At 41.5% G+C, this 872,254-nt stretch overlaps 7 protein-coding genes, 5 long non-coding RNA genes and 2 pseudogenes across 40 annotated transcripts; 8 read left to right on the forward strand and 6 right to left on the reverse strand.

Moving 5' to 3' along the window:
* Window positions 1–33,213: 33,213 nt before the first annotated feature.
* LOC309864075 lies at window positions 33,214–37,311 on the reverse strand. Its single transcript, XR_014311373.1, has 3 exons — window positions 37,009–37,311; window positions 36,708–36,840; window positions 33,214–33,425 (listed from the first exon to the last, which is right to left on the reverse strand). It is a non-coding gene; the product is annotated as an uncharacterized lncRNA (long non-coding RNA).
* Window positions 37,312–95,330: 58,019 nt separating this feature from the next.
* LOC309864411 (glyceraldehyde-3-phosphate dehydrogenase pseudogene) lies at window positions 95,331–96,545 on the forward strand (annotated as a pseudogene). The gene has a single exon. The product of its transcript is annotated as a glyceraldehyde-3-phosphate dehydrogenase pseudogene (transcript).
* Window positions 96,546–103,396: 6,851 nt separating this feature from the next.
* On the forward strand, window positions 103,397–312,747 carry FYN (FYN proto-oncogene, Src family tyrosine kinase). Of its 13 annotated transcripts, none has more exons than XM_082731954.1 (15): window positions 103,397–103,960; window positions 131,550–131,589; window positions 132,340–132,442; window positions 196,490–196,559; window positions 256,107–256,364; window positions 259,810–259,906; window positions 267,682–267,780; window positions 270,446–270,549; window positions 271,542–271,691; window positions 274,292–274,456; window positions 277,441–277,620; window positions 279,349–279,425; window positions 279,524–279,677; window positions 299,495–299,626; window positions 311,093–312,747. In XM_082731954.1, exons 5-15 carry the CDS (start codon window positions 256,118–256,120, stop codon window positions 311,299–311,301), a joined length of 1,614 nt encoding a protein of 537 aa, XP_082588080.1. In that variant the 5' UTR covers window positions 103,397–103,960; window positions 131,550–131,589; window positions 132,340–132,442; window positions 196,490–196,559; window positions 256,107–256,117; the 3' UTR covers window positions 311,302–312,747. The 13 variants fall into 13 exon arrangements, with proteins under 13 accessions (XP_082588080.1, XP_082588086.1, XP_082588075.1 ...); XM_082731960.1 differs by lacking the exon at window positions 274,292–274,456 and adding an exon at window positions 274,874–275,029; XM_082731949.1 differs by lacking the exon at window positions 132,340–132,442.
* Window positions 295,797–304,262, reverse strand: LOC309865546. 3 transcript variants are annotated; one of them, XR_014312151.1, is made up of 3 exons: window positions 302,716–304,262; window positions 297,813–297,982; window positions 295,797–296,226 (listed from the first exon to the last, which is right to left on the reverse strand). It is a non-coding gene; the product is annotated as an uncharacterized lncRNA (long non-coding RNA). The 3 variants fall into 3 exon arrangements; XR_014312152.1 differs by lacking the exon at window positions 302,716–304,262 and having other exon boundaries at window positions 297,813–299,488; XR_014312153.1 differs by lacking the exons at window positions 297,813–297,982; window positions 302,716–304,262 and adding an exon at window positions 296,973–297,603.
* On the reverse strand, window positions 304,333–361,046 carry LOC309864095 (uncharacterized protein; the record flags this gene model as incomplete). Its single annotated transcript, XM_082729442.1, has 8 exons — window positions 304,333–305,434; window positions 339,093–339,254; window positions 345,040–345,075; window positions 346,066–346,207; window positions 348,177–348,354; window positions 349,971–350,101; window positions 358,886–359,080; window positions 361,039–361,046. 7 exons carry the CDS (start codon window positions 361,044–361,046, stop codon window positions 339,201–339,203), a joined length of 744 nt encoding a protein of 247 aa, XP_082585568.1. The 3' UTR covers window positions 304,333–305,434; window positions 339,093–339,200.
* Window positions 342,857–390,764, forward strand: TRAF3IP2 (TRAF3 interacting protein 2). Of its 7 annotated transcripts, none has more exons than XM_082731942.1 (10): window positions 342,857–343,268; window positions 343,846–343,973; window positions 363,400–364,236; window positions 374,217–374,385; window positions 377,442–377,620; window positions 379,835–379,923; window positions 383,022–383,090; window positions 384,204–384,320; window positions 387,658–387,732; window positions 390,179–390,764. In XM_082731942.1, the coding sequence occupies exons 3-10, from the start codon at window positions 363,408–363,410 to the stop codon at window positions 390,323–390,325; spliced, it is 1,674 nt and encodes a 557-aa protein (XP_082588068.1). In that variant the 5' UTR covers window positions 342,857–343,268; window positions 343,846–343,973; window positions 363,400–363,407; the 3' UTR covers window positions 390,326–390,764. The 7 variants fall into 7 exon arrangements, with proteins under 7 accessions (XP_082588068.1, XP_082588069.1, XP_082588067.1 ...); XM_082731943.1 differs by lacking the exons at window positions 342,857–343,268; window positions 343,846–343,973 and adding exons at window positions 349,943–350,079; window positions 355,169–355,238; XM_082731941.1 differs by lacking the exons at window positions 342,857–343,268; window positions 343,846–343,973 and adding an exon at window positions 349,991–350,079.
* Window positions 375,650–459,822, reverse strand: LOC309865544 (uncharacterized protein; the record flags this gene model as incomplete). 3 transcript variants are annotated; one of them, XM_082731988.1, is made up of 3 exons in its annotated part: window positions 375,650–376,913; window positions 391,764–391,822; window positions 459,578–459,822. In XM_082731988.1, the coding sequence occupies 3 exons, from the start codon at window positions 459,820–459,822 to the stop codon at window positions 376,858–376,860; spliced, it is 360 nt and encodes a 119-aa protein (XP_082588114.1). In that variant the 3' UTR covers window positions 375,650–376,857. The 3 variants fall into 3 exon arrangements, 1 of the variants encoding a protein (XP_082588114.1); XR_014312148.1 differs by lacking the exon at window positions 391,764–391,822 and having other exon boundaries at window positions 459,578–459,663; XR_014312149.1 differs by lacking the exons at window positions 375,650–376,913; window positions 391,764–391,822 and adding an exon at window positions 439,533–439,823 and having other exon boundaries at window positions 459,578–459,677.
* On the forward strand, window positions 393,792–395,348 carry LOC309864242. The gene is made up of 2 exons (XR_014311410.1): window positions 393,792–394,022; window positions 394,846–395,348. It is a non-coding gene; the product is annotated as an uncharacterized lncRNA (long non-coding RNA).
* Window positions 397,915–398,707, forward strand: LOC309864265. Its single transcript, XR_014311422.1, has 2 exons — window positions 397,915–398,120; window positions 398,420–398,707. It is a non-coding gene; the product is annotated as an uncharacterized lncRNA (long non-coding RNA).
* A 210-nt stretch (window positions 459,823–460,032) lies between the features above and the next one.
* Window positions 460,033–646,769, forward strand: REV3L (REV3 like, DNA directed polymerase zeta catalytic subunit). Of its 5 annotated transcripts, none has more exons than XM_082731928.1 (33): window positions 460,033–460,546; window positions 469,722–469,849; window positions 513,059–513,248; window positions 519,835–519,909; window positions 526,008–526,168; window positions 532,807–532,903; window positions 536,834–536,928; window positions 537,560–537,664; window positions 538,707–538,791; window positions 538,881–539,029; window positions 550,451–550,570; window positions 553,616–553,853; window positions 558,579–558,721; window positions 559,596–563,754; window positions 567,817–568,733; window positions 575,359–575,438; window positions 576,744–576,869; window positions 581,372–581,564; window positions 583,047–583,158; window positions 588,407–588,522; window positions 591,843–591,961; window positions 599,415–599,533; window positions 609,452–609,593; window positions 611,270–611,514; window positions 612,480–612,588; window positions 614,450–614,656; window positions 623,496–623,605; window positions 630,200–630,314; window positions 634,279–634,416; window positions 635,739–635,929; window positions 637,600–637,846; window positions 639,489–639,698; window positions 645,622–646,769. In XM_082731928.1, the coding sequence occupies exons 3-33, from the start codon at window positions 513,154–513,156 to the stop codon at window positions 645,760–645,762; spliced, it is 9,159 nt and encodes a 3,052-aa protein (XP_082588054.1). In that variant the 5' UTR covers window positions 460,033–460,546; window positions 469,722–469,849; window positions 513,059–513,153; the 3' UTR covers window positions 645,763–646,769. The 5 variants fall into 5 exon arrangements, 4 of the variants coding, with proteins under 4 accessions (XP_082588054.1, XP_082588052.1, XP_082588053.1 ...); XR_014312147.1 differs by lacking the exon at window positions 469,722–469,849 and adding an exon at window positions 613,870–613,996 and having other exon boundaries at window positions 460,407–460,546; window positions 538,878–539,029; XM_082731927.1 differs by having other exon boundaries at window positions 460,407–460,546; window positions 538,878–539,029.
* Window positions 646,770–657,948: 11,179 nt separating this feature from the next.
* Window positions 657,949–658,783, forward strand: LOC309865543 (superoxide dismutase [Cu-Zn] pseudogene; annotated as a pseudogene). Its single transcript has one exon. The product of its transcript is annotated as a superoxide dismutase [Cu-Zn] pseudogene (transcript).
* Window positions 658,784–675,575: 16,792 nt separating this feature from the next.
* Window positions 675,576–683,999, reverse strand: MFSD4B (major facilitator superfamily domain containing 4B). The gene is made up of 4 exons (XM_082731974.1): window positions 683,572–683,999; window positions 681,151–681,319; window positions 679,731–679,847; window positions 675,576–678,485 (listed from the first exon to the last, which is right to left on the reverse strand). Exons 2-4 carry the CDS (start codon window positions 681,314–681,316, stop codon window positions 677,269–677,271), a joined length of 1,500 nt encoding a protein of 499 aa, XP_082588100.1. The 5' UTR covers window positions 681,317–681,319; window positions 683,572–683,999; the 3' UTR covers window positions 675,576–677,268.
* A 32-nt stretch (window positions 684,000–684,031) lies between these two features.
* On the forward strand, window positions 684,032–717,667 carry LOC309865545. The gene is made up of 4 exons (XR_014312150.1): window positions 684,032–684,166; window positions 712,328–712,494; window positions 716,737–716,912; window positions 717,180–717,667. It is a non-coding gene; the product is annotated as an uncharacterized lncRNA (long non-coding RNA).
* On the reverse strand, window positions 698,188–828,594 carry SLC16A10 (solute carrier family 16 member 10). The gene is made up of 6 exons (XM_082731963.1): window positions 827,965–828,594; window positions 753,401–753,545; window positions 750,683–751,145; window positions 720,876–721,019; window positions 710,149–710,377; window positions 698,188–707,097 (listed from the first exon to the last, which is right to left on the reverse strand). The coding sequence occupies exons 1-6, from the start codon at window positions 828,299–828,301 to the stop codon at window positions 706,865–706,867; spliced, it is 1,551 nt and encodes a 516-aa protein (XP_082588089.1). The 5' UTR covers window positions 828,302–828,594; the 3' UTR covers window positions 698,188–706,864.
* Between the last annotated feature and the right edge of the window lie 43,660 nt (window positions 828,595–872,254).

Genomic DNA, 872,254 nt, shown 5'->3' on the forward strand with positions numbered 1-872,254 from the left:
GTCTCGAGTATGGTCTTGGGCAACATTTATTTTTCTCCTTCCTTCTGCCACTCTCCACCCTCAGGATCTTCCTATGAGGACTGTTGCCTCCTGCTGTCCCACAGCAACTCTCGCTGCTCTGTTGTATCTCCCTGAATCACAGTTAAGAGGGGGCTCCCTCTGTTACACTGGAAACCCAAGTATGAGACAACTGGGCCCATTCAGCGGCATGGATCTGCCAAGGGGACTATTTTTTCATTTAAGTACCATTTTCATGTTATCACAGTTTCCTTTCCCTTTGAAAGTTGGCACAAATCCTCTGGACCAGAAAACACCATGGAATGCTGGGTGTGCAAAATATCACCCAAACAACTCGTTGATAAGGCAAAGCTGAGCTTATTGCCTACGGCAGTGAAAGAGAGTACTTGTCCTCAGAGTCTCACAGCTTCTCAGAGCGAGAAGGGCTAAGGAGATACATTTAGTGAGATTTCGAAGTCTGACTTAAGACAGGTGTTCAGCGTGGGGGCACGCTGAGGACGGAGGGAGGATCATGGTGTCATAATCTCGCACTGGCGGACAAAACAAAGGAAGGATTTTGGAAGCAAAATGTCTCAACGAGTCTTAGGTTATAAGCTGTCATTTAATGCTTTCTAAAATTAAAGATTTGAGGAGCACATGGATGGCTCAGTCCGTTGAGCGTCAGACTCTTGATTTCAGCTCAGGTCATGATCTCAGGGTTGTGGGATCAAGTGTACAAGCAACTTCTTCCCTTCCCTTCTGCCTCTCCCCCACTCATGTGCGTGTTTTCTACCCCTCTCTCTTTCCCTCTAGTGCATGCGTTTGCACACACGCGTGCTCTCTCGCTCTCAAATTTAAAAAAAAAAATCTTTTTAAAAATTAAAAAAAATTAAAGACTTGATACGTCTATCAGGAGGTTCTTGCAATGATCAATAAAATTATCTTCCACTTTTATCTCCCTGGAAAAGAGGTTTCTGTAATTATTAAGTATGTGATGAAGACAGTGGAATAGAAAAGCTGTGTGTAAACTGTAAGCTGCGTAGGAGGTTTGAGTCTTAATAGTAACAAGTCCCCAAAGTACCCATGGGGCTACCCTTAATCATCTCCCTGTACTGCCAGCCCCACCCACCTTGTGCCGAATCTGCAGACCTAGAAATTTCAGACTATTTCCTTTTCTTGTAGTGCTTCCTTTCTCATCCAGGTCACCGTCTGCGGGGAAAGGACTCCTGTTTCCATGCCCAGCTCAGCTACTCACTGTCTCTTCTCGAGCTCCTCCAGCTCTCCCGCAGACAGGGCTCCTTCCGGCCTTCTGGACTGGCCCCAACAGGCCTGAATTCACACACACTAGGTAGGCCGCAGGAGCCCTTGTCCATGACTTTGGTGGACACCTGAAGGTTTGGTAGAAGAGGCAGAATGTACACGTTGGGCCTGTTGTAAAATGGCACTACCGTGGAAAGGGCCCCAGAAAGTAGTGCCATGAATTACTGTCATTACTCAAGGAAATGAGGCAGAGCTGGTTGGATGTCCAACAACAGTTTTAGTCCCTCTCACCTGGGACAGAGTTAGCACTGATCTGGGGCAAGATATCAGGCAGGACAGAAGCAGCCTGGGTCCCAGGATTGTCAAATGGAGAAAAGCCTGCCAGGCAGGATATGAAGGAGAAGTAAACTCCTGTTATGTTAACCATGAAAAAATGTTCGGTCTGTCTGTTACAGCAGCTCATACAGGAAGCAAGATGATGATATTCCCGTCGGGAGTCGCGAGAAAATGATCTCGGTCATTGTTTGGAACTGAAAAACCACACCAGAGTGAAGAACACCGAGTTCAAGCTTTGGGTGACCTTGATGGAAAACCAAAACAAATGAACTTGGCTTTGGCATATTAATCAAGTGGCAGGTATTTATAGAATGTGTTATTAGCTGATCATCCTTTGAAAGCCAGTTTGCTTCTTGGGGAAGGTTCCTCTCTCTCTCTCTCTTTTTTTTTTTAAGATTTATTTATTTATTTGAGAAAGAGAGAGACAAAGAACACGTGAGCAGGAGATGGGTGCAGGCAGGGGAGAGGGAGAAGGAGAGAAGCAGGTTCCCCACTGAGTGCAGAGCCTGATGCAAGGCTCCATCCTACAACCTTGAGATCATGACCTGAGCCCAAATCAAGTCAGATGCTTAGCTAACTGAGCCACCAAAACTGAGATGATTCTCATTTATGTATTTCAGATGGGAAGAAACATAGGGCTAGAGTCATATTTGATCAGAATTTCCTCAATACCTAGATCATTCTCCCTGGAGTTCAGTTTGCTACAGAATCCAGAGAAAACCTCTCCCAGCACCCTTCTCAATAACTTCACGGGCTGGAAGAACTAATACCTTCATGACAAGGAAGTCCTCACTCTCAGGAACTCTCCTGCTATTTTGCTGCCCCTGAGTGCAGGTGTTGAAGCTGAGTCACAAAAATTAATTAATCAATTAAAAATTTAAAAATAAAAATAAAAATCACATACCCACAAGGATAGGCAGGAGCCCTCCTTTCCCCCATGTTTCTCTCATGTGATAGAGAAAGACACAGTGTTGATCGATGTACAATTCCGCACGAGTTTGCCTGGGATAACAACCATAGGAGGGTTTGGCCATGCTGGTTTGAGGTGGGCCCCCGCTGAAGATCATTGCTGGTCTGTGTGCACCGAGCAGCGTACATTCTGAACACCAAGCAGCATGCGTTCTGCCCATGTCCCTGCAACCATATGATCCTGGGCGTGATTCGCCCACCTTCTCTACCTACCCCACGACTTCCTGTAAAATAAAATTAATGAAATCGGCCAATTTCATGCGAGAAAGGTAGTAACAGGTGGTAAAAGATTATGGACTCTCATAGGAAGGAAATACAGAACACCACTATATATAAACACTAGGTACATCCCAATTAACCCCAATACTGCGACACTTCCTCCTATCGCAAGGTAAGGAGTCCAGTGGATTCAAAAAAATCTTTTTTTTTTTTATTTTGTCGGTAAAACTTTCATAATGGGAAAAAAACATAGCATTTGGCTCATGCATTCTGAGTCCAAAAGGATTCCACAGGCAAACAACGTTATTAGAAGAAGCCATCCAGCTCATACTTGTTCATTCATTCGAGAGAGCATGAGAGCCGTCAAGCAAACTGGTTTTGTGACATTCTCTTTTGAGGAGGTCACATGGGCCCCTTCAGCCCATTTCCATGTATGAGTCCTGGCTTTGCTGGAGTTATTTGTGGGCAAGGCGCACATGAAAGCTTTGGAGGGTTGGCTTTTCAAGGTTTAGTTTGGAGTGAGAAGAGAAGTTGACTTCGAGAACTGGAAGGCTTAGAGACCTGACAGACTCAGCACTAGGTGCTATTTTTAGTAGTTCTTCAACCTTATTGACATGAAAAATGCCAAGAAGAATAAGACCATAAAGGAGGGCACGTGATTTAACCACCAAATGTGATAGAAATAATTGTTAAAAGCCCTTGTCCTTAACGGCCATCTTTACTCAGTTAGTTACAGCTCCTAACTTCGGGATGGTGGTTCACACTCCAGTGCTTGAGGAAAATAGGGAATGCCTTTGGATTTTATTATTTCTGATAACATGGATTTAAAAATTTAAAAAGTATCTAAACTCATTTTTGGTTTAAGTGTACTTTTGGTTTTAAAGTTTCTAAGTAAAATTACCATAGAAATTTAGACTGCTTGAGAGCTTATGAAATCAGAGGGGAGTGTCACCTCAAACAGATTTTGTGGTATTGTTCCCTCACCTCCTCAGCTGTGGTATTATTCCCTCACCCTTCTGGGCTATAGCACGTCTCCTCACCTCCTTGGCTGTAGTGTGTCTCCCCCTGCTCCTCCCCTCCTGGGCGGTGTTCTCTCACCTCCTGGGCTGTGATGTCGTCTCCTCACCTCCTGGGCTGTGGTGTTGTCCCCTCACCCCCTGAGCCATGGTGTTGTTTTCGCACCTCCTGAGCTGTGGTATTAACCCCTCATCTCCTGAGCGGTGGTATTGTCCCCTCACTCCTCAGCTGTGGTGTTGGCCTCTCACCTCCTGAGCTGGGGTGTGAAGAACAGCCTAGGTGCTCCTGCCGCATGCCTTGCTGCTCTCCAAGAGTGGCAGCCAATACCATGAGAAAGAGTGGCCGTCCTTGTGATTTGTCTCAATTTGAGAAATAGAAACCCACTGAAGCCAAGTCAAATAAGCAAGATTTATTAAGGGAACACATTGGAATTAAAGAAGAATCGAGTTCCAAGGACATCCAAGCACAGAAGCTATAATTGAGCTAGGTCCTGGCTTCAGGGACACTCAGTCAACCCCAGAGCTAGCAATTAATAGATCTTCACTCCAAAACCTCCAAAATCTGCCAAAACTTGTGTCTACTCATGTCATTGCTCCGCTCAAAATGCTCCAGTAGTTCCCATCTCACTCAGAGTCAAAGACTAAAGTCTTACCATGACCCACAGGTCCTGTATGATGTTCACCACCTCCCCCGATTACACTGGGCCTCCCCATCAGTCACGTCACCTGTGACTGGTCATGTTGTCTACCCTGTGGTCCTTCAGCACTGCAGGAACCCTCCTGGCTCCAGGATGCTGTACCTGCTGTTCCCCCTTGCCTGGAATGCTCATCCCCAACTATATATGTGCTTATCACTTCTTTTAGGTCTTTGCTCAAAGGTCGTCTCAGTGAAGCTGTCCTTCTGTCTAAAATTGTAAGCCCACCCCAAGACTTCCTATCTAACTTAACCTGAATTCTTTTCAAAGTTTTGTGTTATGAAAAATTTTAAACAGTCAAAGCGGTAAGATGAACCCCGCCTTCTAGTCATCATTGATCAGATGTCTAAATTTCATTGATCTTTTCTCATCTATGTCCCCTCCATTTTTTTCTCCGCGCATTATAGCGAAACTTCCTGGTACTGATCACTCTCTAATATATCTTTTCTTATTTTTCTTGGTTATTTTATGTCTCCCCACAAAAACATCGGCTCCATGAGGACTGGATTTTTCTGGCTTTGTTCCCAGCTGATCACGGGCACCTCCAAGAGCGCCTGATGCCGAGTAGGTACTCATTATTCATGGCTGAATGAAGCAATGAAGCAGTTACCACAATATTGCCTGCTTTCTTCTCCCACAGCCTCCCCTACCATCTGACCTGCGCAGCCACGAATGCCGCAAGCACTCCTCCTCGGACCCCACCCAGTGACCGTCAAGCCACAGCACCTACTTAGTCCCATCACAGACTCTCAACAAGCCCCTGGCTCACAGTCACAAGAGGCAAAACCAGACTGGCCCAGTTCTCTGTTTGTGGGCCACGTCACATATTGTGCTGAGACTGAATTCATCTCCCTGGTGTCCTCTTGTCACCACATGGTACAAAAGCGGGTACCCAACAGGGGCCGTCGATGGGATCTTTCCCTGGAAAGGGGGTGAGTAATTGGCATCCCTCTTTCAACCACACAAATGATTTTCAACAAATTTGATGAGATTAGGCTATGTCCCTTTTTAGGTGGGTTGGTAACTCTCTCAGGCAGCCCGTATCATTCAACCATCTTGGAGTTATTGTGCATTTGTGCATTCCCTAGAGATTTTTTGCGGGGGGGGGGGGGTTAGGTTCCACCTGCGGGGCAGAAAAGAATGCACAAGGAATACCTCTGCTCAGTTCAATATCTCTCTTTCACCACTGTCAAGCTGTCAACCAGCAAAGCCCTTTGGGCATCAGACACTCTCCAATTAGGCTTCCAATAAAATTCAGGAGGTGTTGTCAGGCCATGATGACAAGCTAGGAACCTGAAGGACCAGTAATATTGTAGCAGCCCGGCAACCACAACTGGGATTGCTTGGTGAATGAATGCTCCTTGCCAACAGCGTTTCGAGTCTGCCTGCCAAAGGGTGTGGCTTCGTCTTCAGCCAGCTCCTATGCCAACCAAGCATGGACCAGGCAAGGGTAGGTCCAGAAGAAAACATTACCACCTCAGAGCATGTCCCACGGTTGTTGCATTCTTTCCAGGAAAGACTGTTTATTTTCACTGGGGGCTGGGTGTCCCTGACAGCTCTTTGCCCCACCCCTACCTCAAGCTGCCACTCACGATGATTTTTAAGGCCACCTGATTTTCAAAGTCATCTTATATAAGGTTGTGGAACCTCAGTCCCAACTCAGATTCAAATTTTTTTAAATTAACAGTATTTCATTCATTAGCTGTTAGATATTGACTAAGACCTCACAGGGGGTATATCCTTTTTCTAGAGTCTTTCCAGAGTAGGATTGATATTCATCCGGGGCCGTCTGGCTGTTAAGCTATAGAGTACTGGAATACTTCCATACCACTTGGTAAATAAACAATGCCCCAGTCACCACCACTCTGAAGTCTCCCACCATCTCACCTACCTCAGCTCCTCCTCTGAGTCCTCTGGAACTTGGCATGACCCAGGAGGTAAAGGGCTAATGCTGGCCCAGGAGGGACCACAGTATCTATTGTGATGGGTCGGCACCTGTGCCAAACTAGTTGCTAGATATTTTTAATATCACCCCCACTTCTAAGTTAAAAGCAACAACTACCACCACCCCTCATGTTTGACATTTTCATTCTTGCTAATTTCTAGAGAAGGCTGCAGTGGGACTGGGGTTGGACCAAGGTCCTAATCCAGCACAGAGAGAGGACAGCCAGAAAGAGAAGTAATGGTACAATGCTGCAAGTACTTTCCTCCACTACGGGCATCTCTGCCCCAGAATGATAGCCACACAGGACACACATGTCTAGGGTCTGTGCCTCGCTGTATTCCCCAGCACCCAGAACAGTGCTCAGAAAATGCTCAATAAATCAACGTAAACCTTGAATGAAGACACAAATTCCCTGATCTGATGACCCTGTTTTTACCTAACTCGACAAACGTAGGTGAATCTGAGCTTTTTCAGGACTTCACACTTTTGACTTTTTTTCTGAAATATTTAATCTCTTCCCACATCAAGGCACAGAGGGGACAAGCATATCCATGGCGCATGTCACTGCCTGCTCTCCACATTTGCAGTGATGGGATGTCTGGAGGATTCCCCTGAGGTCCGTACGGTACCCTGGTTTCTCCAAGATACTTTGATTTTCACTTCTAGAAAATTAGCCTCACACATGACATCCGTTTGACCAACTTGGCAGAAGCCGTTCCAGGATCCCAGGCAACACAGGTGACACGAGAGAGCAGAGTAGCCTTTTGCCATCTCAGCTCCGCCATGAGCCACATCGTGGGACACGAGCCACATCATGGGACATGAGCCACATGCAGACAAGAAGCCCCCAGGGGCTCCAGCATAGTAGATCGGGGTCAGGGACCAGGAGGAAGTGAGGTAGGCAGTAGGCCTTGGAGAACTGGAGTAAACAAGTTCCCCTTCTCTAGCTGCTGACCAAAGGCCACGCTGGAAGCAGGGAAGGGCTATGTTTCGTCCATCAAGGTGTCCCCTACCTTCTCTGCACTGTCCAGCTGTGCTCACCCAGGACATGTTTTCTGTCAGCAAGATCTCTGTGGGATTTGAAGGGTGAAGGAGCAGAGTCTCTGAAGGAAAACTTAAATACATGACACTTAAGAATCAGCCCTCTTCCCTGTTTATGAAACTATAGGAAAGAGTGTCAGCCTCTGAACACACGTCCCATGTGCAAATCCACATTTTCCTCTTGACTATGGTTTGGGCACCAACGTGATTCCAATACACCACAGAGATGGCTTATTTCCCTACAAGTGACACGAATCATGCGTCACAGTTACACTTTGTTTTTAACCCCTTTCATCCCAGCATTGCCACGCAGGGTGCAAACTTTAATTAATACCCCTCACAAAGTAGCAAGGATCATTATCCCTGTGTCAAGTTTGAGAAACTGAGTCATCGTAAGCTGTAACCCACAGGCCACAGGCTAAGTCAGTGCAAGAGCAAGAGACCAAATTCCTGATTCCCAACTGCCTGGCCACTGGCCTGGCCTCACACCCACTGCCGGCCTCTCTTCTGTGAAGCTGCTGGCTTTCACCTGGAGCTAGCCAGACGCCTCCCCTAAAGCCTCCTTCTCATTCCACGGCTAACAAGGATGCTGCGACCCAGGAGAGGCGGAGACCAACAATGGCGGAGACATATCAGAGCATCTGAGGAGCTTCAACACAGATTCAACAAGAATCTGGGCCTGACCTGGGAGTTTTCTCCCAGGACTGTGACACCACAAAGCCCCAACCTTTCCAGAAGCCCCTCTCCCTTCTCAGAGCACACTTAGGCCGCACCACCCTTTTATAGTTCATGGTTCTTGGTGACTATATGAATGATTTTTGCCTTCGTCCTTTTCTTCCTATCTCTCTGCTCGCAATCAGTCCCCTGTCTTTCCTCTCTTCCTTTCACAACACATACATTTCCTCCTCTGCAAACAATCCGCAGGTCCACACACTTTGCCCTAGAAGTCATGACCGTCCACTTCTGGCACACTCTAGAAAAGGAAGCCAGGAACTGACTTCACTAGAAATCAGCTTTTGGGGCATAGGAGATTATGTCATGTAAAGGAGAGACACAGGTAGCTGGGAAAGTTCCTGATGGGGAGCAGGGTTCCCACTAGGTGTTGCACACAAGGGCTATTTTTGTTTTGTTTTGTTTTTTCCTGAAGGAGGACAAATACAAGGAAGTAGAGACCTGACAAGTTTTCACTTAAGAGATGGTGTGGTGCAGGGGCTTAGAGAATGGGCAACATGGAGCTCAAACACAGCAAAACCTGACTGCACACTTACCAGTCATATGATTTAGGCCTCTTTCTTCATTGCTTGATACTTCCATATTCGATCTTCTGCAAATTGGTCAAGTTGTCCCTCTCCTCATGATCATTGTGAGAAGTAAATGACTTAAGGTATCAAAAGTTCCTGGAATGGTGTCTAGTTCTTAATAACTGTTAGAATCCAACAAATAGCACTCTCCATACTCACTCATGCCAAACGTTGTACTAGGTACAGGAGCTGGCCCTCCAGGGCTCCAGTGGAGAGAAGAGAAGGTAGATAGGTAGTCATAGTACACTGTAGTTGGTCATGACAGTGATGGGGGTAGGCACAGGGCACTACGAGTCTGTCTTTGTGTGAATGAGAAATTAATTCCAGCCCTAATGAAATATGCAAGGGGGACTTGGGCTGGAAATCAGGAACTTGTTTCCTCAGCTGGGCCCCATTATGCCATAGTGTTCATGATATACTATGTAACGTCGGCATGCAGAATCAATCTAACCCAGCCTGGGAAGGAAGGCGAATGGGTCAGAGATGGGTTTGGAGAAGTGGTGACTGGATTTCTCTTGAATCTCGAATTTTGATGAATTCAAATGAATTCATCAGAATTCATCAAAATGAACAGGGGAATCTGAGGTAGCGTTCTAGGCAAAGAGAACACCATGAGCAAAAGCACAGAGGTAGTCAGGAGGACATTGTATGTAGGGAACTACAAATCATTCTGTACTTCCTCAAGTAGGAGACAGAAAATGGCAGGCAGCGTGTTAGGCAGGGGCCAAGCAATGTAGGGGCAGGTCCACAGTGTTCATAGCACCTGATACCTGAGAAAAGATGGCCAGAGAGTTACTCACTTGGACAGGGTTTCCTCTTTCCTTCTCTGTTCTACTCTGGGGTTTCAGTGGGCGTTGCTAATAGCTGACATCCTGAGGATTAGTGAAACAACAGCTTTGGGCTCCCATCCCGTCTGATCACCAAGATTAGACAGGGACCCTGTGTCAAAAGGGAGGCTTTCTATTTTGCCAAGGAACACAAAATGAAAGGTTGAATTCTTCATACATCCTCTCTTCTACAACTTCCTCTGAAATCTCATGGGAGTCTCACTCAAACTGCTTCAGCAAAAGAAGAAATGCACATACTCTGAATTTAGAAATGAGAGAAACATGATCTGAGTGTTTAATCTATTCAAGACAAATGGATAAATCCAACTACCAGATGACCTGAAAAGTGCTAGACTAGAAATGTGGAAAAAGTATATGGAAATCACGGGACTAACTTGGCAGGAAGAGTTTAGTGAGGCTTGATATAGGATGATGTTTTTAAGCTGACCATCAGAGGCTGAGTCAGAGTTTCTTAGAGAATGAGAAGAACAGTTCTGACAGAAGAAAGCACAGGGTTGTGAAAGAGTCTGATGTTTCAGGAAACAAGTCATTCCATCAGAACAACTGTGGTGAAGGATTGGAGGGTCAGAATCATAGGAGCTGAACTTAAGAACTGGATGGTGATGCATCTTGGGGTCACATGCTCAGGTTTGCTTTTTAGAAGATATTTTTGGTGGCAAGATACAAGATGAAATGGAATGCAGTGCCAAGAGAAGCAGAAATTCCATAGATGAAGCCATTGCAATCACCAGGTAAACCATAGTAATGGTCTGATCTAAGATAATACAGTGGGATCTTTATGAGATGGGACTCTCTGACTTTGTGACTGGCCACAGAACTGCAAAAGGAGGAAGATTTCAAAAATTACTGAAATTTCTGGGGCACCTGGGTGACTCACGGTAGAACTTCTGACTCTTGATCTCAGCTCAGATATTGATCTCAAGATGGTAAGTTCAAGCCCTGCATTGGGCTCCATACTGAGTGTAAAGCATACTTTAAAAAAAAAAAGACTAAGAATACTTGAGGTACAGAAATTTCTGTCATTCATAAGCTTTCCATTTGAGATGTATAAATTTTGAGGTGACTTAGGACAATCCAATCAGATATGTCTGGTTGATCATTGGAAATATTTGTCTATGCTCAGGAGAAAGATCAGGACTGGAAATGGGAATATGAAAATTATTATGGGTTGACCCATATGAAATTGCTAATATGTGATCACATTTTACCTACAAAAGTAAAAGTTTCATGTGAGAGAACATTTCATATGGGAAAATAGAGTGAGAGAGAAGAGATGAGTACCAAGGGTAGGGATATTATCTGGAAAACGATTTCTAACCATGGGCAGTAAAGGAGAAATGGTGAAGATATTGCACAGAAATGGTGGGAGATAGAGAAGCAAGGGAAATTCAAGGGCGTAATGGTATAGAAGCCGGAGGAGTGCTTATCAAAAAGGAAGGGGTGTTCGAGAGGAAAAGGAATGCTGCCAAGAATGCAAGTAGGACAGAAACAGGGCTCTGACTGCACCCCCAGCAAGAATTTCAGCAGAGACAGGACAAGAGCTGGACTGTAAGAGGTCAAAAAGAGAAGCCTGACCACAAGGTTTCACTTGCTTGTGTGTTTTCTTTTTTAAGGTTTGGGGAGTTTGGCACCTCTTTATTTTTAAAAGGAAAAAGCCAAAGAAAAGAAAGTAATTGAAGATGCGAGACAAAAGTAATGAATAATTATGAGCACCACGTCCTGAAGGAGGCAGAAGGGTAGACTTGAATGCACAAGAGGAGAGGTGTGTCCCAGATGGAAGCACCAGGGGCTCACTAAAAGCAGTGTTAGATCCCTAACCATCGTATGCATTTCCAGCCACGCACTCTGACAGATCACATTTACGAGTGCTATTATGTTGCCATGGGACAGAAATCCTTCTCAAAGAGAAAGATGGCAAATATTTTAATTACTACTGCTTCTTTCCAGAGATCGGCGCTAATGCCTTTGATGCATTCTTGGGCACGCCTACCTTGCAGCCTGCAACGTCACAGCTAAGCCCTCTCCACTGTTCTGCTGTGAGCCTGCCCTCACAAGAAGATCCATCCCTTTGAAAGACCTCCAAAACAATCCAAACAGGTGAGCCCAGAAGGAGGGTGTCAAATTTCACTCTGCCTGTCAGTCTCGAAGGAGATGTTTCTCTAAGGATGACATTTCTTCCAGCTCTAAATTTAATAATCCCAATGCCTATCACTGAGGAGAGTTGAGACAAATGGCTTCCCTTTGGTTCCAGTTTCTGACATAAGCAAAAGGAGAAATTCATTGCCCAGAACAGCTAATATGTGCTTCATGGTGTGTCACAAACATAGATGCTGTCTTAAAATTTCTAGCTAATCCTGTCCTAGTTCTTATCACTTAGAGGCCAAAGTACTAGGATTACATTGGCTCCAGCCAATCAGAATAGTAGAAAAAAAACAGGATTAAGGGCACAAGTCTCTTCATTCAGAGAAGTTAGTAAGTGAAAGACCCAATAGCCCAAACCTCTAAACAAAAGAGCCCATTTGGTGAGGGACCCACATTGCCACCTGAGCAGCCCACAGACCTGGGAACTTGGGGAACGTGAGCTATTGATCACAGAGGAGACCAGGTAAGAGACCAGGAAGGTTCCCACTAAACCTTTCATACATTACCCACATGGTACTTTCTGGTAACCAAACTGTCGATGTACAGCTCGATGTCTGGTACAAGGGTTCTATCTGTCATAAGAGCTGCTCAGTAAGTATGTCTCTAACAAATGAACAAGTGAGTGAACAAATCATGCTGCCAAGTCACTACACTACTTATCCAGCAGAGCTTTCCAGTGTCTTGGTGCTTGTATGTGTATAGAGAGAAAATGAGGCAGGTCCTTGGGAAAATCTTCTTACTACCAGTACCTAATCTAAAATAGTGAAATTAGTTTTTTTGAAGACCACAGATCTTCTGTGTGTGTGTGTGTGTGTGTGTGTGTATAGATATACATAGATACACACACACACACACACACACAATGGGGAATGTAAGCATCTGTAAAACCATAGGTTGGAGTAAGATGATCTTGGATCCTGAAAGATGACAAGAAAACAGACACAATTTGCACCTCGTAGCATCAGGAAGATTTGTACTAGTCTTTTGAAATAAATAAAACAATAATAAAACCAGCATCCCAAGAAAGTCTGAATTTAGCTCCTGCCTTTTGTTCAATTCAGATTCCCTCTTTTTTTTTTTTTCTATAATCTTCCACATGTTTCTTATACTCTGAAGTGATTTTGTTACCATGGAAACCACAGGGCCTGCCTAAAGCTCAAATATGATGTCAACTTATAAAATGATTTAAAATTTGTCCCATGGCTTGACAAAAAATGCATTTGGAGGAATTACCACACCCAGTATAGTGATGTGCCTACTTAAAACACCTAACTGGAATATGCTTTTTAAAAAAATATAGATGGGCATTTGGGTGGGCAGACGTGATTAATGAAGAACGATCCAGCAGATGCTTCTCTGAATGAAAATAAAGAGCTTGGTTAGGAAATTCCAGGTTTATAAAATCATGGTAATTATGAGTTATAGCATACAGAATTTATTCCTCACACGCGAAGCCTTGCCTTGTTGGTGAAACACTTAAGCCCTAGCTTTCTAAAAGGGCTCCCTCAGAAATATTCAAGAACAGCCTATCAACCATTTAAGGGGGATTTTTTTTTTAAGTGACTTCTTTCCTGGAGGCAAAAGATAAAGGAACTCACCTCTTGGGGTTCTTTTTAGGCCAATGAAAGCCTAGTTCTCCCACTGGAGCTCTTGCTCTGTTTCTTAGGCCAAGTGTTGCCTCCAGATGAACACATATGTTTCTGATGTCATCATCTGGCCTTGAATCTGTAGATGATTCAGTGATAGTGGAATCTGCCCTAATACTCTGAAATCACTTATTACACTGATAACCTAATGGAGCCTGGGAACCCACACCAAAAGTCTACCTAGTTGATTTGAAGAAAAGCCACAGAGCCGCGAGAGCTGTTAGACAGGAAAGACCGATTAAGCAGAATGGAAGTCAAGCCGCTCGGCTCCCTGGCCTCCCACCCTCCTGCTAAGCTACCCTCCCCTCTGCCAAGTACTTGCAAGTATATCATCACAACAACACTCCAGAGAACATTCTTGTTGGGTAATAAGAAAGCATAATTATACGCTTCAGAGCTGTTGAGGTTTTCTCCTATTTTCAAAACAATGACTATCCTGTGGAAAAAGAGCACTGCTCATGAATAAGCTGAGATTCCTTCCCTGGAACACACAGACGGTGGTTTGGAGGAGAGAACATAGGGCAGCTCTACTGATGTCTTTATTCCTTCCCTAGATAACCCAACCGGGCTGTTCGGTGGGGCTCCCGGGAACAAACCCTCTCTGTCAACATAATTCAAAGTGTAACATCTTCAAAACTGAAATTACATATTCTGTCTCTCCCTTTTCCCTCACAACCATAGGCTGTCCAGTGCTGAGAAAAAATGGAATTGTTTCTAAGTCCACCCCATACATAACTCAAGGCTGACTTCCACAACACATTACATTTATTCCTTCAGATATTCCTTTTTCTCACCTCAAACATGATCGGTGAAGAGGTGGGAACTGTCCCCTTAAGTCACACAGTTCCTTCTGGATGCGGAATCAGAATTGAAGCTCCGTGAATGTGCAGTAACATATGGTTTCCAGAGGCAGAGTTTCTTTCCTGCGATTATCATACCAACATTCTTCAAAGTCCGGCAGAACGCCATGGAGAATAGCTGTGGCTGGGGTGAAAGAAACCAGCGTGAGCATTTAAAAAACACCAATCCGTTTGACACTTTTGTTTCCTAAATACTCACATCGATTCCACAGGTAAGAAAACCTGCATTCAAAGAGAGCCACAGAAATGCATATCCCAGAGTCCTTGTTCAGACTGGACTTCCCAAATCCCAGACTATTCTCTTACCGCTTAATCAGGCTGTCATTCAGAGAAGTCTATGTTGCTTCTAAAATATTACTCGAGTGTGCTTATTTGTACCACAGCCCACTAAACTCTCAGTTCCATTAAAATTGCCCTGAACAGAACACACTTTCAAGTAAAAAAGTAAAAACACCATGCTGTTGCTTTTATAAGGCGTGGGTCACATTCTTTTGACCATATGGACTCTGTCACGTGGAAATGAGAATTGTCGATAACTGTCAAAAAATGTTGTCCCACAAAGGGAGGCAAAGCATTCTGGGGCTCACGTAACCTCTAGCCACTGCCCATCACCCGACCACAGCCTCATAAAGAGTCTGAGGCAAACACTGAGGATCAGATCCTTTCACTTTGGTGGTGGTTTGGGAAATATGACTTTTCTTCCTGAAAAATCTGTTATTTGGCAGTAAATACTAAACGTAGGGGGCTGAGTCATGTTTCCTCATCCAGCTTTGTATTTTGCTTCCTAGGCGAGTGGGAAATTTTGGAAAATCCAATTTTTATGAGTGTGCAGTTGTGTATGTGTTATTTGTGCAAGAGGGAAAGAGAGAGTTTGGGAAGGAGTAGGGGAAATAAATATATATATATATATATATATATATATATATATATATATATCTCCCAGAGCCAATTTTTAGCAGACAATTCATATTCTTAATCTGTAGCCTTGAAGAGACTGTCATTTTATTGGCACAAATGACTTACTGTGCAGTTCGCTGGGCAAGTGTTTAAAAAAAAAAAAGTAGGGGGAAAAAAGCCCAGCCATGTGCAGAAAATGCCTTGGCAGATGGAGCACATCTCTTCCAGACCCAGGTCCTTCACTACTGAGTATCTTCTTTTCTTGGTGTTGGACCCATTCACTGCCAGGGAAACAAATGCCAAGAATTTCCCAATTGTACCGTTGAGGATTTCTGAAATGAGAATTCTGGACTGTTGCAGGAAACTCTTAAACCAAGACATCCAGCCTGTGCTGCCTAAAGGTTAAGGGGGTGAGGGGGTCTTCACCTACATAAGTGATAACTAAGGCCAAACCCTATACAAAATCACTCTATCTCCCTTCATCAGTGCTTGCTCTGAGCCTCGAGATGCAGGAAATCAGAGAAGTTGTCTATAATTAAACTTCTCATTTGATTAGCTTCATTTTCTTCATCTGAAGACAGATCACAAGAGTAGGAACACACTTACAGATAATGAACAGCTTCATTGTGTCCCAAGACCAGACCATGAGTTTATTTAGGAAATTTTTAGATGGGGTATGTTGATGGTGACCTACCTGCTGCTTCTCTTTAACATCCGAGTCTTAATTTCCACCAATACTCCATTAACATACACATATATGCAACTTCTGTTATGTGTTTTGAATCACGTAGACAATTTGGGGAGACAAAAACTGATCCTGATAAGCTGGCAGATATTAGACTTGATACACAGGTGAATGGATTATTGAAAACACAGAGATGACCAGAGTGAGGTGTCATAACTCATCAGAGTATAAGCATATAATATTTTCAGGTTTATTTATTCATTCATTCAACATATATTAACTTGGTAACTGTTATGTGTCAGGCAATGCTCAAGGTGCTAGAAATAAAGCAGAGAATGTAAGAGACAAAAATTCTAGTTTTCATAAAGCAAGTCAGATAGGAAATTGTAAATAAAGTATAAACAAATTGTGTCAGATGGAAATAAGTGATAAGAAGCAAAATGAGGAAGAACACAGGTGTGTGTCTGGAGGAAGGGGGTGAAATTTAAATAGGTGTGGTTGGAGAGGCCTCATTGAGAATGTGTCAGTAGAGCAAAAACCTGAAAATGGTAAAGAAGGGAGGAAAAACAGTGTGGACAGTGATAATAGCAAGTGCAAATGTCCTGTGGCAGGAGTATCCCTGAAATGTGTGGTTGGAGCAAAGCAAACCACAGGGAAAATATAAAAGAAAGCATCAAAGAGCTATGGGTTGGCAGGACATGTGCCAGATTATAGAAGGTCATTTAAAAAGACAGACTAAGGACGTCTGGCCTTTATTCTGAAATGGGGGATCAGTGAAGAGTTTATTTTGTTTTGTTTTGTTTTGGGTGGTTCATGAAGTAGGCAAATCAGTTAACCCCTCTGAACCTCATGTTCCTCACCTATCAAGTGGGGACAGTAACAAAATAATATTACCAATTCCAAACATGGTTGTAAGGATTTTTTATTGTGGTAAAATACATGTCATATAAAGTTTATTATTTTAACCATTTTTAAGTGTACAGTTCAATGGCATTCAGTACATTCACACTGTCATCACTACCATCCATCTCTAGAACTTTATTATCGTCATAAACAGAAATGCTGTAGCCATTAACTAACTCCCCATTTTTCTTACCTCCCACCTCCTCAACCCCTGACAACCATTATTCTACTTTCTGACTTCTGATTTCTGTTTTATGATTTTAACTATCCTAGGTACCTTATGTAAATGGAATCATGCAATATTTGTTCTTTTGCAATTGGCTTATTTCATTTAGTATAATGCTCTGAAGGTTCACCCATGTTGTAGCATGTAGCAAAATTTCCTTCCTTAGTAGTCCATTGTGTGTATATACCACATTATGTTTGCCATTCATCTATCAAGGGACACTTGGTTTGCTTTTACCTTTTGGTTATCGTGAATAATGTTGTTATGAATGAGTTGTAGAAGTTAGCTTTGAGTCCCTATTTTCAATTATTCTGGTTATGTAATCACAAATGAAATTTTGGAGTCACATGGTAATTTTATGTTTACTATTTTGAGGAATCACCATATTGTTTTCTTGAATGCACCATTTTATATTTCCACCTATAGTGCACAAGGGTTTAAATTTCTCCACATCCTTACCAATACCTGTTATTTTCAGGTTTTCTGACGATAGCTATCCTAATGGATGTGAAGTGGTATCTTGTGATTTTGATTTGTGTTTTCTTAATGATTAGTGATTTTCAACATTTTCCCATGTGTTTATTGATCACTGTCTATCTTCTTTACTTGAATATGTCTATTAAGTCCTTTGTCTATTTTTTAATTGGGTTGTTAAGTTTTTTTACTATTGAGTTCTGAGTCCTTTCTATATCTGGATATGAACAACTTATCAAATATATTATTTTTTAATATTTTCTCCATTCTGTGAGTTGCCTTTTCATTCTCTTTCTAGTGTCCTCTGGTGCACAAAAGCTTTGAATTTTGATGCTGTTCAGTTTATCCATGTTTTCTTCTGTTCCCTGTGATTTTGGTGTTATATCCAAAACACTATTGCTGAACCAATGTTGTGACGAGTTTCCCCTGTTTTCTTCTACGAGTTTTATAGTTTTAGCTCTTAAGTTTAAGTTTTTAATCTATTGTGACTTGATTTTTGTATATGGTGTGAGTTAAGATCGCTAGAGGGTTTTGAATAGAGGAGAAACATAATCTGACTTACATTTTTAAAAGATCCCTCTGGTGGCTGTGTAGGAATCCAACTGCTACCAACTGTGCCTCATCTAATCCTTCGCATGCCAAAAGGTGGGTTCCAAAACCATATTTGAGTGTAAGTTTTTAACTTCTCAGTCACTTGTTTGCTCAACAGTTGCCTAAGTAATTTGACATGACTTTTGTCTGAGTGTATGCACAATTCCTCCCACCCCCTATAAACATCCTAACCCATCATGTGGGGAATAAAAAGATGCATACTTTCTTCTACATGAATATTATGCTTTTTATTACCTTTACATTAATATTATGCTCTCATTACTATTTACTTCTTCAATATGCATTCAATGAGTGTTTATTGGATGCTTACTATGAACCAAGCACTTTCCTAGGTCAAAGAGATATGGTAGTGAGAAAGCAAGAGTCTATCATCATGGAGAAGACATTCTTGTTATGCATTTAAAAAATGACCTAACAAATAAATGATCCTGATATCCAATTATTACAAAAGGATAATTAAGATCAACTATTGGAAAACCAAAATTATCACCCTTTCTATTCTCCAAGAGCCTACTAAGATATCAAAAACAATTAATGCAATTTATAAATAATTCATAGAAAACTACATTGCTTCAACACAGATAATTATTTTTTCTGTGCCACAGTTAGAAAACCATATCGATGGATTCATTCAGTCCTACTTTGTTTTAAATTTAGAACCTACTATGTGCTAACCACTGTTCTGGGGACTGAATGAATAAGACTGGGATGAGCTGATGTTGGAGAGAAAAGCAGGGACCAGATTATGGAAGGTCCTCATAGGCCAATGAAAAGAGATTGCCTGCTTGGAACATTGTCCAGGGCTCAATTATTCCAGGTGTGTTCTGTAGTGTGGAGTGCTGACTCATATCCTAGCTGCACATTATAACTACCTAGGGAATTTTTTTAAATGCCAATACCTGGGAACTACCCTCAGAGATCCTAATTTAATTGATCTGGAGGAGGTCCAGGGCATCAGTATCTTTATAAGGCCCCTAGGGGATTTTCAAATGCAGTGAGTGCCATGGAATTTGTGACCGCATTTACTTATTCATGCATGTATTGAAGAAGTCCAGCGTAGCTCTTTTTCTCTGAAAATAACTTCCATTGCTTTATTTTTTTCCTTATAACCAAAGTAACATCTGCTCATTGTAGAACCATATATAAAAAGAAGAAACATCATCCAAAATCCTACTTCCCAGAGATTTCTTCTATTAACATTTTGGTGTATTTTCTTTTTGTGCATATGTTTGTGCTCTTTGTCCCCAAAATGGTATCCAGCTCTTTCCATCATTTAATAATGTATCACAAAGATCTACCCGGTGTTGGAATTCAGAACTATTTTGACTTTGTCTTTACATTATCTCTCAGCCCTCCACACACAGAAATGGGATAGTTTGTTCAGGCAGGTATGTTTGCTTGGCTCTAACTTTTCATAAAAAAAACACCTTGGTCTTATTCTCTACCTGATGGTCCAAACACATCTCTCTGTCCTTCATCAACAACAGAGGGTATCCATGCTCAGGGACTTGCCTTGAACTCTACTTTCATATATTTTTCAAAAGCTTGGTTGCCAGAGATAATATCTGCGGAGGATTGCCTGAAGGACATGAGTCTATTTATTCTTCTATGTATTCTAAAATTTATCCTTGCAGCATGCCAAAGTTGGAGGATTGCATACATAAAGCACACTATTTTAGTTCCTTATAAAAATGCTTTTACTGAATTGAACTTCAGCTATATATCATCAGCCTATATTGAAAGGCATCATAAGAAACGGTTTTCTGGAGTTTATTATCACATCTATTATGAAAGTAGACTTAGTATTATGCTTGACAGCATTTACTTATATCACCTAACATTTCTTTTATGAGAATCCACAAAAGTACTGAGGAAAAGAACCACAATTTTTGTATATTCTCTTAATCACGTAGACCTCACTACTCTTAACTCTGTCTCCATCTTTCCTTTGGCTGCTAGGGAGCTCAGTAAAATGGTGGCCCCAGCTAGCAATTACACCTAACCATAGAATGCATTCATGCATTTCTTTTTAACTCCAGCTTTATGATCTCTCTGTCCTCATTTTCCCTGCACCTATTTTTCTCTTCAACTATGAATTTTGACTTTTTGTGTTGGATACATTTTTTAAGTCTTTGTGGGTAAGTGGAAGGGGGCGAAGAAAACAAGAAAGGTAATAAAGGGAAGATGAAGAACATATGAAAGGAAGGAGAGAGAACGAGAATGGTGGGAAGGAAAGAAGAAAGCAGGCAGAAAAACAATAAATGGCAGCCTCGTGACCAGGGTAAGAGCTGGGCTATAGGAGCCTTAAGGAGGAAGAGATGAGCTTCTGTCTGGGCAGGACAGTGAAGTCCTGAGGAATTTCATGGTAACAGCAAGCTAGCTCCCACGGGGAGCCTACCCTCCTCCAGGTACTTTTAGATGCATCATTCCATTTAATCTCCATAGCAACCCTCTGTGGAAGGCACTATCATCACACCCATTTCTCATACTTAAAAAAGCAAAACAGGGGTGCCTGGGCAGTTCAGCTGATTAAGTGACCGACTCTTGATTTTTGGCTCTGGTTGTGAGATAGAGCCCCACATCAGGCTCCAAACTGAGCATGGAGTCTGCTCAAGCTTCTCTCTCTCCCTCCCCTTCTGCCCCTCACCCTCCTGCCCCACCAAAAGCAAAACAAATCACCAGAGATACAGAGAGGTACAGTTCACATTGAATGGTGAAACTGGTTTTCAATCCATATCTGTATGCTCTACACCATACCCACTAGTTTTAAGTTAATATGATCCTTTAAAACTGGACCATTAAAATCTTTTAGAGAAACCAAAACTTTAGCTGAAAGACATTTCCTTATATTAACAATCTCTTACCTTCATCTTAAGGGTGGGGGTGTGATAAAGGATAACTTTCTCCTTCATCCGTCTATTTCCACCTCCCAAGGAAATATAATTACATTGAAAATGAGATCAGGAATGGGGGGCGGGAGGGAGGAGAGAAAGTACAGACTTGTTGGCAGGAAGAGCAGGCAGGAAAGCCAAAAGGACAAAGGGAAAGCTGACAAGACAGAAGGAAAAGAGTGAAGGATGGGAAAGCAGACGGGAAGGGGCTCTTGCAAAGAACCGAAACCCTGACTGAAGGCCAGGGAAAACACAAAGACTATCTTGGCGGGAAGCCTGGCATGACAAGTGGCAAACTAGAGCTAAAATAACAATGAGGTGCTCAGGAAAAGATGAAGTCCTTAGGAGAGAAAGAGAGGCAGCCTTTTGGGCTCCCCCTTTCCCCATTCTGGGTGGCGCTGAGCAGAGCTTGGCGGAGCACAGAGAGAAACACTGTGCCTGCCTTATGCCCTCACCATTCCAGTCCAAACAGAACTGTATGTTTTAAAAAACTGGAGATCCAACTCTTTGTGTCTGTTTTTAGTAAAGAGAATTTTCTCTTACCTCCAGTTAGGCAGTGGTTCTATAGAATCTTCATTTCCCAAAAGCTCTAAGATCCAAGTAAAATTCAATATTCTTTTTCTGAATCCCACAGGGAGCTTTACCCTAATGCCCAGATGGAGATGGATCTCTGGACCCCCCAGGTGCCGGTGGACAGCTGCGCTGTACAGAGAGAAGACTCTATTCACAAATGCGCCATTTTGCTTAGCGGGTCCATTCACAGTAAAGTGGAAACTCATCGTTTTCCTCATCGTTATCCTTTCCTTTCTATTTCAACTGGTCCTTTTTTAAATCTATCCCCATCGCCACACATCTGTTTGTAGAATCCAAAGATTTCCATCCAGGAAAGTACCCAGAAGCCCAGCATTCTGATATGCTGAATGAAAATGCTGAATGAAAATAATGACAATTCGTTTTTCTCCTCTCCAATGTTTTATCTTAAAAATGTCAAGCCTACAGGAAGGTCACAAGAAAGGTGTAATGAGTGTTCATATACCATTCACCTGGATCGGTCAATTTTTAATGTTTTGCCACATTTATGCCTTCTCTCTCTCTCTCTCTTTCTGTGTGTGTGTGTGTGTGTGTGACAAATACACACACACACACACACACACACACACACACACACTCCTTTTTGCCCAAAACTTAGAAACTTTAGGGAGTTATTTGCAGACATTATAACCCTTTACTCCAATTACTTCAAAATATATCTGCTATTGACAAAGACACTCTTTTTCAAGACCACAGTGCAATTATCAGATTCATAAAATTTCACAGTTAACATAATACTATTATCTAATATACATTCTGCATTTAAATGTCTCCATTTATCCCAATATTATTTGTGATAGCTGAGCTATTCCTTCCAACCCCATGATCTTAACAAGAAGCAATCACCGTCAGGGCACCTAAGTTAAAGCCTCTGCCTTCAGCTCAGGTCATGATCCCAGAGACCTGGGATTGAGCCCTGCATCAGGCTCTCTGCTCAGCAGGGAGCTTGCTTCCTCCTCTCTCTCTGCCTGCCTCTCTGTCTACTTGTGATCTCTGTCTGTCAAATAAATAAATAAAATCTTTAAAAAAAAAGAAGAAGCAATCACCGTATTTGGTTTCATGTCTCTTTAGTCTCCTTTAATCTAAAAGAATACCTCAGCTTTTTTCCTGGCTAATTCTTTCAGGATATTAACATTGTTTGAAGAGTCCAGGCCAGTTGTTTTGCTGAATGCCCCCCCCCCCATTTAGAATTTTTCAGTTGTTGATTCATCATTAACTTGATATTAAACAAAAGAAACACTGTTAGGTTGAATCATGAAATGGTTATTTTCTATATCAACATCAGTCAAATGTTAGCAATTTCATACAACTTATAATTTCAACTTAATACATAAGGAATATTTTGTCCCTCCTTTTACATCACATCAAGGATACATGATGCTTATTTGTCCTGTTATTGGTGGTGTTAAGTTTGATCATGGGGTTAAGGTGGTGTCCACTAGACCTGACAATTGTAGAGGTATTTTGTTCTTTTTGTAATTAATGAGAAATCTGTGGGGGATCCTGTGAGACTGTTTAATTATTTTGATCCCCAACAATCTTTCACCCAATGATCTGAACATCCATTGGTGATTCTTGCCTGAATCCACTAATACTCTGGTGGTCATAAAGTGGGGCTTTTTTCCTTCTGTCCTTGCTTCTTTTCTTCCAGAAAACACTTAGCCTCCCTGCTGTTTAGAAACTCTGGTCAGTAAGAACTCACAGATTCCTTTTCATTTAAGTTGTTAGAAATTAGTCCTGCCATTATTCATTATAGGTCTTTCCACATGAAAGATTTATTTTAACTTACCATGTCAGTCTTGCCTGTCTAATGCTAGCACATTTCCCCTTACGATGTATGCTATCTATTTTGTCAAATTCGAATCTGCATCTCCTGAGAGGTAGTGCCAGAATTGGTCATAAAAGTGAAACTTTTAGTTTTTGTATTTGACCTGAACTTCCTATCTTTTCTAAACATCTGAAGTCATCTCCCTGAATTGGATTAACTTTTTCTGGGAAACTAGTATTTATCGTCACCATTTTGTAAGTATCTGTAGTTACATGGCCTGGGACTATAGAATAAAGGGGAAAGAGCAGGCTGGTTAGCCACACAGGCTTGGGCTGAGTCCTGGCTTTGCCCCTAAATCACTATACAAGCCTGGCAAGCTATCTTATCTCTGTGACCTTCAGTTTTCTCAGTTTAAAAAGAAGAAAAGATAGGAATTCTAATCCAACACATCTGGTGGTTGTGAGTATTCAGGGAACAATGTACGCAAATGGCTAGCTCAGTACCTGGATATAAGATGCACTCAACTAACTGGTGGTTGTATTTCAGAAGTCATTTTTTGAGAGAGAGAGAGAGAGAGCAGTTCGAGGCGGGGGGAGCAGAAGGGGAGATAGAACCTTAAGCAGACACGAGGCTCGATGTCAAGATCCTGAGAGCATGACCTGAGCCAAAATCAAGGGTTGGGTACTCACCCAACTGAGCCACCAGGTGCCCATAGAAGTCATTAAAAAAAATTTTTTTTAAGTAATCTCTGCACCTGAGGTGGGGCTCAAACTCATGACCCCAAGATCGAGAGTCAGATGCTCTACTTACTGAGTCAGCCAGGTGCCCCTAAGTGGTGGTTCTTATTAGCATTATTAATGTTATTGTTTTCCAGACTTACATTTCTTTGCAGGCTTTACTTATGCTTAGATAATTTTGCATCTCCTAAATTATTTTTCTACTGATACATAATTCTATGCTTCTCTAAAGTGAAAAGTCATTTTATCCTTTCCACTCATCTTATTAATTTACATCTTTTTGCATCTAATTGACTCTTCTTGGTCCCTGCACCCCTTCGCAAACTGGAGCATCTGCAAACTTAATTTAAACTATGTTTCTTCCATTCTTTTGCAAAATGTATGACCCTAAATCTATTTTATATTCTCTTTACCCTCTCACAAAAAAATGCTCTTTAAAGAAATTCATTAATAGTCACTCTTTATTTAGTTAGGAAGTTTCCTCCCTGCCTCCCTCTGTCCTCTCTCTACTTTTTCTCTCTGTCCCTCTCTCTCTTTCTGTTTTCCTTTCTTTCAAATGGCAGATATGTCTTGGAGAACCTGCTAGATCAAATAGTGTACCAGCAGAGTCCTAGACCTCAGTCTAGTAAGAAACAAACATATAACATGTGTAGCTATAATTCAAAGTGGCCAAATATAAGAAAGTTATAAAGTGACTGAAAAACTTAGAGGAAGACTTGTAGAATGAGTAAAATATGGACATGTGGTGTCGTGGAAGACAATCAGTAAAAGTTTAAAACTGAACTCTATTCAAACCTAATCTTGAATAAAGTTAAAATTGTCATTTAATACTGCAAGTTCACCAGAATTACACATATTTGGAAAGACTATGCCCAGAAGTGCCACAACCCACTTACTAACATTTATTTCCCATATGAGACTGAGAACACTGTGCCTGATACTATAAATACAAAAAAAAAAAAAAAAAAAAAAAAAAACCACAAAAAACATCTTGGGTAATTTCTTCTGACCTATCTTCTAATTTACTAATTCTCTCTTTATCTTCATCCATTATTTTTAACCCATATGATGAATTTTAAGTTTCAATTCTATTTTTTTTCAAAGATTTTATTTATTTATTTGACGGACAGAGATAACAAATAGTAGGCAGAGAAGCAGGCAAAGAGCCTGATGTGGGGCTCAATTCTAGGACCCTGGGATCACGACCCAAGCGGAAGGCAGAGGTTTTAACCCACTGAGCCACCCAGGTACCCCCTATTTTTTTCCTAAAATTTCTACTTGGTTCTTCTTCAAAATCATTTGGCTATTTTTAAAAAGTTCTTATTCTATGTAGATATCTTCAAGCTTATCTTTTATTTTTCTAAACATAGCATGATGGTTTTAATATAATTTTTAGTAAAATAATAAAAATAATCCATTACTTGAAGCTTTGGTAGATCTATTTCTCCTGTCTATTGTCCTATTAGCTTCATTCATGGTACCGATCTCCTTATGTGCTTAGTTATTTTGTTACTGTCAGCTTCTCATTTTCCATGGAATCTTATCTGTGGGACTTCTTTGTGGCCTTTTATGAAGATGCTTTCATTCAGAGAGAATTTGCTGTTGCTTCTACTCACTTGCCTGAGGCCACTGCCTGTCCCAGACCACTTTAATCTAATTTTAGGCTTGAAGTTATTTAACTACTCAAATAATATGAATTCATGCTTTTAAAAAAAAATGCAGGAGAGCAGATTTTTGTGGCTAAAATGTGTCAAGGCCAGTTCCACCAAGACTGGCTCTACTCGGGACCAAAGCTACTTTTCTTGTTGTCCATCCACTGGAGGCGGGAGTGGGAATATGTTTATTTCTGGTAGACTCTTCCCCTGAGGGTCTAGCATTTTGGGATCCCAGTTTTATGAGCAGGGTCTTCCATTAGACCCCTATTTTGTTCAGGCCCTAGCTTTATTATCTGTCTCCTTGAGCCTTTAGACAATTAAAACAAACCCAAGTTTGCTGGATTCAGCAGTTCAGCAAATGGCTTTAAGGCAAAAATAGTTTTCCTCTCAGATTTTTTTGTCTTCACTAGGATTGGCCTGATAATTTTTTTTACAAAAGTTTAACTTTTCCATGCTTTAAAGATACTTTTCTATACATATTATCAAGATTTTTAATTGCTTTTAATAAGAATTATGCAAATATGTAGACCACTGTGCTCTAAGAAACAGCACTACAGTAACTTCACACATAAGATCATTCTATTTTTTTAAAATGACCAAAAAATACTTGCTTAAAATTTTTCAATTCATAAATACACCAACTTTTTTTTTTTTACTAACAATGATGAAACTTCTTATTTAAAATACATTCAGTGATCTCAAAAATAGGTGGGTCTTTGGGACGCCTGGGGGGCTCAGTTGGTTGAGCAGCTGCCTTTGGCTCAGGTCATGATCCCGGCGTCCTGGGATCGAGTCCCACATCGGGCTCCTTGCTCGGCAGGGAGCCTGCTTCTCCCTCTGCCTCTGCCTGCCTCTCTGTCTGCCTGTGCTTGCTCGCTCTCTCTCCCTCTGTCACTGGCAAATAAATAAATAAGAAATCTTTTTAAAAAAATTTAAAAAAAATAGGTGAGTCTTCTGGCAAATCCTGGAAAATAAGACCTTAGACACTGGTGGTTTATAATCATTTTTTTATAATCACTTTTTTGCCATAAAATCTAAACTTCAAGTAAACAGAGAACAAAGTGTACAGGATCTTGCAAAATACAATTTAATGATTCAAATTGTTGCAATATTTCTGTTACTAAAAATGATCAAAGATTTTTACAAATGTTTAATTACTTCAGGGTATCCTTTGGAAGTTGTTCAAAACAAACTATATTTTAAAACTATACATCTAATAGGGGTGCCTGGTGGCTCAGTGGGTTAAAGCCTCTGCCTTCAGCTCAGGTCATGATCTCAGGGTCCTGGGATGGAGCCCTGCATCAGGCTCTCTGCTCAGCGTCGAGCCTGCTTCCTCCTCTCTCCCTCTCTGCCTGCCTCTCTGCCTACTTGTGATCTCTGTCTGTCAAATAAATAAATAAAATCTTAAAAAAAAAAAAAACACTATATATCTAATATACCAACACACCAAATGTTTATTTGCCATTTGTCAATTTGCCATCCAAATCCAAACGTGAGCTAAAGCAAATAGTGTTTGGTTGATTCAGGATAATAAATTAGGTGCGCTTCAGTTAATGTTGGTTTCTATTTCCAAACAATTCTTATTTTTTACACAGCATTGTGAAAATGGCCAGTATTATCCCTCTTCTACAGTACAGCAAACAGAACGTTACTGATTGATTCAAGCAGTAAATGATCAGTTCAATGTTTAGGTGGTTGAGCTGTGCTTTTATTTCCCCTGACACAGCTTTTGAGCAGAATTCAATCATTTTAAAAACCCTGAAAAAAGGATGGAGTAGTGATTCAACTGGCAAGAAAATCCAACATATAAACAGTGCAGTAGGACTTGGGAAATCTGACTCAATGGATTCATTCAAAAATTATTTACTTTACACCCACTTTGGAGGTAGGGAAGCCCCAGACATTGTAGATACACAGTGAACAAGACAGTCTCTCCCTCAAGGAACTTCATCTCCCAAGGCAGTCTAAGACCTTTGAGGTGGCCAATGGGGACAAGCTTTTCTTCTCCACCACTTTTCATCCCCTTTATGTTCTGGTTGCTCTCTGAAATTATCACTGTCCTGTCCTAACCCAGGGTGCAGTCTGGGGGAATATGATGGGAACTGGGAGGCCCCATCACTCCAGTATCTGCCTTGTTGACCCAGCCTGGTGCTATTTCCTCATCTCCTTCTCTAGAAGTCTGCGCCTATCCCAGAACTCACTCGTTGGTTTCTGCAGTGAAATGCCCTTCAGAGCCCAAGTCAAGCTTAGTTTGAAAATACAGATGCTTATATGGATGGTCTTCTGCAGCAAGACCAAGAGAGGCAGTTCTATCCTCAAATGAGTGTGTAGGAGTTGATATCACTGATAAGGCTAACTTAGAAAAATACCAGTGGCCTTGATTAAAAGCACACAGAAGACACATCCTGGCATTTCTAAAAATACCTGCAGGAAGTTTCAGCTGGGAGGCTGAGGTCCTTCTCAGTTAGTGGGAGCAACAAGCCAGGAAAGGTAGGCGCTAAGGTTAATGCAATCTCATTGTTACCCAAAGCTAGTGAGAACTGGGGTTATTTGGGATACATATGTTATCTTGCTGTCTCTAAAATGTAAATCAAAATAGAAAAGGGGATTGGAGAGGACTATGGGAAGTGCTTGAGATAGGCTTTACTTTCTAAGCCTCTTTTTTAAAAAGCCACAAGACTGTTTCACAGTTGGGTGTGGAGGGATGAAGTTACAAGATGGGGTAGGCTCTGTTCCTTTCATTCCTTAGATGAAAGGGCCTGGTTAGAAGAGATAGTGCTAGCAAGCAGCTTGGATCTGGATGACAGCAGAACAAAAAGCAGGCATTGACCAGGACTGATCCTGGTCACTGGAAGTCTGGATCCTCACCCCAACTCCCACGCTCAACAGTAACTTGTCCTACCACCACCCCTAGGGGCCCTGTCTTACCCCTCCCTCCACCCAACACCACCCCCCACCTCTACCTCCCATGTTACTTTAACCCAACAACGAACTTAGAAATTTTAGTATTGTGTCTCTCAACCTTGGCTGCATATTAGAATTACCTGGGGAGCTTTTAAAAACCCCAATACCCAGGCCAATTAAATCAGAAGTGAAACCCAGGCATCAGTAGGTTTTAAAGCTCTCCTGGTGATTCCAGTGTGCAGCCAAAGTTGAGAACCTCTGCGTTAGGAACACAACTTATTAATAATAAATTGAATACTGCCTAGCTTTTCATCAAAAGCAGAGTGTCAAAAAGGAAAAGAAGACAGAATGGGGGGAGCAGGGCAGAGGTGGACTGCAGAAGGCAGAATTTTGTATCAGTAATGACAGACGATGGATGTGTGCGCGCGCGTGCGCGTGCACCTGCACGTTCCATGAAGAGCGCATTCAATTTTAGAACAAAAACACTGAGACCTCCAAGGGGGAAATGCACAAAGGTCATGAACAATTCACACAGAGGAATACAAAGAATAAATGAACATGGAAAAATCCTTTTTGCCAATAAAACCTAAATTAAAAGCAAGCTTGAGATTGCATTTTATAACCACTGGTGTAAAAGGAAAAAAGCTTAAGTGACACTTAATTTTGATGAGATTGCTGTGAAACCAATATCCTCACAAATTCTGATGGCACTGTAAATTGGTTTTTAAAAAACTCCGCCTGGATCGCAAATGGCAACATGAAAAAAAAAAAATTAAAAAGGTGTTTGGACCCATTGACTACTAGAGGCTTATCTTCAGGAGGTGTTTAAACTGAGGCCAAAAGATACGTGCTTGAAAACCATCTCTGCAACAAATCCTAAATGAAAAAAAAAAAAAAAAGTTGGAATCAAGCTAAATTTCCAAACATAGGGTAATGGTTTAATAATTCATGGTATAGCAGCACCACAGAACATTATGCAGTCATTAAGCTGACAACTATGAAGACGGTGAGGAAATGTGGAAAAAATGCTCCCCAGAGGGGGCCCTGCCCCAGGCTCAGCACAGCCCCGCCTCTCCCCTGCAAACTGGGCATGGCTGGGAAGGAAGCTGTAATTTGACCTGATTTCGCAGCCTCCCGGGAGAGACCTCTGAGAGTAGCTCCTGTCAAGTCTCACTTCTCTGTCCGGATCCATGGGGAGCCCAGCTTCTCACCACCCAGGTTCTTAGCTCCAGACCTTTGAACACCCATCCATCTCCCTGAGCCTTCCAGCTCCTGTCCCCCCTCACCTCCCAAAGACTTTCACTCTGCCTCCCCGCCCCCCCAGAACCCAGGAGGGTTCATCTGCAGAAACCCCTGTATTTCCAACTTCAGCTCTGAGCTGTACCTTGTCCCTCTACCTCGTCACCCAGTGGTGAGGAAGCTTTTCGGAAATGTGAAGTGTTCGTGGGTGACTGGGCCCGGCTTCTGCCAGGGCGCTAGGATTTGCCGCGATGAGCATACCCATCCCTCAGGACGAAGAATTGCTCTGTTTTCCGCCAGACGGTCGTGTGATTGAAGAAACCGTCTATAATAATCCGACGCTAGAACTGAACTCTCTTCTACACAGAAGCCCAAAGTATTTTTCACACTATTTTTAAATCCACTGCATTTTCCAGAAACAAGACTTGCATGTACACTGAGGGGACATTGTACTTTGGGGCACTTTCTAAGAATTGCACAGCATTTTGGAGATGCCTCCGGGACAGTCTCACACCTCTGACCGGCTGCCCACAGAGCTGTCACGTTCAGCATTCCCCCGACGGGTCCCAGCAGCGAATAACCTTGTGAGGCCTTCGAGTGAAGTCATGACCAAACATTTTTACAGGTCAAAATAAAATATGGGGCGCCTGGGTGACTCCGAGGGTTAAAGCCTCTGCCTTCAGCTCAGGTCATGATCCCGGTGTCCTGGGATTGAGCCCCAAATCGGGTTCTCTGCTCTGCAGGGAGCCTGCTTCCTCCTCTCCCTCTCTCTCTCTCTGCCTGCCTCTCTGACTGCTTGTGATCTCTGTCTGTCAAATAAATAAATAAAATCTTTAAAAAAAAAATAAAATAAAATATCTCACTATAAGTTACTTTTTTACTTTATCTTGGCATTCTATTACAGCAAGGGAGGTACAAAACATTTGTTACAAAAGGAGAACACTGAGCCTCACAGCAATGAGAACCAAGCTTACCCCTGTAGCTCTTGCGCAAGTGGAGACTGATTTCACGTCCGTTCTGCTCACACAGGGCCTCAGTGGTCTGCACCGTTGCCTCCAGACCAGGTCTGCTATTTCCCTTAGTAAAAATCTCAGTTCTTTCTGGAGAACATCTTCAGACTAGCACCCAAGACCCCTTCTCAGGTGCTCTCAACTGCTGATCAAGGTCACACCCCTTCATTTACTGATTTTTAGCACCTGCCTCAGGCATCCTCCTTCTCCCAACACTTCTGTCATCTTTCCTGCAAACTTCAGCCTCTACAAGGACAATCTACCATTCCCCTGCTTTGTGGTTTCTTGAGCTCCTCATTTCCCACCCTATCTTAGCCATCGCGGCCATGGTTATACTCCCGGTCCTCAACACCACCGGTCATGAACTAACTCCAATATCACAGTTTAAAGCCTCTTTCCTCTCTGACCACCACCCCATGTCCTTCCAGCTCACCTCCCTCTAATGATTCTTAGACCTCAATGAGACTTCCAATTCATCAGTCCCATCATTTTTCCTTTCTCTCTCTCTCTCTGCCTATAATTTTGTCCCACTCGACGCCTTTACATTTACCCCTACTCTTGACCAAGTTTTGATCCCCTGGTACACAATCTACACACACACACACACACACACACACACACACACACATCTCTATCTATCTAACTCCTTTGGCACTTGCTCCCTTCATTGTATTATCTGGCAAAGCTCCAATCCTAGTTAGACACCCCACTTCCTGCTGAATGTAGCTGGGAAAATACACACCATCTTGCAAACTGATCTGACTTTAAATTTATGACAAAACTTTCAAGTAGGCATTCAGCTGTCCAGATTGATAGTACAATCCTAAAATATGTCCCTAAGACATTGACTTTCTTCCTTTCTAAGTCAACTTTCTTATGTTTTTATCCTTGCCTCAAACCATCGACACCATCCTCTTCCTCACTCTTATTTCATTGACAAAACTGACCAAATTTGATGAGAATAACTTCATTGTTCTACTATTAAATCTAACAACATATATGAACCTGTGTACATATATTACATTTCTTTCCATTGAAGACCTACCCCCACAACTCCTGAAGTGATTCCCATCGCCTCTTGCCTACCTTAAGGCATTTTCCCCAGAATTAACCCCCTTTTTCAGGAATCATTATTTTTCTTCTCGTTTCCAACAATCTGCAAACTTGCTATGATAAATTCCCCACCATAGACTATATCCTTGGACAGCCACACTCTATTTTTCCTTTGCTCCTGCTCACAGCAAAACCCCTCCAAATGTGTCCCTCATGATGTCTCCATTTCTGCACCTCCCGTTCTGTCTGTAATGCATCTCCTCAGGATTTCATCCTCACCTCACTGCCAAAGCAGCTCCAACTGTTGGAGGTTACCAACAACCTCCAACTGGCTAACCCCAGTGGGTTTCTCTGTCTTCTATCTTATTCCACCTCTCAGGAGCATTGTACCACATCTGCCACTTGCTTCTTAGTGGTCCCAGAATGCCACACTTTCCTATTTTTTCTTCTACCTTACAGACCACTTATTCTTAGTTCCCTTTACTAGATGCTTCTCTTCTGCTCAACCGCTAAGTTAAAGTCTCCTAGATTTAGCCTAATCCCCTTCTTTTCTATCTACCCAGAGATCTTTGGCTTTAAATGTCATCTACAAGGTCATGACTCCTGCTTTTATATCTCTAGCACCAACTCCCCTCCTGGGTTCAGAGGCATATCTCCCACTGCCTATTTGATTTCTTAGGGAGCTGCCTAATTTAAGGCATCTTGAACTTAGCATGACTAGCATGAAACGCTTGGTGTGCCCCCTCCCACCCCCTAGTCCACTCCTCCATCAGTCTTTCTAGTCACCTTTATGGCACCATTATTTTGATAGGTAGGACTCCTACCTATCAAAACTGTTATTTAGAAGAAGAAATAAAAACATGGAGCACCTCGCTGTTGTCAGGGGACTCTTGCAAATATGTGCCGCTGACCGAGGCACAGATCACAAGCGAATCCAGCCAATTGGAACTCATGTAGATACTCACAAAGTTGTTTAACACCCAGCTGTTTTATTCATCTGATGCTGTGGATAACAAAGCACCCCAGAATTAGGTGGCTTAAAACACAATACTCAGGGGCGCCTGGGTGGCTCAGTGGGTTAAAGCCTCTGCCTTCGGCTCAGGTCATGATCCCAGGGTCCTGGGATCGAGCCCCGCGTCAGACTCTCTGCTTCGCGGAGAGCCTGCTTCCTCCTCTCTATCTCTCTCTGCCTGCCTCTCTGCCTACTTGTGATCTCTGTCTGTCAAATAAATAAAATAAAATCTTTAAAAAAAAAATACTCATTTATTTGCTCACTCTCTGGCAGTTTAGGCAGCTCATGGTACAAATGGCTCTTCTCCAATCTACAGGCATGTCCTGGGGAGCTTGCTGGGGGCTGGAGACATCAACCGCTGAGAAGGACTCCCTCACAGGTTTAGCAAGTTGATGTTGGCTATTCAACGAAGATCATCAGCTGGTGACTTCCATTCTCTCTTGAGTGGGCTTCTCCCAGACGCTTCTTGGGTTTCCTTGTAGCAAGGTGCGTACTAAGAAGCTTCCAGTCTTCTCAAAGGATACATCTGAAATTGGCACAAAGTCACTTCCATTTTATTCTGTTGGTCAAATCATCCTAGGGGAGCGGGTAAGTACACTCTACCAGTTAGAGAGGGGCTGTGACAAGGAATCTGGGCCATCTTTAATTCACTACACCAGCCCTTTAAACTGGGGGACAGACCTGAAATTGGTTTGGCTCTTCAGAAACAGTGATGTGCTGCTAGATGTGAAACAGCTGACTGGAGTGCCCTGGGAACGTGGGAGCTGTGGTGCCCCCCTCTCACTGGTTCCCCCACACATGGACCACCTGGTACACCCCAAAGATGTAGACTGTAGGCAGAAGAAAGGGGTGGGGAGAGGTGGGACCCTTGCCATGTGAGCCGTGAATGTAGAATCCCACAATCCCCTGTCTAAGCCCCACCTCCAGCAAGAAAGAGCAGAGATAATGTATCTCTTATTTTTCTACTTCTCCATCTATAAAGCAATCCCAGACTTGTTGCCCTTATAACTAAAAAGCTTTCTAAAAGACTATAGACCAAAACACAGGTTTTGTCATCTCCATTTTTTTAAATCCTAAAAGATCCCTTCTCCCTCTCAATACATACTGTCATTGTTCTCAGTTAAAAGAACAGGGGCTGGAGCAGGAAAGTGGAACCCTGCTCCCTGGCAGAGCCCAGGGGTTGATGAAAGTGTTAACCCAGTGGGTCAGAGGAACACGTCCCCAGAGACCCCCTCTAAGAGCACACTGAGAAATCAGAGTTGAATCAGGTGCCAGGAGACCCATTGAGCCTTGTAAATGGTTAAGGGAAGGCTGTGATCAGCAAAGTGAAGGGCTGTTGAAAGATCAAAGGCACCATAGAGCAAGAGACACCCCAAGTCAGCCGTGAATAATAACTTGTTTTCTTCCTTGAGGAGCAAAACATGCTAGGGCTAAAGCCAGACAGAGCACATTCAGGCTTCATCAAATGCTGCAGGAAGCACTTATATGGATGGAAGGTGGGGGAGGGGTATACTAAAAAACCAGTCTATACGGTCCATAAACATTCATTAAATCTCCTCTGGAGCTATGAGGAAATTGGTGAGAATTAGTCTTTCTGTCTTACAGGCAAAAGAACTGATGTTAGATAAGGTAAATTGTTGAAACACTATTAAGCAGATGAACAGAAGAAAAAAAAAAAAGGCAACAACAAACCCACCCACCCCCCCAAAAAACCCAAATATCTTATTCCCCTGGTCTATCGATCAGAGAAGATAACCTTGATCTTACATGATGGTTATCTAGTTACTTTCAGTCTGGGGAAAGATTTGAAAAATGAAAAAATGCCTGATCTCTAGGCTCTCCTGGGAAAAAAGGCAGGCAAGATAAAAGGTTTTCCTATCAATGGAATACCAAGACTGACTTGTGCTAGGAACCCAGCCAATTTATTACTTTGTTCCCATTGTGAAGAAATACTATAAATGGACACACTAAGCCCTAAAGAAACTGGTTAGAGGTGAAAGAAAAATCAAAACCCAAGTGTAGAGAGTCAGGCAAGTAGGATTGGTTTGCTGGGTTTCCATCCAAATCCACCTAATTATGCATGAGGCTTGGCTGGCAGCTTGACATCAGCGAGGCTGTCCCCAGGCTCCCAGGCTGAGCCTGCACTGAGTGGGGAGCAGGGCACCAAATCAACCTTCTAGAAGCAACTGCGTTTTCTGTCCTTGTGCCCACAGGAGATCATTCCAAAAATCTAAATGTATTCTTCTCTTTAGAATTACTCCTTCAGAAGAATGTCCAAGACCCAGTTACTCTTTGTTCCTGCTTACGCACAGCTTAATACCGTCCCTCCTCCCTGCCCTTGGCCTTGTCCTCTTCCTTTTCCTACTGACCCCACCCAGAAAGGACTGTATTCCATTGTCCGTGGCTAACTCAGTCATGCTTTCTGCACCAAGGATAAGGGAAAAAATTTTAATATTCAGTGGCATTTACAGAAACATTTGAAAGAAGTCGGGTGGACCTCAGTTTTGCCATCCGCTCCAAGCAAGCTCAAGCCAAGAGAGACTTGCTCGACTACGGGTAAATGTTAAAGGCGTGCAGCTACTCTCTGCTTGCTCCTTCCTACTTCTGTTTCACCCCCGCCACCTCCTTGGGCAGCAGAATGAAAGGGAGCTCCCTGTCCATGCTCTCCTCTCTTCTGATGAACCCTCAGGGAGGGAGGGGTGGGGTCCTCGCATGGGCAGACTGGGAGTCCACGCATGGGCAGATTCCCAGGCTCTGGACAGTGCCTGGGCTCTGCCCCTCCTCTTCTTCTGTGTCAGCCCCTTCTGCTTTGCCAAACCAGCTGGCTGCACCTGGACATCTCTGTTCCTCTGCTCCCCGACTCTGCCTGGCCAGAAGCCAGCTTGGCATGATCCCTGCAATGGGGTCTGTGCTCTGCGGTGGGCAGCCAGCTGGACCTGGGTGGGGGCGGGGAGGTCTCTGGGGTGCTCCTTTCTACTCGGGGTAAACCAATCTGCAGGCTTTCAGGGAGATTCAGAGTGTGCGTACTAACCAAATGAAAGGGCCTCTTGCAAGCTATTTCTATTAATGAACAGTGGAGTTGGGTTCGTATTGGTGGGCGTAAGTATAGACCAAAGTGGATATTGCCATCTATGTAATGTCTTTAAAATGCAATTGTAAGTGGTGGATTTTTTTTCAATAGCCTTCCACCCATTTAAGGTTCTGCGATTTCATGGAATCTCTCCTAAGTCTCCACAGAGCCACATTTCCGGCGAGCAGATTTACCCTGTGGTACACGTTGTCGCAGGACACCCAAGTCCTCACCTCCTCATGTGGCGCCTTATTGGTTACAAGCAACAGGAAACCTAATCTACTGACATCAGCGACAAGAGGGAAGTTTATTGGAAGAGATTTGTGTAACTCATGGGGCCAAGTGAAGAAGGTGAGGGAGGGAAAGAACGAGGTGGTGCTGAGGCCCTGGGTCGTAGGGGGTCACCACCCTCTCCAAATGCATTGCCCTTGTCCTGTGCATTCCTTTCTGTTGCTGCCAGAATAATTTACCATAAATGTAGTGGCTGAAAGCAATGGAAATGTCTTAGTTCATAGTTCTGTCAGCATGTCAGCAAGTCAGATGTCTGACTTGGCTCAACTGGTTCCTCAGATTAGCGTCTCTCAAGGTCAAAATCAAGGTGTTACCCATGCTGGGCTCTTATCTGGAAGCTCATTTAGGTTGTTGGCTGAATCCATTTCATTGCTATTATAAGACCGAGTTCCCCCCATCCCCCCACTTCCTCACCTATGGTCCACTGGGGACCTCCGTCAGCTCCTAGAGGCCACTGAAGTTTCTCTCTATGTGGCCCCTTTCAGCTTCCAGTCAGCAATGGGGTGTCCAATTCCCCTCATGCTTCAGATTTCTCCAGCTCCCGCTCCTTTGTAGAGAACAAATAGTTAGGTCAGGCTCACTCAGATAATCTCCCTATCCTCAAGTCAACCCTGCCACATAAAACAACAGTCATGGGAGCTATACCTTATCATTTCATCATGTTACATTTTGAGAGGAGGGAATTAAAAATTCTGTCAACCACACTTTGACTCACCTCTCATGAGCTCAAGCTCCTTTCAGTCCTTGTCCATCTGTGTCACGTTTCAAGCTCTCAGAAGAGAAACTCAGAGAAACTCAATTTGGGTCAGGTATCCCTACCCCTCACCAATGAACTATGATCAAGGGACAGGCTCGCCTAGAAAAGGGGTCAGCACCTGGATATCAAAAGCTATTCTGGGACAGGGGAAGATGGTGACGAGATGGGTGAAGATCATAAGAGGAATCCTTCTTGAAGAGGGAAATAAGGAAGTGGTAATATGAGAAGAGAAGAGAGTCCCAGGCAGCACGGCTGGAAGACAAGCCCCCAAGTTAGAGAGAGAGTCTAAGAAGAACATGAGCATGGTTTATGAGCTCATATTTGGTCCTTGTATTTTCCGTCTGGGTTAAAAATCTCTGATGTTGACACTCTTGCAAAATAGAACTGTGACTCGTTTTAGTTTATAAGTACATTTTTCAGAGTTCCCTTTTCCTCTGAAGAGTTGGGATTTGTATACGTACTTATACTTCCCTCCAAGGGAGAGGGTTTAGAACATTACCCCACAAAGGAGGTCAAAACCAAAGTAGACACCCTTGGGTTTTTTAGGTATTGTTGTGTCCTTTTGCCACTCCCAAGAAAACTGGGATAGGGGGTCATCCTCCTGATTTTAAACACTTCCAAGCACGCCCTTAGCCAAAAGTAATGACTTTCTTTAAGGTGATATAACAAGGCTCTTGGAAAAAAGACCTTAGGAACGAGTCTTTGATAGATACTTCTCCTTAAGGTAATGGTGACAAATAAATGCCCCACGTGCATAGAGTAGCACTCTATACTTTTCAAAGAAAGAAGATGTCATTGAATTACATGCCTTGTTAAACTCATTTGAGGAGAAAACAAGTGTGCTGTTGGCTTCATCTGCCCACTTTGGGCAGAGTTCACTGGGAGAATCAGAGAGATAGGAAAGAATCAAAGAGAGTTTGGGACACAATAGGGGAAAAAGGACCGAAACAAATTATACCTGAAACTGTGGTCTACTTAAAATGAAACAGAGCCTCTCCAGAAGTGATACAAATCCTCTAATATTACAAAATTACAATGAAATTCATTTTCACTCACTTTAAAAATATATATGGAAAGAAATAAAAACAACAAAATTTATATGGTATACGATACTACATTACAGAGGTTAGGATGAACCATATAGAATCAGAGCTCCAGGACCTGCGGGAATGACTTTCTGTGCTTCGCTTACTTCTCACCACGTATCTGTTCCTTGCATAAGCCATTCCTCCTGCCCAGAAAGCATTCCTTCATTCTTTTAAACTGTTTTCCTTCCTTTAAAGTGCTTCTGAAACTATTTGTTCCTTCCACCCCCATCACCTGCCTTCCTATTGGTTATTATCCTCACTCTCCAGGTACTATCTTAGTATCAGCCAATGTTCCTGACCCACCTTCTTCTCCTAGGGGAGACCCCACACAGCTCTGCCAGCCCAGGGCCTGGTCTCATCCTAGGAGCAGTGAGAGGGTATCAAAATGCCTTCACTGAGGCTGGGTAGGTATTCTGTTTTGTCTTGGTTCTGCCAGTTTGAGAGACCAAAAAAAAAAAAAAAAATCATCTTATATATTAGTATCCTAATGATTTTAGATGGTGGTCAAGGAAGGCCACCTGAAAAATTTATGGTGAGGGCAATTTTCTGAAGTGTGTGGCCTACCATATGATCAGACTTGTCCAGCACATCACAGATATTGGGAAAGCTTGGGCATGTCATTTTCCATATAAAGTTTACCGTATGGCTAGTTAACGAGTTTATTGATGATTTTATTCAAATCCTCTAAATTCTTTTTTTTTTTTTTAACATCTAACTTGATCTGTCAAAGATTTTTTTTTACAATTTTAATTGTGGTAAAATACACCTAAAATGTACCATCTTGACCTTTTTTTTTTAAAGATTTTATTTATTTATTTGACAGAGATCACAAGTCGGCAGAGAGGCAGGCGGAGAGAGAGAGGAGGAAGCAGATTCCCTGCGGAGCAGAGAGCCCAATGCGGGGCTTGATCCCAGGACCCTGGAATCATGATCTGAGCCGAAGGCAGAGGCTTTATAACCCACGGGGCCACCCAGGCGCCCCTTGACCATTTTTTAAATGTACACTTCAGTGGCATTTACTACATTCACATTGTGGTACAAACATTATCACTGCCCATTACAGAACTCTTCATCTTGAAAAACCAGAACTCTGTCCCCATGAAAGAGCAATCCCCCAGTCTCCCGTCCCCTCAGCCCCTAGTAACCATAATTTGATTTTGTGTCTCTGTGTGTGGCCCCTCTAGGTACCTCACATAAGTGGAATCATACAATATTTGTCCTTTTGTGGCTATTTAATTTCATTTAATATAATATCCTCAAGGTTCATTTATGTTGTAACTTGTATCAGAACTTCCTTCCTCTAAAGAGTGAGTAATATTCCATTCTCCACATAAACCACATTTTGTTTATCTAGTCATTCATCAATGGGCACTTGGGTTGCTTCCCCTTTTTGACTATTGGGAATAATGCTGCTATGAACATTGGTGTACAAATATAATTTCAGTCCCTGTTGTCAGTTCTTTGGGCTTATGCCCAGAAAAGAAATTGCTGGATCATATGGTAACTCTTGCTTAATTTCTTGAAGAACCACCATACTGTTTTCCATAGCAGCTGCGCCAAGAACAGCATACAATTGTTTCAATTTCTCCACATTCTCACCAACACTTTATTTTTTTTATTTTTAATATTTTTTATTTTATTTTTATTTTATTTTTCCAATGGTAGCCATTGTAATGGGAATGAGGTGGTATCTTATAATAGTGATAGCCCAAAGACCTTTTAAGAGGTATATTATTAAATCTTTCCACCACAAACTATGTTTTCATTCTTATATTTTAATAAAATTGTGTTTTATATATCTGATAACACAGAGGATTTTGTGCATAAAAGTTAATAACTATTGGGGCACCTGGGTGGCTTAGTCGGTTAAATGTCTGACTCTTGATTTTGTTACAGGGGTCTGAATCAAGCCCTGTGTGGGGTTCCACACTGGACGTAGAGACTGCTTAAGATTCTCTCTCCCTCTACCTCTGCCCACTCACATGAACTCAGGCACATGCGTGCATGCCCTCTCTCCCTCTCAAAAAAAAAAAAAAGTTAATAACTATTACATATTCATTGTTTTTTGCATCTTTTTGCCTAGAAAATAACCTCATTGCTTGGAAAATTGCTTCTCAAATTCCAGCAGAGACTGAAGAAAAAGGTGTACCTTGCTGATCAATCCCTGAGGCTCGTGGCCCAACCCAATGTCTTTCATTCATTCTCTGCCTCAGGTAGAAATTAACATGGACACTCCAATCTTGAAAAATCTGTTACACACCACCTGAGCCCTGCAAGAGCAGAAAATAGGCTGCCTGTTGTTAAACTATTACTGTCTCTAACTCCACACCAGCCTACTACTTGGATTCTGCAAGGTAGAAAGCAGAAGTAACCTGCATTATCTTCCTCCTCCTCATTTTCACCTGCTCAATTGTCAGTCGATCCGTACAGGACCATAGCCAGATTCTGCGCCCGGTACTAGAAATGCAGCTCTGGACAAGATATACACAGTTTGTATTTTCATGGATCATACAGCAGAGAAGGGAAACATTACATAAATAATTGCAAATAAAGTAAGTCCTATAAAAGAGAAGTACAGCGTGTTAAGTGGCGTAGAAGAACAAAGATCTAGCCTGGTTGAGGAACCAGGGAAACCATCCCTGAGGAAGTTCATTTTCAGCTGATCATATAAAGGATAAGGCATTCAGTAGGCATTGAAGAGTCATAGAAGACTTGAGTCGCTAGCAGCCCAGCCCCTGGAGCTGGGCTGCAGGTGTTCAAAACTCACTCTGGTCTTTAACAGCTGGAGGACTTTAGGGGAGTTATTTAACTTCTCTGTAAATAATAGTTGGCATAGTTAATTAACATGCATATCGGTTTCCGGCACATAGTAAGTACTCAATAAATGGTTATCATTCACGAAGCGAGTGTGAGTGTCCACCATAGGAGGCACCGTGGAAGATGCTGAGAGCATTGCGGTAAGACTACACAGTCATTGTCTTCACAGTCCCTGACTCGCAATGGTTCAACCTACAGTTTTTTGGCTTTTCGATGGTACACATACTGATAGGCATTCAGTAGAAACCATACTTCAAATTTTGAATTTTGATCTCTTCTCGGGCTAGCGATAAGCGGTACCATCCTCTCTCGTGCTACTGAGCTATCCGCGAGCTGCAGCTTCCCCAGTCAGCCAGCGATCAGGGAGTAAATAAGCAGTATACTTACAACCAGTCTGTATCCATACTGCTAGTCTGTTTTTCACTTTCAGTACAGGGTTCAATAAATTACTTTTATAAAATAGACAACACTTTTATAAAAAAGTCAACACTTTTTTATAAAATAGACTTTGTGTTGGATGGTTTTGTCCAATTGGAGGCTAGTGTCAGTGTTCTGAGCTTGTTTAAGGTAGACTAGACTAAGCTATGTTTGGTGGCTTACGTGTATTTAATGTATTTTCGACTAAAAGTCTTTTCAATTTACAATGGGTTTATTGCAACATACCCCATCACAAGTCAAGAAAGATCTGAATTAGAGGCATTTGAATGTACCTTGATAGGAAATAAACCTCCAGAAAGATTTCATTAAGCAGTTTCTTTATTTGTTTGTTTTAGAGGGAGAGAATGACAGAAAAAGAAAGAATTTTAAGCAGGCTCCACATCCAGTGCAGAGCCCAATGCGGGACCGTGCGATCATGACCTGAGCCGAACTCAAGAGTCAGATGCTTAACTGACTGAGCCACCCAGGTGCCTCTAAATTAGACAGGTTTTATCTAAAGTCTCTAAAAGGCCCCTGTCCTTTGGATCAACAATTATACATCTGGGAATTTATCCTCAAGAAATCAGCGTGAATGTGTGCAAGCTTTTAGCTATTTCTTGTATTGAAATGTGTAGAGTACCTAAGTGTCTCACAGGAAATTAGTTAACTATGATACATTGTATATGATGGGATGTCATGCAGTCATCAAGAAGATGTAGAGAAATTCTATTTGCTGACGTGAGATGAGATTTAGTATCATGTTGAGAATACCTCTTGCTAATAAGATACACTACTTTACAGAAAGCAAGGATGGAAGTATTTAAGGTTTTCAGGTAATTGTCTTCAGGCAGATACACTAATTAGGAATCCATAGGAACCAACTCTGGTAAACTTGGTGGAAAAGGAAGAATTTACTGACAAGAGCTGCGGTAACTCAGAGAAAGGAAGAAAAAGCTAAACAACCAGGCAGATAGAACACGAACTAGTAGGATCTGGCACCCAGGTAATAGGAATGAGACAACTGTCTTTGCTAAGCTATGCCATTAGTAAAAGCAACTTGGTGTGTGTGTGTGTGTGTGTGTGTGTGTGTATCCTTCTGTTTTTAACCAGCTCAGATTGAGATCTCCAGAAAGAGGGTCTGATTGATTTGGACTAGATCATGAAGCTTCATGCTTTCCAGTTCTGGTGATCCTTCCTGCAGTAGGAAACCCCCCGTACCCCAGAGGAAGAAGCAGGGGGAAAGGTGGAATCAACAGATGTTCCCCATAATGGGAGTTTAGGTATAGTACTTTCCTTTTTTTTTTCTTTATTTATCTATATATTTTAATTCCTCTGTAATAGACAGATACTGTTTTATAACAAGGATTGCTTTTTTGTAATTTAAAAAACCTCGGAACACAGACAAGCTGCCAAGTTCCCTGAATGGGCTACTTTACAACCTGTTTGCTTCTTTTATACCCCACTACTTCATCTACAACAAATCACATTCCCATAACCCCACACCCACCCACGTACTTACTTATCCACGTGAATTACTTTTATGTGATTATTATTAATATAACAAAGCATGATGAGCATGTAACACTACAAATATTTGTAACACTACAAACATTTCAATAACATAATGACTGTTGAATGTTGAACTGCTGAATGCATTACCTCATGTTAGGGTAGAATTTTGTAAAATAATCACTAAAAATTATAGCAAGCATTTAGTAAGTGCTTGCTCGGTGCCACTGGACTGAGTCCCTAACTTACATGATGTCACTTTAGTATAAAATACACGATTTGACCAAACAACATTTCCTTCTCCAACACAGCATTCTTAGTAGATTCTATCTTTTCTGAAAAATAGATGCGTTCTCTTCCAAGAATCTCAAGGCATTCCATTTGCATCAAGTAATCCATTTAAATTCTCTCACCATTCCTAAGAGGAAAACACAGGATTGGATATTACTTATCTTTCTGTAGAGCTGAGGAAGCCACAGAGATGTAATTTCCTCAAAGTCTTTCAACTACTGGTGGCATCTGAACATCTCTCCATTTATGAAAACTGAAGGCATTGAGAAAATAATTCTTTTATTTAATAGACATATTTAGTGGTTCTACTTTGTATCAGGCTTTTGTGCAAGAAATCAAAGACTGAGTCACTCACATACAACCACATTATGTACCCAGGAGGTGTAGGTCACCAGGAACAAGAAAGATGCTGTCCCAGTCCCCACGGTGGAGAGGCCCTACCTGTTCCCGAGTTTATAGTCAGAGGATAAATTAGGGGAGCATTTGCAAATGAGGCATATAGCTTAAGAAATAGAAGTGAAAGTCATGTCTGGGGAATTGGATATATGTGTAAAAATACCGAAGTGACAACAAAAATAGGGTAGATGCACACAGAGGAAAGTAACTCTGAGGAAATGGGGGAAAGGGACATGTGGAGATGGAGCCATGAAGAAGTAGCATCCGCAGGTGAGATAATAACCTGGAAATATTGCAGGCCACCTTGAGAGGAGCCACGCCTTCACTGGTGGGATACAGTCGGTGGAAGGCAAACGTGCAGGGACGGGGGAAGGAAGGAAAAACCCAAGCTCATCCTGCGTCCTCCCCGATCTCCTGCCAGATCTCCTGTTGGCCAGAGCAAGGAGCGAGCATGTCCATTGATACAGTCTAATGGGTCTTGGGGTGGGAGCAGCCCGAGGAGGGTGGGCAGCAAATCTGGAGGAGTGAACAGAAGATACCCACACTTCCAGTTGTGCTGCTAATTCGCATTCCTGAACCAAGTCCTTTGGCCTCTTTGGACATCAGCTTCTTTACTGTTCACAGGAAAGCCTCATCCTCGTCATCTCTAAGGCATCTCCCAGAGTCAGCATGATATGGAGACAGAAGAGCCTTTGGTTGAATAGATTTGCATTAAGAATTAAGAAAGGAGGCACCTGGATGGCTCAATCGGTTAAGCATCTATCTTCAGCTCAGGTCATGATCTCAGTGTCTTGGGATGGAACCTTGGTGTCAGCCTCCCTGATCAGTGGGGAGTCTGCTTCTCCCTCTCCCTCTACCCCCTGCTTGTTCTCCCTTTCTCTCTCTCTCTCTCAACTTAAATAAAATCTTTAAAAAAAAAAAAAATCGGGCAGATTTCCTTCTACTGTCTACCAAGGGGTACTCTTTCTCAATGCCTGGGCATATGTGGTGTAAAACCAACTTAATAGGAATCTTCTTGACTGTCAAATGGAAGAATCTACATAACATGACAAAAGGTCTGTAGACTGTAGCTCTAGGACCTTGGTGTGCCCCTCAAGGAAGTCAGTCTCCCTCCTGTTACAGTAGTTAGGAAGCAGATAAAGACACAGAAGGCCATAGCTCCCCTGCAAATGCAAATGCTATTTTTAATCCCAAATAATGGAGGAACAAATAGATGAAAGGAGTAGGGAAGATCATGATTATCACTATTGAAAGTGACTTCTACCAGCTCCTCTAAGGATACTTTGTAGTAATTATTACAAAGAAGTGTAAGACACTAGCTGGTTGGCCAGCAGACAGGGGCCGAGTAAAGGGATTGATGTGTAGGTGGAGGAGGCTGCATCCGGTGTGAAGCCAAGTGGCTCCTATGGGCTTCTGCTGTCTGGTTCAGAGCATGGTTCATTCATTAATGCTGAGTGTTTACTAGGGACTGACGCACACATTAACTAAAGAGGACAAGAACCACCAACATGAAAACAGAGAAGGGTTTCTTCCTCCATCAAAACCAGTAAGATGTCATGGCTCATTTTATCCCCAAATTCCAAAATACTTGCAGAGTTACATACTCTGACTTCTTGACCTGAACAGATGGGAGAGGTGACTTGATGAGGAGATTAAGCAGGGGGTACTGGAGCCAGACCGCATAGGTTCTGTCCCTCATGTCAAGGGACCTTAGCAAGTAACTTAGCTTTTCTGCAGCTTAGTTCCTCATCAATGAAATGAAGAATCATGCCTTCCCATAAGACTGTTCTGAGGATTAAAGCATTGATTAAAGAGCAAGTAAAGTTAAAGAAAGTAGAATAATGCCTAATAGACAGACAGTACTATATGTGCTTAATAAAATAAATACTTCGTGGGAAGGCAAAGGATAGGATCCAGAAACCTTCAAATTTAAATCTCTGGTGAATGACACAGTTGCTTTTAAAAGGGGGGGCAGGGAGGTGGGTAAAGACAAAGGTAATTCCTATTGGGTTCAAACAAGTTTTCAAGTAAATTTGAGGGGTATTTGCTATTTTTTAAAATTTTTATAGATGTTAATGAGTGTTTGGCCTATGGTTTTCATCTATTACAGTTGTCATGCACTAATACTTATGTGATATAATTAGACACACACATATAGGGGCCAAAGTTCTCCAAGTGTGTAAGTTACTCTCAGAGGAGTGTCATTTACCTGTGGTGGAAAGAGTAATATATCTGAAATCATGCTTTTTTGGGGGAGACCTTGAGGAATCCTAGCTTTGGGGTATATTTCACCATCTAGAGAGGAAACAACATCTCAGAGTATTATGAGGATCAAATGAGTTAATGCAAGCATAGCACTTAGAATAGTGCTTGGGATGTGGTCAACACTCAAAATTATATATATATATCTATGTATGTATCCCCAATGTTCCTTCCTGTGTCAAATGACGTCAGGGAGCTTGTTTGTTCACAACGGAAAGGACTGACTGATAAATCAGCCCAATGAGCAGTCCTTCCGAGGCTGAGAAAACAAAACTGCAGTAACCATGAGAAACATACATGCAAGAACTGCTCATGAAGAGCTTGCTAACGTACCTTTGGATGCCACCAGCTTTCCTGGGCTCTCCATAGGTGCTACAGCTCAGGGCTAGGTGGGGACCCCTGCCTCCACTAACTTGAAGCTTCCTAGAGGATATTCAGAGAGGAGATGGCCCCTGTACTCTATGAGTGTTTGGCCCCATTCAAATCACATATGGTGCTCAGATTTGCTAATCTAAAAAGAATGAATCAAAACAGAAATAGTCTCTGCCCAGAGGCAACCACATTAGAAAAAGGCCTGAGGTGCCAAAATCATTTACTTTATGATTTCTCATTTGTTGAGACCTTTATCTAAAACAAGTCTTGTCATGTCATTCTTTTTCTTTTAAGAGAAACTCAGTCACTGCAATGGATGCTGGCAGCTTTCCTTTAAAAAAATATTTTTTTCTAATCTTCCTGTTTATCACTCTTGCCTGCATACAATTCCCACATTGCATTTGTGTGTGTGTGTGTGTGTGTGTGTGCACAGGTGTATGTGTGCAGCACTTTATTCCATTTAAATAAATGCCTTGTTATTATCTTAAATTTGTTGGTGTATTGTTCTTGTTTTTAAAGTGTTTTAAAAATTAATCTTTTTTCTTTTTTCTCTTTTCTGTTAAACCAGTCAACCTGATCTTTAATTTCCATGGCCTGGAAGGCTTTGGAGAATAGATAATATCTTCAGTGTCAGTCAGGCTAAACCAAGATATATTCACCCCTGATGCAGGATACTGAGAGGAAAATTACCTGTTTGAAACTTAGCACTGAGTAAAATATAGGAAATAGTCCCTGAGAATCCATACTACACTCTGCTTTTCACCGAGAATTTTTAACCCCAGTTCATACTGCCAAGTTAGTCTTAAAATCTTTAGGCTAAAACTGAAGTAAGGAGCTTTTAAAATAACCAAGCAAATTTTTGAACAAATAAATAGAATTTCTAGGAGTGAAAAAGAAAATAACTAAAATTATTAACTCAATGAACAGGTTTAAGAGCAAAGAAGACACAGTTAAAGAGAAAATTAGAAAACTGGAAGCTGAAGAAATAATCTACAATAAAGCACAGTTATAGAGAAGGAAAGTAAAGAGAAGAGGTTGAGTATGGAAAATATAGTAAGAGTGCCTAACACACATCTCATCAGAACGAGAATGCAAGAGAAAGAGAGAATGGTGGGGAAAAGGCAATATTTGATGAGTCCTAGCTAAGGAGTTTCAGACCTAATAGAGGACAATAAAAATGGAATGAAAAAATAATCAATCCAAAAGAAGGCAAGAAAGGGAAGGGGTATGCAGGAAGAAACACACAAAAAAGTGAGACCCCAAAAAGTATAAAACAAGGTTAATAATAAGTCCAAACACATCAATAATTATAATATTGGATGAAGTGTTCTGATAAAAAGACAAGTTAATAAACCAAAAATTTTTATTTCTTTATTCAAGTGAAAGAGAAAATGAGAAAGAAAGCATGAGCAGGAAGAGGGAGAAGCACTCCCTGCTGAGCCTGGGACCCCATTGTGGGCCTCGATTCCAGGATCCTGGGATCATGGCCTAAGCAGAAGGCAGATGCTTAACTAACTTAGTCACCCAGGTGTCCCCCAATAAACCAAAAATTTTTTAATCCACTTACATTTCTTACCTGAGATACCTCTAAAATATAAGAATACAAAAAAGTTGAAAAAAATGAAAAATGTATGCCAGGCAAATACCAATCAAAAAAAAGCTATACTATTAATCCCACCAAAATATACTTTAAGACAAAAGCACATTTTCCTAGATACAGGAAAAAGGTTTAATTCACCTGGAAAATTTAAATTCTAAATGTTTGTGCACCTAATATCTCAAAGTATAGAAAGAAAAATTGATAAAATTATGTAGGAAAATAGACACATTTTACAGTCACACTAAGACAGTAATCAATAGCTCAAGCCAACAAACAAACAAAAATTAGTAAATCTATAGAAGATTTGAACAAGCAATTGGGAAAGTCATGTATAGAACACTGGGCCCTATCTCTGTCTTTCAAGCCTACAGGAGGAGTTACAAAACTGATCACATAATGTGCCATTAAAGAAGTCTCAAGAACTTTCAAAGGACTGAAACCATAAGGACCATATTCTCAGATCACAATTCCCTTCCTCTTGAGTATGGGCCAGATTCGGTGTCTCCTGTCTAACAAACAGGAGAAACAAAAGCCAAAGTGATGGTGTGAGACTTTGCCGACTTGGTCACACAAAGCGCTGTGACTTCCTGTGTTCTCTCCCTCAAGATCAGTCTCTTGGGGAAGCCAGTTGCCATGTTGTGAGGACAGGTGAGGAGCCCTATGGAGAGATACACATGGTAAGAAACTGAGGTCTCCAGCCAACAGCCATGTGAGGCGCCAACTTGGGAACAGATCCTGTAGCCCCCATAGAGCCTTCAGAGACTACAGTCCTGGGCAACACCTTGACTATAACCTAATGAGAGGTCCTGAACCAGAACTGTTTAACTAACGAGCCCCTGGGTCCTTCACCCATGGAGACTACATGAGACAATGTTTGTTATTTCAAGCCACTCCATTTGGGGGTAATTTGTTAGCCAGCAATCCATAACTAACACAATAGGGGTGGCGTTCCTGGTCTATCTCTTCTAAGACTCACAATAATAACAAGAAAATTAGAGAACAAGACCACACACAAGGTGCTAAGGTATATACTGTAGGTAACAAGACAGTGCACAAAGAGATGATCATTCCAGAGTATGAAAGGTAAGTTGGAGGAGGAAGATACCAATTCTCCAAGAAGAAAGTAGAGTCAAAGTTCAGTATTTCATTCATCCATGCAATAAGTCAATTGAACCCCAATAATCTGTGATATGTTGGGCTGGGAAATTGAGCTGCAAAGACAAATGTCTTAGCAATGATTCCTGCCCTCAAAACTTCACAGTTTCATGGGAGAGAAAGAGAGAGAGAGAGAGAAGTTAACAAAAATTTACATCATGAGCATGTAAATGCTCTGATAGTATTCTCCAGTTTCTGGAGAGCAGTGAAAGCTTCCTAGATGAAGCAATATCTGAACAGAAACATGAACATTGGGGTTGCATTAGCCAAGGCAGGCAGAGAATAGGAGGAACAATGTTCTAAGCCAAGGAAACAACACTTGCAAAGGCAGGAGGGCAGAAAGCGTAGCACATTAAGCATTCAAACGGAAGTTCAGATGTCTGCAGGCTTGGATTGAGAAATGGAGAGGACTGTCCTGGAGAGGACAGGGAGGCTGGATCCTGCAGAACTTGGAAGCACTTTCAAGAATCTGTACTACACCAAGAGCAAGGGGGAGCCACCAGAAAGTTTTAAACTCCGAACTCTGGGCCAAATAAGAGGTAAGAACAGCGCCCTTGCAAAGTGCTAGCTGGCTTACCGGGCCTTCAAAGATTCCCCATCCCCTAATCCTAATAATTAATCCCCAGGGAGGTATTATGAACACCTTTGTAAGGAAGATGCCACCGAAGCTCTAAGAGCTTTGGCGCCTCACTCAGAGTCACGCACTGGTTATAAGGGGGCAGAGGGGCAACGTAAAAGCCAACAAGAAAAGATTAAAGAGGAAGGGAATCAAGAAAGGATGGATAGGTAGGAAACCAGTCTGGCAGGACAGCACAAAGAACACTATTATATTCTAAAAGCCAACGTCAACTCTCTATGACTGTAATAGATTTTCTCTAAAAAGCATGTTGCCTTTCTATAGGGCTGCGAACGTGTGGGAATGCATGTAAGACCCAGTGTAATTACAGGGAACTACAAAGAACTCTGACAGGCTCCTGCTGCTTTCTTTATCCCAGCATGTGCCCCGCGACGTTTATCAGTGTCCCCGATCTATATTACCATGATGACAATGCACAAGTGCATTGTGCACAAGACGCCATTTTGCACCATGGGAAGTGTGTGACTCCACTGTGGGTGAGAGCAGTGAGCTCCCCGGTGAGAGCCCCCCCACCGCCCCGGCCCGTGGCCCAGCCTGCCTCTGGACTTCGGCACCCCAGGGGGAGTCCTCCTGCCCTGTATGGCAAAGAAACAAAAGCAGAAGCATGTCTGCTGAGCAAAAAAAAAGTGCTTTTAAAACCTTAACTAAAAATAAATAAATAAATAAATAATAAAAAATTTCTTAGATGAATTCCTGAGAGTAATGCTCATCATCTTCTCCTATTCATAAGTTGCCTGAGTATGAATTCTCAATTACTTTCCAGAATTTCCACCAAGAGGCTTACAAAACAGCAACAGGAAATTTATTTGTTACAAAAACTGTTGCAATGAGCGGCAGATCGTCCTTACACCGAATCAAATGTCTGGGTGCGTGTTTGAGGTTTTCCTTTTTGTGAGTATACTTCTCTTCATTTGTCTTTAATATTTTCATAGTGGGAGAGGAAGAAAATTAATTTCTGCCAGGGGAACTAGGAAAAGGCTAAGAAAGATGAAAGAGAGGAGGAAAAAGGGAGATAACATTTTTAGAAATCTGATGGATCTGTTCATATGTAGGCTAAGGGAAAATGCAAATAAAAAAATGAGTTTGTTTGTAATGAAGAGATCTCTTTGATACTGTCTGAACCGCGTAATCAATCTCAGTTGCAGAATCACCGAAAAATGGCCAATCAGACTGTATGTGCCTCAGAATGGGAGGCAACAGAAAGTATGTGGCACCTGTCAGAAGCGAAAAAATTGAGTGTGGACCTCATGAGCCGCTAGATCTGCTTACACGTTTACGGGAAATTGAAGACGGAGCTAAATGACACCACAGAGAAGCCATTAGCGAAAACCAAGATATGGTACATTCTTCAGGACAAATGATTTGTTTTCTGTCACAAACCAATAGCACGAGAAGAAAAAAGGAGGGTGGGGACAGATGGTGAGAGAGACTTAGAAGACACAGGATGACCAAATATACAACGTGTAGACCTTGTCTTCATCCCCATTCAGATGAATCAACTATAAAAAGACACCTTTAAGGAAACAGGCACATTTTAATATGGTAGGAGTGATATGGGCCATCAAGGAGTGTTAGTGAATTTTGTGAGGTGTCATTATGGCTTGGTGCTGGTGTTTCTGTTTTTGTTTTTTTTTAAATCCCTGTTGGTTAGAGACACTACAATTTGTACTGGCAAAATGATTTGACACTTGGGATTTCTTTTTAAAATACTGCATATCGGGACTTCTGGGTGGTTCAGTCGGTTAAGGGGCTGCCTTTGGCTCAGGTCATGATCCCAGGGTTCTGGGATCAAGTCCGGGGGGGGGGGGAATCCTTGCTCAGTGGGGAGCATACTTCTCCCTCTGCCTCTGCCTGCCGCTCTGCCTGACTGTGCTCTCTTTCTCTCTTTCTGACAAATAAGTAAGTAAAATAAAATAAAATACTGCAGATCATTTTTAAAAGAAGGCTTAAAAAAACAAGATGGACAAAATGGTGGTCTGGTTGAAGCTGGTTTATGACATGCGAGGATTCATTATATTACTCTATTTCTGTGTGTGTTTGAAATTTTTCCTCTTTAAAATTAAGGAGAAAAAAATGAACTCACTTGAAGATCAGTTTCTCCAACCAGGCATGAACACATGGTGGTTTAATCTCGTTTAGGTCACTTATAAACTAAGTGATCTTGGAAATAAAGACTCCTGGAGCCCAGCAGGACCTCAGGGGTTACTCTTCCCTTGAACTGTAGATGAGAAAATTGATGCCAAAATTAAGTGAGTGATCTAGGACACACAGCCCATGCCAGCCAGCCCGTGGTCTACCAGGAGTAAAACCCAGATTCTCAATTCAGTTTTCTTTCTTCTTGAACATGTGGCAGAGCAATTACTTAGTCCTCCTGGAGCTCAGCATCTTTCTCCCTAACATGAAGGGCCCCCTACTTTACTTCACCTAATTCATTCACAACCAGCCTGGGGAGGTGAGAGGGCTCGGTGAAACTCCTCACAGCTATAAGAAGTTGTTCCTGTGTTTTCACATTTACCCAGGGTGGAATGGAAAACTCCCGAGTCCCCTGCAGGATGGGCTGCGGGGGGAGTGGGGGGGGGGAGAGTTATGGAGAACAAGAGAACACCAGATTGGCTCGAATAATGCCAAAACAGATTCAGAGTAACCTCCCCGTGAATGAAACAAGATGACTGGACGAGGGACAACAATAGCTCCAAAGGAAACCTGCCAAAGAACACAGCTCACGTTGTGTGTTTACCTGAGAAAAGGGCTCACAGGGGGTCAGACCTGTGATAGGAGTTGCCCTGGGGGGTGGGGGGGGTGTAACTCCCTTGTTCCTCTCTGACAAATTCTTTGCCCCCAAAGCCATATGGCTCCCTGCTGGGGGGCCCAGGCACCATAGGGAGCCTGCCAACCAGCAGGTGTGACTTCTCTAATTGGCAAAGTCTGTTCAAGTGTCTGGCCGCCAGCTGACAGACGCCAATGTTGACAGTGGGGAGGGGGAATCTGAGGGTGTGTAAGAGGGAGGGGGGAGCGGATGACGTCTGAGGCAGAATGCTCCCATTACGTTGACTCGTCTTTTTCCCTTTGGAGTCCGGGGACACCAGCAACATAATTGGCTGATCGGGGGAAAGACATAACAGTGTCAAAAGTCAGGTGCCCTCTCAGGAACATCTGCTCTGCAGCGTGTCTACAGAAATAACTCGAGGCCCACGAGAGACAGGCTGAGGCTGGGGAGTCCCAGAGGAAGGGAGGAGGAGGAAGCACAAACGGAGAGTTTGCTGCTTGACCGAATCTGCTATTCCGCGCTGGCAAGCGATGGATGATGGTGAGGAATAGACTGGGCCGTGTTTCCAAGGGCAGCAGAGGAAGACTTTCTTTCTAGAAAATCTGTGCCATGCTGCCAAACCCCTGGACAACAGAAGGCCTGCAGGGAGCGCAGAGAGCCCCTAGAGTAGGAGTCTAACGGCTTCACGTCTTTCATTCATTTTGTCATTCAACGAACATTTGCTGGGCACTTCCTCTGTCCCAGGTGCAGATCAGGTGCTGGGATCCAAAGATAATGTGAGGACCAGGAAACGAAAGGAGTTTATAGGCCTTTGGGAGACACAGAAAGAGTAGAGTTTTCACGATATAACAAAACCCTGGTTTCTGCAGAGGCATCTAACTCAGACATGAGTGTTTGGATCTGGGCTCCTCGTTGACTTGCCAGGCGACCTTGTTCCAGGAGCCTGATCTCCTGAGCTTTTGTTCCTTGCCTGTAAAACAGGAAGAAAGCTGCTTTTCCCTTGTATAGGATGCTCAAGGGAGATCCTATCCGTGAGAGATTTGTAGCTGTGTAAGTTTGCTTTGCTGATGGTGCTGTGTCTTTCTCTATGTAAGGAAGCCTTCGGATTGCCAGGAAATTATCAGTTCGGTCTCTATTTCCTGAAGTGGGTAAAACCTCACAAAAGAGAAAAGAATCACGTGACAATTCCCCACATAGAGAGAGATACCTGGAAGCAATGGTTGTTCACTTGATATGTCCCAAACCATGACAATGGCCTCCATACGATTAGCACTGACTTCACACGAGGCATTATGCTATGTGTTTTACACACAAACACACATTTCACTTCATGCCTGAAACAGTCCAGTGGGTTAACTTTATTATCACCACCTTATGGCTGAGGCAATCGAGATCCAGAGATGTTAACATTAAGCAACTTGCCCAAGATCACGCAGCTAGTAAGCAGAGGTGCCTTGGTTCGAACCCAAACTTTTTCAGCTCTGGGGTCTTTGTGCTGAAGTCCCAGACTGCACCGTCTCCACTGTTGGTGGGAAAAGACAAATCCGTGACTCCAGGAAGCCAGCAGAGCCATGCACGGAACCACGAGGAGAAGGTCTGGAAGCAATTGTCAAGATCAATTGTTCTTTGTCTGCACTGCAAACCATTTTATAGAAGAGAAAAGCAGGTCACAGGAAGGCGAAGTATGCTCCTGAGAAACTTCACCCATAATCCCACGATCTACCCACCATACGGCATGACCCTGGCTGCTGGTCACTGAAGGAAGAGGGATTTACAAGGGGTGACTTCATAAGGACCAGAGCAGTCAAGGCTCAGAAGCTGACCATTTCCAGGCCGCTCCTTCCTGACTCATCTTCTCTAATGACCAGCCTCCCACCTGGTGTTTTAGAAAAGCATACTGTGGGCCAGTGGTTCTCAAACTTTGGCAGGCTTCAGAATCACCTGGAAGGCTTTTAAAATCCAGACTGCAGGGCTCCACCCAGATTTTCTGATCTTCGAGCTTCGGGAAGAGGAACAAAGGGTGAGATTTGAATTTTTATCAAGTTTTCAGGTGATGCTGATGCTGCTGATCTGAAGACCATGCTTTAAGACTCACTGACATGGGGCGCCTGGGTGGTTCAGTGGATTAAGCCTCTGCCTTTGGTTCAGGTCATGATCTCATGGTCCTGGGATTGAGCCCCGCATTGGACTCTGCTCAGCAGGGAGCCTGCTTCCCCCCCAACCCCTGCCTGCCTCTCTTCCTACTTGTGTTCTCTCTCTGTGTGTCAAATAAGTAAAACAAACAAAAAAAAGACCTACTGGCATATAGCCCTGGGCTTGAGGATGCTCAGACATTTGATATGACATTTAGTCAAAAACCACTGGTTGCTCACTACCTTCATCTCCAGTTATAGAATCTGATTATTGAGCTGAGCACAAGGCTAACCAAAGCAGAGGCAACATTTTCTAGGTCCCTTGCAGGTGAGTGCTGCCCCGTAGACCACGTGATCAAGTTATAGCTGCACATACGTGAGCAGTTGTGATGCTGGCTGAAATGCAGACATGGAGAAAAGTCACCCTTAGATGACACAGAAGGAGGAGGGGCCACTGATGATTTATGGGAACAGTGTCATTAGCGATCTTGGACTTTTATATAAAAGAAAAATAAATTACTTTTATTTATATCACTCTTACTTTGGATCTCTGTCTCTTTCAGCCCAACCTATATTTTACCAGACACAAACATACCAACAAATATCTTAGAATGCCAGAAAAGAGGGTAGATGGGTAGATCACTAGAGTAGCTAAACAGATCATTGAAGGAGATTATTGGCCAACAGTCGGCCCAGTGGGCAACAAGACACTTGATCTGGAGAGCAGGTTACACAGATAGACAACCAATCAACTTCACTTGACTTAGCCAAGGTTTAACATTGCCAGAAGTTATTTAGTTGTTTTGAAAGATTTCATTTCCATTTACAATTATAGAAAGTTGTTCCCCATTCATTTTATTGCCCTGCCCTACATTATACCTATAATCTTCCTGACTTGGATTGTTATCTGATGCACAATTACATTTCTAAAAGACTAGAATCTCAGCAGATGATTTAAAATAAAAGTTAAGTGGATATAATTTGTGTTTATTTTTGTCTTATTGAAACCAAATACTATAGAAGTGTCTATTTCGCAGGGATGATTTGAGCCAAGAAGATGTAGTTTCCCTTTAAATAACATCTTTGAGGAAAGCATACGCAGATGAGACTATAATTGTCAGAGGAAGGAAGGAAAGGGAAAAGGTCAGGTTTCACCACAGCCAGGTTCTGTTTCTGCGAATTCAGTAGCATCCATATGTTACTTTCCAGAACCGAGGCCCCTGTATCGGTCTTTGAAAAAAAAAATCAAGAGTCAGAAGAAATGGCCAAAATGAAAGCACTTCATGTTGATGAATAACAACAAACTGTATACCTTTCTGTAGCTTCTCAGACTTTGCATAGCACTGCACAACACACTTTCATATCCCCACATGACAGAAGCCAGACAGGTTTTATTTTCCTTTTTAAATGAATTGCCAATAGTGATTGCCCACAATCACGCCACATCGAAGTTTTTGTGTAATAAACTTATACACAAGGTTGGTCATTAGCTCCCACTCAATAACACGTAGCTCCTCTTGAGTTATCCCAAACCAGATTGGTTGGTTTGGATTTGGACTGAAAACTTTGGATAAGCTCTTTTCTGACCCTTCTGCCTGTTCTTAGAACCTAGAATTGTGCTTGATGTATAGATAATAGACAGAAGGAAAGAAAAGAAAGAAAGAGAGAGAGAGAGAGGAAGGAAGGAGGGAGGGAAGGAGAGAGGGAGGAAATACAACATACACAGACTGAAGCAGGAACTGAGATGAGCAAGTTGGAATTCTAAGCATCCCACAATGCAATGTTCCTATGAGGGCTTACACAGCCCACCTTTTCCTTTGTAATTAAGACTTCAGCAGAGCCACAGGTGATTATAAGTGACCATGGACGTGGCTGGCATTCAATTACCTGGGTTTAATTATGAGGCAAATGTGTATTTACAAAAGCCATTGATAATACTTATGGTATGACAGAGTATCCATGCTGATTATAATTCATGAGCAGTCCACAGGAAAATGTGTTTAAAAGAAGATACTAACTAAGCAGTTTCAAAATCATCTTCAAATTTCAGCCAGGATGTCTCTTGCAACACCCACTGTTATTTCATCAGATTCTAACTGTAACTTACAAATTAGACTGTGACCATAGACCTCCCAAAAGTCTGATGTCATCGATGGCAGATAGTTTCACTGCTCTCTGAATGTTTACCTAACCAACTAAAAATAAAGTGTTTTTTACAACCTTGGAAATTATAGCGACTAGACACCCTCCCAGAATATTAATCGTTCTTGTTGAGTATCTAAATCTGTTTTTATTAAGGTTTAGAGAGAATAAGTTAATGGAAGGAAGAGATGTAATGGAAAGTTAAGGAACGGGAGGGTGGGTTAAGCTTAGCCCCACTGGGAAGATGACCGAGCCTTCCCAAGACACTTCTTATCGTGACCGTCAGAGATGAAAACCATGGAGGGCTGCAGGAACAATTTTAGGCATCTTTGTGATTCTGAGTAAAAAAGTAAGTTTCATAAGAAAACACTGCCGAAAGTTATTTCAAGAGGGTACCAGTCCATTAGGAAGATTTTTAAAAGAAAGTAAAGGGTGTTTGGCTAGAAGATACCACTCTTCTCACATGTTCCTTGATAGTTAAGCAACATGCACAGCAAAGCTCCTCCTGTTCCAAGAAAATGGAAAACAAGAGTGCTAATTACGGGATGTTTTAAAAAATAATACTCAAGCAATTTTTTTTCATTTGTCAACTGATTGGGAGCCATAAAAAGTGATTAAAATCCTTATTGTGCTGTAATTTCTTTATAATTTGTTATTTTTAGAGTCATGTTTCCAAATGATAGCATCGAAGGGACTCTCAGAATTTAAATGCAAAATTAACAAGCACTTGTGCAACAGAACAAGTACTTACCAGGAGCTAGTTTTTGTCAACGTGAGCTACAGCAGGTTTCACATCTCATCGGCGGACAGGCAGTTAATTATCTCAGAGCACGAAAGCTCTGGAAATAGGGTGCTTTTAACGGGGCTTATGCTGGTGACCAACAGCCACAGGAACCCACCATCTGGCTAAGCTCACAAATATTTTGGAGCTGAGCCAAAAGATACAGACCTGGACAGGGAGCTGGTGCTATTACCCCCTTGCAGATGCTTACGGAAAGGGTGAACGAATGAATGATCAGGTGTGATCAGAGATCACTGACCCAGGGAGTGGAAGGATTTTAGAGGCTTTCTGTGTGGTTGGTGGTGGAAAGTCCTAAACTGATTTGCAAGTCTGACTCGAATGACTGAATTCTGAAGCAATCCTTTCCAAAGTTCGTTCTCAAACACACCCGAAGCAGCTTCCCTTCCTCCAAGTTGTATCAAGTCTTCTCGCCAACTTGCAACTGTGAACTGAATGTTTATGCCATCGGATGGGATTTTTCTCCTTCTGCCTTGTTTGCCTGGGTCAAGCCGTGGTTTTGACATAAAAGCCTAAGGGAGAAATTAACAGGCTGGTATGTCCAAGCTGGTAAAGACTGGCTAGTTTGCAGGTTTGCCTCCCTAAGAAGACGTTATAGTTCAGGACTCCTCTGCCTTCTCCCAGCATCTGACAACCCCTGGCCAGCAAGGAGAGGACAGATGGACTGTGGGGGCACAAGTAAGAGCGGACAAAGAGCAGATGGATGGGGGTAAGGGTAGGCATAGGAGACAAGAGCCAGAACTTGGAAAAGGGAGAGAGGGCTACCCCTGCAGTCTTTGAGATCTCCACACATGTTCATAGCAAGTTGGAATATATGGCATAAGCATTAGGAAATAGACATTTTACACACTTTCAGATTCCTGGGCTGCGGGGGGGGGGGGCTGTCAGCCTCCATGATATAGGTTGAATTCTGGGGCTGCGTTCAGCTGTCAAAAAATGTACAAACATTCACCCGTTCTTTGATCAATTTAGTTTTATAAACCAAAATTTGGTGTTTTCTGTGAAGATGCTATAGGGGGAGACCAAATATATTGCCAGTAATGCTTTATACCTATAGCATTCACAAAGGAATCCTGTGGTTTTGTACTTGGATTTACTCCTACTACCAGGCTGTGAGTTGGTATTAGCCTTCCCCCCACCCACACCCCTTCCCTCTGCACACCACTCGCTAGATGAGCAGACTGAGGTTCAGAGAGGTTCAGTGACTTTCCGAGCCAAGATCACTCAGCCAGCAAGGAGCAGCCTCCCTGTGTGAAAATCCAGGCTTTCTCTTCTTGATCATCATTAGTTCTTCTGGGCTGTGCATAAACATTGACCTGTTTGCTTGCTTGTGTGGCCGATTTTTTAAACATTTAATAGTGTGCCCCCGGAGATCAAGTTCGTGTGGTTTTCAAAGGTTTTCCAGAAAGAAAAGTAGCAAGAAAAATCATCTTAGACCCTCTAAGAGGAGGAGTTCCCCAGTAATGACTTAAGGCAGCTTTACTCTGAAAGTCAGGCACAGAGTGAGTGGCTCAGTTGTCCCATGAGAGGACATGTAGGACAGCAGCCTGCCTGCCCCCTGTGGGGGCTTCGGAGAAAAGGGAGGCCCTGAGCTCTGGCTGTCTGGTCAGTGGGCAGAATCCGCCAGGGTGGCCTGGGCCTGGGAGGCAGGAGGAAAATTACAGCAAGAGGAGAGCACGGGATGAAGGAAGCAGCCTCCCTCTACAGTCAAGGCCTGATGTCCTCAGCACCTGCACGCTGAGTTTGGTGAAACATGGGTCCCGCATTCTTGGTTCACACCCAAGGAAGGACTGGGCCAGCCTCTGTGCACTCAGACCATCTTCCACGAGGCCACCCCTCCGTGGACGGAAAGCTCAGGCAGTTCAGGGCACCCATCGGCCCTCACCAGCCCTCAGAGAAGAGTCTGGTGGGGCCAGGTGTGGGCTGCCCAAGTGTCCCTTCCAGCTTCCAACTGAGTGGGAAGACAGCAGACCTCCCAGTTTAAAAGGATATTGCCAAATACTAGATTTCTGTCGTGGCTAAGCGAGTTCTGTGCATGAAACACCGACACTATACCTGAAGAATTTACCCCTGAAAAAAGATGATGCTTTTTCACAGAGGGTTGTATGACCAGTTGATGGAGGGGAAGAGGTGTCAAAGGCAAGGTTGTCCTTTGTGAGAACTACTAATAGAATGTGCTCTCAACCCCTCAGGATACATCACCGAAGACCAAGTGAAGCACTTACAGTTTTTTGGTTTTTTTTTTAAGATTTTATTTATTTATTTATTTGACAGAGATCCCAAGTAGGCAGAGAGGCAGGCAGAGAGAGAGAGAGGAAGAAGCAGGCTTCCTGCTGAGCAGAGAGCCCAATGCGGGGTTCGATCCCAGGACCCTGGGATCACAACCTGAGCCGAAGGCAGAGGCTTTAACCCACTGAGTCACCCCAGGCGCCCCAGCACTTAGAGTTTTTCATGATCATTGTTCCTTCATTACAGTGAAAACGATTTCACGTGTGCCAGTGCAGCTTGGTGAACTGTCTCTTCCTCACACATTCCCTTCCGCGCCCATTTTAGGCAGAGAACTGGCTTTTGCCTTGCTCTGAGTACTGTGGCTTTCACAGAAAGCAGAAGCGGCCTGGTGTCTTGAGACTCTTTCTCAGAGCCCACGCCTGCGAAAGACATAAAGGACGGTGCATTCAGCCTGCGCCAGAGAGAGGCAACTCCCTAAGGAAGGACTTCCATGAGGCAGAGCGATCCGAGCTCAGGCAGAGGCCTCCCCAGTCAACCGAAGAGGCTCAGGGTCCTGGCCAGTCCTGACGCAGCGGGGCCCCAGGGAGAAGCATGCAGAGGTCGCAGGGCCGTAACCAGGCAGATGGTGGCTGAAGCCTGGGGTTTGTTCTGCTTCCGGTTCCTGAACGTTGCATTTCCGGGGGGTGAGGAGGAGAAGCTGGAAGCAGGACGGCAGCTAGATTTCCTGCCAGCCTGGCGGGAGGTAAGCTCAGGGCGGGAATTTCACTTGATTAACAAAATTACAGGTCTTACACACCTAAATCTGAAGATGGCCGTTCATCTCCACCATGTAGGCCACCTGTGAAGATATCTGTCGCTCCACCAGCCAGTCACACGGTGATTCGTGATGAGGACTAGTCCAGCTGTGTTAGTCGTAAAAGACAACAAGAATTTATCTGGGACTAGGAGAAGAGTGGGTGATTGCCCAGCAGCACGGTCTGAGCAGGTGTTCTGCCTCAATGACCTGAACTCTTCTTCCCGAACTTCCCAGCCACATCATGGCATTCTGTCAGCGATACCTCAAGCTAACATCTTTAAAAGTTGACAATGGATTTATATAGAAAGGCTGGATCAATGAACGTAATTATAATTAGAGAAGGTAGATCATCTCTCTTTGCCCTTTACAACTAAATGCAACCCTGACTTGGATTTCTTGGTGCTGGTTAAGCAGCAACAGGAGCCGGACCCTGGAGATGGATACACCTAGGTTCAAAGCCTTGCTCTGCCACTGACTAGCTCTGTGACCGCTCACAAACAGCTTGATCTCTCAAAGCTTCGGTTTCTTCATCTGTAAAACATGAAGGGTGCTACTAAATGCCTTGTGAAGTTCAGATATGCATTCAAGCTCTTAGAACTACCCCCAGTACAGGGTAAGCCCACCATACCTGTTGGCTTTTACGTGTTTTCATTGGTGTTGAAATTTACATGGTCTTATATTTAGCAGATCAAGTTCCCAGTCAGTCATAAAAGGCCTACTGCTTTCTCTGAGGAAACTGATAGATAAATATATACATTTATCTTTTAATTGTGGGTTTGTTGATTTGTTTTTTTAATTTTAAGTAGACACGACACCCAATGTGGAGCTTGAACTCACTACCCTAAGATCAAGAGTCCTGTACTCTACGGGCTGAGCCAGCCAGGCATCCCCTAAATATATATGTTTATAGATAGATTCATTATTCCTTGTAATTCATTGCTAACTTTTATTTTGAGTAAAGCTCTTTTGTTTTTATTAACTCATTTTTTATGGCAATGCTCTATTTTGGCAAGTAATGCAGTTTTCTGTTCGTGAAAGTTATGTAAACTTTCATTTAAATATAATTATTTTAATTTTTTAAAAGTAAGTCCCTATAAAGATTATTGGGTAAATAATTGTACAAAGGTTATACACTAAGTCCAAAATCATAGAGCTGCCAAGACAGACTTCTGGAAATTCAAACCAAATGCTTCCTAAGCCTGCTTTCCTTTCTAACATCCCATTATTTTAAGCTACTTTTGCTCCCCCCCCCACGCTTTATTGAGGTATAAATGATCAATAAAAACTGTACATATTTAGGCTCTATGCCATAAGTTTTTGGTGTACCACATGGTATTTTAATTATGTATAATTTTGAAGTGATTACCACAATCAACTTAATTAACTTACCCATCACCTCACATCGTTTCCATTTTTTTGAGAACAGCGCCCAGTTACTCCCGTCTGCCTGACCTCCGGCCGCGCTCCGAGCTCACCGAGCCTGCGATTTTTTTGGCGCGTATAGTGAGAACAATGAAGATCAACCCTCTTAGCAAATTTCAAGTGTACATTGCACTATTATTAACTTTAACCACCAGGATGTACATTAGACCCCTGAACTTTTTCATCTGATAACTAAAAGTTTGTGTCCTTTGGTGAATATTTCCCCCACCCCGCAGCCCCTGGCAACCACCATTCTATACTCTGGTTTTATGAGGTTGACTTTTTTAGATTCCACATTTAATGAGATCATACAATATTTGTCTTTCTCTGTCTACCTTAATTCACCTAATCTAATACCCTCCAGTTTCATCCATGTTGTCACAAATGGCAGATTTCTTTCTTACTTATAGCTGAATAAAATTCCTAGGTAGATAGAGAGATAGCCATAGATAGCACATTTTTTTCTTTTTTTTAAAGATTTTGTTTATTTATTTTGACAGAGATCACAAGCAGGCAGAGAGGCAGGCACAGAGAGAGAGGAGGAAGCAGGCTACCCGTCGAGCAGAGAGCCAGATGTGGGGTTCGATCACAGTACTTTGAGATCATGACCTGAGCTGAAGGCAGAGGATTTAACCCACTGAGCCACCCAGGCACCCCAGCACATTTTCTTAATCCATTCATCCATTGATGGCACTTAGGTTTTTCTGTGTCTTGGCTATTGTGAATAATGCTGCGGTGAATATAGGAGTAGAAGTATCTCTTGAAGATCCTGGTTTAATTTTTTTTGCATACATACCCAGAAGTGGAATTGCAAAATCATACAGTAGTTCTATTTTTAGTTATTTAAAAAACATCCACACTGTTTTCCATAGTGGCTGCACCAATTTACCTTCCCACCAACAGCGTACTAGGGTTCCCTTTTCTTCACCCTCTTACCAACGCATTTCATCTCCTGTTTTTTTGGTAATAGTCATCTTACCTGGTGAGAGGCAACATCTCATTATGGTTTTGAGTTGCATCTCCCCAGTACTTAGTGTTGTTGAGCACCTTTTCATGTCCTTGCTTGTCATTTGTATGCCTTCTTTGGAGAAATGCCTATTCAGGTGTTTTTGCCATTTTTCAGCCAGGCTATTTGTTCTTTTGACTATTGAGTTGTATGTGTTCTTTATATATTTTGGATATTAACCCTTTCTCAGATATATGGTTTACAAATATTTTCTCCCATTCTATAGGTTGCCTTCTCAGTTTGTTGATGTTATCTTTTGCTCTACGGTAACTTGTTCATTTGTTACAGTCCCACTTGTTTATTTTGTCTTTTGTTGTGTGTGCTTTTGGTGTCATACCCAAAAATCATTGCCAAGACCAATGTCAAGGAATTGTCCTATATGCTTTCTTCTAGGTGTTTCATGGTTTTAGGCCTTACATTTAAGTCTTTAATCCATTTCAAGTTAATTTTTATATGATGTAAGATAGTGGTCCAGTTTCATATTAATCCAGCATATTCCTGGCACCCTTGTTGAAGACTAGTTGTCATATTGCCCTTTTAAAATTTTTTTGTTGGCATTTTATAGTATCTAATGACTTGTGGTTGGAAAATGGAAGAAAACCTTTAAAGGAAAGGAAAGGAAAAGATGCTATTTCATTAACCTCTTAAGCTGTACTTCTCAAACCTGAGCATGTACACAAATTATCTGCAGATTTTAAGATACATATTCTGATTCAGTAGGTCTGAAGTGAAGCCCATGGATTTGAATTTCTTTCTTTATTTTATTAAGTTTTTCATTTTAATTCCAGCATAGCTAAGGATTTGAATTTCTTTTTTTTTTTTTAAGATTTTATTTATTTATCTGACAGATGGAGATCACAAGTAGACAGAGAGGCAGGCAGAGAGGGAGGGGGAAGCAGGCTTCCCGCTGAGCAGAGCGCCTGATGCTGGGCTTGATCCCAGGACCCCGGGACCATGACCTGAGCTGAAGGCAGAGGCTTTAACCCACTGAGCCACCCAGGCACCCCAGGATTTGAATTGCTAACAAGGTCCCAGGTGATGTGGTCTGAGGACCACACTTTGAGTAAAATAGGTGCTAGACGTATACACAGAGAGAGGAGCTGTTTGATGTGCCAAGATAACTGTTATACAATTTAAAAAGATATGCCTTTGTCTTTAAGATTAATCATGGTTCTTTTATACTGAAAGTTGCAAAGTTCATTTTCTCAATAAGACAAGACAAATAATATTTTTTCTAAATTTCATGAGGCATTTGCAAAGAATATTTCTGTCTGCCTAGAAGTTCTAGAATATTCAACTGAAAAATTCAGAAATAGCAAGATGGGGGTACTTGGGTGGCTCAGTGGGTTAAGCCTCTGCCTTCAGTTCAGGTCATGATCTCAAGGACCTGGGATCAAGCCCTGAGCCCCGAATCAAATCGGGCTCTTTGCTCAGCAGGGAGCCTACTTGCCTTCCTCTCTCTCTGCCTGCCTCTCTGCCTACTTGTGATCTCGCTCTCTGTGTCAAATAAATAAGTAAAATCTTAAAATTAAAAAAAAAAAAAAGGAAATAGCAAGACAACTCAATCATACAGCCATTGATAGAAAACAAAATAGATTCCCTATAAGCCAGTAAGAAGCAGTTAGAAAATTTAACTATATATGGGTATGGGACAAGGAAGAGGAGTTTCATTCACAATAGCAACAAAAGTACAAAGTGCTTTGTGTCCTGCCTGGCTTAGTCATTAGGGCATGTGACCCTTGGTCTCAAGGTTGTGAGTTCAAGCCCCAGTTAGGTGTCGAGATTACTTAAGAATAAAATATTTTAAAAAAAAAATACAAAGTGCCTAAGGCTTTGCTTGGCCAAAAATAAGCAGAAACCACAAGAATAAAATAACAAAATTAGAATTTTTTTTAAGATTTTATTTATGTATTTGACAGACAGAGATCACAAGTAGGCAGAGAGGCAGGCAGAGAGAGAGGAGGAAGCAGACTCCCCGCTGAGCAGAGAGCCCGATACGGGGCTCAATCCCAGGACCCTGAGATCATGACCCAAGCTGAAGGCAGCGGCTTTAACCCACTGAGCCACCCAGGCACCCCCAAATTAGAATTTAACCAAGATATATCCACATGCAAAAAACAAAGTTGGACCCTTGCCTTACACCATATATAAAAATTAACTCAAAGTAGATCAGCTAGGAGCACCTGGCTGTCTCAGTTGGTAGACCATGCAAATCTTGATCTCAGTGTAGTGAGATTAAGTCCCATGTTGGGTATGGAGATTGCTTAAATATAAAATCTTAGAAAAATAGGTCAACTAAACTTAAGAGCTAAAACTTTAGAACTCTTATTTATTTATTTACTTATATGTGAGGGGGGAGGGGCAAAAAGAGAGAATCTCCAAGCAGACTCCCTGCTGAGTGCAGAGTCCAGTGGGGCACTTATTCCACAACCCATGAGACAACGACCTTATCCAAAACCAAGAGTGACATGCTCAACTAACTTAGCTACCCAGGCAGCCCAAACTTCAAAACTCTTACAGGAAAACATAGAGGGACAGTTTTATGACACTGAAGTTGACAATGATTTCTTGGATATGACACCAAAAGCAAAAGCAACAAAAAAATACAAGATAAATTTGACTTCATCAAAATTTTAAAACTTTTGTGCATCGAAGGACACTATCAATAGTGAATAGGCAAGGGCGCCTGGGTGGCTCAGTGGGTTAAAGCATCTGCCTTTGGCTCAGGTCATGATCTCAGGGTCCTGGGATCGAGCCCCCCATCAGGCTCTCTGCTCAGCAGGGAGCCTGCTTCCCCCACTCTCTGCCTGCTTCTCTGCCTACTTGTGATCTCTCTCTCTGTCAAATAAATTAATAAAATCTTTTAAAAAATAGTGAATAGGCAATAGGAATGAGGAAATAGTTACAAATCATAGGTTTGATAAGAGGTTAATACCTAATATATAAAGAACTCCTATAATTCAACAACAAAAGAAACAAAACAACTTGATTTTAAAATGGGCAAAGGACTTGAATAGAGATATCTCCAAAGAAGATATGCAAGTTACAATAAGCACATGAAAAAAAAACAAAAAAAGAACATCGCTAATCTTTAGGAAAATGCAAATCAAAATTATAATGAATATCACCACACACTTATTATGATTGGTACTCTGAAAACAAAGCAAAACATAATGAGAGTTTGCAAGGATTTAGAAAAATTGGAGCCCTAGGGGCACCTAGGTGGTTCAGTCGGTTGAGCATCTGACTCTTGACTTCAGCTCAGGTCAAGATCTTATGGGTTATGAGATTGAACTCTGCATGGGACTCACCAGGGCATCTCTTGAAGAGTCTGTCCCTCTGCCCCTCGCCCCTGCACCCGCACACATGAGCACATGAATGCACACGTTCTCTCTCTCAAATAAATAAATATTTTTAAAAGATAGAAAAAAATCAGAGCCTGGTGCACTGTTGGCAGGAATGTAAAATCGTGCAGCTGCTAATGAGAATCTATAGGACTGTTCCTCAGAAACTTGCCATGGGATCCAGCAATTCCACTTCTGGATGTATACCCAAAAGAATTGAAAGCAGAGAATCAGAAAGCAAGGTTCTCTAGAAAAGATGCTAGAAACACACCTGTGTTCATAGCCTCATCTGCAGTAGCCAAAATGTGGAATCAAACCCAAGTGTCCATTAGGGGGTGAATGGAAAAACAAAACGTAGTATTATTCAGTCTTAGAAAGGAAGGGAATTCTGACACATACTACAGCATGGATTAGCCTTGAGGGCTTTGTAGGAAGTGGAATAAACTAGTCACAAAAAGGCAAAGACATTGTTCCCACTTATATGAGGTACCCAGAGGGGTCAAATTCATAGAGACAGAAAATAAAATGGTGGGAGCCAGGGGCTGGGCTACAAAAGTAGTGTTACCAATAAAATTGGTAAACTGGAAGTAGTGTTAAAAAATTAAACACACATAAAAGCAGACTCTAAACTGGGAGGAATCTTTGTGGTAAGTATGGCAAAGGACTAATAACCTTAACATATAAAAACTCTTAGAAGTCAACATGAGACTCAAACATACTGACGAAAAATGAACAAAGGTGGAAGAAACGTAATTCTTAAAAGGAAAACCGCAATAGCCAATAAAGTCATGAAAAAGTTTTTATTTCCCTAATAAAGCAATGTGCGTTAACACATCTATCATACTGCACTAATTTTTTTTAAATTATACTATTTGCTGTTAATAAAGTTATAGAGAATGTAGCATTTTTGTACATTGTTGAGAGTGAATTAGAGGAGAGAGAAACCAGTGCGAATTTCTTGGCCCAGGATAGCAAGGCAACTTTTTCCTACCCTTTGACTTAGGAAGTTTATTATGAGATATGTATAATGTGCAAAGATTAAGCTAAAAATTATCCTTTACAGTGCTACTTTTATAATTACAAAAACATGAAAACTTCTTAAGTGTGTCAAACTCTGAGATTGGTTAAATATGGTACATCATCCATGAAATAGAATAAAACGCATTTTAAATGACATTTAGAAAAACTTTAAATGAACTAGAAATATGTGCCAATGCAGTGAATAGGAAAAGCAGATTATGTAGAGTAGAAGCAGCATACCTACAGTGAAAAATTACTGACAATATATATTAAAATATTAACAGCAATGATGTTAAGAAAGTGAATTATAAATTATTTTTCTCCCTTTTCTCTGTATTTTCTATCTTAATTTTATTTTTTGTAAGATATTTGACTTGTTTTTGTATCAAAAATAAACAGCTTAAGAAATAATGAAATGGCCTCTAGATAAAATTTGAAGAAAATAATCGTTCACTGACAAGTAACAGATGTCCACTTTAGATTTTTTTTAAATGTTAAAGCAGTAAGGAAAGAGTGAGTACAACTCATTCTTTTGAAAATAAAGAAACAAAGTGTACAGGCATTAAGAAAACTAACAGCAGCCTCTGCGTTACCTCAGATTTGGTTTGGTTGAGAATAAAAGAACCCCAAATAACAGTACTTTGGACCCAAGATTTTATTCACTCAAGTAAAATGCCTACAGTTCAGCAGCACCTGGGGCTGGAGTCATATTCTCTGTTATTTCAGGGAGCAGGTTTTGAGCCTGTTGCTCCACTAATCTCTATGGTTAGCAGCCACCTAATAACAATATAGCTGTTGCAGCTCCAGCCATCATGTCTACCTTCCAGAGAGCTGGTAGTAGAAAGAGAAGAAAACTTACCCTCCGTCTTTAAGGACATGGTAATTGCACATAAAATGCAAAGGGAGCTAGAAAACACAGTCTTCACTGCATGTGACTCTGCTCACTCAGCTAAAAATCTGGAGTTGTGTTAGTAAGGAAAGAGAAGAGGAAAGATATGAAGGTTCAGCTCTCTGTCTCTGCCAGTGCCTCACTGCCTGCAAAAGTCGGGCAACAGATGGACTGGAGTGCTCTCTCTCCTGCATATTTCCCTGCAAAGAGGAGCACACTGGAACTCTCACTTTGAGCATGCAGAGTGGGAAAATCGCCACATTCCTGGATATGGAATTTATTTTCAAGTTCTAGTTGCTAGAATTTTAAATTAGAATATATTTAGCCAACATTACAGTAAAATATAAGCAAACATCAAGACAATTACATATATATGAAAACTAAAGCATCCCTTCTCCGTAAATATCTAGTTTTTACAAGCTTCTGTGACCTCTTCTGTTACTGTTTTTATATGATTATTTTAAGATATATGTACAGTATTCTAATCACTGTGTAATTATATTTTTCACTTAATGTTATTTAATATAACTTCCTCACATGTCCATAGAGTCCACACATCTACCATTGTGATGCCAAGGGATAGAATCAATATGTCAATTACACCTATAATACCAATTATAGGATATTTCCATTATTTCCAATTTGTTTTGTGTTATTTCTTTGTCACTATATAAAGACTAGCTATAAACACCATAGTGCAGATAAACATTTCTTTCTTACAAGTATTTCTTTAGAATATATTTTCAAACACGGAATTATCAGAGCAAGGACTATTCAATTTGTTGGCTTTGATATGAACCATATTCTCTCCAGAAAGTTCTCTAATTTTCAATAAGTCTCTTGAATTTAAATATCTTTAAATATTTTTCAGCCAAACATTGTCTACGTTTACTTACCAATGTTTTTAATCCCTTTGAGTCATCTGCCCATTCATGTTTTTTGCAACCAAACTATCATAAGGAACTGGTGTTGTCAGCTCTTCTCATGTTCTGAATCTTAAATTTGTTTCTGTCCTTTTTATGATGGATGTTATTTGCCTTCTGCTCTTTTTTTTTCTCCTTAAGGCAGCTCAAGCGACTGTGAAAGGGTTAAAAGCAATATTTCTTAGAAGGCATAATAATGCACGTGTTTCTGCTCAACTGGGAATCCATTGTCTGTTGGGGCCCCAGTCAGGGAAGTATGTTTTGTATTAGAAGAAGCAGGCTCAGAAGTTGCCTTTTCTGCCCACAGAAATGGCAGGACTTGGGATGCAGAGGCAGAGAGTGGGAACCCCAGATGAAACAGAAGCGAAGGAAGCAAGGGAGCATTTCCAGACGTGCTAGAAAATAATGGCAGGCCCCTTGAAGCCCTTCAGGTAGTCTCCTGCTTTGCACCGGGCCTATTCCCGAATAGCCGTGTGAATTTGAATGTCGGAAAATCACATATTAGGGCAGATGTTATGGATTGGGGGGAAGCTGCTTTATACCCAAAGAGAAAAAAAAAAAAAAATGAAGCCCATAAAGTTGATCCTTGAGGCACTGCCTCTCTCAGGGCAGGCTTACTCTGTGGACTGAAGAGAGAACATTGAGTCAAGTGTCTCCCCTTTTATTTGTACCCCGTCTCTGCTCCCTTTAAAGGCTCTAGCAAAGGGTCACAAAGTTCTGTCTTTAAACTTGAACTCTGAGACACTCTGGTTATCTGGGGCAGAGGTGATCCTGCTTTTCTGCACTGGAGATGGGCAAAGCACAAATAAAAAATAACAACTAAAATCTCTAAAACAAGCAAGTAAATAAGCATGGTAATTACCAACTGTGATCCATGCAATAAAGGAGGTAGGATGATGTAAGAGAGTGTAACTTGGGGTGGTGCTATTTGAGATCAGATAGTTAGAGGGGAGGGGCCCTAGGGAGGGGATATTTGAGCTAAAATATGAGGATGGTTGACAACACAAAGAGACAAGTGTACCATAGAGAGAGAGAAGCTCTGGGATCCCTGAGACAGGGAAGGACAGGACATGGTCAAGGAACAGAAAGGCAGGAGTACCGGGAGGGAGAAGGAAGATCAAGGTGACTTCAGAGAGAAGAGAGCAGGAACCATATCCTGAATAGTTTTCGAGACAGTGGCGAAGACCTAAGATTTTATTCCATCAGAAGTGGGAAGTCAGACACTACAGAAATGTGAATGGGCAAAGCAGGGTTTTAAATGTTGTCTAAACAGGCTGTTTCCTGTTTGGATCTATCATACACTATATTAGATTCACAGGATCTAATTACACAGATAATTAAAACATGTATATATTATATAAGAATACACAATGTTTAAAAATATTTTTTTTCAATACTTTTTAAAAAGGAGACGTTTCAGGTTCACTGCAAAATTGACGGAAGGTACAGAGATTTCCCATATACCCCCACCCCCACACAGGCACAGCCTCTCCCACTATCAGGGTCCCCGCCAGAGTCGTGCATTTGTTAGAACGAATGAACCCACATTGACTACTGATAACCTCCCAGAGTCCCTAGTTTACATAAGGGTTCACTCTTGATGATGTACCTTCCATGGGTTTGGGCAAAGGTACAAAGACATGCGTTCATCATTATAGTATCATACAGAATATTTTTACTGCCTAAAAATCCTCTGTCTCCTCCCTATTCATCCCAACCCCTGACAACCACTGAACTTTTTCCCATCCCCATAGTTTTGCCTTTTCCAGAACATCACATAGGTGGAATCCTACAATATGTGAGATGGTCTTCTTCCGCTCCATCATAGGCATTTACATGTCCTCCATTCCTGTTCATGGCTTGACAGCTGATTTCTTTTTCGTGCCGAATAATGTTTCATCATCTGGATGTACCAGAGTTCATTTATAACCTAGTCACTTCCTGAGGCACATTTTGGTTGCTATCACATTTTGGCAATTATGAATAAAGCTGCTATACGTATCCATGTCAGGCATATTTTTATTTCATAAGGCCACTTTGTCACAGGTAACTTATTCAGTCTCTTAATGGACAAAAGACTAAAGTTTCTTCACAGTTGTAGGAGTACATTATCTTGTTTACTCATAAGTGTTTTGTGAATATCTTATATTTAACCCACATTAAACTCACACACACTTTTTCTGGGGCTCCAGCTTATTTTCCCTCTGTCTGGGCCCAGACTAATTGTCTTGATCTGATCTCATCTTCAGAGTAAGACTTGATAACATTTGTAGTTATCAGGAATATGAAGTACTATTCTGTCTTCTGCCTTAGACATTTGGCTTTCAGTAAACCAATGACTCTCCAGAAGATTGCTCCTCCCATTGCTTTATTTATTTGTTGATTCATTTTTTTCCCTGGCCATTAACTCAATATATATTTCTTTAGTATCTGTTATGACCCGGGTACTCTGTTATCACTGGGGACATAAAGATGAGTGGGATGATTTCTGCCCTAAAGGAGGTCACATCCAGGTAGGAGAGACACATACCAAACAAATAATAATGAGGGACTGCACTATTTCCATAATTACAATAGCAGCATGTGCAAAATGCAAGGGTAACCCAAAGTGGGGGAGTGATTCATTTTGCTTGGGAGAACCGGCACAAACTTTGGCATGGGACTTGTGCCTTAAAGACTTGGGAAAGATTCCACAGGCAGAGATGAGAAGAAGGCCTTCCATGAGGAGGAAGCAGCACAATGAGGAGAAACAACATGTATTTTTAGACATCTTAATATTTTTTTATCAGAATAATACATGTACAGTGTTTTAAAATGTAATTTTCAAGAGGAGATTTTATTGGGAAGCCCCTCCCCCACACCTTCATTCCTACATTGCCCCCAGGAACAACCTTCCTTTTATTGTTTTTTTTCTGATAACCTTTTTATTTTAGAATAGTTCTAAATCTGTGGTAATTTGACACAGCAGCAATAGAAATCTAAAGCAGGCAGGGCTCCCCTCACCTGGGCCATTCCATACAGCCTTCACATTGGAGTGATGAGGTAGGAAATCAGCCTTTCGCTGAAGAACACCTAAATGCTGGTAGGTGGCCATCTTTTCTCAGGATCTGCTAGGCTTCTCCAGCAAAGAATTCTGTCTTGCCTGAAAGGCTACCAGCATTCTGTGGAGAAATCTAGGAAGGAAAGGCTTTGAAAAGTCAAACCACTCCATATGCAGATTTTCAGTTAATCCCCCTATTTTCATCCCTATGCCTAACTCCTGGCCGTGCTGTGTGTATTAGTTCTGAAATCCTAAGGGTTTCTCCTTCCTCCATTGTTCAAGGAATAAATCTCCCTCCTGCCTCAGCTGTGATGATACAAGTGCTGGCATTCTTTGCCTGGACAAGGTGTTGACTTCCTCATGTAGCTTCTTCCCACATACTTTCTATTGTACGTGATTCCTCAGCGCTGGAGCTTCTGTGGAACTAACCTGTTCTCTCCTTGTTGATGCCCCGTGCTTGTCCTTTAAAACATGGAATCCTTGGTCCAGTGGTATCAGATGCCTCTCCTCCGCCCCTTTTCTGGCTTTTGAAACAAGATGGAAATATTTTGTCAACTCATGTCCTCCCTCCTATTTTTGTTATGCTTGCAAGCTGAAGCCTCCTTTATTCTTTCAAATATTTTAGGAGGCTTTCTGAAACCCCTGACTGTAAACTTGCATGTTTTCCTTTAACCTGAACAAGAGGAAAACATCTTAATGGTTAAGAACTCAGATAGACCAGCATTTAAATTCTGCCTTCATCACACACTGTCTCTAATTTGCTCCGCCTTTTGAAACCTCAATCTTCTCTGTGTAAGATGGAGATAATGCTACGACCTACCTCATTGGGTTGCCCTAAGGATCAAATGAAATCTTCATGTTGGGCACAGTGCCTGGAGTCTGTGACTCTAATAAATGTTAGTGACTGCCGTTATACAGGTAAGAAAGGATTTTCATACAATGGAAAGGAGAATTTGGGGATATGAGGCTAAAAAAAAGTCAAATTGGTGTTCTAAAGAGGTAAACTGTCTCAGCCAATGATTGGAGAAGAGAGGAGGCAAGGAAATCAGTTAGAAAGCAATTGACAATCGTCTAAGAGAGACATGGTAAGGCCATGAACCACAAAAATGGCAGTTTGTGAAAAAGGATGAGATTGCTTGTAGCTGGATTTGAATGGTTCTCAACCCTGGATGCACATTACAGTCCCCTGGAGAAGGAAAGTTTGTTTTGTTTTAATATTGATGCCCAGATCCTACACCCAGACCAAGGAATCAGAATGTTTTGGAAATGGAGCCATGTATCCACATTTGTAAAGTCTTCCAAATGATTCTAATATGCAGCCAGGCTTGGAAACCACTCGTTTAGATGATGGAAGTCATAGGACTGGTCCAGTGATTGTCGGAAGACACAAAAAGCTCAGAACTACCACCAAGTTTCTGGTTTGGCTCATTTGTTGAGTGGAGCTTTAGTCTTTGGAATATGTTTAGGGAATAATTCATATTGCTGCAAGCAACTTTTTATCCAACCTCCATTGCATGCAAAGTAGAAGTTGGGATGCCTGATTAAGTGAATAATAAGTATATTTCTAATTATCCCTCATCTATTCCACATTTAGGGAGAGCAAAATATTGGAAAACTTCTCCCCATTGCATTTACAGATGTCCAGGGGACAGAGATTCAGAGGGACCCAGGGAGCTAGAACTGTAAGGCCACAAGATGGGTGGTATAGAATGGGTTTCAGATCACTGTCCTCAATGGGAACCCAAAACCGGGCTTGGCTGTGGTAGTCTTACTTATTTAGGACTTACAATCTGTTTACTTTCAAAAGGATTTGAGTGACTTATCAGATTAAGCTAAAGCATATGATTAGGAAATCAAAACAAGAGACCACCAAAGGGCCTGGAAGAAATAGAAGCTTCCATTCATTGAGATCAATGGTCTCTATAGGCCCTGACGTAGGCTGGGTTATCCAGAGGACACTGTGGGCTGTTTAGTTCTTAGGTTTAGACTCTCAAAATGCATACCATACCCTTTTCCAGAAGATGGAGCTTTTTTTCATGAAACCAAAACTTGAAAAGTTTCACTGTAAGTATCTCTCCTTCCCTGAATAACAAATTTCTGGAAGGAGGAAGGGAAAGAGGGAACTAAGTAGAAGGCCCAGGGACTTAGAGACTCAACAGGTATAAAACTCACAGCACGTGACTGGGAGTCAGGTCGGGGCTCTCTATCAAGTAGTCACTTAAGCTTTTTTATCTGCAAAAAAAAAAAAAAAAAAAAAAAAAATTCAACAGCTACATTGTCATCTCTGCCACTTGAATTCATTCATTTGTGATTAAATTAGGAAGGCAGGATAGAGCTATACATAAACTAGATTTTATGGTGATCCTTATCCCTAAAGTTCTCTCTCCCAAATATTAAGTTCATCAGTTGAGCCCTTAATCCGTGCTGAAAGAGTTAATTCATGGCCAAATCTCCAAGAAGGATCTGTAGAGTAAAATGTATCTTCTTCGTAAAGTAAGAATCAAGTAATTTAAATGTTGGCTATGAAAAGGACAAACTTTATTATATTTTCCATCAAAATGCAAAGTCAGCCCACATCAACTTGAGAGTGGGCAGGAAGGACTCTTGCAGGCAGAGCCAATTCTTTTTTCAAAGGCGTGTTGCTTCATAAGAATCTGCAAAATGGGGGATGGGGGGCACCTGGGTGGCTCAGTGGGTTAAGCATCTGACTCCTGATTTTGGCTCAGGTCATGACTTGGGGGTCGTGAGATTGAACCCCACATCATGTTCTACACTCAGTGTGGAGCCTGCTTAAGATTCTCTCGAAAGAAAGAAAGAAAGAAAGAAAGAAAGAAAGAAAGAAAGAAAGAAATAAATAAATAAATAAATCTGCAAAATGGGAAAGAAATTATTATTTATTGTATTCCAAGTTCTCCTCCTCAAGGTGATATGTACATATGTTTCTCCAGAGCTGACCTGACCCTGGCACCCCAGGGATTCCAGCTACAATGGCTGGGGCTATGTATACCTTATTTCACTTAATTCTCACAAAAGTCATGTAAAGCAAGCATAGATTTTCCCATTGTACACTTGAGGAAACTATTCATGTCATCTACCTAATGTCTTTTTTTTTTAAGTTTTTATTTTAATTCCAGTTAGTTAATATCCAGTGTTCTATTCATCTAAGGTGTACAATCTAGTGATTGAACAATTCTCTTCATTACTCAGAGCTCATCACAGCAAGTGCCCTCCTTAATCTCCACCACCTTTTTAACCCATCCCTTCCTTCCCTTCTGGTAACCATCGGTTTGTTCTCTCTCTCTCTCTCTTTTTCCCCCTTTGTTTTGTTTCTTAAATCCCACATGTGAGTGAGGTATTTGTCTTTCTCTGACTGGCTTCTTTAACTTAACATTATGTTCTAGCTTCATCCATGTTGCTGTAAATGGCAATATTGCATTCTTTTTGATGGCTCATATTCCATTATTCTACTTCTTAATCCATTTATCAATCAATGGGCACTCATCCTGCTTCCACAATTTGGTTATTGTAAATAATACTGCAATAAGCATAGTGGTGCATATAATCTTTTGAATTAGCGTTTTTATATTCTTTGTGTGAATACCCAGTAGTGCAGTTGCTGGATTGTAGGGTAGTTCTATTTGTCGCTTCTTGAGGAACCTCTATATTGTTTTCCTAATCTGCCCAGTGTTCCTCAAACTGGACCGAAACTCAGGTCTGTGTTTTAGCCAAGCTCCTAGCTTTGCCCATACCCTCTTGATTGTCAGTGTACTTGGTTGAGTAAAGCTCTGGCTCATCCAGCAGGGAAATTGTTATTTTCTGCAGGTCTCTTTGTTAAAATTGTAAGGGCGTGGTCAAAAGACTTTGACATGGTCACCATAATATCTGCTACATTTGGGTAATTCTTGTCAATGTGCTTAAAGATCTTCAAGTCTATGAGTATTTTTTTTTTAAGATTTTATTTATTTACTTGACAGAGACAGAGAGATCACAAGTAGTCAGAGAGGCAGGCAGAGAGAGAGGAAGAAGCAGGCTCCCTGCTGAACAGAGAGCCGGATGCAGGGCTCGAACCCAGGACCCTGAGATCATGACCTGAGCCGAAGGCAGAGGCTTTAACCCACTGAGCCACCCAGGTGCCCCAACAATTATTATTATTATTTTCCCAACAATTCCATGAGTTGGCTCAGGGCTGGTAGAATTAATCCTGTTTGACCATATGAAAAAAATGGAGGCCCCAGAAGTTACTACCACAGGGAAGTTAGTGGATGAACAGGCCAAAATCAAAACTGCTCCATTTCCAAACCAGCATGCCTCCACATCTGCAAAGTTCCTCAGTCCTCAGTCTGGCATTAAGGATGTTGCTGTCTCTGATGAGGAGCTGTATCATGTGTCAGAAGTGGTTTTACCTCTATCTATTTTACCAGGCATCGGAAGAATTAAGACCATTCTCTAACAATCAGAAGCATAAAAGGATGGGAGCTGGCCCCACACTACTGAGAAAATGCTCAGGACTAGCAATACAGGAGGCCACATGCAGGGTTGAAACAGCCCAGTTTCCAGAGCCAAATAACCAGCGCCATATCCAGCCAATTCTACTGGTGAGGACCAAACCCATTTTCCCTGTGGGTGGGCAGGCTTGAGTAAGAGATGGAGACAGTGGTTGTTCTGTGTTCTGGGACAGTCCTTGACCTCTGGTATATGATCTCCACCACCCCCAGACTGACAGGGTCCTGCAAACTTATGGTAGAAACATCCCTTTTCACATTTGATTCCTATTCCCAGAAAAGGAACTTCTATTTTGAATATTCCCTTCTAATTGGCAAGTATTTATACTGAACACAGAGGTTAGCACCACCCTGGTGTTACGGCAACTGCTATTGTTATTATTAGGTAAATGGAATATTATGAATGTACAGTATGTTTGTTTGAAATTAAACATTAGGGAAATACACTGAGTTAGCATGGCAGCAAAGAGAAAACAAACCAGGGGCTTACGTTGTCATTCAGGAAAATAAGGCAGGAGGGCACATTTGGGGGGCGCCAGGGGAGCTCAATCAGTTAAGTTTCTGCCTTCATCTCAGGTCATGATCCCAGTGTCCTGGCGTGGAGCCCCACATTGAGCTCACTGCTTAGTGGGGAGGCTTCTCCTGGACATTCTGCCTACTTGTGCTCTAACTTCTATCAAATAAATAAATAAAATATTTAAAAAAAAAAAAAAAAGACAACAAATTTGGAAACCCAGGAAAGGACCCAGAAGAACTGTCTGGCACCTTCGTAACTTCTAGTGAAAATGAGCAAAATGACTTCAAGAATGCTTTATAAGGTCAACTGACTTGATATTCTCCTTGTGTAAGGATATCACAATTATATCTAAAATGGCAAAAGGGATGAAGATAACTCTTTCTGAGGAGAAAAAAATAAAAGGATTCCTGAGTTTATACTGAGTTTCCAACATGATAGCATCTTTCTAAAAGATGTGAAACTAAGTAACTTCTTAGAGTAGTCGTAGGAGTATCAGTAAATAATTTAAGCAGAACTTTTAGTCTTTGGGTGCCTAGTTTATTTTGAATGTAAGTTTCTATAATATATAAATGACATTTTTCTCCATTGTGACACATCAGGCTTGCGTACCATAGGGAAGGTTGAACGACCCAGTAAAATCACAAAGGAAAAGAAAGCGTCTCATCTTTGCAACACTTGTTTAGTACAGACTGTATTTAGACACACTATCATATGATATTGCCACTCTGAAAACTGGGTGTGTAGATCAGTGCCGAAAACGCATGGCAGCACACCCAAACTCCACATGATGTTTGCGGCGTAGCTCTCATTTCATGGTCCTAGTATTTCCTTTAGCGGTTCCTTGCTCACACCTCCAGGGGGGCTCCAAGCTTACTTTCTCCCCCAGATTCTGCCATGTCAAGGAAGAAACACCCCAGACTTTGATTTCCTGGCACAATTCCCTTTAGCCTACCTAGGTCAAGCTCAGTTCACGAAAATGTTAAGTGTCATTTGAAATATTTTTTAAAAGTAAGTTTCTAACCCTAAACTGTGCATGTGAGTAAGAATACAGACTTTTAAGCCTAAGGATCTGGGTCTTGTCCTGGTGCTGCCGCTGGAAGCCAAGTTACCTTTGGCAGGTCTCTCTGGCCTTCTGTGACGGGATTTTCCTCTGCAAAATGGTGGGTCCCAACATCTTCTGTCTCCCACATCCAGTCATTCACTAATAGGTTGGGTGCCGGCTAAGGGGCAAACCGCCTGCTGGGTCCCAGAGAAATCACAGAAACAATGAAGGCATGAACCACAGGGTCACAAAATCTTCATTCTTGACATGACTGATCACTGACATTGAGCTTTCCTGAAACAGTGCTGTCAGAGCGCCCTACTGACTATTTTTACCAGAAAAGCTGTGTTTTAAGAGGAAATTTTAACCTGTTTTCCCCAGCCCAAAATAGAAATGGGGACCATAATGTTAGGTCTATTATTATACTCTGCGTGTCATATGCAAAGATGCTGGATCAGATTAAGGAAAGGGAGAATCCCAGAATGAGTTCCAAGCATTCTGCTCCTGAAAGCCTCTCTTTGCTAAACATTTGGGGCAGCATTTTTTGAAATGTGTTCCATAGTACACTAGTTTTTCAGAATGTTAATGTGCTCTGTGAAAGAAGTTTCCAGCACAACAGACATTGGAAGAATAGTAGGCAAAAAAAAAAAAAAAAAGGCAAACAGTTTTTCATAGAGCAGGTTTTCTTGGTGCCTTTATCCTGTAATGTGAGTCTAAAAGAGCTGGGAAAAGACTCACTAGCCAAACTTCTTCGGCCATTGAACTTGTCTGTTTTACAGAGCATCTAACAGGACTCATCCTCTATGGAACTTAAGACTTTTGTGAAAGTCTTAAATGCTGTCTAAAAAGTCTAAAAATACTGCCTTGGGGCACTTCAGTGGTTCAGTCAATTAAGCGTCTGCCTTCAGCTGAGGTCATGATCCCAGGGTCCTGGGATGGAGCTCTCTGTCGAACTCCCTGTTCAGCAAGGAGTCTGCTTCTCCCTCTTCCTCTACCATGACCCCTGCTCGTGCTGTCTCTCTCTTTCTCAAATGAATAAATAAGAAATCTTTAAAAAATAAAAAAGCATATCTTTCACACAAAACCTCATACATGAACATTCATAGTATCTTATCCATAATAGTCCAAAAGTGGATTCAACCCCAAAGTCCATCAACTGGTTAATGGATAAATAAACCTGGTGTAGCCCAACAATGGATTATTATTTAGCCATAAAAAGAATGAGGTACTGCAATGAATGAACCTCAAAAACATGATAAATGGAAAGTTGTCAGACATTCACGAGCACATATTCTATGATTCCATTTATATGAAATACAATCCCTTATAGACAGAAAGTAGAATCATGTTTGCTAGGGACACCTAAGAGAGCCACCCAAGCACCCCAATAAATAAATCTTTAAAAAAAAAAAAGAAGAATCTTAGCTGTGAAGGGGAGGAGAAAGGGTAGTCGCTAGTAGAGACATTTTATTTATTTTTTTTAAAGATTTTATTTATTTATTTGACAGAGAGAGATCACAAGTAGGCAGAGAGGCAGGCAGAGAGAGAGAGAGAGGAGGAAGCAGGCTCCCTGCTGAGCAGAGAGCCCGATATGGGACTCGATCCCAGGATCCTGAGATCATGACCTGAGCCAAAGGCAGCGGCTTAACCCACTGAGCCACCCAGGCGCCCTAGTAGAGACATTTTAGTGACAAGGATTCCTTCTTGTTTTAAGATGAAAATGTCATAATTAAGTCCATTTAATGAGAAGGAAAAAGGGACTGGAGCTGGAGGACAACAGCTAATGGGTTTGGGGTTTCTTCGGTAGTGGCAGGGAGTGGGGGAGGGTGCTGCTGAAAATGTACCAAAGCTGTATTGCGGCGATGGAAGGAAGGAAGGTGGAGAGAAAGGAAGGTAAAGAAAAAGAAAGAAAAGGAATTAACGAAAGGGGGTCAGGCCTGTCTTTTGAGTGCTATCCGTGTACAGTTCAACTCATTGTCTTAGAGGCTCGCAGGCTGTAGCAAAAGAAGCCATGCTGGCTTCAAAGCCACTTGTACCGTTTACAGATGGAGCAACCCTGGCAAAGTCGTACCCTCTCCAAGTCTTCCCTTATCCCTAAGTAGGAATAATAACAAGACTGTTGTGAAGACTGATGAAGTCATGTGTAGACATTCTTTTGAAAAGTGTAAACCTTTTATGAATGCTAGCTATTATTTTACTGTAATGAAAAGACCACTGGGTGTGAAGGCTGGGTGATGTTTCTAGGGCTCAGTTTCCTTCTCTGAGATAAGATACCTTCCTTATTGGGTTGTTATGAGAATTTAATGGATTAATATGTGTAACCCTGTTAAATAGAAAATAGTGTCTGACATTTAGTAAGCATTCCATATCTAGAGCTTAATTTCTCCTTTTTCTTTCCAGGTTTACTTACCAACATGGTTTTTACACATTGTATTTTCTTTCTTATTTCATTCTTCTCTTGCCTCGACAGCTTTGACCACATCTAATATTTCATTCCTCCCTTTCTTTCTAGTGGCTCTTAGTTATTTATAAATCACCATATCCTTGTTTTCCTGCCATTCTTCCAGGGTGTGCATGCCAAATTATTTTTGTTGCTTCTTAAACATATGCCCTTTAACCCACATTGTAGTTTCTTTGGCTGGTCTCCAATGTGTCAGCAACCTCTTTGCTCATTGGTTTAGTTCTCTGTGTGGTGATGGTGATGGTAATTAGAAGGAAAATCTATAAAGAAAAGGGAAAAGGAGAATGAAAATTCTCCCTGATAAACACTTATTATCTGCTCCCTTTTAAGAAAGAAGGGTTTTTAAATGGTTTTAAAGAGGTTTTAAAGGGTTTTTTAAAAGCAACATACCAAATACTGGCAGGACACACTGTGCACGCATAAATCAGTACCGTGAGCTGAGTCCAGGGCAGTACTGAGCATACTACACCACTCCTCTAACAGTCAGTATGTTAACTTTTATTTATTTTTTAATTATTTTTATTAACATATAATGTATTATTTGCCCCAGGGGTATCCCCTTAATAGGTATGTTAATGTCTTTGCCTAACTTTGGTCACTTTCTAGTCAGAACTTCAGAACAAGGCACCTCCCCCCCCCTTTTTTTAAAAATATTTTATTTATTTATTTGATAGACAGAGATCACAAGTAGGCAGAGAAGCAGGCAGGGAGAGAGAGGAGGAAGCAGGCTCTCCGCAGAGAGCCTGAAGTGGGGCTCGATCCCAAGATCCATCATGACCCGAGCCGAAGGCAGAGGCCTTAACCCACTGAGCCACCCAGGCACCCTGGCACCTCCCTTTCATCAGATGAGAAATATGAAAAAAAGTTTTCAGTAAGCATGAAAAGGGGGAAAAAAATAGGACTCAAGAGTGCTATCTACTAGTTTTAGTTTCTTCCTTTGTAGATGAAGCATTCAGTAAGATCCCTTTCAGCATTACAACTCTGTGATTCTAACATAAATTAAGAGATTATATTCACCATTCATTAATAATTCATTCAATAAACACATATTTATACAGGAATATAATATACAAGAATAGACATATGTGGTAAGTCCTATGTGAGAGGAAACCTCACAGGAAGGTGCCTTATCCAGACTGATGCTTTAGCAGCCTTCTTGGTCAACGTGACATTGAACTAGGTCTTAAAGAAAAAATGTAAAGTAGATAGTTGAAAGAAAGAAAAGCCTTCCAGGAAGAAGAGGAATTTATGCAAAGGGACAAAGGCCTGAGAACAGCCAATGCATTCCGGGAACACACGGGGACTTACTTATGAATTCACAGTCCAGTATAGCTGGTATGGAAGTTTATAAAGATATTCAACTATACATCTAGTATGTTGCTTAGCATGTCATAGTACAGAGTTTGGATATTGTCCAGTAGGCAACAGGGAGCAGAGGATTTTTAATCGATAAGTGACAGGATCACATTTGCATTTTAGAAATATTCAGGGTGCTCGCTTCGGCAGCACATATACTAAAATTAGAAATATTCAGGAAACATGAAAAAGAAAGAAGAAGGCAGGCATAGAGTCAGGAAGACCGGTAGGAGACAAGAAATGATAGCTGTAAGAAGTAAGGTGGACACATTGGGACTAGGGGGTATTGAGGACAGATCTGAGTCATGTTCAAGAAAATACAACTAACCTGGGTGAAAAATTTGATGCCCAGGCTAAAGGAAAAGAAGAAACCAAGAAATTGTCCCATTTTCTCTTGGGTTACTGAGTAGATAGAGTTACCAGCCTCCCATAAGGAGAGTATTTGTGTAGAGATGGAAAGATAAACATTACTGTTTCAAATAGGCTTGATTTGAAGTGGTGACAAACACACAAGAACACACTAGAACCCGAAAGATTTGGGCTGGGTTTCTGGTGGTCATGGTCATTAGCATATGTGAAAGTCACTGTCATTAGACTGCAAGCTCAGTGGGCAGGAACTCTGACTTATTTCCTTCAGTAAATAAGTCTTTACTGAAGGAACTCAAAAAATATTTAAGTGAATAAAAATGCAATCCCAAAGGGAATGAGAACTCTGAAGTTTAAGCATGAGATGGCTGACCTCTGAAGTCGAGCACCACTAGCAGAGCACAAAGAAGAGAATGAGAAGGAACAAAAGGAGAAATAGGAGGACCCTTGGGAGGAGGAAGGAAAATGTTTTAAGGAGATCGCTCCAGCAGGGACTAAGAACACTGGAGGGTCTGTAAAATGAGTCCAAAGCATGTGTGTTGGGTTTCATATCAAGAAGTTGATGACTTCAGGGAAGTAATACTGCCTCAGTGAAAGAGGGACCATCCTTTTGAGAGATCTTAGCAGGACACCTGGATGGCGCAGTTGGTGGAGCAACCAACTCTTGCTTTCAGCTGGGGTCGAGATCTCGGGATCATGGGATAAAGCCCCCACATCGAGTCCAGAATCTGCCAGAGACTCTCTCTGCCTCTCACTCTGCCCTCTCCCCTGTGCTCTCTATCTCTCTCAGATAAATAAATAAATCTCTCTTTTTTTTTAAGTGTTTATTTATTTGAGAGAGAACAAGAACACAGCGTGAGCAGAAGGGGCAGGGGCAGAGGGAGAGAGAGTCTCCAGTGGACCCACTGCTGAACACAGAGCCTGACTCCAGGCTCGATCTCATGACTCTGAGATCATGACATGAGCCAAAATCAAGAGTCAGACATTTAACCGACTGAGCCACCCAAGCACCCCAATAAATAAATCTTAAAAAAAAAAAAAAAGAATCAGCTGTGAAGGGGAGGAGAAAGTATGGTAGCTAGTGGAGACATTTTAGTGACGAGGGTTCCTTTTTGTTTTAAGATGAAAGCGTCATAATTAAGTCTATTTGATGAGAAGAAAAAAGCAGTACAATAAAAAGGCTGAGGCCTTTATAAAAGAGAGAAGAGAATTAATAAAATGAGTTTTATAAAAATATTCCTAATTAGAGTTCTTTAAGTAGGAGGCTCCTCTTGGGCCCATACATTGTAGTGTGATTTGCCAAAGGAATAGATTCACATCTCTTGTAAGAAGTACTTTAGTTGTAGAATTCAAGACAGTCTTGTGGTATTGCTGTATGATCTCTGAGAAATACCCATAGATCGAAGTTTCCTATTTCTAATTATAAAATGAGATGATGCCCATTAAGTCCATCTCTTCTCTCTCCAGCCCTGCTTCCCTCTCTCTCCTCATGCCTAAACAATGATTTGTATTCAGGGCTCCAAGTGGAAGAAGATACATCTATTCCCAGCCTTCATTCGTTCTAACCCAAGTGCTTTTAAGTTTTCATTTACGTGCTGTAACTGAAACAGGAAAAAGAAATCCCACTGAAGCCATGCATGCCATCCTGCGGGAAGAAGGCTTCAGCAACCTGGTGAGACAATGGCATTCTGCAAAGCAAGGCCTGAAGCCCCCCTTGCGCTGTCGGAAGACTCTACCTCCAATCTGTCAACAGTAAAAGGAAGGAGAAATCCAACATGGTGCGCCCAGATTTGCCGCACCGTGTTAAAGCTCAATTTCTCCCAGCACTAAGAGGCCATCCACGTCTTGTCCATCTTTCTGTCTGAATGGACGGGCCTGGTATTATAGTCTTGGGGTTGGGGGAGGGGTACTCTAGAAAAATAAAGATTTCTTCAATTTCTTCTTTCTGCCTCTCTTTGTGTTAAGTAGTGAAGTGGCTCATGGAAAACATCATGTCGGGACGCCTGGGTGGCTCAGTTGGTTAAGCAGCTGCCTTCGGCTCGGGTCATGATCCCAGCGTCCTGGGATCGAGTCCCACATCGGGCTCCTTGCTCAGCAGGGAGCCTGCTTCTCCCTCTGCCTCTGCCTGCCATTCTGTCTGCCTGTGCTCACTCTCTCCCCCCCTCTCTCTCTGATAAATAAATAAAAATCTTTAAAAAATATATAAAAAAAAAAAAACATCATGTCTACTCAATAGCTTACAAGCTGAATCACTTGTTTGTTTGGTTGGTTTATTTAAAAATAAAACTACTATAAAAAGTTCCGACAGAACAGATGATATTAAGCAAATGGATGGTAAGAGCCCCTCCAGCTGTCATTGCCCTGTGACCCCTCCTCAGAGGTAACTGTTAGCAGTAGTTCCTGGGCATCCTGCCAGAAACTCCCTGAGGATGTGTGAGCAAAAATGTGACTACCTTTCATTTGCAAAGAAGATGATGGTGGTAATGATTACCTGGGCTCTACAGGGTGGTCACAGTGCCAGTCCTGGGCTTTTGTTTGCAAATCTGCAAATGGGTAGGCCTGTGTTTTCCTTTCCAACTGCATTAACTGAAATGGCCATACCAACCGTGTACATCGCTGTCTTGCTTCAGTAGTGCTGAGTCCTAAGTGGGTTTTAGAAGTGCTCGGAGGGAACCTCAGCCCTCTGATCCTCCTCTTTCGCCTCCAAAAGGGAAGAGTAGCTTTGAAAAGTTAAGCCCCTGCTGAGGTCCATCTCTGACTCCCTCCAGGGGGCTTCAGGGCTTGGCTCTGTCCTTTTCCTGGCTGGAGCCCCTCCTCCTCCTCGGAATGGAAAAGGCTCCTGCTGCTGCCTGGGCTTTAATGAGTGTCCAATTAAAGAGAAAGCCCCAATCCTCTTTTCCTTTTCCGAAGACAAGAGACCTGAGATTGAAAAATACCAGGAACTAGGAAGTAGATGACGTAGACTCAGAATTTCAGAAGTAGTAGCAACAATAATAATAACTAATAATAATAATTTTTTTTTAAATTCTCAGATTGCAATGCTGTTTCCACGCATATCATTTTTCATGGATCTGCCTGAGAGCTCCCTTTCTTCGCACGGAATAGTTACAACACTGCTTAAAAGGTGCAAACCTGTGCATTTGCTTGCTTCTACTGACACAAGATAAGCTTCATATCTTTTTTGGCCTCAGACTTTCCAGTCTTCAGTGGCCTGAACAAGTAGACGAGCAGAGGGGGAAAACAGACTGGCTCATACTTTCTGGCATCGACCCAATTTTCCAATCTTCAAAATTCTCAGCCAGTTTCCCTCTCTTCATCATTGCATTGTGCTATTTGAAAGACACAGTGGAAATAGCTATGGGAACACAAAGAAAGAAAGAACACACACCATGGGGTTAGCAGAGAGGAAACCCTCTTAATAGATTTCAAAAGAATAAATCCTGGAGCAATCCTGAGTCTTAAAAGATTTACCAGAAATGTAGGCAGAACTCCAAGACCGTGTTGCTGGAAAAAATTACAATATTGGGTATTGTAAGATAGAAGATAAGAAGAAGAGAGATTCCAAATGATTTAATGATCAAATTCATGTATGGCTTCTTATTAACAAGGTCCTACCAAGAACTGTAAGATTCAACCTTGTTACCCTCTTAGCTGGAATAAATATGATGTAGTATTTGCTAAAGTAACTTGTATTATCTTAGTTCTAAAATAACCTTATGTTTTCTGAGCATTTCAGGTAGCCAAAGTCTGTGCAAAGGAAAAGTTTTTCAGTGATTTTGTTTTTAGAGAAAAAGAGAGAGAAAAAGGGGTGGGGGCAGAGAGAGACAGAGCCTCTGAGGCAGGCTCCACGCCCAGCACGGAGCCTGATGCGGGGCTCCATCTCACAACCCCAAAATCATAACTTGAGCAGAAATGAGTTGGAAGCTCAACCAACCGACCGAGTCACCCAGGCACCCCTCCGATGTTGTTTTTTTTAAATCAGTAACTTCCTATCAATATATCACCTGGCCTGTCTTTTTTTTTTTTTTTTTTTCTTTTGTTTTGTTTTAAGTAAACTCTACCACCAACACGGGGCTAGAAGTACAACCCTGAAGTCAAGAGTTACATGCTCTCCTGAGAGAGCCAGCCAGGCACCCCTGTCAAGTTCTGACTGTGCTTTCCCGGGGAATATTGAAACATGTAACTTGACTGGACCACAGCTGTATCCTTAGTAATTGTTCTCTGTCTTAGGAACTGGTGAGGAATGCATTCATAGCAAAGAAAGCACTAGAAATTGAACTATAATAAAAATCTACCTAAAGATGTCTCAAGAGAAATAAGTTGCATTCGGAAGTATGTTTTCTTTATTCCAGTGTGGGTTCTGACAGCATATAAGGGCTTTCGATATACACTCTGGATTTATTGGCTTTTTCTTTAAAGGTTGCAAAGAGAGATGCATTTTATGAATGTATGTAACCAATATATAAGTTTTAATAAACTTTAAGTTATATTAAAAGCTCAATAGCTTGGCTGCAAACCAAAAATCTTCTTCAGTCATTCAGGGTTTACTAGATTTTTGGTGTTTAGAACTCTGGGGGTGATAAAGCAGACAAAAGAGTTTTGTTTCGTTTTGTTTTTATAACTAATTAGTGAATAGATTTGTCTGAAATAGAGACTCAGCAATCCTATCTGCAGGGTCCCTGTCAGAAATGCTGTGGAAAATAGGCAGAGCAGCAGAACATAGACAGATAGACTAGGATCAGAGCAGAGAGGCATCATGGAAGAGGAAAGGAGTAGGGACTCAGCTGTCGTGAGATAGAGACTTGGCCAGACTCTATAGTTGCTTACCCAACAGATCCCCTACCATGTTCTGATATTAGGAAGAGAGGCTTTGATAAGAAACAGTTCTGGCCTCTATTCTGGGGAGAGATGACCTTGTGATCCCATTCTTTACAGTGGTATATAAGGGGAAATCTGCTGCATATTCCTGCTCTGGGTAAAAACAGAAGGTGTGTAAGGAGAAGGTCTTTCTGTCTGGCTGTTTTCAGGCCAACCCAATCCACTCACCCCTCTGCCGTTTCTGGTGTTTGAATGTTGTGATGCTTTTGACCGTGACAGCCATATTGCAACCAGGAAAGGATGAAAAGCCAATATGCCAAGGATGGTTAAAAAAAAAAAAAAAGGATAGAAAGAGCCTGGAGGGGACGCCTGGGTGGCTCAATTGGTTAAGCAGCTGCCTTCGGCTCAGGTCATGATCCCAGGGCATCCTGGGATCGAGTCCCACATCGGGCTCCTTGCTTGGCAGGAAGTCTGCTTCTCCCTCTGCCTCTGCCTGTGTTGGCTCTCTCTCCCTCTCTCTCTCTCTCTGACAAATAAATAAAAAATCTTTAAAACTAAAAAAAAAAAAAAAAAAAGAAAGAAAAGAAAGAGCTTGGAGTGTCAATGACCCCACTGAGAAGACGAACCAAAGCCAGCTGCTGGGTATCTCTAGACTTCTTGATATGAGAACAATAAGTCCATTTGTTTTAGCCACTGTTCCTGAATTTTTCTGTTATTTGCAGCTGAAAGCATTCCTAGTTACTAAGGAAATTATAGCCTTGGTTCTAAAACCAAACCGTAGCATAACATCAAGCCGCCCACACACACAAAAAAACCCCCCAAAACTAAAATACAGTAAATGACTTCTCAAGTCCTGTTTCCTTATTTGTAAAATGAGGAATAAGAACCAAAACAATCACTGTCATCTTTTCAAGATAAACCAAACAGTCTGCATCTTTGAAATAATTAAAAACAGATATTTTGAGCTTCTACCTAACCTATTTTGAAGTCTTTCCTGGCCCCACGCTGAGAGTTTAGACTACATTATGTCATTTAACCTTTCAACAATCCTTTAAAGTGAAGGCTTTTAAACCTTTTTGATAAATGAGAAAACTGTAATTGAGAGAGGCTGAGTAACGTGCTCAAGGCCACACAGCTACTAAGTAGCAGAACCAAGACTCAGGTGAGGTCTCTTTCCTACATCTGAAGGCATTCACCACCTCAAGGAAAATCTGCCCTCACATCAATGCTCTGAGTGAGGCCTAATGCCCTCCAGACACTTCAGTGATGTTTGTTGTTTTACATCTCCAGAGACAGGACTTGACCTGTGGTATAAACAAAACCATGTGCTAGCTACCCCCTCCCCTCCCGCCACCAGGACCATCTTCCTGCAGAGATGGGCTGACACTACTCACAGGGGTCAAGATTCTCCCCAGGAAATAATTTTGAATTTATTCTGAGACATACACAAACAGGTCACCGAGGCACACTATACCATAAAGTGTGTCTCTAACAATCTTGGCTTAGAAGAACTTTGAATGCAAGAATAACCAGGCCTAAGTGCATCATACAGAGAACTCTCAGGAAAGCTCCCAAACATAGAATGTCTGTCATTAACGGTCTTCCTGGCACCCAGCCGAAATAAACCACGTAATCCATTCCACATAACTGAGTGAATGAACTGCCCACCTCAGAGGCGGCCCCTACGTCAGTGAGAGGCCAGGGGACCCTGACCAAAAAGATGACTTTGCTTCAAAAGCATGGGCTTTTGAAATTATGGTCAATGACCTACTTTTTTTCTGGCAGAAATTAGGCCACAGGTCCATTTGTCTGTTAAGGCATATCATAAATCCTGATATGAAAACTTTGATCTCTGCATATGAAAAAACACTCATTTATTCTTTCAAGTTATTTTATTACTAAAACAATATTTTATTTTGGTTTATTACTAAAACAATATTTTTTGTAGCAAACCTTAAAAAATACAGATAAGAAAACAAAATGAAACAAAACAAGAAACTGTAAAAATCACCCACAGTTCCACCACAAGGTATAACATTTGAATTCATTATGGATTCATTAGCTGAATGAATATATAATATATATATGAACATATATATGATATATAAATATATATAATAAATATATATATTTATATAACATAAATATATATCATATATATGATATATATGATATATATATCTATATGATATCTATCATATATCTATATCTATATCTATATGATATCTATCATATATCTATATCTATATCTATACCATTGCTGTGAGTAAAAATTGAATATTAGTTAAGACAGCCACAGAGTATTGTTTCCATTGTGCGCCAGCTACACAGCCCAGGGCAAGTTTCTTTAACCAAACTTGGCTTTGGTTTTCTTACCTATAAAGTAGGAGTAATAATAATACCTACTTCATAGGGTTTTTTTAGTGACCATTAAATGAATTACTTTATGTAAAGCACTAATAATACCGCTGGTACATCCTAGCACTAAATCAATGAGAGCCGTTGCATGTTTTGTAACATACGCTATTATCTCTTTCGTGTTCTTTCATAGCCTTTTAGTGACTGCGAAGAATTGAATTGTAACAATATATTATAATTTAACCAGTCTCTTATTGTTGAGCATTTCAGTTGTTTCCAATATGTCACTATTTTCTACGCCTTACACCGTGACAAAACTACTTACAGCCAAATTTTTGCACATATCCCTGATTAGTTCCTTCAGATGTATTCTTAGGAATAAAATCGCTGAGTCAAAATGGGGAATACACAGCTAAGTTTCCAGAAATGTTACATGAATTTACAATTCCTTCAGGAGCGTATGCCACCCCGCCCCTTAGGGAATATTCAGTATTTTGCCAATTTAATCGTTTACAAGTGATTTGCCTTTTCTGTTTTCATTTTTCATGGGTTCCTACTGACGTGAAATGCTTTTTCATTGTTCATGGACACTTTTGTTTTGTCCTTGAGATTTGCCTGTTTCAGTGCGGCTGTTCACCGACCTCCCAGCCCACCCTCCACCCATCACCAGTTATCTCATCTTTACCTAATTCTGGAATTGTTTGCTTGATCTCCTTTCTCTAGACCTTTTGGCAGTCCTTGACACCACTAACCATGTTCTCCTTAAAAGGCTCTCCTCTGTTGCCCACTGAGATACCTCATGGGCCAATGAGATACCATTCCTCCTCACTCTCCTCTGTCTAACCCCTCATGGCCTAATCCTGGGCCCTGGCTATGTGATCTCACTCACTTTCCATTCAATTACCATCTATGCTAATTACATCTCCAACCAAAACTTCCCTCCTGAGCTCCAGACTCTGACATTCAACTGACAGTAACCTCTCTACTTGCATGTTGTCACAAGAATCTCAAATTCAACATGTTCTAGAAGAAAGAGGAACTCCCCTTCTCTTTCCTCAGTCTCCCCTGACTTTAAAAACTCCACTACCATTTCAGAGCTACTCGAGTTAGAAACCAGGGTCATTCCTGATTGCTTTCCCTTTCTAGTCTTCTCGTTCTAGTACTTCTCTTTCCAAAATAGATCTTAACCTTTGATCCTGTTATTCCTGCTTAACGCCCTTCATTGGCTACCCATACATTTTCAAATAAATTCCGAACTAGTTACTGCAATCAGTAAGACTCTGCATGACTTGGTGCTTGTCGTCCTCTTCCATTTCACTCCTTACCACTCTCTCAACCCTCTTCCTCACCACACTGGCCTCCTTCCCATTCCTGTAGGGCCTTTGGACGTGCTGTCGCTGCCTACTGAAATGCTCTTTCCACTTCCTCTCCTCTTCACTTAGAAGTCTCTTCCTGATCCTCAAGTTCTTGGTTTGTATGCAGAGACTCTAGAGGCCTCTCCTGGGCCACTATCTCAGTACGTCTAGTCCATACTCCCTGTTCTCTTCACAGCATGGAACAGGCTCTCAAGAAATACTTGTTGAACAGTGGATGGATGGCTACTTTGCTCAGTTTAATTTTTATCAGTGTTTTAATATTTTCTTATTGATTTTCGAGAACTTCAAGCACTTTTTATATATTACGTATAGAAATGCTTTCTTTTTCTTTTATCGTTTGCTCTCTTCTGTTTGTGGTATTTTAGGTCAATAGATGTTTTCCACTTTTGGAAATGTACTCACTTCTATCATTTCTGTCCCCTAAGATTCTCTCTCAGGTGTCAAGCTTAGGCTGGACTTGCCCATTCTATTCAACCTCATTTGTTTTATTTTCACTATTTTGACTTATCTACATTATCTTCATTATTTTGACTTATCTCATACTCTGCAAATACTACATTATCTACATTTTAATCTTACATCCATATGGAATTTGTTTTGCTGTATGACATAATGTAAGGTTTAACTTACACCAATAGTATTTATTTAGTATTCCTTTCATTTTGGATGATTTGAAATGTCACTTGGCATATATATTATGTGCTAATGAGTATTTGAGTATGTTCCTGTAATCTTTAAAATATTCCCTTTGTTTGTCTGTCTATCCCTATCCCAGGGCCATTCTTTTATTATCTGGTAAAGTCAATATGCTCTCATTATTTAAAGGATTTTCAAGGGTAGTATTGACTCCATGAAAGTTTTCAAACATTTTAAACTATTCTTACTCATGTTTTCCCTACCTGAAAAAAAAAAAAAACCTTAAAAAAAAAAAAAGACCCAGTAGAATTTTAGTCGGAATTATATTTGATATATAGTTTAATTTGGAGAAAACTAAAATCTTAACATTATTAAGTCTTTTCCCCCCCCCAGGGACAATGTCCATCTCTCCATTTAAGCTTGTAAATTTGTGAGTCTCAGTAAAAATGTATGGTTTTATGTATAGGTCCCATTCTTTTTTAGGTTAACGTGTGATAGGCCCCGCCAGTGCCCTGCCTACCAAATGACTTAGGCATTCCTGTCGATGTGCCAAGCAAGGGCTGGACCTCCCCGGGACGAGAGATCTTTTGTACAAGGGGTCTTCTCTGCCCATAAGAGCACCCTAAGCCTGCTGGCAAGGCCAGCTGGAAATCTGGAGTTCAAGTCCCTGGAAATATGTTCATGCCATCCCCCAGAGGGACCCAGTGGGATGAGCCTCTAACCTTCCCAGAAAACACTAAATGGATGATACACTTCTACTTTTTTCCCCTCTCTGTCTCTCTTGCTCATTCCCAGACTAGGTTCCCGGGATCACTCTTCAGTAAACAACTCTACCTTTGTCTCTGTCTTTGTCTCAAGGTTAGCTTCTAGGGAAACTCCAACCAAGGCATAAACCCTTAATTATTTGTAGTTGCTATTGTAAATGGAACTTCTAAAAAAAGATAATTCCCAACTAGCAATATAAGAAAGTTATTGATTTCTTTGTCTATGGTAGAAATACAGCATATATGTCTATAATAATATTCCCTAACATTAGTTATGCCATGAAAAAATGAGTACTGTTAAATTGTTTTACGTACATACGCTGCAAATACTGTATGTATTATACATCTACACAGATATAGTGCATAGACTTATATATATAATCTCCATGTATACAGTATCGTGGGGACAATTTGGAGAATTTTGTGATTTTGCCTACACACTTTACCCTGTTCACTGTTTTTGGAACCTCATAATCTTTAGCAATTGGCTTCCTTTCTGAATTCATTTATTAGTTTTAATAGTATTTCAATTGATTCTCTTAGTCTTTCTAGGTAGACAATCACATCAACAGGAAATAATAAAAATTTTGTCTCCTCTTCATTATTTATACACGTGGTTCCTTCATCTTGTTTTATTGTACTTGCTAGAATTTTTGGAACAATGTTAAGTATTAGTGGTGAAAGGACTGTCCTTGTCTAATTTCAGATTTGAATAGAAATAGAGTGTTTCTCCTTCTATTGAGATAATGTGTGAGAAAGTGTTGAGGGAGTGTGTACGGTTTATCCAAAGGCAATTAAATAAAATAAATTGCAAATTAAACTGAATTCAGATAAATGACACATTGAATGCAGGATGGACTAACTTTCAGTTTTACACTGGCAAGAAATATTTCCTGATTTTTTAGTAGACCATTGCTAATAACTTGATTCTCTTAATTTAAAATGAGTATGATTTCTATAAGCTTATCTATTTGAGATTTCTATAAACTATTCTATTTGAGATCTTCTCTGGCAACTCTATTTTCATTGGACTTTGGATTCCATGGTCCATATGAAGAAGTTGCTTCTTCAGAATGGTCTGAGACTTCCAAAGTTTAGGGCAGTTGACCTTGATTTATAAGCTAGGAAAATAAAGCCTTTAAAATGTAACAGGGATCTGAGATTCTAAACCCACACTTGCTAAATACACACCCCACGTAACTGTAACTTATATTTGGTTCCGACAGACCCAAGTGTTTTCACATAAACACAAACTACAAAAATGTAAGATGATTTTAAAATTTGGAGCTTATATTCAGCTATTACCATCTAAATTTCATCTTGGGGGCTGCTTTATGAACTTGGTCCACATTTTGCTTTGTTTATTTTAAACTTAACACCCTTCATCAAGCTGTACAGCAAGAGGGCAAGACATAAGACACTGGGCTTATGTGAGATGACACTAATTTTCAATTAGCATCAGTATCTGTTCTTAGCATGTGCGGGGCAAAATTCTTCTTTGAAGAATCCTAGATGCAATTTTGTATTCCTCAAAACTTTTCAAGTTTTATTCCTCATGGGTATATTTTGACAATTCCACACTTTACCTTATTCTTTTCCCAACCCTTAACTTCCCCCAGATTAGTGAAGGCAGGTTCTGGGTCAGCCTTGCTAAAGTAGAAGGCAAAGGGGAAATAAACGCTTTCTACCAGGTCTAAAAACATAATTTAGTCTGTTTTAAGGCACAAAGAATTGCAAGTACCTTAATTTCTTTGAGTAATCACCTATGGATATTTGAGATATCCAATCTTTTGTGATTAAAAAATGCTGAAGTTGTTGTCCTTAGGGACACACCATCTTGTACACACGTAAACATATCTGGCTACCCTGAACATAGGAAGATGTGTATCGGGCAGATACTGCAATATTTTAGTGGGTCCAAGAAGGTGTTGATTAATCACATTAGAGGAAGAGAAGCCAAAATGCTGAAGGGACCTCAGCAGCAGGACTTGGTAGATCATCTCCCCAGAGCACAGCTCGGTTTTTTTTTTTTTTTTTTTTTTTAAAGATTTTACTTATTTATTTGACAGAGAAGCTCGGTTTTACCATCTCCCCACGCAGCACGCTGGCTAGACACTCTCTGAAGCTATTTCACCAGCTAGACGACACTTCCCAGCTCCTTTGCCTATTGGGGTAGCCTTGTGATTATTTCTAGCCATTAGAATGTTAGCAGAAGCACTACGTGTCCCTTTTCTGTTGACTCCTGAAAACTGCCACACAATTCTCTCTTTTCCCTTGTGTCCCAGTGGTATGAAAAGAATCCAGTGAAATCCTCTGTGAAGGGTGTCTAGGTCCCTGAGTCACTTTGTGAAAAGTTGCCCAACAAAAATCCAGCCAAATCTTGGCTAGGTACAGCCAAAGAGATCTGGGGATGGTTTGTGATGGCAGCTGGCTTTTCCTGTTAATACATTCAAGTCTGTATATCTCTGATCTAATTTTTAAATTCTTGGTAAGTAATACTTGGCTCTTTATGGGATAAGTGCCTACTTCCATTGTAATGGCTAGGCTATGGTGTTATAAGGTCACTTCACAAAGACATGGTCTCTCGAAGCCCCCTCTGGGTTTTTGGGAGCTATTCCCCCCAAATGGGAATCACTGTGTGCTGGGAAACCACAAGAAAAATGTCTCCTACGTGAAGGACAATAATAAACAGGAAGAAACTAGAGCAGACAGACCCTCTTACGAGCTTCCCATGCTGCCTCTCAGGGTAAGAGCCAGGGTAAAAATTCTACCCATACTCCCATTCCTCAGAAGCTTCACAGCCCTATAAGACCTGTCATAAACCCTTCACTCCCAGAGACAGCTACCTCCCACGTGAATGTGGAATAAACGAAAGTTAAAGATCATTCATGGGAGACATTATGTTCAAGAAGGTACTGTACACCTTGCTAGAGAAATGTCAGTGTGGGACCCAGCCTGTCCCCCTCTTGCCAGAAAACAGAACCATAACTGGAAAGGAAGAAATTTTTGTTAAATGAGCAGTGGCGCTCTCTGCTCTTCCCCGTTCGACAGACAGCTGCATCTTCAGGTGCAGTGCCAGCCGCATGCCCGAGACACAATGGTTAAGGTCGGAGTGAACGGATTTGGCCATATTGGGCGCCTGGTCACCAGGGCTGCTTTTAACTCTGGTAAAGTGAATATTGTCATCATCAATGACCCTTTCATTGATTTCAACTACATGGTCTACATGTTCCAGTATGATTCTACCCACGGTAAATTCCACGGCACAGTCAAGGCTGAGAACAGGAAGCTTGTCATCAATGGGAAGTCCATCTCCATCTTCCAGGAGCGAGATCCCGCCAACATCACATGGGGCGATGCTGGTTCTGAGTATGTTGTGGAGTCCACTGGGGTCTTCACCACAATGGAGAAGGCTGGGGCTCACTTGAAGGGCGGGGCCAAGAGGGTCATCATCACTGCTCCTTCTGCTGACGCCCCCGTGTTCGTGATGGGTGTGAGCCATGAGAAGTATGACAACTCCCTCAAGATTGTCAGCAATGCTTCCTGTACCACCAACTGCTTGGCTCCTCTGGCCAAGGTCATCCATGAAAACTTCGGCATTGTGGAGGGACTCATGACCACTGTCTATGCCATCACTGCCACCCAGAAGACTGTGGACGGCCCTTCTGAGAAGCTGTGGCGTGACGGCCGAGGGGCTGCCCAGAACATCATCCCTGCTTCCACTGGTACGGCCAAGTCTGTAGGCAAGATCATCCCTGAGCTGAATGGGAAGCTCACTGGCATGGCCTTCCGTGTCCCCAACCCCAACGAGTCTGTTGTGAATCTGACCTGCTGCCTGAAGAAAGCTGCCAAATATTATGACATCAAGAAGGTGGTGAAGCAGGCATCAGAGGGCACCCTTAAGGGCATCTTGGGGTACACTGAGGACCAGGTTGTCTCCTGCGACTTCAATAGTGACACCCACTCCTCTACCTTTGATGCTGGGGCTGGCATTGCTCTCAATGACCACTTTGTCAATCTCATTTCCTGGTATGACAATGAATTTGGCTACAGCAACCAGGTGGTGGACCCTATGGTCCACATGGCCCTCCAGGGAGTAAGAGCCCCCTGAACCACCAGCCCCAACTAGAGCAAGAGGAAGAGAGAGGCCCTCAGCTGCTGGGGAATCCCTGCCCCAACTTATCCCCCAAAACACTGAGAATCTCCCAACCTCCACTGTTTCCATCCCAGACCCCCTGAAGAAGGGGAGGGGTCTAATAAAGTATACTGTACCCAGACAACTAAAAAAAAAAAAAAAAAAAAAAAAGGAGCAGTGGCACTCAATTATGGAAATTTGAGGTTTATAGAGATATGGGTGAACAATTACAGGGGGAGGGACATAGTCGTTTTTGAAATTATGGCCCAATATCCCACTTCCCCTCCTATTTTGGAAAGAGTCCTATCATCTGAGTTGGCTAGGGGCAAGGTCTTACCATTTTCCACAGCAGCTGAATAAAGCCAGATACCTGCTCCCCTCCTCTGCCTTCTTCTCTCCAACGCCCCCGACACCTGCAGTAGGACCCGCCTGCAGGATGCTGTCACCCGAGAATCTGAGTCTTCAGCAAGTGGGACGAGAATGAAGAGACAATGTGGAATCCATCTCCAGGAGTGGCAGAAGTCCGTGGCCGTGGGACGGCCCCAACAGACCTCCGTGGCCATGGGACGGCCCCAACAGACCTCCCTCAGATGTGCCCTTGGGTGGTAATTCCCGATTCCTGCTTATCTGTTGAGCCTCCTTTTCAAGTCCTCACACTGATTCTATGAGATACCCAATATCCTTCTAATAAACTCCTTTTCTGCTTAAAATAGACAGAGTTTTTAATGCTTGTAACCGAGAACTTTGACTGATAAAGTAATTTACTTCTGTCTGTTCATTCTTTTCCTTTGACAACCTGACACATAGACTATTTGAACTCTTCAAAGTGGCGAGATAAATGTTATAAAATCCACATTTCATACAGATGTAGATCTCTAAAGTAATTAGAAAGTTGAGACATGGGGTGCCTGGGTGGCTCAGCGGGTTAAAGCCTCTGCCTTCGGCTCAGGTCATGGTCCCAGGGTCCTGGGATCGAGCCCCACATCGGGCTCTCTGCTCAGCAGGGAGCCTCCTTCCTCCTCTCTCTGTCTCTGCCTGCCTCTCTGCCTACTTGTCTGTCAAATAAGTAAATAAAACCTTAAAAAAAAAAAAGAAAGAAAGAAAGTTGAGACATTATCTTCATGTATCAGGCTATGACCAGAAAAATATCTGAGTCATCAAGAGCACACTCTAGGAGCTCTACCCGAGCAAACACACACACACACACACACACACACACACGTGCGCACGCGCGCACAGAGTTCCTGTTGAACCTCACTATGTAGGTCTTGAATGTTTCCCCAGGGACGGTAAATCAGGTTCAGCTCACCCAGTGATCAGGCCTAACCAACCTATGCCTGCAAACAGGGAAATCTGAGGCTTCAGATCCAGTTATCTGCCCCACAGTCTCAGCCACACAGGAGGAACTTCAGGCACTATCACTGCATGGAGTGTAGCCAGAAAATAAATACAAGTGAGTTATCAAGTCTGGTCAGAGTGGGAGGGACAGCTATTTAGGATGTAAAAGAAAGGGACAGGCCATCCTATGACAAGAGAGCCTCTCTAGTTAGACTCCTACAAGGGCTCCTGTAGAAGAGCTGTTGGAAAACAGATACATGAAATCAAAAGTGTTTCCACTGGGACCTTCAAGGTTGACTTAGTCCCATACCCAGACAATGATCCAGGCCTCCTTTGGGGCGTCAGGCAAAGAATCAAAGAAGACCATCCTCAATCGTCACCACCTTTCCCACTCTCCCTGTGGATTGGAAGGGATATGGCCTCTCTTCCTCTGTAAGACAAATTCTTTCTCCCTAACAGGCCCAGCTTGCCCAGTAATAACCCTGAGACTTTAAGAGCACACAGCAGAGGTCAGTGGACTTGGACACTAGAACCTCATTCATGATAACTCCTACCTATTTAGCCCAGTTTCCATCTTTTTAAAAGGGAAGGAAGCTGAGGAGCCACACACCAAGAAGGCTCTGCTGTGACCTGCCAAGAGGAGCAACTATTCAGACTGGGTAAAATTGAACATGAGAGAGCTGGAATAAAGTGCCACTAGAATCCCAGTGTCAGCAGCTTGGCTGGTCTTCTTCCAAAGGCGGGTCTGATACCACCTACTCCTACCCCCTTTCCTAAACTCAGGCCGGGGTGTAGTAGGGAGGGTCCTTCCCGTTACACATGAGATTTTCCCAGGACCATCTATTGGCTATATTCTGAACATTATGGATTTTAAAGTATGTAGCTCTTTCTATAAGAACTTGATGATATGAGATGTCAGAAGCAAGAAGTTCATGGTAAACCAGGTGTACCAGGTACAGAGAGGTTAGCTCTGGGGCTAGTTTCCCAGCATCCTTCTGCTCTCAGAGTCAGTAAAGTTTTTTTGAGAATCATTCTGACAAGTGCCAAGGAGGTCCACCAGAAGCTAGAAGGGTGGGTGTGGGCAGGTGGGACCAGAAGGTCTCTAACCCTCTTGGCCCTGGCAGGGAGGTTCTCCTGGATACACCCTTGTGGCAAGACTCCTTCAAAGGGGCAGAAATCAGCGGGGCAAATAAAAGATGGACAAAAGGGAAAATTAAAGTATCAGAGACAGGAAAAAGTTTAACTTTTATTGTTTCCTCTGTGAAATAATGGGTGCCAATACAAAAAGTTCAGAAAATTAAGAAAAAGATAAAAAAAATAATGATGACCTATAACTTGATAACTTGGGGAAAATCACTCTTAAAATTTCTATGTATGTACTTGCATGCTTTCTTATGAAAATTTACATTTATAATTTTAGAACAATGGAATATGTTTACATAAAAATACATATATAGAGACACATATACACACATATTAATTTATTTTAAAAATCTCTCCACAAAAAAAAAAAAAAAAATGCCATCACCATTATTTTCTTGACTTTGGAGTGTTCTATCATAGCATAGTTTATATACCCAGTCTCTTACCAATGGACTTTTCTCAGTTGTTCACGATTATAAACAATGTTCCAATTACTCACATCACACATATATTTTTGCAAACTTGTTACGTTCTTTCACAGAAGCAAAATTGCTGGGTCAAAGGCATATACTTTTCAAAATACTTTTCAGAAACGGTAGTAAACTGTCTTCTGGAAGTGCTATGCCAATTAACATTAGGGCGTGCTTATCCATTTCCCTACATCCTTTATGTCTTTGGCCAACTGTGCAGGGAGAAAAAACTATCTTTGCATTGCTTTGGTTGCAAGGGAAGTTGAATCCCTTTACATGTGTACCAGCCATTTGGAGATGCATTTCTTTTGCTTGATGTTTTTCAACCAGAGTGTTCATCTTTATTTTCTTGTTGATTTGTAAGAACTCTATATTCTGGACGCTTACTCTTGTCATATGTGTTGCTATTGAGATAACATTTAAGAGAACATTAAACCTAAATGTAACCATTAGGGGAGAAAATATTTTAACTAACAAAATCAAAAATAAGGAAAATGTTACTTTTAAAAGCAAGAAGATAAGAAATTCAAGTGAGACAAAATAAATAGGAAACTTTAAGGTAAAGAAATAGAAACATAAAAATGGGAAAAATTAAAAGTAATACTGGCCATATCAAAGCAAAATTCTAGAACAATGCCTACATTCTAATTTATATAATACAATATATAATACATATATATATAGTGTGTGTGTGTATATATATATGTATATATATTTATATACAAATTTGTATATAATATATATACAAATATATATATTATATACAATATATACAACATATATATATACAATTATATACAATATATATTATATACAAATATATATATTTGTATATAATACATACTATCCATAAGAAAATTTAAAGAAATCAGGGGTGCAGAGGCAATACGACTTCTCACAGGTAGACTGGGGACAGTGCCATGGACCTTTAATCATGGTGTCTGCAGACACCTGCACAGTAGATCAAAATGGGGAATAGTATCCAAATTCCTCATAGTACTCTATATACTTGTTCAGGCCATTAGCAAATCCTCCTGAGGAGGCCAAATCCATTTAAAATGACTTTTAAGAAGGGCAACAGATAAAAAGTTAGGCAAGGAAAGAATTACAAAAACAGGATGAAGCAGGTTAATCTGTCATTTTAATTGCATTGTCTGTTCTTTTTGTTCACTAATTAGATCAAGAAGCTATTAGAGTCAGATACTAAAAAGTGACTCTTCTTGAAGAAACCTTAAACTGGGAGTCGTCTTACCTCACCTACTCCAGGTTTCACATAAGATAAGCTGAATCCACGGTGGGATACCAAGGAGGTCCCTATCTTAAGAGTGGTTTTCCTGAGAGCACAGGACCGTTTATCTTTAAAAAAGGAAGAAGGTATGCATACACTGCTTCCATGCCCATTTAGTCTTCACAAAGTAGTATGAGATCAGTTTTACTACTCCCTTATTTTGTGTATGAGAACACAAAGATCCACAAAGACTACGTGGTTTGCCTCATCAAGGTGCTGACAATGTGTGCTATGGAGAGGGAATCAGAAACTCTGCTATCCGAAAAAAATGTCATGTGAGCCGCATATACTATTCAAAATTCTCTAGTAGTGGGGTAGCTAGGTGGCTCAGTCTGTTAAGTGTCCGATTCTTGGTTTCAACTCCAGTCACGAGCTCAGGGTTCTGGGATCGAGCCCCAGCTTGGGCCCCCATGCCTTGAGCCTCTGGCCTGGGGCCTGTGCCCAACCCCATACTCTGCACTCTGCAGGGAGTCTGCTTGAGACTTTCTCTCCTTCTCCCTCTGCCTTTCCCCCTGTATGTGCTCTCTCTCTCTCTCTCTCTCAAATAAATACATAAATCTTTAAAAAATATTCTCTAGTAGCTACATTTAAAAATAAAAACAAATATGTGAAGCAAAATTTAATGATCTACTTTAGGGAACACAGTACATTCAGACTACTATCTTCTTAACATGTAATCCATATAAAAATTAATTTGATGCTTTACAATTCTTTTTTTTTTTCATGCTAAATATTTGAAATCCAATATGTCTTTTCTTTACAGCATATCTTAATTTGCACCAGACAGATTTCAAATACACAAGTACATTTCAGGTACTTAACAGCTACTTGTGGGTAGTGGTTGCCACATTGGACAGCCTGGTTCTAGACCAGCGGTTCTCAAGACATGGTACCCAGACCAGCAGCACTGACAACACTAGGGAACTGTTAGAGGTACAGATTCTTGGGTCCCATTTCAAACCTACTGAATCAGACCCTGTGGGACTGGGGAACACCAATCTGCATTTTAACAAGTCCCTTCTGGTAATTCTGAAAAATGCTAAGGTTTGAGAACCATTGATCTAGACCGTTGCCTCTCCATCCCAATTCAAATCGAGGACAGCCATGTCAGGCTAGTACTAAGTAAGAGGAGTCCCTTCTCTTAAGATCAATAATTCTTGGCTAGATGAAGTTGGTTTTCTCTTGTATGGAAATCCTCTAGTTCTTGTTGTGGTTCCATTTCTTGGGGCTGTGGAATGAATTACCAGACATGTAATTTAAACATGGTTTCACTTATCACTTTGTTTAAGGAGGAAGTAACACCCCACGGTAACTACCCTGTACGATCACCTTGAGTTTAGTTATTAAGTTCTCTTGTCCTCATCCATAAAATGGGGATCCTTTAATAAATGTTGCCAATTTCTAAAAAAAAAAAAAAAAGTTTTCATTTATTTATTTATTTAGTAATCTCTACATCCAATGTTGGGCTTGAACTCACAATCCCCAAATCAAGAGTCACGAGCTCTTCTGACTGAGCCAACCACGTCCCCCAGGCAAATTATTTCAAAGTACTGTGTACAAAAAGAAGTCAGCAAAAGCGATTGATAGTTTTAAACTACTGTTAAAAAAAAAAAAAATTAGTGGGCCGGAAAGGTAATATAGATTTTGAGCATAGAAGCAGATGCTAATTCACTTCTATTTCTCAGAACATTAGATTTGCTGAGGGGGGAGGGTAAGGTTCTTGCCAAAATCACTAAGGAGAATGAATCTGAGCATGCCTTAAAGGAGAATTTTCAGTAAACAGGAATTAACTATAAAGAAAATCAGGAAGCCAAAGTGTTTCTTTTTATGAAGTTACATCCTGCCATAGAAAAGCTGGATAGGAAATAAAGACTGATGCACTCCTGACTGTATATGAAACTAGCTATTATTTCAACAAGGAAAATCTGAGCAGAAGCTCAGATTCCGTGAAGGAATAAAGTATGAGAAGGCTAAATGTCACGAGAAACCAAAGACAACCAATAGCTACAATTAAACATGATTTGGGGAAAATTTATACCAACAAATTTCTACTGTGATTTCAGATTCCTAAGTGGTCACCTGCCCTCTCCACCCCTCCCCCTATTTCAGTAATACTTCCTGCAGACTTTTGCTTGAAGATAAATATGCTTGAAGATAAATACGAAAATAGGAGACTAACAGATGAATCTTAATTTCCTCGTTCCCTTTATTATTATTAATATTAGTTGTGGGTTTCCACGGTTCTCCTGGTTTTTCCAAGTTTCTGTGATGGAGTTCTACCTTGCTCCGCACTCTTCATTTTGATCAGCAAAAACGTTTTCACCACTAACACTTTCCCAATTTATCCTCCCACCTTCAAATGAAAAGACACCAGAAAACCAAGATAGCCCTTTCCCAAGCCAGGTTCCCATGGTTTGGGGGGCGGAGGGGGGGGGGGATGACAGATGCCTTTCTGCAGTGGCAGCTGCAACCTTCCGCAAAGCAGAAACTGCAGCTCACACTCTCCCCTTCTTCCCCCGCCCAAACCCACTACCTCGCAAGTCCACACAACCCTTAAAAGCACATACACAACTCCTCCAACCTCGCATCCCCTCTCACAACCCACACCGCACGCACGCCAGGATGCCCGCTGCCACAGTAACGCTCAACCCACTCGGTGGCCCCACCCCTTTCAGCCCCGCCCCCGAGCCAGACACCAATGGTAGCCCGACGCAGCTCCCGACGAGTGCGTTGATAGGGCAGCAGGGACTGCCTCTCTCAGCGTGCGGCCCGCCCCGTCCTCACTCAGGGCTGGGGCTGGAGGGGCCGGAGCATCAGCGTGAGTAGCTGCGAGCAGCCGCGGCGGCGGCGGCGCGTTGTTGCAGTTGCGCCATCTGTCAGGAGCCGAGCCGGCGGGGAGGGGGCTGCCGCGGGAGAGGAGGAGGGGTCGTCGTGACCAAAGGCCGCCGAGACCCGCCCGCCGGCCGGCCGCGAAAGCAGTGGCAGGCTGCCCTCCGAGCCGCGCGTCCTCTTCCGTCCGGGCGCGCGGCGCTTCAGCCAGCGCACCGAGAGCTCTCCGGGCGCACACAAAGCCGCCGCCCGCGCCGCACCGCCCGGCGGCCGCCGATCGTGCCACAGAAGGGTCGGGCCGCCGGGCCGGGGATACCCGGCGCCGCCCCCTCGGCGCTCTCGGAAGGCCCACCGGCTCCCGGGGCCCACCGAGGAGCCAGCGGAGTCGCCTCGGTCGCGCCGGTGGAGGGCGGGGAGAAGACCATGTGAATGGGCTCCGGAGCCTGAGCGCCGCGCAGGTAAGCGGCCGAGGATGCGTCGCGGGAGGGCGGCGGGGATGCTGCGGAGACGCCGGCCACCCGCGCCCCCGCGCTGCGCCGCCCCCGCCGCGGGGCCCCGCGCTGCAGTCTCCCGGCCGCCGCCGCCTCCGGGGCGCCCCGCGGGGCTGCCGGGGAGTTGCCCCCGCTCGGAGTCTTCCCGCGGCCGCGCCGGAGGACACCTCTGCGGGGTGCGGCCCTGAGGTGGTGCAGGGATGGGGGCCCGTTTCCTCGCCTGCGAGCGGGCGCGGGGTGAGAATGGGAATTGGCTGGGGGGCGAGGCTGGCCCAGACTCCACCCTCGCCCTCCTTTCGGGGGCCCCCCGCGGGGACTCGGTCTGTGTGTGTTGTTTTAATGTCAGGGATGATGTAATCACTTAATAATTGATGCCCCGTGCTGCTTCCCTCCCCACCCCATCCCACCCCACCCCACCCCTGCCCCACTCCTCCACCTCTTGGCCTCCTGCGGTCGTCGCTTTCCTCAGCGCATCCTCCTGCCTATTTCTGGCACCTCCCTAGCACTTCCCCCATCCTCCCCTTCACTCTTCCTGTGCCGCCACCCACCCAACCTTCCCCTGTCCCTCGTGCTGTTGCCTTCGCTCTTCTTCCTCTGCCTCCCCACCCCTTCTGCTCCCTCCAGCTCCTTTCTCCTCCCTTCCCTGCTCGCTGGATTTCCTCTCTACTTCCCCAGATCGATGGCTGGTTTTTGTTTGGTCGCCTCCCCTGTCTTATCTCTGTGGCCACAGGCAGAGGGGACTGGGCCAGAAAGAGGCCACCGAGGCTGGGCCCAGACGGAGATTTGCTGGGACTCAGAGAGAAGAGGGATAATAAAATCACCCTTCTTGCCCCTCCTCCCCTTAATAAATCACAGAGACTTGCCGGGTGTGTGTGTGTGTGACACAAAGAGCCCTTTCAGTGCACAGAGAGGAGACGCACAAAGTACCCAAGGATGGGCACGATGATTCTTATTTCTCTGCACTGGGGCTTCCCTTTCTCTCAGATAAAGCAGTTGATTTTCTCTCTGAGAGTCTTTCCTGCCACATTTACCAAAAAAAATAAAAGGCCTCAGATGCTGCAGGGTGGCAGGTGCTATCATTTTCCTGTATTCATGGACCCAGTAGTGTTGACTGGCAGCTGCAGTATTTCTTAGATTTAAGGGGGGAAATGAGTCCAGCAGTCTTAAGAGTTGCTTTCCTATCAAGGTAGCCCTCCTCTGCCTTGTTTTAACCTCCTCTCTTTTGGGGATAGGTACTAAAGAGCTGGGGAAGGATGAATTGGCCTTGGGGGGCAGAAGAATTTTGTTTCTGAATCAGATGATGAAATTCGTGTTTGATAAGAGTGAGGCAGCCAGACTCCTTCTCCGAAGTCTAAGAAGTGCTGAAGTCTTGAAATGGAATTTTGTCTGCCCAGTGGTGGTGTTTTACCCTTATATTTAAACAAGTTTCTGGGGCCATCAAAACCAGCATAAATTGGTATTTGGAAGACCGCTAGACACCATGTCCCTTCCCCGCTTCAGGTAACCCCACATCCTTCCTCTCACCACCCAAGCGATGGCAATACTTTCCAGCCTTTGTGCTCTTTCTCCTGAGTCCTGGTCCCATGGGTACTGTGCTTGCAGATGAAGGGACTCACAGACTTTTGGAGGAAGTGGTTTGTTAACTATCTCGGGTTTGGGGGTACTTAACTATGAGCAAAGGATATAGAGAATCTTTTGACAGAACTTTGAACCATCTGTTTGGTGTTCCTCTTAAAGAGGAAATGTTAATGTAAATCTAGAGGCTTAATGTTCCATTTGTAAGCCAGAGACTGTTACATGCTTAGTTGATAATGTGAAAACTTAGTTTAAATCCATTGATTCCTAAGAGCATGGCTCCTTGACGGTTGTAATAGATCTGCCTCAAGTTTGTTCTTCAAGAATTTTATTAGAAAAGAGTTATGATTCATTAAACATTTACTTCTGCACTTTCTAAGGACATTCATCATAGAACTTTTTATATTTAAAAAAAAAAAAGCAATAAGGTTAATGAGCATACTGTAAAAACAAAGGGCTGTTTGTTTGATGCCAGACCCAGGAAGGAAAGTCCGTGCACAATAAGCTCACACTGTGTTGACCAAGCTAAAGAGACTTAATGATAAGGTTGAATGTGAACAAATGCACACTCTGCTTTCTGTACTTTATGCTTTGTGCCGGGTCTGGACTCTCCAATCCCATCTGATTTGCTTGGGTTCTATTTAAGCTTTAGGGCTCAGCTCAAAAGTCTTTGATGCTTTCTCCATCTTCCCCTCCAAACAAATCACCACGCCTCCAATTTTGTTTTCAGACTTCAGCAGTGGGCATTATGTTTGGCATGTTTCTGCTTCCATCATTAGTTAGTCAGCACACTGAACCTGGTCTTACTTAATCCTGTTTCACTAAAGTCTTTGGTATTCACTTAGATCTTTGGTATGTGCCAGGCACCTGGATTCATTAAGCTAATGTTAGCAGCTATAACAAATAGGCCTGTGAAAATGTAATGGCTCAAAAGCAATAGATACTTATTATTCCTCATGTAGTAGTCCACTTTTTAAATGCTTTGGCCTGGAAATGACACCCAACATTTCGATGCATGGGCTTCTATGCTTCTATGAGGGCTAGTTATGTGGTCACATTTAACTGCAAGGGAGCCTGGGAAATACAAGATAGCCACTTGACTAAGAAATAAAATCAAGAAGAAATGTATTTTGGGCCAGCAGCTTTGTCATATGTTGCCACTCAACAAGGTGCAGTCATTTCCCTCAAGGAGTTTGCAGGCTGATGAGAATTAAAATATCTGGAAACCTGGAGCCTGTACCCATCATTGCTTTATTCTTTTGATTCCATGGGGTCAGCTCTTTATATTTTAAACGTATTTCAAAAAATTTTTGCTTTTTGTCCATTCAAATAGCTAGTTTCCACTCAGTGATTACTTTTAATACGGTGATCTTAGACCTCCAGCGTTGACTTTGAAATGGTTCTTTTACTCCAGGAGCATCTTTCTTGGCCCAGTTTTTTTATTTGCTGATTTAAAGACTCCCAAAGTGGCTAGGAGGATCCTTAGAGATCACAGTTCTACCTTGTCTTAATTGAAAGGGGAGAGTAAGCAAACTGCAGAGGAGAAATTTCTTGCCTGGGGGGCCATGCTAATGGGAAGGGAGCCCCGGCAGGCCCGTCCTGCCTGGGTCCCCTTCACCACACAGCTGCCCTGACTTGGGGGCCATGAACCCTACCCTGCATATTCCATGGAAAGTAAGTGAGCTTCCAGACCTCCAGGAGCAGGGCAGACTGCTGGTGTTCTGGATAGTCTCTGTTTTCCACAGGCCTCCAAACTGTTGGAGCAATGCATTCTTTACTATTCATCATACTTAATAATCCACATATTTTTCTATAAACAGTTCATTATATTCATCTGATCTGCAAACATTAGCCAAGTGTGTTATTCTGTGCAAGGCACTGGGAGATAAGGTCATGAAAATGAATGCTTCTGCTGTCCTTGCTCTTCAGGGGCTCACAGTCTGCTAGAGGAGATAAAAATAAATAAATAATAGCTAACTTTTATTGAGTGTTTACTATGTGCCAAACAGTGTTGAAGTTCTAGTCTTGACAAAAACGATATGGAGTGGGGTTGGTTATCCCCATTTTACAGATGGGGAGTTGAAGCGGGGAAGTTAAGTAACTAATTAAGATCATATAGTTATCAGGTGGTAGAGTCACAAATTGGGCCCATTAGTTTGGTTTCAGAGCCCTTGCTCTTAGCCATTAGACAAATACTATATATGGATATAATGATATTAATTAAAATATTCCATAAAGGGGGGATGACTAAATGCTTTGGGAATTGATACTTCTAGTTGTTGTGAAGCAGCTTCATATTAAATAAAGTTAAAAATGGGAAAGCAAGGCAGGTTGATAGTGGAAGTACTTCTACTCTGTGTGATTTCTATTTTAGGCTGGATCCTTCTGTGGGCCACAGACAGGTCTGTGTTTGTGAATTGTCCCATGTATTTACTCTTCCGGCAGCATTCATTCATTGTATCCATCATGCCAGACCTTGCTCTAGATGCTTCAGGCGCAGAGATGTGATCCTGCCTGAAGGAACTTACCTGGATAAAGGAAGTCTCTGACCACTGTGATTCTAGGGTCCTCACAAGAGCAAGAGAACATAGAGAAGGGAGCAGAATCTCTGCAAAGAGGTGGGAAAGTAGGGTAGCCAGGCAGGAAAGATTGGAGGAGGTGTCTTTGAGATGAAGAGTAGGAGTCAGCTAACAGAGTGTTGTCAGAAGGCCATTGCCACAGAAGGAGCAGCCCAGAAGGCAAATGCACAGACCTTCTGGGAAATTGCAAGTAGTTCAGAGTAGGTGGGGGTTGTGGAGAGATGGACAGAGGAAGAAGATGGGGTTAGAGGAGGAATTGAGAATGTTCTTGTACCTACAGTTGACCTTTGAACAACATGGGTTTGAGCTGTGTAGTCCGCTGACCTGCATTTCTTTGATAAATACAGTACGGTATTGGAAATATATTTTCCTAATGATTTTCTTAACCTTTTTTCTCCAGCTTGCTTTACTGTAAGAATGTAGTATATGATATGACATACAAAATATGTACTATTTAACTCTTTATGATATCAGCACCCTCAACGGCAGGCTGTTAGTAGTCAGATTCGGGAGAGTCAAAAATTATACATGGATTTTAGACTACATGGGGATCAGCACCCCTAACCCTTGTGTTGTTCAAGTGTGGAAATGATGCTCTGATATAATTTGTATTTTATAAGAGAGCATCTGGCCACTGTGTAGGCTGCTGCCCAGAGGCAGTCAGGACCAATGCAGGGAAGGTAGTTATGGAAACTCAGATGAGCAATAGATGAAGGTCCACATGGAAGGAATGGAACAAAAAAGAATAAGAGGGGGTGAGACAGCATATGGGGGGGATGCAAAAGAGGGTTCCTGAGAAATTAGGTGGAGAGACACATGCAGGAAGGAATACAGTAAGACAGGAGAGGGCAGGAGATACAATGATGACTTTATCAGGGAGTTTGGGCTTTCAGGTCCATGTGTGTTGAAGGCAGTTGAATAGATGGGTCTGGAGTGAAGATTGGGACTTAAATATAAGCCTATTAGTAGCAAATCAGAGACTACTTGTAACAATGGATGTGGACAGTATCACTCGGGACGTTTGTAGGCGGGGCTGAGGGAGAGCCCAGGAATGAAGGAGGAAGAGGAGCCAGGCCCTGAATGGGACAGGTACAGCCAGAGTGTTGAGCAGGCCCAAGGAAGAGAGGTGTTCCTGATCCCCAGGAGGGATGGGTTATGCCCCAGAGATTAAGCAAAGTTAAGAATGGAAAATGTAGTTTGATTTAGCACCAAAGGTCTCAGAATCTGGCCAGAGCAGCATCAAGGGATTAAGGAATGGACGTCTAAAACTCTGCCGCTCCCAGACCAAGGTAGAAACCTGTATCAGAACCGCAGAACATAGAGCCATAAGGGACTGGAGATCATGTACTCCAACATGTCTGTTTTACTTACGATGAAAAATGAGGCCGAGAGAGGCCAGGTGACTTGTCCAAGGTGGCGGAATCACCATGTAAAGCCAGTGTCAAGCCTCTCGGCCCAGGTGAGGGATGGGTCAAGAGCATGGACTCCGGTGTTGTCCGGCAGTGTGACCTGGGCCAAGTTACCTAAACTCTCTGTGCCTCCTTTTTTCACCTTTAAACTGGAGGTGATATTTCCTACCTCAGAGCTTTGCTGTGAGGAATCAGTGAGGTAATAAATGTAGAGCACTCATAGGAAAATCTGTGAGTTTGCTGCAGCTGTTTCGTGTGTGTTCGCATGCGCTCGTGTAACATGTATACACACATGTAACATGTATACATACAACATATATATCCCTTAGGGAAGGGAAAGATATATTGTCTTCATAAAAGGAAATTTTGAATATTTTAGAAAGCGATTTGGGTATTGTCAGGTCCAGGTCAAGAATTACTGGAAAGATGCGAAAGTTTATATAGTATGATTGAAAACAGGATATTTAGCAAGTTTTCTTAAGAAATGCAGAGCCGTTTTTATTCTCGAGGATAGAAAAACATAAAAGCACTTTGAAATGAGCCCTGTGAAAGGGTTTCTTGGTTTTAGTCAGATAACCAGAATTTTAACCTATTTACAATGTAAATCCCTTGAGTTTGACTTCGAATGTCCTTATACTTCCTGAAGGTATACTACAGAGCAGAGGGAGAAAGCCTGAGTTATGACTCTCAGACACTTGGTTCCTCTGAGAAAAGGGTGAGTTGGATTATTCAGAAAAATGACTTTTCTTTTTTCCCCCCAGTGTTTCTAGTTGAGCAAATCTAATTTTTAGCTGCTAAAACACATGAGTAGCCCAAAGAGTATTACGCGAATGGACTTGGGTGACATGCAGGACAGACAGCCTGGGCGTTAAGTGGCACTCTGGACTTGATTAGAACACAGTAATCCTAGAAGGATATAAATTGAACTGGATTTATGGTCTAATAAAAACGTGGGAAGAAAAGATAATGCTTACTGACTCATGAAACTTTAACAACATTCGTAAGGCTCTGAGTTGTCGTAATGTTTGGATGCGAGCGTTTCCCCATTCATCTCAGCACTTCTAGGATGACCTGTGGGAGGCCACACTTCCGATGTGAAGCTGACCTGGATCCTTCCTGGGTGTTTTTAGGAAGTGGAGATCATCACGTATTTCTGCCCTTAGAGACCTGTGATCTCAAGCAGCACCCTGTTGGTTTGGGCAAATATGGATTGAACATCTATTAACTATGAATTTAGGGGAGAAAAATATACAGGATGGGAAGGTCTTAGCTCATTTCTTATTTTAACTCATAAGGCTTTTTCTGAGGGCTACTTATTTCTGGCCTTGTGATAATGCAAAAAAGCATGTAGCACACTACAGCTACTCACCCCTCCTCAAATATACCATAAAAATAATAATACCTACCACTTTTATTGCACCCCAGAGGCCTTGTTAAGTTCTTTACATACAGTAATTTACTTAATTGTAACAACTCTGTGAGGCAGGTGTTATTATCCCCATTGATCAAATGGGAAGACTGAGGCTCAGAAAGGTAAAGTAAATTGTGTGTTGTCACACAGCTAATTACTAGAGAAGCCAGGCCTGTCTGGCTCCTAAGCTCATGCCTGCTTTTGCTCCAGAACTGTGGTTCCTTGTTCCCTGCCTGCTTTCTAAGGTCTTTGCCTTTGCCTTGCAGTTGCTTCGGTGTTAAGTGTTGGAGGTTGTAAAGACACATTTATCCACTAGTGGAAACCTTACTCCTTCATTGCTCCATTCAAGACTACCTTCTGGAAGCCCTGTCTTTGGTCCTGTCTCTGGGCCCGCATGGCGCTTGGTTTCCTCCTCATCACAGTCTGACTTAGAAAGCAAAACACTGGGTGAGAGAATGGGTGAATACTGGTCTTTTTCACTGACTTGTGAGCTCTTTGGATGTCAGGGACTATATCCAACTCTTGGTTGATTGGCCAGCACCACACCCAGCATTATTCCATGATGTGCTATCATTATTATTCCCATTTAACAGAGGGGGAAGCTGATGCATAGGAGGTAATTTAGTCAGGCTCACATGGCTAGTCCCCAGCAGAGCTGGAAGCTGAACCCAGGCGGTCAGTCCGACTCCAGAATCTGGGCTCCTAACACTAAGTTTGTTCTATCTCTCAAATGAGATTGTAAACTGTAAGGATGGAGACAGCGCATAATATTACCTCCGAGCCCAGTACACATCAGCCCTCTTGTTCTTCCATCCACCCTGGTGGAACAACTACAGAAAATTTGATCTAGGTCTTAGCTCATAATAATCATAAGGAGAGAGCTTTAGGGCCATGATTACGCGAATATCTCTGAGGATCTTCTAGAGTGTATATTCCCAAGCCCTCTTCTGACTCAGTGGTCTGGGACAGGTGGGGTTGAACGCTGAAATCTCTTCTGGATAGGAGAATGGCAGGGGGGGAATGAACCATCAGGAAGGTAGCTAGCTTCTGAAAGACAAGGAATGAAGCAAGCATAGTGAGTCTCAGCCACATTGATGAGAGCAGGCCGTGAAGTGGTAGAAAATCATCAATCAGCCAGAGCGAGCCACCGCCCAGGGGAGGCTGGGGATCAGAAATCAATCACAGGAAGACCACTTGCTTTGTATTTTTAAGATTTCTAAGTACCTGCTCCTTTTGAATGTGCTGGTGGGATTTTATCTGATGAATTTAAACACTTTCATTTTTTTTCAGAGCTTCCATCTTTGAGGTTCCCAAAAATAGTAGGCTTTTCATGGAGTTGTATAAGGATTCCATCTGCTTTATACCAAAAAGTAGGGCTTTAATGGAAAATTAAAAATGAGCCAGATCGCCTTTCCCACAACAAAGCCCAGGGCACTTTTCCCAATCCTTTCTTCTTTTAATCCCCAGAAAAACTTACTGAATCTGTATTTCTATGAGATCTTCCCCCAACTCCAATTTAAATTCTACTGAAAAGGCAAATAAACACTGACAAGTTTCTTCATTTCCACACATTGTCATATCTATTAAAAGGAATAATGGTTTCAAATATTGTCATTTGTAAAATTTGGTTTTCATTTCAATTTTCATTTTATTCCAGAACTGTGTGATAAGTTGCCTGTAACTAGGCACATGCACACAAAGATACTTGAAAAGTGCTGATTTCTCTTAAAGCTTTCTCTTATTTGCTCTCAGAGTTTGGAGGCTTTCACCTTTCATTGTGGAGTTAATTGTCTAACCTATAAATAGAAACAGAGCACCTCATTGTTTTCAGATATAATAGCTGAGTTATCAGTGAACACTAACATTCTGTGATTCTCTATCTTCTGTCATCATGTCTTACTTGAAAATGTCAATCATGTGGCTGTCCTTTATATATACCTTTGCCCAGGGGCGCCTGGGTGGTCCATTGGGTTAAAGCCTCTGCCTTCAGCTCAGGTCATGATCTCAGGGTCCTGGGGATGGAGCCCTGCATCAGGCTCTCTGCTCAGCGGGGAGCCTGCTTTCTCCTCTCTCTCTGCCTGTCTCTCTGCCTACTTGTGATCTCTCTCTGTCAAATAAATAAATAAAATCTTAAAAAAATATATATCTATATATATTTTTATATATAGCTAGATATATCTACCTTTGCCCAATCTATATTCCCTTAATTTGTTATGTCCTTCTGGCTTTCCCGTGGTTTACAAATCACAACTACAGTTGCTTCACTCCTCCTATACCTTCTAAATTGAGTGAGGAGATGTCGATCCATGTGAAATGGATGTGCTGGCTGGTGTAGACACTGGTTCTCTTGCCTTGTTCCTTTACTAACAACCCAGTGAATAGGAGAAAGGCTGCATTCCTTAGACTGGCCCTCAGTGCCTTCCACCATCTCCACATCTTGGTCATACGTGGCTCACTTCATTCACCACTACACTAAGACTTGATTAGCCAGATGTCAGTCTCCTGTCTCATTAATACGAAATTTGTGTCCCAGCCCTTGTTTTTCTTTTTGGGAACCCTTAATCCTTCTTTCCCCCTCAGAATTCTACCCAATTTTCAAGGCCCAACTGGAATTCCAGCTCTGGGAAGAGTCCCTAATCTCCTCATCCTCTTGCATTGAACATTTGTGAGCAGTTGTCTTCTAATAAATGATGCCTTAATGCTGTTAAATTCTCATATGAGGATTCCAAGGTGCAGAGAAATTTTGTGAGTTGCGCAAGGTCATCCATCCAATAATTTAGTTTAGGCTAGAATCTAGTCTCCAAGAAATTTATGTGCTTGTGTCCTGTTTTCTCAATAAACTGCTGGCCCCACGTGTGCAAAAGTGTTCTTTGCTGCCCATTTCCCCTTTTTGTCCCCTGTACCATGTAGCACGATGTCATTCATAGCACGGATACTCCGTGGATGTTTATTCAGACAAGCCCTGGATCAGGGCACTGGAATTTGTGGGTGGTTTCCCGACCATATGTAAGGCTAGGCTAGCATCTCCTTGGATGCTGAACTTCTGTAATTTCTGTTGGCACCGGATTCACTCTCTACCAATCCACATGGTTTAAGGTCAATGATTGTCCCAGACTGTTTCAGGAACCACTGTCATATTTTGAGAATGATATATGTTTAAAGAGCTTTTCCTCATAATCTTGACTTTTTGTTAAAAATTTGGAGTGGTCAAGGAAAGTGGGGTGCACCTGGGAGGCTGAGTTGGTTAAGCGTCCAACTCTTGATTTTGGCTCAGGTCACAATGGGTTGTGGGATCAAGCCCTGCATTGGGCTCTGCACTCAGAGGGGAATCTGTGAGAGATTCTCTCTCCCTCTGCCCTTCCCCTAGCAACCCCTCCTCTCACACACACTCTCTCTCTCTCTGTTGTGTGCTCTTGCGCTCTCTTGCACGCTCTCACTCTCTTGCACTCTCTCACTCACACACACACACACACACAAATATTTTCTTAAAATTTAGAGCGGTCAGGGAAATAGTTACTCCTTTGTCCTCTGCCATTAGGCTTTCATCAATAAGATTTTCACCAAAACCATAGAGATTTACCAACAGTGCAATGACATCCAAGACCCGGGGAAATGCAGAATGTTTCAGGACAAGGAGGGAACTGGGAGACTACAGTAGTGGATGGTGGAAGTGGGATGAGTGCAGAATGGCCACCAGTGTGGTGCCTGGAAGCCTGTGAGGACCTGTGAAGGTCGATGTCCATCCATTCCTGCACCTTGCAAAGCAGCATTTACCTGAGTCCCTCAGCCACGTGACACCCAGCTGTGGCTGTGGGAGTGCCTTCCTCTCCATGTGTTAATTTTATTCACTTGGTAGTATCACGATCTGGAAAATCTCCTAAGTAGGGGGGGGGGAAATTTCCATGAACTGAATGTCCTACAAAGTAATGACTAACACTATATCCCAACGAGAGCCTCTACATATCCTTCAAAAGAAAGACTAAAAATAAACCTTAAAAATGTTTTCCATGGTTAGGGTCATTACTCAAGTCATTTCTGTAACAAAATGCACAACAGCACAACTGTCAATGTTTGTCAAAATGCACTTTCTCCTGAGCTGGCATGTGATGTCACCACTTCGTGTATTTATCCGGTTTGCTCGTATTCAGTCACTTTTGTGCACAGCATTGTCAGTGTTGTCCATTTTCAGTAGCATGCTTCCAGAAGGCTGAAAGCCCACCTTCTTTAATTTGCTTTGTGCTATATAGTACTGCACTGAACTGTGCATTTATTAAAAGCTAGCTGATTATGATTCTAAGCTTCCAAGCTGGGAGGTCTTACAAATGTTTTCAGTAATTCCAGAAGGAAATGCATCTTGAATTTTTCTTCTTGTACGTAGTACATTAGGTCCTCTGTATTGGTAGATCCTCAGAGTCATGTTTAGAATCCGGATTTTGGTTGCACAGTGTTTCAGGTTCTGCCTTATGTTCTACTCCTTGGGTGAAAATGCGGTGATGCCAACTTCCAAATCCTGTCCAAAGCATAGGTAGATAGTGTGCCATACCACATGCTTCTTTTCATATAAGTGTGGTTGCCCATATAATTCCCACTCTCCTGTAGTCATCGTCCAACAGATTGTTGATTTCAGACTGCTAAGCGTTGGAGGTGGTTCTCTAAGAGGCCAAGAATTGCTCAGTGAAGGCCAGTGATGTGTGGCTGGGAAGGACCTAAATGACTACAGTATAATGAACAAAGCCACATGTGTCTATGGGTGCCAGTAGTTCCAGGGAAGTTCTGCTTAGTTTATACCTAAGTGTGATACAAGGTAGATTGGCACTTGGAAAACTGCAGCCCCAAACATTCTTTGATTGTACCTTGGCCTAAGTATGCTCCAGCCTGGGAAGGTGTTAAGAGTTCCTGATCTAGGGTGCCTAAGGCAAACTGCACTGCCTTCCCTATCTCCTGTCCCTAGCTGTGACCGAGGTTCTGTTTGTAGGGAATGAAGTACCCTGGCCTTCACTCCCACAGTAATGCTCTTGTGCCTTGTGATTCAGAACTGACACGTGGGAAGAGCCCTGCTCTGTGCTCCCCACCAGGACGCTCAGCTGGGCTTGCAGAACCTCCTACATGATCCACTAATGAGAGTGAAGTTGGTGAGACTGGAGAGAGAGGGGATAATGGATCAGCAAAGAGTTGGCAGGGGCGAGATCATGATGTACTGGCATGGAAGGAGCCTTTGTATTTGTCTTCTGTGGCTGCAACAAATCACCCCAAACTAGATGACTTAAAACAACAGAAAAATTTCTCTTACAGTTCTGGAGTCCAAAAGTCTTGAAATTAAGGTGTCACTAGAGTTGGCTGTTTCTGGAGGCTCTGAGGGAGATTCTGTTCCATGCCTCTTTCCTAGCTTCTGGTGGCTGCAGGCAGTCCTTGGTGTCCCTTGGCTTTTAGACCATCACTATAATTTCTGCCTCCAATACTCCTCTGAGTGTCTTTGCATGCCCTTCTCTTACAAGGACACTTTTCACTGGATTTAGGGGCCAACCTAATCCAAGATGATCTCATCTTAAGATCCTTAATTATATCTTCAGAGACCTTTTTTCCCTATGAGGTCACTCACATTCACAGATCCCAGATGGGCATGTTTTATAGTGGGAAGGGGGCCACTTTTCAACCCACTATTGCTCTCAAAGGGATAAAAATTAGCAATAACTTGGAACGAGAAAGAACACATGGAAAGTTCTTTGTAAGTTTGAATGCCTACTGAGGGGAAGGCACAGTATTTTACATGTGTGATTTCTAACTATTACTGCAAGGATGAAGATACTGACACATGGAGTGTCCTGAAGCTTTTCAATAAAATTGGAGACTGAGCCATCATACAGGGTTGGAAGGTTTGGATATGAAAGTGGGGCTTAAAGAATCTAGAAAAAGTCTAAACAGCCATGAAAATGTAGGGTAACATGTTAACAAGTGGATAAAAAGTATTACAGAGAGGGTGCCTGACTGGCTTGGTTGGTGGAGCATGTGACTTTTGGTCTTGGGGTTGTGAATTCGAGCCCATGCTAGGTTTAGAGGTTCCTTAAAAATAGAATCTTAAAAAAAAAAAAAAGTATTACAGAGAAATAGTGAGGCCCCTTTGGAATTTGTAGGTCTTTTTAATGGTTTCCTTTAGGCCAGTTTTGTGATTTTTGCTTGGTAGTACTTGTTACTTTGGAATGGAAAATCTGACCTTGTGGTGACCTAGAGTTGAGAATTGATTTCAACAGTCAAGTGAGGAGGGTGTCTAAGAGACTAAAGAAAATATTCATTGAATCAGCTACAAGTTGGATTCAGGCTGGGTAGGGAGCAATTGGGAATTGGGATGGTGGATACAGTAAGGAAGGATCTGAGGTTTTGAGGATGTGAGGAGTGAACACAGCACATATGGAGAAGGGGAAACCTTAGGAAAAGGAAATCGAGGGGAGTGAAGAGTTCTAAAATGACGCTGAACAAGGGTGGCTTCCTGTTGAATGGATCTGCACTCATCTCTGGGATAGTGATTAAGAATGTTAGTTATAAATACTTCAAGAAACCAAAAGCCATAGACCTCTTTTGCCCTGGGTTCAAATATGTACGTAGTTGACCCTTGAACAACACAAAGGTTAGGGGTGTTGACCCCTTGGGCAGTCGAAAAATCCATGTATAACTTTTAACTTACCCAAAATGTAACTATTAGTAGCTATCTGTTGAGTGAAAGCCTCACTGATCTTCGCAGTTAACATAGTTCGTATGTTATATGTATAATACATATCCTACTCTTACAATAAAGTAAGCTAGAGGAAATATTAAGAAAATTAACCATAAGAGAAAATACATTTGTAATACTGTACAGTATTTATTTAAAAAAATCGATGTATAAGTGGACGTATACAGTAACCCATGTTGTTCCAGGGTTGACTGTAAACTATGTCTTCTAGAAGAATGACATGTCAGTATGTTGCACTTTTTAAAAAAAAATCCTGAATGATAGGGTGCCTGGCTGGCCCATTCAGCAAAGAGAGGGTACAACTCTTGATCTTGGGGTTGTGAGTTCCAGCCCCATACTGGGTATAGAATTTACGTAAAAAAAATATTTAAAAATCCTGGATGTGTGTCCTGGGGTCTCTGAAACCTTGCATATTATAATGAGTTGCTTCGGTGGTGATAGTATCTTAGACTAGTATTCAGTTTACTTTCCCTTCTAATTCTTGTTGCCCTGGGATTCTCCCCCATTGAGGCTAAGGATTCCATTACTTCAGGGGGAGGACAGAATATGGTCTAGGACAAAGAAGACATTGTTCAGCTTTTGACTTTCAAAACAGGCCCTTGAAGCATGTTTCAGAGACCAGAGCTAGCCCAGGCCTTCACTCAAAAGAGACAGGCTTTGTTAGAAAAATGATTGTGGATTCCGAGGAGGCAGATCTCAGAAGGCCTGGCATGTATTGTACAGTAAGCCATGCAGGAAAGGGGCTGCAGGAAGGAGGAAGTACCTGGAGCAGGGAGCCGGGAGAGATTAGAGGAGACTAGAGAGAAGTGAATGGGTCGCCAAGATCCTCTCCTTCGGGATGGTGGAGGACACTCTGCCTCCTGCCTGACACCCTGGAAGGAAACCACCTGTGGGGTGCCCTGCAGTGGGACATATTTAGGCAGAAACCAGCCCTGAAGTGCTGTCCCCTCCCAGTTGCCCACGGCGTGCATGTGGCATAGGAGAGATCCCAAGGGCCTGCAGGCCCTCGGGGGCACATGTGGAGGTGCAGAGGGAGCTGGTGCGAGCGGCTTGGAGGCAGAATGAAGGCTGCACAGAAGGAACCGTGCAGTCTCACTCCTGGAGACTGGTTGGGTTCCATCTACCAGTCACATCAGTAGAGCAGCAGAACGAGGCCCAACACCCAACAACGAAAGGAAGAAACATCCCAGGGAGGCCGGTGAGGGTGTGGAGGGCAGTGTCTGGACTGGGTCCTCACCCATCCCATGGTGGTCTGTCATCTAAACCAGGGGAGGGGCGGGGAGCAGGGAGAAGGGCAGGGGAAAGGCATATAGCCCCAGGGAAGAAGCTTGAGATAGGTTTAGCTTCCCGAATGCCCTGAGTGAGGCAACTAAAAATTTTAAATCTGAAGAGATTAAGTTATCTTGAAGTGGCAAGATTGTGTTTTTTTGCCATAATGAGAAATGCAATGGTCATGATCAAATTGAATTCAACTGTGGAGAAATGAAGTAGCATTCTTTAAATATTTATTTATTGGGCGCCTGGGTGTTTCATTCGGTTAAGCGTCTGCCTTCCGTTCAGGTCATGGTCCTGGGGTCCTGGGATAGAACTGGAGTCCAGCTGACTGCTCAGCGGGAAGCCTGCTTCTCCCTCTCCCTCTGCCTGTTGCTCCCCCTGCTGTGTCCTCTCTCTCTCCGTATCAAATCAATAAATAAAATCTTCTTAAAATCTTAATTAATAAATTTATGCACGCAAGCTCACTCTTTGCCCAGCTTGGGGCTTGAACTCATGACCGTGAGATCAGGAGTCACGTGCTCCACCACAGAGCCAGCCAGATGCCCCTGAAGTAACAATTTTTGTCTACAGCTGTGTATTAGGCATAAACTTCAACCCTGCCACAATGTCTGAGCTGTATTTTCTCTTGATGACGATGATAACAATGATGGCGGCATAGTCCCTTGCTTATATTCTTAGAGGACGCTTGTTCTTCCGAGTAAGTCATGCCTTAACATGCCTGTACGAAGTTCCTTTTGAGCAAGAAGTGCGGAGATCTGCCCTGTGCAGGAGCAGAGCCGTGTACCAGATCTCCCACTGCGAAGTGGGGATCTGGGGCTTCCCATTGTTTAGCTTCCTTCCACGTGCCCTGGAAGGAAGGACTTCAGTTGCCCTGGAGCCTCGGGTCAGTGGAAAGTATTAGAATTCCAGGCCTTTCTTTAATGAGTTTACTGTGATGCTGGAGACTAGAAAAGAATTTTTACTGGGTGTGATCCTTCAGTTGTGTATTTTAAAGGTATCAGGGTGAGTCCTAGAGGTTATAGTCTGTAAGAGGAGAAGCTCTTCATTGTTCTTCAGTCCTCACGCGCTAAATAAAGAATGAGTTGATGAAGGGATTCATTTCTCAAGTGTAATTCATAAGGAGGTTCCAGAACACTAAATGAGAGAGGGGGCACCAAACCAGTTCGCTCTTTTCAATTACATTTCATCTCTCTTTGACATTCATACAAGGATGCTGCATTGAAGAAGATGTCTTAAAACCTGCTGTTTTGTGAAATGCCTAATGATTTGGGAAGGGAAATCTTTAGTCTTTTTGTTTTTTGTCTTGCTTTATAAAAAGCGTAGGTTTGGGCACTTGGGTGGCTCAGTGGGTTAAGCCTCTGCCTTCGGCTCGGGTCATGATCCTAGGGTCCTGGCATTGAGCCCTGCATTGGGATCTCTGCTCCGGCCCACCCCACCCCCTGCCTGTCTCTCTGCCTACTTGCGATCTCTGTCAAATAAATAAATAAAAATCTTTAAAAAAAAAAGTTTGGTGGTGTGGTTAGGACACTGTTTATGTATTTTTCTACTAGAAAATTTGACGCTTTGAGTGTATCATCTCAATACATAAATGCATCTCATATTTTCCCACATCTCTCAGTGGGAGCCAAGAGAGAGATGTGGGATCCTAACAGTATTGAGAGGAGTCCCTGAAATCGTATTACAGAATTTTAAAAAATTGATTTATTAACTGACATCATTTCAATAATATTTTGGACCTTGGAAATGGTTCTATGCAAAATTTCAAAAATAAATTTTCGAAAAATTAAAGAGGTGTCCATATACATTAGAGAAAAAAAAAAAAAACAAACCTTTTTATAATGATTAAGCATTTGAAAGAGCAAAAGACCATAATTATTTGGGGGTATTTATTCAGTCTAGTCAGTTTTTAGCCGTATGTCTCTAATACCTATGTCACATATTTTTTATGAAGAATGAAGTGCTTTAAGTTTTCTCATAGGTTTGCCTGCAGTTTCCTTCAAGGTTGTGTCTTATAGTCAATATTTGAAATTGTCGCAATCTTCAGTTGGCATTTATGAAAATGTGAAATATTTTTCACTGAGAAAAGAGCTCTTTCTACCGATGCAAATAAGCTCAGAGCAAATTCTGCTAAATGGAGGCTTTTCTCAGACTATTTTTTTCACCTAGAAATGTGTTAATATTTTAACCCAAATATTTTCACCCCAATTTTACCCCCATTCAGGTTTTTATCATTAATATTTTTACAGGGACTCCTGGGTGGCTCAGTTGGTTGAGTGTCTGACTCTTGATTTTGGCTCGGATCCTGATCTCAGGGTCGTGAGGTGGAGCCCCAGACGGGCTCTGCACTTAGCAGGGTGTTTGCTTGAGATCCTCTCCCCCTCCCTCTGCCCCTCCCCCTGCTTGCTCTCACACACTTTCTCTTTCTCAAATAAATAAATCTTCAAAAAAAAAACCACATTTTTTATTAAATTCATGAAAATAAAATCCACTATGATCCTTTTGAATGGCTTATCACGTTTAGGTGACACAAATCATAGATCTTCATTACTTCGCTGTATTCTGGTTCATAATATTGGTATATCCAGTTAAAATTAGGAGCACCATCAAAAGATCACCTGAAGTTTAGTTCCTTCAAAACATCCTAAGATAATTTCAGATAAATCTTGGACACTGAGTTTAGTTCCTCCTTGGCTTTGTCGGGATAACTTTCAGCATCTTCCTTTTAGCAAGCCTTGTTTTTAAGAACTGCAATTGGCTAAAGGCTTTAAAAGCTGAAGTGTTTTGGCGCTTCACTTACTGCTTTGATGAAAGATTTCCAACTGTTTTGGAACAGAACGCACCCAAACTTTACAGGATTCATCTATCATACCATTACTAAACAACTAGGTTGATTTAGAGAGTCGTTTCTCATACATTTCTAAAACTTGGTTGCGGATGACAGGTGGTAAAATAGAAGACACCTATTATGGTGCTGACGTGTTTGTAATATTTTTGTACTTTAGTTTTCCTACTTGTCAATTTCTACATCTACATCTCTATCTATAGTTTCTTTTGCATTTGGTAGGATATAGCCCCCTTGTTTGAATTGGCAGTTATGAATTATGCATCCACAATTCCAAGTGACTTCCTCTGCTCCATAGATTTCTTGATTGAGTAAGGACAGTTGTTTTTAGCATCATAAAATTTGTATTTGTATTTCACTACAAAAACAATTTCATCTCTCGTGTTAAACTTTTTACAATTTACAGTAGCATTCACGATAACAGATGTTTCCCCACTGACCGAATGAACTTCACAAGCTTTGTCTGAGCCCAGGAAATAGATGGGGGGGAAAAAAAATCAAACCACTAGTGGAATTAATTGACTTTTCTGCATAAAACACCTGATAATACTAACATAAAACTGGAATCATTTAACTGTTAATTTTTTTTTTCTTCTGCTAACGAAGCCAACACATTGAAAGCTATTGCTTTACTTTTCACATATGCCCAGAAAATCCAAACTCAGAAATAAGCAGAATCAAGTTAGAAGAGAAATGGTTTTTTTTTTTTTTTTTTTTTTTTAAATTTTATCTATTTACTTGAGAGAAAGCAGGAGCGCAGGAGTAAGAGCACAAGCAAGGGGAGCAGCACAGGGAGGGGAAGAAGCAGACTTGAGCAGGGAGCCCAATGTAGGTGATCTCCTGGCAATCTTTTGACCTAAAAGAAAGGTCATGCTTCCTCAAGTGCTATGTTAGTGAGTCTTCCGTGGCTGCACGTGTTAAATTGTCCTCGGACACAGCCTCGTTACAGTATAGTTCCCATTTGAAGTAGTTGCTGATTTCTGCAGATCTGTGGCTGTGGTTCGTGTCGTGAAGGGTGTCACTGGGGTTCCCATGGTGGAGAGCAAACCTCAACAAACATTTTATGTGAGTTAACATTTCATCACCAGCTTTCTTGAAAAATTAAAATTTAGTGCTTCACATTTCACTTGGTTTTCATTTTTATCTCATTACTGCTGAAAGGAGTATTGCAAAGTGAAAGAACTAGCCATCAGTAAATGACAAAAACACTGTAACGCAAGCATTTAGGCCATTCTTGAGAAGAATCATTTCCCGAAAATATTTCATGTACACCTAACCTGTAATTTTCTGTTTCCCATCGGCCCTCTAACAGGTGTCTTGCGCAACTCTGGCCACAGCACAGCCCGTCATCACATCCAGTGTCTGGTGGGGGCTCCACCCACTGAGACCAGGAGGAGTTAGCTGCCCTTAACCGCTTGTGTCCAAGTATTCTTTATTTTATAAGCATCCTGCATGTTTTCCTTGAAAGGGAGGTATTTGCTTAGGCCAGGATTGTAGAAGGGCAGCAAAAGAGGTGGCGCGTTATTGGTCACCTTCAGACTTAATCACATCAGGACGAAAACTCTTCGTCATAGGTCATCTCACCCAGCAGCAGGCAGACTATGGCAGAAGTCAGAAAGGCAAAGTGAAGTTTACCAAATTCAATCTTGACTGAATGATGCAAATTCAACCTTGCATCATTTTGATGCAGCTATTAATACGTGGTCTAAAAAAAATGAGACATCTGTGCAGATGTTTAATCGCTCTGAAGACAGTAGGTGGAATCTAACACTTTCACACAGGAGCCAAGGTATAAAGTCACCCTGGTTAGAGCTCCCATTTCTCCATCTGCTTTGTACTGTCCTCTCTGGTCGGGACTGTTCTGATAACGTTACTGCTCTATGCTCCTCCACTGTTGACTTCCAGTTCCACTTCCCGCGCCAGCTGAGTGAGCTTTTAAAAATCTTTGGGAGATCACATTGCGGGGCAACACCACTCCATGGTCTTCCTACTGCAGTTAGAATAAAACCCGGCCCTTCCCCAAAGTCCAGGAGGCCTTTCATGCTCCCACCCTCACCCAACTGGCCACGCCAGATTTTAAGTCTCCAAGGGACCCATACCTTGTCTCCTTGTTTCGTTTGTTTGTTTTTTGCCAACGTAGCACATGAGAGCTGCTTAATATCTTACCTCAGAGGAATAAATATGGTCTATTTTGAGTTAATGAAAGGAAAAAGGGGGGTTGTCTTGCCAATCTGTGGCAATAAGGAAAGCAACTCTAAATCTCTATGTACTAGATATTGTTTTTCTCTCTCTCATGACGATAGCAGAAGGTATCAGGACTAAATACTTCCCATTAGCAGAAGTGTTATGATGCCTACAGACCATTCTGATGGTGCAGCCTCCCAGCCCCGCCCCACCAGGCGAGTAAGTGTGCATTACAGGGAGTCCATTGTTTTCACCAGCATTAGATCAGAGATTTTGTTTCAAGTACTCCTGGTGTATGAGAGGAGGAGAGGTGCCCCTCCGGTTGACTTGGGGGGAACTGGGACATATGACAGTGGTGGCAAAATACTTTGAAGTTGCGATTTTGAGATCTTGTGGTGTTCTTACACACCTGCTCTCTATTGGATCTCTTTCTAAAACATGCTACTGTTCAGTTTTTATCACGAATGCCTTTCCAAGGACAGTAAATGGTTTTACACACTATGACATCGTTTCCATGGCAACTAATGTATTTTAGCAAAGAGAGACTGTTAGAAGTAGGCTAAAAAGGACAAATACAGAAATGGCACAGTGTAAAATGTGGGGCAATGTGTGTTGTAGTAGAGATTTTTTTTTTTCTGACTTCTTGTTTAGGAAAACCTGTATAACTAGATCTTGGCTTCTTAACTCCTACTAATAAAATTTTTATTGCCCCTAGTACTGTCTAGTATTTTGCTGACATAATTCACTTCCTTGGTACTTGGGGGAGGGTTTGTTTACTTTGACATGATGCTCATTCCATCACCGTACAGACATTTATGATTTCATCCATCTTGAAGATACGGTGTCTTGACCTCGTGTTCTCGCGTAGCAGCCGCCTCACTGCTCTGCTGCCTTTATGGCTGTGTGTCTTGAGAGGCTTGTCTACACCACCTGTCTCTGCACAGGGTTTGTCTCTGCACCTTTCCACTCAGGCTTCCACCCCACTGCTTGATCCAGTTGGTCACACCTTCCTCCTCTAAAGCTATTACAGTTACCTCTTTTGTTTATTTAGAAGCTACCGTGTAATTATACATTTCGAATAATTCTACAAAACATGAAGCCCCATAGTACTAACATTTGCATAGACACAAGGGATCCTGTTACTCTGCTTTGTGCATCTGAATGTGCTTGGGTTATTTTGTTACATGATAATAAAAACCCCCTCTGTGCTCTTAAATAACCCCAAGGGGCAGATAGCAGCCAATTTCCTATTTAATATTAAGAGAAACCAAAGGCTAGATCTTATGACTCAGAAAAATAGCCAACCAGTCCATGGGCTGGATTATACCCTCGATAATTACATTTTGTTAGACCACGTGACGCATTAAAAAAAATTAAACTAACATTTAAAAATCAGGCAGTTTTACATAAAAATGGAGATTTTCTGTTTCTTTTGAAAAGAATTGGAAGGTCTGGCAAAACCGAGCCTGCATTCTCCCAGGACGGCAGCTTGCCTCAGCCACGCTGCAGCTGTCCTCTGGGTGGGGGCAGGGCCCTTCAGCTCCCCCAGCCCCACCTCACCTGCTTCGTTCACTTGTTTTTACCTGCCTGGCCCTGTGGGCTGTGTGGTATGGGACCCCTCCTGCACCCTTTCCCTCACCCAGTCCAGAACAAAGAAATAGCATAGAGAGGGAATAGAGCAGGGTCCAACTGCTTCCTCCCTCACTGTGGACCAAAATTCTGTGTTTTAGAGAGTAAGTCAAAGGTCAATGGTGAGAGGAATCATTAGGTGATACAGCCTCTAGTTTGCCCCTTACCACTTGAAATCGACCCTGCAGTTAATTGCACTAGGTACATGGTTCATATTGGGCTATGTCCCCATTTGCCTCTAGCAGAAGTAGAGTAGTACCATGAGCGATGGGTTGTTTCAAGCAGAATGGAGGTGCGGAGCTGGAGGGTAACAGTTCCATCAGCATCGAAAAACTAGCCAGAAGGGGAAAGCTCCAGTATCATAACGGGGCTCTCGATTTACAATAAGCACAGATTACCTTATCAGTGAGGTAAATAAATGAGGTAGATAAGCATAAATAAGAATAAGTAAGAATGTGGTAGTAGGACAAAGGATATAGGACATTGGCGGAGCCGCATCACGTCTTCCCAGGCTAGAATCCTCAAAGGCAATCCCCAGCCACCTTTGCTGTCCTCTCACAGACTAGACCCTTTTCTTCAAACTCCTTCAGGACTCTCGACCTGTTACCAAGGCCCTGTGCCCTTCACCATGGTGAACGTGGTTGGGTCACCGTACCTTTGGCAGGGGGCCGGGTGGGGAGCACAGGTAAGATGAGAGAAGAGGTTGTGGTTGCTGCCATCTTGAACTTTATTAGAAGGTTCGTATGTGGAGGAGAACATAGGAGAATGACCCAGTCTGGGGCCAGAGTGAATGGCTAAAGGAAAATACATTTTTCCTGGGGAAACCAGGCATTGAGGAATACCCCACAACAAAGGGCCTTGTCTGAGCTGGCTCCTGTCTCCAGGGCCTGCCCCGGTTGTTGGGCACACAGGAGACTGTGGCGACCTTGAGCGTGGCTGGTCCCAAACACTGCGCCGCGTGTCTGTGTGCAGCTGTGGAAGGCTCAGGAAGCCCACTGAGAGAGTGGGCCTGTTCCAGGCTTCAGGCAGGGAGCCAGGGGCCGCCCCTTCACCAGGGAACATTGAGGAGCTTCTGTGTATGCTCTGTATGTGTCTCAGCTTTCTTTGGAATTGTGGCAGAGTCTGGCCCTGCCTGGTCTTTTTTGTGCCTTGGATCCCAAGTTAATAACCGAAGGCACAGTGCCCCTGTTGACATACTTGATATGGAAGTTGCTGTCCAAGGGCCATTTCATCCTCGTGGCCATTGACATCACACCACGTACAGTCCGGAGGTTCTCACTTTAGTTGTGATTGAATAGAGCTATGATCGTTGGAGCAGAAAGCAGCCATTCAGATGTGAATAGACGTGTCTAGTAACATGCAGATGTTTTTTGGCAGGTTGATGAATATTTTAAATCTTTTTCAAGAAGTAAAAAGGGTTGAATTGGAAATAGAGAAGATTCTGTGGCAAGAGAAAAGTGTATTTCATTTCTCTCTCAATCTTCCTTTTCTTAAAATAATCAAACAAAAACCAAGAACCAGGATTCAAATCTCGGATTTGTGATATCCCTTACATCTCCTTCTTCACTCGGGAATTGTGACTCTGACTGTCATGTATTGAACCTTAGTTTCTCAGTCACATTTTTTTAAGTAGAAAGGAAACACTGGCCAGTATTAAAAATAACAGTGGAATCTCCAGATTGGATCTTTGTCACTTATTTATAGCTAAAGACACAGGACTAAATGGAAGGAAAGGTCATCTTCTGGTTCTCTATAAGCTATGTGTGGTATGTGGACACACCCTGGATTCGTCCCCCCCACCCCCTGTACTTGCAGCTTGAGTCAGGGCAGCTTTGTTTCCTTCATCCCGGTCCGGGCAGTTCTTCATTAGTCACTCTGTCACCGCCCCTCGTCATCCTTCACCCCTCCATCAGTAGAGGTGCTACAACCCCTGTTGTGCTCAGCATGGCCCTGGCCACAGATGAGCTGGCGTCTGAGCAGGGGAGACCGTAAAGCAGGTACTGAGTATAAAGTGCTGTGAGAACACTGAGAGGAAATCTAGTTCTGCACAGAAGAGGGACCAAAGGAAAACAGGAGAGAAAAGGTGATTTTGTCCTGGGCCCGACAGCAAAAGCTAATTAGGGGAACCCTGTCCTGAACCCAGCAGGGTTGGTGAGATTGGAGTGACGATGCTTTGTCCAGTGCCAGGAATATGCTGGAGGCTGTATCTATTTTTCAGCCCCTTCCTGGGATAGAGGCAAGTAGAAAAGACACTGGTAACCCCAGGAGTGTGCCTTCAACTGGCTGACTTGTTAGCTGGCCTCTGCCTCAGTTTCCCACCTTTCTCCCAGCAGCCTACCACCATCCTCTTAACTCCCTCTCTGCCCTGTAGTCCTGCAAGCCTCTTGCCATTCTCTGAACCTGTGGCTGATGCCCCGTTGACTGTGTCTCTTTATTCCTCTGCCCTGGGGTAAGGTGCCTGTGGTGGGTGCCGCGGGAGACGTGCCCCAGATGGTTGGAAATAGGAGAGTGGTGGGGCTATGGGGATGGCTGCATCAAGAGAAAACCCATAGTTGAAGACTTCTCAGTTTTATTTTTAGAGTTTTCTCTAAGAACAAAGATCTCTGTGTATTCTCCTAAAGATAGAGGATTTGATCAGATCTAAATAGTTGGGAGTAGCTCGTTTTTGGCCAAGGCCTTGTTCTCTGGCTTCCATTCCTGCAGGCGGTCACACATTTGCAACATCATGGATCAGCCTTTTCCACTGGGGAATCTGGGTCACTTCAGTCATGTTTCTCAAACAAAACATTAGCACTACTTCAGCAGGAAGAATAAAAGCATGGAAAATGCCCTAATGCCCAGAAGCCCACAGTTGAATACAGTCAACTGTTGAAAGGGTTTGTGTAACCACATATACACATCTGTGTCTGTACAAAAACACATGCACAGGGAAGGAGAGGTCTATCTTGCCTTAATAAGCTTTGCAAACTTAAAACTTGGATATTCCAAAAATTTAGATTTAGAATAAAAATAAAATGGGATAATCGATGAATTTTTAAAGAATGGTTTTTTAAAGTTAAGACAAATAAAAGATACTTTTTCTTTTTTTAAAGATTTATTTGAGAGAAAGGGAGTATGTGGGTGCACCTGTACATGAGGGGAGGTCCGTGGGGAAGGGGGAGGGGAAGAGGGCTGAAGGAAGTCTCATTCATGACCCTGAGATCACAACCCGAGCCAAAGCCAAGAGATGGACATCCAACCAATTGTGCCACCCAGGTGTCCCAAATAAAAGGTACTTCTATTCCACTTAGACATTTCATGACAAAATTTATTCTCAACTCCTAGAAACACACCCTTTAGTTAAGACAGAGATGCCTGGTTTTAAAAACAGATGCCACTCTTCGTACTAGATAGGGTTGTCCTGTGAATTTTACTTTGTGACAGTTTTATTTCACCAAACCAGGTCTTCTTTGAAACAATGGAGCTGATGCCTAAAAATATCTCGGGCGTGCTTGCTGGGAGTCTTTGAAGTGAAAGCTGTGGCATCCTTCTGCTTTGTGCTGCGGGACGTTACATATATGTATTGTCTTTGTTAATTAACTCCATCTGTTTTGAAAGCCCGAAAGAGAGATTGGATGAAGCTGCATATATGCACGGAAGGATAATATTCCTTTTGCACTAGTCAGCCAGCTGCTCCAGACAGGTTTTCAGTTTTCCTTTTGCTACGAGTTGCCGAAGTGCTACAGAGCTGAAGCTCATTCTTCAAGACCCTGTTGTTGAACTGGGCATCCCGTGCCCTTGCACCTGTGCTGTCTACATGAGGGAGGTGGAGTTTGCTTACTGCTTTGGCAAAGGGTAGTCATTCTCCAAGTGCACTTTCTGTGGCAGGTGAAGGGAGGAATCTTCCACCTTGCAAATAGAAAATTCCATTCTGTAAATCCAAATGACCGCCTTCCTAAACCTCTTTGAAAAACGTTCGAGTGGAAGTCAGACTTCCACTTTATATATGTTCCTTTTGGTGAAAAGTTGGGTTTTTGTTTATTTATTTTCGTTTTTTAAAGATTTATTTATTTGTTTTAGAGGCGGGGAGGGGCAGAGGGAGAGGGAGCTAGAGGAACCTAAGCAGACTCTGAGCTGAGCATGGAGCCCAGTGCAGGGTTCGATCTTAGGACCTTGAGTTCACAATCTGAGCCAAACCCAAGAGTCGGTTGCTTAACTGACTGTGCCATCTGGACACCCCTGATGAAAAATTTTAATGGTACTGAATTACTCTTTGCTGGTTACAGGGAGGCTAGTTAAAAATTTTGGATGATGGGGGGGGGTGCCTGGGTGGCTCAGTGGGTTAAGCCTCTCTGCCTTTGGCTCAGGTCATGATCTCAGGGTCCTGGGATCGAGCCCCACATCGGGCTCTCTGCTCAGCAGTGAGCCTGCTTCCCCCTCTCTCTGCCTACTTGTGATCTCTCTCTCTCTCTCTGTCAAATGAATGAATAAAATCTTTAAAAAAAAATTTTTTTTTTTGGACAATGAGAATTCCCATTTTTTTCCAGTGCGGCAGGGTCTGCATCCCCAGTGGGTTCACTGGAAGCAAAGGTATATATTGCCTGGTAGCATCTCAGTTAGGACAGGACAGTGTGTCCGAAGCACGAAAGAGCTGGGGTGAGGTGGGTTGCTAAGTTACCGGCTGTATTACCGTGCTCTCTAGCACATTCTCTCTCTCCAGCCTCATGCTGCTTCTCCTGCATGTCTGCAGTCAGTTCATGATTTGAATACCCATCTGCAGAAGACAATATATGAGTTTCTAATTCTCTTCCCCACGGTCATTTTTTTCTTTCCTTCATTCTGAGTCATCTTTGATTAAAGAAAACAAAGATGTTACTGTTAATTATGCACCCTTTCAAACAGTGCAAAAATTCTTTTGTGTGTGCGTTGGGATGGTTTGGATGGGGATAGAGATTTGTGATGGCAGTATTTTAAACCACGGACCAGGACGCAAAGAATCAGAATGAAAAAAAGTGTGAGTCTCTACTACAACAGGAAAAATTATTTCTGCTTTTTTATTCACATTCCTCAAACCTTTTACTTTCTTCCCTAACACTATCAGCATAATTCCAGTCAGCCATTTTTATTCTCTTTTAACATCTTATTAAAACTGAAGCTTTGTTCAAATAGCTAAAATTGCATATAACAAATGAGGGACCATAATATTGGCAGGTTGTAGGCAGAGCACATGAGCAAACTGGAAAGCTGCCGTCTGCTCCTGGCACTTTAAAGAGTAACGTGAAATGGGCACAGATGCCACAGAATCAGCACTCAGCTCTGTCAGGGACTTGGCATAAGGTTCTAAGGTAATCCTGGGACTCGAGTTCTATGGGTGAGTTGGACTGGCACACCTCCCGGAGAGGGGAATACCAGCTGATGGGAAAGAGGGGCCATCCTGAGAAGGCTGTTTTAACTGAGGCCCACCCACAGTCAGACAGGAAGTGGGGCACATATGGGTTGGGGACTAAGGAAAGATCTAAGTCAAGAGGTGAGTTGAACAAGACCTTGGAAGACTCGTTTTTTTTTTTTTTTAATGTGTCCCAACTATGGATGACTTGTAGGCACCCAGAAGAGAGAGAGAGAGAGAGAGAGAGTGTGTGTGTGTGTGTGTATGTGTGTGTGTGTGTGTGTGTGTGTGTGTAAGACCTCCATCTTTATCTTTCCTTACTCCAGAAACTCAAAATCTCGTGTGGGCCTCCTTTGATGGTGGAGGGCCAGGTCTTTGCAGTTGCAGGCAGGTGTTTGTGGCAACTGTGACTTAGCAACAATTATGTGAACGAGAAAAAAGTTGTGAGCAAGCTGATTGTCTGAAGCACATGGAAATTCTATGGTGGTACTTTGTGGGAGGTTTCCAGGCAAAGAGTGTTCGGTTCTCTTTTGATGTCTTTTTTTTTTTTTCTTCTACAGTTTTTTGAAGAAGCAGGATGCTGATCTAGACGTGGAAAAAGTAAGTTGACAAGTTTTGCACTGAGAGCACATGCCTTGTGAATTAGAAAGGGTGTCCCATTGGGACCCAGGACTTGGTCCACTTTGAACTTGGGATTGTGACTGAAGTCTGTACGTTTCTAAGAGAGAGTTCGAGTTGGAGATGGAGTTGGTACATGAATAGAAACTCTTCCCTCACTTAGGTAGATCTGCCATTTCCTCTTTTCTCTTAGTTGTAACACTTGGTTTTGATAATTATGGGAAACATATGTTTTAGCTCTATGATGGGTCTCCTTACCCCAGAAATAGAATGGGACAGCTGTCCTGTGGCTGATGAGCCTTCAGGGGCTGCTGAGGGGTGGGTAGCACTCTGTCTTCAGACTGGTTAAGGAAGGTCCCCTTCAGTCCTTCTGTTTTCATTTTTTCTCTACTCTGAGATGACTACTGCTTACCTCTGCCCTAGTTGTACCTCCAAATTGTAGTCACTGTATCACAGGTCATTCTTTCATTCACTGAACACTTTTTGATGCTCACTGGGTATTAGGCACCATGCTGGAATCTGCTGAGACAAAAATGAATGTGACCGACCAGTAAACAGGCAATGATTATAGAATGTGATAGAAGTGTGCAGAGGGGGCTCTGGAAGCTCAGACTGAGGCTGGACTGTCCAGAAAAGCTCCCTGACGGAGGGCATGTGTGAAGGAACCAGGTATCCATTGCTTCTGCAAGCGTTTGCTGAGTCTTCTCTGCCTGTCCTTCTCTCGTCTCCCAGGTGCCCTGGGTTCCCATGAAAGGCTGGACTTAAGCATGTCTCACTCGCCCCGTGGGATCCTATTCTGCCCTGGTCTCCACGGCCCAGTCACATTGCCTTGGAGGTAATTTTTCAGCAGTTCAGGGGCTGAGCACTCAGGGGCTCTACTTCATCGTCTAAGAATGACTTGGGGTTATTTCTTGTTTGAACTTGGTGTGTAAGACGGGTTCTTCTCCCCGAACTAGAGCCATTCTTTATGCAGTTGCTCTGCCTTTAAGTTGAGGAAGTATACTATCTGCAACCTCCTTCTAGAACAATTCTGAGCAACCCCTGACCTTTGACCCCTGTAGCCCCCTAGCTTCTGCAGAATGGACTGTGATCTACTTTCATTCGTGGCCTTTTCAGCTCATGCAAACCAAGGTGACTCAGGCTCTAGTCAGGGCTAGATTGGAGGGGAACCTTTTTGAAATCCTGGTGTGCTTAGGTTTGGCTTATAGAAGCCAAAGGCTGGCAAAGATACTCCCTATGGGGGCGGGAGGCGTGGGGAGGGCCAGCACTGTGGCCCTCCTGGTCAGGTTGGCCCCACAGCAGGTCAGAAGAGCCTTTGGGTGCCCGGATCCATCTCGGGACGGTATAGTGTGGAAGAGCCGGCATAGCCAGAACCCTGGCGGGACGGTTTAGGAAGTGCCTGGAGCTGTTCCAGGTTGCAGGGCTCGCCCTGCCTTGTGCGAGGTGAATCCTACAACCGTGAAAGGGGGAGGTCCAGTTTATGGAGGAGGCGGGTCTGTTCATTGTGTTTTCAGTATAACCCAATGCCAGGCAGACAAGACGGCTCAGTAAATGGGGTGGGAAGCCCTGAGTGGAATGAATTAGAGTCTTGCTTCAACTCTGCTGTTCACGTGCTCTGAGACCTTAAGCAAACCTTTTCTCTTGTGCAAGCCTCATTTTTCTTATCAGTAATGTGGTCCCTCTTCCAGGATCGAGTAAAACTCTTCATTTTTTAACTTAAAAACACAAATGACAGTTTTTGTGTTTTCTTACTTGGTCTTTATACCAAAAAGGATAAAGCCCTGTTAGCCACGAGTGTGAAGGATGTTAATAAGGCCTACCAGCGGTTGGGAGCTATTGTCTGTACCTTCATGTACAGCCCTGGCAGCAGGGAGTGTCTAATGAGGGAATTGTGACCGACCCTGTCGTGCAGGTTGGGTATTTGTTTAAGTACTGAGGGGAATTCAGAATAAGAGATGCTAAAAGTATGGTGGGAAATGCTTCTTGGGCTGCATGAATTTGAGCTGCCTGCAAAGGACTCTCGCCTGCCGCACCCTCTTGGTCCCATAGTTAATGGCCTGGAAAATACTTAACTGCCCTAGGGGAGTTCACTATTTTAAAAGTTCTAATTCAAAAGCTCCAATTCCAGATTTTTTTTCTAATGCTGATAGAAAGCTGTTGAGCACAGATGTATAAATTGTTCTTTTCGCCTGTATTTATATATCTGCCAAGAAGAATCTAGAATAGAGTGTGCCTCCATTGTATAATTAAATGATACCTGCTGGCCAACCCAAGGGAAGAAAAATCACAGAAGTCATGGTGTGTTTTTTTCTAAATGGGTTTTTGAGTTTTCTCATTCAATAGAACATTTTTGTAAAGATAGAACTATGAATGGAAAATTAGCCTTATCTCGACATGTGAAAGCTCAAAGATAAGTCAACTAAATGCTGTAATTATTATTATCTATAGTTTATTGAGCTTATACTACATACTGAGTGCTTTCTCTGTGTCACACTTGACCATTACAACGATCTTGTGAGGGAACCATGTCCCTTTACCATGAGTTGCTTGAGGCACCACGGTAACAGCAAGGATTCTAATTATATCTGGGTCTAGAGCCTTCTTTCTCATGCCATACTCTACCTTAAAATTGATACAATATTTGGGATAATATATTTGTGTGACTTCTTTCTAAAAAGTTTTATGAGTGATAAAAAAAGCAATGTTACTTTCCAGAGAGGTCTTCGTTGAGACTCCCTCACAATCCACAGGGTTGCCGTGCCACCATGCCCTTCTTCAAAGCTACCATTATTGTATAGTCATTTGTGCAGTAGTCATCTAGTATCTGTTCCCTCTTGAACTGTAAGCTTTGTCAGATCTGACTCCTTTCACGTGCTAAGCCTAGGACCTGACTTCTAGAATGCCCTCTTAAAATGTTGACTACAGGCGTGAGAGAATGGCACATGACCAAAATAGTGGATAATGAGAGTCCACGAAAGCCACTTTAGTAAGTGGCAAGGTAAAAAATCTTTCTGTGTACTCCAGCAATCATGTTTCTTTTTTGCATCTATAGGTTTTATCTGTAGAAACCATGCTAATTAATAGCATTATATGGAGATAAGACAATCACTCCTTGGCTTCCTCTTCAAAAGTACAAAGTTCCAAGCAGACAAATGAATAGATAATCCTTAAGAATTAAGTAATCCTGCAAGCAAAGAAAGTCTAAGGATAAAAGAGGGAGGAGCAGTAAGAGCAAAAGTGAGACATTAATACTGCTTTGTTTTGGTCTTTTCACAGAATCTTCTTGAATTATTAAGGGATACACTTCTGAGTATGGTTTACATAAATCACTGATTTAAATATATACAGTGTATCTTCTAAAAATAAAACCCATACTCAACTGAATTTTAGACTATGTCACAAGGACAAAAATATACTTTTTAAAAAATAAAACTAATTAAATTTGGTTTCTCTTATTTGGTAATTTAAATCATGATTTAAATGGGTTTGGTGAAAACAACATCTACTTTGGTTGTAATGACTTTCAAAGAGCCAAGGAAAGAGGTTTGAGATCCATGTATCCTCCATGATTTTCATGCATGCTGTGTGGCCTTTGTCTAGCATGATTGAAAGCATTTGGCACTTGCCTCGAGAGAGACCTGTCATTTTTGTAGTTTCAGTGAGAACCAGAATCCCTGTATTGCTATTCCGTTTGCAGGGTTTAGATGACTGCCTTCGGGCCACAAATATGGCCATAGATCCTACTGTCTGTTTGATAGCTACAAAGGGCACCGAAATAAAAATTGTCATTCAAAAGAAAAGTAAACAAAATGCTTTAGAATGTTTTCTTTTTCCCAGTGAATTCCTTTAAGTGTTCATCCATAAATGTAGAATGTACGTAGAAGTTGCTCCATTTTCCAATTTCTTTTGTTTTAATAAGTCCCAAGAGAAGTGATAACGATATCCTAGTTTCTTAATGTGGAGCTGATAGTTTTTGTTAAAAAAAAAAAAAATGGAAAGAAAGAAAAAAAAAAAGTCATTCTAAACAATTGGTTCAAAGTTTGAGACTGCATCCAGAACCAAGCTTTAAGGCATGTATATTGGATTCCCATATAGCTAGTTGAGCGGTAGAAAAATTAAGTCATGTAAGATTTTTCTTTAGTAGGAGGAATAGGATTTTCCAGGAGTCAGAAGGTCAGCAGTGCTTTTTGGGGGGAGTGCACAGATATGAGGATGTGTCTTCAGTGAGAATGTGTCTGTATGTGGGGCAGGGGACGGTGTCAGGGTGTAGCGTGTCCCTGTGTGGGCTGATTGCCGTAAGGTGTGAAGAGGAGGAGGGAAGAACACCCATCAGCAGAACTCGCTGCCCTCTGTAGAAGCCGCTCCTCCCGGAATGGAGCGGAGGGCTCACTAGGTAGGTGTGGGGAATGGAGAAGGCAGCCCTGGTGTGCAGATGGGACTGTGCCTTAGGCCTTCTGTGATTCACATGCTTAGGGCTGTCAACCCCATGGCTTATAGGATGCCCACTTGTCTCCCATTCTCCATGCCCTGCCTCAGCCTCCCCATAGCCTGAGCCATTTTCTTGGAGATTGGGCACGGGCAAAGACCAGGCTTCCTACAGCCTGCTTTCCTGGTGACTTGGGAACGATTTGGGTGGGAGGGAGGAACTTCCATGGAGTTCTGCTTTAGGTCAAAGAGCAAATAGTTCTAGTCCTGCATCGAAAACAGTTGTTATACATCACGTATAATAACTGACCAATTTTCTTTTATATAAATCTTCTGCATTATAAACCTAAGTGCTGTGGGAGAAGAAAAAATATGTCCTCTGCCATTCTGAATTTCTAAGATAATAAAAGATTTCCTCTTCCTAGACATAAACTCAGGCAGATGTTGGTGACCATTAGAAGAGCTACAGAAAACAAAATTTAAGTTGTAATCCAAGGAAAGAGTTGGAAAATTACGGGTGAATTGTCTAGTCTTTGATGCCGAACGCATACTTCATTTGTTCCTCAAACATTAACAAACATCTGTGGGCTAACCACCATCCTAGGCCACATGTTATCTTACTCAGTAGTCCTGTTTTACATGTGACGGAAACGAAACCCGACAGAAATGAAATGATTTGCCCCAGGACTTATATCTGGGAAGTCACACAATCCAAAAGTAGCTCTCAAACTGGGAGTACCCTCTGTTTCCACTCTACGGTGGATGTTCTCTTGTACGGGTCCCACCAGGGGGTCCCCTGGGGGTGACCACGTGAGAGTGACTTTCCACGATGGCATTCCGTAGGAGTGGGAGTCCGGGGAGGCTTGTTCCTGGGCTCGGGATCATCTCATTGTCCTCTCAGTAACATTCATCATTCTACAAGGAGAGAGCTGGATGCTGCCAGGAGAGAATGGGGAGAAACTCAGCCCACGTCACAATGGAGAATCAAGACAAGCTCCCACCTACTCTGCAGGCTTTCTCCTGTAGCCGTGAGTTGCTGCATAATTTCTTCCACTGCAGCCAGGCCTGCTGGGGGGAGGTTGGAATCCCTTGGTCGTCTGCCTTGCATGGATTTATTGTCTGCTGAAATCACCTGTGAAGGAGAGATTATTAGTAAAATATGTGTAAAGAATGGCTAAGAAGATACTTTTGTCACTGCCCCCAAACACTTTCAAAAGCAGAGCTGCACTTGCTCTGAACTGCTGTGTGTATGGGGAAGAGAACTAAAAATACGGGAAAATTCAAGCTTTTCCCCTAACCGCAGTTTTTACTGCCCACTTCGGGGGGGCTACACAAAAGTTTAAGTAGAAAATCTCCGTATTCATTTGCTGTGGCTGCCGTAGCAAGCAACTGCACACTGGACAGCAGAAAACAACAGCTTTCTTCTCTCCCAATTTTAGAGGTCAGAGCCCACAGCAGGATGTCAGGAGCACATGTCCTTCAGAGGCTCAGGGGGGAATCTGTTACTTGCCCGCCCGCTCCTCGTGGTACAGGCGCTCCTCTGACTTGTGGCCATATCAGTCCAGCCTCAGCCTTCCCTTCAGATTCTCTTCTCTCCTTTGTGCGTCTCTATCAGAGCTCCTGCGCATCCCTCTTGTAAGGATGCCCGTGATGGCTTTTAGAACCTGCTGGATAAACCAGGATCAGCTCCTCCTCCCAAGATCCTTCACTTCATTAGACCCCAGCATTCCATTCTGTGTGAGCTGATGGTCAAAGATTGCAGGGATTAGGAAGTGAAAATCTTGGGGAAGGGGTGGACATTTTTCTGCCTCCCACACCTTCTCTTTTCCACATTTTTCATTTCCTGAAACATAAAGCTTATGACCACTGGTTTCACATAATACTTCCAATGAGTTTGATTTTTCCTACAAGGGGCCCTTGGGAGACCTAAGAGCCTATCTGGTCTCCCAGGCCACAGAACAGGCAGGACCATGTTTATCTTCTTTCTCAGATTGGGGTTAATGTGAGGTTGAGGAATCATGGTTTCTGAGAACAGGGAGGGGCCTTCAAAATCATAGTCTCCCAGTCTTAGGGGGAAACGGAGGCCAGGATGCAGGTCAGCTGAGGCAGAAGCAGAGGTTGGGACCAGCACCTCCTGCTTCAGGCCACCTCTTCCATGGTATGCCTGTATGCGTCCCTGTGTGTGTGACCCTGTGTGAGAGTCCTCTCGTCATGTAAGTCTCCATGTCATCATTCTTGTGACAGCTCGTTGGCACTGCAGAGCCCCATCCCTGCAAATCCCCCTTTCCTCAGCCATCAGCCCTGACCTTACAGATGTTCTTACAGTACCTAATATTAGGAATTCTGCCATTGTGGTCACATCCCCCTGGAGGCGTTCCCTTAAGAACATAGCACTCAGACACGAATGGTACTTCTGTGACAGCTTGCCCAGTGTAGGGTAAGAACTCTACTCCTGGAACTATTAGGTCTTGTGAGATGTACATGTTTTCTGCATCATGATGTGCTACACTTAGGGGAACCGAGGTCACACCTCTATTTAGCCACCCTCTCGCACTTTTGCCTTGCATCGAACTTGGGTTCAGTGCACATCCTTAAGACTTTAAAATACGAATTGCTTTAAACTGTTCCCTTTTGCCCTGCCAGATAGAAGAGCCAGGTTTCTGTCTGTAGCAGGTTGGGACCAGCTTGGGATCCAGACAGAGGCCAGAGAGGGGTCCAGAGAACAGACACATCGGCAAGCTGGGGCGTACTCGTGGCGATAGTACCAGCCGCAGATGGTAAACAGGAGGCAGTTAGAGCAATTTGGTGAGGCACAGAACTGGAGAAAACCCTCCACAGGTGGCCATCTAGATGGACAGGTGTTGGCAGCAGAATTGTCCAGCTGAGCAGGCCAAGGGGCAGATAGGAGGAGCACTGGTGGGAGGGACAAGACTCAGACAAGAAGCTGATGAAGAGATGAGTCCTGAATAGTGAGTTCGAACCAACTGCCAAGACAGGAGGGCCCAAGATAGGAGCTTGAGCCCAGGGAGTAAGAGGAAGCCCCTGGTGTGACGTCAGAGTCACACACTGAGGTAGGTCTGTGTGTCAGTGGCATGGAGCCTCGCCCATTCAGAGCCTGGGGTCCAGGTCACATGGCAGAGCTTGTGAACAGGGCTGAGTTGTCTGAGCTGAGTAGATTAGAGGGTGTCAGGTAGGTGATGAAACCCTCCTATACATACACAGTTGATTTTTTTTCTTACCGTTTAAGGCAGGTTTTTATTTTTGTGAACTCTTTGGGTTCTTTTTTGGTCTGTTCCATCAGTTATTGCAGCTGGCTGAAGTGTTTTAAAGTCTCTATTCTTTCCTCTAATTGATTGACTGTCCCCTCAGTTGTGATTTATTTGTGATATCCCTAAGCACATCTTGGTGAAACCTTACCAGGGATGAACCTACAAAGCCCCACTGTGCAGGGCCCTCCCTCCAGGTCAGTGTTGCTGCTCGGTGACGTTAGCACCGCTGGGCATGGTCGCTCATCACGTCTGGGGCCTTCAGACTGAATTGTCACCTAGCCCAGGGCCTTCCATCTCGAGCAGCTATGCTTCGAGCGACAGATGCTTTGCTGAGGCCGCTGCTCTGTGTCTGTGACGTACCACTCTGATAGTCCCATGAAAATGCCCCAAGATGAGGGCGGTGCCCCAGGAAGGGAGGGTTAGGAGCATTGCTGTGAGGGCAGAGGTCCCCCCGGTTGTTCTCACTGATGTCCATGGGTTTCAGTCCTGAGCCCCATATCCTGTAGCACACTTGTGGGTGTTAGCCATGGGTGATTTTGAAGGTGAGACTAGAAGCCTGCGTTCAGATGAGGAGTCCTAATCTTTGCTTCTAGGGCTCACCATTACTAAAGACATCCTTCTTTGCAGATTGCATGTGGTCTCTGAAGAGCCGACCTCACTGTTGGGTGCATAAGGCCCCTTCTTGGAAGATGTAGGGGTGTTTGTGAAGTTGTGAAATGTGCCACTACTAAGTGTAGTCAGCATGTAAAGTGAGGGAAAGGAAGTGAGATGCTGTGTGGATCATTTATGTGAACCAAAGAAGGGGGGAAAACAACAATTCAGTCATTTGCATAGTTCTTCCAAATAAGATTCGCCAAGACCAAGTGAGATGGTTTCAGGGTCAGTCACGAGGCGGCGTGATGTAGTGGAAAGACTGTGTGGGCCTCAGGGACTTGACCAGGTCCTGCTGTGCCACCCGAGAGCTGTGTGATGGTGGCCGTGGGGGAAGCAGAGAGTCAGACGCAGCGTTGCAGCAGCGGTGAGTGAGGGGCTGGGCGGGGGCCTGGGAAAACCATCCAGGAGGATCCCAGGACGGAGTTCGCAACTTCGGTTTCTTGTTCCTTCTTTCTTTGGGCAATACTGGCCAACGATTGGATAACTTCCCAGTGTGACCGGGACAGATCCATGCTTGGGCCAGAAGAATGGGCCGGGGGAAGTCTCCTTTCTATGACTTTAATTTTTCTGTTGCTCTTCATCAGGATTTAATGCCATCGTCATTTAAAACAAACAGAACGTTTGTGTGTTGGGGGGGTGGGCAGGGGGAGATTTTGTTCATCTCTGGAAGAATATTCTGAAAAGTAGTCCTACTAAACTCGTGGTATAGGAAGCAGAAGTTTAAAAAATAAAGTAACAGTCATTTTGCCTATTATTCGGTTATCAAATAAGGGCAAAATTTTTTTTTTCTTTACCAGAGTGTGTCAAGATGATGCTTATTGCAAAAAAGCAAATTTGATCGTGAGGTTACAAGTTTGAGCAATCCTTAGGTATTGAAATGAAATAACTTCTATAACCTGTTCACAGAGTTTGGAAGTCCTCATGGGGATCCACAGTGAAGTTTTAGGTACAGGAGAGAACTCCCTGGCAATATGTCAGTAGTGCTTCTCACTATCTAACCCATGAACTGGAAGAACAAAAAATGTTGACAGTTACCATAATATTTACTGTATTTTCTCATGTTCAGTTATATTTTTTAATGTAAATACTGGCCACTACCCAATTATGTAATTTTATTATTATTCTATTTTTGCAGTGGCTTAGAGGAAAATATAATTAGGCCTCCATGTTTTGTAGGTAGTAAATACACCAATGACGGATGCCGTGTAATGTTTTTTGAAAGAAAAAGTAAAAAGCTTCAGAAACAATTTCAAGGCCAGCAGAACAAGATGTCTCAGGGTGGGAAAAAGCACTTGTTTGGTTTCTTTTTTTTTGTTGTTGTTCCAAGTTTTTCTTTTTTTTTTTTTTTTAAATAGCCTTTATTTTTTTTTTTTTTTAGAGCAGGTGACTGTAAGAATAAGGGGAAAGTACAGAGATTTCCCAAATATCTGTGTTCCCCTATATGCATAGCTTCCCCCAATATCAATACCCTCACCAGAGTTGGACAGTTGTTAAAATTGAGGAACCTAAGTTGACACAGCAGTAGCCCCCCAAATCCATAGTTTACATTAGCGTCCACTCCTGGTGTTGTATGCTGGATTGAAGTACGACCACAAGTGTTGCCATTATGCTATTATATAGAGTATTTTCACTGCCCTAACAGTCCTCTGTGCTCTGGTTGTCCATCCTTCCCTCACCCCTAACTTCTGGCAAGCTCTGATCTTTTTTTTTTTTAAGAAAATCAAATTCCCTATACTCAGATCTCTAGGATAGTGGTTCCAGTTTATGTGTTTTTTCCTCCAAGCAGTCTACCAAATAGGAGAGAAACCCCAACATAAAAAACTTTGCTAAATTCATTTGTTTTGAAATAGTTTTCTTATCACTTTTAATTTTTGAGTAGGAAATAAGAAAAGCTTTTAGAATAAACATTACTGAAATGGAACAAATTTAATAAGAGCTCTTATTTTGTCTTAACGATGGCTGTGGTGTCATGATCAGGGACTCCTGAGAGAGTCTGAAGTTGGAGGAGAAAAGTAATCTCAGAGTTTACCCTTAAAAGAGGTAAAAAGATGAAGAATTGGGGCGCCTGGGTGGCTCAGTCGGCTAAACCTCTCCTTTCGGCTCAGGTCGTGATCCCAGAGTTCTGGGATTGAGCCCCATGTTGGGCTTCTTGCTTAGTGGGAAGCCTGCTTCTCCCTTTTGTCCCCACTTGTGCTCTCTCTCGCTATCGCTCTCAAATAAATAAGTAAAAATCTTAAAAAAAAAAAAAAAAAAGATGAAGAATTATGTTAAGGTCAGGAGCCCGGTGTCTGGGAGATGAGTGGAATTAAGATTATTTTGCAGGAAGAAAGAAAAGGTGGTTTGAGAAATCAGGCCAGGCAGCAGTAATGCAATGGAGCAAACATGACAAGCTTCTCAGGAGCACAGGACACCCTGTGGTTGGGTCGGGTTGGGAGATCAAGGCCAGCACTGCTGCCGGCAGCAACTTGTGTAATTTAGCAAACAGTCATTGCACTCTGAGTAGCATCTCAGATTCCCTTGCACTGCAATTGGTACCACCTTCTGAATGAGAGCTCACCACGATGGGAAGGTTTACCTTCCCATCACTGCTGAATGTTCCACATGAATCTGTACAGAGAATAAAGGGCGTCATGTTGGGTCTTCAGTGGTTATCAGGTTTAGAGGAGGGAGTTGGACAGAGCAAGCACTCAAGTCTAAGACAAAGGTCTGAGCTGAGGACTCCACCTGGGTCAGAATGCCTGGAAGGGGTTGCTGAGGGAGGCAGGTCCAGGGTGAGGAGTGAAAAGGAAAATGATGATGATCATGAGGATGTCTACAAAGGTGTGTGTGTGTGTGTGTGTGTGTGTGTGTGTGTAGATGGATAATGTATTTATATTTTTTACTATATATTATATTGATGTAATTTTATATATGTATAATATTCTATAATAAATATATTTGTTATTATGTATTATTTATATTCCTACAAAGAGAGATGCATATGCATCAGTTCTATACTTGATTACAGATATACACACACAGAGAAGGGAATGGGGGGAAAAAGAGGGTAAGAAATACAACCCCCTGTACCCATCCTGCAACATAAGAACTAGAATATCACCATTACTTTGAAAATCCTTATGTGTTCCACCCTGGCCATATTTCTCTCTCCTGGTACCAGTGCTGAATAATTTTGTGTTTGTTATTTCCTGGCTTATCTGTCTAAGTATGTTTCCCTACGGCTTTTCTATGTAATCTATTATTAAGTTTTGTTTGCCCTGGGCATATATAGATATGGATATATAGACATGTAATATTGTACCATTTGCTTTTTTTTTTTTAATCAGTCATTTAAGATTCATCCCTGTTGCTGCATGAAATGGCAAACATGAAATTCACTTATCTCCACTGCTATATGGTCTTATATTGTGGGAACATACCACAATTTATGTATCCAGTCTCCTCTCAATGGGCATTTGGGTCATTTCCAGTGTTGTGCCATTTTAAGCAGTGCTGCTGTGAACATTCTTGTATGTACATCCTCCTGCAAGCAAACTCTTAGGGCAGGTGCCTAAGAGAAGAATTTTGGTGTCTTAGAGTATGTGCATCTTCAACTTTACTGGATAATACCAAATTATTTTTCCAAAGTGGTTATACTTGGACATTCCATTTGACATTCCCATGAGTAAACATGTTAACTTTTAAGAGAAGGGGAAGTCTGAAGTGCAGGATTCATTAAACGTTGGAGAAGAAAAGGATATCATTAGGGTCTGATGAAGTACAACTTTACCATCAAAATGTGCGGTACAGAGAGCTGGGGATATGAAGAAAAAGATATGGGTTTTAAACAGGCACTGTGGATAGGGTGATAGGTTATCTCGTGTGGACTATAGTCAAGTTGTCATTAAGTGGCACAGTTCCATCTCCGTAGAAATGAATTCCCCATTTGTCCCCATTTTTACTCCATTCTCCCTGATCAGCAGGAATCTTTAGTGCTCTATCTGGGGAGCAGATAGATGCTTCTGGGCATTTAAGTATACGGTTTCCACCTCACACTGATGGCGGCATGGATTCTAATAAAGTTTTCAAAACAGACAAAGAGGCACACAGGCATTTTGGATATTACTTTCCTCCAAAAGTAAGAGATTTTTCTTTCTTTCTTTCTTTTTTTTTTTTTTGAAAGATTTTATTTATTTATTTGACAGACACAGATCACAAGTAGGCAGAGAGGCAGGGGGGGAGGGAGCGGGGGGGCAGGGAACAGACTCCCTGCTGAGCAGAGAGCCGGATGTGGGGCTTGATCCCAGGACCCTGAGATCATGACAGGAGCCGAAGGCAGAGGATTTAACCCACTGAGCCACCCAGGCACCCATAAGAGATTTTTCTGACAGGCATGCTTTATACCTTATAAATTCGGTCAGCTTACACAGGATTCAATATTGCTGACTCTTCTATGTCGTAGGGTTATTTGCCAAAAACCGAGAGCTGCACTGTTGCTGCTCAGTCACGTGACCTGAGTAAAATGGGCACATGGCATTTTGAAGAGGAAATTAACTATGAAACATGACACAGTCCTGGGTGAGCATGTTGGCCTTATTGTTGTAAGTTCTGACTGCTCTGACACATAAAACGGATAGGACTTGTTTTCTTTTCAAAGAATTTCCATTCTTCCAAATCTAGATTTTAATGAGGATAACTTCTTTTGTTGGCATTCCTAGGAAACTGAAAGTATGGGCACTGAACCATTCACAGCACTTGCTGTCTGGGGTCTCAGAAGTGCAGCCTCTTTGAACTTGTTATTTTGGGATGACCCTTCATTAATAGTATTCATCGGACTTATTCGCTTCTAGGCCTAAGAGCTCAGGGATGGTGGCATTTTCAAAATATTTTCATTATGGTTTTTTTTTTTTTAATCATCTGTTGATTGGTATTGTCTATTTGAAGCTTTCAAATACACAGTGGTGACAGTATGTATTTGGGAAAGCAGCATGTTACACTCAAGATGTGCACTGGATGTTAGGTGCGACTAATGAATCACTGAACACTACATCAGAAACCAGCAATGTATAATCTAGTGGCTAACTGAACATTAAAAAAACAAAAACAAAACAAAAACCATGATTTGCTCCCAAAGCTGCAAAGAACCACCAGTGTTCCATGGTTTGAGGGCTCATTATGTAAACTATGACATGTCTACTCTTGGAATATAATCTGTTAATTAAAATGATTGGAAAAATTGTTAAATAAGTTAGACAAATGTTTAGTTTGATACCAAATAGTGGAGTATGATCGTAATTTTGCAAAGCATAATGCATACCTAGGAAAAACCTATGACAATTATACCAAAATGCTAAGTTGTATTTGGGTTATGAGATTACAGGGATTTTTGTCTGAGTGTTTGTTAATGTGGTTATATTACTTTTATAATAAAATTAATTAAAAGGCTGGACTTAAGAGAGATCAATCTGGATTCAAATTGCCACTCTACCATTAACCAGCTGTTTGACCTTGGGCAAGCTACTTAACCGGCTTCCTCAGGAGTTCAAGATGTTATATCTGCCCCCATAGGGTTGTTGCTAGTCAGGTAATATTCCCAAGCACCCCGCCCCTGGTGCAAGTAGCTAGTGTGGCTGTTCCTGTCCTCGGCAGCTTCCCCTTCTCTTGTGAAACAGGCTTTGCCCAGTACACACCCAACAGCCATGAGTGATGCTCTTTTATTATCTGGTTTCTATTTCGTCCAGTTGGAGCCTCACTCTGATGTCAGTAAACACTTTTGACCTCTCGGAACTTCTGTTTTAGCAGTGACAACTGATGGTTATTTTAGAGAAGTGATTGGTAAGAATGTTTGGCCTTATGTGACAGGAGGGGAAATTTGAGGAACTGGACTTCCTAAAAGTTTGAGAATTTCAGCTGTTCAAATATATATATATATATTTATTTGACTGAAACATGCTTCCTTATTTGAGGACATCTTAATATCCCTTGGCTAATAAGGAGGGAACATGTTATATGCTTATTAAACAGACTGGTGATTTTCTTGGCTCTGTCAAGTTCTTTTAAGAGAAAAATACAAATAATATATAAGAGAAGATTTAGCAGGATCCCCAGGGGCTGTGTGTGAGCCCTAGGATGTTAACCAAGCTTCCTGATGATAGGAGGTGATCATGTTCAGCAGCTGGTATAAACAGGGCCAGAGCTGCTCAATGAGATCCTAATTTTTAACTTATTTCAGGGTAAGTTTATTCAGGCTAGGAGAGGAAAACTCATTTCTTTTTCCTTTTCTTTTTTGAAGATTTTATTTTTAAGTAATCCCTATACTCAATGTGGGGCTTGAAATCACAACTCTGAGATCAAGAGTCACATGCTCTGCTGACTGAGCCAGCCAGGCACCCTGAGAACTCATTTCTTTTTCTTTTTTTTTTTTTTTTTTAAGATTTTATTTATTTATTTGACAGACAGAGATCACAAGTAGGCAGAGAGGCAGGCAGAGAGAGAGGAGGAAGCAGTCTCCATGCTGAGCAGAGAGCCCGATGTGGGGCTCGATCCCAGGACCCTGGGATCATGACCTGAGGCGAAGGCAGAGGCAACCCACTGAGCCACCCAGGTGCCCCGAGTATTCATTTCTTAAGCGTAAGAGCCAGCTATAGATGGACCAGGTGCTGGAAAATGTTATCTTGCCCTGGTTTAGGGTATATCCTTAGCAAAGGCCCAAAGAAGGATGCCCATATGCACGGGGCCCAAGTCATTCCATCTACTTGGACCATTCTCAGAGTATCTGAGATCTCCCCTAGACTCTTAGAATCTGAAGACAGGAGTACATTCCTGACCTCCTCAAGGCTGGGATCCAGGTCTGTGCACTCCCAGTTCATGTCCTGTTTAGAATAGCAGACTCTCCGTCTGCCTCCAGCTGTCTTTGTACAACTCACTGGACATGCTGAGCCTCACTTTTGTTGTAAGCGGAGAGGTTTAATCTCTAAGTACTCTTTTGGGTCCCAAGTCCAAAAATTCAGCAATTCCCTTGGCTATTTTCTTCTTCTCCTTCTTCTCCTTCTTTCTCCTTTTTCTACATGCCAGCATCTTGAGAGGTATAAGTAATTAACTATAGGAAATCAACTATAAATTCTTGTTCCTTCAAGTTTGAGGCTCGGAATCAGGCCTCCTGTCTTCTGTGGATGGCTTGGTAGGGTCATGGTCTTTCTGCTAAGGCCACAGTTCCCCATGGCATGATGTTCTTGGCCCTATGAAGGTCAAAGATGGTATGGCATGATGCCAACTGGAATGCAGTGGCAGGAGGTTCCTCACTGGTGAAACAAGCTGCTGTAGCCCTTTAAGAAGGAGAATCGAGCAGAAACAAGAAATGAAGGGCATACAGACTGTATGGGAAGAAGGGCAGTTCTCTCTACTTGCAGGTGACATGACTGTTTACACAGACAAGTCCTAAGGAATATAAAACCACTTCTAGCGAGAACTAATGAACTTAGTAAAGTCATAGGATACGAGGTCAATATACAGAAATCAATCGTATCTCTATGTATTAGCAGCTAATAGGTGGAAAATGAAGCTAAGAAACAACTCTAACAGCAACAGAAACACATAAAACACTTAAAAATAAATGTAACAAAACTATCAGCTGGTGCAGTTTCTGAGGGCATTTAAGGGTAATGGGTGCTAACGGTCACAGACAGTTGTGCAGGGATTGGACTTGGTTTTTGTAGCTGTTATCATTTCTCAAGGGGAAAATCTGTATCAACTTGCATCATTGTTTAGCATCATCAAGATGTGGATTGTAATATCATCTTATATTCAATAAGCCATGTAGCCCTCCTACGGCCACTTCACGATTTACCTGGTACCAAGCATACCTCTTTTGCACTTTGGGTATAGAGTGAAGTCCTGAGTGATTTATAGGGCCACATTAAATCTCATGCATAAGATGTTCACTCAGAAAGTTGTGATTTTTCTTTATTATTTGTTCTTACTTCTCTCCAGGGTGTGATGAGGCATTTAATCCACCAGACAGCAGGAGGGTCTATATAATGAATTTTTATATGCCCCGGTCATTTTAATGTAATCGTCCTTGTTTTAAAAGGCTTCATTAAGTCTATTGTTAGGATTGTAAAACTACCTAAGAGAGACACAAGGGCTTTTCCCATTTTCAGAATTCAACAGACAGTTTCTTAATTGCACTGCTTTGGGTGAATGGTAATTAAATGGGTTGGGAGAATGTGCAATATTTATTTATAGTAACAGACATGTCATGTATTTATAGTCATTACTGCACAGTGTACTTGATAACATTCTTTAGGGGAAAAGGGGTCATGACTATTAAAAGTAGTTCCAATAACTGTTTTTGGGTATAGAGTGAAGTCCTGAGTGATTTATAGGGCCACATTAAATCTCATGCATAAGATGTTCACTCAGAAAGTTGTGATTTTTCTTTATTATTTGTTCTTACTTCTCTCCAGGGTGTGATGAGGTCTTTGAATCTAGCTGTGAATATTAACAGATTCAGGTACTTTTATATTAAAATACCACATATAGTAAACCTCTTGCAAGGAAACTGTACTTGCAAAATTCTAAATATACTTTTAACATTTTTAATTTAAAATATTTAAACATGTTTGCCAGTGTCAGTAGTCTTTGGAGTGTTATAATGTACCTTAATTTTGATAAGATGATAGGAGAGTGACTATTCCTTGGTTCTTAAATTTGGTAATAAGTACAGTTTTAACATCGTATTCTTAATGTCCTCTGACATGGTAGATTTGTCAAGGAGGTAGGAGAGAAATTTCCATCAAATATTGAGGATCTTAATACCAACTAAACCACTGGTTGGGGGCCTCTTAGAGGACCAGATGAAAGCTAGGGGAGTCCTCCATTGAGAAAAACCCGTGCACACATACACAGAAACACAAATACGGTATGCTACCTCAGGAGGTCTGTGGACTAAGTTCCTGAATGCCTCTTCATGGACCCAAAGATGTGAATCCTTGATCTATATGCAAATTGTACAAACAGCCCCTTCTGTTTTGCACATACCCCATGTCTAGGCTCTCCACTGCCTATGTCTGCAAATTCATTTTCATTTATACCTTTTTGCCATAGGACATTTTTACTCAGTCTCCGTTACCAGTTAGTTCAGTCTAAATGTGACAGAAATAGATCCCTTTCCCACCACTACTGATCTCTATCTCATCTTGTCATTTCTTCAGTCCTTATTGGTGGTCACCATCTTCTCCCTCTGTCTCCCCAAAAGCTGGAACAAGTGTGCTGTCTTACCCCATGTCGCTCATATATTGATAACCATTTTGTCACATGTTCTTTGCACTGCTTTCATCCCTTCCTTCGTTTATCAACACCATCCTGCTACAAGCCTCAAACATCACTCCTATAAATGGGCCCAGCCTCCGCTCCCTAAACTTCCTCTGTCCCACCCCTCACTTGGGACTCCCTCTTCCCTGTGTGTGGCCTGCCTTACACAGGCACACTTTTACCTTGCCCCGACCCTCTTGGACACCTTTGAGGGTTCTCTATCACAGCACACAGAAGGTTAAAAACCACCAGTTTTTTAATTATGGGGGCTGGCTCTCCTCCCATTTCCCGCAGAGACTGTTTCTTTCCCCCAAGCGCCTTGCCTGTCCCTATCCAGCCGCTCCTCTCCTGTCTTCCTGCAGTGCTAACAGCTCTGGCCCTCCAAGAGAGTGCCTAGGACAGATGATCAGTCTGCTGATAGGCAGTGGTTGGGCATCTCGTGTTTTCTGTGCATAGTCACTGAACCTGGCAGGAAGATGGGTCCCCAGGTCTGGGCAACCTTACTTCTATGGAAGTCTGTACTTCTGTTCATTTAGTAACTTTTCCCTACCATCTAGCTCAGTTGAGTCATTACTGAAGTAAAGATACTTCGGAAATAGCTTTTTAAAAAAGAGCATGGGGGCCTCCTACACTGTTGGTAGGAATGCAAGCTGGTGCAACCACTCTGGAAAACAGTATGGAGGTTCCTCAAAGAGTTAAAAATAGAGCTACCCCACAACTCAGCATTTGAACTACTGGGTATTTACCCCAATGATACAATGTTTATAGCAGTAATGTCCACAATAGCCAAACGATGGAAAGAGCCTGGATGTCCATCAACAGATAAATGGATAAAGAAGATGTGGGATACACACACACACACACACACACACACACAGACACGCACATACACAATGGAATATTATGCAGCTATCAAAAAGTGAAATCTTGCTGTTTGCAACAACATGGATGGAACTAGAGGGTATTAGGCTAAGTGAAATAAGTCAGAGACAATTATTATCGTATCTTACTGATATGAGGAATTTGAAAAATAAGACAGAGGATCATAGGGGAAGGAAGGGAAAAATGAAACAAGACAAAAACCAGAGAGGGAGACAAACCATAAGAGACACTTAATCTCAGGAAACAAACTGAGGGTTGCCGGAGGAGAAGGGGGTGGGAAGGATGGCGTGGTGTGGTGATGGGCATTGGGGAGGGTACGTGCTGTGGGGAGCGCTGTGAGTTGTGTAAGACTGATGATTCACAGACCTGTACCCCTGAAACAAATAATACAGTATATGTTGATTTTTTTAAAAAGCGTGGGGGCAAGGGACTAGGAGGATACTATGAAGCAAATAAATCTGTGGCTTCCCGCACGTGCACCTTCTCATCTTCCCCTGCTGGTCTGCAGGCCAGCAGCCTTCACTCACTCACCAGGGAGCATGGCCTGTCGTCTGCTCCTCTTTGTGTCCTAACACGAGACAAGGGTGGGCCTAAGTGTCTGGTAAGGGATGTATGCAGGTACCACAGTGCATCTCTCACGGTATTTGATAGTTTCACAGGGAAGTGACCTCTGACATGATCTCCAGCCACCTCATTGGCAGCTGGGCAAGCTGAGGGTCAGGGAGGTTAAGTGACCTGTCCAAGGTCAGACAGCAATAAAACCAGCTATTGAACCTATGTTTTCTGACTCCTAGTCTCTGTCTTTGCTACACTTCAAGTGCTCTACCCACTTTGTACTTTTCAGGTTCTTTCACATATGTTTTTCCATTAGCTTTCACCACAAACCAGTAAGATAGGTTGAGCCGGTATTATTCTCACACATCAGAGGAGATAAAAATAGTGACTTATTTTAGACCGAGAACCATGTGGCTAATAAGTGACATCGTTGAGGTTAGAGCCTGAGGATGATAGCAAGTTAAAACTGTTTTGGAAATCTGGTTTTGAGCTCTGGAATCCTTCCTTCCTTGATGTAAATATTAAAAAAAAGTTAGGATTTTCTATTTTCTAACAGTTTCTAGTTTCGTGGCTCATTTCCTGAAGTATGTTCTGAAGTACACAGGTCCCGCCAGATACTCAGTGAAAAATGGGTTGCATGGCCAGAGAAGCTGGGCAAAGCTGCTTGGTATATGTCCCTCTTGAGGATTCCCTATACATATTAGCATTTAAAGGTTCTGACAAGTCCTACTGCAAGGAAAACTATTGAATGTACTTTTTTTTTTTAAATCAGCAAAACACACATGACGAGATTTACCATCTTAGCCAATTTTCATTGAACAGGTTAGTGGCGTTAAGTATATTCGCTTTGTTGTTCAACTCGTCTCCAGAACTCTTTTCATCTTGCAAAGCTAAAACTCTGCACCCCTTAAGTAACAATTCTCCCCTCCCCCAGCCCCTGGCCACCATCATTCTACTTTCTGTCGCTGTGAATTTGACTACCCTTGGGTGCCTCACATAAATGGAATCATACAGTCTTATCTTTTTATGGCTGACTTATTTCACTTAGCAATATGTTGTCAAGACTGATCCAGGTGATAGCATGTCAGGACTTCCTTCCTTTGTAAGGCTGAGTAATATTCCATTGTTGAGTTGCTTCTGCCTTCTGACTGCTGGGAATAATATTGCTGCAAACATGGGTGTACAAATATTTCTTCAAAAGTTTACTTTCAGGGCGCCTGGTCTAAGTTCATTAAGCATCTGACTCTTGATTTTGGCTCAGGTCATGATCTCAGGGTTTGTGAGATCAAGTCCTGCCATCAGACTCCACACTGGGCATGGGGCCTGCTTAAGATTCTTTCTCCCTCTCCCCCCACACCCCATGCTCTCTCTTTCTCCAAAAAAAAAAAAAAAAAAAAAAAGAATTTACTTCTGTTCTTTTGGATATATACCCAGAACTGAAACGACTGAATCATATGGTGATTCTGTTTTTAGTTTTTTATGCAACCACCATTGTTTAACATATTTTTTTACCCAAGTTTCACAGATTCATTTGACCACAGAATTCTTTTTCCACATTGTACCTTTGAGTATCCCCCAGAACCCGGGCCTCCCAGAAAACACTGGGAAATCCCGAGCCTGGGATTATTTCCGCTTGTGCCAAGGATTTCCTCCTGTTCCAAGGAGCCGGCAGACCTCAGGATGCTGGCCGGGCATTTCAGCCCTAAAGCTGCCAGCCCACGAGCGAAGTCAGCAGGGTGGTCCCCGGAACTGCAGAAGCCGAGGAAGCTCACAGGATACACAACAGACTGCAGCCCGGGTTCCTCCGCCTGAAACTGACGCTGTGAACTTGGCACCGGCCGAGAGGCTGCCGTGGCGGCACGTAGGCGGCACTGGTTAGGTTGGTACCTTTGTTCAGCGGGACAGCGAAGAAGAGCCACCCCCGGCCTACACGCAGGAAGGGCCCTGGAGAGGGTTTCATAGTGAGAAGTGTTGGAAAAATGGCAAAAGCCACCATTTCCCTCATTCCTCAAGGAGGAAGGAATGCCACCTGGTCAAAACCGTGTGTGGAAGAGCTCATCCACTTGTTGTGCTGACTCTGTCTAATTGGCCCTTAATGTGGTTCCTAAATAATTGAGGGATCGTTGTAAATACGATCGTTGTGTGGGTAGGTAGAAATGCCAACCGAGTCGATGCGCTTTCCACAGATGGAAAAAGGGGATATGGGGCAAAGGAAGTAAGGTGAGGAAAGAAGAAAAATCCCAACCCCGAAAGCCGCTGAACACGTCAGCTGTCCTTGTGGTCGGCCTCTCTCCTGGACAAGCTCAGGAGGGGCCGCCCTTGGTGACTTGAAGGAGATACTACATGATTGAACACCCCACATGGTCAGTGTTGTTTCTGTCTACCCTGGTTTGAAAACTGGCACGGGCCTGAGTGGTCGTAGGGGCGCCTGAAAGAGAACAGACCAGGAGGTTACAGAGCTGCTGTAGCTCCATCAGGCTGTTCGCGATGTTGATAAGGATGAGGACATGGACAGAAGATAAAAATACGGAGTGGATCTGTAGCTGCAGAGAGCTCGAAGCTGCCTCCAGGAAGCCCGCAGGGCCACCTGTATCTTCGCGCCCTTGCCCCAGAGCAGGTAATGATAGCCGGCACCGTGGGTTGAGAATTTCATCAGCTCTCTGGGATCCTTAGATGAAAACAGCTACTGATACACAAATCATTATTATAGGAGACTTTATGTTCTGTAAATAAATACTATGGCTTATTCTCTCGGACTCCTTTGCTTTTAATGAGTTCAGACTTGGCCTTGCTCATTGGCCAGTTTCCAGCCATGCTGTTCCCCTGGGATCGCAGCTCCATATGGAGGTGCTTAGGTGAAGGCGAAGGAGCCCTGACGGAACCATATGACCTGGGGCGATCTGCTTCCCCTCACCAGGCCCCGGCTTTGTTATCGCCGCTGGTCCTTTGCTGAGGTTCCTTCCAGCTCACTAGGTGGATGATATTTATCAGATAAAGATTAAACACAAAAAGAATTCACCTTCAAATTAAAAATGTTTATCAAGTGCCTTTTATGAGCTAGGCACTGTGGTAGGTGTTTGGGATAAATCCTGAATGAGGCAGCTTATTCCAGTTAGGGGAGAGGAAATGAAATAATAGGCAGTAAACGTTAATGCATAAGTGAGTTATATTGTTGTTAGAAGGTGATGTGTTTGGTCCAAAAACAAAATAGTGTGGTAAGAGGGATAGAGAACACAGGCAGGAGTGCAATTTAAAAAACGTTAACAAAGAGGAACTTTTCCATGACAGTTGTTAGAAAATCAAGTACATTGTTAATCGGAAGTTATAAACATCTCCCTTGGAGATTTTAGGAAAAGAACATTCTACTCTTCTTTTTAGATTCAGGGATATTCTCGTTCAGATGTAGCAGGATTAACCAGATAATCCTTTTGAAGGCTTTCTTTTCCAGTGATTTAGTTGTTTGTGCAGGGATAGCTCCAGAATTTATGCATATGTGCGTGTGTGTGTGTGTGTGTGTGTGTGTGGTGTGTGCATACATACACACATGTATAGATAGGTGTTTACACATGTGTGCACACACACGTACTTCTGTTTAAGGAGCACTACAAGCCAGAGTTGGGTGAACCCAGCTGCTGGCGCATCTCCCAGCAAACTTTTAAAAGGTCAGCTGTTGGGCCATAATAATATAGCCCTCCCATCCTGCCATTTTCCAGGGGAAGAACTGGAACACAGAAATGCTAGTGACTCACCAGAATCCGCGTGAATCAGGGATGGGTAATAGGACCTGGCTCCGGCCCTTGGACCGTCAGTCCCCCGCCTCGAGTGCCTCCCTACATTCCTTTTACAATGAGGCAGACAGCTTGGTTGTTTTGACTTCCCCTCCCCTTTTGCTTATGAGCCACCTCCACTCCCAAGTCTGGATAATTAAATAATAATAAGACTGGTTTAATACTCTAACCTTTATGCATCCAGAGCCCCACGGTCCGGCTTCAGGATGATGTTAGAGTCAAGCAGATACAGTCCAGGGGTGACAATTGCAAACAGCAGATTCTTTGTGTTTGTCAGGCACCAGTGGGGACACAGAAACTACAGCAATACCTCAAGCCCCTCGTCCTCCCATCAGACTTCCTCACACTCTATAGCGTGTGTACACTTACTGCCTTTTCCTAACCATGGCCCATTTCTTTTCCACCTTCCCTTCTTATGCTGCATCATAAGATACCCCCCAGGGAGGCCAAGATCAGGACTTTCTTTCCCAGAAGAGCAGGCGAGAGGAAGAACCAGCAAAGCCAAGTCAGAATCCACTTTTGCGGCTGGGGGAAGAGAGCCTGAAAGCAGGCATTTTGGATTTCCACTCCCGTCACACCACTGTTCATGCTGTGCTAGTCTTTCTTCTGTAGTGCCCCATGTGATTTACACCTCACAGAAATCCTGGGTGGTCGGTATTGATAGCTTCATTTTGCTGCTGAAATAAACTAAGCCTGAGAAGTCAAGTAACTTGTGTGGTGTGCTCTTTAGACAATGCTAGGATTTGAGCCCAGTTCTGTCTCGTTATAGAAGCGGTGCTCTTGGTCCTACGTGGCGCTGCCTCTAAGTAACGTAAATCCCAGAGGCTCCATGTTCTTTCAGTTGCAGATCTGTTTGGGTGGGAAGCGCAAGTACAAAACTAAGTCTTTGGTGTTTGTTTGAGGCAGTTAAATCTGCTCTCAGCAAAGATTTTGGAAGCATAGGAGCTAACTGGAGAAGAGGATGTTCCCCTGAAGTGGAGTGGAATCTTTGTCTTATTAGAAACCAGAACGGTCTCGGCCTCATTGCCCACAGCCCAGAGAGAGCCCAGGAGGTTCTGTGAACCACTGGTCCCACACATCCGAGGCCATCTCTTCCTGACTCAGTCTTCTTAGCAGGTTTTACAACCTGCTAATGTTGGGCCTGGCAGTCTAAGGAAATTCCTGCAGTGCTCAGAGACGGCAGCATGAAGGAGCTTCCAAAGATACAGGAAATTTGAGCAGTTCCTTTGTCACAAGTATAAAATACATTTTCTGACAGACACACAGGTTCAGCGTGTGGATTTGTGAACTTGATAAATTCACAAATAAGAAGCTTAAGGGTAAGAGTCTACAAGGAGTGCATTTTGTGGCTCCCTCATTTGGGCGGGGAGAGGAAAGGGTCCGAACTGGAAGAAGGATTAAAAGACCAGAGAAGCAAAATAGCTAAACCTAAACAAATACAAATACAAATCCGAAATAATGAATGAGAGCACATAAGGCAAAACAGATAAGACAGTGAACAGGGAAAGGCAAGCTAGAGCAGAGCTACGCATGAGCTGAGGATGAAGGACATGTGACAGAGAAATGTACTGGAGATGAAAAGACAAAGACACAGAGCCACAGGCAAGAATGTCTCCCAGTGTTAAAGATGCTAAACAGAGGGGTGGGGGTAGTAGTCAGCCTTTCCCCTAAGTTTCAGTAGAAAGTTAAGCCTAGTATACAGGAGGGTTTTCACTTGAGTTCTCTTTCCACAGGCCTGAGATTATATTTGTTGGGTCAAGAGAAAAATCATTTGAAAGTAGAGGCACTAACACTTATCATCATCCAAATTGCCCCTTAATAAACTAGGAGAACTAGAGCAAAGTGAAATGAGCTTAAAATAGATTCTATGGCAATGACCCAGCCAATGATGTTATCACAGATGAGTCATGACCAAATAGATTCTTCACATCTTGCAATACATGTTTTTCAGTTTTCAAAAGTTTGCGATGAAGATTTTTTTTTTAAAGACTGCGTACTCACTCAAGAAAATCGGTTGTTGATACCTTTTCTTTTGTGGCGATGCTGTGCCTTCCTATTTTCCCAGTTAAAAATGCTATTTGAACTCTGAATGTTCTGTATCCGTAGTTGGTGACTTTATGTACTCCTTGCTTCCAGTTCCTGAGGCAAAGCGATATGATGAACTGATTAAAAATAACATTCTAATGAAATTGCTGGGTGTGTTGTTGTAATATAAGTCAGCTGCACATGGGAAGTTCTTTCCTGAGGAAATTTGATAAACTGAAAGTCCACTTGAGTGTTTATATATTTTCCGTGAGAATTTTGGTCCTTCCTCATGTTTCCTTTCAAAAATTACCAGTTAATTTGTGCTTCCCACCCAAAAACCCATTTTAACACTTGTAATAAATAGTTAGCTGAAGTCTGTTATGTTAGCAAGATCCAAGAGTGTGGATTAACTGTTTACCAGTAAAGTATGTGAGCGTGTAGGCTCTCTCTTTTTAAGATTTTTATTTACTTATTTGAGATGGACCAGTGGAGAGGGGCAGAGGGAGAAAGAGAAGCAGAGTCCCTGCTGAGCGGAGAGCCAGACATGGGGCTCAATCCTAGGACCCCAAGGTCAGGACGTGAGCCAAAGGCAGACCGAGCCACCCGGGTGCCCCATGAGTATATGGACTTTTTTTTTTTTTTTTAATTTTGTTTATTTATTTGACAGAGAGAGATCTTCTGCGGGCAGAGCAGAAGGCAGAGAGAGAGGAGGAAGCAGGCTCCCCACTGAGCAGAGAGCCTGATGCGGGGCTTGATCCCAGGACCCTGAGATCATGACCTGAGCCGAAGGCAGAGGCTTTAACCCACTGAGCCACCCAGGCACTCCAGTATATAGACTTTTAAAGACAAGCAAAGTGAGCCCTTTTTTGTTCAAGTACTGAAAAAAAGGAGATGATGGTTTTTACCTATTAGGTCTTCACTCAGCCTAGCAACATGTGAAAACCTCTCATTCTTTAAAAGATAAATACATACATACATGTGTGAAGGGAAAAAATGAAATTTTTACCTGACATTTTTCTCTTCAGTGCCAAACTTGAAAGAGTCAAAATGCTAAAGGTGACCCACAGGCATATTTTGCCTAGTCCAGTGTTTTTGTTTTGTTTTGTTTTTGCTTAATTTGAGCCAGCATTTAAAAGTCAAGAAATTTCACACTAAAATAAAAGAAAACCCAGATTTAGGGCTTCTCTTTAAAAATAAGATGATCCGCAGCATTGGGCGAATATCACCACTTGGCAGCCATTACCTGGAGAAGTTGCTGCACAGCGGCCGCCCCATCAGTTGTTCCGAGGCAGTTTGTCAGGTTCTTGGTGGGTCCCCACACCTGACGTCTGTGGCCACACGTGCGAGTTGCCTTTTGCGATCACATTTGCACTGTCGATTTTCACAAGACAGACAAGTATTTTTTTGTACCCATTTGGCAACATGGAAGAGACAGACGAGGCAGCTTGCTCCCAGTTCACCTCGTTCCTGCTGTTACTATCCTGCGGGCATTGAATCTCCTGCTGCTGCTCATCCCACCCTCACAGCCCGTCTTCACCCTGCTGCTCTCTTCTTTCCACTGCGGCTGTTCCAGGGAAACAGCCATCTCCCCAGCCGTATCTCCTCCTCCTTAGGAGCCTGTCCTTGCTTGAGTCTTTGTCCTCCTCCGCATCTGTTACGCAGGCTGGTGATCTGGTTGACCAGCCTCTGTCTCCACACTGTCTTCCAGTAGCTTCGACGACTCTTCCTTCTTCTGGATTTTCTTCTGCTGGGAGCTCATCTCAGTCTTCTTTGCTGGCTTCTCCTGTGCTATTTGCTTCAATCACTTTTTCCCTCAGTGGTCAAGTATTACATGAACATATAGATGACTTTAAAAATTCAGACAATAACAGAAGTATGTAAACTAAAAAGAAAAAGTCCTTTTTTTTTTTTTAATCCTTTTTACCCACCCACCCTCATCCCAGAGGCAAATGGGTTTCTTTTCCTGACCCTTTCCATGTAATCTTGTTTGTTTGGTGTTGTTCATCACGAATGGGATAATTTTATACATACTGCTTTTTGCTTTGGAGAGGACATCGGTCAAGATAAACAGATCTCCATCATACATTTTATGATTCACCACCTTCTTAAATGTGGGTATTTCTGAGCAAAGCTGATTGAATAATTATAGTAGTTAACAAATGATTGTTTTTATTGTCATGTATCTGATTTCCCTAAGACTCTGAGATGGTAGAGACAGTGTCTTTTTATATTCCCCTATCAAAACACCTGTCAATAAATATTTCATGAGTGAGTAAAGTTGGTATTTTTGCCCATTCACTTTAATTTATATGTAATATTATAGTTTAAATTCAAATAAAATATTCTAAGCTATATAGTAAGTATGTTAGTGCAGTTATCATAAGGTACAGTTAATCTATTTCTCAGGTCATTTTCTATCAGTAACATTAATTTTGCTTCCCTCATTAAGATCACCCTACTATGCAAAAGGGAATTCTGCACACTACTCGTTTTGTTTCAAAGAAGTATTGGTGGCTGGTTGTTTTTGTTTTGTGTATTGTTACTGTGTATGTTGGCATCTTTCCAAGGCAGATAGTATGTTGTGTGCAATTCATTCTTCATAAAAGTATCGTTTATGTTTCAAGAGAACATAAATACATGATGGTTGTGTAAACAGAGTTGACTTAATACAACCTCCCTTTAGTAGGAAAGTAGTTGTGGTTTATAAAGTGAGCCTTGTTGGACACAATTTGAGCTCTTTTGCTGAGGGTTTTCATTCAGTGTGGTGCTGCTGTTAATAGCCCTGATTTAAGGAGAAACCAATGGAAACATCTATCATCTGATTGCCATGGGATGTCGTCCCAGCTTGTGTCATGGTCGCATAATGTTTGTGGGTTTGTGGGGTGAAGAAAATAACACTTGGGTGTTTGGAATTTATTCTTAAGCTGTTTTTGTCAGGGGTGGATGAATTTCTTGCTCCTGAGTCAAAAATGAGGCTTTTAAATACTCTTAGTAACTCTCTCATCACTGGACTCTCTGGAGGAAACACCAAGGGTGAGTGTATAGGAATAATATTTTAATATTTATGTATTTTAAAAAGTGAAGGACATGGGGTGCCTGGATGGCTCAGTTGTTAAGCGTCTTCCTTTGGCTCAGGTCATGATGCCAGGGTCTTGGGATTGAGCCCCACATCGGGCTCCCTGCTCAGTGGGGAGCCTGCTTTTCCCTCTCCCACTTATGTTCCCCCTCTCCCTGTCTCTCCCTCTGTCAAATAAATGAATAAAATCTTAAATAAACAAGCAAACAGTAAGGGAGGTGGGACTAATCTGTCATCAGTAGTGAACTGAAGTCTGTTGGTCACTAATAGTCCATATTAAGACATGATCCCTGCTTGTGCTGATTTGGGAAATAAGTAAACACAAATTAGAAAATAAAGAAGCAGGAAAATGGAAACTACATAAGACTTCTGCAATGCACATATGTCTGTTAAACTAATTAAAATTCTGCCCAAGGGGTTACTGGAGTGGCTAAAACTCAATTTAATCTGGGTCAAGGTCTTGGAGAAGGTGGTTCAAGTGCTGCGTTTTTAAAGAAAGGTTTTTAGAGGAAAGGATATATTCCATTTCCAGGGTCCACCATAAAACAATAATCATGATCTAGTTGTGGAGATTTAAAGTGACTCCAGATTTCAGAAGGATTTAAACACTGTAATAAGACTTGGAATGACTTCAACAGGAAACATAATTGAAGTAAAATGATTATGCCCATAACTGATATCTGTATGCGTGTATCATACTATGGCTTCTAGACTCCTTTTAGGAATGGTATTTTATTAAATCTATATTAAATCTTGATGAATTGCAAGCCTTCTTGAAGACTGAATCTCGAGGTTTGATGGAGGCAGACTGCCTGGATATAGGGGATGAAATAAAGGGAAAGAGACAAGACTGAGTTTCCCAGTCTGGGAGGATGTCTGCCTCTGACTGAAGTGAGCACATAGAGCTGATTCGGACAGAGAAGATGATCCGGCATAGCCAACACTGGCAGCAAAAGCCACACACACACAGAGACAGTGTTAAACTCTTGAGAACAACCTGGCTTACCTTGCTGGTGAACTTTACAAGTTCACTTTTTGTAGCCTGGTGACCTTGAAAGTCAGGGTCCTCGGTGTTGGGCAGGGGAAGGGTTTAGGCAATAGAGGTTGCTGATGGCCTAAGGGTAAAAGCAGGAAAAAGAAGTAAGTGGAAGAGAAAAGTGAGTGTCAAGTGATACTTGTAAATCAGGGAGCTGCCACAATGCTACAGACGAGAGAAACAGCAGCATGACAGCATGAAATCATGTTTTGTATTGTTTATTTGCCATTTGTTGAGTTGTATAGCCCTCGGGAAATAGCTGTGGCTTCAAAGCTGACAAGTCTGAGTAGACAGGGCACAGGACAGCAGAGGCAGAGAAAACTAGTCAGCGCCAGCAGCCAGGTGAAAGATCCAGTACCTGTCGCCGTGATGGAGCCTGGCTCCCGAGGTGGGCCGTGGTCGGGGCTCCTTGCTGAGGCCCCAGGCTGTCCGAGCGTCTTGTAAATGAGTGGTACTGGCATCAACAGGTGTGATTATAATCTATAGACTGTCACCGCCACTGAACCCGTACTCAGAGCTCACACCACTGGGCTTGTCTTCATAGACAGTGGTACCTTTTAAAGAAAAGAGGATTTGCCACGTTAAATCCATAATCTACCTGATTAGATCAAGCCAGCCACCCTCATGCCCAGGGTTTAGAATGCTTTTCATGTTGGGTGTCTCCTGTTGCTGTCCCCAACACCGGCCTGGAATGGTAGCACACCCAGGGGCTTAAGGAAGTAGAGATGTACGTTGTCCTCTAGCATTCCATCTCTGTTCTCTTAGCCCTCCATCTTGCTCTTTCTCTGGGCTTGATTATTTGGGAGAAGATGCGACAGGACCGGAATGTGTAGTTTATTCTTGACTTGATGAACCCAGGCATTGGCATGGCATGTTTCATCGGCCAACTTCTGTACTTTCGGAGAAGTGGCATCCAGCAAAGGCAGCGTATCAGTCATCAGCTCATGTGTTCTCTCTGTCCTTCTCACAGTTGGCTGTTCTTCGGGGCACATGTGCACAGACGCTACGTCTGTTGGCCCTGACTCTTGCTTTCAGAGATTGGCCAGAATCGCAGACAGTGCCCCAATGGAGGAATCACGTTGCTCTCGTTTGAATCCAAAGAGAGACACTTTGTCATTTGTTTATTAGGAATGCTTGTATTTTCTCCTGGACTGAAAAAAAAAAAAAATGACCAGAAGCCATTAGTTATTAATACATACTGTCCACTTTTAAACTCAATCCAGCATTCAAGAAAAGCAGTGTCTCTTTGCCAGATAACTTGAAGGTCTTTGTGTGTAGAGCTGACAGATGAAGTCCATTGATGGTGGATACACTTGAATGCACAAGAGAGCACCCTTGGGCGTTGAGGGTCGGCCAGAAAGTTAACAAGGGTGGGCTTGGAAGGGTTGTGGACAAAGAAAGTCCAAATAGTGAAATATCATGTGTTGAGATTTTCTCTTTGGTGTAATGGTTACCAGGACATGATTGCAACTGTTTTAAAACACGTGTTCCTTGTGTTCATTCTGCTTCAGGCCTCTTATAGGAGTAAGTTGCAGAAAAGAGAACTAGCACAATATTTGAGAAATCAAGGGGAAAAGAACTGTCTTATATCCTCTGGATGTTACCTGTTAGTAGGATTATCCTTCTCCAGAGTTTGAGTGGTTGAGATGAGAATTCAAAAAATAGCCTCCTCCTCAGCCAAATAGAAAATATGTAGCTACTGTTTTAAAATAAACCCAAATAATACAGAAAAGTATAAAGAAAAAAAATGAAAATTTCATAAATCCCACCTATCCTGCCATTCCGTGCATTTATACACAGGGGGACATGCATAGAATTTTTTCTAAGGGGGATCAATTGCTACAAGGCTAGTCTGTAATCTGTTTTGATCACTTAACAAAATGCTGCAGACTCCTTTCTAGGTTGCATATAGCTTTACATCAGGAATGTTAATGCCAGCATGAAATTCTACTGTATAGCTCTGCCCCGTTAATTTATTCATTCACGGATACTTATTTTTACTTGTACAAGTAGACACTGCTAAACTCTGGGGATAAGCAGCAAACTCCTTTATCAGAAGATATTTTGGTTTTCACCAGTTATTCTCTGTTATAAGCACTACTGCATTGAACAGCAATTACTGCCACATTGATCTTTGCATACATAACCTAATTTTCTCCTTCGAATAAGTCCCTAGGAGGAGAATTGGCTGGTCAGTGGTTTACACATTTTGAAGTTTGATCCATAGTTAGTGCCAGTTTTTCAATACTTTTATGATAATACTTTTCATTGGTTTTCATTGGTTATCATTTTTGTCAGTGTGACAGGTGAAAAATGAGGCTCCACTGTTTTAACCTCTATTTCTTTACTTTATGTTGTGCTTAGATGGGAGTTTTAGCCACCAGGAAATCATGGCCTCCATATGTGGTCTATGGAATACCATTTGCTGTGAGTCCTACCTCTATACCTCTTAAAAGGGAAGATTCTTTTTTTTTTTTTTTTCTTCAGAGTCAGGTTAGAATCTGTGAGGAGGTTGTCTGCTTTAGGTCAAAGAATCCTCACTGAAAGGATGTTATATAGACATGGTAAATGACCAAATCCAGTTCATTGCTTTTAGCATCATGTAAGATTTCATTCATTTCCTTTCATTTTCAAATAGATGCCATACTTTTGAAAATATCAACAAAAAAGAATCATAGTCATTAAATTTAAGGATTACCTAATAAAAATCTTAAACATTAAAAAAAAGCCTAGAAGTATATTGTCTCCATTCACCCTTCACCTGCCTGTGTAGCACTTGATTTTACTCTTAAGTTTGTTTGTTTTCTGACCACAAATGAAATCCAGTTTGCAGCAGAATGATTATGAGACAGGCACATCTGGGTTCTAGTCTTCACCCCTCCAGGGTTACTTGCCTGGGTTTCTGCTTCCATATCTGCAGAGGTAAGAATACCCACCTCGTGCAGATGTGAGCCCTCTGTGAGATGCAGAAAGCTCCTTGGATGCTGCCTGACCTCTAATACATGCTCAGTGATTGTAGGAAATTGTAGCAAAATTAGAAACACTCAGAAAAGGATATAATCCCTTTATTAAAATTCCACCAGGCAGAGAAGATCAGTGTTTCTGGTTTGGGGATGTTTTATTGCAGTCCTTTTTTTCTCCAGATACCTGCTCTACAAAAGTAGGACTATACTAAAATTGTACAAGATTTTGGATTTCCACAAATGCTTATACTTAATTTTTCAACAATAGGAAGGAGTGGTTACCCCGATTGATTTTTTTTTTTTAATTGCAGTTGAATTGAGAATTTTGTGTTACTATTTACTTGTAACACATTTTTTGTTAGAGTGAGGATTAAGTGTAATTGAAAGACATTTTGGACAATTAAAATTATAAACATTACAATTCCTCTGAATTCATCATTCAGATCTCCTTGTTATGCATTCAAATAATGTGGCCATTTCCCCCCCTTATTTCTGTAGATGTTTACAGACTGTAGGAGGCTGAGGCTGTAGCCCGTCTACACTGCTTCCGGTCTGGGAGAACAGCGAGGCGATCTTGCACTGACCAAATGTGGACTGAATCTTTCTCAGCTCTCTGTGTCTCATCCCATGTGGCTGAGCTGGTTTTCATGAGATAGTTGTGTTACTATAGTGTCGAAATTAAGATTTTGTTATCACATTTCTTTTAAGGTCTTCAAATTCCTTTGAAGCCAATTCTTCAAAAAAGCCTTGTTGTCTATCTTTTTTAAAACAGGCATACACACACACACACACACACACACATACACAACTCTGCACTCACCAGTTTATCTGCCTTGCATATTGAGATTATCCAGGAATTACATTTCATAAATTTTCTGAAAGGAGGGAACTCAAATATTCTTTGTACTCAAGTTTGTGTGTTCTGCAGTCAAGTCCTGGCTTTTATTTCTGTCCTCCTAAGATTTCCGTGTGAATTTATTTTAGTTGAAAAATTGTCTTAATTTTACTGCCATTTTCCTTTTTTTTTTTTTTTTTTTTTGTAACAAGTATGGGGTTGTTTCAAAGGTCTAAATCGAATAGATGTTTTAAAAATATTTTGTTTAGTAATATAATACCTTAATTTCACTGTATGAAATTCATAGTGTAGGTATATATTTGCTTGATTCTATGCATAGTATACATTTTACGTACCACATGTTACAAATTTTTATATAAACCTGTTTCTGTCTGAGATTCTTAATTATTTCCAACCTTTTGGCAAAAGAGAAGATCAAAATTTACCCGTGCTAAATTCACAGCTCTAGGTGTATCTTTTTCCTTCTAGGAAATTCCAAACACATGCAGAAAAAGATCCTTTCATGCTTTAGGCTTTTATTTCATTCTGTTTTTGATGAGAATCTGGGACCTAGTCAGAGACTTGTGGCTTTATCATTCTCCTCTGCACTTTGTCTTTAGAATCAAAACTTAGTTTGTAAAACCAACGCCACTTCTGAAACTAACCTAGCGGTTAGGATTTGTTTTCTCCCACCATTTTGACCTGTTTTTAAAGTATTTTAATAAGAACAGTATTAAAATGCATTGTGAATGTGGGATTTTCCCCTTTAGTTTAAAAACTCGTCCAGAGGGGTGCCTGGGTGGCTCAGTGGGTTAAAGCCACTGCCTTCGGCTCAGGTCATGATCTCAGGGTCCTGGGATCGAGTCCCACATCAGGCTCTCTGCTCAGCAGGGAGCCTGCTTCCTCCTCTCTCTCTGCCTACTTGTGATCTCTGTCTGTCAAATAAATAAATTAAAAAAAAAAAAAAACTCATCCAGAGCACACACTATGCTTTCTCTTTATGGAATTAACATAAATCAAGATGGTACCGAGGCACTCCCGTGTTGGGATGTGATATGAAATTAAGGTTCACTTGCGCTGCTTCCAGAATGGTCTGTACTCCCTCCTTCAGCTTGAGTCTTGCCGAGACAGACTAGAAGGATGGTCCATCTCCCTCGAGTTCCTTGGCACCTCTGTGCTTTCTGCCTAGCAAGGGTGACAGAGCTGCCAATGGGAACATTGAAAGAGCAGGGTCTCCCCCTCCTCAACCCACTTTCCAGTTTCAGTAGCACTTTAATGACCTCCTGGCTTCCATGCCAATTCTGTTTCCACACAGTGACAATCTCTGTATTAGCTAATATTTATCGAGTCCTTCCCATATGCTAAGACCTTTACTGTTTCACTTGGAAATCCTCTGAGATAGGTTGTATTATCGTCTCCATTTTGTAGATGACAAAACCACAGACAAAACCTAAAGTAGCTGATTTAAAATGATGACTGATGCATTGTGGTGTGGGGCTTTGCGTTCAAAGTGCTAGCTCCAAGTACTGCACTCACTACCTCCTCCTTCCTCTAAGCAAATTCTGATGGAGCCCAAGTTCAGCTCCATAAAAAGTATTTGAGCAATCCTTGGGATTTGTTTTATCAGGATTTGACCTTCATTATCTCTGGGGATTTCGTTACCGTGGGATGTGACTTGTAACTCAGTCTAACACAGTGTGGTTTTTCTTTCACTTTGCACGTCATACAGCAGGCGTTCATGACGTATTGTAGAGTTTTCCATAAAATCATTGGGTTGTCTGGCAGTGTGTGTGTGTAGTATCTACCCGAACTGCTGCTGTGTTAGTCCTGGGGGAAAGATCATCCAGGTTAGATGAGGGATTTCTTCGAACTCATCAAAATCACTAAACTTTAGATCATCACCAATACAGAAGTGGGAAAATACCCCAATGTGAAGTTTTGTAGACTGTTTTAATTTTGAAAACACAAATCCAACTATGTATTTTGGAAATTACATGCAACATACTAAGTCTGTGATTTTAGAACATAATTATAGGTGTCTTACTTCTGATGTAAGTTATTCCATGGTTTAGAACATACTGAATGCTCAGTAAATGACTGCTTCATGAGTGAATTAGTTGCATTATTTATATAATTTGGAGGAACTAAAAATAATGAATAATAAGCAAAACTCAGTGTATATCTGGGCCAATGATCATGTATGATATATACTAAGTATTTTATAGAAGGCATGACTCTTTCCATAAAAACGTGTTGTAAAAAAAAAAGTGTTGTATATTCAGATTATATTTTATCTAAGGAACTAATTATTCCTCAAAATACCAGTCTGAGGAAGATGAATGACACCCTTCTTTTATAGATGAGGAATTTATGGCTAAGACTGGTTAAGTATGACTGACTCAAGATTGATTAACTCTAGTTGTAGGATAACTTGCCTCCAGCCTCATTCTGAGCCTGCGCCCTACAAGTTGACCTTTCAAAGCTGTGGCCTCCTACTGTCCAGCAATGCCCCCCTTATTAAAAGGGGGAGCATTTTAAATTAATCACCCACTTTAAAAGAAATGTAATAATTTAGCTGCGTAAGCACATTTGGTTTCTAAGTATACAACAAGTATTTCTAGACATTTGGCCCCAGACACTTTTTTCCCTTCACACAGTTTCACAAAGTGCACATGAAGCAGATGGCGTCGACGAGCACATGGTTTATTTACAGCCAGTACAGTAGACGGAGGCATATGTGCTCAGGCCTTTTCCACCCGCGCCATGGGAGCCATTAGCACATCCATTTAGAGGAAGGAGTCTCGGGGTTTTGCTCTGGGCATTTCTGTTCGCTCCCCTGAAGGATCACCATCTGCCCGGCCTCTTGCGAGGTCGTGGCGCCCTCCCCCGTTGCCCAGGCAGTCACTGGCCTCTTCTTCAGAACACCCTTGGTTCACTCAGACCCGGTGCTGACAGCAGCCCTGTCCCTCACTCACCCCAGTTGCACTCAAAGCCTGTCCGGCTTCCACCCAAGGCTGCTCTTGGGCCAGGTTCAAGGCCACGTGGTTCTGCAGACACGAGGACCTTCCTCACACCAGCCTGGGGCCTGGGGCACAGAGGGTCCTCAGACAGGCTCCCTGGGAGCTGGCACATATGTTTCTTCTTTGTATTCTGATTTCGAGGCTGCAGCTTGGCTTGTCACCTGCGATGCCTGGAGAGCCGGCAGCTGTTGGCCTGCGAGACTTCACGCCTCAGAGGAACCAGGCAGTAGCCCCTGCTTTCCGCGCCGCTCACCATGGAATCATGCACACGCTTTTCTTCTTTCACAAAGGTTCTCCCTAGGTGAATAATTATTAACTGTATTTAAAGGGCAGGGACTCAGAACTTTTTTCAACCCCAAATGTTCTTTGGGACAGAAAAAACTTTGTGGATACTTCAGCTAGCCATTTCTGTTTATTACTCCTCTTCCCAAAATTAAAAGAGATTTAAAAAGCCTGGCGACTGAAACGAGCTGTTAACTTAGCAGCCCACAGCTAACCAGTAACAGCTTCTCCACTTTCTAGTTCCAAATTCCTGGCAGAGCAATCTGATTGGCTTGACTTATCTTTTTAAGCCAAGCTGTACAGCTTGAAGCTTCCCAGCCAGCATTTGTGGGTGGGGCTTCTTCAGCTGAATGGCAAGAGGTAGATTTTGCCAGTTTCTTTTCATTGTTGCATATTTATGTTATCACTGAATGGAGTGTTTTATAAGCTGGTCTTGAGCATGTATAAAGCATCAGGATCAGACTTTTTCTTTTACCTCCTAGAAATTTGAGATAAAGACACTTGTGTTCTCTGATTAGGTAATCATTGGTCATCTTCCACAATGTTTAAAAAAATTACCGTAGAGGAGAGTCACAGCAAAGCAGCAGTTGTGACTTCGGGTAGGACTCACATGTGCCACATTTCTCTCTGGCATTTGGGTTACGACCTTTTTGTTCTTGCCTGGAAACTAACGTGAAACCACTGGTGTGTGCTATGAGGTAATCAATCGGGATCTGTTGGGGCGTTTATGAGTCTTCCTTACCACCAGCATGTGGAAATCCCATGAGACATGTCTCTTCCTCTGGAGCATCCAATTCTCAGTTGATGATTCTTACTGTCTTCCCTTTAGTATTTGCTCTGGGAGCTCCTTTTATTCTTTGATATTCAGTAATTTCATTTGTACACTTCCGTCCAATCTTATGCTACCAGGTAGCTGTGGTCACATGATTTGCTGCTGAGCCATTGGTGGGACAGATTCCTAGAGAACAGGACAAGGATGAGGCAGACACCCAGAAACATGTATGGTACAGATTTGATTTTGAGAGACCTGAAACATAAAACTGTATTTGCTCTCAAATACTTGTCCTCAAACAAGTCTCTTTACAAAACTGGGTTCTGTTAGAATAAGGAGCATAGCAGTATCTTGACCTGTATTGGCCTCTATTCACTCGATGTACATTTATAAGTCTAAATGCTGTTATAGGAACCTCTCCCCCTGCCCCCTGCCAAAATAAGCTACTATCTATTATAGCATGTTTTAAACCATTTTGTTTGAATCTAAATTTTAGAATTTAAATAAAATTAAAATCTATTTTCTTTCTTTTTAAAAATTTTTTCAAAAGATTTTATTTATTTATTTGAGAGAGAATGAGTGAGAGAGAGCATGAGAGAGGAGAAGGTCAGAGGTAGAAACAGGCTCCCGAGGGAGCTGGGAGCCCGATGCGGGACTCTATCCTGGAAGTCCGGGATCATGACCTGAGCCGAAGGCATTGGCTTAACCAACTGAGCCACCCAGGGGCCCAAATCTGTCTATTTTCTATAATTCTAGCAACTGCATAATTTAAAAAATTCTACAAATGAAATCATACAGCATAAAATAGCATTCCTTTATCTTACATGGCAAAAACTGAGGTCCCAGGATTAACAAGTACTGGGTGCAGAATGCTCAGGCTCCATGTTTGCAACGTCCATCAGCTGGTGCTGGGCAAGGTCTGGTCCCTGTGCCAAGTAACTCCAATTATTCTTTGGTAAACACACTTTTATTCATTGAGGAACAGTTGTTTGCCAATGTATCATACAATTATATGATGAATGGAGAACAATAGATGCATTGTAGAAATATTTTTAAAACAAGTGAACAGCAGACAGTGCATAGGGAAGGGGCCCCAGCTCCAGAGTGTCTGCCGATGTGTGATATTTAGTAAAGGACAAGGATAAATACGGGCTCAGAAGGACAGCACACTTCACGTCAAACATCTCTTTCTGGAATGAGCCGGGCAGCATTAGTTTCCGGCTGTACCCCCAGGGTGAGTTAGCAGGTGGGGGCAAGTGTGTGTGCAGGTGTACACACAAGTGGGCGTGAGCGCGCCCCAACACTCTGCTTTCTCGTGCTCACGATAGTAAGAAGAAAGCCACCATGCATTTGTTGATTTAATGTTTCCTGAGGTCTTGACTTGAAAGGAACGTGAACATAAATGTAAATGTTTCAAGAGGCTAGAATTGGGGGTTTTGGCTGACTTGAAACAAAACAGGGCTGAAGTAAAATGCCTTCAGAGCTTTACAGTTTGTGTAGGGAGGGACCATTGGCCATGTTTTCCCTGATCAGCACCACAGAATACACAGTACTTTCACCAAACATCAGAAGGATTCACGGACCATGACAGATTGCTTTTGTAATTTATTCTGCCTGGATGGACCTGGAATACGGTCAGTGAATCTTATGTGAATGAGGGAAGGTTTTTCTCCTTGCATTACAGGGACTGCCGAAGGCCCTCTTGTCAGACCGGATGAGGGGAGCAGCATTGAGCTGTTTCCTTCTCCCTTCATAATTTATTATGCTGTGTTTTCATCCTACGGTAGTATTCGGTATAAATATTTAATATTTATCACGGGCATCTCTGTTAAGAACAAGACAGGATTCGGTTTACAAAGCAATTTTACTAAATTTTTATTACTCTCTCTGAGCTGCAACCCTCTGACCAGCACTACTACCTTCCATGGGAGAACTGTTTGTTTACAAGGCAATAAAATGAGTCATTATTGCTATTGGACGGCAGTTAGAACTAAACGTAAGTCTCTGTGACTCATGAGGTAGACTTGGCATTAGATCAGTGTTTCCCAGACTCTAGCCATTTGTGCGCCACCTGTCTTGTCTTCTCTGTATCTAAGTACCACCTGCATTATTTATATAATAGCCCTTAATTTTTTATACTAAACCGAACTTATTTTGAAAGGAGACTGTGTCACCTCCTCACGGAGAAAGTTTGTATCACTTGATACAAACAGATGATCATCATTACAATAAGTAAGTAGAATAAGACTAGGGCCTAAGGCCATCTCTCTGCAGGGAAAGGGGTGCCTTGGCAGGTGTTACGGAGGAGAGCTGTCATAGACATGCAGCATCTAGCTGAGACTTCGGTGTTTGAGAAGGCTTGAAAAACACTGAGAAAGAAATAAGATTTTCATTTTGTAATTCCATGACGTGCCTCTGAAGTCACTGGGGCATCCATGGTGGCAGAAGTCGCTACACTGTCGGCTGACCCAGAGAACTCAAGGGACTGTTTCCTTCGTGGAGACCAGTGAACCAGGTCAGTGTGGAGACGGTGAGACTTAAAAGTTATTTATTGAGCACCCAGTGAAGGCAACCATAGGAGAGATCGTGATCAAACATGAGGCCTCCTGAGAACTTGTTAGGTTTCACCGAACCAACCTCAGCTGGGTAGAAGTTGAAGGACGGAATAAATCATCCCTCACCCCATTTGTTTAAGGCCACTCGACCTCACCTTCTGTGCATAATCGCCTGCTTACATGCAGGTGAAACCTAGTTGGAAAGTCATATATATTAAAATGGGGTGGGGAGTCATTTTTGCTGTAGGCTATGAGTACATGCAGAAATTCAGTTTTTCCACTTTAAAAATCTGAGATATTTTTCTTTTCTGTAACACACACACACACGCGCGTGCGTGCACACATTTTCAGGAAGCAGCAGCAGCCGCTTCTCTAAACCCTATGAGCACATCTCTCAGCAGTAGCCCCATTGAGTTCAACATAAAAGGCACCAAGACCTTTACTACTAAAGTGTGAAATATCATGTCTTTCATGGAATCGGTGCTCAGTAGATGGTTGATAGGTACATTTGTGAATTTATTTTTGAAATACTTGACAAAGCTGTGCCCTTCCTGTAGCTATCTATCCTGCCAGGTGCTTTGCTGTGTGGGTGGGGCAGAAGCATAGACACTTGGCGTTTGCAGACGGAATGCTGTCATCTGTGATGCTGGTGAAGACGGGACACTCCTTGGTGTGGTTTCTCTAGGTTTCTGTAGTGATACCGTACCAGGCATCTTCCTTTTGCTCACCCAGGTCCACTGCCCTGCCTCTCCTGACCTTCTCTGTGCCCCTGAAAATTGACTTCTGTGCACTGCTTTGGTGGATGCCCTTGCCTCTGGTTCCCAGTTGGGTTCAGCACGGGGGGCACCTGAGCCTGGGGGGCAGGAGTGAGGTCAGGATCCTTTTTTCTGTGGGGTTTCTCAGGCCCTGGCTCGTGAAGGGTGATCACAGCTCTTGTCAGGCAGTGCCGTCTGACAAGCATTTCTGTGCCAGGTTCTAGTAGCCACTTTCTCATCTTGCCCCTTCAGCCGTGGGGTGTGACAGAGCCTGGCCTACTGGATTCCCCCATGTTATTGACCCAGAGGACTGCACTAGGCCTTGTGGCTTTCCTGCACCCCACCCACTTCTTTGTAAATAGCCCCTTTATTAAATTCCTTTCAAATTATCATAATTTGAGAATGTCACCTGTTTCCTGCTGGAACCTTGACTGGTGAATTGGGCAAATTGCAGTACAGCCAAACTGACTGGTCGCAAATGGCCTGACCTTTGACCTCAGCTTTAACAACCATGTGTTGTATACTACAACAGTCCCCAAACTTGGAGGTGCTTCAAGATCGCCTGGGGAGGTTGTGAAAATGCCACTAGGCATTTTCCTAGACCCCTCCCCTCCAACTCCTGGCTTCAGGGTGCTGAGGATGGCTCCGAGGTGCTTGTACCTCTGACCTTTGCTCACTAGACACAGAATATGATAATTTATAGTACCCCAAACCCAGGTGACCTTCTGAACAGGTAACTGGTTCAAGGGCACTAGGCCTTAGGAGCCATGTTTTTACTGTTACCTGGAAGTAAGTGAGAGAAACACCTGATGGTTGGAAAATACAGATTCCCCTGAAAAATTCAGTTTGATGAGAAAGAAAATAAACTTAAACCTCAGAGAGGAGAATAACTGCTCTCTTAACTCCTTGTTAACAACAGTGAACTAATGCATTAAGTGCCGGGATGGCCAGATTCCTGGTTCCTGTGCGAGCTTTGGAAAGGAAGAAACCTTTGCCTAGTATCCAGGAGAAAAGCCTCGTGTCTGTCTTGTCAGAGTTCCTCACCATCATCTGTTAAGGGAAAAATCTTGTTGACTACCAAAGTATGACTCAAGGTGCAAAACGTAGTTCTCTAAATACTGGACACTTCCTGCAAAAAAGAAGTTATAAATCCTGTTTTAAAGCAAATCCCTCAGTAGAGCACTTGCTGTTTATCACCGATGAAATGCTTAGTCAGTCCTTGTCAGTGACCACACTCTGAAAAAGCGTCAGCATTCACACTACCAAGGGAAAATTGAGATTGGGGCTCAAAACCTTGAATAAAATAGTATCATGGATAATGGGGAGTGTCCAGAGGACACAGGTTCAAATCCTGCTTGGACCAAGTGATCTGCTTCTCCTAGTTAAGCTGTTGGGACATGTGAGAGTCTCAGTGTTACTCCCTGTCCCCGCTCTAACCACTGTCCCCACCAGAACTCTGTTACCATCTTTAACAAAAAAAATAATAAATAAATAAATAAATAATAATAAAAAAAATCACATCCCTAATCTCAGGGCAGTTACAAAGATGTCAAGATAATTGCAAAGTATAGTCTGATGAGTCAGTAGGGCAGACCCCAGGTGCCCCCATCTACCCTACAACGGGCCTTGCAAAATTATAAGAGAATTTCTCAGTCCCAAGTTAAGTAGTAATTCATCTCAGCCAAATAGTGAGCCAAGGCATGTAGCAGTTCTGTCTTCTGAGAAGGTGGAATGAGGGGTACTCTGCTGAGAGCTAATTGCTAGAGAAGGATAATAAATTATGTGTTATATAATATTTTGCCATTTCGTTCATTTTAAGCCTTTTCCTTTTAATGGTTTGGCGAAGTGCTTTTAACTGATGGGTTGTGGAGATTAAGATAAAAGGTCATCTTGGATAGAACAGCCTAGGAACAGAGATCCTTTCTAGGAGGGCAGAGCTGGGCCAGGAAGAATTCAGTTGACCCACTTGGAAGTGTTTGGGCAATTCTGATTGAAGTGTGTCCATCCACCTCGAGGCACTCCTTGCCTCTCCAGGTCAGCTCTCAGAGCCATCTAGACTAATATGCCCTGGAAAGAGAGAAGGGGTCCTTAAGGCCCCCAGAGTTACTTTGACCAGCACTCAGGAGCCAGGAGGTACAGGTGTGTGCAGTACAATTTCATCTCTGAACACATGGTGCTCGAAAAGGAGAAAGGCTGGTCAGGCTTCGTGTTTTCCACGGTCTAACTGAATTAGATATGCTGGGGACCCCCCAGGACCTGCACTGGTGACCGAGAGGGTGGCTGCAGGTGGGGGCAGTGTGGGGACCACGCATCTTAGGAGATAGTAGATCCCCATTCCGCTCCACCCTTCCATTTGCCCTTATCCACAGGGTCTTCAGCCACCACGAGAGCTGCTGTGGGCTCAGAAGGAGACAAAGGGAAAAGGCTAGAAGCAGCAGAAACACCTTTGAGGAACCGCCATGAGAGCCAGCAAGGGGGTGGGGGGGGGCCGGCCCTGCCCCAACCCCTGCCGTGCTTTCTTTTTTTTCCCCCCCATACAACGTACTTTTATTCACCTCAATTTTTTGATGGCCTTCAGTTCAGTCATTTTAATTTGAGGTTCCAAGTGACCTTTAAAAAAGAAAAAAGTTGCTTCACAGGAGGTTAATGACTCATGAAATGACTAGTGACACATGTACGTGAATTCATTGGATCCGATTTCCCAGCCAAGGGGAAGGGGAGTGTGATTGGAAAGTGGTCAGTAGACAGTGTGGGTACCCCGGAGAGACCCAAGGAGGAGATGTGGTGATATAAAGCCAATGCGGGTCTAGAAGGGGGTAGCTTAGGAACGGCGAGAAGATGCAGGAGAAAGAACCTTCACCACACAGAGTCTTTTTCCTAAGACCAAGTCAGGCCAGCAGGGGTTTTGTTTTGTGTGAGGCTGTTTTGGTACCTAACACCACCAACAGCACCATCCATCATATGTGGGGTTGCCAACTTCAGCAAATAAAGAAAATACAGGATTTGAATTTCAGAGAAACGGTAATTTTTAAAGTATAAGTCTGTCCCAGATTACCCAAAATTCAGATTTAACTGGATGTTCTGAATTTTATCTGGCAGTGTTCGGAATGGCTGAGCGCCTGCCACTCAGCAGTTCTGTGGGAAAGATACTGTTGGCCCCACCTCAGTGATGGGAAAGCCGAGGCTAGGAGGGATCGTGGTTTCTAGCCTCTTGGCTAGTGAAGAAGTCTCCAGAAGCTGGTGTTCCCAGTCCCCAGACCAACCATGGAGCACACACTGTAGACAGCAGGCTCACAAACACACTTTGGGCCGTCTGGTGTTATCTTGGTGGTGTTGAGGGCCCTGGAGGGAGGTGAGGCTGGCAGAGGGCTTCCTTCCAGAAGCCCTGGGGAGCTGAGAGGACAGAGACTCCAGGTAGTGAAGACACAGGTGAGGTTGGGGCAGAGGCCTGGAAGGAACGTAAGAGTCACCTGGTCTATCCTTCCTCAGAGCATGTGGAGGACAAGGTGAAGTGAGCATTCAGCCGCAGAAAAACAACATCCGTGGAGCTGGGAGCAGAATCGGGTTTCTTAAGTCCTCCCTGAGTTCTTTCCAGTCCGTAGCGCTGACACTGCACATTCGTATCCAGCCCTCCAAGTTTCCACACAAGCGCGGCTCGAGATGCTCTACCCACTCGGGCCAACCGGCGGGAAGGACGCTCTGCTTATGAATCACTGTCCTCATTTTCTTCTCTGTTGGTGTAAGAACCTCCTTGGCAGCCCCTTATTACCAAGAGGCTGGGTTACGTTTTAGATCCCAGTTAACAAAAACCAGGGACCAGAAACATCCAGGTTTTGCCATCCATTGCATTAGGTGCGACTGGGGGCAGTTATCTGTGTTTCCAAAATCTGGCTACTCAGTAGCATGAAAGAAAAACCTAAAATTGTGCTTCCTTCTGGCTTAAAAATATGAATCAGTGGGATGCCTGGGTGGCTCAGTCTATTCAGTGTCCTCCATCAGCTCAGGTCATGATCTTGGGGTCCTGGGATCGAGCCCGGCATGGGACTCCCTGCTCAGCGGGGAGTCGGCTTCTCCCAATGCTCTTCCCCCCAACTCGTGCACGCTTTCTCACTCTCTCTCAAATAAATAAATCTTAAAAAAAAAAAAAATAAATAAGTATCAGTGATTTTGCAATGTAGCACTCATTCCTATTTAGGACTGAAATGTGGTAGGGGTACTAGTCAGCAGAAGTCTGCATATGAGCTCTCCGGGGCCCTCCACAGTGCCTGGTTGGGAAGAAAGAAATGCTTAGGATAGAGAGGAATGGGGAGGGTCAGCGTCTCTTTTGACTTAGAGAAAACCATCACCCCCAGTTCCTCCACGGAATGAGAGCTTTATGATAACAGGAGGTGTCGATGTTACCCAAAGATTGAATTGACCCCGTTTTTTCTTCTGAATCCTTAAGTAAGGCCTTCCTATATTTTCAGGACCACTGTGCCTTTTCCTGGCTTTTAAATATGCAGGAATAAATTTTTTTTTAAGTTTATTTTGTTTACTTTAGCAGCTTTTGATGTAAACTGTGAATCTGAGGATAAGAATACTTCAGTGAACCCATAGCTGTGTCCACACTGTCTTAGCCTCTCAGTAAATTAGCACGTGGGAAACTATTTAGAGGGGAGAAGGTCATTTATGGGAAAGAAGATGCTTTTCTTCTTCTCTACTCATGTGGTTTGCCCCATTCCTGACACGGTGGATATTTGCGATGTTTTCTTGGAAAGCAAAATATCCCACGTTAACGTTGCATGGCTTCTTTGGGAAGCTGAAATCCCACATGCTCCTCCACACATTATTTCTTCAGGTGCTGCTACAGTTTGCACTGTTTGCTGCAAAAATGAAATTATCCTCGGCAGATCGCTGCTTTAGTATCTCAGGAGCGATAGTGTTAAACAGGAACCAGCTAGAGCCGGAAGCCAGAACACTTGTCACTCAGGTTCCTCCTTCACCCTTTACCTCCATGGCCTCCATCCCCCTCACCCACGCCAGCCAAAAACATTACGAAGTGGGTAACTTTCTTCTCTGATGGTCCCAAGAATCATACTTGACCATTTGCAGACTGGAGAACGGGAAAGTAAAAAAGCGAAGGATCTATGGGAATGCAGCCGGCCAGGAGCTAACTGGCTTTGTAAACTGTCCTCAAATCTGTGTAGCTTGCGAATAAGAAAGCCTCTTGGACATTTATTAGAGTTATTTGTTGACTTACAAAAATGACCCATAGGATGGAAGAAACCTCACTTCCAGAGTCAAGCCACAAAAGCAGCATGGTTTCGAAAGGAAATTTTTTTAATGAAGCCCAAATATTTAAACTGATTGAATTCCTACTTTTAAAAGAGCCAGATAAGTATGTATCCCTGAAAGGTACCTGATTTAGAAAATCCAAAAAAACTATAAATTAGCCCAGAACAGTGCTCCGAGGAGGAAGCAGCAGCATGCCCTTGGAACTCCCAGTGGTCTCTAAAGGTCAGTGGGAACTTGCTGTTTGGAGGCAGACAGATCCGGGAAATAGTTCCCAAAGCGGATGGGGTCTTTTTCTGGAGAAAAGTGGGTAAACAATGTCCTTAGTTGTAACTTTTCTCACTTAGAAAAACTTCAGCTGGATTTTGGTCATCTTCTGGTCCAAAATTTTCCAGTTTCATAGCCAAGAAAAACATGTGTGGTTGGGAAATCTAGGAGTTTTACCCACTTTCTTCAAAACCCACTCTGCATTGAGCTTGGCAAATAGTCAGTGGTTAAGTATTGCATTGGTGAGTCAATTTGACATGTGGGTGTATCTCAGATGTCTTGAAGGCTAATATGGTTTTGGATACTTTATTCTCTTCACTTGCTATGTGTCATTGGTTCATTTTCTCTAGTATGGCCTGGATCACTGGGAAGACCCCTCAGGTTTCTGATAATTCATAGAATGAATGATGCCATTCCCAGATATATCTGAGTGACTGGTAGAGAAATTCTGTCGAATTTTGGTATTCATTTCCCGAGCTAGCAAATTTTTCTCCCTATAAATACTTGTTCAGTTAAACTATACATCCTAACAGTTTCTGAATTCTGTTTCCGTGTATTCCCTGTAGGCAGATATTACTGGAAGAACTCCCTGGCAAAGCTCTCTAATCCTCATATAATGCCCACGGTGTATGGACCCCTGCCTTGGTTATTTGGGAAACGGTTTACAGTGGAATGTCTAAATGCAAAACCCTCAATGCTGCCAGAGGCTGGAGGGGAGCTTAGCCCCAGCAGCACGAAAAGGGATGCACGTAGTGCTTCCACATCGCTTAGATACAACACCAGACTCTCGGTGGCTAAGAGCAGATGTCCCTTGTATCTGGTCTTCGATGTTGTGGGGTCATATTTGTGGGCAGAGGTCTTCTCAGTATCTGTTACTAGGATAAAATTGTAAGGACGTCTAAGGTGATTAAGTATGGAACAGCAAACACCAAGGATATTCCTAGAGGAGAAGGTTAATCCATTCTCTTCCTGAATGGTGGAATGTAGGCCTTTGCAATTTACACTTGTCTCTGCTGTGGGCCCCCATGGCATCCCACCCCCTCCTCACAAGTATCGATCATCGGCACCTGGTTTCCCAGGGGAAGAGGTGAGGACAGGCCTGCAGACCCGGGCAAGAGAGGGTTAAATCGCAAGCTGGGTTTCCAGAAATTCAAGGCAGAGCTCTGTGTCACTGCAAACTAACCTATTCATTAGAAATCCTGCTGCATCATCCCTGGAACTTAAATTCCCATTTTCTTCTTGGTGGGTATTTTTGGAAGTCAATGAGTAGTATTAACTTATGCTCTGAAAAAAAAAAGGGGGGGAATGATCCCGTGACAGATTTAAGAAGCACGGCAGCAGTCATTCCCATTTTAGATTATAGTAAATTCCTTCTGCATCAGGCTCGCTCCTTGTGAGTTTTCTCTTCCACTCTTCATCACGTTCATTATCCCTTGGGCGAGTTGTGTCTGTCCCTCCCTCTGTGCTCCCACGCGCTTCGCAGAGGACTTCTGCAGAGCCTCGGGCAGGCCTCCGACCAGCTGGAGAGCCTTCTTTCTGCCGCCCCCCTGGTCCTCCCCACCCCGGGGATGAGACCTGGGCCTCATCTTCAGCTCTCCTGGGGCAGTGTGTCATTACCTGGAAAAAGAATTAGAAAGCATTTTACGTTGCTTATTATAAATCATTAATTGAAATGCCACTAAACCCAAGGAATTTATTCTCTCATTGATGTGTGCGTAACTCCCATTAACATTTATAAAATTGTTTAGAATCAAAGAACCGGCAGGAGCCGGTAACAGAGGATTCCATTTTGATCCTGCTTTGCAAAGTGACTCATACCCACAGGGCATCAACAAGCATTTTAAATATGATTTTTACAACTCCATTTTAAAAAATTGAGCAATTACTGGATGTATCACCATAACATGCCCAAGTCCTTGAGAATAAACACTGTAGCCACTCATACAGTTCTGCTCTATCCAGGCTGGAAGTTGCAAGCTTTGTCCGACGTAGGCAATGTCAGTGTTGGGAGGTTTAACCTTGTGCCCACCGTTCCTGCACCCTTCCATCCGTTGGGGGCTGCTGGAGCACTTGGGACGCAGCATCACAACACTGGAGAAGGCACCGGAAGTGGGACAGAAACCATACACATTGTCACCCATAGGACAAAGAGAAGTAAATAGAGGTTTTGGCTTCACCTGAGCTAATTGTGTGGATATTGACAGATAATGTTATTGACAGATAATGTCCCTGAAATGAACAGTGGAGAGTTGGGGGGAATCAGTCCAGGTATGTGCAAAGCTGTTGAAATCCTCCATTTACCAATCCTTGCTATGGTAGAAGAACCACAAAGAATCGGAAGACAGTGTAGAAATAACTTGAAAATACTCTTCATCTTTCAGGTAAAATGCAAACACGAGGTGTTAGCGCTGCCCGTTCTCACTGCGTGTTTTTGTACACTGCTTGTGTGTTCACCGGATAGCCGATCCAGGAAAACTTGTGATGTGTGCCCCATTTTGGGGTCTGTGTGTTTCTCCTTCTGTCTTGCCTGTTCCTTCCTTACCTCTTCTGCCTGTAATAGGGCTTATTATACAAATATTCCCAATGTTTGGAAAGTGAGTTCAGTTTGGGTGAGAGAAGGAGTATTTTCATATTTATGTCTGATTTGGGCATACCGTATGGTGTCCTTTCAGTGCTCGTTCGTCTTTCTTAGAAAGGTTGAGATTTTGTAACATTTGGATTAACACTTCTGTGTGTGTTTTTTAAAGATTTATTTATTTATTTGACAGACTGAAATCACAAGTAGGCAGAGAGGCAGACAGACAGAGAGAGAGATGGAAGCAGGCTCCCTGCTGAGCAGAGAGCCCGATGCGGGACTTGATCCCAGGACCCTGAGATCATGATCTGAGCCGAAGGCATCGGCTTAACCCACTGAGCCACCCAGGTGCCCCAACACTTGTGTGATTTTAAATATTGCTCTTTGGAAAATCATCCTACCCAACATGAGGAAATGGAAAACTATAAGTTAATTTTATTAGGTTTTGAAGTGCTGGTTATAATTGAATCATTTCCCTACAGACTGGCAGCATCTCGCCTAGTTCTGTCCTTGGAATGTCGTCAGACCTTGTAAGAACTTTGAGTTTCCTCTGCTTTTGTTGGAGGTTGAGAAAGAAGTTTTTATTTCTGTAATTATTCATCTAGATATTCTAAGGAATATCCTTAGAATAGCCCTTTAACACCAAACCTCATCTCCAACCCCTCCCATTTCTTTTTTTCTTTTTTTTTTTTTTAAGAATAAATACACAGTTTCCAAAGGAAGGAAGCAATGCTGGCTATTAACAGGTAGAATCTATCTGGCACTGAATAGATAGAAACAAGCCCAGAATGCTTTTTACTTTTTCTTCGCCACAGCACTGGGAACTGGGTCAGGATTATTCTTGTTTTACAAATGAGGTGGCCGGCGCTGGGGAGGTGAAGCCAGCCTTCTTCAGGGCTGCAGATCCTGGCCCAGAAGAGGCGGGAGGATTGAGGGCAGACCTGCAGGATTACTGCCCAGCCCTGCCCGCGGCTGGATCCTAGCTGGAGTCGGGGTGTGTAGGGCCAGTGTTAGCCCAATGGGGCCAGTTGTTCCCAGAGACCCAACTTGACCTGTCAGTACCCCACAGAGTACTTGGAGCATGACAGGCACTCGATAAAGGCTTGTGAATGAAAGTATTGTCAAAGCCTCGTAATTCATTATAATTCATCATCACATCCTTGTGACTGCCCTGGCCACGGCCAAATCTATTTTGAAACCTCATTGCAGGTAAGTGTTAAAAATACATATTTTAATTTTTTTTCTTTTTTAAATACCATTACCAGAATTAGCCATATGTGTCAAAGTGGCCAAAGGCCTCTATCGGCCAAGACCATCAGCAAATCAGAGGTGTGGAATGGGGAAACTATATGCAAACTTTCTCTTTGATTTAAGATTATTTCTAATGGTTATTTTTTTCCTGGCTTTAATATATATACTCATTGTAGAAAATACGGTGAGCTGTAAACAAGAAAATTAAAACATCTCTTAATCCCACTCTATTACGATAACAATGTTAAGCTCCTATTTATTTCCCCTCCTTTGTGTGGGGGGATGTGCATCATATATATATATATGTAAGGTTTAGATCCTGATTTTACTAAATATTAAATTGTGGTCATTTTCTAGTATAATTAAATAATGACTATGGCGTTTTCCACTGTATGAATAGACATAATTAAACATTCACCATCCTATTACAATGCAATTAAATTTTCTCATATTTGCTATTATAAATAACATGTAGTAAACATTCTATGTAAATATTTGCTTATCTCCTTGATTATTTCTTAATGAAAAATCAATAGATTTGACTAAAAATATGAAGTTTCTATACATGTAAAATCCTAAATAAAGCCATAATAAACCATAAGAAAAATACTTGCCACAAATAAATTAAAATTCTTGATGCTCCACACCCTGGTTTCCTTTCACTTAGAGTAATTTTTTTTCACACTCTCATGACCAGGGATTCATTATAAATTCTTAACTATTGTAATGGTATCTCCTTTGATTTAGCTAAAATTCTTCCCATTAAATGTTTAGTTCTTTGCTCACATGCTAGATACCATGTGACAGGATCTATCTATCCTCTTGGGACTTCCCAAGGGCTGTCTGAATCTTGTCATTACATCTGACTTGTAAGTCCTTGAGTAACCTCCGTATATCTCTTTTGAAAACAACTTAAAAATAAGTAAATACATTCAAACTACTGTGCACTGTGCCAAGGACTAAAGGAGATATTTTAAAGTATGACGTAGCCCCTGCCATTGAAAAATTTCCAGTCAGCTTAGAGACTCAACAGGCCCACATGATAAGTAAACCTGGATGCCAGATAGATTAAAATTACCAGAAATACTTAGTAAACCTTACTCACCTTCCTTTGTTTTCTACAGTTTCTTCAGTTTCATTGGTCTGTGCCTTTTACACACCTGAATCTTATTCCTCATGACACACACGAGAGGATTTCAATAACCACAATATGGTTATATTATTAAGGTTTTCTCCAAATGATCACCATGATGGCAAGAATTCTGTTTTGTTCATTATCGTATCCCTACCCCCAGGCCCTGTGGTATGTGTTTAGTTGGTATTTATTGGATATATGAACAAAGAGTATGCATCTTTTTTCTCCATGTGGAAACTACCAGCAAACAGTTCTATGCTGAGGCTGACAATAAGTACAGTCAGGCCAGAGGAGAGACTGTGGTAGGCAAGAGTTCTAGCTCAAATATCAGACCAGTGGGAGTTCAAATCCTGGGTCTACAATTTACCAGCTTTGTAACCTTGGGCAAGTTAATTAATTTTTTTCGGACTTCCTCAGCTAAAAATCGTGGACAACAGAACCTACCCTGTGGGTTGTTGATAAGAAGGAAGTGAGGTCATTTATGTAAAGCATAGCACAGTACCTGGCACCAGGGAGTGCTTGGTCAGTGCGCTATTTTTACTTGTAGATGTTTTCCCCTTTCTTTTGATCCCTTAGTACTGTCAGACTACACCTATTCTCAGGGACTTAGAAGTGCAAACTGATTGATGAGAAGGAATAATACAGCATAAGCTTTGGCGTCAGACCTGGCCCTGCCACCTGGGTGAGGCCGTTGTACAGCATAAGCCATGCACAGGGCTGCTGTGAGAATGAAATAATGTGGTCAGCAAGGGTCCGCCCCCCCCCCTTTTTGTCTTGGTTCAGTTAGAGCCTCCTTCCGTGATTTTGTACCTGGCACGTGTATGTCTCTCCCGTGTAGTAGTCGTCAATTTATTTTTCATCTAACACAAAGGATTTAATATTCATTTTTACATCACGGCCATATCACATGCATACATGGCAAAAAGGGAAATTTCACCAAATAATATTATGTGGGACGCCTATATTGGTTGGCTACGGGTGCCATAAAAATGTACCACAAACTGAGTGGTGTAAACAATAACAGTGTATTTTCTCACAGTTCTGGGGCTTAGAGGCCCAAGATCAAAGTGTCAGCAGGGCTGACTTCTTCTGAAGCCTCTCCTTGGCTTGCAGATGGCCGTCTTTGCTCCTCACAAGGCCTCTCTTCTGTGCACATCTTAATCTCCCCTTATAAGGACACCACTTGTACCGGAAACTTAAAGACTTCAACATATGAATTGGCAAGGGGAACATAATCCAGTCCCCAACAACGCCCTTGATATTTCTCTGCTATTTTATCAAAGAAAATGCTGGGCACAACCAACTCAGTCAAATTTTGCAGTCCACTATATTGATTACCAGACTGTTGAAAGGCACTTCTCTAGTGGGTTGTGTTGGTTAGTGTGAAATTGGGACCAGCATTAGGATTTGCCTTTGTCTGTAGAGACAGCCTCAGAGGCTGAAAACATGTGTGGGAGAGTAAGAAGGTCAGAGGGGACAACCTTCTGCAAACACGTAACAGCTACCTAAGCATAGGCATTAGCAAACTTCTGTAAATATCCAGATGGCAAGTATTTTTGACTCTGTGGCCCCACGATCTTTGCCATAACAGCTCTGTTGTATCATGACAGCAGCCAGAGACAATGGGTAAATTAAAGGGTATGGCTGTTTTCCAATACAACTTCATTTATAAGCACTGAAATTTGAATTTCTTGTAATTTTCACATGTCATGAAATATTCTTTTGACCTTTCTCCCCCCCAGCAATTTAAAAATGTAAAAACCATTCTTAATTCATGGGCTCTGGCAAAAACAGATCTGGCCCACAGGCTGTAGTTTGCCTACCCCTTCCCTGGCTGGCAGAACCAAAGTATCTAGCGAAAAGGTTCTCAAGGAATTTGGCCTGGGTGATTTTCCTCAATCCATGTAAATTCTGAAAAATCTCCATGGTTACTCACAGTTAAAAAAAAAAATTATCTAAAAAGCAAGTGTTGTTGTTTTTTGTTTGTTTGTTTGTTTGTTTGTTTGTTTTGTTTTACCAGAGGGAACTCTAACTAGGGATGTGGAAATATTCTTAAAGCGCCCAGAAAGTCATGGTTTGTGAGGCAATCAAGTTAGGAATAGAATTAGCACAGAAAGTCTGCACCAAAACAACAGAGCTTGAATCTAAAAAGTCGTCTCTAGAAGTTGATATTTAGGGAAATATAGCGGCCAGAGAAAGGCCCAGGTTTCCTCAAGGCAGATAGAGGATAGCGGCTCAGATCCAGGGCCCCGGTCCCCATGCTTTCCTCTCAGGGTGAGGGTGTGTGAGGTTGCCCTCAGAGCAGCCCCACATCCTCCACGGTCCCCTCACGTAGTTTCTTTCTCAGCTCACCATGTAGGCCAGCTCTCACTTCCTGTGGGGACTGCCTGCAGCCTCAGGATGCCCTGTAAGCACCCAAACAAATCTCCCTCCCAGAGGGTCTGAGAGAACAAAGCTGTCTGAGAAAGCCAAGAGTCTAGCCATCTGGTTTCTGTGCTTCAAGGGCTGTATTTCAGCGGTAGCTGGAGCAGTTGTACAGAGCTCACGTCTAATGACGATGAGCTCACCCCTCGCCAAACACTGACCGGAAGAGGGAGAGGGCCCAGAAGAAGGTGTGGGCTGAGCTGCCCCCCAGGACGAGCGGACAGAATTCTCTCTCCATCCTTCTAATGCTGGCTGCTCTGAGGGAGGTCAGGACTCTGCCTGTGACGTAGCAGGAATCCAAAGAGCCATCGAAGTTGGCCAACGCTGGAGTGGTGTCCTGGGAGTTATCTTGAGTATTTTAGACTGTCAGGTGGAAACCACATTTACCGATGACCAGGTTGTGAAGGCAAGCTGAGCTGCTGTCTCTTCCACTGGAGGGATGAGCTGATCTCACGGAGAGACTCTAGAAGGGAAATCGAGGGCCTTGTGTGCACAGGAGGAGAACGCCATCATCCCCAGGGCTTTCCCATGTAGGGATTCTTCAGACTGTCAGCCAAGGACCCAGAAAACTTTAACTGATATGAAGAAAATGGGCTTAATATCTAAATTTTCACTCTAAAAAATCAAATAAAATGTGTTTTATTTTATTTTGAAACTGTTCCCTTCATTCCATCCTAACATATAATAATCAAACAGCTTTGGCATGAGAGTCCTCTTAAGTGAATAAGAAACACAATTTAATGAAACGGCACTTTTTAAGCTTTTAGCAAAGCAAATTTTTAAATTATTTTGCTTAAATTAATTTGCTGTGCTCTCTTCTTTCAGTACGTGTAAGAGCCCTGTTTTGTTTCTGGTTTCACTGCATTAACCACCAAGATTTTTTTTTTAACTGAAGTATAACATTCATACAGAAACACACAGAAATTAAACACACAGATACTGAATTTTCATGAAGTGAACACTGTTATGTGAACAGCAGCCAGATGGAGAAAGAATGTCACCCAAATACCCAAAGCCCCTTGACCCCAGTCCCTAACCACCCCCACTCCAACCAAAAGTAATAGCATTATTTCTAACAACATCGATTTTGTCTATTTTGAACTTCACATAAATAAAATTGCACCATGTAATCTTGATTGTTCCCCTTAACAGTATATTTGGAAGATTCCTCATGTTGTTATGAGTTGTACTTTGTTCATTCTCTCTGCTATGTATTATCGTATAACTACCCCGAAATGGATTTAACCCTTGTTGGGGCTATCAAAAAGAGCACTCCCAGGAACATTCTTGTATATATCAGCAGGTGAGCATATGTGACATTTCTGTAGGGTAGACCTCTTGATGGTGAGACCCTGGGTCATAGGTTATGGGTGTGTTTGGCTTTCAGATACTGCGAGTTTTCCAGTGTCTTTATCAGTTTACTCTCATCAACGTTCATATGAGAGTTCTGTTTACTCCATATTCTCACCAACGCTTTGTAGTCTTTGTCATTTTAGACAATTTGGTGGGTGTGTATTGCTAGCATTGTGATTTTACTCTACTTTTCTTTATGACTAAAGCATCTTTTAATCTGTTTAATGGCCATTTGGGTTTTCTTTTTTGCAAAATTTCTTTTTTGCCTATTTCTTTATTGGGTGCCTATCTTTTCCTTATGGATTTGCAGGCGGTATTTCCTGGATGTAGTATTGCAGTTATCTCCCACTGTGGGCATGCTTTTGATTCTGTTGCTGTCATTTGACAAAGAGATGCTTAATTTTAATATACTCCAAATTATCATATTTTCCCTTTATGATTAGCATTTTCTTTGGTTCTGTTCTTTAAAAATCTTCACCTCTTGCAAAGTGTGAAGGTGTTCTGTTTTCTTTTAAAGGTATATTTTACCTTTCACAATTTGATCTAACATCCATGTGGAATTGATCTTTACATGGTGTGAGGTAGAGATTAAGAACAATTTTTTCATATGGATACCCAATGTATTCATCAACTAGGACTACCGTTGATGAATGGTACCACAAACTGGGTGGCTTAAAACCACAGAAATTTGTCCTTTCATAGTTCTGGAGGCTAGAAGTTCAAAATCAAGGTATGAGCAGGGCCATGCTCTCTCTGAAGGCTCTAGGGAAGAATCCTTCATGGCTTCTGGTGATAGCCAGTAAATCTTTGGCACTCCTTGGCTTGCAAGCTGCATTATTCTGATCTCTGTGCCCATTACCACATGACCCTGTTCCCCTCATGTCTCCCTGTGTCTAAATTTCCTTCTTATAAGGACTCTAGTCATATTGGATTTAGGCCCCACCCTAATCCACTATGACCTCACTGAGTGAATTACACCTACAAAGCACTATTTCCAAATAAGGTCACCTTCTCAAGTACGGGGGGAGGGGGGTGCAGGGGGGCTTTGGTTAGGACTTCAGTGTATCTTTCTGGGGCACACAATTCAACCCATGACACCCAGTGGACCCAGCACAACTTAATGAACTTCAGTGTCATCTTTGTCATAATTTAGGTGACTATCTCTGTAGGTCTATTTTGGGACCTCCTTTTTGTTTTGTTTTATTGGCCTCTTTATCCTTCAACAAATACCACATTGTCTAAATTACTATTATTTTTTTAAAGATTTTATTTATTTATTTATTTGACAGAGATCACAAGTAGGCAGAGAGGCAGGCAGAGAGAGAGGGGGGAAGCAGGCTCCCTGCTGAGCAGAGAGCCCGATACGGGACTTGATCCCAGGACCCTGAGATCATGACCTGAGCCGAAGGCAGAGGCTTTAATCCACTGAGCCACCCAGGCGCCCCTAAATTACTATTATTTTATAATGAATTTTGAATCTGATAAGAGTAAGTCTTCCAGCCTTCTTGTTGTTCTTCAGAATTATCTTGGCTTCCGGCATTTTACGTTCCCATGTAAGTTTTTGAATCTCCCATGTAAGTTTGCACCAGGAAAAAAAAATTTTGAAATTGAAGATGCAATTTAGGGGAAAACTGGCATCTTTTTTTTCAAGTTTTATTTTCATATAAGTAATCTCTATAATGTAACAAATGAGATTTTTCTCATTTCATAATAAAAAATTGTGTAATATTTTACCAAAAAAAAAAAAAAAATCTCTACATCCAACATGGGGCTCAAACTCATGACCCTGAGATCAAGAGTCACACACTCTTCCAGCTGAGCCTGCCGGGCACCCGGGGAGAACTGACATCTTAAAAATAGTGAGACTTCCAGTCCTTCTACATGCATGAACCTCTATTATTTAGGTCTTTAATTTCTCTCAGTGTTTCGTGTTGGACTTATTCTTTGTTGGACTTATTCCTAGGTATTTGATATTTCTTTGATGGAGATTGAAGAAATAGGAGGCAGAGAAGAGAAGAAAAGCTTCTACTGGGCTTCTACTTTATGTTATTAAGGAATTTTCTCAAGTTAAGCAAGTACAGCAGGGCTAAGCTTTAAGTTGAGGTCTCACTAGGCAAATAAACTAGTTATTGCTTCAGGAATGCAATTTTTATGAGAGGTGAAATCATTCGTAATGTGGAGCCCTTGGGGGTAGGCAAAAATAGGCCCTTGATAGAAGAAAGGTGCTGTTTGGTCACCCACAGTGCTACATGGGGAGGCTGTGCTTGGGCTGGAAGAAATGAAGACAAGATGCAGATCCAGGGTGGGGGCAGGGACTAGATCTGGATGGTCAGTGTTCTTAGAACATTAGGGTTCCCCAGAAGTGCCAAGTGGGCCAGGAGGATGGCCCAGGTGGTAGCATTTTGAGTCCTTTCCCGCCTTGAACCAGGACTGTCATATCTACTTTCAGTTAATATATTCGCCTTTAGTATAAACCTTGAAAATGTGACACATGTGTATGAATTCACAAGGTTCTTTTATTTTAAAAATGGCATTAAAACTACCGGACTGGATATTCTTTAACATTTCCTTAGGATTCTGGGATTCTAATATTGTAGCCAGCCTACACACCCCAGGGGCTCTGCACACATCATTATTACCCTGGATCTTGACAGTGTTGTGATACCATGTGCTTTCCACAGGCCTTCCCAGGAGCCAGGGCAGAATGTCTGTTCGAAGGGTCTTGGGAGTAGTATGCAGATTGGAAGATAGCTCAGGGACTTGTCCAGAAACTGCACCTGCATCATAGCAAAGCTGTTCAGACCCTGGACTGTAGATTCCTAGAAATAACTTCACTTACAAGGACAAGTCAGAAACGATTCAAATGTACTATAAAAAGTTTCTCTTTTCTCTTTACCTGATACATAAGTGATGTGATCACCTGATAGAACCTCATTGTTCATTCTTTAACTCATTTAAGAAAAGACATGATTATTATAAATCTGTACTTCATTCTCATGAGTCTTATAGAATAGAATCTTTATTTTTCCTTCTGACAGTCAACTAATTAGTTATTCCAGTGGCATTGATTTCTTCCCCAAATAAACTGGGCGTCTTCAGCCCAAATGTTTAAACTTAATAATTTATTCTTATTATTAGAAATTATATCGTTACTACTTCTGCTTGGGCCTTATGGGAGTACCAGGGGCGAGGGGGTGCCCTAAAGCCCCATCCAACCCCTCCAGCATCCCTTTGCATGATTCAGTCCAACCATCTGTGACAGGGAACCCTGTATACCTCGCTAGTCTGACTTCAGAGCTGGCCTCTTGGGTTGCTGAGGAAAAACTCATCTGCTGGTTTGGTGGTGCCCTGCTCACAGGGAGAATCTAACTCTCTGAAATGGCCTCTTGTAGTTCTGCCGTCCTGCCCTCTCACTGTGTGGTCAGTAATTTCTTTCTCTGGCCAAGTGCCTTCTGTGCTCATCTCTTTTTCTGTCTGGCTGGCTTCCTCCTCTTTTCTTCTGCTCTTTACTCCCCCTGCAGCAAATAATAAAACAAGCAACAACCAGGCCTTGCTCAAGTCTCCCGAACTTGTGGGAGTGAAGCCAGAAGAAATAGGGCCTTGCAGGCAGGGGAAGCAGATGGGTCAGTGGTACCTTCTCAGAGCACCCCTCTCTTCCCCCAAGAGGAACGAAGGCCATAGTCCGTCATAAAGTGGGCTTGGTTTCCTAGGGAACCAGTGTTTTCTGGTTCCCATCCTCCTCCCTTGTGCTTGGGCTTTGTGCGCTAGCTTGTTTAATGCATTATCCCACCATTTGGAACGCTTTAATTTTTCAGACAATTGACTTTAGACTCGCAGAGAATATGGTAGCGTGGAAGGATCAGGACTGTATTTTAAATCTATTGTTACCTTTGTGCACAAGCTGCCCGGCTTGTGCCTCATGCTGTGCAGAACAGCCATAGCCACGGGAGAGCTATGGAGGGGAGGGAGGGTCACTCTCCCTGCCCCCACTGCCCCCACATTTCTTGCTTTTGAAAATTCAGCAAAGACTCCCACAGCTGTTTCTTAGCAAGTGGGCTCCACACAAGTGTGTGCTGGCTTTATCATCAGCCTGTATTATCTAGAGGGAGACTTGGAATCCCCATTACAGAATTTATGTAATTTGGTTACAGAGGTGGACCAAACAGGATAATGCCCTTTAAATGCAACAAGATGACTAGAAGTACCTCTTCTGTGCAAGGCATTGGATCAAGCAAGGTGCTAGTGGTTCAAAGATAAATTTAGAGGAGGTTCCTGCCCTCAAGGAGCTGACTCTTTCCCTTGAAGCAGATGGTATGGTAAGTTCTGTAGTAGAAGTACAAGTAGAATGAGATTAATTCCAGTGGAAGAAATTGGGCAAGAACTTCAGGGAGGGGTTTATATTAGAGTTGGACCAGAGGGACTGGTTGGTTCTCCATTCTTGCAGGTGGACGTAAGAGCTCCTAAGAGGGAAGAAACAGGGCACATGAAGGCCCAGGGGAGGGGCAAGTGCCAGAACAATAAGTGCTTTGGTAAGACTGGGCATGAAGGAGGAAGAAGAAATGGAAGATAAGGTTGAGGTGGGTTTGGAATAATAGTGGGGGGCTTTGGGAACAAAGCTGAAGAGTTTGAGTTTATGTAAGTCATTGTTTTTTTGTTTGATTTTTTTTTTAATATTTTATTTTTTATAAACATATATTTTTATCCCCAGGGGTACAAGTCTGTGAATCACCAGGTTTACACACTTCATGGCATGTTTGATTGTTTTTGTTTATTTGTTTGCAATGCCACCAAGCCCTGAGGCTCCTAGGAGCTGGTTCAGAAACATTGCAGGGCAGAGGTCCAGAGCAGCTCTTCTCTTCTCCATTCTGTTACTGGGGAATCGTCTTTCTTTAAAGAGTATTCCACTTTAAGAAAAACTGAAATCCGTTGGTACATGCAAAAGTGACCCATTCATTTTTCCAGTCAATTAACAAATATATTTTAAGTGACTCCTACATTCTTACCCCTGCAGTGGGTTCTACTGAAAGACCATTGAAGATTTCCAACTTGTCAATGGCATGGTAGCAAGAACCACTGGGTTAGAATCCTTTCTCTGCCACCCACTGTTCGTAAGACCACAGTCTAGTCTCCTGATATCTGTGGGACCGGTGTCTCACCTGGAAATCACAGGGCTGGACTGATAAGTCATTCCCAGCTGGGACATTCTAGGAGTGACATGATCAGAGATGTAATTCAGAGCTTTCATGCATGTCAATAGATGGGGAAAAGAGAGGCCAAAGTCAGAGAGGCCAGTTAGGAGGTGATAGCAAGAACTTCTGAGAGCGGTCCTAAGACTCTGCGTGAGGGCTTTCACTGATTCCTTCAACAGACAGGTAATACTCAGCGCCAGCCACTGTGCTAAGCATTGATAATATAGCAGCGACCAAAATGAAGTCCCCGCTTTCAGAGTGTGTTATGTCTAGGAGGCTGCAGAGGAACTGGGAGCATGGGTGATAGATTTAGGGGTGTGGTTTGAAACTCATGACAAGGGGTAATGGTTGGAGCTTTGGAAGCATATAAGGTACCAGGGAAGAGAAAGCCAAAAGGTTTCGAGAGAAAAGAAGACCTGAGGTGATAGAACCTAAGAACATTCTGTGAAGAACCAACTAATTTCACTCCATTATAGAAACTGAAAGCACCTTCTTCATCAAGCCAACACAGCAAACCCGTCCTCAAAATATCCTGTTGTGGCTACAAAGCTATAACACACAGAAGAGATAATGTCCAATTAGACGCCCAGGCTCCTTGACTACATCACTCCCGCATATGAAGCAAAATTACTCCAGCGTCCTATATATGGTTTTCTACAAGAGCAGCTCTATTTGGTCTCCTTGGGAAGGTCTTTTATAAATACCAGGGTATGTAAAAATGCCATAGATGACTACCTAAGTTGTGAGCCCCTCAAATCTTTTCCTAGACCAGCTGGTGCTTTTTTTTTTTTTTTTTTTACTTTTCCCCGAGTTATTGGAGTAGATCCAGAAGCAGATTCTGAGATCCTCAAGCTTTTCCTTATTTACCCTGCCAGTAATTACATGTCACAGGTTGCCTTCCCTACTGGAGTCTGAGGCTGAGCAATTAGTCTCCCATTGTCTTTACAGGAAATGACATCCATGTGGCTTCTGGGGAAAGCAACTGCTGACCACTCTGGTTAAAACAGTTTGGAAAGTGTTCAGCACTTCTCCTGGTTGATCACTTAAACTGGCTGATTTAGAAAGCTTTTGGAAATGCGCAAAGCAAACAAAGGTTGTCAGAACCAGAAATCCTCCTGGGTCAGTTCAAAATAAGTCTCTAAACTGTTGTTCTAGTCTCTCAATGCACTGACTTGTCTGGACTCTTCAGCATGTGGCTGAGCCCAAAGTCTAGGGGTTCTATTCTTTTTATAATGCTTTACTGGGCGCTGATTTGCTGGAAAGCTGCTTTCCAGCGGCAGATAATTGAAAACCCAAAAGGAGGCCTGAGCAATAAGAAGTTTACTGGAGCTCCATTGGTTCCACAGACTTCAGGATTGACCTGATGGAGTCACCCCAACTTCACTTCAGTGGGGCTTTTTGTCTTTACCCTCCTCTCTGAGCCAGCTTTATCATTAGACTGGAGCAAGGTAGCTACAGAAGTCCTCGGCATCCTGTGCCGCACAACATTCAGCGGGGCGGGGGGGGGGGGGTTGTCTCAGAATGAGAAGTTCCCAGCAAAAACATTCTTCACATCATGCTGGTCTGAATTGAGTCACATGCCTAATCTTGAATCAATCACTTTCAAGAGGAATGTCTTCCCCTTAGATCAGTGCATTTGAAACCCTGTGGACACACAGATCACCTGGGGATCTTGTAAAATAGTGACTGATTCGGTAGGTTTGGGCTGTGGGGCCTCAGAGCTGACATTTCTCAGAAGCTTCCCGCTGGTGCTGATTCTGCTGGGTGGCACACCACAAAGCCTTGGGCCCTTCGGGTCTCCACCCAGCAGCTGGGAGTGCTGTCACCTGTCCCTGAAGCACGGTGGCTGAAGGCACATAGGGGTCTGTTAGGAAGAAGGGCGAAGGAATGATTGACCCATGCATGCGAGGACTGTATTAGAGGTATTTGTTCCCAGTGGTAATGAGAATGTTGACATTAAACCAGGAGCTGCACAGGGTCTATGTAGTAGAAGCAAAAATTTCGTGCAGGGCAATGTGTTTTGTGGGACTGCCTATTAGTATCTTATTATTTATGAGGATGTATATGTCGTAATTCTTGAAACAAAAATTCAACAGTCATGTTGCCCTCCTCATTATCATTCGTTATTTTTATTTAATATCACATATCTAGTGTGTCTCGAAAAGAACAAATTAAAATGAGATGGATGTAAATGTCCATAAGTTTAAAAAGCGTGTGCCAAGCCCAGCCTTTGATCTGAGTGAATGTGTCATTTGTCTTGGTTCTCGGGGAGAGAGAGGACACCCCTACTGTCCTCAGAGTCACTTGATATGATGTTGAGCATGGAAAATGCTGCCAGTGGTGGATTTATGCCAAAGCAAATGGTCACAGTGCCTTTATGAGTGATTATCAGGGGAGAAAATCATTATGCTCTCTCCATTTGAAAAGGAAGAACTATTTTGTGGGGTTTTTTTGGTAAGTTTACTTATTTAAGTGACCTCTACACCCACCTGGGGCTCAAATCCATGACCCTGATATCAAGAATTACATGCTCTTCCGACTGAACTAGCTAGGCACCCCCTATTCTGTTATTTTTGAAGTTTTCTTAATAAAAGATACCCAGGAGTCCTGGGCTGCAGCTGTTTAGGGGAAGAGCTGCTGAGACCAAAGGACCGGTGTCCGTCCCGGGGCAAGTCCATCGTAGACCCAGTGGGGCTCAGAGTGAAGCATGCAGCCAGATGTTAAGTAGACCTTCCTGAGACAGTCTCTTTGGTGGGATTTTAATCTCTGACATCATATGCAAGGACGGTGTCACTTAGGAGTGAAGATGACATTTCAGTTCCCGATCTACAGGAACCACAGGCTCACATCCGTAAGGCAAATGGGAAGCCAGAGCAAGTCTTCACTGGCCTTGCCTACATAGGTCACCAAGGTGCCCCTACTTAGGAAATCAACCAGATATTTCTCATCTTTGCAAAACCCGTGAAAGGTTGAGAGATTCCCAGCTCCTCTCTACCAGGTGGGGAAAGCTGCTGGACTCAGTGCTCTGTGAAGGCAGGAACTGTACCCGCATCATGCAGGAACCCCAGTGTGACGGCGTGACTAGACCGCTGGTCTGTTCCAGGGACACGTCAGTCAGCAGCCCCAGCTGCGTGTCCAAACTCTAAAGAGAAGTGAAAGAAGAGAACACTTTGTTGCCTAACTTCAGTAATTTATACTCAAAACATGGAGTGTTTAGGAGTCCTGTCTACATATTTAGGACCTTACAGCCTGCCAAAGAGAGGTGAAATCATAGTCATAATAGGTGATCTGGGCGGGGGGGGCGGCAAGAAAGCCCTTAGACTCACTGATTGATTCAAACAGTGCCGGCTGCACGCCTTCCGGCCTGTGTGTGCTGTGAGGCAAAATGCTATTAGCCACGGGAGGAATCAGAAAACAGCACCTTCCCTTAACAGCCTAAAAAGCAGGATACAGTAAGTGTATTTCAAATATCTATATCAAGTGAAACATAATTTTTGAAAAGAGAAAACGAGGGGTAAGATCATAGCCATTGGGAAAATTAAGGTAGAAAGGGCTCAGGGAGGGGCACCTGGGTGGCCCAGTCAGTCAAGCATCTGCCTTTAGTTCAAGTTATGATCCCAGGCTTTGGGGATCAAGCCCCGCATTGGGCTCTCTGCTCAGCAGAGAGCTTGCTTCTCCCTCTCCCTCTGCCCCTCCCTTCCCCTCTGCTCATGCTCACACACTCTCTCTCTATTTCAAACAAATAAAATCTGGAAGGAAGGAAGGGTGAGCAGACTCAAGAAGAAGAGGACAGTTAGGCCAGGCCTTAAAAGCAGGAGCTCATAACCTGAGTCCATGCATGGACTTCAGGGCTCTGTGAACTTGGATGGGGGGAAATTGTTTTCACGAACCCTTAACCAAAATCTAATATTTCCTTCTATTACAAAGTAGCATTAGGTTTTTTCCACCAATAGAAATTAAGGGTATTTTCATATTACATTTTGGTTATAGATATCCTAAAATATCATTTATGCCCAACAGTACTTCAAATTACAGTAATTTTTAGACTTTTGATGGAACTTATTTAAATATGAATAGAAAGACATCATAATTTTGTTATATATTTTGATAACTATCAATGTACTTCTTTTGAATCCTGTTCATTTGTTGCATTAATTTCAAGCATTTAAAAGCATTATTCTGGGAAACATGTCTCTAGACTGCTATGGGACAAAAAAGACAGCCTCAGAAAGTGGCTAGGCCTCCTACCCGCAATTCGGAGACAGAGACACTCGGGGAAGGAACTGGCATGCTGCCCATGGGCGCAGGCAGGACAGGTGACGGGACACTACAGCTTCCGGGGGGAAGCTGTGGATAGAGCAGAGGGAGCTGGAGTCCCAGGCTAATATAACTTCACACGTAAATTTGTAGGCCACGGGAAACAGTGGAAGGTGTTTCCACAAGGCTTTAAGCTGTGTTTAGGAAGAATGCCTTCCAGAACCATGAGAACAGGATTGGAAGGGAAGAAACCTGAGGCTAGGGAACCGGTTTCTTCAAGGAGCTGTGCCCGCTGGTGTAATGAGAAGACGGAGAGAGGCGCTGAGTTCCAGCACACCCGCAGGACTAGAAGGGCAGGCTGGGGCCCTCCTTTACCGAGGAGGTGAGGAAGGCCGGGTTTGTTTTCAGGCCTGGCTGATTAGGAGACAGATAATAGCTCCTTGCATGCACTAAGTGTTTACGACATGCCAGATGCTGTTTTAAGCCTTGCTCTGTGACATTTATATGTTATTAAATTTATCTCATTTAATCTCCATAACCACCCTGGGAGGTCAGTGCAATAATCCCTGTTTTACAGATAAGAAAAAGAACTCCAGAAATGAAAGGTGAGGGTCTCACAGTCAGCAAGGGAAAAGAGAGTGTGTTATTGAAAGAAGTAGGGAAAAGAATTGGTTTGGGGAAAATGTCTTTGAGTTCACTTTTAGATATTTTTGCATTGTTTTGTCTTCAATTATTTTAAAGGGCTAGAAATTCAAATAAAGTAGGAGCAAAACTTCTGGTTTATTTCATCCTCCAGAGTTTTATTTATTTGTTAACTTACAAATTGTTTCCATCTGGGAAAAACAGAGGAGAAGCTGGCAGTAAGACTTTGGTACTTGGATGAGGGTCCCAAACGAGGAAGACTACGGGGTTTCCAGAAGCAAATGACTTCCGTTCAGTGATGTATTTTTTTCCTTTTGTCGTGGTTTGTTTTTCAGGACCGGTCCAGCAGCTGTAGAAGAAGACATGCGGTGTATATAAAGTTTGTGATAGTTGGGGGAAATTTTGGTAAGTGTTGCTGCATTTAATTCTAATACTTTTTGTCATAAGATGGTGCCCCAAAGGGTAGCCATCGCCTCGCTTCATGCATCTTTTAAATCTGTACTTAACTTAGACAAAATGGGATTTTATTATTAGATGAGACATTCAGTCGGTACTTGTTGACAGTATGACATTTTTTCTTGTCGTTGCTGATGTTATTAAGAAATGGGGGGTTGTCTGAGGTTCAATAAGTCTAGGTTTAGGGAAGCTTCTGGATGCAGGGTAAAGAATACCCTTGAGAGTTTGCTTATGGTCTAAGTAAGCCACGGAATGTAAGAGTAATGAAGGGCAGACCAGTAGGGTAACAACAGCGAGAGAAAGTCTCCCCCGCAGAGAAATCCTTCCAGCCTGTCTGTTGAAATGAGAAATGGGCAGTTAGCTGTTTGGGGAATGGGAAACAGAAGGGAATCGAGAGCCCTGTCATGTGTGGGAGTCAGTTCCACCAATGACAGTGGCCCAAGACACCAAGGACATTAAGTTCGGGAACGACTCAGAATACCTTGCTAGCAGTAGTAAGAAGAACAGTCTTCAGGGTCAGGCAACCTGGGCTAAAATTTAAGTTCAATGCTAACTGGTTGGTACATCACTCTCTGAGCCTCAGTTTCCACGTCTGTAAAACGAGGCTTGTAATGTTACCCACTTCATACGGTTGTCGCAAGAGTAAACTGAGCGAGGTGGTGCTGGGGCATAAGAGTGGCTCTATAAAGCAGTTGTTCTTGAAAACAGGACAGCCTTGTTTGGAAACGGGGCATTTATCACTGAAGTCAACCCACCCAAAGGTGTACATCTCCCAGCAGGAGGGCCACTGGGATGGCACACCACCTTTACTGTCCCAAGGGATGTCACAGCCAATCACCACAGACCGTCCTCCAGAGTCCACTCCATAACACTCTGTGGCAACCCCAAGACATTTGTCATCTTCTTGCCTCTTGTTTACCCATTCTTAGAGAGGCTTGGCAAATTTAACTTTCCTTCCTGCTACCTCTGCAGACAAGTGCAGTTACATTTGTCTGAGTTTTGTTCAGTTTTGAAGTGAATGTTACTTGTAACAAAAATAATGAGAAGGAAAAGAGGAGTTGGGAGCCGTTACCATATTTAGGCTTTCGTTTCCAAACCTTTCTTCTGATTGTTTTCATCTGTGCTTACTAGGTACCCTTCGCAGAGGTCCAGTTCTTGGGCTGAAACTTTTGAGCTTTGACTAAAAAAATTTGGTTCTGGGTAAGGGCTTTTATCTGTGGTTGGAAGGGATCAACTAGTTCACTCACTGCAGATGGGCTGGTGTTTAAGATTGGTGTCGCTAGGTGGACCCCTCCGGTTTCATAGAATTAAGAGACTGCCATGGCCTCAGGGCTTGTCTGGCCCATTCTCCCACTGGCCAAAACAAGGTCTCTTCTACGGAAGCCGTGACAGGGGAGTCCAAATTCTCTCAGAGGTGAGGAGCTTGCTACTGCGTAAAGCAGTGTGCTCCAAGTAAAGAAAGCAGTTAAGGGACATAAGAAGGGTTTAGGGGGTGATGACATCGTTCTGGATCTTGGATCTGTGGCCATATTTATACAGCTGTCTGTTTCATGAAAATTCATAGAGCTCTATGATAAAAGGGTGAATTTTGCTGTTAATTAAATCTCGGTTTTAAAATAGGAAAAATAAAAAACCAAGCAGTTAGACAAATACCTGGATATTTAGCTCAAATTGTTAAAAAGAAAGCGGGAAGAAAGAAGGGGCGGGGGGAAGCAATCTAGTCCTTACGCTGAATGGTATGTGCTCCGTGAGCCGGCAACTTGGTCTTCTTCCTTCCTCTGGTCCCAGTGCCTAGACAGTGCCTGGCACCAGAAGGCCTGTGATAAGTACTTACTGAGCCAACTATGCTTGTAGTCACGTTCTAAGCAGACAGAGAAAAGTCTACCCACTCTCTCACAAACCAGCTCTTCAGGTGTTTGAAGACCTCTCCATCATTCATCATCTCTTCTCTGGGCTCAACTTAATCATGTTCCATCCTTGTACTGTTTGCGTCCTGATGTTATGTCCCACTCCCTCTCCACCCTGCCTCTCCAGCATTAGAAACTCTGCCCCTAAGGTGATCTGGCCCATGAGCAGTACAGAGGGCCATTGCTTCTATAGAAAATGTCAATAGCTACCAACTGTAATCTTCTTCCTTTGCAGTCGTTACTGAGTGCCTGGTAATAGATTGTGAAGGATTTCTTAACAGTATAAGAATGGAACTCCTCAAAGGAGGGAGGATAGCTGTCCAAGAGATAGGGTGACAGCAAAACCATTCTCTCTTAAGTGTCTTGACTGAAATGAGGCCAGGCCTTGCCACCCTTTGTTGAAGACAGGAGTGGTGCTGTTTATAAATCTTTCAAGGTAGCACTGTGTCACAGATCCTAACAATTCATTATGAATCATAGGAAGTTTAAAATTCTTAAAACGTAAACTTGTGAGTGCCTTAAAAAAATCTAGATTCCACCTCTTCCCCAGCCATGTCACGGTGAGATATATAAATACATAAATATATATAGAGAGAGAACTGTGGTTCTCAACCCGAGTTAATTTTGTTCTCCCAAAGGACATTTGGCAATGTCTGAAGACATTTTTGGTTGTCACAGCTGGGGGTGGTGGGGGGGATGTGTGTACTGACACCTAGTGGGTGGAGGCCGTGGGTGCAGCTAACTGTTCTACAGGGCACAGGACAGCACCCCCACCCACAATGATCAGGCCCAAGGTATCAGTGATGCTGACACCGAGAAACCTGATATGGAAGTAATAAAAAAATTCAAATATCGGAAGTACTTATTTTGAAGGTTTAAAATTTTACAAAGTTTAACATCTAATTATATGTAAATATATAACTAGAAAACATAAAGAAGTTTGGTCAGAGAATCATAGGCCTGAAAGGTCTTGTAAGAGGCTCTCTCTCTTACACCACTGCTAACTCCAAACGAGAACTGATTTAAATGAATTCAGACAGACCGTTGGGCGTCTGAAGACTTACGCTGATGATTGTCAACTAAAAATGAGACTCTCACAACATGACCCCCACATTCACACAAAGGAGGTTGTCTCCAATTTTAATTTCAGCCCCGGCTTCTTCAGAAGTGCCTGCCTTTCGATGGTCTCTGAGATGAAATGGCATTTCAATCTGGGCTAGTCCTTCCTTTTGAATCAAGGGCAGTGATTCTGTTGTGATGAAAATGTGCTTAGGGAGGAGGGAGATCTCATTACAGATGATTGAGATTGGGTATTTTGGTACACAGTGCTGTTTATTTGCATCAATTTCCTAGTGACACCACAGTCTGGTTTAAATGTAAGTTGTTGAGAGCTTCTATAGCCCAAAGACGGCTACATTTGCTGAAGCAGGGAGATTAAAGCAACATATGTCAAGTTGTGATATAGGACAATCCACTTGAAAAGACTTTAATTATAGGGCTTATTTTGGGAGGGTAACTGTGCTTTTTGTGAGGTATATTTTGGGATCCACTGACCCAGCTTCAAGGCCAGTAATATCTTCCCAGAAAGGGTGTGGCTTGTGCTTGTGGCCATAAATATTTTCCTACCAAAACCTTTGGTATAATATTCTTTCTTAGTTTACTACCAAACATTTTTCTTTTTCTGATAATCTTTCCCTTTGCAAGTATGCTATGAAAATGCGTTCTGAAAACATGGAGAAGAAAAGGATAAAAGATCTCATTTCAGAAGGCCAAGTCCAGAGACTTAGGGCCTTTACATTATCAGTCTGCTGTGTTTAAGATGAATAGAATTTGGGGCACCTGGGTGGTTCAGTGTGTTAAAGCCTCTGCCTTTGGCTTAGGTCATGATCCCAGGGTTCTGGGATTGAGCCCCACATCGGGCTCCCTGCTCAGTGGGGAGCCTGCTTCCCCACTCTCTGTCTCTGCCTGCCTCTCTGCCTACTTGTGATCTCTGTCAAATAAATAAATAAAATCTTAAAAAAAAAATTTAAAAGATGAATAGAATTTGGAGAAATGTTCCAAGGCTGAATAGTAAGCAGCATTGGATGATGCTGAATATTTAATGTAAGAAATGATAGAAAAGCTACACATTTATTGCTTCCTGATTTGCCAGCACTGCCTCTCTCCAGCCCCCAAGGAATTGTTGTAGGCCACCTCATTGCCCTTTTATCTCAGCTGACAACCTAGAGTGGGTATCTGTTTGCACATTTGCTCTTCAAGACTCATGCCTTTCCCCAGCTCTGCCTTTGGTGGCCTCCTCCACTTCTCTGCTAATACCTGAGGCCTTTGGCCTTCTTCAGCGGAAGGGTTGGAACTTTCTGCCTAGTCAGCATTTCCTAATCCTCATTTGACAGCAAATGATAAAGGAGAAATTAGATCAACAAAATAAACTCACTTTTCGCTTATACAATGTGTGTAGCAGGTGGGCGGGGAGGAGGAACAGAGGTCGAGTAAGAACAATTTTTTAACCCAAAAAACCAACCATACCTGAGGGCAGAGAAGCACTTTCATCTAAATTCTAAGTCACAGAAGCAATAAAATGAGAGCAAGAATGTTCCATGAGGGAGTTTTGGGAGGGAGGGTTAAAGCAAAGCTTCCTAACGGTAGAAGTCTCTGGAGAGGTGTCCCTGTTCTCCCAGAGGCGGCAGCCTGTGCCTGGATCACCCAGACAGAGAATTTCAGAGTGTGGGTCCCCGGGCCCAGTCCAGATGGCTAGAATCCAAACCCCTGTGGCAGGTGTGTTCTTCACGCCACTCTCCTGGTGGCTCTTGTCCATAGTAATATGCACCACTGCCCAGTCTCTAAGATTCTCTTCCATAAGCATGGCTGAAAAATGCAAAGAACAGATCAGCCATTTTGAAGGTCAGAACTGTGCGTGATGCTCCTTGCTCTGCTGTGCGTGGGAGGGTAGAGCACCATATTGTTACCTCGTTCTCTTGATCCTTGAGTTTATTCCTCGCTCACTGAGGGAAGCGTCCTCCTCATTCCAGGTTAGTGTGGGGCCATCCTAGCCAGATTCTTTGAAGCTGCTTTGAGACTGTGTCCTTCTTGTCTACTCCAGTAGTCCATGGATCTGCTGAAAATTTACACTGTAGCGTGGGTGCCGTAAAACCAGCATTTCCCACTTATGGAGAGGAAACACTTTCAGAATAAGTAACTGTTGCATATTCTAGTACATGCTGGACAGCTGCCACTGTGTAATAAATCCCACCTGGGATACAGGTATTGGGACCAACTCTAGAGCCCTGCCTCTAACTATACGGCTGCCTGTGTAAATGGGTCTCGCGATATCATTTGTAGAGCTAACAGAAGCTTATAAGGAGCTGCCGCATTCTCGCACCTCGCAAATCACTTCTTAGGTGGTAGAACAGGTATTATCCCCAGATAAAATCTGCGGCTCCGAGTGTTTAGCCTATGCCTTAGGAGGCATTTGGGAGCTATGGGGTTTTTGTTTTTGTTTTTAAAAAAGATTTTTATTTATTTATTTATTTATTTAACAAAGAGAGAGAGACAGCGAGAGATGGAACACAAGCAGGGGCATTGGAAAAAGGAGAAGCAGGCTTCCCGCCGAGTAAAGAGCCCGATGTGGGACTTGATCCCGGGATGCTGGGATCATGACCTGGGCTGAAGGCAGATGCCCAACCACTGAGCCACCCAGGTGTCCTGGGGTTTATGTGTTGTCCTCCTCTCAAAGACTGGAGGAGCGTTGGCATGCAGTTGGCATGCAGTTGGCATGGGGAGTCAGGCAGGGAGGGTAAATGTCCTACAGTGTCTCCCACAGTCCTGCCCAGTGAAGAGCTGTCCCCAGCATGGTGTTGGTTGCACCCCAACTCAGTAACACTGCTCTGAATTTGTAGGGCTAACTTGTGCGGTTGAACTGTGCTTGTATCTATGCTATCTAATCCAGGCCCTTTATGGTCCCCTCCCTGTTAAAGGCATCATAGAATGAATTCCTGCTTCACTGGGGGCTCTCACTGCATTAAAAATCAAATTCTAAATGATTGTTCTTTGGGTTGTGCCATTGCTACTCTGCACCAGAACACAGGCACAGCAAACTCTGTGTGGAAACAGCCTTTCTGAAACCTCAGTGGCCCGGGTTGACCAGTACCCTGTACCTGTCAGTCTCCTATCAGGGCCTAGCACTGGTCAAAAGAGTGCCATCTTGGGAAAGGATCACAGCCCAAAAGGATGCTCCGCCTGGAGCCTTTGATCCAGTCTTACTGGCTTAAAAACCATCTAGATAGGGAATTGGGTGTCAATTTCAGGAGTTTTTGATGTGGTATCTTAGGCTTTGTACCTACCTGGTGCACTTCAAGAGCCTGCTCTTGGAGGTTTTTTGAAGTTTGATTTTGATGTTGGCTAACAAAGCAGCCAAAACAGTGGCTACTTCAGTTTGAATGAGCACATACGGAATTTATTAAAATGGTAAAAATGTAACCATACTGAACGAAGCACACAGTGAAGCTGACCTGAATAAAAATGTCGAGAGGATTATGAAAAGAGGAGGTAGTGATGTTACATATTTTTTTCTTTCCTATTATTTTTTTTCTTTTATCTCTCTTCTAGTTTCTTTCCCAACTTTTTTTTTTTTTTAAGATTTTATTTATTTATTTGACAGAGAGAGATCACAAGTAGGCAGAGAGGCAGGCAGAGAGAGAAAGGGAAGCAGGCTCCCTGCTAAGCAGAGAGCCTGATGTGGGGTTCGATCCCAGGACCCTGGGATCATGACCTGAGCCGAAGGCAGAGGCTTTAACCCACTGAGCCACCCAGGTGCCCCCCAACTTTTTATTCTTAACAAAGTTTTAACTAGTTTAGGAGAATCATAAAACCAACACCTACATGCCCTTTACCTAGATTCACTAATTGTTCTGAATTTTCCATATTTGTTTTCTTTATTCCTTCTTCCAATTATTTATACATATGTATTTCTATATATTGCATGTAATATATATGACATACATTATATAAATTTTTGCTGTGCCATATTTGAAAGTTGCAAACATCTTGACACTTTATCTCAAATATTTCATTGTGTATCTCCTAAGAATATGGATTCTTCTACATTACCACAACAGTCTTACATCTAAGAAGTTTACAGTGATTCCATGATACTGTCTAGCATCTGGTCCATAGTCAGACCTCCCCCATTATCCAGGCTGCATGTGGTATAGAACGTCTTGAGTTCTGGCCTTGCCTGTCTCTTCATAGTGTTGGTCAACTTACTCCTTCTCTCTTCCTGAAAATTGTTAGATTGAGAGGCTTGGTATTAAATGCGGGTTAAACTTTTTTTTGTTTTGATAGTTCATAGATGGTAATGCGTGTTTGATTTTACATCACAACAGGAGGCGGACAATGTCAACTAGTGCCGCCATCCACAGAGTTCAGTTCGCGCTCTCGGGCGTGGTGGTAACCAGACCTTCCCTATGCCCAGATACACCAGGAGTCAGTGAGGCATCTGTGGGCTGCTCCGGGGATCCTTTGTGAACATCTTGCCACCCTCCTGCCTTTCGTCCCGTGCTTTGAGCAGCAATGGGTAATCCCTACCTGGATCGCTTGCTACACTGGGGTAGTGTCCGATACTTTTTACCCTTTGCTTTCTCTTCCTCGGTTCTTTATAGGGAATGATCTAGGCCTTCATGTTTTTACAGTGATGATTAGCCACTTCCCTGGTGGCCAGCTAGGTTTTGCTGTGATAATAGATTTCTTGTCTTTAGGATAAGAAGGAGTAACTTTAACAAAGCTGTTTACCTCATGCCAGAGTACCACAAAGGCTCCTTAACTATCGAACATTTTTCACTTTTTCCCACACACACCAGCTCAGGTTAGTGAGCAAAGGGACTCGTTCAGGGTCTCCGGGCTCCTCTGGTGGAGCCGAGGTCAAGCAGGATCTGTCAGGGATTTTCTACTTTGCCGTGTTCCCTCTGATTCCCAGCCCTTTCGGTGCCTTGCACCTACAGTTCCTGCCCTAGATGAATGTCCAGGTCTGTGAAACAAGGCAGAGTCAGCCAGGAGGGGGCTGTGCCACTGGAGAAACGCAAGGTGCATGTGCTCCGGGGTCGCAGACAGCTGCGGGCCCAGTACTATCAGAAGTCTTGATCTGTATTCTAACCCTCCCAGGCTTTCAGTGTCGGGAGCTCATTTATATATTCTGACACTCGTCAGCACAACCGGCAGGTTTCAGCACCTGCACTGCGGCTGGCTGACTCCTCTCATCAGCCAGGGCTTTGTTTAAAATGGAATTCTCGGCTTGCGTTTCACATACTCTTTTAAACAAAGATTCACATTCTTGAAATTTGATTTGGGGGGTGTTTGCTTTTTGAAGAGGGGGAAAGTTGGGTTTTATAGATGTGTTCTTTAACTGATATATTATTACAAATCTTCGTATTAATGAGTAGGTTAATAGCACAGTAGTGGATATTTCATCTGTGGCTTTGAACGAAAACAAACACATTTCCCTCTGAATATCATCTGTAGGATTTTTCTGTTTGAAATTGTTGTCTGAGGGGCACCTCTCGGTTTAGTGGTTCTGTCGGTTAAGCGTCTTCCTCCGGCTCAGGTCATGATCTCAGGGCCCCAGGATCGAGTCCCGAGGTGGGCTCCCTGCTCAGAGAAGAGTCTGCTTCTCCTCTGCCTCTGTCCATCCTTCCTGCTCGTGCTCTCTCTCTCCCACTCTCTTTTTCGCAAATAAAATCTTCAAAAAAATATTATAATTGTTCTCTGAGTCCTTACCAAGGAGATGAAGCCTCTCTGTTTCACCCGCCTCATCCTCGTTCTTTGTGTGTGTTTAACTGTAGTAACGTGCCACGGAAGGAACTGTGCGTTGTTCCCATGAGGAGAACTGAGCAGAGCTGACACAGATCAATAGCAGGACTCCTCAGAATGGGCCTCAGTTGTCACAGTGTGTTGGCCAAGGCCAAAGACCAATTAGTTAACGCTAATCATTTGTAGGAGAAATTATCCTTGAGTTTGGAGTAACGGGGAAACAATTGCAGGTAGAGGCCCTCTCTGGTCTTACTCCATCTTGCAGGAATTTAGTCCTGCCCTCCCACTTTACAGATTAACAACCTGAGGCACCTGCACATTGAGTCGGGCCTAGGTCGGACCTAATTAGCTTGGGTCTCTTGTGATTCCTCCTCACATTTCCTGAAGTTAAAGTTTTTTGTCAGCAAGTACAAACCATACTGCCTTACCCCAGCATAACACTCGTCCCACAGACACACACGGTGTTTCTTCCCATGCTAACCCCCCATGACCCAACTTCCCACCTCTAGGAACATTTAACAAGCGAAGAAATGAAGTTCTGGATCCATGCTGCCCAATAGAAGAAATAGAAGGCAAAGTGCATGTATAACTTAAAATTTGCCAGTAGCCATGTTAAATGAAAGTAAAAAGAAATAGGTGAAATGAATTTTAATAATACACTTTAACCTAAGATATAGCTAAAGATATAGCCCTATAGCCCTAAGATATAGCTAAATTATTAAGGGCTAAGATATAGCTAAATTATTATAGCATCAATCCATATTAAAAATTATTGAGGGGCGCCTGGGTGGCTCAGTGGGTTAAGCCTCTGCCTTCAGCTCAGGTCATGATCTCAGGGTCCTGGGATCGAGCCCCACCTCAGGCTCTCTGCTTGACAGGGAGCCTGCTTTCCCCTCTCCCTGTGCTCTACCTGCCTCTCTGCCTACTTGTGACCTCTTTCTCTGTCAAATTAAAAAAAAAAATTATTGAAATATTTGTGGGCAGTCTTAGAAATCTCAGTGTGTATGCAACACCTAACGGCACATCTCAGTTGAGACAGGGCACATTTGAAGCATTCTCTGTGGCTCCTGGCTACTTCTTTGGGCTGCAAAGCAGTCCAGGGCCACACCCAGCAAGATTCTTTAATTGACTCTCTTGAGAGAAACTTAATCAGCTTTCTTGTCCTCCCCACCAGTCTGAGGCCACATATTTCTATCCTCTGTGTGCCACTTTTTCCCCCAGCTAAGTCTAATTACAGGGAGATGCTGGGTTTGGCCATAACGGCCAACTCAGCATTTGTCTTCCAGTCCTGGCAGCTGGTGAGACCCACATCCCCGGCCTTGTAAATGACAGTGTAAAGCACACTTCCAAATGTCTCCACAGCACTTTCCATGATGTCCTTTCTCTGAGGGGGTAACTCCGTGGCATTTTGCAAACCCAGGGTGATTTTTTTTTTTAATTCATCTTTACTGAAAGACCCATTCTAATCAATGGATTCTTAAAATTCATGCAGACTTGTAGTCTCCCAGGACCTCAGCAGAACAAGTAAGCATTATACATTTTTTAGCTGTTTTTACACCAGGGGTACCTTTGTTTTGATTCATAATGGTTTCTTCTTCTTCTTCTTCTTCTTCTTCTTCTTCTTCTTCTTCTTCTTCTTCTTTTTTAAATTAGTGAAATACTAGTCAATACATCAGTCCCACTTTGAGCATTATTCACAATGAAACCAAGAACATTATTCACAATGAAACATTAATAAAGGTCAGATTCAATTTCCACTAAATGTCAAGTCTCCTGGCCATTGACCCTGTCGCTTAAAGTAGATTATCAAACAATCCTGGAGTGGGGGGGATGACAGAAGAAGGGTGACAGGTCCCTGGAGTTTGTTATGATGGACTTTACCCAAATGGAAACGCTGAACTGTGAAAACAGAAATTTGAATAGGGTAAAGATTGTCCCATATTCCTAATTAGAGGCCAGACTCCACATCTTCCAATAATCTCCATTAAATAAAGGATAGAAAGGATAATGCCTTTTTCTCATCCTCTGGCCTCTTCCGGTCATTGAAGGATGACTCCATCAAACCAGAGAAATGAGTTTCCCCTATTTTCCTTCAACTCTGTATTCCTTAGATTTTGACCTTGTGTCAATCTCTCCTATTCACAGGGCCCTTGAATCTTTAGGTGTAAGGTTGCATTTGGAATCAAAACGATGTATTTTATAAGGACAGTTTTTTTTTCTATCACCTCCCCCCAACCCTTTCCTACATCAGTACTCAGTCCCCATTTTTTTAAAAGATTTTATTTATTTATTTGACAGATCACAAGTAGGCAGAGAGACAGACGGGGGGGGGGGGGGGGGGGGAGGAAGCAGGCTCCCTCCTGAGCAGAGAGCCCGATGTGGGACTCCATCCCAGGACCCTGGGATCTTGACCTGAGCTGAAGGCAGAGGCTTAACCCACTGAGTCACCCAGGCGCCCCTCAGTCCCCATTTAAATCACAGCCCTTTTATTCACTCTGATTCAAAGGCATTTTTATTTCTTTAAGCGGATATCTTGTGTTCATTTCGAAATATCATTTACTAGCTGTATTTCTGCTCTACAACCAGAAATCAGCTGAGTTGCCTCGGTTTAGAAATGTTTCAGTTTCATCTTCAATCTTTTTTTTTTTTTTTTTTAATTAGACAGAGATCACAAGTAGGCAGAGAGGCAGGCAGAGAGAGAGAGAGGAGGAAGCAGGCTCCCTGCTGAGCAGAGAGCCCAATGTGGGACTCGATCCCAGGACCCTGAGATCATGACCTGAGCCGAAGGCAGCGGCCTAACTCACTAAGCCACCCAGGCGCCCTCATCTTCAATCTTCATAGTTGACTGAGAGGGATGGATGAGGGACTGAGGAAAGGAAAGGAAATCTAGAATGGAATGAAAAGGCAGAGCTTCATCTACTTCAAGGATTCTTACCTGGATCACGTGAGGAGATGTTAAAAACCTTGGTCCCAGGCCTCACTGTCAGAAGCCCTGGGGACAGGGACCCAAACCAGTATTAAGAACCACCCACTCTTACTCAGTTGTGTCCATTTGTCAAAATTCAGGGGCAGCTTTGCCACATGTAAATTATACCTTATCAAACTTAATATCCCGAAGTATATTTATATGCATGCCTTGAGATTTTTGAAATTGTTGACACCCACCATGGAGAATATTTTGACTACCAAACTAGACTCTGAGATAAAGCTCACAGTCAAAACAAGCATTCATTCATTCAGTAAACATTTAAGAAGCAGTGCTAGGCATTGTTTCTGCCTTGGGAAAACAGAGGTACATTGAGACCCAGTACTTTGACGAGGGTTTTGTTTTATGGGTGAGACCAGTATCCACCAATGAGGATGCAAAATGGAAAGTGTAATATGAATATGTCTATAGAGCAAAAAAGGAAAAAAAGACCCCCAACAAATACACACCCATGCGCGCACACACACATTCCCAGCTCTACCCCCCTGCCTTCTTGAAGATAGAATGGGGTAGGCAGTCTTGGGAAATTTTCACAGAGAAGCCACAGAACATGAGTCCTGGGGCATGATTAGGCAAGGAAGTGGAAAATATGCCTGTTTTACAAAGGAATGGCTCTCAAAATTTGGTTATTTGATTCCAAAGTTAATTTTTTAAAAAAGCCATTATGTCATCAGTTGTTTTTTAAAGTGATTTCCACAAGCTTTCGTAGTCTCCAGTTTGTCTGTCCTGCTCTATCTTGTCCCAGTGCCTGACACAGTAGGCACGCCACCTAGTAGGTGTGCTGAACTGAATTGATTCCTTCAGTAGTTTGCCTCGCCCCCGACAAACTGTTATACACCACTGCGTCTTGGGATAATAATAGTAGTGTGTAATTTTCAAAATAGCACCCAAGTTACCTCTGTAAGTATTGCTTCCTGAACACTAAAAATATTTGCCCTTGAAGGAGAGTGCATTTAAGAATATTTAAGTAGTTCCTGATGGTGTGTGTCACGGTGTGATTTGACTTTTATATTTCAAGAACGCTAACTCTTCTTGCTAACCCAGTTTTTTATTCTTTTTCACTGTTCGATATAGCTAAGGTTTTGGATGAGCTACTGAGCCAAAAAGAAATGATCATGGCATCCCTTACCAAGTCTGTCCTTCCAGCAGATCCGGGACACAGCATTGTGTTTTCCTGGGTACTGGCTGCTCTTTCAGGAGTTGGGGGGCAAAGAGTATGTGAGAGGAGCTGTTGACACTACATTGAAAAAAAATATTCTCAGCGCAGGGTGTCAACTGCTCTCCCTACACATTTTTGCAGCTTCTATGCAAATTACCATCACTGGTTACTTTGATACCGCGGAGCATAACAGGAACATTTGTAGCTTTTTGTTGTGACACGGGAGGACGAGAACTAGCTCCCTTACTGCCTTTTTTAGAAAGCTGAATAAGATTTCCGGAGGTGCCCTGTGCACTGGAAGTTTTTGCTGCTGTTCTTCCCATTTCTGAAGCCTAAACAAAATGTGCCTTCCAGTGTGTGTTCCATTAAGTAGCCATGCTGGTTGCAGGGAAAGTAGATGAAGCCATGAGAACTGGGTTTAGGGTTATAAACAACGGGATGGACAGGGCATTCACTTTGGTGCTGGACATAGGGTTGAAATCTGAGCTCTCCACTGCAGATGAGCTGTGGGGTCTTGGGCAAGTCACTTCACCTCTGTGAACCTCGCCTTCCTACTTTCTGAAGTGGGAGTCGAGCATCACAGGAGATAACATGTGGTGCTCAAGTGATGCCTGGCACTATTAAATGCTTATGCCATGTCCAGCCTCTTTACTCTGCCCTTGTTAGCATATTTATCAATTTTTGTCATCCTCTTGTTGAAAAATTTTTCAGGGTTCCCATTAGCCTCTGAGAAAGAAATGTCGTAATCTGATGTTCAAGACCCTGTTCCTGTCTGATCTACCTTTCTACCACATCTGCCCTTACACTTAATAGTCATCCCACGACCAAAGCAAGCCACCTGGGTACCCTCAGTGGGCCTCGGACACTCACTCTCCTCCTCCAGGATGCTTTCTTCCGTCTCTTAGAGTCTGCCATGAGCGAGGCTCATCCTAAATGCCCTTTCTTCCCAGGCCCTCAGGCTGGAAAAATCCCTTCTCTGTCAGCACAGGTTTCTCAGAGAGGCCTCCCCTGGTCAAGCCTCTCTCGTCTGCAAGGAGGCCTGCAGGTGGCCACCTTCCAACTGTGTCCTCACGTGGCCTCTCTGTACCGATGCAGCCCTGATATCACTTTCTCTTGTCACAAGGGCAGACCTATTAGCCTAGGACCTCATCGAGCCTTAACTACCTCCCTAAAAGACCTGTCTCCAAATATCGTGATAGTGGGGGTTAGAGCTTCAGTATATGAATTTGGGGGGACACTATTCAGGCAATAACACATGCATATAAAAATACTGCCAGCTCCTCTGAGTGAGTGTGTGCGCGCGCGCATGCCCCTGTGTGCTCTGTTACTAGCTTGCTTCTTTGCCACGGTCATGCAGAAAGCCCACAGAGCAGCAGATGGCTTTGTCGCTCACCTGTGGGAGCCCTGCCCGGCAGGCCCAGTAGAGCTGCCTTCGCTCCTCGGAGCCCCCCGGCTGCCACTGCAAGGGCTTCAGGAGACACACACCGTCTCCTGAGCAGAGCAGTGCCCTCGCAGCCCCTCCTGGCACCTGGCTGCCAGTGAAGGGGAAAGACATTGACCCACAGCAGGGAAGGGAAGCGATCAGGGTACGAGAACAGGAGGGGGACATTTTTGTTTTTTGTTTTTGTTTTTGTTTTTAAGATTTTATTTATCCATTTGACAAGTAGGCAGAGAGGCAGGCAGAGAGAGAGGAGGAAGCAGGCTCCCTGCTGAGCAGAGAGCCTGATGTGGGACTCGATCCCAGGACCCTGAGATCATGACCTGAGCCGAAGGCAGCGGCTTAACCCACTGAGCCACCCAGGCGCCCCGACATTTTTGTTTTAAAAGAAAGAAATGAAGCCTTTCCTTTTACTTCTCTGCTAAACACTATCCACGGGTGTTTTGTTTGGTTCCTCCAGATTTCTCCAGGTCCCCGATTCTGAAAGCTGCTAAGGAAGTCCTCAGCTCTACCAGTTTAGACCCTTGGTAGGGTCCTTCCTTAACACACCCCTGACTTACAGAGGGAGACTTCTGGGTTACGAATAGTTCTTATTCTGCTAGATCAGAGGCTCCTCAAGCCATCGTCTGCCTGCAGGTTAGCTGGAGCCACAAGTGTTGCATTATGCTAAGTATTTATTCTCACCAATAATCTGCTGGAAAGTGTGGTTTCACACTTCTCTGCCAGGACGAAGGTTCTCACCCCTTAGTGAACCACGTCACCTGGGGAGCGTCTACACAATCCCGAAGCCCTTGCTTCTGCTTCTCCTCCCATCCGTGAGAGTGAGATGACCCAGGGCCTCCCTAAACCTGTACTATTAACCGCCGTGTCATCGTTTCCTTATTACTTTCTCAGAGGTTTCTTATTAAGTTTTTCCAATATAGGATGCCCCCCCCCTTTTTTTCCTGATAAATTCCAATGATGAGTTCATTTTTTAAAATATTTTGTTCTGGGGCACCTGCGTGGCTCAGTGGGTTAGGGCCTCTGCTCTTGGCTCAGGTCATGATCCCAGGGTCCTGGGATTGAGCCCCGCATCGGGCTCTCTGCTTGCCAGGGAGCCTGTTTCCCTTCCTCTCTCTCTGCCTACTTGTGATCTCTGTCTGTTCAAATAAATGAATAAAATCTTTGAAAAAAATAGTTTGTTCTATTATGGAAATTTTTGAATTTATAGGAAGTAAACAGTGTAGCCTAAGAGGCCAACCCCCGCCATGAATCCTTCAGCGAGCTCCCAGTTACCCACATTCTGCCATTCTTGTTTCATCTGTACCTGGATTATTGTTACTGTTTTTTGACTCTGCAGTTTTGTTTCATAGAAAAAAGATAGCGCAGGCGCTGCGCATGCATTATCTCTGAACTAAAACATGGTTCCGTGTCCGTACAGGTGTTTCCCCCACCATATGGCATTTAATCCTCACAATACCCCAAGGCATTTTCCCCCACATTTTATAACTGTGGAACCTGAAGCGCTAAGAAATCAAACGTGTGCAGCCTCCCAGCGAGTAAGTGCTCGAGCAGGGGTTCACGGCCAGACGTGTCCGAAAGCTGTTGCTTTCCCCCCAAGCCACACCTTAGGAGAATAAGGGCCATAAAAAAAATGCATAGATAAGTTTTAGTTTGGGTAGAGGGATCACTATATGATAAAGCAAATGTGGTATAATGTTAATGTTAGAAGCTAGGTGCATGTTCAGTATAAACTTACTAAATGTGCAGATATGAAAGTGTTACAGTCTGGGGAGATGGGTAGCTGTACGCTAAAGCAAATACAGTATAATGTTAATGTTAGAACTAGGTAGATAATGTAAAAGTATTAAAATTATATATTTGCAGTTTTTCACAATAAAATGTTGAAGGGGAATTCCAACAGAAGCACACTTTGTCTTACCCATCGAACAGTGGACAAAACACACAAGCTATTTTCAGTTATTACCCATCCTATTCATGTCTTCGCAAAGAAACAGAGTAGAAACTTGGTTGAATTTTAATTTTAGAAATGTCAGGCCAGGGATAGAAATTGCTTGGAGGTGTACCTAACTGACATTGACTGGTGAGGTCCGAGAGCACTCTGAAAACCCCTGCAGGAACAGAGCCTCCCTGGGGTGGTGCCAGTGAGCTGACAGCTCGGAAGCCACCCCCCATGCCCCTCCCCCACCCATTGTGGCTCCTGGAAATCTAGAGCTCCATATAATGATGGATGGTCCTCTTTTCCAGTTCTGGCCCTTGGGTGGGATTCCATCATTTACCCAAAGGAACATTTTATGTATATTCAGCCTGCATGTTGAAGCCTTTCCTTCTCATGGGAAGACATAATCCATTTCTTTTATACTACATCAGAAATAGAGCAGCCCACAGCATTCCATTGTGTAACACAGGCCCTACCTTGACTTGGCCTGGCCAGGAACTGCTGAGCAACCTGTGCTATGTTGGGAGCAATGGTTGGAGGCAAAGATACTCTGTTCAAGGGATTCCCGAGGGTGTTTCATTGCTGAAGGTATAGCCAGCAGGCCCATTCCCACTCCTGTAGAGAACCCTATGTGTCCCAGTGGCCCAAGCGTGGTTGACATTGGAATTACCCAACCTGCCCTTCTAGCGTTAGCCTGCTCTGCAGGAGGAAGCTGCTCAGAGATAGGAAAGCCACCACCAGAATCCTCCAGGGTCCCCACAAATTGCAAAACTATAGTTACACAAGGAAACCAAGAAGTTTCTAGTAACCACCTTTCCCACTGATTTCCAAAATTCTGATTGAGTCTTGGGGCCCATGTGACCCTGATGTTCACACCGTTATACTAATCTCCTTTCACTCTGCCCTGAACAGAAATTAAAGCTCTCAAAAGGTACCTGTCCCTTAAGTTAACTAGTTCCTCAGCTTCCTTTACCCTGAAATGCTTAGGCAGTCCTGGCTAGAAGGAAGAACGGGCTTTGTAATCACACTGGATGTGGACCCCCAACTTCTCCCATTCCTAGCTGTTAGGACTTGAGGAAAAGTGCCTAAGTTCTTTGAGCCCAGCTCATAGGATTATTGTAAGGTTGGAGCTCAGATAAAAGTATGTGAAGCCACCCAACATAGTGTCACTATGAATAGCTAATGTCACTAAGCATTGGTTTCCCTTTTCTCCCGTGTGTGATATATTGTAAGGTATGAGATGAGGGCTCATATACCTGCCACTAGCTGGTGGTATGACCACGTCTTTTTGCATCTGTACACCTCCATCTCATTATCTAAAAATGGCCTGTTCTCCAAGATGCTGCGACTTTACACCACATTTGCTCCTTAGGGGGATCCTTCAGACTGTGGGGGCACAGGGGAAATTCCTGAGCATGGGGCAGCCCAGAAACATTGAGAACTGGGACTGGTGAGCTTGAGGTAGGGACTGCAGGGGAGAAATGATCAAAATGATACCAAAATCCAAAGGTTAGCATTTCTAAAAACTGAGATCACCATTGGAGAGTTTTGTCAAGGCTGGGTTACAGCACGCTAAGGAGTGTGGGTGCCTGCGCTGCTGGTCCCTTCTGCATAGGAAACCTATTGCAGCCCAGGCCCCTTCCGACTCCCTGCCCCAGGGAGGCTCCCGGCTGCTTCCAACACGCCACTGCAGCATTCCTGCCCACGCGTGTCACTGTGCCCTCCTCCCAACAATGATCTCCATTATCATTTCGTGTGTTTTCTAAGAGGTTGTTTGCTCAGTTTTGCATGACAAACATCGAATCTGTTGTCCGCTTTGCTGTTTAGCCTTGCTTGCGGATCTTCCGTCCGTATTGTGGGCTCCTGCCTGCTGCAGCCATCCAGACACTCTGAACGCCTTTACTTTCTTCTCTGCAGCTGCAAGGAGCCCTGTCGTTGGGCTTAAACGGGAGCAGATGGAAGTAAGCAGGGGTGTGGAGGCAATTAGAGGTTTTCTTGCTCCCAGCAGTGGGGTTTGTTCTTTCTTTGGGTTTGTGGCTGTTCTTGCTCATTTCTTCTTTCATTTGGGCTCTGTCAGGCTCTCGGCTTTCTTTTCAGGCTGTGTTCTGCTGCTGGTTGCAGGAAGTTGCGAAATGGGGTGACTTCGTTGCTTATGGTTTGGGATCAAACTTCCCACATCCAGGTATAGATAACGTGTATCATGATGACAACGGTGCTTCGTATTTGTAACCCATTCTGCCGTCTAAAGGGTGCCTTCACCTACATCACTGTCCCGTTTTGTCTGCTTTAAACTCAGGAAGAAGCAAAGGCTCTTCTCATTCTGCTAGAGTGGGAGTTTTTCCTTGTCTTTACACCATCTCTGCAGTCAAACCACAAAGTGGAGAGTTATAGAATGAAACTGTAGCCTTCTGCTTCATTCCTTTTCTCTTTCTAGTTTCCGTTTAATATTTTCCAAACCCTTGGGGCTCCTGGGTGGCTCAGTTGGCTAAGGGTCTGCCTTCTGCTCAAGTCATGATCCTGGGGTCCAGGGATCGAGTCCCAGGTCAGGATCCCTGCTTGGTGGGGAATCTGCTTCTCCTTCTCCCTCTACTTGTCCTCTCTCTCTGTCAAATAACTAAATAAAATCTTAAAATATATATATATATATACACATATATATACATATATATATATGTATATATATGTGTATATATATATATATATATTGCAAACACTTTATCAGCACACTGCTAGATTGTCTAGACATTTAAATAATTGTAACAGGTAACATTTTCCACCAGGGAGCTTCCCATCTAGTGGAGGAAACAGCTGCCAAATGTGAGTTTAAGCAACAGTGCCCCGCACACAGCAGGCACTCAGGAACACGGTGTTGAATGAGTGGCAAAGAGATGAATGGGTAATGTAACCCACTAAAGTTCTGAAAAGCAAGGAGAAGAGCGAGGGAGGAACTGAAAGAGACCAAGTCCTCAATGCGTGCAGCACCCTGGGGGTGCCTGGGCGTGAGAAGGCAAGAGGACCAGGCACCCTCGTGAATCGTCTGCGTTAGTGACTTGCCATCCATTAGTGCAGCTAAACAAGAGCCAAAGACATCAGAGGAAACCTATAGATAGAAGCTTAGAAGAATGAGCAGGAAGATGTCGTGCTCTGCTCTGTAGCGCAGGACAAACAGAAAGAGGGAAAGAAGCAGGCAAACAGACGACTGGAAGGGAGAGCCTACCGGGTCGCAGCCCCATGCTGAGAGCTGGGAGAAGGCAGGGGGGAGAATCGGGGTTCTCCCTTGATTGTCGGGACTTGGTTGGGACTTGGCCCACCCTGCCATGCACAGGAAACAGTGAATCAATGCGACTGTCCCACCCCCACATGATCAAGTGTGGGGGATAAGCCAAGGAGCTGAGAGACTGGGAGATCCATGAGGAGCTAAAAGGAAGGCTTCTGGAGGGTAAGATTAGCTTGGGGCCGGGCACGGGAATGAGGTGTGGGAACTGCAAGAGACGGGAGCGTGGAGACACGCACCATCCTGGGTGGAGATTGTGCGGAGGCCATGGGAGATCGGTGGAAGGCGTGGGGGGCCCTAGTGCGGAAGGCTTGCAAGCCGAGCCGGAGAGCTGAGGAGAGTGCTGAGCAGGAAAGCAACAGTGAAGTGTGGTTAAGTGGAACTGTTGTCCATGCCCCGAATTCTCATTAGTGTCCTGCAGCCGCAGATGCTGAGCTCGGGGCTCTGCGCTAAGGGAGGGGAAGCTGAGGGAAGCAGACCCCTCCTTGGGATGGACACTGAGCCTTTTCAGTGTCTCCTGGGGGCCCTGATACACTGCAGCCCAACTACCACCACTCGGGTGGTGGACCAAGAGTAAGAAAAGATCCTCCAGTGCGACTGTGAGGAGACACTGTTTCTGTTGGTTGTTCTGGCTGCCACGAAGCTGTGCTAAGTTTGAGTGTTTTCGGAGAGCTCCAGAAGTTTGTGCTGCAGAACTCTAGGTACTTTATTATGGAGAATTTTATTTATTTGTTTATTAATTATCAAAATGTAGTTGACACACAATGTTACATAGTTTCAGGTATACAAAATAGTGTGATTCAACTTCTCTGTACACCACAAGTACCTGTCCCCATACAATGCTATTACAGTCCCACTGACTGTATTCCGTGTGCTGTACCTTTCATCTCCGTGGCTTATTCACTCCCTTTCTGGAAGCCTGTACCTCTCACTCCCCTTCACCTATCTTGTCCATCTCCCCCCCTCCGGCACCCACCAGTTTGTTCTCTGTATTTATGGATCTGTTTCTTTTTCTTCATATATTCCTTCATTTTTTTGTTTTGTTTTATTTTTATATTCCACATACAAGTGCAGTCATATGGTATTTGGTGTTTCTGTGTCTGGCATATTTCGCTTCGCATACTGTCCATCCATGTTGTCACAAGTGTCATTAGGGTGAGCTTTTAAAAATAATATCCACGTTAATACACACCCTCAGTGTAGAGTACTTAGAAAATACAGGAAAGCACAAAGGACAAAACAAAAGTCACTATTAATCCCATCACTCAGAAATAATCATACACGTTGCTAGTATTTTTGTTCAATGTCCAAACTCAGTGATTGCACTTAATGTTTTAGATCTTATTTTTACAACTTGGCAATATGCCATGAATACTTTTGTGTGTCAGTAAGGTTATTTTAGAGTATGACTCCAGGGCTATCTCCTATCCCACCATAAGAATGTGCCATAGTTTATCTAATCAGGTAGGAAAACAGCCTCTTTTTTGCTTATTTTGGTTGTTTCCAGTGATTTAGGTTTTAACCACTTAAAAAAACATCATACTATAGTATTTCTAGATAACCTTGTTTTTATTGAGTGACTTGCCCAGTCAGACCCAAGTGAACATAAAAGTTCTTCAGGAAGTTTTATCTCATTTTTGTTGTTACTTTATCGAAATGATAATCAACCCCTGAGTGGAGAAACATTGTTTGTGCCGTACTGCTCTGAGAGTATTGAAAACACAAGCAGACCAAGCCCCCTGCTGATGGATATACCCAAATGTAGAATAAGTTGAAGGGTCTCAGTTGAAGCAGATAGTCCTTAGAATTTAAATACCCTGTGCTTGATATAGTGAAATTTCAGTTTAAAAAAAATTTAAGTAACCCTCAATATTATCTTCATGTAGATGAAGAACTTCTTAACTCTCTCTCTCTACCTACCTCTTGCCCGCACTTCTCTCTTCAAGACAACTGTCTCCTTCTCGACGCGGGATGCTATTTGAAGGGCTGGTTCCTGCTCACTTTATTGTAAGCTGTGTGGAAGAGAAGGTGGCAACCTTATTTTTCCTTTGAGGCAGAGTTTGATTTGCAGAGGCCTGGAACTTCCTGTTTGTGTTTCTTTTCCAGTAACACATGTGATTCACCACAATTCAAGGTAACCCCATCTACAACGCCCCATTTTTTTCAAGTGGAATTTTTCTGTGGGAACCATAGAATAGAAAGGAATCCTGTAAGCCTTCCATGAAATTGTGCTGTCTGCTTCTCATAGTTCTGCAATATAATTGGTTACTTGTTTTTCTGAATAATTTTTTTATCGTCCTATGCTTATCCGAATGAGGTGCGCATCAAAGAGCAGGAAGTGAAGGTCAAGGGGCGCCTGGGTGGCTCAGTCGGTTAAGCGGCTGCCTTCGACTCAGGTCGTGCTCTCGGGGTCCTGGGATTGAGCTCTCCCGTCAGGGTCCCTGCTCGGCAGGGAGTCTGCTTCTCCCTCTCCCTCTGCCTGCTCCTGCACGTGTGCGTTCGCACACTCTCTCTCTCTCAAGTAAATAAATAAAAGCTTTAAAAAGGAAAAAGAAATGAAGGTCAAGAAAAATAAGTGTTCTATTTCTTTGAAAAAATTATTTTAACTGTTACTGGTGCATAGGAACAGAATTTTTCATATTGAACTAATAGTTTGCTAAGGCATTTTGCCAACCTGATAGTTTATCTGCAATTTCTCTTTGGTCCATATAATCAGTGACATCCATAAATATGAGTTTTAGTTCTCCCTTTCCAACACTCTCCTCTCTCTCTCTCTCTCTCTCTCTGTCTCTTTCTCTTATTTTGCCACTTTGCGTAGGACCCACAGTACAGTGTTAAGCAGAGTAGGGACAGCACACCTCGACTTATTCTTAATTTTAAAGGGAAGGCTGCTAGCTAACATTTCATCATTGAACATGATGCTTACCATTGGGATTTGGTTACTACACGTTAGGTTAAGAACGTTCCCTTCTGATCCTAGTTTGCTAAGAGTTTATGTTTTTTAAAATCACAAATAAGTGTTGAATTTTACTCAGTGCTTTTTCTGTGTTCATTGATAAGATCAAGGGTTTTTTTCTCTTTTAATCTGATAATGGGGAACTTGCTGTCAGCAACTTGATTAAGTTAAATCACCCTTGCATTATTGGTAAAAATCCAAGTTAGCCACTATATATTCCGTGCACTATTGGGTTCATTTGCTAATATATTTTTAGGATTTTTATTTGTATTAATATCTGAAATTGGCCTATAATTTTCCCTTATCTGAACCTAGTGCGTATTGGTTTTGTTTTCTTTGAGGGAGAGACCAGTAGATTTTTAACTGATGCGTCAGTTTCTTCAATGGTTATAGGACCGTATTTTCTTTTTTTTTTTTTTTTAAAGATTTTATTTATTTATTTGACAGGCAGAGATCACAAGGAGGCAGAGAGGCAGGCAGAGAGAGAGAGAGAGAGAGAGGGAAGCAGGCTCCCTGCTGAGCAGAGAGCCCGATGCGGGACTCGATCCCAGGACCCTGAGATCATGACCTGAGCCGAAGGCAGCGGCTTAACCCACTGAGCCACCCAGGTGCCCCTATAGGACTGTATTTTCTGAAATTCTTCATCTCACTGAAATTTTCAAACTTAATGACATACAGTTGTTCATAGTACACTCTTATTTTTTAATCTCTATTGTATCTATAGTTTTATTCTCTCTTTTATTCCTAATATTATTTTGAGTATTCCCTGTGTTTTTCTTGATCAATTTTGGTGATTAGCCTGTCAACCTTTTCAAATAAGCAGCTTTTTTTTTGTTAATCTTCTCTAGTATATATTTGTTTACCGATTTTATTAGTTTCTACCCTTCGTTTATCCCTTCTTCCGCTTTCTTTGCATTTACTCTCATTCACTTTCTTACCTCTTGAGTTGGCTACTCATTAATTTTCCAACTTTTTTTTCTTTCCTAGGATCAGATTTAAGTATTTTCCTCTAACTACATTGCTAGTGGAATCTTCCCAGTGGTATGATGGAATATTTTCATCATCACTCAATTTTAAGAACGTCGTCATTACCATAATTGTTTCTTCTTTGATTCATGAGATACTAGGCATGTCATCTTAAATCTGCAAACAAGTGAGAGTTTTTTAGTAACCATTTTGTTTAGGAGTCTAACTTTTAAAAATCTGTTGTTGTTAGAGAATGTTTTCTATGTGAAACCAGTTCCACAAAATTTATTGAGACTTGGTTCATAGCCTAGTGTGTGATCGATTTCTAAAAAACATTCATAGAATGTTTTTTTTAAATCCATATTCACTGATGGGTGCTGGTAAGATAGAACTCTAAAAATAAACCCCTTCGATGAAACCTCTTAATCATGTTGTTCAAGTCTTTTACGGACTTATTAATTCACCAGTCATTCAGAGAGGTATTGTTAAAATCTCCCACTGTGTTTGTCATACTGTCCTTACAGTTCTGATAATTTGCTTTAATCATGGAAGAGTGTCAAAGAGCCCTTTGCTGGTACAGTTCTCTTTCTCTCAGAACATGGATTCCTTTCTTTAGCTTCTAAGTAACTATGAATCTCGTTTCTCAGAAGCCCTGGCCTCAAGGCATCCACCTTCAGATTACCTTTTTAGATTTCACACTGTGGGCCGTTTTCAGGGGGAAAGAGAAGAGTTACTGTGCTTCAAGGAGCCTTAAAGTTTGTCTAGTCCAACCAGTATCTGTTGATCCAAATTCTGCCGGGACATTTCCAGTGTCACATAGTCTCTACAATCTTTGCGAAGTTCTCATCATTAAAACAAGCCATAAGAAAATATTCTTCTATGTAACAACCCATCAGTTTGTTTTTTTTTTTTAAGACTGCTTAAATGTCTTCTTTTGCTTAGAGCCAAACAATTTTCAGTTTTTGTATTAGTTTGTCCCAACATAATTTCAGGTCTTTTCAATATCTCTTATTTTCTGGACAAGTTCTAGATTCTATATACTCATGGTTTGAGAGACTTTCAAACTGTATACACACACATATGTGTAAGTGTGTGTATGTATCTCTCTCTCTCTCTCTCTCTCTCTCTATATATATATATATATCTGTTTTGAAAATATCTTATTTGATAATGACTAGGGAAGCCCCTCAGAAAAATATGCTATATTGAGGCTAAAACCCACTGACCACATCATATAGGAATTTCTCTCTTTCAAGAGAAATAGTTGAGATGAGAGATTTATGGCTCTTGTCTCTTGTTCTAAACTGTATACCAAGATCCATGCAGTCCATGCCCTGAAGATCAGCAGCAACTACAGGAGGAAGGGAAACAATACACAGCAACAGATTTCCTTTTATATATTTGAAAAAAAGTTCCAACTTTGTTTAGATATTATGCCGATTTGCTGACATAAAGTAAGTGTTGTATTTGGAAGTTTTAGAATTCACAACTTATACACGGAGGGAATAGTAAGAGGTGTCAGAAGATCTCCTCCCATTGTGGAAATAGTACCCTATTGTGCTTGCAGGGAGTTGGCTATAAATCATGCGCATTCTACCCCCTTTCCCTTATGATCCTCTCCAACCATCAGGGAAAGCAAACCCCAGCTTGGTGCCCAGAATTCTTCAGACAGTTAAAGAGTCCCACCTTCAAACAGACTCACAATATCTTCATTACTTGATACAATGCTTAGCATTTACTTAAAGAGGAAGAGAGGGACACCATTGCCCTTTGAAATGGTGTCTGTCTCTTGGTGCCTAAAATTTCGTTGTTGTTGCAATTGAAAGACTCAAGAGTTCAGATTTGCTAAGAATGGGTCAGTGCAGCCTCTAGTGTGACAGCTCCTTCCTTGTGATCTGTTAACCTCCTTAGCTCAGCCTGACTGAGGGGAGGACCCTCATGGTAAGCAGCAAAACTTCTTCTCTTGGTTAAGTCAAGCTAGGTTTGTTAAGTAACTTAACCCAACACATTTATAGAATAAAAGTTCCTGTCTTTCTGTTTCTGAAACCTTCTCTTAAGTGAGGCCAAACCTAATGCTATGTTTCATTAGGCACGGCATTAGATCACACTGACTTTCCTGTGCCATGTCAAACAATTGACTCAAACTGAAATTACTCAGCTAGCACCCCCCAAATCTTGTTCACACGTGCTGCTGCTCAAACCACACGCCCACCTTCCTGTAGTTATGCGACATCTTTTTTTCAGGCCCTCACATTTTCCTTCACTAATTGTATCATCTCAGTTCTGGCCCTATGACCCTGACCTAGCAAGATATGTCACCTAACATTTCCTGTCCCTCCAAACTCATCTGAGTATTTTATCAGGTAATTTTTCCGTATCTTCATCGAAGATGTTGGCAGAGTTGTTGAAGGGCTCAGAGCCCTGTTCTGTGTCCTTTGGAGTCTACCTCCTGAGAGGACACGAACTCATTGATCAGCTCCATTTAAATATTACCATTTCCTTCATTGCCTTGGTATCCAGCCCGCATTTTCCTGCCTCCCAAGGGAATGTGAGAAGCTTTTTTGGATGATCCACTGCTAAAGTCCATAACGAACCACATTTCTCTGATTCCTTTTAAAATAGGAAATGGGCTAACCATCCCTATCCTGTATGAGGGATCAGACCAAACACTGAAACACTTTCATGGGATGATCCAAACTGGGCTTTTTTCATCCAGCACTCCGTGATACTTTTCTGTAAGACCAATCTATTTAATAAAACCAATTAATGTTTGAGATTTCAAATATGGAAGTGGGACTGAACTTTATCCAAAGCTGTTTTTACTCGTTTTGTGGGCATTTGGTTCAACAATTTTCCTGACATGGGCTGAACTATTAAGTACTAGAATGTGTCAGCTAGAATGTTAGAGAGAAACCAAGTTCCCCAGTACCATTCCACCAGTCAACAACCCTGCATGTCCCTCTACCAAACCCTCCCCATCACGTCCTACATCTAGATTAATTAATATTGGCTTGGTCTACCAAACTCCTTCTGAGCTGTGTGCCCCTCTTCTGGGTTCTCCCTTTGCTGAGCCATTCTACATAGAGATAACAGACCAAGTCACTCGCTCAGAGCTCTTTAGGGCCTCCCTTCTACACTCCAAACTAGGTCCATCCTGCTCCCTTGGCTGATAGTCTCCTCAGAGCCACCTCCCCATTCCTCAGACTTATACCACCGAGTGAGGTCATGATTGTTCCCTAAAAGTCTTCCCTGCCTCCCAGACTCCCTGGTGCCATCTTTGCTGCCAGTGTTCCTGAGGTGGAGAATATTCCAATCAATTTCTACATTTAGAAATCTTGCTCCTCTCTCACGCAATAAAATAAATGCTTCTCCTTGATGAAGTCTTGACTGATCCTCCACTGAAAGGGATTTCTTCTTCTGAGCTCCTGTTAGCGCTGTGTAACTACCAAGTAACAGTTGTGTAGAATTGTTTCTCTCCTTGTTTTATCAAATGTTGCTCTAGGGCTGGGACAGCGACTTATTCACCTGTTTAGCTCACAAAGGGCCAGGCACCTAGTAAATGGGACATAGTGTTGGACAGATGACTAGATGGATGGATAGATGATGGTGTTGAGATTCAAAGGAGATAAATAACTTGTCAAGATCACAAAGTTTTGGGTAATAGAATTGATGATAGAGTCCGTTCCAAATTCAACAATAAGGTATTCATCCAACACTGTACCACATTCTCTTCCATGGTTTTGCTTTGATCTTTCTGTGTAAGTATTAGTCATAAAACATCCAATTTTAAGAATTAGACCCAAAGTTCCATATTTGACTGTAATACCTCTTGTTTTAGCACATGTAGAAATATATACTTGGGGGAAAGGCATGGTGGGCTTTTCTTACCACATTCTTCATAAATAATATGAAAGAAGGAGACACTGCCACTTTGAAAACCTTTTGCCACACAACTTAAAACATCTTCAAAAACATTGGAAACTTTGGTCTTTCCAACTGCGAAAATCAGAATTCTCTTAATGGAAGAATGCACTTGAGTCATACTGCGTCAGCAGTTTTGGGGGGAAGGAGTGGCATAGGAATCCAATGTCAAAAATAAGAGCTTAAGCCCAGGGATGAAATGGTTACCCTATGAGGGAGGTGGTTCTGGCTTTCTCAGGCTACCCTGTAACAAAAGCATGATGTTGTCAACCTGAGCTAGGGCTGATTAGCTTCATTTGAATCTGAAAGGGAGCCCACATCCTTCCTGTTGCCACGGGAAGATGCTGAAAAGAACTCACAGAGAAAGCAGATGGACTAATATGTGTTATGTTTCCCAGACGTCCTGTCCCCAGTGCCTCCAGAACACTGCAATAATTGGGAATGAGGTTGAAAGAGGAAAGAACAAAGGAATGAAAGTATAAAATGCTGAGGAAAAGCCAGCCAGAAGCTATTCTTTTTAATCTGCTTCTCTTCGTGCTTTTTCAAATGTGCTTCTGTAGATAATGGCAAAGGGAAAGAAATGTGGGGTCATTTTTTCCGTTTTCAAGTCAAATTGTTATCTTGCACAATAGACGCACCAGGACTTGCTCTCATTCATGGGTTGACCAACTCCCACTCCACCAGTTTCAAAAGTGAAGGTGGCCAATGTGTCTTTTTGTTGTTCTGTGATGTCGGAGCCTCTTTCTTGCTTTTTAAAATAAGTTCCCCTAAAGTCTGGAGGGCTGAGGCCCAAGCCATTTATTTCAGCAATTCAGTCAAATTTTCCAATTTGCCTTCAATGTTAGTTTAAAAAAAAAAAAGACATGAATCATAGTGGCATGATTATGGATAAACCAAAAAAAAAGAGAGATGAAGAGCAGCAAAGAGCCTGCCTGTCTAACATTCCTTTTCTCACCAAGTATCTCTTGAGTTACTCTGGTACAGGTAAGATTTATCAGTATTAGTGACGTTAATGTCTTGCTGCCGAAAGTCACCACTGAAGGAATCTGGAACCATGTAAATAAAGGCAGGGACTACTTCAAAATGGGCGAGTATCTTAGTGACAGTTAAACACACTGTCACTCTATGTTCAGAAGTTCAAGGCGTCAGATTTTAATTAGATATAACAGGACACAAAGAGAAATGGGGTGTAAATTCTAGAATTCTTTCCAGGGGAGCTCATGCAATATTTCTGGAGGTCTTCATAGTAAGCAAGATTTCCAACCCTACACATTGCAGGCCTTTATTCCTACAATTTCTTAATTCTGAATTTGTTTCCACGCATAGATTTTGAGCATACATTTGCTCAAAATATTTCACAGGGTCATGAATGCTATCTATCTTGCTTGTGTTGCAACTTTACCCTATTAGTTACAATTGAATTATCATTTAGATAATTGAAATTTTTTACCTTTTAAAAAAGTGTGTAATTTGCCTGAGAGATACAGAACAGCAAATTATTTGATGCTTTGAAAATAAAAAGAAATAGGGCAGAATCTGAACTAAAAGAATAACCGGTTCTCTTTGCCCTCTCCTGGGATATTTTATAACATCTTGGGTTCACCTTTCAGTAAGCATCTGTTGGGTTAAGGTGCTCTTAAGTTTTTCCATTTAGAAATATAGTCTTGGGGCACCTGGGTGGCTCAGTGGGTTAAAGCCTCTGCTTTCGGCTCAGGTCATGATCCCAGGGTGTCCTGGGATTGAGCCCCGTTGGGCTCTCTGCTCAGTAGGGAGCCTGCTTCCCTTCCTCTCTCTGCCTGCCTCTCTGCGTACTTCTGATCTCTGTCAAATAAATAAATAAAATCTTAGAAAAAAGAAATATAATCTTATCATATAAAACCCACTTATTCAGGTGCACTGGCAAATGGCACTGTCCCTCCTTTCAGGGAGTCCAGTCTGTCTATTAGAAACATGATTATTGGGGCACCTGGGTGGCTCAGTCATTAAGCGTCTCCCTTTGGCTCAGTTCATGAGACCAGGGTCCTGGGATCAAGCCCGGCATCAGGCTCCCTGATCGGTAGGAAGCCTGCTTCTCCCTCTCCCATTCCCTCTGCTTGTGTTCCCTCTCTCCCTGCCTCCCTGTCAAATAAATAAATAAAATCTTTTTTAAAAAATGATTATTATTGCCATTAAATTTTAGCTGTTGCTCCGGAAAGACAGTCAAGGTTTGTGTTGCTTGTGAAAGATCAGCAGGCAGTATTGGAGCTGCACATATTTTTTATTATTATTCACATCACCTGCGAGCAAGGAAGTCGCACAAACTTAAAATGTGAGTGCTAGAAGAAATGTTCAAGATTATCTGGGTCAGGGGCGCCGGGTGGCTCAGTCAGTTAAGCATCCGACCTCAGGGTCATGAGATCGAGCCTTACATCAGACTCCGCACCAGGCTCCGGCCCTGGGCACGGAGCCTGCTTATGATATTATATTCTCTCCCTCTCCTTCCGCCTCTCCCCCAGCTCTCCATATATCAAGTGTGACTCAGCCATTGCAGAGACTAGACCCAAGAACAATGAGTGGCTTACCTGAGGTCTCCAGTGGGTCAGATTACTCCATTCACCTGTTAGGGAACATATTTCACTGCAGATGGTTGACCACTTTTCATCAAATACTCTTTTCAGCTACTGAGTACGTTACCAGTGCTGTCCATAGACTTACAATGCAAAACACAAATGCAGACAACACAGGTCATTTTACATTTTCTAGGAGCCGTGATGAAAAAGCAAAAAGAAACTCCTGAAAGTAATTGTAATAATATATTTTATTTAGGATGACATGTCCCAAATATTATAATTTTAACATGCAGTCAGTATTTCAAAATTTATCAGTTGCTGACTTTACATACTTTTCTTCCCATTAAGTCTGAAATCTGGCTAATATACTTCGCACTTAAATCACAACCACATGCAGTTAGAGAGGATGTACCATTTTGGACAGCATAGGTCTCTACTGCGAAACAGCCCCAAGTTTTGCACCATACCACAGGCTCATAGCCTTTGAAATTGTAAATACCCCTGGGTCTAGTTCACATTTCTTTTGAATTTTTGCTCTTAACATGCCAAGCTTGTCTCCTGAAAACCCAAGAGAAGGAAGCAAACACAAGCTGCTGTAAAACGAGTGTATCTATTGAAAACATGGTCCAACTCTTGCTAAGATAGTGTTACCCTGTGATATATGACTCCTGCCTTCCTCTAATTCCATGAAGTTCTGCATTTCCTTAATGTCAGAAGTTCCCTTGCCAGCTGCAGCTGTTTCCTGTGGATAATGTTCTAAATGGCCTTTATTTATGAGATGTCTTGTGCTGTAACTGCTCTCAGAAAGAGTATGAATTCTGTCAGTCAGTCTAATTAACGGTCTTCTAAGAAATAATGGTTAAACTTGAGCTGTCACTCTCCACAGTGATATCTCTCACTTTGACCTAATTACAAAACTGAACATTAAAATATGTAAGGAGGGGAGATCAGAGAAGAGGATCATTTTGCTTTCTGTTTGTTCAGCATCATCTCTTATGTCTCCCAGCCCCCACTGCCCAGCGGCCGAGCAAAGGCAACACGGGAATGGGAATGATGGCGGGAGGAGCTGTGGCTAGCTCTTGATTTCCTCATTGTTGAAGGAGGAGGAGTCACAGCTCCTACCTCAAGGGCCTGTAAGAATGATGGGCAAAGCACAGTGACCGGCACATAGTTAGGGCTCCACGAAAATGAGAGCTGTTATTATTTACTTTGCAAGGGCTTCGAAAAAAACAGTTGAGCAAAAGAGAAAGCAAATCGGTGTGTCTAGTCTGAAGAATGGAGAGGGAGCCTGCCAGCTTTTCGTAGGACATTATCCGCATGATTTTTGGACCCAAACCAGGCTCTACCCACATCCGAGAGCTTTATGTTTCCAGTGTGCCTTTAGCATGATTGTAACCAGCATCACTTTGAGTGATGATGGGAATATTGGAGCCAAAATGACTAGTTCATTTCAAAGGACAGGCATTGTATAGCGACGGGGGGAGGAGCTGACCCAAATGGTGTGTTTCAAGTCATCAGAACGGTATTCAGATTTGATTTCATAGTGAGCTGTGACAGATGTACAGGGGAAGCCTGAATAAGCATTTTGGAAGCCATTTGGATCCTTTGTGATGCTTCTTTACACAGTTCCACAGAGTAAGGACTCTTGCCCATGCTGCCCAGTACCCCTCTTGGCAAGAGCTCATCGGCTCTCCTCGAAGCCTCCAGGTATCATCTCCTGGTTGAATGCAGCGACTATCTTGCCTCACAAGCTGCTCGGCTCTCCTGGGTGCCTTTCTCTCATTGGAAACTGGGAATCCTGCGAGTATTTCTGAATCACTCCCTTTCTCTGCTAAACTCCCTCAGTCCCCTTACGGAAGTGCCACTTGTGGTAGGAACAACCTAGAACCCTAGGCTACGTGCAGGACTCCATAGACACACTTCAAGGTCTTAAAGAAGGTTTTTGTTACCTAAATCTTTGGTCTAACCATTCATCCCAAGTACCTGATTCTCAGTAAGTTGGCTCCTCCCTTTTGGGGGCCATTTTTCATCTGCTTCTGTGATCCAAACATAGAGCACTAAGAAGATACAAAGGGTAGTCTCTCTCTTCGTTTCCTTGGTTGACCCGAAGTTTTAGCCACTGTTGCTGTTAGGTGTCCTGAAGACCAAGCTGACTCAGGAGGTTGGGCCCCAAACACACAGAAAACAGTTGGCCACTTCACCTGACCTTGCACACTGGCCTTTCTTGTTTGCTTTGCCTTGGTTAGGCACTTGGACACTCCAGCCGAAGAGAAAGCTGTTGAAAACATACCAAATAGTGGTCTGTTCAGACCATGGAGTACCGCTCGGTGATAAAAAGTACTGTAATGAATGAAGCAGTAAAAACTGCTATACTGCCCAACATTAATAAACTAGCAAAAGTTTTTATTGTGGGTAAATATCAAAAATAAGTAATAGAAGGGCGCCTGGGTGGCTCAGTGGTTAAGCCGCTGCCTTCGGCTCAGGTCATGATCTCAGGGTCCTGGGATCGAGTCCCGCATCGGGCTCTCTGCTCAGCAGGGAGCCTGCTTCCTCCTCTCTCTCTCTCTCTGCCTGCCTCTCTGCCTACTTGTGATTTCTCTCTGTTAAATAAAAAAAAAAAAAAAATCTTTAAAAAAAAAAATAAGTAATAGAAAAAGTGCTCACTCTAGGACTGCATTTATATGACGTTCTAGACCAAACAAAACTCATCTATGTGGTAGAAATCACAACTGTGATTGTTTTGCATGGGGGTGATAGCAAGGGGCCCTGATGGATCTTTCTAGGGTGATGAAAATGTTCTCTCTCTTGAGAGGGGTTTGGGTTACACAGTTACATTTGTCAGAACGCATTGAACTGTGCACTTAAGATCTATATGTTGTATCATATGTGAGTTATGCAAACACTAGAAAGAAAGTGGGGCTGTCTGGTGGCACAGCCCATTTAGCATCCAGCTCTTGGTTTCAGCTCAGGTGGTGATCCCAGGGTCGTGAGATGGAGCCCTGCCTCGGGCTCTGCACTGAGCATGGTGTCTGCTTGAGAACCTCTTCTCTCTCTCGCTCTGCTCCTTAGCCACATTTCAGAATCAGAGTGACTGCCTTTTCACGAAGATTTTTCCAGATTATGTGGGAAATCAGTGTTTTCTAAATTGTGCAAGGGAAATTTATTGCTTGGGGAATAGTTTCTGGAAGGCATCGACTATTCACCTCCCTAATCACCTTTGTGATTGGCTGTATTAATTTAGAATTTGGAGGAACGCTGTTACACCATACTTGCTGTAAAGTGTCCAGTATTGTGAAATGTAGATGTTTACGTTAGATTTTAAATCTGTTTCCTACCCCCGACCTGCTTCCTCTAGTCTGTCCTCCCTGCTGTTAAGTAATCTTTCTGAAATACCAATCTATTGTGTGATTCTTGCTCAGAAGCTTGGATGGCCTGCTCCTGCTTTCACATTTAGGCCCCTGCCCAACTTCTCCTTGCCCATCTCCACTCCTGGCTTTCATCACACCAAACAAGGATGCTCTCTGGAATGTTCCTTCTAGAATCTGTGCCTTTACGAGCTGGAGAGCACTTCGCCTGTCCTGTCCTTGCCAGTTCTTCCTGCGGGCCCAGCTCAGCTATCTGAGCTCTGAGAACATGTCCCAGCCTCCTCGGGGAAGGAATGACCGCATGTTCAAGCTCCCAGAGCACATGCGTGTTTCTCTGGAGGGCACATTTGACCACACTGTGGCAGGACAAATTCTTTGTGTGTCTGCCTCTGGCTGGCTGGTCTCTCTTCAGCAAGGGGGACAGCGTTTTGCATCTTGTATTTTATGCACCCTGCTTGATATATAATTTTGGTCTATAAAAGATGGGTGGCTGGGTGTTTGGATTCATTCCTTCCTTCATTCAGCACTGCAGCAGTAGCCTTCTCTGTATGGACCTCTGGAGAGGAAGCAGATAAGGACCAGAATGTTGCGGTCCTCGCAAACCTAGCAAAAGCAGACTTTCTAGGATGGTGTTACAGTATTCCGGTCCTGGCTTGTTTGCTTTCTGTTTCCGAGAGGTAACAAGGATCTCATCCTGTTCTTCGCCTGAGTTGCGCTATCTGCCTCTCCTCTGCACGAGGGAATTCCTACCTAGTTCTCAGAAAGAAAACCAGAACATACCAATGTCATGTAAACCAGGGCAGGTACAAAATGAAAAACCTTATACAAATACCACCTAATAATAAACCTGCCTTTTTATGTTTTCCAAATACCTTCGCATACAACACCTGGTTTTATCTTCACAAAAACCACATGAATTAAGCAGAGAAGGGATAATTATTCCAGCAAGCAAATGAGAAAACTGAGGTGAAGTAAAGGCCCGATGATTTGCCTAGAGTCACACGCCTGGTTAGTGATAATGCGGAGACCAGAGGAGAAGTCCGTGTGCTCCTACTAGGCTGGGAGATTTTCAAAAGTACGAGTTCCCAGGAAAGATCAAATAATTGCTGGAAAAGCACTTCCGATCTCCAACGAAAACAGATCTTTCCAGCTGAGTGCTCTCCCTACGGCCTGAAGAGTATCATCTGCCAAGTAGCTATTCTTTTGTCTTCTGCATGAACTACCCCCGGCTGAAGGCCACTGTGCAAACTGAATCAACAGCGACCACACACTGCCAAAATAGATTTGCAACTTACGGAATAAACGTCCATTTGGATAGAAATTAGGGAATGTCTTTTTCTTAAATCCTCGCTGGGACACAGGTGAGGGTGCTAATGCAGAGATGGAGCTTTGTCCCATGTTCTATGTGTGTGTGAGTGTGTGTAAGGTGGGGGGGGGGCAGGCAAGGAGATGGGGGGGACACAAGACTGCTCTTTCTGCTAGGCCGGTCTCATATTTAAAAGGAAACATTTAACCATGGAATAACGGCTCAGAAACTGCATTTGCAGCTGCAGGAGCATCATTCCTCTGGGGAAGGCAAGATGGCTCTTTTCCAAACTGTTCATGAGGGGCGAGAGTCGGGAATGAAAAGACAGCTTGCTCATACCTAATACGGCACAGTCCAATCTCGCGCCTTGCGTTAGAGCCCTAGCTCACTCAGAAGCTGTCCGCAGAGACAGCTTGTTGGCTTTGAGATCCAGAGTTTGTTCTACTAGATCTTGCAGACCTTCTTTTTTCTGTAATAAATAAAATTCCATGCATTTTGCTGGGAGTGAAAGAGCCGTATCTTTATAGACATTAGTAAATGAGGGGTTAGGTATTTGGCCCGCCTTACTGATTGGTGCACAGAGAAGACCACCGTCACTCCCAACCTTAAACCTATTCACAGCTGTGTTTAAAGCAAAGGTGCCTTTGATGTCACGTTTTAACCACTCTCGGGTACCCATCTTTGGGATCTTCTCCTTTTTTCACATCTACTCTGTCCTGTTCCCTCTTTCCCACTTATCTTTCCTTCAAGGTCTCCACTGGCCAGCTTTGCTAGCCAAACGATGCAGACATTTCAGTGATCACAGTTAGAAAATGACCTTCTGAAAGAAGAGGTTCCAAGGATCCTTGGGGAAGGCACAGGAACGGAGCATCATGTGAGCCCTCTTTGTCAAAACCCTCATTCCTCCGAATCTATATCCAGAATTATAGCAAGTATTTCCTTTTATTTTCTTGTGAAATCTATTTGTATAGCTGCTTCAGGAATCTGGAATAAAATATAAGGGGGGAAATCAGAAGGTGAAATAAATACAGAGAGACAGATAAAGAAAACGGCCTTTTTGTTGTTGGTCCTGAAATAATCCACTAATATTTAACTTTGTACCTAACTTGGAATCCTGATCAAAACTACAATGCTAAAGAATGTCATCAAGGTCCTTTGCCTTTATAGTATTACCAGAGCGTTCTCAAACGTGGATTGAGTGTGACCACAATAATAGGACAAACTGTGACTCGTTGACTGTGTGGGTGTTTGTAGGTATGAGTGAGTTGTGTGCCGTGTAGATTTTGTTTCTTGTTAATTTCCTCATCAACAAACAAAAAGGGAACAATAACTAATGTCTAGGTTACTTTTTACCTAAAATAGTAAATGATACGTTCTCATATTTGGGTGTTGGCCTTTGAATTCAAATTTAGTTCTTCAAATAGTGGGACAGTTCTGCTCAGCTGCAAAGTCTGTTTGGTTCTATTCCCACAGCGCATGTGTGAATTCTTCCTTTTGTCAGAAGCTGAGATTGATGAATTCTCCCTTCCCAGTTATTGCACAGATGATTTGCAATGAGCCAGGCATTGACTCAAATCATCTCTACTGTGAGGGTCTGAGTTGGAAGTTGCTGAGTATCATGTAAATGAATAAACCTTGGCTTCAAGCCCAGAGAAAAGGCTGGATGTTAATGTTGTTGTACACACCTTCAGTATCTTTGGGAGCATGACATTATATTAATACTTCTTGGGGGTGTTTGTTTCTGCATTGGGAGACATTGATTTGCCACACTAAATGCCACAAGTGACAGCTTTTCCTTCTTCTCTGAAGGTTGGAGAAGGAGTGTGGACTTCCTGTAGTCAAATAGACATGGATTTAAAAATCTGTCTCAATCATTACCTAGCTGTTTGCTCTTAAATGAGTTTCTTTATCCCTCTGAAGTAGCTTAGGTTTCCGGCGGCAAAGTAGATTAAACAAACAGAAGTAGATCCATCTAGAACAATGCCTGGTGTAAAGTAGGCTCTCAGAATTGTTTATCCCTGTCTCTCACGTTCTTAGACATTCCCTAATTTCTATCCTTCTTTTCACTAGGAACTCGGCGAGTGAGCTGAAACGATAGAGTTTTTTCATTAATTCTTTGGTTGAGGGTATTGTTTTCATCACTACCATCCCTACAAAAAGAATAAGACATTTCTGAGGGAGTTATGAGAGGCCACATGGCATAGCCTAGTGGTTCTCCAAGTGTGGACCCAGTTCAGCAGCTTCAAAATCGATCAGGAGCTTGTCAGAAATGCAGGTTCTCGGGCCTTTGCCCAGACCCACTCTTGGAAACTGCAGGTAAGGCCCAGCAGTCAATATTCACAAGCCTTTCCAGATAATTCTCATGTGTGTTAACTTTGAGAACCACTGGTGTAGTGGGAAGAACACCAGACTCGTTGTTATATGTTCTGCTCTATGCGCCAGCGGTCATTTTCCTGCTCGGCCTTGACCTCCGCATCTCTGAAACGGGAGCTGGGAGGGACCAAACGTTCTCTTGCTCGTTTCCAGTTCTGGCATCTGTGGCTCTAAATCTCAGCCTGGCTGTGCCCAGGCAGCATCTTCGTAGTGACCATCCTCTAAAACAGAGGGAACCGTTGTTTTCTTTGTTTCAAAAGTAGTACCTTATTGTTGTACAAAATAAAAATAAGCAAAATGAAGAAACTTAGAAACCTCTGAAAACTCAGTTTTTTTGTCCCATGCTCTTCCAGTCCTTTTTTTTTTTTTTAATGTGACTGCAGATGCATATAGGAACCTATGTACCTAACATCCGTGGGTATAGTCAGGAAAAGCCTTTCTCCCTGTGGAACTTTTATTCTCATGGAGGGAGGTGGACAGTAAACAAATAAGTAATTAAAGAAGATCACTTCTGAGAGTATTAGGTATATGAAGGAAATAAAACAGAGTGGTATGAGGGGCTTCTGGGTGGTTCAGTCGGTTAAGCATCTGACTCTTGATTTCGGCTCAGGTCATGATCTCAGGGTCATGACACTGAGCCCTGTGTCAGGCTCTGTGCTTGGCGGCGGGGAGTCTGCTTGTCCCTCTCCCCTGCTCCTCCCCCTACTCACATTCTTTCTCTTTCTCTCTCTCAAAGAAATAAACAAATAAATAAATAAAAGCTTTAAAAAAGAGAGAAAATGAGAGTGTGGCTATATAGGAATCTGTTATGATAATCATCTTTTTTTAATCCCCTATAGATGAGAACTTGGATTATTCCCAATTTTTTGTTGTCATGAATAACACCAAGGGGGATAACAGCAAAGGGAGTGCTCTCAAATCTTTGTGTACGTTCTAGTTTCCTTAGGATCATTCCTAGAAGTAGAAGTCCTTCCCCACTTCTTTAGCCTAAGGAAATTTGAAGACTCTTTCCTGGGTCTGTTCATTGGTTTCATTTGTAATTACGGAACTGGTGTCCCCCAGTCACTTAACACCTTTAGCTGATGTGTTTTACCAGGCAGGGGCCAGAGGGAGACAAGTGAGGCACTCTCCTAGGGTGCATAATTTAAAGGCACCCAAAAAAACAAAAAACAAAAAAACAAAACCTCAGCAATCAAGATCAATATCTTAAGGCAATTTTTTTTATCCTGATTACTAAGTCTTTCAGCATCTCTTTATACGGCTCTCAGGGCTTGTGCCTCACTCACTTTATCCTAGACCTGGCCCTGGCACTTTTATACAAGAAAAACATAAGAAAGTAATTCCTTGTCTGTAGGCTTGATTCTGCTTTTACTTACCGTTAGAGAGTTAGTTCTGTCGCTAACTTATTGTCAGCTCCGTAGTAACAGTGCGTGCTTCTGTTATCCTCCTTAAGCAGTTAGGAAACACAAACATGTAACCGGTACTGGGTGCAGATCCCCATTCTTCGCTTACAGATACGTCCGGGCACAGTTGTCTTAAGCACCCTGTTTTTTCCTGAGTCATGAATGGCTGTGATGGAGTGTCTGCCTCCCTGTCTCGCCCAGCTGCCCTGGGGGTTAGGACTGGGAGGTCTCCATGGCTCCTGGGTCGAATTCACTAGGAGCCCACAGGGTGTCTAACTAGCCTAGCCGCAGAGTCCCGACAGTGGCCAGTGATTTCCTTCATTCTCTCCACCTTCTCAGGAAAACTGGGGAGCTAAGAAAAGGTCAAGTTTGGAGGCTTTTTCTATTTCACAGAAAAGAGAAATTGGCCAGAATCCAAAAGGAAAAAAAAAAACAAACCCTTCAAGTAACCAAATAAGTTTTCAGTTCATATGTTGGTTTCTTTCTCTGCCTCACCCCAGCATGTGGCCTCCACGTAGAAGTCGAGACCTTTAGCCTCCTTTCAGCAAATGACCGCAGACAAAGGAGGGATCTCTGTACCTACATACCCACCCCTCAACCGTCGGGCTCGTGTGCTTGTGGCCCCGTTGGTCTTACACACTCACACCTCTCTCCCACCGCCGGTGTCGGCCACACACGTTCCAGGCAGTCGGCACACCACAGAGTGGGGATGTCGTCAGCACGCTGAGACCTTCCAGGCACCACCACCAGGCAAACTGTCTTTCTCTTCCGTCGTGTACTCCTGTTCATTACAAACCACCCTCCCCCACCCCCAGTGAGCCTATTTTTAGCAAACAAATAAGTGCTGGGCATATAGGTCTGTGAGTAGATGCCTCGCAAGAATGATTATCATCAGAAAAAGTCACAAGTAATGTTAACCCAAGATGTTACAAAGCCGTATCCCTCTGGACCACCCAGTTCTGGTCAAAGGCTCAGTGTCTAATCTGGCAGGAGGAGTCCTTCACTCTTAGCCCAGCACAGGTAAAGGAGAAGGTCCTCAGGTGACCTTGCTCAAATGCCTTGGAGATGGGGCCATTGCCAGCGTCTGGTGCCTGCTTGGACCAGCAGCCCCAGTACTGGACCATATACCAGTAAGGGCAGACTGGCTGTCTCCTGGCCAGCCAGGAAGTCACTGGATGTCCTGGTGCATGAATCAGAGGTCGGCATTCAGGTGACTCGGGCCCTATGGGGACAGACAGTGTCCTCCTGGGAGAGGCCAAGGACACTTCATGGAGCCACAGGAGCGACCTGTGAGGAATCAGAATGTGGCTGCCCCAAACCCACCTGTTCCTGATTCCTTTGGAGCTTTCTGATCACATCAGGCCATAAGGACTGTGCCCAAAATGCCAGGGATTTCTGGACAGTCTTCTTGTGGCTCTGAGGAAGCAGTGGAGCTAAATATAACACCCCTTCCGCTGAGATCCGTGTGCTGTTCTCCTGGTTATATCATCAGCCTACAGCTTCTGAGAAATCTGTGCTTCAAATATTAGTATTTATGTGACAATGAGCTTAGTAGATGCAAAAATGCTGTCCAACAGGAGTGCTGTAGTTTTAGTAGCCCCTGAAACTGGCTCTTCAATGGTGTGATTCATACTGAGATTTTTAACCCAAGAGTTACACTAAAAGCTCCTTTTTTTTCTGAGAATAAACAGTCCTCCATCCCCACCTTCCAACAGATACATTAACAATGTGACTATCATACAAATGTTGTGGTTCCCTTTGAGAACTCTAGGTGGTGGATTCTTTCTTGAGTTGAAACCAAATAAAGATCAGGCAGAAATGCAGCTTTCTCCCTTCTTTCTTTTTTTTATTGTCTTTTACTTTTTTGTCAAAATAATTCATTTTGTTTGTCTACTCAGTTAAACTCATTAAATGTTATTACTAATCCATGGGGACTAGTTTGGTAGTGTCGCTGGACACCAGTAATGGCTGATTGGCTGTCTCCTGGCCAGCCAGGAAGTCACTGGATGTCATTTGTGCCTGGGATGGAAAAACCAGCCATAACCCCAGGAGAACCCCCAGGCTCCTGTGTGGCCCCTCTCTTTACATATACACACGCCTAGTAAGCCTGCAGTTTACTGAGCACCTACTGCATGGTCAGTTAATGGTCTAGATATTATCTACTCATCTGAACTATATGAAATTGGTGTTTCCTTTTTTCAGATCAAAGATGGTCAGGTATCAGTAACTTCCTCCTAGTAATTAATAGTAGAATGTCAATTCTTATAAACATTGGCATAACCCCCATTTTACGGGGAAGAAACCAGAATACTTTTAGCTACCTACTCAAAATATAAATTCTAACCCTCAACCATAGCTTTCTACCTTTCTGACACCCGAAGGCAATGAGAAAGGAAGCAAAGAGGAGAGAATTAGAAGGCAACCCACTTTAGAACTGAAGGAGTGGCATTGAAGCCATTAAAAGAAAAATCACTCCTGTCTCTCTCCTCCGTGCCCAAATAATGAACTGCCTGGCCAGGGCCTCTCTGGAGACAGTTTCCTGGGCAGGCGGCAGGCTGCTCCAGTGGGGACCACAGCAGCCCTAAGTGAGAGACAGAACCCTGGCAGGGCTGTGGGAATGAGGCCAAGTCATGCAGAGATGGGCTCTGTGTGGCCTCCCCCAAATCCTACCCAAACCCCGTTTGTATTTTCATCATAGCATCATCTTGATTTCCTCCCAACATCACGTCAACGTCTCCCACACATACTCCATCTGGCCAGAACCCCACGTTATTAGGGCTTAATGATTTAAACTAAACAAATTGCCTCCACCCTCAGTACGTTACGGGGGCTGAATAACAGGGCAGATTTCAGGTCCCCAATGGACTCTGTAAACTTGTGCCACCTTGAAGATATTTTTAAACCTAAAAGAACAACAGCCACATGGTAATCGGTACTTTGCCCCAGGGATATTTCAGTTTCAAAATAGGAGGATTATGGGAATGGACAAACGGAGGGAGGTCATTCGGCCAAGCCGTGCACTTTCTCCACTTGTTCATCCAGAATGGGGGAGGGAGGGGTGGTGGAAGCCATTCTTGGCATCAGGAGGAGAGAGGAACCTAAGTGAGGGTGACAGACAGGCACCATTTTACAGCCTCCCTGAATGAGAGCGGACAGACCAGTAGGAAGGTGGAGAGCAAGCTCACACCGGAAGGCACACAGCTGCTTTCACTTCTCAAGAAGTTTCTTATCTCACTTTCTATTCATCGTCATTTGGAAATATCTATGAAAAGCCAGGTTGCACCTAGCGTTGTACTCATGCTGGACTCAGTACACCAAAAATCACAAACGTGGGTGTCCGCGTACAGGCTCACACGGAGAAGAACCATGGTTCCATACCAGAGCTCAGCCTTCAGCCTTCTCTCCTGAAGCCTCGCCTAGAGGTTTTCTCATTCCTGGCGGGGAACAGCACATTCGGAGCACCGAGTCTGGCTGGGAGCTTCGGGGCTTTGTGCGGGAGATGGGGATGGTGACTGTGCTGACTCCAAGCACCCCTCCAGATGAGGGGGAATTTGCACGAAGAACACAAGCCCAGCCTGGTCTGGCAGTCAGAGCTGACCAAAAAGGAAGAAGAGGAAATGACTGTGAATTTCCCCAGATCCTCAGACTGGCTGGCTTTGACCAGGGATCAGCACCCCAAGCATAGTTACTCCAGCCGCAGGCTTGTGCCATTTCCTGTCACTCCTCTCCAGTGAGCTTTCCTGTGGCTGGAACCACAGGCCGGGGAGGGACCCAGCCGCAGAGAGAGATCTGAGTTGATATGGTAGGTCTGAGTTGATAAGGTCCCAGGCCCTTGCTGTGGAGTAAGGCCCCCACATTGCCTCTAGAACTGTAACAAATAGAGATTCCTGGCACTGCCCCAGCCCTGCAGGGACACTTACCCTTTGGCTCACATAAGCATGCTTCTTCAGCATGTATGCCTAGTAGTGGAATTGTGACTCGGAGGAGAGCTGCATCTTCATGTTCGCTAAATAATGTAAAGTTGTTTTTACAAAGTAATCATAACATAGTAATAACATAACAAAGTAATCATAACAATTTGCATCCCACCAGCAGTGTTTGGGAATTCTGTTGGTCTCCATTTTTTTTTTTAAGATTTTATTTTTTTTTATTTGACAGAGAGAGGGAGAGAGTGGGAGGGGCAGAGGGAGAAGCAGACTCCCCTCCGGGCAGGAAGACCGATGCAGGGCTGGATCCCAGGACCCTGGGATCATAACCTGAGCCGAAAGCAGACGCTTAACCGACTGAGCCACCCAGGCGCCCCTTGGTCCACATTTTTATCAGTACTTTGTATCAGCAGACTGAAAATTCTGCCAATAGTATCACTTCTTTATGCTGGAATTACAATAGAGAAAAGAGGGGGGAGAGTTTGGGATAGGTTTGGTTTGGCTTGTGAATAAATGATATTTTGTTACCTGACCTAAATAAGAAAGCAAAAGTGCTCTGGTACCAAAAAAGTGATAAATTTTGTTTGTTTGTTTGTTTGTTCTGCCATGGGAAACAGAGACAAAAGTAAAAAAGAGGAATTTAGTTGAGGCATCATTTTAAGCTAAAGAAGAGTCAGATGTTTGAAAAAATAATGAAAAAAATGGAAAGGAAGATTAACCAGCCAGCATGTTAAGACAGACACAGATTTAAAACAGTTAAGATATGGGTTAAGAAAAATAAACTTAGGAAACAGTTTAGTGGGTTTTGGAAGGCAGGAGTTGGTACAAATAATCAATTTTCTATAAGAGATACAGAAATCTACCAATTTTTAGCAACATTTTCATTTTAGCAATGGAACCTATGTAGAACATGAAATCTTAAGAGAAAAGCACGATGTATAGGAAACAAAGAGGGGACTGAGTGGGGAGAGCATCCAGGGAATGTATGTCCAGATTAAAGATGAACCCTGGGGGCACCTGGATGGCTCAGTGGGTTAAAGCCTCTGGCTTCCACTCAGGTCATGATCCCAGGGTCCTGGGAATGACCCCCGAACCAGGCTGTCTGTCAGCAGGGAGCCTGCTTCCCCACCCCCTCTCTCTCTGCCTGCCTCTCTGCCTACTTGTGATCTCTGTCTGTCAAATAAATAAATAATAATAAATCTTTTTTAAAAATAAAATAAAAATAAATAAAGATGAACCCTGGCAGAAACCAAGGGTGTGTATGCTGGCTAGTCACAGAACCTTTCTCCCCCATCCTGGGCTGATGATCAGCATGTCAGGTCAGCCTTTGTCAAAAATAATTATGACAGAGCTGTTGCCCGGGCTCATTCCAAGTATGGACCATTGTTACTCACCCAGTCAGTTGGGGTGTATTGAACCAGAACTGGGGCAGAGTATGAAGCTGTACTTGGGTCATTGTCACCTGGAGTCTATAAGGCCACCCCATAGGAGCTCAGCATGAGCCCCAGGGGCAGGCCAGTTCTGCCTAGTGCTGGGCCGGATTGCTGCTCAGAGCTGCTGAGCGATGACTCTTGCTGGTGGATGGGCAGAGTTTCCATCCTCTGACCATGGTGAGCTTGTAGATGTGAGCAGAACTATTGTAGCTAAAATATAAGCCATCTTCTGACATTAGCCTGAAGAGTGTGTTAGATTACATAGTCCACACAAAGCTGAGGTGTAACCACCATGTCTGCCAAAAGACATTCCTCTTTGGCTTGATGGAGTAAACTGCCCGTGGGTGGAGGGGGGAGGTGATGGGCACTTTTTGACCTTATACTCACCTGCACCTCTACCCCAATCTCCTTCTTTGGGCTCCCCAGTCCATTGTTGCATATTAGCTGTTACATGCCCTTTTTAGTGAACAATTGTTATCTTTTTCCAGATGTCATACGTTGCTGATGTGTAGCTATCTCCACTGTTGTCTGTCCTTGTCATGTTTAGGCAACCATCCACGCAGCCTCACATCTCCCACTCCTACCAGCCCCCAAGGATCCGGGGCTGCTTTTGTGACGGGGCTCTCCGAAAATGTAACTTACACAGTCCGGTAGTCAACTGCCTGAGCAGCAGTCTGGTTTTAGATCAGTATTCTCACTTGCAACAGATGCTACAGTGTTGCCACCGTTGGGGATGAAATAGGAGGTATGAATTAGGCATAGGTAGCTAGAATGGATAGAGCTGTTTGTCCAGCTGAAGAAGGCATCTTACCTTGATGCCTCCGCCCAATTGTGTGCAGTCTCTTCCCACTCTTGGCTTCACTGTCTGGCCTCCCCATGCTTCTCCTCTCCCTACGCCATTTCAGTATGTGTCTATCAGGACCCAGTTCCACTCCCACTTAATACTGAGTAAGTATCAGCTAGAAACTCTGCAGATACTTTAGCCTATGAGCACGTGGTTAAGATTACGTCTTAGATTCAGCCTCTTGTGGGTTGAAATCCAGCTCAGGCTCGCTGTGGGGCTTTAGGCAAGTCACTTGCCTTCCCTATACTCGTCCCCCATCTGTAAAATGCTGCCGATGATAACAGTACCCTGTTCACAAGGCTGTCGGTGCTGTGGGTGGATCAAAGGAGAGTGTTTGCTTGTCGTACATGGCACCGGCTGCAGGCACGGGAGCTGGTGCTCAGTAACACGGACGCGTAGATGTTTATGATCTGGCTTCATCTCCAGCCCCCTCCCCAGCTGCATATACCCATCCCATTAAACCATAAGCTCCTTTTGAGCAGGAGCTGGGCCCCTTCCCTCTGAGAGCCTTGCAAGCTGCCTGGTACATGTTTCAGTGCTCTGTAAACACAGGAACAAATGAGGAACAAATGCAGAAAGCCCCACGGCACCGTGCCCAGCCACACGTCGGTCCTCTCGTGTATGCTTCCACTCACTCCTCACGTGGGCCAGGTATATCACAGCAGCTGGCCTGGATGAATTCAGACCCCTCAGTGCTCCCTCCTCAACCCAGGTCCAGATTTGAGGGGCTCCCTCCTAAGTACATATAAGCTCCTCCCAGTCTGGCCCTTGGTTACTCGACTCCATACCCACAACCCTTTGCACAGCACCTGTCACAGAGAGAAGATCAAAATATGTTTACTGAATGGAGGCTAGAGGTGGGCCTGGATGTAAAGAAAGAGGTAAGAATGCAAGGAAAATGGAATTGTTATAAATGGGTGATTTGTTACTATGGTGATTGCTGAGTAACTTTTATTTGGTGGTGGGGGGGGTGTTTCTTTGTCCTTCTTATTGTTTTCTGTGCAACTCAGGAGAACAGCTGTACCTGGCAATGCTAGGAAAGAGTCAGAATTGGAGGCTCCTGGCGAGGAGGGGGAGGTGGGTCAGGACCCCAGCAGGTCTCGAGTACCTGAGCTGTATGCCATGGGGTAAGTTGTTCTTCACTTTAGCAGCAAAGAGAAGTGGAGGGCATGGTCAGGTCTTCTGAAAACCGCAGCAAGAAAGGACATTTTAGGCCACGGTGCAAAAAATAAAATAAATGCCGTAGGGCATAGCAGTGCCTAGCTCCTGTCACGTCATTAAAACTCCCATAATACTCATGGTCCGGGCTCTGGCCATGGTAGAAGGATACCTGGGTAGAGGGATACCTGAGTGTTGACAGCCAAACCGGACAGCTGGGTCGCATTACTCTGTGGGTCCTCGTGATTCATAACAAGCATCTGGGGCTGTGGGGAGTGGAGAGTTCTGTGCCTGTTTATAGATTCAGTTCTGCTTGAGTGTGTGCAGGAGGGCTCTGGGCTCCTTCAGGAGTGTTAGGCTTGCTATGAAGGCTTAGTCCTCCTGGTTGAAGCTTGTTACTCGATGGAGAAGGAAACCAGGCTCCACACAGTCAAGTGATATGCTCTGGGCCACATGGCAATCCCCAGCTTTGTTCCAGGCTATGGTACTGCTCGCAGAGCTTCTCCAATCCAGGAGCCTGGTACCCCAACACTGAAATGTCCTGGAGACCTAGGAACCAGTCCTACGCTGAAGACCTGTAAAGAGAAGAATACTTAAAGAGCACTTTCAGCCCCAGTGCAAAAACTGACATAATGGTGGGACGCAGCAGTGCCCAGCTCCTGTCACACCATTAAATCTCTCATTCTTTGATCTTTTCAAAAAATATGCAGAAATGGCCAGGAGCAGAGCATGCTTCTCAAAAGGGAACCCTGGAGCAGTAGAAAGAGGATGTGACTGTCTTAGACACGGATCCTGGTCCCACTGACTGGGTGACACTGCACAAGTTAACTTAAAGTCTGCGAACCCAGGATTCCTTAACTGTGGAATACCCTTTCGAGGTTGTTCTGAAGATTAAAATGAAATACCACATGTGAAGTGCCAGGCACAAAATAAGTTCTCAGTAAATGGTAGCTGTTGTTAAAATTTGTTACTGTTGTCCTGCTAGCTGGCCTCAGTACAAGTTGAACGGTCAGTATCAGACAAGGTCAGACGCTCTTATTGGTTTTGGAGGCAAATAAGTGACCAGTAGAGCCACCTTTGACCTCTATGCTGGATACCCTTCCTTCTTGTGGTAGAGTATAGGCTGCCCGTTATAGCAGAAGACCCCTCTCGCTCCTCCTCGCAAAAATCCAGTGGCTCCCACAAGACAGACGTTCATGCCTCTCTTGTGTTGGCTCAGAGATCCCACCTCTAAGGCAGATGGGCAGCCGTGCTCCACAAGACCGTCTAAGGCCCAGGGTCCTCTGTCCTGTGATTCTGCCAGTGTCTGTTGGGTTGCCATCCTCTGCCTTGCTGAAGCCAACTCACCAGAACTACATCCACTGTCCAGCGCACAGGAAGCGGGAAGGAGGATGGAGAGCAGCCCACTGTCTTTTGAAGACACGGGCCGGATAGAACACGTCCATTCTCAGCTGGATGGCCAGGATCAGACATGGCCACACCGAGCAGCGAGGGAGACTAAAAGTGGATTCTTGGGGTGCATCGCCATTGCCTCGCTGCGGAGGAGGGGGAGGGTCTGGTGCTGCAGGGAAGGGTCTGCCCCGCCCTGTACCTCATCCTCCCCTCTCAGTGACCTGCATTTGCGCCTTGGGGTTGCAAGGCTGTGTCCCTTGTCCTTTGGGCCAAGGACAAGCCCTATTTGATACCAGAATCCGCAAGGGGGACGGCCTGCTGTGTGGTCAGTCTTCTTTAAGAAGATAAACCCCAAGTTCAATTACCGTGCAAGACACTCGAAAATTCCCACTCTGCCGCATTCACATGCCAGGTGAAAAGTCACTATTGAATTGCTTTACCGTAAAGCAGCGGTGTTTACAAAATGTATGCTGCTATATAAACCACATCTTTCCTTTTCAGATTTGTTAACAGAGACCTGACAGGATTTCTATCTGGTGCCAAGTAGGTCGTCAACGAGTGGCCCAGCAACACGTGTTCCTCCCACACAGAGTGGCCACTGTTGGTCATTTTTACGTGCTGTTGGGGAAAGCATCACGGACTGCTTTCAGCGGGTCCCCCATTCTCTTCCTCTTGCTTATCTTTAATTTCCTCGGGTCTCTGCGGGCTCTCAGCTCGCGACCGTGAGTGCGGGTCTCTTGTGAAAGCCTTCCTCGCGCAGCCACCACCGAGTCAGGCGACCTGGGCTCACCGCGGGTAAACAAAGTAAGGTCGAGGGAAGGCAGAGACAGTCGTCACTCCCTTCGGGCGCGGAAGTGGTAGGAGGAGGCTGGCGAGAGTCTCCGGCCTCTGTGTTTCCTTTGTTCCCCTCATCACTGTCACTGTTGTTCCTTGTCCCAGTAAAGGCCACAGAGTTAGGGGCGTGTTTTCTGAAGGCCTACTTTATCAGCATTCACACCAAAACAGCTGCCAAGAGGCTTTGAAATTCAAAACCAGTGCAAGAGAGGCAGAAGTTAAGGACGGGAGTGTTGCTGATTCCTTGACAAAGTGCCAACAGAAAGATCAGGGGAAGGGGGGGCAGGGGGCGGGCCTTCACGGCAGTCTTCAAAGAAAAGACATCTGCCTCCGCGCCAAAAACGCAATGCAAGTGGCTTCACAACCAAATTCTCAGGGCGGTGGATTTTGATGCGCTCTGACTTCATAACCAGATAAGTCATCAGTGGAAAGGGGGTCTCGTGGGGACACAAACACAAACATGAGCTCGAGGGCAAAAAGAAGAGTAAAATGTCCTTATTCGAAATCCATTCTGTTTCTTTTAAGGAGTAGATCTTCTTGACTGGAACTGATGAATTAAAGGGAAAAAGAATTCACTGTTTTCTGAAAGGATGAGGCCACATTTGCAGAATCATCTGGCGAGGAACCTCCATAGAGAATAGAAGGATTGGCAGAGGGTTTTTGTTTGGCCTTGGAGAGTGAACCTCCTCAGCGTTCATTCTCCACACTGGCGGGCAGGGGGCATTGATGACGACTGTTCATCCAGCTGCTTTGTGCTAACATGCTTTCTTGTGGCCCCGCCAGGTGACAGACACCCCCATCCTTGGGCCCTTGGCCAGTTCAGCCCAGAAAGCCAGTCTCTACCACTGTGGCCCAGATGTGACACTGACTCTCTTCCAGTTCGTGAAAGGAAGCCTATAGTTTTATTTTTGTTTTCCTCTGGTTGCTTTTACACAACACGGCCAAGGAGTGTAGAAAGAGGTTCGAACAAACATCAACATTAGAAAGAAGCATCTTTATTGAATCTTTTTTATGTATCTGAAAAATTTTAGGTCACATAAACCAATGTTGGTTACTATTCTGTGCCCTGCTTGGAATGCACCAGATTCTAAGGGCTGGGGAATTCTAAGCAAAGTCAAAAGTCACCTCATCAAAATGCCAGGCTGAATGCCCCAACAGGAAAGGGTGAGGGAAACAAGAGGAGAAGTGAGAGAAGAAGATAGAATTTTTCTGCCTGGTGCCCTGAGCAAGTCCCCTTGTCTCCACCAACAGGAAGCATCCAAAGAACAAAAGTGTTTTACGTCATTCTCCCCAGCTCCTTAGGGCCATGCCCGTGTGTGGTCTCCAGGCCCTTGCTCACAGAGAGGTCCTTAGTAACCTGAACTCCTTGGTTATATTCCAATGTTGACTTGTTCAGAATAATGTCATTCCGACTTTATTGGGTTTCCCCAGGTACCTTGGAGCTTGGGACCCGAAGGTTTTCAAGAACCCAGTAGTCCACCACCTGACTTCTGGTTTTGGTATCACAGATTCTACGCCTTGGGGTTGCAAGGCCACCTACATGGTCCTCTGAGGTGTTGTGTGTCATGGCTTTGCTTAATCTGTGCCCTTAATTATACTTTTGTGACCACCCATCTGGGTACATTCGCCACCCCTCCCAGCGCTGCTCCCTCACTGCACACTTCCCAGCACAGATGTTAGAAAGACTCAGAAACCTCTCTGCCCTAGGGGCACCTGGGTGGCTCAGTCAGTTTAGCAGCCAACTCCTGATTTGGGCTCAGGTCATGATTTCAGGGCCCTGGCATCACGTTCCACACTCAGCAGGTAGTCTACGTGAGGATACTTTCTCTCTCTCTCTTTCTCAAATAAATTAATTAACAAGAAAAAAGAAAAAGGAATCTTTCTGTCCTTTAGTACCTTTAACCTTTCAAACCTTCCAGGAGGAGAGGTTGCTTCTTAACAGACTTTAGAATCAGTCACTCTCTCTCCCTCTTAATTTTTGGAATCAGTCACTTTCTTTCATTCTCTTAATTTTTCAGTTCATAAAGCATATTTCATCCATGTATGATTATATACTTCTGTATAAATTAAATCAGCAACTGATAAAATTAAAGGGATTATTCCTATTTTAAAACAATGATTTATTCTCATAAAAACTGTGCTTTCTCAGTATAGAACATCTGAGGGAAAAAAACAGAAGAAAGAACAGTCACCCATAGTGTTATCCCCGCCCAAGACCACCAGCAAGCATCTTGGTATCTTTCCTTCCAGACGGTTTTTTAGGCATTTGTCATAAAGTCACAATCATGTGATCCTTCTTAATATAATGTGAGCATTTTTCTGTATTACTGATTATTTTCTGTAAACTTAAGTTTTAATTTCGGTTTTATTTTACAGGACGGCCATGCCTTACCCTTTACTTAGCCATCACCTTCTCATTAAAACATTAGCTGGTTTTCTAACTTTCAAATTAAAACTAACGTGTCACAGGACCGCTTCATGTGCCATTTTTCAAAAAGTGTCTCTTTAGCACAGATTCACAAAGAACAGGCCCATTTTTTAAGTTTTCTTTAAAAAAATATGTGTATATATATATATATATATATATATATATATATATATATATATATATAAAACACTGTCAGATTGGTCTATGACAAGGTTATACCCTAATTCCTGGTCTTCTATCAGCAATATATGAAAATGGGCATTTAGGGGACGTCCGTCACTATTGGACAGCCTTCCTTTTGAAACTTTGTTAATTGAGAAGTGAAAGTCTCTCATTAATCTACATTGTATTTCTTTGATTACTACTGACGGTAACATTTTCCCATAAGTTTCACAAGCCCTTTCTCCTTTCTTTGAATTGCCAATTAACATGCTTTCCCATGTACCTAATCATAGGGGTTTTTTTAATCTATATAAATTCCTTAAATATTAAAATATGAACCCGAGAGAATTGAAAACATATGTCCACACAAAAGCTTATGCGTGAGTGTTCATAGCCTCATTATTCATACAGCCAGGAGGTGGCAACAAGCCAAATGTCGATCCACTGATGACTGATAAACTAGTCCATCCCTACAATGGAGTATTTTCAGCCATAAAAAGGAATGAAGCACTGATTCATGCTGCAAAAGGAATGGACCTTGAAAACGGTGTGCCAGCTGAAAGAAGCCAGTCACGAAAGGCCACATGTTATATGATCGCCTTCATACAAATTGTTCAAGTAGGCAAGTCCATAAGGACATAAAACCACTGGTTGCCAGGGGTCAGGCTGAGAAGGGAATGAGTACAGGTTCCTTTGGGGGATAAAAATGTCCTAGGATTAGATAATGACAATATCTAATGTGACCAGTAGATAGTGACAATGGTTTCTTTGTATATTAGGTATACATATTAATATCTATTAATACTTTTGATATGTAATATGTACATATATATTAAAAATATATTTTAAACCACTGAACTGTAAACTTTAAGAGGGTGAATTTTATGGTATGGGAATTATAGATCAATAAAAATAAAAGTTTAAACCAGTAACCACAAAGGAACCTTTTTTCCTCCCAAAAGAGGTGGGAGAAGGCCTGAAAAACTTTATAATCTTTGCTCTAATTCTTTCTGAACCCTTTGGCATAGACAGTTAAAACGTATCCTTGTTCTTTATCAGCATTTCCCTCTTGTCTTAACCCTGAGATCCGAAGTGAGCATAAGAAGAAAATGTTCTCCCCTCCTTTTGGAGCCTTTCCATGATCTGGTGTTTAAACCTCATTTGGCCATTTGGGTTTGGGGATGGTTCCAGCTCTTCATTGGCTGCAGTGCTAAATCTCACCATCGGGGGCTAATGCTTCCATTTCTTTTTTTATTAAGTACTTTTGACTCTCTGGGCATCCGGGAATGGAAGGTTTTAGAGAAGGGAAAGGAGAACTTGCTGCAGGCAGTGAACCGCTGCTTCTCGGTGTGGGGGTTATTTGCACAAGACAAACCAAGCGGGGGAGCCAAAAAATCTTCTAGGTACCAGGAATGTGGGGTTTTTTTCTTAAAGTGCTGTGACATTTGTGAGAGTGATTTATATGAGCTCATACAAATGTGAGCTGTGCGCCACGGAACAAGATCCGTGGTCCTCGCCCTCCAGAGGACCTTGCAGAGTCACACGCAAGTGATCATCCAACACCACCTCTTGTTATTTTCAAAGGAAAACTTTGATTTGCTTTTTAAATAGGCTCCGTTCTCCCACTGTTGCATGTGGCTGGTGTCTGCACTGTATGCGATCCTGTGTCAAAATCAGTCTTTTCACCGCAAAGATGTGACATTTTATTGTTGGGGGTGGGGTGCTCTCACTCGTGGGACTCTACCAAGAGTAGAAATCTGTTATTTTGTGCTTGAAGGAGGCATTGTTTGTGCTCTGTTTATATGGTAAATATGTTCCAGAAAGTTTTGCCTGTAAAGCAAATCCTGTTTTAAATGCAGTCGGCAAGCTCACTACACCAAAAAAACCAGTGCTCACTCCTTTGTGGTATACATCAACACTCACCACATCTAGGAAATAGCAGAAAACTAGGGGGAACGTCAGTGCCATTAGCCCAAATGTTCATTAAGACCCTACACCACATGGAGGAAGCCAGTGACTCACCATGCCTGGCATGGTCCCAGCACCCTCACAGAGCCCATGGTCTGGGTGTGGGCAGGGTATAAATGTGGGGGTGGGCGGTGAGGCCCAGTCCCTGATGTCAGGGCCCCCATTAGTCATACACATGAAGCTGGGAACTAGGGGGCCATCCCCACAGGCCCCTCTGACCATATACCCACAGCCTTGCATCGGCTGGCCAAGAGCCCATGGGGCAGGAAGAAACTCTGGTCCACAGGCTCCATGTGCCAGCCATGGAATCAGTCTGGCTGGCTTCACATCCTGCCTCCATCCCGCACAGAGCTGGGGACAAAGTCTCAAACCTCTCTTCTCCTCTGTTGTCAAGTGAGGGGAAAGCATGATACCTCTAAGGACGGTCATGAGGGTCGAGTGACATAGGATGTTCCAGTACATAGCATAGTGCCCGGCGTACAGCAAGCCCTCGTTTAATATTGGTCGTCACTACCAAGATTGGAGCCTTCCCCTTAGTGGTGCCCATTCCACCAAAGCAGTATTCACTTTCTCTTGCTGTGTAACAAATTACTACAAATACAGCAGCTTAAACAGCCCCCGTTGATTAGCTTACAGTTCTGAGCATCTGGACATGGCGTGGCTGAGCTCTGGGCTCCCAAGACTGCGTTGGCCAACAACATTCTCCTCTGAAACCTTGACCAGGAAAGAATCCATTTCCAGGTTCTTAGCCCACTTCAGGTCCTTGTGGTTGTAGGACTGAGGTCCTCATTTCTTTGTTTTCTGTCAGCAGGGGGCTGTGCTTGGTCCCTAAAGGCCACCCACATTTCTGGCCACATAGCTCCCTCTATCTGCCAGGCCAGCAAGACAGAACGTCCCTAGGATGCCTCTTACACTTTGTATCTACTTCAGAGAGAGCCCAATTGCTGTCAAGGGCTCACTTCATGAGGTCACGTCCACCTGGGATCATTTCTCTTTGTTGAAGTCAGCCATGCCTAATGAAATAGCCTAATCGAGGGAGTGATTATCCCGTCAGTCCTAGGGATGATACAGGGCTTGTCACAGCAAGGGCAGAAATCTAGGGCTTACCTTGGAGTTTTGTCCACCATACCACCTTTTCAGCAAGGCACAGATTTTCACCCCTTCCTTCCATTTGGCAGCAAAGAAGCAGAGTCCTGTGTATTCTTTTTTTGTAGCCCGTCCGGGACTACTGGCTGGGCCCGCAGCAATACTGATGTGGTTCAGGCCTCGAGTATTGATGTGCCCAACATCTCATCCCAGCTGTGACCTTTCCCGGCCTTGGGATCTTGGGGGGTGTCTGCATTTCCAAGACGGTCCAGTGTGGCCCTGCTTTCTCTCCGGCCTCCCCAGCCAGCAGTGGCCCTTCTGTCCAGGGTGTCCCCAGAAGACAGCATCACCCCTACTCTCTTGTGGGGTGTCAGGCCCAATGTCTTCCAAAGAGGAAAGTCCCATCATAAAGGATTGAAAGTGCTGGGAAATTTGAGTGACAGGGTCCATATCCCAGCGGCCCTGGCTTCCACCGTGGCACTCACGTGTCTCAGAACATTCTGCTAACAGCACTTACACGGTGTAAATGAAAGTAAGCCTTCCCTAGACTTTCAGAGGATTTTTGTTTACTCGATGGAGAATGTAGCTAGATACCTCTGGTGGATTCTTTTTTTTTTTTTTTTTTTTAATATTTTATTTATTTATTTACTTGACAGATCACAAGTAGGCAGAGAGGCAGGCAGAGAGAGAGACGGGGGGAAGCAGGCTCCCCTCTGAGCAGAAAGCCGAATGTGGGACTCGATCACAGGACCCTGAGACCATGACCTGAGCCGAAGGCAGAAGCTTTAACCCACTGAGCCACCCAGGCGCCCCTCTCTGGTGGATTCTTATGGCTGTTTCCAATCTGACAAGGATCAAGAAACCCCTGCCATGGCTCTTCTGCCCAGAAGTCAGGTCATTTCTGATGTGCTGCTGCCACGTCTCTCCCTCTTGCCTCATGTTACTACTGTTGACCAGAAAAGGGTGGTGGTGGCTCATTAAACTACCAGTACTTTCCACGTTTGCAGAAGTGTATGAGACCGTGCCGTCAATCTACAATTCAGCTTTAAATTCTTTCTCCGCTGTCTCCAACTCAGTAGCTTATGTTTGGTTTCTAGTTTACCTTCCTTGTACCTTTGCTTTTATTATGATTTTCACCCACGTAAATGGGAGACCAGCTAAAGGGGCGGTGAATGGTCCTAGTGGGAAATATGCCGCCGCATCCCAGTGCAGGCCAGTGTGGCCCAACCCGTCATTCTTCCAAGTCTGTGCTGCCAGCAGCCAGGATGGCAACTTGTGCCTCAGGGCCCTCACTTCCCCACACCCGCCTGGGCTGGTTTCTGAGGCAGAAGTGCTCACACTGCTGAATTTAAAGTTATTTGTGGTCATTTCACCTTCCCTCCTCCTGCTGTCCCTCCTTTTCACCTGCAAGTGGATGTGTCTCAGAAGCTAATTGGCTTTTGCAGAAGACTGCCGGTGGCCTTTCCCCCTTTTTGGTAGCTAGCTCTCTGAACTCTGCGCGGAAGTCCTGCTGTTATAACCTGTGTGGACGGGTGTTGCTCTGCTGAGTGGCGTACCAGGCGATGTGAGCCTATCCGTTGTATCTGTTGTATCTGTGTTTAACGTGCGCCGAGCAGCTGGACTGTGGTCTGCGGTGTTGCCGCAGGGAAGGTGTGTTCAGCCAGACTCATTCTGGATCACAGCAGCCTGTGCCCAGAGTCGGGCATAGAGTCCATCTTTCATGTCAGCTTCCATCCACCACACGAGGGCATATGCGAAGGACTGTGAGGCCACGTGTGGCGCAGCACGAGACAGTGCCGCGATCAGCTGATGGCATCTGCCGTGCTCACAGGAACAGGATGTGGCGGTCCTCGGATTCTCCCTTGGACAGCTCTCTCCTGAGCTGCTTAACGCCGCTGGCACATACAAGATCACAGGCCTAAGGAAATTTTATGTAAATCCGGTTTTCCTTGCGTAGTAGAGAGCCCTTTAGTTTTGCCAAAGGACTGAAGAAGGGGAGGGGGAGGGGGGGCCTTCGGGGCTATAACCTAGACGCCTTGACCACAGTCACAGGATCTTACTGGTCAAAGTGCTTGTCCATCAGTTTCCCTAGGCACAGCCCCATGGAGAGAAGTATGACCATGAGTTCATGGCGCAGAATTTACTCGTCAGAGTAATGCCAAGGTCCCACCTTTGGAATGGCATTATTCCATGTTTTCCAGTGCCCCACAGATCTCAGCAGGTGTATCAGTACATCTCACATTCATAATGAACCTAGAGCATTGGCCATAAGTGCGACACCACAGAACTGTGCATAAAAAAGGATGTTTTTATTTTAACTCGAGTGCTTAGGAGTTTGGCTCATGGCAGGGAGCCTGAAGTCATGTTGGGTACAGCTCACAGAGCGGCTTCTGACTCTTCCGTCAGGAAACGGTTAGTCTGACCGCCCCAAGTGGGAGGAAGAAGACCACAAGTTCTTACAAAAATATTTTCATTGTGATTAACTTTTAATGTCTTGAGCCTGCATTGACTGATTTATTTCAGTTTCTTTGTCAACGAAAGGAAGAGAGTAAGCCAAGACCTGTCCAGAAACATTTCTTACTCAAAACTGCAAATGTGTGAAGTGGCAACAGAGCTGTCCCTTCTACAAAAGAGAATTGTTTTCTCCAAAATGATTCTGATTGAGTTTTGGACTTTTGCATCGTAATTGTTTAACAAATATTTATTGAGCTCCTACAGCATGTGGCGCCGTTCTAGACCCTCAGGATACGATGCTAAAACCAAGCCAGAAAATAATCCCTGCCCTCAAGGAGCTTACTGTTTCCTTTCATTATTTCATAGCTGTACAGATGGTGTTCGTTTATTCCAGTGGTAATACTTTTTCTTGGTGGATTGTAAAAGACGAGTTTTTTTTCTTGTTTGGTTAGCTATAAGGTCCTGCTTCCAGTGGGGTTCATTTTTGTTCTGTTTTGTTGAACTTGAAAGAGTAGTTCGTAATGAGAGTTCTCAGTGGCTTCGATTCTTTTCTCTATCACAAGGAACACACTTCTAGGGGAGAATCAGCATTTTATACCGATTTTTAAAACTGTGTCCTTCTACCTAGCCTGCCTGTTCTCCTAAGAAAAGCATTGTGAATTGCATATTGGTCACACATATAAGGGAAATAGCTGTTAGATACTGTTTTGAAGAAATGAATGTAGATCTCTTTCTCCTCCATTAATCAGTATTTCTCAACCTTGATGCTCTTAACATTTGGGGCCGGTTAATTCTTTGCTGTTGGAGGTTGTCCTGCATTGTACAATGTTTAGCAGTATCCTTGGCCTCTACTGACTAGGTACCAGTAATGCCTCTTTTCCTGAGTTGTGGCAACCAAAAGTGTCTCTAGACATTGCCTGTTATGTCTCTTGGTGGGTGTGAGAGGAGTAAAAGTCAGCCCCAGCTGAAAACCGCTGGTGTCGATAATGTGATACTGTGATTCAGTTCTCACAGCTTCCGATTACAGTTGATTAATGAAATCCCTGAAAAAAAGCACCTGGGACAAGAACTGTCTTCTGTTGGGCCTTTGTGGGAGCTCAAAGCAACTTTCTGCCATAAAGGAGTTAATATAAAGTAAGGAAGATATTTCTCAATCCTGTGAAGCAATACCCACAACAAATGATGAAATTCCTTCAGTAAATCATGCCTTGGACATAGTTTGCATTTCCTATTGGAAATTGGTTAAAATGGCATTCATCTACCATAAGTTAGAGAGCATGTTGGACCCAGTATATTGTAAGTTAATCTTGAATGATTTACACGTAAATGTGTTCCAGATTGGGTGATCTCAGCTCAGGCAGTGGGCGGCTCGTTTCCAGACATTTCCATTCTCAGGAACTGACATTGAATTCCACAAGTATTTATTGAAATGTGTAATGTAAGAGGACATTAGAGCAGTCTGATGTTGCTTTCCGATCCCTTTTCCCCAGAAAGGGCGTGCTCAGAACAGTGCCCCCCACCAAGAGTCTCTGTATCTGATATGACATTCCCCACTTTGGATTGCAAGATACTAAGAGCAACTAGTGCTTTCATTCTTCTTCACTGTCTGCCCCTTCCATTCCCGTAGCAGCTTGGCCCTCCCCAGTGAACACATGTAATTACATATGAGGTCATGCATTTCTTACTTGATCCTTTGGTTCCATACGGGCCACTCTTCAGAGTTTTGGAAGGGACATCCATTGCATGTTCTACCTACCCCCATCGACCTGATGGGTATTACAGTCCAAAGTACGATCATTTAACCAACTTAACCTTTTATTTCTGAATCCTCTTTCTTTCTCACATATACCAATAGATAAAGAAATGCATGGTCAACTGCTTATGTACGTTGCTGAGAGAAGGGTTGGTCTTGGCTGCAGAGAGAAAGGGTGAAAGAGAAACATACTGGGCTAGAGAATTCTCCCTCACTCATCTGATTGCCTGTATTAAGCACCTACTGTGTGCCACGCACTGGCATTATAGCTATGACAAAAGTGGACAGGGCCCTGTTTTCCTGGAACCCACAGTCCACTGGGCCATGAGGTAAGTGGGCAAACCATGCTTTAATATGGCAGAATAGGTGCCATGATGAGAGAAATCAAGATGCCAGGGGAGCACTTAGAAAGAGCATCACCCCAGCCCTGGAAGGCGGGTACAGGGATCAGAGAAGGCTTTGCAGAGGAAGCAGTATGAAGGGTATGTTGCACTTCAGGAAAGAATGTTCCAGGCCACATTCCAAGGCCTAAAGGAAGGCAGAAAAAATTGAACCTCTAAGTAACTGAGAAGTTCGGCATGTCTGGATAGTAGAGTGTGAGACGGGGAGAGTGAGAAGTAAAACGGAAGCAAATAAGGTTGCTTCCCAGGATTCTGACTTGAGCAAGTCAGTCATTGATGGTGGCATTTCTACAATAAACACAGAAGTAGGTTGGAGGAGGGTGGGGTGACAATGACCTGAGCTTTCAATCCACCACTAACTCTGGAACTTGAGATTGATTTTTTTTTTTAATATTTCTGAAAGATGTCAAAAGCTAATGGAAATTTGGAAAGTTAATTAGCAGCTGAAAATGATTTTGTCACTGTAGGCTATCATGACATCCTGCAAATATACCCAGACCTCTTTGTTTCTACCAATTCTATTCTATTTTTTATTTTTTTTTTAAAGTGGGGAGAGGCAGAGGGAAAGGGAGAGAGAGAATCGTAAGAAAGCTTCACCCCTAGCCCAGAGTCCAACGTGGGGCTCGATCTCACGACCCGAGATCATGACCTAAGCCAAAATCAAGAGTCAGACATTTAACCACCTGAGCCACCCAGGCGCCCCTAATTGTATTTCTCATCCAGCAATGATTTCTTAATTTTGATACTTATCATCATCTGACTGCTTAAAATTCACCAGGTGTGTGCCTGATAATGGGCACCCATGAGAAAAGAATCATGATGAGCTGCTCAGGGGCTGTCTTCTGGCTTTTCCAGCACTCCTCCACCCTCTTGCTTGGATTTTATTTTTTCTTGCCATAATGGAGGTTTTATTCTAATATTGCATGGACTCACTTTCTAGAACATATATTTTCCTTTTAGATAACTAAAGAAAAGCATAGTACGTGGTCTTGGGCTATCTTTAAGCAGGTGCATAGTGTTCTTAAAATCCTGCATAGGATTTTAAGGGGTACAGGCCTCATTTCAGGACATCGCTGCCTGGTGACTATACTCTGTGTGGCTCCTGTCACCCCAAGCACAGGGGGAACGAATGTGATTGTCAAGTTAAGGCCATGAGATCGCTTCTAACCATCCGCCCTAGGCACTGCCTTTCCTCCTGTCCCTTTTAGGCCTGAAATAGCCAAGGGCGAGCCTTATAAATGATCCCTCTTTCATCCAGCAGCCCTGCAGCTACCGAGCATCCGAGTTCACGTGGCTCCCTTTTGTTTTCGGCAGGAATTTAGATAATGGGCTGTGTGCAATGTAAGGATAAAGAAGCAACAAAACTGACGGAGGAGAGGGACGGCAGCCTGACGCAGAGCTCCGGGTACCGCTATGGCACAGACCCCACCCCGCAGCACTACCCCAGCTTCGGCGTGACCTCCATCCCAAACTACAACAACTTCCACGCAGCCGCAGGCCAAGGACTCACCGTCTTCGGGGGTGTGAACTCTTCGTCTCATACCGGGACCTTGCGTACCAGGGGAGGAACGGGTAAGAGTGAAGCTGTTCTGCATTCTTTTGTCAACTGAACATTCCTGTTCCAGGCCGCTCCCTTTGACTACGGATTAAACATGACGGTTTTCATCAGTCTCCATCTCTCCACTGCCAGATGAAGGGCTCTTAAAACAAAAACAAAAACTGAAACAAACAGGACTTGATGCACTGAGGAAATGCTGGCTTCAGTGGGGCGAGGTGCCCCCAGGTTGCCACTCTGGGAGGATTCTGCGTGGGTTAGGAGACACACAGCTGGCTCTAGGGTACTCTAGGCCCATCGGTGGTCCCGGCCGTGGCTGGCTATCTCAGCGTAACTAGCAGCTTTCTCCAAACACGAGTTCCATTCCAGATCTTTCGAATCAGAAGCTCTGGGATTGGATCTGAGACCGTTTTGTTTTGAGTCCTCTAGATATCCGTGCACTTTCCTCCCCTCCCCCAGCTAAGAGCCGCTTTGCAGGCAGTAGCACCTTCTCCCTCATCTTCCTAATCACCAGCCTGCCTGTCACCTCCCAGCCAGTGGGGACATTTGGCAGCATTCGGTTTTTGGCCATTCACCCTCATTAATGCTCTTTCTGATCGTCCCGTCATCTTCCATGTGACGGAATTTATCAACCCTCAAGTGGATCGTGATCTCTTGTATCTTAAAATCAAATTTTATGTATCCTTAAGGAATCCTTCTCTCTCTTTTTTGTTTTAAGTTTCCTTCCCTTTCCCACCATGACGCTCTGTTTTACTGCCATGTACATTTGCTGACTTAGCTAATACTTTGTAAAATATCTGGCATACATTCTCAGACATATGTTTCGCAGAATATTTGTAAGTTATCTCATGCATCCTTAGCCTTCCAAATCATCTCCCAGCATGTGAATCATGGTAACTAGATATTTGACATTATTTGTTCCAAAACTGTTTTGTGTATTAGAAAAGTTTGAAGAAATATACGTCCGCCATTATGCTCTTGGCTCATCTGGGAACAGAAGTCTTTTATGAGGACCCACTGTGCCTTTTTACCTGGGGGGGTTGGCACTACTGAGACATTACCAGGGGTTTTGTGGGGTTTTTTGTTTTGTTTTTCCCCTCTGCATGCCACATGGCGGTGTAGTTCTATCCAGGGGACCTGACCCAGAGCTTTAGGCACCACATCATTGTGTTGTAGTGGATCCAACTTTCTCTTTAGAGTAGGCCCCGTGTGAGCTAATGAGTGTTAGCCCACTCACTAATCTTTCCTACCTTCCTGGAAGGCCCCTGGAATGGAGGGAGGAAAGAAAGAAGCATTCTGTGGAAGTCTGTCTCTGAGGATCGGGAGGGGAGAAGAGCCAAAAATGCACCAGCACACACTTCCTGTGCCTGCTGAGCTCTCTGCCAACCAGACTGAGTTCTGCTGATGCAGACATTGACCTTGCTCATTCATTCATGAATGCTGGATCTGAATCCCTGTGTCTGCAGGTATCATTCATAAAGCCACTAGAAAGGGATACTTGCCTTGAACATGGGAGTCTACACTGTAGTCAGGGACAACCTTAGTATAAGAAGCCACCTGGTCCCTTTTAAAATTTGGAAGTTAATACATAGTACTCCCAAATGTTGGCAGATTTCTCTGCCTTGTATTATTTGGCTTTGTTATATGTGTGTGTGTGTCTCTCCATCACTGTGCTTAGTGCTTTAAGGCCAAGAACAGCGTCTTTGTGCCCCTGTGACCTCCTTTGACTCTCCCCTCCATCCTTAAAAGGTCAAAACCCCAGTGAGAACTTACTGGCCGAGCAGGGAGAGAGTGGGAGACTGGAAGTGTCTGTTCTCGTGGGCCTTATCTTCCACACGATGGAGCTTGGGTTTGTTTTCGAATTATGTAACAAAAGGAATCTGTTAATAGAGTGTTCAGTGAGAACAAGCATGACTTTACAGGTTTCCACGTCTTTGTTTTAAGCCAGTTTCTAACCTTTCAAAGAAATTGAAAGCTGCCAAGTGAACCCTGCTACTTTGCACGGTCAGACCTTCTGATTACCAGTTCTCCCCCAGGAAGTCCCACTTGGGATCGGGTAGAAAAACAAGCCCTGCCTCCTTCTCTGGTCTTCAAATAGTCCCACAGGCACATCTCCTCCCTTGGAAGTGCTGACACAGCAAAATGGCGGCTTGGTAAAGTGTGGAATCCGTGCCGTGCGTTCTATAGGCCACTAAAGGCACTTTGAAGTGTGCGGAGATCAAAATGAGGAGCCAGAGAGTGAGAAATGGAATGTATTAGTTAACAATGGCTGCATAACATGTTACTACAAACTTAGCAGCTTTAAGACAAAGCATATTGAGGACCTCGCAGTTCCTGGGGGTCAGAAATCCAGGAATGGCTTCTCTGGGTGCCTCATTTCAGAACCTCTCACTGGCTGCAGTCAGGAGGTGTTGGCCGGGCTGCAGTCACCTCACAGCCCAGCTGAGAAGGATCTGCTGCCAAGCTCGTGTGGTGCTGGCAGGACTCCGTTCCTCGTTGGCTGTTGGCCAGAGGCCACCCTCAGTTCTTTGTCATGCGTGTCTTTCCAACATGGCAGCTTGCTTCAGCAAAGTGTTCGGGCCACAGTGGCAACACAGAGAGTCGGCTGGGAAGTCGCAAGTTGCCATCTTCTGAAGCCTCGTCACTTACGGGACATCCCATCACCTTTGCCATGTCCTCTTGGTTAGAAGCAAATCACTGGGTTCGCCCACACTCACGGGAGGGGGATTACACACGAGCAGGAACGCCAGGAGGTGGGAATCATGGAGGGCCGTCTTGGAATTCTACCCACTATATGAAGGAGGTCCTAAGCCAAATGGGCTGCTGGAGATTTCCTGTTGTTGATAACAGACTTGTGCAGAGCAAGAAGGGCCTCTGTGGGGAGTCCATCAGCTGAGAAGACGTGGTGGGGGTGTGAAGAGGAATAAGGACTACAGATCGCTGCAAGGGTAGGCAGACTTGTGGCAGGAGAGAAGGAGTCCCCAGAGCAACTGCAGATGCTGAGAGCAAGACATCATTTGGGGTGAGCATTTGTGAGAGGGTCTTCTCAGACCCAGGCCACAGAAGGAGTCTCCCGTTACAGTCTCCATTACTGTGAGGTCACAGGAGAGAGGGATCTGTTTTACCCTCACCCTAACGTGGGCTCCTGAGAGGAAGGGAATCTGTGTCTTTAATTGCCGCAGACCTCCGCAGATCTGACCTCTAACACTGCTCTTGGCTGTGGACGTGATATTAATATCTGTCTCTTCCCGAGGACTCGTTCAGAGACCGCACAGTGCTTCCCCTGCAAAGGGCGAGGCATGACTTCAGCCCCGCCACCCTGGTTTCATGTTAATTACATCAGCGCACCATGTTATCACTGCTGATTAGATGAAGATTGTGAGAATGAGATTTCAGTGAACGATGTCATTTCTTGGCATTAATTTCCCCTTGTGTAATAATCTCTCCCCTTTTGGTTCTCAGGAGTGACCCTGTTTGTAGCCCTTTATGATTATGAAGCACGGACGGAAGATGACCTGAGTTTTCACAAAGGAGAGAAATTCCAAATACTGAACAGCTCGTAAGTTCGGAGAGGGACAGGGAAGTGTGCGTGTCTTTCAGACTGAGAAAGGATACTGGTGTTCCCGGTCTGTGCCTTTGTAGTTTCTGAAATGCTAAAAGAACACTTGCTGAATTGAGTAATGGGTAACAACTGAACTTGAGACATGAAGAGTTGACGAGCCAGTGCAGTATTTTACAGGGCTGGTGTCCAAGGAGCTTTTTGGAAGACACCACAGTCTCAGAGTTGAGGCTTTTGGTTTACAGGTTGGAAAGGTTCCGCTTTCGCCCCTTGTAGATCTGTGTTTTCAGATGATTGGCACAAAGCTTGGCTATCCACACCACCGTCTCTCTGCCTTGACATGGGTTGTTTGGGGTTTTTTTGTATTTTGCAAGATGCACTAGCTGAGCCCTCACTCACAGCCGGCAACAAGTTCCTTCTGTTTTCAAAACTGCTAAATACTCTGATTGGTGAGGCTCTGGAGGCGTTGCCCCATAGTGAAAATTCGCGAGTGACTGAAATCTTTGTGAGAGGGAAGGAGAAGTGACTTCGCCCACTTGCCAATGACTACAATGTGTGCGTTTTAAATGTGACCCGTAGGAACAACAGTTCAACAGGCAATGGGGACATTCTAAGGGTAAGAATCACTCACTGCAATTCTACACTTAAGACCTATAGAAGAGTAAACATGGGATATATGATATTATATATAGGGAAACATATCTCCCTGTAGGTTTTAAATATTGCCTCTATTAGGTTAAGACAGTATGCCTGGTGGTGGGAGCTCCTGGCTGGTGCAGTCTGTAGACCATATAACACTTGATCTTGAAGCTGTGAGTTCGAGCCCCACATTGAGTGTAGAGTTTACTTTAAAAAAAAAAAAAAAAAAGAGGGTAGTTAGCTCAATCAGTTAGGCATCTGACTCTTGATTTGGACTCAGGTCATGATCTCAGGGTCGTGGAGCCCCATGTGGGGCTCTGTGCTGGGCAGTGGAACCTGCTCAAGTTTCTCTCTCTCTTTCTGCCTTCCCCCCACCCACTCAAAAAAAAAGAAAAGAAAAGAAAAAGAAAATGGTGATGTCCCCATCAGCAGTCAGGCCTCTTACCCTGTAGCTCAAGTTTTCCTTGTGAGCACTCCGCAGGGACTGGGAAGACATGCCACCCCAGGGCTGGGGGCCCACCAGGAAGTTCTATGCCACCAGCTCCACTTGCTGTATTCTCCATTCCCTGAGCAAACCATGATGGCAGAAGGACCGGTCAAAGCCTGGCTCTTCAGCTTTTCGGAGAGCTCCAGCAAGAGGAGGGGGAGCGAGGGGAGCCAGACTGCGCCCCAGAGCATCCCTGTCCTGGGAAAGACAAGTGGTCATTGTCACAGGGAACTCCCTCAGGCCTGAAAGCTGCTTCCTTGGAAAGCCCACCCCTTCCCGGGACGCCCCCAACTCAAGGACAGGAGCTGGGTTCCTCCCACAAGAGGTCACTCTTCTGGATCTCGGAAAACTGTCTACATAGTAGCCACAGCGTTGCTCGGGTTTTTTTTTACTTAGTATTGTCATCATTAATGGGTAAGGGTGGGAGGGCGGGGTTGAACTTTTTAAATACATGCAGAAAACTGCATGTGTCAGAAGCGTGCATGGTGGTGGTCACGCAACAAATTGGGCTTAGTTCTGCCTAACTTTACACTTGAAAGTGGTTGAAATGGTAAATTTTGCTATGCGTGTTTTACCACAATGTTTTCAAAGTGTACAGTTTGCTGTATTTGCACAAACTGTGTATCCCGTGCAACCAGCACCCAGATCAAGAAGAACGTGACCTGCCCCCTAGTAGGCCCCCACAGCCACAGAGATTTTTTTTTTTTAATAGAAAACAGCTGCCATTTATTGACAGCTCCTCTGTGCCAGCTGTGTACTCGGTTGCAAGTGTTCTCATGCATGCAGTAGTCTGTGATGTGCCTCACAGTCATGGTTCGACATACAAGGAGCCAGAGGCTGGAGTTAGGAGCTGCCTGGGTGCCCAGAAGAGCCAGCAGGTGGCAGAGCCACGGGTGAGGTGTGGGAGTGGCACCCTGAGGACTGTGTCAGGTTTGGTCTCACAAGGGCCTAGAGGACCAACCCCCAACCTCCAGCCCAGAGAGGACTGAACCTTTCAAGATACATGAAAGTTTAGGTCGGCTGGGAGGTGAGAGAGAGGGGAAGTGGGCTTTGATCTCTTCTGATCTATGATTCCTTATTGTTATTTTGATTCTCAGATGAATGCTTCTCCTCTGAGTCTACCTGCTTTGAATTCTGAAATACCCTCTGCTTCCCCTCCCTGTTCTCTATAATTTTCTCTCAGTCCCAAAGCTGGTTAGAACTTCTAACCAACTTCAGAAAGGTGAGAACTAGGGAGGAGTAGGAAGTACCACCCAGCTCGTCCTCTGCAGGTTTGTCCACACCCCAAGGGGATCCACACATCAAATCATGGGACCCTTGGAAAGCCAGTCCTTGCCAAAGTCATATTTGTGACTTCTTCCTTTGTTGATCTGGATAGGATCGACAGTGGCATCAGTTGAATTTTGAAGAAACATTGCAGGAAGATCCAGTCTATCTCAATCTGTGTTTTATGATTTACACGAATGGCCTTTCGTGTTTTACAGGCTTTGAGGCTCTGGTTTTGTTCTCTTATCAGAAAATATTACAAAGGTTTTTTTCCCCCTTATTTAATGTTCTTCCTTCTTGCCAGTGAAGTTCCTCATCCTACATGCCATCTAAATGCCCTTTTCCAGGGTTATGGGGGGAAAAAATAAGGTTTCTACAACAAATACAGTATCTTGAAGTAAAGGGTAATAACAGGGAAGAGGAAATCATGAAGGACAAACAAAGCAATGATAGAGAACCAGATGGTAAGCGCCTCCTTCCCCTCCCCCAGTCCCTCCCAGCCCCTGGCACTCCTCCACTGGGGGGGGGGGGGTGGCACTCTGTTCTCCCTGGGGCAGCTGCCACACCTCCTAGTACTTGTGTCCTCCCACTCCTTATCCCATCCAGAGGCAGAAAGAGAAGGCGGCAGGGCTGGCCTTTGTGCTTTCAAGTGTGGCAGGACCCAGGTGGTATACGTGTGTGCTTGTGCCCCGAGCCGGTAGCACTGCCGCCTGGCATGGGGTAACGGTTCTTCAGGGACCCGTTTCAAGTACTCAGTGTAGTGCACTTGCACATCAATAAACTTGAACCCATTTTACAGACTACTTAAATGCATCTATTTTATTCCCTATTTTCACATTTCGTGACTTGGTGATTTACCACCTAATAATAAACATGTTACACAGAGTAGAGTAGTGCCTACAGTAGTGACTCCTTTAAAGTTCTTTCCATCTTGTTAAGGAGAAATCTGGGATTAGCGGGTCCCATCTATGCATTTGATAACGTTGTTATGAATATGCTCTCTGAGCATATTCAGAGAGCATATTGTCATCTTACTCTGCGGTAAGATGACAATAACCAAATTGAGAAAGAATATAGCATTTATAATAAAAACACTCCACAGCTCAGTGGAACAGGCTCACTTCTGTGTGCAGATGCTACTTCCTGGCTGTCTCAGAGGCCAACAAACCCAATAAGTGATTTAGGGGATTGAGAACAGGCTCTTTTAGTAAGTCTTTAAATTAGAGGAATAGGGGAAGCTATTATAAAAACTTAAAAGTGATTCTAAATGAGAGCCTTAAATCATATTTTTGAGTCAAAGCTAGATAAAGAAAATCTCACCAATGCTGAATTAATGAAATAACTGTAAGAACAGGTTTTTTTTAAGTGCATTTTTTTTAAAGATTTTTTATTTATTTATTTGACAGAGAGAAATCACAAGTAGATGGAGAGGCAGGCAGAGAGAGAGAGAGGGAAGCAGGCTCTCCGCTGAGCAGAGAGCCCGATGCGGGACTCGATCCCAGGACTCTGAGATCATGACCTGAGCCGAAGGCAGTGGCTTAACCCACTGAGCCACCCAGGTGCCCCTTTAAGTGCATTTTTAATAATGTTAATTTTCACAATAATTTAAGAAGTAATAAGTCACATAGTAAAGATTCTGTTTTCCTAAATCAAGGTGAATGATTTGTGAAAGAGTATTATTTGTGAGTGAATTGGACTTCCAGTGCATTGAAAAGATGATTTATTCATTTGCTCAAAAGATTTTTTTGATAGATGTTTTGAGTCTGTACCAGCCTTTTTGGGCACAACCTGTGAGGCTTACTACATAATACATTGTTTCCTTGTCACTTCATATTGACTTTGATGGGAAAAATGACCCTAGTTGGCCTCAAAAAAGAAAAGAATTTTCTTTCTCATGAGTAACTCAAAACCTTGTGAGATTAATGGAGTCACTTAAGAGAAAATCATGAATTCCTGATACATGACTTTAGAATGAGCTGATAGTTGGATTCTAATCTGTGCTAAGCCATTTAGGTGCTAATTTCAAAATGAGATGTTAGTGCTGGATTTGAAATGGAAATTGTAGTTGACCCTTGAGCAATGGGAAGCTTGGGGCACCAGCTCCCCGCACTGCGTGTGGTCAAAAATCTGCATATAACCTTGACTCCCCAAAAACTTCTAATAGTCTACTGATAACTAGAAGACTTACCGATAGAGTCAATTAACACATATTTCATATATGTATGATATATACTGTGTTCTTAGAATAAAGTGAGCTAGAGGAAAGAAATGTTATTAAGAAAATCATAAGGAAGAGAGTACATTTACTGCACTGTTTTTATTGGGAAAGATCTGCATATAAGTGGACCCATGCAGCTCAGACCTGTGCTGTTCAAGGGTTAACCATACTTGATTAATCTCGGATCATCTGATGGGGCGTCTTGGTGGCTAGGCCATTAAGCCTCTGCCTTCGACTCAGGTCATGATCCCAGGGTCCTGGGATCAAGCCCCGCATCTGCCTCTCTGCTCTGCAGGAAGCCAGCTTCTCCCTCTCCCCCTCCCCAGGTTTGTGTTCCCTCTCTGGCGGTCTCTCTCTCTCTGTAAAAAAAAAAAAAAAAAAAGAAAAAGAAAAGAAAAGAAAGAAAGAAAAAAGAAGAGAAATCCCAGATCATCTGAATAAGACTGGGGTTGTCCAGCCCCCGGGCAAAATGTATTGGCTTCCCGCCTCGGGTGACATTTCCACATACCCAACACTGATACCAGATAGTCTTCTTAATTTAAGTCAATTAGAGCTCACTTGATGGAGGTTGCAATTAAAGAGAAGCTGCTGCTGAAAGCTCTTAATTTTTTACTATTTTGGAGCATTTCCTGGGTGTGGGGTTTGGGAGGTGGAGTAAGGGAAAGAGAAAGGAGAGGTGGGGGAGATGGTAGGTATTGTTAATTTTTTATGATGAAATGTCTCCATCTGGTGGAACTTTGGAGTAGTAAACATTGTCACCAGCTTGAAGCCTCCAAAGCCATTTCTTAGCACATGTTCAAAGAAAAAAATTAATTTCCACATGTGTTGCTAGATGGTATACTTAACAATTGCATGTATTTCTTTTAGAGGACACAGAAATGAAACCAATATAAACTGTTCAATGGTTAACAGTTTTACTTTCATGATTTGAGGCCAAAAGCCAGAGGAATCCAATAGGGGAGCAGCACAGTAGACCACACGATCAGTAAAGACCCAGCTCCTAAGTCGAGTGATGGGTCCACAGGGGTTCATATACATGTATGTTCCTCCATGCGTGTCAGTCACTTCCTGAGACAAATCTGGACATAAACTAAAGTTTTCTTAGCAAAGACTTCCCAGGTATGAGAACTTATCTCCTTGTTTTGGTTGATTTGTCCGTTTAAATTTGTCTAACAGGGTGAAAAAAGGAAAGACTGAAAAATGAATTAAAACATAAGTTTTTAGGGTCACCTGGGTGGTGCTGCCAGTTAAGTGCCAAGCTCTTGGTCTCGGCTCAGTCCTGATTCAGGCTCGTGGGATGGAGCCCCACATCGCAGAGCCTGCTTAAGATTCTCTCTCTCCCTCTCCCTCTCCACCCTCTAAAATAAATAAATAAATATTTAAAAAGGCAAAAGACATAAGTTTTTAAAAGCCTTTGCCAGCACCCTGTTTTCTCATGGGCTGATTTGTGTCACTTGTGCCACCAAGCACTGGCCCACAACCACACCCAGTGCACGTGGGGGCTTGTCGCCGCTTGCCTGTTACTTTATTAAATCCTGTCTGAGTTGTTGCTCATCAGTGTCCTCGCTCAGAGAGTCAGTCTTCAGAGAATGGGGCTCTCGAGTAAGGCGCCTGTTAATACAGAGGCTGGTTATTCTCTACCTAATCCCATCAGCCTGATGAAGATCTTGACCGGGGCTAAAAGCCAACAGGTTTTCTTCCCTAGCTTTGACACAGAATCTGGCTACAAAATGATGTAAAGGAAAAAAGGGGGGGGGCAGGGTTTTCTCTTGCTGCTTCCAAGGACCAAAAGAGGAAGGAGAACAGGCCCTGAGCCCCTGCCGGAGAGCCACCAGACAGGTCCTGGTATGCCCAAGGGCAGCAGCCTCGCCTCCTCCCCTGACCTTGCACCCCTGGCCGCAGGCTGGTGCCGGGTTCTGTGGACTCCACGCAAGGCAGGGCTGCGGCCCCACATGTGTGTGGGAAGAGTCACACACTCCGCCCCTTCTCTCCGTCACACGTCCATTGCCGTGAGTCCAACACATCAACTCTAACTGTTGAACTGACCCGTTTGTTCTAAGCTGAGAGTGGTGTTACAAGCCCCCCCTTTCACGTCCTTCTGCCCGCAGACCTGAGAGCCCGCCTTCCCCATCCCGACTGAGACAGGCTGTTTCCTGGAACACTGGGTCTTAAACAGAGTGGGGAGACTCAGAACCTGAAGTGCCTGGCCGGTTTCGGTCCCCCACCCACCCACCCCTGCACACTTGTACACACACAGCTAGACCCTTCCTCTCCCGTGCACCAGACTCAGGTCTGTAGTCAGTGGAATAACCTCAGGTTGAAGGCTTCTGAACCAGGCCTACCCTGTTGGCCTCATCATTCTACCCATTGTCTTGAAAGCAAGCAAGGCAGGTATGCGGTGTAGGCTTTCATTCCTTCCTGGGCCTCCTAGCAGGCTTCCTGTCTGAGATGATGGGCAGATGAGCTGTTTTCTTTCCTGATCTATTAATGGCTAACAAAATAACACTAGAGCCAGCAAACACTTTGCATCTGTCCAGCAATACCAGAGGATGCTGCTTACCTCAGGATGTGAGTTGAAATAGAGACTTAGCTAAATTAGTAGAGTTAGTGCATGCTTTGTTTTTCCTTCTAGCTTTGCTGAGATATAACTGACACATAACATTGTATAGGTTGTGATGGGTTGTGTACAACATGACGGGTTGTACGATATGTATGGTGTACCATGTACAGTGTGTTGGGTTGACACATGTATATATTGTGAATATTTACCACAATAACACATCCTTCACCTCACATAACTACCATTCTGTTTTTGTTACAGGATTTTTCTAAAGTAGCCTGAGGTTGGGTTCCCTTCCCCTCTGTCCAAGGTGGGGACACTTACCAAGCAAAATGCCCCTCCACCCCAAGAGAGCTCTCTCATGTCCAGGGTTCAACGTTGTTAATTTGCAAATAAAATAAGAAATGAGAGACAGCACTGGAGTCAAGCGACAGTCAACTCAGACTGTAGCCCTGTGACCCTTACAAAGGCCTATGTTGGAATGTGGAGAAATAAGGCAGTGGAATGACTAGGAGATGTCTTACACTCTTACGGCGTTGAGTCTGTAACTGTAGGACACTGAAATGGTCAACACATTCACTTCCTTTTCTCTTTGTTCTCTGCAGGGAAGGAGACTGGTGGGAAGCCCGCTCCTTGACAACCGGAGAGACTGGTTACATTCCCAGCAATTACGTGGCTCCCGTTGACTCTATCCAGGCAGAAGAGTATGTTTTGTTTGTTGTTTTCACTCAACTACTTGCTTTTAAAAGTTAGCTGTCACAATAAAATGCCATTAACTTTGTGCAGGAGGGAGAAGAAATTCGCTAGAGCGATTTCAGGGCTGAGAGGATATGCCATGTTTTCCCAGGCCTTGTGCTGCGGTTTTTGCCATATCTATGTAACACTCGTACTATTACTAACTTACTATTTTTCCTTACACCTGTTTTTTAAAAACATACTTAATTCGAAAGGGATCGTTATCAGAACCCTAATGAAAACCCAATATTACTTGTCATAGAAACTAACCAGGAAAACGCGATGAAGTTCTGGCCAGAGCATGTTGTTACTGTGAGTGCAAGGTTCAAAGCCTATAGTCTGCTGAAAAAAAATGAGAGCGAGGGTGGGAAAAAGAATGGGAGTGGGCAGGGGAAGAGAAAGGCTGGGAGGGGGTCAAGGGGGCAAGTAATTATTAAAGATCAGCATTCGATTTTCTTTCTGAAGGTACTAGAAGTATCTCACATACTCCCACAGCTCAGGGAAATCCTCTGATGGTACATTTCAGATGCTCCTTTCCTTTGATTTGGGGTCTTGGTTGGTTTCTTTGATAGTAAGTTGTGACTAGCCGTTAGTTGGACCAAGAAATTTCACTGGTACCAGTTTGGGGAGATGGTCTGTAGGCTGAGGGGATTCTAGGAGGGACAGCCACTGTTCCTTTTCCTGACCTGTGGAGGACTCCTGGCCACTTCCAAAAGGGAGAACTCTCAGAGTGGCTTGTGTGAGGACCCTCTTTTTTGAACTGAGGGAAAGAAAACTGGCCCAGGACTCCCAAACCGGGGACCTGTCCTCCTCCCTGATGCCCTGGGGACCTGTCTCTTCTGGGAGTCTTGCCTCACAAGTAAGGGAGTCAAGGAAAGTCAGACACGAGGCCCAGTCTTTGGCTCTGGTACTGCATTTTGCACTGGGGATTAGACTGCACACCCCAGCCAAACCCCCAACTGCTTCACCGCCTTGCCTTTAATTCCTAATTATATTCGCTCTAAGACAGTTGCTTTTGTTCCTCACTCCCAAATACTCAGTGCTTCTGCGCTCATTTTTTTCTCCTCGGGAGTGTGTTTTATCATCAGAGAATAAAGGAATTTGTATCGAATTTTTATTTTAGGGCACATTTGCAAACATCTTTGTGTTCGTTCAGAATAAAAGGTACCACTAAATGTGGCATTTTTATTTAACTGGGAACCTACCAACTCTATATTTAAGTTATATATGTGTGTAATGTAATATATTTTTAAATACTTTGTTTTTAAAGATAAATTAGCATTTTAAGGAGATAACGCATATGGTTTTCATAGGCAATTAATTACCATTATCTGAAAATGCTCTTGTTTTAGTTCCATCCATTGTTCTAACAGCTCTCTATTCAGCACTGTTCGCCTTCGTGCTGCGTTTTCATTGGGCAGCTGATGCAAACCCAGAAAGTCATTTTTCATAAATAATTGTGATTCTCTTTCCACCATCTAGTGCTAAGTTAGGATCATTACCCAGTGCGGTGCCTTTAAAAGTCACTGCGGAGCTCGCTTGCAGCGCGTCTTTTCTCATCTCGTGAGGCTCTTTCATTCACAAAAGAAATTTGACAGGGAACACATAATAGCTGTGTTCAAGTATAATGAATTAAAATTTCATCTTAGAAACTGGATCCTTTCGCAGTCGAATATTCTAAAACTGTTTCTAGGCACCGATGCCGGCAGGGCGCTCCGGACTTGCTCCTCGGGTTCCCACAGCACCTGCTGCTGCGGCTGCTTCAGCGCCCCGGGCGCAGACGCTAGCCAAGGGCCGGGCCACGGTTAGGGCTGCGGGGTGGGAGGGAAGGGAAGAGGTCAGCAGCCGCGGTTGGGAGCTGACTGGAGGGGCTGCCTTCTCACATGGCACCAGAGTGTCGTCTCAGGGCGGGTAGGAAGCGTCTGCAAACGCCAGTCATTTGTTAGGGACGCGCTCGTTGACTGTTCACAGGGACCCGTCCCTGCAGCCGAGCACGCATGCGCAGACCCCACCCACCTGCGGGCAGAGCCTTTCATTTACCCAAGTCCTCACACCTGCTGGCCAGGAAGAGCATGAAAGCAGGCATCCAAGGGCAGCACTCATCTCAAATTAGGGGTCGTCTTGACAATTTTTTTCAAAGCTGCTATAGGTACAAAGTTACTGAAAATATCGGGTCTTTGTTCTTTATCCGTTCTGACTTTTTTTTAATGCTTGATTAATGATCTTATCTAGACGAAGGCTGCGTTTCATTATTTCCCAGAGGTTGTAATTATGCTCCGAAATCCCAGGGTCTTGGAGGTGTGCGTGGGAAGGGTCTCCTGCAGTTGCCCTTTCAAAACAAGATTTCTCCTTTTGTGAATGCAGGGGGCAGTGTTAACACAAACCAGTTCTTGTCACTCTGGAAGGGAAGGGAAATCAGCCACAATTCGAAACTGATTTTTTTTTTTCTTTAAAGAGTGAAAGAGATGGATTAGGGATGGATGGAATCAGAAGCAGACTGAAAGGGAGCGAGATGAGGCTAGGGAGACATGCCGAGGGAAAGGCTGCGGCTGTGATCGGAGGTGAGGAGGAGTGCTATTGCGTTTTTGTAAACGAGCCTTACAAAACGCTTCCTTCCCTTGATCTCATTGAAAGGTGGTACTTTGGAAAACTTGGCCGAAAAGATGCTGAGCGACAGCTTTTGTCCTTTGGAAACCCGAGAGGTACCTTTCTTATCCGTGAAAGTGAAACCACCAAAGGTAAGATAAGGAGTTGAAGAACTTGGTTGTCATTCAAATCTGTGGATTAGTCAGAGGGGATGAAAAGCTTATCTCTAATGTACAAGGGTTTTTAAATGGCACATCTATCCTCCCTGCCTTGTGAACGGAGTCCAATTTTCAGTTTTCCCTCCAGGCTCTAGAACTGCAGACAGCTAAAAAGGCCTGCAGAGGCTCAGAATCAAGCCCTTCGTCCCGAAACAGAGGCCAGGCAGCTTCACTCCTGCAGGCACACAGGATCATAGAATTTGCAGCAGGTCTTTAGAATTACGATTTTCTACAACTCTTAGTTCCTCAGGCACCAATCCTACAGGTTGTTTTTGCATTCCTTTTGTTTTTTCAAAACTGACTGCTTTCCTGCAGCCACTGGCCTTTATTATTATTTAACCACACATTAGAGCCTAGGAGAAAAGCTGGGCCAAGGGAAAGCAGGAGCCGTGGCCTTCCAGCTCGATCTACCAGGCGTGGGGGTCTGCTCATGAGACAGGGTTGTGAGAAGGAACTGGAGGCTTCCTTTTAGAGCCACACCTGCTCCTTATACCTGTTTAACTCACACTGCCTCTGCCTCTGCGTCTGCGACACTCCATGGACAAGGATGATGAGGAGAGCCACCCCGGCCAGCTGGGCTGTGTTTCTCTTCTCTTCATCTTCCCTCCCGCCCACCCCCCAGGGGTTGGGGCTGTACCCTATTAGGCAACATGAGGGTACTAAAGAGAGTGTTGTAGGAAAAGCCCAGGTGGGCTTTCATTCTCAAGGATAAAATCACTGAATTGCTGCTATCTCCTGATACTTGCAATAAAGAGGTATTTTCTTCCACTGAGTGGAAGTGTGTGTGTGCCCATGCGTGTGCGCACGTACACATGTGTGCGTCCTCTTCATAATTGTTGATCAGCGTACTCAAGTAAACGAGACCCAGAAGACAAACGAGCTCGCAAAATGATTGGAGCTGCTGATGCTATGTGCGTTTGTACCAGGTGCCTATTCACTGTCCATCCGAGACTGGGACGACATGAAAGGAGACCACGTCAAACATTATAAAATTCGCAAACTTGACAATGGTGGATACTATATTACCACCCGGGCCCAGTTTGAAACACTTCAGCAGCTTGTACAACATTACTCAGGTAAACCCTGATTCTAACTAATGAGTAACCCCTGGTACCCCTGGTACCCTGGAGGGGATGGGGAGCCGAGGGGAGGGGGTATGTGTTGGGGGGGGGTGGGTACAAGCATATACGAAGTCAGCAGTGACAATTCGCCAGCTGCACAAGGTGGGGCACGGCTGAATAGGTTCTACATATTAGTTCCATATGTATACGTTTGTCAAAAGACTGTAACTTTCTAGTTTCCCAAGGACAAAGCAGTAAGTTAAATTGTAAAAGCCGTCATCTTTTCCTGTTCCCCTGGAGTCTGGAATTGGAAACTGTGACAGGATAGGGAGCAGTGTCTGGAGGGAACTCCCAGGGGGCTCCTGTTGGGGGTCCCCCAGTTCACACTCAGCACTCACACGAGTGGCTGCACATGCTTTTCATTCCCATGACCAGAGGAATTTCGCAATCCACTTATCATGTTCTGTTTCTCCACCAGTGCTGCTGTTTGCTAACGAGATGTAGACTGTGTGACCCACACACGTAGCTCAGTTACAGCTCTTGTATAAAACTTCGGAACAGTCAGTAGAGCAGTCGCTGTCCGGACCCCCGATGTCACTGCTAGTGTGTTGTTCCTAGAGATGTACACTTACTAGGTGCTTAGGTGTGCAGTCTGTACATCTTAGTAGAGGATGTGGTCTTACGCATAAGTATCAAAATGACCACTTTCGTTCCAAGATTAGCAAAAGCCTCCCACTATGTAACATACACAGGTGGTTTTTTATATAGATACATATGTACAGATATAGAGCTATGTCCCCTTAAGCCCAGTAGTATTTTTGTGGTGTATATGTGTGTATATATATATATACACTCATATATTCATATACACATAGATACATTTTATATTGTTCTTCAAGACAATAACAACACCACAAAATAGTACACGACTTGATCTCAACTATTGCTCTGTGCACATTCATTTTAAAAAATGTGTGTGTCATTTTTTTAGCACCACGAAAAGCAATCTTTTGAAAATGACAATAAGAAACACCTCTCGATTGATCCTGGGCACTAATGAAAAAGTGAAAAAATTAACAACACTTGGAGCTACTCATTGATTAGGATATCGGGTAGCTTTAGTTTATGTGGGTTCTAATGAAACATGTAGTAGAAATGAAGCAGAATATCTCCCCGAGCTTAAACAACATACTCAAAATGCCTGCATGTGTAAGGATTTTTTCACATGCTGAAATATATTTCATTACAGCCAGACATCAGCAGGATCCCCAGGGTTTGGATCATTTGAAAATATTGTGTTGGAAAGGGCACCTTAATAACATCGTAAAGCTGGAAGGAGAGAAGGGATATGAAGAGCAGTAGACGTTTTTTAATCTCAAAAAAAATCCATCTCAAGTTAGATTTGTTTTTATATTGGCTTTTCCTCTTCCTTCTTTCCCTCTGCCACACAATAAAGTGCCTTTGAAATACTGACACATAAATAATTTCCTGCCTAAACATCTCAGAACCTGATCCTACCACAAAGAAAGGAGTAAAAAGTAACTTAGAGCTGGTTCCCAGAGAAAAGATAACAACCCTACATATAATTTCCCTGGGTCTGAGGGGCCTCCAGTGGGGGTGGGGGGCTCTGTCCACCTCACAAGCCAGGCTCTCTACAGCCTTTGTCACTGCTCTGATTCCTCGTGCTTTGTTACCTTCCCTTACCTGACAGATGTTTCACTTGGCATTCAAGCAATTTCTCCCCCTCACCACTGCCAGATTCTAAAAGGTATATTCTTAAAAAAAAAAAGAAGAAGAAAGAAAGAGAAAGAAAGAAAAAAGAAAATTCAAAATAACCCATAAGTGATCATTGTTTTCCTTTGTCTTTTTCATAGAAAATAGAGTACTTTCACATCCTTGAGTTTCTGCAGATTTCAGTTTCCTTTGTTTCTGTTTGAAACCAGATTCCTAAATCATATATTAGAGATTGTTATAAAGATTTGTTTTAATGGGAAATATCAAAGAAGCAAGAGTATCTGATTGGTAGAAAAGAATCAGTTAAAAAAAAAAACAGAGAAACCCTAGAGAAATGTGACCTCTTTCTTCCCCTGCCAGGTATAATCTTTAGTCTTACTAGTTTATAATAGTCTAACATTCTATGGAAAGATCCTGTACCAAAATTACAGTTTTAAGTATATTCATAGAAGGTCCCTAAGCCCTTGACATACAGAGGGAGGGGACAGTTGTGCTGATGTTCTGTAATCCAGATGTACCCTTTGAAATCAGTGGAAGTATTTTCAGGATTTCAGAGACATGATATTAGCATACTGGGCAGAAAACATTTTTCTTCCTTAGTGAGTACAGAAACCAAAACAGCCGTACCTCTACCTGTATATGTGCATATCCTATATTCTACCCAGAGGCACAGAGCAGTCCACACCTAAAATGTCCTCTGTCCTACCTCCAGTGAACATGTTTCAGTGTCTGGTGTCTAATCTTCCAAGATGTGTGCAGTTCTCTGCTGATGTAGCAGTTTTGAGCAGCGCCGTGCGCTCGCTGGGTTTGTGTGATTCTAAGTGTTGTTTCACGTGTTCTGCTTTTCTCTCCCTCTCCTGCTGCTGTCCCCGCTCCATCAGAGAGAGCCGCAGGTCTCTGCTGCCGCCTAGTAGTTCCCTGTCACAAAGGGATGCCAAGGCTTACCGATCTGTCTGTCAAAACCAAAGATGTCTGGGAAATCCCTCGAGAATCCCTACAGTTGATCAAGAGACTGGGAAATGGGCAGTTTGGGGAAGTATGGATGGGTATGCTGAGACTCAATTATTCTATTACTAGCTCTCTCGTTTGGGAAGTCCCAAACATCCAAGATGGAAGGTGAAAAATGAAGACTTTATGGCCTGGAAGAAGGTTTAAATTACTAATAGTGGGGAGTTATGCCTTTGATTTGAATTTCAGAATTCCGGAATTTCCAAAAGAGAGATAGCCGTCAAGATTGGCAGATGGCTCGAATTATGCTATGATATGAGTATTGACTCATAAGCCAGAAAATAGTATAAGGCATGTTCCAGCCTGCACAAATGCTTTGCCGTTCATTTTCAAGTGCAAATGTTTGCCCAGTGCAGTGGCACCCCACAGGGCAAGTCACCTTCCATCTTTCCTAGTGCATGCATAATTATGGATTATAAGGACTGTGTTTTCTTTATTAATTCCCTTTCCTGTAGAGAAAGCTGATGGTTTGTGTTTTAACTTAACTGGGATTGCATCGAGTTGTACCCCACAAACTTCTGGATTGGCTAAAGATGCTTGGGAAGTTGCACGTGATTCATTGTTTCTGGAGAAGAAGCTGGGTCAGGGGTGTTTCGCTGAAGTGTGGCTTGGTAAGGCAGAGGGCACATTTCATTTTGGATGCATCTCAAAGCCAATTTAAAAGACCGTTTGGAGCAAAAACATCCACACAGTCATTGGGACCAAGACATTTAACCTGGCTAGCTAGATAGGCTCAGGACATTCAGATTTTGAGAATGTGGCAAAACTGCTGCACTTTTCTATCCTTCTTCATATAGTTAATGAAGGCAGGCACACACAGAACAAGAAACCAGTACAATAAGAGTCCATTGTTTCCTCTTCCTAAGACCTGGAAAGGTAAGATACTACAGATAGTTACTATAGGAAAGACCATGGGCTTTTTTGCTCAGTAGGCCTGGGTTTGAATCCTTACTAGCTGATTAACCATGAGCAAGGGGCCAATTTAACCTCTTTGTGCCTTTGTTCCCTCATCTGTAAAATTGGAATGATACCTACTTTTTAAGATTGAGGATTACATGGGACAATGCACTTAGAGTCCCCATGTATAGGAGATGCTCAGTAGACACTCCTACTTCCCTTAATTTGGTTGTCATGTCGTTGATCAGGCTGACTGCACAGGGCTTTCATACCACCCTTTGGGCCCTGTTGCAGCTTTGCTTAAAGAAAATCCATAAATTTGGCCCCACCCAAACACATTTGTCAGTGAGACAGATGTTGGTGTTTATAGAATCCTCCTTCTTTCTTTATTAGATTCAATTAAAAACAATACACGTCGGTACCTGTTGCCACATGTACCTGTCAGTGTTTATGGTGGTCAGCATTAAGATTTAACACAGTGAAAGCACTTGGAACAGAGCCTGGCAAGGACCAAGTGTTACACAGATGTAGATACAGCAATGCGGTTAGAGACGGACGCTCAGACATACACACTGGTGTGTGTACTCTTAAGATACTGTATAATAAGTGTGTATAAATATCTTTTTATGGCCTTCCTCTCCCTCATCCGCCCAGTTTGTAATTGAAGTTGTGAATGCCAAGGATTTTAATTCAATCAATTACGCAGTCAGGAAGAATCAGACATTACACAAAAAATTTATTATCAAACTTTATAATTATCAACTTTAAATCAGTATGTCATACTATTAAGAATCTGTTTCCCACTGAACATAAAACATCAAGTTATGCTAGTTCAGGATCAGGAAGGAATGCCAGTGAGACTAACTGCGTTGTTATTAGAGAAGAAAATCTCTATTTAAAATTTTGGGATGCTAACAGCACTCAAATAAGAAAGACCACTGACAGATTGTCAGATTTTCCATTTATGGTTAGTGGTCAGATGTTTTATAGGATTAGAATGAACTCTTCTTTAAGCCACTGTTCTTTCATAAGTTGGATTTTTGTAGGTTGCATGCTGTAATTTTATGAACCATGTCTCGAACAGGGTGACTAAAGTTCACTGAATTTTTTAATTCTAAAACCAATTCTATTCAATATAAAAATTTTAATTTAAACCACTTTTCTAAATAGAAAAGGTGTAATCTAACTTCACAGATTTTTCTGTTTCCCTTAGAGATATAAGTCAAAGTCCTAGAGCTAATAGTGGAATACACATTGAACTTACATTTTTTTTTTCTTACATTTGGGGCTGAAAGAGATTCAAAAGATAATCCAGTTCCATTCCTATATTTTACAGATGAGGCAACCAGTGATCATAAACCAGGCCTGTCTCTGTACCTACCTGATTTTAACATGTTATACCTAAGTATTTCTGTTCCCTCTCAGCTGCTGTTTGATTTTTCCACTCTAAACTGATAGAAGCTATTGTTCTTGTGGCAGACCATCAGTAAACCTGAGGAATTTTCCTTACCTGGTTGAAGTATGGGGCAAGTAGACTGCGAGCTTCTTGCCAGTGCTTATCAGCATACTTGTAATCTTACTTCTGTATCAGCTGTTCAAGGACTCAGTCAAGTAGCCCATTTACTGAAGACAGTTGAAAGTCTGGAGGTAATCTCCAGACATCCTCAATGTATTGCCATGTTTTGTTTTGTTTTTTAATGACACACTTCATAACATGGAACTTAATCTAGTTTCTTCCACGCTCCCTCTACTACCTAAGGGATAGCTATGGGATGGCTGGGCCTGTTCTACACTTTGGACATTCGTCCTTGTAAAGAAGTGTCCAGAGCTTTTGGTACCAATTTGTAGTCAAACTGGTGATTACGGAACAGGAAAGTGGCATGTATCAAAATAAGAAAAAAAGTTGCAAGAATTATAAACCATAATATAGCCATAAGGAAACACATTTTTCCTGTTGAAATATTTGACAGAGTCCTTACATTTGATTATCCTCGTTCAACAACAAAAGATACTAAGTTCTTCTAAGTTAAACTCTAACTTTATGCAAGTAGCTATTGATTTAAAATCTTTTCCCCCCATCAAAAGAGGATCTTGGATTTAACTTAATATTGTGGGATGTGTGCAGGTACCTGGAACGGAAACACAAAAGTAGCCATAAAGACACTTAAACCAGGCACAATGTCCCCGGAGTCATTCCTTGAGGAGGCACAGATCATGAAGAAGTTGAAACATGACAAGCTGGTCCAGCTCTACGCCGTGGTGTCTGAGGAGCCTATCTACATTGTCACCGAGTACATGAACAAAGGTTGGGCCCTACCTCACAGCTGACCCACAGGGGTGGTTCTGGGGAGGGCAGTAGCGGTGCCTACTTGCTTTTTTCCTAGTTTCTTCATGAGTCAAGCATTCCCATCAGTGCAGCACACATTGTGTGCTCATTAATGAAAACATTTTTTGAAACAGACCATTTTCATTTTTTTCATTTTTTTCATTTTCATTTTTCATTTTTTGAAACCTTGAGTTTGCCCCCCACATGCTTCTGAAATGCAACACCTTCTGCACGCTGCACATGTCAGGAGTCCCAGCTCCTGGCCGTAATGAAAGCATTCATTTTTAATATCAGGGATGGCGTGGGAAGCTATGATCATTTGCTATCACTTCGAATGCCATGGGCTAAATTTTCTTTTTCAGGGCTGAGCAGTTAATATCAGACACAGCTCTCTGGGCTCAGTTTTGTCTCCATCTTCTCAGCACCTTTGTTTTTCCAGCATGCTTCTTAAACAGCAGATGGAGAAAGACATGCTTTTAAAGAGTACATTTTTTTTGAAGATTTATTGACGTACTTTAGAGAGAGAGAATACAAGTGGGAGGGGCTGAGGGAGAAGGAGAGAGAGTGTCAGGAGACTCCACGCTGAGTGCAGAGCCTGATGTAGGGCTCAGTCTCAAGACCCTGAGGTCATGACCTGAGCTGAAGCCAAGAGTTGGGCTCTCAACTGACTGTGCTGCCCAGGCGTCCCAAAGAGCACATTTTATTCTCATTCTCTCTCTGTCTTTCTAATCAAAGCATTATTGCCAGGGATCAGGCCAAAGATCACTTTGTTTTGGAAAAATAGACAAAGCAAACAAGAAATAACCTTAAAAGGCAATGCATTGCACATCAGAGGACATCAGTGTAACTTTTCCTTTCCACGTACTTTCTTTTTCAATATATGTGGAATTCTTGTTTACCTGGCAAACGCTTTGTCCTTTGTGTCCAGGGTTATTTGGTAAATAACTTTGTGATTAAAGCACGGAAGCAATCACAAATGACCATTGTGAGCCTCCAGCCTCTACCCATGATTATTTCAGCCCTGGTGTTGGTCCTGAGCTCCTGGATGGCCCCAAGCTAGCAGGGGGAGCTACCTGCCCCACTCTGTGTTCCTCAGATAACTCTTTCCTTGATTTAAAATCTGTAAATAAGCGAGGCCAGTGATTTTCAAACTTTGCCATGTGTCAGAATCACTTAGGGGGCTTCTTACACTGCAGGTTTCTGGGCCCACCTTCCAGCGTTTCTGATTCTGAATCTTGGGTAGAACCCGAGAGCTTGCATCTCTAACAAATTTCCCAAGGGGTGCTATCCCGCTGGTCCCAGAACCACACTTCGGGAACCACAGGGCCGGACAGCATCTTCCCCATGTCCTCCCTCCAAGTGGGGCTGCTGGGGGATGAGGCTGAAATGGTGCAGCTCCCCACGTGTGCCCACGTGTCCTTCTTTGTGACATAAAAGGAACCGTATTCCATGTATTGTGGTTTTTATCAAACCTTTGTTGTCCTTAGAAACGGAGTCACCATTGTTTGTTTCTGAAAGATAAAACTGCTGTCTCTCAAGGCAGAGTTTTTTCCTACCCTCCTTTTTTATTTTTGTATAAATCTTTTCTTCATTGACAGCATTCATTCAATCACCTCATTCCTTCTAATAAGAAAACCAAATATCGCCCTTTGTCAGGCATTTTTAACTTTCAGAATAAACTGAAATGGTTTTATATTTTGTTCACAGGAAGTCTCCTTGATTTCTTAAAAGATGGGGAAGGAAGGGCTCTGAAATTACCAAACCTCGTGGATATGGCAGCACAGGTAGGCCTCACGGCCCTTGGACCCCTGCCTCAGGGTTAGCGCTGTGTAGGTGCATCAAGTCATAGTGTGACGTGTGTCCTGTTCCCTGGTCCCCACAGGTTGCTGCAGGAATGGCTTACATCGAGCGCATGAATTACATCCACAGGGATCTGCGATCAGCGAACATTCTAGTGGGGAATGGACTCATATGCAAGATTGCTGACTTTGGATTGGCCAGATTGATCGAAGACAACGAGTACACAGCAAGACAAGGTGGGCGTTTCCATAGGGTAGCTTGTGATCACATCCTTGGGGACAGTCACCTACTGCACGGTCCTTCCTCTCTCTTTCCATGCCCTTCCTCCACTTGAAGTGGCATTTTTCCGCTGAGGTTTTTCTTCCCAATCTGGCAGGAATCTGATAGCTCTGCAGGTGGGAGACTGTAATGGGTTCCATAGATGGACAAGATATTGCTTTCTGGCGAATGAGTGTCCACCGAGGTGGTCTTCCTGGCTCGTGCTGCCCTCCTCACATCCAGGCCTGGGACGCTTTCCTTTTGGGGAACGAGGGCTGTGGAAGGCCAAAAGAGAAGTCAGATAACAGCTCGTCATTCCATCGAAGTCTCAGCAGAACACAGACACACGCTCACTGGAGAATTTAATAAAGAAGTTATTCATAAAGGCACGGGCAGAGTTAGGAAAACCAGCATGGCATAGTGTGAGATCCTAGAGCTAGTAAATAACAGCACCCAGCGGGCCAGAGGCCAGAGGGCAGTGGGAAGGGAACTGCCACCAGAGCCAAGAGCAAGAGGCCACATTTGGCAGAGAAAGGCCAGGCATGGGTCCGGTGATTTGTACCCAAGCTCACTCTTTGGGCCTCTTCCAGATGTCCTGCCCAACCTAGAGGGAAGCCCAAGCTTAGAGGAGCCCACTGGTGAGTCCAGCTGGGTCCAGAGCCAGGAGAGAGCAGAAAAGGGATCTAGAAGAAGGATAGAAAATAACGGTGTCCCCCAAGCAACCAAACCCCTCTAGGTCATCTGCCTCCCTTCTCCCTCCCCCAGAGATTTGTAGAAATCAGACTGTAGGTCAAACACATCCCAAACCAGCAGCCACTCCAGCGGGGAGCTTTTTGGCTGCTTTGAGAGCACCCAGCGCCAGGGAGGGAATCCCCAGGGTTATTTTCTACCATCCCGGATCTGCGCGCAGCGGTCAGCCGGTAGGTGTGTGGAATTAAGTGTGCCAGTCGAATGTATGCTTCTCCTGTAGAACTCGCGTCTCCTGTAATGCTCGAGTCTGAAGGAGGTGGGGGGGTGGGGGTCGTGGCTGCTGCTCTTAAGCATGCCTAGGCCTTCTGAGCAGGGCTGAGTGGTGACAAGGACATATTACAGGGCAATGCTTTCTACTGAGTTTTAGAAGGGCCACCCTGGAATTCTGATCCTTTCTTTCTTCTTAAATTCTTTCATTTCATGCCTGTTCTTCCCTCATCGTTCTCAGCAGTCTCGAGTGATGGGGGAAATGGTTAAACGAAGACCCTGGCTCATGCAGTTACCGTCCAAATGCTCAGTCACATGTTGGTCAGACAGCTCGGCTATTTGAATGTTCCCAACACTTCGCAGTTCCTGTCCTGGAGCCAAATGCCCACACCGCCCGCATGCCCACACACACACACACACACACACACACACACACACACACACACACACACACTACTGCAGAGCCAGATGGCAGGCCTTGTCCCTAATCAAAGGCACACGGGCAGCTGCGATTGGCGCTGGCCATCCAGAGAGAAATGTGGATGTGATTTTGAGTCCAGGCAAGCTGAGAGGGCCTGAGACCTGGCCCTCAAAGAGAGTTCACTCCGCAACAAACCCATCACGGCCCGACCCAGAGGATGGGGAGCAGGTGAAGGTTTGGAGACATGAATATTTGATTCGGGACGGGGCGAGATCGGGGTCCGTCTCGGCAGACGGTCGCGAAAGCATCCTCGTGTGCGTGAGTCGAGTCCGGATGCCAGATTTGTCCAGGATTTGTCCCTCCCCTTCCCCCAGACTCTGGACTCTACAGAATTTGTGGTAACAAATTCTGGCCTTGAACCATCCAGAAGGTTGCAGGGCAGAAACGCAGGATGTGGACAGAGGCACTGCGGACAGGGCTAGAGGTTTAATGCATGGAGTGGGGTCCTTTGGCTGTGGCCCTGGGTGCCTGGCACCGGAGGGGAAGGTAGGTGAGAGCCCCTCACCCGTTTCCCTGCCGGCATGCTTCTGTGGAGCGGGGCCACACTGGCCACCCTCGGCCCTGGCCTTCACGTCCCACCGTCGTCTCCACCGGCTGTCCCCATCCCCCTTCTGGTGGCTTCCTCACCCCCACCGTCACCGCCCCACCTGCTGCCCTGACACCTTTTGAAGGATCGGCTTCCTACCCTTTGTACAGTGTTTCCTTTGCTCAACTTCCGAATAGAGAGGCCCGCCCATCCCTCTTAAAACTCTTTTTGCTTCTCTCTTCTCTTTCACAAATATCTCCACATCTGTGCTAAGCACTGGAGATAATAAGGAGAAGTAAATGATGTGGAGAACTGAACGTGGGGAAAAACAAAGGCTGTGGGGCTCCAGGATTTGCAAGGAGAATTAAAGAAATGGTCTCCTGCAGGAGAGGGAGAGGAAGGAACTGGGGCATTTACAGGATACCTACCGAGAGCCAGGATACCCTACTGAGAGGGTCACTGTGAAGAGTGTGGAGGGAACGGATAGAAATAGACTCAGGGGTTAGGTAACTTGCACAAAGTCACAGTTAGGAAAAGGGCCGAGGCAGGATTTGAGTCCAGGTACGGCCAGCACTGTTGCTTCTGCTCTCGTCAGCTGTACTGACTGCCTCTCATCAAGACAGTCATTGCAAAAATAAAAACAAAAAACTAAGATTAGACGCGAGTCCCTTTTTCCCTTTATTTTCTGGGAAAGTCTTTAAGGGAGAACTTCTGATGGGCACGTGTGAGGGAGTTTGGAAGAGCTTTATTTTCCAGCTCTGGGACAACCCAGCTGTTTACAAAATTCTTCCCGAGGGCCTGGCCTGCCCTGGCCTCTTTACGAGGCAGAAAGGGCCCGGTCGGTGTGTTATCTTCTCGTGTGCTCTGCAGATGGCATGCTAGCTGCGTGGTAACGTTCCTGCTGGGATTAACCAGCTCCTCCACACAGCTGGTCCATGTGCTGGCTAATATTTTCAAGTCGGGTTTTATGATACCCACAGGCCACGGCCAGGATCAATCTTGATCATGGAAGTGTGGGCAGTATTGAGAAGCAAGGACCAAACACAGGTATTTGGGGACAGTTGTTTTTCAACACAGCTGTAGGTTTCCCATCTAAGGGAACACTGAAATGTCTTGTCATCATCCCCCCATGCCGGGGGTGGATCCAGTGATATTTCCCAGGGCACAAGTAGAATTGAAATTTGGACATGTGTTAAACAGCGCTTCCTGCTTTCCTTTCCTCTTACCACCCCCTACTCCGCGGGACTGTAAGCAGAAGCCGTGTCAGGGAGAAGGTCAAGACCAGGGTCAGAGCCTGTGAGGGTGGTCCTCTGCCAACAGCCTTCTAGAGGCAACTCGAAATTATTTGGTATTGCTCTCTAATACCTGTACGCCTCCCTCCGTCACAGCAGATCTTCTGTAGTCATAAGCACATTGCTAAATTCTGTCCAATCAGGGTGTCGGAGTGATGCCAGCATTAGTTATTTGAATGCCTTGTCTGGGAAAGGGACTTTGCTAGGAGCAACAGATCTCAGGAAGCCTGAGATTGCACTGGGGAGGTCTGCAGGCGTGCAGAGGGACACACAGGAGCAGCGCCAAAGCCACATAAATCCATTGCCTGGGACCTTGGCCAAGTTATTGAGCTTTTCTACACCTCAGTTTGCGTCTCTGTAAGGTGGAAATATATTTTACCTGCTTCGTGCTTTAATTTTTGCCAAGATAACAAAAAACCATACATGCAAAGTGCTTAGCACAGTGCCCAGAACATGGCAGGTTGTAAATAAATGCTCCTGTTGGCATCCTGCACAAGACAGTCCTTGGGGAATAAACGCGCAAGAATGGACTCTAGACCCAATGGAAAGGCTCAAACACTGTGCTGGAAAGGGAGAGAGGAAGCAAAGATCATGTCCACATAGTCAAATGCACGTGTCAGGAGAATGGACTTGCCAGCAACAGAAATGAGGGAGTCCGGGAAAAAGAGCTCACTTTCAGAGGAAGAGGGTGAGTTTGGCTTTGGTTTGCGGAACTTGAGGTGGTTGTGATGGTACGTCCCAGTGCAGCGTCCAAGCCCTCACCGGGTGCCGCTGCCGCGGTGCTCACCTCCCAGCACCTCCCCCCGCTCCCTGTCTCGCCACTTACGCTGGCCTCTGCCCCCGACTTGCACCATCGCCTGAGGTCCACCCTCAGCCACCTCCCTACCCCAGCATCAGCAGAGACGACCCCAGCCCTGCCCGTGCCGTGGGCATCCCGAGGCTCTGCTGTCTGTCTGTCTGTCTGTCCTCACACGTCCACATCTTTCCTCCTCCCATAACCACCAGCAGGGGCAGCTGTCTCCAGGCCTTTCTCTCTAAGACTCCCAGCCCCTCCAACCGTCAGTTCCTTCAGAGCTCACACAAACACACAGGAATTGGGGAGGATTCTTGATCAACTCCATGTTTTTCTTCATAAGCTTTCAGGAAGCCCAGCACTGACTAGCCCTTGATTTAAACCTAACAAGTTCGGGTAGACTTGGCTTGTGGATAAAAACAACTTGCTTTTGTGGACATTTATTTTTTATTTAGCCATAACATACGTACAATAAAATGAGTAAATCTGAAATGTCCAACTCAGGAAGTTTTTGCACATTGGTTTGCCTCTGAAACCACCTGTGACGAAGACACAGAGCACTGCCAGCGCCCCAGAAGTCCACCGCCAGCCCCGTCCAGCCGGTAGCGCCCGAGCGGGCAGCCACTGTCCCCACTGCTGTCAGCAGAGCTTCATAAACACCAGTCCCAGAGTCTCACTCCCCCGCGTCTGGCTTCCCCACCATCGTGTCTCTGGGCTTCATCCTTGTTGCTTCCACTCTACAAACGCATCGCTTCTCTCTTCCACTGGCCTTTCTGATTTGGGGCCATTATGAATTAAGCTGCCGTGGTGGTAGACAGATGTCCTCCTGTCTCTTGGATAATCCCAGGAATAGAACCATTAGGGGCCCCTGGGTGGCACAGTCGGTTAAACGTCCGACTCTCGGTTTTAGCTCAAGTCATCACCTCAAGTTCATGAGATCGAGCCCCGTGTGGGCCTCGAGGCTTAGCACAGAGTCTGCTTGAGAGTCTCCCTCTCCTCCCCTGCTTCTGCTCATGCTCTCTCTCTCTCTCTCACATAAATACATAAATCTTTAAAAATAAATTTTAAAAACTGGGTGGCTCAGTCGGTTAAGCATCTGCCTTGGGCTCAGGGCATGATCCCCAGGTCCCGCATAGGGCCCCTGCTCAGCGGGGAGTCTGCTTCTTCCTCTCCTTGTGCCCCTCCCCCTGCTTGTGCCTGTGCATGCGTGCTCGCTCTCTCTCTTTCTCTCTCTCAAATAAACAAAATAATCTTTGGAAAAATAAATAAATAAATAGAACCATTAGTTCTATAGACCTCATTAGCATTTGTAGATCCTGCCCACGGACTTTGTGGGCATATCTTTAAAGGTCTAGTATGGGGTTACTGTGTTATTTGCTGGTGGTGTACCTCCCTCCAGGCTGCGGACGGGACCAGTGAGACTGCGCAGCCTAGGAGTCAAAGTTACAAGGCCTGGGTTCAAACTAACTGTATCACTTACCAATCACTTGACCTTTGTGAGCCTCAGTTATAGCATCTGGGAAATGGAGACATGAAAATAATTACCTCACATAATTAGTGCAGGACTACACGAGCCGTCTGTAAAATCTCTTTGAGGGTTGTGGAATATAAAAACCATTCCTATGGACCTGAAGTTTTTGTGTTTGATGTATATTGTCCTTGAAAAGTATCTTTCTTACCTAAAAACAAAATGTTTAAAAAAAAAAAAAAAAAAGGCCAGCTAATCAGTAAAGAAGAGTCAGTCTTTCCAAAGAGAAAAAAAACAAAACTAGTTGATTTCCTGGGCAGGACCGTTTGGGCAGTCAGTTTGTCTGCGCAGCCACGGCTCTGTATTACCTGCCTGCGCCGAGGGCCCCTCCAACCTGACACAGCCAACCAGAGATGCCAGCAGACTTTCCTTTTTCTTGCACTTGGCCTTCCCTGCTGAGAACCGCCCCTGCCTCCAGGCCGCCTCTGTCGCTTTTCCTTATTTTCTTCTGCCAGCTGGGCGTCTGGTGGGGCATTCCCAGCAGTGCCCCTGATGGTCGTGCACGCACATGCGCGAGCACACACACACACAGTGCGCACACACACGTGCACTGTTGGAGCAATTCTCCCAAGTGTCTCTGGACCCAGTCTCGCTGCTTCTCTAGAGCATTTGGCCTGAAGATCAGCACAGAGCACCTAGTAGGTGTTTAACAGGTATCTGTTTACGGCAGTGAAAACAGCCCAAATCACTGTCACGTCTACTCACTCTTCCCAGGCGTGCTCTCCTGCGCCCTGGGCACTGGGCACAGCCCTCTCCGGGCATCGGATACCATGAGGACGGTTTGCTACAGCAGCACCCCCTGCACACAGTGAGACTGTCTTTGGGGTAATGGGAAGCACAGGAGCTTTGGAGCTAGGAGGTCTGGGCTCAAATCCTGGCTCTGCCACTTCCTGCTCATGGACTTTGCAGAATCTCTCACCTCTGGGAGCCTCAGCTTTCTCACCCTTGGACGAGAGTTGGTATTGGTCACCTTGCAGGTGGTTGGGAAGGTCAGAGAAGAAGCTGTTGGTGTTCATCACTCCTTCCCACTGCTCCCAGTAGCACTTAGTGTCACATCGTTCTGGATAGCCAGACCCCACTTTCCTACACACGCATGCACACGCGCGCGCACACACACACACACACTCTCTCTCTCTCTCTCTCTCTGAATTGGTTAAGAATTGGTTAAGACACATGAAATCTGATGATCTTGGTGTGAATCTTAGCATCGCTGCTAATTAGCTATAAACTCTGGACAAGTTTCTTAACCTCTCTGAGCCTTCCTTCCCTCCTCCGACAACAGGGATAATAATAGTTATCTACATCCCAGAATTGTTGGATGGCTTTCCTGGGAATGTCTGTAAAGCACTTAATACACAGCAAATGCTGAACTGATAGCTGTATAGTCATAGTAGCAGTGATAGTAATACCACTACTACTGATCCAGTGGGTTGATCAAGCTGTTTGTGTGTGTCTCACACCACGTCCCTCCTTCCTCCTTGCCCCTCCCATACACGCTTACACACACACACGCCCCTTGGTCTGTCCCTGACAGCTTCCAGCCAGGTCACCTGCCAATTTGCCTATTTAACCCTCTCCTCTCCTAATCTGAATCATCACAAAGACAGGAACATAAGAGTAGCTCTGTGTGTTGGTTGGCTTTTTTTTTTTTAAGGTCTAAGTTAATGACCGGCTTGTTGTTGGGGAAGTAAGTGTCAAGGCAATTTAATCTTTGGATCTTGGGAATGTGTGTAGAAACCGGGGCTTCCGTGACTTTATATAAGACCTGCTGTGAGTTTAGGCTTGTGTATTAAATAGAAGAAGAAAAATGCGTCTGTTCAAATACTCCCAGTATTGCAGATTTAGGTTGAATAGATTAGTATCTGGAGGAAAATTCACGTATAAATTAGACTGCGAAGAATTCATAATTGTTGCAGTTTTCATGTTAATTATTTCATGTTAAAAAATTGTTACTGCATAAATTAACACATTCTTTCATGGTGAACATATTTTAGAAAGATTTGTTACTTTAATAACTCTTTGTGTATTAGAAATCCCAGATGCCTGTACTAATTAAATATAATCAGATTTTGGATTCAAAAAGCACAGTAGCCATTTAACACAAACAAGGAGGCAGCTAGGTTGACAAACACAGTCAGGAAGAAGCTATCCCTGTTTCTTTCAAATTCTGAATTTCAGCAATTCAGAACTGTGAATTCAATTTCTGTCCTTCCTTTGTATTACAATGACTGGGGATTATCAGACTCAGAACGCCAGCTTTCCAGCTCAAGGGCTTCTGCAGAATTATTAATCAGCCTCATCCAAGGCCTCTAATCCGGTGGCACATCAAGGCTGATCTCGCCCTGAGATGCCCTCCCTCTGCCCCTGTCGGCACATGCGTTTCTTGTTCTCTGTCAACAACAGCATTGCAATTCCCACACAGTGTGCTGTGACCTGAACAGCAAATGTCAGGGAAGGGGAGGTAGGAGGGAAACCCTTTTCATCATTGGACTTCATCTAATTCTTCCCATACTAAAGAAGCAAACCATCCTTTGACGAAAAGCAAACCCTTTCCAAAGCAGCCATTGTTTTAAGTACAGAGCAGGAAACTCGTTTGTTTGGACTGACCCTCCGGCCCCCAGAGTTTACAGTCTGCCCCGAGGGGCTGTCTGGTGAGAGCCTGGGGAACCTCCGTGGCGGGGGCAGAATGTCCTGCCCTCAGCCCTGTGGAAGCCAGCCCTCCCGCTGAGCTCGTGGGGTGTATGCCAGAACCGAGCCTGGTTCTGATCCGGCCTCCCCGGTCCCCAGTTTGGTACGCTTCCATCACTAGGCAGAAAAGCACCTTCATTGATATTCTGCGGCTTCCCGCCCCGGGCTGGGCTTCCGTGGCCTTTCCAAAGGGATGCTTTGTTTATCTGCCGAGCCACCCTGGAGCTGCGGGGGGGCCCCGTTGACCGCCAGGGAGGGTGGGTCATTCTGCCCGGGAAAGCAAAATGAATTGTGCACACCATCCATTTTCCGCACAGAAAGAACACGCGGAAAGCCAGAGATCACAGTGAAAAGAAAGAGACTACCTCACCCCTGCCTACCCCAGACTCTCTTTTAAGATTAGAACTACAGGAAGGAGGTGGACTCACTCCTTCCACACCCTGACAGCCCGGGGGAAACAGATGGGACCGCTGTAAGCCCTGATCCCTGACAGCCTGCTCCTCTGAATAGCTTTCCTCTTTATCTGCACTGGGCAGTCACGTGCTCTGCTCTGCGTGGGTGTCTTTCTCCTTTGTGCTGTCTTGGGCAGAGCAATTTGGCGGTGGTTTCTGAATGGTCAAGAGCATGTCCTTGGTCTGTGCCTCCCATGTTTCTTAGTAATCAGCAAGAAGGAAGCAGATGGTCACCCTCTGTGATTTTAAAGTGTGTAAATAGGAACTGCAGACTGCCATCAAACATCAAAACTGTCACTTGGCTTCCTCATCTTGCTCTGCTGGCAGGAGGAACTCCTTCATTTGCATCAGCTGGATAATCAGGGGCAGGCAGTGCTGATGAAAACTGCCCCACATTTGGAAGCTTCCATTTCTTGCAGCTGAAGGCAGGCACACAGCAACATCAGGCCGGTCTCCCCCGTGGCACAGGCAGTGTGTGGGGGCAGTTGGAAAAAGCAGCCCCAACGTGGTTATTGTCTTCTGCATATCCTCTCTTCCTTTGATTTCTTGCTGACTCCCACCAAAGCCTCAATATGACCACCAGCTGTTCCCTCGCAGTTCCCCAACCCCAGTGCTTGTCCTTTCCGCCCAGCATGCTTTGCGACATGATGTCAGACTGAACCAGGCCTGCTGCTCCTTCTGAGGGCAGCTGGATTCCTGGAATAATTTGTGTTAAGCTGCATCCCCAGACACCCATTTACTATTTAGGTCTGAGTTCCCACCACCCTGAACAGCAGTATCCACACCGCTAGAAAGCCCGACACACCGCTTTCTTGTCTGTTATTCTGGATGAATGTCCGCAAAGGTAGTGTCCATCCGACTGGGACTGTGAATCAGATTCTTTACTCTGATTTTGCTTCTCTTTTGGCTCTTGGAAAGCTGAAAGGGTCCTTGGTTCTGGAATAGTTCCAGAACAGCTAGCAAGATTTCTCCTTTACCCACTTCCACCCCAGAGAACCACTTAAACCTCCCACAGTGCAGTCTACAAGCAAAGTCGTCTGGGTGGTTCTTCGATTTCCTTCCTGAAAGGAAAGGGACCAATACCCGTGATTTCAGGAGATGCTAGTGCATTCTGGTCCTTAATGCTGCCGGGGAGAGTTCTCTTGGGTTGCCAGTGGTCACCATCGGGAAGGGTGGTGGAGAGACAAGCTGCCAGAGCAGCCTCCCCTCACCTGCTGGCTCCCCCACGGATTGCAGAAGTGTCCCAGCTGGCTTTCTGTTCTTTTCCCCCACGAGACTGCGCTGCCCTTCCCTGTTCACCTCCTGCCTGCCCTTCCTCAGCTCCAGGATGTCGGGCCTCGTGCCCTGGCTGCAGTCTCAGCCCCCGTTCTCCCTGGCGGCTGGGTGTTCTGATTCGGTGTTCAATACCCACCGGTGGACCTTGCCCCCCTTCTCCACCTGGTCCTCCATTCTGGGCCTCCCTTGTGACTTTCCTCACCGCGCTCAGCCTGAGCATCCCTGCCAGGGAGTCGGCCATGCCAGACTTTGGATCTGCATCCCGCTCATCGGTTCTTGCCTGTGTAGTGTGTCCAGGCCCTGCCTCTGGCCCTTGGTTCTTCTCTTCCTTGGCCGAATTTGTTCTTCCTCCACCCACTTCCCCGATGGGACAGCACTCCCCCTCCTCCTCCGATCCCGGCTCTCCATGATACATTTCAGATGAAACATCCCGTGACTTCAATTGTGCCCTGTACCTCCCCTTTACTTTTACTCTTAAAACATGGTGCTAAAATCTTACGAACTTAATAGTAGAAATTTCAACAGAATGCGTCACCAGGAACAACTGGAAAACACACAGTTGTCTTACTCCAGACATGTTTGGGAAATACGAAAGTCATTCCTTTGGCCTAGTGTGAAAAATCTGGGTTTTTGCTTTGCGTGGTTTTATTGGGTTTGAAATCATTGTTTTGTTTGAATCACCACCGAGTTCCAGGGCAGGTCAGCTTTGATTTTGCCGCTTCTCCAGGATATCCCTTCCCGGGCCTGCCTTGTCACCCCTCCCAGCCAACGCAGTCAGCTTCCTGCTGTTGGCCTGGCGTGCAGTTTCTTTCCCTTTATTCCACAGGGTAACTTGAAAGTCAAAGCACTGCACATTATTTAATTTTGGATGTAATAATTTGCAGAGCTTGTGGCTTTCTAATTAAAGGGGACCCTGGATGGATCTTTAATTCAGAAAAACAGCGTCTTTTATTGAGGCGAATGCCTTCCCCCCACCTCCTTGAAAATGCTATCAGGGCACCACTGTAGTCTCTGTAGGAAGGATTTGGCTGCTTTTATTCCACGCTGGCTTTGCCTCCTCCACCTTGGCCCAGTTTTTTAGCCAGAGGGGATGGTTTCTGAGACAGGACTATGGAATTGGCCTGGTCACAGGGGAGGAAAAAAACGGTTTGACAGCCCAGCTCTCCAAGAGCCAATAACGGGAGCAGGCCCCACCCCCAATGATGTGAACTGGCTACCCACCCTCCCCTTCCCTCCCTACCCCGCACCTCCCAGGCCTGTCCTGGCCTCCAGCCAAGCCCCTCCCAGGAGAACTACAGGGTCACACTGCAGCATTTCAGTTTGGCCACCTCTATCCAGAGCCCTTACTCCCTGTGCATGTTCTCTTTTCCTCTCTCCTGAGCCCCTTTTTTTTCTAAAATCAATGCCGCCATCTATTTAGCTGTCTGTTGGGTTTGCCTGTGAGCTCTGTCTCTCCAGCTGCCTGGAAAGGCTTACGGCAGGAAGTGCACCCAAGCTTGGTTTTCTCAGGAGGCCCTCCCCCTGTGCCTGGGGCTAACAGGATGCTCCGTAAGCTGTCAGTAATTGAGGGATGAGCTCGCTGGGTTTTCTTCATGCTCTTTCCCGCTCTCAAAGTTTGGAGAGCCTTGGCTAACCTGACTCAACTCAGTGCCTTTGTGTTACTGTCCAAATAGAATAATGCTTGGCATTTATGCAGCTGTCACAAGGTGCCAGAGGCTGTGCTGAACCCCTTACATTATTTATAATTCTCAACACAAGCTCAGGAGGGTATCATCATCTCAGTTTACAGACACGGAGACTGAGGCTGGGGGAGGTTTTAAGTGGCCATCCAGCAAATCGAACGTGCAAGCCCAGATCCGCTGGCTCGGAGAGCTCCTTTCGTCACCGGCCATCACAAATGAGCCCTCAGCAGCACAGCCCGGGGGTGGGCCCCTTTGCACTGTCACTTAAGAGCATTTTCTCTTTGATTCCTGGCCACCTCACATACACAGTGCAGGAGGTAGATGTGGGAGTGGAAGTCTCAGCCATTTTCATTTGACTATCTCCCACGCCACTGCCATCATCTTAATGCATGAAGATGCATAAAGTGCGGTGAGTAACCAAATCAGATGAGAACTGTTTCCACTCGAAGCAAAGAAAACAGCTTGCCTGGCCATTAGGGATAGAGGACCTCCATTAACTGGAATGGATCCTGGGGGTTGGGATGAACCGTCCTGACTTAATGAATTTAACTGGTCTTCCTGTTTTCACTTAAAAACCAAGAGCATTCTGTCAGACCACCCCAGAGTATGGTAGCGATGATTTTATTCCTATTACACTAACAGTGAAAACAATTATTAGTTCATTACACTGCTGTGTGTTCACTCTTTCCTTCTGGTTTGATTAAATCTGTGTAAAGGAAGAGAGTTTAGCCATCGCAGCGTTGGACAAATGGCTAGGACAAATCGCCATTAGCCAGTTAAAGATTTGGTGAACAGCTGCCCTTTAAGCAGCCTTAGGCAAGGTACTATCAAGGAAGAGAAGTACAGAACATGGTCTCCAACCTCGAAGGATGTACATTCTACTTAAGAAGATAAAAAATAACACCAGCAGAACTAGCAGAAAGACATGTGGGGGACTGGGCACAGCAGCAAGGGATATGGCGTTGAAGCTCTTGGTTCAAATCCCAGTTCCACCATTGCCACATGTTCTTTGGCCTATCATTTTCCCTCTCTGTGTTCACTGTTCTCATGTGGAGGACAGGACTATTACCGACATCTTACTTAGCATAATGCCTGACACTGAGCAAGCGCTCAGTCTGTACGTAGCTATTGTTATGGCTACTACTGTCAAGCGTTAAACTATGGTTTGTAAGATTGGCTCCGAGTGCATTGGAGGGATTAATGAAGGCTGAGGTAATCACAGATGACTTTGTGAGGAAGGTGGACTTGAGATGAGTAGGCTTCCGCTGAGCAGGTGAGGAAAGAAGATGTTTAGAACAAGCTAAGAAGAAGCAGGTCTGGCTACACCAAGGGCAGGGTACAGGTTCTGGAAAAGCAAAGCAGAGAAGATGTGTTTGGGGTTGCAAGAGCTGAACTGATTAGATACGTAGGTGTGAAAACCAGGCCGTAGGTGTGAAAACCAGGCCGGGGATTTTGCCTTGAGGCAGTGGGGGGGGCCACTGTGCAGTTGGTGAGGGGAGCATTGGGGAACTGAGGTTTAAGTGACCTGTTGGAAGGACAGTGAGCCAAAGGCAGGGCACAATCCAGGAACCGAGACAGGAGGACTGATCAGGGGGACAAGGACCCAAGCTAAGTTTCAGCAAAGAGCTTAAACAAGAAAGGGCAAATGGAAGAGACATGTCAAAGAGAGAAACAGGAAGCCTTGGTGATATGGGGCACCTGGCCTGCTCAGTCAGTAGAGCATATGACTCTTGATCTCAGGGTCATGAACTTGAGCCCCACTTTGGGCACAGAGATTACTTAAAAAAAGAGAGAGAGAGGGAGAAAAGAAACCTTGATGGTGGGTTAGCTTGGAGCTTGGAGGTTTGAGGAGAGGGAGAAGTTCCAGCCAGATTTCCCCACTTTGAAACCTGGTAGAATGATGATCTGACCCCCAGAAAAGGGATATTTTTTAAAAAAAAGTACTCCATTTGCATCCTAAAATATTCAAGTCATTTAGTCATTTAAGTCATCTGTCGTTTTGTAACATTTTCCACCTAGTACAAGAATCTCCTTCATAATGTCTTATTCATAGTAAGATGACTTAGTAAAATAATGAATTTAGATTCATAGTTGCCACATTTGAGAAAAGGGTGGGACACCCTAGAGGCAAATCAAGAACTGGGACTTCGGGAGGAGAAACAGAGTCTGTGCTGTGTTTCCAGGCCTATTCACAGGGAGATGGTAGGCAGGGGTAGTCCTGAGAGAGGGTGTATCTCCCCAGGGGAGTAAGTAGAGAGGAGAGTGTCCCAGCACTGGAGCCTCTCAGACGCTCACAGTTATCAAGTGAAGGATGGAGAAGAGGCTAAAGCAGAGACACAAGAAAGTCTGGAAAGGAAGGAAGGACGTCAGGGAAGAATAAACTCAGCGAAGATAATTAATTCATTTCCAATAGAAATGCTTGAGCTTTGCAAAGTGTTAGAGTATGCTAAGTTTTACTCCTTTGTTACTGAGATTATTAGTATTATTCATACTGAACAGTGTGCTAAAATAGCACAAATGTGACTAGGTCCACGAGTTAAACAAACATGATGTCAGGAGTGACAACAGAAGCATAATCTACCCAATGCTCGTTGCTAAGAGTCACCCGTGGGTCTTGAAATGTCGTGATGCTTCTCAAGAGTGTTGAAAAGTCCAAATGCTTTACACGTTCTTTCTCATCATAAATCGTTCTCAAGGTAACGATATGTCATCTTCCACACTTGAAAGACAAGGAGAAAGAATGAGGTGGGATGTCATCCTGTTCTGCTCACAAGCCCCAGTGGCTTCCCATCACACATAGGATACGATCCAAAGACTCTAGTGGGGCTTGCAAAGCCCCATAAAAATCTGTCCTTGTAGCCCATTTCGTTCTTCTTTATAGCACCTGTCACTGCCTGGCATGTATAACGGCCCCTCGTCTGCTTTCTCTCCATCCCAGTCTGAGCTGCGAGCTCCAGGAGAGCCAGGGGCTGCGCTCACTGCTGCGTCCCTAGCACCAGGTATGGGGCCAGGCACGAGGGGAAACCCCAGAAAAACTGACGGTAGGAAACGACAGAGAACAAAACCAGCCAGGGTAGTGGGGGCTTGATGCTGCTGTGTGGGCAAATGTTGACAACTGGATATAGTCACAGCCCTCTCTTTTCCCTCCCTATAGCCTGGATGACTGTTAACTTTATTGTACCGGAGAAAGATGGGGTCTGGGGGGTGGGGTGGGGGGAGGCGTGAGTGCTTGGCGTCCAGTTACCTGTTTCATCTCCTTCTATTCAGAAAAGGATTTTCCACTTTGTTTTGCTGTGAACACTCCCCAGGCCTCTGACTACTTAGGTTTTCTGCTGAGATAAGCCCCGCCCCCACCGGCTACTGCTCTAGGGATCTAGGCCCCCCACTCCTCACCTAGCAAAGTCTGGGGCTCCTTCCACCTCGGATTCACTCCACACTTCATTTGACAGGAAAAACACAGGGTTTTCCCGGTGTTTCTAAGTAGCATGTGTGACAGATGTTCTTCTACTGCAGTCGGCACTGCTGAGCCTTATGAGGGCATCCAGATGGTGGTAGACGGTGACACTGGTCACTGAGGACAAGGAGAGGACCCGCTGGAGAGCAGGGAACTAATAACAAGCCTCCTGAGGGGCTGTGGTGGTTCTGCCTAGAAGGGCGAAGCAGCTGTCCAGTTCCTCTGTCATTCAACACAGCTTTCTCTGGTTTCTTCTGTGCACCGGGCACTGGTCTCGGAACTGGAGATAAGGTGGCCGTCCAGAAAGACATGCTCCTGCCCCTCGAGGACAGTCTCTGTCTCTTGAGAGAGGCATGCTTCAAACGACTGATGTATTCATCTGCCCTTGAATAGTAGTGGCCCCAAAGAACCAGAGGCTCTGGGGCACAGCACTAGGGACGAGCCCCGGTCCTAGTGATCAAGTGAAGGCTGCCCATGCATATAACATTTAGGCTAAGAGCAAAGGAGCAGGAGTTAGCTGTGGGGTAGGGACTTCAGCCAAGGGAACAGCCTGCCCTATGGCCCTGCAGCAGGTGGGAACAATCCAGAAGGGCAATGGGAGGGGGGTGGGGGGGGGAGTAACAGGAAGCGGCTGGAGCAGTAGGGAGGAGGGACCAGACTGTGCACGTGGGCCCAGCCGGAAGGCCCTTGCAGGAGTGCAGGCGGGGGACAGGCGAGGAAGGACTGGAGTGAGGGTAGTGCCCAGACACGTTCACAGTGAAGTGGACTCAGCCTGGAGGGGATAAAGCAGTGGGGGCCAAAGACGACATGGGGAAGGTGGACTGAGCTCCTTCCCTGGGCAGGCCGTGCACTGCCTCGTGAGGGATGGAGATGGGCCGTTGGACCCAGCACCCAGATAAGGATTCTCCGCATTCTGGTCGCGTCAGCTGGGCAGTTTACAAGGCAACAAACGGTGAGAAAGAGGCAGAATTCTGAGGAAGGTAAATTTCGGATGTTGTATCTCTGAGGCCCTTTGAGGCCTCCCAGCAGAGACTCGATTATACAGGTCAGGAATTCAGGAGGGAGGGCCCATCGGGTGACCAAACGCAGGTGACACGGGAGTCAGGAGAGCGGTTGGAGCCAAGAGAGGGAGTACCCTCCCCCATGTCACACGGAGCTCATGACAGCTGAGTTCACTTCTCAGTGGAACCTGGAGAAACACGATGGAGAGGTCGGGGACCAGCATGTTTACTCTACAGAAAATGGCTCAGCCTTGGTCTTGCTGGCCCTCACTAGGATTACAGGAAGGTAAATGATGCAAGTCCAGACGGCGATGAAGGGACTGGGTCTCCGTGACAGCACCGAGTCAGGCTTTCTGCAAGGCCTTTCCCCTGGCAAGTCCAAAATCTACAGACGCTGCCTGGAAAACAGTGGAAAGAGCTTTCAAGTCTGTGCATTAAATGCATATGTATCACATACGGCCTCTGTCTGTTGGCCTCAAAGAACCCTGAACTATCAAAGTAACTTAGTCAGAAATCAATGCTAGAGTGATGAAAATCCCTTTATTGGGGGGTCATCCAAACATTGAACAAGTTCACTGAGCTCCTGTGTCCTCCAAAGCCCTGGCACCAGTGACACAGATTATCCTACCTACAGATAATCTGTGTTTGGCTACGTTTCCCCTGATAAGATGCAAAGGAGGGGAAATTGTGTTGGCCTCGGAATCCTGCTCCCAAACCGGAGAATTTCAAGAATTGCAAATCGGCTGGTTACACAGTAGGGCCAAGTTCATTGTAGTAGAGGCCTCTGGACCCTGTCTCCTTTTCTCTACAAATCCATACTGCCTAGGAGACAACTTTGATCCTGACTTTCACTGCCTGTCATGATAACTTCAAAAAAACATGAGGAGGCAGAACTTTATTTTCAAAGGAAAGGCAGTGTTTACACCCAGGAGATCCTTCCTTCCAGGTTTCTGAGCTGTCTTGATTTCACTGGAGGCAAGAACCCGCACAGTCCCCCCGCGGGGGCGCCTGTGCGGATGTGTAGGTGGTATTCCGGACAGCCCCAGGGATGCTGTTCTCATAGATGGTGGTTTGCATTGTGCAACCTGCCCGGCCCTGGACAGAGACCCCACTGCCCCCCCCACCCTCTACCCCCGCCACAAACCATTTGAAGCTGCATCTGTACCCCCAGGAGGCAGGAAACCAAGGCAAGGGGAAGTAGAGGTAATGAGATGAGTGAGAGGACATCCATCAGTTCTTTTGTTGAAATGTAGTTAATGATTAACAGATTATCGCTGCTTTAATTTATTAACCTTTTTTCTGCCGTGAGAAGGAAAATATGAGTTATCTTTACAGAAGCTTCTTTTGTCAACAGTGGCTGCTGTTTCAAGGCTGAAAAGAAGTAGGAGAAATTGGACAAAGGCATTCTTTCTTTTTCTACCGAAAAGCAATATATTGCTTATTTTAGAAAGAAAACTAACGCAAAATAAATTTATTTAGGAAAGCTCCTGCTAATAAGTCTCAAAGCACATATCCGCAAATGGTTTCCTATCACAGATCTTTTACAGCCTTCATTTGAATGTATTTGTTCAAGGTTTACATATTAGAATTCTTGTTGCAGATGATGTCATGAGAAAACGATAAAGCTGACTAGCACAACGGGCCGAAATATTGACATTTGTTTGGGATGTTGTTAACCTCAGATTACGAAGTCTTCTCTCAGAAAATCCAAAATGACTTTATCCAAATTTTGAACAGTTTCTTTTCAGAAACGCACACACTCACACACACACACACACACACACACACACATACACACACAACCCTGCATGAACGTTGAATAATTCCAAAGTGGGAAGAAAGGCTCCTTTTGCTCATCATTTTATTTACAGGATTTGTGTCTGCACAGGGGAAAAAAGAAAGTTCTTTTTGCTTTCGAGATGGACATCGATTTCCAAGCCATTTGGCTCAAGAGATAGTTTAAATAGGAATGAATTTAATATACCTTTAATTCTCCGAAATAAGAGAACTCCAGCTGAGGTCTGGTCCAGGGCAAAGTCTGTTCTCGACACTGAAGAAAATCTATCACATTAATCCCAGCGGCTCAGAGTCCAAAGCTGCGTGAACAGAATGCTCGAGGGTAGGTTCTCACACAGCAGAACGCTTTGAAAGAAACTTTAAAAACAAAACGACTGTTCAGAGAATACCAGGCCTCGTGTAGAATCATGCAGCACTTAAGAAAAGATAGAAATAATTATGCTTGAGAAACACAGCTAATTAAAAATAACTCTGTGCATACAAGGAAAAGAAAACTGTAGAATAACTTCTCTGCTCCAGTGTAAATGTGAGATGCCACATAATGAAATAGTAGGATTTTTTAAATTTCATTTCACACTGGCATAAAAGAGATGGAGAGGAAAATTATATTGCCAGAAAATGCCAGGGTAGATTTGCTAAAGACATTATCATGTACTGTGTTTAAAACAAAAATCTAATTGCTATAATTTATCATACCTCTCGTTATTAAAACCATGCTAATTTAAAGATTTTAATTATTTGCCACTTTTGCATATTATGACTTTTCATAGAAGATACTACAAAAATTTCTGATTCTATCATCCTTTGTATGATTTTTTTTTAAGGAGGTCCTAAGAAAATTAACATGCTTTAAATATATAATTGGGTTTACATCAGTAATAAAAATTCCTTGTTTTTCTTTTAGTTCAGTGAAATTTCTGGAACTGCTTTATAATCACTGAGCTTCATATGTGAGCACACAGGCTGCTGAAATCAATTTTAATTCCCTGTACACCCATCTAGCCTTATAAAGAGCAGGGTGGACGCCACCCTCCCTTTTGAATTAGAGAAAGGATTCTCTTAATGATCTGAGAAGTTTCAAAGAAAAGATTCTACTGACTTGGCCACGAATTCGTTGCTTGGTCTTGAGAGATCAGACTCATAAGATAGTCACTGAAGCAAGACTGTTCTTTAAAACAATACGCTCTCTGACCGGTAGCAGAAAGGTAGGCAGGTAAGCAAGGGATCATAGAATACAGAAGAAAAAGCTGTCCCAGGAGTAAAGATGGCCACTATCAGTGATGAGGGAAAAGGTAGAGGGAAGTAGCCAGAGGCGAAATCATTTCTCTGCCATGGGTTTTGAAGGCCTTGGGAAATAGAGCTCATTTCTACAAATACATGGGCTACAGCAAATTGTCTTCACTTTGGGAGAAGCATGGTAGTAGTTGGATATGGTTTCTGTGTACCTCATAAAAGCACACTGTGGTCTTCTCTACCAAAGAATTCGTGATATAATACTCTATGTATTACTTAGAATATGACATCATTTCAAAGCAAAAGAAAAACCATGTAGTATTAGTTTCCTAAATCACAAGCCAGCCCCACAATCAGACCAGTCCTGTGACATTCAGTGTGGTCCTAGATTCAAGTTCTAGAAGCCAGAATTTTAAGGGGCTTTGAACATCAGCCTTTTGATGGGAAAAATAAAATCAGACCCGAGCTCACTTAAGGCACCAGAGCCAAGACTAGACCCCACAGCGGCTCGACTGAAGTCCATTCTTGTTTGCCGCCTTCCCCACCTCCTTTGCGAACTTCCTAGCGCTCCTCCCCCGGCCCCATACCCCAGACCATGTTCTCTGCCTGCCGAGTCACCGCGTGTTCTTTCTGCAGGTGCAAAGTTCCCCATTAAGTGGACAGCCCCCGAAGCAGCCCTGTATGGGAGGTTCACAATCAAGTCTGACGTGTGGTCTTTTGGAATCTTACTCACAGAGCTGGTCACCAAAGGAAGAGTGCCATACCCAGGTAAGAACGGGACCTAGCCGAGGCGGGCCTCGGATTGGAGGCTCTCTTCCCACTTTGCCTTCCAAGCCCCACCCTCAACTTTCTGCCCAACGTGAGTTTGAGGAACTTGGACAGGGATTTAGCCAGGGAAAAGCAGAACCGGGAGCCCCTTGGGCATCACGGAGACAAGCAGCTGCTGCGTGTGGCGTGGCATGCCGGGAATCGTGCAAACAGCAGCTAGCACGAGCGCTGCAGCCCACCCCAGTTCGTGGAGCCTGTGCTCTCTGGGTAGGGGCGCGCAGCTGTGGCTCCAGGAGGAACAGGGGTTCTGGCACGGCTTTACCCAAAGAGAATTTGCAGACCCTTGCAGGGAAGAGAAGGAGAAGAAGCCCCCACTGCTTTTTGATTACACTGTAGCACTGACCCATGGAGTGAACCTGGCAGGAAAATGCCAGGACCTGCCCTCCCTGCAGGCCCCAGCCGCAGATGGCCAGACAAAGCAGAGGCACTTGCAAAACGCGGTTTCAGGGCCATGCACTGCCCATCTGAGCAGTCGAAATATGCCCTACGAAAGCAAGTGTAAGGTAAAGAAATCGGAGAGGCTTAGGCTCTGGAAATTTTCTGGACTGTCAGATTCATGCTTCTCAAAGAAGCCACAGATTTAGATGATCCCCCTTAAATTCATTAATTTCAACAGATGCTGATGCAAAGGACACTCGTGCCATTTCACCTCCACGCTTTAGTGGTTATATTATAGCACATGGGCGATCTGCTTTCTGAAATGTTAAGGACATATTTTTCAGTTACTGTTGAGTGAAGAAAGAACGTAGCTCCTCCTCATTCCCTGCCTAAGAAAGGAGCTCTAAAAAAAAAAAAAAAAAAAGATAGTGGAGATTAATGAGGAACTGATGTCTCTTGCAAATCCTGGGTTTGTAATTCTATCTTTGCAGTCAGAGGAGACCGGGAGGGCAGATTAATGTGTAATCCCTTTGTTCGTTTTTTATGATTATTTCTGGTCATCTTTGGAGAATGCAGAGAGGGAGAGAGGATCTGTTTTCAGGTTGGCGTGGCCTTGAGACTCCTAGGAAAGCCAGCTTGGCACCGAGACAAAACGAACAAAATTCCCTGTCCCTGAAGCGCCAGCACGGGGCGCTTGGCGACGTGGGTGGAAGCCAGTTTTATTGATGGGCTGGCGGCGGCTGGTCCCCACATGCACGGGTGGGCAGACGCGCGGGAGGCAGCCAGCCAGCAGGGCAGGAAGGGCTGCCCCCGAGGGGCCTGGAGAGCAGCGTGGGCATTTTTGGGTGGCTTCTTGGCGGGGGAGAAATAAATGCAGGTCTGGGGGTTTTGAAGACATGAAGGCACTTTTGGGGGGGGGGGGCTGAATTTTGAACAAATTTCTCCCTGGATCCTCCAGGTTTACAGTCAGCCGTTGTGTGGAATGCCACGGAGGGGAAAAGGTTAATGTTGTTTTGCGTTTCTGCAAAGGCTTTCCTTTCAGTGACACAAAGCCACTTTTTGTTCATCAGGGTTGCATACAGAAACCAAGACAAAGGGGCAGGGACCGGGACCCCAGAGAAGGCAGGCAGGTGTGTGCTTCTGAAGGAGAGGCTTTGCCCAAGTTTGGATTTAGCATAAGGAAAATGGCCTTGTTTTGTGACTCAAACTAAGATTCACTTAGCTCAGTGTCTGTGAGTGTGAACTGTGCCGGGCATTTTGTTCTACCTGGAAAGTAAGTACAAATAAGACATTCGCACTCTGAGGAAACAGATTAAAAGCTTCCTGGAGCCCTGGAGCGAGGCACTGTTTTGGTTGCTGGGGATATAGAACAATGAGCAAATAAATTTAGTTCCTGCACTCGTGGGATTTACAGTCACATAGATAAAATATGTACCATGTCCAGGAAGAAATCAGTGTTTTCTGATACTTATTATCAGAGGGAATCATCCTCATGGGATGAATTACTTGAATTTACCCCCTGTGGACCTCAAATCTTCATTCTGATAATGGGGTCAGGGACACGTGATTTGGGTGTCTGCAGAGGGGCCTTTCCCTCAAGAGTCCTGTGAGGGGCAAAGGAGTCTGCGGTGAGAACTGAGTCCACTGGATTGCGCAGAGTTACATACTCCGAGCTGCTGCTGACGTGCTGGGGGGCTGGGAGAGCCACCCTGCTTCTGTGAGGTAGCAGGGCCGGTTGTGTCTGGGAGGCTTCATGGAAAGGGCAAGCAGAGTTTCTTCCGCAAGTCAAGGAAGAGGGAAGAAGGTCCTGGATACAGATTGGCATATAGGAAGGTGCCAAGGCCTAGGAGGGCAGAGCTCATTCAAGGAGCTGCAGGAGAAGGAATTTGAGGGTGGGGGCGTGAAGCCTGGATGTGCAGCAGGAAAGGCTGGCCAGAGCCCATCATCATCATCATGGGGGCCTCATACGCTGCCACAGGGAGGCTCTGGGGCCAGGAGGGTCCGCAGTAGAGGGCAGGGGTTTGGGGGTGGGCTGTGTCAGTGGGCAAGAGACATGAGCTGTGTCTTAGCCCCAAACAGCCAGCAGCCACAGAAAATTGTTCCCAGGCCTGTTCCTAGCCATGGGGGCTTCTTGTTTTTGTTTTTTAACATAGTTATAATCCTATTTAATTGGACTTCTGGATCTTAGAGCAAACTCTTCTTGAGGGAGAGGCTTTTACAGAAGAATTCCAATTACAGGACTATTACCTTAATGAAGGATAACTATTCCTAAGGCACAGTGTCATTAAGCTTCAACCAGACGTCACTGTGAAAGGAAGGACCTTCCCCTCCGCATTCTCACTGCTGGTGTGGCCCAGTCAGTGTGTGCCCAGGGATTGCTTCTCTGCCATGCCAAATCCCTGTGCCTGTTGGGGGTACCCTGGGATGGACTCTCAGTCCCCGCCCATCATGCCTTCCATCCTGACATCTCCATGCAAAAATTTCTCCGTGGGCTAGTCTATTTTTAAGTAATTCGTTCTTCAAGAACAGTAGGTGGCGGTATTTTTCTGAATTCTTTCATACCTGAGCATGACCTTCCGTTACCTTCCCACAGAGGAAAGGGCCTTTGGCTGGTAGATGAGGTTGGAGGTCAAGGGAAGGGAGTGACTTACCCACGGATTCGTAAAGCTTTCCCGGCATTTCTGCCCAGCATGACAGCAGTTCTAGAAGTAAGAATCAGAGAAGGAGCCTAGAGTGGAGCATGTGATGTGTGACCACATGAGAGGAGACAATGGCACATGGGCCGGCTGGTTAGTTAGCGAGTTCTGTAAAAGGAATGGACTAAAAGGAAGGGAAGAAGGACAATCTCAAATGGAATGACAGCCCTAGAGCCAAAGAAAACAGTACTGAAATGTGACACTGAGATTAACAGAGGTGGCAGAAAGGAGTTGCACGCACTCCACCCGCCCAGACAAAGGTTGCTTCCAAGACGTGTCACAGAGATGCACACAGTTCCAGAGGACAGCTCTGCTCTACGGATTCCCCAGGAGCAGCCGCACTCGAACACATTCTAGGCCTTGTTTTCCCGTGAACTGAGGTGCCGATCCATCCTCTGTGTTGAGATTAGACTGGATTTTGTACTGAGGGACTGCCGAAGGTGAGAAAGGACAACACTTCCATGAAAGGAGTTTTCCGGGATTCACGCATGCACTCAGAGTTAGGCACTTTCAAACCCTCCCTCTTTTCCTCTTTACCTCCACTGCCCTGTGTCAGGCCATCCGCTCTGCAGTGACCTCTTCTTGGGACTTCCTGCCTCGGTTTCTCCTGCCCCCTTACCCATTCTTTCCCTGTCACCACCAGGGATGTTATCCCAGAAAACAGAGACCCAGCTATCTTGCTCTCCTGGTTAAAAACGTCTGTGGCTTCCCTTCTCCTTCCAGATAAACTCCAGAAGCCTTAAGTTTGCATGGCCCTTAATAACTTTTTCCCTGGGGGGGTGGGGGCGGTACGCTGTGAGTCATTCCACAAATATTTATTGAGCACCTGCCGTGTGCGCTGAACCAGCAAACAAAAACTTGCGCCTTCATCCCTCATAAGCGTTTACTCTTCTTGTAAGAGACAAACAATAAACAAAGATAATAAGCAAACTCTATTCTGTTTTGGCTGGTGGTAACCGGCAGGGAGAAGAGTAATACTGGAAAGTGGCAAGGGAGGACCTCACTGGGAGGGTGACCTCGAGGAAGGCCAGCCCTGAAAACAGCAGGAAGCCAGTGTGGGTGGAGCAGAGGGAACAGGAGGTCTGCGAGGCCCTGGGGAGATCAGCGAGGGCCTTCCTAGGGCATTGTGAGGACTTTAGTTTTCGTTGTTAATGAGAGAATCACTGAGGGGCTTGAGTGGGAGAGCGACATGACCTGACATGGTTTCTCTCTTGTCACCCCCAGACCTCACACTGAGCTGCCCTCTGGTGTGAGTTGTTCTTCTCAGCCTCAGAATCCTGCAAAGCCCAACCCACACATCACCTCCTCAGTGTAGCGTGCTTCATGTCCATACCAAACGACTTGCCCTGTCTGCCTGCTCCCACGTCACACGGTGCATCGCTATTAAAGCCCCCGTCCCTGTGTCTGGAATTCGCAGCAGCTCTGAGGGCACAGGAGGTCCTTTCGATATTCCCAGTGCCCAGCACTATCTGCCCCATAGTAGACTTTCAAGAAGTGTAAGCACAGGAATGGATGGATGGAAGCTCAGGATAGGGTAAAAAAAAAAAAAAAAAAAGAGATGATGCCTATGAGGTTTTAAAACAAGATTTTTTTAGTTTGACCGATAACCCACAAAGCCTTTTAACTCTATTCCATCATCTCCACACATAAATATAGCACGGATCGTCCCAGCCACGAGAGAGCCTCTGTCCTCAGAGTTGTTCTGGGAAATTGACACTGTGGTTGGTTGAAACACCGCGTTCCAGTACGTTTCTAGGCAGACTGTCCTGACCATTCGGTGCCCTGGCTCGCAGCTGAAAACCTGCTTTGTGAATGTGGCAGGATCTAACAAGCAGGAGCCTTCTCTTAAGCACATCACATTTATCCATGCATTTGAAGCACTTTCAAATCTTTTAGTAAGTGACAGCTGCCTGGCTTTCGAGACTATATCCTGTCACCTGCCAGTGACTGGAAGAGACAAGGGAAATTAGTGAAGCTAGAAGCCCCCTTCCTTAGGGAATTAGAAGTCCCACCCTTCTCCTCCCTCCGCCCCTCTCAGACGCCCTACAGCCCTGAATCGCAGACATAGATTCCTCCGTGTTCAGCAGCCCATTTCCATCACCTGCACTCAGTCCTCCTGCTCTGTTCAGTGTGCCGACAGATCAGATTTTTCCTGGGGTAGGGAAAGATTAGACTCTCTGGCCAGGAAAATGGGAAGCAGAATGGAACCTCCACCCTCAGCCAAGGGTGCTTTGTCCCCTGCCCTCCCTGCCCCTGTCCCTAGCCCCCAGGGCTTCTCCTTTCCACTCCTGAGTTCCCCCAGAGCAGGAAGCCTGCCTGGAGTACCCAGGGGTCACGCTGCCACCTTTCCCTACAAGGTTTCTCTTGGCAAGTGTGGCTGGTGAGAGGGGGAAGCAGGGGAGAAGACCCGTGGAGAGGGCAGCCAGAGAGGAACTTTTCACCATACTGAGTCCGGCGTTCTGCTGCCGTTCGTTCTCAGCTCAGTGTTTCCACGGCCTTCCCGGTGGACACCCGCATGCTCTGCCTCGCTTCTCTTTTTCTGAGACAAAGGAGTTCTTCATAATACTGCATGACCAGCTTCAAATGATCTTTCTGTATGATGGCCCCTGAGTCGCAGTCATTTCTGTACTTATTCATACGGTGGGCATGATAAAAACAGCTGCCCCGAGGTTAGCTGGTCAAAGGAGGCCAGAGAAAGAGAACTGGACATTAGACATTAGTGGGTCTTCTCAGGGTCACTCCTTTATTTTCGCCTGCACTCTTTGATCAGTATCTGTCCGCCCTAAATTTGTACTTTGATCCTTGATCAGACCTAATGTGCCACCTCCTGATTGTCGCCTTGTAAGCCCACTAGAGCACGTGATAGTCTGCAGCACAGGGTCGCACTGAGCAAGCCCTCCTTCCCCTGGTGTTAGCCCGGCACTGCCCAACAGACAGACACAGACGGAGCTTTTCACAGGGTTTATGCAGAGAAGAAGGGTGAGCCCCTGACGAAAGCCTGATGCACAATAGAGCTTAATTTCCTTTGAACGGAAAGCTCCGTTTGCAAAAGTAATCTCAGTGTCTGATAACCTCCCATCATTCCCATTGTGAAAGTGCTCGGTTTTCCCATGGCGCAGAAATCCACGTTCTTGCAACCCGTGGTCACATCCAGATGCAGACTTGATCCGCTACCAGTGAAAATGCCTGATGGCATAGAGCTGGCCCCGCCGGGATCCCTATTAGGAAGTGGCACACATGGGAAGCCTTAAGGCCAAACCCGCCTCTTTCACAGAAAACTGGTTTTGTTTGTTTTGTTTTTTAAACAGCTGAAACACAGTGACCATGGAGGCATTTTGTTGACAAATGAAGAAACTGAGGCCAGGGAGGTTGAGTCATCAGTGAGAAGTGCAGAATGGCTCTGCCAGGGGAAATGACTTTCTTTCCCTTCTGCAAAGAATCTGACAGACGAGAGGAAGGGAGGCTCTGTGGACTTAGTAGGTGGCTAGAAGGACAGGAATGGGACAATCTAAAAGAAGGGGGTGGGGAGAAAACAGACACACGTGAAAACCGACATTGTGGGCAGCCACGTGTGGTGAATGTCGGACGCTTGACCCTAATTCAGAAACCATGAGGAAACTAGCAAAATGATTTAGAAAGGATAGTGTGGCCCTAATGACAGGAAGGGAGGGCAGTCCCTTGGCTGGAGAGTCTCAGCTGCAGGGTCTTGGGCAGACCGAAGGGCAGTGATGCTCTCTCCGCGATCGTGTTCAAAAATCCATGGCAACAGGAGGTCCCATGGAGGATGTAGGGAAGAGGAATTGGAAAGCAAAGCCCAGCACAGCAGGCCCCACAGGTTTTCTGTGGACTGAGGACCAGTGAGTTGCGCCCTATGGGAGTGACCTATGGAAATGGCCCATTTTCCAGATCTAGTGAGAGGGCAGAGACCCAGGGGCTGCATGGTGGGGACAGAAAAGGACAGGGTTGGGGCGGCCACCAAACCCAGTCCTCCTCCAACATGGAGGTTGGGAACCATGGCATACACCCAACTGTGCTTTGTGACTGTGACATTCCTGGTGGCACTCCTGGTGGCAGAGAGACCCCCTCCTGCTGACAAATGGTCTCTAGTGCAGCTCCTGCTAGGAAACCTGGAGGCCCGAACTGTTGATGACAGTGTTTCCCTAAAACGTGCCCATAGGCCATGTTTTCAAGCTTCTGCCTTTTCTGTTTCTCTGCCAGCATTACCCCCTATGAAAAGAGAGAAAAAGGAAAAACGTTCCCAAGTGCCCTCTCCTCCCTCCCTGTCTGCTTCCTTGATAGGAAGTATGGTAATGAGATTCCTGTCTGGCAGCCCCGTGTCCCTCCAGACTCTCCTCTGAGCACCCCGCACTCAGGCTCACGTGTAGTGCCTCCTTGGTCCCCGGCCTTCCCCTCCCACGTACTAGCTAAAGCCAGCGTCTCGGGGAAGGTGGCTAAAAGAGGGGAACAAGTTATTTTGGTAACAAAAATATGAACCCATCTAAAAAGAAAAATGAAATAAGCTCATCTTTATGGGAATGTATAGAGTAAAGCCCGTTTTTGCTAAAAAAAAAAAAAAAATCTTGGAATTTATCAAATTTGGATTTATCAAAATTCTTATAGCTGAGAATACTATTTCTTTAAATAAGAACACAATCCACTTAATCTGGCTGTTGTTTATAGAGTTAAAACCAACCTAAGTGAGCCTCGCTCAGAGGGCATCTCCTGACCACACAGCGTGGGGAAGGTGCCGTCCGGGCTTGGCCGTGCGGGCTCTGGCTTAGGACGGCAGGGAGACAGCTGACCCCATTCACACCATCAATGTCAGCCGAACGTGCATTGTCTCTTTTCCCACTTTTCTGGCCAAGCTGTCATTGGTATGTTTCGGTTTGGCCCAGGGTGGGGAACTGGTTACATATGGTCCCCATGCCTTGAGGAAGTCTGGAGAGAGAAGGCATGAGACGAGAAGGCAGAGGAGAAGCAGGCGGAAAGTCAGGCAGGAAAGGAGGCAGAGGGAGACAGTAGTGGGCCTGTGACTGATGGAGCTGATGGAGTGGGCCTGCTGGGGCCTGCGTGGGTCCCCTGGCTACCTCCCCCCAGGAAGCATGCTGTCTCGGGGGATGCTACACGATAGGGTCAAGTTGCTCTATCTGCTGGGTCTGGGACTTGGGCAGGGCGCTGGAAAAACAGGCCTGACCCAAGTGGCCAATTAAACTTTCCATTGGCAGAGATTGAACTAAGAGTTGAAAAAAAATACATGAAATCTTTCCATTTGAGTAGTTTGTTTTTTAATGAAATGAAACATTTACTGACATAAGCTCCACAGAGCAATAGGAGAACGCTTAATTAAACTCCATGGTGCCATTTTGGACAGTCTCAATGCCAGAATAAAGCATTAGAAGGCGTTCGGGGCCCAGAGGGGTAGAATGGAGGGGAGGTGAAACACCTTCCAGAAGAGCCTTCCAAGGTTCAGACCTTCTGCCCTACTTTCCTCCCAGTTCTTACAGGCTTCTGGCAGGGGCGGGACAAGTGGCATTTCTGCAGGTTCAGGTAGCATGGCTTCCGAGATACTAAACCAAGGCCTGTAGTCAAACACGAAGCGAAGGCTTTAGAGAGTGCCATTCCTCATATGTGAGGACACTGGCTGCCTAACCTTTCTGGGCGAGCTGGACTGTGGTCGCTGCCATCACTCAGGCCAGAGCCTCCCAGCCAAAACTCTTGGGCCCGGATGTACCCGAGTATCAGACTTTTTTCTTTTTCTTTTTCTTTTTTTTTAATTTTTATTTTTTAAAGATTTTTTTTATTTGTCAGAGAGAGAGAGAGAGCACGTGCGAGAGCGAGCACAGGCAGACAGAGAGGCAGGCAGAGACAGAGAGAGAAGCAGGCTCTCTGCCGAGCAAGGAGTCCGATGTGGGACTCCATCCGAGGACACTGGGATCATGACCTGAGCCCAAGGCAGCGGCTTAACCAACTGAGCCACCCAGGTGTCCCGAGAATCAGACTTTTTTTTAAAAGAACATCCATACTGGGGCGCCTGGGTGTCTCAGCGGGTTGGTCCTCTGCCTTCGGCTCAGGTCATGGTCTCAGGGTCCTGGGATTGAGCCCCGTGTTGGGCTCTCTGCTCAGCGGGGAGCCTGCTTCCCTCCCACCCACCCCCCCCCGCCTACTTGTGATCTCTCTCTCTCTCTCTGTTAAATAAATAAATAAAATCTTTTAAAAAAAAGAACATCCATACTGTGCATAGACCAGGTAACATCCTCGAGTCTGAGACCACACCATATTCAAATAAGACATTATCACTTCTATAGCAGTATGTATGAATACATAAAAACAGTAAACAGCCTTGGGTTATATGGCCAAATGAGGTCAGTTCAGACCTGTACTGCTGCCAGGTGAGTTACCAGAACTTCGGGTTCCAGAGCCTGTTGGGTTTCGGGATGGTGGATAAGGAAACGCTGGTCCCTGTCCCTCACCCAGTTTGTCCAGAGCAGCACAGGACATTCTGCTAGCAGCAGCGTGTTCTTCCTCTTGTTCCCAGCCCCCCGCCCCCTCCGAGTTTTCAAAATGAGTCTTCAGCAGCTGGAGGAGGATTTCAGCTAATTAGCCTCAGAGCTGACCCAACACCCAACTGCAGAGGGCACCTGTGAAGTCGGGCAAAGTGTGGAGGCAGGGGGGCCATGCCGGTTCCCTAAAGCCCTCTTGCTAAACTAAGGGTCACTCCCAAAACGTGAGCAAGTTTCTGTTGGAATAATCACATCGAAGGCCAACCTCAACACAGCAGGAATAATGATACATGTATTTTATCACAAGAAGTTACAGTAGCAGAGAATAAAAAAGCATCCCAAAAAGGCTCATATACACATGTGACTGACAGCCTTGGAGCCAGGATAAACCCAGTTCCAAAAGTAACAAGAAAACAAAGAGAATGACAACAGACCCCAAAAGTCAGGATGGGGTTGTGCTCTGGGCCCAGCTCCTCCAGAGTTGAAGGGAGCTGCTACGTGCAGATGCTGTGGTCTTCTGCTGATATCCCTGAGACCTAGGGGAAGACATCTATCTAGGTTTCTGTATGGCTTGAATCCAGGTTCTTGATTTTGTTAATAAGCCAGGCCAGAAGTTGGGGAGGATTCTGGATTACAAGCTTGGGGCTAAGGAACAGCCAAAACATACAAGTGCTTGGCGGGCTGTGGCAGAAGGCAACAGGGCAGGAAAAGGAAGGAGAAGTAGAGAAGAGTGTCTGGCAGTGATTGGGAGAGGGGTCGGGACATTCACCTCACCCCACCTATGGTATTTCCTGCCCTGTCAGGAAGGCCAGCACGCAGGGAGGCCGCCTTCTCCCCCAGAGGTCTCCGGTTTGTGTGGGGCAGCCTGAGGTTTCATCATGAGGCAGCTCCCCCGGAGGGTCACAGAGGTCTCAAATGATAAATGGCCTGTCCAGGGTCATCAGTAAACACGGGCCCTGGAGGCGCCCTGTCTCCCCATCAAAGTCACCAAGTCCCAGGGCACCTCGGGGTCACTGGGCCAGACGGTGCCCAGCCATGGGGACACAATAGCAGCTCTCAGCTGGTGGGGTAGAAGCTGGCCCGGGTAGAAGCCAAACAAATTTATGAAGTTCAAAGATGAAGTTCATAGATGCTATAAACACGGGATAGTGTATTTTTCATTCCACGGATTTCTTTTCTTTTTATTTATTTACTTATTTTTGGTCTGACTCATTCATAGTTTCTGATTGGTTTAATTGAATTGTAATTTACATGCAACAGAATTCAACCATTTTAAGAACACTGCGTTTTGACAAGCAGAAAGACCCACCACCACAGGCAGGATACAGAACAGGAGCTGGCAGATTACCTTGTGTGGGCCAAATCCAGCTCCCACCTGTTTTTGTTTTGTATATTTTTTAAGGGCTATTCAAAATAATACTATGCGACAGAGATCAGAGGCAGCCCACAAAGCCTCCAGTATTTGCTATCTGACCTTTTACAGCAGAGACTGCTGACCCCTGACCCTTGGCAGCCACTCCCCTCCCCTCGCCCTTGGCAGCGACTCATCTGCTTTCTGTCACTGTAGCTTTGCTTTTTCTAGAACTTCACATAAATGAAATCATACAGTCCGTTGCCTTTTGTGTCTGGTTCCTTTCGGGGACGACGCTTTCGAGATTCATCACCCAGCTTTTCCGCATGCAGTCCCTGCTCCTTTCTGAGCCGGGACTGGGGGGCGGCGTCCCCCAACCCACCCACCCCCCCGCAACCCTCCCCACCCCCTCGCGGCGCGCAGGCTCGGAGCGGAGGAGAGGGGCGCGGCGGGGCGGCGCACTCACGGCCTTGTCTTGCAGGCATGAACAACCGGGAGGTGCTGGAGCAGGTGGAGCGAGGCTACCGGATGCCCTGCCCGCAGGACTGCCCCATCTCTCTCCACGAGCTCATGATCCACTGCTGGAAAAAGGACCCGGAAGAGCGGCCCACCTTCGAGTACTTGCAGGGCTTCCTGGAAGACTACTTCACCGCCACGGAGCCCCAGTACCAGCCCGGTGAAAACCTGTGAGGCCGGGGTCCGCAGAGAGAGGCCTTCTCGGCGAGGCTTCCCCGCCCCCTCCCCATTAGCTTTCAGTTCCGTAGCCAGCTGCGCGAGCAGTGCGAGCCGTCCCGGATCAGATTGCATGTGACTCTGAAGCTGACGAACTTCCATGGCCCTCATTAATGACACTTGTCCCCAAATCCGAACCTCCTCTGTGAAGCATACGAGACAGAACCTTGTTATTTCTCAGACTTTTGGAAAATGCATTGTATCGATGTGATGTAAAAGGCCAAACCTCTGTTCAATGTAAATAGTTACTCCAGTGCCAACGACCCTAGTGCTTTCCTTTTTTTAAAATGCAAATCCTATGTGATTTTAACTGTCTTCACCTGATTCAACTAAAAAAAAAAAGTATTATTTTCCAAAAGTGGCCTCTTTGTCTAAAACAATAAAATTTTTTTTCATGTTTTAACAAAAACCAATCAGGACAGGTGTTTGGTTTTTTTTTTTTTTCTTTTTTATAATATGAATATATATCATATATATGTCCCTGTACATACACCATGTGGGTGCTAACGTGGAGACCATGGCCCACCTAGGCCATAAAGCCTCGGGACCCAGAGTGAGGATTTTACTGCCAAATCAGCATAAAAGCACTGGTACCATTCTGCAAACCAGTGGCCTCCTTTTTGGCTTTTGCAAAGCATGATCCTTTTTCTTTTTTCTTTCTTTCTTTTTTTTTTTCTTAATTTGGATTGCACTTTTTTGGTTCATGATTATACCTGTAGATGGCTGTTCCTTTGACTCTTTCCAAGCAGCCCCAGAGCTGAATTCACACGTTCTGTTTCCAGTATTTGCTTTGTCTTAACTGTGATCTGTTCTCGAAGCCTAAAAGCATATTGAAGCAAGCAAATGGCCAATAACTACCAGGGGAACTGGAAGATGGATACCACACATACTTCTTGTATAAAAATATGAATGCTGAAATGTTTCAAACTTTTTTTATTTAATAAACCTTGTAACCACATTTAAATGGTCTAAAACCCATAGCATTAGAATCATGGCGACCTGCTAAACTTTCTCATGCAACTAAAATTTCTGAGGGTGGGGGTTGGACATTTCCCATTGTAAAATAAGTGTTTTAAACGTTCTGTACTGCTAATGAAATGACTTTCTCTATGTCCAAGAAGTCTCCAGTGGAATAACTATGCACTACTTTACATTTCATGGGGATGCACCAAAAAAAGAAAAAAAGAAAAAAAAATTACATTTTTAGTTGCTGTTTGTACCAACCTTGAATTACATGTTTAACAACAACAAAACAAAAAGCCTATTTCTATTAAGTTTTTAATACTGGGTAGCGACTCTGAAATCTTAATTCCTTTTTTGTTATGATTTATTTGTGAGTTTACATTTTTAAATTGTTTAACTTTCTTAATTTAGTAATTAAAAAGAGAGCATTTTACATTTGAATTTTTTTTTTGCTCATTTGTTTAAAATATGGAAGGTACTCTAGTAATGACCTATCTGTTCCACACCAGGTGATAAGGAGTTCTCTGGTCCATTTAACCATTGTACAGTGACTTGCAAGTGACAGAAACATTCAGAACACTGGGAGTGGGTTCTTCCCCCTAGAAAGGCTGGGCCATTGTTGAGCTATTTCAGAAGATTATTAAAGCAAGCTTAAGCATACTTTCACGTTTCAATCTATCAGACATCATCTCTAACTGGTATGTTCTGTATTCCACCTGTAGGAGAAAGACAATTACAAGAAGAATCTTTATTGCCCTAGAGCCAGTGTATGTATTTCCCGTGCTCCTCTACCTCAGTCAGGGTGTCACTAGGCAGGGAAACAACCACGTGTGGTAGGAGGGGCAGTGGGTAGACTGCACTATCTGTCCAGGTGTCTGACTGTGCACTCATTCAGTTGTGGGACCCTCAGCAGCCATCTGGCACCTCTGTTTTGGGTCCCATCTGTAGAGATGAGGGGGTTGGATAAGATTTGCCATAGGTTCCTACAGATCTAAGATCCTGTAATTTGGAGATCATTGCTGTCATGTGGAGTTATATAAGCAGGAGAGTTTCATTGCCAAATAACCTTTATATTTAGAAAGGGTTTCCAACATTTTTTAAAAATGGTTGAAACAAAGGGATTTTCTGGTTAACCAAGTCTTTCTGGTATTGTTTTTGGTATTAATGCAATTGCTAAATTGATTTTTAAAAAAAATCAAACATCTTCAACAATTACTATCACATTAGCGGGCAATTTACTAACATGTTCTAGATATTTTTAAAGATAACTTTGTTTTTCATCTTCACATTTCACTAGGTTGGATAATTTGCAAATATTCTCCAGAGGATTGTTATTTATGTTTCTGACTGGGTCATTCCAAAAAAAAAAAAAAAAGTTACAACCTGCTTTAAACAGAGATTCTTTAAGACAAAATTTGGTTTCTTCAAACCAAAGTGTAGCCTTTAACACATCAGTTGAGTTTGTTGTGGATTCTCTCCCTATGAAGCAGAACCAAGGACTTGGGTTAACACGAGAGCAATCTGACAAAATGCTCTTAAACGCGGTGGGGCTGTAGGATGAGAGAGTAGCTACAGATACAGAGACATCAGAGGCGTTTTCAGGGTTTTTCTTCCAGAAGCTACTGTGCTGCCCAGAGATATTCCTGAGGTAGACCAGTGGAGGCAAATAAAACTGTCTGCGGGGGTTCCCAACACCTCCAAGAAGCCTCCCTTCCCTCACCCCCCCCCCCCGCCCCCCAGGCTGTAGAAGTGTGGAGTGAGGAAACTGAATTCACGGACTAGAAAGATGTCTGGCTAAGAAAGAAAAACCCGGGCATACCTCAGAGATAGTTGCAAGTTCCAACCCAAACCACCTCAATAAAGCAAGTCAAATGGAGGCTTTGGTTTCCCAGTGTATAGAAGAGTGATGTTTACACGATACGGTAGTTTACTATATGTGTGAGAAAGAGCATGTCTTAAAAAAATAAAATAAAATAAAATACATGAACTTAATTTTAAAATATTACTAAGAAACGCTGATTCGCATCCGAGCTCTCAGTGAGCTGTAGTAACTGATCACAGCGCGTCAACAAATCGAATAACGAGAAAGGATGAAATATCGCGAGAATTAGACGGAGCCCCGCGGAGGGAGCCCCTGCGGTTGGACACCCGGCGCTGAGAGACTCGCCGGACGCAGCGACGCCGCCAGCCTTCCACGTGTGAGAAACACGGCATCGGCGACGCACCGTGCAAGGAAGTATGGCTGGGACCTTAGCCGCAGGTGTTGGTGAGATTTTTTTTGTCTTTTGGAGCCTGCTCGTAAGTCCTCTCTCTGCTGCTTAGGAGAACGGGCTTCCGGCATTGCTGCACTGCAGAGGGGGACTTCTTAATACACTCCTCCTTTTTATTTTCTCTCAAAATCGAATAACAGAGCGACTGGAGAAGACCACTTGACAAAGCTCAGACGCTGAAAGTGTGGCAGCACGACGGACATTCACCCACGCTCACGGCAGCTCCCCATCTCCCAGGCGCTTTGTCCGTGGCGCCCTGGTGGGCTGGGAGGACCCGCGAGGCAGGAGGGGCTGCGGGGCCTCCGGTGGGTTCGGGCCCCCGGGTGTCGACCGAGCTAATGAGGCATGTGTTTGGCTCTGACTCGGTCGTGGCGAAGAAAGGTGTATGGGGAGCCAGGCAGCTCCCCCAGAAAAGTGAAGGGTATTCATAAACCCTCAAATGCAGCCACAGTACTGAAGATTTTCTGACAGGTGCCAGAGGGTGTTTACCCGCCTGGAGAAAGACAGGAATCCTCCTGTGGCTAAATCGTGGCACCAGAGGATTTTTCTAGTAGCGTTGGAGCTGCAGAATTTTTATCTGAAATTTCCTCCGGGACCTGAAGAATGTATACTGCACTAATTGGAATGGTTCTTTCACGAGTCTTGAAAGAAGGTGAGGTTTTCGGCGGTATGCCGAGGGGAACTCCAAGGGAGCCTACCTCCGGAGGGATGTCATCTGTCCCTGTGTCAGTGCTCAGGACAAGAGAGCCTTGCTTGTCAGAAGAGGCATTTCCTAACAAGTTATATTTGGATAAAATGGTGTTTGGTCCATTTGTTCCTGAAATGTAGTATAATAGGTTTAGATGGCTTTTGTTGGCTTTCTTATCACTAGATACGATGCTGTGGGGATTCAGTTAGGCTGCCCAAAATATTTGCTGGAAGGAAGAAAGGGAGGGAGAGGGGCGCAAAAAGAAGGGGGAAAAAAGAAGGAAAGAAAAAAATAATCTGGAGGTAGGGAGAAAGGAGCTCGAAAATATCTTATTCTAAAAATGAGACTGGGGTACAGATTTAACGAGTACCAGTAATGTATGTTTATTTAATTCACAAAAATAGGTGACAACTACAGCAAAGAAAATAATGAAAAATTAGTATCTTTAGTATCTTTGAAATCTCAAATAGAACTTCATAAAGTATCTATACCTATTTTCCCAGAAACCTTTCATAATAAGTTCCTAAATCGTGCCTCATTCTTTTCCAACATGCAAAATATCCAGAATCCTATGGGGGCAGGGGGAGACATGCCTTTATTTTCAAAACTCTAAGGACTGAAAATAAAAATAAGCCTTTTCCCACCTTGGCAGGGACTAGTCCAAGGAGAATGTGATCAGCGACAAACGACTACTCCTCCAACAGCCAGAACACTGTGCTCTCTTTCGGAATAACTACTACTCCTTGTAATACTGTGTTTAATAATATGACTCTTCTTTTAATGCATCTTTCCTGCCAGACTGTGAGTTCCTTGGGCACAGTAACTGCCTAACTGGTTCACCAGTCTTCTCCCCACACCAAGAGCAATGATGAGCTGCTGGTAGACATTGGATGGATGGATGGATGGATGGATGGATGGATGGATGGTGGCTGAATGGGTCATGGCCACCCAGGGGGTATGATTGACCTGCAAATGATGCACTGACCTGGGCCAGTGCCAAGCACGCTGGGATATGCTGTGAGTTGCTCCATGCACTCGCCCTGCCCCCTTGCAAATGTGTGGTTGCCAGTCCTCAATATGTGATTTAAAGACCCAGTCTGGAGCCTGAAGGGAACCCCATTAGTGCTTCCCAAATCTTTGCCCAGAACTCACCCCAACACTAATGGGAATAAACTTGTCTGCCCTGGGACCTGGGGCCTTTCAGGTCTCATTCTAACTTCGTACTTTTATGAAAATTTGATATTCTCCCTAGGATTTATCTTCACATAAATTTATCTTCACATAAAATTATTTTCCCAGACCTTCAGGTTGTGCATTGTTAAGCAGACCACAGCTTATAGAATTCCTGGCACACTCATGCATGACCCAGGGAGAACCTGCGTCCTGCTTGAGAATCACAGCATGAAGATATTGTCCATAAAATATTACTATTAACCTAAAAAGAATGTATTTGGGAGAGGTGACATTAACCCCATTAAAATGGATTCTCTTATCTGATTCCCTTTTTTCAGGAAAGCACAGCCCTCTGACTGAGAATGGGACAGAAGACAGGAGGGTTTGATAGTGGGAAGAAGGAAACCATCCTGAGCCACCCAGAAGTCAAAGTCTGGTCGGGTCAACCTGCTGGTCCAAGATGGCAGCCATTGGGAGTAAATAGGATGGAGACATTGGATAAGGAGGAAGAAACAGAGCTGGGATGAGAGGAGTCCTCTGCCAAGGCTGTGCAAGGTAGTGGGATAACAGTAGATAGGACTGTGGATATATATAAGGACTCATTCCTTCTTCATACAGTTGTTGAGGGCTTATTATGGGCCAGCCTTTGTGCTAGCACTAGAAAGTCAAAAAGATAATGATCCCAGTCCAGTGAGGGTGGACACCCATAGAAGATTATTATAATAAGCACTCCACAGGGCGCCTCTGTGGCTCAGTTGGTAGAATATGTGACTCTTTTTTTTTCCCTAAAGATCTTATTATTTTTAACTAATCTCTACACCCAATGTGGGGCTAAAACTTACAACCCTGAGGTCCAGAGTCATGCACTCAACTGAGCCAGCAAGGTGCCCCTAGAGCGTGAGACTCTTGGTTTCAGTATTGTGAGTTCAAGCCCCACATTGAGGGTAGAGTTTACTTTAAAATATATATATATGTATTTTAAAATATATATATATATATATATATATATATATATATATATAGTCTGCTAGATGATAGCAAAAGATGAAAGCTGTCTGGCCTAGAATGGGGAGTGTAGGAAAGTCTTCCTGGAGGAGGTGATGCCTGAACTCGATCCTAAAGGACACGTGGAAATAGATTATGTACTGTTTAGTGGTGTTTTCTGCATTTGGATATGTTTCCTTCTGATTCCCAACCCCCATGAGGGACTGGCATATGTTTAAAATATAGAAGGTGTTCAGCAAAGGCACCTAATTGAAGAAAAAACAAACAAATCCAATCTCTCTCTCTTTCTCTCTCTGTCTCTCTCTCTCTCTCTCTCTCTCTCTCACACACACACACACACACACACGCAAAACCATATAGGTGCATCAGTTACTCTGATCACTGAGCAGCTAACAAAGAGGATGGTAGATAATACCATAAAAGGAGAGAGAGAAAGGTTTTAGGCAGGTTGTTGGTTCTAGTGTCCCAGTGGGAACGGTACAGTAGTCTGATATCTATTTACAGAGTATGAGAATAAAAAAGTGGCAGGTGAAGAGACTTGTCATAGCTCCTCCCCACTCTCTTAACAGCAATGAGCAGGGTGGAGGGGCTGGTCTCCCATTTGTGAACTCTGCCGTGCTTCCCTGTCCTCCCCTTCACTAGGCCGTTTTGCCTGAATCCCCACGCAGCACGCACACTCACGAAAGAAGATACATAGGGGCAGTTGCGGGATGTCCTCTGGTTGTTTTGTTTTGGAATTTTTTCCCTCTGGTTAATTATGAAGTGCTTGCAGTGTAGTAATCAATGAGTAGCTAATTAGAAACAGGAGAGAATGAAATGGTTATTAGGCAGATAGTGTTTTTAATGAAAACCATACATGTAATCCTGTGGGGAAGTATTACCAAATCGCAAGAGGTTTCATCTTCTTCTTTATTTATTTATTTATTTATTTAGGTGGGTCTTTACAAAAGGATTAATTTAAAATCACTCACAAACTAAACCCAGGTATGGGAATCCTTTTGCTCTTAGACGCTTCCCGAGGGGCGAGCCCCAGAACACATCAGGAAACAGAGCCTCTGGAGGTGGCCCATGAGCCCAAACCACCCTAACAGAGCCTGGGTCTGCCCCTTCCCAGAGAACAGCGAGGAAATGGTAAGGAAATGGCAGCAGTTGCCTCAAGAATTAGGGAATGCAAAACAATGCTTTCTGGTAAATTAACCATATTACATTGTGCACAGTACAGTGATGGAAAAACCCTGTTAAAAAATTGAATAATAATTTGCCCACATCATTTATGGAAAATGCATAATTTTCCTACTTCAGTGGACTTCAGTTTGATTTAAAATATGAACAGCTCCCGCACTGTTCAGCAGAGCATAATTTGTGAGGTAATTGGGAAGGGGAGAGGAATCAGACAGTAATCAGCGCAATCCTGTGTGAGTCCCTTCACCTCCCTCCTTCCACCTGCAAATTCCAGAAAATATTTGTTTATATGTTCCTGAAGGTCTGGAAGGGAGAGCGTGGGGCATTAATCATTGTCAGAGCGATCACTAAACCACAGCCTCCCCACCCTTCAGAGGGGAAGAGGTGCTTCTCTCGAGTCAGTGTTTTTCTGCTCTAATTCGAGGAAGCACTTGGTTTTTAATAGTAGAGAAAATGGAAATGTAGCAAAGCTCTACTTAAAACAGCAAGCCAAGAACAAAAGCAACATGCACGCAGCCAGAGGAGACCTTGCAAGATAAACAGATAAAACAAAAAGCCGTGCTTGGCTGGGATTCTGCTTCGGAGTCAAATGCAGAATGGAGAACACTGTTCCAGCTGTAAAGATTTTGCAATCTACAGTATTTGAAATAAAAGTCCTCGTGTAATGCCCCCAGCCCCTCAGAAGCCGTTCTGCGGCCGTGAATGCTGATATTTGGGCACGACTGATGGAGGTGTTCAGAACCAGAGTGCTCAGGGTTGGTGCCCTGAACTGGGCTGTGCACCCCCGTAGCAAGCCCTGTGCTCTCTCCCTTCTCCCCTCCAGCTCCCACCCTCCTACACTGCTCCCCCTCCCCTACTAGAACCGTAGAGTTTTTATTTAGACACTCCCACAGTCCGGTCATTCCTGTCTCTCCACTAAAGGCCATTCATTACTTGTTTCCTAGATGCAGCCCTTAGATCTCCACCTGTCAGAGCTGTGGCTGCTTTGGTTTTGCCGTGTTTGCCTGTCTTGCCTCCTCGATGACCCTGATGGCCCCACAGGGCTGAATCTTGAACCCCACGAAGACCAACACTTCTTAGCTCTTTGGTTAGCCAAAGGGGCCTTTCCCAGTCCTCCTCCCCACTCCTGCCTTCTCTCCCGCCAGCCCCTCCCTGCCAGTGGCCCAGATTTATTGGACACTAGTTTGATTCCTGTGTCTCCTACCACTAGCTATAAGTTACCTTTTTGCAAATTAGAAAAAGCTAACCTACCTCCAGACACCGCTGCCATCTGCCAGAAAACTGTTGTTGTAAATACGCCAAGAGATCATGAGAATGGTCCCCCCCCGCCCTGCAAATTGTGTAGTACACAACTGGTTTAGCTGTATGTGACGACCCTAGAGTTGGAAATAATCTGAGCTATCCCGGGAGCCTGTCTGAAAGTCAAAGCCCCAATAGGTCAGTCTTGCCTTTTTAGGACAGGTTGCAATTTCAAAATCTAAGTCTTTCTGTGGCAATCAGGGCAGTTTCTGGAAGAGGCGAAGAGCCCCCAGGCAGCAGTACTGATGGGCAGATAAAGCTCCAACCACACTGGGTAGATTTTTAGGAAGCCTCAGAGATAGAAAGCTGCTAAATCTGAATGTTCAGGATGCAGGGGAGAGGCGGACTTGGCTTATGCTTAGATCAACCGTTGGTTGCAGCACTGGCTGCTTCATTTCTTGTTGGTTGCTCCGTCTGTTCCCCCCCGCCCCCAGAATGGCTGAATGATACCAGAGGCAGACGCCTGACCAGGAGGAACCAATTCCTTGAGTGGTCACTAGCTAGTGGAATGGTTGCCTTGGAGTCGGAACCAAGAACCAAGGGGCTGTGGTGATAGACGCTTGGCCTGCAGGTTGGGTTGGCCCCGTGGGGGAGCCACAGTAAACAGAGGGAATCCGTGGTTGGACCTCCGGGGCCACCAGAGAGAGTGACTGGGAGTAGCTGCTTTCCACACTCCTTATCTGGAGGTCCAGCTGCACTTCCGGAGCACATCTCCTTGAGATCCTCAAACCCGTGCAGTGTGCCATCTTGTCATTGAGTAAATTCAGGGGCGTTTGGGCCCCCGTTATCCAGCTCCCCTGTTTTGCCAGCCTCGTCTCTCCCTTTCCCTCTCCATCACCTCCGCCCTAGCTCCTGGCTACACTGAACTGCCTAAGATTCCCCAAGCATGCCCTGCCCTGCTCTAGTCTCTTCCCCTGGCCTGGAATGTTCTTTCACCTTCTCTCCTCATCTCAGCAGTCTCTCTGTCCTTTGAGGCAAAACTCAAACCCTCCCCGCTCATGAAGCCTCCTGTGATGCCCCAGACACAGGATCACTCTGTCCTAAGAACCGCTGCTCTTGGCTTCCCACCACTCAGTGGCTCCGACAGCACATTTCCCCTGGCTTCCCCCCTTGCCTCTGCTCACTGAGCGTAGGAACTTGGCACACATCAGGCCCTCGGATGTTGCTTTGAATTTAATCCGAGGGTTGGAACCCTAAAACACAATCTGAGTTTCTTCAATCAGGAGTAGGATGCCGATAGAAGACATTGTTCCTTAAAATGGAAATGCATTTAGGGAATGCTGCAGATTAAGGGGATGAAGATCAAAGGGCACATTCTTGGCCAGGAGTTCTGAGTCTTAGAGACCCAAATAAATTGTAGACATTTTATTTCCTGAATTGATTAGAACCATAACACTGGATTTGGTGCTGTAATATAAAACTTTCTGAAACTTTTAGCCTGGCGGAAAGGCTGTGGCCTCCTGACTGTAAGTGTTAGGATTGCTCTTGTCTAAAATTCGAGTGCCCAGGCCAGCAGCTGAGACTGGCTGGTAAACCTGGGAGACTGACTTAGGAGAAGCGTTCCGTGTAGACGAGGGATCTGCAGGCCCTGCTCTTGGCTGCAGTTACAGGCACACATAGCCTCGTCCTGCCTGGGGACACACGTCCACTCAGGTTCAAGACCCTGCGGACCCATGTTGAGAATGGAAAGCCGCTGCTCCTGTAGACAGTGCCTGACATGATGTCGGCCTTTTGCAAATGGATGAGTGTTCCCCGAGGTGATTTTCCGGGCAGCTGCAGGCCTCACAGCTTCTTGGTCTAGGCCCTCAGCCTGGCTGGGCGGGCTTTGCTCTCCTGCTACCTTCCCATCCAGAGGCTTCTCCCTGCCTGACCTGCCCAGCCCAGGCTCCTCTTGACTGGGAGTAGGAAGGACTTGGGTTCTAGGTTGTGGGATGAGCCAAGACTTTGCTGCTCAGCCAGGTGGAGGGAGGGTCCCAACACCTGAAGCGAAGTCCACGATCAGGTCCTGACCTCTGACCCTTACCGCAGGCTTTCTGCAATAAGCCCCACCTACAACCCACACTAGTCAATCTGCCCCTGAAGGTCCTCAGAGAAGCCATTAAAATGCAGGTTTCTGGGCCCCTCCCCAGACTTGCTGAATCAGGCTTTCTCAGGCAGGAGGCTGGGGAAAGTGCCCCTTTCTCCTCTCACCTGCAACCCCCCCATTTCCCCACCCCCCACCTTCCCCATCCCCCCACCCACTCACCTCCCCCACACTCCCCCAAACACCCCCGCCCCCCACGGCATTTCTCTCCCCGCCAAGTCACAGCAGGAGCTGATTCATGACACACTTCTCCTTTTAAGTCTCCTTTTAAGTCCCACTTGTCTCAGTTCTGGTCTGGGCAGCCCTGGCAACCAGCTGGGCTTGGCCTGACTCAACCCCTCAGAAAGCAAGTCCCTGCTGTGATAAGGCCCTGTGACCTGTGGCCAGTTCCCCAAGAGCGGTTGGATGGAGGTCTGGGGAGTAGGGGAGCCCAGCACACCAGGGTGAGCTGCCAGCTCACAGCGCTTCCCTGCAGGATCTGGGGCTGCAGGGTGGTGGGCCTGGCCCTCTAGCCGAGTGCTTCAAGGCGGGGCTGTCCTATTGGATGTAATGAACCTGGCCTCCACTACAGAGGCCCAGAACATCACAAACTTATAGGGCACAGAGGCCTGTTTTTTGTGCAATGGCCCTGGATTTATAGATGAAACTGATAAAACACACACAGACACACAAAACAAAAAACAAACACATTGAAATCTCCTGTTGGCTTTATTCCTGACCCCTACCTCATCCTTTGCCCAATGAGATGTCTCCATGTGGAAAGGCCCCACTTTTGATTGATATAACTATCTCAAGAGTCTCCCCTTACCCTCCACCCCCACCCCCAGAGAATGGAACCAGATCAGTTGGAGAAGCACGGTCTCGGAGAGAGAACTATGGCGGTTAAGAGGAACTTTCTCCAGAAGCTGAATGACACTAAGGCTTCCACACCCGATTTGGCTTTCTTAAAACTAAAACACCCTCAAGCAAGTTGTCTTCTACCTCCCACGCCCTGGGGAAATCCTATAGTTTTTCTTCTGCCCTGGCTGTTCAAGCTCTTATCCAGGCTCTCTACTTCCTTTCCAGCTCCCTGTCGACTCAGGGAACAAACAGGGTCTGAAATTTTAGTTAAATGCAGATTGCTGTGCTCTACTGATCCTGGAGCAAGTTGGCAAGACCCAGAAATCTACATTTTTAAATACATACAATTTCTCTTTTTAATGGCACAAATTCATATGTTGAAGCACTAACCCCCAGTACCTCAGAATGAGACTGACATGGGTCAAACATAATATGTCTTAGATTGTGTCTAAACCTGTAACAACAGATTATGGGCAAAATAACTTTTAAAAAATTTTTAAACAGCTTTACTGAGATGTAATCCATACACCACACAATGCACTCATTTAAAGTGTCCAACTTAATGGCTTTTTGGGTAATCACATGGTTTTATAACCATGACCACAGATGGGGTGCCTGGGTGGCTCAGTGGGTTAAAGCCTCTGCTTTTGGCTCAGGTCATGATCCCAGGGTCCTGGGATCGAGCCCGCATCGGGCTCTCTGCTCTGTGGGGAGCCTGCTTCCTCCTCCCTCTCTGCCTGCCTCTCTGCCTACTTGTGATCTTTGCCTGTCAAATAAGTAAATAAAATCTTTAAAAAAAAAAACCATGACCACAGCCAATTTTGGAACATTTTCATTACCCCCAAAAGAAACCACACCCCTTAGCCAGCACTCCCACCATCCCTGCTCATTTCCCTAGTCTTAGGCAACTACTGGTCTACTTTCTATTTCTATAGATCAGCCTATTCTGGATATTGTATTTAAATGGAATCATACAACATGTGTTCATTTGTGACTAGCTTCTTTCACTTGGCATAATATTTTCACATGTTGTAGCATTTATTGGTACTTTTGTTTAAGTTTCTTTACTTAAGTAGGCTCTACCCCCAACATGGGGCTCAAACTGAGATCAAGAGTTGCATACTCTTCTGGCTGAGCCAGCCAGACACTCCTATTCATCCTTTTTTTATTGTCAAATAATATCCCATTGTATGAATATACCACATTTTATTTATCAGTTCATCAGTTGACAGACTTTGAGATGTTTCTACTTTTTGCCTATCGTGATAATACTGCTGTGAAAATTCATGTACAAGTTTCTGTGTACACCTATTTTTTTAAGATTTTATTTATTTGCTTATCTGAGAGAGAGAGAGCATGAGCAAGGAGAGAGGCAAAGGTAGAGGAATAAGCAGACTCCCCACTGAGCATGGAGGGAACCTGGGGCTCTACCCAGGGCTCAAGGCCGGACTCGACCCCAGGACCCTTAGATCACAACCGGAGCCAAAGTCACACTTAACCAAATGAGTCATCCAGGTGCCCCTTACACGTATGTTCTCAGTTCTCTTGGGTATATATCTAGGAGTGGAATTATTAGATCATATGGTAACTTTATCCCTATCCATTGAAAATACTAAGTTCTACTCGAATTATTCTTACTCAAATAATAGAGAAGAGATATTCCATTTTTATGGATTAAAACATGTAATACTATTAAGAGGTCAGTTTTCTCTATATTGCTCTATCGAGTCAAGGCAATCCCAGTCAAAATCCCAGCAAGACAATTTTATGGAAATTGACAAAACTCTAAAATTTATGAGAAATGCAAAACACTTAGAACAGCTAAAACCATTCTGATAAGAATAACAAAGTTGGAGGACTTATACTACCAGAAAAGAAGATATACTATAAAACTATGAGATAGAGTATTAGTGTTTTTATTGGTATTGGGGTAAGGATAAAAAAAAATAGACCAATGGAACAGAATAGAGACTCCGGAAATAGATCCATACATATATATAGTCATTTAATTTGCAACAAAGGCACAATTGTAATCTAATAGGAAAAAGATGGTCTTTTCAATATAATGGTGCCAACTCATTTGCATATCCATGTGGGAAAAAATGAACTTCTACACTTACACCATATGTAAAAATTAATTTGAAGTTTGATCATATTCCTAAATATGAAAGGTAAAATAATAGTTCTTTAGAGGAAAACATAATATCTTCATGATCTTGGAGTAGGCAGAGATTTCTTTAAAAAATTTGAACTATTTAGGGGCACCTGGGTGGCTCAGTGGGTTAAGCCTCTGTCTTCGCTCAGGTCATGATCTCAGGGTCCTAGGATCAAGTCCCATATTGGGCTCTCTGCTCGGCAGGGAGCCTGCTTCCTTCTCTCTCTCTCTCTCTGCCTGCCTCTCTGTCTACTTGTAATGTCTCTCTGTCAAATAAATAAATAAAAATCTTTTAAAAAAATAAAATAAAAGATTTGAAATATTTAAAAAATAATAATAAAAATAAAGATTTCAACTATTTAAAGTAAAACATGATAAATCCAGATCTTATTAAACATAAGAACTTATATTCATCAGAAACAACATTAAGTAAGTGAATATGCAAGTTCCCAGGCTGAAGCAGATATTTACATCTATTTTTTTATTTTTTATTTTTAGTATTTTTTTAGTCTTATTTATTTATTTGACAGAGAACATAAGTAGGCAGAGCAGCAGGCAGAGGGAGAGGGAGAAGAGGGCTCCCCACTGAGAAGGAGCCCAATGTGGGACTCGATCCCAGAGCCCTGGGATCATGACCTGAGCCAAAGGCAGCCACTTAACCAATCGAGCCACCCAAGCTCCCCACATCTATTTTTTTAAAGATTTATTTATTTTATTTTAGAGAGAGAGCAGTCGTGTGTGGGCAAGTCACAAGCAAGAGAGGTGTGGAGGGAAAGAATCTCAAGCAGACTCCCCACTGAGTGAGGACTCAACTGCATTCTGGGCTCAACCTCACAGCCCTAAGATTATGACCTGAGCAGAAATATGAGCCACCCAGGTCCCCCAACATGTATTTTTCACAAAGTACTCATACCCAGAATATATCAAGAACTATAAATCTATTTTTTTTTAAAAGGCAGTTCATTTTTAAAATGGGCAAAAGACTTGAATAGGCCCTTCATAAATGAGGATATCTTGGTGGCCAATAAGCATAGGAAAAGGCAGCCAACAGTGTCGCTCATCAAGGAAATACAGATTAAGGCCACAGCAGGATAGCACTGAACAGCCAACAGGGAAAAGGCTGACACTACCAAAGTGGGGTGAAAAACAAGTGGAAGGTCATTCATCACCTGTAAGAATATAAATTCATTCCACTCTGGAGAACTGGTAAGGTTAAGCATACTCCTGCGACACTATGTTCAAGCAATGCTCAAGCAGTCTCATCCTGAGCTGTACATTACAGAGAAATTAGTACATACACATGCAAAAAGACTTGTACATGAACTTTCGCAGCAACTTTATTCACCATAGCCCCAAACTGGAAGCAGTCCACATGTTCATCAACACAAGAAAGGATCAGTGAGTTGTGGATAAATAACAGTGGCACGTGTTACATAGCAATAAAAAAGGAAACCATTGATACAAGCCATAAGATGAGCTCAAAATTATCATATGGAATGAAAGAAAACAGACACAAAGAGGACATTCCATATTATTCCATTTATACAAGATTTAAAAACAAAGAGAACTAATCAATGGTAATAGAAATTGGCCTTGTGATTTTCTAGGAGTTGAGGGATATTAACTGAGAGAGGGCACAGAGGAACCTTCTGGAGTAAGGAAGTGTTCTGAATCTTGATCAGATTGGTGGTTACATTAGTCTATACAGAAGTCAAAATCCACTGAGCTGTTCATCTCATACTAGAGCACATTACTGAAGGTAAATTGTTCCTTAATAAAAAATAAAATAATTGGGGCACCTGGGTGGCTCAGTTGTTAAGTGTCTGCCTTCGGCTCAGGTCATGATCCCAGGGTCCTGGGATTGAGTCCCACATGGGGCTCCCTGCTCAGTGGGGAGCCTGCTTCTCCTTCTCCCACTCCCCCAGCTTGTGTTCCCTCTCTATCTCTCTCTGTCAAATAAAATCATTAAAAAAATTTTTTTAATTAAAAATTTAGTAAAATATAAAATAATTGACAAAGATTGCTCATCTTAAAAGAGATGTTATAAGGACTTAATTTTAAGTCCACTCTAGGGAACAGGTGGAATGTTTTACCTTCTCTGAGCCTCAGTTTGTCTTCTGTAATAGAGATCACACCTACTTCATATATATTAGTCTGACGAAATAATGTACATAAAATATGTCATTTAAACACTCTTCCTTAGTTTTCCCGCCTGAAAATAGGTATAAAAGTGGTAACTACCTCCCCTAGGAAGGGAATTCTGAACCAATTCACATAAACCGCTAAGAACAGCGATACGGGGGTGGAGGGAGGGCAGCTGGCTGGCTCAGTCAGCAGAGCATGCGACTTTTGATCTCAGGGTTGTGACTTTGAGTCCCACATTGGGTGTACAGATAGTTTAAAATTAAAATCTTAAAATAAAAGAACAGTGACACGGGAAACTTTCAATATTGACAGTAGCAGTTGTCGCTATTGTCAACGTTATGAATGTGGACCAGATTAACTTCAAGGCCCCACTCAGCCACTGTAGGCATTCCTCTATCGATCAATGAAAGCCAGGAAGACTGGGTGTATGGTCCATGCCTCCTGCATCAGGGCTGAGCTGGAAAAGCAGGTCCCTTGACTCCCTGCCAAGGTCTTTCTACCACCTGCCTGGAAAAAGAAAGAGAGAGAACCACCAGGAAAGTATTAATTCTGCATTACTTTTTATGTGCCTGACCCTCTCATCTGCCAAAAAAGTTTCTGGGTTCATGAAGAACCATGTGGCTTCCAGCATGGAGGGGGGAGGGGCTCACATCTCCTTTTTAACCCCTGTACATCCTTAGAATGAATCCTACTCCTCCTGATTAGCCCCTGAGCTGCTATTTTCTCTGTTAATTCCATGTATTAAGGCTATTATCTCGATTTTGTTGTTGAGAGAACTGGTAAATGGGGTGACTCAGTGACTTGCCCAAGGTCACACAGCTACTAAATGGGAAAAGCCAGGAACCAAGTGCACAGTGCCTGTTGCCAGGCTCTACTGTCCCAGTCTGTGAGGCCACCTCCTCTAGGGTTTTGAGGCTGCCGCCTTCACGGATCACAGATCTCCTCTGCCAAGCACAACTCACGGCATAAAAGACTGTTGCAAGTTTGGACTGGGATGGAGGCTGAATGCCCGTGTTTGACTGGCTGGCTGGCGTGCAGCACCCCCGCTCAGACTGGGGTTCTGTTCTGCTCCAAAGGCCTCCAGCTGGACACTTTATTTGAAGCCAATAAAAGGGGTGAGCGGTGTTAAAGCACCCCAGCCTTGCTGCCTGTCACCACAGGAAACTGTGCTCTTTCCAGACCCAGATTTATGTACATCCTACCTAAACTTTATGCCCTGCCTGTCTGCGGCTGAAAGTGATTTACTCACAGGCGCTGGCTCCCAGGAGGCAGCCCTTCAGGAGACCTGGGCTAACCTCGCCCATGTCACGTAAAGACACCACCGACAGGTCAGAGCAATTCTCTGCAGGACCTCGAATCATAGAGGTCTGGGCTGAAGCTTCTCCCAGGCCAGGTGGCTGAGGGGGTCTCCCGTCTGGCTTGGAAACCTGACAACCGTAAAACAGAGGAGGCCCCAGAAGCAGATCTTGCTTGTTTTCATAGATGGCAGCAAACCCAGGGGCCGAATCTTTCCTTTCTTACCAGTACATACCCAGAGAAAGTCTGAACATATTGAAAGGAGAAAAACCAAGGGGTATGAAAGGTCCCCCAATAATGGGTCAGAGATTAAAGGAGCAAGACTGATACAAAGTGAAGATCAAACAAAGCTTTATTTCACACCAAGCATCGAGAATCAAACCAACCGTCAAACAGACTGGTTGGGGCCACCTCTTACAGAGAGGGCGACCCCTCCCAGCCTCACAGACTAACTTTTATAGAGCAAAGTCCATGTGGTTGAGCCTGGCCACACACAGGTGGCCAATGAGATTGCAACACACAGAGAAAGCTGCACAGTCATGCTAGGTCACACACGGGTGGCCAATTGAATTACAGTTCACCCCATAGTAGCTATTTGAACTAGCCTATCACCTTGGTCAGCATTGGCGCCCAAAAGGCGGGGCCCACACTCCTTGGTAGCTAGGGAGATAGTATGCGCACTTTACTGATTGGATGTCTCCACCTGATCCTACTCATCCCTGCATTCGGGCTGTTATCTCCACCTGACTTGACCCACCCTTGTGTTTCAGCTTTGTTACCTGGGACTGGTTTCCCGGACTTGCTTTTAAGTAAGTTCCCCTGGGTTGGGGTATGGGGGGTGGGCAGCAGGGTCAATTTAAGTTTTACTGCATAAACAACAAAATGGCTGTTCAGCCGAGGTGGGGCCATTCTGGCTAAATAGGCCCTTACAGGGTGAAATGTATATTCACATATTATCTACAGAATTAGAGGTGTATATTTAAATATGGAAGACAGTACATTTTCTAAATATTTATAGAGAACACCAAACCTGCTTCTGCTCTTCAGTGAATAGTGGGGAGAATCGAGACCCACCTTGGGCCTCTTCCTGGGGCACATGGTGTGGGCCAGGAGTGGGGTTCCCTGATGCAGCGGAGGCTGAGTTCCCGGCCGAGAAGTGCTCGGTTCTTGCCCCAGCACATGTTCTCTGTGCCTTGAGGCCAAGCATGGGTCTCCTGCCAAATCCATTTGTATCAACAGCTAACTATTCAAGACCAACTTCTTCATTTTGATAAGCTCGGGGTGGGAGGAGGAGGGAGGGGATGATGGATACAATCTCTCCGCTATCTCAGGCTAGACAGGCTGTCCTGGAGGTAAGGGGGGAGGTCTTAATTTACCTGGTGTATCTGTCAGGGCAATTAATACTACCTGTGGTAAAAAAAAAAAAAAATCCCCACAGTCTCAGAGACTTTATACAATGCAGTCACATTCTGGTTTAGTGTGAGCTGAGCGTCTCTCCTGCGTAAACCTCCTGGGAGCTATGACTCAGGCTCTGTCTACCTCATGATACTTCTGGAGGCTTCTCTGGAAGACTGTTCAGTCTTCCACCTTCATCTGGTCCTCCATGAAGGGATAAGGAACACATGCTCTAATGGGACATCTTATGGGCCAGATCTGGAAGTAGGGTTTATTACTGCTTCTCACATTCTATTTCCAGAACTTGTCGCAGGCTTCACCTAGAAGCCAGGAGTCTGAGGAATGTTGCCTCCTCGTGTGCTTGCAAGAGGGAGTGAAATTAGTGGGCCTGTAGCCAGTTTCATGTACATCTAGGAACGGAGCCGAACTAAGAGTTGAAGGTCTGACCGCCTCCCTGCCCACCTAGAAGCAACATGCAATAATTCCATCTAATGTGGATATACAGTTCTGTCAACTACCTGATGTAATTTCTGGACTGTCAGGAGACTCTCCTACCCCAACATACCTTCTCTAGCCTGCCTCTTCTGGAAAGGTAACACTACAGAATCCCACGGGCTCAAGGTTACCCTGATCATTTCTTTCTCTTCTAAAATGTGTGCCAGTGATCAGTTTATTGCTTCTTAACCGGATATTCATCCTGCATTGCCTGCTATTCAAAAATAGACGTGCATCCTTTAAATAGTTTTCATCTGGGGCTCCTGGGTGGCTCAGTCGATTAAGCAACTGCCCTCAGCTCAGCTCATGATCCTGGAGTGCCAGGATGGAGTCCCGCATCAGGCTCCCTGCTCAGCAAGGGGTCTGCTTCTCCCTCTGACCTCCCCGCTTTTCATGCTCTTTCTCTCTCTCATTCTCTCTCTTTCAAATAAATAAATGAAGGGTTTAACTTTGCAGCGGGCACAAGGTTAAGTTTTGTCGATAAGGATACTTGGAGAGACACTGCAGGAAGAAGGGTTTTTCTATGCCAGTTGCCATATGCTTGTTGTGCAGACCCCCACAGTTTACCAACGCCCCGCGGCCCTCAGCCTCCAGGAGCCAGCAGCTTCCCTCTCGCTTCCCCCTGCCTCAGGTGGCTTGGCAGCAGTGAGATATCTCCCTATGATCATCTTCTCCTAACACCCTAGAGTGCAGATTTCCAGCAAGTTCTACCAGTGCAGCCTCCCCAAGTCTTTTCAGCCCTCCTGGGAGCCCCAGCTGTGACCTCTTGGGTAAGATCGGAATCCTGACTCCAGAGGTCTCTGGCTGGAGCGCTGTATCTCAGCCCTGAGCATAGCTGTTACTCCTCATCTGCCATTCTTGTATTTTTTAGACTTCTCTTTACTTCCTACTAACTCTTTGTTACCTCAATCCCCTGTTATGGTTAATAATTCTTTGTAATATACTTTCCCTGTCCAAATGACTGTGTAGATTCTCTCTATTGGATCCAGAGTGATGTAAAATGCAAATGTCCTTAGGGTAAAATTCACCAAAAGTCAATGACACTTTAGTGTAAAATAGTTTGTTTTGTTTTCCGGGCACCTAGAGAGCCATAGGTGGCTTGAAGCTAAGAGAGGGGACAGAAGAAAGACCCAGCAAGGGCTGATAGAAAAATCCCAATGACAAACTTTGCCTATTTGACAGTTTTGCCATGGGCTGACTAGAGTTGTTAAATGTTAATCATTTCAGTGCAAAACATCTTTGGTTCCCCAAGGTCAGCCTAACAGCACCAGAAATAGAATGCAAACCAGTTTTTTTGGTGAGGCGGCAACTATTGGACTTCGATAAGCTTAGTACCTTCTTCCTTTGTTGTTTTGTTTCTTAATCACATACAAAAATGTGTTGCTGTAGAAAGAATCATGAGAACAGCTCTGGATATTTTACTTCATTGAAAAAAGCTGGGCCACACCCTGAGTGTACATGAGGTCCTTCAGATAGGACATTATCACCTTGAGGCAGCAAGGAAAATATGAATCAAAACCATGAGGATAGACAATGAAGTGGCTTCCTTAAGGAGAGGCTAGCGTTGCCTTTCTCTAGGGATGATTGAAAATAGGGTGGCACCTTGTATCTTTCCGATGGTGTAAGTGTGGTCTTGATTAAAAACTGAAGTAGGGAACAGAGAACTACAAAACAATCAGAAAACAATTGACAAAATGGCAATCAGTACCTATCTATCAATAATTACTTTAAATGTAAATGGATTAAATGCTCCATTCAAAAGATGCAGAGTGGCTGAATGGATTAAAAAATAAATAAATAAGTAACAAGACCCACCTGTATGCTGCTTATAAGAGACTCACTTCAGATCTGAGACACACATAAAATGAACGTGAAGGGGTGGAGAAAGATACTCTAAGCAAGTGGAAATGAAAAGAAAACCAGGGTAGCAATACTCATATTGGACAAAATAGACTTTGAAACAAAGACTGTAACAAAAGACAAAGGACATTAAATAATGATAAGTGCATCAATCTAAGAAGATATAACATTTGTAAATATTTATGCACCCGACATAAGAGTACCTAAATATTGAAAACGAATATTAACAGACATAAAAAGAGAAATTGAAAGTAATACAATTATATAATAGCTAATTTTAATACCCCACCTACATCAATGGATAGATCATCCAGGCAGGAAATCAATAAGGAAATGTTGGCCTTAAATGACACATTAGACCAGATGACTTAAGAGATATATGGAGAACATTTCATCAGAAAACTGCAGAGTACACATTCTTTTTGATGTGCACATGGAACATTCTCCAGTACAGATCACATGTTAGACCACAAAACAAGTCTCAATAAATGCAAGATGATTGAAATCATATCAAGCATCTTTTCTGACCACAACGGTATGAAACTAGAAATCAATTCTAAGAAGAAAACTGGAAAAATACAAACACATGGAGACTCAACAACATGACATTAAAGAACCAATGAGTGAATGAAGAAGTCAAAGAGAAAATAAAAAATTTCGATGCAAATAAAGATGAAAACACAACTTTCCAAAATCTATGGGACACAGCAAAAGCAGCATAAGAGGGAAGTTCATAACAATACAACCTACCTCAAGAAACAAGAAGACTCCCAAATAACTTTATAACTAAAGGACTAGAAAAAGAAGAACAAACAAAGCCCAGAGTTAGTAGAAGTAAGGAAACAATAAAGATTAGAGCAGAAATAAATAGAGCTTAAAAACAAAACAAAAAGAAAGATGATTAAAACTAAACACTGGTTTGTTTGTTTGTTTTTAAGATTTTATTGATTTATTTGAGAGAGAGAGAGAGCGAGAGAGGGAACACAAGCAGGGGGAGTGGGAGAGGGAGATACAGGCTTCCCACTGAGCAGGGAGTCTGATGTGGGGCTCAATCCCAGGACACTTAATGACTGAGCCACCCAGGTACCCCTAAACATGGTTTTTTGAAAAGATAAACAAAAGTGAATTGATAAACCTCTAGCTAGACTCATCAATAACAAAAAAGGGTCCAAATAAACAAAATCAGAAATGAAGGAAAAGTTGCAACTGACACCACAGAAATACTAAGGATCATTACAGACTGTGGCAAACAACTGCATACCAGTAAATTAGAAAACCCATAAGAAATGGACAAATTCCTAGAAAGACACAACTTTCCAAGACTAAATCAAAAAGCAGCAGAAAATCAGGATAGACCAATTACAAGTGATGAAATTGAATCAATAATTTAAAAGTTCCCAAAAAAACCCAAAGTCCAAAACCAAACATCTTCATAGGTGAATTCTACCAAACATTTAAAGAAAACTTGGACCCTATCCATCCCATATTATTCCAAAAAACTGAAGAGGAAAGAACACTTCCAAACTCATTTTTCAAGGCCAGCATTACCCTGTTATCAAAATCAGAAACAGATATGACACAAAAAAGAAAATTACAGGCCAATATCCTTAATGAACATAGATGCAAAAATTCTCAATAAAATATTAGCAAAACAAATTCAACAGTACATTAAAAGGATCGTCCACCACAGTCAAGTAGAATTTACTCCAGGGATACGAGGATGATTTGACATCAACAAATTAATCAAACCACACAAAATGAAGGATAAAATTCATACAATCATCTCAGTAGATGCGGGAAAAGCACTTGACAAACTTCAACATCTGTTTAAGAAAAAAGCTCTCAACAAAATGGATATAGAAGGGAAGTTCCTCAACATAATAAAGGCCATACATGAGAAATCCGCAGCTAACACCATATACAATCCTGAAAAACTGAAAGCTTTTTCTCTAAGATCAAGAACAAGACAAGGATGCCCATGCTGACTATTTTTATTCAACATAATATTGCAAGTCCTAGCCACAGCCATTAGGCAAGAAAAGGAAATAAAAGGCATCTAAATTGAAAAGGAAGAAGAAAACTCTATTTGCAGATGACATGATACTGTATAAAGAAAACCCTCAAGATCCCACCAAAGAACTACTACCACTAATAAATGATTTCAGTAAAGTCATAGGATATAACATTAACATACAAAAATTGGTTGTATTTCTGTATACTGATAATGAAGCATCAGAAATTTTTTTAAAAATCCCACTTACAATTGCATCAAAAAGAATAAAATACCTAGGAAGCTATTTAACCGAGAAGATGAAAACCTGTACACTGAAAACCATAAGACACTAATAAAAGAAACTGAAGACAACATGAATAAATGGGAAGATATACCATGCTAATGAACTGGAAGAATTAACATTTTAAAATGTCCATACTACCCAAAGCAATCTACAGATTCAATGCAATCCCTATCAGAATACTAATGACGAGGCACTGGCTGGCTCAGTCCATGGAACATGCAACTCTTGATCTCAGGGTCATGAGTTTAGGCCCCACACTGAACATAGAACTTACTTGAAAATAATTAATTAATTAAAATTAAATACATGATTTTTAAAAAGTGCTAATGGCATGTTGCACAGAACTAGAACAAAAAAATCCTAAAATTTGTATGGAACCACCAAAGACCCCAAATAACCAAAGCAATCTTGAGAAAGAAGAACAAAGCTGAAAGTATTACCCTCCCAGATTTCGAACTATACTACAAATCCATAATAATCAAAACATATCGTACTTGCAGGAAAACAGACGCCTAGATCAACAGAACAGAATAGGAAGTCCAGACATAAATCCATGTATCTACCATCAATTAATCTATGACAAAGGAGGCAAGAATACACAATGGGGAAAAGACAGTCTCTTCAATAACTAGTGTGGGAAAGCTAGACAATTATGTTCAATAGAATAAAACCTGACCACCACCTTACACCATATACAAAAATAAACTCAAAATGGATTAAAGATGTGAATGTAAGACCTGAAACCATAAAGCTTCTATAAGAAACCCAGGCAGTTAACTCTAACACCATTTTTAGCAATATTTTTTTGGACCAAATTCCTCAGGCTAGGGCAATGAAAGCTAAAATAAACAAATGGGAATACATCAAACTAAAAAGCATCTGCAAAGCAAAGGAAACCATCTACAAAATGAAAAGGCAACCTGCTAAAAGGGAGAAGATATTTGCAAACCATATATACAATAAGGGGTTAATATCCAAAATAAATAAGAACTTACACAATTTAATATCAGTAAAACAAAGAAGCCAATTTTAAAATAGAGGATTTAAATAGACATTCTGCCAGAAAAGACATACAGGTGGCCAAGAGGAACATGAAAAGATGCTCAACATCAGTGAGCAGCAGGGAACTGCAAATCAAAACCGCAATAAGGTATCACTTCATAGCTGTCAGATTGGCTATTATGGAAAAGACAAAAATAACAAGTATTTGTGAAGGTGTGGAGAAGTTAGAACCTTTGCGCACTGTTGCAAGAACATAAATTGGTGCAAAGACTATGGAAAACAGTATGGAGTTTTCTCAAAGAATTAAGAATACAACTACCATGTGATCCAGCAATTGCACTTCTGGATATTTACCTGAAGAAGATGAAAACACAACTTGAAAAGACACATCCATACCCATGTTTATTTCAGCATTATTTACAGTAGCCAAGATATGGAAGCAATGTAAGTGTCCCATTGGTAGACGAATGGATAAAGAAGATGTGGTTATGTATGTGCGTATACATGTATACACACACACACACACACACGCACACACAATGAAGTATTACTCAGACATAAAAAATGAAATTTTGCCATTTGTAACAACATAAATGAAACTAGAAGGTATTATGGTCAGTGAAATAAGTCAGAAAGAGAAAAACAAATGCCATATGATTTCGCTTATATGTAAAATCTAAAAACCCAAACAAACAAAATAGAAACAAACTCATAGATACAAGAAACAAACTGTTGGTTACCAGAGGGGGAGGGGTTGGGATGAGCAAAATAGGTGAAAGGGAATAAGAGGTACAAACTTCCAGTTATAAAATAAATAAGTCATGGAGATGGAATGTACAGCTTAGGGAATCTAGTCAATAATACTGTAATAACTTTGTATGGTGACAGATGGTAATGAGACTTAGCATGGGGATCATTTCATAATGTATAAAATATCAAATCACTAAGACCTATACCTAAAACTAGCAAGATACTGTATATCAATTATACTTCAATTTAAAAAAAAAACTGGAATAGGAACAAGACAACAAAGATCCCTTCTAACTTAAAAAAAAAATGTATTTTTACCAGAGTGATATATCTACACAATTTAAAAAAACAAGTGGTAGAGAGGACTTCTTTAGCAAACCAACTGTCCTCTCTCTTACCTTACTTCTCCCACTGTCCACAGATTCCTGCTTCTCCATTTTCTTCATTTTTGTGGGGTTATACCTTTTTCGTATTCCTTCATTATCATTTTAATGGATCCTTGGAAGGCAGCATATAGAAACCCATGTGCCCATCTTGAAAAACAAGCTTTCCTCTCATCACGGACTAATTTTTTTTTTTTTCCTTAGGCAAGAATATAAAAGGCAGAATCCATTGTCTTGAAAATCCTCTGCTTATAGAGTCAAAATGCATACAAATGTGTGTGTCATTTAAGCCTGTGTTAGAAACACACTTCTTCGATCTAATCTAGTCCTTTTGACCTTCTAGATATTTCTCTATCCTGTTGCCCTCATGGGTTCAGGATTCAGGCTTTTTGCCCTCATCCATTTGGTGCTCTCTGGACAAACATTACCTTAAACATCTACATTTTAATTAAAACTTTCGGGGGCACCTGGGTGACTCAGTGGGTTAGGTCGCTGCCTTCGGCTCGGGTCATGATCTCAGGGTCCTGGGATCGAGCCCCACGTCTGGCTCTCTGCTCAGCGGGGAGCCTGCTTCTTCCTCTCTCTCTGCCTCCCTCTCCACCTGCTTGTCATCTCTCTGTGTCAAATAGATAAATAAAATCTTAAAAAAAAAAAAAAAAACTTTTGGTATAGGTCACCTGTCACAATAGCAGATTGTAAAATGATTATCAGGATAAAAACAGCAAGGCCACAAATAATGTATTAGCTACAGTCCCAAAGTGCTGTGCTCTAGGAGGGGAGACACAGTGAGGGGCAAAGCAGCTAGAACCAAAGTGGCCGAAGTGTGGGATTCCCCACACCATGGCCTTCCACTCTCCCAGGGATGATTACCCACCCCATGGCTCCCTCCTCGGCTGGCTCCCCCTGCCATCCCTGTCATTTCTGCCCTTCCCGACAGCTAAATGGAAAGCCGGGCGGAGCATAGAAAAATTAGACTAAATTCTATCCTCCGACACTGCCAGTTAGACAAAATTCTATCCTCCGACACTGCCAGTTAACCCACCTGTACTTTACTTCATCCCAATTTCACTTCTCCCCAACTGCTACATACTGCAGAGGGCCCTGCCGGAAAGGACCAGCTAAACCAAAAGCACGTTTCCATTAGGCAGCAACACCACACTGAGCTCCTACTATCTGATGGCCATTGGTCTGTCATCTTTGTTTATTAATTCCTGCTTTGCAGAGGGTTAAGTAGACAACGCTCACAGAATGCACCTTTATCTGGGTTAGTACTCGTGAACAGGGAAAAAAAGAGAAGATATCTACTTCGGGGGAAAAAAAAGCCATCAAAGCTCCTTAGCACATAATACATTTTAGCAATCAGAGCCAGAACCCAAAAGCTTCGTAAAGAAAAGCAAGTGTAAACGCCTCTAATCGTCATTTTTTAAATGCCTTGTTTCCTGCCAATCTTACATTCCCTTCCAGAGAAGCAAAAGTTGCCCGCTCTGCCAGCGCCTTTGTCAGCTGCCAGCTGTTACTTCCCTGGAAAAAAGGGTCAGAAGGCTGCTGGTAGCTAATAGCCAGCCAGAAGCCGCGAGAAAGAACCATCCCTCGTGGGTTTTAGCTGCTGGCTGATTGTCAGCCGAGAGCTACAAGTTCTGGTTTGATAAAAGCCAGCTATAGATTTCAAACCTTCTTTTTTTCTTTTTCCATTTGTGCTCTGAAATTGTCGTGCACTCCAAATGGAACTCTGTGAGCACGCGGGCCTTTGTTCTGCCTTGTTAGGCACCCGCAGTTCGAGTCCTCTCCAGACAGTCACTTTGCAGGGAGGGCTAAGGCGAAGCAGGGGAGGCAGGAGGAGAGGGGTTTGGGGCTGGATGAGCTGCGTGATGCCCGATGGCACGTGAGCAGCCCTGAGTGAGGATGGACCCAGCAGAGAGGGTTTCATGCTTTAAGAGACAAGCTCAGAGTCTAGTTGTTTCTGTGATGGCTGGGTGGGGGCGGGGAAATGTGCTTGTAAGTTCGAGTCAGGATTTATTGACTGAAGTCCCCTGAAATGAAACAGTCACCAGCTCGAAGCACCAGGCATGAAATCCGAATCTTAAACTGCTTCAAGGCTCCCAACTGTTCCCCTAGGCCAGTGAGGAGAATTACCTTCTCAGAGACATGGTGCGAAAATCAGAGCTCTGTAGATTTCAGGGGGTCGGGGAAGAAGGGGGGGCGCGGCAGGAACTCGGTACAATGGTGTGCTTTAAATCCAGATGCTTAGGGGCTGTCATGTGCCATGCATCAATGGTGAAAAATAAACACCCAGCAGAAGCTGGCTTTGAGTTAAGGCGAGTGCACAATAAATTTCAACTGGTTAAATTAATCGCTCGCTGCTTGTTGTGAATATTAATCCCAGGGAGGGAGCTGGCTTCAACCCAATCAAAAGACAGGTGAAAACTGAAAACAGCAAAACATTTGGGATCTTTAGAGGCAAGGCTTACCTGTGAGCCAAGCGTTGATGCTGAGTCCCATTGAGAAGCAGAATCTGACAAACAGCCCCTCCCGCTCTTCGGGCACAACTGCACCGTGGGAGCCAGCTCAGCCTGCCCTCAGTCCGCACCTGTCCACCGGCTCTCCGGGGACGGAATGCAGAAGAGTCTTGCCTGAGGGTGTGGAAAAATGGAAGATGAAGGAGCTGGGACTCCTAATTTCCTAATTTGGCTTTTCCTGATTATTGTGGTAAAATGTACATTAAAAATTTTACCATTTTATTTTTATCTTTCTTAAGGTTTTATTTATTCATTTGAAAGAGAGAGAGCACAAGCAGGGAGAGAGGCAGAGTGAGAGGAAGAAGCAGACTCCGTAAGGAGCTGGGAGCCTGAACGGGGGGGCTCGGTCCCAGGTCTTGGAGATCATGGTCTGAGCTAACGGCAGACACTTAACCATCTGAGCCACCCAGGCGCTTCCAAATTTACCATTTTAACCATTTCCAAGTGTGCACGTCAGCAGCCCTGGGTACATTCACAGTGTTCTGCAACCATCACCACTCCCAATTTCTAGAATTTTTCATCATCCCAAATAGAAACTCTGCACGCATTAAAGAACAGCTTCTTATTGTCCCCTTTTCCGGTAAGCTTTCTCTATATTCTGTCTCTATGAACATGACTACTTTAGGTATCTCATAAAAGTGAAATCTAATAATATTCATTCTCGTACATCTGCCTTGTTTCACTTAGCATAACATTTTCAAGGTTCAGCCATGTTGTAACATGTATCAGTACTTCATTATGTTTAGGGCTGAATAAAATTCCATTTTATGGATATACCATATTTCATTTATCCATTCATCTCTTTGGTTTCAGGGTTTTTTATTTAAGTAGGACGCATGCCCAGCATGGAGCTGAACTTGGGGCTTGAACTCATAACCTTGAGATCAAGACCTGAGTTGAGATGAAGAGTCAGACACTTAACCAACTGAGCCCCCCACATGCCTCTATCCATTCATCTGTTGATGGACATTTGAGTTATTTCCACTCTTTGATTACTATGAATAGTGCTGCTATGAACATTTGCGATACCTGTTCAAGTCCCTACTTTTGATTCTTTTGGGTTTGTTTCTTTGAGGAATCACCAAACTATTTCCCAATTTGTTTCTAATATTCCTAGAATTCTGATATAACAGAAAGAAAAAAAAATCATTACAAAAAGATACAATAATGGTTGCTTTTGGCATTCAGTATTGATCTCAGTGGGAGATGGCTGTTTATGGAATGACCCTGATGGGACATGTTTGGGTATATAAAGAGAGATGCTTTGCAATGGTCCCGAAGGAGAAGGTCACCACCAAGAAGAAGAAGTAGAAGGTACAGCCTTGAAAAGGATGCGAAACTGTTGTCCTCCCTGGGTGGTGCTGAGATGGGGGCCCTGGAAGGAGGGAGAGAAGAGGCCTCTGGAGAGAGGGAGCCACATCGAGGTCACGGATCCTTAGGTGAAAGATGGCCAATGAAGCTAGAAGGCCTCACAGTCCATTGTAGATTGCTGACTTGGTCGGCCCTGGGCAGTCATTTCTCTCTGTCTTCCCTAAACCTTCAGCTAAAACCTTTTCTGTTTCATGAAGTGGTGATCGTGGCCTTGTGAGCAGATCAGGAGCATGAGAGGGACAGGGAAGGGGGGGGGTAAGGCTCTCTCACTGTGCGGGAGGTTGGACTGTACCCCTATTCAGTGCCAGCAGAAAATCGGAGGGCCAGGTAGCCGTGAGGCACATCAGAAACCCTGCAGGAGACGAGGTAGGGATTCAGTATCACTTGGAGTAGATATTGAAGAAGAAAGCAGTTGCAGACAATGGAAGACTCGGGGCTTTCCAGGGTATCCTGAGAATACTGTGCCTCTGAGCAGGAAAACCAGAGTCACCCTATGTAAAGCCCCGGTGTCAGATGAGGGCAAGCAAGTCCTGCTCAGTGAATGTTCCATCCCGGCAGGACACTGAGGCTCACCCTCTCTGTGGTAACTTATGTCAAAAGGCACAGCCTGTTAAACAGAACTTTGTGGAGACACTGGGGCAGCTTAGATAAGATCTCACTTCCCTTTTCTATGAGGAACAGCCCCAGACAAGTCGTTCTGGGCACCGGCCCCGAAAAGTGAACTTGCTCAGACAGAACCCACCCTACACCGTAACAGGACCTTGTCAAGTACCATCGGCCTCAATACGGCCACCATGGGTATCAGCGCTTGGACCCACATAATGAAATGGCAGGAATTTGGGGATTTTTCCCCAGGCAGCAAGGGAGACCGTGGCCCCATGACCCAGAATATGTTGAGAGGGGTCAGAATAGGCTCCCCAAAATGGCTATGGTCACGGCTTACAGAGAAACGTAACTCTAGTGAGAAATTCTCCATGGCAGGCAGAGCAAAGGGTCCTCGGAACCGCAGTCCTTGGGCCCCGTGTTTGAGACCCTTGCTGTTCCGAATGTGACCCACAGAGTAGCAGCGGCGGTAGCACCCGAGAGCTCATTAGAAATCCAAACCCCAGGCCTCACCCCAGACCTACTCAACCAGAATCTGTCCCTTAAAACACCCCCGGGCGGGGCACCTGGGTGGCTCAGTGGGTTGAGCCTCTGCCTTCGGCTCGGGTCATGATCTCCTGGGATCGAGCCCCCGCATCGGGCTCTCTGCTCAGCGGGGAGCCTGCTTCCCTTCTCTCTCTGCCTGCCTCTCTGCCTACTTGTGATCTCTGTCTGTCAAATAAATAAATAAAATCTTTAAAAAAAATAAATAAAACCACGCCCGGGCAAGGTACCTGTGCACCACATTTTGAGAAGACATTTTTGGCGTCCTGCTCCACAACCTTGGCGGTACCTTGGAATCACCTGGGAAACTTCAGGTTTTGACAGACCCTGTCAGAGCCCTCAGGTGATTCCAATCTGTAGTGGAATCTGAGAACTACCGCTCTAGAGAGTTCTGCTCTGGCCTCTTCCAGCTGCGCCCCTGTGCTCGGGTGATGGGTCCAAAGACCAGTGGTGTGCTGATGAACAGGCTTCCCAGGAAAAAAACGAAAACAAAAACAAATGACCTGTGATATTTGAAAGTTGAAAGTTTGCCATGTCTCCTTGTGTCTCTATGCCTACTCGACCGCAGCTGAATTTGAGCTTCGAGAGTGGGAGCAGGAGGACAGAGGTGGGGAGAGATGACTCAGCTCTCAGGCTCCTGCACCAGCCGGCACCCAGGCTTGGGGCCAATGGGATGTGTCCACAGGGAGCCTCTGCCCTCCTCTAGGGACCGTAGAATTCTTTGATCCCGTGCAGGCCTTTTCTCCAAGGGGGTGGTACAGAGTTTAAACAGGGGCCCCTCGGAGGAGCCGGCTTTAGGAAGAGCATGGGAGGGGGTTGAGAGCAAGGGCTCCCACCTCCTCCCTGTAAGTGCAGGAATGAGCCTGCGGAAGGTCACGCCCCATTTTGAATTTGCAGCTCTCTGTTATGACCAAACTTACCCCGGTCATTAGGAGCAGGTTTAACTTGCCAGTCTGGGGCTCAGGTGTGTTTCGGGGAAAGAGGGAGAGAGACAGGGAGAGAGGCCAGCAGATGCTGGCGAGGGCTTGAAGGAATCGGGAATTTAAGTGGGAATGAGCAGGAGAATGTAACTCAACTCTGACTGCCCAGGAAGCCTTGGAAATGGTGGGGAGGCGCTGGACTTCCCACAGGATGTGGGAGACAGATTTACGTCACGGTGTTTGTTTGTTAAAGGAAAGATGATCTCGAAAGTTTGGAGGACTTATGGCAGAGAGCTCAGAGCCTGGAGTTAGACTGCATGAATTCAAATCGCAGCCCCATCACTCACGAGCCTTGTGGCCTTGGGCAAGTGCCCTAAGCTTCCTTCCACTCCCTACTCCATATCTTCCTCATGAACCTGGGGTGCACTGGAAGACAGGGGACTGGCCAGATCTGTGGCAGGAAAGGGTTAAGGAGAGCAAAGGGCCTTGTGGCAATAACACTAGAAGGCTGGAGGAGGTGGCATAGAATGGGCCTTCTGTGGAAGGAGTTTCTTGGGAAGATGATGCTCGAAAAGAAGGACACGTGGAACCAATGAAGGGAATTGATTAATGAAAAAAAGGCTGAAGACAAGCATCACCTCCTTCCCAGCTGTTATTAGCTCCAGGCTTCAGTCTCTCACCTAAATGCCAGGTAATCCTTCTTTTCTTTTATATATTTATTTTTAAAGATTTTATTTTTAAGTAATTGCTACACCCAAGGTGGGGCTCGAACTTACAACCCTGAAATCAAGTCATGTGCTATACTGACTGAGCCAGCCAGATGCCCTGGTAAGACTTCTTTTAAAAGATTCAAAGTGTGAGGCTTGAGCTGCACCAGTGCCTAGAAATTAAGCTTCCTCAAAGGGCCTATGAGCTCCCCAGAATGCTGCCATCTCTACCGTGTGTGTGTGCATGTGTGACACAGAGAGAGAGCAAGACAGAGAGAGAGAGAGAGAGAGGATGTCTCATGGGTTGTCAGGGTCTTGTGGCTCCGGCTCCCTGGTCAGCTTCGGTGCCAGCCAGCAGCAGGACCCCCTTTGCTTGTCTGTCTCCAACTTGGAACTTTCACACGAGTAAAATTTCCTGACCTTATTGCTTTTAAGATGCAATTCTAAGAACATCTTTTTTACAGATTATCATCACTAATTCTGTTTACTCTTACTTCTATATGCATTCTGCCAAGTAGGCAAAGCTCGCATGAGAAGAATCCGTATTTTTTTCTCTGCCAGGAAGGTGGGATACCAAGGCAGAAGCTTAGAGAGAGAGAAGACAATTCTGCTTTCAGAGGGCCTGGATGATGTAGCCCGTCTGTCCCCAGACCAGAGTGCGGATCAGGGCAGGCAAAAGCTCTCACCAGGTATGTGCTTCGGCCTTTGGTTTTTTCTCAGCTGGGTCCTCACCTGTGGTCGGATGCTCTGATCTGTAGTAAATTCTCTGACATATAACACTCCCTTAGTCAGCTGGTAGCAGGAAAGTACATCTTAGTGCCACGTAGGAATATTTGTAGTATCTTCTGTTTTGTTTTTGTTTTTGTTTTTGCCCTTCCTGTATTGACTGATCATTGATTCTGATTGATTTATGCCTTTGTTTGAGAGTTCCTATGTTTTACTATAATAGCAGCTCGTGTTTACTGAGCACAATGCCAGACACAGCCCACAGATCATTTAATCTCTTCATACTCCTCCCGCGGGCCTGCACAGTATAGTGGTGTCATTAGTTGTGTCATCTGTTGTCTGGCTGAGGAGGCAAGTGGGACTAAAGTCTACCCTTGCCCTCGCCCACCAAGGAAGAGGCTTCATCCCAGGGGAGCAAAAATTGTTCTTCACACAAAGACAGCAGCCAGAACTGCTACATTTGGACCCTTGCTCCCCTGTGAGAGAGATGTCTTACTATTCCCATTGCAGAGATTAAGAAACTAAGGGACACAAAGAAGCAACGCAACTTCCCGAAGGTCACACAGCTGGCAGGCAGAGGAATAGGGACACAGACCAGACACCTGACTCAGAGCTCAGGCTCTTGACCTGGATGCTATTGGTATAATGTCTGTTCCACTCCCTGGGAATTCCCAGTCTTGGTTGTGAGCGCCCAGAAGACAGGCTTTCACATCCCAATGGTTGGCCTTTGAGTCTACACAACTTACTGGGTTAATGTGTATATGAAGTGACCTCTTGTACTAAAGGCGTGAAAGCTCAGGTTCTCTGCACAGAGATCTCTGACTATGGCACCCGGTGGCTTGAGACTAGAATTTCATGATATAACAAGAAGAGCAGAGGCATTGAGAACTGTCAGGCAAAGGAAGCCCCGGGCAAATCAATTCTCTTGAGGGCATGCAAGTTCTGAGGCCAAGCAGGACTGCGTGCGGTCCAGAGCTCAGACGACCGAGCCTGCTTGAAGGGGAGGGTTTAACATGAAGGTCCACCTACCTGCCTTGTATCCACACCCCACATGGTGGTCGAGCCCTGAAAGGTCAGTGTGCCTGGAAAATAGATCTCCCTTCTTAACCGCGTGACTCAGGTCCCCCCCCCCCCCCCCCCCCCCGTTTACTGCGTTTCTCTGCGTTCTGCCCTGCCTGCCACCACCACCCTTCCAGATCCTTCCCGCCCTCTCCCTGATGCCTGAAATTCCTTTAATATGGAACAAAGGCTTTCATCTCATACAGGGTGATGAGGCTTAAAATGCAAGCACCCCTCAGAGAGGTGGCATACTGATTTAAATTCACACCATGTAACTTAGGTATAAACGAGTGCTCGGTTTTTTTTTTTTTTGTTTTTTTTTTTGTTTTTTTTTCCTGAGAGCACCTTTTGATGAGGGGAAGGCAGCAGAAAGAATAAGGACACTGGGAAAGGCAGCGTTAGAAGGATGGTGGTCTAGAGAAAGAAAAGGGCACAGAGAGGAGATGAAGCCATGTGGCTTCGGCATGTATATGTGTGGCATCCTTGGCCCCCCAGCGGGTACCAGGCAGCTCGGTGGAGGGGTGGGCAGGGCGGCCTTTCTCGAGAGTCCACTCTGCTTTGAAACCCAGCTGTGGGGCCCTCGCAAGCTACTTCACTTCTCTGCACCTTGCTTTCCTCGCTTGGAAAATGAGGTGAACAAAACCGATTGTGCAGGACTGCTTTGGGGATTTCTATTTTATTTATTTTATTTTCTATTTTACTGTGGTGACATGCACATAACATTTACCATCTTGGCCATTTTTAAGTGTACGATTCCGTGGCACTTAGTACATTGACTTCAGTGCAACCATCTCCACCATCCCTCTCCAGAACCCTTTCCCCTTGCAAAGCCAGAAGTCTGTATTCATGAAACAATGACTCTTCTTGCCTCCTTCTGCTCAGCTCCTAGCCACCACCGTTCCAATTTCCATCCCTGTGGATCTGACTATTCTAGGTTCCTTGTACAAGTGGAATTATGTAGTATTTGTTCTTTTCTGACTGGCTTATGTCACTTACCATGATGTCTTCCAGGTACAGCTGTGCTGTAGCATGTGTCAGAATTTCCTTCGTTTTTAAGGCTAAATAGTATTCCGTTGTACGGATAGATCCCACTTTGCTTATCCACTCATCCAAAGACAGACTGTTGTGTTGTTTCCACCTTTGGGGCATTGTGAATAATGCTGTTATGAACATGGAGGTACAAATATCTCTTTGAGACCCTGTTTTTAATTCTTTTGGGTATTAAAAAAAAATTCTTTGGGGTATACCCAGAAATGAAATTGCTAGATCATATGGCCTTTATTTATTTATTTTTTTGAAGAACTGTCATATTGTTTCCCCACAGGAGCCACACCACTTAACATTCCCACCAACAGGGTACAAGTGTTCCCTTTGCCCCACATCCTCGCCAACACTTGATTTCTCTTCTCCTCCTTCTTCTCCTCCTCACCTTTCTCCTTTTTGTAACCAACCTAATTATTAAATACCTTACACCGTTTTTACACAGTTTCTGAAAGACACACAAGAATACGTTGAGAATCTCACTTTGCATGCCTAGCACCTAGTGTAGGTCTGGAGAAAGGCAAACACTCACTAAAGGTTTGGTGACTGGAATACCCAAAAGAACAGTGCTGGGAGCCTGGGTATTTCTTCTCGTCCTGCCATTGTCCCTTCAACCATGCCACAGAGCGTAAGCCCACAGTGTGTGAGCAGAGTGGACCCACTGAACAAGGGCCATCCTTGGGGAAATTCCTTCTGGTGTGCCCTAGTTTCACTCTGCCCTTTTAGCATTTGAAATCATACCATTTAAAAATGGAAACTCAAGTCTTGTCCAAGGAATGGGTCTTTCCCTTTTTCTTTTCTTTTCATGAATTAATACTGTAGAGTGGAGAGTTTCTGAACATCAGGTCCAAATGGCTTTATTTGGTTTGGTTTACGGAGGTGGGAAGAGCTGACTTTCATCTAATGATGTCTTTTGCAAGAAGCTGGTGGGCTTCTTGAAGCTGGCAAACACAAACCGTCCCCTCCTAGGGAGAGGACTGACCCACATCTTGGCTACTCTAGTTATTGTTTCTGCAGCCGCCAGGCCCGTATACACACGGCACCATATGACCGACAGTCTCCGTGCCACTCTTTTAGTGTCTACATCTTCTTCTTCTTCTTGAGTGCTGTCAAGAGTTGTGCAAAGGAAGCACAATACCTGTGTGCACCCAAGCATGCAGGAAGGACAGAACACAATACAACAAGAAGGGACAAGAAGTAACATTCCCCCAGAGGGGAGACAGTTCTGGAATCCTTTTCCACGGACTAGCTGTGTAAATCTGGAGAAGTTACTCGATGTCTCTGAGCCTTGGAGTCCCCGAAGACCAAGTGGGAATGACAGTCAATGGCTTTCTCAGGACTGCTGGAGGGTTAAATGTGCTGTCCTGTAGCATAGGGTGGGTTCCTGGTGAAGCACAGCTCTCCTGTGATGGCAGCTGAAAGGGTACATGCATTAGTCTGAAAACACCAGTGGAGACCCCTGGGGGACAGACGTCCTCATTTCCCAGACTCCCTGACGCTTTCCCTGCGTCTACATTTCCCTGTAGCTGCCTACAGCACATTCAGACAGGACTCTCCACTGTTCTTTTTTTTTTTTAAGATTTTATTTATTTATTTGACAGAGAGAGAGATCACAAGTAGGCAGAGAGGCAGGCAGAGAGAGAGAGAGAGAGAGAGAAGCAGGCTCCCTGCTGAGCAGAGAGCCTGATGCGGGACTCGATCCCAAGACCCTGAGATCATGACCTGAGCTGAAGGCAGGGGCTTAACCCACTGAGCCACCCAGGCGCCCCAACTCTTCACTGTTCTAAACAGTTTACGTACTCAGGCTGCTTTTCAGCAGGGGCCCCAGCAAAGGCCCCAGGTAGGAACTATGAACCTATTCCTCCAGGTGCCTGCCCTTCTGTTCAGGATAAATAAACAGAGACAGGAGGAAGGCCCAGCTCACAGCAATTAAAAGCAGCACTTCAGCACCTGGTTATCTTCCTACACAGCCCTCAGGCCTCCCATCTGGGGAAAGAGCTGGGAAGAGAAATGGAAAAGAAAATTCTCCCTGTTCTTCCTGGTGGGTTGTATTCCAAAGGTAGTACCTGACAGAAGCATCTTCCAGGCTTTTCCCAGGCCATTGAAGGGATGGAAGAAAAATGAAGACGGTTTTCACAGCGCCCCTTTTCTCGGCTCTCCTTGTTTCCTCCCCTTGACATTCTTTTCGTCTCTGTTCTCCAAGTATCCTGGGCCGAGCTGCCGCACAGAGAATACTATTTTTCCCTAATCAAAAAAATAATAATAATTTTTATAATTTTGAGGCAGAAAGTTCAAGGCCACCATAATAAATACTACTTTTTAAAAAATATGCTTTTGGAAAAAAAAAAAGACTCAAACAGCCCTTATGTGTAAATAGCATAAAAGTCCTTCATTCTCACTCGTTCCCCTCAATCTCATCCCCTGGAGGTGACAACCACTTCACAGTCTGCGTATGCATTTTCCCAGACATTTATAATTTCTTCCTCTGACAGACATGGAATGATTGTCAGTATGTCAGACGCCAAGGAGAAGTGAAAAAACATAAATCTATATATGTATGTCCATGTGTTTATCTGGCATATATAGTGGCAAAAATGAGATCATGTGTCTCAATAAATAATATCCCAGAGCCACTTCTCCCTGTTAGAATGTAGAAATACATACATACATATTTATGATTTTTCACAGCTGCATAGTATTCTGTTTTGAGGCTATAGCCAAACATCTACAACATGTATATTTTATTTTAAAAACAAGCCGTTTATCCTCTGCCTGCAGAATGCAGAGGAACCCACTTCATGGAACCTACTGGAGCAGAACCTGGCATTCTGGGTGGGGATGCTGCAGGGTCTGTCCCCCGCACAAGGGTGCAGAGATGGCTAGATGTGCGGGCTGAGCCTTGGGCCTCTTCAGTGAGTAGGCAGGGCCAGCACCTGCGGCACAATGTGCCCGCCCAGGCACCTCGCTGTGGTACCTGCCGGCCAGTGCCCTCACTGACTTCACACCCACATCCCTCTGATTCCAGAGCTCTAGCGGCCACAGCTCCCATCACATTCTGCTATCCCTGGCAACCTGTGTCCAGCGTCTACTTTGACCATGATTTCTGTAGGCTACTGATTAAATAAGGAGAAGGAAGGAGAAGAAATAAACTTGAAGTCATGAAAAATGCAGCCAGAGGAGGACAGTGTGTATGTTGCATGTGTGCAAGCGTGCACACACACGCCTGGGCACATGCCTGTGTGTGTGGGCGTGTGGGGGTGTGTGTTGAAAGGACTCACTTTTTCGTGCGTGTTGATGGGCAGGGTGTGTGCATGTGTCTGTTTTCTTAAAAGGAGTCACATTTTGGTGCCTGTTGATGGGCAGGGTGTGCACGCTCACTGGGGTGGGCAGGGAGTGCTCCCTCAGTGGTGAAGGGCAGCAAATGCTGATATTTTAAGCAGCTGCAGATAGTTAAGAAGCTCTTGCCTCATACTCCCCCCCAGCTATCTGCCCCCAGTCTCCTCCTTTGGAGCTGCTAATGAATAACCAATCTTAACACCCAAGCCCAATCCCCCTCACCCCCAGGCACCCTCTCCGGCTCAGGCTAGGGCACTGCGGGGAGCACGGAGATCCCAGATCCGGGTCAGTGTGGACATTCCTCCACAGTTACTTAGCTGGGTGGTGGAAGCAAAAATGCACCCTAATTGGTCAGTCAGTGGCCTTTTCTAGGGAGTGAAGGAGGTTTCTGTTTTAAGAAATAAAGTGACTTCTCGGCTGTTGATTCACTGCCCACAGGGAGATTTTTCAGCCGAGGCTTCCTAGACTCTAGAAATTTGCATACAACTTCCACTTCCTGCTTCAGAGCCTGTTCTACTACTTACCTGGGCCTGGAGAGGGAGGAGGGAGGCGGGAGCCAGCCAAGGTGGAGTGTGAGAAGCCGAGAGCCCGACCACCCTGCCCGCTGGTCTGTCTGTCTTTGGTGGTGCTAAGGTAAGTTGTTGAGAGCGGTCGCCTGCCTGGCTTTACTTTTTAGCTGCTGACCCATTTTCCCAAACACTGTTTTCTTCTTTACTGAAACGTTCTGCCTTCCTTTCCCCCCACCCTCCCCTCCCCACCTTGAACTTGTTCTCGTACTGACTTGGGCTGAGAAAATGACACTGTAGTTTCTGGCGAAGAGAAAGTGCTGGTGGTTTAATATTTCAAACGGGCGAGCTGAGTGAGATTAACTCTTTGAGCAACAGGACAGTGCGCACACGGGTGTGTTTTTCTTCGGAGCTGCTTGGGAACCATTTGTTTGAGTACTTAGTGTCCCCACAAGTTTCGGTTAAGGATCCAGCCCCACTTCTCCAAGGAGGGAGCTGGGGACGGCAAAAATTAAGTAATTGGCTTCCAGCCCCAGGACACGTCAGTGGCAAAGATGGAAGGAAAACTCCCAGTTTTCTTGATCCTTGTCTCATGCAGGGAATAGATCAACCCCACATTCTTGGGCCAGGAAGTTCAGCTCTGTTCTGTGCCAGCTCCCCCTACAGCTCCTCTTACCCTCCCCCCTCCCAAGCTGCGGGGACATTTACTGGCACTGAGAACAGGAGGAGAAATGCTATTACTTGATCTCAGCATCTAATCAAGCTTCATGTGACTTTCAAGTTCAAGATGAGCTCTTAGAATAGGGGATTTTTTTTTTTAAATGGATGGCGGGGTGGCGGGGTGGCGGGGGTGGGGTGGGGTGGGGAGGCCAAATTAATAAAAAAGAGGACAGGAGACTTGGTTTCAAGTCCTTACTCCACTCCTTGCTGGCTCTGTGACTTAGGCAATTCACTTTGGTTTCCCTAGGCCTGGATTTCTTCATCAATAAAATGTGTGTGGGGGATGAACTAACATGATTTTGTCTAAATTCCCTTCTAACAAAATAATGGGAGTCCCACAGGGGTAGCCATACTGGGTGGTCTTGGACGATTTGTTTTGTTTGCTGACTATTCAAATAAATTAATTTTACCTCCTGCTACTAGATGGTTAGTTCCTTGAGGAAGGGGGTTTTGTTTCTTAATTCTTTTCTACCCCCTAGCACCCTGTATGGGTATCAAACGCTTTATAGGTACTCACGCTCTTTCCATATAAGCTGCTTTGATTTCTGTTTCATCACCTGCTCTCAACGCACAAGGTAAAAGCAGCTTTCAGGGCCAGAGACTGGGGGTGGCTGCGAGGCCACGTGGTTCTGTGTGAGGGCTGCCCGGAATTTAGGCGTTTTTATCGGCTCTTGCTACATAAAACAGGGGGTTTCTTGAATTAGTTCATGTCCCATTTGGGTTCCCCAGGAAGAACTGTGCTGTGAACTTGCCCACAGAGTCAAGGCAGGCCAGACCAGCCTGGCTCCAGGAGGCTGTGTTACCAACTCAGCTGGAGCTGAAAACCACTGCTGGGCTAGACCAATCACTGTGCGGTGAGGCGGGGTGGGGGTGGGGGGGCTTTAACCTGAGGTGAAAGGAAGCCTGCAGCACATCCCGATACCATGTAAGGGTGATGACTCTGATTGGCAGACACAGAATCCTTAACCTTTTCCAAACCGCTACTTTATTGTTGTTGTTGTTGCTGTTGTTGTCGTTGTTATTATTATTTCTTTTGGGCAGTTATTTTTTGTCAGTGCAGCTCCAGCAGGCCCTGGCTGACTGAGATGGACCAACTCAGGGCTTTAAGTATTGCCAGACTCTTTCTGTGGAAAGGCTGAGGTATAGTCCTTGTCATGTTCTTAGATGGCTTTCTCCCCTCACCCCGGGATGAGAGGACAGAAATGTCACAGTGTTTCAACTGTGATGAGTTACCCATTAAATTTTCAAATAATGAAGCACCGTTATCTGAAATGAGGCTCACTGGTCCCGGTTGCCAATGTAACTTTTACCCGGAAAGACCACCCACAGTCATTCTTAATCTGGTGTTGTGGCTCCAAGTCATTTCATGATGAAGGTCATGACATGGTGCGGTGACGGCTCTGTGCGCTGTGTGGGGTGGGCTGACTAGCAGTGAAGTCAGGGCAATGAACCAACATGTCTGGGAGAAGATTCCTAACTGGGACATTCCCACTTCTGCAGGGTGCAAAGACAGAAAATGTTTAAGTCTGCTTCTCCCAGGATTAAAGAGTTAGTGACTTTCAAATGCTCTGAAAATAGGAGAGGCATACTTTGACAAGCATTCAGAAAGGCAGATTATGTGGGTAATTTGTCTAAATGAAATCTGTTTTACACAACACAGAATTGAAAGCTCAGAAATACCCTGAATTCCACCATTTTTCTACGGCAGGCGATTTTAGATAAGCCCATAAAAACATGTAAGAATTGCAGGCAACTGTTTGGAGGGGGAGGGGAGGGGAAGAAGCACCGACGAGACACGTTAAACTTTAAATTCCTTTCAGATCCAGTGAAATGACCCCTAATGTTTAATCAGATTTCCTTATCAAAACAATCCTGCTGTGCTTCCGTGAGAAAGCATCGGAGGACTGGAATCAAGAAGCTCTCCCCCTGGGCCTCTCCGGTTTCTTCTCAGTGCCGTTGTCACCAAGATATTTTTAGTTCGTGAAACCCCAGCTGTCCCTACTACCCCCCCCCCCCCCACATTCTTCGTGTCCTGTCACCGGCAGGCCTTTGCCAGCCCACATGTGCTCCAATACCTGCAGCAAGGGTCTTTCTGCGGGCGCGTGCGTGCGGGGGGCGCGTGCGTGCGGGGGGGCGCGTGCGTGCGGGGGGCGCGTGCGTGCGGGGGGCGCGTGCGTGCGGGGGGCGCGTGCGTACACGCATGTATAGACACCAGCGGGCACGGGGCGGTACTGTGAGTTGTAAATGGGCTGAGGTGGTGGGGCACCTTTCGTCTGCCGGGTGACCCCATAGAGCTGTGCCAGTTAGGCTTGGGTCCCTGATGAGGCCCCTAAAGTGGAGCCATTTGCGGGGTGATGGAACTGCCGGGGCCTCCCCCAGCCCGCGTGTCCCACTTCCTTCCACCCTGAAGACCGAGGCTGGCTGGGGTCTTGGCAGGTCCCTCAGTGATGAGGGAAACTTGGCTCTTTTCTGCCTCATTGATTTCCCGCTCTGGGGGGTTCCAGTGTTTTTCCTTCGTCCGCTCCCAGGGTCACTGAGGCTCCCTCCCGTTTCTAATCTGTGCTCCTCCTCCGAGCTGTCCGCCTAGGCTCTTCCTGGTTCATTAGCTGACCTATGACACTCTTGCCTTTCATTCTTTCCCTTCCCTTCCCTTCCAGCTACCCCTTCTCATACCCAGTAATACATAAAAATCCCAATTTAAATAAATCTCTCTCCTACACCAGTAAAGGGCACATTTTTTAAAATGCCCTTCAAGTTTTCCCCACTTTCCTTGTTGTCTCTCTCCTCTTCCATTCCATTTTTGCTTAATATCCCCTCTTCTTTCTCTTCTGATTTTTCCTTTCTGCCCCTTCTCCTTCTCTCTGGGGCTTGGACTGAAATTAAGAATCACAGATCTGTGCTTAGAGAAACCTTATCTCAAACAAAACGAACAAAAAACCTGGGCTGGTTTGAGGCTGTTCTCCAAATATTTATCCCCAGCTAACTAGAGAGCAGAATCCATCCGTTCCCATTAGTCCGTGGTCTCCTTGCTTAGGAGCTCAGAGGAACTCCAAGGCAAACTTCAAAATCAGGTCAAGTCATGCTGTGCTGCCGTAAGCCTGATGTGAGTCGTACTGTGCAGGGGAGGAAAAAGGGCCAGTAAATGCTCCCTTGTCTCCTGGGCTCACTACTGCTTCCAATCCTCTGGCAAACCAAATGGAAGAACTTCTCTGTCTGGGAAATTCTGCAAGTAAACTTGGAAGTATTTATTCGCTGGAATTTGAAAGGGAGCCAAACAGTTCACTCAAAACCAGCTTCCACTGAGCAAACCGACATTGTGAAAGTTTGCATGCACTTGGGCAATAAACAAAGAACATTAATGAGTTTAAAGATTTTTTTTTTTTAATACGTGACTTTTAGACTTTTAACTCATTAAAAAAAAAAAAATTCCTCCCTGAGGAATGAAGTGAGACCTTGAGACTCTGTAATTGAAAGTATCTGATCCATATTGGATCTGAGGATCTTTCTAGCTGTAAATTTATATGTTTATTTATTCTGTCCACCTGAAATATTCATGTTGTGTGTCTCTAGAACTCTTCAGCCCCATTGTTGACCCAAAGAATTCTTTAAAAAAAAAAAAAAAAATCCAAGCAGTAGGTAAAGAACAAGCCTTGATTACTTAGGAGCTGGTAATGTGGTTTATTAATTACTCAGGCTGCTCACTTCTGCCCTTCCTCTGTTTCGTGCTCTGCTATTTGTCTTCTTCCAGGGACATAACACCTTCATTAAATCCTATCTGTCCTTGCCTCAGAGGCGTCCCCTGGAAGATATCCCCTCTCTAGATGCATCACCATTTATCATCACCCTTTGTTTGTGCTCTGTCAACCAGTTTTCAATTTATTTTGAATTCAGTTTATGATTAAAATTTAATGAGATCCAATCAAGTGCTTTTCTCAAATCAAGATGCCTGTGCAGTCTCTTCCGTGTCCTCTATTGTAATGGCATGAAGGAAAGCCACCACAGGTTTCCCACCTGGTAAACCTTTATAAAACACAGGTGGCCTGTATCCACGCCTCCTCAGCTTCAAGGTGAATGGATACAAAACATACTCATTCTAGAAGCTTCCAGGGTTTACTCAGCTCCTTCAGGCCCCTTCCTCCCTTCTCCGTTCAAATAGCTATACAAGTCAGGGCTCCCAACCAACAAATTATTGAGTGCGTGGGTTCTGGGGCTGAACTGCTTGGATCTGAATCCGGTCTGTGCTGCTTACTGATCATGTGATCTTGGGAAAGTTACTTATCTTCCCTGTGCCTCAGATGCCCCACCTGTTAAATGAGATTGACAATAGTACCTACCAAATAGGGTAGCTGTGAGGATGAAATCAGTTAAAATATGTAAAGCACTTGGAGCAGTATTTGACATGTAGTAAATGTACGATGAACACTAACAATTACTACTAATAAAGGGGAAGATTTTTTTTCTTTCTTTCTTTCTTCCCTTTTTTTTTTTTTTTTTAGAGATAGAGAGCATGCAAATAGGTGGTGGGGGAACAGAGGAAGAGCATCTTCAGAAGATTCCATGCCCAGTGTGAGTCCTATGCGGGCTCAACCTCATGACCCTAAGATCATGACCTGAGCCAAGAGTTGGACACTTACCCAACTGAGCCACCCAGGCACCCTAAGGGGAAGGTTTCTTTACATTTTGATTTGTCAGTATCGTCTGTATCAATGATTGGTAAACTATAACCCTTGGGCCAAATGTGGCCCATGGTCTGTTTTTAGTACAGCGTGTTGCTAAGAATGGTTTTTATATTTTTATTTTTATTTATTTATTTATTTATTTTAAGATTTTTCTATTTATTTGACACAGAGAGATCACAAGTAGGCAGAGAGGCAGGTGGGGGGGTTGTGGGTGGTGGAAGCAGGCTCCCCGTCAAGCAGAGAGCCCGATGCAGGGATTAATCTCAGGACCCTGAGATCATGACCTGAGCCAAAGGCAGAGGCTCAACCCACTGAGCCACCCAGGCACCCCTGGTTTTTATATTTTTAAAGTGCTGTTTAAAAACATTTTAAAAAGTAGAGTAGGAGACAGAGACCATATGTGGTCCATAAAGCATGAACTATTTACTATCTGCACCTTTACAGAAAAAGTTTGCCAAGGCTCTGATCTATGTGGTTTAATGGAAAGAGCTAGGAGATCTGTAGGTTAGATTTGGCTGTGACTTTGGGAAAGTTACTTAATGTAGCTAAGCCTCGAAACAGGAATGCAAGTGTTAGCACGTACCTATTCTGTGGCCCAGCTTGTTTTAAGACAAGAGACAATGTGTACCGAATGTGCCAGAAACACACTTTGGCTAAAAAGATACAGTCTCCATTAGGCTCATATAATAGCATTAACATTGAGGTACAAAACCAGTAAACATAGTGTAGAAGAAAGTTCTAAAACGAGGTCGCTTGTAAAAATAGTATGATGGGGCACCTGGGTGGCTGTCAGTTAAGTGTCTGTCTTCCTTCAGCTCAGGGCATGATCTCCGACCTGGGATAGAACCCCAAGTTGGGCTCCTTGCTCGGCTGGGAGTCTGCTTCTCCCATTCCGTCTGTCCCTTCCCTCCACTCAAGCGCTCTCTGTCTCAAGTAAGTAAATAAGATCTTTAAAAAAATAATAACAGGGGTGCCTGCATGGCTCAGTGGGTTAAGCCTCTGCTTTCAGCTCAAGTCATGGTCTCAGGGTCCTGGATCAATCCCCAAGTCAGTCAGTGGCTCTCTGCTCAGCAGGGAGCCTGCTTCCCCTTCTCTCTGCCTGCCTCTCTGCCTATGGGGGCTTCCTCTCTCTGTCAAATTAAAAAAAAAAAAAAAAATCTTAAAAAAAAAATAACAAGATGGGTTTTGTTTTTTGAAAGCTTGTTATGGGACAGGCCCTATAGTCAGCATTTTTTTAAAAAGAGTTATTTATTTATTTATTTATTTATTTATTTATTTGAAAGAGAGCAAGTATGAGTGGGGGAAGGGGCAGAAGACAATCTCAGGTAGACTCCCCTCTGAGCAGAGCCCTTTGCAGGGCCCAGTTTCATGGCCCTGAGATCATGACTGGAGCCGAAACCAAGGTTGGATGCTTAACTGACTGAGCTACCCAGTTCAGCCTTTCACAGCCCCTGGAGTCAGCATTTTACTTCTATCTTCTCTCATCCCCACAATATACCTGTAAAGCAAATGTTATTTCCCCCATTTTACATCCCAGAAAAACGAGGCCCAGAGAAGTAAAGTCGTTTTTTTCAAGGTCACGCATCTCATCATGCAGCTGGCAGAGAAAGAATTAAAACACGGGGAGTTTGAATCTAGAGCCTGTGCTGTTTAATACTGCGTATTTATCTACTTTCTAGAATTGTGTGTTGATTCAGGGTAAGTCCATCTGGAAAGCAGAACCTGCAGTTAACTGTGTGTGCGGACGTTGGACCCCTTCATGTGTGCTCGGACAGAGACCTGTCTGCCACACAGGCTGGGGTCGGGTGTGATAGACACGCACAAAGGGAGGTGGGGCTGATGGAAGGAAAAGCAGCTTTCTGAGGAAATATGAGATCAGAAATAGTGTTGTGAAGTCTCCATAGGCTTTGTTTTTCAAGAAACAAAGAATTCAAGGCAGGATGTGCTGGAGGACAAGAAGGTTGGGGGGAACAGATAGGAGCAGAGCTGGAGGCCGCTCTAGGGAGTTGACTGAGAGCTGTGCGCAGGGAGGGGTGGGGAGGGGCTGGGGGATTCTGTGACTGGGACACCAGTCATAGAGGACACCAGCACTGCTGACACCTGAATAAGATCTGAGCTACAAAATCAGGCTCCTCGAGGTAGAGTGGACATATTCAGAGAAAGGTTTCAGGCTGGAGGAGACGGCGAGGCAGCCCAAAATGAGGGACTTGGACAGAGAAACACTGACAGATTTGAGGCAAGGTGTGGTCAGAATCCAAGAGCTAGAACCACAGCTCACGGTCCAAAGGGCGAGGAGATTGAAGAGAAGGAAAGTTAGCGTCTCTTGGGTCAACTCAAGTGTGTAAGAACCAGACTTCCAAGCACGTACAACTGGTTCCGCCTAGGTCGTGTGAGCTGCAGACTAGTCGTCTGTTCCGTCCTCTGTTCCGGGCTTGTGCCAACCCATTCCCACCCCAGGCAAATGTTCTCACCCTCTGCTGAATGCTCTTTTGTATTGTAAGGGACATGTTCTTTCCCTGGAGTGGTTTCCGGAACGCCTCCCTCCTTCACACTGGTTCTTAATCTTCGTGACCATCAGAATTGTTCTGGAGCTATTCCTTTTCCTTTTCCTTTACCTTTTTTTTTTTTTTTTTTTTTTAAAGCCTTTAGGTAGATATAGAAGGAATAAAATGCTCCAGAAAGCAAGTCTCCCTCCTGCCCCTGTTCTCTCAGCCATCCGGTTCCCTTTCCAGAATTTGGGAATTTCTGACAAGATGGCATACCCAATCTTAGGTTCTACAAAGAGCCACATACTCCCCATGCTGTCTGCTTGTTACTTTTCCTCCCTTCACAGATAAATCTTGGAGACAGTTCTCCTCAGTTCATGCAGCACTTCCTTAGTCCTTTTTTTTTTTTTTTTAAGATTTTATTTATTTATTTGACAGAGAGATCACAAGTAGGCAGAGAGGCAGGGCAAGTAGGCAGAGAGAGAGAGAGAGGGAAGGAGGCTCCCCACCGAACAGAGAGCCCAATGCGGGGCTCCATCCCAGGACGCAACCTAGGCCGAAGGCAGAGGCTTTAACCCACTGAGCCACCCAGGCGCCCCTCCTCAGTCTTTTTTTAAAAGACACAGATAAGTCATTGTTGGCTGGACTACAGTTTTTTAAAAAATCAGAACCTTTCTGGACATGCGGGTTATTTCTAGCCTTTGCCCTTACAAACAAGGCTGCCTGGCCCGTCTTCAGAGCCTCTTCAGGTCACACAGGGTGCACATATCCCTGTAGAGGAGATTCTTAGAAGTGAAATGAAGGTCCAAGGGCATGAGCTGTAGCAATTCTGACAGTTCTTGCCAAATCGCACAGATTACATTCCCTTGGTAAAGAATGAGATAACCTGTTTACCTATGGCACTTACACAAAATTACACAGGAGCCCTGACCTCCCCTCAGAATCTCTAGGTGGGGGGCCTGAGCACCTGTATCGTGAGCCCCAAAAGAGATTCTGAGAAAGAGACTCTATTGAGTTGAGTTCCCTCAGCCTCCAGCCTCTCACTTACCCCAGGAATTTGGCCTGAGGTGAGGTGGACAGGGCCATCGCCCTCCAGGCCTGACAGGCTTCAGCTTGCTCCAGGCTTCCTGAGCTGGGCAGGATGCTGGGGAGCCACAGACTGGCCAGGACACTGCCAGCACTGGGGCTCACAGGGTCCTCGCTGGCAGCCCTCTGGTCCCCTGTGGAGCCAGAGCCTTCTCCACTAGGGCAACGGTAGGAAACAGGGTTTTTCCACTTACCTCCAGGTACCACTCCTGGTTAGGGACTAGAGCACAGGCCATGCCAGCTTTATAACCATGTGGGTGTCATGTGGAGAAGCCTTGCAGGGAAACGGGAAAAGGAAATATTAGGAGTGGTGAGATATTGACTGATTTTTTTAAAACGCATAGTATTTTTACAATATTGACATTAAAGACCAAAAATAAAAGCGCCATTTCCAACAACCCACTCATCTGCCCATGGCCTTCTGATGTGCCATTCGTGCATAGTTGTTCTTTGTGACGCTTTGGGGGTGGGGAGGATGGCAGGGTTGGTTCTGCCAGTTCTGGTAGGGGTCTAGGGCTGGGAGGGGCCCACATGGGAGCTATAGGCGTGCCCACTCTCTACCGTTTTGGGTGAAGCCCTCAGGATGCATGAACAGACCAGCCCCCTGTCTGGAACAGAATAGCAGAATGTTCTTACGACACTGGGTAGTAGAATCACCTTTATTCTGCAAGCAAGGGCCATGGTCTACTCTGCCCATGGATGGGACCTCTGAGACATGGTCCAGACTCACCTTGGGGGCCTGACAGTCAGTGAGCATTTAATAAATATTTGAGAAGAAGCAAGGAAGGAAGGGGGGAAAGGTCCCCATGTGGTATAATTTTTCTTAAGATTTTATTTCTTTCTTTGCGCGAGAGAGAACACCAGCAGGGGGAGGGGCAGAGGGAGAGGGAGAAGCAGACTCTCCACTGAGCAGGGATCCCAACAACATGAGGTTCCATCCCAAGACTCTGGGGTCGTGACCTGAACTGAAGGCAGACATTTAACTGACTGAGCCACCCAGGCGCCCCTACATGTGATATAATTTTAAGAACTCTGAGTACTTGGCCCACAAATACTCCTTGCTACCCACCATGGAGCCTGACTTCTCACTGTCAGTGATCCTTCCAGCTACACAGATCTGTACCCTCTCCAGAACAGGAATTGCTCATTTTTTCATTCAACAAATATTTATGTGTGCCAGGTACAGCTCTAGGTGGTGAGAATAGAACCATGAGACCAATAGTCAAAAATCGCACCCTCGTGAAGTTTAAATTCTCGGGGAGGAGAGAAATAATAAACAAATAAGGAATGTATTAGATACTTGTATTTATAATATACATTTTATAGAATGTAAGGTGGTGCTAATTGCTGGAGAGGATGGTGAAGCAGGGAAGAGAGACAGGGAGTGAGAAGGGTATGTAACCATTTTAGAGAGGGTGACCAGGGCACCTCACTGAGAAAGTGCAGCTGAGTAAAAAGGTCTGAAGAAGAAAGGAAGCAAACCATGCAGATATGTGGGGGAAGAGTGTTCAGAAAATAAGGAACAGCAAGTGCAAAGGCCCTGAGGTAGGGCCTTTGACTTCTTTTATTTATTTTTTTTTTAAAGATTTTATTTATTTATTTGACAGAGAGAGAATTCACAAGTAGGCAGAGAGGCAGGTAAATGGGGAGGGGGAAGCAGGCTTCCTGCTGAGCAGAGAGCCCTATGTGGGGCTCAATCTCAGGACCCTGAGACTATGACCTGAGCTGAAGGCAGAGGCGTAACTCACTAAGTCACCCAGGTGCCCCAGGCCTTTGATTTCTTACATTAGTTTTGTCTCTTGATCTGGATCACAAGCAACATGAAGGTAGAAATAATGCTTTTAAGTCCTTAGAAATACTTTTGATTACTATTCCCTGTATACCCTTTTATACACTTGTATTTTATATCACTTGTAGGTATCACTTATTATTAAAAAATGTTTACTTCAGCTCATGCCTCAGAAGGAGGATATACAACACAGAGTTGGACACATAGTCGGGTTCAGTAGTGATTTTCTGCTTGCGTACTTGAGAGTCACACGTATAAACATCTGGGTCTGTTCTGTCTTCTACGGAGTACCAACCCCATAGCTTTCCTTCGAGGCTGTTCCTCACCACGGCATCCGCACTGTTATCCGAGCGGCCATTTGTTCCTTTTCAGTCCAGTTTAACTGTAGAATCCCCGCTGCAAGATAGACCTTAAAATTTTGGTTATGTGGGATGACCCCACTTGTCCACTTTCTCATGAGCTTCCACCACGCCCCTGAAAGGCTCCTCGGCTGGAAGAGAATTTGCAACTTTTTAGGGGAATACTTGTATTTAAAAACCCAGGGAAGGGATGCCTGGGTGGCTCAGTGGGTTAAGCCGCTGCTTTCGGCTCAGGTCATGATCTCAGAGTCCTTGGATCGAGTCCTGTGTCGGGCTCTCTGCTCAGCAGGGAGCCTGCTTCCTCCTCTCTCTCTCTGCCTGCCTCTCTGCCTACTTGTAATCTCTCTCTGTCAAATAAATAAATAAAATCTTTTAAAAAAATAAATAAATAAATAAAAATAAATTAAAAAAAAAAAAAACCCAGGGAAAATGTCAACAGTGGCCTCTGAAGTGTGGGCAATGAAATGGAATCTCAGCAAGAAGCAGTCCACAGGACGAAGTCCTTTTGCCAGTTGACTCCCTTGGTGCATCTCTTTGCCCTCCCATCCAGCTGTGGGCCCACAGATGCTCACGAGACGGGACACAGCCCTCCGCCAGCCCCTCAGAAAATGCTTTTGTTTCCTGACCCGCTGAAGAGCATGTTGTATGGCCTATCCAATGTCATAGCTATAGACAAATTGTAGGAAAGAGAGGAAAACAGTGGTAAGCCTTCAAAAGTAATTATTTGGTATTGCAGCTATTTGCTGAAATATTTGTGTTTGCAGTAGGTTCCTGTTGATTTTTACAAGGTCTAATCAATGTAGCTGATGAGGTCTCTTTTTTTTTGCAGAGTCCAGGGGGCAAGTGGCACCCACCACCTAGACAGCTGCTTAGAAAGGAGCCAGGCAAGAGGAGGGGGAGCCCGAGGCAGGGAGGGAGGGCCAGCCAGGAATGAGAAACTTAGAAGATTAATTAGAAAATTAGAGTTTTCTTTTGTGCCAAAGAACAGTACAAAGGTTTTTTGCGGCAGATGGGTAAGTTTGTCACCAAGCGAGGGGAAGAGACGGGTTAGTGTTCACTTGGCAGAGAGGGGGAAGGGGCAGTTGGGGGGGTCTGCCTATAGGCAGTGAAGATAAATTTGGGAGGAAATTGCTGGTCCCTCCTCTGCTCAGAGGGGAGCATCTTGCTGTCTGGTTGCCATTGAATTGGGTACAGGGCTCAAGAGAAGGCGAGTTCATGTTTTTCAAAACTTGTCTTAGGGCAGTAATTGACATACATCATGATTTTAGGCCCAGCAAGCCCTCAGGAAAGGTTTGTGGTTGAAATTCTAAATGGACCCAGAACATGCATTTAATAGTCCCCCACCAGCATTGCCACCCGGTAATGATATGTGAAGTACATTGTGTGCAAGGCCTGCATAGAACAAACCTCTGGGATGTTTTCTTCACGGTCTCCCTCCCCCTCCACCTGCTCTGGAGCCTTCTACAGGCCTGCGGTCACTCCCTATCCCCTGTCTTCCCCTGGAGTCTGGGTATCCTGGGGCATCATCTCAACCAAACTCGTGATAAGGGGAGGCTAATTTCCTCTCTCATTTTGTCATGTTGACTAAGAGTTCTGTTGTTATCGGTATAACCAATATTACCAGGACCGTGGGCGAAAGGCGAGTTCAGGCAGCCTTACTCGTTCGGCTCGTACATCACAAGCCAGATGGCCAGGCCTACCTTAACTGCAGGCATAGGGCCAAAGGGAATTAAGTCCTGCAAACAATCTATAGCTGTTAAGTGGAAAATGTCACTATGACCTTTTTCTAGTGCTTTTTAAAAACTCATGCCTTCTTCTTTCTGTGTGTGTGCGTGTGTGTGAGTGTGTGTGTTTGATTAGGCAATGGCCACACAGCAAAGTTTTTAAAGTTTAAAAGGTGAAAACTCTCCCCTACTTAACACCATCCTCAAAGGCAACTAACACACCAAAGTCTTGTGTGTCTATCCTGCACACGTGTCGGACAGATCTGCACGCACACACGAAGCAGCCCACGTGATCATGTCTCCTTCCTCAGTACTTGCTGATGATTTTCACCTCCTCCCCGCCCCGCCCGTGGTGCCGTCCACCACATGACTGTCCAGTCACATCCTTTGAATCGCCTTCCATATAAAAATATCTTAGTAAGGATTAGAGGTTTTGCTGGAGAATAAGAGAACAGCTTCATGCAACTGGGGTTTTGAAGCACGTTGGTGTCACACTGCTGTTAATTGAAACCACATCTTGAACGAGGTCCCTTAAGGTCATAAAGCAGGGACTCCAAGAAATGATCTGTCTTCTAAGGCTGTGGCATGTTTTCTCTTGTTCCAGAAACTAGAATGAACCGAAGCATTCCTGTGGAGGTTGATGAATCAGAACCATACCCAAGTCAGTTACTGAAGCCAATCCCAGACTATTCCCTGGAAGAGGAATCAGAACCACCTGCTCCAAATCTGACGAACATGGCGCCCAACAGCTTGTCTGCGCCCCAAACCCCTCAAAGTTCCTCAGAAGAAGTTTCTCAGGCTCAGCCACCCTTGAAACTTTCCAATCACCTACGGCCTGTGTCGCAGCAGGTCACCTGCCTGCGTGCGAAGATCTTGGAGGAGAGCGAAGACAGCTTCTGGAGGAGACACCCAGACCCGGGCAAAGATTTTCCCTCGGGCTCCCCCGCAGCCAGCGAGCAGGAGCCGGAGTCTGTGGTTGGAGGCCTCCCTCTGGAGCATCAGTTTTCGTTTATGGAAAAACGGAATCAAGGGCTAGGATCTCAGCTTTCAGCAGCTTCTCCTGACACTGGCCATGACTCAGACAAATCAGACCAAAGTTTACCTAATGCCTCAGCAGACTCCCCCAGCCGGAGCCAGGAGATGGTGCAGCAGCCCCGGCCCCACAGGAACCGGGCAGCTCCAGATCTGCCTACGATAGACACGGGGTACGATTCCCAGCCCCTGGATGTCCTGGGCCTCAGGCAGCTGGAAAGGCCCCTGCCCCTCACCTCCGTGGGTTACCCCCAGGACCTCCCCAGACCACTCAGCTCCAGAGAGTTCCCTCAGTTTGAACCTCAGAGGATCCCAGCATGTGCACAGAGGCTGCCTCCCATCCTTCCCCCACACACTCCGTGGAACTGTCATTACCACTGTCCTGGAGGTCCCTATCACCAGGTGCCATGTAAGTGAACCTCACCTCCTCTGGACCTTCTGGGCTGGGTAACTAAGCAAGCAAGGGCCTGGCATCAGGGCCTTGCGTCTGAGACCAGCACAGACTGGTCAGAGTGCAGGGAGGGACTCTCCGTGGGTGGTTGGACTTGCCAGGAGCTCAAGAAAAAGGCTGCGTCTTAGCTCAAAGCCTATCCCGCTTGAAACCTACTTCTCTATAAAACTTGAAGGAGACAACAGATTCCTTTGTCTCAGTTAGTTTAACTGAAACCTGCCTACAGTCAGGGAGATGACCCAAGTGACTTCTAGAGTAGATTTTTGTTGACTTAATTTTGGGGTACCTGGGCTTTGCTTTCTCTGCATGGTCCTCCCTGTCTTAGATTTGGCAAAGAAAGGAGGCCTTCAGTCAAAAATCCCAGAATGCTCTTCAAACTCTGGATTCGGGCCATGACCTGAAGATGGAGTTGCTCCTGGGACACTGTTACTTAAACCCCTTTGGGGATTTAAGCCACCCCTAAGGACCACAGTCCCCAGCCTGCCCTTCTCTTCTGTCTCCGGGATGTTCTTCCCCCTCCTTGCACGTTTAACCCAGCTCTATACCTCCTTTCTTAGCAGCTTTATTGTGATCTGATTTACGTACCGTAAAGTTTGCCTTTTATGCATTTAGGTGTGCAAGTCAATGAATCGTAGTGTTTGCAGACTTATACAACCATCACCATATATACCTCGTAAGACTTAGCTCAGGGGTCATTCTGGAAAGCTCCTAGATCAATCCGGCCTTCGGGCTCTCAGTTTCCTTGTGCTCTGCCGGTGGGAACCGCCTAAAGTCAGTACGACATCTACCCACGAACTTGTCTTCCTCTCCCTCCAGCACATCAGCGAAGGTATAATATTTTTATTTTTTAATTTTTTTAGACAGTGCATGTGCACCTGCACATGTGCACAAAGTTGGGGTGGTGCAGAGGGAGAGGGGGAGAGAGAATCTTAAGCGGGATCCTCACCCAGTGTGGAGTCCAATGCAGGGCTCGATCTCATGACTCTGAGATCATGACCTGAGCCAAAGTCTAGAGTCTGGCGCTTAACTGACTGAGCCACCCAGGTACCCCAGGAAAGTTCTCCAGAATTTAGCACAGTGACCAGCGTATCCTAGGCTCTCAGTAAATTGTTTCCAAATGAGTGGCCAGGTGAACAATGTGTATCAGTGCAGTAAGCATTTCTGAAAGTGATAAAGTCTTAGATTGAGACAAAAGGTCCATTACAATTCTTGATGTTAAGTCTCCGCCGAGGCCACTGGGAAATAACAAGGCTGTGAGATCTGATATTTTTCTTAGCAAATAAATGCTGTACACGAAGTAGTTCAAATGGTCAAACCAAAGAGTCTGACCAGAGGCCTGATTCCTAGCTTTATTTTATTTTATCTTATTTCATTTTTAGATTTTTATTTATTTGACAGAGACACAGCGAGAGAGGGAACACAAGCCGGGGTGCAGAAGAGGGAGAAGCAGGCCTCCTACAGATCAAGGAGCCTGATGCGGGGCTTGATCCCAGGACCCTGGGATCATGACCTGAGCTGAAGGCAGATGCTTAATGACTGAGCCACCCAGGCGCCCCTGATGCCTAGCTTTAAAATAAATTCTAAAAATAACCAAAAATGTTGTAAGTGATCTCAATTTTTTGTATTTGTACATGTACACCTCCTATAAAGCTGCCTAAAGTGAATGGAGCAACGGAGTAATTCCTAATTTAAAAAAAAAAAAAAAAGGAGGGAGAGAAATTTTTGTCCCGCTGTACAAAAACTTGTATTTTGGAGGGAGAAGTAGACATGAGGAGTCCGTGAACAGATGCCATGCTGACATGAGGTGTTCTGACAGAGCACAAGGGAGCAGAGCCTGAAGGAGGCATTGATCTGGGCCGGTTTCCAGAAGGACCTTCAAGCTAAGTCATAGAGGAACTTAGAAGATGTTGGGAAGCAAAAGGTAGGAACGATTGTGAGGCTAAGAGTGAGGCCAGGAGTTGTGGAAGCAGCAGGGCTCGGGGAGAAAGAGCCTCTGAGGCCCAAAACTGGGACCTTGAGTTTTGGAGGCTGGGAAGTCGCTGGCTGGGCTTGTGGACACCACTGCCGGCTCTAAGTGCCCGGTCATAGGATGGGTGTGGCGGGCGGCAGAGTTCCGTAAGTCTGATTCACTGAGGATTGAACCTTGCCAGCGTTGGGGTTGCATTTATTTCTCCATGATCTCCAGGTTAAAAGGGAATAATTCTGTGAGGTTAAAACCATCAACTACTTTTTTTTTTTTTTTTTTTAAGATTTTGTTTATTTATTTGACAGAGAGAGAGATCACAAGTAGGCAGAGAGGCAGGCAGAGAGAACAGGGAAGCAGGCTCCCTGCAGAGCAGAGAGCCCTCCACGGGGCTCCATCCCAGGTCCCTAAGATCATGACCTGAGCCGAAGGCAGGGGCTTTAACCCACTGAGCCACCCAGGAGCCCCCATCAACTACTTTTTTAATGTTCTACTCTCTGCACTGAAAGATAAATTTTCTGATCATAACAGCAATATAAGTTTGCTCACAAAATTGAAATATGCCTAAAAGTCCTATTCATGTTTCTATCTCCTAAATATCATTCCTTTTGAGGGTTTTGACTTATGAAATATCACTATCTATAGCATATATATTTAATGTAAAATTAAAACAATTCCCAGTGACATTCAGTGCACTTCTTCAGAATCATTTAAAAATGCTACATGGTGTTTTCTCAGATGGATCTACCGAATCGTTTTTAAGTTCTTCTCTGTTATTGGACAATGTAAAGAGTTTCCAGTTTCTGATCCAAAAAGAAATTGGAGGATAAACATCATGTATATAAGTTTTTATCTGCATTTTTTTTCTTAAATTTTTTTAATCTGCATTTCTGATGAATTCCTTAGATTAATGTGTCGAAGTGTGAATACTTTGTAAGGGCTTTGTGATCCTAAGTCCCAGGCAGTTTGCCTTTATCTGGTATCAGGAGAAAGCCTCATTGTGATAGACAAAGAAAGCATTAACTCGGTATGATTTGAGGATTCCAGAAAGATCTTCCCACTTGCAAGTATTTTTTTTGTGTTGAAGCCTGAAATGACACCACAAGCAGTCCAGTCTCGGAAGCAAGAGCAAAATGCCCCCTCTGGGCAGACTCTTTTAAAATGCAGGGGCGCCTGGGTGGCTCAGTGGGTTAAGCCACTGCCTTTGGCTCAGGTCATGATCCCGGGGTCCTGGGATCAAGTCCCGCATGGGGCTCTCTGCTCAGCAGGGGGCCTGCTTCCCTTCATCTCTCTCTGCCTGCCTCTCTGCCTGCTTGTGATCTCTCTCTGTCAAATAATTAAATAAAATCTTTAAAAAAAAAAAAATGCAAACACTCTGGACCGGGGACTCTTAGTCTCTAATACCTGCTGATGAAATTCTCTCCTCAGCTGTCTTGTCCTCCCTCCCTCCACTATCTCCTTCCACTGCAGCGGGGAGGAGAAGGCCGCTGTGGGTCCTGGGAAGGAGGAGAGGTCTGGAAAGGCAGAGGAGAGAATTTGGGCAGGAGAAGGGGATAATTCACAGAAGAAACACAAACAATAAGCATTTGAAATCAAGCTTCGTGTTACTAAATTTAAGAAAAATGTATATATGCAAAATTTTTTAAGCTGCCCTTTTCCTATTTAGGTGTGCGGAAAGAAAAACCCTCAGCTCACATGCATTGTTGTGGGATTATGGGGTTATGGGGAAATGAACACTCCCACCTGCTCTTGGCGGAAGTGGCAATTGGTACAACCTACAACCTTCTGGAAGGCATCTCACTATTTATCAAAATTTTAAATGTGCTTCCTTGGCCCATCAGGCGTACTTGTAGGATCAATCCCATAGAAGCACTAAACAAGCCTATAAAAACACGTGAACAAGGATGTTTAGTAAACCATCATTATAGTAAAGTAAGCAGGAAAGCAACTCAGATGCTACTCATAAGGGGACAGATAACTAAGTTGTGGTTTATTTATACAGTGGACTGCTAGGCCACTGTTACACAGAATAAAATATACATTTTGACATAAAAAAGATTAGGTGGGGGGCGCCTGGGTGGCTCAGTGGGTTAAGCCGCTGCCTTCAGCTCAGGTCATGATCTCAGGGTCCTGGGATCGAGCCCTGCATCGGGCTCTCTGCTTAGCGGGGAGCCTGCTTCCCCATCTCTCTCTCTGCCTGCCTCTCTGCCTACCTGTGATCTGTCTGTCAAATAAATAAATAAAATCTTTAAAAAAAAAATAGGTGGATAAGCAAGGTGCGTTGCTAATTCCATATGTGTTTTAAAAAGCTAAATGTGTTTAAAAACCATACATTGAAAAGTCTGGAAGGATTGCTTTAACTGTTGGCAATCGAGGCATTGGGGGTGGTGGGGGCAGGGAATTCAGGAGAGATAGAGAGACTTTTCCTTTTACCTTTATATACTTAATTTTTTTTTACAGCAAACAGGTATTATTTTTATATTTAAAAATAAGTAAATGTCGAAGAGAAAAGAACATGGGGGAATGAGAGCATAGGGCAGCCTCATTCCCCGTGCCTCTCTTTACCCTGGCCCTGGCTCCCAAAAGCATCCATCACTGGTTGTGTCAGGGTTGGGCTGGCTTTGTCCCGGAAGCCCAGGGCTGAAGGGTTTCAAGCTGGGAAGCTTGATGAGGCCTCTGGCTCCAACGGCTCCCAGGAAGGTCACCCTGAAGATTAAATGAGATAATATACGGAGGGCGCTGGGAATGGAAGCCCTCCCCAACAAGCAGTTCTTAGTTATTATTGTTATTCCTTACATGGATCCTGTAGCGCGCCCCTCCCTCCCTCCGGCTGGCACAGATTTTAAGCATTCAGAGCAGGTGTACGAATGCTTAGTTTCCTGTCAGGACTATAACTGCACTTAATTGCCAACAAAACCACTTCAAAAGAGCTGTTCACCTAAGGGATGCTTGGAAACCATGGCTACGTGGTTCTCCTTGGCTTTCCGAGAGCGCTACTTCCTCATCTGTTAATGAAAATATAAATAAATAATGATCGCCATGCAAATGGCATACCTTCGTCTTTGCAAGTTAAAGGAGAAATAGTTACTGGTCACCCCTTCTATGTTAAAAAAAAAAAAATTCAAAGCTAGCGAAAATGAGTAGAGAGTAAGTAGAAGTCGAATAAGCCGGTGTTTTCTCCCCTACCCCCGACCAGTCCCCCAGAGAAGTTGGCCCCATACTGTCCCAGGATCCTTCCACTGAAGGTCACCAGAACGGCTGGTTGTAGTTGGCTGTGCAATCAAATAAAACCCATGATGCAAATCACTTGGGGGGGGGGGAGAATATAATGAAATCTAAAGAGCCTTTGTTTTACTATCAAAATGTTTGCTTTCTCTACCAAGAAGACTGAATAACATACACTTGTGGGCATATGCCTACTGTTGCTCGAAGGAACCCGAAAAGAAAGTGATCATTTGTATGCTGGAGTGCCTGCACAGTTAAAAGTCGGGGGAAAAAAAATAACCCAGATGGAAAAAATGATAAAGGAAGGAGCTGCCTTTCAGGAACCCCAGCTGCTTATGGCTGTTCGGGTAACAGTTTATGTTGGCCATTTTGTTTCCTGGCCAAGCTGATTGCGTTACATCATCATGCTTTATGACAACTTGAAAATCAGATTTTATTTTCTGTCTCGTACTCTTGTAATACCATGCTTAATAAGGAAGAAAAATGTTGAATGTTTTGACTGATAAGTGGAAAACCTCGTTTAGGATTTGGTTTACAGATTCCAAGTGGTAAAAGGCCAGTAACATGAAGACCGTCTATACCCAGGCCAAGAGGATCCTAAGGTTGATAAATAACACACAGTTCTGGGCACCCATTTACGAGTGTGCAAGATTTGTATCTTTGTTCTGTGATTAACCCTGCCTCAGAATTGAGGAGTTCCAGTGCTTACAAATCACTCGCCTGAACCACCATCCACTGCCTTCTGTCCTCCAACCTCTGCCAAATAAATTATCTTGATGGAATTTTAGGCACCCAGGACAAGTCAGTAAGGGAGATACTTTTGGGCAGTAATTCTTAAGTCTACTAAATAGGTGGCTGCTGACTTCCACGCCTCCCCTTCTCACATACTAACAAGTGTGGGTTTCTGTTTCAAAACAGACACCCACAGACAAAACAGATTTTTCTCTATTTTGAGCCACTCAGAGAAACTATATCCTATTTATCTGTGTTCACTGCGTGGCTATGGCTAGCAATAGAGGTTCAACAGATACTTGTTGAATGAATAAAAAGAAGTTCTTTCTGTTCCCTGCCTCCTGGGGAAAGGAGTAATCCCTAATCGTGAGTACGGCCTTTGTGACAGCAAGCCTTGGAAAGGCCATCTTGAATGGTCTTGTGCAAGACGGCAAGAGAGGAAAGGAGGGAGCTTGAAGGGACCTGGCAACAGAACTTGTCCATTCATTAATCAATTTATTCAACAAATGTTTCCCCAGTCCTGTGCTAGGCACCAGGTGTACAGCTATAAAACACACGTGGTCTTGTCTTCATGGAGTTCGCGGGCTCCTAAGCAGCCAGCTAGGAGGAGAAATCAGCGAACGAAACATACAAGTTCTAAGGGCCCTACAGGAAGAAACTGGGTGTCGGACATTAGTAGGGTGGTAAGAGGAGACCTCCTTAAGAGGACACATTTGAGCTGAAATCTGAAGGAGAAGGAAGCAAGGAGCTTGGTGTAGGGAAGGCACCAAAGGCACCCAAAGCGAGCCAGCAGGGCTGTAGCGAGGTGAGCTATGCCACAAGGTGAAGGATGCAAGGAGCAGGATCGGGAACTGGATTTTATCGTAAGTTGAACTTCTTTAGGAAAACAGAAAACTGACCTCTCTAATCCCAAATAAGGAACTTAGTACAGTATCTGGCATGGGGCGAGGGTTGAATAAATGTTAGTCACAATTCTCTATCGAGGAGCCCAACTAAAGGAAAAAAGTTTGGTCAACATCGTGGAACAGAATGATTAAAACGTGAGCAATGAAAAGATACTCCTTTATCTGATAAACGTTCTTACTGAGCCAGTTTTCCACACAACCAAATTTCACTCACAAAAGGGAAAGCTTATTTTTGATTGATCCTCTGGAGTTCGATATCTTTTTATTTCAGCCAATGAAAGCATGGCACTGAGGACTCCATTGTCAATTTTTTAAAAATTGAGAAGGTGGATCCTTTTCATCTGTTCACGTAAACCACTGTAAGTTTTTACCGCAGGTGACCGTTTCAGAAATGAAAGTTACAGCTAATCAAACCTTAGCCCACATGCCTTAGTGATTTTAATGACACGATTTGTTGCTATGAGACAAAAACATGTTGTGCGGGGAAATAATCTGTTAGAAATCATATGACCTCGACTCAAAGGCTTTTGATTAAGAGCACTAACATCCGCTCTCTGGAAAAGAAACAAACCCTATCATTAGAGCCTGGTAGCCCTTTTAAAGCAAGTAAAACCTTATTAGCCACTTAATAATGGATCAGGGAAGCAAAAATGGCTGCAAACATGAACAACTTTCAAGGCCTCCAGCAAAGTTTCCTCTCTTTTACCTCGTCTTTCTCCTTCCTACTTGTGGAGGGAGACAAGACTCAAGTGGGCTGCAGCTAAGTGGCCAGTCTCATGGCTTCCCTTTCTCTGTGTGCAGGAGGTTGGCTTTGAAAGCATGCAATCTCCATTCGTTCGTGTGTTAACTAAGCATCCCTGTGTGCAACATGGCAACCAACGGATGCAGTCCCTGCTTTCACAGACATTAGATGCCGGTAGGGAAGGCAGACGAAAAGTTGACAAGTAAGAGTCATGCTTACTCAAACACATGATAAGCCCGGAACAACAAGAAGCTGGTCTGTGTGAGTGTGAGAGCACACTAGGCAGAGAGGATGGCCATCTCATGGTCCTGGAGGTAGAGACAAGCTTGGGGTGTTCAAGAAGAAAGATGACCAGGGTAGCTGGGGCTTGGTGAGCTTGGGAGAGCATATGAGGGGCTAAGGTCAAGGGCAGGGATGCAGTCATGCAGGGAGGATTTTAAGTGCAAGGGGAGGGCTCCAGAGGGGTGTAGCTGTAGCTGGTTTTATAAATGGTCCACTCACACAAGACTCATCTGAAAGCAGGGCTGGCCCCTGCCTGGGGACCTAATGGCCGTGACACTTCTCCCCCTTTCTAGGGAAAAAGAACAGCAGTGGCAACTGCTTTGTTGCCCTAAATTTCCACCTGGCCATCGGACTCCTTGGAATATGTTTGACCTGCCCCAGAATGGCTGTAAGAGCCAAGTCTTTGGGGTATATCTTATGCAGTCCCGTGTCCCCACTCGTAGGCATGCTCTCCAAGTCCTGGTCTCCTTTATTAGTCAGGGAGCCAAGATAGATCCAGAAACATCTCTCCATCCTGCCTCCCCTTCCTTAAGCCCCCCCCCCCAACATCAAAACCAGCCCTAAGCAATTTCAGGAAGGCATCAGGGGCTGGGCCAGGAGACAGCCTGTGTTGGAGAGGGGACAGGAAGGACCTGGCTGGTGTCCTGTGTCAAAGCAGACAATAGATTGAACCCAGGGAACCTGACCATGCTTGAGAGACTGGCTTGGCCACATTTCAGGGTCACCCAGCCAAGTTGCCTGAGTCAGACAGTGGAGACCTGGAGACAGTGAACATGCACATTATTTGTTTTCTGTCTATACTTGAGGCTATCGTTCCCCTGAACATTCCCTTGAAAATGTCCATGCCTGCTGACTGCCAAACCAAGAACAGAATTCCCAGCCACATTCTCACCAGCCCCCCACCGCCCTGCGTTCTGGTTCTGAACCCGCCTTGTCTGTGGCTCACTTGCTTACTTGCTAGTTTTATTTCGCTTTACCTTCCTGCATGTATCCTACCTTCACAGCAAGCAAACAGCATTATTATTATCATCAGAAAAAGAATAAAGGCCAATCAGTGTTTTGAAAAACAAGGTTCCTTCTTCTTGTGACCAGCTCTGCCTCCTGGATTATCCTTCTTGGGCAGAGGCGGTGGTGCGTCGATCACAAGGAGGTACTCGTGGTCTGTGCTGCACGGTTATCCACAAGATAGGCTAGACCCATCCCTAAGGCGCATCCCCACACTCACTGCTTAGATGTCCTTCTCTAGCCCCTTGGGGCCTGGGCAGGTCCCTGGGGGGCTTCCTCTCTCAACCTGCCTGGTTTCCCACCTCCCTCCTCTGCCCTTCAATTCTTATCTTTCACCTGCTCAGGCAGGCTGCCGCTCTTCCCTGGGGACCCTTCTGCTTCCTGGCCTGGCTGGGACCCACTTTCTCTTAGATGACACATGTACACAAGTCGCCACCCATCCTCCCTCTGCTCTCGGGCTGGCCCTTTCCTAAGTGCTGCGGCCCCTAGTGCATGTAGGCTTTAACAAGAACAAAAACCGAGAAAGTTGCGAGATGTTGCCAACCGGTTATCTGCTTCCCAGAGGTACGAGCCAAGTTTTCCTCATTCATTTACTTCTTCCTAAGGGAATGGTATATGTGTGTGAGAGCACGTGTGTGTGTGTGTGTGTGTGTGTGTGCGTGGTGTCCCCTTGGGGGAAGGAAAAAAGAGAGTATCAATTCTGTATCTATCATGGAGATAATTTCTCCTAGCCTTGGGTTCTAGAAACTTGGAAAATTATGGTCGGAATGCTGGTGTGAGAGTTTTTCGTGGTTGGATTATCCTAAGTATCTTATTAAAATAGAGGCCTGTGTGGAGCTTTGCGCTTTCCAATTAGAACACCGAACTCGTGATTTCACAGATGTTTTTATTTAGGGAAAAAAAATGACTCAATTTCATGAAAACAATCAAGTAAATAACAGTACAGAAATATGGCAAGCATTACGGAGGTGGTAACTGATATCTGGAACCCACGATATGGAGAAAAAAAATGGCCCTGAGCTTCTGCTTTCCTAAAGGTGCTCAAGTCATTCTGCCCTGTTCACTTTGCTGTCTTCCCCTACAGGTGGCCACGACCACCCCCAAGCAGCCTACCACCAAGTGGTCCAGCCCATCCCTGGAGCCAGTGTGAGGGGCCCACAGCCTGTGCAGAAGGTCGTCCTGAATTACCCCAGCCCCTGGGACCAAGACCAGAGGCCCGCACAAAGAGACCACTCCTCCCTGGGGCTCCCAAGGTATCACTATGACAGGGCCAACTTTCAGACATTTTTTAGTGATGATTTAGAACGATACCAATGGGACCAAGATGTATCAAAACTCTCTGTTGTTGTGCCACCCAGGCTAGTGACAGAGGCCCACAGAAGAACAGACTCTTTGAGTCAGGAGGAAATGGCGGCTGGTGGTCAGGAATCTCTCCACCAGACACATTCAAGCCACTGGTGACTTGTCAAAATTCTCTTGAAGGAAAGGCCCTTAAGATGCCAAGTGACACTCCCCCCTCCTTTTACTCTCAAGTCACCTGGTCTTTTAGCTCAGAAATAGATTTTTATTTTTACTGGGACTGACTTCCGCCATTAGGAAATTCTTGCTTATATCCCTAGTTTCCACGCCTGTTTAAATCCATGTCTTACTTTGAAATTTTAAATTCCGTTAACTCTCAGTAGCAGTTTTAAAAAGCCCGTTGTTTTCTTTTGTAATACAAGCACCCACACATACGGAGCGCCATTATTAGGTCTTTCCGATACTTCTTTCAGAAAACCATTTCTGGTTTTGCTTGACCAGACCAGCTGTCTAACCTTCAGTCATGTCTCCCCCTCATTGTTCTCCTTTGACTTTTCTTCACATTTTCCTCTTCTCTTAATTTACGGATCTAAAATACAGAGGAAGAACTCCTAGAAATGGAACTTATTAACTTAAGAAAAAAATTGAAGAGTAGATGAAAGGTTTGTTCTTGCTCAAGCAGAATTTTTATATACCACTCAAAGTAAAATTATATTCTGTTTTGAGACTAGAAGGAGATACAAAGAGAGATACAAAGATCCTTTTAAAGCAGATTTTTCAGAAATGCGGAAGTGGGTAATTATCTCAGAAAGTTTATTAAAAGAAGAAAAGCCCATTCTATTTACAATGGCAGATAAGGCACATGCCTGCTTTCCCCTCTCCTAAAAAGCCCAAACATTCTCAGATTTTCTTTCTTGACAGAGCTCTTATTTTTTAAGAATAAAATTATGCAGGATTTGGGGTACCTTGCTGGTTCCATCGGAGAATCATGTGACTCTTGATTTTAGGGTTGTGACTTCAAGCCCCAAGTTGGGTGTAGAGTTTACTGAAATATAAATAAACTTTTAAACAGAGTTTAAATAACGAAATCAAGACAATGTGATTTTACAACCAGAAAAGTACTCTTGCATAAGAAATATCCACAAGTCCAAGAAAACAAACACAACTTAAGCATCCTTATGAAACATGTCCACTGGTCTTGGATAGGAGAGGCAATAGTAAGTTTTTAAATAAACATTTATTTCAAAATATTTTTAGATTTACAGAAGAATTGAGAAGTTAGTACAAAGGAATTGCTTTTGTAACATCCATTTAAGCCTGCTGTGGTCTCCTTGGATTTATTTTATCATTTTAGGATAATGAAAAATAAGTTTGGATAAAGAAACTAGTCCTCAGTGATAAATTTGAAAGTAAACCTTGACATAGAAACTTTACTCTGTCATTAATATCCATGATATTGTTTTTCCAGGGAGGTTTCTTAACATTACCAAAGCTTTAACATTTTTTTTAATCTAATGAGCAATTGCTTCTATTACAACCAAGTAACTTTCAGTATAAAGGAATTTAATGCAAAAAAGATGTGGACCTGGGTCCCCATTAGATGAGGGCATATTTTATAAGGATTTTTTTTCTATGTATTAGTAAAAATCTAAAATAAAAATAATTTCCTCAAACATTCACACTTCAGAAATATAGTACACTTGAGATTCTGTGTAATTTTATTTTAAGTCCCGTTGCATAAGACTTTCAAAATTTTTTATTACTCTTTTGGGTAAAAATGTAAGTGTATGCAATAATCTATAAAAACTGGGCAGATACACAACAATTTTGAAATCAAAGCAGTTTTAAAAATTTAGAATAGAAAACCATCTCAAACCTACAACAAATAACAAACATCCACGTTCCCAATCCCTAGATTTTTTTTTTTAAATGTTAACAAAGAGCCACACATCCTTCAGAGTTTTTTTGGTTTTTTGTTTTGTTTTGTTTTTTCAAGGAAATAAAACATTACAGACACAGTTTTAGTCCCCCTGTCAGGAACCCAGAAACAACTCTAGTTATTTGTAGCAGAAGGGATTTAACACAGTAGGGTGAGTGCTCTAGAATTGTTGGCCATTGGAGGAGCAAGTTTTAGGCCAGCATTCCAAGAAAGATCCCAAGTAGCACCACAGAATAGGACGCCAAAGAAGCTGCTTTCTCTGTCTCAGGGAGAGAGGCAGAAGATGAGAAAGTCACCAGAGAACTCTCCATTGGAGGCAACGCTGTCATAGTACAATCCAGAATCAGGAAGCCACAGCCACTGCAACGACTAGATCCATTCTGTTCCTGCTAGATCTGTACTGACCCAAAATGGCTGCCTACGCCCTTAACTTGACAAGGGAGGCTGGTAATAGGACACCGGGATGCCTCCTGACGAGCTCGGCACCTCACAGCAGCACTTTGCACAGAATCCTTCGGCTTTCCAAATCTCCCACAAGTGTACCTGTCAACCAAAAAAATAATAAAGACGCCATATAACGATGTGGTAGAAACTTCTCTAAGGGGTCTTCAAAATCAGATTTCTCATCTATATATTAGCAACAACATAAAAACTTGAAGCTTACAAGGCCTTTCCTACCTTCTGATACACAATTAAATGTTACCTATCATGAGTTAAAAGTCCTGTCTTTTTATCTGAATGCCTGTAACACCAACCTTGTATATCACCCATTATACTACTTTCTTTTACTGGTGACCATGTCTGCCTTGTACATACCACTTATCTTCCCAATTAGACAGTCTTTAAATGGAGAAATCGAATTAAGTTCCCTCTTTTGAACCCTCACACGGGTCCTTCCACTCGGCTGCCCGCCAATCACTTATTGACTCAAATTCAATGAAGCAACCCTCGCTTAGGAAAGAAACGGAGGCAGAGGGGAAGAGCTAGCTCACTGGCTTCTCAAAGACTTTCTGTCCCTCTGGATTGGCCATTGTAAAACGAAAATTTTACTATAAACGTGTTCTTTTCCAGGGACCAACTATATAACCAGCCACCTCATCGAGCTGGAGTTCCTGAGGAGTCCTTGGAGTGTCCTGCAGAACTGAGACCACTGGGTCCCCAGGCTCCGTCCCCAGCTGCTGTCCCTAGACCCCTTAGTAACCCTCCAGCCAGAGGAACTCTGAAAACAAGCAATTTGCCAGAAGAGTTACGTAAGTTGTTTGCAGTGTTGTTTTTTCTTCTTTTTGCCAGGTCTTATACTTTCAGAATACTTGAGGATTTTTCACCCATAATCTTGGGTATTTCTCATATACACAGTGAAATAAATTTTACTTCTTTACTCTTGGCTAAAAAGAGTAACCCGCATTTTGTAGCAATGTTTTTAGTGACCCTGAGACCACCAGCAATACTCACAAAATGCTTACCGCGAGACTTTCTTAAACATATACTCCAAAGACAAGTAACCCGAACGCTTCTCTCTTCTAAATGATGCCCTTGAGTGGACTTGCCCCTGGGTAAATTGATTGGATGTCCATGTGGTATTGGCCGGGGACCTAGTGTTTCGCCATAAATTAGCAGCAGCCATCAAGAACGAGGTCATTTCCTGTAGGAATGAGCAATCTTGTTTGGAAAAAGCGGTCTCACATTCTCCATACTGCTTTACAACCAAATGCAAACTAAGCCTTTTATTTAAAGAAACATTCGACTAAGTGTCAGGTGATGATTCTTTTTCCATATTTTGCAGCCAGAACCAGAAATGTTGAACTGTCACCAAAATGTTCTCATATTAAGGTCAGTCAAGACAGTAAGTTCCAGGAATCTTAGGAAAACAGCCACTACTTGTGAAATTGTTATATTCTGTTGTGCTTGCTAGAGAAGCTCAGGTAATTCTGAGAAGCCCTTTGCAAATCTGGGTGCCTCTTTGAAACAAACCTGGAATCAGTGCCTTTTGCATTTGATAACTCCCATCTGGGGAATCTGTGCTCTAGTCATTTAGGACTCCTAAAGATTTCTGTGGCAAGGATCCACTGTTGTTTATCATTCAAAAAATTTATTTAATCTTCTTACAGATCTCACACATTTTATTATATTTTATTTTATTTTTAAAAAATATTTATTTATCTGACAGAGATCACAAGTAGGCAGAGAGGCAGGCAGAGAGAGAGAGGGAAGCAGGCTCTCCGCTCCCGATGTGGGGCTCAATCCCAGGACCCTGAGACCATGACCCAAGCCGAAGGCAGAGGCTTTAACCCACTGGGCCATCCAGACATCCCAAGATCTCACACATTTTAATTCTGAGTATTTCTGGAGAATGAATTCTGCATCGGTCAGCACCCTGATGTCAGTCTGTAGATCATTATTTATCTTACTCTAGTTTGTAAAGGAGTCCTAAAATTCTTATGTAGGAGTTGGTTGAATATTGGGTGTTAAGGATAGGTTGAGTGCTATCAACAGGACTGCTTAAATGAGTCAATGTAACCGCCGTCCACACTTCTGTTTGAGAGAGCCGTTCCAAAGCACCAGAGCCCAAGCACAGATGAATACATACACATTTACATTTTCTCTCTAGCCTTCCTTTCTTCTCCACGCTCTGCCCCAGGGACGTTCTGAGATCGAGCTTGTCCATTGCAGACTAAAAGCCAACACTCCGAGATTATTCATCTCTCCCATCACCGTGCTAGTTAGATAATTTCCCACAAGATTTTAGTGTGAGAAAACAGTGGTTTGCATCCTGACTGGGTCAGGCTCGTGGGCACAGGGCCCTCTGTGGCTTCAGGCTGATCTAGGGAGGAGGAAGGGGGTCAGTGACGCTGGGTATCCTGAGGTGGCATCTCAGTCCTTCAAGCCACTGAAAGTCCTACTAACATTTCTGCTTTCGTGTACCCCATCAGCCTGGCCTTTCTCCCACCAGTGGCCTTTCTCCCTCCCATAAGGGGCAGGAGGGCATAAGGAACCACTTCCTCCTTCTCCCCTAATTGCTCTTGTCAAACAAGCAGAGAGCATCGTGAGATCAAAAGAGGACACTGCTGGGTGGCCCCTTAGCAAGGTTCGGCTTCGTGGCCTGCTGTGAGAGTATTCCTTAGGCACAGTGCCAAGTGTCTCTAAGAAACCGGGAGGTGGCCTCATCTCAAGGACCTGTGGGTTCTGGCTGATGGATTGTATTAATGTATCACGTGCGAGGCTGCCGGCGTTCCTCTTTCCCCGCGCAGGGGGCAGTCTGCACCCCCTTATTCAGACCCCCTGCCTCTCGGCCTCTCCTGAGGACAGCAATTCACACAGCTGCAGGCATGAGCCCTCAGACCACCCCCATCCCAGAGTTTCACTTCATTATTCGAGAAAGACAGAAAGACCTTGCACACAATTTACAAGCGCTCAGGATAGAATAATCTGACCAGTTTCTAATAAATGTGAAAAATCTCTCCTAGGGAAAGTCTTTATCACCTATTCTATGGACACAGCCATGGAGGTGGTGAAATTCGTGAACTTCCTCCTGGTAAATGGCTTCCAAACTGCAGTAAGTATCTCATCCCCAGAGAAGGTTGAACAGCTAAAGTGAGTACAGTGGGAAGAAAAACAAAGGGAGAAAAGCCATACGTATAACTGTTGAGGTTTTAAACCATATTATTTGAGGTACGGGATTGTGAACTGAATGCTTATGGACGTAGGTAATTGTTTTCTAGATTTTCAGCGATCCAGAGACTCTGGCACTTCCTTCTTGCATGCTTTCTGAGCAACCCCGAGTACCTCAGAACAGCCAGGATGGCGAGCGTTCATGCTAACCACAAATGCAGCTTGGCCCCTGGCCTGAAGGAAACGCCAGAGCCTACCACACTTTGGACTTGGCCCTTTTCCACCAAGCATGCCTGCTTCGGCTGGGATTCCTGTGGTGCAGGGCCACCTGCTTGTTGCACCAGGTCCTAGTGCTGGGCAGTGGGCTGTGAGGCCTGAAGCACGAGGCCCGCTGTGCCCAGCTGCCTTCCACACCCTGACGCGGCTGTCATGCTCCTGGGCGAGGAATCCACGGCCAGGTTCTCAGCTGGTCTAGTCAGTTCTAGGGGAGGCAGACGACCCAGCCCTGCCGGGCACTGTGATCTTGGCCCAAGGAATCTCAGAAAGTGCACGCTCCCCCCAAGTTTCCCTGCAGCACCTTCCAACAGCACAGCTTCACGTCATGTACGTTCTTCTATAGGATAAATAAAATACCACAGGAGGCCACTCAAAGGGCTGGCTTTCCTCAAACACTGAGATCACGTCTTTTCCTTCCCAGAGGCCCCCGTGGGGTATTTAGTGACAGTGAATTCAAGAGAGTAGTGAAAAATCAAGGAAAATATCTATGAATAGCAATGTTGAAGGATAAAAAGGAACTACTTAGTAACTAAACGTCCATTTTAATGATTGCTTAGCATTATTTTTAACAGTTTTTACTGCATTTTTTTCTTTATTCTGTAATTTTTTTTTTTTAATGGAAGTGTCCGCAAGTTTAAGATGCATACAATTTGTACATTCCGACTTAGTGACTGTATAGGAACCAACATTTCAATTTCTCATTTCTGGAATAAGAAAGCACTGTGGAAACCAGGACATAAAATCAAATTACAGGTCATAAGGCCAACATCTCAGAAAAGATCTTACTCTTGGATGTTTCCAAGTAAGCATACTGATTGCCCTTGGAAAAGAGGACAGGTTTTTAGGACCTTACCAATCAGAGGCTACTTAGAATTTAAGTCTGTCCTTGATTCTGATCACCAGGAAGCCTTCTAGTAGAATCACGGAGTCCCACCCTGGACAGCTAAGTTACTGTATTGATACATCAAGAGCCCCTAAGTGTATCACCAAATACAGTCAGGTTGAGGCAGTGGGGGGTTAAGACTTCAAATAATGAATTTGGGGGGAAGAGACACAATTTGGCCTGTAACAGTAGCTGTGTGGAGAAGTTGGCCTGACAGAAGCTGTGCGCTTTGGCGGAGATCTGGAGAAACAGTCCAGCACATTGTGCTTCCCAGAAAACCCACCTCAGTAGCAAGGAATAATTTAGGTCCTGGGGTAACAATTAAAGTAACCATTTATTGAGTACCTACTTCAAGCCTGGCATTATGATATACCTTTTCCATGTCCAACTGTTTCAGTCCTTACAACCATCCTGGGAAGTAGGCTTATTAACCACATACTACAAATAAAGATAATAAGACTTAGAGAGTTTCCGTGATGTTTTTAAAATTATACGAGTAGGAAGCACAGAAGCCAAGAGTAGAACCAAGAGTAGATCCCAGCTGTCTTGTTTCTTCTCAGCCCCGACATTGTATTGCTTCTGTCTCATATGTTAGAAGTGGGTTACCAGTCCAGTCACCGAAAGCCACACAGGCTTCCTCAAGATCACCTCATGTGGTCATTGGCCATCTGACATTTTAAAGCAGGAATCATCCAGCCCAAAAAGAAAGCCATTCCATTTTGAGTGTTCATCAATAAAGATGCATATTCTGAACTTGTGTCTGACAGTTTGGTATACTCGAGGCACTTTTTCGTCCCACAATGAAAAGATGTTATAATAATGTGTTTACTGTCCAGTACCACTGGTCACAATGGGGCAGAAGCAGGTGAGGCAAAGACGAGGAAGTCAGCGTGTGGGAGAGGAGAGCACGGAGGTCTGTTATGCTTTCAGGGTGTGGGCAGTGAGGGAAAGAGGTAAGGCTGGGTCACAGATGGCCTGGAGAGCTTGCTAAATGGCTAGGACTTGATACGTTTTAAATGGAGGAGTGACATTTAGGACAACTGATCTGAGAGCACTGTGGCTAAATCAAATCACCCCTCCTCGAGGACACTATCCCTGAGTCACCCCTTCTAGTGTATAATCCGTCTTATAAGCAGGAGCACCTTGTACACACATATGTTACTTTCTGGCTACCGGATAGGCCAGAGCCCCAGAAAGGCTGCCTTATTTAGTCTTCTGAAAAATAGAAAATAACTGGTTTTTCTTCCCTTCAAATATTCCTTCGAAGACTTGATATTTAATATCGGTCTTTTCAAGGCCCAAGAGATCTGCTTCTTGACTTTCATCATAAACCTTTTCCCACCATCTCAGGAATTGTTTTTATGACTGTTCCTTGGATTTGCGCCAAGTTTCATCCAATCCTTTTTAAACGCATAGATCGAAACTGGACATAATACCATAATAATGACCTGGCTAATGCAACAAAAGCACCAGAATTGTATCTCAGTACTTGTACACCACACATTCATTAAAATGTTCCAGGATGATATCATGTTAGCCTTTCAAATTACATATATATAATCTCTATGTTGCTGGCTTATATCCAACTTGGTCTACTATGTCTCTCAGATTTTTAAAACATAATTATTGTATAGCCAAAGATAGATTTTGATGTGTACCACTATATCCTAATTATGGATATTAATACTTGAATGCCTACTCATGTTGAAATAGGGAACACTTTAAGAAAATTGTATTTTGTTTTAGACTTACATGTTCCTCCCTGCAAAAAGCAATCGTAATTTTTCCAGTCTTAAATGCATACAGTCTCTTGTGTTTTCTCTCCCTCCACATCTACAGAAAGCTTCTCATTAAGAACCACTTCCCACATCTTTTTCTCGTAGATTGACATATTTGAGGATAGAATCCGAGGCATTGATATCATTAAGTGGATGGAACGCTACCTTCGAGATGTAAGTACAGTCCCAAATTCTGAGCTCGTTTTCTGGCAAAAAAGACAATTCGCCTGTGGAGTTATTTTATGAAAGAAGCCCTGGCAAACCTACCAAGTCCAGAGCTGCGAGAGCCCCCAACAAAGCCTCGCTTGTTGGCAGCCCTGTAGAGACCTGGAAAGGAAGGATGGGGTCACCCTCGTGGACATGCACAGGCAGGAAATAACGGTCAAACCAGACACAGGTGGTTGATAACAATCAGAGCAGGTTTTTTGTTTTTTTGGCTTTTTTTTTTTTTTTTTTTTTTTTTTTTTACACCAGAATAGGAAAAGCGGAAATGAAGGCAGGGAGTAGGGAGGGAGCAACAGAATTCAATTTAATCCGAGGCCACCCCAAGTGTTCTGCCCGATGGCGCTCCAGAGCTTCCACGGGAGGGGGAGGAGGTGAGGAGGAGGCCCCCTGCCGCGCAGCCCCCCACCCAGGCGCCCACTCGCAGCCCTGTGATTTGTTTTCCACTGACAGAATCTATACTGACCACTGGGACACTTTGTGCTCTAACAAGATAGAAATTGATCGCCGCCAGCGTGTCCGTGTCGGCTGAAGCAGCCGCTTCCTTTGGAGGGAGCGGTGGGGGACAGAGTCGCAGCAGGCTGGGGTCCTGCGGCTTTTCCTTTTGTCTGCAGCGGGCCGTGGGCTCTGTGCGGAAGGGGCCGCTCCTGCCGGCTGCGCTGAGACGCGCTCGCGGCGGGCAGGGCGCTCGGGAGTGCGGACCCGCAGCTTCCCGGAGCGGGGGCTTCTCCTCCGCCGGGGCTGGGCCAGGCTCCCGTCTGTTTAGCGGCGGCCCCTGTGCGAAATGGTGGGCCAAGCCGCCTCCCTTTGGGAGCGCGCCCCAGTTTGAAGGGAGCCGGGAGGGAGGCGGCGGGGAGGTGGGGACCCAGGAGCCCGGCCGAGTGGGGGCCGCCGCCTTGCGCTCTCCGCAGCGGACCAGCGATGCAGGCCCTCGGGGTGCGGGGGGGCCTGTGGGGAGGCTTGGGGCCCTGCTGGCCGCTTGCCAGCCTGCCTTCCCCAAACCTCCCTTCGGCGAGCGGACCACCCTTGACACTTCCATAAACACGCTTTCTCTCTCATTAACAGAAGACAGTGATGATAATTGTAGCAATCAGCCCCAAATACAAACAGGATGTGGAAGGTGCCGAGTCGCAGCTGGACGAGGACGAGCACGGCTTACACACTAAGTACATTCATCGCATGGTGAGTGGCGAGGGGAGCGCCGCACCCCGCCACCCCCCAGAGAGGGGCGCGCTCTTCTGGGAAGGCCTGTCCTCCGCTGGGGACCAACGGAAGGTGGCGCGGTGATGGGGTGAGGAACCCCGGGCAGGACAGGGGATGTTGCCTCTGGCTCCGGCTGCCTTCGGGACTGTGGGCCAGCGGCCACATCCCTGGGACTCCGTTCCTGTCTGTTGCAAGGGGACAGTCATCCGTGATCCCTCACTTCCGGTTAGATGACCCTGGAAGCAGGGCTCTGCTGGCTTGGTTGTTCACCAACAGCTGGGTGGTCCGAAGAGGGGCCTAGGCCAGGGCTGTGAGGAGAGGGGGGCTCCTGCATCTGTCCTGTTCTGTCCCCTGGTACATCAGAGACGCAGAGTAGCGAAGTAGAATGGACACACGGTGCTGTGTCAGAGGGACTTGGTTCAGATTTCGCTTCTTCCTGTATAGTTGTGGGACCCTGAGCCAACTGCCTAAACCTCTCTGTGCCTCCATGTCCCTAATCATGCAGTGGGTCACAGGGTGGTTGTGAAGATGTGATGGGGTCATGTCTGTGATGTGTATGGGACATGTCCATGCTCAGGTCAAGGGAAGGGATTGTTCTGAGCTCATGATGGATGAGCAACAGTCTGCTGCCACACCCGAACCATGGGGCCTGGCCCAACTAAAGCCAGTGGGAGAAATCTGTAGGAAGTTAGGCTTGCTTGGCATCTGATAGATAGAACATTCTGATGGAAAATATCACCCAGCTTTGGAATTGGCTGTTTTGTGAGCTAGTGATCTCCCTGCTTTCCAAGATGACAGAGGTGCTGTGGAGACAGTTCTGCTTGACTAGGATGCTGGACTAGGCTTGTGACTTTCAAAATGTTCCGTGGAGTCCCTACTGGGTAGCCATAGGTGCTGGGGGTCAGGGCGGCTCTGGGATAAAGCCCCACATCGGGCTCTCTGCTCAGCAGGGAGCCTGCCTCCCCCTCCCTCTCTGCCTACTTGTGATCTCTGTCTGTCAAATGAATGAATAAAATCTTTAAAAAAAAATTTTTTTTTAAAAAGGCTTGACAGCCGCTGGACTAGAACTTGTAAGCTCCATTCCAACTGGAACATTCCACAAGCGCCTGGAATGGACAGAAAGGATCATAGTCTAAGATGGGAATATGGGGCAGGACGCTGAAGTGGCCCGGATAGAATAAGTAAGTGGCACAAGGCAGGACACAGGGGACCAGCAGCAGACCTCAGGGAAGCCTGACCTAAGTCCGAGTCTGCCCTGTGGATCAGGAGCCCAGGAAAAAGGCAGAGCAGGTGGGTGGATGGAGCTTCCCCATCCGTCTCCTCTTCTAGCAAGTACCGACCACTTATCTGAGGTTAGAACCAACCCAAAGTAAAGGCCAAGGCGAGCGGTGAAGCCAGAGAGTAAGGCCAAGGAGCCAGGGGCTAAGCGTCCTCCCATTCCATCTTCTCCCAGTCTGATGGCCCACGGACGGGCCCGGCCCACGGTCACGGCTGGCTGTGGCGGCCGCCGTCCCTTGGCTGCCTGCTGCATGTCTGCGTGGCCCACAGCACTGGATGTCCTGTCTGCATCTCTAGGAACCTGCCAGTCCTGGGAGCTGACAGCTGGTGTGTGGGAAGGGCTCCAGGTCCCTGCCGGTTCCTGAGGAAACCTGTCACGCTGTGCTGGTGTGCAGCAGTGCCAGGCAGTGAAACAGCTACCCCCGGAGCTTGTCTGACAGTGCCCGGCCAGTAACCAGATTGTCTCCCAACTCAGTTTTCTGGGGACAACAGTGTCTTGGGCTCTTCCTTATCACCAGAGGGGCTCAAGAGGCCAGATAAGTAGACCTCCAGGTGCCCTCCAGGCAGCAGAAGCCTCTAGGACGGAGGGAATGAAGAGGTAGCCACGAGTAACTGCATCATAGGGCCAACAACTCCACAAAAAGCCAGTGTCTGGAAATAGGAGAGAAAATCAGCATCCGGTGCGGCCTAGTGGACGAACAAAACTTTACGGATTCTGGGAACTGGATGGAAGTCTGAGACTAAATCCAGTTCTTCCCTTGTAACTTGTCAACCCTGGGCCCTTCCTTTCCACATGTTTTTGTCCTGGTGATTGGCGTGTTCACATCACACAGGACACAGATTGTTTTAAACATGTTTTGGTCCTCTCAATTGTAAAAGACAGTGGTTCTGAGAGGGAAAAAAAAACTGGTGCATTCGTGTGTGTGTGTGTTTGTGAGGGGGTTTCTATGGTGACTTCAATAACCAACTGTCACCACCGTCACTTTCTTCTCTGTCCTGTTTTTATTCCCCTGTACAATGAAGACTTCTCGGTGATAAAAATCAATTGGAAGATGAAATACTTGGGGACACATAATTCCTCATCTCCTCGTCATCAGATGACTGAGAGCTTTGTGCTGGTCACAGCATTGGGAAGACGCTAGCTCCCCTCAGCTTGAAAATTCTGGGTTTGATAAAGAGTTCCTGGCAGCCAAGTCTTTGGGAGCCACGACAGTGTCAGTGCAAACTGGAACTGTGTGGGGGACCTCCAGTGTGGCTGGCAGAGCTCCTCACAGCAGACCCCCAGCCTCATCTCCCACTCCCTCCCTAGCCCATCCTGTGCCCCAGCCACAAAGCGGTGCTCGCTGGTCCCGACCCCACCAACGTTCTTCCACAACCTCCAGACATTTGCTCATGCTGTTTCCTCTACTGAGGATGCCCTTCCCCTCACCCTGCTTCCTCTCCTGGACCAAATTCTTGTCTTTCAATATCTAAGTGATCTATCCCTCCTAACTGTCCTTCAGATCACCGATGCAGAAATGGATGGCCCCCATTTTGGGTTTCCACAGCAATTTATTTCTACTTTTCACACTGCATTGTGGTTGGCAGTGTATCCTTCTTCCTGCTCACCAATCTGCTGGCTTTGGGAGGATAGGAATCCTATCAGCAGTGCTCTGATTAACTAGTCTCCACCACCACCCCCCCACCCAAAAATTGGTCAATTTCAAGCTACCAGTGTAAAGTCATCAAACACAGAATTAGGAAGGGATACGTACGACTGGCTTTCCTGAGCCGATACAAGCCAGCTCAGCACACCCTACAAGGTATCCTAATCCTTGAAACCTGAAGTCTAGCACAGAGTGTGACTTTTAATAGGCCTTCAATAAATGATTCATGGAAGAGTGAGTAGCATGCATGCGTAATGGGGAGACCTTAAAAGTCTCAGTGTGTGGCACTCAGGGAAGTCAGAATAAAAATGCTATGGGGGTTTGCAGGGTCCTGGGTGCCATTAACTCTCCTTCATTCCTGAACTCAAACCTTCAAATTCTTCCTGTTCCAGATGCAGATCGAATTCATCAAACAAGGAAGCATGAATTTCAGATTCATCCCCGTGCTCTTCCCGAATGCTAAGAAGGTAAACAAAGAAATAAGCCAAAAACCTTCCAATTCAAGCTTTGGTGTGCTTGTTATCTGGGCTTCTCCGTGGAAAAGCTTGTGAACTCTGTATCAGTTCTTAGAGATAACAGTGTTACGAGAAAGATCCACAAGTTGTAGCGCTCAGCTCAGCTCAGCAGCATGAATCAGGAAGGTTTTAAGGTGTTATCTGCTGGGCCATCGCTGTCCTAATTGTTCAAACAACCATTACACACAAAGAAGTAGTTTGTGTTTTAACTCAGGAGAGAAAAAAAGACGGTTCATCTGATACTTCTTATCTCTCATACGTAAAAGTCAAGATATGGACAGTTTTTGCTGACTGTCCACAGAGGTATTTTGGTGCACAGAGTTCAGCTCTCAAATCTGTAGATGGCAGGAATTAAATCAATCTACAGTGTTACCAAAGTGAACTTTGCTGTGGTTTATATGAGCGTTTATACACCGAAAGAACATTCTAGCAGTTTGGGGCATGGGGACAAAAACCATCTGAAGCCATGTTCCAGGCTTGGCAAGGGGCAGGCAGACTCAGACCACAGCACCCTGAGCTCAGGCCCAGCTGTACCTGGGAGGATCCCTGAAGGTCAGGACCGCAGAGACTTCCTGGGGCAGGAGGCAGAGGCGCCCTGAGACGACTTCAGTCCAGAGCTCACACCCTGGGCGACAGCGTGCATTTCCATCCCCCACGCAGGCTCCCGTTGTTCCCACTGCGGGATCTCCTTGCTGGTCTCCCTGCCTACTCTGGCCCTGTACTAGCCACCCTCTCTCCTGCCATGAAAGAGGAACATCCAAAATACAGATTTGATCTGTCTCGCTCCAGCTTAGAAACTGTGCTGTGGATTCCGACGGACGCCGGGATCGTGTCCACTTTTCTCAGCGTGACAGATGAGGCCCCTTAGAAGAGGGCTGTGCCCACTTGCTCAGTCTTCTCTCCCCGCCATCTGCACAGGGACTCTATGCTCTGGTCATACTGGACTATCCCAGCATGCCCTCACACCAGCCCTGTTCTTTCTGTTTCTGTGCCTTCGCACTGTCTGTTCCCCCTGCTGGCCATGCCCTTCCCTGACTTTTCTGTGTAGTCAACTCTTGCTTAGCCTTCTATCACCCAATCCCTAGATTCCGCTGACCTCTCATCCTCCTTGCCAATATACTAACTTGTTCCTCTTTTGAGCTCTCTGAGCTAGAGTGCCTTGAGCCAGGGGCTCGCGGCTGGGGGTGAAAGGGCTGGTGGGAGCACAGTGGTGGAAAAGGAGACCAACTCTGAGTTGGTTTTATTAATGCTTATGAAACTTCTTCAGACAACCCCCTGGTTGCCTGTGCTCGAGGTAGAGTGCTCCCACCTCCTGCCCCTCTGGTACACCACTGCCTAGAAAATAGTTTCTTCACTTCATTTACATTCCATCATTGGGCCATGAACTCCTCAGGGCAGGAGCTGCGTCTTTTTCATTTGGGTGTCCTCCACACCAGCACGGTGCCCGACCTGTCGCAGCTGCTGCTTCTAAGCTTATTCTGCAACCACTGAAGGGATCCCATCCACCCAGAGAAAAACCTAGAAGGCCCTGACCCAGGCCCCTCTACTTCCAGACCTCTCCTCCCCCTCTGTCTCACTCATTGGCTTTTCTCTGGCCACACTGGCCCGTTTCTCCTTGAACAGGCCAGGCACGCCCCCACCGCAGCACCTTTGCACTGTCCGGACCCAGACATCCACAAAGCTGGCCCCTTCCTCTCTTTTAGGTCTTTGCTCATTTTCTCAGTGAAACCTTTCCTAAACACTCTACTTAAAGCCGCAAGCCTTTCCGCCCTGCCCAGGACCCCCTCTCCCCTTTCTCCGCCTTATTTTTCCCCACAATATGTATCACCGTCAAACCGACTATATATTTTCCTTATTCATCGTCTGTCTCCCCCACAGAATGTCACTCCGCGAGGGCAGTCTGGGCCGGCACCCTCACGATCCCAGGCTTATAGTTTCTGCTTTTGGCCTGATCCCAGGTCTGGTGGGCTCCTTCTACTGCAGGCCAGATCTGTGTGGCTGGAATGAAAGGATAATGAATCACATCAAGCCCGTAGCCTTGGCATACTTCTCCTGAAGCCACAAAGGAATTCGCATCACTCTGCGTGACCTCTGTCCTACCCCTTTCATGTGAGGGTGGTGAAAAGCACGTTGAAATGCAAAGGGCAGGTAGCCCGGGAGGCTGACAGCAAACGCCGCGCACATGTGGTTTCCATAATGAGGTCTACAGCTTACCCCGAAGCCAGGCGCGTCTCACATGCTAACCCCTTCCGAAAAGCCAAACAGCACGACTCCCCGGAGACTGCCGGAGGGCACGCCCCTGCAGGGAAGCCGGGGAGGTTTGGGAACTGGGCCTGGGATCTGGAATCCGGGTTTCTCTCTAAAGGCCTTCACCCCTGTGCTGCTGTCTCTCCCCTAGGAGCACGTGCCCACCTGGCTTCAGAACACTCACGTGTACAGCTGGCCCAAGAATAAGAAAAACATCCTGCTGCGGCTGCTCAGGGAAGAGGAGTACATAGCCCCGCCCCGGGGGCCCCTGCCCACGCTTCAGGTGGTGCCCCTGTGACCCCTCCGTGCCCAGAGCCCTAGGGTTGTGCCGGGGTTGCGGGGGGGGGGGGGGGGAGGACCTGTTCGGACAACACGTCCCCTCGGGGTCCCTCTCGGAGGACCCCCCCCCCCACCCCAGAAGACCTGTCCTGCAGACCCCTCTTCCCATGGAGACCTCCTCAGACCCTGCCTTTCAGAAAGAGGCAGTGGCTGCTCTGTAGTCCCTACTTCTGACGTGCCCCCCACCCCCACCCCCGACCACGCTGCTCCTAACAGCCTGATGCGTCTGTCCTGGGCCTCTCCCTGCTTACCTGTAGATCATATAAGTGACGCTGCCGTCCACGACCCCAAACACCCTCCGCTCGCTTAAAGCTACGTTTATGAGTTAGCCAGATGCTCGTGGGTCCTCCGATCAGCCTGGTTCGTGTACAAATAATAAAATGTTTACTCTTTTGTAAGATGGTGTTTTACTTATCTCAAAGGAAATGGATGTGTGTTAATTCCTAGTGACGCGGGCAATTGCTTCGCGAAAGCTGCTCGGATGTCCTATTAGATAAATGTATCCGACTGCTCTATAGGAGAGGATTGGAGCCAGACAGTTAAACAATCTCTTTTTAATGTAATCTTCAAAGCTTTATTTTTGCAGTAGAACTTTTTGGCAAAACCATTCCATACAACACACAGCCGTGGTTATAAATATATTCTAAATAGGGCCTGGCTATCCACGGAAGAATATCCAGGAACGGGAGGCAGCGGCGGCAGAAGGCAGGCTGGACCGGTGGTTGGGGCTCTTGTCTCGCTCCCCCCACTAACTTGCTGTGTGACCTTGAGCAGGTCCTGTCACTTGCCTGAAACCCCGAGGACTCGCTTCTAAAATGACAACGTGGATGAAAGTATCTTCTGGGCCCTAAGTGGTTTGGGTCCAGGACCCAAGTTCTAAATACCCAATTGAGGAATGACTGAGTTTTCATAATTATATCGCCCAGAGGACAAAACTACGTTTTCTTTTTAAAATTTTCTTCAGCAACACCTTCACATTTGTAATTTTAGAAGCATTATATATCTTGCTCATCTGATCTCAAGAAAACACAAACATAACTATATAATAAATACATCATATATATAATGTACATAAGCTGTAGAGCCAGGTGGGGTGATGGTGGTGGGGCGACATTAGTTATGCCCTAAATAGAAATACGAAGTTTTTTGGTTTTTGAGATCTTATCTATTTATTTGACAGACAGAGATCACGAGTAGGCAAAGAAGCAGGCAGAGGGGGAGGAGGAAGCAGGCCCCCAGCTGAGCAGAGAGCCCGATGTGGGGCTTGATCCCAGGACCCTGGGATGATGACCCAAGCCAAAGGCGGAGGCTTTAACCCACTGAGCCACATCAGGCGCCCCAGAAATACGAAGATTTTAAGGTGGGGCTGGGGGGAGAGAGCTACTGTTTCCTGTTACCTGTCTCTGTCGACTCGGAAACAAGACCATCATGCTGTCCGTTCAGCTCTCGTTTGTCACCGCAGGGAAAAGACAAATATCCATGCTAAAGAAGGTTTGCCAATGAATTGCAAAGAACATGGGTTCATGTATGGTACCTTCATGTGTACTGGGCGGTAAAGTGAATGTTTATAAAAACAGGAAAAGGGAAACCACTAGTTTGCCTGAGGTCGTCATTACCTGAAGTGAGAAGGTCACCAGCATCCTGACTGCTGTAGCGTCTGAGACCTGGTGGGACTCTCTTGTTTGAGGGGACACCATCATTAAGGATTCCAACAATTATAAGTAAAATGACGTCAGCAATTATTTCTCTGAAATCCTTCCAGTTTGCAAGGGTTTAATAATGTGAGGCTGTGACCCTTCCTCCCTTCAGAGACCTGTCCTGAGCTCTCAGCCACTGTTCCTGCCCCAGGTGAATGACGAGGGAAGGTCCCTGGTGTTCCCACAAATAGTCATTAAAGTGTTACAGCTGGTAACAGTGGTAGCAAAAAGACAAAACAAAAGTACACACACACACACACAAACACACACACACACACAACACCTGGCCAGGTGAGGAAAGCTTGACCCTTGAAGTTTCTATGCAATCTGATGACCACGGACATCAAAGGAATTTAACAACTATTTTAGAACACCGACCCGAAGATTAACACTTGGTTTATTTAGACATTATCCCTGTCCTTGTGTATTCATCTGCGGATATTTTGGGGGAGGATGTGGGGTAAGGCTGACTCAGTAAAAAACCTCTTGGCCACAAGGCTTTATTCAGACCGAAACTGACTTTAGGGGAGAGGTATGCCGAATGCAAGGTGAGATTCTTATCCAATGTTTAGTGACGAACTTAGAATTTGAAACGTAATTTTTAATTTCAGGGACCAAATGTACATATGCCTCATTAATTCAACTTCTATCATCTGGCGGCATCTCGGAGTATGGTTACAGTCTAACTATTAGACTAGCTAGGTCTCAGTTCAGTGCTCAGAAAAATGATGCTTGTAGATACTCTTCTTTTTTCCTCTTAAATAAATCACCTATTTAAAGATTGAGTTTTTCCTCCGTCTTCTCAGCAAGGGAGGGACGCCCTCCGCTCTGAGCATTCCAGACCTTGTCTCGTGATGTTTTGCCAAGAGCGTTTTTCTTCACCTCAGCCACTTCATTAACCACCTCCACCACTTTGCCAAACACCCCATTGTCACTGTCACCTTTGCCAAAGGGACTGCAAAGTCCTGTGATCATTGGGAAATGATCCAGAAAGAGTTTCTCAAAACACAAGATCTTTCTGTTTCTTCCTAATGAACCAAGAAGAATCAGTGAGCCCCACCTCCTCGTGGTGAGTGAAAAGAGAAGGAAGGTTAGACTGTGGGAAAATACCACAAAGAAGAAATGCCTCTCCTGCCGAAGAATTATGAGCTCCTTTTCACGATAAATAGCTTTGTATGAGCCCACCAACCAAATAAACAAAAAGAAGAACGAGAAAGGAAGAAAGCAAGCACTGAAATAAATTTAATTCTTGAATCACTTCCTTCTGGAACCATCTGGAATTTTCAATCTGAAAGGAACCCTAGAAATCACGCACCTCTGCAGTGTAGTTTTCGGCATAGTAATCATGGGACCCACCGAAACCACAGTTTGTTTAAGTTCACCCTAGGACTACATCCCAGATAGCCTGGTGTCTAGTCTGCTGACATTTTTCTGGCAAACCTAGAAAGCTTTCTGGCTTTTGAGGGTACATTTGTTCCACAAATGACCCAGTATCTCCCGGAGGTAAACTGAGCCTCCTGAACGCAGGAGGCCTGAGGGAAGTCATCCCTCTGTCCTCTGGTGGCTGTAGGATTAAACGATCGTGTTGCAACTTGTTCTGGGGGAGACTCTTTGGGGAATTAATTACTGCTGTGATTAGCTGGAGTGTGACTTCTCGTGAAGTCGTTTTGGCATATTTATTTATTTCACACTAGTATTATATAAAACCGAAGCACAATTTAAAAGATGTTGGCACCTTCCCGAAGCTTACAGATAAAATCTGCCATTAGATCAATTTTGGTTGAGTTTTATCTGGCCAAACTCCGCAGCGAGGACAATGAAAAATGCTTTTACTTCGAAATCCTCTAACAGTCATCTTTCCCCGCCACACTTCTCATTCGACAAGAGGGGCAACTTGTTGGAATAAGGCGTCGCTGTTTGGAAAACCCGCATTACCTTTCAGTTGAAGAAACTAGAAAGGTATGGGTCCTGATCACTCTCCTTTGAGTCAGGGTGAGGGCGGCTGCAGGAAAGGTCCCTTTTATCAGGAGGCACAGGGACACCACCCAAGAGCCGAGCCCAGTCAACAGAGCTGGCATCTGGGGAGGCCTTGTGCCCGACAAGGATAGCATGTTCCTAACTCCATACTGATCCGTTCCATTTTCTATTGGGAAAAGCTTTCAGATAGAATCCCAGGGGGCGCCTGGGTGGCTCAGTGGGTTAAGCCTCTGCCTTCAGCTCTGGTCCTGATCCCAGAGTCCTGGGATCGAGCCCCACCACGGGCTCTCCGCTCAGCGGGGGGGCCTGCTTCCCCCTCCCACCACCACCCTTCCCCTCTGTCTGCCTCTCTGCCTATTTGTAATCTCTCTCAAGGAGCATGTGAGCGTGGGTCCAGGTCATACTCCGGGGGGTGTTTAGGAAGTGAGACTAGAGCCTCCGCTAAAACGAGGAGAGGCTCTTGGCCCGAAGTGCGCCTGGGTCAAGGTGACCATGTGCCGGGCCTGCCTGCTCTTTTCTGGAAACACTCACATGGGAGGAATAAGTAACCGCAGCCCCCAGATCTCCCAGCACTTACAACTGAAACCACGAGGACACACACTTCTTGTCCCTTGCCTGACCTCCCTGTGCTCAGTGCACCAGGAAGGCGCTGATGGTAGGCGGCAGCTGGGGAGAGAGGGGGGCGGGGTGCGGAGGACGAAAGAGAGAACTCGTGCCTGATGGATCCCATTAGGCTTAGTGTGCAAAGCAAGTTGAAATGGAGTCGCTGCTCTGGTATGCGTCCAAACTGCTGTTCTATTTTTAGCCTCTCCCGCGTGCTGCTTCGCCCCGCACGGAGCGCCCAGGCACCTGGATCAGCAGCAAAACATGGAACCGAGCCACTCGTTGGTAAAACTGGAAGGAAGGAGGCCACTGATGCGGGGCTCGTTTACGGCTGGCGGGGACGGGGGACCTGGAATGTTAATGAGGATGGCTCTCTCGGAGGCAGGCCTGCGTGGCGAGCTGCGAGTTCAAAGGAGAAGGGAGCCTCAGTCCTGCGCGGCGCAAATGTAAACCGTGGATAGAGGCAAGGAGAAATCAATTATGCTGTCGCAGGCTTGCATGTCATTGTGTTGGAGTTGTTAGGAAAGGTAGGACAAGGACCAGACCTCAAAAGGAAACAAAGCCACATGGCCTTGAAGTATAACGAGTTTACCATGGCAACTGATGGAACCGAGCCTCCCGGGCCCCAAGCAGGTGTGCTATCTTACAGAATAAACATGCTTCTCTCACTCCCTGGTTTTTATAATAAAACCTGTGTTTGGATTACTTTCCCCTCCTCTTTGTTACCAGGAGAAGTTGGCTGGGGCTCAATCAGCCCAAGGCTCCAGTGAGGGAAATGTAATCGCTGTTATCAAAAGGGCTGCTTTAGAACAAGCTGGCGTGGGGCTCGGCGGCCGGCCTCGTCGCTCAGCAGCAGCTGGGCGGCGCGTACCTGCCTGGCCTTTGCCACCTTGCGGGCGACGCCCTGCACAGAAGGCCGCTTGTCCCTGCACGCATCGAGGTGGGACGGGGAGGCCGCGCTCTCAGGCTGGCGGGGGTCAAAAGCGGCATTCTTCCAAGGAGAGGAGAAAGAAGTGTAGGTGAGGCCAGGAACCGACTGATTTTCAGCATCCTGTGTTATCTGGGATTTGGGCCAAGGGTTCCCCGAGTTCAGGGATTAACTGATTCTATCTTCCAATCTGTTGTTATCTGCAAAGTTCACTTACTCAGAAACTTACAGAGAGCAGCCACTTGCCTGAGCTTTAAATCCCTCTCAGATGGGTTCTGTGGTGGGGAAGTCTCACATTCAAAATGTGCACAAAATGTGGAGATTTTATAAAATCCTCCCAAGCTAGAAAGAGAAGTTTCCCATTTTTGTGGTTACAACATTGAAAGTAATGATCAACTAGGATAGTCCTATTTTCATTGTTCTCACTTTGTGGCTAAAAGAAAACGTCTCCCATTCTAGCTTCAAATTGGTTTTCAAAACAGGATGCTCATTCACAATAAACCCCAAGGACACAGGACAATTCTAAACCAGGTTGGGGCAAAAGAGCTGCACTGGGGACAACTTGTGCAGTTGCCTCCCTGAGCAACTGTCCAGTGGTGCTTGCTATTCAGCAACACCAACCTCCCTCCCTGCTCCTGTCCACACCCCTGCATTCCTCCTCCAGGATGCCCAGCACGAGTGCTCCTGCTCCACTGTCACCCCCCAGCCCCCTAGGCAGTGCCCTGGAGGCCCCTTCACTCGTCATCCTACCTTTGACCTTAATAAATAAAAAATGGATGTCTGAAGAAATAACTTAAACTCTGTTGTCCACACTGGAAAGAGTCTCATGCACTAACCCTCCCAGGCAAAAGAGTATCACCAAGTTCAGGCACTCAACCAGGCTGGCAGGTGACTGAAGGGGAGGTTCCACACTGGGTGGACAGGACCTTCCTACATCCAGATTTTTAAAATTCCAGATTCTAAACTAAGGTCTTTGGATACCAGCATACAGTTCTTCGTCAAAAAGGCACTTGGAAGCAGAAGTCCCAAGGTAACCATGAAGGTTTGGGTTCCATCATGCTACCATTTCCAGTAAGATGGGAATTCAAAACTAATTCCAGAAGGGTCACCTAGTGGGAGCTAAGCAGTAGCTAGAGATCAGCAACCAATCGACAATTAGTTATTAAATGCCTACTATGTACAAGGTCCTATGTTTGGCACAAAGGTGATACATGACTCTTGCCTTCAAATTATTTAAAATCTAAGACGTGGTGGTGGGGTACCTGGGTGGCTCAGTTGAGCATCTGACTCTTAGATGGTGGGGCTGAAGCCTGCATCAGGCTCCGCGCTCAGCACCTCTCCCTGCTCGCTCATTCTCCAAAATGAATAAATAAATAAATAAGTCTAGGACATAGATAAAATTATTTAAAATCTAGGATGGGACGTGACACGTGAGAAGACCAAGTCGAGGCAGTACGTGGTAAATGCTGAGTGATGGAGCCACTGTTCCCTTTCCCCTGACCCTCGCTACGACCCAGCACTCAGCTCACATCTACGCCGCTTCCAGGTGTCTCCAACAAGCAGACTGGACATTTTCCTAACAAACAGAAGTCTTGCTCATTCCTCCTCCCCGCACACTCCCTTTTGATTATAATATTCAACATCCCTATAAGCCACCATGTGGGTGAGATCCAAGATTAGGAGACACAATGTAAGAAACGGGAAAGTATGGAAAAGCACTGCAGAGTATATGTATTAAAGTAATAAATGAGGGCATCTGGGGGGCTGAGGTTAAGCATCTGCCTTCGGCTCAGGTCATGATCCCAGCATCCTGGGACGGAGCCCCGTGTCGGGCTCCCTACTCAGAGATGAGCCTGTTTCTCCCTCTCCCGACCCCCTCCCTTCATTTGTGCTCTCTCTCACTCTCAAATAAATAAAATCTTTTAAAAAATAAAAAATAAACCAAGAAAGGCCAATGCAGTCTGCAAGGTATACATCAGCTCTCTCTGAAGGCAGCCTACGTCCATCCCACAAGAAGGGCCAGACCACACTGCAGTGAAAGGGCAGGGAAGGATGTGCTTTTCGCAGTGTACCCTCCAGTGATCTGGGAAGGCAGAGCCCTGGCCAGTGCTGGGATCCACTGGGAGAGAGCAGATGGGTTTCTCGACTCTGCTAAGTAGGGAGTGGAGAATGCTGGAAGTTGAAGCTGTCAGCCGTTTGGCAAATGTTATTTACAAATAACTAAGTGGGGAAACAGGAAATGATAATTTGCCAGAAGGGGCAAGGGAACTCTCTCCATCAATGACTGTTGGCATTGTCCAATCTCCCCGAGCAAAGTATGTGGCAGAGGGCACTGACCACGCTGAGTCTGTCTGGACAAGTTTAACAAGCGTCTTAACAAGTTTCTCGTTTGCGCAGATGGAGCAGCTTTGTAATCAGACGAACCTGAGTGTGGGTCCCAGTTCACTTACTTACAAGTTGCGTGACCTTAGGCAAGTTACTTTCTCTTAGAGTTTCAGCTCTAAAATGAAGACTACAGAACCAACTCCCAGGAAGACTGTCAGCATAAGGTAAGACAGACGACATGAATCTTCTAGAATAGTGCCCGGCAGGTAGTCAGTTCTCAGCAAATGTTCCTCTCTTGCCCTTTCCTTCTTGCTTTCTCCCTCTTAACCAGTGATTATTTGTGGGGACTTTGAATATTTTCTTATTTCTGAGAAGTAAAATAGCAAATCCTAACAACAACAACAAAATCTTTCATTTTAAAAATGAAGCCTCAGGAGAGTTAACACATAGGCTTTTAAGCTAAAAACACCTCCATCTAGTTTTCCAGAGGAGATCATCAGCATTCATTTGTTTTCTCACTAAGGCCTGGACCACAGTCGACTCACAGAACAATCACAGCCCTTGGACACAGCCTTCTTCCCATGGTCAGGTCGCGAAGGAGCAAGAGTTTCAGCAGCACGGGCTAGGATGATTAAAGGTGTAACATATCAAACTTGGCAATGATGTTTGACATTAAAGGAAACTAACTTTAGAGATTCACAATGGGGCCTCAAAAATAGGATAATGGATTTGAAACTATTTTGAAAAGTAATTTGAAAGGCAGCATTGTGTTCATATTATACCTGTTATTAAAAAGGAAATTTTGAATTCATGTTGGGAACACTGCTATGCTCTCCCCGGCTCTGCTTTTTCAAGAAACAAGGTATCACTGTCACCTCCAAAACAGCTCACTCCAAGCTCTTTAGCCACGAAGGAAAAGGGGGGAGGGTTGGTTAAGCAGACATTTCAATTGAAAGACAGTTGCCATACTGATTAGTGTTTCTCAGACTTCCCCCCCCACCAACGGAAAAAGTTCTCTTGAAATTTCCCCCATGTTGGCTTAAGTCATTCTCATTATATCATTCCTTATATATGTACCATTGTATGATAAGGTATAAATGCTCATAACGTATACTCTTAGCTTGCTAAAAGCTATACAAACACAAAATGAAAAAGTTCTAGAGACCCACTACACAATAGTGTGAGTATACTCAACATTACAAACTGTACACTTAAAATTGGTTAAGATGGTGAATTTTATGGCATGTGGTTTTGCAATTTAAAAAAACTATAAGGGGTGACTGGGTGACTCTGTCAGCTAAGCATCTGCCTTCAGCTCAGGTCATGATCTTGGGGTCCTGGGATTGAGCCCCACATCAGGCTCCCTGCTCAGTAGGGAGTCAGCTTCTCCCTCTCTCTCTGTTGTTCCCCCTGCTTGTGTTCTGTTTGTGTGTGTGTGTGTGTGTGTGTGTGTGTGTCTCCATCTCTCATATGCAATGCTCTCTGTCAAAAAAGAAAATCTTTAAAAATAAACTATAAGAACAAATCAAACTTAAAAATTAAATAAAAATGACATCAACAGATAAATTCAAATAAAAAACAATAAGTTAGTGTAAAAGTGGTAACATTTTGCTGAGACTAAATAGCCAGTGTTGGGTTTAATTTATCCGTGTCATTACAAAAGCAAATGAAGATTTTTTTTTGCATTTTATCTTTCAATTGTTGACTTAAATGTTTGATGGTGAAAGTAACGACAGTCGTTGACTCACAATCATTATCATTATAATTTTGCCTCCCATCAGGTTACTCATTTGAGACTATCAGTTGATTATTTTAATTGGTCCAACTGATTTAAAAAATGGTTCACTTCAAAATATAATATTGATAAATCATGTTTTTTTGAAACGCTCCTGACAAAAAACTCTTCATGGAGAATATTTGCAAGCTGGTATGTCAAACAAACATAGAATCAAACCAACACATCTGCTTATAATCTGAATTAAGTGACTGCTTTGCCTAGCTTCTTTTGAATTTAGCCTATGCTACCATGAGACCTGTAATGACTCATGCCATTTACTGGGTGGTAGTAATGTGGAGAACCATGTTACAGGAAGACAGCGTGAGTAGAAAGAGGGGACACGCTATTCAGAAGAAGATCACAATGTTGTTTTATTAAGATTTCTATTCAAACAATTTCTCGGAGGATTGGAGGTGATAGATCATTATACTAGTGTCCACTGAGGATAGACCTTGTGTTGTAACAGGTGGGTTTCTTGGTATGGTGCTATCTAAGGTTTGCGGAGGATGAGATAAGGAAGTGTGGGATAAGGTGGGGATGACTCAGTCATAAGCTTCTTTTTTTGCTTATAATTATGAAGTTCATTTCTCTGGTTTTATACATGAACTTGGATCATGAACCTTAAGGGACAGCACACATCAGGCCAATGTGGGGAGATAAGTCCCTGAGGCGGCGCCTAGCTCAAGCCGACTGCCCAGCATCCAGATCGCCACTCGGCTGTCCAACTCTCAACTCATTTGCGGAGGAGGTTATACACTACAGTGATATTGCCAAATGTGAAGATTCTAAAAAACCACACCAGGTAATGCTCATGTATATCCAGGGATTACTAGAAGAAACAAAGCTTTGAAGTTAGCCTGGAATCTTGTCTCTCTCTTTTGAGCCACACACCAGCAAATTCTGTTGGCTCTACCTTCAGACTATACCCAGAACCTGAGCATGACCCATCTACCCGTTACTGCACTTGGATTATTGAAAAAGCCTCTTCATTGCTGCCTGCTTGGCCCGCACAGCAGCCACAAGGACCCTTTTTAAAACCTAGCTCAGTCTTTACACAAAAAATTGCAATGGCCATCGCCCATGCCATAAGGTGCAACCTAGAGTCCTACGACTCTCTGACCTCTCTGAGCTAATTTCCTACAGCTTTCCCCTTGCTCACTCCGCACTAGACACCTCAATCTGCAAACCTCACACATGCCAGGCACACCTTGCTGTATCCTCTGCAGGAAGTAGTCTCCACCCCCAACCAAATGGCCCTCCCTCTCTCAGGATCTCTCCTCAAATCTCCTTATCAGACAGACCTTTCCTGACCCTCCACATCAAGCAGAAACCACCTACCCGTAGACCATCTCCTCTACCTTGTATTTTTGTCTTCATAGCATCATCTGGAGCAGTTCTGCCTGCAAAGTGTGTCTGATTTTCCCAAACTCATGGTATGACTGCACTCCCTAACCTTTTGACATTGGATGCCACCACGTGATTTGCTTTGTCCAGTGACACGTGAGTAGAAGGGCCATGTGTCAATTTCAGGCATAAGCTTAAAGATCCAGCGCGCAATCCACCACTCTGTCTTCTCCCTCGCCCGTGGGGATTAGCCATACTCCAGGTGATGGCTCTCCGGGCAGCCCGGGTTCCAGAGCAAAGGTGCACAGAGCCCCCAGCTGTCATGCAATGAACACGCAGTGTAAATGAGAAAGAAACTTTGTCTTTTTAAGTCACTGCGATGGGTTGTTTATTCCACACTCTCTGACATACTACATATTTATTAGTTTACTCCCTCCCCCGCTCCCCCTCTAAAATGTACTTTTTTTATGACGGTAGGACAGTCTGTTCACTGTTCTAGTACCTGGAACTGTGCCTGGCACATGGTAGGTATTCAATGGGTATTTGTCATCTGAATGAATGCTAAGCTGATCACACCAACTGAAATCGGAAGATGTGACAATGACAAGTGACTCTAATCCTAGACTCACCTACAAAAACATTCATCCTATGTGCTCTGCCCATGAACAAAATCGCCCTGATTCAACCCAAAGTGTGGCTGCTTATCTCTCACCAGCCACCGTCTGAAGGCACACATCGCCTTCGGGTGCATAACACAGCTAGTCACAAAAGCCCATAAAGTAGCTGAAGTTACAACACAAATGGAGATCTGGCCTACTGCTGAGGGGACTCGGTGACAACCATAAATAAAAAGCATTAGCAGTGTTTGTGTCGATGCTGAATACTGATGCGGTTTGCTTTCCCTGTGTGGACATTAGCATTGGTAATGAACCGAGCTTCAGAGGACTGGGATTTCATCCGCCGTTATCATAAATTGGTGTATGAGCCCCTCTCAGGACTTTTGCAAAAGCTGTGTGTGCTTTTGTGAGCTGCTTTCTTTTCACGTGCTTCCTCCTGGTCTGCCTGAATCTGGATGGGGATAATGCATTTCCTGTATCATGTGGCACCGTACAAGGAAACTCATTGTATCCCTTCAGAGGAAGAGTACATCTGTAAGTAGTTTTTAAGAGCGCACTGAAGGATCTTGTTAGGGTGACTTATTCTCCCAGTTCCATTTGGTTGATGAAGTGGATCACGTGACCCGTGTGCATAATGAACGGCTTCAGCTGCTGCCAGTGGGAAGCTCAACCTATAAAACGCGAAATCTCATGGACTCATTGAGGGCAGAACGAGCTGATCACATGAGAGCGAAGCCTGCCTCGTTCTGAACTGTCATTTCTTACCCTCGCACACAATGCGCCAGTGTTGCTAGGCTGTTGCTTTTACTTTCCCCCAAAGTCACTGCCTCTCCAGCTTATTCCTAGTTCGTGCAGGAACTTACGATTCCCTAAAAAGCTGACATTATTAAGATGCGCAAGTCATCGTCTATTAAACGCACAGGCAAGGACTCTATGCCGTGTCATTAAAACGGGAAATGTTTCCGGCAGAGAGCGGGATTGGGGGCTGGGGTTGGTTTGTTTGCTCTTCCCCCCATCTCTTTTCCTCTCATCCTTTTCTGCATTTATTTTCTTTCTCTGTCCCATTACTTATTTTATTCCTCTTTACCCTCATTGATAATTCCCCAATGATGGCAATCACGGGGGATGGACGTGGTCTCCCATTTTCCATGGTCGATAGAAAAAGGTGATGTCTAAGCCAAAAAACACAAGTGATGAGCCTTTTCCAGGAGTGATCCAACTTGCATTCTGGAAGCTTCTGAGTCACTGAGGGACCTGTAGCGAATGGGGAACTAAAACTCCAGCTTCCAACAGGATAAGAGAAGAATGATGAAAAAGGCTGTGCCAGTTCAACTCGCTTCTACCACAAAGTGTTCACTTGTGTTCACCCCCATGCTAGGCACCATGCAGGGAGCTGAAGAGAGCGTGTGGTCCTTGGAAAAAGTCAGTGAATCATTGGGGGTGTATGGGGACATAGCCAAATGCTATAGCAGCGACACACATCATGGGGCTTCTTCAGGTGGTCCCCGAGGAAGGTCTCCATGAGGTCTTAAGTTGTCAGGCAAGGATTTGGGCGGGAGGCAGGAACTGAACTAGAACTTGAAGTGCAGGTAGGTGGTAGCTGCCATCCGAAGAGCAAAATCCTCTTTGATTAAGAAGGCAAGACTTGTTGATCGAATTCAGCTGTCTGGGGCACCGCCCCTCATGGCCCCGGTTCCCCCAACTAACCGCTCACGTCAGCTGGGCAGGTTACCTCAGGAATGTTAGCAACAAATGGTCATCAGGTGTTAGCATGAGGCAATTCATCACAACAGAAAGTACCAAGATGTCACTGCTGTAAGCTTTAGATTGATTACAAAGACAGCAGAGTCGTTTTATATACCAATGGGAGTCACGGATTAAAAGCGCTGCTGGGGGCGCCTGGGTGGCTCAGTGGGTTGTGACTGCCTTCGACTCAGGTCATGATTCCAGGGTCCTGGGAGTGAACCCCATGTCGGGCTCCTTACTCAGCAGGGAGCCTGCTTTTCCCTCTCCCTTTGCCTGCTACTCCGCCAGCTTGTGCTCTCTCTTTCTGCCAAGTCACTAAATAAAATTTAAAAAAAAAAAAAAAAAAAAGCACTGCTGAATTTAAGGAAAATAGAAAACATAATCCGGGAAATGAGACCTTCCAGCAGAAAAACAGCCTACGAAACTTCTTTGGGAGACCTTTAAATATGTCAGATTTGGCTTTCACGACTTGAGTGAGTTTTCCTCTGTAGACAGAAAGCTGGCGTTGGGGCACCACAGGACGCACCCCCCCCCCCCCGGGCACCTCGGCTCCCTCCTGCTGACTTTGATGCTGGCTGGCAGCCTGGGGTGAAAATCCCTGGCTCTTTTCCTCAGAGAACTGGCAAGGCTTGGCAGCAACTGGTGCGTTCACAAAGAGATGGGAGTGACTTGTTCGCAGGGTCGGCGAGGGTGGGGGTGAGAGGCAGCTCAAGGCCAAGAATTTGACTTCCTGACCCTTCCAGAAAAGTAGAGCACTCTTTAATTTATTCCTAATTGGAATACTTTGCTGTGGTTTTCCTGGCCACAAAGCACGCCCTTTTAACCATTTCTTCTCAAAAGACCTTTATTAGGTTTGATTTCGTTGTTTCTGTATCAAAATAGCTTCCATGGAAAAATCAGTACCAAAAATGTCCCAGATTTCCATTTCACACAACTCAGTAATAGGGTTTCTGAGGTCTTGAGGCCAGGACTTTTTAGTCCTTTTGGGTCTGAGGGGTTGGGAGGAAAAGTTAAATAGAGTTTATGAAGGGGCACCTGGGTGGCTCAGTCAGTTAAGCGTCTGTCTTCGGCTCAGGTCATGATCCCAGAGTCCTGGGATCAAGCCTCACGTCGGGCTCCCTGCTTGGAAGGGAGTCTGCTTCTCCCTCTGCCTGCTGCTTCCCCTGATTGTGCTCTCTCGCTCTCGTTCTACCTTAAAAAAAAAAAAAAATAGAGAGAGAGAGAGATTATGAAGGCTAGAAAGAAACTCTTTGGGACCATCTCCCTTATTGTGAATAACACGAAAATTGAGTGTGTGTGTACTTGCCCATGGTTGGTATACTTGTGTGCCCGCACACACACACCTCCTCACCCATCACCTATTTCACTGAAAAATACCATGATAGAAAACTTTATTCTTGTGTCTAAGGTCCGGGTTGTAGTCCTTCAACGCTGGCCATCTGAGAGGCAAACATGTTTGCAAGCAGCTGGGAAGACAGCTAAGCCGTCCGGCTGCAATGCAAAATGAGATTGAGTTGATGATTCTACTGGGAGAAATTTTCCCCCGTTTTCATTCCCAAACTCCGCTACCCCCGCTGCCTGTAGGAACTGAAGTCACGGTAGATGGTACTCAAAAGTAATAACTCCAAAGAGACTCTGGAAAATCAGCATGCAGAAGGCAGTTGGCCCCAGAAGCCAAGGACTCTTGGCTACAGCAGTAGAATGTTAAAGCCACACAGCGGTAAAAGGAATCTGGGTTTCCTATATTTAAAATCGTCTATTGTTTCAGCCTTCACTTTAGTGAAATCAAGAGGATAAATTAAAGATTTGGCTTTGGGAGTTTTTATAAAAATAGGGTGTTTGTGTTGTTATTCCTTCAAAGATGATGAAAACGCGGTGCTGAAATTGAGATGCCTTCCGAAAATGACTCGGAATCATTATATTTGTGAAGCTGGGCAGCCCTGATCTGATATTGTATGCTATATAAATCAACTTTCATTATTCTTTAATGACTCTTTGAATTCTTTTCTCTCGAACTCTGCAAGCTTGACTTGTGTTCACCTTGCTGTGGAATGCTTTAAAGGGCATTTCATCTAATAGCAGGGGGACATGATAAATTATAGATACCAAATCATATAGTAGTGATTTAGGCAGCACTAGGGTAAGGCTGTAAGCAAGAAAATAAAATTTTCCCAATCAACCTCTATATTAGGAGCAAAAAAGAAATCGCTGTCTGCATAATTAAAGAGCAACATGTCAACATGCTTGTTAATATGCTAATCTGAAGGCTTTTTTAAGAAAACTTGTAATCACAAGGCAGAATACTGGGAATATTTATCAGTTTAAGTGAAGAAGTTCTGTATTTATGAATGAGTATGAAATAATTTTGTTGGGAGTGTGCTCTGGAAATACAGATACCAAGGAAGAAAAAAAGGAACGGGGTCTCAGTCTCTTAGACACTTGTGGTGGCAGGACAATGAGGTGGTTAAGAGTGACATGGGTCGGGGCGCCTGGGTGGCTCAGTGGGTTAAAGCCTCTGCCTTCGGCTCAGGTCATGATCCCAGGGTCCTAGGACCGAGTCCCGCATCAGGCTCTCTGCTCAGGAGGGAGCCTGCTTCCCTTCCTCTCCCTCTGCCTGTCTCTCTGCCTACTTGTGATCTCTGTCTTTCAAATAAATAAATAAAATCTTTAAAAAAAAAGAAAAAGTGACATGGGTCTAAATTTGGGCCAAGTCCCTACTAGCTTGTGTGACCTCAGGCAAGGTACTCACCTTCTTTAGGCCTCTGTTTCAACTGTAAAATGGGGAAGTTGGCGGGTCTGACCTCACAGGTTATTGTAAAGATCACAAATAAGGCATTTAAAGTAGACTCTGACAGAGGAAGCACTCAGTCAATATGGGTTATAAAATACTTGATCATCCCTCCGCCCATACTCCTGGGTGGCTTCTTTTCTTACTCTGACTGGAAGCCAAAATCCTTCCCGTGTCCTGTAAGTCCCAACACAACCAGCCTGTTTTCTCCATGACCTCATCTCCAGCTGCTCCCCCTCTCAGCTCACCCACTGGCCTCCTGCCTGTCCCTGAGACGCAGACACGCGAGGCGTCCTCCCATCTCAAGACCTCTGCAGTTACTCCTCCCCTGCCTTGAAAGTTGTCCCTTGGACATCCTCATGGGTGACCTGTCACTGCCATCTGGTCTTTACTTCAAAACCACCTTGCATGAGTCTGTCCTTGAACTACCACCTGAACATTTCAACAGCTCGTCTCCATTGATAGTCTAGGGTCCCCTTTCCTGCCTTGTTCTTCCCGTTAGCACTAACTCCTTCCTAATAATACCAGTAACTAATTTATAGTATTTGTTTTCTACATCTCCCACCAGAACCTGAACTCCAGGGATGCAGGGATTTTTGTTTTAGTCACTGCTGTATCCCCAGCGCCTAGAACTGCGCTTGTCACCACAGTAGCCATCAATAAATAATGCGAAGGCTGAATGATGGTGTTCCTTAATTTCTAAAAGAGGATAGTTCTCGGAACACCTGGCTGGCTCAGTGGCAGGGGGTGCACCCCTTGATCTCAGGGTCATGAGTTTGAGCCCCACGTTGGGGGCAGAGATTACTAAAAAAATAAATAAATAAACTTAAAAAAATAATAATTCTACCCTACACATACATTTCCTCATTCCAAGTTTAGTGGAGCGTCATTTTTCTGCCACATGAGTTTTTCTTGGTTGTTATGATGACTGTCAACCCTCGATACAGCGACCACCACTCCTTAAAGGCCTGATAACTAGAGAAGGAAAGGGAGAGGTGCAAGCGTAGCCATCCAGGCCAGGGCACAGTTCTTTTTTAAGTCTCTACCAGTTCACCTGCAGGAGGCAATACTGCTGCTTGCTGGGGCTCCCTATTTCCTAGTCCTTTATCCACAGATAAACCAGGGACGGCTTCCCATACGCCCTTTCTACCTCGTCCTTCTACCCGCGAGGTGAGGATGCTTCCTAAGTAAATATGGCAAATAATTTCCAAAATCTGAATGTATGCAAGGGCAAAGCATATATAATACTCTGAGTTCTCTCTCTCCCCCTCTCAGCCCTCCCCACAAGGTTTTTTTTTTTTTTAATTTTTGTAAAGATCTCATTTATTTATTTGTCAGAGAGAGAGAAAGTGTGTACACACACACACAAGCCAGGGAGTGACAGGCAGAGGGAGAAGCAGACTCCCCACTGAGCGAGGAGCCCAATGCGGGGCTCCATCCCAGGGTCCTGGGATCATGACCTGAGCTGAAGGTAGACACTCAACCTACTGAGCCACCCAGGCGTCCCTCCCCACAAGGGGTTTTTTAAAAGGTGTTGTCAAATACTGACCTGTTTAGTGGGTCAGGCAGTAAAGCGGAATGTAAGATTTCCTGTGCTCCAGACATTACACTAGGGACCTAACATATGACATCTAATTTATTCCCTCAGCCATCCTGCAACGGCCGTACTATTACCCCCAACCTTTAGATGAGGAACAGAGGTGCGATCAAGGCTCGGAGGGGCTAGGGAACCAGCTCAAGGGCAGCAGACTAATAAGTGGCGGAGGAAGACACGGAGCATTTATCAGAAACATGACAACCACTTTCTTTCTCTCTTTGTCCCTGTAAGCAGTTTCCTAAGCATTAGATCAACGGGTGTGTCTTGAGCCAACAATTTGGGAATTACAGAGTTAGTGTTCATGATGGATTTCCACAGCCCCTTAAAGTTACTGGGATCTCAGCAGCTTCTCCTCTCGTCAGAGTGGTGAGGACCTGCACACCAGGGACAGGCTGACGTCAGAGGAAGAACGGCCTCTATGCCCGTCCGTGCTCCCCATTAGTAACCAGATGTGATCTCTCCCTCCCTCCTCACTTTACCCCGTATGGCACTTACACTGCTCTGCTTTGTTTGATAAAAATGTATGTATTCATGGGGCACCTGGGTGGCTCAGTGAGTTAAAGCCTCTGCCTTCGGCTTGGGTCATAATCCCAGGGTCCTGGGATCGAGTCTCGCATTGGGATCTCTGCTCATCGGGGAGCCTGCTTCCCTCTCTCTCTCTGCCTGCCTCTCTGCCTACTTGTGATCTCTGTCTGTCAAATAAATAAATAAATAATCTTTTTTTTTTTTTTTAAAGTATGTATTTCTCTTGTTCTAAACCCCTGGTGGGCACAACTGCCCCTCCTACCTGATGCCAGGTGGGATTCCACTGGCTGGGTGTCGTAGTCTTTGTGTCTCCCCACCAGACAATGTTAGTGCAGGAAGATCTCACCCAGTCTAACTTCCTAATGCTACTAATGGTGAGAGTGAAGCCTAGCATGGATCCGTAACTTGGTCAAAGTCACAGAGCTGAGACCAGAGCCCTGGTTTCCTTAGTTCCTTAGTTTTTCATTATACCACACTATCTCCCTTGTCTATAAGCAGAAGTATGATGTGAATGGAACGTGCTTTAAGAAAAAAGCTATCAAGGCACCTGGATAGCTCAGTCCATTAAACGTCTGACTCTTGATTTCAGCTCAGGTCATGATCTCAGGGTCGTAAGATCAAGCCCCATGTTGGGCTCCACGCTGGAGCCCACTTAAGATTGTCTCTCTTCTTCTGCCCCTCCTACCCCCTGCTCGCTCTCTCAAAAAAGAAGGAAAAAAGCTATCTGGTTGGTAAAAGCTGTGTAGGCAGCTCAGGGTCCTGCAAAGACGGCAGTGGGCACAGAATAGCTCATGAACTAAATAGCAATCATTTAACTAAGTTGGTGGCCGCGGAAATGGAAAAAGGGAGGCAAAAGCAAGAAACACCATGATACAGACTCGCTAGAACTTGTAACTGATTTGGGGGATAAGTTCATGGGGTGACAGAAGGAAAGTCAAAGTTGAAGCCAGAGCAAGTCTGGAATAGTGGTTAAGCAAGATCTGGTTTCGAATCCCAGATCCTATGTGCTTATATTTATGACCCTCTGTTCATTCAATAAATACGAACACCAGCATGAGCCAGGCATTATTCTAGGCACTTGGGCTATATCAGAGAATAAAACTGACAAAGATCCTGGAGCTTGTATTCTAGTTACGACTTAACCTTGCTAAACTTTCGTTTCCTCAGACGTAAAGAAGGTAGTACCCATTCATGCGGTTGTTGCGAGGATGAAGTACTCAACTGACATTAGAGATCATCATGCCCAAGTTTTGAGTCTGGATAACTACGGTAAAAGTGCTAGTAAAGAAATTGTGAAATTGGAAGCCCAAGATGGTTCAGAAGCCAGCTTCAGGATTAGCCTATCAAGTTACATACAGTCCTTTACCATCCCAAGTTTCTGGTAACAGATGTGACCCAGGATGGCGACAGAGTTCAATCTGTATGTGTACCGAATTTAAATTTGCCTATATGTCCTGATGTCCTTTAAATAAAAGAAGTTGATGTTGTACCCCAAAATCCCAGATTCTGAGTTTGGCCTGTTGCTAGGTAGGAGGAAGAGACATCTATTGGAAGGACACTCACTCTGTGTTTCCGGGTCTGGGCTCTGTCTTGATATGCAAGAGCCCTGGGGGAACTGGGAATGAGGTGGTGTGTGGCTGGTCACGGGGCAATGATGAACACCCAACCAACCATTCATGGAACTCTACTGTCAGAGCTTAAGACTACGCGACAAACAGTCTCCAAGGGGACAGAGGAAAGTGCAGTTCAAAACTCCAGACTGAAAAAAGACTCATGAACAGAAAACCAACACTGTTTGAAGGCAGCCTGCGGGTTATCAGGAGAGAGACCTGCGGGTGTCCACCAACTTCCATGGGCGCAGATGGGAAAGGATCCTAAACAACCATCAGGGTTTAAGAACACCCAGATTACCAAGAGCTACACGTCTAACCAACAGGGGTGCTCAGAGTGTGGTCCCCAGACCAGTGGCATCACTGTTACCGGGGAACTTGGTAGAAATGCAGAGTCTTGGGTTCCATTCCAGACGTACTCCCAGAATCTCTGGGAGTACGTCTGGAATGGAACCCAAGACTCTGCATTTCTACCAGCAATCTTCATTTTCACAAGCATCCAGATGATTCTCTGATACTCAAGTTGGACAGCTACTGAGACACGCTGTTGAGCTCTCAGCTCTCTTCCCGGCTGCCCGTCTCCAGCCTCCATTGCTCACCTTCCAGAACGTATTTCCCTTGAATGCCTCTGTTTCTGTATTTCCAGGGTTTCTTTTCTTTCTTTCTTTCTTTCTTTCTTTCTTTCTTTCTTTCTTTCTTTCTTTCTTTTTTTTCCCTATACAAGACTCTGTGAGGTGGAGAAATGATAAATAGTAGGTCCCATTGGGGCTCGAGACAGTGAAGACCCTGAACTTTATCCCGTCACTCAAGATCTGACAGGAAGGTTACATAACCCATATTTATCCTTGTAGAATTTTCCACTTGTTTTCATGTTCATTAATAAGGTACTTCTGATTTTTTTTTTTTTTGTCTTCTCTGTAAGACTGTGAACAGGACAAAATTGGGCCTCAAACCCAAGGCGAATTAAAGTAATCATGGATAATAAAAATAAAAAATAAAATAGCAGCTATAATCAAACATTCACTACATCATAGACACAGTGCTATATTTTACATGACTTCTTAACTTAATCCTCTAACCACTCAACATTAAACTCTTTTTTAAAATTAATTATTTTTTTTTTAGTAATCTCTACACCCAATGTGGGGCTCAAACTCACTGAGTCACATGTTCTTCCGACTGAGCCAGCTAGGCGTCCCTGCATTAAAATCTTACTAATACATTATACACTCGAGAACACTGAGGCTCTGACAGGTTAAGTATATTGTCTAAGGTCAAATATCATGATGTGGTATACAGGTAGGGTGATGGCAAGCAAGCTGACTCCAAAACCAAAGTTTGGGTCACTATGCTCACTGGGGAGCCTTCCAAAAATATTCATGCTGGGACCCACCAGAGAGCCTAATTTAATCCATCTGGGTGGGGGCCCAGTCAGGGATACCTTTTATAAGCATCTAGGTGATTCCACCATAGGCATCTCTATATCTCTATATCTATATCTCTATATCTCCATGCTTACACAATAGCACACCTACCCTAGATCAGCTGCTCGTAAGTAGTGGAGCTGGGTTCTGAATTCAAATCTGTATGGGCCCAGAGCTTGTTTCAATCACCACCATCACCTTAACCACGACGTCTACCATTTCCACTCCAACGCCACTTTACACTGAAGATAGACGACTTACATGGCATATTCAAAGACATGGAACAACAAAATTTCTCCAGTCAGCATATCTAATAAAAGATGCTGCTTTCAAAGAATATTTTTATGACTTCTTAAATCATCTAAAGTTGTCATCATCAACTTTTTCATCGGCTTTTAAAGGTTTGGCTTCTAGAAAGTATTCCAAGCATAATGGCAAAACACCCAGCTTGCCTATGAGTTTATAAACTGAAGTGGTTCTTTGGGATAAACAAAAAATCTTTTCATCTAAAATTTTAATTGAGACCAATTCAGGGCCCTGGGAATTAGTTCCCGTGTTTGGCTCAGGTTTCTGGCACTGAGCACTGGGCCCTGGCCTCAGGCCTGCCCTGGGTCACCTTACAGCTGCACCTCGGGGCTCTATGCCAAGAAGCTGGTCTCACGGCAGCTCTGCCCTATGGCTTAACACCAGAACATTGAGCCTCGATACCCAACCCGGCTGAAAGCAATTCACATGACCGCAACTCTGTTTAGCAAACAACCTACAGGAGTCATTTCGCATAGCATTGCAGCACAGCACTCTCTGACATTTCTGGAAGAAAAGAGGACTCATTTTCAGCAGTTTGTATAGGAGCAGGGAAGGGTGTTTCTCAAAGTTTAATTTATAACCAGAAAGTTGTAGATTGATGTAACCGTCACATAAAAGGGAAAACGTCTGTCACTTCCATTTGTAGCCGAGTTTGTAGCAGCTTTTTCAAAAAAGGAGAAGATGAGGGACCAGCTATCCTGGTTCAGGAGCAAGAGAACTCAGGATTTGAAATCTGGTCTTCCCACTAACCAGGTGGGTTTAGGCAGAGAACTTAATTTCATTGTGCTTCGGTTTCCTCGTCTAATAAAATAAGGTTTTATTTTTAAATGAATGCTAAGTATCAGTCCTAACATTGAATTATGTGGATGAATATGTATTTATAGTTTTTCTAATTTGGTATAACCATTTGATACATCCCCTTACTAGAGAAAATCTGAATTTCTAAAAACCTGAGCTTGACATTAAGGATGGAACTCAAGAACCAGAAATTGTAGATTTTTTAACTGTATGAGGTTATTTAGACAATGTACTCTAACTTGCTTCTTTTATCTTCTTCTTTTGTCTTCTCTTTCTTTTCTTCTTTTTAAAATGCAAGAAATATTTTCTGAGTTCTGCTGTGTATCAGGCACTGAACCAAGAGCTGGAAACCAAGACTGAATCCTTAGTCTAAAAGAATTTCTAGTACCTTCCATGCGAGTAAGCAGGTTATTAACACACAATGAAGAAAGTGCTACAATAGAAGTGAGCAGAGGGCACGAAGGCAGACAAAGGCTTAGTCTCAGGGTGGGGAAGGAGTGGGAGTCAGGCCAGGGTTCCTGGAGAAATGCATCTGAGCTAAGGCCAGGAGAAGGGGCCACCTTTCTAAGCAGAAAAACAGCAGAAGCCTTTAAATATCACAGAGGGAACTCTGAAATGGTGGGGAGGATTACCCAAGGGCATGCAACTGGCCAGTGACAGAACTGGAGCTCAAGGCCCTAACCCCCAAATTATAGGCTTGGTTGAATGTCAATGACAGGAATTAATAGACTTTGTGTTTGGTTTTTTGGCAAAGGTGAAATATTACAGTGCCTGCTTTGGCTGCCACTAACTTAATTAAGATTCAGGGCTCTTCCTGGACTCTCTAGCCTTAGGACCTCCCCTGTCTGGCTCCAGTGTCTTCAGCAGTAACTCATCAACACAACCACATCAGAGACCCATCAACTGAGAATCACCACCACCAACCTACTCTAGGGAGGAGACTTTCAACTGCTGAGTAGTGTGGGTGCATACAGCTCCTGCTGTGACTGGCTTAGGAGACAAGTCTTAAGTTAGCAATGGCTCGGTTACAGAACAGTCTTAAGTCATAATGACCATCTTCAGATATTTGAAAAGTTGTAGGAGGGATTCGATCTATGCCGTGTGGGGTGAAGCGGAAGAATCGGATTCAGATGAATGTGTAGGTACAGATAAGTATATTTCCCAAAGTAAGATGAACTTGAGGTTGGAGGTGTTCATCAGTAATGGCTATCCCTACACCTACAGTATTTAAAACAAGGGCGGAAGAACCACTTCGCTGGGATGCCACAAAGGGGATATAAGATTTGATTTATAGAGGTCGAATCAAATCCTTCCAGCTCAGAGTTTCTGTATTTTTACAGTTGGGCCTCGCCAACTGAGGTCTAATTGTTCTAGTTTCTTATCTATTCTTCACAAAGTATTTACTCTCAGTTCTAGTTAATTAACATTTGCAGGCACATTCTTTTTACATTTCTATGCAAAGAAAAACTTACTATGTGGTGTGATGTTTAAGAAGGCAATTTAGCTGGGGTTTTTTTTCCCCTCATAAAGCAGTAATATATTTATTGCTAAGTAGTGAAACTGTTCTATTTATGTGAGAAAAGGGGAGGTTTGGCCTATTTGGGCACAAACCACACTGACCTCTATCCAGCCTGGTGCACGGGTACTGCCTTATTTCAGGTTCACTTTGCCGGTGTCCTTATATGCTGGGGTCTACCCCCTTACCTACCCAAAGGAAACTTTATAGACTCTTCCTTTCCTTTCTTCCACCTTTGTTTTTCTTTGTGAAAACTGTGCCACTGCTCCCATTAGTCTAAAGGTATGGACAGAGAAGGGAGAGTATAGTCAGTGAAAATTGAAGATATAACTGGTAGTTCTGACAGGTGCAATTTAGATTTTGTTAACCCTGAATTACTTTCAGAGAGCAGTGGTAAAAGATGATTTATACTGTTTTGCAAGGCAGACTGCTCTGTTGCTAACACAGTAAAGTAAACCATATAATTTGTTATTACCTGCTTTCTATGCTTGGTGCATGTAATGTGTTATAAATCAACTATATTAAAAATATTTTGTTTTAAATTAGTATTTGGAGGGGTGCCTAGGTGGCTCAGGTCATGATCCCAGGGTCCTGGAATGGAGACCCGCATCGGGCTCTCTGCTCAGCAGGGAGCCTGCTTCCTCCTCTCTCTCCCTCTGCCTGCCTCTCTGCCTACTTGTGATCTCTGTCTGTCAAATAAATAAATACAATCTTTAAATAAATAAATAAATAAATAAATAAATATTTGGATCATATATTACCCAAGGTCTAAAACATGTATGTTTTAAAACAACATAATAGTTTTTTTCAAAAAGAGAAAAAGGAAGGCAAGCCCATTTTCTAAGTGTTCAAAATCCAACATTAAAGGTACCAGCCGAAATGAGACGGCTCTTCCCTATAAGCCGGGGAACAGAAATGGCTTTAACGTATTATGCAAAGGAATTTCTCCTGCACTAGCTCCCATAGTCTACCTTAGAGAGAAGCTTCGGCTCAGCGCTACACTGAAAAATCAGAAGTTCAGCGGCCGCTGATTAGAGCAGTTTATTATGCACTGAGAGCGACACCGGCAGCGCTCCGTGCAAAGTTACAGGGACCGGCCTCTGGTAGAGTTGTTTACTAGGCATGGGATGAACAAATCATCTTTCTCAAGGTAATCCTGCGGAGGGCCTCCCCTCAGTCATCAGCATCCCGCCCCTGCACGCAAATGTAAAAGCACAGCTTGACAGTACGCAGATACGGTAGCGCGCTGGAGAGAGCTCCACGGAAACGACTCGCAAAACTTGCAAGGGCAGCAGCGAGCAGCCCATAGACTTTGTTTTGTTTTGTTTTTTCCTTCCGGTGGTTCCTCATATGACAAAAACTTTTTTTTTTAAGATTTTATTTATTTACTTGACAGATCACAGGTAGGCAGAGAGAGAGGAAGGGAAGCAGGCTCCCTGCTGAACAGAGAGCCCAATTTGGGGCTCGATCCCAGGATCCTGGGATCATGACCTGAGCCGAAGGCTTTAACCCACTGAGCCACCCAGGTGCCCCGACAAAAACATTTTGATGAATGATTTCTTTGATCATCAAGAGTGATAAAAGCAAGGGGACACCAGGCCAGATCTCCTGACATCAGCGTAGGGGGAGAGCCGGAACTCGGGTGTTGCAGCGGGCGGAAGAGGGCGGTGACCCATTTTGGAAGGCGGGAAAGGACAACTGGGAGCCGAGGATGGAACAGTCTGCAAAGCCGGCGAGCAGATGACACAGAAGATTCTACAGCTGCTTGCCGCAGCTGCTCTAAGAGTCTCCTCTGCTTCAGAATAGAGGCAAATGTGTTTAGAAATGAAAGGCAAGAGGGGAGAGGAAAAATGTACCTTCCATTTCTAACCAACTGGAGTATATGCTTCACAAAGCACACTCTGTTCTCAGGAGGTGGTTATTTTTAGGATTCAAATATAGGTAAAATACTAACCAGCAAACTCTATGTGCTTCTTAGCTGCAAGTACAATTGGGAATACCCAATTTATGCTGCAGTTTCTAAAGACAAACTTGTAGTTGGAGCCTTGAACATTAAAAATGGTAGCAATTTAGTAATAGGATAGTTTATGGCCATGCCCACCTGTTACTGAACTCATAAAATGCTTTGTTGTATGTAACCTTCATTTTTATATGCTGTAGGGCACATAATGGCTTTAAGCCATTATTTCTTGTTTTAAATTCAAAGGAGGGTAGTTGATCCCCCTACTCTGAGATGATTTCCAAGAACTCTGGACTATTCGGACTATCAGAAGAACTGGCTGTGGCTGACTTGAAATTCTATCCTCAGGAAATAAACACAGGGTTGGGGACAAAGAGGTCAGGGGCGGGTTGACTCCACCCATCCCCGGGCTTTCTTCAGGACCCATCAGCCTCCTAAACAACGGGGTTTCACCTTCTTGATAGCAGAGAGCGCTTATAATCAGAAAAAGATATTCCTCATAAATGTCAGGGACAGAGAGAAATCACAAAAGAGGAGGAAGAGAGTTAATAATAACCGCTTAGCTGCTGGGCTGTTTTACAGATTAAAAAAGAAAACTCCCATAAAGTTTAGTAATTCAAGTCACACAGGAGGGTCAGAAGTCAAATAAAGGTCTGTGAACACCAAAATGTCTTTCTACTTCTGTAAGACGGCCTGAGGGATAGCCGGGGTGGGGGGTGGGGGGCGGGGCCTCTGGAAATTCCATAGAGCTCTTCCCTTGTAGGGTTTATGACCTACAGACAGAATGAGTATGTCACTGATTCCAAAAGGCTAAGACGTTTCTCAGGCTATCTGCCTTCGCAGGCAGGGTGCTCTCTCCCAACCCCAGTCAGACACTTCGAACTACGAAAGTTTACTCCAGGGTCTCCTGCCAGGCCTGAGTCTATGGAGGCTGAGGGCCAACAGCTGCCTGATTTCCCAGCTCAGGGAGGCCTGGCATGACTCCGGCCCTCCGAGTCTATTGCTGTGGTCTGAGCAGCCTCAAAGAAAACAAACATGCTACTAAATGCAAAGAACTTGGTTCTGTTGAGATGTGTTCCTATAAACACGTTTCAAGAAATGAGGTAACTTCGACGAGCAGCTCAGCTAACAGAATAATCGTGCTGACCTCCAGCATGAAGCCATGGTCATAATCTGATCCCCTGTCTGATCCTCGGGCCTGTCCTGTTACCCCCACCCCCACGCCCACCCCAGGTCTGTCTGTTCCAGAGAGGATGTCTCTTCATTATTCCCACATGCTTCCCTCATTCCTGCCTTCATGCCCCAGTTGCTGTGGAATCCTCAGGCGGAAATGCTTTCACTACGCCCCGCCCATCTCTCAAGACCGGTATCAAACCCACCTTTTCTCCACTGGGAAAACTGAGGTCACTTCAGTCAGCAGTGGCCTCTCCAGTCCCGAAGAGTCATCTCTGTATCTCCACTATTTATGTTGTCATTCGATTATGCCCAGCTTAGCATGTGACCGTAAGGACTTTGTAAACGTTCATGAACTCATCTTTGGAAATCCTGCCAGTTGCCAAACTGTAAGCATCTGTTGACATACTCAAATGACTGGCAAAGAAGCGCCATAGCAGCGTTTCCTAACCTTAAATCTATTCTTTTTCTTACTTTGGGTTTAAACCAGATGTGAGCTGAGGAATGCTGTCCTTTGAGACTCAACTAAATTGGCTCAAATCCTGTTCCTTTGTGTGGTGAGAGCCCTACATTCCTTCCTGCTGGGGATTCTGGAAGCGGGTAGGGGTAGTTTATGATTTCTTTTCCTAGTCACCTCTGGCTCCGAGTTCTTGCCTTTTGTGGACTTAGTTCAGTGGCTCGGACGAGTGTTTTGCTCTCTCTGAACCCAACATCTCCAGCTATGGAACTCAGCTCCTTTTATTGCTTCAGTAAAATGGACTAAAGCAGGAACGATACTCCGATACTCCGTTAGGAGAAAAACGAGAAGTGTGTCCAGGTCTTCAAATATTGATACTTCATTGTACATACTATTCGCCTTTGACGAGTTAGAAGAAAAATACTTTGTATTAACTAATTCTTCATTACATAGGTAGAATGCTAGAAAGAATTTTCTTTGTCATTTTCTAAGTGACTCTGATTTATTACTCGTGCCATAACAAAAGAATAAATGAAAACTGCTTCATTATTTTTCACATATGACAGACTAGTAATTGCTAATTAAACATATACCGACTTTTAAAGTTATTGTAACTTTACCTCAGATAGATAGTACTGTGTTTTCTGTTTCTTTGTTCCAAATGGGATGCTTCTTGTGAGAGGGGCAGTAGAATACAGTGGAGGAGCACAGACTCTGGCATCAGACCGTGTGGACTCAAATCCTGTCCTCCCACTTACCACCCATGTGACTTGGGACCAGCTACTTAACCTCTCAGCAACAAATAGGGATAGGAATAGTACCTAGCTCCTATGGATTAAAAGAATGTGTGCAGTGTTTTAACACAGTGTTGGACACATAGTAAACACTATGTAGGAGTTATTTTCTTTTTTATTTGGTATCACATGGCTTATGCTACAAATACAAATGGGCTGAGTTGTGTCTCCTCAAATTCATGTGTTAAAACCCAATACCTCAGGATCTCAAAATGTGACTGTATCTGGAGATAGGACCTTTAAAGTTAAAAAGTTAAAATGGGGTCATTAATCCAAAATGACTAGAGTCCTCACAAGAAGTGGAGATTAGGACACATACAACAGAGAGAGAGGGATGACCAGATGAAGACACAGAAAGAAGGGAGCCATCTGCAAGCCAAGGAGAGAGGCCTCAGGAGAAACCCAACCAGCTGACACTCTTGGTTTTGGACTTCCAGTCTCCAGAACTGTGAGAAAATAATCTTCTGTTGTTGAAGCCACTCAGGCTGTGGTAATTTGTTATGGTAGACCTAACAAAGTAATACATGCATCAAAAGTAAATGTATTTTAAAAAATTAAATATGGTAAGAAACTAATGATCTGTTATTACAATTGAAATTGGTAGGATATGTCTAGTCCTGGTTCTGCCACTTTCTGGCCACCTACCTGTAGACTAGCAACCTAGAGACATATGTAAGGACTACGTGAGCTCCACGACTTCATGGGTACATAAGAGTAAACGAGAGAACATGTAGCACAATGCCTGACACATATGAAATGCTAAGCTAATAAAATTCTATCTATCTATTTAAATTCTCTTAATAGGGGCGCCTGGGTGGCTTGGTGGGTTAAAGCCTCTGCCTTCACTTCAGGTCATGATCCCAGGGTCTTGGGATCGAGCCCCACATCGGGCTCTCTGCTCAGCAGGGAGCCTGCTTCCTCCTCTCTCTCTGCCTGCCTCTCTGCCTACTTGTGATTTCTGTCTGTCAAATAAATAAAATCTTAAATTCTCTCAATAGTGGGGGTAGCAGAACAGGGGAGACATTTTCTCAGGATCCGGCATTTTCTGCTTTGGGTGGAGGGGTGTGTGTGTGTGTGTGTGTGTTTAAATCTGGATAAGAAAGCTGAGAGGCCCTTAGAAATTAGTGATTTCTCCAAGGTTATAAAGAGTGTGGTGGAGACGGGATTCATAGGAAGGTATATCTGACTCTAAGACCCATTCTCTCCCCACTCTATCAATTATCTTTCCCATTAATTTTCTACAGCCTTTAGGTTCTAGTATGCTGTCCACAGTACTCACCTAATACATGCTTCCCAGTATTTATATTTATATATATATATATTTCTATCATAATTATAACATTATTATATATTATATATAGTTAAAATTGTAAATATATACATATATATTTATTTGTGAGCGGTCATGAGGCCAGAGCAATAGGAAATTAAATATCATTCTCAAAGGATCTTCTCATAGATAAAAGAAAAACAAAAAATAAAAAAATAAATAAAACCCAACCTCCAGGTAGAAGTAATTCTAGCTTTGGTAACTCTGCTGTAATGGAGACTGCCGGGGTATAATGGCCTCACAAGAACATGGAATAAATGATTATATTCTCGCGTTGCAGTGTCCTGATTTGAACCAACAGACTATGATTTCTAAAGGATTATAACTTGTGCTGCTATTGGATCAACCCCAATGTCTACTTTTAGCACTGAACTTGCTCCAGCAGTACTTAGTCCTAGTTAAATAAGCAAAGTGTGTTCTTAGTCGCTAAATGATAGCTCTTCATTTCGTTTTGTAACTTGTCCATACTGCCAGTCAGGAATCCCACACCAGCTACCTATGGAGACATTTTTAAATGCCCCAACAAGGTGTTTTTCTAACTAGTTTCTTTAACAAAGAAATAAACCAATAAAACAATAAGGTAGTAATTTCATGAATCATTTAGTTTTTACTAAATTACCTCCCAGAAAATGTTTCATTCCATCATGTGAGCAGGTGTTCACTGATTTAGTTATATGTGAGCACATATTTACTTTGCTTTTGTTAAAAAAATAGACTGGTTCTTAAAGAAGGTGATACCATGCAATCCAGGAGAAAGAGCAGGAGACTCTTTTTTTTTTTTTTAAGATTTTATTCATTTATTTGACAGAGAGAGAGTGACAGCAAGTGAGGGAACATAAGCAGGGGGAGTGGGAGAGGGAGAAGCAGGCTTCCCGCAAAGCAGAGAGCCTGATGTGGGGCTTGATCCCAGCACCCTGGGATCATGACCTGAGTCGAAGGCAGATGCTTAATGACTGAGCCACCCAGGCACCCTATACTTCAAATTAAAGAAAAAAAAAAAAACTTATTAGGGGTGAAAAAGACCCTTCATTTTCAAAGAGGTTGGCAACCATTGCCCTAGCCTCCCTTTGATTTCTTCCTCTGCCTCTTCAGGAATGGAGCAACAACAACAAAAGAGAGTAGCTAGACGTGGTGGTAAAGATGATGGCAAAGCACTGCCTGATAGCACTTTTATCAAGCAGGAGATGTGCGACGGAGCAGCTGGAACACGATTCCTTTTTTGTTCTATTTGAACTCAAACGCTGAGTCACGATCCCTCAAGAAAAGAATAGAACCACTATATGGACAATGACTGCATTTCACTTGAATTTCTGTGACTCGGGATTCCTCAAAAAGACTGAAAGTGCTGCGAGGGCTTCTAGATAAAGCAGGCTGTTAAATTACATTTCGTAAACTAGGATTTCGTAAACTAGGACAATAACAAATTAAAAAAGAAAATCAGCAGGATTTCCAGTCAAGGTGGCACAGTAAATTCGTGCTTCGATTCATCCTGTATGCTCTAATGCACAATAATGATGGAGGCAATAGAAAAAGAGAAAAAACCAAAAGGTCATTGCTGGGCTCAAAAAAAAAAAAAAAAAAAAAAAAACCAAGATAAACATCTTTGTGGACCAGAAATGCAAAGCACTGAGCTGGGCGAATGCTGCAGCCTATCAGGCTCTGAGTGTTAAAGCAGCTGGTGGCAAATGGAAATTCAGCTCTGGTTTAATACTGGGGCTAAAATGCTCCATTCAAAATGGAGACAAAACCCAGCAATGTTACTGAAAGCTGGGAGGATCTGGAGCAGACCAACCATCCTGGTTTTCCCAGGACTCTCCCTGTTCTAGCCCAGAACATCCCAAATCCCAGGAAATCCCTTGGTTCTGGGCACACGGTGGTGACTGGTCACCCGACTTTCCCTAGCCCCATGAAAGAAGTGGAATAAAACTAGTGCCAATACACTGCCCAGACCTGTGGATTTATGGGAAGCAGTGGACCCAGGAACAGGAAAGCAAAGCTCAAAAGACAAACAACACTACAGCAAATGAACTGAGATACCAGCTGGTTTACATACTAGATTAGCCATATTCCTAACATGGATCAGGAACATTAATGGCCTGGAAAGTCATTTCATGATCTTGTTCTAGACTGCGGTGTGCCAAGGGGATAAGGACAGGTGGAAATACTCATCAAGCTGGAGATGGGATAGGGAAGGATGACAGAAATAGCTCCTACTCAAAGTGATTGTGCAAATCAAAATTCCAAAACATGTATGGTTCATGCTAAAAAAGACAGTTGGGCAATGAGGGAGTAAGTGGCACGGGGCCAATGTTCCTGCTATAAAAAAATTATAAAAATAGATAAAATATATAAAACCACCATTTGCAGAAATTGAGCAACAAGCACTAAGAGGCTGTGATTCCTGGGAGAAACAAAACAAACGAGATCGCCCAATGCCCCAGTTTTCTGCCCGGAGGCTCTCTGTGGATTGACACATAGAGAGGCAAAACTCAAGCACAGCACAATGGTTTTGCTGTGTTTAAGAGCAAATGGCTTGGGTCATGAAATGGGAGTCACGGGGTAGGGCCCTGCCTCAGTCTTCCTGCCCTGCTGGGAGTCTGCATGAGATTCTTTCTATCTCCCTCTCCCCTCCTCTCCCCTGCATGGGTGTGCTCTCTCTCACTCTCTTGCGAGAAAAATCTTTAAAAAAACAAATCTTAAAAAATAAATAAATAATAAAATAAAACAAATCTTAAAAAAAAAAAAAAAAGTGAGTGGAACTCAGGAAGGTAACCACAATTTGAGTAACAGGGTATCCGAGAGGGAGAACATGTGCAGAGACAGAGTTCAGAAATCTGTAGAAGGGTCATCTTGAGTGTTTGTTTGAATATTAAGATGCATAAGCATGAGGGAGGCAAAACAACTACTGGGAGAAGAACCACTCTCAGGGAATGAATTACTGGGGATCTGAGACGTAGACAAGACTTTCACAAATGGAAGCTTTGAGCTCTAACCAGGGAGGAGTCCTCTTAAACATGGGGGATGCTAAGGAGACAATCTTCTAGGACGTGTCTCCATGTCTTGTGACAACTTTTATCCTTTTTGTCCTTTTGTCCTTTTTGACTATCTTTCCAAGGATGTTTGTATAGTCAATAGCCTTTAGAAGGTATGTACAGTGTTGCTTTCCAGGAGAAAGGGCAAATTTGTTTCCTGACCAGGATAATTAAAAATGCCTCCTTCTGGGGCAAGGTTGGGGGCGGATTTGGTAGCAGCTATCTTATCTCATTATAAAATGAGAAATCTAAAAAGATTTCTCAGCTATGATTCAGACTCACTGCGTGTAACACCTACTTGGATCCACTCTGCATTTGCCTCCATGAGGTCTGGGGGACAAGAGAAACCCATGAGAACATGGAGTTCATGCTACCTGCTGTAAGTCATCAAGTACTTTGTCCTCTGACCTTGGAATCCTGTGTCTTCTGTTAGCATGTAGGCAACCATTACAGGCTTGCAAAGTAGGAAAATGTCTCAGACACCGAGTAGCCATTGACCTGACAGCAGGCGTTTAATAGAGACGTCAGAAAGGTCATCCAGCCCACAAGCTAAATCCAACCCATAGCCTGGTTCTGTGTAGCTTTTGAGCAAAGAATAGGGTTTTTTTGTTTTGGGTTGTTTTTCTTCTTCTTCTTCTTCTTCTTCTTCTTCTTCTTCTTCTTCTTCTTCTTCTTCTTTGTGTGTGTGTGTGTTTGTTTTACATTTTTTTTTTAAAGATTTTATTTATTTATTTATTTGACAGCGAGAGATCACAAGTAGGCAGAGAGGCAGTCAGAAAGAGAGGAAGGGAAGGAAGCAGGCTCCCTCCCGAGCAGAGAGCCCGATGCGGGACTCGATCCCAGGACCCTGAGATCATGACCCGAGCCGAAGGCAGCGGCTTAACCCACTGAGCCACCCAGGCGCCCCTGTTTTACATTTTTAAAGATACATTAAAAACAAAAATGAAAACAAAAACAAAAAACCCCAAGAATTTGCAAGAGACTGTAAATAGCCTATAGAGTCTAAAATACCTACTATTTGGCCCTTTAAAGAGAAAAGTCATCCACTTCTACTTTAGAACCATCTTAACAAAACTTTAAAACATGACTTGAAAGGATCAAGCTGATGTGCAAGTAGATTTACTGCCTGCTGAAACAACATACTTTGGAAAAGAAGACCAAAAAATCTAGAAATTCAATAGCATGGTAAACACGGTGTCCAGCACCAATAAAAAAATTATTAGACAGGCAAAGAAGCAAGGAAATGTAACTCATAACCAGGATAAAATCAGTCAATAGAAACAGACTCAGAGTTGACAGAGATGGTAGAATTAATAGAAAAGGGCTTTAAAACAGTTCTTATAAATATGGTTAAGGATGTAATGGAAAGCATGAAATAATTTAGAGACAAATAAGGTATCTCAATAGAGACAGCAAAAGAATTTTTTTAAAAAGTACTATATATAACTTCTAGAGCTGAAAATTCAGCATCTAAAATCAAAATTTTAAATTTCATCGGATGGGCTTAACAGGAGCAGATGATACACTACAGAAGGTCAGTGAACCTGAAAAATGGGAATTTTACAACCTGAAGCACAGAGGAGTCAGAGTCTCGGTGAGGAACAATACCAAGGAGTACGATTCGGAAGAAGAGAAAAAGAGTATATGGCAGAAAAAAATATCCGAGGAAATAAAGGTTGAAATGTTCCAAAATGAGGTGAGAACTTTAATCTCCTAGATCCGAGAAATTTCATTTCTCTGGAAATGTGAGAAAAAGAAAGGTTAATGATTGGAACAGGTGGTAATCCCAGTTTCTGAGTTCTGAGGGTAGCGGGTTGAGATTCCAAGATGTCGGGCTTGAAGCATCTTCCAATGGAGCGAGGGCCAACAGTGGTGACCTGATAGACGGTCCTGTTTACAGTTTGCTTTGCAGATGATCTGTCTGAGTGGCCCACACAGCAATAAGCACAAAGATGGTACATACATCAGCTGTTGTGATTTCTCTTATGTTTATAAATTTGTCCCACTTTAATTCGCATGGCTTTGGGGGAAAGGGCAGTTTTAGTTCGCAATGATTCCAAGCCAGAAGGGTGGGGGTAAAAAATGAAAATGTAACTTTGAAGAGGGGTAGCCAAGTATTGGAGGAAATGAGGAGAATTCAGGATCCAATAGAGAACAAAACCTCAAACACAATGAACAGAACTAGAATAGAACCTAATATTCACGAATATGTATCTTTCCACTGAAACATGATTTTTCTCTCTATAACCACCTCCATTTCTATCAAAGAAAATCATAGTAAGGCCAATTTGTTTGCAAATTAAGTCTGGTTTCAACAAACTTGGCCTGATTATTTACATAAGTGCGACAAAAACAGTGATTGACCAATCAGGTCCTAAGTCTGCTTTGCTGGAACTTTTTATGAGGAATCTCAAATTGAACTTTCAAAAGTCTCTCAAGGGTAGGAAGCCAAACCAAAGATTCATGATCAAATTTTTGCTGCAATGCCTATTGATTTGGGTGAATTCCTCTCTTTTTGATGCCCCCCCCCAAGTATCTTGAGGTTCCTGCACCTACTAGGAAGTAACCCTTCTAGGGCACCTGGGTGGCTCAGTGGGATAAGCAGCTGCCTTCAGCTTAGGTCATGATCTCAGGATCCTGGGATCAAGTCCCACATCGGGCTCTCTGCTCAGCAGGGAGCCTGCTTCCCTCTCTCTCTCCCTGCCTGCCTCTCTGTTTACTTGTGATCTCTCTCTGTCAAATAAATAAATAAAATCTTTTTTAAAGCAATTTAAAAAATTTATTTCATTTAGAATTTGAATTTTATAAGGTTTGTCAAAATATCAAAAAAGCTTGAATACAATGCTTATTATCCATTTCAAGAGACAAAAAAGATTTCAAAAACAAATATAGAAGGTTACATCGGACTGGGCAAAACTTAGCTCTTTTAACAGAGAAGACTTGGTTTGCATCATCAAAGACCTGAGGAAGACAGACTGAAGCACAGTGGGTAGGACACAAAATCTTTGCTTTCCAAGCTGATGACTTAAAAGGTAAAGAAAAGCCTTTGTTCAGACTTTTTGTTAAGAGCAGACTAATAACCTAAGAAATCTGTCTTTTTGGCAGATGAAATAAAAATTAGGTTTACATGAGCACATTATTGGTATTAAAGCTTAATTTTAAAAATCCTCATAATAGGAATTCAATTTTTAGCCAGCTTGACTACACTAGACTCCTTCTCTCTCTCTCCCTCCCCAACACCTCCCTCTAACCTTCTAGGTCTATAGTTTGTCTTTCATTTTCTTCTTTCCCAATCTGAAATAACCAGCTTTATTTTATTTTAAAGATTTTATTTATTTATTTGACAGACAGAGATCACAAACAGGCAGAGAGGCAGGCAGAGAGAGGGGGAAGTAGGCTCCTGAGTCACCCAGGCACCCCATATATTAGAATTCTTAACCTTTAGGAAACTTAATTTCTAGTGAAAGCTAAGAGGTAGAAATTGTGAACTGTTACACCATCATTGTTTAGATTGGCAATTTTATGAATACATTTCCTGATTTGTAGAAATCTACATTTCCTCATAGTATTTTTTTTAATATGGCACAACACATGTTTAGTAAGAGGCCCACATATCTATATTTCCTCTGCAATAAGAGGTCAAACGTAGGTAAACTTAGATCTGTTTAGCAATTAATGTTTCAGTATTTTTATTTTATTTGGAAATGATGAAGACATTCAATGAATTCCCATCATTTAATTTAACTTAGCAAAATTCTAAGGATGGAAGTGACCAAAGGTCTGGGAAACTATTTTTGGTGGGGGGTTGGGAGGGACAGACAATTTTTAAGGAGACGTAACATAATGATTGCTGCAAAGCTCACTTCTCCTACTTATATCTATCGAAGTTATTTGCTCCCAATAATTAGGTTTAGACTGCCCCTGAAAGCTTCATTAGACTCTAGACAAAGTCAGTCATCACACCAAGCTACTTTTCTTGCTGACAAATGTTGTAATAGAGATAACATGAAGTTATTTGACTAGTAAACCCAGGTAGGATAAAAGCTGTTATCTGCACATTTAATGCTGACAACCCTGAAGACATACCTACTTCAATTAAAGCAAACTGAAAGCAGTTTTTATTTACCCAAGATTATGCTAGATAGCATGAATTTGAAAAATATTTGGGTTAGTTTCCATATTTCTGAGCTTTAGAAGTAATTTGCAAGTGCTTATTTTTAAGCCAATTCAATAGGGTTCTTCTACTAATTTTGGCAATTCCATCCAGAGTTAGAAGGCAAAAGAATATCACATGCATAACTTATATCCGCAGACATTTGTAAACATGCTGATACAGACAGAGACCTGTCAGTTTCCATTTCAAAATTTTAGCAATGGGTCAAGTACAATAAAAAATTCACTAGTTTACAAATAACAGTTGAATCCAAACTGCTTCTAACAGAGGAACAAGTTAAGGTTACCTGCTCCATGGCTAAAGTTTTTTACTATTTGTGGAGAAGACCTTTAAGATTTGTATTTTATCCTTGACAGTCTTCGGGAGGCTGTGAACTAGAGTTTGGATAGTAATTTCTGTTTTAAAAGGCCTCTTACAGGGGCACCTGGGTGGCTCAGTGGGTTAAAGCCTCTGCCTTCAGCTCAGGTCCTGATCTCAGGGTCCTGGGATCGAGCCCCGAATCCCGGCTCTCTGCTCGGCAAGGAGCCTGCTTCTTCCTCTCTCTGCCTCTCTGCCTACCTGTGATCTCTGTCTGTCAAGTAAATTTAAAAAAAAAAAAAAAAAAAAAAGCCTCTTACATCTGTCCCCCTTTTTTCCTTTGGTCTCAGGCACAGTTTTAGTTACCTCCAGGGGTGTTGACATTACAAAGACTTGATAAGATTTACATCTTCAATGAACAGAGAAAGAATGTAAGTTTTCTCCTAGGAGTTCCAGTGCCTTTTGGATGGCTTCAGCCCTCCCCACTAAATGTAGTAGCACCACCCTGTAATTATGGGGGTGCCTTGTAAAAACAATTCTCAGGGCCAAGTGGAGCCTCTTCAGGTTAGAAATGAAGAAGGGGTCATTTGGGTCACTAGGGTCATGGAAATGATGAACCCACTGGACCATGATAATTTTGTGAAGCAGGAGATCAGCTTCCTCCAGGAGCCTTAGTGATCACTGATGGAAAGATGGGTACAGCGCCAGGCAGCATATATCTAGGTGAGGAGAGGGAGGGCTCGGGTAGGAGTATTAGTGGCCGTAGGGGCCTTTGTCTTCCCACTTCCCTCTTCCTCCTCAGGAGAGGCCTCGATAACCCCATCAGTTCATCACATGGTGGCAGGGACACCTCGAGAGGCATGTTGGTATTGGAAAGCCATTTGGCAGAAAGCCAAAGGGGCTCAGAATCTGTGGTATCTCAGAAGGAAAGAGCATGCAGCCAAGATGGATCTCTGAGAAAGTTATGGATTTTAGGGTCTTTGATACTGGCCCCAGTTAATGAACTTTGGCCACCGTGAGGAATTTAGAGCCCGTTCCAAAAAAAAACAAGAAAACCCAAAATAGCCAATTAGCTCTTTTCTCTCCTTCCTACTGTATAAAATCTTTAAGAAAGATTTGAATCTCATTAAGTTTTTTTTTTTTTTTTTTTTTTTTTTTTTTTTTTTTTTTTTAAATCTCAGTTTCTACTTGTTTTTCTCCTGTTACCTTAATCTTATGGGCTGTTGCCAGAAAATTTGGGATGACGTTACTGTCAGCCCTCTTTATAGGTGGCTGCTTTCTTTTCCAGGGTGTCCCAAGAGACCTCTCCAGGATCGGAGTCTGCCTTTAAGAGTGTGATATGCGCAGGGTGGTCGGGACAAGCCTGTAGGCCTCTGGAGCATGAACCAGAGTCTTGGCACGTTGGTGCCTGACATTGAATAATAGCCAGGAAGCACCCATGAGGCCGTGCATTTATCAAGGAGCTGGTGTGCCTCCTCAAGGTTCTTTGGAGGTGCTGGCCCCAGATGTTTAGGACATTTATATTTGTTCATTAATTTTTTAACAACACCACACCAAGCAGTTGAACCCACAATATCTCATTGGGTCAGGGGACAAAGAGCAGCAGTATGAATGAAGTGGTGACACAGAGATTGTAGGCCCCTGTTGTATTTTCCCTCTTGCTTTGACGCTGGCTTCCAGTTGCAAGGCTATTTCACTTTTCTGGGTTAGGACATGTAGTCTGGGCACAAGCCACCAACTCAGTGGTGACAGGCAAATGTCTCCCATGCTCACTTATGGGAATCTTTTCTTGTGCCTTTAGCCTAGAGCCCTCCTTGGGCGGTGACAATAGCCTTGCGATCTCATCCAACCTCCTCAACTCTCCTTAGCGTGGAGGACCCTTTTGCATGTTAATAGTCAATTAAAGTCTTTGTAACTAGTGGTCTTGTCATCTTGTTAGACCATACGGCCTTCATCGCACTGCTCTGGGGAGAGGGTGAGATGATTGCAGCAGGCCTGACCTTTTGCATTGGATACTGTGGGCAGCCGGTGAAAGCATCAAGCAGCACAACAGACCCCCCGGTTAGCGTGCTTCTTTCTCAGATGGTGTTACCCCCGTGAGTGTGGCGGTTGGTAAGCAAGGTAAAGGCATTTCCCTGGGTTGATTGCGAGGGCAATCATGCAATCTTACCAACCACGCCAGTGTGGCTGGAGTGGTACCTGTGGTTCTGATCATCACGAGATGCCCTTCAGCAGTAATTATCAGGAAACTTGGAAAACAAATAAATAAATAATGGTTTATTACTTAGAGGACTAACTACACAGCATCCTGGGGGCCACACAGCAAGGTCATGGGTAGAAAGAGAAAGCGAGCACAGTGCATGAGAGGACCTGGGGTTCTGCTTTTATTGGGAGTGAAGGTGGGAGTCTAAGATTTCACCTCACGCTTTATTGGTGAGTTTAAGATGTAAGAGATGGAATTTAAAGCCTGGGAAGAGGGAAAACAACAACAACCACCAACAAGTGGCCCAAATGATCAGTTATCAAGATCCAATCAAGATCTCTAAAGCAAGGAAAGCTCAATGGGGGGAGTTGGCCTGGCTCTGTAGCTAGTGGCTGGCAATGTGTGTTGGAATAGCCATCTTTGAAGTGGTCGCCTCTTTGAAGTGGATGCTATCAAATTTTAAATCAGGCATTTGCATGATAAAAAACAACAACCAAAAAACCCCCCCAAAACAATGGTCAGGGCTTACATTACACCCACATTATTTTCCAGTTATACTTTCATATAGCCAGATTGATTCTTCTGACAGATATTTATTGAGCATTTACTATGTGCAGGGAATATACCCATAACACGGGAAGGAGGGAAAAAGGGGGAGAAAATCCCACCACTCGTGGATCCACTCGGGGATCTTCCTTAGCTAGGGAATTAGGAGCAAACAGACTATACACAACAATTAAATGAAAACATAGTATCTCACCACATGAAGAGAAGCGAAGAAGAGAGCAGGGGAAGCAGGGGAGTTACCACTTTCAAGAGTGGGCAGGAAAGACCTTATTAAGAAGGTGATGTTGGAGGAAAGATCAAAAGAAAGGAAGAGAACAATCTATGTGAGCATCTGGTGCAGGTGGTAGCATCAGTGTGGCTGGAGCAGGAAGAGCCCAAGGGAAGGAGCAGGGGGAGTGCAACTGACAAAGGGAGGAGGAGGGCGGGGAGGACCAAAATGGGCCTTACATGCCTTTGCAGGGATTCCAGCTTTTATACTCAATGAGATGTGACGCCTCCGGAGGGAGGGTTTGGAGCAAGGGAGTGACACGATCTCCTTGGATTTCCGCAGAAGCATGCTGGCTGTTGAAATGAGTACAGTCGGAACTGGAGCAGAGGCTGAAAGAAGGTGGCCAGTTAGGAGGCTCCGACAGGAATCCAGGAGAGCGGATGACTGTTTCCGCCAAGGTGGTAGTGGTTTAGACAAAAGGGAATGATCTAGTAGAGAGGGTGGGAATGATGACAAGGGGGAGAGGAGAGAGTGGTTGATTCACTGTCACTGGCGGGCGTTGGGGGTAGGGGGTGGGGAGGATGGAAGGCAGGTGGTGATATGGACTCGGATGCCGGGAGGCGACTGTGGGGTCCATGGAAGTTCTTTTCCGGTTACTCCTATATCGCAGGGAAGGAGGAAGCAAGGGCTGATCAGGATGGTGGGGCAGGAGGTATCGGTGGCTTGATAAGGAAAAGGTATAAAACAGTGGATTAGGAGAGGAAAGAACATGAAGTTTAAGACTTGCCGTTGTTGCTCTTTTCAACCCAACAGACATTTGAAACAGTCTAAACATCTTGCTCCTAACTCTATGGACATGAAGAAAGCATCATTTTGAAGCCAAGTAATTATCGATGGCTATCCATCTTAATTATGCCTGCTCTCTGGAGAGAGAGGGAAAGTTCTGCCCTCTAGTCAGAGGGGATGTGCCGCAGAATGCAGAGCTCAGTGTGATCGGAATGCTGGCTGATTTGTAGCCTTCTTGTACTTCTGCAGAAACTAGATTGTGTTTGTTTGAATTCCTTATTACAAGACTCCTTTCAAAAAAGAATCAGCACATTATGAACGTAAATGCACTGATCATTATCTTTCCCATTTCCCCTAAAATTGCAACTGAAGTAAACCCTTTAAGGAGAAATTAATGTCATAGAGGGGGAAATGCTTGTTTAAAGGGTTGGATGATTAGAAATTTTTTCATGAAAAGGCCATGAAACTCTCTAATGACGATATCGGGCTTGGATGTCGAAAGCTTAGAAAGAAATGAGTGGCCATTTTTTCACAGCCTGCAAATAGCATCTAATAATTCATCTCAAATAAATAAGGGTGTAAGTTGTGTCATAAATATGCTAAACATCAAAATTATAAATCTAGAAAACCTAGGATGAGGTGACAAGAAGACTAATTATCATTTTGCATTTTTTTCTATCGATGCAACTCAGGGAAAGAGAAAAGCAATCTTGGTGTTTTATGAGACATGAGCAGTGTGTTGATTCTCCTAAAACATCTTATTTTCCTAAAACTCTGCATTTGAAGGGGGGAAAATCCTACTTAAATTACATTATTGGATGACACTAACATGCACATATTTTTCCAGAATCTAAACCTTTTGTAACTGTCTCCTCACCCCAATCCCTCCATTAGGGGATCTTCCAAGACAGATCTTGGAAGTTTACCACAACATGGGGACCCAAAGGACACATATCTTTATAACAGACATATTTTTAACAGGGAAATAATGAGTTTTCCTTTTGTGTGTGGACGGGATGGCAGGTTATTATTTTAAAAAATTAGGCCACTTCCTATAAATAAGTACTGCTCATGTTGGGGAATGAAATGTTTAAATAATCACTGGGAATAGGGGCACCTGGGTGGCTCAGTCAATTAAGTCCCTGACTCCTGGTTTCAGCGCAGGTCAGGATCTCAGGATCATAAGACTGAGTCCCCAGTTCTGCCCCATGGTGAGTCTGTGTGGGGCCCACAATGAGCCCCATGCTCAGCAGGGAGTCTGTTTGAGTTGCTCTCCCTCCGCCCCTCCCCACACACCCCCCCTTAAGTAAATAAATAAATCTTTTAGAAAAATCATTAAGAATATTCAAAGCCAACTGAAGAGTCAATATACTTTACTTTTTGGTATGGATGAAGCAAAATCAATGAAACAAACTCACTGCTTGCTAGCAAACACTTAAGGTCCTAGAACTGCTGCTCCAATTACTCTTAAAGACAGAGGAAAGCAGTTATAATTCTTACGCAGAACTATTTATTCTGCTTAGCTCAAGTTTTAGTTTTGAATGGCTTTAGGCAGTTTTTCACTCTTGGGCAAGGCCCGTCCGGCCATTCTCAGGTAGGTTTGACTTTTTCCAGATGGGCAATTTAAAAAATACTGGTTGAAAATGAATAATACAAATGTTCAGATTAGATCCAACCGGTGATCACATGGGCCACTGGCCTCTGCATGTAACGAGGCACAGGTTAAGAATGCATACCAAAGCAACCTGGATTCTTTTAATACTATATTATACATGGTTGAAACATTATGGCAGGAGGGCAGGAGGGAGGCCCAGATTTTAACTAAGAAAAAAAACTGTAAAGGGTTATTTATATTTTCATTCGTTACTTCCTCTGGAAGTAACAAGAATTTTCACAATTCACTGCAAAACTATATTATTTATCCTAAATTTGTCTTTTCATTCCCTCACAGAAAGGAAATGTAACTCCAATAAGAACAAATTCCAGTCACAATGTCTCTGGTGTAAGATATGATTGATAAATAAGTTTAAAAAATAACCACTAACATGAGCTTTTTGTTTTATTCATCGCTTTGAATCGCCTCAGCACTTCTTGCCCCTCATTTGCACACGTAATTGATGGTGGTGCTGCCACACTCCAAATTTCATTCTGCTGCTACCTACCATGTTCTAAGTTTCAAGAGTTTCTCAGGCCCAAACGTCTTGGCTTTCTGTCCAATTTTAGTACGTGCGTTGCCGAAGCGAGCACTGAACGTCTTGGGTTTCTGATAATAGTGTCTTTGTGTGAAAGAGGAGAGGGGACAGCATGCCTTGCATTGATTATTTAAGTGACAGCTAACCCTAAAGCCTTATGTGCACCATTAATACCAAATGCAAGCTATAAAACCTGGGGAAACAGAAAGCCGGCCTAATAAGCCCTCAAGTGTGGAGCTCATCTGATTCTTCCTCAGGAAGATGGAGTCTGTGTTGGCCTCTGCCAACTTCTCCTGGGGTCCCCTGAGAGACCATGGCTATCATTCTTAGCTTCTTCAGGGGATGCTCTCCATGGCAGTCACTAACCTATCGTGTAAGTACCTATTCAGCATTTATAAATACGAAGTATCGAATCCATCTTTGTCAGATTGATAAATAATTCCGTAAGACAAGGGGTTTCCACTTGATGGCCTCAAAGTTTCCTACCTGGTCTAAAATTTTGTGATTTTTATTTGTCTCAACCCCTTTACCTATAGATTTTCGGAACTCCTATGAATGTTTATGTGAATATACAAAAGTTGCCAGTTTGGTCATTAATGGGGTGTTAATCCTTTCCCTGCATTATGTTGGTGATTTAAGACCTAGTGTGAAGAAAAATCCTATTAATAGATTTTTCTAGATCAGTGCTATCCAATAAAAATATAATACAAGCCAAAAATGCAAACCATAAATGTGATTTAAAATATTCTAGTAGCCACATTAAAATGGTAAAAAGAAACACATGAAATTGATTTTAATGATATAGTTTATTTAACACCATACATCCAAAAAATAATTTCAACATATACTTAATACAAAATAATTGTTAAGATGTTTTACATTCTTCGTGTGTGTCTGTGTTAAGTCTTCAAAACCAGTGGGTACTTTACATTGGTACATCTCAATTCTGACTGGTCACATTTCAAATACTTAAGGGCTGCATGTGGCTAATTAGTGGATGCTTTCTTGACATCAAGTAGTTTTAGAGCTCTGATAGTCAAAGTCCTCTGTGGACCAGGAGCTCTGGGATCATGTGGGAGCTTGTTAGAAATACAGATTCTTGGAATGAGAATCTGCATCTCAACGAGCATGGCAGAGGATTTGTATGGACTTTAAGAAGGACTATTCTGGAGGGTGTATCCAAATTCTTCTCTTCAGTGAAACCTAGTTTTGAATATTCTTACAGCTTAACACATTTCTACTTTGTGTACATTTTTTTTTTATAAGTCTAAATGTCTATATGCTTTCAGGTCTCCCCATTTTAAAAAAGTAACTTATTTTTTCTAGGTGTAAAAGCACAACTTGTTTATACTGAAAAATTAGAAGCTAGAAATAAGAACAAAGAAAATAGAAAATACTCATCATCCCATCAATTGGAGATAACTACTATTAACTTTTGGGTGTTCAGCTTTCCAGCATCTAAAATGTTGCCTATTTCTTAATAACATAAACATAATACATAAATAAATTCTTTTAAAAAATCATACAGTAACATATAAAATAATGGAAATGCAGTTCCTGCCTGATCCACTCATCAGGTGAAGAACATTTGGGTTATTTCCAATTTTAGGCAATTATGAATAGAGTTGCTCTAAACATTGACTTCCAGGTTTTTGGGTAAGCACACAGGAGTGGGAATGCTATTAGAAAACATCTTTTTTTTTTTTTTTAAATGCTGCATTGTATTCAGGACTTGAATATATATGAAGAGGTATGTATTCACTCAATCGACAAATATTAAATATTTATATTGTATTAGGCAATAAGAATCAGTGAAGGTAGTAGTTGGACCCAATCTTCATAGACTTTTTTTTATTCTAATCCCTACTAATAGACATTAAGAATCAGTGAAGGTGGGGCGCCTGGGTGGCTCAGTGGGTTAAGCCGCTGCCTTCGGCTCAGGTCATGATCTCAAGGTCCTGGGATGGAGTCCCGCATTGGGCTCTCTGCTCAGCAGGGAGCCTGTTTCCTCCTCTCTCTCTGCCTGCCTCTCTGCCTACTTGTGATCTCTGTCTGTCAAATAAATAAATAAAATCTTTAAAAAAAAAAAAAAAAGAATCAGTGAAGGTAGTAGTTGGACCCAATTTTCATAGACTTTTTAAAATTCTAATCCCTACTAATAGACATTGAAGTTATTTCAGACCTTCCTATCATAAACAATATGTTTTAAAATTTCAGTTCAGTCATTATTGATCATCTGCTATTTGCCCAAAATTTTCCTAGGCGCTTTCAAGGAAAATAATGAGCAACTAGGCAGTAGTCTTGGTCAGGAGAGTCACCTAACTCTAGCACTGGTTAAAGAGGGTGTGGGGGAGGGGAGGGGAGCCTCTAGCCCCAGGCGGGTGTTGCAGGTTAATTCTAGGTTAATGTAGAGCACCTGGGGTTACCCTTCATTTTCCTAGGCCAGTGGTTTTCAAACTCTGGTGTACATCAGGATCACATAGACAGTTTGTGAAAACAGAATCCTGGATCCCACTTCTGATTCAGTAAGTCTGGGATGCGGCTCAACGATTTGCATCTTTAACAAGTTCCCAGGTGAGGCTAACCCTGCTGGCCAGCGGAACATACCTTGAGAACAGCCATCTGCTATTTTGGGGGAGTTTCTGACTCTGATATCTTAAATTTGGACTTTCCTTCATCAGCAGTTAGGAACTCAGGGCTCTAGAAGTAGCCATCCTCAAAGTTACTGGAGAAGTTATTGACGCTGAAGAAACTTTCTTGAGCCTCGAGGCTCCATGGTGGGATCGCCAGACAACTCCTGTTCCTTGCGGTTTATTTCCAGTCCTCTTGAGCTACTACCTTCATGCAGGCTCTTCCCTGAGTTGCACTTGTGTACATGGGAATTTGGCCTCTGGCACCCTGCACCACCGGTAGACAGGGAGGGGCTTCACACTTGAAGAATTCTTCTGGAACAGTGTCTTAATATCAAGCCCAGAATTTCCTCATCTGTGTTAGAGAGGACTGGGTTTCTAACTGCAGGAGCCTTGGGAAAGCTGCAGGCCTTTCTCCTGAGACTTCCAAAGGGCGGGGAGGGGACAGGCTTACCCTGGACTTGTATGTATATATGGGGGTGGGGGAGCACAGGTAGTGGATCTAGGGAAAATGCACTAACTCTGAGAGTTGCAAGGGTCCAGGTCCCATAGGCAGAGGAGCCAGAGTTCTTAGGGGTCCTGGTGAGTGTAAGGCTAAGTGCAGACAAGTCTTCTTGGTTTTCTCTCCTTAGCTAGTTTAGTGGGCAGGTTTAAATAAGGAATCTGCAGTTCATTCTCCTCCTAGCAAGGTTGAAGGTGGTTTCACCGTTCACTAGCTCCATCAGTAAGGTTCTTAGGAAATTTCCTCATCTGTAAAATGAGGACAATAACCCCATTCTTGGGGTTACTGTGGGGATTAATACAGTAACATGTAAAGCACCTCATTACTACAGTACTTAACCCACGGGCGGCCCCTCTTTACCTGACGGGAGCAAGGGTCAGGAGTGAAACTATGGTATATGCCACCGGGGGACCTTTGGTGGACTCATCACAAAGCATGCCCAGTTCTTTTTGTACTTTGGAGTCTTGGCATGACTCCCTCTGGAAAATGAGGTTAGCTCGCTTTGGGGACCTGCCGTTAAGCATTCGCGAGCATACCCAGGGAACTAACTTAGCTGACAGGGTAACCGTCATGCCACACTAGCATTGAAAGACTTCCTAGGATCTAGGGTAACTATTAACAGATGGGACTTTTAGACCTAGAAGAAATAGGACTGATTCATTTCAATCATTCATTTTACTACCTTGGGAGGTTAAGTGACTACCTCAGGCTCAAAGAGCATTATAATTGTTTGGAGTTCCTAAGTCTGAGCTGGCCTTGTTATCAGCTGTTTCATGCTTTCTGGACCTTGACCCTGTTGATCTACCCATAAAGCACTTGCCCTAGTTCCCTTTTTATTTCAGATTGCATACAAGATGAAAAGGAGAAGTTGATGAGCACAGTTCTGTGGCTCTAATTCTTCGTTAGAGAAGGGTTTTAGGAGAATAAGAATTTAAGGTCAATTTGGAACAGTGTGAGTATAGGTTATCAGAACCCATCTTTCTGCTTTGACATTCCCAGATACTCTTAGAGCTTAATACTACTTATAGGCTCACTATAAACATTACTGCAAAGTCTAATTTTAGCTTATTGGCCACTTAATACTTATGTTTATATTCTAATTTTCTGTTTTAGTAGTCAGGAATGTTTTCTTGTTGTCTCAGGCATATCTCAGCAGTGAAAATCATTTCCCCCTATGTCAGAAACTTAAAGAAGCAAGCCAGAAGCCTACTTTTAAAAGTCTGTAAAATGTAAGCGTTAGACATGACACAGAGTATTTGTTATAAAGGAAGTTTCTTTTTCATTTTTTTTTAAGCAAGATTATTTATTTATGTATTTTTTAGAGCATACATGCTGGGGTGGTGGGGGAAAGGCAGAGGGAGAGAGAGAATCCCAGGCAAACTCCCCACTGAGGGCAGAGCCCAATACGGGGCTTGGTCTTCACAACGCTGAGATCATGACCCAAGCTAAAATCAAGAGTTGGACATTAACCAACTGAGCCACCCAGGCACGCCTCTTTTTTCTTTTCTTTTTTTTTTAAATAGGCCTTAAAAAAAAAACCTACAAAAACAAACTCCACTAGCCAAAGAAAAGGTAAATAGTTTCCGAATGGTGTGTACAGTGTGCACGCCCCTCCCCACACCCTCCTACTCTCTTCTCAGAGTTCCCACTGGTTTTGCTGAGACAATCAAAAACCCATCACAGAAATAAATCTCCATCACAGGCGCTTGACTCCCCATTTTCCTACCCCCCATACTTAGTGGAAGGCAAGATGGGTGGCAGTTCCAGAGTATTCCAATTGCAAAGGAAGCATTTTCTCATTGAAATGATGTTAAAAGAGCTGCATGGGTGTTTCCCTTAATGTGAATTAGATAAATTTCTGAGATTTGGCCTGAAAAGCAAATAGCCATTTTAAGATTATTTCTATGAGAATCATATTTGTAGGTCCACAAATTGGCTAACCATCAACAAACATTTGAAGTACAATCTGTCATAGGTTGGGAAATGGTTGGATATTTTTAAAAATTTGATTTATACAAATTCTTACAAGTGTGCATTAAGCCACAACCATTCCCGGAGTTCCTGAACATCTGTTGTATTAATAAGTGCAGCACCTATACTAATATATCACTTAAAGCTCAAACATAACTTGGGGGCTCATCATACTATTTGTTCTATTTTTGCATATGTTCAAAATTTTTTATAATAAGAAAGATTTTTTAAAAAACCCCTTCAGATGTAAATTTCCAAAATTCCCAAAGGATTAACCTAGGGGAAAACTGGGAAGCAATATAAAAATCCCTAATAAGAAGTGAAAACTTGAATTTAAAAAACAAATTTTATTTTTTTAAAAGAGTTCAATTTATAATTGCAACCATTATATAGACAGCAAACCAGCTATTAAAATGTTGGAAACATTTCAAATAATGGACCTATTTTAAAGCCTCCAAAATTTCGCATCACTGTTGTTTAAAAATTAGGAATATCTTTTAAATGCTTACATAGGATATTTTAAAAAATCCATTGTGATTAATATAAAAAAGATCTTCAGCATCTTTTTAAACCACACTTCTCTTGAAAATGTAGCTTAATACAAATCTATTAGACTTCCTAAGATATAATTGTATTAAATTCAGAGTTAAAACATTCACTCTTTAGATATCCATAGTCAACTAATAGATTTTCTGTTAATATCCTTATATATCTTTTATAAACAAAATATTTTAAAGACCTACAATGGTGTGGTATAAAAGAGCAATAATTATAGTTGACAAAATAATAAATGAAATATGATATGCCTTCTGCTATATACCTGTGAGTTTTACAGAATAATCATTACAACAGATGTCCTTAGAGAACAAAAGAGAATGAGAGAGGAGACAGGTTGAGGAAGGCACGGAAGATATTTTCTGTTATCTTTTCTACTGTGTGGTCTCTCGCTGCACTATTCTTTAAACAAAAAAAGGTCTCTGCAAGGGCAGGTCGTGTTTCAAATGTCCCCTTACCCTTCTGACTAGAGAATAATGTGTTTGTGTAGGATATGATTACACCAGACAAGGCTGTGAACACATGTGACTTACTCAATGATTCTATTCTGCTTCCTTTTAAAGATAAAGAATGCATTTAAGTCGATTGTGTATGAGACTCTAGTAATTCCTTAGAAGGCTCCATTTGAACACAGAATAATATTACCTTATTTTCAAACATTAAGAGCATGGCCATTTCCTGGGCTTTTGTTTTCTTTCCAGAAACTATGAATTAATAGTTTCATTTATTTTCAAAGAGAAAAATAGGACACATGTAATTGCTTCAAGATAGTTTTAATTTTTCTTTGTATAAGCAAAACATCCCCGTAAAACATTTACTTTGCAAAAATGTTTATATACAAATAACTATGTAAGGCAGAAAAAAACAACTAAGAACAACACGACAGCTCCTAACAGTAGGCCAGGTCAGGGTGCAGATCTCCTGAAAACAAGCTGCTCACATTCCCAGAACCACAATCCTCTGGGAGGAATCTTGTCCTGTTTAACTCGTTGGGTGGCGGAGCCCAGAGGAATTAACTCAAACTATGAAAATCCCAAAGCATGGTCACCTATGGGGAAATGAGGAGACAGATACGACTTGAGCATGGTAATTATTTTCTAGTAGTAATAGTAAAGAAAACAACCTCACATGGTAAAGGTTTTGTGGGCTTGAACTTCAACAGGTAGCCGATTGTACATGTATTTACCAAACATAGCATTTGTTGGCTGCGATGGAAAACACGTATGTGTGCTTGTCATTTGTCTTTAAGATCGTACTCTCCAGAGCAATCCCATTTATTGATTAGAGATGCATGTAAGTGGCATTTAAAATAATAAAACAGAGCTAAAATTTGAGGGTTTACTGTGTATCAGACATACTGTTCTAAGTACTTCATGCTGTTTCTTTCACCTAATCCCCCCAATAGTCCTATCAGGTAAGAACTATTATTATTCCTACTTAACAAAGAGCTGAGGCATGGGGAGGTTAAAGGTCACACGAATAGCACACAGAACCCGGCACCTAGTGTGCAGAGCTCTTGCTTTTAATTTAGCTCCAGTGTTGTAATGTGAAATTGGATTGTAATCCCCATCGTCACACAGAACTCTTCTGAGATTGCAGATTCCATTTCGTTGTGAACTTCTACCTCTTCACAGCACTCTGACGCACTGTTTACCTTCTGCCTCCCAATTCACCTTCTGGATTCACCTGCCTCCCTATACAACCTGGACCCCCAGGGATTTCAATTAGACCCCAGACTCCTGCCCTGACCTCTCCTCTTGAAGAGGTGATCCCCTGCACCAGCAATCTCTGTTACTGCTTCCGGGCAGGGAAACTCACAGCTGATTTAATCCAAGAAAAAGTCAAGTTTCCTGTTGCTAAGTGGCCTTCACTGCTGCACAGTAATCCTTTCTTTGACACTTCGAAGCATCCATAGCAGCTGTTTCCAGCTTCTTCCAGGATTAAATCCCCAAGCGCACCCACCTATCCCTCTGTAGATTATTTTATTATGGATTTACTTGAAATTCATCCAAAGTAGGGCTGCCAGACAAAATACAGGGTACCTGGTTAAATTTGAATTTCAAATAAACAAAGGATCATATTTTAGTATAAGTACGTCCCTCCTAAAAAAGTATGTCCCAAATATTGCATTATAGAAATATCTAAATGCCATTTAAAATAATAAAAAACCCCAGCAAACTATGTACTGAGATCCTAACAAATATTGTTTAGACCATACTTAATACTAAAAATGTATTCATTGTTTACCTGAAGTTCAAACTTTACTGGGCATCTTGCATTTGAATTTGCTAAATCTAATCCAATCAAATTCCCTTACTTTCCATTCCCAGAAGCATCCTTCCTTTTTTCAAAGGTTAACTCTCTGAGCTATGGTACTGGCCTTTCTCCTTGGTTCACTTTCTTCTTCATTCTATATATTCCTTCCCCTCTACTTCCAAGCATGCTCAGGTTATCCCTCCTACAGTATGAATGATCCCAGTTCTATACCCCTCCATGAGACCACCCATGCCCTTTGCCATGTCCACTGTGTGATTTCTCTACAAAGGAAATTCCATTTCCCCACCCCTTGTATCTGAACTTAGCCACATAACTTGATGGTCACCAGAATGAAGCAGAATGTCAGTGTGTCAGTTTGGAGTCAAGGATGCATGGGGCCTTGTATATTTCTGCCTGTCCTCTTAAAATTCACCCATCTCCATGAGAAGGGTGTGCCGAGGTAAGCCAGACAGGAGGAGGATGACGTGTGGAATAGAGTCCAGCATGGAGCGAAGCTCCCCGGTAGGCGTGTAGATGCACAAGCAGTCTCCACTGACATCAGCCAACCCTCAGACATGAACTGGAATAATAAGTGCAGTCTTTTTTTTTTTTAGACATTTTATTTGAGAGAAAGAGAGAGAGCACAAGCAGGGGGAGCAGCAGAGGGAGAGGGAGAAGCAGACTCCCCGCTGAGCAGGGAGCCCGACATGGAGCTCGATCCCAAGAGCCCAAGATAGTGACCTGAGCCCCAGGCAGATGTTTAACCAACTGAGCCACCCAGGCGCCTCGACAATTACCGCAGTCTTGAGCCACTGAGTTTTCAAATGTTTGTTATGCAGCAAAAGCTAACTGAAATACCTACCTTGAAAAAACTCTTGACTTTATTATCCTTACTTTCTTGTACCCCCGAACTGCTGTGAAAAATATCCTTTATTTTTTGCCTGTGTTCTCTTACCACTTGTTCTTGTTATCTGTATCACTTCTCTTAACTGATGCCAAAAATGGGCCCTAATGGGCACTCCTACAGCTGTAACTCTGTCCTTACCAACCTTGGCCTCTGCATAGCACTTGATTCTATAGATCACCTAATAGCTGTTAAATTTCCCCCTCCCCGATTGTACTGCACTGATCTCAATTTATTTGATTGTTTCATCTATTTCAGGTGCTCATCTTCTCTCTTCCACTCTTGGGAGTTTATTCATTCCCCCAATAGCAATTATCATATATTTGATTCACACATCTTTATCTCCACCCCAAATCTCCCTTCTGAGCTCTAGTTGAGTTGGTTCTCAAACTACCCTGTGCATTAGAATTACCCAGAGGGCATACAAATGTTCAGATTGTTAGGGTCCCACTGCTTGAGTTTCAGATTCAGTAAGTCTGGAGTGAAGCCAGAGAATTTACATTATTAACAAGTTCTCAGGTGATGCTGATGTGTAACTTTGAGAACCACTATTGTAGTTTCATATTTCCTACTACCTAATGGTCTCCACTGGTTATCAAACATTATACATGTGATTCAAACATTGCATAGTATCAGTTAGGGTGGGTTTTGTTGTTGTTGTTTGTTTGTTTGTTTATTTTGTTTTTAACTGTAAGCCCTTAGGAACCAATTTGGGCTAGCTAAAGCAAAATAAAGAATTTATTAGGAGGCTCACAGATTCAGTGTGAAGACTGGTGTGATCAATGCTCCAAATAAGGAAACCAGAAAACAGACTACTTGACAATAGGAGCATTACCTCTATATCTGAAAAAGTAAACAGTGTTTCTTGTGTTCTTGAGTCCCTCTGTTCAAGATTCAATTCCAAGGACATCTGGGTGGCTCTGTCGGTTGAACGTCCCACTCTTGATTTTGGCTGGGTTCACGATTACATGGTCCTGGCATCAAGCCGGGTATCTAGCTCCACACTCAGCAAGGAGTCTGCTTGAGGGCTCTCTTGCCTTCTCCTTCTGTCCCTCCCCTCTCTCTCCCCAACCAAAAAAAAAAAAAAAAATTAATTGCAAATGAGAGTCCCCTACCCATCCTTTAGTTGAACCAGGGCAGGGATGGAAAGGATTATGGTGGAAGTAACCACCACTAATTGCTCTTCTTCCATTCTGTCTTTGTTTAGGCCCTCACAATCAAGTGGGTGGATTACTACAACAACCTCTTGGGTTTTCTTGCCCCTAATCTAACCTCCAATTCATTCTCCACATTGTCTTCAGTTATCTCTTTAAAACACGTGTCATTTTCTTCTTTGCGGTTGTCTGGTAGTGTTCCTGTCTTATCTTGTTTTTAAGTAATAAATTGCTTTTCTTCACGTGCAAGTGGATGGGATACTTTTTCCTTAACAGACTCATAAAATGTAAAGTAGTTTTAGAAGGTAGGAAATACATCTCATTGTTAAATGAGAACCTATTGCTTAGAAACCAGGCAAAGGTCGGAAGTGGTTGCAAAATAGAGACCCCTCTAGGAGCCTTTAAGAGATCAATGTCTCACTAGATTGAAAAGCCCCACCTGACAAGGACCTAGCCCTCACTGCATCACCAGCAGCTCCGTCATAGCAGGAGCTTAATGAATTTTTTTTTTTTTTAGATTTTATTTATTTATTTGACATAGATCACAAGTAGGCAGAGCAGTGGTGGGGGGGAGGGCAGGGAGCAGACTCCCCGCTGAGCGGATAGCCTGATGCAGGGCTCAATCCCAGGATCCTGAGATCTTGACCTGAGCCGAAGGTGGAGGCTTAACCCACTGAGCCACCCGGGCGCCGCAGGAGCTTAATGAAATTAATAAAGTCTTCATCTCTAGGCCCTCCCTACTTTAGATTACTGTTATAGTCTCCTAATCGATTTCCTGGTCTGCAGTCTTTGCCTGCCTTTAAAAAACAAAACAAAACAAAAAAAACTTGATGCAAAACAAAAAAAATCTTCACTACCAACCACTTCCCGCATACCACTGTTAAATCAAACCAGTTATCATTTCCTGCTAAAAACCTTCTGACTCCTCAGTACATGTTTGCCAATTCTAAATTCTCCGTACTCAAAGCCTTCCATACTCTGGTTCCAACCAGGTTCTTTAGGCTTTCTTCCATTTCTACTTATACCGTCAACCAATCTAGATAAGACTTTTTAAAACATAACTTACTTTTTCTGTTCCTATTGCTTTGGTTCTACTTTTTGGAATGCCTTTCTCCCATGGTGTTTATCCTACTCTACCTTCCAGTCTATTAACTTAACCTGTCAGTATTCTCAGTCTTTTTAAGTCCATGACCCACCACCTCAAGTTCTTTTTGTAATGTTCCCTTGAGCTCTGTATCCCTAACTCCCTGGTTAGAAATCTTTCTATTTGAAGCTTTTGAGTGCCGGGTTCGCTCAGTCAGTTAAGGGTCTGACTCTTGATCTCAGCTCAGTCTTGAGCTCAGGGTTGTGAGTTCAAGCCTTCATTGGGTTCCATGCTGGGCATGAAGACTACTGAAAGAAGAAAAGAAATCTATTTGAAGTTTTTGCTAATTGATGTCTTGAATTTAATAATACTTAGTAAAAGTTGAACAGATACTATCTTAAATTATCACTATATACTTGTTTATTTGTCCTACCAGATTTTAAGAGCCTTCTATCACTTAGTAATCTTCTGTATTCCTCCAGAAACTACTCTGGTGGCTTACACATAGTACTGATGAATGAAATCTGTTAAGCAGATGAATAAATGGATGCTTATAATATGAGGCTAGTATTTGGGACTGGTCTCCTTGAGGCAGCAGCCAGTGAGTGTGCTAGGAATTCCAACTGCTAGAATCAAAGGGTATAAATCTTGGTAGCTTGGAAGTACAAGGTGAGTTTAAACCAAAGATGATCAGATTGAGCACAGAGGCCAGTGCCAGGAGGCCAAAAATAAGCATCAAATAAAAAGATCCAAAGGCCAAACCTGAGATAAAGTGTAGAAGAAAGGGTTTGGAATCAGGCAAAGACACAGTAGAAGAAACAGTAGCTTAATAATAGGTTGATGGGGATCTGGAATGGTGCACTTGTTTTAGGGGCTTGTGCGTAGCATTTACAGGATCAAAACAAACAGTTTATTAGTAAAACAGAGTTGCCTAAGAGTCAGAAGTTGGTGGGCAGCCATTTATCATTTCTAGCAAAAAAATAGATGGGAAATAAATTTATAATAGCAAATACAGTGAAATATAAACAGGATTGCTTTGAGAGGTAGATTTCATTTCAGCTCCATTTTCTTCTGCTCTGCCATCTTAATTTGTTTCACACGTTTGCAGAAGTTCACATCCAGGTTTTAATGCATTTTTTTGATTCCTCCATATTATGGATAAAGAAAAATATATTTTAAGAGAGATAATATCATAGCATTCAACCCCAAACACAAAAGCTCAGAATTTGATTTTTCTCTATTTTTTAGACTTTCAAACTACCAATCAACAAAGCTATAATAAGAAAACTGTACCTAATAACCACTGATTTTTTTTTTCTACATTAACCATTTATAGACTGGAAAATTCTAAGAATATTTTACAAATGTTTTGTTTGTTTATTTGCTTTTTTTTTTTTTTTAAACTTAAAACAGGGCACCTGGGTGGCTTAAGTGGTTAAGCATCCAACTCTTGATTTCAACTCAGATCATGGTCTCAGGGTCGTGAGATTGACCCATGTCAGACCCCACTATGGGCTTCCCACTCGAGAGTGCAGAGTCTGCTTATACCTCTTCCTCTGCTCCTCCCCTTGCTTGCATATGTGCGCACTATACGCATGCTCACTCACTCATTCTTCTCAAATGAATAAATAAAATCTTTTTAAAAAATAAAAAACTTAAGATGTAAAACAAAAAAAATCCTATTTATATGAAATGCATATTTTATTATTGAGAGCTCTACAAAGCTTAATTCCTACAGCTACTTTTCCTTATAAAGCATTTGTTTGCTTTCAGTCTGTGAGATTGGGTTGAGCAGCTCTCTGCCACACACAGTGTTTCCTTGTATTAATTAGCAGCATTGTGGCAAAGACTAATGTCCACATGAAAAGCACAGCAAAATTCACTTTAAATCCTATTGTAAATGTGCAGTAGTCCTTTGCATGAATTGTACAATAAATTTTGCTATTTTGAATTATGTGATGAATAAAGTATACTTTTTAAGCCTATGTTATTCTTCCTGATGTTACTGAAAGGAGGATAAATTCCCATATTAGTTCCTTGGAAACTTAATATACTTGGCAGCAACACAGAATAGGAAAATCACTTATCAAGGAGCTAGGTGACGTTGAACCTACCTATTCTATGGGGTCTTACTCAAGTCATTCATTCTTTCTAAGTTTTACTATCCTTATCATCAAATATGAAGACTTGAATTATTTCAGTGGTTCTTGTAAGGAAGACTGCATCGGGATTGCCTGTTGACATTTTATTTTGACTTGGTAGATGTGAGAAGGGAGGCCTGGGTAACTGCAGCTTTACAACACTTCGTAAGTGATTCTGATGCATAGTTCTGGTTAAAAACCAATGGCCTAAATAATTTCTTGAGCCTTTTGCAATTCTAAAAGTCTAATTTTTATACCCAATCAATGGAATTTTAATAGCTCCTAGCTTTCATCATTGTAATGATGAAAAGTCTCTTCTAATGAATAAATGTGTTTTAGGAAATAGGGAAGCTGCCTCTAAATTATGAATAATAGCTTACAGTTACTGAGTGCTCACCAGTTCCAAGGTATTAACTCATTTAATATATGTAGTTCCATCTTCACAACAATAGTGAGGTAGATACTAATATTGTCATCTATATAACACAGAGCGGGGAAACAGAGGCATAGAGAGTAACTTTCCCTAAGCTACAGAGCAGATAAGTAGGGAAACTGGGCGTAGAGCCTCAACTCTTCACCAGTATGCTATTGCCATCCACCATAAGGGAACTACACCTACCAACAGCACCCGCACTGCTCCCCTCCCCAGTAGCACTGCTTTCTCTGTTACTTAGGAAAAAAGAAGGGTCTGTTTTTATTTATTTTTTATTTTTTAAAGATTTTATTTATTTATTTGACAGAGAGAGAGAGATCACAAGTAGGCAGAGAGGCAGGCAGAGAGAGAGGGGAAAGCAGGCTCCCCACTGAGCAGAAAGCCCAGTGCGGGACTCCATCCCAGGACCCTGAGATCTTGACCTGAGCCGAAGGCAGAGGCTTAACCACTGAGCCACCCAGGTACCCCAGAAGGGTTTGTTTTTAGAAAAAATAGTGGAATCTGAAATGATGGAAGGGGGAATCTGGGAAAAGCAAGAATGAAATGACTCAAGGGAGCTAAGCCCAAGTCCCCAGACCCTGAGTTGCAACAACTAGAGACTACTTAGACTCACAAAAGCCTTGCTGAAAAGATAATCATCCCTATGAGTGATTTGCTTTCAGTTCTCACTTCATTCCATAATGTTTGAGACAGGTTTTTTTTTGACTGATCAAATATTAATTTTTTAAAAATTAGAAATTTACCTTATTGGGTGAACTAGCCCCCAAACTATAAAGTTATAACAGGAAATAAGCACAAAAGCTATGTTTGAGACTCAGAGAGAGGGTAACGACATTTGAAATAATTCAGTCTATTACTAATTTGGCATATACAAAGGAGAATTTATAACAAGTTACCTTGGCATATGGAGTAGAGTCTAGTGCATTATAAGGATAACCTTCCCTTCTCAACAGCACAGACAGAGTGACCTTAATGCTCTGTGGTTCTGAATGTACAATGTGAAATGCCAACCTACAGAGGAGTGCTATTTTTTTTCTAACTGGGTGCACTCAGCAATCTGGGTGCAGGCACCCAGCTGGAGCTAGTGTTTTGCCAGGTTAGTGACAGCAGGGCAAGCAGGGCAAAGGTGAGTGGTAAAGTAATTTAAAATAGAATGCAGCAAAAGATCAGAGGAAATGAAGGCAGAAGAAGGCTGAGAGGGAGAAAAAAGAGAAGTCTGGATTGGAGGTCCCATGTCAGAGAAACGAGAGAAGGACGACAGACTGACGTGGAGAGAGAAGAGCCCTGGAGACATCAGGGACCTGAGAACGATGTACTGGGAGGAAGTGAGGGACAGAGCTGTGATGCATGTCATGGCCAGAGACTGTGAAGTCTGCAGTTAGAGGTGAAACAGATCAGGTCTATGACAAGATCCAGTGTGCGGCAACAGAACTGATCCCCTGAAGATAACTGGAGATGAGATGTCAATGAACTTCGAGGATGGTATTCTGTCTACTTTGGTGATGGATTCACTCAGGATGAGGGTAGCAGTTAAGGAGAACAGGAAGACTATAAGCCACATGTCAGTCTTTAATAATTTAAGTCTTAAAAGACTTTGGATATGCTTAGTATAGGGGACTGGGTATTCTAGAAAGATGCTACCCACCATTATCTATGAGTTTTCAGTCTAAAATAGTTCATACTAAGGCAGAAGCAAGCAGCAGCTTAAGAAAAATGAGTAACTTTTCCCTTCATTCTTACGACTAGTTTTCTTTTCCACTTTTTTGACTTGGTAAGAATCTGTGTGTCACCTTTTCAACTTAGGGCTAGGTTAGTATTTTCCTGAAGTTGAATAGAGAATGAAATTATTGCTAATTCAGACAAGAAAAATCTCAGCTTCCCACTCTCATAAGTTAGTAAAAATAAATGTTTAAAAAATAAATTACAACTCAGTTGCCCCAGTTCTGATTTGAAAACATCTGGTGAGACCCTGAGTACAGCTTCCCACTACTTTTTTTTTTAAGTGTAAAAAAATACACATACAAAGGTTTCTTATAATCTTGAAAGTACAGGGTGGCATGCTATTTACTGACAGGCTGACCTTTACACAAAGAACCTCCACCTTCAACAAGCTGAAATTACTGTTACTGATGCCTTCAGAATATCATTGCCACGGAAAGCAGCATGTTTTGTCCAAGTCATACAGAAGTAGCTAGATAGACACCATTTGGTCACCAAATGGTGCAACATAGAGGGCAAGGGAAAATTATTTCTACAGTACCAACCATATGTCTGATACTGTGCAAGGAAGAAAAGGAAATGTCAAATCTGATTCCTAATGTCAAGAAGCTTACAATTTATTGGTCAATTACATAATACTTCACCCCAGAGCCATGTCTTACATTTAAAAAAAATAACTCACAGTATCTAACATAGGACTTTATAGATATCAATGAGAAGTTAATAACAAATTAAAACAATACAAAATGTTAAAGTAATAAAACACACATTTAACATAGGTGACTGAGAGAAGAGATAACAGTTGAGCTACTGTCATTGTAATCAATGAAAAAAATCTTGTTCCTATTCTGTTTTGAGCAGGTACTGACACAGGAAGGTCCCTATTCCTACATATTGAAATCTTTAGGAAGCCAAAAAAAAAAAAACCAGGTCAGCCTTTCCTACAGGTAAAGACTGGAAGGACAGGCTTATCCTGCGCTGGGGCATCAGGAGTGGCCAAGCCCTTACCTGTATCTTTTCCCAGATGGCCAAGGTAACTAGCCTTGAGCAATAGTTCTTTTAAGTATGCAACCAACCTGTTATTGAAACACTTTCCCTCTTGGATTATTTGATCTTATATTATTATCCTTTCATTCATTTATCAAAAAATTACTGAGCATCTACTAGATACCAACAATCTGTTCCTCTCTCTTTTACTTCTTATTTCTTTACTAGTCTTCATTCTCTGCCCTATCACTCCCAGGCCTTACTCAGACCCAGCACTACTCTTCTCTCTCTCTCTCTCTCTCTCTCTACAGACACACACACACACACACACACACACACACACACAGGTTATATATATATATATATATATATATATATATATATATATATATTTATATAATCTTATTCTTCAAAAAAGTATATCAGTTTACGAGGTTCATGTAGCCTTTAGGCTAATATCTCCCAACCAGTATATCCTACACATAGAGATGGAAGAGGGGGTTAGAGGGTCTGTAAGGTCTTAAACTTCTGTCACTGCTATGCCTCATTGATCATCCCTTCTCACTCTTTCCTGCTGGCACCTCTTCCTCTAGGGAGTATTAGGTTTTGAAAATTTGTCTTTCCTGAATTTGTCTTTTTACTCTATATTCTTAAAATTTCAGCTCCCTCTATCAGTCTCAAGCTTAAGTTGAATTTCTTTCTATTCTTGCTCCTTCTATACTTTAGGTGTTCATGGAGTCTGTCACTCTAACTTTAGATAACTCCTCTTCTTCCTTAAAGTTCTATTCCTTAAGAAGTCTTTGTTCTTTTCCCTAAACTAGGTTAGACAGCTCTGCCACGTGACTTCATTGCACCCTGTCCTTAGTTTTGAAAAAGAAAAGTAGTCATCATCTCATGATCTGTTCAGCAGCTGTCTTGTCCAACAGACCAGGGGTAAACAATAGCCCATGGGTCAAACCTAGCCCCGCTGCATCTCCTATCGGAATCTTAACACACTCTCTTATTTATGATTATTAATGACTGCTTTCGCATTTCAATGGCAAAGTTGAGTAGTTGTGAGAGGCCATATAGTGTGAAAACCGCAAATATTTATTATCTTCCCCATAGTTTGCCAAATGCTGCATTAGACTATAAGCACAATGAAAACTGAAATCATGCCTGTTGTTCTCATTTCTATATTCCCAGCACCTAGAGTAATGCCAGACACATAAGTATTTCTGGACTAACTGTATTTCAGTCTCGAGCTTTAACCTATCTTGTCAGGGATACAAAAGAGATCACATTAATTGGCCTGTGTTGATAACATTATAATCACTGCTTATCCAGACAATGATTGTACTGTTTTAGTCCAAGGGGGGGAAACAGAAATTAACCAAATTATTAACAAATGAATAGATTATTACAACCAGAGTTAAGTGATATGGAGAAAAGGAACACTATGCAATTAGAATATATAACGGAAAACCATAACCACATATAAAGTTTGGGAAGACTTCCTGGAGGAAGTGACTTTAGACCTGAAATCTAGAGTGAACTAACTGGGCAAAAAGAGGTGGAGATAAGGAACATGACATGTCACAGGAATTGATGTTCTTGTCCAATAATAAATTATAAAGTAAGTTCCTTGAAAAGTTAAGGGTAGGATCCAAAACGGAGCAAATGCTCAGTGGGATACTTATAATAATGTAAAATTTGAAACACTCTGTTGTTGGCCTACTGTGGGAAAGTGGTAAACTGTCGTTATGCCCATAGCACAGTATATTCTGCATCCATTAAAGTAATAGATATGAAGAATTTTAATTTGTATGGAAAATGCTTCCCTATAATGTAAAGTAAAAAAAGTGGGACATTGTTTCCACTAAGAAATATATTCACAGAAAAATGTTCTAGAAGAAAAATGGACTAAAATGTTAATTATAACTGCCTCTGGGTGGGATTGAGTATCCTATATTTTCTTTATGGTTTTCTGTATTTCCTATGCTTTGCATTTAAAACCTTTAAGGTTGGAAAAATACATTTTATTGAGGAAATAAATGTAAGTTCTCTATCTACAACCTTTGATGGTAGTCTTTCCTCGACTCTGGAATGAGGATATAAAATGAGGATCAAAACCCAGGAGAGTTCACTCTCGGTAACAAAGATTATCAGTGGAAGTTTTCCTAGAATGTGATTTAACCTGTGGTTATAAAAGGGCAGTGGGGACATTGGAGCCACAGAAAACTACCTGATATGCTGCTCTATACAGACACCTTGCTTCCGGGACTCTGTACCTTATTTAAATAGAGAACTTAATCTAACCTTACTCCACGTGCATCTGGTCTCTTCCTGGCTAGCCATAATCCATCAGAAATGCTCTGGTTTCAATTCTGGGAATGTCATTTAAATGAGGGTCTTGGAGACCTCATGCATGAGCTCTAATATTACTCTATTTTGAAAGCTGCTTTTATTTTTTGTTCCTCAAACATCATCTTTAATTTATAGGTGTATTGGTCTCTCTCTTAAAACTATTACTGCTAATTTATGGAAGTGGGTGAATTGAGAGTTGTTTTTAAAAAGTTTTGCTTCTTCCTGTAACTGCAATAAGAAGATAAGAACAGAAATTCTCCCCACAATGATTAATTTGACTTCCCTTTAGTTTTTAAAAAAGAAATAAAACCCCACTATTTTTAAAAATTTTTTATTTTTTATAAACATATATTTTTATCCCCAGGGGTACAGGTCTGTGAATCGCCAGGTTTACACACTTCACAGCACTCACCAAAGCACATACCCTCCCCAATGTCCATAACCCCACCCCCCTTCTCTTAACCCCCCGCCCCCCAGCAACCCTCAGTTTTTTTTTTTTTGTGAGATTAAGTGTCAGTTATGTAAAACCCCACTATTTTGGTTAAAATATACTTTATTAACCATTCAGGCAACACACATTTGTGTGTTTATCTTACACCCAGGCAGGCGCTATGAATCCATTGGGGGAAACCTGCATGAAGCCTTTGGAGAGTCTGTAGTTGATAGCAATTGCCTCCAGAGTTTGCCATTCAGGGCTTCCAAATCCCTTGGGGTGGTGGTTGGTGGTGGGGGGGGGGGGTTGAGTTTCTTTTCCATCATGGTTTCACAGAGGCAATGCAGTACATAAAGGGCTGAGTAAAAATTTCCTTTGGACTAGATCAGGGCTTTTCAGCTTGGCACTATTGACATTTTGGGTCAGATAATTCTCTCCATTATGCATTGTAAGATATGTAGCCGCATCCTTGGTTTCTTACCTACTTGATACAGGTAGCAGTCCTTCAAATGTGATAACCAAAAATGTCTCAGACATTTTACCAAATGTCCCCCGGGGTGGAAGGAACAAATAATTTACCTTGACTTTCACTGAACTTAATAGAAAACAAACAAAAACAAACAAATGATTGAATAAGAAAATACAAATTATACCAGATCACTATGCCCTCCTGACTCATGGGATATTCTCTAGATTAGTAATGAATGGAAAGACACTGACTAGACAGTCCATTTCCAACAACAGAAATGACTAGCATATGACCCTACTCAGAAGATTCTCAACAGTAAAGGAGTAAAAGTAATAGATCTGGAGTTAGAAGGCTTGGGTTCTCGCTAAATATCTTCATTTCTTTGGGCCTCAGTTTCCTGATCTATAAAATGGAAGTGTAGCAGGAAAGCAGTAGAGAGAGTTGTAAATAGATCTAATTTTTAAATTCAATATATGCTAAAGATCTAGCCTAGCCACTATACATGGGGCTAGTATAGAAAGACGGGGTCCTTTCTTTCTCCAGTATAATGGCAGACTAATAAACAAGTACAATAATCTAACAGAAGCATGAACCAAAAAAAGTGGAAGCCTAGAAAGAACACCTAAATTTGTTTGGGGAAATCAGGGAGACCTTACTAAAACTTGGAAGATGAATAAAAATTTTGGTACGAGACAAGAAGAGGGAAGATATTCCAGTTAGAAAGGCAAAAGCAGAGAAATATAATGCTTTAAAAAAATGTATATTTAAGGAACTATAAGTACTCCAGTGGTGCTAAAGGATATACGAAAAAGGTGAAATGACTCTTATAATGTAGCTGACAATTTAAAATTTAAAATATGTGATAGGCCACCCTTGCTTTAGTGTAGTACGTTTAGAGGGGAATGAGCCAAGAGTGACTACTTTTGAGCCAATCAAGTGACTACTGCTATAGTCCACCTAGAGGTAGTGAAAGCCTACAGAAGGTCAATTATGTGCGCACGAGTGGGGAATATTCAGAGAATACTGAATATTCAAGACTTCCCAAGTCTTGAAGTCAGAATGTTGGAGGGATTCTAGAATAAGACAGAGCACTTTTTGTATGTGCAATAGTTCATTTGATCCCTATAATAAGCCTAATAGTGACGGAAAACAGTCCAATATGCTAAAAATTAATTTGCCAAAGAATCAGGCAGTTAAATTTACCAAATACTTGTTTTACAGAAAATTCACTTTAATTTTATTTAACAAACACATTCTTTGGTAAAATTACTTCTTTAGTGAATTGGCTTTGGAAAAATGACTTCCAGCCTAAGGTAATGCACAACTGTCCTCATTTTGTTGTGGAGAAAACAGGTTCAGCATTAGCAAAGGCAAGGCCAGGTCTATAGAGCCAGAGCTTTTCATCTCTACACAGCTAATAATAGGATAGGGATAAAGAAAACAAATGATTTAGAATATCTTGTTTCAGCTCTAATTTGTTATGATGTTAATATACTTAAATCAAGAACCAAAACTTTAAAAAAAAAAATTAGAGACACAATGAAACTAAATTCAAAATCTATTATTAACATATATTATTAACATATAATTATTAGCCCCAGGGGTACAGGTCTGTGAATTGCCAGGTTTACCACTTCATAGCACATACCTACCCCAATGTCCATAACCCCAACCACCCTCTCCTTACTTCCCTCCCCCTGGCAATCCTCAGTTTATTTTGTGATATTAAGAGTCTCTTATGGTTTGTCTTCAAAATCTATTCGAGTACCACAGCTTTTTATGGCAACTTCCTTAATTTTTCTTGAGAGCTTTTTAAATTTTTCTCCCTTCAGCCAATTGATGAAGATAATGACAGTGGGACAGTTCTCTTTACTTTTCTGTAGTTCTCTCCTCTTTCTCTTAACTACCAGAAATTGCCATCTATCTGGAGTCAGCTGCTATTTATATCCATGTGACACATAAAACCCACTGATCACTTTTAAGCTTTCATCTCAAATATTTGTTTCATCACCAGTGCAGATAGTATTATTTTCCTGACAAGGGGGAAAAGGTCACTGTAATTCTGTTGTCTCAGGTATGAGACTTCTGAAATCTTTTAAACTCAACTCTGTATTTTTTTCCTGCTTGAGAATCACTAGCAAAAACTGCACATGACCTTTCTTGGATCTGTAATGACCACGGTTCCCAGCCGCAGACAGTGGAGTGCACTCCAGGAATTCAGTGGAGAGTAGTAACTCCTCTTGGGGGGCATTTTTGTCAAGACTAGCATGGAGTGCCCAGGGGCCAGGGATGTTAAATATGCAGTACAATGTAGAATTGTTTCATCTAACATATCAGGAGAAGCCCCTTGAGAAACACTGAGCTCAAGGTCAACACCAGGGGCATGCAAACTGTGCAGTTGTACAGGGTACAGCGCTTGGTTTAGAGTTCTGCAGTCACCATTTTGAAAATCTTCATACATTTATGTCTGAACATCTGTTTTATAAATGAAGTCCAGGGTACAGTGGATCACACATTCAAGCAGATCATACATTCTTTCTTGGCCTCTGTTTGCCTATAGTCTTCATGGTGTGTCATAAACACAGGATTTGATGGACCTATGAGGTATAGGAACTCAGGGAGTCACAATGATGACAAGGCAAGTATATTGCATCTATGGCTGAATTAGTGGACAGTTCCTAAATGTTAGGCTCTCCATTCGAACCAGAGCTTGCTTCAGATGCGAAAAGAAGGCAATGGCATCCTAAAAAATACAACTGACAGAAGAACCCCATCATACCTTTCTTAAATCTTTTTTTTTTTTTTTAAGATTTTATTTATTTATCAGAGAGGGGGGGGGTAGAGAGTGAGCACAGGCAGACAGAGGCAGAGGGAGAAGCAGGCTCCCTGCCAAGCAAGGAGCCCGATGTGGGACTCGATCCCAGGACGCTGGGATCATGACCTGAGCCGAAGGCAGCTGCTTAACCAACTGAGCCACCCAGGCATCCCCCATCATACCTTTCTTACTAGTGTGTGTTACTTACCCATATTACCATTTATACTGAAAATGATGACAGAGAAGGAAGGAGGAAGGTAAGATAATCCATGGTCCTCTTTCCTTTTGGCCCTTCCATACTCAAATTGGTAGGTAGAATGTGTGCATATCAAGAAGGGAAATAAAAACAGTTGAGTTGGTTCTGTGCAGCATTTACACTGTTCTGATAAGTACAGAATGCATAAGCATGTATAAACTAGGAAATATGAATTGTGTAATTTTGGGGATTCTATGTATGAGTTAAATGCTTTTATATTTGCATTTATAAATGGCATTACACAAAATAAAGATGAATGGTAAAATTCATTCTAATAATTTAAAATTCTAATTTTTCTTTACTTAGAATGACATTAAAAAGCAAATAAAAAAATCATTACAAGTCAAGGGAGAGATGACAGAAGAAAGAAAAAGCTTTATATCTTAGTAAGTATAATGGCACTTTTTTCTTGCTTTTTGAACAAGGGACTCTACATTTTTCATTTTACTCTGGACTGAGCAAATTACGTACCTGGCCGTGACTGAGCTAGTTTAAGCAGAAACGGATTAAAGGACAGTGTTTAGCTTACAGTTCTCTTGACAGAAGCAGGCTTGGATAATACTTAGCTAGAAACAACATCCAGGAAAAACCAAACCAAACCAGGAAGAACACTCATCCCATAACACAGGGTTATTCTACGGAAACTCATCCCAACACCGCCAGCCAGTCAGCACCTATCAGTCTAAAAATGGATGTGAGAACTCTTCCCCCAGCTACTCAGAAGAACCAAATATGGCCACCATGGTGTTAGTCAGAAAATCCCACCTCCCTGAGTGTAGTTGAGGCATCACGTTGCTCACCTTCACCTAAGACTTGAATGGGTGCATCTGATATTGGAAATTAGGTCAAAGGTACTGATATGCTGAAGCCGGCTGTTGATTGTTAGCATCTTTTCCAACTAATTCCACATTTGGTGAAGTCATTTTGGTAGCTTGGGAGTAGTCGTGCCATGAAGATTGGCCAATGCTATGAATCAGTTTTTCCCTCCCCCAGCCATTAGTAAACATTGACCAGCACACCGTCATCGAGCTGCAAGCAGCACTCCAGCTGCAAGGGAGTCTAGAAATTGTAGTTTTTAATTTTCTAGCTTCTAAAGTGCAGGAAAGCAAGCTAGAAGGGGATTGGATGAATTTTGGGTAAGCCATCCTATAACTTGATTATGGCAGCCATTGCCTTCTGTTCTAGATTATAAATTGCTATAGGCAATTTATATATAGCTATATATATAAGTTTATATATAAACATTTATACATTTTTAAATTGCTAATAGGCAAATACTAATAGACATTCAACAGTAGTACAGTAGTACAGAGTTTGGAGAGGTTTTTACCAAAAGCATGACATGATGAGTATAGGTCACTAGACTTAAAGAGATAAAATGTCAATTGAGATAACTAAAATACATTTTTATGATGCTAGACTATATACTCTGTAAGAGTAGGGACCATGTCTGTTTTGTCTCACTATATCTCAAATCAACCAGGAAAAAGAAGCCATTCAACGGTAACAACAACAAATACCTAATGATATAGAGAGTTCAATTTTGGCATTTCTATTATTCTGTGTAGATAAGAAAACCACAAATGATTTTATTGACTCCTTTTAGAGGGGCTAAACCTTTGGATGTCAACAGTTTATGATGATACATTTACATATGTTATCTCATTTGATCCTGTACCATTCTGAGAAGTTAAAACAGAAATTACTATCCATTTCATAGATGAGGAAACAAACTCCAAAAAGTAAAGTGATCTTTCCAAATTCATTTAGCTAGAAATGACGGTTTAAAATCTTCGTTTCCTGACTCAAAATTACAGAACTCTTTCTTACTTATACATTTGATAGTGATTAATTAGGGAAGAATTGTCAGATTTCCAATTCGAGCATCAGCTTAACCTCAATTACATGCAGTGGACAAAATATCCTAATTTTATGCTGCAAATGTTTTTCTTCAAGAGTGAACATTCTTTCTTTGGCATTTTGGAAAGATTTGAATTGTTGCAATTGTCTTTTCTTTGTCAATGATGTTGATCCAAGAGGTAGAGGGAAGGAAACCCTGTTCTAGAAATAGCTAATCCATGAAATTTGATGGTTTTATCCTTTTCTAGTTAGGAATAGTATAATTTAAATATTATGGATGTATTTGGATTATAATATAGTACAGGGACACTCAATTTTATATTACTTTAGAATCATGAACTGTGGGTGAGGTTGCTAATACAGATTTCCAGGCCTCATCCCTAAAAATGTGACCAAGAGCCAAAATATTAAAATTAAAAACTCCAGTGCCATACAATATTTTAAGAATCACTGGTGTCATGCATCTGATATTCAGCGTGTACAAAAAATCTTACGAGAAAATGCACTTTAGCACAGTAACGCTATTTTAAAATCACTTCCATAGCCCTCTAAAACTTAAATCAATTTAAGAGATTCGCCTCTTAAAAATATTATGTAATTTCCTGTGTATTACAAATCTCGCTACCTATGTTTATTAGAAGCACGCTCTGAGGTTGAAAACTGCAGGCTAATTTACTGTGGTAATCAGCCTCAAATCCCTTGGAGCATAAATTCTTATTAGCATTATATGTTATGGAATTTATAGACAGCTTCTTACCAGCGATCTGTCCCTTTGAGCCTTTTGATTTTCCTATTTGAAGAACCACAATGGTTCCAAATGACGATCTCTCACACCACTTAAAATACATGGCAACCTACCAAACATTAAAATACACCTGTATCATAAATAAGTGTGCATGATCTCTATTAGGGTAGGTTGGAAATTACCGTCAAAAGTTCTTTATTCAGTGTCATATTTCGAACTGGAAACCATGGTTTCTGCTTCCTACTGCTTAAAATCGTTTTGTTGGGAAGAAACCCTTCTCTGGTTTTGTTAAGTGAAACTCTCGTTCCACGAGGAGGACACAGAGGTCCGAAGAAACCAAATTATTTGGCCAAGGTCACACCCTATATTAGTGACCCAAGTCAGACAAAAAACCGCCTTGGTTCCAATACGGTGGCCAAGCCAGCTGCTCTGGGAATACCACCCCCCTTCCCCCCACCCCCCGATTTCACAACTGCACTTCTATCTACCCTCCCCACTTTTTGGATAAAGTTTTTTTTTTTTTTTAACAGTCTTTCCCCACCTCCTTTTGCTTTTATGCCTTTGGGTAAAACCTCACACAAACAGTTAATGAATAACACTGGGTATCCACATCTAACGCGGTGACTTTCACGGACCTTTTTTTTTTTGGCGGAACATTTCTCTGAAAGGCTCTTAATCCCGGATTCTGCCGGGGGAGGGAGAAGGGGAGGGAGGTCACCCAGGGCGGACAAGTCCTAACAGGTACACGCGCGCGCTCGGGACGCAGCTTGCAGAGCCAAAGAGGAAACCAAGGAAGGATCTCTTAGGGCGGGAGAAAAACATCGTGCTGGGAAATCCCTGAGCACGGATCCGCCAAGCCCTAGCAACGCTAAGCAGAGCCGAGCGCGAATAAATCCCTTTTGGTGGCCAAGCGCAGACACTGCAGCACCGCGTAGTGGGAGGGGCTCGGCGGCTCGAGCCTCACGATCGGGAGGGAGCGCCCGGGCCGCCCTTTTATAGGCCGGAGCCCGCGCTCGCGCGCCCCCGCCCCTCGCACCGCCCCCGGGCCACGCGCGGAGCCGCGGCGATACCTGAGAAGGGCCGGCTGTGTCCGCGCCCCGCCCCGCCCGTTCCGCCGCCCGCCCGCCCGCCCTCCCGCGAGGCCGCGGCGGCACGAGATCTGCGCCTCGCCTCCCTCCCCCCGCGGGCGGGTTTTCTTACCTTGTAAAAAGCCGTCTCCGCGACTGCCCCCGCCTCCTCCGCAGGATGTGAAATGGCGGTCGGCTAGGCGAGCGCGAGCACCGCAGCTCCGGCCAGTCCGGCCTAGCCGCCAAAACGGCCCCGAACACTGGCGGCCCCACTCCCCCAAGCCGCTGGGAGCCCATCCATGACATCGGCGCTCCGCCGCCTCCCCCCCCCCGCCCCACTGCCCCCACCCAGGTGGCCGTGCCCACCGGCCGAGTCATCGATTCTCCGCGCCAGGCGCGGACCCCGCTTTCCACCAGCCTCCTCCCTCGCTGCGAGCCTGGGGGAGGGGGAGAAAACACCTTCTCGGCCCCCACCCGGGTGTCCCGCTCGGGTGCCCGCCCCGCTCCCTCCCTTTCCCGCCGCGTCCCCTCCCCCAACTACTCGCCGCCCTCCGCCACACACACAACCCCCTTCTCCCCTCCCCCAGTGGTTGCGTCCGTGACATCATCATCATGGCAACAAGAGCTGCAGCCTGGGACGGAGGAGCCCGTGTGATTCCCGGCGGCGGCGGCAGTGGCGGCAGCACCAGCACCGACGAAAGCGCCAGGGCTTCTCTCCTGTTGCCCCTCGCCGGGTGCTCCTGAGGAGGCGGCGGCAGCAGTGCCCACGCCGCCCCGCCCGCCGCCGCCGCTCACGGTTTCCGTGTGTGCGAGGGGAGGGGGCCGAGCCGAAGCAGGGAGGGGGCGCCGCCGCCGCCGCTGCTGTGGGGCCGTCGCTGCGGAAGAAGCCGCCGCCGCCGCCGCTGCTGCTGCCGCTGCTGCCAGATCGCTCGTGAAGAGGAGGCGGTGGCGGCGGCGGCGAACATGTTTTCAGTGAGGATAGTGACTGCCGACTACTACATGGCCAGCCCGCTGCAGGGGCTGGATATCTGCCAATCCCCCCTCACCCAGGCCCCTGTCAAGAAGGTGCCCGTGGTGCGAGTCTTCGGAGCGACCCCGGCAGGTAAGCGGGCGCGGGGCGCGGGCGGGAGCCGGCGGGGCGCCCGGGCTGCCCTCCCGGCCGCGCACACGCGCGCACGCCGCCGGCCTTCGGTGTATCGCTGCCGCCTCTTTCCTCCCCTCCGCCCTCGTCGCCTTTTCCCGGGTGCGTGACAAGAGGCGCAAAAATGTGGGTCCGCGCGAGCGTTGCGCCCCCTCCTCCCCGGACAGGGAGGCGGCGGGCGCCGAGTGTTTACAGCGCGTGCGGCGGTCGGGAGCCGGGTCGGGACTCCCCGTCTCGGGCCGGGGGGGAAGCGAGCGCCTGCGAACCGCGCTCTGACCCAGGACGATGGGCCAGGTGGCCGCGCGCCATGTCCTCCGTGAACCGGTTCACAGAGCCCCGCTCTGAGCTCTGTCGCTGGTGGGACTGCGGACACCCCCCTCTCCACCCCCACCCCCTCCGCGTCTCCCAAATGTCCTTTCTGGAAATGGCTTTAAGAGGAAGGAGTAAGTGTCAGCTCTCTGTGTTCAGTCTCTCCTCCTCGCGCCAGCGCTCTCCTCTGCCCCTTCCGGAGATGCCGCGGGCTGAAGAGTGGCGCCTTAGGGCCAAATAAGCTTTCTCATTGAAGTGACCATGTGGTTCCGCTGTGAGTGCAGGTCGTGACTCCTTGGAGTCTGAGCCTCAGTGTCGGGGCACAGGGCAGCATCCTCCGGTGCCCTGGCTGTGAGGGGAACGTGGATCCATGGAAGTAGGAAATGTGCGTTTGTTGCCCACGTAAAACCTCTCACTCACTAGCGTGAATTTCTTAAGAGGCGCGGCTAAACTCAGCAACGCAAACATTTAGAAATGCCCCTATGCTGAGTTGTGGTACTGCATTTTACATTCACGTATCTTTAAAATAAAAACTGTTATTGATGAACGAGTGGGGTGGGGAGACAGCAGTGACAGAAGCTACCTTCTCAAAAGTTCCTAGGGATTTGTGATTATATGAATAGGCAGTGGCCAAATTTACAAGGGTTTGAATTGTGGTTTTCTACATGTCTTGAACTGCCTACGTGAAATAATGGAGCTGCCTCGTAGAAGGGGATGCTCTTACCTCTAGTTGTGTGTTGCCCTATGGGATTTTAGATAGCCATTTCCCACTTGATGCTCCTTGCCCTAATCACTGTTCATCTTAGGACTACTGTTTCTGTGCACTACCAAGATAATAACCCTTTTTCAGACACAAGCACTCATTTTCAGGCAGTTATCTTTTAATGTAAATTCCCTTTGTTAAAAATTTCTGTGTTGTTAGTGAGATTTGATACAGTATTCCTTTTTAAAATAATGAGAACGGTTTTGATGGCAGGGACCTGGTGAAATGGGAAATTTGAGTGCTGTTAATTTTATGAAAGTATAACACCTGAAACTTTAGAGGCTGGAAAATAGAGGCAATAAAGTTCTGAAGGATAGACTTTCTGCCCTTTTAAATATATTGGTGCTGTCTTTTGTTTCTAATTGGAATTTCAGTGTAATATACAGTTTGTTCTCACTTCAAGTACAGAGGAAGAATAAGAGTGACGTTGATATAGCTCTGTTGAGACAGATTTCCGAATTCTAAAGGGACATGCTAATAGGATATTCTGTGGCATTTCTAGGTATTAAAGTTTGCATGGTTTGGATTACTTCTCTAACACATAGTACCCCCTCCCCCGCCAAGTCACTGAGTTTGTGTCCCTGGATGATTTTCAGGCTGTGTTATAGAAAAGTTTTGTTTGTGGAATAGGTGAATTTCACTGTGAACTAGCAGTAATTCTATAAAGTGAGAAAATATTTTTTAAATGATAAAGATGATGAGGGACTTTTGTGTTTTTCAATATAAAAAAAACAGACATGGGGACTACTCTCTGATAAATATTCATTTTTTCCCTTCTCTTACATTAGATTACAAGCCCCCTCCTTTAAAAAAAACTTCAAAAAGTATATTTTGAAATGTAGAATGTAAATGAATATGGATGACTTTTTTTGTACATACATTGAAGGACCGAAGCTTGATACAAAGAAACTGAAACTTAAGATTGTTAAGTATCAGATTGAGTTTACTGTAAGTATAGTTCTCAGTGTCACACATAAAAATTTCCTGTTTCTTCATGTGAAAAAATTTGAAGTCACTGGCATACATTTAGAGCTTAGAGCCTTCAGCAATCAAGCCAGCATTTTTAATGTGTTAGAAACTCCCAGTAAATTTAGTATTAATTAAATGTAAACAAAAACTGTACAATTATTTGCTCCTGGATTCTCTCCCCAAAGACAAGTCCATTCACCCATTAAAATAAAACTTGAAAATAATTAAAAGGTCAATCTGACTTGGTAAAAATCTGAATGATAGAATTTTTAATGAAGACAGTTCTATTGTTTGGAAGTACAAACTATGTTTATATATTTACTAATATAATTAGTAAAGCAAATTAATGAAAAATAATAACATGATAAAACTATGTTACATAAAGTACCATAAATGTAAGCCTTTTCATATTATTAGTTGATTTTGGAAGTCCTCAATTCTTGATTTGGAGAAAAGCTGTTTTTAAACTGAGTTTGTTTTGTAAATGAGTCCTGAAAAATAGCAGAAAAAATTATCTCCCAAATAAAGAGGGCATTTCATATTTGTATTATAAATTCTGAACTGATTGGTTTCTTATGTTTTTACTAGTTCAGTTTTTCTATTCATAAAAAGTATTTTTCTGCTTTAGAAAACAGTCCGGTTGACTTCTGATTGTCCTGTGTTTTGAGGGCATATCCTGAATAATTTAAGAAGTAAATTGTCTTAGGTTTAAAAGCTCTAATATCTTGAGTTGGTGAAATTTGAAAAGGTTTTAAGAAAGTGACATATTCAAATTTGAATGGTAAATCCTGACTGATTTAATCTGTTGTTGACTGAGGATATTGATTCCTGAGAGAATCACTTAAATTTTCTTCATGTGAGTGATGGAATTATTAAAAAAAACAAAAAACAGAAAAACCTCTTCTGCTTTTCTACACGCATTTAAAAATGTCTTGAACATTATTTTGATATAACAATGTATTAGCAATGTAACAACGTTTCTGTAACTTGTTTTAGTGGAAAGAAGCAAGGCTATAAATAACTAAAGCAAGCTGTGTTTTTCACTTAGATTTGAATACAGGTGTGACTGCTCTGGGAATTTACTTCAAATAAAATCCTAAGGCTTCGTCGTGAAGACCTGACTCCAGTGGGTCTGGGAGGCTGTCAGGTTTCCACATCCCAACTTTTGCCTAGTTGCTTGATGTAACTCACTTCATGTTGAGTTTAGAAAGCGCTCGGTTTTCTCTGCACCGGGTTAAACAATCATTCTTTCAAAAAGCTTTCCTGCTGAGATGCAGAGTAGGAGTAAATAGAAGAAGAGTGAGAGTGTTCACACAGCAAGTAATTAAACAAAGTAGGCCAAACAGACTATAGAGGGAGCTGCTTGTCTTTAAGATTACTGTAAGGAACTCTGCCACTCCCCCCTCTAGTCTTCCCTCAGGTAGTAAAAATTTTAGTAGATTGTTCTAGATGCTAACTGTTAAACATGAAATCAAGTTTTTCAACATGAGAAATTGATCATTCTGAAATGCTATATAAATTTATGTAGTTGCTTAATAGCATCACCTTTTTGGTAAATTGGATTTTTAACTAAGTTTGAGACTAATAAAGTTTTGAAAACCATAGCATTTAAGAACAATTCAAATTATATCTAATTTCAACTGATTTCTCTAATAAAAGTCTTATTTGTTCATAGTCTTTTTTTTGTTAAGTCATTTAAAATATTTTAGGATCACATAATATTTATTTATGTAATTACTAGAAAGGTTTTTCAGGAGCACTACTGAGATTTAGTGATTTACTACAAACAAAATTAATGACTTTTTTAGTAAGCATTTGTAGCCCTGAGTGGCATATTTTGTTAGCTTTCTGTATTATATTTGATTTAAAATCACAATTAGTGGATCAGAGGATGAAGCGCAGGACCCTCTTAAATCTAGACGCAGTAGAATCTGGTAATAGTGATTGGGTTCATTCAGTGAACACTTAATGAGAACCTACTATGTATATTGAACTATTTTTGGTGTCGTTATGAACAACTTTTACTCTCTAGACTCTCACAATATAGGAGAGATGACATCTAAAATGTAAGTCATAGTTTGATTGGAGTATGACAGAAATGTGTGTAAGAAAAGCAAGGACTCCAAGGAGGACATGTCAGTGACCAACTAGCAGGCAAAAAGGGGAGTCAGGGAAGGCTTCATGAAGGAAGTATGGATTAAGTTATTTTTAAGGAATTTGAAAATTCTGATAGAGGAACAGATACAAGGTAATTCACAAAGAGAAAACTGCTCTTGGCAGGGCAGCTTGGCAATACATATCATAAGCCTTGAAATGTTTTTTGACCCAATAATTCTAGTTTTAGGGATTTTAATCTATGAGTGTAAATCTTTTGGCAAATCTGATTATCTTTTGAATCCATCTACTTCTTTTCATTATCCATCACCACCCTAGTCTAAACTACTAGCATTTTTGGATGCATTTACAGTAGCCTCCTAATCTTGGCCTACCCCAATCCACTCTGTTCCCTTCTAATCTGTTTTCTACACTGTAATCAGAGGGATCTTTTCAAAACGCAAACCTGATTATATCACCCTACTACTTGATATGCTTCAGTAGCTTTCCATTGCATTTAGATAAGGACAAAGCTACATGTCTTATGTGGTGGCGTCTACATGTCTTACAAGGTCTTTCATATAGTCTGGCCCCTACCTTTCTATCTAGTCATGGCTTGAGCCATGTTCTTCTTGCCTTGCTCTTTGTGTTCCAGCCATATTGGCCTTATTTCAGTCCCTGTTCTTGCCATGCTCCCTTCCACAATAAGGCCTTTATACCTGCTGTTCCCTCTGCCTAGAATGTTTTTCTTTTTCCTTCACCTAAACTCTGATTTATCTTTCCTCAGGGAAGCCTTCCCTATCATAGACTCTCAAAACTCCATAAGCTCTCCTTCATAACACTTGCTGTAATTGTAATTTTATATATGTTGGAGATTAATGTCTGTTTTTCCCAATAACCTCCATAAATGCTGGTAATGTGTTCATTTTTGCTCACCATTATACAGTCAGTACTTAACCACAGTGCTTGAAAATCAAGCATTTTTGCAAGAATTAATCAGTAGATGATAGTCATCAACAGGGCACAACCTCAGATATTCAACAGTTGGGAAATGGTTACATAAACTGGACATATTCATGTGGTAGAATTTATGTCATTAACATTTTAGAAGAATAAATAATATAGGACTGCTAAGTATGTTGTGTGAAAAAATGAGTTTGCACAATAGTCATTTATTAAAATACAGAAAAAGTACATAAATATGTAAAGGTTGGTTATCTCTGAGAGGTGTGTTTTTAATTTCTTAGATTTTCTTACAGAGAGAATGTATTGATTTTGTAATTTGAGAGAAAACTGTGTACAAAATTAATGAAAAGCTGGCTTTCTAGGTATATTTCAGAAATACAACAAAAGAGACTTGAAGTTCATACTGGGCTCCAAAATAAGTATCTGCCCAAATGCATGATTATGTGATGATAGCATTGAACTTGATTATGTAAATTAAATTTAGTAACTGCAGAATGATTCTTACATTAAAGCAAGCCAGTAATTTCTGGCATTTTAAAAAATTACTATTATACCCATTCATATGTAGCAGATTTTAATTTTAAAATGTTTTGAAAAGTAGTTCCGTTTTGGCATATAGCAATAATGAAACAGAGTGGAGGCCAGAAATTGACTTAAATATAAATAAAATTTACTTTGTGAAAATGGATGCTACCCTTACCTATTAGTATGGAAAAAATTATTTAATACTGGAAAATAAAAGTTGACTTCCAGTTGAATCAGAAGATTTAAATGTATAAACAAAACAACATAAGATAATTATTTTTAATATAATCTAGGAATGGCAAAGACTTTTCAAAGTAAAACAGAACTGGAACCTGGTTGGTTATCTTTACAACATAAAAAATAAATTCTTTATTGAGAAAAAAATCAAAGTTAAAAGAAACAGACTAGTAAAACTTACTTGTACACTCTTCACAAAGGCTAATGTCCTCTTAATATACAAAGAGCTCCTAGAAAATGATCTAGTAGACAAAATGAGTGAAGAGAATTCATATGAAAAGGTGTGTAATTTTATTTATAAAGGACATGTAAATTAAAGCTACAACATACTGTTTATCATCTATCAAATTAGGAACAATTGATTACATAGTATAATGGAGAGAATGAGAGGAAGGGGAAATGGGCATTCTCATATTGCTGGTGGGAATATAAAATGTTCCATTTTCTATGGAAAGCAATTTGGAAATCATTTTCAAAATTAAAGATATACATATATTTTGATCTAGCAATTTCATTCAAGGATTTTGTCCTCACATATTTTATATATGTGTTAAATGAACATGTAAGAATATTTGTGGCAGCATTGTTTGTCATTGCAAAAAATTGGAAACAACCTAAACATAAATCAGTTAGGGAAGTGGTTAAGTAGATAATGGTATATCTATTCAATAGAATACTAGGCAACCCTTAAAGTAAAGAAGCAACACATGTGTACTACGGTGGTGCCCTGTCTAAGATATATTAAGAGAAAAAAAAGCAACATGTAAGACTCCATGTATGGTATGCTGCCATTTGTGTGGTTTAAAAAGTTATATATATAAAATATATATGTACATGTATGTGTGTATGTATGTAAATATCAAAGGATATGTGAGAGTTTGGTAACAGTGGTTGCCTCCATTGAAGGGAACTGGTGGCCTAGAGGACAAAGGTGAGAGACTGAATTTTTTTTTTTTTTTAGAATAATGTTTTGTTATTTTGGAATTTTTTTTTTTTTACCATGTACATGTGATACCTATTCAGAGTTAGTGGTGTGTGTTTGTTTTTTAAGTTGTGTTTGAAGGAATTGGTAAAGAGGAGCAAAAACCAAAGGCTGTAATAGTTGTGAGCAGTTATCAAATGATTACTGCAATACTGTTTAATTTTAGATTTTGCTAGAGGTCTTCTAATTCAGAGTTTCGTAGTGATACATGGTTCACTGGAGGGAGGCTCTCGCAGAGTGGGGTCTAAAGGAAGGCTGTGGGGTTCCTTTAAGCAAGTAACGTCATGAGTAGTAACCTGAAGTTACTGCTTTGGATATTTTTAGTGCATTAAAGGAGGTGCTTTATTACTTGGAATCTACTTCAGCTTGCCACAGAGTATGCAGCTACATCTTTTGGAAAAGGGATCATGGAGCTACCGTTGGAATTTATATTCTGGGTGCCTGAGGAGCATGTTACACAGCGCAAGGTGTAGCCCAATGACAATGAAAGCACAGGGTAGCAGGGATGTTGGTTGCCCTGGGGAGCCCAGCTCTAGGCCTGAATTTCTGTATTCACTGTATTGGATCTCCTAGTCACATGCATCTGATGTGTTATTTAGCTTCCTGCAAGGTGGCTACCTAATAGTGCATGTATGTCCTGCAAAAATAAACATCACTGTTATTTAAAAATATTATTCCTGATGTGAAAAAGGTTGATTTTGAAATCCATTCATATTATTACAAACCTCATTTAAATTTTAATTTTCTTCTATAATTATATAAAGAACATATGATGAATTTTTTTCACCAAGCACCATGTTGATGCTTCCAAATGACCTTCTTGTGCTGAACAAATACTATTTACAATGTGAAAAAGGTTGGAAAACACTATTCTGGTCAAATCATTTTCATTTTATATAAAGAGAACTGAAATCTAGATAGGTGAGCTCAGGGATTGGTCCATTGTCCTATAAGTTGACTATGTGGGGTAGGGGTGAAAACTAATGATCTTGACTCTTAACTCTCACTACTTCACACTGTCCCCCCAGACATGAGGGAAAATTGGAAGAAGGCATTGGTAATAGAAAGGTGAATATACTGACCCTTGGAAGAATTGTTAGAAGACCTGCATGTACACAGTTTAGAAATCCTTAAGGGCCTACTGTGTGTAATAGTGCTTAGAATCTTCCTGTAGAATAGGTTGTAGTGGGATTTGTTTTATGATGAGGTTTAAGGAGGTCGGGGTTAAACAGATTTCAAAGGATGTTATCAGTAGCCCTAGACATTTCAAAGAAATACTCAGCAACTTACTGAGATATGGGATATGGTATGTTGTATGTTACTTTGGTACCTGGCTGCCATTTTAATACCGCAGTGATACTAAATAAGAGAGGAAGGAGTGGGAGTTAAGGTACAGTGAACTTTGGGTAAAATGTGTATAACTTACAGTTTCCAGGTAAGATATAGATAGGGCAGGAGTAGGTGTTTTAGGCAATTAAAACAATTCCACTGTTTAAACATAAAGTAGATACATTTTTGAGACTAAAATTATAAGTAAAAATAAAATCTTCTTAATAATGGTCTAGTTAACCTTTTGGTGTGTTGGTGGGTTTTTTTGTTGTTTTTTGTTCTTGTTTTTTTTGTCATTTAAGTTTTTCAGATGACCTTCTGTGTTTCTTCCAGTTCTTTAGCTTTTTAAATATTTCTTTTTTTTTTTTTTTTTTCAGTGAAAAATATTTTGTTGCTTAATTAGTATTGGCAAACTGGACTGTTTTCTGCAGCAGAAATTGAATGTATGCCTAGCAAAGTAAATTCTGAGAAAAAAGGGTAGTAATTGTCATTGTAAATGTTAGGGTTTTTTTTTTTTTTTTTGGTCCAATTCTCTTTTCTTTTTAGACAATAGTTGTGGGAAAAACTAAGAATTTGAGGCCAATTTCCTTGGAGAGTTATTTAATTTTCTTTGGGCTGAGAGAGCATTTACTATATAAACGATTCAAATAATACAAGAAAGCGTGTTACCTCAAAAGTGCTTGTGTAATAAATAACAATATAACAAGAATTTTCTATTTTTCTTCCATTTATTACAATTACCAAGGAAGTATAACCATAATTTAAAAAATATCTTATTTTGCGTATATATTTACACTTCAAAGTAATTTATATATTAAATTAGTTTTTGTTTGAGATGGTGAAATGAAAGGTTTTGTAAGTAAGAATACATGTTGATATGTGAAAAAATGTGAAGTTAAAACATGTTGGCATACTCCTAGTTTCTCAGAATAAGAAAATGACTAATCTAAATTTCATTTCAGAATAAAAACCAAGACAAGCCACATAAAAGCAACCTAAAAATTAAACTGTCATCATATTATTTGTTTTAAAACTATGGAATAATATATCTGAGGAAGATTTCTCTCAAAATTGTTTTTCTCAATTTCAAGTAAGTAATTTATTTTGGTTAATATATTGGGGATGAGGGGGGTTGGGGGTAAGCCTTGGCATTGAAGTTGAAAAATCCTTCTCATCCTTAAAGTAACAACTCAGATATTAACCTCTTTAAAGCCTTTTGTGACTCCTTTGCCCATTCCCAAAAGGTTATCTCTTTGGATTCCCATAGTCTTAGCCCCCTTTTGCATTGCTGATAAAGGACTTAACACAGGTAGTGTTGTATTTGTTTGTAGGGATAGTGACATGGCACCCTTGTGTGCCTCCCTGCCCCCCCCCCCCCAGCCCTTCTGCTTCTGCTGAGGGACCTTGGTCAAGCTAATTTCCTCCTCTGTAAAATGAGTTCTAATAATTTTCACCTCGTTGAATTATTGTGATTAAACAGTAATAAGCAAATGTGTGGCATGATATCAATATAAGTGTTACTTTCTTTACTCTTCTAACCCAGAATCTGCCACATTATTTCATGTATACTAAGCACTCTTGAATTGAAATGAAAAATGGAATTCTTGTAGCATTTATTAATTTAGGGCAAACTAAAATTACCTGCACATTGTGGTGTAAAGCTTTTTGTAGTTGGTCACTACCTCTTATGTCTTCAGGCTAGGTAATTACCTTTTAAAATACTTTTTAAAGAATTGACTTTTTAATAAATACCCATTAGGCCTGATTTTTCTTTTTTAACTATTGATGTATTTAGAGAAAGAAAAGTGTCCAGGCCTGATCTTGCCTTGAAAAAGGCCAATGTTAAGCCATCAATTCAAGGAGTAACTATAATTTTCCAATGCTGCAGATTAGGTTAAGTTTATTTCTTCTGAAAGAGCCTTATTTTCCAAAGCCTTCAGTAGTGTCTTTTTTATTAAAGATGTTGTAGAAAGTATTGAAAGTATGTGTGCCACAGATCACAAATTCGATAATTGGATTTATTGCTCTCTTGTTTTTGCCATTTGTGAATTCACAAAACACAAAAACTGAAGCCTTTGGTTTTTAAACCTATTTAGGATTGTGGAATGTGGACCAAGTGAATTCATTATTGCCTGGAGTTTTGATTTCTTCACCATATTTTCCCTATCATGTGTTTTCCCAGGTTTGGTTTGGGTTTTTTTTTTTAAATAACATTGTTTTTTTAATTTTTTCATGAAGTCATTAGATTTTCAAATTAATTTTGATAAATCACTGGTTGATGATGCTTAATGATTTTAAAATAGAAGCCAGGTTAATCAAAACATTACTTTTGAGTCATTTTACTAACAGAGATTACAGGCCATTTATTGACCCTGTACTTATGTGTCCACTTCTAGAGTGAGTGTTTTAATCTTTATAACAACTCTATAAAATGGGTAGTATTGTCCCCATTTTACAGTTGAGGAAATGAGGCTTGGAGAGGTTAATTTACTTTCGCCTAAAGTTATTCGGCATATATTTACCTCTTAGCATGTGAGGATTAAAATGAGGGAATGTGTATTAGTTAAACCGAAGAAGCAGAGAAGCAAAATATGAGATTTTGGAATTTGATAATCATTATTGGGACATGACTGTGACCATGAATATATTCTTATTAACTTTTTTTGTGTGTATGATAATATACCCTGCTACTCTGTACTGAGCCTTTTTTTTCCTGAGCAATATTAAGTCTCCTCTCAAATTCATGTTCCCATTTGGACTAGATTGTTTTGTTTTATGTATATGTGCTTATAAGGTGATAATGGGACTTGACTCTAATATCAGTCTGATACAAAATATCTTTCTTTATAAGTTTAGTTTGATTAAACAAGTAGTGTATGAATATATTCTCATTGTGAAATTTAACAAACAAATGAAACATAAATTTTCCTTAATCACCACCAATTCTATTTCCCTATCCACTTGTATTGGTTTTTACATAACATCCCCAAAACATAGTAGTGTAAAATAAGCTATTTGTTAACATATGATTCTGGGATAGGCTCAGTTAAGGAGTTTTGCCCCTGCTAGTGGCTGGGCTGCTTATGGGGCATAGTCAGCTAAGAGGTCAGCTAGAAGGTGGTTGGTCTGGGATTGCTTCATTCATATGTCTGGATATTGGTGTGAACTGTTGGCTAGGGTCTTAGCCTCCTGGAGCTAGGGTCTCCAGTAGACCTACCTTCTACTGAAGCAGCAAGTGAAGGCAAGCCCCATATATTTTATCTTGTTCCATGGGCCACAGCAAAACATGGTCAATCTCAGAGCAGTGTGAAAAGGGTTTCCTAAGAGTGTGTGACTCATTAGGGGACCATTATTGCAATAATCTGTACCACTATTGCTGTCTGACTCATTTTTCAGGAAACATTTGTCAGTGTGTCGGTGGTCTACTCTTGAAAAAGTATAGTGTTTAAAAATGTATTCAGCAATTCAGATAAATTCCTCATTCTTGTTATATTTCATTCTCATCATTGCTCAGCATCATTCCTGGTCCCATTTAATCAACAAATATCTACTGAGCCCCCACTAAGTGCACAGTAAGGTATTAGGTGAGCAGAAGATCACTGGAGCAAGATCACTGTGTTCATCATCCAAGTTTCTTAAACTTCCCTACCTATCTGCTCTATTATATGAACAGAATTCTATAAAAGCAGGCAATTTCAAGTTTTCTGAAAATGACCAACAGCCCACACAAGACAGAATATATCTTGTATACTCTATTTTTTAAATGCCTTACAAGAATATCTTCAATAGAAGAAAAAGTGTAACACAGAGGTTGTTTTGTTTTGATCTGTACTCCCACCAGCAATATGAGACTTTTTCCATCTCTTCACCAAGTTTATGTTCTCAAGTGTTTTGATCTTTGCGAATCTAATAGATAAAAACATGGATCTCAGTGGTTTTAATTTGCAGTTCTTTTATTACAAGTGAGACTGAGTATCTTTCCATATGCTTGAGAGCCATTTGTATTTCCTTTTCAATGTACTACATGTTTATCTTCTGTCCACTTTTCTTTTTTGGGTCTTGGTCTTTTCTTTATTGGTTCCAAAGAGCTCTTCATATAATAGGAAAATTGGTCTCTGAATTGACTTTCAAGTATTTTTCCCAGTTTGTTTATTCATGGGTAAATACATTTTAATTTTTTCATTTTATAAAGAACTTTTATATCTTAAATGAGGCTTTAGATCACATTTAGTTGAAGTTACCTTTAAATATTAGTCACAGGAGTAGAAGAAAAAGATCCTGACTTTATCACTTCTTATTTGGAGAACTTACCTTTAAAATGCCGTAACTTAAAATGAACAGTTTCAGAAGGATCCTGTTTTTTATTCACTTTTTTCCCCTCAGTTTAGTTCTATCCTGAGACCACCCGCTTTGGGGCTATTTTTAGATGATTAGACTGTGTAGTATAGGTGGAAAGAATTCTGTGTTACTTAGAATAACTTGTTAATAATGTTGCTTTGAGTCTTGTTCAGCTTGTCCATGTGTGTATATGCGTGTGCACTTGTAATGTGTACAACACATACATATATAGTAGTAGTGGTTCAAGCTGGGCTCTAACTCATAACCTATTCAGCCAGCCTTTACCTAATCAGTCAGATAGCTGTATTAGGGTGGCTAGATTAGACTAGCCTTTACCCAGTGGGCCAAATAGAGGAAAGACAATGGACTCCGGTCTTTTTTGAGAAGACAGTAAACCTGCCCACAATCCAAACAATATCCTACATTTTAATAAGTAAGGAGCTAGAAGAGGGTAGCAGAGGCATTTGTGACCTCATCTGCAGCATCTGACATTGTGAAATACTAAAAGTTTTCCCCCTTGACTTCTGTATAAAAGGGGATTAGAAAATCATGAGGCTTTGGAGATGAGTGTGTTTTGAGTCATTTAAGGTAGTTTTCAAAAGTTTTTAAAGTTGGCAAACCCTTCACAAATAATTTTACCCAGCAGCATTCAAAAACAAAAAAGAATCCTTTCGTGATTTATAGTGGACAATGGTGGGCAATGGTAGAAAACCAGTTTTTGCCATGCTTTAAATTTTAATTTTTCAGAGTTGTTGAAATGTTCTTTAGGATCTGTTATATCATTGTTATCTTTATAAATGTTTCATCGACAATTAACAAGTTTTCTGGGTGGTAACTATAATTCAGTTATAGTGAGCATTTCATAATGTATATAATTGTCCAATCACTGTTGTATACCTGAAACTATTATAATACCGTATGTCAGCTATACTTTAATTAATGCTTTCCATTTATTTGATACAAAATTGTGTGGACATACTATTTCCTTGACTGAAAGAAATGTTAACATTTCTGAGGTTGTAATACATCTTACAATATGTGCATTTAATATATTAGTTTTCCCTTTTGAGAAGTTGATATTAAACTGATGGGATATCTTCTAAGATAAGAGTTCCTAAAAAAAAAAATAGCATTTCATAATTTGTTTTCATCCTCTGTACATGTATTTCTTTATGTAATATATCATGGAATTGAAATTGCTTCCTATTTCATTTTGTTCTTCATTTTTGCCTTGCATCTTTAATGGTTTTAACTTTGTATATTTTGATGTTGGTATTTGGCACTTAAAACTTCATAACTAATAGATCTTTTGTGGCAATGCTTTTCAGAATACTTGTAGTAAAGAAGCAGTTTTTTCCTGATACTTCGTTAAAATACATTGGAAATGAGTTAGAAAAATTAAAAAGAGTGAAAAACCAAGAAGCAAAAACAAGCTTCCTTTTTTTTTTAAAGATTTTATTTATTTATTTGACAGACAGAGATCACAAGTAGGCAGAGAAGCAGGCAGAGAGAGAGGAAGGGAAGCAGGCTCCCTGCTGAGCAGAGAACCCAACTCCAGCTCTGATCCCAGAACCCTGGGATCATGACCTGAGCCGAAGGCAGAGGCTTTAACCCACTGAGCCACCCAGGCACCCCCCTTTTTTTATTATTATATTAAACAGGTATACAGTTCCGCTGTCAGATTGCTGTAACAGTTTCTAAATGCTTGCTTTCAAGTTTTATACTTGTCTTGTTCCAGACCTATAACAGCTAGTTAATGGACCATGTTTGAGTAGTTCTGTAAACATCCTTTTTTCGATTTAAAGAGACCCTTTAATTCCTTTCTTCTTGAATCCTATTTCTTGACCCATATCAAAATTGTTACTCCTATTTCCATGATACTATCATTGCCTGTCATTATTTTTAATCTTTTTTATGTCATTTCATTTCTTCAATCCCATCTGAGGATCTTTCTGATCGGCTTCTAAACAATAAAAATTTGTTATAATTGATTTTTTCTTCTGTAATTTTATATTTTAATAACTTTGTTCTTTCCTTTGCTCTTTGCAATATTAGACTGTTTTGTGTGTTTTTTAAATAGGTGTAGAAATCATTTTAGAAGCTTATATATAGAAATGTAGTTGTAATTACAAAATTTAAGAACAATTCAAAAATATTTTCTTTAATGTAATAAAAGGAATTTAGCTTATTTTATTGTTTTACGCTCTCAGCTTCTCAAGTTAATCTTTAAAACTAACCTATAAATGTTGCATAAACTGTGTATCTCCTCTTTCAAAAAATTTTAAGCTTCTGTATTAAATTTCAACGGAATAATTTGGACTCTACATACTAATTTGGTATAGAGTACCACCACTAATCTGTTTACACCATACCTTTTATACCCGTGCTTGAGTTCCAATTTTAATTTCCCTCTTTTGGTTGCCACAAATATGTTTTTAGGAATATTTTTCAGGAGATATTCATGTGGATTACTTTTTCTGAACCCTTGAATATCTGAAAATGGCTCTTGTTGCATGCATGTGTTAATGACAGCACGACTCAACGTGGTATTCATGTGTCCCAGACTTTTCCTTTATAATTCTCTAGCCATTATTCTGGTCTCTTTTACTTTTGACTGGGACAAGAAAGACCTTTTGATGTAGAAGTGCTGGTGCTTTTCATTTTGGGAATAGTTCTTCTTTTATACCTTTGTATATTGCTTACATTCCATTTGTTAAGTTTTTTTTTTTTTTTTTTTTTTTTTATTAAGTAACTGTTATTGGTGGACTGGTTCATATTTCTTTTTTATACTGGTCTTTTTCCTTATTTTTAACTTTGTTTTTTTTGCATTCTTGGTGAACATTTTTATTTTCATCATATGCTTTACTGATAGGTTTTTTTGCAATATTGATTATTTCTCATCTCCAGTGTGGAATTTAATTTTGTTGTTTATTCCTTTCTTTTTTCTTATCGGTTAGAGTTCCATAGGTTTATATCTTACTCTGCATATTTCTCTTGTGTCTTTAGTCCTTCCTGGTCTTTTTAATTGATCATCTTTCCTTATAAAATATGTTTTACAAGAACTTCATTTTCTTGTCTTTTACTGAGACACACAGCAGATACTTTCTTTATTTCTTCTGTTTCCTAATATAAATTATTACAGATTCTTTTCATTGACAATTTAAGGATGTTTTATCCATGCTGCTGAATATTTGTATAGGTCCCATGCTATCCATCAAATGAACAAGAGGCTATTTATCCATTCCTGGTATTTGCCAGGAGGCAGAGTATGGAAAGTCCACTTAGTTGTCTTTGTTTTCTTCTAACTGATACAATTGCTCTTCCAGATACATACAATTAATAATTGTGCACAACCCACTGAGATTAAAGCATTCATCCCATGTGCCTCTACTGGGTTGAGGTTTCGTTTTTCCCTGCACATCTTACTGCACATCCTCTCTGTTATGTGGAAGAGAACTTACTCCTAGATAACATGAAATAGGTTTTTTTTTTTTTTCCATTTATTTTTGTTTGTTGTTTTTTGTTTTTAGAAAGTACACATGCAGGCAAGGGGGAGGGGCAGAGGGAGAGAGAGAATCTTAAGCAGGCTGACTATCTCATGAGCCTGAGATCGTGACCTGAGCTGAAATAAAGAGTCAGACATTTAACTGACTGAGCCAACCACATATTCCTCCCCCGCTTTTTTTTTTTAACCAGAGCATTAATCACTTGAAATTCTGCAAGTTATAAAAGCCCTTAGGACTTTTGGTGATTTCAGCAGGGATGGAAGCTAATGTAACATCCAGAATGGAGAGAGGTGTGCTCCATCAGTTAATGTTTTTAGGTGTGAAACATTCATTCCCTGGATATGATAATTCTTGAGCAAGTCTGTTTTGAAGCTAGTCTATGGGACTGGAGATAGTGGTTGCTATTTGGTATTCCTAAGTTAGGGTAGTTATGGCACCAATCCCCATGATTTCATCCTCTGGTGCTTTATTGCTACATGGGGAGAACCAAAGAATATTCCTTGAATTGCTGTGAGGACTCCTGATGAAGAGAAACTAGTTCACATTGCCTTCCTCCAATGTTGTTTCATATTTTATATTTTATTAAGTATAACCAAGTGATCTTTTTGAGTCATGTGAGTCTCAGTGTCCAGTTGGACCTAATGTATTTGTATTTCATGATTTTTTTATTTTGGTTTTTCATATTTGCTGAGTGAATCTGTATTTATTGCTTGTTCTTTATAAGCATTTCAAATTTTAAATATGTAATGCAGATACTCTCTATAATATAGATTAATATACGTAAAGAATATAACAAATATCTGTTTTAATATCTACAGTAAGACATAGAATGTTATAGATATCTTTGAAGTATTTGCCTCCTTCTCTCCTGTCTAATAATTTTGGTTTTTAATTTTGGTTAATCGTTTCCTTGCTTTTCTTCATAGTTTCACCTCAGATGTATATATCCCTAAACAATAGATTGTGTAGTTTTGTCTTTTTGGAGCTATTTATGTGTGCTTGTTCTTTTGTGATTCCCCCTCCCCCCCATGTTTTGGACATCATCCATGTTGAATTGTATAGATATAGTTCATTCATTTTCACTGTTGTATAATATTGGCATTATAGGACTATACCATAATTTTAATTTTTCCATTCTTCTTTCTTTAGACATTTGAGTTGTTTCCTTTTTTTAATCCCCAATTACAAACAATGCTGTTAAGAAAACTGTTGTGCATGTCTTGTCGTGCATATGTGTAAGAATTTATGTGTTTATACTAGGGTAGTAGAATTGCTGAGCTTGAGTGTGCACATGTCTCCTTTACTTGGTAATTCCAATTGTTTTCTAAAGTGGTTCTACCAAACTGTATTCCCACCAGCAGTGTGTGAGAGTTCTGATGTTCTGCATCATCACCAACATTTAGAATTGTCAGACTTAAGTTCCAAATTAATTCTTATAGATATAAATGATAGCTTATTGTGATTTTGTATGTTTTCTTTCACTAGTAAAGTTGAATTTTTCCATATGCGTATTATCTGCTTGTTTCAGCAAATATTGAGAGAGATGTGTTGAAGTCTCCAACTTGTGGATTTGTCTTTTTCTCTTTTGGTTATGTCTGTTGTTGCTTCATGTATTTTGAAGTGTTGTTAGGACCTTATAAATTTAGGATTATTTTGTCTTCTTGGTTAGGTGGTCTCTTTATCCTAGGCAGTATTCCTTGTTATGAAATCTTCTTGTCTCTTGTTAATATAGCCATTCTAGCTTTTTTCTATAAGTGTTTACAGGATATGTCAAGAATTTGAATGGCCTGAAATTTTACCTTTTTGAAAGCTAACAAGTTAAGTTACCACAAATTTCATAGATACTGGCAGTAGACAAGAGATTCCTGGATCTCCATTTTAGGATCTCCATTTTATTGACTATTAATTAGGAGGAACTGCAGATGGGAGATGGTTGTGGGTAAAGTACTGAGAAGTCTGTTCAAAAAATGCTACCACAGTAGAGACCCATGGGAAGTTGTCTCCCAACATATCATTTTTCATCCTTTTACTTTCAACATATTTATACTTTTGTATGGGTTTCTTGTAGAAAACATATACCATATAGTTGGACTTACTCATTTAGTCTAATAATCTTTTCATTGGTGTGTTAAGATTGTTTATATTTAATGTAATTAGTAATATGGTTAGACTAAAAATCTACCACTGTGCTAGCTGTTTTCTGTTATTGTCCATTCTTTGCTTTGTTTTTCCTCTTTTGGATTACTTGGATATTTTTTTATTTTCTTTCTCTCCACTATTTGCTTATTTATTTATACCTTTTGAAATTAATTTAGTGGCAGCCCTACAGTTTGAAATATACATTTGTAGCTAACCAAAGTCTCCATCATATAATAGTACATAATCTCATATGTACAATAAGGATTCCTGATTCTTCCTGCTTATCTTTTGTGCTTCTATTAATACATTTTACTTTCATAAAAGTTGTTGCTATTATTTTTGCTTTTTATCTTTTAAGAGCAATTACAAATAAGGATGCCTGGGTGGCTCAGTTGGTTAAGTATCTGCCTTTGGCCCAGGTCATGATCCCGGCTCCTGGGATTGAGTCCCACAGCAGGCTCCAGAAGCAGGGAGCCTGCTTCTCCCTCTGCCTGCTGCTCCCCTTGCTTGTGTGTTCTCTCTCTCACTGACAAATAAATAAATAAAATATTTTCTTAAAAAAAAAAGAGCAGTTACAGATAAGAAATAAATGAAGTTTTATATTTACTTTCATTTATGTCACTTCTAGTGTTGTTGATTTCCTCGTGTGGATCCAGGTTTCTGTCTGTTGCTATATTCCATCTGTGTGAAGAACTTCTTTAACATTTATTTTATTGTAGGGCAAAAATGGTGGTAATGAATTATCTCAGTTTTTGTTTTTCTGAAAGAAATTTTATCTTTCATTTTTACAAAGTATTTTTGCCTAGGGGTCTCCTGGGTGGTTCTGTCAATTGAGCATCTGCCTTTAGCTCAGGTCATAATCCCAGGGTCATAGGATCAAGTCTTATGTTGGGCTCCTTGCTTTGCAGGGAGCCTGCTTCTCCCTCTTCCTGCTGCTCCCCTGCTTGTGTGCTCAATCTCTCTCTCTCTGACAGATAAATAAATAAAATCTTCAAAAAAATATTTTTGCTGAGTATAGGATTGTGGATTGCCTTTTTTTCCCCCCACTTTACCACTCTGTTGTCTCACTCATGTGGTTTTGCTATAATTCTTATCTTTGATTCTTTTTTTCTCTTTGTCTTTGGATATGATTTGCCTTTACTTTTTTTCCCCTGAAGATTATTAATTTGAGAGCGAGAGCGAGAGAGAGAGAGAGAGAGAGAGAGAGAATGAGCAGGTAGAGGGAACAGGAGACCCAGACTCTGCGCTGAGCAGAGTACGTGACCTGGGGCTCAGCCCCAGGACAGTGGGATCATAACCTGAGCTTAAGGCAGACATTTAACTGACTGAACCACCTAGGTGCCCCGATATGCCTTTATTTTTGAACACGATGTGTCTATTTGCTTTTGCTTGGTATTCTCTAAACTGCTTGGTTCTGTGGTTTGGTATCTTTTATTTAATGAAAACTCTCAGGCATTATCTCTTCAGCTTTTATCTCTTCATGTATTTCTTTTGAACTGTTCTCTCTTCTCTGTGTGATTTCAGTTAAATGGATATTAGACCATGAGATACTGTCTCATAGCTCTTAACATGATTCATTATGGGTTGGTTTTTTTTTTTTTTTTTAGGATTTTATTTGTTCATTTGACAGAGAGAGAGAGATCACAAGTAGGCAGAGGCAGGCAGAGATGGTGGGGAAGCAGGCTCCCCCTGAGCAGAGAGCCTGATGCGGGTCTCCATCCCAGGACCCTGGGACTACGACCTGAGCTGAAGGCAGAGGCCCCAACCCACTGAGCCACCCAGGCGCCCCTCATTATGGGTTTTGTCTTATTTTCACCTACACTTTTTTTTTCCTGATGTGAGATTTATCTTCTAGAAAGATTACCTTGATGATGATAGCTATTGCTGTTCCTGAAGTATTAATATTTCAGAAGGTGAAGCTATAGTATAAAGGCATTTTTTTTTTGGCATGTCCTGGGATCGTTCAGATTATTAGTAAAATAAAGGTAAATAATAAATTGTGTCCCAACTAAAGAACAGCCTGATTAGATTTAAGGACCATGAGATATGGCCCAGGATTATGGCTATTGTTGTGGAGATAGAATTTAATGTAATAATTAGATCCTAAAGTATGTTTTAATTTTATATGTTTTATATGTATTATTTTTCTACCTATGTTAATCACTTGAAATTCACTGGATTTTCATTCTGAATTATGCCTCAGTTATTATAATAGTACATATTTAATTTGGAATAAAAAATACTACAAATTACCAAGTAGCTAGACCCAGATATGCTTATTTTACTCACCTAGGACTATGTAGAATTAAATAGACATGAGAAGGACAAGTAAGAAATTAATATTAGTATTTTGTGTTTTTTTGTGGTCTGTTAATTGAGAAAGTGTTTTTGGAAGTGAAGATGGGATGCCTTTTATTTATTTTGTTTGTTTGTTTGTTTGTTTGTTTTGTTTTTTAAAGATTTTAGTTCTTTATTTGTCAGGGAGAGAGAGAGCACGAGCAGAGGGAGTGGTAGGCAGAGGGAGAAGCAAGTTTCCCACAGAGCAAGGAACCTGATGCAGGACTCAATCCCAGGACTCTGGGATTATGACCTGACCCTAAGGCAGACACTTAACAACTGAGCCACCCAGGCATTCCAATGGGATGCCTTTTAAAGGAGAGCTTTTTTTATGCATGGAAGCTTCAAGATCACTAAAAGTTAATAAACCAATTAATATAAATAAAACTTGGAAATTTCTAAGTGTGGGAAAGTTTTTTGAGTATGTATACTTTGAATTATCAAAAGTGATAATGAGATCTCTCTAGTTTTGAGAAAATTACGTGGTAGATGAATAAAAAGGAATGTTATCTCAAAAGGAAGATATGTTTCTAGTTTTTTTCATTTACATCACTTGAGGTATGTTAGATTTACTAAAGAATCTTTGGATATGTGTGATTCAAGAATCTAATGTTTAATTATTAAAAAAAATCATTACTTTTGAAATCTGAAGTTTAATGGGCATTAGTATAAAAAAAAGAAGTTGGGGGAACTGGTTCACTATAAGCATTTTTTATGCGAGCTCAGCTTTACCTAGTAAGATTCCTTGTCATGATATATTATACTTTTTCATAGAAAGGAAAAATGTTTTTTGTTTGACCCATGTTTCAGTAGCTGGCAGATTTTGAAATGGGGACATCTCCAAGTTGATATTGGACACTAGCCACATAAAAGGACAAGGAGCCAAATGCATGAAACATTTGCTTTTTTGGCAGAAAGCCCCGGTATATGCAGATTCATTTAAAAAATTGAAGTAAACCTGATCATGGGCAGTTTCTTGTTTAGTGCGTTAAATGCCCACCCCAGCCCCGGCATATAACTTGAGAACAGAAGGTCAAGCTTTTGTTGACAACTATGACATTTTCTGGCTCTACTTCTGCAGTTACAGAATCAGAATAGGGAATTGTTTTTCCTCTGATAAGAAGGAAGACTCTGAATTACTTAGATGCAGTTGGAACCCTGATCCTACACGTATACACAGACATAAAAGTGCAGATGTGTTGTGTTATTTTATCCTGGTATGTTTCTCTCACTAATTATTCTCGGATACATTGTAGGGCTCTGATAAATATTTATTGAAAAAGAGGAATTATTTCTATATATATAGTCTTAAACAGATAACAGAACTTTACATGTAGATTGTGGACTTTCAAATCCATTCTCTGTCCATTTCCATTGTTACAACTTTAATTGAGGTCTCATTATTTTTGTTTGGACCATCGTAGACTCTCAGTTTGTCTCTGAATTCACCTCTTTTCAAATTCAGCCCTTACAATGTCAATAGAGTGATGGTTCTAAAACCCAGATTTTATCCAAATGATGACGTACTGACAGTGGTACAGGAGAAACTGTGAAAAATTGTTAATAACCTCAGTGTTAAAAAAAAAATGAAGGATAGGGACGCCTGAGTGCCTCAGTCAGTTAACTGTCTGCCTTCAGCTCAGGTCATGATCCTAGGGTTCTGGGATGCAGTCCCACATCGGGCTTCTTACTCAGTGGGAAGCCTGCTTCTCCCTCTCCCTGCTTCTCCTCCTGCTTGTGTTCTCACTCTCTGACAAATAAATAAAATCTTAAAAAAAAAAAATAAAAAGAAGGATAATTACATGTATATTGTTAGGTCCGTGGTCAAAGGAATGAGACTGATACAAAGCGAAGGTCAAGCAAAGCTTTATTTCGCGCCAAGCATCGAGAATCAAACAGACCGTTCGGGCCGCCTTTTACAGAGAGGGTGACCACCCCCAGCCTCACAGACTAAGTTTTATAGAGCAAAGGCCATGTGGTTGAGCCTCGCCACACACAGGTGGCCACTGAGATTGTAACACACAGAGAAAGCTGCACAGTCATGCTAGGTCACACACGGGTGGCCAATTGAATTACAGTTCACCCCATAGTAGCTATTTGAACTAGCCTATCACCTTGGTCAGCATTGGTGCCCAAAAGGTGGGGCCCACAATCCTCGGTAGCTAGGGTGACAGTATGCGCTCTCCACTAATTGGATGTCTCCATCTGGTCCGACTCTTCCCCGCATTCGCATTCGGGCTCGGTTGTCTCCATCTGACCTGACCCGCCCTTGTATTTGGGCTTTGTTTTCAGGGACTGGTTGACCACATTCTACTGGTTTCCCGGACTTGCTTTTAAGTAAGTTCCCCTGGGGGGGGGCGGTGTGCAGGGTCAGTTTAAGTTTTACTGCATAAACAACAAAATCACTGTTTAACCCAATGGAATCGCTCTGGCTAAATAGGCCCTTACAATATGATATATATAGTCTGCCATATAGTCATCAAAAATCTGACTAAGAAAGAATATAAAGGGGAAGTGTTCACTTGCTTGGCTAAGTGAAGAAAATATGCTTCAAAATAGTACAGTATGATCCTTCTGTATAAGAGTGTATATAATATAAACATTAGAGAAACAATAAAACAAAATGTGAAGGTGGTAGATTTAAGTAATTCTTTCTTGTGCTTTTTTATATCTTATAAAAGCATGTATTACATTGTAACCAGGGGGAAAATTAATAAACCAAAACATATAATCTTTTCATATAATTCTTCTCTTTGAAGCCATCATGAACTATATGATGTGTAGTTCACATCATGAAGTACAGAGATGTACTTCAAAAGTAGTCTTTGGATATGTCTGTTTTAGAATCACCTGGGGCACTTATTAAAAATAAGGATTCTGGAGCGCCTGGGTGGCTCAGTGGGTTAAGCCGCTGCCTTCGGCTCAGGTCATGATCTCAGGGTCCTGGAATCGAGTCCCGCATCGGGCTCTCTGCTCAGCAGGGGGCCTGCTTCCCTTCCTCTCTCCTACTGTGATCTCTCTCTGTCAAATAAAGATTTTTTTTTTTTAAATCTTAAAAAAAAAAAAAAATAATAAGGATTCTGAGGTCCATCCCAGACATATGAAATTAAATCCTCTGGGGTTGTCTAGGAATGTGTACTTCTGGCAAGTGCCATCAATGATTCTTATATACTCTAAAGTTTTGAAGCTGGCCTACAGTATAGAGTAAAACTCTGGATGACTTTTCCATGATCTGATACCTGAATGCCTTCCCAGCCCCATCTTATTCTTCCCCAGGCACTTTGCTTTTTAGTCTGAACTGCTTGCTCTTCCTCGGATGCATATCTTGTGTCTCTGCATTTACTTTTAGTTTAAGGAAAGTGGGGACTCTGACTGTCCTAGGTGTGGCATGCTGGGGATAGTGTTGCCCCTCCTTAAATGTTTGATGAATGAATGTATGCCATTCCTCTGGATGAAATGACATGTCCATTCAGTGAATTCTTCCTGTTTTAAAATGTCCTGAGACATTACCTCCATTGTGAAGTGCTCTTTACTTTCCTTAGAGTTAATTAATCCTTTGTGCCATCATTGTACTTTGTACCTCTGTTAGAGCTGTTACCACACTGACATGCAAGTTGTTGTTATTGACTTGTCTGACTTCCCTACTAGAGTATAAATTTCATGAGGGCAGATTTGTATGTTGCCATTCTTTGTGTCCTCAGTGCGTAGTGCCTATATATGCAATAAAAAGTGGTAGAAAAAAAGCTGATGATGGAAGGACAAATAGTATATGATTCCACTTACATGAGATGTGTAGTATAGTCAAATTCATAGAGACAGAAATAAATTAGTGGTTACCGGGGGCTTGGGAGGGGATAAATAGGGATTTATTGTTAAATGGGTGCAGAGTTTCAGTTTGGGATGATGAAAATGTTCTAAAGATGGATGTGATAATGGTTATACAATAGTGTGAGCTCATTAGTACCACGGACTTGTACACTCAAAAAATTAAAATGGTAAGTTTTATGCATATTGTGACACACATAAACAAACCACCTCATGAAGGTAAAGACCCTGGATCTTCATTCAGCTTTGTTCTCTACAGTTCCTAACATTGTTTTGTTTCATTGTTTGTGTTTTCTTTTGATTTTAAAGATGTTTGAAAATAAGTCAAATGTATAGAGAAAGCCCATAGGAAGTTCTGTAACAAGTCAACAAAATTTATAAAGAGGAAAACCTAGCATATTGCTTTTTAAAAAATCGCATATTTTTAAAAAAGTCATGATATTATAAATTGTAATTAAAATTGAAGTGGTTGTCACCTACTATGGGCCAGTAGATAGTGGTGAAACAGAAGCACTATGACTTCATGGAACTTCAAACTTGGTATGGTCAAAGGATCTTTCTTTTCTTTGTTTGAATTATCTTCTTACTTAAGTCCAGGGTGATTGACAAGGAATACATTAAGTACCTTGGCAGTATCCTAAGTGGGTTTTGTAGATGAGCTCCTTTGAGGTGCTTACATCTCCATGAAGTAATGATGATAGTTCACATATGTGTGTGTATACATGTATACATTCCTTCTAGAACAGTGCCTCTTTCTGATTTAGTTTGTAAAATAATGTTTTTAAGAGGGGGGAACAGAGGGAGAGGGAGAAAGAGAATCTTAAGCAGCCTCCACACCCAACACAGAGCCCAATGTGAGGTTTGATCTCATAACCCTGAAATCAGGACCTGAGCTGAAACCAAGAGTCAGTTGCTTAACTGAATGTGCCACCCAGGTGCCCCTAAAGAATTTTTATTTTTATGTAATATCTGCATCCACTGTGGGGCTTGACCTCACAATCCCAAGATCAAGAGTCACATACTCAACCAACTGAGCCAATTAGGCACTCCACTAAGTAATTTCTTTGGGAGAAATTTAAATGGAGATTTAGGGACTTTGCACACAGAGTTTTTGGTAGAGATGGTCTGGGATGCTTCTGGTTTAGGTAGTTCTTAGAACATAATGAAAGAAATACTATTACAATGAAACCTATTTTGGACTGGTCAAGGTCTCTTTTAGAAGCGAATTGTTTTCTTGGGGCGCCTGGGTGGCTCAGTTGGTTAAGCAGCTGCCTTCAGCTCAGGTCATGATCCCAGGGTCCTGGGATCAAGCCCTGTTTTGGGCTCCTCCTCAGTGGGGAGTCTGCTTCTCCCTCTTACCCCCCCCCCCCCACTTGTGATCCCTCCCTCCCTCCCTCCCTCCCTCTCTCAAATAAGATCTTTAAAAAATAAATATTCTCATTTTTGGAATCTCATTAAAATGACATATTTCTTTTTATGACTGCATCATTTCTATCAACTCCCTGTTCTTTCTTACCAATGATTTCTGCATCTGTACTTTCCTACCTAGTGCCATTTTCTGTCAGACATTAAGAAATCCTGGTGAGTGACAGGTAAGATGAAGATATATGTCCATTGTTCTTTTTCCTTAATCAGTTTTATTGAGGTATAACTTACATACAACAAAATTTACCAGTTTTAAGTATACAGATGGATGAATTTTGGCAAATGTATCCATCCTGTAACCACCATCACCACAATTATGATAATATAGAACACTTCTATTACTCTAAAAAGTTTCCTTGTGTCCCTTTCAATCAAAGCTTCCTCCCCACCTCGAGCAACTACTGATCTGTTTTGTCACTGTAATTACTATATAATTACGATATATAATATAATTACTACAGTTTTACCTTTTACAGAATTTCATGTTAATGGAATACACAATATGTAGTTATTTGTGCCTTCACCCATATTCTTGCATGGATGAGTAGTGTGTTCCTTTATGTTGCTAAGTCATATTCCATTATATGGTTATACTGTTCACTGGGATCTGGACATTTGGATAGTTTCCAGTTTGGACTGTTATGAATAAAGCTGCTCTGAGCAGTCATGTGCAAGTCTTTATGTGAATATATATTTTCATTTCTCTTACAGATACTTAGAGATAGGATTGCTGGGTCATATAGTTAGTTTACTTTATAAGAAACTACCAAACTCCTTTCCAAAAGAGCTATACCGTTTTGCATTACCTCCAGCAGTGTATGGGAAGTCCAGTTTCTCCATATTCTCAACATTTCGTTCTGGCTTAGTCTTTTTTAAATTGTATCGTTTCTATTGGGAATGTAATGATACCTCATTGTTTTAATTTTCGTTTCTAAGGACTACGGTTACTGGACATCTTTTCATGTGCTTATTTGCCATTCACATATCTACTCTAGTGAAGTTTTTCTATTTAATAATCTTTTGCCCACACACACACAAAAAGATTTCAGTTGTTTTCCTTCTGTCTAGCACCCCCCTGGCCTCCCCACCTGCCTCAGATTCCATTCCTTGGCCCTGTTCTCTTTTTCTCTGTGTTCTTTGGAAATCTGGCTTCTTATGCTTAAACTTTCTAAACTCTCAGCTCAGGCCCAGGCATTTCCTTACTGTTTATGTAGAACTATGAATCTCTATTATCTTATATGGGAATTCTTTGTGGTTCCATCCTTTCTACAGTTCTCCTTATATCCCATGTGGGATAAATATAAGTTTCTCTGGCTCTCTCTTGTGAGCTGACTAGAGTAGTTTATAGTTAATCCCTTATTCTCCTCTTAAGCACTCTTAAGATTTACAGAACGAATACTATGCTGTCCCCCTTTTTAAACTTCATCGTTCTACCCAGAAGATGCTGTCTTAGCTTTCTTGGGTGTGTAAGCTTCTACAGGACACAGATTGGTTGGTTGTCTTTCCCAGCCAAAACAACATAAGCAACAGATTGAGCAGAGGCAGATATGAAAACCCAGCTTTCTCTTAGTAAGCCAGACGTCAGAGAGATTTACAAAAATGTAAAACAGTTTCTATCTTTGTACCAGTTTTTTTCTTTGGAAAAACGAAATGTTACTCATGTTAACATGTAATAGGTTTACTATTTTTAATGAATGAAAATGTTAATACTTTATTTCTCAGTTTTAATTTCTAATATGGTAAATATTGATCAACATTACACAAGTAAGCAAAATTCTTTGGGGTCCTCCATAACTTTTAAGAGGCAAAAATAGTCCCGAGACCAAAAGTTTTGAGAATTGCAATAGCCGGTGTTTATTAAGCACTTATTACAGGCCAAAGTACTTCACATGTTTTAACTAACTTAATTCTCAAAACAGCCCTGTTACATAGGTGCTGCTATTATCTCTACTAATGAGGAAAGTAAGCCAGAGAGATATTGAATAACCTCTCCAAGTCCAAATAGTAAATAGAGAAGCTGGGACTCAACTAGTCTGGTCCTTTTCAAAATTTCAACCTCTTAACATTCTTCTTTTCAGTACAAAGTTATTCATGAATTCCTATGATTTCTTCCTTTAAAATATTCTCAATTCTCTCTTTCCTTACTGTCACATCCTAATCCTGGTCCTCCTCCTTTCTTAGAGGTAATAGCTTCTAGCTATGTTATTTGTCAGCCCTTGTCAGATTTATAGCCAAATGTACAGTTTTTCTCATTTCTTTCCCCCTCTCCATAATCTGTATAGCTTGCTCTTATGCACTACTTGAAGTCCATACTGTCCTTTCCTCTTTTTTTAAAATATAATTTTATATAGCACTTATCCTCCACCTTGAAGACTCAAATTACATATGTATGAGTCTGCTTAAAGTTGTTGCGTGGATTACTAAATGTTTTGACACCCCCCCCCCCCCCAGGATTATTTTGTGCCTCATTTTGGGTAATTTCTGTTGCTGCTCTCAAATTCTTAATCCTTCATTCTGGCTTTTTTATAAGACTTTTTTCTTTTTTTTTAAAGATTGTATTTATTTATTTGACAGACAGAGATCACAAGTAGGCAGAGAGGTAGGCAGAGAGAGAGGAGGAAGCAGGCTCCCTGCTGAGCAGAGAGCAGGATGGATGTGGTGTTTGATCTCAGGACCCTGAGAACATGACCTAAGCCGAAGGCAGAGGCTTTAACCCACTGAGCCACCCAGGCGCCCCCATTCTGGCATTAAAAAAAAAAAAAAAGATTTTATTTATTTATTTGAGAGCAAGCAGAGAGAGAGAGAAAAGGAGCATGGGGTGGGGCAGAGGGAGAGGGAGAAGCAGACTCTCTGCTGAGCAGGGAGCCCTATATGGGGCTTGATCCTGGGACTCCAGAATCAGGAACTGAGCCACCCCAAGCCACCCAGGCACCCATGGCATTTCTAATGTACTTTTAATCCCATCTATTGTATTTTTCATCTCAAACATTTATTTCTCATCTCTAGTAAGATGAAAATTTTTATTCACCTTTTTTTTATATTGTCCACATCTCTGCTTAACATGTCCAAGCATTCCTCCACTTTTTTCAACATACAGATTATAAGAATTATCTTGATATTTTTGCTGACTCCAATATTTATCAGTTGTTGGCTTGTTTCTGTTGCTGCTTTTTCTTCTCATTATGGGCTGTTTTTTTCTATTTCTTTTCATGTCTGATAATTTTTTTTATCAGATGCCAGACATTATGAATTTAACCTTGCGTTTAGGATATTTTGTATTTCTAGAAATATTCTGTTTTATTCTGGGACACTTACTTGGAAATTGTTTTGACACTTACTTGAAAATTATTTGACACTTTCAATGCTATTCTTATGCCTGTCCAGGTGGAAACAGAATGAACTTTATCCAGGGCGCATTTTGCTCCATTACTGAAGCAATAACTTTATGATTATTCTGTCCGATGTCCTGTGAATTGTGAGATTTTTTTCCCATTCTGGATGAAACAAATTCTTCCTGCCACTGTCTGACCCCTGAAATTGGTCCCTCTGCTCCTTTTAGTTCTTCTCCTGCTTCAGGTAGATTACTCACAAGTTTCTGCTGATGTTACTCAGTAAAGTCTTCAGGGGGCCCTCTGCAGATCTACTCTACTATCTTTCTACAACTGTCTCCTTGGTGGTACTCTACTGGACATATTCTAGCAAGCTTGGACTCCTGCTTCCTCAACTCAGGAAGATAGCTGAGCTCTACCTGACTTCTTCCCCTCTCTGCTCCCTGGAAGCACTCTCTAAGCAGGGAGCTATTAGAAGAGGGCTCATTTTGTTTCCTTCTGTCAGGGATTACTCTCCTATACTAGCCAATGTCTAATGTCTGTTTCTTTCTTTCTTTCTTTTTTTCTGTTTTTGTTGTTGTTTCAGGCAGGAGGGTAAATCTGTTCCCTCTTAATCCATGTAGACTGGAATCCCTGTCTCTTCGTTTTTTAAAAATTCAGCTCAAATATTTAACTCCTCTTCAAATGTCTCATAATCCATTTTCTAGGCAGGAATCATTTAACTGCAAAGAACAGAAGCCCTTTCACAGAAGCTCTAATAAAAAGGAGATTTATTATTATAATACAGAGAAATCTCTCAGATCTTCACTGCATGGTACAGACAGTTCTGTCTTCTCTTCCATTCTCTCCTCTGCACACCAGTCTTCTCCTCAGGCTTCTTTCCACCTGCCTTTCACTCTCACTTGCCATGGTATTAACTCTAGCTTTAACTCAACATGACCTTTCAGCTCTGGTCCTTACACTATGTAATTAGATGATCTATTTATGTAAATGGCCAAGGAGCCAGAAAATTAGTATTAATCTTGGGTAAACCAGAGTTCAGTAGTGACATGACCATGATTAATATTACAATTACAGTTTTTTAAATGAAAAGAAATTTTGAAGTATTTTGTGAGAAATACCAACTTACAAATTCTAACTAGGAAGTTAGTCTCAAATAACATTCAGTAAACACAATGTAACAAGATAGCTCAGACATTTTGCTTATGTTTTTGATTAAATAATAGCATTCATCGACAGACATTTTCCGATCATATATTATGTACCAGACAGTGTCCAAGATGAGGGATACAAAGGCGCTTATACTTTTATAAAGCCCAGAGAACCAAATCCAGCCCCACCACCTGTTTTTCTAAATAAAGTTTTATTGGATCACAGCCCCCTCCATTCATTTCTGTATTATCAACAAGAGACTCTGTGGCCCACAAAACCTAAAAATTTGTTATTTGTCCTGTTAGGGGAAAATGTTGGCCAACCTGTGGTATTAGGTGATTGTAAATATTTTCTAATAACAAAAGTTTGATTTTTTTTTTTTTGCAGTGTCAAGACCTTCTTTATCAGGTCTTAGACTTTAACTAGAATGAATATTTAGAAAGAATTTAAATTATTTTCCCAAAGTGCTAACATTACACATTAGAAGTTCTTGGTTTCTCCTCCCCTCCTTTTTTTTTTTTTTTTTTAAAGATTTTATTTATTTGACAGAAATCACAAGTAGGCAGAGAGGCAAGCAGAGAGAGAGATAGGAGGAAGCAGGCTCCCTGCCGAGCAGAGAGCCCGATTCGGGACTCAATCTCAGAACCCTGAGATCATGACCTGAGCTGAAGGCAGAGGCTTAACCCACTGAGCCACCCAGGTGCCCCCTCCCTTCCCTTTTTAAAAGAAGTTCTTGGTTTCATTCATGAAGACCATAGGAGTGTTTTGTCTCAATTTCTGGTTGGATTTGAAATATCTCACGGCTGGGTTTACTGGTAATTCAGAACACCTGTGGTATGGTGTTTGGCAAAAGGTTAAAGGCCAAGTTGCAACCATCCACATAACAATCTTTTGCCAAGCCATAGTGTTTTCTGTAATTTTAGCAGTAAAAACAGATATTTTTCCTCTCTCTTGTATTAAAAGAAAAAGTAATATGCTTTTGAGATGGTTGGTATAGTTGAAAATTAACTTGTTTTCAAATATGAAAAACAGAAACTTAGGGAATACTATCTAAGTCTAAATGTGCTTGTGAGGTTAGTAATCAATATGTAGTTGCTTTGTGTTCATGGTTGTCATTAGTTAAGATAAAGAAGTCTTATACAGATTTGCATGAAGTTATTCACCCTTCATGTCTCTGCTACTATAAAATAGATCTGTTACTCATTTTTAGTATGTGCTTCTTTAAAATGCTATAGCCATTGATCTCAATATCTAATACTGGATTCTCCTGCTCCACAGTTGGAAATTCCCACTGAAGAGAATTGTAAGAGTCCCTTTGATTTGGGGAATTTTTAAAACTAGGTTAACCACTCATCCCAGTTTGCTTGGGATGTTCTGAATTTATACTAGTGTAATTATTAATAGTGTCTCCCCCCCTTTATTCTGAAAAATCCCAGTTTAGATGATAAATTAAGTGGTCAGCCTGTTTATAATCATGTTGACCATTGAGCAGCTGGATATCTTTTAACATTTAGCATTTAACCAGCTTCTGCATTTATTCCGATTTTAAATTTCACATGGGAGTTGCTGATTGATGACTGCAAGACAACATGGTTGTTAAAGTGAAATTTAACTTGTATGCAGGCTTATCTGATAGTAAGAACCTAGATTATGTGTGTCTCTAAGGCTCAAAATAATTTGAATCCCTACTGCTAAAAATGAACTTATTATGTAGTATTTAGGGATTCCTCAGTTTCTTTTCCAATCTGCTTCTCTAGGCTTTTCTTTTCTCATTTTCTCTCTCTTTACCATGAACACTATTTTTCCACCCCACTCATATACACTTGGATTTTCCTGAATATATCTTACACTTATTTCTAACCCCCATACCTTTCTTATGTTATTCCGGTTTTTTTTCCTTGCTCTAACTTTTTTCCTATCTATGCCTATTAAATACCTGCCCGTCCTTTGAAGTCCAGTGGAAATATCACTTCTGTGAAACCTTTTTGCCACACTTCCATTCGAATTCTCTTTTCTCCAGGCTTCCTAAGCATTTTGTTTCCATCTCTATTATGTCTTATATGAAACGTGGTGCCCCAACCTTATCCCCAGCTAAAGATGGGGCAAGAGACTATATTTAATTCATTAAAAATCACATTATCAGGGTGCTTGGGTGGCTCAGTTGGTTAATCGAGTAAGCCTCTGCCTTAGGCTTGGGTTATGATCCTGGGGTCCTGGGATCTAGCCCCTGAGTTGGGCTCCCTGCTAAGTGAGGAGTCTGCTTCTCCCTCTCCTTCTGTCCCTCCCCACCACTCATGTTCTCTTTTTCTCCCTCTCAAATAAATAAAATCTTTTTAAAAATAAATAAAATCACATTACCTATGCAAAACCATTTATTTACTAGGTGTTCAGTAAAAATGTATGTTTGATTGTTGGCTTATTCTCCTTATTACTTTGGAACAACTAGGCCAGAAAATATTTTTAAAAGATACTTTCTCTGTAAGCTCTGTAAGGGTACTTTTAGTAATCCAATTTCTAAATTTATTTACTACCTTTAATTGTCTTTATTTTATCTGCATTCCTGTTAACACTTTTTTTTTTCTTCAGATAGAAGTATATTCTCATTGACACTTTAACTGGAACCAAAAATTTCTATTTTTCCTTCATTTCCAAGGCATTTTGCCGTGTTCCAAGAGCTTCTTATGTTCTTTTCCCATTGCCATCTTATTATCGTCAGCTAATACTTGAAGATGATGAATTGATCAGTTGCCTGACTACCTACATTAGTTCTCTGGATTAATCATTGCTTTCCATAGATCTTTATTTTGGCCACTATATTTTTAGAGAAGAAGTAGGATGAAAGTATTAAGGAGTTCAGGAAAGTATATCTTAAACATTAACCTACTTTGTACAGTTTTTCTAATGGCACACAAGAAGAATGAGCAGGTGACATAACATCCCTGTCATTTCTTTTTCTTTCAAATAAGTTGAATTTCATTAGACTTGTGGTCTAGCTCTTCCGGCATGAAATCTTGGCTATTCATTTTGTTTTGATGAAAAAGAAGTTCACAGGAATTTTTGGAACTTGAAACCAAAAGGTGAAACCAGGTACTAAATAGCTTTCTTTGCCATAGCTGTTAATCAAACCATCATTTGTCCTTGGTGTAGTGACTGGGAATTGGGAAGTTTTGTTATAGAATTGTATTCAGTGCTCTGATTCATCTTAAACCTTTCGTTTTCTTCACTCCAAATCATAATTAGCATTTTATTTCACATAAATGAAGTCATTCATTTACATTTCATTTTTACATTTCATTTCATGAAGGGCCTTCATTCATATAAATTATGAGCTAAGGATTGTGACTTGTAAACGAAATACAATAAGTCAGTTGGTCTCATCTACCTTATTTTTATTATAGACTAAGTTCTCAGGTCATCATATGTATGGTAGATTGATTAAGTCTGAAGTTAATCTGTTTTCACCTTAGGAAAATTAGGATAATAACCCCTAACTTGTAGGAGCATTTCAAATTAATACAGTATCTACAGATGCTCAGTACTTCAAGGTACGCTTTATATTTCACCATGTTCTTGTGAGATGGATGTTGTTTTAGAATACATGAGAATTCTAGAAACCTATTAGAGGGGAACCTCACATTGGGACCTACGTTTAATAAAACTGATCCATAGATTTGTTTATACTTTTGAAGAAGAAAACTCAAATTCTGTTACTTCCTCCACTACTTCATCTTCAGGAAGTTCATCTAGATTGGGCCAAGACACAGGGTATGCATGTTTGGGCAGTAGGGGAGGTAGTGGGACAACCCATTCTAATGGCAGTCTCACTCTCGGTGTTCTACTTTTTGGCCCTTCAGTCTATGGCAATGACTTTACGTCACCTTGAATGGTGCTACCATAAACTTTCATCGTGAAATGAAATTCATGAAATGAAATGTAGTAGCATTTCATAGTACAGGAAAATTACAGAAAAGTACAGAATTACTAAATTGTGGTTTGAGGAGGAGTTTAAAGATTATGGGTTGAAGAAAAACTGGTCTTTTATGTTATGTTTTAAAGAGAGAGAGATTGATACATTTTCTAAGTAGGGAATTAGAATTGGATGATTTGACAGACCTGAGGAGAAATTCAAAAGGGCAAAAATTGCCCAGAAAGGCTAGAATAAGGAGAGTATTCTTCTTGGTAGTTTATAAATTTAATAAACCGAGGAAATTAATGAATAATGTATAAATTACTTTCATTGAAGACTGGTTATAATGTTTAATTATGTAGATGTTTAAGAGATATTTAAGAAATGCCGGGTAAATTTGAAATCAGCATTGGCAGAAGTAAGGATTAGGAGGGAATTTGAATTTACAGATTATGGAAGAAATGTCAATGTTAACTATAGATATTCTTAAAGATTTAAAAATATTTTCATTTGATTTAATAACATTTTAATTTTAGATATTTTTCATTTCCTACTAAGAACTCATTGGAAAGTATCACAGTGGTGATTTTGAAAAATATTATTACACCTGTGATGTGATTATATGTAGGTAGTTCCTTATACATCACTAAATTTATATGGTTAAAATATATCCTTGGAGTTTTTGTTATTTTTATTATTTATTTGTTTATTTTTAAAGATTTATTTTAGAGAGTTCTTATGAATGAGTGGAAAGGGAGAGGAAAAGGGTGAGGGAGAGAATCTCAGATTCCCTGGGCTCCATCTCACAGTCCTGATACCATGACTTAGCTGAAATCAAAGGTCAGGTGCTTAACCAGCTGAAACACCCAGGTGCCCCAGTTGTTATTTTTTTAAAATTTGGTGCTTTGGTAAAAGAAATAGAAAAGAACACCAAACTAAGAATCAAGAGTTTATAATACTTCTGGCTCAGAGGCCCTTGGAATTTTTCTCATCCAGACTTTAGGCACTCTGAATCTCTTAGCTCATATATAAAGTGGGCAAACAAACTGATTATCCATACAAGGAGTTACTATGGGACAACAAAAGGAATGAACTACTGATCCATGTGACATCCTGGATGAACATTAAAATCGCAGTGCTGGGCAAAAGAATTCGGGCACAAAAAAGTATGCCATTTTTATGAAGTGCTAGACAAAACTATTGTAAAAAATAGGAACAGTGACTGCTTTATAGGAGGTGGGGAGTGACAGGAAAGCAGCACAAGGGAATTTTGGAGGTGATGAAAATGGAAAATGTTCCAAAACCCAATGAAGATATATTTGTCAAAATTAATAAAGTGTAGTTAGTATTTGTGCATTTTGTTATCTGAAAATTTTACCACTCGTCTCTGTGCCGACCCTATTCCCCCCACCCCGGAAAAGAACAGTAAACAAATACTGGGTGTCATTCTTGTACAAGGGCCATGCTGATCTTTGTATCACTCCAATTTTAGTATATGTGCTTTTCTCAATGGTAGTGGGTAGGAGTTCTGAAAGTAAGTACTTAGTTTTTTAGGATTTTGCAAACAAATACATTAAGGAAAATGGGAGCCAGGTTTCTCACTGTTGGCCAAAGAGAAAGAAGCATGGACATAGGGACAGTTAGAATGTCTCTAGGGTGTTGGGTTGGAATTGGGGGTTTGAGAATAATTTTCATTACATACAGAGAAGGAGGGATGGATAGATAGAGAAATATATGGTGTGTGTGTATATGTTTATAAATATATAAATTTTCTAGTATGTGCTTAGAGGCTCTAGGAGTAATGATACCTCCATAGCAATGAGCATACTTTGCATCCAGATCTTGATTTCTAAACAGTATTCTTCACTAAAAGTAATCCAGAGTCCCTTGAGAAAACTCAAAAATGAACCTAGAACATCTCGTTGTTCCAGAAAATTAAAAAAAAAAAAAAAAAGTGTTTAAGGAATGATGGGAATACATAAAAAAGACATTGAATTCTGGTTTCCACTCAGACATGAAAGAAATTGGAAGTCACCACTCTTGAGGTCCTTATATCAGGAACAAAGTTGAACAAACTAAAAAGCAACAGTTCTTCTTAGATCTGTCAGAGAACTAAGATCACAGAGTAAACTGGTGCCTCCAAAACTGGAGAGACAGGCGAAGAATACAAAGGATCACAGCTTGGTGGGAGCATAAACCAATGAAGCCAAGAACTGGTAGGAAAACTTAACTGTAACTGATTACCTGCCAGAAGCTGAGTGTGGATTAGCTTGATAGTTAAAAACTTTTGTGGATCTAGTTTTAGGAGGGCTCCCACGCTCTTGTGAGTTTTTCTTCCACAGGCTCCACTGGGTTTCAGTTAAGATTGGGAGGCAGGAGGATTTCCTATGTTTTAGTAAGAGGGGAATGGTAACCATTTTGAAATCAGCTCCTAGCATTTTGTCCTCTCCCTCCCTTAAAGAAAAGCTACCAGAGCCTAACCAACTTGGGGACACCCAACTTCCTCTCTAGCCTTGCTGTGTCATCTGTGGATTGGGGAAAAAAAAAAAAAAGTCCAGGAGCACTTTCAAAAGCCATAGCCCAGGGATACAGATCCACTCAAAGACTCAGACCTCATCATTGGATTATGGAGTACTTCCCCTCCTCCCACATTTTACCACTACATCAACAGGGCTCCTGTGTAATAATAAAGGATTAAAGATGAAAGAACTGCAAGGTTTGCACTTTGTTAAAGGAGTTTCTAGGGAGACCCAAGGACAACAAGGGTGTTTGATGAAATTTTAGTTTTTGATATCCAAAGCTACAGTAAAGATAGTCTAACTTCTAGTCAGATATGGCAGAGATTTTGGAACTGTCAGACTGGGAAATCAGTATGCTAAAGGCTCTAATGGAAGAAGTGAACAACATGTAAGAACAGATGGGTAATGTAAGCAGAGATTGAAATTCTAAAAATCAAAAGAAAATAATAGAAATCAAAAACACTGTAACAAGTATAGAATGCCTTTGATAGGCACATCAGGGGAAGAGAGGGAGCAAAAGAAATATTTGAAGTAATAATGGCTAAGAATTTTCCAAAATTAATGACAGACTCCAGACCACCAACCCAGGAAGTGCAGAGGACACCGAATATGACAAACACCAAATCTACACCTTGGACCTATCATTTCCAAACTGCAGGAAACCAAAAACAAAGAGAAAATCTTGAAGGGCGCTAAGGAGAAAAAAAACCTTACTTATACAGAAAGAAGGCTAGGAATTACATTGGACTTCCCTTCACAAACCATACAAGCATAGAGAGTAGAAAGAAATGTTTAGTGTTCAAAGAAAAAAAATCACTAACCTAGAATTCTGTATACATTGAACTTATCTTTCAAAAGTATAAGAACTGTTAATTTGCCTTGCAAGAAATGTTAAAATAAGTTCTTCAGAAAAAAAGGAAAGTTAGTGGAGGGATAAATGGAGGTAAAATAAAACCTTTTATCTTTTTTTAAATTTTATTTTTTAAATTTTTAAAAAATATTCATTTGAGTAAGAGAGAACATGAGTAGGGGAGAGAGACAGAGGGGAAAGCAGACTCTCCGCTGAGCAGGGAGCCCAATGCGGGGCTTGATCCCAGGACTCTGGGATCGTGACCTGAGCTGACGGCAGACACTTTGCCATCTGTGTCATCCAGGTGCCCCCCCCTTTTTTAAGATTTTATTTATTTGACAGAGAGTAAGAGAGGGAATATGAGCAGGGGGAGTGGAAGAGGGAGAAATAGGCCTCCCACTGAGTAGGGAGTCTGATGCAGGGCTTGATCCCAGGACCCTGGGATCATGACCTGATTACTGAGCCACCTCCCAGGTGCCCCAAAACCTTTTATTTTCTTTCTTTAATGGATATAACAGATAATTTCAAAATAATAGGAACAATGTATTGAGTGATCCTAGCTTATAGATAAGTGAAATTTATTTATTTATTTTTTTAAAGATAAGTGAAATTTGATAGCCAGGTCACAAGGGGTAGGAGAGAGGAATTTGGAATACTGTTTTAAGGTATTACCCATGAAGTGCAGTATAATGTTATTTGACAGTGGATATAGATTAAACGTATACAGCAAACTCAAAAGCAACCACTAAAAAAAAATTCACTTTTCTCTTTTAATACTTTAAAGATGGTGCTCCATTGACTTCTGGTTTGCATTATTTTTGATAAGTTTGGCAGTATGTTTTTGTCAAATATTTTGGAGTTCTGATTTTCATGATTTATACCTGCTTTATTCAGGCCCCCATATACCCAACTTTATGCTTAGTAGAACTAAATGGCCATAGCAGTCTGATACTATTGAGTAACTGAACATAAGAATTTTCATAAGAAAATTTCCATTTAATTCATATACAAAAGTTATACAGCGTTTTTGGAGGGGATGGTTTGAGGGGTAGGAGGAGGGTATGCCGCTTCTACTTTTGACAGAGCAAATATTAAGTGCATGTGGTAGGTCAGTTTTAGTTTATTGTCTTAATGTTTTATTGTCTGAAGAAACTTTCTTACATTGACAGTTCTTAATCGTTACCTGTTTTTAGTAATGATCACTATAAGTAGAGCATCTCTCTGTAATTTGACAACATATCTTAATGTGATTAAATGTCTAAAATAATATACTTAGTGCATCATTAAGTGGAAATAGAGATATATAAAGTGGTTTTAGGGACTAATGGTTATATTTCTCTCAACTTAGTCAGAATTTATGTGATGCAAATCAAATAATTCATTTTAATGAGTGCATTAACACTAATGGTATATTCAAAATTAGGTCTTTTCATTAGAGACCTCCAAAATAAAACAGTGAATATGTATGGGCTAAAAAATTATGTAAGAGGTTTATTCAGATACAGTTTACAATTTGCCTATTCATCCAAGTTGTTATCAGTACTTCATTCCTTTTAATGGCTGAATTAATATCCCATTGTATGGATATTCCACATTATATTTATTTATCAGTTGATGGACCTTTATTACCACCTTTTGGCTATTATGACAAATGCTACTATGAGCATTCATGTACAAGTTTTTATGTGGGTGTAAATTTTCATTTATCTTGGGCATATAACTAGGAATGGAATTGCTGATCATATAACTCCATGTTTAATCTTTTGAGGTACTACCAACCTATTTTCCAAAGCAGCTATACCATTTAACATTCTTACTTACCAGCAGTATATAAGGTTTCCAGTTTATCCACAACACTTGTTACGGTCTCACTTTTTCATTATAGCCGTCTAGTAAGTGTGAAGTATATTTCATTGTGGTTTTGATTTGCATTGGTGGCTACTAATGTTTAGCATCTTTTACATGTACTTGCCATTTTTAGATCTTTTTGGACAAATGTCTGTTCAGATCCTTTGCCCATTTTAAAATTGGGTTGTCTTTTTATTACTGAGTTACAAGAGTTACTCTAGACACAAATCCATTATCAAACATTTCTAAATAGTTTCTCTTATTCTCTGTTATCTTTTTACTTTCTTGTAGATAGTTTATTTTAAACTATCATAAAGAACGGTTGCATTGAACGGTTTACTAGATTTGCATTAATTTAATTACCTGTATTTTATTTTATTTTTGTGTCTTTGAAAGAATAGTAACTTTATCTTGATTAGCTATTAATACTGTTTTACATCACTGGATGTGAATCTTCAGATACTAATCAGATTATTAATTTTACTTTAAGACCTTGGATTACTTACCTTTGAATTGAAATACCACATAGATTAAGATTAAGATGACCATTCTGGCTGTAAGGCATCTGAAACTAAAACAATATTTAGGGTTTGGTTTTGTTTTTTTAAGTAGGCTCCACACCCAGTATTGGGGCTTGAACTTAGGAACCTGAGACTGAGCCAGTCAGGTGCCCCAAAACAGTATTTGTTTTATAAGCCAGAATTTTATTTTTAGCAAAGGTTAATAACTAGTTATTTTTATGACATTTAGTCTGAGAGGTATAAATTTTCTTGGAGATTCTGGCTTGAAAACACTGTTAGCAGTTTAATTTTTTAAGGCTAGACTTTTTAGAAAAATGCGATGGTATACCGTACTGTGCAAGCCTTTAAATAGTACCCAAACTGATGTTCCCAGTCACTCTGAAAGTCAAAGTAATTACTGTTTTCCTTTCTGTAGTAATAACTGCAAACTAAATTACACATGAATTTTGGACATGTCATTTCATCACATTCTTGACATATTAATCATAAAAATATTTGTTAATGTTATATTTTGCTGCTTATTAGTTTAGTTAATTAGTCTAATATGGGAAAGTTGATCCTTAATTTAGTCCCTTCTTGTTCCCTTGCAAATAGGGAAGATAGGAGGGAATTATAAATATCTTTGTTAGCTTTTGAGTAGAAATTATAAGGAGGAAAAAATAAAGGCAGTCAAATTTTCTACAAGACTCAGTTGAAAGACCTCTTAAGGAGTTAACCAATATGAAAAAGATGTCCTGTTGGTTCTCCAACAATAAATTCTCAGTTCTCTGACATCAGCTATAGATGTTCTGTAATTCAACTCAATTATGACACTACCTGAAATTAATCAGACCCCCACAGGGTCTGATCTCTGATCAGTTCCACAAGATCACCCCCACTTCAGATGCCAGCCCCAAAAGGATACCCAGGCTGCCTGTACTTCTGCCTAGCCAATTGCAAATTGAGGGATTCTCTCAACCCTCCCTACCCTCAGTTCAATAAATTGCTAGAACAATTTACAGAACTCAGAAAAATGCTATATTTATATAATTTATTATAAAGAATACAAGTAAACAGCCAGGTGAAAACATACATAGGGCAAGGTTCAGAACGGTCCTAAGCTCAGCTATTTCTGTGGAGTCAGGATGTACCACCAACCAGGAAGGTTTCCCAAACCTCATTGTTCCAGAGTTTCTGTTGAAGTTTCATTACAAAGTCAGGATTGATTAAATCATTGGCCATGGGTGATTGAACTAAACTTTTAAGTCTTCTTGCCTCTCTGGAGGTGAGGTGGCAGGTAGGGAGTGGGGTTGTGGAATGAGACATAAAGACCATGTATATATATTATGTTGCATACACTTAGCCAGTGTGGATCAAACACCCCCTGTATTCTAGGTATTGAGGATAGGAAGAATAAGAAGACATGCATGTGTTCATGGAACTCACACTGTAGGTGTGGAGACAGAAACAGTGAGGTTGCATAAGTGGGAATTGGGTTCTGAGGCAAAGTTATGAGGTTAAAACCTTTTTTTAGAATTGGGCAGAATTTCCCTTAACACTCTCTTAAACTGTATGAATTCTATCACACTTTCTTAATAAGTCCAGCAGCTTAATTTTCCTTATTTACAGACACAGACACTAATCACTTTCCCTCAGCTGAGCTCTAGTTGAAATAGTTGGCCCATAAGCAGGGCCATGTTTAATGAAAATCTATGAACTGTATCGTTTAAACAGAATCACACTTAGTTGGCACTTTCAGTAGGAGGTGCTTCCACTTTAGAAATACAAAGGAACTGAAACTAAGGAATAACATTTATATACCCTATCTCATGATACTAGGTCATAAATTTATTGACTGGGCATACTGACACGATTCAATTACATTCTCCTTGTCATTCTCTTGATCTGCCTCTCTACCTGAGTCTCTTTCCATCCCCCTTGATTCCTTCCTACCAGTAAATGCACATATGATGTGATTCCACTGTACGTAAACAGTGTAAATTCATAAATATAATAGATTTATAAAAGTGCTCTGAAGACATAAATGAGGAAACAAGTTGTGCACTTAAGTTTTGTAGGTAAAGGAAGGTGTATACAGTTGAACTAAACAAGGGAGCTTGTCCTTAAAGAATGAGAATAGGAGTTATGGTATTTTCCATCTAAATACTAATATTTTTTTATTGTCTTCAAACAGTTCTTCACATCAGCCATTTTCCTATTTCTTCAGTGATGATTATTCTGGTAATAGAGTATATTAATTAATTCAAGGAAATAAATTGAGCATGTTTGACATGACTGAGGCAAAGGATTCTAGTCCTCCTAATTTTTCTTTGGTTTATGATGCTTCTGTAAGTTCTCATTTTCATAGTACCCCAAATTGTACTGGCAAATGTGAAATGGGAAAATTGATACTCCCCATTGAGTTGAGGGCTATAGGGCAAGATATAATGTGTCTTCGACTACCTACCAGTTCTGGGTAGTTTTATATCTGCCATTTTGTTACTGTTTTCTCTGTGTCTTATGCTCTTGTTGTTTTATTCCTTTACTGTAGTCTTCTTTTATGCTAAATAGGTATTTTCTGGTGTGCTATTTTAATTCCATTTTTCCTCCTCCCTCCCTTCCTTTCTCTCTCTACCTCTCTCTTTCTCTTTTAGTTTTCTTCATGGTTACTCTGGGTATTCCATTTAACATGTTAATTTAAGACAGTTTGGACTAATCCCAGTTTAATTTTCATGCAGGCATACTTCATTATGCTTCACTTTGCTGTGCTTTGCAGGTACTCTTTTTTTTACAAGTTAAAGGTGTGTGGCAACCCTGCATCAGGCAATTCAGTCAGCATGATTTTTCCAACAGCACTTGATAACATAGTGTCTGTGTTACATTTTGGTAACTTGCCGTGTTTTGTACTTCCATTATTATATTTGCTATGGTTACCTGTGATCAATGATTATGACTTGCTGAAAGCTCAGATGATGGTTAGCATTTTTTAGGAAGAAAATATTTTTTAATGTGTGTATATCATTTTTTAAACAATGTTATTGCACAACTAGTAGACAATTATAGTGTGAACATTATAGTATGAACATAACTTTTATATGTACCAGGAAACCAAAAAAGTTCATTTGACTCACTTTATTGCAATATTTGTTTTATTGCAGTGGTCTGGAACTGAACCCACAATATCGGTATGCCTGTAGTACATAAAAACTTTGCTCCATTATAACATTATTTATATAAATTATATCATTACACGTTATAAGCCTATCAACACAATTATATAATTATTACTTTATGCAACTGTCTTAAATGACATAGGAGAAGGAATTACAAAATACATGTTTATTATCTTTTGTATTTACCTATGTAGTTATCTTTATTGATACTCTTTATTGCTTAGTGTGGATTTAAGCTACTCTCTATTGTCCTTTTATTTTAGTCTGGAATGAGAGTCCCATTAGTATTTCTTGTAGCTCAGCCCTGCTAGTGACAAATTCTCTCAATTTTCATTTAGCTGAGAGCATCTTAATTTCTTCTTCCTTCCTACCTTACCCAAAGGGAGAGGAAAGGAAAGAGAATCTCAAACAGACACCTCAGTGCAGACCCCAGTGCAGGGCTCGGTCTCATAACCCTGAGATCACAACCTAAGCTGAAGCCAAGAGTGAACTGTTTTACCCACAGAGCCAGCAGGTACCCCTCTTCTTTGAAATATTTTTAATAGCTGGTTTAAAGTCTTTGTCTAATAGGTTGAATGTCTGGGCTTCTTCAGAGACAGTTTTATTGACTCCTTTTATCCATGCTTCTCTTTATCTTACCATTTTTTATTGAAAACTAGACATTTAAAATAATTTGACAGGACAATCCTATTCTTCCCTATCCCCAAGATTTATTATTGTTTTGTTGTTAGTTATGTTGTTTGTTTCTTTAGTGACTTGTGTGGATTATTGGTCATTTAATGATTGACCAGGGATTTCTTTAAATGCAGTGAGTTAATAGGTCTCTTTCCACCTTTTGTTCAGGGCCTCTGTGTATTTGCGTTTTGGTGCAGAGCCTCAAGGTCAACCATAGTGAAAGATTAGGGCCTTCTCATCCCTTCCTGAGAATGCACGCAGCTCCATACATGTGCATAACCTTCTAAATTTCAAGAACTATGTCAGAGCCTTTCAAGTTCTTACGGACATTTCAGTCCTGAGCTTTTCCTTTTTAAGGTTTTTGTTCAGCCTCTTATTAGGGACCACTGGTAAAACTCCCTCAAGCAACTGTGATGTTAAACAGTTGCTGCTGATTCTTTTCCATAAAGATGCTGCAGATAGTACTATACACAGAGAGTGAGCTCAGAGTCTGATCAAATACAGTACTGAGAATGGAGCTTTTCACTTTTGACCAGGCAGGTCAAATAGTGACAGTTTTCTGGTGATCAGGCTTTTGGGGAACTGCAAATCTATTTTGGTCCCTCCAGTGCCTGCTTGGCTATCTGTTTTCACAGCTGCTTTGGAGCTAGGGCCGGGGGGTGCTGGGGGTGAGGAGATTGGATTAGGGTAACTTAGAATTCCACAACGCTTGCTGTTCTTGCTAAGATTCAACTGGTTTTCTTGAATAAACATGTGTTGGATTGTCACAGGCCTTTTAATTTCTTTACCAAAGGCTGAAAAAGGTGACAGAATTTCCCAGTGTTCTTGTTGCTATTACTGAGGAACAGGCTTTTAAAGGTTCTTTGTGTTTCTTGCCATTTCTGTAGACATTTATGCACGTCCTTCTCCCAGTTTCTGATCCAGCCTTTCATTGCTTGTGTTTCTCTTACACATTTCTCATGGACCCTTGGAGCTTTGTTTCCGCGGCTAACATACTTATATTTTCAAGTATTTGCTGTTACTACTCTTTCTTGCCTGGCAGCCCTTTCAGGGAGTCATTCTTTCATATCCCACACAAATCAAAATCCTTTATTCCCCCCTTAAATATTACTATTCCTCAAGTTTCTGACCTATGCCCCTTCTTTTGTCTGTGTATTCTCTTGAGCATTTTTACCCATCTGTTATTCAGACTCCCAAATATGTCTTCTCTACCCAGATCTTGCTCTTAAGCTCAACATCTGTGTACCTCTCTCTCTTAAGCTCAACATCTGTGCTTAATATAAATCTCCATTTGGAAATTCTATAAACATCTGAAATTCCACAAGTTCAAAATAGAAATCAGCCTATTCTTCTTTCTCAGTTTTCTCTGAATGACATTTACATCTATCCAGTTGCCTAAACCAAAAATTTGCATCATCCTTGATTCTTTCTCTTTTACTGTACTCCCAAGTTCTAGTCAGTTACCTCTAAAATTTTTTGTGCCCTCATTCCTTCTTGATGCTTTCTTCATCTCTGCTGACTCTCTCTTCTGTATTACTCTAGCAGCCTCCTAAACTTAATTTCCTATTAAAACTGTCCCAGGGGGGTGCCTGGGTGGCTCAGTGGGTTAAGGCCTCTGCCTTCGGCTCGGATCGTGATTCCAGGGTTCTGGTATCGAGCCCCGCGTCGGGCTCTCTGCTCAGCGGTGAGCCTGCTTCCCCCCTCTCTCTTTCTGTCTGCCTCTCTGCCTACTTGTGATCTCTGTCAAATTATAACAAAAACAAAAACAAAAAAAACTCTGTCCCTAGCTTCTCTCACAATGTGCCCACAAGGGAACTTTATAAAATGCAAATCTACACAGATCACAGAATATACACACACTCTCACACTTACATATGCATACTTGGCCTTTCTCTCCATTGCACTCTTTGCTCCTTTCTAACTACATTTTTCCTGTTCCCAGACCATGTGTATTCTCATTTGCTTTCAGATTTTTTGTATATACCACAACATTCTGTCTTTGTTCTTCCGTTGCTTCCTCTGGAAAGCCTATCCATAGTCTTACAAATCTGAGTCTTTTGGATATAGATTTGCTGTACTGTAATTGCCTATTGACTCATCTTTATCTCTGTGTAGAACATAAAAAGTTCATGAATTCGGAGACTGTGATTATGAGCAGCCTATGATCTAATACCTAATGGTGGACTTTGACAAAGTATTTGAAGACTAAAGAATTTATGTCTACATTTATGAATGAAAAAACCAATCATGTTTTACACTGGAAATACAAAAATAAATTAGACAAATGCATAAATAGGCCTTTGAGACATCTGGTTCTTGGGGGATATAGTTCTGTTAGTAATGTGGGATTATAACTTTAAACCAATGATTTTTTTTTTTTTAAGATTCTATTTATTTATTTATTTATTTGGGGCAAGGAGCAGAGGGAGAGGAACAAGCAGACTTCATGCTGAGCAAGGAGCCCAATGCAAGGCTCAGTCCCATGATCCTGAGCCAATATCAAGAGTCCAGCTGCTCAACCAACTGAGCCACCCCAGTGCCCCAAAGCCAGTGATTCTAATAAAGCCATGTATACTTCAGTCGAAGAAATAAAATAGCATGAATAAATGTGAAGCCCCAAAGCATTATTTACAATGGAGAATATGAAGAGAAACTGTTTAACAAAGTTATATACATATGCCCTTTGTAAAGTTAATTATCATACTTAGTTTTTTGTTGTTCTTGGTAGTGTTTTTTTCTGTAAAGATTTTATTTATTCATGAGAAAGAGAAGGAGAAGCAGGCTCCCCACAGGGAAGGGAGCCTGATGTTGGACTCAATCCCAGAACCCTGGGATCACAACCTGAGCCAAAGACAGATGCTTAACCAACTGAGCCACCCAGGCACCTAGTGGTGGTTTTTTGTTTGATTGTTTTAATTTCTGGGTCATTTAAAAGCAGATGACTTCTTCCTACCTTTCTCTTAAAGAAATTGGAAATTGAAAATTTCCAAAATATATATAAGCAAAAAGAAGATAATCAAATCATTATCTTGTTTACTGTGGTAAAGATATGTTTATAATTGAAATAAACCTGAATATCACCTGAAATAAATATATCATAAACATCTCTTCACACCAGGAAATATACTTCAACACCATCTGCTGCTGAGGTTGGCAAACTTTCTATAAAGGGCCATATAGGGGGCACCTGGGTGGCTCAGTGGGTTAAAGCCTCTGCCTTCAGCTCAGGCCAGGATCCCAGGGTCCTGGGATCAAGCCCTGAATTGGGGGGTCGGGGGGTTTCTGCTCAGCAGGAAGCCTGCTTCCCTCTTTCTCTCTGTCCCTGCTGGCCTCTGCCTACTTGTGATCTCTGTCTGTCAAATAGATAAAATCTTTAAAAATAAAAATAAAGGGCCATATAGTATATATTTTAGGCTCTGGGGGCTAGAAGGTCTCTGTTGTAACTACTCAACTCTGCTGGTAGCAAAGCAGCAATAGACTATTCCAGATGTGGTGTGTTACGATAACTTTGTATTTATAAAAACAAGCAGTATGTGGAATTGGTATGAGAGCCATAGACATGATACAAATTTATCATAATTTAATTTATCTCCTATTTTTGGAAATTTGTAATGTCTTCATTTTATTTACTGTTGGTAATACTGTCTTAACATCCTAATATCTAAATCTTCATGTACATTCTTGTTTTTTTCTTAGAGGATAATAGATGATAGAACACTTAGTGTTGCTTGGTTCATTTTGTGGGAATGTGAGAATGGGGAAAGAAAGAATAAAACTTTAAAGAGAAGCAAAGAAAGAAAAAAAAAAATAAAGAGAAGCAAAGAAAGACTTTGCTTAGAGGGACACAGATTGAGGTAATGACAATGATATAAAACTTTAAAAATAACAAAAATTCCATAAATACACATTTTCCTTTTCATATACCAAGCTTTTCTATTTAATAGCTCTGTAGAGTTTTTAAAAAAATCGTATGTATATTGAGTTTGAAATTTGGGAGATGGGTTGCAAGTTACAAAATAAGCATTTCTTATTCAGTCTCCTAGTATCCTCTTAGGCCAGCATGGTTTTGATTGTGGTGACCAGTCAGCTTATTTTAAAAAGAAAAAAAAGATGTTAAGCTTTTCTGTTCTAGGTGATGAAGTCTCATCAGTTAGCGTGGGGATTGGCAAACTACTATCCATGGACCAAATCCTTCTCACTACCTGTTTTTATAAATGGATTCTTATTGGAATAGCACAGCCATGCCTGTTCACTTATGTATTTCTGTGGCTGTTTTCAGACTACAGTAGCAGAGTTAAGTAGTTGTATCAGACACGGTATAGCCCATAACGTCTAAAATATTTACTATCTGCTACTTTACAGAAAAAAAATTTGCAGACCTCAGAATTAGAGGAATGGTATTTGTTAGTCTTTCTGCTTATCAAAAGTGTATCTACAAAAAAATACAGGTAATTTTTCTGTGGGTAAACTAATAAGAATTTAGATGCACAATTTAAGAGACCAAATTAAGAGACCAAATATAGGCACTTAAAATGGAGGAGAAAATATGGGGAAATGACATAAGAAATGCTGGAATACAGAGGTCTTAATGTGTACTGTACATCTAAATTCCTAAAAGATGAGATTCACAGTACCCGAGTACTGGCTGTTACAGAGGCATCCACCTTAGTTACAGAAGCCCTCCTTACGCAGAATTGCAAAGTAGCCACCTTCACACGGTTTTGCCATGGTGTCTTTAAAAATCAGCAGTTATGCTATGACAGGTCTCTGTGGAGCTTTCCTGGAACAACTTTATTGCAGTTTTTGAAGTAGACAACATCAGTCAAATTGGAAAACCCAAATTCTAAAAATTTTTGAAACCTGTGTGTGTAGACTTATTCTCCCAACAACAGTCTTTATCCTAAGTTTGCTGCCTTAATTCAGTTTGACATGACAATAAGAGGGGACATTCAGAAATTAGGAAGATAAAGAATGCCAGTTGCTTGCTTGCTTTGGATCCACATGTACTTAGACATAGCTTATTATTCTTAACCTTCGAAGAATCCTAGATCATTTAGCAGGGTTTCAAAGTAGCATAGCTTTCACTAATTTTATATAAACGTTCTTTAAAAGAATCCTGTGTGTGGAGCTCTTTGGAGCATAGTGAAAAAGCTTCTGGATTGAAGTCACGAGTTGTTCAACTACGCAACTAACTAGATGTTGCAAAAGCCCGAATGTGCAGTACAAGCTTCCTAGCTCTGGACTTATATTACGAGAGAGAAACCATTAATTAAATGCTTAAGTCACTGATTAGGTTTCTCACAGCTGAATCTAATCCTGACTGATGGAGGTGGAGCAGAATAGTTTTATCTTCAAGGTACTTTATGTATGTGTGGCCCCACACTTGTGTGGTGTAGAGCTGATGGACGGAAGTCTATAGAAGTGGTCTGTATCTTGTTAAGATAAAGCAGTGCTGTTATGGAACTGCAAATTTTACTATAATAAAGGACCTGTTGCCAAAAAGAAATGGAATCTCACATTGATTTTTACACATTTCTAATTCCTAGTTTAACTTTCTGAGTTTCCTATTCTGTCTTGTTTCTCATCATTTTCTTTTCTGTGATACTCATTCTATATTAGAACCATTAAGTGCAATGCCAAGAATTCTTGTGCTGTTTTCAGGAGGTTGTTCTTGAGGAAAGGTGTTAAGGCACTGAGCCACCCCTAGTTGCTGGAGAACCAGAGGGAGGTACATCTGTGTTGATGTAATGACTGCAGCTTTGCATGGGACTTTGGGTTAGTCAGGGTAGGAAAGTGCAGTAAGCTGGGGACTCTTCCCAACACCTATGTCCCCATATAACTGTAATCCTTAGATGTATCAAAGTCCCTCTGTTTTCATAGATTTTTTTTCCCCAAGATACTCAAGGCTTTTACATCATTCCTTTCTCATTAAGCAGTTACTCTGTTTTACTGAGGGTTTGTTCATCCATTTAATAAGTTTTTTTTTTTTTTTTTTTTTTTTTGACAGAGAGAGATCACAAGTAGGCAGAGAGGCAGGCAGAGAGAGAGAGGAGGAAGCAGGCTCCCTGTGGAGCAGAGAGCCCGATGCGGGACTCGATCCCAGGACCCTGAGATCATGACCTGAGCCGAAGGCAGTGGCTTAACCCACTGAGCCACCCAGGCGCCCCCATTTAATAAGTATTTATTAAGCACATAAACTGTGCTTTGTGTTCGGTCCTGGGGATATTATGATCATTCAAACACAGCACCAGTTGCAAAGAATTTTCAAATGGGAGAGTCAGATAAGAAAACAGGCATTTACATTACAAAATAAGAACTGAAGAGTTAAGGATTAAGGAAGCTGACATTAGATAGAAACAGCATGGTTAAATGAAAAGAGCGTTGATTTTAGATTTTATTGATCTGCTTTTAAATTTTGATTCGATTACCTAGTATGTATGTGATTTGGGGAAAGTTAAGCTTTGTGATCTTGCGAGGTTTTTATATGTTTTAGAACTGAATATATGTGAAGTACCTAGTTCAGTGCCTGCTGAATAAATTATTTCTGCTTTATTCCTAAGTCATATACCACAAATTATTGTAGCTTCAAAGCTGTGAAATAGAAAGATAATGTCTTTATGCCCGTACTTCACAGGAGATATGAAAAGTGGGTATTTAAAAAAAAAAAAATTCTGTGAACTCTGAACACCTTCCCTATAAAGAAACTTGTAGAAATCAATCCAAATTTCCATTATTGAGATATACACACTGTAAAACTAGTATCTTAGTAACTTAGAAACTTATAATTCTTTTTTTGTTTTTTTAAAGATTTATTTATTTGAGACAGAATGCACAGTGTTCAGGGGCAGAGAGTCTTAAGCAGACTCCACACTGAGCATGGAGCCCGACACTGGGCTGGACCTCATGATCCTGAGATCATGACCTCAGCTGAAAGCAAGAGTCAGACACTCAAGCAACTGTGCCACCCAGGCACCGCACTATTACACTACTTCTGTAATCACTGGTCTTAGATTTATTTGTCAACTTAAAAGAGGATACTTTTCTGTCTCCCCATCTTCCTTACCCCCATAGTTTAGCATTGCCACATGCTCTTAAACAAATTGTGGTTTATGTCCTGAATGGTAATGGATGTAACATTTTTCATGAGATATTTAAAAAGCATTGTTAAAATTTAGCTTTTTTTTTTCTCTTCAGAGAATTAAGAAATTGCAGTATTTAGTAGATATAATCAGATTTGAAATGAAACAAAATAATCAAGAATTTGCTTTTAAGTGGAAAGGTGTTTTTTTTTTTTTCCCATTCCTTTGAAATTAAGCAACATAACTGCTGCTAACAATAAAAACTGGTCTAACAGCAGCACAATTTATAGTTCTTCAGAAGTGTGAAGTTGGTAGTTGAAATCCAAATACTACACTTGAGAGGAGGGTATAGATTTTATTCCATTGTGTGACTGGTCTTTCTAATTTTGCTCTGCTGTATGTAATAACTGCTCCAGATTTATTTGTTAATTCTGTTATAGCTGTACCTTAAAAATAAGATAAATACATCAACAGAACATAGACCTACTTTCTGTGTGTTTTATATAAATCATTCTAAATTATAAATAGAAAAAAAAAAAAAAGCAAACAAATAGTTAACCTTCCTGCCAAAAAAGGAAAAAACCCCGTGAAGCAGAGTGGAATAGGGATGGGGAAGAAGCCTAAGGATCGTGTTGGCAGGGCAGTACAGTGATAGTGACGGCATGAAAGAATGGATATGTTCTGCCATCACTGCCATTCTCCCTGTTTGAAGTAGACAAATGGTATGTACCCAAGGGGACCTAGGGACAGTGCTCTGAGGACAGGAACCACTTCTCTACAGCCCTGCCAGATTCATGAGAGTAATGGTGCATCTGTTTTTTGTTGTTGCTGTTGTTACTTAACCTTGTCATGGATACATTACTGTTTCTGTGGCACTTCTTTTGTGGGTTCTTACTCATACTACTTTCTTTTTCATAGCTAACCCTGACTGTCTGTTGGCAGGTCAGCCCCGTTTACCCCTTTTGCACCTTGCCCGATAGAACGGCTTCCTGGGAAGTGTGCATGCTTGTTTTTTCACCTCTCATTGTGTTTCCCCCTCGTCCCACTCCACCAAATGCGCAGTTTAGATATCAAGAGGTCCGTTATGGACAAAATATCTGTAGAGGTTTTCTTTTGCTTTGTTTTTGTCATTTTTGGTTGTTGTTACTGTTTTTTTCCTAATAGCAAAATTTTATTATTACTCTTCCCCAAAATCCCTTCCACACCCTTATAGCAAAATTCCACATACTGGAACTGCTTTAACCCTCTCTTTTCTCCCAGAGCAGTCGCTGTCTCAGGGAATTCTCTTGTTTGAAAACCTTTATGCCAAGACAGGCATGCACTGATTTATTTAAAAAACTTTCAGTGAGTTTCTGTAAGATTCATAACACTGTGCTAAGTGGTATTATTATAGGGCGATTGAGTGAAGTATGTAAAACCAGTGAGATTTTGCGGGTAAAATACTCAAACATATTTTCACCAAAACTAATATTTCAGTCATACTATAATGCTTATGTTTATAAAATGCTTCTAAATGTTCTGTTGTAAAACACAGTTAATATAGGTGGCTTTAAATTATGGGTTAATTTTTTTCAACTCTTATCCTAGATAAGCTGTATTGTCATTAGAACATTTAAATGATTTGCTTTCTGAGCTTGTAATGTTAAAATTTTAAAATACATCTCAAGACTAAACTTTATAATGTGTTACATTTTTAGGTCAGAAGACATGTCTTCATCTGCATGGCATCTTTCCTTACCTCTATGTGCCATACGATGGTTATGGACAGCAGCCAGAAAGCTATCTTTCTCAGATGGCATTCAGTATCGACAGAGCACTTAATGTGGCTTTAGGCAATCCATCTTCCACTGCTCAGCACGTGTTCAAAGTGTCATTAGTATCAGGAATGTAAGTATATGTTAACTTTTTAAATTTCTTTATTTGTATTTCTAGTACCATCCCAAGTAAAGAAAACCTGTCTGATTCAGAGATACTGTTTATTTTTCTTTTACTTCTAATCTAATGGAAGTAAGGCAAATTTTATGCTGTTTTTTTTTTGTTGTTGTTGTTGTTTTAAGATTTTATTTGTTTGTCAGAGAGAGAGCACACAAGCACAAGGAGGCAGAGTGGCAGGCAGAGCAGAGAGAGAAGCAGGCTCCCCACTGAACAAGGAGCCCGATGCAGGACTCAGTCCCAGGACCCAGGATCATGACCTGAGCTGAAGGCAGTGGCTTAACCAGCTGAGCCACCCAGGCATCCCTATGCTTTAATTTTTTAAAGTAAATTTTTATTGCAGTGAAAGATGGTTTAACCTTTTCCATTTCTTCACTTCTTAGAACTGTAGAATTTCATGTGATTTATTTTAACATATTTATTGAGCATCTTCCATTTGCTAGGCACTATTCTAGGTGCTTGGGATATATTGGTGAACAAAACAAAGATCCCTGCCCCCATGGAGGTTATATTTTAGTATTTGGAAACAGAACATAACTTAAAGATATGACATAAAATAAATATTTATTACATGATAGTGCTATGGAACAAAGATGTAGAGTAGTATCTGATGGATTAGTAGTATGGGGTAGGAAAGTGGACTGGTGGCAATTTTATACAAGGTCATCAGGGAAGGTGGCATTGACAAGGTGAATGACATTTGAGCAAAGACTTGAAGGTGAGGGAGTAGGAATTACATGGGGGTGATCAGAATGGAGGAAAAAGAGAGTAGGACAAAATGAGGTTAGAGAGATATGAATGGATGGAGGTCATGTTGGCCAGTGGTTCTTAAAGTATGGTTTCCAGGATCACCAACATCAGCTTTACCTGATTTGACAGCTGTGAGAATGCATCTGTCAGATCTCCAAATACAGCAAGCAAGATTGAACAACAGCCCCACCAGCATGGTGAAATCTATTTATCATTCCATATGTACTGAAGCTGCTTTCCGTACGCTATTCCTAACCAGTGGCTAAACCTGGTAAGGGTACGAAGGCAGGCCTGTTCCTGGGAGACCTTGAGAACTCTCTGAAATTCATTCTGCACTTTGATTAGAATTACATTACAATAGAAGACATTTCTACTGATCTTCCTTCTGTCCCTCTCTGTTTCACATGGGATCAGACATGTTTTAAGTTTGGTAACTATCCAAGGCTCTCCTGGGGCCCTCCTCATTTTCTCACAGTCGTTTCCCCTGATAAATTTCTTGCATATATTGGCATCTACTTCTCAGAGGACTCAGATTAACATACCTAGGAACTTACTTAAAATATATTCTTGGGTCCCATCCTAGACCTAATGAAACAGAACTCTGGTGGTAGGGCCCAGCAATTTGTGTTTTAATAAGCCTTTGTATTGATTCTGATACACACTGAAATTTGTGAACTACTGCAGTGGGTTGTTCTGAGGACTATGACTTTTACTCTAAAGCTCTTACAGAAATTTGAGTAGCCACAATTTAACTTAAACTTGAAAGGATTACTTTAGCAGTTCTGTGAAAAGTAGATCATCGGGGATAAGGGTAGAAGCAGGGGAGGGCATTAGGGTTCTGTTTCATTAATCTGGGTGAGATGAGAAAACACACTGACTTGTACTTAGGTAGTAATGGGAGTAGTGAGACGTGGTCAGCTTCTGGATCTATTCTGAGGTTTGAGTCAATAATCTTTGCTTTCTGGATGAAGGTTGTGACAGGAGTCAAAGATGACTATAAATATTTGAGTCCATACTGCTAAAAGAATGCAAGGTGCAGGCAGAACAGGCTGACAGGGAAGATTTGGAGCTCATGTTAGAACATTTTGAGTTCGAGATGTTTATATGAAAACTATCCTTAAGTCTCTCTGTTACTTCCACCTTAATCTAGGCTTTCCTCTGGACCATCACAGTATCTTTTTAATGGAATTTCCTTCTATTTTTGTCTTGCTCCAGAGCCACGAGAGTACTCTTCTTCTAAGATACACTGAATCCTCTTAAAATCACTTAAAATCCTTGAATGGGGGCACCTGAGTGGCTCAGTGGGTTAAAGCCTCTGCCTTTGGCTCAGGTCATGATCCCAGGGTCCTGGGATCGAGCCCCACATCGGGCTCTCTACTCAGCGGGGAACCTGCTTCTTCCTCTCTCTCTGCCTGCTTGTGATTTCTGTCAAATAAACAAATAAATTTTTTTTTAAGATTATTTATTTATTTATTTGACAGAGAGAGATCACAAGTAGGCAAAGAGGCAGGCAGAGAGAGAGAGAGGAGGAAGCAGGCTCCCCGCTGAGCAGAGAGCCCAATGCGGGACTTGATCCCAGCACCCTGAGATCATGACCTGAGCCGAAGGCAGAGGCTTAACCCACTGAGCCACCCAGGTGCCCCATAAATAAATAAAATTTTTTAAAAAATCCTTGAATGGCTTCATATTGTTATTGGAATGAATTTAAGCTGCTAACCACAGCCTATGTGATCTGACCCTTACCTACCTCCGTACTTAAGTTTACTATGCTCCATCTAGAAATTTTGTATGGGTCTTCTTTCAGTTCCTCTGATGTGCTGAGCTCTTTCCCAGCTTCATACATGCAGTTTGCTTTCCCTGAGTGCTCTATCCTTCTCCAGTCCTTTAAATCCTTTACCTCTTCAAAGAAGTTTTCTCTGATTTCCTTACTTAAAAATAGGTTGTCATTATTGTTATTCTGTATCTCTGCCCATTCTTTGTTTCCTTCAGCACTTAATATAGTTGGCAATTATTTTAATTTTTGTTTACTTAATTTTTATGTATTTCTCCCACTAGCATGTAAGCTCTGCAAGAAAAAGGACCATGTTTGTCTTGTCCACCGTGATGTCCTTAGCACTTTGTATGGTGTTGGACACTTAGTAAATATGGCTCAGCAACTATTTGGTTGCATAAATGAATGAGGTACAAGTTCACACCTATCCTATGATAGTAACAATTAGGTTAAAGATAATTATCAGCTTTATATTCTAATTTTTTAATGTTTAATCGTTTCTAAGGAATTTCCTATACATATTCTCATTTCAAAGTTGAGTTTCCAAACGGCCTAATAAAATGAATAGTTACCAGTCTTTTTTTTTAAAGTAAGCTCTTTCCCCAACAGGACTTGAACTCACTACTCTGAGATCAAGAGTCACATGCTCTACCAACTAAGCCAGCCGGGTGTCCCACTTACCAGTCTTTCTGTATTTTTAATGGGTATTTTCTTAAAGGCATTGTCATGTTTTTAAGAATCCGAATACCTGAGGTGAAAGATGAGCCGTTCTATGGCTGCCATTTCTCTTTTTCCCCTTATTCTAACTTTTTTCCTAACCTAGATCCCTTTTTTATTACCATACATTTTAGCTTCTATGATTATTTTAGTCCTTCAGTTTTTCCTATTTCTTTAGACAAGGTTGTGCATAACTACCAAATTAAAATTTGTACAGGTTTAATTCCAGTCTTTTTGGATAATGCATTATCCTAAGGCTAGGTCAAGAGATAGGATTAGGACTTTAGGTTCATTTCTGGAATTCCTTGCTATTTAGCTGCCATGATTCTAGAAAATATCCTAAAAAGAGATTCCTAATCTATGTAAGTTAATTGAGATCTTTTGCTATTCATTTTCATTTTCTTTCTTACTGTTATCAAAAAACACTTAATTATCAGGTATTTTTTAAGCATAAAATACCTTTTCAAACTCTGTTCCATCCTGCCTTCTTCCTTCCAAAGGATCTCCCTGTTGAGGAATTCTTTTAGCAAAACCAACTGAAGCCAACAGCAGGAGGTAAGGGTTGCCAGTTAGATTTTACAGAAGCAGAAAATTGAATTTATAGAATTTCCAATCTATATCCTAATCTATATATATCCTAATATTCCAAATCTATATCCTAGATTTAGAAAGAATTTTAGAGGTTTGATAGTCTTAACTTATATTCAGTTTTTGAAATTTATGAAATTTTAATTACAAAACCCTAAAGATCGTGAACAAAACCAAAACAAAGCAAAGAAAACATGTACTACACTGCACATTTAAATTTTTCCCCTATTTATCTGGCTAAAAATAACTCATGTCTCCAGGTAGAGAACTCTATCTATATGAGAAATTACCATAGCAGGAGGAATAAACAGTTGAAATTTTGCCAGTGAGAGAGAATGAAATCATTCATGTAATGTGTCTTTGTTTCATGGCAACAAAAATGGGGTAAATAGTGGCCAACTACACGAAGTGGTTAAGTGTTTTTAAAAAAAAGTAGGGTGGGGGGGTGGGGGGGAAGCGTGAAGAAGGGTAAGGGATAAGGAGTGATGGTCAGAGAAGGCTTTTACGAGGAAGTGAGGAAGTTTCAGTAGAAACCTGAATGAAGACTGAAAACAAACCATGCCAGTGTTCAGAGCAAGCTTTCCAGGCAGAGAGAATGGCAAGTACTTGAGAGTGGAGTAAGTTAGAGGGGCTGAAATGTTCAGGATGGCTAAAGGAGGAGTGATAGGACACAAGATTGGAGTGAGTGGTAGGGACGAGATAAAGAACCTTTTAAGACTTGGTAAATGGTTGGATTTTGTTTTTGTTTTTGTTTTTGTTTTTGTTTTTTTAAAATAGAAATTGCTTTACAACAATCATGTAGATGGCTGTGACCTAAAAGCTTAAACTAGCTAGGGGAAATAAAAGTTTATACTCTAGGGGCACCTGGGTGGGTCAGTGGGTTAAAGCCTCTGCCTTTGGCTCAGGTCATGGTCCCAGGGTCCTGGGATCGAGCCCCACATCGGGCTCTCTGCTTAGCAGGGAGCCTGCTTCCTCCTCTCTCTGCTGACCTCTCTGCCTACTTGTGGTCTCTGTCTATCAAACAAACAAACAAACAAATAAATAAATAAATAAAATCTTTAAAAAAAAAAAAAAGTTTATACTCTAGATAATGACTCTGCTGCCAGATTATTCCTGTATTTGATGTCCACTACACTGTCATGACAGAAATGGTATCCTAATGAGGATAAATTCTATCTAGTGCCCATTATAAAGGGACAGTATTTTTTGAATGAAAGTGAATGGGTTTACCCACCTAAAGATTTAACCAACCACTTATTTACAGATAAACTCTAGGAAGATATGAAACTTTTTATTTTATATGCAAATTCATACTTGTTTATATATTATTTCTAATTATATCATCTTTGAAAGTGATAGTCTGGGGGCACCTGGCTGGCTCAGTCTATAGAGCATGTAATTCTTGATCTCAGGGTTGTGAGTTCAAGCCCCATGTTGGACATGGAACATACTTAAGAAAAAAAAAATGATTATGGTAGTCTGTATATCAGAGGTACTGGTGTAGTTTCAGATCCTTCTGAAATGATGCAACATGATATTCCAACTTATTTCATCTTGCACTGAAGACTTGTTTCTCTCCTGACCATGTGGGATTTTGCTTCTTCCTTTCCCATTCTAGCTAATGCCCTTGAGAAAAATCCTGCCTTAACATAATTAGGGTCCTCAAGTAAGGCCATGGTCTTTTCAATCTCTTAAGTTCCTGTCTGCACAGTTTTCGTAGGCTTCATTTGAATTGGATGTGTGTTATGCACACACACGTGTATGTGTGCATATATAATATAGGTAAATTGTCCCTGGCAATTGTCCCTTACAAAATCAATAATAAACAGAGACAAATAAGCAAAGTAACATGAATGCTGTTTTTTGTTTGTTTGTTTGTTTTTAAGATTTTGTTTGTTTATTTGACAGAAACAGAGAGAGGGAACACAAACAGGGGGAGTGGGAAAGGGAGAAACGGGCTTCCCACTGAGTAGGAAGCCCAATGTGGGGCTCGATCCCCGGACCCTGTTATCATGACCTGAGCTGAAGACAGACCCTTAACTGACTGAACCACCCTGGTGCCTCATGAATGCTATAAATTAAAGGACTTTATTAGTGAAGAAATACAGCTTTTGACAGAAAAAATGGGAAATAGGTCAAGAAGGTACTTGAAAGGTCTCTGGTTTTTTTATACATGGTTAGAGTAAAGAGAAAAGACCTTTTTTTTTTTTTAAAGATTTTATTTATTTATTTGAGAAAGATCACAAGTAGACGGAGAGGCAGGCAGAGAGAGAGAGAGAGAGGAGGAAGCAGGCTCCCTGCCTAGCAGAGAGCCCAATGCAGGGCTTGATACCAGGACCCTGAGATCGTGACCTGAGCGAAGACAGAGGCTTTAACCCACTGAGCCACCCAGGTGCCCGAAAAGAGCCATTTTTTAATAGAGATATTATTATTGAAATTAAGGTATAAATGGTTTACCACTCCTTTTTTGTCCCTAGTTTTTGAAAGTCTTATTTTTATAAACTTTTTAAGTAACCAGATTTCAGTATTTTATATATTAACCTATTGTAGATTTAATTGGAAGGTTTTGAATGGTTTTGTTTGTTTTTTAGGGTTTTGGTTAATAATATAAATAAGACTGAATTAGGTCACCTGAGTCTAATTTGGGAAACAAGCTGCATTACTTCATCTCTGAATGCACAAAATAATTTGAAACATCTTTTTCTTTTATTTCAGGCCTTTTTATGGTTATCATGAGAAGGAAAGACACTTTATGAAGATCTATCTTTATAATCCTGCGATGGTGAAAAGGTACAAGATAAATAAAAATATGAATAACTATCACTTAAGTATTTTGGTAATAATAAGAAAAATCTAGAAGAAAGGATTATATAGTTTGTAGCATTATTAAAGGAAGAGACCATATGTATATTTATGTGCAAAAAGAGACTCATAACTTGGCCTCTAAGAAGAATATTTTAAGAGTGAAAGGACCTTGTTTGATGGCCCCTTACCGCTTCGATGATGGCTGCCTTGTAGGATCTTAGTAGCCGGAGCAAATGTTCAAAACCAGGAGAAATTTGCTCTTTAGTTTCAAAGCAAAAAGAAATATATGAGAGTGAGGCCAGAGTATAAACTAAGAACTCAAAATCCTTTTGACTCTTTATTAATGTTAGTGAAATTTTATATCCCAGGTTTTTTGTTTGTTTTGTTTTGTTTTTTTCTTTCCCTCAGTAAGTCTGTCTATATCTTATTTTGTCAGTGGTCCTGGAGTCTAAGTCATTAATGGCAGGAAGGGCACATGTAAAGATTTCAGTCGTCCTCTGGGGCTCACAACAAGGGTTTTCATTCTGTGTGGTGATGAGTAGGGTAAAAGTGTCCTTAGAGAAATGCTTACTGTTATTTTTTCAGAAGACCTCTCTGCTAGTAAGTACTAGGTTTCAAAAGGTAACCTTTTGGTAAGACACAAATTGAATGTTTCCCCAGAGTGGATTTAGGCACCAAGAGAGGCATAGCTACCAACTATGTGAGGTTTATTTTGAATTAGGCCAACTGAGTGCTTCACTGAATCACTGTCTTAATCCCAATGGTTAGTTATTCTCTTTTCCAGGTAACCAGTGAAAACTAGTTTTCTCTATAATCTGCTCCCACCCTTATCCCAAACAGCTTCTGTTATGTAGGGTACCAAAACAATTTTTCAGAACAGGCACTTACAGACAATGATGTTTCTTATACCACTTCCGTTGGTCACACTTTCTTATATCCATGGAGTCCAAAAGAACAATCACTGTGAATTCTTACCCTGTCTTGCACACACAGTGGTGAGAGAGTAAACCTTAATCATTTTTACCCTTTCTCAGCCTCAAGTGTGCTAGAGGGGGACCCATAAATAAAATGTGCATTATCTTTAAAAATAGCCTAGTTCTATGTGAAGTATACATCTAATCTGTTTTTCTTACTTCTGACTATAACAGTCAAATACTTATTAAACTCTTTCCAGTAAGTTTGCTTTAAATTATATAGTCAGGTTATCATAGTGGCTATTGACATTCCCTGATTTATTGAGAGATTACTTGTATTCAAAATCTGGCTCTACTTCTTATCTCCTGGGACGATTTAGGCAAGTTATTTTCTCTGTCTGTGACTTATCTTCCTCATCTGTAAATAGGGTTGATGTTAGCACACTTCGTTCTGATAATCGAATGTGTTAATATCTGTAAATCGCTCCAAACAGTACCTGGCACATTATAGGTGCTGTGTTGGCTATAGTATATATGAAAAAGATTTTCATATTTTATATGAAATATAAAATTCCTTATTTTATATATATTAAAATATTTATTTTTTATTTACCCTTGCTCTTAACTTTTCTCCCTATTTTTAAAAGATTTTATTTATTTGACAGAGAGAGATCATAAGTAGGCAGAGAGGCCAGCAGAGAGAGAGGGGGAAGCAGGCTCCCTGCTGAGCAGAGAGCCTGATGCGGAGCTCAATCCCAGGACCCTGAGATCATGATCTAAGCCGAAGGCAGAGGCTTAACCCACTGAGCCACCCAGGCGCCCCTATCCTTTTATTTTCCATACATATATATATATATACACACACATATACGCACATGTCCTCTTTTTAAAATTTCCATATGCAGGGCACCTGGGTGGCTCAGTGGGTTAAGCATCTGTGCCTTGGGCTCAGATCACGATCCTGGGGTCCTGGGATCAAGCCCTGCATCAGGCTCTCTGCTCAGCGGGGTGTTTATTCTTCTGTCCTTTCCCCCAGCATGTACTCGCTTGCTCTCAAATAAATAAATAAAAATCGTAAAAAAAAAAAAATTTCCACATACAATTGGTGTCCTGCTAGAACGTAAGTCCACAGGCAAAGATTTTTTTCTGCTATGTTTGATGTATAATCCTCAGTGTTCAGAATATATGTGTCTGGCACTGAGTAGTCAATAACTTTCTATAGAATGAATCAATCCTATATATACCATTTGGAGACTAGTCTCTTGCTTTCTCTACTTGCTCATCTCCTGTGAACTTTACTGCCATTTTTTTTTTAACATATAATGTATTATTTGCCCCAGAGGTCTGTGAATCGTTAGGCTTACATACTTAACAGCACTCACCATAGCACATACCCTTTGCAATGTCCATAACCCAACCACCCTCTCCGTATCCTCCCTCCCCCAACACTCAGTTTGTTTTGTGAGGTTAAGATTTTCTTATGGTTTGTCTCCCTCCTGATCCCATCTTGTTTCATTTTTTTCCTTCCCTACTCCCCAAACTCCCTACTCTGCCTCTGAAGTTCCTCATCTCAGGGAGATCATGTGATAATTGTCTTTCTCTGATTGACTTATTTCACTCAGCATAATACCCTCTAGTTCCATCCACATCATTGCAAATGGCAAGAGTTCATTTCTTTTGATGACTGCATAGTATTCCATTATATATATACATATATACACCACATCTTCTTTATCTATTCATCTGTTGATGGACATCTAGGTTCTTTCCATAGTTTACCTGTTGTGGACATTGCTGCTATAAACGTTTGGGCGCATGTGCCCCTTCAGATCACTGCGTTTGCATCTTTAGGATAAATACCTAGTACCTACTCTTACCACACCCTGAAATTTGTCCTGCCTCTGAGATTTTAAATGCAGACATCTTGATTTCTGACTACAGTCTTCTTTTTTTAAAAATTCTTGAGATCTAATTTACCACAAAATTCACACATTTTAAGGATATGCAGTTCGGTGATTTTTTTTTTAAGTAAATTTGCGGAATTGTACACTTACCACTATAATTCAGTTTTAGAACCTTTTCATGGCTCTAATAAGGTCCTTTATATGTTGTTGGGTTTTTTTTGTTTATTTATTTTTAAGATTTTCTTTATTTCACACAGAGAGAGACAGAGAGAGAATACAAGCAGGAGGGGTGGGAGAGGGAGAATCAGGCTTTCCACTGAGCTGGGAGCCCAATGCAGGGCTTGATTTCAGGACCCTGAGATCCTGACTTGACCTGAAGGCAGACGCTTAATGACTGAGCCATCTAGGTATCCCTGTTTTGTTTTGAGGCTTTAAACTCCCTGGACTCAAGACTACTACTGCCCCATTCTGTGTAACTTTCTCCTGCAATTAATTTCTTTCCTATCCAGCTCAGATTCTATTCTCTATCTTTTCAACTCCTTTGTCTGCCAGGTTAACCATCAGTTCTGGGTTAATCTGTTTATTTACCTTTTTTTGCTATAAACTCTGGCTTCTGATTATTTTTAGGATACAAAAAAATCACAACAGAATGGTGCCACTGTGAATTCATAGTCTTCAACTTCTCCTGGGCCCTGCCTTGTCTTATTTCTGCTTTTCTCTAATTTTCTTCTTACCTTTCTCCACCCTCTTTACTCCAGTGTGAAGCCCCTCCCAAGGCTTTGCCTTCTACTTCATAGGGAAAATGGAACTCATCAGTCTAGAAAAGTAGTTGTTAAATTGTGCACTGGGGATTCCTTAGACCCTTTCGAGAGGATCTGTGTTGTCAAAATCAGATCTCCATGTTGCTAAATCTAGTTAATACCATTTTGTCTTTAACTTCTGACCTTATGTCTGTGGTTATAGTGCTTTAAAATAAGCCCAGGTGTTTATTTCTTTGATATAAGCCTCCTCTGATTTTCCTTATACCTGTCTGATTATTCATATTTATGCCATTTTGTTGGTTCCTCTTTTAACATTTGCAGCTGTTCTTGGGGTTATGTCTTAGGCTTTCAGCTTTTCTTTTCTTTTTTTTTTTTTCTTTTTTTTTTTTAATTTATTTGACAGAGATCACAAGTAGGCAGAGAGGCAGGCAGAGAGAGAGGAAGGAAAGCAGGCTCCCTGCTGAGCAGATAGCCTGATGTGGGGCTCGATCCCAGGACCCTGGGATCATGACCTGAGCTGAAAACACAGGCTTTAACCCACTGAGCCACCCAGGTGCCCCGGCTTTCAGCTTTTCTCTCTGTACTCTCACCTCACTGTACAGCCTTATCTACTGTTATGGTTTGGTTTAGTTTTTTTCTTTTTGTTAATCTTTATGCATTTGACTTTCAGGTATATATCAATAGCCTAAATTTTCCTCTAGAGCTCTGGATCAATGTATCACACCATCTTCTGGATAAATAGAATAGCTTTGCAGTTAAGAGTAAGGGCTCACAAATCAGAGAAAACTTTAATTTTAGCTCTTCCGCTTTTAATTTGTATGATTTGGGACAACCTTTTAATCTAAGACTCAGTTTCTCTATTTATAAAATGGGGATAATAGTATCATAGGTTTGTAGTGAGGATTACCTGAGATTAAGCATTTGAAACAACTAACAATGTTTAATACATAGTCCTTAAATATGTTAGCTGCCTCTGTTGTGTAAATGAAGTTATTCTTGTCCTCATTCTCATTGTCATTCATTGTCAGTATTTTCATGGAAACCTACCTGAATACCCCACAATACCTAAACCCCAGGATGTCTAAAACGGAGTTTATCCTTAATCCCTCTCTGAAATTCTGCAGAGAAACCTGTTTTCTTCTAGTCCTTTCTATTTGGAACAAGCAGGCAGAGGCAGAGAGAGAAGCAGGCTTTCTGCCAAGCAAGGAGCCCGATGTGAGACTTGATCCCTGAACCCTGGGATCATGACCTGAGCTGAAGATAGTGGCTTAACCGACTGAGACACCAAGGTGTCCCTAGTCCTTTCTATTTCAGTAACATGGCAGCAAGAAATCTAGACATCCTCCTTAACTCTTATTCTGCCATATCCTCTGCATCTAATCAGTCCCCAAGGCTTGACTATTCCTTATATATCTCCTGAATCAACACAGTGCCATAGTCTTTGTCAACGCTACCATCATCTTAGTTTTTCCAAAATAGCTTTCTCACTTCCTAGCTCTAGTCCTGTGTATTGTCTAGCTACCCTGGTCATTTGTCTTTCCTGCTCTTTACTTCAAAGGCAAATTCTATTATCTCTTGGAATGTTTTAATAGACTGCATGATCTGACTTTTCATTATCTCTCTAGCCCACACCCCTGTAGACACACTCTCCACAGCCTGTCACTAAGCCTCACACAATGATTTCAGTTCCCAAATAGGCCGTGTTTTCTTGTGACCTTTCATATGTATAATTTTATTTGTGTGAAATACTCTTCCCTTTCTTTAGAGAAGAAATATCTTTAATTCATCATTTAGTCTCCTGCTTAGAGATTTCTCTTCAAGAAGGCTTTGCAGAAACAACTTCTGTACCTTTATCTTATTAATCCCTTCTAGATGTTTCATATACTTCCCTTGCATAGCACTTACACTTTTTATAATCACCTGTTGTTTGTGTTCTCCATCATGAAGGAAAAATAACTCAAGAGAAGACAAATATTAAAATAGCAGTATTTCAGAGTAGTGGATTTGAGTCATAAATCCTTTTTCAGAATGTTTGTAATAATCTTGTAAAATGTTTCTCTCAGTGTTTAAAAGGAGAAACTCTTTTTTTTTAAGAAGATTTTATTTTTAAGTAGTCTCTACACCCAATTTGGGGCTCAAACTTAGAACCTGGAGATGAAGAGTCACATACTCCACTGACTGAGGCAGCTAGACACCCCAGGAGAAAAGTTCATATTTTAGAAACTTTTCACATCCTATTTTTTTAATATAATTAGTATTAAGTTGGTTTTTGAGGTCAAAATATTCTTCATCCAAGTAGTTTTTTGTCATTTTCTTTGAGTGTGCAAGCTGACTTTAAAACTTGACCAAACTTTTAATTTCTAACAAAATACAAATTTTCAGTAAAATTAAAATAAAAAATTTGTGTGCTAATATAATGTGTTTCATTCTCTATAGTAGTATAATGTTTCATTTGACATTTTAGGAACCATAATTTCATGATATAACTTTTTTTTCTAATTTAGGATATGTGAACTTTTGCAAAGTGGAGCCATAATGAATAAATTTTACCAGCCTCATGAAGCGCATATTCCCTACCTCCTACAGCTGTTCATTGACTACAATCTCTATGGAATGAATTTAATAAATCTGGCTGCTGTCAAGTTCCGAAAAGCAAGAAGGAAAAGTAAGGTTAATTCCACAAGTTCAAATTAAAGCTTTGAAACAAATGTTATGTAATTGATGATTCATAAAATGACATATATTTAGAAAATAACTGCTGAGTTGATAAAGAATAAAAAGGAATATGCAAATGGTATTAGGGTTCATCAGGAAAAGAATCTCAAAAGAATTTTTTTGTAATAACTTTATTGAAATATAATTCACATACCATACAACTCACTCATTTAAAATGGACAATTCAGGGGCACCTGGGTGGCTCAGTGGGTTAAGCCTCTGCCTTCAGCTCAGGTCATGATCTCAGGATCCTGGGATCGAGCCCCACATCAGGCTCTTTGCTCGGTGGGGAGCCTGCTTCCCCCTCTCTCTCTGCCTGCCTCTCTGCCTCTCTGTCAAATAAATAAATAAAATCTTAAAAAATAAATAAATAAATAAAATGGACAATTCATTGGCTTTTAGTATAGTCACGGAGTTGTACAGCCATCACCACAATCAAATTCAGAACATTTTCAGCACTTCTAAGAGAAAATCTGTAGTCTTTAGCAGTCACCTTTAACCCTTCCATGCCTCCCACCCCTTAGCAACCACTAATCTATTTTCTGTCTCTGTATGTTTGCCAGCCTGCACATTTCCCATAAATGGAATTGTATTTTTTTTTTTCATTTAGCCTAATGTTTTCAAGGTTCATCCATGTTATAACATCTATTAGTGTTTCATTCTTTTTATGGCCAAATAACACTCTATTTTATGAACATATTACATTTTGTTCATGAGCTCATCAACTGATGGAAAATTTGGGTTTCCACTTTTTGGCTATTATGAGCAAAGCTGCTTTGAACATAAGTACAGATATTTGTGTAGCCATATATTTTCACTTCTCTTGGGCACATATCTAGGAATAGAATTTCCGGGTCAGATGGTCTAGCATCTTTTGTTTTTGTTCTCATCGAATTCCTTCTCTTCTGCTTGAAACAAAATGAACCCAACATTCTTTTTCTGCCAATGCTATTGTCCTGTTTTAATTTTTTCTTTTTATTCACTGCCATACTTATTAAACCAAAGGCTAGCTTTTTTTTATCTCATAGTTTACTGTCTATTCTTTTTGGTTTAACTTCTTACATTTCTTCTACAGTATCCAAACTATGCTCGAAAAAGTAACCAGGGAGGATTTTTTTTTCCCCAAAAGTAACCAGGGAGGATTTTTTTTTCCCCCTGCTCAATAACAGACTAAGTGATTATAATTAACCTTCCTATTAAAAACAATTTAAAGGCTAAGAAGATTTTTTTAAAATCTTAAATGCATCAAAGAGATACAAAACAGCAAAGAAATACTGGCCAAAAGAGGAAATAGACTGCTGAAAATCAACCTTTGCCCTGAGGGTTTTGCTCACCCTGGAAAATTTGGACTCTCCATTGAGACAGCCTTTCCAAATGAGAGAGGCAGAAACAAAACCCAGGGTCTCATTGGGTAAGATGTCCTTACAAACTAGGAAGTGGAACAGCTTTAAGATACTTCAACACAGTTTGAATTCCTTGGGAATAAAAGAGATTCCCAGATCTAGAACTTGATTTGAGGTAGTGATGGTCTGGTCATATACTCACCATTCAGTAGAGGCAAATTCTAAATTCTACTGTAGAATTTTACTACAGGTCTTAAATTATTCCTAAAAATAACATTTCAAATATAATATGTTCACACAATTTAGAATATACCAGACACACAAGAAAATTCTCTATGAGCAAAACCTAGCAAACACTGATGTGTGCACACATGTGCACATACGCATGTTCTAAAGACTTACAAGGAATTCAGGTACTGGAATTACAAATGCAGTTTGGAAAACTATAATGCAGAATCCTTATCAAATATAATACTATTTGCAATGTTTTACTATATAATGTTATACATACTTATAGTTGTGTTTGTCATGTCTCTCCATGATGCTGATAATACCTTTACATGAAAGAATTTAGATGCAGTAATACTATTTCTGAAAACAGATTTTGTTATATTGACAACTTAAATACTACATATTTTAAATCCACAAAAATTGAAGCATTGACCAATATATGACTCACCTTTTTAAGTAGACCAAAATAATTCATTTGTTCATAACTAATTCTACTAGATAGTAATCTTAGTTTTAGGTGCAACTTACAGTTTACTAAATGCCAGGTTTTCTGGCATCTCAAAATCTTAGAATTTTATAAAATTCTGTATAAAACAAGTTATATAAATAGTCCATAGGATCCCAAGATAGAAATCATCTGATAAAGGATGAAGTAGTCTGTCTGCCCAGTATCTTTCTTTTTCTCCATAGAGAAAAGGAATAGAAAGTGAAGGCAGGAAGAGAAAAGATATAAAAAGGCAGGAGAAGGATAACTTCACTGCTTAACTTCCTTCCCTGCAGGAATTGTTTCCCTAAATTTTTGTGAGGGCTTGGTTATTTCTTATCTGGGAGATCCTTCTTTTGGTGAGGGGGGCAATGTAGAGATTTTCAAGAGTAAAGCTTTAAGGAATCACATTACCCAACTTCAAGACATTTATTATAAAGCTACAATAATCAAGATAGCATGGTATTAGTAAAAGGATGGGACATACAGACCGACGGAACAAAAGAGAACCCAGAAACAGACCCACACAAATAACATCTACTTATCTTTGGCAAAGGTACTGTCTTAATTCAGTGAAGAAAGGATAGTTTTTTCAACAAATGGTGCTGCAATCATTGGATGCCAGAAAATAAAAATAAAAGAACCCAGACACATACTTTATACCTTATGTAAAAATCAAAATGGATCATAGACTTCAATGTGAAATTTAAAACTATCAGACTTACAGAGGAAAACAAAGGGAAAGTCTCCCTGACCGTGGATTGGCAATGAGGTTCTAGGTAGAATACAAAAAATATCCATGAAAAGAAAACTGCTAAGTTGATTTTATCAAAATTAAAAATTTTAGCTCTGTGGAAAATACTATTAATGAAAAGGTAAGTCACACACTGGGAGAAAACGTTTTCAAATTACCTATCAGATAAAGTACTTGCATCTAGAATATGTAAAGAACTCTCAACAGTAAGAAAGCAAACAATCCATTTAAAAATGGTCAAAAGAGGGGCACCTGGGTTGCTCAGTCGGTTGAGCATCTGACTCTTGGTTTCAGCTCACTTCATGCATTCATGGATTATGGGCCCAAGCCCCACTTCCCCACACTCAGCATGGAGTCTGCTTGAATCTCCCCCTCTGCCCCTCTCCTAATATGCACATTTGTGCTCAAGCTCTCTGAAATAAATATTTAAAAAATAAAGTCCAAAGATCTGGACAGATCCTAGCAAAGAAAAAGATGTAACAATGGCAAACACATGAAAAGATGATTGTTAATATTATATATCATTAGGGAAATACAAATTACAACCACAAAGAGCTACTACTGCGTACCTTTTAGAATGGCTAAAATCCAAAAAACTAGCAATACGTGCTGGCAGGGATGTGGAACAACAGTAACTCATTCATTGCTAGTGGGAATGCAAAATAGTGCAACCACTTTGGGATACAGTTTGGCAGTTTCTCATAATGTTAGACGTAGATTTACATGACCCAGTGATTGCTCTCCTCTGCATTTACCCAAGTGATTTAAAAGTTGTCTGCCCAAGAACCTGTATGCAAATGTTTATAGCAGCTTCATAATTGCTAAAAGTCTAAAGTAACCAAAATGTCCACTCATTGGGGTAGTGGATAAACTGTGATCTAACCATACAGTGGAATACTGTGAATCAGTAAAAAGCATCAAGCTATCAATTCATACATTGATGAATCTTTAACACATTTTACTGAGTGAAAGAAGCCAGACCCAGAGGCTCCTAATTGGATGATTTCATTCATAAAACATTCTGAAAAAAGCAAAACTACAGAAATGGAAAACATATTAGTGGTTGCCAGGGATTGGAGGAGAGGGGAGTATTGACTACAAAGCAAATATACAGGCAAACTTTGAGGGTGAAGGAATTGTTCTGTATGGTACTGCATGCGTCTATATATTTATCAAACCCATAGAACTATACCTTAGTTAACTAAATGTTGAAGGTTAACATCCTCAGTGGTGTCATGTGATACCGTGTAGCCCCTCATGTGAGGTGATGAGGAGGACACTTCATCTCTGTGATACTTCAAAAACCCATTACCACAGTCCAGTGATGAGAAAAATGTCAGACAAACCCAGATGTGGGGGGATGTTCTACAGGTTACCTGGCCTGTACTCATGATTCTCAAGGCTATGAAAAACAAAGAGAGACAGAAATAGACCAGATGAGACTTAGGGAGACGGGATAACTAGATGCCATGTGATGTACTGAGTTGAACCCTGAAACAGAAAGTGGACAACAGTGGAAAAACTGGTGAAATTCAAATAAAGTGTGCAGTTTAGTTAATATTGATGCGTCTGTGTCCATTTATTTTGACAGATGTACTGTCATAATGTAAAATGTTAACAGTAGAAACTCTGTACTACCCTTGCAACTTCTCTATAAATGTAACATTATTCCAAAATAAAAAGGTTATCGAGGGAATAAAAGAATACAGCAGGTTGGTTATCAGTATCAAATACAGATGATAGTTCAATTAGGATTGAAGAATGGTAAAGATTCTAGACTATGAACAGTAGGTATTTATAGGAAAAGAAGGTAACTTTCACAGAAATTTATTTCCAATAGGAAAACGTGAGAAAAGTTTGAGTTTTCAAATATATGTAAGCCATTTGTTTTAGTTACAGAAGTTAGATGAGAATTAGAATGTTAATTAGAAGGATTTTTTTTTTCAAGATACAGAAAATTTTTACAATTTGAAGGCAGGAACACATGAGATTTAGTTGGAAATTAAAAGCAGGGAAATTGTTGCAAGTATGATGAAATAAAATTTATATCTTAATTCCTTATACTAAATGTCCCTCAGGTTTTGGTTTGTTTTGTTTTGCTTGTTTTGTATAAAAGGTTATAGTGAAATCTTGGAAAGAAGAAGCGAATCACTTTTTTATATTTTACCATGTTTCTGAGACACATTAAACTGACAGTTTACTTCTTATGGTAAATTAATATGTATTACATATATATGCATAACTTAACATTTTTGTTTTGGAAGACAAGTTAATGTACATAATGAAGTCTTTTGAAAATGGAGTAAATTAAAAAGTAGATAAGATTTAGAAATTTTAACAGTATATAGGCATATACAGTTTTTTTCCTCAGGATTTCTGTTATATAATCAGGTGTCAGATGAATGGAAATGGTGCTAATTACTGTAATTGTTAAGGTGAAGTATATGAACAGAGTAAATATTTTGAGCACCACAGAGGTATTTTGTATTTTTTATCATCCACAATTGAAAAACTATATATGTATATAATTGTGTGTGTGTGTGTGTATTTTTTAAGCTAGAGAGTTTCCATGTTCTTTAGGGAAATATGCTAAAACAGTGTGCAAAAAGTAGGTAAAATGGTTTTTTAAATGTTATCAATAACTTTGAATCAGTAAACTTGTATAGATTCTTTTTTCATATAAATTTGTTAGAAAATAATATTTATGGTAACTTACAACTTAAAAGTAATTTCATATTAATGCCCTAGCCACCTAACAGCAAGTTTTTAAAAACATCTGAAAGTATATAAAATCACTTACATGTTTTGGCATGTGTTTTATTAAAATAACAAAGGTAATACCTGATCTTAGTCTTAATTGCACTATTTTGTGATCAGGCTAACCAAATAAGATCAAAGTACTGGGGTATGTTGGTGGTTCATTTGGTTGAGTGTCTGACTCTAATCTGAGCTTGGGTCTTGATCCCAGGGTGGTGAGTTCAAGCCCCATACTGGACTCCATGCTGGACACGGTGCCTCCTTAAAACAACAACAAACAAAAAGCATTAAATTTAGCTGGAAAAGATTACAAATTTAGCATCTTTCTTAATGTTAGAATTCTGTCCATGCTACTCAATTAAGCTTTCTCTTAGAATTTAAATTCCTGTAAGAGATCACAGAAAAGTTACTAAAATTTAGAGACTATTTCAGAGTGTGACCCCAGGACTCAGTGCCCGAAACCTAGACAACTAAGCAAACATGCTTAGTCCATTCTTCCACCACTGGTCAAATTGTATTTGTATTTGCCCCCGGTTTCTACTCATTGCTGTTAACTGCCATCACTTCTGAAATGTGTTACATATTTTTTTGTTGGGGGCATAGTGTTGAAATATGTTTTGAATCTTAACCTGGAATCTGATTTCCACTAGAATTTTAGTGACGATTCATACAGAATACCCTAGGAATTTAAAGTCTATAAAAATTCTTAATTCTTCATTATTTTCAAAATGAGATTTTAATCATACCTACCACAATAGCACACTTAAATGTGTCATACTTTTATTCCAGTATCTGGGTATTGTGTCTATTTTTCTCTCTTATACATATTACAAATACTTTTGTTCCCTCTTAGTTTGGAACCATTGTTCTCTGACGTACATATGCATTCCTGTGTGTGTATGCATTTTAAGGACGCAATTTTAGAAACTAGTCATTCAGGTTTTATATTATTTTACCTAAAGGGTAATTGTATGCAGATCAAAAGTAGAATTTATCCCCTTTTACCTTTCTATTTCTAGGTGATCCATTGCGTGCAACTGGATCTTGCAATGATCGGCTACCAGGAAATTCTCTTACTGGTACTTTATTTCGGTGGGAAGAAGATGAAATACCAAGGTTAGTTTATGTTGTAAAGGGGAAAAAAAAACCTATTCATATATAACCTACTGTATTTTAAAAATCAGTGGTTACTATAATTTAATCTTAATGTTATATATACTTTTTATACATAAACAAGTAAGTTTGTCAGAGAAGCAACTCTCAGCATTAGTATGTTACATGGAATCACAGATTTTAAAAACAGACCTTGGAAATAGGAAAATAGACCTGCTTATTACCTAATTAATAAAAGTAATCTGGGTATAAATTTTTATACTTTTCTCCAACATCTATCTTCATTATGCATTGTAAATTGATACCCTATAACTTTTCAAATAAAAATCACATAGTAAAATAATTTAAAATGTAAGTAGCAAATACTTTTAGTAAAAATAACCCTCAAATTTCTAAATATTTTTATGGAAAAAAGTAGATTGACGTACTATGTATGAATAATGTAGTTCGTGATTTCTTTTGACCAGGTATATTATTTATTAGACTTTCTGGGGGAGGTAACATTTCCCAAATGTTTAGATTACAGATATGTAATTAGTACCTATCTAAATTATCAATAATAGCTGTATACATAGAATTCAGAAAGGTATCCCTCTTATACCACAATGTTTGCCCAAGCTTTCTTGATCCTTCTATCAGTTGGGTATTGGCAGGATAATTGTGGTCTTCCTCTTTTCACATATGTCATCTGATGCTTTTTTAAGTTGGTAATTTTCATGAACAGTGCAAGATAGAAAAAGTGTTTAAATGATTTTATGTTTTATTTCATAGTAAGATAGTATGAATTTAGTAAGTGACTGAAGATAAATTATCATAAAAATATTTGTTTAAAGTTTGTTATTTAAGATTCTAATATGTGCCGCACAGAATTTTTACATTTTAGAATTAGTTGGGTTTTTAATACCTAAACTTAAGAAAGAATCTCACTAAATAATGATAAAAATACATTATTTTATGACAGAAGTAATTGTACCAGAATGAAACTTTGAGGTCTTCAGAGTGATATGCACAGTGACTCACCTTATCTCTTGATTGACTTGAACCAGTATTAAGACTTTTTGATAAATATGCACACACATGTTCACATATGCATACATATGTATTTCTTGGTTCCTTCTCAGTACAGCAGAATTATATTTTAATCATATTGAAATGGTATTAAGTTTAGACAGAATATTAATCACCACATGAAATCAGATTCTAATCAGTCCAGGGCGATGTGACCAAGAAGCTACTTGCTGCCTTCATATTTTGTGCTTGTGATACAGTTCCTCGATCTCTCTGAAATTGGAGCACATCAATTTGATCCAAGGACTTTACCTATTCACTAGAGCCTTCAGTTCTGAAAATTTTATATTTAATAACTTGTGTTTTGCTTGATCAAATAACACTAGAGTTTATTAGTACTTGAAATCCATTTATAGGCAACCATCTTTCTAGTTAGCTCATTGTAAAGCTTTACTGGTTAGGAGTAAGTTTGGGGAAACCATATATAATAAAAAGTTTGCGATTTAGAATGTTTTTGGGGAGCCCATCTTATTCTTAGCAATTGACAAATTATGAGCAAAGGTATGAGTAGGCAAACTAATAAAATTAGAAGAGGTACTCAGAATTAGAATTTATAATAAATATAGGATAACTCTGTAGTTTTTTCTCAGATTATCCTTTGGGGATGCTTATGTTGTAATAAATATGAGAGTCCATTGTTTCACCAAGTACAAATAACATAATGTCAAATTTTGCCATGGATTAGTACTCTTAAATTTTATTAGTCTCATTTCTTTCCTCAGTGCTATTATCACCTTCTTGCTGGGTATTTTTTTTTTTTAAACAAAGAAATATTTTACATTCCCTCACAAACTTTATTACGAGGACTATGACAAATAGCAGCAAACTATTAAGGGACGAGAGTGTTCAGTTAGCAGTTCTGCTAACCCTACTCGTTAACTCATTGTAAATTACCACATATCATGGACCTTCCGGGTCCTTTGCCCCAGAGTGTTGAATCCACAAAAGTCAAGTCTACCACAGTAATCTCAACCTTGGCTGCCTAATCGATTGATCTGAAGAGACTTTTAAAATGATAGATGTTTGAGCTCCACCCTCAGTGTAATTAGTATGTATGTTGTGTTAAGCTAGAAACAGAAATGTTCAGAGAGGCACAATTGTCTAGTTACCATCCTATTGGTTATCTGCTTTTCATGACCATAATAAATAGTTTACATGTTTTGCTAACTCAGATTTTTTACTTACGGTTTTTCTATCTACTGGAAACAATTTTTTAAGAAGATTTTATTCATTTATTTGACAGAGAGATCACAAGTAGGCAGAGAGAGAGGGAGAAGTAGGCTCCCCGCTGAGCAGAGAGCCCGATGTGGGGCTCGATCCCAGGAGCCTGAGATCATGACCTGAGCCAAAGGCAGAGGCTTAACCCACTGAGCCATCCAGGTGCCCCTGGAAACATTTTTAGTGTGAAAATTACTTCCTTTCACTAGGAACACCGCCTATACTGAATATCTAAAGTAGTTTTGTAATAAAGGCAAGAAATAGTTGTAAATTTTTACTATGAGATTGCTTTTTTTTGTTGTTATCGTTCCCATCTTTTATCATGAATATGTTGCTCCTGGGAAATTCACCCTTGAAATTTATAGTATAATTCTTGCAAAAATTGTGAAACTTTTTGGTAAAAGGAGAAAACTGTTGACCAAACTATTTTATCTACTAGTTCAACTCATGGTAAAAGTGGTTTTATTAAATTATGTGAATAAAAAAAAAAGAAAAGCTACATTGATAATATTTTTTTTCTGAAAGTGAAAGGGATATATTGTGATAGGCTAGCTAACATGTCCCTTCTCTGTCAGAATGGTAAAAAGATACAGGTATGTTTTGTATCTACATATATATATAAACATGTACATATAGGGATTTCCTTAGGGATCCTTAAGGATAGATAAGAGAAAATTAGGTTTTGCTAATATGTTTCTCTTAAAACATTAAAAAATATATCTTTCAACTAAAAATGTTAATGAAATCTGCCATCACCCTCTTTCTAATAAAAGTTCTCCTTTTCATTTGGGGCCAGTATTTGTAGATCATCTAAATTTTGGAATGAGTAAACTGGTATTCATAATAGATGCTGTATGTTCATTCTGTCAAACAGGGTTAATTATATGGTATCTTCCTAATCCTGCTCTGATGAAAAAAAAAATGCTTTTGAGTAAATGAACATTAGTGGGGAACAACCCTCTGAAGTCGTCATCAGAATTAATGGCCTTGTGGTATCAGCACTTTTCTTAGCTATGATCCCACTGTTGAACTCATATAGTTTCTCAGTTCTGTAGTTATGGAGACTTTTAAAAACGTTCCTTAGCTCAGCAGTGGTTGAAGGCAGGGAGAACAGTATCATTTGCCCCACTTTTCAGTAGGCTCTCTTCCCCTTATCACTTGCTGCATATTCTGTCCTCATTGTTTTTTAACCAGCTATGATTGCTGAGGAAGATGCCTCTGGGCAAGTGATTACAAATGTATGTGGCTTCTGTATCCCTCTGTTGTCATCTAATCCCATTCTCCCTGGCCATGACCCTCATGCTAAAACATTGTACATTCCTTACATATAAAATATAATGAACCAAAATATATGAAATATACTGAAAAAGAATCTCAGTAGAGTTGTCAAGACAACAGGTTTTGTATTTCTTTATATGTATACACACAGTATCATCATGAATAATTGTGACTTACTATAATATCACTAAACATGAAAAGTTACAGTTATGTGACACATGTTTTTTAAATGTTATTTATTTTTTAAGCAATCCCTGCCCAATACGGGGCTTGAACTCACAGCCCCAAGATCAGGAGTTGCATGCTTTACTGACTGAGCCAGCCAGGCACCCCTGATTTATTATATTTTTGGATATCTTCTTAATACAGCTCTTTAATACTGGAAGGTGTTGAACCACAGAGTACATGTGAACTAGAAGTGGATGCTGTAGCTGCTGATATCTTAAATCGGCTGGACATTGAAGGTATAAACACAATTATTAATATGTGTTTTTATTTTTAAAATTTAATGACCAAAATAGAGTAGAAAAAGTAGGTAAGAAAACAGTAGTAGAGAAGTAATATATTATAAAAGGGGGATGCACCCCTGGGGATAAAAATATATGTTTATAAAAAAATAAAAAATTAAGAATAAAAAAAGGGGGGGATACAAAAATGTTAGGAAGATTTCTTCTGTACCTCTGATGAGACAGTCATTATTTTTTCACTAGTACGTCCATTCATGTTAAGTATATTTGCATAGACATGAGCCTAAAGTAAGACACTAAATACATCAGCCATCATAAAAGAATTTCATATATTCTGCCTTTCAATTTTTTAATTTTCAGGTTATATACCAGGGAGGGAACTCTTAAGTGTATTGACTGTCATCAAGTGCTTGAATCTTACTCATTTGCTGGGTTTTGGGGAGCCAGTAGGAAGAAAAGTAAAACAAAAGAATAATGTAATAATGTAGATTGGGAATGTTTGGTCATTTTATTACACAAAGCAGGTAATTTTTTTTAAGGCAGTATTTTTTAAACTTTGGATTTCTTTTTCTGAGCAAATATTTTTCACTTTGATCCTTGTCATATTGAAGTATTATTGTGATTATAGCTCAAATTGGTGGAAACCCTGGTCTGCAGGCCATATGGGAAGATGAAAAGCAACGGCGAAGAAACAGAAATGAAACTTCTCAAATTAGCCAACCTGAATCACAAGGTATAAACCCAATAGTACTCTGGTGATTTTTTTTTTTTTTTTTTTTTTTTCCTAAAATTTAAGCCATTGAATTTTTACCTTGACATTAAATTTTACTTTTCAAGTTATCTTTAAATGTTCTAATTTTTTCCTTCTGTCATTGCTCTGAACTGTAATTCTTTACCTTCAAAGTGTGACTCATTATTTTCTCCCTCCACCCATACTCCCAACCATCATAGAAACTGTCATCTTCATTGTCCAGTTTTGACCTTACCTTGTCTTCTTGTCCCACCTCTTTGCTCCTTTTTTATTTTCTAGTGTGTTCTGGGTTTTTGTAGAAGAGTCCCAACGTAGAACCACTACATTTTGTTCATTAAGCTATGAAAACGTAATCCTTGAAATAATGCCCTTAAACTATTTTCTTTGTATGTCCTTAAATTCCTGCTATGATCATCTTGTACAGCTCAGAAAAAAATACTCATTTAATGTATTTTATGTATTACTAAATTCTTCTACATTCAAAAAAGAATGAGGGCTTAAATGCCATGAATACAATAAAAATTTTAAGTAAAAATAAAAGAATTAGAGATACACAAAAAAGAATAAAAAGACATAATTCAGGAGGTAAATATATTTGAAATATAGTAATAATTATACATTGAAGTCCAATTAAAACTTTCATTGTGTCTTAGACACTAAAAATGCTATGATAAATTTTGAATGCCTTCTAAGGCATTCTAAGATAGAAATATTTTATAAGGGGGAAATTTCTAGGTTCAGAGTATGTGGTACATTTATAGGTAGAGAGCAATGTTTTTGTTTTAGATTTAAGTTATAATTTTAGAACTTAATCTTGAACTGACTTTAAGTGCTTAATTTTATAGCTTCAGTATCAACCATTTCCCTTTTGTTTGACTTTATAATAGGACTACTTTTAGGTGGTATTATATGTGTCAAGAGAAAGATAGGAAATTGTAACTATTTTAAAAGCTACTCTAAGAGAAAGGAAAATATTTCATTCATTTGTTATCCACATGTTTTAATGCACTTTTAAAATTCAAAGATCGCAGGTTTGTGCCAGCAACAGAAAGTGAAAAAAATTTTCAGAAGAGACTTCAGGAAATTCTCAAACAGAATGATTTCTCTGTGTAAGTGGTTATTTATTATAGATCTCAGAACGAATTTTATTGCTTGGCTATCAAGTTTGTTTTATAAAGGATATGTTTTAATTAAGCAGAACATTATCAGGATCAGTGGACTACAGCGATGGATCTCAGGAGTTCTCTGCCGAGTTAACATTGCACTCTGAAGTTCTATCTCCTGATATTCTTCAGTGTACACCAGCCAATATGGTAGAAGTCCACAAAGATACAGAGTTGAGCAAAGGTGAGGTTTGCTTTGCAAGTATACAGAAAATACTACCATAGAACTACAGTAGAATTTGGTTGAGGTAGCTAAGTTTCTTCCATTCCTTTACGTTTTCTTCATTTCTAGAGGTAAACACTGTTCTAAAGTTGGTGTAAATTGTTACCATATATATATATAATTGTATATTTTCTTATGTATGTATATCCATAATATATACTGCTATTTGGGGTTTTAAATTTTACATAAGTGATATTCTACTTGAAATAAATTAAGCAACTTGCTTTTTTCATTCAACACTTTAAAAATAATTTAATTGAGGAGGCACCTGGGTGGCTCATCAGTTAAACATTTGACTTGTGATCTCAGCTCAGGTCTTGATCTTTGGGTTGAGTTCAAGCTCTTGAGTTGGGCTGCATGCTGGGTGTGGAGCCTTTAATCAATTAATTAATTAATTAATAATTTGAGGTATTATTTGTATAACATAAAACACACTTATTTTTAGTGTACAATTCAGGGACACCTGGGTGGGCTCAGTAGGTTAAGCATCTGCCTTCCACTCAGGTCATGATTCCAGGGTCCTCGGATTGAGTCCCACATTGGGCTTCTTGCTCAGTGGGGAGCCTGCTTTTCCCTTTGCCTGCTCTGCCTGCCACTCCCCCTGCTTGTGCCCTCTCCCTCTCTGACAAACAAATAAAAATAAAAAATCTTTAAGTGTACAATTTAGTGATTTAGTAAACTTACAGAGTTGTGCAAAGATCCCCATAATTCAATTTTAGGACATTTCCTTCACCTCATAGGATTCCTTGTGTCCATTTGCAGGCACATCTTTTCCCACCTCCAACCATAAGTAATCACTAATCCACTTTTCTGTCTTTCAAGATTTTGTCTTTTCTAGATATACCGTATAAATGAAATTACACAATATATAATCTTCTGTGTCTTTCATTTAGCATATTTCAGGTTCATCCATATTATAGTATCAGTATTTAAATTTTTAAAATTTTATTACCAGATAGTATTGCATTTTTCAGCTATTACTATATTTTGTTAATTCATTAATCAGTTGATGGATATTTGAGTTTCCACTTTTTGGGCTCTTAAGAATAATGCTGCAAGAGAGAGGAAGCAGATGGCGGAGGAGTAGGAAACTGAAATATCATCAGGTACCAGGAGTTCAGATAGCTAGTTATCAAACCATTCTGAACACCTACAAATTCAACAGGAGATAGAAGAGAAGAAGAGCAGCAATTCTCGGAACAGAAAATCAACCACTTTCTGGAAGGTAGGACCTGTGGAGAAGTGAATCCAAAGCAATGGGAAGAGAGACCACGGGAGGAGGGGCTATTTCCCAGCAAATGAGGGAGCAGCAGAGCACAGAATCGGAACTTCTAGAAGTCTGCTCCACTGAGTGATGTCATTCCAGAGGCTAAGTGAGGGGTGGAACCCTCGCAGGGACAGTGTAATCTCAAGACCTGCAGGGACATAGAAAGACCCAGGGGTGACTGAGTGTGGCAAAGCTCCCAGGTATTGGAGCAGGGAAGCTGGCTACAGAGCTGGAGCTGAGCAGTGAGCTCTCAGCTTGGGGTTACCTTAAACCGTCATCCAAGTCACAGTCTAGCTACTGATGTTTGAGCAGGGACCGCACAAGTGGCAGATCTGGAGAGATCCCCTCCTTCCTCCTCTGGGAGGAGCAGCATGGGAGCACACGGCAGGAATCTGCTGCGTTTGGAGACTCCAAATGGGTCCATGTGCCAGAGATAGAAATGCTGGGTCACAGCTTGGGTGAACATGGAGTGCAGCCAGAGACCAGGGAGACAGGAGGGATTGACAGCTTTTCTCTGAGGACACATTAAGGAGGGGGGCCACGAGCTCTCCACTGCTACGGGCCGGAGATTTGGAGGGCACTATCTTCATTCCTGACCTCCAAAGCTGTATGGAAAGCATTCAGGAAACAAAAGCTACCAAGAGCGAACCCGAGCAGATTACTTAGCCTGTCCCCCAGCACGGGCGGTACAATTCCTCCTCAGGCAAAGACATTTGAGAATCATGACAGTAGGCCTCTCCCCCAAATGTTCAGCGGGAACATCCAGTGAAGACCAAGTTCACGAATCAATGAGAACTGCAGAACTCCAGAGCTAGGGGAAAGCAACACAAGAATTCATGGCTTTTCCCCCATGATCCTTTAGTCTTTCAAAGGTAACTTTTTTAAACTTAATTTTTTTCTTATTCTATTTTTTAACTTTTCCTCTTAACTATTTTAACGTTTTTAAAACTATTTTATCTTATCAATACCTTTTTAAAAAAAACCTTTTTAAATTTTCATTGTTACAGTCATATTCTGTCTGTTCATTGTATTTAACCTTATTTTTTATATACATATAGGGTTTTTTTCTTTAAAATTTTGGGATACAATTTCTTCTAATAGATCAAAATATACCCTAAGGCTAGCAGATGGCTCTGTTCCAGTCTCCAGCCTGATCACATTCGCTCTTCTTTTTTTTTTTAAACTTATCAATTCCTGTTTTAGAATATTTTTAAATTTTCATCTTTATAGTAACATTCCATCCCTTCATCGTGTTTACCCTTATTTTTGCATATGTATATGTAAGTTTTTCATGCTTTAAAATTTGGGGAGGTAGTTTCTTCTAAGAGACCAGAACACTCAAAATCGAGTGGCTGGCTCTGTTCTGTTCACCAGTATAATACATATATTTTTTTCTAGCTTTTTATTGTTTATTTTTAATTAAAAAAAAATTTTTTTTTAACTTTGCCTCCTTCCCCCTCCCCCCCGCCCCGGTTTTGGGTCTCTTATGATTGGTTACTGTATATTTTTCTGGGATCTTTGCCACCCTTTTAGTATTTTGTTCTTGTTCTCTCATTTATCTGTTCTTATCTGGACAAAATGAAAAGGTGGAAAAATTCACCACAAAAAAAAAAAACCCAAAAAGCAGTACCAGTGGCTAGGGACCTAATCAATATGGACATTAGTAATATGTCAGAACTAGAGCTCAGAATGACGATTATCAAGCTGTTAGCTGGGCTTGAAAAAAGCATGGAAGATACTAGAGAATCCCTTTCTGGAGAAATAAAACCCCTTACTGGAGAAATAAAAGAACTAAAATATTGAATAAAAGAACTAACCATATTGAAATTTAAAAAGCTATTAATGAAGTCCAGTCAAAAATGGAGGCTCTCTTGGTGAGTGCTGTGAAGTGTGTAAACCTGGCGATTCACAGACCTGTACCCCTGGGGATAAAAATACATGTTTATAAAAAAATAATAATAAAAATTAATTAATTAATTCAGTTTTAAAAAATGGAGGCTCTCATTGCTAGGATAAATGAAGCAGAAGAGAGAATTAGTGATATAGAAGACCAAATGATGGAGAATAAAGAACCAGCAAAAAAGAGACAACTACTGGACCACAAGGGGAGAATTCAAGAGATAGGTGATATTATAAGATGAAACGACATTAGAATAATTGGAATCCCAGAAGAAGAAGAAAGAGAGAGAGAGCGGCAGAAGGTATATTGGACCATATTATAGCAGAGAATTCCCCCAATTTGGCAAAGGGAACAATCATCAAAATCCAGGAGACAGAGAATCCCCCCTCAAAATCAATAAAAATAGGTCCACACCCCCTCATCTAATAATAAAACTTAACAACTCTTAGGGACAAAGAGAAAATCATGAAAGCAGCTCAGGGCAAGAAATCTGTAACTTACAATGGTATAAATATTAGATTGGCAGCAGACCTACCCACAGAGACCTGGCAGGCTAGAAAGGACTGGCATGATATACTCATAGCACTAAACGAGAAAAATATGTGGCCAAGAATATGGTATCTAGCTAGGCTGTCACTGAAAATAGAAGGAGAGATAAAAAGCTTCCAGGACAAACAAAATTTAAAAGAATTTGCAAACACCAAACCAGCCCTCCAGGAAATATTGAAAGAGATCCTCTAAGCAAAGAGAGACCCTTAAAGTAGTAGACCAGAAAGGAACAGAGACAATATACAGTAACAGTCACCTTACAGACAATACAGTGGCACTAAATTCATATCTTTCAGTAGTTACCCTGAATGTAAATGGACTAAGTGCCCCAATCAGAAGACACAGGGTATCAGAATGGATAAAAAAACAAGAACCATCAATATGCTGTCCACAAGAAACTCATTTTAGACCCAAAGACACCTCCAGATTTAAAATGAGGGGGTGGAAAACCATTTACCATGCTAATAGATATGAAAGGAAAGTTGGAGTGGCAATCCTTATATCAGATAAATTAGATTTCAAGCCAAAGACTATAATAAGAGATGAAGGACACTATATCATACTTAAAGGCTCTAACAAGAAGATCTAATAGTTTTAAATATCTATGCCCTTAACACAGGAGCAGCCAGTTATATAAACCAATTAATAACAAAATCAAAAGAAACACATCAACAATAATACAATAATAGTGGGGGATTTTAACACCCCTCTCACTGAAATGGACAGATCATTCAAGCAAAAGATCAGCAAGGAAATAAAGGCTTTAAATGACACCCTGGATCAGATGGACATCACTGATATATTCAGAACATTCCATCCCAAAGCAACAGAGTATACATTCTTCTCTAGTGTACATGGAACATTCTGCAGAGTAGGTCACATCTTGGGTCACAAATCGAGTCTCAACTGGTAAAAAAAAAAAAAGGATCATTCCCTTCATATTTTTCAGACCACAATGCTTTGAAACTAGAACTCAATCATAAGAGGAAAGTTGGAAAGAACTCAAATATATGGAGGCTAAAGAGTATACTACTTAATAATGAATGGGTCAACCAGGAAATTAAAGAAGAATTTAAAAATTCATAGAAACAAATGAAAATGAAAACACAACTGTTCAAAATCTTTGGGACACAGCAAAGGCAGTCCTGAGAGGAAAGTATATAGCAATAAAAGTCTTTCTCAAGAAATAAGAAAGATCTCAAGTACACAACCTAACCCTACACCTAAAGGAACTGGAGAAAGAGCAGCAAAGAAAGCCTAAACCCAGCAAAAGAGAAATAATAAAAGAGCAGAAATCAATAAAATGGAAACCAAAAGAACAGTAGAACAAATCAACAAAAGTAGGAGCTGGTTCTTTGAAAGAATTAATAAGATTGATAAACCCCTGGCCAGACTTATCAAAAAGAAAAGAGAAAGGATCCAAATTAATAAAATCATGAATAAAAGAGGAGCGATCAGAACCAACACCATAGAAATACAAACAATCATAAGAACATATTATGAGCAACTGTACACCAGATAATTTGACAATATGGAAGAAATGGATGCATTCCTCGAGACATATAAAATAACAAAACTGAACTAGGAAGAAATAGAAAACCTGAACAGACCCATAACCAGTAAGGAGATTGAAGCAGTCATCAAAAATCTCCCAACAAATAAATAAATAATAAAATTTTGAAGATTAAAAAATAATAATAAAAAAACAGGAGCCCAGGGCCAGACGGCTTCCCAGAGGAATTCTACCAAACATTTAGAGAAGAGTTAATAACCTATTCTCCTGAAACTTTTCCAAGAAATAGCAGTGGAAGGGAAACTTCCAAACTCATTTTATGAGGCCAGCTTTACCTTGATGCCAAAACCAGACAAAGACCCCATCAAAAAGAACTACAGACCAATATCCTTATGAACACAGATGCAAAAATTCTCACCAAAATACTAGCCAATAGGATCCAATAGGACATTAAATGGATTATTCCCCACGACCAAGTGGGATTTATTCCTGGTCTGCAAGGTTTGTTCAACATCCACAAATTAATCAGTGTGGTACGTTAACGAAAGAAAGAGCAAGAACCATATGATACTCTCAATAGAGGCAGAAAAAGTATTTGACAAAGTACAGCATCCTTTGTTGATCAAAACTCTTCAAAGTGTAGGGATGTAGGATACATACCTCAGTATCATCAAAGCCATCTATGAAAACCCACAGCGAATATCATTCTCAATGGGGAAAAACTGAGAGTTTTTCCCTAAGGTCAGGAACACAGCTGTGATGTCCATTGTCACGACTGCTGTGCAACATAGTACTAGAAGTTTTAGTCTCAGCACTCAGACAACAAAAAGAAACTAAAGGATCTGAATCAGCAAAGAAGAAGTCAAACTCTTACTCTTTGCAGATGATATGATACTTTATGTGGAAAACCCTGAAGACTCCACTCCAAAACTGCTAGAACTCATACAGGAATTCAGTAAAGTGTCAGAATATAAAATCAATGCCCAGAAATCAGTTGCATTTCTGTATACCAACAGCAAGACAGAAGAAAGAAATTAAGGAGTTGATTCCATTTACAATTGCACCCCAAACCATAAGATACCTAGGAATAAACCTAACCAAAGAGGCAAAGAATCTGTACTCAGAAAACTATAGTGTTCATGAAAGAAATTGAGGAAGGCACAAAGAAATGGAAAAATGTTCCATGGTCATGGATCAGAAGAACAAATATTGTGAAAATGTCGATGCTACCTAAAGCAATCTACACATTTAGTCCAATCCTTATCAAAATACCATTAATTTTTTTTTCAAAGAAATTGAGCAAATAATCCTAAAATTTATATGGAACCAGAAAAGACCCTGAGTAGCCAGAGGAATGTTGAAAAAGAAAGCCAAAGTTCATGACATCGCAATTCCGGACATCAGGCTCTATTACAAAGCTGTCATCATCAAGACAGTATGATACTGGCACAAAAACAGACACATAGATCAATGGAACAGAATAGGGAGCCCAGAAATGGACCCTCAACTCTATGGTCAGCTAATCTTCGACAAAGCAGAAAAGAATGTCCAATGGAAAAAAGACAATCTCTTCAACAAATGGTGTTGGGAAGATTGGACAGCCACATGCAGAAGAATGAAACTGGACCATTTCCTTACGCCACACACAAAAGTAGACTCAAAATGGATGAAAGAACTCAATGTGAGATAGGAATCCATCTGAATTCTTGAGGAGAACTTGTGTAGCAACCTCTTCGATTTCAGTCGCAGCAACTTCTTCCTAGAAACATCGCCAAAGACAAGGGAAGCAAGGGCAAAAATGAACTATTGGGACTTCCTCAAGATCAAAAGCCTTTGCACAAGGGAAACAGTCAACAAAACCAAAAGACAACTGATAGAATGGGAGAAAATATTCACAAATGACATATCAGATAAAGGGCTAGTATCTAAAATCTATAGAGAAATTATCAAACGCAACACCCAAAGAACAAATAATCCAATCAAGAAATGGGCAGAAGACACAAACAGTCATTTCTGCAAAGAAGACATCCAAATGGCCAAGAGACACATGAAAAAGTGCTCAACATCACTTGGCATCAGGAAATACAAATCAAAACCACAGTGAGATACCACCTCACACCAGTCAGAATGGCTAAAATTAACAAGTCAGGAAATGACAGATGTTGGTGAAGATGTGGAGAAAGGGGAACCCTTCTACACTGTTGGTGAGAACGCAAGCTGGTGCAGCCACTCTGGAAAACAGTATGGAAGTTCCTCAAAAAGTTGGAAATAGACTATGTGAGTCAGCAATTGCACTACTAAGTATTTACCCTAAAGATACAAATGTAGTGATTGGAAGGGGTACGTGCACCTGAATGTTTATGCAGCAATGTCCACAATAGCCAAACTAGGGAAAGAACCTAGATGTCTATCAACAGTGAATGGATAAAGAAGATGTGGTATATATATATATACCATGGAATACTATGGAGCCATCAAAAGAAATGTAGTCTTACCATTTGCAACGACATGGATGGAACTAGAGGGTATTATGCTAAGTGAAATAAGTCAATCAGAGAAAGACAATTATCATATGATCTCTCTGATATGAGGAATTTGAGAGGGAGGTCGGGAGATTGTGGGTGAATAGGGAAGGAAAAATAAGACAAGATGGGATCGGGAGGGGAGACAAACCATAAGAGACTCTTAATCTCCTGAAACAAACAGGGTTGCTGAGGGATCAGGAGATAGGTATAGGGTGATTGGGTTATGAACATTGGGAAGGTTATGTGTGATGGTCAGTCCTTTGAATTTTGTAAGCCTGATGATTCACAGACATGTACCCTTGGAGCAAATAATACATTATATGTTAATTGAAAAAAAGAATAATGCTGCTATGAACACTTATATGTAAGTCTTTGTGTAGGCATGTATTTGCATTTTTCTTTAGAGATACAAGAATGGAATTGCTGGGTCATTTGATAAACTTGCATTTAACTTTTTAATAAACTACAATACTGTTTTTCCAATGTGACTATACTGTTTTACATTTCCACCAACAGTATGTGAAAGTTGCAGTGACCCTGCATCCCCAAGAACATTTGTTATTTTTTTTTTATATAGCTATCCTAGTGTGTGTGAAATGGTATCTCATTATGGTTTTAATTATCTTTTCCCTTGTTATTAATGATGTTGAGTATCCTATGTCAACAGTATAACTTTGAAATCTTTCCTTGTTCATACATGTTTCTAGTTCACTCATTTTATCTGCTGAAGTGTTCCTTTGTAAGACTAAACATGTTTATCTGCTTCTCTACAACCATTAGATGGTTTTCACTTTTGCATTGTTATTAATAGTGTTATTTTTGTCACCTTGAGGCAAGAGTTTCTTTGTAGAAAACATATAGAAATGTAATTTTCCAGGTCTTAGAGTATAAGTACTCTACCTAGATAGCATCTGTTCTAACAGGTTTCTAGAAGTAAGGTAGTTAGATTTTACATGATTGGTAAATAAAAGAATAATGAAAGTTTTCCTCCAAGTCACATTGTTTGATACTCAGCTTTTCTCGGAAGGGGAGCCAGAATAGCAGCAGTAGAATTACAACTTTCTGCTGGAAAAGCCTCCTTTAGACTGTTGCATTAGCAGCAGTGGCTCTTTTGACTATATTTAACTAAAATTCAAAATGGGTATCTACACCCAGGGCTTCCTCTTTCCCTAGGAGGTGTCCCAGTACTGTGCCATCTCTGCCTCCTGGCAGATTGCACCTGAGGTCTCCCGACTCCCCTCATTGGCATCCTACTGGCTCAGAGTTCTACTTGCACTTGCTTTGTCTTAGCGTCTGCCAGCTGCATTCTAATCAAAATGTATCCAGCATTTCCATACTATTATTTCCTGTGCATTTTAATATCCACTTTTGACAGCTTCCAGCCACACTGGCTGCCTGCCTGACTGATCAGAGTTATCTCCTCAGGTACCAATTATTGATTTTATTAGTGTTCTGGTTATAAAGTTGCATAAATTTTGCCTTAACCTTTTTTTTCCCTGTAAGCCCTGTTTTTTTTAGAGCTACATTTTTTATATTTTGAAGTATGTTAATAATAAAAATATCACATTATAGTAGTAATGCTGTATTATAAAATTCCACTATAAAATGATCCTAAGTTTATAATCCCACAGTGTATCAGAGCTTATATTTCCCTGCATCCTCAATGGCATTTGATAGTATCAGATGCAAGAAATTTTTGCCATTTTGATTCTTTGAAATGGTATCTCCTTAGTTTAATTTGTATTTCCTACTTACTAATAAGTTTGAGCATTTGTGTGTCTTTATCTGAGAATTACTTATTAATGCTCTTGGTTCATTTCCTGTTGGGTCCTTCCCTATTGTGATGTAATGCAAGTTTTCATCCCTATGGCTTATGCATGCTTACAATTTGGTTTCTCACACTTAGATTTTATACTTATCTGAAATTGTACGTTTATGTGTAATAAAGATCTAATTATATATGTTTTTTAAGAGGGGGCAGAGGGAGAGGGGGAGAGAATCAGGGCTCAGTATCATGACCAGCTCAAATTAATAGGTAGACACTTAACCAACTGAGCCACTCAAGCACCCCATATTTTTCTAAAGGTAAATAACTAGTTCTCACATATTATTGCAAATTTTTTTCCCACTGAATTCTTCCACCTCAGTCATGTTCCAATCTCACAGACCTGAGGTCACCACTCAAGTGGAAACCAGGAGTTGGTTGTCCAACCAACTGAGCCATCCAGGTTCCCCTCAAAACTTGTGTTTTTTTTTTTTTTTTTAAGATTTTATTTATTTGAGAGAGAGAGTGAATGAGTGGAGAGAGCGGAACTGTTTTCCATTTAGTTCTAACTGCCTTCCATTTTTTACTATAGTCTTTTTTCCCAGTGCTATTTGCTCGCTCTCTCCTTTCACTAGATTATGAGACTCATCTTATCTTTATTCTTAAAATTATTTAATTTTAAGTGGTTCAAGTGGTTCAGTGGTTCAAGTTAGACTTATAAAAATCATACATTAAAGGAGAAATTTTTAGATCTTGAAAGCTGAGAAATATAAAATTAATTTGTAATTTTTAAACCATAGAGAATAATTATATTACTCTTTTCCCTTTGTATATTTTAATTTAATCAGGATAATATAACTATACAAACTAGGTAGGATCAAAGAAGCTAAAGAGATTGTAAATATTTAGTGATTCACAGATGGAGGGTTTTTAATTTAAAAAAATTTTTTTAAAGATTTATTCATTTGAGAGAGAGTGTGTATGTGTACACATGATCACGAATGGGGGGAGGGGGAGAGGGAGAGGAAGTCTTTTTTTTTTTTTGAATTTTACTTTAGTTTTTTTCAGTGTTCCAAAATTCATTGTTTATGCACCACACCCAGTGCTCCATGTAATACATGCCCTCCTTAATACCCACCACCAGGCTCACCCTCCTTCCAAAGCCCTCAGTTTGTTTCTCAGAGTCCACAATCTCTCATGGTTTGTCTCCCCCTCAGAGTCCACAGTCTCTCATGGTTTGGTTTGTCTCCCCCTCCGATGTACCCAACTCCCTTCTTCTCTGAGGAAGAGAAAGTCTTTTTTTAAGATTTTATTTTATTTTATTTTTTGGACAGAGAGAGACACAGCAAGAGAGGGAACAGAAGCAGGGGCATGTGGGAGAGGGAGAAGCAGGCTTCCCACTGAGCAGGGAGCCCGATGTGGGGCTCCATCCCAGGACCCTGGGATCATGACCTGAGCTGAAGGCAACCGTTTAACAACTGAGCCACCCAGGTGCCCTGAGGGAGAGGAAGTCTTCAGCAGACTCCTCGCTGATGAGCACAGAGCCCAGTGTAGGTCTCCATCTTACCACCCTGAGATTATAATCTGAGCAGAAACCAAGAGTCAGAGGCATAACCAACTGCATCACCCAGGCACCCCTGGTTTTGGTTTTATTTTTTTCCTTTATAATTACTCCATGTCACTGGTTAGATATTCCTCTGGCTCTTACTAAGTTTTATAATGTTTTTACTTAACACATATCACAGTAACACTTCAAAATTTTATAAATAGGTTTGCATCATTATGGTTTCTAATTTACATAAATTCTAAATAATAAGATTTAATCTGTTGCTTTAATTTTTTTGTATTCTTTGTCATCTTAAGGTCTCACTACACACAAAGTGGAGGAAGCTCTTATTAATGAAGAAGCAATTTTGAACCTCATTGAAAATAGTCAGACTTTTCAGCCTTTGACCCAAAGACTGAGTGAGTCACCAGTTTTCTGTAAGTAGCAATTCTACCATAAATTTCAGAATGTTAATCAATGGAAGTGTGTTATGTGAGGGGGTATTTTCCTTTGGTTTGAAGAGGTTAATGCTGCAAGTATAAAATGTAGCTGTGAATTAAATGAAGTAGCTTTGTTTTTTGTTTTCTACACAGCTTTAAAAAAAAAAATTGTGAAAGAAAATAATTCCTTTGCCTTTTTTTCTTTTAACTTCACTTTGATTAGAGGAAAATCTTATTACTTTAGGGGAAAAATGCATTTTTTTTTAGTTAGACTTTTCCAAATTTGAATACATTAAAATACCATAATTCTTTTCTTGGTGAGTATCAGAAATTTCCCTGGACAGTTCTTATTAAGCCATTAATTTTTGTTTGGGTAGCATATGACTGTTATTTCTGCATCTCCCTAAATGCATTTTCATTAGCATCATAAGTCATTTGTCAGATTTCATTTCTTTAATATAGTCTAAATTACTGACATCTTTTACAGAAATTTATTTAAAATTTCATTGTAAAAAGTGAGAAGTCACTGAGTTTCATTCCTCTTGTTTTGCTTGATTTAGTGATTTTTTGTTTCTTTTTTTGTGAGCTTTCTGTTTTTTCATTCTTACTGTTTCATATGTATTCCTAGCTTTCTACAGTGTCCTCTGTCAGTTATCTTCATTTTTACTTGAATGGAACACAAATTGACTGACTAAGAACAATACCAAAATTACTGTACACAGTCATATATCAAGAACATTTGAGACAGGAGTAGAAAACTTTTTTCCTTTGTAAATGAATGGTATATGCAGAAGGAAATAACCCAGAGGAAAAAATAAGCAGCTGAAAGAGAGGAAGATAGAGAAAATGAAGGAAATTGGAGAAGAGACTGAGAGAGACATATCCTTATTTCAATGTAATGAAATAGGCAAATAGACATGAATGAAACAGGCAAATAGAATATCATCAGTAGATAAATTCCACCTTGTCTGAGGTTGCAAAAATGCAGTCTTAATGCTAGTCAAAGATCTGAAAGTCAGATATCTGTAATTCATTCGCTAATACTGCTCTTTTTTAAAGAATGAGACAGGAAAAATGAACTGCAGTACTAGGTTTAAGAAAAGATTTTGGGGGGCCCCTGGGTGACTCAGTCCATTAAGCATCTGCCTTCAGCTCAGGTCATGATCCCAAGTTCCTGGAGTGGAGCCCCACATCCCTGCTGAACAGGGAGCCTGCTTCTCCCTCTTGCTCTCCCTCTGCCTGCCACTTTCCCATCTTGTACTCACTCTGTTAAGTAAATAAATAAAATCTTTTTAAAAAGAGAGATTTTTGCCAAAATGGCAACAAACCTCTATCTTCATGGTCTTTTTAAAAAAGATTTATTTATTATTTGTTATTGATTTAAGATTTACTTATTATCTGTGAGAGAGAGCATGCTTGGGAGGGAAGGGGCAGAAGGAAAGGAAGAGAGAATCTCAGGCAGATTCCCTGCTGAGTACAGAGCCTGATGTGGAGCTCAGTCTCATGACCCTGAAATCATGAGGTGAGTGTAAACCAAGTGTCAGATGTTGAACCGACTGAGCCACTTAGGCGCATCCCCCCCCCCTTTTTAAAATAAAATGTTTTATTGATGTATTTCACATACCAGAAAATTTACCTTCTAATTTATATGGTTCAGTGATTTTTTTTTTTAAGACTTGATTATTTGAGAGAGAGTGAGTACAAATGAGGAGCAGACTCCCCACTGAACAGGGAACCTAACATGGGGCTCGATCCTAGGACCCTGAAACCATGACTTTAGCCAAAGGCAGATGCTTAACCAACTGAGCCACCCAGACGCCCCAAGTTCAGTGATTTTTATCATGTTCGCAGTTATGTAACCATTACCACTATCTGATTCCGGGACATTTTATCACCCTAAAAAGCAACTCCATAACCATTAGCAGTCACTCCTCATTCTTCTCTCCTCTTAGCTCTCAGCAACCACTAATCTATCTATTCTCTTTTTTACTGCATTTACCTATTTGGGTCATTTCATATAAATGGAATCATATAACCTTTTGTTTGTGACTTCTTTCACTTAGCATGTTTTCAAGGTTCATTCAAATTGTAGCATGTATCAGTATTTCATTCACTACTGAATAATATTCCCTCATATGGATATACCATATAGTTCATTTGTCCATTCTTTACATGATGGATACATGAGTTGCCACCTTTTTGGCAATTACAAATGATACTGCTGTGATTATTTATGTGTAGGTTTTTGTGTGGACATATATTTTTAGTATCTTGGTTATATACCAGGAGTGGAGTTGCTGTATCATATGGTAACTATTTTTAACATTTCAACAAACCATCAAACTTTTTCCCAAAGCTGCTGTACCATTTTACAGTCTGACCAGCAATGTAGAACTTCCTTCTTCGACTTCCTTGCCAATACTTACTACTTGTCTTGATTTGGCAAGCATAGTGCATATGAAGTGGCATCTCGTTATAGTCATGAAGAAGGGGAAAAAAACGCTGAAAGTTTTTTAAGTAATGTTATTGACTACTTTAAAGCTCTCTTGTGTTTTTCAACCACATGTTTCATTTAACTATCCTGTGCACTAAATAAAATTTAAGTGAGAATAAGGTATTCACATATATGGTTTTTAAGGCACCTCTTCCTTAGCATTAATTCACATATTTATTATGTATTTTGATTTTGTTTTAAACCCTGGTCACCCTATTTGGTTTAGTGTTCTTCAAGCTTAATTGTGCAGTAAGCTTGGACAGCTTGTTAAAATGCATCTTCCTGGGCCCTAACTCAGAAGTTCTGATTCAAGAGATAGAAGATGGGTTCTGGGGAATCTTCCTTTTAATGAGGATACAAAATCATTCCAGTGCGAAGAGTCCAGAGGTCATCACACTTTGATAAAACAGTTACATTGACACAGAAGTCTTTGTATCAGCTGTATTTTTTCAGTATGTGCCAGCATCTGTGATTTTATTGAATGTAATTGATCTTAGTTCAGTTATTTAGAAAAGTTATTTGTTAGTGATGCTTCACTTGTTTTATAGTGGACAGTAGTCCTGATGAGGCTCTGGTACATCTTCTTGCTGGTTTGGAAAATGATGGATATCAGGGGGGAAGAAATAGGATACCATCACCATGTCATTTCTTTGGAAACACTAAAAATCCCCAAAATAGTGATGATGAAGAAAACGAACCACAGATTGAAAAAGAAGAAATGGAGCTTAGTTTGGTGATGTCTCAGAGATGGGACAGCAATATTGAAGAACCTTGTGCCAAAAAGAGGTAACTTTTTAGTTCTTTCAGTTATTTTTTACTATTGTTCATAATATAAATACTTTGTAAACTAGTCTTCTTTTAAATTCCTTTAAAGTAGTGCTTTGTTTTTCATATGGCATAAACTTCATATTCTAAGCAAAGTAAAATTTTGCTACATTTAAAAAGATTAAACCTAGGTGTTTTTTTCCAGTTTTATTAAAAGGTTAAATCTAGGTGGTTTTTTTTTTTTCAAGTTTTATTGAGATATAATTGACCTATATTAGTGTATGAGTTGCAGTTGTACAGCATAAATGTTTGACTTAACATTATATTATGAAATGATTACCACAAATAAGTTTAGTTAACATTTTTCATTGCATATAGATATAATAAAAAGAAATGAGGACGAAAAAGGCTGCTCCTTGTAATGAGAACTCTCAGGATTCATTCTAACAACTTTCCTTTTTAATCCTACAGGAGTGGTAACTATAGTCGCCAGGTTGTACATTACATCCCTAGTAATTATCTTACAACTGTAAGTTTGTATCTTTTGACCACCTTCCTCCAGTTCCTTCTACCCCCATAAACTTAACTTTTAGAAATTGCATATGTAGTATTAATATCTGTTGATAGTAAGTGGGGCAAAGTAGAAGTGCCTCTTTATCCCTGAACTTGAGGAAAAAGAATGCCCTCTGAGAGTTATATGGGTTACAGCAACAGTCAGAGTCCGCTTGAAGACAAGAAATAGCCTTTAGGTCTGATTAGACTGAAGGAATTAAATATTAAAAATAAGTAAATAAGAGTCTCAGAAGCAGACACTGGTATTCTTCATTTCTCAAATTAAATTAATAAGATGGCACTGTGGTTTTCCAAATTAAGTTTCTTGTGAAACTGATTGATTTGACTTATATATGTTCTGTATGTGGAAAAAGATTGGGCCTCTGAGCCTGAAACACTGAATATGCCTCTCCTCCAAACATAGGTAGATAATACCAGAACTTCTGAACTCTTTGTTTGAAATGTTCTCTTGATATCTGTGTATATAACCTCCTTCTGTATTTTCGCAATATGCTTCCTCAAAGAATTCCATTTTCATTCTATGGGTGGAGAATCCAAATCTACAAAATATTATTTCATACTTTCCTAGCTTCATGTACTCAGTTCCCTTTCCTGTGACAGTGATAAGTCATTCAAAGACTCAGAGCTTGACCTTTGAAGAACGAATGCTACCTGGTCCAGACAGAACCAGTATTTGATTTCCTGATAGATTTGACCCTTAACAATGTCATAAAATGTCTTTTGTCAATATTTCCTAACTATTAAAAAAATAAAGTGAAGCGAAAGACATAAAATTTTTTGTAGATCTCTATAAATTGTTTTTTCAATTTTTTAATATAAACTTGATCAGTCTTTGCATGGAATAGCCTATTGGGAAATGCCTCAACCACATCAGCCTATAGATGGCTTTGTTCTTGTTTCTCTGTGATTTCTGTAATAAATTCCCCCCAACTTCTGGAAGTTTGCAACTTCAGTGTTGTATTTGACTTGCCCTCTTTTGCCATTCTGTCCTTCCACTCACCTCCCTCCCAAGGTTAATGTCCTAGTTTGGGCCTTCATTATCATTTATCTGGAACACTATGATTCACTTTTTAATTGGTCTCCTCCTTGCCTCTAAGTCCTTCTTTACAATAGGGGTAATAATTACTATTATTAAGTAAACATGGACAACTTCAAAGGGAAGAAGGGAAGCAAAGAATATCAGGAATCTTCATGAGTTCACGCCATGCTCTACTGTCTTTATATCCTTTTAAAATATGGTTATTTAGGGGAATGTTATAATCATATTGGGTCTTGTAAGTCTTACATAGTATCCTTGTAGATAAGGAGAAGACATAAAACATGGCAGTAGTGACCAATTAGGTGGGTTCACAAGAACTTACATGACTTTGCACTTAAAAACAACATAAATGCTTAAATGCCAAGTATCATGCTAGACTGGATTGACATTGTCACAAATATTAGAGATTGGTAATTCACTGGGTGACAGAATATAGTCCAGAAATATCTCAGAACTGAATAGGTGATGCCTAATATAGAGTCATGTGTTTAGGTTTAGTCAGTCAGCTTTATAAATACAGACTAGGTAGACCATCTCTCTGGGCTTAATCATCTATTCTGGGTTTAATTTCTGTTGGAAAGCCATGATTTTACTTTATTAGGAGACAGTAAGTGTAGTGTTGTATGGTTGCCAAAATAATGAATTTAATTATTAGCTACCAGCTGTACCTAGGGTAACATTTATTATTCTAACAGATTTTAGATTTTATTAATAAAATAATTGCAGTATTTACTTGATGTATTTAAGTCTTGCTGTAATAAATTGGATCGCTTCTTTCATATTTTAGCAATGTGTTGACTATCTGATTGATATTGTGGCATTTCACTTTTTCTTATTTCCATTTGTTTTTCTCTTTCTTGATTGTTTTATTTTGGTATTATTTCTTTGATTTTACCTTTAGTGTCTCATTAGCATTTTTCTACAGTTTCTTAGTTTCTTAGATGTTTCTTAGCTATTTATATTTTTGAGCCGATATTAAGTAGATACACATTCAAATATATAAAATTCTTAGAGTCACTATCTACTGGTTACCAGTAGTGTCAGCATGTTTAAAATCATAGGCGTGGTTTGTCCCACAATTAATGGATGCCTATATGTTCATTAACTGGACCAATCCTGTGAAAACCATGCCCAAGTCAACCTTGGGAAAACAAAATGAAACATTTCATTAATGTACTTTAGAAAGAGATCGAAAAATAGAAGTATAGTGTCTAGAAAAGGAGTTCTTCAATTGTATTTGGACGTCATATTTTGCTCTGAGTACCATATTTTAAGAATCCTGGGAAAGGAGAGAAAGAAAAGGATCTGTGAACACTGTTACTTTTATTTATTTATTTTTATTTTTTCTAATTTTGTGTTCAGTTAATTAAACATACATTATTGGTTTCCAAGGTAGAGGTCAGTGATTCATTAGTCTTATATAATACCCAGTGCTCATTACATCACATGCTCTCCTTAATGTGCATCACTCCGTTACCCTATCCCCCCATCCCACCTCCCCTCCAGCAACCCTCAGTTTCCAATGATTAAGAGTCTCTTATGGTTTGTCTCCCTCTCTGATTTCATTTTATTTTTTTCTCTCTTCCCCTATGATCCTCTATTTTGTTTTCTTCTTCCGCATATGAATGAGATCACATGGTAATTGTCTTTCTCTGATTGACTTATTTCGCTTAGCACAATACCCTTCATCCATGTCTTGCAAATGGCCAGATTTCATCTTTTTGATGGCTTAATAGTATTCCTTTTTCTTAGTATTCTTAGTAGTAGTCTTTTTTATCCATTCATCTGTCAGTGGACATCAGGACTCTTCCCATAGATTGGCTTTTGTGGGCATGACTGCTATAAACATTGGGGTGCATGTGCCCCTTTGGATCACTACACTTGTATCTTTGGGGTAAATCCCTAGGAGTGCAATTACTGGGTCATAGGGTAGCACCATGTTCAACTTTTTGAGGAATTTCCATACTGTTTTCCAGAGTGGCTGCACCAGCTTGCATTCCCAACATGTCACTTTTAAAGAACAGTAGAAAGGATAGATAATGTTTGGTCTAATTAGAGAGGAATTACAGGATAAATTATAAATGCCTTCAAATATTTTAAAGTTATCATATGGAAAATAGCAACAATAGGCTTCATATAACAACACAGAACAAAAGCAGAAATAATGAATGGAATTTGGAAAGTACTGTGTAACAGAGGGGAAAAAATCCTAACAATTAATAATGGAAAAGATTAGCTCATGGACAGCAAGCAAGCCCCTTATACTGAGAATGTAAGAGTGGAGATTTTGTCATCTGTTGAAATAAGGTTTTTGCGTTCAGTAGAAAATTGGACTAGATGACCTATAATAATTCTTTCAGCTCTTAAGATAGTGGTTTTAGGACGAATTTTGATTTGGTAAAGGATTAATGGAGAAACTGTTATATCTATAATTAAGGGACACTTTCATATTTTTGAGACCAGAGAAAGAAAAGCTTAGGTATGGATAGAAAGGGAAGTATCAAGCTAGGACTTGGTGAAAAAATTTAAATCGATAAGAGATGAACCCTGAAGAGATTATCTATCTGGAATTCACTGTCCATCTGAATTCTTTAGTAACCTGCTTTAGAGCCGCTGTTCAGATTGACTCAACACCTCTACTACTTCCTAGCCCCTCTGAACCCTGTTTTCTCTTCCAGCCTGACCGGAGTACCCCCTTGCTTACTTTTGTGTTTGTTTTTTCCAGTTCACAGTGTAGAGATTGTATATTTATGGAGACGTCTTAAAATATGCCGGGATGCTACCTTTTTAGAAGTTATTGGGTTCTCAGCCTAGCTGTTATCCAGATCTAATAATAGGATGAGAGGGAGAATATAAGGAAGAACATGATTAGATATGGTAGTCTAGGATATTGTGGAACTTTGGATACAGGAATGATGGTGTCTTCTAGCTCACATGAAAAGAATTTTAAGTTTATCTGCAATAACTTTTTATAGAACATAATACCAAAGCAAGATAAATCTGCTTTTTCTTTTTGAGGTTCTAATTTTCAGATCTTTTCAATTTTACTATTACAACATCAGATTAAGCAAATATTTTTAATCTGACATGCTTTTTCTATGATCATACTCCTAATGAATCTTAATATTCTCTAGATCACTGTGTAGAAATACCCATAGAAGCTCAACTGAAGAGGATGATTCATCTTCAGAAGAAGAAATGGAATGGAGTAATAACAGTTTGCTTCTAGCCAATCTTTCTATACCTCAGTTAGATGGAACTGCAGATGAAAACAGTGGTAAGTTATCTAATACTAAGAGCATTTTATGATTTAGCAGCTAAGAATATATTTGCTTTTAAAACTGTAATCACACATACACAATCGGCTAAGTGTGAAGCTTTGACAATACTACTATGTTTTGTCCTTCTCCAAGATTTTTTCTCTTGCAAGAATGTGGATATATGACTATTTCTTATTTCTAAGAGGATAATATTTGTAAATCACTGATTTAAAACTTCATAGACTTTAATCAGTTTATCATGTTAACATTTAAGTAGTATAAACTGTAAGAAATATATTCAAATGTTAACTAGTTGGAATTTAAATAAAAACTAGAGAAAAAATACTCTCAGCTTATTTGAAGTGATAATACAAAGAAGCATACTGTTTTATGAAAAATTTTCAAGGTGACAGTATTTTTCCCTATTCACCATGAAGGCACTGAATATTAATATAAAATTTCTTTTTTAAATTTAAATTGTAATTTTTAAATTTATTTTTTATTTTTTAATTTTTTGAGAGAGAAAGAGAGACAACATGCTCTGTGTAGAGCCCTTGCAGAGCTTGATCCCAGGACCCTTAGCTCATGACCTGAGCCAAAATCGAGAGTCAGCTGCTCAACCAACTGAGCCACCCTGGGACCCCTAATGTAACTTATTTCTGACCAAAAGAAATATGTTTAAAATAATGAATAATAATCAAGTGTAACTGATTGTTGATTATTTAGGTTGAGTTATTATCTTAATGAGAGGAATGACATTTTGTTAAGATAACCATTTTAAGCATGGAAACGTAATTTTCTATAGCTTCTTTCATGATGATAGTATGGAGAAATATTTTTTAAAAAATTAAAAGCATGAAGGTGAAATAAATTCTTTTTCCCCAATTTCAGACAATCCCTTGAACAACGAAAATTCCAGGACCCACTCTTCTGTGATTGCAACAAGCAAGCTATCAGTAAAACCTTCCATTTTCCACAAAGATGCTGCTACATTAGAACCCCCATCTTCTGCTAAGATTACTTTTCAGTGTAAACACACAAGTGCCCTTTCTTCCCATGTTTTGAATAAGGAAGATTTAATTGAAGAACTTCCACAGCCAAACAACATAGAAAAATGTCTAGATCACTCAGTTGCTTCTTTTACAAATGAAAGTACTTACTCCATGAAATACCCTGGATCTTTGAGCAATTCTGTCCATTCAGAAAACTCTCATAAAGAAAGTAAGAAAGATATCCTCCCAGTATCTTCCTGTGAAAGTAGTATTTTTGATTATGAAGAGGATATTCCATCTGTTACAAGACAGGCACCAAGTAGAAAGTATACAAATATTAGAAAAATTGATAAGGATGCCCCTTTTATACACATGAACCGTCATAGTAGTGAAAGTACATTGGGCAAAAATTCTTTCAACTTTTCTGACCTAAGTCATTCAAAAAATAAGTTATCCTCTGAAGGAAATGAAAAAGGAAACAGCACAGCTCTGAATAATTTATTCCCTTCATCATTAACTGAAAATTGTGACTTGCTCTCATGCGCAGGAGAGAATAGAACTATGGTACATTCTCTTGATAGCATTGCTGATGAAAGTGGGCTAAATAAACTTAAAATTAGATACGAAGAGTTTCAAGAACATAAAACAGAAAAGCCAAGCCTCAGCCAGCAAGCGGCACATTATATGTTTTTTCCCAGTGTTGTTCTTTCTAACTGTCTCAGTAGACCACAGAAACTCTCTCCTGTCACATACAAACTACAACCCAGCAGTAAACAGTCCCGGTTAAAAATGAATAAAAAGAAATTTATAGGTCATCAGGAGACTTCTACCAAAACTAGTGAGACTGTATCCCCAAAAGATACTTGTATACAAAATAATCCTTGTAATCCTGAGAAGAATAATGGATTGGCCAGTGATCTAATTAAAGTCACCCGTGGAGCTTTTGAAAATAAAACACCTGCAGACAGTTTTATAGACTGTCACTTTGGAGATGGAACCTTAGAAACTGAACAGTCCTTTGGATTGTATGGAAATAAATATACACTTAGAGCCAAACGCAAGGTGAATTATGAGACTGAAGATAGTGAGTCAAGTTTTGTAACACACAACTCAAAAATTAGCCTACCTCATCCCATGGAAATTGGTGAAAGTTTAGATGGAACTCTCAAAGCTCGAAAACGAAGAAAAATGTCTAAAAAGCTACCCCCTGTCATCATAAAGTATATTATTATTAATAGATTTAGAGGGAGAAAAAACATGCTTGTGAAGCTAGGAAAAATAGACTCTAAAGAAAAACAAGTTATATTGACAGAGGAAAAAATGGAACTATATAAAAAGCTTGCACCTTTGAAGGATTTTTGGCCAAAAGTTCCTGACTCCCCTGCAACCAAATATCCCATTTATCCACTAACACCAAAGAAAAGTCACAGAAGAAAATCAAAACATAAGTCTGCTAAGAAAAAAACTGGTAAGCAACAAAGGACAAATAGTGAAAATATTAAAAGAACTTTGTCCTTTAGGCGAAAACGGTCACATGCCATCCTGTCACCTCCCTTGCCATCTTACAATGCTGAAACCGAAGACTGTGACTTGAATTATAGTGATGTTATGTCTAAACTAGGTTTTCTTTCTGAGAGAAGCACAAGTCCCATAAATTCTTCTCCCCCTCGCTGCTGGTCTCCCACAGATCCAAGAGCTGAAGAAATGATGGCTGCTGCAGATAAAGAAACAACGCTCTTTAAGGGTCCTAATGCATGTAATAGTAAGACTGTTAATTCTCGTATGGAAAAAAATAGTCGAGCAAGAGCGCAGGTTAAGAAATCAAAAACTAAGCTTGTTAATCCCTCTGTAGTTACTAAGAAAAGGAACAAACGGAATCAGACAAATAAAGTAGGAGATGATGGAAAAAAGAAACAGAGAGCAAAACAGAAACAAAAAACAAATGAGAAAGCTATGCCAAGAAAACATATAACAATTAAAGATGAAAAAATAAAATCTCAGTCTGGTGCTGAAGTTAAGTTTGTGCTGAAACATCAGAATGTGTCTGAGACCTCAAATACTTCTGGAGGCTCTCAGTTACTTTTTAAACAGAAAGATGTGTCACTAATGGGCTCTGCTATAGATCATCCCCTTTCTGCTCCCCTGCCCACTGGAATTCATGCACAACAAAATTTATCTGGCTGCTTTTCTTCTTTTTTAGAAAGCAAGAAGCCTGTAGATTTGCAAACATTTCCCAGCTCACGAGATGATTTGCATTCATCAGTTGTTTGTAGTTCTTTGGGACCTGGAGTCTCAAAAATTAATGTTCAGAGGTCTCATAATCAAAATACTATGTTTACTCTGAAAGAATCAACCTTAATTCAAAAAAATATATTTGATCTTTCCAACCATTTGTCTCAGGTAGCCCAGAATACACAGATATCTTCGGGTATAATGTCTCCAAAGACAGAAGAGAACGCAAATACACAAAAAAGTTATTTGTCATCTATCGGAAAGTTAAATGAATATCGTAATTCTTTAGAATCAAAGCCAGACCAGGCATATGCCCCTAATTTTTTGCATTGCAAAGACAGTCAGCAGCAGATTGTGTGCATGGCAGAACAGTCAAAGCACAGTGAAACTTGTTCTCCAGGAAATGCAGCTTCAGAGGAAAGCCAAATGCCTAATAATTGCTTTGTAACTTCCTTGAGAAGTCCAATCAAACAAATAGCATGGGAGCAAAAACAAAGGGGCTTTATTTTAGATATGTCAAATTTTAAACCTGAAAAGGTAAAACAGAGGTCATTGTCAGAAGCAATTTCACAAACCAAAGCACTTCCTCAGTGTAAAAGTCGAAATGTGTCAACACCTTCAGCATTTGGTGAAGGCCAGTCTGGACTGGCAGTTCTAAAAGAATTGTTACAGAAAAGACAGCAGAAAGCACAAAATGCAAATATTATGCAAGACCCATTACCTAATAAACATCAACCAAACAAAAATATTTCTGGTTCCCTTGAGCAAAACAAAACAATTAAACGAACACGATCAGTAACGGCTTCAAGAAAACCTCGAACTCCCAGAACTACAAAACCTAAAGAAAAAGTTCCCAAACTTCTTAAAGTAGACTCTCTAAATTTACAAAACTCTGGCCAGTTGGATAATTCTCTATCAGATGACAGTCCCATCTTTTTTTCAGATCAAGGTTTTGAGAGCTGTTACTCACTTGAAGATAGCTTGTCTCCTGAACATAATTATAATTTTGATATTAATACAATAGGTCAAACTGGATTTTGTAGCTTTTATTCTGGAAGTCAGTTTGTCCCAGCTGATCAGAATTTGCCTCAGAAATTCTTAAGTGATGCAGTTCAGGATCTTTTCCCAGGACAAACCATAGAAAAAAATGAGTTTTTAAGTCATGATAATCAGAAGTGTGATGAAGACAAACATCATGCCTCAGATTCAACCTCGTGGATTAGATCTAGCACTCTAAGTCCTGAACTATTTGAGAAATCATCAGTTGATAACAATGAGAATCATCGCCACAACCAGTGGAAAAGTACCTTCCATCCTCTAACAACTCGCTCTAATTCAATAATGGATTCTTTCTGTGTCCAGCAGGCAGAGGACTGTCTAAATGAAAAATCCAGATTGAATAGGAGTTCAGTAAGCAAAGAAGTGTTTCTTAGCCTCTCACAGCCAGGTACTTCAGACTGGATCCAAGGTCATACCAGAAAAGAGATGCAACAGTCTCTTGACTCAGTCAATACCTCTTTTACTACAATACTATCCTCCCCTGATGGTGAACTTCTGGATGCAGCCTCTGAAGATTTAGAATTGTATGTTTCAAGAAACAATGATATATTGACACCAACTCCCGATAGTTCACCAAGGTCTACCAGCTCTCCCTCACAATCTAAAAATGGCAGTTTCACCCCTCGAACTGCTCACATTCTGAAACCACTTATGTCCCCACCAAGTAGGGAAGAAATTATGGCAACTTTGTTGGATCATGACCTTTCAGAAACTATTTACCAGGAACCATTTTGCAGTAATCCTTCTGATGTACCAGAAAAGCCCAGGTAATCAGAATTATTTTTTCTCCTTGAGTCACTCTGAGTACTTATAATGATTATAGCATTGGTACCTGAATGCTCATGTTCTGGCTATAATATATTGTATTTATAAGTAAATCATTGTAAAAGTGGTTCATAATTAGGACTTCTGAGAAAATTCACAAACTAGCTGGATGGTTGCACCTTGAGAACTTTAAGCTGATAAGTGTTGGTCTTCAATCTTACTGTTAACACTGTGTCAACATCAAGGATTAGAGATGCAGATGCTCACCATGACATGATGCCAGATTAAGAAGGATGTGATAATACTTAAGCACATTTATCATTTTAAAAATGGTGTTTGTTTCTAAAATTGTAAATTTTTACAATTTTCGAAAGAACTTAAACATGTTTGGAAGTGAGTATACATGTTTTAAGTACTTTATGTTATATCTCTAAATGAAGATTATTTTAACTTGTTCATATTATATCATTTTCTTTTCATGTTGCCAACATCTTCAATCTTATTGTTACTCCTATTAGTTTGTCCAGTTATTAGGGATACAAGATGGACTTGACTTCTCCTTATCTCTCGTTTTTTAAAAGAAGGCTAATTGAACATAATAATTTTTTTAAAAACCATACAAATAGACTATTTGAAAAGGAAATAATCTCATAATTCTCTGTGGTATATATGAGAAAATGTTAGCTAATCCTCTGAAAATTCTCCTTCAATAATGAACTTGAATTTCTTAAGGCTGTTGGAAACAAAATCATTGCAAAGGAATTGATAATATGGGTCAGACTAGTACAAAGATTTGTGAATAGAGAGAATTTGAATCCATGTAAGAGGCTCGTACTCAAAATAGGAATAGCCAAACTAAAATCCATAGAAAATAAATATATTGTAGCCAGATGCTGTGCCAAAATGAACCCTAAAATATTAATATGGTGCCATGATAAAGAATAATTTTAAAATAAAACACCAGTAATATGTAACCCAGTAACATTAAAAAAAAAATCTTTTCAGAGAGGCAGTAGACAGATGCATACACACACACACATATACACAGCCAATAGCAAAACACAAAGAACACAAAGGCATCAGTATTGGTTTATTTATAAGCCAGTAGTTAAGTAGGTATTCTGTACCTCTTGCATCACCAAGGTAGAGCATAACTGATAGGAACTAAGTTGGGAACATAACTTAACCCAGGCCATTTAAGTGATGATTTTTGTTCCTCCCCCCTCCCCCCGCCCCCCGTGTCTTTTATCCCATTTACCTAACCAGTTGCAAGGAGAGGCAGTTCATTTCAGTCAACCAGTCAGAAGCAGAGGAGGCTGGCTAAGACTTTTGCAGCTGACTTAGCTTAGTCTAAAGGATAGAAGAGAGATGAAGAGTCACCTAAGGCAAGAAGCCATACCACGTGTGTACAGTAACCTTCAGCAGCACTGTGTTCTTTACACCAGTAAAAAAGACACAGTGAATACCAGGATTTTACCCAGCAGATCAGCAATAATCCTGCAGGAGTCTTTTTAAGAAGGGTTTGAGAAAAAGTGATCAGAAGTACAGGTTAAAAGTTTCCTCCCCTAAAGATTAGAAGTGGAAGACAGGAAATTTCTTCCCCAGCCTTCCTAATACACAGTTCTGCAGTTTTGTTTTGTTTTGCTTAGTACCTATGTGTGGTCTTTTAACACAAATGGGACTCTTATTTCACTGCCAGAATATATGAACGTCTGTTCCTTAAGCATTAGTTTCCATTATTTGGGGGGCTTTGGCTTTTATCAGTAGTGATTATGGTATATGTTTTTAACTGAACTATTTTTTTCCATCTTGAGCCTTGCATATCTAATTTTTAATTCTCAGTTACCTTACCATGTGTTAGTCATTAACTCTGTTGCTGTTTGTTGTTGTCCAACTTTGAGACTTGTCATGCAGCTGAAATAAAAGGATAGTCATTATTTTTGAAAAACAATTTTTAATATAAAACTATTCACTATAGTAAATTTGGGAGGTATAAAAGAATAAAAGTCCCACAGTATTCTCTACCTATTTCTCTACCTATACTCTACTCAGTATTTTAATGTTTTTTGTTGTTGTTGTTTGTTTTTTAAGATTTTTATTTATTTTTGAGAGAGAGAGACAGAGTGAGAGAGAGCATGAGAGGGGAGGTCAGAGGGAGAAGCAGACTCCCCATAGAGCTGGGAGCCCGATGTGTAGGACTCGATCTCAGGACTCTGGGACCATGACCTGAGCCGAAGGCAATTGCTTAACCAATTGAGCCACCCAGGCGCCCTAATGTGGTTTTTTTATTTTAGTTTTTTTAAATGTATAGTTTTTATTTTGTTCTGTTTTATTAAATGTGATCTTACTATAGTCACAGTATTGCATACAGGTTTTTTTCACCTAATATTATAAACATTTTCCAAATAATAAGTTTCTGGAAACATCATTTTATTTTATTTTATTTTATTTTATTTTATTTTATTTTATTTTATTTTATTTTTTAAAGATTTTATTTATTTATTTGACAGAAATCACAAGTAGGTGGAGAGGCAGGCAGAGAGAGAGGAAGGGAAGCAGGCTCCCTGCTGAGCAGAGAGCCCGATGCGGGATTCGATCCCAGGACCCTGAGATCATGACCTGAACCGAAGGCAGCGGCTTAACCCACTGAGCCACCCAGGCGCCCTGGAAACATCATTTTAATGACTACATGATAGTCCTATCATATGTGTATTTTATTGAACAGAAAGTTTGTTCCCTGTTCTGCCACTATAGATAATTATGTGATTATTGTTTTCCTCATGAAGCACATCTTGTATTTTGGGGTTTTTCCACATAGTCTTAGAAGTAGGATTACTAAAAAATGGAAGACTCTTGAGGTATATTATGACATGAGTTGCAGCAATAACCACACTGTTGACATATTCAAGAGAGCTGAATTTACCATACCTTACCAGTTTTTGTTATTTTTTACTTCATTATGATTTCTGTATCATTAATATTAGAGTTGGCTCTGTCACATAACACATGTACTCATTTTCTTCAGTAGCGATAATCTTTCTTCTGATTCTTCATATAGCAGGGAGGTGGTTACAGAGTTAACTATTAAGGGCCAAAGTCTTTCCATGTAAAGGGGAAAAGCACCTGTGGTAATCCTTCAGCTCCAAATCAGAAAACATGAATCCAGTTCATTGAGTTTTATGTAGAGAATGACCAGGATATTTGGGAAATCATGCCCTAGAAAAAGTAACTGGAAGAACTAAGAACTTACCTTCATATCCAGGAAAGAGATATCATAAGGAAGAAAAAGTAGATTTTCTTGTTGCAAAAGACAGAGATAGTACCAGTGGATATATGTTAGAGAAAGAAGTTTAACTTGATATTTCCAACTATTGAAAAAAAATAAATGAGGCTACCTTTTAATAGTGATTCCCCACATACACATACATTATCAGCATTTATGCTATGTATTCTGTGGCCTCTGCCAACTTAAAGTTCCTAGTGTTAAGCCTTGCCATGTAAAGGGGAGTAAGAATAGGGTAATTTATCTCAATTGTGTGTGATTTTTTTTAATGTTTGAAAGGACTTGGGGGAGTACAAAGATATGTTTGAACTGACTGGTTTTGCTAAACTACTGTAGCTACTAGAGAATGTTTAGAGAGGCTGTAGATAAGATCCAGGGAGACAACAATCTCTAATGATAAAATTATTCCATTCTTTTTATTCATATGTGATGACGATGGAGAGTTATTTGAGTAGAGGAAAGGAATATGATCAGTTTGTGCCATCTCCTTGGAGAAAAGGAGGCTTCAAGGGGTACTTAAAAAAAATACCTTCTTTCCTGGTATTGATGATTCCTTTCAAAGGAAATTAATTTAGTAGCATATACCTGAGAAGAAAAGCATGCTAAGACTAGAAAGAGTGTACCTGCATTAAATATGTAGTGAGAGGACACAGAAAGGAAAGAAATGGGCATTTCTAAGAATTCAAACGAAACTTCAAAAAAATCTTTAGGATAGGGAGCTAAATATTTTGGTAATCACTCTTTGAGACAAAACAGGTGTTCTAAAATATGTTGTTTATAGGGAGATCGGTGGACGGCTTCTCATGGTAGAAACTCGACTTCCAAATGATCTGGCTGAGTTTGAGGGAGACTTTTCCTTGGAAGGACTTCGTCTGTGGAAAACGGCTTTCTCGGCAATGACTCAGAATCCAAGACCAGGGTCACCCCTTCGCAATGGCCAGGCAGTGGTCAATAAAGGGTCAAGTAATAGCTATAAAATGGTTGAAGATAAAAAAATTGTGATTATGCCTTGCAAATGTGCCCCGAGTCGACAACTGGTTCAAGCATGGCTTCACGCCAAAGAAGAATATGAACGTTCCAAGAAACTGTCTAAAACTGAGCCAACTGGAGTTGTAAAATCTGCTGAGAACTTCAGCTCTTCAGTTAACCCAGATGACAAACCTGTAGTGCCTCCAAAAATGAGTACAGCTCCACATACACTCCCCACCACAGCACATACCAAGGAAGATGTTGATAACGCCCATATTGCTTTGCAAGCACCAACTATGGATTGTAGTCGAACTATAAGTGAAAACCAGGCACTGCCACCAGTTGCTTCCACAAATGATGCTGAGAAAGTTGAAGATGATGATGATGATGACTACTATATTAGTTATAGCTCCCCTGATTCTCCAGTAATTCCGCCTTGGCAACAGGCAACATCCCCGGATTCTAAAACTTTAAATGGAGATGAGAGACCCACATCACCAGTAGAGGAACTACATTCCCTGAATATTGAGAGTATCTTAAAACCAGTAAAAGATGGTATACAGAAAAGCCCCTGCAGGGAGCCTCTGGAGCCTCTAGTGATATCTCCAATTAATGTTAGGGCAAGGACTGGAATATGTGACCCACTCTGCCTTCACAGTACACCAATTGTCCAGAGAAAACTTCTGGAAAGGCTTCCTGAAGCAAGTAGCCTGAGCCCTTTATCAACAGGTGAGTTTACAAATAACAAGGACTTCAAAGTTCTTTTTCAAAGATGTAGAAATGAAAACATTAGACTATGTAATGAAATTCAGAATTTTTTTATGTGATTTTTAAAATATGTTTTTTAAATTTAATTAACATATAGTGTATTATTAGTTTCAGAGGTAGAGTTCAGCGACTCATCAGTCTTGCATAATACCCAGTGCTCATTATATCATGTGCCCTCCTTAATGTCCATCACTCCATTACTCCATCCCACCACCCCTCTCCCATCCAGCAATCCTCAGTTTTTCCCATGATTAGAGTCTCTTATGGCTTGTCTCCCTCTCTGATTTCATCTTGTTTTATTTTTCCCTCCCTTCCCCTATGATCCTCTGTTTTGCTTCTTAAATTCTGCATCATGAGTGAGATCATATGGTAATTGTCTTTCTGATTGACTTATTTCACTTAGCATAATACCCTTTAGTTCCATCCCTATCGTTGCAAATGGCAAGATTTCTTGTATCATATCTTTATCCATTTATCTGTCAGTGGACATCTGGACTCCTTCTGTAGTGTGGCTATTGTGGGCATGGCTGCTATAAACATTGGGGTGCAGGTGCTCCTTCAGAATCCCTAGGAGTGCAATTTCTGGGTCATAGGGTAGCTCTATGTTCAGCTTTTTGAGGAACCTCCATACTGTTTTCCAGAATGGCTGCACCAGCTTGCATTCCCACCAAGAGTGTAAAAGGATTCTCCTTTCTCTGCATCCTTGTCAGCATCTGTCATTTCCTGACTGGTTAATTTTAGCCATTCTGACTGGTGTGAGGTGGGATCTCATTGTGGTTTTGATTTGTATTTCCCTGGTGCCAAGTGACATTGAGCATTATTTTATGTGTCTGTTGACCATTTGTACGTGGTCTTTGGAGAAATGTCTGTATCTTCTGCCCATTCCTTGATTGGAACATTTGTTCTTTGGGTATTAAGTTTGGTAAGTTGTTTATAGATTTTGGATACTAGTCCTTTATGTGATAAGACATTTGCAAATACCTTCTTCCATTCTGTTGGTTATCTTTTGGTTTTGTTGACTGTTTCCTTTGCTGTGCAAAAATTTTTTATCTTGATGAAGACATAGTAGTTCATTTTTGCCTTTGTTTCCCTTGCCTTTGGAGACATGTCTAGCCAAAAGTTGCTGTGGCCAAGGTCACAGAGGTTGCTGCCTGTGTTGTCCTCTAGGATTTTGATGGATTCTTGTCTCACATTTAGGTCTTTCATCCATTTTGAATCTATTTTGGTGTGTGGTATAAGGAAATGGTCCAGTTTCATTCTTCTGCATGTGGCTGTCCAATTTTCCCAAACCATTTGTTGAAGAGATTGTCTTTTTTCCATTAGAAAAACTCCTTACTGTTTTTTTCCATTGGAAAAACTCTTTACTGTTTTGTGGAAGATTAGTTGACCACAGAGTTGAAGTTCCATTTCAGGGTTCTGTATTCTGTTCCATTGATCCATGAGTCTGTTTTTATGCCAGTACCATATTGTCTTGATGATTACAGCTTTGTAATAGAGCTTGAAATCAGGAATTTTGATGCTACCAGCTTTTTTTCTTTCTCAACATCATTCTGGGTATTTGGGGTCTTTTCTGGTTCCATACAAATTTTAGGATTATTTGTCCCATTTCTGTGGGAGGGGGGGCTGATGGTATTTTGATAGGGGTTTCATTGAATGTATGGATTGCTTTAGATAGCATAGACATTTCAACAATATTTGTTTTTCCAGTCCATGAGCGTGGAACATTTTTCCATTTCTTTGGATCCCTCCATTTCTTTCATGAGTGTTTTGTTTTTGTTTTTTTTTTTTAATAAACATAGAAATATTTTTATCCCCAGCGGTACAGGTCTGTGAATCTCCAGGTTTACACACTTCACAGCACTCACCATAGCACATACCCACCCCAATGTCCATACCCTATACCCCTTCTTCCAACCCCCTCCCCCCAGCAGCCCTCAGTTTGTTTTGTGAGATTAAGAGTCACTTACGGTTTGTCTCCCTCCCAATCCCATCTTGTTTCATTTATTCTTCTCCTACCCCCTTAACACCCCCCCCCCCCATGTTGCATCTCCACTTCCTCATATCAGGGAGATCATATGATAGTTGTCTTTCTCCGATGACTTATTTCACTAAGCATGATACTCTCTAGTTCCATCCACGTCATTGCAAATGGCAAGATTTCATTTCTTTTGATGGCTGCATAGTATTCCATTGTGTATATATACTACGTCTTCTTTATCCATTCATCTGTTGATGGACATCTAGGTTCTTTCCATAGTTTGGCTATTGTAGACATTGCTGCTATAAACATTCGGGTGCGCATGCCCCTTCGGATCACTACGTTTGTATCTTTAGGGTAAATACCCAGTAGTGCAATTGCTAGGTCATAAGGTAGTTCTATTTTCAACGTTTTGAGGAACCTCCACTCCACTTCCAGAGTGGTTGCACCAGCCTGCATTCCCACCAGCATTGTAGGAGGGTTCCCCTTTCTCCGCATCCTCACCAGCATCTGTCATTTCCTGATTTCATGAGTGTTTCTGTAGTTTTCTGAGTACAGATCCTTTGCCTCTTTGGTTCGATTTATTTCTACATCTTACGGTTTGGGATGCAATTGCAAATGGGATCGACTCCTCAGTTTCTCTCTCTCCTGTATTGTTAGTGTATAGAAATGCAACTGCTTTCTGTGCATTGAATTCTAGCAATTCAATTTCTGTATGAATTCTAGCAATTTTGGGGTGGAGTCTTTTGGGTTTTACACAGAGAGTGTCATATCATCTGCAAAGAGTAAGAGTTTGATTTCTTCTTTACAGATTCAGATGCTTTTAGTTCTTTTTGTTTGCTGATTGCTGAGGCTAGGGCTCTACTACTGTGTTGAACAGTCGTGATAGTGGACATCCTTGTCATGTTCCTGACCTTGGGGGGAAGCTCTCAGTTTTTCCCCCATCGAGAATGATAATTTGCTCTGGACTTTTCATATATGGCTTTTATGATATTGAGATATTTTATCCCTACACTGTGAAAAGTTTTAATCAAGAAAATCAAGAAAGTTTTAATCAAGAAAAAGATGCTTTTTCTGCATCTACTGAATATGGTTCTTGTTCTTTCTTTTATTAATGTAATGTATTACATTGATTTACAAATGTTAAACCATCCTTGCAGCCCAGGAGTAAGTCCCACTTGGTTGTGGTGAATAATCCTTTTAATGTACTGTTGGATCCTACTGGCTAGTATCTTGGTGAGAATTTTTGCATCCATGTTAATCAGGAATATTGGTCTGTAGTTCTTTTTGGTGGGATCTTTGTCTAGTTTGGGGATCAAGGTAATGCTGGCCTCATAGAAAGAGTGTGGAAGTTTTTCTTCTATTTCTATTTTCTTAAATAGCTTCAGAAGAATAGGTATGAATTCTTCAAATGTTAGGATTCGGGGCGCCTGGGTGGCTCAGTGGTTTGGGCTGCTGCCTTTGGCTCGGGTCATGATCTCAGGGTCCTGGGATCGAGCCCCGCATCGGGCTCCCTGCTCCGCAGGAAGCCTGCTTCCCTCTCTCTCTCTCTCTGCCTGCCTCTCTGCCTACTTGTGATCTCCGTCTTTCAAATAAATAAATAAAATCTTTAAAAAAAAAAAAAAAATGTTAGGATTCCCCTGGGAAGCCATCTGGTCCTGGACCCTTGTTTGCTGGGAGATATTTGATTACTGCTTCAATTTCTTTGCTGGTTATGGGTCTGTTCAGGTTTTCTGTTTCTTTCTACTTCTGTTTTGGTAGTTCATATGTATCTAGGGATGCATCTATTTCTTCCAGATTGCCTAATTTATTGACATGTAGTTGCTCATAATATGTTCTTATCATTTTTTGTATTTATTTGGTGTTAGTTGTGATCTCTCTTCTTTCATTCATGATTTTATTAATTTGGATCCTTTCTCTTCTTTTTGATAAGTCTGGCCAGGGTTTATCAATCTTAACTAATTCTTTCAAAGAACCAGCTCCTAGTTTCATTGATTTGTTCTACTGGTCTTTTGGTTTTTATTTCATTGATTTCTGCTCTGATCTTTATAAATTCTCTTCTCCTGCTGGATTTAGGCTTTACTTGCTGTTCTTTCCCCAGCTCCTTTGTGTAGGGTTAGGTTGTATACTTGCGACCTTTCTTGTTTCTTGAGAAAGGCTTGTATTGCTATATATTTTCTTCTTAGAACCACCTTTGCTGCATCCCAAAGGTTTTGAAGAGTTGTTTTCATTTTTATTTGTTTCCATGAATTTTTAAAAATTCTTTAATTTCCTGGTTGACCCGTTCTTTAAAGAATTAAAATTCTTTAATTTCCTGGTTGACCCATTCATTCTTAAGTAGTATGCTTTTTAACCTCCATGTATTTGTGTTCTTTCCAAATTTCCTCTTGTGATTGGGTTCAAGTTTCAAAGCACTGAACTCTGAAAATATATAGGGAATGATCCCAATCTTTTGGTACCAGTTTAGACCTGAAAATCAGAGCTTTTTAAATGAAATTTTAACTCCACTAATGAGAAGTTATTTATTATTATTTTATCATGTCCTATAAAGTCATCAGTTATCACATGGAAACATTATCTTTCTGCCGTGAAATCTATTTATAGATGCTTCCATCCTATGTTCTTTTGCTTGTTGGGTGAAATACAGGAGCCCTCTTAGAAACCTTCCTTTTTCTCAACTTGATTTTTCCCACTGGCTTTAACATATACCCAACTCTCTCCCACACTTTAAGATATAAAGAAAACCAAAAACCTGCCTTGACCTTATACCTGCAGCTTCTACTTTTTTTGCTGTTCTTCAAAGCCAGATTTCTTAAAAGATTTCTAGAATTTGACAACTCCCATTTCCTTATCTCCTACTCATTTCTTAGCCCACTCAATATTCAATTCTGCTCCCATCATTCCACTAGTATGGCTCTTGTAAAGATTTTCAAAAAGTTTCATGTAGCTAAAGCCAGTATATGTTTTCTTGGTGTTCCTGTCATGTGCCCTCTTTAAACAGCCATTGTTCTATCGACCATACCTTCCTTCTTGGAGTTTTCAGTCCCCTTGGCTTTTCTCCTACTCCTATGTGTCTGCCTACTTGCTTTCCTTTGAAGCTTTACTCAGTATTTTCTCCCTAAATAGTGAGCTCCTACCCACAGGATTACTACAGATAACTTACAGATTTAAATTTCAAGTTCCAAACTCTCTTAACCTCCAATCTAGCTGTCTATTTGGCATTTCTCTTTGAATGCTCAAAAGCATCACAAGGTCAGTATTTTTCTTCTTCTGCTGCTGCTGCTGCTGCTGCTGCTGCTGCTGCTGCTGCTTCTGCTTCTGCTGCTCTTCTGTTGCTTCTGCTGCTGCTGCTGCTGCTCCTGCTTCTACTTCTACTTCTGCTGCTGCTGCTGCTGCTGCTGCTTCTGCTTCTTCTGCTTCTCCTTCTCCTGCTTCTTCTTCTGCTTCTGCTGCTTCTTCTGCTGTTTCTTCTCCTTCTGCTTCTCCTTCTTCTTCTTTTTCTTTTTCTTTTCAAGATGAGAGAGAGGGGAAAGGAGGAAAGAGATCCTAAACAGACTCCACACCCAGCACAGAACCCAATGCGGGGCTTGATCCCTTAACCCTGAGACCAAAACCTGAGCCAAAATCAAGGCAGACACTCAACTGACTGAACCAGTCTGGCATCCCATAATGTCAATGTTTATAAAACTCAATTTATGATCTCACAGTATACATTTGCCACCGGTCATCCAGTGTACTCATACACACAAACATACATGCCCACACATAAAAGCCCTTGTGGGGTTTTTTTGTTTTTTGGTTTTTTTTGTTTTCCCTTACTTAAGTGAATAATACAGCCATCTCTCTGTCACTGAATTACACAACTCAGAAACAGGGGATTTATTTGTAACACCCACCTGATTCCCTTTTCCCCCATCTTCTCTAGTCTGTTACCAGCCAAGTACTGTCACTTTTTTGTTTCCCAAATTACCCAAATCTTTCCATTGTTTTCTCTACCTCTACCACCACAACCTTAGGCCAAGCTGTCATCATCTCACCTGGATGTCTGTCCTAGCCTTCTTTCCACCCACAGTAATTTCCACTTCTTTATCTTGGTAATCAGGAAAAATTCTTACTCAGTTCCTAGTTAATTACTACTCTTTCTTCTGATTTTAGCACAAAAAAGCCTTCCTAATCTCCCTAATAAAAATCCCAGCTATATTCCCCTTTGTCATACTTACCCCAGTTACAATTTTATATTGCTGAATGCATTTGATGAGTATCATTCTCACTCTAGACCCTGTGAGGGAAGAGACTCTATTTTTTCCTCATCATAAATAATTGATGAATATATAAATAAATGAATTAAATGATTGCCTAGGATATGACTAAGATATAAAACTCAATAATTAAGATAAAAATGTTTTTATTTAAAAATACAGAATTTTAAAGTTAGTTTAGTGGGGATCAGAAGTTTGAATTAGTTTTATTTTTAAATTATGAAGTCTTTGGGGGGAATTAATAGGACAATAGAACAATACAAATGGTCCTCAGGAGTTTGGAATAACAAAAATTAAAGGTAATTTTGACGTACAGTTTTGATGTTAAATATGACATTTCTTTCTACAGAACCAAAAACCCAGAAATTGAGTCATAGGAAAGAAAGTAATACTGATACTCTTGGAAGAGTACTCTTAACACCAGCGAAGGTAACTATGCTAAACATACTTATTGTTCAGTGGAAGATCCATTCTTAGATTTCAGTTAGATAATTGATAACTTTGTATCTCAATTTTTAAAAATTTTATTATATTTTTGCATCATTTTATTTACATATCTTTGAGACAACAAGAAATTGCCTAATTTTTTTTAGTTTTTTTTTGTTGTTGGGATCTAAAAGATTCTTATATGTAAATACAAATATTACAGAGAAAGTGAATATGATAGCCAAAATGTGGATTATGAGGATACAAATACATTAACTGATTACTGGCAAAATCAGAACAATCCAATGACAGCAGAGCTCAAGTAAGTGATTTTTGATCCCACCAAAAATATATCCTTTTTCTTGGTTTATTACTTTTTTCTCAACTATAATATTGATTTTTTTCAGTTCATTTTACTAAGTAGTAAAGGAAAGCAACATTATTTACTCCTGAAACTAAAAAATCTTAAATATCTTTATTCAAATACTAAAAATATAGTAATACTTAGAAATATATGATTATGTTTAAAAAGGTATACATTAGACATGTATCCTTAAATATAGATGACAGAAATCACTTCCGTATTAGTTACATCTCATTAATATTAACCACATAAAATACGTTTCAGCATTTCTATTTTAGAACTAAATACTTTTTTAAAGCTTTCATTTTTAAATCAATATTGTTGAATTACAAGCTATTTATATTAAAGAATAAGTACAAATGTGTTGTGAGCATAAATCAACATTGGGGGGAATGGTTAACGAATCTGGAAATTAGAAAAAAATATTTTAAAAAATAGATTCTATTTTTTCCAAACCTTTCAAGATGAATTATGTTTTCATTCATCTTTCACACACATGTTGTATTAGAGTAAAATACAGACCCACATTTTCAAATCTTATAGAAACTTTAGTCAGCCTGGTTGCAAATACATTGCCTGCTTGTTTGCTATACTTCCAAGAAAGGTCAAGATAGATGTCCATGTGGTGTAAATGTCAGCTCTCCAACAAGACTTATTTTCATTATTTGGGGTTTATAAACTAAAGATCGACATTTGGTTTGCTTGCAGATTATATCAGATATTTCTACATATACCCAGTTCTGATACCTTGAATTACTAGCATGAAAAGAATGTTAATAAAATATTTAACTACTTTCTTCTTGGGTCTGAAGAGGTGGTACTAGTTTATCATGTATTACTAAACACATAAAGCAGATTATCGAAGTAGGAATAAGTAATCAAAAAAAAATGATTGCTTATTTATCTTTTTCTGGCTATGTGTTGTTGTTGTTTTTTTTTAATAGAATCAATTTGCAGCAGTAAATACCCCAAAGAAAGAAACTTCTCAGATTGACGGACCATCTTTAAACAATACTTACGGTTTCAAAGTCAGCGTGCAAAACTTACAGGAGGCAAAAGCTTTACATGAGGTAAAATTGCAACAGTGACACATACACTATTTAACCTCTCATGTTTTATTCTATGGACAAGTATGGACATCTCTTACAGAGGGTGGAATACATTGAATTCTGTGCCTGTTAATCTTCATTTTGTTATTAATTTATATATTCATATAAAATAGAGAAACCTTTTTGGGTTTTGGTTTTTTGTTTTTTGAGAAACTTGAAGTAGCCATCAGTTATTGAGACTGCTTTGTGATTTCACAATTTTCACAAATCTTAGAGCTGAAATTTGGTTTATAGAAGCTAAAATTAGAAAAGCCTTTATAACTATTCTTTATGTTATTCTGGGATTGTTATATTAAGATATTATATCCTGGGGTGCCTGGGTGGCTCAGTGGGTTAAGCCGCTGCCTTCGGCTCAGGTCATGATCTTGGGGTCCTGGGATCGAGTCCCGCACTGGGCTCTCTGCTCAGTGGGGAGCCTGCTTCCCTCTCTCTCTCTCTCTCTCTCTCTTCCTGCCTCTCCATCTGCTTGTGATTTCTCTCTGTCAAATAAATAAATAAAATCTTTAAAAAAAAAAAAAAGATGTTGTATCCTAAATGAGATATTTACTTGTATTTTCTACTTGTTTGGCTCAGTGAATCAGTGCTTGCTAATTCATTGCTACGATTCTATTGTTACCTTCACAGCACAGACCATATGCCAAAGGGTAGGCAGCCATCTTATAAATATGTACATCAATCACAGGACATACTAAAAAATAAAGAAAATTTATCTGTATTAAAACACAACTCAGAGCATATCTCTGGCAGGCATTAAGGTGTAAATTAGAGTATATTTTCATTGTTTACATACCTGTGCTGGCCACCACTAGCAATGTGGCTATTGAGAATTTAAAATTTGCCATATCCATCTAGGAAGTGAATTCTAAATTTCATTTAATTATACATAATTTAGATTTAAAACCTGATAATTGGCTCCTTTGTTAGAAAATGGTTAAATATGTTTGGAACAACTTAGGTATTTAAAACTACTTTTTCAGTTGTAAATTTTACAATAATACAGACCAGTTATTTCCATATAAAAATTTTTAACATCAGCATTGAAATGTGCTGTAAATGTAAATACTTAATAGGAAGACTTAATTAAAGACTTAATAGGAACAAAGAATGTAAAATATCACATAATATCACATTAGTAATGTTTTATGTTGATTACATGTTGAAAGGGTGATATTTTAGATGTATTAAATGAAACTATTTTTAAATTAGCCTATTTTTACTTTTTTTAATGTAACTACTAGAAAATTTAAAATTACATGTGACTTTCATGATATTTCTTTGGAACAGTTGTTTTATGTCTTTGCCCTTAGAGCACAAAATTTGATTTTTTATTTTTGTATATTTGTTCTCAAGTCAATTCTGTCTTAAACTGTTCTAAGGATAGATGAGCATTGTCTAAGAAAAATTCAAATATTGTCCTCATTTTCACCTAAATTGGAGCTAAAATTTGTACTTTTTTAGAAATTGGAACATAGTCTGATTCCCTAATTACTTGAACATTGCTTTTTTCAACAGCATTTAGTTCCTGCTTTATACCTACTTGGCCCTGTACCATATCCCTCGAAGCCTAGGTAAATTAAGTAATAAACTCAGGAATACATATCTTAATGAAGTACAGACCTAAAATTAGGGAAAAAATTATGTGATAAAAAATATTTATTAAAGCAAATTTTATAGACCTTAGAAAAGACTCATTACATATGATTATCCTTTAATTATTTGAAGGATTATTCTCCTTGTGCTCTTAACATTATTTCTCCATAATGCCACTGCAGAATCATGAACCCTCTTGAAGTTAAAATCACTTAGAAGTTATGGTAGGTTACTCACAGCTTCTTCCCTAAGCAGACTTTCATCTCAACATGTATTGCCACCTGGTGGTCACATTGGGAATGAGGAAAAAAAATCTACAGTATCTATGCCATTCCTTTTTCTAGGGAATTGTGCCCATAGCTTTTTTTCCTTTGTGTTCTATTGTGCTCTCTTCTGCATATACATTCTCTTCTGCATATACATTCCCTCTCTTCTGCATATACATTCTCCGTACAGAAGAGAAGGGTTATAATCCTCATCTTCCTTTGTCACCCACCTCTTTCTTAAGTCACACTCAGTAAATCTCTCCATCTCTTGATTTCATGTTTGCTTAAAAAAAATGTCCCTAAGATCAGTAGTGCATTGTATATCAAGCAATAGAATGGCAAAATTTGAATGTGCAGTTTGGCCTATTAAATAAGAAAACCTCCACAAATCTTTTGACGTGAAATTGTCTTCAGTCTTCTTCATAGTCTGCTTTTTCATCCCTTTCTAAATAAACTGTTTTTGTTGTTGGTTTGGTTTGGTTTGGTTTGAGTTGAGGGAGAGGTTTCCCAGTTTAGATTTTTTAACTTATAAAATTAATATGTGATTATTGTCTTTAAAAAAATCAAGCCTGAAGAGCATACATTTAAAAGTAGAAGTTCTTTCCCTTTGCTCCCCATTTTACTTAGTTTGATGTTTTTAATATTTAGAAACAAAGTATATATTCAAAGAAAATAGTAGATTTGTAGAAATTTGTTTTATTCTTGTGCTTTATATATGTATAATTAATGTTCTTTACATTTTAAAAAGTATTTAATTACAAACTTATTAAAGCATGCAAGACAAACAGATTTACAGTGAAAATTAAGCTTACCTCCCACATCAGACTCTAAACAGTGTCCTTCCCCAAAGACAGTATAAGCAGTTCTTTATTTTTATGTCTTTTTGCAGAAATTTTCTGTGCATGTGCTTTAACGTTTTTACATACATAAACACATGCTACACTCACTGGTTCCACTTTTCAGTGTATTTTCTATATTAGAACATTTAGATCTGGTTCATTCTTTTGAAAATTGTAAGTTACAGAGTATTTATTATATGTAGTCTTTATGGGATGTTACATAATTTATGTAACCAGTCACCAACAGATAAACATTTATGTTTTTAGTCTTTTATGAACTATAAAAGAGTGGAAATATAATTTTTTTAAAAGATTTTATTTATTTATTTGACAGAGAGAAATCACAAGTAGATGGAGAGGCAGGCAGAGAGAGAGAGGAAAGCAGGCTCTCTGCTGAGCAGAGAGCCCGATGCGGGACTCGATCCCAGGACTCTGAGATCATGACCTGAGCCGAAGGCAGCGGCTTAACCCACTGAGCCACCCAGGCGCCCCTGGAAATATAATTTTTAATGAACATCCTCATACATAAATATTGACTACATGTGAGTATATCTGCAGGATATATTTCAGGAATAGAATTGCTAGATCAAAGGAGATGTCCATTTTTAATTTTGAAAGATATTTCTAAATTGTCCTCCAAAGAGGTCTACCAAATTCTGCGTCCATCACTAGGGGGAGCCTTGTATTTACATTTCTTCATGCAAAATAAATACCAAACACAGTCCTTCATTAAATTTGTATGATTTTAATAGTTACCAATACTGAAAGAGTAGTCTCCTCTTTTCCATTGCCACATGTATGTACATTATTGGTACAGTGATGGCTGTAATCGTGAATCCAACCTATGTTTTATTTTTTACCTAAAGTTTCTACTTATTTTGTCTTGGTTTTTAAGAAGAGAACTAAAGATTACAGTTCAGAGTTTTTATAAGCATAGGAATGTAAGTACAAAAAACAAAATACTACTTTTTTGCATATATGTTAAAGAGAAAATATACATGGGCAAAAATCTATTGTGTAGTTGATGGCATATAATTCTTACAATATTTTTTCAGGGAAAACTATAATTAAAAACTTACCAGGGTGCCTGCATGGCTCAGTGGGTTAAAGCCTCTGCCTTCGGCTCGGGTCATGATCCCAGAGTCCTGGGATGGAGCCCTGCATCGGGCGCTCTGCTCGGCAGGGAGCCAGCTTCCTCCTCTCTCTCTCTCTCTAACTGCCTTTCTGCCTACTTGTGATCTCTATCTCTCAAATCAAAAAATAAAATCTTTAAAAACAAAACAAAAAACTTACCTAGAACAAACAGAAGTAAATTGTGGTAGTAGAGAATTAATAGGAATTTCAAAACAAAATACATCTTTCTTTTTAGTCTAAACTAGAGGCAAAACCATAGTTAACTGGGTAGAAAATACAAAGTAACAGATTTTGACTCAAAATACAAACACTTGGTCTAGTCATTCTCTTTCTCAATATTTGAGAAACTTGAGAGGTACTGCATGTATTTTAGAGAAATCATTTTAAGTATATATTGTCACTGAGAAATTATATCACAACCAGTTTTTCTAAAATAAAAACATGAATAGATTCAATCTAATCTTGGAAGTAAAAATCTTTAGTCCTAATCTGTGGAGTATTAGATTGTGATTGTGTCCTTTATGGCCATTTTTTCCCATAATTTTACACATATTTCTTTTGAGTCTTAGTGAACATTTCTTTCAACGTGTCTCAAAAAGTTGTCTAAAACCATCATTTTTATTTCCTTTTGTAGATACAGAATCTTACCCTAATCAGTGTGGAGTTACATGCTCGAACTAGACGAGACTTAGAACCAGATCCTGAATTTGATCCAATCTGTGCTCTGTTTTACTGCATCACCTCTGACACTCCACTACCAGATACAGACAAAACAGAACTCACAGGTGTTATAGTGATTGATAAAGACAAGACAGTCTCCAGCCAAGGTATTGTTCATTTTTATTAATTTTATACCTACCCACCCTAGGATGAACCTTTTAATGGGACAGTTTCTGTGCTAGAGATCTAAACCAAAGCAAGTATCAGGAACTCCTTTTTAAAATGTGTGCTAAAGTAGGAGTAGGAAGTATTCTGTATAGCTTTGTCCTGGATTCATTAGTCTTACTTGATTTATTGTCCAGAGTCAGAAGCACTTAATAGAAAGCTATTAATAAAATTTTCAATTAACATATCTAATTTGTTCTGAATACTATTTTATAAAATAATAATTGCTAATACTGAATTAAAATGACTATCTTTAGGTTGGGTGGACAAACTTACTTATGCGTTGCTAGTATTTTGCTGCTAATAGTTTTTTTTTCTTTTAAGAAGTTACTAGAGTAAGTTAATGGATTATAAGAGACTTTAAAGATACATTCCAATTTTGTTTATATCTCTTCCTAAATATACATATTTTTGGTTTAGACATTCTTCATAGAGTATACCACATAAAGGCATTTTATACACTATCAGGTGTTCTGCAGTTTTGAATAGTAATATGTGAATTCAGTCCACTGAGGAGGAAGTCTTAGCACAGAACAAAACCATATAGGAATTTGCAGTCTAATCAGTGGTGTGCTTGAGCTGACTTTTACCAATTCACAAGCCAGTTGTTAAATTTTTATGAATTTTTTGAACTAGTTGATGTCATATTGGTAGTTTGAAATCAGCCATGGTGGGGAGTCTTATATTATGGAAATAGGCAAGCACTGCAGATCAGGGCTTTTTTTTTTTTTTTTCATTGAGAACTAGTTATAAACTTTTAAAAAAAATGAAATGTTTTCTGAGTTCTAAACCAATGTTTCCAGAAAGCTTTGGCATGCAATGTCTTCATAAATACAGAACGATATGGTACATACTCTTTTATAACACATAGTTCCTTAAAACTCAACATACCATTTATTAAAATACTCTCTTCTAAGCAAAGCTCTTTCCATAGGAAGAGTAAAGACAGAAGCAAAGTAATAAAATGTTATTACTTGAGGCATTTGGTAAATATAGACTTTTCAAGAAAATAATGGAAAAAATGAAATTTGACTTTTCAGTTGCATATTAAACTAGAAAATCTCTAAGAAAGTTTTCAAGAGGGGCGCCTGGGTGGCTCAGTGGGTTGAGCCTCTGCCTTCAGCTCGGTTCATGATCCCGGGGTCCTGGGATCGAGCCCCACGTTAGGGCTCTCTGCTCAGCAGGGAGCCTACTTCCTCCTCTCTCTCTGCCTGCCTCTCTGCCTACTTGTGATCTCTCTTCCTCTGTCAAATAAATAAATAAAATCTTTTAAAAAAAAAGTTTTCAAGAAATTGAGTTAATGAAGTATTTACTTTGGGGAACACTCTTAATTTGAAGCATTTCAGTAGCATAATTTCATTCAAAAATAAGACATTATGTTACTTACACAGTTACATGTAATCAACATTTTGCTTGTTTCTTAGATATCAGATACCAGACCCCGTTACTGATTAGATCTGGAATTACAGGACTAGAAGTTACCTATGCACCTGATGAGAAGGCACTTTTTCAAGAAATTACAGATATAATAAAGAGGTATTGTTTTGTATTTTCTGATTTTTCTGGGTTTTGTTCAGAGTCCTTTCTTGCTATTGAGTAACATGGGCGAAGACAGGAAAAAGGAAGAGAATCCCTTCCTGGGGCCCATAAAAGTTATCTTTGGAAAAATTTTGCCCTCACCTCCCACCACCATCACCATTTCCAGCAGGTTAGGGATGGCAAAAAGGATATTCTGTTCTCAAGATTAAAGGGTCTGTGAAAGAGATACTGGCTTAGCCTCTAAGTTTTCCCAGTTGGATTTTAGCATAATTTTTCTATGGTGGTGAAATAATGGGTACTAAATTTAAATTGTATTATTCACTAAATAAGCTTCTACCTCGGGAGCCAGCCATCCTTTCAGCACCTTTTTTTTTTTCCTTAAATGTTTTCTGATTTCTAAACCAAGTTTCCGAAAAGCTTTGGCATGCAATCTGTTCATAAATATAGGACTATGCGATATATACTCATTTGTAATACGTGCTTCCTTAAAAATCTCTTTTGATCATTTGGTAGTTGGCCTGGATGGTTGATAGTAAAATCTTGTCAAAATTTATGAAAAGGATTTTTTTTAAACAAAAATATTTTAATTTAAAAATAAAGTAATTAAATCTTTTGCATTTTCTTAAGACTATAACTTTTGATAGCTGTGGGCCCTCTTATTAAATGCTTCACTTTTCTAGGAGCTTAATGCTTCTGCCCATTACTAGGCTTAGATTTTTAAATACCTAAAGTAGGCTAGAAAATACTCCTTGGATCTTAACGTATGGATAAAATCTGTCTGTGAGCATGTCATTACACTCGACCCTTTCTGTTCTGCTTTCTGTAGTTTGCTTTCTATAGTTGAACTTTTTCTGTTAAAACTGAGACAATATTTTGCAAGAAAGATAAACATAATATTCTACAGACTGAATGACTGATTGAATCCCGCCCAGATGGGTTAACATAAACCATTTTTAAATTTAGAAGACCAGAAAATGTTTTCAGCAAAATAAGTTAAATGTCAGGGCATCAAAAATAATATACTGGTACCCGTCACTCTAAGGAGGTAAAAAGAGGTAAGTATTTTTACTATTTATACCACTGATGATTGGATGGATTCCCATCCATTAGAGTCTTGTCATGCCTACTTTTTATCTTCTCACAGAGGTTGTCATCCACATGTCAGTTGCTTCAGTGCTCACATTTTTATATCTGCAAGCAACTTAGCCACAAGTAAATGCAGAGTTTCAGTGAGTACTGCTTTGTGTGCCAGCACATGTCCAGTAATATCCCTGGGCTTTGTAAGCTTGTGTTTTCCTCGTATATTCCCAGCAGGCTTATCTGCCAGCATTGAGAATTTTGTCGGTCATTTACAAGTGTAGTGACTTCATGTGCATAACATGAATTATATTAGTCACTAGGAAGAATGCAATAAACAAAACCAATTTCTGGTTCGTACTCTAAAAGATCATATGATTATTATAAAGAGAAGAAGAATGCTTAAATATCAATATTTCAATTATGTAATGTCCTTTATATGTTATTCTAAACAACTCCCGAAAAGATTATTTCATTCTTTCAGCCCATTTGTTGAGTACCTAATCAACACAGGCTTTGTTAAAAGGGTAAACTTTGGAATCAGCTAGCTCTGTAATTTTTTTTTTTTAAGAAAATGGCTTTTATTATATGCTTCTACATCTATATTTTAAACATGTGTATCTTAATGGAAGATGTTACTTGAAGGACGGGTTTTAATTTTTATTCCAGTTAATTAACATACAGTGTTATATTAGTTTCAGGTGTACCATATAGTGATTCTGCACTTCAGTACAACACCTGGTACTCATCAGAGCAAGTGCATCCCTTAATCCGCATCATCTGTTTCACCCATCCCCCTCACCCACCTCCTCTCTGGTAACCATCAGTTTGTTCTCTATAGCTAAGAGGCTGTTTCGTGGTTTGTCTGTCTCTCTCTCCTCCCTCCCCCCCCCCCCACTGACCTTTTGCTTGTTTGTTTTGTTTCTTAAATTCAACATATGAGTGAAGTCATATGGTATTTGTCTTTCTCTGACTGATTTATTTCACTTAGCATTATACCCTAGCTCCATCCATGTTGCATCTGTATTTTTGTCTTGAGCAAGTACTTATCTCTCTAAGCTTTAACTTCCTCATTTATAAAATAGGTGATAAGTATGAGTTAAATGAGGGACACCTCGGTGGCTCATTCAGTTAAGTAGCCAAGTCTTGATTTCAGCTCAGATCATGATCTCAGGGTTGTGAGACTGACCCTGCCTTGGATTTTGTACTGGGCCTGAAGCCTGCTTAAGATCTCTAGCTTCCTCTCGCTCTGTCTCCTCCCCACACCACCCTCCCCCCCAACAAAAAGGAAGAAAGTTAAATGAGATAATGTACGTAAAACTTTTAGCCTGGTCAATACATAAATGTTTGCTGTGAGTGTAAGGTATAGTGCTAGGTTCCAAATAAAAATTGAATAAAATATAGATGCATACTTTCAGAATTTTATTGTCTTTATTTATTCATTCTTAATATTTACATCCTCAGATGGAAAACATAAAAAGTAGTAGGAAGTGATATTTAAAAAGTTAAACCGAATGCATTGTTTAGTCATTTCTCTTTGTGTATTTCCTTGAACTATTAATAATTTTACATTTTTCCCAGCCTCCCTAACTTAAATATAAGCTTTGATTTCTTCCTTTTTCTCTTCCCTCCATCCATATATTACATTTTATCCATATAACCTCAGAATTATGTTTCAAGATCATTCCTTTCCCCCATCCCCACCGATTGCCACTGCCCTAGTTAGAACCCCCCATCTCTCTTGTGTCCAGATATCAATGGGTTATTTAAAGTTTTAGTTGAGAAGCAGCTTTTTTTTTCCTGCCTAAGCAAATAAATTGTTTTCATATTTCTGCTGCTGCTTGTGTTTTCTCGAGTTGTTTTTTCCTTCATCACCAGTCCCATCTACCCAACCTTGTTCTTTCCATAACTTTGAGAAACCAAATAAAGTAATAAATTCACCAAAATTGAAGAACAAGTTACAAAGATTTTGTTATTGTGACCAAATGTTTTCACAGAAGAAATGAAATCCTTGAGATTTTGAACTTGAGGCATGGTTTCATAACTTTAAGAGTCTCTTAAGACAAAATGGCTTGTAGGCCAAAAAAAAAAAAAACATAATAGATCTGAAGAATATTAAAACAATACCCAATTCTTCTAAGGGAATAAAATCTATTTACTCAATTAAAAGAAGCACAGAATAACTTTTTTTTTTCATCTCTGAGCAGTAGCGATTAATAAAAGACAACTTTTTAAAAAGAAATATATTTTCAGGATGCCTGGGTGGCTCAGTTGATTAAGTGTCTGCCTTTAGCTCAGGTCATGACCCAGGGCCCTGGGGTTGAGTCCCGCATCAGGCTTCCTCTGGAGCCTGCTTCTCCCTCTGTCTGCCACTCTCCCTGCTTGTGTGTGCTCTCTCTCTCTCTCTGACAAATAAAATCTTTTTAAAAATAAATAAAAAAAAATTTTTTAAACATCAAAAAGTAAGTGTATTTAACCAACTCTATTAGTCAGGTGCCACAACACAGCAGAATAGCTTACTGGAATAATAATTCTTGCAGTGATAAGATGTTTTATGAATCAGAGAAATTCAGATAAAGAAGTCAGAACTATCTTTATAGGATTTATCAAAGAAGGGCTCTATAACCATCTGGCATCCTCTTCACGTACCTGTGCTTAGAAATGAAAATCAACTGTGGTGCGCTGTAATTCCTATTCTGAGTTATTCTTGGTACTAAAGCAGTTGACTGCATCCGTTCTTTCTTAAGTGCATGGGAATCCTTCGAATATCCCATCCCTGATAATCCCTAGAGCCACTTGATATAATATTTCTACCCCAGTTTCTCAAATTTAGACAATACATAGTTTTCGGGGTGATGCACTTGTCATTTAGATAACTGCCCTGAAAAGAGTTTTACCTGAATGAAAGAATTGATGAAATTGCTATCAACAAAGATATGTTAACATATTAGATGTTATGTTAGAAGACAAATGAGCAGGAAGAGTGTTGGGAGACCTCTCTTTTCTTGTGTGCCCTAGGATCTTCCTGGACTTTTTGTTTAGGTATTAGTCTACCCTTTTAGCCTCTGAGACTTAAGTATTTGCCTCATTGTTGCATAATCCCTTGATTTCTTTTCCTTCTCCATGCTCATGCCTAACCCCTGCTCTTCTAAAATTACCAGCCATGTGGCACTTTCTACCAAGAAAACACCTTTTTATAGGTTTTTGAAAAGATCCATTTGGCTGTTCTATTAAATTAATCAGTCGGTGGTCCTTAAATTAAGTGACTTTCTCAGAAATTTCAACCCAATTTGTAATTTGGAGCATTATTGTAGTTTCTAAGTTTTTGTTCTCAAATTGTGACTATGATAATTTGCTCTCTTCCTTACACAACTTTCTCACTGAGGTAAATCTTCAAGTTTATTTTCCCTTCTGCTATCACCAAACGTTCTTCTATGGTGGTCACCTGAAGGTACTAAGAGGAGCCACAAAGAGGCTGTTTCTGGGTTGAAGGCACGTTGTTGGTTCAGTCTTAACCATTGCAACTGTGTGGCTGTAGTGAGTGCGTTTTTCTCCTAGTTGCTAATGCTTAGCTTCCCCACATTAATCTCACCCCTATTAATATTTCAGTGTTCCATTAAACTGAGTCACCTTCTCTTAAGTTTAGAGGACAAACTTGTCATTACTGAGGCCTTACTTCACATGAGGACCAAATCATTGCTAAAATTAAGTGGGAAAAGGAAGACATTTTCATTTTCTTTCTCAACATTAAAACCCTTTAAGACAGAATAGGTTAGTAGTGGCAATAAAATGATCTGGGGGGTGATCTTTTTCAGAATGGTATCCACGCATGCCTTTGTATCTCACCCTGCCCCCATGATAGTCTCAATCATATGCTCACTCTTAAAACTCAAGTGGTAATGCCTCTCTCCCGCCTGTTTTTTTTTTTTTTTCCCTCGCACCCTAGTTTCTATCCACTTCTTTCCTAGGTCATATCAAATAAGTAGTAAAAACTATGATTACTTTACAAAAGTGCTTCAAATCAGGAACCCTAATCACCCTGTTCCTTACTGTATAGAAATTATTTAGGTACCATGTCTCCATCCAAGAAGACATAATGGGAAGAACCCATTCTTTTGAGTAAAGGTTCAAATGTGTGGTCCTTGAATAATTTTTTCATTCCTTTTAGGTACGATCCTGATATTCTGCTAGGATATGAGATTCAGATGCATTCCTGGGGTTACCTCTTACAAAGGGCTGCTGCCTTAAGTGTTGACTTATGTCAGATGATCTCTCGGGTGCCAGGTATGAAGCACTGTGAATATTTTATGGTTCAACAACAGAGCAAATTACAAAGTAAATAAAGACAAGATGTTTAAACAGTACTATTCTAATTTTTAATACTAAATTGTGTAAGTTCTAGATATAGCGTAACTCCATTATGGATAAATCCAAAAAATCAAGAAAAGTAAAAGAAAAAATACTCCCATCTCACTGCTATATAGGCTATTAATGTATTTGGGTTTTTTTCCCCCTTTTTCAGTCATTTTGCATGTGTATATATCTCGGTCTCTTTTTAACCCACTGAGCCACCCAGGTGCCCACGGTCTCTTTTTATATAACTTTAATCATACGTATATCCCATTTTTGTTATGCTTCCTTCATTTTGCATCTTATAAGTATTTTTCTATATTATGAGATAGTCTTCCTCATAATCATTATGAAACACATTTCTGTGGTTGATGTACCATAATTTTATTTTTTCTGGTTCTAAGTTTTGTCCTTTTGGTTATAAGGAAGGAGAAGATGATATAGGGACACCAGCTATTGATTTTTATTTAGTAAGGTATCAGGCTGAAAACTTGCATGAATTTTGAAGGCTTGTTTTCCATAATCTGTTTGAAGGAGAGGAGCAATAATAACAACTTTATAAAGCACTTCTCAGAATATTGTTTTTCTTAGTAACTACAACATTTTTAATAACTTGGTTTTAAAGTCACAAGTCTGACTAGGACAAAAGAGTATATGCTTTGGGTTTATTGGTGAAAACTAATCAAGAGAACTCCTAGGAGAGGTTATGACCTCAGTACTATGTCTTAAGTGTAGTAACTTTAAAGGGAAAGGCTGAAACTAGAAGATTTAAGAACAGTAAATATTTTGATCCTCGCAAAAAGCTTGGAATAAAAAGGCAAAGATAATTTTAGTTTTTCATTGCACAAGTTTTTCGTAGCTTCTGCGTCCCTTGAGTCCTATAATTCAATTTTTTCAACATTTCATTTGGGATAGGTTTCTGAATATTCAGGAGCAGCAACATGAGTATTCAGGTCTGTTCATTAATTATTTTAATTAGCTTTAATAGGTAAGGTATATGACTTCAGATCAGAAAAGTGAATGAGGGGCACCTGGATGGCTCAGTTGGCTGAGTGGTGGACTCTTGATTTCAGCTCATGTTATGAACTCGGGGTCCTAAAATCAAGCCCCGTGTCAGGCTCCTTGCTCAACAGGGAGTCGGCTTGAGGATTCTCTCTCTCCCTCTCTGTCTACCTCTGTCTCCACTCTCATGTGTGCTCTTCTAAAGTAAGTTTTTTTTTTTCTTTTTTAAGAGAAGTAAATGAAAGCTCTTGACCATTTATTTATTTATTTATCCTTAAGTAGGTTCCACAGCAACTTGGGGTTTGAACACAACAACCCTGAGATCAAGAGTTACATGCTGTACCAGCTGAGCCAGCCCTGGCCTTTTTAGAACACTGCCAAAACCATTTTTATGAGGCAACATGGTACAATAGAGAGGGAATGGTTAGGGGGCAGTATAAAGAGTATAGAGTCTGCACAAAGATAGCCAGGGTTCAAATCCTGGCTCTCCTGCTCCCTAGCTTTGTGATGTCAAACATGTTACTTAACCTATTTATACTTTACTTTGTTCATCTGCAAAATGCGGGTGACAGTAAAACTTCTCTCATATAGCAATTGTGAAGTGCTAAGAACAGTGCCTAAGAACATAGTAAACATTATGTAAATGTTAAATGAAATAAACTTTTAAACATCATCTTTTGAAATAAAGAAAAGGGGGGGCACCTGGGTGGCTCAGTCAGTTAAGCATCTGTCTTCGGCTCAGGTCATGATCAGAGTCCTGGACCCCACATCCAGCTCTCTGCTCAGTGGGTAGCCTGCTTCTCCTTCTCCCTCTGCCTGCTGCTCCACGTGTTTGTGCCCTCTCTCACTCACTCTCTTTCTGTCAAATAAATAAAATCTTTAAAAAAAATAAAGAGGGATGAGTGTATGTACATGGTCTCTGGAATCAGGTAACCCTGGTTTACTGTACTGGTTCTGTTACTGTGTGACCTGAGCCAAGATAATAACATTTCTGAGTAGAATTTACTACAATGCAAAATGGAAATTATGCTAGCATTATAAAGTGGCTAGGTTAAAGTAGAATAATAAAGTTCTTAGGACATAATAGACATTCCATATATGATAAATATATATATTATTCCAGATCCTCTAATTAATAACATTTGTATATACTGAGTGTTATATAAAAGAAACATACTTTAATTTCTATTCTAGTTAAAATCATCACCCAAGAAACTAGACTCAAAACTCTGTTTTTCATCTAGTTGTCCATACAAAGTTAGAATTTTCATTCTGAATAAGAACATCATTAATTGATGTCAAATTTTCAGAGAGTTGTTCAGGTTAAAAATGCTACCATGTTGGGGTGCCTAGGGGGCTCAGTGGGTTAAAGCCTCTGCCTTCGGCTCAGGTCATGATCTCAGGGTCCTGGGATGGAACCCTGTATCGGGCTCTCTGCTCAGCAGGAAGCCTGCTTCCTCCTCTCTCTCCCTCTGGGATCAAGCCCCACATCAGGTAACCCTGGTTTACGTACTGGTTCTGGGATCAAGCCCCACATCCGGCTCTCTGCTCGGCAGGGAGCCTGTTTCCTCCTTTCTCTCTCTCTGCCTACTTGTGATCTTTCTGTCAAATAAATGAAATCTTAAAAAAAAAATGCTACCATGTTTTCCAGGAAATGACCAGTGTAAGAATAAACATATTCATCCTAACACCAAAGAAATGCTGTAGTGTTAGGTGTCATAAGAATAGCACCAGAAATTCCCAAATTTAAAGTGAAAGTGTTTATTTTATTTATTTATTTATTTATTTATTTATTTTTAAAGATTTTATTTATTTATTTGACAGAGAGAAATCACAAGTAGGCAGAGAGGCAGGCAGAGAGAGAGAGAGGAGGAAGCAGGCTCCCTGCTGAGCAGAGAGCCCGATGCGGGACTCGATCCCAGGACCCTGAGATCATGACCTGAGCCGAAGGCAGCGGCTTAACCACTGAGCCACCCAGGCGCCCGTTTATTTTTTTTAAATATGTGTTTATACACATTTTTATTATTTAAGAAATAAAATTTTCAGAGACATTCCAAAATTCTTTCATAACTTAGAGGAAAGAAAATTGTTTTAATCAAAATAGTGATTATTCCTTAAGTCTAATACAAAATAGATGATCACATTTCATCTTTAATTTTTCTTTTTAATTTTTATTCTCATTTTATTTGGCATAATTTGCTTGGAAATTTGGTTTCTGTGAGTCCTGATGCGATCTATATTCATTTCTGTAGATGACAAAATTGAGAACAGATTTGCACCTGAAAGAGATGACTATGGATCAGATACAATGAGTGAAATAAATATTGTTGGCCGAATTACACTAAATCTTTGGAGAATCATGAGAAATGAGGTAACGTACTTCATCTAAAATCTTATTGGAAATAAGAGATTAGGATGCTATAACTATCTTAGTTATTGTAGAGTAATAGTATAATCTACTTATGTAATTTGATGCTTCTTTATATGTTATTTTTGTTATACTTAAATAGAGTTACAAAACTAAATATTACATTCTAAAATGCAAAGCTACAGGACTATTTAATGTTATTGATGTGTTTTAATTTTTTCATTTTTGTTTAGATAGCAGTAGCTAGAAAAGTCTACAACTGTCTTAAAGTTTTATGTTATATTTGTCGAATGTTGTATAATTTCATTTTTGCTAGATGAATTCAACTTGGTCTTTTTGATTTATTAAGTAAGAAAAATTTAGTCTACACATAGGAAGGAATTAAGGTTATTTAAAAACTGGGTCAGACTAAGAAGGTAAATTGGAAAGACAGTACTTGGAAATAGTTAATAGCAGCTTCCAGTCAAGGCTTTGGGGGTCCAGATAAGGATCTTTGGTACTATAAATTTCAACAAATGATCATATTTGCAATCACTCAGAGAAATAATTCTTTAAACAAAAATGTGAGATCATAAGATCTTAGACCATATTTGCATCCTTGAAGTTGCCTGATTTCTTTTATTAAAATGTAAAAAGATACCTCCTGTAAATTGGTTTATTCTCAGATTTTGGACTTTGGATAATATCAAATAAGATGTTTATATTTAAAAGAAAGATGTATTCTTCAGTTGCTTCCCTATTTGAAACTACTTTCTCACTATGTACTTTCTATTATACACTTATTATTCACTATGATCTTTCTTGCTCTTCTAGATTTATATAAAACATTTGACTTTCTAAGCATGCCCTCTGCAGTTCTTTTGGACACCAGCGCACAGTAATTCTTTCACATAAGGAATTGGGTTTCTTTATATAAAATTCAGATGTCCTGGGGCGCCTGGGTGGCTCAGTGGGTTAAAGCCTCTGCCTTCAGCTCAGGTCATGATCCCAGGGTTCTGGGATCAAGCCCCGCATCTGGCTCTCTGCTTGTTGGGGAGCCTGTTTCCTCCTTTCTCTCTGCCTGCATCTCTGCCTACTTGTGAGCTGTCTGTCCAAAAAAAAAATTCAGATGTCCTTATTTTTATTTCCTCTCTATACCCCTTCACTGTCCTGCTTTACTTAAAATTACTGCTGTTCCCTCTGGACTTTGAATCCTCAGTAACAAACACAGTGCCTCGTAAATAGTACTCATGACATACTTGTTGACTGCTTAAATGAAAGAATAAATGACCCTTTGCCCAGAAGTGTTTAGATGTCTGGATATCACCTTAATCCAGGCCTTTCAAGAATTTGCCAAGTACCAAATACTTATTTATTGCTATCTCTGCTCCACAAATTTGAGCCTGGGGTTAGATCAGTTAAGGGTATAGCTGGGGGGTAGTCTGGGTGACTCAGTTAGTTAAGCATCTGCCTTTGGCTCAGGTCATGATCCCAGATGCTGGGATTGAGCCCCCCCCCCCCCCCCGCATTGGGCTCCCTGCTCAGTGGGGAGTCTGTTCCTCCCTCTCCCTCTGCCCTTACCACTGCTTGTGCTCTCCCTTGCTCACTCTCTGTCTCTCTCATAATAAATAAAAATCTTGGGGTGGGGGGGGGAGTATAGCCAGTTCCTCTGTTTTCACAGGTAGAGAGGCAGATTATATGGTTGCAGATGTTGGTAGGTAGGTGGATATGTTGATGAGAGTTTGTCAAAGTTCTCTTCTGACTTCTTCAGTTTGCTCAGTAAAAAAAGGAGTCAGAGTTCTCAACTGAGAATAAGCATAGTAGAGGGACTTTTTGTTATCTAGGAGAATTCAGGAGTGGTTAATTAAGAAAATATAGTATAAAAGCTAGGTAGCATGGACAGCCCACTTGAGATTTGCATCAGAAAATTAAAGCGATAACCTGCCAGCTCTGTTCAAATTCACAAATGTAAGTTATAGATGGTTAGATTCAACTACAACTCGCAAAGGGTTATAGCTTTGTGAAAAAATAATTAATTGATTAGCTAGTTAATCACAGAGCAGGAGAGAGGCACAGAAAGAAATGGTATGTGCAAGGTTGTGATTGCAGTTGTGCAATTTGAGCTAGATAAGGAGCAGAGGGAGGCTGGGGTACTAGAGGGAATAAACTACAAGGATGGGAGATGGTGGTCAGAGAATAGGATGCCTGAGATTATGGACGGGGTAATTATTGGTGGTGGTAGAACTTGGAGTAAGATCATGGGAGTGGGTGGCTGAGGTGGACGGAGGCAGTGACATGTGAATTTGCCTTAGACCTAGCTCTGGTGGCAGCATGGAAGAGGACAAATTTAAAGATAGGAAACCCATGAGAAGATTATTGGGGTAACTCAAGTGAAAGTTGGCAGTCGTATAAGGATTCAAAAAACAATTTAGAGGATAAATGATGTACAGTACGATGAAGAGGAAAAGGTGTCAAGAATAATTATCAGGGTTCTGGCCTCGATGATTTAAGATCCCAGTTAGGTGGGAAAAAAAGGGCATGAGCTATCAGTCGGGTAACCAGGTGAAGAGAGCAAAGTCCCAAATATGTAAATGGGAAATGTAAATAGGAATGTTAACAGGGGAATGCCTGGTGGCTCAGTTGTTAAGCTGCTACCATCTGCTCAGGTCCTGCAGGATCAAGCCCAGAGTCCATCGACCTGCTTAGCAGGAAGTTGGCTTCTCCTTCTGTCCCTCCCCCTGCTTGTGCTTCCTCTCACTTTCTCTCAAATAAATAAAATCTTAAAAAAAAAAAAATGTAAAAAGGAAAGTCCCAAATATGAGGTAAAGGTGTAGATTAGAGATAGAAGTTACATGAGAGTTGATGAACTCACCAAGAAGGAAATGGAGAGAGTGATCAGGATTGAGCCAAAAGACATTTTTGTGAATGAAAACATTTTGAGGTATAGACAGAAAATCAGATCCTAAGAAGCAGTCTAAAACGAAGAACCAGAAGAGAACACTCCCAGCAGAGCCACTAGAAAAGTCAGGTGTTTTCCACACAAGCATGTAAGCCTCCCATTACCTCAGTCTGGCAACATCAGAATCTGTTTCTAATGTTCCCTATTACAATTTTAGTTTGTCAATAAGCATGTCAGATGCTTTTAAATAAGACAACGTGATGGACAATGAAGATTATATGGAAGTAGAATAACGTACCCATTATTTATATACTCCCATTTGTATGTTGTTTATCATTTATAAGGCACTTTTACAGACTTGGTCACCTTTAAATTTTGATACAAACTTGCAACATAAATAAGACAACAAAAATAGTGAGGTACTATTCCAAATAAAGAAAACTGACGCTCACAGAGATTAGTGACATTTTGAAAGCCTCATTAGCTAGTAAGGGGTTAAGACTCAGACTCATTGTAGGCATGCTGTCTGTCTTCAGAGAGCTTAGTGTATATTTCATTTTAAATATAAATATGTATAAAATAAATATATATACTAAGCTCTCTGAGGACAGTCTTCCAGTGTCCTAGAAATTTCTTTTTCTTTTTTTTTTTTTTTTTAAGATTTTATCTACTTATTTGACAGAGAGCATAAGCAGGGGGAGTGGCAGGGAGAGGGAGAAGCAGGTCCCCACTGAGTAGGGACCCCAGTTCGGGGCTCTATCCCAGGATCCTGGAATCATGACCTGAGCTGAAGGCAGTTGTTTAACTAACTGAACCACCCAGGCTCCCTATCCTAGAAATTTTTTGTATCTTCATATGGGTGGTGGTTACATGGTTTTATATATACATAAAAATTCATGAATTCTTCACCTAAAATTGTTATTCATTTCTTTATATGAAGTATGGGTCAATCAAAAAAATTTTTAACTGAAGACTCAGGTAATGAGGAACAACTGAGGGAATAAGGTGATAGAGGATATAGGACACAGGTACTTACGATCTCTTTCCATTTTTCTTTTATCTTTATTTTCTCTGTTCCCCTGTGCTAATTCTGACAGTTCTGAGTAAGTTTATTTCTGAAGTGATCAACTATTGTGTTTTGCACATTGACTACAGCTGTGAATGGATGTGTAACTATACCTCTATCAGACCATTCCTTTATCAATAAATAAATGTACAAGCATTGTAACACTTTCTTTATATCAATTCTGACTTTGATCTACATAGTACATTTATATAATGTTTAACTTATTTAGATTTCCCCTGGAAACAAGTAACTCCTACTACTTATTTCTGGATCCATACTTCAACTTCTAAAGTAAATAACTCTCTAAAGATTGGAACATTCTCAAGATAGATCTTCTTTTTTTTTTTTTTTTTTTTTAAAGATTTTATTTATTTATTTATTTGACAGAGGGAGATTACAAGTAGGCAGAGAGGCAGGCAGAGAGAGAGAGGAGGAAGCAGGCTCCCTGCTGAGCAGAGAGCCTGATGCGGGACTCGATCCCAGGACCCTGGGATCATGACCTGAGCTGAAGGCAGGGCCTTAACCCACTGAGCCACCCAGGCGCCCTAAAGATAGATCTTCCTAATTTTAGAGTTCATGTTTTGCTTCTTTAGTTTTACTTAAAGCTAGGATTGTAGCTAAGTGTATTAATGCTCCTGTGACACCAAGAAGACTCAGAGTGACTCAAATAGGTATTGTAAGATTATAATACTTGTTTAGTTTTAATTCAATTTGTGATATTGTTCTGTTTAAAATAAAATCAACCCAGAACATAGATATGCCATCTGTCTCAGATATTGGGAACCAATTTCTTAAGATTTTAAGTTTAATTTGAGTTATAAAATCTGCTAATTAATCCTTATAGGTCAACTTACGTGGCAAGCTTCAAAATTTTTCCTAATGAGAGAGCTATAGGACAAGAAGGTGACCTTTTCTGTAGCAATTTTTTTTTGATTGCTTATGTTAATGAAGACGTATCCAACAAAAGTTTAGATTTGGTCTAAAGTGATATACTCTGTGTTAGGTAATCTTGTAACTATCAGAGATCAGATGTTTGGCTTCATTTTCTGTAACACTAAATGAGAATTAAAACAACAATAAAAATAACAACCAAATGAAAATATTTGTTAGCAGGTAGAAGAGTCACTCAAATATGGGGATTTAATAATAAAATGAGTCATTTTTGAGAGAAGTACTCCAGGCCAGTAATGATTATTGGAAAAAATGGTGACTTACTTCCAAGATAATGGGTTAATACCTGCTTTGTACTGGTGATTCTAGAATAGGCTTGTCCCAAAGTTTAAAACTCTTGTGTATGCATGTGTGTGTGCTTGCAAGTGCTAATTGCAGTGCTTTCGTTCTGGAGGTTGATAGAAATTGTAGATAGAGTAAGACCAGTTTGGATCATACACAGATTAGTCTTTAAAATTCAGTCCCTGTTTTATACCTGCTGGATTGCAGAAGTGGAAAAGAAAATATTTTAAAATTATAATATACAAATGTGAAGTGCTATTTAATTGTTCCTCCCAAGTTGTCCCACAAATGAGGACTGCAGATTCCTCATTCCATTTTCCATTGAAAATGCCTGCCATTGTCTAGATTGTTTGTGTCCCATAGGTGTTTCTGAGATAGTATTTAGGTAAAGTATGTTTTATGAATTTGGACCCCCTTTTTTTCTTTTAAAGATTTTTATTTATTTGACAGAGAGAGCTATCACAAGTAGGCAGAGAGGCAGGCAGAGAGAGAGGGGGCAAACAGGCTCTTCGCCGAGCAGAGAGCCCGATGTGGGACTCGATCCCAGGACCCTGAGATCCTGACCTGAGCCAAAGGCAGAGGCTTAACCCACTGAACCACCCAGGTGCCCCGGACCCATTTTAGTATTCTTTTCCCATTAACATACTTTTTCCTATATATTTTTTAAAAGATTTATTTATTTGGGAGAGCATGTACAGGTGGGGAGGAGCAGTAGGAGAGAATCTTTAAGCAGACACCTTGCTGAGCATGGAGCCTGTGGCAGAGCTCAGGCTTACCAACCCATGAGATCACAACCTGAGCTGAAACCAAGAGTCCGACACTTAACAGACTGTGCCAGTCAGGTGCCCCTTTTTCCTACATATTCTGAGGATGAAGAAACATTTCTGCCATTTCCTTTTAATCTTTTGCTTTGGGAATGAAATTAAGTATCTGTAATGTCCACGTATTGGGTCTTAACACCAATGTAATTCTTGGAAGCAGGATGAATGCCTGACCTTAACTAGATAACTCTTGAATCTGTGGAATTCTGTTAATTAGCATGTCTTCATGGACCAAAAAGTGAGTATGGAAAGAACAGAAAATTAACTTGCTTTTTTTGTGTTTTGTTTTGGTTTGGGTTTTTTGATTTGGGGAGGTTTTTGGCATGGCAATCAAGATTTTTTGAACTACTAATGCTAAGTTCTACAAAATTGCACCACTTTAGTTAAGGCTTTTAGTCTACATTTGGCCACATCAAAGTAGTTGTAACATTAGATTGCTCAATTTAAATACTGCGGCTCCCTATTGGATAGACCCACAATCTTCACACCCAGTTAATGCATACAAAGCAACAAGATACTGCTAAGTAAAGCAGCAGTAGTTACTGCAGTTTAGGCTTTGTGACCAATTACACATGATTAAAATTACTTCCCACATTAATGTCCACAGTACTCGTCCACCATTTAACATCTCAACCAAAACATTACAAGTGCAACAGTCACTAATAGGCAAAAAATACTAAACCTGTATATGGATTTAATACACTTATGCGTGAGCCAAGCAAGGGATTCACAGTCCCTTTCACAGTGAGAATACAGCTGTGGAAGCCTGAAAATTATTTGCAAAAGTTGTTAAATTGTTAAAATGTTTGAAAATATATGCTTCTTGTTGTAGACCCCCACTGCACACACAACTATAAACATTGTTCTCTATGTAAACAAAAAAGAAAAGATTTGAAAAGTCTGGACATTTCCTTCCCTGCAGATATTAAAGGCAATGTCTTCAAGACATTATACTGAAAAGACTGTCATATTGTAAAAAAATGCTTCTGTCAGGGGTGCCTGGTTGGCTTAGTCAGAAGAGTATGCGACTCTTGATCCCAGGGTCAAGTTCAAGCCCCACACACTGGATGTAAAAATTACTTAAAAAAATAAATAAACTTTTTTAAAGTTTTTTTAAAATGCTTCTGTCAGTATTTGTATTGGCATAGAGTATTAAAAAAAGTGATAAAAACTGAGATCTCCTAAGTATGTCATGACCAAGTTGAACTCATCTGGTCTGATTGTTTCCAATTAAATATTAGCTTATTTTGAGTATTTCCACCTAGAAGACTATATATACATAGTTTTCAATTATTTATGATTCACTTGTAACAAATCATTTTTACAGGTAGCTTTCATATCTACCGTGAAAAGTTTGAAGTAATATTACAGATCTTTTAGAACAAAATTTGCACATAATTACAAACATTATTATAATGAAGTCTTGGTTTTGTTGGTTTTTTGTGTGTTTTTTTTTAGGTGGCTCTAACTAACTATACCTTTGAAAATGTGAGCTTTCATGTTCTTCATCAGCGTTTTCCCCTCTTTACCTTTCGAGTGTTATCCGATTGGTTTGATAACAAGACAGATTTGTACAGGTAATGTTTTATAACTCTGAAGAGGATAATATCCCTGTTAAAATGAGTATTATTAGAGTATAACTTAACATACAATAAAATGTACACATTTAAATTGTATTATGCCACGACTTTACAAAAGGTTTACACCCTGTAACCGCCACCCCAGGATAGATAGTCAACCTACCGTCCCTGAAGCATCCAGGTAAGTACTAATTGAATTTCTATTACTACAGATCAGTTTTGCCAGTTCTAGAACTTCATATAAATAGAATTATTTACAATCTACCTATTTTTCTCTGGGTTCCTTCAAGAAGGCATAATAATTTTTGAGATTCAGCCATATTGTTGCATAAGCCAGTAACTTGTTCATTTTTATTACTAAGTGATATCCAGTTGTATGAATATACCACAATATATTTATCCGATCACCTGTTGATGGACAATTGGGTTGTTGCTCATTTGAGGCTGTTATGAATAAAACTGCATGCAAGCCTGTATGTGAATACACATTTTCATTTCTCTAGAAGTAGAATTGCAGGGTCACATGGTTAGTATGTTTAATATTTTAAGAAACTGCTTAATTGTTTCCTTTGGCAGTTCTGCTGCTAGTTGGCTGGCAATAAATTCTCTCAGCCTTTATTTATCTGAAAATGTCTTTCTCACATCCTTATATTTGAAGGGTATTTTCAGTGTCTAATTCTGGGGTTGAGATTTTTTTTTCTTCCACCATTTTAAAGATTTCACTCCCTTTTCTTCTGGCCTCCATTTCTAATGAGAAATCAATAGTCATTCTCCTCGTTTTTCCAGTGTATGCAGTACATTTTTTTCAAAGTCAGACTTCATGAATAGCTGACTGCTACTGTTCCTGTGTGTAAGATTTATAGTGGAGGCAGGGGCATTACTCAGCTCTCCTGATCCGGAGTCAGTCTTTAGAGGTTCCTATTCTCCTGGGGCTTGGGGATGAGGCTTTCTCAACCGTCCTGGACTTTCCACAGAGCAGTGGACCTCTGCTTTGTACAATTCCTTCCTCATCAGCGCAGTTTCCTTGCTTGGAATCTATGATGGAAAAGTTCCCTGCCTCTTTCCCAGTGGTAGACAGCTGTTGCTTGTTACTTAGTACAAGACCCACAGTTGGAACAGGGGAGCTTGCCTGCCCTTCCTTCAGGTGCAGTTTTTGCAATTACCCCTTTCCCAGCAGCAGACATATTTTGCATCTTTTCTTTCCCCAGAGATAGTGGATCTCTGCTTAAATCCTGAGGATTAGAGTTTCCTGCCAGGCTACAAGCAGCTCAAGGCTTTGCTTCACAGGAGAGAAAAGTCAGAGAAAGATGCAGGATTTCATTCCTTTGTGCCCTGCCCAGCCGCGAGGCTTGGGGGGGCCCATGGAAAAATACTCCTCTGGTATATGGGGTTCCCAGCGATTATAAACTGTCATGTTGGCCCATCCCTGACCTTTAAGAATTTATTAGCATTAATGGTTTCACTCTTAAGTGCTTTTATGGTGCTGCCTGTGCTGCCAGTGTTCTGCCAAAGATGAAGTAAGTTACATGTCCTGTCTGTCTTTAGATGTATTTGTCACCCTGTAAATTTTAATTCACCTGGTTCTCTTGTAACCTCAACTTTCTGATGGCCTCAAGAAAACATGATTTTGTAGATTATTGAGCTCTTTATAATTGGAGTGATGTCCTTCTGCAGCTTTCTTTATCTGAAGCAGAATTCTGTGATTTTTTTTTTCCTGGTTGCTTTCAAGGTTTTTCTCTTTACCTTTATTTTCAGTAATTTCACTATGATATTCATAAATGTGGATTTTTAAGAATTTATATAACTTTCTTGGTGTTTGCTATGCTTCATGGATTTTTAAATTGATGTTTTTCATCAAATTTAGGAAATTTTTGGCTATTTAAATATTTTTTTCGGCCCCCCACTTACTCTTTTCTAAGACTCCAAATTACATGTGTATTAAACTATTTGACAGTGTCCCACAGATCTTTGAGGCTCTGTGCATTTTTCTTCAGTGTTTTCTCTAACCACCTATCTTTAGATTCACTAACTTCCTTCTGTCATCACCGATCTGCTGTTAAGGCCAGCCAATACGTTTTATATTTCAGTTTTTGTATTTTTAGTTCCCAAATTCTCATTTGGTTCTTTCTTTTTATAGTTTCCATATTTTGTTGCCCTGTCTATTTGCACATTAAGACTGTATTTCTTTTAATCTTTTAAATATTTTTTTCCTTAGATTCCTGAACATATCTATAGTAGTTACTAAATTCAACATCTGGCTATCTCGGTATTAGTTTCTGTTTAACTGCTTTTTTTCTTAACTGGGTCATATTTTTTTAAAACATTTTTTAAATTTAAATTCAATAATTAACATAATTTATTGCTGGTTTCAGAGGTACAGGCCTATTTTCATCAGTCTTATGGGTTATGTTTTTTGTTTATTTCTTTGCATGATTATATAATGGCTGTTGTTGATATTTTCTTGTACACATTCTGGATTTTTGTTATCTTCCTGTGAAGCGTGTTTATTTTTGTTCAAGTTGGTAATTCAGTTATTGGCCAATCACCTTGAACTTACGTAAACCTGGTTTTTATGCTTTGTTAAGGTGATTCTCTGGTAAGCCCAAGTGTTTTCTACGCCCCTCAAACTTGGCAGGATTCAGTCTCCAAACCGTTTCATTTGCATATTGTTAGTGCTTGGTTTTAGGTTTGTCTGGAGTAGGCCTTTATCTAGGGCAAAGGCCTCCTAAGGCATGGTTTTTCTGGACTCCCAGGTGGATGCCCACCTTATTAATAAAGGGATAATGAGGTCTCTCCTCTCTAGTGTTGCTGGGCCTCCAACCCGAGCACTGCCTGAATAGTTTTGTTCCAAACCCAAGCTCACAGTGGCTGCTCCTTAGTAAGCATCACTTGGTTTCATCTTCCTCATTTTCAGCACAGCCCTGGGCCAGTTACTCACAGGAAACCCCCACCTGTATTTCTTTTTTTTTTTTTTTTTAAAGATTTTATTTATTTATTTGACAGAGAGAAATCACAAGTAGATGGAGAGGCAGGCAGAGAGAGAGGAAGGGAAGCAGGCTCCCTGCTGAGCAGAGAGCCTGATGTGGGACTCGATCCCAAGACCCTGAGATCATGACCTGAGCCGAAGGCAGTGGCTTAACCCACTGAGCCACCCAGGTGCCCCCCCCACCTGTATTTCTGACTGCTAACCTTTGCCGCTTGCACAGACACTCAGTCCCTCAGTTTCTAGCTATGAACTGCCTGAACTCTGATCTTTGCCTCCTCAGCTTAGCAAGACAAACTACTTAAATTCTAGCATAATTAGAATTATCTCCACATGGGCTGGGGTTCACTAGCACAGTCTTCCATTGCCTGTCGTTCTTTGCCCAGTTTATCAAAGCAGGAAAGCTAGTCCAGTGCCATTTATTCCATCATTGTCAGAAGTGAAAATCCCCACCCCCACTTTTCTTTAAGTTGAAGGTAAAACAGGAGTAATAAGCTTAGAAAATAGCTATATATTAAAAAAGTCCTGAAATTAATATGTCCAGAGTTTGAAATGAATGAAGTTCTGCTCTTTGAATTGTAAGGCCACATGATGGTGAGGATGGAAATATAGCCTCAAAAACAATTTGAAATATTAGGGCAAACTGCTTTCTGAGCATGTCATCTCTGATCTCTTCTGAAGAATCTAAAGGAAGTGAAGTGTGAAGTCACAGAAAGCACTAAGCTTATGATCAAAGACTTACAGAAATAGAAGTTTAGAAGTTATCAATAAATAAAATGAAGCTTTTATTTATTTTTTAAAGATTTCTTTATTAGAGGGGCACCTGGGTGGCTCAGTGGGTTGAGCCACTGCCTTCAGCTCAGGTCGTGATCTCAGGGTCCTGGGATCAGGCCCCACATCGGGCTCCTTGCTCAGTGGGGAGCCTGCTTCTCTCTCTGCCTCTGACTGCCTCTCTGCCTGCTTGTGATCTCTGTCTCTCTCTCTGTCAAATAAAAAAATAAATAAAATCTTTAAAAAAAGAAAAGATTAATTTATTAGAGAGAGAGTGTGTGCGTGCACGAGCGGGGTAATGAACAGAGGGTAAGAGAGAATCTCAAGCTGACTCCCCATTGAGCGTGGAGCCCAATGCAGGCTTGATCTCACGACCGGAGATCATGACCTGAGCCGAAACCAAGAATCAGATGCTCAACCCACTGAACCACGCAGGCATCCCAAACTCAAACTTTTAATAATAGTATTAAGCTTAACATTGAAAGCTACATTTGGTGGTTTATTTATGAGCCCTAAAATGCATTAAATGCATATTTTGCTACCTCTAATTAGGCATTATCTAGGATAAGTAATTGCTTTCGCGAGGTGAAATAGAGAGCTGGACCTAACATACTACATAAAGGACTTGAACTAGTTTTTAGACCATTTATGTTAGATGGCTTGTTTTATGTGGAGAGATTTTTCTTTGGAGACACTTTGGAAGATCACACAATTTTATTTTTAAATTTAAGTGAATTATTTGCATTTGCTAAAAAAATAATAATTTGCACTTTCTTTCTACAGTGTTTTAAGTAAATAGGCACATTTTTTTATAAATTGCCTCGGAAATTAAAGGAATTTGCAAGAGTCAAGAATTTCTTGTATTAAATCTGTTTGTAAAGTATGAGGGAGCCCTGATTATTATCATTTTGTTTTTGTAAATTCACATTTGGTCTCCTGAAAGCCCTTGATTTATATAAATGAGTTAAGTTCTCAGAGTTATGTTGTTAGAATGTATTTTTCCATACCATGTTTAGATTCCTCAGCCAGCTTATAAAACCTTCCTAATCTCTAATATTCATGATCTAGGGAACTCATGGTAGCATTCTTATTTTATCTGCTTTCCAAGCAATAGTTTGGAATACTATGCCAGTTTCTGAGGTAGGAGCTATATGTCAGTAACAGAAGGTTATGTTGCTCAAGAAGATAATATTCAGAATTTTTTTCTTCATTTCCTGGATGTAGAACCAATCCAAAGAAAAAAGTTCAGAGTAACTGAGTTTTTACTTAGACTTCTTAATTCTTTTTGTCACTTTTTGTCACTTTCTTCTTACATGCCCTATCCCAGAAAATACCCTGTGCCCTCAAGATGCTCTAAGTTCATCCATTCATCACCTACCCAGGCCTATCATGAGTAGCTTATACTTTATATTTCCCTCCCTCTTCCCCAAATAAAAACTTGTGTTTGGGTGCCTGGGTGGCTCAATCAGTTAAGCGTCTGCCTTTGGCTTAGGTCATGATCTGAGGGTCCTGGGATGGAGTCCCACATCAGGCTCTCTGCTCACAGGGGAGTCCTCTTCTCCCTCAACTTACCCTCCCTCCACCCCCCGCTGCTTGTGACCGCTCCCTCTTTCACTCTCTCGCTCTCAAATAAATAAAATATTTAACAAATAGGTAAAAATAAAAACTTGTATTTGCTTATTATACTTGAGTTTCCCAAAGTATTAGGAGAATGGCATAATTCTTTTTTTTTTTTTTAATTAAGATTATTTATTTATTTATTTGACAGACAGAGATCACAAGTAGGCAGAGAGGCAGACAGAAAGAGGAGGAAGCAGGCTCCCCGCTGAGCATAGAGCCCGATGCGGGGCTCGATCTCAGGACCCTGAGATCATGACCTAAGCGCCCCAAGAGAATGGCATAATTCTTTAACAACAAAATTACCTAACAAAATTCTACTTTGTCACATTATTTTTTTAAAGATCACAATGTCACATGCAGCCAAATGTTTATAGCAGCAATGTCCACAATAGCCAAACTATGGAAAGAGCCTAGATATCCATCATCAGATAAATGGATAAAAAAGTTGTAGTATAGGGCGCCTGGGTGGTTCGGTGGGTTAAGCCACTGCCTTTGGCTCAGGTCATGATCTCAGGGTCCTGGGATTGAGTCCCACATCGGGCTCTCTGCTCAGCGGGGAGCCTGCTTCCTCCTCTCTCTCTCTGCCTGCCTCTCTGCCTACTTGTGATCTCTCTCTGTCAAATAAATAAATAAAATCTTTAAAAAAAAAAGTTGTAGTGTGTATATATATATATATATATATATATACACACACACAATGGAATATTATGCAGCCATTGAAAAAAAATGAAATCTTGCCATTTGCAATGACGTGGATGGAACTAGAGGGTACTATGTTAGGTGAAATAAGTCAAACAGAGAAAGACAATTATCATATGACCTCACTGATGTGAAGAATTGGAAAAATAAGACAGAGGATCATAGGGGAAGGGAGGGAAAAATGAAGCAAGATGAAACCAGAGAGGGAGACAAACCATAAGAGACTCTTAATCTCAGGAAACAAACTGAGGGTTGCTGGAGGGGAGGAGGGTGGGAAACATTGGGGAGAGTATTTACTATGGGGAGTGCTGTGAATTGTGTAAGACTGATGAATCACAGACCTGTACCCCTGAAACAAATAATACATTATATATGTTAATTAAAAAAAAATAAAGACCACAGTGTAATTCCATTCTCTTTTTATACCATTGTGGCGACCCAAATAGGACTAGAAAGTAGGATTGAAGGTGATCTTATTTTCTTTTTTTAAAGATGTATTTATTTATTTTAGAGAGAGAGCAAGCAGGAAGGAGGAGTAGAAGGGCAGTGAGAGAGAGAGTTCCAAGCAGACTCTGAGCTAAGCACGGAGCCCAACACAGGGCTTGATCTCATGGCCCTGAGATCGCAACCTGAGCTGGAACAAAGAATAGGTCATTTAACCAATGATCCACCCAGGTGCCCTGTGAAGGTGATCTTATTTTAAAAGATTGCTCTTTTAATTTAAAAAGTCCACTTTTTAAATACTTTCAAAATGTCAGGAAAGATAAGGAGTGACATCAGCAAGATGGTGGAGTGGGAAGCCATAGATCCTCTTTCCCCTATAAACACACTGATTCAGCAACAATTCACAGACAAACTCCCTTTGTGAGAAATCCAGAAACTAATTGAAAGACTCCTGTGCCCTGGATGAATGCTGAACCAGAATCAACAAAGCTGGAGGGAGATTTAAGACCCCCTCTTACCAGAGTCCCTGCCTCTGGCTCAGAGCCATATGATCACAAAATGGCCCCCAGCTCTCTGCTCCCACAGAAGAAGAAGGGTTGGTTCGCATATCGGCACCCCAGCTTTTCCAAAGGGGCTCTGACAAGTTCACCAGTCTAGCTGCAGAGCCAAATGGAGATGGTGGTATGGGCTGATAGATGCCATAGATCCTTCTCCACTGCTTAGCACAAAGTGAGTGGATGACAAATACCACCTCTCAGCTTACCCCTGGAGAGAGAAAGAGATCCGTGCATCCAGTACCCTAACTCCTGCACAGCTACACAGAGAACTGCCGTCTGTCTTTCCAGTCTTGGAGCTCTGACAGGTTCAACAGAAAAAAGACAGTGGTTTGGACTATCAGACACCATAATTCCACCTTCTGCTCAACAGAGAGTAGGTAAACAGAAACCACAACTGCCCGCTTCTACCTGGAAAGTGAATGAGTTGGTAGAGGCCCCCAGAATCTCTGGCTGGAATGAGTGGTGGAGACCTCCTATATGAGGCTAGTCCATGACTGGGAGAAGTGCCTGCTTTGTCTAATGTGGGACACCAGCATGGAAAATTGAGGAAAATGAGGAACCAGGCAAAGATACTCCATACAAAGGAAGATAAATATCCAGAAACTGACCATAATGAAGCACTTACATGATTATTACATATTAATATACATACTGTACCAAATATACATATTATACATTATTATTACCTTGACAGTCTAAAAAATACATTAAAATGTGATAGAATTTTTTACCTGTCAAACTAGTAATCACTTAAATATTATAATCCCCAATGTTGGCAAAGATGCAAAGAAAACAAGCACTTTATCATCATTAGCTTGAATGTAATTTATTAAAGCCTTTTGGAAAGCAGTATGCACTACATATTAAAAACTAAACCATAACAGACCTTTTGACCAAATCTAGGAATTTATCTTTTTTTTATATATATTTTATTTGGAAATATTTCAGTATCAGTTCATAGACGTAGCTATGAAGATGTTCATCACAGCATTTTTTATAGTAATGAAAGATACTCAATAACAGAGCCATTGAATTATAATTGTAATAGTATATTCAATAGATATAAAAATATATAAGCATGTAGAAATAGTCACAATATATTGTTAGAAATGCAACTTATAGAACATTTCTTTTTGTCTATTTAAAAATTGAATATAAAATTTTTAAGACAGGTTTTTGTTTAATTCTTTTTAACAGTTTTACTCAGAATTCACATACCGTATAAGTCACCCATTTAAAGTGTACAGTTTAGTGATTTTCATGTATTCAGTTGTGCAACCATTACCACAGTAAATCTTAGTATTTGCATTACCCCAAGAAGGAACCCTGCATCTCCTAGTCATCACCCTACTGTCCTCCCTTCTCTGCCCCCATCCTTATTAATCTGCTTTCTGTCTCTGCAGATTTGCCTGTTCTGGATATTTCCTATAAAAAGATTCACGTAATATGTTGCCTTTTATAGCTGACTTAGTGTGTTGTTCAGATTAATTCATATTGTAGCATGTGTCAGTACTTCATTTCCTTTTATTGCCGAATAATAGTCCATCATATGGATATATATCACATTTTGTTTATTCATTCATCAGTTGATGGACACTTGGCTTATTTCCACTTTCTGGCTATTTCGACTAGTGCTGTTAAGAACATTTGTATTGGATTTTTGTGTAGATGTATGTTTTCATTCTTGGATATATACTGAGGAGGGGAATCAGTGAATTCTATAGTAACTCTATGTTTAACAGTTTAAGGAACTGCCAAACTGTTTGCCAGTGCAACTGCACTATTTTACATTCCCACCAGCAGTATATAAGGGTTATAGTTTCTCCATACCCTCTCTAATACTTGTTATTATCAGTCTTTTTTATTATAGGGTGATTTTTTTCCTTCATGTTCATTTTTCAGTATTTCTGTATTAGTCATGTATCATGACTTTCAAGACTTTTTTTATTGAACAGTTATATGACTGTATTGTTCTAAAAGCCATGTAATTAAAGGTTGCAAAATATTTGAACGTTACTTTCATTAAATGAAGTTTATTCTTTTTAATATACCTTTAGATCATTTTTACATTTTAATACTCAGTCAAAACTTTTGTTCCTAGGGAGCCTGCTTTCTCCTCTCTGCCTACTTCTCTGCCTACTTGTGATCTCCATCTGTCAAATAAATAAATAAAATCTTAAAAAAAAAAAACAAAAAACTTTTGTTCCTGGCTTTGGTGGAAGGTTTTTTGTTGTTGTTTGATTATTAACAACAAAGGCAGGGTAAAGAGATCAATTTATGTAAAGATTTAAATCACAAAGAACAGAATATTTGTGTGTTCACAGAAAATACTGATTTGACATACATTTACCCCAGGTATAATCTCATTATTTTCCTAAATCATCAACAAATTACTGTGTTTCTTCCCATGAACAGTTAGTAGGCATGCTTTTAGGCTGGTATTGGTAGTGATAACCCAAAGCCTCCACATTCTTTAAAAACCTGTAGAGACAGTGCATTATAATTGTATTATTTAAAAACCTATAGAGACAGCAGTAGCACCTAAGAAAGTGTTAATTTCTTATAATAAAAATAGAGTAACAACAAGCAAAATACTGAGAATAATTATCCTTACAAGTACTACTTTAAAGTTGGTGTATTTTCACTAGGTTTTATGCCTTTGAAATATATGAAATTTTCTAATGTTTAACTCCTTTACATATTTTGCTAATGGCTCACATCATGACTCCCTAGTTAAATCCTCGTTTTTAATGTGTAGGTTTTGGCAAAATTAAAAGTACTAGTTTCAAGCATCCACATTTTTCCCTAATGTTCATAGCATGGATTCTCTTTTTTTAACAGATGGAAAATGGTTGATCATTATATTAGCCGTGTCCGTGGAAATCTCCAGATGTTAGAACAGCTAGACCTGATTGGGAAAACCAGTGAAATGGCTAGACTTTTTGGCATTCAGTTTTTACATGTACTGACAAGGGGTTCACAGGTAGGAAATCAATTTTCTTACACACTTGAGAGTTCTATGTGAGTGACATACTTTTGTGATATTTGCGGTAATGTGATATTTTGAACTTTCTATGTGGTACTAATATATAGCTGATTAATCAAATCTTATCATTTTATTTTCTGGAAAAGCTCTAATTTCACTTAACAGCTCCATTTTTTATTTTCTCTCCATGCCAACTTTCTGACCACTGCTAAGTTTTTCATGCTGTTAAAAAACTAAATGACTGTGTCCCTGGGATGATATTTTGATCCTGATTATTGTCAATGTGATTAGGGAAGCCTTCAAAACCCCTTAAAACTAGGGAAGAAGCAGCAAAGAAAGTCTCCCTGTCTTTTGTTTTACATTCCTAATTTCATCATGTTGTAATTCCCAAATAAAAGTTGAATGTAAAAAGGAAGAGGATTTGGGAATCAATATAAGTAACTGTATCACTTTTTTAAGAAGTTAAAAATAGGATTTAGAAGTAATTTAATTCATAATTTTTTAATTAATTATATGAGAGATTTTGTCAAATGCATCACCCAAAAAGATTTCATGCATTCATTCAATAAATATTTATTTGAGTACCTTTAGTGTGTTAAATAAACACTATGATAGGCATCAGGGATACTACATCCATTCACTCAGGTTCCTTACCTCATAGAGTCTTTTATTTTTAATTATTTTAATTAGTGTAGGTCTGTAACATTTCTCCATTCTACCAATTCACTAAATATAGCAAAAATAGAGTTCTAATTACTTTGACATGTTTATTAAAAAGCAAAGTATGTTTATTTAATTATATTGCTTATAAGCTATTTGTACCCTCCACAAATTTTTTAAATGATTTGAGCTAGCTTTATAATAAGGGGCAAAGATACTTGAAAACAACATGAGAACATTTCTGTGAACCCATTCTGGCTCTTGTGAGTGCTTTCCTTTTCTAATACTCCAAGCCATCTACTTAATAGTAGTTATTATAAACAATCAGTAATTGTTTGATTTAATTTTGTTAGGGACTGGTATGAAGTTTACTACCTTTCAATTCTGAAATCCTTGTGTTTCCTTCTTGGAAAATTGGAATAACATTTATCCATCTCAAGTCTCCTGACTTTCATTCTCTAATTTTCTCAAATAAAGTTCTCAGAGATCATTGGCCAACTTTTCAATGCAACTGTTAAACTATACAGTCTTTGCCACACTATGTTTATTATACATAGATGTTTTTAAATATAAAAAGAAATCTAATTTTGTCTCCTGTCTTTCCAAAATTTGACTTGTTGTATAAGTTATTTGATGTATTTTACAGCTTTTATAAAAGTTATAGAAATATAGGAAAAGGATTTATGAATGTCTTTTATAGGCACCTGAAAACTGACTAAATAACCCATAGTCTACAACTGTATTATAAAAACGTATCCTTGGTGCACCTGGCTGGCTCAGTCCATGAAGCATCCAACTCTTGACCTCAGTTCAAGTCTTGATCTCAGGTCCTAAGTTGAAGCCTCATGTTGGGCTCCATGCTGGGTATGGAGCATACTTTAAAAACCTATAAGAATGCAGCTTTATTCAGAAGAGGAGAACATCCCCTAAATGATTATCATATATTCAGAGACCAATATATTTCTATTTAAACTGTTTCTTCTTTTCTTCCTACTTCCCCTCTTTTCCTGCAGTACCGTGTGGAATCAATGATGTTGCGTATTGCTAAACCAATGAACTATATTCCTCTGACACCTAGTGTACAGCAGAGATCCCAAATGAGAGCTCCACAGTGTGTTCCCTTGATTATGGAGCCTGAATCTCGCTTCTACAGCAACTCTGTTCTCGTTTTGGATTTCCAGTCACTATATCCTTCGATTGTGATTGCATACAACTACTGTTTTTCCACCTGCCTTGGCCATGTGGAGAACTTGGGAAAGTAAGGGTTTTTGGTTTGTTGTTGTTGGTTTTTTTTTTTTTTTCATATTTGTAATTATGTTGTTGTGCTTTGTACTTCTTACTAAAATTAGACTTTGAGTGTCTCTTTGCACTTGATACTGTCCTTTTGAGCAAGAGCAAGATGAATGGGCTATAGCACAGCTAATTCATTCTTTGTAGTTACCTTACTAATTGACTGGATAATTTGTATGACTAATTCAGCATCATGAATGGATGACTCGTGAATAGATCAGTCTTGCAACTTATTTGTTTCATTCTCCATGTACATCCATTTCAGTGGAATTGTTTGAGGATTATGATCTCCTATCTCCAGCTGTCATCTCCTCTTAACCTCTTAAAAATAGTCAGTGATATTTTTAAGTTAAATTGTTAAGTGTTGGGTTTTATTTACTCATGTCAACCAAATTTTATAAACTAAATGAGAATAACATTTTTAATGTTCAAACGAGTATATATTATTCTCATAAGAAATACAGAGTTTTCCTTTATAATGATTTTTATGTATTTAAAACCAAGTTACAGTGTTAGCCTAGAGCATACTCATTCCTTCATAGAAAATATTCATGGAAATAATATTAGTAATCCTGTCTTTTTATTAAGAACAGAAATTTGGAAAAGTTATTTAAAATATTTTTATTTAAGGCTTAAATTTTTCTTTAAGGAAATTAGTGTAAGGCGGTCACATGTTGAGTTGAAAGCTGGTATTCAGTATAGATATTGCCCATAAGTTTTAGGATAATGCCATTTAAGAAGGTTTCTTTTAATAAATTGTGAATATTTAAAGAACTGCTATTTGGTAATATACCAATTACGAAGTAAATTAATTCATGTTTAGAATTCACTTGAAAATGAATTTCTACTGGAGTTCTTAGATTCCTAAAATTGTCTAGTATCACTGTTCTATGATTTGAGAAAGTATTTGCTTAATGTTTTCTTTCTTAATAGGTATGATGAGTTCAAATTTGGCTGTACCTCTCTAAGAGTACCTCCAGATTTACTTTACCAAATTAGGCATGATATCACAGTGTCCCCCAATGGAATAGCTTTTGTCAAGGTAATACTCTCTTGTAAGTGAAAGGTATCGACTGTGGCTTAATATTTGGAGAGCTGATGATTTAGATTATATCCTGTTGGCATGTAAAACAAAGAAAAAAAAACCAAGTTTGCTTGAGTATATTATGTTAAAAAGTAAAGATACATGAATCTGCTAAGAAATTACTTTTTAACAACCAGTTACCTTGTTTTGCATGAATTTAGATTTAAAGTCTTTTAACTGTTAGATTTTAATTTTTAATGAAATACTGAAAGAAATAAATGTGTATATATACTTTCTGACCTCTCTTAGAATCTGAGATTTAAATAGCTGTTTGACAGTCACTACAATGTTAACTTATAAAGATTCAGATCGCTTTAATGTGTAAACTCTACTAATTGTTATTCTACATTATTTTAAATTAAGGCTGTCTTAGAAATGATACTCTAATGTATTTATTGATTGCATTTTTAAGATATCCAAACTAAAAATAGGGTCTCTTTTTTTCTCTCCCTTCTCTCCCCTTAAAAGAGACCAAAGAGAGCCTCATAAATGAATAAATTAAAGACAAATAGGAGAGAGATCTAGGAGAAGATTTATTGCCTCTCTTATGCCAACTTCATTCCTTTCTCCTTTTTTCCTATTTCTTTACCAGTGAGTCTGACTGTAATCGTGGTACAGTAGGGCAGTTGATGGTAGCATGGACCCCACAAGCCCTCAGATTCATTCTGATGTACTTAGAAAAGTAGCATCATTTTCTACCAGTAAGAGGATGCTGTGTTCAAAGAGTACCCTAAAATTAGATATTTAGATAGGGAAATTCTCACCAGAGACTTCATGACCTGTTCCTTTTTGGAAAATATTACCTCTTTTAACATAATGACATATATTACATTTTAACATAAACATTATGACTGCTTCATAAGGTACACAGAATGAATTAGAGGTTAGAATATGTTTTCATTGTCACATATGTAGTGGCTTGTTATATTATCTCCCTTTAACAGTATTTTTAAAATTTGCATCTACATTTTGACCCAAAATGTAAAGCTTAATAAAACTAAGATTTTTTAATATTCAGAAGTGTGATTATCCTTATACCTAAGATTTTAATTGTTCAGTCCAACATGCATTACCTTGCACGTGTCTGTGAATCATCTTCAAAGTTAATACTGTTTTGTGGTTTTTCATTCCTACTGGAGTTCTCATAAATTCTCCCTAGTCTTGATTAATACAAATGATTTTTTTATTTTTTTTGGCATCAACAAATTTTATCACCTCACTATTCATCCCCTCTTCCAGATTGCTAATAAATATAGGCCGGAGGGGATGGCTTAGTGGTCTAAGCATCACATTTGAAATACCTAGAGTCCCTGGAACTGCAGGTTTGAATGTCAGCAGAGTCAACCCAGCTCATCATTCTTCCAAGGTAGATAAATGGAGTTCCATGCAGATTACTGTGTGGGGTCATTAGGATGAGATCTTTAAAAACTGAGGTTTGTTATGAGTGATACAAATCCCATGTGTCTTTCTGAAAGAGTGGGGGTTTGGATCAAAGTTTTGAACAAAATTTCCCTCTGAACTTGTTGTATGGTCTCTTATGCGCTAGTTGACATCCTCCTTCCTGGAGGTCTCTGAACTCACATGGTAGTGCTACATTAGATTTATAAACATTATAGGAACCATTTAGGAGAAAAGTCCTCTTCAAAAGAAAGAAAATGTGATGATTTTGTATTGATGGCCACTGGCCCTGTGGCTGCTCAGTTGTTAGTATGTTTCAATTCATGACAGTTGGCCATTGTTAAACTTTGTGCTTCCTTCTTAATTATTTAAATCTATAACTTTTAAGGGATTTTAAATATTCTTTTTTTCTTTATGATAGCCTTCAGTAAGAAAAGGTGTGCTACCAAGAATGCTCGAAGAAATTTTAAAGACTAGACTCATGGTGAAGCAATCAATGAAGGCTTACAAGCAGGACAGAGCCCTTTCCCGAATGCTGGATGCACGTCAGCTAGGACTTAAGCTTATAGCAAATGTCACATTTGGCTATACAGCTGCAAATTTTTCTGGAAGAATGCCATGCATTGAGGTAAGTGATAACAGATCTGTAGTTTTTTCAAGAGACTAAAGCAGCATTAAGTGAATATCTGATCATTGAAGTATTTTGTTTTGTTTTGACTAAAGAGTTTCATTTCCGTGATTTAAGATTGGTTTTGTTCAAACTGGAGCTTGTATACATACAAAATCTTATGGGTTTTAGGGTTTTCCTCTATGAGAACTCTTCATCATACACAGTTTCTCCATATCTAGATGAGCACACTGTAGCAAACTATTAGCATGAGATTTAGTGCCACATTTATAGCAGCATTTACAACAACCTTCATACTAAATAAGTCCTTTTAATGTATTGACAGATCTGATGCTAGGTTGGCCTCTCCAAATGTCAGAATAACCAACATTCTGTGTTTACTAATGTACCAGTAGATATGAAGCAAAACCTTTGTTTTGCAGAGGTAGTTGCAATTGAAAGATACTTTTCACAGAATAAGACTAATTTTTTGCTATATACTAAAGGTGTTAATTTAACATAAATACAATATAGTGTGACAAGAGTAATGCAGTAACATACTAGTGATTAAGAGCAGAGTAGATTTATTTTATTGGTGATCTTTTTATGCCAAACAAAGGTCCAGCGTGTCAGAAACTCAAAATTATCCGTTTCTCTCCACAATAAGTAAAAAGCTAAACATACTAAAAAATCAACTCTTCTTAGATGTGTCAGAGAAGTGAGGTCACAGGGCAAACCAGTACCCCCAAAACTGAAGAGTCCAGTAGGTAAATACAAAGAATCACAACTTACAAGAGCAGAAACCCAGGCACACACACCTCTGCAGGAACCAGTGCTGAGGAGGGGGAAAGTGGGTAAGTCTGACAGATTAAGACCCCAGGGGACCCAGTCATCGGGACCCCTACAGTTTTGTGACTTTTACCTCTTCGAGCTCAACCAGGTTCTCAGAGGTTTTCTCTCACAGAAGAAAAATTCCCCTGTGCTTCTGGCAAAGGAAGGGGAAACCATTTTGAAATACATCAGTGTTCTGTTCTTGACAAGGTCCACCTTCAGGGATACTATTTAACTGGAGCCTAACTGACCTGAGAGAAGGGAAATACCCAGTTCCAAGTGCACTGGCCTTCCATGTGGAGAAAAGGAAATATACCAGCCCACTCTCCACCAAAGATGGGGAAAAAAACAGAAGCACATGTGAAGTCTATAGTTTAGAGGAACAGTTTCACTGAAAGAGTAAGATCTACTCATAGAACTATAGAATACTTCCTCCCCCACAGATGACCACCATATTATTAACGATCTATTTATGGCAGTCCTTTTTACCTGATGTATCCATCTATCAAAAAAGTAAGTAAATAAATAAAGACATACCAAAAGCCAAAAAACACAGTTTGAAGAGATAGAGCAAACATCGGAACCAAACTTAGATGTGGCAGGGGTGTTGGAATTATCATACTGCAAATTTAAAACAACTGTTAGGATGCTAAGAGCTCTAATGGATCAAGTACACGCGTGAAAGGACAAATGAGCAATGTAAGCAGAGACATGAAGACACTAAGAAAGAACCAAAAAGAAATACTAGATATCAAAAACACATTAATAGAAATGAAGAATGCCTTGTTAGTAAACTAGATGTAGAGAGAAAGAATCTGGATTGGAAGAAATCTCCATCCAAACTGACAAAACTAGGGGCTCCTGGTGACTCAGTGGGTTAAAGCCTCTGCCTTAGGTTTGGTCATGATCCCAGCATCCTGGGATCAAGCCCTGCATCAGGCTCACTGCTTGGCGGGGAGCCTGCTTCCTCCTCTCTTTGCCTGCCTCTCTGCCTACTTGTGATCTCTGTCTGTCAAATAAATAAATAAAATCTTTAAAAAAAAAAAAAAACTGACAAAACTAAAAAGTAAAGAGAAAAAAAGATGAAAAAAAAAAAAGAATATCCTAAAACTGGAGCAACTACAAAAGGTGTAACATTCATGTAATTGGGAGTCCAGAAGAAGAAAGAAAGGAACAGAAAAAAATGTTTGAAACAGTAATGACTGAAAATTTCCCAAAACTAATGTCAGACCCCAAACCACAGATCCAGGAAGTTCAAAGAACACCAAACAGAATAAATGCTCAAAAAACTAAACCTAGAGATATCCTCTTCATACTATAGAAAATCAGTAGTAAAATTAAAATCCTAAAAGAAGACAGAGGGGGAAAAATACCTTGCCTATATGGAAGCAAAGGTAAGATTTACATCCACCTTCTCCTCTTAAATCATGTAAGCAAGAAGAAAATGGAATGAAATACTTAATATTGAGAGAAAAATACTCCAACATTAAAATCTGTACCCTGAAAAATTATTGTCCAAAAGCAAAGGAAAAATGAAAACTTTCTCAGACAAACAAAAATTGAGGGAATTTGTTGGCAATTGACCTGCCTTGTAAGAAATGTTACAAGAAACTCTTTAGAGGGAAGAAAAATGATAGAGGTCAGAAACTCAGATCTACATAAAAAAACAAAACAACCTCAGAGAAGGAATAAAGGCAGGTAAAATAAACACTTTTATTTTTCTTACTCTTAATCTAACAGATTATAATTTGTTCAAAATAATAGCAACAATGTATTTGATTATGTATGTTTGTATGTATGCTTATGTATAAGTAAAATGAATGACAAAGGACAAAAGGGTTTGGAGGAATTGGATTATTTCATCATTATAAAGCACTGCACTACTGTGATGTGGTATAGTAGTATTTGAAAGTGGTATATTGAAAGTAAATGTAGGGCGTCTGGGAGGCTCAGTGGGATAAGGCCTCTGCCTTCAGCTCAGGTCATGATCCCAGCAGCCTGGGATGGAGCCCCATATCGGGCTCTCTGCTCAGCGGGGAGCCTGCTTCCTCCTCTCTCTCTGCCTGCTTCTCTGCCTGCTTGTGATCTCTCTGTCAAATAAATAAACAGAATCTTTAAAAAAAAAAAAAAAAGTAAATGTATATTTTAAAATCAAGGCAACAACCACTTTTATAAAAAGTAAGAAAACATGGGGCACCTGGGTGGCTCAGTTGGTTAAGCCTCTGCTTTCGGCTCAGGTCATGATCTCAGGGTCCTGGGATCGGGCCCCGCGTCGGGCTCTCTGCTTTGCAGGGAGCCTGTTTCCCCCTCTCTCTCTGCCTGCCTCTCTGCCTACCTGTGATCTTTCTGTCAAATAAATAAATAATCTTTAAAAAAAAAAAAAAGGTAAGATAATAATTGGTATGTAAAAAAGAGAAAAGGGAATCATTTCAAAGAGTCAAAATCACAAAAGGCAGAAAAAGAGAGGAAAATGAAAATAAGGAACAAAAAACAAGGGCAGCATACAGGAAAAAATAAGATCAGTAAGGATGTAGTTGAACTCAGCAGCATCATCAACTGAATATAGTGGGTATTTATAGAATACTTCATCCAGCAACACTCAAATATGCATTCTTCTTAAGCTCGCATGGAACATGCACCAAGACACACCACATTGTGGGTCATAAAACACACCTTAACAATTTTAAGAGATATAAATCATATAGTGTCTGCTTTCAAAGCACAATGCAATTAAACTAGAAATCGATAATAGAGAACTGGAAAAATCCCCACATGCTTAAGATTAAATAACACATGGGTCAAAGAAAAAAATATCTTGAAAGAAATTTTAAAATATTTTGAACTAAAGGACAACACAACTTATCACAATTTGTGGGAATCTGCAAAAGCAGCAAATAGAGGAAAATTTATAGTATTGAATCCATTATTAGAAAAGAAGAGACACATCCAAAACTAATCATCTAAGCTTTCACCTTAGAAAACTAGAATGGAAAAAAATTGTATCAATTTTCTACAATCTCTTTCAGATATTACAAGCAAAAGGAATACTTTATCATTCATATTGTGAGGCCAGCATGATCTTAACACCAAAACCAGACAAAGACATTACAAGAAAACTACACACCAATATCTCTCATGAACATAGATGCAAAAATTTTCAATAGATATTAGCAACCCAAAACCAACAATTTACAAAAATGATTATACATCACAACCAAGTGGAATTTATCCAGGTATGCAAGCTGGTATAACATTCAAAAATTATCTAATAAGATCTATCACATCACATACAGGGTAAATAAAAGCCGCATGATCATAATAATAGATGTAGAGAAATCATTTGACAAAATCCAATATCCATTCATCATAAAGATCCTAGTAAACTAGGAAGAGGGGAACTTTCTCAGCTTTCTAAAGAATATCTACCCCAAAAAAGCCCACAGCTAAATACTTAGCTATGAAAACCTTGAATCTTTCCCACTAAGATTAGGAACAAGGCAAGGATAACCCACTACTTTTCAACATCATAAAAGAATTGGAAGTTAATGCAGTAAGACAAAGAAAAGCACATAAAAAGTATACAGATTGGGAAGGAAAAAATAAAAGTAAAACTGTCTTTGTTACATATGGCATAATCCTCTCTGCAGAAAATCCAAAAGAATTAACAAAAAAATCCTCCTAAGCCTAATAAGCAGTTATAGCAGGGTTGCCGAATATAGGGTTAATACAACAAAACTCAGTCATTTCCTCTGTACCAGCAATGAACAAATGAAGTTTGAAATTAAAAATGTAACACCATTTATATTAAGCACCCCCCCAAAATAAAATACTTTGTATAAATCTAACAAAGTATGTATAAGATCTCTATGAGGAAAATGACACAACTGGTCAAAGAAATATAAGAGCTAAAAAAAAGGAAAGATACGCCTTGTTGATAGATAAGAAGTCTCAGTATTTTCAAGATGTCAGTTCATGTATAGATTGAATGCAGTACTGGTCAAAATCCCAGCAAGTTATTTTGTGGGTATTGACAAACTGATTTCAAAGTTTACATGATGAGGTAGAAGACCTAGGATAGACTACACCATTTTGAATAATGAACTCCGAGGACTGACAGTACCTGACTTCAAGACTTACTAAACTACATTAATGAAGGTAGTGTTGTACTGGCCAAGGAATAGTAGTGGAACAGAATAGAGATTACAAAAATAGACCCACATAAATATAGACATCTGATCTTTAATAGAGGAGCAAAGGTAATGTATTGACAATAGAAGATAGTCTTTTCAATAAATGGTGCTGGGATGACTGTATATCCACAATCAAGAAAGTCAATCTAGACAAAAATCTTACACGCTTTACAAAATTAACTCAAATTGGATCACAGAACTAAATATAAAACACAAAACTATAAAACTTTTAGAAGATAGGGTGTCTGGGTGGCTCAGTGGGTTAAGCCTCTGCCTACAGCTCAAGTCATGATCTCAGGGTCCTGGGATAGAGCCCTGCATCAGGCTCTCTGCTCAGCAGGGAGTCTGCTTCCCCTTCTCTCTCTGCCTGCCTCTCTGCCTACTTCTGATCTCTGTCTGGCAAATAAATAAATAAAATCTTTAAAAAAAAAAAAAACTTCTAGAAGATAAACATAGGAAAAATTCTACATGACCTTGGATTTGGTAATGGCTTTTTAGATGCAACTCCAAAGGCACAGTTATGAAATAAAGAATTGATAAGTTGTATTTCATTAATTTTCCACTCTGCAAAAAACAGTCAAGTGTGTAAAGATAAACCATAGACTTGGAGAATGCAGGGGTTGGGGGCACTGACCCCCTCCTCCAGAGTTGAAAATCCATAAATAACTTTTGTCCCCCCCAAACTTAACTACAAATAGTCTACTGTTGACCAGTAGCCTTACTGATAACATAAACAATTAATACATGTTTTGTATGTTATATATATTATATGCTGTATTCTTTAAGTTAGAGAAAGGAAAATAGTAAAATCATAAGAGAAAATACATTTACAGTACTATATACTGTATTTGTTGAAAAAAATCCACATATAAGGGAACCCCTACAGTTCAAGCCTGTGTTGTTCAGGAGTCAACTGTGTATATACCACATTTTCTTTATCCATTCATCTGTCCGTGGACACTTAGGTTGCTTCCATGTCTTGGCTGTTGTAAATAATGCTGTAATGAACATAGGGGTGTATGTGTCTTTTACAGTTAGTGTTTTCATTTCCTTCAGCTATATACCCAGTAGTGAAATTGCTGAATCACGTATTTCTGTTTTTAATTTTTTGAGGAACCTCCGTATTGTTCTCCATAGTGGCTGCATCAATTTGTAGTCCCACTTGTGGTGCACAAGGATTCCCTTTTTCCCACATCCTTGCCAGCACTCCTTTTCAGGGAATTTTTACTTTATTTTTCTCATGACTTTCCATAATCCCAACCATTGCCTAAACTGTAAAGCCAGTCATTTTCCTTTTTTAAAATCTAATCTCAGCCCCGTAATGGAGTAATGTTCAAACTAGGAACCATGGCACAAAGTAGCAGAATCACTTTTTTTTTTTTTTAATAAACATATATTTTTATCCCCAGGGGTACAGGTTTGTGAATCACCAGGTTTACACACTTCACAGCACTCACCAAAGCACATACCCTCCCCAATGTCCATAATCCCACCCCCTTCTCCCAAACCCCCTCCCCCCAGCAACCCTCAGTTTGTTTTGTGAGATTAAGAGTCACTTATGGTTTGTCTCCCTCCCAATCCCAACTTGTTTCATTTATTCTTCTCCTACCCACTTAAGAATAAATGTTGCATCACCACTTCCTCATATCAGGGAGATCATATGATAGTTGTCTTTCTCTGCTTGACTTATTTTGCTAAGCATGATACGCTCTAGTTCCATCCATGTTGTTGCAAATGGCAAGATTTCATTTCTTTTGATGGCTGCATAGTATTCCATTGTGTATATATACCACATCTTCTTGATCCATTCATCTGTTGATGGACATCTAGGTTCTTTCCATAGTTTGGCTATTGTAGACATTGCTGCTATAAACATTCGGGTGCACATGCCCAGCAGAATCACTTTTAATTTAATAATCACTCCCTCCTTTCCACCACCCCTGCCTCTCATTCCTGCCACTGAGTCCTTCCCACTACAGGGTCTTGGGGGGCAGGTGTGTTGCTTAAATGGGTCAGAGAAGGCAGCGGGAGGTAGACATTTAGGATCAGTATGTGTGCATATTTGACTCTGACACTAGTTCGCTCACCCTTCCGGCTATTTGCCTTCACATATTTTAAAGTGTATCTTGTTTTGAAAGTGACAACAGATGGCATGGAACATTTTATTCAAACTTGAATTTCAACTAGATAACATGATTTTTTAAATGTCTCAGGATATAGTTCACATTCTCAGGGTTTTCTGTTGCACTAAAGGTCTCAACAGAATTCATGATTCTTATAACCAGATTAAGTATCTGCTACCAGTTTTTTAAATTTATTCCTTTGTTCATTTAATATTTCCTTTTTAAAACAGCTATAAACAGTGTTTTATGAGCACAGCCTTTTAAACACTTACACAGTCCTACATTTAGTTCAGGTGATTTGAATTTTACAGTAAAAGGAGGATGATTATAACTTTTGTTTGCTTCTTTACACAAAAGTGCATGATTCTTTAAAATTTTAAAAGGAATGCTCCGTTTATGCCAAAGGGTAATTTTCCCCAATTCTTAGTTTTTGTGAGTTTAATAAATGAAGAAGCAGCCCCATGCTGGTCTCCTTAATTTACTTAACTGTAAAGTATAGTCATATTTGTCAAGACCTACCATCCTTTTGTTTTGATAGTTTATGCCATGATCTTTGTTTAAACTCACTAATGACCGATGAAGGTACCCTTTTTAGGGGCACCAGGCTGGTTTAGTTGGTGGAGCATACAACTCTTAATATCAAGGTAATGAGTTAAAGCACCATGTTGGATGGAGAGATTACTTTAAAAAACAGAAAAAAAAGGAGCACCTGGGTGGCTCAGTTGGTTAAGTGTCTGCCTTCAGAGCTCAGGGCATGATCCCAGAGTCCCAGGATCAAGACCATTGTTAGGCTCCTTGCTCAGCAGGGAGTCTGCTTCTCCCTCTGCAGCTCCCCCGCCTGTGCATGCGCTTGTGCATGCATACTCTCTCTGTCAAATAAGTAAAAATCTGAAAAAATTTTAAGGGAAGTACCCTTATTAGACATATATCTGCCTACTTAATTTAAATTGAACACTTGTAATATATTTTCCATTATATAATTATACATTTTTCTTTGTGTTCTTTATTTTCTAAAAATTACATATAACCAATCACTGAGATTAAAGTTCAGTGTTAACTTTAATGATACTGAACGAAATTATCATAACACTACAACAGAAAAATTTTGGAAGATATACATATACACATTCACGCACATACACAGAATAAGTCCCTGGCTAATTGGTTATAAAGTCATTTTAAAAATTCCTTAAATAAGGCTAATTCTTCCAGGAATTATGAATCTACGTACCTTGTATAAAGTGCAGTCCATTGTACTTCAAACTAATACACTCAGAGGTGAGTCTGTGTATTGATTGGTTCCTTTCTTTTTTTTTTTTTTTTTTTAAGATTTTATTTATTTATTTGAGAGAGAGACAGTGAGAGAGAGCATGAGCGAGGAGAAGGTCAGAGAGCGAAGCAGACTCCCCGTGGAGCTGGGAGCCTGATGTGGGACTCGATCCCGGGACTCCGGGATCATGACCTGAGCCAAAGGCAGTCGTCCAACCAACTGAGCCACCCAGGCGTCCCGATTGGTTCCTTTCTTTAAATTCTTCACTTTATTTTCTTCTTGAGTCCTTATAAAAAGAATGATGACACTGAAGACTTTTGTTTTCTTTTTGGTTCTTTTCTCCTTATTTCAATTTTAGAAATATTTGGTAATGAAAAGTATTGTTAGTCTGTTGATTTATACTAAGCTACGTTAAGAAATAACTTCCAGTGTGTTTGTACCCACAGGTTGGTGATAGTATTGTTCACAAAGCAAGAGAGACCTTGGAACGAGCTATTAAACTGGTGAATGATACCAAGAAATGGGGCGCTAGGGTTGTATATGGAGATACTGACAGGTAATGAATTCTGCTTTATAGTTGTCCTTTTACATCTCTTCAGAAACTCATTTCAGTGTTTGAACTAGCGTAAGGGTACTCCTTGCTAAAAACAGAGTTCTACTTAAGTCGTTCCCAGTCTTTATGATCTTGTGGTCAGGATTAGCTCAAGTCCTGACTTACCAGATACGATCTTAAGAGACGGAAAATTTAAGTGTCCTGAGCCAGACTTGTAGAGATTCCCGTGGCATCCCTGCAGGTAGCCAGGTAGATATTGATCTGTAAAAATACTGTATACACGGGAGTCTAGTCTATAAAGAAACCACTTTTAAAAACGTAAATGATTCCTCATATAGGTGCAGCTCTGTGAATTTAAATGTATGTCTTAATTTTGAAAGATACTGCCAAAGCTGTGAGTGTAACTTTTCACTAGGTCCCAAAATCTTTTTGATCTTCTACAAAAAATGCCTATAGGCACATAAAGTTTTCCATTTGATTCCAGAAGGCTCACAGTCTTCCTGAAGCCCATCATCCGTGGACTGACCAAGGACAGGACTCCCTCTGAGTCCTGAATTAATAACTTCAGCCTAGTTGCTTGCTTTGGCATTTATTAGGGTCCAGGTATTTATGTACCATCTTAATTGTATGACTTATTAAAATTCTTCTAGAATATAGGTATTGTGCAAATTTCATAGAGTCTGATACTCTTTTCATATGGAAGGCTTAGTGTCACAGTGGGATCATGCGAAGAGCACTTGCCTCGGGCGCTCTGATCACTAGCAGAGCAGTAGGAGATAACGCTTCTAATCATTACACACAGCTTCTAGGTAATCTTTAAACAGCATTTAATCTTCTCTATTCTTTAATGCACATGTAGTCAGCATAATCATATTAATGCTGAATGAGATCTTACCTCATACAGCAGCTGGTTCATTACTCACAGGTGGGGATACTTTCAAGTTATCCATGCCCTGATTATCCATAGTCTCTACTCCTCCCCATCAAAAGCCACTCTGAAGTTTGAGTATTTCACTGCTTTGTAAAACCATCTCTGCTGAGCAGTTCGGCAAAATAGAGTTACTAGAACATCATTTCGCACCTTGTTAGCAGAGCTCCTTGCAAAATATTTAGGGAAGAGGACAAAGTTAAACCTTTAAATTGTTGAGTTTAATTCAGGATCATACATGTCCATGGTTGATACCAACACAGAGAATCAGAAGTTGGCATGATTCTGATTGTCGTAATTTTGCTTAGCCTTTAAGTTCTTTAAGAATTCAAACCAAAAAACATAGATTCACAGAATGGCAGCTAGAAGACCATTTCGGCGCTGTTTAGGTCAGCAGTTTTCACGTGTCAGGAGGAACCATTAGAGGCACATTCACAGGTACTGCCTAAAAGCACATTGTCCACAACTGATAAATTATTGAACACTACATCTGAAACTTGATTTTTTTTTAATTTTTTAATAAATAAATAATGATAATAAAAGCACATTCCCCATGTCTAAAATCCCCAGCTCATCAGCAGTGGAGCCATAAAGTAGTACTCAGTGTTTTTGATTCCCAGCTGGTGCTTTCTCATTAAGTCAGAATTCACAGGTGTTTTATGATTCCAGTCAAATAAATTTATTCATCATTTCATTGAAATATACTGTATGAGGGCAAGTCACTCCAGGACATGTACTATCTCAGTGGTAATAGTATCACCCTAACAATGCAAATTGGAAGCAAAACTTAAATAGTAGTAGATAGTACAATGGGTTTAGGCCCCACAAAGTTCAACCCCGCCCAACAGTATTTTATTCCTTACTAATTATTTTTTCTTACTATATTTACTTTTAACTTGTTTCTTTGAGAAGACAGTAATGATAAATAACTGAGAAACACTGCTTTAGGGATAATAGATCATGCTTGGTGAAGTGAAGAAGTTCTTAACTGAGAATGAGGAAATCTGGATTCCCTTTCTAGCTGTACTCCTAGCTGATTGTGTGGTCATTAACAAATCACTTAGCCCCTCTGAAGCTCATTTGTCTTAGAATGAAGGACATCTGATAGATGGTGGTGAATGACCATTGCCTCCCTCCAGTTTTGAGACTGCTGTTCTTATATGGGGTCCTAGCTACGGGAGATCAGTTACCAAAGCATCAGAAGTACTGTTAGAAGGGTGTTTCTCTTTCTAAAGCAGTTATGCGTTGTTGTCCATTTAGAAAGTATAATAAACACACTGTATTTTTTCAGTTAGATTTTTTTTATTAAAATATAATTGACATACAGTATTAGCTTCAGGTGATCAATACAGTGATCTGGCAATTATATACATTATAAAATGTGCACCCTGATAAGTGTAGCTACCAACTGTCACCATACAAAGTTACAATATTATTGACTTTTTGACACCTTACAATATTATTGATTAGTGGTTCAAATAGTTATTTTATAGAATAATGGTTCTCAGTCATATTTACTGCATCCTCATGGGATGTGACCTGCTCCCATCAGTTAATAAGAGTTGTCTAGAATCTCTTGGATCAACTATACTCAAATTTTAAAAATAAATTTTTTTTACTTTTTTTTTTTTTTTTTTCAAGATTTTCTTTATTTGAGAGAGAGAGAGAGAGAGCTTGAGAGGGGAGGAGGTCAGAGGGAGAAGCAGACTCCCCATGGAGCTGGGAGCCTGATGCAGGACTTGATCCTGGGACTCCAAAGCTGAAGGCAGTTGCTTAACCAACTGAGCCACCCAGGTGCCCAAAAATAAAAATTTTTTTAAAAGAATCTCTTGGGAAATTTATCTGATTATAGTTGAGAAAGATCTCCTAAATTATTCTAATATCCCCACTCACTTTCTACCATGTGAAAATCACTGCTCTATCTGTGTACTTGGATCTCTCAACCCAAAGATAAATGTTACTTAACTAGATTAAAAGCATAAGTGACAAAGAAATCCATCTTAAAATTGTTTCTTCGTATGTAGGCCATTCACTTCCATTCTGTTAAGTGACCTTCCATTGATCTTGGCCAGCTGTCTTGAAGCTTAGCTCCAAATAAAACTGGCCAAAACAACATAGACGGACTCAAACCCACTAACTACTTGGAAAAATCTCATATACTCTATAATAAAGTACTTTTAAGATAACAAATTCATCAAGGTATACTAAGTGCACAATTGTTTAAAAAGAAAATGCACAGTGTGTAGTTCAGTAAATACATGTAGAGATCTGTGAAACCAATTACCACCTTGGTTAGGGTACAGAACATTTCTGCCAATGTAGGAAATTCTTCTGTAGCCCTTCACAATCAGTCCCTCACTTTCATCCCCCACCACCAGGCAGCCACTTACGGGATTTTATTACCACAATTTAGTTTTTCCTGTCCTAGCGTTTTATAGAAATGTGTATATATGTACTTTAATTTCAAAGCGTCTTCATCATCATGGATGGCACCTGACCATTTTAAGCATAGTGATCTTTTAAAAAACAAGTTTGGCAGTTATATCTCAAGTTAAACATACCTTTACATTTGACTCAACAGTTCTACTTCTGGATATTTACCTAAAGCAAATTTAAATTTAGGTCCACACAAAGACCTTAAGCCGATGTTTATTGCAGCTTTATTTATAACAGTCTAAAACCACAAACAATCCAAATTTCCACCAAAGGGTGAATGGATCAACAAATGTAGCATATCCATACAATGGACTATTACTCAGCAATAAAAAGGAACTAGTTACTGTTACTCCAGCAACACTACTGAATCTCAAGAACAAGCTGAAAGAAGCCAGACATAAGAGAGTACATACTGTATAGTTCCATTGATATAAAATTCTTGAAAGAAAAAAAAGTCTGCAGTAATTAATAGCAGGTTTTGTGTTGCCTAGGGCCAGGAGTGAAAAATTACTACAAAGCAGCACATGCGAATTGGGGGGGGGGTGATGAAAATGTGCTTTGTTTTTCTAAAGTATCATAGATTTAGTGGCTTAAACAACAGAAATTTGTTTTCTCACAGTTCTGGAAACTCAAAGTTCAAGATCAAGTGTTAGCAGATACGGTTTCTCTTGAAGCCTCTCTCTTTGGCTTACAGGTGGTTACCTTCTTTCTGTGTCCTCACATGACCTTTCCTTTGTTCACATGTGTCCCTGGTGTTCCTTTGTATATTCAAATATTCTTTTCTTATAAGGACACCAGTAACATTAGGCTCATCTCACCACCTAACCTAGGGCCTCTTTTTAACTTAATCACCTCTCTAAAGTTCCTGTCTCCCAAGTATACTTACATTCTGAGGTCCTGGGGTTAGGGCTTCAACATATGAATTTTAGGGGGGACACAGTTCAGCCCATAAGAAGGCTATGTATTTGTCAACATTCATGGAACTGTACACTTAAGATGTCTTCAATTTGGGGGCACCTGGGTGGCTCAGTGGGTTAAAGCCTCTGCCTTTGGCTCGGGTCATGATCCCAGGGTCCTGGGATCCAGCCCTGCATCGGGCTCTCTGCTCAGTGGGGAGTCTGCCTCTCCCCATCCCCTCTCTCTGCCTGCCTGTCTGCCTGCTTGTGATCTCTGTCTGTCAAATAAATTTAAAAAATTAAAAATAAAAAAAAAATAAAAAAGATGTCTTCAATTTGTTATATTCAAATTATATCTCAGTAAAGTTGCTTTTGAAAATAGTCTTTCAAGAGGAAGTTTTAAAATCTGTTTTAAAAATAAAGTTGTATTGGTGTAATCAGCATCAGATAGGCCTAACAAAAAAAAATATTGTAGAAAGCTTCAAGTGGTTTGGAGTATAGCCTTTAAAATTAATTTAGATTGAGACCATTTTTATTTTAAAGACCTTAAGTGATACTGAATAAATAAATTCATTTTCTTAAACTTTTCATATCAGATTCTAAGTATTATCTCCAGTATTGGCACAGAAAGCTTTTCCAAAGAAACCATCCAAATGAGATTTGAGGTCTAATATAAAAAACATTTTAAGAAATAAGAGATTGGTTTAGGTGGCCCCAAGACTAGGAGCATGATCTTAAAGATCATGTTTTAAGATAGTGTTCATTTCTGCTATTTATTATCTTTCCATTAAAATTATAAGCAAAGGGGCATCTGTGTGGCTCAGTCAGTTAAGCGTCCAACTTCTGATTTCAGCTCAGGTCATGATGTGGGGGTCACAGGATTGAACCCTGCATTGGACTCCGTGCTTCAGTACGGAGTCTACTTGAGGTTCTCTCTCCCCTCTGTCCCTCCCCCTGCACTCACTCACTTGGTCTCTCTCTCAAAGTAAATAAATGATAAAATTTGCCAAAAAATTATACATGAAGATCAACTTTATAACTCTTACTTAAATATGTTTATTAGCTATTTTGTTGATCACAGATTGTGCTATTATTCTGCATTATGCTGGAGAAAAATACCCATACTTTTGGGGGGTTTTGTTACATTTTTTTGAGTATTTTTTGTATTGCAGTTTTTTATTTATATTGGAAATTCTGCCTCCTTGACCTTCATAAACTGCTCTTGGAATTGTACATTAGAAATATCTTTCTAAAATTCAGATTGGACAGTGTCTTTTCTTTTTTTTTTTTTTTTAGATTGTATTTATTTATTTGACAGAGAGACACACAGTGAGCGAGGAAACACAAGCAGGGGGAGTGGGAGAGGGAGCAGAAGGCTTCTCGCCGAGCAGGGAGCCTAATGTGGGGCTCAGTCCCGGGACCCTGGGATCATGACCTGAGTCGAAGGCGGACGCTTAACCCACTGAGCCACCCAGGCACCCTGACAGTATCTTTCAAAAAACATTTTTAGTGTATACCATTTACCCAGAAATTTCACTGATAGAAATTTGTTCTCGCTGTGTCTCTCTCTGTCAAATAAACAATAAATAAAATCTTTTTTAAAAAATAATAATTAAAAGAACTAAACAATGTGGAAAAATGTTAAGATGTACAACTAAATGAAAGGAGAAAGTTATCCAGCAATAATGATCTGTGATCCCAGATGAGAAGAGATTTACAGATACACCCAGAAAGGTTTGTAGGGCCTTTTCTTCTGAATGGTATGATTAGGTGGCTGTTTTCTTCTTTGTCCTTTATGCTTTTTAACATTTCTTCTGTGAACTTATATTACAAAATATTTGTGTGTCTTTTTTAAGCTGTCTTCTAAGAGAACATAGACTCCCATCTCTTAATGGGAAGAATGTCAGAATCACACTGTTAAGACCATGTAGGATGGCAGATATTATTTCTTTGGACAGTAGAATCTGCCATAAGGAAGTTTATTCCCATATCACAAGTAAATTTTCCATTTCTTTATAATCACATTTTCTCTTATTTTAGGACTGATGTAATTGTGTGTCATATAAAGCCATTATTATCTAGGAATAACCCAAGACCTTCTTGGCAGTCTGACAGCTAAGCTGGTCTCTGTGTAGCCAAACTAGAAATACTAAATGTCTTAAAGATCTATAATAAGATATACAGGGAAAGTATGGCAAAAGTTTAGATAGGAAGCAACTTAATAAGGAAGAGGGTGTGGGGGGAGGGTTTCTTTGGTATTAGAGTATTAGCCAGGAAAGTTACTCTTGATGAAACTTTTTTTATTACAATGACTTCCTCGTTTTTTAATCCTCTTAGTATGTTTGTGCTACTGAAAGGAGCCACTAAGGAGCAGTCTTTTAAGATTGGTCAGGAAATTGCTGAAGCTGTAACTGCTACCAATCCTAAACCAGTGAAATTGAAGTTTGAAAAGGTAAGAGAATATATTAATACTAATAATCACATATAAAATTCACATACCTTCTAGAGATTTTGGACTTGCAGAATACATTTTCAGAATCAGTAGTAGTATAGGGTCTACAAAGTGTTAAATTTAAAATACTTTCCCTTAGTTTTGTGTAATTTTCTCAAAAAAATTTTAGTAATGTCTTTATGTAAAGAAATAAAAAGATTGTTCCAGTTAACTTGCTTTGTAATAGACCACCTCCAAACTTAATGATGTAAAACAGTCACCCTTTTTATTAATAATGCTTACAGATTTTATGGGTCAGGAATTCAGAAAGGGTGCAGCAGAGATGGCATGTCTCTGCTCCACAATGCTTAGGTCCTTAGCTGGGAAAATTTAAAAGCTGAAGTTAATCCACCCAACAGCTAATGGCTGAAATTCACTTGCTCACTCTAGTGTCTGGGGGTTGATGCTGGCTGCTGTTTGCAACATCATCTGGGGCTGTCAGCTGGAACACCTGCACTTGGTCTTTCCCTGAGACCATGTGTTCTTCCTCACGGCATGACGGGACTAAGTTCCAGGATGAATATTCCAAAGAAAAACAGATAAAAGCTGTTTTGCTTTTTTTGACCTTGTCTCAAAGTCACACGGCATCATAGCTTGTCTAGATTTAAGAGAGAACATAGACTCTTATCTCTTAATGGGAACAATGTCAGAGTCACGCTGTTAAGACCATGTAGGATGGCAGATACTATTTCTTTGGACAGTAGAGTCTGCCATAAGGACCTTAGACTATTTTCATTTTACTTTAGATAGCAAATATTTATTTATTTATTTCTATATAAAGGATACTAAGCTAGGAGAGGTGTGGCATGCAAAAAAGCACAAGACCACAGTCCCACTCTCTAAGAGCCTAATACCTAAAAGGAAAAATTAGAAATCTTTTATTTTAAACTTACAGGAAGTCTCATGAGAGCAGTCTCCTTAAACACGTAAGAGCACAGATAAAAGATATTCTGTCCTCCTGGGCTGGATGGGGAGAACCCCGTGTAGGAGGTAATATTGCACTGTGTCTCAGAAAAATGGTTAGATTTTCAATAGGCAGCTATGGGACTGCAGTCATTCTGCATAGAAAAAAATGGTATGTAGGAGAATATGGAGTTAGAAAAACACAATATGGGAATAGAGAGTACAGGGGGAGAACTCTGGAAAATAGAGTTGAGACCAGATTGCTGAGTGTCTTGAATGCCAACCTAAAGTGTTTAAACTGACTCAGAAAAGTTTATTAAACAAGAGTAAGACATAATCAGAGGTGTTTGGGGAAGATTGTCCTCACGATGGTATACAGGGTGGATTGGGAGAGCGGAATCTCAAGATAAGGTGCAACCTGCAGAGCCTGAACTAGGGAAAATAAAGAAAGGACAATTCAAGAGATGCTGAGAAAGAAGGAATGATAGGAGTTAGAAGTGGTTGATTTAAGAGAACAGGCGTGAAATGGGTGAAAGTACCTAGTTCACAGCAAGAATTGTGCGAGAAGAGATTCAAAGATTAGGATATGGTATTGCCCTGAAGAGTGAGCATTCTAATTGGCACACAGACAGGGAGAACAGCTAGAAAACAGTGAGAATGAGTGCTGTCCCAGCAGTACACATATGGTGTGGACACTCACTCAGCCCATCTGGCATGACACCAGACATGAAAATTGACCTGAAATACATCACAGACCTAACATAAAAACAAAAAAGGCAAACCTTCTTAAACTAAACACTAGTTAAGGATTATGATGTGTATGTTCATGATGAATATTGGTCTGTAGTTTTTTCTTGTATTGAATTTGGGCCAAAAAAAAAAAAAGGCTAGTTTCATAAAACGAGTTAGAAATGTTCCCATGTATATAAGATTAGTATGGTTATTTTTTCTTAAATAGTTGATGGAATTCACCAGTGAATCTCTCTGATCCTGATATTTTATTAGAGAGAGAGGGAGGGAAGTCATAGATTTTTAATTACAAATTAAACATCTTTAATATATATATATTGAAATATTCAGGTTTTCTTATGCTAGTTTTGATAACTTGCAGTTGTCAAGAAATTTTTCCATTTCTCCTAGGTCATCATATTTATTGGCATGAATTATTTATACTTCTATTATTTTGATTTCTGTAAGACCTTTCTCAAGACCTCCTTGGTATTGATAATTTGGGTTTTTTTCCCTTTTTTCTTATTTATTTATTTATTTATTTTGCCTTGATCATCTAGCTAGAGGTTTTTCCATTTACTGAACTTTTTGAAGAACATTTCCTTAATTTCCAGTCTTTATTATTTCCTTCTTTATACTTACTTTGGGGTTAGTTTGCTTTTCTTTTCCTGTCTTCTTAATTTAGAAGTTTGAATCATTTATATTAGATATTCTTAATGTAAGTATTTTAAGATCTATATTTCCCTCTAAATATTACTTTAACTTCAAATTTTGGTATCTTGTATTTTCATTATTATTCGTTTCAATGATATATCTACTGTCATTTAGAATTATGTCATTTAGAATTATGTTACTAAATATTTAAGGATATTCCAGAAATCTTTTTGTTATTTCCAGTTTAATTCCATTGTGGTCAAAGAATGCACTGTGTATGATTTTAAAGCTTTTAAGTTTATTGAAATGTCTTCTTTGGTCCAGCATATGATTGGTCTTAATGAATATTCCCATGTGACCTTAAAAGCTATCTGTATTCTGCTTATGGGAATGTCCTATAAGTGTCACTTAGCTTAAGTTAATAGTGGTATTGTTGAAGCCTTCTATATTCCTAATGATTTTCTGTCAATTTCTAAGAGAGAGGTGCTGAAGTTTCCAAGTATAATCATGGTTTTGCCTATTCCTTTTTGTTCTACCAGGTTTTATTTCATACACTTTGAAGTTTTCTTATTAGGTACATACACATTCAGGATTATGTATCTTCCTGACAAATTGATATTTTTATCTTTGATAATATTTCTTATCTTGAAGCCTACTTTTTCTGATATTAATATACCTACTCTAGCTTTGTTTTGATTAGTATTAGCATGTGTATCCTTTTCCATTTTTTATTTGTAACATTTGAAGTGTACTTTTAGTAATTTATTGCTGTATTCTCACTTTTTGGTTAGATCCAACCTGATTACTTCTGCCTTTTAGTTGGGTTGCTTAGACCATTTACATTTAATGCAATTATTGATAAAGCTTGGGGACAGAGGAAAGGACCAATTTGGTAGCATTAAAAGGAGGTAGAGGGCCCATGACCGTTAACCTAGGAATTTAACCAGTAGATTAATCCATGCAAGGTTGTTCACTGGAACACAATTTGAAATAACAAAAGTTTGGGAACATCCAAATTGACCCACAGTAGTAACTAACTAGTTACGAAAATTGTGATACCTTCCCATAATGGACTACTATGTATCTATAAAATAAACTGAGCTTTCTGTACTAGGATGGAATGCTCTCCAAGATACATTATCAAATGAAATAAGCAAAGTACAGAATGATATATATGGTAAGCTACCATTATGTGTATAAGTATCTCTGGAAAGGTACATAGGAAATCAAACAGAGGATGCCTCTAAGGCAGGGAAAGTAGAGGTAGGAGGACCAGGGCTTTTCATTGTATATTCTCTTATAACTTCTTTGTACTTATAACTTTTAAATATGCAGGTGTTAAAGTAATTTTTTAATTGTTTAAATAGATATGATTGATGACTTTTGAGAGAGCTGTGTCAGCTACAGTAGGGGCAAAAATTTGATAGTGCACACAAAGGAGCTGAGTGGTAAGGAAGTAAAGACAGCTCATTTTGTACGCTTTCCCCTCTGAATGTTGTATCATGAATTTAATTGGTGCTAAACCATATTTAGATTCTGTGTGTAATTAATATTTAGTTAATTAGAAAAAGACATAAAAATAAAATATTTGTGGTAGGGGAAAATTGTTATTGAGAGGCCATTTGTGAATCCATTACAGGTATATTTGCCCTGTGTCTTACAAACAAAAAAGAGGTATGTGGGTTACATGTATGAAACACTGGAACAAAAGGATCCGGTATTTGACGCAAAAGGAATAGAAACGGTCAGAAGAGATTCCTGCCCTGCTGTTTCTAAAGTAAGTTTTACCTACCTTGTTTTCATCTTTAAGAAGTAAGTCACTAAAGAATCTGGTGAAAATTCTTAAGTACACATCACCGTGGCCCTCCTAGCCTCTGTGACTGTGTATAATTGTGATTTTTGAGAATTTCATTTCTAATGAAAACAACTTAATTTGATTTTAGTCCTTAGTTTCTGACTTCTTCCCACAAGGTATCTTTTACCACAACTGCTAAAAAAACAGCACATGAACTTGATAAGAATTTCCTGCCTATCACCTAGAGATGATAATGTTATCAAGACAACACTGAAAACCTAAGGAGCAGGATAAAGAAATTAGCAACAGAATAATTTTATAAGTAATTCATTGTAGATCAACTGAAATTTTATTTACTTGAATGATTAAATACAAGTTAGATTTCTGAACAGTGGTACCACAAATTACCTAAATTTCTCAACCACAGTAATTGTAACCAATAGTATTTTATATGTTTTCTTTACTGACTCACTTTACTCACTTCTTTACCCAGACTCCTTCTATAACGAACCAAAATAAGTGGTATAAATGGAACAATACTCTACACACTGATTTTTATAAGAGCATAAAAAGGACAATACATAATTGTCAATGTCAGTATATTGTGCTGTATATATAATGTTATATAATTTGAGATGTTTAATACTAGTTTCTGAAGAGATCTCATCCAGTGCATTCTTTCTCTAAGGATAGAATCATACTTAAGCCAAATTAGCAACTGAGTAAATATGTATTGGTTCCAGTATTCATAATAAGATACAGAACTTTAACCTAGAACTAATTTAAATTCAATCTGCTACATAAATCCACTGCATGTCAGAAATACTCCCAGCATAGAGAATTCCTTCACAATCAATATATATTTCTTGACACTCTGAAAAAGCAAAAGACTGATTCTAATTTCGCTACTTGGTGATATGACACTTAAACTTCTGTTGGTCCACTTGAGTCTGTAATAGGCAAATAAAAAACAATACATGAAATTATGTCTGGCTTCTTGTGCTTAAGTATTTCATGTTACTTATTACATAGCAAATGTTTTAGTTGCATGTTATTTTGATACGATTTTCCTCCAACTACGTGATACTCTTTTTAGAAATCGTGATACTCTTTTTAGAAATAGCAAGCTATATAAGATCTCCAAAATATTTTCCAATTTTTAATAATTTTTATTATGCAGTTACTGTAAATAGCAGATTGTTTAGGTAGATAGCAGATTACTGTAGTTACATAGTTGAAAATATAACAATGATGAAATGTACTAGGGGATATTTTTATAAGCATATCCTTTTTTTTTTTTTAAGATACTTGAGCGTTCTCTAAAGCTGCTATTTGAAACAAGAGATATAAGTTTAATTAAACAGTATGTTCAGCGACAATGTATGAAGCTTCTGGAAGGAACAGCCAGCATCCAAGATTTTATCTTTGCCAAGGAATACAGAGGAAGTTTCTCCTATAAACCTGGAGCTTGTGTGCCAGCCCTTGAACTTACAAGGTAATGATGCACACCACAGTAGAACTCTCAGTACCTAGCAAGTGTAGTCCTGGGATTCTGAATGGTTTGGAATAGATGAAAAGACAGCTAGTCCACAGGCATACAGTTTCTTCACCTGCCCAGACAAAGCCTCACTAAAGGTAAATAGATGCTCTCCCATACTGTGTAAACTCTGAAGAGGAAGAAGGAAGTCCTTTTTTGGGCTTCCCTTAAGAAACTACATTCAGTGAAATCATAATCTGGTACAGAGCTTGAATTGTTTTTCCACATTAGAATCACTAGGTAGTCCTTAATATGAGTCTACCAGAGCACTTAAATGGTATCATTCTAAAATCTGATCATCTAACCAGCTAAATTTCCTGTTCTCTTTCACTGTTAGATTTATGATAGTTCTTATTCTTCAGAGATAGAAAACATTTTTTTTTTTTTTTTTGGAGAGAGATCACAAGTAGGCGGAGAGGCAGGCAGAGAGAGAGAGAGAGGAGGAAGCAGGCTTTCCACGGAGCAGAGAGCCTGATACAGGGCTCGATCCCAGGACCCTGGGATCATGACCTGACCTGAAGGCAGAGGCTTTAACCCACTGAGCCACCCAGGTGCCCCAAGATAGAAAACATTTTAAGCTAGTTGGTATCTGGCAACTCATGTTGTTTTTCAGGTAGCATTGATTTACAATGTAAGTTGTTGTTTAAAAAAAAAAAACACACCAAAAAAAAACTTCAAAAATACCTTTTATTTAAATTAATTAAATTTAAAATTAAAAAGATTTAAATAAAATAAAAAGTTAAATAAGAAATAAGATTTGAATCTATTTTATTTAAATCTTTTAAAAAAATTTTTTAAAGATTTCATTTATTTATTTGAGGAAGGGAGAGCACGAGCGGTGGGGTGAGGAAGGGCAGAGGCAGAGGGAGAGGGAGAAGCAGGTTTCCCACTGAGCAGGGAGCCCAAAGTGGGGCTTGATCCCAGGAACTTGAGGTCATGACCTGATCTGAAGGCAGATGCTTAACTGACTGAGCCCCACCTGAGTGCCCCTACAGTAAGTTTTTTTTTTTTTTAAAGATTTTATTTATTTTATTTGACAGAGATTACAAGTAGGCAGAGAGGCAGGCAGAGAGAGAGGGGAGGAAGCAGGCTCCCTGCTGAGCAAAGAGCCCGATGCGGGGCTCGATCCCAGGACCCTGAGATCATGACCTGAGCCGAAGGCAGAGGCTTTAACCCACTGAGCCACCCAGGCGCCCCCCTACAGTAAGTTTTAAACTTACATTATATCTGCTTGTGCTCATTAAGTCAAGTGTATATAGCTCTCAAAAGAATTGTAACTCTGGGTACCTGGGTGGCTCAGATGGCTGGGTATCTGCTTTCAGCTCAGGTCGTGATCGCCAAGTCCTGGAATTGAGCCCCATGTTGGGCTCTTGGCTCAGCTGGGAGTCAGCTTCTCCCTGTGCCTCCCCCGCTCAGGCACATGCTTGCGCGCTCGTCTCTCTCTCTTTCTCTCTCTCCCCCGTCATGAATAAATTCTAAAATATGTTAAAAAAAAAAAAAAAGTAACTCTAACATAAAGGTACCCCTTGTATTCTCATAGTTTCATAATTGTTTAATTATCACTTAATTTTCCGGTAAAATGCCTTCCATAACAGTTTTTGAGTGAATATCTATCTGGATTTAAATAGGAAAATGCTTACTTACGATCGGCGCTCTGAGCCTCGAGTTGGAGAGCGAGTGCCCTACGTGATCATCTGCGGGGCCCCCGGAGTGCCACTTATCCAGCTGGTGAGGCGCCCGGTGGAGGTGCTGCAAGACCCGGCTCTGAGACTGAATGCCACTTACTATATCACCAAGCAAATCCTGCCGCCCCTGGCAAGAATCTTCTCACTCATTGGTATTGATGTCTTCAGCTGGTATCATGAGTTACCAAGGGTAAGCCTACCAAATAGTACACCTATACTATGCCTGTGGAGAGAACTCACTTGCAGTTTCCAGTAGAACTAAAGAGTTTATTTAAGTGCTATGAGAGGCAACATGGATGCTCTATTATCCTAAACTGGCAAAGGCTCCACTGTCTTCTGGTTTCCTAAAAGAAATTAAGTTTTCTACAAACACCTTCCCAGCTGCTGTTACATTGGCCAAATTATAGAAGAGTAAAATAAATTCTGCAGCTATTTTGGATAAATTTTCATAATAAACCAGCTAATAAAAAGTAAATGAAGGAGAGCAAAAATTCCTTCAGAATGGGTGCTTAAGAAATGTGTGTCGTATGTCGTATCTCGACATAGTGCTTGAGGAAATCAGACTAACAAAATGACGTTAAAAGAGCATTATACTAACGTAAAACCTAGAACTTGGAATATTGGCCAAGGGAATTTTGCTTGAACTCCTAGTTAACTCCCTGGCAGCCTGGAGGAGCAGTCTGGGATTGGATAATCGTCGGGGAAACACGAGTCTTGGAGAGGACTTTTATCTCCTGTTAAGAATTGGATCTGCTCAGTCATCTGCTGTTGTCTTAGACTAGGGAAGACTCGTGCTGTCTAGGCAAACTAGTGAAAGTTGAGCCTCAAATTACTTTTAATGTCTCAACAAGCATGTATGGCCTCAGGGAAAGAATGAGCTTGGAAACAAGGCGGGAGGCACACTGGCTGCCGTCTGTCTTCTGGGTCCTAGCTCTGCCCCAGGAGGCTCCGGCAGCTCCCCGTTTCATCAGCAAGAGCGCTAAAGCAGTGGCATTTGTAAGAGTTTGGCCTAATAATAACTCCGATGCATAGTGATTTAAAGATACCAGGAGGAGACCGAGGGCATAATGACAACACGAAAACGTTACTTCAGTACCAGAAATAGTACCAGAAGACCGATCTCTGAAACTAGTATTACCTTCCAATGAAGAATGCTTAGGTGACATACATCTAATTTCATCTGGAATCTTCCAGGCTTACTTTTGCTTGAATTTTGTATCCTACTGCCTAACAAGTTATTTTTAACCTCCTAACTTGCCTTGTTTCCCTGGCCCACTGGTGCGGCCTGAAACAGTATCCACTCTCAGCCTGGATTTCTTCCACTGTCCTCTCTAATCTCCAGTGTCCTGGATGGTCTCACACTGTATATCTCGGCCAAAAAACTGAGGGACAGAGACCCATTTTCTTCCCCTAAATAAGTACATATATACACAGATGATACTAACATTTAAGTTCTGGGAAAGGAAGGATTTTGTTCATTTCTGTATCCCCATTATGTAGGACAGTACCTGACGTATAGTAGCTATTCGTTATTTGTTAGGTCAGTGAAGCAATGCCTTCGTAAACCTATAATTAGCATAACAGTAGCAGCTCTGCTATGTTGATCATAGCTGATCAGACTTTTTTTTAAAGTTTTATTATTTTAATTCCAGTATGGTTAACATACAGTGTTCCTTTAGTTTCAGGTGTACAGTGTAGTGACAAAGCAGTTCTGTCCGCTACTCGGTGCTCACCGTGATGTACAAAAGTGTCCTCTGTAATCCGCGTCACCCATTTCACTCCCCTCTCAGCCCACCTCCCTAAAACTTATTTCTGAATTGATGTTTTTATAGATCCAGAAAGCCACCAGCTCATCTCGAAGTGAACCTGAAGGGCGAAAAGGCACTATTTCACAATATTTTACTACTTTACATTGTCCTGTGTGTGACGACCTGACTCAACATGGCATCTGCAATAAATGTCGGAGCCAGCCTCAGCATGTCGCCGTCATCCTCAACCAAGAAATTCGAGAGCTGGAACGTAAACAGGAGCAGCTTGTAAAGGTATGACCTTGTTAGATAAACCCAGAGTCCCAGGCAATCGGATTCTTTAGGGAAATGTCATCAATACTTGCAATAGAGTTTGAGATATGAAACTGGTTGAAAAGCAAACTAAAGATTCTAAGTTAATAAACTTTAAAATATCAAAAATACCATAATTGAACTAAATTATTTAAAGATGGATTGTTTTAGATATTAACCCTTTATCAGGTTGCCTTTTAGTTTTATTGATTATTTCATAACTTTTTGTTTTTATAGAATAGTGTACTGTGTTTGTTAAAACCTAGAACTACAATGTTCTTCCACCCAATTTTTTTTATAATTAGTATTTTTTTTTTAGAGGAAGTACCAATTTCTCTACCATAGCTACATACCATTCTCATAAAAATCCAGTTGTCCTACAGAATTGCTAGTAAACTTGGAAGGCTCACAGTTCTAAGAGTCCAGATAGAAAATAGTTAACATGACTGGGTCCTTTTTTTTTTCTTTTTAAGATTTTTGACAGAGAGATCACAAGTAGCCAGAGAGGCAGGCAGAGAGAGGAGGAAGCAGGCTCCCTGGTGAGCAGAGAGTGCGATGTGGGGCTCAATCCCAGGACCCTAGGATCATGATCTGAGCCGAAGGCAGAGGCTTTAACCCACTGAGCCACCCAGGTGCCCCAACATAACTGGGTCTTAATCTGTGCAAAAGAACTCTTACAAATGAGTCAACTGTCACAGAGGGGTTAAGTAATTTGCCCTGTGTTACATTGCTAATAAGCAGTTGGCTGGGATACAGGCATAAAATGCAGAGATGATTTTTCAAATATGGAAATTTTAGCAGAAATAAACAACAGAAATCTCTTGAAAGAAATTGGAAATTGAAATCTGAAGAAAAATTTTCTAGCACGTTTTTTAAAAACAAAGTAGTATATTTTTTAAAGGAATGATTATATCTTACCCCATCACATTTCATGTTACACTTTTAGCTTTCAGGCTAGAGAACACAATTTTGGAGTGGAGTTTGTTTTGTCTCATTTTAGAAGAGCAGTATATAAAGTAATTGAAATGTTTGAAAACCAGCCAAATAATTGAGAGGTAGTGTGAGTTAGTGGGAAATGATTTATGCTGATAATAATGACATCAGGATTCTAGTCTGGACTTCATAATATCGGCTTTGTCCTTTGGCCTGTTTTAAATCGGCCTGTGCTGTAGGCCCCATCTAGCTCTGGTGTTGTAAATTCTCTTCTACAATCAGCCTCACAGTCCTAAAGTATCCAAACCGCTACGTGAAGGCCAGACTCTGCACCCTATCCTCAAGGTAATGTGTTGAATCAAGACAAGAGTATCCATCCACAGTCAGTAAAACTTAGCTGCCACGAAGGTGACCAGGGAGAGAACACTTTGAAGAATTTGAATATTTTCTGAAGATAATCAAGGGTTGATAAAGCGCAGACTGTTTGCTCTGCACCATTCTAACCACTACAGTTAGTATTGGCAGGAAATCCTTAAGTTTTCGAGAGCACAGCCAGTCCTCCAGAATCCATTAGGCAGATCTCATTAAGGATGGTAGACTCGGGAACGGAGGGTTATTTGATGCGCCACAGAAGCCTCGCCTGCCGAAAGAAGTTGATTTTTCCTCTCCCCTTCCACCCCCTTAAGTAGTTTTAAGTAGCCTCACTTTCCTCCTTCCCTTCTGTTACCATCCATTCTCTCCCCCTGGACTCCGGCAACAGCCACCTGCCTCGTCTGCGTTCCGGTTTTGCAGCGAACGCCTGTGCGAGCAGGGGGCGGGGCAAGCGCAGAGGGCGAAGGAGAGGAGCAGAGCCGGCCGGCCCAGAGCCCGACGCTGGGCTCCCTCTCACGACCCTGAGATCATGACTGAGTCTAAGTCAGGAGCTGGAGGCTTCTTCGACTGAGTCACCCAGCCGCCCGTCTGCATTCTAACACTAGCTAGAATTGTATTTTAAAAGTACCAGTCTGGGGGCGCCTGGGTGGCTCAGTGGGTTAAGCCACTGCCTTCGGCTCAGGTCATGATCTCAGGGTCCTGGGATCGAGTCCCGCATCGGGCTCTCTGCTCAGCGGGGAGCCTGCTTCCTCCTCTCTCTCTCTCTCTGCCTGCTTCTCTGCCTACTTGTAATCTCTCTCTGTCAAATAAAAAAATAAAATCTTTAAAAAAAAAAAAAAAAGTACCAGTCTGGTGCTCTTTCTCTCTGATGATTCGAACTCCGAGGTGGGCTTTGTAAGTCCGCCTCCGTCCGGGCGCCTCCTGCCACCTCTGCCCGCTCGCCGTTACGCCGCCCTCCGTGCATCCCATGCTGAACTTTAGGTCCATGAACGCACTTGAATTTCTTCTGTGTTCTGACCTTTTAAAATCCTATTCCTTCTGTCTGGAGTGCTTTCCTCTACCTCCATGAATCATCATCTACAAGGAATCCGCTTAAACCCCTAGACCCGGTGAAGCCTTCCCTGCAGTGGGCTCCCGCCATAAGCTCTTCTGCCTGGCTGGGCCTGTGTGTGTGTCGGGCTTCCCCCGCTGGCAAGCTCGGGAGCCTAGTGAGGGTAGAGGCCCTCCGCTCTCGTACTGCTGCGTCAGCTGTGCCTGTGAGTCCCGCCCAGGGCGGCAGTAAGAATTGGAACATAGGAACAGCTTCTTGCTGATGCACGGGGGAAGCAGCGGTATGTCACGGGGGTGATTACCAGCCCATTTGCAACCACTTCCGTGTTAGTGTTAGGGTTCTAGTCCGTGCAACCACTGAAGTCACTGGGTGCTCCCAGTTTCTATTTTATAGGTTGCTGCCCTGGTGATAGCAACCAACCCCCATAGCAGATTGTCTTGTTGGCTTCTATTACAAGGCGCAAATGTGAGCAGGACCTCCGGAGTCCCACTGAAGTCGAAGGCTGTGTAGGTCTCTTCTCTGGACCTTCCTAGCTTCTGCCCTCAGTGACCTACACCACGCTAGTTGGTGCCATCGATTTAACTAGATCCCTTGGTCAGGATTGGGTCTTATTTCATATAGAAATACATAAAAGAAGGGATGTTGTTGTATAAATAAGGATGACTCATGATCTTTCAAAAGACATTTTAAACTTTAAAGCTTTTTTTAAGAATTAAAATGTGTTAACTGTATACTAACTAATCTGTAGAAATTTTCATAAAGCAGAAATTATAGGAGATATAATAAGAAATAGAAATATAGTAATAGATTTTCACATGCTTCTCAGCCCAAGAACAATCAAGTGATCAAAAAGTAGTTAGAGGGCGCCTGGGTGGCTCAGTGGGTTAAGCCGCTGCCTTCCGCTCGGGTCATGATCTCAGGGGCCTGGGATCGGGTCCGCATCGGGCTCTCTGCTCGGTGGGGAGCCTGCTTCCCTCTCTCTCTCTCTGCCTGCTTCTCCATCTACTTGTGATTTCTCTCTGTCAAATAAATAAATAAAATCTTAAAAAAAAAAAAGTAGTTATAGAAGATATAAACAACATAAGGTAGACCTTATGATTATTTATCAAACTCTGAAAGCCAGTATTCTAGGATACACCTTTTTTCAAGTGTTACAGAATGTTAAAAAATTGACCCTATCTTAGTCTGCAAAGAAAGCTTTTAATAAGGAGCACCTTTGTGGCTCAGTCAGCATCTGCTTTCAGCGCAGGTCATGATCCCAGGGTCCGGATAGCGGGTTCCCTGCTCAGCCGAGAGTCTGCTGCTCCTCTCTTCCCGTCTCTCTCTCAAATAAATAAAATCTTTAAAAAGAGAGAGAGAGCCTTAATAAACTAACAAAAGTTGGAAGTACTATAGACATTTTATCAATGCAATGCTATAATGCTAGTAATTCATTTTAAACTCAGAAAACAAAGTGATCATTACACTTGGAAACTTTAACTCTCTCTTAAACACACACATAATATTCTAGACAGCCATAGCAGATCTCAGAGAAAAATTCATCGCCTTAAACACTTTTAATAATAAACATGAAAGAGTGAAAATGAATGAAATAAGCATCTGATTGGCTTTCTTATGTCTTCAGAATTTTTCAAAGGCTAGCAGAAAGAAAGACTACAGCAGACTTTCCTTTTTTTTTTTTAATGTCTGCCTTATGAGCTAAAAAGTAAGTATCCAGGTTGTAGTGTTTCAAGTTTTAAAACATAAGCTGAATTAAGCTGTAGCATTCCAGGGTTTAAATCACCAGTAATGGATCTTGAAACTAAAAATTGAGTTAAGATTTAAAGTGGCAAGTAATTCCATCCTGGCTTGTTTATACGGCACAGAGGCTGCATAAATATGGATCTGTGTGCCCAGCCGCTGACACTCAGTTGTAGCACAGAAGCTCTATATTTGGGAAGAGCTGGGCGCCTCCTGGCAGAGACTCCTAGGGAAAGGTGTCCTAGTAGAAGAGCATCCTTAGCCCTCGGAGAGCACACTCAGGAGTTTCTCAGGAGTTCGCTCGGACGGTGTCCGAGTACTGGACACAGTAAGCACTGTGCTCGGAAGAATGTCCCCTCCGGATGACTGGAAGGTCTTGGGGCAAAGAACAAAAATGTTGAGACATCTCAAAAAGAGAAGCTCTTTGAGATACAGATCAGAGAACCACTAAAGCAGTTTGATTTCTGAGATCATCTGGAGTAGAGGCAGCTGTTTGCATCTGTTCTGTAAACACACTGTTGGATACACTATTCAAATAAAAACCCAGCCTGTACTTGCTTGACCCTTGGATCCACATTTAATATCCTTTTTAATTTTTTGATGTTTTTCATGTTTTATAATCTTTTTAACCTATGTGTGACCTGAGACTTTAATATCTGATCATTAAGACATTATCATGCTGCTCCACCGCTAAAAATAGCATTAATTATTTTTCTTTAGACCAAATCTTATTGAACATCCAGATCACCTGGGGGCCTTAAAAAGTATACATATCCTTAGGCTCTTTTGCCTGAGGATTGTGATTCATTGGTCTGGGATGGGCCTTGGGTGTTAGTATACTTTTAAGCTCGTGCATAGCAAGATATGAGAACTACTGATCCGGACTACTACTTTCTAATTCGTATCTTTTGATTTTTTTTCCATACTGACATTTTTCTCTTCTGGAATCAGAAAATGGATCGCTTATTATTGGCATCTAAAACGATAAATCTGAGTAATTTGAAAAAAAAATTAGTGTTTATAGCTCATTTAAAAAGATAGTCTTTCGGGGCGCCTGGATGGCTCATTTGCCTTCGGCTCAGGTCATGATCCTGGAGTCCCGGGATCGAGTCCCGCATTGGGCTCCCTGCTTGGCAGGGAGTCTGCTTCTCCCGCTGACCTCTCTCCTCTCATGCTCTCTCTCTCTCTAATAAACAAATAAAATCTTAAAAAAAAAAAAGTTTTTTTTTAAAGATAGTCTTTCATGGTAATTGGGTAGCTTATTTGTGGATCTTAATATACCATTGACCCTTGAACAACATAGGGGTGAGGTAACTACCCCCCCCAGTCAAAAATCCACATAGGAATTTTGACTGTCCAAAAACTTAAATTACTAATCATCTACTGTTGATGGAAAGCCTTACTGGTAACACTTAACACTTATTTTGTATGTTACATGGATTATATACTGTATCTTTAAGCTAGAGAAAACAATCGTTAAGTTAGAGAAAAACTTATTTTTTCTCTAGCTTCCTTTAAGAAATTTGTAACATTTATAATAGTGTACTGTGAATTTATTGAAAAAAAAAATCCATATACAAGTGGACCTATGCGTGTCAAATCCATGTTGTTCAAGGGTAACCTGTAATATCCATCAGGGTAGTTGGGCTTCAGAGATGAGAATTAATGAAACTTTCTGTAGTGTGTTGCATGTCATCCGTCTGCCAGTAACCTATGGTGGGCCAGAGAGGAGGGGTTGTGCGAGTTTGCGGTTAACACACACACACAGGGACTTTGCTACTGTTTTACGTATCCCGCTTATGCTTTCAGATCTGCAAGAACTGCACAGGCTGCTTTGACCGGCAGATCCCGTGTGTTTCTCTGAACTGCCCAGTACTTTTCAAACTCTCCCGAGTAAATAGAGAATTATCCAAGGCACCATATCTCCGGCAATTACTAGACCAGTTTTAAACTGTCAAAATCACAGAATTCCAGGTGCTATTTTTTTTTTCGGTGTTTACCACTAAACTGTTGTGCATGGTGCTTTCTCAACTTTTCATCAAGTCAAGTATGTTCACTGTCTATTATCTGAAGACTATGAAGGCTTTTATGCTAACTGAATTAACAGTTGTACTTGTTGATCTCTGAATAGCTCACTTCTTACAATGTACAAATCCTTCTTCATCCTTTTATAACATATGTGTTCAATTTGCTCCAGTATGTGTAACATCTTGTAAATCCATTTGAGTAGATGATACTTCCCTGTGGAAGGAGCACTGAAAACCTCTTTAAAAAAAAAAAAAAAACAAAAAAAAAAAAACAAAAAAAACCATTTGTGTGTTTTCCTTGAACTATCTGTATCAAGACGTGTTACTTAGAGATACTCATTCACTTTATAATTTTGACTGCGAAATATTTTGTAAATACACTTTTTTACTTTTCAAACTGAGTAAAATAATGTGCAATGAATTTTATACAAATGATTTTCAAGTTGTTAGGTATATTTCCTCTAGGTTTTGCTTGACTCAGAGTAGAGTTGTTATTTTGATCAAACTGTGCAAACAATAGTACCATGTGTAGCATTTTGAAATGTTACTTTCTAAAACCGCTGTCTTGCTTTAGCTATTCCTGGGGCATTGTGAGGAACTGTGCAAAGACATTTTTGTTACAAACCTGTGGGCCTGTTGCAATACTTTAAAAATAAAAAATTTTATTCCATTTTTGCTTGTTTTGTATAGACATTTCTATTGCTTCTAAATATGCTTAAAATATTTTCTTTCCTTACGTACTGTACAGTTAATCTTATTTGCCATCATCTTGAACACAGAATGTGTATTTAGAATATTTGTATAACTGTATAAAATGAAAAAGGAATTATGTGGTCAGTGCATTGTTTTCTAAACTGGAAATCATTTTGTTTTTAAAAGTTAATAATGGAAACCATATTAAAGTTGAATAAAATATGAAATATGGCTGTGTGATTTATCTTGATATCAGTGATTATCATCATGTTTTATATGCCTCTGTTGGTTACATCTGACCCTACTCCTTTCTAAATTTTAATGCAGTCAGTTTAGTTCTTTGTTATATCACAACTGGTGGTGCAAATTCCCTCACCCAAAACTGATTTTTAAAAATGTGGGGCACCTGGGTGGCTCAGTGGGTTAAGCCTCTGCCTTCGGCTCAGGTCATGATCCCAGGGTCCTAGGATCGAGCCTCGAATCGGGCTCTCTGCTCAGCAGGGAGTCTGCTTCCCTTCCTCTCTCTCTGCCTGCCTCTCTGTCTACTTGTGATCTCTGTCTGTCAAATAAATAAATAAAATTTTTTAAATAAATAAAATAAAAATAAAAAATGTGACAGCAAAAGTTAGTCCAGAAAAAATTCAGCTCTCATCCTTTTATAGTTAGAAGAATCTACTTACTAGAGTTCCTGTGTACACTTTCACTTAGCTATAATTAATCATGAAGCCAAGACTTTCCAGAGGGAAAGCAATAATTATTTTTTTAAGTTAAATGCCAATTTTTTCAGTAGAAAACAATTCTTACTTTAACACAGGAAGCTCATCTCAGTATATATCAGAAATGGGTCTTCCATTGCCAAATCAGAAGTTCCAAATACAGGGGGAAGGAGGATTCATTTCTAAAAATGAGACCATAGATACGGAATCACAGAACCACAAATCATGTTTCCGCAAAGTTCTGCAGAGACAAGCCCCACTTTGAGGAATTTTGTTTGGGAGGCTGGGGCTGGCCCTCAAAATTGGGATTCTGTTACCCTGTTGCCTGGCAATCGTTGGTCTGTCCTTTCTAAGTTCGGTGCTAACAGGACTCCCACTTCCATCAGCTTTCCCCTTGTAACCAGATACGGTATTCTCAGCAGAATAACTGTTCTCAAGTTCTTTACAGTTGAACACAGCCAGACTAGCAAATGATTAGCAAACCACAAGTGCCCAAAACTACTCTGGCTTACGCTCTTCCCATATCTCTGGTTCCCTTTCCCGGAGGAAGTATGGCCCTTGGAACACGGTCATCCTCAGGGCCTGCAGCCTCGCTGCCCTTTACCGAGATTCAGTCACCTGTGTTGAGGCTGGGACTGACTTGACCAAAACAGTATTTTGCAAGAAGCTTACAGCATGCTTTCATAATTATTTTCCCTCCCTTTCCAAAACTACTCATCAGCTATTAATAATTTTGCCTTTCACCCAGACCCCAAAAAGAAAAACTATTTCTGAGTAATGCTGGAGAGGTAATGTCATTAAACATCCCCGTAAGTCTTTTAAAAATGTCATTTTCTCTCATTCTGTCCACTTCCCACCAGTGCCTTTCTCTAGACGTAAAGTACGAACAAAAGCTACTCTCTGTCCCACACCGGAGAAATCCCATTTAACAGTGGGAAACAGACAAATGCTGAGCTTATATTCAATTTTGTATGAACTTCAATTTTCTATGTCTGTGAAGATGGCCAGGACATTGGGAAAAACATAAAATGTGACCACGGACAGTTACAGAATTTTTAGATGGAGTAGTCCTGCCAGGGCCGGAGCAGGCCGCCCAGAGAGTCTGTGGACCCTCCAGCCCTGCGCACAGTCACACGCCCCTCGCTGGGAGTCTCAGGAGGAGACCAGTCCTTGCCATCAAGCGTGCTGCCCCGGTGACCTAAAATTCTCTAGCAGAGCTAGAGCTTATGCCAGTGCATTCTTACAGCTATGTAATCGTGATCTTTCCATCTACTCTCTTCTTTTGCGTCACAACAACCACAGGGATAGTCTTTTAGGGTCTATCAAATAAGCTTGTAAGTTCATTTCTCAATTTCAGAATAATATTTCTTAAGATACTCACATATTTGATTTTATAAAGTAAAAAACCTGGCTACAAATGACATGAGGGCTCTGCCATGACCAGAGGGGGAGAGAGAAGGCAGCAGGGCACAAGAAGCTAATTTTGGGCTCTGTATGTCCCAGTCTCAGCCAGACGTGGAGGATAATCTGCCTGGTGCACCCCAGGACACCGTGTCTCTTTCCCCTGATAGGATGAGACCTGGCCGGGAGCCATTTGGGGCTTCATAGAAGTGAATGAAATCTAATGCCACTAATGCCCCAGAGTTCTGCTTAATAAATAGCTTTATACGGAAATTAGTCAGGGATTGTCTCTAGTATTTGAGGTCTGAGGACGAAATCCTAAGACGGCACTGAATTGACCATCTGTCCTGTTGCCTTGTCCATTCCCATAGCTGTTTTGTCACCTTGGCCAATCTCCAGAAGTGGCTTACACAGCAAATGTATTGTAGACGAATTCTCAGATTTCTAAAATCAGGTTTCTGTGTCTATTGGGGCAGGACAGAATATCACCAGGAAGATAGAAGAGATATTTTTAAATCAAAATACCATCTTACTGCCTGAGTCTTTACCTGAACTTGCCACTGATGCCATCACAGGTTTCTTCTGGGGGAAGGATTGGGAGCGTCCAGGGCAACAGTGGGCTAGGAGTAAGGAGACCCATACCTTGGTCCTCATAATTGCTACCGCAAATGCAAAACTTTGGAAAAGCCACTACCTTGGTCACAGAGATTAAGAAGTTTCAAAACCAATCATTCTTTGAAGGCAGGATAATAGCACCTGCCCTGATGACTTGGTAGAGGCTTTATGAATGGGACTATGGATGGGTGCTCCAAGTTCCACAAATGTAAAGTAGTAGTTATTCAATAAATATTTACTGAGCACCTAAGAGGCGCTGCACATTTTGCTCATCTAGAGATACCAACGTAATCCACTGTCCTCAGGTATGTCACAACCTATCAGGAGAGACAGATAAGTAATGACATTGGTTTCGAGATTATGAAATAAAGATGTTTCTGCCTCTTCCTCTTCTATTGGGTGAACCCAAAAATAAGAGAAAGCCAGCATTAGCGAACTCCAGAAAAGCTTAGGAACAGAAGACCCCACGTGGGAACAAGTTATTTAAAGGAAGCAGTTAGACCTCATGGACCAAACCTGACTTCACACACTCAGGTAACTGCCCCCTCACACACACAAATAGAGTTCAGTCTTACTCTACAGCAAATGAGAAACAGAGAGGCGCTGAACGTGGAAACGCTGGGCACTGATGGGGGCAGGACTAGGTATACCACAAAGAACGGGGATTAACTGCGTCTTCAACAATAGAGTGAGACCCTCTGCCTCACACCATGCCAAGGTGCAAAACCCCAAAAGCCAAGTCTACATTCCCATATCACTGTGTGCAGCTTTGGCTCATAATAAATACAGGCTTGTTTTAAGATTTATTTATTTGTCAGCGAGAGAGCACAAACAGGATGAGCGGCAGGCAGAGCAGGCAGAGGGAGAAGTAGGCTCCCTGCAGAGCAAGGAGCCTGATGTGGGACTCGGTCCCAGTATCCTGGGATCGTGACCCAAATCGAAGGCAAATGCTTAACTGACAGAGTCACCCAGTCATCCCAATAATTACAGATAATTGTGTGTGCCATTTGATATCAGTATCTCCATTCAATTCTACATATCATATAAATTCTATATATATCAAGTCGGAGATCATGTCTGATGTGCTCCCTAACATAATCCACCACCAGCATAACACCGTCAGATTACTGATAAATAACAGTGAATTGAAGGGTTTAAAATACCGACCTGGGGGGGGGGGGCTGGGTGGCTCAGTGGGTTAAGCCTCTGCCTTTGGCTCAGGTCATGATCTCGGAGTCCTGGGATGGAGCCCTGCGTCAGGCTCTCTGCGCAGAGGGGATCCTGCTTCCCCTTTTCCCTATGCCTGCTGCTCTGCCTACTTGTGATCTCTCTCTCTGTCAAATAAATAAATAAAGTCTTTAAAAATAAAATAAAATAAAAATAAATAAAATGCCCACCTGGTGAAAAGCTGACAGCAATTCCCATAAGGTCAGAAACAAGACAGGGATGTCCCCTCTCACCAGTATTATTTAACATAGTATGGAAGTCCTAGCCTTAGCAATCAGACAATAAAAGGCATGTAAATTGGTAAGAAAGAAGTAAAACTTTCACTATCTGCAGATACATGATACTATATACAAAACCCTAAAGACTTCACCAAAAAAACTACTAGAACTGATAAATGAATTCAGTAAGAGTTGCAGGATACAAAATCAATATACAGCAACATACCACTGTATTTCTATACACTAATAATAAAGGAGCAGAAAGAGAAATTAGGAAAAAGTCCCATTTACAAATGAAGCAAAAATAATAAAATACCTAAGAATAAACTAAACCAAGGAGGTAAAAGACCTGTACTCTGAATACTATAAAACATTGATGGAAGAAACTGAAGATGATACAAACAAAAAGATTTCCATGCTCGTGGGTTTGAAGAACAAATACTGTTAAAATGCCCATGCTACCCAAAACAATCTACAAATTTAATGCAACCCTGTTAAAATACCAATAGCATTTTTTCACAGAACGAGAATAATCCTAAGATTTGTATGGAACCATAAAAGACCTCAAATAGCTAAAGCAATCTTCAAAAAGAACAAAGCTGGAGGTATTGTAATCCCAGATTATAAGACATACTACAAAGCTGTAGTAATCAAAACAGTATGGTACCAGCACAGGCACATAGCTCAGTAGAATAGAATAGAGAGCCCAGAAATAAATCCTCAATTTTCTGGTCAATTAATCTTCTACAAAGGAGACAAGAATATGCATTGGGAAAAATACAGTGTGGTCTCAGGACCCACGGGGTCACAGAAAGACTAGGGTGCCTGAGTGCGGCAGAGCTGTCAGATGGTGTCGGGAAAACTGGACAGCAAAATGCAAAAGAATGAACTGGACCGCAATCTTATACCATACACAAAAATAAACACAAAATGGATTAAAGGACTAAATAAGAGACCTGAAACCATAAAAATCCTAGAAGACAACACAGACAGTAATTTCTCCAATACTGGTTGTAGCAAAATCTTTCTAGATAGGTCTTATGAGGCAAGAGAAACAAAAGCAAAGATAAACTACTGGGGCTACATCAAAATAAAAACCTTCTACCCAATAAAGGAAATAATCAAAAAAACTAAGAGGCAACCTACACAATGAAAGAAGATATTTGCAAATGACACATCCCATCAAAGTTCAGTATCCAGGAGGGAGAGGAGCAAAATGGCAGAGGAGTAGGAGACCTAAATATCATTGGGTCCCAGGAGTTCAGCTAGATAGTTGTCAAACCATTCTGAACACTTATAAGCTCAACAGGAGATAGAAGAGCAGAAGAGCACCAATTCTAAGAACAGAAAACCGACCACTTTCTGGAAGGCAGGACTGGCAGAGAAGTGAATCCGAAGCGACAGGAAGATAGACCGTGGGGGGAGGGGCTGGCTCCTGGCAAGCTGTGGAGCAGCGGAGCACAAAATCCGAACATTTAGAAGTCTGCTCCACTGAGGGACATTGCTCCAGAGGCTAAACAGGGGGTGGAGCCCTCATAGGGACAGTGTGGTCTCAGGACCCACGGGGTCACAGAAAGACTAGGGTGCCTGAGTGCGGCAGAGCTGTCAGATATTGGAGTGGGGAAGCCAGCAGCAAAGATGGAGCCAAGGAGGGGGCTCTCAGTTCAGGGTTACCTTACACCATGATCCGAGTCACAGTCGGACCATTGCTCTCTGAGCAGGGACCCCACAAGTGGCAGATCTGGGGAGACCCCTTCTTCCTCCTCCAGGAGGAGCAGAGCAGGAGCGCACTTCAGGAGATCTGCTGGGCTTGGAGACTCCAAACAGAGCCGTGTACCAGAGATAGAAACAATTGGTCACAGGCTGGGTGAGCACGGAGTGCGGCTGGAGACCAGGGAGGGGGAGGGATTGACGGCTTTTCCCCAAGGGCACACTGAGGAGTGGGGCTCCCAGTTCTCCGTTCCTCTGAGCCCGAGACTGGGAGGCCAACGTCCTCATTCCTGTTCTCCAAAGCTGTATGGAAAGCATTCAGGTTACAAAAGCTACTGAGAGGGAAACCAAGCAGATCACTTAGCATGGCCCCCAGCCAGGGTGGTGCAATTCTGCCTCAGGCAAAGACATTTGAGAATCATGGCAATAGGCCCCTCCCCCAGAAGATCAGCAGGAACATCCAGCCAAGACCAAGTTCAGTGAGAACTGTGGAACTCCAGAGCTAGATGAAAGCAATACATAGAATTTATGGCTTTTTACCCACGATGCTTTACTCTTTCAAAGTTAACTTTTTTAAATTTTATTTTCGTCTTATTCTATTTTTTTTAATTTTCCTCTTTTCTATTTTAATGTTTTTTAACTATTTTATCTTATCAATACCTTTTTTAAAAATCTTTTAAAATCTTCAGTACTATAGTCATACTCTATCCCTTCATTGTATTTAACCTTATTTTTTGTATACACAGAGGTTTTTCTTAATTTAAAATTTTGGGATAGTTTCTTCTAAAAAAATCAAAATATACCCCAAATCTAGCACATGGCTTTGTTCAGATCTCCAGCCCGATCACATTCTTTCTCTTTTTTTTTTTTCCCAACCAATTTCTTATCAATTCCTTTTTTAGAATCTTTAATTTTCATCTTTACAGTCATAGTCCATCCCTTCATTGTGTTACCCTTATTTTTGTGTATATATATATATTTTTTCCTTTCTTTAAAATTCTGGGAGGCAGTTTCTTCTAACAGGCCAAAATACACCCAAAATCAAGTGATCAAGTGTGTGGCTCTGTTATCTATTCAACAGTCTAGTGTGTGTGTGTTTTCTTTTTTCCTCCTTTAGTCTTCACTTGGTTTTGGGTCTCTTCTGATTTTGTTAATTTATATCTTTCTGGGGTCATTTCTACCCTTTTATATTTTGTTTTCTCCTTCTTATCTAAGAATCTTATCTAACATTCTATAATATATAGGTAAGATATAGATAATATATATATAAGAATCTATTCTTATCTGGATAAAATGACAAGGTGGAAAAAGTCACCCCAAAAGAACAAGGGTTCCTGGGTGGCTTAGTCAGTTAAGTGACTGCCTTCAGCTCAGGTCGTGATCCTTGAGTCCTGAGATTGAGGCCCGCATCAGGTTCCCTCCTCAGTAGGGATTCTGCTTCTCCCTCTGACCCTCTCATGTTCTCTCAAAAATAAATAAATAATTTTTATTTATTTATTTATTTTAAAGAGCAAGAGGCAGTTCGGATGGCTAGGGACCTAATCAATACGAACATCAGCAATTCAGAATGACGATTATAAAGGTGATAGCTGAGCTTGAAAAAAGCATACAAGGTACTAAAGAATCCCTTTCTGAAGAAATTAAATCCCTTTCTGGAGAAATAAAAAAACTAAAATCTACCCAAGTTGAAATGAAAAAAGTTATTAATAAGGTGCAATAAAAAATGGAGTCTCTTTCTGCTAGGATAAATGCGACAGAAGAGAGAATTAGTGATACAGAAAACCAAATGATGGAAAATAAACAAGCTAAGAAAAAGAGAGAGAAAGAATTACTGGATGACAAGGGGAGAATTCGAGAGATAAATGATACCATAAGATGAAACAACATTAGAATAATTGGGATCTCAGAAGAAGTGGGGGCAGAAAGTATATTGGACCAAATTATAGCAGGGAATTCCCCTAATTTGGCAAAGGGAACAGCATCAAAATCTAGGGGGCACAGAGAATCTCCCTCAAAATCAATAAAAATAGGTCCACACCACATTATCTAATAATAAAACTTACAAGTCTCAGTGACAAAGAGAAAATCCTGAAAGCAGCTCAGGACAAGAGGTCTGTGATGTACAACAGTAGAAATATTAGACTGGTGGCATACCTAGCCACAGAGACCTGGAAGGCCAGAAAAGACTGGTATGATATAGTCATAGCACTAACAAGAAAAATATGCAGCCAAGATTACTATATCCAGCTAGGCTGTCATTGAAAATAGAAAGAGAAATAAAAAGCCTTCAGGACAAACAAAACTTAAAAGAATTTGCAAACACTAAACCAGCCCTCCAGGGAATACTGAAAGGGTCCTCTAAGCAAAAAGAGAGCCTAAAAGTAACATAGACCAGAAAGGAACAGAGATAATATACAGTAACAGTCACCTTACAGGCAATACAATGGCACTAAATTCATATCTTTCAAAAGTTATTCTAAATGTAAATGGGCTAAATGCCCCAATTAAAAGACACAGGGTATCAGATTGGATAAAAAAAAAAAAGACCCATCAATATGCTGTCTACAAGAAACTCATTTTAGACCCAAAGACACCTCCAGATTTAAAGTAAGGGGGTGGAAAACCGTTTACCATGCTAATGGACATCAAAAGAAAGCTGGGGTGGCAATCCTTATATCAGATAAATTAGATTTTAAGCCAAAGACTATAATAAGAAATGAGGAAGGACACTATATCATACTCAAAGAGCCTGTCCAACAAGAAGATCTAACAATTTTAAACATCTATGCCCCTAACATGGGAGCAGCCAATTGTATAAACCAATTAATAACAAAATCAAAGAAACACATTGACAACAATACAATAATAGGAGGGGACTTTAACACCCCCCTCATTGAAATGGACAGATCATCTAAGCAAAAGATCAAGGAAATAAAGGCTTTAAATGACACACTGGACCAGATGGACATCACAGATACATTCAGAACATTCCACCCCAAAGCAACAGAATACACATTCTTCTCTAGTGCACGTGGAACATTCTCCAGAATAGATCACACCCTATGTCACAAATCAGGTCTCAACCAGTAACAAAAGACTGGGATCATTCTCTGCATATTTTCAGACCATGATGCTTTGAAACTAGAACTCAACCACAAGAGGAAAGTTAGAAAGAGCTCAAATACATGGCTGCTAAAGAGCATCCTGCTAAAGAATGAATGGGTCAACCAGGAAATTAAAGGAGAAATTTAAAAATTCATGGAAACAAATGAAAATGAAAACATAACTGTTCAAAATCTTTGGGACACAGCAAAGGTGGTCCTGAGAGGAAAGTATATAGAAATACAAGTCTTTCTCAGGAAACGAGAAAGGTCTCAATTACACAACCTAACCTTACACCTAAAGGAGCTAGAGAATGAGCAGCAAAGAAAGCCTAAACCTATCAGGAAAAGAGAAATCATACATTTCAGAGCAGAAATCAATGAAATAGAAATCAAAAGAACAGTAGAACAAATCAATGAAACCAGGAGCTGGTTCTTTGAAAGAATTAAGAAGATCGATAAACCCCTGGCCAGACTTATCAAAAAAAGAAAGGACCCAAATTAATAAAATCACAAATGAAAGAGGAGAGATCACAACCAACACCACAAAAATACAATTATAAGAACATATTATGAGGGGTGTCTGGGTGGCTCAGTCGTTGAGCATCTGCCTTCGGCTCAGGCCATGATCCCAGGGTCCTGGGATCGAGCCCCATGTCAGGCTCCTTGCCCTGTGTGGAGTCTTCCTTTTCCTCTCCCACACCCCCTGCTTGTGTTCCCTTTCTCGCTGTGTCTCTCTCTGTTTCAAAAAATAAAATCTTTTAAAAAAAAAATATTATGAACAACTATACACCAGCAAATTTGACAACCCAGAAGAAATGGATGCATTCCTAGAGACATATAAACTACCAAAACTGAACCAGGAAGAAACAGAAAACCTGAACAAACCCATAACCAGTAAGGAGATATCATCAAATTCTCCCAACAAACAAAAGCCCAGGACCAGACAGCTTCCCCAGGGAATTCTACCAAACACTTAGAGAAGAAGTAATACCTATTCTCCTGAAACTGTTCCAAAAAATAGAAATGAAAAAAAAAAAAAAAAAAAAACCCTTCTAAACTCATTTTATGAGGCCAGCATTACCTTGATCCCAAAACCAAACAAAGACCCCATCAACAAGGAGAATTACAGAACAATATCTTTGGTGAACATGGATGCAAAAATTCTCACCAAAATACTAGCCAATAGGATCCAACAGTACATTAAAAGGATTATCCCCATGACAAAGTGGGATATATTACTAAAAAATCAACCGATGTGATAAAACACATTAATAAAAGAAAGAATAAGGAGACGCTTGGGTGGCTCAGTTGGTTGGACGACTGCCTTCGGCTCAGGTCATGATCCCAGAGTCCCGGGATCGAGTCCTGCATCGGGCTCCCAGCTCCATGGGGAGTCTGCTTCTCCCTCTGACCTTCTCCTCGCTCATGCTCTCTCTCACTGTCTCTCTCTCAAATAAATAAATAAAATTAAAAAAAAAAAAGAAAAGAAAGAATAAGTACCATATGATACTCTCAATAGATGTTGAAAATCATTTGACAAAGTACAGCATCCTTTTTTGATCAAAACTCTTCAAAGTGTAGGGATAGAGGGTACATACCTCAATACCATCAAAGCCATCTATGAAAACCCACAACGAGTATCATTCTCAATGGAGAATGTTTGAGAATATCATTCTCAAACTCTCAGTTTTTCCGAACACGGCAGGAACATGGCAGGGATGTCCACTGTCACCACTGCTATGCAACATAGGACTACAAGTCCTAGCCTCAGCAATCAGACAACAAAAAGAAATTAAAGGCATCAAATTGGCAAAGAAGAAGTCAAACTCTCACTCTTTGCAGATGATATGATACTTTATATGGAAAACCCAAAAGACTCTACTCCAAAACTACTAGAATTCATACAGGAATTCAGTAAAGTGTCAGGATATAAAATCAATGCCCAGAAATAAGTTGCATTTCTATACACCAACATCAAGACAGAAGAAAGAGATATTAAGGAATCAATCCCCTTTACATTTGCACCCCAAACCTTAAGATACCTAGGAATAAACCTAACCAAAGAGGCAAATAATCTTTACTCAGAAAACTATAAAGTACCCATGAAATAAATAGAAGAAGAAAAAGAAATGGAAAAACATTCCATAGTCATGGATTGGAAGAACAAATATTGTGAAAATGTCTATGCTATCTAAAGCAATCTACACATTTAATGCAATGCTTATCAAAATACCAACATTTTTTTCAAACAAATGAAACAATTAATCCTGAAATTTATATGAAACCAGAAAAGACCCCAAATAGCCAGAGAAATGTTGAAAAAGAAAACAAAAGATGGCAGCATCACAATTCCAGACATCAAGCGCTATCACAAAGCTGTCATCATCAAGACAGTACGGTACTGGCACAAAAACAGACGCATAGTAGTCGGCGTCTCCTGCGGCGTCCTGCGTTGTCCTCGGGGTCCCTGCCGCCCTAGGAGCCCGGACCGGAGCGCTCCCTCGCGAGTCATGGAGATGAAGGCCGTGTGCGTGTTGAAGGGCCAGGGCCCGGTGGAGGGCACCATCCACTTCGTGCAGAAGGGAAAGGGGCCCGTTGAGGTGTCAGGAACCATTACAGGATTGACTGAAGGCGAGCATGGATTCCACGTCCATCAGTTTGGAGATAATACACAAGGCTGTACCAGCGCAGGTCCTCACTTTAATCCTCTATCCAAAAATCACGGTGGGCCGAAAGACCAAGAGAGGCATGTTGGAGACCTGGGCAATGTGACTGTTGGCAAGGATGGCGTGGCCATTGTGTCCATGGAAGATTCTCTGATCTCACTCTCAGGAGACTATTCCATCATTGGCCGCACAATGGTGGTCCATGAGAAACAAGATGACTTGGGCAGAGGTGGCAATGAAGAGAGTACAAAGACGGGAAACGCCGGGAGTCGTTTGGCTTGTGGTGTCATTGGGATCACCAAGTAAACATTCCCTAGGATGTGATCTGAGTCCTGGTAGCTCCTCTGTTACCTTGCTAGTTGTAGAAATTTAACTTGATAAACATTAAACACTGTAACCTTAAGAGTATAATTTGTGTGACTTTTTAATTGCTTTAAAAAGTACCTGTAATGAGAACTGATTTATGATCACTTGGAAGATTTATATAATTTTATAAAACTCCTATTCAGTTAAAATGTCTGTTTCAACAATCTCTGTATTTTGCCAGGCTTAATAATCATATGTGGGTATTAAACTTAAAAAAAAAAAAAAAAACAGACGCATAGATCAATGGAACAGAATAGAGAGCCCAGAAATGGACCTTCAACTCTTGGTCAACAAATCTTCGACAAAGAAGAAAAGAATGTCCAATGGAAAAAAGACAATCTCTTCAACAAATGGTGTTGGGAAAATTGGACAACCACGTGCAGAAGAATGAAACTGGACCATTTCCTTACAACACACACAAAAGTAGACTCAAAATGGATGAAAGACCTCAGTGAGAGACAGGAATCCATCAAAATCCTTGAGAACACAGGCAGCAACCTCTTTGACCTCAGCCACAAAAACTTCTTCCTAGAAACTACATCACAGGCAAGGGAAGCAAGGGCAAAAATGAACTATTGGGACTTCCTCAAGATCAAAAGCTTTCGCATAGCAAAGGAAACAGTCAACAAGACCAAAAGACTACGACAGAATGGGAGAAGATCTTTGCAAATGTAGTATCAGATAAAGGGCTACTATCCAAAATCTATAGAGAACTTATCAAACTCAACACCCAAAAAAACAAATAATCCAATCAAGAAAAGGACAGAAGATATGAACAGACATTTCTGCAGAGAAGATATCTAAATAGCCACCAGACATATGTAAAAGTGCTCAACATCACTTGGCATCAGTGAAATACAAATCAAAACCATAGTGATATACCACCTCACACCAGTCAGAATGGCTAAAATTAACAAGTCACGAAACAACAGATATTGGTGAGGATGTGGAGAAAGGGGAACCCCCCCTACACTGTTGGTGGGAATGCAAGCTGGTGTGGCCACTCTGGAAAACAGTATGGAGGTTCCTCAAAAAGTTGAAAATAGAGCTACCTTACAACCCAGCAATTGCACTACTGGGTATTTACCCTAAAGATACAAATGTAGTGATCCGAAGGGGCATGAGCACCTCAATGTTTATAGCAGCAATGTCCACGATAGCCAAACGATGGAAAGAACCTAGATGTCCATCAACAGATGAATGGATAAATAAGATGTGGGGTGTGTGTGTGTGTGTATATATATACACACACACATATGTGGTGTGTATATGTATATACATATATATATATACACATATGTGGTGTGTATATACACACCACATATGTACATACCACACAAGGAAACAATGGCTTTGAATGACACACTAGACCAGATGGATTTAACAGATATATTCAGAACACTCCATTTTAAAACAGCAGAATACACATTCTTTTCAAGTGCACACAGAACATTCTCCAGAATAGATCACATATTAGGCCATAAAACAAGCAAATTCAAGAAGACCATGCACCTTTTTTGACCACAACACTATGAAACTAGAGGTCAACCACAAGAAAAAAATCTGGAAAGACCGAAAATACATGAAGGTTAAATAACATCCTACTAAACAATAACTGGGCCAAACAGAAATAAAAGAAGAAATTAAAAAGTACATGGAAACAAATGAAAATGAAAACATAACAGTTTAAGTCCTTTAAGATGCAGCAAAAGTAGTTCTGAGAGGGAGATTTATAGCAATACAGGCCTACCTCAAGAAACAAGAAAAATCTCCAATAAACAACCCAACCTTACATCTAAAGGAGCTAGGCAAAGAACAACAAGCAAAACCTAATACCAGCAAAGGGAGGGAGATAATAATACAGCAGAAATAAATGATACAGCACTTTAAAAAACCAACAGAAGAGATCAATGAAAGCAGAAGCTGGTTCTTTGGGGAAAAAAAAATCAATTAAACTGATAAACCTCTAGACAGACTTATCAAGGAAAAGAAGGAAGGCTCCAAATAAATAAAATCACAAATGAGAGAGGAGAAATAACAACAAACATCATAGAAATACAATTATAAGAGTATTAGGAAGAACTAGATGCCAAGAAATTGGACAGCCTAGAAGAAGTAGATAAATTCTTAGAAATATATAACCTATCAAAACTGAAACAGGAAAAAATAGAAAATTTAAACAGGCCAATTACTGGCAAAGAAATTGAATCAGTAATCAAAAAACTCCCATCAAACTAAAGTCCAGTACCAGATGGCTTCACAGGCAAATTCTAACAAATATTTAAAGAGTTAAGGCTTACTCTTCTCAAACTATTCTAAAAAAAAAAGAAGATAAAGGAAAACTTCCAAAAGCATTCTGTAAGGCCAGCATTACTCTGATACCAAAACCAGCTAAAGACACTACAAAAAAAGACAACTCTAGGCCAATATCTCTGGTGAATATAGACTCAAAAATCCTCTACGAAGTATTAGCAAACCAAATCCAACAATACGCTTAAAAAATAATTCACCACAATCAAGTAGGATTTATTCCTGGGTTGCAAGGGTGGTTCCATATTTGCAAATCAATCAATGATACATCACAATGAGAACCATTTGATCATTTCCATAGATCCAGAAAAGGCATTTGACAAAGGACAACATCAATTCTTGATTTAAAAAAAAAAAAAAAAGCCTTGGGCGCCTGGGTGGCTCAGTGGGTTAAGCCGCTGCCTTCGGCTCAGGTCATGATCCCAGGGTCCTGGGATCGAGTCCCGCATCGGGCTCTCTGCTCAGCAGGGAGCCTGCTTCCCTCTCTCTCTCTCTGCCTGCCTCTCTACTTGTAATCTCTGTCAAATAAACAAATAAAATCTTAAAAAAAAAAAAAAAGCCTCAACAAAAGTAGGTTTAGATGAAACATACCTCAACATAATAAAGGCCATCTATGAAAAGCCCACAGCTAACCTAATCCATAATGGGGAACTGAAACTGAAATAGGGAAACTGAAAGCCCTTTTCCTAAGGTCAGGAATGAGACAGGGATGTCCACACTCATCACTTTTATTCAACAGAGTACTGGAAGTTCTAGCCACAGCAATCAGACAACAAAATGAAATAAAAAGGCATCCAAATTGGTAAGGAAAAAGTAAAACTCTTAAACTATTTGCAGATGACATGACACTATATATAGAAAACCCAAAAGACTCCATCAAAAAATTACAAAAACTGATAAATAAATTCAGTAAAGTCACAGAATACAAAATCAGTATACAGAAATCCACTGCATTTCTATACACTAAAAATGAAGGACCAAAAATAGAAATTAAGAAAACAATCCCATTTACAATTGGACCAAAAATTAAAAGATACCTAGGAATAAACCTAACCAAAGACATGAAAGACCTGTACCCTGAAAACTATAAAACAATGATGAAAGAAACAGAAGGTGACATAAAGATATAGAAATACAGTCCATGATCATGGATTGGAAGAATACTGTTAAAAGGTCTATACTACCCAAAGCAATCTACACTATAGATTAATGCAATTAATAAAATCCCTATCAAAATACCAACAACACTTTTCATAGAACTAGAAGAAATAATCCTATGGAACCACAAAAGACCCTGAATAACCAAAGCTATCTTGAAAAGAAAATTCAGGGGACTGGGTGTTAAGGAGGGCACTTATTGCAATGATCAGTGGGTGTTATATGTAAGTGATGAATCACTAAATTCTACTCCTGAACTGAACGTTACACTATATGTTAACTAACTAGAGTTTAAATAAAAACTTGAAACCTTAAAAAAAAAAGATAACAAAAAGCAAAGCTGGAGGTATTACAATCCCAGACTTCAAGTTATATTACAAAGCTGTAGTAATCAAAACAGTATGGTACTGGCACAAAACCAGACACAAAGATTAATGGAACAGAAAGAAAACCCAGGGGGCCTGGGTGGCTCAGTTGGTTAAGCTTCTGCCTGCTTCTCCCTCTGCTCCACCCCCTGCTTATGGTCTGTCTCTCTCAAATAAAATAAAATCTTTAAAAAAAGAAAAGGAAAAAGAAAAAGAATAGAAAGCTCAGAAATAAACCCACAACTATATGGTCAATTTTTGACAAAGCAGGAAAGAATATCCAATGGAAAAAAGACAGTATCCTCAACAATGGAGAAACTGGACAGCAACATGCAAAAGAATGAAACTGGACCACTTTTTTACACCATATACATTAAAGACCTAATTGTAAAACCTGAAACCATAAAATTCCTAAAAGAGAGAACAGGCAGTATTTTTTCTGACATCAGCAATAGCAATTTTATTCTAGATTGATCCTCTGAGGGAAAAGGAACAAAAGCAAAAAATTACTGGAACTACATCGAAAGAAAAACCTTCTGCACAGCAAAGGAAACAATCAACAAAACTAAGAGGCAACCTACACAATGGAAGAAGATATTTGTAAATGACACATCACATCAAGGGTTAGTATCCAAGTTTATAAAGAACTTATACAACTCAATAACCAAAAACCAAACAAAGCAATTAAAAAATGCACAGACCTCATGAACAGACATTTCTCCAAGGAAGACATCCTGATGGCCAACAGACACATGAAAAGATGCTCAACATCATTTATCAGCAGGGAAATACAAATCAAAATGACAATAAGGGGCAAACATCTCAGATTCCCTCCCTCTTTGGGAGCTTTGTACCATCACTCAATAAACTTTACAATTGCTTAAAAAAACTTTGCTTTGATGCCCACCTTAAAATATCTATATCTATATCTATATATATATAGATATATATAGTGAGAGAGGGCACCTGGGTGGCTCAGCAGGTTAAAGCCTCTGTCTTCAGCTCAGGTCATGATCTCAGGGTCCTGGGATCAAGGCCCACATTGGGCTCTCTGCTCAGCAGGGAGCCTGCTTCCCTCTCTCTCTGCTCTGCCTTTCTGCCTACTTGTAATCTCTCTGTCAAATAAATAAATAAAATCTTTTAAATAAATACATATATATAATGAGATATCACCTCATAGCTGTCAGAATGGCGAAAATCAACAACACAGGAAACAACAGTTAATGGAGAGCATATGGAGAAAAGGGAACCCTCCCACACTGCTGGTGGGAATGCAAACTGGTGCAGCCACTGTTTTCCGCAGCCACTATGGCTGCACCACCACATGGAGGTTCCTCAAAAAGTTAAAAATAGCAGGCCCACAACTGGATATGTACCCAAAGAATATAAAAACACTAATTCAAAGGGATACATGCACTTCTATGTTTATAGAAGCATTATTTATAATAGCCAAGATATTGAAGCAACTCAAGTGCCCATCAACTGATGAATGGATAAAGAAGTGGCATATACACACAATGGAATATTACTCAGTCATCAAAAAGAATGAAATCTTGCCGTTTGCAACAACGTGGATGGAGCTATAGTATACTGCTAAATGAAGTCAGTCAGTCAGTCAGAGAAACACAAATACCATATGATTTCACTCATAGGTGGAACTTAAACAAAATAAATGAGCAAATGGAAAGAAAGACAAACCAAAAACAGACTCTTCACTATAGAGAACAAAGTGTCCATTACAGAGGGGAGGCGGGTGGGAGGACGGGTGAAAAAGGTGATGGGGATTAAGGGGTGCACTTGGGATAAGCACTGGGTAATTAAAATAAAAATGTCAAAAAATAAAATAATATGCAAACTTAAGTTATCGATTTTAAATAGGCTGTTACAAATATAAGGTGTTTTACGTAAGCTTCATGGTAATCACAAGCCAAAACATATTTTAGATATGAAAAGATAAAGGGATCTGGGGTGCCTGGTGGTTCCATCACTTAGGCTTGTGACTCTTGGTTTCCGCTCAGTTCATGATCTTGGGCCCCATGTAGGGCTCTCCACTCAGCGTAGAGTCTCTGAGATTCTCTGCCTCTCCCTCTGCTCCTCCCCCTCCTCTCTCTCAAATAAATAAAATCGTTTAAAAAAAGAAAGGAGTGTGGTGATGGGCACTTTAATAGGGATGTTATACTGAACTGATGAATTGTTGAACACTATATTAAAAATTAATGATGTTGGCTAATTGAACACAAGTTTAAAAAATAAAAAATTTTAAAAAGAAAGGAATCTAAGGCTACTACTACAGAAAATCATCAAATCACAAAGCAAGGAAAGAAACAAAAAAATTACAAAATAGAGAACAATTAACAAAACTGCAATAAGTACATACCTACCAATACTTTTTTTTTTTAAGATTTTATTTATTTATTTGACAGACAGAGATCACAAGTAGGCAGAGAGGCAGGCAGAGAGAGAGGAGGAAGCAGGCTCCCCGCTGAGCAGAGAGCCCGACGCAGGGCTTGATCCCAGAACCCTGGGATCATGACCTGAGCCGAAGGCAGAGGCTTTAACCCATTGAGCCACCCAGGCGCCCCCCAATAACTACTTCAAATGTAAACGAACTAAAATATCCAATCAAAATACACAAAATCGGTGCAGGGGGACAGCACCTGGCTGGCTTGGTCACTACAGCATGCAAGTCTTGATCTCAGAGTTGTGAATTTAAGCCCCACACTGGGCATGGAGCATACTTAAATACACACACACACACACACACACACAGTGGATGAATGGATTAAAAAATAAGACCCAATGATTTGCTGCCTACAAGAGACTCCCTCAACTTTAAGGACACACACAAACTGAAAGTGAAATGGCTGAAAGAGATATTCCATGCAAATGGAAACCAAAATAAAGCTGGGTTAGCTATACTTGCATCAGACAAAATAGGCTTTAAAACAAAGTCTCTAATAAAAAACAAAGACCACTATATAATGATAAAGGGGTCAAACAAAGGATGTAACATTTGTAAATATTATGTACCCAACATACACGCACCTAAATATATAAAGCAAATATTAAAAGACCTAACATGAGAAATGGAGAGCAATAAAAAAATAGTAGGGGACTTCATTACCCACTTCCATCAATGGTTATATCATGCAGAGAGAAAATCCATAAGAAAACACTGGCCTTTAATGACTCGTGAGACCAAACATACGACATTTATAGAATATTCTCCCCCAAATCAACAAAATACACATTCTTCTTAAATGTACATGGAACATTCCCCAGCATAGATATTAGGCCACAACAAGTCTTCATAAATTTTAAAAGACTGACTTCTTGTCAAGTGTCTATTCTGACAACAATGGTATAAAACTAGAAATTGATTACAGGAAGGAAATAGAAAATTCACAAATATGTTGAGATTATACAACATGCTACTGAACAAACAATGAGTCAGAGAAGAAATCAAAAGAGAAATTTTAAAATACCTTGAGACAAATGAAAATGGAAATATAATATACCAAAACTAATGATGGAACCAAAGTTGTTTTAATGGGGAAATTCATAGCAATAAATACATTAAAAAACAACAAAGATCTCTACCAACCTAAATTTATACCTCAAGGAACTAGAAAATGTACAACAGCCAAGACATGGAAAATGTTCACTGACAATAAATGGATAAAGAAAATGTGATACACACACACACACACACACAGGAATATTAGCCATAAAAATAAGTAAATCCTGCCATATGATACATCATTGGAACTTGAGGGCATTATGGTAAGTGAAATAAGTCAGACAGGAAAAGGCCTAGACTGTACAATAAATCGCTTATATGTGAAATCCAAAAAATGTTTTTAACTTAAAAAGTTTAAGAAACAAACCTGAACTCATAGATACAGACAACAGATTGATGGTTATCAGAGGTGATGGGTAGGGGGTGTGCAAAATGAGTGAAGGGGTATTAAAACATACACACGTCTAGTTAGAATATCATGGGGTTGTATAGTGTTGTTGACCATACTGTATTGTATATTTGAAAGTTGCTAAGACAGTAAATCTTAAAAAAAAAAACCCATAAATCTTTAAAGTTCTCACTACATGAAAAAATTTTCTAACTATGTGGTGATGGATGTTACCTAAACCTATAGTGGTGATCATTTTGCAATGCATACATATATTAAATCATTATGGTGTACACCTAAAACTAATACAACATTACATATCAATTATTTCTCAATAAAAATAAATAACATATTAATTTATATTTATTTTATATATGTACATAAACATATAAACCCTTCTTTGTAGATCCACAGACATCTCTAGAAGATGCACAGAAATGACAATAAGAATGGTTGCTTTAATGGGGGTTGGAGTTAAGGGTGAAAAAGATCTACTTTTTAATTTACCTTTTTATGATCTGATTGTATTACTGCACACATATAATATCCATTAAAAACAATTATGTGCTCTTGCTGTTTCTCACTCTTCTGTTGCTAGGGTGCTCCATTTATCTTAGCTATTTGTTTGGGTCCAAGAAGTCTGTCCTCTGCACAGTACCCAAGCAGAGAGCTCCCCAGGCGAGCTGTGTGAACTCCCAGCCACTCATTTTCTTCTTCTTCCTGGGTTGTTTTTTTGTTTTAAAATTTATTTATAAGAGAGAGAGAGAGAGAGCGTGTGTGTGTGTGCGCGCGCGCGCGCAAGTGGGGGAAGGAACAAAGGGCAGAGGGAGAGGATGTCGAGAAGCCCTTCAGGGCAAGAAGCCTGATGCAGGGCTGAGATCCCCGGATCCTGAGATCAAGACCAAAGCCGAAATCAAGAACTGGATGCTTAAATAAGTCAATCTGAGAGAGACAATTATATGCTCTGATATGAGGAATTTGAGAGGCAGGGTGGGGGGTCTTGGAGGAAAGGGAAGGAAAAATGAAACAAGATGGGACTGGGAGGGAGACAAACCATAAGAGACTCTTAATCTCAGGACAAACTGAGGGTTGCTGAAGTGGAGGCGGGTAGGGAGTGGGGTGGCGGGGTGATGGACATTGGGGAGGGATGTGCTACAGAGAGTGCTGTGAATTGTCTAAGACTGATGAATCACAGACCTGTATGCCTGAAACAATTAATATATTTTATGCTAATTAAAAAAAAAAGAGTTGGCCACTTAACCAATGGAGCCAGCTGGGTGCCCCTCAGAGGCAGGTCTTCTTACTGATGTGTCGGGACAACTCACTGTTCTTGTGACCCATAACCTTATTAGTTTAATCAGGGTGTCCCTCCTGGCCTTCCTAACCACAGTTATTAAAAGCTCTTATTATTTCCCTTTTGTTATTGGCCTCTTTTACTAAGTTAGTAAATAGTACTTCATGAATAAAATTTCCCACGTGTGGCCACTTTATTTTGTCCTTTGCTAGGGCTGCCAAAACGAAGTACCACATACTGGGTGGCTTAAACAACAGAAATCTTCCCCAGGATTCTGGAAGCTAGAAGTCTGAGAGCAAGGCATTGGAGGGCTGGTTTCCTCTGTGGCCTCTCCCCTTGGCTTGCAGACGGCCGTCTTCTCCCTGCGTCTTCACTTGATCTTCCGTCTGTGCCGGTCTGTGTCCAGATTTCCTCCTCTTATAAGGATACCAGTCGGGTTGGATTAGGACCCACCTCAAGGACCTCATTTTAGCTTAACTGCCTCTTTAAAGACCCTTTCTCCAAATATTCAGGCTGGGCTGCTGGAGGCTCGGACTTCAACATAGGGATGGGGGAAGGGGGAGCAACACGACTCAGCCTGAAAATGTATGTATGATGTACGATGAAATATGCTAGGTGCTTTACAAACATTATTTCATTGAAGTCTCACTGCCTACCCCATGAAAGAAAATAGAGGCCAAGAGAGTAAGGAGTGTGACCAAGGTAGTCTGTGCCAGAGTCAAAACTCCAGTTCGGGCTGATAAGACTCTGGGTCCCACACTTACCCATCACACCACACATGAGGTTTATCGTGGGTTCTATAGGGTCCATTCAAGTTTGCCAAAAGAGAGAGAATGAAATGGTTGCCAGAGTGAGCAAAAAGAAAAATTCCATTCCCGAAACCATTCTCTTTTCCAGTGGCTGGTAGCAGGAGCCCCGGCCAATCCTCACGTCTGCGTCCTTGTAAACCAGAGTGCCTTCCCCTCAGCCTCCCTGCCCAGGGAACACCGAGGAGCAGACGTCCTTCGGAGCAGGCCCAGGCAAATCCACGGAAGTTGAAGCAGGAGTGTAACCAGCCAGCCATCCCCTGCTTCCTCAGGGAAAGCTTGGGGGGACCCCTGGATAGTACAGTCAGCAACACTTGAAATCCCATCACATCTGGCTCAGTGCCAATGCGTCTAGGGTTCTGTGTTTAGGAGGAGCCAGAAAAAGCCAAGCATGAGTCCGGGGCATGATGCGAGGGTACAAGAAGATCCCTGCCCAGGGCAAGGTGCACGGCTGTAAACTTAGATCACTGAAAGCAGAGATGGCAGCAGTCAAATAAGGACACCTACGGTGTCGTTACTAACTGCTCAGATAAGACAGGAGATAGGGTGCCATTTCGTTTCCTCCCACTTTAAAAATATCTTTCCCTGAGACTCCAGTAAAGTGCGAAGAGGGTGGAGAGGTTGCTGCACACGTGGGCCAAGCTCCGAGCTAGAAGCATTGAACCAGATTCTCCCCACAACTGTTTCAAACAAGACAAAAAGGGCTGTGGTCACTAACAGCAAGTCTTCAGCTGCAGGTTCTGTATAGAAGGGAAGAAGAAACATCCCAGTTTCTCCTTAACACGCAATTTTGAAAACTTCTTTTCCATTCTGAAACAAAGATATAACTGTAATCATCTACTTAGGGAATTATTATTCAAGTAAAATACTGATTAAAATACCCAGCTAGCAAAAGCTTCTTTAGCAGACTCATAAACTTAGAAATTGGATCATAAACATAAGAGAAACCAAAGGGGCAGAAATGTTAGACATCAAAGATGTTAGATGTCATTTCTAAAATACCCACATGCCATGAAAATAATACACCATTCACACTTTAGGAACCCAATATAACTACCACATACATATTAGAACACCCACAATCTAAAATCTAGAAATATTCTTGACTAATTTCTGGAGAGATGTCAGATCCATTTTTAGCACCCATGAAATGAAACACCAATTTGATCTTAAACCAACATCAATATTTATTTATATCAACATTTTATTCAAACAAGCTTTTACATTGTACAAAGCCATGTAAGGTGCGAGTGGTCTTAAGTACAGATGTAAGCAATCTCCGAGGCCAACCCCACCTCGTTAAGCCCCCCCAGATCAAAACGGATTGAAAACCGTCTAGAAGGGCAACCTCCAACCGGCACAGGTTTAGTTTCATTTCAAGTAGGATTTCAAACAAAGTAAATTCTCCGACACTTGCTCAACGACTGAATAAAAACTGTAAGCAAACTTTGAGGTAGATGTCTGATAAACCTTTCATCTACTCAGTATACGGGTGATACTAAGTTGATTAAAATGGGCTAAAACTCTGCCTAGGGTTTGAACCAATACTAACAAAAGCATGGGCTCCTCTGGCCTCTTCCTATACCTGTTTTTTTTTTTTGGGAAAACTGATTAAGACAATATTATCTAAGCCCAATAATGAAAGTACCCCAAAAAATTAAAAACAGAACATATGATCCAACAATCACTCTTGTGGGGGATACCCAAAACCAATGAAAGCCGAAATGCAAACAGATACGTGGACATTAATTTTCATAGCAGCGTTCGTCACAATTGCCAAAAGGTGGAAGCCACCCAAGTATCCATAGCAGGTAAATGGATAACAAAGCAGGCATTCCAAAGACTATTACTCAGCCCTACAAAGGACTGTGACACATGCTACAACATGCGAAGTGAAATAAGCCAGGTATAGGACAAACACTGTGTAATACCATTTATATGAAGTACTTAGAGTAGCGCAATTTGTAGAGGCAGAAAGGAGACTGATCATTGTCAGGGCTGGGAGGAGGATGAAATGGGGAGTCACAGTGTTTAATGGGTGACAGTTTAAGTTTTGTGGATGATGGCTGTGATGGTTGCACAAAATGGGAATGTGTTCAATGCTGCTGAATTTATACACTTAAAAATGGTTGATATGGTAAATTTCATGTTATATCTATTTAATCAAAATTAAAAATAATTGTTCTGTTTTTTAAGATTTTATTTATTTGTCAAAGAGAGAGAGGGAGGGAGGGCGGGAGTACACCAGCAGGGACAGAGGCAGAGGAAGAAGCAGGCTCCCCGCTGAGCAAGGAGCCAGATGCAGGACTCAATCTCAGGATCCCAAGATCATGGCCTCAGCAGAAGGCAGACGCTTAATGGACTGAGCAACCCGGGGAATCCCTAAAAATAACTTTTAAAAGCACCCTGTAACCTCACAAGTTGTTCAGTAGCTAAAAAGCCTGGGGCGCTTGGGTGGCTCAGACGGATAGGCCTCTACCTTCGGCTCAGGTCATGATCCCAGGGTCCTGGGATCGAGCCCCGTGTTGGGCTCCCTGCCCAGCAGGGAGTCTGCTTCTCCCTCTCTTTCCCCACTGTACCCCCTGCTTGTGCTCTCTCACTCTCTCTGTCAAATAAATAAGCCCACAGCCTTAACTCACTCATGTCATCAAACAACTTTAACACTTGTCCAGGCCATCCATTAACTGACATAACCAAACACATCAAAAGCAAGTTGCCATAAAGCCAGAGACCAGACACGAAAGGTTTCTACAATTAAAAATATAAGCCAAAAGGTAGATAACAAATAAGAATTAACAGCCAGAGTGCAAGAACCTAGGGGATCTTTCCTGCAAGGATTGAAAGAAATGAACAAGGCAGAAGTACAGGCCACGAGAACACATAATTAAGACAACCACCAAATAATACTGGAAAATATAGGAAAATTCTCTTTGCAAAAATGTAATGTTATAAGATTTTAACTCATTAAATATGAAACTATTTATAGCTAAATAAAAATCCATGTGCAACCTTGCTCAGATGCCAACCGGCCAAAGTGCATAGAGGCAAAGAGCTTAAATCCTCCTGATAAACAATGTGACCAGCCTTGGTTTGCTTCCTTGACACACTAGGAAAGACAAACCTTCTCTTCCAGATGACTAAGCACAACTTTCTACCATCAAGACCAAGTAAAACCAGCCCTTTCCTTAAGTGCCATGATAATTTATATCATGCCATCTGAGAAGCAATCTAGCCCAACTTTTCTGACCCGATACTTGAAAATTTCTACACTAACAGAAAATAGAGCCTTCCTGGAAACATGCTGGGTGATTATTTGTTTGATTCCTGGTTTCTTCTGGTAGACCTATGCTATCCAATATGACAGTCACCAGCTAGTGTAGATATTTAAATTAAAAGTTCATTTTCAGGGCACCTGGGTGGCTCAGTGGATTAAGCCGCTGCCTTCGGCTCAGGTCATGATCTCAGAGAGCCCCGCATCGGGCTCTCTGCTCAGCGGGGAGCCTGCTTCCCTGTCACTCTCTCTGCCTGCCTCTCTGCCTACTTGTGATCTCTGTCAAATAAATAAATAAAATCTTTTTTGTTTTTTTAAAGATTTATTTATTTATTTATTTATTTATTTCACAGAGATCACAAGTAGGCAGAGAGGCAGGCAGAGAGAGAGGGGAAAGCAGGCTCCCCGCTGAGCAGAGCGCCTGACTCGGGGCTCGATCCCAGGACTCTGGGACCATGACCCGAGCCGAAGGAAGAGGCCTCAACCTGCTGAGCCACCCAGGTGCCCCAAATAAAATCTTTTTTTTTTTAAAAAGTTCATTTTCTGTGTATTAGCCATATTTCAAGGGCTCAGTTCACCACATGTGACCAGTGGCTACCGGGCAGTGCAGGTATAAAATGTTCCCATCATTGTGGGAAATTCTACTGGACAGTCCTGCTTTAGAGGGTAGGTTCCATGGAGGTAGGAAACTTCTGATCTTTTCACCAGTGTTAACCTCTCACAGAGACTGTCAAGTAGGAGACATTCAACAGACATAATAAATAAATGTTCAACAGCCAATGCAGTAAATGGAAAGGACTGAAGAAAACTCTGAACAGTGTCCTAGGGTTTGGGTATAAGAGAGAGGAGGGGGCGCATCGGAACCGCAGACTCCTACAGATTTAGGGTCAGATTCAGAAGAGCTAAAACAAAACAAACTGAATTCCCAAAAGTAGCAAAGAATTTGACCCTCTCAAAAAAGTGAATCTTGCTACCCAAAATGTGCCTAGTCCATGGGCCAATAGCTCCCCATCAGGTAAGAGCTTATTCGAAACGTAGACTCCCAGCCCCTATCCCAGGCACTACAGAATTAGCATCTATATTTTAACAAGAGTTCAAAAACACATTAATGTATGAGAAGCACTGGCCAAGTTCTCTACCCTCCAGATTGAGCAAGTAGCTCTCGCTCAGAGATTTATAAAAAACAAAAACACTATGTACAACTGCATGTAAATCTCTAATGGTTGTGATAAAAACTTCAATTAAAAAAAGGACCATTTCTAACAAGCTTGGAACTATATCTTAAGCTTTTTTGTATCCCTTCTCTACCACCTCAACCCCCACTGTACCCCCACAGTATAGGAAAATATGAAATACACATAATATCCGTGAGTTCACGTATCCAAACACATCCACGGCACTATGAAGAAAGCAAGTGGCACTTCACAGACACTGATACAAGGTGTTCCAGAAGAACTACTGGAATTATCTACTTCCATTAAAAACTTTAAGCTCTGTTTTAGTAATAACTTTAGTATATGTGCTGCCGAAGCGAGCACTGTTTTAGTAATAACTTTAAAGTGACAGGAGTGATACAGTGCTATGGTAAACCAAAAGTTCTGGTTATGAAAAAGCTATCCTGATTATTCAATGATTCTACCTGAAATGAAGTCATTTCACATGTAACCCAGGGCTCTCACAGTTTCAGGAGGGTTACTCCACTGATCAATTAGGTTTCTTTTCTTTTCTTTTTTTTTTTTTTAAGATTTTATTTATTTGACACAGAGAGAGAGAGAACACAAGCAGGGGGAGTGGAAAAGGGGGTAGCAGACTCCCCACTGAGCAGGGAGCCTGATGCTGGGATCGATCCCTGGACTCTGGGATCATGACCTGAGCCCAAGGCAGACACTTAACAACTGAGCCACCCAGGCGCCCCCTGCTTTTTTTTTTTTTTTTAAATAAGTTACAGTTCTTTAAACTAATAACCAGTCCACCAGCTGCAGTGGCAGTGCACTCTGAACACAAAATTCAAGTTGTTTCTGAAACTTTATCTGATAGGAGGGAATTTTTTTTTTACTCCTTTACCCAGGAAATTATGTTGATGAGAAATGTTAAGAACTTTTCTAGGTGTTTAGAATTATAAAATACCTATCCAGGGGCGCCTGGCTCAGCTGATGGAGCATACTATTCTTGATCTTGAGGTCCGTCAGGAGTTCGAGCCCCACATTGGGTAAAGAGCTTACTTCAAAAAACAGATCAATAAAAACTTTGCATAAATTACTTATACTTGTCCCTTATATTTTTATGTACTTCCCTAATCTTCCAGCTGACTTTTTTATACCTTCATTACTTTTATGACAAAAACAGATTTTTTTAAAGGTTTTTCTATGAAACATAAGAGTAAATGAAAGATGCTCTCCAAGTGTTCTTGGACTTTACTATGAAAATTTAACTAAACTGAAATTTACTTATTCCTCTCATTGGAAGCTGCATTTAAGCAAGTTAAAAGCACAGTGGGAAAGAACATAAAATGTCAAGAGGGAATAAAGGCTTAATTCCGAGTTAGCCGAACAACTGCCCCGCCACAGAAACTCCTCCACCCGATCCACTGGCCTGGCCTTTGGGGAGCCTTCCACACCCACACTAGCTCACTCAGTTTAGTACCTATAATCACTTTTGATGACTGCTAAGGGCTTCTTGTCCCCAGCCCAAACTTTTTAGTTCTCTTAAACCTTGGTTTTGTGAGTATCAGAGTGTAGCAAACACACTCTAAGGTGACCCCCCCCCCAAAGGAATTACATCTCTGTACTAGTCTCTTCCCTTGAGTTTGGGTAGAGCCCGTGACTTGCTGTTAGCCAAGAGCATATGGCAAAGGTGATGGGATGCCACTCCTGTGATTACATCGTGTTAAAGAAGACTCCAGCTTAGCCGATTCAGGTGAGAGATTCTCCTGCTGGCCCATTGGCCGCTGTGTTGTGAGAGATCTACCAGAGGGCTGCCTGGCAAAAGAACTATGGAAGGTTTTAGGAATTGGGACTGGAGGCAGCTCACAGCCAGTGAAAAAATGGGGACCTGAGACTACCACAGCATGAATACTGTCAACCACATACATGGCTCTAGAAGGGAATCCTAAGCTCAAAAAGAAGCACAGCTCTATCCAACAGCTTGATTGCAGCCCCACGAGACCTTGAGCAGAGGACCCAGTGAAATCGTACCCAAATTTCTGACTCAAGAAACTGTGAGACAAAAAAGTCTCTGTTGTTTGGTCAGTTAGGCGACCAACTCTTGATCTCAGCTCAGGTCTCAATCTCACGGTTCTAAGCCCCATGTTTGACTCCACACTGGGCATGGAGCCTAATTAAAAAAATAATGTTGTAAACTGCTAAATCTGTTATTCAGCAATAGAAAACTTCAGTATTGGTTCTTGTATATCAGCAGACACTTATCTAAGGACTGATAATTAGAATGAATGCTAATTCTTGGAATTGTACAAAGTCTTATCCTTCCAATATGGAAATACGTCAAACTTTAACAACACCTACAATCTCATATGGCCATTCACATTTTTGTTTGTGGAACGCTAGTGGATTTTCCAGTGTGGATTTCCAAATTTTCTGCCATGTTCTTCTTATCATCCTTCTCTCCCTGAGCTGCATCTTCTACCCCTTAAATGCAGACGCTGCAGACAGAATCCCTGTTCTAACAAGCTTCCCAGCTGCCAAAGAGCATCTACTGCCTAAATTCCAACAACCCGAGAAAAAGCAGTAAATGGAATACAGGTGGTCTCCAAGCCGTAGCTAAGAGAAAAGTACAATACAAAACGAGCAAGAAGAATACGGTTTTTCCTGTTCATTTCTCCACCAGCCCTCTCCAAAATTGTTAGGTTATACACCAACCCACACTGTGGAAGGTATTGAAGGTGAATGGGCAGTGGTCGAAAACGATACTGTATTTCACTCAAGAAAATACAAAGGCAAATTCACAGAAGTCAGATAAACAAGAGAAAGCAAACATACTGCAAGCAGGTAGAAATGAAACACTATTCACCATAAAACATGGTAAAGACAAGTAAACACAAGCTGTCATCAGTGCTAGTCATTTATCAAAGGAGAGCTCGCACCAGCTTTGCCACATTCATATGAAGTACCCTTTGTGATCCCCGACTCCTACGCCACCAAGCCCCTTTCTAATCATTATTTTCGTTTCCCAGGTACTTCAAACTCAGGAAGAAAGAACCCTGTGTGAGGGCGGGGCTTGGGGGGAGGGTAACAGAAATATTCCAAATATAGGTCCTTGTAAATGACACTAGCAGCCTAGTTGACAGTGCCTACGGTGTGATTACCAGCCAGACTCGATGAGGAGCAAATCCTGTAAGAGCAAGGCCCAGACTCAGACTTCGTTACTAAGGTAGACCCCACTACTAACACAGCGACTCTCAAATAGCTTTTAAAGTCAGAACATTGCATCTCCAAATCCCACCTGAACATCAAAAAAATCAGCATATAAAAATAACTTTTTTGAAAATATCTGTAAAAATAGTAAAAATCTCCATAATTGAATGAATTACTGTAAGATGCCGATTGTAACATGCAACATGATTTTGTATATGTATGTGGGTAACTGTCGATTAAATTTTGTCACAAAACTGTTAAGTGACCATGGGCTTTAAGACCTATTCTGATTTCAGAGCTGTTACAAATGTGAAAAAAAAAAATGCATCTTATAGCTGATGGAACACAGTACTGAAAAATGTGTTTCGCGGGTAATTATTAAACACAGAGTCTCTTAAATTGACATGTATTCATAATCAGTAGTATTCTCAAAACTATCACTTTGTTTCACTTCTCATTTGAAAAGAAGAGTGGATGGCACTTACGTTAATTTCTAACACACACCTTGCACGAATTTTTTAACATTTTTTTTCTTGTATAAACTTTGAAACTGATGGATTCCTGGTTTGAAAATCATCTCATTGTCACTAATAGAATTTTGTATCAGGAGACAGATAAACCAGGCCTACTTAAGTGAAGGGACTGAGCATAGGGCCCCAAAACTAGTAAGCAGCAGTCATGAAGCCATGTCTCTAAGGTTCTGTGTTCTCCTCATAGAAATCAGAAATCAAACGAAGCATCACCATTCTTCCGTGCAACACTACAGGGAGGGCAAAGCAATTAATAAAAAATCTCTGTCCGTTTTCAAAGTTGCTCTTTTATGAAACGACAATCCTCTACTTCCCTGGTAGAATACTGATGACTGACCACTTGCTCTGCTCATCGATTCAACTACTAGATGGTTTCGTTCTATGAGAACAGCACCCAGCTTCTCAACTACAAACACCTTCCTTGTGTGCTCTGAGGGGTAGAGACCATAGAACATTACCTAATCAGGCACATGCCAAACACTAGCCTCACAATAAGATCCTGCCATACGAGACCATTTGTTCTTTATGGAAAATTCTGGAATTACAGAACCTTTCAAAACTTTGTAGCATTTGCTATACTCTGACCTAGAAATTTTGATTCCCCAAAGCATGTTGATAATCTGTTAATGCTCTGCTCTGCCTAGCTTCTTTAGAACTGGAGATTATTCAAGGAGGTCAGAAAAATCCATCTTCTCCAGGTGTTAGTCCCTTTTTGCCTGGTTTCTTGCAAGGTGATTCACAGGGGACTGCAACACCACTGCGCTGGTGTGGGATTGTCCGGAGACTTCAGCTAAGCGCTCCGTCAAAATACTTCTAGATGTCTCTATTACAGAATTCCTCATTGTATCATTCATTTCAATCACTTCAAAATCCATTTCATTCCATTTTTCTGCCTCCTCTTCTTCATTGTCTTCCTCATAGTCATTTAGCTCTGAACTGGACAGCAAAGCTTTCTGGTCCTCGCTTTTTCTGTGCCCTTTTCGCTGTGCATGGAGAGGTGAGGTGGCTAATTTATAGAGCACGGGAAATAAAACAGTGGTGGCTATCGATGCCCCCAAACAGGTGTACAAAACTACAGGCAAATCAGGGTACTGTCCTTGAAGAATTCCAATTATTGCAGGAATAGCCATTTCTCCCAGGGCGGCACCGACGACAAAAAACGCTGCAGATTTCCCGTGGATGGTGGTGTACTGCTCAATCCAAGAAACGCCACTGGGAAACGTGGTTGCCATCGAGGCCCCATACACTGACGTCGCTATCCAGAGGCAAACCGGGCTCTTGTCGAAAAGCACCAGCAGTAAGGACGATGCCAGGCTGCCGATGTTGCTTAACACAATCATGGTTCCGGGTTGTAAACACGTAGCAAAAAAGATTGCGAGGCCCCTGCAGGCTGCAAAGGTCCCCCAAAAGATGGAGTTCAACCCAGCCGCTTCACTTTCTTTCATGCCAGCATGGGTGGTCGCAAATGAGAAAACGTAAGAGCCGTATGTGACCTCAGCCCCCACATAAAAAAAGAAGAACAGGAAAAGGAGACAGAGAAGGGCATTGTGGTATTTAGCTCTTCGAGACCTCTGAGCAGAGGCTTTTGCTTTTTCCTGCCTTGAGCTTTTCTTTAAAAACAGAGCCAAAAAAAAGACAGCAACTACAAAGACGTAAGTACCGATAACAGCATACGCCCACAGCAGATTCATATTGTCAGGTACTCCGAGGACAGATTCTGAGTCAGCTTCAGATGACTGGTTGAGGGCAGAATGGTTAGAGTCATCCTCTGTGCGGTTCTCAGCAGACACCGTCGTGCCCAGTGCCAACTTAGCCAGCAAGGGAGCCAAAAAGGCACCCAAGGCAAAACTGAAGTGTAAGGCCTGCATATGGGGGGCTCCTCTGTCCCCCCAGATAGCCAAGATTAGGACGTTACCACCTACCAATGAAAGATGAGGAAAGTTATTTAATCATAGTAATTTAGCAAAAAATAGTTCATTACTCTAAGGAAGAGGAGTCTGTTTTACATGGCACAAGGATTAAGGTATTCTCAGTCATCCAATGTGGCAACTCAGTCGATTTTATGATTAAAGGACTCTAACCTACCACCACGGGAGAACTCTGAGCTTTGGAAAAAAATCACATACAAATGTGATTCTACAAGCTAGTAAACCACTACATCCCAGAGCCAGGCACATTGGCCCAATGCGTTTTACAAGACCGTTCTCATACGAGGCTGGCAGGGGGTAGGGAGGGTAAGAAAGAGATGGATATTTATTTATTTATTTATAAACATTTTAAATACATATGTTATAATCAGATAATGGCCAAATTACCAAATAACCTGTTGAGGAAAATTATTTATGTAAATAGCAAAACACACGTTCAGAAACCTGAACACTGTAGAATTCTGCTGGGCCCATTACAGGAAACAAAAGCGAAAGGCAAGAAGCATCAAGTGTGTTTTCTTTCTCTTTAACATATTTGCTGGTAAACATACAACTTATCCCATAATTTCACAACCAACCCAAGCCTAAAGCATAAAATATCCCCACTCTATCAGGTGACAATAAAGCAGGGGAAGAAGAGAGCTGGTCTTAGGGGTGGACAAATACCAAGTATACCGTTTTTTAAAAGGTTTTAAAAGATAAAAAGACCCATGGAGAGGATCTCCTGTAGAAAGGCAGGGCCTTTTTGCGAGGGAGGAGAAAAAGAGAGAGAGAGAAGGAAAAAAACACACAGCACAGGTTTCTCTTAGTTCAAAAGGCAGAGTGCTTTTTAAATTGGATAGCTGCTTCCATGATTCTTCAGCCAAATATGGTTCCAAAGTTAGTTTAACCTATTAAGCCATCAATTCCTCCCACACTACATTGATCAAGTTCTATCCCAAAACGAAAACCCACTCACCTGCACCATAATTACCCACCTGGGGGACCCATTCCTGTTTGGATACTGCAAACCAATAAGCCCTCACTAAACAGAATTCTTTAAATTTACTCAAAACCAGGCACCCTACTTGGCAGGAAGAGTAGTTGCCAGAGGGTGGTTCTGACTCGGTGACCCCATGAGCAATGCAGTAGGTCGGTGTCATTTTACAATGCAAATGACAATTTGATGTCATCTGCTCTACTTTTTCTTGTAGGAAGTCCCTACTCCCAGAGATGACCCCGCAGGGCTCACTGACCTGTATCCAGAATGCCAGCTGAGACACCAAAGACGGACATCATGACAATCAGTAACACTGCTGTCTTACAAAACGGAACAAGATAAAGACCAACTGTGGTAGTCAACATTGACACCCCTGAGAAGAAAGGTGAAAGTCAGCTATAAGAAACAATATTCACACACAGAGTCATGAATCAAGTCGACATCATAAAAACTCCCATAAATGCAAGGTAGGTCAAATTGCAATTGAGTAATAGTAAGTAGATGAGAGATTCAGCGTCTATAAGCGGTTATTTCCTTTACAAACTCTCATAATCTTTACGGACTATAAAATATAAGCTAATCTAACACAAGTACATTTCTAGCACTGCTGATAATCAAACCATATACTACAGGGCAAAGTGACAACTGACAACTCAAATATATTTAGATATTTCCTATTTTAAAAAGAGACTTTGGCTTAGTGGCTCAGTGGGTTAAAGCCTCTGCCTTCAGTTCAGGTCATGATCATGGGGTCCTGGGATTGAGCCCCACATAGGGCTCTCTGCTCAGCGGGGAGCCTGCCTCCCTCTCTCTCTGCCTGCCTCTCTGCTTACTTGTGATCTCTGTCAAATAAAATCTTTAAAAAAAAAAAAAACTTTTAATCAAAATAAATACATCAGAAAATAAATAAATGAGACTTTAAGATATGAGGTAAAAAATTAAAGAGAAAAAAAACCAAAATGCAGCTAAGATACTTTGTAGTAGAAATGTATTAAGTAATTTAGCTTGGGAAATACCAGAGAGCAATATGTTCTCAACCCACTTTGGAAATCTGAGCAATTATTCATTTATTCATCAACAACAGTAGATTAATTCTTCTTACTTCCAAAGCAGTTTTATCACTTTAATCCAGATTTTCTTTAAACGTGTCTATCTATTCAAAAAAGAGGAAGTTAAAAGCTTTGGCATCTATTTGAAGGGCGAGGTAGAGAAGGCTGGAGGAATCATGAACATGGGGCAGCTACAAAACTCTAGCCTGAGTCATCTGGCCCCCAGTACTTCCCCTCAGTTCAGGGCCTAGAATGGGCAGGTTCAAGGAATTCATTCTAGCCTACGTTCTTGGCCCCAGAAGATGTGCCCTAAACCCTGACAAGCAGAGTTCTTTGGACAACTAGTACATGATCCCGGGGAGGGGGGGTGCCTAAATTACAGTGATGGTCAGGAAGGCTAAAGATAGTAGTAACACATTCTAGGGCTAATCTAAATTTCCAGAGCAGCCCCGCACAGGCTCCCGGTAACTGCTGAGATGAAAACAGGCACCAAGGAAATCCGATTTCCACTGAGTACACCAGAACACTACCCATGTGAGTTGTCAACCATAGTATGTTTCACATTTAAAAACAAACTGTAAATTCCTTGAAAGCATCCATAAAAAGCTAAAATTGGTCTTTACTTACCCAAAAGTAGAAAATGATTCAAAATGTCAAGAAGAACTCCACCAATCACTGAGCCACTCAAAAATCCAAAGGCACGGCCCACGAAAATCAGAGAAAGACTGCTTATATTGCGGTTCACGTTTGTTGCCAAATCTTGAAATGTCGGTCCCAGTATTGCAACACTCATTCCCTGAAATTTAGAAAGACAAAGTCTTTTATTTATAATCATTAAGATAGTGTTTATCTGGGGTGCCTGGGTGGCTCAGTGGGTTAAAGCCTCTGCCTTCGGCTCAGGTCATGACCTCAGGGTCCTGGGATGGAGCCCCGCATCGGGGAGCCTGCTTCCCTTTCTCTCTCTCTGCCTGCCTGCCTCTCTGCCTACTTGTGATCTCTGTCAAACAAATAAATAAAACATCGTTAAAAAAAAAAATAGATAGTGTTTATCTGTGTGGTAGCTTTTTTCACTACTAAAAAGGGAGGAGGAGGGACGTCTGGGTGGCTGTCGGCTGAGAAGCCAACTCTTTCTGATTTCAGCTCTGTCGTGACCTCAGGGATGTGAGATAGAGCTGGGCTTGGAGCCTGCTTGAGATTCTTTCTGTCCCTTTCTCTCTCTCTGCCCCTCCCCCACCTCTAAAAAATTAAATTCAATTAAAAAATAAAAAGGGAGAAAGGAATTTCAGTGAAATGTAGGGAATCACTTTAAACCTCACAGTCAGGAAAAATTCAGGATGACAGTACTAGGACTCCTAAAACTATAGGACACTGTATTTGGTGTGTCAAATCCTACTGTTTTTCTAGTTTAATGACTCTCAAGTTTAAAAAAGTAATTTTTGTTGGCACTCTGCTGCAATTTTGTTTCCTTTTTGAACAATACCACAAAAGCCTCTTGTATTAACAGTGAAATGTAACATTAAAATTGTTTTTGAAATAGTTTTGTGCAGTTTGAAATATACTATATTAACACAGGAATTTGATGTTAAAAATTTAAATTATCAAACCAGCATAAAAATTTAAATTATCAAAACAGCATTCCTGTTTTCTGATGCTGCCAAAACAGCAGTATTTCTGGATGCACATGGTATCCTTCTTCTGATACACCAAAGTACACAGGAAATAGACAATTCAAAGGTTTCTAAATCTGTATTTCTCTTCAAAGAAAACCCCAAGCCATCAGAGAATATTTGTTGGACACTTTAAAAATATTTATTGGAGATTTCTAATGAGTCTATGCGTCAAAAATAATTCATTCTAATTGGACAGCTCAAAATACAGGTTTGCATCCTGCCCAAGCCAGAGCTGTCCCAGACTAAGGGCAGAGCGAGCACTGGTACATGGGCGAAGGCTGAGCTCCATCTGCAATCCAATTCCTTGCTGATTGCAAAGCACTTAAAACAGGACCTAGCACAGGTGGGGGCTCAAGAAGCATCTGCAATGATTTTTCTTTTTTTCAAATCAAAATACTCTAGGAATCCATTGTCACTCAAGTGAAAGATGCTAAGTGACTTTCTCAGAGGACTGAGAAGTGACTCTCCTCAGAGGGACTGACTCACCCTACCAAAACCCCAAGATCGCAAGTCTCTACAAGTGGTGAGAGGATCTCCAGAAATTAGGGACTCATGGGGCAGCCAAGGGGTTTGTCAAAAGGCTCTTCTAGTCTTGTAGTTTGCTCGAATCTAACACTGAAAGATGTAAAAGTTTGTTTTACATAGGATTGTGGGCAGAATAAGAAACACATTATTCCTGCCTCCACCACTTAAAACCTCCTGTGTGGGAGCACCTGGGTGGCTCAGTGGGTTAAAGTCTCTGCCTTCGGCTGGGGTCATGATCTCAGGGTCCTGGGATCGAGCACCGAGCCCGGCATCGGGACTCTCTGCTCAGCAGGGAGCCTCCTTCCCTTCCTCTCTGTCTTCCTGCCTCTCTGCCTACTTGTGATCTCTATCAAATGAATAAATAAAAGAAAAGAAAAGAAAAGAAAAACCAGCTGTGTGGTCCGGAAGTCATTTTCCCTCTCTGGGTCTATTTCCCCCTTCTGCAAAGATAAGGGGTTGGTTGACCTTGGTCAGGCAAGGAAGAGGAAATACCAGAAAAGCAGCTTTGTGTAATAATCTGGGGTCTGCGTGGGCTCATGGGGGGCAGGGCCTATAGACCTGGCAATACCCCCTTGCATCTACTCCCCACCCCACGCAGAAGTAGGAAGGTTTGCTGGAGCTGATAAATATACTAGGAAAATCAATTTCGCACTTGACAATAACCCTCCAACATTAGAACATTAGCAGTGTGCCCATGTTTCAGATTAAGAAACTAAGGTTGGGGGCAGACGAACGCGCCCAAGGTCACGCAGTTTGCAAGTGGCCGAGGTGAGACTCGAACTCAGAAGTCGGCGTTCTCTGCAGGACGCCTGCTCAGGCCCCGGCCTGGGAGGATTCCAGCCCCGGCTCTCACCAGCCCCAGGAAGGCAGCACACAGGATCACGGTGATGAACCAGCGCAGGACGCTTCCAGCCTGGCGGCCCCGCCTGGAACCCGCCACCGCCTCATTCTCCGCCGCGGCCTGGGCCCCGAGGAGCCGCTGCCCGGCAGCCGGGGCCCCGGCCCCACGGAGTTCCACCTCCAACTCCAGTTCGGCGGCTGAGGAGAAGCGGTCTTGCTGCCGCCCGGCTTCTCAGCGGAGCCTCGGGAGCCCGGAGCCAAGCCCCGGCCCCGCCCCTCCAGGCCCGGCCGTCCCCTCGGCAGCCACTTCCCCAGGACCTGCCCCTCGTCGGGGCGGGGAAGTCGAACTTCGGGACCCGCCGGGGGCTGCAGGCCGGTGACGCCAGCGCTTCAGCCCGCGGGGTGCCGGAGGGGGTCACGTGGCGGAAATGTGGCCCCTCGCCAACCGCGGCCGCTCGCAAACCGGAAGTTTAGGTGGTTGCCTGGGAGACCGGACGTGGCGCCGCGGCCGTCGCATCACACACAGCTGATCCCACAGAAGCCCAGCGAGCGGGCGCCGCGTGGCGGAGTGAGCCGAAGCTGCAGCCTGGGCCCCGCGGGAGCGTGAGGTAAGACGAGGCCACGCGGTTGCGGGCGAAAAAGCGGGCCAAGACTGGCAGGGTCTGGCTTTGCACCCGCTCCCGGGTCTCCTCGCAGGGCAAAGGGAGCCCGGTGGTCGGGCCCTTGTGCAGCTTTCTAGAATTGCTGCCCTCGCTCCTTTGAGCTGTGTCCATCTGTCACTCGGCCGCGTTTGTGGACCTTCCTATGTGAGCGTTCATGGGTGTTCATGAATCCTCCGAACGACGCTCCAAAGTCCGGGGTATCGTCGTTTTACAGACCGCAGGATTAAGTCAGAGAGAATAAGTAGCAAGGTGCCCAGGGTCAGCCCCCGAATCGCGCGCGGGCGGTACGTAGTGTAACAGTAACTCAAGAGTCCGGACGCACGGCCGAGGTTTCACGCACACTCTGGCTCCAGTCCCGGCAAGTGAGACCACGGTCAGAAACGGGAGCAGCGTCCCCCCGAGTGAAGGTGTGCCGGTGGAGAAGGCAGGCCTCGACTTCTTTACCCAGTTCCAGCTTTTTGTTCCCTTTTGCTCTTTGACCAGATCACAGCCTCAAGACGTGTGAATATTTTTTACCGTCTTTCGGAAATGGGCTGTTGCGCCCGATGACGTTTACCCTGACTACAAACCTAAAGCTCTTCATCGTTTCCTTTCCAGCCCATCTCTCCAGCCCCATCCATTGGGTCCTGGAGCCTTTCCCAGTTTACCTCAGAAAGCACGGGCGCTGGGATTTAAGAGAACCTGTTTTCGGTTTCAGGATCAGGGAAGGCCTCTTTGAGAAAAGTCTGATGTGGTTGAAACGAAAGAAGAGAAGAGAAGGTTGTACGAGAGGCAGGTTGCAAAGGATTTTGTAGCGTCCTCCATGGAGGAGTTGTCTTGAGCGACACACCTCTGACTTGCTCACTGAGATTTAATAGAAGCAAAAATACTCTGTAGGAAGTCAAACTTCACAGTATTTCATCTTTATTGCCTAAAACCAAGCTCCTTTTTTTTTCCCCTAAATAAATTTGCCCCTCTTCTGTGATACTCCATGCGGATATCACCACCCACCTGGCTATCTTTGTAAGGACCTGAGATCCTGTCTTTATGCTTCTTTCTTTCTCCTCACAAAGTCCTGCCAACTTTACCTCCATAGATATTTCTGGAACCAGGGTCTATGCTATTATCACAGACTACTTTTAGAACTTTGTAACTTCTCACCAAAACTATTCCTCTAAGTTCCTAATTGGTTTTCTCCACTCTAGTCTTCTGGAACTTTCACCAAATTTGGGAAGTTTCTAGCCATTACTTTTTCACATAATTTTTCTCAACCTCTTTCACCTGTCTTTCTGGGACTCTAATGACTTGTATGTTAGACCTTCTGATGCTGTTGCACAGGTCCCTGATGCTCCTGTGTTCTTTTTTCCAGCATTTTATCCCATTCTGCTCTTTAGGTAATTTCTGTTAACTTATCTATCTTCAAGTTCAGGGCCGCTTTCTTTCATCATCTCTATTGTGCTATTACACCTATCCAGTGAACTTGCTTCTTTCAGATGACTGATCAGTTTGAAATTTCTACTTGGGGGTCTCTTTCATGCTTTGTTTCTCTGCTGAAAATGTCTTTCTTTACATTTATCTCACCTGTGTTTATCTTTACGTCCTGCAACACGTAGAAGCTGTTTAGAGTCTTCGTCTGAATATTCCAACACCTGTGTTTTCTCAGAGTTGTTTTGGCGATTGTCTCTTCCCTCAGGATTTGTCCACAGTTTTCTGACAGGTGTTAGCCTTAAAAATAAAACAGCCAGTTATTTTAACAGAAAAAAATGGATTCATTTGGGAAAGACAGAAAATTGCAGTCTGGGATTGCCAGCTATGGCAAAACCATCAGAAGTCTAGAGAACAAAGGAGAGGACCCCTCTTCTATGGAAGAAAGGGGGGAAGTTGGGAGAAGGGCTACAAACAAAAGTCTATTGGAGTGAAGTGGGAATTCAAAGTAAAGTAGCTTTTCATGGCTGAGTTGTGACAGTCCCTCACTGACTGGGCTGCTGCCAGAGGAGGAGGAAAACCTCTCTTCTTTCCTGCTAGGAAAGTAACGTAGGATTTAGAAGCAGTACCCAACTTGCTCCAGAGCAACGAAATGTCTCCTGCTGTTGGAGCTGCAGGTGACCACGAGCAGCAGGGCACGAGAGCTCCCCCTGCTGGCCTCCTGCCGTCATTTCAAGCAAAATTTCCTCCTACTAATTTTTACACAGGTCATTTCCTCCCGCCTCTCGAACATAGTGACAGTTAACATGGTGCTGCCCCTGGATCCTGTGAAAATCCTCCTCTGGAGAATGTATGTTTGTTTAAGCAAGCAAGCTCCCTGATGGGGTTCGCATTACAGGTTTTGCATCGCCTTCTGTAGTTGTTGGTTTCAATCTCAGTTCAGTTTTCAAAGCCTCTGCTCTGTTGTTCTGGGTCTGTCCTGAGCATGTACCACTCAGGGATTGGTCTGAGAGTTGGCCCATGGTTAACTGCTGGTTGTCAAAGGCTTTGCTGTGCTGTGCTGCTTTGGGCCTCCTGCAGACAAGTGCAAGTCAGCGGTGAACCTAAGACTGTGTTTCCTACACAAAATTGGGAAACTACTTCGGAGTTTCCACCTACTGTTTCATACAGAATGTTCCTGTCCTGCTCACTCCCTGCTCACTTTCCAACTCACAGAGGCCCCTCTTCTCAGTTCGCTGGACCTGCCCTCAGTATCCCTGGATGAAGAGACAGAGTTTCTGTCACAGAGTTAGCTACTCATGCAGCCAAACACTTCCCACATGAGGCCTCTCCTCAGGACAGAAATGACAGAGGGGAAAAGGCCAGGAAACCCATCCCCTGACGGGTTCCTTTTCCAAGTTGTGCCTCCCTTTCACCATCTTGTACTTTTCAGGGTCCCCGGGCAGTCGTTGTCTGTATTTTGTCATGAGTTTTTAGTTGTGATTAGCGGGAGAGATGGACAGGAGTAACCTTATGATGCTAAAGCTATACCAGAACTATTCCTTTAAGAATCCGCTTAGGTATGGACATTGGGGTATGTGGACATTGGGGACATGAGGGTATGTGTACATACCCTCATGTCCCCAATGTCCATACCTAAAAGAATCCACTTAGCTGTTACCTCCTCTAGCCAGCCTGACCCTCCTCTCCATAATACTAATAGTCCACCTACTGTTTCATACAGAATGTTCCTGTTTACGTGTCATCTTCCCTACCATACTCAGAGTATTGAAGGGAAGGCACCGTGTCTTGTTTACCCTTTAGCATAGTGCCTGGCGCAAAGTGGGTCTTCAGGAAATGTTTGTTGAATGTAGTAGACTTTCTCTGGTCACCTTACCAAAAATCTGAATTCCTGTGTGGTTGTGCCACTGCTCAATTTTCTTACACATTCTAGCTTGTATTATAAATATTTAGCACTTATCTTTTGTTTCCTGGTGGATTGTAACCCCAAAGTTTTATGTCTCTATCTCCCCTGTAGCATTGTATTACATACTTAATAAATATTATTAAATTGAGGTTCAATTCAGTTAACTAATTTTAGTTAAAGGCTTTAATTCATCCTGATTAAACTTGCAAAAAAAAAAACCCAAAAAAACCTCTACATGGAAGGATCTACTTTCTAATTCTCCCCACTTCGCTCCTGAAAGCAACAGGATATTTTGTCCAATTGCCTCCAGAGGTCACTCACCACCTTTAAAGAAAAAAGGTGTGATGAAAATAGGGTACTGTTTTGTTCAGCGTTCTCCTTGGGCTAATAGTGAGGATACATTTTGTGTGTGAGACAATTCATGAGAAATAAAATATTGAGGGGCCATTTTCTTTCAGTTGAAAATAAATATAGCTTTTTTTTTTTTTTTAAGATTTTATTTGCGAGTTTGTGAATGAGGGAGGAACTGAGGAAAAGGGAGAGAATCTCGAGCCGACTCTCCGCGGAGCTTGGAGCCTGACTCAGGGACACCGGGGCTCCATTCCACAGCCCGGACATCACAACCTGAGCAGAAACCAAGAGTCCCAGCTCAACCACTGAGCTACCCAGGCACCCCTTCAGTAAGATAACTTTTGTGTTACTATGTGCTTTGAAAAGTTCAAAATAGTACTGAAAGTATCTGACAGGTGTGTCCGATGGAATTTTTTTTATCTCATTAAAAATTAAAACTTAGGGGACGCCTGGGTGGCTCAGTTGGTTGAGCAGCTGCCTTTGGCTCAGGTCATGATCCCGGCGTGCTGGGATCGAGTCCCACATCAGGCTCCTTGCTCAGCGGGGAGCCTGCTTCTCCCTCTGCCTCTGCCTGCCATTCTGTCTGCCTGTGCTCACTCTCTCCCCTCTCTCTCTCTGATAAATAAATAAAATCTTAAAAAAAAAAAAAAAAAAACCTCTGTTAACAAGTCAGAGTACAAATGATTAAATAATATTAAAAAAAAAAAAAACAAAAAACTTAGGGACACCTAGGTGGCTCATGTGGATAAGTATCTGCCTTCACTTGGGTCATGATCTTGGGGTCCTGGGATCGAGTCCTGCATCAGGCTCCTTGCTTAGTGGGGAGCCTGCTTCTCCCTCTACTGCCACTCCTCACTCTCTCAAATAAATAAAATCTTTTTTTGAAAAATAAAATTAAAACTTACTGACTTTTAAATTTCCTTTTTTTGTTTGTTTTTAAAGGTTGAATGAATGCTTTTTTTTTTTTTTAAGATTTTATTTATTTATTTGACAGAGAGAAAGATCACAAGCAGGTAGACAGGTAAGCAGAGAGAGAGAGGGGAAGCAGGCTCCCCGCCAAGCAGAGAGCCCGATACGGGGCTTGATCCCAGGACCCTGAGATCATGACCTGAGCTGAAGGCAGAGGCTTAACCCACTGAGCCATCCAGGTGCCCCAAATTTCCTTTTTTTTTAAAATAGAAACTTAGAATTTCCTTTAACTGGATTCATGGTAACATTCAAGACTATAGGACCCTTTGATCTGCCATCATAAGGCCTCCTATGCTGTTTTGGTAAGATCAGATCTTTGGCTTACTGTGCTGTTAGAAGCCAAAATCGACTTATCAAGAGAATAAAAATAAAGCAACCCAGAGTGAGAGATGGGCCACTGTAGACTCAAATAGAAATAAACTAACATTTCTTAAAGTATTAAGTGCTGTGGGAGCAATTAGAGTCGTCCATATTTAAAAAAAAAAAAAAAAAAAAAGGAAACTGCTTTTAAGGCCTTTAAGTGTTCTGTAAGAGATACATCCTTCCTCCGCTGGAGGCAGCCTCCGACCCAGGGCTGGATGCGGCTCTGCTCTGCTCAGGAGCCAAGCTGTTCTGGCTTAATCCCTGCCTTCTAATACTGTGCTTGCTACCCTCTGCTTGGGAGAAGACCAACACCTCTGCAGAAATCCCCACAATGACAGGGACTGGTATGTTGCTAAACTAGGAACAAACACCAGTAGCAGGTTGGTTTTTTTGTTTTTTTTTTTTTAAATTTCTATGCAAACTATATGAAAGCTCACCTGTTCATCGATTTACTCATTAAATAATTATTAAATACCCAGTCTGTGCCAGGCAGAGATCTAACAGTGAAAAAAGCAGACAAAAGTTCTTGCCCTCGTGGACAAGGAAGAAAATGAACAAATGCATTTGTAATATGTCAATAGTGATCAGTACCGTAGAGAAAAATAAAGCAGAACAAAGGGGGCATCAAGTGAGGGAAATTAAAATAGTGTTGGGGAAGGCGTCTGTGACTGACATTTGAACCGAGCCCTAACTGGAGTGAGGGAACCAGCCAGGCAGGAAGAGCATGCCAGGAAGAACAGATCTACAAGGATCCAGTAGCCGGAGTGAGCTCGGTGTGTTCTAGAAATAAAAAGGCGGGCATGGCTGGAGCAGCATGGGTGAAGGGAAGGTTGGTAGAAAATGAGAGAGCAAGCAGGGTTTCTGGTTGTGTGGGCCCTAGGTTAAGGATTTTCCGATTGTGTTGGAAGAATTCACTAGAGAGGAGCAGGAAAGAGCAGGGAGAGAGCTGTGTTTTAATAATTCTTAACAAAATTCTTGTAACCAAAGCTAGGATCTAAAAGAGTCATTGGAAAGTTCCATTGTAGACATCAAGGAAGAATTGAGAGCGAACCCTAGGTCAGTGAAGAAGGAATTTAATAAAGTCGGAGGTAAACAAATTATTCAAAATATGTCAGATTGAAATATTAAGGCAGAAAAAGCTTGGGAATTTGCACCAAGAAATTAAAGTGGATGGAGTAGCTGAAGGGAAGAAAGAAAATTTGCTTTGGAGTTTTAACTCCAATGTGGAGTTAAAAATAATGAATTGCCCACTTTTACTAAGTGGTAAAAAGTCTGGAAAGGCATTTGTGAAGAACTTTGAGAGCGCTGAATCCTAACCACTAGAGCACCAGGGAGCGTCTGTGAAGAACTTTGAAAACCAAACTGAAGACATAGTCTTTTGACTTTAAGAAGCTATGACAGGTTTGTGAGTAGTAAGAGTATCACAATGAAAGCAGAGGACGAAGAACATCAGCAGACAGAACTGGCCGGTTGAACTGGAGTAGAAGAATCTAGAGAAACAGAAATAACTTCGGTTTTATTCCACAGATTAGTGAAGTGATCACTGCCTTTGCACTAGAGTGGCTTGGTCGGAATAGAAGGGTAGGTATGGAGGCAACAATGCCCATGATTGTGTGTGTGTGTGTGTGTGTGTGTGTGAGAGAGTGTGTGTTTTCCTCTGTGCATGCGTGCTGGACGGTAGCTTCAGAATTTCTATAGATGAAGGTATAAGATGGCAATCTGGTCAGAAGTTGGGAGAGTTAGGGGACTCGTATTCAAGATAAACTATTTTTACTTCAACTGTAGCTTTATTTAGAGTGGCCAAGGGTAAGCAACTAAAGGAGATTTTAAGTGGGCTAAACCGCTCCCTGTCTCACCCCACGCCACCCATTGGTTCTAATCTTGATACAGGAAAGGCCCAAATGATGCGAAAAATATGGCCCTAAGAACTGAAGTTTAACTTTGAGGGTTCTTCAGGGAGAGAAATCCTGTACAGTGGAAAATGCCCTCCTCACCCAGCTCTTGAGGCGGGGGTGGGGGTGGGGGGCGCAGGGTCAGTTCAGTTGCCCACCAGCTTGACACGGAAATGCTTTGTATCTATAATTTCGGTGGGTGGACCTGTTGGGAGCCCGGGGAAGGGAGCTGAGATAGTTAAAATCCATGAGAATGAGTCAAACTGAGTCATTCAGCAAAAGAGCCTAGTGATGAACAGGAACTGAGCTAAGAAGTCAAAGCACAGGGCTTGGGAGGCCACAAGAATGAAGAGATAAGGCCCTACCACGGGTCTCGCCTGCCAAAATAGCATCTTCCTGACGCCCAGTCTCTGCCTGGTTTCTATAATGTCAGTCACCGCGAGTAGCTTATCTTACGACTATGTTCCTGGACAATTAGGGAACATTAGTTGTAGACTTGAAAGCATTACTCAGTAACAGTTTAATGGAGCCCCTGGTTAGGTTTTCAACTCTTGCCTGGCTTCTTTGAAGATGATTTCAGAAGGAAACAAATCAGCAGCTCTGGACAGTTATCCCCGCCCTGCAAAGTTATGTTGCTGCCCGGACCCCTCATGTGCTGGTGTTTGGCGGGAGGCTGTTTGTAAGGTAATTAGGTTTAGATGAGGTCGTGAGGGTAGGGCCCCATGGAAGGGATTAGTGTCCTTATAAGAAGAGAAAGAGAGGGGCCCCTGGGTGCCTCAGTGGGTTAAGCCTCTGCCTTCGGCTCAGGTCATGATCCCAGGGTCATAGGATTGAGCCCAGCATCGGGCTCTCTGCTCAGCAGGAAGCCTGCTTCCTCCTCTTTCTCTGCCTGCCTCTCTGCCTACTTATGATCTGTCTGTCAAATGAATAAATAAAATCTTAAAAAAAAAAAAAAAGAAGAAGAAGAAGAAGAGGAAGAGAGACCAGAGCCAGTGAGCTCTCTTGTGAGGACACAGAGAAAGGCAACTCTCTGAAAGCCAGAACAACACCTTCCCAAGGAACTGAATTAGTACCTTGATCTTGGACCTGTGAGAAATAAATTCCTGTTGTTTCAGACACCCAGTTTGTAGTATTTAGTTTTGGCAGCCTGAGCTGGCAAAAAATAAAATCTTTCATAATGTTTTGTGGTTTTAGTGCAGGTAACAACTCTTCATGGTAACACCTAGATTGTTATAACTGAATATTTTCTTTTGTACTCAAATGTTTTAAATATAGACCAATTATTAGACCTAAAAAAAAAAAGCCCTATTTGGTTAGCAGAATGTATTAAATCCTATTAATAATAAAGATAAAAATCAGTATATGGGCGCTGTTATTCAGAAATGGTGAAAGGAGGTAGAGAGTTTGAGAGAGAGAGAATAAGGAATGAGACAGACGAGCTACTCACACTAGACCCCAAGGTCAGGTCTCCTCAAAGATCAACTTTCCAAGGTTATGAGCTCAATTGTTAGTTCATCCAGAGCTGATCAGCTTCCAGAAAACCAACTGATATGACCAGACCCAAAGACGTGGATCTGTAAACCTGAGGCGGGTTTGACAGACAGAGATCACAAGTAGGCAGAGAAGCAGGCAGAGAGAGAGTATCTAGTGTTCCCAGTGTAAGGACCTATTTTACTGTCCCTGCTCCCCTTCCCCCAGGGGACTTAAAAACAAGTCCTGGAAACCAGCTCCAGGTGTGGAGGCCAAGAAAAACAAGGCTGTACCCACCTTGAGTCTAGCCCTGACATAAGTACAGCCACCTTGGCAAAGCAAAAGCTGGCACCTTGCACTGTAAGAGTGGGTTAGCATGAGAATGGCCATCCTGAAGGCGGGGAAGCCATTTTACTGAGTGTCCCTAACCAGCCCAAAACACGCACATAACTTGAGATAAGAGAAAGTAGCTAAAACCTAAGAAACAACTTAATCATATACCACCAGGGCGGTTAGGCGCTAGCACCACAGGGAGCAGATGTTAAAGAAAACCAATAGTTAACTTGCAGAGATCACAATCCTGCAAGACAGGAGTCTCCCCTGGTTTGCAAATGTCCTGGTGATTTACAACAAAAAGGCCATCTCTTCAATGGCCCAATTCCCAGAGATAAGTGGCTCAGTTCCTCAGGGCCTAAGGTAGCCCTCCCCACCCTAAAACTGAGGGAGGCTGAGGCAGAAGGAAATGTAAATAAAGTTAAATTTCTTCTAAAACTAAATCTCACTTAACCGCCAGGATGGCGCCAGGGTGGCAAAAGGTTAAACAAAGTTAAACTGTCAAAGTGGGGCACAAGATATGTATGTAGCTATGAAGAAGTACCTTGAAAATGCTATATAAACCCTTGGCTTTGAGTGCTCGGGGGTCCTTGTTGAAACCCGCTGCGCTGGGTGGATACTTGGACCCCAGCTAGCTGGAAAAAAATCTCGCTGTGTGACTTGCATTATCGAGAGTGTTCTCTGTCTAATTGAGGGGTGGTCGACTCCGTACCCTAACACCAGGGCACCCCTTCCCAGGGAGTTGGTTAGTTGGGCCAATCTAGACATCAAATGATAGGTTAGTCAGAGGTCAGAAAACTAAAGCCCACAGGCCATATCCGGCCACAACCTGTTTTTGTAAACAAAGGTTTACTGGAATACAGCCACACATATTTATTTGCACATTATCTATGGTCTGGTTTTGCACTACAGGGACGGAACTGAGTAGCTGTGACAGAGACTTCATGACCAAAAAAGTCTAAAATATTTACCATCTGGCCCTTGACAGAAAAAGTTTCTTGACCACTACATTTCAAATTTATCTTTTATAGCAAAAAATTGAGGAGAAGGACTTTATATATATCCTTAGAACTTTAGAAGCAGATAAATTGCCATTTTCAATGATCAGGCTTATTTTTTTTTTAAAGATTTTATTTATTTATTTGACAGACAGAGATCACAAGTAGGCAGAGAGGCAGGCAGAGAGAGAGGAGGAAACAGGCTCCCTGCTGAGCACAGAGCCCAATGAGGGGCTCGATCCCAGGACCCTGGGATCATGACCTGAGCCGAAGGCAGAGGCTTTAATCCACTGAGCCACCCAGGTGCCCTGATCAGGCTTATTTTTTGGCTGTAGTCGCAAAATCAGAATCCTAGAAGTGTTGGGAATATAGTGACAAATTCTCGTCCTCTTATGCTCTTTTTAAAAATACGCTTGACTTCTGCATTCCAAGTCTTCCTATCAGTTTAGCCCTGATTGTAAGGATTTAAAGTTTCTATCTTTCCTTTCAGGGAAATGACCTAGATCTGTCTGAGATCTGGATTGTGCCCTAGTCTTATCAGCAGTATCTTTATAAGTCGTTACTGTAGCAAGTTACTTCCACAGATGATTTGCACAGATAGCTTCTCCTATCCGTATCAGCTCCATTCTTACCCGTTTCGAAACGTGAATGTCCCCCTTCCATTTTAGGGGTGAGATTTTCTGACTTTGTCCACAGATTCTCTTAGAATGCGTTACATTTGTGGCTGTTAGATCAAGTACTAGACTGGCATGTACTGGACATCTGAGCTTCTCAATATTTAATCATAAAAGGAAGTAAACTCCCCCGCGGGTGAAGAGGTTCAGAAGAGCACATGGTTAAACCTCTCTGTAAGGGGCGCAGGAGGGATATGGGCAGAGGAAGGGGGCGCCCGGTTGCCTGGGCTGCATTTTGCTCTCTTTTGTCCTCGTAGCACATGAGGGTAAGGGGAGAGGAGTTGTCCCCTCTCGGGGTCTCTGCCACAGCTGTGCCTAATCCCTTGGCTATGGCAATGTCACAGCCCTTGCCTGGGCCCACTAACCACCTTCACTTGGTCCTCCCAGAAGCTGACTCCAGGCCTCGGACTGGCCGTCGCCCCCTAACTCGATTTGCACATCTACACCCCGCCTCAGCTCACTTGCGCTGCAGAGGGTGGCTTCCAGTGGCTTTCGCTGCTCTCCTGCCCCTGGACTTCACATACCCCCAGGCCACCCCCCCACCACCAGCTAAAGAGAAAAAAAATTCTCTATCCTGCTCCCAGGGAGCTCCCAGGGAGCAGGATAGAGAAGGGTCAGGGAGGGGAGATTCAATTTTAAAGGGCAGGGGAGGCCTCACTGAGAAGACTTTTCAGCAAACATAACATGACGGAGCAATCCAGGTGCAGAGCTGGGGGCCGAGCGGCCGGGAAGGGGCTGCAGCGCGAGGGTGCGGTGCGAGGGGGCAGGTGGCTCAGGAGGAGAGAGCAGGACACAGACAGGAGAGGTGCCAGAACGCGGGGAGCTTTGCCGATCACGGCACGACTTCAGCTTTTTCTTTTTCTTCTTTCTTTTTCTTTGTTCCGTCCTTCCTTCCTTCCAAGTCATTGTTTCTCTTTTTATTTATTTTTAACTTAAATTTTTTAAAAAATTCGAGTTAGTTAATGCTTAGTGTAGCATTGGCTTCTCGGCTTTCTCTGAGGTAGGTAGCCTCGGGAAGGTTCTGAGCAGAGGACTGGCTTCGCCTGCCACGTTGTGACTGGTCATGCTGTTCTGTAGAGAAGAGACAGAGCGGGGAGCAAGGGAAGGGAACAAAGGACGATAGAGAGACCCTGATGGCGCGGTCAGCGTGGTAGCAGGCGGCAGCAGTGAGACGTGCCAGCTCTGGACATATTTCGGAGGTAGAGCCTGTGGGACTTGCTGGCTTGCCAGCCGCGGGTACGGGAGCAGGAGAGAGGGGGTGAGGATAATGCAAAGGTGTTTGCTCCACACAACCAGAAAAATCAAGTTGCCATTCACTGGAACGAGGAGAGCTACAAAAGCAGCAAATTTTGGGGGGAAATCTCGGGAACTTGGTTTGGGATATGTTCAATTGGGAGATTCTTCAGTCATCCAGTTTAGAGGTGCTGGGTTGGCAGTTGGATCTAAGGGTCTGGCGTCAAAGGGTGAGGCATGTGCTCCTCGGCTGATGTAGGTAGCAAGTCCGTTCAGGAGCTGGGGCGGCCACTGCGTCAGGGGGCATGGAGGTAGCTTAGAGAAGCTGGGAGGCACTCTCCGTGTTTAGAGCTGGGAGCCTGGCACAGAGTGGCTAGCAAGGAAGGGGGAAAACCAGGTAGGTGTGTTGCATGGGAAGCCTGATTCAGGGATCAGAAATTGATGCCCGCTGTACCACTCCTGATCATTCAAATAAAATGAGGACTGAAAAATGACGACCTGATTTAGCGACGTGGTGGTCAGTGGTAACCTTGAGAAGGGCAGTTTCAGCAGAGTGGTAGGGGCAAAATCCTCAGAGAGACGCTCAAAGAGAATAGGAGATAAAATTGAAGAGTGCGTAGAAATTTTTTCAAAGTCTTCTTTTTCCTTTTGGCTTTTTCTAAATGGATGGAAAGAAATGAGACAGTAGCTGCAGGGAGCACATGGGTTTAAAAGAGGTCTTTTCCCCACCAAGATGGGAGAAAGAATAGCGTGTATTTATGCTGATGGGAACGATCCGGTTGAGGAAGCTGGAATTGTTTAATTTGCAGGGTGGGAGATGTAGGGGCAACTAGTGAGCCAAATATTCAGAGAGCTATTTGGATTTTTTTTTTCCGATCCCAGGAGTAAGGGTAGGGAGCAGAGTTGAGAGAGAACAGATCTGGTATGCTGAGAGGGAGTGCGGATTGGGAGCGATGGAGCCAACAGGAAGAGGAGCTCAGAGTTGAAGGGCAGGCCAAGTGGAAGTGAGAAAAAAAGGGAATCAAGTGATCGTAAGTCACGGTAAGAGAGGGATGATATTAAAGATTTCAAAGATGGGGCCATTTGCGGAGATGACAAGGTCCCACGTGTTCCTGTTGAGTGTGAGTGGAAATAAAGTTGCTCCCCATGAACATTGAACCTTGGACCAAAAGCCATTTGCTGTAACTGTCAGAAGTACAGGAGTGACCAGGGAGGCTCATAGATGCCGGAGACAAGGATGGGTGGTTAAGCTGAGTGGTGTGACCGTGGGAAGCAAAGGGCCCAGCTATGGAGGAAACCACTATTTGGGGTACGGTTCGTGAGCTTCCTGTGCCTGAAAGAGTTCAAAACGACTTGTGACTCAAGGATTTAAAAAAACAACTCATTTAGATTTGTTAGTTGGAGATTTGACAACTTTCTATGTTAGGTCTGATACTGTAATTATTTGAGCGATGTCTCTAGAAAAATTAGGTTTTCTGTATACATTAGAATTCCTTTTTTTCCTATAAAAATTATTTTCCCAGGAGAGTGAATTTTATTCCACTTAGGATCAGTAACAATTTCTCATATCCATTCTCTCCCGGTTTTCATAAAAGCCCTCCAGTGGCCCCTATATTTTTGCACCTACGCCCAGGCATGTAAATAATTATTGGAGTTGGGGCACCTGGGTGGCTAAGTGTCTGCCTTCAGCTCGGGTTATGATCCCAGAGTCCTGGGATCGAACCCCATATGGGGTTCTCTGTTTGGCCAGGAGCCTGTTTCTCCCTCTGCCTCTGCACTGCCCCTCCCACCTCCACTCATCCTCTCTTTCAAATAAATAAAATCTTTTTAAAAATAAATGAATAATTATTGGGATAAATGATATAGCGCAATTCCATATTCTTGAGTTTAATGTGTAAGATCTCTTTAGCAACATTCAGTGAAAATGATGATTTGCTCTGTGGTCAGGGCACATCCAGTAATAAACATCCTGACTGCGGAGTCCGTTTTCTCGCAGTGGGTATCTACCCAAATTCCAGCCCGCTTCCTGATCATCCCCTGAAACTGTCAGGGCGTTGGAGGTCCCAAGTAACAGCTGAATGCAATACATTTAATCAGTATAAGCAAAACAGTAATGTAACTCAATCTATAAAAAAAGAGTTTCAGATAGAAATCGTTTTTGGACTCTCCCGTGCTTTGGGATCCTTTCTCTCCCGTCACCCGCCCAGCAGAGGTAATGACACCCGAGCACATTTGGAATACATGTGTGCAGCTTAAAAGGCACACAGCTGGTTTTTCTTTCATTCAACAGAGTCGGTTTCTTTCACTTCAGTAATTTTTCGTTCCTCATCTCCCCAGGGAATCCCATAAATATAATCACGAAGCCTTACAGAAATTTGCTAACACTTTTTAATTGTATTTACTGAGAATACCACATTGTTCCACAGTAAAATGATTTTATTTTCCAAATGATTACAAAGCTCTTTCCATTAAAAAGATTTTGGTTATCTATATGAAATTGCACATTATAAAAAACCAATTATAAATTACACTCTTTGAAAAGAAAAAAAAACATTTTTTAAAGGCAAGTACTAAAACGCTGCATACTGATCAAACCCTGCATAATTACTTCACATCGTGATCTCTATTTAAGCAACTATTGTACCAAAAATGGCATCCTGTGTAGGCAGGGAAGCAGAGCCACACCGCGGTGTACAGCGTGCACTTGGCATAATTTGATTTTGATGTCTAAGATATAGCATGTTTTTCTAACTTTGAAAATATGCACATAATTTGAAATTGCCTTTCAGATAAACATTCAAATAAGTTGACATGAAAAATGTCACATTATATGAAGAGATACTTAAAATATCCACGCTCTCTCTTAATACTGTAGGGTTCTGTTTGTTGTAGCTACCATTTCCAGGCTGAAAGAAACTGGTAGGAGAACAAGCTAACAAAACGCAAATTTATCAAGCGTTACAGCACAGTGCCTTTAGAATCTTACAGTTCTCAAACCACATAAATTGTCAATCCAGATGTTAGTGAAGGGATATTTCATCTCACTGTACAGTGTACAGAGCAAGCTCCCATTCTCCCTTCCACACATAACCCCAGCTAACAGTAGTTAGGAGTTATTATTAGTTCACGGAGAATCCCGTATGCTCTGGTAGGTTCTAAATGTATGATTTTCCTCATTTCCTAGAGTGTATCATTTTCTAATTTATATTTATAAAATCCTCCTAGAGTTAAGGCAGTCATTAAAAGCAGGATTAAATAAAAACCTGTTTTACTCACTTCATCAGAATCCCACTCACAAGACCTTAGGACTCAGAGACCCATGGGGTATTTTAGGTGGGTGTCATCTTGTCGGCTACAACCACGATACTAAGAACGTGGAATAAATCATAGGTCTGAGATTTGCTCACAGTGACCCACATGTACTCTTTACTAATTTAAGTCTTTTTTTTTTTTTAAAGATTTTATTTATTTATTTGACAGAGAGAGATCACAAGCAGACGGAGAGGCAGGCAGAGAGGGAGATAGAGGGAAGCAGGCTCCCCACTGAGCAGAGAGCCTGACGTGGGACTCGATCCCAGGACCCCGAGATCATGACCTGAGCCGAAGGCAGCGGCTTAACCCACTGAGCCACCCAGGCGCCCTAATTTAAGTCTTTATGTTAAATCTGAAAGATGAACAATGACACTTTCGGTGAGAATTTATGTAACTCATTATCCAAGTTTTAAGACTGATGACTCCCCTAACTCTAATTTTAGCCTGAAAAATAGCTTAAAGTATCCACTTTAACAAGCTCATTAGAAAGGTATTTTGTAACATGTAAATATATATATATATATATACAATAAAATATATATAAAACTATTTTCTATACACCCTCAGAGTTAAAGACTACTTTGAGTAGCTAACTTTGCGCTAGAAACATTGACAAGGGAGTTTTTAACTTTTATGTTATTTTAACTATTTTATTTTTATGTTTTAATGGAGATATAACGGACATATAACATTGTATGGGACTTTTTCCTCCAAGTTATTACCTTCAGGGTATATTCATTACTAAGTTTTCATTTGGTGATCATTTTCTTTTCAGTTTTGTGCTTTAAAGCCTTACACGTTAATGAAAATTATATACCTCTACGTAGATATTGGAACTCAATTGCTTTTTAGGTGAGGTTTTTTTCTTTAGCTGTATATACAGAATATAACATGCATAATATTGCTGGACCTACACATTTCCTGTTGTTGAGATATATCTATATATATATGTACATATATATATATATTTTTTTTAAGAAAAAATAATTTTGAAACGAACATGACCTTTAGCACCAATTTTAACCTAATTTTTCTTTGGTAGGAAAGAAAGGCACCAAATATATAGTCTGCTTAATTGCGTGGGGTTCAAAAAATAGCACTCATGAAGCCCTTAGTCCCTGAAGTACTCCTCCAATATAGACTGAATTATGAAAGATACTGTGACCCATTAACCTTCTAGTATATTAGAGTATACTACAGAAGACTACATTTAGGGAAGATCCTCACAGAAAAGGCTTTGTGTGCTTACCCACACTTAACATATTTAACAAATGCACGCTTCTAAAAATGGACAGATACTAAAAAGTATTATTTAGTAAAGAATAAAAGTCACGTACCAGGGGCTCCAAAATTGTGTCACAGATTTCATTAGATTTCTGAAAGTTATTTTATACTGATAGTTCCTACCACACACATGGTTAGTGACGTTCAACTCCAAAATACTCTTCTTACATCACTCATACTGAAAGGCCAGAAACATCTTCGATTAGACTGGGAATTTGTGGGTTAGCTCCTACACTACTGCCACACTCAACGACAGCATTTTTTTAAAAAGTCCAATGAGACAAAAGTTCATTGCCACGGTCCCTGTTCTGCTAGGAAATGGGTGCCTCCTGCAGGAATGTAAGATGTAAGTTATATGGTTAAGGCACAAGCATGTAATCTGTTGTCAGCGATTACCCATTTCTATGCCAAAGAAAACACAAATGAAAATAAGACTTTGTTAAGCTGCCACTGTAGTTTGAAAAGCCATTGGTGAAACATTTCAGTAAGTGTTCATTTTTTTATATAGGTCATAAATTTCTTCAGTTTTCCTGTTTCCCATTATCCACAGGCCACATTCGTTAAGACTCCTTTTTTGTTCCTCTTATATCCACTTCTCAGAACAAAGTACTTAAGAAGTTTTACTGATAGTTTGGCCCCTGTATACCTTGCACTCCCTTGCCTTTTAATCTCAGAGTCACTACTATCGCCTTTCTGATTAAGCACGACTCGATTAAGCTGGGCTTTTAGTTGGACTCTGAAAGCTGAGGTAGGTGGCCTGTCATGGTCAAGTATTTAGGTTTTATTTCATTCCCAATATCTAACACACTAACAAAAAATTGAAATCTTCTATTTTGTGAATGAGGTAGCCTCCTATATTGTATGTCACGACAACAGTACCGTGGGAGAGCTCCTTGAAGGTACAGAGATCAAGATGATTAGTGTTTATTATTGACAAATTGGTAATTTTTAAAAGGCCAAGCTAAGTAACCTAGATCCCAAGTTTCAGGGTTTCTTTGAGTGACTCAAAGATGTGGCAATGAATTGTTGCATGGATCTTTGTCTCGAGAGGAGTCATCTAAAGTCATCTGGTTAAGTCCACATTTACCTAAGGTTAGGAATTGTGATTGTTGTCTTCGGGTTTCACATTTGCTCTGGGCATTTGGCCCTTTATTTCTGAGACTGTAACCTATCATTCCTATCACTCTATAGCGTATTTATAAAACAAAGCATTAGTGTCTGCCAATAAATAAACTGCTAAAAAGGGCTGCTATTATAAAAGTACAGTGAGCCCATGAGCTGTCTGTTGTTGCTCTCCACCTTGTTAATCTTTGCCCCAGGAACCATGCTCAAACTCAGCTCCAGATTACCCCTAAGAATCAACAAAAATGAGTGAGTGTAACCGGAGCAGAATTAATTATTGTCAGTCAAGTAGAGTGGCCAGGCTGCCTTCTCTGCTGTGTTCTTACTCCACCCTACTCCACATCACCGTTACAAATGGCCCACTTGTTCTGTTTTAGTAACAAGGTAAGAATTTTGTTTTTAAGAGTTAAACTATGACAATTCTTTTCTCTTAGCTAAGATACTACTTGCCCTTCAAAGAATATAAAATGTAAAATAAGAACACTTCACTTCCTTCTCCTTTTCACACATTGGCAAAAGCAACAATTTGCAGCCTAACACAGTTTATGCCAGCAACAATGAAGATTTTGGTGTTTGAAATTTCCTAAGGAGTTTAAAACTTAAATTGTTAACATATTTTTTAATTGGAGCTAATTAACTTCTCCTTTCCACTTGTGTCTCTAGACTCTGGGAGTTTACTCTAACACCATTCACCATAAAGTCTAACACAGATTCATTAGGAATCACATGTGAGGGGCACGCTACGTTCCAAAGCATCCTCCACAACATGCTCTCGGGCTAAGATCTAGCAAAACTTTAACAGAATATGAAAAATCAAAATAAAAAAGTATGTCCTCTGAAAATTCTCATGTTAAGAATTTGACAGTCTTTTCTCTGAAAGCATTACTTTAAACATTTAAGTTAAGTTCTTGATATTAGCACAAAAGATGCTATCATATGAACTTCCTTCCCAGATTTTAATCACATAATTAATGTTTTCAGTGTAGACCCATAGAACTCGAAGTTCAAGGCTGAGAGCAAGCCGTTCACCAGGTTACATGATGTGGCATGGGCTTCCATTCTCTGAAGCCATAGGTACCAGTAAGTAGGGCTGCTAAGCAGCCAGTAGAACTAAGCAAGGAGGTTAATGAACTCCTCAGCAGGTTTTTAAAGGACGGGGGAAGTAAAGAGAAAAAGAATGATAAGGAGAAAGAACAGGAAGAGCAAGCAGAGTGTAAGAAAGAACCAGAAAGTGCACTACCAGGAACCCCCATCGGTGTCACTCACGCTGGACGTGGCCTGCCCCTGTTCACTGCATTTTCTATTCAGTTTTCTCTTGATTTAACAGCAACAGTCACCCGGACATAAAATAGTTTATAAATAACAAAGGTAAAAATTAAAATATTCTTCAGGGCAGTTAAAAGGATTAGAATTACCAGAAGTAAAAACAAACCTGTGTTTACTTTACAACTAATTGTACATTTACTTTAAGGAATACTATGTAGCCGTCAAAACCCACAAAAATCTTGCCATTTGCAATGATGTGGATGGAACTAGAAGGTATTACGCTGAGTGAAATAAGTCAGAGAAAGACAATTATCATAAGATCTCTCTGATAGGAGGAATTTGAGAGGCAGGATGGGGGGTCATGGAGGGAAGGGAGGGAAAAAAATGAAACAAGATGGGACAGGGGAGGGAGACAAACCGTAAGAGACTCGTAATTTCAGGAAACAAACTAGGGTTGCTGGAGGGGAGGGAAGGGTGATGGACATCGGGGAGGGTATGGGCTATGGTGAGTGCTGTGAAGTGTGTAAGGCTGATGATTCACAGACCTGTACCCATGAAGCAAGCAATACATTATATGTTAATAATTTTTTTAAAATAGTGTAGAAAGTTGAAGCTAACAGAGTAACGGTTTGCTTCATACTTGGGCAGAGCCCACGGGATCTTCTGCAAACACATATAAAAAAGTACTGTGGATCCGAAAGTACAAATGAAGTCCTGCTTCTGTTTCTGACTAGAATTTGAAGCCTAATGCAAACCTGTGCAACCTCGAGTGGACATTACAAGTCTCTTAGTAGGATGCAGACAAAGGATTGCAACTGTGATCAAAGAAATTTATAAATTTTGAGTAAAGTATCAATCTAGGGGGTTTATTATTACTGAAATGGATGGATACCAAGATATCTACTGCTTTAACTGAAATGTTTCTGGGAGATCCATGGGTGTCTGTTACAATAGTATCTGATTCAGAGTCTCTCTAAGGAGGAATAATTGCTCCCCTTATATCGTTGGCCTCAAATGCTAGAACCTTCTGAATGTGAGCATTTGTTGATGCTCTCTGAGAATTAGGATGATGAGATAGAAAGCAGAGTTCTGACTCTACTGTTTTCATCTCAATTGCATGGATTGAACAAAAACATTTAGGCCCACCAGGTCACTCTATTGCAATAAAGGTAACACTGTTCAGAAATTAAAAAGGATTTACTTGGAAAAGATTAGGGTAACGTTTCTTGTTCTAAAACACAAATCCTTATGAATATTAGTATTTTTCATTTCTAAGTTTGCAGAACTTCCAGAACTTCAGACTTCTAGAGCTTTTTGTACCAAACATGTTATGAAATATAATTTTATAGGATTTAGCATCTTTTATACTTTTTAACTTTATGTTATTATAGCAAAGAACTCTCCATAACAGTCTATTATAGGAGAGATTTTTCAGTGTCATAGGACTGTTTAATTCATTCCATCTGACTGAAAACTGCATATGTGTAATTTTATACATGAACACAATATTCTGAAATCTAAGTTTTACTATAAATACTTGAGCTACTTCGCTTTTTTTTAAAGTAGGTTCCACATTACTACTCACAACCCTGAGAGATCACTACCTGAGCTGAGATCAAGAGTCGGAGGCTTAACCAACCGAGCCATCCAGGCGCCCCACTTTGCTCTTTTGTTATGGAACCTAACCTTTGAGTTTTAGATTATTACTTTTTTTTTCCTTTCTAAAATCAGTCAAATTTTGAAAGGGAAAACATTTTGGAGGTCTCTACCGAATTAATTTTCTCTTTTAGAATTCTTTCTGTAAAATTGGCAGGGATAGGGATAAGTCTTAGGAGTCTATGCTAAAACTATTAAAAAATTTTTTTTATAATGGCAGGTCTGATGATTGGTCTTAGTCGTAGGTTTTTCTGATCTCAAAAGCACTGATAATAATGAGGAAGCACATTTTTATATAACTAGGCATGAATAAATAAAGAACCCAATAATATATTGTCATTTCTAAGCCTTTTTTTCTTTTTCTTTTCTTTTTTTTTTTTTTTAAAGAGCATGGGTGCTTGGGTGACAAGGGGCAGAGGGAGAGAGAAAATCTCAAGCAGACTCCATACCCAGCACGGAGCCTGATGCGGGGCTTGAATTCATGACCCTGAGATGAAATCAAGATTTGTCACTTAACTAACTGAGCCACCCAGATGCCCCCTAAGACATTTTCTAAAAACTTAAAATAAGAATATGAAAGGGCAGAACGGTCAAAATATAGTTGTTTTTTAAGCGACATAACCTTCCAAAAGACAAATTACCAAGTTTCCTAATATGAGAAAATCAACAATCATTTAAAATCCTATTAAAAATAAATTGCACATTTAGCATTCCTACTTTGAACTTCTGGGTTTTCTAGCTGTTTTATTAACCACCTCACTTCCCTCTAGCCCCTTATGTGGCCTGCCCCCCGACCCCCATCCACAACTACAAATCCATATGTTCTTCAGGTTACAGCTAAAGACAAAGAAAGATTAGATGCTAGAAGAAAAAGTAGAGAGAGAAGAGATTAAGTTACTGTCCTTACAGAGAAGTTCAAAACAGATGGATCCTGGAGGTACTTTAGAAAAGACAGCATTCTTCCCAAGTTAACAAGCTACATTTGAGGAAGCTCTAATACACATTTATACTTCGGACTTAAATATACTTTGCATATTAACTTTCAAAGACATAAATAAGAAACACTGAGGATGAGGAAAGTATTCCTATTTTTTTGTAAATGAGTTTTATTTTTGTAGATGAGTATCGGTCATGGCATGACTTTGGTTTTAATTTTAGGTCTTTAAAACATTAATACTTTAAAATATTAAAATTAAAAATTAAATTTAAATAATTTAAAAATTTAAAAAACCTTTAAAATTAAAATTAAATATTAAAAATAATACATTTATGCAAGTATCTTTGCATAAATAGTAAAAATCTGGGAATGTTAATGGGGAGTGTGCTGGGATAAATACCAACGAGTGCAAATTTTGCCAGAAAGTTTTGGAAATACAGAAATTCTCTAAGTGCTTTTAATCTTTCAAGACCTATTAATTTTATAAATGAATTTGAGCAACTATTTCTATCAGAAATATTTTCTGCATGAATACAAATATTTTTTCCCCCATTTGTACCTGAAACTGCCAACTTGATAATATGCTCAGTAAGACTCTGGAAATGTCACATCCTAGTGCTAAGAAATCCCGAAGTCAGAAAAATTCTATGTGAAATGGTCAGAATCTCTTTCATTCATTCTATTTCACTTTATTGTTACACTTGAAACAAGTTCAGAAATTTGGGCGTTTCTGGCTACTTGAGTAAAACACACTGCAAACCGAAAGGGAACAAATGGAGGAGGAAGAAATGCCTGCCTCCCGAATTGCTCTGCCCTTATGACCAGGATCCCGTATGACCAGGATTCCTTCTGTGTCGTGCACGAATCTGAACACGGTGCTACCATCTGCTCCTGGAAGCTCCCTGGACACCGGAAAAGGCGGAATAACTTAAGTTCAGATCTTATTTAACAGCAGGCAAGCAGCTTTAACACAGACTTGAGGTTTAGGGAAATCTGACATTACCTAGAATCCAGGCTTCAATCTTGTAAAAAGTTTCCCAGTGGCAGAAGAAATTAAAACAGAGATACCGGAATTAAAAACATCACGTGAGACGATTGACAATATTTCCAGTCCTAACCAAATTGCAACCCTTTCACTATAGCTTGAGGTATTTTTAAATATTTGTACAAGCTTATTAGCATTCACAGTTTCCAGAGTTGCTTTTTACTGAGATAGCATCAATGCTCACAATATTTGACTTTCCGAAGTAAGTTTTCATATACCAGAGTCTCTGCCCCCACACTCATGGAAATGCCAGACAGCTAGCTATTCAGTGGCAGAAAATGGTTCTTGTAGTAATAAGGGTTCTAGCTCCTCATTATTGTGCTATTCCTAGTATGTAATTAAAAAAATAAGAAATTTGCAATTTATATAAAAGGAAAACTTGCTTAAACTTCTGAAAGCAAGTTCAGTCTGGTGGAGGTATGTAAGACATTAAATAACAGAGTCAGATTCTTTCTTAAAGATTCCAGATGAGCTTGACAGCAGAGAGTTCTGATTCTCCAACATTTTCTCCATCTTTTCTCCTCCAGTGGTTTTATCAGTCTCTCTCTGCTTCTTACTATGGATCCACGGGATAAAACAAAGGACGGCACCTCCAATAAGGGGAGGGATTCCAGAGAGGTAGAATGCCACATCATAGGAGCCCAGCTTGTCACGAAGTAACCCTGGGAAGGGAAAAAACTGTCACTGAGAGAGAACAAGGGTGGCTCCTAGGAGTCTCAGATCAGTCATACATTTCTTAGGAAATGGGTCTGAAGTATAAACCTTTCCTGATACGAGAAAGGAAAAGACCTTAGATCTTTAATCTTGCCACAGACTATAGGTCTTTGGGTTTGTGTACCAAGATATTACATGGAAAAAAATATTTGTAACCAAGCTTTGGCTTTTTCAAAACCGTTCCGAGGCCTTTGGGGTACTGCGGCCCAGGGTATAACGGTCCTTATTTCAGGGGAAGGTGGATAAACCACCAGCCTGAAACTTCTCTCATACACACATATCCCACAATGTCTGTATTGCAAACTTTCTTGGGCCTACTTGCTTATGAAATAACATAAAGCTATTTAAAATTAAGATCCAAGGGGTGCGGGGTGCCTGGGTGGCTCAGTGGGTTAAGCCTCTGCCTTTGGCTCAGGTCATGGTCTCAGGGTCCTGGGATCAAGCCCCACATCAGGCTCTCTGCTCAGCGGGGAGCCTGCTACCTCCTCTCTCTCTGCCTGCTTCTCTGCCTACTTGTGATCACTGTCTGTCAAATAAATAAATAAATTCTTAAAAAAAAAAAAATTCAAGGGGCGCCTCAGTGGCTCTGTCAGTTAAGCATCTGCCTTTGGCTCAGGTCATGATCCTATGGTCCCAAGATCAAGCCCCACGTCGGGATCCTGGCTCAGCGAGGAATCTCCTTCTCCCTCAGCCTCTGCTCCTCCCCGCTCCCCTGCTTATGCTCTCTCTCTCTCTCTCTCTTTCCCTCCCTCAAATAAATAAATAAAATCTTTAAAAAGATAAATAAAATTAGAATTCAAAATCATGAAAAATTATAGATCTGAAAGTTAAGATGAAAAAGTTAGATTGTTAAATACATTTCAGCACGTGGAAGTAAAACGTTTGGCAGTCTGATAGATCCTTGGGCCCTGCTTCTGAAAACTCTCATTAGAATACTCCTTATTTCTAATTTCTCTAACAAAATCCAGATTTTTTAAAAAATATTTTATTTCTTAAGTAATCTCTACACCCAAAATGGGGCTCAAACTCCCAACCCTGAGATCAAGACTCACAGGCTCTACCAACTGAGCCAGCCATGTGCCCCACAAAACCCAGATTTTAAAAGTTATCTTAGTGTTTTTAAACTTTTGTCGCCTTTTTTTTTTTTTAAAGATTTCTATTTATTTATTTGACAGAGAGAGATCACAAGTAGGCAGAGAGGCAGGCAGAGAGAGAGGAAGGGAAGCAGGCTCCCCACTGAGCAGAGAGCCCGATGCGGGGCTTGATCCCAGGACCCTGAGATCATGACCCGAGCCGAAGGCAGAGGCTCAACCCACTGAGCCACCCAGGCGCCCCAAACTTTTGTCACTTTTAAAATAAAATATCAGTTTTCCGAAATGTCCAGGGAACACAATGAATTGAGTATCTGACTTTTTGAAATAAACTGCCGAGAATTTGTCCAGTTAAGTACTGACACATTAAAAAAGTGTACATTTATTCTAGACAGAAACCTAAAATATACAGATACAACTTTAGATATTGTATTAGAAATTAGAAATGTTATTGTACAATAATATACAGATACAAGTTACAATATGCAGATACAATTTTCCTATTTTCTGAATCAGAATATTCTGTATATAACTATACCTTTCCTCCTCCTGAGCACTAATGATCATGTCTGACTATAATACTGTGACCCCTCAGAACCTCCTGGTGAGCCAAGAGCTTTCAGCGGCCAGCAGCCGCCTAATCGGCCTACTTTGGAAGTTTCTGGTTATCTCCCGTTACTGGTCTGTTCTCAGTTATTTCTAGTTGCAAACAGCATTCCTACCAAAGTGCTGCTTATAATCTGCTGTAGACTTGAAAATCCTAAAAATCCAAGCTTGTGAGGTATAAAAATAGTGGAAGTCATGTATTACCTGGGGGGCAGGGGAAGGGCTGGAGGGGTCCGCCTGCAGGGAAACTGAGACCTTTAGTGATTGTTTGCTTACTCATGACTACGTTCCCAGTTGGCAAAGTTGCTAGATATGAGTGGTTCTGGATCGGAGAGAGAGCTTTCACTGAGCCCCTCACAGGCCGGACACAGATGACAATACATACAATTCAACTTTATCCTAGTTTTATCGATTCCTAACCTAATAATTCACAGGGGCACCCAAGTAATATTGAACACAAGGCACCTTTATACTATTCAGAAGATTTCTAAAGGTAAAATTCATAGAACATAAAATTAACCATTTCTGTGGCATTTACCACATTCACAATGTTGTAAAACCACCATCTCTATCTAGTCCCCAAATATCTTCATCACACCAGAAGGAAATGCCATACCCATTAAGCAGTTAGTTAGTCCCTAATTCCCCTTCCTTCCCGCCCCTGGAAACCACCAATTTGCTCTCTGCCTCTATGGAGTTACCTCTTCTGCATATTTCATGTAAATAAAATCTGACAGTGTGTGACCTTTTGTATTTGGCTTCTTTCACTTCACATAATGGTCACAAGGTTCGTCCCCCTGGTGGCATGTACTGATTGGTACAATACTTCCTTTTTATGGCTGAATGCTATCCCATTATATAGCCGCACACATTCTGTTTATCCATCTACTGATGGACACTTCAGTCGTTTCCACTAAATGCTATTTTCCATTCATTATTTCTGGGGGGGATATGATCTCTTACACAAAGCATACATATTTAGCAATCTTTTAGAATCTTCATCTTTTTTTTTTTCTTCATCTCTTTTTTAAAAGCAACTGTGTTTCCATTTCCCCAAAACATATATAAATGAAATATAGGCATTGTGTAAGCTTAAAGCCCAGAAGCTTACAATTGAACATTTTATAGAGTGTTATATATCAATAAGGATAAGAGGGACCCCTCAGCAAACTTTTTCAACACGTCATCCAAGGCTGGTCTTATTAAAAATGTTATCAGTAAGGCACACACAAAAGCAAAAGACCGGCAGCCAAAAAATCGTATTTTCCATATAGTAAATTACTGAAGAATCATCATATTTACCTGCAATAGGTGGGCCCACAGTCATGGGTAGAGACATGAATCCAAGTAGAAATCCAATTGCTTGAGAAACGTCCTGGGCACCAACTAACTCAAAGGCAATGGGGGCCATAATGGAAATGAAGCATCCATCGAAGAGACCCAAGATGAGACAGACAGCAATGAGGGCCCCAAAGACCCTACATAGGGGAATCATCATGGACATCAGACCAATGAAGAGAAAGGAGATTACCTAGGACAAGACAGCACAACGTCAACTCCGCTCTCAGAAAAAATGAATGTTACAATCACCAACCAACATGCTTAGGACTTTTGCCCAACTATTGGTTAGTTGTCTCCCTGGCCCAATTCATCTTGATCTTATATACATATAATCAACTCCCATAATAATCTCCCCTAAGTTCCCCTAGCACTTTCTCAAAATGTCCATAAAGGAACAAGAGTAAAATAAGTATTTTTATTACGTTCCCCTCCAGCCTGTAAGTTCTTTGAAGTCAGAATCTGTACAAAAGTCATATTTGGAGTAGATAATCTAAGGTTTAAGAATCTTACACCTGGTTGATAGGGCACCTGGGTGACTCAGTGGGTTAAAGTCTCTGCTTTCATCTCAAGTCATGATCCCAGTGGTCCTGGGATGGAACCCTGCATGGGGGTGGGGGGGGACTCTGCTCAGCAGGGAGCCTGCTTCCCCCTCCCTCTCTGCCTACCTCTCTGCCTACTTGTGATCTCTGTCTGTCAAATAAATAAATAAATAAATCTTAAAAAAAAAAAAAGAATCTTACACCTGGTTGATACTTAATAAATATTTTTCTTTAAGAATCAGCTCAAATTCATTCATCAAACATCTGATTTTGAAGTTGTATATACCCTATTAGCATTCGTCCTCTACAAAAGGAAAATAAGCCAGCAAGCTTTAGTACTTCACATCACACAGCTTCTAGCTTGGGGACTAGAATGATGTAAGGTTTAGACATTTAAATAATTTAGAATAATTTAGAATACATTGCCTGCCAATATTCCAGACATATTCCAAATATTCAGACCAAGTGAGATTAAAATAAGTATCTATGATTTGTTATATATTACATAAATATGTACTGAATTTCAATTATTCAAATTCCATTAAGTTTTGACTATCATAGGAAATATGTATAATATGCAAATGAAAATATAAACATATTCTACTAGAACATCCTAAGAGCTAAATTATGTAATCCAATTTTATTTGATAATGTAACTCAATGTGATTATTTAATGATATTTTCAAACACTGTCTTCTGGTGATACAGCACAGATAGACCCTATTTAAGCACAGACTTAAGGCTGAGAAATATTCTGAGCCATGGAACACTTTCATTTAATGGTAGAGTAGTTAACAGAACCAAACACTTGATTTTGCCTGCCATTGGGTAACTTCGGTGCTCTGTGCTGTATACGGTGCCACGTGAATAAACCCTGGTTCCTTACCCTTGGGTTGTGGGGGGATGAACATGGAAAATGACTGCACATCGAGTGTTCTAGATATTCCACAGTTGCATATTCCAAGTATGATGGGTACACAAAAGGGAGCAGGCAATTCAGTAACTTTTTTAAGCAAAGAACTAAATGAAACTAGACAGTTCACCAGTCAGCAGAAGAAATGTTTCAAAAAGCATCAGCCTTTTTAGAAATATGCATAGGATAGCGAGATCATTTACTTAGTGTTTATTAAATGCCAGGCACTGTGCCTGGGTGGCTCAGTGGGTTAAAGCCTCTGCCTTTGGCTCAGGACATAATCTCAGGGTCCTGGGACTGAGCCCCGAATCAGGCTTCCTGCTCAGTGGGGAGCCTACTTCCTCCTCTCTCTCTGCCTGCCTCTGTCAAATAAATAAATAAAATCTAAAAAAAAAAGTCAGGCATTGTTCCAAACATGTTAGCTAGTGATCTCCTAACAACTTCATGAAGTGGGTACTAAGGTGATGCCCATTTTACATGCAGAGTGATGCTGGGAGACTTTTAGTAACGTGTCTACATATGCCCACCCGGGAACCCCTGGTCTGCGCAGGCGGGAGCAGCGAGCAGGCAGAACTCTTCCTGGGGGTACCTCCACGACCAGGGGGCTGGGAGGAAGGGAGAGACCATATAAAGCAGCCATCTGGGTCACCATCTTCTATTCTGCTTTTCCCACCTCCGGCCCACCAAGCTCGGTCACTCAGCTCAGGGCAGCCGCGCACAAGCTCCTCCGCGGCCTGATTGCCTGCGGGGCCCAGCGAGTGGACCGACGCAGGAGGCGGCGGACGCGGGAGGAGGCGCGGCAGCTGTACCGAGTTCTCCAGCGGATCCTAATGCAAGTGGTCCGCGGACCCCACGGTAAGGAACATGCTCTTGAAGCAAGTGGCAGACTCCAGGTTAGGTCTCTTTTTGGAACCATCATAACAGCTCAGTGTATTTTTCTTCTTCACTATTAAAACAGGACTTTATGGTATAATAGTTTAAGACTCTGAGTTAGTTATTTGAAAATTAAGTCTGGCACTTCACTTTTTCCAAAGAACACCATCTCCCATTCTCCTGGGTATCCCCCCCACCTTTCTTTGTTAAAGATTTTATTTACTCAGGCACCTGGGTGGCTCAGTGGGTTAAAGCCTCTGCCTTCGGCTCAGGTTATGATCCCAGGGCCCTAGAATCGAGTCCCACATCGGGCTCTCTGCTCAGCAGGGAGCCTGCTTCCTCCTCTCTCTCTGCCTGTCTCTCTGCCTACTTGTGATCTCTGTTTGTCAACTAAATAAATAAAATCTTTAAAAAAAAATAGATTTTATTTACTCATTTGTGAGAGAGAGCAAGCAAGGGTGTGGGAGGGGCAGAAGGAGAAGAAAAGGGAGAAGCAGGCTCCTCACTGAGCAGGGAGCCTGCCGGGTGCTCAGGACAGGAGCAGAAAGCAGAAACTTAACTGGAGGAGCCACCCAGGTGTTCCTTTTTATTTTCTACTTGAACACTTCCTCCAACCCAATTCAATGAAAACACATGCATAATTTCTTTGCATGGGAAATTAGTGGGCTTGCAGCCTGGGAGGTTGGAAAGAACTAAGGTTCAGAAGAACAACACCCGGTTCCAGCTCTCTGTGACCCTGAACAAGTTAAAAAAAAAAAAAAAAAAAAGGCCTCCCAATATTTCCCATCTACAGAAAAAGATCTAAAAATAAAATGTAGACAGTTTTGTAAGGGGCCTATTTAGCCAGAGGGATTCCATCTTGGGTTAAACAGTGATTTTGTTGTTTATTCAGTAAAACTTAAACTGGCCCTGCCCCCCTACCCCGGAACTTACTTAAAAGCAAGCCCAGGGAACCAGTCCCAGGTAACAAAGCCCAAATAAAAGGGTGGGTCAGGCCAGGTGAAGACATCCAATCAGTCGGGGCACATCCTGTCTCCTTAGCTACCAAGGAGTAGGGGCCCCGCCTTTTGGGCACCAATTCTGACCAAGGTGGTAGGCTAGTTCAAATATCTACTAGGGTGAATTGTAATTCAATTGGCCACCCGTGTGTGACCTAGCATGACTGTGCAGCTTTCTCTGTGTGTTATAATCTCATTGGCCACCTGTGTGTGGCCAGGCCCAACCACATGGCCCTTGCCCTTTAAAAAAGTTAGTCGGTAAGGTGGGGTGGCGCGGGGGCGGGGGGAGGTCGCCCTCTCTGTAAGAGGCGTGGCCCCGAATGTTCAGTTTGATTCTTGATACTTGGTGTGAAATAAAGCTTTGCTTGACCTTCACTTTGTATCAGTCTCGCTCCTTTAATCACAGACTCATTATTGGGGGACCTTTCAGTTTGAAATTCACATGTACATAAAGATTTCAGGAGTATTATCATTGATAACCTAACCATACTTTAATAGTCTTAATTATATATATTTATTTTTTAATTCTGCCTACAAACATAAAAGGAGATAAACATGGAAAGTCATGACTTATCCATTATCACAAACTCCAGAGAATCTAGAATAAAATTTCTGGACACTATGGGGCCGCATTCAATGAATTTAATTGGTCAAGCCACCAACTAAACATTCCCAACCATGCCACTGTAACTATACGAGGTTTGCTTTCTTCTTCTTCTTCTTTTTTTTTAATAAAGATTTTATTTATTCATTTGTCAGAGAAAGAACACAAGCAGAGGGAGCAGCAAGCAGAGCAGGCAGAGAGAGAAGCAGACTCCCCGCTAAGCCCGATGTGGGACTGGATCCCAGGACCCTGGGACCACAACCCGAGCCAAAAGCAGGCACTTAATCAATTGAGCCACCCAGGCATCCCTAGGTTTGCTTTCAAGAATATTTTTTTCTTTGAATATACTTCCTGTTCTTTTACTATTTTGTTCAGTAAAAATCTCTCCCAAGGTAAGAGAGCCAGAGTGAACTACTGAAAGTCTAAGCACACCAAATCAATTGTGCTCAATATATGAATGTTTTCCCCAAATTTAAGACCCTTTACTTCTGGTGGTTATCCTGATTTTTCTATACATTTTTGGACCCTTCTAATTTTTGTTCTTTGGTTGGTTTTGTAAAAAATAATTCACTTAAGAGTTTCAAGTTTAGGGGTGCCTGGGTGGCTCAGTGGTTAAGCCACTGACCTTCGGCTCAGGTCATGATCTCAGGATCCAGGGATCAAGCCCCATATTGGGCTCTTTGCTCAGCAGGAAGCCTGCTTCTCTCTCTCTCTCTGCCTGCCTCTCTGCCTACTTGTGATCTTTCTCTGTCAAATAAATAAATAAATAAAACTAAAAAAAAAAAAAAAAGTTTCAAATTTAGTAGGAGTCTCTAGGCGGCTCAGTCAGTTAAGCATCTGACTCTTGATTTTGGCTCAAGTTATGATCTCAGGGTGATGAGATCCAGTCCTGTGTTGGGCTCTGCACTGGGCTTGAAGTCTGCTTAAGGTTCTCTTTTTCCTTCTCCTTCTGCCCCTCCCCACCTCTTTAAAAAAAAAAAAAGTTTCAAATTTATGTATATATTACTATATATTTGAACTTAACAATTTCTTAATCCTTTACCCGACTATGAGTTCTCAGTTCCAACTATATTAACTATATTATTCTCCCTTTTTCAATTACTTGACAATAACTATTGTTACTCAAAATTGTTAAGTTTTAATAAACAGAAATTGTTATTTAAAAGTAAAGTTTCTTGGTTTTTTGTTAAGAATTGAGTTCATTGGCATTTACACATTTATCCTTTACCATCTCTCAGAAAATAGCTCGTGAACTGTTCAAAGGGGAGTTTCTGTATTTTATCATTTCCCCAAATAAATACTGATCCATACATCAAATATTGATTTGTAAATACTGGGCTCCAGTTTGAAAGATAAATAGATTTAGTATTACTACAAACTTCTTTCCCCTCCTCCAGCACAGCAGCTCTGGTTAGATGTAAATGAGTTTGTTTTTTTTTTTTAAGATTTCATTTATTTGACAGAGAGACACAGAGAGAGAGGGAACACAAGCAGGAGGAGTGGGAGGGAGAAGCAGGCTTTCCGAGGAGCAGGGAGCCAGGTGCGGGGCTTAATCCCAGGACTCCTGGTATGATGATGACCTGAGCCTAAGGCAGATGGCTTAATGGAGTCTCCCAAGCGCCCCTAAATGAAGTATTCAGAGGTCCCTAATTCTCTGCTAGCCTCTGGCACTGACATTTAATAAGGCATTGACGGTTGAGATGTCTTTCTTGCTTTTGTTTTCTTAAAATCACCCAAGGAAATATCTTCTGTCACAGTATTATAGGTTCTATTACAGAACACCTTGCTCGAGTTTGTTTACATACTTAATAAAAAAATTGGGGTGGGTCTTTCTTTCCCTTTTTTTTTTCCTATTATCTTTCCCTATTTCTATCACTAAAAGAACATTCTTGGAGAAATGTCAGTTTAAGTTTTGCTCAGGAATCTAAGTATAGTTCCAGAAGAAAAATGAGCTGCACCTGAATAAGCAGGAGGCATTTTCAGAGGCAGACACACAACTGGCCCCAGTTAGAGTCAAGTGTTGCTCCTACGAATTTATTCAATATAAAGTTTCCAGACGTTTCCAGCTAGGAGCCCCGAGCAGAAAGCCTTTAACCATTAATATTCCATATGATGCAGTTCAGTCATCTCTTTGCTTGGCATTTAAAGTGGTTAAGCTGAAAACATGAAACCAGGACCCTGACAGAGTTTACATTCAGAACTCTGAAGCGGAGGTGTGAGACTGCCGAACCAGGAGGTGAGGAGTCTGTCTATAAGCAGAGGTCTCCGCGGCGCCTGGCTGGCTCACTTGGTGGCGCGTGAGACCCAGGGTTGTGAGTTCGAGCCCCACATTGGATGTACAGATAACTTTAAAAAAATTATAAGTAAAGATCTCTAGTTCAGGATAACCAAGGTCTCCTTTCTTGAGACCTGTTCCAAATCAGGATCTGCTTCAGTATTTGATAGAATATTAAAACATAATCAAAGGAAGGGTTTATTAATCATCCGCTCTGGGGAGATACTTTACATGGTTGTCACCGTGACTCCTTACCGCAGCCCTCAGCCGCTTCTGGAGACAGCTGGTGACAAGAACTGGGGTAAACTCATGTCTCACTCCAGAGCCTGTGCTTTTCTGCTCTGCAGCCTCCCAGACCCAAGATGATCGTGGCCAGAAATCCGACCACGTGGGAGGCTGTGAAGTGGTTCCGTGCCCAGCTGCTAGGAGACGGGGAGGGGAGAGAAGTGTCCCAGCCGGTGCGGCTGGGCTGTAACGGACAGAAGCCGGGAGCGGCTATGTCTGCCCCACCCATGACGAGAAGGTAAGGAAGGTGAGCAGTGGGAGCCTTCCAGATCTCACGGGCCAGGCCAAGAGGCCGCCAGCCGGCGAGGGAAAGAAAGGGAGAAAAGCAAACCGGCAGAGCTGGAGTCGGTTGCGGCAAAGAACAGCCAAGAATCAAAAACCAAACTGAATGGTTGGGAGTTGGGCAGGGAAGCCGAGGAAAAGGAGAGACAGAGGAGGGGAGTGATGTAAAGGAGCGAGGCCAGGAGCCACAGCACACACCGAAGGCCTTCCTTCTCCTTCACAGGCCTCTCGGAAATGCAGTCCGCTCACCTGTGACTCAGCAGACACTACTGTGGAGAATGGATTACTGCTTCCACCTCAGGAATCTCTCCTCCACATACAACCGCAGTGACTTTAAAATGTAAAATCAGGGGGTGCCTGGGTGGCTCAGTCAGTTGAGCATCTGCCTTCCCCTCAGATCATGATCCCAGGGTCCTGGGATCGAGTCCTATGTCGGGCTCCCTGTTAGCCGGGAGCCTGCTTCTCCCTCTGTCCCTCTCCTGGCTCATGCTCTCTCTCTCAAATACAGAAAGAAAATCCTTAAAAAATAAAAAATAAAGTGTGAAATCAGGGGCACCTGACTCTTGATTTCAGCTCAGGTCATGATCTCAGGGTCATGAAATCGAGCCCTGTGTCGGGCTCCGTGCTCAGTGGGGTGTCTGCTTGAGATTCTTCCCCTCTCCTTCTCCCTCACTCAAATAAATACATCTTTTTAAAAAATGTGAAATCAAACCACGTCATTCTCCAGCAAAGACTCACTACACTTAAAGTAAAATCTCTTCATTTGGCTTTTAAGGTCCTATACAATGTGGCCCTTCCTAGTTTCCCAAACTCTTGCCATGTCACTCCCTATCTTCTTGAGTTCTTCCTTTTTCCTGCCCCCAGTATTGCTCCAGGAACTCAGGGGCCATGCGTGTCTTGTGTGTATCAGCCTGCCCGGGTCTAGGCTGGATGGAGCACAGTAGACACAATCGTTGGAAAGAATGAAAGAAGCGGAGAGTCCGTAATGCAGCAAGTGTCCATTAGAGGGTTCCCTTGACCCTTGAGAACAAGACCAACTGTTCTACAAGCAGGTCCGCAGAAAAGGTCCTAATGAAAGTAGACTGATCCTAACACAGTAAATGCTTTCAAAAGGAGCACTCTACCAGCTATGGACGCTTCCTTCCACCACAGGACCAGACTCCTTTCTGCAGACAGCAGAGGGGATCCACACACAGCCGCCCACAGCGAGGCCGCCTCCCTGCTCCTCAGGGTTCCCACCTCCAATACCGTCCCCTTCAAAGGGCTGGGGTTAGGAGTACCAGAGACTGCACGTGGGCCCTGAGCTCATGTCTGCCACATGGAAATAATAAATGGCAGCTGCTGTTATTTCAAATCACTTAACGAAAGTTATTTTATCTGTAATAAATGCTTTCTCCAATCATTTTCCTGCATCCAAATCCTACTTCAGCCCGGTTCAAATACTGCCGCCCATCTATAGGGTGAGGAGACACGCTGGGTTCCCTACTCCCAAACCGCCCCCACCCCAGACTCCCCTTCACCTTCCCTTCACAGCCAAGCTTCTGAGCACAGTAGTCTATGTGGCCATTCATTCAGTGACTATGATCATTCGTTAGCACCTGCCACTATGCTGAAACTCTGTTGCTAAATCCAATGAAAACCTTTTAGTCTTTTTATTTTATTTTATTTTATTTTATTTATTTATTTGAGAGAGCATGAGAGAGGGGAAGTCAGAGGGAGAAGCCGACTCCCCATGGGGCTGGGAGTCCGATGCGGGACTCGATTCCGGGACTCTGGCATCATGACCCGAGCCAAAGGCCGTTGCCTAACCACCTGAGCCACGCAGGTGCCAAAACCCTTTCAGTCTCTGACGTGCTTGCCGTCTCACTAGCTGCTGACACTGCCGAGCACTCCTGCCTCTGAAAACACTCTGCACCCTGCTTCCTTCCCACCACTGGCCACTCTTTCATTCCCTGCTGCACACCGGGACCTCCACCCCCGCATACAGCCTGCGAATGCCGAAGTCCCACAGGTCTCTTGACTCTCTCAGGAGCTCCAAACCCAACCTTCCCATAAGCAGCACAAATTTAAAATGGCAAAAATGAACTCAGCATCTTACTCTATTACTGAATCATTGACCTTAATGAAGCAGCACAAGCATCCAGTCTGTGACTAGAACCACAAACCTCACGCCCCGCGGAGGGGGCCCCATCACCCCCCAGGGTCCCGGCTTCAAACCGCTTCACTGCAATGCTTCTGCCTTGGCTCCTCCTGTCTCCAGCCAGTCCCTCTGTTTTTTAAACAGCCTTATTGAGATAATAAACTCACCTACCATAAAATTCACCCCTTTAAAGTCAATACTGTGTGGGTTTTAGTTAACAAAGTTGTACCACCATCACTACTGCCTAATTTTAGAGTACTTCTATCACCCCAGGAAGAGTCCCCATACCCTGTAGCAGTTACGCCCCAGTGCCGCCTCCTCCTGCCCCAGCAACCACGAATCTGCTTTCTGTCTCTGTGGCCTGCCTATTCGGGCCACGTCACAGAAAGGCAGCTATACGACCTGCAGCCTTCCGGGGCTGTCAGAACCCCTGCCCCGCCTCCACTAATTCCACTCTTCGCTGGATTAAGCTTAATAAAATACAACTCGTGCCATGTCGCTTCCTTGGTTAAAACCCTCTCATTGGGGGCACCAGGGTGGCTCAGTGGGTTAAAGCCTCTGCCTTTGGCTCAGGTCATGATCCCAGAGCCCCGCATCGGGCTCTCTGCTCGGCAGGGAGCCTGCTTCCTCCTCTCTCTCTGCCTACTTGTGATCTCTGCCTGTCAAATAAATAAAATCTTAAAAAAAAAAACAAAAAAACCCTCTCATGGCTCCTGGTAGACGTCAGGACAGTGGTCATGCTCTTCCGCACCTGCCTCCTGCGTCTCCCTGCAGCCCGTCTACTTTATCCCCTTTCACTCAGCTTCCCAGACATAATAGACCATGTCACACCTCCACCTGTCTGCCCATGGGGTTTTGTCTGCTTGGAACACACTTCTCTGCTTTATCTATCTGACTGCCACTCACGTCGGAACACCCCACCAGCCAGGAACCCTCGCTAGCGACTCAGATGTCTGGTGCTCATGTTTCTACGGCACCTTCTAGAACAGTCATTATTCTACTGCACCGTAACACTGTTTTATCTGTCTCCCCATGAGACCATCAGCTACTAACTGAGGGCCCAGGTCCTGTTTCATGCTTCCCCTGCAGCATTTAGCACAGTGTCCAGCATGGAGGAGTCATTTAAGCACTTGTCAAATGAGTGTCAGTATGGTCTTGGAATTAGCATTAGTTTCGTGCACACCCCTCGACGCCCAGGAGGCAATGTGCAATAAAGAAGTTCAAAAGAAACACACCCCCCCGAATTTCACAAGATATTGCAAAAGGCACATGACTATGAGAACAGTGCCAAAAATAAAACATTCTTCTTAGAAAAAGTAATGGGCAAAAACCATTTGGATTTGGTAGAGTTCCGTGACAAAACAAATAAGATTGTTGTTTGATCTTCAGTGTCCCATGTTGAAAACCCGAAACTCATTAGCGATTTTGCCCTCTGAAAAACTGCTGGTAGAAGTTAGGTTCCAGAGGGCGCCTCAGTGGCTCAGTGGGTTAAAGCCTCTGACTTCACCTCAGGTCATGATCTCAGGGTCCTGGGATGGAGCCCCACATCGGGCTCTTTGCTCAGCAGAGAGCCTGCCTCCCGCACCCCTCTGCCTACCTCTCTTGCCTACTTGTGATCTCTGTCAAATAAATAAATAAAATCTTAAAAAAAAAAAGAAAGTTAGGTTCCAGAAAATAGTTGTCATTTTTACAGAAGAATTTAAGTAAATAAATACGTATAACAAGACATGAAGAGATAAAAGATAATTTTGCCGGGGGCAAAGCGGCTTAAAAAAGTACCTGAAGATACACCTTCTTCACACCGGGCACATAATCTGCAATCCGGCCAAAGAGCAGCCGTCCAACTCCTGAAGTGATGCCAATGCACATAAGAACCACCTCTTTGTTTTTTCCATCTTGAAATCTCTCGTTCACATATTTCATCTGTGGGCCAAAGAGAAAAAAGCGACACTAAATATGGTAGGAAAAATTGGCAAGTTTTGACACAAAATGCCTTTGTGTCTCCACAATGTTACAGACTCTCACCCCCTTCCAAATCCAAATATTCATAAAATTTCTTCTGTGCTAGTTTTTCATCAGAACATATGAAGACAAGGCTAATGTGATTTAGCTTGCATAAAAGAAACAAGAATCCTCACGAGAGGTCTTTATTCAAAAATGGGTTCCAACATGCATTCCTTTTTTTTTTTTTTTTTTAAGATTTTATTTATTTATTTGACAGACAGAGATCACAAGTAGGCAGAGAAGCAGGCAGAGAGAGAGAGAAGGAAGCAGGCGCCCTGCCGAGCAGACAGCCCAATGCGGGGCTGGATCCCAGGACCCTGGGATGATGACCTGAGCCGAAGGCAGAGGCCTTAACCCACTGAGCCACCCGGGCGCTCCCCAATACGCATTTTCCAAGTTAGCACAGAGCCATTAGCTAACGGAAGAGAACAGACTTTGAACATGTCGGACAACCTTGCTCTGTCAGGGTCACCTAAGAACGCCATCATCTGCTCTCCTTAAAGGCAGTTTAAGGCAGTTTCACATCTTCTTGGAGAACCGGAACTAAACGGCCACCCCTGAAATAAGCTGTCCTGGAGTTTCCAGGATAAAAGTGGAAGGGTCCCCGGCTGTGAATCTGCCCAGCTGTGTAGCATCAGGACAGACAGAGACACAGAAGCAGTTGAACACAGCGGTTAGGAGAAAACCCTCTTAGAAAGACTGCTTGGGTTCAAGTCTAGGGTCCATGCCTTATCAGCCTAGTGACCCTGAATAAGTTTTTAACCTCCAGGTTCTCAATTACCTTGTCTATAATATGGAGATAGCAACAAACCTCAGGAGGGTGGTTTTGAGGATTAAAATAAAGTATCTGTGTAAAGAACTTAGAATAGTGCCTGACACATTTAATAATGATAAAATATTAATTTTAGGGGCTCCTGGGTGGCTCAGTGGGTCAAGCGTCTGCCTTTGGCTCAGGTCATGATCCCAAGGTCCTGGGATCGAGCCCCACAGCGGGCTCTCTGCTCAGCAGGAGCCTGCTTCTCCCCCTCCTTCTGGCTTGTACACTCTCTCACTGTCTCTGTCTCTCTCTCTCAAATAAATAAAATCTTTTTAAAAAGATATTAATTTTAGGGTTTTTTTTAAAGGACCCTTTCCCTTAATTGACAGTGTGCCCAGAACAGTGACTATGAAATGGCCACCTGACAATGTGTTGGTGTTTTTTTTTTTTTTTTAAGATGTATTTATTTGTTTGACAGAGAGAGAGCAAAGCAGAGGGAGTGAAGAGGAAGCCCGAGCCACCCAGACGCCCTGACAATGTTTTAAAAGGCAGTGTGACCAGGCAGGTGCTATCTTGGGTGACAAAACACGCAACTCAGCACCCACCAGCATAAGCTCTGCTCCACAGCCCCAAAGTGTCACCCTCTCTTAGCACATCCATTCTCTCAATGAGCATCTGTGCTCACAGGAGAAAAAGCATGTCTGTCCTCCTACTGCTTTCTCTGAAACCACAGAGATGTTTTCACAAATCCAAACAATTGTTTGAAACAATCAGACTTACTGTTCCCTACACCAAACTTTGGCCTGAATTCCAGAAGCCTGCAAAGCAAATTACCCCAGCAAGTTCAACAGCCCAGTGTTTCCAGGTGGTCCCAGATGCCTTCAGGGATGAATGAATGCCATCCCCTTAAGAGACTTCCATTTTGTATCTTTATGCCCACTTGGATAGACCAACACCCGTGCATCTGCCTGTTCCTTTTCAAAACGGGCAACTCCCATCCCCAACTTCTGCATTTTCACATTGGTCCAGAACAGCCCTTTCACCTCATCAATCCCTCACGCATCACTTGCCCACTGTCCACATTTGTATTCTTTACTTCGGGATTCAAGGCCCCTCATAACCTCTCAGCAGTCGATCTTTGTGCCCTTATTACCTACTGACCCTCTACTGAAAAGCAGAAAATGCAGATGTCTACAGGTCTCGGGCAAGTAGCATTAAGGAGTAAAACACGCTTGTCGGAGAGAGGGAGTTCATTATTTCTATACAGGACCACCACCTTGCCAAGTCTATCTCCCAGCCCCCTTTTATTTTAAAAGCAAGTCAGAAATTTTTTGTTGAAATGTTGGCACCTACCTTAAATTTGGAATCCAGCAAGCTCCAACCCCATGCAAGCCAAACAGAACATGTCTGCAAACTGCATTAGGCTGTTAGGCTGGCTTTGATCTTAGCCCGAAACCCATGTGCCCAGCAGATAGGTTTATTCAGCGTCGCTTAAATGCGTCTCATATTTTTTCTTACCTCTCTATATTTCTGCTACCTCTTGTGTCATTTTTGCCTTTCTGAATCCCACCCATTCTTTAAGACTCTGCTCAAACCCCACCTTTTCTATAAAGCTGTCCTTGATCACCTGTCTTACATCCACTTCTTGTTACTGCCTAATGTTTTCATTGGCACCTTAAGTACTGAAAGTTCCTACCCAGCCTTTCTAGCTTCTAAAGCTACATATTCTCTTGTGTAAACTCTTATATGTCAAACTAGACCTATCCACCTGCCTGTTCCAAAGACACCACAAAGTCAGCAAGCCCCATTCTGAACTCCTTTCCCCTTCTCAACCTGGCCTCCCTCTGTTTCTGGCAACACTACTACTGTTGTCCCCATAACCACAGGGAGAAACTGAGTAACCATCCTAGATTACTCCCTCTCCCATCCCCTAAGATCCAGGAGTCACCCCTAAACTCTGATGATTTTACCTCCTACCCTTCTCAGACACACTTTAGTTTAGGTTCCTTTTTGTTTGTTTGTTTGTTTTTAATTGAAGAATGGTAAAGTGATAGTACAAAGCTCCTGAGAAGGAGGGGACCCGAGAGAGGGGTGCCACAGTTTAGGTTCCTATCACTCCTCACTTAGACAACAGCCTTCGAGCATGCTTCTGGCTTGCGGACCCACTCCTGAATCGCAGTCTCTTCTCTAAGACCACCAGATGAAGTTCAAAATTAAAATACTTCTCAGCCTAAGATCCTTTGCTGGCTCCCACAGTCTTCAGGGTAAAGCTCCGACTCCTGGTTGGACAGATGAAAGCCTTCCTGCTTTGCTGCCACAGCCTCACCTCCAGCTCCTGGCACGCTAACACTGTGCTGCCCCTTTTGGTAGCTACTAGCCATGTGGGGACTACTGAGCCCTGAAAATGGAGCTAGTAAGTACAAAACCACACGACCAATTTGGAAGACTTACTGAAAACAAAGCACGTAAAATACCTCAATAATTTAAAAACTGACTCCAAGCTGAAATATTTTGCCTGTATTAGTTACTACCTTCATAAAATTGTTTAAGATTTGGAAACTAGAAAATTATAAATTACATACGCAGCTTGCATTGCATTTCTATTGAATGGTGCTGATCTAAGAAATCCACTTGTGGCTGCACAGAGGAGAGAGCTGTTGATAAAGGTAATCTCTAACTGGCTTATTTCTCTGGGTCCTTATCACCCCCCATGAAGTGAAATTAGACAAAGTGGAAAGATGGATTCCAGCTCATTCTGAAGAAAATAAATACCCTGACTTACGGCAGGTGGGATATAATTATGTGTATTCACCAGCTTTATTTTGGAATTTGAATCCAAACTTAATGTATTATTCTACTTCAGTAAGTACCCACAGGATCTATTATAACTTTTTAAAAGACATTCTTCAGTATTCAAGAAAACTAAATTCACTAGCCATTCTTTTGATAAAACTAAGAACACCTGACTGCCAAAGTGCTATCATCTTTTATTAGTGCTTTATTTCTCCCCTTGTCCTACTTTATAATCCTATATGAAATACTACGGTGAAATATTTGGGGCCTTTTGAAAGTCGGTAAGTTTGGTAAATTCAAACTACGCTTAAGTGGAAACTTACTTCCTCAACTATAAGGGGTGTTATTTCATTGAAATGTATTGCTGCTGTTGCTGTTAAAATAAAACAAGTACTTCAGCTTCTAATACCTCCTCCCCACCAGCAGCCAAAATCTGCAAGCTAAAAAAGTTTCTCTGGTCAGTAAGTGAGGGAATTTGAGGGCCCGGAGAACGGAATCTAGGGATGCTGGGTCTCTGGGTCCGAGAGATGCTTCCTCACTGAGGTACCAGTACCCAGAAGATCTGATGTTTTCTCCTTACAGCCTGGGCCTCCCATGATTGCCACAGACTATTTTATGAGTCTCTACCTACGTCTCATCCTCTGGAGACTGGCATGCACTGTAGCAGAAAGCATGAATACTGGGCAAAATTGCTATGTCTACTAACGAGTTACATGGATAAGAACATGAAAATATTGGACAGATGTTTCCATACTTGATCTAACTTATTTTAACCTTTTTTTTGTTGAGGGAGGGGGCAGGCAGACGAGGGGAAGAGGTAGAGAGCGAGCGAGCGAGCGAGCGCGCAAGAGAGAATCCTCAGCAGGCTCCATGTAGAGCACAGCATGGAATTTGATCCCACGACTCTGAGATCTTGACCTAAGCCCAAATCAAGAGTCAGAGACTCAACTGACTGAGCCACCAGGCGTGCCTTAAATCTCACTTTTTTTTAAATGAGCATTTTCTTAAAGATTTATTTTAGAGAGAGAGAAAGAGAGGGAGAGAGAGACACACTCAAGCAGACTCCCTGCTGAGTGCAGAGCCCAAGGCAGGGCTTGATCGCGGGACCATGAGATCATGAACAGGACCACTGCACTGACTGAGCCACCAGACACCCCTAATCTAATTACAGGGCTTAAAACGGAGGCCACTAGTGCAAAAGGAAGAACACCATTCTGTAGAGCAGCTGTTTCAAGCAGACTTTATCTGAACTTGTGTGTGCCTTCCACGCAGGAGTCAGTCTTTTATTTCTTCCCCCAAACATGTGTTTACTTCTCTCACAGATGACTAAAACCTCGCTGACACTTTGAATGCCCCCTGCTCCTGAAACATTTTTCATCATTTGAGCAAGAACTTTTGTTAACCATAAAAGCTATTTTTGGACTGTGTGAAACCCTATTTACTGTTTTGTTACCCGAAGTAACCAAGAACTCATATCCCTAAATATCTGCTCATTCTACACTATGGGTGAAAGAAAGAAAAAAAAAACAAACACAAAGCAGTTCACAGTTTTCCTTTCCTCCCAACCATTCCCACTTCAAGTAAATGGTGATTCAACCTGTATCTGCAGATGACATGTTTCTGACCAGCCAGCTGAAGGGACAGGTCCCTTTCCCCTTACTGGAGCCCAGAGGCAGATTCCTTTTGAGAGGCTGGGGAAGGAGCCCAAGAAAGTCATCTTGCTGGGTTGGCTTCTCTCCTCTCTCCACGTCTCCCCTGCGGAGGAGCCAAGGCACCAGACACAGGGAGACATCAGACCTAGTGTTCTTCCAGGAAGAATCCAGGCTGAGTCCTCTGGTTTTTAGTCAACCATGAAGGAAACTAAATGAGTGGCCACAGTATAAAACCAGCTCCAATAAAGCTGATAAATGCGGTAGAAACTCAAGCGTCTCCTTGACAAATAGCTGCACAACAGAAGAATACCCAATAGGAGGGAACCCTACAGCACCTTATTTGCAGAAACCCTCGAAACCCAGTGGTGGTACATACCAGCAAAGCAAGGAAGTCATTGGTCAAAAAGGTCTAATAATTAGGGGCACCTGGGTGGCTCAGTGGGTTAAGCCTCTGCCTTCAACTCAGGTCAGGATCCCAGGGTCCTGGGATCGAGTCCCGCATTGGTCTCTCTGCTCAGTGGCGAGCCTGCTTCCTCCTCTCTCTGCCTACTTATGATCTCTGTCTGTCAAGTAAATAAATAAAATCTAAAAAAAAAAAAAAAGGTCTGATAATTACCTACTGCTGTTTTCTGGAAGTATGTGACTTGGCCAATGCCATAATGATCTTTAGCCTCAACTGTCCTTGTCTCCAACTTTTTACGGGGATGGGTGACCTTTGCTTAATGTCTTCTATTTAACATTATGTAACTTATTACATAAAGAAGATGATCAAACTTTTGTTGGACTGTGTATCTTTGGGGAACAGTTAAAGAAGAGGAACTAGGGGACGCTTCAAGATAACTATTTCTGATGCTGGGCGTGCGGTAACAGCTGCTGGGTCAAGTTCAGAGTGCTAAAAAAAAAAAAAAAAAAAAACCCAAAAGGCAGTAATGTCAGGAGGCTGGGAAAGCAAGACAGAAACCGCCCCAACAGAGCATGGCTGGTGAGGGTGCTACCAGAGCTTCGGCTGCCTCTGCAGAACTCGCCCCAGAAAAAGCAACAGTATTTGTCACCGGAGGTTGTTGCAGTTACTGTGGCCTTTGAGAGACAAGCAGATTCTGGTAACGCAGCCTTATCTGTCCTTGCCTGGGAGGATTCTGACTCCCTGACCTTCCGCCCTTCTTCTTCATGTCCATGACAGCAAACTGGACAACAGGCACTCATTCTGTCCCTAGAAAAAACCTGCCTCTCTTATGGTACGTGCTACGGCCAAAAATGCGGCATTAACGCTGCACAATATTTTCAGGGGTTTTGTAACAAAGATTTTTGCAGCTCCCTACTTTCCAACAAGGATTCGGAGTTCAAAGCGCTTCTAGACACTTTCTCTTCGCCCCAGAGACGAGCGGCTTCTGCCTGGTGCCTGTCACTTGCATGCAACCTCCATCCAACATTTGAAAAGCTATTCCATCCCTCTAAGAGACCGGTCTGCTGAAAATATACTTCTTTAAAGACAAACTCAGCCTGGCCCCTTTAAAAATTAGAAAGGGAGCAGAAAGCCTGCTAGAGTAGTTAATGGATAATCTTAGAATTTGTTGCAAATCAAAACTTTACACTACCCTTTGACTTCACAGTAAGATGAATAGAAATCTGAATAGGAAATAGGGTTTGGTCTGTTTTTTTTCTTCCTCTGTCTTTTTTAAGCAACTGTGTTTTCTCTATCTCAGTTTCTGCTAAGAAAAGGAAGTAAATTAAAACAACAGGGGCATTCACTTAGAAAGTTTTTTTTTTTTTTTTTTTAACATGTGGACTGTGCACCAGCAAGCCCACTGAGGTGATCAAAGGTGGAAAAAAACTAAACTCACAGACTTGGAAACACAAAATTAAGCCCTTTATCTCAAAATAATATTGAAATACAACTGATGGCTATTAAAAGATATTCCTTGATCAGCCTCCAATGTTTTAGCTTGTTAAATTTGATCAACTGTGCTTTGAGAATAAAACAGTGCTAAGATCTGCTTGAAGTACGATTCACACAAACATACAATTCTTGTCCTACCAACATTTTTATGAATTGCCATCTTCAGGCATCCCAGTGCCTCTTACTAACAAGATGTTTCTGTCAGCACCACACCTGTGGAGCAGGTACCAACCGCCTCCTCAGCAGCTGACTAGGTCAAGAGCAGACCTTTGGCCTGACAGGATTTCCCGAGGCACAGGGAGTGGGCTCCGTTGGTTTTCTGAAACAGCCAGTCTTTCCATTTCATCACAATGGGCTTCTGTGGTGTCAGTAATCACAGCTGGCGCTGCTAAGATACGTTAAGGTCAGGACTGAGAAAATAGAGGAAGAGTTTCTGAATGACGGTTACTTAACAGCCACCAAGGAGCAAAAGAAAAACCAAGACACAGAAGAGTTCAGGAGGAAGAAAAATGGCTGATGGCTCAAAAAACCCTGATCTGATTTTAAAAACATCTTCTCATTCTAAAATTTCTTTAAAGCACTTATTTTGCCTTTTTTTTTTTTTAAAGATTTTATTTATTTACTTGAAAAAGAGAGATCACAAGTAGGCAGAGAGGCAGGCAGAGAGGAAGGGAAACAGGCCCCCTGCCAAGCAGAGAACCCAATGCGGGTGGGACTGGATCCCAGGACCCTGAGATCATGACCTGAGCTGAAGGCAGCGGCTTAACCCACTGAGCCACCCAGGTGCCCTGCCTTTTTTTTTTTTTTTTTTTTTTAAACAATAATTTCCCGGAGATTAAAAAAAAAAAAAAGGCAAAACAAAAAACATAAATAGTCCATCCTTGACATAGCATTCACTAGATTGGCTCTAGATTTGGCAAAGTGTTCTAAGGAATGATCAGTCAAATCCAGTTTTGGATTTTAATGCCAGTTCAAATAATCCTGAATTTTAGGAGATGGACTTCAACTTCAAAGAGAAAATAAATCGCTAGGGTTTGGGAGTAACTTGAAGTTTAGTGACCCTGACAATTTCTATGCCAGATATCTCACGAATTATCAAAAACTGTGCTAGTCCTTCCTGAGCAATGAAAGATATTTAATCTGTTGAGTTTATTTACATTTATTAATTCCACCTAAACCTAAATTTGATTCAAAACAGTCTCCTTCTTGGCGTCTCATTCCTGGCACAGACTCGGTGCTCTCTTAGACCCTTGGTTCCCAGCTAATTTTGATGAACACAGTGCACTGAGAATTAAGACAGTGTCTGTCTGGGGGTCAGGCCTGATTCTTGATTTCAGTTCAGGTCATGATCTCGGGGGTTGTGGATCTCTAGGTGTGGAGCCTTACTTGGGATTCTCTCCCTCTGCCTCTGCCCATCCTTCTTGTTAAAAACAAAAACAAAAGCAAGAGTGTCTGCCTGTGAAGGAGTTAGAGCATCTGCCCTCTGGTAACATGGCTGCAGAGGGCTCAGCCCCAGTCCAAAACCCGCCTGCGTGACTAATACTTCAAAGAGCACTCTGAAAATACACCCCAGCCACAGCAGCCCTGCAGGCGTGGATTCCTGTTTGTGATGAAAGCTCTTCTGAGCTATCTTGGGTTTCCATGTTTGCGTGTGTTTAGAAAAGGGGAGGTGTCCCACTCCTCCCGGCTTTGTAAAGGCATACAGTGATGAGTCTTCTCTATAATTCTAAGAATTATCTAATTGCTAACCAACTCCCTAGTATCACATCAAGTTAAAAAAAATTTTTTTTATCTGAATGATGATGAAAAATAGTTAGAATTGGGCCTAGATCAGTTTTCCTACCACTAATGTCATTTCCATATATTTCTGAGATTGTCTACCCCCAGCTTTTTCTTTTCTGTTCTTTATTACCCTTTCCTAAGAAATTATTTTAAATATGTATGTGCAGTTCTGTTTTGTGGTTTTAAAGTTTCAGGAAGAAAAAGACCACACTGCTAGAGAGGGACAGATAAGAAAATGGAAAGCCTGAATGGTCTAGATTAAGGATGCCGGCACAGCAGAGAGAAAACTTTTGTGATTGAGAGTTGGAAGGTCCAGGCATAGCAGGGGGAAAAAAATCTTTGGAGCTGAATTATGAGCTCTACCCCTTACTGATTTTCAGATCTTGGACATCAGTTTCCTGATCTGAAACCAATACTGCATGTTTGTTCACAATTTGGCCAGTAACATCCCCTCAGGGGTGTTTTGGAAATTTGTGGAGGGCATTTTAATCTTTCTAATAAGGTTGTGCCCAAGTATTAACTTTTTAAAAATTTTTAAATAAAACTTATATGACCTAGTATTTACCATTTTAACCATTTTTTTAAGTGTACAGTTGCTGGGCATTAAATACACTTAGCCTCCGCTGCCACCACCACCTTCTATCCCCAGAACATTCTCGTTTTCCCAGACTGAAACACTGTTGCCATGAAATTTCCCCAAACCCCTGGAAACCACCACCATTCTACTTTGTTTCTATGAATGTGACTACTCTGGGTACCTCGGTATTTGACCTTCTATAGCTTATTTCACTCAGCGTAATGTCTTCAGGTTTCTTCCATGCTGTAGCGTGTAGCCCAAGCATTAACGCCAGAGGCTGCTTTTAGGCAACAGGCTTGAGCAATGGAAACCTGAGCAAGGCAAAAGGGTTCACAGTGACCACCGACCACCGAGCTGACCCAAACAAGCTCATTAAGTGACCCACCTTGAAACAGCCATTAGGCCCTAACTGACCATTACAACCAAGCACAAGCAAGATTACTAAGAAAGGACGGTAAGTTCCCACAATCCTTCCCTCTGCCCTCTAACTGGTGCACCACCACCACCTTGTCAGAAGACAGTCCCTCCTTTGCTGTCCTACCCACTCCTCCCTTGCACCGTATTCAACAAACTTCTATCTCCTTTGTTCTGTCTTGGGTGAATTCTCTCACACCTGTGCCACCAGCCCCCACCCAGCTGGAATGCCCCACATTTGGTGGCCAGTTTGGAGACCCTCTGTCCGCTCTGGACTCTCTCCAGATTCTCCAGGAACTTCTCGGGACTTTCCCTCAACGGAACTGACTCTCGTAACCTCTGAGCAAACTTACTCTTTGGTGAGGATCTGAAGCCCCACGGGGAACACGCCAGACCATCCTAGCCTGAAAGGGTGAGGGATCCCCCCCTCCCTCTCCTTTTTCTTTTCAGCCCTTTGGCAACCAACCCCAGTACTCCCCAGACAACTGGATGTCTCTGACCAAAACGGCTCCCTGTTGCGGTCTGAAGGTCTGAGGGCAAACAGGTTGGACTGCCCATGCCTGTGAGGGTGAAGGACCCCTTTCGCTCTCCTCCCAATCCATCTACAGCTCATCTAGGCTGAACGGGCACCCCTTAGAGACTCAGTTGGGATCCTCTCTTGAGACTGGCTGACTCTCAGCTTCCTTGCTTCCCTTCTTGCCTTTGTTCTGGCAGATCCAGCTGCTGTCTTGACCTATAGGCAAAACACATTTCCACACATCTGAGGGGTGAGTTCTCTCCCTTCTTTTTCCAACGCTGCCAACCATGTGTCCGGCTTTCCCTGTTGCAGGAGACACCCCGGCAAGGATTGCAACTGCCATTCGCCCGTGACCCTCTCCTTGGTGGGTTGCCCCAGAAGGGTCAGTTGCCCTGCATAAGGTCCCATATTTTTCAGGTCAGTGGGAAGCCCTGACTGAAAGTGCGACCAGAAGTCAGAGTCTTGGGGCACCTGAATGGCTCAGAGGGTTAAGCCTCTGCCTTCAGCTCAGCTCATGGTCAGGGTCCTGGGATCGAGCCCCAGGAGGGAGCCTGCTTCCCTCTCTCTCCACCTACTTGTGATCTTTCTCTTTATGTCAAATAAATAAAATCTTAAAAAAGAAAGAAATATAGAAAGAAAGACGATAGACAGAAGTCAGTTTCATTCCTTTTGGTGGGACAGCTCTTTGGAAATCGGCAGCAGTCTTTCCCACTCTGGGACAAACCTCCTCTATTCCTTTGCTCACTCTTGGGCTGTATTCTTTAAAACTGGAACAAATCTACAGACCTATACCCCTGGAACAAATAATACATTTTATGTTAAATTAAAAAATTAAAAATTAAACTTAAAGAAAAAGAAAGTATACTTCTGGGAGAAAAAAAAAATACTGGAACAAGTTATAAATTTGACCCCCAAAGCCTGAGGAAAAACATTTCTTCTTTTTATGTAACATTTCCTGGCCTCAGTACAGATCAAGAGGTATGGCTCCTCCACAGAACCCTTTCTTATAATACTATTTTCTAACTTGGCCTCTTTTGCTGGAACACTTCCAAACAGTCGGAGGTCTCGTAGGCACAAAGCTTCACAGCACTGTCCCCCAAATCCTGACCTCCACAAAAACTGTAGAATTTATCTTGCTCAGTTTCATGGCCCATCTGACCCTGTGTATAGCTTGCATAGTCTGTGGTAACCTGAAACTTTCAAGTTTTGCTTCAATGATAAAATGAAATCATTGGACAGTGAAGTCATTTCCAAATAAAATAAAATATTAAAGTATTGATTACTAAATATAGGTTTATGCTTTTGGCTTCCCACTGCAGAGAAACTAAAGATACCTGGGTCTGTAGGAAAACATGCTTTGTGCCTTATTGGAAGACTGTCCTATGAAGGGAAAGCTTTAGTAAAGAATTTTGGGACGCCTGGGAGGCTGAGTCGGTTAAGCATCCAACTCTTGATTTTGACTAGGTCATGGTCTCAGGGTCGTGAGATGGAGCCCCACTTCATGCTCCTCACTCCGTGGGGAGTCTGCTTTTCTCTCTCTCTCCCTCCCTCTACCCCCTTCCACTCTACCCCTGCGCCCACATGCATGTGCAAACTCTAAAACAACTTTTTAAAAGAATTTTGGGGCCGCCTGGGTGGTTCAGTCAGTTAAGCATTTGCCTTCAGCTCAGGTCGTGATCCCAGGCTCCTGGCATCGAGTCCCACATCGGGATCCCTGCTCAGTGGGGAGTCTGCTTCTCCTTCTCTGCTCCCACTCCCCCTGCTTGTGCTGTCAAATAAATAATATCTTTAAAAAAAATAAAAAAGACAGTTTTCTTGGATTAAGTCTGCTCTTAATAAGAAAATGGAAGAGGTTGTTTTTGTTTTCTCTGTATCTGCCCAGAAAACCAAAGTTTCTGTTTTGTCTTTGTTGGGTCTTTGGTTACTTAAGAGAACTAAAACTTCTCAATATTAAAGGAGCTAAGTTTGGCTAACAACTGTGTAACCCTCTTTTTGCCTTTGGATAAATAAATTTGGGTAAATAAATTTTAAGTGTTGTAATGATCTGTAATCCTATTTGGGCAGGCACTTTATAACTTTGAGGGTTTTTTTAGGCAAAATTCCCAAGATTCAAATTCTAAATGAAATCTTTTTGACTGAGCTTGTTTATTCAGTATGCTAACTTAATCCAGAATTTAGAAATTATATGAAATCCCTGAAGTTTCAAAATGTTTTAGTATAGGGTCATCACTTGACATTCTAATTATTAAAATGCTAGGTGTCACAGAAATAACCGGATTTCCTGGTCTGCTGCATTATAATGTATTCTCAGATCAGATCTTCAACCATGTCCACTTCTAAGGGTTTTGTGGGGTGTTTTTTTTTGTTGTTGTTTTGGTTTTTTTGGTCATTTATAGTTGCTCTGTTGCTCTTGCAAAATGAGTTTTGTCTTCAAGGGGATTCATAAAAAAGACTTTGACAAATAGAGGTTTTTGAGGTCTTTAAAATCATAAAATTAAAATGGGTAAGAATTTCCAGAACCAGCCAAAAAAAGCTGCATTCCAACTGAAGAATTAGTCACATGAGACTAAGTGAATTCAGGAAGATGACTATAGTTTTAGTGAGTCTTGTTTAAAACATTGCTGATTCTCTAATGTTTGCTCTTCCAGATTAAGGAGATTTTCTCTTAAAATATATATGACTTACAGAGGTTTGATAAAGCATTCCCTTGTGAACAAATGGAAACCTTTTTTCTCCCCACCTGAACTTTCTGAAATTCCAAAATTCTCACTCAGTATTCTTCCTCCCATGGCAATTATAGTTATTTGCATAAGATCGGTAAGAATCTGTTCTCCTTGTAACAGGACACCACTGGAAACATTGGTTATTTTACCAAGGCTTTGATTAGAATGTCACATTTGAGAGAGACATGCACAGCCTCCAATATGACCAAACAGTTTTAAGGAATAAGGCTGACACCACGGAGCCATAAAGCCCGTTGGAAATGTTGGCTGGAGAGCTTGCTTACAGAGTTGCCGGCAGCTTTACCAGGGAGTTAAGAATGTCACTTCCTGGCAGATGCAGGAACCTCAGGATATTTTGGGAACCTCAAGAAGAGGAATTTGCCCAAATCTACAGGTACTGCAGGCACATATGTCTAATAGCACGTATTTGGCTTGGTTTCTGGCCTAGAAATTCTATTATAAGTTCAATCTACAGATTCCTTATAAAAAGTTCCAACAAAACTGGATTTAAAGGATCTATTTGATCAATCACTATTCTTACTGAGTTTATGTAAATAATTAGGCCAAGTTTGTTTGGGATTTTTTTGTATGTATGTACCTAAATTTTTAAATTTAAATTGAACTAACGGGGCACCTGGGTGGCTCAGCGGGTTAAGCCTCTGCCTTCGGCTCGGGTCATGATCCTGGGGTCCTGGGATTGAGCCCTGCATCGGGCTCTCTGCTCAGTGGGGAGCCTGCTTCCTCCTCTCTCTCTCTGCCTGCCTCTCTGCCTACTTGTGATCTCTCTCTCTCTGTCAAATAAATAAATAAAATCTTAAAAAATAAATAAATTGAATTAACATATAATATATTAATAGTTTCAGAGGTAGAGGTCAGTGATTCATCAGTCTTATATAACACCCAGTGCTCATTATATCACTGCCCTCCTTATGCCCAGCACCCAGTTACCCCCCACCTCCTCTCCAGCAACCCTCAGTTTGCTTCCTATGATTAAGAATCTCTTATGGTGGGGCGCCTGGGTGGCTCAGTGGTTTAAGCCGCTGCCTTCGGCTCAGGTCATGATCTCAGGGTCCTGGGATCGGGTCCCGCATCGGGCTCTCTACTCAGCAGGGAGCCTGCTTCCCTCTCTCTCTCTCTGCCTGCCCCACATCTACTTGTGATTTCTCTCTGTCAAATAAATAAATAAAATATTTAAAAAAAAATAAAAAAAAAAAAAAAGAATCTCTTATGGTTTGTCTCCCTTTCTGATTTCTTCTTATTTTTCTCCTCTCTTCCCTTATGATCCTGTACTGTTTCTTAAGTTCCACATATCAGTGAGATTATATAATTGTCCTTCTCTGATGGAATTATTTCACTTAGCATAATACCTTCCCATTCTATCCATGTTGTTGCAAATGTCAAGACTTCATTTTTTCATGGCTAATATTCCAATATATATACACCACATCTTCTTTATCCATTCAACTGCTGATGGACTTTTGGACTCTTTCCATAGTTTGGCTATTGTGGACACTGCTGCTATAAACATTGGGGTGCAGGTGCCCCTTTGGATCACGACATTTGTATCTTTAGGGTAAATACCCAGTAGGTAAATACCCATAGGACAGTTCTACTTACAACTTTTGAGGAACCTCCATACTGTCTTCCAGAGTGGCTGCACCAGTTTGCATTCCCACCAGCAGTGTAAGAGGGTTCCCTTTTCTCCACATTCTTGCCAACATTTGTTACTTCCTGACTTAGTTTTAGCCATTCTGCCTGGTGTGAGGTGGCATTTCACTGTGGTTTTGATTTATATTTCCAGTTAGGCCAAGTGAGTTAAAACTGGACTTGTTTTACAAACAAATTAGTCTTAGGGTGTCTGGCTGGCTCAGTTATTGGAGCATGTGATCTTGTGGTCATGAGTTCAAGCCCCATGCTGGGTGTAGAGATTACTTAAATAAAACTTCAAACAAATAAATGAATTAGTCTTGATTTAGCTATCTGGAAATAAGGGTGAATTCAGAGAGAAAAATTATGTTTCAGTAACACATCCTTATGGATTAGATTCTAGCTTTGGTTAACTGTCTTTATTTTTTATTGGGGGAGCAGAGGGAAGGAGAAAGAGAATCTAAAGCAGGTTCCATGCCCAACATGGAGTCCGATGTGGGCCCTGGTCTCACAACCCTGAGATCATGACTTGAGCTGAAATCAAGTATCAGACGCCTAACCAACTGAGCCACCCAGGCACTTCCAATTAACTGTCTTTAAATGTTTGTTGTTTGCCTAATCTAGACAACCTGAGGTAAACTTCAGAGAAATTGCCACAATAGCTTATGTACAGACAATCTTCATGCTTGTTATTCTGTGGGTGGGGATAATAACAGGACCCAGTGGGCATATGATTATTTGAACAGCTGGAAAATGGGATGGACTCCCCAACACCTGTATAACTCAACTATCACTCTGACCAATCCTGTGGGGCTGGCAGGACAAAATCACTCCTTAAAAGCTGAAGTCTATCCCACTCCACGCAGTTAACTATGGACTTGTGGAGATAATGAATGGCCCACTTTCCTTATCTGTCCACTTATACTGGATGAGATCCTTGGGGGTGCCCACATCCCCAGACAAGTCTGCTCCCACTTGCCAGTGATTCTTCATATTAGGCTATTTGCTAAGCCTAGACCTCAAAGAGAGCTTCTTGATGGTTTTATCCCCTAGCCGTATTTGTCCGAGGAGCCACCTCCATTGATGTAAAATTCCAAGTAGAGGCTTTGGTCAAGCATAGATAGAACGGCCACCTTTAACTATGTCCAACATGCAGTTATTCAGAAATTCGAAACGTGGCCCTCTGAAACCAAATGGCCCTTGATATCCTGCTGCAGCTCAAGGAGAAACGTATGCTCTATTAAAACAAAATGTTATGTATATTCTCCAGATTACCATGAAAATGCTACAGGGTTACCAGAAGGCATGAATATTCAGATTGGTGCTTTAAACGATCCTCTCTCCTTTAATAGGTTAAACTCCTGGACTAGAGGAAGATTTTCATCAACTATCAAAGGTCTTTTATTTGGGCTTCTCTTTCCCATAATAGCAATATCACTACTACTACTACTACTACTACTACTATTACTATTACTTTGATGTATTTTCTGATGTCTCTCCACCCGGTGTTAAGATTCCTTTACTGTCATAACTTTGAGCTGACAGATGACCTTTTCTGCTCAGGGAGATTCATACACGCTGTTTAGCTTGGATTTGGCTGCCTCTGTCTTTTATAATTCCTACATATAAATTCCCAACTGACCAATACTGACCTATAGCTAAGGACATCTCTATGCCCCTCATTCAGCTCCTGAGAAGCTCCTGAAGAGGTCAAAAAGCCAAAGATCCGTCATCGTCGCTCTGTCAGCAGGGGGATACAAGAGGCCACTTTTAGGCAACAGGCTTGAGCAATAGAAACGTGAGCAAAGCGAAAGGGCCCACAGTGACCACCAACCACTGAGCTGACTCAAACAGGCTCATTAAATGACCCACTTTCAACTAGCCGTAGGCCCTCACTGACCATTACAAGAGTCCTAAGCCCTAAGTTGGTAATCTTAAGATTACCAAAAAAGGGAAAATTCCATATGTTCCCATATTCCCTCACTCTGCCTTATAACTCTGGCTCCTCACCACTGCCTCATCACAGACAGTCCCTCCTTTGCTGTCCTGCCCGCTGCTCCCTTGCAGTATATTCAGGAATCTTCTATCTCCTTTGTTCTGCTTTGGGTGAATTCTTTCACACCTGTGCCACCAGCCCCCACCCAATTGGGATGCCCCACATTTGGTGGCCCCCCATCTGACTGGTACACCCCACATCAACTTTTAAAATACATGTGATTTAATGAAAAATTACTTATTTTATTTCTTCTCCTTCTATAAAGGCAATTATTTTCATTAAATTATGTATACAGTTAGCTTTTATGACCCAGGTATTTTATTTCAGGAGAGAAAAGGAGGTCCTGGGCCTGACACACTGCTCTAGATATGTGACAGGGTTGCTGTGAAGGTAAATGTGCTGCAAAGCTCAGAAAGCCCCTCACAAGGAAGAGGGGGGACAGGGACACTAGGATCAATTATCCTGACCCTAAGATTCAGTATCCTGCAAGCTGAAGTGCCGGAACAAAGCAACACTTGGCAACGAACTGTGGGAAGTCCCTGAGGCGGCTCCTGAAGAGTAAGAAACATAGAAAAGAAAACCATGTGTTCATACAAATAGAGACACAATTAAGTAAGCACAGGCACACTTGACTTACGTTGAGGCTATTAAAATGTTTCATAAATTCAATCATCAATATATGGTGATATTTTAAACTCCACACATGGGTGTAAAGATCAAGAGAGGCATGGCCAGCTGTTGCTGGGCTGTGGTCATCCTCAGTCATCTGAATCTTCTGGAAGCAGCCAGGAGAAGGGACAAGGCGTAGGAGATACCATCTCATCTCAACACTATGTACCTCTTACCACTGGATTTCCCTATCTTTAAATTGCTCCACACTGAAACTAGACAAGGTATTTTATTTCTATTATTTAACCATACCCTTACACTGTGTGTGGGTGTGTGTGTGTGACCAGAGAAAGTCTCCAAACCAACTAAGGTCTTTCCCTGTACGAGTGAGAGAAAACTGTTACACCTTCAAGGTCTATTACACTGAAGATCAAAAGAAAAAAGAATTTAAGAACATAAAGTGCTATTAGAATAAGAAGTAGTCACAAGTAGAGAAATTAGTAGAACACATAGTTCAGCAATTCAGCCAATCCACAAACCCAGGATGAAACTGGCCCCAAAATATTTTGAGCGCCACACACAGGTCAGGCACTAGAGATGGAGCAAAGGAAAGGGAGCTCTGCCCTGCCTCTGATGCGTCCAGTCTACTTTACCCCTTTATTCTTTACCATTTCCTGAGGTGTAAAGACAATTCCCACACAAAACCCCCCAATATATTTTGTAGAAAAAGCCACAGTTTTCACCAGCCTTTCCCATACTTACATTGAATTCATTATAGAGTATAAAAGCCTGACAAAAAGATGCTATTGCTGGTTTCAATTGAAGTTAAAAAGATGTCTGTCGATTTCTTTCTCTCCCATAAATTCAAAATCTCTTAGGAGTTTGGAGTCTATATTCTGAGGATAATTTTCATGACTGCATAAACCATGTATCACTTCTGAAAGCTACTGCTGAATTCTACAAATACTTATTTTTTGCCTAACTAAATACAATTTGGAACGCATGACAACTTACTGCCTTACTAAAAGCAGCAGCTCTGTTTTAGCTTACTTATCTGCAAATGATCAGTTTTCTAGGCTTCTTATGTATTCTGTCCTATCCTATCAAGTTCCTATGTTAGTATATTACACTTTGAAAGAGGGGAAAAAAACCCTCACAAGACAAAAGAACCCCAACTAGCTTGTTCTGATGAGTGTTCCGTAGCTATTTAACGTCCACCATTTTGAATCGTAAGTGGCCAGAAGTAAGGATCCTTATTCATCTGAAGTAGGAGAATACTGGTGACTACTGCCTCCGGCACAAAACTCATAAATGGGCAAATTTTCACTAACCTGAGTAGTCAAATTGCAGCAGATGTTGAGATCTGCAGGAAAATAAATGCAAGGTTAGAAAAGCAAGAAAAGCACTACTGGAAAAAAATCTGAAAAAAGTCGGGTAAGGTCAAGGAGAGGAGAGGTCTAACCATTAACGTAATAACCACGAGAACAGAGGAAGAGCAGTGTATTTTTAGAAACTGTAACTAGTAAGTAAAGTATCTGGAAAAAAAAAAAAAGGCAATGTTTGGGCTCGATCCAAGAATTTTTAAATTTTCAACATGCAGGTTCCAATACACCAGATAAAAATAAGTTGGATAAAAAAATTTATCAACTGTTGGCTGGCCTTATAGATAGAAATGAGAGAGACTCTCTGTCATAGGCCTCTCAAGAGCAATAGGAAGCAGTCTTATTTTTAGTATTTTCCACATTTCTAATTCTGCCCTCCACCAATATGGCCGCACACTTACTGTCACCTCCTCAAAGAGGTTGTCCCTGACTTCCCAAACTGAAGTGACCTCCCACCATCACCTTCCACTGCATTTTATTTTCTTCAAAGAAAATATCACTGTTTGAAAACTACCTGGTTTACTTGTTTATCAGGCTCTATGAGTGCAGAGATTTTATCTGTTCTCACCACTGCATCCCTACACCTACAACGCTAACAGCACCCAGCAGGTGCTCAGTGAATATTTGTCAAATGAAAGAATGCTCCAATCTGTTCCAGTGAGTTATCATTAGAGGAAGACACACCCATGCAACAAAAAAACCCATCAGGGCACCTGGGTGGCTCAGTGGGTTAAGCCTCTGCCTTCGGCTCAGGTCATGATCCCAGGGTCCTGGGATCGAGCCCCACATCGGGCTCTCTGCGCTGCAGGGAGCCTGCTTCCTCCTCTCTCTCTCTGCCTGCCTCTCTGCCTACTTGTGATCTCTGTCAGATAAATAAAGAAAAAATCTTTAAAAAAAAAAACCATCAGAATAATGGGCATAACCCATTCTAATTCTAGTGACAGCCCTACCACTCAAGCAAAATAAAACCTCTCCAATCCTCAACGTTCTTAATCTATTCAGTATTAGTGTTGCTTTCCTCATAGAAGGTTGCTGGGAGAATTGAATCAAAAATGTACGAAACAGGGGCTCCCGGCTGGCTCAGTTGGTTAAGCATCTGCCTTCAGCTGGTCATGATCCCAGGGTCCCCACATCAAGCCTCATATCAGCCGGCTTCTCCTTCTCCCTCTGCCCCTCCACCCCCACTCATGCTCTCTATGCTCACTCGTTCTCTCAAATAAATAAATAAAATCTTTAAAAAAATGTATGAAACAAACTAAGGGTTGCTGGAGGGGATTTGGGTGGGGGGATGGGCATTAAGGAGACATATCGAGTACTAGGTGCTATATGAACTGATGAATCACTAAATGCTAACCTTGACACAAAATTAATAATAATAATAATAAATGTTTGTGTGTGGGGGGTGCCTGGACTGGCTCAGTTGGTAAAATATATGACTCTTGATCTTGTGGTTGTGAGTTCAAGCCCCACATTGGGTGTAGAGATTTAAAAAGATAGGTCTGTGTGAAATAAATACTTTCATATCCTTTTTGGAAGTTTGCTGGGAAAAGAAAATGAATGAAATGAAATGAACAAATAAATGGATGAAACAATTCCAGACCACATAACAACAAAAAAACCCTGCAAGCCATGTATGTAGGTGTTATATATGTGTATATAAGCAACACAGTGAATCTCAATGGATGAATCCTGATATTTAAATTAATCCACTATACAAAGAAATATCCTTATGTCAAAGGAATTTATAAGCCTATTTTTATATGAAAAATAGAAAAAATAAAATAAAAATTACACTTGACCCTTGAACAACATGGGTTTGAACTGTGTGGGTCTACTTATAAGCAGATTTTTTTTTAATGAATACAGTAGAGTACTGTAAATGTGTTTTCTTATACTGTTTTTTAAACTGCCATTTATTAAGCAATCTCTATACCCAACAATCTCTATACCCAGCTTGAACTCAGAATCCCAAGATCAAAAGTCACATGCTCTACCAACTAAGCCAGCCAGGTGCCCCTCTCTTTTAAACTTAACATTTTATTTTCTCTAGGCTTACTTTACTGTAAGAATACAGTATATGATATATGTGAGTGTATATATATATATATATATATATATATATATAATATGCAAAATATGTCTTAACCAACTATTTATTACCAGCAAGGCTTCCTGTCAACAGTAGGCTATTAGTATTTAAGTTTGAAGAAGTCAAAAGTTATCGGCAGACTTCTGAATGCATGGGGGTCCAGTGCCCCAAACCCCACATTTTCAAGGGTCAACTATACTTAAATTAGAAAATCTGGTGAAAAAACAATGTGATTATGCTTTATTCTGCAAAGTACCATAACATTCTGCATTAGCTAATAAATGTCAAAGTAACAATCAACATAACTAGGATAATAAACCAAAACCAAGAAGAAAAAGAAGGGAGAAAATGAAACCGTTAGCCCCTAGTATTTAGTCTCCAGTGTTTAGCCTCTAGACTAAAAACACAATTTTAATGTTAACTCCATCTTGGGTTTAATCTGATTATAGAGCAAGTAAGACTGACAGGGAAATTCTTCAGGCTATACAATTCTATCATAAGTCAATTGTAAAATATTTCCAAAGCACGGCAACCATTCTGCCCAAGGCTGGGGATATTTAATGGACCTCAACCCTTTTCCCCTGTCAGAACCTTACCGTGATCCATGATAAATGCAATAGGAGAGATCAGCCCAGCAGCCCAGTTCTGGCCCACCACACAACCACCTTTGGTTTACAAGGATCCTACTAGGAGGCCTGCATTCTCAGGGACACAACAACCTTGACCCTGAGCTCTAAACAGGTTCACAACAGAAAGAGGACAAAGCCAGTATAACTGCTATTGGCATCTCTGAAGAACTGGAATGTGTCAGAATGGCACAACCCCTGACTGGGAAAGGAGTCCTAGGAGTTGACGAGGGTTACATTACCTGAAGAAACTATTTCATTCCTCTAAAAATTCTGTTTCTACTATGTACATGTTGACATTTTAGGCTATGATAAGCTTCTATTTATTTTCCATGGATCTTCGCAGATGTTGTGCTCCTTCTGTTGCTTTTTTAACTATGTGATGTCTGGCAAGCAACTTACCCTTTCCGTGCCTAGGTTCCTTTACTAGTCTAATTTTAAGAAGTGCAGTTAAATCACCTGTATAATCCCTTTCGACTCCTTAATTACTGCTATATCTTTGCAGGTATGTAAATATTTTATTGAAAAGCCACACTTTTAAGAGGAGCCAGGCTCAAGCCCCGACTACCCCAGGTAGGAGCCTCGCATCACACGGACCTCGCAGCGTGGCCCTGAGATGCCAGTGAAGGATAATGTTTGTGGGAGCTTCTTGTAAACTGAGCGCTAATAAAAATAGGAGAAGTCAATAAACGTTACATCTGTTTAAAAGCAATTGGTAGTTTAAAACAAACCCTTGTGTGGGTATGAGGACCGTCTGAGCAGAATCAGAAACTCTGCTCAAAACTCTGCTCAGAGCTTGGGAGGCTGCACTTGCTCTCGCCCTGCTATTCCAGGAATGAATCCATTCCATTTGACACAGTCACAGCCAGATGGCATAACCTCACAGCAGCTGTCCATGTTTGCAATTCTGCCTCCAAATGGTAGGCATCACCTACCATTAAATGAGCTTTTCTCCAATTTGTTACAAGGAAATATAAGCGTCCTGATTACAGGTGAGCTGCCAATGGGTAGAGGAAGGTAGAAAGCTAGATACAAGTAATGGGAACAGAAAGCAGGAAAAGCACAAGGAAAAAGAGACAGTGGCACGGGCAGTCCGGGTGTTAATACGTAAGAGATGTGCAGCCCTCAAATGATCTTTGAGTGCTAGAGACTCTGCCCTGCAGTACAATTATGTAACTCAGGCCTGTTTCCTCTTATGCTCGTAATCCGTGGAGCTAGTGTCTGCAAAGCCTTCTCCAAAAAGACGCTCCAGAACATGGAGGTACGGTTAAACTAGCAGACAAGTACTCTCAGTGGGTCAGACGACACTCTCCAGCTGTCACAACCACCTGATAAATATGGCGGAAGGCCAATGTCCAAGTACAGCCTAAGGGAAGATTCTTCAAATTCAGATTTCTATTCCTTCGTCTTCTATCATAGTAACTTACTTTTTAATGATATAAAAATCACAATGGGACACTTACCAGCTGATTTAGGTTCCTCAAACCTCAACAAACTTTAATTTGATACTAAGCCAAGCAGTTGAGGGATAAGCAAATATCCATATAACAGTTAAATTTTGAAGTTATTCAAAAGTATATTTTAACAAACAAAAACAAAACAAAACAGAAACCTGGTGAAATTTACGCATTGAGAAGAAAGAACAGCTTTCCAACACAAGGACTCTTTAGGGCCTTCTCAGGACACTAAGGACCTATCAGTGGCCTCAGTTTATATGTAACTCTAAAATATAAGCAATTTTTTCCCGTTTTCCCTATAATTTCTTATGTTAACCAAATATATGACAGATCTTGCTATAAATTTTTACATTTGTCCATTTTTTTCTTCTGCCATGCTTTATGTTTAGTACAGAAATCAAAACCTAATCTAAGACTATGTATTTTCCATGTTCTGCTTGTCACAGATTGTGAAAAGTGATTCAGTTTTCTCACATTCACAATGTGCTAGAAATCAGAAGAGGAGATGAAGAGGCTGGAAATATGGTTACATGACATCTTCTCACTTGCATTACATTAGAACAGAAGCCCATCTCTTCCACAGCACCCCCCTCCGCCTCCCCGCCCATGGCTGTGCAGCAGGCTCTGAGGGCTGGAAGGGTCCAGCACTGGCTCTTTCCTTAGTTCTGAGAATGGAAGGGAAACAGGCAGCACTCCATCTGTGAGGTTACCTGATGAAGGCAGAACAGACTCTTTCATAAAAAAAACATGAGACTCAGAGTCCAACACCTGTGCTCAAATCCTAGCTCTTGAGTATAACTCAGTGAGTGACCTTGAACAGGCATAACTTAGCAGAGTCATTTCCTCAGCCTTACGTTTTTAGTTACTTATTATACTTGATACACTCATTCTTGTGATGGTTACATGAGACTTTGTGAAAATGCTTGACATATTATACATTTTTTGACATATTATAGATTTTTGACAAATGTTACCGGACTCTCCCTCTGAGGAAGCCACAGATTGATGAAAACATGTACACTTTTCCCATTTGCACAGCCCAACGCCCTGAACTCTGGCTTGGAGTAGATTCCTAGTTTCACAATATGAACAAGGCGGCCCTGACCAGTGAGGTCAAACAGGGACATCCCTGTCCTGACCCATGAGAGCATATGGCATTAATCAAAGCCATAAAAGGTCTCGTGAGGTACCACATGCCTCATTTATTGGCATGTTTGTCTCAAAACTTCATTTCTAGTTTTAAAATATAACTTGTTCATTCCCAGTTACAACTGGACTCAGTGTCCACTTAATTGCCATGTCAGCGGGCAAATGACTGGGTCTTTAATCACAGCATCAGATAAATGGGTCTTTCTACCAGATCAAAGTATCTTTTAAGAACAGTCACTTCCTGACACAAAAATGACACATTTCCTGTCTTATCGTGGAGTTTCTGAAAACAGGCTAATAAACATACATTGCAGATTACAACACAAGTCAGTTATCTTCTCTTTGCTAAAGAAAGAACTACATGGGTCTAAAGCTTAAAAACTAAAATTCAACCCAACTACCATATGTTCTAGAGTCAAAGAACAAAGGTACTCAATAGCTGCTTTTCAAAGTGAGTAGTGATGGAGAAATGGGAAAGTAATTAAAGCGGTATACCCATTCTCGTATTGAGGATGGAGCACTGCGTGTCACTGATAAAAGCTACATTATCATTGTCATCTGAGGTGTCCCTATGCCTACCAAACCAGACTTCTGTTCTGGATGTGGTTCCTGAATCCCACCCTGCTCTGACACACTCCACCCAAGGCTCTTTGAGATGTTCAGTTGCTACACAGTCGGGCAGACACCTACTATATAGCTCTCCTAATTAATGGGGACGGCCACCAAGCGTTCCTATTTCCTCCTTTCATATACTTAAAATAGTGACAGAGACAGAGAAATTTCTTCTACTTCTATCAAGTGACAATTTCAGCATATGCATATAAAAGTGTGGGTCAAAGCAAAGCACATCAGTTCTTTACTCCATTAACCGATGGTATTAGTGTTAATTATTCTGAGGTTTGCCGAGTTTGAGTTATTCACTGTTTAATGACTACGAAAACCATCAGGTCCTATGTGAGAGACATATAAAATGTAAAAATCATTATGGCATCAAAGAGAGAATTTTAAATACTGAAATGGTGAGAAAATGAAATTGCTTAGTAGTGTTGTTTTAGACTTACCCATACATACAGTCATTGAAAAACATTGAACTTGAGGGCGTGCTGTGCACTAGGCATTGTGCTAGGTGTTTGGGATCTCTCACTGAACGAAACAAAAAGATCCTTAGCCAACAAGGCTTATATCCTAGCAGAGATATACATAGAGATAGCAAATAATAATCATAAAAAATAAATTATGTACAATGTTATAAGGTATTAGGTGCTATGGAAAAAGAAAAGAAAAAGCAGTGTGGGGGTTTGGGAATGCTGTGGAAGGGAGAAGAAAGAAGGGAGTTTTAACCAAGTGGTCAAGGTATGCCTCATTAAAAGGTGAGTAACAGGGTGCCCGGCTGGCTTAGTCAAAGGAGCACGCAACTCTTGATCTTGGGGTTCAAGGCCCACACTGGGTGTAGAGACTACTTAAAAGTAAAATCTTTAAAAAAAAAAAAAAAAGATGACTAGCAAACAGGGCAGTGTGGCAGGAGCAGAGTGAGCAAGGGAGGCAAAGACAGAAGATGAGATCAGACAGGGAAAAGGGGCCAAATGATGGAGTACCTTACAGACTGAAGTTTTTACTCTCAGAGAAATGGAAAGCCAACGAAGGATTTTGAGCGGAGTGACTTATGTGTTGAAAGAACACTGGTGGCCTCTGTGTAGAGAACTGCATGCGCAGGGATGTTAGCAGGGAGACCAGCTAGGTGTGTAAATTCAGGGATCTGGGCAAGGGATGATGGTGGCCTGGTCTATGGGGCAGGAGTGAGAATGATGAAAGGAGGGCGGATCCTGAATATATTTTGAAAGGAGAACCACCAAAATTTCCAGACTGAATCAGGAGTGTGGCATGAAAAAAGAAGAGCTAAGGTGAAGCCAGGTTTGGGGCCTGATCACTAAGAAGGATGACATTGCCATCTCCTGAGACAGACATGGCTGGGGGCAGAGCAGGCTTGGGAAGGGGTAAGACTTCAGGGTTGGACATGTTAAATCTGAAACACCTAGCAGTCATGCAAGTAGAGATATTAAGTAGGTAGGTGGTTCTGAAAGTCTGGTAGAGAATTTAGGAAAGAGGTCTGGGTGAGAAGTACAAATTCAGAGTTACTGGCATATATACAATGTCTGAACTCCAGAGACTGGATGAAACCACTGGGCGGGATGAGTAGATACAAAGACTAGGCAGAAGCCCTAGGACACACTGATACTAAGGGCCAGGTGAAAAAGGAACCAGCGAAGACACGAGGGGGTGATGGAGAGGGAGGAGGAAAAACCAAAGAGCGTTACGCTTCTAAGAATGAATGAAGAAAAATGGGATAAGGAGAAGCCATAAATATGTAGCCCAGAAACAAAGCAAAACAACTCTCAGCCAAAAGGGGCAAATAATAAAAACTGAAGCAGTTGCCACTAACGATGTTTATTTAGAAAGTTAGGCCTCACCTAAACTCATCTATAAGATTTGTACTCTCACAATGGAGATTAAGAAATGGGCGGGCTAAAAGAAAGATCATTTGACAGCTTTCAGGAAGCAACATGATACTTCATCTTTAAAAAGTCAACTAGGAAAATATAAGACCTCCAACCAGGCTTTAAGAGCAAGACTGACACAAAGCGTACATATTCTCTCTCAAATCATCATGTATAGTCTAACAGGTCAAAATCTTAGAACTTTTTACTTAATCATTTCACTGTACTTTTGAATCTTCAAAGAAGACCTAGATAAACTAGTTCCCTAGTTGATTAAGTAAGAATCTGAATTTAACACCAAATCTTGTGCTCAAGGCCCAACTCCAATCCTGTGAAGCTTTTACTAACCATTTTTCCAAATGGATATCATCTTTTTCCTTTGAATCTTTTATAGCCCTCACTTAAAAACCACTCAATTGGCAATCACATGGTCTTTAATGCTCATTTTTATACCAGAACTGGATAGTGCTTTACATGCATTTTCTCTAATCCTTACACCAATGCTACAAAATTGGGTTTATCCCTATTTTATATATGAAGAAACTGATTCTCACAGATGTTATTCAAGATCACGCAACTAGTCAGGAACAAAACCCAGATCTGTCTTACCGCAGAGCCCTTACCTTTACCCAAGATACAACACTGCTTCTGGAATAAATGTGCCACATCAATAATTACCAATCACTATTTCTGTGACCCAGAGCAAGTTTTTAAATCTTTTAGTTCCTCAGTCTTTTCATCAGTGAAATGAAGGTGTTATAAGTACTTCAATGTTGTGAAGATTAAATAAGATAATATATGTAAAAATTACCAGCTACAATAGCTTTTATTATAACATTTACTAGATTCTATGCTCCTTTGACAGTTTCTTATACCTCCCATGTGTATTCCCTTCAACACCCAATAAAGGGTTTAATACGAATTGAACATCATCTACTTGTGTTTGGGAAGATGACGGGAGACTCCTTTTCCTCCTCTAAGGGAAGCCTGGATGCATGAACCCTGGGTTACACAGGTACCCGCAGTCCAAACCTTCATTTACAGCACAGTGACAAACACCGTGCACCCATCAAACACAAGATTAAAACAGCCCACGTGGCATTTAACTGGCTGGTGTTTCCTCTCCAGCATGGCTTTTGGTGCTATACCAGTTTGACAAAGAGAAAATCACAAATGAAAAAGAGCAACACGTCTGTAAGAAAACACGCCTGGAAGGAGGGAAAGGAGAAAAAAGTCCCGGCTTTATCAGAGTTAACAGAGACCTTATTGTTCTGATTTACAGCCTCCTGATGACAAACTAATCATCCCTCATTACGAAATCTGATTTACTTTTAAGAAGTCAACAGCCAAGAACATTTTTATTAAATTTCCTTAGGCATACTCATTTCATTTAACATCTCTGAATGGGAACGGGAAGTCACTTAACGTCTTTGCTAATGATTCATCTGTTTTCCAGCCTGCACAAGGTGAGCTAATACTGTTTAGTTTGCCCACTTCACGGGTTTTTTGTGAAGGTCAGATAAAATAATATATGTGAAATTATTTTACAGATTATAAATATGTTACCAGAAATGACTACACTGTCACCTACCACTTGTCCTTAGGTAAGTGTCTGGTAGCAACAAAACTGAGATATTGAGTTCTCTGCATATGCTCACTTTGTAGTACCAAAGAAGAATTTTTTTAAAAATCTCTCATTTTGAGGACACCACAAATGTTTTAACCACAGAAGCTACAGAAAAGATAGTTGATAAAGGAAACTCTTCCACAATGGATCTACATTCTAACAAAAAATAGCTTCAGATGGTTTAGATAGGCTTTCCTAAAAGTGCGAAAATGGACTATTAGGTCAAGATGCAGTCACATTCTACATATGTGACAGGGGTTGCATACTAGGTCATTTTACCTAGTACCTCAGTCTCTGCAAAATGCCAAGTGACTCAGAGTACTAAAAATTAGTCCTTCTCCCTGCCTCCCATCGGTCATCCCAGTGACTTCTTCAGCACTTGTGGCAAAATGAGAATAAGAGGAATTGAAAAATCAAAATTATTCTTAGATCCAGGACTGTTTACCATTTCTCCTCCTGTTTCCTTGACTTAATTCCTTTCTGAATTCTGCATAGGAACCCACCAAGAGTTGATGACATAGTTTACTAGCAGACTCCCTGAGCCCAGAATTCCCTGAGCTGTTACCAACTTCCACCAAAACTTTAAAGAAAAATTGCATGAATGTCCGAAAGTTGGACTGTAAATACATTTTTTAGCCACAACAGTAAGAAAAAAAGGAAGAAACATAATAAGCACTTTGAGCAAATTTTGCCAGGGGCAAGTACTTCAGATACTGCTAATTCTTGTATCAGTATAAAGAGGCTTAAATTTGCCTCTGAGATAGACGTAAACAATATAAATTGTTTGAGCCCTTGAATTCTTAATTTCCTGTGAAATCTTGTTCTCCCCACATTTGGCATTTGCTAACAATTCTCTCACTTCAATAATCCTCTAAAAAGAACTCACATTTTCCCAGAAGTATCCTACAAGTAGAGGTAATGCTTCTTTGTGCCAAGCCCATTGGCTTTTACAGTTTAGCTAATTTCTGTACCTTTTCATCAAAAAATAATTTACTGATGTTGGCAAAATCATTGCACCATCTTTGTCCCTGATTATGATTTATAAGCTACTTAAAGAAAATGTGACCTATTAAGTTTCTGTTTTGACATTTGTTCTAGTATTTAAGCCTTCCTCTTTTTTTTTTTTTTTTTTAATTTTTTAAAGTTGTTTCTGTTTATTTAGGTTTGGCAATTTTTAAAACACCAACGCACACCACGAAGCGTACCTTCTATCTAATGATCTGACGGGTGTGCTGACCTTGTCTTAAGAGACCCTGAATTTCAAGAGTCGCTGAATTACAGCCAGGATAATGTTTAAGGCCAAGTTCAATGTGATCTCTCTTGCTCTTCTAAGAACTTTTCCAGTATGAAATCACGACATCCATTACCAGCAAAGCCAAAGAGGCATACTCACCAAGTGAACATAAGGCACAAAGTATCCAAAAAGTGCAAGTGGTATTCCAGCTGCCCAAACCGCATAAGCTGTCACCTTGAAGATGGCAAAATTGAAAATTTTTTTTGGAGGACTAAACTTCCTCCTGGAAAAGAGGGAGAATCTGTTGCCTCCTTTGGTTCCACTCTCTTTATCTTTGGCATTTGGAACAAGAGGTCGGTAAGTAAAGCTAGCCAGAAAGAGGACAAACATGAAGATGCAGAGGACCCTCAGTGTGTAGAAGAGGCCCACGCTGTCAGTCAGAAGCCTTAAGAGGAAAGGCAGCAAAATGGTGAAGATGCTGCTGCCGGCGGTGACAATGCCGTTCACCAGTCCGAGGCGCTTCTTGAAATAGTGTCCCAAAATGACCAAGGAGGGCTGGTAGGCAAAGGAGCAGCCACAGGCAAATATGACTCCATAGGTAAGGTACAGAGGCTCGATGGAGCTGTGTAAAGATGAAAAAGATGAAGAGTGCTTTCATTATTCGTATTGAGGGCTTGGCAGAACAAAACCTCATAGGAAAGGGGGTTTTAGTTCATCAAAATATTTTATACAAATAAAGGCTTACCAAAAAAGAGGTGAAAAACTTAATATATCAAGAATATGCCACTGAAAATACTTTAATTCACCCTGAATGGATAATAAAATGCCTCAAGTATATGAAAAAATGACCGGAAGGCCATCTGTGATTTTGTTCCTCTTCCGCTTTCCATGGATTTCAGGTGACCCAAGCAGCACTCGGTAAGAACTGCTGTGCTCTCCACCACTCAGGAAGGACAGGGCCAGGAATCACCACACAGTGATTAACCTAACTAGCAAAAAATCTCATCTCAAAAAAAGTTTTGAACAATTATCATTTTACAATAGCAATTCATTATTTTATTGAGATTTCCCAGGCACTTACTAAGCAATCTATTCAAAGGAAAAGCTGCATTTGACATTTTCTCCCCAAAGTTATGTCAGAAACATTTGCACAGAGAAGCAGTTGTACCTCATTTTTGTTGGCCTAAGGGCTGCAGACCAACCTTCGCCCTGTACTGCACTGTTCTCAGTGTTGTGCAAGATAACAAAAAATTATATTCTGATTGCAGAAAGACTAAGTGAAGTGTGTTATTAGTGATCCCACCTTGTAAGTTTTAAGGCCATATAGACTTCAAAAAAATAATAAAGGATTATGAATTTTATAGTTTAACCAAAAATAACTTAATTACACATCTCTTATGAATGTAAAGGATTGTATTATTACATACTTTGAAACAATTAAGGTAAGGAGTAAAAGAAAACTGTAAGTTTTTTCTTTTGAAAAGTCTATTCAAAAGGCTATATATCAGTAGTAAAGGCAAATTATTTATTAGAAACCAACACAGATAAAGTTGGTTAATAATTAAATTTTGAACAATAATACTAGTCTAGCAATATGCTAAGGTAATCATAAGGAACTCTAGAATCTGATAAAATCAAGGCATGTTGGCAATCCTCTCTCTAAGATGCCCTTCCCCCTCTAGTCACCCACAGCTAGCATAATCTCCAGAAGAGGGCTAAGAGTCACCCCTGAGCTTTCCCAAATTAATTTTACCTCATTCTGATCATCCTTTCCTGAATCTCCACTCTATTCCATAACATATATTTAACAACCATATGTTCCAGGTACTTGGTAAAAAAAAAAAACCTAAAAATGTACAAATGCCCTGCTTATAATCTGCTTAGTGAAACAAATAATAACATAGAACAAAATAAAAATAATATTTCATTCATTCTTCCTCAGTTTTTCCACATAGCAGCAGTTTTCCCGATAACTGCTACTTATTTCATGGGGCGCCTGGGTGGCTCAGTTGGTTGAACAACTGCCTTTGGCTCAGGTCATGATCCCAGTCCCACATTGGGCTCCCAGCTCCTTGGGGAGTCTGCTTCTCCCTCTGACCTTCTCCTCTCTCATGGTCTCTCTCACTCATTCTCCCTCAAATAAATAAATAAAATCTTTTTTAAAAAAATAGTACTGACAACAGTATCATCACGAACATCTATATCCGAACAATTATTCCACAATACTGTAAAGCTGCCAGGTGGAAACCTAGAGAGCCATGGATATAAATCGGAAACACTTTCTTGCACTCTATTTTAAATACTAAATGCTGGGTGATACTAGCTTCGTATCTCCCCCCACCCAGAGTACAGCACATCAGCAGAAACGATGGCATTTTCACTGCTCCTGAGTCTCTCTCACTTCTAAATTTTCACCTCAGTAACAGCTCGTTCCAACTGCTGAAGTCTGACAACTGAAGTGCAGTCTAAGTCAGTAAGTAACAATTGTGTGTGTAAAAAGGATTCCTAGCAGGAAACAGATGTGACCTAGAGCTGCTAGAAGGCTTTCCTAAGAAGGCAGAACTTGAACTACAGGAAAGTGCGTTCGACCCCTGGAATTTATATCACATCTCCCCTTGCTCCTATGAAAGCTCTGTAGCTTCTGATCAGTGGATTAAAAACACAATTGAACGAAAAATATGAGAGCGCTGCAAGCAAAAGGTTTCTAATTATGAAGCTCTGACTTGCTACTCCGGATAACACTGTTTAAGTCATACTGCTTAAAGCTTATGCAATGAAAAGGAGGATTTTTTCCTCGTAAACAGCAAAGTTTCTGAAGGAACAACTCTGTGGTAACTAACAGCTCTTGAAAAGCATCATGAAGAACCAAGGCCTTACCTTACAAAAGAACTGGACATGAGTCCAATGAATCCAACAGCGGCACCCACGACAGCTGTCTTCCGACAACCAAACATGTCTGTGAAGACACTGGCTATTGGGCAGCAAAAGAAAATCATCCCCATGGACAGAGAACTTACCCATGCTGTAAAAGAGGGACAAAAGGGACATTATGATACAGCAAATGGCATTTGTACTTATCCCAAAGGATATAATACATATTTAGAACAATGTTAGTACAAAAAAGGTATTACATTTTGGAATGGGAGGGAGTTGGAATAAATCAGAAGCAAATCTGAATCACAGCTCAAAGGACTTGCCAGTACTAATTATAACTAGCACAGCCATTATTTATGTTTAATTGAATTCTTGAAAAGTTTGTTTTCTTAATCAAATCATTCTTCTAGGACGCAAGCACTATTAATATCTAACCTGTTATCTACAGTTTTAAGCAACTTCTACTTTTTTTTTTTTAATGAGATATATGTAGGAATGCATGCCTATGTGGTCAAACTGAAGAAATGGTGACCACTGGAAGTCAGGATAGTGGCTAACGCTTAGGGGGAAGAAACAGAATTATAATCATTGGGACTGAGTAGTTAAGAACTGAACATCTGCCTACTAGAGTCTGGGCTTAGTTCTTGTGCTAAGAGCATCAAGACATACATAGGTAGTCTATTTGTTGACCTGGATAATAGTTTCTGGGTGTCACTTTATTTGTGAAACCACACATACATTCTTTTTTCCTTTTTTTCTGAAAGTATGTTATAATCACACACACACACACACACACACAAGAATCAGAAGTCATAATTTCCTCTCCTCACTCTGTAAAAAAACTAAAACAAAAGGAAACCCCCCCCCAAAAAAAAATGAGAGAGAGAGAAACTAATACTGAATACAAATTAGGGCAACTTTCTGCCAAAGAAATGAGTAATCTCATAAGATACTAAGTTTATAAATTCTTCTTAAAAAGTATTAAAAAAATGAATGGAACCTAAGTAAATGTGGCTAAACAACAAACAGATTTAGGTCCAAATCCCTTGACTACTATATATTCTTAGGCAATTCACTCCCCCCGAGTCTGTTTGCTGATCTTGAAAGAGGATCTAACACCTATTTTTTCCCCAACCCCAGCTTTGTGTCTGTTCCTGACGGCTTCTCCCCTTCTCTAGCGGCCATACCCTCTGACGTGGGTACGGGAAAGAGAGAAGCCGGGACAAGGAAGGCAGATTCCATTGTCCGTGGTCCTGCCCAAACACCTGTCTGATCATGTTTGAAGCTGACTCTTTTTTCTCAGATGTACTTTTGTGGGTTCTCCAGAGTCTCACCTCAGAGACCTTCTGGCTGTAGCTCCACTGACAAGGATAATTCATTTTCCTCCTGGCTTTCTTGCTGTCACTTAAAAGACCAACTATCAATAGAGCTTCATGGTCCTTCTAGGCAGTCTATCTGGGCAGGAATCAAAACAGCTCCAGGGGCGCCTGGGTGGCTCAGTGGTTTGGGCTGCTGCCTTTGGCTCAGGTCATGATCTCAGGGTCCTGGGATCGAGCCCCGCATCGGGCTCCCTGCTCCGCAGGAAGCCTGCTTCCCTCTCTCTCTCTCTCTGCCTGCCTCTCTGCCTACTTGTGATCTCCGTCTTTCAAATAAATAAATAAAATCTTTAAAAAAAACAAAAAACAAAAAAAAACCAGCTCCAGACTGCCCCTCTCTTCCATGAGGCCTGCCTCTGATGTACAGGAAACATTCATGTTGCTTTGCCCTGACAAATGTGGGAGTGTAGACAAACTCCAACACAGACACGTCTTGGACAGCTTTGCCTACGGGAGCAGTTACCCAGTTTTAGTTTTCTCCTTGGATTTCTCAGGGGACTCAGACCCCAGTCCTCTGTATCCCCTCACTGAAGAGAACTCTTCAAATCTCTAAATGGTCCCTTTCAAGTTCCCCTCACTTGATACCAAGTGAGAAAGCATGCACCCCTACTTCTCCCATATGCTAAAAAGAAGCCACAGCATAATTTTCTGAAAATGTTCTTCCTTGACCTGTAAGTGTACTTCTTAGAGCTTTTAGAGCCTCTAACTTGTTCTTGAAATAGGTCACTTTTGAATTTCACTCTATTGTACTTTAGTGCCTTGGCTAAAATTCCAACAGCACATTCTGTTATGATAATAATCAGCAGATTAGGGTAGGTCCATCTTCTGATCAAATTCAAGAAGATACTAATTCCTGAATGAATAATGACTTGCCATTGTTAACTCCTAAAACTTCTAGCTTTTATAACATTTTAACATGACAACCCAGAGAATGCAAGGTCTTATGTTATGATACACATTATAAGTCTGTGATTATTATTAATAAAAACTCAATAAAATTTTGAGGTAATATATTTGCATACTCAGAGATGATCTCATTTAATCCCCAAAACATTGTAGGTAGATCCTCTTATTAAGTTCATTTAACAACTGAGAAACTGAAGTACATAGTCACTGTACCGAGCATGGTAAAACTTTTATTTAAAAAATGTGCAGGGGCACCTGGGTGGCTCGGCGAGTTAAGCCTCTGCTTTCAGTTCCGGTCATGATCTCAGGGTCCTGGGATTGAGCCCTGCATGGGGGGATGGGGTGGGGGGTGGGGGGTCTCTGCACAGCAGGGAGCCTGCTTCTCCCTTTCTCTCTGCCTGCCTCTGCCTACTTGTGATCTCTCCCTCTCTGTCAAATAAATAAATAAAACCTTTTTTTTTTTTTAATGTGCAAACAATGAATCACGGAACAATACATAACATAACATAACGTAACATAAAAATAAATAAATAAATAAAGCAAACTAGCCCAGTCCCTCGATGGAATTCAACCAAATACCTGCACAAGGTTTCCTATTATTGTTGAGAAAACAAATCTTTTTCAATGGAAGAGGTGCTATTTAAATTATAGAATACAACATTCTCTCCCTTCCTATTAAAAGTGCCTATTACCTTCAAGGCACTATCCTAGGCTGTTGAGAATACAAAATAAACTAAGAGATTTCTCTACCTTCCAATAATTTTCAGTCTAGTAACATATATGCAAACAGAAGTCGAGAACACCACACAGAGGGGCGCCTGGGTGGCTCAGTGGGTTAAGCCTCTGCCTTCAGCTCAGGTCATGATCTCAGGGTCCTGGGATCTAGCCCTGGATGGGGCTCTCTGCTTGGCAGGGAGCCTGCTTCCCCCTCTCTCTCTGTGTCTCTGCCTACTTGGGGTCTCTGTCTGTCAAATAAATAAATAAATAAATAATATTTTTTGAACATTTAAAAAATATATTTTTAAAATATTTTTAAAAATATTATTTATTTTTGGGGATCAAACCCCATATTGGGCTCTCTGCTCAGCAGGGAGCCTGCTTTCCTTCCTCTCTCTGCCTGCCTCTCTGCCTACTTGTGATCTCTCTGTCAAATAAACAAATAAAATCTTAAAAAGAAAAACCATTAAAAAAAAAAGAACACCACATAGAATGTGATAAATGCCTTAAGAGATACAGATGTCAAAAAATGTATAATAAAGTCTTTAGAATGTGTTTGTATATATATGTGTGTGTGATATTATAGAGAGAGATATCCAAGAAAGGCCATGATGAGAAATCTTTTCAAAAATACCAGGAAGCAGGACGCCTGGGTGGCTCAGTTGGTTAAGCAGCTGCCTTCGGCTCAGGTCATGATCCCAGCGTCCTGGGATCGAGTCCCACATTGGGCTCCTTGCTCGGCAGGGAGTCTGCTTCTCCCTCTGCCTCTGCCTGCCATTCTGTCTGCCTGTGTTCACGCGCTCTCTTTCTCTCTGACAAATAAATTAAAAAATCTTAAAAAAAAAAAAATACCAGGAAGCTTTTTCCCATTCAGATCCTTTATTTCCTACTCCATACCGAGAATCAATCCTCAGCTCTCGGTATATGGACAAAGGAGAATGCACATCACTCAAAGGAAGTGTTAGGTTTAATATATAAGAAGATTTTCCTGTACAGGCACCTGGGTGGCTCAGTCAGTTAAGCGTCTGTCTTCAGCTCAGTTATGATCTCAGGGTCCTGAGACTGAGCTCTGTGTCCTCTCCCTCCGCCCCTCCCCCCCATGCTCTCACTCTCTCAAGTAAATAAATAAAATCTTTAAAAAATAAAAAAAAAGGGGCGCCTGGGTGGCTCAGTGGGTTAAGCCTCTGCCTTCAGCTCGGGTCATGGACTCAGGGTCCTGGGATCTAGCCCTGGATGGGGCTCTCTGCTCGGCAGGGAGCCTGCTTCCCCCTCTCTCTCTGCGTCTCTGCCTACTTGGGGTCTCTGTCTGTCAAATAAATAAACAAATAATATTTTAAAAATAAAATAAATAAAAAAGAAGGCCTTCCTGCATATTAAGTAAAATAAAGGTGTTATAATTATGCAGGTATAAATGACTGCAAGGGCAAAGTGTTTACAATCAAAAATACTCAAAGGGAAGAACTACTATGGCTAGTTTAAGGTTGATACTCTTTTGCCCTTTTTCGGTAGCCCCAACCCACATTTCCACTTGATCTTGGCCTCTTTCAAGATATCTTTGTTCTGGGGGCGCCTCGGTGGCTCAGTGGGTTGTGATCCCAGGGTTCTGGGATCAGCCCCGCATCGGGCTCTCTGCTCAGCGGGGAGCCTGCTTCCCTCTCTGCCTACTTGTGATCTCTCTCTGTCAAATAAATAAATAAAATCTTTTAAAAAAAGAAAAAAGATATCTTTGTTCTGTAACAATTCAATACTGGTCTAATAGCTTTAAATAAAATGCAATAATACTATACAAAACTGAGATTAATATATAAAATATTATTTAACAAAGTCCCAATGACTCTTGAGGCATAGAGCTGTCTGGCAGCCACATAAAAATTCAAGAATGAGTAGACTGTATTTGACTTGACAATTTCATTGCCACCCTAAATTTATTTAGTAGTTATATTTCCAATGAGGAGTGGTTTTTAAGTTTTTTGCTTTTGGGACACTTAGGTAGCTCAATCAGTTAAGCTTCCAACTCTTGATTTTGGCTCGGGTCATGATCTCAGGGTTGTAAGACTGAGCCCTGTGTTGTACTCTGTGCTCAGGGAGGACTCTGCTCAAAAACATATATGAATAAATAATGAACCCACAAAAATCACAGATTTTGTGAAAAACATTAACTTACAGATCTAAGACACTCAAAGAACCTCCTTAAGCAAACCACTCCTAGGCACATCAGAAACTTCACAATGCCAAAGATAAAGACAAAATTTTGAAAGCAACAAAAGAAAAAAATGACCTATTATATCCAAGGAAAACAATAATACCATTATCAGTTGGTGACTCATGAGAAACAACAGAGGACAAAAGGCATTGGAACTGTCATATTCAATGTGCTGAAAGACAAAAAACTATCAACCATGGATTCTATATCCAGCTAAACTATCCTTCAAAAATTGAAAACAAACAAACAAACAAAAAAAGAAAACAAAATAAGAACTTTTTAGGTAATAAAAACAAAGAATTTGTCACTAGGAGATTTCCCCTACAAGAAATATTAAAGGAAGTGTTTCAGGATGAAGGGAAATGATACCAGCTGGCAACCGCGTACAAAGGAAGGACTGAAATACACATACACATGCTTTTTCTGCATAATTTCTTTACAAAAACTTATGGGACTATTTAAAGCAAGTTATAACATCATATACTTATATACGTATAATATAATATACTTACGATAACAACAGCACTAAAAATGGAAATAAATATTATATACTATTCCAAGTTTCCCATATTCTATCTGAAGCAATTTTGTATTAACTTAAGATGCATCTAGGTAGCTTAAAGATGTATATTATAATCCCCAGAGAAAGCATTAAAAAAATAATACAAAGATATATTGCTAAACAGCCAAGAGAAAAATTAAAATAGATTACTAAAATTGTTTGATTAATACAAAGGAAGGCAGAAGAGAAGGAACAGAAGAACAAAAAACAATGAGACAAATAGAAAACAAATAGCAAAATGCCAGACCTGTATACTGCCATATCAGTAATTACATTAAACAGAAGTAGACAAAAGACTAAACAAATGGCAAAGATGATCTGACTAGATTTTAAAAAACAAGAACCAATTATATCCTGTTTAAAGAGATACTTTTAGAGACGCCTGAGTGGCTCAATCAGTTAAAGCAGCTGCATTCATCTCAGGTCATGATCCCAGAGTCCTGGGAAGACCCACATCAGGCTCTCTGCTCAGTGGAGAGCCTGCTTCTCCCTTTCCCTCTGCCTGCTGCTCCCTCTGCTTGCGCTCTGTCAAATAAATAAATAAAAATCTAAAATAAAATAAAATAAAATAAAGAGATGCTTTTAAATACAAATACACAAATCAATTGAAAATAAAAAGATGGGGGGAAATTACCTCATGTAAATAACCCTAAAAAGGCTGGAATGGCTCTACTCATTTTAGACAAAACAGACTAAGAAAAGAAGTATTACTAGAAACAAAGAAGGATATTTTATAATGATAAAACTGTCAATGCATCAGGAAGATATAACAATGATAAACTTCTATACATTCAATAACAGAGCTTCAGTAATACAGAAAGCAGTAAAATTTGATCCCTCCTTTACACCATATTTAAAAATTATCTCAAAATAGATAAAACTTAAATGTGAAGCTGAAAACTATGAAACTTCTAGAAGAAAACACTGGAGGAAATATTTGTGGCCTTGGGTTAGGCAATAATATCCTGAATACAATATTAAAAACAATCCATAAAGTAAATGTCATCAAAACTAAAAACTTCTCTTTGAAAGACACTTTAAAAAAAATATATTTTATCTACTTATTTGACAACGAGAGAGAAAGATCACAAGTAGGCAGAGAGGCAGGCAGAGGGGGAGGGAGAAGCAGGCTCCCTGCCAAGCAGAGAGCCCGATGTGGAGCTTGATCATGACTTGAGCTGAGATCATGACCTGAGCTGAAGGCAGAGGCTTAACCCCCTGAGGCTTAACCCACTGAGCTGCCCAGGTGCCCCAAAAGATACTTTATAAAAAATTTAGTTGTTTATTTATTTGAATTCAATTACCATGTATTATTGGTTTCAGACGCAGAGGTCAGTGGTTCATCAGTCTTATATAATATTCAGTGCTCGTTACATCACATTCCCTCCTTAATGTTCATCACCCAGTTACCCGTCTTCCCCAACCCCTCTCCCCTCCATCAACCCTCTGTTTCCTATGCTCAAGAGTCTCTTATGGTTTGTCTCCCTCTTTGATTTCATCTTGTTTTATTTTTTCCTCTCTTCCCCTATGATCCTCTGCCTTGCTTCTTAAATTCCACATATGAGATCATATAATAGTTGTCTTTCTTTAATGGACTTATTTTACTTAGCATAACACCCTCTAGTTCTATCCACATCATTGCAAATGGCAAAATTTCTTTTTTTATCTTTTTTTTTTTTGATGACTAAGTAGCATTTGATGACTGAATTGCATATACATACATACACATACATACATGTAAACATATACATATACAAATTGGAACTGTCATATTTGTCAATGGACTTCTGGACTCTTTCCATAGTTTGCTATTGTGGACATTGCTGCTATAAACATGGGGTGCACATCCCCTCAGATCAATACATTTGTATCTTTGGGATAAATACCTTGTAGTGCAATTTCTGGGTTATGGGGTAGCTCTATCTTCAAACTTTTGAGGAACCTCTATACTGTTTTCCAGAGTGGCTGCACCAACTTGCATTCCCACCAACAGTGTAAGAGGGTTCCCCTTTCTCTGCATCTTTACATCTGTCATTTCCTGACTTGTCAGTTTTAGCCATTCTGACTGGTGTGAGGTGGTATTTCATTCTTTTGATTTGTGTTTCCCTGATGCTGGGTGATGTTGAACATTTTTTCACGTGTTTGTTCATATCTTCTGCCCATTTCTTGATTGGATTATTTGTTCTTTGGGTGTTGAGTTTGATAAGTTCTTTGTAGATTTTTGGATACAAGCCCTTTATCTGATACGGAAAGACATTGTTAAGAGGATGAAAAGACAACCCACAAACTGAGCAGAAAGATCTGCAAATTATATATCTAATAAAGAACTTAATACCTAGATTATATAAAGAATTCTTAAAACTCAATAAAAAGCATGCAACCCAACTAAAAAATTGGTAAAAGATCTGAAAAATCACTTGACAAAAAAGATATGTAAATGGAAAATATGTATATGAAAAGACATTCAACATCATTAGCCATAAGGGAAATGTAAATTTAAAAAACAATGAAAAAAACCACACACATCTATTAGAATGGCTAAAATGATCACTTCTCGGCCTTTTGGCTATAATCAAGGAGAGCAGAATGACAAAAATGAAAAGAACTAATCATACAAGTGCTGGGGAGGACATAGAGCAACTGAAACCATCACACACTCCTACTAGGAATATAAAATTGTTCAATCACTTTGGAAATCAGTTTAGGAATTTTTTTTTTAAGTTAAACTATCCCTACCATATGACCCAGCCATTCCACTCCTAGGTATTTACCTAAGAAAAACAAGTATACAAAAACTTGCATACAGACATTTATAGCTTATTTCTAATAGTCAAAAAATAGAAAGAATATAATGTACATTCATATAATGGAATACAACGCAGCAACATAAAAAGGAGTGAATTCCTGATAAATACATGACAAATACCAAAATAATCACATTCAATGAAAAAAGATTGAAAAAGGACATAAAGTATGATTCCATTTATACAGAACTCTAAAAAATACGAATCACTGTCTAGTGACAGGAAGCACATCAGTGTTTACCTGGAGGATGGAAGAGCTAGAAGAGGGATTACCAAGGGGCACAGAAAACCTTTGAGGGTGATGGTTATGTTCATTAGCTTGACTGTAGTAATGGTTTCACTGGTATATACATATGACAAAACTCATCCAATTACATACTTTAAATATGCAGTTTATTACATATCCATTATACCTCCATAATGCTGATTAAGAAGTGAACCTACATGGCAAAAAACAGATGTCATAAAAAACAAACACATAAAACCAAAAGAATTAGACAAATTCACAATCACAGCCTGTGTATTTAGCACATCTATCTCAGTAGCAGAAATAAGAAGACCCAAAAAATCACTAAAATATAAAAGTCTGAGGACACTATAAACCATTTTAACCTGACACTTACAAAACACTATATCCAACAACAAATGCCAAGAAAAGTGTTAATCGCCAGTGAGGGTGGGGTTGAGAAAGATGGAAAAGAGAACATTCCTGAAATGTCTCCTAATCCACAGAAAGTACATGCACAGAATTGTCATTCACTCCTCAGGCAATCCTGTGAGGTATTACTTTCATTTTAAAATGGGGGGGAAGCTGGATGTGAGATTAGGGGTCCTAGGCAACTTGCCAAGGTTATATAACTACGGTGGGATCCAGGTTAAAAACACTAATACGACACACTCATGGTGCCTGGGTGGCTCAGTTGATTAAGCGTCTGCCTTTGGCTCAGGTCATGATCCCAGGGTCCTGGGACTGAGCCCCTTGTCAAGCTCCCTGCTCTTCCTCTCCCTCTGCCGTTCCTCCTGCTGTATGTTCTCTTGCTCTCTCTCAAATAAATAAAATCTTTTTTTTTTTTTTAATTTTAAATAAGGAAGACATGCCCAAGAGTCCTTCATTAAAAAACACCCACCATGCACCCACAGCCAGGCATCATGTTTGAAGTTGCTAAAAAGTTAACCCTTCCTGGAGAAGCTCACCATCTAGCTAAATTAAGACAAAATCCAGACCTTAATCAAGATGGCACAGTGAATTCACAGTTCCAGACATCACCCTCTGTTCCAAACACAAAGTAATGATATAAATAGTATATATAATACATAATATATATATATATATTATATATATATATATAATATATATATAATATATATACTAATAGATTATATATATAATAGATACAAAAAAGACCTAGTCATGGGCTACAGACTACCTGCAAAAAGGGATGGGCTAAGTTGGGCCTGGTTCTGGAGTCCAGGTCTGGAAGCAGGCATTGACCATTGTTAAGAGGACTGAAAGCACTCCCTGTGAGACAGAAGAAAGCCAAGCTCACTGACAAAGGCCGAGCTGGAATGCCTCCACACCTTGCATTAAGGAGACAGGAGGCACGGGAGGCAGGGAGGCAGGCACGAGTAAGCTGAATGGGAATTAAAGGAATTAAGTGATTTCTATCCAGATTAAAGATTTAGAATCCTACAAGCCTCTAGGGGAAGGGAGGCTACAGCCTTAGACTCCTGAGTAGGCCTGATAAAATTGGCTCTCTGGCTGGTCTGCGAGGTTTTTTAGTGTTACTATGGAACAAGAAGCTTAAAAGATCTTGTTGTAAACTGGGAATTTAGGGAGCCTGGTAGAAGACCCATAGGTAGAGAGGGTAATCAAACAAAACAATATACCTCCCAGCCAGAATGATTCTGTAAACTTAAATTCCAAAAAACTGAAGCCAGTCCCATGCTAACAAAAAATACCAACAAATCACCAATTAGCAAATACAGTCACTCCAGATGAAACTAATTTGGAGTGACTCCACTCCAAAATGGATATGTTTAGAACTTACAAAAAATAAAACATTATTTTCATTTAAAAAACAAAAACTATGAAACACGCAAAAATAAAACACAGGAAAGGGCATTAAAAAAAGAGTATTGATTAGAAATTCTGCATATGTTTTCCACCTCGCGGCTGCAAACTGCGGCTTAAAAAAATCAAAGAACTAAAAAAAAAAAAAAAAAAAAAGAAATTCTGCATATGAAAAAATAGCCACAGAAATACAAAAATTCAATACACTGAGGAAACTTTTTATTTCAAATTACAACCTCAATATGAAAATTGTTTTTTTAAGATTTTATTTATTTATTTGAAAGTGAGTGAGAGAAAGAGAGAAGGAGCAGGAGGAGGGACAAAGGAAGAGGGAGAAACAGACTCCCTGCTGAGCAGGGAGCCAGACATGGGGCTCAATCCTGGGGCTCCAGGATCATGACTGAGCCTAAGGCAGACATTTAACCAACTGAACTACCTTGGCACCCCGCCACCCCTCACTGCCCCAAAAATATCTTGAACTCATGAGAGAAAAATATTTCCAGACACAGGCACAAACCATGAAGAAAAATACGGATAAAAATTACAATTCCTATGCAAAAAAAGACACTAAAACCAAACCAAAAGAGATGAGCCACAGGATGGGAGATCACCACAGGGCACGTAAGTAGTAAATTATTATCATCTTACATTTATAAAGATAGATTATAAATCAATAGAAAAAAAGACAATCCAATAGGAAAATGGGCAAAAGAGTTCAGAGGAAATATACAGAAAAGAAAACCCAATAGACAATTGACTTTTACAAAGATTAGTAATCAGAAAAATGCGAATTAAAAGAATAATAACAGACCATAATTTGGCAGCAAATAAGAAGTCTGACCATACCAAGTTTTAGTGAGGCTATCGGAAAATGGGAACTCCTATGCATACTAATAACCATTGTGAATAGCAATTTGGCAACATTTAGGAAAGCCAAGGACATGCATACTCCACATTCTAGCAATTCCACTCCCAGTTATGTACTCCAGAGAAATTTTATACATGTGCATAAGAAGACATGAATAAAAATGTTCACTGAAGCGTTGTTTGTAATAGTTTAAAAAAAAAAAAGGTAACAACCTAAATGCCCATCAGCATTAGAATAAAGAAATGTTGGTGTTTATACCCAAGGGCATATAGATTCACACATGTAGTAATAGTATAAAACATGACAGGAATAATAAAAGCAAGTTCAGCAAAGTGATTACCTCTGGGAAGGCATAGATGAAGATTAAAATGAAGAACAGGTACACAGGTAACTAAAATTGAGTCTAATACTTTACATTTTAAAAAGGAGAAAATATTAGAATCTGAGTGCTGAGTAGTAGTTATATAGAATATGCATTTGTTGTATTATTCTCTATATTTTTTTGTTTGTTTGAAATATTGAATAAATAAAGATAAAGTTAGGGGTGCCTGGGTGGCTCAGTGGGTTAAAGCCTCTGCCTTTGGCTTAGGTCATGAGCTCAGGGTCCTGGGATCCAGCCCCGCATCGGGCTCTCTGCTCAGCGGGGAGCCTGCTTCCCTTCCTCTCTCTCTGCCTGCCTCTCTGCCTATTTGTGATCTCTGTCTGTCAAATAAATAAATAAAATCTTAAAAAAAAAAAGAAAGAAAGAAAGATAAAATTAGTTTTCAGATCCTTAAAATGTTCCTCACAAGTATTCCTCTAGAATACCAGAGGAGATAGAATAACTTTATTAAAAAGAGCTAACACACGGGGCACCTGGTTGGCACAGTGGGTTGAGCAGTCAACTCTTGGGTTTCAGCTCAGGTCATGATTTTGGCCCATGGAGGTCTCCAGGCTCAGTGTGGAGTCTGCTTGAGATTCTCTCTCCCTCTCCATCTGTCCCTCCCATCTCTCTCACTAAAATAAATTTAAAAAAAAAAACTTTTTTAAAAAGGACTAATAAGGAAAACAATTTCAAACTCCTTTTATTTGTAAAGCTTACAGTAAATTGGCAGACTATTCTGGCAAAATTGAAATCTTCAAAATCCCATATATTCCACTGCTCTGGAATTAAAGCTTCTCTTCACATTATATCATTAGTAGTTCTTTTAAAACATCAAATATATATTTAGATAAATATTTAAAACATTGAATTAAAAATACATCAAATAACATTAGAAGAGCTATTATCTGGAAATGATGGAGGCATCACTTCTGTATAGCCATTTCATGGTGCTCACAGATGAGAAAGACTTTGGGAGGGGGGAGCATTTTAAGTTCACAGGTGCTGGCAGTTAGGAGTATAGTTTATTTTTCTTTTTTAAGATTTCATTTATTTTATTTGACAGACAGAGATTACAAGTAGGCAGAGAGGCAGGCAGAGAGAGAGAGAGAGAGGAGGAAGCAGGCTCCCTGCTGAGCAGAGAGCCCGATACGGGACTCAATCCCAGGACCCTGAGATCATGACCTAAGCCAAAGGCAGAGGCTTTAACCCACTGAGCCACCCAGGCGCCCCAGGAGTATAGTTTTAACACGTGCTGTGGCATAGATCTGCCTTAAAACTACAGATAGTTTGAGGTTGTATTTTATGGTTTTGTTGATACTGTAGAGCTAACCAGTATTTACAAATCTTGGAAACCACATTCTCAAATAAAAATACCCATGTCTTATCTCAACAGTAAGATTAAAAACTTGAGACTTCTCTACTTTCTCATTTATTTTTTTAAAGATTTATAGAGGGAGTGAATAAGGGAGCATGAGTGGGGGAGGAGGAGAGGGAAAAGACGGAGCAGAAGCAGACTCCCCAATCAGCAGTGAGCCCCACACAGGGCTTGATCCCATGGCTCTGAGATCATGACCTGGGCCAAAACCAAGAGTCAGATGCTCAACTGAATGAGCCACCCACTCACCCTTGTCTCCTCTAATTTTTTAAAAGTAAGCTTTTTAGAATAGTGTTAGATTTGTAGAAAAATTGTGAAAACAATACAGAGTGCCCATATATTCCACATCCAGTTTCACCTATTATTAATATCTTACATTAGTATGGTACACTTGTCACAATTAATGCATTGATACATTATTCAGTCTATACAAAATCCATACTTTATTCCTATTTCATTACTTTTTACCTAATGCCATTTTTCTGTTCCAGGATACCACATTATACTTAGGCATCCTGTCTCCTTAGGCTACTCCTGACTGACAGCTTGTCTCACTTTTGTTTTTGAAGACCCTGACAGTATCAGGGAGTACTGGTCAGGTATTTTGTAGACTGTCCCTCAACTGGGATTTGTCTGATATTTTTCTCACAATTAGACTACACTTATGAGTTTTTTTGGAAGGAGGAGCACAGAAGTAAAGTCCCAGTTCATCACATCGTATCAATAATACATAGTATTGGGCAGCTGGGCGGCTCAGCCGGTTAAGCAACTGCCTTCGCCTCAGGTCACGATCCAGTCCCAGGATGGAGTCCTGCATCAGGCTCCCAACTCAGTAGGGAGTCTTCGTCTCCCTCTGACCACACCCCCTCATACTTGCGTGGGTACGCGCGCGCGCGCTCTCTCTCTCTCTCAAATAAATAAAATCTTTAAAACGAGAATACATATGGGGCACCTGGGTGGCTCAGTGGGTTAAAGCCTCTGCCTTTGGCTCAGGTCATGATCCTAGGGCCCTCGGATCAAGCCCCACATCAGGCTCTGCTCAGCGGGGCACCTGCTTCCCTTGCTCTCTCTTTGCCTGCTCTCTGCCTACTTGTGATCTCTGTCTGTCAAATAAATAAAATCTTGGGGTGCCTGGGTGGCTCAGTGGGTTAAGCCGCTGCCTTCAGCTCAGGTCATGATCTCGGGGTCCTGGGATCGAGTCCCGCATCAGGCTCTCTGCTCAGCGGGGAGCCTGCTTCCCTCTCTCTCTCTCTGCCTGCCTCTCCATCTACTTGTGATTTCTCTCTGTCAAATAAATATATAAAATCTTTAAAAAATAAACAAATAAATAAATAAATAAAATCTTTTAAAAAAGAATACACAGTATCACAGTATGATTTATCACTTTTGATATTAATCTTGGTCACCTGGACGAGGTAGTATTTGCCAGCTCTTTCCACTATAAAGTTTACCTTCTTTCCCCTTTTCTCATACTGCATTCTTGGAAGTCACCAAGCACAACCCACACTTACTTCCTTGAGGACAAAGTATCTATCTCCATAGAGTATTTAGAATTCTCCTGCACAGGAGATTTGTCTATTCTCTCACATTTACTTATTTACTCAATCATTTATATCAGCATGGGCCAGTGGGTATTTATTTTATACTTTGATTTATAATCCGATACAACTTACTGATTTTGTTGGCCATGGGGAACTCTTTCAGATGGCTCCTGTAACCCTTTGATATACCCCGAATATTGTGGAGGAGGGTTTTTTGGTGGATTTTGCTTTGTTTTTTGAGCACTTCCTGGCTTTCTGGTACTGTAAGATGCTGCAGGCTCATCTTATATATTCTAGAAGCAGCCACTTCTGTAAGGAGCCCTGGTTCCTTTTATAGCATGGTATTCAAAATCAAGACTTGGGAGCTTAGTGCGCTTGTTTCTAGGCTTCTAGGCCCTCTCAGGTCAGAGCTAGGTAATGCATGTATGTACATCAACCCCTGTGTATACACATTTCTAAAAGTACTTCCTGTACATAACCATCCAGATCTATATTGAACTAAACAAATTCCTATCAATTCCTACAACCCTAATCCATTATCACATAAATCTTCCCAGCCTTCTCCTTTGCTTGTCTGTAACCTTCCACTCCCACAGTGAAAAATCTCAGAATTTCCTGTATTTCACCTCAGAAAGCTACACAAGTAAAAGGAGAAATGAACTTATGCTTTCAGAGGATATGAATTCTCCAAATAACTATATTTTTCTATTTGGTAACATCAAGATTCAGTAAATGAAGAACTTTAAAGCGACATTTCACTTTGGATAAACATCCAAATGTTCACATCCCAAAATTTCCAGGTCAAAGCATACATAAAAACTAGTAACACTTGTACAGACCACTGAGGTAAAATGGACAAAGTTGCTCATGGCTGCAGACAATGGCTCAAAAACCTGGGACTCGGGAGTGCTGAGGGGGCTCAACACTGACACTCCCCTGTAGCCATTCACTTCACTTGGGAAGCAGTGAACTGACGTAACATGGCTCTAACAACTTGAGATTTCTGGAATCGTGTATCATGTACTTCTCCAAAAAAAGAAAGAAAAGAAAAGAAAACAAAAGAAAATAAAAGAAAAGAAAGAAAAGTCATGAGTTCCAGGGTTAAATAATTTGCAGTACATCATACTCAGATCAGCTGCTGGGTCCCCAGGGTTCATCTGTAATTTACAGCTCTCAGAAATTCAAAGTGTAGTATACAGATAGTTGAGTTTGTGGGGTTTTTTCTTTCTACTCTTAACTTAGGTTGACAATTCTAGCCTCTAATGCAAAGTCCTCCCTCCGACTTACTGAAACTCACACTAAGTGTAACGAACATTTGAGGCGCCTGGGTGGATCTGTCAGTTAAGCATCTGACTTTGGCTCAGGTCACGACCTTGGGCTCCTGGGATCAAGCTCCCTGCTGAGCCCCATGCTTCTCTGTCTCCTCCCTGCGTGTGTTCTCTTGCTCTCTCTCTCTTAAATAAAACCTTTAAAAAGAAAAAATAATGATCATTTTCTAACCTTGCCATCGTTCAAAGTAGAAGATAAAACCCCGCAGCCCACATCCATAAGGCTAGTCACACAATTAACTGTGAGTCTGCTTAGGCTTCTCAATCTCCATGAGAGAATGCTGACCTGACCGTCTGCTAGTCTGATCTTGAGGAGATGAATCCAGTGTAATTCAAAATAAAACACCCACAGTACAAGTCCTAAACTCCCAGACAGCTCTTGTCAAAAGCCCTGTTGGAAGCAATGGCATTTGAAGATGGTGAAATTGTGCGGCGTATCTCCACATTATCCTTAGATGAGGCCAGACCTGGAACCTGTGAACTCGGTCAGACCACACTGGCCCCTGGCAGCACTGCTTTCAGAGTTGTCTCTTGATGTCACAGCCTCTTCTGTCATCGAGAGACACTTAGAGAAACTGCCCGATGAAATCCTATATTACATCCACCATAAAGGTAATGCCAACATTCCTTCAGTCCTCAGTGCTTCCTACAAGAAGCTAAGGGTTAGGAAACCCTTCACTTGCTTGAGTAATAGTAAATTTTCTCCTCTTTAACCACCTCCATCATGCCTCCCTTTCATTCTGGTTGCCAGGAAGCCTAGAGTCGTTTTTGTTATTGCCTTATAACAATACAGGCCCTTAATGGTTTACGTATTAATTGGGTACTATTGTTTCCCCGGGTCTTAACCACCCACCATGTATTTTCAATGTTCCTGATTTCTTATTTTCTATTCCTATCTTACCATTTTATTTGTGTAGTGTTCCATCCTTCTGAAAACCACCTCAAATCCTTCATGGAATGAGGTAGCACATTTTAATACACACATAATCCTATTATTACTATAGTTGTTTAAACCTGGCCATAATGACAGGATTAATGGCCTATGGTGAGCAACTTGGTTAAGAAGAAATTTTTTTTTTACTACATTCTTATAGAAGATATTGAAAAATATTCTCCAAAATACAAAAGAAAATGAAAATAAAAATAAAAATAAAGATAAAAATAAACAACCATTCTTTCCCCGAACATCATTTTCTTATAGGCTACTAATGGCATAATTTTAAATTCTAGGCCATCAAGAAAAATACTTTCCTAGTTAGATCCCCATCAAACATCCGTTTTCTCTACAGCCATTTCTGTGTATCACTTCACCACCATGGTGAACTTTTATCTCTTTTTTTTTCCACAACAACTATACAGGTAGGGGCGCCTGGGTGGCTCAGTGGGTTAAAGCCTCTGCCTTCAGCTCAGGTCATGATCCTGGGGTCCTGGGTCGAGCCCCGCATTGGGCTCTCTGCTCAGCAGGAAGCCTGCTTCCTTTCCTCTCTCTCTGCCTGCCTCTCTGCCTAATTGTGATCTCTATCTGCCAAATAAATAAATTAAATCGTCAAAAAAAAAAAAAAAAGAAGAAGAAGAACTATATAAGTATTGGTGACACTAAGAATTAAAATCATACCTAGTAACCATCAGTAGGAACACAAAATATATTCAGGACAAGCTTCTTGTCTTCGTAGGGAGTAAGGAAAACTAACATTTAGTGAGCACCTACCACGTGGCAGACAAAATGTGGGGCACTTTATATACATGACTTGATTCAATCTTTGAAGCAACCCCAGAATATAGACAATATCCCTGTATTACCATGTCTGAAATGGTCAAAGTTCAGGGATTAAGTGATCTGGCTAAGGGTACTCAGCTATTTAAGTGGAAGCCTCTAGATTTATACCCAAACTGACCGGTCTAAAGCTCTGCTCTATCCATTCCTTCACCTCTTGTAAATGACCATACTGCCTTTATAAGCTCTCATCTATGCACCTAAGCTAGGGAACATTTTAAAGCAAGAGAACAAGTTAGTAACCCTCTAACAGGATAATAAGGATCCATAAAAATGCTTATGTGGAAGAACAGGTTAGAACCAATCTTATCCAACTGGCCTTTAGTGTTCTCTCTTTCCTCTGCTTCTGCAGCACTTACAGTTAGGGCCACTCACTGCCTCCGACCCAGGGTTCTTTATCCTATACATTGACTTTACACACACACATACAATTTTGTCTCACCAAGTCTCAATTTCTTTTTTTTATTTTTAAGATTTTTTTGTTTATCTATTTGACAGAGAGAGAAAACACAAGTAGGCAGAGAAGCAGGCAGAGAGAGGCGGGGAAGCAGGCTCCCCATTGAGCAGAGAACCTGATGCGAAGCTCAATCCCAGGACCCTGAGATCATGACCCAAGCCAAAGGCAGAGGCTTAACCCACTGAGGCACCCAGGCACCCCTCCAAGTTTCAATTTTTTAAATGCCACCACCATACATTACATATGTTTTCCCCTTCCATTCTCCATATTATAGTAGGTAATCAAAAGGGTATCAAATGAATGAATAGAAATGTTCAATCCTTGAGAAGGAAGTTACTGCTGGGTATATAACGTTAGATCACTTTGCCTTTCTCAAAGAAGGCTGCATCTACCTCCTTTGTCCATAGTAAGATGTACTTCCCTTACTGCGGCAGCATTGAAAGCCAGAAGACAGTTCCTTCATGTACAGCTAAAACCACTTACAGCATAGCATCAACAATTTCTATATTTCCTTGCTTCTCCCACAATGAAACAGTCCTGATTCATTAAGACGTCGAATTTCTCAGTATAACCTATTCTCCTGTAAGATTTATAGAACTAAGTCCTATGTAACTTAAATTTTTTTTAAGTTATCTCTAATAAAATGTTGAAAAGAGCATAATTAAGGTAAGAGATGAAAGGAAACCTAAGTTCCATCAATCATATTTGTATGTGACACATTCATTCATTTAATATTTATCAAAGGCCTGTAGAGCATATACTGTTGCTGTTTTAGGTGCTAAGCAGATGGAGCAGTGAACGAAACAGATACAAATGCCTGCCCTCAAAAAGCTGCCCTTCCACTGGGGGACAAAAAGCTAGGGAGAATGGCTGGTATCTGGCTGGCAAAATCAAGACTTGAAATCAGTATCAAGAGAAGACTGAAAGTGGGCGCCCAGGTAGCTCAGTGGGTTGGGCCTCTGCCTTCAGCTCAGGTCATGATCTCAGGGTCCTGGGATAGAGTCTTGCATCAGGCTCTCTGCTTGGCAGGGAGCCTGCTTCCTCCTCTCTCTCTCTCTACCTGCCTCTCAGCCTGCTCGTGATCTCTTTCTCTGTCAAATAAATAAATAAATCTTTGGGGAGAAAAAAGAAAGAGAGAGAGAGGACTGAAAGCAACAAAATCAAATTTAATGGAGAAAAATATATATAGTGTTTTACATATAGAGTACAGGAAATTAAATGGACAAATATGAATGAGAAGGGGTTATACAGCTTTATTCGTGCAATAAATACGTATTGAGGGACGCCTGGGTGGCTCAGTTGGTTGAGCAGCTGCCTTCGGCTCAGGTCGTGATCCCAGCGTCCTGGGATCGAGTCCCACATCGGGCTCCTTGCTCGGCAGGGAGCCTGCTTCTCCCTCTGCCTCTGCCTTCCATTCTGTCTGCCTGTGCTCGCTCTCTCCCCTCTCTCTCTCTGATAAATAAATAAAATCTAAAAAAAAAAAAAAATACGTATTGAGTCACAGACTCTTCTGGGCACTGGGGATCTCAAGTCCCTAATCTCAAGAAGCTCATAATCAAGAGAAAGAAGCTCATAATCAAGAGAAACAGACAGACAAGGACAGAGCAGTTTACAGCGTGGTAACTGACCAAGGTATGAACCATATATTGGCACTACTTAGAAGGGGCACCCACCCCAGGTGGGAAAGAGCTGTCAGATACTCTTTCTTCAGGGTAACACCCAAACCATCTTAAAGGATGAACAAACAGACCTTCATCAGGCAAGGACTGGGGAAAAGAGGCAGAAACACTCCATGTGGTGGGAACAGCATGTACAAAATTAATATCTATATTAATAGATATGATATTGCGGTTGTCAAAAGGTACAGCCAGAATCATAGTACAGATGTGTCTGTTGTTCTAAGAAATACAGAGTTCATAATTACATGCTAAGGAGTCATCATTAACAAGTGTTAACCAGGGAATTACAAGATCAAATGGTATTCTAGAAACTCCACTCTGCGAACAGTTCAGAGAGCGGACTCTTCTCAGAGAGTGGGAGGGAGCTGCAGGCTGCTACAAGTGGCCAACGACAGTGGTCTGAACTCAGAAGCAGCAGGAAATCCAAAGGGACAGATTGGATGTGGGTGGTAGCATCAACAGAACTTAGCTTGACTGGTTATAAAATAAATAAATAAATAAAAGGGAATAGCAATAAGGTTGACTCTTAAGAGATCTGGCTCCGCGACAAAGTGAAGGGGAGGCAGAGGCAGAGTCTAAGAATAGGGAAAATGAATGGTTTTGGAGAGTGTAGGGAAAAGGAAAGATGCGTTTATTTGAAAATGCCAGCAACTTCTCAATATGCCTGAATATAAGGCATGTTTCTTCTTCCAAAACTGTTCCTCAGGAATAAGTGAAATCATTGCTTAATATTAAAGTAATAGTTGCTTTATACTAAATTCTCTTTCAAAAGTTTCCATACCTGGGGCACTTTCTCAATCTCTGTATTTTGTTTTTGTTTTTGTTTTTTTTAAAGATTTTATTTATTTAATTGTCAGACAGAGGTCACAAGTAGGCAGAGAAGCAGGCAGAGAGAGAAGAGGAAGCAGGATCCCCGCTGAGCAGAGAGCCTGATGCAGGGCTTGATCCCAGGACCCTGAGACCATGACCTGAGCCAAAGGCAGAGGCTTTAAACCACTGAGCTACCCAGGCACCCCGTTAATCTCTGTATTTTAAACAAATTATTGTTAGGGAAGGTCAAATAAGCCTCAGACTACCTCAACCACTACCTACTGTTGTTGGTTTTGGATAATACTAGAGATCACCTGATGGATGGGACTGGTAAAACAAAACAAAAAAATGTAACATATTTATGTATTTTCCTGGGAGCATACCTCCATGTTACCAGTTTCAAAAAGCAACACAGTGAGTAAGCACTTCTGTTGCGGAGATCACAAATATGCACCCACAGGACAAAACGTCTGTCCTAATAATGCACCAGTAGAGACTTGCCACAAGGAACTTTCCCGGTTCCCTAGCCTTTGGTTTCCGTTCCGGGACTTCCCAGCAGAAACCAGGCCTGTCTCCACCCCCTCAGCAACTACTCCTGGGGAAGAGGTCTTTGGTGGGAGGAACTAAAGATGCCCAGTCAGCCCCTTCTGAGCCTCAATGCTTAGTAGTGGCCTGTCCTCAAGAGGTCCAAATTTTCTGATCATCCATGATATAAGCTTGCAAAGCAAAGCCTGCAGGAGAGATTTACAGCCCACCTGAAACTGCCACACCAGCCCTGTCCTTTAAATGCAGAGGGAGGTATCAGGCGGCCAGAAATCATAATGATATTGATGACGATGACAGCTGGAATTTACTTAAAACTCACCATGTGCCAGACACTCTACATGTTTCACATATAGTCAGTCATTTAATAGCCACAGCAATCCCATGAGGTACATTACTCCTGAGAACACGGGAGATATGGAGATTTAAAAACCTGCTAAAAACCACACAAATCTAGTGGGAGGTCAGGCTGGAACTTGAGCCGAAAGCCTTCACTCTTAACCACTAGGCTATATTAACTTTGAAATAATCTAACCACAAATTGTAATATTAAGAGGATGAGAAAAACAGCAGTTTAAATCGTATCTTCATCCTCCATAGAAGGTAGTCTGCAGATAAGTTTGAAAAGTCAAAATACAGCCATATTCTAGAGAAATTTTTTTTTTAACCACAAGAAACTGTTAAGCAAGTTGAAAGCAGTGCCTTTGGAAAACAGTAACCAGGGTGAGGGGGAGTGGGTTAAGGCAATGCTACTTTTTATTAGGACTTATAGAAGTCTCACACTCTCTACATATGTAACTAATAACCATAACTATATTTAAGAAAATTGATACCAAAGTCTGTTAAAATTAATCAGGGTACCTATCAAGTCTGCTTTTAAAAATCGTATGACCCCATTATGATGGAATAACTTAGTTAAACTACCCAGCAGACATCCTAAACTAAGAAGATACCACTGGGAATAGGAGGGTCACAACGGTGATAGAGCCTGGCTCAAGATCTGACAACTCTGATCCAAATTCCTAGGAAGAGATGAAATCTGTGGGTCGGATATCAAAGAAAATGGTAGATTCCCTAAGCCCCGTCAAAACACAGCTGTCCTGATGGGGTGGTTGAAGGGGTAACAAGAAACAGTCTTGTGCTAGCGGGTGTCTGGGTGGCTCAGTCAGTTAAGGGTCTGCCTTTGGCTCATATCCTGACTCCCTTGTTCAGCCCACACCCGCGCTGGGCTCAGTGGGGAGCTCAGTGGGGAGCCTACTTCTCCCTCTGCTTCTCCCTCTGCTCCCCTGCTCGTGTTCTCTCTCTCTGAAATAAATAAATTACATTAAACTAAAAAGAACTAGCCTTATGTTTGGAAACTGGTTTCAGTGGAGCTAAAAATCTATTCCAGTTACTAACTTGCCAGAACATCTAACCCTGGAAAACATAAAGACAACTATCCTTCCTTTAACAAGAAGAATATATGCAATGTGAAGGGGAAATGGAAGGTTAAAGTCATTGCCATAAAGCAAACCAGAGAACAGTCCTGACTAGGAATAGTGTCAGTTCTGCAAAGGAAGATAAATAATCAGGCCAGCATAGGTAGAGGAAGACAATTATTTCAAAAAAGTCCCTTGTGAGAACTGGGAGAATTTGAAATTATAAAGCTTTATCTTGCTATTTAATACTTAATAGTATTAAGCAACATGTGTTGTTTTAAAAGGTGAAAAGGAATATTAGACCTCACAGAACTGGGTAACAAAGGTTATTCTACACAGCTACAATATCCTCATTCCCTTCAAATGGGAAGACCGACTTGTTTACTCCTTTCAAAGGGGTTTACATGAGTACAAGTAATTTAGATAGGTCTAGGATAAACTCTAAGGTAAAATTTCCAGTTAATCTCAAACCATTGCCTCTTTGGTAGCCCAGAGCTTTGTATACATTTCCTATAGAGTTTTGCGCTAAAATAACATTTATTAATGCTTACTATGTGCCAGGAACCTGCCTTATATGCATAACTCATTTAATCCTTAAAACAACCCTGACTGAAGCACTCTTACTATCCTTGTATAAAGGGGGAAACTGAGGCAAAGAATGGTTAAACAACTTACCCAAGGCAAGATACAGAGTGGAGGACGAAAACCCAGACAGTCTGGAGGTCATGTTCTTAGCCACTACACACTATCCAACAAGAATCCAGTTTTTGTAAAGGGCTACAGCCAGCCTTTTGGAGAAACACAAAGGACCCTCCTCCTAAAACTGTCAGGTACAAATAGGTCTTGATATTCTAAGAAAGCATCAGCCTACACAAGTTTGTACCTAACAGATGGATTTCGGTCTTGATGAATCAAATGCCTCTTTGCCCTGCCCTAAGTACCAACCAAACAAAGATGCTCTGATAAGAACATTCCTAGCCATAGGTAATCCTGCCAGGGTGTTATTTACTACTGAATGGCAGGAAATTATGAGAGAAGTTAAACTGCCAAGATAAACCACAAACTGCATACATGGCTGGGTTGCAAGCCAGGGCTCTGCCCCATTTTCCTCCCTCACTGGAGTTAGGACCTAGATCATTTTTTATTTTTATTTTTAATTTTTTAATTAACATATAATGTATTATTTGTTTCAGGGGTACACGTCTGTGATTCATCAGTCTTACACAATTCACAGCACTCACCATGGCACATACCCTCCTCAGTGGCCATCACCCAGCCACCCCCTCCCTCCCACCCCCTCCCTTCAGTTTGTTTCCTGAGATTAAGAGTCTCTTAGGTTTGTCTCCTTCTCTGGTTTCATCTTGTTTCTTTTTTTCCTCTCTTCCTCTATGATCCTCTGCCTTGTTTCGTAAATTCCATATATCAGTGAGATCATATGATAATTATCTTTCTCTGATTGAATTATTTCGTTTAGCATAATGCCCTCTAGTTCCATCAATGTCTGTCGTTGCAAATGGCAAGATTTCCTTTTTTTTTTTATTTTATAAATTTTTTTTTAAAGATTTTTATTTATTTATTTGACAGAGAGAGATCACAAGTAGACAGAGAGGCAGGCAGAGAGAGAGAGAAAGGGAAGCAGGCTCCCCGCCGAGCAGAGAGCCCGACGCGGGACTCGATCCCAGGACCCTGAGATCATGACCTGAGCCGAAGGCAGCGGCCCAATCCACTGAGCCACCCAGGCGCCCCAAGATTTCCTTTTTTGATGGCTGCATAATATTCCTGTGTGTGTGTGTGCCCGCGCACGCGCACAAGTGTGCCTTCTTTATCCATTCATCTAACATTGGACATCTAGGCTCTTTCCACAGTTTGGCTACTGTGGACATTTGATGCTATAAATATTGGGGTGCACATGCCCCTTCAGATCACTACATTTGTATCTTCAGGGTAAATACCCAGTAGTGCAATTGCTGGGTCATAAGGTAGCTCTATTTTCAACTTTTTAAGAAACCTCCATACTGTTTTCCAGAGTGGCTGCACCAGCTTGCATTCCCACCAACAGTGTAGGATGGTTCCCCTTTCTCCGCATCCTCACCAACACCTGTCATTCCCTGACTTGTTAATTTTAGCCATTCTGACTGGTATGAGGTGGTATCTCACTGTGGTTTTGGTTTGTACTTCCCTGATGCTGAGTGATTCCATGTGTCTGTTGTCCATTTGATGTCTTCTTTGCAGAAATGTCTGTTCAGTCTTCTGTTCATTTTTTTTTAAAGATGCTTATTTATTTATTTGACATACAGAGATCACAAGTAGGCAGAGAGGCAGGCAGAGAGAGAGAGAGGAAGAGAAGCAGGCGTCCCACTGAGCAGAGAGCCCAATGCAGGGCTGGATCACAGGACCCTGGGATTGTGACTTGAGCCAAAGGCAGAGGCTTTAACCCACTGAGCCACCCAGGAGCCCCTCTTCTGTCCATTTCTTGACTGGATTATTTGTTCATTGGGTATTGAGTTTGATAAGTTCTTTATAGTTTTTCAATACTAGTCCTTTATCTGAGAAGTCATTTGCAAAAGATCTTCTCCTATTCTTCAGTTGTCTTTTGGTTTTGTTGACTGTTTCCTTTGCTGTGCAAAGATTTTACCTTGATAAAGTCCCAATAGTTCATTTTTGCCTTTGCTTCCCTTGCCTTTGGCAATGTGTCTAGGAAGAACTTGCTGCAGCTGAGGTCAAAAAGGTTGCTGCCTGTGTTCTCCTCAGGGATTTTGAAGGATTCCTGTCTCACACTGAGGTCTTTCATCCATTTTGAGTCTATTTTTCTGTGTGGTGTAAGGAAAAGATCCAGTTTCATTCTTCTGCACATGGCTGTCCAATTTTCCCAACACCGTATTTTGAAGAGACTGTCTAAATTCCATTGTGCATTCTCTCCTGCTTTGTCGAAGATTAGCTGACCACAGAGTTGAAGGTCCATTTCTGGGCTCTCTATTCTGTTCCATTGATCTATGTATCTGTTTTTGTGCCAGTACCATACTGTCTTGATGATTACAGCTTTGTAATAGAGATTGAAGTCCAGAATTGTGACACCACCAGCTTTGCTTTTCTTTTTCAACATTCTTCTGGTTTGGGGTCTTTTTTCTGGTTACACACAAATTATAGGATTATTTGTTCCATTCTGTGAAAAATGATGGCACTTTCATAGGGATTGCAGTAAATATGTAGATTGCTCTATGTAGCATAGACAATTTCACAATATTTGTTCTTCCAATCCATGAGCATGGAACATTTTCCATTTCTTTGTGTTTTCCTCAATTTATTTCATGAGTATTCTATAGTTTTCTGAGTACAGATTCTTTGCCTCTTTGGTTAGATTTATTCCTAGGTATCATATGGTTTTGGGTGCAATTGTAAATGCGCTTTCTTCTGTCTTTTTGTTGCTATACAGAAATGCAACTGATTTCTGTGCATGGATTTTACATCCTGCCACTTTACTGAATTCCTGTATGAGTTCTAGAAGTTTTGGGGTGAAGTCTTTTGGGTTTTCCACAGAAAGTATCATATCATCTGCAAAGAGTGAGAATTTGACAACTTCTTTGCCGATTCAGATGCCTTTTCTTTTTGTTGACTGATTGCTGAGGCTAGGATTTCTAGTACTATGTTGAACAGCAGTGGTGATAGTGGCCATCCCTGCCATGTTCCTGACCTTAGGGGGAAAGCTCTCAGTTGTCCCCCCATTGAAAATGATATTCACTGTGGGGTTTTCATAGATGGTTTTGATGATATTGAGGTATGCACCTTCTATCCCTACACTGTGAAGAGTTTTGATCAAGAAAGGATGTTGTATTTTGTCAAATGCTTTTTCTGCATCTATTGAGAGTATCAAATGGTTCTTGTTCTTTATTTCTTTTAAAGATTTATTTGTTTATTTATTTATTTGACAGAGAGAGAGAAGTCACAAGTAGGAAGTGAGGCAGAGAGAGGGGGAGGGGAAATCAGGCTCCCTGCTGAGCAGAGCCCAACGCTCAATCCCAGGACCCTGAGATCATGACCTGAGCTGAAGGCAAAGGCTTAACCCACTGAGCCACCCAGGAGCCACTCTTGCTTTTATTAATGTAGTGTATCACATTAATTGATTTGCGGATGTTGAACCAACCTTACAGTCCAGGAATAAATCCCACTTGGTCATGGTGAATGATCCTTTTAATGTACTGTCAAATCCTATTCACTAGTATTTTGGTGAGAATTTTTGCATCCATGCTCATCAGGGATACTGGTCTGTACTTCTTCTTTTTGATGGGGTCTTTGGTTTTGGGATCAAGGTACTGCTAGCCTCATAAAATGAGTTTAAAAGTTTTCCTTCTATTTCTATTTTTTGGAACAGTTTAAGAATAGGTATTAATTCTTCCTTAAGTGTTTGGTAGAATTCCCCCTAGTTGACCCTGGACTCTTGTTTGCTGGCAGATTTTTGATTACTGCTTCAATTTCCTTGCTGGTTATGGGTCTGTTCAGGTTTTCTATTTCTTCCTGGTTCAGTTTTGTTAGTTTATATGTAACTAGGAATGCATCTGTTTCTTCCAGATTGCCTAATTTGTTGGCATATAGTTGTTCATCATATGTTACTTTAATTGTCTTTATTTTTTGGTGTTGGCTGTGATCTCTCCTCTTTCATTCATGATTTTATTTATTTGGGTCCTTTCTCTTTTCTTTTTGATAAGTCTAGCCAGGGGTTTATCAATCTTATTAATTCTTTCAAAGACCCAGCTCCTCATTTCATTGATCTGTTCAACTGTTCTTTTGATTTCTATTTCATTGATTTCTGCTCTGATCTTTATTATTTCTCTTCTCCTGCTGGGTTCAGGTTTTATCTGCTGTTCTTTCTCTAGCTCCTTTAGATGTAAGGTTAGGTTGTATCCTTGAGACCTTTTATTTCTCCTTTAATTTCCTGGTTGACCCATTTATTCTTTAGTAGGATGTTCCTTAGCCTCCATGTATTTGAGTTCTTTCCAACTTTTCTTTTGTGATTAAGTTCAAGTTTCACAACACTGTGGTCCAAAAACATGCACAGAATGATCCCAGTCTTTTGGGACTAGTTGAGACCTGATTTGTGACCCAGGACATGATCGCTGTTCTGGAGAATGTTCCATGTGCACTAGAGAAGAATGTGTATTCTGTTGCTTTGGGATGGAATGCTCTGAATATATCTGTGATATCCAGCTGGTCCAGTGTGTCATTTAAAGCCCTTATTTCCTTGTTGGTCTTTTGCTTAGATGATCTGTCCATTTCAGTGAGAGGGGTGTTAAAGTCCCCTCCTCTTATTTTATTATTGTTGATGTGTTTCTTTGATTTTCTTATTAACTAGTTTATATAATTGGCTTCTCCCATGTTAAGGGCATAGGTACTTAAAATTGTTAGATCTTCTTTTTGTACAGACTATTTGAGTATGATATAGTGTCCTTCCTCATCTCTTATTATAGAGTTTATATAAGGATTTATATATATATAATTTATATGATATAAGGATTGCCACTCCAGCTTTCTTTTGATGTCCATTAGTATGGTAAATGGTTTTCCACCCTCTCACTTTAAATATGGAGGTGTCTTTGGGTCTAAAATGAGTTTATTGTAGACAGCATATCAATGGGTCTTTTTTTTTTTTTTAACCAATCTGATACCTTGTGTCTTTTGATTGAGGCATTTAGCCCATTTACGTTCAGGGTAACTACTGAAAGATATGAATTTAGTGACATTGTATTGCCTGTAAAGTGACTGTTACTGTATATTGTCTCTGTTCCTCTCTGGTCTATGTTACTTTTGGGCTCTCTCTTTGCTTAGAGGACCCCTTTTGATATTTCTTGTAGGGCTCCTTTGGTAATGGCAAATTCTTTTAGTTTCTGTTTGTCCTAGACGTACCCAGATCATCTTTTATATGAGGAATTTATAAAGACAAACAGAATCGGTGATGAGAAAAAAATACTTAAAAGCATACCAAGACTACTCATCCTTTGCTCTGTTCTACTGTGTTTAGAAGTTCTGATCTTTCCATAGCGTAAGAGGAAAGAATGGCCTTAGCCAAGTCAAACTATCTCTGCCATTCTGCTTAATCTTAAAATCAAATTTAAATAATAAACATCTACTGAAAGTAAAAGAGTGAAAAGGTAGACTAATGATCAAGTAAGGCCTAAAGAAGGGTAGGTTATGATCAGAAGCAGTCCATAAGAGTCCCACAAAAGGGAACCCTGCCTAGACCTCTACAGATCACAGATGCACATGCTCATACACATCTCATTAAAGAACACATGGACACTCAGTACTGACACAGTGAGACTTCTAACTCTGAACATGTGCTCTTGTTCAGGCCTCGGAGAAGCACATCTCCATATCTATTTCCTATGTCCACAAAACAAAAGAGGCTCTCATCTAAATACCATGAATTTTTGCTGTGCCACTGCACAGCACTTAGGTAAGAAAAAAAAAATTGACTTATAAAATCCTTCTTCTAAGAGAACATGATTGCAATGAATTCTTGCACAATGAAGTTTCAGTTCCAACTAGAGCTAGGTATTCATTTTCTTGCTTTTCTTCCTATTCCAATTCATGGTTCTGGTGGTACTCACTAATTAGCATGAAATTCAAAGCCATTACACATGGAAAAAAACATTTTGCAGCATTAAACACTTCATATTACTCTTAAATACATACATATGTTATTGGACCTAAAACAAGTGAAACATGACACGGATTGTTTATATTGGGAATTAATAGACTCTAAATGTTTAGAACAATTTTGATTTTACAAAACTATTTAATAAGACTTATTAAATTTCAAAAATACATCAAATTCAAGGGCACCTGGGTAGCTCAGTCAGTAAAGCATCTGACTTAGGCTCAGGTCATGATCACAGGGTCCTGGAATTGGGCCCCATATTGAGCTCTCAACTCAACAGGGAGTCTGCTTGATTCTCTGCCTCTCCCTGTGCCTCTCCCACTTGTCACATAAAATCTTTTTTAAAAAATCAAATTCAGCTATAAATACTTTGTATTTAAAATTGAAATTCAAATATTTTCTGTATTTTGCCCTTTGATTTTTCTCATGTAGCTATTTAATGAGATCTAATTCACATATCATACAATTTGGCATTTTAAAATATACAAGTCAGTGGTGTTTAGTAAATTCACAAAGTTGTGCAATCATCATCATCTAATTACAGAACATTTTCTTCACCCTAAAGAGGAACTCTCTACCCATTAGTAGTTACTCCTACTCCCCCCTCCACCCAGCTCCTGTCTACTTAAACTACCTATTCTGGACATTTTATATAAATGGAAGTACAAAATGTGTTTCCATTTTGTGTCCAGCTTCTTTAATTTAGTAGGGTGTCAAAGTTCAGTCTTATAACAGGTATAAGTACTTTGTTCCTTTTTGTGGCTAAGTAATATTCTATTTATGGATATACCATATTTGGTTCATCCATTCATTTGTTGATGGACATTTGGGTTCTGTTTTTTTATTATTATGAATAAAAGCTATGCTGAATGTTTGTACACAAGGTTCTCCATTCATATAGCTTTTCAACTCTCCTGGGTAGAAACTGCTGTGTCATATAGGAACATACAGAAGAACTGGCAGACTGTTTTCCAAAGTGGCTACCTCATTTTAAATTCTCACCAGTGATGTATGAAGGCTCTAATTTTTCTACAACTTTTCCAACATTTGTTATTATTCGTTTTTTATTATAGTTAGCCTAGTAAGAATGGAATAAAACTTCATTGTGATTTCTATTTGTATGTCCCTAATGACTGGTGATGTTGAGCATCTTTTCGTATCATTGGCCATCTTTAGATCTTTTTGGAGAAATCCCCATTCAAATCCATTGTCCATTTTTATAAAGATCTTATGTATTTATTTGACAGAGATCACAAGTAGGCAGAGAGGCAGGCTGAGAGAGAGAAAGAGGAGGAAGTAGGCTCCCTGCTGAGCAGAGAGCCTGATGCAGGACTCGATCCCAGAACCCTGGAATCATGACCTGAGCCGAAGGTAGAGGCTTTAACCCACTGAGCCACCCAGGCGCCCCCACTACCCATTTTTAAATTAATTCCTTGTCTTTTTATTGTTGAGGTGTAAGAGTTCTTTATATATTCTGGACACTAGTCCTTTAAGATATATGAATGACAAAACATTTCCTCCCATTCTGTGGGTTTTCTTTTCACCCTCTTGATAGTGTCCTTTGAAAAAGAAGTTTTTAAATTTTGATAAAAAAAATTCCATTTTTTCTCCTGTTGCTTGTGCTTCAGGTGTCATATCTAAGAAATCACTGCCTAATTTGATGTCATGAAGATAGATGCCTAAGCTTTTCCCAGAGTTTTACAACTTTAGCTCTTATATTTAGGACTTTGATCCATTTTTTATAGATCTTATTGATTTATTCTTGAGAAAAACAGAACAAGTGGGAGGGGCAGAGGGAGAAGCAGATGCCCCACTTAGTAGGCAGCCCGATGCACGACTTGATCCCACGTCCATGGGATCATGATCTGAGCTGAAGGCAGATGCTCAACCGATTGAATCACCCAACTGCCCCTTTGATCCATTTGTATTAAGTTTTGTATATAATGGGACATAAGGATCCAACTTCATTCTTCCTCATTTGGCTATCCAGTTGTTCCAACTTTAGCTCTTATATTTAGGACTTTGATCCATTTTTTATAGATCTTATTGATTTATTCTTGAGAGAAACTAAGGTTTAGTTTAGTTTTATTCTATCTTGGCTTGCCTTTTTTTTTTTTGCTTGCTTTTTTAATCTTAATTTTTCATATTTAGGAAAAAATAATTTTTTATAGTTTCATTGACCACTCTTATATTTGACCAGCTCTTATATTTAGGATTTTGATCCATTTTTTATAGATCTTATTGATTTATTCTTGAGAGAAACTAAAGTTTAGTTTAGTTTTATTCTATCTTGGCTTGCCTTTTTTTTTTTTTTGCTTGCTTTTTTAATCTTAATTTTTCATATTTAGGAAAAAATAATTTTTTATAGTTTCATTGACCACTTGTTATACAATAAACTGCATATAAAGGGCTCAATGAGAAGCTTTGACAGGTGTAAACACCATTGCTAGAATCAAGATCATGAATATTTCTATTTCTCTAAAAATTTCCTCATACCCAATTACAGTTCCTCACTCCTGCCCCTTCCCAAGCAACTGCTGATTCATTTTCTGTCACTATAGATTAGTTTGCATTTTCTAGATTTTTCCATAAATGGAATCACACAAAATGTATTTTGTTTCTTACTTTTGTATTTACTTTAATTTGCATCTTTGTTGCAAAGTATCAAATATCATGGTTTAAATACAATTACCTTATTTTTTAATCCTTAAATTATTACTGTGACTATATATTGTTAATATACCAAAATGTCTTGATTATAATAGCGTTCTTTTTTGTTAAAATAAAGGCAAATAATTTTTTTTTCAAGATTTTACTACTTATTTATTTGACAGAGATAGGGATAGCAAGAGAGGGAACACAAGCAGGGGAAGTGGGAGAGGGAGAAGCAGGCTTCCCACTGAGCAGGGAGCCTGATGTGGGGCTTGATCCCAGGACCCTTTGGATCATGACCTGAGCTGCAGGCAGACGCTTAATGACTGAGCCACTCAGGTGCCCCAAAGCAAATAATTTTATAGAATTACTTTGTGAATATATTCTACTTAGTAAATTTTATTACTCAACCAAACATCACAAGTCAATCAAAAGAATACAATGATAGATAAAATAATAACTGAATTCAGTCATCGTTGATATTTTGTTAACATTCAGTTAAAAGTATAAGTTTACATATTCCCTAATTTTGTTACTAGGAAGCTTTATTTTTCAAGGCACAGAGAATATTTTAAGTTTTTAGACATGAAGTTTGTAGGATTCCATTTGTACTTCTGGGCTGCAATGTTCTGTTTCTTCATGAGGTACTCATAATTATCTTTTATAGAGATGTTTATACCATTCTACATATAGGTTACAATTCACAGTGAAAGAAAGAAGAAAAGGAAAAGGAAACAACATCGCAGAAGGTCACAATATGTGTGACCCTGGTGGTCAGTGTAAATCTGACTAACTTGGTATAAAGTAGGGGTGAAGTGGAGTCATTTTGCTCATTTTGTTCCTGTGTGAATTCAGCTTTTGGAGGATTTGAGTCAAGCCATATGACTCTCCAGGATCCTCGCTCCCACAGGCCAACTAAGGACATTCTCCTAGATACATTACTTCCAATATGGTTAAAAGAACTGGGAAAGAATCAAGAGGAAGGAACATCCAAATGACACTCCAGTAGGCCAAGGGCTGTCCATACATAAGTTATTTAATCCTCGCAGCAACTTTGCCAGACAGGGAGTACTGACTCCATTTCACTGGCAGGAAAACTGAGGCTTGCAAAGATTAAGTAACTCTCCAAAAGGCCACAGAGCTAGTTAGTAAGGCACTAGCTCAAAGACAGCTCGCTTAAGATATATTTGTCAAATATATCAAGTTTATTAATTTATCAAACGTGGAAGAAACATCTAGAAATTGGAGAAATAAGCAAATCGTCGTGAAGAATAAGACAACCAGTCTAGGAGTTCAAAGACCAGATTCTGTCTCAGCTCCTTGTCAACCCCATACCTCCCTGCTTGCAGTACACTTCTGCCATCCTGACCACCCCAGTTATTTATCCATTCTAAGTCTTACTAAGGAGTATAAAATTCTCCAAGTTTTCTGTTAGCATATTTCTTTTATAAATAGGGAGAAAGTATTTTGCTTTATGTTTATATAATGTTCACCGTATGCTAGACACAGTCCTAAATGTTTCATAAATATTAACTCTTTACAGTCCAGTGAGGAGGGCATCATAAGCACACCCTTTCCACCTAAGGAAGCCAAGGCGCACGCACGGAGGTCGAGTAAGTTACTTGAGATCGCACAGCTGGTAAGGAACCCAGCCAGGATTCAGACACAGACAGTTCGGATCGTGCTCTTAACTGCTATACATCATTTCCTGTTAAAAAACAGGTGACTCTTGCAGGGAAAATGTCCTTTACTATCATCACGGATCCCGTCCGAGCCGAGGTGGGCAGGTGCGAGGACAGACGATGGCTACGTGGAACCCAAGTCCGGGGCCCAGGGAGGAGAGCGGGGAGTGTGTGCGGAAGCAGAACTACCAGACAAACAGCGGCAGCAAAGCGTGAGCGGCCCTCGTGCCCGGTGGGGCTGCAGCCTGCCCGAGGGCTGATGTAGTGTCTACCAAGCCACACGGCCCCTCTCTACCCCACACGGCCCCTCTCTACCGCACACAGCAGGATGTCTGATGCAGACAGTACAGCAGCAGTCATTCAACTAGAGCCTCCAAAAACAGCCTCCAAAGAAAGAACAGCTCGTGAAAAGATGGTTTTTTTCTAGTCACTGTTTAAAAGTAAACACAAAGGAAACGGCCATATGGCAGTGAACAGGTTCACTGAAGGCTGTCACATGAGTAAGTTTCCATAGTAGAGAAGAAAGAGTTGATGTGAATATAACAGGAAGACTTGCTGCCCCGGAAATCAAACTGTGCGAACTCCACTGCGGTGGCATTTCATCTAGAACGCATTCTGCCTGACCTATATACACGCTCAGGGCCGACACTGGCCTCAAATTTGTGTTATGACAAAAGTGGCGGGGCGGGGGGGACATCTTAGAGAATACACAAAGAAATGTTTCAAAGTAAACTATACATTGGGATAAAATGATGTGGCGGATAATGAAATATCCCAGCCATCATTAAATTGTAATGGCCTGAACTTAACAATAAAACCCGACTTTGGGGGGCGCCTGGTTGGCTCAGTGGGTGAAGCCTCTGCCTTCAGCTCAGGTCATGATCTCAGGGTGCTAGGATCGAGCCCCACATTGGGCAAGATCTCTGTTGAGCAGGGAGCCTGCTTCCCCCCCTCTGCCTGCCTCTCTCCCTACTTGTGATCTCTCGCGCTCTCTCTCTGTCAAATAAATAAATAAACAATCTTTTAAAAAAAAAATCTTTAAAACCTGACTTTGGAATTCTCATTTTGGAAATCTCCCAGAGATATGCTATGTAAGAGGACTTCAATCCGGTCAAATCAAATGTGCAAGAGCCAAATAATCGTAATAATAATGAATTTGATAATATTATCAATTATAATAATGAGTAATAATGGCTTTTCCTTATTTCATAAAGGAGAAAAGAGTAAACAAGTATCTCTACCAACTGTCTCAGGCTTCTCCGAACAGGTTTAACAGGATTTCTACTTTGTCCCATTGCCTTTCACTCAAGTTACCTCTTGTCACATCCAGGAGCAAAGAGAAAAAGGCCGGTTCGGATAGGGAGGCTATCAGTAAAGATCCGTGAAAACAGGATTCCACCCTTGGACCATGGGGGCCTCTGAATGCATGTGGCATGTGGCTGGTCTACAGTTACACAGATTTGCAAGTTAAAAACCACTGTGAATTAAACTGAACTTAAGTACAAATGCCAGCTTTATCACTACAATAATAGTTGTTAAGTACTCTGTGGTTCCACTCTGATAAAACTTAGATTTGTAACCAATAAGTAACTATTAAAGCCACTGAAAAGAGCAAAATACTGGTGGTTTCGACAAACTATAATGCAGTCCCTATCCACTAAAGTTTTGCCGTCATCTAAAGTACGTGCGTATCAGGTAGGGACTGTTTTTCCTCTTTCTCAACACTGAACTCAAACAGCTTGTTAGTTTCACATGGGCTCCAAATCACTGTATTTTTCCATTTCTCCCCTGGCTTTCTTGGAAGGCTGACAGACTGGATGGAAAGATGAAGACTTTCCAAGGTCCAAACACACAGCTGCTCCTTACAAGGCCAGCTCCAAACCTGACGTGGCTGCTTGGTAGGCATTGTCCCCAATTGATTATGAACGCCTTACACCAGTCTTCTACCTTATACCAGTCTTCTCATCTTGACTAGAGAGACTGCCGAACTTAAAAACCCATTATAAAATAACATTAAGTGAAAAACTAATACTGTACAACTATGTACAAATTACATATAAACAAGAACTAGGAGGACACATGAAAAGTTAAAAACAGTTAATTTGTTGAGGTAAAGATTTTTCTTGATTTATAAAAAAATTTTTTTATTATATTGTCAGTGCAGTTAAAACCACTAAAGATGGGGCACATGGTGGCTCAGTCAGCTCAGCATCCAATTCTTGATTTCGGTTCAGGTCATAATCTCAGGGTTGTGAGATCAAGCCCACAGCAGGCTCCACGTCCAGCACAGAGATTCTCTCCCTCTGCCCCTTCGATACTCCTCCCTGCCCGCTCAAGCATGCACTCTTGCGCTCTCTCTCTGTCAAAAAAAAAAACTACTAAAGAGATAATAATCACACTCTGTCACTGGCAAGCCCCATTCTATAAGGGACAACACATCCTCTTCTGAAGAAAAAGAGGTATTAATTTCTTAATAAATAGCCTTTCTAGGGGCACCTGGGTGGCTCAGATGGTTAAGTGTCTGCCTTCGGGCTGGGTCATGCTCTCAGGGTCCTGGGATCAAGTCCCGCATCAGGCTCCCTGCTCAGCGGGGAGCCTGCTTCCCTCTCACTATCTCTGCCTGCCTCTGCCTACTTGTGATCTCTCTCTCTGTCAAATTAAAAAATAAAAGCTTTTAAAAAAAAAAAGATAGCTTTCCTAAATGCATGTCACTTCATATGGTATGCAGGTGAAATGCTTCAAAATAGAAAGGTTTACAGTATAGTGCTATGAAATTAACTTCCATATTTCTTAAAACCAACTGGTATCATTTTCATCAAGTAGGCTACATTCTCCAGTAGGAGAGGGTCACCCCCTCTTATCAGACCACTAAATAATCAGTAAATAGCTTAAATATGTAAGAGTGACGAAGAAATTGAGAATATCATGTCTACTCTAAAAATTAAGCACAGCTTTGAGCCCTGAGGTTCTGTGACCTGCTCTGGAACCACACATAGATTACTTAACCTCTCTGTGCCTCGCTTTACTCATCAGTAAAAATGCAAGTTTAGCAGCACCTACCTCAGAGGGTTTAAGGAATAATAGAATAACATAGGTAAAAGAGATTGTAACTAACTCTTAGTAAGTACTCAATAAATGTTAGCTACCATAATAATTACATATGATTATGTTAACTGATCAATTATCGTGGCTAAGCTGATGGAATGATTCAAAGAAATAAACTCCCAAGGGACAAGAACCTTGTCCTGAGAAGAAAACACAAGAGTATCGTCGCTGCCCCTTTTGGCCTCAAAGGAGATGGGAAAACTGCCAACAGTCTCAGGCTACAGAACCAAGGCGCCAGCATCTGGGCTGCACTGCCTGGCTTCTCACGGAGCTGGGAGACACATAGCCCCGCCAGTGCAGACTCATCCATGCCCCCTCTACGGGCCACAGTTGACACAGCATCCCTCTTCTCCACGCACAACAGGGTCTTGCTTTATGCTTCACTCCCCTGCCTCCTAATCTGGGTTTCAGAGCCAGTGTTCAGAAATAGCCTTTCTACCACCTCCCCACAAACTGTCTCCACCCTCAATGCCCTTCAGACTAGTAGAGACGCAGCTTCGTTGATAAAAACCATGATGTCACTTGAGAGATGCCTGCTGTGAGAATACACAATAAATAACATCCATTATCAGATGAGGAGTACGCCAGCAGGAACGCAGTGCCGTGCTCTCTGTGATGTGCTATGTGCTAGTTTTCAGACACAGAAGACTCTAAACTACGGAGACAGAAAGGTTTCATCTATTCCTTTCTTTCATAACACCTCCCTAATGCTTGCCCCAAACTGAACATACCCTTCAAAAACTCAACACTTACAAGAAACCCAAGCTCTTGCCCCTGGCTCACAAACCCTACACAACCCAGCCCTCCACCTCTCCACACTGGACGGCGTCTTTCTGTCCTGTGCCACCCTCAGCCTGCCCCGCAGCCTTTGCATTTGTCTTCCTCTTCCTGGAAAGCGGTTTTCCCGGATCAACACGTGGCTATGGCCACTTGGGTCTCACACCAAATGCTACTTTCTCCAACAGGACTTCCCAACAAAGAATGCCCCTTTTAAGCATTGTCCCATTTTACCCTCCTCAAAGTTCTTGTCACTCCATGAAATTCTTATTGACTCATTTGCCATTTCTACCACTAAAATGTAAATTCTATTAGAGTAAGGACCATATGTGTCTAGTTCACCATCTAAGTACCTGATGCCTAGCCCAGTGACTGACACAGAAAAGGGGCCCTCAACTTTTGCTGAGTTAAATAAATGAATAATAACCTCTGAAGATGATAATGCTGCCTCATATTTATTGATTCTGAACAGTGTCTACCCATTATTCTCATTTAAGCTCTCCAGCAAGCTTACAAGATACTCCATTTTACAGATTGGAATACCAAGGCTTAGAAAGAGTAACTTGTTATGAAGTCACTCCGGTAGTATTGGCAAAGCCCCAGTTCCAGTCTCATTCATAAAAGAATATATAAAAATACAAAAGCTTATATTCTTAACCATGGTGCTATACTTTAAGTCATATTTCTTCATTTGTAATGTGATAATAACCATGTCATCTCACTTGGCTTAACAGGTTTATTTTGAGGAGTAAACATTAAAAAACAGATTGGGGGCGGGGGCGCCTGGGTGGCTCAGTGGGTTAAGCCGCTGCCTTCGGCTCAGGTCATGATCCCAGGGTCCTGGGATCGAGTCCCACATCGGGCTCTCTGCTGGGCAGGGAGCCTGCTTCTTCCTCTCTCTTAAAAAACAACAACAACAAAAAAAACAGATTAGGGGCGCCTGGGTGGTCAGTGGGTTGGGGCCTCTGCCTTTGGCTCGGGTCATGATCCCAGGGTCCTCAGATCGAGCCCTGCACTGGGCTCTCTGCTCGGCAGGGAGCCTGCTTCTCCCCCTCTCTCTGCCTGCCTCTCTGCCTGCTTGTGATCTCTCTTGAATAAATAAATAAATAAAATCTTTTAAAAAAAATAAATACATAAAAATAAAAATAAAAAACAGATTAAAAAGTATGAAGAGCTATGCAATGTAGTACAGTATCCTAAAATAGTCACAGATGGCCTAACATGAATCTACCTAGGTAAAAAAAATAATAATAATAAGCAATAAAATTCTTTAATCTTACACTTCATCTCTGGCACAGCTGGTAGTACTAGCGTAAATCTGACACTCTAGATACATTTCAGTGTAAGTCAATGCATGCTATGTCCACCGATCCTTCAGCTGCAACTACACAAATATGAGAAGCATGGGAAGAAGCTAACCAAAATATTCGCACCAAAAAGAAGACATATAAACACTAAGAAAATACTCTTGCTGAAGTCAGCCTTATCTTTATAAGCAAACACACCAGCACTTAGGTTCCTCACGCATCACATGAAAAAAATAAAACAAAAGTGAGATGACACCCCAATTTGGAACACGGATTTGAATGGTCTTCAAAATCTTAGCATCTCTTACTCTAGGACTTCAACATAATTCCCACTAAAACAGTAAGTATTCTCAACTATAAACGCAAAAATAAGGCACCACTGGGGTGCCTGGATGGCTCAGTCAGTTGAGCGTCCAACTCTTTATTTCGGCTCAGGTCACGATCTTAAGAGTTGTGAGGTCAAGCCCTATAAGGGGCTCTGCGCTCAATGGAGAGTCTGCTTGAGATTCTCTCTTTCCCTCTTCCTCTGCCTCTCCCACCCCCCGTGCACAGTCTCTAAAAATAAATAAAATTTTAAAATAAATAAGTCACTATTGATTCTAATTCTGACATTTATGACAAATACTACATCCATATAAACAGCTACCATAAAATATACACATGCCTGTGTCTGAAACAAAGCCGCTACTGATTCAAGTTACTAATTGCCGTGACTGTCTTCACTAAGAATTCATGATGTAAATCAGTATACAACAGTATTCAGCAAAGAGTAGCAGAAGGAACATGTGTTTGGAGTCCAAAGATCTAGTTTGCAGGTAACTCCTGTTTTATCAAGTCAATCTGAGCCTCAGTTTCCTCATCTATACAGTGAGGAGAATAATAATACCACCATCCTACATGTTGGTAAAGTTAGGATTAGGGGTGTTATTTTGGAAAAACACATCAGAAAGTGTAAACAGATTTTACATTTGTTATAGAGCAACTGACTGCAATTCTAACAGCAAATATACAGTATACATGTAATGTTTTACTGATATTCAGAATAGAGAGAGTTGTAGGAAATAGTTATTTAACCACAGAAATACCCAAGAAATTACACTCCATTATTCAGACTGCCTGGAAAAACTTAACAGAAGCAAAGAGATTTCAACAACAGTTTGATGAGACATGGAGAGAGAAGTTTTTGGAGAACTTATCAAGTCAGATAGCTTTTTCAATAAGTCAATATATATATTTTTAAAGATTTTATTTTTATTTATTTGACAGAGAAACAGAAAGAGAGGGAACACAAGTAGGGGAAGTGGGAGAGGGAGAATCGGGCTTTCTGCTGAGCGAGGAGCCCAATGCAGGACTAGATCTCAGGACCCCGGGATCATGACCTGAGCCAAAGGCAGACACTTAACAACTGAGCCACCAGGCGCCCCAGGGTTTTCAATAAGTCTTAATCATAATATCTTACTGTAAATGTGTCCCCTTTTTCATGGGAGGTAAGTGATAACCACTCCTTACCCATACATATTTATCAAAGCGTACCACCATTTCTACAAAGATTCACGCCAAACTACTCCTGTTAGCCCTGGAGATGATCTAAAATTTATCTATAATTTAATAAAACTGCTTTTAATGCTGATGTGATTTTTAGTGTGGTTATAGAAGCAAAAAGATCTTTGAACTAAAATAAGTCTGCAGATTTCATGACCCATTTAGGTCTAGTTGAGGAATTTAGAAACAAAAATGAAACTCAGGGTTAGAATTGGTTTTAGTAATAAAATTTAAGGTACTTTAATAAAATATTTTTCTAACTCCATTTCCTCTTCCCAGTATAATAGTACTAAGGCTAAAGTATGACTATCTTTTTTTTTTTTTTTAAAGATTTTATTTATTTATCTGACAGACAGAGATCACAGGTAGGCAGAGAGGCAGGCAGAGAGAGAGGAGGAAGCAGGCTCCCTGCGGAGCAGAGAGCCCGATGTGGGGCTCGATCCCAGGACCCTGGGATCATGACCCGAGCCAAAGGCAGAGGCTTTAACCCACCGAGCCACCCAGGCGCCCCAGTATGACTATCTTTAATGAATGTGCCACTTAGCCATCAGTACTTATGATTCAAAGTCTTCTTAATTAACAGTGAGGAAAATTTCCAAATACTGTGCAATGAACTGAACTTGAACTCTGACAGTCATTAATGGATAAAATTGCAGAGGTAGGAAAAACAAACTCTTGATAAGCAGAGTTTCTAAACATTTATTTTTCCTATAGAAAGTCTATAAAGGACATTTTCTACTTCAAGTTTTCAGAGATTTTTACATCATACTAAAGATAACACTAAAAACTGTTACACTCTCTAATTCCTACTCAATAACCTAAGCCAGAATAAAATTTTAGGAATTCAGTGAAAGAAAAGCACTCTGTTGGGGGAAAATTAAAAATTAATTTTTTTCGAACTAGAAGTACACAAGTCCATTTCTCAGCCATCAACCAACCCAAGTAATTGGGTTCAGAACAAACAGATACAAGGCCCTAACTGAAGAAGAGCTGAAAGCATAGGGTCCTTTGTTTTTTTTTTTTTTTTTAAAGATTTTATTTATTTATTTGACAGAGAGAGATCACAAGTAGGCAGAGAGGCAGGCAGAGAGAGAGAGGAGGAAGCAGGCTCTCTGCTGAGCAGAGAGCCCCATGCGGGACTTGATCCCAGGACCCTGAGATCATGACCTGAGCCGAAGGCAGCGGCTTAACCCACTGAGCCACCCAGGTGCCCCGCATAGGGTCCTTTGTATTTCTATGGTCAATCCCATCGCTCAAGGTTTACTTACCATTAACAACTAAAAAGCCCACTTAAAATCAAGAACTCCTCCATCTTAGGTCTTAGAATGAAATTATCTTTTATTTAGGGCAATTTTCTCTTCAGATCTCAGAGGGCTTGGTTTGCTCTTCATGCAGTGTCTCAACATGCCCTGGAGTAGAGGACTGGAGCCCACGGCCCTTGCCCACCTCTGACTGTCCTACTTTCCTGCTTCTTCTGATCCAGTCCTGACCCCAACTCTGGGACTTCTTGGAGGTTGAAAGGGGGGAAAGGAGAAGAGGGTGGGATTTCAGCCAGTGTCTCCCTAATGGTAACATAATGCTAACTCTACCGCTCTTGTACTGACAACTACCAGTGCCTCCTTCAGGAAGGTTTTTAGGTGAGAAAACACTCCCCAAGCTGAGAGTCACAGCAGTGACTCCTCCACAGAACGAGGACAAAGACTCAAATCCAGCACCCTTAGAAAACTCTCTCTGATGAGGGGCTCCAATGCAGACTACTATTTGCCCCTTAGACCTACACTAGAATATTCAGGAACTTTTACTGGCTATTAGTCTATTGGAAAACAGCAGAATCAGACAAAGATTACCTCCTGGATCCAGGGCTCAAAGTGTGAATTAAATAACTGAAGGAGCAGCTCACCTCAGCCAGCAGGGCTCCCTGATTTCAGTCACTACATTAGACCCTGAGGAAGGAGGCTAGTATCAGACACAGATCCTTCTCCAGAGGGAGCCGCAGTCTTAGAGCTACACTAACACATCCCTGAGCATGCACATGAATTACACAAGTAAATAAATAATTGATCCAGTAAGCAAAGGGAAAGGATTCTTTTTTTTATTAATTTTTAATAGTTTTCTTTTCTTTTTTTTTTTTTCAAGATTTTATTTATTTATCTGACAGAGAAAGATCACAAGCAGGCAGAGAGGCAGGCAGAGAGAGAGGAGGAAGCAGGCTCCCTGCTGAGCAGAGAGCCTGCCGCTGGGCTTGATCCCAGGACCCTGAGATCATGACCTGAGCCGAAGGCAGTGGCTTAACCCATTGAGCCACCCAGGCGCCCGGAAAGGATTCTTTTACGCTGTAGTAATCTGAAGAGACTTCCTTGCAAGCACCAAAACATGGTGGGCTGTGGCCCTTACACCAGGCTCGTCAGGCCCACTTGCTCAGGATAGAATTATATTTGACAGGGAAGGTAAAAGTAGGTAGGATGAAGAAATAAAACTCCAAACGCAAAGTTACTAGGAACCAGGCAGAGAGCGGACTGACAGGATGGTGACCAGTGGAAGGCATGGGCTAGAGTCCAAAGAGGCACCTGATGACAAAAACATATATGGGAAGTAATAAGATCCTGATCACAGCAGGCTCCAAGACCATGTTGATCTTCTCAGAAGGAAAGTTAATAGCAATATGTGAGTGAAAAGCAAGTATAAAAATATTATGCCATGAACAGGTGAGGCAATGTTTACTTTCCAAATCAGTAATGACGAGCTGGGGGTAAATAAAATACCAGCAGCAATATCTAGTGATTACACTCACCACCCTTCTCCCAGGAGATGGGTGACAGCCGGCAACTGAGGGTGGCCTCCAGCCATGTACAACAGCCTGAAAGAGAACCCACCAGTTTTCTCTGGGGAAGCAGGAAGCAGGAGTTGTGCAGAGTGTGATAAGAACTTGATAAAAACTGGGTAACGAGAGTCCTTACCTAAACCAGGTGCTAGGTCTGCATGGAAAACCTGCACTTAAAGGATCTCAGTCATGCCCTGGACACTTCAAAGAGCACAGTGAGATAAAAGGCCAGAGTTCTGCCCCAGCCAGCCTACTGTGGATAAGGAGTTCTCGCTGGTGCACGGTCCAAGCATTAAAGTTTCTCTTGCCTAGAAACTCAGTGACCCAGTCCTGCCAGAACTGAACACCTTTCTGACAGCCTATTGGGTTTCATCTTTAAAATCCCAAAGCATCTCCTTGTCTATGGAGCCAAGCTGAGTTTCTAGGGAATGATGAGAAGCAGACTAGACTAAAGCCCAAGGACAGAGTCAGGTCCAAGTTCAGGACATACAACAGCAATTCACAGGATGCTGTCGGTAAGAGGAATGAATGAATGAAGGGCCATGTCTTCAAGGCCCAGAAACTGACAGGCAAAAATAGAGGGCAAGCCATAGTCAAAAAACCCACGGGCTCCTGAAGTCAGAGACTAGGAAGCGGACAAACATAGGGAAAGGAAAGAAACTCAGTTCGGAGCAGAGATCATTCCTGGCATTGCATGCTCACATAAAAACCACATGCTTAATAAAGATGTGTTCTGTCAGAATATACTGTATATAGTAAAAACATAATAAGCTGAGTGAGATTACTCTTCTGATCAAAAAGCTCACAGGTCCAGTTTATCACACATCAGATTTCATGTATGTTTGTATGACCCAACTTGAAGAGAGCTTATCTTTCTATTTGAAACATATTAAGAGAGGGCACTGACACCGTACGATCACAGAAAAGAAAAATTTAAATGTGTAATTATTAGCATGGATTTTACCATTATCATTATGCTATGCAATGCTACTCTTAAATGCAAATATAAGAGCATTAAACTCATACAGAATCACTGAAATTACACAATTTACATTTCATAGCTTGCTCCCAGAGGGTACCTCAAGCCAGCCAGAAGAGACAAATTGAAGCTAGACTCAAGAAGGTTAGAAGGGGGGGCGCCTGGGTGGCTCAGTGGGTTAAAGCCTCTGCTTTCGGCTCAGGTCATGATCCTGGGCTCCTGGGATCAAGCCCCACATCAGGCTCTCTGCTCAGCGGGGAGCCTGCTTCCTCCTCTCTCTCTGCCTGCTTCTCTGACTACTTGTGATCTCTGTCTCTCAAATAAATAAATAAAATATTCAAAAAAAAAAAGAAGAAGAAGAAGAAGATTGGAAGGGGGGCACCTGGGTGGCTCAGTGGGTTAAAGCCTCTCCCTTCAGTTCGGGTCATAACCCCAGGTTCCTGGGATCAAGCCTCACACCAGGCTCTCTGCTCGGCAGCGAGCCTGCTTCCCTTCGCCTCTCTGTGCCTGCCTCTCTCTGCCTACTTGCTATCTCTGTCAAATAAATAATAAATAAAATCTTTAAAAAAAAAAAAAGAAGGTTAGAAGGAATAGGAGAGGGTGCCCAGGCATTTAGCCAAGCCAACGGAGCACTCCTTTGGACACAAAAATACTCAAGGGAAAAGTTCAGACCTTTAAGGGGGGCTGAGGTATATGCTCAGGCCTAATGGCTGCTGGGTTTTCCCTTCAGACTGCCTACCAGACTGAGGGCAAATAAAGCAGGTATTTCCCCTGCCCATGGACCAGACACCAGAATCCATGGCAAGGGTTGTCCACAGGTTTTTAAACCTCCACACCTGGACACAGATACCTAGACTGGGGGTAAGCTAGGGACCAGCCCACCAAATGTGCCACTGTGCTGCTAGCCTGGAGCGGGGTTGGCACTCCCCACTCCCCACAAATACAAGATGTGGACCCCTGACTCCAGCCCTCCTAAGCCTGGGCCCAGGCCCCAGCAGAAGCTAGAGAGTAACAGAACATGGGCCTCCTCCTCCCTAATATGACCGGTTACCACTCCATGTGAAGGGTGGCAGCAGATGGGGGCAGTGGCTGGGAAGGAGAAGCAGAACAGGGCCAAGGGAGGTAGAAAGGCAGAACTGTACATGAGCCAAGGCCTCCAGCACAGGCTCCACTGTCCCATCATACTTCATTTACAAAACAAGATCAAACATAAAATGAAGAACTTCAAGATGCTGACTGCAAAGCATTAAACCAATCACAGGATCTTCCGAGTCCTATATGACTACATGGGCTGTATGCCCAGGACACTGGGCTTGCCCTGTTCTCTACTGTAACATGAAAATCAAAGGTAAAGGAGGTTAATCTGTAGCTTTCAACGAAGCTTCTTGAAATTATTCTTTAAATGGAACTATAAGAGTAACACAGAATTTTTCTAAAAACCATGTTCTTTCAAACACAACAAAATCCTGCTAATGCTGGTGGCCAAAGAACTGAGCTAATCTAGGCCGATGGGGTAGCCATGCTACCTCCAATCCTCCAATACCAGGCGGGGAGTATGTCATTTTGAATCTTGGTTCATTTAACCTGGAGTTTTAAGAAGCCAGTTGTATTGTATGTGACTGACTGTGAGGCACTGTGGGTCTGTGATTGCTAAAATCAACTTAGAGTTAATTGTCTAGGTCTGACATTTAAAGGGAGTGCTCACTCTGGCTAAAACCTCCTAAGCCTTTTCTTCTTCAAAATTGTTCTCAGGACCTTGATTGAGAATACAGAGGCTTGAAATAAATATATAGTAACGCCTCTGTCTGATGGGCCTTACCCGTTTAATGGAGAATTGCCAGGTACACTCATGGAAGTGGACTTTTAGAGTTACATGGTCCAGTATAGTAGCTACTAGCCATGTGTGGTAATTGAGCACTTGAAAAGTGGCTAGTCAGAAATGAGTCTAAGTGTAAAATATGCACTGTATTTAAAAGACTTAATACAAAAAAAAAAATCTCAATTTTTTAAATTAAGGTTGAAATATTTTAGATACATTGGATTATATAAAATATATTACAATTTTAAAGTGTTTAAAAATTTTTAAACTTAAGGTTATATTGTATATTCCAAAATCACTTGGTAATAAACATTCCAAATACATTTGAATGTATGAATAAAGAGACAGATGAACAGAAATATCTGACAAAACACTTTATATTTTTTCATTAGGGAAATAAAATTCCTACTTGCCTCAGATCCACACACATTTTAAAAGGTATTTCCCATAAAGTAAGCTTTATTTCAGAGTACCTCAGTTTACACCAAAGTTCTAGAGAGTAAAAATAACCCTGACACCGTAAGATACTGCCAATTCTTAAAAAAAAAAAAAAAAACACATATTAACTACTCTGAGACAAACCTAATCTCTTGTTCAAGTACTAAAAATCAGCACTATAACATGATATTCATCTTCTTTGTCACAAGGCTGTCAAATAATCTCTATTACCTGTTGGTGCCCAGCATAAGTTAAAAATCACTGAAACCATGCTTAAAGTGAGTGGTCCATGGGTAGATGCCAGTCTGGAATCTAATTACCAGTTCACAACAAGATAACTAAAGAAACAGTTAACCTTTCTTAAAAAAAAGAAAGGTTTATAGCGGGATGCCTAGGTGACTTAGTCGGTTAAGCAGCTGCCTTCGGCTCAGGTCATGATCCCCGAGTTCTGGCTCAGCAGGGAGCCTGCATCTCCCTCTGTCTGCCTCTGCCTCTCTCTCTCTCTGACAAATAAATAAAAGCAAAAGAAAAAAAGAAAGAAAGGTTTATAGCAATTTGAAAGGTTATTTTTATGTCTGATAAATCTAATATAAGATACAAATCCAAAATCATCATGTCTGTTTTTTCTTAATAATTCTAGACTGGAGATAGGCACACAATAACAGATTCCAAATGACATTTTACTTTACTTCCATTTAAGGTGTGACATTTATATTGTGTAGAAACTATACAAGAACATTTTGAAGGCAAAGGCTGCCAGAGTTATCAGGTTCTATACTAGTCCATAAACCAAGTGGAATCTCTAAAACAGTGACGTATAGGAAAACTAACATTAGTCAACTTCCACCTCTCTTCCACCACATTTTTGGGTGCTTATGTTTATTTTTAAACACTACTGATGAGCCCTTTTCACACAGGACATATACCTATGACTTATAAGTAGACCCAGAGGGAAGGAAATGTCTTGATTATTTATCTAAGAATTTGAAAAAGTATTACACACAGAGAAAGAAGAAATGGAAAAAATTCTTCATGACCCAAACTAGGGATGTTGGAAGAACAATGTCAGCATGTTTGCCTGAATACCAATGTAATTCTTTAACAGGAAGACATGTGCAAATTAGATTTTGTAGAAATAGATGCAGGCAATACAGTTATGAGCAAGTTTTTCATATTTCTAAATATTTTAAGTTAGTATCTATGATGGCTGTTCCCATTAATATTACTTAATGGTTTAAACCAACTTCATATTTAAAAACTGCACCTGGGGCACCTAGGTGGCTCAGTCAGTTAAACATTTGCCTTCTACTCAGGTCATGATCCCAGGGTCCTGGGGTCAAGCCCACATTGGGCTCCCTGCTCAGTGGAGAGTCTTCTTCTCCTTCTGCCCCTCCCTGCCCCCCACTCATGCTTATGCTCTCTCTCTTCAATAAATAAAAACAAGTCCTGAAAAAAAAGTAAATAAATAAAAACTGTCCCTAACTGGCTTTTAAAAATTCCTTTATCATAAAAATTATGTGTTTGGATACATAAAATATTTGAAGGAAACATCCAAAATGATAAAAGTAAAGACCAGAAATCCTGCCAGTAACATAGTCTCCAAACCAGCAAGGTTATAGGGCTCCTCTGCAATGTTATTCAGTTTCCAAAATCCCAAGTCCTAGGTAAGGCCTGGATATGATCAGGTTCCAAACAACATTAAATACATTCATAACTGGTTTTTGTGGGGGGTTTTGTTTGTTTGTTTCTTGTGGTTTTCTGAGAGCCAGAGTGAACGGCCATGGAACCATGAGGTAGTAATACTTACTTAAGTCCAAAATCAATATGTCCCAATTTATTTGGTTTACTCACCCTTTATACTGAGAGGTGAAAGCCTGCCTCTTCCCTTCTTATTGCTCTACTGATATCCTAAGCACACTTGTGGATTTGATTTTGAACTCTAAATACAAAACACTCACAGTTCATCCCCCCCAGCGCAGCATGCTTTAAAAATGCCCCAAATAGAAACAAACAGCAACAACAAATGCCATAAACAAAAACAAACGACAAACTGGCAAAAGTATTTGCAACTCATACCGCTGACAAATAGCTGAGATGCTCAATAAATTAGGAATTCCTGCTAATCTATAGAAGAAAACTAACACCCCAGTAGAAAAATAAAGAATATAACAGTTCACTAAAAGGAAAATCAAATAAGTGAAACTTTACAAACAAGAGAAAATTCTCAAACATAATAAGAGAAATGCAAGGTATAATGAAATACCATTCTTTCCCTAACAGAGTGCCAAAAATTGTTAACATAATTGTGTTGAAGTCGAGGGCACACTGCATTCTCAAGTACTACTTTCGGGAACGTAAAGTGGTAATATAGAGATAATATCGTAATCCTTATTAAAATCAGAAGTGTAGAGCAGGGCACCTGAGTGGCTCAGCCTGTTAAGCATCTGCCTTCAGCTTAGGTCATGATCTCCAGGTCCTGGGATCGAAAACCTGCATCGGGCTTCCTGCTCAGCGAACAGCCTGCCTCTCTCTCTCTCTCCCCACAACCTCTGCTCCTCCCCACCGGTCATTCTCTCTTTCTCTCTCTCAAATAAGTAAATAAAAATCTTAAAAAAAAAAAAAAAAAAAAAGAAAGGAAGAAAAAAAAAATGTATAGACCAAACAGTATTATTGGGTCAAACGACAAAACTGGAATATGGATTATATATATTAAAAAAGCGTACTGTAGCCATGCTCAATCTACCAAAGTTGATAACTTAGTTATATGAGAATATTTTGAGGAAATATATACTTAAGCATTTAGAAGGAAAAGGCCATAATATAGGCGACTTTTTTTTTTCCAACTTAAATGGTTTGGGAAAATTTTTTTTTCTCACATGTCATGTATATATATGTACACACACATCAGAGAGAGTGTACAAGTATGCACAAATGATAATGCAAATGAAATAAAAGTGTTAGGAAGTGATAAAGGGTTTACAGGTATTTTTATACTATCCTTATTCTCACAATCTTATTGCCAAATAAAAAGCTTTGAGGGGCACCTGGATGGCTTAGTCATTAAGTGGCTGCCTTCAGCTCAGGTCATGATCCCAGGGTCCTGGGATCAAGCCCCACATCAGGCTCTCTGCTCAGCAGGAAGCCTGCTTCTCCCTCTCCCACTCCCACACTGTGTTCCCTCTCTCGCTGTCTCTCCGTCAAATATAAAACTAAAATCTTTTTTTTTTTAAGTTTTTAAAAGTGAAAAAATGTAGGGATGCCTGGGTGGCTCAGGCGGCTAAGTGTCTGCCTTTGGCTCAGATCATGATCCCAGGGGATGGAGTCCCACATGGGGCTCCCCGCTCAGCAGGGAGCCTGCTTCTCCTTCTGCCTGCTGCTCCCTCTGTTTGTGCGCTCGCTCTCTCGCTCTCTCTCTCTCTCTGACAAATAAATGAATAAAATCTTAAAAAAAAAAAAGTGCAAAAAATGTATATATATTTTGACACAGAACTTTCACTTTGAGAATGTATTTACAGGGTGCCTGGGTGGCTCAGTGGGTTAAAGCCTCTGCCTTCAGCTCAGGTCATGATCCCAGGGTCCTGGGATGGAGCCCCGCATCAGGCTGTCTGCTCAGCAGGGAGCCTGCTTTCCCCTCTCTCTCTCTCTCTCTGCCTGCCTCTCTGCCTACTTGTGATCTCTGTCAAACAGATAAATAAAATCTTAAAAATAATAATAATTTGTGTGTACAAAAAAATATTCATTATAGCACTGTTTGTAAAAGCAAAAGACTGGAAACCATTTATGGTCCATCAATGGGAACCAGTTAATTATGGGACATCCATACAGTGGAACATTGCAGAGCTGCACTATAGAAGTAGATACTGAGCACTTAAACCTAATACTCAATTCAGTTCCCAGAAATTTTTTCAGCCGCTTGGAACAAATTATGTATGTGAATCCATTTTTCCCAACTGAACATTTTAAGGAATCTAAATACAAGATCATTATCAAGCATTCAAATTGGAATGTGCTATAAATGTAAAACACAAAGAGTGCCTGCTTCGGCAGCACATAGAGTAAAACACAAAGAACTTCAAAGATTTCATATGAAAAAAATGAATATATTATATCTCACTAGTAATTTTTTTACATTGATTACCTATTGAAATAGCATTGAGATATATTAAAATATAGTATTAATTTTACCTGTGTGTCTACTCTTTAAAATATGGCTACTAGAAGATCTTGATTTACATAAATGGCTTGTTTTATTTCCACTCAAATTAGATTTCTATTAGCAGTGCTGCTATAGAGCAGCAATAAAACCATTGCCTACAGACCAAATCTGGCCTGCTGTGTGTTTTTACACAGCCCTAAAGCTAAAAATGGTTTTTACATAGTCAAAGGGCAGGAGGGAAAAACAAATCAAAAGAAGAACATGCAACAAATTATTACGTAAAATTCAATGTCAGTGTCCAATAAAGTTTTATTGAAACACAGTCTCACGTATTTATTTACACGTTGTATATGGCTACTGTTCTGCTACAACAGCACAGTTGAGGAGTTGTGAAAGAGACTGTTTGGCCTACACTAAAATATTTACCCTGTGGCCCTTTACAAAGACCATTTGCCCACTGTTGCTACAGAAGATGAAAAAGAATGAGGCATTTCTGTATGGTCTGATTGGGCCCACCTCTAAAATATATAATTTAGCTAAAAAACAACACTGAACATTTATTACTTTTACCCTGCTTACTTCCAAATGGGATTTAGTATATGTGCTGCCGAAGCGAGCACTTCCAAATGGGATTTAAGGGGAGCTATTATCAGAACTCCTGGACTGGTTTAGGCCAGATGATAAGGTCTGTTCAGAGATGTGGCACATGCTTACCAAGGACAGATAAGCCACTCAGTCCCCTCACCTAGCTTCACAGAACCATACCTGTTACAGAGTTACAGCACAGTGCAAACCCTGTCTTCAGCAGGGGACTCTCCAATGACTATACTTCTTTGGCCCCTTTCCTATTTTGATGATTCTCTTTGCCTGGCTTTCTCATCCTGGGACCCTGCAGTAATATTCTGAATGGCAATGAATGAGGGCGTTCCTTTAGTCAGATCTGAACCAGCTTCTCTTTTTTGCACAGGGCACAGAAGGAAAAGAAAATCAGGTGCCAATACTTAGTCTCAAATGCTTTGAGCCTTTCACAGCTTCCTTCCCAGTGGTGCACTGTCTGGAAACACCACCTGCAATAATTCATCTATGGATGCCAGATAGGATCAAATGAATGAGTAAAAACAGGTTTAAAGCTACCATAGCTTTCATGAAATTTATTGACCAGGTTGTCTTCATCTTTCACCATTTGCACTGCAGTTTTTTCCATTATAATTACATTTCCTAAAATTAGATTGCCAACAAAAAGCCCTTTAAAGCCAATAGTCTTAATAAAGTTTGTAAGTAAATTTTTTACCTTGAGGTAGCAATGTACATTTGTTACTTATATCCAATGACGTTATGTATTTTTTGTTTATTATATTTCTTTGTGTTTGTTTGTTTGTTTGTTGTTTGTTTATTTCTTTGGTGAACTATCCATGTGTTTTACCTATTTTTGTCTTGGGGTGCTAGTTTTTGTAAAAACTGTTACTTAAGACAGTAACAACATCAAGTCCAATGTTCTGTCCTTTCAGAAAAAGTAGCCTCTAAAATGTCAATAATTTGGCTCTGCTCTCCCTTTCCCTTCTCTTCTCCTTGCAGTACAACAGAAAGCGAGTTAGATTTGAAATCCTAAGACACAGGTTCATTGCTGCCTCCCTGGTACTTATTTATTTACCTATAAAACAAAGAAGCTGGATTAACTGGTTAGCAAGGCCCTGAAGGTCTAAAACTTTTTTAGTCTATTAGTCTTTTCTGTACTCTCTTCAGTCATCCCCAGCCCCAGTCTACCTATGATGGCAAGATAATTTAACTGTGAGTTAATTATGGGACTTTTTTTGTCATTGCCCATGGTTATGTAAAAATCAAAAACAAGACGTAAGAGAAAAGAAATGGTTGTCATTCAAAAGGTTCAGTTTCTATATAAATGATAAAATTAGTTAAGATTCTACCTTCTCAGCGTCAGACTGCAGCTCTCATGAGGATGTTAATGGCATTATGGCAAACAAATCGCTTCAAAGCAAACAACCAAATATTGACTAAAGCAGACAGTCCAAAAATTTGGTTTATTTGGTAGTCCAAAAGAATAAGCTAGTCACATTGGCTTTGATCCTCCCACTTCTTTTTACCAATCCTCTTCATTATTCTGATTTCCACACAATTGCACTACGCCAACTTATTTTGAAAAGACAAAATTAAATAATCAATATGTGCAGTGCAAACGCAAACTCGGTTTAAAATGTTTTAGTTTTATCTTCAAAAGGGCCACGACTTTCAGTTTTCTAGTATCCTCCAACCTACCATCTGCCATTTTCTTAAAGAGAAATTCAAATTTTGCTCCTTCTCAAAATAAGTACTTTTTTTTTTTTTAACAAATGGTGAGGGGCAAAATCCACTCAAAATTCTGCCATTTTAATACAACTTTTTTTGTTTTTGACTTTCCATATTCTCTTCATCTTTGTTCATGTTCTTGTACATTTCTAGAGTCATAGCACGGTGTATCTGCTTATTTCACCAAACATTTCCTATGTTGCTACATAGCAATCATTATCATTTATAGTTGTAATATAATCCATAAAACAGACTGTCATCATTTATCAAGCCATTTCTGGATTTAGGAACATTCAAATGGACTCTGAAGCTTTACTTTTTTATAGTAATAGTATAATGGAGCTCTTTATGCATAGAGCTTTTTCTTTCTCATGAGTCATTAGACAAGACCCTAGGGAATGAGATTTCAGGTCAAATGGTATAGCTATATTTGGCACCTTTTTTTTGTTTTTTTAACAGATCTTGCCAAATTTTATTTTAATCATCCTTTTTAATGGATGCAGAAGGTTAAGGACCCTTAAAAATAATGTGATCAAACAACATCCCTTTCACCCCCTAGATTCCTCAATGCATGGGACATGACAAGCAAACATCCTACTGCAGTCCTTTCATCTGGTAGTAGCAGGGCAAAACTGAAACAAACCACTTTTTAGGTTTCAGTAAAAGGATAAAAAGAGTTCATGAGCTTCATGACCCTATTCTAAAAGTCTATCAGATTTCTAGGCATGATAATATATATATATATTTTTTTAAAGTAAGGTCTATACCCAACATGGGGCTGGACTCACAACTTCCAGACCAAATGCTTATGCTCCACCAGCTGAGCCAGCCAGGCGTCCTGACATACTTACTTTTGTTCAACTTGTACAATTCATATTCTCAAGACTTGACCTCTCTAGACATCTTATGACTAAGAAAGAAAGAGTAAAGGAGCAACCTGAAAAACGGCTTCAAAGAAACAAAAAATGGAAATATTTTCTTAACACCAAGAAATAATGCCAGCCAATCCTATTCATTCTGTGACATCTTTAGCATTAAAAACTTTACCCTTTTTATCATTACTAAAACAACACATAGTAGGTCTCTTAATTCATACAGAAAAATGGAAATGTAATATGCCCCAGCCTTCCCATAACAGCAGCAACAACAAAACCTGCGATGGTATGACAGACACAGGAAAAAGCCTGAAAGAACACAAAATCACATACTGCTAGAAGATATAATAGGGGGGCGCCTGGGTGGCTCAGTGGGTTAAAGCCTCTGCCTTCGCCTCAGATCATGATCCCAGGGTCCTGGGATCGAGCCCCGCATCAGGCTTCCTGCCTCTCCCTCTCTCTCCAGCTCCACTCTTCCTGCTTGTGCTCTTTCCTGATCTCTGTCAAATAAATAAAATCTTGAAAAAATAAAATAAAATGAATCTACCTACCTTATTTCTTCAATTCTAAGATGCATTTTTTCATAATAAAATATCTATAAAATTAGGATGTATCTTACAATCAATAAATTCAGTGTATTAAAATAGTGGTGCATCTTAGCATCGATAGTGTTTTAGATTCTATGAAATGTAGTAGTTCTACATGTTTTTAAATGAAATGTAGATGGTATCATATTAACCATTCTACAACTTCATATTTTCACTCAGTACTATATTCTCGAGATTTACCAATGTTATTACATGAATGCAATATCTTTAAATGTCTTTTTTTTTTAAGATTTTATTATTTATTTGACAGAGAGAGATCACAAGTAGGCAGAGAGGCAGAGAGAGAGAGAGGAGAGGAAGCAGGCTCCCTGCTGAGCAGAGAGCCCGATGCGGGACTGAGATCATGACCTGAGCTGAAGGCAGCAGCTTAACCCACTGAGCCACCCAGGCACCCCTTTAAATGTCTTAATTCACCATCACACACCGCAGGGTTAGAAGTCAAGGAGGTAAGGAGGAAATGCTTGCTGGTGGAAATGGTAACCTCTGTGTTTAAACGCGCCTGCTTGAGTAACAGAAAGGAAAGGAGTAACAGACAAGACAGAAGTAAGAAGGAAGGAAAGATGACCAACAGAAGAAGTTGCTTGCTGGATTTCTGAGTAACTGGCAACACCAGACATCTGAGTAAGTAAACATGATGACTCAGGAATAAAAATGATGACAGGAGAATGTCTTCCCTAGATGTTTGTGCTACTGTTGCCCCAGAGCCCAGCTGGAGATGCAACCCGCTCCTGTCAGCCTTGCAGGCACTAAGACCCCCAGATCCCCTTCACACAGCCGGCTCCTCTCTCCCCCACACAAAGCGGGCAGAACACCAGTATGGGGACCAAGCCGGCCTCAGTGAGGAAGAAACAGAGCAGCACTTACACAACCAAGTCAGGAGCCTGAGGCTTCCTTTCCTGGGATTCTGCTCCTCCCTGACCCTCCCCACCCCCCACCCCCCCACCCCCCGCCAAGCCGCCTCTCCCCCCCACTGCCTGCTCTATTTCTCAAGTGGAGAAGTCCCACTCCAAAGACCCGTGTCTTTTGTCGGTCTGTCTGCTTCCTACATACGGATGCACACACTGAAAAGCCTTAGTAATCACTCAGGATTAGATTTTGCTGATGGTACATAAGAAAATTTCCATTACTGTTCCTAAAACCAAACTCCAGTTTCAACTTATTGAGAGTGAAAAAAGGGTAAGAAAATAATAGAACTAGAGTTCCACTAGCTTTTCTTTATTCCTTCCATAGGATCCAAAATACCTTACTGGAGGCAGATTTTTTTTTTTTTTAAAGTACCTCAGTGGGGTTTTCTACACACAAACAGAGTCCTTACCTTTCAGAATCAGAGGACATATTGTGACTATTCTTATAAATATGTTGTCATATTGCTAATTAATTCTTATATGTGTATTTTGCCCCTTTCCATCCATTTAAACATAAGCCAGTTGGTGGAAATAATGATTTTTATCTAATACCAGTTAACAGAGAAATTCCCATGTATTTGTGCATATTTCTTAAATAAAAAGTATTACTGAAAATCCATTAATAAATGAAACTATAAAAATATAATTCTTAGTTTCTTAATACATTTAGCTATATATTATCTTTAATGAGACAATATTTTAAACTCTAGTGTTTTTTATTTCATACAGGGTAATAGTACCAAATAGTCCCAAACACTGTTATAGGTTTCCTTTCTCCAAAAGATTACCACAAGCCATGAAATCCACCGGCATTCCACTGTTTTGGACTATTCTGCAACTAAAGTTCCTGTTACCTGCTGATATATCTGAAGTGTGTGTGAACATAAACTACTGGAACATTCTTTCAACTCTCAAATTTGATTAACTCACTTTCTGTCAAGTTATCCTAATTAACCTACAGCCTTCAAGCTTTGGGATTATTGCTGCCAATTCTGTACAACCATTTGTTTAATGCACAAGCTTCTCTAATACCCTCCAAGGTGAAATTGCAAATATAAACCCTTTTTGATTTCTACTAATTAACTAGACATTGGAATGTGGCATGCCCTTTAATCTGTATTAAAGTATGAATACAAGTTTTGCCTACTTCACAGGCAGCATTCAGAAAGAATTTACTAAACTGAAATAAATTCTTTCGGTGAAGGACTTTAATGTGCTCAAAAACTCCACTGAATGCCTACTATGTGCCAGGCACTAAGCCAGCAGTACAGATATAACTGTAAATAAGACACAGACAGATAGCCTCTGCACTCACGGACCTCACAAGCCTAGTAAGGAAGACGGACATTAACAAGTAATTACAACAAAATATCGAGAAAGCTAATGCCACAATTTGGGCCTTGCACGGCACCTGCCAAAGTTAACCTCAGTATCTATTATTATGAATATCTCAATCTCAAAAATACAAATGCTGTCTCCAGTAAAGGACTATGTTGAATTTACAGATCAGGAGTAATAGAAAGGGAGGAAAAGAAATTACAAAGCCATGCCTCAAATTAAAAGTGTAGGACACTGATGGGTATACAACATAGTGAATATACTTACTGCAACTCAACTGTACACTTAATAGTGGATAAAATGACAAATTTTATGTTACATAAATTTTATCACAATTTTTAAAACTACATTTGGTTGTTAAATGTTTAGTCAGCTTCACCAAAAACATGAGGCGTATAAAAGGTAAAGAGAAGAGGGAGCCACACATCATAGAGCTGAAAACAGACAAAAGATGTAAAATTACTTTGCTTTGATTCTTCTCTGGCTTTGTATCCATTGTTCAGTTCACCTTCCCTGGGCACTTATCAGGCTGCAGAGCCAGTTGGGGTTGGGGGTGGGGCAGGGTGGAGAAAAAGCCACAATCTCAGAAACCAGCTTCACCACAAATTCACATTTTCCAATCTTGGCTGAGTTCTCAGAGCTGTTATCATTCCTTTTTCTTCTCACTACTCAGCTCCCAAACCTCTGCCACACTCTTCAGATGTGCTCCTCTAACGGCAACAGGTGACACTTAACAAATAACTTCCCAGAGAAAACAAAAAGCCCCTCAGCTTCCTGATTCCCAACAATCCTACCTCCATCTGCTCCTGTTTTTACTGTCTTCTCTCTAGGCCCTGAATCAGTGGCACCCTGCCAAACCCCCAAACACCACCAGTGCCTGGATTCCTTAACTGACTTGCTCAGGACCCTTCTTCTACTCCTTAGTCCTTGGTAATCTCAAATCCCTCTCTTGAGGATCCCTCTCCTCAAGCTACTCCCACCCCTTGTAAAGTTAATTATTAACCTCCCCTGATGCTAATCGTCCTCTAGCTACCACCCTATTTCTCCTCTTATCACTTCTCACCCTGCGCCCCTTTCTCCACTCCCCATTCACTGCTCCACAAACTACTCAAGCCCTACTCACCTCCACCCACGCCAAGTCATCAGTGATTTCCCAAGTCTCATTTCAATAGGCCCTCTTCAGTCTTTTTCAAAAATAGGAAATTTCAGGGGCACTTTGGTGGCTCAGTCAGTTAAGCATCCAACTCTTGATTTTGGCTCAGGTTATGATCTCAGGGTCTGGGATGGAGTCCTGGTTGGGCTCCACGCTCAGCAGGGAGTCTGCTTCTCTCTCTCCCTCTGCTCTTCCCCTGCTCTGGCACACCCACTCACGATCACTTACTCGCTCTCGAAAAAATAAATAAATCTTTAAAAAAAAAAAAAAAGAAAGAAAGTAAATTTCAGCCATATTTGACTCTCTTGATTGGGAATACCACCATTCCCCCAATTACCCAAATGAAAAATTAGTCTTTCCAGAGTCCTCCACTCACTGTTTCACTTTCTCCTTCAATCACAATTTCTTTTCATTAAAAATAATATCATCCTCTTGTGAGATTTAAAAGTACAGATAAGTATGCAGAATAAAATTTAAATTAAAATAAGGTGCACAGGAGACATGAAAACATAGGTAACTACACATAAATGTTCAAAACAGCACTATTCATAACAGGCAAAAACTAGAAACAACCAAAACGCCCATGGAGATATGAGTGGGGGGACACCTGGGTGGCTCGGTCATTTAAGTATCTGCCTTACACTTGGGTCATAAGCTCAGGGTCCTGAGATTGAGTCTGCATCCCATTCCCTGCTCAGCAGAGAGCCTGCTTCTCCCTCTACCTGCTGCTCCCCCTGCTTGTGCTTGCTTGCTCTGTCGCTCTCTCTCTCCTTCCCACCCAAATAAATAAAAATAAAATATTTTTTAAAAATATATGAATGGGGGCGCCTGGGTGGCTCAGTGGGTTAAAGCCTCTGCCTTTGGCTCAGGTCATGATCCCAGGGTCCTGGGATCAAGCCCCACATCGGGCTCTCTGCTCCGAGGGGAGCCTGCTTCCTCTGCCTGCCTCTCTGCCTACTTGTGATCTCTGCCTGTCAGAGATAAGCCATTATAATGGCTTATAATGTAATTAACTTACATAATTCTAATAACAAAAACCACATACACAGGTCAAATAAATAAATAAAATCTTTAAAATAATTAAATTAAATAAAAATTAAAATAAAATTAAAAAGATATGAATGGATAAAAAATTGTAGTATAGGCATACAAAGGAATACTACACAGCAATAAAAAGAAATGAACTACTAATATATGCAACAATATGGGTGTATCTTCAAAACCATAATGCTGAGTGAGCACTAGAGACAAAGAAACAATACTGTCTGAGTCTGTTTATACACAGTTTTGGGGCAGGCAACACCATAGTGACAGAAAGCACATCAGCAGTGGCTAGTGGCCAGGGTAAAAGAGAAGACTGACTGGAAAGAGACACAAGAGAACATCTTGGGGGTGAGGGAAAGGCTCCATCGTGATTGTGATGGCGGTTCACGACTGTATGCAATTGTCAGAATTCATCAAATTCTAGCCTTAAAATTGCTGAATTTAGGGCTCAGTCGCTAACAGTCTGCCTTCAGCTCAGGTCATGATCCCAGTCCTGGAATTCAGCCCCACATCGGGCTCCCTGCTCAGCGGGGAGTCTGCTTCTCCCTTTGTCCCTCCCCCTGCTTGTGTTCCCTCTCTCGCTGTGCCTCTCTCTGTCAAATAAATAAAATCTTTCTTAAAGATTGCTAAATTTTATATTAAATTATCCCCCAATAAAGTTGGATTTTAAAAATTAACTGAGCCAGGGCACCTGTGTGGCTCAGTAGCTTAAGCATCTGACTCTTGATTTTGGTTCAGGTAATGGGCTCAGGGTCGTGAGACTGAGCCCCACTTTGGGTTCTGTGCTCACCAAAGAGTCTGCTTGAGATTCTCTCTCTCCCTTCGCCCCTTTCCCATGCTCTCACTCTCTAAAATAAATAAATCTTTTTTTTTTTTTTTTAAAGGAGCCTTCTAAAATGTGTCTTAGTTGAGATTTCTAAACCTGCAATTGTTTTCTAAAGTCCTAACTTATATTTTGGTTCTAGTCAGTCAGTCCCACATATAGTCTTAGGTTTCTCATAATGACACAAATCCTTCTCTAGTGACTGGAAACAACACTTAGCAAAATTCTGTTCTGTTTCCGGAAACCTTATAAAAACAACGATTTGTAACAAACGCAGGTGAATTTTATCATCAAATGGCATTATTTTGATTGTGATAAATAAGTAATATGGCTCTGATTCCATTTGCATCACAACCTCACTTACTCTTTTTTTTTTTTTTTTTTTTTTTTTATAAACATATATTTTTATCCCCAGGGGTACAGGTCTGTGAATCACCAGGTTTACACACTTCACAACCTCACTTACTCTTAAAGATTCTCTGGGAAGGGCGCCTGGGTGGCTCAGTGGGTTAAGCCGCTGCCTTCGGCTCAGGTCATGATCTCAGGGTCCTGGGATCGAGTCCTGCATCGGGCTCTCTGCTCAGCGGGGAGCCTGCTTCCCTCTCTCTCTCTCTGCCTGCCTCTCCATCTACTTGTGATTTCTCTCTGTCAAATAAATAAATAAAATCTTTAAAAAAAAAAAAAAAAAAGATTCTCTGGGAACCTCATGAATGAGGACCTCAAACTCCGAAAGGTATATACTAGTCTGCATTTGAGGCACTGTACCCATGCTAAAAACAGAAGGCTCAGACTTCCTCCTCCCTTTTCTTTACTCCTCTGGGACTGAAATGTATAGCTTTCTTTATTCCCATCCACATCCCTAGTATCTAATACAATACTTAAACAAGCTGCCTCCTTCAAAATATTTATTCAATGCACAAGTAAACGGAATTGCTGTCCCTGTCCGTAAAAAAGACTCACTTCCTAACAACCTATATCCGAGCCAATGTTATAATGTAATTAACTTACATAATTCTAACAACAAAAACCACATACACAGGTCACAAGACTTTACCTGTTATGGCAACTATGTTAATCCTCAACTAACAGGCTCTGAATGCCCACCCGAAAACCACAAGGTAGTATATTAATATATTTTCCTGTTGTTCCATTTTCACTGTCCAGAGTTTTAGAATGATCATTCTACAATGCAGGAGAGAAAGGGTTGCAGGCAATTAGTTTCCATTCACTTATTATTAGGCTTAGAAAAGCTGATCAATTTTGACAGTTCTATTAGCTCACTGACTTGCTTTCCAAAAAATTAAGGATATTTCCAACTAAATAGAGTAATTATCCAAAGATTAGTGACCAATGATTAATTTATCCTCTTAAGTGACCATAACTAATGGGGATTACAATGGCTTGACATTTTTCCATAACCCATTCTCAGTTGCCACCAGACACCTGAAGTTATCATGATGAATTAGAGGAAGAAGACAGATTAATTGGCTCAAGCATTACTTTTACTACATCTTTTTTCCCAAAAAGAGTAATAGTCTGCCTTTTAAGTGACTCATCTCTTTCCTCATCAAAGTTACAAAAAGCAACTACCATATATACAAAAGTATAACCACATACATATAACAAATGAACGCGAAGTTACAGAAAACTGTGTTTTGAAGTCAATACCAAAAACCTACATTGCTCTTTTGTGAATCCTGACCTTTGCTATTAGCAAGTCTTTTTTCTGCCTGGTGTGTTGCCATGGGATTTACAAGACTACATGGCTTCTGTTTATCCGACTGTGGGGGAAGAGTGCTTCCGTCCGGCTTCCCTTTTCCTCCCCTCTCCATAACCACCAGATACCAAATATACTTGTCAGCAAAGCCGCATTTCAGTTCATCCCCAGGAGCACAACAAGAGACAAGCACGGTCATAAGACTGCTTCCAAGCAGGCATGCGCTTTAATACAGACCTTGTAAATGAAGCCAAATGACATTAAAAACAGAACAGTTACTGGAAAGGTAAGAGTGTCTTACCCAAAAAAGGCAGATAGCCTCTTCTTACACAACTATCCCTTCCCTTTCATCCGCCCCCTGTGCTTACAGGTTCTTCCACCAGGGTCACTGCACTTCCAACACCTTCGGCTGGGCTTGAATCACAAGAGAGCAATTCAGGACCCGAGTTCCGAGAGATTACAGCAGAGCACGTGAGTCAACACACACGCCCACGTGTGGGCTCTGGGCCAGCTGCTCAGTGACAATACTGTTTGACGTATCTGCACACTGGATGCATCCGAAAGTACGCTGACCTTCTATTATCTTGCTGGAGTCTTGCTGCTATGCTATGTGACACAAGGTGAAGGCAAAATACACCTCGGTGTAGCCGGACGGCCAGTTACTACCCGTACGAGGCCTGACTCCATTCCTGGCCAGCGAGCACAGGAGGACACCTCCTCCTCCCCGGGCCAACCCTCAGACGTCTAGTGTGACAGAATTGCAAGAGTCAGTCCTGTTTCTTAACAAACTGTGCAACATTCCACCCTACTCCTAGTCAGAGAACTTAAATTCATTTATACTAGTTTCCTAGTTTCCCTAGACAATTTTTTAAAAAGTGAGCCGAGCTGTTTTCATCATGAATTGTAAATGAAGTAGCTGACTCAGTAGCTATGAAGACAGATCTACAAGATAACATCTGCCTGTTGAACAGGTTTTCCACCACTGTCAATACTTTATACTTAAATTACAAATATATAAATTGATTAAAACTATTCTAAGCTATTCTCATAGTGTCTTGGTCTTGAACATCTTGAAAACAGGACTTACAGACTGGCTTAATTACATCACGGATGAAAGAAAGAGTAAATGCCAATAGCTTTAGAGACAACAGGGAAAAAAAGTAAGTCTTAGGACTACACGCTGGAAAACTGAAGACAATGATAATAATACAATTCTGACCTTTGGGAAGTTGCAGATCTGAGTAAGAGAACTCTAAATGCTAGAATTTTCAAAGCAATAAAGTTTTGTCCTTTTTTTAAAATTTTTTTTAAAAGAATTTATTTATTTGTCAGAGAGAGAGAGAGGAGAGAACAGGCAATGGGAGCAGAAGGTCGAGGGAGAAGCAGGCTCCCTGCCCAGCCAGGAGCCTGATACAGGACTCGAATCCAGGACCCTGGGATCATGGCCTGAATTGAAGACAGACCCTTTAACCAACTAAGCCACCTGAGCATCCCAAAGTTTTGTTACTTTTAAATATGATGATTTCAGTGGACACTAACTAAACTCCTTAGGAGCAACCCCCAGGTCTGCCTGAGACAGAATTTCTGGGTTTTTCTTACTACGTCATGTTCCCCTTGGAGACACGTGCTCTATCCAAAGCTCTATCTCCAGCTTCACTTCACTCTGAGGCTCCGGGTTTGTGCTTCCAATTACCTGCTTGACATCATCCCATGCTGTCCTGCTGGCATTTAACAGGCAAAGGTCTGAGTCGGTCTTTTCCTACCAGTTCCTCCTCCTCGTGCCCCTGGTCTTGACAATGGCACCATCCACAGCTGTCTATGTAATCTGTAGTGCCGGTACAGAATGAAAATGTGGGGCTCCCAGTCCAAAAAGTCTTAAATGCAGATTCCAGATGCAGGCATTATCTCTGCTTCCACGTCACTGTCCACACCCTACATTTACTAAAATTTCCTCAGGCAGCCCTTTAAAGTGTTTCACATCTGTCCCTTCTTTCCCATTTCAACTACTGTGCCTCAAATCTCACCCAACAACTTTATAATTAGAGCCCACCCTTTCTTTCCCTCTGCAACCCAGTCACATTTTTTAAGGCACTACTTCAGACCCCTTCAATATCTCCCCCTTGCCTCTCTATTAAATCACATCCAAACTTCTTAACTCACCATTCAAACCTTCCATTCCCTAGCTCCACCATTGCTTTCCAGCCTTCCCTTCTGTGACTTTCCTTACACACACATCCTGGCTCTAGGCAAACCAAACCCCTCGCATTCACTTAATAAGTCCAGTGTGTAATCAGGCATAAAGAGTCCAGTGGATCCTGATACAAACCCAAAAGAGCTGGTTTTGTATCAGTGCCAAACTGCTCACTAGCCTTAGCTGCCTATCTAAAACATGACAATCATTCTAGCAGTTTTATCACATAATTATTGGGTAGATAAAACAAGTTACAATATAGAGGAAAGCACAGTAAAACATCCATTAGGAGGATGCCTTCCTAGCCCTTGCCTGGGCCTCATATTCTACCCGAAATACCTCTTCCTGAGAAATCTGAAATCGAGTCTACGGATACTTTAAAGCCAAACTCAAAAGCTCTATCTCCATGCAACCTTGCCTGATCAGCTCAGGAGTCATTTTGCCTTCCTCTAAAATCCTCTATTTTATTCATACTGCATTTAACATGTATAGCATATTGCTTTAGAATTATTTACATTTTTGTCTCCTCTCATAATCTCTCATGTGTATGGAATACATCAAAGTTATTCATTTCCTGTAAGACCCTACTACATAGTTTGTGCTCAATAAATGAAAATTTAGTAAATGAAAATTTTAAAAAATAAATAAAAGGAGAACATTTTTAAGTACATGTACACCCAAATTAATTAATTAAAGCTATTTTCAACTGCACTGGCTGGGTCTGGAGAAGGCGGAGGAGGACGACAGCACACGGAATAAGACAGGGCTGCCCCTGCAGACTTGATCCTCTGAAGAATGAGGAGTCACCCTGAAGAGTCAGGAAGTCCTTCTAGCTGAGTCTCCAGATGGTTCATTTCTGTTCCCACTTTTAACCCCAAAAGAAGGCCTTGATCAACACCTGTGCTAAGAGCAGAGGAATGGGAACAGGGTGTGCCCCACCTGCTAGGTGTGGTAGGTGAGAATCTAAAAACAAATATGCTCTCATGCCTTCCTGGTATTCCCACTTGTGGTAACAAATTTACTCTAACATATTCACTGGTATGTGTCCCCTTGTTATTTCCAGATTTAATATACAATTGTCAGGCCATTCAGGACATTTTGCTGCTTTTAAAGGGCTCAAAACCTGGGAAAACACACAGCCCTAAAAGCAACAAAATATAATTTAAAGTTAATTTTTAAAAATAGCATTGACACTTATCAAATTAGCAAATATTAACAAAAATAAAACTTAACATTGTTAGGGTGTTCAGGAAGTCAACATATTGCTGGCACACAGTAAACTGCTTTAAGTTTTCTAAAGAACAATCTGGCAATGTGTAACAAGTGTTATAAAATTGTTCATACCCTTTGAACCAGTAATCTCACTTTTGGACATGTACCCCAAGGAAGCAATCCAAGGAAGAAAAAAACAATTTCTTTGTTCAAAGATGTATACAGATAGGATACTTATATTGCGTAACACTGCCTGCAATTCAAACATCCAGTAAAGGAGGCCTGGTTAGTAATCTAGGATAGAGCAGTATGGCAGAAGGCCACACGTACTGAAAACCTGCAGTAGGTATACTATGTGCTGTAGAAAAATTTACCTTAAGAATGTTCACTGAGAAACGGAAAACAAAAGTTTTTTGTAAGATGGTATCAACACTCACTTGGAAGTAAATATAATCTGAACTGACATGAGACTATTTATGGTCTTTATTTGTCCACTTGCTCTGAATACCCATAGATTTTGCTGCAGAAATATCAATGTATTTGATTACAGGGTGCCGCCTCAGATTCCCCTGTACGGTGTTTAAAAATTGAGATGTATGTAACAGTTTACTTTTTTAAAGTCCAAAAAAATCTGAACCCCAAAGAAATATGGCCCCAAGAGCGTCAGATAACAGACTGTAGCTCTGTACTAATGACATCTATACATATACAAGAACATTTGTGTGTAAGTATCTGCTATAAATTTAAAGTAAAGAGTTAGTCTGGTATTCCTTGGCTTTCCATTTGCAACCTATTCCATAATTAACATTTTTCTCTGAGTAGAAAGAGACAAAATCTAACATGCACAGCTAAAACTCCATACATCTATCATTTATTCCTCTAAAACAACTTATTCTTAGGGCAGGTTTACTATTATAGTGATGAAAGTTAATATTTCTAAAGCTAACCATGAATTATTTTTAAAATTAATTTTTTTATTATAAAAGTAACACCTGTTCAACATGTAAAACTTAGAAGCCACAGATAAACCAACAGAAAGTAAGCAATCTAAAAACATGGCATTCAGGGGAACTATGGTGTTGGGGGTATTGCTGCCAGAATTTGAGTGTCACATTAGTATAGAACAATGGCAACGTTCTGGCCCCATGTGCACTAAAGCATCAATTAACTTTGTGGAATGTCATTGTTTAGACAACTATTGACAAATGTGTATCCTTTGAGATGCTGCCATTTGAAAACTGGAACATGAAGTCAAAACTAATAAAAAGGGTAATTAACCAAGATGAAAAGATTTTTACTATTAAAAAGTCACCAGACTTCAGCATTAAAACCAATCTACTGGGGCACCTGGCTCAGTGGGTTAAGCCTCTGCCTTCGGCTCAAGTCATGATCCCAGGGTTCTGGAATCAAGCCCCACATCGGGCTCTCTGCTCCGCAGGGAGCCTGCTTCCTCCTCTCTCTCTGCCTGCCTCTCTGCCTTCTTGTGATCTCTCTGTGTCAAATAAATAAATAAAATCTTAAAAAAAAAAAAGACCTCTCTGGAACTTCTGAGATGCTCCTCCCAGTGAAGGGAACTATGCTGCCTTCTCAGACCCACACACCTCTCCAGACTTAATTTAAGCAGAAACCCAGCTTTGGTCCATGTGCATTAGTTCACATGTATCCCCATAACTAAAAAGAAAAATGAAAAAAAGACTTCAACTTGGAAATAAGGCATGTCATTTCCTCCGCTCCTTTAGTATGAGTTCCTATAGGCAAGGTGGGGAGTTATTTCTGCTGTTACTGAAGATACCTTCGCAAAGAAAGGTGTGCTCACACACATTTGGTACATGTACATGTGAAAGCTCTGCTTCCCTCCATCACTCCAGGCTCAGAGGGGCGACCTCTTCTGTGGTGGGTTTGCACAGCTCCTCAGGAGTGCTGGAATTGCTCACTCGGAATCAATGCCAAGAAAAACACCACGGTCTGTGAGTGGCACCAGGCTAGGCTGGTGCTCAGAGCTGTGGTGAGCCGACTGTTCAAGGAGTGTTTGGGAGTTTGTTTTTGTTAAGGTTTGTTTGTTTAATGTGAATAGAAGATCAGATCGCTAATTGGACTGTAAAAACTCTAAACAGAATTGTATTCCAACAGCAACTTCCCAGGATTTCTGGTAACTTGGGTAAAAGATTATTATTAAGGTTCTAGAGAATATATAGGTTAATATGCAGAAAATAGTTTCAAGGGAGAAGGAAAAAAAGGCAGGGTTCTACAGTTCAGGACAACTTTAACTCAAGTACAAATGTTTACCCAGCTGAAAAGATGCTCTTAAATTCAACATAATAGATATATATAGTGATATTATGTGCCACAACCCTAAACTGTACAAGTTCTAACTCTGTTATCTATAAATGGAGGTAACAGCACACTACAAGACTACTCTAAAAAACAATGTATGAATATGTATGAATGCATATGAAAGCTATTTATGATAAGGACTATGCAAATTATCACTTAAATATGAATTACCTTTAAAATGCCATTCACAGGGGCACCTGGGTGGCTCAGTCGTTAACCGTCTGCCTTAGGCTCAGGTCATGATCCCAGAGTCCTAGGATCCAGACCTTCATCCGGTTCCCTGATTTGCAGGAAGCCTGCCTCTCCCTCTCCCAGTCCCCCTGCTGTGTTCCCTCTCTCTCTGTCTCTCTCTCTCTCTGTCAAATAAATAAATAAATCTTTTTTTTTTTTTTTTAAGTGCCATTCACAGAATGGTAGATTAGAATAGGTTGCAATTAGGTTCTCTGTCTTCCACTTTCAAGTTTGTTTTTGTTTCTTGTTTGGGGGGGTATTTTTGCTTTGTTTTGTTTTGTTTTTTTAAGTAATCTCTAACTCCAGCATGGGAGTCACATGCTTGATGAGCCAGCCAGGCACCCCTCTGTCTCCCACTTTAATCATAACTCATAACTCATTTGAATTCGTGCCACCCCCCACAAATGTTCCAAGTGCATCAAAAATGTAACAATACTTGTATAAAATCACTGTTTTGTCCCATACTGTGAGAAAAAGACTAAAATGGCCAACAATTTCATCAGACTCTTAACAAGGAATAACCACCACATCGAAGAGAGGAGTGGCACACTAAAGGTGAGAGGCAAGAGACAGCGGGCTAAGTTCTGAAAAGTGCAAGGCTTTCGGCTTGGCCAGAGCACAAAGAACAAGATAGAGAGGTGAAAGGCAATGCTAACGGGTCAGGAAAGGACCAGAACTTGAAGGCCTCTGGTGTACAGAGTAATAAGTATCACTGCTCCCTCTAAACAGGATATAATCCTATGTTTTAGAGAAATCACTCAAGTGTATAACTGAGAACAGGGAGATCAGTTAAAGCATTATGACAATAATTGAGGCATTAATGAAGGCATGAATTAAGACAGCACAAAGGAAAGAAAGGGGATTGATTTATGAGGCATTAAGGAGATAAATGTAAAAAGGACTTTGTCTAATTTAATAAAATTAGGAAAAGGGAGAAATAAGAAATTAAGATGAATTCAACCAGAGGTGTCACACACCGAGAGAATTCATAAGAAAGGACAGGCTTATTTACAAGTGGCTACTGTTTTTGGTGGCAGAAGAAGATTGTGTGGGCTGGCTAAAAAGTGCTTTTTATTTTTATTTTTATTCATTTTGATTATGAGATACCTGTGTGTCCATATGGAACTGTCCAGATCCAATAAACATGGGTCATGAACACCGAAGAAATCTGGAAATAACAACCCCAGCAGAATAGCTGGAGAAATGGGGTGTGTGGGACACCCAAGAAAGGTAAGAAAAGTGAAGCCAAGTACTCGGCCTAGGATGAAGCCTCAAGGAACTGCAATATGGCTTCAATAAGAACCTGTACAAAAAGATACAACAAATCACAACAGGAGTTCAGAGTACAATTTATCCTAAAAGATACCTCAAAACCCCTCCTGAAGTAGTTCTGGTACATTTTTATTTTTGACTGATTTTGTTCTTTGAGCAATTAATTTTATTGATAAAAGTTCCATGATAAACCATAGGAATATTCATTATTGTATTTGATCAAAATTCATTATATACTATTCACACTGTTCCATCTTGCTCTGAACTCAGAAACATTCTGGAAATGGAGTACAAAATGCTCACACCATACTCATTTCTTTCTTTATTCCAAAATCCTGAAACCACTTTTGTGATCTAATGACCCTACCGTAACAGGCAGTCTAGGGGAATTTACGTGGAATATAAGACTGGATGTTTTAAGATGGAGGAGAACGGAGGAGATTCAAGCACAACAGCCATAAATGAGTTATCCTGGTTTTTCAGCCTCTTCCAGTGCAAATAACAGACATTTTCTTAGAGTCAAAGATGTATTAGACCATGAACCAGATCATTCATTCACCATAACCAGCTCAACAAAACACCATGACTAAAAAACATCCTAGGAAATAGAAATAATTAGTTATCCAGGCAGCTCTCCCTCCACCCCCCAGCCCCACACACAAAGAGCCCTTAGCACAAAGGCCAGACAGAGCAGTTCAGTTCTGAACTATATAATCAACCTCCTATAAGTTTAGGTGTAGCAAAAACTACAGCGTGTAGATATCAGCATAACTATAAATGTGAAAACATTTTTTTTTTAAAAAAACCTTCAAGAGCATGAACTGACTTGAAGTTTCAAAGGTGCCAGTAGGACTATATTGAGAGATGTGACAAGATGCACTGCTCCCTAAATGTTACTGAAAATCTTACATCGTGATTGTAACTCTGAAGAGCAATGCACTGCCATATGGGGAGGGCAGAGTAGCATTAAAGATCGTAGCCAGAGGGCCTCCCTTTGGGGACTGTTTTGGTAATCTGCTTTTCTTTAAAACTACCGAGTTTTTAATACCTTGATTTGTACTTTAAATACCCAAGAAGGGAGGATAACATGCAGTATTTCCCAAACGTCTTTAACCACAGACCTCCACTTTAAAGAAAGGGTATTAAAGAACACAATTTGGAAATTACTGAAAGAAGCAAGAGTCTACTTGACCAAGCCCCTGGACCACAAAGACACAGTATCTTCAAAAGGATATCATTAACTACCCTAAACACTGATTCTGAAAACATACTTGTTTTAAATAAACATATTTTAAAACTGAATATACCACTAAACTATTTCTTTCTCCAGGAAGAAAGCAGATAAGTAAACTAGATTAATACCCTAATAAGATCCCAGAGTGTCCACAGTGCTGTATCTGAAGATAAAAGAACTCTTAATTCTTTATCAGCTCCACGAAGGAACTAAATATGTGCTTTTTCCAATATCCAGCACACTTGTGATTTCTTTTTTTTTTTTTTAAAGATTTTATTTATTTATTTGACAGACAGAGATCACAAGTAGGCAGAGAGGCAGACAGAGAGAGAGAGAGAGAGAGGGAAGCAGGCCTCCCACGGAGCAGAGAGCCCGATGCGGGGCTCGATCCCAGGACCCTGAGATCATGACCCGAGCCGAAGGCAGCAGCCCAAACCACTGAGCCACCCAGGCGCCCCACACTTGTGATTTCTAAGGGAAAAGAACACTCCGGTTAAAAAAGCATCTGATTTACCTGTACACATGTGAATAGGTAAAAAAGATGAACTGAAAAGAGACAGCTCAAGTTCTGTCTGCTCCGTCTGATGCAGGGGTATGTGAGAGGCGTGGTTCGAGCACCCCGTCTCTGGCAGCGAGAATAACATAGTGGGGCTGTAAGGCACTCAACATTTTTCACTCATTCTCCTGCCTAACTTGTAGCTCAGCTTGCTTCCCTTTTCCAGAGTCCTAAATTCACGAAGTAAGATTTATTACCATAGAGAAAGAGGCTATCAAACATCAAATGCCTTCCCAGCCCCCACCGTTCACAGGAATTGCCTTAGAATTTCAGCTTTTTAACATAAGATTCAGTCCTGCTAAATTGCAAAGGCCTCAGGGAAATATTCTGTTTACTCATTTGTATCCCACAGCAGATCAAAAAATCCTGGGGAACTGCTGACTTTGTTTTTCTCAGTGACCATCTCCAGTGCCCACCACAGAGAGTGTCAGAAACTTGGTAAACTTTTGTAGAATGAATAAGGAGTAACATGAAGGTGTCTAAATTAACCTATATCTTAATGTGAATGAATTTCTTCAGGGAGTTTCCTGAGAAGTTTTGGGTAGATCATCAGTTGCTTTGGAAGAGTTAAGATAGCCCTGAAGAGGGCCGCCTGGGTGGCTCAGTCAGTTAAGCATTTGCCTTCACAGAGGTCACCATTCCGGCCTGCTGGGATGGAGCCCTGCATCGGGTTCTCCACTCAGTGCTGAGTCCGCTTCTCCATCTCCCTCTGTGAGCTCTCTCTTGCGTGCTCTCTCAAACTAAAAAAGCAAGCCCTGAAAGAAGTAAGCCTGAGAAAGTCTCCTTTCCAGTTCTGTCTGAAAACATCCGACCATGGATCAGTCTAAAGGAATTTGGTTCTTCAAAAGAAACCCCATACTTCTGCTCAATGCCATTTGAAATTATCTTGTTTCTCACTGGAACTCCCTCTACAAAAACCTATTTCAATGAGACATTAACAATTGGCAATACTTTATTGACAGCAAGGGAAGACCAAGAAACAGGGACCCTTGTCTTTCAGACTTCTTTTCTAACCCTAGAATTCCTAGTATGGTACTCAATTCCTAATGCTTGAATTAAATCAACAAATTAAACAAAGCTGGATTAACAGAACGTTAGCATGCCAGTGCAAAGGATCAAACATTAAAAACCCAGTTTCTGGAGTCAGATAAACCCGAGGTTGAATCCTGGCTCCACTGCTTACTCTGTAAGCCTGAGTTTCCACATATGCAAGGATATTAAATAACCCTGTATCATGGAGTTGCAGTAAAGTTTAAATAGGAATGCATGGAGGTCCTTTGCACTGGGCCTGGCACATAGTTAGTTCTCAAGAAAAGTGAGCCATCATTTAGAAACCTAGATTCACTTTCCACCACTATGCATCCTTGGGCTCATCACCAGGAAGAAGCCGATGAAAACAGAAAAACAAAATTAAGTGGTTGCTAATGCTGGGATTACCAATCACGAATAAGGTAGCAGAGAATGGACCAAAACTTTTTGAAAAATAAAAGCCTCAAACAATTCAGATATTTTGGGCACTGTACTTGAAGCTTGCATATATTTAATCACAGATGACTCAGCATCAGAGTGTCAAAATGAAAAAGCCTGAACAGGCAGACCTCAGGTTTTCTCAAACACTTCAGCGTCTGTTGTGAAGGATGGACTTTATGAAACACGTGTGTGTGTTGGGGTTGGGGGCGGACAGGTCTCAGTATTAACTGGCTTAAAGAAAATCATGTTACCATTTTTTCCCCCACAGATGAGGTTAAATCTTTTTTCTTCCTTAGACCTTAAAAGTTTCAGTTGTCAGCTCCGTATAGCATAGCATCCAAGTAAAAGTCACTGTTCAATCTAGCTGCTGTGTTACACAGAACCATTACAAGTACACAGGCACCCAGAGCACAGGCTGGTTCCCAGTCACCACGGGACTGTGTTCTGGGTGGGCACCTTTGTGCAAGGGCACAGCCATACACCACAGTCATGCAGATAAACACAAAGATCTTCTAGTATTTAACTGGCTTACCTGTGTAACTATACAATATACACCCACACATACACAAACATGACAGTGGAATTCCAAAAATTCAAGAGAACAGGTTCCTGTCCCCTCCCTCACCCTCAACTGGCCAGTACCGGGATGCTGTCGCCAGCAGGAACTCTGGGGATATGAAAAGTAGGTAGAGGCTTCAACACTGTTAAAACTCAGATCCCTGGCAAAACTACCGCCTTTCCCCAGCAGTTGCTCACTCACTCACACAGTCACTCTCATTAAATACGAGAAAAAACCCACAGATAGCAAATGAACTACTCACCTGAGTTTGCAAAAACACTGGTAAACAAAAGACTGTTGTCTTGTTGTTTCAACTGCATTAAAAATCTGCAAACCCCAGGCAAGAATATGCTAAATGCTGAAGAAACCAGTTTTAAAATGTTGAGTGTCAATTCTGCCTCCTTGAGCTTTTCCTTATCAGATGCCCAATGCTCATATAAAAAAATTATTTTTGTTCAATGCTGCATATGCATATCAATTCTACTAAACTTTATAGCACCTGCCTTCCATTAAAAATAAATACAGGACATTACATTTCTATCACTGTGACCTGTGTAACACAGTAGTTTAAGAGCTATTTAAGGAACAGAAATTCCAGGTTAAATATGGTATATTATCACATGTGCAAAGAGACAATGTACAAGAATATTTATTGCAGCTATTAAGTCTGGAAGTAATCTAAATGGTTATTAAAGGGAGAATGCATTAGTAAAGTATAATATACATTCATACAATGGAAAACCTTGAGTTAAAACGTAATAAAACGTAAGAATTTAAGCTATCAGCCCAACTGAGGTGTTCTGTGGATAAACTGCAAACAATGCAGAGTAGAAGAAAAGCAAGCTGCAGAATGATACATGTAATACTATGTATATAAGGTTTTAAAACTCCCAACATTACCTCTGCCTTAGAATTTGTTATAACAGTCTTGCATGTTCCCTGCATGTACACTAAAGACCTAAGGAATATTCACTGTAAAAACAGAAGATTAAGGTTAAAAAAAAAAAAAAAAGACTATCAGTCATATAAAGTTTCCCCAATGGCAGAGAGGAGCCTTATATAGTAATGGAAATCACTTAGCCCTTTAAGTCATAAGATGTGTTCTATCTCCATTCTGCTATTCACCAAGACACTATTTTTACCTACCTTCAGTTTGCTCACCTAAATAGGGTTGATAACACCTGCATCGCAAGCTACTATAAAATAATGTATGTAGAAGAGTTCATACAAAAGCACTTGGACTTGTTTTTTGCCTATCAGTCAAGAGATCACATAATAACGCTCTGAGGGGAAAAGACGTTGAGTCTGCACTTTTTCATCCAGCCTCATATATGGTTAAATACGACAAAGAACATAACAGGAAAGGGCAACCCCTCACCTTCCTCCTCCCAGTCCCTGATCTGGCTGCCCCCTATGCTCTCTATATTTAGCACACAGTGCACCACCACCACCACCACCCCCCAAAAAAACAACATGAAACCGTGACTCTTCCAGGGCTCCCTTCGGAACTCACCGTGACCTTGGAATAAATCTCTTTAATCCTGCCAACCCTGCCTCCCTTAACACACACACACACACACCCCTCTTGACAGCCCTGGAGGCAGATGAACGAAAACCCAACGGTCTTGGCCACATAAGAGACCGTAAAAATCCCAGTGCTATGTTGCTGGGTTTGAAAGGCTCTGTTTGTTTTCAAAAAATTAAGAGGGAAGTATACCGAAGACGCTTAAACCCTACTCTTAGATCTGGGCAAGTAAGTTTTGCGACTTATTTCCAAACACACCGTGCCCACATCTGGATTCAGTACAAAGCCAGGCACACCGGGGCCCCCGGAGCGGCAGGCTGCGTCCGCAGCGGGACAGACCCACCTCTCACAGCCTCGCGCACACACGCGCCCACCCAGGCGCACACGCGGGCGCCGACACACAACACACTCCACTCGCGGGGTGCGCTCTGGGGCCCCGTGCCCGCTCTCCCCCCCACTCCCGGCTGGCGCGGCGGGGTCCGCGCCTCACCTGTCTTGAAGACCATCTTGTCATCGTCCTTGGACCCGAAGGTCTTCAGCATGGCCACGAAGAGCACCCCGCAGGCGTTCTGGATGCCGAACACCGACCCATTGCACCACATGGCGGCAAGCATCACCAGCCAGCCCCAGCCGCCCTCGGGAGGCTGCGGGGGCTCAGCGCCCGCGGGCCCGCTCAGCTCTACCTCCACCTTCTCCACGGACGCCTCGGGGCCGTCCGAGGGTCCCGGGCCGGGCAGCGGAGCGACCCCCGCGGTGGGCGCGGGGCCCGGCGGCTGCGCCTCGCTCGTCCCCCGCGCGGCGGCGGGCTCCTCGGGGAAGGGCACCATGGCCCGAGGCGGCCCCCTCGGGCGCCAGGGGAGCGCGAGAGGGGTGCGAGTTGCCGGCGGGCTCGCGGAGGAGCTGCCGCGCGCCGAGCCGGCGGGCTGCTGAGGCCGAGCCGAGGGCGGTGGAACCCCCCCGGTGGGCCGGCGGCGCAGGGCGCGGAGGCTGCCGCGAGGAGGAAGGCGGAGGAGAGCGAACACTTCACAGCCTCGGGACTCGGGCCTCTTGTCCACAGCCCCGCACCCCCCACTGCGACCGCGGCCCGCCAGCGGGCTCTTAAAGACGCCCCCCGCCCCGCCGGCTGGAGGCGTGGCCGCAGCGGGACGTGCCCCGGAGTCTCCAGATGATTGGACATCAGGAGAGCGGAGGCGGGGCCCACCCGGCGGAGGAGCCAAGACCCAGGTGCCCGCGGGTGGCCGTCTCTGCGCGCGCGCCTGGGGCAAGGCCTCCTCCGACCCAGTGGGGGGGGGGGGGGGGTCACCGATGTGTAGGTTACCTCGCGGCAAAGTATTAACGGAAAGGGCCCGAATCCTCCTAGGTACAGACTGGGTGTGTCATCACACAGCAGCACGGGAGCTTCTTTAGCCTTAGCTCACTGACAGCTTCACAACCAAACTAACACTGCGTCTTTGTTTTGTTTTTGTTTTGCTTTTTGGCATGCACCTCTTCTTACTAATTATAATACATAAGCTACGTAATGCCACCAGTCAGAAGAGGGCTTACTGAATTATTTCATTTCTCCTGCTTTCATACACAATTTCCTATAAATACCGGCACATTAAAGATGCCCATTTTGTTAGATGCAGATAACATTTTTGACAGAGAGCTGGAAAACATTACTTGTAAACTGCAGCACAGTTGTTTTCACTTTAAACAAAAATGAGCACATATATTCAACTCTTCTGTCTCCCTGAAGCATGCAGCAGCAATGTATGTGAAAGAAAGGAAAAAAAGCCGTGCAATATTGAACACACTTCTAAATTTCTCAGCTACTCAGATTCTCCACTTCGAAGTCAAAATAGACTAGTTATTTTGTACTATGGTGGAGTATAAGTGTGTTTGATGGTATTTCTTCCTCTACCTGTTAATAAACTAATAGGAAGAAATCCTGAGATAGAATAGGAGGCTTGGATGGTATTATAATACATATACAACAAAGAAAAGTGAAATGAAACCATAAAATTCTCTTCAAAATACAGCAGAAGAGCTTCTACAGCAAGTCACCATGGAACTGAGCCCAGAATCAAACAGGAAACTTGAGTGGGCAAAGATAGGGGAAGAGCATTCTAGGTAGAGAAAATTGCCTAAGCTGTGGAAAGCAGGGTGTGCTTGAAGAACAGGGGCATAGCTCAAATACAATGTGTCTTGGGGATGGAGTTAGGATAAGATGAGTCATACAAGTGCACAAAAATGAATGCACAAGGATGTTAAACCAACATTGTTAAAAATAAGAAAAAAGTGGAAGCGAAGATGTGCATCAGTGGCTGGTTGATTAAATGCATACTACACGATCTCTAGAAGTTGTGGTGTTTACCTCTGTTGACTTTGAAAGTTATCCACTTTTTAATTTAGCAAAGAAAGCACCTCATAAAAAAGGGTATGGATTGTAATACATAATATAAAATAAATATCCATGAGTCAATACTGTTAAAAATAAATGATTAAGTATATTAAGCCTTCCCTCTCAAAACCCCTAATTCCAGTCTAATCATTAAAAAAAATTAGACAAGGGTGCTTGGGTGGCTCAGCTGGTTAAGCCTCAAACTCTTGATGTCAGCTCAGATCGTGATCTCAGGATTGTGAGATTGAGTGCCTGATCAGGCTCTGTGCTGGGCTTGGAACCTGCTTAAGATTCTCTCTCTGCCCCTTCCCCTGCTCCCTCTCTTAAAAAAAATTAGGGGGACCTGGGTGGCTCAGTTGGTTAAGAGTCTGATTGCAGCTCATCCCAGAGTCCTGGGATGGAGCCCCATGTCAGGCTCCCTTCTCAGCGAGGAGTCTGCTTCTCCCTCTTCATCCGCCCCTATTCCTGCTCATGCTCACACTCACTCTCTCTCTCAAATAAATAAATAAAATCCTTTTTTTAAAATGAGACAAGTCCCAATTGAGGAACATTCTACAAAATACCAGACCAGTACTTCTTAACACTGTTAAGGTCATCAAAAATAAGGGAAGTCTGAAAAATTGTCAGATCCAAGAGGAGCTAAAGACAGCATAAGGACTAAATGAAATGTGGCATCCTAGACATGATCCTGGAACAGAAAAAGGACATTAGGTAAAAAATATGGAAATCTGAATAAAATAAAATAAATCATTAATATTGGCTCATTAACTGTAACGAATATGGAATACAAATTAAGATGTTAATAATAGGAGAAATTGGGTAAAGAGGTAGGGGAACTCTATTATCTTTGCAATTTTTCTATAAATCTAACTGTTCTAAAAATGAAATTTGCTTTTTAATTATTTTTTAAGTAAGCTCTAGGCTCAACATGGGGCTTGAATTTACAACCCTGAGATCAAGAGTCACATCCTCTACCAACTGAATCAGCCAGGAGCTCCTATAGTTTATTTTTTAAGTTTATGTATCATGATCCCATTCTTGTAAAAATATGTATACATGTACACAACAATTTTTAAATATGATACAGTTTATTTTTTTAATATTTTATTTATTTGTTAGAGAGAAGGGGAGGAAAATAGAGAGAGAGAGAGAGAGAGAGAGAGGCAGAGGGAGAAGCAAACTCCCCGCTGAGCAAGGGGCCTGAGGCCAGACTCGATCCCAGGACCCTGGGATGACAACCTGAGCCCAAGGTAGACCCTTAACCAACTGAGCCACCTAGGCATCCCAATACAGTTTATTTTTAAATTTCACTTTATATATGATTGTTATATATATATAGTCTATATAACATTATTTCTAAGCCTTATAGAGTATGCTTTATTTTCGGATTAAAGTTTGACATTTTTCACAGGGATTGATTTAGGAATAACTAAGACTTAAAGGATTAAAAGTTAATGCCGACAAGCCACTTAGACAGTGCCTGGCACACAGCAAGCTCTTATGAAATGTTAGCAGTTACTACCATTATTATTACTATTGATGACATCAATGACTCCTTCTAGTGACTTCTCAATACCAACACTTTATTGGAATCGATTTAAATGGATGTTTACATATTTATAAATATAACTTATTTTGTCACAAATATATCAAGTCAGGAAATTAAAATATGAAAACATATAGAGAGCTTAGACATCCTTGTCCTCAACTATTATGTTACTTATTCCTTAAAAGAGAGATTTATTTCCCGCCAGTTACACTTTCCCCAACTCACAAAAGGCATCATTTACAAAATCTGATATAATTTCTACAACACAAATAAATGGAAAGATATTCCATGTTCATGGAAGGGAAGAAGTAATATTGTTAACATGACAATTCTAACCAAAGCAAACTGCAGATTCAATGCAATCTCCATCAGAATACCAATGACATTTTTCATAGAACTAGAACAAATAATCCTAAGATTTGTATGGTGCCACAAAAGATCCTGAATAGACCAAGCAATCTTGAAAAAAGCAGCACAAATTTCCCTAATTTAAAACAATACTATAAAGCTATAGTAATCAAAATAGTGGGATACTGGCACAAAAACAAGCACATAGATCAATAGAATAGAATAGAAATCCCAGAAATAAACTCATGCACATAGGGTCAACTAATCTATGACAAAGGAGGTAAGAATATACAAGAGGGGAAAGACAATCTTTTCAATAAATGGTGTTGGGAAAACCGAATAGCTACATACGAAAGAATAAAACTGGACCACTATCTTATACCACAAACAAAAATAAGTTCAAATAGATTTAAGATTCAAATACAACACTGAAATCATAAAACTCCTAGAAGAAAACATAGGCAGTAAGCTCTTTGACATTAGTTTTAACAATATATTTTTTTTACCAGTCTCCTCAGGCAAGGCAACAAAGTCTAAAATAAACAAATAAAATCACATTGAACTAAAAACCTTTGCACACCAAAATAAACCATCAACAAAATGAAAGGCACCCTGCTGAGTGGAACAAGATATTTGCAAATCATACATCCACTAAGGGGTTAATATCCAAAATATATAAAGAATTCATACATTAAAATTTTTTTAAAAGGCTCAGTTGTTAAGTGTCTGCCTTTGGCTCAGGTCATGATCCCAAGGTCCTGGGATCGAGCCCCACATTGTGCTCCCAGAGAGGGAGGCCTGCTTCTCCCTCTCCCACTCTCCCTGCTTATGTTCCTTCTCTCTCTGTGTCTCTGTCAAGTAAATAAATAAAATCTTTAAAAAAAATTTTTTTTTAAATATTAAAAATGGGTAAAGGGGGGCACCTGGGTGGCTCAGTGGGTTAAGCCTCTGCCTTCGGCTCAGGTCATGATCCCAGGGTCCTAGGATCGAGCCCCACTTCAGGCTCTCTGCTCAGCAGGAAGCCTGCTTCCTCCTCTCTCTTTGTCTGCCTCTGCCTGCTTGTGATCTCTCTCTGTCAAATAAATGAGTAAAATCTTTAAAAAAATAAAAACAAAGTGGGCAAAGGACTTGAATATACATTTTCCAATGAAGATATACAGATGGTCGACAGACAATGAAAACATGGTCAACATCACTAATCAAGGAAATGCAAATCAAAACCACAATGAGCTATCATCTCACACCTGTCAAAATTGCTAAAATCAACAATATAAGAAATAACAGATGTTGGCAAGGATGTGGAGAAAAGGGAACCCCTGTGCACTATTGGTGGGAACATAAATTGGTGCAGCCACTCTGGAAAACAATATGGAAGCTTCTCAAAAAAAAAAAAAATTTTTTTTTAATAGAACTATCATGCAATCTAGCAATTCATTTCTAAGTATTTATCCAAAGAAAACAAAAACATTCAAAGAGATATATATGCATCCCTATGTAATGCCACATTATTTACAATAGTTAAGATATGGAAGCAACCTAGGGATGCGTGGGTGGCTCAGGTCATGATCCCAGAGTCCTGGGATCAAGTCCCACATTGGGCTCCCTGCTTCTTCCTCTACCTGCTGCTCCCCCTGCTTGTGATCTCTCTCTCTCTCTCTCTCTCTCTAACTCTCTCTCTCTATGACAAATAAATAAAATCTTTTAAAAATATATATAAAAAAATAAATTTTAAGAACGATATGGAAGCAACCTAAGTGTCCATCAGTAGATGAATGGATACATACATGTCATAGAATATTACTCAGCCATGAAAAAGAATGAAATCTTACCATTTGCAACATCATAGATGGACCTAAAGGGTATTATGCTAAGTGAAATAAGTCACACAGACAAAGAATATTACTCTATTATTTTAATTTATGTGGAACCTAAATAAAAAATAACAAAACAGAAACAGACTCATAGATAGGAGAAACATACGATTAATTACAGAGTGGGGCACAGGTTAGGAGTTGGAGAATGGGTGAAATAGGTAAAGGAGGCATTAAGAGGTGCAAACTTCTAGTTATAATATAACCATGGGGGTGTAATGTACAGCGTATTATATAGGGAATAATGTTATAATAACTGTACGGAGACAGATGGTAACAAGACATATGGTAGAGGTCATTCATAATACACAGTAATATTCAATCATTATGATGCACACCTGAAACCAGTAGGATATTATATATCAATTATACTTGAATTTTAAAAATTAATACAAAATCTCTCTCCCATTAGTAACTTGATCAGCTTGGAACTATTAGCTCATTTACACAAAGACAAATTATTCTTCTAGACTATGGTCTGAGTGAAGGGCATATACTGAAGATTACCAATAAAAACAGAATCTCCAGTATAGTTAAGCCACAGATAGGCTTTGCCTTCATCTCCACTGTTTTGCCTTTCTCAAATTTCTAAGTTGGTGAAAGAAAAGAAAATCTCCCGATGTGAAATGAAATAATCAAACAAAACATTTTAAAAATAATAAAGTGCTGGGGTGCCTGGGTAAGTCAGTGTGTTAAAGCCTCTGCCTTTGGCTCAGGTCATGATCCCAGGATTCTGGGATCGAGCCCTGCATCGGGCTCCCTGCTCAGCGGGGAGCCTGCCTCCCTTCTTCCTTCTCTGCCTGCCTCTCTGCCTACTTGTGATCTCTGTCAAATAAATAAATAAAAATCTTTTTAAAAAATTTTTAATAAAAATAATTAAATAATTAAAAATAATAATAATAGTAAGGTGCCTTAAGCATTAAAAATCAAAAGTTATTTTACGTTTCTATGCTCTTTAAAAAGATATTGTGGGCCCCCAATTGGATTCTGGGTTAAAATCTTATTATTAAATCTGGCACGTTTGTGTTTGGCATTTTCTTTTACTAAATCAAAGGTGGAAACTTGAACCAGATTTTCTTGTCTGAATGTTTTTTACAAGAAAGTTTTTACTTCTAATTTTTTAAAAGATTTTATTTATTTATTTGAGAAAGAGAGCGAGGGCAGGGGGTGAGGGGGGCACAGAGGGAGAAGCAGACTCCCTGATGAACAGGGAGCCAAGCCAGTGAAGGAAAGACTTGCCAGTGAAGAGAAACTACATTCTATTTCTGTGTCTACACCTGCCACCAATTCACATCGTATTATTGGATTGACCTCTTGCGTCACCTTCTCCATCTGAAAATATGGACCTGTTTATGTATAACTGCCTCCTAATAATGGTATGCCTTAATGAGTTCCTATTTATTAAGCATTTTGTGATCATGAGATAAAAGAGTTTATAAAATACAAAACAATATAATGGTTCTTTACCTCTAAATGGCAGCAGTAACTTCACGGTTAGGTCTTTTCATCTGTAGTTTATATTAAGCTTATTATTTATAAACTATTTATTAAAATATCCTTACTTAAAGGAATAAATGAAACAAGACGGGATAGGAGGGAGATAAGCCATAAGAGACTCTTAATCTCACAAAGGGTTGCTGGGGGGACGGGGGGAGGGAGAGGGTGGTTGGGTTATGGACATTGGGGAAGGTATGTGCTATGGTGAGAAGTGCGTAAGCCTGACGATTCACAGACCTGTACCCCTGGGGCTAATAATACATTATATGCTAATTAAAAATTAAAAAAAAAAATTTTAAGTAAAATATCCTTACTTGACTCCTCACTCTAACCAGAAATGTCATTCTTTCCTATTTAGGAAGGTCTCATTCTTTAGCTAAATGTTGATTAACACTTTCCACTCTCCAAGAAATATTCTCTATCTAGTATGGTGCAACATAAATGCTCCTGAAACATCTAGTAGAACTGAATAAACTAAATATGAAAGTACTAAATTATGTGGTCATGGATTTCCAGTTATGTTCTATATAATCCGGCACATAATACCTGCTTTGATGCCATTTTAATTACTATTTTAATTACTGTTCTTTTTTTTTTAATTACTGTTCTAAATCTAGTGGCCAACAGTAGCTTTGGACTGCCTTAGTAACTATGGACAAATTCTAACACATAATCCTGTGTCTCTATTGTTCAAATCATAAGATAGGAATAGTACTATTATGGTGATTATTTGGTAGATGTTGGGTATCTTTGGTAGGAAGCTGGGAAATGCTACAATAAAATCAAATCTAATTATATATACACAGATATGTGATCTAGAAATCTTTTTGTGAATGCTTTGATTAAAAATGCATGCACAGAGATTCTTCAACATTGACTTATACAAATGATAAATGAGGGTTTTCATGCTTAAAACTGCACTTTATAAATGACACTGAATTGACTCTCTGACCTCCACTTCCTCACCTCTTTAAAAAAATCTCCTCAATCTCCTCCTCTCCTAGAATGCCCCTAATCCTCCCAAATCTAGACTAACAAACTAGGGCTTCTCCTTTATATACCTCTACCCTAGATAGGGGTCTAGGGCAAGTTGCTCCCACATGTACCTCCCAGGCATATTGATTATTTTGAATTGAGGCTACTTAGGAAACAGTGGTACAAGCACACTCAGACCCCCCTCTGTCTTCCTGAAAGTAGGAAATAAATCTCCCATATGAAAAATATCCTCCCTATACTAAGAAGTAAAATAAATAAATAAATATTTTTTAAAAGCCTTATTACCAGAGATAGGGATGTTAAAGTTGAGAAGCCATAAAAGAAAACCTTGTTACTTTTTACTAATCCACTACCTTAGCCCAAATTCCACTTAGAATTCCTTTCTAATTAAAAATCCCAAACATGTGTTTTCCTTAGCCTATAAATTCCTCACAAATGTATTGTCTCTTTGTCTAAAATGTATAAAAACTGCCTGGCTTGGTCATTTCTTTGGGTTTCAATTTCATTATTCGGCCCCATGTACACATTATAAAACAGCTTTCTTTCTCCTCTTAATCTCTTTCATTAAAATTGAATTCTTACTCCAGCCGGAGGGACTTGAAGGGTAGAAGAAGAAATCTCCCTCCCCTACACCTAGTTCCCCCAAATACAATCCTGCCAATTCCAACTCCAGAAGGTCTTCTGACTGGCCCCCTCTGCTCCCTAATGATTTCTTATCATTTCACATGGACCATCAAAATGTCTTGCTGCCAAAATCTCTACCTCTACCAATTCTTCCTCTAGATTATCTCTGCCCCAACTCTATTCTCCAGGCTTAAAACCAGCTCCTTGTTTTAAAATCGGGTATAAACCCCTCTATGCCTGACATCCTGCAGACCCTGCTTTTGAAATTATTTCCTTTCCCCGTTTCTGAATGGTGAGATTTTACTCGACATTCAAGGCTCAACTCTAAAATGAGTCACCTCTGGGAAGCCTTTATCGATTCAGTGATTTCCCATCTCCTTCACTAGAGTAAGAATTTTCAGACAGGTCAAATCAGCTCTGAAGCTTTCACCCACAGCACCAAACACAACATAGGTACATAACAAATATTTGTTGAACCAAATTGAAGAGAATTTTTTTTTTAATTTCCTTTAATCACAAAGCATGAAATTGAGGATATCAAGTCTCATCCCACGTTTTGGGGTAGAAATTTTTCAACATTTTTTTAACAACATGAGTTTGTTTCCTAATTATAAAAGTAATACATGATCATTATAGCAAACACCATTAAAAAAAAAAAAACAATGAAATCAAGACAATCTATTATTGTACCACTCATCGCTTCTCGGCCTTTTGGCTAAGATCAAGTGTATTATTGTACCACTCAAATAACCTCTCTTAACCTTTAATTTTTTTATAATTTATGTACTTATAGGAGATAGTCAGTTCTGTAAATTCCTTTTAGAATATTTCCTCTATAAAATATAGGTTTAGCATAACCAAAAATGTTTAAGTGACTCTTTTGACCCTTAATGAAAATTGCTACATCCAAGATGATGAGTGAAACATAAAGAAGCCTGATGAGTTGATGATGCCCAGCGGGGAGCTAGAGTCACTGACTAAACAGTGGCTCTTACTATATGTGACTCAGATTTGTGTGTCAGCAAAGCTATTTACTAATAACCATATATTAAAAATTTTCAGCATTGCTCACAAAGCCAGAGGTCCACTCTATGTCCTTCTAGTCTTTTTTTTTTTCCTCTGCATTTTTAAAATAAATCAGAATTATAGCATTGTGGACTAAATTGTGCCCCTCAAAATTCATATGTTGGAGCTCTAATCCCCAATACCTTCAAACATGAGTATTTGGAGATAGGATCTATAAAAAGAAAATTAAGTTAGAATGAGGTCATTAGAGCAGACCCTAATACAACCTAACTGGCATTTTTCTTTCTTTCTTTTTTTAATAGGTAAGCTTTTTTCAAAAGATTTTATTTATTTATTTATTTATTTATTTATTTGAGAGAGAGAGAGAAAGCATGAGTGGGGGTAAAGACAGGAGACACAGAGAGAGAGAGAGAGAGAGAGAGAGAGACAGAGAGAGAGAAAGACTTCCCCCTGAGCAGGGAGTCCAACACAGAACTTGATTCCAGAACATGGAGACCATGACCTGAGCCAAAGGCAGACACTTAACCAACTAAACCACCCAGGTCCCCCACTTTTTTTTTTTTTTAAGATTTATTTGTTTATTTGAGAGAGAAAGAGAAGAGAATATGAGTGGGAGGGGCAGGGGAAGAGGGAGAGAGACAAGCCCAAGCAGACTACAAACAGAGTGTAGAGCCCAATGTGGGGCTCATTCTCACTACCCTGAGATCTTGACCTGAACAGAAACCAAGAGTCAAAGAGGCTTAACCAACTGGGATACCCAGGCATCTCTAACTGGTATTTTTTCTAAGAAGAGATTAGGACATACAATGAGAGGCCTCAGCAAAAAGGTCAATGTGAAGAGAGAAGAGAAGGGAATCATTTGACAGCCAAAGAGATTGGCCTCAAAAGAAACCAATCCTGCTTACACCTTGATCTTGACCTAGCTTGCAGACTTGTAAGAAAATTTTGTGGTTTTTGGCCACCCCAGATTGTGATATATTGTTATGGAAATCCTAGTAAACTAATATACATCATAAAGCACAATTTTATATCCTGCATTTTCTTCACTTAACCCTCATATCACAAATAATTTCCCATATATTTTCCAAAATATTCTTTGGGTCACCTTGGTGGCCCAGTTAGTTGAGTGACTGACTCTTAGCTTCAGCTCAGGATGTGATCTCAGGGTTGTGGGATCAAGCCCCACACTGGGCTCCATGCTTAGCATGGACTCTACTTGAGATTCTCTCTCCCTCTCTTGCTCATGTTCACTCAAACTCTCTCTAAAGTAAGTAAATAAAACTTTAAAAAATATTCTTCAAAAATATGATGTTTGGTGGCTATAAAGTGTTCTATAGAGATGGACTATATTTAATCATATCCTATTACTGCACATTTTAGTTATTTCAGGTTTTCACTATTATAAATAATACTCCAGTAAACATCCTTACACACAAATTTTTGTCTGCATCTCTGATAATTTTTTAGGATAAAGTTCTAGATGTGGGGTTACTGGCAAAAGCATATGAATACTTTAAGACTCTTAATACATTGCTAAATTTTTAAAAAATACATCTCAGTTTATTTTTTAATAGGATTAAATGGGGGAAATGAACATAAATGTCTCAGCAGAGTAAATGACACAAAATAAATGCTCAGTAACGTGAGTCATCGTAATGATCATTAAATCCTATGCCAAGACACGATACAAATCACCCACAGGCACATATCTACAGGGTCAGAGATCTAAGTAAGGTGATTTTTTTAATTAATCATTTTTATTAACATATAATGTATTTTCTGCCCCAGGGGTACAGGTCTGTGACACTGCTAAATTTCTAAAGCAACTTTACCAATTGATACTCCCACCAATGCTATATAAGAATGCCCACATTAGGGGTAGTGGCAGGCTAGTTGATGGTGCATGAGACGCTTAATCTCAGTGTTGTGAGCTCAAGCTCTACATTGGGTGTAGAGATTACTTAAAAATAAAGTCTTTTTTTTTTAACATCTTAATTCTATTTCATTTTTTTTTCGGTGTTCCAAGATTTATTGTTTATACACCACACCCAGTGCTCCATGCAATATGTGCCCTCCTTAATACCACCAGGCTTAGCCATCCTCCCACCCCCCTTCCTTCTAAAACCCTCAGTTTGTTTCTCAAAGTCCACAGTCTCTCATGCTTCGTCTCCCCCTCCGATTCCCCCCAATTCACTTTTCCTTTCCTTCTCCTAATGCCCTCCATGTTATTCCTTACGCTCCAAGAGTAAGTGAAACCATATGATACTTGACTCTCTCTCTGCTTGACTTATTTCGTTCAGCATAATCTCCTCCAGTCCCGTCCAGGTTGATACAAAAATTGGGTATTCATCCTTTCTGATGGAGGTATAATACTCCCTTGTATATATGGACCACATCTTCTTTATCCATTCATCTGTTGAAGGGCATCTTGGCTCTGTCCATAGTTTGGCTATTGTGGACATTGCTGCTCATTGGGGTACAGACGGCCCTTCTTTTCACTACATCTGTATCCTTGGGGTACCCAGTAGTCCAATTGCAGGGTCATAGGGTAGCTCTAATTTGAATTTCTTAAGAAATATCCACACTGTTTTCCAAAGTGGCTGCACCAACTTGTATTTTCACCAACAGTGGAAGAGGGTTCCCCTTTCTCCACAACCTCTCCAACACCTGTTTACTGTCTTGTTAATTTTGGCCATTCTAACTCATGTAAGGTGGTATCTCAATGTGGTTTTGATTGGAATCTCCCTGATAGCTAATGATGATGAATATTTTTTTTCATGTGTCTGTTAGCCATCTGTATGTCTTCTTTGAGGAAGTGTCTGTTCACGTCTTCTGCCCATTTTTCGACATGGTTATCTGTTTTGTGTTGAGTTTGAGTTCTTCTTTTTAGACCTTGGATATCAGCCCTTTGTCTGTAGTTTCATTTGCAAATATATTCTCCCATTCCGTGGATTGTCTCTTTGTTTTGTTGACTATTTCCTTTGCTGTGCAGAAGATTTTGATCTTGATGAAGTCCCAAAAGTTCATTGTCGCTTTTGTTTCCTTTGCCTTTGGAGACATGTCTTGAAAGAAGTTACTGTGGCCAATGTCAAAGAGGTTACTGCCTACGTTCTCCTCTATGATTTTGATAGATTTCTGCCTCACTTTGAGGCCTTTTATTCATTTCGAGTTTATCTTTGTGTATGGTGTAAGAGAATGGTCAAGTTTCATTCTTCTATACACAGCTATCCAATCTTTCCAGCACCATTTATTGAAGAGACTGTCTTTTTTCCACTGTATATTTTTTCTTGCTTTGCCAAATATTATTTGAACATAGAGTTTCAAGTCTATATCTGGGCTCTTTACTCTGTTCCATTGGTCTATGTGTCTGTTTTTGTGCCAGTACTATGCCGTCATGGAGATCACAGCTTTGAGGAAAAGCTTAAAATCAGTCAATCAAGTCTCTTAAGAAAACAATGCTCTGAAGTTTGTTAAGATAAGACCTATGAATTTTATATGAGTTCAGCATCCTAGGCTTGTCCTCTCAAATGACTGAAACCATTATTTACACACAAATATTCTTTTATTCAACAAACATTCATTAGTACACCAAGGACCACAAAGCACTGTGCCAGGCTGATTCCTCACAAGCTTGGTTCTTTTTTTTTAATTTAATTTTTATTTTTTAATTAACATATAATGTATTATTTGTTTCAGGGGTACAAGTCTGTGATTCTTCAGTTTTATACAACTCACAGCACTCACCATAACATATACCCTCCCCAATGTCCATCACCCAGTCACTCCATCCCTCCCACCTCCTTCCACTCCAGCAACTCTCAGTTTGTTTCATGAAATTAAGAGTCTCTTATGGTTTGTCTCCCTCTCTAGTTTAGTCTTATTTCATTTTTCCCCTCCCTTCCCCTCTGATCCTCCATCTTATTTCTCCAATTCCTCACATCAGTGAGATCATATGATAATTGTCTTTCTCTGGTTGAGTTACTCCACCTAGTATGTTTCATCCACATGATTGCAAATGGCAAGATTTGGGGGGTTTTTTGATGGCTGCATAATATTCCATTGCGTGCGTGCAATGGAATATTATATATATATATATTATATATATATGCATGCAATAGAAAGAACCTTCTTGGTGAGATATATATATATATAATCTTTTTAAGTCATTCATCTGTTGATGGACATCTAGGCTCTTTCCATAGTTTGGCTATTGTGGACATTGCTGCTATAAATATTGGAGTACACGTGCCCCTTCAGATCACTATATTTATATCTTTAGGGTAAATACCCAGTAGTGCAATTTCTGGGTCATAGGGTAGCTCTATTTTCAACTTTTTGAGGAACCTCCGTACTGTTTTCCAGAATGGCTGCACCAACTTGCATTCCCACCAAGAAGGTAGGAGGGTTTCCATGCTAGGTTCTTGATTATAATAAAGACCACTATACTCAATAGATTTAGCGGGTCACTGAACATTACCACTGAGCAAGCAATTCAAAAAACATTTTGAGGAGTAAGCACAAGAAATAGGAACTCGAGTTCTCTGGCCTCAAATAACGCCATACAAATATAATATGAAGTAACATACTAAAAATGTGCCTTAAGATCAGTATTTTTTTTCCCAAAGTTTTCATTTTCCTTTGTATTTATAATTTTTTTAAAGAGGTGGAGAGGGGCAGAGGGAGAGAATCTTAAGCAAGCTCCATGGTCAACATAGGGCTCAATCTCATGACCCCGAGAGATCATGACCTGAGCCAAAATCAAGAGTCATATACCCAACCAGCTGAGCCACCCAGGCACCCCCATGTAGTTATAATTTATATTTAAAAAAAAAAAAAAAAGTTGGGGCACCTGGGTAGCTCAGTGGGTTAAGCTGCTGCCTTCAGCTCAGGTCATGATCTCAGGGTCCTGGGATCGAGTCCTGTATCGGGCTCTCTGCTCAGCAGGGAGCCTGCTTCCCTCTCTCTCTCCCTCTCTCTCTGCCCGCCTCTCTGTCTACTTGTAATCTCTCTCTGTCAAATAAATAAATAAAATCTAAAAAAAAAATAATTAAAAAAAAAAAGTCAACCTCCACTTCCAATCCTTTCCAGGTGCTGGTTCTTCTGGCGCAGAAATATGAATTAGACTTCTGATCTTAGGTTGTGAATATCTTTGCAGTTACAAACAGCATAATTCTTTTCTTTTATTTTTAAAATATATGTGTGTTTTTCCCTTCAGGATAGGATTTTGAGGGTTTTGTTTATCCACATTTTCTCAGTTTTCAGTAGTGAACACTTATTTATCATATAATGAAATATATCAAAATGTTTTCATGGGAAATAGATCCTTACCACTTATGATAAATCTACTGCCTGAATGATCTCTCTGTTGAAAAACTTAGAAGTACTACTCAATTTCCACAATTGTAGTTAGTGCATGCCTATTTCACCCGATAGCTGCCAGTAATAATTGTAGTCATAAAGCATTTATGAGATTGTAAGATGAAATTTTGGCCCCTCTCTGACTCATTCTGGAACTGAAGAACTGTTAAACTTCTCTGCACTGTGGTTTCTGGCCACATTTCATGCTGGGAGTTCTTCCCTAATCTGGCACAAATTAAGAATGATGTGGGCTTTGATGGTCAAACAGCCTTTGAAAACTTTCTATTTATTATATTTATATCTGCTAATGGTCACTTAATGATATAAAAAATTGAGGGAGTTAATTTGGGACAATTATAAATCTCTCAAAACTAGTAAGTCTCAAAACTTGACTAGCTAATTAATGTCCAAATTACATACTAAATCCTCATTGCAGCTTCCTGAAGGTCAACGGGTGAAAGACAGAAGCTAACGTAAGCACCAGCGTAAGGTTATAATTTAACCAGTGGTTCCCATTTGAGATGACCACATTCCTACACAGAAAACGAAATGTTTGTTCAACAGTTTTATCTGTTTTCTTCCATGAGTTCTGAAGGGATTTACAGCTGAGAATCAGTAATGTATTATTCTAACTCTAACTACTTTAACAAACTTTAGGATGGAGCCCAGTTCACATATAAAGCACATCAAAAGTGGTAGTCTAGTATTTGATTGCACTCCCTGACTCAACCCCAGAAAGATTAAGTCACCCAAGGTCACATACTTATAAGAAGAGGAGGGATCAGAACACAGAGTTCCCTGTCTCTGGAATAATCAAGGAGCCCTCTTTGGTGTTTTTCTGAATCACGCAATCCCCTTTTTAGTTTCCAGCCATGACAATCTCCAGTTCTCACATCTCACAGCTATTGTTTCAATCCCTTTCTTTCTTCATTCACTCAACAGCCATTTTTGAGCATCTGCTCCTTGCCAGTCACTGTTTAAAGCATTGATAGGATAACCAACACATTTTAGTCTTGTGTCATATACAAGCCACTGTCACAAACACCATATCATTTGGTCATGTAGTGTGAATGGTGTGACCTATTCGAAGTCAAGCACTGGGACTCATTCATCCTTTCATCTCCTGGGACTTAGTTTAGTGTCTGCACAATGCACCAAACATTCATTGAATGGATGAGTAAATGCAGGAGAAAATGAAGGGGTAAATGAATAGAGAAGACCTCATATCTCTGTTCTATGCCATTTTTGGTTTTCATAGGATTGGCAAACATTCACTTTTCTCCTTAAACTCTTTTTTCCCTTAGAAAAGCTTTCTGGTTCCTACTCATTTTTTTTTTCCCCTCCTGTGGAACAACTCTTCCTAATTATGCTCAGGGGCAAACCTCAGTTCCCCAGAAGTCCCTAAAACTCCTACCTTTGTTCTTTGGCCAGGACCCTTGCCATTAGCTTTCAACCTCTGAGTGAGGGGACACTATGGGTCAGCCTACCTGTTTTTAAAACTGACCAACTCTTATAAAGAGTTTGAAAAAAAAAAAGTTTGGCAACTGGATTATAATACAAATTCTTGTCTCTTATCTTACTACTATTGAAGAATAATTTTAATTGGAGTAAAAAGTTGTGAAACTAGGTATTCCTTGTTAAATTTAGAAACCCAGAAAGCAACAAGTCAAGAAACCTAGAAAACAATGGCGGAAACCGTAAGCTAAGCTGATGTGCAATTAGTGCTCAAGATAAGATCAACACACAGAATCAGGAAGTGGATTTTGTCTAAGGATTGCTAAAAGAGTTCAAGAAATTATCTATTACTCTCACAAACAAAGTCTTTTTTCTATTTTTTTTTTACATACTTCCTGGTCACCCCAAGATTTTAAAACTTTGCATGGTTTCACCTTGAAAACAACCCTGAAGACAGATAAGACCCCAAGAAAATAAGGTGCACCTTTCCCATCTAACATGGCAATGGTCAACTTCTGGGGAAGATGGCACAATAGGAGGATCCTAGTCTCACCTCATCCCATGGATACACCTGGATAGCATCCACATCAGTGTAAATAACCCATAATATGTATCAAAGACTGGTAGAATACACTCTCCACAGCTAAATGGAGAGAGAAGGCCGTTACTGAAAAGGGTAAGAAGGGTGGAGATACAGTCAGGAGCCAAATGGACCTATGGGACTGTCACAGGAGGGAAGAACTTACTGGCCACAGAGAGGGGAGAGGAGCGGGTCCTACCCCAGCATGGGGGATCCACACTGGGAAGGCAAACTGCTGTAACATTTGGCTCTGAAAGCCGGAGGGACCTAAGTTTGTGAGTTCTTACAATCAGTGAGGTTTAACACTTGGAAATTTAAAAATCAGCAGGCTTGGCTCTGGGACAATTAGAGGGCAATAGGAAACTGAATCCCCACCCTTAAAGAGATCGCACAACAAACAGCTCTTCTGAGATATAGCACAGAAGCAGCGGTTTGAGAGATGCCTGGGGTGTATGGGAGGGAGATTTGTTTACTAATCTGGGGGCCTGTGTTAGAGGAGCAGGGATCTTTGGGAGATTTCTCCAAGAACAAAGGAGTTGGCAAACATCATTTCCCTCCTCACACCCAGCTCAGATACAAGGACACCTGTGTATATCAGCACAGCACAAATACCAACACTCTCTGCAAACAGAGTGTCCCACCCCCACACACTCCCAGTACCAGCCCTGTTCAACACCAGCCTCCTCTCATAGCTGACCAGTGCAAACGTTGCTAATATTGCACATCCTGCCCCTGCATTCTCTGTAGACTTCCCCTTCCACCACACTCTTGGTAGGAGTCTATCCAAAGCTGCCCCACAAACATGGAAGTGTGCAAATGCCCCAACCAACAAAGGTTGACATCATCCCAAATTGACTCCTGCCCCAGGGAGAGAGGAAGATAACACACACAAACAACACAGGGAATAAACCCTGCCCACAAGGCAAAGAGAGCCATTGCAGATGACTGTACTAAAGGCAAATGCAGCTCAGCCACAACAATAGGATGCATACAGCACACATAGGAGACCTCTCTAAAGCACCAGATTCTGCTGAACAGGGGACATTGCACTGCAGGACGCTATAGGACCTCTTCTTCATAAAGCCACTACTTTTGAGAGCAGGAGACATAGCTGACTTTCCTTTTTTTTTTAAGATTTTATTTATTTATTTGACAGACAGAGATCACAAGTAGGCAGAGAGGCAGGCAGAGAGAGAGAGAGGGAAGCAGGCTCCCTGCGGAGCAGAGAGCCCGATGCGGGGCTCGATCCCAGGACCCTAAGATCATGACCTGAGCCAAACGCAGCGGCTTAACCCACTGAGCCACCCAGGTGCCCCCATAGCTGACTTTCCTAACACAGAAAAACAGACACAGAGTTAGACAAAATGAGGCGACATAAGAATATGTCCAAATGAAAGAACAGAACAAAATCACAGAAAGAGAGCTAAATGAAAAGAAGATAAGTAATATGCCTGATAGAGAATTTAAAGTAATGATCATAAAAGTACTCAAAGGACTTCAGAAAAGAATGGAGGACCTCAGCGAGATCCCAAACAAAGAGATAGAAAACCATAAAAAAGCACTGATCAAAAATAAAGAACTTAATAACTAAAATTTAAAGTACACGACGATGAATAAAGAGTAGATTAGAGGAAGCAGAAGAAAGGATCAGTAACCTGGAAGATATAGCAATGGAAAGCAATCAAGAACAGGAGAGAGGAAAAGGAATAATAAAAAATAAAAATAGAAAATAGATTAAGAAAACCCAATACCACCATCAAGAGTAATAAAATTCACATTTTAAAGATCCCAGAAAGAGAAAAGGAAGGAAAGGAGGCAAAAAATGTATTTGCAGAAATAATAGCTGAAAACTTCCTGAATCTGGGGAAGAAAACAAATATCCAGATCCAGGATGCACAGAGATCCCTCAATAAAATCAACCCAAGGCGGTCTATACCAAGACACATAGTAATTGAAATGGCAGGAGAAAAAAGAAAAGAGTGTTAAAGAGAGAATTTTTAAAACACCAAGAGAAAAAAAATAGTTACATACAAGGAAAACTCAACTGAAAATCAACTGATTTTTCAGTGGAAACTTTGCAGGCCAGAAGGGCATGAAATGGGATATTCAAAGTGCTGAAAGAAAAAACTTGCAACCAAGAATACTCTATCCAGCAAGGCTATCACTGAGAATAGAAGAGAGATAAAAAATTTCCCAAACAAACAAAAGTTAAAGGAATTCATCACCACTAAATAAGCTCTGCAAGAAATGTTAAGGGGTTTTTTTGAGTGCAAGACTATACACAGGAGTAAGAAAAGTAGAAAGCACAAAAGCAGTAGAATTAAGTGTATCTATACAGTTAAAGTGTCTCTATAAAAGCAGTAAAATTAAGTGTATCTATAAAAATCAGTCAAGAGATTCACAAATTAACAAGATGAACAATACCATATACCTAAAATGTTGGGGAAAGGAGTAAAAATTAAGTGCTTTTAGAATGGGTTCAAACTTAAGTGACCATCAATTTAATATACACTGTTATATTCATTAGATGATATACATAAACCTAATGGTAACAAAAAAAATCCAATAATAATAAAAAATAAGTAATAGACATGCAAAAAATAAAGAGAAAAGAATCCAAGTTATCACTAAAGAAAGTCAGCAAACTGCGAGAGAAAAAGAACAAGAAAGTAACAGAGAACTATAAAAAATAACCATAAAACAACAAAATGGCAATAAGTACAGACCTACCAATGACTGCTTTGAATGTAAATGGACTAAGCACTCCAATCAAAAGACATAGGGTGATGGAATGGATAAAAAGCAAAACCCACCTATATGCTGCCTATGAGATACTCAGTTCAGACCTAAAGACAACATGCAGATTGAAGGTGAAGGAATGGAAAAGCATTTATCATGCAAATGGCAGTGAAAAGAGAGCCAGGGTAACAATACTTATATCAGACAAAATAGACTAAAACAAACACTGTAAAAAGAGAAAAAGAAGGACTCCATTATTGCCATAAAGAGAACAACCTAACAAGAAGATATAACAATTAAAAATATTTATGCAACCAACACGAGAGCACCTAATCACATAAAGCAGCTAATAACAAACATAAAGGAAGTCACTGATAGTAATACAATAACACCCCACTTAAATCAATGGACAGATCATCCCAACAGAAAATCAACAAGGAACCAGTGACTGTGAATGATGCATTGGACCAGATGGATCTGACGGATAGATTCAGAATATTCCATCCTCAAACAGGAGAATACACATTTTCTTCAAGTGCACATGGAACATTCTCCAGAATAGATCACACGTTAGGCCACAAAACAAGTCTCAACATATTCAAAAGGATGGAAGTCATAGCATCCTTCTTGTCCAACCACAACACTATGAAACTAGAATCAACCACAAGGAAAAATCTGGAAAGAACACAAATACATGGAGGTTAAATAATGTGCTACTAAACAATGGATGGGTCAACCAGGAAATCAAAGTGCAAATCAAAAACTATGTAGAGAAAAATGAAAACACAATGGTCTAAAATCTTTGGGATGCAGCAAACACAGTTCTAAGGGGGAAGCTTACAACAGTGCAGGTCTACTTCAAGAAACAAGAAAAATCTTGGGGTGACTGGATGGCTCAGTGGATTAAAGCCTCTGCCTTCAGCTCAGGTCATGATCCCAGAGTCCTGGGATCGAGCCCCGCATCAGGCTCTCCGCTTCTCGGGAAGCCTGCTTCCTCCTCTCTCTCTGCCTTCCTCTCTCTCTGCCTGCCTCTCTGCCTACTTGTGATCTCTGTCTGTCAAATAAATAAATAAAATCTTAAAAAAAAAAAAAAAGAAACAAGAAAAATCTCAAATAAACAACCTAACCTCATGCCTAAAGGAGTTAGAAAAAGAACAAACAAAACCCCAAAGCAGCAGAAAGAAGAAAATAATAAAGATTAGAGCAGAAATAAATAGAAACTAAAAAAAAAAAATAAAAATAAAAAAACAATAGAACAGATTGATGAAACCAGGAGCTTGGCCTCCACCTGAGCGCAGCAGAACGTGCGGTCGGCCCCACCTCCACACCCTTCCCTGGACAGAAGAGAAGGACCTTGCACTGCCTCATGAACCTGGTCCTTCCCTAGTTTACTTCATCCTCTCTGCTTTGCATGACCCTTCCCCTCTATTACCGTTTGGATGGTTGGATCACCCAAAGAATACAAAAACATTAATTTGAAAAGATATATGCACCCCTATGTTTATTGTATCTTTATATATTTACAATAGGCAAATTATGGAAACAACCCAAATGTCCATGGATAGATGAATGGGTATAGAAAACGTGGTGTGTGTGTGTGTGTGTGTGTGTGTACAGCCATATTACTCAGACATATTACTCAGTCTTAAAAAAGAATGAAATCGTGTGATTTGCAACAACATAGATGGATCTAAAGGGTATAATGCTAAGTGAAATAAAGCAATCAGACAAAGACAAATACCTGATTTCACTCATATGTGGAATTTAAGAAACAAAGCAAATGAACAAAGAAAAAAAGAGACAAAAAAAAAGATTCTTAACCATAGAGAACTGATGTTACCAGAGGGGAAGTGGGTGGGGGGAGCAGGTAAAATAGATGAAGGAGATCAAGAGCACACACTTAACATTATAAGTACTGAGTAACACACAGAATTGTTGAACCACTCTATTGTACATCTGAAACTAATATAATACTGTATGTTAATTATACTGGAAACTTTAAAAATAAATAAAAACAAAAATTAAAAATATCCAAGAAAAGTGGCAATGGTCCAATTCCCTTGTACATATGTTCAACAACTATTTATTGTGCTTCTATTTGTCAAGCAGTCTTAGTGTTAAAAAAAAAAAAAAGGAAAGACAAACAAGGACCCTGCTCAGTACCAGGGAAGGAGATGACACTTCAGATCAGTCCTGAAGCATGCACAGAGCTCCTTGGACAAAAGGTTCTGGCCTGCTCCCCCATCCAGCGACTGGAGAGGGAAAGGGTAGGAGATGAGCTCTACCATGGAGGCAGACAGAGAAGGGCCTCAGGTCAGATGAGGCAGCTGAGTTTTATTCTGAGTACAGTGGAGAGCTGTAAGGTGGCAGGAACCTGAAGGTAAAATGGCCAGCCCAAGTGGCACACATACTCATTATCTCCTTGTGTCATTTATTTGGATACCATTTTGGAAGATTAGCCAAGTCACTATGTTTCATTACCTTCTTTTTTTTTTTTTTAAGACTTTTACTTATTTATTTGAAAGGCGAGAAGGTTGGAGGGAGAAGCAGACTCCCCATGGAGCTGGGAGTCCGATGAGGGACTCAGTCCTGGGACTCCGGGATCATGACCTGACCCAAAGGCAGTTGCTTAACCAACTGAGCCACCCAGGCACCCATATGTTTTGTTACTTTACTAAACACTTCCTTTTTAATGTAGATCATGCCAGGTTTTATCCAAATTATCACATTAAATCTTCATGAAAACTTGCTCTATGTCAAAACCATCTGCTGGTCTCTGACAAGGGACTTCAAAGACTTCGCCAGCCTAGAGCCCTGCTGGGCTGTGCCTTGTTGCGGGGTATTCCAATAATGCCACGGGAGAGCGTCAAGATGGGGATCAGCGGCCGCCATGCCTTTCACCACCAGGCAAATGCATCTGCTTGTAGATCTTGATCAAGAGTAAAAGTTTCTTTCTTCACTCAGCATGTAGTCATGGGCTCTGGAGATAGGAAAATGGGAAGAACAGAGCCCCAATCCTGTCCTTAGTTAAGTAGGACAGAATCTCGTAAGAGCTCAGATCTGTCGCCCTCCTTTTAATCACTCTCCCCTCCACCTCCACCTCTCATGTGTTTCTGTGGTGGTTAATGGAAGAGAGCTCAACCTCGAGCCACGGGGGAAGAGGCAGAATTGTGTCCTTCAGGCAGCTCACACCTTTGTAAGGGCACCCCAGGAACATTAGGTGTGAGATCAGGTGAAAACTGAGAACAAGGCTGACCTTTGGAGAACAGAAGGCCGGCTGGAGTAGTCGATACTACGTGGGCTCTGGCCTCATCCAGGCAGGGGCTTGGGGAGTGTTCTGCCACGAACCACGGCAGGACTCTAGGCAAGTTTCTCAACCTCTTTATGTCTTAATGTCTCATCTGTAAAATGGGAACAGTACCTACCTCACTGGGTCGCTGTCAGGACTAGAGGAAGTGGTATATGAGACATGGACCTCCGAGCCTCACGTGGTAGGTGTTTAATGATCGGTGGGGACTATGGCCCCAGAGAACACGGCAGAGACCTGGATGTGGAGAGAAGAGGTTGTCCCACTGCTGTGCTCTGCAGGTGGGCTGGCAAAGACTGGGCCCACAAAGCCGCGCGTGAAGGGAAATGCACGCTTCCTGTACCAGCTTGCACACATGTACCTCAGGTCAGAAGGGAGGTAAGCAGAGTATTTATTGGCACCAACGGGAGTGCAGCCTTCTCAGCCCCTTCCCCTGCCCAAGTAACCACCGGGAAGGCAGCAGGAGCCGCAGTCCCAGGGAGGCCATCCTGGGAAACGGGGTGTGTTTACTTGTTCTGTTTCGTGTCTGTCTCCCTCAGCCCATAAGGCCCACTCCATTCCTCCAGCCACACAGAGGAAAAGGAACATTTTAACTGGGCCTAGAGGCACACAGTGTGGCCCAGAACCAACTGCCTTCATAGCCTTTACATGTGCCACAAAGAGTGATCCAGCGCCGGGAACACTCACCCTGCTCTGAATCTGGGAAACAGGAGGACACCAAACAGGACAGGGACAAACAGAGCTTTGGGTTTTAGAGGAGGGAGGGAGGGAGGAAGTGGCCACATCCTGCGGAGGGGCCTGGGGCTACTCCATGAAACAAATGGCATCTGAGGGAATGGGAAGGGAGGCCGAGTGTAGACCACAGACACTGTGATTCAAGCAGCTTAGCTAATGAGAGAGAGAGACTCTGGGAATCGGGGGAGGTATACGGAGAAGAGAGAGAGAGAGAGAAGACATGAACTAGAGAGACAGAGGATTGGAGAGAGGAGGGTGCATGTTCTCGGACCCACATGACTTGAGCAGGGGTGTAGGCTGAGGGAGAGAGCCGGGATGGCTGAAGTCCCAAGCTCCCAGAGGGGCTGTGAGGGGCCTGGACTGGCCTGAGCAGAAGGGCCAGATCATCACGTGACATGGAGAGAGGAAGTGACATAAGCTGCCAATGTAGGTCAAACAGAGAGGGAGCAGGCTGTACAGAACCTTGAAGCTCCGTGTTTCAATTTTCTCAATGAAGTAGGGAGTCCATTTCTGAGACCAAAGAAGTGTCAGTCAGGTGGGGTTTGGGGAGAGAGGAGAGATTTTGCAAGAATCACTGAAGACTGCTGATTGGTGTGGAAGACCTGGCTGCCCCCAGAGTCCTCACGGGATGCCATTTCCTTCAGCAAATGAGAGAAGCCTGTGCGTCCTCCCCGTGGAGGCAGAGTACAGAGTACTCTTGCGACAGAAAGTTGCAAGAAGGGGCGGTAAGGTTCAGGTCGTCAACTGTGCGGTCAAATCTGGATAGAAAAGTTGGAGGTCCACAGAAGACTGACACAGAAGTGGGGAGACAGTGAAACTGGAGGTCCCGTGGGGGACAAAGAGAAAGTGTGGGTGGAGTGAGATGAAACAGCTCGAAAAAGTGTGCACTGGGATGAACGGTGTCCTGTAACAGTCCATGTCCGCAGGAACCTCAGAACATGACCATATTTGGAAATGGGCTCTTTGCAGATGTAATTGGTTAAGATGAAGTCATACTGCAGGAGAGTGGGCCCTAAATCCAATGCCATTTGTCTTTATGAGAAAACAGTCACAGAGCTCTCCACACACACGGAGGAGAACGCCCTGTGAGGACAACAGCGGACACTGGAGGGTTGTGTCTACAGACCAAGGAATGCCCAAGAAGGCTGGCAATGATCAGAAGCTGGGAGAATGGCATGGAACGGATCCTCCTTAAGAGGCTCTAAAAGGAAACTATTCAGCCAACACCTTGATTTTGGACTTCTAGCCTCCAGAACTATGAGACAATACACTTCTGTAGTTTCAAGGCGCTCAGCTTGTGGTAATTGTCATAGCAGCTCGATGCTATGTTAATACAGACAGGATGAAGGTCTTGGTTTTAAAGCTGGGATTGACAGATAACTGCACCCTCCCACTTTTGTGCTCTGTCGGGGCAGTGAGGATGAAGAGGGCTGGTGGAGGCTCAAGAGATCCCGAGGAGCTGGACTCAGTGGGACCTTGGCAACTCCTTAGATGATAGGCAGGGGAGGGGGAGAAGATGTGCCCAAAAGGCGCAAAGGTGACCAAGGTTTCACAGTCAATAAATGAGAGACAATCTTTCCTGATCTCCTTGTTCTGTGACTGGCACTACTGTTCTCCCAGAGGAAAACAGGATAGGGTTTGAGAAGACTGAGGAGTCTTGGTGTCTTCTCAGGAAAGACGTCAGGGAGGGGCCACACTACAAAGAGATGAGTAGGATTTGTAATGAGGAAATGGAGGTGGTTAGAAGGGAGGAATCGTCAGATGTTTAGGAATGAAAGAGGAAGCTCAAGCAGCGCTGGTCTTTGCTGGGCTAGAAAAGACATGTTCTTTGGACATCGGTGTGGTTTGTTTGCTGAAGGGTTATCTTGGGTTAAGAAAAATTAATATTTCTCTCATTTTCTCTCTCCCACTCCATGTATGTGCGTAGAGATATGTATGTTGGATTGAACCACAGTCCTGGCTATAGCAACCTGGTACTTGAGCCTGCCAGAGACAGTGAAGCAGAATTAGAAGGTGACTCAAAGAGCACATGCCTCTGACCATGAGTGTGTGTGCTGGGGGCGTGGGGACGGGGTTGGTGAGGACCCAGGGATGGGTGCCCTTTGGTATACTGGCATTGTTCACTTCTGCGATGGTGGCTCCCACCCCACTGACCCCACCCTGCCTACACCATGGTCTCCCACTGAGGAGGAATGGTGATAGCAGCCGCCATGGAGAAGCCTTGGGTCTGGGTCTTCTCTGGTCCGTAGGGGCTGCTGCTCCAGGGGGAGCTCCGGGATTACCTCCTCCCCCTTTCTAGATCACAGCCCAAGTTGCTCCTGCCTCTTATCTCTGCTAGATAAGGGCCCATCTCATAAGGTTGTGATATGTCTGACTCTGACAGCAATTTGTTGTTGTTATTTTTTATTACTTCTAAGTAGGACCCCTTGGCATACATTCCTGGCAGAGAAACAAAGAGCTGGTTAAAGCTAATACCTTGTTCTAATGGAGCCCTGGAGATCAAAGCCAGAGGATGGGGGTGGGCAGCTCTCTTCCAAGAGCCTGATAGGCATCTCCCTTACAGCACAATTTCACACTCCCCTTTCCTCTATAACACTGTTCTCCTGCTCCACTTGCTGTCTGATGCCAAGGGGGATTCACACTTATTTATTAAAACTTGACAAAGAACAGCGTTGACTAGGATGAAAATTAAGAACAGAATCAAATCAAAGGCATAGGTGTTTTATTATGCATACCACCACCCACACTGACCAGTCTGCAGATGAAGAGATAAGGGGGAAGTGCTTGAGGGGAAAAGCCAGAGAAACTGGTGAGGGAAACTTTTCTTTCCTAATGGCTTCTCTTGGCCACAGCTCTGTCTCACGCAGTGATTAGACAACATGTGAGGACCAGAATAACATACCAGCAATACGGAAAAAATGCAAACCTCTTATTAATCCTTTCAAAGTTTTGAGCCCCTACTGTGTGCTGGGTATTGTGCAGGGAAGGCTCGGGGGACATGGAAAATAATACTACACCATGTTTTTTCTTGTGTAGAGGCAAGAATTAAGGATTAAGGCCTAGACAAAGCACAGGGAGAAGGGAATGGCAGAGACCTCCTGGGGAAGCTGGGAAGGCTTCATCGAGGAGGTGATAATTCAGGTAATTCTATGAGGTTGTGTAGGAGATCACTAAGTATTAGAAACAGCATGTACAGAGCTGGAGAGAATGTATTTTGTTTAAGGAGCATTAAGAAGCTGAAGGCTGGGACAACTTAGGCAGTGGTAGGGGACGTGGCCAGAGAGGCAAGCTGGGAACGTACTCTGAAGAACCTGTTCTACCACACCAGAAATTTGGATTTTATGTGAATGGAGCTCTGCTGCAAGTATTTAAGTTGGAGAGCTGCTTGGTGAGACTTTCATTTTGAAATGATGGATAGGATGGGGCAGGCTCAGTTGGTAGAACATACGACTCTTTATCTCATGAGTTCAAGCCCCACGTTGGGCATAGAGCCTACTGAAAAATTAAAAATGAATAAAAAAATAAAATGATGGGGCGCCTGGGTGGCTCAGTGGGATAAAGCCTCTGCCTTCGGCTCGCATCATGATCCAGGGTCCTGGGATCGAGGTCTGCATCGGGCTCTGCTCAGCGAGGAGCCTGCTTCCCCCTTTCTCTCTGCTTGCCTCTCTGCCTACTTGTGATCTGTGTGCGTGTGTCAAATAAAGAAATAAACTCTTTTAAAATAAATAAATAAAATGATGGCTTGGACAAAAGGCTGGGAGACTTTAAGGCTGGTGGGCCTTGAGACCCCTGCGTGGGTAGGAGCGCTGTTAACAGAAGAAGAGTATACGGCAGGCAGTAGGGCTGTTGGGGGAGGGGGAGCTGCATAAACAAGTCAACCCCACTGAATGCACTAGGTGCCCTAGGAGGCAGGTGATAACGGGAGACTATCGAGGCAAGGACTTTTAGCACAGGCAGGGACAGACCTACAGGTGGAGACCCACCCAGAGGTGGAAAATCAAAGCAGACACTGCTAGGCTGTATAGGAGTTATATATGAAAGTATGAGCTAGGAACTACAAAGAACTTAGAGAAGTCAGTGATCCTAGGAGTGAGAGCACTGTTGACAGAGAGAGCTTTAAGGAGTATGTGTGCAGAGAGCCAGGAGCCCCTGACTCTCCCACACTGGGTCAAGGTGATGAGGGTGAAGTTCCTCAGGTGGAAGGCAGCTGAAATCTTGCTGTCTTTTTCTTTGTTTGACCCTGCCCTCTGACTCTCACCTCGGCCTCCTCCTAGTCCATGTGGAACCCTTCACGCCATGAGGGAAGTCAAGACCATGGGGACAGGTCAGCCCTCGGACAGCTCAGTTGCTGCAACCTTGCGAGGAAAAACAACTTATTTTCTCAGTTATAACCATAAAACAAGTAACAAAATGTCAATAAGTATAGACCTACCAATAATACATAAATAATATAATATATATTATATATATATTTATATATAATAATTTTTTTTTGCCATTATAAAATAAAAGATACAAGAAAAGTTGGAAATAATGAAAAAAAAGAGCCAATGCCTATAGTTTCAGAAACCCCCATTAAACTTATGGTGTATCTCCTTCCAGTCTTTTTCTAAATACACAGGAATTCTGCTTATTGTTACTTTTGTTTGTTTTATACATACCCATAAAGGTTAATTTAAAGTGATACTTTAAACGTGTTATCATACATGTTTCATAACTATCACTTTCAGGCTACATAGATTGCTTTGATTGGAAATAATTTATTTGAATAGGTTAATACATGTACGTGGTAAAAGATTCAAAATGCAGAAAGGCTATACATGAAAAATTAGTCTCTCCCATGCCTATGTCCCAGTCACCCAGTTCTCCTCAAACATACCAGCTCTAATCCACTGTGTGTTCTTCCGGAGATATTCTCCAAAAATGCAAATATGCATTTACTAATAAATTTCCTCCCATCTTCTCCCCCTGAGGTTAGCTAGCATATTATACGCACTGTCTACACTTGACTTTTTTCACTCATCAGTGTATCTTGGAGCCTCTTCCAGATTGCCAAATTAAAGCTGCCTTGTTCTTTTTTATTAGAAAAGCAATTTCTTAGCACGCAACAAATGACGGCTCTCCCAAGAGCAGCTGGACCCTCCCTTGAGCCAAAGGGACAGGAAGCAACAGCCTGCCTGCCAGGTCTTGCTCCTGTGAGCCAGGAATGCCAAGTCTGAGATTTCCATTCCCCACCCACAGAGTGGGGGTACTCAGAAGCCAAAGAGACAGGCATGTCTCCTGTTAATAAATGAAGACAGTAAATACAGAGAAAATGAGACAGGAAGAATGAACTTTGCTCAAGAAATAGGGTTGTTTTCTGTCTCGCGGTCACTAGCTTGTGCAAGGACATGTGTTCCAGGAAACCTCCCCAGACCTCCCAAGCCTTTGGCGGCTCCACTGCTTCAAACACAGATGGGCCACTCCGAGGATAGTGTGACAAACTTGCCCACAAACGTCCCCACCCCTGTCTCCTTGCCACAGCCTTTTTCTCTTAGTTTTCTTGAAATCTCCCAGTTAGAGGAATATCCTTCTGCCCCAGCTTTATCCTGCTAGCCATTTAGGGTGCGTCACCTTACCAAACCAACTAATCCATGCATTCAATACTCTGAAAGTCACCAAAAATTCAAAGTTCGATATAATCATAATATTGAGCCCTAAAAGGAGGGGGCTTAATGAAGAGAAATGTGGACAGCAGCCCGAAGCATTTGTTGGGAACGAGACTTTACTATTTTCCTTAAATTCTACACCCTACCCAAGCCCTGACATATGGAAAGAATGGCTTATCATGTTTACAGCATCAAGGAGATCCCAAATTCCAGATTGCCTGGCTCTTGAGAGACAGAGACAAAAACAAGGCTTTGGTTCAGATGGTAAGACAAGACAGTGGCATGAAAAGTCAGATACCAATGCAAGAGATGTCACTAGGTGGTAAAGAATGAATGTCAAAACAATAATTTAGGGACACCTGGGTGGCTCAGTTGGTTAAGCAGCTGCCTTCGGCTCAGGCCATGATCCCAGCATCCTGGGATCCAGTCCCACATCGGGCTCCTTGTTCAGCAGGGAGCCTGCTTCTCCCTCTGCCTCTGCCTGCCATTCTGTCTGCCTGTGCTTGCTCTCTCCCCATCTCTCTATCTGATAAATAAATAAAATCTTAAAAAAAAAAAACCAATAATTTAGATCAAGTTCTCAAACTATGATTCTTGACTCTTCATTGGATCATGAAAGCAAATTTAGTAGGTGGTGTATATGACCAGTATCTTTTTTTTTTAATTTAATAGAATAAAGTGTGTGGCACGTATTTTGATTATTGCTTTGTAAAGTTTCTTTTTCAGCTATTATCTGTATGTATGTATGTATGATACACATATATGTATGTATGTGTGATAGAAAGTTATAAATATCTCTTTTTTTCTAGATACGTGTGTTCTGGCCATGATAGAAAATATATTTACTACTGTGGATTATGGAATAAAGTTTGAAAACCACCAACTTCCCAGGAAGAATTGGTCAATGTACGTTTGAGTAGCTAGGGAAAAAATGCCTCAAAACTACAAGAGCAGCACAAAGTAGGTGCACCAAAAATGTTTACTGAGGTTGCACATGCTATGAGACTTGAAAAGAAGACCAAATAAAGCCCGTTTGGGCTCATGGCCCTGAATAAGTGAAGGAAAACCCTTGGTGTCCCCATGGGGGCTGCTCAGGCAGTGCACCTTGTATCTGGAATTTGTCCACTTTGCTCTCAGTCTGCCATTCGAATCCAAGTCCTTGCTATCTCTGGTCTGGACTCTGGTCCAGGCCTCCTCACTGGCATTCCTTCTTCTGGTCCAGCTCTCTGTATCAGGAGTGCATTCAGCTGTAACAGGAATCCCTACCATGGTGGTTTAAACAAACAGGGGATTGTTCTCACAATAGCAAAAAGTGTAGGGGGGAGTCTAACTAGACCTTACAAAGCTGCTCAAAAGTGTCATCTGAAAACCAAGCTCCCTCTATGTGCCTGCTCTATATCCTTGGCATAAACCTTCATCCTCATGGTTCCAAGATGGCTGCTGCATCTCCAGGTATTGTATCCTTTTCCAAGATAGGAAAAAGAAGAAAGAGTATAGGGCAAAGGAACATGCCTTTTCATCAGTAAAATGATAGCCTTTCCTGAGACTATTAAATTCCACTCAGCAGACCTCCAAATTATACCCATTAGCCACTTGTAACATTGTCGCATATTCACCCCTTGTGCAGGAGAACCAGTCAGTTTGCATTTTTGACTGAACACATCGGCCCCTTGAGCAAAAAACACTTAAAAAAAAAAAAGATTTTATTTATTTATTTGACAGACACAGATCACAAGTAGGCAGAGAGGCAGGCAGAAAGAGAGGGAGAAGCAGGCTCCCCGCTGAGCAGAGAGCCCGATGCGAGGCTCCATCCCAGGACCCTGGGATCATGACCTGAGCCGAAGGCAGAGGCTTTAATCCACTGAGCCACCCAGATGCCCCCAAAATACACTTTTGTTGGCAAAAAATTATTATCTAGAACCATCTGTTACACCACTTCAGCATAGCCCATGCCTCAAACTCTACTGGTTTTCTACTGCTCTTAAGTGCAAACCTGAAATCCTTACAGCTATGCTGTCATGGACTGAATCATGCTCCCCAAAATTCATATGTTGAAGCCCTAACGCCCTGCTAAGAGATAAGCTGAGGCATATTAAAAAATTTGAGTTTTTATAAGCAAAAATCAACTCAAATTGGGTAACATCCAATCTAGAAGATAGAAAAGAATCCCGAATTGCTGCACAAAATGACTTTCATAGCCATAAGGGAGCAGGAACAAGGAAGTTATAGTAGGCATTAAGGCAGTTGGTTGCTACAAGGCTACTTTCCTTTAGAGGATGGCAATAGGGAAGGCGGTGCCTATCAGGCAAATCACCTAGCTAGTGCTGATCAGGCAATTCCTGATTGGTCTAAATTTCCATTTCTGGGAGGATGAAATTGTAATTAAGTCTTGGTTTGGTGATGTGAGGCTTAGCACAAGCAATTCCATTTGGGGCCTGTTTTCTTGTGTTTTAATACCCCAGTATTTCAGAATGTAAATGTATTTGAAGATAGGCCTTTAAAGAAGTAATTAAGTTAAAATGATGCCAACAGCCAATGGTTCAATCGTGCCTAAGTAATGAAGTCTACATAAAACCTCAAAAGGACCACGTTCAGAGAGCTTCCAGTTTGATGAACCTGTGGCGATTTGGGAAGAGTGGAACACCCAGACCGCAGGCACTCTCCGTGCCCTGCCCCCATACCTTGCCCTACACATCTCTTCCATCTGACTGTTCCTGAGTGATATGCTTTCCTGGTCAACCAGTGTTCTAGTCAGTAAAATGTTTCTCTGAATTCTGTGAGCCATTCTAGCCACTCTAAATTAATCAAACCAAAGGAGGGGGTCATTCAAACCTCCGATCTATAGTCACGTTGGTCAGAAGCACAGGTGACCTCCTGGACTTTGGCAGTTGGCATCTAGAGGATGAAGGGATTGGGCAGTCTTATAGGACTGAGCCCTGAACCTGTAGGATCTGGAGGTGTTTCCTCCAGGTAAACAGTTTAGAATTGAGTTAATTGCTTAGTGGTTTAGGGAACAAAACACATATCCTACAAGCCCTAGCAAACCAGTAGTGTTGCTTAAAAGAGATGAACATAATCTGGCTTCCCACTAATCTTAGATGCCCTTCTCTCTTGCTCACTGCCCTCCAGCCAGCCTGGCCTTCTCTAGTTCCTGTAACAAGTCAGCCTTGCTCCAGGCTCTGGGCCTTTGCATGCACTGTTCCTCTCTCTAGAGCTCTGCACACTGTTTTTTTTTTTTAAACCTTTTTGAGAAAGCGATGTTTATTTATAATTTTTTAAAGATTATTTATTTATTTATTTGACAGAGAGAGAGATCACAAGCAGGCAGAGAAGCAGGCAGAGAGAGAGGTGGAAGCAGGCTCCCCCCTAAGCAGAGAGCCCAATGCAGGTCTTGATCCCAGGACCCTGAGATCATGACCTGAGCCAAAGGCAGAGGCTTAACCCACTGAGCCACCCTTGTGCCTCATACATCCTGCTTTTTAAATGACTAACTCATTTAAATGACTAACTCCTTGTCCCATAGATCTCAGCTAACATACCACTTCCTCAGAGATGCCTCCTTGACCATACAATGGAGGTGGTTCCTTGATATTCTCTATCCCAGGTGGTGGTATATTTCTTTCATGCAACTTACAAAAGAGTACTATGATTTATAATAATTTTATTTGATATTAAATATTTATATAGGCATATTTGTCATCATGTTTTCATTTATCTTTTCCAGTAAAATACCTCAGACTCTATCAGGGCAGGCACACATCTGGTTCGTAGATGTGTCCTATGGTCTGGCACACCCTATGCCTTCAGTGAATAATTTCTGAAAGAGTGAACAAAATGTATGTTATCTGGTATTTCCTGTTGGTTACATTTATTTTTAACTAGGTGTGAATAAGAAGAGGAAGGGCAAGGCTGGCCTTTCTGAATGGAAGAAGGGTAGCAGTTAGATACAGTCAATACCCACAAATATGCCCTTGGGGCTTGGGGGATAACACTCTCCTGCTGCCTTTTCTTCTTCTTCTTCTTCTAAGATTTTTATTTATTTATTTGAGAAAGAGAGAGAGATTGAGATCGTGAGCAAGCGGGAGAGGCAGAGGCAGAAGCTGACTCCCCACCAAGCAAGGAGCTCCAATGCAGGACTGGATTCCAGGATCCTGGGTTCATGACCTAAACCAAAGACAGATGCTTAACCAACTGAGCCACCCAGGGGCCCCACTCTCCTGCTTCCTTTAAGCCATTTAATGCCTTTTACTGACCTCACTGGCACAGAGTGAGGCTGATCTTCCAGTTTGCTTGTTAGTGATTCTAGTAACAGTTTGGTGAAAGAGAAGTTTGGAAGTAATTGTGTGACTTAAAATTGGTCAGAATTTTGTGAACCATAGCAAATCCTCCTCTAACTCTGCTCTAAACTCTCCCTAATTCATTAAATGAAGACATCCAAATACATTCAAACCCTTATGTGTTTCCTTTGCAACAATCTAACAACAAAAAAAAGCAAAACCCAAGCTATTTAAAAAGTTTTGTAGGGGCACCTGGGTGGCTCAGTGGTTTGGGCTGCTGCCTTCGGCTCGGGTCATGATCTCAGGGTCCTGGGATCGAGCCCCGCATCAGGTCTCTGCTCCACGGGAAGCCTGCTTCCCTCTCTCTCTCTCTCTCTCTCTCTCTCTCTCTCTGCCTGCCTCTCTGCCTACTTGTGATCTCTGTCTGCCAAATAAATAAATAAAATCTTAAAAAAAAAAAAAGTTTTGTAGAAGCCAGTGGATTATTCCAACTTTCACATATCGTAAATGTTGAACTGTTCAACAAAAGACTACCAGTGCAGGGTGCCTGGGTGGCTCAGTGGGTTAAGCCACTGCCTTCGGCTCAGGTCATGATCTCAGGGTCCTGGGATCGAGTCCCGCATCGGGCGCTCTGCTCAGCAGGGAACCTGCTTCCTCCTATCTCTCTCTCTGCCTGCCTCTATGCCTACTTGTGATCTCTGTCAAATAAATAAAATAAAATCTTTAAAAAAAAAAAAAAAAAGACTACCAGTGCAATTTGGAATCTGCTCCAAGTCTTTAACATGGAGCCAGGAGTAAAAAGAATCTGTTATAGTCTCTATATCTAACTTGAAACCTCAAGATTCAAAACAGTGATTGTCCTGCCTTAGCTGGCCATAAATGTCTCCTTGTCTGAAAACTCCATGCCCGCCAGATTGTTGGAAGAATGCGATATTATTTCCAAACATCTAAGTTTGTGCAAAAGCAGAGGGACTAACTAACCAAAATAAGGATATAATAAAAGTCACTGGAATTCCATTAATAAAATTTATTTAGAAAGATGTTTGTAGTTTCTAACCCAAAGGTTTCTGTTCCTCTGAACAGGCTTGAGGGAAGCAAAAAATACTACATTTGCATATTTCTGCTAAATGAATAAATTATGGACAGAGTTGGCTAATTGTCAATAATTAGATCAGATTTTACCTCTAAAAGTAATCCAAATATTAGCTTTCCCACTTTTCTCATTTTATAACCATAGGTGAGCCCTATCTGAAAGGATCATTGTGTTCTTGGAAGGTTATATACAAATAATATTTTTGGAAATGGAATGATCTAATATCTAAAGATGCCAACTATTTTAGGGATCCTTATGCTGAATTTTGCTTGTAATATGTTTTTTAAAGATTTTATTTATTTATTTGACAGAGAGAGACACAGCGAGAGAGGGAACACAGGCAGGGGGAGCGGGAGAGGGAGAAGCAGGCTTCCCTCTAAGCAGGGAGTCTAGTGTGGGGCCTGGTCCCAGAATTCAGGGATCATGGCCTGAGCAAAAGGCAGATGCTTAATGACTGAGCCACCCAGGCACCCCTGAATTTTACTTGTAATATTAATAACTATGTTTATAATGAAAATATTTACTTTTTAATTATTCCATCTTTGAAAAGAAAAATTTAGAGGCTTAGATTGGTCTTGCAGGATTATACAAAATGACCAAGTAGGATTTATCCCATGAATACAAGATTGGCTTAACATACAAAACATCCAAAATACATCCCGCTGACAGAATAAAGGTCAGACCCCACTGGATCCTCTTAATAGATGCAGAAAAACATTTGACAAAATTCATGATAAAAACACTCACCAAACTAGGAACAGAAGGGAATTTACTCAACCAGATAGAGTGCATCTACAAAAAACCCACACCTAACATCATACTTAAGGTAAAAGACTAGGTGCTTTTCCCCTAACATGAGGAACAAGACCCCACTTCTATTCAGCATAGTGCAGGGCATTATAACCAAGGCAATTAGGCAAGAATAAGAAATAGAAGGCATCCATCCAGATTAGAAAAGAAGAAGTAAAACTGTCCTATTAACTGATGATGTGATCTTGCATGTAGAAATCCTAAGGAAACCACTAAAAAAATTATTAGAACAAATAAACAGGTTCTGCTAGTTTGCAGAACACAGGATCAATGTATAAATATAAATTGTGGGGCACCAGGTAGCTCAGTTAGTTAAGTCACTCTTGATTTTGGTTCAGGTCATGATCTTGGTGTCATGAGATCGAGCTCTGCCTTGGGCTCCACACTCAGCAGGGAGTCTGCTTCTTTTGCCCTCCCTCTACAACTGCACACATGCTGTCTCTCTCAAATAAGTAAACCTTTAAATATATATATATATATATATATATATATATATATATATATATTGTATTTCTACATGATAGTTACAATGAGCAACCAAAAATGAAATAAAAAGAATTCTACTTACAATAACACCAAAAGAATAAAATAATTAGGACTAAACTTAACAAAAGAAGTACAAGACTATACATTAAAAACTACAAGCATCTTTGAAAGAAATTAACAACCTACATAGGGGTACCTGGTAGCTTAGTGGGTTGAGTGTCTAACTCTTTTTTTTTTTGGCTCAAGTCATGATCTCAGGGTCATGGGACTGAACCCCGTGTTGAGCTCAATGCTCAGTTCAGAGTCTGTTTCAGAGTCTCTCTCTCCTCTCCTTCTGCCCCTCCCCTGCTCATGTTCATGCTCTCTCTCTCTCTCTTAAATTAATTAATTAATTTAAAAATCTTTTTTAAAAAAGAAGACCAGGGGCACCTGGATGGATCAGTGAGTTAACCATCTGCCTTTGGGTCAGGTCATGATCCCAGAGTCCCAGGACTGAGTCCTGTATCAGGCTCCCTACTAATACAGGACTCCTTCCTGTATCAGGAGGAGATTCCTTCCTTTCCCTCTGTCCCTCCCCCTGCTTATATGTGCACTCTCTCTCTCTCTCAATTTCTCTCAAATAAATAAAATCTTTAAAAATCAATCAATCAGGGGTACCTGGGTGGTTCAGTGGGCTAAGCCTCTGCCTTCGGCTCCGGGCATGATCTCAGGGTCCTGGGATCGAGCCCCGCATGGGGCTCTCTGCTCAGCAGGGAGCCTGCTTCCCCCCTCTCTCTCTGCCTGGCTCTCTACTTGTGATCTCTCTCTCTCTGTCAAATAAATAAATAAAATATTTTAAAAAATCAATCAATCAAATAAAAAAGAAGACCTATGTAAATGGAAAGACATCATACGTTCATGGATTAAAAAACTTGAAATTGTTGAACTCTTGCCATTTGCAAGGACATGGGTGGAGGTAGAGAGTATTACACTAAATGAAATAAGTCAGAGAAAGGCAAATACCATATGACCCCACTCGTATCAGAATTTAACAAACAAGACAAATGAATATGGGGGGAAGAGAAGAAAACCAAGAAACAGACTCTACTACAGAGAAAAAAATTGATAGTTATAGGGGATTGGGGTGGGGATGTGATATGTTAAATGGGTGATGGGGATTAAGGAGGGCGCTTGTGATGAACACTGAGTACTATATGGAAATGTTGAATCATTAAACTCTACACCCAAAACTAATAACTAATATTACACTGTATGTTAACTACCTGGAATTTAAATAAAACCTTGGAGAAACAAAAAACTCTTAAAACTGTTAAGATGGAAATAATTTTCAAATTGATCTGCAGATTCGACACAATCTTGTCAAAATCACAGCTGACGTCTTTGCAGAAATTGGCAAGCTCTTCCTAAAAATTCATGTGGAAATTCAAAAGACCCAGAATGGCCAAAATAAACCTGAAAAGGAATAAAGTTGGAAGACTCACATTTCTCCATTTCAAAATTTATTACAGAGCTATAGTAATCATGACATTGTGGTACTGGAATAAGGAAAGACATATAGTCACTGGAGTAGAATCAAGAATCTAGAAATAAACCTCATTTTTACTGCTAATTGATGTTTTTAGTAGGGTGAAAGACCATTCAATTGGAAAACAATAGTCTTTTCAACAAATGGTGCTGGGACACTGGATATACATATGCAAAAGAATGAATTTGGACCCCCTACCTCACACCATACAAAATTAATGCAACTGGATCAAAGACCTGAAAATAAGAGTTAAAACTCTGAAAGTTTTCAAAGGAAAACACAGGAGTAGGTCTTTGTGATATTGGAATAGGCGACGGTTTCTTAGATACGACACCAAACATAACAAAAGAAAAAAATTGATAAATTGGACTTCATCAAAATTTAAAGTTGACTTCATCAAAATTTAAAATTTTAGTACTTCGGGCGCCTGGGTGGCTCAGTGGGTTAAGCCGCTGCCTTCGGCTCAGGTCATGATCTCGGAGTCCTGGGATCGAGTCCCGCATCGGGCTCTCTGCTCAGCGGAGAGCCTGCTTCCCTCTCTCTCTCTCTGCCTGCCTCTCCATCTACTTGTGATTTCTCTCTGTCAAATAAAAAAAAAAAAAAAAAAAAAAAATCTTAAAAAAAAAAAAATAATAAAATAAAATAAAATTTTAGTACTTCAAAGGACATCATTAAGAAACTAAAAGACAGGGACGACTGGGTGGCTCAGTTGGTTAAGCAGCTGCCTTCGGCTCAGGTTATGATCCCAGCGTCCTCGGATCAAGTCCGGGATCAGGCTCCTTGCTCCGCCGGGAGCCTCCTTCTCCCTCTGACTCTACCTTCCACTCTGTCTGCCTGTGCTCGCTCTCGCTCTCTCTCTGACAAACAAATAAATAAAATCTTTAAAAAAAAAAAAAAAAGAAACTAGGGGCACCTGGGTGGCTCAGTGGATTAAGCCGCTGCCTTCGGCTCAGGTCATGATCTCGGTGTACTGGGATCGAGCCCCGCATCGGGCTCTTTGCTCAGCGGGAGCCTGCTTCTCTCTCTCTCTCTGCCTGACTCTCTGCCTACTTGTGATTTCTCTCTCTGTCAAATAAATAAATAAAATCTTTAAAAAAAAAAAAAAAGAAACTAAAAGACAACTCACAAAATACAAGAAAATATCTGCAAGTCATGTAACTAATAAGGGACTTGTGTATCTAGACTGTATTTTAAAAAGCCTTTATAGCTAAGTAAAAAAGACAAATGACCCAATTTAAAAATGAGGAAAGGATCTGAATAGACATTTCTCCAAGGAAGATAGACAAATACCAGTAAGTGTATGAAATGATGCTTAACGTTACTGGTCATCAATCAAAATTACAATGAAAAGCTAATCCGCCTGAAAACAGCATTATGGCAACCTCTTATTTACTGACAAAGAAGTATCCCTTTTTTGTTGGCAGATGAAATAAAAAGCATCCCAAAAATACACAAAGAAGAAGCATTTCATATCTGTTAGAACGGCTATAATAAAAATGGAGGGCACATGGGTAGCTCAGTCCATTCAGCGTCTGGCTCTTGGTTTCAGCTCAGGTCATGATCTTGGGGTTGTGGGATCAAGCCCTATGGCAGGCTCTGTGCTCAGCGGGGAGTCTACTTGAGCTTTTCTCCTTTTCCCTCTGCCCGTCCCCACTCAAATAAATAAACAAATCTTTTTAGAAAACAGATGATAACATATGTTGGTGGGAATGTAGGAAATTGAAACACTTGTACGTTGCTGGTGGGAATATAAAATAGTACAGCTGCTATGGAAATAGTTTGGAGATGTCTCAAAAAGTTAAACACAGAAATAACCATATGATCAGCATTCATTTGTCCTACTCCTAGGTATAGACTCCAAAGAATTAAAAACAGGTATTCAAACAAATACAAGTGCATGAATGTTCAAAGCCACATTGTTCACAATAGCTGAATGGTGAAAACAATCCAAATCATCAACAAATGAATAGATAAGTAAAATGGGGTAAATCCATACAATGGAATGTTATTTGACAAAAAAAACTAATGAAGGACAGATACATTGTACAGAGTGGATGAACCTCAGAAACATTATGCGAAGTGAAAGAGGCAGTCACAAACATCACACGTTGTATCGCTGTTTAATCGCTGTTTATATGGAACATCCAGATTAGGAAAATCGATAGAAAGCAAAGTGATTAGTAGTTGTCTAGAACTGGCAAAGGAGAGAGAAGTTGGATGTCGATGGCTCTTGGGAGGTGGTTTCTTTGGGGACAATGAAAATTTTATAAAATTGATTGTAGTCACTGTTGTACAACTCTGTGAATATTATAAAGGCCATACACTTTAAATGTGTGAACTGACCCCAAATAGAATAGCCAAAGAAATCTTGAAAAAGGAAAGCAAAACTGGAGGTATCAAAATTCTGGATTCAAGTTATATTACAAAGCTGTAGTCATCAAGACAGTATGATATTAGCATAAAAATATACATAGATCAACGGAACAGAACAGAAAACCCAGAAATGAACCCACAATTATATGGTCAACTAATCTTCAACAAAACAAGAAAAAATATCCACTTGGGCACCTGGGTGGCTCAGTGGGTTAAGCCTCTGCCTTCGGCTCAGGTCATGATCTCAGGGTCCCGGGATGGAGTCCCGCATCGGGCTCTCTGCTCAGCAGAGAGCCTGCCTTCCCCTCTCTCAATGCCTGCCTCTCTGCCTACTTGTGATTTCTCTCTCTGTGTGTCAAATAAATAAAATCTTTTAAAAAAAAATCCCCTGGAAAAAAGACAGCCTTTTCTTTCTTTCTTTCTTTTTTAAAGATTTTATTTATTTATTTGACACACAGAGAGAGAAATCACAAGAAGGCAGAGAGGCAGGCATTGAGAGAGGGGGAGGCAGGCTCTCTGCTGAGCAGAGAGCCCGATGCGGGACTAGATCCCGGGACCCTGAGATCATGACCTGAGACGAAGGCAGCGGCTTAACCCACTGAGCCACCCAAGTGCCCAAAGACAGTCTTTTCAACAAATGATGTTGGAAAAACTAGACAGCAACATGCAGAAGAATGAAAGTGGACCACTTTCTTACACCAGACACAAAAATAAATTCAAAATGGTTAAAAAGACCTTAATCTGAGGTAAGAAACCATCAGAATGCTAGAGGAAAACATAGGCAGCAACCTCTTTGATCACGACTATAGAAACTTCTTACCAGACATACCGCCAGAGGCAGGGAAACAAAAGCAAAAATGAACTACTGGGTCTTCATCAAGATAAAAAGGTTCTGCACAGCGAAGGAAACTGTCAACAAAACTAAAAAGCAGCCTATGGAATGGGAGAAGATATTTGCAAACTACATATCTGATAAAGTATTAGTATCCAAAATCTATAAAGAACTTAACCAAACTCAACACACACACAAAAAGAATCCAGTTAAGAAATGGACAGAAGACATGAAGAGACATTTTTCAAAAGACATCCAGATGGCTAACACATGAAAACGTGTTCAACATCACTCATCACCAGGGAAATACCAATCAAAACCGTGATGAGACACCACCTCACACCTGTCAGAAGGGCTAAAATTAACAACACAGGAAACAGGAGAGGTTGGCAAGGATGCAGAGAAAGGGAAACACTCTTACACTGTTGGTAGGAATCCAACCTGGTGTAGCCACTCTGGAAAACAGTATGTAGGTGCCTCAAAAAGTTAAAAATGGAATTGTCTTGTGATCCAGCAATTGCACTACTAGGTATTTATGGAAAGGAGACAAATATACAGATTTGTGGGGGTACATGCACCCCGATGTTTGTAGCAGCATTATCAACAATAACCAAACTATGGAAAGAGCCCAAGTGTCCATCAGCTAACGAATGGATAAAGATGTAGTATATATATACATATTTATACACACATATATATGTATATATATTATCTATATGTAATATTCCACTGCATATATATGCATTGAGAGATTATTCAGCCATCAAAAAAAATGAGATCTTACCATTTGCAACAATATGGATGGAGTTAGAGAGTATTATTCTAAGCGAAATAAGCCAGTAAGAGAAAGACAAATACCATATAATTTCACTCATATGTGGAGTTTAGGGAACAAAACAGATGACATGTGGGAAGGGGGAAAAAGGAGAGAAAGAGAGAGGAGGAAGCAAATCATAAGAGACACTTTTTTTTTTAAAGATTTTATTTATTTATTTGACAGACAGAGATCACAAGTAGGCGGAGAGGCAGGCAGAGAGAGAGGAGGAAGCAGGCTCCCCACCAAGCAGAGAGCCCAATGCGGGGCTCGATCCCAGGACCCTGGGATCATGACCTGAGCCGAAGGCAGAGGCTTTAACCCACTGAGCCACCCAGGCGCCCCAAGAGACACTTTTTTAAAAAGATTTATTTCTTTGAGAGAGAGAGAGAGCAAGGAGAAGCAGAGTGAGAGAGACAAGCAGACTCTGCACTGAGCGCGGAGCTGGACGCCAGCCTCGATCTCACAAGCCTGAGATCATGACCTGAGCTGAAATCAAGAGTTGGAGACTTAACCAACTGAGCCACACAGGTGCCCCCATAAGACGCTTAATGACAGGCATACCTGGGTGGCTCAGTCAGTTAACTGTCTGCCTTCGGCTCAGGTCATGAGCCCTGGGTCCCGGGATTGAGTCCCACCCATGTCGGGCTCCCTGCTCAGCAGGAAGTCTGAGGGAGGGAGAGTCTTCTCCCTCTTCTCCTCCCCTCACTCATGTTCTCTCTCTTTCTCTCTCTCTCTCAATCACTTTCTCTCAAATAAATAAATAAAATCTTTAAAAAGAGAGAGAGAGAGTTGTTTCTCCTACAGATGTTTATAAAGATGATCCTGTAAAATGTAGTAAATGACAGTCCCAATGATATCCTTCAATAAATGCAGCAACAACTTAAATGAGGATATTCTTAGAATACACTTTAACACAGGTTGGGACACCAAAATAAATGCAACCCACCCTCTGGCTTAATCAAAGAATGCACTCTGGGAAAACAGACTGCACATCTTGCAGAAGAACTTCCATAATCGTTTCTCTCAGCCTATTTTTTTTTCTTCCTTCCCCCTCTTATTTACAAAATACAAAGCATGTCTATTGAGGGAAACAGAGACAAATGAAAAGAGGAAATTAAAATCACTCATAAGCTCACCACCTAGAAACATCACTGTTAGTTAGCATTTGGGTCCTTGAAACTGGAGAGAACTAGAACTGGGGGAAAAAAGTTTTATGAAACGAAATCCACTTAAAACAAGAACAAATAGGGGCGCCTGGGTGGCTCAGTGGGTTAAGCCGCTGCCTTCGGCTCAGATCATGGTCTCAGGGTCCTAGGATCGAGTCCCGCATCGGGCTCTCTGCTCAGCAGGGAGCCTGCTTCCCTCTCTCTCTCTCTGCCTGCCTCTCCGACTACTTGTGATTTCTCTCTGTCAAATAAATAAATAAAATCTTTAAAAAAAAAAAAAACAAGAACAAATATTTTGTAATAAATAGTGTTTGGGGTGGGGAGTAAAAGGTTTGATTTGAATTCTGTCTGGGAAAATAAAACTAACAATAATACATTTTATATATATAATTTATATTGTTTTTGCAAGTTTGAGTGAATCACACTTTTAGAGATGTGTGATTTTATGACTATATTTGATAGCCTGAGTAGATAGCTTTCATTTCATTGCTTGCCCTTACAGCACAATTCCAGTGTTGTCCTCACAAATATATTTGGGTATTTCACCCATTTTCCAAGGGCCTAGATTATTGTTGCTAAATGCAGAATGACAGTGAGTTCAAGATCACCCTCACTAGTATATCCATACAATGGAATAGTATTCAGCCATAACAAGGAGGAAAGTACAGACACATGTTATAACACGAATGAACCTTATGCAAAGTGAAAGGCCAATCATAAAAGACACATACTATATCATTCCACTTACGTGAGATTTCCAGAATAGGCAGATCCATAGAAACAGAGAGTAGAAATAGTCAGAGATGGAAAGAATGAGAAGTGACGGCTAATGGACTGCTAATTACCCCAAGAAGAAATCCCTTATTAATGGATAAATATTATAAATTTAATGAATAAATATTATTAAATTATAAAACTATTAAATGGATTAAATATTAATTCATCCATTAATGAGGGATTATTAAATCCCTTATTAATGGATATTAATCCCTTATTAAATCCCTTATTAATGGATAAATGTTATAAAACATTCTGGAATTAGATAGCGGTGGTGGTTGCACAACTCTGTGAATGCACTAAAACTGAGGGGCATACTTTGAAAGGGTGAATGTGATGAAATATGAATAATATCTCAATAAAGATTATATTCCCCGACAACTTCATGAAGAACAGCCATGCTCTGCTCCTAGTAAATGACCCGTCTTCTGGCACAAATTGAGGACCTTGAGGATGACAAGGGCTAGAAAGTAGCCCACACCACATTCCCTGGAGGTGACAGGGAACC

The sequence above is a fragment of the Mustela nivalis genome (assembly GCF_964662115.1).
Source record: "Mustela nivalis genome assembly, chromosome: 5".
Lineage (NCBI taxonomy): Eukaryota > Metazoa > Chordata > Mammalia > Carnivora > Mustelidae > Mustela > Mustela nivalis.

Bases quoted from the DNA above. Each gene is read 5' to 3' on its own strand.
- FYN (XM_082731954.1), top strand. From the start codon at position 256,118: ATGGGCTGTGTGCAATGTAAGGATAAAGAAGCAACAAAACTGACGGAG. The intron at 270,550-271,541 runs GTAAGATAAGGA...CGTTTGTACCAG, and splicing joins TGAAAGTGAAACCACCAAAG to GTGCCTATTCACTGTCCATC. The intron at 299,627-311,092 runs GTAAGAACGGGA...CTTGTCTTGCAG, and splicing joins AGGAAGAGTGCCATACCCAG to GCATGAACAACCGGGAGGTG.
- TRAF3IP2 (XM_082731942.1), top strand. From the start codon at position 363,408: ATGAACCGAAGCATTCCTGTGGAGGTTGATGAATCAGAACCATACCCA. The intron at 377,621-379,834 runs GTAAGTTGTTTG...AATCTCTCCTAG, and splicing joins CAATTTGCCAGAAGAGTTAC to GGAAAGTCTTTATCACCTAT. The intron at 387,733-390,178 runs GTAAACAAAGAA...TCTCTCCCCTAG, and splicing joins TCTTCCCGAATGCTAAGAAG to GAGCACGTGCCCACCTGGCT.
- REV3L (XM_082731925.1), top strand. From the start codon at position 460,408: ATGTTTTCAGTGAGGATAGTGACTGCCGACTACTACATGGCCAGCCCG. The intron at 591,962-599,414 runs GTAACGTACTTC...GTTTTTTTTTAG, and splicing joins GGAGAATCATGAGAAATGAG to GTGGCTCTAACTAACTATAC. The intron at 637,847-639,488 runs GTAAGCCTACCA...ATGTTTTTATAG, and splicing joins GGTATCATGAGTTACCAAGG to ATCCAGAAAGCCACCAGCTC.
- MFSD4B (XM_082731974.1), bottom strand. From the start codon at position 681,316: ATGAGTGTTGCAATACTGGGACCGACATTTCAAGATTTGGCAACAAAC. The intron at 679,848-681,150 runs GTAAGTAAAGAC...CTTTCTTCTCAG, and splicing joins GAATCATTTTCTACTTTTGG to GGGTGTCAATGTTGACTACC. The intron at 678,486-679,730 runs GTCAGTGAGCCC...TTTCATTGGTAG, and splicing joins AGCTGGCATTCTGGATACAG to GTGGTAACGTCCTAATCTTG.
- SLC16A10 (XM_082731963.1), bottom strand. From the start codon at position 828,301: ATGGTGCCCTTCCCCGAGGAGCCCGCCGCCGCGCGGGGGACGAGCGAG. The intron at 721,020-750,682 runs GTGAGTATGCCT...TTTGGCCCACAG, and splicing joins TTGTGCCTTATGTTCACTTG to ATGAAATATGTGAACGAGAG. The intron at 707,098-710,148 runs GTAAATATGATG...TTCCCTTCCCAG, and splicing joins TGTGGGCCCACCTATTGCAG to GGTTACTTCGTGACAAGCTG.